Source organism: Pleurodeles waltl, chromosome 4_1, assembly GCF_031143425.1.
Source record: "Pleurodeles waltl isolate 20211129_DDA chromosome 4_1, aPleWal1.hap1.20221129, whole genome shotgun sequence".
Taxonomy (NCBI): Eukaryota; Metazoa; Chordata; class Amphibia; order Caudata; family Salamandridae; genus Pleurodeles; species Pleurodeles waltl.
This window is the reverse complement of record NC_090442.1, coordinates 636,160,534-637,214,610: the sequence shown is the minus strand read 5'-3', so window position 1 is coordinate 637,214,610 and position 1,054,077 is coordinate 636,160,534. Positions and strand designations below refer to the sequence as shown.

Below are 1,054,077 nucleotides of genomic sequence, written 5' to 3'. Positions count from 1 at the left end.
GATACTGATGCTGACTTGACTGAGAAGTGTGCTGGGACCCTGCTAACCAGGCCCGAGCACCAGTGTAATTTCACTTAAAATGTACCATTGTCTCCACAATTGCCACAACCCTGGCACCCAGGTAAGACCCTTGTAACTGGTACCCCTGGTACCAAGGGCCCTGATGCCAGGGAAGGTCTCTAAGGGCTGCAGCATATCTTGTGCCACCCTAGGGACCCTTCACTCAGCACAGACACACTGCTTGCCAGCTTGTGTGTGCTGGTGGGGAGAAAATGACTAAGTCAACATGGCACTCCCCTCAGGGTGCCATGCCAACCTCACACTGCCTATGGCATAGGTAAGTCACCCCTCTAACAGGCCTTACAGCCCTAAGGCAGGGTGCACTATACCACAGGTGAGGGCATAGGTGCATGAGCACTATGCCCCTACAGTGTCTAAGCAAAACCTTAGACATTGTAAGTGCAGGGTAGCCATAAGAGTATATGGTCTGGGAGTTTGTCAAAAAACGAACTCCACAGCTCCATAATGGCTACACTGAATACTGGGAAGTTTGGTATCAAACTTCTCAGAATACTAAACCCACACTGATGCCAGTGTTGGATTTATTAAAAAATGCACACAGAGGGCATCTGAGATGCCCCCTGTATTTTACCCAATCCTTCAGTGCAGGACTGACTGGTCTGTGCCAGCCTGCTGCTGAGAGATGAGTTTCTGACCCCATGTGGTGAGGGCCTTTGTGCTCTCTGAGGACAGAAACAAAAGCCTGCTCTGGGTGGAGGTGCTTCACACCTCCCCACTGCAGGAACTGTAACACCTAGCAGTGAGCCTCAAAGGCTCAGGCTTCGTGTTACAATGCTCAAGGGCACTCCAGCTAGTGGAGATGCCCGCCTCCTGGACAGAGCCCCCACTTTTGGTGGCAAGTCCAGGGGAGATAATGAGAAAAACAAGGAGGAGTCACCCACCAGTCAGGACAGCCCCTAAGTTGTCCTGAGCTGAGGTGACCCCTGCCTTTAGAAATCCTCCATCTTGATTTTGGAGGATTCCCCCAATAGGAATAGGGATGTGCCCCCCTCCCCTCAGGGAGGAGGCACAAAGAGGGTGTAGCCACCCTCAAGGACAGTAGCCATTGGCTACTGCCCTCCCAGACCTAAACACACCCCTAAATTCACTATTTAGGGGCTCCCAAGAACCTAGGAAATTAGATTCCTGCAACCTGAAGACGAAGAAGGACTGCTGACCTGAAAGCCCTGCAGAGAAGACGGAGACTCCAATTGCTTTGGCCCCAGCCCTACCGGCCTGTCTCCCCACTTCAAGAAAAACTGCAACAGCGACGCGTTCCCCAGGGTCCAGCGACCTCTGACGCCTCAGAGGACTACCCTGCATCTAAAAGGACCAAGAACTCCAGAGGACAGCGGCTCTGCTCCAAAGAAGAAACAACTTTGCAACAAAGAAACAAACTTTAAAGGACTGCACATTTTCCGCCGGAAGCGTGAGACTTTCCACTCTGCATCCGACGCCCCCGGCTCGACCTGCGGAGAACCAACACTACAGGGAGGACTCCCTGGTGACTGCAACCCTGTGAGTAGCCAGAGTTGACCCCCCTGAACTCCCCCCAGCGATGCCTGCAGAGGGAATCCAGAGGCTCCCTCTGACCGCGACTGCCTGCTTCTAAGAACCCGACGCCTGGTAAAGACACTGCACCCGCAGCCCCCAGGACCTAAATGATCCGACCTCCAGTGCAGGAGCGACCCCCAGGTGGCCCTCTCCCTTGCCCAGGTGGTGGCTACCCCGAGGAGCCCCCCCCCTTGCCTGCCTGCTTCGATGAAGAGACCCCTGGGTCTCCCATTGAACTCCATTGCAAACCAGACGCCTGTTTGCACTCTGCACCCGGCCGCCCCGTGCCGCTGAGGGTGTATTTTTTGTGCTGACTTGTGTGTCCCCCGGTGCCCTACAAAACCCCCCTGGTTTGCCCTCCGAAGACGCGGGTACTTACCTGCTGTCAGACTGGAACCGGGGCACCCCCTTCTCCATTGAAGCCTATGTGTTTTGGGCACCACTTTGACCTCTGCACCTGACTGGCCCTGAGCTGCTGGTGTGGTAAATTTGGGGTTGCTCTGAACCCCCAACGGTGGGCTACCTTGGACCCAACTTTGAACCCTGTAGGTGGTTTACTTACCTGCAAAACTAACAAACACTTACCTCCCCCAGAAACTATTGAAAATTGCACTGTGTCCAGTTTTAAAATAGCTTATTGCCATTTGTGTGAAAACTGTATGTGCTATTTTGCCAATTCAAAGTTCCTAAAGTTCCTAAGTGAAATACCTTTCATTTAAAGTATTGTTTGTAAATCTTGAACATGTGGTTCTTAAAATAAACTAAGAAAAGATATTTTTATATATAAAAACCTATTGGCCTGGAATTGTCTTTGAGTGTGTGTTCCCCATTTATTGCCTGTGTGTGTACAACAAATGCTTAACACTACCCTCTGATAAGCCTACTGCTCGACCACACTACCACAAAATAGAGCATTAGAATTATCTCTTTTTGCCACTATCTAACCTCTAAGGGGAACCCTTGGACTCTGTGCATGCTATTTCTTACTTTGAAATAGTACATACAGAGCCAATTTCCTACAACGCCACAGACGTGTTGTATTAACAATACAAGGTACGATGGCGCAAGAACCCAAGGATAAGTGGGAACCCTGCTGCAAACATCAGCCTCAAACATGGTGCACTGCTGAAGCTAGCCTCACAAATGACGCAACTTCAGCAATGCGTCAAAAATGAGAGGTGAGGCATCAGTTCAGACTGACCCAAGCAGCTGAATGTGCTGGGACCAATGTGAAATACTGTAAAATGGTGGAATAGCACCCAGTACAATCTCACATTGGTCCTGGAAGTAATGTAAGCAGTATGGCTATGTGTCACATTACATTGGACATAGTCCATTTATGTTTATGTGGAGACCCGAGTATGTGTGACATAGTGACAGTGTTATGCGAGTGAATACAAGTATATGGTGTAATGTAAAGGAGCAATACATGTATTACGTACCTTATGTGTACTTCTTACCTGTTGACCTCGGGAGTACACTGGCCAGGATTTGGGGACCCATATATCATTAAATACGTTGCCATGAGAAGGTGGCTGCTCACACGCGCATGAAAAGAGAGCGATCAGCGCGTGTTATCTGTTGAAGGTAGTGTGTGTCATTGAGGGCGTATGCTCAGCTAGTGAGATTTACCTCATGCTGTCAAAGTGGAGGCGAAAGCACTTGCATAATAACTCTAATCCTCCCATCATCCGTGGGATTCCTAGCACACAAGCTCCTAGGTGCAAGTGAACATAATTCTGAGCATGCCCAATTTGTGCTAAGTGTTGCCTGGGAACACTTTAGTGCGACGCTGCAGATAAAGGCTACATCACATTTCAACTGCAAGTCAATGAGATGCGGGAATCACTGGCATCGGCATTAAAGGTTTTGGAAACAAATCAAAACCACATGTAGCGTCCTTATGTGAAACCAAACTGCATTGCAAGATCAATATAAGAGACTTGCAGTTTTACGAGGACCAACAACATTCAACTATCATTCAACTGAGCACCTAGGGAACTGTTATGTATCTTTAGTATTGGATCTATGCCAAGGGTATTTTATTGTATTGTAATTGCATTTATATTGCACTTACTACCCCTGATGAGGCGTCAAAGCACTTTTTGGCGAGTAGCATGCTACTCCGTAACCCAAAAGGATTTGTGGTGAATTAGTATAGGGATATATGAGTACAGTATTAGTATGTGTTAATTTGAGTGGAGGATATGTGAGTTTGTTAGTTGGATTGAACAGAGTAATGGAGGAAGGAAGGAAACATTTTAAAGTGTTAATTGGGAGTTTATAGTAATAAGCGGAGGCTTGTGATGAGTAGCGGAGAGATGGATGATGGAAGAGTCTGTACAAAGGGGTTAGGGAGATCATAGTAGTAAAAGGTGTTTTGGATGAGTCAAAGGTGAGGTAAATGAGGAAGAATTTAGTAGGGTTGTTTGGGAGATCGTAGTAGTAAACTGAGGTTTTGGGTGAGCCAGTAGAGGAGGGAAGAGCTTAGGTAGGCTATTTTGGAGATTATAGTAGTAGAATGGGTTTGGGATGAGTCAGAGAGTGGGAATGATGGATAGAGGTATAGGGTGAGAGGGAGACAGTGTAAATATTAAGAGAGATTTTTTTTTTCTCTTGTACACTAGGACTAAGGTAATAAATAAATAGATACTTAAATACATAGTAAGGGAATATATGATTAAGGAATATAATAATGAATATCATATTTTGAGATTTAAAGTTGTATTGTATAAATACAGACTTTCATGGTTTGCAATATTTGAAGTTAATTTAATTGTGTACTTTCCTACCAGTTGTTTATCTTTCCCGCAATATTTCAATAGCGGAATGCTTGCAGATAAATAATTAAGATCAAATTTGCTCATTGTGATAGATAAAATGAAAATAGAGATTCATAAGTATCTAATCTAATGATTTATCTAGGAATAATGCAATGACTTATGAGCATGTTAAGCATAGAATAATATACACATATGTGTGTGTGTATATATATATATATATATATATATATATATATATATATATATATATATATACACACATACATTATACACATACATGCACACACATATATACATATGCACACATACATTTAACTGAGTAAAATATACATTTGTTAAACAGGCTTAGAAAGTATATATATATTTTGTTATAAAATGGTAAGTATACATATTTCTTAAAGAATACACATTGAGATATATACACATAATCAGATTATAAATGTTTATCAACACAGGCATATGCAGTCCATTGTTGTTTGGATATGGTGGTTATGAAGGAAAGAGCCGACTCTTGAGTAGTCATCTGAAGATAAGATAGTTATCCATGGATCTTATATTTGGGGGTAATGAATTCCAGTTTGGCTGCTTGAACAGAGAAGGATTTACCCCCATTGTGCTTTTTCTTTTTATGGTGGTATTTTAAGGCAGGGTGCCAATCTTGAGCGGAGGTTTCTTTTTTTAATGTATTTGGTGATTTTTTCCTGACGAAAAGCGGTCCTGTTAACATGTATTGCTTTGTGGGTGATGTAAAGCAGCTTGAAGGTGGATTTTCTGGCAACTGATTACCAATGTAGTGCCCTCAAGGCAGAGGAGATGTGACCTTATTGCTTTACATGTGGTAGTAGTCTAGTAGCGGAGTTCTGAATGCGCTGTAGTTTTTTTCATAGTAGGTAGTGATGGTCCATGGTAGAGGTCATTGGCGTAATCAAGTTTACATAGTACAGGAGATAGTTGCCTGGACCTTGTGTGGAAATCTGAGGTGGGGGAAGATGTGCCTCAGAGTTTTCAAGGTGATGAAGCTTGATCTCGCTTATTTGTCTGCTTGTGCATTCATTAGTACTTGGAGTCCATGGTAATTCTAAGGTTTTTTTAACTTACTCAGATATTTGAGGATGTGAACCCAAATCATAGGGCCAGTTGCAGAGTGGGTCATAATTTTTCCAGTCGCCATATGAAAGTACTTTCCGCTTTGGAAGCATTCAGTTTAGATGGCTCCAGGTCACCCACTGACCAACTGCTCTGAGGCAACTGAAGATTTGTGAGTGTCCAAAGTCTTTGGGGCATTCCAAATTAAGGAGCATTTGTATGTCATCTGTATAGTTGCAGCATGTGGGTTAAATATCATTAATCAATTCCGGTAATGACATCATGTAGGTATTGAAAAACACAGGTGAGATGCCTGAGCCTTGAGGGACGTCTGCTTTTGGGAAGTAGGGTTTGGATGAGAAAGGGGAAGAATAGATGACATTAGTTCTGTTTTGAAGGTAGGATGCAATCCAGTCGCGAGCAGTCCTTTCTATGCCGGATTCGTGAAGTCTTTGAATTAGGGTGCCATGGTCAACAGTGTCAAAGGCAGATGAGAGGTCCAAGAGAAGTAGAGCAGCAACTCCATTGTGGTTGACTGTGTTTTTAAGATCATACCAGATTAAAATGAGTGCAGATTCAATGCCTCTTCCTGGGCGGAATCCAGTTTGTTAGTATAAAAGTATGGAGTCATCTTCAGTGAACTGTGAGATCTGAGCAAATGGTACTCTTTCCTTCACTTTGCACAGGAAAGGTCCATTTGTAATTGGTCTGTAGGTGTTGGGGTCGATGTGGGTCCAGGTTTGTTTCTTTAATAATGGGCATATGTATACGTTTTTAATGTCTTCAGGAAAGGTTCCTATACCTAAAGAAATACTGATGATTCTTCTTACTGGTGTGGCAGCAGCAGTAGATAAAAGAATGTTCTTGAAGAGGTGGGCCAGACAAAGGTCAGAAGGAAGGCCTTCATGCTTTGACTAAATCCATAAATTCACTTTGTGATATTTGTATGATGGAGTGCAGCCGAGGGGTTGGCTTACTCTTTGAGGAGATTTTAGAAAACAGGTTGGTGCTGGTGGTTTGCCTTTGTTTTAAATATGAGTCCAACGTGTCTGCCTTGGTTGACCCTGGGTAGGTCGCTCCCCCCGCCACTGCAGCTCCACCTGCCCAGGCTCCTGACACCTCCCAGCAAGACCTGCTAAACCGTAAGTACTCCCCCCGCCCAGCCCCTCGCCTAGCCCCGCGCCACTCACCTCTCTTTCCCCGAACTTCTGTCTTCTGCCTTCCGCTCTCTCCTCCAACCTCTCTCCGCACCTCTGCTGTCCATCTCCCTTCACTTCCTGCGCCTCCTTCCTGCTTCTGGTAGCCATCTTTCTCTGCTCCTCTTCTGCAGCCCACTTGTTGCGTGTTTCTGCTCTTACTCTGTGCCCCGCTCCTCTTCCTCACCGCGTTTTCTTCATGCTTTGCTCTTCCTCTCTGTTCTTCTTTTCTGCTCTGCACCCTGTCCTGTGTGTTCTTTCTTCTTTTTCTTCATCTGTGTTCTTCTGTGCTCTTCTCCTCCTCTGCACCCCGTCCTGCGTGTTCTTTCTTCTTTTTCTTCATTTGTGTTCTTCTGTGCTCTTCTCCTCCTCTGCACCCCGTCCTGCGTGTTCTTTCTTCTTTTTGCTTCATCTGTGTTCTTCTGTGCTCTTCTCCTCCTCTGCACCCCGTCCTGCGTGTTCTTTCTTCTTTTTCTTCATCTGTGTTCTTCTGTGCTCTTCTCCTCCTCTGCACCCCGTCCTGCGTGTTCTTTCTTCTTTTTCTTCATCTGTGTTCTTCTGTGCTCTTCTCCTCCTCTGCACCGCGTCCTGCGTGTTCTTTCTTCTTTTTCTTCATCTGTGGCCTTCTCCTCATCTTCTGGACGCTTCCCTCCTCTGCTTCTCTGGTCTCTCCTCTTCTTCTTGACTCCTCTCTCCTCTTCTTCTTGACTCTTCTCTCTCCTCTTCTTCTTGACTCTTCTTCTTGACTCTTCTCTCTCTTCTTCTTGACTCTTCTCTCCCCTACCCCTCTTGACTCTTCTCCCCTGACTCTTCTACCCCTCTCTTCTGTTCTTCCTGACTCCTCTCCTCCTCTGTAATCCCCCTTCCCTATCTTTCCCCCCCCTCCCTGACCCCTCCACCCTCCGCTTTCCCGCCGCCACCTCCCGCTCGGCCCCCCCTCCTACCTCGCTCCCTCCTCCCTCTTATGGCGCCCGCTGCGCGTCCGTGCCTGGACCGCACCCAGCGCCATAACCCCTGGCCCCCAGCACTCCCAAAGCCCGCAGCACCGCTACGACCCCACCTCCCTCCACGCTCTCAACCTGCTTCCAAGCCAACCATAAAAGCACCCATGGACCCTTCGCATGCCGCACCTGCAAACTCGCCTTCCACCGCAACTGCACCCAGCCCACGCGCCAATAACCACCTCAAATGCATCCTGATCAACGCACGCTCCGTCCACAAACACACCATTGAACTATGGGACCTCCTGGACTCCACCGCACCGGACGTCGCCTTCATCACTGAGACCTGGATGAACGCCTCCTCGGCCCCCGACATCGCCATAGCCATCCCCGACGGCTACAAGATCACCAGGAGAGACCGCACCAACCAAGTCGGTGGAGGAATCGCCATCGTTTTCAAGGACTCCATCAACATCACCTCCTCCACCGAAGACACCCCCCTCGCCACCGAACACATGCACTTCCAGATCCACACCGACCCCAGGACCACCCTCAGAGGAACTCTCATCTACAGACCCCCTGGTCCACGCGCCCTCTTCAGCGAATCCATCGCAGACTTCATCTCCCCGCACGCCCTTGCCTCGCCGGACTACTTCCTCCTCGGTGACCTCAACTTCCACCTGGAGCAGAACAACGACCCCAACACCACCACCCTGCTCGACAACCTTGCCAACCTTGGTCTCAAGAAACTGGTGAACACCCCCACCCACATCGCCGGACACACACTCGACCCCATCTTCTCCGCCAGCAACCACGTATCCTTCAGCCACTCCTCCGTAATACACTGGACTGACCACAGATGTGTCCACTTCACCTTCAGACGCAAGACTCTCCACCTCCGCACAAAACCCATCCCACGCAGACATTGGAACAAAATCCCCACAGAACAGATTCGCTCCACTCTCAGCAACAACCAACCCACCTTCTCCAACGACGCAGCCCTCAGCCTCACTCATTGGATCACCAACTGCGCGGACAACCTCGCACCTCTCAGACGCCTCCCAAGACAGCCCAGCACCAGGAAACCTCAATGGTTCACAGACACCCTCAAGGAATCAAAAAAAACTGCCGTACCCTCGAGAAAGCCTGGCGTAAAGACCACACCGCAGAAAACATGTCTGCCCTCAAAAACGCCACCCGCGAACACCATCAGCTGATCCGCGCCACCAAAAGAACTTCCTTCACAGACAGACTGGACAAGAACACTCACAACAGCAAAGAACTCTTCAACATCGTCAAAGAGCTCTCCAATCCTAACGCCAACTCCAACACGCCCTCACAAGACCTCTGCAACTCCCTCGCTACCTTCTTCCATCGGAAGATCACCGACCTACACGACAGCTTCGGATACCAGACCCAGCCAACCACCACAGAACCTACTACCCCCGCCATCACCCTCAACGCCTGGACTCACATAAGCACGGAGGAGACCAAAGCTACCATGAACTCCATCCACTCCGGTGCCCCCTCGGACCCCTGCCCACACTTCATCTTCAACACAGCCGACGACATCATCGCCCCGCATCTCCAGACCATCATCAACAGCTTGTTTGCCTCTGTCGCCTTCCCCGAAAGCTGGAAACACGCGGAAGTCAGCGCCCTCCTGATGAAACCTACGGCGGACCCCAGCGACCTGAAGAACTTCCGCCCCATCTGGCTCCTCCCCTTCCCAAGTCATAGAGAAGACCGTCAACAAGCAACTGACCAATTTCCTTGAAGATAACAACCTACTCGACCCCTCGCAGTCCGGATTACGAGCCAATCACAGCACAGAAACCGCCCTCATCTGAGTCACAGACGACATCAGAACTCTGATGGACAACGGAGAAACAGTCACCCTCATCCTCCTCGACCTCTCGGCTGCCTTCGACACCGTCTGCCACCGAACCCTAACATCCCGCCTGCACTCCACCGGCATCCACGGACTGGCCCTGGACTGGATCACCTCTTTCCTCTCTAACCGCTCCCAAAGAGTCTACCACCCTCCGTTCCGCTCAGACCCCACCGAGATCATCTGCGGCGTCCCACAAGGCTCCTCGCTCAGCCCGACTCTCTTCAATGTCTACATGAGCCCCCTCGCCGACATCGTACGCAAACACAACATCAACATCACCTCTTACGCCGACGACACTCAGCTGATACTTTCCCTCACCAAGGACCCCACTGGCGCCAAGACCAACCTGCAAGATGTAATGAAAGACGTCGCAGAATGGATGAAACTCAGCCGTCTGAAACTGAATTCAGAAAAAACTGAGGTCCTCATCCTCGGAAACACCCCGACCGCCTGGGACGACTTTTGGTGGTCCACGGCCCTAGGCACCGCCCCAACCCCCTCAGACCACGCATGCAACCTCGGATTCATCCTGGACCCGCTTCTCACCATGACCAAACAAGTCAACGCCATATCATCCTCCTACTTCCTCACTCTCCGCATGCTCTGAAAGATCTTCCGCTGGATCCCCGCCGTCACCAGAAAACCTGTGACCCACTCCCTCGTCACAAGCCGCCTGGACCACGGAAAACCCTATACGCAGGAACCACCGCTAAACTCCAGAAACGTCTGCAGCGAATACAAAACGCCTCGCCCGCCTTGTCCTCGACATACCCCGCAACAGCCACATCTCCGCCCACCTGAGACACCTGCACTGGCTTCCCGTCAGCAAAAGAATCACCTTACGGCTCCTCACCCACGCACACAAAGCCCTCCACAACAAGGGACCCGAGTACCTCAACCGTCGCCTCAGTTTCTACACACCCACCCGTCAACTTCGCTCCGCCAACCTCGCACTCGCCGCCGTCCCTCGCATCCGCTGCACCACGGCAGGTGGGAAATCCTTCTCCTACCTGGCGGCCAAGACATGGAACTCCCTCCCCGCCAACCTCAGGACCACCCAGGACCACCCTGCATTCCGGAGGCAGCTCAAAACCTGGCTCTTCGAGCAGCAGTAACCCCCTTCCCCATGCGCCTTGAGACCCTCACGGTTGAGTAGCGCGCTTTATAAATGTTTTTGATTTGATTATAATGATTTGCCAGTTTGACTGTGAATTCTTGAGTAATGGGAAGAGTTCATTCCATACATTTGGGTATTAGAAATGTGTTGAGAATTTTATAAAATTATTTATTCGCTGATTTAGTATTGTCAAGTAGTAGCTTTTTTTTTAGCTTTTTTGATTAATAATTTGTATACTCTGTTAAGTTTGCATAGGTGATTTAATTAATCGGCCCTTGGTACAAGGTATACTATTTACTAGGGAGTTATAAGTAAATTAAATATGGCAGTTAGGTGTAAGCCAATCTTACCATGTTTTGTGGAGTGAGCAGAAGCACTCTAGCACTGGCCAGTAGTAAGTGTACAGAGTCCTAAGGCCAACAAAACAAATGCAGCCAAATGAGAGGATAAGGCAAAAGTTTGGGGGAGGACCACCCTAAAACTGACAGGTCCAACGGTCTACATGTGGAAAATGCTGATTGTAGTACCTGGGGACCATAGAAGCACTCCAATCAAGGGTCAAACTTGTAGCTGTGTTTAAGTATGAGATATCGCAGATAACCGAATACAGAGATTGCCAGATATGCAAGTACCTACTATTATATGTAGAAATGGTGCAGCTGTGCCCAGGAGCGGTTTCTCCATTAGAACTCAGTGGCTGCACCCCACTGAAATTCCTACACTATCCTGAACAAATATTAATTAGATCGATTTATTTAGAAATACGATTGTATCTCTAAATAAATTTACTTAAGTCTGGGCTGTCTGTCACAGGCTGCCTGCCCCACCTCGCTCTGAAACAGGAGGCAGAAGCCAGGCAGTAAAATCAACTTTCCGCAATGTGATGCACGACGCAGGGCTTACCGTTCTAAAGCCCTTCATTGCCATTGTAGACTATGGTGGTATTCGCTATAGGCAAGTGACGCTTTCAGCATCATGGTTTGGGCACCGGAGCCTCCATCCCTGCATGAGGGCAGCCCTCAATCATTCATAGGTATAGACCCCACCCTTTTCCATTTGTTACCTGTAGGAGTGGATGCAAGCATGTGTAACTTGGTGCCTTGTCCTCTGTAATGGTGTTTTAATGTTAATCTTGTATTATGTATATTGGGCTGAGACCCCCAAGTCGCGCTCACCTCGCCCACTGTGACACCCCAAGCCCTGGCTGCATGTTGCTGGCCCCATTAGAAGTAGAACTGCTGTATTTGTTCCCCATGAAATTGATCTAAAAAAATAACAGCGTTTTGTTCCCTTGCGAAGTTGATCCAATATTGGAGGAAAGCGTAAGGGGAAAATATGTGCTTATAGTAAAGACAGTTATCTGCTGTATGGAGGTAAAACTGGCCTTTTACCTTCATGTCATTAACATTAATGCCAAAAACATGGATGATTTTACAAACAATTAATGTTTAAAACGTTAAGGCAATGTATCTCCGCTATTTAGTTTCTCTCTTATTTCACGTTTTACTTAATCTTGCATTCCCCAGAAGTGTTAGCTATTTTGTCATGTTGTGTTACAGTATTCTTTTCTGCGCATCTCATATGTCTTGCATAGTGCATACTTTGAGCACTGCCTGGTGTTCATTAGGGGCTTTGATCAAGAGCACTGAGGCTGAAGTCAAAGCAAAGTGCCTGTCAGTGGATTGCCTCTCTGCAGAGCACACAGAACTGTCATGTATTCCAGTTGCAAATGAGTACACAGAACTATTGTCATGTATTCTAGTTGTTATTGCAAGTCTGTGGAAATGTGTGTGAAGGGGTTCTGCATGTCAAAATATTTACAAGGCAAAAGGAAATAAATTGCTTAAATGTGAGTGAGTGGAGTATGTTTGTAAGTGAAGAAGTGAGGGGATGCGAGGAAGTGCATTTGGGGTAGAGTGAAAAGAGGGTGCCGAGGAGGAATAAGCAGCAGTTGAAGATGTGCAGATGGACGAGATATGCAGAGAAAAAAGGCATACATTTCTAACATAAAGCAAACATAGCTAAAGCCAAAACACATTCCACAGGTGGCAATACTATTTGGTTCACAGACTAACAATTTTAAAATTGAAACATTTCCAATGGTATTTTAACAAATCATTGTTGTTACTCATTTATCTTAAACAACTAGCAACCACTGAAAAAGCCAATCATACTGACAGGTTTTAGGTGTATGTCAGTTGCTGTGATGTATATTTGAATGCAATTACATCTCAGTGAAAAACCAAAATAAATCGGTCAGGTGGGACACAATGGAAATCAGAGAAATTTATTTTACCTATTCCCTTTTAGCAAGCCCCCACTTTTTTCATCCTACTTAACCAGTATGGTGCCTGGGGCGAGCTGGTCTATCCCTCGGCCACGGTTCCCGTGTGCTGGGGACGAGACGAGACCAGCTCATCCTACACCAGGCCCACGGCGGGAGTCACTAGACACCAGGGAATTTTTTTTAATTGTTTACATTGATAAGGAGAGCAACCCCCTCAGGCAAGGGTCTCTCCCCTTTGAGGGGGGGTGGGGGGTGTCAGCAAATTGTTTTTAGGCCATTTCTAGCCTATTTTTATTAGGCCAATCTGCCCCCAAGAGGGGCAGAAACCACTAGACACCAGGGATTTTTTTTGTGCCAATTTCATGCAAGGAGAGTGACCCCTTAGGCAAGGATTGCTCCGTGGGGGGCAAATTTATTTTAGGCCATTTCTACTCGCCTTGGGGGCACATCAGCCTATTTTTGTAAGGCTCATCTGCCCCCCATGGGGGCATAAACACCACCAGACACCAGGAAAGTTTTTTTTCCAAAAAAAAGAGGGTGGGGATATGGCCATACCCCCACACCAAATAAACGGGGACAAAGTTGTTCTGCCCACCGGTGGGTAGATGGGGCAATTACTCCCGATCCACTCCCCAGGGGGGCAGAAAGCCTACTAGATGCCAGGAAATAAAAACATTAAAAAAAATAGTGGGCTGGTAGATACCAACGAGTATGGGCATGGTTATGCCCTCACCCCAACTGATGGAGGTAACAGACTTTCAGCTTTCCCCTGCACACTAAAACTCTTAATCCACGGCAAGCAAGAGGACATTTGATTATTCTGGGTTTTGGTTTTACATTTGGGCCATGAGAGCTTGGCTAACTCTCAAAATCGTCCCACTTGGAATGGTGAAGGCTGCACTTTTTGGACTTAGGGACGCTGTCATGTAGAAAAATCCACAAGACCTAGACACATCTGAAAACCAGGTGAGTCCAGGATGGTGTGATTCACATGCACCCTGCACCATTTTCTTACCCACAATGCCCTGCTGGAAATCACACATTTTCCCTACATTTTTGTGATGGAAACTTCCGGAACCTGCAGGAATCCACAAAATTCCTACCACCCATCATTGCCGCATCTATACCGATAATAATTCTGCCCCACTTGTCAGCCTAAAAATATTTGTTTTTCAAACTGACCTTTTAGATCCGCTTTGGTTCCCCTTCAATTTCCAAAGGTTTTTGGCTCTTCCCTGTCACAGGCATTTGGCCCACCTACACAAGTGAGGTATAATTTTTTATCTGGAGACAGAGTGTAACATTGGGTGGTAGGAAATGTGTCCTTGTGCGGTGATCCCACACAGAAATGAGCGGAAAATGTGGGTTTTTTTGCTAAATTTGAGCTTTGCGGAGGATTCTGGGTAGGAAAACACTGGAGAATCCACACGTCACACCTCCCTGGACTCCCTCAGGTGTCTAGTTTTCAGAAATGTTTGGGTTTGGAAGGTTTCCCTATATGGCTACTGTGCTCAGGACCAAAACATAGGTGCCGACCCGCAAAAACAGGTAGTTTTGAATGTGATAATTCTGATGTGTCCAGATAGTGTTTTGGGGCTTTTCCTTTCACGGGCACTAGGCCTACCCATACAAGCGAGGTACCATGTTTATCAGGAGACTTGGGGAAATGCTGGGTGGAAGGAAATTAGTGGCTCCTCTCAGATTCCAGAACTTTCTGTCACCGAAATGTGAGGAAAAAGCATTTTTGGCCAAATTTTGAGGTTTGTAAAGGATTCTGTGTAACAGAACCTTGTGAGAGCCTCACAGGTCACCCCATCTTGGATTCCCCTATGTGTATCTAGTTCTCAAAAATGTATATGTTTGGTAGGTTTCCCTAGGTGCCGGTTGAGCTAGAGGCCAAAATCCGCAGCTAGGCACTTAAAAGAAAATAGCTCTGTTTTCTTGGGAGAACGTGATGTGTCCATGTTGTGTTTTGGGGCACTTCCTGTCACGGGCAAAAGGCCTACCCACACAAGTGAGGTAACATTTTTATCGTGAGACTTGGGGGAACGCTGGATACCCGGTATACAATAAAAACCAATTGCAAGGTGCAGCTCATTTATTGGCTCTGGGTATCTAGGGTTCTTGATGAATCTACAAGCACCCCCATCTATCCCCTGCAACCAAAAGCGTCCAGCAGACATAACAGTATATTGCTTTCAAAAATCTGACATCGCAGAAACAAGTTACGGAGTAAAATGTGGGGAAAAATTGCTGCTTTTTTTCCAGCTCAATTTCAATTTTTTTTTTTTTTCAGCAGTTATTTTCTGCAGAAAAACCTTGCAGGATCTACAAAAAATGACCCCTTCCTGAATTCAGAAATGTTGTCTACTTTTCAGAAATGTTTTGCTTTCCGGGATCCAGCATTGGTTTCACACCCATTTCTGTCACTAACAGGAAGGAGGTCAAAAGCACAAAATATAGTAAAAAATGGGGTATGTCCCAGTAAAATGCCAAAATTGTGCTTAAAAATTTGGTTTTCTGATTCAAGTCTGCCTGTTTCTGAAAGCTGGGAAGATGGCGATTTTAGCACCACAAATGCTTTGTTGATGCCATTTTCAGGGAAAACCACAATCCTTCTTCTGTAGCCCTTTTCCCCACCCAAAAAAAACAACATTTTCGCTGTATTTTGGCTAATTTCTTGGTCTCCTTCAGGGGAACCCACGAACTCTGGGTACCTCTAGAATCCCTTGGATGTTGGGAAAAAAGGATGAAAATGTGGCATGGGTAGCATCTGTGGACAAAACGTTATGAGGGCCTAAGTGAGAACTGCCCCAAATAGCCCAAAAAAGGCCTGGTACCCGAGGGGGGGAAAAGGCCTGGCAGCAAATTTTTCCATATCACTGATTGTAGCTAGCAGCTGTGGGTGCTTCCCAACGCCTGGTTAGAGCATTTTCTTCCAAATTTGATGCAGCATGCAGTGTAAGACACTGGGCAAGCACACACTTTAAAGGACTTAAGTTGTCGCACAGTACAATTTGCACATTACAGTAACTGTTGAACATATTAATGCAGCAAGATACGTGGCAATTTTTTATGTTTTTAATATTTCAAGACTATCTATTCCCGCTGCTTTATAAGCCTTGCTTTATCACTAAATTCCTTTGCTTTAAAATGCACCATTTGCCAATCATTTTTCTATTTTTTCTCTGGAAGAGGACCAACCCTAGACCCCACGTTTGTCAAATAAGCTTACTCGGGTCACTCACATTAAAGTTATACCCAACTTTTAAACCCAATTACTTTCAAATGTCACCAGCCACCAATGGCTAAACCAAAGTATTAAGTGACAAGAAACAGTCAGACCTATAAGGGTCTTTGAAAATTGAGATGGTTGAAGATGTTTTCTTATTCTTCCACAAATCAAGTTTCTGTGCCTTGCTGTGTTCATTTCATCTCCAATTGTAACCTCAGATGCATTTTCTAAGTATGTTTATATGTGGTAGGGAACGCTGGGTGGATATGAACTGCATGGGTGGGGGCATTTTTTCTCTCTCTCGCACACGCGCACACACACACACACACATACACACTTAAATTGACAAGTATTGTCATGTCCTGAGTACCTGCACTTCTTTAATTTTAGAAGGAAAGTACCTCCTTTGAAAAGGAAACTACCAGCTTTTCTTAGCACTGGTGCACTGCCTTTAATAGCAGAGCACCGGCACTCCTCAACAGCAAACAGCTACCTTTAAATTATTGTATAACTGCACTTTTATATTTCCATTTCAAACACTTGTCCAAAAGAAAACTTTTTAAAATGTCTGTGTCACTTCCTTGACTTGTATTAGACACTGGTTTCCAAAAAGTGGGTCTTAAGTACCATCCCACGAGAATTTTTATGAACAAGCTGTGGGTTGAGGGATAAATGAAATAATAAAACATGAAAAAACGATTGGAGGGAGGGACGGTGCCAGCGCTGGAATGAAGGATGGAGAAAGATGGGTGGATGAAGAAAGGGGTGTTTGGATGATGGACGGACAGATCGATCAGTGAGCGGGTAAGCTTTGACAGATTACTATCTGGATGAAGTGATGAATGGGTGGAGGTAAGGCTGGGGGAATGATGGATGCCGCATGGCAGGATGGGTGGATAGAAAGAGAGAATGGTGAATAGTTGGAGAGAGGGGTGGAGTAATGGATGGATAGATGGATGGTCAAAATTGTTGAGATTTAACCTGATGAAGGCACCATTTGAACACATTGTTGTCAGAATTCCCTGAGGGAAGCAATCAAACAAGTGCACGACACGCTCACTTCATTCGATGCCATGCATGACAGTTCAAAGGGAGGGGTCATTTCATTTCTCTTGCCACTCCTTTGAGCGTAGGTCTGCAGCACTTCCCTCTCTCATTCTGCATGTCTTTAAGTAGTAAGAGATCCCTACATCACTAAGTGTAGAACTGCCATGGTTATTCTGTTTTTTCAATGTCATGCTGATTTTGCTGCCAAATACAGTGTCATGCGGTCTGTGTGGCATATTCAGGTGAGATATCGCTCACCATAGTAGAGGACTTAGGGTCTGCAATTTTTTTGTCATGCCGATTTGGATGCCAGTTTGGTTTTCTTTTGCTTCAGTCTGAGAGAAGTAGTCGGCAGAATGTTTTATATAGGGGTTGCATGAAATGTAATGCTGAATGGTTTTATATGTATATATACACACACCTAGTCGTAATGTGATCATTTTGTGCAGTTATGCTCACATTTTCTGATAATCTCAACTGCCAAAAGTATTTTGATACTTTTGCATTTGTGCTCCTGTATAAGAGTGTGCAGGAGTTTTGGTGAGTGGAAGTGGCTATGGTCGAGTCCATGTTTAGTGTCATGGGTTCGGTGGATAGTCAATAATGGAGGAGTATGTAGGGCTAGTCCAGTTGCTAATTTCACAAGATGCCCTGCTGTTTTGGGCTTATTGTAGGTTGAAAGAGACCCATTTGCTCAAATCATGAGGTTCTCCCTTGCCAAAGATGGGTTGAGGGATGAACAATGCAAATTTCTAGAATGAGTGTTGAAAGACACCTTTGCCTACTGCTATAGTGAGGGCTGAAAGACACCCATTGTGTTACGCACAAGATACCCATTTTTCTGTGTTGAGTGAGGGTTTAAGGATACACATTTTGTGGTTCATTTGATTGTTTCTGCCAGGTTGAGTAATAGGTGATGGGTTCAGTGGGACCAGTATATGGGTGCGCTTTTATGAATGGGATCAGATGCGACCAATGTGCAAATCAATCAATCAGGGATTTGTAAAGTGCACTACTCATCCGTGAGGGTCTCAAAGCACTGAGAAGGAGAGGGGGAGAAGGTGAGGGGGGAGATGCTGCTACTGCTCAAACAGCCAGGTCTTGAGAAGTTAATCAATCAATTAATTAATCAAATAATTTATAGGACATTTCAAAGCTAGACTCTTACATTTGTTTATATTTCATTGTTTTCTATCTTACATTTCCTGTTGTATTTTTTTTTTTTTTCAAGGGAAAATGATGTGCTATAACCTGTTAGCTGTAATCCCAGTCTCCACAGATTCTCTGTTCACTGCTTCTCAGCCAGTGTGTGATGACAGAATATTGATGAGTGCCTGTAAGAGTGTCAGTTAGAGAAAGTGGGCTGAGCAGTAAGAATGCTACTCCTGCTGGGGTATTTTACCATGTAACTTGTAACTTCTTGGGGGGGGTGGGAGGAGGTGCCTTGCAGTCCATGCAATGGCACCTGTCTCTACCGGTTCCCGCCCAGCGAGCCTCCAAACCTGGCCATCCTGACACCTCCATAGCCCAACAAGTCCTCTGAAATGCCACTCACACCCGCCATCAGAACGCAGTGAAGCCGATTCATGATGGTGGTATCAAGGTTGCTGGTCCGCAGGTGGAGAGGTGAGCCCAGCCCCACACACTTTCAGAACTGTTGACCCCAGTTCAACAGGTAAATTCATCTTTTGATCCCCTGAGGCATCGGGGAAGTCAGAGCAATCAACTGGGGTGGAGTTGAGGCACCAATGAAGCCCAGCAACAGGACACTACCACACCAATCGTGGAGCCTGGGTCAGGCGAGCAAAGACACAGAGGTCCAGGACATCTTCACAGGCACTGAGAGCCGCGGAACAGCCCTACGCAATGACATCCTGTGCACTACGGCGCTAATATGGGAAAATCAAAGCAGATTTAATAAAAACGATTACCTTGGCTGCCCACTGGGGAGGAACAGAGCTGATCTAAGATGGCAGCACTCGGGCAGCCCAACCGCATGGCATAAGCTGAGCGGGCGACGGGAGGTACAACCGGAGCAATGTCCTGACTACACAAGCTCTCAGAGTAGCTGACCTCGGACTTCTGCTGAGAGTCCTGGAACTTGACTCCTGGGAGCTGTGGAGGGCACCAGCTGAGTTTCTGGGACGGCCCTGCGTAGCCTCTAGGCCCTTTTGTCATGGATTTGCCTTATCGACGTGAGGGGCAGAGGCAACATACAGATGATCATAGAGACCCAGCATTTTGAATACCACAGACACAGTGAGCACTGGCACGCCTTGGGGGACAGAGCAGAGATGTCATGGGCGCACTAGCAAGAGGGATGGGTGCCTGGGAGCCTATAGCGCGCCACACAGAGCAACAGACGGCTAAAGTGGGGAGCCGCCGCTGACCCTGGGATTTACAATTCACACAGTGGAGCAGATTTGGATTACCGCATCAGGCGCACACTGTAGCGGACACTGGGGAGTCGCTTTTTGTGGACACTGCTGTTGGAGCAGAGACGGGGGGAATGCAGGTTTCTCTTACTGCATACATGCTGATAGCTTTCAAGACTGTGTGGCTAGCCCAAGCTCCCCTGAGGGATCACTGTACTTAAGGGCAGATCGCCTAATGTACTGACGGTGACCAGAACTGGACAACAGAAGTTACCACTATGGGACACTGCTCATGATGCATTGACAATTACTGCTGCAGTTTGGAGGAAAAAGAGGATGCGGAGAAACAATTGCTTGCCAAAAGACACCTTCAGTGAGCCCTCCATTGTCCTGCACAAAGGCGCTCAGAGAAGATCCACCCCGACTTTACCAAATCCATACAGAAGCAGAGAGCGACGTTTGCCAAAGCAAAAAGATTACAGCAGTTCAACTTGAAATAGGACAGGATGTTCCCCATCCGTCTCCAGATATCGACCTCCGAAGGAACGCACTTTTTTCTAAACTCCCCCTGAGGTATGGGACTGGCTAGATCTGCAGGAACAAGCTAGGCCCAGCCGAAAGCCTCCTGAGGAAGTGAGACCGCAGAAGAGGAAGAAAAAGCGAAGGGAACAAGGCCCCAGGGGAGTCCGCCATCTGAGGTGGAAGCTCAGCGAGACAACAGAGAGCAGTGGAGACAGTGGCGGTGATAAGACTGTAGGAGAGGTGCCTGCTAAGACGACGGTGGATGGCACTAGCAATTCCGCCCTCTCCAGCAATGACAGTTCCTTTGTCCATTCAGATGAAGATTTGCCCAAGGTTACCACAGGAACAGCAGACGAGTTGTTTTAAAATGGTCAAACATGTAATGTGGATCTTAAGTGACCAAAGTAAATGGTGAAGGAGGCTTCCATTACCTGGCGTGTCGTTTCTTTTTTTTGGGGGGGGGTTTTACAATGTAGCCTTTACAATTCGGAATTCCCAAGTTCTAATTGACTGGATTGCGACAAACAGAGATAATGTGACTATTTGGCTTGGAAACCACACAGCATTGATGCCAGCAGGTGGGGTTGAGCCATGTGGGTGTGACCAGCATCACTCTTAGGGGCATATTTATACTTGTTTCGTGCCAAATTAGCATCACTTTTCCCCCCCCGCAAATTCGGTGCAAAACTAACCATTTTTTGGAGGTGGAAACCTACTTTGCGTTAATGAGATGCAGAGTAGGCGTTCCTGTGCAAGAAATGACTATGGCCGTAGCGCCATATTTATCCAAGTGCTGAAATCATGCACGGGGGGGTCCAAATAACGGAGCAAAGCTTGCTTCGCACCATTATTTAATGCCTGGGGCAGGCGTTAGGGGACCTGTGGGCCTATTTTCATAGTGGAACACATGGAATAAACCCACAGGTGTCCTTTCCCAGGGACACCCCCACCAGACAGACACCGTAGGATATGGTACCCCACCCTAGGTGGTTTCCCCCCCCCCACACCCCCTATATGGCACTGGGTGCAATGGCTATGCCCAGGGGACTCTGATCCCCTGTGCTGGCCATTGGGGTGGTGGGCATGACTCCTGTCTTTTTGTAAGACAGGAGTCATGTGATATGGATGGTTTTGCGCCAGAAAACGACGCTAGGCTGGTTTGTCTTTTTTTTTTTTTACTCTAACCTGCCCAACGTCATTTTTTGATGCAAAACCCCCTTCTTCCATACCAGCAGCACCACCCAGCTAACATCATTTTTTTTTTTTACGCTAGCCTACCCTTTGCACAAGCTTGCACCACTCCATAAATATGGTGCCTGGCCGGTGCTAAACTTTTTGGTGCAAAACTGCGTTGGTGCAGTTTTGCACCAAAAAGTATTTCAGGGCCTTAGTTTGTTAGTGGGCACACCCACTAATATTTCATTAAATATCTGGATTGGGGGGGGGGTTATTGTCTTTTTTGGGGAAGTTGTGTGTCCTAGATGACTGCTCTACAACCATACAAACCATGGCCTTGCTTGCTCTGTACCTCTTAGGAAACAACTACTTTTTGCAGGGTTGACCCATGGCAACCCCTATAGTGTATAAAAATAATCACCTGGAATAATCGGGGGATGCATAACATGGCCAAACAATATATAAAGTCCACTCCTACCTGCAACGACATGGGGCGCAGATTGCCGTCCTGCAAGAAACGCACTTAACAGATAAAGAAGGGCTAGCACTGCTGGGCAGATGGTGAGGTAAAGTCTACTATACTACGTACTCCACCTACACTCATGATTTGGGCTGATTTGGATCCGCCAGGAGTCCCTTTTCAGCATACAGGCCATGTGATTGACTCGGCTGGCGGGTATGTGGTCATGATGGGTCATCTTGATGGCAGAGACATAGCTTTAGGTAGTATCTATGGTCCAAATGTGGACCAAACATTTCTTATCAGACCTATCCCAAGTACTGGCACCCGATCTAATGGGTTCTATCATTTTGTGGGGGAGATTATAATTGCATAGCAGAAATGACATTGGACTGATCACACCCACCCTTCAAAAGGAGTGCTGATCGAGCGAGTAGCCTGCACCTTTTCAAGCTGGCAGACTAAATGGGGGTTGGTTGACTGCTGGCAGCTCCACCATCCCCAGGATCACGATTATTCCTTTTACACCACCATGTGTGATCTTCATGCAAGACCGGCCACTAGGAATGCTAGACTTAACCTAATTACTATGGGTTACACAGGGTACATCTTACGCCGGGAAAGGTGAATAAGGTATCGGACGGCAAATGCTCAATGCCCTAGGCGCAGAGAATTAAATGCTGAATTTTTCCATATGTTTTGGGAATGCTCAGAAATAGCTGGTTTCTGGGGCACGATCACTGAAACACAATCTACCATCAGAGCGGGAGGTCCCATGCACGGCAGGACATGGTTCCTGAGCTGGGACCCTCGCACCAGTAACAATAAGGTCACTAGTCACTTCCAGGATTAATTCTTTATCCTTGGTAAGAGGGAGATAGCCCATAACTGGAAGTGCCAGGGGGTGCCCGCATAACTACATGGCAGAAAGAATTCAGAAAATGAGCTATGAAACAGAGGTTCAACTCCAGGATGCGAAGCTCGATTGAGGTGGCGAGGGCATGGCAGTCTCTGACGGATGCATTGAAGGACCCAGAAGACTGAACTTTGGGGATTAATAAAGGGCCCCTCCCTGAATAGGCCAACCCTTACGGTCACTAGATGTCCTCCCACCGACCGTCTCAAGCAACAAAACAGGACAAGCTGAGATCTGGAAAATAGGTGAGAAATACTGTGATCAAAACAGAAGTAGGAAGAGAAGAAACATGTGAAAAGATCGACAAACAGGAACAGTTAGGAGCATTCTTGAAATGCTCAATGATGTAAGAATCTACCAGACTTGACAGAGCACATAAGGTCAACTTGCAGTACGTCAAGGAAGTTTTCACAAGACATAATCAACTGGCTTCATTGCTATGACGATAGAAAAGATATAATGGGCAATGTGGATTTGAGGGTGACCTATTTTTAAAAAGAGTGCAAGTTCTAATATTCAAGAAGCTGTTATTTTCTTTGCTGCTAGCACAGAAAAGATATTATGGATAATGTGAAGTTGTGGGTGATCCGTCTTTCAGTAGAAAATGTCAGAATCCAAAGGGGACAGTTAACACTAATGTATGAAATTACATAAGATTGCATGCACTGAACTACAACCGTTAATCATAGTTTGGGAAAACTTTGTTAATGTTGTTGTTACTGTGTTCGATGTGTCGGAAACATTTATCTTAAAACGGTATGAAAAGTTTAAACTGGTGAAAAAAATGTCAATATGCTAAACAAAAAATAAGACTTTCTGTATAAGACAAATGTAACAGAGAAAGGGTGTTTGCCATTTTATATTCAAAAGTCAATAAATGTTTTGTACCCTCTCTTTGACAGAAGCAGATAACATTTGGGGAGTAGAAAAATGAGGAATAGAATTGCAGTGGAGGTGATGCTGAGTCCTTGCCAAGCAATGTCTTGTGTGGCAGCAGGTGGTCAGATAATAGAGCATAGCAAGCATCTCACTGGGGATGCAAACTCAGAAGACCAGAAAACTGACCGAGTGCTGTTGCTTGATCCGGAGATCAATGGCAAAGTCTTGCAGAGGTGGGAGGGGAAGGTTGGGCAACATCAAGCCTAATCCCCCGATGTACAGTGATAACAGATTCTGTCAGAGCCAACCACTTCTTAGAAAGCTAAATGTTGTACGAGAGTGTAAGCATGGCCGAGATGCTTTTTGCAATAAGGTGACAGCAAGGCAGGCACATTGTTTTGACGGTAAAGACAGCTGTCCGTTGGCAGTGCGAGACCACTGAGATCATAAACCCCACTTTTTCGATACCTGCATGTTTAACATTAGTTCTCACCAACAGTAAAATGATGATGGCAGTTGAGAAACTGATTCACAATGTGTAACATAAGAACCATTTTATAGATTATAAAATCCATCATACCACTCAGAAAAGGTCCACGCGCCTCCCAACTCCAGTGAGGAAAAGTCTGAATACAGTTAGACTAGACTCGGTGTTCAGGGATAAATTTGTTTATTTAAAATTCAATATAGGTGACATTACCTACCAAAATGACAAAACAAGCTCAATGAAACAGAATGGACATGCCTCCTCTGCCCTCGCACCCCCTCCAAGCATTATACAGTAGTAATACCTGCTTATATAGCTCTTTTATATCATATATTAATGTATTAAAATAATGACAACTATGCTTGCAAGGCTGTTCCTCATTTGTAAGTTTCAAGACAGGTACTCTGGCCGGTATATGTAGTATCCGTCCATAAACAATATTGAAGCTCTTCCCAAGCAAGCACTTTATATTGCTGGGAAAATATTGAATTTCCGAACGTTTCAAGAAGGGTTTCCCCTTCAGCAATGAAAGGGCACTGAGGAACTGAAGTCAGCAGGGGATATCCACATAAAATCTGTGCCGAATATTAAGTTGTAGAAAGACTTGAATGAGTGGTAAACAATGCTAACCAAGTTGATTGCCGATGAAAGGTCCCAACAAGCTGCCTCCAGGAAAAAAAAAGACTCCTAATATCATCTCCTAAGCTAAATTGTTATGGCATTTAGGAAACCCCTCGAGAGATTTATACTATACACTACATTTTATCTGTACTGTAAAAGAGATCTGCACAAAGTAGAAAATGCATGGTAGGGTTGTACTTAAGTCACCAAAGTAATGATAGTTCCCTATATTTTCAAGAATGCAAGATTGTGTTAACTTCTTCGGTCAGAATGCCAATTAAAAATGGATTTAAAAAATACTGACTTTTTTCCCATCTCTCTGAAATGGTTGCTCAGCAGGTTCAGTCCTATGGCCAACAAATATCCAAACAATACACCATGTAAAGAAAGCAAACAGTGTACAGCCCAAAACAAAAATCACACCGAGGTTTACACATTTTTACCTGTATATTTTCACATATTTTCTTTTCGGTGCCAAGAGCTGCAAACAGACACGTTTCAAATCAGCACTTACATTGTAAACACCTAACCTGATGCAAATGAATATTGATTCGGAAAAACAAACAAACAAAAAAAAAAAAAAATAATAATCACAGATCACTGCTCTAACACTATTAATATGAACTTGATATGGTCTTCATATAAAATAGTTACAATTTTAATGGGAATCTAGGCGACGCGGCCTCAAATTATGGTAATGGTAACTGGTTTAATATTCACAGTGCTGTCTACTTGTCATAAAAATGCACAATATTTTCATCAAACAGATCTGATATACTATTCTTAGTGTAGGATTGCACAGTCCTTTGAAAGGACCTATAAAGCAACTTTTTTTATTTAAATAAACTGATTGGAGACAAACTCTTGCTATGTTTTAAAGTGGTAGTTCGGGGTGGGGAAATCACTCTTGTTCAATGGTTGTGGCAAAAACACGTTTTTAAACTTAGTCACTGGTGGAATCCACAGTAGATCTTCTCCTGATCCTCCTACTCGAGCCACTCTCCTGCATACATGCAAATGATTGGTCATGTCCCACCCCCTGCTGAGCTGTACTTCGCAAAGATGTCAGTTAATTGTGGCATTGTTGTTTTCTCCCCCTGGGTATACTTAAAAAGTACCAAGCACCAGAGTGTTTTCTCCTGCATCACACATACACAGCATCTTCATCCTCCACCTTCTATGCAGCTGCTGTTACAGGCAGGTCCTCCTCTCTTGACTGCTCCATGAGTGCAGCTCTCTTGCCGAACACACCCACTGGTCTCCAGCGTCTGAGCAACTGTGCGTCTGCTACTGGAGCAAGCTTACCCAAGCTGGCAACCAATAGTCAGCTAAAAAAACTTTTATTTAAAAAGTAATTTAGCACACAGACATCACACTACAGCCCTCATCACTATTGATATCAGGATCATGGATGTGCAAGAAAAAAAAAAAAAAAAATTAAAAGCCACGCTTGCAATGAATCCATAACAGAGAAGCACAGGTGTGTGGTCCATGCAGAACATCTGCACTACCTGGAGAGGCGCTTCAGACACATGGAGAACACACAACGCTGCTGCTATGGCATGCTCCGACATGGTTCCTATGCTCACCGTGCCATTCAACTCGAGCTTGCACCTAACTGATGAGCTTCAAATAATACAAGTTTGGGTCTCCCCTCTGTATGGCACCTGACATAGCAGCTCTACCTTGAGCACGGACTACCGCGATTTACTTGTGGATGGGCCTTGTTCAGAGCAGCATATTGAGGAAAACTAAGATGGGGGTCCAAGCAATTATGAATGATTGGGATTAATTCAAGCATCCCGCACATCCTTTTCTAGGCTGTATCTTTTGATCCATGACAAAGTGTGATAACTACACACAAATGCTGGCTAAAGGAATATTGAAGAATAGACATCAGTGAAACAGTATATATAGTTCCATACTTTAGCATACACAGCCACAATCTTGATACAAACATTCGTACATGGCTATCTATGAAGGGTAACAAGTCACAGAAACAATGTTCAGAAATGTAGAACTAGGCAATAAGAGACTGGAAAAGGAAGACCCATACTGGGTCTCCAACAAACAGTGAAAAACCCAACACAACTGATCCAAATTATATATTGTGCCTACAAGGATCTTTATGCAGACATGCCCACCACCCAAGATTCAAAACGACATTGCTCAAACCAGTTCTGCAGTGCACCTATACAAACTACATGTCCTTAGCACACAGCTGTCTTACCCATACAAGATTAGCCCCCACCCCCCACACAAAAATGGTTTCCCAAACAAAACGTTGCGTTTCTCAGACAAATTAAAGCATCAACGAGGGATCTGGTATACATCTCCTGATTTGATGAATATCAAAAATCATCACTGATACTTAAACTCTGCATGAGTTCAGAGTGCAGGTCTTTAGATGTTATTCATCTGGAATTTTCACTAAAAGCACAGTACCCAAATTATATATAAATAAATTAAAAACAGCCTGATTTGGCGCACTTCTAATTTGAAAAACTACAAAAAGGAGATCCAGATTCTACACACCATAGATGGCTTTACTGGCCTATAGCACACCTTTCTACTGCAAAACAAAGTGGCTAGGACGTCACATTGAAATAAAAAAAGGTAAACTTTGCAAAAATTGACTCTTATGTAGTTTGCACATAGCAACTGGTTAGTGGGAAGGTGGGCCAAGATATGTATTCCACACCACCACCTTCCAAGTTCCCCTAGAGTAGAGAGGTCAAAGTTTTGAAACCGCAATAGAACTGAAACAGATTAATATTTTTATTAATAAAATACAAAAATAGTACACCTTGCTTCACAGAAACAATATATATATAAATAATGCAATTATGCACTAGAAAGAGGTAAAAATGAAGCAAAATAATATTTCTCCTCATTACACCTGACCTGGGGTGGAGTAAGATTTTGACACATTCCCAGCCCTTATACGCCTGGGATGCTTCAAGACCCATGGGAGTTGCAAAGGAACAACACACACTGCAACAGCCATGGAGCACCTCCCTTGCACAGAGTAAGGCAATACAGTGATTTGAGCCGTTACCGTACTCAAGATTTAAGAGGCCACTCAAAGCAATGTGGCTTTGCGTGGCTTCATAAATATGACTCCGAGCCTTGTGTCACTCATGTACCACTTTGCATGGTGCAAACATGGCACAAGGTTCTCAAATATGTCCTAGTGTCTTTTTTTTTTTTTTTAAACACACCATGGTAATTTACAAGCATTCCCACACAAAGCATTAGCAGTCCATTAAATGTTCAGAAAGCATACAAAAAAAAACAACTGGGAACGTTAGTTAAAATGTGTACATGAAATGTTAAATCAAGTACAACCAAAAATGTTAAGTAAAATGTAACAGCCAACTGTTCAAGTAGCTTCGCAATAGTACCGAATATGCACAGTAGATTTATGATGTGTTAGATTGGAGGATGTTTACAGATTAACATGAACTTTTACACTCATCCTGGAAATTGGGCGACCCAAAGTGTTAACAACATCGCAACACTTATACAAATTAGATCAAGTCTTTACTGATTATCTTTGAGTTCTGCAAAACGAAAGCTATTATCACTGCAACATAAAAATGGGTGGAGCGATCCAGAGTAGTCTTCACCAGTTGCAGATCACCAGCACTAGCAAGGCAGTAGTTTGCGCAGTTATCTCCTCAGCGGGCAATATCACAACCCGACCAACAGCACAAACTACTACCTCAGCCAGGACCACGACACTCATGCAGGAAGAACACATCCTTTGAAATCGGTACCAAGGCATCAAGGAGGTAAAGTAGATCACACTGAGATCAATATTGTGAAACTGCCTCCACATGGATCAGGAGTGGGGAACAACGCATACCGAGGTACTTTAAATGCTTAATAATAAAAAAATAATTAAAAAAAAGGTCAAACTTCAGACACAGCCCCTTCTTCACCCTCTCAAAAAGGGAGGTTTTTGTAACCATTGCCCATTAGCTGTCAGTGACCACAGTCCTCTAAACCTCTACATCACACCTTAAATGTATTGATTGTACCCAGAGTTTTCATTCCAAGTGTTTGTGCGTTGAAGGACCAAGACGGGGAGATATTACATACTACCTCTTTTGTATTTAAGGCACTCTTTTCGCTGCAACTTCTGTGATTTTCAGATTGATTTGTTTTCTACACATGCCCAGCTAATAGACGAAATGTTACGTCTTACTCCTTAATAAAAGCAATATGTTGTGCGTGGGCTCACTAGAATTTCACTGCACGGCTGATTCAACAACAAAACTTAACCTTCTTAAGATGTAATGAAAATATTTAATGCAGGACCCTTTCCACCAAGCGTTTGAATAGATAAGCATAACTGATCTGTGCATATACATTATGGCTCGTTACACAATTAACTTTTGTGTTTTACATTTGCTCTTAACGAAAATACAAGAAGTTGCCTTTTCGCTACATCCAAAAGAAGCCGCAAGCCTTACCAAGAGAAAATGGGTATTCACGAACGAATTCAGCCTCCTCCTTCGAATGACTGCCTGCGGAACAGAATGCATACATATTAAAGAAATAATTCCAGACACATTTTGGAAGGCCTTCACATATTCACAAACTACATCGAAGACCAAAATGTCCGCACCACTTTTGTACAAGATCAACGCGTGGAGACAAATGTCTGGAAATAGTCCAAGCGGACCATGTGACTTTGAAAGTCATAAATTTAAGGTAAAGGAAGATGACACCATACATTAAATATATTTCACTGAAAATTTGGAGAATCATGCGATAAAACAAGCAGTTTCTTTAAATGTGAGCTTTAACCATAAAGCTTCCGCGGGTGGTGGAAGGCTAAACATGCAAAACAAATACAAATGAAACAGACAATGGAAGTGCACCAAACTCACGACATAGCAACATGTGATACTGGAAGGAATATCTGCTCCTGCAAACACCAGTAGGACGCCTGGCCCCGGAGTATGATGTTAGTGCAGGTCAACCTCTCCATAGTCGGTAATTCCTGGCACCAACAGAAAAACTTAAATATTCAGTCATTATCACACTATTGCCGTTTCGAAGTGCAAATTCGGGTTTCTAAGACAAATATCCATGTTTAGACTGCATAGTTGTACTAACATCCATATGCGACTGGTATAAAGGTTGAACATTTCTCTTCATGACACCACACACCCAATTCTTGCAACAAAATTCAATGACAAAACATTAAGTGACAGCAAATACAATGACACAAAATCTGCTATAGTCACCACCCTAAGCGCTTTCTGCATTCTTCAATTAATTTTTATATAGCAGAACTGGAATTCTGTGAACTGAATAGCAACATAGTGACCATCTCCATCCCATTTAGATGAGCAAATACAATATAAATGTTTGCTCTATTTTGACTAATAATAAAACAAGCTTATGTTTCCACGGTTTTCTACCTATACATGCACATCTCTCAGTTGCCAGAGGCTAAAACAAAATGTGTGCCCCATCCCATATATTTCACGGCTTCGAAAACTGCACTGATTCGTTAGAGAAAGCGATCGGAGCTGATTGTACATCTCCGCAAGCACGTGCTTTTCCTCCATTGGGGCATCCTTATAGAAATATCCCGTCATCGAGAAAAATGGGGAGCGGCTCCTATAAACAAGGAACTAAAGATGGACCACCCACGGCGCCAGGAGTTTACGCCCCGAATTCCCACGACCAGAGGGCGCCAGGATTAAGTTCAATTTGTTCCCACGCAGTAGGGGGTTTGCTTGTATCAGGGGGCGGCGTCCGGAACGAGATCGGGGCGCACGTCCCGACCCAAGTGGTGGCTATAATGTAGGCCAGGCAGACTAACAGCAAGTCTCACATCTTTAGCCAACTAGAAGCGAGTGCGGTTGAAGGCGATCCGCGTCGAAAAGACCGGAGGGCGAGGGAGGGAATATATCGAGGACTGAATATGCAGGAAGGAGGGAAAATCACCGCAGGTCAAACGTCACCAATACCACAGGCATATACGGTAACAGCAGGAGAGAGCCAATCTATGCACATAGCGCCTCCCGCCACCAAAAGTGATGAAGACTGGGGCATCTCCAGGTCACCACGATAAATTTGCGCCTGACTGGTACATCATGTGGTAAGGCTGCCACCGCAAGAGTCTACTTCGTTGCAGCAAATAAGCACTTCGCCCCAAGAGAGAAGGAGGCGGAAGGAGATTGGGGTCTCCAGAAAAAAAAAAAAAAAAGCAGCGCGTCAGTTTCAAGGAAACATATTAAGAGGAGTAAGAACTAGGCAATGTGTTTGCACACAGATGCGCCTTCGTAGGTGACTATACACAATTAACCAAGCAAATCCAGCCTTTGTCTCAAACACACGCACAACAGCAACCGAAGAAGTAAGCCCCGCACAACCCGCCTAACCCCAATTAAATCTACGTTACCCGGAACAGTTATGTAAAAGTGAGACCGTTTAACTATTTCCTACTGTGTACCGATCACTTCAGCCTGACTCCCTAGATTAGCAGGAACGGCCATTACTTTTCTTACCGACCGGTAAGCACTCCATAGATCAAAGAACGACCAACACCCGCCGATCGCCTTCATTTCCCACCCACCCCATTCCGGTCCTTCTCTGCTCTCCTCTGTCAATCTCATTCCCGGACCCCAGTTTCCTGAGCTGATCCTTGCCCCCCCTGCAAGCATCACTTCTCCGGCATCCTCCTTCCAAGGAGCCAATCCACGGCAAGGGTGAGGCTATCGCGCCTGACATCCGTCTTACTTCCTCCTCTCCTCGCTTCTGGTCTGCCCAGAAATTCGCGGGAAGCGTAATAGCGCAGGGCGTGGTTACGAAGACTGTTTCTGTGCAGGAAATCCGGTGTTCTGTCTTTAGCCGCTCGCGCCAACCGGCTGACTGTGCAGCGCTCGTCACATACTTAAAATAGGGAACTAGAGCGCTAACTTACCAACTGCTAGACTGTGCACGGCTACGCGCCATGTTTCTAGACAAAACAGCGATTTAAGCAAGAAATTAATAGACGTGTAAATAGTATTTTGACAACGGAGCCCATGAATCACAATTGATGCGGCGGAGCTCGATGTTGTCTGACGACTGGAGCTGCTGACTTTTGAACTAGGGAAGCCGTCCCAGCGGCAGCTCAACATCTTGTGGTTTGAGGGCAAATCGCTCTCCACGTGCCGAAAGAAATAACAATTTTATAGCTTTTGTGAAGGAAACTTTCAATTCTAGTAAGGACACGGAGGCGAGGATTATGGAGTCCTTTCTTCACTTTATTACAAACAGCAAGTTTAAAGTTCAAACATGATCAAGAACAAAATAAAACTTAAAACCCCATGATGCCCATAAGTAACCATGGCAACCCATAACCAATCCCCTGTCTATAATGAGGAGTATATAAGTAGCTGATGGGCTTTTTCTTCACTGAAGGAAGTTAAGGAACTTGCAATCTCATTCACCTTTGGAATCACCTCCTACAAAATAAAGAACTGATCAGACAACAGTAAGCAGAGTCACATGAGAAGCAACAATCCCACAAGAATACAATATCATGTTGATAAGTGGAAAGACAAAATCAGTGAGACAACATAATGCATATCAAGGTCATCACCAAGTGAGTCACCAATAACACTACATATAATCAACAAGCCTCAAGCAGAGAGGAAAAATACCACTGACCTGTAAAAGAGGACTCCACCCAGAAACAAAAGGAAAGATAAATCAACCTCGGGTGGGTAATACTGTCGCAGTATGAGGGAGGGATAATCCTTGCCTCCGTGTCCTTGATAGAATTGGAAGTTTCCTTCACAAAAGCTAGGACATTTTTCATTCCATATCAGGACCGGAGGCGAGGATTATGCAAGTTCAAAGCTTACTTACCACCAAAGATGCTGCTTCATGAATCGTTTTGAAATAAAATCTCTTGAAACTGATTCTGAGGACCAATCCGCTGCATACATATTGTCCTCCAACCTACCACCTACTTGAATAGCTTTGGAAGCCATCGCCCCTCTAGTGGAATGAGCCCCGAAGCGCCTAAAGTCAATCACAGCTTCAGACATGAGCCAGTGAACCCACCTGGCTATAGTAGGGGAATCAACTGCCTTAAACGGTTTCTTGATAGTAGTTAAGAGTTGTCTCTCTCCTGGAGGTCTATCTTCCTCCGTGACAGCCTCATAGGTCTTTAGACATCTGACCACACATAGCTTAGGTTGAGATGCAAAACTGGGATAAGAAAACAACCTGTTACTCGTTTTAGTCCTTCTCAATATGGTAAAAGTAACCCCTTCGGGGGTGAAAACCCAGACTGAAACATCCAAAGCGCACATCTGAAACTCGTTTACAAGAAATGAGACACAAGAGCATCGCCAACTTAGCGGAAATCTGTTTCCTGGACAAAAACTGATTCTCCGGCCAGGAAGAAATAAAGTTAAGAACTTTATTGACATCCCATAAACCAGAATATCTAGGTTCAGGAAGAGAGACAAACGTACTCCTTTTAACAGTTTACTTACCCAGGGGTGTTCCCCGACCGGTAGGTTATTGATCGTATTGTGTCCTGTTGAAATAGCAGAACAAAAGAAATTGATGGTACAATGCGCCAGGCCCAAGGTAAAAAGCTCAGCCAGAAAATTGACTCCAAACTCAACTGGGGCCCCCACGGGATCCACTTCCCTCTCCAGACACCAATAAGCCCATTTGTTCCAGGCCGATCTATATCGTTTGATGGTTTCTGGAGCCCACAACTGTCTAATAAGGGCCGTAGCATCCAGTGAAAGGCAGACGTTCTCCCAACGTCCCCTGAAATCCTCCAAGCCATGAGTTTGAGGTGTCCCTGGACCACCAATGGATGAGGGCGACCCAACGGATTCCGAAGCATTCCCAAGGAACACGGAAGTCTGAGAGGAGCCATCCACGACAACTCCAGAAGAGTGGGGAACCACGCTTGTGCCCTCCATATCGGAGGTATCAGAATCAAGGACACCCGTTGATGCAGGACCTGCACAACCCCTCTGGGAATCAGTAGAAATGGAGGGAAAGCATAACTTTGGTTCTTCGACCAATCCTGCAAGAAAGCATCCACTGCGGCTGCTCCCGGATCGGGCCTCCAACTGAAGAAAGTTGGGAGTTGAGCATTTTATCTGGAGGCAAATAGGTCCACAGAACATGGGCCCCAACAATCCATCAGAGACCGAAAGATCACCGGATCCAGTCGCCAGTCGCTGGTATCCCTGAGATGGCAGGAATTCCAGTCTGCCACCTTGTTCTGAATTCCCAGAAGATATTCAGCTGTTACAGAAATCTGTCTCTGGAGGCAATAATACCCCAAATCCTTCGCCAGGTCCGACAGGACTCTGGATCGAGTGCCCCCAGTCTGTTAATGTACTGGACGGCTGAAATGTTGTCCATACGAAGAAGGACACAACAGGATACTTTGTCGTGAGTCAGGGACCGAATTGCGAATGAACCCGCTAAGAGCTCGAGGCAATTGATATGAAGGGTAAACTCCTCCGAAGTCCACTGACCCCCCCCCATAGAAATCTGACCACACCTGACTCCCCAACCCAGTCTGCTGGCACCCAACTCTATCACTAGGTCAGGGAGAGAGCCAAAGATGGCCTTCCCGTTCCATGCGTCCATATGGCTTAACTACCACTGCATCTCCGAACGAGCTTCCGAAGAAAGCTCCACCAGTGCTGAATACATATGTCCCTTCCAGAGATGTGATGCCTTCAAACGCTGCAGGGCCCTGTAATGCAAGGGACCCGGAAAGATCGCCTGGATAGAGGACGACAGAAGACCCACAATCCTGGCAATCTGCTGGAGGCAGTTCCTGTCCCTGCGGAGCACCTTGGAAATCTCCTTCTTGATCTTGGAGACCTTGTGCTCTGGGAGCTTGAGAGTCACCGACGTAGTGTCCACTACGAAACCCACAAAAGTCGTGGACTGTGACGAGCAAAGAGAGGACTTCTCCGCGTTGATCACAAAACCCAGATCCTGCAACAGAGCAATAATCATGTTTGCGTAACACAACAGTTGCAACCGGGACTGATCCATCAAAAGGATGTCGTCTAGATAAATAATCAGTCTGACACCCTGAGTCCTCAGAAACTCGACCACCGGTTTCAGCAACTCCGTGAAGCGCGAAGGTGCTGAAGAAAGGTGGAAGGGAAGACACCTGAATTCGTAAATCTGGTTCCGCCACTGAAACTGCAGAAAACGCTGGTGAGGAGAGTAAATCGGGACCGTAAGTTAAGCGTCCTTGAGGTCCAAGCGGACCATCCAGTCCCCTTGGCACACAAGATCCCTGAGGAGATGGATACCCTCCATCTTGAAATGGCGATAAACCACCCATTTGGTGAATGCCTTGAGGTTTATCACCGGACGGAAACCCTTGTCCTTTTCAACCAAGAAAATGTTGCTTAAGAACCCCCTTGGATGAAGAGGTGCTGGAACAATGGCCTGTTTGCAAAGAAGAAGCTGAACCTCTGCATCTATTAGTTGAGAATCTTGAACATTGAACCGAATGGGAGGAGGCCGAACCGGCTGAACTGGGGTCCCATAGAACTCTATGTGGAAACCCGACACTGTCTCCAAGATGCAAGGGTCAGAAGTGAGCTGGGCCCAATTCTCTAAGAAGGGAGCAATTCTGTCTCATAGCTCTTGAGGGGAAAAAAGGGGAATGCTCACCACTGCTTCCTCTCGGAGTATTGGAACCTCCTCTTTTGAAACGTGAGGAACGTCCTCTACCGGAAACTCTGTTGGGGAAGAAGGCCCCCTGTCGACCGTCACTCCAGCCGTTGTTGCGGCGTCCTTGAGCTCTGGAGGGGCCTGCCTGCAGGGAGCAGCCGGAGGAGCGACCCCCCTTCCTCGTTCGGCCCCAGAGAAAACCTTCCTGGAAAAATCTTGCGCATCGAGGACTGTGCCTTGTCCAAAGCAGAGAAGGTGGAAACAAATCTCCCTAACTCCTTCACGAAGGGGTCCCCAAAGAGATTGCCCTGGGCTACCACACCTGCCTCAGACATCGGCAATTCCCCTAATTTGGGGTCAATCTTGATCAGGAAGAGCGACGCCTCTCTGTAGATATGGCACAATTGGCGTTGCCCAACAGACAAACCGCCCTTTGTGCCCATCCAGCGACCAGATCTGTCTGCAACGGTTCCCCTGTGACATTGGCCGAAACAGCCAACTCAATAATCTTGGTCAAGGGCCCTAGGGCATCCAAGAGTTTATCAAAAAACAACAACGAGGAAGAGCATGTGTGGGAGATTCGGAGGAAAGACTCCTGGTCCCGTGTGTGAAGCTCCCGATAATCAATAAATCAAATAATGCACACACGGTTCCAAAATACAAAAGAGGGTTTCTTTCAAACTTAGAGGTTCTGCATACAATGGAAAACAAAAGTGTTCGAAGCAAGAGCCCTCACTCACCCTCTGGTGACATGCTTCATCATAGGGCTATGCTCCTCGTCAGGCCGGCGCTGCAATGCCTGATGGGCCCCACACAGGGGCTCTTCGCCGGAGATCTTTTGAGGATAATGCACAACCAGTCAAAAGAAGGGGTTGAGGATTGGTATAAGAATAGTTAAAAATGACTAGGGGTAAAAAATAGTTCATATATTTAATCTGATGCTGATACCTCTGACATGATTACAAACAATAAATAGGGATATAGTAAAATAATGTCTACACTCCCCATATGAAAGAAATTTTTAAATACAGCTACTAAATCTTGCAATGGAGAGTAGTAAAGAGAAAAGTAAACACAGGATCCCCTGTGTTACTTTATATCATAGGTCAACACGTTTCTCGCTTATTTTTAGTCAATAAATGATCTTATGCGATTCGTCAGGCCTTAGCACATACCTAATCCTTTAAACAATTAGGAATCCCATAATAGGGAGATCAGAACCCTCCAAATATTAAAGGTAGGGCCTCATCGGGGAAAACATCAGGCTTGAAAAATCCACTGTGGTTTCCTTGTGGATCTGACGGCTCCGGACCACCTATGCCCGCCGTTGGTCCCCGGGGTGTGGACTGTGAATCCTCCTTCTCAGAGTCCTCACTATTCTCATGGGTCTCTTCAGGTTCTCCCTCAGAACCATCCCACCCTCGGGCCTCTTCTTCTGTTGCTTTCTCCCATGCCTGCTCAAAATAATATAGGGCTCTCTTGAGGACCATCATAACGGTTTCTCCACATATAACTGGTATACCTCTCTCCCTGCAGAATCCCTTTAACTCTTCTAGAGTGTAATACCACAACTCCTCCATGTCAAAGGTAGATTCCATTTTGTTAAGAGCACAACACTGGCGTAAAACAACAAGAGTCCAAAGTGCAAGTACACAACACAAGAGTGAAAATAAAAATGATTAGTTTGAGAGAACAGGAGAATAATTTAAAAGAGAATTAAAACATGTAATGGTCTAAGTGCAATTTGCCGTGCAAAAATGAGTCACAAAGGTACTGTGCAAGCGCAAGTCCTATCCTCACTGCTGACAACCAATGTTAGAAATGGGGTTTCTGGTTGGCTAGGGTATGCACCTAAGCCAGGCACAACCCACCCAGTCTAGTCAGGGCAAGGGAGTTACACGTCCAAGATAACCCCTTGATAGCTTGGCGCGAACAGTCAGGCCTAACCCGAAGGCAATGTGTAAAGCGTTTGCACAACACACATGAAGCAATATGTACACCACAAAGTAAACACAACACTGAGCTGTGTAAAAATAAACTGTATTGCACAAAACATAATTTGACCAAACATTACACCTCAGTAATACCCTGCTACCTTAGCAGTTGTTAGAATGTTACACAAGTTACTAATACCCTGCAAGAATAAACATTAGAAAACGTAAGTACTCAGGATTCTGCATCCTCTCTGATGTGCATAATGGGCCACCGGGCCTCCATTGGCCCTACCACCAAGAGAGGGTGCAGGCAACCCAACAAAGTAATGGGGGGCTGAAGGAAGGGGCTTCCGGTGAGGCCTCCCTTTTTTATTTTACCAAGCCCAGGTCAGGCAAACAAGGAGTGAGGCTCGGCAGCTTCCTGCCAGGACCAGGCCTCACCCCTTTTTGAAAAGGAGAAGACCTCCTGTGGCCAGACCTCCGAAGGTTCGAAGGGAAAGAGGCGCGCCGCAAGCTCACCTGAGCCCGGCGCCTCCTTCTCTCAGCCCAGTCGCACCTGATCCCGGGTGCACGAGTTCCCTGGCTGTGGTGGAGAAAGCAGTACTACAGTTAGTGCCGGATTGTCCCCAGTGGGTGCCTCCTTCAGTGCGCTTCACCCCGGGGGGACATTGGAAGTCCCATCAGCTGCGGTTAACACCTTGCCGTGCACCAGGGGCACCCACTGTAGCGCGTCGCTGACGCGCTCAGATGATTAGCAGGAAGGGAGCCCGGGTTTGCAGCGGTGAGAGCGGGCGCCAAATCAGGAAGCGCTTACGAGCGCTATAGGCCATAAAGCGCTCATGAGGCGCTAGAAGGGGGAAATGCACTCAGCATATGGCCCCAACAAAAGAAGAGGGGGTACTCCTTGGGCTCTGATTGGAATGATAGGGGTCAAGGGCCAAAACACCCTGCCCCTGGAGACAGGAGAAGAAGAAGACAGGAGAAGAAGAGGGAGCACAGGGCTGGCGAACCCAGCTACATGCCTGCACAAAAGTGGATGCAAGTAGTGGCAGTTCCTCCTAGTGACCAGGCAGGTCACAGGTCAGCACAACAGCAGCAGTCCAAGGTGGGTCGTGGTGAGTCCTCTCAGAAGCGTCCAGTGTCCAGTTTTAGGTAAGCTTCTTCAAGGTTCAAGAATGTCTAAATTTGGGGGAAAATTCCCCTGTACTTATACTAAGTTTGCAGTGTCTCTTACAATGAGGAGGAGAGGGGGTTCCAACCAATTACAATTGGTTCTGGGAATGCCCCTTCTCTCCTCCAGTACAGGCTCCAAACATCAGTGGGGGGTAAACAACCCTATTGTGCGAGGCCATGGCACAGCCTTTATAAATGCAGGTGTGCCCCGCCTCCCCCTTCTCTCAGCCCAGGAAGGCTATACAATATGTAGATGCACCTCTGTGACACCTCCACCCTCCCTGTGTACAGGCTGTCTGAAAAATATGTACAAAGCCGCAACTGTCAGTCTGCCCAGACGTGGATTAGAGTCAAGCTGCAAAAACATCAGAGTCATAAGCACAAATAAATGCGCACTTTCTAGAAGTGGTATTTCTGTAATAGTAATAAAAAATACACTTACACCAGTAAGCAGCATTTCTTATCACTATCACAACCATACCAAACAAACAAGTTACTGACCTTCGGTAACAAATTAACTGGTAGAGACTCTATCTAGCTGCAGATTCCTTACCTTAGAATTCCCTGGCGTCAGCTTCGAATCCAGAATTTTTCTGCTGAGCAGTATCCTGCACGGGCTGTCGGGTGGCATCGTTCGGATCCGCGTGTGTCATCAGCGTCGTTGGAGCCGTCTATAACATCATGGTTGTCTATATAGATGCCGCCTCGGCGCGCGTACGTCAGTTCTTTTCCCACAACTTTCCACACCAAAAGCGCAGAGTCATGGAAGAATTAACAGTTATGGATTTTATCTTTTTCACTTGACTGTTTGAAGTAAAAATTCTTACATGCCTTTAAGAAAGGCAAAAATGCCCCAAAAAATATATACATAATCATATATATGTATAAAAATATCTGCAGAGCGGGGAGGCTTGGGAGGGTGTAAGGAATCGGCAGCTAGATAAAGTCTCTACCAGATAATTCATTACCGAAGATAAGTAACTTGTTCATCTTATAGAGACTTTTAGTTGCAGATTCCTTACCTTAGAATAGATACCCAAGATATAACCCGTGGTGGTGGGTCTGAAGGATATATTTTCATACTAGAAAGTCCTGCAGGACTGAGCGGGCAAAATGCCCCTCTCTTCTCACCTGGTTATCCAGGCAGTAGTGTCTTGCAAACGTGTGCAAGGAAGCCCGCGTTGCCGCCTGACAGATGTCCAACACGGGTACGCCATGAGCTAACGCAGTGGTAGCAGATTTCCCTCTGGTAGAGTGAGCTCTCAAACCCTCTGGAGGCTGCTTCTTGGCCAAAGCGTAGCAGATCTTGATACAGAGAACGACCCAGCGCAAAGTGGACTGTTTCTGTACTGCCTCACCCTTCTTTGCACCAACGTAGCCCACAAAGAGTTGGTTGTCCCCCGGAACTCTTTTTTGTGGTCAGGGTAGAACGATAACGCTCTTTTTGGGTCCAGCCGATGGAGATGCTCCTCTTCCTTAGAGGGATTAGGTGGTGCAAAGAATGTGGGCAGGGTGATATTTTGACCAAGATGGAAAGGGGTCACCACCTTGGGGAGGAAAGAGGAACGAGTTCTTAACACTACCTTGTCAGGATATACCGTGAGATACAGCGGTTTTGAAGATAAAGCCTGCAGCTCACTCACTCTCCTTGAAGATGTAATTGCCACTTAAAAGGCTGCTTTAATAGTGAGCAGCCGGAGAGGACAGTTATGCAAGGGCTCGAAAGGAGCACACATTAGAAAGGTAAGAACAAGATTAAGATCCCACTAGGGCATGACGAAAGGCACAGGTAGAAACAAATGCACAAGCCCTTTCAAAAATGTTTGTACTATAGGAGACTTAAACAAAGATGGTTGGTCGGGCAAGCGTAAGAAAGCCGATAAGGCAGAAAGATAGCCCTTAAGGGTCCCTTAGGAGGAACCCTGTTGGACGAGAGATAGAATAAACAAAAGGATATTAGAAAGAGAAGAAGAAAGAGGATCAACAGACCTCTCTGTACAATATGAAACAAAACGTTTCCATCAGCAGGCGTAAATCGACTTAGTAGAGGCATGCCTGGCCGCCAGAATGACATCACAGACTTCGGAAGGGAGGTCATAAACCATCAACTGTCGCTGCTCAACCTCCACGCATGAAGCCGCAAAGTTGACAGGTTCGGGTGGAGAACCTTCCCCTGCTGCTGCGACAGAAGATCCTCCGAAGAGGCAGCTTGATTGGAGGACTGAAGCTCATTTTGAGAAGCTCTGGATACTAGACTCTCCGTGCATAATCCAAAACCACTATGATTTCTTGGGCCCGGTCGTTCTTGATTTTCTTGAGAACTGTGGGCAGAAGTGGTATGGGTGGAAAGACGTACAGGAGGCCTGAACTCCACTCACGCCGAAAAGCGTTGCCTAGCGATAGCCCCCTTGGAAAGTCCAACGTGCAAAACTGCTGACATTGCGCGTTCTCTACGGAGGCGAACAGATCTAACCAAGGCTTTCCCCACTGCTGAAAGAGTCCTTGCGCCACCTCCGGATGGAGATACCATTTGTGATCCGCTAAGCATTTTGGATTGAGCTCGTCCACCCTGGCGTTCAGAGAACCCGCTAGGTGTTGAACCACCAGGGTTATGCCCTGGTGTTCCAGCCATGTCCAGAGATGCAGAGCCTCTTGACAAAGGGTCTTCAGTCCCACACCGCCCTGCTTGTTGCAGTACCACATCGCAGTAGTGTTGTCCATGAACACCTGCACTACCTTCCCTTTTACAATAGGAAGAAATGCTTTTAATGCTAGTCGGATCGCCCAAAGCTCCAGTAAGTTGATATGGAGCCCAGATTCCGCCGTAGACCAGTGAACTCTGATCTCCACCTCTCCCAGATGGCCGCCCCATCCCAGAAATGACGCATCTGTCACTACTGTGAGATCTGGTTGGGGAAGGGAGAGGAGTCTGCCTTTGACCCAATCGCAGTTCACTAACAACCACTGCAGATCCTTTGCAGTCCCCTCCGAGATCTGAACCACTTCAGTAAGATTTCCCTGATGTTGTGCCCATTGGAACTTCAGGCCCCACTGCAGAGCCCTCATATGCCAACTGGCATGCTTGACCAACAGGATGCAGGAAGCCATGAGTTCCAGCAGCCTCAGAGTCTGTCTCACCGAAATCCAGGATAGAGGCCGAAACACAGGTATCATAACCTGAATATCCTGAACTCGCTGCTCGGGAGGATAGGCCCAATACTGCACTGTGTCCATAACAGCTCCGATAAAAGTGAGCTTCTGAGAGGGAGTCAGGTGTGATTTTGGCACATTAATAGTGAACCCTGGCGAGTGCAGGAGGTCCGCCGTCGTCTGTAGATGGGTGACGAGAGCCTGGGGCGTGGAAACCTTCAACAGCCAATCGTCGAGGTAGGGGAAGACTGAAATCCCTGACCTGCGCAGATGAGCTGCTACCAACGCCATCACCTTTGTGAACAGCCGAGGGGCACTAGTGAGAGCAAAAGGGAGCATGGTAAACTGAAAGTACTCGTGGCCCACTTTGAACCGCAGGTAACGCCTGTGGGCTGGCAGGATGGGGATATGAAAATACGCGTCCTGCAAGTCCAACGGTACCATCCAGTCTCATTGATCTAGGGCAGACAAGACCTGAGCAAGAGTGAGCATCTTGAATTTCTCCTTCTTGAGGAAGAGATTGACGTTCCTTAAATCCAGGATAGGGCGAAGGCCCTTGTTCTTTTTGGGAATCAGAAAGTAGCGGGAATAACAACCACTGCTTACTTCTGACATCAGGAGTGCTTCTATGGCTCCCTTGGCCAAGAGAGCCATAACTTCTTTGCAGAGCAAAAACAGATGGTCCTCCATCAGCCGTTCCTTTGTCGGAGGGACAAAGGGAGGGAAAGACTGGAAGGGGAGGGAGTAGCCCTACCGTATGATCTGCATAGCCCATTTCTCCGTTGTGATGGAAAGCCAGTGAGGGAGATGAAGTTGAATCCTCCCTCCAACTGGATGGACGTGGTCCTGCAGAACCATACTAGGAGAGCTTGGGCGCAGTGGAGGGGGGCTGTGTGGTGGCCGACCTCTGGCCAGACCCTCTGGATACCATGATCACGTCCTCTTCCGGGATGTTGTGAAGCGATGAAAGGCCCAAGGATCTGGCCTAGCTAGAGAATCCTTGAACCTCTCAAGCTCAGAGTCTGCCTTCTCACCAAAAAGGCAAGAACCAGCAAAAGGCATGTCCATCAAACTTTACCTGACATCCCCCGAAAAGCCAGTTGAACGTAGCCAGGCATGGTGACGTTGGGCCACTGATGATGAAATCGCTCTGCCCAGCGGGTCGGTCGTGTCCAATCCACACCTGATCGTAAACTTGGCTGCATCTCTCCCATCCTTGACAGCCTGTGTGAGAGTGTCCCGAACGTTCTCCGAGACCTGGGGCAGCACTTGTGCCACCGTATCCCATCAAGTATGGGAAAAATGGCCCAAAAGGCAAGAGGTGTTTACGGACCTCAATGCCAGGCTGGTGGAAGAAAATATTATCTTTCCAAGCCGGTCCAGCCTCTTGGATTCTCTATCTGGGGGAGCGGAAGAGAAGGCACCACGGGAGGTAGAGGCTTGGACTACCAAGCTCTCAGGGGTGGGGTGTTGTGTCAGGAAACTAGGGTCGCTCGGAGTGGGTCTATGGCGGCGACCGACTGTCCTATTCACAGGAGCCTCTGAAACCAAAAGGACATCTGTTAGGGCCTCATTGAAGGGCAACATCGGCTCTGATGTTGTCACCCCCAGTTGAAGTACCTCTGTCAGGAGATTCGTCCTGACTGGCACCGTAGGCAAGTCTAGGTCCAAGACCTCAGCTGCCCTATGCACCACCATAGCATAAGAAGCTCCCTCTTCCGTAGCCACATTAGGAGGAGAGAGCATGCCAGTATCTAGAGATGTGTCCAGTCCACTGGCCTCCCCTAGATCCTCATAGCAGGCCTGTCCCAGGTCCTATTCCAAAGCATTCCTCTCCTGTGCCTGGCTGTTCTAAATAATGCTCAAACAATGATCTGGGCCGAATCGGTGCCGTCGAAGTCGGCGTCGTACAACGTCGCTCCGGATCATCCAGAATGAGGATGGGGCTACCACCGGTGGGCGCCGGTGGAAGAAGCGTTGACGTCAGACCTGGCGCCGGAGGAGGTCGACTGTGAGGGACCGGCGCTGGTCTGGATCCGGTATCGGATCCTTGGGTCCCTAACGGCGCCGAGGTCGAAGGCACTGATGTCGAACCCGTAGGGGCCCCTTCTGACCCCGCATGGCCCGAAGACCCACCCGAAGGTGCAGCCCGCTCAAAAACGAGACACGTGGCCTCGTAAACTTCCTTTATTTGAGAGAGGGTCGCTCCGGTCCCTGGAAAAGGGGGAAGACGTGGAGTCGGCCCTAGCGACGGCTCTGCGGAACCGCGCTCGGAACATCGACGATCCCTAGACGCCTCGTCGGCAGACGGGCGTGGCAAAGTCGAAGTCTGCTTGGACTTCTTCTTCTTGTGCCTCTTACCTGAATGATCAGATGAACTCGAATGCGAGGAAGAGGACTTGGGGCTCCAGGAGCGGAGCTGCGACCTCCTCCTACTGCGGAACCTGACCTCCTCGGAGTCGCGCCGACCAAAGACAGCTGTTGGGCCACCAGAGGCTTAAGGGATCTCTCCCTCAAGGCCTTCGGAGCCATGGGTCGACAGTCAGAGCACAAGGTGGAATCGTGATCCTTCTCAAGGCACCAAAGGCAAACACGATGCGGGTCCATCACCGACATGGTACGATGAGACGCACCACACGGCTTGAACCCAGTCTTTCTTGAAAACATGACTTCAAACAGTCAAAAAGACCTCGACGAACATCGAAGAAAGGGTAGCTCTAGTCTGGATCTGCGCTTAACCGGCGCGGAAGGAAAAGAACTGACATACCCACGCTGACGCAGCATCTATATAGACAACCGTGACATCATAGACGGCTCCAACGGTGCTGACAACGAATGCGGAGCCGGACAACGCACGCGGATCCGAATGACGCTACCCAACAGCGCGCACAGGGTACTGCACAGCAGAAAAATTCGGGATTTGAAGCTGATGCCAGGGAATTCTATGGTAAGGAATCTGCAGCTAGAAGTCTCTATCAGATATGCCTACGCTACCCCTCATAAATCAGACAATACCGCTTACACATAAGGCAGGGCATTTCTAATGTAATCCTAGGAGAAGGCAGAACTCACAGCAGTGAGACACCAAGTTAGGCTGTTTGTCACTACCAGGACAGGCCACGCACCCTGCCACATGTCCTGCCTTCCACATACATGGCACCCTGCCCATAGGGCTAGCTAGGGCGTATCTTAGGGGTGACTTAAATGTAGTGAAAGGGGAGTTCTGGGCATGGCAAGTAAATTTAGATGCCAGGTTCCTGTGGCAGAAAACTGCACACACAGGCCCTGCGCTAGCAGGCCTGAGATAGGTTTGAAAGGCTACTTTAGTGGGTGGCGCCAGCAGCCCACTAGTAGCTTTTAATTTACAGGCCCTGGGTATAGGGATACCATTTTACAAGGGACTTATAGGTAAATTAAATAAGCCAATTAGGTATAAGCCAATCATACCAATTTTACAATGAAGAGCACATGCACTTTAGCACTGGTTAGCTGTGAGAAAGTGCTCAGAGTCATAACGTCAGCCAACAAAGTTCATAAAAATAAGGAGGCAAAAGGCAAAAAAGTCTGCAGAAGGACCCTGTAAAAGGGCCAGGTCTAACACAGCCCATATATACAAAGCGTCCCTACATGTAGCCAATCTAAAGCTAATCGTCTTTGTGTATCGGATGTGTTGTGAACTGTTTTTTTCTTGGAAGCTATTCCCTTATCTATCTTTTCTTTCATTGCTTTTCTTATGTCATCAACTTGATTAATGAACTTCTTTTTTTTACCTGTGTAAGAAGACATGTTAAATTATTCTGATGTGCGTATGCTGTGCCAAAGGTTAGTGTAATTTCCGTAGGTTCAAATAACCCACCTACTATTTCTATGTTCTTAACCTTTGCAATACTGCTCAAATGCTGAATAATGGGAACAAAAGAGAAAACAAAATCAAAGATAGAATAGAAATACTGAATGTATTCTTGATTGTACAAACGTGTTAATAAAACTGCAACTTATGCCATATGTCAATGGTAAGCTGTGATAGGTGATTCTCTGTTGTACTGAAAAAGGAATTTGTGTACACACATAACAGTCAGACACATTCATTGTATCCACGTATTCATACAGCAAGCTATAATAAACATTGGAAGACAAAATTCCCTTTGTGTAATCTAAATGAAGCAATCCCTCTTCCTTATAAAACTTATCCTGCTTAGATGTTGTCATTCTCTTCACTGGAGTTGCTGTGCTTTGCGTCTCTCCTTTCATTGAAACACCCATTCCCGTAATCAATAAAATGCACACAATCATACATACTATAACTAAACCAATGTACACATATTTACATTCAAGGTATCTACCCTGTTTAGGGTTCATGGCTTCTCTCAAATCAGAGAAGAAAGGAAAAAGAAAAATTCAAAAGCAAAGCGAGCAAATATTAAATTCAAAGTCCTTTTACACTGTTTACAACAATTCTTGATTTTCAAGAAAGTTCAAGTTTCAACTAAAAGTTCTAAAAAATAGTTCAAAATTTTTGTTTTCAATAAAACACAGCCTGGTGATCACTTATGGTCACTTCCAGAGTGTAATGTCTTTGTTGATCAAATGGTAAGGTTATTTCAAAATTCAGTTCAAATGAGATTTCAAGTTTCAGAATGTTTAATTGAATTCTCATGGTCAAAACAAAAGGCCAAAAAATAATTCTCTCATTCACTTGTGACAAGATATATCCATTCAGGTGAAGAGTATCTGCAGCTTGGCACTCTTTTCCTTTTCATTCTCCCTACAGCACCATATTCGTCTTCACTTTGATTTGACTCTTCAACTGCTCCTGTTACAGCTGGGAGTTTATCAGCAGCCAATTCATGTGTGGCTGTAGGCCATTTGTCTCCCTTTACAGTTCTCTTTTCAGGCTCAACTGGGTTCACAACATTTGCTGTGTTAGAAGGAGTCAGTTGACTTTGACGTTGCATTCAGATTACTTGCACCTTCACCATTTTGCACAATTTCTGTTTCAGCCTCTTGTTCAGTCCTCAAAGCTTGTTCAATCTGAACCCTTTTTCTTCTGCATCCACTCTTAGAGGATCAGACTCTGTGTTTTCAAAAGGACACAGAACATTGTGCGTGTGGCTTGCATGAATCTAGTTCGTAAGATCAGCACACTTCACAGCTGTTGCCGTCACCAAGATGAATTGATACAGACCTTTCGATCTTGGCTCTAGGCAAGTCTTCCTTATGTGTTTCTTTATAAGAATTCAATCTCCAGCTTTCAAGCTGTGACACTGTTTTTGAGCCATTTTAACTGTTGCTGCTTCAACCTGATGAGACAAAGGGGGTTATTACACCTTTGGAGGAGGTGGTAATCCATCCCAAAAGTGACGGTAAAGTGACGGATATACCACCAGCCGTATTACGAGTCCATTATATCCTATGGAACTCGTAATACAGCTGGTGGTATATCTGTCACATTTGGGACGGATTAACACCTCCTCCAAAGTTGTAATAACCCCCAAAGTGTGAACCACATCAGCCAGACCTTTGCAATAATCCAGCACTAAGTAATTTGTTATGTTCGCATTTGCAGGTACTGCTAGTAACCTCATTGCAACCCCCATAAGAATCTCAAGGGGAGACAGTCCTGTCTGCCAATCAGGGGTGCTACACATGCTCATCAGGACAAGTGATAATGCATCAGGCCATTTAAACGCTGTAGAGGCACAAAACTTTGCCAATCGAGCTTTCAGTGTTACATTCATTTGTTCCACCAATCCAGATGCTTCTGGTCTGTAACTGTAGCACAATTTTTGCTAAATGTTCAGTGCTGCACTCAACAATTTTATGATCTCATTATTAAAATGAGTTCCTTGATCTGATTCCAAAGAAGTCGGGAACCCAAATCTCGGTATTAGTTCCCTGAGCAGCAGCGTAGCTAAGTAAGACTGTTATTCCTACATGTAGATAGGCCTCTATCCAGTAGGAAAACACACACATACACCTAGTACGAACTTCAATCCATTGCAAGAAGGCATCTCAATGAAATCAAGTTGCATTCTGTTCAATGGACCTCCCGATCTGCCTATGTAGCTCAAATTAACTACTGTGCCTTTACCTACATTCATCTGTTTACAGGTAGGACAGCTGTGACAAACAGCTTCTGCGATCAACCTAAATCTGGGGTTGTACCATATCTGTTTGAATGTATGAATTATTGCATCTCTACCAAGATGAACTTGACCATGGTAATATTTAGCCATCAAGCTCAACAATCAGGCAACACAACGTTCCCTTCATTTGAAATCCAGACATCATCTTCCTCTCTTTGAACACAACTTTCTCTATTCCAACCTCTTTTCCTCTGTTGCCTCTTCCTGCAACCTCTTGATTTCATCCAGGTATCAACAGCTGACATCAAGAAACTTTGATTTGTCTCACCGGTGTCACTTCCATTATCCCACTCTTCATTGAAGTTGACGCAATGCAGTGCACAATAACTGGCAATTTGGTCAGTAAAAGCATTGCCGAACGATGCATAATCATTTGATTTCTGATGGGCTGTGCACTTCACATCTTCAATCTTCTCAGGTAACTGCAAAGCATTTAACAAACTATGAATTGTTTCATCATTTTGAATGGGTGATCCTGATAAGGTCATAAAACATCTCTGGTTCCATAACTGCCCGGAGTCATGCACAACAACAAATTTGTATTGACAATCTGAGAATATTTTCACTTTGAGCTGCTCAGGTATGCAGCATGCTCTTATAAGAGCAACCAGTTCAGCTACATGGACAGAAACAACTCCTTGAAGCCAGGAAGCTTCCACTTCTCCTAAGAGGGTGCAAACTGCATAACCAGCTCTCAGAGTACCTTCATGGTCTCTTAAACAGGAGCCATCACAAAACATAATTTGATCATTCTCCTCTAAAGGAGTGTCCTGAATATCAGATCTGGTTTTGGTGCACAGTTCAGTGACATTGAGGCAGTCCTGTTCCATTTCATTAACATAATTCAAATAATTAATGTTAACAGTTAACAATGGAGCTGGGTTTAGCACAGCACATCTCTTGATAATCACATTAGCAGAATCAAGGATCAATAACACCTAATGGGTAAGACAGGCACTGGTCAGATACTTGGTCTTGTTAAAATAACCTCATATGAGTGTGGGACATAAACAGTTAAAGGGTGTCCCATCAAAATGCCTTCGCATTGACCTATGCTTACAGTAGCAGCTGCCACTGCTTTTAAACAGCCGGGCAAAGCAGCAGCAACAGGATCCAATGTGGCAGAAGAATATGGAACAGGTCTGTTTGTTCCTCCATGCAACTGTGTCAAAACAGAAAGAGCACCGCTGTCACGTTCATGACAAAACAGTGAAAAACATTTTGTGCAATCAGGCATTCTCAGGGCTGAAGCTCTGCACAAACTCTCCCTCAACTCAGTGAAACTTTTCATGCATTCTTCATTGAAGGTGACTGGGTCTGTAACTTCTTTGTGCGTCAACTTCTGCAGTGGTTTAGAAATTACTGAAAAATTTGGGATCCATTGGCGACAATAACTCACCATGCCGAAAAACACTCTGACATCTCTCTGTGTAACTAGAAGATTCATTTGCATAATAGTTGCAACTCTCTCTCAGGACACTTTCCTTGCACATTTCTCAATTTGGTGACCCAAATACTTTACTTCCTTCTGGTAATACAGTAGTTTGGTAGGGAAACCTTATGTCCACTTTTTGCACAAATGAGTCAACAACCCTAGGGTATCATGTCTGCATCTGGTTAAAAATGGAAAGAGATTCCAAAAACCCCTGTGGAGTACAGCACCATGAATACACATGGTTGCTGAATCTGAATGAGAAAAGGAATTGACTATCCTTGCGTTAAGGTACCAAAAAGAATGCTTGAGACAAGTCAATAACTGAAAACCATTCTGCCTTACATGGAATCTGGAATAAAATGACTGCTGGGTTTGACACTAAGGGACAATAGGATACTACAATTTCGTTCACCTTTCTCAAATCCTGTACTATATGGTATTTCACACTTTCACAATCCCATAATTGGAGAATTACTTGGGCTACCCATTACTTCTTTTAGAACTCACTGCTCAACAAAGTCTGCAATTACCGGAGTAATACCCTCAATCACTTCGGAAGACATGTTATACTGTGGCGTTCTGGGGGAAACTGCATTTGGCTTTACCTTCACTTTGACTGGTTCAACACCTCGTATGAGTCCAATATCCTTTCCAGAGAGATCCCAAACTCTCAGCGTTACTGTGTATTGTAATTAATCAGACAAGTCTTTAACTTTTATAACAGGAAACAATTAAATGAGAGTATACACCTCTTCAATCTGACTGGAAGTTTCATCATCACTATTTGTTTGTATTGTTATCCCTATCTTGAGTACAAGTGATGGAACATTTTAATTTGCATAGCAAGTCTCTTTCTAGCAGACTCACAGGACTTGAATTGAGGACTACAAATTAGTACAAATCCTTAAATGTTCCTATTTTGATTGTAATGGGGTTCATCAAATGCTGATTTGCTACTCCTACCTTCTGAACTATCCTTCTAAAAAGGGGCACATTAGGGACTTCTGCAGATATGTCAGTGGAACGAGTTGCCCCAGTGTCATCACTGAAATCTATCAATGGGTATTGTGTGATTAACTGATTTTATTTTGCATTTGATCTTTGGATTGCATTCTACCGGGGAATCATTACCTGTTGCTGAGCCATCGGAGCTTGAGGAATCTGCATTTGCTGTGGGGCTTGAATTTGCTTTTGGGGAAATTGTACTTGTTGCTGGGGAACTTGCATTTGGGCTGATCCAGTAGGAACATTCATGTTTTGATTTCTGGGCCTTTGGACTCTTTGGTTTTGAAATTGACTGTTGTCAACCATCTGGCAACACCACCACCTTGCACCAAATTATTTACATTATTATAAGGACACTCCCATTTCCAATGTCGGACGTTACCACACGATTGACAAGGAAGAGTTTTTTTCTTCATATTTTGAACATCAGTCACATTAACATTCGGGTCTACTCGAATTCCACGACCTTTACCTCTGAAATGAGGGATCATATTGCCTTGCTGCTGTGTTCCCTGCATTCCTTCTAAGTTCATCATTCCTTGTGATCCCTGCATACCTGCTGCTTGGGCAGATTTGATTTGCATCATCATGGCCTTTTCCTTAGTCTTTTCTGCTTCAACTCAGCTTCATCACTGCAGTATTTGCAGTACTTCATCAATTGGCTTTTCCTGCCAGCAAATCAAATGATTCTGAATCATATTGCTAATTTGACGGTTCAATTCTTGACCGAACTTGAACACAAAATGAATCATATCTCTCAGTTCAGTAATCTCTGTGCCACTGTATTTTTTGAATACTTGCAACTGTCGCATAGGCTCTCATTATCCTAATGAGACTACTGGATTTTGAGTGGGAGAATCACCAGCGGTGTGGGAGACTAAGTCTAACCCACTGCGGGTGACACCTGTAGCTCCAATCTGGGTTTTGCTCCGGCTAACCAACAGTGCCTCATCTCTACCCAAGGATAGGGATGACTGGGCAGCCGAGCGCATGACATACTTGGTTTCTCAGGGAAGCCGTGGTCACTCAGGTCTCATCCGTTTCTCTCAGTTACCTTAGTCTCATATATAAATGACAAAGAGAGGCAGTATATGTTTCAATAATTACTTTAATAAAACAACTGCATTTTAGATAGCAAAGCGTGAGCTATAATAACCAGGACGACACAGCATAACAATATTAAAATTGTGACTAGGAGAGTGAGGCATAGAAATAACGCTATCATATTGTTACTATGGTCAATAGACTAACTCCTACCTAGGCTATAATAGAGCACAGCATGTTAAGCTCTAATTCATCCCTTCAGGCTCCCCTTGGAAGGCATCATCCCCCATACCTGAGCAAAGGCCTGCAGTCTGCGTTAGCATCTGTAGCGAAGCATTCGGCAATCAGCATACAGTTGTGGTTCTCTGGCTGGAATCTCCCTCTAACATGTAAGGGTCAAGGAAGTGTTTTTATAACAACACAGCTGATGTTCTGAGAAAACGTCCCTACATAAGGATGTGTGTTTTCTACGAATGTTGGAGACTAAACTTCTACCACGTTCACTGGCAATGTACTGTGCTGTAGCCTTGGAAGAAGCACAGAGTGAGCAAGAATGTCTTGTTTGAGAACAGAGTGCTGGTCTAGGCAAAAACAGTTAGACAAACAGAAAATAAAACAAGACCGTAAAAGTGGCTATTGTAACAATAATAAAATAAAGCCGAATAAAATATATCTAGGTTAAGGTGCACAGAGGCTTGGCCTATTGTGTTAAAATAATGTGCATGGAGCTATAGCTAAAATGGCTACACAACATCCTCCCCTTGTCGGTTGAAGGTGGTTCAAAGCCTAAGGACATAAAATTGCTACTAAAAGCTCAACCTAAGATATATATGTAAAAGCAATGTCAATTATGACAAGTTGAAGGGACACGTGAGCATGTAGAAAGACAATTTAAAACAGGAACATGTGGCATGAAACCGAATTTCAAAAGGCAAAGTTATTGTTTAAAAGTTCCAATTGATTCCGGGACCATAGAGGACAGAAAATCTTCCACTTCGGCTGGTGTTAAAGTTGTAAAGTCATCGCCAAGAAGGCTCAAGGAGCAGTCGTGTTCCATAGCCTCAGCTAAGCCAGCATTCCGTAGTGTGCCCAATGATGACTCACGAGCCACATCCTCCAGGAAGGGCAACTCATAAGTAGATTCCCGTAGCAAACGCAATCTCAACGCGCATGTCTGGTAATGAACCCTCAACGAGAACATCAACAGATCAGCGTCCAATGAAAGCAAGCGCTGCATAGAAAGACAGACTTCCAGTGCGTGTTCGAAAGAGCATAATTACTTAATCTTTGCTAAGCCTAGACAACTTGTTTGTTGTACAGTTTCATTTAAGAATATCATTTGTACAGGTATCAGGCATGCTCTGAATAATGCGTCCTTCCCCCTTATTTGCCAATGTCTAGGTCCCCATACACTTTTTAAGTCATTCGACTTCAGCCAATATTCATAGCCTTCTATAGACAACCAGGAAACAAAGGATTCCGAATATATGAATTTCATATTCATCAATAATATATGTAATTCTTTAGTAGGTGGCAATTTAAAATAATACGACTCAGCATTTTTTACATCGTGCCCAGAAAATATGTTAACTTTTCAGAATATGTTTTAGAACTCCCTTGTGGTGGAGTCGGACAATGTTCCTATTGAGTATAATTAAAAACAGTTTCAGGGCTGCTAGCTCTATGTATGAAATGGTGAACATAATATTGATAGCAAAACATATCACCATAATTTTCTTTAGATTGATAAACATCTTCGTTTTCAAATACAGTATAATACTGCAATTCAGTCATCACAGAATCAACTGTTTTCACATCCCAATCATCAGAAACAATGACTGGTATTATTATATCATTCATTGATAGTTTGAACACATATGGTATTTGAATAACTTTTGTGGACCGTATATGTCAAATATTACTTTATCCCAAACAATCCCATCAGGAATTGGTACTGCGGAAATGTTCACAAAAGATAAGTCTCTTCGGACCTTGTGTGATCAAAAACGTTGTTTTAGGACCTCATCCACCAATTCAACTGTCGATTTTTCAGAAAGAAAATGAGCATGTATTAACAAAAAGAAAGTGATAACAAAACCGATCCAAAATAGGAAAGCTAGTACAGTCAAGGAAAGCCATAGCTAGTTCCATGGAAAAATAAAGTATGTTATTTTAAGCCAGTTCATTAGCTTACCTGTGCTTGACAGTTCAGGTGTTGAAGAGGCGAATGAGTCTGAGACATCATCATTGATGTTGGTAAAATATCCAGAAGCAGTTCGTGCAAAAGCTGGAGCTGTGTTCATTGGTGGAGTTGGTGTTTCTAGCGGTGGCACAGAATAAATAGCACCATCCATTTGTGTTGAAACTGTATCGAATCGATCAATTATTTCTGTATTTGATGTTAGTGGAACCAATGCAAGATCATTTTCCACCCTCCCCCAGGTAGGAGAGGTGTCAGAGTTGCTGCTTACAAATTGTAGAGGAACTTCTTGACCAGTAGTGAGAGGGATCCGGGAACTACCGGGTGTTCCTCTTGGTCTGCTGCGCAGGATCGGCCACATGGTGCAGTTTGACATTGTCGATGGAGACAAAATGATTTTCTTTGGCACCTGCCAACGGCGGTAAAATTACAGTTCTGATACTGTGTATCCCCAAGACTGGGACTGGTGCTCGTTAGGAAGGACACAATTCCTTTTTTACAGCAACCTTTTCACGTACTAGATAGCTGATTCTAAGAATCCAGCCGGTAGGCGTTACAGGTACATCCTTGATTCCTGTGGAGGCAGCACTGATAGAAGAATTGTCATCACGGAACTGTTGCAATTCCTGTAAAACAGTGACACGTTCATTTATGTCTAAGGGTGTTTCTGCTGCCTCCATGCCAGAACCATCAAGATCAGGAACAGGCACTCATATGAAGTACGACCCCCCCAGGGACCGTCTAGGCAGATTGTTAAGTGCTCTCTGAACTCCAATCAGGTGATTAAGCCAACTACGACCAGTACCTAAGACTCTGGCTGTTAAGGATTGCTTTAAATCACGGTTTAATCGCTCCACAACACTATTTCCCTCGGGATGAAATGGAGACGAATACTGGAGTTGGACACCCAATGAAGCCATGAAGTCAATCAATCAAAAAATTTGTAGAGCGCGCTACTCAGCCATGAGGGTCTCAAGGCGCTGGTGGGGGGTCATGGGAGGAAATCAAAAAGGGGGGGGGCAGGGAGGGTCACTGATCGAACAACCATGTCTTGAGGTTCTTTCTGAAGAGCAGGAGGTCTTTGGTTTTGCGAAGGTTGGTGGGGAGGGAGTTCCAGGTTTTGGGGGCGAGGAAGGAGAAGGACCAGCCTCCTGTGGTGGTGCGTTGGATGCGGCAAGGGTGAGGTCGGCTGATAGGAGGTTGCGTGTGGAAGTTCACTCTTTCGTTGAGGTAGGTTGGGCCGGTGTTGTGGAGGGATTTGTGTGCGTGGATGAGGATCTTGAATGTGATTCTCTTGTCTATGGGGAGCCAGTGAAGGGATTTGAGGTGCAGTGAGATTCGTTTGTGGCGGGGGAGGCCAAGGACGAGGCGTGCGGCTGTGTTCTGAATTCTCTGGAGTTTGCATTTGAGTTGGAGTGTGGTGCCGGTGTAGAGGGCGTTCCCGTAGTCCAGTCTGCTGCTGATGACTGCGTTGGTGACGGTCTTCCTGGTCTCTGGGGGAATCCATTTGAAGGATTATTTTTAGAGTGCGGAGTGTGTGGAAGCAGGAAGAGGTTAGAGCATTGATTTGCTGTGTCATGGAGAGGGAGGGGTCCAGGATGATGCTGAGGTTGCGTGTGTGGTTTGCAGGGGTGGGTGCGGGACCTAGGGCGGTGGGCCACCAGGAGTCGTCCCATGTGGTTTTGTTGGGGCCGAAGATGATCTTGGTTTTGTTGGAGTTGAGCTTGAGGTGGTTAGTGGTCATCTATTTGGCGGTGTCGAGGAGAGCAGCGTGTAGGTTGGTTTTGGCAGTGGTGGGATTGTGGGTGAGGGAGAGGATGAGTTGGGTGTCATCTGCATGGGACAGGATAGTGATTCCGTGTGTTGAATGCCCTCGAGGCGAAAGCAGGGCCCTGGTCCGAATGGAAAGCCGCAACCGCATATGTACAGATAAAGACTTGCAAATCTTTAATAACAGTCCGAGCATCAGCCGAGCGTTGTGGCCACACCCATGAAAATCTGGAGCAAGAATCAACAGCCACCAATATATACTTGTATGCACTATGCGGTGTTAGGGGACTGCAATGGTCCAAGTACACACATTGTAAGGGTTTATTTAAAATCAAGAGTGGTGTCTGCGGAGGGCGTTTGGCAGTGTAAACTTTGATTTGTTGGCAGATGTCACAACAAAGAACATACTGCTTGGTCTCTTTGTAGAGGCCTGGCCACCAATAACAGGCTTGTAAGATTGAGATTGTAGCCGCCACACCAGCATGGGCAGATACCACCCCTTCATGCGCTGCTTTAATCAATTGTGATCTTATATCTCGGTTGGGAATATCTCGTACCTCTAAACCTGGTATCTTAACCTCAGCATTCAGCATACCTTACATTCGGTAGGAATATTTGTCAGGAAATCCTTTTGGATAGGGGGTACCATCCAGCATAGCGGTCACGGCAGCCCATATGTCTGTGTCCGGTTTTGAACTCAAATGAGTTACTGCAGCAAAAGCAGCCACAGCCACTGCTGACTTTGCAGCTTCATCAGCCAATGTATTCCCAGCAACGTGTATTCCAACGGGCTGGTGTCCAAGTGTGTGTACAACATGGACATTTGGTAGTGTTTCTTTTAGATCTGCTACGTTCCCCCACAGAACTCTGTTTAATGGTGTTGCCTTTAGAATCTCTGAACCCATTCTGGCGCCAGTAATGCAGGTATTAATTGAAGGACTGGACACAATAGTACGAATCACAAACAATCAGCGTTGGCTGTGCAAGATCCGTATGTTCCAGTGCCATCAACAGAGCTTTTAGCTCTGCCACTTTTGCTGTGCAATCCCCTAGGGTTTGCATAAATGTATGTAGAGGACAACATTTATTGTCTTCAATATACCTGCTTACACCTGCGCAAACAGCAGAATATTGATGCTTTGTGCCAATTGCAGGTTAGGCAGAGCCATCGGTATACATGACTATGATATTGTTCGATAGGCAGTGTGTTTGCTGGAACTGGGTATTCTAGTTCATACTGCAAAAATTCTTGAGTTTGTAATTTTGGGTCAACAATGTAGTCTACATCAGTGGCTGTCAAAGACGTGGCCCATTGTATCCAGCGTGGATGTAATGCTTTTGCATTTAGAACGCTGGCTTTTGTAACAGCCTCTAGGGCTGGGATTGGAGAAACGACAATAATGCGTTTGCCCTGGGCTAGAGGTCTTTCTTTAATGACAGCCATCTTTACAGCAGTGAGGATTTTCTCAGTGGGAGCAAAGCGTTGTTCTGCTGCTGAGAACAAGTGTGATTTGTATGCAATCGGGACTGTCTCACCTTCATTAAATGTCAAATAAGTGAAACCGATGGCACCAGCACTTACTCTGATGAACAAATGTGTTTTGTTGTCCCTTGTGTGTAAATGTTGTGCTGCAAGCATGTCTGTCTGCAGTTCTCTGAGAATGCGTGCATGTTCAATTGTCCAAAACTTACTTGAAAAATCAGGACGCATCAAATCATATAAAGGTTTTATGCGTGAAGCATAATCTGGAATATAAATTCTGCCAAAATTCAGGAAACCCAATAGAGATTGGAGTTTTTTTATTGTGTTTGGAGGTTGTAGTTGTGTGCATTTTTCTAAGAATTGTGGCGCTAGGCTCTTTCTTTCACTTGATAGCTCATATCCAGAAACAGGACACTAAGGAAGGCAATTTTTTTTCTTTTTAAGTTGAACTTATAGCCAAATTCAGCAAATCCTACGACAATGCGGGCTACCCGTCTTAAATGTTGTAGTAATTCACCATCCATAAAATAAATATAATCTATATATGACAATGCTTCAGGGTCAATCTCGTGCAGAATTGCAGTAACACGAGCTGCGAACAGTGCTGGGCTGTTCTTATACCCCTGGGGTAAACAACAGAATTTTAGCTGTGAGCCTAGTGCACTGAAACCTGTTACGTCTCTACTCTCAGGCGCTATATTCTGGCAGAAGAAACCATTGGAAATATCCAGTGTTATTTTGTATTTTTTACGCACTATATTGTTCATTAGTGCTGTGCTATGTGAGTTTTGTATAGCATATGTGCGTGTATGACTGAAGTGTCTGTACTCTAAGACTATGCTGTATGAATTGTCCAGTTTAGCTACTGGGAATAATAGATTATTCATTGGGGAGACACAGGGTTCAATTACGCCCTGGTACTCTAGTTGTGTGAGTATTTCCCTCACAGGTGCTTTAGAATCATGTTTTATTGGATAGTGAGGTTGTGGCTGGGGTTGATTTTTAATAGGAATTACATGGTAGGGGGATTCTTTATCCCACCCTACGTGATTACGATATAACGCAGGTGCCTGTGCCAAAGCCCAATCAAAGGCATAGGATTCAACGAGTTCCTCTGGAACAAGGGGTGAGAAGGAAGGTTTAATAACATCTTCTCGATATGGGCAGGTGCAGACAAATTCAGGTGGCCAATCTTGTTCGGCCAACAAGACATCATATATGTTTACTACGCGATCCCAAAAGATCGCGTCAATTATGAGTTCAATGTCTCCTTCTAACTGTAGCGTTACTTTATACACCCTATCAGGCGTGGAAACACGCATGTCCGCAGTTTCTTCTTGTATAAAGTCATCAGTTGCTTTCACCTCCAGTTGCTCTAGAAGACTCTGGCGAACTATTGTGACCTCTGCCGTGCTGTCTAGCAGTGCTAGTGCCCACTTCCTGTTCTTCAAGAGGACCCTCCTCCTGAGTGGCATGTCGAACTGCGACCGCTGCCACTTTTTTCTTTTTGAATTGGGGTTTTTGTTGGGCAGGTTTCTCTTCCTTTTTAACAGAAACCTCCGAAGAGCGTAGTGAATCCTGTCTCGGTTTCACGTACTCTGATCTCCGCTCTGATCGCCCACCTCTCTCATTTTGTTTTCCGATGAGTCCTGAAAGGAACGAGATTGGCGTGTATCAGTATATTGATATCTATCAGACATTTTTATATTTTCTCTATTTCTGAGATTATATCTATTCTGTGGGGTCTCTATACGTGGAGATTCTCCCCTCTCTTTTTTAGGAGTTTGTTGTTTTTTATCCCAGCGTTCATTACCCTCAGGAGCTTGCTTGGAAAAATACTTGTTAGATTTGCCCTGAAATTGTGTTTTAGTTGGTCTGGCCCCTAAACTATCTCGACCAATGCTAGAATAGATCTCTGCGATAATCTTAAACCAGCTCGTGTTCCTGATCCTGTTGAAGAATGTCACAGAGCTGCATGCGCATTGCTAGTGGGACCGCTTCCCCTTTAAGATTACTTAAAATAATTGAGGATACTGTGGCAAAAATGCCCATTAGTTGCATCCCCAAGTCCAGGGAAGCCCGGTATTCATCTGAATTTGTTTCAACACTTTCGGTAAATTGGCAAGTGTCGGTGTACCGTGTGCGGTTGTATAGAGCGCGGCAAATACTGTGCCCCAAGTATTACAGTTATCTACTGTAGGGACCATCCCAAATGGCAAGCACATTGTTAGAATTCTATGTTTATCCTGAGGTCCTGTATAGGGAAATACTGCTTCCAGCGCATTTATTTTTTGTGCTAACCAAAACGGAGTTTCCTCTCGTTTGGTGGGTACTCTACCCATGATCGAATGTACAGTCGCAGGGTTTATGCCTGGCGTAACTGCATGTGGTTGTGCTGGGTTTGTATTTAATGTCTGCATCACAAACTGTACTAATCAACAATGAACCTCAGCTACTGCTAAATTAGCTACTGCAGGATGTCGTGTATAGGTGGCCAATAAAGGCCAGGTAGGACCATCGTTACCTAGAGGACCTAACCTTACTGGTAATATTGTGTGGGGTAGGGTGCCATCAAGCCAATTATTATGTTCTTGATAAGATAATGATATTTCTAAATATGTATTGTCCAGGTACGTTTGCAAGTGTATAATGATGAAATGTGTTTGTGTTCCCATCAACTGCTGGAAATGTGACACAAGAATAGAAAAGTTCTGTTCTATAAGCTGGATGGGCGTCCACCACAAATGTGACTGGACCCCCCTGGACCGTTAAGCCATTTGCTTGTAAGTGTGCAGTCAGAGGTTGTCTCATATTGACTGCTATTGCTACCTGCTGCGGAGTCGCCATGTTAGATAGAAGATATGTTCAGAGAAGGCACACAAAATAGGGTTTTTCCCATTTAAAGTTCAACCTTGAACAACCTCCAGCCTCAAATAGGATAGCCTACGTAGCTGGAGTGGAAATCCTCAGTACCACAGACGTCTCTGTATGCAGTAATGAGGTATCATTGTATATAATGAAACAGAGATACTCTGGAGGACCCGAAAAAGTAGAGCCTGACCAACCGTTGGCGGCGCCATGTCACGTAGGCTCTCATTATTCTAATGAGACTACTGGATTTTGAGTGGCAGAATCGCCAGCGGTGTGGGAGACTAAGTCTAACCCACTACGGGTGACACCTGCTGCTCCAAGCCGGGTTTTGCTCCGGCTAACCAACAGTGCCTCATCTCTACCCAAGGATAGGGATGACTGGGCAGCTGAGCGTATGACATACTTGGTTTCTCAGGGAAGCCGTGGTCACTCAGGTCTCATCCGTTTCTCTCAGCTATCTTAGTCTCATATATAAATGCAAACAGAGGCAGTATATGTTTCAATAATGACTTTAATAAAACAACTGCATCTTAGATAGCAAAGCTTGAGCTGCAATAACAAGGACGACACAGCATAACAATATTAAAATTGTGACTTGGAGAGTGAAGCATAGAAATAACGCTATCATATTGTCACTATGGTCAATAGACTAACTCCTACCTAGGCTATAACAGAGCACAGCATGTTAAGCTCCTATTCTGCCCTTCAGGTTCCCCTGGGAAGACATCATCCCCCATACCTGAGCAAAGGCCTGCAGTCTGCGTTAGCATCTGTAACGAAGCATTCAGCAATCAGCATACAGTTGTGGTTCTCTGGCTGGAATCGCCGTCTAACGTGTAAGGGACAAGGAGGTGTTTTTATAACAACACAGCTGATGTTCTGAGAAAATGTCCCTATGTACGGATGTGTGTTTTCTACGAATGTTGGAGACTAAACTTCTACCACGTTCACCGGCAATGTACTGTGCTGTGCTGTAGCCTTGGAAGAAGCACAGAGTGAGCAAGAATGTCTTGTTTGAGAACAGAGTGCTCGCCGAGGCAAAAATAGTTAGATAAACAGAAAATAAAACAAGACAATAAAAGTGGCTATTGTAACAATAATAAAATAAAGCTGAATAAAATATATCTAGGTTAAGGTGTACAGCGGCTTGGCCTAGTGTATTAAAATAACGTTCATGGAGCTATAGCTAAAATGGCTACACAACACAACAATCTCTCATAATAAGCATGAACAGACTACTTTGTCTCCTGAGCTGTCCTGTCAATCCTTTGCCAATCAACATCTTTGGGGGAAACTCTAGTTTTCAAAAACTCAATCACCTTATAATAGCTTTTCATCACCTCTTCAGATGGTGCACCTGTCACTGCATCCCTTGGCGGCTCACCCCTTGGCCAATCAATACTTCACTTACACTCAACCCATAAATCTGCTGGAACCACAATCTCAAATAAAGTGTTCAAAACTTCTCTCAGGAACTTTAGAAGCTTAAAAACCTTTCTGTTTGCTGGTACTTTTCCACAGGGTTTTCCCTCAATTTTGGGTAATCATTTGTAAATGACAGTATGTCACTTCTGCTCTATGGTACATGAACAAAATTCCCTTTTGGCATTTCTCTCATTGGCATAATTGATACAGCTCCCTCAGCTGCTTTACATCATTTGAAGATGCAGTCGGCTTTTTCTTCTGATCTCTTTTCTTTGCCCAGCTGCCTTTACATTTATCTAATGCTCCCCAAGTTTGAATGCTCTGAATCAATTCCTTAAAATGAATGTGTATTCATGGTGATCTCATGTTTTCAATGTCTCTCTTTTCTTCAATTGTTTAGATTTATTCATTTTGATTTCATATTTCTTAGCTAAATTGGATAAAATACTCATAATCCTGTCCTGCTCGAGGTGTAACATCTTTGTATACAAAGCGCAATTTTTTTCCATTGGAAGAATCTAATCTGTCCAATTTAAGTGTTCCCTCAATCATTTTATTTAGTTCCAATTTTAATCTAGCCATGTTCAGTGTCTTTTCTCTCTCACGTGTGTTTACTCCAACTGATACTCCACTCAAATTATCTAGCCATTCAGTCAGTTGTTGTGCTGATAACCCTTGTAAACTAGTATTGTTACCTCGAGATAGGAGCTGTGGATGAATACAGGATGCACTCATAGCCTCCCTGAGCTAATACAGATGAGCCTGTAGAGCATGGGGGAAATTTCAATGAATAAGAGGACCTACTCTATCATATGTCTGGTTCGAACCAAAGGAATTCATAGGGTTCATGGCTGGTACCATAGTGCCCAGTCTCTCCATTTCTGCATTGGTGCCAAAAAAAGAGTTAATTGCTGATACCGGATTTGAAATCTGTGGACCACTCATTATTACCCTGGGAATACAACAGGACAACTGGACCTATCATCACAGAAACTGTCAATACATCTGGCCCCAACAAATTCGTTTGACTTGGTGGGAACATTAATACTTTACCTTGACCAGTTAATACTGTACCAAAAGCCGGATTTGACTGATTCAGGACAACATTCTGTGGCGTTGTTACTGGGGAATACATAGGCCTTTTCTGTGTCTGGTTTATAAATTGTGCAGATGCCTGTACATTAGGTGTAGACTCCAACTGAGTATTTCCTGCATTCTGAATTGGGTGTGGTGACTCTTGAACTGTGAGTTCTGGCCTGTGTTAACAATTGGAACTGTCGGATAAACCACTGACACCTGAGCAACATTAGCAGTAGGTACATTTGGAGTCATCTGAACCTGGCTGTGTGCAACTGGAGCGGAGGCAATATTTGGGACTACAGTCTGATTTACTAATTCGATTGCATCATACTGTGGGGACGACTCTGCAACAACTGAAATATAAATTCATTCTCTGACTCACTTTCAGTGTCTGCTCCCTTTTTGTTTTCACCTAACTTTTGTTCTGAATTTCCTTTTGGCTTTAGGTTTAACATCTCCATTGCCTTCCTGTGTAATTGCTGGGAATAACTTAATTGCATGTAATGAATCTGCTCTCCACATTCTCTGATCCTCATCCCATCTAGCTTCTGCCAATGTCTTTTCTGCTTTCCTCATTCTCCTTTCAAATTTCGGAGCTTCTTTCTGCCTCGCAACTAATTCCCAAATGGCAAGTGCTTTCAAATTGTGCAGGCCTCGGAAGGGGTTTTGACTCATATAACACCCTCCTCAGATTCTCCAATACTCTTAAAAGATCCATAACAGGTAAAAGCTAAAGTTCTCAGTTATTTTGTACCATTGATTTACCCAAAGACATGCTGAAACTCCTCTTTCCTCCATTACTTCAAATGCTGGAGTACCCTCAGGTGGCGTATGCACACCCTTTCTAACTGAAATAAAAACATCTCTTAACACACTCCTTAAAGCTTTGAAAAACGTCATATTTGCACAAATTTAGTAAACAAACACAAATTCTATGAAATCAGGAGGTAGTTTTCGATCCCACAATCTTCTTCACGAGCTGCTCTCAACCTATAGCAGCGCAGTCTTGACCACCAATCTGTGCGCTTTTCTTACCAACCAACCTATCCCAGTGGGGACATGACGTCACACTCACTTCACTCGGCAGCTGCGACTCACTTCAGAGCCGCCTTCAGAGACACCTCTCACGCAAACACCTGAATGTGAATATTGGGAGCACAAAAACCAAACCTGTCGGCTCACTAGGGGTACGATTCAAATACTTTAAAAGCGGTACAGAACTTTCAACTGTGGCCTTTCACACAAACAGGCACTCTTTTTGACTATGGCTTTCTCACAAATTCAAGTAAGATTTGACCCGCAAACCTCACTCCGATTGATAGGGATTCTCCATGTGAACTCAGCATTCACCTAATATCAACCAACAACTCAATCACTCAAAGAATCTGCTGGTATTGTCGACAGCGCTCAATCAACCAACACCTCACTTCAGACAATAAATTAGCCAAGTGTTTCACTACTCGTGTATGGTACTCCAGGGTCTAGGACTCGCAGGACCCGTAAACAACAACAACCAAGTGGGCAATTTTTGGCACAAAATGCAACATTCACTTGGAGTACACCAGCTCCTCACTCTCTTTCTTGAAGTACGCAAACTCCCTACTCACTTCCTACATCACACTTCAGCACAGTTTAGTCAAAAGCATTGCAAGCACAAACCCTGCTCAAAACATACACAGTACACCTGTGACACAATGGTGGAATTTCATTAACCCCTACACTACACCAAGAAAAACAACTCACAATGTGGGCAAATTCTGACTCTCCTCCTCATAAGACAAAACCATAACTCTGCTACCAAAAACTGCTGGTGTGCTTACAGAGGTTTACTCCCCCCCTCACGGGTTTAGAAACCACAAGCACACTGGTGAAACACCTTACCTTGTACCACCGCTAGAAGTAGACTGCTTCTTTGGACTAAGTGAAAAGTGAAGTAGTCAGATTAATTTAATCACAAATCAATCCCATGAACCATAAACAATTCTAGACATCATTAACAATTTAAACACCAAATCAAACTCCAGTCTGAATAAAGTTTCAAAGATTTATTACAATCCTAAAATCAATGTGACATATATGGTGCGCAAAACATAGTTATAAACGTACATGAAAACCATAGGTTGACCAGAACATCTAAAGAGATTTAGGCCCTCTTATGACAATGGCGGTAAATCCCGTTTACCACGGCAGTGACGGCCGCCAACATACCGCCACGAAGGCGAAAATCAGTTTGCCATATTATAACAAACACACACCAAACCGACAGAATACTGCCACAATCACAAATCCACCAGACCAAAGGTCAGTGTTAAAGTGTTGGTACCCATACCGTTACACCAACAAAACAATGCCCACCACATTTTGACCCACGAATCACCACAGCGGACATTCAACGGTGCTAAACCAATTGCGGTACACACCGGCGCGGTCTCAATGGCCACCCAAATACAAAACTACACAACATTGGCCAATACCAAACATACACACCTGACACTGATACACACACCACACCCACCCACCCACAGCACTATAAAACACCCCCCCACATTACCCACAACCCTTTACGAACACCACAAATTGCCACAAGACAGACACGAATACCACAGAGACAACTATACACTCACACCACAAACACCCATTCATCCGTCACGCACCCCACATTCCACAACCCACCATATAACTCAACACCCTCTGCACAACACACACAACACACAACACCCATGTCACCACTAATGCACCTGTTACACTGATGAGCAGTTGCTGGTCATGGGGCAGGAAATAGTCAGGGAAGAGCCACAGCTCTTTGGAGCACAAGTACAGCAGATATCCATTGCCAGGAAGATGGAGCTATGGCAGAGGATCGTGGACAGGATGCACGCCGTGGACAACATCCAAGAATAAGGGACGACATTAGGAAGAGGTGGAATGACCTACGGGGGAAGGTACGTTCTGTGGCAGCAAGGCACCAGCTCGCCATCCAGAGGACTGGCGGTGGACCACCACCTCCTCCCCCACAGCATGGGAGGAGCAAGTCTTGGCAATCGTGCATCCTGAAGGACTCACTGGAGTAGCCGGAGGACTGGACACTGGTGAGTCAATACTTACTACTTATCACCCCCATGCCTGCATGCCATCTCACCCCCTCACCCTCATGCCCATTACTCCACCCCATCCCACACAGTGCACCTACACATGACCAATCCCAATGCCAAGCCCTGCATGCCATACCAATGCATTGACAGCCCTCCCAGCCCTGCATGTACACCCATCACCAAAGCATGCACAGCATGGAGTACCAACAATCACACATTACATCACTATACACAAACAAAGGTGGCAGGGCAACAGCTGCGATAGAGGGTAAGCTAGAGATGTACAATATGTCACATACATGAAGCATAATACATCACTTACATCCCCACAGGTGTCCCAGCCAATACCAGCGGTGAGGAGGTGCCACGACTATCCAGTCCCCCAACAGAAGATGCCCCCAGTGATGACAGTAACTTTGGATCTGGATGAACTACCTGGCATCATAGACCACTGGTCAGTCGGCAACCCCAGCCCACACCTACTCCAACACAGAGCCTCCCCACATCAGTATCCAACACCACAGCACCCACCCAATGTCCCCACATCTCTTTCCCCAGGACACGTCAATCAGGGTCCTGGGGTCAGTGGCAGCAGGCACACCATTCAGAGGACACAGGCACAAGGGGGGCAGGGACACTCTGAGGTCAGCTGTGCGCCAGGGGAAGGACAGGCCCAGGGAACCGACTCTTCAGGAGGCACGCACTAATGTCCTGGGTGCCTACCTACAATCCCAGGACAAGATGGGCCATATCCTTACCAACAGGCAGGAGAACAAGCGGCTGAAGAAGGAACACAATCAGGAGATTAGCGAAGATTTGCAGGCCCTCAACACCACAATGGTCTCCATAGCAGGGGTGCTGGCTGATACGGCCACCATCATGAGGGAATGGACAGCACACCAGCGGGTCCCTACCACTAGCCAGTCTACTCACCAGCCCTCCACATCTGCTGCAGCTAGTGGTCAGGAGGCACTGCCACAGGACCCAGAGGCCACCAGCACCCCTCCCCAGCAGAAGGTGAACCACCACACAAGCATTCCCTGCGACCCGACAGATGCCAGAGACACTTGCCAAGACCAAGACCACCAGGAAATGAGACCCTCCTGAATGTCCCCCTTGTGTCCCACCCTGTTCCCTTGTCCACTCTGAACTGCTTTGCTCCCCTGCCTATGGCCCCTTGGACACTGGACCTGTGCTACAAACAAACTGGACCAATACCCTGGACTTAAATCTACCATCACCCCATTCCATTGCACTATTCCATCTCTACTTTGCACTAAAATAAGCAACCTTGACCACAACTTGAGTGATCGTGTTTTATGTGATGAAAATATGCAATAATGGAAACAGTCACATCTTATGCAAATGATCTGAACACTGTGATAGCATACAAATAATGACCTGTAGCTGTCTGTAGTCATCACATCAGTACACAATTGTTATAACACCAACATCTCCAAAATGAGAAGGCATAGGTTACATTAAGTTGAGATGCAAAGGAAGTGAACGCCATCCTGCTACAGCCACACTGAAAACACCAATAGTCAGAAGAACGGTCAGATCCAGTGTCTCACTTGTGTGTCATTGGAAGTATTGACGTATAACTGAGGTTCTGTTGTCCACATCCTCATCCTCACTGTCCTCAGGGTCCACTGCTGCCACAGGGGCATTTCCAATCTCCTCCTCCTGCAGATAAGGCATATGTCGTCTGATGGCCAGGTTGTGCAACATGCAGCATGCTACTACTATCTGCAGACCTTCTCGGGTGAGTAGCACAGGGACCCACCTGTCAGATGGAGGCATCTGAACCTGGCCTTCAGGAGGCCAAAGGTACGTTTGATGATATGCCTGGTTCGCCCACATGCATCATTATACCGATTCTCTGCCCCTGTAATGGCATTCCTCACAGGCATCAGGAGCCACAATAGGTTTGGGTAGCCAGAGTCACCTGCAAGTATTGAGGGACAAACTTTAGCGTGACACAATGGTATTGGGACATCTCCTGAAGGCATACACTGACATACATTGCGTGGGGATTCAGGCTCACATATTAGCCACACACTGTGCCTCTGTAGTTGTGCCATCACATTTGGAATGCTGGTATTCCTCAGGACGAAGGCGTCATGCACCAACCCAGGATATTTGGCAGTGACGTGGGAGATGTACTTGTCGGCCAGGCACACCATTTGGACATTGAGTGAGTGGAAACTCTTCCGATTCCTGAAGACCTGTTCATTGTGGCAGGGTGGGACAAATGCAATATATTTTCTGTCAATCACCCCAATAATGTTGGGTATATGTCCCATTGCATAGAATCCAGCCTTCACAGTTTCCAAATCGTCCACCTGGGGGAAAGCAATGTAGCTGCACATGTGTTTGACCAAGGCAGACAAAACCCTTGCCACCACGTTTGAGAACATTGGCTGTGACATTCCTGCTGCCAAGCCCACTGTCACTTGGAAAGAACCAGTTGCCAGGAAATGGAGCACTGATAGAACTTGCACAAGAGGGGGGATCCCAGTGGGATGACAGATAGCTGATATTAGATCAGGCTCCAATTGAGCACACAGCTCTGTGATTGTGGCCCTGTCCAGTCTATAGGTGAGTATGAGTGTCCTTCAATTGAGCCAAGTCCACAAGGGGTCTGTACACAGGGTCTTGTCTCCCCCTCCAATTCTTCTGCAGTGGTAGGTATCCGAAGGACACGAGAGTGAGTAGGGTGTCACAATTTGAACAATGGAACCACCACTTCAGTGTACATAGAGCATTAATGTGATGGGACAATGGGAATGGCAATGTATGTGCAAATTATAGCAATGATGCAGTTCTCGATTATCTGAATATTGTCCACCACCATTAAATGGTGACCGCCTGTCCTGTATGTAGGGACAGGTGGAAGTGAGGTAACTCCGCCGGAGTTGGGTGTCATGGCGGAAGGCGGTCTTGCACAGCCGTGCTTTTCCTCATTGGCTAATATGGGGCTCTATGGAGTGCAGTGGCCAATGGGGATCAGCGGCAGCGGTGACGGTGTACACCGCCGCGGAAGTGACTGCCATTTCGGTCCATAACCTCATTTGATTCCTGACTTTCCACAGGACAACACCTACACTGTGTGTGCTGCTGTGACGTGTCTGGATCCTGCCATGGCCCGTCTGACCGGGGAAAGGGCCCCTGCCTTCACTTCGGAGGAGTTGGAGCACTTGATGGATGGGGTCCTACTCCAGTATGGTCAGCTGCATTGGCCTCCAGACCAGCAGGTGAGTAAACCTTGGGCACGATGCATGTGAGAAGATGGCATGGAGATGTGTGTGCAAACATCGTGTCATGTGTGGGGTGGTATGTCTGGTGGTAGTGAACATCGTGTGCGCTGAGTGATGTGTGTGGCAATGGAGACGATAATGGGATTTATGGGCCATGTGTGTGACAGGCTGGATTGTATGTGTAATTGTGTCCACCTGTCTGTATTACTTCTGCAGGTCAGCACCCATCAGAAGAAGGGATTGTGGCGTGCCATTGCCATAGACATGCGTTCCTCAGGGTCTACAGCAGGCAGAGCATCCATTGTCTGAAAAGGTGGGAGGACCTGAGACGTTGGACCCGGAAGACCACAGAAGTCCACCTGGGGATAGCCTCCCAATGAGGGTGGGGTGCCCGTTGGAACCTGACCCCCCCTGATGGCCCTCATACTGGCGGTGGCCTACCCAGAGCTGGATGGGCACTTGAGGGCATCACAGCAGTCACAAGGGGGTGAGTACAGTGAGCGTAACAACAATTATTGGTAGGTGGCATGGGATCCTGGTGGTGGGTTTCAGTTAGTGGGTGCCCCTTAATGCCAGGTCAGACATTGCAGCGTGATCCAGCTCAAGGGAAATGGGTGTATTTCAAAATCTGGTAACCTAGCTAGGTTGCATTCCATGTCAGACAGGGCTTAGTGGATCCCAGGAGGGGCGCAGTTGGCAGTGGTTGGCTCTTATCTTGCTGTGGCACCTAGCCATTTGAATGCTAGTGTGGTGCATAGTGCACAATCCTGATCCCTTTGTGTGATGGTAATGTGTATGCCAACTGTGGTGTTGGTGCTGTAATTGACCCAGTGCTCCCTTTCTCTCACCCCCCATATTTTCTTCTGTCATCCAGTCCATGTGTGCATTAGCATCATCTGGTTGAGGAGCAGGGGCACCAGCGACAGAGGGAGCTGCATCCCTCAGGACCCAGGAGGCACTGACGCTGAGGGAACGAGTGGGACAGAGGGCGAGGGCAGCACCACGGCAGAGACAGTAGGTGACAACACGGACCCTGATTCCTCCTCCGATGGAAGCTCCCTCGTGGTGGCAGACACCTCTGGGACCACCTCAGCTACAGGTACCCTGCCCCAGTCAGCCTTGCTGTCCTCAGTGAGGAGGCTATTGACCTCCATCTCTGTAGGGCAGTCAACCATTATGAATGACATCCAGAACTGGCATCCAAGATGCAGCAATGTAATGCATACCTGGAGGGCATCCACGGTGGTTTGGCGGCCCAACAGAGATAGTTTCAGGTTCTGGCCTCCTCCCTGATGGCCGCCAGTGTCCCTGTTCCGTCCCTACTCCAACTACCACTTCCCAGTCACCTTAACCTCAACCCATCCCATGCACACATACAGACAAGCATGCACACAAACATCACACAAGAGTGGCACAGACAAACACCGGCAGCACACTTCAGGCCACAAGCACTCACATAAATAACAGACAGTTGCACACACAACCACATCCACTGCCTCCACTGTCTCCCCCTCCTGCTCCTCCTCCTCCCTCACACCTGCATGCATTGCATCAACAGCCACCACCACCATCACCACACCAAGCAGCACACACACCTCACTTGCAGACACCTCCACAACATTTATCCATGCGTCCCCTGTGTTCTCTCCCACCCTGTCTGCCCCCCTCCTAAGACGCACAAACGCACACTTGGACTCCCAACAGCCATCCACCTCACATCAGCACACTGCCCATGCACCTGCACCCAAGTCGAGCAGACGTACACCTCCAACAACCACTCCCTCAACCTCCACTCCCATCCCTCCTCCCTCATCCTGCCCCACCATCTCTAAGAATCTTTCCTTGCCCAACTTGACCTCTTCCTTCCCCCTCCACTCCCCCGTCCTGCTCGTAAGAGCAGGGTCCCAACGACCCAGCCCAGCACCCCAGCCAAACAGTCTGCCACTGCTCCCATCAAGTCAACAGCTGCTGGCATGAAGGGGCCCCAGAGTGTGATGGCTGCCAATCCTACTGTGAGCACACTGCCACCTCAGAAAAGGAGGACTAGGGTGGTGGGACATGAGACAGGGACAGTGGAGGCACCTCCTAGTTGTGGAGGCAAGAAAGGGAAGGTTCCCACTCCACCACCCAAAAAAGGGAAGGTTCCCACTGCACTAACAAAGAGAGTCAAAAGGCCCCCTCCACCAGCAGCGGGCAAGGAGCCCTCACCTCCAGCAGAGGCAGGCAGGGTAACACCTCCACCAGCAGTGGGCAAGGAGCCCTCACCTCCAGCCGAGGCAGGCAGAGTAACAACTCCACCAGCAGTGGGCAAGGAGCCCTCACCTCTAGCAGAGGCAGGCAAGGTAACACCTCCACCAGCAGTGGTCAAGGAGCCCTCACCTCTAGCAGAGGGCATGCAGGCCACCCTCCAGGGACTGTTGTACAAGGTGACCCCTCCAGAACAAGTGGGCACATTCCCCACCTCAGAGGCTGTGACCTTGCACTCCTTAGCAAAGAGAAATGGGCATGGAGCCCCCTCCAGAACCAGTGGGCACATTCCCCACCTCAGAGACTGTGACCTTGCACTCCCCAACAAAGAGATATGGGCATGGAGCCCCCTCCAGAACCAGTGGGCAAGTTCCCCACTTCAGCTGAGGTCCCCCATGCCCCTCTTCCCCCTGAGGTGCCTGCCCTTTTCCAACATGATGCCTCTGCACAGTGTAGTGCGGATATTGTCAGGAAACAAGTTGGGGCTTGGACTGTGGTCATGTGGGCCTTTTGTACTTCGGACTGGCCATTGGCCCTTTCTGGACATTTACTCAAATTTTATGTTTTCACATAGACAATATGGTGGCTGTTGGCACCAAACTACAATAACAGTTGCACCGTAATGTAGCCCTTGCATTATTATGACTTGGGTCAGGTGACATTTGTTTTCCTATGCAGCTGGTTGTGTGTATGGTGTGTGTGTGTGTGAATGATATGTGTTGTGCGTGTGTGTCACTCTCCTTTTCCTCCCCCTCTCCCTGTAGGGCTGTACTCACCATCGTTGTCTTCGTCGGCGTTGGTATTCCAGGTGGAGCATGGCATATAAGAGCATCGGGAAGACTTTTAGTTCCGGTTCCATGGCGGCGGTGGTCTCCTCCGTGTACTTGTTGGTGAGCCTTTCGTTTTCTGTGTTATGTTTCCACTAGGCTTTTGATGGCGGTGGTACCGCCCCGGAAATCGTGGCCGTTTGCTATGTCATAATATGGTGGGCGGTACCTTGTCTTCCGCCTGGCTGTTGATGGCTCCCGCCGTGGTCAGTGGTGTTAACACCCTGGCGGTTGGTGTGGTACATTGGCTGTCTATGGGAGTTATCACCGCCATGGTCATAATTTTGCAGTAATTACTGCCAGCCCGTTGACAGTATTACCGCCACTTTAACAGTCACCGCCAATGTCATATTGATTACCTTGGTCTATTAAACATCAATACTGTTAAACACTCCAAAAGAATACCACAAATTAGTAAAACTACAATATGCACATTAATTTCAGATTTTGAAGCAGATGGTGGTAACATCAGTAAGTCATCCAAATTCAGTTAATAACATTCAGATTTCAAGGCTGGGCTGCTCCTATCACTAACACAAATTTGGACTTGCATGTGTGGGAACGGGCTAACAAATGCGGGCAAAGGCAAAAGAAAGGACAAAAATAATTTGGAAATATCTAACTGGGGTTACTCTCTATAAAAAATGTGCTGGTGTAATTATTAAAACTGGAAAGGAAATAAGAAACCTAATTTAGTTAAACCTCTTCTTATAGGACAGCAGATAGGGAAGTTTCATCAACAGAGTGTTCACCTTCACCCAACATCAGTAGACAGCAGCATCAGGATAGTGCAAAACACGGGCTGCACATAGGACATGTTAGCAGTCTGGAATTAGTTGGGCATATTAGTACTAAACAGCATAAGCAAGTAGGGTAATTAGAAAGTATGACTTTTTTCTTCAGAAGATAGCTAATGGGTAGATGGGTCCAGAAAAAGCACAGAGCAGCACCACATCTGGGATCATCAGCGCGTCAAGACTGGCTCTAGCCAGTGACCTAAAGTTTCAAAGTTCCTCACTAATTAGAAATATCCATGGGCCGTTCGATTGGTCCTTCCGATAAGCTCATTTTACGTACAAGATTCAGCATTCAATGTTTGCCGTTGACACCATCAAGTTTGCAAATATTCACGATTTTCTCATCAAAAGCGCAATGTAATTTCAATGATTTCATACAGTTCCGACAAAATATTACATTATCTAGTTGATTTGTAATATCAGGATTCTTTCTCACGATACACAGGATGGACTCAACGTTCTGAAACATGTTCCTCGTCTTCAATATATTAGGACATTCAACATCATATCAGTAACCTAGAGAAAAATTAATGTCAGAGGGAAGAGAATAAGCAAGTAATGTTCCTCTTCTGCTGAAAAATGATTTTTTTCAGACCTAGTCAAGCTAAGAAAGCCTTACTACACATTAATACATTTATAAAACCTATTACACACCTTACAATTTTAATCACATGTGTAAAGCAAATCATTTTACTCCAAGGCGTATTTATGACATTTTATAGACAGTTTAACCGTGCATTTATTTTTCTGCACACATGTAACTCACGTTAATAAAATCTATTTATATCAATATAAGTCCGATTAGTTCATGTTTATTTAATACTTCAAATTCTAATATTCATTTAATAAAATACAGTTAGCGTTAATTCATATTTCTAGCTTACTCAAATATAAATGCACAATACCTTCATGCTAAAACATGATGTCAAAATACAAATGTAGGTCACACTGTTCACCCTGATTCAAACGTGCACATTTTCATTCTAAGTTAATTTCTCTGTTAGACGTTTTAACAAAGTTTTGTAAGTCACCATATGCTAACTTTTATGCCACTAATATATTAATAAAATTTGATTTCTTTCATGTCTATAAACTCCTTTTCTACTGGGGTGAGAATAGAGGCCAGATTATTTCTATACACATAGTCTGTACCAAATGTCAATGTAGGTTCAAAGAAACCTCCCACTGTGTCAATATTTTGAGCCTTGGGAATGCTGCTTACATGTTTCGTGATGGGGAAAATTGAGAAAAACAAGGTCATAATTAGAATACTAATACTGAAAATACTCTTTGTGATACAAAAGAGTCAGCAACAAACTACAGGAAATTCCATAAGTCAAGTGCATACCATGATAAGTAATTCCCTCACTAACTGATGCATGCAATTGGGTGCAAACGTAACAATCTTTAGCTTCCATAGTATTCAAATATTAATACAACTTATAATATACATTTGCAGACAGATCACCTCTGGAACCATCTACATGCAAATCTTTCTCATTGATCAATGACGTTCTGTTTGCTACGGGGCCTTTGGAACTCGTGGCTCTTGTGGATTTAACTTTCTCTGAACTAATAGGTATTGGTAAACTCAATCCAATGAGGAACAAAATAATCATTATAACTGTCACAACTAATACTCCTACACATAAATACTTAGGTTTACTATTCTTGCTTCTGCTTGACACCATGAGTTTGCTAATTTCAGACCAAAAATTCAAAAATCAAAAATGCTAAATTAAAAAATGCAAATAGCTGCAGCAAAAATGTCAACTGTGTCTTTCATTCCTTTTTATTTGTGAGCAAAACAAAGATAAAGAAAAATAAAAAAACTCTTTTTTTCTCTTTCCTTAAAGTTCAGGCATTAGGTATCACAAAAGTGTTCTTCAAATAGCTACAAGGTCCATTAAACGCCTCTAAAAAAGTTCAAATGTCTCTAATAAATGTGCAGTTCAAAATATCACTAATAATCACATCCAGGGTATAATGTCTCAGTTCATCAAGTGGCAACAACATTTCAAAGTTAAGTTCTGCCACAAGAACAAATTCAAAAATGTTCAGCTGGATATGTATTGTTAAAATAAAGGTTGTAAATTCCTTCTCCCAGTCATTTGCTGCAAAATGTCTATTCAGGTGCTGGGTACTTTTGACTAGGAACTCTTTCTCTTTGATGTACGATCTACTGGTTTATCAGTATCACTGTTGCTTTGACCAGATTCCTCAGTTTCTTCTGGAATCATTGGGGGTACTTACAGTACTGGCATAGCTTTCTCATTTGGTCATTTGTCTCCAGGTACAACTTGTTTTGCTACAGCACGAGATTCTTCATCAGCATCTGAGTTTTGCTGAGCCAACTGTTTCTGTCGCAATCCTTCTGTACCAACCATTGTTGTTGACTCACTCCGACCCCCACTCAGATCGCAATTGTGCTATATCATCCACCTGCACATCCCCAGCAATTTGACTAACCTGATCACTCTGACTCATGCAAGTTTGCAATTGTCATCCAATTGTACCAGATCAAACACATCCTTGTTTTTCAGCCTCTGTAAAGGCTTGGTCAAAAGGGGAAAACGTTGGGATCCACTGCCGACAGTAGCCAACCATTCCCAGAAACATACTGACTTCTTTCTGCATCTTTGAGGGATTTATTTTCAGAATTGCTGAGATTCTTTCTTGCAACACTTTCCTTTCACCTTTTTTAATGTGGTGACCTAAGTACAAGACTTACAGTACTCCAGTTTAGTCTGAGAACTTTGGTGGTCATTTGGACATTGGCAGTGACTGTTAAAGTGGTGGTAATACCACCAACAGCCTGGCGGTAATTACCGCCAAATTATGACCATGATAACTCCCATAGACAGCCAATGTACCACACCAACCGCCAGGGTGCAAACACCACACACCAAGCGGTAGGCATCAACAGGTAGGCGGAAGACAAGGTACTGCCCACCATATCATGACACATCAAACCGCCATGAATTCCGGGGCGGCATTAATGCCATCAAAAGCCTGGCGGAAACAGAACACAGAAGACGAAAGACTCACCATCAACGCCACCATGGAACCAGAAATGTAAGTCTTCCTGATACTCTTCTACGCCATGCTCCACCTGGAACACCAAAGCCAACAAAGACGACGACAGTGAGTACAGCGGCCTAGCACACAAGGGAGGGAGGGAGGAAAAGGAGTGTGACACACACATGCACAACACACACCATTCACACACACCATACACACAACCAGCTGCAGAGGAAAAACAATGTCACAGGACACACGTCATAATAATGTAAGGACAACAGTTAGGCAGTACTGATATTGTAATTGTATGCCAACAGCCACCATATGTTACAATGTGATAAAAAATATTTCTGAACAAATGTCCAGAAAGGGCCAATGGCCAGTCCAAAGTATGAAAGGCCCACGTGGCCACAGGGCACAGTCCAAGCCCCAACATGTGCCTTACAATGTCAGCACTAAACTGTGCAGCGGCATCATTTTGGAAGTGGGGAGGCACCTCAGGGGGAAGGTGGGGTGGGGGATACCTTGCCCACTGGTTCTGGAGGGGGCTCCCTGCCCATTTCCCAATGTTGGGGAGTGCAAGGTCACAGTCTCTGAGGTGGGGAACTTGCCCACTGGTTCTGGAGGGGGCTCCTTGTACAACAGTCCCTGGAGGGTGGCCTACATGCCACCTGCTGGAGGTAAGGGCTGCTTTGTCTCAGCTGGAGGTAAGGGCTGCTTTGTCTCAGCTGGAGGTAAGGGCTGCTGTGTCTCAGCTGGAGGTAAGGGCTGCTGTGTCTCAGCTGGAGGTAAGGGCTGCTGTGTCTCAGCTGGAGGTGAGTGCTGCTTTGCCTCTGCTGGTAGAGGTGTCTCCTTGGCAGCCTCTGCTGGAGGTGAGGGCTGCTTTGTCCCAGAAGGAGGTGAGGGGTACTCTGCCTCTGCTGGTGGAGAAGCAGCCTCTGCTGGAGGTGTCTCCTTGGCAGCCTCTGCTCGAGGTGAGGGCTGCTTTGTCTCTGCTGGTGGTGAGGGTTGCTGTGTCTCAGCTGGAGGTGAAGGCTTCTTGCCTTTCATTGGTGGTTGAGTTGGAACCTTGCCTTTCATTGGTGGTTGAGTGGGAACCTTTCCTTTCATTGGTGGTTGAGTGGGAACCTTTCCTTTCCTGGCTGGTGGAGTGGGATCCTTCCCCTTCTCGGCTGGTGGAATGGGATCCTTCACTTTCTTGCCTCCACGACTAGGAGGTGCCTCCCCTGTCCCCGTGGACTGTTTGGCTGAGGTGCTGGGCTGGGTCGTTGTGACCCTGCTCTTACGGGCAGGATGGAGGGTGGAAAGAGGTCAAGTTTGGCAGGTAAAAGCTTCTTAGAGATGGTGGGGGGGATGAGGGAGAGGGGTGGGAGTGGAGGTTGAGGGAGTGATTGTTGGAGGAGTACGTCTGCTGGACTTGGGTGCTGGTGCATGGGCAGTGTGCTGATGTGAGGTGGATGGCTGTTGAGTGTCTGAGTGCGTGCGTTTGTGTCCCTTAGGAGGGGGGACAGACAGGGTGGGAGAGGACACAGGGGACGCCTGGATGGATGTTGTGGAGGTGTCTGCTAGTTAGGTGTGTGTGTGCTGCTTGGTATGGTGATGGTGGTGGCGGCTGTTGAAGCAGGTCATGCAGGTGTGAGTGCGGATGTGACTGTGAGGGGGAGGAGGAAGAGGGAGAGACAGTGGAGGCAGTGGATGTTGTTGTGTGTGCAACTGTCTGTTGTTTGTGTGAGTGCTTGTGGCTTGAAGTGTGCTGCCTGTGTTTATCTGCGCCACTCTTGTGTGATGTTTTGTGTGCATGCTTGTCTGTATGTGTTCATGGGATGGGTTGGGGTTGAGGAGACTGGGACTGAAAAGTGGTAGTTGGAGGGGGGATGGTAGGAACAGGGACAATGGTTGCCATCAGAGAGGAGGCCAGAGCCTGAAACGATCTCTGTTGGGCCGCCAATGCACCGTGGATGCCCTCCAGGAATGCAATGCATTGCTACATCTGGGATGCCAGCCCCTGGATGGCATTCACAATGGCTGACTGCCCTACAGAGATAGATCTCAGGAGGTCAATAGCCTCCTCACTCAGGGCAGCAGGTCTCATTGGAGCAGGGCCTGAAGTGCCTGGGGCGAAGGGGATGCCCACCCTTCTGGGTGAGCGGGCACGGGCAATTCGGTGAGGGGCTACTGGGAGGGCGGTGCTGGTAAAGGGAGTGGCGACTATACCTGTAGCTGGGGTGGTCCCAGAGGTGTCCACCACCACCAGGGAGCTTCCATCAGAGGAGAAATAAGAGTCAGGGTTGTCACCTCCTGTTTCTGCCGTGGTGCTACCCTCGCCCTCCTTCCCACTCGTTCCCTCAATGTCAGTGGACTCTGCCTCCTGGGTCCTGTGGGATGCAGCTCCCTCTGTCGCCAGTGCCCCTGCTCCTCCGCCAGATGATGCTAATGCACACATGGACACGATGAAAGAAGAAAAAAGGTGGGGGAGAGAGAGAGGGAAAGGGAGCACTGGGTCAATTATAGCACCAACCCCACAGTTGGCATACACATTACCATCACACACAGTGATCAGGATTGAGCACTATGCACCATACTGGCATTCAATTGGCTAGGTGCCACAGCTAGATGAAGGCCAACCACCGCCATTTGAAACCCTCCTGGGACCCACTAAGCCCTGTCTGACATGGAATGCAACCTAGCTAGGTTACCTGATTTTGCTATACACCCATTACCCTTGAGCTGGAGCTCCCCAATTTAGTTCAGCCCCGAATTCCACCGCCCAAATCGTGTTGTGGACACATCAAAATTATCTATTTCAAAACAACTTGGTTTTGTAAGGCACGAACATGCGTTTTTGGTCCTGGGCTCGGTGGCCATATTGGGCAGCCTACCAAACCCAGACATTTCTGGAAACTAGACACCTGGGGGAGTCCACGGAGGCGTGGCTTGTGTAGATTTCCCAAAGTTTTCTTACCAAGAATACTCGCAAAGGTGAAATGTTGAATAAAAACTATTTTTTCTTGCATTTCTGTCACACAAACTACAGGAATATGCTGGGATCCACAAACTTCCCACCACCCAGTGTTTCCTCACCTGTCCTGATAAAAACACTACCCCACTTAAGTGCCTGTACCTAGTGCCTTCATCAGGAATGGATCACCCCACTTTCAACAGTTGTCCTCATGTAAGGACTAAGATTGAACGTTGTGTGTACCATTTTTATTGGGAGACTTGGGGTAATGCTGGGTGGAAGGAAGTTTGTGTCTCCTCTCAGATTCCAGAACTTTGCAGCACCGAAATCTGAGGAAAAAGTGTTTTTTTGCTGACAAATTGTGAGGTTTTCAAGGGATTCTGGGTAACAGAACCTGGTGAGAGTCCCACAAGTCATCTCATCCTGGATTCCCCTAGGTGTCTACGATTTAAAAATACACAGGTTTAGTAGCTTTCCCTAGGTTCTGGCTGAGCTAGAGGCCAAAATCCAAAGCTAGGCACTTTCCAAAAAACACTTCAGATTACAATATAAAAATGTGATGTTTCCATGTTGTGTTTTAGGGTGTTTCCTATCGCGGGCAGTAGGCCTACCCACACACGTGAGGTACCATTTTTATTGGGAGACTTGGGGGAATGCAGAATAGAGGAACAAGTGTTATTGCGCATTGTCTTTCTTTACATTTTTTCCTTACAAATGTAAGACAGTTTGTAAAAAAGAAATCTATTTGAGTATTGCCCTGTAATCACATGCTAATATGGGGACCCCAGAATTCAAATAACCACTGCTTCTTAACATCTTATCTCATTTTGGAAATACAAAGGTTTCCTTGATACCTATTTTTCACTCTTTAATAACACCAAATGAGTTGCTGTATACCTGGTATACAATGAAAACCCATTGCAAGGTGTAGCCCATTTACTGGCTCTGGGTACCTAGGGTTCTTGATGAACCTACAATTTCATTTCATTGTTGATATCCTCACAACCAGAAGAGTCCAGCAGAAGTAACAGTATATTTTGTTAAAAAATCTGCCATAGCTGGCTAAAGTTATAGAAGACATGGACATAAAGGGCTCTTTTTTCACCTCAATTTCAATATTTGTTTTATTTCAGCTGTTACTTTCTGAGGAAAACCTTGAAGGATCTACACAAATGACCCCATGCTAAATTCTGAATTTTGTCTACTTTTCAGAAATGTTTAGCTGTCTGGGATCCAGGATTGGTTTCACACCCAGTTCTGCCACTAAATGGAAGGAGGCTGAAAGCACAAAAAAAAGTAAAAATGGGGTATGTACCAGTAAAATGCCACATTGTGTTGAAAAATATGTTTTTCTGATTCAAGTCTGCCTGTTCCAGAAAGCTGGGATGGGATTTTAGCACTGTGAACTCTTTGTTGATGCCGTTTTCAGGGGAAAAAAAAGCTTTCTTCTGCAGCCTTTTTTTCTCATTTTTCTGAAAAGGTTTAGCTGTATTTTGGCTAACTACTTGGTCTCCTTCAGGGGAACCCACAATCTCTGGGTACCTTTAGAATCCCTAGGATGCTGGAAAAGAAGGACGCAAATTTGGCATGGATAGCTTATGTGGACAAAAACTTACGAACGCCTAAGTGTGAACTATCCCAAATAGCCCAAAAAGGGCTTTGCATGGGGTGGGGGGGTGACGAAAGGCCCAGCAGCTGAGGGTATAAGGACACAGAGGCAAGGAGTATGCATCTCCAACACAGCAGCCAATAAAAGACGTTACAATCAAAGAACTACATTACCCATAAACACATCATCATTCTCCTAGGTCACTGGATTGGTTTGATGTGGACAAAAAAGATAGGTGGAAGAGTAGTAGCCTGTGCCATATGGAATGCAGAAAACACCAAGGATAATAATGAGGGCAGGTGCGAAGAACCAACTCTTTTGGGTAGAAAACTCGAAAGATGGACAAACTAATAGAGCTGAGTTTCTCTGATGCTTTGAGCACAAATAATCTCCAACAACAAAAACGTTTTTAGAACAAGCAGTCAAATTAGGCAACTGTTCAAATGAAGATGCCATCAAGAAAGCCAGAACAAGGTTCAAAGTCCAGTCGATAAAAATTAAGAGTGGGAATAAACAAATAGAGCAAACCTTTCAGAAAAAAGCACTACTAATGGTAAACAGGGAAGGTTGGTCATGCAGACACATAAGAGCAGACAGAGGCACCAAATCTCCAGCCACTGCCAGGCCCTGCTGAGGGAGGAACAACACTAATCATAAGACATCATTAAAGTGGTATTTAAAGTGGTGAAGCCTTCCGACTTCCACAAACTCAGTTAAGCGCCTGTGTAGATGGATTTACTAGCTGACTTCCTGGCAGCCAGGATGGCATCTGCAACCTCATCAAGAAGGCAAAATGACTTTATCTGACGCTTTTCAAGCTCCACACATGCCGCCGCACCATCTGGGAAATTAGGAAGGAGGACATAACCTTCCCACAGTGAGAGCAGGTCTGCTCAGAGTGGGAGAGGATAGTATGGCCACATTCTGAATGCCAACAGATATGTACCACATCCTCCTCCTCCTGTCTGAAGCAGCAGTACTAATCCTTCTACAGGATCTCCTACAGAAGTGTATTGATGGAAATATGTACAGCGCGCCCAGAGAGCACCCCAACCTGAAGCTTTGCCCACGGACAGTAGTCCAATCTGATATCTGTAGCTGTGAAAGAGAGGAGTTAATCATGTTACAGTAAAGTGGTTGGGCTGCTGAGGAGCCTGGCCATAACGGAGGATGGTCCGAGTTTCCAGGCATCATGGGCTAGAGGAGTAAAGATATGCATCTTTACCTGTTGAATCGATGTAGCAGAAACCTTAGTGCTGTCCCTCATGTCACAGAGATCATCTATAATTGACAATCCATGCATTATGTTGATCAGATTATTAATAAATTGACTGTAGAGTGATGCACTGAGAAGCCATTTTAATGAGCATTTGTTTAGACTAATGACTTCATCATAGGTGGTATTGAAGTTTAATTAAACGTTTGCAGGATTAAACTGATATTATGGTATAATTTAGACTCTAAACTAAATTTCTAATAATTTGTGTTTTAAATACATGTGCAAAAAGTGTTAACAGAGTTATATCATTTAAAGTTGCTATAAGATGAATGTTAATGAAGATTTATTAATATTAATGCAGAATTTATATTTTGCATATTAATATGTGTTTTATTTGAATGTATTAATGTGCTGCATTAACTCTCTTGCATTAGCTTAAGTGAGGCCTGAGAGGCCCTGTATTTTGTGACTTTGTAGAAAATGTCAAGTCATCTTCCTAACATGTACCTTTCTTTCAGACTTCATTCCTATGAGAAGACTAGTTTGGTAATAGATGCCTATTGTTTTATACAGAGTGTGAGAGAATCTGACCTTGGATGTAGAACATCCTGGACTGTGGACTATCAATTTAAACATTTGTTTCAACCTTGTGTGGAGCTACACAGACACTGTTCTCATGGCAGACCTGGGAAAATATGGAGTTGTTTCAAGTTGGAGTTGTATTACCAATTTCTATTGGATATTGCTCCTTTGACATCAAATGAACTGTTGCATTAACTAATCAGATTGCCATATGAAATTTAATATGCCAATACCCAGTTGGACTTTATTCAGACCCCAGCAACATCCGAGAAGAACCCCTTGCAAAATCCCTGGAGCTCCAAGGAACCGAGAACTGTGACCAAGTGAGAAACATCAGAATCATTTCCTGAATATCTGTGATCTTTTTATGAAGGTTAGCCTCATGTCAGAGTGAGTTTAGATTTCTGTGTGTTGATAGTAAATCCCAAGTTGTGAGGGAGAGTCCTTAGTTGTGTAATATGTTCTTTGGCCAATATAGGGAACTCTCCTTTCACTAGTCAGTCGTGCAAGTAAGGAAATACAGCAGCCCGTTAAAGTAAAGCCACATTTGCAAGCACTTGGAGACAGAGTGGACATCAGTCCAACCATTAGATCTGTGAACTGATGCTTCACAGTGAATCTCAGGTAACACCTCTGGGAGTTCATGCATGGCAGATGGATGTAAGTATTCTCGAGGTCCAGAGACACTAGCCAATCCCCTGCATGGAGGGCCAGCACAAACAGCATCTTTAACTTCTTCTGCCAAATGAACAGATTCATGAGATGAAGGTCAAGGATTAGGCTGATGTATGTCCCTTTCTTCAAGAGGCACTACCTCTCTGGTCCCTTTGTTCAGGAAGGTGACAACCTCTACCTCTAAAATAGAAGCAACTGTCAGAGACCACATCTTGGTGGAGGGAGGACAGCCCAAACTGAAGGACAGAAAGAGTAGGTGTAGCCCTTACATATTATTTGGAAGCCACAATAATCTCTTGTGACTGTATCTCCACTATCCCCTATCAGAAAAATGGTACAGTGGAAGAAAAGGGTGATGAGAGAAGTTTTGAGGCAGAAGAGCCAGCAGAGACCTGATCTGCTAGTGCTTCTGAAGATGGTGTTCCTTAGAACCGCCCCGTTCCCAGAAGCAGTGTTTGGAGTGGCAGTGCTGGTTTAGGCTTTCTGGAGCAGCCTTATCTCTAGTGCAGCTGCCTCACTGAATGAGCCATAGCTTTGCTGTTTTAGAAGCTTTCCAGGGAGGAGTAGATCTTCTCTCCAAATAGCCACTTACCATCCAATGGCATGGTCATGAAGCTTGTCTGGGTATCTCATGAGAAGCCAGTGGAACACATCCAAGTGGGGTGTGCCCACGCACTGAGCTGTGGACTACTGGGCCCAAAAAAATATTTCTTCATGCAGCCCAGTGGGATTCCAGAAAAGCTTCTTTAAATAAGAACAAGGATTATGATGGAAGAAGGAAGTTCCATGATTGAGGAGTTCATCCTTCCCTCTGAAAGGGCAAATGCTTCATTTTGCCCTTTCCGAGGGAAGGATGAACTCCAAAGCTTCAACTGCTTTTTGTATCACCGAGTGAACCATGAGGGCCAGAGGGGTAAGAGATGTTCCCTTCTCGCCAAGTATTTAAACCAATTGGCATTTTGTAACTCAAGATATAAGCCAGCATCAGTATTATGTGGGGGGGGGGGGGAAGGTTATATGCCTCTGAATCACTGTCTTCTATAATGTCGTAATACTTATCAGGTATGGAAAGGGCCTTTGAGTCACACCCAAATCGTTCTTTCTTCTGGACAAATATTTGGGTCCCAGAACGTGATCTACCAAGAGCAAGTCATCAAACATTTTTCTGACCTTTTCTTTCACTAAATTTATGATTTAAACTGACTTAAAAAGTGGTGCCAGGGTCGGCTTTGAGGACAACATTGAAGGTGGTACTGATTGCATGGGTGACCTTGGCTGGCATCAACTTCCTTTTAAGCTCACATCTGGGAGGAACTGAGGTTAAAGCCGCCAGAGTTTGCAGGACCACAACATTGTGGTAGCCCTTTGATAGGAGTCCAGAGGTTACAGGAAACATCCTGAATCAATCAACTATCACTAGCTGGATGTCCTTAACCTGTATAGGGTTGGTTGATAAACCAGGCTGCATCTTTTTCAACATCAGGATTTTCTCTATCAGCAAGGGAGAGGTCGGGTAAAGACACTGAGACAGCAAGCAGTCTCACAAAGAAGACAAGTTCCTTAATGAAGAAGAGGATTCCTCCTTCCAAAGGAGCTTTTTGTGGCCATTTTTGGGCAATTGTTCCCAATAAGAAAACCTGACGGCGAAGCGAAGGCATCCTTGAAGGCCTTGGGCAAAAATGTTCCTCCTGTTCCCCGATGGCTTTCAGGTACATCGTTGAACACCATTCACAGGCAACAGAATTGTGCTTTTAGTGCTAAAACCATATGCATATGTCAAGAGAGTCCAATGAAGAAATGCTGTTTCAGCACATGTGACAGGGTTTAAACCCTGAAATCTTAGAAGGAACAATCTGATCTAGCTGATGTCAAAACGCTGAGGAATTTTGTCAGTAAAGCACAGACAACATTCGACCTGCATCAATAAGCCATTGAAAAAAGGGACAGATGCAAGTGCCCTGGCTGGCTTGTAATAAACTGAATTTGTCACACCCAGTGGGCAGAGTTGTGGTTGAAGCCACCTTGCTGAGTTGGAGAGCTACTGTTAGCAAAACGTTTGTGGACCAGTCTGACACTTGGAGGGATATTAATAAAGTGAGAAATTTGCGGGATGGAATATCCTTCAGAAAAGAAGGTCTCAGTGCAAAACGAATGACTGCTTGTGGGACTGCCTTTTCAGTGAGACAAAACCCACACTGTAAGATGGCTCCATCCAGGGTGCCTTCGTAAAGAAAGGTCGTGGCCATGTGTAAGGAGAGTTCCTGCTGTTAGATCGGCTGTAAATGGTACTTGTAAGCATGGAAGAAGAGAAGTTTATAATGTGTCTAATGGCTCTGTTTTCAACTGGTAGCATCAGACCAAGCCTCAAACTGTAAGGTAACCTTTCTAGGTACAATTCTGCTTCTTCTTTCCTGGCATCACTACCAACCACTGAGGCAGATTCACTGAAAGCTTGCATCTATCCGCCTGGCAGACAGCTCCCTCAGCCTCAGCTGAACTCACTCCTGCCACAGTGATATAATAAATAAATGTGTTCACGAAAAAGGAGCCTCACTTGCTCACTTGGTGTCTTGTCAGGCATTGAATGGGGGGGGGGGGCAGCTCCCCTGAGGAACCTCGGAAAGCTACTGATGGGCCAGGGGTCTGGCAGACAACCACATTCCAGCAGCTTTTGCTGTCCTGGTTTCAAACTGCTTTTATACTCTATTCTTCACAAAATTCCAATGTATGTAATATGAACTTTTCTATGCTGGTTACGTTATATATACAAAGGATGATGACTATTATTCAATTCAACCACAATTTCTATAGGATGCTAAGATTGCAAATGAGAAGTGGACATGATGTTTGGCTGACTAATAATGTATAAATAAAGCAAATAAGAAAAGCTAAAGACTAAAGGAAAACGTGCATCCTTTGGCATTTTCATTTATCATTTAGTGTTTTTTCCCCGAACATCCTTTCACGTCTTTACATAAATAATCATGGAAAGAAACACCAGTAAAATAATAGTCTAATATCAGAATAAACCTTTTAACCAAGGAGTATAACACCAAGTCCACAGTTCATTAAAAACAGATCATGTGAAACTTAATCATTGTATTCACATTTTAAAACTCAAGTCCCATTTGTAATGTAGTGTATGAAAAGCGAAACAAAATTATCACATATAAAAGGTCAGTATTTTGATGCATCATGGTCTTCAAAAATAATATTCTCGAATTTTCCCATTAAACTATTGTTGCCTTCACATACATCAAGACTACACCTGAAAGCCTATGCATGAGATTTATCTGTTTGTTCGAAATACAGCATCACATACTATAGAAACAAACAAAACATGTGGTCATTTTGCCCTTTGATGTTGCAACTCCGTTCGGCATCTTAGGGATGGGTGTCACAGCCGTAACTGTGATTATAGAAGCAAGTAGAGATTAATGACATGCATAGAACAATTCTAAAAAAAAAAAAAAGACTTGTGTGGACAGCAGGTTAAAAAAAAGAAAATATCTTGACAGAAACGAAAAACAACCCACAAACGAAGAACATACTATCCTAATTGAAACTTGTTATAGTATAGTATATGATATTTATGCATGAATGAATACATCGAAATCATCTTTTCCATATGGTCATGTCAAACAATGGTTTGTGCTGCAGTAAAGATTTGTGTAGCTGAGGTTAAGTTACATTCAAATGCATTTATGCAAGGAGATATCGACATGATCCGATATGGATAAGCATACCTGCCATCATAATTAGAAGGCAAATTTGTAAATTGCTGGTGTACGGCTGATTTGTGAATACATTATATGTAAGCAGTTAACATGATCAATACAAAAATGTTACACAATAAATTCAGCGTGTTTATACACAACTGTACCATTTATTATACACATCAGCACTTTCGGATTCCTTTGTTTATAAAGGCTGGTAACAGGTTAAGTGTGGAATGTTACAGTACCTTCTTGCATAAAAAAAATTTCTAGTACAATGAGACCTGGACAATGGTTCCAAAACAGCAGCCCAGCAGATGGGACTGATGGAAATACTCAATTTTATTTAATGACATTATTAACAGACACACACGCACACCCACCCCACAAGCTTTACCGAGGCCAACATTCATTCAACCACTTCAAGATGCTGAACTGCATGAAGTACCCTAGATTGCGTTTTACATTTTCTTTCTAGCGATTCTGTTCAATTAATGAAAAGCTCACACTGCTACTCCTTAGGCCTTGCTGGAAGTACGGTAAGTTCGTGTTCATGGCTTATTGAGCTCTTGTTAGCAATGTAAATTTAACAGTGCCGGAACTGACTCTCCAGAGTTGTCGCAAAGGCCCTTTTGCTTTAGACTTGCTTCCGGAACAGTCATTCCTTTTATGGGACGCTCTCTGTGATTTCGTCATCTCTGGAGCCTCGTCAAGACTCTCCATTTTGTACCTTGGATGCCGGTGGGTGCATGAAGTCCCTAAATGGAACTAAGGCTTCTTTAAGAGCAGAACATACTTCGGAGGATGAACAAGTGATACATTCCACAAGTGTGGGATATAAGGCAATGACATGGGTCCAGGTGTTACTATCAACTGTGAAAAGAAGAAAGAAAACAATTAAACATAAACGGCTTTTATAATACTAAAAATGATTTCATCTACCTAACCCTGGACCTAGTACTGTTGCAAGTATCATTGCCAATACTTGACTGGAGGAAAGAATTTGTTACTTACTTATGATAATGTCTTTCTGATAGATGTTATTTACCACCGATTCGTCAAATTAATCATATTTGAAAAGTTTGGTAACACTGCCAATTCACTCTCAATAGAACCATGGAATGTCCACAGAAAAACACTAATCTCATATAGGCAACTAAGTTTGGATTGTGAGGTCGGACCTGTGAAGAATCCAAAGATTTTGAAGTAGACACCTCATCCACTATGTATCGTGGAATGCTCTATCATCAGCACCTATCCACACTATTGTAGGTTAGTGCCATCATGGTGGACTCAACCAAGATTGGGAGTTCTTAGCTAAATTGCTACTGGATTTGAAGCAGGGATCCAGGGAAGTAAAAATGCATAAGGTATGAGAAATTTCTTTTGGTTTTTGATTACCACAGACATGATTAAAAACAGTTTTGGGTGTATGTGAACAACCATGACTCAATCACCCTCATAAAAGGAATTATCTTTCAGCCTACATCTGAAGCCCATTTGGGTCTGAAGCCTTCGTCAGGACTGTTAGCATCCCTGCCCATCTACTCACCTAATATAAATCTCTTCTTGGAGACAAACTTGATTTTGGGTGGTTTGTGATTCATGTAAGTCAAGAGGGAGGCACACCCTGTAGTCACGCATTCATCAAGGTGGCAGTGCCGGTGGCGGTCAGGCGGGAAGAAGCTAGTCTGAGATGCAGGCACTGCCACCTACGTCTGCATCTCCTCCACAATCTTTGGATTCTTCACAGGTGAACCTCACAATCACCGACAACACCACCGCCATGTGGTACTCCAACAAGCAGGGCGGAGCGGGGTCATGGATCCTCAGTTAAGAGGTTCTTCACCTCTGGACATGGCTGGAATGCCAGGGCATTTCACTGGTAGTTTAGCATCTGGTGGGCTCTCTGAACGCCAAAGCAGATGCACTCAGCCGTTGATGCGTAGTCGAGCACGAATGGTGTCTCCATCCAGAGGTGGTGCAAGTTCTCTTTCAGCAGTGGGGACAGCCTTGGTTAGATCTGTTCACCTCCCCAGAGAACGCGCAATATCAGCTGTTTTGTGTGTTGCAGTTTCCAAGGCGGCACCCGCTCAGCAACGCTTTTCATCATGAGTGGAGCTCAGGCCTCCTTTATGCCTTCCCGCCAATACCACTTATGCCCAGAATTCCGAAGAAGATCAGGGACGACCGTGTCCAAGTACTCCTGGTGGCTCCGGACTGGGCATAAAGAGTCAGGTATCCTGAGCTATTGAGGTTAGCCATCGATCCTCTGATCAGACTGCCCCTTCGGGAACATCTTGTGTTGCAGCAGCAGGGGTCGGTCCTTCACCCGAACCTTTCCAGTCTTCTCATCCGTGCGTGGAGATTGAGCGGCAGAAGTTGACAGCTTTCAACCTTCCGCCCAAAGTCTGTGATGTTATCTTGGCAGCCAGGCCTCCTCCCACCAAAACGGTATACAGATGTCATTAGAAAAAAATGTGTGGCATGGTATATCACCAAGTCTGCTGATCCCCTTTTATGCACCTCTCTTGGAGGTTCTATTCTTCATTCTCTCTCTTGCCCAGCAGGGCTCTGCTCTGGGAATCCTCAAGGATTATTTGTCTGCCATCTCTACCTTTTTAAGGCTCCCAGACCAACCTTCTCTGTTCAAATCTCCCACTGTTGGGAGGTTTCTTAAAGGACTCACTCACATGTTCCTTCCTATCCAGTTTATAATGCCCCAGTGCGATTTCAACTTGGTCCTCACATAGCTCATATGTGCTCCTTTTGAGCTGCTCCACAACTGTCCAATGCGGCTCCTGACTCTTGATTGTCATCACCTTTGCTCACAGAGTGGGAGAACACTAGGCTCTCTCTTCGAAGCCACCATTTCTAGCTGTCCATCCTGACAAAGTGGTGCTTCATACCAGGGCTTCCTTCCTTCCCAAAGTGGTGACACCTTTTCATGCAGGCCAATCAATCACCTAGCTTACTTTTTACGCATCCCCACATCCCTCTCATGAGGATGAGAGACTCCGCCGCCGTGATCCAAAAAGAGCGTTGGCGTTCTACCTCAATCATACCAAAGATTTCCGGGTGGACGATCAACTCTTTGTGGGTTATGTCGGTGAGAAGGAACAAAGGGTGGTGCAGAAGAGGACCATCTCGCAATGGGTAGTCCTCTGCATCAAGATGTGCTACGCTTTGCTGAAAAAGCAACCCCTGAGGGTTTGCGTGCTTATTCCGCCAGAGAAACTGCTGCTACCACAACGTTAGCATGAGGAGTTCCAGTCCTAGATATCTACCAGGCAGCGACATGGGCATCCCTGCACACGTTCACTAAACATTACTGCCTGGATAGTCAGGTCCGCAGAGACGGCAACTTTGGCCGTTCGGTCCTGCAGGACTTTTTGATGTGATTGTAGTTCGCAGCCCACCACCGGGGATGGTATTGCTCGGGTATCTATTCTAAGGTAAGGAATCTGCAACTAGAAGTTGCTATCAGATGAACAAGTTACTTACCTTTGGTAACAAAATATCTGGTAGAGACATATTCTAGTTGCAGATTCCCTACCGACCCGCCCATACTCCCTGCTCTGCAAAATGATTTCTAGGGACAGAAACTTCTCTTTAAGGGCCCTAATATTGGCGCACCATTCTCAGTGTTCTTCATGGCTCCGTGCTTCTGGTGCGGAAAGTCATGAAAAGAAACTGACTGGGTCAAACGACGCCACGACATCACACAGGGGTACTGCTCGAAGAAAAATCTCCAGATCCAGCCTGACGCCTGGGGGAAATTCTAAGGTATGGAATCTGCAACTAGAATATGTCTCTACCAGATATATTGTTACCAAATGTAAGTAACTTGTTCATCAGATGGACAAGTTACTTACCTTCGTTAATGCCTTACCTGGTAGAGACTTAGGGCCTGATTTAGAACTCTGTGGTCAAGTTACTCTGTCACAGCGGTGACGGATATCCCATCTGCCGAAATCTAAATCCCATTATAACCTATGGTATTTAGATTTCGGTAGACAGGATAGTCATCACCGTTTTGACAGAGTAATCCGTCTGCTGAGTTCTAAATCAGACCGTTTATCTATCTGCAGATTCCTAATACACCCACCCATTATCCCTGCTCTGCGAATGGATTTCTAGGGGGCAGGGACTTTCCTTTCAGGGCCCTAGTTTTAACACACCAGTGGTCAGAGTTCTTCATGGTTCTACGCATCTGGTGGGGAAATTCGTGAAAAGTAACTGATGGCACACCTGGGTGGTGCCTGTTTGGATCTGCCACATTATTTTTGGCGCATGTGACGCCGATGACACATACAGAGCTGATCGGCATCACCTACCAGCACGCATGGGTACTGCTTACAAAAAATCTTCTGGATCCAGTCTGATGCCTGGGGAGAATTCACAGGTAAAGAATCTGCGGCTAGATATAGGGCCTCATTTGGACCTCGGCAGTCTCTTTTCAATACCGCTGAGGTACCGCCGTGCTGAAGACCGCCAGTGCAGGCAGTTTTCCGCATAGCGTATTATGACTGCTGGCAGCCCTCTGCCCTTTTCCGGACGGAGAGCCGCCAGCAGCCGTACTGGCGGTCGGCAGTGAAATGAAGGCTGCTCCACCTCCACCGCCACATCATCAGAACAACGCCCACCGCATCACGTCCCAGGATTCGGTGTGGCTGTGTTCTGGTGAAGGGGTGCTGGCGGCGGAGCAGCCCCCATGGATCACCGGACCATTTAAGGTGATCGTCTGTTAGGGGAGGGGGGTGTTGTATTGTGTGCGTGTACGGGGGTGTGCATGTGTGTGTGTAGAGGGTGTGTGTGAGTGCATGTATGCATGCAGGGGTGTGGTGTGTGTATGGGAAATGTGTGTGTTTATGTCTGTGTGTATGTGCGTGTATGTGTAGTAGTTGTGTGAGTGTGCGTGTAAGGGGATGTGTGTGTCAATGTTTGGGAGGGGGGTGTGGGGAGGGGAGTCCTACTACCTTTGGGAGGTGGTAGGGGGGTTGTGGGTTTGGGGGGAGGAATTCCCTGGCACTGATATTGCCTACCGCCATGGATTTCGTGGCGTTACAGACCCCCCCGAAATCCATGGCAGTATGCGGGGTCGTGATACCGCCGGCGGTGTAGTGACGGACTCCTTGCTGGAGACCGAAGTCTCGAGCCCAGCGGTCGTTACCACCCTGGCGGTCAGAGTGGAGAAGTGGCAGTTTGACATGGCGGTCACTGCCATGCTTGTAATTTCATTTTTTTTACCGCCAGCCTGTTGGCGGTATTACCGCCACTTCTCCACTGACTGTCAGGGTTGTAATGAGGGCCCTAGTCTCTACCAGATAAGGCATTACTGAAGGCAAGTAACTTGTCCAATACTGTTATCAAGCATACTGTAGGAACCTTCTGAATTGGTGTATTTCTAGAGGTGTTTTACAACTCTAAACAAAAATGCCCTCTATTTTACCAATGCAAACCCTGGGCTTGAACTTGAAAGAGAGGACATTTTATTAGGCATCCTTCTATGAAAAGCGTTTACTCTAGCAGGTGGGTTAATCCTTGCCCAATAAGTTTAAAAATACCTGTAGATTCATTAAGGTGAACATGTCTGTAATGATCCTGCTGGCTATCGCCCTAGCCCGCAAGAGTTAGAATATAGAAACACTTACACACTTCTTAGCCCATATCCTTTTTCTCTCCGCGGAGCAGAGATCCCGGTTTAAATTTTCCATCAAATTGATGGCGTGCCTGGAAGGCCACATATGAATTTCTGTATGACGTGTGTCCTCCAAGTCTTTATAGGGTTTATTCATGCTCTCAGTAGTGCCTGACTTTTTCTCAAATGCCTCAGAATCCAAACTTAGGTGCCTATATGTGATTAGTGTATGACTTAGGGCGGACACAATTAGGTTTTCCCTATCCTCTCGCTCTCTCGTTGTGTGTTATGTGACACAAGCATTTGAGAAATAATAATGCACCCTGTCTTTAGGGCTGGGGGGCCTGCTAGAGGGGTGACTTGCATATATTGCTTGAAGTGCAAAGGGGACAGGGCACACATGGTGTTTGCCATGTCAGGTTTTTATTTTCGGTCTGCACCAAGACATGCAGCCTGCAAAGGCACTTAGTGAGTGGGTCCCTCAGGGTGGCATAATCTGTGCAGCAGCCCTCAGGGTCCTTCTTTAATACCATATGCCCTAGTTACCAGGGGTACCATTTACTAGGGACTTACAGTGACAACTAAAGGCTTGCCAATTGGGAAAAACTGTGCAGTTTTAGGGAAAGAGATCTGGCACTGGGGACCAGTTTAGCAGGTACCCAGTGCACTTTCAGTCGAAATTGCATCAGAAGCCAGGCAAAAAGTGGGAGGGGGTAGGGGGCAGAGGGTGATCTTGTCAAAAGCACCATGTGTAGAACAGCTCTGATGAAAGGGAGCATCTGAGAGAGAGGCAGGTGTGACTTTGGTACGTTTATAGTGAGCCCCAGCGAATGCAGGAGGTACGCCGTAGCCTGAGGTGAGCTCGCCTTCAACAGTCAAGATATGGGATGACTGACACCCTTGAACTCTGCAGATTTGCTGAAACCACCACCATCACCTTGGTGAACACCCAAGGGGTGCTGGTAAGGCGAAAGGGAAGTACGGTGCACTGAAAGTGCTTGTGGTCTACCGTGAACCGCAGGTTACGTCTGTGGGCCAGCAGCAGGATGAGGATATGGAAATAAGCATCATGCACGTCCATCACTACCATCCAGTCTCCTGGTTTCAGGGCAGATAGGACCTGAGCCAATGTAAGCATTGTTAACTTCTCCTTTGTCAGGAACAGAAGGAGGGCTCATAGGTCTAAAATAGGGTGAAGAAGCTTGTCCTTTATGGGAACTAGAAAGTAGCAGGAATAACAACCACAGCCTACTTTTGGCACTGGAACCTTTTCTATGGCTCCCTTGGGCAAGAGAGCCACCACCTCCATGCAGAAAAGGGACAGATAATCCTCCGTCATCTGGTCGTTTGATAGTGGCATGGAGGGAAAGGCAGTCTTGAAGGGGAGGGAGTAACCCCTTCGGACGATCTGCAAAACCCACCTGTCTGAAGTTATGGACTGCCAATGGAAGAGGTAATGGGCGCCAACTAGGTGTTCATGGAGGTAGAGAGGTAGACTAGAAGGGCTTAGAAACTGCTCTGGGGGAGGGAGAGGATTGAGAAGACCGCTGACCACCCGATACATGAGGTCGGTGGATACTGCGTCCATGTAGAGGCTGGGTGGCATGCGTTGCATGGTGGCTGGGCTGGAGTTGGCACGGGTGGAGGCCCCGTTCGCAGCCACAAAAGGAGTGACAGACAAATTGGTGGGACAGAGGGGCACTGTGAGGCAGGTGCCATAGAAGGGCATATCCATAAGGGCAGCTTGGATATACCCCGAGAAGCTAGACGTTCTCAGCCAGGTGTGGCTCCTGAAGGAAATGGCCATGGAAACTGCTCTGCTTAGGGAGTCAGTTGTGTGACGTCTGCAACGAATTGTAAACTTTGCTGCATCCCTCCCATCGGCAACAGCCTGAGAGAGTATAGCCGTGGACTCCTCCGTGGCCTGTGGCAGAACTTGCGCAAGCGTGTCCCACAAAGTGTGGGAATAAAGGCTCAAAAGGAAGGCAGTGTTCACGGACCGCAATGTCAGGCTAGCGGAAGAAAACATCTTCTTTCCAAATGAATCCAGCCTCTTGGATTCCCTATCCAGGGGAGGGGTAAGGAAAGCACCTTGGGAAGTTAAGGCTTGGACCACCAAGCTCTCAAGAGTAGGGTGTTATGTATGGAAACTTGTGACCCCAGGAATGGGGTAATGGCAGCAGGCAATCATCCTATTCACAGTATCCCTGGTGCTGGGTTTTGACCAGGTACCCAAAAGGACATACATAAGTGCATCATTAACTGGTGTAAGGTTCGGATGTGGAGACTCCAGGCTGTAGCACTTCTGTCATGACTGCCACGGAAGGTAGTTGAAAGCCTAGGAATTCAGCTGCCCTCCACACCACCATAGCATAGGAAGCTCCCTCCGCCACATCATGGTAGGGGGGGAAAGCATACCAATCTGTGGAGAAGTATCCAGTCAACTGGCTTCACCCAGATACTCATGCCAGTCCATTTCATCCTCATAAGACTGGTATTCAAAAGGGTCCAGTGACCCCTCCCAGTGCTCTCTGAGGCCTAGCCGAAGGTAATAGGGATCAAGATCCGATCTCAGAGACAAAGCTCCTGCCGGAACTGGCGTCGTATGACGCCTATCCGGCTCCATGCTGGAGTCGGAGATAACAATGGGGATGGCACTGCAGGTGGGCGCAAGCGGCGCCGGGGATGTCAACATTAGGACCGGCATTGAGGAAGGTCGAGGTGGTATGACCCGTGCCGGTATGGATTTAGAACTGGATCCCTGGGGGCCCACTGGCATTGAGGCTGCCGGCATGGAATCTGATGGGACCCCCTCTGACCCCGTACGGAAAAAGGCATGCCGACAGGGTAAAAAATGAGGCGCATGGCCTCATAAAATTCTTTTAATTGAGCAGGGGTCGCTATGGCTCCAGGAAAGTCCAAGAGGTGTGTAGGGACCTCAGCGCAAGGCCTTTGGATGCATGGCCCGGCACTCGGAGCACGACTACGGGTCATGGTCGCGCTGCAAACTCCACAAACAAGGTGCGAATCTGTCACTGACATCGGCCGATAACAGGCTTTGCACGGATTAAAACCCATCTTACGTAACAACATCCTTAACACACCAGGAGGTAAACCTACAAAAAAGTGAAATTTCAACTGTTGAAAAAGGCCAGTCCAAAAATTACTGATGAGTAGCTCTTTTCCAGATTAGCATTAATTCTAGCAGGGAAATGAAAGAATTGACGTTGGCGTGCCTGGGTGACGACTACAGAGGAACCGCAATGTAATTTCTGGCATGCACGATGCTGACGACAGATGAGGATCCGATCAACACCACCTACTGGCGCACATGGATAGTGCTAACGAAAAATGTTCTGGATCCTGTCTCAAGTCTGGGAAGCAATAAAAGGTAAGGAATCTGCTTTTATAAACCTCGATCAGATTCTCATTTATGGCTTGTTATAACTTACCTGCAGAGGGAGTCTGATCTCAAATTTGGTTCCTCTCAAGGTGAACTGCTGAAACTCAAATTTTGTTATCTATTGATACAGATCACGATGGTGAAAATGTTCCTGAGGGTCTGGATTAACCCACTACCCTGTACTCCGGCTGCTAGTCAAAATGCCCTCAGTTCTGTTCAGTCTATATGTACTTTCATATCCAGAGAGTTCAATGGCTATTGGGTTTCAATGGAGTTGTTGCACAGATGCACTACCCCACCATTCTGTTGATGGAGCTGTCACTCAAATGCATTCCCACTGGATGCACCTGTGACTATCCTTAGCTTGGCCACAGTGGGCTGAATGCTTCTCCTTTCAGGACACTGGCCAGATGATCACACAAGTGCAATTCTTAATCCAGGTACAGCCAAGCCCGGAGCAATTCTCACCTTGTTGGTCAGGCTGCCAAAAGCGAATTTTATTGCTTTTAAAGACACTACTGCACAGCCGAATTTACATTTGGTCAGGGGCATCAGAAAAATAAAGGCGTTTATGAGAATTAGAAATCTCAGTTTTGATTTGGCAGAACTTTAACAGGTGTATTGAAACGTCTGTGATCATTTGGTAAATATTTTGTCTCAGTGTTGAAAAACACAATTACTGCACTTTATAAAATCCCACAAAAGTGCACTGTTCGTAAACTAGTGCAAGTCACCATGTATTGGACCATCAGGTTATCAGTGCCTAGTTTTATACTTAAGGCCTGCTATGATGCATCTTTTCCTTCTAATAGATAGTTTGAGGAAAAATCTCTTTAACATGCAGTGGGAGGATAACAATTATAAAGCGAGCCATAATCAATGAAGCATGGAATATTGTGGTATGAGGCACATGGCACTGAAAGCCCTCAGGGCCAACCAGTCTTCCTCCCTGTGACATTTAGACACTTAAGATTCTGTGTGAGTCAGTGCATGAAGAACAGCCTTGGACTTGCAAGTCCAAGGCTGCTGTTACATACATACAAGGAGCCTGACCTGATGCTCATTAAGCAGAGGCAGAAAAATAACGCGCTGCTCTGTCTGTCACAGCATGAGGTGTGCCCCCCCCCAGGTCCTTCAAGTTGTGACAGAGACCTCAAGGAGCTGCTGATGGGAAGCCATTAGCACTTTCTTTGTAGGGGACTGAGGCAGGGGAGAGGACTGGAGTGGGTAGTGGGGGGGTTGGTCAGGGCCAGCTAGGGGACTTTTCAGTTACTGTTATCTCCCTGCCCTGCATGGAACAGGCAGAAACAACTTCTGTTAATGTGGGGCACATTTAAGGGCTGCCCGGGCCTAATTGTGGCCCTAATCCAACTCTGAGGAGGATGGGCAGCTGTACCCGCTAAAGAGCGGTTCCTCTTCCGGCCCTTAACCCCCACTTGAGTTGAAGATACAATTGAGGATAAGGGGGGATACATTAATTTTTTCAGTGTAATGCAGTAATTTATGCTTTATTAGTGTGTGCAATATGTAATAGTCCTTTCTTGCTAGTAAGCAGCATTTTGTTGGCAATGAGGGGATGTTTTATATTCTATTTCTACTGATCTCTATTCTATTTCTAACTCTCATCTCCTTGTTGGGTTGGAAAAGAGATAATTTCCATTTTATTACTGCCTTAAAGGCATCAAATACAGTATCATAAGGGATCTTGTCCAATTCATTAGTGAGGAAATACTCCTCAATGCTTTGTGTGAGTTTGTCTCAGAAACGTCTAACTCAGAGCAGAGATTGATGTAATCTCCAGTTGGGCAGTGGGTCTCTTTATAGATGTGTAAATTTATATAGACGGATATATGATCAAAGACTGAGATGGAGCCTATCTCTGCTACAATAATTTCAGAGGTGCGGGCATTACTGACCAAGACATAGTCAATATGTGACTATAATTGATGTATGCGTGAATGAAATATGTATGTGCTATCTGTCATCTCCACACATCGCACAGTCCAATTGCTGGCAATTTATTTCCTATAATGTGAAGATTTCACCAGCCTGTTGTCCTTCATGCGTTCTCTCCATAAGTGGATTCCTTGCAGTGTTTAAGTCACCCATGAGAATAATTTCTCCTCTTGCAAAGGCTGCTGATGTCTCATGGAAATTCCATAAGAAGGTGCATTGTGCCACACTAGGAGCACAGATGCTGGCAACTGTTATTATTAATAATATTTAGATGGCCTCTAAGCAATACATATGTAACCTTCTTATCCATTTTCCTATCACATATAAATGAGAGAGATTTTTTTTATGAATATTGCCAAGCTATTGTGTTTAGTATGAGCCGAAGTAAAGACCGCAATGGGGTATAGCCAAGGCCACTGGAATTATGCAGCAGGGTTGACTAAATTATGCAGCAGGAAAAGGCAAATTATGCAACAAAATGTGGCACATTTTTTGGGAAGTATTACTTCATTTTTTGTATTTTTTACACATGGTGATACTATTTGGGCAAAGATTTTACCTCAATAGTACCATTTAACAATCAAATAGAGAAATAAGCAAATAAAAGATGATCAGTTAACCTTTGCAATGGGCCTTCCAGTTTCAGCGGACATATATTGCCAAGCTTTTAGAAATGTTTGACCTGTTTGAACAAGCAACAATTTCTTTTTGTTAAAACCTGCAGATTATGCAGCAGACAATGGATTACGTGGCAAATGCCGAAAATCTGTAAGTATGACAAAAATATGAAGCAGTCACAGAATCGCATACTTCCATTGACAATATAGCCTATTTCTCATTCTGCCCTGGTCGGCATTTAGTGCGTTTCCTGCATACATACTGAAAGAAAGTGCTCCTTTTGGCATGGTTACCTCCCCCACCCACACACACACTTTTTGCCTGATATTGATACTGACTTGATTGAGAGCTGGGATCCTGCTAACAAGGCCCCAGCACCGTTGTTCTTCCCCAAAATCTGTACCATTGCTTCTACAATTGGCACACCCCTGGTACACAGTTAAGTCCCTTGTAAAAGGTACCCATGATACCAAGGGCCCTGTGGCGACAGAAGGTCCCTAAGGGCTGCAGCATGTATTATGCCAAACTGGGGGACCCCTCACCAAGCATCTGCACACTGCCTTTGCAGCTTTTGTGTGCTGGTGGGGAGAAAAAGGAAATGTCATCATGGCCCCCCCTTCCAGGGTGCCATGCCCACAGCCCATGAGCTGCCTGTTGCATAGGTAAGTCACCCCTCTAGCCGGCCTTACAGCATTAAGGCAGGGTGCACTATACCACAGATGGGGGCACAGCTGTATGAGCAGTATGCCCCTACAGTGTCTAAGTCCATTCTTAAACATTGTAAGTGCAGTGTGGCCATATTAAGTACATGGGCTGGGAGTTTGTGATTTCGAACTCCAGAGCTCCATGATGGCTTCACCGAAGGCTAGGAAGTTTGGTTTCAAACTTCTCAGCACAAAAATCCCACACTGATGCCAGTGTTGGATTTATTGTACAATGCACGCAGAAGGCATCTTAGAGCTGCTCCCTGTATTTTACCCAACCCTTTAATATAAGGCTGCCCAGTCTGTCTCAGTCTGCCACTAACAGACATGTTTCTGACCCCATGGGGTGAGAGCCTCTGTGCTCTTTGGGGGTCAGGAACAAAGCCTGCTCTGGGTGGAGGTGCTTTACACCTACCCCCTGCAGGAACTGTAATGCTTGGCCTCCTGCTACAGTGCCCCCGAGCACTCCAGCTAGTGATAATGCCCGCCCCCCAGACCAAGCCCCACTTGTGGTGGCAAATCTGGCAGGAAAATTAGGAAAAACAAGGAGGAGTGACCACTTAAGCTGAGACCACCCCCTCCTTGCAGAATCTTCCATCTTGTTTTGGAGGATAGGGACCAATGGGGTTAGGAATGTGCTCCTCTCCCCAAAGGGAGTGGACACAAGAAGGGTGTGGCCACCCTCAGGGACAGTAGCCTTTGGCTATTGCCCTCTTACCCCTGTAACACTCCTAAATTTTGTATTTAGGGGTACCCCTGAACTTTGCTCACCAGATTCCTGGCGACCCCAGAAGAAAGAAGAAGGGCTGCTAAGCCGACCCCAGCAGTGAAGACTCCAGATGACAAATTACTTAGCCCCAGCCTTACTGGCCTGTCTGCAGATTCAAAGACCCCTGCTCCAAGAAGGCGACGCATCCTGCAGGGCCAGCAACCTCTACAAATCCAAGAGGACTGCCTGCCCAGCAGAGGACCAAGAACTCCTGGACTCCAGAACCTCTCCGGATCCGCAAGGCCTGTCCACTCTGCAACGCCCATGGCCCGAGTCCAGGTGGCCCACCAGTCCAGAGAAGATCCCCAGATGATTCCAACCTTGAGTCCACCCTGGGTTGACTCCTCCTGGCCAATACAACAATGTCTGCAGCCTGAATCCAAAGGCTCTCCCTGACCTAGACCGAATTCGCTGAACATACTCAATGCCCAAGGAAACCCTGCATGCAGCCCCCAGCCTTGAGGAATTCGACTGACGGTCCAGCAACATCCAGCGGGTGCCTCTCCAGCCTGTGGTTTCCCAGAACCCACCCCCTGGACATAGCATAAAGCATCTTTTGTGACCCCCTCGGGTCCCCCATTGAAAAGCATTGGGCAACCAGCTCTGTGTTCGCACCCGGCAGCCCCTGTGTTGCTGAGAGTGTGTGTTTGATGTGATGCTGTTGCCCCCCCCCTCCTCGGTGCTGACCTAAAGCCCACAGGCCCATGTCCTGGAAACCGCAGGTACTTACCTGCGATCTGCTTTCTACCGAGCACCTCCAGTCCTCATAGGATTCCATTAAAAACCCGCCGCCAACTTGGACCTCTGCACCCAGCTGGCCCAGTGTTGCTGGTGGTTCACTTGTAGGGTCAGCCTAAACTTTGACATGTGGACATCCTAATTCCTGAAGACTGGAATCTTAAGTCGTGTACTTACCTGTTTTCTGTGCTAACACTCCCCTCCGTCCCCCAAGACTATGGACTCCTATGGGAAATTGCACTGTTTCAATTTTTGAAACAGAAAATTGCTACTTACTTGTAAACTTCTTTATTTACAAAAACAAAGACAAAGTACATTTGATACATATGCTTGATACCTATTGGCTATTGACAACTGTACTTACCTGCAACAACGTTTTTTTGGTTCTAATAATAAAGTAACAAAATATATTTTTGCTATATAAAAACCATTGGCCTGGAGTTAGTCATTGAGTATGTGCCTCATTTCTTGACTGTGTGTGTACAACAAATGCTTAGCACTCCCTTCTCATAAGCCTAACTGCTGGATCACACAACCACAGAAGAGAGCATTAGTATTATCTACTTAAGTTTCTGTTAAGCCTCTGGGGAACCCCTGGACTCTGTGCACACTATACCTCACTTTGGTATAGTATATACAGACTCACTTTGGCATAGTATATACAGAGCCAGCTTCCTACAACTGGTTGTTACTCATCTTCTTCAGAGCGTGGGGCAGGAGAGGTAAAGGAAGGAAGGCACACAGGAGTCCTGCACTCCATTCATATGCAAAGCTCACACGTGCTTCTGGCATGGTCAGTGGGAAAGATGCAGGAGTTTACTAGGTCAAGAAGCATCAGAGCCATTCTGATCAGGACAGAGATTAAGACATTGGTAGCATAGCTCGAATGCCCTGGACTTATTGGTCCAAAAGAAAGCTAAAAAATGAACTGTATCCAGGAAGACTAAGATGAAGGGAAGCCTCTGTGAAGGAATCAGGTGTGACTTTGTTAGACTGAGAACTACAATGAAGTAAAGCGTTTCGCCATCGCCTGAGGATGTGCCACAACTGACTGACAAGAGTGCCTTAAATAGCCAGTCATCAAGGTAAGAGAATATCAAATTTGCAGATAGGCAGCTACTATTGCAATTACCTTTATGAATACCAGAGGGAGACTGGTGAGGCTGAAAGGAAGCACAGCAAACTGAAAGTGCTTGTGCCCCACCTTAAACAGCCGGTAGCACCTGTGGCCCTGCAGGACAGAGATGTGAAAAAAACACATCCAGCAGGTCCAAAACCACCAGTTGAGCCAGTGGAGGATGAAAAACTTGAATTTTCCTTTGTGCAGAAAGACTTTGATGGGGTGATGATCTATGACAGAGGCCTCGGTCCTTTTAAAGCACAAGGATGTAGCAGGAACAACAACACCACCTAGTCCCAATTTCCAAAACTGGTATCCTCTCTATGGCACCTTTGGCCAAAAGAGTCTGCACTTCCTGACATGAGACAAACAGGTGGTCCTCCAACTGATTTTCCACTGTAGGTGTCAGTTGTGGTGGGTCGAAAAGAAATGTCAGGGTGTAACCCAGTTAGACGATTGGCAGGACCCTTTTGTTGGAAGTGCTATTTTACCACCCCTGCATGAAGTCGCTAATCCTGTCTCTCACCAGATGGTGGTATGCCACTAATGATGCGCTAAAGAGGTTTTGCAGTTGCCGTCGTGGTAGAACATTGGGAGGAACATTGGGCCAGATGTATCAAAGCTTTTTGCATTTGCAAACGGTGCGAATGCCCGTTTGCGAATGCAAAAAGCTATTTCAGAATGTATCAAAGGCATTCTGAATGCAATTTTAAGAAATCGCTAAAATAGCAACTCCTTAAAATTGCGACCCTGTTTAGAGAGTCGCAAATTGCTACTCTCTAAATTAGAAATCGCAAATAAGGAATCCTTATTTGCGATTTCTAAAGCACATGTATGAAGCAATTCCTTAATGCAAATTGGGCATTAAGGAATCGGTATTACCATGTGCAAATTTTAAAAATGCATTTAAAATGCATTTTTTAAAATTACATGTAAAGCACACATGCCCTTTTGGCATGTGAGCACCTTATATGTTTGTAAAAAATGTTTTGGATGCAGCAGAGGGGGCCTTAGGCCTCCAGCACCCTGTACGTTGCATTTCCCAAAATTGCGAATTCCAGTTAGGAATTTGCAATTTGGGACATGCAAAATATTCGCAAATATGGGCAGACAGGCCCATAGATGCGAATGGGGGCTGTATCGCAATGTGCGATTCGGTAATACCATTTGCGATTTTTAAGAAATTGCTATTACCGAATCGCAAATATGAGACATTGGATTATGCCAATCAGAAATAGCGATTTTTTAAAAATCACTATTTCCGATTTGCAAAGGGCCTTCTTCATACATCTGGCCCATTATCTCTAATGACCAGGCCGTTGTCTGCCAGCCCTTGAAAGTGCTGAGAAGCCTGCTGTGCAGACTGTGCATGGCTGGCGGTGGTGATACACCAGGACCCTGGCATAGATCCTGAAAGGACAGAATTGTTGTGGGGATTGCCGGACTGGAGCTGAGAGGCTCAGAGAATGTGCTGTGTTTCGGTTCTCTTTAAAATGTTCCAGAACCAAGTCTGCCTTTTTTGCCAAACAAGTCGGGCCGGAGAAAGGCATGCCCATTAAAGACACCTGGGCGTCCCCGGAGAAGCTGGTGGAGCTCATACATGCATGGCACGGAGGCACCAAGCTAGTTGCTATAGCCCTGTCTAGACAGTATGTGGTGTCTAGGCATGAGCAGATAACACATTTGGCTGCATCACAACCATCTTGAATGTGTGTGCTAGTGAGAGTCGTAGGTCTTCTAAGACCGGAGGCATGATCTCACCGGATCCCAAAGTGCATGGGCGTGACAGCTCAGTAGGCGCATTACCTGACCCTAGGGCAAAACTAGCCAAGGAGCACATTTGCTTGCTAAAAGTATACACACATTTCGACTCACTGTCAAGTGTGTGGATGGCAAAACTTTAGGATTTACTTTCCTGTAGACATCTGTAACAACAAGCTCTTCGATGTTCGATGCTTAGGTCAAAAAATTTGAGTCATACGGAGCAGGACAATTGACAAAGGAGATTTATTGGTTGATCAGTTAAGATCTCACCCACCAAGGACATCTGTGGCCCTTCTAAATATGTGAAGTAGGAAGTACTCTCCTTCGTTGCTGAGCCAGGTGGAACCAATCCAGTGTCGGTGAGGTGTCTAATCCACTGCCTTCCTGAAATTTCATGTACCTGCCATTTGCATCATAAGGACGAGCACGTTCTTCCCTCGCCCCTGAATTGTCACCTACTTATGGCTGGCTCTCATCAGAATCCAACCAAAAAAGGTGGGACAATGTACGTGTGCCCCCAAACTGTAGTGAGACTATATTTGAGTCTGATGGGTTCAAAATAGGCTGTGGCTTGCCAAGATCTTGATCTGGCCGCAGTGTAGATGGAGCCAAAGCCAGCTCAGAGTAAGATAGAACAAATGGAGTGGAGGTTCTCCTCCAGTGCTGGTGGTGTCGCTGCCAGTGCTGATTAATGAGGTGATGAAGCATATTTCAATGCGAAGCCCAGCGTCAGTTCAGATCCCAAGGTGAGTTCAACGAATCCAGTCAGCACCGAGGGTGAACTCATTGGTGGTAATACAACTGGAGGGCCCTACAGATCTTTGGGGCCTGTAGGCATGGCAGAGGGAACTGGAAGCATGAAAATGAACCACAGTATAGCCTCAAGAAAGGCTTCACCTTGCTGCAAGGTCTCCAATGGGCTATGAAATCCAAGGTGCATCAGAATAAGAAATGGGATTGGCTCATTAGGGGGGAATGGGAGCGCGACAGGGAGGCACAGTAATGTTCTCCCACCTTCTCTAAAGAGTGGTGGGAAAAGGCCCAAGTGCTGCTTGGCCTTGCTTGGTTTTCTCTTTGTCCGCGTGACAGATCAGCCTCAGGAATGGGTCTGTGCTCTTGAGTTCGGCTTGGAGCTGAACTTGCTCGGAAACATCCAGTGCTTCACCACATTCTGCTTCACCTCGTAATCGCAGAGGGTGTTCGGGTTCTTCTGGGACAGATAACACAAGCCTTAAAGTCATGCGACAAACTGAAGTACCAAAGACACACATAGTGGGCATCTGTCACAGACATCCGTTTGCATCACTTTGTACATGGATTAAACCCTGTTATTTTAGGGGGTGACATCCCTTGCACACTGGAAAATTTGAAAGTAAAAAAACTCTTCACAAGTGAACAAAAAAGATAGCGCAGAATGAAAGGAACTGACATCAGTGGGCATGGGTAACACTAATACGCAGCTCCGATCATCACTTCTGGAATGGCATGGACACAGTTACCTGCCAGAGCACTGCTTTGCATTTTCCAGATACAGTCTGGCACCTTTGGGACATTTAAAACTTGTGAAATATGTGGTTAGAATTCTCCACAACAAATAATTGGCACCTTGGAGATCCAAAGGCTGCAGCTGTGAACTTCTATAAGTTTGACAGCCTATATGTGTGGCTGTGTATAGGAGAAGAGAAAACATTGTGAAGAACCCACTGGATCTATGCTACAGCCAGAGATTGGTCACTAAGGCCCTCATTATGACACTGGTGGTAAATGCCGCTTACTGCCACGTTGACGGCCACCAACATACCGCCGCGGTGCCAAAGATTCGTTTGCCATATTATGATACACACACACACCAAACTGACAGAATACTGCCACATACGCAAATACGTCAGCCCAAAGGCCAGTGGTAAAGTGTTGGTATGAACACCCATACCGTTACGCCTAAAAAACAACGCCCACCACATTATGACCCATGAATCACCACGGTGGACATTCAATGGCAGTAAACCATTGGCAGTACACACCGGCGCGCTCAGAATAGCCACCCAAATACAAAATAACACAACACTGGCCTAAACGAAAATCACAAAACTGACACTGATAAACACACCACACCCACCCACATTACACACAACCCTTTATGAACACCAAAAATGGCCACAAGACTAACACGAAGACCACTGAGACAACTACACACACACACACACCACAAACACCCATTCATCCGTCATGCACCCCACATCCCACACCCCACCACATCACTCAACACCCTCTGCACAACACACACAACACACCCATGTCCCCACTAAAGCACCCCCATTTCAATGATGAGGAGTTGCGGGTCATGTTAGAGGAAATAGTCAGGGTAGAGCCATAGCTATTTGGAGCACAGGTACAGCAAATATCCATTGCCAGTAAGATGGAGCTATGGGGGATAATCGTGGACAGGGTGAACGCTGTGGGACAGCATCCAAGAACAAGGGACAACATAAGGAAGAGGTGGAACGACCTATGGGGAAGGTATGTTCCATAGCAGCAAAGCACCAGCTCGCCATCCAGAGGACTGGCGGTGGACCGCCACCTCCTCCCCCACTGCTCACAGCATGGGAGGAGCAAATCTTGGCAATCCTGCACCCTGAGGGACTCACTGGAGTTGTCGGAGGACTGGACACTGGTGAGTCAATATTTACTACTCATCACCCCCGTCCTGCATGCCATCACACCCGCACTACCATCACTCTACTCCATACCACACATTGGACCTACAAATCTGACTAACCCCAATGTCAAGCCCTGCATGCAATACCAATAAATGGACAGCCCTCCCGGCCCTCCATGTACACCCATCACTAAAGAATGCACGGCATGGAGAACTAACAATCCCACAATACATCACCATACACAAAGGTGGCAGGGCAACAGCAACAATAGAGGGTAAGCTGGGGATGTACAATATGTCACAGACATGAAGCATAATACATCACTTACATCCCCACAGGTGCCCCAGCCAATCTCAGTGGCGAGAAGGTGCCATGACTATCCAGTCCCCCAACAGAAGATGCCCCCAGTGATGACAGTAACTCTGGACATCAGGATCTGGATGAACTACCCGGCCCATCAGGGACCACTGGTCAGTCGGCCACCCCCGCCCACTCACAGTCCACCACAGAGCCTCCCTATCAGTATCCAACACAGCACCCACCCAACGTCCCCAAACCTCTGTCCCCAGGACACGTCAATCATCAGTGTGCCCACCTGTACATGGACCCCCAGATCACACCTCACCCCCAAGACAATCAGGGACCTGGGTTCAGTGGCAGAGGGCACACCGTTCAGGAGACACAGGCACAGGGGAACAGAGACCCTGGGAGGACCACTGTGCGCCAGGGGGAGGACAGGCCCGGGGAACCAACTCTCCAGGAGGCACTCACTAATGTCCTGGGGTCTTACCAACAATCCCAGGACAAGATAGGCCACATCCTTACCAACATGCAGGAGTACAAGCGGTGCAGGAGGAACACCATCAGGAGATAAGGGAGGATTTGCAGGCCCTCAACACCACCTTGGTCTCCATAGTAGGGGTGCTGGCAGATATGGCCAACATCATGAGGGAATGGACAGCACACCAGCGGGCCCGTATCACTAGCCAGTCTACTGACCAGCTCACCACTTCCGCTGCAGCTAGTGGGCAGGAGGCCCTGCCACAGGACCCACAGGCCACCAGCCCCCCTCCCCTGCAGAAGGTGAACAACCCCGCAAACATTCCCTGAAACCCAGACAGAAGCCAGAGACACTTGCCAAGACCAAGAACACTGCCAAGAAATGAGACCCTCCTGAATGTCCCCCTTGTGTCCCACCCTGTCACCTTGTCCACTTTGAACTGCCTTTGCACCCCTTCCTATGGCCCCTTGGACACTGGACCTGTGCTACAAACAGACTGGAACAATACCCTGGACTTTCTTCTACCATCACCCTATTCCATTGCACTTTTCTGTCAATTATTTGCACTACAATAAACACCCTGGTACACAACTTGAATAACAGTGTTTTATGTGATAAAAATGTGCTTATATAGAAAGAGTCACATCTTGGGCAAATGATCTGAACACTGTGACAGCATATAATTAATGAGTTGTAGCTGTCTGTAGTCATCAACATCAGTACACAGTTGTTATATCACCAACATCTGCAAAATGGGAAGCCATAGGTGACCGTAAGTTGAGATGCAAAGGAAGTGAATGCCATCCTGCTACAGCCACACAGAAAACATCAATATTCAGAGGAATGATCAGTTCCACTGTCTCATCTGTGTGTCATTGGAAGTATTGACGTATAACTGATGTTCTGTTCTCCACATCCTCATCCTCTGCCTCCTCATCCTCACTGTCCTCAGGGTCCACTGCTGCCACAGGGGCATTTCCAGTCTCCTCCTCCTGCAGATAAGGCACATGTCGTCTGAGGGCCAGGTTGACTAAGATGCAGCATGCCAATAATATTTGGCAGACCTTCTCGGGTGAGTAGCACAGGGATCCACCTGTTAGATGGAGGCATCTGACTTGCCCTTCAGGAGGCCGAAGAACCTTTAAAAAATTCAACTGGGTCAGCCATATGCATCATTATAACGATTCTCAGCCCATTTCCTGGCATTCCTCACAGGGGTCAGGAGCCTCGATAGGTTTAGGTAGCCAGAGTCACCTGCATGTATTGAGGGACAAACATAAGCCTTACACAATGGTATGGAGTTAACACCAGAAGGCATACACTGACATACATTGGGTGGGGAGTGAGGCCCACCAATAAGCCACACCCTGTGCCTCTGTAGTTGTGCCATCACAATTGGGATGCTGCTATTCCTCTGGACAAAGGCATCATGTACCGACCCAGGACACTTGGCAGTGACGTGGGAGATGTACTTTTCCACCAGGCACACCATTTGCACATTGAGTGAGTGGAAAATCTTCTGATTCCTGAACACCTGTTCATTCTGTCCGGGGAGGACAAACGCAATATGTGTACCGTCAATCGCTCCAATAATATTGGGTATATGTCCCATTGCATAGAATCCTGCCTTCACAGTGGCCAAATCTTCCACCTGAAGGAACGCAGTGTAGCTGCACATGTGTTTGACCAAGGCAGACAAAACCCTTCCCAGCACGATTGAGAACATTGGTTGTGACATTCCTGCTGCCAAGCCCACTGTCACTTGGAAAGAACCAGTTGCCAGGAAATGGAGCACTGATAGAACCTGCACAAGAGGGGGGATCCCAGTGGGATGAAGGATAGTTGATATCGCTCAGGCTCCAATTGGGCACACAGCTCTGTGATTGTGGCCCTGTCCAGTCTACAGGTCAGTATTATATGCCTCTCCTCCAGTGTAGCCAAGTCCACAAGGGGTCTGTACACAGGGGCTTGTCTCCTCCTCCAATTCATACAAAGTGGTAGGTATCTAAGGGACGCAAGAGTGAGTAGGCGGTCACAATTTGAACAATGGAACCACTTCCTCAGTGTATCAATCAATCAATCAATCAATCAATCAATCAATCATTAAATTTATAGAGCGCGCTATGTACCCGTTAGGGTTTCGAGGCGCTTGGGGGGGGGGGTAGCTGCTATCGTTCGAAGAGCCATGTCTTGAGGAGTCTCCTGAAGGTGAGGAGGTCCTGGGTCTGGGGTAGTGAGGTCGGGAGTGAGTTCCAGGTCTTGGCGGCGAGGTAGGAGAAGGATCTGCCGCCAGAGGTCTTGCGCTGGATTCGGGGGACGATGGCGAGGGCAAGGTTGGCACAGCATAGTTGGCGTGAGGGAACGTAGAAGTTGAGTCTGGTGTTCAGGTAGGTGGGTCCGGTGTCGTGTAGTGCCTTGTGTGCGTGGGTGAGGAGTTTAAAGGTGATCCTCTTGTCCACGGGGAGCCAGTGGAGGTCCTTCAGGTGGTGGGATATGTGACATCGGCGGGGTATGTCGAGGATCAGGCGGGCGGATGCGTTCTGGATGCGTTGAAGTCGTTTGATGTCTTTTGTTGGGATGCCTGTGTAGAGTGCATTGCCGTAGTCGAGTCTGCTACTGACGAGGGCTTGGGTCACCATCTTTCTGGTTCCTGTTGGAATCCACTTGAAGATCCTGCGGAGCATGCGGAGGGTGTTAAAACAGGAAGAGGAGACAGCGTTGACCTGTTTGGACATGGTGAGAGCAGAGTCGAGGATGAAGCCGAGGTTTCGTGCGTGGCTGGCTGGGGTAGGTGGGGGGCCGAGGGCGGTGGGCCACCAAGAGTCGTTCCAGGCCGAGGGGGTGCGACCGAGGATGAGGACTTCCGTCTTGTCGGAGTTGAGTTTCAGGCGGCTGTTGCTCATCCATTCGGCGATGGATTTCAGTCCCTCGTGGAGGTTGGCTTTGGCGGTGAGAGGATCTTTGGTCAGGGAGAGGACGAGCTGGGTGTCGTCGGCGTAGGAGAGGATGCTGAGGTTGTGCTGGTGGGCCTGTTGTGCGAGGGGGGCCATGTAGATGTTGAACAGCGTTGGGCTTAGTGAGGAGCCTTGGGGGACGCCGCAGATGAGGTTGGTGGCTTCGGAGTGGAAGGGTGAGAGTCGGACTCTCTGGGTTCTGTCGGAGAGAAAAGAGGAGATCCAGTTGAGGGCTTTGTCTTGGATACCGGCTTCGTGGAGGCGATTTAGTAGGGTGCGGTGGCAGACCGTGTCGAAGGCAGCACAGAGGTCTAGGAGGATAAGGGCTGAGGTTTCGCCGTTGTCCATTTGTTGTCTGATGTCATCTGTGGCGGCGAGGAGTGCAGTACACTGAGCATTGATGTGATGGGGCAATGGGAATGTCAATGTATGTGCAAATTGTAGCAATGACGCAGTTATGGATTATCTGAATGTAGTCCACCACCATGAAATGGCGACAGCCTGTCCTGTACCTAGGGACAGGTGGAAGTGAAGTAACTCTGCCGGCGTTGTGCATCATGGCGGAAGGCGGTCTTGCACCACCGTGCAATTCCTCATTGGCTAATATGGGGCTCTATGGAGTACAGTGGCTAAAAGGGATCAGTGGTGGCAGAGACGGTGTACACCGCCGCAGAAGTGACCGCCATTTTCTATCTAAATCCTCACTGGACTCCTGACTTTCCAAAGGGCAACACCTATGCTGCTTGTGCTGCTGTGACCTGTGTCTGGATCCTGCCTTGGCCCGTGTGACCGGGGAAAGGGCCCCTGTCTTCACTTCGGAGGAGTTGGAGAGACTGGTGGATGGGGTCCTACCCCAGTATGGGCCTCCAGACCAACAGGTGAGTACACTGTGGGCACGATGCATGTGGCAGGAATGCATGGAGTGGTGTGTGTGAAGGCCTTGTGTAAGGGGGGTGGGTGGATGTCCTCTGGGCAGTGTATAGGTTGTGTACTGGGCCATGTGTGTGCCAATGGTGATGGAAACGGGTTTGGTGGGCCATATGTGTAACAGGCAGGACTGTTTGTGTAATTCAATTTTCCTGTGTGTACTGCCTCTGCAGGTCAGCACCCATCTAAAGAAGGGTATATGGCATGCAATCGCCAAGGAGGTGCGAACCCTGGGGGTCTATGGCAGGCAGAGCACCCACTGTCGCAAACAGTGGGAGGACATGACACGCTGGGCACGGAAGAAGGCGGAGGTCCAGCTGGGGATGGCCTCCCAACGAGGGCGTGGTGCCCGTCGGAACCTGACCCTGCTGATGGCCCGCATACTGGCGGTGGTCTACCCAGAGCTGGATGGGCGCTTGAGGGCATCACAGCAGCCACAAGGGGGTGAGTACAGTGGGCGTTACAACTATAATTGGTAGGTGGCATGGGATCCTTGTGGTGGGTGTCAGTTAGTGGGTGCCTCCTTAATGCCAGCTCAGACAATGCAGCGTGATCCAGCTCAAAGGTAATGGGTGTATTGCAAAATCTGATAACCTAGCTAGGTTGCACTCCATGTCAGACAGGGCTTAGTGACTCCCAGGAGGGGTGCAGTTGGCAGTGGTTGGCTCACATCTTGCTGTGGTACCTAGCCAATGGAATGCCAGTGCGATGCATGGTGCTCAATCCTGATCCCTGTACGTGACGGTAATGTGTATGCCATCTGTGGTGTTAGTGCTGTAATTGACCCACTGCTCCCTTTCTCACTCCCCCTCCCCCATTTTTCTTCTGTCATCCTGTACATGTATGCATTAGCATCATCTTGCCGAGGAGCAGGGGCAATGGCCACAGAGGGAGCTGCATCCCACAAGACCACCGACACAGAGGGAACCAGTGAGACGGAGGGGAAGGGAGCACCACGGCAGAGAAAGGAGGTGACAACACTGACTCTGATTCCTCCTCCAATGGAAGCTCCCTGTTGGTGGGGGACACCTCTGAGACCACCCCAGCTACAGGTACAGACGCCAACCCCCGTACCAGCACCGTCCTCCCAGTAGTCCCTCACAGAGTTGCCCGTGCCTGCTCACCCAGGAGGGTGGGCATCTCCTTCGGCCCAGGCACATCTGGCCCTGCCCTAGTGAGCCCTGCTGCTCTCAGTGAGAAGGCTACTGACCTCCTGAGATCCATCTCTGTAGGGCAGTCAACCATTGTGAATGCCATCCAAGGGCCGGCATCCCAGATGCAGTAATGCAATGCATTCCTGCAGGGTATTCATGGTGGATTGGTGGCCCAACAGAGATCGATCCAGGGTATGGCCTCTCTAATGGCATCCACTGTCCCTGTTCCTACCGTCCCCCCTCCAACTACCTCTTTCCAGTCCCAGTCTCCTCAACCCCAACCCATCGCATGCACACATACAGAGAAGCATGCACACAAAACATCACACAAAAGTGTCACAGACAAATACAGGCAGCACACTTCAGGCCACAAGCACTCACACAAACAACAAACAGTTGCACACACAACAACATCCACTGCCTCCACTGTCTCCCCTCCTCCTCCCTCACAGTCACATACGCACTCACACCTGCATGCACTGCATCAACAGCCACCACCACCATCACAACACCAAGCAGCACACACACCTCGCTAGCGGACACCTCCACAACATCCATCCACGCGTCCCATGTGTCCTCTCCCACCCTGTCTGCCCCACCTCCTAAGAGACACAAATGCACGCACTCAGACTACGAACAACCATCCACCTCACATCAGCACACTGCCCATGCACCTGCACCCAAGTCGAGGAGACGTACACCTCCAACAACCACTCCCTCACCCTCCACTCCCATCCCTCCTTCTCCCTCATCCCGCCCCACCGCCCCTAAGAAGCTTTAACTTGCCCAACTTGGCCTCTTCCCTCCCCCTCACCCTCCTGTCCTGTCCATAAGAGCAGGGTCACAACGACCCAGCCCAACACCTCAGCCAAACAGTCCACGGGGACAGTGCAGGCACCGCCTAGCCGTGGAGGCAAGAAAGGGGAGGATCCCACTCCACCACCGAAGAGAGGGAAGGTTCCCAGTCCACCACCCAGGAGAGGGAAGGATCCCACTCCACCACTCAAGAGAGGGAAGGATCCCACTCCACCAACTAAGACAGGCAAGGGGCCCCCTCCAACAGCAGTGGGCAAGGAGCCCTCACCTCCAGTAGAAGCTGGCAGGGTTTCCCCTCCAACAACAGTGGGCAACAAGCCCTCACCTCCAGCAGAGGCTGGCAGGGTTTCCCCTTCGACAGCAGTGGGTAAGGAGCCATCACCTCCAGCTGGGACACAGCAGCCCTCACCTCCAGCTGGGACACAGCAACCCTCACCTCCAGCAGAGGACATGTAGGTCACCCTCCAGCGACTGTTGTACAAGGAGCCCCTCCAAAACCAGTGGGCAAGTTCCCTACCTCAGGGACTATGACCTTGCACTCCCCAGCAAAGGGAAATGGGCATGGAGCCCCCTCCAGAACCAGTGGGCAAGTTCCCCACTTTAGCCAAGGTGCCCCCAACCCCCTTCCCACTGAGGTGCTGGCCATTTCCAACATGATGCCCCTGCACAGTGTAGTGCGGATTTCGTCAGGGAACAAGTTGGGGCTTGGACTGTGCCCTGTGGCCATGTGGGCCTTTTGTATTTTGGACTGGCCATTGGCCCTTTCTGAACATTTACTCAAATTTCTTTTATCACATGGACAATATGGTGGCTGCTGGCATCAAATTACACAATCAGTTTTGGCTAAATGTTGTCCTTGCATTATTATGACGTGTGTCCTGTGAGATTGGTTTTCCTCTGCAGCTGGTTGTGTGTATGGTGTGTGTGTGTATGTTGGGTGTTGTGTGTGTGTGTGTCACTCTCCTTTTCCTCATCCCTCCCTCCCTTGTGTGCTAGGCGGCTGTACTCACCGTTGTTGTCTTCGTCGGCGTTCCAGGTGGAGCATGGCGTAGAGAAGCATCAGGAAGACTTGACGTTCCGGTTCCATGGCGGCGCGGTGATCGTCTCAGTGTCTCTGATGGTGAGTCTTTCTTCTTCTGTATTCTGTTTCCGCCAGGCTTTTGATGGCGCTTTGACCCGCGGAAATCGTGGTGGTTTGGTATGTCATAATACGGTAGGCGGTACCTTGCACTCCACCTGGCTGTTGATGGCTGCCGCCGTAGTCAGTGGTGTTATCACCCTGGCGGTTGGTGTGGTACATTGGCTGTCCATGGGAGTTATCACCGCCATGGTCATAATTTGGCAGTAATTACCGCCAGGCTGATGGCGGTGTTACCGCCACTTTAACAGTCGCCGCCATTGTCAGAATGACCACCTACATAACTGACACACTGTACAGGCTTCATACATCAAGCCAGTAAACACCTGAGTACAGACAAATCACAAACCTAAGAAGCAAGATATGTTTTGAAAGCTTTGGAGTTTTCCATCCCTAGGAGAAAATCTCAACATAAACAATTGCAAGCCCCCAAAGTATGGATGTATGACGGAACAAAGAATTCAATTTCCACACATGCCTTTACAACACGGTAAGTACAACGCATGATAATTACCACACATACACTTACAAGAAAATGCTTTTACCTAGCATATGCTTTTACCATGCATGCCTTTAACACAAATATTTTGTAGTAAAGGCATATGCGTGGTAAAAAGTAGAGGCAAGTATAACATACAATATATATATAATATATACCCACCCAAAAACCAATGCCCAACCTAAAATCTAAAAATGCGCTTACTACCCCAAAACTCATACTCACTCTAAAACCTAAAAATGCCCTACCCACCCTAAAACCTAAAAATGCCCTACCCACCCTAAAACCTAAAAATGCCCTTACCACCTCAAAGTTCATACCCACCATAAAACATAAAAATGCCCTTACAAGCCAAAACCCCACACCCACCCTAAAACCTAAAAAAATGCCCATGCCACCCCAAAACCCATACCCACCCTAAAACCTAAAAATACCCTTACCACCAAAAACTTCATACCCACCCTAAAATATAAAAATGCCCCTACCACCCAAAAACCCATACGCACCGTTAAACCTAAAAATGTAATTACCTCCTCCAAAACCCATACCCACCCTAAAACGTAACAATGCCCTTACTAAACAAAAACCTATAACCATCCTGAAACCTAAAAATGCCCTTACCACCCAAAAACCCATACCCACCCTAAAACCAAAAAATGCTCTTTCCAACCCAAAACCAATACACACCCTAAAACCTAGAAATGCCCTTACCACCCAAATACCCATACCCACCCTCAAACCTAAAAATGTCCTTACCACCCCAAAACCCATACCCATACCCATCCTAAAACGTAAAAAAATCCTTACCACTGCAAAACCCATACCCACCATAAAACCTAAACATGCCCTTGCCACCAAAAAAAACCACACCAACCCTAAAATCTAAAAATTCCCTTAAAACTCAAAAACCCATACCCACTCTAAAAGCTAAAAATTCCCTTACCACTCCAAAACTCATACCCAGTCCAAAACCCCAAAATGCCCTTAGCAGCCAAAAACCTATACCCACCCTAAAACCTAAAAATGCCCTTATAACCCGAAAACTCATACTCACCCTAAAACTTAAAAATAGCCCTTACCACCCAAAAAGCCATACCTACTTCTAAAACCTAAAAATGCCCTTACCACCCCAAAACCCACACCTAACTAAAACTTAAAAATGCCCATAGAACCAAAAACCTATACCCACCCTAAAACCTACCTGCCCTGAAATCTAAAAATGCCCCATACCTACCCCAAATTCTAAAAATGCCCTTACCACCCAAAACCCATACCCACCCTAAACCCTTAAAATGCCCTTACACTCCAAAACCCATACCCACCCTAAAATCAAAAATGCTCTTACCACCCCAAAACCCATACCCACCCTAAAACCTAACAATGTCCTTACCATTCAAAAACCCATACCCACCCTTAAACCTAAAAATGACCTTACTACCCACAAAACCATACCCATCTTAGAACCTAAAAATACCCTTACCACCCAAAAGCCATACCTATTCAAAAACCTAAAAATGCCCTTACCACCCCAAAACCCATCCCCACCTTAAAACCTAAAAATGCCCTTACCACCCCAAAACCTAGAAATGCCCTTACCACCGAAAAACCCTACCTACCCTAAAACTTAAAAAATGCCCTTACGACCCCAAAACCCATACCCACACTAAAACCTAACAATGCCCTTACCATACCAAAACCCATACCCACCATAAAACCTAAAAATGCCCTTACCACTAAAAATTGCATACCCACCCTAAAACCTAAAAATGCCCTTACACCCCAAAAACCCATACCCACCCTAAAACCAAAAATGCTCTTACCACCCCAAAACCCATACCCACCCTAAAACCAAAAATGCTCTTACCACCCCAAAGCCCATACCCACCCTACGACTTAATGTCCTTACCATTCAAAAACCCATACCCACCCATAAACGTACAAATGACCTTACTACCCCAAAATCATACCCATCCTAAAACCTAAAAATACCCTTACCACCCAAAAGCCCTACCTACTCTAAAACCTAAAAATGCCCTTACCACCTATCAAGCCATACCAACCCTAAAACCTAAAAATGCCCTTACCACCCCAAAACCCATACCCACCCTAAAACCTAAAAATGCCCATACCACCCCAAAATCCATACCCACGCTAAAACCTAGAAATGCCCTTACCACCTAAAAACACTACCTACCCTAAAACGTAAAAAATGCCCTTACCACCCCAAAACTCATACCCACACTAAAACCTAAAAATGCCCTTACCACCCAAAAACCTAAACAGGCCCTTACAAACCAAAAACCCATACCCACCCTAAAACCTAAAAATGCTCTTACCACTCCAAAGCCCTTACTCACCCTAAAACCAAAAAATGCCCTTACCATGCAAATACCCATACCCACCCTAAAACCTAATAATGCTCTTACCACCCCAAAACCATACCCACGCTAAAACCTCAAAATGCTCTTACCACCCCAAAACCCATACCCACCCTAAAACCTAACAATGCCCTTACCACCCAAGAAACCATACCCACCCTTAAACCTAAAAATGTCCTTACCACCCCAAACCAATACCCATCCTAAAACCCAAAAATACCCTTACCAACCAAAAGCCATACCTACCATGAAACCTAAAAATGCCCTTACCACCTAAAAAGCCATCCCTAAAACCTAAAATTGCCCTTACCACCTAAAAAGCCATACCCACCCTAAAACCTAAAGATGCCCCTACCACACCAAAACCCATACCCAACCTAAAACCTAAAAATGCCCTTACCACCCGAAAACCCATACCCACCCTAAAACCTAAAAATGCCCTTCCTAACCACAACCCATAGCCACCCTAATACCTAAAAATGCCCTTCCCAACCAAAAACCTCATACGCACCCTAAAACCTAACAATGCCCTTTCCACCCAAATACCCTTATACCTAAAATGCCCTTACCAACTAAAAGCCCATATCCACCCTAAAACCTAAAAATGCCCTTACCACTCCAAAACCCATACCCACCCTAAAACCTAAAAATGCCCTTACCACCCGAAAACCCATACCCACCCTAAAACCTAAAAATGCCCTTCCTAACCACAACCCATAGCCACCCTAATACCTACAAATGCCCTTCCCAACCAAAAACCTCATACGCACCCTAAAACCTAACAATGCCCTTTCCACCCAAATACCCATACCCATCCCTTAAACCTAAAAATGTCCTTACCACCCCAAAACCCATACCCATCATAAAACCTAAAAATACCCTTACCACCTAAAAAACCATACCTACCCTAACACCTAAAAATGCCCTTACCACCCGAAAACGAATACCTACCCTAAACCTAAAAATGCCCTTACCACCCCAAAACCCATACCCACCCCAAACCCTGAAAATGTCCTTACCACTCAAAATCCATACCCACCCTAAAACCTAAAAATGCTATTACCAACCAAAAACCCATACCCACCCTAAAACCTAACAATGCCCTTGACACCCAAATACCCATACCCACCCTTAAACCTAAGTGTCCTTAGCACCCCAAATACCCATACCCACCCTAAAATCTAAAAATGCCCTTACCAACCCAAACCCACCCTAAAACCTAAAATGCCCTTACCACCCAAAAACCTAAAAATGCCCTTATCACCCCAAACCCCATACCCACCCTAAAACCTAAAAATGCCCTTACCACTCCAAAACCCATACCCAACCTAAAACCTAAAAATGCCCTTACCACCCCAAACCCCATACCCACCCTAAAACCTAAAAATGCCCTTACCACTCCAAAACCCATACCCACCCTTAAAACTAGAAATGTCCTTACCAGCAAAAACCCTACCTACCCTAAAACCTAAAAAATGCTCTTACCACCCTAAAACCTATACCCACCCTAAAACCTAAATATGCCCTTACCAACCAAAACCCATACCTACCCTAAAACCTAAAAATGCCCTTACCACTGCAAAACCCATACCCACCCTAAAACCAAAAAATGCTCTTACACCCCAAAACCCATACACACCCTAAAAGCTAAAAATACCCTTACCACTCGAACCCCATACCCACCCTGAAATCTAAAAATATCCTTACCACCGAAAACCCACACCCACCCTAATACCTAAAAATGTCCTTACCAACTAAAAGCCCATACCCACCCTAAAACCTAAAAATGCCCTTACCATCCCAAATCCCATACCCAACCTAAAACCTAAAAATGCTCTTACCACCCCAAAACCCATACACACACTAATACAAAATAATGCCCTTACCACCCCAAAACCCATACCCACCCTATAACCTAAAAATGCCCTTACCACCCAAAACCCCATACCCACCCTATAATCTAAAGAAACCCTTTCCATCCAAAACCCATAGCCACCCTAAAACCTAAAAATGCCCTTACACCCCAAAAACCCATACCCACCCTAATACCTAAAAATGCCCTTACCAACTAAAAGCCCATACCCACCCTGAAACCTAAAAATGCCCTTACCACCCCAAAACACATACCCACCCCAAAACCTAAAAATGCCCTTACCACCCAAAACACCATACCCAGCCTAAAATCTAAAAATGCCCATACCACACTAAAACCCATACCCACCCTAAAACCTAGAATTCCCCGTACCACCCTAAAACCCATACCCAAGCTAAAACCTAACAATGCCCTTTCCACCCAAAAACCCATACACACCCTAAAACCTAAAAATACCCTTACCACCCAAAACCCCATACCCACCCTAAAGTCTAAAAATAGCCTTACCACCCAAAACCCATACCCACCCCTAAAACCTAAAAATGCCCTTACCACCCAAAACCCCATACTCATCCTAAAATCTAAAAATAGCCTTACCACCCAAAAGCGATGCCTACCCTAAAACCTAAAAATGCCCTTACTACGCAAAAAAGCGATACCTATCCTAAAATCTAAAAATGCCCTTACCACCCCAAAACCCATACACAGTCTAAAACCTAAAAATGCCCTTACCACCCCAAAACCCATACCCACCCTAAAATCTAGAAATGCCCTTACCACCCAAAAACTCTACCTACCCGAAAACCTAAAAATGCCCTTACCACCAAAAACTCATACCCACCCTAATACCTAAAAAAGTTCTTACAAACTAAAAGCCCATAACCATTCTAAAATCTAAAAAAGCTCTTACCACCCCAAAACCCATACCCACCCTAAAACCTAAAAATGCTCTTACCACCCCAAACCCCGTACCCACCTTAAACCTAAAAAAGGCCTTACCAACCAAAAACCCATACCCACCCTAAAACCTAAAAATGATCTTATCACCCAAAAACCCATAACCACCCTAAAACCTAAAAATGGCCTTACCTCCCCAAAACACATAACCACCCTAAAACATAAAAGTAGCCTTACCACCCCAAAACCCATACCCACCCGAAAACCTAAAAATGCCCTTAACACCCAATAACCCATACCTACCCTAAAACCTAAAAATGCCCTTACCATCCCAAAACCTGTATCCACCCTAATGCCTAGGTATATTCGTGGTAAAGCCATGTGTGGTAAATCCATGCGTGGTAAATGTAAGCAAAATGTACACTTAATAGGAAATTGATTACAATATGCACTAAGTCAATAACAATGAAAATAGTAAATGAAAACATCAAAAACAAATTATAAAGACTACAAGTTGTTAGTTATTGACAATAGCATTCAACAAGATAGGAGAGTTCTAAATATGTGAGCATCATTATGCAGCATGAGATTCAGAAAGGCTTGGCAGTGGGAATCCAGCAAAAACGTTTAATGAAGAAGATTTTGTGGAAGGTCAGGATGATTGTAGCTGTGTGAGGAAGAGGCCTTGGAGTCAGCAGAGGGAGTATAAGACAAAAGCATGGAAGAGGGAAGAATCTGAGAAATGGATTTATGGAAAACTTTCTTGGAGGTGTCTTTGAAAGAAAAAAACTTTTGAACTAAATGTCCCCTTATACCTAGTCAAGTAAATCTGTGATTGAAAGTTGGGGTGACCATTAAAAGATAACAGGAAACATTAGAGGGGTACGTTTGGTCTGTTTTATGAACTTTACATGAAAGTCCTCAAGACATGAGCGGTGGGACAGGTATACCATGATAAAATGTTTAAGACTATGTATTGTTACTCCTCTAAAAAATGAATTTCGTTGGATGATGGCCCACAATTTTACACTCACATTTCAAACGCTATTATATACCATAAAATTCAACAGCTTTTAAGTTGCCTTATCCACTCTTTCTCTCTCAGTTACAAATTCTGGTATTTTAAACATACTTTCATCATTGCTATCTACAATTTTTGAATTCAAATCGTACACCAATATATTTAAATCATACTACTCTCTCATGATGCTCATCTCTTGCCCATAGATATTAGGGTCGCCCCTATACATTGGTGGTATGTATACTCCGTTGCAATGGCGACAGATTATACATGCCACCAACACAATGGTCCGCCCCCCAAAGTTATATGCTTGCAGACCTTAGATGTGGCTATGTGGGTGACTGCTCCGTCACTTCCATAGCCAAACCTCTCTGACGGCCTGATGGAGTATGGACCATCAGAGAAATGGCTGTATGTGCACCCACTCAATCAGGATGGGCGAACACATACACATTTTTTTTTTTTACTGTCTATGATCACCAGGCAGATCCTGGTGGTAAGGGACAGTAAAATGCAAATAATGCAATCCCTCCACCCCACCCTACCCCTGCCCACAATGTCAAATGACTCATATATCCTGTATCAGGATTTCCTTTTTCAAAATAAAACAACTGTTTGGTGCAGGGCTGAGTCATCTGACGCAGCCTTGCACCAAATGCATTGACAGGAACTGCCGTGAAAGGGGTTCCTGCTAATGAACTAAAAGTGACCGTCTGCTTGGGGATATATATATATATATATATATATATATATATATATATATATATATATATATATATATATATATATATATATATATTAATCCCTTTCATTTCTTTTCCAGATTGGAAATCTAGTTCAACCACCAGTAATTCGAGTGAGCTTACTGAAATGTTGCTGGAAGTGAAAGTGAAAGCTTGGCTCACTCCTCCCTATAAGGCAAGTCCTCCCTTTTTTTTTAACTATGAATTGACCATTGTGCCTTAATGTGGAATCCACAAAGGTCTTCCTTAAGTGAAGTAACTGGTAAACAAGATTCCTGCATGATCACAACATCATACTTTTATATAAAATTGGTTGAATCTTTATTTCTCAATCTGGGAGCCAAACAGGCAAACTAAAATCCATATTTGGGCCTTGCACCCTTTGGAAAAATCGATTTCCCTCATCAAGTGGTTCATCTATGTGGGGAAGACTACAGGGTTCCCTATTATTGAGCATGCAACCATCTGGGATCTCACCAGCCAGTCTGCCCTCCTAGCAGCCACACCTCCCTTCAAAGTAATTATTTTTTAATCACGCCACTTCCATTAGTTGGCAACAGAAAAAAAGCAGGAAGAAAGAGTAATTTACATAAAGTTGGTCTTGTTTAGCTAACATTTTATTTACGTTTCGGTGTTTCAAACAGCATGATGTATCACTTACCATTTTCAGGATGCGTCTTCTTGAGGGAATCGATTAGGGTACTGACAGCTTTCAGCACAAATATAATTTCTGTTACTCGCTGTCTGCAAAGCCAAATAAAATATTCCTTTATATCAACTTTATTGTAGCTCGCCACTCAATTCTGAAGGTGCTATATATAAATTGTACAAATATGTACCATTCAAAAAGCTCAATCCTGTAGGATTGTGAACAAACTTCACAACATTTTGTTGCATCCGGCATACCTTAGACTAGGAAAAAAAATACTTACCTACTGTAAAGCTCTTACTGGTGGATAATCATTCTAGCCACAGATTCCTTACATTATGAATTCCAGTAGGCATCAGAATGGTTCCAGAGAATCTTCTCAGTGACTCCCTCGAGCATCGGTATATGCCGTTGTTTGGCTCTACATTATTTCCGCCCTGTCCCACCTGGCCCTGGATGTGATGCCAGGGTCCCTACATAACCACCACCTGCACACATTGATGTCAGTTTCTTTCTGATCTCAGTCATCACACGTGGAGCCATTAGAAATTAAACAGTAATAATGTGCCGATCTTTAGATTGAAATGTTATTAACATGGACTAGATTAATCCATTTCACATAATGGGAAGGAGAGTGTGTCGGTGATGAATGTGCAGTGTGAGTTTCCACCAAAAAGAGCGCTACTAGACGTTAAGTAACTTTTTCTTTTGATGGACACTTATATCTGCATATTCCACAACTTGTGAACAGATACCCAAGCAGACTAAGAACTCCTGCAGGACAGAATGGATAAAATGCCCCTCCTGCCAGCTCAGGCTATCCAAGCACTAATATTTCGTGAACATGTGAACGGATACCCATGTAGCTGCCTGCCAGATGTCTAAGACAGGCACACTCGCAGGACAGAACAGTGGTAGCAGCCTTTGCTCTGGTGGAATGAGTGTGAAGACCTTCTGGAGACTGTTTCTTGGCCATAGAAGATCTTAATATATAAGACAATACATATGGAGATGGTTCTGTTCTGCACAGCTTTACCCTTTTTATTCCCAGAGAAATCCCAAAAGAACTGATTGTCCACCTAAAGTTCCTTGGTGCAATTGATGTAGAAGCTCAGGACTGTCCTAGGATCAAGGCAATAAAGTCTTTCTTCCTGTCTAGTTGGGCGGGATGGGGTGAAGAAAGCTAGCCCAGTGATGAACTGCCCTACAAGATCTTTGTTAGGAATGTTGCTTTTGTCCTGAGGAACAAGTTACTTACCTTCAGTAATACCTTAACTGTTACTGACTTGATCTAGCCATAGACTTCTGACCTTAGAATTATCCCCAGGTGTCAGAGTGGATCCTGAAGTCTTGTTGTGAGCAGCACCCCCGCGCGCCAGAAGTTGGCATTGTCCAGCTCTGCATGCCATTGTTCATGTTGGAAGTGATGTGGAAGGTACCTAGAAAGGCACCACCCCCCAGCCTGACGTCAGTTTCTTTTCAAAACTTTCATCGCCAGGAACGTGGAGCCACGCAGAATACTGACCACTGTTGGGGAAAACTAGGTCACTGAAAGGGAACAGCCCTGTTCCCAGAAATCCGCTTGCACAGCAGGGAGGATGGTTAGTTCATGTAACAGGTACTTCATAAGGCATTACCGAAGGTAAGTTACTTGTTCATCTAAGAGACTTCTAGTTGCAGATTCCTTATCTTAGAATAGATACCTAAGCAATACTTCCCTGGAGGTGGGTCTGTGGATCAATTTCATACAAGGGAGTGCTGCAAGACCGAACTGACCTGACTGTCCAGCCAGTAGTGCATTGTGAATGAGTGCAAAGAAGCCCACGTTCCGGCCTGGCAGATGCCCAGGACCGGAACTCCACATGTTAACAGTGGTTGCAGCTTCAGCTCTAGTGGAGTAGGAATGCAAACCCTCAGGGAGTTGCTTAATGGCCAATGCACAGCAGATCTTAATACAAAGCACAATCAATCTAAGCATGGCCTGCTTCTGCACAGCCGTCCTTTCTTTGCTCTGGCATACCCCACGGAGAGTTGTCCACTTGGAATTCTTGTGTGCGGTCAAGGCAGAACAACAACGCTCTTTTTGGGTCTAGACGGTGAAGTGCTCCTTCTTCTTAGAGGGATGTGGTGAAGTGTAAAAAGCAAAGTGATGGACTATCCTTCATGAAAGGGAGTGGCCACTTTTATGTTCAATTAGGGAGGCTTCAATGATAACGCCTGAACTTCACTGACCCTCCAGGCAGATATTATAGCCAGGAGGAAAGCCATCTTGATGGTAAGGAACCTGGACGGACATTTGTGCAAAGGCTCAAATGGAGCACACATAAGGAAAATTAGTACATAATGAAAGGGGAATCAAATGTTGCAAACCTTTCAGAAATCTATGTACAATTGAGGATTTGAAGAGGGATGGCTGGTCAGGTAATGGCAGAAAAGCTGAATTGGTACAAAGATAGCCCTTTAGAGCACTTAGAGCAGAGTTCCACTGGGCAAGAGAAATAATGAAGAGAAGAACCTGAGAAAAGGGGGCAGAAAGGGGATCGATCTATCTTTCTGTAACAAGGCCACACATTTTCACCAATGGCAAGCGTATACCATCTTTGTGGAGGGAGCCTGGCTGCCAAGATAACGTTACAGACTTTGGGAGGAAGGTCGAAAGCTGTCAATTGCCGCCGCTCAAACTCCACACAAGAAAGCGAAGAGTTGACAGGTTTGGGTTGAGGACGATCCTCTGCTGCTGTGACAGAAATCCCTCCTGAAGGGGCAGCTTGATCAAAGGACCGATGGCCATGCTCAACAGCTTAGGATACCAGACTCTCCATGTCCAGTCTGGAGCCACAAGAATGACTGGGGCCCAGTCATTCCTGATCTTTTTGAGAACTCTGGGCAGGAGTGGTATGGGCGGAAAGGCATACAAGAGTCCAGAGCTCCACTTGAGGTGAAACGAGTCTCCGAGCAAGAGCCGCCTTGGAAATTCCCATGCCCAGAAGTGCTGACACCGCGTGTTCTCGTCCGTGGTGAACGGATCGAACTAAGGCTCTCCCCCCCTGCCGAAAGAGACCTTGCACCATTCTCTGGATGGAGAAGCCATCAGTGAACCACAGGCATCATCAACTGAGTTCATCTGCCCTGGTGTTTAGACAGCCATCTAGGTGTTGAACCACCAGCCATGTCCAGAGATGCAGGGCCTCCTGAAAAAGGGGCCCAGCACCACACCCACCCCTGTTTGTTGCAGTAACACAATGCAGTGGTGTTGTCTGTGAACACCTGTTTTAGCCTTTTCTTGATGAGGTGAGAAATGCTTTCAATGCTAGCCAGATCGCAGAGACCTCGAACTGGTTGAAGTGTGGTCCAGATTCCTCCGGAGACCACAGTCCTCTGATATCCACCTCTCCTAGATGTCTGCCTAATCCCAGGAGTGACGCATCTGTCACCACTGTCAATTCTGGTTGGGGAAGGGAGAGGGATCTGCTGCTGGCCCAATCATGGACCGTTAGCCACCACTGGAGGCACTTCACAGTTCTCTCCAAGATATGGGACATGTTGGAGAAATTCCCCTGATGATGTGCCCACTGCAACTTTAGGTCACACTGCAGAGTCAACATATGCTAGCAGCAGGATGCATGAGGCCATGACACCCACCAGCCTCAGAATCATTCTCAACAAAATCCAGGTTAGAGGCTGAAACTTCAGTATCATAGCCTGAATATCCTGGACTCACCGTTCGGGAGGATAAGCCCGAAACTGCAGTGTGTCCAGAAGAGCTCAGATGAAAGGGAATGTCTGAGAGACAGTCAGGTGTGACTTCGGCACGTTAATAGTGAACCAAAGCAAGTGCAGGAGGTCCGCCATATTATGGAGGTGGGAGACAACAGCCTTGGGCAAACCCCCTTCAACAGCCAGTTGTCAAGATAATGGAAGACTGGCACCCCTTATCTCTCTGCAGATGAGCTGCTACCACCACTATATCACCTTGGTGAATACCAAAAGGGTGCTGGTGAGGCCAAGGGGGAGCACAGTGACTTGAGAGTTTTTGTGACCTATTATGAACCGCAGGTAACACCTATGGGGCAAGGCAGGACGTGAATGTGAAAGTACGCATCCTGCAAGCCCAACACTACCATCCAGTCTCCTAGGTCCAGAGCAGACAGGAGCTGAGCGAGCGTGAACATTGTGAACTTCTTCTTGAGGAGGAAATTGAAAGGGTGCAGGTCTAGAATAGGATAAAGGCCTCTGTCCTTTTTGGGCACCAAGAAGTAGCGGGATGAATAATCACAACCCACTTCTGGTGTCGGCACCCTCGCTAAGGCTCCCTTGGCCAAAACAGCTGTCACTCCCTGGTGAAGAAGGGATAGGTGATCAAAGTCATCCTGTCATAAGTAGATGGCATGGAGAAGAGGTAGGTAAGAAGGGGAGGGAGTAGCCCCTTCAGAGGATCTGCAAAACCCACTGGTCCAATATTATAGATCACCAGTTGGGCCGGTGATGGCAGATCCTGCCACCCACTGGGTGCCCATGATGGTAATAGGGCAGACTATAAGGGTTTTCAGGCTGTGGCTGCCTGGGGAGTAGTGGACTGGCCCAACCTTTGGCTGCCTGATGTACGAGTCTGTGGGTATCACGTCCTCGATGCGATCGGGCAGCAGAAATGCCCACTAGACACCAGAGAATTATATTTTGTATATATGCATAAGGGGAGTGGCTCCTTGGGCAAGGGCCGCTCCCCAGGGGGGCAAATTATTTGAAGGCCTTCTCTGCTCCCTTGGGGGCAGATCGGCCTGAAACCGCTAGACACCAGGGATTGTTTTTTGTTTGTTTTTGTTGTATTTTTTTTTATATGTGGGCAGTGACCCCTTAGGCAAGGGTCGCTCCCCTGGGGGCAAAATTCTCCTTACGCCATTTCTGCCAGATTGGCCTATTTTTATTAGGCCAATCTGCCCCCAAGGGGGGCAGAAACTACTAGGCACCAGGATTTTTTTTAGCCAATTTCACGCAAGGGGAGCGACCCCTTAGGCAAGGGTCGTTCCCCTGGGGGACAAATTTATTTTAGGCTATCTGTCTCCAGGGGAGGCAGAAACCACTTAGGCACCAGGGATTGGTGTGTGTGTTTTGTTTTGGGGGGGGGGGGGGGCAGCCCCATGGGCAAGGGTCGCTCCCCATGGGTGCACGTTACTGTTGGCCAGTTCTACCCCCCTTTGGGACAGATCAGCCTATTTTTTGGAAGGCACATCTGCCCCCAAGGGGGGCAGAAAGCCCACCAGAGACCAGGGAAGATTTTGTTTAAAAAATAAATAAAAATAAAATAAGAGGGTGGGGGTACGGCCATACCTCCACCCCAAATAAATGGGGTAAAAGTTGTTCTGCCCACCAGTGGGCATATGGGGCAATTACCCCCGATCCACTCCCCGGGAGGGCAGAAAGCCTACTAGATGCCAGGAAATTGAAAAAATAAAGAATAGTGGGGTGATGGCTACCAACCAGTATGGCCATGCACCCACCCAAACTGAAGGGGCTAGCAGTCTTTCAGCTCTCCCCGCACTCTAAAACATCTTATCCCACAGCAAGCAAGAGGAAATTTGATTATTTGGGGTTTTGGTTTTACATTTGGGCCATGAGAGCTTGTCTAACTCTCAAAATTGTCCCACTTGGAATGGTGAGGACTGCACTTTTTGGACTTTGGGACGCTGCCATGTAGAAAAATACACAAGACCTAGACACATCTGAAAACTAAACATATGGGTGAGTCCAGGGTGGTGTGCGTCACATTCACCCTGCACCATTTTCTTACCCACAATGCCCTGCAAATCTCCAACTTTGCTGGAAATCACACTTTCCCCCCCACATTTTTGTGAAAGAACCTTCTGGAATCTGCAGGAATTCACAACATTCCTACCACCTAGCATTGTCTCATCTATACATACAAATTCTGCCCCACTTGTCAAACTAAAAGTTTTTTTTTTTCAAAACTGCCCTTTTGGACCCGCTTTGGTTCCCCCTCAATTTCAACATGTTTTTGGCTCTTCCCCATCACAGGCACTTGGCCCACCTATACAGGGAGTGCAGAATTATTAGGCAAGTTGTATTTTTGAGGATTAATTTTATTATTGAACAACAACCATGTTCTCAATGAACCCAAAAAACTCATTAATATCAAAGCTGAATATTTTTGGAAGTAGTTTTTAGTTTGTTTTTAGTTTTAGCTATGTTAGGGGGATATCTGTGTGTGCAGGTGACTATTATTGTGCATAATTATTAGGCAACTTAACAAAAAAAAATATATACCCATTTCAATTATTTATTATTACCAGTGAAACCAATATAACATCTCAACATTCACAAATATACATTTCTGACATTCAAAAACAAAACAAAAACAAATCAGTGACCAATATAGCCACCTTTCTTTGCAAGGACACTCAAAAGCCTGCCATCCATGGATTCTGTCAGTGTTTTGATCTGTTCACCATCAACATTGCGTGCAGCAGCAACCACAGCCTCCCAGACACTGTTCAGAGAGGTGTACTGTTTTCCCTCCTTGTAAATCTCACATTTGATGATGGACCACAGGTTCTCAATGGGGTTCAGATCAGGTGAACAAGGAGGCCATGTCATTAGATTTCCTTCTTTTATACCCTTTCTTGCCAGCCACGCTGTGGAGTACTTGGACGCGTGTCATGGAGCATTGTCCTGCATGAGAATCATGTTTTTCTTGAAGGATGCAGACTTCTTCCTTTACCACTGCTTGAAGAAGGTGTCTTCCAGGAACTGGCAGTAGGACTGGGAGTTGAGCTTGACTCCATCCTCAACCCGAAAAGGCCCCACAAGCTCATCTTTGATGATACCAGCCCAAACCAGTACTCCACCTCCACCTTGCTGGCGTCTGAGTCGGACTGGAGCTCTCTGCCCTTTACCAATCCAGCCACGGGCCCATCCATCTGGCCCATCAAGACTCACTCTCATTTCATCAGTCCATAAAACCTTAGAAAAATCAGTCTTGAGATATTTCTTGGCCCAGTCTTGACGTTTCAGCTTGTGTGTCTTGTTCAGTGGTGGTCGTCTTTCAGCCTTTCTTACCTTGGCCATGTCTCTGAGTATTGCACACCTTGTGCTTTTGGGCACTCCAGTGATGTTGCAGCTCTGAAATATGGCCAAACTGGTGGCAAGTGGCATCGCGGCAGCTGCACGCTTGACTTTTCTCAGTTCATGGGCAGTTATTTTGCGCCTTGGTTTTTCCACACGCTTCTTGCGACCCTGTTGACTATTTTGAATGAAACGCTTGATTGTTCGATGATCACGCTTCAGAAGCTTTGCAATTTTAAGAGTGCTGCATCCCTCTGCAAGATATCTCACTATTTTTGACTTTTCTGAGCCTGTCAAGTCCTTCTTTTGACCCATTTTGCCAAAGGAAAGGAAGTTGCCTAATAATTATGCACACCTGATATAGGGTGTTGATGTCATTAGACCACACCCCTTCTCATTACAGAGATGCACATCACCTAATATGCTTAATTGGTAGTAGGCTTTCGAGCCTATACAGCTTGGAGTAAGACAACATGCATAAAGAGGATGATGTGGTCAAAATACTCATTTGCCTAATAATTCTGCACTCCCTGTACAAGTGAGGAATCATTTTTACCGGGAGACAGAGGTAAACGTTGGAGTAATCCCACAAAGAAATGTGGGAAAAATGTGATTTTGTAACTAATTTTTTTTGGTATGCTGAGGATTCTGGTTAATAAAACACTGGGGGACCCATTCAAATCACACCTCCCTGGACTCCCTCAGGTGTCTAGTGTTCAGAAATGTTTGGGTTTGGTAGGTTACCCTATATGGCTGCTGAGCCCAGGACCAAAAACGCAGGTGCCCCCCTCCCCGAAAAACAGGAAGTTTTGTACTTGATAATTTTGATGTGTCCACATAGTGTTTTGGGGCATTTCCTGTCGCGGGCACTAGGCCTACCCACACAAGTGAGGTACCATTTTTATCGGGAGACTTGGGGGAACATTGAATGGAAGGAAATTTGTGGCTCCTCTCAGATTCCAGAACTTTCTGTCACCGAAATGTGAGGAAGATGTGATTTTTGGGCCACATTTTGAGGTTTGTAAGGGATTCTGGGTAACAGAACCTGGTGAGAGCCCCACGAGTCACTCCATCTTGGATTCCCCTAGGTGTCTAGTTTTAAAAAATGCACAAGTTTGGTAGGTTTCCCTAGGTGTCGACTGAAATAGATTCTAAAATCCACAGCTAGGCACTTAGCAAAAAACAGCTCTGTTTTCTTTGGGAAAATGTGATGTGTCCACATTATGTTTTGGGGCATATCCTGTCACGGGCACTAGGTCTACCCACACAAGTGAGGTACCATTTTTATCAGGAGACTTGGGGGAACGCTGGGTGGAAGGACATTTGTGGCTCCTCTCAGATTCCAGGACTTTCTGTCACCGAAATGTGAGGGAAAAGTATTCTTTTGCCATATTTTGAGGATTGGAAAGGATTCTAGGCAACAGAACATGGTGAGAGCCCCACATGGCACCCCATCCTGGTTTCCCCTAGGTATATAGTTTTAAAAAATGCATCAGGTTTGGTAGGTTTCCCTAGGTGCCGGCTGAGCTAGAGGCCAAAATCCACAGTTAGGCACTTTCCAAAAAACATGTCAGATTTCAATGTAAAAATGTGATGTGTCCATATTGTTTTCCTGTCGCGGGCATTAGGCCCACCCACTCAAGTGAGGTACCATTTTTATCAGGAGACTTGGGGGAACACAGAAAAGAAGAACAAGTGTTATTGCCCCTTGTCTTTCTCTACATTTTTTTGTTCCAAATGTAAGACAGTGTGTAAAAAATAAGTCTATTTGAGAAATGCCCTGTAATTCACATGCTAGTATGGGGACCCTGGAATTCAGAGATGTGCAAATAAAAACTGCTTCTCAACATCTTATCTTGTGCCCATTTTGGAAATACAAAGGTTTTTTTTTTTTTTTTTTTTTTTTAAAACAACATTTTCGCTGTGTTTTGGCTAATTCCTTGGTCTCCTCCAGGGGACCCACAAACTCTGGGTACCTCTAGAATCCCAAGGATGTTGGGAAAAAAGGATGCAAAGTTGGTAGCTTATGTGGACAAAATGTTATGAGGGTCTAAGCGCAAACTGCCCCAAATAGCCCAAAAAAGTCCTGGTACCTGAGGGGGGAAAAGGCCTGGCAGTGAAGATGTAAAAAAACTCCAGCGTTAAGTCTGTCTTTTCTCTGAAGAGATGGGTGCCATCAAACGGCATATCCATAAGCAATGCTTGGACATCCCCAGTAAAGCCAGTCATCCTCAAACAGCTGTGGTGTTGTAAGGCTACTGCTGGCAAAACCGCTCTGCCCGCTGAGTTGGTGGTGTCCAGTCCACATTTTAATATGAACTTAGCTGCATCTCTCGCGTTGGCAACAGCCAACGGAAGCAGAGACCGGGCCTCCTCTACAACCGTTGGCAGCACTCGTGCAACCATATTCCACAGAGCATGGGAATAGCAACCCAAAAGGCACACAGTGTTCAAGTACCACAGTGCCAAGCTGGTGGAAGAAAGCATCTTCTTTCCTAAGTTGCCCAGCCTCTTGGATTTCGATCCAGAGATGCAGTTGGGAATGCGCCAGGAGTTACATCGGAAGTGGAGGCTTGTACCACCAAGCTCTCCAGTGTCGGGTGATGTGTGAGGATGCTTGGGTCCCCTGGGTCAGGGCGATGGCGGGGGGAAATTGTTTTGTTCACAGGAGCTCCTGTGTTGTGCTTGGACCAGTACCCACGCTGGGCATCAGTAAGAGCCTTGTTAAATGGGAGAAGGGGTTCTGAGGGAGGGCACTCCTGGCTGAAGCACTTCCATCAAGACATTCATCTTGACTGCCAGAGAGAGCACGTGAAGGGCCTGGACCTCAGCTGCCCGCCTAGTAACCATTGCAAATGACACCCCCTCCTCCACAGCCGCAGTAGGGGGGAGAAAACATGCCAGTATCTGGAGAGGTGTCTAGTCCACTGGCATCCGCCAAATCCTCACACCAGTCTATGTTGGTATCCTAAGGCTAGTATTCTTTAGGGTCCAGTGACCCCTCCCAATCATCCCCGAGTCCCAGCCCCTAAGAATACGGCTCAGGCTTCGGCTTAGAAGGCATGGCTCTGGTCAGAGCTGGAGTGGGCATTGGACAGTGTCAGAGTCGGGATCAGAATGGGAAGGAGCCGCCAGTGGGCGCTGGAAGCATCGGCATTGGGATCTGCGCTGGGGATGGTTGCGGTAGTACGACTGGTGCTGATCCAAACCCATCTGTGGACCAAAGAGGCCCGACTGGTGCCTTGGCCGGTGCTGTCAGTGTGGATCCAGTAGGGGGCCCTCCAGAACCACGGCGCCCGAAATTACGAAAGAGGGAACAGGCTGCCCAAATATGAGGTGCATGGCTTCATAAAATTGTTTTGATTGGATGCAGGTTGCTTCAGCTCCTGGAAACTCAGGGAGGTGCAATGACGCCCCGAGCACTAGCTCAACAGTTTAATCAGGCCTTGAATGCCCATGCTCCCTCATCTTGCCGGCCAACGGATGAGGTGAAGTCGAAGATCTCTTCAAAGACTTCTTATGGTGGGTCTTACTGAGTGGTCGGACGACTTAAAGCATGACGAGGATCTCAGACTCCACAACTGCTCCTGGGACCTTCCTCTCATCCGGTATTTTGATCATTGTGGCGCTGTACGTTGAGCCGCCAGGAGCTTGTGGGATAACTCATTCAAGGCCTTCAGGCTCTTGGCGTGGCAATTGGAGCATGCCTTAGCATCATGGTCACGCTTGAGGCACCGAAGGCATACAAGATGTGGGTCCGTCACCAACACTCAGCGGTGTTAGGAACTGCAGGACTTTAAGACGAGCTTCCTAGATGACATCACTGCCACACCAGGAGGTGAAAACCTCAAACAGTCCTTGCCAAAACATACCAAAAATGTGTCCAAAAAACAACTAAGAGGTAGCTGTTCTCTGATCTGCAATGACTTGTGCAGATAGAAAAGAACTGATGTCAGTGCACTGGGGTGGCACCTACATAGGCACTGCGCACATCACTTCTGATGCTGACAATGAGACGTGGAGTCAAACAGTGCCACCTACCGGCATGCAGGAGTACCGCTCACAAAAATATTTCCAGATCCAATCTGACGCCTGGGGATAATTCTAAGGTATGGAATCTAGCAGCTAGAAGTTCTATAATATTACAAGCTTATCTGGGTAAAAGGTGGTACACAGCATCTGGAGAGAGAGGACTTGTAGCTCACTTATGCAACAAGCTGGTACGACTGCAATAAGGATGATGGTCTTCAATGTGGGGAGGTGGAGAGAACAGCAGTGCATTGATTCAAATGGGGCACACATGAGGTAAGTGAGAACCAAATTAAGGTCCTATTCAGGTATCACAAAACGTATTGGTGGAAACATGATTTGAACAATGATGGTTAACCAGGTGAGTGTAAAGAAGCCAGAAGAGCTGATAAGTAAAATAATACTGTTTCAAAAGCAAGGACTTGCTAGGCCAACAAAATAACAGCCTACTGTGCCTTTAAAGAAAGGATGTTGCAGGAGGAATACGAGGCAACTCCCAGTGTCCAGCATAAACAATTTTGCTCACCCAATCTACTTTCAAAAGGATATTAAAGATGATCAGAGGAGATGGACTTACTCAGGCAAAGGCATTTCCACCCAGGACAGGGCCTTACAACATATAATTCAGACAATATACAAATGATCAGGTTATTCTAGACCGCACAAAAAGGGCAGCAGTACAAGTTAGAGGAATTAAATAAATATAATCTAAGAAATAAATTAGTGGCAAATGTTAATAAAACTAAAGTTCTGTTTTTTGGTAATATAAGAACAAATCAAAGCAATCCTGCACTTGGGCGCAGTTCAGATAGTTTATACATCGCTATATAATTACTTGGGAATTTTAGTATTGGATACTGGTAAGTCAACCATGCACCTATTTGCCATCGAGAAAAAAGCGAATAAACTAACCGCTGCAACTTAAGTACAAACTTATCCAGCCCCTCTGCAGTAGCTATTATTAAGGTCATAAAGGCAAAGCTGATTCGAAGGACCTCATATGGTCACCAAGCTTACCCCGCAAAACATTCATGAGTTTCAGGTAAGCTACAGTGCACTGCCTACAAAAGGATTTGTCAGTACCAGAGTACACTTGATGCTCTCACATACGGTTAGAGTTTGGTCTGTTTAGATGGGACTTAGAGTGCAAATCCTCTTTTATTAAATACTATCAGGTCATGCATGCCGAAGTCGGCTTGCTAAAGATGGCTTACAAATATTCTTAAGGAACATAACAATTTGTGGTGTAAATACTTAGTAATGTAGAGCTGGACATGAATATACTCTCAAGTAGGGTACTCTCTTATTTAGTTTTAAACTTACTTTTTGTTTAAAAAAGCACGTATTGGAGATATCTAGGACAGACTTCAGAAGTGTAGAATCCATTGAGTTCTTCCAACTAATCCCCCCTCAAATGTGAAACAAATCCAGTGCAGTACTACTTAAGAACCACTAAGCAGGTCCTGCAGAAGTCACATTCCGCTGCAAGATTTATGACTCTGCAAATAAATGATTATGGATCAAAGTGGAGAGATAAAGAAACTGCTATCTCGCAATGCAGGTTTTGTGAATTTAAAAGTGAAAAAAATCACACAGCTAATTTGTTGCTGTCGTATTTCTAGTTAGGACCATGTTTTCCATAGGAAAAGCGTTTTTGGACTTGACTAGATCTTTGGCATAATTTGACGAATCGTCCCGAAATTTTCCCCAAAAAAGTGTTGTGGTGGTTCTTATAGCGCATGGAAAGTTTCGGGGTGAACTGTCAAGTGGGGGCGAGAGAAAGGGGGCTCAAAAAACGTTTTTTTCCCATGTTAATTTCCATAGGATTCTTTAGACAGGACTACAAGCCGAATCATTTTACGGAATTACACCACATTTGGCAGAAAGCTAGCTACCGGTATGCAGATTTCACTTTTGTTTGCTTGGAGTAAATCTATTCAGTAGTTTTTGAGAATTTTAGGGAAATGCTAATTTGTATATCTGTGGCCGTGAAGTATCCGCTAACAAAAACGAGCTTGTGCAGGGAAATGCACAGCTCTGATTGGCTGCCAACACTTCAAACTAGGAAGTGTTGGCAGCCATCTTGGGACTCAGCTTGAGCAGAGTCACAGAAAAAAAGTAAATATAAAATAAAAGGGGCCAGGTTAGGGACACCCTGTCTCTTTAGACCCTAAGAGCAAAATACATTTTTTCAAATTATTTTTTTGCCGCAAGATTCGCAAATTTGCAGCAAAAAAAGAAAGAAAAACAAGCGTGGGCACCCGCGCTTGTTTTTTTTAATATGCCCCCATGTGGACCATGTCCCGCGGGCATAAATTATTTAGTGTGCTGGGGCCTCCTCGACCACCCACAGCTTATATTTTTTAATATGCATGGGGGTCCGCTGCCCCCCAACTGCCCTAGGGACCGCCACTTCCCCAGGGGTTTTATCTTTGTATATACGCTGGGAGCCCAGGGACCCCCTGCTGCCCTGAAGACTGCCACCTCCCCAGGGCTTTCTTTTATTTAAAAATAAATAAATAAAAAAAAAAAAAAAAAAACAGGTCCCGCTGTGAAAACCCCAAGTTTCATCTCTCTTGCTTGCATGTATGCAGGGGACAGAGAAGAAATGCTTCAGCAAGCACGGAGCTGCTGCTTAAAGCAGCTCCGTGCTTGCTGAAGCAATGGCTTCCCCTGCAGTGCCAGGTAGCCCGTATGGCCATTTTCTTATAATTAAAAAACATTTTTTTAAATAAATCAATAAATAAAAAAATATGTAGGGACCGCGGGGGAGCCCTTGCGTCTCAGAAAGCCCATAAAGGGCTTTAATTTTTTATTTAAAAAAAAACCCAATCCCCATAGCTCAATATTAAGGTCACAGACCTTCACACTGAGCTTTGAGGGTATGAGTCCAGCTGGACTCATTTCCTCTTTTTTTTTTTTATAAATTAAAAAATTATTTAATTTAAAATAATAAATAATTTTTTTTTAATTTTAAATTGATCACAAATATCTCATTCTAACTATAAGAGATATTAAAGCCTAAAAAACGATCTCTTTCCCTCTCACTTTCTTTCCGTCAATAAATTTCTCCAACTCAGACACTTATGCATCACACTCTCACTCACAGACCCACACACACACCCTCATGCACCCACTCACAGACTGGCGCACACACTGACATACCCACTAAAACACTAATCTATGCACTCTCACACCCAGACAGACAATCTGACAGCTACTCTCACCCCCAGATACACTCTCTCACATCTATTCTCACACACAAAGAGGCCGTGGCCAACTCCCGCCGAGTACGGCCAAAGACCCGTTTGCAGCATGGGGTTGAGTGGTTAGGAGTGTCTGGCTGCAGCCCAGGTCTTGTGGGCAACTGCCCCTGCTCACGGGTGAAGGCTGTGCACGGTCCACGTTTGGGTGCTTATAGGGGGTTGGACTCGGGCCTGGCCAAAGGTAGTGGTGGTTGGATTAACGTACCAAAGGTTACATGGATGTTATAGTTAGAAAATAGATTTATAAAAAAAATATAGAAATTCACTGAATAACCAAAGGTTAGAAGGACATTATAGTTAGGCTCACATTTCAAACGTACACAACCATAGAAACTCAGCAGTTATAGTCAGAGATACCTAAAGTAACTATACCTTGTGCCCTAAGGTAACTATCCCTAGCGCCCTTGCCATGCACTGCTAATTACCCGACAAATTACGGCACCCACAAAATCTTTAATAACATCCTTGATCAATGTAATTTCTGCAGTAAACATTTTTAGGAAAAAACTTACTTAGGTAACTAACTATAACTGCTGAATTTCTATGGTTTAGTACGCTTGAAATGTGAGCCTAACTATAAAGTCCCTCTCACCTTTGTTTTTTTCAGTGAATATATATATATATATGGAAAATGTCACTTACCCAGTGTACATCTGTTCGTGGCATGAGACCCTGAAGATTCACATGCTGTGCATTATCCTGCCATCTAGTGTTGGGCTCGGTGTTACAAGTTGTTTTTCTTCGAAGAAGTCTTTTCGAGTCACGAGACCGAGGGACTCCTCCCTTTCAGCTCCATTGGCATTGGGCGTCGACTCCATCTTAGATTGTTTTCCCCTCAGAGGGTGAGGTAGGAGTTGTGAGTATACTAGATGTGCCCATGCAATGGAGTAGGTATGTATGTACATAGTGTGTATCAAAAGAATATTTATTTACAAATTTCATTCAACTAATAACGGCTACAGGCTCCCGGGGAGGTGGGAGGGCGCATGTGAATCTGCAGCATCTCATGCCACGAATAGATGTACACTGGGTAAGTGACATTTTCCGTTCAATGGCATGTGTAGCTGCAGATACACATGCTGTGCATAGACTAATAAGCAGTAATCTCCCCCCAAAAAGCGGTGGTTTAGCCTGTAGGAGTTGAAGTTGTTTGAAATAATGTTCTTAATACAGCCTGTCCTACTGTGGCTTGTTGTGTTACACATCTACACAGTAATGCTTAGTAAATGTATGAGGCGTAGACCAGGTGGCTGCCTTACAAATTTCTGTCATAGGTATATTCCCAAGAAAAGCCATTGTGGCGCCTTTCTTCCTAGTGGAATGTGCTCTTGGTGCAATAGGTAAATCTTTTTGCTTTAATATAGCAAGTTTGAATACATTTAACTATCCATCTGGCGATGCCTTGTATGGATATAGGATTACCTGCATGAGGTTTTTGGAAGGCTACAAACAATTGTTTTGTTTTACGAAAATGTTTTGTTCTGTCAATGTAATACATTAGTGCTCTTTTTATGTCTAATGTATGCAAGGCTCTTTTGGCTACGGAGTCTGGTTGCGGAAAGAAGACTGGGAGTTCCACCGTTTGGTTTAGGTGGAATGGTGATATGACTTTTGGTAAGAAATTGGGATTTGTACGGAGAACCACTTTATCTTTATGTATTTGTATAAAGGGCGTAGTGTGGTCAGTTTTACGTATCCTTTGCGCATTAGCTTCAGGCTTTAGGCCTTTGTGCATTTTGCCCTGGATGTATTTTATTCCTTTGCTCGCTGCTTAGAGCCTTTGTGCACTTTGCTCTAGATGCTTTTATTCAGCTTCGTACTGTTATTTTTCAAATAGCCAGTTCTATGGTCTTGTTTTATTTTTTATATGACACTGTTTAGCCTACTTCAGCACTGGAGTTCTCCATAACACATTCCTCTTCACTCTGTGCTTCAGTCAAGGATACAGTCTGGTACATTGCCGATAGACGTGGTAGGAGTTTAGTCTTTGGCATTCCTGCGTAGGAACATTTTGTGATCACGCTGACATGTTAGTTATAAAAACACTTCCTTGTCCCAATACACGTGAGAGGGAGATTCTGACCAGGGAACCACAACTAGACGCTGACTGCCTCGTTGCAGATGCTGAACCAGATCACAGGCCTTTGCTCAGGTATGAGGGCTGATGTCTCCCCAGGGATTCAGAAAGGCAAGTTGGAAGCTTAACATGCTGTGCTCGAAATAGAACTAGCTTAGAGAGAGTAGAAATTGTTAAACACCATGATAGCGTTGTTCTTATGTTTCACTATCCTCGTGACTATTTCAATCCTACTGTGTTGTATGGTTCTGGTTATTGCGGCTCACGCCTTAATATCTAAAATGCAGTCTTTTTATTAAAACAATATATATAAAACTTATACTGCCTTTGTCATTTGTATATGGGATCATACTGTAAATGAGAGAGTTGGTTTGGATCTGAGTGACCACGACTTCCCTGAGAAGTTCCAAAGATGTCATGCGCTCGGCTGCCCAATCATCTCTTCCCTTTTGGAGAAATGAGGCACTGCTAGTTAGCCGGAGCAAAACCGGGTTTAGGGTGACAGAGGTCCTTCCAAGTGGGTCCGACTCAGTCCCCCACACCGTGAACGACCCTGCTGCCTAGAAATCCAGTAGTCTCATTTAGGATAATGAGAGCCCACGCGACATGGCGCCGCCAACGATTGGTCTGGCTCTAATTTTCGGGTCCGCCTGACTCTCTCGGTCTCATATATATATTGACTCCTCGGTTCCGTAAGCGGAGACGTCCGTGGGGCTGAGTATTTCCGCCGCCACGGGATAGGAGCATCCTGTTTCTTAGTGGTTGGTTGTTCAAGCTTGAACTTTGAAAGGAAACCCCCGTTATTGGTGTGCCTTCTCTGCCCTATGATATTTTTGTAATGGCGAATCCCCAGGTAGTGAATATAGTGCTTAATATGCGCCAACCGCTCACGGGACATCTGATAGCACATGGTCTGACGATCCAGGGGGTCCAGTCACTTTTGTGGTGGACGCCCATGCAGCCTATAGAACAGAACTTTTTTATTCTTGGGTCGTATTTCCAGCAGCTGATGGGGGCACAAATCCGTTTCACGATTACACTGTTGCGAATGTCCCTGGACAATACAGGGCTTATGCATACTTAGAGATACCTTTATCTTATCAAGAACACCATAATTGGCTTGATGGCGCCCTCCCACACACAGTAGCACAGGTTAGGTTAGGTCCACTGAGTAATGATGGTCCGACCTGGCCTTTATTGGCTACATACACACCATATCCTGCGGTTGCTAATTTGGCAGTGGCTGATGTTCGTCGTTTATATGTTGACCTAGCTACCACATACAGAAGACTGGTTCAGTTTGTGATGCAGACTTTAAATACTAATGCAGCGCGTGCTGCTCCGGCACACCCACAGGCAGTGGTTCCAGGTCTCAATCCGGCCACTGTACACTCAGTTATGGGTAGGGCTCCGGCTAAACGTGAGGAGACTCCATTTTGGCTGGCACAAAAAATTAATACGCTGGAAGCAGTGTTTCCCCATACGGGACCTCAGGATAAACATAGAATATTGACAATGTGTTTGCCGTATGGCATGGTTCCCACAGTGGACCATTGTAATACCTGGGGCACGGTGTTTGCTGCGCTCTACACAACAGCACACAGTACTCCGACATTGGCTAATCTACCGGAAGTGCTTAAACAGATTCAAGATGAATATGGGGCTGCCCCGGCCTTAGATTTGGGGATGCAGCTCATGGGCAATTTTGCCACAGTTTCATCTATTATTTTGAGTAATCTCAAAGGAGAGGCAGTGGCGCTGGCAGTGCATATGCGTCTTCGAGACGTTCCGCAACCTAATCAGGAGCGGGAACCGCCGAGAATAATAGCAGAAACATATTCAAGTATCGGTCGTGACAGCCTGGGGGCTAGACCGCAAAAACCCCAATTACAGGGTAAAAATAATAAAGATACTGCTAAACAACAGCAGCCTGAGGGTACTAAGAAGCGCTGGGAGAAGAAACAACAGACACCTAAAAAAGATGAGGGGCAGTCTCCGCAACCGGAGACCCCGCAGAATAGGTATAATCTCAGGAATAGGGATAATTTGAAAACGCCTGATCGCTATCAATATACTGATAGACGCCAATCTCGTTCCTTTCAGGACTCCTCGGACAAGAGAAGTGAGAGAGGTGGGCGGTCAGAGCGGAGAACTGAGTACGTGAAACCAAGACAGGAATCACAACGCTCAAAAGAGGTTTCTATTAAACAGGAAGAGAAACCGCTCCAACAAAAGCAACAATTTAAAAAGAAGAAAGTGGCAGCAGTCTCAATTAGACATGCCGCTCAAGAAGAGACTTCTCTTGAAGAACAAGACATGGGCGTTAGCACTGTTAGACAGCGCGGCAGAGGTCACAATAGTTCGCCAGAGTCTTCTAGAGCATCTGGAGGTGAAAGCAACTGATGACTTCATACAAGTGGAAACAGCAGATATGCGTGTCTCTGATCCCGATAAGAGTATATAAAGTAACTTTGCAATTAGAAGGGGACATTGACCGCATTGTACAAGCCGTCTTTTGGGACCATATGGTGAAACTGTATGACATTTTGCTGGCCGAACAAGATTGGCCGCCTGACTTTGTTCGCGACTGTCCAGTTGGGGAGGAGGTTATTACACCTTCATTCTCACCACTTGTTCCGGGAGAATTAGCAGAGTCCTATAGTAAATCATGGGCTCTAGCACAGGCCCCCGCCCTATATAGAAATCATTTGGGGTGGGATAGACAATCACCTTATCATGTAATTCCGATAAAAGGCGACCCTCAGCCGCAGCCGCAATATCCTATAAAATATGAAGCAAGGGCATCGGTAAGGAAAATTCTTACACAGTTGGAGTACCAGGGAGTAATTGAACCTTGTGTCTCGCTGATGAATAATCCCTTATTTCCAGTTTCTAAACCGGTTCATTCATATAGGATAGGGATGGATTACAGACATTTAAATGGACATACACGCACATATGCAATACAGAATTCACACAGCGCAGCGCTCATGAATAATATAGTGCGTAAGAAATACAAAACAACATTAGATATCTCAAATGGATTCTTCTGCCAAAATATTGCGCCCGAAAGTCGGGACTATACCGGTTTCAGTGCGTTTGGCTCACAAAAAAAGTTTTGTCGTCTGCCTCAGCGGTATAAGAACAGCCCAGGATTATTTTCGGCTCGTGTAACTGAAATTCTGCACGAGTTGGACCCTGAAGCTTTATCATATGTAGATGATATATATCTGACGGATGATGAATTACTGCAACATCTAAGACGAATAGCACGCATTGTTGTGGGGTTAGCTGAAATTGGCTACAAGTTTAATTTTAAGAAATCGAAGATTGCCTTCCTCAGCGTCATTTTCCTGGGATATGAGTTGTCGAATGAGGGCAAGAGCCTAGCGCCACACTTTTTGGAGAAATGTGCTCAGTTGCAACCTCCTAATACGGTTCGGAAGCTCCAGTCATTGTTGGGGTTTCTGAATTTTGGCAGAACTTACATTCCTGATTATGCTACACGTATCAAACCCTTATATGAGTTGATTCGCCCACATTTTTCGGGTAGATTTTGGACGATTGCGCATACATATATTCTTCGAGATTTGCAAACTGATCTCTTAGCAGTAAAGCATTTACACACACGGGATAATAAAATGCATCTGGTCATCAGGGTTATACCTGGTGCCGTTGGATTTACGTATGTCACCTTTAATGAGGGTGAGACAGTCCCGATAGCATACAAATCTCACTTGTATTCAGCTGCAGAACAACGTTTTGCACAAACAGAGAAAATTCTCACTGCTGTACAGATGGCTGTTATTAAAGAACGACCTCTTGCCCAGGGCCAACGCATCATTGTCGTTTCCCCAATTCCAGCCTTAGAGGCTGTTACAAAAGCGAGTGTTCCTAATTCGAAAGCTTTACACCCGCGATGGATACAATGGGCTACGTCTTTGACAGCCACTGATGTAGATTACATATTTGACCCTAAGCTGCAGACTCAAGAATTTCTTCAATATGAAATGGAGTACCCAGTTCCTGCTGGCACATTGCCTATTGACCAATATCAGGTGGTCATGTATACCGATGGCTCTGCGCAACCAGCGGTTGGGACTAAACAACAGTATTCTGCTGCATGTGCGGTGGTGAGCGGCACTATGGAGGGGGATGTGTTCTGCCCCCAACATACTTATACACAGACCTTGGGAGACTGTACAGCACAGTTGGCTGAGCTGAAAGCTCTATTGTTAGCATTGGAGCACGCGGATCCGGCGATACTTACCTTGCTGGTCTGTGACTCCTACTACTGTGTTCAGTCTTTCAATGAATATTACACTACTGGAGGTTGAATGGGTTCAGAGATTCCAAAGGCAACACCATTAAACACAAATTGCTGTGGGGGAAGGTTGCGAATCTGAAAGAAACGCTTCCTAAAGTCCATGTTGTACATACACTTGGGCACCAGCGCGTTGGAATACACGTTGCTGGGAATACTTTGGCTGATGAAGTCGCAAAATCGGCAGTGGCAGTTGCCACTGTGGCCGCAGTAACTCGTTCGAGTTCCAAACCAGACACAGAGATTTCGGCTGCCATAAAAGCTACAGCTGATGGCACGCCATTTCCTAAACGATTCCCTTCTAAATATAGTTACTGCAAGGGTAGTATGCTAAACGCTGTAGTTAAAATCCCAGGCGTTGGTGTACGTGAAATACCCAATAAAGTCGAAAGACCTCGATTAATATCGGCAGCGCATGAAGGGGCGGCATCTGCACATGCTGGTGTGGCTGCCATGATTTCACTCTTACAGGCTCGTTACTGGTGGCCTGGTCTCTATAAAGAGACGAAGCAGTATGTCCTTTGTTCTGACATCTGTCAACAAATAAAGTTTCCACGGCTACACGCCCGCAGCAGACGCCCCTTCTCATATCAAATAAGCCTTTACAGTGTGTGTACTTGGATCATTGTGGTCTGCTGTCACCAGATAGTGCATACAAATATATATTGGTTGCTGTAGATTCGTGCTCCAGATTTGTGTGGGTCTGGCCACAGCGCTCGGCTGACGCTCGGACTGTTATTAAAGATTTGCGCATCTTTGTCGATACATTTGCAGTTGCGGCTTTTCATTCGGACCAGGGCCCTGCCTTTGCCTCTAAGGCATTCGGGGACAGCATGGCTTCGTTGGGGGTCCAACTCTAATTCTCGTCTCCATTTCATCCCGAGGGAAATTCTGTCGTGGAGCGTTTAAATCGTGATTTAAAGCAATCCTTAACAGCCAGAGTTATAGGTACGGGTCGTAGTTGGCTAGCCGACCTGTATGGAGTACAGAGAGCACTTAATAACTTGCCTAGAAGGTCCCTAGGGGGTCGTACTTCGTATGAGTGCCTGTTTGGAACACAAATGTATGTTCCTGATCTAGATGGTCCTGGTGTGGAGATGGCAGAGACGCCCTTTGACATAAATGATCGTGTCACTGTTTTGCAGGATTTACAACAATTCCGTGAAGATAACTCTTCTGTAAGTGCTACCTCCACAGGAATTAAGGATGAGCCAGTAACGCCTACTGGTTGGATTCCCAGGATTGGGGATCTTGTGCGTGAAAAGGTCGCAGTAAATAAAGAATTTGGTCCTTCTTACCTGGTGCCTGTCCCTGTGTTGGGGATTAGCGGCACGAGAACTGTAATTTTACCGCCGCTGCACGGGGCCAAGGGAAATCGCTTTGTTTCGATTGATAATGTCAAGTTACAACATGTGGCCGATTCTGCACAGCAGACCAAGAGGGACACCCAGTAGTTCCGGAATCCCTCTCACTACTGGGGAAGAGGTCCCGCTGCAGGTGATTTGCACCGATGCTATTTCCTCTCCGAGCTTGGGGAGGGTGGAAGCTGATCTTGCGATTGTTCCACAGACAGCGATTAATTTGAATCTTTTGATCAAGTTGCTGTACGTTCTAATTATATTACTGAACATGTGGTTTATAGCGTGCCGAGGCGAGAGCCACCATCTGCTTCTTTGTTTACGGTTGCACCTTTTGCAAGAACTGCCTCTGGCTGCTTCAACGACACTGATGATACGGTGTCAGACTCCACGTCCTCTCCATCTTCAGCCCGGGGTCCACGTAAGCTGCTGTGTTGGCTTAAACAAACATATTTTGTTTTTCCTTGGAACTATGTGTGGCTTTTTATGACTGTACTGACTCTTTTCTTGTGGTTGGGATTTGTGGTTACTTTTTTTTGGGTAATACATGGTCATTTGCTTCCTGAACGCTCTGACATTGAGCACGTGGAGACAGTGTTGAAACCACATTTTTCATCTCATATGGTTCGAAGAGACTTGTCCTATGTGAACATTTCTGCAGTACCGATTCCGGATGGGATTGTGTGGGATAAAGTGATGTTTGATATATATGGTCCCACTGAATTGATTCAAATACCGTATGTTCTCAAGTTATCAATGAATGATATTGTTATACCAGGCATTGTTTCTGATGATTGGGATGTGAAGACAGTAGATTCTATGCTGACTGAATTGCAATATTATACTGTCTATGACGGTGAAGATGCTTACCTATTTAGAGATAATCATGGTGACATGTTTTGCTACAATTATTATGGACACCACTTTATTCATAAAGCTAGTAGCCGTAAGTCGATATTTGAGTATATGCAATGGGAACATTGCCCGACTCCTCCACAGGGGAGTTCTAAAACGTATTATGATAAATTTGCATATTTTTCTGGGCATAGTCAACAGAATGCTAAGTCTTACTATTTTAAAGTTACTCTGTCTACTAATAAGCAAATGTTATTGACCAATACTAAATTACTGTATTCAAATTTGTTTGTATCTAAACTTTCGGTTGAGGGGTATGAATATTGGTCCAAGACTGTTGACTTGAAAAGTGTCTGCGGGAACGAAAAATTGGCAAATGCGAGGCAGGGACACTTTATTTAGGGCATGTATTATTCCTGTCCAAATGATTTTCCTCAATGACACTGTGCAACAGACTAGCTGTTTGGGCTTAGCAACGATTGGGAATTTGAATTTGCCTGGTATACCTGTCCCTTCCAAATTGGACGATTGGCAGCGATATGTAAATACTACGTTTAGTGAGTTTACACACTGGGTCCAGAATGGTACGCTTAACACTTCATTGATACATCCGGGCGGGCGGTTATTATGGCCCGTAGACACTAATGGGTGTCATCAGCGTTTTGTCACCTCTTCGGGGGGGGTTCAGGACTAGTAGGCAGACCCTCGCTACATATCACCAGAACATGCTGATATCATTACTACATACAGCGTGGGGAAGCTTTGTCAGCAATGGTTGAAGTCATCCATGCTGGATGCAGTTAAGTCACATCTCACGTTACTGTCTAATGATACTGACTTACAAGATTTTTTGTCCGGACCATGAATGCCGCGGAAGAAGCGTTTTCTATATGAAGTATATAATGAGATTTGGAAGCTTTCACAACAAGAGGCAGCGGCCTGGTTGAGACAAATTGATCAGGGAAATTTGATACAGGCTTTGTCTGTTGTGGATAATGGGATACATACCCTTTCGGACCGTGTTTATACAATTGACAACATCGTTTCCTCTGCTATAGACATTATTAAATCGGATATGTCTTCTTTATATCATGGGCAGAGTCAGACAAGGTCCATCATGCAGCTGGGTTGGACTCTACAGACTTTGAAGGCAGGTCGCGTTCCATGGCAGCACATTCGTGCCAGGGAGATATTTATTTCCTTTAATTTGACTCGTCAACAACAGCTGATGGCTAAAAAGGATGCGACAAATGTTATGTTAAACATTGAAAGATTGGAAAAACTGCCTTTTACGGTTGCAGAGATTCCGTCAGCTGAGTGGTTGATTCATGGGGTGATTAATCTGCCTATCTCCACTCTGCAATTTACTTCTTGTTTAAAGCACATTCCGGTGGGTAGATATGAAGGGTTGGGAGACAGTTACATACACGAGGTGTGGGAGCTTCCCTTTCTGTACAGATGTATTAATGGTTTGAGGGAGGTTTTTCTTAGCGGTAGCGAATGCGAAACTTCTGTCAGCCATTCCATGGTTTGTAAACAGCTGTCCTTGCACGGGGCATGTAATGCCTCGATTGCTAACTTAGCTTGTTATCTGAAGGGAGTTCCAGTCCCAGTAATTAAAAACACTTTCCAGGTGCTTTCTAACGGCAGTTATGTTATTCTTAACAGTGAGCACTGTTGTGGCATGCGTGCCGGAATAGTTTACGTATTCGTTGTCACCAAGGCCGTTACGTGCTGGGGGAATGTGTTGTTTACCCCCACTCAAATTAGGGAGGTAGCGGACATCTGGCCTCATATTGCTACTTCCAAGGTAAATTTCGACAAGTTGAGTCGACTAAAGGTTTTATTGTTTCAAAAGCATGTGGCCCTTACATCTGCTAGCGAGACCTATGCACTTCAAGTGGCAAGGTCATCGGCGGAAATACAGTCCCTTTTGAATACTAACTTTCCGAGTCACTTTGGTGAACTCGTGGGACGTATATTTAATGCATCCAGCACTGCTGGAATTGCACATTTTTTCAAAGCCGTTGGTGTTGGTTTTGCTCACACCTTCTCTTCAATATTCGGTTTAATACCTTCGGCTATTCACTCTATTTTCGGAAGCATTTTTGGGGGTTTCCCGATTACTTTGGCTTTATTGGCTGGGGTTTTGTTGTTGCTGCTGTTCTTCCGTAATGGCTGTCCCGCTGCGACGAGATCCCATATTGGCGCTCCCATCAGCGCAGCTGTGTCGTGAACGCATGATGCAGCATTTTGGAGTGACACTCCTGGGACAATTGGAGTGTGACTGGTCTCTGACATTCCGGCCAGTTTTGGATTGTGTGCAACCAATGTTTCGGTGCCTTTGGTGCTCGTTTGAACATGCACTGGCTCTCTGTCTCTCACTGCAGCGCCCCTCAGTGGTCGATACTGATCTGTTGATGTTCCCGATTAGGGCTCATTCCCAGACTTGTGCACTAAGGTTGCGTTTGCTTCGTGAGGCAGTTTATGAGATTCCCTTCCTGGAGGAGGATGGTGTTGTCTCATTCATAGGCCCTGCACGGGGTGCTGCCCTGGATGGTTTTGGGGCTTTGGAACACACCTGCTCCATGATACTTTTTGGCGTGGATCTTCCGATATTGACATATATCGAGGTGGAGGAACTGCTGCTTTCTATTGCTTCTGTCTGACAATTGGATTATTTTGATGACATACAAATTGGCATTATGTTGGATTTGGTTTTATCGGCACATGCTTCCCAAATTTATGACTTTGTTGTCCTCTGATCTTGTCGAAATATCTGTATTATTTTAATCTGGGGCATACTTTTATGTTATTGGAACCACTTGCTACTGACAAGGGGAGGGTGTAGTGTGGTCAGTTTCACGTATCCTTTGCGCATTAGCTTCAGGCTTTAGGCCTTTGTGCATTTTGCCCTGGATGTATTTTATTCCTTTGCTCGCAGCTTAGAGCCTTTGTGCACTTTGCTCTAGATGCTTTTATTCGGCTTCGTACTGTTAATTTTCAAATAGCCAGTTCTACGGTCTTGCTTTATTTTTTATATGACACTGTTTAGCCTACTTCAGCACTGGAGTTCTCCATAACACATTCCTGTTCACTCTGTGCTTCAGTCAAGGATACAGTCTGGTACATTGCCGATAGACATGGTAGGAGTTTAGTCTTTGGCATTCCTGCGTAGGGACATTTTGTGATCACGCTGACATGTTAGTTATAAAAACACTTCCTTGTCCCAATACACGTGAGAGGGCGATTCCGACCAGGGAACCACAACTAGACGCTGACTGCCTCGTTGCAGATGCTGAACCAGATCACAGGCCTTTGCTCAGGTATGAGGGCTGATGTCTCCCCAGGGATTCAGAAAGGCAAGTTGGAAGCTTAACATGCTGTGCTCGAAATAGAACTAGCTGAGAGAGAGTAGAAATTGTTAAACACCATGATAGCGTTGTTCTTATGTTTCACTCTCCTCGTGACTATTTCAATCCTACTGTGTTGTATGGTTCTGGTTATTGCGGCTCACGCCTTAATATCTAAAATGCAGTCGTTTTATTAAAACAATATATATAAAACTTATACTGCCTTTGTCATTTGTATATGGGATCATACTGTAAATGAGAGAGTTGGTTTGGATCTGAGTGACCACGACTTCCCTGAGAAGTTCCAAAGATGTCATGCGCTCGGCTGCCCAATCATCTCTTCCCTTTTGGGGAAATGAGGCACTGCTAGTTAGCCGGAGCAAAACCGGGTTTAGGGTGACAGAGGTCCTTCCAAGTGGGTCCGACTCAGTCACCCACACCGTGAACGACCCTGCTGCCTAGAAATCCAGTAGTCTCATTTAGGATAATGAGAGCCTACGCAACAAGGGTTCTTGAATAGTAAATGCTTGTATCTCACTTACTCTTCTAAGTGATGTTATGGCTATTAGAACGGCTACTTTCCAAGTTAAGTATTGTATTTCACAAGAGTGCATGGGTTCGAATGGTGGTCCCATGAGTCGTGTTAATACAATGTTAAGGTTCCACGAAGGTACTGGTGGTGTCCTTGGGGGTATGATTCTTTTTAGTCCCTCCATAAAAGCTTTAATGACTGGGATTCTAAAAAGCGATGTTGTATGTGTAATCTGCAGATAGGCAGATATTGCGGTGAGATGTATTTTAATGGAAGAGAATGCTAGATTAGACTTTTGTAAGTGTAGTAAGTAGCTTACAATGTCCTTTGTGGAGGCAGGTAGTGGTTGAATGTGATTAGTGTGGCAGTAGCAAACAAATCTTTTCCATTTGTTTGCGTAACAATGTCTTGTTGTAAGTTTTCTAGCTTGTTTAATGACCTCCATACATTCTTGTGTAAGGTTTAAATGTCCGAATTCTAAGACTTCAGGAGCCAGATTGTTAGATTGAGCGATGCTGGATTGGGGTGTCTGATCTGTTGTTTGTGTTGGGTTAACAGATCTGGTATGTTTGGTAATTTGATGTGAGGTACTACTGATAAGTCCAACAGTGTTGTGTACCACGGTTGGCGAGCCCAGGTTGGTGCTATGAGTATTAGTTTGAGGTTGTTTTGACTTAGTTTGTTGACCAGATAAGGAATGAGTGGGAGCGGGGGAAAAGCGTAAGCAAATATCCCATAGTGCATTGCCCTTGGATTGAGGGTGTGGGTACCTGGACACGAAGTTTTGGCATTTTGCGTTTTCTTTTGTTGTGAATAGGTCTATGTTTGGTGTTCCCCAGCGGAGGAAGTGATCCTGTAGGATCTGGGGATGAATTTCCCATTTGTGAGTTTGCTGGTGACCTCGACTGAGATTGTCGGCTAACTGGTTCTGAATGCCTGGTATGTATTGTGCTATCAGGCGAATGTGATTGTGAATTGCCCAATGTCAAATCTTTTGTGCTAAGAGACACAGTTGTGACGAGTGTGTTCCCCCTTGTTTGTTGAGATAATACATTGTGGTCATGTTGTCTGTTTTGAATTTTTTTTATTTGCGGGCTATCAGTGGTTAAAATGCTTTTAGTGCTAGAAACACTGCTAGCAGTTCCAAATGATTTATGTGAAGTTGTTTTTGTTGATTGTCCCATTGACCCTGTATGCTGTGGTTGTTGAGGTGTGCTCCCCACCGTATCATGGAAGCATCTGTTGTGATAACAGCTTGAGGCACTGGGTCTTGGAATGGTCGCCCTTTGTTTAAATTTATAGGGTTCCACCATTGAAGCGAGAAGTGTGTTTGGCGGTCAATCAACACTAGATCTTGAAGTTGACCCTGTGCTTGTGTTCATTGTTTTGCTAGGCACTGTTGTAAGGGCCGCATGTGTAATCTTGCATTTGGGACAATGGCTATGCATGAAGACATCATGCCTAGAAGTTTAATTACAAACCTTACTGGGTAGTGTTGGTCTGACTGTATGCTTGATGTTATATTTTGGAACGCTCGGACCCTTTGTGGGCTTGGAGTGGCAATTGCCCTTTGTGGGTTGAGTGTTGCTCCCAAGTATTGTTGTATTTGGAATGGTTGCAGATGTGATTTCTGGTAATTTATAGAGAACCCTAGTTTGTGTAGAGTTTCTATGACATATTGCATGTGAAGAAGACACTGTTGTTGAGTGTTGTTTTTTATTAGCCAGTCGTCTAAATATGGGAATACGTGCATGTGCTGTCTCCTTATGTGAGCAGCTACTACTGCTAGGCATTTTGTGAATACCCTTGGGGCTGTTGTTATCCCGAACAGTAACACTTTGAATTGATAGTGTACGCCGTGTATTACAAACCTTAAGTATTTTCTGTAAGAAGGATGGATGGGTATGTGAAAGTACGCATCCTTGAGATCCAATGTTGACATGTAGTCCTCTTTTTTCAGTAAGGGAACCACGTCTTGAAGTGTTACTATGTGGAAGTGGTCTGATTTGATGAAGCGATTCAGTGTTCTGAGATCTAAGATAGGTGTTAACGTTTTGTCCTTTTTTGGAATTAGGAAATATAGTGAGTAGACGCCTGTTCCTTTCTGATGGTTGGGCACTAGCTCTATTGCTTGTTTTTGTAATAGTGCTTGTACTTCTATTTGTAATAGGTCTAAGTGTTGTTTGGACAGATTGTGTGCTCTTGGTGGCACATCTGGCGGGAAATTTGTGAATTCTATGGAATAACCATGTTGGATAATGGCTAGGACCCATGCGTCTGTGGTAGTGGGTGTCCAGTTTTGATAGTATGCGGTCAGTCTCCCCCCCCACTGGTGATAAGTGCTGGGGTTTTGTGACACTGAAGTCACTGTTTGGTCTGGCTTGTTTTGGGTGTCTGGAACTTTCCCCTTCCTCTTGGGAATTGTCCTCCTCTATAGGAGCCACGAAACCCTCCCCTTTGGTATTGTGCCTGATAGGTGGGTCTGGTTTGAGAGGTGGAAGGCTCTTGTGTTTGCATTCGAAAACCTCCTCTGAATTGTGGCTTCCTAAATGCGCCTCTGACTTGTGGGGAGTAGAGCGCGCCCATGGATTTGGCTGTGTCCGTATCTTTTTTCAACTTTTCAATTGCTGTGTCCACTTCCGGCCCAAACAATTGTTCTTGGTTAAATGGCATGTTCAACACCGCTTGTTGGATTTCTGGCTTGAATCCAGAGCTTCTTAACCATGCATGCCTGCGAATGGTTACTGCAGTGTTGACTGTTCGTGCTGCTGTGTCTGCCGAGTCTAGTGCGGACCTTATTTGGTTGTTGGATATTGCCTGTCCTTCTTCCACAAGCTGCTGGGCACGTTTCTGGTATTCTTTGGGCAAGTGTTGTATAATGTGTTGCATCTCGTCCCAGTGTGCCCTGTAGTAGCAAGCAAGTAGGGCTTGCGAATTAGCGATCCTCCATTGATTGGCTGCCTGTGCTGCCACTTGTTTACCCGCTGCGTCAAACTTTCTACTCTTTGTCAGGCGGTGGTGCGTCTCCTGACGATTGAGAGTTTGCTCTCTTTCTTGCTGCTCCTACAACCACTGTGTCTGGTGTAAGTTGTTGTGTTATGAACACAGGATCCGTTGGGGGAGGCTTGTACTTCTTCTCCACCCTAGGCGTGATAGCCCTTCCTTTAGCTGGCTCCTGGAATACTTGTTTTGCATGTTTAAGCATACCCAGGAGCACTGGCAGACTCTGGTAGGAAGCGTGGGTGGATGCCAAGGTGTTGAACAGGAAATCATCCTCTATTGGCTCAGAATGCATTGCTACGTTGTGGAACGTAGCTGCCCTGGATAGTACCTGTGTACAGGCAGTACTGTCCTCTTGAGGTGACGGTTTTGTTGGGTAACAATCCGGACTGTTATCTGATACTGGTGCGTCATATACGTCCCATGCATCAGGATCATCTTGTGTCATCCCTGTATGTGTGGGTGACTGCATTGGAGGTGTTCCCACTAGAGACAGTTGTGGTGAGTGTGGTGGTGAAGGTTGTGGTGAAAACCTTGGTGGGGATTTTTCTCTAGCCACCTTCGCCTTCGGCTGCATTTCTGTCTCCTGAAATACCAGTTTTCTTTTGGTCTTAATTGGAGGGAGAGTTCGTATTTTTCCAGTCTCTTTCTGGATATGCAACCTCCTCTGTGTATGGTCCGGTTCGTCCATACTTATTTCCTGCTCAAACCTATGTCTTTCCTTCATTTGGCTGGAAAGTCCTTGCTCTTCTGTGTAAGAGCTTCTTTTCGGCTCCGAAGCCTCTTTTTTCAGTACCGATGATTCCGAAAATATCTTTTTCGGTTCCAATGCTGTTTTTCTCACTTTTTGTGAGTTGAACTCTCGGTGTCGAGATCGTTCGGTGCCGGAATCTCGACCGGAGTCGGAAGTCTTCGGCAAATTGGCCTTTTTCAGTGCCGATGTTTGGTCACCTTCTTTTTGATGGGTTAAGCCATGGCCTGCTGGCGGTGGCGTCCCCTTGGCCTTGAAAAAATTTGTGTGAGTTTTGGACGGGGCAGGTTTACTCACTGTTCCCTGCCCCGTCGAGGTTAGGTCACTTTCAGATTTGTCCGAGTCCGATCCCTGGATGGAAATTCTTTTCTCCTCTCCGACGTCGAGTTGCTCTCTCGGTGTCGACACCATTTGTAGTCTTCTCGCTCGTCGATCACGTAGGGTCTTTTTAGATCAAAACGCTTGACAAGCCACGCCAGTATCCTCCCTGTGTTCTTGTGATAAACACAGATCACAGACCAGGTGCTGGTCTGTATAGGGATACTTGGAATGGCACTTCGGACAGAAGGGGAAGGGGGTCCGGTCCATTAGTCTTTGACGATGGATGTGGTCGGGCCGACCAGGCCCCGCTGAAGAACGGAAGCCCCGGAGGGCCGCCGGAGCGCTCTTGCTGTCGGTGCCGATAGAATAACACTAACCAGGTACTGAACGAGAACAATACCGTAGAATTTTCGATATTTAGCTAACTTTCCCGATTCGAAATACAGAGCGAAGAGGAACACGTCTGAACCGGATGGCGGAAAGAAAACAATCTAAGATGGAGTCGACGCCCATGCACAATGGAGCCGAAAGGGAGGAGTCCCCCGGTCTCGTGACTCGAAAGGACTTTGTCGAAGAAAAACAACTTGTAACACTCCGAGCCCAACACTAGATGGCAGGATAACGCACAGCATGTGTATCTGCAGCTACACATGCCATCGAACATATATATATATATATAGCTCACCCTGGTTAGGTTAAACCGTTGTTTCTAAACAACGGGACATACAACTGTAAGGACGCATTAAAACTTTGCTCTAACACTTCAAATATGTGGAAGCTAGTCTGATTCAGCAAATATATATAAGAATAATTTCAAACAGATTAAAAGTCTTGAACAATTTCAAATAATTCATGTAATTATTAAGACAGTGATTAATTAAGCAGCCTTTTTAGGGGGCTACAAAAGGAAATAGAGGTTTAACAGGCCTTTAAGAGGGAGATGATATTATACAATTGTGAAAAATATGAGAATCATGTCATGTGTCAACCTGGTCGAAATCGCCTTTGACCAGAAAGTGGAAGACATCCTAGAGCGCAAGTCCACCAGTGGAAAAAAATAATAAAAACTGCAATACGCTCAACAACACTTCTTCACAGAGAAAAGGAACTCTATATAAAGGGGACAACAGAGCTACAAGGAGGGCCACTAATACCTTCCACCCCCCATGTGATTGTGTACAGGGAAACAACACAGGAGGGCTTATCCTAACACCAAAATGCAGATTATCAACAAAGGAACATAGTCTTGCATCTTCAGGCACAGGTTTGAAGATGTTGAGATTAGAGTCGGAAAAAAGACCCACTGAGCAGAAGACCTGTGCACCTACCTGGAGTGACAGCAAGAAGAAGTGATCTTTGTCCAATACGTCCTAATACTGAGTGAGGAATACCTCCTCAAGTCGCCCTCCCAGACATGTCCAAAGAACCAAATGTGATGAGACACAGACTTTTTTGCTTGCTGCGGCCTCCAGAGAGAAAAAAAAGACCCTCCCAGTAGACAATACCTGTTAAAGTCACAACCGGAAGCAGGTCTGGAGGTGTGCACAGGTTCAAACGGTAAGGACGGATGTTGGGGTAATTGAATCCCAAAGAGTGACAGGAGCGACATATATGAGATCATAACCTCTTCATTCAAGACACTGCAACTAAACCGCTGAGAAAAATATTTTTCAAAAAATTTGTAGTGGAGAGCAACTCTGGATCCAGACTGTGCGGTGGGGAAAACAACAGAGTGCTGGCATGGCTCCATTTATGGCTCTGCGACATTACATCATGGGAGATCAAGTTTGAGCTGTGGTGCCACCTGATGCAGCAGGAGGGCTTTGTCAACTTTTCTGGATCCAGTCTGGCATCTGAATAAGATTAAAGAGGTGAGGAATCTGCAGGCATAAGTATCCATCAGCATAGGAGCTTTTCTTAAACTTGACTCGATCGTAAGAATTCAGAAAACAGAGTGGCCAGAAAATATGAGGTAAAGAAAATAATACAAAGAATGAGCCTTGCTTGTTCTTTGCTAACTAAACCACTAATACTGGGACTCAAGAGAAAAGGTAGAAAGCCCTGATTCAAAAGGCTTCAATAGTTGGATAATACAAGACATATTTTCATTATTAATGGCATCAAAGGAAAACCACTTGATGGGGCTGATTACATCTGTGCAAAATGTATAGCATTCCAGATGTCTGACATAAGGACCTGATGTACCTACATGAAGGTCAGAAACAATGGATGCAAATTGTGCACCTACTTTTTAGGCTAAGACTCCTAGGCCACTCTGCAAAATTCCCATTTGCAGAGTTGCAAAACAACCTGATTAATAAGTATGAATTAATCAGGGGGATATCTGCAAATACAGGAATGGTGGCATGTAAAAACTAGCAGACCTCGTCCTTACATTTGCATTCACATACGGAAACATTTTGTTCTAAGCAGCCCACATCACTAAAAAGACAGATACTGCTTAAAGGTAAATGATTCCTCTATGCAAAGACATTGTGGGGAGCACGGAGTGGCACACCTGGACCACAGTCTGCTACTCCTGAGGCCACCCAATATGATTCACAAAGGGGAAGACGTCATACTGGGACAGTTACCCCCTTTGGGGCTTGGATACCAATCGTGTCAGTACCTGATCAATTGTTTGAGAGTGTAACTGCAGGTCACAAACCAATAATACATGACACATCACATCGTAAATAGGAGGTGGATGTCTCTTTGATCCCCTCTATTAATTGTGATTTGAATGGAGTCATCAAATCCTTTTTGTGAGTCTTTTCTGCTCACAAAGGGGGTTTAGTGCTTGGAAACATTATTCTGTAGTCAGAAACCCTGTCATTTTTCCGATGTCATGATTTGCAATCGCAAAACAGTGTAGTTGGCCATATTATAGGGATGCTAGGTGATGACTGTATTAGTGAAATTTACTCAGAGATTTTAAATATTTTATTACCTACATAAAAGCTGTTGTTAAACGATTTTAGGATTGGAACTGTACCATTTCCAGGTCTAGGAATGTTTAAAAAATTCCAGTCACCCAACAATGAAACGACAGGACAAATATTTTTCTTTATTAACTTGTAGAGATGTCTGACATATAGAAAAGTATGTATTCCTGACCCCTCCTTTTCACCAAAAGATTAAAAACTTAATTCAAAAGAAAACTATTTCAGGAACTGTATTCCTGTTCCATTATCAGTGCTCAGAGGATCCATTTGTTAAAAGGACAGTGGGTGCTTCACAAGCGTAGCACTCTAATGCTAAAAACTGAGTTCAAATGAAATATCTGTCGAAAAAGCTTTTCCGGCATTCCTTATGGTTTGCAGGTAAGTGTTCCTACAGCATAAAAATAAGGGAAAAATGCAATTCTAGTGATAAACATTCAGGCCCTTATTACAACTTCGGTGGATGGAAAAGCACGTCCACCGAAGCTGTGCGGTCAGAAAACCGCCAGTGCAGTGACCTGGCCATGAGGGCTATTACAAGTTTCCCGCAGGGTCAGCGGGCGGAAACTGGGTTTCTGCCCACCAGCCCAGCTGGAAACAGCCTACAACATTGACGCCAGCGGCAATGTTGCAGTGCATCGTGCTTTTCACTGTCTGCTAAGCCCACAGTGAAAAGCGCAACAAGGCTGTCCATGGGATCCCCTGCACTGCCCATGCCAGTGGCATGGGCAGTGAAGCCCCCATGGGGCCCCCGGCACCCTGTCTCTGTCAGCTTTTACATGGAAGAGCCTCAGGGCAGCGCTGCTTGCAGTGCTGCTTGCAGTGCTGCCCTGGCGGATTAAGACTGCCAGCACCGCCAGGCCCTCAGCCGGTGAAAAAGTGCCAGTGCCGGCGGTCCGGCCTCCACATTCCCACCGTGGCGAATGCGCCACAGTCGGACTGCCGGCACTGCCACTTTTTCACCAGCTGATGGCCTGGCGGTGCTGCCAGTCTTAATCTGCGAGTCTGGTGGTCATAGAACTGCCACATTCGTAATGAGGGCTTCAGTCTTAAAAGGAAACTTAAGCCAAGTAATTTTTTCTTGTCTGTAGGGGGGGGCTCTGAATACAGTTTTAAGGATATACCAATTCAGACAGTAGAAATCTAGTTTCAAGAGAAGGAACTGCCAAGTCTGTCCAAGCAATGGCGACCAGTCAAGGGGTTCACAGAAAGAGACAAATCCCTGTATTACAGCTGTTCATAAATGTATTTATTAGATTTGTAATATAACATGTTACCTTGAGAAAACTCTGCAAAGCTAATGTAAGTGAAGAGAAGTAGAGATCCCTGTTATACTACAGATAGCCCACATAAGACCTTTGATGTTCAGGGGTGGACGAAGACACCCGCAGTGGTGCTTACTATCCCCGTTTATTTAGTGGTGAGAGAAAGACAAGCCTTTTACCAAGGGATGGCAGAATGTACCATCAGGTTCCTGTGAAGACTCAAAAACGTGCCATCTGTTTATACTGCGTAACTTTAGGCCAGCTTTTCTGTTAAGACTGTTCCAATATACTTCATAATTTTTCATGAGTGCTGGTTATAAACCTTGCGTGTGGCAAAAATATAGTGCATCTATGCACTTACGCAGGCCAGTGACTTAGTGAAGCACATATATGTGACTTAAATGAGACTTTAGCCTTTTATCACCCGTAGGTGTTTTGACCCGAAGGCTTTCCTGCACAGCTTTTCGGAATCACACCATGCAAATCGTCCACTCCCATGCAGGCCAACAACACATACCATACTGTACTAAAACATGTTTATGTGCATAAAATTAGTTCCTACCGGGGAAGTGGGCATTTTCCACTCAGCCTTTCATCTTCTAGATATCGCTGCAATACATCTTGTGATCTTTTCAGAAGCACAGACAGAGCCATTCTTGAGATGAATCCTTCCTGAGGGGTTGTAACCTTATTACTGAAGGAAAACTGAAGCAAAGTTTCAAAACACATTTTTGAAAATTCTTCTCGCATTCGAATATCTATTTCTGCTTCTGTGAAAACAAAATAAAAACAGAAGAAAAAACACTTTAGTTAATCATGGCACTAGGTATAGGCAATACTAATCAAGGTTTAAAAAGTACACTGGTTTGTCTCTGTATCACATAAAGACTCTGATATCTTTTTTCAGAAAGACAGCAAAGTCATGAATGGGGCAGCATGAAAGGCCTATTCTCCTTCATGATCAAACAATTGTGTTGCACCACAAACCAATGCTACTTCTTCAACGACAAATGGGAAAAATAGTTCTCACTGGGCCCGTGACGCAGATTCTCTGCCTCTTCAGGCTCCATTATCATCACAAATGTGCCACAGCAATCCCACAGAACAGTGCCCACGTGGTGTATTGTATAAGAGTCACCCTACAACCCTTTGGAAGCGTCCCATACTAACCCAAGCCGAGACCCATGCCTGGCGCAAATGGGGCCAAATGGCCACTTCCACAAAGCATAACCCAAACTAGGGTGTTTATGCTACTATAATAATCACAATTTAGGGTAATCAAATGTGTGTACTCACTAGAGACAAAAACAAACGGAATTAACAAACATCCTAGGTAGATTGTTAAGAAATCTAAAAACTATGTTTAGTCAAATGAGCATCAGGCAACAATTAATGTTCTGTTTATGAGTATGCAGAACTGAATAATACAGCCAAACTGATAACAGGCTGAAAGAGGTGGGGGATAAGCTAAAACTACATCTGGGACAAGGGGAACATTACAACTTGAAGGTACTGACAGACCCCTGCTTTATGGTTAGAAGATACAGCCATGCTGTTGAAAGCTTTAAAACAGGTGCACACTGCAATTCAAATGGAACATAATGAAAAATCATGTGATTCGATGCTCAGGTGGTACAAATATTCACAACACGGATAACCAGAAATAGCAGAAGAGGGTGGAGGCTGACTTACAGCGAGCGGACTTCAGTATAAGTCTCATGAGAAAGTCTGTAAGTTTATAATGTAATTAGCTACATTTTGATGTGTAAGAACGGTCCTGAATGTTAACAGTGCTTTTGCCCCTTTAACAGTCTTAATTTGCATTTTTCCTCCAAGAATTGACCCCAGTAATGGTACCTTATACCTTCACTCTTTGTCCAGTACCTTCTCCATGGCTCCTTTTGCAATTTTAGTGTGTGTAGTATTATCATCCAGTGGCAAATCTCTGGAGTAAATCAAATCTGGAGAAGCTACCCAGCTTCCAGTACAAGGGTGTGGGATTTTATTAAATATCAGCTTGTCCATGGGACAGGTGCTTCATAAATCTACATGCTCTGTAAAAAAATCACTAGTCTCTTTGTTACCATGCAGTGAGGTGACAATTTAGAGCAGAGAACTCATTGAATCAGAGCTCTGAAAACAGCCTGACTATGCCAGGACTCGTACCATAGCAGGGTTTGTATTCTAGAAATGCCCTGATTTTTCCACCTTTCCACAAACTGACATACTGGAGCTGGAAGCAGCAATAATGAATAGGTGCAGTTTTAGAATATTCTTACACGCTGAATGGATTTTACAAATTCTTCTCTGATTTCTTCCCAAATTTGGAAACAGTGGAAATGTATTCCTGACAAGGGAAGAAGTAAAACATTTTCCGGGTTGGGGAAAAATAGAGTTGAAGGAAACTTTAACTTGCAAAACCTTAGCAGATTCTCACGTAAGTAAAAATACACATGCATATCTGATCATGCAAAAACGCAGCACACAAAAGAGTATGGTTCCCAGCTCTACTTCTGTAAACAGTTATAATTCATAAAAGTCATACAGCTGCCCTAACGCCCACGAGGACAAAAACCATGGGAACTTTTGTGACTTTCGTTAATAATTGGGCCTCTAATTAAGTCTAACATTAGGCAAGGCGCTATGTTTTTATTAAAATCTAAAAACTTTACTGTGAGTATGGCATTCTGCTCTTTCACAAGGACTGCATCGGCAAACAAAGTAATTTTCGACAATTTTTTTTTGTTGCTTTTAGCCAATGTTTTAGTGAAGGCCTGGCAGCTCCCACAATAAATCACGTTTTGCACAAACTATGTCAAAACGAAACACACATAGAGAAAACAAAAAGGCTGGCAACCACCATCAGTTCGATTGTCTTTGTCAATGCTTGTTTATTTTTATGTTTCCCATAATTTTGCCAAAGCTGCTTTGACACTAATTTTTCCATTATAAGTACTTTTTGGAAATACTAGCATGTTCACAACACATTTTTCTAAAGGATGCCTCAAAAAATGATGCCTAAAATTTCACAGTTAAGCACAACGTGTTTCTTCTAGTTGCTATTTTTTGTGTATATTTTATTTTGACAGCAAACAATCATCAGTCTTTTGTGATTATTTGCATTCAGAAATCATTTTGAGAGTATTACAGGTAAGCCTCAACTTGTTAAACTTTGTAAATGTGTGTAGATCCACATTTTCATACCAGAACCACTACCAGTAGTGCAAGAGAAACACACAGCATTTCCATAGAGCACAACACCTAGTAATAAAGATTTAGCATTAAGGATCCATAAATACAAGTTCTAAACAGCAGAAGCATATGGATGCAAATCTTACCTCAACTGCTGATTCACAGATTCATGTGTATTGTGAATTGGCAGCTGGTGGGTTTATGCTGCATGGGGTTGGCCCTACTTGTCCAAAGGACAAAATAAACATGGAAAGTAGGTGCCCTTGACTCGAAATAATATGTTCTGGGTGTCAGGCAATATGAATCCTACATCCCTGATAATACATTCCCAGTGCAATAATGGACTGTTTGTTGGGCCCGTCAAGGTGTCATGTTTCTACTAACAGAAGAATAGTGCTTGTAATATCTTTTGAATGTTGTGGAGTGGGACCTTTACTTGGTGTTCTGCATCTCACTTGGAGAAGTCGTAACTCGGGTGATGAACCTCCATCATCAGGTAGAAGCTAGATGAGAAGCTGCAGGGTGGCTCTTGACTTTGAGGGGAAGCTGGAACAAAGGCTGAAGCATGTGCCTGAGCTTTCTGAGCCGCGTCCTGCTCTGTCACATAATATGAAGCCTTGTCCTTGATTATAAGGGATGGATGCACAGTCAAAGTTTGAGTGTTGCCTTGACAATGGAACATCTATGGCACAGGATACCTTGATTTTAAAGAGAAATGTGTGGCACAGCTCTCAACGTTGAAGCACTGACTCTGAAAGCTGCCAGACGGCACCAGATGTGGTCCTAATAACGTCAATGGTCAAGGCACAACCTTGAGGGCCAGCTTGCTGGGATGAGGCTCTGAGACAGAAGGATCAGCACTTCACCATGCTTACCTACCTGAGCCTCAATGTGGACAAACTCCAAGTTTTCAGTTTCCTAACCCATATTTCCAGGCAACAGTTACATTCCTGGTACTATAAGTTTATTCTCAAATTTCCAGGACTTGTTCCCACCAAACAGGGGATGGGTGGGGATCAGTTAGCAATGACACAGTGACTGTATGCACAGCATATAAAAAATATAACGGTGAAAATTGTAGTTTTTTCACAATGACTTAACTACACTGGCTTAGAACCATTGAAGATACTTATAGACACTGAATGAAGTCAAACTGATTTTTTAAGTTATCATCGGCAATAAAATAAAACCAAAAGGCACAGCTAGCTATGTCTTCAGAGATCCTAGCTTAAGAAAGCCGAAATATTAACTTCCTCTAGCTGACACCACCTGCAACTAGTATTACTTGAGCAGACAGGTGCCTTTAAGTGACAATAAAAAATACTGTAATAAGTGTGCTGCCTATCTGGAGCTCTATGAAAAAAATATCCACTCTGGTGAGTGTGCTGATCGTCCCGATTTCTTTACTGCTTGCATTTTCAAGACTAAGGCAGAATACAACTTAAGAAGTGCTTATGGTGAGCTCTCATTTCTGTCTCAGGTCAATGCAGTAGAAGGGACCTGTTTTGGTCTGTTACGTGTGCTTAGGAAGTTGTTGCGTTTTCTTACTTTTTCTGCTCAGAAACTGGTAGTACAGGTCTTAATAACATCTAGGCTTGACTACGTCAATGCACTGTATTTGGACCTGTCAGATTCCTTGATTAGTAAGTTGCAGTTGGTCCAGAATGCAGCTGCCTGTACTCTTCCAGGTCTGCCCTTGAGAACTCATGTATCCCCTTACCTTAGCTTAGCTTTCTGAACTGGCTTCTTATTAGGAAGAGGATTCTTTTCAAGACCTTGCTCCTGGTACATAAGGCACTTCATCAGTCTGGCCCTGGTTACCTCAGAGCAAGGATCTGCTTTTATGCTCCATCCAGGCATCTGCGTTCAGCCAACCTCTTCCTGGCCAAAATCCCAAGGATTCGGCAGTCCAGAACAGGGGCAGGTCCTTTTCGTTCTTAGGACCTTCATTATGTAAAAAAACTTTGTCTGGAGCTACGGAGCATTTCAGCTACATCCCAGTTTCAGAAGAAACTGGAAACATGGCTTTTAAAGCAGGATTAGTGATTTGTCTCTCAGTCAAAATATCAAGGGAGGTGCAGAGCGCCAGGACACTCCTTGGAGTAACAGAGCCCTTTAGAAAAGCCCTTTACATAACATTATTAGCAGTGGTGTCAATTAGTATGATAAATTAGCATTATAGTAACTTGTTGTACGGTGTGGCATACCACACTTATAGCACTTCCAAGTAGCAATAAATATGTATTACTATTCACTTTTAATTGTAAATAAATGCCTTTCTAAAACAATGGAAATGCCGCTGTAAAACAGGTATAAGTTTTAAAAATATTTAATAAAATAGGTGTTTTGATATCTTGCTCAGAAGCAGAAATAGTCTACATTTATGGATACAATAAATAACACACGATGAAGAAATATACGTACTGTGTCCCTACTGAGCTCCTGCAGACTGAAGACTTCTACCCAATGGAGTGCTGACATTCATTTTTAAGGTAATTGTCTTTCAGTGTGCCTGTGCTTAAGCAACTTCAGTCAGAGACCCTTTATTTTTCACCTGCCCTTACGGGTGATTAGTACACTTTACAAATCCTGATTGATTGAATGATTAACCTGTCTAGATTTTTGTTAATGAGCAATGATGAGGTGAACTTCTGATTAGTGCCTTCAATACATCAATATGAATATTTCCCTATAGGATATTTCAGAACACAAGTTTGAGACCTCCTTTGTCTGGTGGAACTAAACAAGAGCTGAACACCAATTTCTCACAACCCCCTGAAGTCTTTACAGCTCCTACACTCATGTTTTACAGTGTGCTGACTGGCTTCTTTGGAAAGAACCCGAAGGGCCACCTGAAGTCATCCTCTAGATGCTCCACATCCAACGATTTAGCCGCCTGCCTTCGGAAATGCCCATTTGAGAGAGCTGTGTGGCATCTTTCTGGGGTGAATTCCATGGCTGAAATTATGCTGATTACTGAAGCATGATTAGAGGACTGCTTTAACTTGTAATTGATAATGAAGACAGTTCAGTAGCTCTTCAGAAAGGTACCACAGGGCTGAACAAAGTAGAGACAAATGTTTCGCTCATGAGCTTGGTTAGATATTTATTTAATAATTTGCATACAGCAGCTGGATCATAAAAACATTCTCTCTTTAACATAACTGCAAATTAATCAGAAAACAAAAAGTGGTCCATACTCTCAGCACTGCTTATATATCTACTAACTTTGAGCCACTAGCTGAGTTCCGGTCTATTTCTTTAGCATAGCCTTACCTTGTTAGAAGAAAACATTTTATAATGTGCAGATCTCCAAACAGGACCTTTATAAAATGTAAAAATAAATTTAAAAAAGAGTCTATCCACAGAATGGGAAGCTGCAAGGGTAGGTGAAGAATCTGCAATTAAACAGACTATACACCAGAAACAGCGTTACTAAAAGAAAGTAACTATTTTTTCTGATGGATACTTCTAACTGCAGATTCCTCACCTTGTGAATAGATACCTTATGTAGTACCTCCCCTAGTGATGGGTTTGTGAAATGGCCCAAAGTAAAAATCCTGCAGGATCGAATGGGCAAAGAGCCCATTCTGTCGGACCTGGCTAGATAGACAGTAGTGTTTCATGAACGTGTGAAGTGACACCCAATGACCAACACTAAGCATGCCAACATGGTGGTAGCAGCCTTGAGTCTGGTGGAATGAGCCTGAAGACCCTCAAAGGGCTGTTTCCTGGCCAATCAGTATCAGATCTTTATACAGAGGGCAATCAATCTGGAGACGGTCCGGTGCTACAGTGCCTTAGCATTCTTTGTGACAGGTATGCCAACAAATAGCCGATTATCCACCCAATGGTCCCTGCTGTGATCTGTGTAGAAGCTAGGAGCTCCCTTTGGATCTAAGTGAAAGTATTTTTTTGTCCTTGAATGGATGAGCAAAAAGCCCCAACAGGGTGATTGACTACCCAATGTGGAAAGGTGTGCGAACTTTTGGGAGTAACACTGCCTTAATACTTAGGATTAGCTTGTCAGGGAAGAAAGTGGAATATAGCTGTTTGACAGAGAGTGCTTGTAGTGTTCTCACACGAGAAGCTGACATGACTTTTATGAGGAGCATTGTTTTTAAGGTTAGCAAACCTACTGTGTAATATCTCGTGTAGAGTGCACATCCGAATTGTGTCAACCAAATTCAGAACCCGTTTGGGCATCTTAAAAAGTTTTGGTGGAAGCATATGGGTCAGTCCTTTTAGAAAGTGCCTCACACAAGGTGATTTAAACATAGATGGTTGATCAAGTAATAGTAAAAAAAAAAAAAAAAAAAAAACATAAGGTCGTCAAGTAACCTTTAACCATGCCCAAATAAAGGCCCTGCTGGGATAAAATTAGGGACAAAAATAATTAAGGCTTGCAGTGGCTAGATTTGTTTAGAAGAACAACATACAACAAACTTTTCCCAGTGTCCTGCATGAGTGGTTTTGGTGGAGGGACACCTAGTTGCCAGAATGATGTTTACTACCTCTGGAAGGAGACAAAAAGCAATCAACTGTTGCTGCTCAATATCCAAGCTTGTGGGTTTAAGTTACATAGGGTCGGGTGCAGGACCCTGCTGCTGCGAAAGAAGGTCCTCCTGATAAGGCAGCCAAATCAGAAGAAAGATGCTTATGGCCAGAAGTATGGGTAACACATTCTCCAAGTCCAATGAGGAGCCACTAGGGCCCAGCTGCTGCTGTTTGGACAGGAGAGGTGTAGTCAGGAAGGAGTACAGGAGTCCTTAGTTCCAGTCCACTGGGAAAGGCATGTCAGAGGGCAAGAGAGAGTTGCCTTAGGAACTCCAACACACTAAAGTTTGGGCAATGCACAGCCATGGTGAAGGCATAAAAAATGTGAGCCAGGGAGCTCCCTATTGCTGGGAGATGCCAGCACCTCTTCAGAGTGCAGCTACCTTTCCTAATCTGTTCATCAGGTGTTATGTTTAAATATCCTGTCAGGTGTTGTATTACTAGGGAGATGCCCTGGCTACTCAGCCAGATGTAGAGCTTCCTGGCACAATACTCAAGAAGGCTTGTAGCATACCACATAGTAGTGGATTTGCCCCTGAGAACCTGCTCAACCAGGAAGACATAGGAGGTAAGCTTTTAGTGCCAAGCAAATCACCAGCAACTGCAACAGATTTAAGTGGCGGTGGGGCTCTTTGGAAGATCAGAGTCTTCTTACCTCCATCTCCCCCAGAGGGTCTCTCCAAAAGAGCAATGATGCATTTGTAATGTCCGTTACGTTCTGGAGCATGGAAGACTGACACCAGCTCAAATGAAGTCCAGTAGCCACCAGTACACCTGCATGGAATCTGAAAGGTTCCCTTGATGTTGAGCTCATTTCACAATTCAGATCTCAGGGGTGAATAGGAAGGTGGTTAGGAAGGATAATGGACAATTTGAAGCACCCATCAGTCTAATATGATGTATCACCATCACAGTGGCACACATATCTCAGTGAGAAGTCACTGTGCCACTGCCCCTCTGCTGGCATTTTAGGCTTTGCTGTTAGCAAACAGCAATATCACAGAAAGCTAGATCAGTTCCATAATCTCTGTGCCCATCTTCTCTGCATCATTCCTCCCAGTAGCCTTTCCTCAAATCCTGTTAGATTGGTGGCTTGCGGTTCCAAAACAAACACTGCACCCCACTGGGTAAAAGTTAGCTTCCATTTTGTTCTCCTCGCAGTGTGCCATTTTGCTCCTCTTTTATATTCCAATCAGCGATTGGCCCAGCTATTCAATGTTAATTCAGCTTGGTCACTTGCATTCCTACACAGAAAACTGCCTTCAGTCTAGAATCAAACACCTGAATTGCACTGCTAAATATCCAATTGAAAAATATAATCTTGTGTACGTCAGAGATTTTAACAAAGAAACCCTAGCCCTTGTCCAGTTCCAGACAGCTGAGTCTTTCCTATTCTTTAGAAGGATGTGGGTGGTGTAAAAAGTAAGTAGGGTTACTGACTGGCCTACATGAAATGGTGGCCCTTGTGCGAAGCACCAGTTTGTTAGGTTACATAGAGAGGTAAGACAGCTTAGATGACAAGGCCTGCAGCTCATTCACTCAATGTGCAAATGTAACTGCCACAAGGAAGGCTGTTTTCATTGTGAGAAGCCTGAGGGACAATTGTGGAAAGGCTCAAAAGGAGCACACATCAAAAAAGTTAGAACCAAATTAAGGTCCCACTGAGGCATAGTGAATGGGGAAGGAGGGAGGAGATGAGTAAGACTTTTGAGGAACCTATGTACAATAGGGGACTTAAAGAGGGTTGATCAGGCAACCGCAAGAAGGCAGAAATGGCAGATAAATAGCCCTTAAGAGTGCCCAAAGCAGAGCCTTGCTGGGAAAGGGAAAAAATTAAGAAGTAAAATCTCAGAAAGAGGGACAGCAATAGGATCAACAGACTTTTCTGTGCACCATGCCACAAATTTCTTCCAAAGGCAGGAGTATACTGATTTGGTGGAGGGACACCTGGCTGCCAAGATGATGTTACAGACTTTGGGAGGAACGTCAAAGCCTGTCAAATGCTGTCGCTCAATCTCCACGCAAGAAGGGGGAAAGTGGACAGGTTCGGGTGAAGAACCCTCCTTTGCTGCTGCGGCAGAAGATCCTCCCTAAGGGGTAGTCTGATCGGAGGATCTATGTCCATGCTCAGTAGCTCAGGATACTAGACTTTTTATGCTCAGTCTGAAGCCACAAAGATAACATGGCTGGGTCGTTTCTGATCTTCTTGAGATCTCTGGGCAGGAGTGTTATATGCAAAAAGGCATACAGGAGGCTTGAGCTCCACTCAAGACGAAAAGAATCTCCGAGCGTGAGTCGCCTTGGAAACTCAAGGGTATAAAACTGATGATATTGTGAATTCTCAGCAGAGGCAAACAAATCTAACCAAGGCTCCCCCACTGCTGAAAGGGACCTTGCGTCACCTCAAGGTGGGGACGCCATTCATGATCCACCAGGCACCTTCGTCTGAGTTCATCTGTTCTGGCTTTCAGAGAACCGCCAGTTGTTGAACCACCAGGGATATGCCCTGCTGTTCCAACCATGTTCAAAGGTGCAGAGCCTCTTGACAAAGGATCTACGATGCCATCCTGCCCTGTTTGATGCAATACCACATGGCAGTGGTGTTGTCCGTGAACACTGTGCACTAGCTTTCCTTTGGTGGAGGGAAGAAAGGATGTCAATGCCAATAGGATCTCTCCGAGCTCCAGCAGGCTGATGAAGAGACCAGATTCTGCCGGAGACCAGAGTCCTCTGATCACCTCTCCAGATGGCTGCCTCATCCCAGGAGTGATGCATCTGTCACTAATGTCAGATCTGGTTAGGGAAGGGAGAGGGATCTGCCTCTGACCCAATCTTGGTTCCATAACCACCACTTCAGATCTTTTGCAGCTCCCGCCGAGATCTGGACCATGTTGAAGAGATTCCCCTGATGCTGCGACCACTGAAACTTCAGGTACCACTGCAAAGCCCACATACGCCATCTGGCATGCATTACTAGCAGGATGCAGGAGGCCCTGAGTTCAAACAGCCTCAGAGTCAGTCTCACCGAAATCCAGTGTAGAGGCTGAAACATCAGTATCATAGACAGACTATCCTGGACTCGCTGTTCGGGAGTATATGCCCGAAACTGCACACTGTCCAGAACAGCCCTGATGAAAGGGAGCATCTGAGAGGGAGTCAGGTGTGACTTCGGCACATTGATAGTGAACCCCAGCGAATGCAGAAGATCTGCCGTAGTCTGGAGGTGGGAGATGATAGCCTGGGGCGAACTCGCCTTTAACAGCTAGTCATTGAGATACGTGAGGACTGGCACCCCTCATCTCCGCAGATGAGATGTGACCACCGCCATCACCTTGGTGAACACCCGAGGGATGCTGGTAAGGCCAAAGGAAAGTACAGTGAAGTAAAAGTACTTGTGGCCTACTGCTTGTGGCCTACGGTAAACCACAGGTAAATCCTGTGGGCAGGCAGAATGGGGATGTGGAAATAAGCATCCTGAAAGTCTAACTCTACCATCCAGTATCCTGGGTCCAGGGCAAATGAAATCTGAGCCAATGTGAGCATTCTGAGTTTCTCCTTTTTGAGTAAGAGATGGAGGGCTCGTCAATCTAAAATAGGGCCAAGACCTTTGTCCTTTCTGAGAATTAGAAAATAGCAGGAATAACAACCATAGCCAACTTCTGGCACTGGGTGGAATAACAATCACAGCCTACTTCTGGCACGAGAACCCTTTCTATGGCTCTCTTGGCCAAGAGAGCCACAACTTCCGCGCGAAGAAGGGACAGATGATCCTCTGCTATTCGTTCATGATACAGTGGCATGGGGGGGGGGGTAGCCTTGAAGGGGAGAGAGTAGCCCTTTTGTTCAATCTACAAAACCCACCTATCTAATGTTATGGACTGCCAGTGGGGCAAGTGATGGCGAATTCTGATGCCAACTGGATGCCCATGGTGGTAAAGGGGCGGGCTAGAAGGGTTTAGAGGATGCTGCGGTTGAGGAGGCGGGGAAACATGTACGGCATGGTGGCTGGGCAGAAACTGCCACAGCTGGAAGCCCCTCCCGTAGCAAGACAGGAGCAAAAGGCAGATTGAGGAGGGCCGCCACGAGGCTCAAGGACCTGGCCGTAGCCAAATCCTTGAAGCGCTTGAGCGCCAAATCTGCACTGTATCCGAAAACCGCGTACCATCCAAGGACAAGTCCATAACGGAAACTTGGACATCCCCTGAAAAGCCAGCCGTCCTCAGCCAGGCATGGTGCCTCAGGGCCACTATCATGGAAACCACTCAACCTAGCAAACCAGTTGTGTCAAGATTGCAATGAATTGGGAGCCTTGCTGAGTCTCTCCCATCAGCAACAGAGAGGATGTCCCGGGTCTCCTCCGGAACCTGTGGCAGAACTTGCACAACCGTGTCCCACAGTGTGTGAAAATAACCCAAAAGGCATGCGGTGTTCACAGACCACAATGTCAGGCTGGCAGAAGAAAACATCTTCTTCCTAAATAAGTCAAGCCTCTTGGATTCCCAATCTGGGGTTGTGGTTGGGAAAGTGCCATGGGAAGTTGAGGCTTGGACTACAAAGCTCTCAGGAGTAAGGTGTTGTGTGAGGAAGGTTGGATCCCCAGGTGCAAGCTGATGGCAGCAGGCAATCATCCTATTCACAGGAGCCCCTGTGATAGGTTTGCACCAAGTAACCAAAAGAACATCGGTAAGGGCATCATTGAACACGAGTAGGTGTTCGGATGTGGAAGATTACGGTTGCAACACCTCTGTCAAGAGATTAGTCTTGACTGCCACTGAGGGTAGCTGAAGGTCTAGGACCTCAGCTACCCTCCTCACCAGCACTGCGTAGGACGCTCCTTCCTCTGTAGCTATGGTGGGGGAGAAAGCATACCAGGTGTGGCTTCACTCAAATCCTCACACCAGTTCCTCTCTTCCTTATAGGGATGGTATTCTGAAGGGTCCAGCGACCCCTCCCAGTCTTCTTCAAAGCCTAGCTCAAGGGAATAGGGCTCAGGCTCTGATCTAGGAGGAAAAGGCTCCTGCCAGAGTCAGGATTCGGAGTCGGGATGACAATGGGGATGGCGGCGCCGCTGGGTGCCGGAAATGGTGGCATTGGGACGGTCAAAATGGTTCGACCGCCGTCAGTCCGGATCCAGGACTTGACCCTCAGGGGCCCATCGGAGCTGAGGCTGATGCCACTGGTGCAAAACCATATGGGGCCCCCCCGGCCCTGTGGGGCCTGAAGGTGCACTGACAGAGTTGGACTGCCCAAAAATGAGGTGCATGGCCTCATAGAACAACTTAAGTTGGGCAGGGGTTGCTCTGGCTCCTGGGAAGCTGGGGAGGTGCTGCGCCGGCCAAGGCTCCAAGGTGTGAAGTCTAGAATGCTGTTGCTCCCTTGTGTCTGCTGACGTATGAGGAGAAGTTGAAGACCGCTTTGACTTCCTGCTTTTCTAAGGACTTGGAGTGGGATGACAATGACTTTGGGCCCTGCAATTGGTCCCGGGACTTTCCCCCTTGACCGGGACCTCAACTTGCATGGAGTCGCATGCCGGGCTGCCATCACTATTGGGGACCACACCCTGGATGCTTGAGCTGGCAATCGGAACACGACTTCGGGTTGTGGTCACACTACAAACACCACAGACAGGTGAGGTGCTGATCAGTCACCAACATCAACAGGTGACAGGCTCTGCAGGGCTTAACACTCATCTTATGTGATGACATCCTTGACACACCAGGTGGTAACACCTCAAAAACCGTTGACGAAAAAAATAAAAACAAAGTTCAGTAAGAAATTGACTGAGGGTTACCTCTTCTTTCAGTGCTGACTGGCGTGGAAAGAAAATAACTGATATCAGCGCCCCTGGGTAGCACCTATATAGGAACCACAGCATCTTTTCCAGCGCAGATGATGCCGATGATGGATGTGGAGTCAATCAATGCCACCTACCAGCACACAGGGGTACTGCTCATGAAAAACCTTTGAGATCCAGTCTGGAGCCCGAGGAGCGTTCAAGGGTAAGGAATCTGCAGCTTTAAGTCCCAATCAGATCATAATGACAAAGGCAGTTGGTCTAGCTTATTAATTGTGAAAAGCATATGTTAAATCGTGAAAGCTTAAAACAGTTGGTTGTTATCACATTGTGTTAGAGGCCAATGACAGCTATTTTCGTACATGTAAACTCACAGATTACTGTAGTAGGCAAGGGTTTTGGCACTGGCAACCCACTCTGACAAACCCTGCGGGGATTTTCACTATGATGATTCTTCTTAGGCCCTGTTGAGACAGGGTGTGTATTGTTTTGAAAGGAGTATTTTTCTACAAATTTGTAATTGTATAACTGTATGCATGATTGGTGCTAGTTTATGTACACTTCAACGGGTCAGTGTTGGGTAAAGTGTAAAACCAACATTAGAGGTTGAAGGCTTCATCAGTTTATAAAGAAAAGTCATGCCAGATTTTATGGGTTTGATCTGTTAATTATTATGAAAAGCAATGACAAAGCCAGTAGCCTGACCTACTTATTGTGAAAAACATGCATTAAAGACAATAGGCTTTGAAGGATGGAGTATTATTAAACTGTGCTAAGGCCTGTAGACAGGTGTTTTGTTACATGGAATTTAACAGCTTTTCAAAGTAAGCAGCTATTCTGGTGCTGGTGATCCACTCAAACAAACTGAGGATATGCACTACAATAATCCTCGTTAGGCTCTACTAGGAGAGATAGTATCTAGTGTTGCAATTGCAATTGTATACACATTTGTACTTTTATGACTGTATGCCGGATGGCTGCTTTGTGGAAAGCTTAAATCAATACATTGGGCTTTAGCTGGTTATGGTGACAAGCCAATGATGAGGGCTATATAATGGATTGTCTAAACTGAAAAGTTATGAAAAAGTCAATAGGTCTGACATATGGACTGTGAAAAACATATGTTAAACTCAATAGGCATTTAAGGGTGGATTGTTTTTACTCTGAATTAAAACCTACAGATTTGTTTGTTAAATGGAATTTCATAGATTACCTTAGAGTTTTGGTATTGGCGCCCCCTCAGAAAAAACATGAATATAGATTTTGACTGTGAGAATCATTTTTAGGCCCTGTTAGGCTAGATAGTAATTTACTCTGCAATCTGTAATTTTGTATACATTTGCAGTTTTATCACTTGTGGGACAGCTTACACTCAGTACAGTATGCCTGAGTTGGTTACGGTAAAAAAAACAATGATAAAATCTACAGGCTTAATAGATGTGTTTATTATGAAAAGTTAAAACAAAGGGAGCAGGTCTGGCCTGTTTATTCTGAAAAGCATATGGTAAGGTCAATAAGACTAACAGTGTATTGGTATCACATTATGTTACAAGCCCTGGGAAGGTATTTGGTTACATGTAATTTCATAGATTACTATCTTATGCAAGAGTTTTGAGGCTGGGCACCCTCTCTGACAAACCCTGGGAGAAGAATTTCACTGTGATCATTCTTGTTGAGGCTCTTTTGAGTGAGGTAGTATATTGTGTTGACAACTGTAATTTTTTACAGGTTTGTAATTTTAGAAATTCATGCCCGATACTTGCCAGATCATGTGCACTTCAGAAGGCCTACGTTGTATATGATGTCAAACCACTGGTAAAGGACAGAGACAGGATAAACATTACGTCAGATTCATTAGGTGTGATCTGTTTATGATGAAAAGTTATGCAAGTAGGTTTTTACTTATTGTGAAAAGCAAGCGTTAACAAAACAGGCTTTCAAAGGTGGGTTGGTATTAGACTGTGCAAAAGAATGTAGGCAGCTGTTTTATTACATGGAATCCCGCAGATTACTGCAGTATACAAGGGTTTTGATGTTGGTACCTTCCTGAATGAACCATGGGGTCCACTATGGTAATCTTTATTAGGCTGTAAGAGTAGGAATGTTATATTCTTTTGACAACTGTATTTTGTACATATTTGCAATTTTTTATGGTATGCCTTATGGTTATCATGTGAGAAGGCTTATGAACCAACACAGTACGACTGAGTTGGTTATGATGATTGTTTATAATGAAATGTCATGATAAAGGCAGTAGGCCTGACATAATGATTGTGAAAAGCATATTCTAAACACAATAGGCATTTAAGAGTAGAAGTATTATTCTGTATTAAAGTCTACAGTATTTCATTAATTGGAATCTCACTGATCACCACTCTAGGCAAGGGTTTCGGTCCTGGCTACCCATCTTACAAACCGTGGGTATATAACTGTCAGAATCCTTGTTAGCCCCTCTTAGGTGAGATTGTATTTTGCTTTGCCCACTGCAGTTTTGTATACTATGAAATTTTATGATTGCGTGCCTGATAGGTGACTTGTGGGAAAGTTTATGGTCAGTACAGGAGTTTTTCAGTTAGTTATGGTGATAATCCAATAATAACGGCTAAAGGCCTGATTGAATCACTATAAAACAATATTTCTGCTGCTGTAGGTCTCATCTGTTTATTATGAAAAATTATGATAAATAGATTAGACCCGACATATTGACTGTGAGAAGCATATATTAAAATGAATAAGCATTTATGGGCGGGTTGCTATTTCTTTGTATTAAAGTCTACAGATAAGTATTTTGTTATATCAACTGTCACAGATTACCTTTGCATGAAATTATTTTGATGTTAGTTACTCCCTCCCACAAACCATAGTAGGAGAAAAATTATTTGTAATAATTCTTGAGAGAATCTCTTCTTAGCTGTCTGCCAGGATCTTGTAATAAAACATCATTAAATAATACATACATCCATATAAGTATATATCTATATAGATACATACAGGGCCTCTGGGGCAGACTTCTCCTACCATACTCATACTCCGCTTCTATCCATCACAGTGAACTGCATGGGGTAATTGTTCAGTCTGTATCAGTAAGTGGCTCTCTTGTGTCCTGCTTTGTAAATTACGTCATTTTCTGATCACGTGTACACCCACCTGTAAATAAGAGTACTTCACTGTCCAGGCTGGTTGGCCAGTCCTTTAGTTTTGATTTTCTCCTTGTAGAGCTCCCCTTTTCCTTTCTTTGCTTCTACTCTTTATTTTAATGTTTATCAGGAGGATATTAAAGCTCTCCAGGCAGTGCTAGCAGGTCACCTGTTTGCTGCTCATTTCATATGCAGTACACTGCATACCACATGGCCAGTTTCTTTAAGCCAGAAGACCATTATGGAATGCTGTTTTCCACAGTGTATAATTGTTTTACTATTCCACGATGGTGAGCATGTTGGTTTTAAATATGGTGGCCATTCATGAACTTTAAAATGACACACTATAGGCAGCAGAATACTTACAATGTAGGATGGACACTATTTTTTTTTGCTTTATTACAAGTATATGTTTGACGTCTTTAAACGGCAGCATGTTTTCTGTTTTGTACGTCTGTTCTTTTAATTTATCTTGCATATGTTGCTGAAATTGTGTTTTTTATTGTGGTTGTGTGAGAGGGTGAATTCAAGAATGAGTCAACTGATGAATGGATGAGGAGACAAAGTGTACGTATGATGGATGACTTATTGAGAACCAAAACCCATCAATGCCACAAAAGGCACTTTCAATCATAAGCTAAACCTATTGCCATTGCCAATGCTTGTTCTGGAACACAACTTACTTTTCCTCATAAGACTTTGACCAAGAGCATGAGAGAAAAACACAAACAAGAGGGAAAGAAGGAAGAGAAAGATGGAAAACCGTGACAAACTGAGAAAGCATAAACCTACAAGAGAGAGATAGAGGCCAGAGAGTGTCTGGCAGAGGATTAAAGGGGCGTGAGGTGGAAACATGGGTACTCAGCTTTGGTATTCGGCATTCCGACATTTCCAAAGACAGAGACATCTTGTTCCAAATCCAATTACCAAAGCAGTGAAAATCATGCAAATGTGCGTGCCTTTTTTTTGTTTTTGCACAAGTGGAAAGGGACTGTAATAAGCCCCCAGGACATCATATTTAGCACTAAGAACAGATACAGTGAACAGAATGAAAAGTGGCTACCAGTATTATGCTTAGCTGCTTCTTGGGGAATAGCTGAAACGTAGATATACTCAGAGAGCAACCTTTTCCAACGCGTGTCCCTGTTGTACAATACAAGTGGCACTATACAAGTGAAAATTAGACAGCTTATTCTTCGACTTTCCTGTGAGATGGAGTCTGAACATATATCTTGCCATCTTCGCACTATACAAGTGAAAACCAGACAGCTTCTTCCTCGACTTTCCTGTGAGATGGAGTCTAAACGTATAACTAGCCATCTTCAGAGTAAAAGCTCCACAGTGTGAGAAGCTCTAACATACTGCGAGAGCGATTATCCGAATACGAGAAAGTTAGGTTCTTCTTCATTAAATTAGTCCAGACACAGCTGAGAGTCAAGTGAAAACTCCCTTATAACTATAAAGATACTTTTTGTGCCAAGCTGAACCCAGTTTATTGTCGGTGGAATGATTTTACAATTTTGAAAAGTGATATCCAACCACTTAGATTAGTTTACAAAACGTTCTCACCCATTCCTGCATGACACTCAGGTTAATAACCATCATTTATCTTGGTTCTATTATTTTAATGCCAAATCCTGAAATTTGACTTATTTTGAGGTTTTGATATTTTAGCTTCAAGGCTTATTCTATTCGTACAATTTCGTATTGTTGCACTAGTGTTTTGATTTTTTTTCTTTAAAAAACATAATTGGCATCTGAGGTCAATACATGACTTTCATCAAGTACATGAAATGGATAGATACACATGCATTACAACCACTGCGTGGGTGTTCCCCCAGTTTAATCCCTCACCCTCTAGAGTCTGGTAGCCAGACAGAAAGCACTTGAGCAACATGAAATAATTGTGTAATAGCAAATATCATTTAGGTAGCAACAACAGTAACCCAATAGATTTTAAAGAAGGTGGTGCAGACCACTTACACCAAAGATGTTTAGTTTATACCACCAAGGTTTTGCTTGGCATCTAAAATCATCCTATGGGCTTAGCTGAACAGCATAAACAAACCAAGAGTTCCTCAACACTACCTCTATTTGTGAGTAAACCCTCCTTTACCTGGCTTTGTTAAATTCTTCCCTGAGATCCTACATGATAGGTTTCAAAATCCAAAATTATCTTTTAGAACAGTATGGGTGTCTAGTACCCAATAATGCATTCAATCTGTCCCAGACAATGTGCAATCTATGTCCAAGAGGAAAATTCTTGCCTGCTCTTCCTGTATGCAGACAGTAGTTCAGCCATAGACACAGGCCTAACTGCATTGAACAACAAATCTTTCTTGGGGTGTGCTCTTGACTCCTCCTCATTGCGGGGCATGCTGCAGTACCTCAAAGTACAGCTGCACATCTGGTAAGGCCAGCCCGAAATTCCTTGTGTGTTAACTTGAAAACTAACAGCAAGACTCTGGCATGGGCTCCATCTTACACTAGCCTTTTGACCACTTAATCAAAGTCCTCAAAGTAAGCAGCTTTCTGTAGGGAGAAACTTGAATTCTATCCTTGGAATAAGGACTGTCTGGCTTAATGTGCATAAAAATACCCTCATAGAACAAACTAACCTTGATAGTTAGGTCTGTTCTTGACAGAAGTACGATGTCAGGTTATCACAAAAAGTTTGGGAGGGTGTGGTATCTTTAATGAGCAAGAGTCAAGAGACCACAGAGAAAAATTTGTTGATGCCAAGTCTGAGGAATAAACAACTGCAGCTTGGCATCCTTTATATTGTCTATTGTGAAATCTGAAAGGAACTCCGAGCCTCCTACAAGTACCCTTTCCTTCAATGGCATTATAATTGTTACATTCTGAAAGCCATAAGCTTGGGGTGTACTAACGGTCAGAATATATCCTAGTCATTGACAGAGTGAGGCAGATAAAAGGTAGGGACTTTATTGTCAATTTGGGATCTTAGTTTGTGTTCATTAAGTAATTTGCTGACGTGGATTAGCTGCATTATCCACACCACTAGTGCTCTAAGAGATCCATTCGTACCAAGCAGGATTCATTAGCAGAAGGCATGTTGGAGATGATACCAAAAAGTGCTACACATAACTAGTGCAGCTAGGATAGGCAGAGGGAAGAGAAGGATCCTATCCTAAGATGTGGAAAAAGCCTTCAACATGGTGAACTGAATTTTCCTGATGGAGGCCTTCATAGTGAGGGGTTTTATTTCAAGGCTCTTGAATATGGTATTAACAAGCTACGTTAAGCCTTCAGTGATGATACGGGTATATGGAAGAGTACCTTATAAATATGGAAGCACAAAGCAGAGTTGGCCCTTATTGATAATCCTTGTTTTCATGAACCAGGAGTTCTAGGACAGTGCATCAGGGATAAGCAGCAGATTCAATGGGACAAAATAGGAAATTATGTCTTCAAACTGCTGATGTTTACAGAGTACATACTGATCTCCTTCACCAACCGTGTCTCCTCGATCCCTGCACTTCAGCATGAGCTGCGGCTTTTCCAAGATGCTTCATGGCAAGATTAATAACAGCCATGTCAAAAGAATTAAACCTCATAGCAGCTAAACGAAGGGAGGGAACGTCAGGGGCAACTTGAGTCTCAATAGAGTGACAGCTCCATAAAGGGGGAGGAAGCAAGAGAGAGAACATAGGCAAAAGAGAGCAACGTGTGCCACAAGGGTAGAAGCACATGGGCAGTAGAAAGCAATTAATGTGGGTAGGGGAGAAAAGCACATGGACAGAAATAGCGAGGGGGGAAAAACACACACGGGAGACAGCTGGAAAACATACTGTCATGGGGAGCCTGGCGGGCTCCACTTAAAAATAGAACTGGTCGTTCCCAGCTTCATTCCAATCTTTTGAACCGATTTTGCACTTTTCGTGTCTTACCTGTCCAGTTACACTAAGAGTAATAAACAGATCCGATTTGGCTTTTAAAGCAATGAAACTAGTTAGCTATTTTTCTTTATACTTACTATTATAAAGGAAACTTTATATTATGTTTGTCATTATTCAACTGTCTTCTTACTGTGGTATAACCGAGTAATTAAATACGAATAATTGTCATTGTTTTTTTTTTTTTTTAAATGTAACAATTATTAATTTGACATTGACTTAAGGTTTAGATGCTTACTAAAAGCTACCGGTAAAGTGACAGTTAGGAATATGCTATAAAAGTATTCATTACTGAATTGTTTCATGGATTTACTCTGAGTACTCAACTAATAAACCATTAAATTTACACTTTTCGTAACAGTCAATCACTGTCATGGGTGAGACTTTACATAAATAGAGGCAGAAGTTAACCAACACACCAATATCAGTTAGTTGAGGGTACTCAAATAAAAGCTACATTACAAAAATGAAATCAGCTTAGAAGTGTTACTGATGATGAGCCAAATAAATATTTATTTAATTAGCTCTCTCTGATTAATGGGGGCATGATCATCTTATCTTTGAGCCAAGGAGAAGGCTGTACCCTGGCTTAGATACCAATTAGCTGGGTTTAAAAGCCAAATATCTTTTTTGTGACTATTTAGAACAACCAATTCATTAAATTAGGTTGTAGAAGAAATTGTCAGGTGACTATCAGGCACAAGAGGGGGTCCAGAGTAAATCGTCTAGGTCAGTGGTTCCCAACCTTTTGATTTCTGTGGACCCCTACTTTAACATTAATGTAACCCAGGGACCCCAACTGAATCATCATTGGAATCTGGGGACCCCCGCCTGAGTCATTACTGGAAGCTGGGGACCTAATTGGTCAATATTTGTTAATATTATTTTATTTTCTAGGCTCTCGCGGACCCCCTGAGAAGGCTTTGCGGACCCCCATGGGGTCCCCGGACCACAGGTTGGGAACCAGTGATCTAGGTGATATAAAATCTGCTAATCTTTCTTATTGAACAGACACTTGCTTGACAAGAAGAACTTTAATTCATTTTTCCAGTTCTTTAGTATACTTTTCCAACTGAAACAGTATCAGTCGGGCCTCTAAATAGTGACTAAAAAGGTTTCCAATGCTAAACAGTATAAGCTGAACTCAACTGAGAGACATTCACCCTAGAGGATTGCAATGGGCCTTAATGAGTGATAAATTGTTTTTTAGATATTTTCTATGGGAACACTTTCCCAGGTGCCAGACTGGATCCAAAATATCCTTCTGCAATAACATGTCAGAGGCACTAGGTCACACTGAATGACAGCAGGAAAAGGAGTTGCAAGCTACTGGAAAAGATGACAGACTGGATATATGTGTCAAGGCACAAATAAAGTCAGCTCCATCTATATATATATTCTAAAGCCCGATCTATGCTGGGGAATTGCATAAAACAAACAGAAGGAAACAATGAGATGGGAGCACAGTGAGGAATCTGGAAAAGCAGAATCATCTATCATAAAGATCGATTATGAGGAATAGCTCATTTGAAACAGGGTATTGACTTAAGATCGGATTTCACAATAAACGTTTACAATAAACTATACTGGAAATGAAATTGTCAGGTGGCTATAAGGTATGAGAGTGTGGTTGAGAAAGGGCGTACAGGACCTAGGTCATAGATAAGCTGCAAATTCTGTTAAGTGAACAGATACATTTCTGACCCCCCAAAACTTGAATGCAAATCTTTCAATAGTTTAGTATACTGTTCCTCCTCAGAAGGTGCCAGTCCAGCCTCTAAATATGAATGAAGAGGATTCCTCCACTATGTAATATGAGCAATATTCATCTGAGAGAACTTCACCCAAAGGTTTTGTATTTGTTTTGACTGATGATTCAGCTGCAGGAGATCCTTTGTGGGAACACTTTCCCACGTGCCAGATTGGATCCAGAATAGTTTTCTGCAGCAGCAAGTCACAGGCACTGAACAACAGAGTGATATGGAGCTGCAAGATACAAGAACTGAACCACACTGGATATCTAAATAGTAATGGCACCAGTGACGTCAGTTCCATCCATTTATTCCACAACCCGATCAAGGTTGAGACTGGAAGATGTTATAAAATAAGTTAAGAGGACAATAACAGAGATGAAAGGGCAGAAGGAATCTGCAGGAGTAGAAATATCTATCAAAAAGACCATAATTGAAGGTAACTGATTCTCCAATGGATGTCGGCTTGTGCAAATTTCCTTACATCAACAACTTTCAAAGCATCCTTCCGGGGAAAGGGCTGAAAGGATTCATACAGCAATTATAAAGGATTGAAGCACTGCTCTACCAAATTGAACATACTCTCTTGTCGAACAGTACTGCTCAGCGAAGGAGCGCAAAGAGTTCGAGGTAGCTGCTTCCCAGACATCCTGGGTTGGTATACTTCTCTCAAGAAAGATATTGCCATCCTGCCTCTTATGGAGTGTGCAGTAACCTTTCAGGAGAACATCATTTGTCATTTCATAACAATGTTTTACTAGAATAATACATTTTGAGATTTCCTCTTCCTTAGAGTTCTCCTACCTTGGGGGCTTCTTTTATAGCCTATAAATCTATCATCAATCCAAACAGCCTTGTGTATGTAATGGTTTAGGGCCCTTCAAGGAGTCCAGCTTGACGATGTTTTTTCATCTTAGGGCCGTTGAAGTACTGGAAATAAGAGAGATACCACTAGCTGTTGTTTTACATGATATTCTGAAGTCATCTTAGAAAAAACAAGGTTTTGACACTATGGGTGATTTTATTCAGTAAAAACAAAGTAAGAGGTGAGGAGACCTAAATAGCACGGATCTTGCTGAATCCCACCTTCCCCAGCTTAAGTTAGAGCTAATAAACAATTAGGTCCCGGTGAGTAATTTTAAATTGCAGAAGTGCATAGGCAAAAGGATGTCCCTTTAAGAATGTGAGAAATAGAATCAGAATTCGAAAGGGACATTGATAAACAGTAGGAGGACATCTCTTTTTTGGAAATCTTTGAGAAAACTGATGAAAACAGAGAGCTCAAAAACTGAGGGTTGGTCAGATATAAATATGCAATTAGAAATAGTTGCTAAACAACTGCTCACTGGAGAGGGCAAACAGGAAGATCTGAAATCTAGGTGCTTGTGGCTGATCTACAGAGGTCTCATAACATCAAGCCACAAACATTCCTGTTTTCCTGAATGAACTGCTCTTCTGGGCTGTCTCATGTGGCTAAGTATGCAGAACGCATACCTGTGAGAGAGCCGCTTTGGAAACTCCAACATGCAGAAGCGCTGACATTGAACTTTCTCAGCAGCTGTGAACAGATTGAGCCAAGGTTCTCCCCATTTGTGGAAGAGATCTTGCAACACCTCTGGATGCAACCATCGTTCGTAATCTGGTAGGCAACGACGAATGACTTTGTCCGCTCTGGCATGCAAAGATCCTGCCAAGAAAATCCCATGATGCTCCACTCACATCCAGAGGCTCAGGGTCTCTTGGCACAGGGTCCACCCTACCCTACCCTGCCCGGCTGTTGCAGTACCATAAGATGATGGTGTTGTCTGTGAATACCTGAACCAGCCTTCCCCAAATGCAGGGCTGGAGGGCAGGAAGGCTTTCAAAGCCAAGTGGATGGCTCATAACTTCAACTAGTATGCGTGGAGCTGAGTCACCTCTCTCAGATGGCCGTCCCAGCCCAGAAACTAAGCATCGGTCAACACTGTCAACTCTGGGTGGTATAGGGAGAAAGGTCTGCCACTGACCAAATGGAGGTGCTGGAGCCACCATTGCAAGTCCTGTGCAGTCTCCTCCAAAATATGGAAACATGCAGAGAGGACCCCCCTCTATGATGCTGTCACTGGGGCTTCAGATGCTACTGCAAATCCTACACATGCCATTGTACAAGCTTGACCAGAAGGATGCAGCAGGCCAGCAGCCTCAGAGTCAATCTTACTGAAATCCAGAACTGAGGCTGGAATATCAGGATCACAGCCCAAATGTCCTGGAGTCTCTGTTCCAGGGAATAGACACAAAACTGCATTGTGTTAATAATGGCTCCAATATAAATTAGCATCTGTGAAAGAGTGAGGCGGGACTTGAACATGTTTATAATGATCCCCAATGATGTGAGAAGGTTTGCTGTAATCTAGACGTGGACAAAGACTGCCTGGGGGGAGCCCGCCTCCAGGAGTCAGTTGTTGACATAGGGGAATTCTGGGATCCCGAGTGATGAGCTGGGACCACCGACATCATTTTTGTGAATATCGGAGAGGTGCTGGTAAGGCCAAACTGGAGCAAAGCAAACTGGAAATGTTCCTGGCCCACTCTGAACCGCAGGTAATGCTTGTGGGCCTTCAGGGAGGGAATTAGAAAATAAGTATCTGTAGGTCCAACGCTAACATCCAGTCTTCAGACCTGGGCCACGGAAAGCCTCTTGAATTCATCCTTCCTCAGGAAGGTGTTGGGATGGCAAAGATCTACAATAAGAAGGACCCCTCTGTATTTTTTCAGCACCATGAAGCAGCAGGAATAACAACCACGATCTACTTCTGGCACCTGCCCTCTCCATGGCTCCTTTGGCCAAGATCCTGTACTTCCTGTTGTAAAAGGGACAGGTGGTCTTCCATCCACCACACCAGGGATGGTGGCAAGGGTGACAATGTTTCCAGGAATGAGAGGGCATAATCCCAGTGAACGGATCTGCATTACCCACAGACAGCTTGGCAAGAGGTGGTGGATGCTTCCTCCAAAGAGTGGCTGTGTGTCAGGAAGAACAGATCAAAGAGGCTTCGAGGGTGCAAGAGCAGGTGGAGCAGTGGACTGGGTTGCACGCTGCCCCTGCGGTCAGTATGACTTGTAGAGCCCCAGTTCCTGTTGAGTCCTCGGTCGCCACCTCAAAAGGAGTGGACAAAGAGCAGTAGACAATAAGAGGGAGTGTAGCTCTTGAGTCCTAGAAGCACTCCGGAGCCGAATCCGCCTTATCTCCTAAGACATAGGACCCATCTGTTAGTGCAGATTGGACATCCCCCGAACAGCCAGTTAAGAGCCTCCAAGCATTTCGTCAGATTGGAACACTGCCTGCAGTAGCTCAGCCCAAGAGTACGTAGTATCAAGGCCACAGTGGATAGAAATCTGTGCTTTATCGTTGCCGTCTTGCATTGCTTGGGAAAAGATAGCATGGGCTTCCTCAGATACCATAGGAAGGACTTGGGCCACCGAGACCCACAATGCAGAGAGGCAGTATTCACACAATGCAGGGCAAGACTAGTTGATGCAAAAATCCTGCACCAAAAAAGTGTCAAGATGTTTGAATTCCCTATCCGGCAGGACGGAAGGGAATGCACTGGGATTAACTTTGTTTATTGATGTCTGCACCACCATACTCTCCGGGTAAAGATGATGGGAAAGAAAGTCTGGATCCCCGTGGAGCAGGACAACGGTGATGGGCAATGTGGTGGTTGCCTGGGGTACTGTGCAAGGTTTAGCTCCGGTACCCAGAAAAATATCAGCCAAAGCCTCATTAACAGGCAGACGGACTCTGCCCTAGTTGCAAGACCTCATTCAACAAATTTCTTCTGACATCCTGTGTAGGAAGGTGGGGGTCAAGAATGTCAGTGGCCCTACAACCACCATTGCAGTATATGTGGTGGCTGGGACCAGGGAAGAAAACAAACGAGTCAGGGGAAGTGTAGAAAAAGTTTGCCTTTTTGTGATATGCCAGAGCAGTGTCATCTCCGGCATAAAGAGCCATTATCTAAACCAGTACCAAAAGTGCCATGGATAAACTGTTCCCAGCTCTGAGGAATGGGAACAGTGTCAGTATCAGAAGGATTAGTGAGAGGAACAAGCTGCATTGAGCTTGCATGAAGCCAACGTGGTGCCGCCTCAGTGTCATACAGAACTACAGCTGGGCCATCCTGTGCTGGTAAAGTCGACATTGGTGGATCATCCCCCGTTGTAGTGTAGGTGCAGTTGGAAGACTTATCCATCCCAAGGAACCCAAAGGCACTCAAGATGGGAGTCAGTTACACAAACAGGTGCATCACAGCCTCTTGGAACTCTTGAATCTGGGCAGGAGTATTCCTGTTCCTGGCAAATGCAGATTGGTGTGGGGGCAGAACTAGGACCAGCCCTGCCAAACAACTTTGAAAGTGGGTCCTCAGTCTGGCCTGTTGGAGGATGTGGAGTGGCGCAATGGGGAAGAACATAATTTGGACTTATTATTGTTCTTCTTGTTAGATTTACCTGAAGAACGGGGCCTAAATGACGGGTCTGCCTGGGATCGAGATCAAGAATGGCCCCTATCCCACGACTTCCATCAACAATGGGACTTGCAGTGTCAGGCAACGTAAAGCTTAATCTTCTGCTCCCGGATGTCTTTCAGATGCACTTGGGTGTACGCACCACAAGTCGCAGAGGTGTGAGACGGCTAAAGAACCACAGTCAGACCAAGAGGAGAGCAGGGACAGACATTAGTCTGTGACATTCCACACAAGGCTTACATCCTTGTCCACTGGTTGGGAGATTTGTGTTATGCACATTGCAGTAGAATTTGTATAATGAAAACCTCATAACTTTGAAGAGAAAAACAGTCCTATAGACTCCAGGGAGTGCTAGATCGGTGTCTGTAGGCACAGAAAGAAAGGAACTAATGTCAATGCACAATGATGGCGACTTTATAGCTGCCACTTCCTGGAGCACAGGAGTACTGTTTTTCTGGATCCAGTCTATGCCTGGAGAATATTCTAAGGTGCACTAGTCTCTATCAGAAAGAATCACCAAGGTTTTTGAGTTTTTTTTTAATGCCTTCTATAAAATTCATCTTCTCGGCCCTAGAAAGGCCTTCTCGCAATTGAAAATTCCCATCTGAGAGGTACCAACCAAAAAGCTGTTAGTAAGCTGGAAGATGTGTTCTCATGAATCAGTAGTGCACCTCCTTCACTGTGGGCATCGTCTTTAGGCTGATGAATCATTGGGAAATGTAAAGCTTCTGGGTCATGCTTGTAGGAAGCTGGCCTGGTCAGTGGTGTCACCTAATACCAGGTCCAGGTATCCTCTATTAGCGAAGTGTAGGCAGTGTCTAGGAAGCCAGGGCTCTCTAGAGGCAGCTGTGGATGAGCAGCAAAAGACTTATCTAGGAGACATGCAAAGCTTATACAATATCACTATAGTCACAGCAACTTATCACACATGAAAGAACCACACAGTGTTACAAAAATACAGGTACATTATTATAGTAACACAACACTAGAAAACTTATAGGCAGTTCTCCACAACTGGAGGTAAGTACACACTAATTATATACACAACAGCAATTAGCATAGAAACAACAAGTATTGGCAATACTTAGTGAGAATAGTTAGGGCCACATGGGCGGGCCAAACCATATACTAAGAAAATGGAATGCGAGATACAGCCCCCCACCCAAGGGTGTGGAGTTCTTAGAGGGGAGCTGGAAGAACTTGGAACCTCCAGAGGTGAGTACCTGAGTGGCCATCAGCAACCAGGAGAGCAGAGGTAACTACTTTGTCTCCCCAAAGACTAACAGGAGGATTTGGCAAAAGGATTGTGCAAGAACAGGACCAGTCTAGAAGAAACCAACAGTGGATTCTGAAAGAAGAGGACCTGTAAAAGAAGGGGACAGAGTCCAGTCCACGATGGACTGTCCATTGGGGGCAGGAGCTACTATCAGCCCTTCTGCGGATGAAGAACCAGGTAGACTGGAAGAGAAGATGACTAGCTGTGGAGTCAAGGAGCTGAAGATGAGTCCGTGGAGCAGTGCTGATGGTGTCCCACATCAGTTGTTGGGTTGCAGATGGTCAGTGGTGTTGGAGAACCACCAACAAGCGTTGGCAAATGCAATAGGAGTAAAAGAAGAGTTTCAAGGCTGAAGAGGACCAGCAAGGCCCAAGAGACTCGACCCTTGGAGGGGAGTCTGGGGTGACTCTTAGCAGTTGAGAGAGTCAACAGAAGCAGTCACAGCCCCCACAGGCAACCCAGTAGCAGCAGGGACAGTTAGTCGCAGTGAGGCCTTGTCAGCACCCCTGAAGAGGAGCCTCACGTCACTGAAGCAGCAGAGAGGAGACTGTGCTGTGCAGGAAGAAGAGCTGGGGACTGGGGCTACTCGGAGCCTGAAGATCCCTTGGAGCAGGAGGCAACAAGCCTTGGTAGCTGCCAGAGTCACGCTACACAGGGGTACTGTCCTGCAAGGAGAGGCAAGGACTCTCCATCTCCCAAGTTGGACAGCTGTCAGAGAGGACCAAGGGGATCACTCCAGACCACAACTTGTGATGCAGGATCCAGGCAGTTCCAGCGCAAGCAGATCCACACAGCCGGACATCACTGTAGTTGATGCCTGCCGATGCAGGGGAGTGACTCCTTGACTCCAAGGGAGATTCCGTCCTAATTCTTGGTGTAGGCTGAAGTCTCGCCGACCTCAGATGATGCACAGCGTGGAAATGTTGCAGTTGCTGGAAGGAGCTGGAGAAACAATGTTGCAAAGCAAAGTCTTCGCTGGGATTGCAGCTTGTTGATTCCTGAAGAGTCCAGTTGGGGTTCCAGTGGCCAGAAGATGAAGTAAATGATGCAGAGGAGGCCTGGTGAAATGTTGCTCATCGAATCTGGGGACCCACTCTCAAGGGAGTCCCTGAATAGCCCTAAAAGGGGGGTTTGGTCACCTAATAAGGAGACCACATATCAGGAAGGGGCTGTGATGTCAGCTGCCTGACCTGGCCTCTCAGATGCTCCCAGGAGCCTCTGCACATCTTGGTTTCAAGATGGCAGAATCCAGTGGCCACCTGGAGGAGCTCTGGGCACCCCCCCTAGGGTGGTGATGAACAGGGCAGTGGTCACTCCCCTCTCCTTTGTCCAGGTTCGCACCAGAGCAGGGCCTGGGGGTCCCTGGATTGGTGCAAACCAGTTTATGCAAGGAGGGCACCAAATGTGCCCTTCAACGCAAACAAGTGGTTTGGGGAGGCTATCCCTTCCAAGCCTTGTAACACCTATTTCCAAGCGAGAGGGTGTTACCTCCCTCTCCCACAGGAAATCCTTTGTTCTGCCTTCCCCTGCCTGTGCTGGTCAAGCAGCAGGAGGGCAGAAATCTGTTAGAGGGATGGCAGCAGCGCGGGCTGCCTGGAAAACCCCAGAAGACTGGTAGGAACAATACTGGGGGTCCTCTAAGGTGCCCCCAGAGTGCATGGAATCATACAACGAATACTGGTAACAGTATTGGGGTATGATTCTGACATGTTTGATATCAAACATGCCCAGGTTCCGAGTTACCATTGTGTTATCTGTGTCCAGTACACGGGTAAAATGGCTTCCCCCCACTTACAAAGTCCAGTGTTATGCAGCTGGAGTGTGTAGGGGCACCTCTGCTCGTGCAGAGGTGCCCACACACACAAGGACCTGCACCCTAGGAGGGCCTACCATACGGGTGACTGTGACCTGATGCATGCACCTTTTCATGCAGGCTGCAATGGCAGGCCTCTAGTCACATTCTGCATGGGCTCCCATGGGTGGCATAATACATGCTGCAGCCCACAGGTAACCCCTGGTGCCCCAATGTCCTGGGTACCTAAGTACCATATACTAGGGACTTAGAAGGGGGCACCAGGATGCCAACTGTGGAGTGTACAAAGTCCTAGGCAACAGAATTTAGAGGGAGAGAGCACAATCACTGGGGTCCTCGTTAGCAGAAACCCAATAAAAACAGTTTAATCATATTGATAGCAGGCAAAAAGTGGGGGTAACCATGCCAAAAAGAGGGTACTTTCTTACAATGCACACTTTAAAACTTGTCTGACCTAGACCTCTGCAAGTAAGTAAATCAAAATAAAGTAGGAAATGGTTGAGGTAGTGATGTTTACAGCTTCACCTAAAGCACCTTGGTTGGTGTTCATAATAGAAGTTAGATAGCAAAGATATCTGTTGACTTCAGATGTGGCATCATAGCTACTTCAAAGGAGCAATGTAAGAGGACATTTCCCAGACAGAAATTCTTCCCAACATCTTTTGTGTCTTTGATGTAGTGTCCTTAAAGGCCAAGGGCATGTCCAGATGAGGGTTCCTTGCTCATTGTGCCAGTGGAACCAAGCTACACCTGTGATGAGCACCAATCAGGGCAAAACCAGTTTTAGTTTGCTTGTGCTCTGGTTCAGAGGGGACCTGGATTAGCAATCCAAGAATGACTGCTCCTATTGCAGCAAACCTAAACATATTTGCACATGGCTAGGTCTAATCTGAGGTAGCATTGTGGGCAAAAGAATGATTGGTTTGAATGCTACCCCCAGCAATTACCAGTGTTAGACAAATTACAAGCCTTTCTTTAACGACCTTTTGAATGTTTGACCCGGATTGAAATCCCCAGCACTGACTTGGAACTAGCCAAAGGAGATAGAGCCATATTGGCAGCTCTCAAGGGTACAATACAGGGTGATTTCTCAAAGACAGAAACACAAAAGGATGATGGACGGAGTGAAGAAACTTTTCAAACACTCACCCCCAGTCACAGATCTCTTTTAAATCCATTGTTCTTATGCTCAACTATGCTACCACAGTTTTGACCCAGCCATACTGAAATGAGTCTTGGCACTGCTTCTCATGGGAACAGTCCAGCCCGAACTGCCAAGCCAGGCATTGGGCTATAATTAATGGGGAAGGAGGAAACATGAGTAAAGCCTTTAATGATCCTAATAACAATATTAGATTTAAATCAATACGGCTGATCAGGCAGTCGTAAGTAAGCAGAGATTGCAGACAAATAAGCTTTTAAAGTGCCCAAAGCAGAGCCCTGTCAGGTAAAAAAAAAAAGTATAAACAATACAACCTCAGAGAGACGGGGTCAAACAGGCTTGCCTGTGCACCATGCCACAAATTTCTTTCAACGACAGGCATATACCGTTTTGGTGGAGGGACGACTGGCTGCCAAGTTAACATTACAGAATTCGGGAGGAAGGTGTCAACTGCCGCCACTCAGTGTCCACACAAGAAGGTGGAGAATGGACATGTTCGGGTGAAGAACCCTCCCTTGCTGCTGCGACAGAAGATTATCCCAAAGGGGCAGTCTGATCAGAGGATCGATGGCCATGCCTAATAACTTGGGATACCAGACATGCCGAGTCTAGAGCCACAAGGATTACTTGGGCCGGGTCATTCTTGATCTTCTTGAGAACTCTGGGCAGAAGTGGTATGGGTGGAAAGATGTACAGAAGGCCTGAGCTCCACTCGAGACGAAAAACGTCACCGAGTGACTGCAGCCTTGGAAACTTCAACGCGTAATACTGCTGACCTTGCACATTCTCTGCAGAGGCAAACAGATCTAACCAAGGCTCTCCCCGTTGCTGAACGAGACAATGCGCCACCTCCAGATGGAGATGCCATTCGTGATCGACTAAGCATTGTCGGCTGAATTTGTGTTCTCTGACGTTTAGAAAGCACAACAGATGTTGCACCACCAGGGATATGCCCTGCTGTTTCAGCCATGTCCAGAGGCGCAGAGCCTCTTGGCAAAGAGTCCAAAACCCCACTCCACCATGCTTGTGGGAGGTACCACATGGCAGTGGTGTTGCCCGTGAACACCTGTACTATCTTCCCTTTGAAAGAGGGAAGAAATGCTTTCAATGCTAGTTTGATTGCCCAGAGCTCCAACAGGTAGATGTGGAGTCAGGACACTGCTGGAGACCAGATGCCTCTGATCTCCGCCTCTCCCAGGTGTGATGCATCTGTTACTACTGTCCGATCTGGTGGGGAAGGGGGAGGGATCTTACTCTGACCCAACAGCAGTTCATTAGCCACCACTGCAGATCTCTCGCAGTTCCCTCCGAGATCTGGTCCATGTCGAAGAAAATCCCTGTGATGCTGAGCCCACTGGAAATTCAAGTCCCACTGCGGAGCCCGTATATGCCATCTGGCATGTGTCACCAGCAGGATGCAGAAGGCCATGAAGCCCTGCAGCCTCAAAGTCATTCTCACCGAAATCTAGGATAGAGGATGAAACTTTGGTATCATAACCTCTATATCCTGGACTTGCTGCTCAGGATGATAAGCCTGAAACTGCACGGTGTCCAGAACAAGTCCAAAGAAACAAAGCGTCTGAGAGGGAGTCTGGTGTGAATTCATTAAGTTTATAGTGAACCCCAGCAAATGCAGAAGGTCCACCGCAATCTAGAGGCGGGAAACAACAGCCTGGGACGAGCCTGCTGTCAACAGCCAGTCGTCGAGGTAGGGTAAGACTGAGACCCCCTGATCTGTGCAGATGAGCTTGGACTATCGCCATCACCTCAGTGAACACCTGGGAGGCGCTTGTAAAGTCATAGGAAACCACAGTGAACTGAAAGTGCTTGTGGCCTACCATTAGTACAAGTTCCTTACCTTCAGTAATGATATATCTGGTAGAGACATATTCTAGTTGCAGATTCCTTACCTTTGAATTTCCCCAGGCGTCAGACTGGATCCAGAGATTGTTTTCTTCGAGTAGTACCCCTGCGCGCCGTTGTGGACGTCGTAGTCATATATAGGCACCACCCCGGCACGCTGACGTCAGTTTCTTTTCATGACTTTCCACACCAGTAGCGCAGAGCCATGAAGAACACTGAGAATGGTGCGCCAGAACTAGGGCCCTTAGAGGGAGTTACCTGTCCCTAGAAATCAGTTCGCAGAGCAGGGAGGATGGGTGGGTCGGAAAGGAATCTGCAACTAGAATATGTCTCTACCAGATATATTGTTACAGAAGGTAAGTAACTTGAACATCTGATAGAGACTTCTAGTTGCAGATTCCTTACCTCTGAATAGCTACCCGAGCAATACCATCCCTGGTGGAGGGCTGCGAACTAAGATCACATCAAAAAGTCCTGGAGGACCAAACGGCCAAAATAGCCATCCTTACGGATCTCACTGTCCAGGCAGTAGTGCTTGGTGAACGTGTGTAAGGATGCCCACGTTGCAGCCTGGCAGATATCCAGGACTGGAACTCCACGTGGTAACGCTGTGGTATTAGCAGTTGCTCTGGTCGAATGAGCTCGCAAACCTTCAGGAGGTTGCTTTTTCACCAAAACATAGCACATCTTGATGCAGAGGACTATCCATCGTGAGGTGGGCCTCATTTGCACCGTCTTCTCTTTCTTTGCCCCCATATATCCCACAAAGAGTAGATTGTCCATCCGGAAATCTTTGGTACAATCTAGATAGAATGCCAACGCTTTTTTGGATCCAGATGGTGGAGTCTCTCCTCCTCATGTGAGGGATGTGGTGGTGTCTAAGAAGTAGGCAAGGTGATAGACTGGCCTACGTGAAAAGGCGTAACCAGGGAAGAAAGGAAGCCCTGGTACGAAGCACCACTGTCAGGAAGCACTGCTAGGAATGGTGGCTTTGAATAAACAGCCTAAAGCTCACTTACTCTACAAGTGGTGATGGCGACCAAGAAGGCTGTTTTACGTGTTAAGAGCCATAAAGGACAGTTGTGGAGTGGCTCAAAAGGGGCGCACATGAGGTATGTGCGGACCAAGTTTAAATCCCACTGAGACATGATGAATGGAACAGGAGGGAACATATTAGTGAGGCCTTTAAGAAACGTCCCAACAATGGGAGATTTGAAAAGAGAAGGTTGGTCTGGTAGCCTTAAGAAGGCAGAGATGGCAGACAAATATCCCTTGAGGGAGCCCAGGACACAGTCCTGCTGAGCAAGAGAGAGAATAAGGGAAGAACCTCTGAGAGAGGTGAAGAGAGGGTCTCAACAGATTTGTTGATACACCATGCCACAAATTATTTCCGACGACAGGTGTATACCGTCTTGGTGGAGGGACGCCTGACTGCCAAGATAACATTACAGACTTCGGATGGAAGGTCAAAAGCTGTCATCTGTCGCCCATCAATCTCCAGGAAAGGAGGCGGAGACTGGACAGGTTTGGGTAGATAACCGTCCCCTGCTGCTGCGATAGAAGATTCTCCTGAAGGGGCAGTCTGATTGGAGGATCAATGGCCATGCTCAAGAGCTGGGGATAAAAGACTCTTTGTGCCCAGTCCGGAGCTACCAAGATTACTTGGGCCCGGTCTTGCCTATCTTCTTCAGAACTCTGGGTAGAAGTAGTATTGGAGGGAACGCGTACATGAGGCCTGAGTTCCACTTGTGACGAAAAGCGTCGCCAAGCGAGTGCCGCCTTGGAAACTCCAACGCATGAAACAGCTGACATTGAGTGTTCTCTGTGCAGGCGAACAGATCTAACCAAGGCTCTCCCCACTGCTGCAAGAGACTTTGCGACACCTCCGGATGGAGATGCCATTCATGATCGACTACGCATCGACTGCCCGTCTAATGTTGAACCACCAGGGAAATGCCCTGGCGTTCCAGCCATGTCCAGAAGCAAAGAGCCTCTTGACAAAGAGTCCACGACCCCACTCCGCCTTGTTTGTTCCAATACCACATGGCGGTGGTGTTGTCGGTGAACACCTGCACTTTCCCTTTGAAAGAGGGAAGGAATGCTTTCAATGCAAGTTGGATCGCCCGCAGCTCCAAAAGCTTGATATGAAGCCTGGACTCCGATGGAGACAAGAGGCCCCTGATCTCCACCTCATGTGGCCGCCCCATCCCAGGAGTGATGCATCTGTCACTAATGTGAGATCTGGTTGGGGAAGGGAGAGGGATCTGCTGTTGACCAAATATGGATTCAACAACCACCACTGCAGGACTTTCGCAGTTCCCTCCGAGATCTGAACCATGTCTGAGAGATTCCACTGATGCTGCGCCCACTGGAACTTCAGGTCCCACTGCAGAGCCCGCATATGCCATCTGGCATGTTGGACCAGCAGGATGCAGGAGGCCATGAGTCCCAGCAGCCTCAGAGTCATTCTCACCGAAATCCAGGATAAAGGGTGAAACATCGGTATCGTAGCCCGAAAATCCTGGACTCGCTCTTCAGGAGGATAAGCCCTAAACTGCACTGTGTCCAGAACAGATCAGATGAAAGGGAGTATCTGAGAGGGAGTCAGGTGTGACTTTGGCACGTTGACAGGGAACCCCGGCGAATGCAGGAGGTTTGCCGTAATCTGGAGGTGAGAGAGAACTTTCTGGGGCGTGTTTGCCTTCAGCAGCCAGTTGTCGATGTAGGGGAAGACTGGAACCCCTAACCTGCGCAGATGAGCTGCAACCACTACCATCACTTTTGTGAACACCCGAGAGGCACTGGTAATGCCAAAGGGGAGCACGGTGAACTGAAAGTGATGGTGACCTACCACGAATCGTAGTTAACGTCTGTGGGCCAGCAGGACGGGAAGAAGGCGTCCTGCAAGTCCAACGCAACCACCCAGTCTCCAGGGTCCAGGGCAGAAAGGACCTGAGCCTGGGTTAACATCTTGAACTTCTCCTTCTTGAGGAAGAGATTGAGGGACAGGAGGTCTAGGATAGGGTGAATACCCTTGTCCTTTTTGGGCACCAGAAAGTAGATCGGAATAGTAACCACAACATACTTCTGGCACAGGGACCCTCTCTATGTCTCCTTTGGCCAAGAGAACTTTGACTTCCTCACGGAGAAGTGCCAAATGATCCTCCGACAGGTGAGTGAATGATGATGGCATGGCTGGAGAAGTCTTGAAGGGGAGGGAATAACCCCTTCCCACGATCTGTAGAACCCGTCTGTCCGTGGTAAGGGATTCCCAGTGGGGCAGGTGATGGCAAATTGTGCCGCCAACTGGTCCTGGATGTTCCAACGGACTAGGAAAGTTTTGAGGCAGAAGAAGGGGCGGGGTGGACGGGGTGACCCGCTGACTCCCTGATCCACGTCCACATCCACGAAGGGGCTGTGCAGCATGCACAGGTTGGTGGCTCAGTGGAAATGGACCCGGTTGGGTGCTCCTTCCATAGCCACAAAAGGAGCGAAGCCAACGGACCGAGCTGTAGCCCGGGAATCCTTAAAGCACTCGACTGCTGAGTCCGCCTTGACTCCCAAGAGACAAGTGCCATCAAAGGGCATGTCCATAAAGGATTGCTGGACATCCCCCGAAAAGTCAGACGTCCTCAACCAGGCGTGGCATCTCAGTGCCACCGTCGATGCAACCGATCGCAACAGTGAGTCGGTCGTATCCAGTCCACAACGGATCATCAACTTGGCTGCGTCTCTCCTATCTGTCATGGCTTAGGAGAGAACGTTCCAGGCCTCTTCCGGAACTTGGGGCAGCACTTGCACAACCGTATCCTAAAGAGTATGGGAATAGCAGCCTAAAAGGCATGCGGTGTTCACAGACCGCAGTGCTAGACTAGCAGAGGAAAACATCTGTCCAGACTTTTTGATTCTCTGTCCAAGTGAGCGGTAGGCAATGCGCCAGAGGATGAATAAGCCTGGATGCCAAGGCTTTCAGGCGTAGCGTGTTGGGTGAGGAAATGTGGGTCATTCGGCACAGGCAATCGTCCTATTCATATGAGCCCCTGTGCTGGGTTTGGACCAGGTCCCCAGAAGGACGTTTGTAAGTGCTTTGTTGAAGGGAAGAAGGGGTTCAGAATTGGAGGCCCAAGGCTGAAGCCCTTCAGTCAGAAGGTTAGGCCTGACCTCCACAGAAACCTCAGCCGCCGTTCTCACCACCACTGAGTATGACACGCCCTCCTCTATAGCCACGGTATGAGGAGAAAACATGCCAGTGTTAGGGGAGGTGTCCAACCCACTCATATCACCCAAATTCTACACCCAGTCCAGTTCGGGTTCAAGCTGGTCTTCTTAAGGATTCAGCGACCCCTCTACACTATCCCCATATCCATACCCATAGTAATAGGGTTCAGGATCAACCCTGGGCACAGCAGAGCCCATGGAAAATAGTATCAGCGTGAACCGACGTCATTCCGGCTCCAAGTCGTCGGGGATGAGTATAGGATCGACGTTGATTGTGGGCCCAATTGGTGCCGGGAGTGTCGACATCTGACCAGACATCGGGGAAGGTCACGTTGGCACGACCGGCGTCGGGACGGATCCGGAAGCGGATCCTGAGGTGCCCTGCGGAGTCAGGACCAAAGTCACTGACTTTGAACCCGAGGGGGCCCTCACTGACTCTCCTGGGCCCGAAGGCGAGGATGGGTTGGACTGCCCAAATATGAAGCACATGGCCTCATAGAACTCCTTTAGTTGGGCAGGGGTAGCCCTGGCTTCTGTAAATTTGGGGAGGCAAGGAGTGGACCCAGAAAGAGGCTCTGAGGACGGAGGTCTAGAGCGTCAACGCTCTTCCCGCGTCGTGCCGTGCGAGCGACGGGGCGAAGTCGAAGAACATTTTGCCTTCTTCGACTTCTTCTTCTTACCCAAATGTCCAGATCACTTGGACGAAGAAGAATAGTGGTGACTCCGTGATCGGTCTTGTGACTTTCCTCTTGAATGGGACCGGGAACGACAGAGTTGAGTGTCGGGCCGCCATGAGCTTTAGAGACCACACCCTCAAAGCTTTCGGGTTCATGGCCCGACACTCGGAGCATGACTTCAGGTCGCGGTCGCGCTCCAAACACCAGAGGCACACGAGGTGTGGATCCGTCACTGACATCATGCGGTGACAGGAGTTGCAGGGCTTGAATTCAGTCTTAAGGGACATCCCTCAATGCAGCAAAACTCATCAAAAAATGAATTACACAAACTGTCGAAGTTTAGTAAAAAAAAATTACTGGGGTAGCTCTTCTCCGGATCTGAGCGTAGGCCGGTATGGAAAGAAAAGAACTGATGTCAGCGCGCTGGGGTGGCGCCTATATACGACCGCAGCATCATCACGGCAACCACGACGCCAACGACGCCCGCGGAGTCAACCGACACCACCTAACGGCACGCAGGGGTACGTCTCAAAGCAAAAATCTCTGGATCCAGTCTGACGCCTGGGGAAATTCAAAGGTAAGGAATCTGCAACTAGAAGTCTTTATCAGATACTGCAAGTAACGTCGGTGGGCAGGCAGGATGAGAATGTGGATATAAGTGTCCTGCAAATCCAAGGCTACCATTAAGTCTCCTGGGTGAAGGACAGACAAAACCTGAGCCAAAGTGAGCATTTTGAAATTCTCCTTTGTGAGGAAGAGGTTGAGGGACCGATGGTCTAGGATAGGGCAGAGGCCTTTGTCCTTTTTGGGTACCAGAAAGTAGTGGGAATAGCAACCACGACCTACTTCTGGTACGGGGACTCTTTATGGCTCCCTTGGCCAAGAGAGCCGTAACCTTCTTGCGGAGAAGTGGCAAGTGATTCTCCATCATTCGATTGTAGGATGGTGGCATAGATGGAGTAGTCTCGAAGGGGCGGGAGTAGCCCCTTTGGACCATCTGAAAAACCCACCTGTCTGACAGAATGTACCTCCAGCGGAGCAGGTGACAGTGAATCCTGCCTCCGACCGTTCACTGGTGGGGAATCGTCAGACTAGGCTTGAACATCCCCTGAAAAGCCAGGATGGAGTAGGAAAACATCTTCTTCTCAAGCTGGTCCAGTCTTTTGGATTCCCTAACTGGGGGAGCGGAAGGGAACGTGCCCTGGGACGTAGAGGCTTGGACAACCAAGCTCTCAGAGGAGGGATGTTGTGGCAGGAATGCTGGGTCAGTTGGAGCAGGTCGATGGCAGCGGGCAAAGTCCAGTTCACAGGAGCTCCTGTGCTGGGTTTGGACCAGGTACCCAGCAGGAAATCAGTAAGGGCTTCATTTAAATGCAACAGGGGTTCAGAGGAGGAAGCCCCAGGCTGAAGCACCTCTGTCAGAAGGTTAGTCCTTACTGCCACCAAACACAGCTTGAGGCCCGGGACCTCAGCTGCTCTTCACACCACCATGGAATAAAAAGCTCCCTCCTCTGTAGCCACAGTAGGGAGAGAAGGAATACCAGTGTCCGGAGATGTATCCAGACCACTGGCTTCACCCAGGTCCGTACGCCGGTCCAACCGGTCTTGTAGCTGGTATTCTAAATGGGCCAGATACCCCTCCCATTCCTCACCGTACCCCACCCCATAGGAATAAGGGTCTGGATCCGAAATAGGGGGCAAGACCTCAGTCAAAGTCAGCATAGCTCAATGCCAGACCAGCTCCGTGTCGGAGTCGGCAATGAGGATGGGGTTGAGGTCAGCCGGGGGCATGGGTGGCCTCAGGAGCGCGGACGTAGGAACCGGTGTTGGGGAAGGTCGAGCTGGTACGGCCGACACTAGTTTGGATCTAGGAACGGATCTATGGGTACCAAAGATACCGGCGCTGAACCTGAGGGAAACCCCTTCTGACCCGGAACCAGAGCCAGACTGCTCAAAGATGATGCGCGAGGCCTCATAAAACTCTTTGCATTGAGAAGGGGGCCACTCCGGATCCCGAAAACTCTGGAAGGTGCGGAGCCGGACCAGATGCAGGGTCTGAGGATGGAGGCCTAAAACGACAATGCTCCTTGTCCCGTGTCTCATCATCCGAGGGATGGGGTGAAGTTGATGAATGCTTGTTCTTCTTTAACTTCTTCTTGTGCCTTGACTTACCCTATTGTGCTGAGAACTTGAAGAGGGGCTCTGCAACCGTTCTCTGGACCTTCCTCTCGACAGAGATCGGAAGCGAGGCGGAGCCAAGCACCGGGCCACAAGGAGCTTTAGAGATCACTCCCTCAAAGCTTTTGGATTCACGGCCTGGCACTCGGAGCACAACTGCAGGTCATTTTTGCGCTCCAGACACTAAAAGCACACGAGGTGCAAATCCGATACGAACATCGCCCAATGGCAAGATCGCAGGGCTTGAACTGAGTCTTACACAAAGACATCCTTGATGCACCAGGAATGTCAACACTCAAAAATCAACAAAAATTAAAAAAAGATCAGCCAAAAAGCGTCTGAGGGGTACCTCTTCTTAGGATCAGCGTTAGGCTGGTGCTGAAAGAAAATAACTGACATAAGCATACCGGGGTGGTGCCTATATAAGAACCGCAACATCATATCCGGCGCAGAAGACAGACAAAGAACTGATTAACGTCATATAACACCGCACAGGGGTACTGCTTGGGAAAAATCTCTGCATCCAGACTGACACCTAGGAGAAATTCTAAGGTAAGGAATCTGCAACTAGATGTCTCTATCAGAATAATAAATATTCCTAAATGCAAGTATTCCCTAATAGATCTGTAACAAAGAAAAATACACAGGAAATGGTAACAGGACAGAATAAGAGATATAGAGTATTCGAATTATCAATGCAGATAGGGAAAGCAACACTTGAGTAGTGTTTGTGAACCTTACTGTCAAAGCTGACATTTGTTGGGAACATGCAATATGGATGTACCCGTAAAAATGATGTGAAATCAGAAATAAAATAAAGCAAACTGCATGAGTCTTAACATATGTTATATTATGTTAGCTGGCTCTTCCAGAGCATGCAACTGCCACTAGTGGAGTATTTGCCAGTCTAAATGTATGGGATGAATGGAGGCAGACCTGCGTGATTGACAGCTGAAACGTGTGGCTATGGTAAGACCTATGTGGGTAGAGTTATGTGCAGGAGGTCCTGACGTGGTCTGGTCGGGTCCCAGCAAATGTGATGGGTATGTGAGAGCTAGGTCATAGTTCATACAGCTTGCGGTACTGTGACGCTCTTTCAGAAGAGATTGCGCCTGACCTGCATGTTTGGTTGACTAAGGAGAAGGTTGGATCTATGTGACTATGTGAGAAAAATTAGATAAGCGCATGGGTCTCAGAGAGAAACTAATATGCCGATGAACAAGTCAAAACATACAAAAACATTATTTCCATAAAATATATTGCCTGTTATTTAAAAATACAGTATTGATTGCACATTTGAGTTAGCGTACCTGTAAAAGAAGTGGACTGAGAATGTATGGATCCTTTGTTAAGCATGGCCATTATTTGACCCACAAACTCCTTTGGAATAAATGTGGCATAAGGCAGTATCTCTGTGCTTATCAGCTGTACCACCTATGAGATATAAAAGCATTTTGTGTAAATCAGACATCAGTGCAGCCTGCTTAACATGAGGTTCCTTTTCAAGTGCATGATATGCTTTTAATTAATTCACAGTAATCGTAGACAAAATGTGAAGGAAAATTAGAATTTACGAAATAGAAATGGTTAGCTTGCTGTTTCATCCTTCAGCAGAACCTCATTTATTCAAACACCTTGTGATTTGGAGGACATCAAAACTTTAGACTATAACTTCAAATTATTTTTCAAAGACCCATTTTTCACAGTCATGCATGACCCTAGAACATCGCTGCGACTATAGAAAAGAAATTATCAGTCAGTCATTGACACATATGCAAGTCTATATCCTCATGAACCATCAAACATATCCTAAAGGTAGAGAAAAGATTAAAGAGAAGGTGTTGGACAGTGCTAACTGCCCAGCAGACAAGCGTAATACCATTAGGAGTATGATAAATTAATAACCTGCAAATCTGCATCTTTACTTTTATAATTTTTATGTTTATTTTTGAAACAGTGAGTACTGCTTTGTGAATCTGCCCATAAAAATAAGCCCCCAACTAATCAAGGAGCTTAACGGAATTCTTAGTTCTTAGATTTAGAATAACAATAGATGCAGGGTTGCCCTACAAACAGTGAAACTTCCATCAACGGAGAGAGGTCTGGGTGTACCAGATTTCAACCTTTATCCCTGGGCTGCACAATTACAGTGGATGGCCAGGTGGTGTGTCCTTTTAAAAGACTGTAGACTTGACCCTGAATGATGATTTTTCAAGGTTCCTAACCTATTCCTTTAGGAAACACTCAAACTCAAAACAGCCTTGAAGACATTTTTGCAGTTAGATTAAACACTGGCTGTTAGAAATGGCATCTCTAGTTGGCAGAGGTATTTTGAACAAATAGGGACCACTAACCTAGTCAGGATAAGATACAACACAATCCAAATTATTCTGTGCCCACCCTCCGGTAGCCTGGCACTGAGCAGTCAGGCTTAACTTAGAAGGCAATGTGTAAAGTATTTGTGTGGAACTTTCTACAATAACATAGTGAAAACACCACAAAAATAGAAAAATAGAGAATATTTATCTGAAAAAAATACTGTTGAAACGATGAAAATCCAATCTACACAAGCATTGCAGGCCACAGTTGTTGCATGCAGTGAGGTACACTGAGCGGGAGCATGCTGCGGCATCGCTGAAGTCGTTCTGGAGTCGCAGGAGTCGGGAACTAGCAAAAAGCTAGTAGTTGAAGTGTTTGCTGTCCCTGAGACTTCAAAACAGGAGGCAAGCTCAATCCAAGCCCTTGGAGGGCACTTTGGGGGAAGGCAGAGTCCTTCCAGCACAGTCAGAGGCCAGCAAGGCAGTAGTTCTTTGCTGCAAAGCAGTCCAGAGAGTCCTCTGCGCAGCCAGGTAGGTCTTCTGACAGAGTTCAGGTGCAGGTCCAGAAGTGTCTGAGTTGGTGGGGTTAAAAACTCAGGTAATATTCCCACAAATGTCTTTGAAGTGGGGGAGACTTCGAAGAGTGGTTTTGAAGTGCACAAGTTTGCTTTTCAGCCCAGTCCTGTCTGCCAGGGTCCCAGTGGGAGGCTATCAGTCCACTGTGTGAGGTCAGGCCACTGGCCTTTGAACTGTGAGTGTCAGGCCCTCCACCCTTCCAGCCCAGGAAGACCCATTCAGTATGCGGATTAATACAGATGTGACTGAGTGAACAGCTACTTTCAGAGTACCAGGGCCCCACCCTCCCTCCCCTCCACCACCACTCAAAGGGAACCAGAACTACCGGTAGGTGGCTCTCACGATTGTCAGAGACTATGGCATTGTGGAATGTGTTCAGTAGGACCTACTCTGCTGACACCAGCTGACCCTTGACAGAAGTCATGCTGGCTCCTGTGTCATGCAGAGTCTCCACCCGTTGCCCATTAATGAGACCCACTGCTTATACTTGGAAGTATTGGCAGGCATGTGGGCTTTTGGCATCATTTCTCCATCCCCCAGAGACACAAGGGTTACCTCTATCTGTTCCCCAAAACTAACTGAGACTACCTCCTCCATGAGTGCTACACTAGCCAACCCAGGTGTCTGCCCTTCAGTGGGGGGCTTTGCCCTCTTTGAACATCTGGAGTCGCCCTTAGAGTGACCATACCTATAGCACTCTATGCATTGGGGTACAAACCTCCCTCTCTTATGGTCAAAGAACCCTTTCTTTTTTAGAATCAGACTGGGACTGATTACCACTATTCCCTTGAGAATTATTTTGGGGGCCTTTTGAGAAATCCTTATTTTTAAGGTTTTCTCCTCTCTCTTTCTTCTGTTGAGGACCCTGACCACCTTTGTGGGCGTCTCCCTCAAATATCTTTTTGGACACTATGGTGCTAGCCCAGAGGTCCGTCTCCTCAGCAAGCTTCCTGGGATCAGTCAGCTTACTGTCAACTAGGTGCTAGTACAACTCTGTAAAGCAAATACTAAGCAAATGCTCTCTCAGGATCAAATTGTACAAACCCATGTAATCATTTAATTTACTGCCCCGCACCCAGCCATTCAGTGCCTTACTGGAATAATCGATAAAGATAAAGTCTACCCAGATTTGGTTAGGGAGCTTGTTACTGTCCCTGAATCTCTGGCGATACTTCTCAGGGGTCAGTCCAAATTTGGCAATTAAAATGGCCTTCATAGGGGTATACTTGGTTTGGTCCCCAACCTCTAATGTGAGAAGTGTGTCCCTTCCAAGTATTGGCTTGTGTATCCACAAGCCAGCACCCCATTGCTTTTCAGGAACCCCATAAGCCCTTAGTGCAACTTCATAAGCAAAAAAACACTTGTCAATGTCATCTCCTACCACACAACTTGGCACCACATCCTTGGGTATACGAACCTTCTTGTCTCCAGCAGGTCCTGTATGTATGCTGCCACTATCACTGCTGGACTCAAGACTGCCTAGACTTGAGCTCCAGCTCTTTCTGACTCTGTGAGCGAAGATCAGTTTCTTTCCTGCTAGGGCTCTCTCAGGTCTCCTCTGCTTCTATTTTTAATCTTTCCAACTTTAGTTGAAATTCTTTTTCCTCCCTTCTTTCCTCTAAGATTGGGCCATGATGGGAGACACTGCTTCCAGGTCTCGCAGGAGAAACAAAATCAAGGGTGTCACACTCCACTACTGCTGGTAAATCCTCTGGAGAGCCATCCACTTTCTCTCCAAACTCAATATGCTCTTGTGAAAGGGCTTCTACCCAGGCCCTCAGCACCTTTTGATACTCCTTCTTCTTGCAGGCTCCACAGGTAGGTACCCCCTTTCCTTTGCAGAAACTGTTCAGCTGGTTGACGGTATATGTCTCCAGCTTGGCTAGGTCAAAGTCTCCAGCTCCACTTGTGGACTTAGCCAGAGACATGTTGTATAGGATTAGATTAGAAAATGTCAAGCAGGGAAATTTGTAGCAAAAAAGAAACAAATCAAAAAGTGATTGTTGACAGTGGGTGGGTAGTTTACACGTGCTATTGTATGGCACTGCACAAACACAAGTCCTATCCTCACCGCTGACACCAATGTTAGAAATGGGGTCTCTAGTTGGCAGAGGTATACACCTTTGTCCAAGTAGGGACCACAATCCTAAACAGGGTAAGTCACAACACAATTCAAATTATCCTTTGCCCACCTTCCGTTAGCTTGGCACTGAGCAGTCAGGCTTAACTTAGAAGGCAATGTGTAAAGTATTTGTGTGGAACTTTCTACAATAACACAGTGAAAACACCACAAAAAGACACCACCCAGGTTTAGGAAAATAGGGAATATGTACCTGAATAAAATACTGTTGAAATTATTAAGATCTGATGTACACAACCAAAGTTATGAATTTTTAAAGAATAAATCTAACTAAAACACCTAGAAAACACAATGGCTCTAACTGGGGCTATCATGGCATCGCTGACTGAGTCGTTCCCAACAATCCGACACCACCGGTGCCAGTCACGGAGTCACACGGACCCCCAGGTACCGTACCTTATGAAAACAAAGAACAAGGATGTTGCACGGAGTCGAAAAGAGTTTTTTTTGGAGTTGGTGCGGCCTCAGTCCCTTATGGCTTCCGAGGAAAGAGGTGTCGGTTCCGTGCTGTGTAGCAAGTTGAGGTGAGTCGTCGGTTCCGTCCAGTTGCAGGGGGAAATGATGCATCGTCATCCACGATGCGTCAATTCCTTGCGACCTGGCAGGGTCGCTGGTTCCGGTCCGTCAGGACGTGATGTGTCGACTTCAAAGTATCGCGATGACCCTGAGTGACATTAGCGGAGATGCAGCAACATCAGACTTGTGTTGCCGGCCGCAGTCGTTGCATGCAGCGAGGTCCATGGAGCAGGAGTAGGCTGTGGCGTGGCTGAAGTCGTTCTGGAGTGGCTGGAGTCGGGTACTAGCAAAAAGCTAGTAGTTGAAGTCTTTGCTGTCCCTCAGACTTCAGAACAGGAGGCAAGCTCAATCCAAGCCCTTGGAGAGCACTTTGAGGGAAGGCAGAGTCCTTCCAGCATAGTCAGAGGCCAGCAGGACGGCCGTCCTTTGTGGCAAAGCAGTCCAGAGTCCTTTGGACAGCCAGGCAGGTTGTCTGACAGAGTTCAGGTGCAGGTCCAAAAGTATCTGAGTTGGTGGGGTCAGAGATGCAGTTTACATACTCAAAAATGCCTTTGAGGTAGGGGGGTCTTCAAAGAGTGGTTTTGAAGTGCACAAGTTCCCCTTTCAGCCCAGTCCTGTCTGCCAGGGTCCCAGTGGGGGGTTATCAGTCCACTGTGTGAGGGCAGGGCACTGGCCTTTGAAATGTAAGTGTCTAGCCCTCCACCCTTCCAGCCCAGGAAGACCCATTCAGTACGCAGATGAATGCAGATGTGACTGAGTGTCCTGTGTTTATGGTTGTTTGGGTGAAATGCACAAGGGAGCTGTCAACCACCACAAACTAGACGTTGACCACCACAGACTAGACGTTGACTGGATACAGGCTGCAAGGCACATACGGTTTTAAGTGAAAAGAAATGCTCACTTTCTAAAAGTAGAATTTCTAAAATAGTAATATTAAATCCAACCTCACAAATAAGCAGCATTTTCTATTACCATTCTGGCCATACTAAATATGGTTACCACTTTTAGATCAGAATCTACCACTCAAAAAAGTATATGAGGGCAGTACTAATGCTAGTCAATGAAAGAAGCAGACCTCACAGTAGTGGAAAACAAATGTAGGAGTTTTTTTACTACCAGGACATATAAAACACATATGTACATGTCCAGCCTTTTACCTACATAGCACCATGCCCCGTGGGTTATCTAGGGCCTACCTTAGGGGTGACTTATATGTAGAAAAAGGGGAGTTTAAAGCAGAGAATACTGTTGTCCCTGTTTGGTTGGTTGTTTCATGCAAGATGTACATCATCCCATAGAAAGCAAGTCATTTCAAGTCTCAGATTAAAAGATTTCAGTTTCAGTCTGCTAAGTTTCCTCATCTAGTAGGCTCCCCCATCTAGTAGTACTCGTCTAATATCTCTTTCCGGACGACAGTCTACTATTTACAATGCCTGGAATTTAACATGGCTAATTTATAACACACCTTTTATACTTTCATTGATATATTGCTCTTATGCTCTTTCACATAGATGTTTAGTTCATTGTTTCCTATACATGTCAGACCACAGGGACATTGTAATACATAAATATCGGTCCTGGAGTTACAGATGGCATAACCCTTCTTTTTGCCACTATAAGGATGGGTAGCATCTTATTATAAACTTCAGTTACTGCAAAGTAAGCAGGGAAGGTAGTTTTTTTGTTTTCTGACTATGATGCTTTGCACATTTCTCAGATTTGATGGAGACTTGGCTACTTTGTCTTCGAATTTTGGGAGTAAGCTGGTAAGTAAACAATGCAAAGATTTCTCTTTGAAATGCCTCAAAAGCCAGATTACACGTGAAGCATGGGCCAGTGCCTGAGTATAACTTTCTGTATGTTGAGTGTGAATGGGTGGGTGATTTGGGTGTGTGTGCTGTTATAACATTTTCGTGAGCAATTATTAGGCTTCTTTGGAAAGAAAAGCATCAATGATTCTCACTGAGTATTTTACGTTTGGTTTTAAGTGAAGCTTTTTTGCAATTATTTAAAAAAAGTAATTAACATTGCACAGCCTCAGGCACGCAGTGCACTGAATATCACGCATGGAAACTTGCTACATTCAGGAGCAAGTGAAAAGTCAAAAAATGCTTCAAACAGCAATGAATAAGATAGGACAGACACGTTACCAATTGACATGTTCCTTGATTTGGATTTTCGTGAAATTATCTCTTTGGTTGCATCAAAAATAACTTATTAGGTTCAAGTCAAGAAACTACTTTTCATGTTCAGTTTGTGCAAGAAGAGTTTTTTTCTACACTGTAAACCATACACTAATACAAGAAAATGCAAAAGAAATTGTATAAACTCTCACCTCAACATCAATACTTTCATTACTTTGAAACTCTTGTATTGAGAGATTATCCGGTGGTGAGCTGAGGAAAAAAACAAAATACAAGGTCATATTCAAAGCACGCAGGTCCTACTTCTGAGGAAAGGGGACCTTCAAAGACAGTGTGCATGATGCTTCAGTGGTATAATACTAATATTAATGACTACAGCAACTGAAGTGTGCACTGAAAGATGTTTGTATAAATTTAAAGTGTTATACATCAACATGCGTACAAAAAGTAAAATTGCACCCTTTGGGCCATCTATAATTGAAAAAGACCCATTTCCGGAATGACTTGCTTACAGCGAACAGACAGAAAATGAAGCATCATCAGTGACGGCGCCTGGAAGGAAGCGTGGGGTGGGTGGTGGGCTTCGGGGAGTTGCTGTGTGAGTTCAGTTTGTGGGTGTCCCACGATTGAGAGCTGTTGAGATCGGGCCGAGCACTGTGCAAATTTCTTAGAGTGACAGCGGGTCATCTTACATGCTCATCCTCTCGCTCGTCCTTGTTCTTTCTGCAGAGCAGCCAGCAATGATCAGGTGTGCTAAAATTAGTTGTGATTATCTGTAAAAGTTTTTGAAGGAGGGATACATCAAAATATTGAAAGTTAAAGAAAATGAAGTGCATAGTGTTGTGGAAATTGGTGAAGTGAAGGAGATACAAGGAATTGCGTGCAAGAGAAAGTGAATAGAGAGTGCTGAAGAGGAAAGGGATGAGGAGTGAGCTATGCATACTGAGTGTTTTAGAAAGATAAGAAAAAAAAGTCTAATGTGTAACTAGGAGACTGCAGAAGACATTGGTGTGAAGAGAACAGGAGTGAGAGAGACACTTCGAACATCTCTCCCCTTCCAGAGAGCATAGTAATCTTTAATCCACGTTATGGTGAGGGAGTGAGTGAGTGAGTGAGTGAGTGAGTGAGTGAGTGAGTGAGTGTGTGTGTAAAATTACTGGGACGTTATACTTAGGAAACAGAATTTAAAAAAAACAGAGAAATTCACTTAAAAATACAAAGGTTAGAGGGATATTATAGTTAGGTTTTGAATTTACTTGTACAAAACCATAGAAATTCAGCAGTTATAGTTAGAGTTATTTCAAGTAACTATAACTTGTGCCCCCAGGTAACTATAACTCACGCCCTCGCCACGCACAGTTTTCTTATCAATAATTTTACTGCAAATTCTACAGTGATATTATCAATGATGTCACAGAAGATGTCATGAGTGATGTAATATCTGGGGTAATTAGCGGTGCATGGCAAGGGTACGAGTTATAGTTATCTTAGGGCATGAGTTATAGTGACTTGAAATAACTAACTATAACAGCTGAATAGCTATGGGTTTGTAATCAGTAAAATCTGAACCTAACTATAACGTCCCTGGACCTTTGGTTTTTTAGTGAATTAGTGACAATCTGATCGAAACTTTAACCTTCCTGTAACCTTTGTTTTGTTTTTAGTGAATTTCTATATATTTTTTTTAACATTAAGATGCCCATTGCAACACGTGGTGGTGGTGGTGGCGGGTGGGGGGGGGGGGCAACGGGGGTTTGGACTGCCCCCACCCAAGCATGCTGCCCCTACCTCCTCCTCCTGACCATCGTTTGTGGAAGTCCATGCCCCTGCTCCCTCATTACAGTCCTGTGTGGCCGTTGTTCTTTGGCATGGTTACCCTCTAACATTTTTGCCTTTTCTTGATGCTAGTTATGATTGAAAGTGTGCTGGGATCCTGCTAACCAGGCCCAAGCACCAGTGTTCTTTCCCCAAACTGTACCTTTGTCTCCACAATTGGCACAGCCCTGGCACACAGATAAGTCCGTTGCAACTGGTACCCCTGGTACCAAGGGCCCTGTGGTCAGGGAAGGTTTCTAGGAGCTGCAGCATGTATTATGCCACCCTGGGGACCACTCACTCAGCACATGCACACTGCCTCCCAGCTTGTGTGTGCTGGTAGGGAGAAAATGACTAAGTCGACATGGGACTCCCCTCAGAGTGCCGTGCCCACATCCCACTGCCTGTGGCGTAGGTAAGTCACCCCTCTAGCAGGCCCATACAGCCCTAACACAGGGTGCACTATACCACAGGTGAGAGCATAGTTGCATGAGCACTATGCCCCTACAGTGTCTAAGCCACATCTTAGACATTGTAAGTGCAGTGTAGCCACAAAGAGTATATGGTCTGGGAGTTTGTCAAACAAGAACTGCACAGTTCCATAATGGCTACACTGAAATCTGGGAATTTGGTATCAAAATTCTCAGCACAATAAATCCACACTGATGCCAGTGTGGATTTATTGAAACATGCACACAGAGGGCATCTTAGAGATGCCCTCTGTATACCAGTCCAAACACTAGTGTTAAGCTGACCAGTTCCTGACAGCCTGCCACAACCAGACGGGTTTCTGGTCACATGAGGTGAGTGTATTTGTCACTCTGTGGCCAGGAACAAATACTGCACTGGGTGGAGGTGCTTCTCACCTTCCCCTGCAGGAACCGTAACACCTGGCGGTGAGCCTCAAAGGCTCATGCATGTTGTTACAGCGCCCCTGGGCATCCCAGCTAGTTGAGATGCCCGCCCCTCCGGACACAGCCCCCAATTTTGACGGCAATTCCGGAGGAGATAATGAGAAAAACAAGGAGGAGTCACCCACCAGTCAGGACAGCCCCTAAGGTGTCCTGAGCTGAGGTGACCCCTGCCTTAAGAAATCCTCCATCTTGGTTTTGGAGGATTCTCCCAATAGGAATAGTGATGTGCTCCCATTCCCCAGGGAGGAGGCACAAAGACGATGTAGCCACCCTCCAAAGGCTACTGCCCCCCAGACCTAAACACACCCCTAAATTGAGGATTTAGGGGCGACCCTGAACACAGGAAATCAGATTCCTACAACCTGAAGAAAGGAATGCTGACCTGAAAGCCCCGCAGAGACGACAACTGTCTTGGCCCAACCCTACCGGCCTGTCTCCAGACTCAAAGGACCTGCACAGCGACGCATCCAGCGGGGACCAGCGACCTCTGAGGACTCAGAGGACTGACCTGCACCTAAAGGACCAAGAACCTCCTGAGGACAGCGGCTCTCTCCAGAAGCAACAACAAAGAAAGCAACTTAAAAGAGACTCTCTCGTCAGAAGCGCAAGTCTTCACACTCTGCATTCGACGCCCTGGCTCGAGTTCAGGACAACCAAAACTGCAGAGAGGACTCCCAGGCAACACCAACGACGTGGACACCCCCAGTCGACCTCACTGCACCCCCACAGCGACACCTGCAGAGAGGATCCAGAGGCTCCCCCTGACCGCGACTGTCTGGTAACCAAGGAACCCGGCGCCTGGACCAAGCACTGCACCCGCAGCCCCCAGGACTGAGAGGAACCAACTACAAGTGCAGGATTGACCAGAAGGCGGCCCTCATCCTAGCCCAGTCGCTGGCTGGCCCGAGAAGCCCCCCTGTGCCCTGCCTGCATCGCTACAGTGACCCCCAGGTCCCTCAATTGTTTTCTACGGCAAACCCGACACCTACTTTGCACACTGCACCCGGCCGCCCTGTGCCATTGAGGGTGTGTTTTGTGTGCCTGTGTCTCCCCCCCATCACCCCTCTGCCACCAGTGCTCTTCAAAAACCCTCTGGTCTGCTCACCGAGGACACAGGTACTTACCTGCTAGAAGACTGGAACCAGGGCAACCCTGTTCTCCATAGGCGCCTATTTTATTTGGGCCCTCTTTTGACCTCTGCACCTGACCGGCCTTGTGTTGCTGGTGCGGTGGCTTTGGAGTTGCCTTGAACCCCCAACGGTGGGCTGCCTATGCAGATGAGACTAAACTTGTAAGTGCTTTACTTACCTGAGAAACTAACCAATACTTACCTTCCCCAGGAGCTGTTGATTTTTGCACTGTGTCCACCTTTAAAATAGCTTGTTGCCATTTTTTCCAAAACTGTGTGCACTACTGTTTTAAATCAAAGTTCTATACTTACCTGTGTGAAGTACTTTACAATTTATGTACTTTCCTAAAATTTGAATTTTGTGGTTCTAAAAATAAATTAAGAAAATATATTTTTCTATATAAAAACCTATTGGCCTGGAGTTAAGTCTTTTAGTGTGTGTTCTCATTTATTGCTTGTGTGTGTACAACAAATGCTTAACACTACCCTCTGATAAGCCTACTGCTCGACCACACTACCACAAAACAAAGCATTGGTATTATCTAATTTTGCCACTATCAACCTCTAAGGGGAAACCTTGGATTCTGTGCACGCTATCTCTCACTTTGAGATAGTGTATATAGAGCCAACTTCATACACCCTTACCCTCCTTCCCTCTGCCCTACAAAGTCTGTCTGCATGCCCCTGCTCCCTCCTTTTTCCCACCATGTTCCTTAGACCTGCCACTACCCCTCCTATCAACTCTAGCTGTCACCCCCCACCCACCTGTCTAGCATGGTCAGATAGCTGCCACATGTTCCTGCCACCTCCACCATGCCAGCCCTAGTTCCATACCCTTATCCCCTCCCTCCTGCCCTCACTGGTCCATTTTGCTGCCACTTCCTTCTGTCTTCCATGCTATGTTGTCCTGCAACTGCTGCTCCTGTCTGCCCTGCGTGATCTGTTGTGAAGTCACATCCCCTGCCCTCTCTTGTCTGTGTTCAGCCCCTCTCTTCTGTTCTCCATGGTTCTTTGTGCAAGCCCCTGCCCCCTCCTTCTTACTGACCATGGCAGTTGTGCTGCCACTAACCCTCTTGCTTGCCATACATGGTCTTCTGTGCTGCCAGAACCCCTCCCACCTGCCCTGTGAGGTCAGCCTTCTGCCCCTGAACCCTTACCCCTTCCCTCAGTTGTCTGTGTGTATGCATTATAGTGTCAATGTTGCCCTCCATTGTGTGTTGTGCTTCCAGTGCCCATTCCACGTGTCCTCCACGGTCAGCTTGCTGCTCCTGCCCCCATGCCTTCCCGACTGCCCTCAATGGTCTCTTGCCTGTCCTGCATGGTTGGTTTGTTGTCCCTGCCCTCAATCTTCTGAGTCCATGCCCGTGACATCTGTCTCCCCACAGTATTCTAAAGAACAACTAGACTGCTAACATTCCATATTTATTACAAATGTGTGGCATGTCTGATACCATCTTGATGTAATCAAAACTATAATACCCAAATCATTTCCTTTAAAAATTATTTAAGAAATGAGAGGGTTTTATTCCCATAGAAGTTATGGTTAGTGCTCTAAAACACTAAAATTAGGATATATTTTCTGAGTCCTCTAATAGCAACAAAGCACTTTTAAACTATAAACTATTTTTATGCATTTTTTAATCCAGTTAATTTCTTGGTTACATGTTACACTTAGAAGTGTGGATGTGGCGTTATGGCCAGAGCTGCAGACTTTGCAACTGAAGAATGAGGTTTGAAGGGACAATGAAAAGCTGCCCAGAGTGTATCATACTGTTTAATAATTGAAATAGGAATTTTAATGAGACCCATCGCATATATATGTCTATAAATATATATATATATATATATATATATATATATATATATATGTGTACACAACCACACTAAGAGTCTGATTACAGAATATATATATATATATATATATATATATATATATATATATATATATATATATACACACACATACACACCCTTAGTCATATGTGTGTGTGTGTTTTTCATTTTGCCTATAACTTCTGGGCCGTTTGACAAATTTTTTACTAACTTTTCAAAACTAGTTTCCCACCAAATTCAAGTACTGTCTAGAAAGATGTAGAGTGATCCATCAAGCGGGGGCTGAGAAGAAGTGGGTCCCAAAGCGCTTTAGCCCCATGCAGTTTCTGTAGGGATTTTTAGACATGGCTTCATCCCAAACCGCTGGACAGAATTACACCAAATTTTGCAGAAAGGTAGCCATTGGTCCAGAAATCATGCATTTTATCATTTGGTGGAAATCCGTTGAGTAGTTTTTGAAATATTAAAGGAAAAATAACTTTGTCTGACCGGAGCCTAAGCACAGATGTCATGATGGGATCTGACTGGCTGTTAGCTCTTCAACCAGGAAGTGTTGGCAGCCCTCTTTGGATCAATATATATGATAGCATCACATTGAAAGCACTGTAGTTAATGGCAGGTTTTGAGGGTCACTAAAAGTAGAATGTATAAAGTGATAATAGATTTTAGTTACACTATAAGTCATTTGTTGATGGTACCATACTAATTTAGGAATTGTGGTGTGTTTAAACCCATATCCTGTCCAGTTATGGCACATGATAACATTGATACGTTTCATGACATTGTTATAAAAGACTTGAAATCATTGAAATACAAGAAATTGAGTAATAGAAGATACAATATGAGTAAGGAGCAACAAAAGAGGATTGAATCTTTGCCACAATATGATGAGATAGTTATCAGACCCACTGATAAAGGGGGCAATATTGTAATTTTATCACGAGAGCAATATATTGGTGAAACTATGCGTCAATTGAATGATAAGAATGTTTATGAGATTATTACTAGAGAGACATACATGCAGAGTGCAATTCAAATTTGGGATAAACTAACAGAGTGGAAAGATAGGGGCATACTGGTATGGGAAGAATTTTCTTTTCTCAAAAAAGAATATCCGTAGTGTTGTTTGAGTGTTGACCACTGATGTCATGTCGCACCACTTTGCACCTAGCTTAGTTGCCTATTGTGACTCTAGTGGTCACTGGTTATAGACTCCATTTTGTATTCAGTATAGACTCCATTTTGTGTTCAGCTTAGCTTCACCGTCATGTTAAAGTATTTTTCCGTACAAACATGTTATGCAACGTGTTTTCCATTTCTGCATGTTTTCCTTCTCACAGAAGAGCTAGGACATATTATCACCTAGGACTGGTACATAATATGTAGGAGGTAAGCAGTCCGTACGATAAGAATGTACCAGGCTGATGTTTATTACAAGCAGGGAACGGTTTGACTTAGGCAGAAGTGCCTTGGGATGGTGGCCAACTCTCAACGAATTCCTTTCAAAGTTTACCTAAACTAGCCAGAATTTTTTTATATTTTCCTTCTGAGAGGAGGGTTTTTTCCAGAAAGCCCTTTCCATGGTTCTTTAAGATATAAAAAGATGGCCCTGCTCAGTAGCGGTGAATTCTGAGACCTCGGTCAGGATTGGATGTCAAATGCCTGACATTTGTCCTGTGAGGGTGGGGATCTCTTTCTTGCAGTTGAACGGGGTCATCTTCTTGCTGGCATGAGAACGATGAAGCATCTGACAGGCCCTACAGTGATAAATTTGTATTAATTCTTTGCTTTGCACTCCGTATGAATATATATCTATATATCAATTTAAGTGGTTGTATCCTTGCATGTATATATAGTTGCTGTTTATAGATTGAAGATTCTTTATATATGGTCTTACATTGTTGTTGCACATTTTGAAAGTACACTTTTTACTATACATACCTTCCTTCCCGAACCTTGCAAAAAGCTATAATAAATGTCTTCTTCAGATTAAGAAGTGCATTCCAGAGGATCTTTTCAATTCTTTTCAGTGTGTATATCTTGGCTCAGTCGAAAGTAAAGCAAAACACTTTGGTGTAGATCAGCAAGGAAAGGGTTTGTAGGTCAAAAGTGTACATTTAAAAGTGAAAATGTGTTTGGCAGGAAGAAAGCATCTGCTTCTAAAAACATGTGTGAAAAGAGTGTTTTTCAAATTCCTGGATGGTGCCGTGCACCTTATGATGAGTTAGTTAGTGAATTTTCACATTCAGCTGGTTTATCAGAAAGCTAGGACGAATGTTTGAATGAAGCGGAACCAGTTGATGTTCTGTCCTGTTTAAGAAAAGTACAGTTTGAAGGGAACGATCTTTCCGTTCTTGGCAGACGAGGGTGGATACTTTTGTCTGCCTACAGAAAAATGCATGACAAATATAAACAGTTAGAAAAGGTAAATGAGCAACTGGAAAAGCAGCTTGTGGATTCAAAAAATAGTGTTACTATGTTGTCTTGCCAAAATAAATTATTACAAGATAAGGTGGATACATATCAAAACATTGCAGAACGAGCTGCGATCAAAATAGCTCAAAACAGATATCGTAAACGTAGACGAAGGATGAATCAGAAAAAGGTTCACTTAGTCTTTGCTAATGCTGGTTTTGATTGGTGCCCAGATTCGTCTTAGACAGATAGTGTTTGGACAGGCAGTGCACAGTCAAACTCTAGTGAAGAGGAGAGTGAAAAAGGTGGGGAACAGGGGGTCAAACATGAGCACAATGTGGTGCGTGCGCAACCTATTTTTAGACGAAAACTCCAGCACTCACCACAAGATCCAGCAGGAGTTTCATTATATGCTATAGAAGATTATACTCAGCAAGAAGGAAATTACATGATCGTTTTAAACAGAGAACAGAGGAATCCCTACATGCTTGGGTTGTAAGGTTGTTTGAAACTGGTGCTTCCTGTGTTATGTTAGATATTGGGGACTCTCGCAAGTTCTGTACTCTAAGTTCTGATCCAGTAATACAGGAACAGTTCAAGGGTTTTCAAGGAAACCACCAGACTACTTTGTTACAACTGGTTGTTGAGAGATGTAATTTGAAGTACTCCACCGATGCAGAGTGGCCTCCCAATGAGAAACCCTGGTATACATTACGTGATGCAACACACAGAATTAAGGAAGAGGCAATTAAATCTGCTATTTTCTTGGGCGCTGCACACCAACTGTTAGGTGGACAGCTTACTTTGCTAATAAGAAACAAAATAATTTGCCTTGCTCCACCTTCCTATAAGCAAGTAATTATGACTTTGTTAATCAATCAGACAGGGCAGGCTTTGAAAGATGTACTAGAAGCAGTCAAAGAGTTAGGTGAATTAGGAATTTGGGATAAACCTGAGAGATCTTCAAGGTCTGAGGTTCACACAGATAACAACCGAGTATCTAGAAAAGACATGTTTACGGCGCTACTAAAAGATGGTGTAAAAAAAAGAACAGATTGATGGGATAGATACCAAAAGCTTGTGGGAAATGTACAGCAAAAGGGGCTTAAATTGAAAGGAAAGCAGCAAAAAAGATAAGCAAGCAAGATAACAAGCGTGAAATGCAGAGTCAGTAACAGTTATCAAGGGAAGGAAAGGAAAGGAAAGGGAGAGAAATATTTCCTCACGAGAGAGTGAGTAAAACCTGGACAGTGACTGGTTAACTCTTGAGAACAGAGACGGGGACGAGCCTGCTAGCAAATATGAAGGCATATATCCAGATCTCACTTGGGCAAAAGTTGACAGGTTTAAATAGGACTAGGAAACTGGCCAACCTCCGGTACAACGTTGGGCTCGTCGAGATAACAGACCACATGTTGATTTAGAAATACATTGGAAACACAAAAATGCGCAAAAAGTTAGAGCCTTAGTTGACACCAGAGCGGAGGCCTCTTTGATTTATGGGAACCCTAAGAAGTTTAACAGACTGCATTACACCATCACAGGCCTGGGGGAAAGGCAGACCCCGCTGTACAAACCACAGTACAAATTAAAATAGGGAGAACAGCAAAAAGAGAATATACTGTGCTGATTGTGCCTCCTTTAGAATACATACTTACTTGGAATTTACATTTTGAAAGGAATGACTTTGTATTTGGATGATGGTTGCTATCGGTTTGGAATAAAAAGATACATTTCAGTGGCTGCCATGAAAGTGGGTCATTTAAAAATTCCCCCAGTGAAGGTGCCCTTGGAGACTAAGGTAATTCATGTGAAACAGTACTGCATTCCTGGAGGGCAGGATGAAATAAGTGAAACCATAAAAGACATGCTTGAGGTTGGTGTAATAGCTTCAACTACTACTGAATGGAACAATCCTCGGTGGCCTGTGCGCAAATCTGACGGGCGGTACAGAATGAAGGCTGATTACCGCAAGCTGAATAAATATACATCTCCTTTGACAGCCGCGGTCCCAGACACCATCACTTTGATTGAACAGATACAGAAACATGTAGGGACATGATATCTCCAATGCGTTCTTTATACCATTGGCGACAGAATGCCAAGAGCAATTTTCGTTCTCCCATGGTGGCAGACAATTTAAGATGTTATCTTTACCCAGGGGGTACTTACATAGTCCCACTATCTGTCACCGGGTGGTGGCAGAGCACCTGGATTAAGTGTCTGTCATTTCGGGTGTGCAACTGACCCATTACATTGATGATGTGATGATTCAGGATGAGACAGAAGAACAAGTGCAGATTCAGTTGGAGAGAATAGTGGAACTCTTGCATAGTAAGGGGTGGATGATCAACACACATAAGACACAAGGACCATCTCAAAATGTGAAGTTTCTAGGCATTCAGTGGAATCAGGGACACAGAGATGTGTTGCCACAAGCAAAGCAAAAGATTCTTGAGTTTGTCACACCCCGCACTAAGCAGGAAACACAGAAATTCATTGGATTGTTTGCTTTTTGGGGACAGCACATTCCTCATTTGAGTCAGATTTTGTCCCCTTTGTACAAAGTGACAAAGAAGAAACACAAGTTTGAATTGGTTGAAATACAGCAGGGTGCTTTTGATTTAGCAAAGGAAGCAATTCAACAGGCCATAGACTTGTGGCCAGTGCAGGATGGAGACATTGGGTTACATGTAACTGTTCAGGGACAATGTGCAATTTGGAGCATGTGGCAAAAACAGGGAAGGACAAGGGTGCCCCTGGGGTTTTGGACCAGAAATCTACCTGACTCTGGGGAGCACTATACTCCTTTTGAAAAACAGCTTTTGGTCTGCTATTGGGCTCTAGTGGATACTGAGTAAATAACACTAGGGGGGTGAAGCGGGAACCGCCAGAAGACCGTACCGCGGTCAAAAGACCGCGGCGGTCATTCTGGGTTTCGCACTGGGCTGGCGGGCGACCGCCGAAAGTCCGCCCGCCAGCCCAGCGGGAAACACCTTTCCCACGAGGACGCTGGCTCAGAATGGAGCCGGCGGAGTGGGAAGGTGCGACGGGTGCAGTTGCACCCGTCGCGAATTTCAGTGTCTGCAAAGCAGACACTGAAATACTTAGTGGGGCCCCCAGGGGCCCCGCGGCACCCCCTACCGCCATCCTGTTCCTGGCGGGAGACCCGCGCTCCGCCGCCATGGAGGATTCTCAAGGGTTTCCGTTTCTGGCCGCGGCTGAACCGCCGCGGTCAGAATGCCCAGCGGTGCACCGCCAGCCTGTTGGCGGTGCTACCGCCGACCTCCGCCATGGCGGTAATTACCGCCAGGGTCAGAATGACCCCCTAGGTCATAATTTAATTCTGAGACATGAAATACCAATTATGCAGTAGGTGATGAGTTCCCCTAAATCTCACCGTAGAGGACATGCACAAGAGGCTAGCATCATATGCTGAAAATGGTACATACAAGACAGGGCTCGAGTAGGACCGGCAGGCACTGCAGCCCTACATGAACAGGTGTCACAAGCCCCTATACAGGATGAGGAAAGGGTGCAGGAAGTACCACAGGTAAGAGAGTCACCAGTAAAATGAGGTGCGCCATTGGAATCCTTATCCCCTGAGTATAAGAAACATGTGTGGTTCACAGATGGTTCATCCACATATGTGGGTACCAAAAGGCATTGGAAAGCAGTGTCATACAATCCAGTTACCAAAAAGTTACTGACCACCACAGGAGAAGGAAAAAGTAGCCAATATGCAGAACTGTATGCTGTGTATCAGGCTCTACTCCCAATGGGTTAGCCACCTGGCTTCCCACATGGCATGCATATAACTGGTTTATCCACTCAAAGGAGGTGTGGGGCAAAGAGTTGTGGCAGGAAATTTGGGAAATGTTAGAACAAAGTGAAGTCACAGTTTATCATGTTGATGCTCACTGTCCCATTGACTCATTAGAACGATGGTTCAATTCCCTTGCAGACGATTAAGCCAAAATTTCAGAGACAGAAGTGGCAATACCTGATTCTGACTTGGTGGGGATGGCTAAATGGGCGCACCAAAAATGTGGACACCTGGGAGAAAAAGCCTCTTACAGGTGGGCAGAGGTCAGAGGGATGCACATTCCCCTAGACTTGATAAAAATAGTAATTTTGCAATGTCCTACTTGTCAGCACACACAACAGAGATTTGTCCCGCAAACAGTTAAAGGTCAGTTGGGGAGAGGAAAGTTACCAGGACAGATATGGCAAATTGATTACATTGGACCACTACCGATTAGTGGCGGGTGTCAATATGCCTAAACCGTAGGCGACACTTATTCTGGATATCTGATTGCTGTCCTTTGCAAACGTGCTACTCAGCACAATACTATCAGAACTTTGGACTTGTTAATGTTATACTATGGAGTACCACTCCAGATCCAGAGTGGCAATGGGTCACACTTCAAAGGCAAATTGGTTCAGGACTACTGTTCTCAGCACAATATTGAGTGGATATATCATAATCCTTATTATTCACAGACCGCAGGACTGATTGAGAGAATTAATGGTTTACTGAAAGCTCAATTGCGAAAATTATCTGATAGAACTTTGAAAAACTGGAAAGAGCATTTAAATGAAGCCCTCCAGATTCTGAACAATAGACCATTAAGAAATTAACACCTTTGATGCGAATGTTAATTCCAGCTTTGCAAATACAACTACATGTGGCCACCAATACCATCACATACTGGGAAATAAAACCTGGAGTCTTAGCTCCTTACAGAGCCACACCCGAATCTGCAGGTCTTGACTTACATGCTTTACAAGCTTACAGACTGAAACCCCGATACATAGTTGTGTGAGACAGGTGTTAGAGTACAGATACCCCCAAAGCATTTTGGATTGATTGCTCCAAGATCTGGGTTGGCCCTTAAAGGTATTCAGGTTTTAGGGGGAGTGACTGATGCAGATTACCAAGGAGAAATCAAAGTTATTCTGTTAAATAGTGGAGAAGTCAACTTATTCATACAAATTGGAGACAGAATTGCCCAACTTGTCATAATTCCAGTGTATGGAGGACTGGTGAGGAAAGGGACTACCCCAGCCTTTCTTACTGTACGTGGTGAGGGAGGCTTCTGTTCCAATGAAAAAAACCCTGGTGCTAAAGTGTGGGTTGAATCCCCAAATGGCCTCCAGAACCTACAGAAATAATAGCAAAGGGCCCCAATAATGTTCTGTTGATTATGAAACCAGGAAAGGAAAAATGGGAACATATTCCAGCTGATAAATGTAATTTGCGAGAATGATCATACTTGTTTCTTCTTACAGATCATACTGCAGCTTGTTTTTGCAGCGAGTGTTCCGTGTGGTCTCCTTTTGGGCGTGTGTGTGTGTGGAGATGGGAGGGACCCAACACCCCCAATCTCGACTTGATTGATCGACCACGTCGTGTAACACCTTTACTGCATCTGAATGACAACATTTGGATTCATCTGGCGCAAACCGTGCTCAACAGATCTGATTTCTGCATGGGCGTGATGCGAAGCATTGTGGATGTTTTTTCAACATGTTTAATCGCCATACCAACACCAACAAGCATCTTGTTAGAAATTTTCAGTACTACTAACCGTGATAAAGACGAGCAAGAACATGATGTTGAAACCCACTTCAGTCCCTATGAGTATTGCAGGGACTGTCAGGAACCAATGAAAAGTGGGCCAATCTCACTCATATAATCACCTACAAATATTACTACCAGTGACGTGTGTTACTACATGTCCTGTAATTCTCGTCACATTGGAAAATGCATTCAAGTCCGCTTAGAAAAGAAAACATCAACCTCTCAAAACTTACCGTGGGAACACAGAGTTTTGTACTTTTACCGGACGGACAGACATTGCAAAAATATGTTGAATCATATGGTTTGTCGTTATCTAGTGACTGCTGCCAGTCATATTAAACATGTCAAGTTGCCAATTGGCTGACTGTTTTTGTGTGGAAAACTGACTTTCACTTACATTACAGCTAACATAACGGGCGGGCCTTGTACTTTTAAATGCCTAGGACTCATGATGTTTCCATCAAACTCTATACATACTCGCTATCCCAGAGATACTATGCAACTAGATGAAAACTGTGATTCAGATATTCAACTATTATCCCAATCAGAGTATCTAAGCTTAAGTCTTTCCATTGTAGGTGTGCCTGGTTTAACTGTATACAACACTAGGCTAATATAGGAGGTTGGCTCTGTATATACTATTTCAAAGTAAGAAATAGTGTGCACAGAGTCCAAGGGTTCCCCTTAGAGGTAAGATAGTGGCAAAAAGAGATAATTCCAATGCTCTATTTTGTGGTAGTGTGGTCGAGCAGTAGGCTTATCAGAGGGTAGTGTTAAGCATTTGTTGTACACACACAGGCAATACATGAGGAACACACACTCAAAGACTTACTCCAGGCCAATAGGTTTTTATATAGAAAAATGTATTTTCTTAGTTTATTTTAAGAACCACAGGTTCAAGATTTACAAGTAATATTTCAAATGAAAGGTATTTCACTTAAGTACTATAGGAACAATGAATAATCACAATAGCATGTACAAAAATGGCAATAAGCTATTTTAAAAGTGGACACAGTGCAAAAATCAACAGTTCCTGGGGGAGGTAAGTAATTGTTAAGTTCACAGGTAAGTAAAACACTTACAGGGTTCAAAGTTGGGTCCAAGGTAGCCCACCGTTGGGGGTTCAAGGCAACCATAAAGTTACCACACCAGCAGCTCAGGACCGGTCAGGTGCAGAGGTCAAAGTGGTGCCCAAAACACATAGGCTTCAATGGAAACAGCGGTGCCCCGGTTCCAGTCTGCCAGCAGGTAAGTACCCGCGTCCTCGGAGGGCAGACCAGGGGGGTTTTGTAGGGCACTGGGGGGGGGGGACACACAAGCAGGCACAGAAAGTACACCCTCAGCGGCACAGGGGCAGCCGGGTGCAGAGTGCAAACAGGTGTCGGGTTTCAGATAGGAATCAATGGGGAGACCCAGGGGTCTCTTCAACGATGCAGGCAGGCACGGGGGGGCTCCTCGGGGTAGCCACCAGCTGGGCTAGGTAGAGGGTCGCCTGGGGGTCGCTCCTGCACTGGAGTTCGGTTCCTTCAGGTCCTGGGGGCTGCAGGTGCAGTGTTGGTTCCAGGCGTCGGGTCCCTTGTTACAGGCAATCGCGGTCAGTGGGTGCCTCTGGATTTCTTCTGCAGGTGTTGCTGTTGGGGTTCAGGGGGGTCCACTCTGGCTACTCACAGGCTCGCAGTCGCCGGGGAGTCCTCTGTGTAGTGTTAGTTTTCCGAAGGTCGAGCCGGGGGCGTCGGGTGCAGAGTGGAAAGTCTCACGCTTCCGGCGGGAAACGTGGGGTCTTTAAAGTTGCTTCTTTGTTGCAGATAGTTTCACAGGGTCGCGTTCTCAGGAGCTTCTTGGTCCTTTAGATGCAGGGAAGTCCTCTGAGGCTTCAGAGGTCGCTGGTCCCTGTTGGATGCGTCGCTGTTGCAGTTTTCGTTGAAGTAGGGAGACAGGCCGGTGGGGCTGGGCCCAAATCAGTTGTCGCCTCCGTCTTCACTGCAGGGCTTCAGGTCAGCAGTCCTTCTTCTTTAGGTTGCAGGAATCTGTCTTCTTTGGTTCTGGGAGCCTCTAAATACTGAATTTAGGGGTGTGTTTTGGTCTGGGAGGGCACTAGCCAATTTCTAAAAGTAAGAGTCACCTCAGCTCAGGACACCTTTGGGGCTGTCCTGACTCGGGAGTGACTGCTCCTTGTTTTCATCATTATCTCCTCCAGCCTTGCCGCCAAAAGTGGGGGCAGTGGCCGGAGGGGCGGGCATCTCCACTAGCTGTGATGCACTGTGGCGCTGTAACACAGGGGGTGAGCCTTTGAGGCGTTACAGTTCCTGCAGGGGGAGGTGAGAAGCACCTCCACCCAGTACAGGCTTTGTTCCTGGCCACAGAGTGCCAAAGGCACTCTCCCCATGTGGCCAGCAACATCTCTGGTGTGTGGGAGGCTGGCAAAAACTAGTCAGCCCACACTGGAAGTCGGGTACATCACATATGCCCTCACCTGTAGTATAGTGGACCCTGCCTTAGGGCTGTAAGGCCTGCTAGAGGGGTGACTTACCTATGCCACAGGCAGTGTGAAGTAGGCATGGCACTCTGAGGGGAGTGCCATGTCGACTTAGTCTTTTTCTCCCCACCAGCACACACAAGCTGTGACGAAGTGTGTCTGTGCTGAGTGAGGGGTCCCTAGGGTGGCATAAGACATGCAGCAGCCCTTACAGACCTTCCCTGGCATCAGGGCCCTTGGTACCAGGGGTACCAGTTACAAGGTACTTACCTGGGTGCCAGGGTTGTGCCAATTGTGGAGACAAAGGTACAGTTTAGGGAAAGAACACTGGTGCTGGGGCCTGGTTAGCAGGGTCCCAGCACACTTTCAAATCGTAACTTAGCATCAGCAAAGGCAAAAAGTCAGGGGGTAACCATGCCAAGGAGGCATTTCCTTACACAACCCCCTCCCCCCCAAACGAAAGAGGATGAGACTAACCTTTCCCAAGAGAGTCTTCATTTTCTAAGTGGAAGAACCTGGAAAGGCCATCTGCATTGGCTTGGGTGTTCCAGGTCTGTGTTCCACTATAAAGTCCATTCCCTGTAGGGATATGGACCACCTCAACAGTTTAGGATTTTCACCTTTAATTTGTATTAGCCATCTGAGACGTCTGTGGTCAGTCTGAACTACAAAGTTAGTACCAAAGAGGTATGGTCTCAGCTTCTTCAGGGACCAGACCACAGCAAAGGCCTCCCTCTCAATGGCACTCCAACGCTGCTCCATGGGGAGTAACCTCCTGCTAATGAAAGCAACAGACTGGTCAAGGCCACCATCATTTGTTTGGGACAGAACTGCCCCATCCCATGTTCAGAGGCATCAGTCTGCACAATGAATTGCTTGGATTAATCTGGGGCTTTGAGAACTGGTGCTGTACACATAGCTTGCTTCAGGGTGTCAAAGGCCTGTTGGCATTCTACAGTCCAGTTTACCTTCTTGGGCATTTTCTTAGAGGTAAGTTCTGTGAGGGGTGTCACTATGGATCCATATCCCTTCACAAACCTCCTATAGTAACCTGTCAAGCCAAGGAATGCCCTGACTTGAGTCTGGATTTTTGGAGCTACCCAGTCCAGAATAGTCTGGATCTCGGGTTGGAGTGGCTGAACTTGGCCTCCACCTACAAAGTGTCCAGAGTAAACCACAGTACCCTGCTCTATCTGACATTTAGATGCCTTGATAGAGAGGCCTGCTGCTTGCAGGGCCTGCAAAACATTCTTCAGGTGGACCAGGTGATCCTGCCAGCTGAAACTAAAGACAGCAATATCATCAAGATAAGCTGCACTAAAGGACTCCAAGCCAGCAAGGTCTTGATTCACCAACATTTGGAAGGTGGCAGGGGCATTTTTTAAGCCAAAGGTCATCACAGTAAACTGATAGTGCCCATCAGGTGTAGAGAATGCTGTTTTCTCTTTTGCTCCTGGTGCCATTTTAATTTGTCAGTACCCTGCTGTCAAGTCAAAGGTACTCAAGTATTTGGCAGCACCCAATTTGTCAATTAACTCATCTGCCCTTGGAATGGGATGGGCATCTGTCTTGGTGACAGAATTAAGTCCTCTGTAGTCCACACAAAACCTCATCTCTCTCTTGCCATCCTTAGTGTGAGGTTTGGGGACTAAGACCACTGGGCTAGCCCAGGGGCTATCAGAGTGCTCAATGGCTCCGAATTCCAGCATCTTGTGGACTTCCACTTTGATGCTTTCCTTAATTTGGTCAGACTGTCTAAAAATTGTGTTTTTGACAGGCATGCTGTCTCCTGTGTCCACACCATGGGCACACAGGTGTGTCTGACCAGGGGTTAGGGAAAAGAGCTCAGCAAACTGTTGTAGGACTTCCCTGCAGTGAGCTTGCTGTTGGCCAGAGAAGGTGTCTGAGTAGACCACTCCATCTACTGAGCCATCTTTAGGGTCAGTTGAGAGGCGATCAGGGAGAGGTTCACTCTCAGCTTCCTGGTCCTCCATCTGTAACCATTAACATGTTTACATCTGCCCTGTCATGAAAGAGTTTGAGGCGGTTCATATGGATCACCCTTTTGGGGGTCCTACTAGTGCCTAAGTCTACCAGGTAGGTGACCTGACTCTTTCTCTCTAGCACTGGGTAAGGGCCACTCCATCTGTCCTGAAGTGCTCTGGGAGCCACAGGCTCCAGTACCCAGACTTTCTGCCCTGGCTGAAACTCAACCATAGCAGCTTTTTGGTCATACCACATCTTCTGGAGTTGTTAGCTGGCCTCAAGGTTTTTACTTGCCTTTTCCATGTACTCTGCCATCCTGGAACGTAGGCCTAGTACATAGTCCACTATATCTTGCTTAGGCTCATGAAGAGGTCTCTCCCAGCCTTCTTTCACAAGAGCTAGTGGTCCGCTTACAGGATGGCCAAACAGAAGTTCAAAGGGGGAAAACCCTACTTTCTTCTGAGGCACCTCTCTGTAGGCGAAAAGCAGACATGGCAAGAGGACATCCCATCTCCTTTTGAGCTTTTCAGGGAGCCCAATGATCATGCCTTTCAATGTCTTGTTAAACCTTTCAACAAGACCATTGGTTTGTGGATGGTAGGGTGTGGGGAACTTGTAAGTCACCCCACACTCATTCCACATGTGTTTAAGGTATGCTGACATGAAGTTGGTACCTCTGTCAGAAACCACCTCCTTAGGAAATCCCACTCTGGTAAAGCAAAGATACCAATGTGTGCTTTGGCTACTGCAGGGGCAGTAGTGGGCCTAAGGTGAATTGCTTCAGGGTACCTAGTAACATGATCCACTACTACTAGGATATACTGATTCCCTGAGGCTGTGGGAGGTCCAAGTGGACCCACTATGTCCACTCCCACTCTTTCAAAGGGGACCTCCACCACTGGAAGTGGAATGAGGGGGGCCTTTGGATGGCCACCTGTCTTACCACTAGCTTGACAGGTGGCACAGGAGGCACAAACCTCCTTGACTTTCTGGGACATGTTGGGCCAATAGAAATGGTTGACTAACCTCTCCCATGTCTTGGTTTGTCCCAAATGCCTAGCAAGTCGAATGTCATTGGCTAAGGTCAGAATGAACTCCCTAAACTCCTGAGGCACTACCACTCTCCTAGTGGCACCAGGTTTGGGATCTCTTGCCTCAGTGTGAAGGAGTCCATCTTCCCAATAGACCCTGTGTGTTCCACTGACTCTTCCTTTTGTTTCCTCAGCAGCTTGCTGCCTAAGGCCTTCAAGAGAGGGACATGTTTCTTGCCCCTTACACAGCTGTTCCCTTGTGGGACCCCCTGGGCCTAAGAGTTCAACATAATAAGGTTCCAACTCCATAGGCTCAGTTCCCTCAGAGAGTAGAACTTCTTCCTGGGAAGAGAGGTTCTTTTTCTTTTTCTTTTGCTGTGTTGAAGCTGGTGCCCCAGTCTTCTTACCTTTTCTCTTGGAGGGTTGGGCCATTCTTCCAGGTTCCAACACCTCTTTTTCACCCTGAGCCTTGCACTGTGCCCTTGTCTTGACACATACCAGTTCAGGGATACCCAGCATGGCTGCATGGGTTTTGAGTTCTACCTCAGCCCATGCTGAGGACTCCAGGTAATTTCCAAGCTAACAGTCTACTGGGATAGCAGAGGAGACTACCACCTGTTTCAGGCCAGTGACCCCTCCTCATTCTAAAGTTACCATAGCCATGGGATGTACTTTAGTCTGATTGTCAGCGTTGGTGACTGGATAAGATTGTCCAGTCAGGTATTGTCCTGGGGAAACCAGTTTGTCTGTCACCATTGTGACACTGGCACCTGTACCCCTCAGGGCTTCTACACTAGTCCCATTAATAAAGAGTTGCTGCCTGTATTTTTGCATATTAGGGGGCCAGGCAGCTAGTGTGGCTAAGTCCACCCCACCCTCAGAGACTAATGTAGCTTCAGTGTGGACCCTGATTTGCTCTGGGCACACTGTTGATCCCACCTGGAGACTGGCTATTCCAGTGCTAACTGGAGTAGTAGTAGAACTGGAAGCTTTCTTGGGACAGGCCTTGTCTCAGGTTTGGTGTACCTGCTGATTACAGCTACGACATCAGGCCTTTTTGGGATCAAAGTTTTTAGCCTTGTACCCAAATGAGGATTGTGAAGAGGCTTTGGACTCTCCCTCCTGAGCAGGTTTTTGGGGCCCTGTAGAAGACTCTTTACTTTTTCCCTTGGATGTCTCAACACTCTTCCCCTGGGGAGTCTTTGTGACCCCTTTCTTTTGGTCACCCCCTGTGGAAGTCTTGGCCACCCTAGTCAAGACCCAATGGTCTGCCTTCCTTCCCGATTCTTGGGGAGACATTGGAACTAGGTCTACCAGATGCTGATGCAGTTTATCATTGAAACAATTACTTAAAAGGTATTCTTTCATAAACAGATTGTACAGCCCATCATAATCATTTACACCACTGCCATTAATCCAACCATCCAGTGTTTTGACTGAGAAGTCAACAAAATCAACCCAGGTCTGGCTCGAGGATTTTTGAGCCCCCCTGAACCTAATCCTGTACTCCTCAGTTGAGAATCCAAAGCCCTCAATCAGGGTAGGCTTCATGAGGTCATAGGATTCTGCATCTTTTCCAGAGAGTGTGAGGAGTCTATCCCTACACTTTCCAGTGAACATTTCCCAAAGGAGAGCTCCCCAGGGAGATCTGTTTACTTTTCTGGTTGCACAAGCCCTCTCAAAAGCTGTGTACCATTTGGTGATGTCATCACCATCTTCATATTGTGTTACAATCCCTTTGGGGATTTTTAGCATGTCAGTAGTATCTCTGACCCTATTTAAGTTGCTGCCACCATTGATGGGAGCTAAGCCCATCTCTTGTCTTTCCCTTTCTATGGCTAGGAGCTGTTTCTCCAAAGCCAATCTTTTGGCCATCCTGGCTAACAGGAGGTCATCTTCATTGAGGCTGCCCTCAATGCTTCCAGAGCTGTTGGATTCCCCTGTGGGAGACGCAGCACCTCTGACTATCACTTGTGGAGTCAGGGTTGGAGGAACCCTGGTCTCCCTAACTAGGAGTGGAGGGGGGAAATTGTCCTCCACTTCACTAGCTTCCTCCTCTGTAAGGTTATCTTCAGAGGGGTTGTCTCTAGCAAACTCTGCCAAGAGCTCCTGGAGCTGTACTTTGGTAGGGTTTGATCCAGTTTTTATCTATTTGATTTTGCAGAGAGTCCTTAACTCTGACATCCTAAGATGCAGATAAGGGGTGAGGTTGAGCTCCACCACCATCTCTTCTGCAGTAGACATTATTTCTCTAAAAGTTGGGATACTTTTTAAGAATCAAAAACTATCTCTAGAACTTAATCCAAACTTTTACAAAACCTTTAAACTCTAAAAGAAATGCTAACAGGGACTAACACAATGCCCTAGCAGGACTTCTAAAAATTAAAAACAAATAGCTCAAATTTCAAAAATCAGTTTCTAATGACAATTTTTGGAATTTTGTTGTGTGATCAGGTATTGGCTGAGCAGTCCAGCAAATGCAAAGTCTTGTACCCCACCGCTAATCCACCAATGTAGGAAGTTGGCTCTGGATATACTATTTCAAAGTAAGAAATAGTGTGAACAGAGTCCAAGGGTTCCCCTTAGAGGTAAGATAGTGGCAAAAAGAGATAATTCCAATGCTCTATTTTGTGGTAGTGTGGTCGAGCAGTAGGCTTATCAGAGGGTAGTGTTAAGTATTGTATTTGTTGTAAACACACAGGCAATAAATGAGGAACACACACTCAAAGACTTACTCCAGGCCAATAGGTTTTTATATAGAAAAATATATTTTCTTAGTTTAGGCAGGCACAGAAAGTTCACCCTCAGCGGCACAGGGGCGGCCGGGTGCAGAGTGCAAACAGGTGTCAGGTTTCAGTTAAGAATCAATGGGGAGACCCGGGGTCTCTTCAACGATGCAGACAGGCACGGGGGCTCCTCGGGGTAGCCACCACCTGGGCTAGGCAGAGGGTCGCCTGTAGGTCGCTCCTGCACTGGCGTTCGATTCCTTCAGGTCCTGGGGGCTGCGGATGCAGTGTTGGTTTCAGGAGTCGGGTCCCTTGTTACAGGCAGTCCCGGTCTGGGGGAGCTTCTGGATTTCCTCTTCAGGCGTCGCTGTGGGGGCACAGGGGGGTCAACTCTGACTACTCACGGGCTCGCAGTCGCCGGGGAGTCCTCCCTGTAGTGTTAGTTTTCCGCGGGTCGAACCGGGGGCGTCGGGTGCAGAGTGGAAAGTCTCACGCTTCCGGCGGGAAACGTGGGGTCTTTAAAGTTGCTTCTTTGTTGCAGAAAGTAGCAGTTTGTTGAACAGGGACGCTGTTCTCGGGAGTTCTTCTTGGTCCTTTGGATGCAGGGCAGTCCTCTGAGGCTTCAGAGGTCACTGGTCCCTGTTGGATGCGTTGCTGTTGCAGTTTTTGTTGAAGTAGGGAGACAGGCCGGTGGGGCTGGGGCCAAATCAGTTGTCGTCTCAGTCTTCACTGCAGGGCTTCAGGTCAGAAGCCCTTCTTCTTCTTTAGGTTGCAGGAATCTGTCTTCTTTGGTTCTGGGAGCCCCTAAATACTGAATTTAGGGGTGTGTTTAGGTCGGGGAGGGCAGTAGCCAATGGCTACTGGCCCTGAGGGTGGCTACGCCCTCTTTGTGCCTCCTCCCTATTGGGGGAATTCTCCTTCTACAAGATGGAGGATTTCTAAAAAAAAAGAGTCACCTTAGCTCAGGACACCTTAGGGGCTGTCCTGACTGGGGAGTGACTCCTTCTTGTTTTACTCATTATCTCCTCCAGCCTTGCCGCCAAAAGTGGGGGCAGTGGCCGGAGGGGAAGGCATCTCCACTAGCTGGGATGCCCTGTGGCGCTGTAACAAAGGGGGTGAGCCTTTGAGGCTCACCGCCAGATGTCACAGTTCCTGCAGGGGGAGGTGAGAAGCATCTCCACCCAGTACAGGCTTTGTTCTTGGCCACAGAGTGACAAAGGCACTCTCCCCATGTGGCCAGCAACATGTCTGGTGTGTGGCAGGCTGGCAAAAACTAGTCAGCCCACACTGGAAGTCAGGTAGGTTTTCAGAGGGCATCTCTAAGATGCCCTCTGGGTGTATTATACAATAAAGTGCACACTGGCATCAGTGTGCATTTATTGTGCTGAGAAGTTTGATACCAAACTACCCAGTTTTCATTGTAGCCATTATGGTGCTGTGGAGTTCGTGTTTGACAGACTCCCAGACCATATACTGTTATGACTACCCTGCACTTACAATGCCTAAGGTTTTGCTTAGACACTGTAGGGGCATAGTGCTCATGCACCTATGCGCTCACCTATGGTATAGTGCACCCTGTCTTAGGGCTGTAAGGCCTGCTAGAGGGGTGACTTATCTATGGCATAGGCAGTGTGAGGTTGGCATGGCACCCTGAAGGGAGTGCCATGTCGACTTAGTCATTTTCTTCCCACCAGCACACACAAGCTGTGAAGCAGTGTGTATGTGCTGAGTGAGGGGTCCCTTGGGTGGCATAAGACATGCTGCAGCCCTTAGAGACCTTTCCTGGCACCAGGGCCCTTGGTACCAGGGGTACCAGTTACAAGGGGCTTACCTGGGTGCCAGGGTTGTGCCAATTGTGGAGACGAATGTACAGTTTAGGGAAAGAACACTGGTGCTGGGGCCTGGTTAGCAGGGTCCCAGTACACTTTCAAATCATAACTTAGCATCAGCAAAGGCAAAAAGTCAGGGGGTAACCATGCCAAGGAGGCATTTCCTTACACTAGGGTTTTCTATAAACTACCAAAGATCACACTTGCAACCATCCCAAATTCAACAATACTTGGGAGCAACACTCAACACTCAAAAAGCGATTGCAAGTCCAAGCCCACAAAGGGTACAATCATTCCACACCATGGTACCAAAAATACAACCAAATCAGCACTACACAGTCAGATTTGTGATGAAACTTCTAGGCATGATGGCATCATGCATCGCAATTGTCCCAAACGCACGGTTACACATGCGGCCCTTACAACAGTGCCTTGCAAAACAATGGACGCAGGCACAGGGTCAACTCCTAGATCTTGTGTTGATAGACCACAAACACACTATTCGCTTCAGTGGTGGAACCCCGTAAATTTAAACAAAGGGCGGCCTTTTCAAGACCCTGTGCCTCACGCCATTCTCACAACAGATGCATCAATGATTGGGTGGGGAGCACACCACAACAATCACAATATACAAGGACAGTGGGACAACCAGCAGAAACAACTACACATAAATCAATTAGAGCTGCGAGCAGTCTTTCTAGCACTAAAAGCTTTTCAACTGGTTCTAGCTCACAAACACATTCTTGTCAAAACAGACAATATGAAAACAATGTACTCCTTAAACAAACAAGGGGGAACACACTCATCACAACTATGCCTCCTAGCACAAAAAATTTGGAATTGGGCAATTCACAACAATATTCGCCTAATAGCGCAATATATATATATATATATATATATATATATATATATATATATATATATATATATATATATATATATATATATATATATATATATATATATGGAACTGTAACACCTGGCAGTGAGCCTCAAATGCTCACCCCCTTTGTTACAGCGCCCCAGGGCACTCCAGCTAGTGGAGATGCCCGCCCCCTCCGGCCACGGCCCCACTTTTGGCGGCAAGGCCGGAGGAGATAATGAGAAAAACAAGGAGGAGTCACTGGCCACTGGCCAGTCAGGACAGCCCCAAAGGTGTCCTGAGCTGAGTTGACTCTGACTTTTAGAAATCCTTCATCTTGCAGATGGAGGATTCCCCCAATAGGATTAGGGATGTGCCCCCCTCCCCTCAGGGAGGAGGCACAAAGAGGGTGTAGCCACCCTCGGGGCTAGTAGCCATTGGCTACTAACCCCCCCCAGACCTAAACACCCCCCTAAATTGACTATTTAGGGGCCCCCAGAACCTAGCAAGAGAGATTCCTGCAACCTGAAGACGAAGAAGGACTGCTGACCTGAAAGCCCTGCAGAGAAGACGGAGATACCAACTGCTTTGGCCCCAGCCCTACCGGAATGTCTCCCCAGGCACCAGCGACGCGTCCCCCAGGGTCCAGCGACCTCTGAAGCCTCAGAGGACTACCCTGCATCTAAAAGGACCAAGAACTCCTGAGGACAGCGGCTCTGCTCCAAAGAAGAAACAACTTTGCAACAAAGAAACAACTTTAAAAGGACTCCACGTTTCCCGCCGGAAGCGTGAGACTTTGCACTCTGCACCCGACGCCCCCGGCTCGACCTGCGGAGAAACAACACTACAGGGAGGACTCCCCAGCGACTGCAACCCTGTGAGTAGCCAGAGTAGACCCCCCCGGACCCCCCCAGCGACGCCTGCAGAGGGAATCCAGAGGCTCCCCCTGACTGCGACTGCCTGCTTCTAAGAACCCAACGCCTGGTAAAGACACTGCACCCGCAGCCCCCAGGACCTGAAGGATACGACCTCCAGTGCAGAAGCGACCCCCAGGTGGCCCTCTCCCTTGCCTAGGTGGTGGCTACCCCGAGGAGCCCCCCCCGCCCTCCCCCCCCTTTGCCTGCCTGCTTCGCTGAAGAGACCCCTGGGTCTCCCATTGAAACCTAATGCAAACCCGACGCCTGTTTGCACTCTGCACCCGGCTGCCCCCGTGCCGCTGAGGGTGTACTTTTTGTGCTGACTTGTGCCCCCCCCTCCCCTACAAAACCCCCCTGGTCTGCCCTCCGAAGACGTGGGTACCTACCTGCTGGCAGACTGGAACCGGGCACCCCCTTCTCCATTGAAGCCTATGCGTTTTGGGCACCACTTTGACCTCTGCACCTGACCGGCCCTGAGCTGCAGGTGTGGTAACTTTGGGGTTGCCCTGAACCCCCAACGGTGGGCTACCTTGGACCCAACTTTGAACCCTGTAGGTGGTTTACTTACCTGCAAAACTAACAAACACTTAACTCCCCCAGGAACTGTTGAAAATTGCACTGTCTAGTTTTAAAATAGCTTATTGCCATTTTTGTGAAAACTGTACATGCTATTTTGCTGATTCAAAGTTCCTAAGTTACCTAAGTGAAATACCTTTCATTTGAAGTATTACTTGTAAATCTTGAACCTGTGGTTCTTAAAATAAACTAAGAAAATATATTTTTCTATACAAAAACCTATTGGCCTGGAATTGTCTGAGTGTGTGTTCCTCATTTATTGCCTGTGTGTGTACAACAAATGCTTAACACTACCCTCTGATAAGCCTACTGCTGGACCACACTACCACAAAATAGAGCATTAGAATTATCTCTTTTTGCCACCATCTTACCTCTAAGGGGAACCCTTGGACTCTGTGCATGCTATTTCTTACTTTGAAATAGTACATACAGAGCCAACTTCCTACACCTAGTGTGTGTAGGGTATCTATTACGTAACATGTGTGATTTTGGCACTGCTGTTGAGTGTTGGCCTTTATTACCCAATCGTCGAGATATGGGAATACATGCATATGTTGTCTCCTTATGTATGCTGCTACTACTGCAAGGCATTTTGTAAATACTCTGGGGGCTGTTGTTATCCTGAAGGGTAATACCTTGAATTGGTAATGTTTTCCTTGTATAACAAACCTTTTCGAGGCCATTTGCAGTCGCCTCGCCCTCCGATCCCTCAAGGTCTTCTTCGATCGAAAGGACCTGCAGGCCTCGCAACTATCTTCTTGGTGGTCCGGTGACAAACACAGATTACAGACCCGGTGTTGGTCTCTGTAGGGATCCTTGGCGTGGTACTGTGGGCAGAAATGGAACGGGGTCCAGTCCATTAGGCTTCGACCTTTTCTGCGGTCGGGCCGACCAGGCCCTGGCTGGGTGCAGAAACCCCATAGGGCAACCGAAGCTGTGTTTGCCGGTGTCGAGGTGTCGATGCAAGATGTTTCGCAATCGAAAACAATACCAATGATTTTCAGTGAATTTAGTCTTTTCACGTCCGAACCCGATGGCGGAAAGAAAACAATCTAAGATGGAGTTGATGACCATGCGCAATGGAGCCGAAAGGGAGGAGTTACTCGGTCCCGTGACTCGAAAAGACTTCTTCGAAGAAAAACAACTTGTAACACTCCGAGCCCAACACTAGATGGCAGGAACAGTGCACAGCATGTGTATCTGCAGCTACACATGCCATCGAACATATATATATATCTATATCTAGCGAAGGAGATCTACAGTGACAGATTCACACACCAACAGCAATATCGTGATTGGGTGGCCGCAACCTGAGCAAAAGTTGCGACTGCCATTTTTTGCATCGCGACTCAGTCCCCAGTGAGGAAATTAAGTGTTGGAAGGGGTCAGGGTAGGGGTACTCTGAACCCATAGGAATATTTAAAAGGTCTATCAAGGACCCCTCATGGGCAAGAAATTATCCACAAATGTATTTTTTGAGCATGTGAGGATCCGTGGATCCACCGCAACACTGAGTGTGAACCCCCCACCCCAATGTGTTATGTGGCAGATCCACAGCTCCCACTTACACACCAGCACAACCACTCATGCACCCACTCACATACCCATACAGCCACTAGCACACCCGCACACAGCCCCACACACCTACTCACAGACCCACAAGCCCATTAACACACCCACTCACAGACCAATAAGCTCACTCACACACCCATACAGCTGCTCACACACCCACTTACACACCCACAAAACCATTCACACACTCATACAGCCACCCACTTACACAACCACTCACACACACTCAGTCACCCACATACCACTTACAGGCCCACAAAACCACTCACACACCCACACACTCAGACACCCACAAAACCACTTACAAACCAATAGAGCCATTCACACCCCGACTCACAGACCTACAAAACCACTAACACACCCACTTGCAGACCCACACAGCCATTCACACATGCACTCACACACCCACTCACCTCTCACACACCCCACCACACACCCATAATGCCACTTGCACACCCACCTGCAGATCCACAAACCCACTCACACACCCATTCACAGATCCACAATGCCACTCATACATGCACTCACACACCCACTCACACACCCACACAACCACTCACACACCCATACAGCCATTCACACACCCACTTGGATCCACACAGCCACTCACACATCTGCTGACACCCACTTACACAACCACACAACCACTCACACCAGTGCAGGCACAGCGACTCAGACCCACAAAACCACTCACACACCCATACAGCCACTCACACACCCACTCAGAGACCTGCAAAACCACTTCCACATCCACTCACACACACACATACACCCAGACACTCACGCAGCCACTCGCACACAGGCAGTGATACATATTTATAAACTTGTGAAAATGTATATTAGTAAACTGAACTTATGGATCAAATTGTAGTACAATTTATATTAAAAACAAAACGGTGAAATTAACTAAAAAAACAAAGGTTACAGGGGACGTTATAGTTAGGAAACAGCATTAAAAGCATATAAATTTACTGAAAAAACAAAGGTTACAGGGACATAGTTAGGAAATGTAGTAAAAAAAAACTTTAGAAATTCACTTAAAAAAAACATTGGTTGCAGGGATGTTACAGTTTGGTTCAGATTTTACACACACAAAACTATAGAAATTCAGCAGTTATAGATACCTGAGCTAACTATAACGTATGGCACGCAATGCACTGCTTGTGACCTCACATATTAGATCACTCACTCATGAGATGGTCGGTGACATCACTAATGACATCTCAAATTACATTGCTGATGACATCATCCTGCAAAGTAAAATTCAACATACTTCATAAAATACCATATATATATATTTTTTTTTTTTAAATAAGAAAAGGAGACAGGAGATGTACAACCTCAACTACTACACTCACTTATCACCCAGAAGAGAGTTCTCAGCGGATAGTCCTGTTTCGTCTAAACCACTACTCTGAACACTAATAACCAAAATAAGAATCTAACTGTACAGGCTAGTCTATGGCAAACCACAACACCACTATTCGTCAACCTGGAAGGAGGTTTTAGTGCAGACATCAGTTTTACACAAACCACTACAACACACACACAGTAGTGAGGTCTTAGCTGAAAGGACACTGTGTCATAACCCATTGGTAAAATTCTTCTTCATCCTAGAGAAAGATGTCAGTAGAGGGGTCAGTCTCTTGCAAACTACAACTCTACCGAGCCATCACCGTACAGAAAGAGGTCTTAGGAAACAAATGAATTCATTGCAAACTACTACTACACTCATTCATCACAAAGGGGAGCGGTATAAGCAAAGTGGTCAATGTCGCAAAACACAATTTCCATCACTGTGGAGTGATGTCTCAATGAACAGATAAGACTGCTGCAAAGCAATACCATACACAAACATCAACAAGGGACATGTGTCAGCGTAGAGGCCATTTTACTCATAAATAGTACCCGCTTTAAAAGCGGGATTCTAATTCAAATTATATATGTTAGTACTACTAACACTAATTAGTAGCACAGAAAGACTAGTAATTTAACTTATGCAGTGGCTTAGTATATATCTTTCAGTGTTAGAAACTTTTATGAAACAATCACTGGATGATGTCATCAGTGATGTTATAAGTAATTCCACTCACCATGTCATGTGATAATAAGCAGTGCATTGTGGAGGGCATATATAGTTGGCTCAGGTAACTATAACTGTTGAATTTCTATGGCTTTGTGAGTGAAAAATCTGAACCTAACTGTAATGTCCCTGTAACCTTTGTTTTTTTCAGTGAATGTCTAAGGTTTTAAAAATAAATCTATTTCCCAACTATAATGTCCCTGTAACCTTTTGTTTTTTTCAGGGAATGAATATATACACATACACTACATATATATACTATATATACACATTTTTGCATAAACATGTATATATCTCCATATAAATATGAACAAACAGGTAGATAAAGAATTGTGCTCTAGTTTTGTCTAAATATACTGTTCAATGTTTTCTATGCATACCTTTTTGTAAACAGAAAGTCTTCAAATGTGTTGGCTAGCTCTGGCCACATGCTGTCGAACTTTCCAGAAGATGCATGCTGCCTGGCAACTGGGAGTCCAATCGATAAAACTTTGAGAAGTGATGATACTGCTAACTTCCATGTGCTTTCTGAAGGGCAGGCATACTTTAAACTCAGTGGTATCCTTAATGTCTATAAAAAGACAAATGATAAAACAGTAGTTCCTCATATGCTTTGAATTTTAGACCGCAGCAGAGTATAGAGTCATATTCACAAAGGTGTTTCGGCAGTAAACGTATGTTTAGGGCCAAAAATACCTAATTTACAATTGATAGGAGTTCAGGAAATTCAGGAGTGGGAAAAACAATCTCCAGTAGTAGCTCACACACAATAGGTGGAAAGTGGGAGCCACATGGCGAGGTTTGTCTTGTAAGAATGGCCAGAAAGATGCATGTTTTTTCGGCATCTACAAACTCCAATCAAACCCCTTTCCATCTTGGAAATGAAAGTTAATCCTTTTCCAAGATGATGAGTGGAACGGAACACTCCCAGATCCACCTGTACGTCTGCATTTTTTTTCTTGAATGTGTTCCACACATTCAACATGATGTTGGGATTTTGAAAAACAATAAACACACACATCTTTACTTCTCCTGCAAAAATAATGCACTTTTTAGTTCTCCATGGGGATTGATGAAATAGAAACACGTTTTATTTTTTTTCTGAAAGGAATACTCAAGGATGAAAAATTATCTGGCTCTTCGTTTTATTCTGAAAATCTTCAGTGTGCTAGTCTGCATCTTGATATCATCAATGCGGAATTAAAGGTTCTCTCCCCCTTTAAGATATCCACCATGACAGCAACTCTCATGAATTATTTCCAACACCAACACTCATCTTCTTAACATTAACAATTCCTGCTTGGAGTAATCTGTTGGCTATTCCCCATAGCAATGGATTACATTTCATAAGAAAAGCCAGCGTAATATGCCAGTTCATGTTTAGGGAACAGTAATGAAAATCTCACACTTATAGATACAAGGCTTAAGTCTACTCATTTGTTTTCGCCATTGTGACTCAAGAAAATGCATATTTGTGCATGAAACAGCACAGAGAACAGGTAACTGTACTAGTCAAAATATATCAACTCAAGCCACAAGCTCATATATCAAGGCAATAAACTAATATGCATCCTAAATGGACAACTAAGGAATTCATAAAGCGATACTTATATAGAGACAAAACAAATCCAGAAGTCAAACAAGAAAACAAAACCAGATCAACATCCATTCTTTAGTGAGAAAGGGCATGTATATATGAGGATGGATACATTGGCTAGTGCTCTCATTCAGCTGTTCAGGAATCAACAAAACTCTCTCCCTTACTATTAAATAATAATCAACTGTCACTACTCAGTCTTCAAGTATAAAGGCACAGCGTTGACAGGTTCAGGTGGAGAAGACTCCCCTGCTGCTGCGACAGAAGATACTCCTGAAGAAGCAGCATGATTGGAAGACCGAGGGCCATACTCAACAGTGTGGGATACTCAACTTTCCATTCCCAGTCTGGAGCCACAAGGTTGACTTAGCCTAGTTTTTCATGATCTTCTTCAGAACTCTGGGCAAGAGTAGTATGGGCGGAAAGATGTACAGGAGGCCTGAGCTCCAGACGAAAAACGTTTCCGAACAACAGCCGCCTTGGAAACTCCAGAGCGCAGAACTGCTGACTGCGCATTCTCAGCAGTGACGAACAGATCAAACCAAGGCTCTCCCCACTGCTGAAAGAGGCCCTGCAGCACCTTCAGATTGGTTTGCCATTCGTGATCCCCTAGGCATCATAGGCTCAGTTCATCTGCCATGGCATTCAGAGAGCCTGTCAGGTGTTGAACCACCAGGGATATGCCCTGACGTTCCAGCCATTTCCAGAGAGGCAGAGCCTCTTGACAGAGGGTCCAGGAGCCCACCTGGCCCTATTTGTTGCAGTACTATATGGTGAGGGTATTGTCAATGACACCTACACTAGCCTTACCTTAATGGAGGGTGGAAAGGCTTTCAATGCCAGCCAGATAGCACAGAGCTCCAGTAGGGAAGGGAGGGGATCTGCCGCTGACCCAATCGGGGTTTGTTAACCACCAATGCAAAACTTGCGCAGTTCCCTCTGAGATCTGGACCATGTCCGAGAGATTCCCCTGATGCTGCGCCTACTGAAACTTCAGGTCCTACTGCAGAGCCTGCATATGCCACCTGGCATGTGTTACCAGCAAGATGCAGAAAGATATGAGGCCCAGCAGCTTCAGAGTCATTCTCATCGAAATCCACAACAGAGGCTGAAACATCAGTATCACAGCTTGAATATCCTGGACTCGCCACTACGAAGGATAAACCCCAAACTGCAATGTGTCTGGAAAAGCTCAGATGAAAGGGAGTGTTTGAGAGGGACTCAGGTGTGACTTCAGCACGCTTACAGTGAACCCCAGCGAATGTAGGAGGTCCGACGTAGTCTAGAGGTGTGAGACGACAACCTGGGGTGAGTCCGCATTCAACAGTCAGTCATCAAGATAGGGCAAGACTGAAACTCCTGAATTCCTTATCTGCGCAGATGAGCTGCCACCACCCCCATCACCTTGGGGAACACCTGAGGGGCGCTGGTAAGGCCAAAGGGGAGAATGGTTAACTTAAAGTGCTTGTGGCCTACCGTGAACTGCACGTAACGTTTGTGGGCAGGCAGGATGTTCCCTCAAAGCCTCTGGATGCATGGCCCAACACTCGGAAGACGACTTCAGGCCGTGGTTGTGCTTCTCGCACCAAAGGCACACGAGGTGCAGATCTGTCAACATCGCAGGGCTTAAACCCAGCCTTCCTTGATGTCATCTTCACGCACCAGGAGTAGAAAACCCCAAATAATCTTTGACAAAAGTCGAAAAAAGGCCAGTCAAAAAGTGACTGAGGGGCAGCTACCTTTAGATCAGTGCTAGCCAGCATGGAAAGAAAAGTAGTGACGTCAGCAGTTTGGGGTGGCACCTATATAACACCCGCAATGTTATAGTGGGTACTTCTCAGAGAATTCTCCAAATCAAGCGGATGCCTGGGGGAAATTCAAAGGTGAGGAATCTGCAACTAGAAGTCTCTATCAGATATACCTGGCTGATGAGCCTTAACTAAAAAGAAACCAGTCCTGGGTTGCTTGTGTTCTAGTTCAGGGAATTACCTTTCCTAGCAGCTGGGCTGGACTGTTCACACCGGAGCAGGGTCAAAGCTGATTTGCAATTGGGTGGGTCCAAACTGAGGTGGCATGGTGTGCAGAATAACTATGGTCTGGGATGAATGCAGCTGGAGTGATTACCAGTGGCTGAGATGAATCCAGGCATTCCATCCATCACTTTTTCGCATACTAGAGGGTAATCTCTGCTATTGTTTTGAGTTCTTTTCAAAATATATCTTTCTATATGAAGAGCAGGGAAAATCGGAAGTCTGGAAAATTCTTTGGGTTGCACAATTCTTCACGCTGTCAACCCAGTGGATAGCAGACACCACTCTGTCAAGGTAATGTCTTTCAGTAACAATGTAGGGTTTTCAATCTTTGTTCTCTACTCTGAAGAACCATGTGATAATCCTTCCATCCAATTTATTGCAAATTCCTACACACAACATATTGAACATTCATTCATTATTTTCCATATCTATTTTGGCTTCTTCATTCAAGTAACTTGAATACTTTCTTAACCAAGTTGATAAAACCATCTATTTGATCCCAATGCTTCTTCTCAAATGAGGTTACTTGCAAAGTTTTCCCAAGTTACGGGACTGTGCTGTGTAGCTACACAATTGTAATTTCATATATTTTGTGTCGACAATATAAAAATTATTGTATTTCTAACCTCAGGCTGTTACTTTCACCAAGAGACAATGTAAGAAAACTAGGGCTAGATCGAGTAAATTACTCATTGCAAGAGAAAGCACATTTTAATACCCAGTGGCCGAGGAATCACCCTGAGCCAGTATTCTGCACTTTATTCTGTACTTTTCTTTATGTATCAAATAACAGACCATTTCACAGAGGCCAGAGTATTTTCTGTCCAGCCTCCAGTCACAAGTAGAACTACTGGGAGAGACCATTCTACACACACCTCTTACTCGTGCAGGGAATGGGAACACACAGGATACCCCGCATGTGCTAACTTGATTAACCCGAAAACAGCCAAACAAGTGGTAATCTTTACATTCTGGACACTGTTTTTGTACCCAAGAGTTATATGAAATCACAAATCTCTCCTGGGCACCCAAATTTTATACTCTAATTTTAAGTAATCTTCTGAATGCATCCGTTAAACACAGACTGAAAGTGTGTGAGGAAAGTATGCTTAAGTGTATGTACAATTGTCGTCTAATCTCTGTTAGAACTGGGATTTCTGGTTGTTAGGGTGTGCACCCTGTACAAAAAGGAACCACCACTTCTAGTCAGGGTAAACTAGAATCACACTTAAAGATAACCTGTGCTCATCCTCTGGTAGCTTGGCAAAGAGCAGGTAGGCTTATCCCAGGAGACAATGCGTAAAGCCTCCACATAGGTTTAGAAAAATAGACAATATTTGAGTAAAATAAGAACAAAACAACAAAAATCCAATCAGTAAAAGTCAAGATATAATTTTTTTAAGACTAAACCAAAAATAGTGCTTAGAAGTCAATAGCGCTAAAAGGTTACTTGAGGTTGTGCTAGACTAGGGTACGTTCAAAGTTCAGAGAGAGCCCGCTAAGAAAGTAACTTGGATGGAGCAAGTGTCAATATTGAAGAGTGATGCAAAAGTGATGCGTTGATTCCAATCCACGCAGTCATACAGATGCTTCGGTGCTGAGCCTCGCATTCAGGTCCTGTGCTGGTGTCAAACTCTAGTGAGGTGTATGCAATGCATCGTCGTCGAGTCACACAGCAATGTCCAAAAATCAGCTCTGTGTCGTTGTTGAACCTCGCAGTTGGGTCCTGCGTCATAGTGTAATCGCAATGAGTCGGCAGGCACTGCTGCGGTTTCGAGCAGTACAACTATTCGGATATCTCAATTCTTGCAGAAAAACAGCTGCAAAACCCACTTTGAAGGCCCAAGACTAGATTGGCACCTCAGGCAAGTGTAGGACTCTCAGAGGGCAAAGTCCAGCAGCAAGAGCAGAGTTGCAGGCAGTCTTTGATGTCCCCGAGACTGCAGGAGAACAAGGGGCAAGCCAGCAATCCCTTGAAGCCACTCTGAGTCAGATGAGTGTGTCCAGTCCTTCCTCAGCAGGGCAAAGATTAGCAGTCAAGAGGGTGGCTCAATATGGCAGACTGCAGTCCTTGTTGGAAAGCAGTCCAGCAGCGTAGCACTCCTTTTACCACAGCAGTCTTTATTCCTGGCAGAATCCATCACATTTCCACTAGTGTACTGATTTGGTAGGGTCAGAGACCTAGGCCTTAATTACGAGTGTGGTGGTCTTAAGACTGCCACACTCGCGGTGGCGGTCTTACAACTGCGGTCCTGGTGGTAAAGAACGACGCATTATGAGTTTTCCAGTTTGGCCGAAGCCAAACCGTCACAACGCTGCCAGTGCCGACGGTGCTGCCAGACTGCCGCGGCCGGTGGTGAGCACCTCTGGGCCGGCAGCATTCCGATGACCGCAGGCCGTATTGCAAGGCAGCAAACCGCCAGGCTTTTCGCAGCGGTTACTCCACCACGAAAACCCTGTCGGTAATGCAGCTGGTGACAGGAATCCCCATTCCTGTTGCCAGCACATGCACCCCCACATGTCCACACACTTGCAGACACCCGCCCCCAACAGGCCGCATGCATACTTGCAAACACCCCCACTCGCTCGCACACAGACATGCACCCCCACCTCCGCATTCATACACACCCTCCACATACATGAACTCCCCCACCCTCAGGATTCATGCACTCACACCTCCCCTCCACACATGCATACATGCACTCACACCCCTCCATGTATGCATACAGTCCCACACACACATGCATGCACACCTATTCAGACACACACACACAAGCTCGCACACATACACGGACTCACCACACACATGCACCTATCACACCCCTCCCGCCCCCTCTTAGGTCGGTCCACCTACCTGCCTGGGCCACTCAGCAGCCCACGTCGAGGTTGTCATTCGGGAGGGGGTGGATGTTGGCAGTTCCCCCGCCAATGCTGCACTGCCGTGCAAGGACCACGGCGCCATATTACTGCTCGTAATATGGAGGGTGGAGTCCTTGCAGAGTAGCGTGCTGGCGGTGGAACCGCCTCTCACCCGCCGTCTGTCAGGCTGACGATGTCAGATTTCTGCCTGTTTATGGGCATAAATCCATAGGTGACTCGTAAGACCGCCAACACTGGGGGTCATTTGGCACCCGATTCGACGGCGGTCTTCGCAAAAGACGTCTTCGCAAAAGACCGCCGAAGTCAAAATGATCACCCTAGTGCTTACACCCATATGTGCCTTTGAAGTTGGGGGTGACTTCAAAGAAGGGTCTTTGAAGTGTACAGACGTCTTTCTTCCTACCTCTGGCTCCAGACTATCAGTAGGGGGTAATCAGCCTTTTGTGTGGGGACAGGCACTTCCCTACTCAAGTATGTGTCAGTTCCCCTCCACCCTTCCTGCCCAGGAAGAGCCATCAGAATGCAGATGAGTGCTCAGACACACCTAACCGTCCAGTGTTTGTGGCTTTCTAGAAGAAATAGTGTGGCTGTCATTCATCCCAGCCGAGACAGGATGCAGGGCACACAAAGCAGTAAGGGCATAGCAGAGAAATGCCCACTTTCTAAAATAGTAATGTTAAAACCGACTTTATAAGTGAAGAGGATTTATCATCACCATTCCAATAATATGAAACATGATGTAGCTACTCCTTTCTGATCAGGGATCATAGCTTAAAAGTATATAGAGGAATTCTCAATGCTGGCCTATGAGAAGAGTAGGCCTCTCAGTAGTGAAAAACGACTTTGAGACTTTTTCACTACCAGGACATGTAAAATTTAAAAGTACATGTCCTGCCTTTTACTTACATGCATCCTGCCCTATGGGATACTAGGGTCTAACTTAGGGGTGACATATATGTAGTAAAATGGGAGTTTGAGGCTTGCCAAGGGGTATTAAAGGCCAGGTCGAAGTGGCAGTGAAATTACAAACGCAGGCTCTGCAGTCAGTGGCAGGCCTGAGACATGTTTAAAGGGCTACTTAAGTGGGTGACACATTCAGTGCTGCAAGTCCACTAGTAGCATTTAATTTACAGGTGCTGGGTATTTTGTATATCACTTTTCAAGGGACTTAAAAGTAAATTAAATATGCCAATTGTGGATACACCACTGATATGTTTAGGGAAGAAGCACATGCACTTTAGCACTAGTCAGCAGTGATAAAGTGCTCAGAGTCCTAAGGCCAACAAAACGATACAGCAAAAATGTAAGGTAAACAGGCAAAAAGCCTGGGGAAGACCAATCTAAGGCTGACAGGACTAACAATATCATAAGAATGAACAAAATGTGTTTCCTTACCTTAATGATGTTTTGAAGTACTTTTTCGCTAACAACAGCCTTGTGACAAGCAGTCTTTTGATACAAATCCACCACAACCTCCAGTGATCGTTCTGCAAAAGGTACGTAATTTAAGGCAACCCACTCTGCCTAAGAAAAGGAAAGGATGTTTGCAATACCATTAGACAGCATGTCTGAAGGAGCTAGGGATCATTAGTTGCAATTTTATTTACAGTTATCACTGTGCTACATGCATGATCCTCCACAAAGGGATGAGGTGAATGGGTATACAGTTAAGCAAGGTGGACACAAGCATGTTTCCAAGTAAAGTAGGAAATACATATAATCAAGCTGGATGTGGATTTAGAAAATATTAAACTATTTGCAGATCTATAAGGGAAGGGCAAACGTCAATGAAATACAACTCACCGGTGCAAACAGTTGAATCTATTGTGATCCCATGTGTTGCAGGGCACATAAAATGAGAAAAATTGAGGTATACAAACATTACCTTTTAGGAAATTGTTATGCATCTTTCTAAGTAAAAACTGGCAAACATACAAATGTTAGCATGCCTAAGATTACCTAAATTACTGAGGTATTTACACAAAGGAAGCATTTGGTTCTTTCAATTTCCTCCTCTGGTTTTCATTGAAGAGAATACAATATTGTTTACATATATTTATATAAATGTATAAATATAAAAACACTTTTTTCAGACAAAGCAGTTTTAACAAGTATGTCACTAACGCTCTCTCTAATGTATACTACCAGCTAAATACATTACCGACTTACTTGTTTGTCATTACAACATCCTGTGTCACCATTGTTTCTTATGGATACCTTTTTGACCATCTTGAAATAAATCCCAGGAGCACACTGTAAGCATCACAACATTTTTCCGCAGGTGGGTGCTACACATACAGATCCCTCCTTAAGTGCCTCCTTAACAAGAAGTGCACATAATGCCTTGGTTATGACCGGTGAGGTTAATTTCCAGACATATTTTAGCAAACGATGTGTCAAGGAACACTGAGACTGAGATCACTGTCAGAACAGGAATGTCCCCTCCATGGTGTATAGTCATGTTCCATGACCGAAATTCCCATCATCGAGTTTCTGGTATCCTGATTTTTTGGCCCCAACCTCATGCTAATACTGCATGTGTGCGAAGGCCTGTCCCAAGACATGAGTGCAGTCCTGAACCTGTACTGGGCATGATGGAGCACACAAAGCACGTAAGCATGCTCTTTTTAATAACAGCAAGTTACTGCCCTTGTCATAAATATTGGCCTGTAGAGAGGAGTTGCCAGAATAAAGTGTTTCTGTGATCATATACTTCCCAACTCATATATGTCTGTATGAATGTGTGTGTAGTTCAAGTGATACATATACCACAAGTGTCTGAATGAGCCTGAGAAAAGTAGGCCTGTGAGTTCCATTTTGGAAAACCCTGGCCTGTTCATGTGCACAAAAAGAGGTTACTTTCTCAGGCCGTAGAAGTGTTTTATTGAAATTCCTGAGACTAGAAGGAGGAGAACTAGACAAGAAAGTAGGGAAAAAGGAGACCAGCTTTACTTAGTAATTCAATTAGGTCATTTTTCTTCAAAGAGCTGCTGGATAGTCTTCTTCTGAACAACCATCTGGTATAGGGTGACATTGCAGTCTCTATTCTTCAGAATGTGAAGAGTCCTTTAGAAGAAGCTAGCCTCTTGTCTCTCTTCTTGATAACTCTCAACGTGGCTGTTGATAATCAGGTGCAGAATGCTTGCACCTCTTTGTGATTCTGTTGTGAGTGGTCCAACCTGGAAACGGCTCTGCAATGAGGAGCATCACTGTAGAAAAAAGCGGAGTCTGGAAGTCAGCCTGAGGAGGACACGTGAAAGGAGAACCAACTCCAACTGGTTCTAAAAATGCAGATCAAGAACACACATCTCTGGTCTGCTGAACTTGTATAAAAGAGGGACCTGGTGATCTGCTTGTTTCAGAATACTACCGGGCATCTGGAGACGGTGTCTGCATGACAACCTACTTCCCACAGGTGAGGCAACACCACCTGGAGTCTAATCTGAAGGAACAAATGTCTCACTGTCTTGATGCCTAGAAATGAGCTGCCCAAAAGAAGAGGGAAGGAGTGCACCAAAATTACAGGAGAAATTGACTTTCAGTGTGGACAAGAGAGGCTGACCCTGGAGATGACGATCCATCCAGCAGAAACTCACAAGAGCATGATTAGTGTGCTCCCAGTTCGCAGCCTGTCATCCAATCTGAAATGAGGATCTGTGGCACTAACAAAGGGTGACTGTGGGGCATCATCCTGATGAAAGGTGCCTGCTACTGGTCTGTGGCAATGCCTGAACAGACCCCTGCCAATACAGCATGTGCCCAAGTCAACTGTGTCTCCAAAGAACTGACTGTTACCAAGCCTGTGGCTCTGCCAAGTCTGCCTGATCGAACCTCAAGTGGTTAACCCATAGAATGTGCTCACAGTGCTGCTGAACTGTGAACCACCCAGAAGCAGCCCAGCTGTTGCCATGGTGTTGGTGGAGTTTGTAACTGGGAGGACCCCTGCAACTAGATACTTTGTGAGAATTGCTGTACAGGATTGACTACAATAACCCATCTGGCCACAAATTTGATCGGGGTATAATGTGACAAAATAAAAGGAGGTACCTGTTATCAAGATGGGTGGGCAAAGTAGAAGGAGCCCGGAAGTGGAGCATCTGCTGACTAAAGACGACAGCAGCATTGAAAGCTATAAGCACAAGGGAGGGTCTGTCTACAGGTTATTTTACTGCACTGTTAGGGAAGGACTGAACATCACAAGATCACAAGCTCACTGATGGTTAAGAACAGTATTTAAGAGGAAAGAGTATTGGACAAAGTGCACATACATAATATACAGAGAGGTGCTGCAGCAAGGTGTGGGGAAGCAAGTTGGGAGGTCTTTAATCTTTATAATCCCTAATGGCTCCTACTGAGGACACAACAAAAAAGAGGTTCTCCCACAAAGAGAAAGATGGCAAAAGCACTAACGTGAGACTATACTGTCAGCCGTCGCTTCAGATGGAAAAATCATATATGTACTTTCCCCTTTGAGGAATTATGTAGCCCATCATGAGCAGATAGTGATGTATTGAATAATTTTAGATTTGACCGAAGACTAATAAGTGGAAATGTTGAATGCCCACCTCCCACCGGACTATAACACAATCCCATGTTCTTTATGTCACCTTCAACAATGGGTACTTGGTCCACTGGTTCTTTCCCACTTTCTTCAAACCCTGACCCTTTTTTTAAATCTTATCTTATTTCCTTGCTCTTCCTTTTTAGATCTGGCAATAGCCAAGATCTTTTGATTTTATAAAAATTATATTATACATACAAAAAGGGCCTTTTGTTCACCTCTCTTCATCCATTGATCTGCTATTGTGTCATTCACATTTTGCTTCCTCCCAATATATCATAACGCATTGGTCAATTTTTCAGCCTACTCAAGCTTTTGGTTAACTTCATTTTTAGAGACTGAATTTTGTTCTTTCACAAGGAGCACATCTACACACAAGATAGTGTCTTTCAGTGCCAATGGTTTTGTTTGTACTTTATAACAACTTTAGTGTTGTCTTTGCATTTAGATGCGGTCAGAGTGGTAATTCCAGCTTTATCAGATCCCATCTCCTGTTAATGCTGTTTTAAATTCATTTTGGAGTGGCCTGCTGCTATTTCACACAAGCTCACATGAACTCTGAATATACCCTGATGAATGTTTTCTATCAATCTTAACAACTCCGTTTTTCTATCTCTTTTGCCTTCTTTCGTTCCATCTTTCCAACTTTTTTCTTTATTTTTCTCTCCTTCCTGCCTTCTTTCCTTCCTTCATTCTTGATCCTTCCTTCTCGCTTTGTTTCTTGCAATCTTTCTGCCTTGCCTCCCTCCTTTCCTTCCATCCCTCTTTATCTTCTTATTTGCTTGGCTTCTTTCCTGGTTTCTTTCTTTCGTTCCCTATTTCTTCCTTTCTTGCCTTCTTACCTTCCTTTATTTGTTGCTGTCATTCTTTCCTTGCTTCCTTCCGCCACCCTTCCTTCTTTCGTCTCTCTCTATCCTTTCACTTCTTTCTCCCCTTCCTACCTTTCCTTCTTTCTTGCTTCGTTTCTGTCTCGATTTCTTTCTTTCTTGCCTTATTTCTCAAAGGCTGACATCCAATCCCAGGCCAACTGGCATTTTTAGGTCCTTGTTAGCCGTGACCTTTCAGTTTTACTAAATTATGTGTGCAGCACACATACTCATATGGGTTTTCAGCCACATTTTATCCATTAACCTGTGGTTATGTCATTTCAGCCACATTTTATCCATTAACCTGTGGTTATGTCATTCACATTTTTCTTCCATCCACTCTAGCATGCGTCGAAGGGCAATGTGCTAGCCCACTTCAACCACTGGGTGACTTCACTGTGACTTAGGGCATGCTGCCCTTTTACAAGGACCACATATACACAGAAAGTAGAACCCTTCAAGGCAAGGGAGTTCTGTGGTAATATCTGCTTTTTTGAGACCAAAATATGTTTTTGTCTTTAGCCAATGTTTTTTATTTCTATTTTTTATGTTGAGGGCCCGTCAGCTTCTTAAAAGAAGTTTAAGGAAACCATGACAAAACAAAACAAGAATTGCAAAAAGGCTGGTGGTCAACGTCAGACCTATTGGCTTTGCCAATGTTTGTTAATAAGTGCATGTATGTTGAATCTTGGGGGCTTATGGCTTATTTGGAGCCAAAGAATGATGCATTTGTACACCCTCCCCCTAAATGAAGGTTGAAGGGCCTGGAATTTTGAGGCACCAACAGTTTACAACCTGTGCTGGGAACTTGAACTAAATAAAGGAGGGCTACATACAGAGTGCAGTTTGTAATTATTTCCGTTCCTAGTTCAATATACCACTGGAATTTTAGGGCACTGAATTGACAGATTGTTCCATATAATTGTAATATTGCTGAGCTTTTTGAAAATGTCCTATAAAGATGTTATTTTTATTTTGTTTAAAGATGTCCATGTCAAGAAAGGCAGTCAGTTTGAGTATTCATAGACCTGAAAACAGTTGAAATGGGATAAAAAGAAACAAATCATGGCATAACCTAGTTGAAATATATTTCTCGGAGTTCCTCCGCGTGGGAACTATGACCATGTATTAATATAATTACACTAAAGTATGATGAATCAGCTATTATATCCAATTCGTGACCTAACACAATGAGAGAACACATAGGTGGTTGACCAGCTGCTTGTTTCATATTCCCTAATGATCAGGATCATGCTATATAAGAGTTACGATTATGGTCATTCAACTGTTCAGCATCGGAGCTGGAGTTATCAGATATTTGTGCCACTCTGTCGTTGAGTGCATTTTCTATCTTTACAAGCACTGCCAAAATACCTGTGAGACCACAAATAGTGCACACCTTTCCTAAGGCTGAACAGTTTTCGAAGATGCAAGAAAGGAAGTGGTACTGCATCAAAAATATGCATGCTTTGCTTCACTTCTTTTTATTTTGGTAGGCTCTTGTTCATTCAGTTTGTTAGTAATGCTGCACACTTCACTTAACCTACAATCAGAACAGTTCTCATTAACTTCACAGATCAGTTAGGCAGAGTTCAATTGCTTTGGGAGAATGTATAACTTGCGCCAGAGTTGGAACACCTATGACCCACAACTTTTACATGAAAGCACTTACTACTGGTGTTGATCATCAACTACTCTCATCAGTTCATCTGTTTTCTCCCCAACATTAATGGTACTAGAAAAGCCTATTAATGCAGTGATAAATCGAACAAAATATTCTCCTTCTTTTTGACTCCTAGTATAAAAATTGTAGCTTTTAAGCATGAGAATTATGGAAGATTTAAATATGACTAAACTGCACATGCTGTTCTCAAATTTATGATATTCATTTTCTTCATCTGGCCCCTCTACTTTGACAAGGTGCGAAAAATGTCCCTAGGACCCTAGAGAATATAGAAGAACGCCCTTTGTGCATTCTACTGGCATTTGGCTAGCAGCAATTGCCACCATGTAAGTTTGGAATTCGTATTTCCGATGTTTTCAGGGGATAGGAAGTTCTCCTATGTTCTGTAGGGGATCTAGCTGTATGATGCCAAAATAAAGAGAATGCAAGGAAAGAAACATGGAATGAAATGGAATAGTCTAGTAGTATGGCAACTATATATAGTTAAACAGTTCGATGGCTACTTCTGAAGATGAAGCTTATAACAAAGAGAGGAAATTGCAAAGAGGATATTAAACATAGTCAACAAACTAGTAGGACAAAGGTGAGTGTTTAATAAACAAGATAATTCACAATGTAATGTTTTTCTTCAAATGCCTCTATTTGTCAGTGGAATGTGTACATGTGTAAATATGATGCCCCCCTACAGGCCCATGTGGCTCAGGAGGCCCTCCTACGTAGGTGTGGATGAGGAGGTGGGAATAAGCAGTGTCCGTCGCCTGGGATGATCTATTCGCCAATGCAGAAGAGCATCATGCATCAGTCTGCTGGGAGATGCATATGGGCAAGAGAGTGCTGTAGAAGGCAGCGTGGGAATCATGTGTAACAGTAACAGACACTCACTAGCGGCTTTTGTATGCCACTGACACTAAAGACCACTCTGGAACACTCTTTGTTGTGGGGCCAGGCACAGGGCTCAATCTACAGATTCGATCAAGGTATGACTGGGTTTGTGCACCACTGTTCACTCTTTTTTCTTAGGATGGCTGCACACTGTGAACATGGCAACTGGCAAAAACACAAAGGAATTCCGGTAGACAGGGACACTTGCAACCCACCCTCATTAATTTAGGCTTGTAACAATGCCAAATCAGGAAGGTAACTGAAGTCTAAAATCGTGATCAGTACACCAAGGCGAGCAAAGCACCACAGATCACATAATAGTCAACCACCAACAATGGAACAGAAGCTTTCCCTACATTTCAAGAAACAAAAAAATAGATGAAAAAGAGGGATAACATGAAATAAAAGGAAAACATACAATGAGCATATCACAACTTTTTGTACCCGTTCTGTCATTCACACAAATCCCATACTGAATTTTCTCCCTTTCCTTTTTTGGAGCTTTGCATAAAAAATCAATAGAAATCATGGCTGGAACAATGAGTACCACCACACATTAAAGAGGACAGGTAACTATGTTTAGAGTTGCAGTATTGCTATGGTGGCTTTTCTCATGCTTAGTAATGCTACCCCGAGCATTTGCCGGTGATTAGACTATTTGCCAACCTTCTTTCAGTCATGTTTTATGTGACTGATGCAGCGCCCCAAGTGGACAAGGGAGTGCCTGGACGTGGGTGCCTTGCTTTACTGTGCCATAGGATCCAAGTATACTTCACTGAATAGGCCTAATAAATCCAAAATCACTCTGGAGTTGCTTTTTTTCCCCTCTGGAGAATGCCTTACCTGGCAGTTCAGGTTTGACGGTTTCCTCGCAGATCAGGGTCAATACTAAATTGTATAAGGTGGGCCTTTGTCTAAAGTGGCACACTAGGCGAAAAACTGAAGATTGGAATGCTACCCCGAGTGACATTCAGAGGTTAGACTATTTGCAAGTATTTCTCCTATCCCCTTTTATGTGATTGACACTAGTTCTGGGCAGCCGTCTGGTGGTGAAAAAGGACATACAGGCATAAGACTCCTCAAGTGATTGAACGTGATGTTGGATGCGTTGGAGCAGCACACCATTTCTACAGCCCTACTTTCACTGGGCAAAGAGTTACAGAAATTGGCTTTCACATCCATTATTTTCTATTCCTCTCTCAGGGGAAATGAACTGAGGACTCCTGAGGACTCCTGAGGGCCCTGAGGGGCAGAGGGCAGTTTCGGTGCACGTTGAGGACAAGTGTAAGATGCATCTCCCCAGCAAAGTATTTGAGCGCTTCACAGGAATCTTTTGGTCCAATCAGCTGCCCCTGTGCACACCACCTTTACACTGAGAGGGTGACGGCATCCGGGCATAAGCTGCCCCTGTTGACTGCCTTCTTATGGAGAAGAAATACAGCTAAATTGAGGAGAGTTCTGAGAAGATGCAGTCCAATGAGAAGCTGGACAATAAGAGGAAATTTAGCTCTTAGAGATGGATAGTAGGGCTAAAAGACACCCTCAACACAGAAGCTCCAAAGAGCAGCACCAGAGAGAGAGAATGGGGGAGAACAAATATTCAATCCTGATCTCATATATATATATATATATATATATATATATATATATATATATATATATATATATATGGATACAGATATATTTATAATAATGCCATTTCGCACAACAGGATTGCACAATATGAGCAAGCACACATACATAAGAAGTTCGATAGAAAGATCAAAGATAAACTGGAGATCGAGTGTTTTAGACCCTTGGTAGCGGGTAAGGTAGCCAAAAATCCTGATAAAATTTTTAAAATTTCCACTTTTATGAGTGATAAGTTGCAGGGTTCTCTCAGCACAGTGTTCAGGCCCCACAAGACGTTTGTAGAGGCTGGTGTCTTTGGAATTGTAACGAACAATCCTATCTTATGGTGAAGTCGGATTTTGAATAGCAATTTTGAAAATGACACATTTCGAAAGTTGGCATTTTCCTGCCTTTAGCCAATTAGTGCTTGCAGCCTTTCTCTGGGTCACATGACTGGGTGGAGTTGACAGTTGGGCTTTGTGTATTCCTCCAAACAGTCACACACAATAGGGAGCTTAGGTGTGCCTCGATGGGCCATCACTGGCAGGAGGGGAGGGAGGAGCTGGAAACAGCACAATTTGCACTTGAATAACCTGTGTCCTGCCTCCACACAAAGTGCTGCCTAACCCCTGGAGCACGAGCAAGGAAGGTAGGGCACCTGTGCACGTCAAAGGCATGCCTTCTTCCCCCTTCAAAGGTGGAAAGTGGTTATAAATACAGGACCTCAGACACCAACTCTTCAGTACTCTTCTGGACCTGTGGATATTCTTCCAGGAAGGACTACCGTGCAGCTGAAAGGACTGTCATTCTGCTGGACTGCTGTTCTGAAGGAACTGCTGTGCTGACCTGCTGCCTGCAGTCCTCTTGCTGGGGGGGAGGGGTGTAAGCAATGAGCTTGCATTTATTGAAGCAAAGACCCCAGAATAGCTTAAGGGTTAGTTGGCTGGCTTACTTGACCTCAGGGACAGAAGGCTCCAACAACCTAAACCCCAGCACCTGGACTCTGCCATTTGTGAATCTATCCTTCCAACTGGTGCCACCCCAGTCATGGACACTTATAAGTTCGCTTAAGGTGCTTTACCAGCCTCTGTGGATCCAGTGGAGACTACACATCTCATCTGCTGCGCGGCACAACCCCGAGTAGAACCAACGCACACTGGTGCAGCTTGGATCTCCACCATCACAAAAATCCACATAACATCACTGCCCACCAATGCATGATGCATCCTCGGTGCCGGACCCCACATCCCTCGCTGACAACAGCTTGACAACAACACTGGACTGGAATTAGCTGAGGCTATTTGGCATTCTTGCTTAGACATAGAGACATCAGTCAGAGATGGATAAATAGGACCCGGTTGCTGACTGAAATGCCAAAACTCTACAGGATTACCAAGGAGCAATTGGAAAGAATGCATTTGATGGATAATTAATCAGGCACATGGTGGGCAGCTTCAAAAGACTGATATAATGGTGCTCTCAAAAGGGCTCTCAGTTGACCATCTCAAACCAGTCTGGAGGTATCGGTGTCACCACTGATACCTCCGGAGGTGGAGGGGACAAATGCATGCGGTAGGTCATGGTGGCATTTAACATCCACCACTGAAGGTCCCAGGCTACCACACCAGTGATATGAATCCCATCTGCATGTGCCAGTATATGTGCGGCACCAGGAAGATCAAGACACTAAATAAACAGTCTCACAACTGACAAGGACGGGGCAGTAGCTCTCGCATGAAACATTAGGATCATAGCCCAAATATCCTGGGATCTTTGTAGTGGTGGAATGCTATCACGACAACTGTTTACAGAAAGACCACGATAAAGAGAAGATGGGTGAAAGATGGGACTTGTTCTTGTTAATGGAAAAGTACAGACTGCAAAGCAACAACACCGTTGTCTGAAGATGATCAGAGTCTAGTGACGGGACCCCGGCCTATTCAACAGCCAGTCATTGAGGTACAGGAATATGTGGCTACTCGACCTGTGAAGATGGGTCACTATTACTGACATAACCTACGTAAAAACCTGGAGTGCTTATGTCAGGCCAAAGTGTAACACAGTGAACCAGAAGTTGTCTGACCCTACAACACAGCAGAGATACTTCCTGTGGGCCTGAAGGATCACCAAGTAAACTTACATATCCTGCAGTTCCAGGCACACCATGCAATCCTGAGGGATTCAAGGCCAACAGAACATGAGCGAGTGTCATCATTCTGAACTTCTCCTTCTTGAACACATTCAAGACTGAGGTTCAAAATCAGTCCCTGGTCCAGTCCTTGCTGGGAACCAAGAAGTACCTAGAATAAAAACCCGAACCCTCTCTACTTTGGGTGTGATTCTGATCACTTCCTTGGTACCAAATATCATCACCTCTTAGGACAAAATCGTGGCATGAATCAGTAAGTCTGAGCAAAAACTGGAGGAAAGTGAAGTGGGTGCACAAGAATGGACCTATTAGCCCTCAATCATAGAGGAAATGCTACAATACTACTTACCCCTTCATATATCGTAAGACTGGATGCCAGATAGCCAAGAGGTCATCTCTTGTCTTTGTTAGCACATATAGTAAGACTCTCCATAGCCACTGATACTCATGCTCAAACATCACCAATAGTCAAAATTGGGCTAGAGATTTCTTTCAAATACTTTCAACTGACTAGCCTGCCTACCAGTAACAACTGAAAGATCAATTTCCATTTCTGAGGGATATTTATTCCTCTCTGTGGAGAAGTGTGGCAGTGTGGAGAAGTGTGGCACAATGGTTAGAACGGCAGACCCTGAAGCTGAGATCTGGCTCAAGACCAGGGTTCAAGTCCCGCTTCGGCAGGTCTTGGGCTCAATTCCCTTGGACCAGATAATTCTCGCCTCGGTGCCTAATCTAATTAATGGGTCCCACTCTGCAACTCTGGGCAATAGCTTGCTTAATCTCCACAACGGCCCCAACAGCGCTTGGATGACTGGCTTCACCCTGGGGGTGCCCAGCAGTAGGCACCTCACAGGGAAAAGCCAGGAGGGGTTCCATAGCGGTATGAGTACAGCGCCTTGAGACCCTAACGGGTGAGTAGTGCGCTATACAAGTGCAAATTTACATTTACTGTATGGCATTGGGGTCAGACAGAAGTCAAAGTCATATCTTTAATTTATTTCATTCTTCAAATATACTTTTTGCACCAAACAAGATGAGAGAGAATATGAGAATATACACACACACACATTTCCCAAGCAACCTCTTTTATGTCCCTCCCAAGAACTCTTTCCCATTATGGCACAGAGGTTCATTTGACCTTTCTTACTGGAATACTGACTAGTTTATATAAATTTGAAACCAATAACTTAGCACCAGAATATATTGTGAACATTTTCTCAAAAGGCATAAGGTGTCTTGTGGGCGCTTTCCTGACATCATGTTGCAAAATGGTGAATCTGTTGATACCTAACACTTTCTTTTTACGTGACAAACAAGTTACTTACCCTCGGTAAAAAATTATCTGGTGGAGACTATCTAGCTGCAGATCCCTTACCTTAGAATTCCCTGGCGCCAGCTTTGAATCCGGAATTTTTCTGCTGAGCAATACCCTGCGCACACCGTCACGTGGCGTTGTTCAGATCCACGTGCGTCGTCCAGTTCCGCATGGCGTCATCAGCATCATTGGAGCCATCTGTGACGTCACCACCACGGCGCGAGTACGTCAGTTCTTTTCCACAACTTCCCACGCCAGAAGCACAGAGTCATGGAAGAACCAACTTTCTCTGTTTGTCTGTGTGAAATGACATGCCCTGAAAAAGGGTTAAAATCTGAAAATACATATTATATCTGCAGAGCAGGGAGGCATGGGTGGGTGTAAGGAATCTGCAGCTAGACAGATAATTTGTTACCGAAGGTAAGTAACTAGTAACTTTTTCATCTGATAGAGACTTCTAGCTGCAGATGCCTTACCTTAGAATAGATACCCAAGCCATAACCTCCTGGCGTGGGCTGCGCATATACACTTTATACAAGAAAGTCCTGTAGGACCGAGCGAGCAAAATGCCCATCTCTCCTCACCTATCCAGGCTATCGTGTCTTGCGAACGTGTGCAAGGAAGCCCACGTTGCCGCCTGACAGATGTCTCAGACCGGTACGCCTCGAGCAGCTTTTCCCCTTGTAGAGTGAGCTCTCAAGCCCTCAGGAGGCTGCTTCTTAACCAATGCGTAGCAGATTGTGATACAGAGAACAACCTGGTGTGAAATAGCTAGTTTCTGAACTGCCTGACCCTTCTTTGAACCAACGTACACCACAAAGAGTTGGTCCTCCACCCAGAACTCTTTTGTGCAGTCATGGTAGAACAACAACGCTCTTTTTGGATCCAGATGGTGGAGACGCTCCTCTTCCTTAGAGGGATGCGGTGGAGCAAATAAGGTGGGAAGGATGAGGTTCTGACCCAGATGGAAAGGGGTCACCACCTTGAGGAGGAAAGAGGCATGAGTTCTGATAACTACTTTATCAGGATATACCGTGAGATATGGCGTTTTTGATGATAAAGCCTGCATCTCACTTACCCTCCTGGCAGATGTGATCACCACTAAGAAGGCTGTTTTGATGGTGAGCAGCCCATTACATAAAGGCTCAAAAGGAGCACACATAAGAAAAGTGAGCACCAGATTAAGGTCTCACTGGGGCATAACATATAGGTGGAAACATATGTAAAAGCCCTTTTAAGAATCTCTGTACAATAGGAGACTTAAACAAAGACTGTTGATTAGGCAGTCAAAGAAAAGCCTAGAAGGCAGAAAGATAGCCCTTAAGAGTCGCTAAGGTAGAACCCTGTTGGGCGAGTGTCAGAATGAAAAGAAGGATATTAGAAAGAGAAGAAGAGGATCAATAGACCTCTCTGTGCAATATAATACAAAACGCTTCCAATGACAGGCGTAAACCGTCTTAGGAGAGGGACGCCTGGATGCCAGAATTACATTACAGACTTCGGGAGGGAGGTCATAAACCATCAACTGCCGCCGCTCGATCTCCACGCATGAAGCCGCAGAGTTGACAGGTTCAGGTGGAGAACCTTCCCCTGCTGCTGCAACAGAAGATCCTCCGAAGAGGCAACCTGATTGGAGGATTGATGCTCTTTCTGAGAAGCTCTGTAAACCAGACTCTTTGTGCCCAATCTGGAGCCACTAGGATTACTTGGGCCCAGTCGTTTTTGATTTTCTTGAGAACTCTGGGCAGAAGTGGTATAACCAGAAAGGCATACAGGAGGCCTGAACTCCACGCAACGAAAAGCATTGCCTAGCGACAGCCGCCTCGGAAACTCCAGCGCGCAATACTGCTGACATTGCGCCTTCTCTTCTGAGGCGAACAGATCTAACCAAGGCTCTCCCCCCCTGCTGAAAAAGTCCTTGCGCCACCTCCGAATGGAGATACCATTCGTGATCCGCTAAGCTTCGCCGGCTGAGTTTGTCTGATCTGGCATTCAGAGAATCTGCCAGGTGTTGAACCACCAGGGTTATGCACTGGTGTTCCAGTCATGTCCAGAGACGTAGAGCCTCTTGACAAAGGGTCCACGACCCCACACCACCCTGCTTGTTGCAGTACCACATTGCAGTAGTGTTGTCCGTGAACACCTGCACTAGATTCCCTTTCACAACCGGAAGAAATGCTTTCAATGCTAGCCAGATCACCCAAAGCTCCAATTAGTTGATGTGGAGCCCAGATTCTGCCGGAGACCATAGACCTCTGTCCTTCGCCTCTCCCAGATGGCCGCCCCATCCCAAGAGTGAAGCATCTGTCAGTACTGTAAGATCTGGTTGGGGAAGAGAGAGGAGTCTGCCTTTGATCCAATCGCAGTTCATCAACCACCACTGCAGATCCTTTGGAATTCCCTCTGGGTTCTGAACCATGTCGGTAAGATTTCCCGGATGCTGTGTCCATTGGAACTTCAGGTCCCACTGCAGAGCCACAATGGGGTTTCGGCTCCTGGTTGGATCACCTGTCTTAAGGCGACAAGGGTGGCTTAAAGCCACACATTTTCAACCGGATGAACAAACCAAAATTCTTTACCTCCCTTATGATGGACAAGACCTTTTTGGCAAGCATGTGGATGACAGTCTCCAAATAATCAAAATAGACACTGATACTGCCAGGTCTTTAGGATCGCTGCAGTATAAGCACACACCCTTTCAAGGGGCCAGGGGTAGAGGGCACTCTTCCTTTTGAGGTGGTTACCAATCATTCAGGTACCCAGCTTATTCCTCACAATTCCAATCTTTAAGACCCCAATATCATCAGAGACAGCCTCCAGTGTCGGCGTACAGCAGACCTCCTCCCAGAGGAAAGTCAGGGAGACAATCTAAAGACACCTCCTGCAGACAATGACAACCTCCAAGGGCCGGCTACCTCTCCTTCTTTGAACATCACTCCAACATTGGCATCAGATCACAAACGACAAGTGGGTTCTGGACATAATAACTTATGGTCATCTGCTAGAGTTCACTTGCATGCCCCCCGAGACTCCGCCTTCCCGGGTACGTTAACAGCATTTACATCTTCTCCTTCTGGAAACAGATGTCATGTTGCCCAAAGGAGAGATAGACGCTGTACCTTATTCTCTATTGTACTTCTATTCTCGCTTCTTCCTAATCAGAAAGAAATCTCGTATGTAGAGACCCATCCTGGATCTGAGGGAGCTCAACAAATATCTAAAGAAGCAGTCCTTCCACATGGTAATATTGAAGGATGTTTTACAACTTCTAAACTGAGGAGATTTTATAGCTTCCCTAGACCTGCAGGTTGCCTACTTCCACATACCCATTCACCCGAAGCACAGGAAATTCTTAAGATTTATGGTAGCCGGGCGGCACTTTCAATTCAAAGTGCTACCTTTTGGACTCAAATCCGCTCCCTGGATTTTTACAAAGTGCCTAGCCCCTGATGCAGCATATCTGAGGTGCTACAGACACCAAATATTCTCATATCTGGACGACTGTTTACTGAAGGCTTCCGATATCCAGACTCTATGTTACTCTCTCAAGACCACTTTACGCCTGTTCAAACAATTAGGTCTCACTCTCAATCTAAAGAAGTCCCATCTTCAGCCTACCAGAAGAATAGTGTTCCTGGGTGCTATATTGGACATGACTCAAACAAAGGCTTTCCCGGCGGAGGAAAGACAACTCAAACTCATCACCCCAGCAGGCGCAGTAAAGAAGAGAAAGTCTCTTTCAGTTCCAAAGTTCAAATCATTATTGGGGATGATGTCCTCCTGTATCAATCTAATTCCCCACTGTCACCTTCAGATGCGCCCACTACAAGAAGAGCTCGACAAACAATGGAAACAAAGGCAAGGTTCCTTCGGGGACATCATACAGATAACAGCAAGGATCGTAGATTCCCTCGATTGGTGGACAACACTGGCAAACATCTCTAAAGGCTTAGGATTCTTAGCTCAGGTCCCTCCATTTACGATAACAACGGACACTTCGATGGATGGTTGGGGTGCATGTCTTCAAAACCTTCAAGTGAGTGGCAGGTGGCCCCCTCCTCATGCTACTCTTCACATCAACCTACTCGAGCTCACAGCTGTGTATCTGGCACTGCAGGCTTTCCTGCCAAGAATCAGAGGCTCATCGGTGCTGGTCCGAACGGACAATACGACCACCATGCACTACATCAACAAACAAGGAGGGACTCAATCTCATCTGCTGTCCAAGGAAGCTTAGAGCATTTGGACCTGGTGCATTCAACATTCAGTGCACATAAGAGCAGAACACCTTCCAGGAGTGAGCAACACCACAGCAGACTCGCTAAGCAGGCTCAGCACATCTTCCCACAAGTGGGAGTTGAATGAGGGGACGCTGGATGCAATATTCCTAAGTTGGGGAAAACCAAATCTGGACCTGTTTGCGACGTGCCAGAATGCGAAATGCCCGTTTTATGCAAGCTGGCATCACCAACCAGGGTCTTTGGGAAATGCCCTTTCGATAGCATGGTCAGGGATTTATGCTTATGCTTTTCCTCCGATACCTCTACTTCTGTGGGTCATCAGCAAGGTCAAATCGGAGCCATGTCAGATACTCCTAATTGCTCCAGCCTGGCCACGTCAGCCTTGGTACACAGAGCTTCTGTTGTTGTCCTCGTGTCCTCCCATCAGGTTAACACCGATTCTGGAGCTATTAACCATTAACCAGGGCCAAGTGAGGCATCCGGCTCCCAAGTCTCTCAGATTATGTGCATGGCTCCTGAGTTCAATGAATTTGGCCATTTGAATATTCCTAGTGACTCTAGTGTTCTAGCTAAAGCGCGTGCTGCTAGCATTAGTAAAACATACAAATAAAATAGAAACGATTTTGCTGATGGTGTGTTTCTAATGGCATTCACCCGCTTACATCCGCTCCAGAGCAGGTTTTACCTTATCGTCTTCATCTGGCATGCTCTGGTCTCGTCCATGCATCTGTTAAAGTTCACTTGGCTGCTATCTCCAGATATAAACGGCCTTCTAAGGGGCCATCCTTCTGGTCTAATAAGCTCATCAAGCAATTCATGAAAGGTCTGTTCTAGGCTTTTCCTCTAATCAGAGCCCCGCCTCCAGCTTGGCAGCTAAATACAGTCCTGGGTCAGCTAATGAAGGAGCCATTTGAGCCCATTCATAAATCAGACATCAAATACCTAACCTGGAAGGTAGCGCTTCTCTTGGCCTTAACATGTGCTCGTTGAGTCAGCGAGATTCAAGCATTTACCATCCAGGAACCCTTTCTGAAATTTGCTGGCAATAAAGTCATCCTGCGAACAAATCCTAAGTTTATCTCCAAGGTTCAATCAGACTTCAATATTAATGAGCCAGTGGTGCTGAAGGCTTTCTTTCCACAGCCTCAGACTGGAGCAGAAAGATTGCTTCATTCTCTTGATGTCAAAAGATGCCTTAAGTTTTATTTGCAGCAAACGTCTTCGATCCGGAAATCAAATCAACTCTTTGTTGCTTTTAGTGCGCCCAGAAGAGACCATCCTGTCACTAAACAAACAATTTCTAGATGGATCTCAAGTGCAGTAGACTTTTGCCATCAAAGGGCTGATCAACCCCTGGACTCCAGAGTACGTGCGCATTCCACCAGGGCGGTCTCTACATCCTGTGCTTTCTTCTCTGCGGTGTCCCTGCCGGACATCTGTCGAGCAGCGATGTGGAGAATGGCACACGCCTTCACGAAGCATTACTGTCTGGATGCTGAGACGCTCCGAAATGCAGTGGTGGTCAAGCAGTTCTTAGGCATTTGCTCCGATAAGGTGAGCTATTTGTTTTCCCGCCATCCGCTTCTGCTATAATATCACATTTTCTGTTCAGTATTAAGGTACATCTTATGCATATAGATTTATGTATGAGTGGGTTAGCTCTTTTTGCTTTGCACTTACCTGTTCTAATGCAGATGATATCTTATTATATGATAAACAGTGTTTTTATGAATACAGAAAATGTGCTGATTACTGCTTGCTAGTCTTATTCAAGCATGTGAATCTATGAAAGTTCCAATACTGGAGTAAGAAATAAGTTACTTACCTGTAACTGTATTGGAAGCTTTCATAGATTAACATGCGCCCCCCCCACCCGCCTCCCGGGGGGAGCCCACCTTCTCTCTTTTCTCAGTGTTCTTCATCAATACAGCACTTATGATTGGAAAATCTGAGGGAAGGCAGCTCCACACAGGGAGTTCTAAGGGGTGAGGCAACCTGATTGGTTCAAATTTGAGTTTGGGTGTATTTGACAAAATTACTATGATAGGTTATCCTGTTGAGGCCTAGGCCATGTATTGCATATGTACATTTTCAGGCCTAGGTTGTATATTCCACCGGAGACTCCCATCTCGACAACGGGGAAGTATTCAAGCATGTGAATCTATCAAAGTTCTAATACTGGAGTAAGCCTTTGGTTTTAAGGACATCAAGCGAAAGGTATGCTTTATGAATGGGCCCAGTCCCTGTGGGTTGGGACATTTTTGATGATTCATGAAATGCAAATAATCTTTGTATCACTAACAAGGACAATGTGCCCACACCACTGTAGCACCCTAGATCTATTCTCAGCCCTAGAATAGTGTGGATGTATCTATCCTATATTAACAAGAGCCCACCTATTTTAAATAAAATTGTTTGTGTAGGAAAATGCTTCCACAAGATCAGAAACTAGCAATGAGGGTCATCTTCAATACCCTCTCCTGTCAGGAATCGTCGACATGTTACAGGTTGGTGTATCTGACCTAGCTATGTAGGAGTGACTGCCCTCTTTGGGTCACGTTTATTAATTTCTGTGTTGCTATAGCATGTGCGGTACATACAACAAGTTAAAGTCAACATACTTCAAAAAATAACACAAGCTATAATAAATACACTGTGGGAGATGTTGACATACTTTAAAATAAGAAAGTGTGAGGATAGGAATATGAATAAATATAGAAGAGCAAGACAAGGGATCCATAGGCAATGGGTGGAATGGAATAGGTGTGAAGTAGTCATGAGAGTTAATAAAAATACAGGATGTAGAAGGGGACATAATAAGTCCAATGGGGTCGAGACGACAGAGGAAGATGGGGAGGAGAGTGGAAGTGGTAAGATAATGTCACATGTTTTATTTTCCTCTGTTATGTTATTCCTATTGTTCTATGAAAAGTGTTATTTTAGGTGCTAATTATTTTGCATGTCGTATAAATAAAGTGAAGGAAGAAATGCATTATCCTCACCTAAATGTCTTAAATATAACTTTAACTTTCCTTTATAACTAGGAAATTTGCCATGCAAAACCTCCACAGTAATAGTAATACAATAACAATTTTATATTTAAGTATTAATTATAGGCAATGCATTAAAAAAAAGTAAAATACCTGATTATATTTAGCATTTGCTATGTGCTTTGTTTCCAGTTTCCCATACTGAGGAGGTTTGCAGGAGAACTCCACAAATGCCAGGAGTTGCCCAAAGATTGCGGGGTACATGGCCTGCATGTTTTCAGGCCCTATACAGATGGCCTAAAAAGAAAATGATGAATTCTGAATTCAGTACTCATGTCAGGAAATTTTACATACACACAGTCCAGATGGCCCAAATCATTATTCATGTTACACAAGGTACAGGCAATCATCAATAAGCACTGGCAAAGTCAACAAGTCTGGCGTATTGCTAGACAAAGTGTTTGAGGATAGTTAGGTGTCTGAGTGTGTAAGAGAGAAAATCCTATAAAGAAGAAAGAGGTTGGCTATAACAATATAGGAGCAGGATCTAGGGTCCCTTTTCAGAACAAACTACATTGGTAGAGTTAAACTGTAGTCTCAATGGAGAGTGTTATGAAATGGATTCAGAGGGTTGCACTTGAAGTAGTGAACTTAAAAGACATAGATAGCAAAATGTTGGTTTGTAGATAATTTAAACAACAGTTCAGAATTTTCTTTGTATGTTCTAGGCAGCCTACATGCAAGCACGTCTTTACTTGAACAAAAACATGTAATTCCAACATGTTATCATTACAGTAAAGTACAACAAATAAATGCACAAGGGCAATTAGTGAATAACACTATGGGGGTCATTCCGACCCTGGCGGTCATAGACCGCCAGGGCCGGGGACCGCGGATGCACCGCCAACAGGCTGGCGGTGCATCCAGGCCAATTCTGACCGCGGCGGTAAAGCCGCGGTCAGAAAAGGGAAACCGGCGGGGATTCCGACCCCCTTCCCGCCAGCCTGGTTCTGGCGGTTTTGACCGCCAGAACCTGGCTGGCGGGAACGGGTGTCGTGGGGCCCCTGGGGGCCCCTGCAGTGCCCATGCCAATGGCATGGGCACTGCAGGGGCCCCCTAACAGGGCCCCACAAAGATTTTCAGTGTCTGCATAGCAGACACTGAAAATCGCGACGGGTGCAACTGCACCCGTCGCACCCTTTCCACTCCGCCGGCTCCATTCGGAGCCGGCATCCTCGTGGAAGGGGGTTTCCCGCTGGGCGGGCGGTCGCCCGCCAGCCCAGCGGGAAACTCAGAATGACCGCTGCGGTCTTTTGACCGCGGTACGGTCTTCTGATGACCCCCTATGTCTTTATAACAAGTATAATAATCCAAACCACAATCACTTACAAAAAAAGCCATAAACAAGCTATTAAAGTGTTTTTTTGTTTTAGTAAAGTAAATGCATCAAAGAGCATAAACTAGCTCTTGTAACAAAATGACTACTGAACACCTGCCATAAAAGTGGGAACACAAACAGGGCAATGTAAACACCAATGGAAATGCCATGGTCTTTTTGGACAGCCAGTCCAAGCGATGACAAACCATAACAAACACATAAAAACAATGGCTGAAGAGGGATGACCAAATGCACACACTCCCTCTCTCTTTACTTCTTATTTTACTTTTAGTTGGTAAATTAGTGACACAGAGGGTGGAAAAAAATATCACAATGTTACTGATATCAAATCTGGGGCTGAATATATTATCATGTTCTATTTGGAACGCACAAACAACAGAGGGGGTGTTAAATCCAATTACTATTAGCAAACTAGATACTTAACTTATCCGTCTCAACTAAAAAAACATACACTATCTGATATCATGTTGATGAGTTAGCAAGAGAGCAATACCAGTCAATCTCTCCCGATACTTGTATGCACAGGAGGCAGTAATATTTTAATAATTGTAAAGTGTAATTCTGTTCATACTAGGGATCAGTCAGATTTCTCTGAAATCTCTAAAACTCAATTTTCCAGATACACAGGGTTGGGTGAAAAACAGCAGTAAAGGCTGGATGCTATGTATCTCAAAACCTCATCCTACATCATTTCCTCTGCAGGTATCCGCCAAGAGCAATACCATTTTCCACTTAACAGTGGTAAGGTGCTAAGGTTTGGGATATAATAGGGATTCTTATCCACGCCTCAGGCACACTAAACATGCTATTTAAAAACTCACAAATTTAATATTTGGGAACAAGCACTGCATTGCAGCCTAATAGAACTGCACTATATAAAAGGTTAGAGACAATGACAAATCACGAAATCCTTGACTAAATAACTGTAATCTCTTCCAATTAAAGGCACTGATCTCCACAGCGTTCTTCTCTCCAGAACTTTGATACATATAAAAGACATTCTACAATTTGAACAAATTACTTTGGTAACGCCTTATCAGGTAGAGACTTCTTTTAGCTGCAGATTACTTACCTTAGAAATATTCCCAGGCGTCAGACTGGATACGGATTTTTTTGTGAGCAGTACCACCTGCGCGCTTGTGAGTGGCGTCAATCGGTTCCACGTGAAGTCTTCAGTGTTGAAAGTGACGTGCATGGTGCCTCTATAAACGTTAACCCAGTGCACTGCTGACAGTTTCTTTTTGTGACACTTCATGTCAGGAGCACAGACCCACAAAGAACAGTGACCACGGTTGTGGAAAACTAGGGCCCTGAAAGGGTAACAGCCCTATCCTTAGAAATCAATTTGCAGAGAGGAGAGGATGGGTGGGTCAGTAAGGAGCCTGCACTAGACAGAGGGCCAGATATATCAAAGCTTTCAGCGTTCACAAACGGTGTAAATCACAATATTCCACTGTTCGCAAATGCAAAAATGGCTTTCAGAAAGTATGAAAGGCATACGCAGGCCAATTTCAAGGGATCTCTAAAATAGTGATTCCCTGAAATTGCGACTCAATTTAGGGATATTTAGAAATATTTTTGGGGGGAACATCAAAGGGGTGCCCTAGGCCTCCAGCACCCTGGGATTTGCATTACCTAATTTGCGAATTACTAACAGGAATTAGCAAATTCGAAAATGCAAAACCATTCACACCTATGGGCCCACAGGCCCATAGGGATGAATGGAGTTCCATTCCCTAATTGCGATTCGGATTTTTAAGAAATCGCTATTATTGAATCGGAATTTTCATACATCCCATTTTGCATTTCTCAAATAACAATTTCTTAAAATTCACTATTTAAGAAATGGAAACCGGTAGCTTGATACATCTAGCCCAGACTCTCTACCAGATAAGGCATTACCAAAGACTTGTCCATCTGATAGAGACTTCTAGCCACAGATTCCCTACCTTAGATGAGATACCCAAGCTATACCGCCCCAGTGGTGGGTCTACGGACCAATTACATATGAGGAAGACCGGTAGGATCGACAAGCGTCCATCCTGACTGACCTGAATGCCGAGGCAGCAGTGGTATGGGAACGTATGCAAAGAAGCCCACGTTACTGCCTGGAAGATATCCAGGACTGAAACTTCACATGCTAACACAGTGGCCGCAGTTTTAGCTGTGGTGGAATTAGCATGTAAACCCTGACAGGGCTATTTCTTGGCCAATGCATAGCAGATTTTGATACAGAGTACAACCCACTGGGAGATTATCTGGTTCTGCAGGGCCTGACCTTGCTTCACTGCGACATACCCCATGAAGAGTTGGTCGTTCACCCCAGACTCTTGTGTGCGGTCAGGGTAAAACGTCAATGTTCTTTTTGGGCCCAGACAGTGATGTCTCTCCTCGTCTTTAGAGGGATGTGGGGGAGCATAACAAGTAGGCAGAATGATGTACTGGCCTACATAAAAGGGAGTAACCACTTTTAGTAAGAAGGAAGCTCTTGTACGAAGTATCAGTTTGCCTGGGTGAATATTAAAATAAAGAGGTTTGGATGACAAGGCCTGAAGTTCACTGACCCTCCAGGAAGATGTTATAGCCATGAGAAAGGTCCTAGATGGTAGGAGCCTGAGAGGACAACTTTGCAAAGGCTCAAAAAGAGCACACATAAGGAAACTGAGGACAAGACTGAGGTCCACTGAGGCATACATAATGAAAAGAGAAGGTGGGAACAAATGTTGTAAATCTTACAAAAATCTATTTACAAAGGAGTATTTGAAGAAGGATGGCTGGCAAGGCAACCGTAGAAATGCTGAAAAGACAGAAAGATAGCCCTTGAGAGTGTCTAGAGCACAGCCCTGTTGAGCAAAAGAAAGGATGAATAGAAGCACCTGCGAAAGAGGATGTTGGAAAATGGCCCTCTCTGAAGGGCCATCCCGAACTTTTTGCCTTCCTCCTTTGTTTCTGACCTCGGTTTTGTTGGCTTTAGGACTCTGGGCACTTTACCACTGCTGACCAGTGCATATGCTCTTGCCCTAAAACATGGTAACATTGGCTTCTACCCAAGTAGCATTTTCAATGTACTTGTAAGTACCTAGCAAAGTGTGCTACATGTGCTTAGGACCTGTAAATTAAATGCTACTAGTAAATTTGCAACACTGATTGTGCCACCTAAGTAAGTAGCCCCTTAATCATGTCTCATGTCTGCTATTGCAGGGCCTGTGTGTGCAGTTTACTGCCACTTCGACTTGGCATGCAAAACTGCTTGCCAAGCCTTCAACTCCCCGTTTATTACACAAAAGGCACCCCCTACGTTAGGCCCCTAGGTAGCCTACAAGGCACGGTGCTATGTAGGTAAAAGGCAGGAGATGTACTTGTAAGTTTTAGAAGTCCTGGTAGTGAAAAACTCCCAACGTCGTTTTTCACTATTGTGAAGCCTGTTCCTCTCATAGGCTAGAATTGGAAATTCGATTCTATACTTTTTAGTGGTAATTTCTGATCTGAAGAGAGTGCCATTGTCATGTTTGGTGTGGTTGGAATGGCAGTGAGAACTCCTGCTCAGTGGTGAAGTTGGATTTAACATTACTATTTTAGAAACAGCATTTTTAGAAAGGAGGCATTCATCTGTACTTACTGCTCACTGTGCCTTACAGCCTGTCTCCAATTCACATCTGGTCTGTGTTGCTTGACAGCTCCCTTGTGCATACCATGCAGACAGCCATAAACACAGGACACTCAGCTGCTTCTGCCTACTGATGGGTTCTACTGGGCAGGAAGAGTGGAGGACCTCTCACTTACATTTCAAAGGCTAGAGGCCTGACCACACACAAAGGACTGATAACCCCCCTCAGATCTCCTGGCTGACAGGGCTATGTTGAAAGGGGAACTGGTGCACTTCAAAACCACTCTTTGAAGTCTCACCCACTTCCAAAGAACATTTGGGTATATATGTTGGGTCTGTGACCCCCTAAAAATCAGACACTTCTGGACCTACAACTGGGCTCTGTCAGACGGACTGCAGTGCTGCCCAAAGGACTCACCTGGACTGCTTTTCTGCAAGGGCTACTTTTGGTTGTTGCCCTGCTGCTCCCTGACTCTGCTGGAAGGACCTTCCCTTCCCACCACAAGTGATCTTCAAGGGCTTTTCAGCTCCTATTAAGAAGTCTCAGGGCCATCAAAGACTTCACCTAAAAGAGAAAATCCATGCCTCAATGTGCTGTGTCATAAAAATTGACGCAACTGAAAATATTGACACAAAGCCTGCAGCATTGATGCACTGCCTGTCTTGCGGCTGAGATAAATCGACACAGTGCCTGCAGAATTGACGCAGCAACTGTTTCAATGTGATTTCATCATCCCAGCGCATCTGGATTTTCCACGCATCATTCTTGGGTGTCAATTTTTCCATCAACCCTACACCGAAGTAAGGAACTGCGGCTGCGTATTCGGAAACCGATGCATCGCCTTTCCTGCGAGGAAAGAATCAACTCATCACCTCCCTTGCCACTAATGAACCGACACATCCTCTCACCTGTGAGGAAAGAATTGACACATCACCCCCGCGCACTGAGGAACCAATGCAACACTTTGCTTTTCCAGCAGCTCACCTTCCTTGTGGCCCGCATAGTCTTTGTTTTTGACACATCCCAGGTACTGTGTCCTAAAGAGATACCTGCACTGATTCCTATAAATTAAGACTTACTTAAACCTCTAAAAAGCAATACCTTGACTTGTGTATATTGGACCTTTGTCGTTTTGGTCTTGTTTATTCTGATAAATATTATCTATTTTTCTAAACTGGTGTGGAGTACTTTTTGTGGTGTTTTCACTGTGTTACTCTATAAGCCATTTCACAAATACTTTACACATTGCCTTCTAAATTAAGCCTGCCTGCTCTGTGTCAATTTACCAGAGGGTGAGTACAGGATAATTTAGGTTGTGTTGGGAATTACCATGACAGGATTGTGGTACCTACTTGGGGAGGGCGCATATCTCTGCTAGCAGAAGACCCAATTTATAACAGAGAAGCAGGAAGGGGATCAATCTATCTCTCTGTACATCCTGCCACAAATTTTTTCCAAAGGCAGGCGTATACCGTCTTGGTGGAGGGACACCTGACTGCTACAAAAATGTTTCAGTCTTCCGGAGGAAGGTCCAAAGCTTTCAACTGCTGCCGCTCAATCACCGTGCAAGAAGGAAACAGTTGACAGGTTTGAGGACTCGGACTCTGATGCTGTGACAGAAGATCCTCTGAAAGGGGCAGCCTGATCAGACGACCGATGGCCATGCTCAAAAGTTCAGGATACCAGACTCTCTGTGCCCTGTCCAGAGCCACAAGAATGACTTGGGTCCAGTCGTTTCTCATCTTCTTGTGAACTCTGGGCAGCAATGGTATGGGCTGAAGGCGTACAGGAGGTCTGAGCTCCACTCGAGACGAAAAGCATCGCCAAACAAGAGCAACCTTGGAAACGTCAGTGCACAGAAGTGTTGACATTGCACGTTCTCACTGGTGGCGAACAGATCTAACCAGGTTCTCCCCACTGATGGAAGAGGCCTTGTGCCACCTCTGGATGGAGACACCATTCGTGATCCGAATCTTCATGAGAGTTTGTCTGCTTTGGCGATCAGAGAGCCCGCCAGGTGTTGAACCACCAGGGATATGTCCTGATATTCCAGCTAGGTCCAGAGACGCAGGGCTCCATGACAGAGGGTCTACGAACCCACCCTGCCCAGGCTGTTGCAGTACCAAATGGCACTGGTATTGTTGGTGAATAAATGTACTGGCATCCCCTTGATGGAGGGTAAAAAGGCTTTTAATGCAAGTGGGATCGCACAGAGCTCCAATAGGGTGATGTGGAGTACACATTCTGCGGGAGACCGGGGTCCCCTGATCTCCACCTGTCCCAAATGGCCGTCCCATCCCAGGAGTGAAGCATTTGCTACCTCTGTCAGAACTGGTTGGGGACGGGAGAGGGGGTGTGCTGCTGACACGGTTAGTTGGCCACCACTGCAGGTCCTTTGCAGTTCTCTCAGAGATATGGAGCATGTCAGGGAGATTTTCCGATTCTGCACCCAATGGAACTTTAAGTCCCACTGCAGAGCCCGCATATGCCAGAGGGCATGTGTTACCAACAGGATGCAAGAGGCCATGAGTATTAGCAGCCTCAGAGTCTGTCTCACCAGAGGTTCATGTGGAGTCCAGATTCTGTCGGAGACCAAGTCCCTTGATCCACCTGTGCCAGATGGCCGTCCCATCCCAGGAGTGAAGCATTTGTCACCACTGTCAGAACTGGTCGGGGAAAGGTGAGGGGTGTGTTGCTGACCTGACTGTGGTTCGTTGGCCACCACTGCAGGTCCTTTGCAGTTCTCTCAGAGATCTGGATCACGTTAGGGAGATTTCCCTGATTCTTCACCCACTGGAACTTTAAGTCCCTCTGCAGAGCCCGCATAATCCAGCGGCCATGTGTTACCAACAGGATGCAAGAGGCCATGAGTACTACCCGGCTTAAGAGTCTGTCTCACCAAAATCAGGGGTAGAGGCATCATAGCCTGAATATCCTGGACTTGCCGTGAGGGAGAATAAGCCCAAAACTGCAGCGTGTACAAAACACCTCCAATAAAAGGAAGAGTCTAAGAGGGAGCCAGTCAACAAGTGCAGGAGGTTCTCCATAATCTAGAGATGGGAGACAACAGGCTGAGGCAAGCCCGTCTTCAATAGCCAGTCGTCGAGAAAGGGGAACACTAACAGCCCTGATCCCCGCAGATGAGCTGAAATCACTGCCATCACCTTGGTGAACCCAGAAGGGGCACTGGTAAAGCCAAAGTGGAGCATTGTGTAGTGAAAGTGCCTGTGACCTACTGTGAACCGCAGGTAACGCTTGTGGGCAGGCACGATGGGGATGTGAAAGTAAGCATCCTGCAAGTCTAACACTACCATCCAGTCTCCCAGGTCCAGAGCTAACTTCAGTAATTTGAGTTTCTCCTTCTTAAGGAAAAGATTGAGAAGGTGCAGGTCTAGGATAGCACAAAGCAGCTGTACTTTATGAGTACCAGGGAGTAGCTGGAATAACAACCACAACCACAACCTACTTCTGGCATCGGCACCCTCTCTAGTGCTCCCTTGGCCAAGAGAGCGTAATTTCCTGGCGGAGAAGGGAAAGGTAGTCCTCCGTCATCCTGTGTAAGTAGGTGGCATTCATGGAGGGGTAGCCACGAAGGGGAGGGAGTAGCCCCTTTGAATGATCTGCAAAACCAACATGTCGGATGTTATAGACCACCAGTGGGGCAGGTGATGGCAGATTGAGCCCCTCCACTGGGTTCCCATGATGGTAAGAGGGCAGACTATAATTGTTTGGAGGCCGCTGCTGCAGGAGGGGTGGTGAACTGGCCTGACCAATTAGATGCCCGACCTACGGGGTCTGTGGGCACTGTGTTCTCAGTCAACAGAGGCTGGGAAGCTTGCGCACCACAGTGGCTTGGAGGGTAGAGATGTGGCTGGAAGCCCCTTCCAGGGCCACAAAAGGAGTGAAAGGTGGATTGTGGAGTGACAACAGGTGATGGAAAGGTTCAAAAACCTGCCTGTGGCCCTGTTGTCCTTAAAGCGCTCCAGCTCTGAATCCACCTTGTCTCTGAAGAGAAGGGAGCCATCAAGTCTTGTTCGTAAGCGATGCTTTGACATTCCTAGAAAAGTAAGTTGTCCTCAACCATTGCGTGGTGCCATAAGGCCACTGTCAACGAAACTCCGCTGCTCAGTAAGTCAGTGGTGTCCAGACCACATCTTATCGTGAATTTAGCTATGTCTCTTCCATTGGTAACAGCCTGGCAGATCATGGCCCGGGCCTCTTCCGGAACCTAGTACCTGTGCAACCATATCCCACAGAGCATGGGAATAGTGGCCCAAAACGCATGTGGTGTTCACAAACTGCAGTGCCAGGCTGGTGGAAAAAAATACATCTTCTCTCCTAAGTTGTCCAACCTCTTGGATTCCCGATATGGTAGTGTTGTAGGGAATGCACCAGGATATATATGGCAAGTGAAGGCTTGGACCACCAAGCTCTCTGGGGTAGCGTGCTATGTGAGGAAGTTGGGGTCCACTGGGGCAAGGCGGTGGTGGCAGGCAATCGTCCTATTCCCAGGAGTCCATGTGTAATGCTTGGACCAGGTCCCAAGCAGGACATCAGTAAGAGCAGCATTAAACGGGAGAAGCGGTTCTGAGCAGGACACTCCCGGTGAAAGCACTTCAGTCAAGATGTTCGTCTTGACTGCCATCAAGGGTAAGCTAAGATCCAGGACCTTGGCCTCCTGCTCACAACCACTGCAAATTACACTCCCTCCTCTGTTTCCATTGTAGGAGGAGAAAGCATGCCAGTATCTGAAGAGGTGTGCAGTCCACTGGCATCCACCAAATCCTCACACCAGTCCATGTTAGTCTCAGAGGGCTGGTATTCGTCAGAGTCCAGCGATCCCTCCCAATCCTCCCTGAGTTCCATCCCATAAGAATAGGTCCAGGCTCAGGCCTGGAAGGCATGGCTCCAGCTGACACCAGAGTCAGTGTCAGACAACGTCCCTCTGACTCCGTGTCACAGTTGGAGATCAGAATGGGGAAGGTGCAGTTGGTGGGTTGCAGGGAGAGTCGACATTGGGATCGAAGACGGGGAAGGTCAAGGTGGCATGACCGGCACCGATCCGGATCCAACTGTGAATCTAAGGAGTCCGACTGGTGCCAGAGCCACTGGCATGGATCAGGTAGGGTCCCATCCACAAACCCACAGGGCCCAAAGGTGCATCAGTGGGAACGGGCCATCCAAATATAAGGTCCATGGCCTCATGATATTCTTTTAATTGGATGTGGATTGCTCCGGCTCCTGGAAAATCTGGGAGGTGTGGAAAGGACCCAGGCACTGGCTTTACCGCAGAACGAGGTAATCAATGTCGACGTTCCCTTGTCTTGTCAGCCGAGTTCTTCTTCTTGTGGTGGAACTTAGCCAAATGACCCAATGACTTTGAAGGAGATGAAAATCTGAGACTCTGAGACCTCTCCAGGGACCTTCGCTTGACCAGGAGCTTGATCGTCGTGATTTTACACATCGAGCTGTTAGGAGCATGAGTGCTCCCTCAAAGCCTTCGGGTTCATGGTGGGGCAATCGGAGCAGGCCTTAAGATCGTGGTGGTGCTCAAGGCATCAAAGGCATACAAGATGCAGGTCTGTTGTCGACATTGAATGTTGACAGGTGATGCAGGGCTTGAAGCTGGCCTTCTGAGTTTACATCCCTGCAGCACCAGGAAGAAAAACCTAAAAAAAAAAACAGGAAGCAGAAGAAAGTTAGTCAAAAAGTGACTAAGGAGTAGTTTGTCACTGGATCAGCTCTGACTGGTGCAAAAAGAAAATAACTGATGTCAGTGCGGTGCAGTGACACCTTTATAGGCACCACGCATGTCACGTTTGGTGCAAAGCCACCTACCAGCGTGCAGGAGTAGTGGTAACAAAAATGTCTGGTTCTAGTTTGATGTCTGGGAATAATTGTAATGTAAGGGATCTGCGGCTAAAAGTCTCTATCAGAGTTACATTTTACTCTCCTGCGCACAACATTGCTGATAATGACTGAAAGATTGGATGGGTTTACGGCGGAAAAAGGAAATTTAAGGAAGATAGCATTCAAAGTCACCCTTTGCCTGCCAATTTCTTAGTACCTACTGTCAAAGTCCAGATTTTGATGGTAGTTTCCATTCAGAGAATGAGAACGATTGTGCAAAATTCTCCATTTAAAAACAAACTACATCAAGAGGTTCAACTTGCATAATGTCATTACATACACATATTGAGAACAAAAGACACCATCTGAGACCACAGCACATAAGGAAGTGCAAATATAAATACATATTAAATGAATGACACTTGCTTAGCGAAGTTCAATGGAGTGAACTATAGGTAAGAGCAAATTCACGCAGGCAAGGGCTTTTTCAAACACTTTGCACCTGCTTCCATTTTTGGTATATTTCTGTAGTGGATTATCATTGTTTGGGTTCATTCACGATACTAGGATCTGTTGAATTTAAGCGTTAGAGAGACAGTAACGTTTTTCTGACAAATGAACGAGAATGGCAATTAAATGTCAGATCCAATCATTTTTAACATATAATAAATAAAAGAATACCTTTTGCAAGACATCCAATGCTGTGAGCACTGCCTCCTGCAAACTGGTCAACACTGCTTCAGTAAAAGATGGAAGGATGAAAGGAGAGGCATCTGAACTAATGGGAACAGATACAGCACCATGTAAAATTCCTCCCAGCTTTTGTAAGTCTTCCATGCTAAAACCAGTTTTGATGTGTTGATACAATGCTGGGAAAATCTATATTAAAGCTGTGAGAAATGGCTGGCTAGGTATGAAAGCAAGTTTGTCACAACTGGCTGGCGGTTTTGTGCTTTCAGAACCAATCCTATACCATGCATTCCAGGCCGCCCACCAAAGGGCTGAATCTTCAATCTCATCCATGGCGATTGGAAGCTCGGGAGCACTGAATCTGCTGAGTTTTTCTCCAATTGAGTCCATCCTAGTTAATGGCCTTCCAGGACCAGCAGCCATCACTGGTCCCAGAAGGACTGGTATGGGCACACTCATCACAGGCAGAGATTCCGGTTTATCTGAGTCTCTTATTGGACTAACTATCTGTAGGATTTCCTGGAAACTTTTCAAAGCAGCCAGAGACACCTCATTGTTTTTGCTTAGTGAAGCCGACTCAATGTGATCCAACAGAACATCCCAAGCTTTGGTGAAATCACCTATACAGAAGACAAAAAACATTATCTTTGTATTCTTGTCTATACTTTGTTAACTCTCTTATGTACTACTGATGTTTGTGAGGTTGAAAAAAACAATACACGTAATAACTGTAGTCCCTGCAATAAATTATCATACTTAAAAATGGCAACCTGGCGTAAACATATTTGAGATGTTTGTGGTGCTCTAGTAACTACCTTTTACTCAATACTTTCCTTCTTTAAATTCATATCCTCTTGATAAGTCCTTTCACCCCTCTAGGACTATTTACAGGAGAGGAAATAGATAAAAGAGGAAACACAAGTCTGTAATACCTACCTGAAATAGTTTCCATGTGAGGAAAAAGTGAGAAATAGGTTACTGAGCACAACTGTTAGTGGTATCTACATTAAATCCTTTGGTGAGAACCGAAATAAAGCACTTTTGCTCCAGGTGGAGACCCACATGCTCACGACATAGGTGTGTCTCTGTCAACTCTGTCAACGTCTGATAGAATCTGTTCATGTATTTATTCAGGACAAGCAAAACCTCATATGCTTTCGTATTACGTCATCCACTCTTTTGAAATTATTATTGAGGACAACCACTGAATGTTATTTAGACACACCTCTATTCATATATGCATAGTGGGAAAAAATATATCATTATCATTACTTTTCATACACCTGTTGACCTATGGAAAAATGCATATCCTGGTTGAAAAGCTTCAGAATCAGATTGTGCACCCATATTTAGCTTTGCGACTATGGCATTTCTATACACTGTTGTTAGTCAGTACTTTAGAAATATACTCATTTTCTAAATAACTGATGTGTATATTATTTAATATGAAGCACCCTGCTCACATACACATTATAGCTCATCTGCCATTGCTAAAATAGTGTTCCGATCCTTTTTATGTTGTACTGTGTTCTTCCTTGTATTTGTTCTCCATTAAATCATCATTAAAAAGGAACATCACACCATATATCCTTTATAAATACATTAAAAATACTGATCACACTTTGGAGCACCGCACAATGACACTGCAAGTCTCACACTTCTCAGATGTGCCATTAATATCTCCTCTCTGCACATTCTACGTGGATCTATTGCAAACCCAATTGTAAAATGATCAGCAATTTCCATTTCATGTAAGTTAAAAAGTAGCCTTCTGTATGACACAGACTCCATCCCTTTGGAAGTCTATCTACCTTATTTCTGAGAGCTATATTTTTGTTTATAGTATTACATCATGCAGCTGTTTAATTTGAGAAGAACTATTATATTTATATAAATGTGCCTACAACCCAATTCTACTTCCACCATTCTTGGTAAAATAATACTCTAGATTCTGCCATACTCCTTGCCAGTTTTGCATAAAGGTCTTCCTAGAAACCTTTGCCAAGGCCTGGGACTGTTACTCAGGTAGGTGAGAATCACAGGAGTTAGCTAAAGTCATACTGTCACTTTTTACCTTACCCTCGCCCAGCATGGGTGGCTCACCTTCTTTTATTAAATACCTTAGGAAAAATATAACTACTAAATGTAGAAGGCAGGCTCAGTATATGGTTTACCTCTATAGGTGAGGCACCCTGAACTGAGTACAGGCAACCCTTATTGATAGTGTAGATGGCTCAAGATAACCAGGGCTCTCATAGGGTAGCTGTGAGGAGCAGCTAAGGCTTATCCAGGAGGGTGTAAAGCTGTTGGAATTGCCACACAGGTCAGTCAGTGATGTGCACATAGGAAAGAACCATACTAGTGAAAGATAAATGTTATATTTATGGTAACACACACTCTAGAACTAACTTTGGTATATCTCCTAAGATATCAACATACAAAAATATACTTACCAACATGCTGTTCCCTGTATGCCTTTACTAAGCATGCTTTTACAACAACATTTGTAGTAAAGGCATGCGTGGTAAAGGCATGTGTGGAAAAGACGCAGTCATGATTCTGACTGTGTTGTTAAGGCATGCGTTGTTCCGGCATGCATGGTTCTGTCATACATACCACAATAAGTCATTCAGCTCTGCTGAACCACGTAGAGTCAGCAATGGGGATTTAGGACATTGCCAAGAAAGTGTTCCACTCATTGGTGTCTGCAGTTCAGCTCAGCCCCCATTTCTTCACCCCACTGGATATCACACCTGAGGTACCTGAGGACCCTGTCCAGTCTCTTTCACTGTCAATATCTTTATGCAGTCTCTCTCTGGATGAATGAGGAAACGGAAAATTTACTTTTGGGTTTACGCTGACAATACTATACAAAATGGTAACCTGCATCATAGTCATTATTGAAATCTGTTTCGAGCCGGGAGTGGAGTGTGTGGGTCCTTCCCTGTGGAGGGGGGAACACTAAGCGGTACAATTGGCAGAAACCAAACGTAGCCCCAGTTGAGGTTGTAGTGGCGCTGACTTGAAGTAATAGAGCACAATGGAAATCTACTTCTCTGGCATCACAATGGAGTCAGCATCGGTGTAGATGTTACAGGTACCAGCGTGGGTTGTGGAGCTGGAGGTGGAGTCGATACAGGCGCCAAAAGAAGCCGGTGAGGGCTCAGAGGATCCAAAAGGCACAGAGCAATCATGCAGTCAGTATCCCAGGTGGAGGGCCTCTCAGCTCCATGGGCCGGTAGGAGTGCCAGAGGGAGTTGGAAGGGATCCCAAGAGTTGGGCCATAGTGTCATGGAACTCTTGTATCTGCCTCAGTGTTGCATACGGCCCTGGAACTCAGGTTGCGTCAGGACAAGTTGAGGGATGGCATGGGTCCGTCGGCGCACCTTCTCAGGTGTTCGAGAGAGGCAGAAAGTGGCTGAGTCCCATTGGACTTTGTGTTTATTTATTTTTTATTCGACCTACCCGAAGATTAGACCTCAGGACTGACTCCTGCTGATCCTAGACAGGAATAGGACAGAGACCAAACTTTGGATTTGGACCAGTCAGGACGTAGAGTGTTCCGATGCCTGGCCGTGTACAGCTTCGCCTTGTGGTCTCATATAGCCTTCAGGTTCATTGATGCTCACTCACTGTAGGCCATAGAGTCGTGGCTCAACCCCAGGAACCACAGGCAATCTGCCACAGACATTTGCTTGTGACCGTCCCAACAGGGTTTGAATTCCGTAGACAGTGTGGAGGCACAAATCGTCACCTACTGGTGCACAGAACTGCTGCTCAAAAGTTTCTGGATCCAGTCTGATGCCTGGTGAATATTCAAAAGGTGAGGAATCTGCAGTTAAAAATCTCTGTCGGAGTTTCCTCTTGTGTGGTGGCAATTCTAGAACAGCAGTGATTTAAGGATGGCAGGACTTGCCCTCTCCACGTTTAACTACAAACTAAATGTGCTTTTTTGTTTAGCCAATGTAGAGTAATTTTTGCTATCTTTAATATTAGCAGCAATAACTTTACAAATGCAGTTTAGCTGTATTTCTCAACCACCATATCTACTAAATGCAGTCAGATTTCAAGTTTTACTAAGCAACAAGTGCCAGCCAGAAGGGGGTTCCTAATATTACGATGAACAAAATACAATTTCAAATGTTTGCCAACATTTAAACTCCCTTCCCAGCCCTTTTCAATGTGATTTGAAAATAACAAGATTACCTAAAGGCTGTAGTAAGTATCGCCTGGTGTTGAATATTCTTGCTACACCAGCCAGTGTCAGTACCCATGTTTCTGCCCACTGTTTCTCTGCGGTGTCCCTTGAATGATGTATTAGGATATTGCCTCCACCTGATTCGATCTTCTCTTTGTCTGCAGTTGTAGATGAATCTCGTACCCGATCCAGCAGATGAAACAGCACCTTCATGAGAGAAGAAGAATATTGTTATTACTACAACCTACAGTGATCACATAAGAGACAATTTCACTCCACTTAACAGCATTAGGTTAGGCTGACTTGGATTATAATGTACAATAGCAAATAATAAGCACATAACATATACGCGGACAAGATGAGGTCCAGTTAGTTGTGAGTGGTGTAGGAGAACCTTGAAGAAAAGCAAAAGGGATAGGTGGAACGTTTGAATTGATCTCAGTTGTTGACAATTACTTGGGAGACTCATTCCAGTCCTTTGATTTTTGCACACACTGCCACTATTGGCAGAGACCAGTCATATTCACATGAAACTTGGTCTTGCTTCACGGACTAGCCTGAACAGCCATGCCAGGTCCACTACAGACAGAAACAAAAGTCAGAACAGACTTGTGATCCACTTGGAACTCATTAGTGAAGTGCAGCTAGAGTCCAAAAGCACAGCAAACACTAGACTCACATGTTAGCATACTCATCACATGTATAGTGTTTTGCCTAAAAAACAAAATAAGCAATGGGTGGAACACTTGAGTTACTCTTGGCCACTGGTAATCAAGCGGGCAGCATGCCAGTCCACCGCTTTTTTCCTCGTTATGTTACTATAGACAAAGACTATCCTAACACAAATCATTCCTGGCCCTTATTCAATAGAAACAGTTAAGCCCAAATCACGAGACCAGATCCCCTCCTGACAAGAACAGAGCCACCCTCAAACTATTGGGGCCTGATCAATAAGGTCTAGCTTTAGTCAAATGGTACAGTGAGCATGAGTCCCACGTTTGGAATGCTGTTCATCTGTAGAGTGCTGATATCACTCAGGTTGGGATCCTAGCACCTACTGAAGGGCGATGGGGTCTTGGCTGGGTTACCCAGTCACTCACAAGAGTGAATGACTGATGATACTTCTATAAAGCAAGTTCAAGGAAAGAGTTGAATCTGTACATGCCTATTGTCTTCCACGTTCTACTCTCCAGCATTATGAGGGCCTAAAGAAACAAACAGAAAGATAGCAGAATTGGAGTATGTGTGGTTTGGAGGAATGTCCAAGAGGCACTTCTACTAGTAACTTCTACTTATTCATACATCCAAGTCTCACTTCATCCATAGGCTTGGGACTGAGTACTAAAAATTCGAAACTGTTGTGTGGAGGCATTCTATAAAATAGAATGGCCTATGCAGACCGGTTCGTAATAACAGCTTGGCCAAATTTAACATCTAATTAAGAGCTGGCATCCAAAGTATGATGCTTGAAAAGGCATGCGGGTGGCTTACACAGCAGCTCTAAAAAGAACATTGAGAGGGATTCATTGGAGGATTATCTCGGAGATTATGATGGTTCTGAGAGAATGTTCAGGACAGAAAGAAGTGGACTTACTTAAACCTGAGACAGCATGGCAGGCTACGAAGACCTTCTATGCTTGCATCCCATGTGAAGCACTAACAAAGTCTTCTAGTGACTCAAAGTACACCTTGACTGAGAAAGGCTCTGCCAAATTACCTTCACCTGCCTGCCACGTGTCTGATAAGTGAATGGTGGTAAAAGACCCAGGGAGTGCACCAATCATAGGGTGATATACATGTTTCAGTCACCAACCTGCGAAACCACTGCTATGAAAGGATTGAGTACAGATATTCACCATCCAATTTTTACACTGCCTTGGCGAAGAAGGACGATGGTAGTAAGTGACAATGTTAGGTATAGTCTGCATGCATGCTACCACTAAGGGAATCCCAGGATTCCAATTCTGCCAACAAAAAGGCATGAAAAAATATGAATCATCAGGGTGCTTTGGAACCCCAAGAACTGTGTCAGGTGTGGATTGTGTGAAGGAGCCCTACAGAAACACGTGGCTGAAAAGGGGCATCAGCATTACAGTGCTTGCACTGGTATTGTGCCACAAAGACCCGGCTAACCTTGTAATTCAGGGAAATCATTGCAGATCAATGTGGCTGAGGGAATGGTGGGAGGCTGTAGGATTGGGACGTGGGCAGAGAGGGGCACCTGTGCCCGTGTCTAAATGAGGGACAAGAGTGTGTCCACGGAGAAAATGTGTTTTGCATACTTTATTTGAAGGAAAAGGACCCCCAGATGTTCAGATTTTGGAAGGTTCATTCAGGCTCCGATGACTCAAAGAGAAATATCTTCCGGTTGAAAACAGCAGTAGGAAGAAAGAATACAACAGTTTGCATAATTGTCATTTAAGTCAAAAGCCTTAGGTTAACTTATGCGGTCGGTGGCAGTGACTGCCACCAAAAAAGGTGGTTTTCTAAGTCAGTTTGAGTATGCTGGACACAATTAAGTCAAAAGGTTCATCGAGCAGCATAGCAAGCAGTTAGATTTTCAAACAGATGGGACTTGTGAAGAGAAATATTCACCTTGGGTAACTCTTGATTGCTTTGGCAAAGCATCCCTTACCCACGTATATATACTCGTTACCAATGGTTTAAAGAAGCTGGTTATGCTTAGGCTTGCTCTTTTTTCTTTTGAAGTTATTCTTCAGCTGATGAGCAACACTATGCTTATAACAACAAAATCAATACCTTTAGGATTAGCCCACACGGATCACTAGTCTGGTGACTGTTAGATATTAGCAGCAGTGTGCATCACCCTTGACCGCCTCCGTGCTTATTTGCTAACAGACCAAGAGTAGCACAGCTGCAGCATTCTAAGGAGGAATTCCCTCCTGGTAGCTAAATATTGGGTCCTCCTTCATCCTGCTCAAAACCTCTGATCTTTAAAGTGCTACTGAAACCATTTTGAAGAGAAGTGTGCAGAAAAATGCCATTATGCTGCAGTCTGTGGGTGAACTGACACTTCACCTTGCACAAGGTTGACTCCTTGGCTTTTCTCAGGAACCTACACCACCAGTACAGATGAAGCAATTTAGCTCCATATCTCTAGGGCTGTCAACACCTTTTGTTAAGTGGCACAAAGAATCAAATCCACGCAAAACAAGATGCCATTGCACTGTCTAGCTTCACTCCTAACTGTCATTATTTTACCTGTCTGAGTTCCTGGGATGTCATTTCGGGACTACCAGATCTAGCAACTGCTACTGCCAGCCATTTTCTTGCTACTCAGGCACAACTCCTTTCTACTCAGGCAGTGGTCTCTGTTTTTTGAGAACACATACCCAAACTCACAGAACCTCTATATGCTCAGCGGCACAGGAAGAAGAGCACCACAGGCAAATAAAAAAAGAAATTGAGACCAGCTAAAGAACCTGATGGTCTCACTTTACTCAAAATCGGTTTTGTACATAGGATCCTTATTGTCAGAGCAACCTTATAAAAGATCACCTATACAAGGAAAGCACTCTTCAAGGCAATCAACCACTGCATCTGCCACTGACTCCAATCAAACATTTTATGAACAAGTGCAAGGCAAAAGAACAAAACAAGTGCAGGACCTACATTAATAGCATCAAAAAGACCTCCATACTGCCCTCAATCATCATCACCATGAATCATCCTCAAATTAAATGCATTTAAAACTCTTCTACACCAACCTCATCAACACCCTTAACTCTTACAATGTCACCACTTGCGTAGACAACATCTACCCTCCTCCATCATTAAAAACTATAGATGGAGGTTCCCTCTTACCTCTGCTGAAAATTGTCAGCTGCTCTCACCGTCAAGGGACTACCCCAGAAAAGCTCAAGACAGAACAGATCCATGCAATGCCAAAGAGAACATCCTGAACCAAGACAGTTTTGTCAACTACCATCCCAATACCCATCTTTCATCCACTGGATAAATCAGTGAGAAAGCAGACTTGCTGCAATTCCAAAACCACTTCAGCAAATATAACCTCCTTCAAGACTTCCAATTCAGCCTCAAACCACATATCAGACAACAGCATTTCAGACATTTAACATTGTCCCCCTGATGACCGACAAGAATGAACTCTGCCTCCTGATTCTTCACAATCTCTCTACAGTCTTTGACAAGGACGATCCTCAAGAACTTTTCCGCAGACTGGAAACATGCACGGACTTTTCAAACAAAGTTTGAAAAGGAATGCCTCTTACCTCATCCACTACCATCCCATCAATCTATACAAATGGGCATGCCAGAAATGACCTAACGCCTACGGAGCAGCTCAAGGCACCATCCTCTCTCCCATCATCTTCAACATTCACATGGAAACCCTTCAATAAGAATATTGTTACCAATGAGATATACCTTAACATCTCAATACCTTTAACTTATGACTTACCTATCATGCCTTTACTGAAATCCCAAATATGAGAGTTTGAGACTTCTGATGTGTTTCAAACACCAATTATATTCAGAATCTTCAACAAGGTTATTTGAAAGGACATTCACATGGACTGAATGCATAAGCAATGTGTATCATGTGTATTGCATCACATTGCTACATTCTCAGACAGTTTAGCAAAGAGAAAGGAAGACACAATACAGGATCAATGCTCCTATTGTACTCGCTGGGCTGTGTTTTTTCTCCCAGTTAGGGTCTAAATAACCTACTGCTTACATATGCAAGGCCAAATAAGGCAAGGTTCAATATAGGGATGAGCTACGTAGTAATGTGGATACATTCAACTGAGGGTGAGCTATATTATGCAGGTCTTTTGAGTGTATATTCCATTACTGTTGATCTGGTCACTGAACAAATGCTGTGAGCAGTCTCCGGTGGCAACTAACTGAATAACGATGAATTAGGACCTTATGCTACTATCCTTAATAATATCCCTAATTTCCTCTGTATCAGTAAAGTAAGGCATATACGGTTTCATTTTTTGGAACTGCAAATCCAAGTTAAGCAATATAGGCATTGCCTGTGGCACATCCTGCTGGGGTTCTTTGTTCATGCTGTATGCCTGCTAGAAAGAGTCCATGCTGTATGCCTGCCAGAAAGAGTGTTCGAGTGAGTGATACTATAATACATTCATGAAGCACAGGACTGCACCAAAGAAAGCAAAAAACTACCCAGTAAAGAGTCTCAGGGGCTACACTGTGCAAGTAAAAAAAAAAAAGCAAAGCCCACATATTCAAAGCTGCTTTGCTAAGAAAAAAAAATCCCTGCCATTTAGTCTGACCGTTTTCCAGTTTCATCCTCTGTGAGCCCTTGATATTGCCCAAGAAGACAACTCACAAATCCATCATCCTTAAACATTCTTAATCTAAGGTAAAAGAAGAACAGATTAAATCCTCATTAGTAATGGTGATAGACAAACAAATTTCTAACCTTCAGTGACGCTCTTTGTGATGGATTCTGTATATAACTGCAGATTTCTCACTTGTATAAAGGCACCACCCCAGTTCGCTGACCACAGTTTCATGACTGTTTTTCCACACCAGAAGCAGAGAGCCATGCTGAGGTACAGAACCAGAGTAAAGTCCTCAAGGACCTCTTCAAATGAATTTGGCAGACCGCAGACCAGGGAGGTTAGTAAGGAATCTGCATCTAGACAGAGTATCTACCAGATAAAGTGTTAACAAAAGTAAGTAACATGTACATCTGACAGACACTTCTAGCTGCAGATTCCTTACCTTAGAATACCAGATAGGGTCCCCAGCCTCAATAAATATCAGTAGAAGTGCAACTGGTGTTCTCTGCAGCTTCTTGAGGCTCGCATTTTCTCTAGATGGAGCAGGTAGTGTCTGGAAAATCTGCAACATGGCCTCCATGAAGGCTTCTATCAGTTGCAGTGTTGACAAGGGCCTGTGAAATTTGTGGCATGCCCGGACGAGCCTTGGAACAGGCTCAGAGGCTGGAGGAAAAGGGTACTCAAAGTGCCAACTGCACGGTGACAGAGGGCTGAAACCCGATTGGCATTTTTGCACTTGTATGTCACCTTAGACTTCAACGTGTCAGATGATTTTGAGGGATTTGGTGCAAGAACAGACCTGAGATCTAGAGTAGGAGTGACCCCACAACTTGGAGTAGGACCCGTGCTATGCTACATACAACTTTACTACCTGCTCAGATCAGCTTTCAATGTACGAGGGCTCACTTCCGACATGACCGAGTCGTGGCCAGAGCCCACGCACCAGAGTCATATGTGGTGGGGGTCCATCTGCTTCCTGCAGCCACACCACAGCTTTAATCATGTCATTATGAACAGGAACATTTTAATTACCTGACAGCATTGTTTGGTTTTGGAATCTCCAGGAGAACATCAATGAACACAACTTTGAGGCTATCTGCACTCCCACTGAATACTAGCACATGTACAATCTGGTTTCAGGCCTAGATAATGTTTTAGGGACTGCTCTCTTTGACTTCAAGGAAGATGCCTTCAATATTACTGAGTAGGTAATTGTCACTTTGCTTGATCTATTAAGATCTCTCTGCAGCATTTGTACAATGGGGCCTACTCGTACATCTGCCAAAATCTATTCTTAATCATCCTCCCAGTCATAGATATCCTAAGAAGCAAAGCCATCTGTTACCACTTAGGACACCCTTTCAAACACTTTTTTTCTTTCCTGGCTCTCACAAAAGAGGGGAAATCCATTAAAAATGGTCTCTGATCTGGCAACAATACTGAGCGGCAACCTCAGCGGCAGAAGGTAGGCCCACAAAGCAAAAGCAATGGCTCCACACAGAGGGAGCAGTGTGCAGAGCACAAAGACCAAGATAACTCAGGCAGTGAATATGAAAATACTCAATGTGATAAACTTAGTAGCTACGTATGTCTACAAAGAAGCAGAGGCTACAACTGATTCCACACATCTTTTCTATGTTGGTACATGGCGTGGCCAGGGCAGACTTATGTATGGACTAGCAAGTGGAACTTATATATTGCAACAATCATGAGGTTTCTTGGTGGTAAAGCCAAGGACAACACACAAACTTGCCCACTATTTATTAAGTGAAGTTATATATGCTCTCAACTCTTTGGTGATCAAATGTGATAGTTGTTGTTGATCAATAAAGTAGGCTGGCGAGGTGAGATACATGGCATTACCATAGTTGAGCTTCAACTGAACAAATGCATTTATTACTGCCATGTGATGATTATGCTTCAAGAAGTTAACAATTTCCATTAAAAGGTTTTGGTGATATGGTTTGCACCTGATCTTAGCATGAGTCAACAATAATGGCTAAATGTCACATTACATTTGAAGGACTTGGGAACAATTCCATCTCTTGTGGACAGTCAAGCAAGCTAATACATTGAAAACATAACCATTTAGCAGATTCTTGGTTTTAGATGGGTTCAATTTCAGAAAATGTTTTGACACCCAACATTGAGTGTAGCTGAGACATTTCTATAGATCAGTAACTGGTGAACATTTTATAACACAAGCTTACTCCAGGCTGAACAGAAACTGTGTATCAATGGTATACATCTAAAAGGTCACACCCATGCTCGGGAGGGCAGCTGCCAAAAGACGCAAATACATTTTTTAAAAAGAGGCAATAAAATTGACCCAGCACACCAGGCATAATTATTTTGAAGTTGACCAAAATGGTTAAAGTTCTAACACCTGGCTGCTTTTTTCTAAGAAGGATTTAAACCAGGCCCCACAGCACAATATCTCAAAGTCTTGAAATCAAAAGAGAGTGCTACATGGTTTCAAAACCTAAAGAGAGTTTGAGACTGGACAAGAGCTCCAAACTCTTCGATACTGATCTCTTAAGATCCTCCAGAATGGAGGCAACCATCAGCTTAGTACCCTGTCCAGGTCAGAAGCCAGGTTCATGATGATCTAGAAGCTTTTTTCCCCTCAGTATACTCATGTTTCTGAAAACGAAGAAAAGAAGAAAAAGAAAATAGGCCTATAATTACTTCTAACATTTGCATCAAGATTAGATTTTTTGAGGATGTGTTTAACTGACACATATTTCCAGATGGCAGGGACTATGCCATAACTTAGGCTACTGTTAAAATGAATAGTAAATTGTTCAGGTAATAAAAACATGAAGGCCTTAAGCCAACATACTGACAAGCATGATGGGCAAGTGGTAGATAATGCATTGTTAAGAAAGGCTCTAATGACTGGAGTAAAATACTAAATTCCAATGTAGATTGCTAATTCAACAGTTTTGTCTTCACTGGATCTTTCTTCCCAATATTACTCTGCTGCTCAGCTACAGTGTCAGACATTATCTCATTATCGACTTTTTTAAATTTTCTCCTTTAAGAAGACTTCAAGATCTTTACGTAAGTCAAATGTCGCAGGTGGAGCTGTGAATAACGACTGAGGAAGTTGGATTTTATCAACAATTTAAATGATTCTTTGGCAAGATTTGTAGAGTTTGCCACTGTATTCGAGAAATATACATTTTTAGTGTAGTAGTAGCTTTATTTTGGTAAGAACAAAATACCATAAAAGCACATAAACAATTACATAAATCATCCAGCAATATAGTAAAAGAAAAAAATTATAAATGATAAAATCCTTATCTAATAGTAACAAGCAATAAGTATGTCAATTCTTACCAAATAAAAGGCTAGTTTAAAACAACATACAATATAATAAAAACATATAAAACAAAACAGAATTTGTTACATATTCTCGGTTAATAACTGTTTCTCATGTGTTCTCACTGGGATATTAATTTCCAGTTTACAATCACTAGTTCCTAACAGGGATAATACTGAGTGTCAAAATTGGCATTTCAAAACTCTACTTCTAATGGGCCAAATTGCCTCTAAATATTTTGCCACTGCACATACCACATTGCCATAGGTATTAGATTTAAGGATCCTGAGGGCTAATATCCCACTTCTAAATCCCATGGATCTACACAGTGGTATGAGCCAGCGTGTTCTCTGCCTCGAATAAGCAGGGCAACGGAATAAGACATAAGCCATGTGTTCAACAACTTCACATCCCATTGGACATAGAGCATTTTTAGTAACAGAATTTGTCCCTTTACAAGTAAAAGGGAAAAGTGGTAAGATGCCCAACCTAAATCTAATATAAAGTGCACGTGCTGAAGGAGAAACAATCAAATCCATAAAATGTTAAAATTCATAATGACATTTTAAAGATAAAAAAACATCGGTTTAACTAGACGAAGGAACCTCTGATAGTTTTTTCACTTGGACACTCAGCCAGTATGCATCCTTCGGAATCTGTGCTGCATTCTTTGGGAGGTGACAGTGATCTGACCAGAAGTTCCCCAATCCAAGATTAAAAAAGGTTTCTCTAACATAACTACACCACCAAACTTTCTTGACAGCTTGCGTACTCATCAGGGCACTAAGCACAGCTCTGTATGGCCCAAAAATATCCAAGGACCATATCCTGATCCAGTGCATCAATGGCCTTAAGGCGGCAATATGCGAAATAGGGTGAAGATTAAAATCCAACCTAATAGGCAGAGTAGGGAAGCTTGCCGGAATTGTTAGGCTTTCAAAAATAAGTTTTCTGCTTTCTCCAAATCATTCAAATTACAGTAACCCCATAGCTCTGCACCGTATAATACTCCACCTCTTGCCTGGGCTTTGTATATTTCTATCGCAGGTGTAATTGCGAAGCTGGGGGATTTAGCAGCATGTCTTAAGATACACCAAGCTCTTTGTTTTAAACTCATAAGAGACTTCAATAAATGTGCCTGCCATTTATGGGAGTCCTCCAGTCTTAGTCCCAGATAATCAAAGTCAGTTACTCTCTCCAGGACCTCTCCTTCAAGACATAACTTCCTCCTTATTTTCAGCTTGGGGTCACCAAACACCATGTATTTGGTTTTGAAAGTATTAATTTCCAGGTCGTGATTTTTGCAAAAGCCCGTAAACTTCTCGAGCAGATTAATAAGGCCTGAGGCAGTTAGGAATAAAAGCAGAGTATTGTCTGCGAACTGCAGGCAAGGAACCCTTGCCCCCTCTATTTTAGGTGCATCACTGGCACAATCCAGTAGGTGAGGGATGCAGGCATTGATAAATAATAAAGAGAGGGTAGGAGCCAACACACATCCCTGCCTCACTCCTCTACATATTGCAATCTCATCTGTCAGTTCCCCTTTTGTCCTCCATCTAAGTCTGGCGTAACTCCCAGAATACAACTCTGATAAGATTTAGCAAGGGGCCTGGTACGCCAATCTTATTCATTACTTCCCAGAGTTTTCCACGTGGAACTAGGTCAAGGTCAGACCTAAGGTCAACAAATGCAACAGAAAGATTCCTAGCCTCCAGATCCACCAATTTCCATTTAATCGTAAGGAAACGAAAGGCCTGGTCAACCGTACTAATCTTCTGCCTAAAGCCTGCCTGTAGATGGCTCAGTACTTGGTTATCTTCCATCCATTACTTAAGCCTGCTCAATACTTGATAGCAAAATATTTTGTGTAAATTATCAAGGAGGCTAATTGGTCTATAATTTCCCAGTATGCCTCTTTCACCTTTTTTATAGAGGGGTACAATAATAGCTCCCTTCCAGGTTTTGGGATGGATGCTGCTTGCCAAAATGGCATTGGACACCCTATTGATATAGGGACCCCAATGGGCAAGATCAGATTTGTACATGTCTACTGGTATGCCATCCAACCGAGGGGCTTTATTAGATTTATGGGCCTTAACAGCATTCATGGTTTCCTTCAGAGAAAACGGAGTAAGACTAGACATGGGTGGCAGCTCTTCAATGGGTTCATTATCCAGGATAAGAGAGGATGGCGCCTCACAGCTATAAAGCTCAGAGAAATGGATTATCCACTGTTCAGGAGAAATATGGCAGTCAGGTCTAGAGTTTTCACTACATCCCTTTCTGGAAACAAGGGTCCAAAAATAGTGAAAATCCTTGTCCCTTGCCGCCAGCAATAACTCCTGCCAAGATGTTTCTTCCCATTGTTGTTTACTAATCTTGATTGCTGATGCATATGCACACCTAGCTTGGAATATCTCATTTCTATCTCTTAATTTTATTGCTCTTAAAAGATTACTCTTAGCATCTTTACACAACTTACCAAACCACCTGTGGTGCAAACTTGCTCCCACAGATTTGTTCGCACCCCAGGATCTTATAAATAGCTCTATCATCGCAAGAAAGAGGCCCTCATGTGACTTCATTACCTCATTCGGGGAGCATGGGGAAAGACTAGTGGCTAGTCGATGGGAAGAAATTAAATTACAGAATTTTTCCCATAATTTATTAGAATTCCTGAATGAAACCCATTTCAAAGTGTTCTTATTAGAAGATACCTCTAAAGAAGGAGGAACCTCATGATGAAATTGCAAATTTTTTTGTGAGGAGCTGCCTATCGTATGTTAACCAGAGGGGGGCATGGTCACTATTATATTGGTCCCCCAACTTGAAATCTTTAATAAAATGCCATAATCTTACATCAATGAGTACCAGATCAAGGGTGCTACTGTATGGCCTTCTAAAATACATGGGTTTGGCAGGGACATCAGATGGAAATCGACCATTCCCTGGACGAAGACCGTGGGTTAATATGAGATCTATGACATGCAGGGACCTGACATTAGATTTTAACTGCCTTCGCTGAGATGTGTACAGAGGAATATTCCATATCACATCCTCTACCTGTGTAATTTCTGCAAATGCAGAACTTGGTTCCAAGGACACATTAAAATCACCTGCAATTATAATATAATGAGTCAAACGATAATCCATCACGAGAGCATTCAGGATCTGAATGGTTTGAGACATTTTATTTGACTGGTCAGGCCTATTATACACATTCACACAAAGTAGTGATAAACCTTGCTTTGTCTGTATAGCCAAGGGCAATATATCAGGCAAATCAACATTCAGTTCTTTGACTTTCCCCACCTCTGATATTTTTATCCAAGTAATGAGCCCTCCACAAGCAGCGGACCGCCTTGCTGCCTTACAAAAGGAACAAAACCCCTGTCTATATATGTTTGATGTGGCCCATGTTTCCTGGAACAGACATATACTAAATTTGTCTATATACGTCCCCCAGTCACCATCGTCTATTTTATTTCTACTTCCCGCCACATTCCATGTTAGAAAATTTGATGTTAACATCTCATGGGCCCACGAGTTCTTTTGGGAGTGCCCAGAGAAACCCTCTCCAACATAACTCAGTAAAAGTTGTGAATTGGGTATGATGTCTTTTGGTAGCAAAAGCAAGCTCTTCTGAAGAGGAGGGTTTAAATTCTCATCACTGGCTACCTTTATGCTAGTTTTAGAAATGAGATGGTCGTTATCTTCATTAGATAACAGTCAATCTGTATCTAAAGCAGCACCTGCTGAGCCTGGGACACATGAACTAATCCTCCCTTCCACACGGACAGATTTTGTCATTTGTGACTCATCTGTACGGCACTCTCCCATAACTTTGCGACTCTGATTTTGGGACTTTGCTAGTAAGCCACCTCCCACCACATCAGGACTGATATTGGTACATAAGAGTACAGGGTTCCGCAAGACATTGTTCTCAGGACAAGTGCTACAAAGACAAATACTTGACCCATTCGGCGTAGGGCGGCGGGCTTCAGTTTTAGTGTGTTTTATAATTTCCTTGTAGGTTTTATAGAAAGCGAGAAAGGGAGATGTGGGGCAAAGTTAACAACTGTTGTTCTTCGCCTCCAATATCTCACCTCATAGGGAGTGGAGTGGGAGGACAGAACCACTATTTGGGAGGCAGGGGGCAATGTACAAGGGTGAATCATGTTAAAGTTTGTTGTCTAAACTGGGTGACAGGAAAGGGGGCTGTTGGTTTAGGAAAGTTACAGGGAGGATAGAGAGTGTGGGGTGTGGTCAGGGGGAATCAATCACTCTCCATAAACCGTAAAGAAGGAAAACAGATGAACCACAGAAAGGGGCAAGCAAGACAGGACAGATCGTAAGAGGGGGGTAGCACTACTGTAGAAAGAACAAATGACCACCTTAAAATTTGAAACCTGTAACATCAAATGGCTAAACAACCCTGTCAAAAGGCTTGCAATTTTGCAGGACATGCTACAGGGTTTCTACAACAGACCCACCTGCTAGCAAAAGAGCAGGGGAAGCTTTGCCATGACAGGTACACACACAAGATTTAGCTTCCGGATAAGTGAAGACAGAGAGTGAGTACACTGACAGCCAAACGATTTGTAAATCTGGTATAGGATTTTCATAAAGAACCCACAGGATGATGTGTTCTACTAATTGGCCTGTTAGGTGGGGAACATCTGTCTCTAGCCTCAACTCACTACCAACACAGTCCCGAAGGAGTTCATAGGGAAAGCAATACAGAACACAGTTGAAATGGCTATAGGCCCACTCATGATTCAAGGTATCCCTAATACAGCCAAGGACGCGGTCAGAGGGTGAGGCGGAAATTTGGTGGGACGTGTTATAGCAGCTTAAGATCAAAGAATGTTAGAAATCTGGGGTTGGTGGACATATGAAAACACAGACACCCGCTCAAAATTATATACACATTGCCTACATCGTAATAGATAACCCTTTGAGAATATGGCCCACTATAGGGCACTTTCCATGGAACTGGACAAGAACCAAAAGGGAGATCTGCGGGATGGAAGCTTAACAAACATTTCATAAAGGATCCAACTATGATGACTAAAATCAAGAAAAGAATAAATAACTATATGCGTCACAAATGGAAAGGAGAGTAAGTGATAGTAATGCAATAGGATGTGGCAAAACCTTTTAGTAGAAGGAGCTTCTTGGCAGAAACGTCAAGTTGGGAAACAGACAGAAAAGCACAGTTAGTCACAATGAGAAATGATTTAGCAGCCTGGAGGGATAATGCAAAGCTACCCCATCCCAGCTAATGCATACATCAGAAGATTATCCATGAAAGTGGTCTGTTTTGAAGAATGGCAATGAATAACAAGGATTATGTGCTAAACCACATAAACTTAAATATTACAAGGGAGAGAACAAAGTGAGGGACTTCTTGGCCAACAAGCTTAGAGCTGCATGAGTTTGTAACTATAATTCAGAAATCTGGGGACCGGAGAGGACTCATACCACCACAGAAGAGGGTAAGGGAAGGTGTTTTGGGACTTCTAGAAGGGTCTTTCCCAGAGTTATTACCACAGCAGAGATGAAAAATGTGCCCATCTAGAGACAATCGCTGTTGAGATCTCAGCAACAGAGTGAGAGGCTAGCCTGCCCAATAGTGAAAGAAAGGGTGCTAGAAGGGTGTACAAGTTTTACAACATGGGTGTTACCATGCATTACATGTGCAATGCAGCAGTCATCATGCAGGAAAGTACCACACATGCCATTTTCTGGTACTTTTAAAACACTGGACTTTGGTAATGTGTTTTAAGGGAATTAAGGGAAAGTAAGGGATGCACGAGGTTTGAATAGTTTAGAGATGGGTAAGAGTATGGGGTTGTGAGGGTTTTTAGGGCTGAGGGATGGGTAAGGGTAAAGGGTAGTAAGGGTAAAGGGTAGTAAGGGTTTTTTGTGTGTTTTTTTGTAGGGTTCAGGGATGAGAGTGTGCAGGGGATTTAAGGAGTTTTTAGGATCAGGAATGGGAAAGGGGTAGTAAGAGGTTATTAGGAATGAGTAAGAGTATGGAGTTGTAAAGGGAATTTAAGGAGATTGGGGATGGGATTGGGACAGGGGTTTAGACAATGGGTACACACCTGTTTTTTGGTAAAGGTTTTGCAGCTGTCTTATTAGAACCACTGGTGCTGTAATTCAGCTCCTTTAGAGATAACTATCAAATCGCTTCAAGCATGATTAATCCATAGGTGCCCTACGATTGCAAGATTCAAGAAGTTGTCTACATTAGCGGGCACGTTCCCTCTTGAATTCAGAATATAAATTATTGATAGGGATATTCACAACCCAGTTGGAGGTGGATCATCTGACCCAGGCCACCCAGACAAAGCAGACTTCATTAAATTGAGATAATTAAGTGAAATATTAAAAAAGTATTACACGGTGGACATCGCAGAGAAGTAATACAAACATCTGGTGCTGTTGTCAGGGAGGACCTTGCCAAGATGGACTGGGCATTCATGAGGGCAGTGCTAATGAAAATGGGCTTCAGCGAAGGAGTAACTGCACACTAGCAGATTATGCATCCCCAAGAGTGATCATAAAAGTAAATGGACCAAACCAATACAAATCCACAGAGGAACTAGGCAGGAATGCCACTTATCCTGCATTAACTGGGTTGTAAAACGATCACGGATAACACTGTCATAAAGGGCAATAAGCTGGAGATTGAAGCCTTGAAGATAACACTATGTGGACGAAATACTCTTGATGCGCTCCAACACTGTCTTCTACCGAGGGCCGACATAGGGAAGTAGATCTCTGGCAGGTTTTTATTACCTGGAAATCGGAGGGGCTCTTGGTCTTACTAGATAAACAGATGCCAGAACACCTACAATGTAACATAACATTTAGACAGTTCACATCAAATATTTAATATCTGAGCACAGACATTGCAACCAGCATATGAGGGACTAGCAGAGAATGTAAACATCATTTCATAGATCGAATAAAGCTTAATTTCAGAGCTGGCCTTCACATGTGGTGTCATCGGTAGGCTGAATAGTGGGGATTAACATGATGGTGTTTATGAGCATGTATCATGTGTTCCAGGCCCTCCCACCATGGTCAGGGAAGGCGCAGCTTACTCAACTGCATAAAGTGTGGGATGTGTATATATGGAAGGGATGTTAGCTGGGAATTAACGGGGGAGGGTGCTCAATGCTGCCTTGAGGGGATATAATTACATGCTATTACCAGGAGGTGCAGCTCAGGATCCTGATGTAGTGGATGAGGGAGGAAACTGAGAAAGGACAGCATATGATAACATCATGTGTTAGGAGTAAACTTATTCAGAAAAATATTAATTATATCTAAGAGCCAGCAAAATGTGAAACTCTGTAGGTCTCCAGTCCTTGGTCTTGAAGATGTGGGACATGCTGGAGAAAAGCACTGGGGTATCACCGTACTGATTGCTTTTCCTGCCACTGTGAAGAAACTCATGAATGAACAAGGAGATTTTTTGGTCTTGGAGAGAAGGAAGCTGCTTTAGGCTATGAGATATGTTTGACAAAGGGGAATTGAAAGGGTTCCAATAAATCAAATGTAAATATAAATGATCAGAAAAATCAGCCATTCAAAAACACTCATGTCTGACACTGAGTGCTTCAACCTGGAGTGGTGAGGTTGGGGAAACAGTACTCTAAAAGCAATGTAAAAGTGTACCTAAAACTTTGGTAAATCTGCCTATATACTTACCAAATTCTATAAAGGGTTGCAGGCAGTGAAGGACATACGACCTGGCTTAAAGAACTAAATAGGCATTTAGACATTGTTCAATGGCAGAGGTTTTAAGCCAAACCTTAACTTGGTCAGTCACTCACGATGTAGAGAAATGCTCTGTAAAACAGTGTAAAGGTGGCATCTGATGCCAGCAAGATAATATAAATCAACTAAAAAAAAAAGCAAAGCACTTGCTTGAGTGACTCCGGAAGCAGGGCACATATAATGCATACAGTATGGTCCTACACTATGGTAAGACTGACCAACCACGGTTTAAAAATTGTTGCAGAGGCTAAAGGGACAAGTAAGATTTTTGTGGACCACCTCATAAGAATTCTATTGCTGTACACAAAAAAAGGCAAGCTTATAACATGTATGCTCTTAGGAGCAAAACAATAAATATTGTCAGGATGAGATAAAGCAGATGCCTATTCAAATCACAAAAAAGCGAGTGAGGATACAATATCAGGTGGGATAGCTCAAATCCTCATGGACAAACCAATCATAACAAAAAGGAGAGGAGGCTTCCTAGGTTATTCTACTTTCCCAGCGATACAAGAGGAACACTCCTAATTTTAGTGGACTCTCACCATCTTATTACTATGCGGCATGCCTCATCATCGAACCCTAACCCTGAATACTGAAAAATCATACTGAACAGGTTCAACCCCACTTTTGGGAGGATCACTTTGATATTGTGAAGGAGCACACAATTGGGACCAAGAACAAAACAGTTTAAAATGCCTCTGGATGTCCCCTTTATAAGGCAGTTTATTCAATGGGCACACTGGGGCAGGTTAAAACAGAAAGGGCGGGATGTATCAGGAGAATCAATGCTTCCTACGTCCATGGGTCAACAGGTTTCAGCTGGCTGTTATTGCCTAAAAAGGTCATCCACGTTTCGCCATGACCTTCGGATCCCCAGTAGTTTTCTTGGGTCCATAATGAACAAGTTTCTTACCTTCGGTAACACATTATCTGCTCTATCTAGCTGCAGATTATTTACCTTAGAATTTCCTGGCATCAGCTTGGAATCTGGAACTTTTGCTGAGCAATACCCTTGCGCACGCCATCAGGTGGCATCGTACGGATCTGCGTGGCGTCATAGTTGGAGCCGTCTGTGACGTCATGATCACCTATAAAGGCACCACCCAGGCGCACGTACATCAGTTCCTTTTCCACTAACTTCCATGCCAGAAGTGCAGAGCCATGGAAATAACTAAAAGCTTCTCTGCGCAAAAAACTAGGGCCCTGAAAGGGACAATCCCTGACCGTATAAGACGTGCCCGCAGAGCAGGGAGGCATGGGTGAGTTTAAGGAATCTGCAGCTAGACAGAGTCTCTACCATATAATGCGTTAACTAAAGTAACTTGTTCATCTGATAGAGACCTCTAGCTGCAGATTCCTTTCCTTAGAATAGATACCCAAGCCAGAAACTCCTGGGTTTGGGCTGCAGACCGCTCTTCTTCACACTAAAAACCCTGCAGGACCAAACGAGCAAAAAGGTCCATCTCTGTGATTGTCCAGGCAGTAATGTCTTGTGAATGTGTGCAAGGATGCCCACGTTGCTGCCTGACAGATATCCAGGACTGGAACACCTTGTGCTAGTGCAGTGGTAGCAGTCTTTCCCATGGTGGAATAAGCTCTCAAGCCCTCTTGAGGCTGCTTCTTGGCCAGTGCATAGCAGATATTAATGCAGTGAACAACCCAGCGCAAAATGGTTTATTTCTGCACTTCCCGACCTTTCTTTACTCCCACATACCCCACAAAGAGTTGGTGATCCACCCGGAACTCTTTTGCGTGGTCGAGGTAGAACAACAATGCTCTTTTTGGGTTCAGCCCGTGGAGTCTCTCCTCTTCTTTAGAGGGATGCGGCGGAGCAAAGGAAGCGGGCAGGGTTGTCGCGTAGGCTCTCATTATTCTAATGAGACTACAGGATTTGGGTGGCAGAATCGCCTGCGGTTTGGTGGACTGAGTCTAACCCACTACCGGTGACACCTGTCTGCCTAATCCGATTTTTGCTCCAGCTAACTAGCAGTGCCTCATCTCCAACCTAAGGCAGGGATGATTGGGCAGCCGAGCGCATGACACAATTGACTCCTCAGGGAAATCGTGGTCACTCAGATCGCATACGTTTCTCTCAGTTACATTAGTCTCACATATACAAGGACATGCAGAGGCAGTATATGTTTCAGTAAGGTTTAAATGAAGCAACTGCATCTTAGATAATAAAGCATGTACTGCAATAACAAGGACGATAAAGCATGACAGGATTAAAATTGTGACAAGGAGAGTGAAGCATAAGAATAACGCTACCATATTGTCACTAGAGTCAATAGTCTAATTCCTACCTAGGCCATATTAGAGCACATCATGTTAAGCTCTATTTCTGCCCTTCAAGTTCCCCTGTGAAGTCATCATCCCTCACACCTGAGCAAGAGGCCTGAAGTCTGCATAAGCAGCTGTAGTGAAGCGTTCAGCAATCAGCACATAGTCATGGTCATCTGGCTGGAATCTCCCTCTAACGTGTATGGGACAGGAAAGTGTTTTTATAATAAAACAGCTGATGTTCTGGGAAAATGTCCCTACATAAGGATGTGTATATTTCTATGAATACCAGAGACAAAGCGCTACCACGTTTACCAGCAACTTATCTTACTGCAGCCTTGAGAGAAGCACAGAGTGAACAAAATTTCTTGTTTAAGAACGCAGTGCTGGTCTAGGCAAAGAACAGCTAGATAAAGAAAAAATAAAACAAAACCGCGAATGCGGCTATTGTTAAAATAATAAACAATGCTGAATAAAATATATCTGGTTTAAAGTGCACAGCGGCAGGCCTAGTGTGCTAAAATAACATGCATGGAGCTATAACTAAAATGGCCACACAACAGGGTGATCTTCTGACCCAGGTGAAATGGGGTCACTACCTTGGGGAGGCAAGAGGCACAGGTTCGAAGTACCACCTTGTCTGGGAACATGGTGAGATACGGTGGCTTAAATGAGAGAGCCTGCATCTCACTCACCCTCCTGGCAGAGGTTATTGTCACTAAGAAGTCTGTCTTGGTGGTGAGCAGCCGAAGGGGACAGTTGTGTAAGGGCTCAAATGGAGCACACATGAGAGCAGCCGGAAAGGACAGTTGTGTAAGGGCTCAAAGGGAGCACACAAGAGAAATGTGAGAACTAGATATTAAGTCCCACTGAGGCATAACAATGGGCATAAGGGGAAACATATGTACAAGCCCTTTGAGAAATCTATGTACAATAGGTGATTTGGACAATGAAAGCTGATCAGGCAGCCTAAGGAACGTCGATAAGGGTGGAAAGATAGCCTTTGAGAATGCCTAAGGCAGAATCCTGCTGGGCAAGGTATAAGATAAAGATAAGAATGCCAGACACAGAAGCAGAAAGAGGATCAATAGATCTTTCTTTACAAAAATTTACAAAACAATTCCAATTGCATGCGTATTCTGTCTTAGTGGAGGGGCGCCTGGTTGCAAGATTAACTTTACAAACTTCGGGAAGACGGTCGAAGGCTGTCAACTGTTGCTGCTTAACCTCCACACATGAAGAAGCAGAGTTGACAGGTTAGGGTGGAGAACCTTCCACTGCGACAGAAGATCTTCCCGAAGGGGCAGCCAGATCGGAAGATCAATGCTCAATTTCAGAAGGTCAGGGTACCAGACTCTTCATGCCCAAACCAGAGCCACCAGGATTACTTGGGCCCAGACGTTCTTGATCTTCTTGAGAACTCTGGGCAGAAGTGGTATGAGCGGAAAGGCAGACATGAGGCCTGAACTTCACTCACAACAAAATGCGTCGTAGAGTGAGTGCCGCCTGCACTACTGCTGACATTGCGCATTCCCTGCGGAGGCGAACAAATCTAACCAAGACTCTCCCCACTGTTGAAAGAGTCTTTGTGCCGCCACCAGATGGAGACACCACTCCTGATCCGCTAGGAATTGACAGCTGAGTTTGTCTGCCATGGCGTTCAGAGGACCTGCCAGGTGTTGAACACCAGGGTTATGTTCTGCTGTTCCAGCCATGTCCAGAGATGCAGGGCCTCTTGACAAAGGGTCCAGGACCCCTTCACCACCCTGCTTGTTGCAGTACCACATTTCAGTGGTGTTGTCCTTGAACACCTGCACCATCTTTCCTTTTACAACAGGAAGAAATGATTTCAAAGCCAGTCAGATTGCCTATAGCTCCAGTTAGTTGATATGGAGTCAGGCTACCGCCAGAGACCAGAGGCCTCTGTTCTTCACCTCTCCCAGATGGCCTCCCCATCCCAGAACTGACGCATCTGTCACTACTGTAAATTTTGGTTGAGGAAGGAGAGGAGTCTGCCTCTGACCCAATCACAATTCATTAACCACAACTGCAGATCTTTTAAAGTTCCCTCAGAGATCTGACTTGTCTCTGTGGGATTCCCCTGATCCTGTGCCCACTGGAACTTCAGGCCCCACTGTTGAGCCCTCATAAGCCATCTGGCATATTTGACTAATAGGATGCAGAAGGCCAGGAGGCCCAAAAGCCTCAGAGTCTGTCTCAGTGAAATCCAGGATAGAGGCCAAAATATCAGAATCATAATCTGAATATCCTGGACTCGCTGTTTGGGAGGATAGGCTCGAAACTGCACTGTGTGTGTGTGTGTGTGTGTGTGTGTGTGGGGAGGGTGGGAGGCTGAGGAGGAGGGAGGCTGGAAGGCTGGAAGGGGCCTGTATGACCTGCAAGACTCATTTGTCCGATGTTGTGGACTGCCAATGAGGGAGATGAAATTGAATCCTCCCTCCAACTGGACATGTATAGTCTTGCAGAATAACACTAGGAGGACTTGGGCGCTGCGGAGGAGGGGGAGGGGGGTTGAGTGGTGGACAACTTCTGGCCAGACCATCTGGAACTGAAGGCACCACAACCTCGTCCCCACACAGGATGCTGACCTGGCCGAGGACGGTGGCTGGTCTGTGGATGGTGTGGTACCCCACACCTTCTGAAGGCTCCAAAGGGGAGAAAGACAGACTGTTGGTGAGGGGTCAGTGAGAGGCCCAAAGACTTGGCCATAACCCAGGAGTCCTTGAAGTGTTTGAGCGCTGAATCTGCCTTTTCACCAAATAGGGCGGGACCCACAGAAGGGCATGTCCTTAAGGTTTGTCTGGACATCCCTAGAAAAGCCAGATGTTCAAAGCCAGGCATGGTGACGAAGGGCCACTGTCAACGTAATCGCTCTACCCAGTGAGTCAGTCATGTCCAAGCCACACCTGACAGTAAACCTGGCTGCATCTCTCCCATCTTTGACTGCTTATGAGTGTCCATATGAACCTGAGGCAACACCTGCGACAGTATATCCCATAAAGCATGGGAAAAACAGGCCAATAGACATGAGGTGTTAACTGACCTCAATGCCAGGCTGGAGGAAGAAAACATCTTCTTCCCAAGCTGGTCCAGCCTCTTGGATTCCGTATCCGGGGGAGCAGAAGGAAAGGTGCCATGGGAAGATGAGGCTTGGACCACCAAGCTCTCCGGGGTGGAGTGTTGGGTGAGGAACCTAGGATCACTCAGAGGTGGGCAATGGCGGCGGCCAACAGTCCTATTTACAGGAGCCCGTGTGCTGGGTTTGGACCACCATCCCAGCAGGACATCTGTGAGGGCTTCATTAAAGGGTAACATTGGTTCCGATGTGGAAACTCCCAGCTGAAGCACCTCAGTCAGGAGGTTAGTCCTGATCGGCACCGTAGGCAGATCTAGGTCCAGGACCTTAGCTGCTCTACGCACCATCATAGCATACGATCCGCCACTGAAGGAGGTGAGAGCATACCAGTAACTGGAGAGGTGTCCATCCACTGTCCTCTCCTAACTGCACATACCACTCCATTTGTTCCAACTGAGACTCCGGGGGTCCTGAGACCCCTCCAATTCCTCACCAATGCATGGCGGATCATCGAAAGACTCAGGCAATGGTCTGGAACCTGTTGGTCCCGGAATCGGCATTGTGCGATGCTGTTCCAGATCATCGGATATAAGAATGGGGCTTGCGCCACTGGTGGTGGCGGGGGCGTCAATGTTGGGCGCAACACTGGAGGAGGCTGACTGAGTGGTCTTGGCATCGTTCTGGATCCAAAATCAGATCCAAGAGACACTGCTGGCGTTGAAGCTGCCGGTGTAGAACCTGATGGGGCCTCTGCGACCCCCCCAGAGACGAAGTAGCACCGGCAGGGGCAGTCTGCTCAAATACGAGACGCATGGCCTTGTAAAACTCTTTGGGCTGAGCAGGGGTCGCTCTGGCTCCTGGAAAGGGTGGGAGACCCAAAGTCGGCCCTGGCAATGGCTCTGCAGAACCATGCATAAAACGTTGACATTCCTGACTCGCCTCGTCAGCCGATGGGCAAGGTAAAGTCGAAGTCCACCTGGACTACTTCTTGTATCTCTTCCCCGAGTGCCTGGAGGCCCTTGAGTGGGACGAAGAAGACTTGGGACTCCTGGAGTAGTCCCGCAACCTCCTCCTCAACCGGGACCATGATCTCTGAGGAGTCGCACCTACCAACATCGACTGCCGGGCCACCATGCGCTTCAGGGACTGCTCCCTCAAAGGTTTCAGAGCCATGGCCTGGAAGTCGGAACACGACTTCGAGTCTTGGTCTAAACACCAGAGACGTACCTTATGGGGGCCTATCACCTACATGGCGCAGTGGCAGGTGCTGCACGGTTTGAACCCTATCTTCCTAGATGGCATCCTTCGCACAGACAACTAAAATTTTCTACAAAAGGTCAAACAAAGGCTTGTCAAAAAAGACAGAGGGTAGCTCAATACTGAATCTGCACCGTAACTGGAAAGGAAGAAAAAAAACTGACGTACGTGAGCCTGGGTAGTGCCTTTGTAGACGATTGTGACAGCACAGATGGTTCCACTGACACCACGCGGACTCGAACAACGCCACCCGACAGCGCATGCAAGTCCTGGATTCCAAGCTGACGCCAGGAAATTCTTAGGTAAGGAATCTGCAGCTAAAAGTCTATATCAGCTATAAATTTCACTATATTTCATGCACATACAAACTTCTAAAATAATGGACTTTTGGTTGTTCGGTAGGTGCCGCAAAACTCAAGTGCCCTACTCACGTCATCACGGATCAGACCTTCATAGGTATTTTGATCCCGTAACTCCCAAGTGTTGGACTGTTCGGGTCAGGTCACCATTTTTAATCAGTGTTGTTAACCTCAGGGTGTGATGGACGCAATGATGACCAAGCGCTGCACTGGCCAGTCAGGACACCTTGGCAGCTGCACATTACGTGGACCGATCAGATCATAGAAGTGCTGTTTAGTAGCTGGTACCCATTATTTTTCAGGTCAATCATAATGCACAGTGACAGCCTCGTAGTATGCCGGTCAATCAAAGAGTAATAGTGTTATTTAGTAGTCGGTCCATATCATTTCATTCAGTATAATCAGTTACAGTCTACAATACTATATTTGTGTTGTCAGCGCATAAAGCATGCTGTATTCAGTTTTCCTGGTCATGTATGTTATCAGTGCTATAGTCTCCTCTCATAACTAAATAAGAATAATTTATTAGGACTATGGCATCAATAATCTCTCTAAAAAAAGCTGGCCCCTGACGTTCCTCGTAAAGTACAACATGATAATAATATCAGTGGAGGTGACGACTTAGGTGTTTATTCTTGTGGAAATATCTATAAACGTGTATGGTAACAACTGCTCATAAAATTATTATTAGGGGCATTGTTTAACACAAAGCACACAAGTTACTTCTGCAGGTTACCCCAGGCTATCCCAAGGAAACTCATAATTGATACAGTTGATATTGGTGGCCAACATATAAATCTATCTTAGATCCTTTTCCAAAAAAAAAAAAACCCTGGGCCCTAATGTTACTGCGTCTGTAATCTTCAAGTGCACAACTACTGTCCATTCGAAGTTATTAGCTGTGTGTCCACTGTTGATGAAATGGCTAACCAATTTGGTCATCGCCTTCTTGCACCCAACATTGCTCCTATGTTCTCCAATCCTTAACTTCATTTTTCTAAGTCATCCCCTACATGGCATTATCCAAAAGGGAAGGTAATCATATAGATGATATGGGTGGATTGACAATTATTATGTTAAAAATGTACCAATTCTTTTGCCAACCCCAGGTATAGTGTCTTTGAAGTCTTTGTAAGGTGGAGGACATAGCAGTTACCACATAGATGATGTCTGGTAACTGCTGGTAAACTCCACAAGGTAGTGGTGCTGTGTAGGAAGTTGGCTCTGTATATACTATTTCAAAGTAAGAAATAGTATGCACAGAGTCCAAGGGTTCCCCTTAGAGGTAAGATAGTGGCAAAATTAGATAATTCTAATGCTCTATTTTGTGGTAGAGTGGTCGTGCAGTAGGCTTATCAGAGGGTAGTGTTAAATATTTGTTGTACATACACAGGCAATAAATGAGGAACACAAACTCATGACTTACTACAGGCCAATAGGCTTTTATATAGAAACATATATTTTCTTAGTTTATTTTAAGAACCACAGGTTCAAGATTTGAAGTAAACACATAAAATGCAAAGTACTTCACTTAGGCAACTTAGGAACTTTGAATAAAAGCAATATCATAAACAGTCTTTGTAAAAATGGCAATAAGCTATTTTCAAAGTGGACACTGTAAAAATCAACAGTTACTGGGGGAGGTAAGTAAAACACTTACAAGTCTCACTTCTGGGGCATAGACAGCCCACCGTTGGGGGTTCAAGTCAACCCCAAAGTTACCACACCAGCAGCTCAGGGTCGGTCAGGTGCAGATGTCACAGAGGTGCCCAAAACACATAGGCGCCTATGGAGAACAGGGGTGCTCCGGTTCCAGTCTCCCAGCAGGTAAAGTACCTGCGTCCTCGGGTGGCAGACCAGGGGCGTTTTGTAGAGCACTGGGGGGGACACAAGTAGGCACACCAAACACACCCTCAGCGGCACAGGGGTGGCAGGGTTCAGTGTGCAAAGCAGGTGTCGGGTTTCAGATAGGAATCAATGGAGGGGCCCGGGGGTCACTCTAGCGGTGCAGGCAGGTACAGGGGGGGGGGGGGCTTCTCGGCACAGCCACCACCTGGGCTAGGCAGGGTCACTCCTACGCTGAGGTTTGGTTCCTTCAGGTCCTGGGGGCTGCGGGTGCAGTGCTGGTTCCAGGCGTCAGGTCCCTTGTTACAGGCAGTTGCGGTCAGGGGGAGCCTCTGGATTCTCTCTGCAGGCGTCGCGGTGAAGGTTCAGCGGGGGTCGTCTCTGGCTACTCACAGGCTCGCAGTCACCGGGGAGTCCTCCCTGTGGTGTTTGTTCTCTGGATCTCGAGCCGGGGGCGTCGGGTGGAGAGTGTGAAGTCTCACGCTTCCGGCGGGAAATGTGCAGTCTTTGAAAGTTGCTTCTTTGTTGCAAAGAAGTTGCTGGTTCTGAGCAGGACCGCTGCTCATAGGAGTTTCTTGGTCCTTAAGTCCAGGGCAGTCGTCTGAGGCTTCAAAGGTCGCTGGTCCCTGTCGGATGCGTCGCTGGTTGCAGGTTTTCGAAGTTGGAGAGAGGCCGGTAGGGCTGGGGCCAAAGCAGTTGTCGTCGTCTGTTTTCTCTGCAGGCTTGTAGGTCAGCAGTCCTTGTTTCTTCAGGTTGCAGGAATCGGATTTCCTGGGATCTGGGGTGCCCCTAAATACTAGATTTAGGGGTGTGTTTAGGTCTGGGAGGGAAGTAGCCAATGGCTACTGTTCTTGAGGGTGGCTACACCCTCTTTGTGCCTCCTCCCTGTGGGGAGGGGGGCACATCCCTAATCCTATTGGGGGACTCCTCCAAAACTAAGATGTAGGATTTCTAAAGGCAGGGGTCACCTCAGGACACCTTAGGGGCTCCTGGTTTTTCTCATTATCTCTTCCAGCCTTGCCGCCAAAAGTGGGGGCAGTGGACAGAGGGGCGGGCATCTCCACTAGCTGTGATGCCCTGGGGCGCTGTAACAAAAGGGGTGAGCCTTTGAGGCTCACTGCCAGGGGTTACAGTTCCTGCAGGGGGAGGTGAGAAGCACCTCCACCCAGTACAGGCATGGTTCCTGGCCACAGAGTGACAAAGGCACTCTCCGCATGTGGCCAGCAACATGTCTGGTGTGTGGCAGGCTGGCAGAAACTGGTCAGCCTACACTAGAAGTCAGACTGGTATTCAGGGGGCATCTCTAAGATGCCCTCTGGGTGTATGTTACAATAAATTGCACAATGGCATCAGTGTGCATTTATTGTGCTGAGAAGTTTGATACCAAACGTCCGAGATTTCAGTGTAGCCATTATGGAACTGTGGAGTTTGTGTTTGACAAACTCCCAGACCATATACTCTTATGGCTACCCTGCACTTACAATGTCTAAGGTTTTGCTTAGACACTGCAGGGGCATAGTGCTCATGCACATATGCCATCACCTGTGGTATAGTGCACCCTGCCTTAGGGCTGTAAGGCCTGCTAGAGGGGTGACAAACCTATGCCACAGGCAGTGTGAGGTTGGCATGGCACTCTGAGGGGAGTGCCATGTCGACTTAGTCACTTTCTCCCCAGCACACACAAGCTGTGAGGCAGTGTGCATGTGCTGAGTGAGGGGTCCCCAGGGTGGCTGCAGCCCTTAGAGACATTCCCTGGCATCAGGGCCCTTGGTACCAGGGGTACCAGTTACAAGGGACTTACCTGACTGCCAGGGCTGTGCCAATTGTGGAAGCAAAGGTACAGTTTAGGGAAAGAACACTGGTGCTGGGGCCTTGTTGGCAGGGTCCCAGCATACTTTCAATCAAAACTTAGCATCAGCAAAGGCAAAACGTTAGGGGGTAACCATGCCAAGGAGGGTTTTCCTTATATGCTGTCTCTCTTTAATCAGTGTTGGTCCTTTGTAAGGATTAAAGCTTATTTGATGATTTTTGCACACTTGTGCGAAAACAGGCTTTCTTCAAAGTTAAAATTACCAGTGCCCAAAGGCTGCCAAAATGTAGAAGCCACCTACCTTGCTGAGACCAATTGCATGTTCCCTATCCAAGATGGAAAAGCAAGTGCATCGTCCAAAGGGTAAAAATAGGAAATTGATGAAACTTTGAGGCCCACTGGTGAAATATCCAGCCAAAGACTACCAAGACATACATTGCCTCAGAAGACTTCAGGCTCTGCATATTAAAGGGGTTCTAGAAAACAGGATGGATGGTATCAAAACTGGAGCAGTACATATATCAAGATAGATGGTCTACTTCTTGACAGAGTTTAAATGTCAAAGAGATAGAGCAGTGGGAAATGCAAGAAAAATGCACAGACAGAGCAAGGAAAGGATACAGAAATGAAACCATGACGAGCAAACAATGTCATAAACATAGGAAAAGGGTGGGTGAAGGAACACACACGAAACGAAAAGACTTGAAACAGGCAGATAGAATGCATGAGAAAGGGAAAACAGTGCAATGAGAAAAAGCGTTGAAAAGCTCACAAAGGTTAAGAGATAAAGAATGTAGAACAAATACAATGCATTATAGGTTTGAATCTTAGAGAGGTAGCTAGGCCCACACAGTGTACTTACAGACTGACCTCAATTGAACTCACTTTAAGTGGCACATTTTCAACCAAACTAACAACTCTGGGGTGGAATTATGTCATTGCAAAACAAGTGTTGTGAAGCCCAGAATTATCAGGCTAGTAATCATCAGCCCCAATAATTCTGGACCAAGAAACATTGGACTTTTTTCACTGCTGAAAGCAGGAGCATAGCCAGGTCCCCATTTGACCCCTGCGCCAGCACAGGGGGAGCATACAATGTGTTTACAGGACAAACAGAAGCCCGAAGTAACTCAAAATGTACCCACCCTGCCGAGTCGCCCAAAACTGCCATCTCGCTGAAACTTTTCCCATGCTCAGAGCAGGTGGGAAATGTTAGAACTGTTCACCCCGGAATGGGAGAAAAATGCTAAGGTAAAGGAACTGGTATTTCCAAGATTGTGCAGTTATTACCTATTATGAAGAAAAAAACTAAAAACATCCAGAAATTGTTGTAGAAACCTGAGATTCCAACCCATTGTATCCCTAAATTCCAGCCAAACAGTAATAAGGTCTATACGTTTAAAAAGAGGAAACTTAAATCAGGCAAAGTGAAATATGTCCAACTAAAATAACTAATGCTGCATCTAGACCACTCAAACACAATCACTGTGCGGTCAGGCCTTACACCATTGCTCATGGCCAGCTGCAGCCCTACCCTTTATCTTTATATCTCGCCACTGTACCGAGGTCACCATAAAGTGTATTCCAAGGAGGGTGCTTACAAACCCATTCACCCCCACAGTTCTCAAGTCAAGCCTAAAATCGGTTTACCATAGAAAGTTAATTAAAACCACAACAATTTTAAGACCCATAAAATACACTCTGATAGCAAATAGAAATGAAAAACAATGTCACTTATAGAAACTTGTTTCTCATAAATTAATTTGCACCATTTCAAAATATGTTATCAAGTGGAAAATCAATTGCAAGAATACCCCAAGAAAACAACAACGCAGTGCCCATATCAGCCAACTCTACTACAGCGGTAATGAAACTGTTTCAGGGAGTGGACACAGATCTACATCAGGATAGGTGACGAGGCAGGCCTTCCTGTTTCTACTTCATGAATGGCTTGAATAAAATGTAATTTTGAAACATACTGCCTCAGATTACAAGACTCTCCATCATGTCATCATGATGTTCATTTCCGTTTTCCAATCTTACAAAATCCAACCTCTTTTTGGTCTTGATGCCAACTGTGATGGCCTCCTTCATGGACTGATCTTTCTAAAACCTACATGAAGTCACTATTTTTTGGTTGAAAGTAGAGCTCCAAAGCAGCCTCCACCATGGAGATCATGCTGATAAGAGTGAGCACAACACTGAAACTCTACAAACCAGAAATACAATTGTTATGTTATGTAATGTTATGCTAATTTCTATCACAGGTCTTCAGCTTCTTGAGGAATTCAAGAATTAAGGGGAGGATACTCTTATATGTAGCAGCAGGTAGTTACATGCTTTAGGAGCGATACAGGAGAAGGCTCCACTGCCAGATCTGGTTTTCTGCATGCATGAGATTTGTACAAGTAAAAGTGGAGGTGTCTGGAACGTTTCTGAAAGAAGATGCCATTCTTGAGGTACGCTAGGCCTGTATTATATAGTGCCTTGAAAGTGTGGGTGAAGAGTGAATTGTGCTCGTTTGTGAATGGGGAGCCAGTGGAGCTCTTTCAGGTGTGGTGTGATGTGAGTGCAGCATGGGATGTTAAGAGTGATTCTGGCCCCCGAGGTCTAAATGGTCTGGAGACTTCTGGTGAGTTTTTTTTTTTTAAATTTATTTTGGCATATAGGGATTTTCCATAGTCCAGCCTGCTTGTGACCAGGGAGTGCGTGATGGTTTCCTGGGTGCTGATTACAAGCCATATTAAAAATTTTCCTCAGCATCTTCAGGGTATATAAGCATGAGGCAGTAGCAGCACTGACTTAGAAGAAAGCACTTCTAATTTAACAAATGCATATGCTGATGACGTTGTGGCATTTTAATGTGACAACCACAATGAAGTACTTACTAAGAAGAAGGAGGTCCAAACAGTGTGATTGTCTGGAAAAGAACATATCACCTTGACTCACCCCTTACAAAATGTTTCCTTTTTGTTGCTGGGATTAAAATGCAGTATACTGTTGCTTTCATTTATTTACACATGCTAACCTCAAACCTTCAAAATAAAAAAATCCTTAAATTTATACTAAACTACCCTAGACTCAACAGAGAAACCTGTGCGAAGATGCTGGGAGGCAGATATATATATATATCTGATTCAACTGTACAATGTAGCATTAGACCTTCACTTTGGCCCAGTGTCTCATCCTCATGGGCTTTAAAGTAAACCTGTGGTGGGCAGCTCTGTCTTGGCGTAAAAGAAGGTCTGTTGTGGCGGATCAGGGTACCAGTATTACTCTGAGGACTTAAACTCATCAACACCAAGTCAAACAATTTTGGCACTGTCAAGATTAGTTTTTCACAGACGATCTTTAGGGTGGCCCTGTTCTGGATAGATAGGGCAATGCTATGACAGAGGTTCAACACAACTGAATGAGTGTTGAGAGACAGCTCTATGTAGTGGGGTGTACTGCTGGGAAAGAGTAACTTAACTGATCAAGCCAGAATCAGGGGAGGAGGCACAACTTTGCCTTCATGTACTCATATTCTTTGTATTGGATGGTGTATGCCTTATTTACTTCCACAACTAGCTAATTCATCAAACTGGATATAATAGGGAGGCTGGACAAGCTGCAGTGCAGGCTCTCCTTTCATAATCCTATTTTTTTATTGTATTTTTTGGGGTATTTATAAAAAGTGTCCCACAGGGCAGCAAAGTGATGCACATTGCGATATGTACATAGTAGGCATATGAGAACAAGGTCCTTCATGTACATTTACCTTAAATACATACTGTAGGAAGCTGGCCTGGTGTGTGGTGTGTACCCTAGGTACTTACACCTTATACCAGGTCCAGGTATCCCCTATTAGTATAGTTCAGGCAGCGTGTAGAAGCCAGGCTCTCTAGAGGTAGCTGTGGATGAGCAGCCAAGGCTCATCTAGAAGACATGCAAAGCTAATGCAATACCATATCAGCCTGGGAGAGAGGCCACTTCAACAGCCTCCTCTTTACTTAAAGGAGTGGCTCTGAGAGATTCAACAAGTCTTGGGGGTGGGAGGGGTAGAGCACACAGCTCCCCTCCCCTTTAATAAAAAACAACAGCCCTAGAGGATAGGGCTCCCAGGGCCGAATGAGGCTCAGGGGCTATGCAAATCCCCCTACCCTAAAAAAAAAAAATAGTAAAAAGTTGTGGCCAACTCCCCGCTGTGCATGGCCAAAAGCCATGCGTAGCGCAGGGTTGGCTGCATGCGGCAGTTGGCAGCAGGCAAGAGATCATTTACGTATCACAATTAAATATTACTTTATGTTTAAAAAAATCATAGAAATGCACTGAAAAGAAACAAAGGTTAAAAGTAAGGTCACGGTTAGGTGTGATAAAAAGATGTGTGTGTTTGGAGTGTGGATGGTGTTGGAGGGTGCTCTATAAAGGAGCTGCTCTCCACCTAAACTCGGAAACTACCCAGAGTTCTCTGCTTCTTTTCTGCATAATTTATGCATCACTCTAAGCCAGCACGGAGATATATATATATATATATATATATATATATATATATATATATATATATATACCAGTCGCCACTGGGTAGTTATAGTTAAGTCTGAGTCTATATAGGAAGAGTGGATTTTTGGTTTCCTTACAATGCCGTTTGATGAATCTTCATGAAACTTTCTCATTCCTGGAAAGTTTTGGGTTGTTTTATGTCATGAGGGGACAGAGAAAAAAGGGGTGTATTAAGACTAAATTTCAATGTTCAATTTTCACAGATTTTTGTAATAAGCTAACTAATGCCAAAACTGCTGACCGGAATTACACCAAATTTAGCAGGAAGCTACATCTTAGTTTAGAAAGCGTGCTTTTTGTGATTTGGTGTAATACGTTCAGTTGTTTTTAAGATATGAAGGAACAAAAAATGTTGATATTTGTAGGTTTTGGTTTGAGGGACTCTCATAAGAGCCCCTTGAATCCGATTTTACAAAATAGAGAGTTCTTATTGGGCCAGGATTTTTTTTCTCCATTGGCCCAATTCGCTCCCATGAGAGACATGCTCCTGAGCGAGTGAGCATGCTGATTGGCTGACTGCAACATGGAGAAAAATGTTGAGGACAGTCATTACAGACATCGGGAACTAGTCCCCTGCCCTGTGTTTAAAAAATAAAAAATATTTAAGGGGCACAGTAAGCATACCAATCCCAATAGCCTTTGTGCAAGGGACCGTTTAAGGGGCCAAAATACAAAAAAGTATTTTTTAAATTTTTGATCCCACAGCATAATGATGTAAAAAAAAAAAAAAAAACACCTGCATGCGTTTTAAAATAAATATAATTCGATTAATGGAGAGAGGGCCCTAGTATCTATACCTCATTCCCTAAGGTAACTATAATTAATGACCTCGCTTTGCAGCTAATTACTTCACATATAACACCCCTCATGACATGTTCTATAATGTCACCGATAACATCACTGCAACATTTCAAATAACATCATTAAGAAGAAGACTGTGCATGGTAGGGGCACATAATATAGTTACCTTAGGGCATGAGTTATAGTTACTAGGGATAACTGTAACTAGTGAATTCCAGTGGTTGTGTTAGCTTAAATGTTGGTCCCTGAATTTTCACCGAACTATAACGCTATTTTAACTTTTTCTTATTTTAGTGATATATATAGGAAGAGAGAATTTTTTTTAAGCGGGGTGCACGCTCGGGTAGGATAAGTTAAGCAAATCCATGCATTGTGGAGTTTCACAAATTTGCATAAAGTCAGAAATGTTGTGAATTTAGATGCCGTCATTAAAATTGCAATAAGAAGGACCGCCCTCTAAAAGGCTCTACTGGCACTGCTGTGATCAGAGAGGGGGGCATAGTATTTGGTTATTTGTTTATTTTATTAATAAACTATTTCATTGGCATTTCTTGGTAAAGGAAGCAACAGATGTGGAACAGTAAATGAGATGCAAGATCAACTGAAGAGGAAAGGAGTAATGCTGAAAGGCGAAGGAGATGGGGATATTAACTCAAGGTATGCTTCGTATTACAAATTATTGTATTACGTGGATGCCTTGGTCGGAGTGAAACAGATTTATGAGTCTGAGAAGAACTGCCATTCATTAAAGGGGTGTGAAGGGAGCTTCTAAAGATCCCCTTGTCCATAGAGGAGGTTGAAAAGGTCATCATGGACTGCACAGATGCTAACATGTTTGGTTCGGGTGGGAAGCCAGGTACAATATAAAATGGGTTCAAGGTGCTACTAGCCATACAGGTGCAGGTTACGGAGGAAGAGGCCGCGAAGGAGGGAAAGATGTCCCAATGAATCAGGTAAGTTCTTGTTAATTCTGTTCCTCAAAGCTCGAAAAGCAGTGGAACAATGCAGATGGATTAATAAAGCTGAAACAGAGCCCTACCCCTCATGAACTTCAGGTTAAAGTTCTGGACAAAATACTCGCTGACAGGCTGTTCACTGGATGCCCCTCCTGGTGCTGAAAGATCTACCTCATTTAACAATACCATTTCAAATTTGAGATACAGAGAAGCAGTAGTGGCTACAAAAGAATTAGAAAATGCTTTTAAAATAGTCAAATGGTAGTTGCTCATGGAAGTGTTAAAATTAACTTGGGTATGGGAGGACCCTCATTTGCAAATAAAATAAAAGTGTACTTTGATCCACCAACAAGGGTGCTGATGAGTGGGTGAACATCACACACTTATACAATATCTAGGACTGCAAACCAGGAATTACCATTTTGCTCCTGGCTCTGTCATAGTAATACATTCACTGGCTTATATGCTGCAGAAGGCGCATGGGGCTGGGGGATACGACTACAGGGGCACACTGCCTTACAGGGAAAGCATGAATATCCATGGATTTGGGAAGAATACTGCAGTGAAACTTTGGCCTCCGGTAGAGACATTCACGAATTTAGTAGATACATCGATTTACTAGGAAGCTGGAGCAACCCTACTGAAAGTACTAAACTAACAGGAACTGCACTGGACTCTAATGAAAAAGAAATGTCATAAGATACTTAAGGATTAAGGGTAGTAGAAACATGGAGACAATTATGAGTTAGCCATGGATGGATTTGAATCCTGTGCTCAAAAATGGATCAGGAGAATTCTTCCCCAGGCGCCAGACTGGATCCAGAATTTTTTTCCAGCAGTACCACTGCGTGTTGGTAGAGGGTGTTGATCCACTCCTTAGTGACATACTCCACCAAATGTGACGTTGACAGAGACCATATAAGACCCTCCCCGACGCACTGTCAGTTTCTTCCATGACTGTTTTGAGTGTTGGAACACAGAGCCGCATATAGAAACTGCCCATGGAAACAGTGTGCCAAAAAAAAGATATCTCGGTGTTAATCTATTATGAGCTAGCAAAGAAGGCATCTTAACGTCAAGAAGGGATCTCTGTGATAAAAAGAAAAATCAGCTTGTAGAGACTTGGGAGGATGGGTGGGTCTGTAAGGAATCTGCGCCTATATCCTGTCTCTTACAGATAAGTTGTTATTAACAGTAAGTAACTTATTCATCTGATAGAGAGATCTAGCTGCAGATTCCTTATTATAAAATTAGATAACAAAACAATACCGTCCCCGGAGGAGGGTCTGCGGACTGATTTCAGACAAGGAAGTCCTGCAGGTCTGAAAGGTCAAATGCCCATCAAAACAGACCTGACTGTGCATAAAGTAATGTAGGCAAACTTGTGCAGGGAAACCCATGTTGCTGCCAGGTATGTAATCAGGACCGGTACACCGCATTCTAAGGCAGTGGTTCCGGATCTAACTCTGGTACAATGAGCATGCAAGTCCTCAGGGAGTTGCTTCTTGGGGAGTGCATGGCCGATTTTAACGTAAGCCACAATCCTGCGGAAAGTCATTGACTAGAACAAGCCGGTTTAGAAAGAGAATGGATACCTTTGGAAGTTGAGGTGTGTAAGAACATACTTCACCATAAGAACTGTGGAGGGACCACAGACAGTTAAAGTCATAAAGGCACTGAAAAAACATAGCGATACCATAACAGAGAGACAAAATGTGTAGGAAGACAACAGACTATATAAACACAAAAACTATCTGCCCCAAAGCTGGGATTGAACTTATGTTCTGCCAGAACATGGAGGCCCAGAAGCAACAGGCAATGCACTGAGCTATAGTGGTTTGTCAAAAAAAAAAAAACGTGATTTTAGTCAAAGCAGCCCTGTTAAAGCATAAAGGGGAAAAACAAGAGTCCATTTATGAAGAAGAGGACTGAACAATACTTTAATAGGATATGGCGTAGAACACAAAAGCAACGATTGGCATAAGCAACAACTGCCCCAATAAAAACTGCCAGAGATACATGATCTCCTCTGGGACATCTAGAAATTAGAATGCACATAGGAGGAAAGAAAAATAATTGTCAGTGTAAAGACAAAGAAAAATGGATATAATTACATATCGCGCAAGACCGAAGCTGACACTACAATGATGTCATAAAAATGCATAAGGACCACGCTGAGCAATCAGCAAAACAGAACTAATATAACAGAAAGGAACGTGTGGAGTGGAGGAAAGTACCCTCTTTTTGGCACAGTTGCCCCCACTTTTTGCCTAGTGTCAGTGTGTTTTGACTGTGTTCATTGGGATCCTGTTAACCAGGACCCCAGTTACTGTGCTCTCTCTCTCTAAATTTAGTTGCTTAGGACTTAGCACACCCCACAACTGGAATAGTGGTGTCCCCATATAAGTCCCTAGTATATGGTACTTAGGTACCCAGGGCATTGGGGAACCAGGGGTTCCCCGTGGGCTGCAGCATGCATTATGCCACCCATGGGAGTCCATGCAAAATGTGTCTGCAGGCCAGCCTTGCTGCCTGCATGAAAAGATGCATGCACCATTTCACTACAGGTCACTGCACCAGGTCACTGTAAGTCACTCCTGTGGTAGGCCCTCCTAGCTCAGAGGGCAGGGTGCAGGTACCTGTGAGTGAAGGCACACTTGCATGAGCAGAGGTGCCCCTATGAACTCCAGCTTCATAGCCCTGGACTTCGTAAGTATGGAGAAGCCATTTTACCTGTGTACAGGACACCTGTGTCCAGCAACATAATGGTAACTCCAAACCTGGGCATGTTTGGTATCAAACATGTCAGCACTGTTGCCAGTATTGGTTGTATGATTCCATGCACTCGGGACTCCATAGAGTACCCCCAGCAATGCTCCTACCAGCCTTCTGGGGTTTTACTGGTAGCCCGTGCTGCTGCCACCCCTCAGACAGGTTTCTGCCCTTCTGCTGCTTGACCAGTCCAGGCAGAGGAAGGCCGAAAAAAGGATTTCCTGAAGGAGAGGGAGGTAACACCTTTTTCTTTGGAAATAGGTGTTACATGGCTTTGAAGGGGTAACCTCCCCAAGCCACGGGTATGCTTTGAAGAGCACATTTGGTGCCCTCCCTGCATAAACCGGTTTGCACCAGTCCAGGGACCCTCGGCCCCTGCTCTGTCGCGAAACTGGACAATGGAAAGGGGACTGACCACTCCCCTGTCCATCAACACCCCAGGGGTGGTGCCCAGAGCTCCTCCAGGTGGACACTTGATTCTTCCATCTTGAGTGGCCAGGTTAGGCAGGTGACGTCACAGCTCCCTCTTGGTAGGTGGTCACCCTGTTTGGTGACCAATGCCCTTTCCTGTGCTATTTAGGATCTTCCTCTTGGGTGTGCCCTCAGATTCAACATCCAAGATTTCAGCAGGACTCCTCTGCATCATTTACTTTATCTTCTGGCCACTGGGACTGCAACTGAACCCTCCAGGAACCGACAATCTGCAATTACAGCGACAACTCCGCTCTGCACCATTGTTTCTCCGGCTCCTTTCAGCAACTGCAACAGTTCCCCGGCTGTGCATCCTCTAAGGGCAGCGAGTCTTCAGCCTGTACAAGAAGTAAGAAGGAATCTCTCTTGGAGTGAAGGATTCACTACCCTGCATCCGCCGGCACCAACTGTCTGACTGTGTGGATCTTCTCTCCTCCAGAGCAGCGTGGGTCCTGCATCACAGGGGGTGGTCTGGAATGGTTCCTTTGGTCCTCTCTACCACCCAACTTGGGAGATGGTAAGCCCTTGCCTCTCCTTGTAGGAGAGTACCACTGTGCACCCAAACTCTTGCAGCTACCAAAGCTTGTTTGTTCCTCCTCCAAGGGATCTTCAGGCTCCATGTACCCCCGGCCTCAGCACTCCTTCCTGCAAAGCACAGTCTCCTGCCTACTGCTCCAGCGGCGTGGGACACCTCTTCAGGTGTGCTGACTGGACCTCACTGCAACTCCTGTGCCTGCTGCCCTGGGGTTGCCTTTTGGGGCTGCCTCCTCTTCTTGTGACTCTCTCAACTGCTGAGCGTCACCCTAGACTCCTCTCCTTGGGTAGAGTCCCCTGGACCTTGTTGGTCTTCTTCAGCCTAGCAAAACCTTCTTCTACGACTCTTGCATTTGCCAAGGAGTGTTGGTGGTTTTCCAGCACCACTGACCAACTGCATCACGACTGCCAACATGAAACATCACTTGCATCACTTCTGGAACTCCTCTTCTGCTCCTGTCCTGCACTGCTGACCTTCTTCGCCCAGCATCGACCTGGCCAGGCATCCACAGAAGGGTGGGTAGTGGCTCCTGGAACAACCGGAAACTCAAACTCAAACTGGACTTGGTCCTGTTTCTTTGCAGGTCCTCTTCTGTCAGGATCCTCCTTTGGTTTCTTCCTGTTCTGTCTGGGTCTTGTGCAATCTTCTTCCAAAGTCCTCTTGTTGGTTTTTCGAGGAAAACCAGGTACTTACCTCTGCTCGGCGGGTTGCTGGGGTCACTCTGGTACTCACCTCTTGGGGATCCTAGTTCCTCCAACTCTCTTCTACTGATTCAACTTCCTTGAGTGCGGGACTGCCTTTCACATTCCACTTTTTTAGTATATAGTTTGGCCCTCGTCTAGGGCTCTCACTGTTTACTATTGCTTTTGCCATGTGCAATATGTATATAATAGTGTGTTTACTTACCTTCAGTTGGGGTATTGTCTATAAGTATTTTAGTATTTGTTTTATTATAATAAAGTACCTTTATTTTTGTAAGACTGTGCAGTTCTTTCATGTGTGTAAGTGCTGTGTGACTGTGGTGGTATTGCATAAGCTCTACATGCCTCCTCAAAAAGTCTTGGCTGCTCATCCACAGCTACCTCTAGAGAGCCCTGGCTTCCTAGACATTGCCTGCACTTCACTAATAGGGGATACCTGGTATAAGGTGATAACACAACAGGTGCTCACCACACACCAGGCCATCTTCCTAAATGGAGGACATCATACAGAACCCCAGAAAAAGAAAGGCTATGAAAGCATGTAAACCAATACCAAATGACTGATTAGTCTTCATCAGGTCGCTGAAATCAAAAGCATAAAGATAGCAGGTAAGAGACCTGGCTGAAGTATGGAACGACAGGAGTTGAAACCTATGAAAGAGCAACAGCTGCTCACTACAGGAAATAACGTCCTCACAAGAAATAGCAGACATTAAACCACCAGAAGTAAAAGCACGTCTACCGCTTTCAGTATACCAAATTATATAGGCATCTTCCCAAGGGAGTGAGGAACAGGGCAAAAGGGAATATACTCCCATGATTTAAGGAATCTTAATAATAACGCAGAAGCATTATAACTACCCCAGCGGTATAAATATTATGACACCCTAAGAATGGAGTGAAGGTAACCGACCGAGGAGACTGTGTCCGAAGGGAGAAACAATCCAGTACAAGATGGAACCATAATGTTCAAGGAACATGCACAAACAACCAGTTATCCCCCATAAATGGAAGATAGCCATCAACACATAAGACGACCACATGGTGGTGTCGTAAGAATAAATATGTAGAAATCTGGAGGCCCTGGATGAGTGTGGCCTCTTGCTTATAGGACCCTGTAGAAGCCTAAGTGCAGGACCTTACCTCTAAGAGATAAGAAAGTATTAAACATCTCCTTGTAAAGAAGAAGCAGTGTAAGGACAGCAAGACTGGCGGCACAGGAGAACATTGCTGCGAGCAAGTAAGTCTCTCATGAGAAGAACAACACTAGAGAGAGAAGCATAAATAATGCTCCAATATTAATAGCAAAGAGAAACAATACAATTAGAAGGTTAGCTATCTTGCCATCATAGGTGAATTTATCAGCCTAGGCAAGATTCGAACCCTTGATCTGGAGAGCCTGAACCACCAGAGGCACAAGTCCTTGCAACTGCTAAAAAAAGACAATTGTGCAAGCGAAAAGACAAGTTCCCTATAAGGGATACGAAGATAAGATATTTTGTAGCGCCTATAAGGCATACAGAAATGCAGTACCAAGAGCAGGGCACATACTATACTGGTACCATGAGCATGAAGCCCTTTTATAGAGAAAAAGGAAAAACCCTGTGGCAACAGGTGCTGAATCCACTTAGGGTCACAAGGAATATACATCTCCCAAACTACGTACAACAAAAAGCTGTCAGTAACAGCCATAAGAAAAAATAGGAATACCTGCAGATAGGAACACCGTACCAACAGGTGGAATGGCTCAGACTGAGTAAAAAAAAGGGGGTACTGAAACTTGGCACAACAGGAAGTACACTGGAATGGGTGCATCTGCAAGTCATCAGAATAGACATATTTACAAATCTTTTCTACCCCAGCTGCCCCTATGGTGATGTAACAACTGAGCAGGTGGGCGCCATCGAAGGGCATGTTTTCCAGGGTGGAGCAGAGAGCCTCCGAAAAGCCAGAGTGGCCTAGCCAGGCATGACAATGCAGCACTATAAAGTGAGCTATGGCTCGGCCGACTGACTGTGATATCCATACCACATCTTATGACAAATCTAGCCGCTTCTCACCCATCTTGGTGTGTCTGGGGAAGTTCGCTCCAGGTCCGCGCTGGAAGCAAGTGTAGCAGGTGCAACACTGAATTCCACTATGCAGGGGAAAGATGGCCCAGAATACAAGAGGTGTTTTTCTTCCAAAGGGCCGAGCTGGTTGGGGAGAAAATATTTTGTCCACAAGTCTCCAGCCATCTTTAGGAGGGCACTGAGGTCTGAACCTGCACCACAAAACTTATCAGAGTCAGGTGCTCGAAAAGGCAAGCAGGGTCCCAAGGGGCAGGTCGGTGTCTATGGATCAGTTCACAGGGGCCTCCCTAGCGGGCTTAGCCCAGACCCTAAAAAAGATATATGGAAGCACCCGTTCTATTCCTGTTTGGCCCTGGTGAAGCACTGTTACCAAAAGATCAGTGGTCACCTCTCGAGAGAGAAGTTGCAAATCTAGGACTGCAGATCTCCTCTTCAACACCTCGGCGAAGGAAAAGCAAACCTGCAACGCAAGACTAGGAGTGGTAGGAAGGTCCAAACCCGCCAAGGACTCAAGGGCACTAGCCTCACCCAATTCCATCAGAAAACTACCCTCCAAACGAGGCTGGACAGTTTTGTCCACAGGGGGGCTAAATCCCAGCTCCTCTCTTTCACCTTCAAAATCCCGTTCCCACAAAGGAAAAATGGCAGGGGAGTGATGAGAAGGAGGAAGGTTCACATCCGAGCTGGGCAGCATCACTGGCACACACCAGACCCCATACGCCATCTGGCATCAACTCGGTGTGGATTGGGTAATCAATTTGGCGTTGACCGGCGCTGTCGTCATCAACTGATCGAATTCTGGCATCGCAAGTGGGAACTCCGAAGGGCTCTGCACCGGGCTGGTATGGATCCAGAAAGCCTATCCGAGGCCGAGGGTAAACTTGCTGGCATGGAGCCAGGTAGGATACCTGTCACCTCCCTGAGGCTAGAAAGCACGCCAGAGGGAGGCTGGGACAGAAGATGGCATGAACTGAATTGTAATAATCCCGCATCTGGGCCAGAGTTGCCCCGGCCCCAGGGAAAGCAGGGAGGCACGGGTTGGACTCATGTGCCAAATCCTCAACCGGAGATCAAGAGATGGTGTTGGAGAGGCCAGACTTACCTGAAGAAGGCAGATGCCTTGAATTAGAGCTCTTGCGTTTCGCAGTCTGCTCCTTCGACGTCAAGGGTGTTGTATGATCCCAAGGACAGCTTCCTGGACCGAGACAGACAACAGCACAGAGCTTTCTCCAGATGTGCCACCAAATATTCATACGCCGTTCCTGCATCGCCTTTGGAAGAAGGTGAGGACAGGAGCTGCAATCTTCAGAGTCACTGTGTTCCCCGAGGGTCCACATACAAATAGTATGAGAGACTATGGCTGACATCTGCCTGCCAAAGGACCCACTAGGTTTAAACCCCAAGGACATGTAGAAAGGGGGCACCCTGTTCCCTCGACAAGAGAATGTTTTGTAGAGATAGGCCAACTTGGCCTGGGGAACTCTGTATCAGGGTTGTAGAGCGGAAAAGAAGGAACTGACGTCATGGAGGGGATTATATTGACCCCGTTGACGTCACATATGGTGGACGATGTCTCTACGGAGTCACACAATGCCCTCTACCGATGTACAGAGATACTGCTGGAAAGAAATTCCAGATCCAGTCTGGAGCGCACTGAGGAATTCTAAGAGGAATCTGCGGCTAGATGTCTATATCAGATTATGTTGACAAAAAAAGTTCACATCCTTCAATCACAGAGTTTAAATTCTTGCTATAGAAATTTCACTCTAATGAGTGAATGTGATCAATATTTCCAGACACTTCAGGATGTGGTACAGGATGCAGGGAGACAGATGCAGGCTTTTTCCATTTGGCACAGCAGTGTATAAGTAACTTGAATTTTGGCAGATGTCACTGTATGTACTGCCATGCAAACGTGTGTGCCTGGAAGCTGTTGGTGATGGTGCACACTGAGACAAGTAAGCTTTCTAAGGCAGACAGATATCTAGTAGCAATGGTGTAATTGATGGCTAAGTGTAGAATTGCTACATAGTGCACACCAACAAAAAAAGCAATGCTTATTTGCTTTAGCTAAATACAAGTGGTAGGAGAACTACCTACCAGAGATGAAGATGAAACTGGGAGACAGAGACAGGAGACACAATTAATATGAAAAGAGAGAACAACTCAGCATGTGGGGAGTGTATGTGACCTTACATAAATTATATTAATAACGGGGGCTGATCAGAAGCTAGATGAGATGCATTAGAGGTGGATGGGAGTGAATAAGTAGGAAGGTAGATTAGTGACAGGTTCTCAATCAAATGTAACTGAGCCAATGGTAATGATCCAGACTACAGATTAATTTAATAAAGAAAAATTCCATGCACACCAGGGAGCTTTCAAACATACTAAGCGATAAATGTAGGGAAAGCCACAGAACCTGGGATGGATTAAAAAAATGGATGGCCCTAAATATCCTTCAAGGCACAGTGAATATCACTATTATGAAGAGCAAGGCACATGGCAGCCCCAGACCCCTCCCTAAATTGGGCTATCTCTCCAAGCTGATGGCAACCGAGGGTCTAATGACATCTTTAAGTGAGTTTCAGGCTTTTACATCAGAGTCTGGTCAGATCATGCAGTTAACAAGAGACAACACAAATCCGGCCTTGATGGTGCCCTGGCAAGAAGGAAGCCATTCCTCCTACAAATGGACTCTTATTGTTTCAAAAATCAACAGACAAGTTAATTGGACTGACAAAACTAACAATGCTTAAATGCAAAGAGTTATAAATGACACAAATTCAACAATGCACATCACCCTAAGAAAAACACCCTAATAAGAAGCATGATTGTGTCAGCATGCTGTTAGGTGACAGACAGGTCAAGGATTAGAGTGGCTGATCTGTGGACCAAATGCATTTTAGGATGGCCTAGAACTGATATAACGGCTGACCCCATTCCATGAATGGAACAGAATCTGGCCTATTGACCTACTGACAATAGCATTATTTTTAAGTTAAGTCATCAGTTAGATGTCCTCTTTTGATAATGTTAGATATTACGTTGGTGGTTGCCTGGGATATGAGCCCTGGTCAAGCAGCAGCCACAATCGCGTCCTCGCCATCATCAATAATGTTACAGCGATATTATCAATGATGTCATGAATGAAGTAATATCTGGGTAATTGGCAGTGCATGGCGAGGGCGTTATAGATACCATAGGGCACAAGTTATAGTTACTTGAAATAACTAACTATACAAGGTGAATTTCTATGGTTTCGCGCATGTAATATCTGAACCTAAACACAAAGGCTCCGGTAACCCTTGGTTTTTTTTCAGTGAATGTCTAGGTTTTTTTTAACGTTAAGTGTGATGCCCATCACATTGCATAGCGTGAGTGGTTAGACACAGGGCCTGGCATTGTGCTGCCCTCACTCAAGCTTGCTGCTCCTGCCCCCCCCCCCTATTGTCTATATTCATACCCCTACTTCCTCATTATAGCCCTGTGTGGCTGTTTTTGTGCCATTGCCTTTCCCGCCTGCCCCGAGTAGCTTGCTGCCCCAACCACCTCCTCCCTACCCTCTGTTGCACAAGTCCATGCGCCAGCCCCCTCCATCCTGCCTTGCACAGCCCGATGTGCTACTACTGCCCTTCATTTAGCTTGATGACCTTACCCACTCCTCCTACCCTCCGATGGCTAATTCTATACCCAATCACTGCCATCCTGCTTAGCTTTTGTGCTTAGCTTGCTGCCCCTATCCTCCTTACCCCTGCCTTCCGGTGTCTGTGTGCATGCCTCTGCTCCTTTTTGCCCACAATGTTTCATTGACCTGCCACTGCCCGTCCTATCTTCTCTGAGTGTTCTGTCAAGCTGCCACTACCCCTTCCACCTGCCCAGCATGGTCAGATGGCTGCCGCCTGTCCCTGAAACCTCTATTGTGCCATTTCCCTATCCCCTCCCTCCTGTCCTCCATGGTCTCTCTTCTACCCTCCATGCTCTTTTGTGCAGCAACTGCTGCTCCTGCCTGCCCTGAGTGGTCTGTTGTGAAGCCTCTTCCCCTGCCATCTCTTGTCTGTGTCCATCCCCTACTTCTCCCTTCTGTCCTCCATGGTCCTTTGTGCATGCCCCTGCCCCCTCCTTCTTGCCCACCATGGCCATTGTGTTCCCACCAACCCTCCCGCTTGCCATGCATGGTCTTTTATGCTACCACAGCCCCTCCCACCTGACCTGTGTGGTCAGCTTACTGCCCTTGACCCCCCTCCCGCCGTTCCTCTGTTGTCTGTGTAGGCCATTATAGACTCAATGTTGCCCTTGAAGGTGTGTTGTGCTTCCAGGGACCATTTCACCTGCACTCCATGGTCAGCTTGCTGCTCTTGCTCTGTGCTCTTGCCCCTTGCCCTCCGTTTTCCATATGTAGGCCCCTAACCCCTCCCTACTGCCTTGTCTAGTCAGTTGTCGTGGCCCTGTCCCCTCCCTCCTGCCTGTCATGGTCCGTTATGCTGCAACTGCCCCTCCTGTCAGTCCAGTATGAGCAGCTTGCTGCCTTTGCCTTTTTTCCCTCTGCACTCTGCTGTCCATGTGCATGGCCCTTTCCCCTCTCTATTGCTTTCCATGGTCTGTTGTGCTACACTGCCCTGTATGGTCAGTTTGGTGCCCCTGACAATCTCAATCCAGCCCTCTGTTATCCAAGTTCATGTCCCTAACCCATTTCTCCTGTCCTCTGTGGTTTAATGTATCATACTGCCCAACATTTTGGACTAGGTAAGCGAGAGACTTTGAAAAGAAAACCTGAGAAATAGATTTTTCCTATTGACTTACATACAAAGAAGAGATTTTAGGCGGGAGAGAGATTAAATAAAGCCGATTTGGACTTAAAAACATTGGGTGTCTCATGCCTGAATTGTGACTGTTGCATGTATGACTACTGCCACTGCCTCTTCCTTCTGCTCTCAGTGGTCTGTTATATTGAGACAGCCTCTCTTGCCTGACCTCCATGACTGGTTTGTTGCCCCTGCTCCCCTTTCCCCTGCCCTCCATGGACCGTTGTGCTGACACTCCCCTCCTGCCTGCTCTGGGTGGTCAACTTGTTGCCTCTGCACCCTCTTCCGTGCCCTCAACTATCCAAGTCGGTGCCCCTGACCACTACCTTCTTGCAGTATTCTAATGAACAACTAGATTGCTAACATTCTATATTTATTACAAAAATGTGACAAGCCTGACCTCATCTTGATGTAATCAAAACTATTACCTTATTCGCACAGACATTATGGTTAGAGCTCTAAAAAACTAAAGTGAGGACATATTTTCTGAGCTCTCAAATAGCAACAAAGCACTTTCAAATTATTTGCTAACTTTATGTTTTTTTATTCAGTTGATCACTTGATTATTTGTTATAATTAGGGGAGTGGATCTGTTGTTATGGCCAGGGCTGCAGACTTTGCAACTCGGGAACTAGGTTTGAGTTTCAGCGTCAGCTCAACATCCTGTGATTCTTGGCAAATAACTTAAACTCCCCATGCCTAAAACCAAAATAAATGTGTTCTTGTGTAACGTAACTGATGCTCATGTAAAGCACTACAATACCCTCGGGACATGTCTGCGCTATCAAAAACTGCAAAAAAGTGTTTTTCTCATTTCTCCCATTAGACAACACCTGTACAACATTTGGGTAATAGTTGTGCTACATTTGGGCTCTTTCGTCCCTGGTGGGCATCATGGGAGACTTAATTTCCTTATTTACTTCCTCAGTAGAAAATGCTTTCAGTTTTCCACTTTGATTCTACCAAGATGGCGATCAGACGTGCCACTTTTGGCAGAAATTTGGAATGTTAACTCTCTAGTTGCTCATCAAAACACTGCTTTAAAACGGCTGATCACCAGGAAGTCAACTGGCAGCTTGCTGCTGGTGTCGAAAAAGCATGTTTCAGTCTGCCTGTCAATTTGTTTTCATGAAATAGAAGAAGAAGATATTTGAGCACTCACTCAAAACGTGTCTGTAAGAAGCTGGCCTGTTGTATGGTGGGTACCTAAGGTTCTTACACCTTATACCAGGTCCAGGTATCCCCTCTTAGTGAAGTGTAGGCAGTGTGTAAAAGCCAGGCTCTCTAGAGGTAGCTGTGGATGAGCAGTCAAGGCTTATCTAGGAGACATGCAAAGCTCATGCAATGCCACTGCAGTCACACAGCATTTACACACACATGTAAGAAAACATTGAGTTGTACAAACATAAAGGTACTTTGCTTTTGGAACACAATACCACAAAATACTAGATGGGCAACCCTCCAATAGGAGGTAAGTAAAACCCTAAATATATACGCTAGCAATTAGAAATAGGCACAGAAAAGGTGAGAAAACAGTGCAATAGCAATAACCAACAGTGACCATAAGGGGAGCCCAAACCATATAAAAAATAAAAAAAATGGAATGTGAACACAGAACCCCCACCTAGGTAAGTCGAATGAGTAGAGGGGAGCTGGGAGTACTAGAAAACCACGGAGGTAAGTAACACAGTATCCCCAAGTGACCAGGAAAGCAGCAGTAAATCCCAGAAAAGTCAACACTGCAAGAAACCAGTGGTGGATTCCATAAGAAGGAAGACCTGTGGAGAGAGGGGACCAAGTCCAAGAGTCACAGTGGAGCCCAGGAGGAGTAGGAGCTACTACCCACCCAGCTGTACTTGCAGGAGTTGGTCGACAGTGAGGAATAACAGGTCAGCACTGCAGCCCTGGAGCCGGAGAAGAGTTCCTGATTGATGCAGAAGATGTCCCACGCTGGATTAACAATGGCAGATGGGTGTTGGTGCAGGAATTCCACCAACAAGCCTTGGCAAAGTGGTGCTTCCAGGGACCAGCAGGACCCAGGAGGACTCAACCCAGGAGGGGGAGTCACAGGGGACCCTCAGCGTCGCAGAGAGTCCACAGGGGCAGAGGCAGCACCCACAGGAGTCCTACAGGATGGGGACACACAAGTTGCAGAAGGAGCCCATGCAGCCCTACAGAAAGGGATCCCACACTGCAGGAGAACCAGGCAGAGGGCTGAGAGTCACAGGAAGGAGTGCTGAGGACTGGAGCTGCTTGTCACCTGAAGATCCCTTGGAGGAGATGCAAGCAGGCCTTGGCAGCTGCAAGAGACGCACTGCAAGGGGGTACTGTCCTGTGTGGGAAGGCAAAGGCTTAACTCCACCAAATCACAAAGAAGACCAACAGGACTAGTCCAGACCACCACCCGTAATGCAGGATCCATGCAGCTCTAGATGAGGGGAGAGTCAGTCGTTGTTGAAGCAGGTGCTTGCGGATGCAGGGGAGTGACTCCTTCACTTCTAAGGAGATTCCTTCTTCTTCTTGTGCAGGCTGAAGAGTGTTGTCTTCTGAGGATGCACGACCGGGGACATGTTGCAACATTGGCAGGAGACGTGGAAACAAGGTTGCAGAAGAGTCTTCTTCGTTGATTGCAGCATTGTCAGTCCTGGAGGGTCCAGTCACGGTTCCAATGGCCAGAAGTCGAAGTCGAGGTTGCAGAGGAATCCTGCTGGATACTTGCAAGCCGAACATGAGGACCCACCCAAGAGAGAGACCCTAAATAGCCCTGAAAGGGGGATTGGTCACCTAGCCAGGTAAGCACCTATCAGAAAGGGGCTCTGACGTTACCTGCCTGGACTGGCCACTCAGATGCTCCCAGAGTTCACTGACAACCTTAGAAACAAGATGGCAGACCCATGGCCCTCTCGAGGAGGTCTGAGCACTGCCCCTTGGGTGGTGATAGACAAGGGCGCGGTCACTCCCGTTCCATTGTCCAGTTTCGCGCCAGAGCAGGGACTGGGGGTCCCGGAACTGGAGTGGACTGGTTTATGAACGGAGGGCACCAAATGTGCCCTTCAAAGCATACCAGTGGCTTGGGAAGGCTACCCCTCCCAAGCCAATCATACCTATTTTCAAAGGCAGAAGGTGTTACCTCCCTCTCCCACATGAAATACTTTGTTCTGCCTTTCTGGACTTGATCAGATCAAGCAGCAGGAGGGTAGAAACCTGTCTGAGGGGTGGCAGCAGCTTGGGCTGCCCGGAAAACCCTTTAAGGCTGGTGGTAGCAATGCTGGGGTCCTGTAAGGAGTCCCCCAGGTGCATGGAATCATACTTCCAAAATTTGCAACAGTATTGGGGTATGATTCCGACATATTTAATACCAAACATGCCCAGGTTCAGAGTTACCTTTATGTAGCTGGACATAGTTAGTGACCTATGTCCAGTACATGCGTAAAATGGCCTCCCCGCACTCACAAAGTCCAGGAAAATTGATCTGGAGTTTGTAGGGGCACCTCTGCTAGTGTGGGGGTGTCCTCACACACAGGTACCAGCATCCTGCCCTCTGGGCTAAGAGGGCCTACCATAGTGACCTGGTGCAGTGACCTGTAGTGAAAACGGGTGCAAGCACCCATTTCACACAGACTGCAATGGCAGACTTGCAGAACCCTTTGCATGGGCTCCCTATCAGTGGCAGAATAACTGCTGCAGCCCATAGGGATCCCCTGGAACACCAATGCCCTGGGTACCTAGGTACCATATACTAGGGACGTACATGTGGGGACCAGTATGCCAATTGTGGGAAGAAAAGGGTACCAGCAACCAAGTTTAAAGGAGAGAGTATAATCACTGGGGTCTTGGTTAGCAGTATCCCAGTGAACACAGTCAAAGACACTGACAAACAAGCTAAAAAGTGGGGGTAACCATGCTAGACAGAAGTTACTTTTCTACAGTGACCTAATATTTCTTTATACAGCATTAACTATAATTTCTATGACAAAATGAACCCCCTTTATTTTGTTCCTTTCTGAATTAAATGTATGAAGTTTTACCAGTTTGATTCAATTGAGATAGTTTCAGGTGTGCCACACTTTTGTCACATGTGAGACTTAGTGCTCTAGTTGTTCTTGAACATTCTGGCAGCCTGCAGTAGAACTCAAGGGAATCAACTGAAGTACATGTTTGATTGTGAATGTAAGACTTCATTCTCATATGGCTGAGATAGTATGGTAACTTACAGACAATATGCTGTCATTGTAGCTTCTGGAGCACCTTGCTTAATCTCTATGGGAAAAACATGAGGAAAACAGTTTTCTCTCAAACATGCTTTATGAAATCACTCAACAGGTTATCTTGGAAAGCAGCAAAGCCAGTAACATTCAAAGAATTCTTTGTACATTTTCCAGGCCTTACACGTTTCAGACATCTCGTTCTTGGTCACAGGCCAAATGCTTGGGTTGAGCAAATGATTGCTGACACCTGATTACTTGATTAAATGCACTGGATGGGAGACATAGAGTGGGTCCCTGAGGGGGCTGAATAGTGGTTTCACGGATCCCCCGCGGCACTCAGCACGGCCCCTGTGTAAACTCTCAAAGGATCCGTGGATCCGCCGTGCACAGTGCGGATTGTATTAACGTGTGGTAATTACATGTTACTTTACGTTAAAAAAACAGAAATTTACTGAAAAAAATAAAGGTTACTGGGATATTATAATTAGGTTAACGTTTTACCTATGCAAAATCATATAATTTAGCAGTTATAGTTATACTTATAGTGATACTTATCTGAAGAAACTAGAACTCGTGCCGTTAAGTAACCGAAGTTTCTTGCCATAAGTATAACTATAAGTAAAACTATAACTCCTGAATTTGTATTGTTTTGTGTGCGTAAATCGTCAACCCTGTAACCTTTGTGTTTTTTAAGAGAATTTCTATGTTTTTTTAAATTTGTTTCCTAACTATAACATTCCTGTAACCATTGGATTTTTTTCAGTGAATATATATATATATAAATATATATATATATATATTTGGTTTATTTCAGTGGGAAAAAACAAAGGTTACAGAGATGTTATAGTTAGGAAGAAGAATAAAAAAAAAACATAGAAATTCACTTAAAAAACAAAGGTTAGAGGGACGTTATATTTAGGTTTGTAATTTACTCGCACAAAGAAATAAAAATTCAGCAGTTACAGTTGTGGGTAGCTAAAGTACCTATAGCTTGTGCTCTACGGTAACTTTGACTCAATCACTCGCCATGCACAGATGTTTCTTCAATAATTTTACTACAAATGTTACATTGATATTATCATTATTAAAGATGTCATGAGAGCTGTATATGTGGGGTAATTAGCAGTGCAATGTAAAGCCGCAAGGTATACTTACCTTAGGGGGGGCTGCGCAGAGCACCACCTCCCCGGGGCTACATTTAATAAATATACGGGGGTGAGGACACCACCTCCCCCATCCAATTGTGGTCCCAGGGACCCCATCCCCCTGCCATGTACTTCTGGTGCACTAGCCCAGCCCAGTATAGTGTGATGGGGGCCGCATGGGGGCCTCAAGGCCCCTGCATTCCCAGCCTGCTCCCTGCGGAAACCAGCATTGCTCCCCCACTGCTGGAAGTATATATATCTATAAATAATGTCACTTACCCAGTGTACATCTGTTCGTGGCATGATACGCTGCAGATTCACATGCTGTGCACTGTTCCTGCCATCTAGTGTTGGGCTCGGAGTGTTAAAAGTTGTTTTTCGAGTCACGGGACCGAGTGACTCCTCCCTTCCGGATCCATTGTGCATGGGCGTCGACTCCATCTTAGATTGTTTTCTCCACAAAGGGTGAGGTAGGATGTGGTAAAGTAAGGATACTAGAGGTGCCCATGCAATGGAGTAGAAATGTATGTACATAGTGTGTAGTAAAATAATATTTATTTACATATTTACAATTTACATGCAGCTAAAACGTCTACAGGCTCCCGGGGAGGTGGGAGGGCGCATGTGAATCTGCAGCGTATCATGCTACGAACAGATGTACACTGGGTAATTGACATTTTCCGTTCGATGGCATGTGTAGCTGCAGATACACATGCTGTGCATAGACTACAAAGCAGTAATCTCCCCAAAAGCGGTGGTCAGCCTGTAGGAGTTGAAGTTGTTTGAAATAATGTTCTTAATACAGCCTGTCCTACTGTGGCTTGTTGTGTTGCTAACACATCTACACAGTAATGTTTAGTAAATGTATGGGGCGTAGACCAGGTGGCTGCTTTACAAATTTCTGTAATTGGTATATTACCAAGAAAAGCCATTGTGGCGCCTTTCTTTCTAGTGGAGTGTGCCCTTGGTGTAATGGTAATTCTCTTAGCTTTAAGGTAACAGGTTTGAATGCATTTAACTATCCATCTGGCAATGCCCTGTTTGGATATAGGGTTACCTGCATGGGGTTTTTGGAAAGCTACGAACAATTGTTTTGTTTTACAAAATTGTTTTGTTCTGTCAATGTAATACATTAGCGCTCTTTTTATGTCTAATGTATGCAATGCCCGTTCAGCTACTGAGTCTGGATGTGGAAAGAATACTGGGAGTTCTACGGTTTGGTTTAGATGGAACGGTGATATGACTTTTGGTAAAATTTGTGCATTTGTACGGAGAACCACTTTATGTTTATGTATTTGTTTAAAGGGTTCTTGAATAGTAAACGCCTGTATTTCACTAACTCTTCTAAGTGAAGTGATGGCTATTAGAAAAGCTACTTTCCAAGTCAAAAATTGGATTTGACAAGAATGCATGGGTTCAAATGGTGGGCATATGAGTCGTGTTAATACAATATTAAGATTCCACGAAGGTACTGGTGGTGTCCTTGGGGGTATGATTATTTTTAGAGCTATCATGAAGGCTTTAATAACTGGGATTCTAAAAAGCGATTTTGTATGTTTAATCTGCAGATAAGCAGATAATGCAGTGAGATGTATTTTAATGGAAGAGAAGGCTAGATTGGACTTTTGTAAGTGCAGTAAATAACTTACAATGTTTTGTGTGGAGGCATCTAATGGCATAATTTGATTAGCCTGGCAGTAGCAAACAAACCTTTTCCATTTGTTAGCGTAACAATGTCTTGTTGTGGGTTTTCTTGCTTGTTTAATGACCTCCATACACTCTTTGGAAAGGTCTAGATATCCAAATTCTACGACTTCAGGAGACAGATTGCTCAGTTGAGCGATGCTGGATTCGGGTGTCTGATCTGTTGGTTGTGTTGTGTTAACAGATCTGGTCTGTTTGGTAGTTTGATGTGGGGTACCACAGATAGGTCCAACAGTGTGGTGTACCAGGGTTGGCGAGCCCACGTTGGTGCGATAAGTATTAGTTTGAGTTTATTTTGACTCAGTTTGTTGACCAGATAAGGAATGAGCGGGAGAGGGGGAAAAGTGTAAGCAAATATCCCTGACCAGCTGATCCATAGAGCATTGCCCTTGGACTGAGGGTGTGGGTATCTGGACGGGAAGTTTTGGCATTTTGCATTTTCTTTTGTTGCAAACAGATCTATGCTTGGTGTCCCCCAGTGGTGGAAGTGATCTTGTAGAATCTGGGGATGTATTTCCCACTCGTGAGTTTGCTGGTGATCTTGACTGAGATCGTCGGCTAACTGATTTTGAATGCCTGGTATATATTATGCTATGAGGCGAATGTTGTTGTGAATTGCCCAATGCCAATTTTTTGGTGCTAAGAGACACAGCTGTGACGAGTGTGTGCCCCCCTGTTTGTTTAGATAATACATTGTTGTCATATCGTCTGTTTTGACAAGAATGTGTTAGTGGGCTAGAAGGAGTTGCTAACAGTTCTAAGTGATTTATGCGAAGTAGTTTTTGCTGACCGTCCCATTGACCTTGTATGCTGTGATTGTTGAGGTGTGCTCCCCACCCAATCATGGAAGCGTCTGTTGTGATAATGGCGTGAGGCACTGGGTCTCGAAAAGGCCGCCCTTTGTTTTAATTTACAGGGTTCCACCATTGAAGCGAGGAGTGTGTTTGGCGGTCTATCAACACTAGATCTTGGAGTTGACCCTGTGCCTGCATCCATTGCTTTGCTAGGCACTGTTGTAAGGGCCGCATGTGTAGCCTTGCGTTTGGGACAATAGCTATGCATGAGGACATCATGCCTAGTAGTTTCATCACAAACCTGATCATGTAGTGTTGGTTTGGTTGCATGCTTGATGTTGTATTTTGAAACGACTGAACTCTTTGTGGACTTGGAGTGGCAATTGCTTTTTGTGTGTTGAGTGTTGCTCCCAAGTATTGTTGTATTTGGGATGGTTGTAGATGTGATTTTTGGTAATTTATAGAAAACCCTAGTTTGTGGAGAGTATCTATTACGTATTGCGTGTGAACGTGACATTGTCATGAGTGTTGGCTTTTATTAGCCAATCGTCCAGATATGGGAATACGTGCATGTGATGTCTCCTTATATGAGCTGCTACTACAGCTAGACATTTTGTAAATACCCTGGGGGCTGTTGTTATTCCGAACGGCAACACCTTGAATTGGTAATGTTTGCCTTGTATTACAAACCTGAGGTAGTTCCTGTGAGATGGATGGATGGGTATGTGAAAATACGCATCCTTGAGATCCAGTGTTGCCATGTATTCCCCTTGTTTTAGTAAGGGAACTACGTCCTGAAGTGTTACCATGTGGAAATGATCTGATTTGATGAAGAGATTCAGTGTTCTGAGATCTAATATAGGCCTTAACGTTTTGTCTTTTTTTGGGATAAGGAAATACAGGGAGTAAACGCCTGTTCCTTTTTGGTGATAGGGTACTAGCTCTATTGCTTCTTTTGCTAGCAGTGCTTGGACCTCTATTTGTAATAGGTCTAAGTGTTGTAGAGACATTTTGTGCGGTCTTGGGGGAACATCTGGAGGGAATGTTGTAAACTCTATGCAGTAACCATGTAGGATAATTGATAGGACCCACGTGTCTGTGGTAATGTGTGCCCAACTGTGGTAGTATTTGGGTAATCTCACCCCCACCGGTGATATGTGTTGGGGAAGTGTGACATTGAAGTCACTGCTTGCTAGGGCTTGGCTTGGTAGGCTGGAATTTCCCTCTTCCTCTTGGGAACTGTCCTCTGTAGGAACCACAAAACCTCCCTCTCTCTGGTACTGAGACTGGTAAGTGGATTTTGTTTGGGAGGTGGATGGTTCTGATGGTTGTTGTCTAAACCCTCCCATAAATTGTGGTTTCCTAAATGTCCCTTTGTATTGTGAGGAGTAGAGCGCGCCCATGGCTTTGGCCGTGTCCGTGTCTTTTTTCATTTTCTCTATTGCGGTATCCACTTCCGGCCCGAATAGCTGATGCTGATTAAACGGCATATTCAATACCGCCTGTTGTATCTCTGCTTTAAACCCGGAACTTCGCAGCCATGCATGCCTTCTAATTGTTACTGCTGTATTGACAGTCTGTGCTGCTGTATCAGCAGAGTCCAGGGCAGACCGGATTTGATTGTTTGATATGGCCTGTCCTTCTTCAACCACTTGTTGGGCACGTTTTTGGTGTTCTTTAGGCAAGTACTAGATGATGTCTTGCATCTCGTCCCAATGCGCCCTGTCGTAGCGGGCAAGTAGGGCTTGTGAGTTGGCAATTCACCACTGATTGGCTGCTTGCGATGCCACTCTTTTCCCTGCTGCGTCGAATTTTCGACTTTCCTCATCAGGGGGTGGCGCATCCCCTGATGATTGTGAATTTGCCCTTTTCATTGCAGCCCCCACAACCACTGCGTTCGGAGGGAGCTGCTGAGTAATAAACACTGGGTCCGACGGGGCGGATTATATTTCTTTTCGACCCTTGGCGTGACGGCTCTCCCTTTTACAGGTTCCTGGAAGACCTGTTGTGCGTGTTTAAGCATGCCCGGTAACATAGGTAAACTTTGGTACGATGCAAGCGTGGATGCCTGAGTGTTAAACAGGTTCAGAGTGCATAGTTAAGTTGTGGAATGTTGCTGCTCTGGCAGTACCTGTGTTTAGGACGTACTGTCCTCTGGTGGTGAAGGTTTTGTTGGATAACACTCTGGGCTGTTGTCTGACATAGGTGGGTCGTATAGATCCCAGGGGTCCGCATCTTCTTGAGTCATCCCAGTATGTGTGGGTGACTGTGCCATTGGTGTACCCACTGGTGACAAGTGTGGTGATTGGAGTGGGGATGTTTGTGGTGAGAAATGTGGGGGTGGGGACCTTTCTCTAACCACTTTGGCTTTTGATTGTTCAGTCTCATGAAAAGCCAGTTTTCTTTTTGATTTGAGCGGAGGGGTGGTTTGTATCTCCCCTGTGTCTTTCTGGATTTCTAACCTTTGCTGTGTTTGGTCATGCTCTTCTAAATCCAGTTCTTGCTCAAATCTGTGCTTTTCTTTGAGCTGCAGAGAGAGCCCTTGCTCTTCAGTGTAGGAAGAACGTTTCGGCTCCGAAGCTGTTTTTTTCGGTACTGAAGTGCCCATAGAAATTGTCTTTTTTGGTTCCGATAAGCTCTTTCGAGGCTTACTCGACTCGATTACTTGATGCCGACTTTTTGCGGTGCCGGTTTCTCAATCGGAGTTGGAAGTCTTCGGAAAAATGTTGGCCGTTTTGGTGCCGATGTTACTTGGTCACCCCTTCTTTTCTGTGGGTGGAGCCGTGGCCTTTAGTTTTTTGGATTGACCTTGGGTGTGGGACGGGGCAGGTGTACTCACTTTTTGCGCCGCCGTCGAAGGTCGATCACCATCGGATTCATCGGATCCGATCCTTGGATGGATATCCACACCTCTTCTTCTTCGACGTCGAAATGTTGTTTTGGTTTCGATGCCATCTGTAGTCGTCTTGTGCGTCGATCCCTTAAAGTCTTCTTGGATCGAAACGCTCGGCAGGCCTCACAAGTATCCTCTCTGTGTTCGGGCGATAAACACAGGTTACAGACCCGATGCTGGTCTGTATAAGGATACTTGGCGTGACACTTGGGACAGAAGCGGAAGGGGGTCCGGTCCATCAGTCTTCGACGACGGGTGTGGTCGGGCCAACCAGGCCTCGGTGAAGTGCGGAAGCCCTGAAGGGCCGCCGAAGCGGTCTTGTTGTCCGTGCCGATGTGATGAAACTAAACCGGTCCCAAACTTAAACAATACCGACGATTTTCGATGATTTTCTAAGTTTCCCGATTCGAACTATGGAGCGAAGAGGAACACATCCGAACCCGATGGCGGAAAGAAAACAATCTAAAATGGAGTCGACGCCCATGCGCAATGGAGCCGAAAGGGAGGAGTCACTCGGTCCCGTGACTCGAAAAGACTTCTTCGAAGAAAAACAACTTGTAACACTCCGAGCCCAACACTAGATGGCAGGAACAGTGCACAGGATGTGTATCTGCAGCTACACATGCCATCGAACATATATATATATATATATATATATATATATATGTCACCAGTTCTCTTGCAGTTGCAGCTTTCGTCTTGAAAGCAATGCACATACTTCAACTGATGCGTTTCACCTGTAGCTTTTTGGCAGTAATAAAAAAGTCAAGTAACTCTTGTGATTATGTTTCTGTTAGAAAAGGATATCTGACTGGAGAGATGAAATGCACTTTTGCTGGGTGGTAGTGAGGGAATCGGAGGAGGAGGGAGTGGGAGAACCAATAATGATTGTTGCACTGGGCGCTAGTGGCACTAAAGACTGTGACGATTGGTATGTGACAAGGTGATGTAATTTTTGTGTCTTATTTGACTGTCTTGAGAGAACATGCTGATTGAGGGAAGAAGCAAAGGTAAGGTGACCCCTACTGTTGCAGGTACCACACATGCATACACCCACCAGCAATGTTTTGACTGTCGACATAGGCTAGAGTTTTAGAGCGACAGTTTAGCCAGTAGCAGAGATGGCCTCTCGTTGGATGACTGCTGCTCAAACCCTAATTTGGGTTATAGAGGACAGCTCTGATGTAGGATTAGAGACAGAGACAGCAGATACTGAGAAAGAATCTGAAGGATAGGGCAATGGCGAAGACTCTGGGAGTGATGTTTCTGTCAGAGGTGTCCCATTCGATATCTCCTTTTCCAGTGATTATGAGGGAGGTGACGAGAACAGTCACGCTGTCCCTTCTCAAGCACAGTCTGTGTAGCGGGACAATAGCGGGTTAGCCCAACCCAGAGAGCAGGTGCATGCAGCGGCAAGCACAGAGAGAGTGCTCTCTTGGGAGCTCCCCTATTTAGTTCAGCCCCAAATTCCACCCCCGAAATCGTATTGTGGAGACATCAAAATTATCTATCACAAAACAAACTGGTTTTGTAAGGCAGGCACCTGGGTTTTTGGTCCTGGGCTCGGCGGCCATATAGGGAAAAATACCAAACCCATACATTTCTGGAAACTAGACATCCGGGGGAGTCCACAGAGGTGTGACGTGTGTGGATTCCCCAAAGTTTTCTTACCCAGAATACCCTGCAAATCTTAAATGTTGAATAAAAACTCTTTTTTCTTGCATTTCTGTCACAAAAACTACAGGAATATGCTGGGATCCACAAAATTCCTACCACCCAGTGTTTCCCCACCTGTCCTGATAAAAACGCTACCCCACTTGAGTGCCTGTACCTAGTGCCTGCGTCAGGAACGGATCACACCAGGGTCAACAGTTGCCCTCATGTAAGGACCAACATTGACCGTTGTGTAATCTATTCCTGTTGCGGGCACTAGGCCTACCCACACAAGTAAGGTACCAATTTTATTGGGAGACTTGGGGTTACACTGGGTGGAAGGACATTTGTGGCTCCTCTCAGGTTCCAGAACTTTCTGTCGCCGAAATGTGAGGAAAAGGTGTATTTTTGCCAAATTGGGAGGTTTGCAAAGGATTCTGAGTAACAGAACCTGGTGAGAGCCCCACAAGTCACTCCATCTTGGATTCCCCTAGGTGTTTAGTTTTCAAAAATGCACAGGTTTGGTAGGTTTCCTTAGGTGCCGGCTGAGCTAGAGGCCAAAATCCACAGCTAGGCACTTTGCAAAAAACAGCTCTGTTTACTTTGGGAAAATGTGATGTGTCCATGTTGTGTTTTGGGGCATTTCCTGTCGTGGGCACTAGGCCTACCCACAAAGGTGAGGTACCATTTTTATCGGGAGACTTGGAGGAACGCTGGGCAGAGGGAAATTTGTGGCTTCTCTCAGATTCCAGAACTTTCTGTCACCGAAATGTGAGGAAAAGGTGTTTTTTTGCCAAATATTGAGGTTTACAAAGGATTCCGGGTAACAGAACCTGGTGAGAGCCCTACAAGTCACCACATCTTTGATTCCCCTAGGTGTTTAGTTTTAAAAAATGCACAGGTTTGGTAGGTTTCCTTAGGTGCCGGCTGAGCTAGAGGCCAAAATCCACAGCTAGGCACTTTCCAAAAAACACGTCTGTTTTCAATGTAAAAATGTGATGTTTTCAAGTTGCGTTTCCTTCCTCGGGCATTAGGCCTACCCACGCACGTGAGGTACCATTTTTTATCAGGAGACTTGGGGAACACAGAATAGCAGAACAAGTGTTATTGCCCCTTGTCTTTCTCTACATTTTTTCCTTCCAAATGTAAGCTAGTGTGTAAAAAAGACATCTATTTGAGAAATGCCCTGTAATTCACATGCTACTATGGCCACCCCCGAATTCAGAGATGTGGAAATAACCACTGCTTCTCAACACCTTATCTTGCGCCCATTTTGGAAATACAAAGGTTTCCTTGATACTTATTTTTCACTCTTTATATTTCAACACATGAATTGCTGTATACCGGGTATAGAATGAAAACCTATTGCAAGGTGCAGCTCATTTATTGGCTCTGGGTACCTAGGAATCTTGATGAACCTACAAGCCCTATTAATCCTCACAACCAGAAGAGTCCAGCAGACGTAACGGTATATTGCTTTAAAAAAATCTGACATCGCAGGAAAAAGTTACAGATTAAAACATGGAGAAAAATGGCTGTTTTGTTACCTCAATTTCAATATTATTTTAGCTGTTATTTTCTGTAGGAATACCTTGTAGGATCTACACAAATGACCCCTTGATGAATTCAGAATTCTGTCTACTTTTCAGAAATGTCTAGCTGTCCGGGATCCAACATTGATTTCACACCCATTCCTGTCACTAACTGGAAGGAGGCTGAAAGCACAAAAAAAATAGTAAAAATGGGGTATGTCCCAGTAAAATGCCAAAATTGTGTTGAAAAATGTGTTTTTCTGATTCAAGTCTGCCTGTTCCTGAAAGCTGGGAAGATGATGATTTTAGCACCGCAAACCCTTTGTTGATGCCCTTTTCAGGGAAAAAAACACAAGCCTTCTTCTGCAGCCCTCTTTCCCCCATTTGTTAAAAAAACGAATTTTTCGCTCTATTTTGGCTCATTTCTTTGTTTCTTCCAGGGGAACCCACAAACTTTGGGTACCTTTAGAATCCCTCGGATGTTGGAAAAAAGGACTCAAATTCGACGTGGATAGCTTATGTGGACAAGAAGTTAAGAAGGCCTAAGTGCGAACTACCCCAAATAGCCAAAAAAGGGCTCAGCACGGGGGTGGGAGGGAATTGAAGAAGGCCCAGCAGCTAAGGGGTTAAGGCATCACTGAGAAGTGAGAATAAGTGACATATCAGGATCAAAAGCAGAATCAATTTCAAATGGGGGAATGACCCCATGGCCTGAGGGTGCCCAGAACACTGCCCATATCCCAACAGTGGGAGTGATGGTCCAAAGAAGGCTTGTGCTTCTGTTTCTTATGTTTTTTTTTATTTCCTGGACTTCGAAGATGAGCAGTGGCAAGATCAGCCCCAGGAATGAGAGAAGCTTTGCGCCTTCTACCATTCCTTCGTAGTTTGGCAACAGCAAATTTGGCTTTGTAGTTGCAGGTGGCCTTTTTATTTATTTTCGAACAGCATTTGCAATACCACGAGTTATGCCTGTAGTCAAGGCACCAGAGACAGGCAATGTGGGTGCCTGTTGTCCTTCTAGCAAAGCTTAACCCCTGTGGTCTTTGGAGGCAACATGACCTTTGCACGCTGAAAGACAAATATGAGGGAAAGAAAAAAACTGTCAATCTGACAGGTTTCGATGCACTGCAGTTCCATATCAGAACATGCAAAAATGAATGAACTGACATTAGTGCACAGAGCTGGTAAAGTTCTAGTTGCTCCAACGTCATAAATGAGGCTGGACAGATCTGGTGCTGAGCCGCAATATGCTACCTCCCGCCACACGAGGGAACTCCTATAAAAACTTTCCTGATCCAGTTTGGCACATGGGGAAATTCACAAGCGAGGATTCTGCAGTTCTAAGTGTCTATAAGAAATATATTTGTTACCATTGACCAATACTGGTTCACCACGGGCATTTCAGATATCTGCAGATGTTTTTGGGATGCAAACATCTTCAAAATACCAATCTTCTTGAAGGCATACATTCTTAATCAAGATTTGTAAAGAGTCACTCACCAAGTGTCTTAATAATCAGGCAGTACAATTTAGTGCAGAAGCATCAAGGAAAAGGTATTGCAAAGTGCAACAGGTATCTTTCTGCACAGAGCTGAAACTAGATGCGAAAACTTTAGCTCAATAATTACTGGCCTTAAACCAAGGCTGAGGACCACCTGGTAAAAGCTTGACTATGAGTATTGGGAATGGAATAAGATAATGATCTGTTCAAAATACAACTATTCAATCCTCCACACTGATTTCAGAGAAGAAGGGCGTAATGAGATTCAGTGTGTGGCACGCCCTGTTAGCAGACAGCATGAATGATAATTAACCCATGTTTCTTACCGGTTAATAATAGCCAGAATGTCTGTTTTAAAAGACTGAGATTTTAGTTTTGTGGCAACATTAGATCTGCATTATGATGACATGTAAATGAAGTGAGAAGGCTTTTAAGTTGGAAAAATATACATCAAGAACATTATTTGATTGGTTTCATCAGACGATAACCAAGTACCTTCCAGATCACTGTGTGCCACGTTGCATGCTGCAACAATGTTCCATGAGCTCCAACAGTGGAAAATAATGTCTGCCCTGCACTTTTTCTCACTGCTGGTCGCGGATCCACACAGAGTTCCCCAAGTTTGGCATAGAGACACAGCCAAAGGCAGTCAAATGGCGGTGCTGGGTGGAACGGCCGATTTAGAGTCACTCCTTTTTCTTCAGCTTGCTTCTGTTGTAACTCCTCGTCCCAGTTCAACTCTTTTTCGATAGTTTCACCTCTTTGGAAGAAGTAATCAGAAATATTCCACTGTAAAAGAAAAAGTAATGTAGATCGTTATTGTCGGCATTAGTGTTCCTTGAATAAAAAAACAGAGTTAGGATATGTTTTCAGTTTATGGGACGAAAATTATGTTAGAAAGCATTTAAAAAACTTTTATGAATGGGGCTGCTCTGCTGAAGCTTTCATTACCATATTTACCTCAGCCATAGAGTACAATGTCTTAGCGAATGAGCCAGAATATCTCCACGGAAGGGATCTCCTCTCATAACCATTTGAGAAAAATGGGTGAAAAAGCATTATATATATATATATATATATATATATATATACACATATATATTTTTATTTATTTTACCTAGGACCATGTTTCCATAGGAAAAGCATTTTTTTGGCTTGCCTATATCTTTGGCACTGTTTGATGAATCTTCATGAAATGTTCCCAAAAAAGTGTTGCAGGATTCTTATTGCGCATGGAAAGTTTTGGGGCGATTCATCAAGCGGAGGCCAAGAAAAATGGGGTTCGATACAGAATGCATTTCCCATGTAAATTTCTATAGGATTCTTCAGGCATGACTACAGGCCGAACCACTGGACAGAATTACAACAAATTTGGCAGAAAGCTATCTGTCGGTATGCAGATTATGCTTTCATTTATTTGGTATGAATTTGTTCAGTAGTTTTTGAGATATTGAAGGGAAGATACATTTGTATATCTCTGGCCATGAATAATTCTCGATTGTTTAGGGAATATGTGTGCGAAAAGAAGCGTTGCAATCAGCTGCCGCCATTTTATTTCATGGGACACGGACCCTGTGGCTCAAAATCGAAATTGAAAGTGGCATAAGGGGTCCGGGTGAGGGTACCCTGACCACAGGGGTGTGATATAGCTGTGTTTTAGGTGCATATTATGGGTTTAGAATAATTTTGCGTCACCATGCGCGATATTAGTGAAAATGTGCAATTGTTTTTACAAATATGGAAAAATTTCAAGGAAAAACTTTCGTAGTTTGGACTCTTGCTCTGGGCAAGACTGCTGGTTTAAGGATGACAGTACTTTTGTTTGTAGGTGACTGCGTCTGTAGGAAGTTGGCTCTGTATGTACTATTTCCAAGTAAGAAATAGCATGCACAGAGTCCAAGGGTTCCCCTTAGAGGTAAGATGGTGGCAAAAAGATAATTCTAATGCTCTATTTTGTGGTACTGTGGTCGAGCAGTAGGCTTATCAGAGGGTAGTGTTAAGCATTTGTTGTACACACACAGGCAATAAATGGGGAACACACACTCAAAGACAATTCCAGGCCAATAGGTTTTTATATAGAAAAATATATTTTCTTAGTTTATTTTAAGAACCACAGGTTCAAGATTTACAAACAATACTTTAAATGAAAGGTATTTCACTTAGGAACTTTGAATTAGCAAAATAGCATATACAGTTTTCACACAAATGGCAAATAGCTATTTTAAAACTGGACACAGTGCAATTTTCAACAGTTCCTGGGGGAGGTAAGTGTTTGTTAGTTTTGCAGGTAAGTAAACCACCTACAGGGTTCAAAGTTGGGTCCAAGGTAGCCCACTGTTGGGGGTTCAGGGCAACCCAAAAGTTACCACACCAACAGCTCAGGGCCGGTCAGGTGCAGAGGTCAAAGTGGTGCCCAAAATGCATAGGCTTCAATGGAGAAGGGGGTGCCCCGGTTCCAGTCTGCCAGCAGGTAAGTACCCGCGTCTTCAGAGGGCAGACCAGGGGGGTTTTGTAGGGCACTGGGGGGACACAAGTCAGCACAAAAAGTACACCCTCAACAGCACGGGGGCGGCTGGGTGCAGTGTGCAAACAGGCGTCGGGTTTGCAATGTAGTTCAATTGGAGACCTAGGGGTCTCTTCAGTGATGCAGGCAGGCAAAGGAGGGGCTCCTCGGGGTAGCCACCACCTGGGCAAGGGAGAGGGCCACCTGGGGGCCCCTCCTGCACTGGAGGTCGGATCCTTCAGGTCCTGGGGGCTGCGGTGCAGTGTCCTTACCAGGCGTCGGGTTCTTAGAAGCAGGCAGTCGCAGTCAGGGGGGAGCCTCCGGATTCCCTCTGCAGGCGTCGCTCTGGGGGATCAGAGGGGTCAACTCTGGCTACTCACGGGCTCGCAGTCGCCGGGGGGGGGTCCTCCCTGTAGCGTTGGTTCTCCACAAGTCGAGCCGGGGGCGTCGGGTGCAGAGTGCAAAGTCTCACGCTTCCGGCGGGAAACGTGTGTTCTTTAAAAGTTGCTTCCTTGTTGCAAAGATGCTTCTTCCTTGGAGCAGAGCCGATGTCCTCTGGAGTTCTTGGTCCTTCTAGATGCAGGGTAGTCCTCTGAGGCTTCAGAGGTCGCTGGACCCTGGGGAACGCATCGCTGGAGCAGTTCTTTTGAAGTGGGGAGACAGGCCGGTAGAGCTGGGGCCAAAGCAGTTGGTGTCTCCGTCTTCTCTGCAGTTTTTTCAGCTCAGCAGTCCTTTTTCGTCTTAGGTTGCAGGAATCTAGTTACCTAGGTTCTGGGAGCCCCTAAATGCTCGATTTAGGGGTGTGTTTAGGTCTGGGGGGTTAGTAGCCAATGGCTACTAGCCCTGAGGGTGGCTACACCCTCTTTGTGCCTCCTCCCTGAGGGGAGGGGGGCACATCCCTAATCCTATTGGGGGAATCCTCCATCTGCAAGATGAAGGATTTCTAAAATTCAGAGTCACCTCAGCTCAGGACACCTTAGGGGCTGTCCTGACTGGCCAGTGACTCCTCCTTGTTTTTCTCATATTCTCCTCCGGCCTTGCGCCATAAGTGGGGCCGTGGCCGGAAGGGGCGGGCAACTCCACTAGCTGGAGTGCCCTGGGGTGCTGTAACAAAGGGGGTGAGCCTTTGAGGCTCACCGCCAGGTGTTACAGTTCCTGCAGGGGGAAGTGAGATGCACCTCCACCCAGTACAGGCTTTGTTACTAGCCACAGAGTGACAAAGGCACTCTCCCCATGTGGCCAGCAACATGTCTGGTGTGTGGCAGGCTGCTAAAACTAGTCAGCCCACACTGGTAGTCGGGTATGGTTTCAGGGGGCATCTCTAAGATGCCCTCTGGGGTGTATTTCACAATAAAATGTACACTGGCATCAGTGTGCATTTATTGTGCTGAGAAGTTTGATACCAAACTTCCCAGTTTTCAGTGTAGCCATTATGGTGCTGTGGAGTTCGTGCATGACAGACTCCCAGACAATATACTCTTATGGCTACCTGCACTTACAATGTATAAGGTTTTGCTTAGACACTGTAGGGGCATAGTGCTCATGCACTTATGCCCTCACCTATGGTATAGTGCACCCTGCCTTAGAGCTGTAAGGCCTGCTAGAGGGGTGACTTATCTATACCTATAGGCAGTGTGAGGTTGGCATGGCACCCTGAGGGGAGTGCCATGTCGACTTAGTCATTTTATCCCCACCAGCACACACAAGCTGGCAAGCAGTGTGTCTGTGCTCAGTGAGGGGTCTCCAGGGTGGCATAAGACATGCTGCAGCCCTTAGAGACCTTCCCTGGCTTCAGGGCCCTTGGTACCAGGGGTACCAGTTACAAGGGACTTACCTGGATGCCAGGGTGTGCCAATTGTGGAAACAAAGGTACAGGTTAGAGAAAGAACACTGGTGCTGGGGCCTGGTTAGCAGGCCTCAGCACACTTTCAAATCATAACTTGCCATCAGCAAAGGCAAAAAGTCAGGGGGTAACCATGCCAAGGAGGCATTTCCTTACAGCGTCTTTCCTACAACAAGTCGCAACTGTTATCCCAACCTTACCGGCTCACTAGCAGCACCTCACCCGAAACGCAATAGTTAAAGGTGATTTATGGCAGCCGTTTACGCATGGACTCGAAAATAAGACATCTCAGGGATTGTCGTGATTACCCTTTTCTCACAGATATATTATGTCTCATACAAACACAGGCAATGACACAGATGCAGTAAAGTTATAATAGCTTTTTATTCAACATAACTGCAATTTGCGATAAGTTGCATGGACTGCAATGATTAGAATAATGAATATAGCAAGTAACAGTATTGTGAAGACAAGAGTCTTTGTTACGAAGACCCCCACCATTTTGCAATACATAGAAAAGATATACGAGATGTAAGATACCCTACTATCCTAAAAAAAAAAAAGGCCTAACCTCCTACCTAAAGGAGAGCTGGGTTCGTTAAACCTAATCTGCCAATGCCATGTCCATGAGAGGAGCCCCCAACCTTCGTTACCTTGGAATGAGGTCTCTATCTCAGACTCCGCAGGGACACGAAGACTGGGTCAGCATCAAGATGACTGCAGCATCGGTATCAGCGATGGTGGCGATGCCCTCTGGTCGGAATCCCTCTGATTATCTGTCTAAAGTGTGATGTATTTATACAGATCTACAAGGTCCCCTGACGTAGGTGTATTCCTAAACAATAGATAACAGGCATCCTTGGGACGGCAATTAATATCAACAATCCCTCGAAAGTATAGAGAGTGGAAATCCCTAAGTGTGAACACCTACTGTTTGTTTGTCTTTGGTGCTTGATCTTGACGCCTTGGCACGGTGACACTGATAATGTAACTCATAACAAGTGGCCTAACTATAAAAAAAGGCATCCATCTTAGAAGAAATAAATAATTAAATGGGCTAAGGCAGAGCAAGCTAAGTAGGTTAAAAGTCACTAGGTGACGGGGGCACGAGTCTACAAGCCAGAGGCTAAGCTAACTCCTGCTATCCCATTAAAACGAACTAGGATTCACGGCACCCTCCCCATTGCAGTAACAGGTATGATGAAGGTACAGGAACCCAAAAGCTAAAATATTGCTCCTGAACTAAAAGCTAAATGCTAAAAGAAGCCAAAAATGCATTTGCATGTGTTAAAAATATGTTAAAACAAATCTGTTAAAAAATACATACAGAGATGTTAACGTCAACTATGACAAGTACAGCGTGCAACAGCAAATGTCTATGTAATTGCATAATTTGGAATAGGGAATGGCAAGTCAATTCATCAAATTATGTGTTATACGCATGATCTTGAAGAATGTCATTGAAGTCACCAGTCAAGGATCTAAAAAATGAGTCAACATCGTCCGAAGTTAAGTCTAGTGCTGGGCGGACAAACGGATCTACAGAGCAGAAGTGAGCCGTATTTCCTGGTGCATCGATACTTGTTGCAGTGTACTCATCCATGGTATATCTCACAATGGAAGGCTCATAGGTGGCTTGGCGGAGCAACCTTAGTCTCAAGGGGCATGACCGTGTATGAACCCTCATCGGGGACATCAGCAGTTCGTGGTCCACAGGATATGTCGGTGCAACAGCAAGACAGACCGTAGGCAGATGTTCAAAGAGACACCATATGCAGCGGAAGACTGGTTGTACACACCAGAGAAGTGGCCGAAATGACAACGACCAGTCAAGCTCCAGTTCCACCAGCAAAGGTGCACCGAAGACCCGAACCATGCGCTCACGGCACAGTGGAGTTGGCGGGAGCGGCTCCATTGCTCTGTGTTGCTGGAAAGAAACAACCACTGCGAATCAGAAGAAATAGCAGTAGTAGTCCGCCAATTAAAGCCAAAATAATTGGAAAGCCACCAAACACACTTGAAAAGAGAGAATGGATGGCTGACAAGATGACTCCGAAGACAGTCTGGAAGATGGACACGAAACCAGACCCGACAGCCTTAAAGAAATGAACAATCCCAGTGGTGCTTGAAGCATTGAATATTCTGGATACCAGCTCTCCAAAGTGTTTGGGGAAATTGTTATTTAAAAGGGATTGTATCTCGGCTGATGATCTCGAAATCTGGAGAGAATACGTCTCTTTTGCGGATGTCAAGGCAACCTGTTTCTGAAACAACAGTGCCTTTAGCCTACTCAGCTTGTCATAGTTCACACTGATAGTATCTATGTGGGGCCAAATGTCAGATACTTTTATCTCTCGTGTGGGGGGAAACAAAACATGTCCACAACACGTAACGACCTTCGTCACCGAGATTGCATAGGCAATTCCAGGTCGCATGCCGCAACAGCTTTGATCATTCAGTACCACTTAACTTCCATTGGAAAGTACATGAAACACTGGACGAATCAAGGGGACGGGAGTACCCTTCAGAAAACAGGCCAAATTCGCGACCCCCACATTGCAAAGACTGTGAAGGGACACCTGTTTGCATATCAAAGAACAACGAACAGCAGTCTCACATTCACTTCCGCTAAGAAAGACCTCCCTTTCACCGTTCAGACATCTATAATCAAAGGGCAACTCCCACTCTTCCTTAATAAAGCTATCTCCTAGCTGCTCATATCGTCCCACTGCAAGGTGTTTCAGGCAGCTCGAGAAAGGAAAGGTAAGAATCAGTAAATTAATAATGCCGTGTAGGAGCCAGATAGTTGAAGGACTCTCTGCTACCGTGAAGGGCAACTTATCTAATTTCTCTACTTGAAGCAGGGTGAAGGTAGCCTCCCTTTTAGCCATTGTCTCTTGTTCCCTGGAAAAATTAAAAGCAGTGAAGAATTCACTCCCATTAATGTACCTCCAAGGAATGTAGCCACTTTTCAGTATCTGTAATGTCCAACCCAGCTGCATGATGGAACGTAGCTGTGTTTGCCCATGATATAACCGGGACAAGTCAGTCTGAGTGATATCAATAGCAGACAACACTATATTCGATAGGGAATAAATCCTGTTGGACAGCGTGTTCATGCCATTGTCGACCACAGCTAATGTTTTTTCCAAATTTTCCTTATCTAGTTGCCTTAAACGCGCAGCAGCCTCAATCTGGGAAAGTTTCCAAATTTCATTGTACATAGCATATAAAAACCGTTTCGAACGCTGTTTTCTAGGACCTAGCAGAAAATCCTGTAAGTCTATATTGTCAGAAAGAGTGTTCAGGTGTTTCTTAACCGCTGTTAATGTGTTTGTTTTCACCCATTGCTGGCACAGCTTACCCACACTGTATGCTGTAACTATACCTGTAAGTTTACCTGATATAAAGCGAGGGTCAGGCCTGTTTATTGAAAAACCCCCTGAAGAGTTCAAGAAACGCCTTTGACACTCATTAGTGTCGGTGGGCCATACCAACCACCCGCCGGGACTGGAAAGTGAAGAATTATAGGTACCAGCCTTAACCATTGCATCTAGCCTGTACTCTGTGATATTAAGGAAGTGTTGCCAATTTTTAAATTTTTCTGGAGTAGGGATACTGGGCTTATTTAGATCTTTAATTTTTGCTAACCCCAGACAGGATGTCTGCTCAATAGTGTCATTTAAGAAAATCATTTGCACAGGAATCAGGCATGCTCGAAACAAAGCCTCCCTACCCTGTATCTGCCAATCTTGTGTTCCCCAAACACTTTTCAAGTCAATAGTGCTCTTCCAATGTTCGTAACCCTCAATCGAGAGCCGGGAAATAAAGGGATCTGAATAAATCAGTTTTGGATCCGTTAGCAAAATTTTCCTAATTTGTGCCAGAGGTATTTTAAAATAATACAACTCTGCTTTTTTTGTATCATGCCCAGAAAAGTATGTAAATTTATCGCTATAATACTTTGGACTCCCCACCTGTGGTGTCGAACAGCGTTTCCACTGTGTGTAGTTCAAGAGAGGCCTATATCTAGTGGCACGGTGTAGGTAGTGATGTCCCCAATTGTTATAGCAGAACATTTCCCCATAATTCATTGTATAATCATATACATCATCACTTTCTAAAGCGGAATAGTCCTTCATTTCAGTTAGCATGTAATCAACTGTTTGGACATCCCAATCATCAGAGACAACATTAGGTGTAATAACATCAGACATTGACATTTTGAACACGTATGGTATTTTAATAATCTCTGTAGGCCGGTATATATCGACTGGAACTTTGTCCAACACAATCCCATCAGTAATTGGTATTGCTGTAATATTTACAGGGGACAAATCTCTTCGGACCTTATGTGAAGAATGATGTGGTGTTAAAATTTTATCAACAGGCTCCACTGAGGAGCGATCAGGAATATAGTGACCATTTATAAGCAAAAAGAAAACAGTCACAAAACAAATCCATAAAAATAATGCAATAAATGTCAAACAGAACCATAGATAGTTCCATGGGTAGATCAAATAGTTCTTTTTAAGCCATCGATACAGCTTACTACTTTTTGAAATGTTGTCAATCACTGTAGAGGATGAATCCGAAGAAAAATCATCAATGTCAACGAAATAGCCAGAGGTAGTCTCTGCAAACACAGGAGCCGGTATATTCTGATCCACCGCACGTGGAGGCTCTTGATAGACAACGTCATTAGTCGTGGAAGTGTTCGCGTAAAATACAGCCAAATCTTGAAGCGGGTGGTCACTGAAGATGTGACTGGAACCAACAAAAGTTCATTTTCCGCCCTCCCCATGGTCGAGGAAGTGTCTGGAACAGCAGTCAACATAGTTGCATAGTCAGTAGTAATGATGTTTATCCTACTATGTAGATGGATGTCCTGTTGGGTAGTGAGAGGGGATCGGGAACCACCCAAGGGACCTCCTGGTCTACTGTGAAGGATCGGCCACATGATGTAGTTTGATGTCATCAATGGAGATGAATCTGTTCGATTTAGAACCAGACAGTGGTGGTAAGATGACAGTCCTGGTGCCTTTTATTCCTAAGACTGGTACAGGTGCTCTGTATGATGGACCGAACTCCTTTTTCACAGCGATCTTCTCACGAACCAGATTCCCAACGTTAGGAATCCAGCCAGTCGAAGTTTTCGCCAATTCCCTTATTCCTAAGGTGGCAGCATTTGCAGATGATTTATCATCACAAAATTGTTGAAGCTCCTGTAAAACAGTGGGACGTTCTTTTATGTCAAATGGTGTTTCTGCTGCCACCATACCAGGGGCGTCAAGATCTGGGACATACATAGGTATCCCAAAGAGAACCTCATATGGAGAGCGTCCCCCCAAGGACCGTCTTGGCAGATTATTCAGTGCTCTCTGGACCCCATATAGGTGGTGTAACCAACTGTGGCCTGAACCTAATACTCAAGCTGTTAAGGACTGCTTTAGATCACGATTCCGCCTCTCCACGACCGAATTTCCCTCTGGATGGTATGGTGAGGAGTAATGGAGTTCAACACCCATCGTCCCCATGGTGTCCCTGAATGCCTTAGAGGCAAATGCAGGGCCCTGGTCCTAATGGAATGCTGCAACCGCACATCTACAGATAAAGATCACCAAATCTTTTATAACAGTCCGGGCGTCAGCCGACCGCTGTGGCCATACCCACAGGAATCTAAAACAGGAATCCACAGCCACTAAAATGTATTTGTATGCACCATCAGGCTGTAAGGGACCACAATGGTCTAGGTACACACACTGAAGTGGCTTGTCTGACACTAAGAGGGATGTCTGCGGAGGGCGTTTGATATTAGAGCCCTTAATCTGCTGGCAAATGTCACAGCAAAGGACATACTGCTTAGTTTGTCTGCATAGAGCAGGCCACCAGTATCGTTGCTGTAGAATTGTTATTGTGGCCTGTAAACCAGCATGTGCAGAAGCGACACCATCATGTGCGGCTGTAATCAGCTCTAATCTCTGGTCTTCATTGGGGATCACTCGATCTCCAACCCCAGGAATTGTTGTATAAGCAACATTCTGTGCACTGATATGGTAAGTATAGTTTGTAGGGTATCCTTTTGGAAGGGTCTTGCCTGCAGCCGAAGCTTTAACGGCAATCAGTATTTCATTATCCAATCTCGTCCGGGAACGAGTCACTGCAGCCACAGAAGCTGTAGCTACTGATGCTTTGGCCGCTTCATCAGCCAATGTATTACCGGCAACGTGTATTCCTACATGTTGGTGTCCTAATGTATGAACTACATGGACACATGGTAGCTTATCCTTTAGATCAGCCACCCTTCCCCACAATATTTTGTGTTTAATGGTGTTCCCTTTAGAATCCCTAAACCCGTTCAGCTTCCAATGATTGAGATATTCATTGTATGACTGGACGCAGTAATATGAATCACAGACTATCAAAGTCTGGCTTCCTGTCTCAGTATGTTCGAGCGCTAGAATAAGAGCTTTAAGCTCAGCCAACTGGGCTATGCAGGCCCCTAAGGTCTGCGTGTAGGTATTGTGAGGGTGGAAAACTCCATCTTCCATCACTCTGCACACGGCTGCGCAAGCTGCCGAGTATTGATGTTTAGTACCTACAGCCGGTTGTGCTGATCCGTCAGTATAAATGATAGTATTATAACTTTCTAGTGGCAAGATATTTAGAGGAGAAGGGTACTCCTGTTCATTCTGGAGAAATTCTTGTTTTTGAAGTCTTGGATCGAATACATAATCGACATCAGTGGCGGTCAGAGACGTTGCCCATTGAATCCAGCGTGGATGTAATGCCTTAGCGTTCGGAACGCTCGCTTTAGTGACAGCCTCTAAGGCCGGCACTGGGGAGACAACAATAATGCGTTTCCCCTGGGCAAGTGGTCTCTCTTTTATGACGCCCATCTGAACTGCTGTCAGAATCTTTTCTGTAGGTGCAAAACGTTGTTCAGCATTTGAATATAAATGTGATTTATATGCTATCGGCACTGTGTCATCCTCATTAAAGGTGACATAAGTAAATCCAAGGGCACCAGCAATTATTCTGATGACCAAATTTGTTTTATTGTCACGTGTGTGTAAGTGTTTAGCTTCTAGCATGTCCCGTTGCATGTCCTTAAGGATGTGCGTGTGTTCAATCGTCCATCGTCTGCTAGAAAAATTGGGCTGAACTAAGTCATAAAGGGCCTCCGCCGCCCGCCAGGATCCCGCCCTCCAAATTACCGCGCCGCGGTCAAAAGACCGCGGCGGGTATTACGAGTTTTCCCCTGGGCTGGCGGGCGGTTCCAGTAAAACCGCCCGCCAGCCCAGGGGAAAACGACCTTCCCACGAGGATGCCGGCTCGTAATCGAGCCGGCGGAGTGGGAAGGTGCGACGGGTGCAGTGGCACCCGTCGCGTATTTCAGTGTCTGCAAGGCAGACACTGAAATACTTTTCGGGGCCCTCTTACGGGGGCCCCTGCCGTGCCCATGCCATTGGCATGGGCACGGCACGGGCCCCCAGGGGCCCCGCGACCCCCCCTACCGCCATCCTGTTCATGGCGGCTTTCCCGCCATGAACTGGATGGCGGTAGGGGGGGTCAGAATCCTCATGGCTGCGGAGCGCGCTCCGCAGCCATGGAGGATTCCAAAGAGCAGCGGAAAGTCAGCGGGAGACCGCTGACTTTCCGCTTCTGACCGCGGCTGAACCGCCGCGGTCAGAATGCTCATTGGAGCACCGCCAGCCTGTTGGCGGTGCTCCCGTGGTCGGTGGCCCTGGCGGCCACCGGCCGCCAGGGTCAGAATGACCCTCAAAGTGTCTTGATGCGTTCTGCATAATCTGTAATGACTGTAATTTCTTAAGTGTATTTGGAGGCTGTAGTTGAGCACACTTTTCTAGGAAGTGCGGGGCCAGGCTCTTCCCTTCGTACTTAGGTCCCTACTTTAATGTGCTAAATTCTGGCAGAAAAATCCATTAGATATATCCAATGTAGTTTTATATTTTTTACGCACTATACTGTATTGTTTATTAGTGCCGTGCTGTGTGAGTTTTGTATAGCATACGTACGTGTATGACTATTTAAGTGTCTGTAATCAACTACTATTCTATATGAATTATCTGGCTTTGCAACAGGGAATAATGGATTATTCATCGCGGACGTACAGGGCTCAATTACTCCCTGGTACTCAAGTTATGATAGTATCTCCTTCACCAGAGCTTTTGCTTCATGTTTAACAGGGTATTGTGGCTGCGGTGTAGACCTAACGGGAATAATATGACAAGGAGACTCCTTGTCCCAACCTACATGATTACGGTATAGTGCAGGTGCCTGCGCTAAAGCCCATTCAGCAGCATAGACTTCTTTTGCTGCTTCTGGAACAAGATCAGAGAAAGAAGGCAAAATGACATCTTTCCCATGCGGGAGCTTGCGGACGTGTTCAGGTGGCCAGTCTCTCTCGGCCAATAGGATATCACTAGTAAGTTCATCCCAAAATATTACACTAATAGTGCGTTTCACGTCTCCCTCTATCTGAATGGTTAATTCATAAACCCTATCGGGGGAAGAACGCAGCCATCCGCTATGTAATCGCTAGTTGCTGTCGCATCCAGATGATCTTTCAGACTCTGGCGACATATCGTGACCTCTGCTGCGCTGTCCAACAGAGTCACCGCCCACCTCTTGTTCCTCAACAGTGTTCTCAATACTACTGGCATTTTTAGCTGTCAGTGCTGCCACCTTCTTCTTTTTAAACTGTGGCTTTTGCTGAGGAGTCTTTCCTTCTTTTTTTAATGGTAGACTGTGGTGAGTCTTTCTTTTCTTTCACGTATTCCGGACGTCGATCTTGACGGCCCACTTTCTCGCTACGTCTATCCGGTGTGTCCTGAAAGGAACGAGAGGGACGTGAATCGGTATATCTGTCTGGAGTTCTAATGTGCTCCCTATTTCTGAGATTATACCTCCTTTTGGAGTTTTCCGGGTGTGGAGAATCAGCTCTCTTATTTCTTCTTTCTTTTAAATCTTTTTGTTTGTCCCAGCGCTTCTTAGAGCCCTCTTGTGCCTGCTTCGTACCCTCCTTATGGGCGGTACTTTGTAACTCCAATTTTTTAGGTTTGGCTCCCAAACTATCCCGTCCTATACTAGTATAGTTATCGGAAATTATTTTCGGTAGCTGTCTCTCCTGTTCCTGGTTTGGAGTTTCCCGGAGACGCTTGCGAATTGCCAGTGCTACCGCTTCCCCTTTAATATTACTCAGTATGATTGAGGATACGGCGTCAAAGTTACGCATTAACTTCATCCCCAGATCCAGGGCTGGTGCAGTCCCATGCTCATTCTGTATTTGTTTTAACACTTCCGGTAAATTGACAAGTGTCAGGGTACCATGTGTGGTAGTATAAACGGCAGCCGAGGGAACCATCCCAAAAGGCAAGCACATAGTGAGCAATCTATGTTTTTCCTGTGGTCCCGTATGGGGAAACACAGCTTCCAGCGGATTCGTTTTCTGGGCTATCCAGAACGGTATTTTTTTCCCGTTCCGTGGGCACTTTACCCATAATAGTATGCACCGTTTGTGGATTAATCCCAGTAGCCAATTGATAACCACCAGCTACTGGCGGTGCTGGACGCGCTGGTGTTGTGTTCAATGTTCGCATTACGAACTGAACCAATCGTCTGTATAATGCCACTAATTCATTATATAAAACTCGTAAATCTGCTATCGGCATATTCTGTATGCCTGGGTGAGGTGTATATGTGGCGAACATAGGCCAGGTAGGTCCCTCATTACTTAAGGGACCTAACCTCACTCTTCGTAGTACATGTGGTAGGGCGCCTTCAAACCAGTTCTGCTGCTCTTGATATGTGAGCAATATTTCATGATAATGGTATGCTTCGTACCGTACAGGTACATTCGAAACTTCATATGTGTGAAATGTGTGCGTTCTTTGGTCAACCTCAGGAAAGGTGACCCAACAGTAAAACGTTTCTGTTTGGTATGCTTCAGTTGCTTCTATTATCAGAGTAACATCCCCGGCCCTCGTCTGTAAGGCCATGCGCTAATAAATGTTGTGTGAGTGCATGTGTAGCATTTGCAGGAATGTCTATGTATTAGCCATAGTTGTTTAGAGAAAACGGAACACCAGATAGGGGAAGTCTTTTCCTTTTTATGAGTTCGAGCTGGAACAACCTACAGCTTAATTAGGTGTTACCTGTTCAGCTGAGGAGGAATCTCCCAAAGACCACGGACGTCTCCGTATAACGGTACTTAGGGTACCTGTTGTCTGTGAGACAGTGATAGTCAGGGTATCCGTAAATTAGTGCCTAAACACCATCGTTGGTGGCGCCATGTCGTAGTTTGGACTCTTGCTCTGGGCAAGACTGCTGGTTTAAGGATGACAGTACTTTTGTTTGTAGGTGACTGCGTCTTTCCTACAACAAGTCGCAACTGTTATCCCAACCTTACCGCCCCACTAGCAGCACCTCACCAGAAACGCAAAAGTAAAAGGTGATTTATGGCAGCCATTTACGCATGGACTCGAAAATAAGAAATCTCAGGGATTGTCGTGGTTAAACGGAGATTACCCTTTTCTCACAGATATATTATGTCTCATACAAACACAGGCAATGACACAGATGCAGTAAAGTTATATTAGCTTTTTATTCAACATAACAGCAATTTGCGATAAGTTGCATGGACTGCAATGATTAGGATTTTTTTTGTAAACAAAGTTTATTGCAATTTCGATCAACCAGTGAGCAGGTAAACATAGTATAAGAGAACATACAGTGATCTACATAGACTCTGAGGGCAAGAGCTTTTTCAATCTACACATCTCTGCACTAACAGCAATCTAATGTTGCAACATCTACCCTACCCCCCCCATCCCTCAACCTCCCCAACAGTGCCCCACACCCCAGTGATGATACTGGTAGTATATCTGGACAGTTGTATTGTATGTAGGTGTGCTATGAAAGAGTCGACCCTCCACTCACAATGTGAGAGTGTTTCCCCCGTCTAGTCCAACCGTAGGATCCTGCCCCAGGGTCATCCGTAATGGCACCAATGGATTGGGACTATTGGCAACTTCACAAAGCATCCAATCATCATTCAATCAGGGGACTGGACCCAATCGACATTCCTCCTTAAAGGAGTCTAATATCGCATCCCAACCTTGCGCCGCCTCCAGGGGCCGCCAACCCCTTCAGGCCTCACCATGTAGAATAGCGCTTTCGCACCCAGCCCACCTAGTTAGTTCTCTAGTCCATTGGGACAGTCTCGGCTCAACTGGATTCTTCCAGGTCATCGCTATTTCCCTCTTGGCCAGTACGTAGGCCAAGTCCCGGAACCTGTTGGTTATTTTGTACTTAGCCGTGCGTGGAAACCAGCCAAGCAGACAATGAACTATTGTGCAGGGGACTTCCCTTCCTATCGCTCCAGCCACCAGCCGGCTCACCTCTGCCCAATACACCTCCGCCGAAGGGCAGCTCCAGAACATATGTCTAAATTCCGCCTTCTCTAGCCCGCACATCGGGCAATGTACTCCCTCCACTCCAAAGTACCTGCTGATCCGCTCAGGGGTGAGATATGCCCTATGTAGTACATAAAAGTTAATCAGCGTAAATCTGGCATTGCGAGTCATTTTGGGGAAGCCCCCCAGAATACGCTCCCAGTCCACATCGGATATAGTTGTGCCCAGGTCTACTTCCCAGGACGATTTGAGCTGAGTCAAAGGTATGGTCTTATCCGCCTGAACCCTGCTGTAGAGATTAAAAACTGCCTTAAAGGTGCCAGAAGAAGTTGCCAAATATGTACAGGTTGTTTGTGCAGTGAGCTCTCCTGTCCGTCTCAGCCAATGTTTCCTGATACTAGCCACTACTGAGCCATATAATAAGAAGTGCCCTCCTTGTAGACCGAATTGTGTCTGAAGGACTTCAAACGGCACCAGCGTCCCCTCCTTAAATAGTGCTCCTACCGTCTGTATCCCGGCCTCCACCCAGGACTGGAGTCCACCCCAGTCACCCCAATGGGGCAAAGCTCTTAGGGACAAGAGGGGTAGGTCAGGGGAGTAAGGGGCCTTTACTTTAAGTTTACATAAGAAGCTCCTCCAACAGCGCGCAAGGACTTTAAATTCAAGGGACTCATGCGTCCCAGTACCCGGACACCCCAACAACAGTTCGTATAATCTAGTCTCTGGGGGAGTAAATGCCTTTACCCCCAACCCTGTCGCTGCTCTGTTGGCTATCCATTGCGCCAACCACTGGAGCTGCGCTGCCAAGTAGTAAGCCTCAAAGTCCGGGACTGCCAGGCCTCCGTCTGGGGACCGCCTCTGAAATTTGGCCAGAGCCACTCGCTTCCGTCCACCCCCCCAGAGAAAGGCGATGACCATGGACTCCAGTTCTGCAAACATGGCCTTAGGAATCCATACTGGCAGGACCGTGAAGTGATACAGGAGGCGAGGCAACACCTCCATTTTAAGGATGGCTACCCTCCCCGCTACGGATAGAGGTAAGGTTTGCCAGAAAGCCATGTTGGAACGGAGGGACCGCAATGAGCCTCCGATATTGCTGTCTATTATATCCTGTGGGTCATGGAAAATCCTGACCCCCAAGTATGAGAGGCATCTTGGAACCCACTGGACATTTCCCAACTCCAATGGTGGGGCTACAGTAGTGGTCAAAGAAAACAGGCCGGTCTTGCCCCAATTCACCCGAAGTCCAGAAAGCTCACCAAACTGCAAAAGCATCGGTTGGGTTCGGGGAAGGTCTCTGTGTACATCGTCTAAGAAGATCAACAGGTCATCCGCATACAACGCTATCTGATGTCTCTTGCCCTCCGCCACTATGCCGGGACCCCCACCACCACCGCGCGCTGCGGCAGCCAATGGCTCCATAGCCAGTGCAAACAGCAGCAGTGATAGGGGACACCCCTGTCTGGTACCCCGCTCAACCACATAAGGTCTGGATATAGCCCGTCCTGTCCGTACCCTAGCAGTGGGCTCAGTATACAACAATCTGACCCAGGCAATGTATTCAGGTCCGAAACGAAGGCGGGACATCACTGTATAAAGGAAAGCCCACTCCAAGCTATCAAAGGCCTTTTCTATATCGACTGCGAGCACTCCAGGGGCTGGGCTAGTCGAATTCCGATCGTTCATGACCGCTATAAATCTGCGTATGTTATCCGCTGTGTTGCGCCCCGGGATGAACCCTGCCTGGTCAGTATGTATTAGCGTTGCCATGTGGGGGAGCAGCCTAGAGGCCAGTACCTTACTGAGGATCTTGTAATCCAGGTTCAGCATGGATAAAGGTCTGTATGCCTCGGCTTCCGCAGGATTTTTCCCAGGTTTAAGCAAGGGCACTATTACCGCCTCCCTCGTTGTTGCCGACAAAATTCCTCGGTCTCTGGCGGACTGATATAGAATCTCGAGCCTAGGAGCTAACAAATCTATATACATGGCATAGAATTCGATAGGGAGACCATCTGTCCCCGGAGTCTTTCCCCTCGATAGTTCACTAATGGCCCTCCGAATCTCTGGTTGTGTAATGGCGCCCTCAAGTTGTGTCGCAGCGTCCAGTGGTAGTGTCTGCAACTGCAGTCTAGATACATAACTATCGGTGGAGTTACCGTCAGGACGAATAGTGCTTTTATATAATCGTTCGTAAAAGGTCATGAGGTGAGAGTTAATTTGCTACTGCCCGTGAAGGGGATTCCCCCACTCCGATATCATTTCCAGGATAGGTGATGTCTTATGCGTTTGCGATACTACCCATGCTAACATCCGACCCGCTTTGTCTCTCTCCCCGTGTGCTCGTGTGATATAGTTTTGGTAGTCTAAGCATCGAAGACGCTCCACACAGACAGCGACCGTTGCTCTAAGCTCTAAGATAGTAGGTTGAAGGAGCGGATTTTCAGACCTTTTTTTCTCCGCCTCTCGCAGCTCACTCTCCGCTTGTTCAGTGTCCCTAAGTAGAGTCCTTCGGACCCCCCACCGCTCCCGCAATACAGTGCCCCCGTACCACCACTTTAAAAGCGTCCCATTCAATCAAGGGGTTATTGGTCGAAGCCTCATTATCTACAAAGTAGTGGGTAATATGTTGTCTCAGCTCCTCCCGAAAGGGTGCGTCTTCTAGGGACTCAGTCTTCAGCCGCCAGGCGGGGAGGGGGTGAACACCAGCGTAACTCAAGTAACAGAGGATTATGATCAGAGATTGTGCGGGTCAGGTATTCAACATTATGCACCTGAGGGAAAATGTCTGGGGAGCAGAAAAACACATCTAAGCGGACATGGAGCTCGTGCCAGGGAGAGAAGTAGGAATAGTCTCTGGTCTCAGGGTGTAGCCGTCTCCAGACATCCACCAGCCCCCAACTCGCCTGCTACTCTCAACAGAGGGGAATCATGTAACGGAGGGTGGGAGCGATCCCTGGAGGGATCGGCCACACAATTAAAGTCGCCCCCCCATCACTAGGGGGAACTGCAAATAGGTGGCTAGGAGGCCCGATAAGCGTGCAAAGAACTCACCCTGGTCCCAGTTCGGGGCATAGACATTGATCAACGCTAGATCTCTTCCCTCCAGTCGACCCCGGATTGCTACAAAACGTCCTTCAGGGTCTATGAGCGTGTCCAATATCTGGAATGAAACCCCGGCTCTGATCCATATCAAGGCACCCCTGGCGAATGCGGAATAAGAGGTATAGTATGCCTGGCCCCTCCACCGTTTCTGCAGTGCTAGCCCTTCAGCCTGGGTTAAATGTGTTTCTTGGAGCAACGCAATCTGAATCCCCCTCCGCTGTAAATGTGAGAATACCTTATATCTCTTAGACATTGTGTGCATGCCCCGTACATTCCATGAGAGAAATTTGTAAGTGCCTAACGTCGCCATAACCGTGTTTCAATCCCCATCTGTGACATGCCCCATGCAGGGCTAGCAGATACCACGAAGATCCCTACTCTCACATTATACAACACCAGCAGACCAATGTTAAACATCCACCACTCATCACTCCCCCTAAACAAGCCCCAACAATTAACATCCCAACTCCCCTTCCCCAGGACAAAAGTTTGAACGGCTCTCATCCAAACTTCGTGAAACGTCAACTAGTTTATCGAAAGTGGGGGAACTCCTAGCTCACAAAAGGAGTGGGCCATCGCTCCAATCCCCACTACCGGATTGCAAGATATAGTAGTACTTGTGGACCCAGATCTCATCCATCTGGCGGGTACGACCACCAGAGTGACAGCCAGTGCGCCCACCTCACCGGCCACTACGGTGCCTGCCAGAGGAGGCCCTCATGACCAGGGCAACTGGTGCAAGTGTAGTTCGATGGGAGGACTCTCATATGATACAGTCAGAAGTGCCCGGTGTTATGGCCGGGGCCGATCTGTCAGATACATGGGAAGTCTCGGATTCATGGTCCGAATCAGATAGTTCACAGTCCGCAGCGGTCTGTACTTGGGATCCGCGATCAGAGCCGCTCAATGAAGCTGCTGCCTCCATGGCTTTTCGTCTCTCAGTTTGCATCTCCACGGGGGAAGGACTATTTACTATACGGGCCGTGTTGCGTTTAGTCCCTCTCCTCTGTCAATGCTCAGGGCCCTGTGTCGGAGGACCATTCCCCTCATGAGGAAGCAGATCAAGCCATTGCCATACCTCCTGCGCCGTAGTGAAAGACTGTGTACTGTCTTTGGTCACTACCCTAAGCTTCGCCGGGAACAGCATGCCATATTGTAGACCCAATTGGCACAGTTTCTGTTTTGCATCCCTGAAGGTGGCCCGTTGTTTCTGTACTTCCTGGGAGAAATCTGGGAAGATACGTACCGTGTGATTGTCCATTGTGCGATCCCCTTTGGTCCTGCTTTGATGCAACAGGTAATCCCTATCTCGGTAATGAAGAAGCCTGGCTATTATAGGTCGCGGGGGGCTCCCGGAGGGGGAGGACGCGTCGGAACTCTATGTGCCCTCTCAATCGCAAAAAAAGGAGAAAGTCCATCGTCCGCTAAGTCCTCTCGGAGCCACCGCTCGAGGAACTCCGCCAGACCAGTTTGTGGAACACTTTCAGGCATACCAATCACCCGTATGTTATTGCGTCACGATCTATTTTCCGCATCTTCGGCCCTTAATTCCAGGGCCCTGATCCGGGTCTCCAACTGCTGTTTAGACTTAGTGGCATCATTGACCTCCGGAAGAAGCTCTTTAAGTTGTCTGTCGGTGGTGGACACCTTTTCGGCCAGGCGACGGTGATCATCTCGCAGTACTGTGAGATCCGTGGCCAAAGCGTCGCTTTTCCCCTCCAGTGCTACACGGGAAGCCGTTATAGCTTGTAGGACATCTTGAAGTGTGGGGTCGTCGCGTCCCTCTCCTGAAGCGCCATTCCTGGGGTCAGGCGGGTCTGCCTGTGCCTCAGCCGAGGACCCACCTTTTTGTTCCATGTCCCTCCGGCGACCGACTTTACCCATTTTCAGGGGTATGGCTCCAACTCCGTCTGGTCGGTGGGCTCTGGACATCGACTCTACCACCTCAGCGCTGTATACTGCACTGCCAGAGGGATCGCCGAACTGTTATTAGAGAATTGCTATTTCCGGTGCTCGGTACTCGTGTAAGAGGTTTATCGCCTTCCAGTGCCAGCCGCACTCCGTACTCTAGGCCGCCAAGAACCCCTGGGGACACCACACGCCAGGTAGTCAGGACTCTCTCTCTCTTCCCAGTCAGGGTGTGGACCTGTCGAGCCAAGCAGCCTCGCCGTTCGTGGAGGGCGCCTTCAAGCATGCATGTCTCCCACCCAGTGTCTGGGGGCCCCTTGCACTCTCCTGTAGGTAGCACTGCACAACTAGGCGGACCCCTGTAGAGGAGGGCCATATGCACCGTGCCTCAGTGCAGGCCAGGTTCGCCCTATCAAGCCGCCGACTTTGTCCCCTTCGTTCCAGCTCACCTCAGGAGGTCCATGGAGTCAAGCCTCCCCAGAAGTACCCCCCGGCCTTGCCGTGCAGACTGCGATCAGTCGGCCTCAGAGGGGAGCTGCCAAAGGAGCTCCGGGGGAACCTCAGAATTATCGCCTCCAACCGTGATCCGCTGGATCCTTCCCTCAGGTGCCGGCCGCCATGTTGTGTGTGTTCCGCAGTCCTCAGCCGAGCACAGTCGCAGTGCTGGGCCCCACTGTTCGTCGGCTCCGGGTCCCCAGAGGGAACCGCCAGGTCCCCTTGTAATTCTTGTCTCACAGAGGGGAGAGCTGGATAGGATCCGGGAGTTGCTGTAGTGGATCGTGGGCCGCCGGGAACGCCGGTCAGATCGCGGCCGCCATCTTGTTTTTTTGTTGTTGTTTTTTCGCGGCACTCTGTCGGCCGCAAATTCGGCCCCAAAACTCTCTTCCCTTCGGGATCGGGCCCCTCAAAATGAACCTCGGGACCCCCTCGCACTTTCAGCCAGGCAATGAGGCGGGTTGGGGGTCCACTGCATTTCAGGCTGGACCGGAGTGGGGATTGCTAGCAGGAGCCTCACGGAGAGGCTTCCTCTGCCATCAGCATCAGGCCACGCCCCGACTGCAATGATTAGGATAATGAATATAGCAAGTAACAGTATTGTGAAGACAAGAGTCATTGTTACGAAGACCCCCACCATTTTGCAATACATAGAAAAGATATATGAGATGTAAGATACTCTACTATCCTAAGAAAAAGGCCTAACCTCCTACCTAAAGAAGAGCTAGGTTCGTTAAACCTAATCTGCCAATGCCGTGTCCATGAGAGGAGCCCCCAACCCTCATTACCTTGGAATGAGGTCTCTATCTCAGACTCCGCAGGGACACGAAGACTGGGTCAGCGTCAAGATGACTGCAGCATCGGTATCAGCGATGTTGGCGATGCCCTCTGGTCGGAATCCCTCTGATTATCTGTCTAAAGTGTGATGTATTTATACAGATCTACAAGGTCCCCTGACGTAGGTGTATTCCTAAACAATAGATAACAGGCATGCTTGGGACGGCAATTAATATCAACAATACCTCGAAAGTATAGAGAGGGAAAATCCCTAAGTGTGAACACCTACTGTTTGTTTGTCTTTGGTGCTTGATCTTGACGCCTTGGCACAGTGACACTGATAATGTAACTCATAACAAGTGGCCTAACTATAAACAAAGCAGCCATCTTAGAAGAAATAAATAATTAAATGGGCTAAGACAGAGCAAGCTAAGTAGGTTAAAAGTCACCAGGTGACGGGGCACGAGTTTACAAGCCAGAGGATAAGCTAACTCCTGCTAGCCCATTAAAACGAACTAGGATTCACTACAAAACCACAGACTCATTCATACAATAATTCTTTCACTCATATATGCACTCAGAGACTCATGCGTCCACTCACCTACTCAGACACTCATGCACCCCCTCACGCTCACTCAGACACAAACTTTCAGACCCACTCAAACACTCACGCACCAAATCACAGATTCACTGAGAGAGACAGGCCATGTGGCCAACCGGCGCTGCCCACAGCCAAAGGACGTGCGTGGCATGGGGTTGGATGGGTATAAGGGCTTTGCTGCAAGGCCTGGCTGCAGGCCAGGCTTTCGCGGCGGGGTTGCATTAATGTATAGTAATTAAAACTAGTTTACATTAAAAAAACATAGAAATTCAATGAGAAAACCAAAAGTTACAGGGACGTTATAGTTAGGTTCTGAATTTACTCGCACAAAAACACAGAAATTCAGCAGTTATAGTTCGAGTTTTTTTAAGTAATTATAACTTGTGCCCTAAGGTAACTAGAACTCGTGCCTTTGCCATACACAGCTAATTACTTAACATATTATATCACTGATTAGATGTTGTATGGCATCTTTAATATTATCACTGCAACATTTGCAAGAAAAATGTGCAAGGCAAAGGCGCAAGTTATAGTTACCTTAGGGTGTTAGTTATAATTACTTAAAGAACATTTTACCGCTGGTAACGATTTATCTGGTAGAAACATATTCTAGTTGCACATTCCTTACCTTAGAATTTCCCCCAGCCGTCAGACTGGATCCGGAGATTTTTCTTCACCGTTTGGTGGTGTCAGTCGACTCTGTGGGCGTCGTTTGCATTGTGGTCGCCGTGATGATGTCGGGAGTCATATATAGATGCCGCCTCTGCGTGGTGACGTCAGCTTCTTTTCACGCCAAAGCACAGTGACATGAAGAACACTGAAAATGGTGCACCAGAGCTAAGAATGGAGGAATCCCTGTCACTAGAGATCAGTTTGCAAGTGGGGAGGATGGGTGGGTCGGTAAGCAATCTGCAACTAGAACATTTCTTTACCTGATAAATCATCACAGAAGGTAAGTAACTTGTTCATCTGATAGAGACTTCTAGTTGGAGATTCTTTACCTTGGAATACATACCCAAGCAATGCCATCCTCAGTGGTGGGCTGCGAACTAAGATCCTACTAGAAACTCCTGCAGGATCGAATGACCAACGCAGCCATCTCTGCGCACCTCGCTGTCCAGGAAGTAATGCTTTGTAAGCGTGTGCAGGCATGTCCACGTTGCTGCCTGGCTGATTTCCAAGACAGGAACTCTGCGTGCTAACGCTGTGGTAGCAGCAGTTGCTCTGGTTGCTCTGGAATGAGCGCTCGAGCCTTCCGGTGGTTGCTTATTTGCCAAAGCGTAGCACATTTTGAAGCACAATGGTAGCCATCGTGAAATTGTACGTTTTTGCACCGCCTTCCCTTTCTTCGCACCTATATTTCCAACAAACATTTGATCGTCCAACTGGAAATCTTTAGTACGATTGAGGTAGAACGCCAAAGCTCTTTTTGGATCCTGGCGGTGGAGTCTCTCCTCTTCAAGAGAAGGATGTGGAGGTGAGTAAAAAGTAGGCAAAGGGATGGACTGGCCGACATGAAAGGGTGTAACTACTTTGGGAAGGAATGAGGCCCTCATGCGTAACACCACTTTGTCAGGGTGCACAGAAAAAATGGGGGCTTTGAAGAAACAGCCGGAAGCTCGCCTACTCACTCTGGGGGCAGAGGTGACGGCAACAACAAAAACAGTTTTGAAAGTAAGGAGCCATAAGGGACAATTGTGTAATGGCTCAAAAGGAGCACATATCAAGTAAGTAAGGACAAGATTGAGGTCCCACTGAGGCATGATAAACAGAGGAGGAGGAAACAAATGGGTGAGTCCCTCATGGAATCTACCAACAATAGGAGACTAAAAAAGGGAAGGTTGATCAGGCAATCTAAGAAAAGCTGAGATAGCCGATAAGTAACCTTTAAGGGTGACCAAAGCAGAGCCCTGCTGGACTAAAGAAAGGATGAACAAGAGAACCTCAGAGAGAGGTGCAGAGGGGCAGGGTCAACAGACTTGTTGGTACACCATGCCACAAATTTATGCCAATGACAGGCGTATATCGTTTTGGCGGATAAATGCCTGGCTGCCAAGATAACATCACAGACTTTGGGTGGAAGTTCAAAAGCTGTTAACTGTCGCCGCTCAATCTCCACGCATGAAGGCGAAGACTGGACAGGTTTAGGTGGAGAACCGTCCCCTGTTGCTGTGACAGAAGATCCTCCCGAAGGGGCAGTCTGACTGGAGGATCTGTGGTCATGCTCAGTAGCTCTGGATACCATACGCTCTGTGCCCAGTCCGGAGCCACCAGGAATTACTTGGGCCCAGTCGTTCATGATCTTCTTCAGAACTCTGGACAGAAGTGGTATAGGCGTAAAGGAGGCCGGAGTTCCACTCGAGACAAAAAAGCATCGCCAAGCGAGTGCCACCTTGAAAACTACAACGTGCAAAACAGCTGACATTGTGTGTTCTCTGCGGAGGTGAACAGATCTAACGAAGGCTCTCTCCACTGCTGAAAGAGATCTTGTGCCACCTCCGGATGGAGGCACCATTCGTGATCGGCTATACATAGATGGCTGAGTTTGTCTGCCCCGACATTCAGAGACCCCGCCAGATGTTAAACCACCAGAGTAATGCCCTGATGTGCCAGCCATGTCCAGAGGTGCAGAGCCTCCTGACAAAGGGTCCAGGACCCTACTCCGCCCTGTTTGTTGCAGTACCACATGGCGGTAGTGTTGCTGACAATCTGTTGAGATCACCAGTAAACTCACGAGTGGGAAATACATCCCCAGATTCTACAAGAATACTTTTACCTCTGGGGAACACCAGACAGATCTGTTCGCAACAAAACAAAACGCAAAATGCCAAAACTTCACATCCAGGTACCCACACCCTCAGTCCAAGGGCAGTGCTCTATGGAACAATTGGTCAGGGATATTTGCTTACGCTTTTCCCCCCTCTCTCACTCATTCCTTTCCTAGTCAACAAACTGAGTCAAAACAAACTCAAACTAATACTCATAGCACCAACGTGGGCTCGCCAACCGTGGTACACCACACTGTTGGACTTCTCAGAAGTACCTCACATCAAACTCCCAAACAGACCAGATCTGTTAACACAACACAAACATCAGATCAGACCCCCTAATCCAGCATCGCTCAACCTAGCAATCTGGCTCCTGAAGTCTTAGAATTTGGCTGTCTAAACCTTTCAAATGAGTGTATGGAAGTCATTATACAGGCAAGAAAACCGACAACAAGGCATTGTTATGCTAATAAATGGAAAAGGTTTGTTTTCTACTGCCAAGCAAACCAAATCACACCATTAAATGCCTCCATACAAAACATTGTGAGTTATTTACTACACCTACAAAAAGCAAATCTCGCTTTTTCATCCATCAAAATTCATCTCAATGCATAGACATAAAAAGAGCACTAATGTATTACATGGACAGACCAAAACCATTTCGTAAAACTAAGCAATTGTTTGTTGCTTTCCTAAAACCTCATGCTGGTAACCCTATATCCAAACAGGGCATAGCCAGATGGATAGTCAAATGCATACAAACCTGTTTCCTCAAAGCTAAAAGAGAGTTACCCATTACACCAAAGGCACACTCCACTAGAAAGAAAGGAGCAACAATGGCCTTTTTAGGTAACATACCAATGACAGAGATTTGTAAGGCAGCCACTTGGTCTACACCTCATACGTTTACCAAACACTACTGTGTAGATGTGTTAGCAGCACAACAAGCCACAGTAGGACAGGCTGTACTAAGAACATTATTTCAAACAACTTCAACTCCTACAGGCTGACCACTGCTTTGGGGAGGATTACTGCTTTGTAGTCTATGCACAGCATGTGTAACTGCAGCTACACATGCCATCGAATGGAAAATGTCACTTACCCAGTGTACATCTGTTCATGGCATGTTCCGCTGCAGATTCACATGCGCCCTCCCACCTCCCTGGGAACCTGTAGCAGTTTAAGTTGCAATTAAAAATTGTATATATGTAAATAAACATTCCTTTAGCACAAACTGTGTACATACATATCTATTCTATTGAATGGACATCTTTAGTATTCTCATTCTACCACTCCTGCCTCACCCTATGCGGGAAAACAATCTAAGATGGAGTTAATGCCCATGCGCAATGGAGCCGAAAGGGAGGAGTCACTCGTTCCGTGACTCGAAAAGACTTCTTCGAAGAAAAACAACTTGTAACACTCCAAGCCCAACACTAGATGGCAGGAACAGTGCACAGCATGTGTATCTGCAGCTACACATGCCATCGAACATATATATATATATATATATATATACATACATATATATATATATACATACATATATATATATATATGTATATATATATATATATATATATATATATATGCATGAGTCTGAGTGTGTATATGTGTATCTATATATATATATATATATATATATATATATATATATATATATATATATTCACTGAAATAAAAAGTTGGAATAACGTATAGTAATTAAAATTGCTTTACATTACAAAAACATAGAAATTCACTGAAAAAAATAAAGATTACAGGTACATTATAGTTAGGTTCTGAACTTACTCCTACAAAACCACAGAAACTCAGCAGTTAAAGTTAGAGTTCTATCTGATTGAAGATAGTTTACCTTAGAATTTCCCCCAGGCATCAGACTAGATCCGGAGATTTTTCTTCAAGCAGTAACCTTGTGTGTCGACCGTGTGTCGGTCGACTCCATGGTTGTCTCTGGACCCGTGGTCGCCGTGATGACGTCAGGAGTCGTATATAGACACCGCCTCTGCGCGATGACATCAGTTCTTGCTCAGGATGTTGTTGCTTTCCAGGAAGGCGGTGAGTTGTTTGTTGACTGCCTTCTCAATGACTTTGGCGGGAAAGGGGAGCAGGGTAATGGGCCGGTAGTTCTTGAAGTCTGTCGGGTCGGCGGTGGGTTTCTTCAGTAGAAGTTTGATCTCACACGGATGAAGCTTTGCTTCAGCAAACAGGAAGCTGCTGTTAAAAGCAGATCCTTGCTTGCTGAAACAATGGAACTGCGGGAGAGGCCTTGAGGCTTTCCCCCGGGGCCCAGATAGCCCGTAAAGGGCAGATTATAAAATACATTTTTAAAACCTGTATGGACCTCGGGAAGCCCTTGAGAGCTCCCCTGCAGTCCCAGATAGTTCAAAAGAGGGCTAAAAAAAAATAGAAACAAACAAAAATGTGAATAGCTTTGTGTGAAGATCACAGATCTTCACACTGAGTATTCAGGGTTTGAGTCAAGCCAGACTTGTTTCCATTATTTATTTATTTGTTTAAAGTAAAAATATTAATGGCTCATATGAAAGGTAATCTTACTCTTATTCAATGAAAAGTATTTTTTTTTTATTTTTTTTGTAGAAATCTCATTCTAAATTTATCATATATCAGAGCCTAAAAACGTCTCTCTCTCTCTCTCTCTCTCTCTCTCCCTCTCATTTTCCCTCTTTCAATCTCGTTCTCCCACTCACACACCCTCTCAGACACTCATGCACCCACTCACAGACCCACTCAGACTCTTGTGCACCCACTCGAAGCCCCACTCAGAATCTCACGCACCCACTCACAGAACCACTGACACCCTCATGCACCAACTCATAGACCTGCGTGCGCACTGACGCATCCAGTAAAACACTGATGTATGCACTCTCAAACCCAGACAGACACTCTCACAGTCACTCTCAACCTCAGATACACTCCCTCACGCGTATTCTCACACCCAATAGGGCTGCTGCCAACACCCACCATTCACGGCCACCGTGCACGGCCAAAGGGCTGTGCACAGCATGGGGGTTGGGTGGTTAGGGGTGTTGGCCACAGGGTCTGGCTGCAGGCCAGGCTAACGGGCAACCTCCAATCTGCACGGGTGAAGGCCGTGCAAGGTTGGGTACTTATATGGGGTAGGCCCTGTGGCCAACAGCCGTTGCAAACTGTCTTCGGCCGTGCACAGCAGTGGATGGTTTAACATTTAGCAATTAAAATTATTATACGTTAAAAAAAAAACCATAGAAATTCACGGAAAAAAAAAGATTACAGGGATGTTATAGTTACAAAACAGAATTAAAACAGCACAGAAATTCACTTGTGCCCTAAGGTAACTATAACTTGTACCCTCACCATGCACTGCTAATTGCCCCACAAGTTGCAGTACTCAAGACATCTTTGATAACATCACTGATAATATCAAAGTAATATGAATTAAAAGTTATGGCGAAAAAACTGTGCATATATAGAAATTAGCTCTTATATGTAAAACATTATTACCATTCTTAAACACCACCACATTTCATAGTATTTAGTGTAGAAAACACCATAGCTACGTCTGTTTCCATAAAGCTCCATTACACAACTGACCTGACATTCCCAACTACATGCAAGAGTCTACCCACAGTAAATCACCAAAGGCTTAGTTGTTTTCAGATTTTCCACATTGTCTAAATCAGTCTTGCCCAACATTGCACATACATTCCAAACAAGCAAAGCATCACTGCCTTACCTGTTTTTACATTACTTCCCTACTTAAAACACATATGTCATGGACAAGAACCCCAAATAGCCTGCCAAAATCTAAAGTGTCATTACTATTCCTGCTTGCTCTCATAAGCACAGCCACACTCTCAAGCACAAGAGCCCCACATCTCTGTCGTCCCAATAGCCAAATCCCCATTGCTACAGCAGCATTCTACAATGCTGCCATGTTTAAAACATAAATGTAATGACCAGAAATGCCCTCATTCTCAAATGGCCAGTACACAAATCAACATTTCTATGATTGTTTTCAGTGTGCTGGTGGCCAGTTGTAAGGAAATGCCTCCTTGGCATGGTTACCCCCTGACTTTTTGCCTTTGCTGATGCCAAGTTATGATTTGAAAGTGTGCTGGGACCTGCTAACCAGGCCCCCAGCACCAGTGTTCTTTCCCTAAACTGTACCTTTGTCTCCACAATTGGCACAACCCTGGCACTCAGGTGAGTCCCTTGTAACTGGTACCCCTGGTACCAAGGGCCCTGATGCCAGGGAAGGTCTCTAAGGGCTGCAGCATGTCTTATGCCACCCTGGGGACCCCTCACTCAGCACATACACACTGCTTGCCAGCTTGTGTGTGCTGGTGGGGAGAAAATGACTAAGTCGACATGGCACTCCCCTCAGAGTGCCATGCCAACCTCACACTGCCTATGGCATACATAAATCACCCCTATAGCAGGCCTTACAGCCCTAAGGCAGTGTGCACTATACCACAGGTGAGGGCATAGGTGCATGAGCACTATGCCCCTACAGTGTCTAAGCAAAACCTTAGACATTGTAAGTGCAGGGTAGCCATAAGAGTATATGGTCTGGGAGTCTGTCAAACACGAACTTCACAGCACCATAATGGCTACACTGAAAACTGTGAAGTTTGGTATCAAATTTCTCAGGACAATAAATGCACACTGATGCCAGTGTACATTTTGTTGTGAAATACACCCAGAGGGCATCTTAGAGATGCCCCCTGAAAACATACCCGACTTCCAGTGTGGCTGACTAGTTTTTGCCAGCCTGCCACACACCAGACATGTTGCTGGCCACATGGGGAGAGTGCCTTTGTCACTCTGTGGCCAGGAACAAAGCCTGTACTGGGTGGAGGTGTTTCTCACCTCCCAAGGTAGGAACTGTAACACCTGGCGGTGAGCCTCAAAGGCTCACCCACTTTGTTACAGCGCCACAGGGCATCCCAGCTACTGGAGATGCCCGCCCCTCCGGCCACTGCCCCCACTTTTGGCGGCAAGGCTAGAGGAGATAATGAGAAAAACAAGGAGGAGTAACTCCCCAGTCAGGACATCCCCTAAGGTGTCCTGAACTGAGGTGACTCTTACTTTTAGAAATCCTCCATCTTGCAGATTGAGGATTCCCCCAATAGGATAAGGGATGTGCCCCCTCCAAACAGGGAGGAGGCACAAAGAGGGTGTAGCCACCCTCAGGGTGAGTAGCCATTGGCTACTGCCCTCCCAGACAGAAACACCCCCCTAAATTGAGTATTTATGGGCAACCAGAACAGAGGAAGATAGATTCCTGCAACCTAAAGAAGAAGGACTGCTGACCTGAAGCCCTGCAGTGAAGACGGAGACGACAACTGAGATGGCCACAGCGCCACCGGCCTGTCTCCGTACTTCGAAGAAAACTGCAACAACGACGCATCCCACAGGGTCCAGCGACCTCTGAAGCCTCAGAGGACTACCCTGCATCTAAAGGACCAAGAAGCTCCCGAGAACAGCGGCCCTGTTCAAGAAACTGCAACTTTTTGAAACAAAGAAGCAACTTTTAAAGACCACACGTTTCCCGCCGGAAGCGTGAGACTTTCCACTCTGCACCCGATGCCCCCGTCTCGACATGCGGAAAACTAACACTACAGGGAGGACTCCCCGGCGACTGCGAGCCCATAAGTAGCCAGAGTTGACCCCCCTGAGCCCCCACAGCGACGCCTGCGGAGGAAATCCAGAGGCTCCCCCTGACCGCGACTGCCTGGATCAAGGAACCCGACGCCTGGAAACCACACTGCACCCGCAGCCCCCAGGACCTGAAGGAACCGAACTCCAGTGCAGGAGCGACCCCCAGGCGACTCTCTGCCTAGCCCAGGTGGTGGCTACCCAGAGGAGCCCCCCGTGCCTGCCTGCATCGTTGAAGAGACCCCCGGGTCTCACCATTGATTCCTATTGAAAACCAGACGCCTGTTTGCACTCTGCACCCGGCCGCCCTTGGGCCGCTGCGGGTGTACTTTCTGTGCCTGCTTGTGTCCCCCCCGGTGCCCTACAAAACTCCCCTGGTCTGCCCTCCGAAGTCACGGGTACTTACCTGCTGGCAGACTGGAACCAGGGCACCCCTATTTCTATTGAAGCCTATGTGTTTTGGGCACCACTTTGACCTCTGCACCTGACCGGCCCTGAGCTGCTGGTGTGGTAACTTTGGTGTTGCCTTGAACCCCTAACGGTAGACTTACTTGGACCCAACTTTGAACCCTGTAAGTGTTTTACTTACCTGTGAACTTAACAATTACTTACCTCCCCCAGGAACTGTTGATTTTTGCACTGTGTCCACTTTTAAAATAGCTTATTGCCATTTTTGTCAAAACTGTACATGCTATTGTGATAATTCAAAGTTCCTAGAATACCTGAGTGAAATACCTTTCATTTAAAGTATTGTTTGTAAATCTTGAACCTGTGGTTCTTAAAATAAACTAAGAAAATATATTTTTCTATACAAAAACCTATTGGCCTGGAATTTGTCTTTGAGTGTGTGTTCCGCATTTATTGCCTGTGTGTGTACAACAAATGCTTAACACTGCCCTCTGATAAGCCTACTGCACGACCACACTACCACAAAATAGAGCATTAGAATTATCTCATTTTGCCACTATCTTACCTCTAAGGGGAACCCTTGGACTCTGTGCACACTATTTCTTACTTTGAAATACTATATACAGAGCCAACTTCCTACACCAGTCTAATATGAAAAGCAACTCAGTCATACCCAAGAACCTAGTCCAGTCCCCCAATCATCTGCAACAGTGCAGCAGACCGTGGCATTCCGATGCTTCTAGTGGGACATCAGTAATGGCCGTAAAGAATTAATGCCTTAGAACAGAATTCTAGGCTCTTTTTGTTGCTGCAAGTGGTGGCATATTGCTATGGGAACAAGCACAGCCCATTACAGACCCAATATGGTTAGGAGTATAGTATCCAGACCAGGTGGACTTCCATCCTGCTTACACAGCATATGTGCAGCACACTGGCACAAGCACTGGCAAAGACAATATGCTTCACAATTACTAAGTGCTAACCTACTGACTTTGCCAATGCATGACTGTAAATCATTCTTTAAAAATGTAAAAAAAAAAAAACACACCTCCAAATACAGGTGGAAAAGCAAACACATATCTTAAGATATCTCAAAACTATAATTTTTTTAAAACAATGAATTAAATGTTCAAACAGCATAGTTTATTTTTCACATTTCAAGCAGAATTTCATGCTGAATAAGAATTGCAAACTATTGAGTGTGGTTGAAAAATAAGGCAGACACTTAAAACAGCATAACAAATATCTGGGGAAGTGTAAGATTTTAAATGAAAATGCTTACCATTGACTTTCCACAAGGCTTGGAACTGGGACCTCCAGAAGAAAATACACCTCTTTTCAGTCATGCTAAGTATTCCTTATGCCTCAAATGTAGGCTAAGTGGATGCTGTAGCCAAGGCTTGAGCTATTAAATTACATGGGGAAGGCAACTTAGCAAAAACTATACCTGTTGCTATGACTTTGTGGATGAGCTTGGATGGACAGGGAGTAACTAGTGTTGGTGGTGGAGGGGGGCATAGGGTTGTCAGAAATGGGAGAACAGCACATTGGGCAGATAGCAAGAAAACACACACTCCAATGAAGTTATAAAAAAAAAAAAAAAAAATAGTTCACTGATGTGAGCCATCTCCAGTCAAAAGGATGGTAATGGAGATATGCTCCAGGGGAGAGCAAAAACAAGTATAAGTATAAGTATAAGAAAATACACTAAATAATGTGCAAGCATATCAGACTGACAGGAAAGTCACAAACGATAAGCACTGGATTAATCCAAAATCCACTCTAAGAATTAGTATTGTACAAAACAGGCCTTACACAACAGACAGCAAAAGGGAGCCTTTAGAAGATTTCTAAAAAAGGAGCAGTGGTACCAGCACATTGAGTAGACAAAGCAGGAGGTGAAGCAAAGTTAACAGGAAGATTGGCACGTCTCATTCAGGCTTCTTTCAGGAATAAAATAGTCTGCCACATCACTCTCTCACAAGTGTCCTGGCTGGTGAGTCCAATGTGCATTTGCCAAAATTAATCTTTGACTTTTCAAAGAATACTACTCCTCGTTCCTGATCTTCTTGAGAACTCTGGGCAGAAGTGGTTTAGGTGGAAATGCGTAAAGGAGGCCGGAGTTCCACTCGAGCTGAAAAGCGTCTCTGAGCGAGTACCACCTTGGAAACTCCAACACGCAAAACAGCTGACATTGCGCGTTCTATGCGGAGGCGAACAGATCTAACCAAGGCTCTCCCCACTGCTGAAAGAGACCTTGTCCCACCTCCAGATGGAGATGCCATTCGTGATTGCTGTGCATCGATGGCTGAGTTCGGCCGCTTTGGCGTTGAGAGAACCCGCCAGATGTTGAACCACCAGGGTAATGCCCTTATGTTCCAGCCATGCTCAGAGGCATAGTGGCTCCTGACAAAGGGTCCAGGACCCTACCCCGCCCTGTTTGTTGCAGTACCACATGGCAGTAGTGCTGTCCGTGAACACTTGCACTACTTTCCTTTTGAGAGAGGGAAGAAATGCTTTCAACGCAAGCCTGACCACCCGGAGATCTAGAAGATTGATATGGAGCCCAGACTCCGCCGGAGACCAGAGGGCTCTGATTTCCACCTCTCCCATGTGGCCGCCCCAACCCAGAAGTGACGCATCTATCACTATGGATATATATGGTTGGGGAAGGGAGAGGGCTCTGCTGTGGAACCAATGCGGATTCGAAAGCCACCACTGCAGGTCTTTTGCAGTCCCCTCCGAGATCTGGACCATGTCCGAGAGATTTCCCTGATGCTGCGCCCACTGGAACTTCAAGTCCCACTGCAGAGCCAGCATATGTCATCTGGCATGTGTTACTAGCAGGGTGAAGGACGCCATGAGGCCCAGCAGCCTCAGAGTCAGTCTCACCGAAAACCAGAATAGAGGCTGAAATATCGGAATCATAGCCTGAATATCTTGGACTCGCTTTTCGGGAGGATAAGCCTGAAACTGCACTGTGTCCAGAACAGCTCCGATGAAAGGGAGCGTCTGAGAGGGAGTAAGGTGTGACTTTGGCATGTTGATTGTGAACCCCAGCGTGTGCAGGAGGCTCGCCTAAGTCTTGAGGTGGGAGGCAACTTTCTGGGGGCGAGTCCGCTTTTAACAGCCAGTTGTCGAGGTAGGGGAAGACTGAGACCCCTAACCTGCGCAGATGAGCTGCAACCACCGCCATCACTTTTGTGAGCACCCGAGGGGTGCTGGTAAGGCCAAAGGGGAGCACGGTAAACTGATAGTGCTCGTGACCTACCACAAATCGCAGGTAACGTCTGTGGGCAGGCAGGATGGGAATGTGGAAATAAGCGTCCTGCAAGTCCAATCCAGTCTCCTGGGTCTAAGGCAGACAGGACCTGAGCCAAGGTGAGCATTCTGAATTTCTCCATCTTGAGGTGATTAAGGTCCCAAAGGTCTAGGGTAGGATGTAAGCCCTTGCCCTTTTTCGGCACCAGAAATTAGCAAGAAGAACAACCACGATCTACCCCTGGCACAGGGACTTTCTCTATGGCTCCCTTGGCCAAGAGAGCAGCGACTTCCTGGCGGAGAAGTGCCAAATGATCATCCGGAAGATGTTGGACTGATGGAGGCATGGCTGGAGGGGCAGATTCAAAGGGGAGGGAATAGCCCTATCGAACTATCTGCAAAACCTACCTGTCCGTAGTGATGGATTCCCAGTGGGGCAGGTGATGGCGAATCCTGCCGCAACTAGATCGGAGTGTGGGGACAGACGAGGAGGGTCTGGAGGCTGCAGCGGGAGCAGGGGTGGACTGGGCAAACCTCTGGTTTCCTGTCCCATGCTCACGTGGGATTCCACGTCCCCAGCCACACAGCAGCTGAACAGCATGGGTGGAACGGTGGCTCGGATGGGGAGTGGGTATAGCGGCCCACAAGGCATACAGTGTTCACGGACCGCAGCATGAGACTGGAGGAAGAAAACATCTTCTGCCCAAATTGTTCCAGCCTTTTTGATTACCTACCCAGGGGTACAGAAGGGATATCCGGGGGTGCGGAAGGGAATGCGCCTGGATGACAAGACTCTCAGGTGTGGGGTGTTGGGACAGGAGTTTAGGGTCGTTCGGGGCGGGCCGATGGCAGCGTGTGATAGTAATTTTCACAGGAACCCCTGTGTTGAGTTTGGACAAAGTACCCAAGAGGACATCAGTGAGGGCTTCATTGAATGGCAGAAGGATGTGGAAGTCCCTGGCTGAAGAACCTCCATCAGGAGATTTGACCTGACCTGTACAGTAGGCAGCTCAAGGCCAAGGACCTCAGCTGCCCTACTGACCACCATAGCATAAGTCGCTCCCTCCGCCATAGTCGCGGCAGGAGGAGACAGTGTGGAGAAGTGTCCAGGCCAATGGCCTTGCCCAATTCCTGTGCCCAGTCCAAGGTAGGGTCATCCTGGTATTCATAAGGGTCCAGGGACCCCTCCAATCCTTCCCCGAATTCGTACCCATAAGGAAAAGGGTCCAAATCTAACCTCGGGTGAGTAGGCCCCATTGAAGACAGAGGCGGAGTCCGCCGACGCCGTTCTGACTCCAAGTCTTCGGGGATGAGGATCGGGTAGATGGTGGGCACCACCGACGTTGGGAGTGTTGACAATCGAACCAGAGCCGGGGAAGATCTTAGTGGTACAACCAGCGTCGGTGCAGATCCGCGAACGGATCCGGAGGGGACTTCAGTGGCTGGAACCGAAGCTACCGATGCGGAACCCGAATGCCCCCGCGACTGAACCCCTTGGGCCCGAAGGCGCCGAATCGAGGTCGGCCTGCCCAAAAATGAGGCGCATGGCCTCATAAAACTCCTTTAATTGGGCAGGGGTCGCTCCGGCTCCTGGAAATTGGGGGAAGCAGGCTCCGAAGACGGAGGCCTCAAGTGTCGACACTCCTCCCGATTCACATCAGCCGAGAGACACGGTGAAGTCAAAGAGTAGAGGGACTGTGTTGACTTCTTCTTACCTGTGCCCGAAGACTTGGAGGAAGAAGGATGGTGGTGGCTCTGCGAATGGTCTCGAGTGAGATCGGGACCTACGTAGAGTCAAGCACCAGGCCACCATGAGCTTGAGAACCCGCTCCCTCAAGGCCTTCGGGCGCATGGCCTGGCACTCGAAACACAACTTCAGGTCGCGCTCCAAGCACCAAAAACATACCCGATGCGGATCAGTCACCGATATCATGCTGTGACAGTTCTCGCACGGCTTGAAACTGGTCTTGGGGAACATCTTGACGCCCCAAAAACGCACCAAAAAAACTGACATAACGGTCAAACTCAGTCAAAAAGAGACCAGGGTAGCTGCGGATCAGCGCGTGGACTGCACTGAGACTGTGTCTATGTACTACTCTCGACGTCATCTCTCTAACTACGACGCCCGCAGAGTCGACCAACGCCACTTACCGACACGCAAGGGTATTGGTCGAAGAAAAAATCTCCGGATCCAGTCTGACACCTGGGGGAAAATTGTAAGGTAAGGAATATGAAACTAGAAGTCTCTATCAGATTTTTACATTCAAGTATATTTGTTGGTTTTATTTGATCTGCACATAGATTACCATCAGAAATTATGATTATCAATACAAATAGCCATCATTTAAAATTCAGAAAGTGCCAATTTGTAAGACTCACCAGCAAACCTATTGATGTCAAGCTAATGTTCAGCTCTTGATTTTGAAGTCCAAAGCTTCCAGCAACTTCAACAACTATCTGCAGACATGTGCAAGGCATTGTTGGTAAAAAATCGGTCACAACTAATTGAAGACACTGGAATGCAGTTCGTATCAAAGATTCTCTGGAAAAAAGATAAGAATAAATTAGTGTGCAGCAATTTCATATATTTGTTTCATACTTGTAATTACTGGTGAGTTGACCAGATTGACTATTATTTTTTGGAATAGGGAACAAAATATATGAATGGCATTGTTTAGGGCACATCTGTATATCCGTTCTTTTTGTAGAAGAAATAAAAGTAACAGGCTCAAGACACTGACTTCAGTACATAGAATTTTAAATGGCACAAGCTCAATTTAGCAAAGGAAACATAGCAATGTGAGAACTGGCACCTATAATAGAGAACAGCATGTGGAAAGATGTTTTACTGGTGGAGGAATTTAAAAAGGTGCTAAGCTACAGCTCAAGATAAGTTGAAGGCATTAGTTAGAGGCACATTTTGTGTGTAGCTTTTCCATCAAGTAGTGATTGTGAGTCCTTCTTTATGACTAGCTTATTGATGAGACCCTGCTTAACACCAGCCTTGCCACTGGACATTCTAGACTACACATGCACTTGGAATGATGGAATAAGGGATCAGGCCTGCGACTGTTGCATGCTAATGACCATGCATGCTATTGACTAGTTTAGTTTAATAGATTTCTAAAGCATGGCTACCCGAAGGCCTCCCAGTGCTGAAAGAGGACAAAGGAATCACAGTGAGAAATTATGCTGGGAAGAGCAGAGTCTTCAATTTACCTCGAAAAGAGAGTTCGGAATTGTCCATTCGAAGTGACAGGGGGAGGAAATTCCATAGATTTGCTGCTTTGAATGTGAAGAACCTACCTCCCCATCTTGTTTTTTAACATGGCAGGTGTTAATTAGAGCAGCAGATGAGGATCTAAGGGATCTCTGGGGGGTGTAGGGTGTGATCATGCGCTTGATAAAAGAAGGTCCCCTATCATGAAGATCTCGATGTACCATACACAAAGCTTTAAAATTGATCCTTTGCTGGATATGAAGCCAATGGAGGGAGGATAAGGTTGGTTTGGCCAATGCAGTTCTGGGGATGGCCATGAGTAGCCGGGCTGCCGCACTATAATGTATTTCTGGTCACAATGACTTTAGTGCCACAATATTTATGATACCTTTATTTAACAACGAGCTATTAAGGTTATATAATGTAAAGTGTATGTTTAACGTCCTAATGTTGGCAATACTGTACACTTTGTGCTTTGACTGAAATATCCTGAAACATGTAAAAATGATGGTTGACTTTTCTATTTTGTAATTATGTTGAAACATAGAATTAGGATTACTAGCCCAAGGAACAAACAATAATGTAATTTAGTATATGAAAAATTAAGAGAAAAGCCCTGAAGAAGGTGTGGCTGATTCCAGTATTGGGTTAATCCTAAATAACAGTGCATGCTATGATATGAATTACTAATGTTTCATGACAAGCTATCTATCTATCTATCAGCGATGAATACTAAAAGAAATACATCTGACATGATTTAGGTATTTCAACCAAGATAAAAAAAACGTGGTTTTCCTGATTAGTTATGCTTTCTCTGGGCACCAAGGTCAACCCCAGACGTTGGGTCCAAATGCACCACTAAACTACATTCAATTATTTTCTATGATCAATATTCACCCCTGTGTTGAGTCCACTGAAGGCCCTGCATGGCCATCTTGATCGATGCAAAAGGCTAACTGTCCTAAACATCAGGATCATAACTGCATGTCCTGGACTCACTGCAGTGGTAGAAAGACCTCGAGGCAAATATGTCTAAAATCACCCCTGATGACGGGTGGTCTCTGCATTGGTTGGAAGTATGACTTGGAAGTAGTGATAGAGACCCCCAGGCCAAACAAAAGTGACACCATGGTCTGCAGAGGGTCTGAAAACAGCAGAGAAAAACCCACCTTCTAGATGCAGATGAGGAATGGAAACAAGTCTAACTCCATCTTGTGAAGAGGGGCCAAAACCATTGACATGATCTACCCTAAGAATCAATATAAGGCTAAGGTTTAGGGCAGTAAACTTGTAGCGGGATATCACCATAAACAATGGGTATTTCCTGGAGGCCAGTCGACTGGTACATGAAAGTACAATCATGCAAGTCTAATGAGGTCATGCAGTCCTCCAGGTCCGAGGCCAGCAAATTCATTTTTTCAAACATTCAAAGTCGAACAGAATATTGGTGATACAAAGGAACAGAGCTCCACATCTGCATCAAAGGGCATACAAAAAAGGAGCTATAGTCAGCATGCGGGGGGGGCACCTATATACAATTCTGTGCCATTATCTTTAGTGACAGGACAGTCCCACAGCTGACACCAACAGTGTCTCCAACTGGCGTGCAGCAGCTCTGGAAGCATTTCAGGACTTTGTCTGGCACCTGGGAGGATTCTAAAGTTGAGGAATCTACAATTAAAAGTATATATTTAAAAAACATGATTTATTGTATCAAATGAAGATATTAAGAAACTCCACATCCACAAATTCTTGCAGCCTCATTTAGTTATACACATTAGTTTGGTTCCTTTCAATAAAGAGGTGGGGTCTAATTCCTGATTGCTATTCCCCAGGATTTCATTATCCTTGAAATGTTACATGATTTAAACTGTGACCACATTTTTAACACCTTGAGGCGCTAAAATGATTATGGAACAAAACTCTTAAGCTTTATATTAATTTTGTATTTATGTGACAGGAAGTGTTTTGGAGTCATATGTGATGAATAGTGACCGCCACTTCTTGTGTTGCTGGGACGGTATATCTGTGCTCATACCTGTGAAAAAGAATATTACAGTAGCAGTTTTGCAAATGTGATTTTGCCTACCAATCTCATGGCGAAGATTTGCTTTTATACCCAGGGTGGGTATGGTACTTAGACATTTAGGGATGTACTATGGAATGTGCTCTGTGGGCACAATTGGCATTTACATCAATTTGTGTACCCCCAGAACACTTTCGCATTGCAGCCGAGGCAGCAGATTAATGCTCAGCCTCTTCTATAATAAGAATCGCACCAGTGCTAGATTTGGCCTAGTGTAATTGCAATGGGTGGTTTCCTCATTTGCAGGGGTTGGGGTGTTGGCCCCTTGAAAACAAGAGAATCCTATGTCACAAAACCGAGGAACAATATTTCTCATTAGTATCAAAGCATGCGCATGCTTACATTTTTTTTTGTCACAGATGCAGAACACTGGATAAACAGCAGAAATATTTTTCATCCACTAGTGAGCTAACACCGACAACTAACTACGAAAGTTTGTGCTCAGAACTACTGATATACAGGTGCTGACACTAAATTGATTTTTGGTTTGTGTTTTATTGATGTTTTGTTAATGGCAGGATCCTTTTATATAGCTGTATAAATTACATTGCACATTGCACTTAGTTGGTAGGAGTAAGAAGCAGGGTTTTCCTTCACACCACTCTCCACCTTGGAAGCTGACAGCCATTTAGTTTTTTCAGCAGTCAGAAGTCTAGTCTTTATGGTGTGCCGCCCTCTACATTAATACTTAATGAGAGCAGATGCCTGCTGTAATCCCAGAAAACTGCCAGATTAGATTGAGGTACAGAACTACTGACAAAGGTGGTGACACATCTTTGTTTTTGTTTTACTGATGTTATGTTTTAAATGGAGGCAAACTTTATTTATACTCTTGTTTACTGTACTGCATGTTGCACTTTGTTGGTAGGATTAAGAAGCAGGCTTTTCCATTTGTGCAACTCTCCACCTCTGGAAGCAGACAGCCATTTTATTTTATTTTTTTCCCCGACAGTCAGCTGTCTAATCTCAATCAATTACTGCCCTCCCCATTACTACTTAAGGAGAGCAGAGGCACTTATGCTCCGAAAGCAATCCCCCTTATGCCTGTCAGCATCCCAAAAGCGGAGGACTGGGGACCTGCTGACTGTGACAAGATCAACCTTTTTTATGCAGGTAAAGAACTGCTGGACTTCCATGCTTGCCCCGATCTGAGAGAGTCAGTTTCAGCGAATATCCCAGATTAAATCAGGGTTGATTCGCTTGAGAGTATATCTTGTAACCCATTAAAACAAATAAATGCTTAGTAATCATATTACAGAATCTAGGCTTTCTAATAAATCACTGATCCAACTTAACTGTATGTCTTTGAATACGCACTCACTGCCAGCTAATAAACATGAGGTTGCCTTTCTCATAGAATCAGACTGTAAATATTTTATTTCTGACAGAGACCTGGTTGAGAGATTCCTCAGGCCCCGCTAGCCTCATCGCAGTTATTGACTACCTATTCTTAATAGACTGGACAGATCTGAATAAAGTAGGGGGTGGATTGACTGCTATTCTTCACTCTCCTATTCAAATTAAACCAGTTACTTGCCCTCGCTTTACTAGGGCGGAGTTGATTCTCTTTACCCTTTCTCTACTTCTGAATAGTCAAATCAGCGTTATTTGATCTATTGTGTCCAGGGGAAGTGTTCTGAGATTAGCAGCCAGTTTAATGATTTAATTGCCCCTCTTTTAATTAAAACCTAAAGCTTTAGGCTGCCAGGAGACTTCATTATTTGTTTTGAAGCCACAGACAATTCCACTACTATTGATCTAAACAATTCAATTGCAGCCTTAAGTTTACGGCAGCTGGTGGCATCTCACACTAACGAGAAAGGACAATTGGTTGACCTCATTTTTATTACCTTGAACGTTATCACATGTAAAGCCCCAGTCATCTACACTTTGATTGATCACTTTTGGGTTCTATTTTGGATGGCTTTCAAACTCCGTGTAAAGCCCTCCAGTAGGAGTTTGACTAAATCTGGTTGTGTCTGTCCCAAAGCAACTATGGAGTCCACTGAACAGGTTTTAAACAGGTTCCCTCAGGCACAAGTTAATGGCCCAGCACCATCTCAAAATGCGTTGCATTTTAATCTTTGGATGAGCAAAGTGCTGGATGTCATAGCACCCCCCCTCTTTCAGAAAAACTAAAATTACAAGTAATTCCCAAGCCGCCTCTGATTTAATTAGTGCTAAAAGGTGGTTCAAAGCCAACAACCGGACAAAGAGATCAGATTACAACCCCAACATTACGAAAACTTTGCAGGAATGCAAAGAAAGGATATTTTCCAGACAAAATGTTGCCAGCGAGTAATTTTCCTAAAGAATTTGTTTTAATAATTAATGATTGCTTTCAGCCCAGACTAAAAAATAAAAATCAGCCCTGGGTTCATGAGATTTATATACCTCAATTTCAAATTATTTTTGTGAAAAAATAAGATTTCCAAGAAATTTGCTTTGAATGAATTGACGATAAAGGTGGGTCTTAGTTTACCTGTCTCTACTAATGCAGCAGAGGGTATACTAACCAATTTTAAACTTCTTGTAATTAATGATACCTACAATTTTATCCTCTGGACCAAGTCGGGCTCTCCATTGGACCCTGCCCTGACTTATGTATCCACATGGCTGTATGCTAGCTTGCACTAGTTGTTGGCAGACTCTGCAATGCCTCTGTGAAACTTTCCACTGTTCTGCTGAGCTGGAAGGAAGCACGTGTCATCCCACTGTCAAAAAAGCCTCCCCTCAGATGGATGCTCTGGAAGAGTGTGGACGCCAAAGCGGCAGTGATGTGGCACAGCATCAGCTGCATATAATCCAGCAGCAGTACCAGCAAAACTGCTTCTCGATAATGCCACACAAGCGAAGCAGGCCACACAGAGTCAATGGGGTGACAAGTCAAGCAGAAAGCTATACAAGGCTCTGCCAGGCCACTCTTGTAGTTTACCCCTTGCCATGGTGCAGAATACCAGGGGTGAGCTTTTGTCCAGTCCAAGAGAAGTAGCCCAAAGCTTTGCTGCGTTTTATAGTGAATTATATGCTCAAAGGGACACAGTTGATATAGACTAGATAACAGTTTATTCAGGCCCTGCCCTTACAAACCTTATCTGACACTGCCCACGCTGTATTAGATGAGAGGATTACTGAGGGGGAGTTAGCTGTGGCGATGCAAACCGGGAAAGCCCCAGGGCCTAATGGGCTCCCTTTGCAAATTTGCTGCAACTCGGGAGACACTTGCTGGGGGAATCCACTTGGCAGTTGAGGAACCAGCGCTCCCCCCGGATTGGAGACATGCCGAAATCGTGCTGTTCCTTAAACCGGGCAGCCCACTCGAAGATCACTCATTGTACCGCCACATCTCTCTCCTCAATATAGAGGTTAAACTCCTGGCTAAAACATTGGCCAATAGATTAATGTGATATATGTCACATTGGTCAGACTTGGTATCCACTGAATCAGGCTGGTTTTAAGCCACACAGGGCTACAAGCCAGAACATAAGATGTGTTTATAATGCCTTAATCATGGCGGACCGCCTGGAGAGGCCAGCAGCAGTGCTGCTGGCTAACATGGATAAGGCTTATTACTCAGTCAGTTGGGAATATCTATTTGCTCTTCTTCGGAGCATAAATCTATGCCTGTCATTTCTATCCTATGTTTCCTTTTATATACTGGCCTGACTGCTTTGGCTCGTGTAGCTGGTGCAGTCTTGGCTCCTTTTCAGATCCACATGGGTACGCAACAGGGCTGCCCCTTATCCCCCTTGTTGTTTGCCTTGGCCATAGAACCCTTGGTAGCGTGGGTAAGGGTAGATGCCCAGGTGAAGGAATTTGAGTGGTCGCTTGACTTTTCCAACAGGATAGCATTGTACGCCAATAACGTATTATTCTTCCTTACAAACGTGAGACTTCTGGTCCCCGTATTCTGTAGATCATGCAGGTCTTCGGCGAGACCTCTTGGCTATGTATGAACATCGGGAAATCAGTGGTGTTCCCTGTGGGTGGTTCCGCTAACAACATGGAGTGGGCGGTTGGATTAACACTGGCTGCTAGCGGGTTTAAATATTTAGGAGTGTTTGTCTCCCCTGATGCCTCTGTATCATTGACCTGCAACATAGGTCTACTGCTATCGCTTGTTAAAGAGGAAGTGAGGTACTGTCCCCCTTGTCAGTATCTTTACTGGACCAATTGGCAAATCCTCAATATGGTCTCACTTCCTTGTATGCTATATCAACTCCAGAATTTTCCTCACATTATTTCCACTTCTTGGTTCCGACAGGTCAATACTGTTTTTTAGTGGGGTGGAGGTGCAATACGCGCCACTCGAACCGGTTTTCAGTCCACATATTGCTGGGGTGTCACTGGAGGTGATACACACACCTACTACTCTGTGTCCCACTTGCTGGTCATTAATGACTGGTGGTATAACACTCAAGACGACCCAGAGTATGTGACAGAGAGCTAGGGCAATGGGTGACATGTCATTTCTGGACTTCCTCAATAGCGGGAGAGGGTTGAACTTCCTTCCCTCAGTGACAAAGATAGTAATATCTTTATGAAGATGCTCCCTCCGGCAGATGGGGTGGTGGGGAAGATTGGCGCAGGAGGCTCCCTTGTCGCAGGGCATCCTTCTCCGACAGGTAGCTTTATTGGGTGGGTTCCAACAATGGGATGAAACAGGGATATCCACACTGGGCAATGTCAAGTGGGACACTGTTCTTAAATCGTTTCAGGAAATACAATCTGATTTTCAACTCCACTGTAGCCAGTTTTACAAGGACTTACAATTCGGTCATGCCATATCCCCCTATCTACGCGGCCTTTGGGAACTTCCAGATTTCAGCCCATTGGAGGGCAAACTATTAATGGGCCATTTAGGCACTCAAAAGATTACACAAATCTACCAGTCATTAATCATGAATAGTTCCACTATGTGACCCACTCTCCAGGGGGCATGGATGAGGAACATCGAGCGTGTCAACATAGAAGACTGGACAGAGGCCCTTGGGGCCCCACACGCGAGACAGCTATATCCTCTTGCCTACACCTGACTCAATTCAAATACTTGCATACAGCTTATTATACCAGGAACCAGCTGTGGAGTATGGGAGTTGTGAATCTCCCCTCCATCTTCAATGTGGGATAGAGGAGAGCACCTGCATACATACAGCATGGGGTTGATTAACATTGAAACGTCGTGTCTTGCAGAGGTGCTTTCCGTGGAGATCCCCCTATATCCAAAATTGATACTCCTTCATAGTACAGAAGGACTAAGGGGGAATCGCTATAAAAGACATCTGTTATTTCTGGGGCTCACATTGGCAAAACTGGATATCGCCAGAATGTGGAAAGCGGGCTCTCCACCAACAGTAGGGGCATGGAAGAGAGGGATCGATCATTACATGTGTCTTGAGATTGCAGTGTTGCAGACCAGGGGCTGCCCACAGAAACACCTAATGATATAGCAGCGTTGGGTTGACTATAGAGGTTTGGTTCTGGTCCAGGTACGCACTGCTTAGGCCCAACTAGATTTCGAAATACAAATGTATGGTACTACAACATGAGACCTAGCGAAGACCTCAAATGTATGTGTATGGGGACTTTACAGAGAGCAGGGTGGGCTTTTGGGGTGGTTAGGGAACGACTGTGCAATTTCTTTTTTGTATGTATCACTGTTGTTTATTGGCACGCACCCTGTATTTCTTGTTTCTATGTATTTGCAGACCGTTCTGGTCCTGCTATTTTGCCAAAACCTAATAAAATTTGTTAATTTAAAAAAGAGCCTTCCGCTGACTAGCAACGGTGGAGCAATTCCAGTTCAATCTTGTTGGTCCCGTTTCCAGACAAGTGCTCAAAATAGAGGTGAAAAGACAGCTCACTACCTTTTTCAAGTTTAATAAGATCTCAGATCCTACCCAGTTGGGTGTTCGGATCAATGACATCGTGGAGCAAGCACTGGTACTGGCTTTGGATGAAACTCACTTGTTAATAGACAGTGGATATAGTGCAGTGCTGATACTATTTGATCTCAGCATAGCCTTCAACACCATCTCTTACCCCCTCTGATCATTTGTTTCTCCCTCCCTTGAGGTTCAACGCCATATTTCACAGGGCCCTATTCTATTTAATGTACATGTTGCACTGCCTGCTAACCTTATTCATCATCTTGGTCTGTTCTTTGTATCTTATGCTGACAACACCCAGTTTGTGGCATCCATGACTGATAAATCTGCAGTTGCAGAGAATCTACATGCTAGTCTAATTCTCTTAAATTAAAAGGGGATAAAACGGGAATCCTTATGTTTGCCCCATTTCCACTGTTCGAGCCCACAGTGAGGGCCTTCTGAAGTGTGCTCTCCCACTAATTCAGCACCTTTTTCAAAGAGTCGTGGTTTCCTGAGACAGTAAGCTGACTCTGGATAAACAAATTAAAGGAGTTTTTTCATCCCGCTTATAATACACGGGGATATGCATTATGGTGCTTCTACTGCTGCCCCAGTTAATTTGCTAATGTGTTTGGTCTCACCTGGATAACTCCAACTTCAGGCCTTCCTGTTCAATGCCTGTACTGTCTTCAAGTGTGGCTCAGTCGCTTCTCTTTTCTCTCCCACTTCCGCTAATACAAGAGCTCTTCTTTGGCTTCCCATTGAAGCCCGCAATCAAATTCAAGGCATTTTGGATTGCACATAAAGTATTTTAGAAGCAAGGGCCTCCCTTGCTTGAAGCATAATCGGAGCTATATATTCTTAGCAGAGTTCTCAGATCATCGTAGTCTCCAATAAAAGTTCAGCGAATTAAACACAGTTGGATGAGAGGAAGGTCTTTCTCGTAACTGGGCTCCAAATTAAGGAGCTCTCTGTGTCTTCCTCTGTGCCTAGACTAAAATCATTTGACTTCTAGGAAAAAAAACTAGCTATTTGTTTAGTGCTGTCACCTGGTTCTTATTTGACTATTGCTTGTTAGCACATGGACATCTGAAAGGGTAAATGTTCTGAGATTTTTTTATTTAATGACAAAATCAAATAAATCAAAGACATTGCTAAAAGCATGCTGCCTGTATGTGAAAGCAGAACTGCAATGCCTATTTAGGCATAGCTTTCATGTGAAAAGGACCACTGCTATACCTAAGCAATTCTCAGCCTTGTGGCTCTCATTATGTAACACATTACTACTAAGTCTGTTTCTCAATTTACCCCCTCCCTTCAGGAGAGTGTCACTGTAATGCATGTACTTGGATTGCTGGGGTTCTATCCAGTCTGGCAGATAAATGTGTTCGATTCTCCCCTATCTCCACCCAAACTCTCACTTCAGGGGACGAGTAGCACCTATTACAAAAGCGCTACAGTTGACTCAGAAAGCAAGCGTTCTGTCTCAAATGAAACACTCCTGAGCTCCCACTCTTCTTTGCCACATGGTGAAAGCAGCGTCTCCTATACATTTTCTCCCTTCTCTAACAACTGTGTTCCCCTCTTATACAATACCAATTTCCTCTTACTTCTTCCCAATTAGTTTCCTCATAACCTTCAACTTCCCTCTAACCCTTCTGTACCCACTTGCCCTCATCTACTTCTACCTTGCATCCTCCATACTTTACTGACTCCTGTAACCTTCTTCAGTGCTCCTTTAACAGTACTATCCCACTCCTAACCTTCCTACCTCAACTGATTAAAAAGCAACTTTCAGTTGGAACATGGTTGCAAACAAACTACTTGCTCACTATCAGACCATAAAATATGTTTTCATCCTGGTAGAGGTAGGTAGCATACAGCAATGTCTCAACAGGTATCAATATCACAATTTAACAAAAAATCAATTCAAGAGAAGCACACAAAAGCTTTGTTCTAATTACTAAGATTTCATAGACAAGCAAAAAGCAGCATCTATATCGCCTGCTTGCTTGTTTTCAACTTTATGTGCTTCACATGCGCCGTTCACAGGTTTTCTTCACAAGCAAAGTGTTCACATTTCATTTAATGCACATGATGAAAATGATATAAATGCTGTTTTTTGCTTTTTTCTATAAAACCACAGTAATGACACTAGTGTTGTGTGCTTCTCCTTGATTGATTTATTTTCTTAAATTGTGACACGGATACCTATTGAGACATGGTAGTATGCTACCAGTATCTAACCAGGTCTTAACTGGGTTTACGGGTTCTCCTGTGGTGTTCTAGCACCCCAGCCTGGTAGAGGCATCAAATCCACCCTGACCTCAACTTAGGAGGACATAAAGGCAACTGGGAACAGTACTACTTTTCGACCTGTACCAACCTTTGACACAGTCCACCAACACATTCTACGATTGAGGATAGAGGCGCATTGAATCCTAGCAACTATTCTACACTGGACCTTCCCAGTTGCTGACACATCAAATATCAGCTCACTTACCCCGTTCAACATTAGCACCAGTCAGCATCAACTTTGGCGTTACTCAAAGCTTATTCGTTCCCCTCTCCTATTCAACACCTACTCAGCCTGCCACCACTAGAATTCATCACATCCATTTACCTACCCTGCCACAGCTATGCTGACAACCCATAGGTCAGCTTCAGAATATATGAGAAGAAGAGACCTCAGGACATGGCCACTCCCTTCGAGTTATTGACCAATTGATGCTGAGGAACAACCTGAAACTGAAACTGAATATATGAGAAACAGAGATCCTCACCTGCTGTGAGTAGGCAGGGGCTAAAATGGACGCAATCCGTGAGAGCTCCTGATCAAGTCCCCATTTATGAGCTGGGTTGCTTACGCCAAGACGGACATGATGCTGCTGCATCTCCAAGAGAGTGAAGAAACACTGGAGAACTCCTTGAGGCACCAAAGCTCTGTTAATTGTGTGGTGGCTGTCTGCTTTGAGGTCCTGTCACCTTCCCAAAATAACTGCAGAGTTCTGCCACACAGTAGCTTTCTGAGTCAACTGTAGTGCTTTTGTAATAGGTGCTCCTCATCCCGTGAAGTGAGAGTTGGGGCACAGCTTGGGGGAGAATCTAACAAATTCATCTGCCAAAGAGGAGAACATCCCAGCAATCCAAGAACACCAGTGTACCGGGGCAAGGGCAGTGGCTTAGGTAATCTGGGAGGAGACTGAGAAGCACACTATTTCCACCCCCCATGGACTCTTTCCTGCTATCCCTGCTCCAAACAGGAGGCATCTGTTCAAAGCAGAGCCTGCCATTTGCCAGCTTTGTCACAGGCAACTCATCACATCCAGAAGAAAAAGGAAAAAAGAGGAATTCTTCATGTCATACACGGCTACATCAGGAAAAGAACATAAGAGATTCATCTGATTACAAACTGTAGAGGACTAGGCAGGGACAAAAAGCAAGAGTATCCTTCTTCAGTCTATTAATACCCTGCATGCTGACCTGCATGAGCAGGCAGGCATCAGTGAATAACTGTGAAGGTTATACAGGAAAAACTGGAGCGCCTATCGGGCACATTTTTGGATGCCCAACCATCTTCAGTAGTAGGAAATTTGGAGTGATCATGGGCTCCACCAAGTGTCACAAGTGTTTTCCACACTATTTGAACTGTGCAGCACATCTTTCCACATAAAGGTATCACATAGAAGCTAAAGGCTACCATTACCTGTGTGCTGTTTTGCTTTAACAAATGGTTCCTCTCTTCCTACTGCAAAATATGCAAGAAGCCCAGGCTCTTCCTCAACATATGTTTGATATGCACATGCTGAGAACCAAGGAAGAATGGATAAACAGGGCCACATTATGGTTAGGCCAACCTGCCCAACTCTGTGCTGAGGCTCACACAGGGAGTCAGCAGCAGACTGAGACAGCACTATGTATCACCAAAAATGTGCTGTTTCCCGGCACACAGGGGAATATTCGTTGTTTGAAACTGACAGTCCATCTTTCACTGCACAGGTGGCAACCGGCCTGTCTTTCAAAGGGGGCAGTCATCCCACTGTAGGCAGGTGCAATGAGTGACTGCACCAGCCTGCAAGGGGATGCCTGGAGGGCTCCCTTGACCCTCCTTTACCCCTCTCCTGCCCCTAAGAGGTGTGAATAGGGGGCACAGTGTCTGTGAGCCACCTCTATGTGGTGCAACGTTGAACTCTCATTCTAAAGTTCTTGACGGGTATAAGCACAGAAACATCATCACAGCAACACAATAAGTGAAAGTCGCTACCCGTCCCGTACAACACCAAAATACTCGTAGGCACACTCACAAGCCAAACCACATAACCAGTTTCAAAAATATTATAAAACTTGTAGGAAGTTGGCTCTGTATATACTATCTCAAAGTGAGAGATAGTGTGCACAGAGTCCAAGGGTTCCCCTTAGAGGTTGATAGTGGCAAAGTAAGATCATTCTAATGCTCTATTTTGTGGTAGTGTGGTCGAGCAGTAGGCTTATCAGAGAGAAGTGTTAAGCATTTGTTGTACACAAGCAATAAATGAGGAACACACACTCAAAGACGTAACTCCAGGCCAATAGTTCTTATATAGAAAATATATTTTCTTAATTTATTTTAGAACCACAAGATTTTAAGTAAATACATAAAATGCAAGGTACTCCACACAGGTAAGTAAGGAACTTTGAATTAGAGCAGTAGAACACACATTATAGGATAAAATGGCAATAAGCTATTTTAAAAGTGGACACTGCAAAAATCAACAGTTCCTGGGGGAGTTAAGTATTGTTAAGTTTCTCACGTAAGTAAAGCACTTACACAGTCAGTCTCCTTGGCATAGGCAGCCCACCGTTGGGCTTTCAAGGCAACCCCAAAGTCACCGCACAAGCAGCACGGGCCGGTCAGGTGCAGTGGTCAAAGGAAGGCCCAAAACACATAGCCGCCTATGGAGAACAGGGGTGCTCCGGTTCCGGTCTGCTGGTAGATAAGTACCTGCGTCCTCAGGGAACAGACCAGGGGGGTTTTGTAGAGTACTGGGGGGGACACAAACAGGCACACAAAACACACCCTCAGCGGCACAGGGGCAGCCAGGTGCAGTGTGCAAAATTGGCGTCGGGTTTGATATAGGAAGCAATGGAGGCACCCGGGGGTCACTTAGGCGATGCAGGCAGGGAACAGGGGGGCTTCTCGGGCCAGCCACCGACTGGGCTAGGCAGAGGGGCGCCTGATGGTCACTCCTGCACTGGAGTTTGGTTCCTCTCAGTCCTGGGGGCTGCAGGTGCAGTGCTGGGTCCAGGCGCCGAGTTCCTTGTTACCAGGCAGTCGCGGTCAGGGGAGCCTCTGGATCCTCTCTGCAGGCGTTGCTGTGGTGGTGCAGGGGGGTCGTCTCAGGTTACTCACGAGGTTGCAGTCGCCTGGGAGTCCTCTCTGCAGTATCGGTTCTCTGGAGCTTGAGCCGGGGGCGTAGGGTGCGGAGTGTGAAGTCGCACACTTCGGCAGGAAGAGTGAGTTCTTTAAAAGTTGCTTCTTTGTTGTAAAGATGTTGCTGTTGGTGGACAGTGCCGCTGTTCTCAGGAGTTTCTTGGTCCTTTGGTTTTAGGGCATTCCTCTGAGTCTTCAGAGGTCACTGGTCGCTGTCGGTTGCGTCCCTGTGCAGGTTCTCTGAGTCTGGAGACAGGCCGGTAGCACCTCCACCCAGTACAGGCTTTGTTCCTGGCCACAGAGTGACAAAGGCACTCTCCCCATGTGGCCAGAAACTCGTCTGGTTGTGGCAGGCTGGCAGAAACTGGTCAGCCTAGCACTAGGAGTCGGACTGGTATTCAGGGGGCATCTCTAAGATGCCCTCTGGGTGCATTTTACAATAAATCCCACACTAGCATCAGTGTGCATTAATTGTGCTGAGAAGTACATATCAAACTTCCCAGATTTAAGTGTATGACAAACTCCCAGACCACATTCTCTTTATGGCTACCCTGCACTTACAATGTCTAAGGTTTTGCTTAGAGGCTGTAGGGACATAGTGCTCATGCACATATGCCCTCACCTGTGGTATAGTGCACCCTGCCTTAGGGCTGTAAGGCCTGCTAGAGGGGTGACTTACCTATGACACAGGCAGTGTGAGGTGGGCATGGCACTCTGAGGGGAGTGCCATGTCGACTTAGTAATTTTCGCCCCACCAGCACACACAAGCTGTGAGGCAGTGTGCATGTGCTGAGTGCAGAGATGGGTCCAATAATGATTAAGTGGGATCTCACAGAAGTCAAAGGGTTAAGAACCACTGTTATAGAGGATGTGTGTAATATGTCCTCTAGTTTCAATTAAAACACATATTTCAGTTGTTTATTCTGCCATTCAAGACTTGTATCTGAAATCACTGTTGGGTGACAAAGACTGTTAAGAGGAAATATTCCCATTTTATTTTGATTGAGAGAGAGGCCGAGAGTAGCCCGAGACAATTGCATAGTTTTTGAGGACATAAGAATTTCAGGGATGGCTAGTTCTGCCTCTTCAGAGAAGAGCAACAGCATATGCTGCAACGTTACATGAGAACGATGAAAGAGGGATCCCTTTCATATCTGAACTTGTTTGAATGCCCACTTGTAAGAATTCAATAGCTAATAAGAAGAGCAGGAGTGAAAAAGGACAACCTTGTCTGGTACCTTAAGTGAGGCAAAAGTTGCCTCATCTAATGTCATTAATGAAAAAGTTACTTACCTTTGGTAATGATTTTTCTGGTAGAAAATATACCTAGCCTTAGATTCCTCACCTTAGCTTATTTCCCAGGTGCCAGACTGGATCCTCAAATCTTGACCTCTACCTCAAATCTTGACCTCTACATCTGTGCGTCAGTTCGTTGTGTTAAATGGCTTTCTGTGTCGGAAGTGACATGCACAGTGCCCATATAAGCACCACCCCAGATCGCTAACATCAGTTTCGTTTGGGATTATTTCTGCACCAAAATCGCAGAGCCCCTACTGAGTGATGTGTGACCAGTGTGCAGAAACTAACTAGATCTTTAACATTACAGCCCAAGTGTCTCACGCTCTCTGTCCCTGAGGGTAAGTGAAGAACTGCACTATATCCAGAATGGCTCCCATGAAAAAGAGCATCTGAGGAGGAGTCAGGTGTTACTTTTGCATTTTGACAGTTAACCCCATCGAATGCAGAAAGTTTGCTGCAGTCTGGAGGTGGGCGGCGACTGCCTGGGGTGAGCCCACCTTCGGTAGCCAATTATTGAGGTAGGTGAAGCAAATACTGAAGCATTCACCCAGTCTTGCTTGGAATTACTTGCTTAGGTTTGCTTTAAAATTGGACTTATGGTCATTGTTCAGCACCTTTGCACTGGTGCACAAACAGGATTAATCATTTTAAACATTACTTACATAATGCCAAGGTCATTAACAACCCACCAGAAATTTGCTCCTAACCCACCAGTGGGTCCCAACCCACAGTTTAGGAAACATGTATTATTCAAGAGTTAGAAAAGCCCCAGTTAAATGGCAAAGTCATTTGGCATGCTACTGCAAACAATAGCCTGTAATATTTAGGATTCACAGTGAGGTGTAAGCAGAGCTTAATATGTATAAGAATAAGCACTAGGGTCTTCATCAGGAGGCCACTGCTACTTGCAACACCCAGTTCCCCAGCCAGCTCCGATAATGACAGTACCAACACAACTACCAGAAGACCTAACCCTCACACTTCTATAAGTGTAACAAATCTGACTATTCCATCCCCCCCCAAACCTACAAGAATGATTTGAGAAGCAGTATTAGTCATTTTTAATGTATACAGAATCAATAAACAGCGGTTTCTTGTGCTCATCTCTAAATTAGACATGTGTGGCAGACTGTTATAAGTGCCGGTTTTGACAAATAAGTGCAAGTGCCACGCACTGGAAACCACTGGTTCAAATTAAAGTCTCCGCAGGGGTGCTTGTAATTTGGGTAAGGAAAAATAGCTGATTAGCCTGCTAAGGATTGTTTAAGCTAAAAATCCTCTTGGCAGAGGCTGTAGCTCAAACTGTGGAACCTCAGGTCATACACTGGAAGCAGGGTGATCCTGCACACTCTCTAAAGCTTTTCAGTTTTTGGTCAAAAAATCTTTTATATCACAACGCAGAAATGGAATTTGTAATTTTATGTGTGGGAGAGGGAATCTAGGCGAGGGGCAAAGCTGGAAATGAATCTGATGACTTGGAACTCCTGGAGGAATACTTTTTTACAGCAGGTACCTCTGAGGCCCTGGAGCAAACGTTTGTTCAACTTTCTTCTGGTGCCCGTTGTAAACTGCCCCTTTTTTTGTATGGTCACGCCCCACTTTTTGCTGTCAGATGCTGTTGTTTTTGACCTGTCAGTGTACTGAGGCCTGCTAACCAGTACCCAGTACCAATGCTTTTCCCCTTAAATTGTATGCCGAATTGCACAGGCCTATCAGCAAGGATCTTACCACACTTGTAAGTCCCTAATAAATTGTGGCAAGGATGGTAAAGGGGGTCACCAGGGCTGCAGCACTGATTGTGCCAGAGTAGCCCAAGTAAAAGAGAAACTGCAGAGCTGCCATTGCAGCCTGCACAAGCAGCCTGCTGCTCAAGTGAGACTCTGCCCACACCAGGTGCAGACAAGAGTCCCTGATGCTGCCCATGGCCCTAAGGCAGGCTCCCTCTAGCCCAGGAGGCAGGGTACACTGTCCCATGAGTGAGGACATATGTGTAGGAGCACATATGCTCCCGTGCTGGCATTTGAAACGCAATGCTGGCCCGAGTAACTGGCAGCCCATTGAATAACATGGGTTGGCATCTAACCAGTGCTCAGATGTCCAGCTCTGCAATGGCCCAGCCTAATTCCATTGTGTTTGGTATCAAATGATGTGACTTTTTAACTCTGATCATGATGCCCATGTTTATGATTAAAAAGCAGATGCCCAGGTGGTAATCTTAGAGAATGCTCACCAAGTTATCGAGTCCTGTACTATTTTGGTGGGCTCTCCCAAGCCTCTGCCACCACAGACAAGAGTGACCTGCCGCGGGTGGTGCTAGGACCTTGGCAGGACGAAAGACAAAAGGCCTAAGCAGGAAGGAGGTCACACCTCCTCCCTGCCAGGCTGGGTGGTGAGAAAAGCATCAGGGCAATGATACTCAAAGGCTTCCCCGCCTTTGATGTATAAGTAGCTGTCCCCCCAGCGGAGGACAAATCCCTCCCCCCCCGCCCAGCTTGGCAGGTGGGAAATTAGCTATGTAGGAGGTGTGCACACCCAAAAGTCTAGCCACACCTCAGAGGTGGGCGAGGAGGTCTGCACAACATCTTGGCAGACCCTAAGAACAGTGAGGTGTGGGTGGAAAAGTGACGTACTCCCACAGGAAGGTGTCACTTAAGGGGAGGATTAGTTGCAGGGCCTAGCAGCCCAGTGGCCACTGTCCCTCACACCGTAAATGTCCACTGTAAACCAGGATTTAAGGGGCTCCCCTGGCACCAGAACTCAGATCTTACCTGGAAAAGAAGAAAGAAGCACAAAGAAACGTCTGCACTGACAAAAGGACCTGGACTCCAGACAGAGTACTAAAAGGGGACACACAGTGACCTAAGGATACCAGTACTGAAAACAAGTGCCCAACGTGTGCCTGAGGTGAAGACTTGTGGGTCCCAGTGGGAACCCAGTGGACACAGAGATCCAAGGAAGACTCCTCTGACTAATGATACCAGTTCCATGCAACTTGCAGGAGTAGAGGTGGGCAGAGATTTAAGAACTGCGACCCGACAGGCTCTGTGTGTCTGAGCCTAAAGAAACTCGGTGCCCAGCATCTAAAGAGTGGGAGCAAGGCCCGCGCCACGTTTCAAGCCTCTACTCCCCGCCAAAGGACCTCCCGCTGCAAGAAAGCCTGTGGACCACCCTTGCAGCTCCCAAAGCTTGTCTGTCAGTAGCCCTGAAACAGACAGCCACATGCCGTTCACCGACTCCAGAGCACCCCCCTCAGCACAAAGGCCGATGTCGCCAGCGACCCCACTATTGTGGGTTTGCAGCCTGAAGGAAGTGACTTCCACTGGAGCAGCAAAACATCTTTGGCACGACCAGCCAGTGATTGACATCTAAAAGCTACCTCTACACCCACAGCCGACGGACGAGGTGAGGCAAAAGGGTAGAGTCTCTGGATAGAATGGAGAGCAATGCCAGAAGAAGCAATATGTGCTCCTTTAATTTACCAGAGGGGGAGGAGGGTGAAAACCTTAAACTCTTTGTGATGAATCTGACGAAGAAGGGGGTATTACCAACTGACTCCCAGGTAAATCTGGCAGAGAAAATCCAGAGGGTGCACCGGGTCCCTTTCACACTAGTAACTGGTTGTGATAAACCCAGAAATATCCTTGTGAACTTCACTGTAAAAGAGATGATTGATAGTTTGCCCTTAAAGCAGGGTCTCTCCAAGTCAAGGGACTTGCCTTCTAGATACACTCAGACATTGCTAGAGTAACAGCATATAGACAGTGTGAAGCTGGGGAAGTGCATAGGTGAACTCAAGGAATCTTGGGTCTAAAGCTCAGATTAGATTTCCTACACAGCTTAAATTTATGTATGACAATCAAATGCCCACCTTTAGGGAACCTGGGTAAGTGGACCAATTTATTCCGCAAATTAAGATAAAAAAGTTCAAGTGAATTTGGTCTTTGTGGAGTAAGGAAGTCCAGTTTAAAAAAAAAAAAATAGGTTAAAAGGCTTAGCAGTCTGTGCATGCCAGCCCAAACGACGACATGAGAATAATGTATAAGAAAAAAGGGAGGGTTCCCTGCAGGGGGAGGCACAGGGTGGGGAGTATATGGGAAAAAATGAAAAAAATAGGTCCTCAATTAAATACAAAACATTGGGTGGCAAAAGGGAATATTGTTTTTGGGCGGTGCTCGGGTTTAGGTCTGAGTGTTTTGGATGAGTACACTAAATAAGAAGGGGAAATCAGCCATTGTCGTTCTTAACTTGGAATGTGAATGGTTTGAAGATAAAAAGAAAGTAAATCTTAGTGATCCAGGATTTAGGGGATTAGAATAGAAGATTATGATATTACAGGAAATTCATTTTCAAAGATCGGAATGACTGGCCCTCTTTAATAAACATAAATGGCTGGATCAAACTAAATGCACTACACAGAAGGCATGTACAAGGGGAGTTGCAATATTAGTTATGAAAAAGTTGGGTGTAAGTATTGGAATCAGGGGCAGATGTATGGGGGTAATAGTGAAGTTAAGAGTAGGACTCAAAGACATGCTTTGTGTTGGTTTTGAGGGTCCTAATATTGACTATCCTGGCCCCTTGAGGGAGGTTTTCTCTTACCTCTTGGATTTTAAAGGACCGTTCATCATAATGGGTGGGGACTTTAACATCTTATTAGATAACGCTCTTGATAAATCGACAACGCATTATTGGGTGTGTTAATCCAAATCTATCTCATACTTATCCTCCTGAGAGAAGAATTTGGGTTTAGTGGCATCTGAAGATTAAGGGCTGGAAAGAGGAGAGGCTATACCCACCTCTGTAAAAACTATGGACATTACTCACATATAGATTATTTTCTTGTAGTTGAGAGAGAAGTTCAAAATGTGACTTGCGTAGAGCATCTTTCTATAAATATTTCGGATCATGCAGTAGTCTATCTGGAGTTAGACATCAACTTCTTGAGTGGGGAGCAGAGATGGATCTTAGATAGGAGAGTGCTAAATGAAGAGGAGTCGCTCTTAAAATTAAGGAATAGATCTGTCACTTTTTGTATTTGAATCTAGGTTCAAATGAATTACATATAATGTGGCATACCTTTAAAGTCTTCCTCAGAGGGAAAATGGTAGATATAGCTTCTCATCTTAATAAAAGGAGGAGGGTGGAAAAGATTATTATGGACATCCAACAGGAATCAGCCAATGAAACTCTGGATGAAGCCACAAGGATGCTGTTGTCACAGGATCTTCAGGGTGCCCAATTCAGGCTAAATGGACACCTAGGTCAAGGTCCGATACGAGATAGGAAAGTTTTTTTTTTAAACTTTTTTTTTTTAGTAAATTGTACAGTGAACACAGTGAGTCGAATATCCCAGAGTTGAGATTATGGCTAAATGGGAAACATCTGTCAAAGCTGAGCCAAGAACAACAAGAGGAATTGAGTGGGAAAATGACTGAATCTGAGATATACCATTTATTAAAGAAGTGTAAGAGCGGGAAACCCCCTGGCCCAAATGGTATCCCTATAGAAGAGTATGTGAAGTTAACTGGCAGTTTGGTAGTAGTGCTGAAAATGTTGCTTAATAGGATTATGGAAGGCAGTTTACAGCTGCCGGCCTCCTGGCAGGAGGCATCTATTTTGTTGATTTTGAAACCAAATATTATTTTTTTCAGGTGGGACTCTTATTGATTAATATCATTGTTGAATTCTGATTACAAGATATTTACTGCTTTCTTGGTAAAGAGGTTAGCTCAGCATGTAAAATCAATTTTTCACGAAGATCGCAAAGGCTTTAATCCCAGGTAGGAGCTTATATATGACTTGACACATACTGTAGTAGGCTCTATTGACCTAGCCACTACTCTTCTGTTCCTTTAGCATTGGTACTAATAGATGCAGCAAAGGCATTTGACCAGGGTAACCGGGCCTATTTGAGAGAATTACTAAGTCACTTGGGGCTAGGGGAAACCTTTTGCAATGTTATCCAGCTAATTTATATTGTCCCTATGGCTAAGATACTGGTAAATGGCATTTTAATGGATCAAGGGAGTATAATGAGAGGTCTCATACCTCCCTGTTTCTTTTGAACCTCTATATTGAGCCCCTTGCTTAGAGCCTTAGGTTAAGTTAGGGGATAGTTTCTTGCCATTGTAAGAGTTTTGAGAAAAAGTTGTCGCTATATGCGGACGATTTAGGTATTTACACTGCCAATTTTGGAGATTGAAATAAAAACCTTTGGCCAGTTTTGAGGGTCCCAAGATAACTCAGATAGATTGAAATAATGCCTTGAAATTGCAGCTAGAAAGGGGAGGGGGGAAAAGAGGTTATTAGGTACCTAGGAATATCGGTGGTCAAGGACTTATATCTGGATAGGGTCACAAGAGACATTAAGTGGAATTTCAACAAATTGAAGAATCTGCCACTAATGATATATGGTTGTGTTAATCTGGTCAAGATGACGATACTACCAAAGTTGACCTTTCTATTTGGCACCATTTCCATTTCCCTGTCCTTTGATAAAATGGTGATTAAGAAAATTCAGGATGAAATAAGTGGTTTCATCTGGGTGCCCAGGGAGGTAAGAGTAACCTGGAAAAAGCAGAGGAGAAAACTAACTAAGGGGGGTCATGGCCTGCAGAATATTCAACTTTATTGTTGGGCCTTCCAACTGAAGAACTGTAGAGGGCTAGTTGGGGCAGTAGACCCTTGTGGGACTGGTGGGATAATGCAATGCACGACAGAGGACATCTCAGAGTTTGGGTTTATGTAAAGTATGGGGCGCTACATTTTTTTTTTTTTTAAAGTGGGGCTGAAGGTTTTACAGACTGCCGCAAGACTGTGGTTTGAAGTCAAACATTCTCGGCATTCCATATTTCAGAGCGCTATCACCAATATGGGTCTACCCGGGAGCCCCAGAGTGCTTTAGTGATAGATTGTATTATTATGGGATAAAGAAGGACAGGTTTGCAAGTTGGGGTGGTCTTCTGCAATGAAGATAAACCGCTGTTGTAGGAACAGTGGACAGACAGAAATAACAGGGGGTTCAATCTCAATGTTAAAATACTTGCAAATAACTTTCTGCTTAAATACTAATGAGGCTCACCCGCCCGGGATATGTCTGATGGAAAGAGACTTGCAAAGATATTGCCCCCAAGAAGAGAAAAGTTTCGACCTAGTACTGGTATCTAGTCTTAACTGTGACGAGAAGTTTAAGTCTCCATACGCACCTGGGGAAGGGATATGTTGCATGCAGACTACGGAGCTGTGGCAAGTATCATTACAATTGTTATATAGCACAGTGAAATCGCTGCACTTAAGAGGAACCATATTTTTCACTATTGACAGGTGCGATTGGGCCCCTATGAAAATGGCTAAGGTTGTGAGGAATGATGTGTGTACCTGTAAGAGGACTGGTCAGCAGGAAGCCAGATATGTATACATATTCTTGGGAAGTCCAACTCTGAGTCCTTCCTGGCAAGGTGTGGGTAAGGTTTTGACATCTGTTTTTAATACCTGTATCAAGGTAAGTCCCATTTTGTTGTTTTATGGCATCATTGAGACAGGGGGCACTGAGGCCATTGGGAACTGAAGCAATTTACTTTTATGTTTCTGTTAGCGAGGAGGGAGATCTGCAAGTGGCTGCAAGTGTACCCCCCGCCCCCAACAATGGCAGAGTGGCTAGGAGCTGTAAACGAGCTGTATGGGTTAGAAAGAACAGGTGATTTAGAGATTCGGACAGGTTGCTGGCTCCTTTAGACACTTGGCTTTCAGCACAGACAATGGATACTGCAGTCATAGATTACATTTGACCCCTCCAGAAATGAATGTTGTGGAACCACAACATCCATGTCGATACTGGAGCAGGAGATAAAGCTCCCAGGCAAGGAAATTTGATATTTCCTGACCTCTCGAAGTTGGTTAAACTTTTCTGGGGAGGTATGAGGACCCCACCTTCCCAAAAAAAGGCTAAGCCAGACTTTCTTTGGTCCACATTTGCAGCTTGTACTGGTCCACAGACAAGTCAGCCTTTATTGGTCCAAAGTTGCCCTGTGAAAAACAAACTAAGAATAGAAGGGGGACTGGCAGTAGAGTGGAATCCTTTCCACTTGCCATTTTTGTAACTAAATCACTGGGTCACAGGTTTTATAGGTCCATGGAATAAACTGAAATTGCAGAATGTATCAGTTGTTTACTTTGTCTTGTATTACAGAAATATTGAGTAGCATACGTCTGAGATTGCACATATTTCAACAGATACATTTGCCACTTACCCTTGATCGTTTCTAATAGCCCCCATTACCCCAAGGACTAGAGGCCAGCCAGGCCCGAGACTGTCTCCCTGGTTTTGAAGAATCTGCAGCACACACTCCAGCTGTTTCAGCCTTATGTCATGATGGACTATGTTGGACAGCTCCTTCAAGGGGTGTAGCAAAAGAAGTTGCAGCCTCTGAAAGACAAGATAGCAAAAATAATGCCACAGCATACTACAATCTGTCTTTGTGAATTGCAACATCACATTTATGTGTTATTAAAAGCTGGAAATTAATAGGATCTGGAAAACAGTGCAGTAGATGTGGGCATACATGTTTCAGTTAGTAAATTTAGCTAACATTTCTGCAGATAAATTGCTTTAGAAGTGATCTCTACAACTAGCTGCAAACAGACACAAAATGTTTACAAAATTAATTAAATTCCTACTTTATAATACATATTTAGCTGTGCGGACTCCAATCATGCGAGGGACCAAACAGGTAATTATGCTGGCAAATTCGAGTATTTTTGGAAGAGCACTTGAGTGGCACAGTTTCATTCCTGTGCATATGGAAGCTCATCAGCTATAATATTTTTTTCTAAGGGTGTCTTGAAACCAGATACCCTGATGCTCAATAAATTCCAACAGCAAAGTCTTACCAAGATACTCTTTAGTATTTTTATCCTTTTCCTGCTTTTTGCTTCCAACCTCTCCTTCTTTCAGTTCCAGGAGCTTACGCAACAGTGCTCCAACTTTAAGATATGTGCATTGTGCAACTGCAGTTTTCAGCTGCAGGACTACATTATCTTTGTGTGTTTTAAATGGTGACCAACAATCTGGTGCATTCAAGAGCTTTGAGTGCCATTATTGCTATTACACCCCTCAGGAACAAGGATTGCATTAGGAGCAGGGGTACAACAATCTCTAAAGAGACACTGTATTTCATCACTATGGAGAAGAATCAGGTGGTAATTACAAGGTATCGCTAACCTGGTGAAATATCAAGTTTCTTTTATGGCAGTGAAATAGGGAGGCTTCCCCCTCAATGCTGAAACTCCTGCATGTGGAGGCCCACCTTCACTAGTTCTATACAAGTGGTGGGGTAAGCCGAGGTAAGGTCAAAGTGCATGGTTACAAGATTATTTTTCCCTGCTACAAAGGAAGAGTGTCCGGGAGCTAAACTGTACGCACACATACTTCTGCACTGGCATACAGAGCTCTGCATTAACAGCTATAGAAGCCATTTTCAGCCCTCTTACTAAGTATACACCACATTGTGAATGGTCAAGAGCTAGAATATAAGATTATATACTTTACCAAGATAATAAGTAATAAGTTATCATTAGGTATCCAACATATGAGTGCCATTTTTGGTATAAAGTGAGGGATTTCCAACATCAGAACTAGAGCCACACTCTGGCACTAAGAAGCCACATTTGACACAGGGTGTGTTATATTTTATGAGATGTGAGACCCATAATATCTGGTAGCCATGGCTAGTGCAAAGTGGTGGTCATGCCATCCAAATAAGGCTGGAAGGGAAGGTGACCCTGTTATCAAGTGCCTCTCTCTTGAAATACGGTGCACCCCAATATAGGGTGGGAATTTCTGGGATGAGGTAAGACATCTATAAAGGCCATCAGTGGCATGGAGTAGGTATGAGGTGATTCAATGGAACCACTTATGAACTATTTGAAATCCAGGCATAACATAAGGATTCTTGATATAAGATGACTCATTTAAAAGTTGTAGTTGCGGCCAACGGCAGCTGGTAGTCACTACAGGAAATAGTGGTATCCCAGACTTCTGTTGTCCACCACAAGCATGTTGTGCATTCCTGGCAAAGTATTTGCACTGCTGACATCTGATGGGCTCTTTGGCAAAAGGTGGGGAGTCCTGGCATCTGATGAAATTCCCTGGCACCTTGTGGTATGCCATCGTGAACAATTAACATGTGAGGCAGAATCAGTCCATATGGAGGAGTTGTAAATGTGAAGACCTGATGTTATTGATAACTCATATTTGAAGAGAAAGTTATTTTACTAAAAATGAAAGCAAGAAATTTAATGGCCAAATATTTGTAGTTTCAGAAAATTGGCTGATGTCTGGTGGAAATTATGGCATGTAAAACAGTCTGAGTGGGTGGTATTATATAGCTGATTATGCATCCATGATGTTTGAGCATACTTGGCAATATAGCTGTTGATCTACGACAACTAAGGATGCTGGTCATAATCTACAATGATTGTTTTTATGGAATAGTCATCACCATGGCTAAGGAGGCAAAAGCAAGAGAGACTTCTGTCATGAATAATGCAATGTATAAAGCAGGCCTGCTGCATGCACCGGTATGTTCTCTGCCTGATTAACCAGATGATTAAATCTGCTACCTACGGCGTGAGATCGTGAGATTTGTGTAATCTTTTATTTTTCCAACTTGCATCATCAAAAAGATACTCATAATCAGTATGACTGCAGGACTAAAAGTGACTGTTGCTCAAACTATATGGGAATCTATTTTGGCTATGCATGATGGAAAAATAAAAGAAAGTGAGAGGTACAACTCATGGTATGCGTTATGCAGACCTCAAAACCAATAGGGGGCTGTGCTAAATGGCATACTTAAATTTTTTAAATGCTTGGAAAACCTCATGTTTTAGCAAACCTTTAAAAAGTAAACTTAACCTAAAAAAGTACATCCAGACAACATTTCTTCAAAACTTTGCTTTCTGGCACCCCCCACCCACAAATAAACACATGCTAGAGGGTCAGGCTTGCTTGGAAAACCATGAAACTATTGTAATATTTCAGGAATGCCCAATCAGATCTGCCCGTAAAACATATTCACTTTCAGTATACTTTAGAATGAAGTTGTAAAATACACAATTTGGCTCCATTATTTCGGAATTTTGGGTGGGGGTAATGATCAGGGATCCAGCTCTTGAAGGCACCTGGGTTGAGATCCTTGTATTGTACTAACTTCAAAGAAACCCAGTGAAAGGCATACAGTAAAGTAGTTACTAGCCTGAAAAAATACTTGGAAGGAAAATGTGGTGCGCAACTCCAAATAAAACTACAGTCAATATATTTAAACAGTTGTGTGTATACTGCTTAGGACATAACTCCAGTTAATTTGCAGTCAGCTGCGCTGCACCTAACCAAAAGGTGTTGCGGGCTAAGTGCTCCCCATAACAATCTTCAATTTCCAATCACACCATATGAAAACCCAGATGTCTCCACATTGAGGTCTCTTGCCAAATCAAAGTTTAATGGAATGCTGCAATAATGCATTCCAGCTGAACTTCTGTCTTGTTCACCTTGTTCAGCTCGGCCAAAACGCGTTATTACAGCATTCAATTAAACTTTGCTCTGGCAAGAGACCTCGGTGTGCAGATTTCTGTTTTTTACTTTGTGTGTCCAGAAACTGAAGTCCACTGTGGATATATTTCCTCTTCCCATCACCCTTTCGACTGACTGTACTGAACTGAACTGTGCAGCAACTGCCCTACTAGTGAAGACCTGGCTTGTATTTAAATCACTCCCACGACCCCAACTCCCTCATCAGTACATGGGTTCAAAGACATTATTAAATACTTTACTTTTGAAAACATAAAAGTGGTAAATCAGCTTTTTTGGGTGCCTAGTCACAAACTTCACTTCACAAACTGAAGTGACTCTGAGTTGCCCGCTGCCACCGGTGAAAAAACAATTCTCCTGGGCCATAGCCAGAGGTGAGAGTGCTAGCCGGTGATCCTGGAACCCATGGACTGGACTGGGAGAAGTGGGGTCCCTGCCTTACCAAGGCATTCTGAAGCAGAGACGCTGCACCGCGGACATAGTAGACACCAAGTGGTTGCTGGAGGGTAAGATCAATGCAGTGGCCATGGACCACGGTCTTCTGAGGGTGGACCGCCGCAGTTTGACAGACAGGGTGGGTGACACCAAGAAAAAGGTACAGCAGTTGCAGCCCCTGATCAAGGAACATAATAAACAACTATTGCTTCTGAGACAAGAAGTGGGGCTGCTCAGAGACCGAGTAGAGGATGCGGAAGGCCCCTCCTGCTGCAACAACGTAAGAGTAGTATGCCTCCCTGAACATTGCGAAGGGCCAAGTATTGAACTCTACATTGAAAATTGGCTCCTGAAGGAGGTCATGGAAGCAAGACCTCTACATTTTTCACTGTTGAAAGGACCCATAGGGTACCAGGAGGGCAACAGAGACCAGGGACACCTCACCAGATCTGTGGTGGTCGGTCTCCTCATCTATTGCAAAAAAGATGATATCCTCCAGCGCGCCCGGGTGCACGGATCCTGGTTGGTGGACGGGGATCGGTAAACATTTCCCATTACTGCACCCAGTCAGTTCACTGCCAGCAAGAAACTTTTGTAGCAGTGAAACAATAGCTGCGGGCTCTTGACTTTAAATATGCGCTCCTTTTTCTCTGCTAAACTTCGAGTGGTAGATCAGGACTGCACCCTCTTCTTTGTACCTGCTACAGAGGCTTGGAAATGGCTGGAGGCCAAAAGCTGTGCTCCCACGGCTGAGTGGGACACCCTCACTAGGGAAGACTGGATTGTCTTGAGTCTCAAACGGAAAGCCCATTCCAGGTCAAGGGTAGCCGATGGAGCAGGCGAAAGTAGAGACAGAGCTACAACATGTGCACTATACTCACAAGCACTAGGTGGGCTGAGCTGGTGCATACTTCTGAGGAACAGGACTCATCAAGTGACTCCCTGCCTGGTGAGGAACACACAAATGGGTCGGTGGTTACCCCAGTGACTGCTGACATTATCGGATGATGGTGTGAATCTATGGAGATATTGGATAATGCTTAAGCTGCCTGATAGAGGTGGACAGCCTGAATCCTCTTGGCCCCATGCGGTCACTGAGGAGTACACCAGGGAGGCCATGCTTCCACATGCTACTTGACATTTGCATACTTGGTCTATAAGTATTGTGTTACGCATGCTTTACATTATGATTTTCATGAAGAGGCGACAAGCATCTCATGCTTTGGGGTGGTGGGTAGTTTTGAACCCACAGCGCAAGGTGATTGGGAGGGGGCATTAGGGGTGAGGGGCTTTGTTTATTGAGGGCATAGATGGGACCACGAAGGTCTGGAAGGGCTGTGATGGAGTGATGTGGCGGGGATTCTACGGGCTAATGGGGGGTGAAGAGCATAATGCCTGGGACTGAGTTTTGACCCTGAAGATTCTTTCCTGGAAAGTCAATGGCTTGGGGGGCAAGCTTAAACACAGTGTGATGCGAAAATAGCTGCTTAAACACAACACGGAAATAGTCCTGTTGCACGATCCCATCTGCTAGGTAACAACTGTGGGTTTTTGGGTAGAGCCAGGTACAGACCACTGGCACATGCAAGATTCATAAAAGGATCCAGGGGGGTGGGAATCCTGATTTGTTGTTCCTTGTCACTAGAGGTACTCTGCCCCTGGACAGATTACAATGGATGTCAGGCAGTGATTCACAGCCGATGTTATGGGGAAGGCTTGCCCTCTGGTCTACAGTCCATTGGTCTGGAAGGTATGGTAGGCCTGGCTGACTAGTTCGCCAGATGCACTGACGATTGTAGATGGGGACCTCAATTTGATGCTCCATAGGAACATGGACAGAGTGTCAGGATCAGAGAACTGAGTACGACCTGTCAGAAGACTGGCCCTTTGTAGACGCCATGGGCAATACTGACCTACGGAGGGCACCAGACCCTGCTATACGTCAATACTCATACACTGCCATGTTGTAAAGGGCCATGTACCGAGTGGACTATTTCCTTGTAGCCACACATCAGCTGGGCAGGTTCTCTGACACCTTCTTCCTTTCCCAGGGGTATTTCAAACCACTCATAGCTGCTCACTGTACTTCATATGGGCATACCACGTCGGGCAGTACTATGGAGACTAGACGCATGGGAACTGAAAGATAGAGACAATAAGATGAGCAAGATCTTCCTCTGCAAGTAGGAAAATACCTATTTGCTCACCATCTGCGTTGGCATAAGCGGTAACAGTTCCGTTGTCGACGTCGAGAAACACACCTCCATCAATGGCGACATGACATCGAGGGGCATAACGTCAAAAGATAGTGACCATCGCTGTTCATCAACCCGAAGAAAAGAAAAGTCTCAGTCGGAGGTCACTCACTGCTAGACATCGAGTCAGCACCTTCGTGCTGAGACTCCGTTGAGGGTGCATCACGGTCCATTGACATCGAGGCAACACTCAACGACGAAGACCATGTCGTCAACCATGGTTCAACAATCATCACCATCAAGGCAAAAATCTATTTCTCCATTGACTGCAAACCAGGCGCCGTTCAACGTCAAGACACACTTCACCTGTGCCATCACACTCAATGTAAAGGCATCACTCGACATCGAGACACTGACGTTCACGTGCTCCATGACGACAATACAACGCTGTTTGATGTTGAGTCACCGATCACCGGCGAGGACTTCTTCACCTACTAGACGTCTATTGACGTCAGTAACCCAAACTCCGACCAAGCATGATTCACCTACAGCCAAAACTTTAGGAAGTAAATCTTCTCTGGCATCCTCAAGAGCTTCCTCCCACTCAGCCACAGGACAGTTATCTCCTATTAATCTGTCACCAAGATGGCTAGAAAGCCTTCGTAAGGGCCCTGACACATGCAGTCTGGACTCACAATATTCACAAATGTATTCACCAACACGGTCTCCCTCAAGGACTTCGTCACCAACGCCTCAGACATAAAAGACTGGTCGTAGAATAACACCTGGTTCTACAGTTCATTCCGGACTAAAAAGAACAGACGGGACTCATCAGTCACAGACAAGGGGCAGAGCACAAGATCTAGAGCAAGATCACCCTTGCCTACCATGAGATCTCAGAGCTCTTGATCACGTCATCGAAGACGCAGATCACCTTCCTGGTCTTCCACTACTACGTCATCAATACAAAACCATTTGCCTACTCTGATAGACACTCCCCCAGCAAGAGTGTCCCCGGTGGATGACATGGAGATCTTTAATGAGGCGTTGATCAGAGGAGCTCATAAATTAAATACTGACACCCCCAAACCCACAGCATAGTCGTCTGGAATTTTTGAAATGCTGCACCATCTGGCCTCTTCAAGACAACTCCTCCCTCTGGTTCAAGGACTCTTACAACCAGTAATGGACACTTTCCGGACGCCAGCATCTTTATGTGCAGCACTGATAAGAATCCTGAAGAAATATAAGGCCCCAGATCAAGACCCATTATTTCTCAGAACTGATCCTCCACTGGACTCAGTCATCCTAGCTGCTGCCAGGAGGATTCATTCAGTTGCTTCCTCATCGATGGTACCGCCAGATAAAGAAAGCAAACACCTGGACATGTTGGGGAGGAAACTGTGCTGCACTTCAGCTTACTTTTTGAAGGTATCATGTGCATCTGCACTTTTAGGGGGATATGATAGATCACTCTAAGATTCTCTATCCAGATTTGTTGAAAAACTACCAAGGGAGGATAGGCAGGATTTTCAAGAAATCCTACAGGAAGGTGGCCTAGTAGCCAATCAAATAATTAGTGCTGCTGCGGATGGCTAAGATCTAGCCGCACATGGATGAGTGATATCATCCAGTGTCCTGCAACAAGGTCGTGGAAGGTGTCAACATTGCAGCTATTACTGACAAGAAGTCGGACTCAACATGTTCTTCATGGCTTAACAAGAAGTAACGTAAAGCACTTACAATACCACAGTAGTTGGTCAGTAACTGTTACACAAGAAAGGACCACACCAAGTGTTCCAAAAATAAAGTATTCTTTATTATAACACTAAAGACTATACTAACATTGGTATATCTCCCTTTGGATACATCTACACAGAAAATATATACTCAGAAACAAACAGGAATTGCACAAGAATGGCAGTGCCCAACCTAGGTATATGTGTTAGAATCCCAGGGGTTGGGGGTAGTAAGAAATTACCAGACGTAAGTAGCAGAAATCCAGCAGACGCCCGGGTGCAGACTTGTTATCGACCTGGGTGTCCCACAAGCTAACACACGACAGTCACGGTTAGATTTTTATGGATTTAGGCACCCTTCCCAGTGGACTTACACCAGGGAGCCCAGGTGCATAGGGATGATGTGACGTTGCAAAACTTAGTTGGAGTCAATGGGAGCCTTGACTGTCCAGCTGCTGTCGCAACCCGTGGACCAGGGCAGCAGAGCTTAAGGGTGGATTCTGGACGTGATGAGCCTGAAAAAGAAGGGGACAGTGTGCAGACCACTCAGAGATGTCCAGACAGTGCAGTTAGGCAATGCCCACCCTCTTGGAGGTGACGTTCCTGCAGGATGGTGGATGAAGAAGTCCAGCTGCGGAGTCGAAGGGATGCAGGAGATCCTTGGAGTCGCCCACTAGCTATCCCACATCAGTCGCCAGATTGCAAGAGGGTCGGTGGCCCGCAGAACCCCCAACAAGCCATGGCAAATGCAAATAGCTGTTGCAAGGAAAATAGCAGGTTTTTGAGGACCAGCAAGGTCCTAGTGTCTTGACCCTTGGAGGGGAGTCAGGGCAGGCCTTCAGCAGAAACAAAAGCCAGTCGGAGGAGCCCCTACAAGTTACCCACTGGCAGCAGGCACAGGGAGTCGCATGGAGGCCTTAGCAGCACAACAAAACAGAAGTCCAATGTCGCAGGAGCTGCAGAGTGTTGGAGGCTAGGGCTTCTTGGAACCTGAAGATCTCCTGGAGGAAGAGTCAAAAAGCCTTGACAGGAGCAAAAGTTGTTGTGCACTGGGGTTCCGTTACAGTGGCTGCAGCAAAGGCCCACCGTCTCTCAAGTTGGTCAGAAGACAAGGACCAAAAACCACCACTTGTGTTGCACAGCCTTTTGATGTCGGTGGGAGGATCCACCAGCCAGTCGTTGTCATCTTGAGGTGCCTGTGGATGCAGGGAAGTGACTCCTGGGAGATTCCTTCTTGGAAACAAACAGAGTGCTTGTGACCGAGGAGAATGCACAACCACAAACACTGAAGACATTCTGCAGGAGCTAGAGAAACAATGTTGTAGTGGAAATCTTTCCAACTGGATACAGTCTTGTTTCAGTTCCAAAAGCAGACCAGCAGTGCTTCCGAAGGCCAGGAGCAGAAGATGTCTTGAAGAGAGTTCCTTGTAAAGTCTGCTTGACGAACATGAGGACCACCCTTGGGGGAGACCTTAAGCAACCCAAAAAGGGTGTTAATCACCATCTGCAGTGACCCACCTTTCAGAGAGGGTCAGGGAAATCTACCTGGCATAACCAGTCAGATGCTCCCACAGGGCTCTGCCTACCTTGTTTCCAAGATGGCAGAATCAACTGGCCACCTAGCAGTGCTCTCTGCACCTCCCTAGGGGAGGAGCTGGACAGGGGGATGGTCACTCCCTCGTCCTTTGTGTGGTTTTGCACCAGAGCGAGAATCGGGGGTTCCTGCACTGGTACAAACTGGTTTATGCAAAGAGGGCACCAAATGTGCCCTTCAAAGCATTCTGATGGCACTCAGAGGCTAGCCCATGCAAGCCCAGAGACACCCATTTCAAAGGAAGAGGTGGTCATGAGCAATATTCCCCTACAGTGTTGAAGAACATTCTTAGACACTGTAAGTGCAGTGTGGCCATATTGAGTATATGATCTGGGTGTTTGGTATCAAACTTCCCAGCACAATAAACCCACACTGATGCCATTGTTGGATTTATTTAACAATGCACCCAGAGGGCATCTTAGAGATGCCCCCTGTATTTTACCCAATCCTTTAGTGCAGGACTGACTGGTCTGTGCCAGCCTGTCACTAAAAGACGAGTTTCAGACCACATGGGGTGAGCGCCTTTGTGCTCTTGGTGGCCAGAAATAAAGCCTGCACTGGGTGGAGGTGCTTCACACCTCCCTCCTGCAGGAACTGTAACACATGGTGGTAAGCCTCAGAGGCTGGGCCTCTTGTAACAGTGCCCCAGGGCACTCCAGCCAGTGGCGATGCCCGCCCGCCCAGACAAAGCCCCACCTTTGGCGGCAAGTTCAGCAGGAAACTTAGGAAAAATAAGGAGGAGTTACCACCTTAGCTGGGACCACCTCTAAGGTGACCAGAGCTGAGGTGACCCCCTCCTTGCAAAATCCTCCATCTTAGTTTGAAGGACAGGGACCAGTAGGGTTAGGTCTGTGTCCCCCTCCCCAATGGGAGTGGACACCAGAAGGGTGTAGCCACCCTCAAGGACCGTAACCATTGGCTACTGCCCTCTGACCCCTGTAACACCCCTAAATCCTGGATTTAAGGGATCCCGGAACCTAGCTCATCAGATTCCTGACGACCTCCCAAGAAGAAAGCAGGACTTCTAAGCTGAAATCCCAGCAGAGAAGACGAAAACTGACTTGACCCCAACCCTACGGGCCGGTCTCCAGCTTCAAAAGCCCTGCAAAAGAAAGCGACACATGCTGCCGGTCCAGCGACCTCTGAGAAGCCTTCATAGGACTGCCTGCATCACAGAGGACCAAGAACTTGTGTGGACAACAGCCCTGTCTAAGAAGAAACTCCATCTAGGGACTCCAGAACCGCTCCAGATCTGTGAGATACAAGGCCAGCTTCCTTTCTTTGCCCTTGATGGTCTTTTTGGCTAAGTTCTTCCAAATGTCACAGCAAGAGGCTTACAGCTTGAAATGTAAGCAATATAGACACATGATGTGAGGTTCATCGGTGCAGATCATTCACTGTCTACAAGTGGAATATATCTTGAAAATATATCTCTTCTCCTTGTCGGTGCTGATGATAAACTGAACTTCTCCCCTGGGCCAGAAAACATTGCATAGCCTTAGAGATATCTCACAATTAAAAGTATTTGAACCCAGGTTGTATTTACAGGAAGTCAAGAAAAGGTCAAAATGTAGTAATTATGCCACAACAGAACATATAAAATACCTCATGCACGATGTGCAGCAGGAATTTGCTAGGGGTCCATTTATGTGTGGTAAAGGCCCATTTGTAGTATTGTGGAGAGAGTTGCTAGGAAAAGTAAAAACAGCACAGGGCCCTGGTCACAATGACACACCCTGGTATTAGCACACCTGGGATGCTGAGTCATCAACCTAAAGCAAAAACCAGAGATTCCCTTGTCTGGTACTGCATGATTCCTTCGAGGGAATTCCTGGGACTCCCTTTATCTGAGAGGAAGTGGTGCTGGAACAATTTTTAGAGTGGGGGTTCTGCCCATCAAATGACCGTATTTACTTGATTGTACTTTCCAGTTCATTTACATTTTAAAATATTTGTATGCACTTTATTTTGTAAAGCAGGCACCTCTTTGTGTGTGAGAAAACCTCTGGATCACTGTTGCCTTCTCCTTTTTCTTGGTCCCAGTAAAAGAGGAGGGGGGCGCTAGTTAAAATGACAAAGTATCCTAAACCGGCAGTCAGGGAAACGAATGACAAAATATCTCTCCATATTCAAAGACTTAGCAGTACAAACAAAGCCGCCTGTCGTGAGACAGTTTGTAATTGAATATACAGTAATTATTTCAGTATCAATAAAAAAAGGGTCCTTCATTGGTAATTTTCCACCTAAACTCCAAGGATTTATAGGGTACTGCAACACCTCCCATATGCTTACTAATAGTGCCATTTTTGGGATGCTTCCTCACTCCAGGTACTTTCGGGTGACTTGGTCTAAAAAGTGCCACAGCTTGCCAACCTCACCTAAAGATAAATTCACAAAAAGGTGGCAAACACAGGCCCAGGTACAGGGCTTGCCGCGACAGTGAGAACACTGGTGGTGGTTGGGGGGGATGGGGGGGTGGGGTGAGCAACTGGGGAGGTAGAAGCAAGGTCCAACATCCCAAGTCATGTCTGCACCGTCTCCAATCTTGCCTCAAAACTGCTTCAGGATCTTTCTTTTCTATTTTTTTTAAAAACTTGATAATGTTCCCTCACTAACTAATAAATGGAGAGGTCACCTTCACTGGCCTATTGCCATAGTTTAATTCCATTCCTGCTGTGGCAAAGACACCTGCATGGTAAAATGCAGCTTCATACCCCAACTGACCTCCATGGCCGTGGACCACTGCTGTGCAGTGCAGGCGTGTGCAAGGAGCTGCAGGAGGCAGGTATGGCTTCTTTAGGTTCTCAGCTATAATGACAATTCCAATGAGAACTGTGTCTAGTGCTGTAGCACCCCAGTATGAATGGAACCCCAGGGACTCGCTCAACAGCACCACGTGGTACTGTAAAAAAACAAAAAAAAACTGGGATTTCTTTTATGGAAGAAATGCTTCCACACTCTAAGGATGTTATATAATCCTGCCAATTACTTTGTATATGTGCAAAGTAGTGTCACAGACCTGAAGGAGAAATGCCTCCTGTCCACAACTGGGTCGTACAAACCACTATTGAGGTGAAATGGGACCCTAAAACCTCTGGGCCTGGTGCCAATGCACCTGCAAGAATATGAATAGGTTGGTCCCCTAAAGGAATATAGAACTCATAAGCAAGCAAGGTTGAAACATATCTCTTCTTGCCCCCCATCATTCTCACTGTCAAGTTACAGCTTCATGGAAATCACTAAGATTACCTTACCTGGAGTGTGGGATTGAGGTAATTATTTGTTCTAACTGCTAATCATTACTAAAAATGCCTAAATATCTGAGGGGGGGGGGGGGGGGGGGTGGCTAGCCGGTTAAAGATGGTGGACTCGTATTTAGCATTGCTCCAGTGTATGCTAATTATCCTGATTAATCAGTGCACCCGGTGCTCATCTTCCGGCCTCCAAAAATATCCTGTGGGTGGCCGTGCTGAGCCAGACTGCCCGGCGAGTGTTTGTGGACAGCGAAGGAGGAAGGGGACAAGAACTGAAGGAGTAGCGGTGATTGGGCCTAGACAGTGGCTGTATGGGTCTGCCACGCAGGGGCGAGCGGATACCCATGTGAACGGTGGTAATGCTGGCCGCGAGGTATACTGTCGCCCAGGGGGAGCTGCTACAGTCCTTGCACCCGACCACGCAACTAAGCCTAAGGAGCAAATTGGTGAGCCCCAGAAGGCTTCGTTAACCTGAGCCCATAGCGACCAGGGCAGAGGGGATAAGAAGCGCAGAGTCACTGGTACACCCACAGTCCTCCGCATGAGCCTTGGCCTGTGCTGGCCTACCTCTTGGCTGCAACTGCCAGGTATCTCTTGTACCGATGCGGCATATGGAGGACATGGACTGCGCCCCAGATGATTCCCTGGACGCAGTTGATCGTCGCCCCCACCCAACTCAACCGCTGAATGCGGGAGGTGGGGCTGCATTGCCGAGGCAGCAGCGCATTGACTTGGTGGCCGCTGGTGTGCCATGCCGCCCTGCCCTAGGGACCTACGCAGTCCACCAGAATGCCGCAAATGAGGACTGAGGAGCATAGACATGGTGGGGCACCGTGCAAAACGCCTACAACCTGCAAGAATCCACGGCCTGCAACTGATTAGCAATCCCACTTCTACACATCAGACTACCCCGTCAACCATGGAGCACCTGGAGACACCTCCAAAACAACACCTGGTGTAACTCCAGTCATTGCCACCACCCTAGTCCCAAGTACATAGAGATCCAAGAAGGGGTGGCAGAAATTTTTTCCCAGGGGGAATATTAGCTGCTATTGCTGACACGAAGTCTGCACTCCAACAAGTCATCAGTGCAGTCTAAGTAAGACTGGGCCTGCTGAAAGCAGAACATCAGAAACTTGCAGACAGGGTGAAGTAAGTTGAGCTAGGGATTGAGGATATGCGCCTGGACCTGGCATGTCAAGCTGCAGTACTGTCCGGCAAAGTGCACATGTAGGAAAACAGGGAAGAGGGAGAGGAGGGCCGCAATTTGTGAAATAATATCTATATAGTGGGCCTCTCAGAGGGCACTGAAGGAAGTGATATTGTGTCCTTTCTTGAACACTGGATGAGAACAGAGGTTGCTGCAAATCACTTGATGCCCTTCGTCTCCCTCACAAATGCGCATAGATTGCCTGCCAGGCAACCAGCACCTGGCTGGCCAACTGCCTGGTGGTAACTAGGCTTTTTCACTTGAGAGACACCCTGCTGCAGAAAGCATGAGCAGACAGCACATATACTAATGACAACAGGAAAGTGCTGCTGTTTTCAGATTACACAGCAGCTGTACAAACTAAGAGAGCCTCCCTATGATGAAGTGAAAAAACCCTAAGAGAGGATGGCCTCCAATACGCACTGATGTTCCGACCAAACTAAAGATACTAGTGGACAGCGAAACCCACTTCTATGAGGATCCCCAAGTGGCGTGGGATTGGCTTAACAGCTACAGAACTGGGTCAATCCCAGTGGGCCCTTGGCAGGAGGCAAAAGAGGACTAATGTAGACCCAGGAAAAGACGTTGAAGTGCTAGGAGCAGGAGCGTCCTGCAGGAACCAACTAGGACGTAAGAGGAAAGAAAAGGAAAAGGAAAGGGCAGCAGCCATGCAGGCAGCTGCTGAGATCACAGCTCAAACTGGTTCTGAGCCAGAGATAGATGTTCCATCAGAAAAACAGTCAGTAGACTAAAAATCAGAAGGATCAGTCTTGGCCAGAGGAGATCTACCTATGGTGACCCTACAACCAGTTGATGACCTGGTATCACTCTATGGCATACTAGACAATTGACTATGCTGCTACTGCCTGGCCGTCGGTCCAATCACCAGCAGTTGGCTGGGGGACCACAGAGACTCAATTGCAGGCAATGTTTATTCTCTCAGGAAAAGTCACCATTACTCCAAGAGATTTTGTAGAAAAGACAAAGCACCTGCCACAACCCAGATCTGCTGAACAACTACGCCAAAACCTCACTGCCTCCTGTGACCATGGCCTAGGCTTTCCCCTCAGGAAGCCCACTACAACTAGGCCGGAGGAGAACCACGAACCTTGATCCACCTTTGCCAGAACCCTACCACTTGACCCCCTTTTGGAAATCTCGTGGGACCTAGCCTATGACTCTGTTTACTGGTTATCACAAGTATGGGCGAACAGCCGTTGCAGTGCTGTCCTGGGAATGGGAAGCTTACTTCTGCAACATTTGTTGCTGTTTGTCTTGGGGAGGCCAATACCAGGTTGGCTGGAGGGAAAGGATGTGGAGCGGGCTGTGAGGTGAATGGGTGATGTACATGACAAACATAACCACATGGCTAATAGGAACACAGGACTTATATGTATGACCTGGAATGCTCGGGGAATGGGATCTGGAGCCAAGCAACACAAGATCCATAGATACATGAGGCACAGGTGGGTAAATATTTCTATGGTTCAGGGGACCCATGTTACAGGGGTTGAGCTGGGGTGACTATGCCGTAGATGGTGTGGCCACTTCTTTTTCTGCCTACGCACTGGGTGCACTGATATGGATCAGAGCTGGGACCTCTTTTGAACTCCTACAATCAATGGTTGATGTGGAGGGGCGATATGTACTGGTGAAGGGCAGGAAAGAAGTGACATTGAGGAGTATATATGCATCTAACCAAGATCAGCTGACATACCTCCATTCACTGTTGGCACCCCTGGGACAGTTAATGGAAGGTGACCTGCTTGCAGGTGGTGACTTCAACTCTGTCACAGATGTGCTTCTAGATCATTCTATGCCCTCACTAATTTGGGCACCTGCCCACAGGAGAGCAACAGACCTCAGGGAGTGGCTACAAAACTGGGAGGTGATGCTGTTGCGCCCACACAACATGGAGTAGAACAAGACTACTCTTTCTATTCCCACATAACCTCCGTCCACACTAGACTGGTCAGATTCCTATGCTCAAAGAGATTGAGTCAATATACAACCTTCACAGACTACTTAGGGCGAACCCTCTCTGATCGCAGCCATTTGATCCTGGGGCTCTGACCTGAAGATGATAGGCCAGTGATCCCCACATGGCACCTCCAACCAGCGGCACTCAAAGACACATGTTATAGGGAAACACTACAAACAGCCATCAGAGATTACTTTAACAACAACCCAGGGCATGACACTGTCTACCCTTATAGAATGGGAAGCCTTCAGGGCCACTGCATGGGGCAATTTGTGGGTATCAGTAAAGAACTTAATCAAGAACTAAAAAAACTAGATGCTACTCGACAAGCAAAAGACAATAACTTAGGACCTGACCCAGTTGATCACCGGCTCCTGCTTGACACAAAAGAACGCAATAACACCATATTCAATCAATCAAAAAAATTTGTAGATCGCGCTACTCACCCGTGAGGGTCTCAAGGCGCTGGGGGGGTGAGGGGGAGAATCAGGGGGGGGCATGGAGTGTCACTGATCGAACAACCATGTCTTGAGGTTCTTTCTGAAGAGCAGGAGGTCTTTGATTCTGCGAAGGTTGGTGGGGAGGGAGTTCCAGGTTTTGGGGGCGAGGTAGGAGAAGGACCTGCCTCCTGTGGTGGTGCATTGGATGCAGGGGACTGTGGCTAGGGCAAGGTCGTCTGATCGGAGGTTGCGTGTAGGAGTGTGGAAGTTCACTCTTTCGTCGAGGAAGGTTGGGCCGGTGTTGTGAAGGGATTTGTGTGCATTGATCAGGATCTTGAATGTGATTCTCTTGTCTATGGGGAGCCAGTAAAGGGATTTGAGGTGTGGTGAGATTCGTTCGTGGCGGGGGAGGCCAAGGACGAGGCGTGCGGCTGTGTTCTAGATTCTCTGGAGTTTGCGTTTGAGTTTGAGTGTGGTGCCGGCGTAGAGGGCGTTACCGTAGTCCAGTCGGCTGCTGATGAGTGCGTGGGTGACCGTCTTCCTGGTTTCTGGGGGAATCTATTTGAAGGATTTTTTTTTTAGAGTGCGGAGTGTGTGGAAGCAGGAGGAGGTTAGAGCATTGATTTGCTGTGTCATGGAGAGGAAGGGGTCCAGGATGATGCCGAGGTTGCATGCGTGGTTTGCGGGGGTGGGTGTGGGCCCAGGGCGGTGGGCCACCAGGAGTCGTCCCATGTGGTTTGGTTGGGGCCGAAGATGATGATGATCTCAGTTTTGTTAGAGTTGAGCTTGAGGTGGTTAGTGGTCATCCAGTTGGCGGTGTCGAGGAGAGCAGCGTGTAGGTTTGTTTTGGCGGTGGTGGGGTTGTGGGTGAGGGAGAGGATGAGTTGGGTGTCATCTGCATAGGAGAGGATGGTGATTCTGTGTGCTCGGAGGATGTCGGCTAGGGGGATCATGTAGATGTTGAAGAGTGTGGGGCTGAGGGAGGACCCTTGGGGGACTCCACAGGTGATCTTGGTAGTGTTGGAGTGGAAGGGTGGAAGGCGGACTCTCTGGGTCCGGTCGGTGAGGAAGGAGGTGAGCCAGTCTAAGGCTTTGTGGCGAATTCCTATGTTGTGGAGGCGTGTGATGAGTGTGTGGTGGCAGACGGTGTCAAAGGCTGCGGAGAGGTCTAGGAGGATGAGTGCGACGGTCTCGCCTTTGTCGACTTTGTCCTGATGTCGTCAGTGCATGCGATGAGGGCAGTTTCCGTGCTGTGGTTCTTGCGGAACCCGAATTGTGAGGGGTCAAGCGTGTTGTTTGCTTCAAGGAAGTGGGATAGGCGGGCGTTGACTAATTTCTCTGCAATATTAGAAAGACTAAGATGCCATGATTATAAAACCTATATAGCGAAAGCTCACTATGAAGAAGGTAAATCGGGGAGGCCGCTGGCATGGCTTATCTGCTCCAAACTGAGTGCACATCTGACATCCGTTACAGGGACACACATGTATTCTCAGGGGGCCATAAATGAAGAGTTCTGAAAATATTATGAGTCCCTATAAAACAGCCCAGAAACTCTGCTAGATAACTTACAAGATGGATTCTAGATCGACTTCCTCTTCCAACACTGATGCCAGGGGCACAAGAGAGCATACGAGCCCCAGTGACAGCCAAAGAGATAAGACAGGCCATTAAGGAAATGGCCATGGGCAAAACCCCAGGTTCAGACGGATTCCAAGCAGAGTTTTACATGGCCTTTACAGGCCTAATGGTCTCAAGATTGGAGGCACTCTATGCTGAGCCCTTAATGCGGGTTGCCTACCAGACCCACCACAATGTGAGACTGTCACCCCCAAAACCAAAACCTCCTGCGCGGTCTATGCTTCGACTTGGTGGAGTGGGATTTCCTGACAAAGGTCATGTGTAAGATGGGAATGGGGGAAGACTGGATTAAATGGGTTACCAAGCTCTACATGGAACCAACCACGCAGGTTAAGACTGGCACGATCATTTCCACCGTCTATGATATCTCTGAGGTACAGGATAGGGCTGCTCATTGTCTCCTCTGTTATTCGCCCTGGACACTGAACCACTTGCAGAATTAATTCAGAGAGGGAGGAGAGACAGTGGTATAATGGTGGATGGCCATGACCACGTTATCTCTCTTTATGCAATGACCTCATTTTATACTTGACTAACGGCTATACAGGGGCCTAGGAGATGAAATGATACTCTGACGAATTTAGGACCCTATGAGGCCAAAAAGTCAACTGGACCAAAACATGCCTGTTCCCCTGGAACAAGGAAACACCCCAACTACCAGACCTACCTGTGGTACTTACATGGTCACCTGTGTCCTTCAAATATCTGAGTATTCAAATATACCACCACCTAGACCTGCACAAGGGAAACCTGGAAGAGCACTGCGCTCCCTTCGAACCTGTACTACCTTTTAGAGATCATTGCGATTATCACTTATGGCTCACATATTAATCTCCAAAATGGTGGTGCTCCTGCGGTTATTATACTTTTTCACAAATCTTCTGGTTTAGGTCTCTGTGGCATGGTACCAACAACTAAATGTCTGGCTCCGAGAACTAATATGGGACGGGCTGTCACAGGTTGTCACAGGTTGTCGCTCGAAGTGCTGTAATGCCCACTTGAAAACGGCGGGCTTGGAGTGCCAGGCCTCGAGCTGTACTATCTAGCAGCACAATTACAATGGGAGGCCAAATGGCTAGATGGAACCCACAGGAGCGCTTTAGACTTTCTCTGGTTGGCGCCCCACCAAAGACTCTTATTAGCCAAGCTTATTAGCCAAGCTACTAGGCCCTGATGTGACAATCCCGCAGTCGAGCACCTTATTGCAGATAGCGCTATATAGCTGGCGCCGCTGCATTGTGAAGACAGAGCGAGCCCCACTTTATGCTCCGGCTCTACCGCTAGTGAACCTAACCCACAGGACCCAGGACAGCTGCTTCACTGCGGCTCAGCTCCTTGACTGGTCTGAGGCTGGACTGATGACAGTGAGAAACTGCTTCACGATGGGCGTCTTCATACCACTAAAAGAGCTATCAGAACAATGTGCACTCTCCCAACGGCAGTTCTTGAACTATGAGGCATTAGTGCAATCATTTGCAGATCTATAGGACAGAGAGGAGCCTCCACAGCACACTGTGCTCCAGCTCCTACTCTTTATGGGTTCATAATGGCCTCTGGAGACGTGGTTCTACTGGTCGCTGACTAATATAGGACAAAGGCCACTGTTGGCCTTAGGTATAGATGGGAACGGATTTTGGGCCCTGTGGTCACAGACAAGGAATGGGACAACAGGGTAGCCTACCCCAAGAAAATCTACCGCAACACGAGATGGAAATATATACAATTTAATTTTCTCCACATAACTTACTTCACCCCGTACACAGGTTAGGTTACGTATGGTAGAGAACTTCGGGAGAGCCCCAGATGCTGCTTATCTGATGTAGATTTTTGTCACAAGACATGGGAGTGCCTAATGTTCCAGGTATACTGGACCGCAGTACTTCTTCGCATCCATGCGTCACTGGGATGCTCCCTTCCCTGCACAGCTGAAACCGGCCTTTTGGGGGAGATTTCTTAGACCCAAAGCCACAAAGCACACAGAGTTGCTTCTAGATTTTTAGATCTGGCTCTTGCATTAGCCAGGCGCAGGATAGCACTGGTGTGGAAGTCAAAGACAGGGCCAGTAGGGGAAACATGGGCGAGAGAGCTACTACATGGGCTAAAGCCAAGGAAAGTCCACTTCGCCAGGAGTATGACTGAGGAGTTGGGTGATGTCATATTGCAGGACTGTGGGCGGAGGTCTTGGAGAACTGGGAACACCCAGAGGGGGGACACAGAATCCAAGGAGAGTGAACTAGATGACAGAGAAGAGGACGAAGGGCAAGACGATGTACCAGGTGAAGACAGTGGTGAGACACCACATGACCGAGACTAAATATCTGAGGAGCTAAGCTCCCCACTATGCGCCACGTACCATACATTGTAAATATGTCACCAAGATGACACAGACTACCTTATTAGCTGTACCATCCTTCCATGATACAGGCTTGAACCACTTATATTCCCCACACCAACCATGCACACCGCCCATTGCTAGCACCCGCAAGCCACTCCCCCAGCACTACACACCATGATACCCAAGAGCCAACCTCCAGAGACTCTCTAGTTAGTCTTGTTATTAATGTTAGGTAACATTTCAGATTATCAGTTGTTGGGATTTTTCTGTCTAATTTTGCTATGTAGCTCCCACATATATCAATACAAGCTCCTGGTATGACGTGTAACCATCTGAGAAGTCTCAATGCCCTAAACTAAGTCTAAACCAAACTGGAATGAGGACCCTGCACCTGGTCAGAAGAACCGGAATACACCCAGCAACACAGCTCTTTGAAGATTAGATATATACACTGAATGAGAACCAGGTGGTTATTGAGGTAACGGTTCAAGAGTTGTCCCCAAAATGCTAATGCCTCCTAACCTGATCTCTGTCATGTGAACTTGAGATGGTCGATGATGTATGTTAATGCTGCAATGCTTTAAATGCCTATAAAGATATTTTATAAAAATAAAAAAAGACAAAATATGAAAATGTCACTTACCCAGTGTACATCTGTTCGTGGCATCAGTCGCAGTAGATTCGCATGTTCTGCAATAGCTCGCCATCTGGTGTTGGGCCGGAGTGTTACAAGTTGTTTTTCTTCGAAGAAGTCTTTCGAGTCACGGGACCGAGTGACTCCTCCTTTTGTCTCCATTGCGCATGGGCGTCGACTCCATCTTCGATTGTTTTTCCCCGCAGAGGGTGAGGTAGGAGTTGAATTGTAGTAATAGTGCCCATGCAATGGAGTGACTAAGTATGCACCTATTTAAGGTTGAGATGATACATATATAAATAATTGAAGGTAACTTCCAAACTGCTACAGGCTCCCGGGGAGGCGGGTGGGCACATGCGAATCTACTGCGACTGATGCCACGAACAGATGTACACTGGGTAAGTGACATTTTCAGTTCGATGGCATCTGTCGCTGTAGATACGCATGTTCTGCAATAGACTAGTAAGCAGTTATTTCCCCAAAAGCGGTGGATCAGCCTGTAGGAGTGGAAGTAGTCTGAAATAATGTCCTTAATACAGCTTGACCTACTGTGGCTTGTTGTGCGGATAACACGTCTACACAGTAGTGCTTGGTGAATGTGTGAGGCGTAGACCATGTGGCTGCCTTACATATTTCTTGCATTGGGATGTTTCCTAGAAAGGCCATGGTAGCACCTTTCTTTCTGGTTGAGTGTGCCCTTGGTGTAATGGGCATCTGTCGTTTAGCTTTAAGGTAGCAGATTTGGATGCATTTAACTATCCATCTGGCTATACCTTGTTTTGAAATTGGGTTTCCTGCATGAGGTTTTTGAAATGCAATAAAGAGTTGTTTAGTCTTTCTGATGTTCTTTGTTCTGTCAATGTAATACATTAATGCTCTTTTGACATCTAATGTATGTAGTGCCCTTTCAGCTACGGTATCTGGCTGTGGAAAGAACACTGGAAGTTCCACTGTTTGATTTAGATGGAACGGTGAAATAACCTTTGGCAAAAATTTAGGATTGGTCCTTAGGACGACTTTATTTTTGTGTAGTTGTATAAAAGGTTCCTGTATAGTAAACGCCTGAATCTCGCTTACTCTTCTCAGGGAAGTAATGGCGATGAGAAATGCCACCTTCCAGGTTAGGAACTGTATGTCGCAGGAGTGCATGGGTTCAAAAGGTGGACCCATAAGTCTAGTTAGGACAACATTTAGGTTCCATGAAGGAACAGGTAGTGTTCTTGGTGGTATAATTCTCCTAAGGCCCTCCATGAATGCTTTAATGACTGGTATTTTATATAGGGAAGTTGAATAGGTAGTCTGCAGGTATGCAGATATTGCTGCAAGGTGAATCTTAATGGAAGAGAAAGCTAGGTTAGATTTTTGTAAGTGAAGCAAGTAACCCACTACATGTTCTGGAGTTGTGTGTAATGGTTGTATTTGATTAATATGGCAGTAGCAAACAAACCTCTTCCATTTACTTGCATAGCAGTGCCTGGTGGATGGCCTTCTTGCTTGTTTTATGACTTCCATACATTCTTGGGTAAGTTGTAAGTGCCCGAATTCTAGGATTTCAGGAGCCAGATTGCTAGATTCAGCGATGCTGGATCTGGGTGTCTGATCTTTTGGTTGTGCTGTGTCAACAGATCTGGCCTGTTGGGCAATTTGATGCAGGGTACCACTGATAGGTCTAGCAGCGTTGTGTACCAGGGTTGCCTTGCCCAAGTTGGTGCTATCAATATGAGTTTGAGTTTGCTTTGACTGAGTTTGTTTACCAGGTAAGGAAGGAGAGGGAGAGGAGGAAAAGCGTAAGCAAATATCCCTGACCAGTTCATCCATAGGGCATTGCCTTGGGATTGTTTGTGTGGGTATCTGGATGCGAAGTTTTGGCATTTTGCGTTCTCCCTTGTCGCAAACAAGTCTATCTGAGGTGTTCCCCAGAGTTTGAAATAAGTGTTCAGTATTTGGGGGTGAATTTCCCATTCGTGGACCTGTTGGTGATCTCGAGAGAGATTGTCTGCGAGTTGATTTTGTATCCCTGGTATAAACTGTGCAATTAGGCGAATTTGGTTGTGAATTGCCCAATGCCAAATTTTTTGTGCTAGCAGGCTTAACTGCGTGGAGTGCGTCCCTCCCTGCTTGTTTAGATAATACATTGTTGTCATGTTGTCTGTTTTGACGAGAATGTATTTGTGAACTATTATTGGTTGGAAAGCTTTTAGTGCTTGAAAAACTGCTAGAAGTTCTAGGTGATTGATATGCAGTTTTATTTGATGTACGTTCCATTGTCCTTGTATGCTGTGTTGATTGAGGTGTGCTCCCCACCCTGTCATGGAAGCATCTGTTGTTATTACGTATTGTGGCACTGGGTCTTGGAAAGGCCGCCCCTTGTTTAAATTTATGTTGTTCCACCACAGAAGCGAGAGGTAAGTTTGGCGGTCTATTAACACCAGATCTAGAAGGTGACCCTGTGCTTGAGACCACTGTGATGCTAGGCATTGTTGTAAGGGCCTCATGTGCAGTCTTGCGTTTGGGACAATGGCTATGCATGATGACATCATGCCTAGGAGTTGTAATACCATCTTTGCCTGTATCTTTTGTGTTGGATACATGCGTTGTATGATGGTGTTGAAATTTTGAATTCTTTGTGGACTTGGAGTGGCTACTCCTTTTGATGTGTCTATTATGGCTCCCAGGTATTGTTGTACCTTGCGTGGCAGAATTTTGGATTTTGTGAAATTGACGGTGAACCCTAGTTTGAAGAGGGTTTGTATGATATGATTTGTGTGATTTGAGCACTCTATTAACGAATGGGCTTTGATTAGCCAGTCGTCTAGATATGGGAACACATGTATTTGCTGCCTTCTTATGTGTGCTGCGACCACTGCTAGACATTTGGTAAAGACTCTTGGTGCGGTTGTTAATCCGAAAGGCAGTACCTTGAATTGGTAATGTATTCCTTTGAATACAAACCTTAGGTATTTCCTGTGCGATGGGTGTATTGGTATATGGAAATAAGCATCCTTGAGGTCTAAAGTTGCCATGTAGTCGTGCAGTTTTAGCAATGGCAATACTTCTTGTAGTGTGACCATGTGGAAGTGGTCTGATTTGATGAAAGTGTTCACTACTCTGAGGTCTAGGATTGGTCTCAGCGTTTTGTCCTTCTTTGGTATCAGAAAGTACAGTGAGTAAACTCCTGTGTTTATTTGTGTGTTTGGCACTAATTCGATTGCATTCTTTTGCAATAGTGCCTGCACTTCTATCTCCAGGAGATTGGAATGGTGTGTTGTTAAATTTTGTGCTTTTGGTGGTATGTTTGGAGGGAATTGTAGAAATTCTATGCAATAACCATGTTGGATAATTGCTAGAACCCAAGTGTCTGTAGTGATTTCCTCCCATGCTTTGTAATGATGACCTATTCTTCCCCCCACTGGTGTTGTGTGGAGGGGGTGAGTGACATGTGAGTCATTGTTTAGTAGTAGGGGTTTTGGGGCTTTGAAATCTCCCTCTATTTCTAGGGAATTGCCCTCCTCTATATTGTCCCCGAAAACCTCCTCTATACTGTCCCTGGTAAGTGGACGGTGTTGCTTGTGAGGTGCTGGCTTGTGTGCTTTGACCCCGAAACCCCCCTCGAAAGGGCGTTTTACGGAATGTGCTGTAATTCCCTCTGCTCTGCGGGGAGTAGAGTGCGCCCATGGCTTTGGCAGTGTCTGTATCTTTTTTGAGTTTCTCAATCGCTGTGTCCACTTCTGGACCGAACAGTTCTTTTTCATTAAAAGGCATATTGAGAACTGCTTGTTGAATCTCTGGTTTAAATCCAGACGTTCGGAGCCATGCATGCCTTCTGATAGTTACAGATGTATTAATTGTCCGTGCAGCTGTATCTGCAGCGTCCATGGAGGAACGTATCTGGTTGTTGGAGATGGTCTGTCCCTCCTCAACCACTTGTTTTGCCCTATTTTGGAAGTCTTTGGGCAGATGTTCAATGAGATGTTGCATCTCGTCTCAGTGGGCTCTGTCATAGCGCGCAAGTAGTGCCTGGGAGTTCGCGATGCGCCACTGGTTTGCAGCTTGTGCTGCGACTCTCTTACCAGCTGCATCGAACTTGCGGCTTTCTTTATCTGGGGGTGGTGCATCTCCAGATGTGTGAGAGTTGGCCCTTTTCCTAGCTGCTCCTACAACAACAGAGTCTGGTGGCAGCTGTGTTGTGATGAAAACCGGGTCCGTAGGAGGCGGCTTATACTTTTTTTCCACCCTTGGTGTGATTGCCCTACTTTTGACCGGGTCCTTAAATATGTCTTTTGCGTGCCGGAGCATACCAGGGAGCATAGGCAGGCTTTGGTAGGAGCTGTGGGTGGAGGAGAGTGTGTTGAACAAGAAATCATCCTCGACCTGTTCTGAGTGGAGGCTTACGTTGTGAAATTGTGCTGCTCTAGCCACCACCTGAGAGTACGCGGTGCTGTCTTCTGGTGGAGATGGTTTTGTAGGGTATGCCTCTGGGCTGTTATCTGACACTGGGGCGTCGTATAGGTCCCATGCGTCCTGGTCTTGGTCACCCTGGCTCATGGTGGTGTGAGCTGGGGAGTGTGATGGCGTTTGTGCTGGTGAAACGTTAATCACGGGCGGAGGAGAGGGTGGTGGTGTAACTCTTTTCACCACTTTTGGTTGTGGTGCTTGTTCCGTCTGGAACTCCAACCTTCTCTTTCTCCTAATGGGGGGAAGGGTGCTTATTTTTCCTGTCCCCTGCTGAATGAAGATACGCTTTTGCGTATGGTCCACATCAGTTGCTTGTAGCTCTTCCTCAAACCTATGCTTTTGCATTTGGGAGGTTAGCGAGTGCTCTTCTGTATAAGAGCCCGAAGCTGGGTCGCTTGCAGTTTGTTTCGGCATCAAAACTTTGTCTGCGTGTTTTTTCGGCTCCGAGGTGACTTTTTTCCTTTTCGGGGCCGAAACCTCTCGGCGTCGATCTGTTTCGGTGCCGCTGTCTCGGCGTCGAGCCGTGTCCACACCGGCATCTCGGTGTCGAGGCTTGTCTCCAGCACTTTCTCGGTCCCGAGAAGGCTGCGTGCCGGTGTCTCGACCGGAGTCGGACGATCTCGGCACTGTTTGGGCCTTTTTCGGTGCCGACGGTCGGTCACCGAATTTATGGGTCGAGCCATGGCCTGGTGGCAGTGGCGTCCCCTGGGCCTTGTAAATGTTTCTTTGTGTGGTTTTCGACGTCTTACTCACGGTTTGTGTATCGTCGAATCCTTCGGAGTCTGAGTCTTGGATCGAGAAGGTACCTTCCTCTTCCTGTTCCTCGAACTCCCGTTGGGCTGTCGGTGCGGACGCCATTTGAAGTCTTCTGGCTCGACGGTCTCGGAGTGTTTTTCGGGACCGGAACGCACGACAGGCCTCGCAGGTGTCTTCGCTGTGCTCAGGTGACAGGCACAGGTTGCAGACCAAGTGTTGGTCTGTGTAGGGGTATTTATTGTGGCATTTGGGGCAGAAACGGAACGGGGTCCGTTCCATCGGCGTTCCTCAGCACACGGTCGGGCCGACCAGGCCCCGACGGAGGATCGAAAAACTACCCCGAAGGGCACCGGAGCTCTTCGATCTTCGATGCGGTGTTGAATCTAAGTACGCCGATCCCGAACGCAACAATACCGACGAAAATCTTCCGAAATTAACTATTTTTTCCGTTCCGAAACTCGGAGCGACAGGAACACGTCCGAACCCGATGGCGGAAAAAAAACAATCGAAGATGGAGTCGACGCCCATGCGCAATGGAGACAAAAGGAGGAGTCACTCGGTCCCGTGACTCGAAAGACTTCTTCGAAGAAAAACAACTTGTAACACTCCGGCCCAACACCAGATGGCGAGCTATTGCAGAACATGCGTATCTACAGCGACAGATGCCATCGAACTAAATGTTTCAGAATTGAGTGTGTATCGAAATCTGGATTTATTCGATTCAATTTCATTATTATATTGCTGTTTTGAATAAGGACATAACAGTTCAAGTGTTAATTAAGGTGTCATGCTTTGCAGTAAGGTAGTGTAATTTAGGCCTTGCATTTAATAGTATTTTATAATTATTTAATTTGTTATACTTTTGCATTGCCTTTTCAACCTCTATATCATGGATACTGCATCTCTTAAAAAAGACAATATTCATGGGAGATCAGAGGTGTCTGATTCCTCAATTTTTTTTGAGTCAAGAACTGAAAAGAAGGCTGTAGTTAAGATCAATTGCTGATATAGGTGACAATCAAGCAGTGAAGAATCAATCAAAGGGGTGAGTCTACATCAGTGGACAGTGCCTTGTCAGACATGATTACTTCCTGACAGTCGTCATTTCTCCATAATCAAGTCTACTTCAGTCCTTACTTAAAAAGGGTAAATCCCAGGCAACATTTTTCATCCAATTTTCTTTAGGGATCAGAAGTCACTTCTGGAGGTGGGGGCGGGTGGCATTAATGTTAGAGGAAGTCCATTTTGCCATTGTGCATTAAGAAAATGACAGGTACTCAAGAAAAAGAATGTTGAAGGGCACTGTAATACACTGAAAATTCCCCACTCCAAGGAATGTTATATAATCCTGCCAATTACTTTGTATAGGTGCAAAGTATTGTCCACCATCTATGAACAACCATGCTCTCTCTCTTGAAAGACACTCACTCATGAAGCAATTCATGTAGAGCATGAACTGTTTTGCTGCAGAGCAAGGCTCACAGAGTGAGAGCATTATGAGCTCTAGAAGCATCTGTGTGAAAGAAAAGAACAGGTTACTTACCTTCGGTAATGCCTTATCTGGTAGAGACTATGTCTAGCTGCAGGTTCCTTACCTTTCAATTTCCTATGCGTCAGTCTGGATCCAGAAGATTTTTATGAGCAGTACCCATGCTCACAGTCAAGTGGCGTTGATCGGCTCCATGTGTGTCGTTGGCCTTGTACGCTCCTGAATGCCTTCACAGTGACTATATAGGCACTACCCAGGTGCACTGACATCAGTTACATTTCATGACTTTCCACACCAGAAGCGCAGGGCCATGAAGTGCACCGACCACTAGTGTGAACAACTAGGACCCTGAAAGGGGTCAGCCGTCTGCCGAGTTCTAAATCAGGACCTCTGTCTTTACCAGGTAAGACATTCCCAAAGGTAAGTAACTTATTCATCTGACTGAGGTTTCTAGCTGCAGATTCCTTACCTTTGAATAGATACCCAAGAAATACCTTCCCGGAGGTGGGCCTGTGAACCTATTTCGAACAAGGAAGTCGGGCAGGAACAAACAGGCAAAAAGTGCACATCCCTATGGACCTGACTGTCAGGCAGTAGGGATTGGTAAACATTATCAGAGAAGCCCACGTTGCTGCCTGGTAGATGTCCAGGACCAGAACTCTGTGTGCTAAGGGAGTGGTCACAGCTTTAGCTTTGATGGAGTGAGTTTTGCAAACCTTCAGGAGGTTACTTCTTGGCCAGTGCTTAGCAGATGTTGATGCAGAGCATGACCCACCAAGAGGTGGTCTGCTAATGCACTGCTAGATCTTTCTTTGCACCAACATATCACAAGAAGTGTTGGTTGCCCACCTGGATTTCTTCTGTGCGATCAGGGTCGTACGACATCGCTCTTTTTGGGTCCAGACAGTGGAGTTGCTCCTCTTCTTTAGAGGGATTTGGAGGAGCATAAAAAGTAGGCAGCATGATTGAATGGCCTACATGAAATTGGGTGACAACTTCCAGTAGAAAAGACACCCTTGTGTGAAGCACCAATTTATCAGGGTAGACAGAGAGGTAAGGTCTGCAGCTTACTTAGTCTGCGAGCAGATGTAATTGCCACAGGAGACAATTGCAGAGAGGTTCAAAAGGAGCACACATTAAGAATGTTAGGACCAGACTGAGATATCATGGAGGCATTATAAATGGCGACGGAGGGAAAAGATTAACAAGACCCTTTAAAAAACTATGTACAACAGGGATCTTGAACACATATGGTTGGCCAGGCAGCCGCAGGAAGGCAAACAGAGGCGATAGATAGCCCTTAAAAGTGGCCAGAGTGGAGCCCTGCTGGGAATTTGAAAGAATAAAGAGTAGGACTTCATTAGAGGGGCAGAAAGAGGATAAACATGTTTCTCTGTATACATTGCCACAAATTTCTTCCAGCGCCAGGCGTACACTGTTATGGCAGAGGGATGCCTGGCTGCTAGAATAACATGACAGACTTCTGAAGGAAGGTCGAAAGCTGTCAACTGCCACCACCCAATCTCCACATAAGAAGGCAGAGAGTGGACAGGTTAGGGTAAAGAACCCTCTCCTGTTGCTCAGACAAAAGATCCTCCCGAAGGGGTAGCCTAATCAGAGGATCGATGGGCATGCTCAGTAGCTCGGGGTTACTAGATTCTCTGTGCCCAGTATGGAGCCACAGGAATAACTTGTGCCCAGTCACTCCTGACCTTCTTGAGCACTCTGGGCATGAGTGGGTTGGGTGGAAGGAGTACAGGAGGCCTAAGTTCCACTCTAGACGAAAGGCATCTCCGAGAGGGAGGCACCTTGGAAACTCCATTGTGATATTGCGTGTTCTCAGCAGTGTCAAACAGATCTAACCAAGGCTCTTGGCACTGTTGAAAGAGACCTTGTACCATCTCCAAGTGGAGATGACAATCGTGATATGCTAGGCATGGATGACAGAGAGCAGCCAGGTGTTGAACTACCAAGGAAATGTCCTGTTGTTTCAGCCAAGCTTAGAGACACATGGCCTCTCGACAAAGGGTCTACAAATCCACCAGGTTCTGTTTGCTGCAGTACTACTTTGGGGTGGTGTTGTCCATGAACATCTGCACTAGACTTCCCTTGATGATTGGTAGAAAGGCTTTCAATTCCAATCGGATCGCTCAGAGCTCCAACATTTTGATGCTGAGTCCTGCTTCTGTCGGAAACCAGAGTCCGCTGATCTTCATCTCTCCCAAATGGTCGTCCTATCCCAGGAGTGACTCATCTGTCACTACTGTGAGATCTGGCCATTCGTTACAAGCACTGCAGGTCTTTTGCAGTTCTGCAAGTCAAACATTACCATCCAGTGTCCTGGGCCCAGGGCAGACAACACCTGAACCAACATGAGCATTCTGAATTTCTCCCTTTCGAGGAAGAAGTTGAGGGTTCAGAAATCTAAAATATGACAAATACACTTGGCCTTTTTGGGAACCAGAAAGTAGCGGGAATAGCAAGCACAGCCTTCTTCTTGCACCAGAACCCTCTCTAAGCTCCCTTGGCCAAGAGAGATGTAATGTCCTTGTGGAGAAGGGACAGATGATTGTCCATCAGCTAGTTGTGAGCATGGGCCATGAAGGAAGGGGTCATTTTAAAGGGGAGGGAGTATCCCCTTTGGACAATATGCAATACCCATCTGTATGATATTACAGACTTCCCATGGGGCAGTTAAGTGGCAGATTAGGAAGGCTTGGAGGCTGCAGCTGGTGGGGGAGTGGTGGTGGGGGGTGGAGGTGATCAACTGACCAAACGGCTGGCTACCTGACCCTTGAAGCCTGAGGGTACTGCTCCCTCGGCCACACAGAGGCTGGGAAGCATGAATGGCTTGGTGGCTGAGAGGGAACTGGTGTGGCAGGAAGCCCCTTCCGTAGCTATGAAAGCAGCAGAAGACAGATTGGGGATGACATGGCACCGGGACCGCCGACATCAGGGCTGCCGAGAGGCCTAAGGACTTGGCCATGGCCCGAGAGTCCTTATAGTGCTCCGGCGCTGAATCTGCCTCGTCTCCGAAGATGGTGCCATCGAAGGGTATGTCCATAAGGAAAGCTTGAAGGTCCCCCGAAAAGTGAGACGTCCTCAACCAGACGTGGCACCTCAGGGTCACTGTCAACGAAACTGCTCTGCCCAGTGAGCCTGCTGTGGTGCGTCCGCATCGTATTGTGAAGTTTGCTGCATCTCTGCCATCGGCAACCACCTGAGAGAGTATGGCCCAGGCATCTTCCAGGACATGTGGCAGCACTTGCGCAACCGTGTCCCACAGAGTGTGGGAGTAACAGCCCAAAAGGAATGTGGTGTTCAAGGACTGCAATCCAAGGCTGGCAGAACAAAATAACATCTTCCTCAAAGGGTATGGGGGAGGAGGGGAACTAAGGGAATGCACCTTGGAATGTTGAGGCTTGGACCACCAAGCTTTCCGGGTGCTGGGTGAGGAACTTTAGGTCTCCTGGGGTGGGGCTGTGGTGGCTGGTGATCCTCCTAATCATAGGAGCCACTGTGTTGGGATCGGACAAGTCGCCACCAGGATGTCATTAAGGGCATCCCAGAGTAGGGGTTCTGACGAGGAAACTCCTGATTGTAACACCTCTGTTAAGATGTTAGTCTTGACTGCTACCGAGGCAACTAAAGGTCAAGGACCTCAGCCACCCTTCACACTACCATTGCATATTAAGCTCCCTCTTCCATAGTCACGGTAGGGGGAGAAAGCAGACCAGTATCTGGAGAAGTATCCATCCACTGGCTTCACCCAAGTTCTCACAACAGTCCACTGCAGGGTCTCCTCTGTAGGGCTGGTACTCTGCAGGGTCCACTGACACCTCTCATTCCTCCCCGAGGTGTAGCCCAAGAGAATACTGCTCAGGCTCTGAACTAGGAAGCACGATTCCTGCCAGTGCAGGATGCGGTGCCCCTTCAGCTCCACGCTGGAGCCACGGATCACAATGTTGCAGGGACCGTCGACATCAACATCGCCGTCGGGGAAGGTCGAGTTGGTACGACTGACACCAGTCTGGATCCAAGAATGGATCCCTGTGGGCATAATGGAGCAGAGGTCTAAGCCGCGGGCGCAGAACCAGATGGGGCCCCCTTCAACCCTGTGGGGCCTGAAGGAGTATCAGAGGGGTTGGGCAGCACAAAAATGAATTGCAAGGCTTCATAAAACTCCTTAAGTTGGGTGGGGATCACTCCCACTTTCACATACAGTCAGGGAGCTGCAGAGTCGGCCCTGGTTCTGAAGAACCAGGTTTTGAATGTCAACGCTTCTTTAGAGAGACTTCGAGGAGCATAAACGAATGGAGATCAGCGTGCTTAGGAGGCGCTTATATAGGTACAGCTACTTCATTCTGATGCGTACGATTTCGAACGCAGAGCCTATTGATACTGCCCAAGGATGCGCAGGGGTACTGCTCATGAAATCTTCCGGATCCAGACTGTCACCTGAGAAATTCAAAGTAAGAATTCCTCAGCTAGAAGTCTCTATCAGATACACTACACAAGACACACAATACTGAAGAAGGACCAATGCAGTGCAAATGCAGAACGGACAGGTCAAATTAAGAGAAGAGTGAAATTTTCTGGAGCATCACATGGAGCGCAGCTCATTCTATTGCAGCACAGATAAAAGAGCAAATATGTAACAAAAACATCTTTTCATAAAATGAATTAGTCCTTCAAGCTTGGGTTACCTTTACATTTCTATATCACCATCTGTTATGCTGTTTTTGATTAACAGCATTATTTTGGTGTTCAGTGAAAAGTTTTCTGCATATGGAGAAGCAAAATCTTTTTCTCCTTGACTTAATCAAACAGATAGAACTTAGTGATACGATAATTATGATTTGCTTACAATAGAGCCATTTAGAGAATATTTTTTACGTAAACGTTTTACCTGATTTTCTGGAAATGGAGGCTCATGTTTGAAAGTTAATCCAGCTTTTATCAGAGACGTCACAGCTTCAGCTCCCCACTCCCTCATTCTAGAGTTCGGATGCTGACAGACCTAGTTATTTACAACATTTAAAGTTAAATTAACCAACATTCCGATAAATAGTTAAACTGTACATTTAGACAACATACACACATTTTATATAACTACCGTAGACATGGAATATTTGTCTACACATAAAAATGGTCTGGAAACAACTTTAGGAAAACAAATCTCAAAAAAGGTGACTTCGGTCTCTTTATTTTCCCTGACCCATCAGCTGCCTATGACTCGGTGAACCACACCACGCTCCTGAAAATTCTTAGAGAGATGAGTGGTTCAGTCCTTGGTTGGTTTTTATCATACTTGGTAAACTGGGGTTAATACATAAATAAATAAATATAACCAACATCTTCTCTAACGCCTCAATGATCCTTAATGTTTCTCCAAAGGTTCTATTCTTTCTCTTTACTCTTCATTCTTTACATGGAGCCTCCACTCTCAGTCACTCAAACATTCCGTATGATTTTTCACACCGAAGATACCCAAGTCTTTCTGGGAATTTCCTCCCTAACAGATGGTGAATTCATGGACAATGTTCATGGAGGAATTCAAGTCGGGATTGCACACTACCATCTAACAATTAAACTGCTTAAAATGTAGTCCCACATTTAACGGCCCTTTCCGACTCAAACTTGGCTTAACTCATACAATTTTAAATCATCATGCCTAAATCATGAAGTCCTCCAAATGTCTTGGCTTTCACTTGAATAATAACCTTAACCATCACCTACACACCAATGTAACGGTAAAAAGGCTGCAATTCCATCTCAGACAGTTATGTAGAATTAAACGTTTTATCCCACATCCAAGTTAGGCTAGCATCTAATCTCTCACACTGCTCACTATGGAGTATACCATACTCCTCAGACATCAGGCTGGATCCAGAAACGTTTCTACAGCAATGTTCCTTCGTTCTGTTAGGTGGCACAGTGTGGTGTAGTGTTGGCTTTGTACCACATCAGAAGTGTCAGAGCAGAGCCGCATGTAAGTGCCATCTCTGCGTTCTTTTCTTATTTTTCCCTTTTCACACCCTCTGAACCACAGCATGAACAGTTGTTGGTACCAGTCTGCTGATTTCTAATATAGAACATTTTTAGATGTTAGAAAGAGGCCACTCCACAGGACAGGTTGGTGGGAGGGCAGTGAGAAATCTGCAGATTCCTTACCTTAGAATAAACACCAAAGAAGTACCTTTCCAGGTGGAGCGCATCTAGAGTGGGCTCTGGCAAATAAATCTTGCAGTATAGAGTGGGTGAAATGCCCGTCCCACCAAACCTGGTTTCAACGCCAATTTCGAGCTTTGCAGATAACAGGAACAGACACTCCACCTGCTAACACAGTAGTAGTAGCCTTACCCTCGTGGAGAGGAGTCTCAAAACGTCTGGGGGCTGCTTCCTGGCTAGAGCATAGCAAATATTAATATAAAGGCCTATCCACCTCAACAGGGTCCTCTTCTGCACAGCCTTCCCTTTTTTCGCATTGGAGAATCACATAACTACCTACTCTTCTATGGTAGATCAATGTAAAAGCTTAAAGCCTTTTCTGAAGTGTAGTCGATGAAACCTCTCCTCCTCCTTCAAGGAGTGGCAGTGGGCATAAAACACTTCCCATTGCAGAAGAAGTCACGACTTTAGGCAAGACAGTCGCCGAGTTCCTCTGGGCTAGCTTGTCCAGGAAAAACAGAAGTGGTGGGTGGTTGCACTGGCGGTGCCTGAAGTTCACTCACACAAGGAGTTCAAATAATCACAATGAGGAATGCAGTCTTTGAAGTCAGGAGATGCAGCGAAAAGGGGGCATACAGACAAGAAACATTAAGACCATTTTAAGGTCCCACTGTGGCATCACAAATGGTCTGGGTGGAAATGTGTGCCAAACCTTTTATAGACCTCTACAGGTGATTTAAACAAGGATGATTGGTATGACAAAAGGGCAGACCAATAGCCTTTCATAGCGGCTTCTGCAAGCCCTTGCTTGGTCAAAGACAAACTGAACAAAACTACATCAAGTAGCTTAGCTTTTAAAGGGTCATGTGAATACCACACCAGGCCACAAATTTGTCCCGAAGCCTGACATAAATGTTGGAAGGTGCCTGGCGACGAGGAACATACTTCAGGTGGCAGATCAAACTCAGTCAACTGCTGCTGCTCAATCTCCATACATTGAGATGCAGTTTTCCGTGGAGGACCCTGTCCCGCTACTGCAACACACAATCCTCTTGAGGCTGTAGCCTGACAGGAGGGCAAAAACTGATGGCCCAAAAGTTACAGGTACCATACCCTCCTGGCCAATCTGGACCCATCTGGGCCAGTTGTTCCTGATCAGTTTCATAACACAAAGAAAGAGGGGCAGAGGCAGGAAGGCTTACAGAAGCTCTGTGTTCCACTCCAGCCGTAATGCACCTTCTAGTGTGTGTTCTCGCAGGAGTTTGAATGCACAGAACATTTGACAGTGCACATTCTTGACAATGGCAAAAGGATCTAGCCAAGGTTCTCCCTATTCCCAGAAGATGTACTATGCCATCTTGGTGTGTAGACGTCATTAATGAGCTGCCAGATACTGGCTACTTAGGTCATTCACTCGGGCACTGAAGGGTCCCATTGCATGCTTTACGATCAGGAAAATGTCCTGAAACTCCAACGAACTCCAGAGCTTCCTAGCACAGGAGTAAAGAGCCCACTAAGCCTTTTTTATTGCAATACCACATGGCGGTGGTGTTATCTATGTAAACCTGCACTAGCCTCCCCCTCATGGACTAAATAAAGACCTTCAGAGCTAAACTAATGGCCTGCAACTCCAACAGAGTGTTAGAGCTGGGCTTCTGTTGGAGACCAGATTCCTTAAATTTCCATTTCCCTCAAATGACCTACCCAACCCAGCAGTGATGCATCTGTCACCACTATCAGCTCTGGGTAAGGAATGGAAGGGGGCGTGCCACTGGACCAACTGAACATTGTGAACAATCTTATTTTAAATCCAGATGGCATTCAATAGACTTCCATGATGCTGGGCCCAATGGAATTTAAGATTTCATTGTAGTCGTTGCATGTGCCACCTAGTGTAATGGACATGGATGATGCAGGAGGCTAACAGGCCAAGAAGCCTCAGAGCTGCTAGCACCAAGATCCAAGTCCTTAGCTAAAGTTATTGGATCATAACCTGAATATTGTAAACTTGTTGCCCTAAACTGCAAAGTGCCTAGAATAGCTCCAATGAATGAAATCCTCTAAGAAGGAGTCAAGTGCGACCTTGGCTCATTGATCATGAATCCCTATTATATCAGGAAGTTAAATTATCTTTAAGTGGTTTATGGCTAACTGTGCCAAATCCTCTTTCAAAGTCAAGGTAGGGAAAAACTGATATTCCGGACCTCTGAAGTTGAGCAGCGACCACCATCATCACTTTCATGAACAACCAAGGGGCGAGGGTGAGGTCAAAGGGATGCACTGCAAACTGAAAATGCTAATGGTGTATCTTGAACCACAGGCAATGTCTGTGGGACTGCACAACTGGTCAATGGAAATAAACGCTGCGGATGTGTAAGGCCACCATCCTGCCACCTGAATCCAGAGCAGACAGGATCTGGGCAGCATTTTGAATTTGTACTTTTGGAGGAAGGCATTCATAGGTCAAGGGTTCAAAATAGGTCTGAGACCCCGTCCTTCTTCGGCACAGGAAGCAACAAGAGTAACAACCTTCTCCTCTGAGTCAAAAACCCTCTTGATAGCACCTTTAAACAGTAACACTTGCACCTCTTGTTAAAGAATAAACAGGTGCCCCACTGAAAGGCTCTTATATGTGTGGTGGGGGACTGGACTGGGGAACAAGAAGGGGTAGAGCATAGCCCTGCTGAATGAGTTGTAGGGCCTATCTGTCACCCATAATGGATCGCCACCCTGAGAGGAAATGCTCACAGTAAAGATGTGTCCCGATAAGAACAAACTAAAGAGGCTTATTGGTTGCTGCCGCAGGGGGGTCCTACTGGAGCCCCTGGATGTTGCCTCTCAAACACAAATCATCAGCTTTTTAAGGACTGGGGTGATTGCTGCAATAGCTGGGAAGACTGCTTTTTCCTATATGCCAGCCCATGGAGTAGCCTCAGAATCTTCTGAAATGATGCATTGGTGAAAGGATCTAGCAAGGGTTCTCCCCACTGTTGTAAGACATCGTTTGTCACCTGTGGATGTAGACATCATTCGAGATCTGCCAGTTGCCGCCATGTTGGCTAGTCTGCTATGACATTCAAGGGCATTCAAGGATCCCGTCAGGTTACTTCGATAAAATGATTGCTTGTCAGGTGTCAAAAGGCCCGCGAAGTGCACCATGGCTTTCCCATCTTTAAAGCATTCCAAAGCAGAATCAGCTTTTTCACCAGCTGACATATCCATTAGAGATGCTTGCAAATCCCCAGAAAATCCAGTGGAACCACGCATGTACGCAGAGCACAGAACTGCTGCCAACCACCCTTTCCAGGCAATCAGTAGCACCTAGGCTACAAACATCACATATTTAGTCACGTCTTGTCCATCATGCATTGCCAGAGAGAGAGGCCATAAGGTCTTTGGGACTGCTGGCAAGATTTCCCTAACCATGTGCCAGAGAATATATATGTAGAGACCTAATAAACACCATTGACTAATCTCAATGCCAGGATAACAGACATACGCTTTACAAACACTTCCATCCCATTAGACTCCCTGTCTAGGGGTCCTGGGGGAATGAAATGGGGTTCACCATGTTAAGAGAATCCTAAATTTCGTGGCTCCCTGGTCTGAGTTAGGATGTTTAGTGAGAAAACCAGGATCTCCAGGAGCAGGTCTGTGACTTTTGGATACCTGCCCATTAATGAGTGAGCAGGAACGGGGCTTTAACCAAGAGCCTATCAAGGTATCGGCGAGGGCCTCCTTAAACAGGAGCAGGGTTTTAGACATGGATGGCTCAGGCTGTAAAATTTCTTTAAGGATGTTCATTGTGGTCTTGACTGAGGACAGATGAAAATCTATGACCTTAGCTACTCATTATAACACTACTGCAAATTATGCAATTTTTTCCATTATTGACTGAAGGGGAGAGTCAAACCCTGTTTCAGGGGACGTATCAAGTCTAATGGATTCTTTTGAGTCCATGTAAAAGCTGCCACCTGTAAAGTGAGGAGGGAGAAAACCATTCTCTTCCTAACCATCATCATCTTCCTCTTGGAGTGTACTTTTTTAGAGTCCAAGACAAAAAAAATAATGGAGTCTGCTACTGTGGGTGGTCAGGCTGTAGGACCACTGGCTGATCTTTTGTAATCTCATAGTGCAACACTGGTGGAGATTGGGCAAAAGTCGGTTCAGTGTCGGACATGAGAATCAGCTCTAAATCCTCTTCTGATGTAGGTGGCGTTGGGACCAGAGCTAGCGAAGAAGGATCCAGTGCAGGTCTTGGAGCATTCGTGGATCTCTGTACCTGAGTTAGTGCAGGGAAAAGAGCTGGCGCCAAGAAGGCAGATGGCAATGATGATGGAACTGCTGGCAGCAGAAAAACTGACAGCCTTTACGTTTCCTTTGTGCCCAAAGTTGCCCATAAGGGAGCCAGAAGTGCATAAAAGAAATATGCAGTGTGGCCTCCATGAAGCCGCTAATCTGCTGTGGACTGAAAAACGAGAATCAGTTGGGGAATCACTCCAAAAAGAGGGACCTTAGGGAGACAGACTGATATTGTGATGCCCTTGTGCCATCTCTGGTTTCAAAGAGGTGAGATGAAGTTTCTGCTATACTTTATTGTGCTTGCATTTGTACTTTGATTTGAAAGTAGAATTCTCGTAAGAACAGCTCAGGGAGTGAGACTGAGTCAACATCTGTGATTTGTAGAAGGACTTAGGGGGAGGGCACAAACTTGTTATATTCAAGGCCATATAACTTTGCTTCTCAGTCTCAAATCGCCTTCTGATGCACATTTGTTGCCCAACTTCAAGCCGTGTCCAGAGCCCCACATCATGCAGATCCATGGGAGAAATCTGTTTCCTACTTTCACAGCATGGTTTGGAGCCCATAGTTTCAGGAGGGGACATCATTCCCCAGCAAACTTAGTGATTAGAAGTCGTCAGAAGGGGAACAAAATTTAGAATGGAGTTCTGTATCGGTGTGGAAAGAAAGGTACTGATGTCAGCACAGGGGTGTCGTTTATATGCAGCTTCACTCCTTCACTCCCAAGGCAGTACAGGACCAAAAGAGTGCACATGGTGCCTTCGAACAGCATGCAGGAGCAGTGCTGGAGAAAAGTTTACTTATCCACTTTGGAGCCTGGGGAGTAGTCTAAGGGGAGGAATCTGCAGTTAGATAGATCAATTAGAAGCCATTTTGGGAACCCCCAAACACCTTGCCCAAAAACTGACCACTCAGACAGATAACACATATACAGAAGCAGGACAACATCTTGAAACACCCACATTTAAGAAGACAAACAATCTAAAACTCTCCTTCTTGGAGAACTTCATCTAGATTTTGAAATCTATGTCCCAAGAAAGAAGGGCAATTGTATTAAAAAAAAGACCTGAAAAGCTTGTCTTTTCAGCACAACTTGCAACTGTCAAAGAAAATAGGTCTGTTGTAATTCTAGAGCGTGTTGATATATGCTCATCACCCTCTATATTTAAATCATCTATAAATATTTTAGAGCAAAATAATATTTATTATATACAGAAAATACATTTTACTGTATTTGTTTTATATATTACATAAGATATTGGTACTATAATTTCTACTGTTTGCATGAAACTGTAAATAAACCAATAATAACCGTATGACAGTGTGCTTCTCTGCATGAATACACCCTAGTCTAAAAAACAGACAGAGCTGCAAAAAAATCCCAAGATCTATATCACACTGTTTAGATGCTTTTTTCGAATGTAATCGGCAACTGTTTTGTGCTTTTCACTTCCAGAATACAAGCAACAGTAAAAAATGTGTTTAGATTGACAAATTATGTCACAGTCTTAAATTAGAACATTAATAAATCAAATTATAGACGTTTGAATAGTTTTTGCACATTTTGGAAACAAGTTTAAAAGGGTATATTCTACTAAAAGTTGGAAAGAAATACCCTTAATGAGATTATCAAAATATTCCTCCCCAAGCAGGTGGCTGCTCAGAATGAAATAAAAAGTAATGCAAACCAAAATATGCATATTCTAATTTTGAAGATTACACATTACATGACTTTAACACATTTAAGGTTAATTTATGGGGTGTTTCTGCACCTAATGAGGCTGCCATCAGACAAATAATTATGAGTACATTAAGTTAAATTTTTATTAGAAATGATACACATCCATCTAGCGTGTACATACAGAGATAATTAATATTAATCTAAAGGACTAAAATGTAAAAACAACCTGCAGTTTATATGATTCCTATCCTCTATCATTAGAATAATACTGATGCTTCCATAACGGTTTCTCATTTTAGGTAGAAAAATTATTCTCTTTTTAAAAACATGCATTTATTCTTCACACATTAACACAAATACCAGCTTTAGAGCACCGCCAAAACTGTAAATAGAAAACTTTATTAAATGTGAACGCTTAGTAATCTCACTAGTGGGCTGGACATATTACACTTGTAGAAGTTCGTTAGCTGCAAGAAAGCAGCAAGTATTGGAAAGACAAACAATCATGTACATGCAATTTAAAAATGAACCATTTTTTAAACTCTTACAAGGCAAGAATTTCATTTAATGTCACTTGAACACATCAGTTCATTCAGTAGCGTATGCCGTAAGGACACACACACAAACTAAGCACACATGTCATGCTTTCTCTAATATAGAAATGTCATGTTGCGCTTTGCTGCACTTTGTTGTACTATGCATTCAACAAAAAATCAAAACATTTTAAGACATAAATACAAACTTACCTTCTGAACAACGAAACGAAAGGAAGCAGTATAAAAAACAGAATATAACATGAAAAACGGTGACGGTTTATAATACATATTTATACAGAGTGAGCAAAAGTATATAATGATGACATTCTGATTAAAATTGGCTGATTTCAAAGGAGGAAATTATATCCAGAGGATGTTTTAACAAGGAATGAAATTCTCACATGAACATAACACAAATCGTAGTTTTCTCGAAGATATTTATTCAAAACGCCCCACACAGCATTTGGGACCATATGTATCAAGCCATTTTGCATTCGCAAATGGTGCGAATCACTAAATTCAATCAACTGTGAATGCAAAATTGCCTTTCCAAATGTATGAAAGGCATGGCAGTCCGACTTTAGGGAGTAAAATGCTTTTTGCAATTTCCTAAAATTGCGACTCCAAATAGGGAATAGCAATTTGCGATTTTTTAAAAAGAAAATCGCAAATAGGGATTTCCTATTTGCGATTCTCTAAGCACATGTACCAAGCATTTCCAAAAGGCGAAATGGGCATTTAGGAAATGCTCTTACCAACGACCCCAAGTTGATGGTAACCACGTGCAATTTTAAAAAAATGCATCAAAAATGCATTTTTTAAAGTGTCATGTAGCACATACATGCTATTAGGTGCTTCACATGTCCACCATTTATTTTAGAGGTGCATCAAAGACTTAGACCCATAGGCACTGTTGGTTCTGCATTTCCTAATTTGCAATTTCCTAAAAGGAAACCGCAAGTTAGGAAATGTAAAACCATTTGCACCTACAGGCGTTTAGGCTCAGAGGAATAAATGGAATCACATTTCCTAATCGCGATTCCCTAATAGCAATTGCAACTCTGTAGGAATCGCTGTTAGGGAATCGCTATTTCATTACATACCATTTTGTATTTCTTAAATAGCGATTACCTAAAATTCGCTATTTAGGAAATGCTAAATTTTACTTTTATAAATATGGCCCTAAATTCTTTATTTCAGATTCTATATTCCACAAATATATGCTGTAATTATCACATGCCACTATCCACATGCTATAAAACATCTCCTTAAATGTCTCCCACTACAAAAATTGCACCACGCCTCCTTTCCTAAATACCATACAAGGCAAACCATGTACAAAAACACCACACAAACACCCTATAAACATGCAATACATCCTACATACTCACATAACAGATGCAACAAGCACTTCACAAACATAATACAGAAGAACTAAACCCAAACCATAACCAAACAGCCCTTACTCCGTTCTCCTCCACTATAAGCCTCCACATGACATTTTGCTACCTTCACAACTTTGTAAGCCTCTAATCACTTTGACTAACTATATAATCATGTAGGCCTCCTTTTAAATAATTTCCAAGGTTAGAGATATAAAATGAGCAATTTTCTCACTGTCTTCCTTTGATACTATTGTTTTTATTTCTTTTGGTAGCCGGCACATTTTCAGGTTTCACCTGCACAGCGCTAGAGGTCAGCTTGCAAAGCCTTTTGTATTTAAGAAAAAAAATCTCTTAAAAAGGCTTACAGCCCCCACTTTACTTTCCACTTGTTCATATGCAAGTCACTCTGTTTTTCCTTTTTTTCTGTTGGTTGCAGATGGCTATTTCCTGTTGTGTTCATCTTCCTCTCTGTGTGCTTTCCGATCAGTGGAGCTTGGACTATGTACTCCATCCTGTGAACTCTTTCTCCTCCTTTTATGGCACTACCTTTTCCTTTGTATTCAAGCGTGTTTGGCGACTACATGTTATTTGTGTAGCTCTGCTTTTTGCCATATATATTCATTCTTTTAGAAAACTTTTTACATTTTTTAAATTTCATCCCACCACGCCATACAGTGCATGTGTTCCGTCTTTCCACTGCCCACTGTTTGTGCTCCCTGTCGCCTCACCCCTCCTGCTGTTGTTCAATTTTACATAGGGCGATCCAAAGCAGGGCTGGTCACCTTGTTTTGGTATCACGCTTGTTTTTTTCAGATAGCACGACTGATCTCAAGGTATTTGAGCACTTTATATGAGCACCAGTTACATTACACAGCAACACATTCATTTTTTTGTAGGCACTGGGAGATTAAGTGATTTGCCCAGAATCACAAGATGGCAAACAAACACTGAGGCTTGAACCTTATTCCCCAGGACCAAAGCGTGCAGCTCTGGCCATAACGTCACGTTCTCCCCTCTCTCTCTCTCCTAATCCTGCCTTCTTCACTGTTTGAATGGAGGGCACTTTAAGCACATCATGCAGAAGACAGAGGCGTGTGCCTTTTGGGGAGGTGTCCATCATTCATCTTGCGCTGACCTCCAGCCCTTGAAATTACAGGGGAATGCTGCTGTGGTGTGAAGGAATACATTTTTTAAAGGGTTCTTGGTATATGTCTGCAAAGCGTATAATGAGTGGGTGGACTGTGAAATACATCATCTTGTAATTGCTATACGTCTGAGTGCAAAGGTACTGCATAAACTATAGAATAACTGCATAAAAACCAAGGGGTACTATATTGTGCCTTCAAACCCTTTTTTGTGTTTTATTTTTTACAGCGTATAGTGCTGAAATTATTGGTAACATTGCATCCAGTGTATGCCCGGTACTCACAGTCAAATAAAATAGGGTGCTAGTCTAAAGAGCTTTCCTTAAGGTTTGTCAGCAAGTCTGTTTCGGAGAGTTGGTATTACCGTTTCGAAGGAAAGCAAAATCAACATTGTATATGTTTCCTTTTTTTTTTTACTTTCTAAGATGCATGTGAATTCGAATTCAGATTGCTTTAGATTAGAGTGGTGAATTGAAGCAACCAATTGCTAGAACATGCATACATGAACACAACATCGGTTGTTAAAGTTTAGAAACCTGTTAGTTTCCAGGTCTGCCTTTACTCCTGAATGTATTTGTTCTGTACTATTTCTGAACATTTAAAATTCGCCATCTTCGTTTTGAGGGAAAACTCTACTGCATCCACCTTAGTGGACCTTCTCACCTGTGCCTCGCCATGCAATGCTCTGGTCCTTTTGTTTTTAATTTTACATATTCTTTTTTTCCGATGTTGGTTAAATTGCATCAATCTCAATCCCTCAAGAACTCTCAGAATGCATTACCGTGCTGCACTAAAGCCACAAGTGTGGCACTGCATCTTTGTGGCTCAACGGCTGAGGTCATGCGTGGATATCGTTTCCGGATGACTCAATTTCACGAACGATGAAGTTTCCTGGGCCTTTTGTTTTTAATTTACATATCCTTGTTTTCCATTGTCAGTTAAATTGCATCAAGCTCGATCTGGCAAGACTACAACTCCTAGAGTACATTAGCATGTTGCACTAAATCCGCAAGTGTAGCACTATATCCTTGATTTCATGGAATCTTCTGGTAACCTTACATGCGGAGGGCAGGCATTAGGAATTCAAAGGCCAATTGTTGCTTTTGAAACAGTTCATCTCACATCTACTCAAAGGGTTGCCCAGGCCATGCCTCTTCCCTCCAGACCTCACTGTGTAAGCTTCTATAGGAGCACGCTTCCTTCAATTAAATGGGAAATGCACCTTGAGCAGTATTGAGGTGGGTTCTTGGCTGCAGCTCTGTGCATCTGCTCTCAGACTTGCCCTTCTGCAAAATGTCTGACAGCGCTGGTTATGAAATCCAGCCGCTGCCTGTTCCAGAAGGCCCCCTGCAATCCCACCCCACTGTTGTTCCACGGAGATGGGAAACATGCACCTCCTCCACACAAGTGCTTTCGATCTTTAAAGCCCCAGGAAGTGAACTTGTGTTTGCCTAATGCTTATGCTCTTCTTGTTTGTATCTTTGGTCCTCCTTTTTGCCTAATACTTGTCCCTGAAAGGTAGTCTGAGGGAGAGACTTAGGAAACCACAGCATAACACCATGCTTAAAACAATGCAGAATTCAGAAATGTTCTCCAGAGCACACATGAAGAAGAGAGAACAAAGGTCCTGCCCTTCAGCAGAGGTCTTACCATTTTGAGGGACATGAATGGTTAGCTCATCAGTGTTTTTAAATTCTGAGAATTTCTGTCCTGATTTTAGAATGCAACTAACTGGTCTGCAGGTCCCAGAATGCAAAACAAAACTCTTGCCTGGGAAAGCTATTACCTCACACTGGCAAAGCCAACATGTTTGGCATATGCAAGATCTACTGGCTTTGTCATTTTGTTTTATGTATTGCACAGCAACACGAACTGCTGTAAACATGCCTTAAAGTAATTTAAAAAAAACGCTGCATCATGGTTAACGTTGGAAGCATCACAGTGCGATTTCTTAAGTTTAAGCCACGTTGCACAACAGCCCGTGCTGCTGTGCAAAATGTAAAAAAACAAAACAAAAAACTGACAACGCCAGTAGATCTCACATCGGCAAAACCTATTGGCTTTGCCAATGCTTGCTCACATATACAACCCACACCACTAATTTTATCTTCCTTTTATCCCAACTATACTGGACAAAAAGTAGTGCCTGATTCCTTTCTTAGTGAAAAAGGTGAAATTCTCGTTAGCCTTTGAGGTGTGGTCATGTACCCTCACTCCAACCTCTCAAAATCTGTCTTTCAAGACAAAAGATTCTTCTTTGCCCACTTAAATTTTCTATCACCGTCCCAGTGACTCTCTTCACCAATTCATTGGCTTTTAGGTTGTACAATGCCACACATCTGTTTTCTACATCTTATCCTTCCAAAAACGAACCTATCTTTGCATGACAATTGTAACCATTTGTCAGTATTAAGGATTCTTGGAACATATTCTCACAAAATCACTTTCTCTAGGACACATGACACAAACTCACCCTCAACCAATTTAGATAGGTAATCTACTATAACCTATCACTGCCCCTAAACATTCCACTGCTCCAATGATGCTAAAAGCAAACTGTTCCCAAACTTTGGCAAAACCTGCTCTAGGTTCCAATGGTTCAGTCATGAACCTGAAACATGTATTGTTATAGGCACACTCCACACGTTTACCTCAATTCGCAGCCACCAAAGTATTACCCTCATTCTCTGCATCTTCAAGCGCTTTTGAATATGAATCTAAACAGCCATGTCAATTATGCTACTTCTGAGGCCGGCTACAGGTATTATCCTTCCACGTCTCCACAATTACACAATACTTAAACAAACTCTGTTTCACAAAGTCCCATTTTTTCCTACAAGTACAGGCTCAGGCCACTGATTCACAACATGACTTGACAGCCAACAAGTTTTTATCTTCACTTTCTGCACACTTCCAATCATCTTTCGATAATACTAGAACAAAAAAGTAGTGCTGCTGTTTCTCTGAAGTATCAACTTTCCACAGATATTCATCGTTTGCCAGGGCTCCACTCCTTCCAAAATAATCAGCTACTACTTTTTTACATCCAGTCACAGTTCCACATAGAAATTATTTTCCGGCAATTACTTATTCATTTGGGAATTCATGATCTTGCATTCACTGACCATCTTGTGGATCATAACCGCATCAATTGTTTATAATTTGTATGAATCATTTAAGAAATTCCCCACATAAAAGATTTAAAGTAATTGGAAACCTACAAACACGATAATGCCTCACTTTTGACTACTGATTAATTTTGTTTCACCTTAAATAGGGCCTTCAGATCTCTTTTGCCATCTGGTACTCCCGACACTATTCTGCTTCTTTTTTGAGAAGTATCAACATCTCACTATTTTTTTCTGAAACAAAATGGTATACATTTTCCACAGTATCCTAAGAGTCCTGATTACGATATTAACTCTACCTTATTTACTGGAGCAGGGGATGTTATGATAGCAAACAGAATTTTGTCTTATAGATGTGTTCCATCCTTAGACACTGTGGGCCTCATGATGAGGTTGGCGAGTGGCAGAGACCGCCTGTCAAACTCTTTGGGTCATAAGACCACCACTCTGGTCTCCTGCCCATTGGCCCTACTATGCCGGCCCAGCGGGAAACTCACCCCAACACTGACGCTGGCTCGTAACTGAGTCAGCAGCAATGCTGCGGTGCATCGGGTGCGACAGCTCCCATTGCGCTTTTCACTGCCTGTAATTCAGACAGTGAAAAGCGCATCTGGTCCCTGGAGACCCCGGCACTGCCCATGCCAAGGGCCAAGGGCATGGACAGTGCAGGGGCTCCTCCGGGGCCCCCAGCACCCTGTTTCCGCCAGCCAGTGGAAAGGCAAAAGCTGGTGGACACTGGACTCGCAATGCCCAGGGCAACACTGCTTGCAGTGCTGCCCTGGCGGATTAAGACCGTCGGCACCGCCAGGCCGTCGGCTGGCCTAAAAGTGGCAGTACCGGCAGTTCGACGGTGGTGCTTTTGCCATGGTCGTAATGTGGAGGTAAGACTACCATTTTGGTGCGAGTGTGGCAGTGATACCCGTAATGAGGGCCTGTTTGCCCTAACAACATAGGAGAGTTCACTTTTAGTTTGCATTTAACTTTCTGACTGTCAACAATTTCTTCTTAAGTGCAGCTAAAATGTGGTGCAAAAACTCATTGTGCTCAGACTCATTGTTCGCACTCATCATAATGTCATCCTGGGAGGATTCAATTTCCTTGACTTCCTGGAAGAAAGCATCCGTCACTGGCTGAAAATTACACAATATACATTCATCTAAATCAGTATGCTCCTTACGATATTATGAATAAGATGAGGTAGTATGCTGATGATAGGTTAATTGTCCTGAACCACTGAATTTTCTCTAACTTTATATATCTTTGAAGTTGGGAAAAGAATGCCTGTCCACCAAAATTGACGAGTTAACATTAATCCGCACTTTACACATCCTCACAGAGTTGATGTTTCTCATTGGCATACACAACCATTCTGATGATTAAAAAGATTCTAACGTTCCACTCTCAAGCAATTTCTTTCTAGTTTTTTTTACCTAATTTCTTTGCCACATAAACCTTTGTAATTTCGAATTGTTTGTGTACACATCAGAACAGGTACAGAACCATAGCCATCAGATTTATTTCTTTAAACCTTCCTCTTATGACACCAGTAAACACTTTCTCAGCTGCCCAACATGACTACAATAATTTAAACATAAGGACTACATATTCCATGAGTCATATTCCTTCACGTCCTTCAAGACAGTCCACAGAGGAAAATCACTTCTTTTTATTTCGCTGCTCAGCAGCCAGATATATGCTCTTCCTTTATGCGTTGTTCAGACTTAAATGCAATGAAATGTTGAAACATATGATAAGACTGTTTGCAAAGTTTATTTATGTCCATCTTTTGCTTGAAGTAGGCTATGTGAGTCCTGCTAATTAAACATTAAACAAGATTCCCTAATGTTTGTGGACCGGCTTACCTCCTCACTTAATCTCACATTCGCACCTGCAGCTCTTTTTCTGCCTCTTGGTGCACTACATTTACACTTTCCACAGACGCATCGATAGTGTCTTTGTAATTTCAAAAAACGTCCCTACGGGCAGATGTAAATAAGTGCTGCGTGTCCAGCTCTGACGTTGTGACAGTGTGGAGCGTGGTGATGGGTCGGTGCCTGTAGCAAGTGCACAGCACCAACTGTTATAACTTGTATGTGACTCACTTACGTGTAAGGGAAGAAAAATCATTTAATGAGCATGCACCACAAATAGTAGGATATTGTTAAGCTACAGTAAAACAGGATCTTAGTAACTACATGGGTATTCCTCTTGGGAGTTCAAAGCTGACCATCAAACTATTTAAGGGTGCACATGTTAGGACAATATATCTTGGTCCTTGCAATTCACTTTTAAAACAGCAAAGAGAAGTTTCTCGGTGCCCCACCACTTTTTGCTTACCAGTGTAAATAACCTTATTGACACCTAATCCACCACAGCTGGGATGCGGTACAGGAAATGGAAGAATAATTTTAAATCCTCACTGATCATTATTGGTGGAAGCCATAGATGCATCACTCCACAAGGGGACATTATCTTACTTGGGACCCCTGAATAAGCAGATAGTTTTTTTGATGGTGAAACACAGCGTACAACACCATATGGGAAGAATGAGGTCCTTATCAGCCCGAGGACACTCAAGGGGACCAAAAGGGCAAAGGTAAAGACAAAATCAGTGTGCCAATAGATCCCGCCCCCAAGATGCGTATGAAAGCCTCTGGCAAGCGTTTCCAAAGAGGTGTGCAGAAAGTTCTTAGGACGACAGTCACCCTGGGGATACCCCAGAGGAAGAGGTGTATTTCTTGCAAGAGGGTGACCTTAATGCCGGGGAAGATTCCAAAAACCAAAACAAGAACTCTGGGGAAGGACAAGGCCCAAGCGGATATTGGTGAATGGATGGCAGTCCGAAATGTTACAGGGTGGAAGATGCAAAAGCAGATTTCCCAAAAGGGGCTAAAGAACCTGTGAACATGCTAGATCAGGACAAGATATATCATATGCACTCCGGGGATTAGGTTCAACATCAAAGGTAGCCCAGTATGTGAGCAGACAAAGTAGGAATCCAATGGATAAAGTAGTTTTGGAAAGACTAAAGTTGAAATGCCTTGGACCATCCGTAGTGGGGAAGCGGCCTCTGCCCCAAAATAAATGGCAAAATGACCACATTCATCACAAAATTATTAAGGGTCTCCAGAAAGTGAACAGATCACTCATAGAAGTCCTTCCAGGACAAACTCCTTGATGTACTGGGGCCACTTACAAAAATACTGGATATGGCCAGGAAGGCCACAGAATCTGGCAATCCTATTTCGCCAGATATTCAATAGGGATGGGCGCTGACAGCAGTCTGCTTCTTGTGAATTGAGCATTGTTATCCAGTGCAGAAGATCTTTACTGATCAAGATCGACTATAAGTTAGGCACACTGGCTACCAAGAAAGCAAGGAGATGTAGCAGAAGGCAGTCTGTTCTGGGACCCCTTCATGAAAGAATTGAGCAAATTCATTACAACTTACTCCTCATTAGATAAGGTGCAACAGTCCATGTGCAAGGTCTTCAGTTTGAAGATTTTTGGGGAGCTGCTAGAAGCTAGAAGCAGGGTGTACTCGACTAGTCATCCCTATAATGCAGCCTCCCATAAGTTCCAAACATGGAGAGCTTTGCAGTGAAAGATCATTGGATATCTGTGGGCTTCTTCCTGTCCTGAGGCAATGGGAGAGACGAGGATCACACCAGCTTCACTGTACTCTCAGTTTTCAGAGTAACCTCTTCCAAGCCAAGGAGGTGGTCAAGGGACACCAACCGCTGATCAATCTGAAAGAATTCAACAAATGGCTGGTATACTGCATTTCAAAGTGGAGGGCATGCATCTTCTAAAAGATATAATTTTACTAAAAGATTGGTTGCTGAGGCTGGACCTAAGGGATGCAAAATTCACTATCCAATTTCCGAACTGCACAGAAGATTACTCCAGTTCAGGTGGAAACAAGAGGTCTACGAGTCTGTTTTCCTCCAGTTTGGTCTTTCATCTGTACCACAGTGGTTCACCAAGGTGCTGAACCCAGCCACAGAATGCTCAAGGGATATCAGCCTAGTAGTGTACCTAAACAATATATTAATGACGCATCAAGATACCTTGCTTCTGAAGGAACATATGAATATGTCAGTGTCCCTGCTCCAGGATCTGGGATTCCAAATAAACAAGCAGAAATCAGAATTTGATAACTCCATGAGGATCATCTTCTTGGGTTTCATGATAGATGCTGTCCAGAAAATGCTGAGGCTTCCTCGAAAAAAATTTACTCTAACAAGAATGGAACTGAAAAGAATCCTGGCGAAGGACAGAGTCTCCCTCAGACAATAAACCAGGATAGTGGAATACTCAGAGAGCCAATACAGGTGATATACCCAGGACCCTCCATTACAGGTCATTTTAAAGACTCCAAGGCAATGCACCTTGGGAGTGGCCTGACATACGACAGGATTCTCGGGCAAAAACAGAGATAAAATGGTGGTCAGACCGTACTGAGACCTGGATGGCAGGGCCATCTTGGGTTCGGCACCAGATCTTGTTATGGAGTCATATGGGGAACAAGGATTCCTGCTGCATCCTTCTGAAGAACTACAACTTACCAGCTGTCATATACATACACCAGACCAGGGGGGCAAGGTCGAAGGCTCTAGCAGAGCTAACCAAATACTTCTGACACCACTGTCTGCAGAAGAACTCTGTGAAGGCAAGAGGTCTGCTGAACTTTACATGCTGCCCCCTGGTGAACAGTAGCACTGGGCTGCTGTTCACTAGAGACATCACTAACATTCAGAAAGATGTTAAATGAAGGGGCACGTATTTATTGACATTTCAAGTAAAAGAAGAGAAGCACGTGTTATTGTTTGTGCAGACATCCTGACGTGGATATGTACCTAAATGTTAGATTGTGTGCACAAACTTATATCTGCAATTTCATAACAGATGCCTGACATGTTCACATTCTGTTCTTATCCAACGTAAAGCAAAGAACATGATGACAATCCATACGTACATTACTGATAATGACACTTTAACTGAATAGCAACTGATTACAAAATAAAAACATTTCTTCTAAAATGCAAGCAATTCTAAAATTAATAAAAATGAAGAATAAAACAGAGAATGTTATCTAGGTAAAAGGGCACATGTCTGCAAGCCAAAGCGAAGACAAACTCCTATACCCAAACAAACTAATATGGGCCCACAACACTCTCCCCTAAAACAAGGGTGCTAAGTCCAAAGTCTAAACATGCTCTAAATTAAAAACCTAAAAGCAATTTAAAATCAAACATAAGAGACATAATGTCAAAGTGACAAGCAAAACAGGCCAGCAGACAGGCCAAATTGAAAGGCAATTTGGTGTCAGAGCCTACATTTCGAAAAAAAAGCCAATGGTCGAATCAACAATAATCATAGTCGTGCAAAAGGTCTCCAATGTCATTAATGGAGATTGAGACCAGAAAGGACTCTACTTTGGTAGGCAGTAGATGGATCAAAGTATTAGCAGAGAGATCGACAGAGCAGAAGTGTGCAGGAACCTCAAACGCAGAATGACCTGTGGAGGCGGCACCGTCCATTGTGCCAGATGTCGTTGGAGCCAGGAAATCCACAAGTGGTGGCTCATAAGATGCCTCCCAAATCAACCTCAATCTCAAGGGGCATGACCATGAATGAACCCTCACTGAGAACATCAACAGATCCTTGTCCACAGGAGGCACAGGCTGCACATAAAGACACACTATTGGTATGCATTCGAAGGTGCACCAAATGCAGAGGAAAAACGGTTGCACACATCAGGACTGGTTGGACTGTTAATGACCAATCATGCTCCAGCTCTTCCAGCAAGAATGCTCCGAAGTACTGAATCATGTGATCACAACATAGCCGGGATGGTGGTAGCTCCATCACTCTGCTTGGCTAGGGTAGGACAGCCACTGATTGGCAAAAATAGCAGCAGCAGTATTTTGCCAAATAATGCCAAAGTGACTGGAAATCTCCCAAAGACACTTGAAAAAAGCGAATGTATGGCTGAAGGTTTGACTCCAAACATGGTCTGGAAGGTGCTGACAAACCCAGAACTGACAGCATTAAATAAAAGTGCACAATCCCTTCAGTACTAGAAGCATTGAAAATTCTGCTCACCAATTCTCCAAAGTGTCTGGGGAAATTGGTATTTAATAGGGACTATATCTCAGCTGATGATCTTGCTATCTGGATACCGCACACCTCTCTGGCTGGTGTCAGGCTCATTTTTAAACAATAGCTCAGTTTGTCAAAATTTACATTGGCAGTAGCAATGTGGGGCCACAAGTCTGCTACTCTTATCTCTTGTGTAGGGCGAATAAAACATGCCTGCAACAAATTATCATTTGAGAAACTGAAATGACAAAAGAAATTCCAGGCTTCAGCAGCTTTCATTGTTCAGAACCACAAAACGTCCATTTAAAAGTATCCGATTTACTGGACGAATTAAAGGGCGGGAGTACCCTTTAGACAGCATGCCAAGTTTGCAACCTCAGCATTGCAAAGGCCATGCCAGGACACTTGCCTACAAATCATAGAATGACTAACAGTAGTGTAAAATCCACATCCGCTAAGAAGGACCTCTGTTTCGTCGTTCAGACATTTGAAATCATAAGGCAACTCCCATACTTTGTGTATTTAAGTGTCTCCTAGCCACTCCTATCTGCCTACAGCAAACCATTTCAAACAGTTTGTGAAACAAAAGGTGGAAATGGGCATATTTATGACTCCATGTATTAGCCATACTGCTGTAGGAATTTCTGCCACAGTAAAAGAGAATTTTTCTAACTTTTCAATGCTGCGCATGATGCAACTAGCTTTTTTTAGCCATTGTCTGTTGTTGCCTGGACAAATTAAAAGTATCAGATAATTTGCTACTATTTATGTGTTTCCAAGGCACACGACCATTTTTCAGAACCTGCAATGTCCAACCTAACTGCATGATGGAACGCTGCTGACTTTGCCCATTTTGTAAAAAGGACATGTCATTTTGAATGATGTCAATTGCAGAAGACACTGTATTATTTAAGGTGTAAATTCTGTTGGACTAAGTGTTCATTCCATTATCTACAACAGCTAAAGTCTTTTCAATATTCTCTTATCAATCTGCCTTAAACGTGCAGCAGCTTCCATTTGAGAAAGCTTCCAGATCTCTTTATGTATGGCATAGAGGGAACGTTTTGAGCGTGGCTTCCTAGGTCCTAACAAGAAATCTTGTATGTCCATTTCCTCAGAAAGGAGACTAAAATGTTGTTTTACAGCTGGTAAGATGGAAGAACGTAACCATTGTTTGCACAGTTTACCCACACTGTATGTAATGACAGTACCCGAGTGCTCGCCTGAGACATAGCGAGGGTTGGGCCAGCTTGCTCTGAAACCCCTAAGCAATTAACAAAACGTGCCTGGCAACCATTTGTCTCTTTTGGCCACAATATCCACCCACTGGGACTTGAAAGTGAAAAATGAAAGGTACCATTCTGAAGCCAGGCCGCAAGTTGAACTTCAGTGACATCTGAAATGTTTACCAATTGTGAAATGGCAACTCTTGCACGGCAATATTCAAGAGGTGAGGAATCTGTGGTTAGAAGTCTCTATCAGACTTTCTGTTACATAAACTATGAAAATGAATTCTACTACTTCTAATTCTGCAAAGAACTCTGAAATAGGTGCAAAGCAGTAGCACTACTTTGCAAATTAGCGAAATGCATGATGAATGATTTTGTGCTATTTTAAGAAGTTGAGATTAAAAGAAGGCAACAACTACAGACCTTGCCTTAAAATAAGCTGTTATGTTTTCCATGTGTAGAAAGATTTAAATCAGTGCTTAAATTGTAAAAGAAAGAGTACCAGTGCCCAAATCTCTGCTCTGGTGATGCTATGAAAAATGGACTTGCTGATACCAAGACTGGGTAGTGTTGAATTTACCTTAGGCCTGCTTAATCCACTACGAGGCACTACTGCCCCTTTACCTCACTCTAGCCAGTGCCTGCTTTCTCCATCTTTCTCTTCCTCCATCTTTCCCATTTTTATCTCTCTCTCTCTCTCTCTCTCTCTCTCTCTCTCTCTCTCTCTATCTCTCTCTCTCTCTCTCTCTCTCTCCCTCCCTCCCCCTGGGTTGCAGTCAACATCTGTTGAGAAAAAACTAAGTGCTAGTCCTCATAAATGAGTTCAGCAATAACCTGCACTCAATGAAATAAGCTTTAAAACACTATTTAACAAGATTTTTTTTTAATGTCTGTGGTTCAAGCTTTCTGACAGTGCACCTATGAATTACGATACTGGGCACATGAGGAAGCGACCAATCAGTGGCTCAAGGGCTTAATCTGTGGCTCACATGAGACACACATCTCTTATGCCGAATGGAATACATGATCCTGTAGAGACCTCAAAGCAGGTGAGTGGAGAGCTGCACAACAAAATGAAGTAACAGGCATTTTATTGCTGTAATTGTATGAGCAAACGGTTTCACAAGACAGATGGAAAAGTTCATTACCTCATACACCAGTTTCAAGATCAAGGATATTTTCATTATATTTCTAAACACTGAATAGTTTCACTAAAGAGAAGATCCAGGGACACTCTTTAAATTAAGAGAAAAATTCTCTAAGGAAAGCAAAATAAAACATACCCTAAAGGCCACAATTGCTTTCCATTTCTATCTTTCAAAACAAATGAACAAAAAATAACATTCTTCGGTATGGCAAAACTACTTTGCATTTCAGAAATGCTGAAAGTTGAGAAATGTTCTTGAGAAAGCTTCTTCCTTTTCTGAAAAGAAGGAAAAGAATGAATATATTTGCCGTTTTACGAGGATTTCTTCTTTCTTTGCAACAGGGCTGTTCTTGGTTGCCTTCTTTGTGGCTCTCCCACTCAGGTTTATTTTTCCACGCAAAGCTCCATGCATACAGAAATGTTTTGCTTTCATTTTATGTCTCTTTGAAAAAGAATAAAATGAATATGTGCTGCCAGCAATGCTGCTTACTAGTTTAGACCCACTTATAATAAATGGTGTGATTTACTTTTATACTTTTAAAGATACAAAATGGAAAACACATGCCTTTATTTAGCCATTCCTTTTGCTATATTTGAAGAGTTTTTCTCTCTCGTTTTCAAAAAAGTTCTGGGATTATGTCCATGGGAGTGGCTATGCAGTGTTGCATTGTGATTCTTCTTTGTGATCTTATTTCCTCCGCAGCTGTACATCACATGCAAAGCACTGAAGGACAATAACCAAATTAGGTAAGAGAGTCCTTCGCTCTGTTTCTCCTCACTGCTGAATGATGCCAGGCACGCTCCCGTTGCAGAGAACCATGAGTAGCCCCAACAAAGAAAAAAAAAAAACTGAAACAAGAATGGTTGAGTCCAGAAGATACATACATAAAAGAAGAAGGGCAAATTGTCAATTTACCAGTCAGTTCTTAATTTGACTTGATCAGCACAAACTAGTTGTTTAATCTGATTTCACACTTTCCATAAAGTACCCCTGAAGGCCACGCAAGATCTAGTGCCAAAACAGGTGTCCATATAGTCATGAAGTGGCGAGATTCCTTCACTGGTCTGCCCATTAGATTATCAAAATGTAATTTTGGTGGTGCACCCAAATGATGACTTTTATAAATCAGTTTAACAGTGAAAAGTGTAGAAATGCTCATTGCCCTGATAAAAGCCTTCTGTTGATCGAACATAAGAAAACAACAGTATTCAGAGAGAAATAGTGTGCTGCGTTTTTATTTTATGATTCATCCACCCAACAAATAATGAAAAGGGGAAGCAGCACCTACTTTTTGTAACTGAGAGTAAAAATATAATTAACTCTACGTTTATGACATTATGCACTCACTTCAAGAAGGTGTCCTGTAAGAGGTCGCCACAGTATCTCAATCCGATGCATGTTGACTAATCCCGTTTCAAGCAGTTTAGCAACTGCAAAAAGTGATGGTTCCTAAATAAATGTGACAATAAAATTAAAATATTTTCATGAGAGATCTCAGGCAAAGTTTACCTTAGCTAATTCAGAATTTTCTGTGCCACAACTTTACCTTTTCAATTTTAAAAACAGTAGAAGTTTAAAATATGTGCCCAGCAAACACCAGAAACACCAGTAAAGAACATGTGCAATCATACCCAATGCGATCTAAACATACTGTGGATAATCTATACCTTATTGTTGCTATATGCCATATCCATAGCTTCAAGAGATAGTGAGCACAGGGCATTTATTAAATGGTGCAGGGAGACATCATCCAGGAACCTGAAAAGATATTAGATGTAGAATAAAACCCTACTTTCTGTATAACAGAGATATGAGGTCACAGATGTAGGTTGGAGATGTATGACTTACTGTGAACTTTCAAAAAGTCTTGAAAGAATATTGGCAATTACGGGCAAATCAGTCATGACTGCTGTCGTTAAAACCTCGGAAAGAAAGAAAACAATGTGTGGTGCATAAGTGTACAACAGGAACTACATCGCAGCATGTAAAATACATAAATGATGCTTACTGTGCTTGGTCCTTCCACTGCCCTCCCAGGCTTCAGGGCGCCCCCAGGGCAAGGCTTTAGTCCTAGTATCCAAACCAGATGCTGAAATATATAAGACACTTTTAGAAATAACGAGGGAGTGGGGACGACGTTCAACAAGAATTCTATGAAACTGTTCATATACCAAAGAGCAGTGTCTCTACCTGTAAGGTAGCAAGAACAAGTTGCCATGAGGTCCCGAGAAAAGCACCATGACAGTGAGCCAAGTTCAGCAAAGTCCTCATACACTGGATGTTCTTGGACGTCAACTGCACACAAAAAAAGGTCTAGGTCACATTTATGTTTGGAATTCTACTTTTTACAGATCGTAAAATAGAGAACACATTTAACATATTGAAAATTATGAATTGTTAATATTGGACGTGAGAGGTAACAGAAGTGAGCATGGCAACATAATTCCACGAGGAAAAACACTGACAGCCACGCAACTGACTCAAGCTGTGAGCACCACAGACAGAAACATAATAGTTGTCAGAAGAAAACAGTGTTTAACTTTGGTAACAGTTTTTCAGATAGACACTCTATTTGCCAGCAGAAACAGTATCACACAGCAACTCTAGCCTCCAAGTCCGAAATACATGCCTCACAAATGTGGCCACTCATACAAGAATGGGCGTATAGTAAAGGAGGCTCCCAATCAGTTGAACAGATTTGCGGCAAACTACACACAGGATGCCCGAGGAATGTGTGGTCACCATGGAGAAGCTATTTGAGGTCTTAAATAAGGTAGCTGACTTGTCGCAGTCCTCTGCGAAAGAGAGGGGTGCCTACTGGAACCTGAATTACACTGCTGCAACCTGCAGGCGGCTTCGGTGACACTTCCCACATATGTGACAGGGAAAATGGTACATGTGGGTGCAAGAAGGGAGATCTTTTGGCAGTGATCTTGTGCTGCGCAGAAGGTAACATGAATGAGTTTTAGAGACACAAATGACCGGTATATCCCATTAGCAGGGTGTTGTCATTGCTTTGAGTGGAGGAAGCTGTTGCTGCTATTTGAGTTTGGCACCAATCCTGGTACACTGGGCAACGGTGGACCTATTATCTAGCAAGCATTAGGTGATATAAGTAAAGAGGCTGAGGGAAAGCGCAGATCATGCGTAAAACAGCCAGTCAGACACCAGCACTAGGTCCTTTTATTACAAAATGACAACGTCGCCGTGATGCCTGGATGCTCTATGGCAGAACACAGAAAGTGATTATCCATCTGAAGGGATAATTCCCTGCTGGGACTCTTGGCAATAAGCAGGATGAAATGGCTTACTCTGTCTGTTAAATAAAAGCTGCTCGAACTGTTCAAGCCTGCTGAAATTAACCCCCATTAGATTTACCCTCACGTGACAATGTCAAGAGAGAATTATTCATGCCCTAACAGGCCAAAGCTCACAAAGGAGCGGACATTTCGAAATTCCTAATACTGAAAGAACAAGTTCAAACATGGCATCACAGAAATCTGTGCCCCTAACTAAGGAGGCTATAAAAAAAACTTTCTGGAGGATCTAACAAGAGTGATCCTACACAAAGGGGATGGAAGACCTGAAGGTCAACCTGGGAATGCACATGCAGGCCAGAAATCAGAGGCCAGAAGCAACAACGTCTCTGCTGCTATAACAAAATCTGTACACACAGCTAGTGCACTTGGAATTGCAAATTACACATCAAAAAGACAAATGTTAGCGCTTGAAAAAATGTTGCACACAGATGAAAGTGTGATGGTCTAAAAAAGGGAACAGAATGTGATGACATCAACCTTTAACTACAAACCATCTTCAAATCTAATTTGAAAGACAATGACCATGAAGAAACAGGCTTTGACCATGAAGAAACAGGCTTTGACCATGAAGAAACAGGCTTTGACCATGAAGAAACAGGCTTTGTCTGTGTGCACAAAGTGGGGAGAAACCTTGAATGAGCTGCTTCAAGAACGAAAGATGAAGTGATGAAGCTGGCGAATTCTAATGTGAAGGAAGCCTTCATGAGAGAAGCCAGAAGCAATGGCAAGATCCAATGAGAGGTACTGAGGATTTTCTTGTACCAAGACCAGGCAGTTACTCCTCATCAGAAAAGACGAGAAATTAAACTATTTACCCAGATCCTAAATAAAAAGAACATTACGTATTGTGGCTATATCCCACCGCTCTGCAATTTGTTTGAAGAGGGTGGACTGATTGATAAGTGAATGTAAGGAGTAGTTGGAACTAATAAGAATGAATACACACATGCCAGCCGAAAACAGTCAAAAAGATCCAAAAAACAGGCCCCAACAAAAGCATCTAGGCCAATCGTCATCAAGTTCTCCCATCATATAAAGGCACAGATCAGAAAGTGTGAAGAGAGAAAGGTAAGCAGCACATGCCAAGATCTAAGTTATGTTTGAGTGAGTGTGAGTAGGGGGCCACAGGGCTCTATGAGGTGAATTAAATATGCTGGCCTGAATTAATGGGGTAAAAGAAAACTTTTGCAGGTTTAGAAAACCTACCTTTGCTGTTGTGACTCATAATTCAGAGTGTTTAGGGGATATCTTTCTGTGTAAATGAGTTATCTGGTTCTGGAAAATGTCAGCACGAGGTCCAACAGCGACAGAGACATAAGGTAGTGTGTTTTATGTTAGTCATTATGCTGACCACTGTCCAGAATAGAAGGAATTGCTGCTGGATTTTCAAAAGTGTTAATGCATGCCTTTTTTTATTTACCATGTTGGTTTCAAGGGAACCCTGAGTCAGACAGATAGTCAATAATGCTAAGACTAATCAAAGCACATGGACTGTTGTATAAAGTAATAACCATGCCCACCAAGCTGTTATGTTAGGGTTTGAATTCTCCCCAAGTAACAGCCATAGAATCTGGGCTTTTATATGCTGACACAATCAGAATATTGTCCTTCTGCAGAGACTTACCTACGTGGACGAGATCAATTTAGAATGAAGCACAAAACTTATCCAACATGAATCTGCGCCTCAGGCCCCTAAACCTGCAGGAGCAGTTACATTATGCAAGCAGGGGCTGGAAGTAGAAAAAGGTCGATAGTGGGAGATCCTGATTGTGAGTTTCGTACCTCTTCACGTGGACATATTTAAAAGCAGCCCTAAATAAAATTGTCATAGGTCCAAAGAGGACGGGATGGATGTTGGATAGTTACATGGAGCAAGAGGCGATAATAAGAGTAAATGGTCTTCCTTCAAACCCATTAACACTGCAGAGGGGAACAAGGCATGGCTGCCTCTTATCAATAATACTCTTCTACTTAGCTGTTGAACCCCTAGCAATGTGACTAAAAGAACATGAAGGGATCAGAGGCATAACGTTTCGGAGAGAACAATACAAGATATGCTTCTTTGCTGAGGACATCCTATTAACATTAACCAATCTGGACAAATCCCTGCCACAAATGGTGGCAGTATTGAAAGACTGTGAAAAAGGATCTGGTTTCAAAGGAAATGTTCGAAACTGTGACACCTTAAACTTGACACTTATGGATGCACAAACTGAACAACCTAAAACCAACTACCAATGTAGATGGGCCTCAAAGTCAATCAGGTACCTATGTCTTTATATAACCAATAAACTAGACAAATGGGTCTGTGCTAAAAGGCCTGACTTTGAGAGACTGATCCAGGGAGTTTCAGATATATGGAAACCCGTTTAGCTCCTGGTTGGACAGACTTCACTCCATTATGATAAACATTTTACCATGCCTACAATACTTGCTTCAGACGTTACTGGTGGCCAATGCAGAGAAAGATGTTAAAGCCCCAGAAAGAGACAGTGATTTATACGGGCAGGGAAAACACAGCATGTTATCGCTAAAATTTTGAGGGCTTAAAAAGTAAATGGGGGATTGGAATGTCCAGACATACTGCTTACTACAGGGCAACCCACATTAGAACATAGGTAGGGTGGATGGCCTGGGACATGTAAAAAGTGGTTGTCCATGGAAAGAGTTTTGTTTGGGAGATCAGTAAGGGACCTACCATGGTTGCATAAATCCCCAGAGACCTTGGAATACTTATTTAGATGTATTGTGAAACAGGCCTTACAAATATGTGACAGAGCAACAAGAAGGGGCAGTATAACATCAATTCACTGATACATGGGAACCTATCATTTAGACCGGTGAAAGGATCAGATACATTTAAGTGATTGAAGGAGGGAGAATGCAGGGTGATCTTGGATTTCTTCTGTGGGGTTTCAACAGAATCCTTTAAATAGTGTACAAGTGAATTCAGCATTACTGAGGCAGCAGACTCAATGTCTTACATTCAAAAAATATTATTGAGACAAGTGAAGAAATTACTCCCATGGAAAAAATCACTAGAATCCACCTAGATGGTTAAGAGCGGATATCAGCCATTTATAAAATATTAATCAGTGGAGACGGAAACACTAAGTGGAGTCATCAAGTGTCTTGGGCTCAAATATTTAGCAGAGACATAGCAAATAAAAACTGGGAAATGCTCTAGAGAGATACCCCAAATATTTTGTTTAACGATTGTCTCATTCAGAGAGTCCGCATATAAGCTCCAATATTTGTGGTACAGAACACCAGAAAAATTAAGTCATATTAGGGTGTGCTGCAGTATGAAATAACGAGGAACCCAGGAGTTTTATCGTTGGGGCTGTCCCACATGGAAACTGATTAGTTAAGCTTTAGAGGTAAAGCATTACTGGGCCAGCTCCTGAAACCCTAGCAATGCAACGAAGAGAACATGTAGGGATCAGAGGCACACATGCTTATAATGCTTTTGTAGATAAAGAAAGAGGCACTGACTGTGGCACAGTGGTTTTGGATATTATGGCAAACACTTGCATATGAAATAACATAGCCTGTACACAGGGTAAAATCACTAAGATTTTGTTACCATAGATAAGGTATACTATTAATGTTGAACATAGAAACATTTCCCCAAGTACACTGCAAGCTCTATAATTGTATGACCGACTAGTAGGCCGGGTCAAACTTTTAATTGTGTTGGAGTAATTGGAGTAGCTTTGGTAATTCTGCATAATCTAATTTAAAGTTCAGGTAATGTGACGCAAAAAGTATTTCAGGTAGATTTCTTTTACTGGAGCAGACCAATGGGATAATTGTTTTAACACAAATCTACAAATCCAAACATGAACGGCATTCAACAAACATAACAGGTAGTTTTTTTTCTCAAAATGACAGTTTTGGTAATCTTAGATCACAAAAGTACAAATATGAACGCGAGCAACAGTGTTTTCAACATGGGTCATCACCAAACAGTGTTTTGAACGTGGGCGATCAACAAACATTTCAGGTACATTTTTGACTCAAGCAAACCGTTTGGGTAATTTTAGATCGCACAACCACAAATCTTAATACAATAAGCAATGTTCTGAACACAAGCAACTGGAAATAAACTCAAAACTACATTTTTGAGTTGAATTTCTTCCCAAACAGACCATTACGGTAATTTATTTCAATGTGAGATGCAGTTTGCCTAAATATCTGTAGGTTTGGGTAATTTGGTGGTCATTTTGTGAGTTAACCCACCCCTACTGAATACCCTGCATTGAATACCCTGCATTAGGGTGAAAACAGCAAGAGGCAGAGTGGAGTTCCTTGGGGGGGGATCCTGAAGCTGCAACAAATGTATATTTTCTTACAGCAGAAGGAAATTTGAGTGTGAATACAATGTGTACGGGATGAATGTAGTCGGGGTGAAGGTGGTAGTCGAGATGTTAATCAAGTTTGTCGAAGTTCTTTTTAGTGACCATCTTAATGCTTTTGCAAACTAGCTGATGATGCATATTTCAACTTGATGATGTTTAATGTATAAAATATGAAAAAAATATATATATATATTTATGAATTAAAAACAAAATGGGTCAAGTTACCACCCTTCCCAGAAAACCTGATGTAGACTCAGAAGACCTTAACAACTTCCACTTCATCTCAAGCCTCTTTATGGATAAAGTCCGAGAGCGCTGTGTCTGAAAACAGCTGAAAGACTACATAGAAGAAAGCAACCTACTAAACGAACATTAGTCAGGTTTTAGAAACAGATGTAATAAAGAAATGGTCATATTTCAAACAATAGATGATAAAGGTGAATCTTGTCTTCTTGTACTAATTGACCTGTTTGCGGCACTCAGCATTGTCAAACATGCAGCCCTACTTGAAATCCTATAAGAAAGGATGCAAATAGGTAGCACAATTCTAAAATTATTTGAATTAGAAATAGAAAATGCATGCAGCAAATAAAACTGGTTGACACACTTTCAGATCACGGTTTCTGAAGGAGTACCTTGAGGCATTATTCTTTCTAGGGAGCTATTTAACCTTTTGTGGACACGTGTCATGCCGCGGGCTCCAGCGGCTTCACCTGGTTGGGCCGCGGTGGTGGCCACGGGCCGTTTTTCGGATCGTGGGGCCCACTGTGGCCCTTTTTTCCGACTGCAGCCTGTTTTCTAGCACACGGCGAGGCCAGAGACCCAGGGTTGGGCATCGTGCCTCCCAGTGCTCAATGCGTGGCATGGATGTTCGCACGGCGTGGATGTTCGCCCGGGGTGCCTGCGCCCCCCCAGCCCTTTCACTTACCTGGTGCCCTGATTCAGGGTTATCTCCTCTTCTTTCTTTTTCCTGGTGGGGCCATGTGTTCTCCTTCCCAACATACCATTCTTGTTCTTCCCCTTCCCTGCATGCATCTGTTCCCCTTACTAAAATGGTGCTTTTCCTGCCTTGTTCTATAGCACCTTTCCCCATCCAAGATGGCGTTCCTACTTCTTCCTGCATGTCACTTCCTGCTAAGGGGTATACAAGGTGTCAGATTCTTGTTCTCTTTGCGTTGCAACACTTCCTCCCGTGGTGGGCACGCTCAGGCTGGTTTTCTCTCCGATTCCAGTTTTTGCTCCTGTTTTTTCCCCAGCTTTTCCAGTTAAATTCTTCCTGGTGTTGGAGTTCTGATTTTCACGTGTCCTTTTTTCCTGTTCCAGGGGGTTCCTGTCTAAAGGTTTTTTCCCTTTGGGGTTTTTCCTCTGGGACTCCTTTTGGAGGGCAGGGACTGTGGTGGCGTACTATTCTCAGCAGCACCGTGGCTACTGGAAAAGGTCTCCCATAGCTCGGCCAGAGCAGGACATACGTCATCTCCATCGGATCAGGGCAGTAAGCGAAAGGTAAATCGTGACAACCCGTCGCAGCTCTCCTAAATTAAATAAATTATCTTTTTTCAACTTTATGATGATTATACACAACTGTACATGAAAATGTAATTCCAGGAAAACATTAAAACTCTTGCTCTTACTTTTAGAAAGCTTCAGACATAGATGACTCTGGGCCATCTCATGCTGAATTCCCCAAACCAGGAATTGCTACTAATATTCCTGCAACAATGGAAAACACCTGAACAAACCAGATGAGCTGCTGCAAACCTACTTGAATACAAACCAACCATCGCCAAAACTTCAAGATCACTCGGCTTCATCCTGGATAAGGACCCAAACCTGAATGTGCACATCAATGCAAATAGCAAAGAGGGCCAAACAACAACTCCACATTTTCTGGAATATCAAGAGTTCAAAGTAACAGTGCATTCACTGTTCCTCTAAAAATGAATATGTGTTCCAAAAAGTGCTATGGGCGCTCTAAGGGCTAATTTCAATGCTGCAGTGTGGCTGGTATCAGGGGCAAGAAGATAACTTCACTTCACTCCTACAGCAATCAACATAACATGGCTTCCAATTGAGGCCAAGTGTTTATTAAAGTTGCATTGTTCACAAGACCTTACACAGCAACCCAGAAAACTACTGTCTCAAACACTTGTCATCTTTGTCAGGCTCATGTTAGTCTGCAGTGGATTATCTTCACCCTGAAACTTTAGCTTTCAAAACATTTAGCACCCTGACTCAGTCCTTCTCTGAAAGCACCCCCAAAGTTTGGAACTCCATTGCCCATTCCTTATCAAATAGCCCTTCAAATGTCACTTTCAAGAAAGATCTCAAAGCTTCTCCTTTTCCAAAGATCTCAACAGAAATTATCGCCCAGATTGAAAAGGATAACATATGTCACCTCACACCTGGGCATACATCACAAATAGTACGCACTATCACATGAACAGGTGAGGGTAGCGATAACTTGCAAGTATTTCTATCCAACCACCACTCTAAATCTTCCAAGGTACTATATATATACTTTCTCTTTTTGAGAACATACCTATCCCCAAGGACAGTACATATTACATCGTACACCTCACTGACAAAGTTTGTATCCTGTTTCTCTCTAGCCTCATATGTTACATCAACCTGCTCAATGAAGCACTCTGCTACCCGCTATCTGAAACTGCTAACTAATAAATAAAGAGTAGAATGGTCGAAGAAAGAGAATGAAGTACACTCAAGACTAAGCAGCCACGCTATTCAGCAACCTCCGCACATTACAGTGATGGCGATGGGGTGCTAAGAAACACTTGGAGTCCCATTACTATTTTTGGGGCACAAAAACACACTGCTTAGAGGGGTGAGGTAGACGGAATTAGGAAGGAAACAAAACCTTGCTCAAAAATGAATTCAGACTGCGTGCAACCAGAAGGAACATTTAGCAATTAAATTCACACTTTCAAACACGAAGGACGTTATATGTTCCCACACTTAGTGGTATGAAGTCAGCTGAACTTTTGTGATAAAAACACCACTTACATTGTCTGGCACATGGTCCCTCACTGAAGAGAACTGGATTATAACCAAATATTAACATCACATTTTTACTGCAAATGATCAGGTAGCACACAGGGAAGATGTGAGCTTCAGCAGCTCTCACCTGAAATCCTCCAAAATTCTGAATTATTTGTAATCTGGTTGCAGATCAAAACATAGCACTGAAGCAGTGTCCCTCAAGATCTGACCTATGGACAAAGCTGATGCATGCCTTTTAGTTTTGATTGACTTACTATTGACCATCAAGCAGTTCTCATAATCCTACCCACCAGAGTGGCTATAGAGAGGTGCTGAAGTACTTTTCGTTATTCTAATCAAAACAATTCGAAAAAATTGACTCTTTCAGAAAATATACAATACTGTTGAAATGTGTTCAAGCTCTCCATGGAGCCAATGAGTAAAGTATTTAAAATCACCTTCTTCCAAATGAGGAAACTCAAATATTCTAGCACACTCTCTACCTTCATAACTTTGGTACAAATCCTAGTTTATTGCACCTCCACGAAAGCAAACCTCTGCTAGCCAGAATCGCCAGACCCACCCGAGCACCTCTTTAGGCCACTCTCCATGCTGCAGCACCAAATGTTTGACTACAGCACTACTATTTTAATAGCCTCTTATTAGTTTTTATTGAAATTAGAATAAATAAGAAATTGGCGTGTAAAGCATACAAGGCTCTTCAGTCTAACCAGAAACCAGAATAATAAACACCACATCACAGGAGGAGCAAGTGACACAAGAGGTAAATCTAAACTTCTACAGTGCAAAGAAAATCTAAACTTAATCGGGCCTTTACTGCCAAACTCCCAGCATACAGAGGGGCTTTAGATTCAATTCAAACTTGCAAACTTCCCAGAAGATTGATATCAACATTCTAATCTACTGTTACACTGCTATCTTTTTTGCTATATTCTATTGCGCCTGAATTTCACAGAATGATGTCCCACTTTCACTTCCTAGGTACAATTAATTTATTTTGCTGTATACTGTTGTTTTATGTGAAGTGCTCTACACAATATAAATAATGATAATAAATTAATAAAATCTTACAAAAACACGTATAGGACCCACGGCCATGGGAGAGTCAGTGCATCCATGAGGAGAAAAGAGTGTGGGTCTTCCAGCCAGGAGAAAGATAATAGGCTCTTCGTGAAGATGAGAAGATGGAAAGCATTTTCCAAGAGGGAGTGGTGGTTGTTAACCACTGAGGCTGAATTTCCAGACTGGCAGCACAACTTTGGAGAACAACTTTCAGCCAACTAGTGGTGATCACAGACCCACTGGGAGCAAGCCCTCTTCATGTGAAACACTGATATAGGTCTCACATTCTAAGGAAAATGGGGTCTGCTGAGAATCAGTTTGGCTCTAAAGGTGAGAAGGCAGGAGTGAAAAAGTGAAGCAAGGCAAGAGTTGGTGGGAAAAGACAACAGGTTCCTCAGAAGACTAAGTGGAGAGGCATCACCCTGGTTCCACGACAGAGAGATTCCAGGGCATTTCTGGGTACATTTATTTGGGGTAGAGAGGATTAAAACCCTGGAAAGGAGAGAAACGTTTTCTCTGATAATCATAAATGCCTTCAGTGTACAGTGTTACCAAGACAACATTTACTGGCCAGATCTACCATCTATATTGGGCTTGTCCAGCATAAGGCCCGAAGGATAACATGAGCAAGACCACCCCTCCCCTTGAGGCATTTCATGTGACCCATAGGGATTTTGCAGTGTAGAAGGCAGAGGGACACGTGCATGAAGATACACTTGCTTCTGAAGATTCTTTGAAAGCATTGAAAACCTGACTCCTATGATGTGAAGTCAAAAGTCATCAATGAATGGTGCCCTCGGAATACAGGCCCGCTTGCAGCACCCTCAGGGTGTTTCCAAAAGCTTAATTAAGTTAGTAAGTGTTCCACGCTGACAGAGGTTATCAGGCTGACTGTAGTGCAGCAGTCAAGGAGCGCACTGTTTGTATTCTGCCTTCACATCTTGTAGGCCTACATGAGAAAACACATGCAAACCAGACAGCTGCATGCAGCACCATAGTGGACTGTATGACGAAACTACCTTCTGAGCTGTTACCCCAACTGACAAGCAAAACCTGCTGCGACATATGGTCAGCGTCCAATCCAATATGGAGTATGACTGCTTCCATGTCAAAGGAACAGGAACTACTGCTTAAATCCTGTGTCTCAGGGATACTACATCATTGTCATACTCATCACAGTAGTGCAACAAAACCTAAAGTGGCTCCCCTGCAAAGAGTATGGCACTCCCCCTCAGGCCAGGGGCTGTTGCTGAAGGTGGCCCCTGGAGGGTGGGGCGCCTAAGCACTGCAGGAGCTGTGGGGTGCCTTTGTTACGAAACTTGTTTATCCCCCACTTTATTGCATTCACTTGTGTGTTCCCTCATGTTACTGTCTAGGGTATTAATTTATTTTTATGTGGGGTTTCTATGCCATTATGTTATTGTTGTAGCTGCTAGCAGCTGTTGTCTTTAACATGTCTTTTTTTTGTACTCACCTGTACTTTATGCCCTCTTAATCAGGTGTCTGGCGCTTGGTTAGAGTACTTGGATCACTAGTGGCCCTCTCAGCTTGGAACCTTAACCTGCCTCTTCTTTGGTCTTCCTATTTTTGTTTAGTAAGGGCAGGGTAGTTTCAGAGAAGAATCACCATTCTTATCAAGCAACAGGAAGAAAGATAGAAAGGAAAGAGGTAAGGCTAATGTTATTGAGATTTTGAGTCAGGCTCTAATGTAACCACCACAAGCAGCGAGATCTTGTTTGCATGTGTTGTTGTCCATCTCTATCAGTAAGTCTACTGGGCCCTCTCCCCTTCTGGGTACCAAAGTCAAGAGGTCAGAGATACAGAGAGCTCTTTGGTATTGAAACTTTCTTTGCCTGGTGGGCGTAGGCAATGCCAAGATCATATTAGGAAGTCCTGTGGACCTGACTCTCCAGGCAGTAGTGTTTAGTGAACGTGGGCAAGGAAGCCCACATTTCTGCCTGGAAATTATCCAGTACTGGAACTCTGCATGCTAATGTAGTGGTGGCAGCTGTTGAACTGGTAGAGTGAGCATGCAAACCCTCAGGGGGTGGCTTCTTAGCCAAAGAGTAGCACATTTAATGCAGAGAAAAACCCATCTCACAAACATTGTTTGGTGCACCGCCTGACCTTTCTTTGGCATCACATGGTCCACAAAGAGTTGATCATCCACCTGGAACTCATGAGCACAATTGAGAAATAACACCAACACTCTTTTTGGGTCCAGACGGTGGAGTCTCTCCTCTTCCTTAAAGGTATGTTGGGAGGGGGGGCACACAAAAAGTAGGCAAGGTGTAGGTTAGGCCTACATGAAAGGGTGTGACAACTTTAGGAAGAAAAGAAGCTCTGGTACAAAGCACCACCTTGTCAGGGTGAACGGAGATGAAAGGTGGCTCCGAAGGAAGAATCTGCAACTCACTCACTCTGCAAGCAGAGGTGATAGCCAGACTTGTGGCTGAACCATGCCTTAAACCTGTTCCATCAACAGGCAAGGTGGGTGGAGAACTGTCCCCTGTTGCTTCAACAGAAGATCCGCCCGAAGGGGCAGTCTGATCAGAGGATCGATGGGCATGATCAAGATCAAGAGCTTGGGACACCATACTCTTCGTGCCCAGTCGGGAGCCACAAGAATGACTTGAGTCCTGACGTTTTTGTTCCTATTGAGAACTCTGAGCAGAAGTGGTATTGGCGGAAAGAAGGCCTGAGTTCCTATTGAGAAGAAAGGCGTCGCCGAGCGAGTCCACCTTGGAAAGTCCAACGTGCAAAACAGCTGACATTGTGGGTTCTTTGCGGAGGCAAACAGATCTAACCAAGGCTCTCGCCACTGATGTAAGGTCACCTCCGGATAGAGATTCCATTTGTGATCCAACAGGCACAGATGTTGAACCACCAAGGATATGCCCTGATGTTCCAGCCACGTCCAGAGGTGCAGAGCCTCCTGACAAAGGGTCCACGAACCCACCCCACCCTGTTTGTTGCAGTACCACATGGCGGTGGTGTTGTCCCTGAACACCTGCACCACTTTCCCTTTGAGAGAGGGAAGCAATTAATTCAAAGCTCGTTTGATCACCCTGAGCTCCAAAAGGCTGAGATGGAGCTCACACACTGATGGACAAAATATGCAGGTGATCTCCACCTCTCCCATGTGGTCGCCCCATCCTAGGAGTGACGCATCTCTCACTACTGTTGCACCTTGTTGGGGACGGGTGAGGGATCTGCCTCGACCCAATCACGGTTTAAAAGCCACCACTGCAATCTTGCGCAGTTTCCTTCCGAGATCTGGACCATGTCGGAGAGATTCTCCTGATGCTGCATCCTCTGGACCTTAAGGTCCCTCTGCAAAGCTCGCACATGCCATCTGGCATGAGTCATTAGCAGGATGCAGGAGGCTATGAGGCCTAGCGGCCTCTGAGTCATTCTCCCCGAAATCCAAGACAGAGGCAGAAACATTGGTATCATGGCCTGAATATCCTGACTCGCCGCTCAGGAGGATAGGCCCAAAACTACACTGTGTCCAGAAAAGCTCATATTAAAGGGAGCGTCTGAGAGGGAGTCAGGTGTGACTTTGGCATGTTTACAGTGAACCCCAGCGAATGCACGAGGCCCTCCGTAGTCTGGAGGTGGGAGACAAAAGCCTGGGTGAGCTCACCTTCAACAGCCAATCGTCGAGGTAGGGGGAAGACTGAAACCCCTAGCCTGCACAGGTCAGCAGCGACCACCACAATCACTTTGGTGAACACCAGAGGGTTGACGGTAAAGACAAAGGGGAGCACAGTGAATTGAAAATGCTCATGACCTACCACGAATCGTGTAGGAGAGTGTCTCTTTTGACTTGGTCCCCCCCCCACTTTTAGCCTGGTTTCTGGTGTAATTTCAACTCAAAGTGCACTGGGTACCTGCTAAACAGGTCCCCAGAGCCAGATCTCTTTGCCCAAAACTGTACAGTTGTTTTTCCCAATGGCCAATGGGCAATCTTTAGTTGCCACTGTAAGTCCCTAGTAAATGGTACCTCTGGTACCTAGGGCATGGGGTGCTAAAAGAAGCCCCCTGATGGCTGCAGGCCAGATTGTGCCACCCTCAGGGACCCTCTCACCTACATGCACCCAGTGCTGCCTTTGCAGACTGCATGTCTTGGTGCAGACCCAAAATGAAAACTCAACATGGCACACAGTCTGTGTGCCCTGTCCAGCTACACTGCATGCAACATATGTAAGTTCCCCCCCGGCAGCCCTTCCAGCCTTAAAGGCAGGGTGCATTACATTACATGTAAGGACATATCTGTATGAGCAGATGTGCCCCTGCTATGTCCCTGTCGAGTCTCAGACATAGCCAGTGAACAGTGAAGGCATTTTAAATACATGTGCTGGACACTTGTCTTTAGGAATTCCCCAGCTGCATGATGGCTTTACTGAAGATAGGGATGTTCGGTATCAAACATCTCATATTAATAAACCCTCACTGAATCCAGTGATGGATTTATTAATACGTACACTCAGGGGGCGCTTTAGAGGTGCCCCCGGCAAAACTCCTAACGTGGGCACTGAATGATCATAATCAGTAGAGCCATCTTAGACAAAGTTCTGCCCCCATGAGGTGGTAGGCAGTGCTCTTGATGGCTCAAAACAAAAGCCTGCTCTGAGCAGAGGTGTGACCTCCTCTCCCAGGCAAGATGGAAATTCCAGGGCTGGGAGCTTCAAAGGCCTTGTCACCTTTGAAATGAGACCCAGGCCTCTGCAAGTGGTGGAGGAGGCCAACCCCCGTTCCTAACCCCATTTTTGGCGGCAGGTCTGGCATGAAAATTAGGAGGAGTGCCCACTCCAAGCCAGTCCCATCCCTAGGGTGGATGAGCTGAAGTGGACACTACTTTTAAAATTACTCCATCTTGTGTGGAAGGAACTAGGCCAATAGGGTTAGGGCTATGCCACTTCCAGAAGGAAGTGATCATAGAAAGGGTGTAGTCCCCTAAACGTGAGTAGCCCATTGGTTACCACCTGGCACTCCCAATGAGGTCCCTAAATTCAGTATTTAGGGTGCTCAGCTAAACCCTAGAGTCATAGATTCCTGCAACCTAAGAAAAATTAGACCTGTCGCCAGCAGAGAAGACTGAAGACACCAACTGACATGGCCCCAGCCCTCCTGGCCTATCTGCAACCTTCAAAGAAATCTGTACCCACACGACCGTCCTGCAGCCCAGCGACCTCCAAAGCCTTGAAAGGACTGCCTGCCTTTGAGAGAGACCAAGAACTCCTGTGGACAGTGGGCCTGTCCAAACGAAACCATCTTTAAAGAAGAGGAAATCTGTCTGAGGAACCGTCAAATCTGACACCAGCAGTAACCACTTCACCAACACCCCTGGCCCGAGTCCAAGTGACCGACCTGTCCTGCGAAGGTCCCCTGGCGCTTCTGACCAAGAGTCCACCATGGGTTGGCCCCTGCCAGACTCCCCAGCAACACCTGCAGCCTAAATCTGAAGAATTCCCCTGACCACGACCTGATGGGTGAGCTAAATCTGACGGCTAAAGACACCCCTGCACCTGGAGCCCCTGGGCCTTTAGAAGCTGAACCGACGGTGTCCCTACGACCCCTGGCATCTCAGCTTACCCAGGCAGCTATGGGTTGACCCCTCCAAGCCTCCTGGCCAGAGCCTGCAGCCTGTTTCTGGAAGCACTCTCCACCATAGCGTTACATGGGGCGCCCCAGGATGTCTTGGCACTCTGTACCCAGCCGCCTCTGAGCTGCTGATGGTGTAAGTTTGGTGCTACCCTGTGCCTCCCCCCGTACTTCGCTCAAAACCAGGAGATCAACCTCTGACCGTGCTATGAGCAGCGCTGCAGTGGATACCTCCCTGTCTCCATTGGAAGGCATTGGCCTACCGACACTGTGGCACCCTGCACCTGGATGCCCCTGTGCCTCCTGTGCCCCTGAGAGTGTAAGTTTAGTGCTGGCTTGTGGCCCCACCGCTGCTAGCCTCATCTCCCGGAGACACTTATTTTTCTAAATTGGTCTCAGATTTATTCTTTGTGTGTGTCTCCTTTATTGCCACTGTGAATACAACAAATGCTTAACACAACTCCCTGATAAGCCAAGTTGCTCGACCACACTACCACAAATAGAGCTCTAGACCTACCTATTTCTGCCTCTGCCTCTGCCCATCCTTGGGGACCGCCTAGACTCCCTGAGCAATGTACTTCATTTTAGTACACTATATAGAGAGTCAGTGTCCTACAAACTGCAAGTAACGTCTGTGGGCAGGCAGGGCAGGAAGTAAGTGTCCTTCAAGTTCATCCAGTCAGGGGGGGTCCATGGAAGATAGGACTTGAGCCAGAATGAGCATTTTGAACTTCTCTTTCCTGAGGAAGAGATTGAGGGACCGGAGGTTGAGGATAGGGTGGAGGCTCTTGTCCTTTTTAGGCACTATAAAGTAGCGGGAATGACAACCACAGCCTACTTCTGGCACAGGGACCATCTCTATGGCTCCCATTGCCAAGAGAGCTGTAACCTCCTCTTGGAGATGTACCAGGTGACCCTCCGTCATGCGATTGCAGGATGATGGTATGGAGGGAGGGGTAGTCTCGAAAGGGAGGCATTAGCTCCTTCGGACTATTTGAAAACCCACCTGTCTGATGTGATGGTGGTCCAATGGGGCAGGTGATGGTGAATCCTGGTGCCAACTGGACCCTGATGGGGAAGTGCCAGATCAGGAAGGCTTGGAGGATGAAGCAGAGGGGGGGTGGTTGACTTGCTAGACCGCTGGCTCCGAGATCCACATGAACACTGGATTCCACGTCTTTGGCCACGCAGAGGCTGTGTAGCACAGTGGCTGGCAGGGAACGGCCATGGCTAGGCGCCCCTTCCATAGCCACGAAAGGGGCGAGCAGACTCACGGGGGCTAGGGGCAGCCGCAAGGCCAAAGGATCGAGCCGTAGCCCGAGACTCCTTAAAGCACTTAAACATAGAGTCTGCTTTATCCCCGAAGAGACATGTGCCATCAACGGGCATGTCTATCAGAGTAGATTGGACATCCCCTGAAAAGCCAGATGTATGTAACCAGGTGTGGTGTCTCAAAGCCACTGTTGACGCCACCGATCTGCCTACAGAGTCGGTCGTAACCAGCCAACATCTGATAGTGAACTTCGCTGCATCCCTTCCATCAGCGCCAGCTTGGGAAATAATTGTCTGGGCCTCCTCCAGGACCTGTGGCAGCATCTGCGCAACCGTCGCCCATAAAGTATGGGTGTAATGGCCAAAAAGGCATCCAGTGTTCACCGACAGCAAAGCCGGTCTGGAGGAAAAAAACAACTTCTTCCCAATATTGTTCAGTCTCTTTGATTCCCTATCCAGGGGAGCGGAAGGGAACTCGCCATGGGAGGGTAAGGCTTGGATGGCCAAGTTCTCAGGGTTGGGAGTTGAGGCAGGAAAGCCGGGTCATTAGGCACAGGCCTATGGTGGCAGGCATTTGTCCTGTTAACAGGGGCCCCTGTGCTGGGCTTGGACCATGTTCCCAGCAGGACATCAGTGAGGGCTTCAATAAAGGGCAAAAGCCCCAGGTTGAAGCACCTTAGTCCGAAAGTTAGTCCTAACAGCCACCAAAAGTAGCTCAAGGCCCAAGAACTCGGCTGCTCTTCTCACCACCATGGGGTAAGAAGCTCCCCCCTCCATAGCCACAATAGGGGGAGAAAGCATACCACCGTCAAGTGAGGTATCTAAACGGCTTGCTTCACCCAGTTCCTGAGACTAGTCCACAGGATCTTCCACCTGGTATTCTAAAGGGTCCAGTGACCCCTTCCATGCCCTCGCCGAATTCAGACCCATAAGAAAGAGTCTAAATCCAATGTAGGGATCAAAAGCCCTGCTGCAGACAAAATCGGCGTCAAGCGACATCGTTCCGGCTGCATGTCTGAGTCGGCGATGAGTATAGGGTCGACACCACCCGCAGGCCCAGGCAGGGTCGGGAGCGTTGATGCCTGAACCGACATCGGGGAAGGTATGACTGACTCCAGTTCAGATCCATAAGTGGATCCTCGGGTGCCCATCGGAGCCGAGGCCAAAGCTGCCGGCACAGAACGCGAAGGAGCCTCTGCCAACCCCACTGGGCCAGAGGGCTCCTCAACAGGACTTGCCTGCACAAAAATGAGGCACATGGCCTCATAAAACTCCTTGAGATGGGCAGGGGTGGCTCCAGCTCCCGGCAAGTAGGGGAGGCACGGAGCCCACTCAGAGGTAAGCTTTGAAGATGGAGGCCTAGAGGGAGGACGCTCCTTGTCCTGTGTCGCATCGTCTGACCGAAGGGGTGAAGTCAAAAAACGCCTGTGCTTCTTCGACTTCTTCTTCTTATCTGAGTGTCCCCAAAATTTAGAATGGGACGAAGAGGAATGGTGAGGTCTTGGGACCTTCTTCTTGACTGAAACTGGGAGCGCGGCGGAGTCGGACGCAGTCAGCAAACAGCTTCAGGGACTGCTATCTATCAATCAATCAAAACATTTATAAAGCGCTCTATGTACCCGATAGGGTTTCAAGGCGCTGGGGGGGGGCAGCTGCTATTGGTCGAAGAGCCAGGTCTTGAGGAGTCTCCTGAAGGTGAGGAGGTCCTGGGCCTGGCGCAGGGGGGTCGGGAGGGAGTTCCAGGTCTTGGCGGCGAGGTAGGAGAAGGATCTGCTGCCGGAGGTCTTGCGTTGGAATCGGGGAACGATGGCGAGGGAGAGGTTGGCAGAGCGGAGTTGGCGGGAGGGGACGTAGAAGTTGAGTCTGTTGTTCAGGTAGGCGGGTCCGGCATTGTGTAGTGCTTTGTGTGCATGGGTGAGCAGTTTAAAGGTGATCCTCTTGTCCACGGGGAGCCAGGAGAGGTCCCTCCGGTGGTGGGAGATGTGGCAACGGCGGGGTATGTCGAGGATCAGGCGGGCGGATGCGTTCTGGACGCGTTGGAGTAATTGGATGTCTTTTGCTGGGATGCCTGTGTAGAGTGCGTTGCCGTAGTCAAGTCTGCTACTGACGAGGGCCTGGGTCACCGTTTTTCTGGTTTCCGTCGGGATCCACTTGTAGATTCTACGGAGCATGCAAAGGGTGTTAAAGCAGGAGGAGGAGACTGCGTTGACCTGTTTGGACATGGTGAGGGCGGAGTCGGGGATGAAGCCGAGGTTGCGTGCGTGGTTGGCTGGAGTAGGGGGGGGGTCCCAGCGCGGTGGGCCACCAGGAGTCGTCCCAGGCCGAGGGGGTGCGTCCGAGGATGAGGACTTCCGTCTTGTCGGAGTTTAATTTTAGGCGGCTGTTTCTCATCCATTCGGCGATAGATTTCAATCCCTCATGGAGGTTGGCTTTGGCGGTGTGTGGGTCATTGGTGAGGGAGAGGATGAGCTGGGTGTCGTCGGCGTAGGAGAGGATGTTGAGGTTGTGCTGACGGGCCAGTTGTGCGAGGGGTGCCATGTAGACGTTGAACAGCGTCGGGTTTAGCAAGGAGCCTTGGGGGACGCCGCAGAGGAGGTTGGTGGCTTCGGAGTGGAAGGGTGCGAGTCGGACTCTCTGGGTTCTGCCGGAGAGGAATGAGGAGATCCAGTTGAGGGCTTTGTCTTGTATTCTGGCTTCGTGGAGGCGAGTTAGTAGGGTGCGGTGGCAGAACGTATCGAAGGCAGCAGAGAGGTCTAGAAGGATGAGGGCTGAAGTCTCGCCGTTGTCCATTTGCTGTCTGATGTCATCTGTTGCGGCGAGGAGCGCAGTCTCGGTGCTGTGATTACGTCTGAATCCAGATTGGGAGGGGTCTAGGATGGAGTTGTCTTCGAGGTAGTGGGTGAGTTGGGCGTTGACAATCTTCTCGATGACCTTCGCTGGGAAGGGGAGGAGGGAGATCGGGCGGATGTTTTTGAGGTCGTTGAGGTCAGCCTTGGGTTTCTTGAGGAGGGCTTGGATGTCGGCGTGCTTCCAGCTGTCCGGGAAGGTCGCAGTATCGAAGGATAAGTTGATGATCTTGCGAAGATGGGGGCGATGGTGGAGTCGGCTTAGTTGTAGACGTGGTGTGGGCAGGGGTCTGAGGGGGATCCTGAATGGATGGAATTCATGGTCTTTCGGGTTTCGGCGTCATCTACGTGGGTCCAGGTGGTGAGGCAGTCGGCGTCGGAGGAGTTGTCGGGGTGGGGTCTGGCGGAGGTGTGGTGTTGAGGCTGTCGTGGATGGTGGCGATTTTCTGGTACAAGAAGGTCGAGAGTGCGTCGCAGAGTTTCTGGGATGGTGGGACGTCGTTGACGTTGGCGCTGGGGTTGGAGAGCTCCTTAACGATACAGAAGAGCTCCTTGCTGTCGTTTGCGTTGTTGTTTAGGCGTGCTGTGAAGTGGGAGCGTTTGGCGAGTCGGATCAGTTGGTGGTGCTTGTGGGTGGCTTCCTTGTGGGATGCCAGGCTGTCGGTGTGCACTCGAGAAGCCATTTTTTCTTAAGTTTCTGGCAGGTGCGTTTGGAGGTGATCAGTTCGTCTGTGAACCAGGCTGCTTTTTCTTTTCTTGGTTGACGGTGGGCCTCTTGAGAGGTGAAAGGGTGTTGGCGCAGTTGAGGATCCATTGTTGGAGGTTGATGGCGGCGGAGTCCGGGTCGGTGGGGTCGGTCGGCGGGTTCTTGGCAAAGGTGCTGGTTAGTTGGTCCTTTGCCCCATCGGGGGTGCGGTGGTAGTGGGGTGCGGTGGTGCTCGGTGTGTTTCTTGAATGTGAAGTGGACGCAGTGGTGGTCGGTCCAGTGGAGTTCGGAGGTGTGGCTGAAGGAGATGTGGTTGCTTGCAGTGAAGAGTGGGTCTAGAGTGTGACCGGTGATGTGGGTGGGTGTGTTAACCAGTTGTCTGAGTCCGAGGTTGGAGAGGTTGGTGGTCAGTGATGCGGTGTTGGCGTCGTTGTTGTTCTCCAGGTGGAAGTTGAGGTCTCCAACGAGGATGTCGTCCGTAGAGGTGAGGGCGTGGGTGCTTGCGAGGTCGGAAATGGTGTCACTGAAGGGGGCTCTTGGTCCTGGAGGTCGGTATCTCAAAGCCTTTGGGTTTATGGCCCGGCAGTCTGAGCACCACTTCAGGTCGTGGTCATGCTCCAAGCACCAGAAACAAACAAGGTGAGGATCTGTCACCAACATCATGCATTGGCAGGAGTCCAGGGGCTTGAAGCTGGTCTTCTTGGACATCTTCAACGCACCAGAAAAGTCCAAAAAACATCAATAAAAAGTCAAAAATCCAGTCAAAAAGCGACTGAGGGTAGCTCTCCCCAGGTCTGCGTGTAGGCTGGAGCGGAATTAAAAGAAATGAGACCAGCATGCCGGGTGGATCTTATGTATGACCCATGACATCATATCTGGCGATCGCAACGCCAACGACTGACGCGCAGTCGACCAACACCACCTGATGGCGTGCATGGGTACTGCTCAAAGATAAATCTCCAGATCCAGATGAACGCCTGGGTAAAATATAAAGTTAGGAATCTGCAACTAGAAGTCTCTATCAAAGACACACTAACAGAGTGGGTCTTGCCAAATAGCTGCCTTGGAAGAAGAGTGTGTTCAACTACACACAGTCTACCCAGTCACAAATATGAGAAGGAAATAAAAATGTTTTAGTAAAGCTTGAAAAAAAAGATGAATATTCTAAATTTAACAGGGGACACACATACTGACGGAGACTTCTTAATGCTTGGTCATTACTGATTTTGACCCCCAGTTATTTTTTTGCATGATACAGTAAATAAGGGCGACAGAAGTGTACTAAAACACTGTTTAGTTTTATATACCTTCCTATAGGCCAGATATTTGTCCATTGCTCTTGAATTCATGCTGCCATAAAAGCTACCAGTGTGGACAGTTTCTATTATTAAATGAAGGAAGGCCAAATGTTGGAATACACAGGGTATATATAGAGAAGGCAGTCACTTGTCTCTACCCCTTTGAATATTGTGTGTGCATCTAGCTCGGGGTATCTGATGCTGTAGAAATGGGTATGTTGTCGTATTTGTGGCTTTTAATATCCCTCGCTGCTGCTGATAAAAAAAAGTGTTGCCAAAACTTTCCGACCAACACAATATTTCAATAATTGTAAGGAAATAAGGTTCATGTTTTCTTTTTCAATCCTTTTCGAGTTGGGGTACAGTTATGTCTAGGTGACTTTTTTTTCTGATTTATATAAAAAATTACTTTAATGTCACCTCTGCTATTGTCCTTCGTGCCAAATAGTGGCATTACTTCCTAATGTACCATCCACCATTTCTGTGATGTAATGCAAAATGGCTCGCCGACCTGGTGGCTGGCATGAAAATTGCAACCTGGCTCTCTACTTAACAAGCCTTGGCAAAGCTTTGCTAACGTTTTATTTTTGTCCAGGATGGGCGCTCGGAGTAAAGAGCAATCATGGAACATCTCTTCTTAAAGCTTAAAAAATACATTTCACTGTGATTGTAGCGCATACACAAATGGGTGGTCCCACTTTGGAATAATTTTGAATACAAAAATAAATCCAATATGACAGCCACGTGCGCACAAGCATTGTGGTTATCTTGGTATGCTTTTTCTTTTAATAAGCGTAGCAAGATGGTCATCGTGTGTGTGCTCAATGGATGCACACACGGGGCAGTCGTCTTAGCAGGTATTTTTATTTTTTATTTTTTTTAAACCATTCAAGGTGACCACCAATTCTTGTGTATGCACAGTGGCCATCTTTTTTTTTTTAATAAACAAAAGTAAAACTTTCTAAGATGGGTGCTTGGTGGGCGTACGTATGGGTGGCTGCCTTGAAAATGACTGCACCCCATTCAAAGACAGCCACTCACTGATACAACATAGCCTAATGACGCAACAAGAGATGAGAAATGCACAGGAGAGGTCTAGTTTATAGCTGAATAGGCGAGATGTACGGAAGGATGAGTAAACAGTGACAATAAGGAACGGCGGCTAAAGTGGGAGAAAAAGTCTCTTGTGTAATGGAATGTATAATGTCTCTCCATGGTAGGATGCAAATCACCCAATCAAAACACGCTGAGAGAAAAATGCTCCTTGGCTCAAGAGAAAGTAACTGACATACACAAAAAATGCATACTATTCATGATCAAAGGCCTGATCCAAAGCCCACTATAAGTCTATTTTGTATACAAAAGGTCTGTTAGGTGGGACCTAAAAAGGTTGGATGCCCCTCATCTGTATCTTTGCATCAGCACCGAATCACAGTGACTTCCAGAACTGTCGGCCTAAGTAATATTCACTATCAAAGTTTTTATCAAACATCATTACTTCCTAACAGTGGAAACTGCCACCACGCAGGCTTTTCAGGCTAGGGACTTTATCTTACCCTAATGCATAGACTTGACACATGGTTTCATGAATTGCATTGTATAATATGGTATCCACATTTATATAGCATTTTCTATCCCTAATGAAGTGCCCCAGTGCTTTGCGGACAGGCAGCAGGCTACTCCGTTGGATAAATGCAAAAACAACAGATGATGGATGGAATGCAGAACAAATCAAACATTCACCCCCAGTCACAGATCTGGGCTTAATCCATCAGTTTCTTTTGCTTGCCATGCCATTCCAGTTTGGACCCAGCCATATGCAAATCAGTCTTGACCCTGTTCCCCATGGGAACAGTCCAGCCCGAACTGCCAGGCCAGGTCCTCCCTGGACCAGAAACAAGCATCCTGGGACCAGTTTCAGAGTATCAGCCTTCATCATCCAGGCTAGCTTGAATCTGGTGGCCTAGCAAGCATGGGACCCACGTCTGGGCGTACCCTTCCCACTTGGGGCGACAAATGCTAACTGGGGTAGCATGGTGAGCAAAAGACTTGATTGATTAAACCCAGATCAGTGACTGGGGTGAATGTTTGATTGGTTCCGCATTACGTCCATAATTTGTGTTTGTTTACTTCGTTGGATAGTCACAAAATTATAGACTTACAGAGTTGTGATAAGACTGAGTTCAGTTATTTGGCTGGAGTAGGTTTCGCTACAGGTGTAAAAGTGTGAGCTTATTCTTACAAAAACTGCTTAGTAATTATATTGGAAAACAATATGATTTACTCACACTGTCTTCTGAATCTCAAAATGACAATTAATTAAACTGCCGTTGACTACACTGAACTGGTAATACGGCGGCAGGTCCTCCTTCACGGTTTCAGTGGAGTACCTACCCTGTCAAAATCTAACTAAATAAGGCAATAGGGCCCTGTGCCTTTATACTTGATAGAGCTACGACTGCTGATAATATTTGACTGAATTGTTCTTGAGTTTACTCTGAGTCACATTCGAGCTCGTCAACAGCCTGATATGTAGAACTTTGATTCCAACTCTGCACTGGTTCCTAGTGGATAAATTGGTAGGCGTCCCACATTTCTACAGACTGGCCTTCAACAAAGTATTTACTCTTTTTTTATTGAGAATATACACGTTCTATCACCTACAACTGGCAGCCCAGCAATAATAAAGATATAACGTAAGAAACAAAACTCCCCTCGGCCTTCTATCCGTCCACCTTCCCATCTAACTCAGCGAACGTTTGTCACAGTCTGGGCGGGTGGTTAATCTTTATTGTCAGGGAGGGCCCAGCCACCAGGTTTGTGTGTAATCAAGGCTGCTCCACTCCCAATGTCTCTTCCTCCTCTGTCTCTGAGGAGTAGATCAGTAGGAGTCTCAGGACTCGCAAGAACGTGGGGCACGTGAGCTCTCTAATTCAATGCTGAATATCTGTTTCACTGGGCCCCAGTCAGTTTCAATATCCGTGTGCGTGTGTCTATGGAGACCGCTCTCTTTTTAACCGACAGGATTTCCCAAAGCATGTGAAGGCAGTCTACCAGGTCAGGCGTTTTCAGTTTTCCCCACAGCATGTAACCGGTCCATTTAGCTGAGATAAACGCCAGTGAAATTTGTTTACCTGATCTATGGGATTTTTCACTTTCCTCTCCCCCACAAGTGCCATTATCTACCCAAAACACTCAACCCCTCCTACTCCCGGGAACTGTAGACTCAAAAAGATCACCCTAGGGTCCCTAAGAATGTGGATCTCGAAGGCGGCATCTATCTCTGCCAGATGTGTAACTTGGGACATGATTACCAATCCACAACCCCTCCAGCAGTGATCTGATTTCAATTTGTTCCATTTTGCTATGTTATTTGGGTCTGGTACCACCATGTAAGAACTTCATATTATGTTTCCCTGATAGCTGCATTGTGTGCTGTAATTCGTGCCCTGTTGTATAAGCACACTCAGGGTTTACGGGGCAAAGGCACTCCCAGCCCTTACTCTCATCGACCCTGTCCTGGTGTTTCCCATTTGTGCTGGGCTGAGTGTTTCCATATTTGAGATATTTTGGGTTTAGGATGACAATTATACTTAAGCCAATGCTGGAATGGAGTGAAATGTCTCGTTCAGAGACGGCCCTTAACATAAGCAAATCCGTCCAGTTCTGACAGGGATTGCATTGGCGCTTAAGGTCTCATATGGTTTAGTATGTCGAGTTTGGACAATCAAGCCTATTCTGACACCTGTGCCATCAACAATTTAAACAGGTTGACAAACAATAACTGCCTCACCGAGGTAGGGACTATTTATTAGGCGTAGTGTGCATGGTTCTAACTTCATCATGGCTTTTACTCTACATTTAAGTGGGCTCATGGAAAAAAGAATATGCAAATATATTGAACCAAGAAATAATAAATACTTCACCTTAACTGTCTTGGTGCCACATTCTGCTTGCAAATTATTGGAATTTTGGGTTCTAACAAGTTGCCAACAGGTGTGCTACTTGGTGTCTCATTTGTGAAACAGTGGCTATAACTGACAGTCATCTTGGTCCCATTCACAAGCCACATGTTTTGCCCAGCTTAGAAGGCCCACCAAAGAATTTATCTAACGTGGGTAGTTGTTGGATTCTAACGAGATACAACTTCTTACAGTCAATGGGACCTTGTAGCTCTCAGTCTGGTAATGTAAAGGTTCCATGCCATGTTGTTGGTTCTGATGTTGATTGTAGATTATTTCTCAATGAGATGAACGGCTTTGAGGGACAAGCAAATCTCTCTTAGTTTCAGAATGCTGCAGTGAAAACTTTTTTCATAAACTGATCAGACATGCCTTATCAAAAGATGCTCAGATGAACCCCTAAACCTTGTAGAGCGATGCTTCTATGGTGAATATGTAGCATAGTCCTAGTTTTTTTTAAATCTGAAGCAATCAAGCACATTTTGTTAAAAAGTGTCAAACAAAACAGAGCTGTTGTGATGTCTGCAATGATTTCTACTCCAGCATTTCAGATATCCTCTATTTGCCTCCACTGCAGATACAGTCCTTTTTGTTCTGTTCTCAATTTCAGGCAGCAAAAGCATATGAAGCTACTCCATTATGTCTAGGTACACAAATAGTTTGCAAAGTAGGACAGAACAAACGTCCTGCATAAGACATTTGAAACCCTGGTCATTAGTTAAGATTTCTATTGACGGTTATACAGTTTCTCTGCAGTTGGCAAACTCACTCCTTGGAAAATGGTATTTTATGGTGGTTTCAGAAGAAAATTACTTACCCTGTAACTGTTAGCAGCGTGTGATGCTATAAATTCACATGCAATGCATACTTCTGTATTCACAGGAGTTTGCAAGCTATTTTTGTTTGAAGTTGTTTTCAATTCACCAGGCCTGATGTGACTCCACCCTTCGGCCGCAATGCACCCAGATAAAGACCCCAGCTCAGATCGTTTTCCTCATGCCAGGTGAGTAATGTAAGTGAAGTGTAGTGTCAAAGACAGAGTAGTAAACATTGTGCACTGTAAAAAGAGAAAGGTCGAGAGCGTCTGTAGTCACTGCTTGTTTCCAGTGAGGAGGCTGGGTGCATGTCAAACTATAATACTTCTCACTACGAACAGACGGTTGCAGGGTAACATTTTCCCTTCATAGCATGTGTGGCTGTAGGCACTCCAAACAACCACAGACTGTAAAGCACCTCCTCCCCTAAGAATGCCTGGCGAGCAGATGATGTAGATGTTTGAAATAAAGTTCTTAACACCGTCTGGTCACCTAAAGCCTGCTAGCTGGCTAGGATGTTCACAAAGTAGTGTTTGGTGAACATATGTGGATTTGACTATGTAGCAGCTTAAAAGATGCCTCCTAAAGGACTATTTCCAAGAAAGCCATTGTGGCTCCTTTATTACATGTGGAATGAGTTTTAGGTGTTAAAAGCAGTATATGTGTAGCCTTTATATAACAAACTATGACTTGGATAGATCACTTCCTTATTCGTTTTTTGCTTGATAATGAGGCTTTCAGAGCTGGGTCCAAACCCACTTCAAGAATAGACCGCAGATGGAACGAACTCCATACCGGGGAATGGAGAGCGTCCCTTGCCTCGACCATACCAACTATAGGTAACAATCCGGATTCTGCAAACACTCAACTGGAAGAATGGATTATACAGGTTCTTGGTAAAAGCATCCCAATCACTAAGATAAAAAATGGATCAAAAGGAAAATCAATACCTTGGTTAACTGTTTACCTCGTCTCTTTGAAAAAAAAAGTAAAAAAATTAGAAAGGAAATGGAGGAAAACTTATAAGAATCGGTTTAAAATAGCCTACCAGACTACTATCAGGCACTACAATGTAGAAGCTGAAAAGTCTCAGGTGACTAATTATGAAAACAATATCAGCCAGGCCTCTAATGCCCCAAGGGAACTTTTCAAAGTGGTTAAATCCCTTATTATTCCAAAAACTGGAAGCACCACCTCCCAATCCGTACTGCAGCTCGCTGCATTGAGCTGGCTGCTTTTTTTCAGAACAAAACAACTGATATCTATGTGTTGCTACAAAAATTACTTTAAAAACTATCCTTTTAGAGCTGGATATGCCCAATATTTCCCCCATCTTCTAAGCATCCTTCCCCTCCCTTACCAAGCGTGGCTTACCTGTATTATTCAGCAAGGTTAAATCAGTCCATCCTGCTGGACACCGCAGTCATACTTCTTACTTTACTGGAACTTCTCAATCTTTCTCTATCTACTGAAATGGTGCTTTTGAAGTGAAAACATGCAGTAGTCAAGCCCTTGCTAAACAAAAGAAAAAAAACTTCACCTAGAACCTACCTGTCCAGGGAGTTATAGACTGTTATCCCTGCTCCTTGCCATTGGGAAGATAATGGAAAACCACGTTAACCAAATTCGTTTGGCATATCTTGAAGAATATCCTTGCCTGCACATTTCTCAGTTGGGATTCTGCACCCAACACAGCACAGAAACTGCCCTCCTAGCATTATCGGAGGAGCTAAAAACGATGTTAGACCAGGGAGGAACCACTGCTATCATCCTACTGGATTTAAGGGCAGCATTCAATAGAGTTGGCCATGTGATACTTACAGACTGAGAGAAGCAGGAATTAAGAACCTCGTACTTATGTTGCTTACTTCATTCTTGAAGGATAGATCCTTTCAAATCTGTGAAAATTCTTGCTTTTCTGATATCCTGCCATTGAATTGCGGGGTTCCGCAGGGCTCTGCCCTCAGTCCCACATTTTTTAACCTGCACATGCACCCTTTGCGGACATTGTGCAGGAAACCGGACTATCAATAGTTTCATACGCTGATGACCCACAACTGGTTGTATCCCTCACATTTGGAAAGAGGCAACTGCCCCACCAGTTGTCCCCGTGCCAGGAGAAAAGTGTCCAAATGGATGGCAAACCGTTGCCTAAAACTGAATTGGGAAAGAACAAAGCAAAAGATTCTAGGGAACAGATTGGCTCCCCTTAACCTGCGACTGACTGGTCGGAGTGTTTGAGCAATCCTGTCACCCCATCCTGCCCCATAAAAAGAATCGGAATGTGGTTAGATAAAGCCCTCTTCATGGATGAACAGGCAAAAAAAACTTGCAGCTACCTCCTTGGGTATTCCCAGAAGGCTATGTAAAATCTTAGTTCTCATCCCAAGTGTAGCTAGAAGAATTGTGCTTCAATCCCTGGTTTTGTCCCGGTTGGACTATGGGAACTCACTTTATATAGGTTCCCCAAAAAATGTCACAAAAAAGTTACAGGTTGACTAAAATGCCACTGAAAGGACCCTATACAAAGTCCTAAAATTTGCTTCAGTAAAGAAGGCCATGGCCTCACTACGATGGCTTCCCACTAAGGAGAGCATAACATTCAAAACACTCTGCATGGCACACATAGGGCTTAACTTCAATACCTGCTTTATAAAAACAGTTTCCCGTTTATGGTTTAGCAAAAGCTACAAACATTTGCTTTGTCCTGTGGATGTGATTACTTTTAACAATGCAAACCAAGAGTATCTCTCTTATATTATATCTAATCTACGTAAATGCCCTCTCGGCTACAGAGACTGGATGTAGAAATAAGCTGGGCATCTCAACAGCACGTCTGACATGCAATAGGGAAACCATTTTTGGAAGAAATTGGGTGGTAGTAGGACTACCCTGTTCCTATGCACCGGGATGAAAGGTTTTTCTATAGTTAAGGCCTGCAACTCAGTGATGCGCCTCAGAGAAGTAACGGTCACCAAAAAGGCTTCCAGCCATAACAGGAACTGCAAGTCCAGTAGTGCAATGGTTCAATAGTTGGGCTCACAAGTCTTGAGAACTACATTAAGGTTCTAAATAGGCAAGGGCATCTTTGGTGGGATAACTCTTTTGAGGCCTTCCAGGAAGATTTTAACATCAGGGATGATAAAGAGTGATACATGTTCCTATTTTGCAGATTAACTGCAACTGTCACCAACTGATGGATATATCCTAATTAATTCTGCTATTTGCAAATATAATAAGCAGCACAGCACAGAAACATTAAGGGGGGTCTTTATGTTTGCTGAAGCAATAGTAGACAAACCTTTTCCACCTGTCAGCATAGCAGGCATGCTCAGTGGGTTTATCAACTCATGCAGGAACTTCATAAACTCTTCTGTGTGTGGGAGGTAACCGAACTATGAGACCTCAGTGGCCAGATCGCAAGATTAACTTGTTGTTGGTGTGGATGCCTGAGCTGACCTGATGCAGAGATAAATGATCTGGCCTTAGCGGAAACTTCTTGGGTGGATGCACTGGCATCTCTAGAAGCCTGTAGAACCATGGTCTTCTCACTCAGATTGGTGCCACCAGAATGAGGGCCACTGATACTCATTTTACATATGGGATCAGGGGTAGTGAAGGTAAAGTGTAAGCAAATATCCTTGACCAGTTCACTCAAGTTGCATTGCTCATGACTGAGTGAAGCTTTGGCTTTTTGTGTTTTTTTTTTGCAGACAAACAGATCTATAGTGGAGTTTTCTACTTCTGGAAGTACTGTTGGACCTCTTGGCAAATAATTTGCCACTCATGGACTTGTTGATGTGTCTGCTTAGCAAGGTCCGCAAAGTCATTGCCCTTGATCAGGAGATGTTCTGCAAGAAGCAGAATCTGGCTCTGAAAGGCACAATGACAAGTCTACTGAGCAAATGAAAACAGAGGGGAGAGTGTGTACCCATCTTGTTGCTGGATGTAGTACATGGCTGTCATTTTGTCTATCTTTACAAAGACTGTTTTGCCTTGGATGAAGGTTTATAAAATTCCACGCGCCAAACGGATTTTCATAAATTCTAGGTATATAAACTGGCAAGCTTGCTGTTGTGGCATCCAGGTACAGTTATGTGGTTTCAGATGTGCTCCTAAAGCTATGAGTGATGCATCTGTGGTAATAGTCACTTACGGAACAGGGTAGAGGAAAAGCAGACATAGCAACAAGTTGCTGCTGCTATCAGAGGAGATCGTATTGCGTCTCGTCCTTTACTAACATTACATTTTCTCAATGCCCTCCTCCTGTGACCACTGCCTCATTAAATACTCTTGCAAAGGGCACATGTGCAGTGTGGCATGCAGTACTGTTAAGAAACAAGGATCCATCATCCCCAACAAACAAGTTACTTACCACCAGTATCGCCTTCTCTGGTCGAACTGCAGATTTCTTGACTTTGAATTTTCCCCAGGCATCAGATGGATCAAGATTTTTTTTGTGAACAACCCCTACGCACTAGTTGGTGGTATTAATCAGTTCCACATGGCGTTCTCTGCACAGGAAGTTACATGCATGGTGTCTATATAGGTACCAGCCCAGCACGCTAACATCAGTTTCTTTTTGCAACTTTCCATGCCAGAGGTGCTGAGCCATGAAGAACACTGACCACTGGCGTAGAAAACTAGGGCCCTAAAAAGGGAACAGCCCTGACCCTAGAATCTGCATGCACAGTGGAGAGAATGGGTGGGTCAGTAAGGAATCTGCAGCTAGAAAGAGTCACTACCAGATAAGGCGTTACCGAAATTAAGTAATGTCTTCATCTGATAGAGACTTCTAGCCACGGATTCCTTACCATTGAATAGATACCCAACCAATACCTCCCTGGAGGTGGGTCTGCGAGACAGATTATAAACCAAAAAGTCCTGCAGGACCAAAAGAGCAAAGAGCCCATCCTGACAGACCTGATTGTCCAAGCAGTAGTGCTTGGTGAATGTATGCAATGAGGCCCACGTTGCTGTCGGACAGATCTCCAGGACTGGAACTCGGCCTGCTAATGCAGTGGTTTCAGCTTTTGCTCTGGTGGAATGAGCAAGCAAACCTCAGGGGTTGCTTTATGGCCAAAGAGTAGCAGATCTTGATGCAGAGCACGATTCAATGGGAGATAATCCGTTTCTGCACTGCCTGTCCTTTCTTTGTTCCAATATATTCCACGAAGAGTTGGTCGTCCATTCGGAATCCTTAAGTGTGGTCAAGGTAGAACAACAATTCTCTTTTTGGGTCCAGATGGTGAAGTCCCTCCTTCTCCTGGAGGGAAGTGGTGGAGCATAAAAAGTAGGCAAGGTGATGGATTGGCCTAAATGAAATGGGGTGATGACTTTTGGCAGAGAAGAGGCCCTAGTTTGCAGAACCAGCATGTCTGGATAAAAGCTCAGATATGGAGGCTTAATGATAACGCCTGACGCTCAGTGACCCTCTGGGCAGATGGTATGGTCATGAGGAAGGCGGTTTTGATAGTAAGAAGCCTGAGGGGACAGTTATGTAGAGGTGGAAAGGGAGCGCATATGGGGAAAGTGAGTAGAAGACTAAGATCCCAGTGAGGCATGTTCAAGGGTGAAGGTAGAAACATGTGTTGTAGCCCTTTCAAATATCTGATAACAACAGGAGATTTGAAGAGGAAAGGTTGATCAGGCAGCTGCAAGAATCCAATAGGCCATAGAGGCAGAAAGATAGCCCTTGAGAGATTCCCCGAGAAGAGCTATGCTGGGTGAGAGAAAGAATAAGAGAAGAACCTGAGAAAAGGGAGCAGAGGAGCAAGTCTGTTTCACTGCACACCATGCCACAAACTTGTTCCAATGGCAGGCTTATAAGGTTTTGGTGGAGGAGTGTCTGGCTGCCAAGGTAACATTGCAGACTTTGGGCAGAAGGTCAAAAGGTGTCAACTGCCATTGCTCCATCTCAGTCTCCATGTATAAAGGAGGAGCGTTGACAGGTTCAGGTGGAAAACCCTCCCCTACGACACATGATCTGCCCAAAGGGACAGCCTTCCCAGAGGACCGATGGCCATGCTGAACTACTCAGGATACCAAACTCTCCGAACCCTGGCCTAAGCCACAAGGACGGGCCTAATTGTTACTGATCTTCTTGAGAACTCTTGGCAGGAGTGGTATGGGCAGAAAGGCCTGAACTCTACTCAAGACGAAAATCGTCTCTAAGTGAGAGCCACCTTGGAAACTCCAGCACATAGAACTGCTGACATTGTGCGTTCAACATTTGCCACTGAGCCCCACACTTTTTAATATCTACATGTCTCCTCCTGGCAGCCACAGTTAGATCTTTTTGTTCTCAAGTTGATATCCTATGTGGATGAAACCCAAATTGTACTTACTATTGCAATTCTTCAAAGGGGAAAATTAACTTTCAAAAATTGATGATGGTGGTTGCAGTCTGGAAGCATAAAAGTTGGCTTAATGCTGACAGAGATTTTAATCTTCAATAAACAAAGTGAAATTTTGACAAATGACTAGTGACCAAGCCTGTTGGGCAACAGCACCCCACCTGTCAAATGAGCCAGAAATCGTGACATCTTGTTTGACACCTCACTGATATTTTTGTTCTATATATTCACAGTGGTTTTCCTATTATACAGACCCTGCACCAATTCTTCCATCTACATCCACATGACTCTAGAAAACTACTGTTCACGCCTTTATTTCCTCAAGAATCGACTACTGTAACTCCATATTTCCATGTACTCCCATTACAATCTTCAAGAGCCTATAAATGATCGATATGCTGCTGCCAGGCTATTCCTTTACCTAACCTAAACGCACACCTGTGGAATATTGTCTCTCTTCTCTACACTGGCTTCCAATCTATAAAATAATCTCCTTCAAAGTACTTTGTTTTACACACAAAGCTCTATCAGACTTGCATATTTTAGGATCAATTCTCTTTATACAAACATCCCACCCCCAGTCTCAGATCAGAGTCCAAAAATCTGGTTACCATTCCTACCATTAAGTTTTGCCAGATGGGAGACAGCTATTTCTCCTAACTCACAGTCAAATTATGGAACTCCCTCCACCCCAAAATGATTACACCCCTTTTTGGAAAAACCTTAAAATTTGGCTTTATACTCATCAATACCAGATACACACCTTCTCCCCAGTAGCATTTATCGTAGCATCGGGATGCCTTTAGGGATATGGATACTTCACAAGCTATATTGATTGATTCATGCATTCGTTCACTGTGGTAGGGTTTTTCTTTCACAACGTTTAAGAAGGGCCCCAATAAGGGCTGGCTTTGCTGTAGCTGAAGGTGCGACTTTCTGGCATAGACGCTGAACCCTAGCTGTGGAGCAAAGACAACAGCTGTCTGAGTGTGCGTTAGGCCTTGAAGTATGCTATTGTTTTTGATTAGCCAGATATGGAAACACATGAATAGTGTTTCTGCACAGATGCGCCAGCAACTCTGCCAGATACTCTAAAATCACCCAATCAGCTGTACTGACACTGAAAGGCAGACGTTGGAATTGGTCGTGTCCACTTACTACAAAGTGAAAATACCACTGGTGGACTAGCAGTATGGGGATGTGGAAATAGGTTTCCTGGAGGTCAAGAGCCGCCATGAAGTCCCCTTTTTGGTGTAACTGGATGCCTTCTGGCAGGGTGCTCATGTAGAAGTGCTCTAGCAGGATGAAGTGGTTAGGGGCCTGAGGCCCAGAACTGGCCACAGGGTGCTGTGCTTTTTTGGGACTAAAAAGGACAACTAGTAAACTCCGCCATGCTGGCATGGGGCCTCCAGTTCGAAGGCTCCTTTGGCGAGGAGCACCTGCAATTCCTCCTTTAGTAGACACAGATTGTCGCAGCTGAGGACATGGCATCAAAGCGGAATGTTTGGTGGTAAGGTGTGGTCTGATGTACTGCCAAGAGAACCAAATTATCGGAGGTAAACTCCTCCCGCTGGGGAACAAAAAAACCTCAGTTTTCACGAACAGGGGTTGGGGGGAATTACACAGGAGTCACAGTTTTGAGGAAGAGGTGACCCTTTTGTAGCAACCTCAATCCCTACCTCTTCCTTTGCCCTTGCATTCACCCCGGCAAAGGATCAAATGATTTGCTGGCTAGGTGTCCTGGTAGTGTTGCTGCTGCTGGTAGCCTTGCCTCTGGAAAAGAGTGGGGGTTCTGGGCTGTTTGCTCTTCCTCTTGTTTGGAATGTACTATTGACAGACCAAGGAGCAGAGGTTTACACCCATCTCATTGGCTTTTTCTGTTTCTTTCTTAAGACCTGCAGGCCAAAAAGATACTCACATTCGAATGGGAACATTTAGTAGAAGCTGCTGAATTTCTGGCCAGAAGCCAGAATTTACAGTATAGCGTTGTGCCGTAAGAGGATACTGGTGTTAACCTTTTTGAAGCAGTGTCTGCAGCATCTAATTTTCACATTGGAAATCAGCTTTCCTTCTGGTACCAGCTATTGGCACCTTTTCTGGTGGGCGTCCGGGAAGTGTTTGTTCAGCTCGTGCATTTCCCTTCAATGGTATCGATTGTGGTGTCTGTCATATCAGGACAGCAAGTCAACATATTAGGCAGTTTGCTTCCTTTGTGTAGAAGAGAAATATCCCCATTTGCCTGTACTGAGACATATTTTCTCACTGTGTGGACAACTAGCAAATCAGGCAGGATATGGTCCCTAATGTATGCTGGGTCATCAGCGAATATCAAACATCTTTTCGACCCTGAGGGTGACAACCCTGGCCTTCTCCAGGTCCTTTAGATCTTTGGTGTAGTTTAAGGATTCCCTGTAGTGGGGGCAGGTACTTCACAGATCTCTGGGTCTTGAACAGACTTTCTTTGAAGAAGTCATCCTTAGCTTGCATGCGCATTTTAATATAGAGATTATGTTCAACTTTCTGCATCATTACCCGGTAGGCAGTAGTACAGCTAGGTAGGGGAGCCTCAACGGGTTATGGGTCCATGTCTGAATCATTTGTGAAGTCTATGTTTTTTGCTCTCCCAGGGATAGTCTCCCTCCCCAAGGGCTAAAGGCTCATAGTAAGGGTTCCTGGAGTGTTATGAGCCTTTCTGGTTGGAATCAGTGTGGACTGAATGAGGCAGAAATTGTGAAGACTGTAGCTGTGGCAGTGTGCAACTACATTGTGATGTACAAGGGGGTGTAGCAAACCTGTGGTGCATGGTTGCTGATAGTAGTGGTGGACTTGTGGCTCTGACGCTAGCTTTCTTTGGTGAGGGAGGAGGGGGGAACTTAAAGGAGAGTTCTTCTTCAAAAGTTAGCCTCCTAATTTGGGGGATTTCAAACAATATATGCAGGTGCCCTTGTGAGAGCTGCCCAATGAGAATCTCCCTTGTGGAAGGGTGAATAAAAACCTTTTTTTTCCCTGGACCTCCAGGAGTTGGAGCAAGATAAGGCCCTAACTCATGTCAGAGCTTGGGACTGAGGGTTTTTTCTGACGTGAACCTCAGTACACATCTGGTGAGCGTTCTCAGGATCAAATTCAACTCTGATAGTGGTCTCTCTGTGCACTGGTGTTGAGGCTGTGGTGACAGCTGGCATGACATTGTGAACTTCGCCAATGGCTTTCTGGAAGTGAAGGATGGCTCTCCAGAACAAGTGGTTTCTGGTGCCGTCCCTGAAGTTTGGTGCCTCTTGAGGCCATGATCGGGGCACAGTGCCAGACTCCCTCAGGAGCCTCAGATTGCATATGCTTTCAAGGTTGAAATGTTGGGAATTGACTATTGTGAGCTTGAGGAAAGGCAGGGGTCCTTGGGATGATTTTTCTCTTTAGGTCCGAGGGCCTTGGGGAATGGTACTCTTCCTCCTCGTCTTCCAGCTCTGAAGTTTCAGAGGATAATATTTCTGGGCTCTGCTGCACCCTGTTTGTCCTGATTTGTTTCCCCTCCCAGCAGCCTCTCCCCCCACTTTCCTGCCTTTCTACCAGGCCCCTCACTGCTACTTCTGGCCTCCTGATCCTATACCCTTCTGTAGGACCATTTGGAGGGGCAGCCCCTCATGAGATGATGGCATGTACATACCCTCTAAATGATATAAAACATATACATACCTTAGGCATAACCGAACCCAAATGTTCCTCCTCTAGGAGGCTCATATTACTAAGTATTAAGTGAACTGAGGGGCTCTGGCTCCAGAGGCACTGGCTGAGGCAGGTTTTTACCGCAGACATCTTCAATTACACCTGGGGCACAAAGATTTGGGTGAGAGTGGGGGTTCCCTTATGAGTGCTGTTTCACAAGCTAGACCCTGAGGGCCGTTTTGTATTGCTGGAGGTGGCTCTGAATGGCTCCCCATTATTGATAGGCAGCATCTACGTCCCCAGTTCAGACTAGGCACAATTCCTGCACTGTCTTTCAACACATTTAGCTTCCAGGACCCTCTTGCCCTGGCTGACAGGAGGGGATTTTAATTGTGTCTTGGACCCGACCCTGGACCGTTCACACCCATCGTTCCCCAATTCCTGAACTATTACCAACGCCCTGAGCTTGGCAGCCTGGCTCTACCAATGGTCACTAGATTTGGCAGCACCACCACTCATATTCACCTTTATACCTCCTACTCCCCAGTGCACAATATTTATGTCCGTTTGGATTCGTTGGTCGGCTCCCAGATTATCTGTCCTTCTGTTTCTTCCCTCGACTATCTGGGCCGAGAATTTTCTGATCATAGTACCCTGATAGCAGAGGCACATTGGTAAAGGTTACCGTCCCCATCCCTAGCCCTATGTGGCGCTTGCAGCTCTCCGCTCTTAAAGACTCTGTCATCGCAAACATGCTCTTAAACAGTATAATCTAGTACTTTGACCATACTGAGCGTACAGCCTCTTCACCTTCTGTTGAATGGGAAGCTATCAAGGCGGTGGTGAAGGACATTTGCACTAGGGCGGTTTTGGGGGTGCAAAAGAAGTTGCTCCGAGATCGGGACACTGCAGAAAAGGATTATATAACTAGTGAACAAAATGCACAACGGACATGGTGGGCAAGAGCATGCACAAATGACCATGGAGGACAGAAGGGAGAGGTAGGGGCTTGGCACAGATAACAGAGGGCAGGTGAAGGGGCTTCACAACAGACCATGAAGGGCAGGCAGGAGGAGCAGTTGCAGCACAACAGAGCATGGAGGGCCAGAAGGGAGTGGCAGCAAAATGGAGCATGAAGGACAGGAGGAGGGGATCAGGGCATGGAAATCGGAAGGCATGGTGGAGGTGGAGGTGGAGGTGGCAGGGACAGGTGGCAGCCATCTGACCATGCTGAGCAGGATGGCGGGGCAGTGGCAGCTCAACAGAATACTCAGAGTAGATAGAAGGGGCAGTGGCAGGTCCATGGAACATGATGGGCAGAAAGGAGGTAGCCAGGGCATGCACACAGATATCTGAGGTCAGGGGAAAGGAGGGTAGGGGCAGCAAGCCAAGCACAGAAGCTAAGAAGGATGGGAATGATGGGGCACAGAATTGGCTAACGGAGGGCAGAAGGAGTGGGAAAGTACATCAAGCTAAATATAGGACAGTGGTAGCACATTGAACCATGCATGGCAGGACGGAGGGGGCTGGCACATGGACTCGGACAACAGTGTGTAGGGAGGAGGTGGATGGGGCAAGCAAGCTAACTGTCCAGGACAGGTGGGAAGGCCAGTGGCATGGACTTGGACAATGGGTAGCAAGGAGTAGGGGGGGCAGGAGCAGCAGGCTTGAGTGTCAGCAGCATAATTCCAAGCCAGGCCCTGCGTCCAACCTCCCACCCCCACGGTGCACTGTGATGGGCATCTTAACGAAACCCTAGAAATTCACTGAAAAAAACAAAGGTTACAGGGACATTTTAGTTAGGAAATAGAATTTGAAAAAACCTTAGAAATTCACTACAAAAAACAAAGGTGACAAGGATGTTACAGTTAGGTTCAGATTTTACACACAGAAAACCATAGAAATTCAGGCGTTATAGTTAGCGTTATTTCAAGTAACTATAACTGTGCCCTAAGGTAATTATACCTCGTGCCCTTGCCATGTACTACTGATTAACCCAGATATTACATCACTCATTACATCTTCTATGACATCATTGATAATACCAGTGTATCATCTGCAGTAAAATTATTGATGAGAAGACTGTGTGTCTGCCATCTATAACTCACGCTCTCACCATGCACTACTAATGACCCCGCATATTACACCACTCCTGACATCTTTGATAGCATCATTGATAATATCAATGTACTATTTGCAGTACAATTATTGAGGAAAAAACTGTGCATGGCGGGGGTGCGAGTTATAGTTACCTTAGGGTATGAGTTATAGTTACTTGGGATAACTCTAATTGCTGAATTTCTATGGTTTTGTGTGTGTAAATTCAGAACCTAACTATAACGTCCCTGTAACCTTTACTTTTTTAATATTCTATTTCCTAACTATAATATCCCTGTAACCTTTGGTTTCCTCTGCCCTGAGTGCTCAATTGGACTGCTGTCTGGATCCCTAATGCTGATTTATTTTGTCATAGGCGAAGAGGGATCCTGTGTGTGCACCATGACATAGGCTTGTCTCACAGGCGTCGGCCTTGTTAGACCTGGAGGGGTGCCCAAAGCACTGCCCTTAAATGTTGGAAGGCTACCGCCTTCACCAGGAGTTAAGCAGCACAAGTGAGATGGTGTCAGCATACCATGTAGTGATGAGTAGTAGTGAACAGGACCTTTTTACCCTGTCACTGGAGTGCCACCTGTAGGCTCACTCACCTTTTTAAAAGTTCCACTGCTGTGTGCTTAACTCATCCCTGGTCTACAGCTGGAAGATGTGGAAGGGCGTGGGTAATGGAAGCATATGCTGTGTGCATGCAAGATGTACACTACACAAGGGGTGAACTGTGGTACAGTGTGAGCATGGTAAATGTGTGTATGCTGGCAGTGTGTTTTTTTTTATTACAATACACTCTGGTACAGTACAGAAAGGCTGCAGTACTGAACAGTATGTACAGACTATATGCATTTGCTGCAAGCAGTTATGCTTGTGGTGACATAAGGTATGAGGATTATAGTGCTCTGCACTAAGTGTGCTGTGGATGTACACTGAGTGCAAGTGTGCCTGCACTGGTAACATTAAATGGAGGACCTTGGGTTCCATTTGAGAAAGTCCAGGCCTGCCTGGTGGAAATCATGAGGACTAGAGGACCCTTCCCCTGCCCACGACTGATTTGTGTATTGCTACATTACTGTAAGCTGGCAATGACATGCACTGGCAGATGGGAGAGGCAAACTTTCTCTGTGCATTTCAAAGGACTCTTTGATTCAATGATAGATCACAAGGAAGGTGTTTGGACACATCTCAGGAGAGAGATGAGGCTGATAAGGGAATCATAAAGAGTAGGGCTGGGAGCCTAGGATTTAATCATTTGATGCACATATCACTGTGACTGACATCCAGGTGTAAACTCCGGTCGCTCCCATGAATCTTGTTGTGGGTTAATCAGCTTCAAAGTCCTTCCTGCGGTAACAGACCTCATTCAGGAGGTAAACGAAAGTGAGAATAAGCCCATTTCAAAGAAGAAGAATCCAAACAGAAAACTGAGACCCCAAACCATATCAGAGCAACTAGATGGTCTGCGTGAGGACGGTCCACCTGGCCCTAGCCTGGGAGGCACAGTTAGGGTAGCCATGCACTATAGAAATCCTGTTTTAATTGAATGGAAGGAGGGGAAGCTCTGAAAGACTTTTGCCTGTGACAAGGGCTTGGGGGCCTAGGCCTGCTAGCTTCCCTCCTGGGTGAGGGGAACATCACCCAGGGAAACTAAGACCACCTGCCCTGGAGCTTGGTGAATCAGCACCTGACTGCTCCCCAAGACAAGTGTGCCCTGTGAGAAAGAGGAGAGCACTTGAAGGAGCAAGGTCCAGAGTGGAGCACTATCATGAGGACTCCCTGTGCGAGGTAACAGGAATCTGCTCTTGCACAGATCGGGCTTTGGCCCATGAGATGAATTGATGTGGCAAACTCCATGTGTCAAGAGGGGCCGCTACAGAGTGAGTTGAGGACCGAGGGTCGTGAGGAAGGAGCCAGGCCTGCACAACCTCGTGGTGGGTGGGTCCGTGTGCCAGAGAAGGGGCCACCATGAACATCAATGACAGATCAGCATGACCAGATTTGTGAGTGCTGTGGTGCAACCCCATATGCCAAGAAAAGCCGCCGGGCATGCTGCCTTGGACCGAGAAACTGCTGCTGTGACCAAGATAGGTTGTGTTCCGAGCCCAGAGACAGAGTGTGCGGGTCTGTGACTGCCACCTGCTTTCTACAATGATGGCATGGATTTAAACCTTTAGTTCAATGTCCATAGGTTATCTATGAGACAAATAGACAAGATTCTTAAGTCCTTTTCTTCCCCTCAGCTTATTTACTCAGCAGAGTATGTCCCAAAGCACAGTTCATGCATCCTCATTTCCAATTTCCTCCTTGGTAACATTCCATTACAGCTAAAGAGCCAAATGACCAACACATGTTTAACAACCAAGTGGCTTCTTCCGGGCCAATTTATTGAATGAGTACTTAATGAAATGATCTGTTGCAAAGCAGAGTGTCCTATCCTCAAATCAGAAATGTTCAAAATAGTAATCCACTGACTGGTACAGTACTGAAGTACAACCGTTTTAATAGTCACCACCAATAATAATTGCTACACATCCCTCAATAAATGAATCTTGTTTGTGGTTCAACATAAGTTAAAGGGCAACTAAATTGAATTTCAGAAGCCCCAAGATAAGGGTACCTGAATCTGTGGATAACACGGAATGCGTCTGTTGAAATACAGAGCTCTACCAAACTCTCTGAACTAACCATTACCAAATACCTTGGAGTCTAACCACTGACCCTTGGAGGAGTGGCACAGGGCGTCAATCCTGTTTACAAGTGATTATACTTGGTATTATGGATTGAAACCTGTAGTTTTAGGAGGAGACATTGTTCCCCAGCACACAAGATTTTGTTTGGATGCTGTTGGAACACCAACTAAATTGGGAGCTGAGCTTCAGATCTGTGTTACAATGCATGGGGGGGGGGGACTGACATCAGCATGTAGGAGTGACGCTTGTGTGCGACTCTGCTCCATCACTTCTGGGGTGGTGCAAAGCTGTGCAACATGCAATTGTTTTGATGGAGAAAGGTTTCCAGATAACATCTAGTGCCTGCAGAGCATTCTAGGATGAGAATCTGAAGTCAGAAGTATCCATCAGAAATTGCTGCACAACAAGGTTGCACTCTTACACCTTTAGTTTATAGCCTGAATTTCAATGCAGCCACCATGTGAATGAGGCTGGCTAACTGAGATCCCCCCCGAAGGTTCAAAGTCAGCTACTGACACTTCAAATTTAAATCAATAATTTGGTTCTGTTGGCCACATCTGCCATAGGGCTCCATCTGGTCTTCAATTATTTCATGGAGAGCCGTTACACAGCTGATAAACTAAATGTTTATACATCTAGGAACCTGGTTATGGGGCATATACACAAACTAAAGAGTTATATCAGAGTACAATAATAAAACCCGAAAGTTGTTGATTTCTATCAGCATTCTGGATTAACTCTTTATAGGATACTGACTTGGTCCAAGCAGTTCTCTAAGGTAGCAATAGTTCTGTCCCAGAAGTGCAGATTCCTTACCTTAGAATTTTACCCAGGCGTCAGACTGGATTCAGTAACAAAATATCTGGTAGAGACATTCTAGTTGCAGATTCCTTAACTTAGAATTGTCCCAAGGCGTCAGACTGGATCCGGATATTTTTTCTTCGAGCAATACCCTTGCGTGTCAGTAGGTGGTGTTGGTCGACTCCGCGGGAATCGTTGGCGTCGTAGTCACCGTGATGAAGTCGGGAGTACTAGATAGACACCGCCTCAACACAGAGATGTCAGTTTCTTTTAACGACTTTCCATGCCAAAGCGCAGAGGCGCTACGAACACTGAGATTGGTGCGCCAGAGCTAAGGACCTGAAGGGGGAGTCCCTGTCCATAGAAATCAGTTCGCAAGCAGGGAGGTTGGGTGGGTCGATAAGGAATCTGCAACTAGAATATGTCTCTACCAGATATTTTGTTACCGAAGGTAAGTAACTTGTACATCTGATAGAGACTTCTAGTTGAGGATTCCTTACCTCAGAATAGATACCCAAGCAATGCCATCCTCGGAGGTGGGCTGTGAACCAAGATCATACTAGAAAGTCCTGAAGGACCGAACAACCAAAGTAGCCGTCCCGAAGGACCTGACTGTCCAGGCAGCAATGTTTAGCAAACGTGTGCAGGGATGCCCACGTAGCTGCCCGGCTGCCGGCAGATATCCAGGACAGAAACTCTGCATGCTAACCAGTGAAACCCGCAGTTGCTCTGGTGGAATGAGCGGGCAAGCCCTCAGGGGATTGCTTGCTGGCCAAAGCGTATCACATCTTGATGCAAAGAAGTACTCATCAAGAGATGGTACGTTTTTGCACCGCCTTACCTTTCTTCACACCCACATACCCGACAAAGAGTTGATTGTCCACACAGAAATCTTTAGTACAATTTAGGAAGAACGCCAACACTCTTTTTGGGTCCAGACAGTGAAGTCTCTCCTCCTCATGAGAAGGATGTGGGGGTGTGTAAAAAGTAAGGAAGGTGATGGACTGGCCTACATGAAAAGGCGTAACAAGCCTTAGTGCGCAACACCACTTTGTCAGGATGCACAGACAAGAATGGAGGCTTGGAAGAAAGCGCTTGAAGCTCACTCACTCTGCAAGCAGAAGTGATGGCAACAAGAAATACAGTCTTGAAAGTGAGGAGCCGTAAAGGTCAATTGTGCATCGGCTCAAAGGGAGTACACATTAAGTAAGTAAGGACAAGATTGAGGTCCCACTGAGGCATGATAAATGGAGTGGGAGGAAATAGATGGGTGAGACCTTTAAGGAATCTATTCACAACAGGAGAGAGAAGGCTGATCAGGTAGCCTAAGAATGGCCGAAATGGCCGATAAATACCCTTTAAGCAGAGTCCTGCTGGGCCAAAGAAAGAATTAACAAAAGAACCTCAGATAGCGGAGCAGAGAGGGGATCAACAGATTTGTTGGTACCCCATGCCACAAATTTATGTCACTGACAGACATATACCGTTTCGCTGGAGGGACGCCTGGCTGCCAAGATAACATCACAGACTTCGGGTGGAAGATCAAAAGTCATCAACTGCGGCCCGTCAATCTCCACGCATGAAGGGGGAGATTGGACAGGTTTGGGTGGAGAACCGTCCGCTGTTGCTGTGACACAAGATACACCCGAAGAGGCGGTCTGAGTGGAGGATTGGTGGCCATGCTCAATAGCTCTGGATACCATACTCTCCGTGCCCAGTAAGGAGCCACCAAGATAACTTTGGCACGGGTGTTCCTGATTTTCTTGAGAACTCTGGGCAGAACTGGTATAGGTGTAAAGGAGGCCGGAGTTCCACTCGAGACAAAAAGCGTCTCCGGGTGAGTGCCGCCTTGGAAACTCCAACGCACAAAACAGCTGAAATTGCATGTTCTCTGCAGAGGCGAACAGACCTAACCATGGCTGTCCCCACTGCTGAAAGAGAACTTGCGCCACCTCCAGATAGAGACGCCATTCGTGATCGGCTGTGCATCGACGGCTGAGTTGGTCCACTCTGGCAAACAGAGAAACCGCCAGATGTTTAACCACCAGGGTAATGCCCTGATGTTCGAGCCATGTTCAGAGCCATGTTCAGAGGCGACCTGTACTGATTCACTCTAAGACTCATTAGTAGCATCATGGACTGATTATCGTAATAACATGTGATTTCTTCATATTATTTTGTTGTTTACTGTATATGTTAGGGGCACCTCGTTGTGTATTGTCAGAGGCGTAGTGCCTCCTGACAAAAGGTCCAGGACCCTACCCCGCCCTTTTTGTTGAAGTACCACATGGCAATTGTATTGTCCGTGAACACTTGCACTACTTTCTCTTTGAGGGAAGAAATGCTTTCAATGCAAGCCTGATCGCCCGGAGCTCCAGAAGATTGATATGGAGCCCAGACTCCGCCGGAGACCAGAGGTCTCTGATCTCCGCCTCTCCCATGTGGCCGACCCAACCCAGAAGCGATGCATCTGTCACTATGGATAGATCTGGATGGGGAAGGGAGAGGGACCTGCTGTGGACCCAGTGCGGATTCGAAAGCCACCACTGCAGGTCTTTCTCAGTCCCCTCTGAGATCTGGACCATGTCAGAGAGATTCCCCTGATGCTGCGCCCACTGGAACTTCAAGTCCCACTGCGGAGCCTGCATATGCTATCTGGCATGTCTCACTAGCAGGATGCAGGAGGCCATGAGACCCATTGTCTCACCGAAACCCAAGACAGAGGCTGAAGGGTCGGAATCATAGCCTGAATATCTTGGACTCGCTTTTCGGGAGGATAAGCCCGAAACTGCACTGTGTCCAGAACAGCTTGGATGAAAGGGAGCGTCAGAGAGGGAGTCAGGTGTGACTTCGGCACATTGACAGTGAACCCCAGTGTGTGCAGGAGGCTCGCCGTAGTCTGAAGGTGGGAGACGACTTTCTGGGGCGAGTCTGCTTTCAACAGCCAGTCATCGAGGTAGGGGAAGACTGAGACCCCTAACCTGCGCAGATGAGCTGCAATCACTACCATCACTTTTGTGAACACCCGAGGGGCGCTTTTAAGGCTGAAGGGGAGCACGGTAAACTGATAGTGCTCGTGACCAACCACGAATTGCAGGTAACATCTGTGGTAAGGCAGGATGGGAATGTGGAAATGAGTGTCCTGCAAGCTTAACACTATCCAGTCTCCTGGGTCTAAGGCAGACAGGACATGAGCCAGGGTGAGCATTTTAAATTCCTCCTTTTTGAGCAAGTAGGTGAGGTCCTGAAGGTCTACGATAGGACGTAAGCCCTTTTCCTTTTCCGGCACCAGAAAGTAGCAGGAATAACAACCACAACCTACTTCTGGCACAGGGACCTTCTCTATGGCTCCCTTGGCCAAGAAGGCCGTGACTTCCTGGCGGAGAAGTGCCAAATGATCCTCCAGAAGTTGGCTGATTGATGGAGGCCTGGCTGCTGGGGCAGACTCGAAGGGGAGGAAATAACCCTTTTGAACTATCTGCAAAATCCACCTGTCCATAGTGATGGATTCCCAGTGGGGCAGGTGATGCCGAATCCTGACGCCAACAGAATTGGAGTGATGGGAAGGACTAGGAGGATTTGGAGGCTACACAGGGGTAGGGGTGGGCTGGGCAGACCTTTGGTTCCCTGTCCCACACCCACGTGGGATTCAGCGTCCCTGGCCATGCAGCAGCTGAACAGCATGGGTGGTACGGTGGCTGGGTGGGGGCGAGGGGTGGCAGAAAGGCTAAGGGACTGAGCCATAGCCCAGGAGCCCTTGAATCTCTCCAAGCTCAAGTCCGCCATGTCTCCAAAGAGATGGGAACCATCAAAGGGCATGTCCATAAGAGACTGTTGTACATCCCCTGAAAAAGCAGAAGTACGCAACCAGGCATGGCGTCTCAAGGCCACAGTCGTAGCAACCAATCTGCCCAGAGTCGGTCGTGTCCAGCCCACATCGGATTGTGAACTTCACTGCATCTCTCCCATCGTTGACAGATTGGGAGACGATAGCACAGGCCTCCTCCTGTATCTGCGGCAGAACTTGCACGACCGTATCCCACAGAGAGTGGGTATAGTAGCCCAAAAGGCATGCAGTGTTCACGGACCGCAGAGCAAGACTGGAGGATGAAAACATCTTCTTCCCAAATTGTTCCAGCCTTTTTGATTCCCTATCCGTGGGTGCGGAAGGAAATGTGCCAGAGGAAGCCTGGATGACAAGACTTTCAGGCGTGGGGTGTTGAGACAGGAATTTAGGGTCGTTCGGGGCAGGCCGATGGCGGCGTGCAACAGTCCTGTTCACAGGAGCCCCTGTGTTGGGGTTGGACCAAGTACCCAAAAGGACATCGGTGAGGGCTTCATTGAATGGTAAAAGGTGCTTAGATGTGGAAGCCCCTGGCTGAAGCACCTCTGTCAGGAGATTGGACCTGGCTTGTCCAGTAGGTAGCTCAAGGCCAAGGACCTCAGCCGCCATACTGACCACCATAGCACAAGTCGCTCCCTCCTCCTCCTACCCACAGTAGGAGAAGACAGCTTGCCAGGGTCTGGAGAAGTGTCCAGTCCACAGGCCTCCCCCAGTTCCTGTGCCCAGTCCAAAGATGGGTCATCCTGGTATTCATAAGGGTCCAAGGACCCCTCCAATCCTTTCCCAAATTCGTACCCTTAAGGATAAGGATCCAAATCCGAACTGGGTTGAGTAGGCCCCATCGAAGACAGAGGTGGCGTCGAGCGACGCTGTTCAGACTCCGAGTCATTGGGGATAAGGATCGGTTCGACGTCGATGGTGGGCACCACCGATGTTGGGAGCATCGACAATCGAACCGGCCCCGGGGAAGGTCTTAGTGGTACGACCGACGTCGGTGCGGATCCATGAGTGGATCTAGAGTGGACCTCGGTGGCCGGAGCCAAAGCGGCAGGCACAGGACCAAAACGCCCCTTGACTGAACGCCTTGGGCCCGAAAGTGGCGGATCGGTCCACTCAAAATGACGCGCATGGCCTTATAAAACTCCCTAAATTGGGCAGAGGTCCCTCTGGCTCCTAGAAATTTGGAGAACTGCAGAGTTGACCCAGAAGCAGGCTTTGAACCGAAGACGGAGGCCTCTAGCGTGGACGCTCCTCCCGCGTCGCATTAGCTGAGCAACAGAGTTAAGTCAAAGGGCGACAGGACCGCTTTGACTTTTTCTTAAATGTGCACGAAGACTTGGAGGAAGAAGAATGGTGGTGGCTCTGCGAACAGTCTCGAGACCTTCCCCTCAAGCGAGACCGGGACCTACGCAGAGTCGAGCGCCGGTCTGCCATGAGCTTGAGGGACCGCTCCCTCAAGGCCTTCGGGTGCATGGCCCGACACTTGGAGCACAACTTCGGGTCGTGTTCACGCTCCAAGCACCACAAACAGACCCAATACGGATCCATCACCGAAATCATGCGGTGACAGTTCTCGCAAGGATTGAAACCTGTCTTCGGGACATCTTGACTCACCAAAAACTTACCCAAAAAACTCAACAAAAAGGTCAAACTCGGTCAAAAAGAGACCAGGGTAGTTCTCTCCGGATCAGCGCACGGCTCGGTAAGAAAAGAACTGACGTCACTGCGTTGAGGCGGCGTCTATGTACTACCCCTGAAGTCATCACGGTGACTATGATGCCAACTTTGCCCACGGAGTCGACCAACGCCTCCTACTGACATGCAAGGTTACTGCTCGAAGAAAACATCTCTGGATCCAGTCTGATGCCTAGGGGAAAATTCTAAGGTAAGGAATCTGCAACTAGAAGTCTCTATCAGATTGGCCAGGCACTGCAGTATTTTAATTGGAAATATGGAAGGAGAACTGTAGGTCATCACATTGAAAGAAAAAGAGCATAGATTATGGGATCTGGAATATATAGGGCAGAGCTTTGGTGTTCCAACATTTGAATAGATGCTTAAGATTGAGAATGTTTTTCACACAATTAAAAAATGTTTCATTATCAAAATGCAATGAAGTTGATAATGTGGAAGTACGGGGCACTATGTATGCTGAGTATCAGTTTCAATAGGAAGGATATGTCTTTTAATCATGGACATTCTGAGTGAATTTAAACACCCACTTGGATTTTCTTTGTGTATAATACAGTTTGAGACATGAAAACAGTGTTGTAATAGGATTCTACAGAAATATCGACTAAGCCATCAACTACAGTGTAAATAAAGAGTTTTACCGGTCAGAATTAATGTTAAAAAGGTTAAATAGCAACCTCAAGTATTCTTTGAACAAATTTATCTTGTAACAAAATAGTCATTACCAACTAAACTGCATTTTAAATCTAGGAATTAATATACTATCCCCAAACGATTTGAAGGGCTGATGAAATCTGGATTCTCATCCTTAGAATTCAAACCTTGAAGATGTGAGCAAGTTTATTTGCATCAATGACATATTCAGGCTAAACAGAAATGGGTTGTTCCCCTGTTGGCAAAGCAGGCATTGTTAAATAGGCAGGTGTCCCTTAGAAATATTTTGATGTTAGATAATTATGATTTTATTACAGTAAATACAGAATATTTGATTTGTTTGCTCAGGACTATGATAGTTTGTTGCATGACAAAAAAAACAATAGTAATAAAAGTCAAGAAATACCAGGGCTAAGTTTACGGCTTTGGCATACTTCTCATAAATGTCTTCAATCTATTGTACTAAAACTCTTTAAGACAGAGGGGTGCTAGAGAATCAGCAGTAAGATGGCCACACTGTAGTGCAGCTCTGCTGGCCACAGCCCAATATCCGTACAATATCCGCACTCAAGGTTGTCATCACTAGTCTAAACGATAAGAAAAGGGCACACCAGCCTGCGGAGCTCCAGCTTATGCCACCGGTGTGTGTGGCAGGGACGAGATAAGTGTTAAACTTGCAGCCAGCGAACCGGTGGGTCATGGAGCCAGGACGTTAAAATGGCTCTCAAGCGAATGTGGAGACACACATACGTTTCTGGGTGCGTGCCTGCCCAGACTCAGAGCCTATGGAGGCTCCCCTCACTGACCGGACCAGGAGAGGAAGCCCTGTGTCGGAACCAAGTGGGCTGCATCTCATGAACTGCCGCGTCAGGTGAACGCTGTAAAGACACATGCTGGGCGGCGCCCGACTTTGTCCCGTGCGGAATGGGCGCTCCCGGGACGACTCACCTTCCACCGGAGCAACAGCGGACCGCAGCTCACCAAAAATGAGGTGGACACGAAGGTGGGTGCTGGGGGTGGCCGAGCACAGGCTAGGGGGTGGGGGAGATGGCAGCTGATGAACCACAGAGGCCTTGTATGTGCCTTGAGCAGCGATCTGCCCCTGGGGAATGCAATAAGGAAATAATGGGTCTGCGATAGAATCGGACACTACCACCACCCCCACCCCCTGAAAAACCACACACATAATTAGCAGCAGAAAGCCTCCCTTTCAAGACCTTCACATAGTCAGATACGCAATCAAGGCTGAGGGGGGGGGGATTGTGGAAGAGAGGACGTGGAGACCTCCCATCTGCCAGCGACAATATCCATCAAAACAAACAAAACACAAATGCAATAAAAACACAAGGAGAAAAAAAACAAGGACAAAACAGAAGAGAGGCTAAGATAGAACTACCGGCTACTGGATAGCACTACCGGCATAAAGGACTATGGGGGTCTCACAATAGAGTGACTTTCCTGTATCTGTCCATAGGGCGGCCTCATCCCTACTTCACTATATTTGAGTGACCGGTTATGGTCACAATTCTACCTAGAGAGCTGACAAGCATAACAGGCAATCCTTGGTATCCTCACTATACAGCCATACCCTCATACCGTACCTAGATTTCATCCGTTCGTAGCATGAGACGCTGCAGATTCACACGCTGTGCACTGTTCCTGCCATCTAGTGTTGGGCTCGGAAAGTTACAAGTTGTTTTTCTTCGAAGAAGTCTTTTGAGTCACGGGACCCAGTGACTCCTCCCTTTCGGCTCCATTGCGCATGGGTGTCGACTCCATCTTAGATTGTTTTCCCCGCAAAGAGTGAGATAGGAGTTGTGAGTATACTAGAGGTGCCCATGCAATGGAGTAGTAGTGTATGTACATAGTGTGTATTTATTTACATATTTACAATTTTCATACAACTAAAAACGGCTACAGGCTCCCGGGGAGATGGGAGGGCACATGTAAATCTGCAGCGTCTCATGCCACGAACAGATGTGCACTGGGTAAGTGACATTTTCCATTCAATGGCATGTGTAGCTGCAGATATACATGCTGTGCATAGACTACAAAGCAGTAGTCTCCACAAAAGCGGTGGTTAGCCTGTAGGAGTTGAAGTTGTCTGAAATAATGTTCTTAATACAGCCTGTCCTACTGTGGCTTGTTGTGCTGCTAACATGTCTACACAGTAACGCTTAGTAAATGTATGAGGCGTAGACCAGGTGGCTGCCTTGCAAATTTCGGTCATTGGTATATTTCCAAGAAAAGCCATTGTGGCGCCTTTCTTTCTAGTGGAATGTGCCCTTGGTGTAATGGGTAATTCTCTTTTAGCTTTAAGGTAACAGGTCGGAATGCATTTAACTATCCATCTGGCAATGCCTTGTTTGGAGATAGGGTTACCTGCATGAGGTTTTTGGAAAGCTACGAACAAATGTTTTGTTTTACGAAATTGTTTCATACTGTCAATGTAATACATTAGTGCTCTTTTTATGTCTAATGTATGCAAGGCCCATTCAGCTACTGAGTCTGGTTGTGGAAAGAAGACTGGGAGTTCCACAGTTTGGTTTAGATGGAATGGTGATATGACATTAGTTAAGAATTTTGGATTTGTACGGAGAACCACTTTATGTTTGTGTATTTGTATAAAGGGTTCTTGAATAGTAAATGCTTTTATTTCACTCACTCTTCTAAGTGATGTGATGGCTAATAGAAAGGCTACTTTCCAAGTCAGAAATTGGATTTGACAAGAATGCATGGGTTCAAATGGTGGTCCCATGAGTCGTGTTAATACAATATTAAGGTTCCACGAAGGTACTGGTGGTGTCCTTAGGGGTATGATTCTTCTTAGTCCTTCCATAAATGCTTTAATAACTGGGTGTAAGGAAATGCCTCCTTGGTATGGTTACCCCCTGACTTTTTGCCTTTGCTGATGCCAAGTTATGATTTGAAAGTGTGCTGAGGCCTGCTAACCAGGCCCCAGCACCAGTGTTCTTTCACTAACCTGTACCTTTGTCTCCACAATTGGCACAACCCTGGCACCCAGATAAGTCCCTTGTAACTGGTACCCCTGGTACCAAGGGCCCTGATGCCAGGGAAGGTCTCTAAGGGCTGCAGCATGTCTTATGCCACCCTGGGGACCCCTGACTCAGCACAGACACACTACATGCCAGCTTTTGTGTGCTGGTGGGGAGAAAATGACTAAGTCGACATGGCACTCCCCTCAGAGTGCCATGCCAACCTCACCCTGCCTTTGGCATAGATAAGTCACCCCTCTAGCAGGCCTTACAGCCCTAAGGCAGGGTGCACTATACCACAGGTGAGGGCATAGGTGCATGTGCACTATGCCCCTACAGTGTCTAAGCAAAACCTTGCAGGGTAGCCATGAGAGTATATGGTCTGGGAGTCTGTCATACACGAACTCCACAGCACCATAATGGCTACACTGAAAACTGGGAAGTTTGGTATCAAACTTCTCAGCACAATAAATGCACACTGATGCCAGTGTACATTTTATTGTGAAATACACCCAGAGGGCATCTTAGAGATGCCCCCTGAAAACATACCCGACTTCCAGTGTGGGCTGACTAGTTTTACCAGCCTGCCACACACCAGATATGTTGCTGGCCACATGGGGAGAGTGCCTTTGTCACTCTGTGGCCAGGAACAAAACCTGTACTGGGTGGAGGTGCTTCTCACCTTCCCCTGCAGGAACTGTAACACCTGGCGGTGAGCCTCAAAGGCTCACCCCCTTTGTTACAGCACCACAGGGCATCCCAGCTAGTGGAGATGTCCGCCCCTCCGGCCACAGCCCCCACTTTTGGCAGCAAGGCCGGAGGAGATAATGAGAAAAACAAGGAGGAGTCACTGGGCAGTCAGGACAACCCCTAAGGTACCCTGAGCTGAGGTGACTCTGACTTTTAGAAATCCTCCATCTTGCAGATGGAGGATTCTCCCAATAGGATTAGGGATCTGACCCCCTCCCCACCCGGAGGAGGCACAAACAGGGTGTAGCCACCCTCAGGGCTAGTAGCCATTGGCTACTATCCTTCCAGACCTAAACACACCCCTAAACTGAGTATTTAGGGGCTACCAGAACCGAGGAAGTTAGATTCCTGCAACTTGAAGACGAAGAAGGACTGCTGACCTGAAGCCCTGCAGAGAAGACAGAGACACCAACTGCTCTGGCCTCAGCCCCACCGGCCTGTCTCCCAACTTCAAGAAAATCTGCAACAGCGACGCGTCCCCCAGGGTCCAGCGACCTCTGAAGCCTCAGAGGACTACCCTGCATCTAAAAGGACCAAGAAACTCGAGAGGACAGCGGCCCTGTTCCACAAAGACTGCAACTTTGCAACAAAGAAGCAACTTTTCAAGACCACACGTTTCCCGCAGGAAGCGTGAGACTTTCCACTCTGCACCCGACGCCCCCCTGCTCGACCTGCATAAAACTAACTCTACAGGGAGGACTCCCCGGCGTCTGCGAGCCCGTGAGTAGCCAGAGTTGACCCCCCTGAGCCCCCACAGCGACGCCTGCAGAGGGAATCCAGAGGCTCCCCCTGACCGCGACTGCCTGCTTCAAAGAACCCGATGCCTGGGAAACACACTGCACCCGCAGCACCCAGGACCTGAAGGATCCGAACTCCAGTGCAGGAGCGACCCCCAAGCGGCCCTCTTCCTAGCCCAGGTGGTGGCTACCCCGAGGAGCCCCCCCCCCCTTGCCTGCATCGCTGAAGAGACCCCTGGGCCTCCCATTGAATCCTATTGCAAACCTGATGCCTGTTTGCACTCTGCACCCGGCCGCCCCTGTGCTGCTGAGGGTGCTTTCGGTGCCTACAAAACCCCCCTGGTCTGCCCTCCGAAGTCGCGGGTACTTACCTGCTGGCAGACTGGAACCGGGGCACACCTGTTTCCATTGAAGCCTATGTGTTTTGGGCATCTGACCGGCCCTGAGCTGCTGGTGTGGTAACTTTGGGGTTGCCTTGAACCCCCAACGGTGGGCTACCTTGGACCCAACGTTGAACCTTGTAAGTGCTTTACTTACCTGTGAACCTGACAAATACTTACCTCCCCCAGGAACTGTTGATTTTTGCACGGAGTCCAATTTTAAAATAGCTTATTGCCATTTTTGCCAAAAATGTACATGTTATTGTGATGATTCAAAGATCCTAAGATACCTGAGTGAAATACCTTTCATTTAAAGTATTGTTTGTAAATCTTGAACCTGTGGTTCATAAAATAAACTAAGAAAATATATTTTTCTATATAAAAACCTATTGGCCTGGAATTGTCTTTGAGTGTGTGTTCCTCATTTATTGCCTGTGTGTGTGTACAACAAATGCTTAACATTACCCTCTGATAACCCTACTGCTCAACCACACTACCACAAAATAGAGCATTAGAATTATCTCTTTTTGCCACTATCTTACCTCTAAGGGGAACCCTTGGACTCTGTGCATGCTATTTCTTACTTTGAAATAGTACATACAGAGCCAACTTCCTACACTGGGATTCTAAAAAGCGATTTTGTATGTTTAATCTGCAGATAGGCGGATATTGCAGTGCGATGGATTTTAATGGAAGAGAAAGCTAGATTAGACTTTTGTAAGTGTAATAAATAACTTACAATGTCTTGTGTGGAGGCATCTAGTGGCTTAATTTGATTAGCCTGACAGTAGCAAACAAATATTTTTCATTTGTTTTCATAACAATGTCTTGTTGTAGGTTTTCTCACTTGTTTAATGACCTCCATACACTCGTGAAAAGTTTAAACATCCGAATTCTAAGACTTCAGGAGCCAGATTGCTAGATTGAGCGATGCTGGATTTGGGTGTCTAATCTGTTGTTTGTGTTGTGTCAACAGATCTGGTTTGTTTGGTAGTTTAATGTGGGGTACTACTGATAAGTCCAACAGTGTTGTGTACCACGGTTGTCAAGCCCAGGTTGGAGCTATGAGTATTAGTTTGAGTTTGTTTTGACTCAGTTTGTTGACCAGATAAGGAATGAGCGGGAGAGGGGGAAAAGCGTAAGAAAATATCCCTGACCAGCTGATCCATAGAGCATTGAGGTTGGACTGAGGGTGTGGGTACCTGGACCCAAAGTTTTGGCATTTTGCGTTTTCTTTTGTTGCAAATAGATCTATGTTTGGTGTCCCCCAGAGGTGGAAGTGATCCTGTAGGATCTGGGGATGTATTTCCCATTCGTGAGTTTGCTGTTGATCTCGACTGAGATTGTCAGCTAACTGATTTTGAATGCCTGGTATGTATTGTGCTATTAGGCGAATGTTGTTGTGAATTGCCCAATGCCAAATTCTTTGTGCTAAGAGACACAGTTGTGACAAGTGTCCCCCCGTCTGTTGAGATAGTACATTGTTGTCATATTGTCTGTCTTGACAAGAATGTGTTTGTGGGCTATTAGTGGTTGAAACGCTTTTAATGCTAGAAATACTGCTAGCAGTTCCAAGTGATTTATGTGAAGTAGTTTTTCTTGCTTGTACCACTGACCTTGTATGCTGTGATTGTTGAGGTGTGCTCCCCACCCAACCATGGAAGCATCTGTTGTGATAATGGCGTGTGGCACTGGGTCTTGAAATGGCCGCCCTTTGTTTAAATTTATAGGGTTCCACCGTTGAAACGAAGAGTGTGTTTGGCGGTCTATCAACACTAGATCTTGTAGTTGGCCCTGTGCTTGCGTCCATTGTTTTGCTAGGCACTGTTGTAAGGGCCGCATGTGTAGTCTTGCGTTTGGGACAATGGCTATGCATGAGGACATCATGCCTAGTAGTTTCATTACGAACCTTACCGTGTAGTGTTGGTTTGGATGCATGCTTGATCTTACATTTTGGAACGATTGGACTCTTTGTGGACTTGGAGTGGCAATTGCTCTTTGTGTTGCTCCCAAATATTGTTCTATTTGGGATGGTTGCAGATGTGATTTTTGGTAATTTATAGAAATCTAGTTTGTGTAGAGTTTCTATGACGTATTGCGTGTGAAATTGACATTGTTGTTGGCTTTTATTAGCCAATCGTCCAAATATGGGAATACATGCATGTGCTGTCTCCTTATGTGAGCTACTACTACGGCTAAGCATTTTGTAAATACTCTGGGGGCTGTTGTTATCCCGAACGGCAGCACTTTGAATTGATAATGTTTGCCTTGAATTACAAACCTTAGGTATTTCCTGTGAGAAGGATGGATGGGTATGTGGAAATACGCATCCTTGAGATCCAGTGTTGTCATGTATTCCCCGTTTTTTAGCAAGGGAACTACGTCTTGAAGTGTTACCATGTGGAAATGATCTTATTTGATGAAGAGATTTAGTGTTCTGAGATCTAAGATAGGCCTTAATGTTTTGTCCTTTTTTGGAATGAGGAAATATAGTGAGTAAACACCTGTTCCTTTTTGGTGAGTGGGTACTAGCTCTATTGCTTGTTTTTGTAACAGTGCTTGGACCTCTATATGTAATAATAGGTCTAAGTGTTGTGGAGACAGTCTGTGCGGTTTTGGTGGCACATCTGGAGGGAATGTTGTGAATTCTATGCAGTAACCATGTTGGATAACTGATAGGACCCATGTGTCTGTGGTAATATGTGTCCAATTGTGGTAGTATTTGGTTAGCCTCCCTCCACTGGTGACACGTGTTGGGGTGTTGTCACTGCTTGCTAGGGCTTGGTTTTGCGGGCTGGAATTTCCCTCTTCCTCTTGGGAATTGTCCTCTATAGGAACCATGAAACCCTCCTCTTTGGTATTGTGATTGATAGATGGGTTTTGTTTGGGAGGTGGAAGGTTCAGATATTTGTTGCCGAAACCCCCCTCTAATTTGTGGTTTCCTAAAAGTGCCTCTGAATTGTGGGGAGTAGAGCGCGCCCATGGCTTTGGCCGTGTCCGTTTCTTTTTTCAATGGCAGGATCGACTTCCAGCCCAAACAACTGATGTTGGTTAAACGGCATATTTATTACCGCTTGTAGAATTTCTGGTTTGAATCCAGAACTCCGCAGCCATGCATGCCTGTGAATAGTTACAGCCGTGTTGACAGTCCGTGCTGCTGTATCTGCAGAGTCTAATGCGGACCTTATCTGATTGTTCGATATGGCCTGTCCCTCTTCAACTACTTGCTGGGGATGTTTTTGATGTTCCTTGGGCAAGTGCTGTATAATGTCTTGCATCTCATCCCAGTGCGCTCTGTCGTAGCGTGCAAGTAGGGCTTGCGAATTCGCAATTCGCCATTGATTGGCTGCTTGTGATGCCACTCGCTTGTCTGCTGCGTCGAATTTTCGACTTTCTTTGTCAGGTGGTTGAGCATCCCCTGACGATTGAGAGTTCGCTCTTTTCCTTGCTGCTCCTACAACCACTGAGTCCTGTGTGAGCTGTTGCGTTATAAACACTGGGTCTGTTGGAGGTGGATGGTATTTCTTTTCGACCCTAGGCGTGATAGCTCTTCCCTTTACAGGCTTAAGGAAGACCTGTTGTGCGTGCTTGAGCATGCCCGGTAGCATTGGCAGGCTTTGATAGGATGCGTGGGTGGATGCCAGAGTGTTGAAAAGGAAGTCATCCTCCACTGGTTCAGAGTGCATAGCTACGTTGTGGAACGTAGCTGCCCTGGCTGGTACTTGCGTATATGCTGTACTGTCTTCTGGTGGGGACGGCTTGGCTGGATAACACTCTGGGCTGTTATCCGATATTGGTGGATCATATAAATTCCATGCATCAGCATCATCTTGGGTCATCCCAGTATGTGTGGGTGACTGCATTATTGGTGTTCCCACTGGTGATAATTGTGGTGAGTGCAGTGGGGATGGTTGTGGTGAGACCTGTGGTGTTGGTGACTTGTCTCTAACCACTTTTTTCTGTTTCTTGAAATGCCAGTTTTCTTTTAGATTTGAGTGGAGGTAAAGTTTGAATCTTGCCAGTATCCTTTTGGATATGTAACCTCTGTTGTCTTTGGTCAGGTTAATCTATATCCAACTCTTGCTCAAATCTATGTCTTTCCTTGAGTTGCATGGAAAGCCCTTGCTCCTCAGTGTATGAGTTTCGTTTCGGCTCTGAGGCCGCTTTTTTCGGTACTGAAGATTCTAATGTAATAGTCTTTTTCGGTTCCGAGGAGCTTTTACGGGGGTTGCTCGATTCGATCACTCGGTGTCTAAATTTTTCGGTGCTGGCATCTCGACCGGAGTCGGAAGTCTTCGGCAACTTTTTGGCCTTTTTCGGTGCTGATGTCTGGTCACCTTCCTTTCGGTGGGTTGAGCCATGGCCTGCTGGCGGTGGCGTCCCCATGGCCTTAAGTTTCTTGGTGTGACCCTGAGTTTGGGACGGGGCAGGTTTACTCACGGTTTATTGCACCGTCGAGGGTCGTTTACTGTCGGATTCATCCGAGTCCGTTTCTTGGATGGAGATTCTTTCTTCCTCCTCGACGTCAAGCTGTTCTTTCGGTTTCAACGCCATTTGCAGTCTTCTTGCGCGTCGATCTCTCAAGGTTTTCTTCGATCGAAACGCTCAGCAAGCCTCACAAGTATCCTCTCTGTGTTCGGGTGACAAACAGGTTACAGACCCGGTGCTGGTCTGTATAAGGATACTTTGCGTGACACTTAGGACAGAAACGGAAGGGGGTCCGGTCCATTAGTCTGGAACGATGGGTGATGAAGAGTGGAAGCCCCAAAGGCCCGCCAAAGTGGTCTTGATGTTGGTGCCGATACACTAACATTAAACCGGTACCGAACGAGAACAATACAGTCGAATTTTCTATACTTTAGCTAACTTTCCCGATTCGAAATACGGAGCGAAGAGGAACACGTCCAAACCCGATGGCGGAAAGAAAACAATCTAAGATGGAGTCGACGCCCATGCACAATGGAGCCGAAAGGGAGGTGTCACTCGGTCCCGTGACTCGAAAAGACTTCTTCGAAGAAAAACAACTTGTAACACTCCGAGCCCAACACTAGATGGCAGGAACAGTGCACAGCATGTGTATCTGCAGCTACACATGCCATCGAACATATTTATATATATATGTACAAATGAGTACTACAACTACTACAGGCTCCCGGGAAGGGCGCATGTGAATCTGCAGCACCGCATGCCATGAACAGATGTACATTGGGTAAGTGACATTTTCCGTTCAATAGCATGTGTAGCTGCAGATACACATGCAGTGCATAGACTAAAAAGCAGTCCTCCTCCCTCATAAGCAGTGGTTATCCTGTAGGAGTTGAAGTGGTTTGAAATTGTGTTTTTAACAGTGTTTGTCCAACATTAGCTTGTTTTCTAGATAACACATCTGTACAGTAATGTTTTGAGAATGTACGTGGTGTGGACCATGTGGCAGCTTTACATATATCTGCCCGTGGCATATTTCCCAAGAATGCCATGGAGGCACCCTTTTTTTCTTGTAGAATGTGCTTTTGGAGTTATTAAAAGCTGCCTTTTTGCTTTAAGGTAGCATCTTTGAATACATTTTACGATCCATCTAGCCAATCCTTGTTTTGAAATGGGATTAACTTGATGATGTTGTTGGAAAACAACAAAAAGCTGTTTCGTTTTTTTAAAGTCCTTTGTTCTGTCTACATAATACATTAGAGCTATTTTACGATCAAGAGTGTGTAGAGCTTTTTCAGTAGTAGAGTCTGGCTGTGGAAAGAAGACTGGCAATTCCACTGACTGATTAATGTGAAAAGGTGAAACCACTTTAGGCAAAGATTTTGGGTTTGTCCTAAGTACTACTTTGTGTTTGTGTACTTGGAAGAAGGGTTCTTCTAGAGTAAATGCCTGAATTTCACTTACTCTTCTCAATGAAGTAATTGCTACTAAAAAAGCAACCATCCATGTGAGAAATTGAATAGCACAAGAGTGCATCATGGGTTCGAATGGGGGACCCATAAGTCTTGTGAGAAAATTATTAAGATTCCATGCAGGAACTGGTGGCGTTCCGGGTGGAATAATGAGTTTAAGTCCTTCCATAACTGCTTTTATGACAGGAACTCTAAAGAGAGAGGTACGTTGTATGTTTTGTAGGTAGGCTGAAATGGCTGTTAGATGAATCTTAATAGAGGAAAAAGCAAGATTTGCTTTTTGTAAATAAGGCAAACAGCAAACAGTATCTTGTACTGATACTTTAAGTGGATCAATATTTTTAGGTTGACAGTAGTATACAAACGATTTCCATTTATTTGCAGAGCATTGTCTGGTTGTTGGTTTACGTGCTTATTTTAGAACGTTCATACATTCTAATGGAAGCTGTAAACATCCAAACTCTATGACTTTAGGAGCCAAATTGCTAAGTTGAGCACAATGGGACTGGGGTACTTGATTTGACCTCTGTTCTGAATTAACAGGTCTGGTCTGTTTGGAAGCTTGTAATGGGGCACTAATGACAGATCTAGGAGGGTTCTGTACCAGTAATGGCATGCACATGTGGGAGCTAGGAGTATCATGGTGAGAGACGTGTGACACATTTTGCTGACCAGAAACGGAATTAACGAGAGAGGGGAAAAAGCGTAAGCAAATATCCTTGGCCAGTTGATCCATAGAGCAATGCCCTTAGACTGAGGGTGTGGGTTTCTGGATGCAAAAGTTTTGCATTTTGAGTTTTCGCTTGTTGTGAAAAGGTCTATGTTTGGTGTTCCCCAAATTTGAAAGTAATATTGAAGTACCTGTGGGTGAATCTCCCATTCGTGTATTGGTTGCTGCGTCCTGCTTAGTAGGTCTGCTAGCTGGTTGTATATCCCTGGGATATATTCCGCTAGTAGGTGAATGTGATTATGAATTGCACATTTCCATAGTTTGAGCTAGAAGGGACAATTGGGATGAGTGTGTCCTCCCTTGTTTTTTCAGATAATACATTGTTGTCATGTTGTCTCTTCTTATTAAGACTGTTTTATGCATGATCAGAGGTTGAAATGCTTTGATGGCTAAGAACACAGCTAAGAGGAGAACACTGGCATTCTATCCAGACTTTAGAATTACAGTGCAAACCGCAACACAAAAATTCACCTCAGTGAAAAAGAAATTAAACAAAATGGGAATCAAGTATGTCATACTACATCCAGCCAGGCTCAGAATTGAACATCCAGGTTCATACAAAATAGTAACAACTCTTAAAGCAGCCTGGGACTACATAAAGATCATTACTGACCGTTGAGGAGATAAGGCAGTAGACGACCTGGATGATCCAGAGGACTAGCATATTGAAAGGAGGACTGCTGAGATCCTATTCAATATGAGAGGGGAAGCAATCAACTTGGATCAAACTCAAGGATGAACATGGTTCATAAGAATTAGCTTAAACTTAGAAAACAGACTTCCTAACCCTGCTGTGTCAGTTGTTTGAATAAGTCTAACTACACTGCTACTAGCCACCTCTGTCTATATTGTGGGGAATTGGAGCCTGTAGCAGCCCCTAGACAGGGATGCCCCAAACACTTGTGATCACGCCTGAGATATAGTCTGAAATGCCTCTCTTTGTTCTATCTGTGATAAGTTGCTGTCTGAAGACGTTATGTAAAATTGGGTTGCTAAAGTGGGTGGGGGGGAGGGAAGCTGATTCAGATTTTTGTTCATACACCACTTAACTGTCATTCACTGTCACCAGATGTATCACCATGCAGGTGCACACAAAATGAAACGCCCAGATATACCCTCTCACCCCAAAAATTAGTAACAATAAGGGACAACTGGTCCCACTGATCTGGAACCCTAGAAAGGTCCAGCAAGTACTTGCATATCTGGACAGGCACAACGTGCATTTTACTGTTTTGCTAGAGACCCATCTTGCCAAGAACACAGTTGCCAATATCAGATCCAGACGGGCATGCACAAGAAAGCCTCCGCATATATCTCATATTTGAGGGGAGTGATGATCCTTGTAAAAAAAAGGGGTCCCGCTCGCGCTTACTCATTCGGAAATAAAGCAGGAAGACTGATAAAAGCGCAAGGATGGATTTTCAACACACCTTTCACAATACAGACAACGGATGGATTTTCCTTTCACCATACAGACAACATATGGCCTGAATTCAGACAACCTCGACTTCTACACTGAGGTCTGGAATAGGCTATACAAATTGCAACCGGCGCCTGTACAATGGGGGGTGATTTAAACACCTATCTGAATCCTAGGTTGGACAGGTCAGGCAACAGTGAGTGGCAAGATAAATACTCTGCCCACACCCTGGACGGGACAGGATGGAAGATGGTGGCCTGGTGGATCTATGGCGTTTGCGAAACCCATCAGGAAGGGAGAAGATGTATGTTTCATCAGTACATGGCACATGGTCCTGGCTTGACTATTGGTTAGCAACCAAAGCAATTAGTGTGTGGTCTTCGGAGATACACCATTTGTCCAGAATAGTGTTGGATCACTCCCCAATAGGGTTAGTGCTTCAGTTGCCAGCATACACCCCAACCCCCTTTATATGGAGGTTTCAGCCTGCTGCTTTGAAGGACTCAGTGTTTAAAGAAGAGTTACGTTAGGCCAAACTAGAATATTTTAAACACAACACTGACTCTGAACAGCGTGGCTACCCTTTGGGAAGTATTACAGATCCACATCAGGGGCATCTGTATTAGCTTAAAGGCCGGAGTATTGCGAGATATACGCACTCAGCTTAAAAAAACTGAGCATAATATAAAAGAACTTGAGACCCAAAATGAAAACTCCTCATATATAAGCAAAAATATGAGACCATGTCACAACAAACCATAAAACAGTGGAGCAGGAACTCCACTACCTTTCGAAGAGTCATGTGGCTCAGAGGTACGGTGAGGGTTGGAGACCTGGCAAACATTTGGCAACCAAAATCAGAGAACCTTGGGTGAACACTTACATAACCCATATGCAAGGGGAAGAATTTAGGCATCACTATACCAAGCCGGCCATACTCTCTACCTTTACACACTACTACAAGGGGCCTGTACGATAGGCGCAGCACAGCCTCAGCAGCGGAAATAGATGAATATCTCGAAGATATAGCTATTGCCTGGCTACCAGGGGGACAGAGAGAATATCTGAACCAGCCTCTCAGAAAAGGAGATCAAAGAGGCAGTGAGCTAGCTCCCAAATGGTAAAGCCCCACGGGCAGACGGGATCACAAGTGAATTCTACAATTAATTAACTGATATTCTGGCTGTTCACTTAGCTAATGTAAATAAGGAGGCCTATATCCAGAAACAGCTACCCCCTCTATGAGAGAGGCACTAATTATTACATTGCTCATGCTGGACAAGCCAGCAGAACGCTGTGAGTCATACATGCCGCTATCCATAATTAACTTGGACACTAAAATATTAGCCAAAATAATAGCCATGCACCTTCAGGCATTTCTCACAAATATGATACTGCCAAATCAAGCTGGCTTCATCCCACATCGCTCCACCTCACATACTTAACACACCATATTTGCTCTGTTACATCAGCTGAACCACAACATGCACTCCGAAATAGTCCTATTTGACGCCACTAAGGCATTTGATTCCATAGAGTGGGTATATCTGTTTACAATACTAAGGTATATGGTGATCCCTCAGACATTTTTACAATGGATTAACCTTCTTTACACTGACCCAGTAGTGACGATACTTGTAAATGGACACACCTCTGAACCATTGCAGATCTCTAGGGCAACTAGGGAGCGGTGCCCGCTCTTGCCAATCCTATCTGCCGTGGCGCTGGAGCCCCTGGCGTGTATTATACAACAACGCTATGGTTCGGCAGGCCTATGCCTCACCCAGCGGCCCCTGGGCATATTACTATACACGGACGACATGGTCCTATATGTGAGGGAACTGCAGACCCACTTGGCAAACATCATACGCGAATACATAAGATATGAAAGATGCTGTGGGCTGGGAAAAAATTGGTCCAAATCAACGATCCTTCCCCTTACTCCTGCCACACACAACCCTATCAACTAGATTTCCCATTACAATGGAGTGACGACCCGGTGAAATACTTAGGGGTATGGGTGCATAGAGATGCAGATTGGATAATCTGGTTCAATTATGGTACAGAAATTTCGAAGCTTGAGGAGCAGACAGCAAGATGGGCACATCTTCCACTATCACTAGCGGATAGAATGGCCATTATCAAAATTATCATCCTCCCCAGATTCTTATACATGTTTGTTAACATACCCATTACACCACTGAAGCACTTCTTTAGAACACTCCACACAGATCTCATAACATTCACATGGGCAGGGAAACAGCCCCGAATAAAGTGGGAAACACTCACATTGCTCTATGACCAGGGTGGCTTCAACGCTCCCGACTTTTACTTATATTATTTGTGTGCTCAAGTGCATTCTGCCCTTTATTGGCTACGGCAAGCATGATATATGGCGCACCTAGACAATGAAGCAGATGAAGCTCACCCATTACGCTATCTGCAATATGCCACTGAAGACTCCTGATGAAATAAAAACAGTAGACTGTACAGTAATGGCCTGGAAGCACCTGAGAACTCCTGCAGACTAATTGCCACTCTATGCCCCAACCCTGCCAATGCAATTTCATCCTGACCTTTTGGTCACACAGAAAAAAGGCGCAATAGTGCTTCTAAAAGATCAAGGACTAATGAAATAGGAGATTTATATATAAAAGGGAAATTCATAAAGCTGACACGCCATGAATGCAGAAACAAACTGCGTTATGGTCCTTTACATATCTCCGACTGAGAACCGCCATGAAAGCTCTGTACCCAATGTTCCCAATAGAACCTCCCACGCTATGTGCATTGCAGACACTGCTCACTGGTCCCTCCCCAAACAAACTTGTAACCCAGTTATATGCAGAATCTCAAAAAAGATACGAAGCTAGAGAAACAGCTGGCTCACGAGAAATGGAATGAATTGTTAGAAACGTCCCTGGGCCCTGAAGAGTGGCGATCCTGTTGTGCATTAACTGGGATGCTGACACCCAATTGAAACTTAAGAATTATTCGTTTTAAATACCTGCAGCAAATGTATTACGCCCCATTGCGATCATTCAGATATGGACTCGGCAATTTGTAGAATAGGAGATGCAGGGTTTATGCCCATGGGGTAGAGCAACATTAAGGTGTTTGAATTTTGGGAACGTGTGACCGAGATCCTTACAGAAACAATCTCTGTAAAAGTAGAATGTACACACAGAATGTGTCTACTTAGCCTGGTCAAACCCTTACACCTGTCTAATTGAAAATTGAGGACGATAACCCTCTTGCTGGCAATGAGAAGAGTAGCAATACATTGGAACAGTCGCATGGCCCCCAAGGTGCCTCAGTGGCTGAAAGACTTGACATATTACCGGGATCAACTAGATTTATGAGCACATGAACTACTGCAAAGCTCCAGGCCAAAAGACTTCTGGGGTCCATTGACTGTGCATCTATTGGTTAGACCTACAGCAGAACAGAGTTATGCCAAAGCAGTAATGTGTAATGAACTCTGTCCGCAATAACAAAATTATACCTGTCTGACGTGAGTGGACCTGTGACGTAAATACATGATGATTTTATTCAAAATGTGAAGTGATAATGATTTAAAACATGGTGGTAATTGTTGTATGAATTTGCTCCTATGGAAACAATAAGCAAATGTAATAATAATAATAAAAACAATCTTGAAGGCATAGTATAGTTAGAATGTGAGGGACAAACTTTGGTATGATGAAAAAGCATCTTATGGTCCAACGGAAAGGTAAGTACAATGAGAAAGTTTTAATGTGTAATAGTTACATTATTTTGTCATATGAAGCTGTATATCTATAAAGCTGTGTATCCTTTTCATTTACTTTTGAGTTTATGAAATTTGTCTAGATTTGCTAAAGCACTGTCTAGGCTTGATGCATGAGGATAAAAAGACAGATATATCCTTACTCAAGTGTATATTCACTACTAGACTGAGGTGGAACGCTCCACTTTTTTGTTTTTAATCATTTCTGAGTGGAGATTTATACCTCAGTGCAAATTTGCAATCACTCACTTAAAACAAGTAAATCTAGTCCACACCCTAGACTGTGCTTTTCTCTTTGGACTATGTGAAGCCTGCAGCCACCCAGGAACCAGATTCAGCTTTCAAACTGCACACAACACTGAAGAGGAATTTTAGTGAGAAGGAGACATTTGATGAAGTTAATTTGGTAGTCCAACACTACAGACAACTACACGGTCTGCCTCCACTCTCAGTGGAGTACAGAAAGCAGCATGGAGCAGGAGGTAACGGACTGTGCTCATGCATGGGGGATAAATGGTACAGGGAGTGAATTGTGACGTGATGTTCATATAATTTAAGGTTATAAATTGTATATATGCATACTTGTGCATCCCATGTGAATGCGTTTACTTCAGTGGTCAAAGACAATTCTAGCCCAAGTTTGATGTTTGTAGGACATTCTGATTTCAGCATAGTAAATAAGATCCATGTACGTCACATCACCCTGGACTCCCCTGTGTGTTTATGTTTCAGAAATGTCCAGGTTTGGTAAGCTTCCCATGGTGGCAGCTAAGCCCAGGCTTAAACATTGCAGCTATTTGCCACCAAAGTGGGTACATTTTCAAGGTGCAATTCTGATGTCTCCACAATGTGTTTTGGAACTTTTCTTCTCGTTAGCAAATGGGTCGAATCACACAAGTGGAGTATTGTTTTTATCAGAAGAATTGTGGGAACACAGAACAGTAAAACATTTGTTATTATCAATTAAAGTGCTCCCCATTTTTGGAACCCAAACGTAAGCCAGTGTGCAAGAAAACAGGGTTTTTTTTAACAATGCCCTCTGAATTTCATGATAGTATGGGTAATCTCAACTTCATAGTTGTATAATTAACCACTATTCTTAAACTCAGTACCATGGGCACATTTAAAAAAGGTATAGGTCTCCTACATACCCATTCTTCATTCATTAGATTTTACCATATGAACTGCTGCATGGTAGGTACACCTACAACTGCAGCTCAGTTGTTGGCTCTGGTATTTACCTGTTTTTGGAAACTCAAAAACACTATGGGGGTCATTCTAACCTCGGCGGTAAAAGACGCTTACTGCCGTGCAGAAGACCGCCATAACACCGCGGCGGCCGCAGTAAACCGCCACGGTCATTCTGACCCACAACAGGCAAACCGCCAAAATACAGACATCCACAAAAGTCCGCCACACCAAAGGCCAGCGAGAAACTGGCGATGACCAAACCTCCACCGTCACGGCAACAGAAATACGCCCATGCCATTACGACCCACGAATCCACGCGGCGGTCTTTCAACCGCGGTATTCCATTGGCGGTACACACCGCCGCGCTCAAAATACACACACACTTACAAAACACAGCCACATTGGACAATTACAAATACACACACCTGATACACATACAAACAACACTCCCACACACCCGACAATATAAAACACACACCTACATCACCCACAAACCCCCACTCCTAGAGATTCGTGAACACGCACAGAGAAAAGAGATCCGAGCACCCAGACGCGCAATTCACTGTCACCCAGCAATATTACCACGCACTTCAAACAACACACCAATACACATCACCACACTTAGCACCACACAAACCACCCCACACATCACCCACACCACCCCATGGCACCGCAAAGACACCCCAGGTTTTCTGAAGCTGAACTCAGGGTCATGGTGGAGGAAATTGTACGGGTAGAGCCACAGCTCTTCGGGACACAGGTGCAGCACACCACCATTGCCAGGAAGATGGAGCTATGGAGCAGAATAGTCAACAGGGTCAACGCTGTGGGACAGCACCCAAGAAATAGGGACGACATCAGGAAGCGGTGGAACGACCTACGGGAGAAGGTGCGTTCCATGGTATCCAGGCACAACATCGCGGTGCAGCGGACTGGCGGCGGAGCCCCACCTACTCCCCCAGAATTTACAACATGGGAGGAGCAGGTCTTGGCGATCCTGCATCCTGAGGGCCTCGCAGGAGTAGGTGGAGGAATGGACTCTGGTAAGTCAAATTTTAACTACTTCATCCCCCCCACCCCACCAGCATGCCAACTCATACCCCCACCCTCACCCCCACCCCCATCACACCTACTCCTTGCAAATGTCTCACCATCACAACCCACCCATCCCAACACCAAGCCCTGCATGCGACCACAAAGCATGGACACCCATCACCTAAGCATGCCCACTGCACATACCCATCCCCCCCCCAAACCACTGTCACAACAGCCCCCACAAGGGAATGCCAGCACTGGGGTACACGGGCACCCACCCATTGCACGCTATGGCACACACAGAAGCAATAACCATACTTTTATACCCCTGCAGGACCCGAACGCCATGTCACCGCGCAGGAGGGTCCACAAATGTCTACTCCACCCCCAGAAGAGGCCCACAGTGATGACAGCAGCTCTGTCTCCCTGGATCTAGATGACCAGCCCGGCCCATCGGGGACCTCGGGACAGTCGGTTCCCCTCAGACAGCCACAGGCCACAGCAGACCTTCCCCCCTCTGGGAACACCAGCACAGCACCCACCCACCCAGCGGGCCCATACCTCTGTTCCCAGGACACGTCAATCAGCGGTGTGTCCACCACTACAGGGCACCCAGGTTAACCCACCACCCCAACAACAACAAGGACCTGGGGGCAGTGGTAGTGGGCACACGGTCCAGGGGACAGAGGCCCAGGGAAACAGGGGAACTGGGAGGGCTGCGGTGCGACAGGGGGGGGGGGGGGGGGGACAGGCCCAGGGAACCCACTCTCCACGAGGCCCTCTCCTCCATCATGGGAGCCTACCACCACTCCCAGGAGACGATGGCGACGGTCCTGGCCAGGTTTCAGGAGATCCAGCTTCTGCAGGAGGAACAGTATATGGGGTTCAGGGAGGAACTAAGAAACATCAGTTCCGCCATGGGCACCATCGTAGTGGCTCTGAATCAGGTAGTCACCACATTGCGGGACACTGTGGCACCACAAAGGGCCCCTGTCACTAGCATGGACCAAGAACTGCCTACCACCTCCGCCGGCGCTAGTGGACAGGAGGCCCCGACACAAGACCAACAGGCCACCAGAACCCCACCCCCTGCAGAAGGAGAACCACCCCGCAAGCGGGTCCTGAGATCCAGGAAGAAGACAGAGTAAGATGCCAAGAGCCCCGCCAGGAAAGGATAACTCCCTGATTGTCATCCCACTGTCCCACAATGACACCCTGTCCAACCTTAAACTGCCCCTGCTCCACTTTCCACAGGCATTTGGACAATGCACCTGTGATACTGATAGTCTGGACTCTGCCATGGACAATCCTCCACCATCACCCCTCACCGATTTGCAACCACCCACCAATTTAGAGCACTGTAATAAACACACTTATTGCACAAAACAATCAGGAGTCTGGCTGTGATTTTGAACAAATGTATTAGACATGACCGTGCCAAAATATTTATTTACATTGTGATGCCAACATACCACTGTCACACAGCTGTAGTCCATGGGGAAACAAAGCAGATGTCAGGCAGTGGGGCCCACATCTCTGAAATCGGAAGGGAAAGTCACAACTCAGTTACCATACACTGGGGGAAAAGGTCAGACAGTGGAGAGGTAGGAGTCTTTAAGTAAATGTAATATGCCGGTGTGGATTCTTACCTGTGTGTCATTGGAAATAGTGCTGTATTACTGTGTTCCTGTTCTCTATGTCGTCCTCTTCGCCTTCCTCCTCTTCACTCTCCACAGGCTCCACAGCTGCTACAACACCACCATCTGGACCATCCTCCTGCAGAAAAGGCACCTGGCGTCGCAAAGGCATGATCTGGCACACCTTCTTTGGTGAGTACATTAGGGATCCACCTGTCATATGGAGGCACCTAAACCTGGCCTTCAGGAGGCCGAAGGTCCGCTCGATCACCCTCCTAGTACGCCCATGGGCCTCATTGTACCGTTCCTCTGCCCTTGTCCTGGGATTCCTCACTGGAGTCAGTAGCCATGACAGGTTGGGGTAACCAGAGTCACCAATTAGCCACACACGTTGCCTCTGGAGTTGACCCATCACGTAAGGGATGCTGCTATTCCGCATGATGTACGCGTCATGCACTGAGCCAGGGAACTTGGCATTAACATGGGAGATGTACTGGTCAGCCAAACAGACCATCTGGACATTCATGGAATGATAACTCTTCCTGTTCCTGTACACCTGTTCACTCCTGCTGGGGGGGACCAAAGCAACATGTGTCCCATCAATGGCACCAATGATGTTGGGAATATGTCCCAGGGCATAGAAATCACCCTTCACTGTAGCCAAATCCCCCACCTCAGGAAAGACGATGTAGCTTCGCATGTGTTTGAGCAGGGCAGACAACACTCTGGACAACACCTTGGAAAACATGGGCTGGGACATCCCAGATGATATGGCCACTGTTGTTTGAAATTACCCACTTGCTAAGAAATGGAGTACTGACAGAACCTGCACTAGAGGGGGGATCCCTGTGGGTTGGCGGATTGGTGACATCAGGTCTGGCTCCAGCTGGGCACACAGTTCCTGTATAGTGGCTCGGTCAAGCCTGTATGTCAGTATGACATGTCTTTCCTCCATTGTCGACAGGTCCACCAGCGGTCTGTACACGGGAAGATTCCTCCATCTCCTCGCATGTCCCAGCGGACGGTGCCTATGAAGGACAACAGCGAGCACAGAGTAAATCAACCCACAGGTACGTTCCCACAGCTTGCACATAACACGATTCACAATGCATTGTATGGCTTGTATGAGTGTCGAAGCAAGGCCTAGGTATGTGTGACGCAGTAGAAATTAAGCCATGTGGGCCCTTGAAATGGCGGCTGCCTGACCTATGAAGTGCGACAATGGGATGTGAGGTCAATGCGCTGGCGTGGCACACCGTGGCGGTAGGCGGTCGAAGACCGCGGCGCAAAGCAGCATTGGTTAACATAGAACCCTATGGGTCTCAGGAGCAAATGACGATGTGCGCCGGTGGTATGCACCGCCGCGGTACGCACCGCCGCGGGCGTGACCACCATTTTCTATCTGCTTAATCACTCGATACCTGATCTTCCACAGGAGAGTACCTACACTGCAAGTGCTGCTGTGACCTCGGTCTGGAAGAGACAATGGCTCATGCGACTGGGGAAAGGGCCCCTGCCTTCACTGCCCAGGAATTGGAGAAACTTGTGGATGGGGTCCTCCCCCAGTATGCGCTACTCTACGGTCCTCCAGACCAACAGGTAAGTACACTGGGACCATGCTTTGTGGGCAATGCCTGTGTTGAGTGTGGTGGATGAAAGATGGTGGGGAGGGGAGCGATTGAGGCATGCATCAAACGACAGCTGAGAGCATGTGCCACATGGCAAGGGTGGGGGTGGGGGCCACTCACATCAAGCATGCAGAAGGTGATGATTATTCTTCTCTCCCTGTACATGTCACATAGGTCAGCGCCCACCAGAAAATCGATATTTGGCGTGCCATCGTCAAGGACGTCCGGACCCTGGGGGTCCACCACAGACGGGGCACCCACTGCCGGAAGAGATGGGAGGACATCCGCCGCTGGAGCAGGAAGACGGCGGAGGCTCAGCTGGGGATGGCCTCCCAACGTGGGAGGGGTGTAAGTCGGACTTTGACCCCCCTGATGTCCCGGATCCTGGCGGTGGCCTACCCCGATTTGGATGGGCGCGTGAGGACATCACAGCAGACACAAGGGGGTGAGTACACTCAAATCCTGGTGACTTTGCGCGCAGTGGAGGTGTCTGGGTGGGGGAGAAGGCTGTGGGTATCCCTAGGCCAGGGCGTTATCTGTAGGCTAGGCCCCTTCGTAAGGCATTGCCCTGTGCCCCCGCCCCCCACCTCTGTAGGGTGCCAAGTACAGCTATTCATTGCCCTGTGTCATCTATGTGTGCAGATGTCGCCCATAGGCTTGTAGGCCATGTCCCACGGATTGCGTAGTCGACCCCAAGTGCGCGGCGTAGTGCAGGGGGCTTCTGTGTCTGTCCTGTCCGCCAACGGTGTCGCCAATGCATGCACTCAACATTTCTTTATTTTTCCCCCCACCCTTTTTTGTTGTCTTCCTGTTCATGTGTGCATTAGCATCATCAGGCGGAGGAGAAGTGGCATCGGAGCACGAGGGAGCTGCATCTCACATGGCCATGGCGGGCCATGCAACGGAATCGGAATTCACCAGTGAGACGGAGGGCGAGGGGAGCTCCACAGCAGGGACTCGTGCGGATGTCAGTGACAGCGACTCTTCCTCTGAAGGGAGCTCCCTTGCGGTGGCGGCAATATCTGTGCCCCCCGCAACAACAGGTACAGCCGCCACCCAGCGCACCAGCACCGCCCTCCCAGCAGCCCCTCAGCGTCTGCCCCGTGCCGGCTCACCCAGGAAGGTGGGCATCTCCTTCGCCCCAGGCTCCTCAGGCCCTGCCCCTGTCACCCCTGCTACCCTCAGTGAGGAGGTCATTGACCTCCTGAGGAAGCTCAGTGTTGGGCAGTCTACCATTTTGAATGCCATCCAGGGTGTAGAAAGGGAGGTGCACCAGAGTAATGCATACCTGGAGGGCATTCATTCTGGTCAGGCTGCCCTTCAGCGATCATTCAACACTCTGGCCTCAGCACTGACGGCAGCCATTGTCCCTGTCTCTATCTTCCCCCCTCCAGCTTCCTCCATCCATACCCAATCCCCTGTACCTCTGCCTATCCCAGACACACCATCAGACCAGCCTGCACACACCTCAACACCCAAGGGAAGCTCAGCCAGACATAAGCACCACACATCACACAGGCATTCACACAAGCAACATCCACATGCAGATATACCAACACCCACTGCCTCCACTGTGTCCCCCTCCTCCTCGTCTCCCTTCTCCCTCACTGTGACGTCTCCACTCACACCTGCATGCACAACATCTTCAGCCACTACGTCCATCACCAGCACACCCACTAGAACCCCCGCACACGTGCAGTCACCACCCCCACTACCATTCACACGTCCCCTGTGTCCTCTCCCAGTGTGTCTGTCACCCCCTCTTCCAAGCTACACAAACGCAGGCAGCCACCCACCCAACAGCCATCCACCTCACAACAGCCTCCAGCCCAAGCACATGCACCCAAAGACACCAGACTTCAAACTCCTACAACCACAACCTCTTCCTCCACTCCCATACCTACTACACCTACCCGTCCCTCTCTTCCTAAAATTCTTTTCCTATCAAAACTTGACCTCTTTCCAACAACTCCCCCACCCCGTCCATCTCATAGGACTCCAGTCAGCACCTCAGCCACCACAAAAGCGGGCCCTGTGAAGACAGTCTGCCATGGACTGTGGAGTCCCCCACCCTCAAGGGCAGCCAGTTCAGTAGGGAGCCAAGGCACGGCCAGCCCACCCCCACAAAAACATGCGAAGATTGTCAGTGGCCGGCACGAGAGGCCTAAAACACCAGGGACCAAAATCTCTACCATGGCTCCGGCAGGAAGTGTGGTGCCAGCTGGCACACCGCCAAAGGTGGGGAAGGGCCACAGGCGAACAGGGAAGGCTGGGAAGGGCAGCACGCCCGACAAGACCGCCAGCAGCCCACCTGTGCAGGCGTGCCCGCAAGCCCCATCCCAGGTGGGCAGGAGGACACCAACAGGCCCGGTACTGCAGCCCAGGAGGGCCCACCAGCCCCATCCCAGGTGGGCAGGAGGACACCAACAGGCCCGGTACTGCAGCCCAGGAGGGCCCCGCCAGCCCCATCCCAGGTGGGCAGGAGGACACCAACAGGCCCGGTACTGCAGCCCAGGAGGGCCCCACCAGCCCCATCCCAGGTGGGCAGGAAGGCGCAGCCAGCCACAGGTCAGGTGGCGAATGACCTCCACGCCATGGGCGGATCCACTGAACTGGGCACTCAGCCGAAGCACCGCTGAACAGGGCACCGCCGTCTCAAGCACCGCTGACCTGGGCACCGCCGTCTCAAGCACCGCTGAACTGGGCACCGCCGTCTCAAGCACTGCTGAACAGGGCACCGCCGTCTCAAGCACCGCTGAACTGGGCCCTTCATCTCAAGCACCGCTGAACTGGGCCCTTCATCTGAAGCACCGCTGAACTGGGCACCGCCGTCTCAAGCACCGCTGAACTGGGCACCGCCGTCTCAAGCACCGCTGAACTGGGAACCGCCGTCTCAAGCAACGATGATCTGGGCCCTTCATCTCAAGCACCGCTTAACCGGGCACCGCCGTCTCAAACACCGCTAAACAGGGCACCGCCGTCTCAAGCACCGCTGAACTGGGCACTGCCGTCTCAAGCACCGCTGAACAGGGCACTGCCGGATCAAGCACCGCTGGCCCATTGGCGGAAGGGGCAGGCCCGCATCTGTGTCGGGCAGGGCTGCACGAAGCACTCTGGGCACCAGTCCCCCTCCAATACCAATGGAGACTGTTATCCACTTGTGAGACTGTGGCTTTGCATTCCCCAGGATGGAACAGTGGGCAAGCCACCCACTGTATAGACTTGAGAGACTGTGGCTTTGCACTCCCCAGGATGGAACAGTGGGCAAGCCACCTACTGTAGAGACTTGAGAGACTGTGGCTTTGCACTCACCAGGATGGAACAGTGGTCAAGCCACCCACTGTATAGATTTGAGAGACTGTGGCTTTGCACTCCCCAGGATGGAACAGTGGGCAAGCCACCCACTGTAGAGACTTGAGAGACTGTGGCTTTGCACTCCCCAGGATGGAACAGTGGTCAAGCCACCCACTGTATAGACTTGAGAGACTGTGGCTTTGCACTCCCCAGGATGGAACAGTGGGCAAGCCACCCACTGTATAGACTTGAGAGACTGTGGCTTTGCACTCCCCAGGATGGAACAGTGGCCATGGAGGCCCCTCGTGGATCTGGCGTCGTGGACTCATCTGGCTGAGGTGCCCCCCCCTTCCCTTCCCCCTGAGGTGCCTGTAGTTTTCCTATCTGATGCTCCTGCAGTGTTCTCTCCGTTGGTGTCAGGTATCCTGTGTGGGCTATGCCCATGTGATTTGGGCCCAGTGGTCCACGAACAATGCCTGCTACAAATATCGGACTTGACATTTTATGTATATAAAAGTTTTAGATGTGTGATATATTTTTAAGCCAGTAATACAATATATTCCAATGTTTATAATCATTTCCTTTTGTCTTTGCATTCCTTTAGGGGGGTTGGGGGGGGTGGTAACTGTGATGTATTACTATGCATTGATGTGTGTGTTGTAGTGGGTGAGGGTGGGGGTGGGTGTGTCGCGTATGTGTGTCCCCGTAATTTTTTGCCTCCCCCCTCCCCTGTGTCGTAGGTGCAGTACTAACCGTGGTCTTCTGCGCCGGCGTTCGTGCTCCTGGTAGAGGAGCAGGAAGACAATCGCTGGGAGGATGTGTAGTTCGGGTTCCATGCTGTCCAGATTCCTCGTGGGGAGTATGGAGGTGAGCGTTTTCCGTTCGATATGGCTGATCCGCCGTGTTGTTATCGGCGGGGCTACCGCCCCGGAAAAGGTGGCGGATTGGTGGGTTGTGATAGGGTGGGCGGTACATTGACTCCCGCCTGTCTGTTGGCGGTGACCGCAGCGCTGTTTGTTTGTCCCGCCGTGGCGGGCGGTGTGTTGAAGTGGCGGTCTCTGTTGGCGGTTTCCGCCAGGGTCGGAATTCAATTTTTTTTACCGCCAGCCTGTTGGTGGTTTTGCCGCCGCTTTAACACCGACCGCCAGGGTTGGAATGACCCCCTATATACCCTTACGATCATAAGGGTCTGATAAATGTAACCACAGGTCAAAACAACTACAGAAGTAAACATTCAACACTTCTTTTGGAGAACCATGAACGATCTACACAAACGCCACAGCCAGAATTCCAACTTTTGTCTACTTTTCAGGAATGAATAGTTTTCTGTGTTAACCAATGGGTTTTACACCTGTTTCCACTACAACTGCAAGTAGATGGAGATCAAAACAATGGGAAAGATGGATTACCACTTAGAAAAACGCACACATTGTGCTTAGAAAATGATCTTTTTTACAACTGACCCCCCTCAAAAAATAAAAATAATTTAATGTGCATCTATTGTGCTGTATTGAGTCATAAGCATGTTTGAGAGCCCATGTCACAGACCTTACTTACAAGCCATAAGTCACCAAATACCACAACAAACAACTAATATGCAAGAGGTGACTGTCAGAAGATGCAGCTACCACGTACCAACAAGGTAAGGCTATGTATACATCAGTGAAGCATACCTCTGGTATTCCAGACAGCTGACACATTGATGGAGCGCCACAGGCGTCTATTGTGGAAAGATGTTCCTGTGGTGAGGTGGCTGATGTTCCATATGGGTGCAATAAGGGACACCTACAGCACAGAGAGGTGGAAAAAGGCACAAAATATTCCCTTGCCTTTACTCCAGTGACTGCAGCATTGCAATATATAGGTGTACTCTTTTGCTGATGCATCAAGTACCTGGTGAAAGCATCAGAAACTGGCTTGCCCGTGAGATGCCTACACTGAGTCACTCTGGAAAGATCAAGGGGCTAGGAAATGGAGTGCAGCCAGTATCTGGACCTGGGCAAGGATAACCTGGGAGAGGGCTGTAGCTTAGCCAAGATCCTGCTCCCATTATGCAACGTCAATGATTGCATCAGGTGAGAGTCAGTGTCTATCAAATGACTACTTTTCTGGACATGTTACAGAGGCTGAACCTTTGCCTTTAAACTCTTTTCTCCTCAAATAAATGAAGGGCAAATCTAGTAAGATCTTCAACAAATGGAGGGTAAAAAGGTGTTGTGTGGTCCGCCTGCATGTAACTAGATGGTGTAATGAGTATCGCCTGTAGATGGGTGGTGGAGTCCTTTCTCGACACTACCTCACTTTACATTAGCAGGGGTGTTTCATGTGGTGTCAGCCTTGTACTTTCTTGTTTAGAGTAAACAATTTTAAGAAAGAGAAAAAGAAAAGAACAATACAATTTTTTTAATTGATAACGTCATAAAAAATTGTTTTTGAGATTTATCTATTGTTCCCTGTTGTTATGTGGTGCCACCATTGACTTTTATGGAAGTGTGCAGCAAGAACTATTTTTGTAATGACGGTTTTGCAGTTTTACACAGCAACTTGACCCAAAGGCATTAGAGAGCTTCACAGGAGAATTAGATTACATTAAAGAAGGTCACATTATTTTCTTTTTTTATGCACAGGGACATTAAGGGCCTCATTACGAGGCTGGCGATCCAAGACCGCCAGCCTTGGGGTGATGGACTGACTGCCGCAACTTAGGCGATCTGACCGCCACATTACAACACTGGTGGGCAGACCTGCCAGGGGATCGCCATCCCTGTCAGGAACATGGATCCCAACGGGCTGCCAGCAGTTGGAGATGTACTTAGCCAGGGCAGAATTGAGCGCCATCAGGCTGATTACAACTCAGCTTTCCGCCAGCATTTCCATGATGGGGATCCTGCCATGAAAAGGCTGGTGGAATGCCAGTCTGTTTTGCAGACAGTGTGCATTCCGATGGTGCCGGGGGGACCCCCTGTGCGACGGTACTGGCCTTGCAATGCTGATGCATAGTCTCCAAGGTTTCCAAGGGGGTCTGCTTGTCAGACCATCAGGCTCGTAATGAGGTCCTAAGTGATTTTTCCACAATCACAGGACTCTAATCTGGTTCTTCAGTTCTCAAGTAGGCAGCTCTGACAGGCCACATCTTCTCTCACAAGTGGCCATGTGTGGTCCTTGACCTACACTACAGCTTCAATGGAGTACATTTGAAATTGTTTGTGCCTATTACAGCTGTTGTAAACTTAGAATTGTATTTTGTGAAAAACATTGCTTAATCCTTTAGGGGTGTTTTTTTATTAGCATGTGCTTTCCTAAAACCTGCTTGTATTTCCGGAACCTGCTACCATTTAGTGATAAGTATTTTTCATTTTGAAGCCACTACCCCTCGTCTCTCGCACTAAAAAATAGGAGAGGCATTTTATCCATCCATATGTTTGTGAATAGCATTTTGTAGTACTGAAGTACTTTTGTAACATTACTTTAAGTACTACAAAGGGCAATTTGTAAATCAGCTCCTGTAGGTGTAAGTACAACAAAGAGTACTGAAGTGAACATAAGACAACATGTTCGGCACTGAACTAAACAAATGAAATAAACAATAAATACAGGTTGTAATTGTGACACTTTTCTATAGAAATGCTTTGGCAAGTTCCATATCTAAGCGGTAGATATCCTCTTCCCACAAATACACTAGTACTAGTGTCATGAAGCACATATCATGTCAGTGTTCATTCAACAAATTAAGCTGTAGATATATAATTCCTACTGTTATGCTATTCACAATGATGTTATACTGCTCTGAATATTTTACAAAGCTATTGTAACTGTCAATTCTTTTAACAGTGCATACTCACCATGACAGTCCCCTGGGGTTGAACTGCCAACGGCTGCCCCACTGCCACCACTTGCTGATGGGACTCACTGGACGGACTGATCATCTGTACATTCTGTCCTTGAATCGAATATGCTAAAACAAACACCAACATCTTTCATTACACAGATGTATTAATGAATTGTGAGTAAGACACAAAACACATTCACAACATTCCAACAATTCTGAGCAAACTGAAAATTACACCATAAATCGAGTTGCTATGTTGCAGTTATTATCTTTCGATTGCTATTAGACAAAATACTAAAGCTAGAAATGATGAATTCTAGATGAATTATGGAGGTATCTGATTTTAAAATGAAATCCGTTGTTTTGGACCTAAAATCTTTTATAATGCACCCTTTCTAAATACTGCGATTGGAATTTCTAGTCCTCCCATGTGTCTGGATCGCCAGCAACAATCTGAATGGGCAGCAGGAAGGCAGTAGCCTAGCTTGGAGGAGGAGATTGTGTCTCCACAGTGGCTTCGCTCATGTATTGTGATGTCACTGAAAGGAAAAAGAAGTGTTCTTCAGGTCAAAGGATGTCAGATGACTACCGCATTGCATCAGGGAAGTGTATAAATGATTAGCCAATTTTCAAATTCTCAACAATACATTTAGTAGGTATGTTCCGACTAGGCTTCACACATTACCAGCAATACATCTCAAACCCCTAGATGACATCATCATTCAAAATAACTTTATAAAATACTAACTAGGCAGTACTGGGCAAAGAAAACTGTTTTTCTTACACTGGATGCCCCATTTACGTTTTCAGGAGCAAAGAATAATACTGTATTGGTTTCTCTGATGTTAGCATCCTTTACTGGTTGTGCCAGAGCCAAATCTTATTCCCAAACAAAAATGTTTTTATTATTAATATGCATAGCCTACGTTTGAATGGCACATATACTAAAAACATTTTATTTGTAGTAGGCAATCATACTTAATGATATAAGCCTACAAGTGAAGTAAATAAATGCTGCCTGTCGATGCCATGTTAAATGAAAAAACACATTAACATTCAAAGGCCTGTTTTAATGTTGAATCGCTGTTTGCACAACATGTTTTACCTTTTTTCTGCAGATGTAATTTTACAGAAGCCCTCTTTTAGCTAGCCAATAGACACTTGTTTTGTATTAGATAACTGATGGTTACGTTCTCACCAGGAGGAGAGAAGGCAACAAGAAGAATGAGTCATGAGAAAAACAGTCTAGACTACAGAATGCAAACTATAACTTTTCAAGGTCTAATGTCTAAAGTCTATTGCACCAGTCTGAAATAATGGGGAGTTTCACTATTCCCAGGAGTTTGCTGACATCCTATTGGAGGACATAGAAGAAAAAGTAAAATAATGTTGCAACATAGAATATTGTGTGTTTATGTTAGTATGTGTTCCTAGAGTAGCAGCCGGATTCCTTCCCCGACTCTCTGACAGGACGTACCTTTGAGTTTTTGATTCTTCTCTACATGAGAGGTTGCTTAGCTTATTTGTATTGATTGCTGATTTAAGAGCTGAGAATAATTTCCAGCTTAACATGAAGAGGCTTTATGCTTATGCACAGATTTCTCTCATCAGAACTCTTTACTGAGTATCTGAACTGACAGCTTATTTGATCTCATTCTAAATATTTAGATTAGGAAACTTCCTTCATGGAATAAGCTTGTTGCATTATAAAGTTAATCACTGTGATATTGACTAATCTATTTTTGTTTTAGTTAGAAATATCAAATATTGGGCTATGTGTATTTCTAATGCTGATGCTTAAGAGACTAATTCTTATTGAACACAATGATGACAAACTAAAAGAACTTAAAAATAAAAACCCTTTAACTCACACAAGACTCTCTTTATTGACTGTACTAAAAGCCATAAATGATTTATCATGTTATTGGGCTGATATAGATGATTGTTCCTTAATTCTTCTTGTCAACTAACAAAGGTCAATATGTCCAGTGGTGGGGGTTATTTAATGATTAAATCCAAAGACTCAGATCTAGAAAACTCTGTTCCCTCAGCTGAAACTTCATATCCCACATGTCTGTAATAAATGATTCATTAACCATTATTTCCGCTTTAATACTGTTTTTATTTTGCAAATTAATTTACAATTCTGCACACTGACATGTAAACCGATTGCATTGACTGGAAAGATCCATTACTTAAGGGTTGTATATTAGGTTCAGCTGGACTGAATTTGAATGGGCCCAAGCAAAGTCTTTATCCTCATTTTGATAGTCTAGTATTAGAGAATTCATGACTGAAAAGATCCCAACCATGATTCCAAGCATTTGTCTTTAATCATTGGCAGTACATTTTAATAATTGTATAGTCAAGGCATAGCAACAAGTTGCTGATGCTCCAACACATATAACATTAAGAAGGGTTAATATGCGGGAAGGGGAGAAAGAATCCTTGGCTCAAAAAATCAGCCAAGACCACTACTAAAAAAATAAACCCAATTAGGCCACAGTTTACCCTTGTGCTGAATATAATTAGAAGATCAGTTACAATATACAGAATGATAGAAATTGTTTCCTAGAACCAATGTCAGGTGAGAAGGATACTAAAAGCGTTAGAGGAAGTTAAAAGGAAACAAAGTCTATTCCTATCTGGAGGATTTTGAAGAGCAAGGGCCAGGTCTGATTAGGTTCTGTGAGATGGCAAGTACATAGTTGGTTTAAACCTGTTTGTGCGGAGGGTAAGAAAGGTCCAAAAAGGGGATTGGGTATTGTCTTGCAGAGGTTGCTGCACTTTGTCTGGGGGGTGAGGGGTGGGATGGGGAGCACTAGGCAGAGTTCATGGCTGACAGCGCTGCAGAGGAGAAGGCAGATTGCTGGGATGAATCTAATCGCAACAGTGGGGTCTTAAGGGTCTGTAAGAGCAAGTCCCAGGTGTCAGCAATGTGACGTCTATTAATGCTTCAAGCAGACAGCACATGTCAGCCCACATGAGGAGAAGAGGGATAAAAATATCCTTTCCCCAAATCCCTAGGGCAGAGGCTCAGCAGATGATGAACTGTCCCTCTTTATCACAAATGAACGGTGATATCTCTGGTTTCTGAAGATACTTTTGCAAGATTCATTTTGGGCACGAAGAATGGGCCCGTGAAAGTGGTGATCAAATCATTCACTGTAAAATCATCGGTCATGGAGAAGCTAACAGTGATTTTTTGGTTAAGCAGAATTTCAACAATTATATTCGGAAGAGTGATATATAGATAGATAGATAGATAGATAGATAGATAGATAGATAGATAGATAGATAGATAGATAGATAGATAGATAGATAGATAGTTTTTAAATATAAATGTTTGACTGGTAGTTTCTAATGCACACAATCATCTGTAGAAGCACAGAAAAACAGAGTGTATTTATTTCGGATTGTATGCTATTTTATGAACTACTGTTCTCTTAATATTTCAATATAAATATTATGTTGTTATGGTGGAAGGCTGCATGTTCCTAGGAAAGAAGGGCAGTGATTTTGCTTACCATTCTGAAAGGTCTAACAGAGACGAATCTAAAGGATAGCTGCAACTGATTCTAAGGAGTGTTTCTGCTGCTAAGCATTTCTTCCCTCTCAACTTTCATTATGGTTTACTGAGTGAGTGAATTGCTGGAGGCCATCTTCAGTGGTAGTGATGAATTCACACAGCATTTAGGAAACTATTGTGTGAAAAAAGAACCAGGTGGGGCTCAAAACTGATTGGCAGAAGGAAGGCAAGTAAGTGTGGTGGGCCCCTGGGTGAAAGTGACTACCATCCAGATGAGTAAGGTTTATCCAATACAAGTCCAGCTACATCTTTTGCCCAGATAGACAAACCTTTCATGCATGATGATGGTAAATTGCTCACAAACAGTTGTTTTTGCAGTCAGAAAGACAGCCCAGGCTACCATAGAACTATTCAAACCAGCTTTGGAACAAATGGAAACAACCATGACAACACCAGTAGACAAGTTTTTTATGGCTGTCAACCACAATTACAACAGTCCTCTGGTTCTGATAAACCTATTGGCAGCATTCAACAGAGGTGACCACAACTTCTATTGACATTGTCTTTCTTCTTGCGGTCTGGTTGGCAAGGTATGCTTCATTCGCAAACGATCCCTCTCAAAGAATCTCTCTAGGCTCACACACATCTCCTTTGCAAGCAATTAAAATTGGAGTCCATCAAGGCACGGTTCTTTCCCTGCACTTCTTAAATCATTTATGTACAACAATTAGCTACTTTAATCAAGTTCTTTGGAATTAGTTGCGTTATGTACACAGATTATGTACATGATTTTTAGACTAACAGACACCCAGTCACACTCTATCATGTTTAAAGAATGCCTTTACAAAGTTAAGTATTGGCTCAAAATAAAAATTAAAAATAGGTTTTAATAGTAGGACAAACCCCTTCTGCATTGTCCTCTCAAATGGGGGATGCTTAATGTGGACTTTTCCCAAATCCTAGCAGCTGTATGAAAAGCCTATAACTAAAAACAGACTTGTCTGAAAATGAATTCCCATGTTTCTTCTGCAATTTCATCTTGCACCTTCCAGGAACATAAACTTTAACCTAGCTTCCTTTATTTAACTGAAGAATAAACACAATTTCAGACTGGATCGGATCCAGACTTGGTCAAGCAATGTACAACTGCCAAAGCTGAATAAAACACAATTAAAACGCCTTCAACGAGGCATGGCCTGGACAGCCAACATGGTGACCGCTTGAGGAAACAGCTCCTGGCTTCTTCATCCACTTCCTGCATTGTCACTGGCGGACCATCGCCACAGCATTTAGTGTGGAACTCTCCCCCTGACCTGAGGTGAGTCTGTGTTGTTCTCTTCGGTGAGGGGCTGCATCACTGACTCCTAAGTTCCCAGTCGGCGCGCCACAAGACCTTCAGAGAGTGGCCACCTGAGAAGCGGCCCCACAGGCCCACCTCGCCATCCATGGTGCCTGGCGGAGCCATAGTAAACCCCCACTTGGTGCAGCAGAGAGGGTCGCGGGCCCCGGGATGACACAGTGGCTCTTCTCCATCCAGGGCAGCTGGGCCAGTTCGAAGGCACTGAGACCTCTGCCTCCCTATGAGCCGGGAGAAGACCGGCTCCCCCCTGCTCACCACTGGTCCCAGCTTTGCCGTCCTTGCTCCCTGCAAAAGGAGGTGGGAGGCTGGGACGTGCCTATCTTTACAGTCCTGATGCACCCTACCACACGCCCTTCAGAGACTGTGGGAGATGGCGGTAGCCTGTTGAGTATACCTTTCTGTTGGCAGCCCTGAAGAAACAATGGTAGCTGCTGGCCCCCATTGCACTGCTGGAGTTTTCTTTGTTGGACTTAGGCTCATGCTCATAGGGCTCAGGTAGCTTCTTCCTTGTGAGGGGGGGATGGGTCTGAGCTGCTCTGCCCCCTCTCCCTTCCTCCCTCCAGGCCTAGCTGCAGGACTGGCGGAGGCAGGACACCTGGTCCACTGGGAGACATCATACATTCATTTATCCCTCTCCCACCCATGCACCACAAACATGGGGCCCATAAAACAATAACAAGCTGGGACCATGCCACCCCTGCAGGAGATGTGAGTCCCCTCAACTCCCTACCCCCCTCATCCCATCTCACTCTCTCCCAGGGACTACCCTGACAAAGTGGATGCTATTTTACAAGCAATCGAGGCTTCTAGGGTCCACCTGAAGGCGAAGGTTGATGCCTTCTCGGAGAGTATCAATCTGCTATGGGATAACCAATGCAAACTTTGGAGAGAGTCAAGCACTTGGAGTGGGCAAGCTTGGAGTTGCAGCCCCATACCGTGGACCACCAAAACCAACTGAAGAACATCAAGGAGCGGATCAACTTTCTTGAGAACTGTGTGGAGGATGCTGAGGGCCGAGCTAGAAGCAGCAATATCAGAGTGGTTGGGCTGCTGGGCAGTGAGGAGGGTACATACATGGTTGACTACCTGGAGACTTGGTGCCCACTGGTGCTCTCACCGTATTCTTCTTCATTGAGTGGGCTCACAGGGTGAAGGCCCGGCAACCCCCAGTGAGAGGACCCCTTCACCCCATAGTAGTGCTATTCCTTCATTTTAATGACCGTGATGCCATTCTTAAACATGCACAGCTAACTGGTCCCCTCTCCTCAAAGACGACTAAAGAATCTACATTTTCCCGGAATACACCTTAGCGTCCAAAAAACAGCAATACTCCTTCCTTGGAGTCAAACACTGCCTACGTGAGATAGGAGTCAAGTAGGCAATCCTATACCCAGCCAAGTTAAAGGTCATCCTGGACAAGACAATCAATTTTTCACCAACCCATCTGACTCCCAGGACTGGGCAGAGGCCAGGTCACCTTTTACACAATGACCTGGATCTGATGAAGGCCGATTATTGGTGTCACCCAGGCACCACAGCCATCGCTCTCACTACACCTCAGACAGATCCCCCCCGCTAGTACAAGCAACCCATTCTCCAGACTTGGTCCTGAGAGGTGAATGCTTGGACTTGGATGCGGCGGCCTTCTGAGATCCCCCTGGGGACTCCAACGCTGAAGATTCTGCATCCTCTTCTCTGCGGACCAGGACTCCTCTCCCATGGTAACCGCACATAAACTGATGTGACTCTTGTAAACTAAGAAGACCCTTGAGAACTTGTATGTTAACATTTGTCATTAACGTTCTTAGGGACCCCCTGCTATCTGGCAACATGGAGCCTTGCTTGCCCCTGACTGAGCAGTCGGCCTTGTGCCTTCTGCCCAAGGTATTCTAATGGTTGTTACTGTTTTTACTGATTGTCCTGATTTGTTTCACATCCCAAGCGTCCTCCACCCCCATTGCTCTGCCTTTCTACCAGGCCCCTTACTGCTCCATCTGGCCTCCTGACCCTATACCCTCCTGTGGGACCATTTGGAGAGGCAGCCCCTCATGGGATGACGGATGGCACACCCCTTCACATTATATCCTAGAACATACGAGGTATGTACACACCATCTAAATGATATACAACACATACATACCTTAGCCGTAACAGAAACCAGATTGTCCTCCTCCAGAAGGCCCATATTACTAGAACTGGGGGGCTCCAGCTCCAGAGGCACTGGCGGGAGGGTTCTTACTACAGACTTCTCTAAATACACCTGGGGCTTTTAGATTTGGGTGAGAATGGGAGTTCCCTTATAAGTGTTCTTTCACACGATAGACCATGAGGGCCGTTTCGTATTGCTGGAGGTGGCTCTGAATGGCTCCCCATTATTGATAGGCAGCGTCTATGCCCTCAGTTCAGATTAAGCCTATTCCTGCACCGTATTTCAGCACTTTCAACTTCCTGGACCCATTTGCTCTTGCTGTTAGGGAGGATTTTAACTGCGTCTTGGGCCCGACCCTGGACCGTTCACACCCATCGTTCCCCAATTCCTCAACTATTACCAATGCCCTGAGCATGGCAGCCTGACTCCTCCAATGGTCACTAGATCTGGTGGCACCACCACCCATATATCCACCTTTATACCTGCTACTCCCCAGTGCATAATTTTTATGCCCGTTTGGATTGGTTGGTCAGCTCCCAGATTCTCTACCCTTCTGCTTCTTCCCTCAACTATCTGGGATGAGAACTTTCTGACCAAAGTCCCCTGATAGCAGAGGTACACTGGTGAAGGTTACCGTCCCCTATCTCTATGTTGCGCTTGCAGCCATCAGCTCTTGAAGACTCTGTCATCCAAAACATGGTCTTAAACAGTATAGTCTAGTAGAATGAGTGTACAGCCTCTTCACTTTCTGTTGAGTGGGAAGCTTTCAAGTTGGTGGTCAGGGATTTTTGCAGAAGGGTGGTTTTGGGGGTGCGAAAGACGTGGCTCTGAGATATGACACCCCTCCCGCACACTGCTTTGGTCCGTGGCCCTTCACGTGCCCTCCTACATACCAAAACCGAAATCCATAATGCCTTTACAACCCAATATTCTGCCTTCAACGCTTTCCCTGAAGAGCTCCCAGAGACTACCATACAAGCTTACCAGACAGCGAGTCCCCTCCCTCATGTCAGGAATCCCCAAGGTGCCTCCTGCGTTATCTGTCAGCATCCCCAGGGATTAGGGTTAAATCGTATCTCTGTTCTTGGTTAAACCTTCTTGTTTCTAAGTAAACATAACGTGCTGTGTTACACAATTGGTTTTATCAAATCTAGTTTTACCAATGCTTGTTTGCTAATGTGAGCAGGTGTAGTAGACATGTGCTTCTAATTGGGTGTGGTGACTCATCCACATGTGGAAACTCAACTGCCTTCCTGATTGGCTATAAAGAGCAGAGTGAAGCATGCCTCCCTGCTTGGCTTTGTTTTGTTTCCTGATCTCAGCATCTGATTTGGCGGTCCAGCCCCTGCTGTCATCCTTGTAATTCAGGACTTTTGAGGCAATTATTTTCTTTGTTCCTGTACTAGCTGACACTAGGTATTGCTCCAGCACTCCGGAAAAGACTGCAGCTAAGTGACTAGTATTCTCCAGGGAGTTTGTTCTTTGAGCACAGCGCCTTTCCTAGAACAGCTGGTGTATTTCAGACCTCGTATTTTGTCAGAGTGCTTATCTTGAAGAGACAAATGCATTTCGGAACATTCTATATTTTTATTGTAGTTACTTGTCTAAATGTGCTTCAGGAAATCTGCTTGAGCTCAAGTACTACACAAAGTGACAGTGTAATTTTAAAGGGGCATTTACATGACTTTTCTTTCTCTAATAGCATAACTCTTGGATTTAAATTGTGTCATTCGTGCCTGTGTTTCAGTTTTGAGGAATTTGCTTTTGAAGGGTTTTCCACACACACAGTGAAACCAAACCAAACTGTGCCACCCTAACTGTTTAAACCCAGAGAGGACATTTGTATTTGTTGGATTGTTTTTTGTTCCTTTTAGTTTAACCCTATGCATGCAGGAAAGTTATACGTGATATAATTAATTCCCGTTCTTGTGCATGATACGTGCAACAACAGTTCTAATTGTAGTGTGCAACAGTGAATCTCAGTGAAGCCAGCCCTAGTGTCACAGTACTTATTGTTACGGTACTCAATGTAGTGTTAGTAATTGTGCCAACAATTATTTTTATCGAAGAATAGTGCTGGAGCACCCCGGTGTTCTTCTACCGCTCCCTTGCCCATATAAGAAAGAGAGGTTCAGTTTCAAGGAAGTTGAGTGAACTAACTCTACTATACCTCTGTCAACAACGACCTGCCCCTGAAGATATAGGGTACCTGGATGGACCAGCGTTTTGCCTCTTTCTCTTCCACTCCCCCTTTCCTTTTGGGACACCTGCCAGGGTTTCTTTGTCCACCAGAAAGTGCTGAGGGGTGTTCCAGGAGGTCGGGGCATACCATCGCCCCTGCAGACATCCTGCTTTTAAGGTGAGTGGCTCTGTCTCAACACCTCGCCTCACTTTAGAGGAGCGGGATGATCTGGATGGCCTCATAACAGAACAAGAATTTAACAAAGTGTTAGAAGGCTTAGGGAGAGGGAGGCCTTCCTATAGAGCTTTAGGAAATATCCACTGACATCCTAACCCCTAAACTGTCAAAAATATTCAACATGGTTTCAGGGAGGGCTCGAGGCACTTCTGGGGTCCCTGACAAAACCTGGGAGAGAACCTGTAGACCTGGCCTTGTACTGCTCAATAGCTATCCTAAATATGGACTATAAGATCTTTGGTATGGTATAGCTTACCACCTTCACCAAATTCTTCCCCATCCCATCCACAGAGATCAGAAGGGGTTTGTCACTGGCAGGAATACTTCTCTTAATCTCTGTGGTCAGAGGAATAAGGTAGGGCTGCCCTCTTCTCTTCGCCTTAGCAATGGAGCTCGACAACAGGGTGGGGGCTGGGGCATACCTGTCACAGACGCTACCCACACCATTTTACTATATGTTGACAATGTCCTCTTTTATCTCAGGGCCGTCGCTGCAGATTGCGCCCTGACTGTCAGACTCCTGGTTGAGTTTGGAGATCTTTCATGCCTCCATGTCAAATGGCACAAACTCTGCGAGATTCTCCTGTCTCCAGGACTACCCCTAGTGCACCTTGACTGTGGTGGGCCCTGATCCGTTGGGAGCCTGTCTCCTTCCGCTACTTGGGTATCCATGTCTGTCACGAAACTGCTACCTTAACAGCAGCAGTGACACCCCTCTGCTCCCAGGTGACGTTTTGGCAATCTCTTCCGCTGTCCGTAGTAGATAGGGTCACAGTCTACAAGAAGGTGATGCTTCCCTGTCTACTTTATTTTGCAAACCTCCAGATCTCTCTCTCTCTAGTGTGTTTTCTCGGGCACTGCACGCCCACTTGGGGGACCTTATTTGGCACTGGTGCATGGCACTGTTGAGTCTCTAACTTCCCCCAGACCAGGGTGGCTTTGGTGCCCCCAATTTTGAATATTACTTCCTAGCAGCACAACTTCAGTGGTCCACGTACTAGATCGTGGGCAGATATCTAGAAAACACAAGCCCCTCTGATTCCCCTGTTTTCCACAATATCCTTACTCCAGTGCTTGCTCCCCGGATTCCGGAGCTCTCCAGGTTCTTCCCAGCTGCTACAAGTGACCCTAGACTGCTTCCATAGGGCTTTGCACCTCACCGGCTGAGTGGCTCAACAAGCACCCATTGTTTCCCATCCGGGCTTGCAGGTTTGCGGTAGGCATATCACTGATAGACAGCTGCAACTTTGGACCCTAGCCGGACTGTACTCCCTGGGAGGCCTTTTCCAGGGTGACCAGCTTCCACCCCTTGTAGGCTTAGGGGAGCAATTCGACCTCCACAAAAGCTAGTTTCTAGTTTATGTCACAATAGCTGGCGCCCTCTGGGATTCTTTGGTTGGTCCTGGTCTAAGAGCCCCCCACTCTCTCCTTCACAGCATACACATCATGGGTGGTGGTCGCCAGGTGATCAACTCGTTGGCCGGCTCCTTCATGGAGTTGTGACAAGTCACCATCCAAGCACTTAGGGAACAATGGAAGGAAGAATTTGCCAGAGCTCTCCCTGAGAAGGATTGGGAACCAGCTTTGGCTTACCCGAAAAAGATCTCTAGAAATGCCTGTCAACAACTGATTCAACTGTATGTGCTCCACGGTTCCTAACTCTCCCCCAGCACATGTCTAGGGTTTCCCAGGGGACCTCTGACAGATGCACTAGATTGCTCTGCTGCAGACCTGAAGCACATCCTTTGGGATTGCCTCAAAATCCGGCCCTTCTGCGAAGAGCTCCTTGGCTGCCTCAAGGGTGTCACAAAAATAAGGGTGATCAACTCTTGGGAGGTTTGTGCACTAGGCACTGTTCCACACCCTAAGGCGCTCAACACGTCAATGTATTTTCTAGACATGGCACTCATTCTGGCTAAGCGTTCTACCAGAATGAAATGTAGGCACCCACAGCCCTCCAATGCTATGGCTTGGAAACATGCCCTCATCCACTGGGCAGGGGCCGAGAACACAGCACTGTACCGGGAGGGGGCAAGAGGCCTGTGCTGCCGACCGGTTGCCCATGTTTGGGAACATCTGCTGTCCAGATTTAGTGCCACTCTTCCCCAGCTTCCTCGGCAGACCCACAATCAGCGAGTAGCCCTGACCAACACCGGCCTCTTGATCCCTAGACTACCCTTCCTGATTTATTACCCACTAACCTTTAAACATGAGATGTTTTGGTACATGTGCATTCAAGAATTGTCCATTTGTGGTAGGTGGAGGACATAGTAAGCACATCTGGCTTATTACCGATCTCTTACACTATAGAGTCAGCCAGTAAAAGTGACTAGTATGGTTGTTGCACACTGAAGTTGCTGTAACATGGTCTTACATAATCCTAGTAGACACCCTTCTAACAATCCAACCTTGGGAAGGTACTGGGTCCAGTTTGAGGCAAACAAGACATACAATAGCACAGGCACCTTACCACTGGTTAGCAGGAGTAATGTGTGCAGGGTCCTATGGCCAACAAAAAAGGGTTCAGCATAAGACAGCCAAAATCTTGGAGTCACCCGGCTGAGAGTGCAAATTTGCAACAAAGGGTTTAAACCCAAGCAGTAATTTAGCACCTCACACATCAACTGTCTTATCACATACTCTTAGTAAACACAAAATGCCCTAGAGAGTTTAGCATTAGAGCTACTGAATGTTTATTTGACAGGTAGGTCATATCATTTTTAATTGATATCTCACTATAATCCCATTCAAAATGGTTTTCAAATGAAAGGTGGTCCATGTTTTAGTTTCTCCCTTTGATGGTATCTCTGGTCATTTTCAAATGCTTTAATAAATCATTAGTCAAAGGTCCTTCAATAACGCAGCATCTTTCCAGCTGCAGCAAGAGAGTTTGTTCATATGCTCATATTCTGCTAGTTTATTTAAAAACCTTAACACTCAAACCCCTGTCATTTCTGTCAAAGAAGTAACTTGAATTTCACAGATGAGGGAAGATAAAAATTTTTTTTTCAAACAATATTTTTCTACAGAAACTAGGAAAATCCGGGATCAACATACAACAATTCAGAAGCACACAGTGGATAGGTGGGATCTTGCCCTCACAGGCTGTGATTAATGCACCGCACTGAAGAACAGTCACTAATTTTGTTAATTAATTTAATTAAGGCTCCAGTACCTACACTGTATTTAGTCTTAAATGAGTCAAATTATTCAACACAAATTAAATTACTTGTAAGTCCCTGAAATACTTGCAACATCTAACTTCTTAAATATTTTCATTTCCCAAGAACCTCTCTGATTTTTTAATGCCTTTCCACCCAAAATCATAGTTTTTATTTTTTTTCTACATTAATGGTGAATTAATCCAGTTTACTGATTCTGAAAAAGGTTGCAGTTTTCTTTTGAAGGTCTTTTGCTTTCTAAATAATGACATAACCATCAGCATAAAGCAGACATAGCATGAGGATTCCACCCATCTTCGGCAAGAATGAATTAGTATGCTCAAAGTGTTGGGATATGCTAAATGTAATTCAAAGAAGGTTGGAGCCAAAACACATTCTTGTACGAGGCCACTTGTTACATCACTTTGTGTGGATAATCGAGCTGTGTAGCCAATCTAAACTTTATCCAAATTCGAAGCATGGTGCATCAATAATATAGTAAGAATGCCTGGCAATATTTTCCATTTTTTAAGTTTCAGCCAGAGAATCTGCAATCCACAGTGTTGAAGGCCATGTGAAAGTTGACAAAGCAGCAACATAATCTTCCATTTTGTCCTATCCAAAACCACAATATAGCACACAATGTACAGTAGTGAGCCACTGCTGACTGTCCCTCTCTGAGTTCGCCTTCCCCACCAATTAATATTAATATTTATTGTGACTGCAGGTAGGTTATCATGGCCAGCCGCACAACATTTAATTTCATTGACTGAACTGTCTTCTCGATAGGGAAAGAAAAAAATTAAAAGTGAAGACCTTAAGATAAGATATCTGGGGAGACCAAAAATTCAGTAACCCATAAAGCTTATTCAGAGGGACATGCATTCTTCTTCAGGTATCATACAAGTGAGGTAGGGTTTCTCAATACAGAATCATCTACAATACACCAACATTTCCCCAAATCTCTCTTAATAATGACCTCATTCTTTATTATTTCTGTCCAGATTTCTTCTATTTTAAAAGAACTGAAGTTTTACATGAATGCTTGTCATCACCTATGTTGTTACGCGTACAGCATGCTGATATCGTTGGGTTGTGAACACACTACAGGAATGCAAAAATAATAAATGGTTACCAGAAAAACATCTCACATTTAAAGTTTTGTGTTTGATCTTAAAAGGTCTCCCTGGCAGAAGACCTAGCTATTTGGAAAATAAAGGGAAGAAACACAGACCTACCGGCAACATATGGCCAGCTTATAAACATAGAGCTGCAATTATGTGCATAAGTGACAAATGTCATTTGGTTTTAGTATTTTTCCTCGTTTCTGCATTGCAGAATTCATTGCCACTGAAAATATCTCAATCTCTCTTGGGAGATTTGTAGGAACGTTTTAAAAACTTAACTTTATGGCTCATAGCACATAGAGTATTACTCTTTTAATTAATGATCCCTTTTGTATGCTGTTAGCCATATTAATGCTCTTAATTTGTTAATGGATGCACAATACATATTTTCATTTGCACCTATGACTGTTTCCGTTTTGTGTAACCTCTCCTGGTTAGCAGTTCTACATTGCACGTCTGTCTTACATTTGCATTTTATGGTTCATGCGCTCTGAAACTTTTATGTATAAGATGCTTCCTGCACAGGATGACTAGTGTTTTTACATTCTTCTATTAATGTGTAATGTCCATAATCAATCAATCAAAAAAATGTATAAAGCGCGCTACTCACCCGTGAGGGTCTCAAGACGCTTGGGGGGGAGGTCAAGTGGGGGCAGGGAGGGTCACTGTTCGAACAACCATATCTTGAGGTTCTCAGCAGGAGGTCTTTGGTCCTGCAGAGGTTGGTGGGGAGGGAGTTCCAGGTTTTGGGGGCGAGGTAGGAGAAGGACCTGCCTCCTGTGGTGGTGCGTTGGATGCGGGGGACTGTGGCTAGGGTGAGGTCGGCTGATCGGAGGTTGCCGGTGGGAGTGTGGAAGTTCACTCTGTCGTTGAGGTAGGTTGGGCCGGTGTTGTGGAGGGATTTGTGTGCGTGGATGAGGATCCTGAATGTGATTCTCTTGTCTATGGGGAGCCAGTGAAGGGGTTTGAGGTGTGGTGAGATTCGTTCGTGGCGGGGGAGGCAAAGGACGAGGTGTGCAGCTGTGTTCTGGATTCTCTGGAGTTTGCATTTGAGTTTGAGTGTGGTGCCGGCGTAGAGGGCATTACCATAGTCTAGTCTGCTGCTGATGAGTGCATGGGTGACTGTCTTCCTGGTCTCTGGGGGAATCCATTTGAAGGATTTTTTTTTGTGTGGAGTTTGTGGAAGCAGGAAGAGGTTAGAGCATTGATTTGCTGAGTCATGGATAGGGAGGGGTCCAGGATGATGCCGAGGTTCCGTGCGTGGGTGCGCGGCCTAGGCGGTGGGCCACCAGGAGTCGTCCCATATAGTTTTGTTGGGGCCGAAGATGATGATCTCGGTTTTGTTGGAGTTATGCTTGAGGTGGTCAGTTGTCATCCAGTTGGCGGTGTCGAGGAGAGCAGCGTGTAGGTTGGTTTTGGCGGTGGTGGGGTTGCGGGTCAGGGCGAGGATGAGTTGGGTGTCATCTACGTAGGTGAGGATAGTGATACCGTGTGATCGGAGGATGTTGGCTAGGGGGATCATGTAAATGTTGAAGAGTGTTGGGCTGAGGAAGGACCCTAGGGGGACTCCGCAGATGATCTTGGTAGCGGTGGAGTGGAAAGGTGGAAGGCGGACTCTCTGGGTCCGGTTGGTGAGGAAGGAGGTGAGCCAGTCTAAGGCTTTGTGGTGAATTCCTATGTTGTGGAGGCGTGTGCGGAGTGTGTGGTGGCAGACAGTGTCAAAGGCTGCAGAGAGGTCTAGGAGGATGAGTGCGATGGTCTCGCCTTTGTCGACTTTGGTCCTGATGTCGTCAGTGCATGCGATGAGGGCGGTTTCCGTGCTGTGGTTCTTGCGGAACCCGGATTGTGAGGGGTCAAGAGTGTTGTTTTCTTTGAGGAAGTGGGATAGGCGGGCGTTGACTAGTTTCTCAGCAACCTTGGCGGGGAAAGGGAGGAGGGAGATGGGGCGATAGCTGGAGAGGGTCTCCAGGTCAGCTTTGTTTTTTTTTTTGGGAGAGCGGTGATTTACGCGTGCTTCCAGGGGTCTGGATAGGTGGCGGAGTCGAAAGAAGAGTTGATTATGTCATGGAGTATGGGGGTGATGGTTGGGCTGGCTTTGATGTAGATGCGATGTGGACAGGGGTCGGAGGGGGATCCCGAGTGGATGGAGTTCATGGTTTTTTCGGTTTCTTTGCTTGTGGTGGGGCCATGAGTGGGGGTTGAGTTGGGTGAGTGAGGGCTGTGTGTGGTATGAAGCTGTTGTGGATGTCCAGGATTTTGTGGTGGAAGTGGTTGGAGGGGGCTTCACATAGGGGCTTTGTGTGTGAGGGGTCTATGCTGCTGGCTTCGGGTTTGGCTAGTTCATTAATGATGGTGAAGAGTTCTTTGCTGTTTCGAGAGTTGTTGTCAAGGCGTGTCTTGTAGTGATCTCTTTTGGCCGTGCGTATGAGTTGGTGATGGGTGCGAATGGTGGCTTTGAGGGTGGAGAAGTTGGTTGTGGAGGGTTCTTGTCGCCATATTTTCTCTGCTTGGCGGCATTTGCGCTTGGAGTCTTGGAGTTCGGGGGTGAACCATGGGGCATTCTTGATGTTGCGGGTGGTGATATGTTTTCTGAGGGGGGCTAGTGTGTCTGCGCAGGTAGTGATAAACTATTATTGTTAATATGAGACTGAAGGTATCGACGTGTTATTTTTTTTTATTCCATTCTGTGTTGAAGATTTTTTTTCCATTCTGAAATTTTAACAGCTTTTACCTAGTAAGATGAATTGAAAGAGAGGTGTACGAACTGTATGCACAAACAAATCTTTTTGTCTAACTCAGAACATGGTTTAGTAGCTTATTAGCTCTGCATCATGAGTCAGTTAAAATGATTGTTACAATAGAAATGATTTACAGTGGGATCCGGAGTAGGGAGTACGGTCACCTGTCCTGAGGCACCTGAGGACATATTGCCTTAATATCGCTAGGAATCCCTTGAGCTGTGAATACTGAGGGCTTTCTTTTTACTTTTCGCTCCAGTTAATTTTTTTATTGATTACGTATGCTGGAAGGGGTTATTCTTTGATATTGCAGAGTTTACCTTACCTAACTTACCCCTTCATATCCTTGTCATTTGCTTCAGTGATTGGACCCTATCAAGGAGATTCTTCTGTTATATTCGTGCGACATTCTTGAGCAGTGAGATTCTAGGATGAAGCATTTTACTCAATATGCCCGCATATTCACTACAGTGGGGGCACTTCCCCAGTTTCATTCTTCCTCGAGTGTGAAATTGTGGAAGATAGCTGTTTTCTCACTATCCTTGAGATTCCATTGAGTAATAACAATACAGGACAGTAAGTTCTTTTGGTAAAATATAGAATCACATCTTGGGTGCTGTGACCGTATGATGGATAAGAAACCCATTGTTTCTTTATTCATAAATAAAACACTGACTATCTCTTTCATCACACCTCCAATCGGTCCCACCATGGAGAGATCGTGTTACTGCTGCTCAAACCAATAGGAACATCTTATTTGGAATATGACGTTTAATTATGAAAACCACATAACCCGAAAGCTAAAGTCAGATTGAAAACAGTTCAGAAAGGAGTAACCAAGGATGGTGCCTGTTTTACACCACAAGAACAAGAAGAAGATCAAGAATCTGATCATATAAGGGTAGGAAAAGTAGAGTATATATGAGAGAACAATGCAAATTAAAGAGAAACAACACTGATTGCAATTTTCTGTAGCAAGGTATTGTTAGGGAAAAAGACAAAAGCATAAAATGAAAGAGGCAAAGACTTAAGTGAAGTATTTGATTATTGTTACTCACATAAGAGTTCACACATTTAGGAATCATGGTCGCCCTGTCAGAGAGCAAATTGCTAATCATTCATTTGAACTGTTCGGCATTGAATAAACAGATGGGGAAATGTGGCACACCAGAGTGATCAACCTGTGGCTATACTTTATGAGGCTTGTTTCGCGAACGCAAGAGCTTTACCATTCTGAGTTGCATATCAATTAACTTCAATATGAGGAGTCAAACATTCCACAGCTGTGCAAAGCCAGAATTCAGGTACTGACCAACCAAGTATGCAGTTTAAAGTCCACTGTGAATACCATGAATAACTCTACCTTGATCTTGGACTAGCTTAGAAAACGTTGCACATTTAAGTCCGATAATAAACTGCATACTGGTTACCAGACGGCAAAAGGTATGCAAGTAACTGACAGAATTTTAGAAGGTGCTGGTGGATCAGAAAGTTAGAGAACACAAGAAAAATAATGTTTATATCACCCATTCATTAATGTTAACTCTTTGCTTGAAACATCAAGAATCGGTGCACTTTTGGGAAATAAAATAGCTGTCCTCGAAAAATATATTCCACCCACAGTCTCTACACAGAGCATAAAGAGGATAGTCAGGACAGTACAATGGGATCCTTCATCACATTCAGAACAGCACGATGATCTATGAATGCAACTATGCCGGTATGAAACATGTTGCCAAAGGGATGAAACTTAGAAAAACATTAATGGGCCCAGTCCACATACATGTGGACAATCTAAAACAAAAAGGGAAGCTGTCATGTGTAAACTAGAAACAAACATTAGAGATGTCCGGCATGGTGACCCAATGAAATAATGTGAATATAAAAACAGTTATAGATTTTAATGCCGTTGACAACTGAGAATTTCTCAATGCGTGCTGTAAACACTGAAAACAAGTTAAGCAAATAAGTATTTAAAATACCATGGCAAGAGAATCCGGTCAAAGGTACCCAACGAACAAAAGATGAATCGTTGCATGAGCCCACTGAATCGCACTGGTAGAAACCATTCACATAAGAAGTGTCCCCAAATTATTCTACTATTTTAGAGCACAATGGTGATATCTTCAGTGACCTCCAACAATTCTAAAAACGTCAGGAATATGGAAAGAGGCTCTGAAAGTGCTGCATCTTTTTATTTCACCTGATCAGATCACCAGACCCCGAACTGCAGATACTGCTCAAGGAAAAATCCCCATATAGGTCTAGTACTGTTGCAGTACTAGAACATTTTCTACTCTTCTGAAGGGTAGCAATGGCCATTGAAAGGGACTGTTACTTCTAATCTTTGTTCTGCATTATAAGAATCTTCAATGAATTCGTAAACACAACTGTCCCATTCGGGAGCAGAATCGCCTTTTAACACCTTTTAATATGTAAACCTTAAACACAATAAACATAATAAACACTAATGAATGCATGCATTCGAATTACGAGAAACACACTGCTGCTTAGATTTGTCAAATTAATGTAATGCTCATATGAGAAAACGATATGTAACTTTGCAGCATTATCCTAACTTTGCTGCTCTCAAGATCTAGAAAGCTGTGTAAGAAATAAAGTGAAATTGAGCCAGATAAACAATTTCTGAAAAGCTGAAAGTAGGACATCACTTCTTTATGAAGTCAGCTACTACCTTATCCCACCATGCTTTTACAGACAGTTTGTGGTGAAGTCGGTAGTAAAGTATGTCAATAGGTCATAGATTGATGTCACTGTGGAATGTGGGTAAAAAGTCTGGAACACAGAATGTGAGGATAGAGGAGCAGGGGATGTGTTAGCAGCTGGACTTGTTGACTTTCTCTGACTCGCCTAGGTAGTTTTCTGCAAAAAAGCTTTATTCAACACATCAAACGTGCAGATCATCTTTACGTAGTTATTTTGTTTTATGAAGCACACTTTGACAGTTTAACCTTGAATGCATCTGTAAAAGAAAACACAGCAATTAAAGTGCAACTTAGAAGGCATTAAAATATGTACAGTGTGTTATGACAGGACAGATGAATGGGATTAAAAGGATAGGTGCTCCAGCATAAAGTCCAACTTGATAGCTGGAAATAAACTTAAATGGTCACCGGTGAGTCATCAAATTCTAACATTCTGGAAAAGTTACTTGTTCCACTTACAATAATGATGAAGTTGTGCGGTGGTTTGGATTCAGGAAAAGAAATCTTTTCAAGACCTTTTTTTTTAGATCACTCCTCTAGAATAAAGCTGGACCTGCTTTCTCTCTTAACCAGCTCCACGTTTTTTTCCGTAAGGCTTCCGCTTTATTTTTCTCAGGGACACTATTCAGTATTACATTGTATAGCCCTTAATTAGATCTGCTGTCTTTTTGTCCGTCACCGGAAATAGGTTTTTAAAGTTTCATAATTACATCAGAAAGGAAGGGTAGATGATTAACATTTAATGAGCTACTATCAACTATTAACTGCTAAACAATAAGTCTTAACGGCCCTGGGACGATGATACTTGACAGCAAGGTAGATTTATTTGTCCCGTTTTAAGAATTTTCGTATGAATTTCTGTCTTTGCTTCAAATGCAACAGTGCTAGATGTTATCGGTGGAATCTCGGGTTGTTTCTTTATATTTAGGGAGCATGACCGTGTCAACACTTTGTACTGGGTCGAATTAAGCTGGAGGTCACTTGACCCTCTGTAACCGGTCAGCAGCAACCCAGTGACCTGCATCTGGCTAGCATCCACACTCCACTTACTGGTAGCTGAAATGCTGCAGCTTGGCTAAGGGGTGATCAGTGGTTCCATGCGGTAGAGGCTAAAAGCTGAAAAGGCTCTGATGTTAGGAGAAAACTCTGATAAAAAAAGGCACAGAGTTGGCAAAGACATGCAGCAGAACTGAAGGGTTGGCAGGAGCCTGTGCAGCAGGACTTCAGAATAAGCAACAGCTTTTCCACGCCAACGGGTGGCGCCAGAGATCCAACTCACCTCTGACACCTCCCTCGGTGTGTCATCAAGCCACATATAGTGCCATTTGTACCCTGATGTAAATTCTTGTCCTTACCAATTCCCCCATCCAACGCCCCTCTTTAATGGTGGAGATGAGCCCAATGGTATAAAGGAATGAATGGCATACAACTAATTTGGTGCCTTATTATCAGCAAAGCAGCCACTCCTCAGAGTGGGGAGGTGCGTGAGTTGGGTAGAGTATCGACCAGAAAGATAGCCACAGAGGAAAGGATATTTTTCTTCTGATAGCTATTTCTACCTGCAGATTCCCCACCTTCTGAATCGACACCTGAGCAGTAATGCATGTAGGTTGGATTGAGGAAAGAAACGGCCAAAGGGTCTGCCACCAAAGTAACTTGGCTACACCATCCACCCCTAGACACTGGCAGATAGGAAGTGCTCCTGAAAGATACAAAGATATGAGATACAAGGTATATTCATAGCATCACAAAAGGTTCAAAGAAAAAATATTTTTGCAGTTAATATTATGGCTAATAAAACCAGAAAGTGTTCAAGGATGTTTCTTCTCAGGAGGTGGAAAAAGAAAGGGACCTCTGAGGCAAGTGCCTTTATAAGGCTTTATGGGAAAGGGAAGCTTTTGGCTCAGATTTACAAGACTGCAACGAATCTGAGTCAAATTTTCTTCATTTCTTAAATGTTATTAGTTTAGGACAGCCACGTTAAGATAATCCTGCAAGGTTCATTTACGCATATTTTTTTCTCACTTCTGCATTGTTGCTAACAAGAAAAGCATCAAAAGTTTGCTAAATCTAGCATAAGTAAGACTGCAATGTATTTGCCGGCATTTAAAAAAATATGTCTATACCATTTATTGGAATTATGGTAATATATGGTAAAAGGTGTTCTGAGAGCCTAGAATCTCTGTGACTTTTAATAAAGATCCTGCGGAAAGAAAAACTCTTTTTTAGGGTGGGGGGCAGGGAAGGAGAGGTTAATATTAACAATAATAATAAACTCCTTTATTAAGCACATGGCTACTTCACACGAAATGTCCCAGCACTAGGTAAAAATTACCCATAAACCTGACTCAGAAATCTTAAGGAGGAAAAAATAGAACAGGCCCCTATTAGGCTGACCTAAACAGCAAAGCTTATAGCTTTTTTGGGGGGACAATGGTTCTGAAGGTTCTTGTCTGATTGAGAGAGGCAGGGAGTTTCATTGTTTGGATCCTAGAAAGCTGAAGGAACATCCTCCAATCTGCACCGATTTAACAGTGGGAACCAATGATAGTAAAGACCCAACTGATCTTAGATTCCTGGCCGGAACATAGGGCTTAAAGGAATGGTACAAGTAGCAGGGGCCCTTATTTCTAATGATCCTATGAGATAATTCATTTTTATGAAGCAGAGCAGATCCAAGAGACGACCGCCTAGGGATGTTCAATAGCAAATGAGCTGCTGCGTTTTGCACACGCTGGAGTCTCCTCAACCGGGTCTGCGTACCTTACCAAATAGAGAACATTACAATAGTCCAGCCTTGAAATAATCAAGGCCTGGACGACTGTCTTTCTGGCATCTTCAGGAAGAAATCCAAGAATCTTGCTGAGTTCTTTGTAAAATCGCGGGGGGACTTGCATGCTAGGGCTGCGACCTGATTATCCAAAGACAGCTTGGCATTAAACAAGATAACAAGGTTTTTAACTTTCGGTTTCAGGGGAGGCAGCGGGCCAAGCAATTCTGGCCACCAAGCAAACGGCCAGATGAATGGCTGGTTCCCAATAATAAGGACCTCAGTTTTTCCAGCAGGAAATTCAGGTCCATCCACTGGGCCATCTCCGTCAAGCAAGCCCTTAACAGTGCAGCTCCTTCTGAGACAGGGTAATGACCAGTTGCATATCACTGGTGTACAAAATTATGCTAAATCCGTACCACTCCATGTCAGCCGGGAACGCTTATATAGACTGAATAGAAAGGGGCTCAGAGAGGATCCCCGAAGCACCCCCTGCTGCAGTGGGAGAATCTGGGATTGAAAAGGCTTTAACACCTGAAGGGATCGATCCTGCAGAAAGAAAGCTAACCACGGCAAAGCATTCTTCCCAACACAGCACTTCCTCAGCTGTTCAAGCAGAAGGTTGTGTGACACAGTGTCGAAGGCTGCACTGAGGTCTAACATTAGCAATGCTACTGTATCGACCCAATCTGCGATTTAACAAATGGACTCCAACGCTAAAAGCAGCGCCGACTTTGTGCTCTAGAAGGGGCGAAAACCTGACTAAGTCCTATGGAGAAACTCTTTTGTCTCAATAAAACCGGTCAGTTGCTGATTTACCCATTTTTAAGTCACTTTAGAGGCAAACGGGAGCAGCGAGATTGGACTGAATTTTTAAGGTCTAGTTGGATTCTAGTCCAAAAACTCGGAGAATGATCAGAAGGAATGAGCAAAGGGTACATAGGTATCCAAGGAATAGATTTAAGCTAATCTCATTTTTTGTGCTAGCACTCAAACTGATCCTCATTCCTGGTTCTTGTTAGCCTTTGGAGTGAAGGCACCACCAAGCTATGGCCTCAATCCTAAAACGCAGTAGGCACACAAATCAGTAAAATGCTATTCCAACGTGTTGTTTCTGAAATACTAAAGACCTGAGAGAAGATGACCAGGACTGAAAAGAAAGAATGACACATTTTTGTTAAAAATATAAAATAGGAACAAATGTTACCTTTCTGCATTCAATGGGGAAGAAATGAGGAACTAAAGGCCAAACGTACCACAGTTTGAGTTACATACAAGAGGAACACGTACTTCTGACACCGTCTGCGACTCGAGCAGCAGAGCATTACAAGTGAACAGCCTTCAAGCTGCCATTATGTTTCGAATATTGCATTATGCTACAAAATCACATTTGAAATTAACACATGAGTTTTACAACACAAACGCTTAATAAACATGCAAGACATAGCAAGCATACAAATATGTCAGATCGTCTCTTGTTTCCAAATTCTTACATTTATTGCTGAGAGTGACTGATGAGCTGTTCAGGACCGTCAACGTGTAGTGTGGCGGCAAAGATCCTTTGCAAATGGCAGTTATAAAGGCATCTCTTGGGGTCACAAGTCCAAGTCTTCCACAAAGAGACGCCATTGTCATTTCCGATTTCAGAATATTTTCTGTGGCCGTTTCATCTGTGCTGTAATGGTAATTGTTCAAATAGTTTAAATTGCTGGCACGTTTTACATGGCAAACAGAAACTCAGCTTCTTAAAAACATTTGTCACCGCTTGACTGTGCGTAGAATAGGGCCTACGAACAGGGCTTCATTATTTTAGGTAAATATATATTCCAAGAATCATTCCACAAATACCAAAAAAAGTAAAAGGAAGAGCAAGGGTGTCACAGATGGGGGAAACTGGTGGAGGCGGGAAAGATTATAGTCTATTAATCATTCTGCATTTCTGGCAACACCGCGTGCAACCAGATGGAAATCAAAAAAATTGCCTGGATATCAATGAAATTGTAAACCTTCGTTCACAACAGAACTGGCCCTGTAGTCTGTGGTCGCTTCCATAAACGAATCCAGTGCCCTTTATTCACAAGAATATTTTTCAAGCTAGAAGAATATATGCCTGTACTGGTGTAACTTAAAATGCAGTTAGTATTTTAAATTTCTAATTCAGGATCACAGTGGTTCCAAGAGATTCAATAAGGTGCCTTAAAAAGATGAAAGAACTTAGTACAACTCATACCTTGCCAAAGTCTTCTCCTAATCTTCGCTTCATCAGAAAAAATATTTTTCCTAAAGAGTGGGCAATAAATAGTCTTGGATTTTCCTAGGTGAATCTTTTTATTTTATGGTCACTCCTTTTTTGACGTTATTATATTCTTACTTTCTGCACTTTCTCCTCACAACTCTTATTTTAGTTCTACCCATCTGCAGACCCTTAGTACGTTTGTGTCCGGCTACCCAATAGTACGTATTACCTCTCTACTACATAAATATGATAACTTGATCAATAGCGGTACACTATTGTCCCAAAGTACAGAGGAATTTCATTACAGGACCGGAGGCTACCATTATGCATAAAGCATTTGGATCCCACTCCTTTGCAGCACTTGAAAGTACATTACATCACAAAACCTAAACAATTCAGAATGACACCATAGAAACGAATAAAAGGTCCATGCTTGGAACAAACATCCTCTTTTGAATGCTGCCCCTCAACCAGATAAGCAGCACTTTATATTACTCTGCATTATTATAACTTGAGTCTTCTTCTTATTTTCTTTATATGCTAGCTCCATCTCCACTCTACGGAGATGTATACAGCAAACCGTGCACACTTCCTGCGCTTTTACTTATTCCTAAAATAAGTCTGGAACCCACCTTCGACCTCCCGTCGGAGATTCAGGGAATTATTTCACCGCGTATCGGTAAGGGTTCTGCCTTCGGGACGCCTGAGGCCTTTGTCGAACCTACTGGCTTCCACAGGATCGCAATGCAGGAGTCCTGAAAAAAGCATTTTTCAAGGACATCCTGCAAGTCACGATCTGTAGCCTCGTCCAACACCCTCTTTACATGGGCAGTCCCCCTGCCCAAACACTTCCTTCTCAATGGGTGGTTTCCTCTGTGGCCCTGCTCTCACTTCTTTTAGCGAGAACAGCTGTCATCTTGGATTGAGCTTCAAGTCTATTTTATTCCATACAATTAGGCTAGCGCGGACTGACTCCGTCACAGCGGACAGTTGCAATTCCCATCGTATCAGCTGACCCGAGAGCATAGAACATTAAGGCTTTGAAAGCCTGCATTTGTGGGCATTAGTGCTCTATATTAAATCTCTGATATTTTGTCCCTACATATTTGAGCTCTGTTCTCTTCTGCCTCTGAAATATCTTAACAAAGAAGCTCCAAACTACAATTTAAGTATTAAATATTTCCCATATATATATTGCTATTATTATTTCATCATCCTTATTTAATACTAAAAAGAATAATAATAATATACAAAATATGTCCGATTGTGAGGATCATCAACCCACTATCCCGGAGGGTAAAATGAATGAGGAGCTAATTAGAAAGCTCATACAGCACGAATTGCATTTCTGTGTTTGTGAGACAGTACGTCATGTTATGAGCAGAAAGAGGCAGTCTAAGAGCTCCAATTATGAGTCATGCTCTGTGTCTGATGGTGAGTGTTAATCTACCATAAAAAAAGGAAAAAAGAAGAGGAAAACTAAACACTTAAACAAAGAGCTTGTACCCTCTGTTGTGATGGAAGGTCTAAGCACCCTCAGCAAGATTGGAGGTCCAAGCACCTCAGAAGTGAGTGGTGACCCTCATGACACAAAAAGATTGAGTGACCCTTGCGGCACAGAACAGATTGGGACCCTAGACCTAGAATTTGGGGATCAGGACCTTGATGAGAACAAGTTTCATGAATATGTTTTTGATATGTACCATTGAGACTCTTGAGGAGATATTTTTGACAACCCATAATCCCTGTCTAGCTTAAAAATTATAATTAAAAACACACTGGGAGAGATATTTCTACATAAGACACCCGAGGAGCTGAGTGGTGGCCTATGGAACACATGGGCAAATTTATAATAAAGTGGATTAGAAACCCACTAGAAAAAGAGGCACGCAATCTGCTCAAAACCGAATGCCCATGTCTGGTGATTGACAAAAAAAGTTTGCCTTACACAAAAACCTTGATCCTGAGCTGATCACTTTTCTCTTCAAGATGGGACGAGACCCGAGCAAAGGCCTTGAGAGGTCCCTTAAACTCTGCCAGGATCGTCTGCTGGATGTTGTAGGTCTGTTGGCAACGGTAATCAACATGTCAGAAGAAGCCTACCTTTAAGGACTTCTGGTAGACCCGGATCTCCTGTGAGGCTGGAGTCAACGAGCCATGGTGCTATTGGGAAATGCCAACGCTAGCCTTAACGCAGAAAGGCTCAAGGCAGTGCTTCTCAAGATTAATCCGAAACTCGGAGACATGGAAGAGAAGGAAAGCCCAGAAAATCCTAAGGGTTTACTCTTCATCGAGAACATGGTCAAGAGCCTAGGAAAGTATGTTGCCACGTTCACAGCGCTGGATAAAACCCAGTCTAACATGTGCAAGGTATTTAACTCAACTTTAGGCAGGGCCGGCAGAAAGGGACTTTCTGTCGGCCGATACCCTCAAAGGACCCATTTCAATTCTTCCAGAACAAGAGGAGGATATGGCTGGGGATACCAAACCAGTATCCAGCCCAATTTCTACTCACAGAAAGGACGATTCCAGAGAGGTAGAGGAGGCAGAGGTCGTGGACAAACGCCCACTCTCCAAGGTGAGTGTCATCAAGCCTCTTCCTTTCTCTTCCCAAGAAAGAGTAGGGGGACGCCTCAATTTAAAAAAAGAAAAAAACTGGGAATCAGTTACTCAGGATCCCTGGATGTTACAAACTATCCAAGGTTTCAAAATAGAATTTTGGGAGACTCTCTCTCTCAACCATTCAGTGTGAGGGAGCTGGTATTCAAGAAAGATCAACAGGTTATTGTAGACAAGGACATGGAGTTCATGCTTTTAAAAAGGTGTCATTCAAGAGGTCAGCCTAGAAAACGAGTTTTTCACAAGTTCCCTGTTTTTTGATAGAAAAGGAAGACAAGGGATGGAGACCTGTGAAAAACCTAAGGGAACTGAACAGGTTCGAAGTCTACAGGCACTTCAAAATAGAGGGTGTCCTTCTCCTAAGGGATTTCTTACTGAAAGACAAATGGCAGGTGAAGTTAGACCTGAAGGAAGCATACTTCACAATACCCACGGCATTGGAATCCCAGCCCTACCTTCAGTTCATTTGGCGCAACCGCTTTTATCAGTTTTGTGCTCTGCCATTCAGACTGTCTTCAGCTCCTTGGTGCTTTATCATCAAGGTGACCTCCTATCTAAGGCGTCTGAACGATCATCTACCTAGACAACATTTTTATATTATTCCAAAGATGTGTACAGATATTAAAAGACTTGAACTATGTCATATCCCTATTTGGGATTTATAGTAAACAAGGAGACATCTGTCCTTACCCCTTCTCATGATCTAGAGCTCCTAGGTTTTACTATAGACAATTTGAAAGTCATTCTTCTCCATCCTCAAAAAAAAGTCAGGAAGATCAGGAAAGAAATAAGATATGTCCTCAATCGGGACTCCTTAGCCCTGAGAGAATTGTCAAGGCTTTTGAGGTTATCGTCTTCCTCTATCCAATCTATCTTTCCAGGTCTGTTGCACTACTGTGCATTACAGCAGATAAAAGGGAACACCCTCCATTCAGGCCTTTGGTATGGGGATCAGGTTTCTCTAGATCAGGCAGTGAGAGAGGAGTTCAACTGGTGGCTCAGGAATTTGGATGCTTGAAATGGCCTGGCAATTTTTGGTTGTTCACAAGACTTTGTGCTGGAATCAGATGCAAGTATGACTGGCTGTGGTGCATGCCTGGGTGCTCATGAGACTGGTGGATTAATGTCAAACTTAGAGAGGCTAAATCATATAAAATATTTAGAATTGACTGCAGGATTTTATGTTCTGAGTTTCAAAAATTATTTACAAGGCAGAGCAGTTCTTTTGAAAATGGACAATGTATTTGCAGTAGCTTGTATAAATCGATTAGGAGGTACCAGATCCATGGATCTAGCTATCCTAGCAAAGAAGCTTTGGGTATTATGTCTAGCACACAAGATCAGTCTACAAGCAGAATATTTGCCTGGGAAGGAGAATGTTTCTGAGGATTGGAATTCAAGGTTCTTAAAAGACTAAAGCGATTGGAAACTGAACAAAGCATGCTTTGAGGAAATACTGGGCATTTGGGGCCTGCTAGAGATAGATCTCTTTGCAAGCAGACTAACATTTCAGCTGGACAGGTATTACAGTTGGATGACAGACCCAGGTGCGCTGACAGAGAATGCATTCCTTCAGACTTGGAAAGGGATGAAAGCTTATGCTTTCCCTTCTTTCGCAATGATTCAGAGGGTCCTTCAGAAGGTGAGGTTAAAGAGCTGCTCCCTTATTCTTATAACTTCGTTCTGGAGCTCACAAGCGTCATTCTCAATGACTTTGGAACTCGCTTGCGACATTCCATTTCTTCTCCCTGCCACGGAAGGTCTACTAACAGATATAGATGGAAGGTAACATCCTTTAGTTCATGCTTTGAACCTTCTTGCCTGGAAAGTGTCAGGCGACCTGGGGAGGCGTCAGGCCTTTCGGAAGGAGCTGCAGAGCTCCTCGAAGAGTCTTGCTCCCGGGCACTCAGTACAGATATAAGGAATATGGGAAATCTGGGTTCGTTGGTGCCTGGAAAGGGACTTGGATCCCACGGAGGCTCCTATAACCAAGGTGGGTAATTTTACAGTAATTCAGTTCAATAAGGGACTAGGTTACAGGATGAATAACTGTTACAGATTCACTTCACCATTTCTGCTGGTCACAGCTTGGTTAATGGTAAGAGCGTGGAGAAAATGTTTTGGTTTGCAGTGTACTCAAGAGCATTAGATTAAGAAGACCTCCCAGACCAAGTATCAGATTCTTGGGGATGTAAACTTAGTACTCTTGTTGTTTTCAAGTTGGCGAGTTAACAGGTATACAGGGAGTGCAGAATTATTAGGCAAGTTGTATTTTTGAGGATTAATTTTATTATTGAACAACAACCATGTTCTCAATGAACCCAAAAAACTCATTAATATCAAAGCTGAAATTTTTGGAAGTAGTTTTTAGTTTGTTTTTAGTTTTAGCTATGTTAGGGGGATATCTGTGTGTGCAGGTGACTATTACTGTGCATAATTATTAGGCAACGTAACAAAAAAAATATATACCCATTTCAATTATTTATTATTACCAGTGAAACCAATATAACATCTCAACATTCACAAATATACATTTCTGACATTCAAAAACAAAACAAAAACAAATCAGTGACCAATATAGCCACCTTTCTTTGCAAGGACACTCAAAAGCCTGCCATCCATGGATTCTGTCAGTGTTTTGATCTGTTCACCATCAACATTGCGTGCAGCAGCAACCACAGCCTCCCAGACACTGTTCAGAGAGGTGTACTGTTTTCCCTCCTTGTAAATCTCACATTTGATGATGGACCACAGGTTCTCAATGGGGTTCAGATCAGGTGAACAAGGAGGCCATGTCATTAGATTTCCTTCTTTTATACCCTTTCTTGCCAGCCACGCTGTGGAGTACTTGGACGCGTGTGATGGAGCATTGTCCTGCATGAAAATCATGTTTTTCTTGAAGGATGCAGACTTCTTCCTGTACCACTGCTTGAAGAAGGTGTCTTCCAGGAACTGGCAGTAGGACTGGGAGTTGAGCTTGACTCCATCCTCAACCCGAAAAGGCCCCACAAGCTCATCTTTGATGATACCAGCCCAAACCAGTACTCCACCTCCACCTTGCTGGCGTCTGAGTCGGACTGGAGCTCTCTGCCCTTTACCAATCCAGCCACGGGCCCATCCATCTGGCCCATCAAGACTCACTCTCATTTCATCAGTCCATAAAACCTTAGGAAAATCAGTCTTGAGATATTTCTTGGCCCAGTCTTGACGTTTCAGCTTGTGTGTCTTGTTCAGTGGTGGTCGTCTTTCAGCCTTTCTTACCTTGGCCATGTCTCTGAGTATTGCACACCTTGTGCTTTTGGGCACTCCAGTGATGTTGCAGCTCTGAAATATGGCCAAACTGGTGGCAAGTGGCATCGTGGCAGCTGCACGCTTGACTTTTCTCAGTTCATGGGCAGTTAATTTGCGCCTTGGTTTTTCCACACGCTTCTTGCGACCCTGTTGACTATTTTGAATGAAACGCTTGATTGTTCGATGATCACACTTCAGAAGCTTTGCAATTTTAAGAGTGCTGCATCCCTCTGCAAGATATCTCACAATTTTTGACTTTTCTGAGCCTGTCAAGTCCTTCTTTTGACCCATTTTGCCAAAGGAAAGGAAGTTGCCTAATAATTATGCACACCTGATATAGGGTGTTGATGTCATTAGACCACACCCCTTCTCATTACAGAGATGCACATCACCTAATATGCTTAATTGGTAGTAGGCTTTCGAGCCTATACAGCTTGGAGTAAGACAACATGCATAAAGAGGATGATGTGGTCAAAATACTAATTTGCCTAATAATTCTGCACTCCCTGTATAGAAACTAAAAAAAACTTTCTTTGAAAGTGGCTTGTTTATTATGTTTAATTTCTTGTTGCAGGATCTCCGATATCAAGGCTTCAGAGGTAACAGAATTCACAACCCTTTCGGGTCATCTTTGACCGAATGAACAAAGACATTGTCCGACACAATCTTCTACACAAGGTTTGCTGCTTGCAAAAAGGTGTGTGTTGTTGGGTGTCTGAGGGAATATGACGCTCGTAAGCTGGAGTTCAGACCTGATGGTGTCAATCAGTTGATAATTTCATTTGTTAAAGATTTACAAAAATGTCAACCACATTTCTTCAGTTGTTGCTATATCCTGTCAAGCTTTATACAAAGGTGCAAAAGTAGAGGCTATTATAAAAACGGCTGATTGGGGTAACACTGCTAGTTTCGAAAAGCATTACTTTAAACCTATTGAGCACATGCCTAATGTTGTGTTAGAGCACTAATGCATAATGGTAGCCTCCGGTCCTGTTATGAAATAGCGATTCTCAAAGTTTCAATGTCAAGAGAATCTGAATTTCATTAAGGAAACGGAGGTTAACATTATCCCTCCCCTCCCTTCAATTATCTTGATCACTAAAGTGTACTAAAAAGAAAAAAAACAGAAATGAGACAGAGGAGGTGAGCAAAATTATTATTCAAGATGAATTAAAAAATGACAGAGATTTGATATTTATTCATTTGGTGTTTTTATAAGCTACATTAAGGCTGACAAAGTTTATTCTGTGTAGGAAAGTGCCCTTGTTGGCATGGTTACCCTCCACTTTTTGCTTGATACTGATACCAACTTTTTTATATGTTTGTTTATGTGGGGGGCATTGAACTGTTGGCCATTTCTGCCTCCAGGGGGGGGCAGATGGGCCTATTTATTTTAGGCATGTCTGCCCCCAAGGGGGGCAGAAGCCACTTAGACACCAGGGATAGTGTGTGTTGGTGGATGGGGGGGTGGCCCCTTGGGCAAGGGTCGTGTACCAAGGCCATTTTTGCCCCCTTTGGGGTCAGATGGGCCTATTTGTTTTTTAGGCCCATTGTCCCCAAGGGGGCAGAAGCCACTTAGGCACTAGGGATAGTGTGTGTGTGTGTTTTTTGTTTTTTTTGTTTGGTGGGTGGCCCCTTGGGCAAGGGTCGCTCCCCGTGGGGACACACTACTAAAGGTATTTTCTGCCCTCCTTGGGGCAGATAGGCCTATTTTTTAGTAGGCCCATCTGCCCCTATGGCAGAATCCACTTAGGCACCAATTTCTAAATGCTTGATGGTGGGATGTTTGTCAACTGACGAAGTATTTGCATTTGTGATAATTTTTTAACCATGAGTCGTAATCGGTATTTGCTTCTTCTTAGGATGCTGCTGCATTTTATTGACAATGCATTAGCCTTCCCACGAGATCACCCTGATTCTGACCGTCTTTCTAAGATTAGGACTGTCCTTGATCATTTTGTAGATCGGTTTTCAGAGATCTATGTTCCAGGCAAAGAAATAGCTGTGGACGAGTCTTTGGTCCTCTTCAAGGGTCGTTTGGTTTTTAGGCAGTACATTCCTAGCAAGAAGGCACAATACGGAATTAAATTGTATATGCTGTCTGAAAGTAGTACAGGATATGTGTATAATTTCCGTGTCTACACTGGTACGGATTCCAGTACTGACCCCCCTGGTTGTCCTCCCACTTTTGGAGTTGCTGAGAAAATTGTGTGGGAACTTGGTAGACAACTGTTCAACAAAGGTCACCACTGTATGTAGATAACTTCTACACTGGAGTGCAGTTGTTCAAGGAATTGTTTGGAGTGGACACTGTTGCTTGTGGCACAATTTGTTGTAACCGGAAAGGCTATCCAAGTGAGCTTGTCTGTAAAAAAACTTGAGAGGGGACAGTGCAGTGCCTTGCGGAATGATGAGCTGCTAACTTTGACATTTTCAGACAGGAGGGATGTCTACATGCTAAATACCATCCATGATGAGAGTACTTCCCCTGTGACTGTTTGGGGCCAGGTTGCTGAAGTGCGCAAACCTGTGTGCATTTTAGATTATAATAAGCACATGGGAGGTGTAGATAAAGTTGTTCCACGGTTGGAACCTTATACTGCTATTCGTAAGTCTTACGTTTGGTATAAAAAGTTAGCAATTCACCTCTTCCACTTAGCAACTTTTAATGCTTTTATTGTGTTTAAGGATAGGTCTCCAGAGTCAAAGATGACATTTGTGAAATTTCAGGAGTCAGTGATAGAGAGCCTTATTGTGGTGGAACAGGCCAGAGTTCCTAGAGAAGCAGTGGTGGAGGATGTGGCTAGATTGAAAGATCGACACTTTGCTGAGCACATTCCTCCCACACCCAAAAAAGACTTTCCAGCTAAGAAATGTAGAGTGTGTTTTCAAAGAGGTATCCAGAGGGAGACTCGAATGTACTGCCCAGATTGTCCTTCAAAGCCTGGGCTGTGTGTGGGTGGTTGTTTTAAGAATTACCACACCCAGAAGAATTACTGGGAACAACCATGAGTGTAAACTGCCTGTTTTGTATTTTCAGGTGTTCAGTTTCATGGTTGGCATTTCTGTCATGTACTTAGTTAGAGCTTTTGTGTTTGTAGTTTTGTAATTATTTCTAATTAGTTAGTGGTTTCTTTGTTTAAAAAATAAAATAAAAAGGTGATGCCATTGTGTGTGGAGTGGCGCTTGGCTGAGGGTGTACATAGTGTACATATTGACTTGCTGTTTGCTACTGCAAAACACTGCCAGCCAAACACCAGTCCACACACTCCCATCAGCTGGTGTGATTGCTGTATAAGGCATGTGGGTGTATGTAAGTGATGGGCACTTGAGTGGCGCTGTCTGTCGAGGCGAGTGTTGTAATGTGCTGGGCCCGTGGCTGGCGGCGTGAATGGTCTTGTGCATGTCATGTATGAAAGGTGTATGAATGGACTGTAAAGCGGTTGGTGCCTTGCCATGGCTGTACAGCTCACGAGCTGTGAGTCATTGGTTCAGTTTTTTGGCCTTTCAGTTATTAACAGTGCATTTCATTTTGGTGAAATCTCTTGTTAATAATCCACTGAACCATCACGCACCCTTGTGCCAAATCCACCCAGTATGTGTGGTAAAAATGTCAAAACCTGCTCCGCTGTAATCAGGCGTCGCAGCACACTTGTGACACGCTAGGCGCCTCGGGTGGGACCCTGATGACGAAGCATGCCACCAACTTAGTTGGTGGGTGAGGGGTCTTTTTAACATAACCTAAGTGCATTTCTTTTCACAATTTTAGTGTTTGGAACATCACATAAGTATGTGGACACACCAAAATGATCTATTGCAAAACTACCTGTGTTTGGCACCTATTGTTTTGGTCCCGGGTGCGGCCTTCATCTAGGGAAACCTACCAAAACCAGACGCGTTTTAAAAATAGACACCCCAAGGAGTCCAAGGAGGTGTGGCTTGCCTAGATCCCCCAACATTTTCTTACCCAGACTCCTCGGCAAACCTCAAAATTTGCATAAATAAATCATAGTTTCATCACTTTTCTTTGTAGGATCACCGCTGCAGCACAAATTTCCTACTACCCAGCATTCCCCTCAGTCCCCGAAATAAAAAGATACCTCACTTGCATGGGACCCCAAAGCAGAGTCAGCCTAAAAGATGTATAAAAGAAAAATATGTGCTTATCAACTCGCTGTGCTATCCCCTCAATCTCTACAAGTTTTTAGCCTTTTTCTGTTGCAGGCACCTGGCCCACCCCCACAAGTGAGGTACCATTTTTAAGAGAGGAAAAAGTATTTTTTTGGGCCAAATTGTGAGGTTTGCAAAGGATTCTGGGTAACAGAACCTGGTAAGAGCCCCACAAGTCACCCCATCTTGGATTCCACTAGGTGTCTAGTTTTCAAAACTGCGCAGGTTTGCTAGGTTTCCCCAGTTGCCAGCTGAGCTAGAGGCCAAAATCCACAGGTAGGTAGTTTGTAAAACACACTTCTGTTTTCTGTGGAAAAATTTGATGTGTCCACGTTGTGTTTTGGGGCATTTCCTTTAGCAGGCGCTAGGCCTACCCCCACAAGTGAGGTACCATTTCTATCAGGAGACTTGGGGGAATGCTGGGTGGAAGGAAATTTGTGGCTCCTCTCAGATTCCAGAACATTCTGTCACCGGAATGAGAGGAAAAAGTGTTTTTTGGGCCAAATTTTTAGGTTTGCAAAGGATTCTGGGTAACAGAACCTGGTCAGAGCCCCACAAGTCACCCCATCTTGGATTCCCCTAGGTGTCTAGTTTTCAAAACTGCGCAGGTTTGCTAGGTTTCCCTAGGTGCCGGCTGAGCTAGAGGCCAAAATCCACAGCTAGGCACTTTGCAAAAAACTGCTCTGCTTTCTTTGTGAAAATGTGATGTGTCCACGTTGTGTTTTGGGGCATTTCCTGTTGCGGGTGCTAGGCCTATCCACGCAAGGTACCATTTTTATCGGAAGACTTGGGGGAACGTTGGGTGGAAGGAAATTTGTGGCTCCTCTCAGATTCCAGAACTTTCTGTCACCGAAATGAGAGGTAAAAGTGTTTTTTGGTCAAATTTTGAGGTTTGCAAAGGATTCTGGGTAACAGAACCTGGTCAGAGCCCCACAAGTCACCCCTTCTTGGATTCCCCTAGGCGTCTAGTTTTAAAAAATGCACTGGTTTGCTAGGTTTCCCCAGATGTCGGCTGAGCTAGAGGCCAAAATCCACAGGTAGGCAGTTTGTAAAAAACACCTCTGTTTTCTGTGGAAAAACTTGATGTGTCCACGTTGTGTTTTGGGGCATTTCCTTTCGCGGGCGCTAGACCTACCCCCACAAGTGAGGTACCATTTTTATTGGGAGACTATGGGAACGCTGGGTGGAAGGAAATGTGTGGCTCCTCTCAGATTCCAGAACTTTCTGTCACCGGAATGAGAGGAAAAAGTGTTTTTTGGCCAAATTTTGAGGTTTGCAAAGGATTCTGGGTAACAGAACCTGGTCAGAGCACCACAAGTCACCCCATCTCGGATTCCCCTAGGTGTCTAGTTTTCAAAACTGTGCAGGTTTGCTAGGTTTCCCTAGGTGCCGGCTGAGCTAGAGGCCAAAATCCACAGCTGGGTACTTTGCAAAAAACAGCTCTGTTTTCTTTGTGAAAATGTGATGTGTCCACGTTGTGTTTTGGGGCACTTCCTGTCGCGGGTGCTAGGCCTATCCACGCAAGTGAGGTACCATTTTTATCAGGAGACGTCGGGGAACACAGAATAGCAAAACAAGTGTTATTGCCCCTTGTCTTTCTCTACATTCTTTCCTTCCAAATGTAAGACAGTGTGTAAAAAAGACATCTATTTGAGAAATGCCCTGTAATTCACATGCTAGTATGGGCACCCCGGAATTCAGAGATGTGCAAATAACCACTGCTTCTCAACACCTTATCTTTTGGCCATTTTGGAAATACAAAGGTTTTCTTGATACCTATTTTTCACTTTTTATATTTCAGCAAATGAATTGCTGTATACCCGGTATAGAATAAAAACCCATTGCAAAGTGCAGCTCATTTATTGGCTCTGGGCACCTAGGGTGCTTGATGAACCTACAAGCCCTATATATCCCCGCTACAAGAAGAGTCCAGCTGACGTAACAGTATATTGCTTTCAAAAATCTGACATCGCAGGAAAAAGTTACCGAGTAAAACGTGGAGAAAAATTGCTGTTTTTTTCACCTCAATATGTTTTTTTTTCAGCTGTTATTTTCTGAAGGAAACACTTGTAGGATCTACACACATGACCCCTTGCTAAATTCAGAATTGTGTCTACTTTTCAGAAATGTTTAGCTTTCTGGGATCCAGCATTGGTTTCTCACCCATTTTGGTCACTAACTGGAAGGAGGCTGAAAGCACAAAAAAATTGTAAAAATGGGGTATGTCCCAGTAAAATGTCAAAATTGTATTGAAAAATTGGGTTTTCTAATTCAAGTCTGCCTGTTCCTGAAAGCTGGGAAGATGGTGATTTTGCCTCCGCAAACCCTTAGTTGGTGCCATTTTCAGGGAAAAAACCATGAGCCGCCTTCTGCAGCCCTTTTTTCCCATTTTTGTTGAAAAAAACAAACTTTTCACTGTATTTTGGCTAATTTCTTGGTCTCCTTCAGGGGAACCCACAAAGTCTGGGTACCTCTAGAATCCCTAGGATGTTTGAAAAAAAGGACACAAATGTGGCGTGGGTAGCTTATGTGAACAAAAAGTTATGAGGGTCTTAGCACGAACTGCCCCAAATAGCCAAAAAAAGGCTCGGCACAGAAGGGGAAAAGGCCTGGCAGCGAAGGGGTTAATAATCTTTGTCTTGTTTGAGGCTGTTTACCTCTTGAGGATAACACTGCACCAGATCCTGGGAAGGAGTCTTTATCTTAGATAATTTAAAAAAAAAAATAGCATCATCACATTCAAGGGCCACAAATAATTAGCAGTCTCAAGAATAAAACTCTGTAAAGAACTGATTGAATACCTTGCATCAAGGAGCAATGAAAGAGCAGCAAGTAGGCCGCACCAGCAGGCATTCACCATCTCCTCCCAGACGGCTCTATTTGCTACAAAAAACACAAAAATGGAATATTAGTCTCACTGCAGTTACATCTTAACATCAGCAAGCACACACAAGTTCTAAACCCATACAAGATCTTTGTTTTCGTTCTGTGTACTCTCAAAGTTACTCACAGGAGACCATATAATAATGCCAGGAATACAAGCTATACACGTATGCACGACGATAACGACTAGTGGCAATGAGTCACAATTTTCCCTTCACTTTTCAAATAACATTGCATTACCTACATCTATCCATTACCCTAGTCCAGTTTCACCATATGTAGCCATAACCTTATTGCTAACCCTAATGTGAAACATTACCTTCAGCTTTATTCTAACCTTAACCGTTACTCTAACCCTACTGTCCACTCTGACTCTAATCCTAACCCCTACCCTGTCCCAATTTTCATCTTAACACCTGTCATGATGGCATGAACCTTGACTGCTTCGAAGCCTAACTTTTACCCAATGCTGAGTCTCTTGGATTCACCCTGCACACAAACCACACCTTCAGAACACATTTCCTAGGAAACTCTGGCTCATGCAACTGGATGGTGGCTCCATGGCCTCTTAGGCACAACACTGACCCCTCCCACTTAGGGACATCTTACGCAACGCAGAATATTTAATCCATGACCTGAACAAACATGACTCCCCCTTCCTGATGAATTTCAATTGACTGCCTCTAGTGGCCTCTGCTACTTTCAAAGCCAGCTGTATCATTTGCAAAGCCTACATGACCAGCACCACCCCCAGGCTCACCCCCTCTGGTGACTCTCAACATACCCTCAGCCACACACCACCAGACAACAGGCAAAAATGCATTAAAAAGACACAAAAAAAGGCAATAGTCCTTATCTATCTATGCATCAAGGATCTGGAACATCATCTTTGGATTTCTCAGGACCACCACAAACCAATTAATATTTAGGAAGTAATGCAGATTTTTAAAGAACACTAAATCATGATGCAGTTTGATAGTACTTCCCCGGCTGCTATATTACTTTGCTAACATACCAGTTTTCACACCTGCTGGCGTTTCTTCCGGGGCTTGCATGGGTTGTTCGTGAATCTGCTATGGGACGGAGGAAGATGAGGCATAGCTCACAAGAAACTTGAGCTACCGGTGGGAAAGGGAGGTCTGGATGTGCCATCCTTTGAATCCTACTATTTCGCGGTGCAGCTCCAGTGGGTTTTACCGATGGCTAGTAGGGACAAACCTATATGAGAATAGCACAGGAAAGGGCCCCCTCCCTCCACACATATTATATCAACTTCTATATCCTATCATCAAAATGCATCAATCTTGGTCACTTCACGCGTGGGTCGCTAGGAAATGCCTAATCAGGATCTCCCAGCTGACAAAACACATGCTTCCTTACTCCCCTGTAACTCCCCTCCAAGGCCTTCCTGGACCCCTGGGGCCCTTCACAATAGACCAACTGATACAGTGGCATGCCTGTTCTCTAGACACAGTGGGACATCTCTTCAACAATGCCCAATGAATCTCCTTTGATCAATTGCATCAAGACTGACATTCCTTCAGCCCAACTCCTCCTACATGGGCAAATACTAGCGACATTATGATCACTTTAGGGCGTGATAGATAATGAACTACCTACCCATTTAGTGATAGACACTGTATACATAATGGGGAGTGGCCGAAATATAATGGCTGTTTAAAGCCATCAGGGAACATACTGGGACCACATTGACACAACTGCAAAACCTTTGTAAGGAAGACTTGGCGAGGATCCTTCATGACACCGAATGGTCCAGAGCCTTAGAAACTCTCCAATCCGTGTCTAGAAACGTGATTTAAAAATATACAATTGATGATCCTACACAGGGCATACCTTACACCCTTCCAACTGAATCGGATTTTCCCAGTGGCCACGCTCACCTGTCCCAGAAGCTGCACCCGGAGGCCCACCTCTAACACATGCTTTAGTCATGCCCTAGTATCACAAACTACTGGCAGGCAGTGCATACTACACTAGCCACGATAACCAAATTAACAACAGGGAGGCTTTGGCTGTGAGCATCTTTTGAAGGGTGGGACAAACCACAAGGTACTGGCATGCTTCTCAAACCTTGGCCTCTTGTTGGCCAAAAGTCTTCTGACCATCCAGTGGCGAGCCTAGTACCCCATTAACCTATCCCCAGTGTCACAGGGCTTTGTTTCAGTGGAGGAAAGTGGAACGCTCTGCAGTGAACTGGGAAGAGGCCAGACGAATTCACAGACACCCCATGGCCGCTGCCTGGAACACCGTGATCTCACAGTTTAAGGTATTAATAGACACAGACTACCCCCCTTCACTGTATGCCTAGCCCTCTCATTCCTAACATTCGGAGCCACAGTAATCGCCAGGAAATCCACACCACCCTTTGTCCTGCTTTGCTTCTCTCTTTCACCATCGTAGGGCCCTCACACGAACCAAACTTGGCTTTAGCGTCTAACAAACACACACACAAAGCCACACTCAATGATGCATAGCTCATACTGAGCCACTACGACTGCATTTGGTACAAGAATATTGTCTTCTCGCCTTCATTTGTTTATTGGAAATACAACCCTTAGGGAACTGACTGATTCTAAATACTCACTGTATTTTGTAACCTGTTTGAAACAGAACAATTGGTCAATGTTTGCTTTTCTTTTTGCTGTAATGTTCCGCAAGGGTTGTAAATGAAAGAAAACCTCAATAAAAATAATTAAAAAAAAAAAAAACATGATGCAGTAACAGTCAACTTCTACTTCCATAACCCAGCCTTCTCTTCAACCTCTTTGATCCTGTACAGAGCTTTTGTGCCTTTTGGCTAGGTTCACATTATACAAATGACACATGCATAAATTCAATATTACATTGTTTTGTTTCCATTTTGAAATTTTTAACTGTCAATGTTCTTTAGATTTTTCTTCATTTTAGCGTTACTTTTTAAATTACACGTTAAACAATGTCAGAAAAGATGTAGATTATAACACTGCATAATATAATCTAGCAGGCAATGCAGCCCTTATACTAAAGAAAGAAATAAGATATGGCTTGTCACTAAATAGATTAGATTTGCAATTTATACAACCATTGCCTCATATGGAGCAAATATCTGTATTGTGGTGTGAGACTGTTATGTCATACCCAGATGGGTGGTACGTTATAACAATCTATTGAACATACAACTAGAACAAAACCCCAAAAGCAAAACTGAGTTTGGTGATGGATAATATATGAAATGTGATTTAACCCTGCAATAGCAGGACAAGATTCCTTGATATGACTGGCATGCAGAGCTGAGTCAGGAATGAATGGGGGAATGCAAGATGTAAACAAATAATGTGAAAGAGCTTTTAGACAATGAGTGCTGAAAATTGGATGGTATGTATTTGTTCCAATGCCAAGGCAGACACATGCAAGCATATTGTCACAAAAAGAAGATTTAATTTAATATAACATTTAAAGCTAAGAAACTATTTGAGATTGAAAAGGAAATGACAAACATACTGTTTACCAAATACAAGGCAGTACTGCATTATAAAGTTGTTAATTTAGCCAAAAGGCTTTCTGGAACAGCATTATCAACAAAGCAGGTAAATACACTCCTATCTCTCTTCAATCGGGGGTGGCCATCTACAGCCTGTCTTTAGGATCTCTGGTGAATGCTCTGAATTGGGCACCTAAATCTACCACCACCTCTATTGTTTCTTTTAAATACCCCCCCCCCCTCCTTTTGCGTAGGTAAGCTTTTGCAATCTTGCTCTATTATCCGCTTCACATTTTACTGACTGTGGTACTCGAGGACATCATAATAGTTCCCTTCCTTAAAAAACATAATATGGCTCCTAATATTCCGAAAGCTTACAGAGCAATCCCAGCTAGAGAAGAAAAAAGGACACAGTCTCAATCAGAATAAGCCTCATTAGGGAGATCCTAGAATGGAAGTGGTCAGAACACAGACGAATGAGAAAGCTGTAGAAACCATCACAAACAATGTATCTGAAATGCAAACTTCCATTTTTGAACTACCCAGAAACAAAAGTGGAAGGTGCAGATAGGAGTTCTTCCTGTTTTTGGAAGTCCATGAAAAATCTGGCGGCCAGTCTGTGGACTGGTTTATGGAAAAGCACATCCTAGACAGTCTGAAGCCTAGGGGACTTTCAAACCTGTTCTGACCAGAAACCAGGTGCATCCCCAGGGCAATCATATCCTATATACTGAACTTTATAGACATGGATGCTATCCTTCAGAGGGCTACATTTGCCACATCAAAAAAATATGCCTGATTGTCATTTCAAATATACCTGGATTGCACACAACAAGCCTAACACCAAAAGAAGTCCAAAGAGGCTGCAAAAAGACAGCTTGAGAATATAAACTGATATACATGCTGCTTCTCTCACTGATATTGAAGGTAAGAAAGAAGGCAATTCACATTTTTTGCAACTCACCTAAGACTGTTTGTGACTGGCCTGAAGGATGGCAAAAAGAAAAGGCATTCAAAGAGGCATATGTCCTCAGGCTCCAATGTATGAACAACATGTCTCTGAATTAAATCCTGATCAGAATGAACAGCCTGCACCACAGGGAGACATTGCTCCGAGTTTGCTGTATAGAATACTAATGAACCCTGATGGAACACTGAGAGCAGTAATTTAACCTCAACTTTTAGTATTCATATGCTATGGTACCCATTTCACATAAACAAAGATCTTGACACCTGCAGACACAATGTGGAAGCTGTGAAACTGGACAGCTGGTGGTTCAGAGGTTGTCACAGTGCCGTCATCAGGTCCTTCTTCATGGGGCCCTGTCAGACACTTTGCTGACCCTTCGGATAGCCACATAGGTAGGAATAGGAAGTCAGGGATGTAAAATGTTAGTGCCATGCAAATGTTATATATATTTTTTTTATTCTTTGATGAATGTTGGTATTTGGGGTTGTGCTATGGGTAGGAAGCGAGATGAAGTGAGCTAGTAATGACTGTGTAAATGTCCATCTGTGTATTTGTTATTGTTCACGTATTAAGTGAGAATGGTGCTCTACAGTCAGGTACTAGGATGAGTTGTAGTCTATATCAAACAGAAGCAGTACTTTGTTGGGTTGTATCGTTTTTGTTATTGTCAGTTGAAAAAAGGAAAGCACGAACCGACCAGACTAACATAATACTGACATATCATATTCAACAATCTAGTCAAGATCTGCTAAATATCTAACTGTTTGAATCAGCTTTGCACAGCTATTTTAAAAACAACAAATGGCTATCCCCTCAGAGATGTTCTTTTGGATTTTTAAAGTCTGCATTACTATACTCAATGTCACAGAACATTATCATTTCTTAGGCAACAAAACATAACACTTGCCAGCTTTTCTACACTGGGACTGACGCAAATATTTTACTTTACAGTCGCCTTTTTCTTCATTCTCACATATAAATACTCCTTCAAATATGTGAGTTCAGCATTTCTGCTGTACAGAAAACCCTCTTTTGTTTGATTAAAGAGACTAAGGCCCTCATTACGACTTCGGCGGTGAAACCGCGGGCGCCACTATACCACCAGTGCTGGCAGTATTGGTGGCTCACCTATTATGATATTTTCGCTGGGTCAACGGACGGAAACACTGTTTCCGTCCGCTGGCCTAGCAGAAAAATCACATCAACATCGCAGCCGGCTCATAATAGAGCCGGCGGCAATGATGATGTGCAGAGGTTGCAGCAGCACCTGTCGCGCATTTCACTGCCCGAAATTCAGGCAGTGAAATGCGCGATGGGGCTGTGCCTGGGGGCCTCTGCACTGCCCATGCAAAGTGCAGGGGCACCGAGGGGCACCCGAGTCCCCCCTTACCGCCAGCCTTTCCATGGCAGTGTTTACCACCATGGACAGGCTGGAGGTTGGGGATTATGACCACCTGGCAGAAGCCTGGCAGTCAAGTGGAGAGGCCGGCGGTATGGCCCTGGCTAATACGCCACAGTCATAATACATTGGCGGAACACCGTCAGTGTCATAATGAGGCCCTAAATGTCTGTAAGAATCTAGCCCACATATAGCGTACACATGATCCATAGCTTTTCTCTTAGTTTAATAAAAGCATTAATAAATATAAGCATGTTGTGGTAGCGTGCCGTCATTTACAGACAGCAGGTTCCGGGAACTGTCCAAAACCTTTCCCACTAAATTGCAGTTTTATTGATAAAACTATATAGTGATTTAACAATAATCTTTGAAAATTGGCTTTAGCACATAACCAAATAAAGTGTGGAAATATTTGTTTTCATCACACAGAAGTACAAAAATAGGGCTTACACAGCTACTGAAATATATTTTGAAATGTCTGTACAGTTGACTTAAATGTTGTGTGTTGGGTAAAACCTGCCACCCTACAGCCTTTCATTTCACACTCTTTGTACAACAGATCAGAGAGTTCACCTTTCAAAATTCTGGAACTCTGAAGTCAGAAGGAAAAGTAATTGTAAGAAGACAAACTGACGTCTGACCTCTATCTCTGAATGCAGAGCAAATGTGACAAGATAACAAGATTTAAAGGCGTCTTTATTGCTCCTATACTTTCTGACTGAACCCAACACCTGTTCTTTGTCAACTTGCCAAAAGTGGCGAGTAGGCCCAAAAAATTGCACAACCGGATTAAATATGACTCGCCACAGCGAGTGGGTGAGTAGATTTTTTTGAGGCCTGAAGAGAAAATTGCTACTTTGGAGAGGGGGTGCCCCCTGGGTGCCAGATGACATCAAGAAAATAACAGAATAAAAACACACTGGGGAAGGGATCTATATTTTCTGGTAGATAAATACATATCTTATTGACAGAGGCTCCAGAGGAAAGGAATAAATTAGGGAAACTGTTTGCTTGGTAACTGGGCAGGAAAGCTCCTAAAAAAATGATATTACAGTTATTAGATGCAAAAAGGATGATCCAAAAATACTCAGGGTGCTACTGATAGTGAGTTTCAAAAATATTTCTGAAAACATTACAGACAACTGATGATCCTTGAGCCAGAACAAGAGAAATGCTGATCTGACAAAAGTCCCCAAGTAGAGACACCACTTTTCAAAAAGGAACTAGAGGCACCTCATGCCGATACACAAGTTGGAAATATCCTGGGTTCAATATGGGCTCCCAACTGAATTCTATCAGATAGGGACCTCTCTAACTATGGAAAAATTACCAGAAATTGCTAATGAGGTTCTGCAGATTGGTCAATTACCCCATTCATTGTGGGAAGAAATGATAGTGGTAGTACCCAAGACAGATGATCATCCCAAGGATTTTAAATCATACAGACCCTTGTCTCTGATAAACAGAGCTATAAATCCTTTGCAAGCCCACAGTGTTATGAACGGCAAAAGTGATCCTACCGTACGTTATGATTATGTTATGAATATGCTACCCAAGGTAAGTTTTCGAAAATTAGACAACATGATGACTGATTTTGTTATGGGCAGGCCCCAACACAGAATCAAATTATCTACCATTAAGCTTACTTATCAAATAAATAGGTCTAACTATTTAACCCTACGAGGCTATTTCAAATCCCTAACTGTAAACAGCTATTATTGATGGGGTGCCACACTAACAAGCCACCAAGATAGCCAAACTTGAGACTCCCCTATTTGGTCTCAAATAGGTACAAGATCTGGACAGGTAGTAAAGCATGCGCCTTTTCTGGCAGAAACTAACATCTTTGGCCTTGTGATTTTTTCTAATCTACGTCAGGAGCCTGATTTGATGGGCTGGATTGAGGGAGGTTACTAAACCATGCAAGAACTACATATGACTGACAATATCTTGACCTTCAACGAGGCTAGAACCCGATTAAGGTGGACCAATTTCTACCAAACCTACCAAAAGAGACAAGGGTTGTATATACTACAAGTGAGACCTTGCGTAACAAGTGAATGTGCTGTATTAACTACACCAAAACAAGGAAGTTCACTGATTTTAGCCTTATATAGAGACCTAGTTACTGAAAAACTAAGAAAGCCCTTACAAGATAGTGAGAAAAAGATACTGAAACACAACTTAACATATAATAATTGGACTAAAATACTGGCATAAAAAAAGAAACATGAGTAATACTAGATTTGACAATATAAATTACTACTTAGGGCATATCTCACTTCAGTATTGCTAGGTAACATTTACAGTACCAAATCAAAAGATAGTCCAAGATGTTGCCACAACGATTCTGATCCCCTATTCATGAGATGGACAGGTCCTGCTGTAAAATATATTATTAACTTTGCTGTTCAACAAAAATGTGAAGTATGCAGAAACAGAAACTGCCTGTCAAAGGACGGGGGGCTATAGTGATTTGCAGGACTAATGTGAAAAGTATTATTTATGTAAAGTTTGTGTAGAGCACTGACTCAAACCACTGTTTGCCATCTAAAAGCACTGGAGAAGCTGTAGACATCACATACTCGCGACCATGGATATGCCAATAAGGCTCAAGCGTAACTTCAAACTAACAAAAGATAAATCAGTAAGACAAGGGCAATAGTCCATCAATCAATCAGAAGGGATTTATAGAACACAACAGCTATTCAGTGAGTTTCCACAAGTGCTGGATAGAAGCATGATTCACCTATTGACCTTGTTATTGGAAAGTAAGCTCGAAGAGCCAGTTCTTAAGAAGTTGCTTGAAAACCAGCATATACTTTGCTGAGGGAGTGCATTCCAGTCCCTAGCAGCCAGCCGGGAGTAGAAGCTGCCACTCCACATCTTCCTTCTGAACTGTGGGATCACCACCATCAAGTGGATGAATGGAGTGTTCTTGAGGGTTTGTACGAGGTGAATCTGTCAGATAGGTATAGAAGGCCCGAATGATAGACAGCTGTGTGTGTGTCAGTTCTAGTCCTTTAAACTTAACTCATTCCCTAATAGGTAGCCAGTGCAGTTCTTTCAAGTACAATTGAATATGGACTCTCCTTGATAGTTTCAGCAGGAGCTGTGCTGCAACAAAGCAAACTAACTGGAGTCTCATGAGGAGCTATGCCGGAAGAACCCAATATTTGGTTTAGTCCAGATATGAGATGATCAGGGCCTATTATCACTGTTTTCTGCTGAGGCTGAGGGAGAAAGTAAAAGACCTTCTTTAGAACCTTTAGGAGCCCAAAGCACGACCCTACTACGCCGGCCACCTGGGGGACAAATGTGTCAGAGTTATCAAATTTTACCCCCAGATGTCAACTCGGCCAGCAGTTGTTATCGTAGTTGGGAGGTGATAGATCGAAGAGCAGAATTTCAGTATTACTGGCATTATATTGAGGTTGCTGGAGGGCATCCACTAAAACACTGCTGTGATGCAGCCCTTAAACGTACTCATGGTGGTGGGGGAGTTTTTGTCTAGAGTGTGGAGAATTTGCGTGTCAACAGCTTAAGATACTATTTGTATGCTGTACTATTCTACAAGGGTCGCCAGTGGGGCCGTATAAGCATTCAATAGAGTAGGACTCAATACTCACCATGGAGGTACAGAGAAGTCTAATGGCTTGGGTTCCAAAGTATATGGAGCCATCCATACTGATTGACTTCTACGTGACAGAAAGGAGCGGAACCAGGCCATGCAGGGCCACAAACTCCAATGTCACTGAGACACTGTAGAAGTATAGTGTATGAGATGGTGTCAAAAGCCGCAAGTAGATCACGAAGAATCAAGGCCCTTTACTTCCCCTAAAGCACCGCAAGCCTAATGGTGTCTTAGACTACAAACAGAGTAGTTTCAGTATTAAAACTGGGGCGAAATCCAAATTGAGAAGGATGAAGAAGCTTGTTCTGCTCTAAAAAGCCAGTAAGTTGTTAGTCAATAAGCTTTTCTAAGATCTTACCAAAAGCCAACAGCAAGGAGATCGGTCTAAAATTTGTCAGCAGAAGGCTTTTTTAAAAGAGGAACTAATTTGGCCTTGTTTCCAGCAGCTGCAAACTGCTGTCGTCTGAATGGACATGTTTAGGAGCTGATTTAAGGAGGGGTTCATTGCTGCGCAGGTAGGAACAAGGATATGGGGACGGCACAGATAATCAGGGGAACCTGATCTGGAAGCTCTTGGGGCGTGAACAGACTCCTCCAGATAGATGGATGCAAACTCATGCATGGAGTAAGACAGGGTTGTAAAGAGTAATCTCCTGCAGAACATTAGGTACACTACTAACCGGGGGTTCAGAGTTGCCAGATCACAACAAGTCTATTATAGTTTATATTTTGGCGGGAAAAAATGATAGTTGTACACACAACCACTTTTTTTTACAATTATAAATACTTCACTAGGTTTATTGTGGGAGTCAGCAATCTGGGCTGTAAAGAAGTCTGCTTGGCCTTTCTTGATTGTGCAAAGATAGTTTTTTAGAACACTCTTATAGATTATTTGGTTGCGAGGGAGATAGAATCTCCTCCACTTTCTTTCTAGTTTTTTCCATTGTTTGTATAGCTCTTTAAGTTCATCAATAAATCAAGGGGCAGACTGCAGTCTGTCCCTGGCGGGAGCCTCTCTGGGTTTAATGGGTGAAATGATGTTGACCGACAGAGGATCAGCATCAATATCTCTGCTCATGTGCCGAGCATGCTTGCTCAGAGAAAGAAGAAACTTTGAGAGACAAGCTGTGGCCCAGTTTCTTCGAGATAGAGGGAGACAATTCCTACATCCAAGAGGACCATGTTCCACCCTCCATTTACAGCGTATAAAGTTATGGTCGGACCATTCCTTTTGTTTGATGTCTAGAACCACAACTTGGCTATTAGAGAAAATGAGGTCCAGGATATGGCTGGCTACACGGGTGGGCTGGGCCACGAATTGTTGCATATTCCAGGAAGACATGTCTTTCAATACAAGACGACCATGCGGGTCTGAAGCTAAATCCACATGTATATTGAGGTTCCCTTAAAACTGTGAAATTGGGGTATTTTAGCAAGCAATTGGACATTAACTCATCAAGGGAGGAAATGAATTCACCAGCATGACCGGAACACCAGCCAGGGATTTGTTTGCAGAGAGTGTAAGGCAAAAACCCATGGATTCCACCCCCTGAAGCTCATTAGTGTCAAAAGTAACACATCTAAGAGAGTATTTGTAGACGACTGCACTACTGCCACCTCTTTTGCCTACTCTGTCATGGTGCAATATAGAATTGCCTGCTAGAATACCTAATGCTATGTCCGGGGCTGAGCTATCGGACATCCATGTTTCAATAGTGTCTCCAAGAGGGTGAAAAATCCTGAAGCTGAAGTTTTAGAAATAATAACCAGTCTTTGGCATCTAATTGGCAAGTTAATGTAGAACATACATGAGAAAATCCAACAAAAAGCTGCCTGTAATCTGGAGGATCCAGTCCCTGTTGAATGGAACACAAGCGTCTTTAGGACTCATAGGATGTTATGCTTGAGCATTCAAAATCTAGTAGGGTTAAAACCTCCAATTTGATAACGAAACTTAAGGGTAGATAAATTGATTCTGGAATGGGTGACCGCCCATAACAAAATCAATCAACATGCTAATTTTTCCATTTTCAGCAGGCCAGACAGGGATATCCAAAGGGATGTGCCATGAACACAGATATAGCTACCTTCAATTCCTTTAAACATAAGTAGTTGAATAACAAGGAGGATTGTGGAGGATATATGAAGCCCTGGGATGGATGGTAGGACTGAAAGAATACAGGCAGATTACCTAGTGTACAATCAAGACTCCGACACAATGCAACTCCAAAACCTGCTCAGATGTGATATTAAGCAGTCATATAAGATGTAATTTGTCAATTACCATCCTATTTACTCCTCCTGTCCCAACCTTAGAGGCACAGACAAGCAGTAGCAAATAAAAGGCATGTCATGCACTAAACCAATCTGGCGCCCTACAGTCATTACAGTAATTACTCCTCAGAGTGGGAGGAAATTGTTGCAGAATACGCAGATAAAATATACACCAGAAATACTGTTACTGAAAATAACATTTTCATCTGATGGATACTTCTGCCTGCAGATTTCTTGTCACATGAATCGATAAGGCATTATCTAACAGAAGAGGCTCGGAGAAGAAAGCAGCTAAAGGGATTGCCACCACAACAGTAGGCTAGGCATTCATTCCTAGGCACTGGCAATGATGAGGTAATCCTGAAGACACCGCTGTAGTCGATACTAATTGGTAACATCCCAAACAGCAACATCACTAAAGCACAGCAGAAGCATAACCTAATAGACATAACCCCCTCCCCCTCCCCACATGTCTAGGCACTTCTGCAGAGCAGAAGACAATAAAATATCTCAACAATATACAAGAACCAACCAGTCCAGTAGAGAAAAAATGGGCGACTCAAACAAACTGGTGATAAAAAACACTTACGGAGAAGTTAATCAGTCATGATCAAACCACAGCCACCTGAACTAGAAGACCTAAAGACAAAAATAAAAGACGGAAGCATAATCAACACCTCAAGAAAAGAGAGAACACCAAAAGGGAAAGTACTAATAGAAGGTAACAGCTACTCATCCTAACCGGGCTCAAGCCACCTAAGAACAAGCAGAAGTAAAAGTAGTGCCAAAAGAGAATAAAGGCTAACATATACCAGTAAAAGGAGAAAATAAAGGACCACCAAGGAAAACTCTGCAGCAATGAGGAAATAATGGTTAAGTGCTGAAAAGTAAACCATTCAGCAGAGGCTTGGGGTGCAACCGTTTCACTAAGTGTAGGAGAGTCTTTAAAGCCTGTGCTACCCAATAAGGTGCGGGGAGCAGAACCAAGATAAGCACGCCTTCACAGCACACCCAAAAGTGCATCCAGCCAAAGAAATAGCAAAAGGCAAAGAGAGAGAGGAAACAACCAAGTGTAGAGAAAACATCAACAGACCACAAGCTAACACAAAGTGATAGGGCTTGGAGAAAGTTAAACCACCAATGACAGTGAAGGACAGCTACTTAAAATAGAGAAAACTGGACAAGTGCTTCCAACGTAAAACCATCCATTTCCACATATAATAGCCCAAGCTAGGAAAAACAGCCTGAAGGCAGCACTCATCCTGGAGTGAAGGGCAACCGCATACAGAAAAGGAATACCAGCCAACATGAGCACCTCATCAGGGACTAGCAAGAACATCCCTCTCACTCAGAACAAAAACAGATAGCGTTATAAAGGCCTAAAAACATCATACCTCGACACAGTGAGGCAGATATCACACAGGTGAGTGAAACCATTTGGTAACACCTGCCCCCAAGTCAGAAGGCATCAATCAAGAACGAGGGCAACAAACGCAAATTGTGACTTCATCAGCAATACATACTGGTCTGAGACCAAGACGTCACATCGCCCTATCTACTTCCACTGCAATTGACTGCAGCAGCCTTCAACTAAGCTGCCCAGACTCCCTGCAGAGCAAAATCTAGAAGGTCTCAGAACATCAGCATATATCAGACCCAGCAAGACCTAGGATGTGAGGAGAGGATGGAGAATAGGCAAACAGTATGCCAAAGCAGTACACAAGATGCAGTATAAGCAAACAAACAAAAGTCATAACAGAAACTAATGAATGGGTTGCAGGCCTCAACAACAAATTACAAGCCAGGGCAGAAGACAAGTCCCAAGCCCGTAAACAGAACCTCAAAGAGTTCATCTCTTACGGACATCTAGACTTCCAATACAAGATTATTTTCAAGAAGGCCGTGTCCTGAAAGAGGAATCAGCATAAAGAAAGTAGACAAACCATATACCATTCCAAGCAGGCGTGACCCATGACAGGAACTCCCACAGGAACTAAGGCACAATCCCCAGAGCAAAAGAGCAAAGTCAGCGACAACACTGCCATGAACAACAGAAGACAAGCTACCCTTCTGATTTGCAACTCTCAATGGCAGGTGCACTAGACCGGTGCACAGGAGGGTGCAAAGCCCAGAGAAGGGCCTTTGAAGCTGCCTCAAGGCCTCCCTTAAGTAGGACATGCATACAACAGACACTCCTCTTAAATACTCGGAAAAGTATGAAGGCTTCCTACAAGCTCAAGAGAAGTGTGTCTCATATATGGTTTAGCTGTAAAACAATCATAAGCCAGACAACGGCACTCAATAAATTCCTAAGAGGAGAGCCATCAAACTACACAAGGAAAAAAAAGTGCCCTCTGTGTGTACCCTCCCATTCTGAAAAGACATAAGGGACCTAACCGAAAACAACAGCGTAGAAACATGAAGGATCCCCACTGATTTGGCTACCGAATTCACTGTGTCTAGGCCAGACCAAAGGAGTTGATTAACTGCAGCAAATTCATCACCAACTGCACGCATGACCAATAAGCAGTAGACTGTCATATCATAAAAATCATAGGAGTTGTTTATAGTATTACATATCACATAAAAAGAAGAAGTCCTTCCTTATGGCATCAATAGACTTCCAATTCACATCCAGTGGAACAGACTGAGATGGAGGAGAGTGTAGATAATTCTGAGATCTAAGGAGGTTCACCACACAACAGGGTCAGGAAGAACCAAACGAAAACATTGCATGACTCAAATGCTCACAGCTTAATCAGAGGTTAGTCTATTCCCAATATACACTGAGGGTTCATTAAAGTCTCAGCATTAATTAAAAGGCAGCAAGGGCTCAGGTGAGGAAAGGCCAGCAAGATTTCTGTCAACAAATTAGGTTTCACCTCTGTTAAGTATCGTGGAAAATCCTTCACAGCTGTGCAGTTTCATTAGGAGGACATGGAGCACATTCAAGATCAATCTCAGACTCTGACTCCTATCCATTGTTGGTATTAAAGGCACAACAGGAACTGTCCTCACATTCCAAAGAAAGGGCGGCACAAAATGCTTCCCTGATGCCAACTATATCAAGTCAATGATGTAGTTCCTTCCTCAATGCCATAAATGAATTTAAAAAAAGGACCTAGAAGAACAAGCAGAGTCCCTGGCACTCTGGTGAGGCTTGAGGAAACCGCTGCAAGACCAGATGGATGTGCCCAGTCTACTTCAGCCCCAAAAATATCCAGAACCTTGAAAATCCACTGAGGGTCCTGCAATGGCACCTGTTTCAGTACCATCATCGACACCAAATGAAAAAAACTGACAAGCCGGCAGAGTGAAACACATCAAGGTCAAGATGGAGCTGACCAGCAGCCCAGCAGGGCATACGATGGAACTAGAAAAGCCTTAGATTCCAAAGCCAACCGGGGGAGTGAGTGTGGCCTAGAGCCTCATCATTATTGCCTGATTAAACATGCCAGTTGCCTGAACAGACACACCAAACCAGGCGGGATCAGAGTCTGAAGATGATGTCAAGGAGAGAGCCTAAAAGACTAGCTGCCCCACAGACGAAAGCAGATAGTGGGAACGCCTTTCAACTGAATAGGTGAAAAGGGGTTAGGGGACGATACCTTAACCAACAAGATGATTCCTCGAATTACCTCCGGGATGCAGAATGAGATCTAGATTGATGTTGACTCTCTGTCTCACCCAGTGCATCACAAAGCACAATATTCATCCACCAAGAACATGGAGATGATGGTCCAAAGTACAATGCGACAACAATGGCTCAGATCTGGAGTCCACAGGTTGAAGACACCAGAATGGTGACAGACTGAAAGGGAGCTTGGGCAGCCAGAAAAAGAAGCACAGCACAGCACAGGAAAGTTTTCAGAAAGAAAACCACTTTAGAGTACAGCGCATCAGACCTATGTCGAAAGACGCAAGAAAACTGATGTCAGAGCACAGGCTAGTGCCATATGGTGCTCCAAGTTGACAAATCCAGGGAAGTGTAAGAGCCATGGTGCCACCTGAGGGAGCAGAAACATTCTGTATCTTTCAGGTGCATGACAAGATTAATGAGGAGAGGAATCCAGTTGGTCTACCATATTCTTAGGAAAACAAGTAAGAGTGCAGTTATATTGATTCATGCTAGATAACAACATGCCAAAAATCGGAGGAATCTTTTGAAGGGAAATGGACAAAAGGGAAAATGGCCTGAAGCAAGCATGTATTATAAAATGTACAACTGGTGAATGAGTTCACATGAGGTGTAAAGATAGGATTACTACTGAGGATAACACCAAGGCAGCAAACTTTCTGCCCTGGTGAAGTCAGCGGGTCTGGCTAGAGAAGGAGAGAGGCAAGGGACCAACAGGGCTTCCAAGCAAGATTTCTGAATTCTGACTAATTAATCCAACTGGTGCATCCAATTCTAGACTTGCTTCAAGTAGTTTGCAACCTGATGCTGAACCCCCGTTTTGTCTTCCATTTTGAGAAAGCTTTGTACAGCCAGTGTTGTAGGTGGGTCAGTGTTGTGAATGGCTCTTCTGTTGGGGTTTGTGTACTGCTTCCATACAGTAACACAAAGGGCGCTAATGTGTGGACAGGTTAGGCCATCATGGCAGGATGACAAAGGAACTGTACCCAGCCGTACAAAGGGCTTTGCCTCCTGCACATATCAAGGAACCAGACACCAAGCCTTTTGTCAACCCTACACAGTTGGGAGTCTTGACAGGGGAAGGAGAAGAACTTTCCCAAACCAGATGTGGGTGTAGGACCACATAAAGGCTGACATCAAGTAAAATATTGGACCAACAAAGCCATTCTTCAGAACACTCCTGGACCTGTGGAAGTTAGAGGACTGCCTAGCTACTGAGGACCGCCTTGCTCTCTGAAAAGAAAGACTGGACCTGTTTACCTTCATCCCAGGCTTACTTCCTGTGTGAGCTTTAGGGACACAACAAGCTTCATTGGCCTCCCCGCAACTGCCCAGCTGACCTGTTGCAGCTGCAACTGCACCTGCAAGAGCTCTATTTGCCTCTGCTGGAGTGAGTCCCTGATCAACAAGAGCTGACTCCCCAGATCCTGGACCCTTGGCTGACATCAAAGTATACCGCTCCTCGAGAAAAGGTGAAAACCCTGAGGTCTGGGCTTCTCTCTACCACATAAGGGCCCAATCTTGGCAAGTCTCGGCCACCTGTGACCACCCTGAACTCAAAGCTGCGGTGAGACTTACTCTTCATGCTACAGCAACCATCAGCACCTACCAGCAATGCGAGAGGCACACTTTGCACTACAGCAATGACAGGCTCATGCTGTCCTCCAAAGCGTAGCTACAGTAACGACTGTCTGCGACGTCTGACAGGTTCTTTGTGCTACAGTGACTGAAGCTTGTGATGCCTGACCAGCTCTTCACACTACAGCAACAACTATCCGCAACGCTCCACCTGCTCCTCACAGCATCCTCCAACGCAAACTGAACTCTTTGCACTGGACTTAGAAGATAACTCTCCAGCAGGACTAATCTGGTCCCTGTACCTGACCCATGCTCCACTGAGGTCGGCCTGAACTTGTAACTTTCTTTCAGCCCAATGTGACTTGATGATCGCACAAGTCTCTCAGTGCTTTTAAGTGCTATTTTCTCTGCAAACTTTAAAATTGAATAACTCTGGCTCTACTGACTGGATTTTTTGTTGTTCTGTTATTTTTTTATTACAAAATACTATATTTTTCAAAATTGGTTTGAGGATTTTTATTGTTTTGTATTTTTACTTTATTACTCTGTGTGTTGTATAAATAATTTACACGTGGTCCCTAAGTGGAGCCTGACTGCTTTGTGACAAGCTAACAAATGGTTAAACTCAGGTTAGTTAATCCTAATAATGATTGTGGTTTTTATCTGAGTGGGTCTTCCACCCCTCTCAACTAATAAAACCAATTTCTTACAAGCAGAAAGGTATGGATATATGACATTATACACTTCACCATTGTCACCTGCTGTTAGGATCTAGCCTCTAATGCTTGGGATGGTGGTACTTGTGCCATGCTAGTAGAGACAATCTAACTGGAAGTTACCCAGAAAGCAAGTGGTTTGAAGATGGATTGGGGCCCAGGAAGGTGTCTTTAGCTGGAAAAGAGTGATATAGGCATGTTTTAATTTTTTGAGGAATATCATCAGGGAAAATTAAGACAGTGCAGATGACTGTGGATGGAGCAAATACTTTTGTTTGAAGGAGGACAAGATCTTAGTAGTGTCTGACTCTACTACAGGGGTAAAGTTGTTAAATGATGGTGAAGGTCTGCAGATGGGAGGAATGAAAGACATAGTGGAGGTAGATTTACTATGTGTTTCCGAGTGTGGTAATTTTATTTGCGAAGAAGGACATTCATGGTGTTACCACAAAGATTTTTGGTGGAAGAGATTAGGAAGGGGTGCAGCCAGTTTTATATGCATTCTCAAATCAATTCTCTGCTTCTTTGAAAAATAAGCTTGAACATGAGCTTTTCTGGTCATTATGCAGGCAGTTTTGATACTGCATGCAAGAGGCCTACAAGGTCAGTCATTTTCTCTCAAGGGCCCTTGTCCTGCATTTTGAAGAGAGAGAGTTTTCATTAACAAGTTGCTGTTTTTTGCTACTATGTTTAAAGTTTTCCATGTAGAGAGCTGGTTAGGCACAGGTGGTCTAGAACAATCAACTTTAAGCATGACAAGGACAGAGGTGCTTGACTGTATTCTGGTGTTCTTGGTTGCTCTGCATCATTAATATGTAGATGCTGCGCTAATGACCAATTTACTTACCTTCGGTAACAAATTATCTGGTAAAGACATATTCTAGTTACAGATTCCACACATTAGAATTTTCCCCAGGAGTGAGATGGGATCTGGGGATTTTTCTGCAAGCAGTAGCCTTGTGCACTGTCAAGTGGTGTTGGTCGACTCCACATGCATTGTTGGCATCGTGTTCGCTCTGATGACATCGCAGGGCCAGCATGCTGATGTCAGGTTTTTTTTCACAACTTTCTATGCCAGTATTGTGGAGCCATGAAGAACACTGATATTGGAGCACCAGAACTAGGGCCCTGAAAAGGGAGTCTCTGTCCCTAGAAATCAGTTCTTAAGAGAGGAGGATGGGTGGGTCAGTAAGTAATCTGCAACTAGATTATGTCTCTACCAGAAAATTTGTTACCAAAGGTAAGTAACTTGTTCATCTGATAGAGATTTCTAGTTACAGATTCCTTACCTCAAAACAGATTCCCAGCAATACCATCCTCTGCGGTGGGCTGCGAACCAAGATCAGACTTAAAAGTCCTGCAGGAACGAACTCCCAAAGTAGCCGTCTCTGCTGACCTGACTGTCCAGGCAGTACGCTTTGTGTGCCTGTGCAGAGAACCCGACTTTGCTTCCTGGCAGATGTCCAGAACGGAACTCAACATGCCAAAGCTGTGGTTGCAGCAGTTGCTTTGGTGGTTGCTTCTTTGCCAAAGTGTTGCACACCATGATGCAGATGATAACCCATCGAGAGATGGCCCGCTTCTGCACCACCCGTTCTTTCATCGCACCCACATAACCTTCAAAGAGTTGATCATCCACCCGGAAAACTTTTGTATGATTGGGATAGAACGTCTACCCTCTTCATGAGCAGAACGTGGGAGTGCATAAAAAGTAGACAAAGTGATGGATTGGCCTACATGAAAGGGCATGACCACTTTAAGGAGGAAAGAGGCCCTGGTACGAAGCACCACATTGTCAGGATGGACAGATAGAGAAGGTGGCTTCAAAGAAAGAGCTTGGAGCTCATTTACTCTGCGTGCGGAGGTGATAGCAATAAGGAAAGCGTTTTTCAGTGTAAGGAGCCACAAGGGACAATTATGTAGTGGCTCAAAAGGAACACACATACGGTGTGAAAGTACCAAGTTCAAATCCCACCACGCCATTATGAACGGAGTAGGTGGGAACATGTAAGTGAGTCCCTTAATAAACCTCCCAACACTGGGAGATCTGAACAAGAATGGTTGATCTGGCAGTCTCGGGATGGCAGACAGGTAGTCTTTAAGGGTGCCCTAAGCGAGCCCTGCTGGGCAACAGAGAGGATAAACCGCAGAACCTCAGACAGAGGTGCAAAAACGGAATCAACAGATATGTTGGTACGGCATGCCCCAAATTAGCTCCAACGACAAGTGTATACTGTTTTGGTGAAGGGATGCCTGGCTGACAAGATAACATTGAGACTTCAGGCTGAAGGCTGAAAGCTGTCAACTGCTGCTGCTTAATATCCACGCAAGTGGGCGAAGAAAGGACAGGTTCAGGTGGAGAAACGTCCCCTGCTGCTGCGACAGAAGATACTCCCGAAGGGGCAGTCTGATGAGAGGATCAATGGCCATGCTTACTCCAGAGCCATAAGAATGACTAGGGCCTAGCCGTTCTTGATCTTCACAACTCTGGGCAGAAGTGGTATTGGCTGTAAGGTGTAAAGGAGGCTTGATTTCCACTCAAGATGAAAAGCGTCGCCCAAACAAACAGCTGATATTGCGTATTCTCTGCGAAGGTGAACAGATCTAACCAAGGCTCTCCCCACTGCTGAAAGAGACCTTGTGCAACGTCCAGATAGAGACGCCATTTGTGATCAAGCATGCCTCGACGGCTGAGTTCTGCTGCTCTGGAATTGAGAGCCCTCCAGATGTTGAACCACAAGAGATATGCCCTGACAATCCAGCAATGTCTGAGGTCCAGAGCCTTTTGACAAAGGTTCCACGACCCCACTCCGCCCTGCTTGTTGCAGTACAGCATGAAGGTGATGTTGCCTGTGAACACCTGCACTACTTTCCCTTGGAGAGAGGGAAGGAATGCGTTCAATGCAATCGCCCTGAGCTCCAGAAGATTGACGTGGAGCCTGGACTCTGCTGGAGACCAGATGCCTCTGATCTCCGCCTCCCCTGGGTGGCCGCCCCATCCTAGTAGGGACGCATTTGTCACTACTGTGAGATTTGGCTAGGGATGGGAGAGTGATCTGCCTTTGACCCAATCGCGATTCGAAAGCCACCACTGCAGGTCTTGCGCAGGTCTTGCCAAGATCTGGACCACGTCAGAGAGGGTCCCCTGTTGAAGCGCCCACTGGAACTTCAGGTCCCACTGCAGACCCCACATATGCCATCTTGCATGTGTCACTAGCAGGATGCAGGAAGCCATGACACCCAGCAGCCACAGAGTCATTCTCACTGAAACCCATAATAGAGGCCGAAACATCAGTATCATAGCCTGAATATCCTAGACTCGCTTTTCGGCAGGAGAAGCCTGAAACTGCTCTGTGTCCAGAACAGCCTTGATAAAAAGGGAGCGTCTGAAAGGGAGTCAGATGTGACTTCTGTATGTTTATAGTAAACCACAGCGTAGGCGAGGTTCGCCGTAGTCTGGAGTGGGGGACGACAACCTGGGGCGAGCCCCCCTTCAACAGCCAGTCGTCGAGGTAGGGGAAGACTGAAACCCCTAGCCGGCGCAGATGAGCTGCAACCAGCGCCATCACTTTTGTGAACATCCGAGGGGAGCTGGTAAGGCCAAAGGGAGCACGGTAAACTGAAAGTGCTTGTGACCTACCATGAATTGCAAGTAACATCTGTGAGCCGGCAGGACAGGAATGTGAAAGTAGGAGTCCTGCAAGTCCAACGCTACCATCCAGTCTCCAAGGTCCAGGGCAGATAGGACCTGAGCCAGAGTGAGCATTTTGAACTTCTCCTTTCTGAGGAAGAGATTGAGGGACCGGAGGTCTCGAGGATAGGGCGGAGGCCCTTGACCTATTTGGTCACCAGAAAGTAGCAAGAATAAAAACCACAACCTACTTCTGGCACAGGGACCCTCTCTATGGCTCCCTTGGTCAACAGAGCCATAACTTCCTCGCGGAGAAGTGACAGGTGATCCTCCATCATCCTATTGGAGGAAGTTGGCATGGCTGTAGGGAGTAGCCCCTTGGGACTATTTGAAAAACCCACCTGTCTGTCGTGATGGATTCCCAGTGGGGCAGGTGATGGCAGATCGTCCACCCAACTGGTCCAGGATGCAGCAACGGACTAGGAAGGTTTGGAGGCTGCAGCAGAGGCGGTGGTGGACTGGGCAGACCGCTGGCTCCCTGATCCACAAGCACATGGAGCCCACATCAGCGGGCATGCAGAGGCCGTGCAGCATGCATGTCACTGTGGGTGGAGGGGAACAGACGCAGTTGGGTGCCCCTTCAGTAACCACGATAGTGGTGAAAAGTGGACTGTCGGGGGGCGAGGAGCAGCAATGAGGCCAGGGGACAGAGCAGTAGCCCAGGATTCCTTAAAGTGCTTGAGCTCAGAGTCCGCTTTGTCTCCGAAGAGACGGGTGCCATTGAAGGACATGTCCATAAGTAACTGTTGGATATCCTCTGAAAAGCCAGATGTCCTCAACCAGGCGTAGCGCTGTACTGTTGACGCAACCGATCTGCCTAGTGAGTCAGTCATGTCCAGCCCACAACGTATAGTGAACTTGGCTGCATCCCTCCAGTCAGCAACAGCTTGGGAAAGAATGGCCCGGGCCTCCTCCGGGACCAGCGGCAGCACCTGTGTGACCATATCCAACAGGGTCTGGAAATAGCGACCCAAAAGGCATGTGGTGTTCACAGACCGCAATGCAACACTGGAGAAAGACAACATTTTCTTCCCAAGTTGATCCAGTCTCTTTCATTGCCTATTCAGGGGGGTGCGGATGGAAATGTGCCAGATGAAGAAGTAGCCTGGATGACAAGGCTCTCAGGGTGTTGGGTTAGGAATTTAGGGTCGTTCGGTGGAGGCCGATGGCGGTGGGCAATTGTCCTGCTAACAGGAGCCTCTTTGCTGGGTTTGGACCAGGTACCCAGAAGGACATCAGTGATGGCTTCATTAAAATGTTAGAGGGGTTATGAGGTGGAAGTCCCAGGATGAAGTACCTCAGTCAGGAGGTTAGTCCTGACTGCCACAGAGGCAGCTCAAGGCTGAGGACCTCTGTTGCCATTCTCACCACCATAGAATACGACGCTCCCTCCTCCGTAGTCACAGTAGGGGGAGAAAGCATGCCAGAGTCAGGAGAGGTATCCATTCTATTAGCTTCGCTCAATTTCTATGCCCAGTCCATTTAAGGGTCTTCCAGCTGGAATTCTAAAGGGTCCAGCGACCCCGCTGCACTTTCCCCATACCCATAAGAATAAGGCTCAGGATCCAACCTGGGGAATGTAGGCCCTGTATTAAATGGAACTGGCATCGAGCGATGTCGGTCCACCTCCGGGTCAGAGTCAGATATAAGTACAGGTTCAACTTTGATCGTGGACCCCACCGACATCGGAAGCGTTGATGTCTTTGCAGCACCTGGGGAGTTTGCATTGGCATGACTGGCGTCTGCACGGATCTGACAACAGATCCCAAGGGGCCCTCCAGTGCTGGGCTGAAGCCGCCAGCACAGACCCCAAAGGGGCCCCCTCTGACCTAACTGGGCCCAAGGCTTTGAGGGAGGTCAGTCTGCCCAAATATGAGGTGCATGGCCTAACAGAAATCTTTGTGTTGGGAAGGGGTGGCTCCATCTCCCGGAAACTCTGGGAGGCACAGAGTCGCCCAGAAAGAGACTCCGAAGACGGAGGCCTTAAGCGTCGACTCTCTTCCCGTGTCGCATCGTCCGAGCGACGGGCGAAGTCAAAGAATGTTTGTTCTTCTTCAACGACTTCTTCTTCTGACCCAAATGTCCTGAGGACTTCAAGTAGGATGAATAAGAGTGGTGATGGCCCCGATAGCAGTCTTGTGACTTTCCTCTCGATCGAGACCAAGAGCAACGTAGAGTCGAGCGCTGGGCCGCCATGAGCTTTAGGGACCGCTCCTTCAAGGCCTTGGGGTTCATGGCCATGTCGTGGTAGCGCTTCAGACACCACAAGCACATGAAGTGCGGGTCTATCACCGACATCATGCAGTGACAGGAGTCATATGGCTTGACACTGGTCTTACATGATATCCTCGACGCACCAAAAAAGTGTCCAAAAAAAAAAACCTCAACAAAACAGTCAAAGTCAGTCAAAAAACAGAGGATAGATCTCTCCAGATCTGTGCGCAGGCTGGAGTGGAAATAAAAGAACTGACTTCAGTGTGTCGGGTATCACTTATATAGGTCCCGCGTTGTCAACACAGCAAACACAATACCAACGAACGTGCATAGTCGACCACCACCACATGATGGCACACAAGGGTACTACTCAAAGAAATATCTCCAGATCTAGTGTGACGCCTGGTGGAAATTCTAAGGTAAAGAATCTGCCACTAGAAGTGTCTATCATATTCACAGTTATGTAGGTACATTTCGAGGTATCTGATGACACAGCATGTTTGAGGCCACACTTGATTGTGAAAGGTGGCGAAGTAGGGTAAGACCATGAGCATGTAGGCCAGTCATGAAACCAGATTGACTCCATCTTGCTTAGATCATGTAAAAACTATGCTACAGCACAGGCACAAGCTTTAAGGTTTAATAAACCATATGTACCACTCGTGTCGAAGAATACTTCTAATGTCACCCCTTAATCACGCACTTTTCCAGTTCCAAATCTCTTCCTGATCCCTTTGTGCACTGTAAACAGTTAGACCCCAGAAAGAGGCAAGATAGTTTATCAAAAGCTAAATTACATGTAGAAGCCCATCTGCTCCTCTTAATCGTCTTATAAATTTGCTGCCATGTATGTAACAATATGTCCATTTACCTGGATCCTTTTCAGTTTGGTCAGATCTTGACTGCAGGTCCTGTTGATCTGAAGACTGCGTTTGTGACTGGGTTTCATCTGAAGAGGTTTGGCTGTCAGTTTCACACTGCACAATCTCTTCTTCAATCATAGTAGTAATACCCCTTACAAGGTCCAGCAAACAATGGAATGCCACTGACATGGCATATCCTTCAGGAATTGTGGGTGGTTCAACCTTGTCCAGCATTTCAAGACTACAATATTACAATATTAAAGACAAAGGAAACTGTTACTATTCAAATATTCAATTTAAATGAAAACACAACAGACAGATGACATTTGGGTTTCAAAAGTGCACTTAACGAAAACAGCATTTTTTTATTTCACTTTATATGAACAGCTTCTTGAGGAACTCATGATTTAGGCACAAGGAAGCAAACACAGGTCACAGCAACAACTATCAAACAAAAACTGTAAACCAATCACCAAACTGAACTATCATAGACCCATGAGCACCATCTCACAACAGTTTATTTTCTGCATTTGACCTTAAAAAGAGACGTTCTCTGTGGGAAAACAGCATTTTGCCTAATACTTCATGCGACAACCAGGACAGTATGTACTTTTGCATTTTAACCATTAGCTCAGGTTTATATACTGAGGTCTTTAACACCGGGGATTTGGTCAAGTAGCTCGGACCATAGCCTCAATGGCACAGTAATTTGAAGTATAGTCAGTAAGGCAATGTTTTGCATTTGACTGTATTTTGTCACTTTATCTAGAAAAAGAACATGCATTTCTTTTTCAGGAAATAAATTATAATGTCATCCAGCTTATATAACACATACATCTTACTCTTTGCGGCTCTCTGCAAGGCATATATTTGTTAAGTATATTGTTTTAGTGGTAAGCCTGTATGTTACTGAATGTGCTCTGTAGAGAATATTAGTTCTAAGTTCTGATTGTGACAGCTTATTCAGTTTACTGAATGGTGCCTGCCTGGATGGTTGGGCTATGTGTGAGCAGTGATGAGTGAAGCATTCACTTTATCTAAAGTCTGCCTTTGTAAAGACAAAGTAAAGTGTGATGCATGTTCCCGTGTAGATTCCCGTCAGCTCCTCAAACTGACATAAGGACCAAAGAGTGGAAACTAGCAGGTAAACAGAGATTGCATTTGTAGCATAGAACTTCGGGTGGACCCAGAAATGGCTCCAGTATGAAAGATAAATGTATGAAAAATATACAGAGGAGTTTTGGCTGAGATAACAGCTTCAAGATATTTGTACATGAGGTGAAATGCCACGATCCAACTAGCTAAGTAAGGTACCATCCACTAGGTACTGTGCAATCTACCAGGTATGTACCATCTACAAGTTAAGTACCATCTACAAGGTACTGTAGCAAAAATTTATCCTGTTCCTGGAGAGCATCTCCTAGATACGTTTTGTATCCAATGTGGAGCTACAAGCCACAGCTGTGCATGAACCTTTAGCCATGCTCAATCTTAAAGTGAATCATGGATGAAGCATGTAATTTAAGCATGAGTTGAACAGACGGATGTTGGGACAACAGCATCTCAGGTCAAACAAAACAAGAAGTGCAAGGACGGCTGCAGACAAGTCAACATAGTAGCATGAAAACATAGGGAAGATATCAGTGATGCAACATTGTTGCAGAGTGTCCATTAGGCACCCATCCATTGTGGTCTGTACTTCTGCCTGATTAGTGAACATCACATGCAAAGTGTTGAGGGGATGGGCAGTTGTAGCACAGTGTATGTTATTGCCGTCATGGAGGCAAATAACTTGATACCTGCTTCTCCAGCACCTCCAGGCAAGCTGTGGAGGTGGAGCACAGGGACTCTAATCCCCACGGTTTCTCCATCTGAAAGTGAAACCTGAGAAGACAATAGGAGAAGTGTTCAGTGGATTAGAGGACCAGATCATAGTTGAAACAGAAGGTGTCTGTGGGCACGCAGATCCCTCTTTATTTCTAGAAAATCACGAGAGATGTTAAGAAAAATAAACACAAAGGTAAGATATGTTTTTCCATAGCCGGTGAGCTAGAAATTCAGACAGAGAAAGAACAGCCAGACTATATCCCCGCAGGTCCTATATGACGGGGCCTAACCAGATACTTGCGGCGTAACTTAGAATCAAGCATAAAGTGACAGATAATAGTCAATCAAAAGGCCAGACTACAAACTTGACAAGCTGACGAAATGGACATGGACAAATAAATTAAAGAATTGGAATTTTAGCAATAGAGGAACAGCAAGGAGATAATGCAGTGGCAGTCCCTACAGTAGAAAGCAGAATTACTAGGAAGATGACTGTACTCCTTTGTAGATCAAATGCAGTTTTAATTGTAATCATCAAATCAAAGTTATTTGGGTACACCAGGGTATCGCCCTCTGATCGTGGGCATGAATGAGAAATGATTTAGTTGCACTCCCCCCGGTCGCGAGTAACGTCCCCTGTATGCACGCCACCAGAAGGGTCAATCTTGGTCCAGAAGATTGCACCCAGTTCTTGTACAATTCCTCCAATGTATAATCAATGTTTCACATAAAAGTTCACAATAGGAGTTTTATTTGTTCTTTTGTCAGTGTATAACCATCCTCTTTCCTGGGTATATAGGGCCAGGTGTATCATTTATCTGGATAGCGATTACATAATTGCGATTTTCTACGAATCGCAATTAGGTAATCGCTAGTTGAATGTATGAAACTCCAGAAGTTTCATTTAGCGATTTCCAATGGCTCGCAAATCGACCTACCTCATTAATATTCATGAGGAAAGGTCGCAATTTGTGACCCACTGTTCACAGGGATGGTGAGCTGCTGGGCTTAGCAGACCACCATGTCTGTAATTGCATTTTAAATGCAGTCCGTTTTCCTTAAAAGGAAAACGAGATGCGGTTAATAAAGAAAAATGAAAAGTTTTCTTTTCGTTTTTTTTAAGAACAGGCAGTGGCGCTGTACATTTGTAGAGCCATACAAATTATGCAAATCACAAGCTAGGATCTCTGGGTAGTTTCAGGTTTAGTTAGAGAGCTGCCATATTCATGAAGAGCAAGTACAACACCAACAACTCTCTACATCTACTTACCACCAATGCCTATTTTTCTAGCAGAATGTGTAAGCACTGGATTAGCACAGTGCTGTCCACACTGAATTAAAAAAGTGACAACGCTTTTGCTTTTTTGCAGCAAAGTGTTTAAGCCCAGGATTATAAAATATCCCTGCAGACCTGAAAAATGGCAAAGGCCTGTCATCATTTCAGACACAATATTAAAGCTATGGACTGGTAAAATACCACCCAAGCCAACTTGGTATAAGTATTAGTAAAAGCAGCACCTGACATTTGTTTCACTCTTATTACAGCTTCTGAGAGAAGCAAACCATTTTGTCAAAATCTACTGTTGCAGAAGTCATTCCTTTTTTATATAGTTTTTTGTCAATGTTGATGAATGCCACATTTAAGCACTCTTCATTTATGTAGGATAACAACATGTAATAAATGAAGTGGTAATTGTGCGCTTCTTACATAACGTCTTCAAATAATAGAGCGCACAGTAAAAAAGAAGGCAATTTTTTTGTGTTTCATTAATGTCAAATTTTATTTAAATCAATTTGACATAATTTTTGTTGGGATACAATATACAACTGATAACATGCCCCATGACTCCATTAACAGTTCAGGAATATACAAACGCCTTAAAGTTATTTTCTAATACCACTGATTTTTAAATAGACTTGTAAAGTTCTTTAAGTGTATTGAGAAAATGGAGCTACCAATCCTTAGATGCCCAAGTCTTCTCATTTCTTCAATGAAATTGTTACAGTCCTCACTTGAACGCAATAAACAGACTACTGTTTCAGCAACTACATTTCTGGTAACATTTTGTCCAGAAGTGTGTGTTAGAAATAAATAAAATACAACTCATTTTGAACTCTCTATTCAGATTTTGATTGTTCCCATTTTATGGGATTAACTGATGGTAAAAGTAAATTCACAAACTGAAGTTGCCAATGGTTTCAAGGAAGTTTCAGACTTTTTGTTACTTAGCATTTTCAAGTCTGGGTGGCTTTGCTTTTGTGAAAGGATCCAATTGTAAAAGATCTCCTAGAACAATAACATGATTTCACATCAAATAATGTTATCATATTCTGCTTAACATTACTTATGGCATTCTTCAATGAACCATAGTTCATATTAAATTTGAACTCGGGTTTACCCTGCAATTAGTATTTTCATTTTACTGAGTTTCACATGTCAAATATGGTGTCATGGTCCACTGGTAACATAAGCAAGAAATGTAAAATCACATGTAAAATATTGCTACTCCAGTTGGCAGTGTTACAAAATAAGAGATTGCAGAGTAAGTAACGGTATGAATAAAAGCGGGTTATACTTTAGGAAGGAAAATTCTGCATGTGGCACCTTGGCCGCTAATGTACAATACTTGTTTTTTTTAACATGAACTTACTTTTTCATCATGTACTCCATGATACTTTGTCAGGAATTTCCTAAAATTGCCAATTTATGTGGAAGGAGGTTGAAGTTATGTAGTACTAAAACCTGCTTCTGCTGAAATTAACTCCACTGCATCTCCTTCCACTTTGCAACTTTTGTTTTATGTTGCATAATAAACATACCTAATCATATAAGATGCCCACTACCTTCAGGAATATTTTTTATTAACTCACCTACTAATAGTTCTTGCTGTATTTCAGCATTTAATATATTTTAATGTGTTAGCAAAATAAAGCAAGGTGACTTTTATTTTCACAGCTTCAAAGCTAACTGATGTTATTTTAAGTTGTCTGGCGATCTGTTTTCATCTCTCCTAGGTATAACAAGTTGGAATAAGGTGAAATAATAATTTATTGCTGCATCTGGACAGCTCAGGTTTTAATGACAGTTAAGAATTGGTTTACAAAGTGTACCAAGCTTCCATCATAACATTTTACACCATATTACTTATTGTTTTCATCCAATGCTACATTTAGTTGGTAAACTGTTAAATAATGGCTTTCAAGGTAGGTGAGCATTCGAGATAGTATGAGTCAATTAATTACTTTTCAAGATGTCGTAACACTTTGGGTTGAAACATGTTATGGTGAAATACCCTTTTATTTCTTGAAATTGGATCAAAACTTAACCAGAAAATATTTATCCTTTTTTTTTTTTTTTTTCAAATAATGGACTTTATGTAAGGTGATCTAGTGTTACACAGGCTCTGCACTCTTTATGGATAAGCATTATGAGACCTAAAATACAGGTTTTGACTTTGCCCTTCAGAAATATCCCATAAATCATGCTTTTAATTATTTTCTAACCGTAACAGAACTAGTTACTACAGTACAGTTTTCTGGCACAAACTGAACATCAGCAGTAGCATTTCATACATTGATAATAATGGCATCGTAATGACTGATTTATTTGGAGTCTTCTTCGTTCTCAAGGCAGTTATTTGTCCCTTTCTTGATTCTACTCCTGGAATAATAATATTATTTTTTCTTGAAAAACATTTGTCAGCAGTTTGTGGGGCACCCTTGCTGCTGAAACGGTGGTTGAAGTAAATATTTCTACCTTTCTTTGGGATGTCAAGTCACATACCTGTTGATAAATGCCAAAATTGAATAATTGTAATCTACTCCAAAATGAAGTTGGTTTTCAAATCATGCTCCTCAGGATCAATGTTCTTTCGAGGGCTGTCTCTTTCAAGTGGATCTTTGTTTGGGGATAGCACTGGGCACGATTCCAAAATACTCCACTAGACAACCATGGAAATGTAGTGGGAGCGGCCCCTGTGGGTATGGGCCTGAACTCTCCCTAACCCTTGAGCACAACAGTCTATTTGCTACCCTGGGCTGAAAGAAAAGAGGGTAGTTATCCCTAATCTGTCCCCTACACCGGGGATGGGAGGGAAGAAAGCCAAGTAGAGACCAGGGAAGTAGGTGAAAAACAGAAAAGCTGAGGAGAGACAGCTGTTGTCTCTCACCCCCAGGCACAACGGTCTTTCTGCCTCTCCCAGCAGCAGATAGGGATGTTTAACCCCAATCTGCCACACACTGGGGGGCAGAAAGCCTACTTGACACTAGGTGAGCAGGTAGGAAAAAAGTAGTGGGGGAGGCCCATGTGCTTCCCCTTGCCCCTGTGTGCAACAGCCTTTCTCACCCCGTTGCAGATTCAGGGAGTTTATCTCCAAAGCTGAATAGACACCGGAGATAAAGTAGGTTAAAAAGAGGAAGGTGGGGCGGCTTGGTCAGGCATCAGGCTGTGCCTTCACTGCAGAACAGAACCAATCATCTTTCTGGCAGGAACATGTCAAACTAGTTCCCTGGGTCCCCATTCCACAGAGATTCCTGAACTTCCTGAACTTCCCCTCACAGAATCATGAGAATCATGAGGAAAATGTGTAGGATCCACACTACTCTTGACTCCCCTGGCTAATTAGTTTTCAGTAATGTTTGGGTTTGGTACTTTTCCCTGAGATGCAGCTAAGCCTGTGCTCACATTCCAAAAGTACTCACGTCGCAAAAAGGGTAGTTTTTCAAATTTTATACCTTCACATTGCATTTTGCATTTTGAGGCCTTGCTTGGTGCTGGGCAATGGATCCATCTGCACAAACGCAGTATTGTTTTCACCAGAAGTGTGGGAACACGGAATATAAGAACATTTATTAATACCCATTGTAAATCAGTATGCAGGAAGAAACACATTTTGCAAAATGCCCTCTGAATCACATTATAGTATGGGCAACTCCAAATTCGAAGGTGCAGAAATGCCTACTATTCCTAAAATCAGTATCTTGCTCATATTAAAAAAATTCTTAGGTTTCTTCATACTTATTTTTCATTCATTTGAGTCTACCATTTGAATTGCTGCATGTTATTACCAGATGCACTCGCCAAAATTAAAGACCTTGAGAACTGCTCCCGTCAGGAAAACCTGAGAATATGAGGGCTCCAATCTAGAAGCCTTTGTGAGGGGAATGTTTTACCATTGCTAGGAGGATGACAACAAAAATTGCAGCTATACAGGTTCACTAGGTTGTCTCTAAAAGCCAATAAAAACAGAAGGATATCCTAGCCAAGCTCCATTACTACACATGGAGGCTGTACTAAAGATGCCATGCGATAACGGTGAAATCTAGTCCAAAGAATGCACATACACAATTTATCAGGATATCTCCCAAATTACTCTTCAGCGTCGATTGGACTTCAGGCCAATCACCAAATGCTTCAGGGTAGTTAACATTAGATGCAGACAGAATTATCATTTGGCTTGACCTTTGAAAGGGAGAGGAAGCAATTCCAAGATACATCCAAGTTACAAGCTGTCTGCCTCATGGCTGTCAACCTCCAAACCAGATCCCAAAGAAACAGCATGAAAGGGAGACTATCTAACCAGTCAGCCAGGTCGATGGCTATGAATGTGTGGAGCTGTGCCACCTTCCGGGGTAGCTTGGGGGGGGGTCACGAACAGGGCTGAATCATTAGACTTTACAAGGACATACTGTAAGACTGGAGGGAGACTCTTGCTTTCTGGTGCTTCACTCTCTCTCTCCCTTCCCCTGTTCCTTGACTCTTGGTTGAGGGTTGGGTCAGAGACAGGTCCGTGGTTGTGATATGAGAAGGGACAAAAGAATGCAGACGCTGTTGAAATGGGTATGCTGGTCTCGGTTGGTGCAGAGGAAGGGAGGGGTCAGATTTACTCTCCTAGGTTTAAATACTCAACCCAGTGCAATAGTCTTCTTGGCTGGGGACTGAATCGACTCTAGGAGAGGGGGCTTGTTGCCCTGGATTCTGGGTGGCTTGTAGAAATTATACTCTTCCTTGTTTTTTTTATGTGTTTAGTTTTGGAGTTTACAGTGGTAGTTGGGGGGGGGGGAGCCTTCCCACATGGCTTTAGGGGGGCACAAGAGAATTCATATTACCATTAGATACAATCATGGACAAGCACTTATTGCAAACATGCAAATCAATGATAACTATTGCTACTATGAAATTTAAAGTCCTGAACAACCCACTAAAAAGAGGGGTAATATGGAAAAGCCAGAAAAGCAGCCAGCCTAATGTTCTGTACTTGCAGCAGACTTACTTACAGAGGAAAGATCAGGGCAAGATGATGAACACACCATACCCAACTGCATATTCTTCCTCAGCTTCCACTAAACAATAGAAATCAGAACAAATAAAGCGGATCGCTACTTAATTCTGACACCTTGCACAGCCATCAGATTACCTTTGCTATGGTATATGCCCCAATCCAGTCCTAGATACTTTGTTGCAATTCCTGGATGTGCTGGCTGGGGTGGAGACAGGTAGCACTGTCCTTACAGGTGATGTTAAGGTCTGGGATTCGGTAAAAGACAGAGGATTTGGAAAGTTAGGTCATGCTGGAGCATTCTCAGCTTAGATACTTAACCCAGTGCAATATTATTCTTGCCGGGGACTGCATAAGCTCTAAGGGAGAGGGCTAGTTGCCCTGGATTCTGGGTGACTTGTAGTAATTATACTCTTCCTGATTTGTTTTATGTGTTTAGTTTTGGAGTTCACAGTGGTAGTTGGGGGAGGGGAGTCAGTCCACATGACTTCAGGGGAGCACAAGAGAATTCATGTTATCTTTAGATACAATCACGTACAAGCACTTATTCCAAACAACGCAAATTCATTGTAACTATTGCTAGTATAAACTTTAAAGTCCTAAACAACCCACTAAAGAGAGGGGCAATATGAAAAAGTCAGAAAAGCAGCCAGCCCGATGTTCTGTACTTGCAGCAGACTCACTTACAGAGGGAAGATCAGGGCAAGATGATGAACAGAGTGTACTCAACTTCATATTTGTCCTCAGTTTCCACTAAACAACAGAAATCAAAACAAACAAAGAGGGCCACTCCTTAATTCTAGTGGGCACCTTGCACAACCATCAGGTTACCTTTGCTACAGTATAAATCCCAAATACAGTCCTGGATACTTTGATGCAATTCCTGGATGTGCTCACTGGGGTGGAGACAGGTAGCTGTGTCCTTACAAGGGATGTTAAGGTCTTGGACCCGAAAAAAAGACAAAGAAATTGAGAAGTTGGGTCATGCTGGATCATTCTCCAAAAAACTGAAGAAAGCATTGAATGACTTAGGAATGAGGGATGTGTGGTGCGGACTACACAAAACAGACACAGAATACACCTCCTACTCACTTGTTCATCGCGCATACCCCTGCATAGACAATATTATGTTTAGCAGTTCCCTCTTAGCTAAAGGTACATCAGTGGACATTGCAATTGCTGTGTCAGACCACGCCCCGGTTACTGCACACTGGGATCTGGGTACCAGGGAGCAAGGTACAGGATGGAAGTTTCACCCCTCATTCTTGAGAGATCCAGGTAGATGATGATTTTAGCTGGAATGAGATGATTGAGATCCCATTGGGAAGTCTAGGAAGCCTTCAAAGCAGTGAGAAGTGGTATGTATAGCGCTCTACCAGCTAATTACCAAAACCTCCACAATTTGGAGGTACGACAACTGGAGGAGGAAGTACAGGATCTAGAATGTAGAAAGATCTTGCTGCCCCTCCTTACATACTACACACCAACCTGTTGCAGCCAGGGGTCAGCTTTGTATTCCCTACACAAATAAAGCTTCATCAGCCTTGCTCCATTTAAAGAAGAGGACTTACATCACTAGGGACAAGGTGGGACCACAACTGCCCAGAGTCTCGAGTGTAACCAGGAAAAAGAAAATGTAAAATAAATTCAACCCTAACGGTGGAAGTAACACTAGAGGACACTCAGAAGCTCAATGACTATGGGTAATCTTATTCTCAGTTGTACACAAGAGAAGCCAGTTACAAATCATAGCAGCTGGATTATCTAAAAAGTATTTGTCGCCCCCATGTGACCTATGACCACTGAGACTTTTTGGATCAATCCATACAAGTTGAGGTGGTTAAGGGTCTAATTAAAACTCTGAAACTTAAAAAGGCTTGAGGCCAGGATTTTTTCAAGGTCATGTTCTATGAAACTTTTGCATATAATTTAGCAGAACTTTTTAATTATTGGGCAAGTAAGGGGGCCATAGTGCCTATGATGGGTGAGGTCTCTATTCTGGTAATTTCTAAATCTGGTAAAGACACCAGAAAATGTGCCACCTATTGCACCATAGCGCTTCCTAATATAAACACCATGATTTATACTAAAATCTTGGCCTCCTGCATGAATAAAATATAGCCCTCTCTGACCTACCTGGATCAGAACGGATTTGTACAGGGACAACAAACCCATGACAAGATCAGTACAGCAGTCCACTTGGTTAAAAAAAGCCTCACTCGAATTGTTCTCTCTTTGGATGCGGAAAAGGGCTTCAACAAAGTGCAGTGGCCTTTTCTTCATCTGACTTTACAGCAAATGGAGTTTGGACTCCACTTTTGAATATGGCTTTGTCAATCTATTCTAGACCCACAGCGAGCGTTGCTCTTGATGGCCTCAAGTCGGACAGATTTGGGGTACAGACCAGACAACGGACGTCCCCTTTACTATTACTTGGCATTTTATGAACCCCTTTTCTGTCAAATCCGACAATCCAAGGCCGTCACAGGCATTAGATTTGTCCCTTGTGAATACAAAATCACCCTATATCAGGATCACATATTCTGTATATTGGGGTTCCCATGTGCATCCTTACCAGCAATTACTGATCAACATAAAGCTTCTGAATCAGTCTCAGGCTATAAAAGTAATTATGAGAGGTCATAGGCTCTGAAACGGACTGTCTTGGAAGCCGATGCTCAAGATCTGGAGCAGGTGTTTTCATTTTGATGAGCTGAGAAATGTATCAAGTATTTAGGAGTAAAGATGACTCGATAAAGAAATCCAATACTATCTTTGGTATGGGTGGTGTTACACCCCCCTCCATCTAGACTGGATTTTCTCTAATGAAAACCTAGATGTTGGAGGGGGTGTATTGTCATAGGTGATTCACTGTACATATGGTGGTGAGAACGCGTCCCTTTATAATTTATTATACATCAGGACTCGTTTTAGGCCAATGAATCTTTTGACCCAGTTGAGAGACACCTTAGGACGAGATAGCTAATCAATATATCAATCAATAGGTCAATAATGTAATCAATATTTATCACGACAATACACTTCACTTTAGTCAAAGTCATTAATCAATTCAAGATTCTACCATGAACTTGCAGCCATGAATAACCACACCAGTTTAGTAGAATTTTATAAGTTTTATTCCCTATTAATTACAATCTAAAAGCAGATGCGTTAATCTCAACACCAAGAAACATAATAGCATAGTCACGATATGGCAACTTTGGTAAGATTTCATTAAAGCGAGAATCACAAACAACAGAACATAACAAGGCGTGAACATAGATCAAATTTAGCAGAGTGTCAATAACGCGTCAGTTCAACAAAGCATAGTCTTGGTTGTTTGTCTATTTGCATCATTTTAGTGAACATCTGTCCTAATCACTGATTAGCATTAGCATGTTGGGCTTCATGCAAAACGATTTAGAACACCAATTTGGAAAACATCTAATTATGGTCTCTGTCAAAAATAAGCAGTTGGTACCTAGAAAGGAAAAGCAAACAGACAAATCACAATTGCATTGTCATAATTACCCTCCAAGGTTTAGGTCAGTACACAGGTTCAGTCTTCGTCTTCAGGGCATCAGTCAAATCGCCATCAGTCAGAACTCAGCTCTGGGACAAAAAGGGCACTTCCCTCACAAGGGGGTAAAGTGTAAATGGACAATCTAAGGGCGAGGATGGTTTTAAATAAACCAACAAGTCACCAAACAGAGTGACTAAGTTTCTGGATAAAATCAATAGCATTCCCTACCTAATTCCCAATGACTCCTTGTGACATGGGTTTTTATCCCTTTTCCATTGTACATTCCCCCAAAATTCTATTGGACAATTGTTATACCCCACTATCTTTAACCTATCAGAAAATACATTAGGTCACCTAACCCTTCATCCCATATTATTTTACAAGTCTTTGATTGGTCTCCATAATTGACGTCTTCAGAGGTGGCACGTCCGGTATGATTTCATCTTTCTGTAATTCTTTGCACATCTTTTGGTCAGTAGCTCCATTGTCTTCACCTGTTTGAATGACCTTGTACATTACATTAATCTACACTGTTTCATTTTGTTTTTAACATTTATTCTGTAAGCAAGAAAATGCTATGAGAACGGATCTAACATGGTTACATTCATCTTTTAGTTTGAAGGAAAAAAAAAATAAGGTTGTGTCCTTTTGTGAGTCTGCATACTGCAAGATAGAAAAATACATTTAATATGAGAGCCAAGCAGCTAAACTTCGGCTCATGCTAATTTAAGGCCTATGAAGATTTCAGCACAAATTCAATAACGCAATCACTGGTATAAACTTGTTTAAACAAAATATAAACATTGTAGTCCTCATTATTAGTCTACGTATACATTGGCGGCCACTCCCCCGTGGTCACATTTCAGGTATATGTTTAAGCAATTTACTAATACAGTTTCTATACGGCATTATCACACACTAATCCATAAACATTTTATGTTAATACAGATTATATAAGATACGCTCTCTCAGTGGTAATCCCCATGTCTCTTCTGGGAGGTGGTATCCACTATGCTCTGGCAGATTTTTAGGTATATGATCCCGATGTCTCTAGAGGTGATGCTCTTCGGCCTGTAACCAGACATGCTTAAGACAATGGCTAAGAGTAAGTGGCACATGGTTTTCCAATGGCTGAGAGCAGCAAAATTGACAATAGCGTTTAAATGGAAGAAAATGGACACACCTGCGCTCTCTCAGTGGTAACACAGAATATGGTTTATCACTAGTAAGTCTAATTAGCAACATGAATGGGACACATTAATAATTTGAGGCCAAATAAAAACTACTATATAAAGCAATGAGCAGAAGTCTAATAAATACACTGTTTCTACCACCTTGAAGAGCTGTGTGGCTTTTTGATTGAGCATGTTTGTACGATTGCTTTCTGTACTGACCTTGTCAAAGCGCTCATAAGAACCAAACAAAGTTGTGCCACTTCAGAAGATCTGCAACTCTTATAATAGTTTTTATGATCAGGGCAGTTCTGTTCGTTTAAGGGGAGGGGATGGGAGTAAGAATTGTTGTTGAGTTAAGTTAGTGCAGATTATGTGTTACTTTGCTTGTGAGTACTGTGGTTAATGTTTCTAATGTAAACTGCATGCTTATATGTTCCTTGAACCCGGACAGCGTGCTAGGAGTAAATTATCTGATTGTTCAAATACGTACGTGTGTGTGTGTGTGCGTGCGCACATCTAATTTTTACAGTGATACTAGTTGTGAGGTTATAAAGAGGTGGTATTTTATTGTTTTATAATGATGCACTGCACGCATTCTAATTCATATGCTAACACTAGAAGATAGGTCTGTATGCATTTATGTACGTATGCATACACTGGACTCAGTGCTGTGTGGTTATGTTGGTTAATGATGATACATTTCACTTATAACAATAGATCAGGCAGCCCTACTGTGATGGTACTTTTATATAAAAAATTAAAAAAACATACGTATTGAGATTTTCATTGAAATGCTTTGCTATTTCCGTTAACATATGTTAGAGTGTAATTTGTCTTTAAAGTTCTAAAAAAAGATATGGTGTTTGCTTTGTATACAGTATATGCATATTTAAAGAAAAGTGTAAAGCACTTCATTTATCGTCATTACATTTTGTAATATATTAATATTGATAAATAAGGCAGTTCTATCAATGGCTTTCACTCCTAGTTAAGTATATATTATATTTATTTGTACATGAAGAGTTACAGACTATGAAGCATAAATGCATTTTAATGTGAATGTGTTCAATAACATTATAACTTGGGGCATCTAAAGCATACATTAATTTGTATTCAGTCTATAAAAGTATAATTCCATGCGTGAGTACTTTATGAAGTGTATTTTGGTGGCATTCTGGTACTTTTTATGCCACAATACATTTACTATTTACACATAAAGTAATAAAAAATATACACCCGCTCTAGTTAAGATACTCCATGCATATGCTTGAGAAAACATGCCACAAATTACTCATTTACCTTGAAAAAGATGTAAATGTTATATTTTCACCTGTTAAATATACATAAACGTCTTTCACAATCATGTAATAATGCATTACATTAGCTTCATTTTTATTTTCATGAGTTCTTTGCTTTCTTTTTCAATGTTTACAAACATTACCTGAAATTACAATGGTTATTTCCATCAGTTTCAATAGTCATGGTAATATTCTTTATAATAATGTGCTTGTCAGTCCAACTTTGGAAAAAGGCATTTTTTTAAAATTTCTGTGCAGCCGTGTGTATTCTTTTGACTAATGATAAAGTACGTTTGAAGGCCTTTGTTAGTGTTTGGTTATGTCCTACACAGTGGAATCATTTCATTTAGTCAGTAACAGGAGTTATGTTGTAGACTGCTGAAACTTTACTTATGCACATGCTTAGTTAGGATGTTTTCTGTCATTTTATCTGGGGATGAATTTGTTCCTTGATCTTTTGGGCTCAGTAACATGATAAAAATCATTACAGTGCATTGAGGATGAATTATGGCTGCGCAGCTGGCCACAACTGGTGAATTGTGTGCTTTTTTCACTTAAACCCAGTGTGTGTGCAATGTGGTAGATTTTTAAAACCACTTTTTGGATGGTTTGCAAACTGTGGTCAAAGTCGCCGGAGCCCTGGGTGCACCAGCGGGCCACAGATCTCGTTAGTATTTTGGGGTTTTGTGGACCCAGAGGTAAAACCTGCTGTCGCAGAGACAAAACCTTCTTCAAAACATTTTTGGGACAGTTTAAGTAAATCTGGGCCCACGCTATGAGGTCAATTGGACCTACATGTCTCTTTGTAGACTCAGAGACTCACATCGAGTAATAAAAGCTACAAATGTTCTTGTTATAGGGAGTCCATTAGACTGTGGGGGTCCTCAGACCGTGTTAATTTAGAGGATGATGGGAGAAAATGCCCCTCATCCATTGGATTTGTTTAGTTTTCAATTTTGGGTCCACAGACACTATTCAAAGTACTAGATAGGCTATTTCAATATTTTAACTATTTGAATCCCAATATAGCGAAACATAGGCAGATTGACTAGTTTTATGCCACATTTCATGCAGATTTGTCAAATTGTCAAGGTATTAGCAAGCCAACACAGCTTTTCAATAGAATTCTAACCATGAAGTAGTGTCAAAAGGTCCACGCACAGTTAGAGATAGCAACTATTGTTGCTGAAACCACATATCCTTTGGAAAATAGCTACTTGCTTGCATATAACATTGGCACACCTTGATGTGTTTGCAAGAAACTTTAAAACAAAAAAACATATGTCCATGTGCGTTTAATTCTGTAAATGTTTGGGCAGATCGACAATTATAGTATACATGGAGTAAGAGAATTGTTTCCTGCTGAAACTCTGATATACTTACCCAAAATAACTGTAACAAGTGGAATAAAGCCAGAAAAGGAAAATGATTCATTGTCAATGATACTGCAGTCTTTCTTGTCAATAAGTTATGTTACAGAAATTTGTTAAGCGCATGGTGACCTGTAGGCATCCCAGCACTGCCTGAACAACACAGACTGTGAGCACAAGCTACATGGGGATTGATTCACTAACAGCCATGTTTTAAGCTGTTTTCTGAAAGACAATTCATTGCCAGTTGTCTGCAGGGTAAGGGGCAGACTATTCCAGAGTTCTGCCACATTGTACTTTAAGGATCTTCCTCCACTTCTAGCCCCTTTTCAGCCTGTAGAGTATTGGAGGATCTGAGAACTCTATCAGGATTGTAGGGAGCAATCAGCTGTCGAGAGATGGTGGGACCTTGATTTCGAAAGGCTCTATGTGAAATACACAGTGCTTTAAAGTTAATCCTCTGCGCATCCAGGAGCCAGTGAAGATCAGCTAGCACCTGGGGTGCTGAGAGATGTCTGGGGAGGTTTAGCAGAGTCCTTGCTGCCATATTCTGCACCACTTGAAGTTTGCCAATCACAGCTTTTGGTCCTCCCAGGTAAAGGGAATTTCCATAGTCCAGGTGGGATAGACACAAGTGAAGTATTTCTAGCAACATTTTGAGGATCCAGTAGCAGCAGGCCAAAGGTATGGTTGCCTGAGCCACCATGGAAAAGGTTGTGTCCAGCCAAACCCCCAACATTTTTATAGCCCTTTTGGAGCAGGGGGCAGACCTAGGCGGTCAGGCCAGCTAAGGGGCTTTTTCAGGGTATATGTTGTTCCCTAGTATCATCAGCTCGGTTTTGTTTCTATTGAGCTCGAGGCAAGACTTGTCCATTCAGCTAGCTACCTTCTCAAAGAATGGCCCAAGTGAGGGGGCAGCTCATTTGCAATCAGGGGTAAGGAAGAATACCAGCTAGGTGTCATCCACACAGAACACTAATGAGATCCCAAAGGAAAGTACAATGTTGGCCAAAGGCCGCATGTATAGGTTGAACAATATGGGCCTCAAGGATGATCCCAGTGGGACTCCACACTAAGGAGGAAATGTGTCTGTGGAGCATGATTTGTCAAAGACCTGAAAAGATTTGTCCCTCAGAAATGTGCTGACTCACTTGAGGGCTGAGCCCAACACTCCAACATTCTGAATCCTCTTAATGGAGATCCTATTGTCAACTGTGTTGAAGGTAGTGTTTAGATCCAGGAGAATGATAGGAACAATGCCTCCTAGATCTAGTTTCTTTTTTGCCTCCTCCATGACCACCAGGAGGGTGGTTTTGGTGCTATATTTGGGTCTGAACCCTGTCTGGGTAGGATGTTGTTGGCTTCTCTGAAGTCCGAGAGATGTAGGTTGATGTGTTTTTGCAGCACCATACTCAGTCCGGGGAGTAGGGTCAAATATTTTCTGGGCAGCCTGGATCGAGGTTAGATTTTCTTTTTGGTATAGCTTTCACCATAGCGTGTTTACATGCTACGGTTACTACTCCCTTCTCTAATTAAAGATTAACCATGTCTGCCATGACTGGGAAGAGAATATTGGCTGATTTTAGGAAGACGAAGGGGGGCAGGGTCCAGTAGGGAGCCCGATTTGACTTTCCTAAAGAGAAACAAACTTCTTGGGTGAGCTGCTTGGAAATTCAATAAAAATTTCTGTTCGCATTCTTTCTCCTTATCGGTGATGAGTTGCAAACCTAGATCTACTTAGGATGCTTGAAATGTCGGGTATATATCTGCTATTTTTTTTTTTTTTATATAGGGCCAGGTCATTACACCTCAATTTAGAGGGGTCGGGAGTGGGGCCGCTTGAGGAGGGCTTTAATAGTGACTTAGTGATTCTAAACATTTCCTGAGGGGAGTTTGCTGGCCCTGAAATTTTCGTAGTAGGAGGCCCAGGTTGATTTAATTTCAGAATGGTAATTCCTCATCATCTTGTGGTATTTTACTTTATGTTCCGCTGTATATTTTTTACTCCATTGTCTTTTTGCTATCTTAGATTGTTTCTTTAAGGTCAGCAGGTGAGGGGTATATAGGGAGCAGATTTATCTTTGGTTTTCCTGGTTTGGGTCGTTATGGGAATGATATGATCCAATGAGAGTTTGATCCATTGAGATATCTTAGCATTAGCTTCTTGAGGGTCGGTCTCCAGCTACGGTCTGGCTAAGCTGAGGGCATGTACCCAATCATCCTCAGTTAGCTTAGACCAGCTACAATATCTCCAGGTTAAATGGTTTGGGAGGAGAGGGTCAGCAAAGGGTTGTCAAAGTCAATGGGATCAAAAAGTAGTCCAACCAAATAACGGGTAGTGAATTCTATATTTTTGAGCAAGGGTGGTTCGTAACAATCGGGCCAAGTAAACAACCCTTTACATGGGTGCGGCAGTGTACAGTATGGATTAGCTGAATAGCTGCAAGATTATGTAAGAGCCCTGCAGCTTGGACCCCAGTGAATTCTTCCAGATGCATGTTAAGATCTCCTAGCACCGTAAGAAATAAGGTTTCTTTACCACCATGCCGGCGATAACGTCTAAGAAAGACTGGGTGAATCATCCAGTGGGGCCACGAGGCTGATAAATGAGTGGTCCGGAAAAGGTGAGTGTGAGGGTTAGAGAGAGCGTGAATGTAAGGCTTTTGCAATCAGACAGCTGTAGGGGTTCATCTAGGCACACCAATGATTCCTTAAGTCCCCCACCCTTCCTGTCCTCCCTATCTCTGCAGCAGACATAGTAGATGGAGGGCAGGGCCTGGATAATATCCGGCTGGATTCATTGTGGAGCCAGGTTTCTGTCAGTAAAATCACCTCCAGAAGTGTGAACACTTCCAGCTTATGACAGGTTAAGGATCTGCAGTTATTCAGGTACATTTCCCAACCAGGAATGTCCTTAATATGGTTACTAAGTATGGGGATACGAGGAGAGGTGTAAGAGCAAAAGTTACATATGAGGTCTTCCTTGGTAAGGTTTACTGAATGTAAGCAGTTGACTTGACTGCCCCCCTAAGGACAAGCACCTGAGAGTAGTGAGTTCAGCAGGAGCGGGGTACCTGGCCCCTGGTCCCACTCGGGCACAGATGGGTGCAGGTGGGCCTGCCTTTGGCGCACTAAAGGTGCGCCCATACATCATGTATGTAAATCATACATCAATATAATTGATGTATGGACAGCTATTAACAGGGAGTGTTCCTTCAGCCTATCATGTACATATATCTTTGAGAAAACACCCATTCTCTGACCCATGCAAGGTTTGTGGGGATATCCACTAACTGCAGCCTCTCACAACCACAACATAACATATGTCACATCACTGATGTCAAAGATGATGTCCAAAATGAAATCATATGTGATGTGTTCAGTGTTGTTACAGATAAGGTCATGTTTGATGGCATCATGAGCAGTACATTGTGTTTTAGTAGCTAGCCATAACAAACTTTTGTGAGGATTTTCGGTAGTAGATCGAACATCCCTTCTAATAAAAAATATTAAGGGAAATTTTTATCTTTTAAATTACTTACTTAGTGATCTGAGCAGCAAAGCTTGCTGTTACCCTAAACATTTTGGTAGACACAATTGTAACAAGCAAATGCATTACATACATAGGAATGCCTTGCAACTAATTTCACCATACATGTACATTTGCTGATGCCACTTACTATGTTGCTTTAGCACTGCCTTGAATTGTCACTGTCAGGATGGGTATCCATGTTCCCCGATATTCAAAAGCAGGCAGCACTGTCACACCCGCACTAACGGCCACTACTCCAGGATTTGCTTGCGTTGATGACGGCACATTTGTGCTATTTCCACCTAGATAATACAGAACCAAGATTACACTGAGATTCCATTGCTAGGATATCCAGGTTTGTAACCGTTTTATATATTAGAACTTACACAATTGTGTCTTTATTGTAGAAAAGAAACAGTGCTACCCTAATAATCTTTCTTTTAATAAAATCCCAAAGAAACTGAGCAGTGGGTCTAATGAACTGCACCTACACTCTGTCCCAATAGCTGCAAATACAAAAGGTGATGTGCATACACAATAAACACCAGCTGCTCCAAGGTGTGCTTTACAGCAAACATGAAATAGTGATGCACCATCAAACAGCAAGAAGTCTAATCAAAGTTTCCAATATTTCAAATATTCTTTTATTTTTTTTCAAAAACTTCATATGGTTGCAAATTTTTAAACGTTACAGCCAAAGACACAGCCAACGTGTTTCTTTTACCACTGTAAACTTCTTCAGGTCTGAGATTTAACAAGATATACACAAATAATGTGCACAGTATGTTTGGAAATTAGCTGTAAGAAACTTGAAGAAGCAGGCATAGTGATTTAAACAAAAACTCCTCGAACAAACAACACTTAAATGTGTTTGTGAGACAAAATTAATTTGTGTATAAAAATATTTTTTTAATGAACACAAATCTTTTAAGTAAGTCAAACTCCGCAACTATACAGCTTTATATTCAGTTATTACATTTATTTAATTCAGGAGTATTGAGAATGTGGGTTGAAGCATCAAAGAACCTCTTTTTCTTAAAAAACAAAACTACATATACAAGACACATAAATGCATCACTATTCAAAAACATATAATTACAACATAAACAAAACATTTGATGGCCTATCAAAACCATATTTTGGAACCACTGTATCCAGAGTGGTTATACATATGTCTACACAAATATAATCCACAAATCAGGTAGCCATAACGGGGACACAAATGGCTCTTTTTTGTGTCAAGTTGCTTAACGTATAGACCATCAGCTTTTGCAATTATTCATTTTGGATTGGCTCCTTGGAAACCGAAAGCAGTGTCAACACATTTCGGCCTGTATGTTTTGTAGGCCTCATCAGGACCTAAGGTTGGTAGGCGACTCTACAGCGAGGCTCGTTGCAGTTTTTTGGCCACATTATGTAAACTATGAACTTGGAAAAACCTCATGCTGACCCAAAGTTGCATCACCGGTGTTAAGGTATTAGAGAAACATCACAGCGGGGGCAGAAACAACCTAAGTTTGCAGAGGGAGAAAATACGGTGGGATCATCTACACTAAAGATTAGTCAGCCATCTCCTCGCCAGCAACTCGGCATGTAAAAAAGGTCTACTGCAGACCCTTGCCTCAGGCCATGCATGGCAGAGGGTTGGCTCTATGCATGGTAATAAAATATTACCTTTTGTTAAAACACACTAGAAATTAACTGAAAAAAACAAAGGTTAAAGTAACATTAGTTAGGTGAATATGTCAGTGACAACATTTTAAACGTTTTGAACAAAGAAAACAAACACCTAAATTCACCTGTTATGTTTAGCAGAGTTACTATAACTTGCTCCCCTGCCATGTGCCATAAGTGTGTACAAAAAAGCATGTGCTCCTAATTCGTATTCACCTAACTATAATGCTACTTTAACCTTTGTTTTCTGAAGTGAAATATATAAATAGTAATATGATTGTGTTTTAACATGAAATGCCCTTTTTCTGATGCTATTAATTTTAGTACTGTTTCACTATTCTCTGTCAGACATTTCAAAGAAGTGCTATTTTCTGATTAGTTTGCACATGGAAAGTTTTGGGGTGATCCATTAAGCGGGGACCAAGAAAAAGGGGGGGTCCAAAAACACATTTTATGCATTCATTTTTCCATAGGAAGTTCAGAACCAGATATAGCCCAAATCAATTAACAGAATTACACCAAATTTGGCAGAAAGCTAGATCTTGGTCCAGAAAGAGTGCTTTTTGTGATGGCATGTGTTGTAAATCTGTTCAGTAGTTTTTAAGCAATTAATGCTCGAAAACTTTGCTTATCTAGTGAAGCGGAGCCTCTGCGGTTTTGACAGATCTCAAGCTTAGGTCTAATTGGTTGCCTCCACATCAACCACGAAGTGGTGGCAACCATCCTAGGACTCAGGACTCCCCTAGACGTGTTGGTGGAAAGTGACAGAGGAACCCCGCCTTGGGCCCAAAATCTTTTTTTATTTTTTTTATTTTGTGGGGTGCTTCCTCACTGAGCCTTAGGATGTTCCAGGGACCCCATCCTCTAGGCTAAAAACAATTATTTTAGGTGAGTGTGGCACGTAACCCCCCCCCAGCACTCAAATGGGCCCCAGGGACTCCATCCTGCCACTCCTCTAGCCTTAAGAAACTGTTATTTTGAGGGGAAGGGGGCATATGGCATTGTTCTAAAAAGTTTGGGAGGCAGTGGGATATAAAAGTTAACTTCAAACTTTGGTGGTCCTGCTCTGGGCAGGAAGCTGTTACCTTACTTTCTGGAGGTAACAGCATTGGGGAATTTACATAAAAGTTATAGATAAGGTCTCCGACGAGTAGTTACAAAAGATAAAACAATGAAAAAGGGGATATATGGGGCATAAACATAACAACAAAATTACTTATCTTCAGTAAAGCCTTATGTGGTAGAAACTCTATCTATATGCTGAGTCCTCATCTTAGAATCTTCCCCAGGCGTCATACTGGATCCAGAAGGTTTCAGACAGTACCTCTGCTAATTGGTAGGTGACGTCGATCCATTCCACGTTGAGGTCATCCACGCCAAATGTGATGTGTGCATTGCATATATAGGCGCCACCCCAGGGCTATGACATCAGTTACTTTTAATGACATTTCTGCACCAGAAACACAGATCCATGACAGGATGCTGATAAACAAGTTACTTTCCTTCGGTAATACTCTAGTTGCAGATTCCTTACCCTAGAATTTCCTCCAGGGGTCAGACTGGATCCAGACATTTTTCCTTGAGCAGTACCCTTGCGCACTGTCAGGTTGCGTTGGTCGACTCCGTGTGTGTCCTTGGCGTTGTGGTCGCCGTGATGATGTTGCAGGTGCACTGACGTCAGTTTCTTTTCACGACTTTCCATGCCAGAAGCACGAAGCCATGAAGAACACTGATCCTGGTGCGCCAGAACTAGGGCCCTAAAAAGGGGAAGTTCCTGTCCCTAGAAATCAGTTCGCAGAGAGGATGGGTGGGTCAGTAAGGAATCTGCAACTAGAATATGTCTCTTCTAGATAATTTGTTACCAAAGGTAAGTAACTTGTTCATCTGATAGAGACTTCTAGTTGCAGATTCGTACCTTAGAATAGATACCCAAGCAATACCATCCCCAGAGAAGAGTCTGAGAACCAAGATCATACTAAGAAGTCCTGCAGTACCGAACTGCCAAAGTAGCCATCCCTGTGAACCTGACTGTCTAGGCAGTAGGGTTTATCGAACGTGTGCAGGGATGTCCATGTTGCTGCCTGGCAGATGTCTTGGACTGGAACTCCGTGTGCTAACACAGTGGTTGCAGCAGTTGCTCTGGTACAGTGAGCAAGCAAACCCTAAGGGGGTGGCCTCTTAGCTAAAGCAGAGCACATTTTGATGCAGAGAACAACCCATCTAGAGATGGTCCTTGTCTGCACCATCCGTCCTTTCTTCGCACGCACATAACTAACAAAGCATTGATCTTCTACCCAGAAGTCTTTGGTACGATTATGGTAAAATGCCAATGCTCTTTTTGGATCTAGACGGTGGAGTCTCTCTTCCTCATGAGAAGGATGTGGGGATGCGTAAAAAGTAGGCAAGGTGATGGATTGGCCTAAATGAAAGGGCGTGACCACTTTAGGGAGGAAAGAGGCCCTGGTACGAAGCACCACTTTGTCAGAATGGACAGAGATGAAGGGTGGCTTTGAAAAACCAGATTGCAGCTCACTCACTCTACATGCAGAAGTGATGGTTACAAGGAAGGCTGTTTTTAACATGAGAAGCCGAAGAGAACAATTATGAGGAGGCTCAAAAGGAGCACACATGAGGAAAGTTAGTACCAAGTTCAAATTCCACTGGGACATTATGAACAGTGTAGGCAGAAACATGTGGGTAAGACATTTAAGGAATCTCCCAACAGTGGGAGATTTAAACAAGGAGTGTTGATCAAGTAGTCTGAGGAAAGTAGAGATGGCAGACAGATAACCCTGCTGGGCAAGAGAGAGTATGAACAAAAGAACCTCAGACAGAGGTGAATAAAGGGGTTCAACAGACTTGATGATACACCATTGCACAAATCTATTCCAACAATAGGCATATACCATTTTGGGGGAGGGATGCCTGGCTGTCAAGATAACATTACAGACTTCTGGTGGAAGGTCAAAAGCAGTCAACTACCACCACTCAATCTCCATGCAATAAGGGGGATGGTGGACAGGTTCGGGTGGAGCACTGTCCCCCGCTGCTGCGAAAGAAGATCCTTCCTAAGAGGCAATTTCAGTGGAGGAGCGATGGACATGCTCAAAAGCTCGGGCACCATACTCTTCGTGCCCAGTCTAGAGCCACAAGAATTACTGGACCTGGTCTTTCTTGGTCTTCTTCAGAACTCTGGGCAGAAGTGATAGTGGCGAAGAGAGAGGCCCAAGTTCCAATCGAGAGAAAAGCTTTGCTGAGCAAGTGCCACCTTGGAAACTCCAGCACGCAGAACAGCTGACATTGCGTGTTCTCTGAGGAGGTAAACAGATCTAAAAAAGGTTTGCCTTACTGCTGAAAGAGAACTTTCGCCATCTGCGAGTGTAGACGCTATTTGTGATTGACGATGCATTGACGGCTGAGTTCGTCTGCTCTGGCATTCAGAGAGCCCGCCAGATGGTAAACCATCAGGGATATGCCCTGATGTTCCAGCCACGTCCAGAGTCACAATACCTCTTGACAAAGGGTCCACAACCCCACCCCGTCTTGCTTGTTGCAGTACCACATGGCGGTGGTGTTGTCCTTGACACCTGCACCACTTTCCCTTTGAGAGAGGGAAGGAATACTTTCAATGCATGCTTGATCACTCTGAGCTCCAGAAGATTTATTTGGAGTCCAGACTCCATCAGAGACCAGATGCCTCTGATATCCACCTCTCCCCATCTCAGGAGTGATGCATTTGTCACTACTGTTAGATCTGGTTGGGGAAGGGAGAGGGATCTGGCTTTGACCCAATTGTGGTTCGAAAGCCACCACTACAGATCTTGTGCAGTTCCCTCTGAGATCTGCACCATGTAGGAGAGATTTCCCTGATGCTGCATCCACTGGAACTTCTGGTCCCACTGCAGAGCCCACATATGCCATCTAGCATGAGACACTAGCAGGACGCAGGAGGCCATGAGGCTCGGCTGCATCAGAGTCTTTCTCACCAAAACCCAGGCCAGAGGCTGAAACATCGGTATTCTGCACTCGCCGTTCGGAAGGGTAGGCACAAAACTGTACTGTGTCCAGAAGAGCTCTGATGAAAGGAAGCGGAGACATATTTCTGCTGTCAGACAAGTTTCTGCCCCGACAGCAGACAGGTTTCTGTCCTCCTGTGCTTGACCAGCTCAAGCAGAGTAAGGCAGAACAAAGGATTTCCTGTGGGAGAGGGAGATAACACTCTTTACCCTTGGAAATATATGTTACATGGCTTGGGAGGCGTAGCCTCACCAAGTCACCGGTAAGGTTTGAACAGCACATTTGGTGGGCTCCTTGCATAAACCAGTTTGCACCAGCACAGGGACCCCCATTTCCTGCTCTGGCATGAAACTGGACAAAGGAAAAGGGAGTGACCAATCCCCCTTCCAGGTCCTCTACTGTCAGAATACACCTTTGGGTTCTTCCACTCTTGGTTGGGTCTTGCATAATCCTTTTCCAAAGTCCTCCTATTGGTTTTGGGGAAAACCACGTACTTACCTCTGCTCTCCTGGTCGCTGGGGGTCACTCTAGTATTCACCTCTTGGGGGTTCCTAGTTCCTCCAGCTCCCTTCTACTGATTCCACTGCCTTGGGTGGCGGACTGCCTTTCACATTCCACTTTTTTAGTATATGGTCTGGCCCTCCCCTAGGGCCCTCACTGTTTACCTATATTTTTGCCAGTGCTTATTGCTTTCTATGCTCTTTACTGATTGCTAATGTGTATATAATAGTGTGTTTACTTACCTCCAGTTGGGGGATTGTCTATTCAGTATTTTAGTATTTGTGTCACTATAATAAAATACTCTTATTTTTGTAATAGTGTGTAGTTCTTTCATGTGTAATAGTGTTGTGTGACTTTAGTGGTATTTCATAAGCTTTGCATGTCTCCTAAATAAGTCTTGGCCGCTCATCCACAGCTTTCTCTAGAGAGTCCTGACTTCCTAGACACTGTCAACACTTCACTAATAGGTGATACCTGGACTTGGTATACGGTGAAAACACCATAGGTGTCCACCACACACCAGGCCAGCTTCCTACACGGACCGCTTCCTCAAAGCATTCGGGTTCATGGCCCGGCACTTGGAGCACAACTTCAGGTCGTGGTCACGCTTCAGACACCACAAGCACACGAGGTGAGGATCAATCACTGACATCATGCAGTGACAGGAGTCACACGGCTTGAATCTGGTCTTCCGGGACAACATGCTGAAGCACCAGGTGGTCAAAAAACTTCGACAAAACGTCAAAAGGCCAGTCAAAATATGACTGAGAGTAGCTCTTCTCCGGATCTTGGCGTAGACTGGCGCGGAAAGAGAAAAACAGACGTCTGCAGGGCAGTGTGGTGCTTGTATACGACCGCAACAGCATCACGGTGACCACAATGCCAACCACAGATGTGGAGTCGGCCAACGCTACCTGATGGCACGCAAGGGTACTGCTCGAAAAAAAATCCCCAAATCCAGTCTGATGTCTGGGGGAAATTCTAAGGTAAGGAATGTGCAACTAGAAGTCTTTATCAGATGTACTAGAGTACAGACACTAAGGGCCTACTGGGGCCACAGAAGCAAGAAGAATGGGCGAATCAGTAAGGAATCTGCAGCAAGACTCTACCAGATAAGGCTTTACGGACGGTAAGTAAGCCAAGTGAAGAATTGATAGTCCACTGGGTGTTCCAATGTAGAAAGATAGCCCTCTTTTTTAATCCAGGCAATGGAGTCTCTCTTCTTTTCCAGAAGGTCGGCAATGAGATGGCCTGGCCAGTGTGGAAGGCTGTCACCACTTTTGTCAGGAACAAGGTATGCATTCTCAGAACCAGTCTGACTAGAAAAAAAAAGTTGGTGTAAGGAGAGTACTTGTAGCTCACTTACCCTCCTGGTTAATGTGGAGGGGTATTAGAAATGCTATTTTGATGGTCTAGAGAATCAGAAGGCAGCTGTGCATAGGCACAAAGGGTGATTGTAGGAGGCTGGCTCTGTATATACTATACCAAATTAAGATATAGTGTGCACAGAGTCCAGTGGATCCCACAAGGCTTCACAGAGGCTTAAGTAGATAATACTAATGCTTTGTTTTGTGGAAGTACGGTGGAGCAGTTAGGCTTACCAGAGGGTAGTGCTAAGCATTTGTTGTACACACAGTCTAGAAATGAGGCACACACTTAATGATTAACTCCAGGCCAATGTTTCATGCATCAAATATATACTTTGTTATTTTATTTCTAGAACCAAAAGGACCTTTGTTGCAGGTAAGTACAGTTTCAATATGTACCACTTTCAAGTATCAAATGCACTTTGCTTAGTATTCACAGATAAAACAGTTTACAGGTAAGTAATACTTAGGTGATCATTCCGACCCCGGCAGTCTTTTCAGTAGACCGCCGAGGGACCGCCGTACGGAAGACCGCCAGTGCTGGCGGTCTTCCGCACGGGCCATTATGACCTTTGGCAGCGCTCCGCCCGTTTCCAGACGAAGAGCCGCCAACAGCCATACTGGCGGCAGGCGGGGAAGTGGAGGTAGCTCCACCTCCATCGCCACGCCAACAGAACACCGCCCAGCGAATCACGAACTGTGATTCGCTGTGGCGGTGTTCTGTTGGCGTGGCGGTGTCGGCGGAGCTGCCCCCATGGGTCCCGTTCCCTCCCGGAGGATCACCGGAACAGGTAAGGTGATCGTCCGCTAGGGAAGGGGGGTGGGTGGTTGTTGTGAGTTGTGTGCGTGCATGGGGGTGTGCGTGTGTGTATGTAGAGGGGGCGTGTGAGTGCGTGCATGAATGCGGGGGGTGTGTGTATGTGCATGAGTGCGTGCATGAATGCCGGGGGTGTGTGTATGTGCATGAGTGCGCGCATGAATGTGGGGGGTGTGTGTATGTGCATGAGTGGTTGCATGAATGCGTGCGTGTATGTGTGTGTATATGTTAGGGATCGGGGTGGGGATGGGGGTCCTGCAACCTTTTGGGGGTGGCAGGGGTGGCTGGGGGGATGTAGGGGAGGGAGTCGGGTTGGGGGTGGGGGAGACCCCTATCAGTGCCAGGGAAAGGATTCCCTGGCACTGATAGTGCTTACCGCCATGGATTTCATGGCGGTCCCAAACCGCATGAAATCCATGGCGGTAAGCCAGGGTCAGGCGGGTTGGAATACCGCCGGCGGTCGTTACCGCCGTGGCGGTCAGAACGGTGAAGCGGCGGCTGGCCATGGCGGTAACCGCCATGGTCAGAATTCATGAAAAAAGACCGCCAGCCTGTTGGCGGTCTTACCGCCGCTTCACCGCCGACCGCCACGGTCGGAATGACCACCTTAATCTTCTTCTTGTAGCAGGATTCTTGAAGCTGCAGACAGGCCGGTAGGGCTAGAGGTAGAGTCAGTTGTCGTCTGGAGTCCTCTCTGCAGTTCTTCAGTCTTTCTTCTTGTTAGGTCCCCAGGAATCTGAAGAGCAAGTTTTAGGGGTGACCCTAAACACTAGATTTAGGGGTGTTACAGGGGTCAGAGAGCAGTAGCCAATGGCTACTGACCCTGAGGTTGGCTCCCCCCTTCCTGTGCCCCCTCCCTTTGGGGAAAGGGGCACATTCCTAACCCTACTGTCTAACACCTTCCAAAGCAAGATGGAGGATTCTGCCAGGAGGGGTTCACCTCAGCTCTGGGCACCCTACGGGTGGCCACAGCTGGTGTGGACACTCCTCCAGGTGTTTACTAGTTGTCCCACCGGACCTACCAACAAAAGTGGAGCCTGGTCTGGGGGCGGTAATCTCCAATAACTGGAGTGTCCTGGAGTAGTTCAACAAAAGGCAGGAGCCTCTGAGGCTCACCGCCAAGACTTGCATTTCCTGCAGGGGGGAGGTATAAAGCACCTTCACCCAGAGCAGGCTTTGTTCCTGACCCAAGAGAGCACAGAGGCTCTCACCCCATGCGTTCAGAAACAGGTCTGTTAGCGGCAGGTTGGCACAGACCGCTCAGCCTTACACTAGAGGATTGTGTGAAATACAGAGGGCATCTCTAAGATGCCCTCTGAGTGCATTTTTCAATAAATTCAGCACTGGGATCAGTGTGGGTTTAATGAGCTGAGAAGTTTGATACCAACATCCACAGTCTTCGATGAAACCATCATGGAGCTGTGGAGTTCATAATGTCGAACTCCCAGCCCATGTACTCAGTATGGCAATACTGCACTTACAATGTCCAAAAATGGACTTAGACACTGTAGGGGCATATTGCTCCTGCAACTATGCCATCACCTGTGGTATAGTGCACCATGCCATAGGGCTGTAAGGCCTGCTAGAGGAATGACTTACCTATGCCTCAGGCAGTGGTTTGTGGGCATGGCACCCAGGGAGGAATGCCAAGTGGACTTCACATTTTTCTCCCCACCAACTCACACAATCTGCAATGGCAGTATACTTGTGTTTAGTAAGGGGCCGCTTATGGTGGCATAGTATATGCTGCAGCGCCTAGGGACCCTCTCTGGCCACAGGCACCTTAGTACCATTGGTACCTTTTAGAAGGGACTTATCAGTGAGCCAGAGGTGTGCCAACTGTGGAAACAATGGTACAGTTTAGGGAAAGAGCACAGGTGCTGGGGCCTGGTTAGCAGGATCCCAGTAAACACTCACTCAAGTTAACATCAAATATCAGGCAGAAAAGTGTGGGGTTTTTTTGGGTGGGGGGGAGGGGGTGGGATACTGCAGCAAGGAGCCAGTTTCCTACAGTGATCACATCACACAAAAAAATGCCAAGGAGAGGGAAGCAACATCTTTGGTAGTATACCAAGCCACAAACTTGTCCCATGGGCAGGCGTACACTGTCTTGATTGAGGGACACCTGGCTGTCAGAATGACATCACAGACTTCTACTGGGAGATCAAAGCTTGTCAGTTGCAGCCACTCAATCTCCATCCATGAAGGCGGAGCAAGAGCAAGTTTGGGTACAGGAACCTGCCCTGTTGCTGTGACAGGAGATCCTACCAAAATGGCAGCCTGATCTGGGAACCACTGCTCAAGCTCAGGAGTTCAGGATACCATACTCTCCGTGCACAATCCAGAGCCACAAGAATAACTTGAGCTCGGTCATTCCTGATCTTCTTGAGAATTCTGGGCAGAAGTGGTAATGGCGGAAACCTGTACAGTAGGCCTAAAGACCACCCAAGACAAACTGCGTCTTAGAGTGAGAGTTGCCTTGGAAACTCTAATGAACTGCTGACATTGCGCGTTCTCAGTATTAGCAAATTGATCTGGCCAAGATTCTCCAGAGTTGTGGAAAAGTTCTTGTACCAATTCTGGGTGGGGACGCCATTTGTGATCCATGTGCCATTGATGGCTGAATTTCTCTACCCTGGTATTCAGAGATTTTGGCAGGTGTTGTACGAACAGGAAAATGTTCTGACATTCCAGCCATGTTCAGAGGCACAGAGCCTCTTGACACAGGGTCCACAACCCCACCCTGTACTGATCGTTGAAATATCACATGGTGGTGGTGTTGTCCGTGAACACCTGAGATAGCCTACCCTTGACTAAATGAAGAAAAGCTTTCAATGCAAGTGAATCACTCTTAACTTCAACAAGCTGATGAGGAGCTGAGACTCCGCTGGAGACTAGAGATCTCTTATCCCCATTTCTCGCAGGTGGCTGCTCCAACACAGTAGTGACACATCTGTCACCATGATCAGTTCAAGGTGGGGGAAGGGAGAAAGGCCAACCCCTGACGCAATCGCAGATCCTTTGCAGTTCCAGGTTGAAGAAATTCTCCTGATGCTGCATCTATTGAGACTACATGTTCCACTGAGGAGCTCACATCTTCCAGCTGGCATATATTACCATCAGGATCCCATGAGGCCCAGCAGCTCCCGAGTCAGTCTCACCGAAATCCAGGATAGAGGCCGAAACATCGTAATCATAGCCTGAATATCTTGGACTCCCCAGTCTAGAGGATAGAACCGAAAGGGCTCAGTGTCCAAAATAACTCACATGAAAGTGAACATCTGAGAGGGAGTCCGGGGTGAATTTGACATGCTGATAGTGAACCCCAGTGAATGCAGGAGGTCCACCGTAGTCTGGAGGTGGGAGATGTTTCTCCTTCTTCAGGAAGTAGATGAGAGGGCAAAGGTCTAATTTTGCTCTGAGGACTCCCTTTTTTTTGCGGTCACCAGAAAGTAGCAGGAATAGCAACAACAACCTACTTCTGATGCTGGCACCCTCTTGATGGCTCTTCCCGTTCAAAAGAGCCTGTAATTCCTGACTTAACAAGGAGAGAAGGTCCTCTCTGAGATGATCTGAGGATTGTGGCATGGACATTGGGGTGTCAGCGAATGGAAGGGTGTAAACAAGTTGAACAATATGAAAAACCCATTTGTCTGATGTTATGGACTAGCAACGAGGCAGGTGGTGCTGGATCCGGCCGCCAACTGGTTGGCTGTGATGGTGAGAGGCAAACTAAAGGGGTTTGGAGGCTGCAATTGCTGGGGGTGGCGGACTAGGCAGACCTCTAGCTTGGTTCCAATTGGGCTTGTGGGAACCACATCCGTTGCCACAAAAGGACTGGGAAGCCTGTTAAGCCTGATGGCTGGGCAGGAATGGACGCGGTTGGTAGCCAATACCGTAGCCACATAGAGAGCTGAGGCTGAGTGGGCTGGTGTGGGGCTGTGGAGACTTCTAACTACCGGGCAGTGGTCCTACTGTCCTTAAAGCATGCGAGGGCCAAACCTGCCTTGTCGACAAAAAAGGTTGGTGCCATCATTGAGTATGTACATAAGGGGTGCCTGGACATTCCCTGAAAAGCCAGCAGATCTCAGCCAGGCATGGCATTCAAGTGACACTAATGATGCAATTGCTCTGCCTAGCAAGTTGGTAATATCCAGTCCACAATTCATAGTGAATAGTGAACACTGCTGTGTCCCTGCCATCGGCAACAGCCTAGGTCAGGATGGCTCGGGCCTCCTCCAAGACCATGGGCAGTACTTGTGCAACTGAATCCTAAACTGTAAGGTAATATCGGCTTAAGAGGCACAAGGTGTTCACTGACCATAGCGCAAGGCTGGCGCAAGAGAACATCCTCTTATTGAAGGTGTCCAGCCTCCTGGATTACCTAGCCGTTGGTGTGGTAGGGCACACAACAGGGTTGACTCTGGATGTGAAGGGCTACACAACCAGGCTGCCCTGGGTGGGGTGCTGGGTGAGGAAAGCTGGGTCCCAGGAGCTGGGTTGTGGTGGTAGGCAATTGTCTTCCGCACAGGGGACACTGTTCAGGGCTTGGCCCATGCCCAAGCAGGACATCTGTGAGGGCGTCATTAAATGGGAGGGGAGGTTCTGTGGGTGTGGTTCCTGGCTAAAGCACCTCTGTCTAGATGTTATCTTGACTGCCATCAAAGGCAGCTTAAGTCAAAGGACCTCAGCCGCCCTAACCACCACCATGGCAAAGGAAGCCCCTTTCTCTGTAGCCCCATAAGTAGGAGAGACTAAGCCAGTGTCTGTGGAGGTGACCAGCCCACTGGCATCCACCAGTTCCTTGTACCAATTCTCTTCAGACTCTTCCAAGGAGTTGGGGTAGCCATAAGGACCCTCAGATCCCTCGCAATCATATTCCCTACAGGGCCAATCAAAATAATGATGCCCGGGCGCCAAGTCAGAAGGTTAAGTTCTGGCCCAAGTTGATGTTGGATGACGCCTGTCCAACTCCATATCTTAGTCAGACATGACGAGGGGGTTGGTGTTGTTGGCGCCAGAATGACATCACTGGAACAGGCTCTGGGGAAGATTGCAGTCTGGTAACCAATGCAGATCGCAATCCAGGAACTGATCCAAGGGGCCCAAATGGCAGAAGGGCAGACAAGCTGGCAGAAATCCAGTGGGAGTCAATGCTGAACCCATACGGCTTGAATGTGACCCCAAGGTTTCGGCCCACTCATATATGAGGTGCATGAGCTAATAAAATTATTTTAATTGGGTGAGGGGGGCTCGGGAAAATTCTGGGAGGTGCTAAGCAAACCTAAGCTCAGGCTCTGCGGCTGACACATGGCAGTGGAGCCTAGAACGGTTGAGGTGTTCTCGCACCTCATCCGAAGACTTGAATCAGCACAATGGAGTCAAAGAACCCTTCAACTTCTTATATTTTTATAGAGTTTATGTAAGACTTAACCAACAATTATTTCAAACATGATGACGAGCACCTGGACCGGCTCTGCAAGTACATTCCGCGCAACCGGGACCTGGAGTATCATAGAGTAGACTGGCACCAGGCAATTGGAGCTCCAGAGAATGCTCTCGAACTGCCTTTGGAATCATGGGGCAGACGTTGAGAGCTGTGTCTTGGGTCCAGGCACCAGAGGCAAACCAAGTAGGCATATGTCACAGACATCTGTCTTACAGGAATTAAAGGGTTTGAAATCCACAGGCTTTTTTAGGTGACATCCCTCCTCACACTGGGAGCAAAAACTTCAAAAAGGGTCAACAAAACATAAAAAAAAGTCCACAAAATGGACTGAGGCAGCTCTCTTCAAATCTGCAATGATGTGTGGAAAAGAAAGAACTGATGTCAGCATGCTGGGGTGGTGCCTATGTAGGTACTGCGCACCTCACATCCAGCGCCAATGATGCCGATGCAGAGCTGATCAACGCCACCTATCAGGGCACTGAGGTACTGCTTGACAATTTCCAGATCCAGGTTGATGCCTTGGGAATTTTCTATGGTATGGGATCTGCATCTAGAAGTCTCTATCAGATTGAAACAAGAATGCACCGACTCACTGAACTCAATAAATATAACATAAGACATACGCCACACACAAATAGAAGAATCTGCATTGCAAAAAAGTGGCTATGGTAGTTACATTACATTACACACAACTGAAACACAAAAGATGGCCAGAGGAGACTTAGGGACCAGCAGGAGTGAGTGCCCCAACAAAAACACTATATAACACAAAAGAACCCATGGGTCTATGAAAGTCAATAAAAAAGTGGGTAAAGTAGTGTAACCTATTCAAAGTGGAGTATTTCTAATAAAGGATGAATTCCATCACCCACCAAAGGATGGCATGATTCATCATAGGGAACCTCCTCACACTGTGACAGCTACACACGGTATGGGCTACAACCCCCTCGCTCCTTAGGGGGAGATTGACAGATGTTTTAAGAAGGATCCCTATAAAGAGCTAGGAGTGTTGAGATGAACAGAGCATGTATAAAATATGTGAGGTGAGTTAAAACTGGCTACATAGTATGCAGGTACTTTTATTAGTGTGTATCTGGGCCAGGATTAAAATGCAAAACACTGCAGAATTTTTTTGAATCTGCTAGGATCTGTAGGTCAACATGTTTCTGCCTGTAACCCTCGAAAGAGGTGTTGTGGCATTCTTCAGGACAATGAAACCAGTGCTTCTGCTCAAAACAAAAACAAAAAAATCAATAGAAAGTATAATATGTCAGGTGATACAAAACCATCCAGTGGTCCTTCAGAAATTCAGGGAGGGATCCACTGTCAGTTACCTGCAAATGATCGCATACACAAAAAAGACCAAAGAACTATTCACTAGCCTATTGCGATGAACCTAACCTTTTGCAATCAGAACTGGTTTAAAGGGGTATACAAATAGACACAAACGCATACCATATTTAATTATATGTGGACAATACGTTGCTATTCCTCTAATACTAATATATAGATCTAGAAAGAGTCATTAAGTAATTGGAAACTTTCAGAGCAATTCAGGGCCTTAGAGAAAAGTGGAGCAAATCTTGCATATTCATAGTATAGCAGAATGCAAATAGGGAAATTGTTATCTGAAAGAGGCCAGATTAAGATGGGAACCACATCCTATAAAATATACTATGCAAATATGCAGAAATGAACAAGACACGACAGACGAAAATATATGGAAAGCATTGGCACTACAAGGAGGGATTCACTCCTGGAAAAAAAATCCTACTGTCAATGATGGGAACGACAACGATTTCCCAGGAATTAAAGTTATCCGGATAACCTTACCAATAAGAATACTCAAATACATATTCAAAGACCTACATAGGTTGCTACTAGAGTTACTATGGGGACAGAAAGATGAAGAGTTGCATTAGCAAAACCCACACTCACAGTCAATAAAAGCTGAATTTATCCAAGTATACAAATTATAATATATTTCAGCATCTTAGTGGGTGGCAAGCTAGATGTATGACCTTAGAACGGGAGCAAGAGACTAAAATAACAACTCCACACTAAGAAAATTAACAGAACTACTAAGAGGAAATAGGAAAGCAGATTCGAGCATACTTAGATTACTAGAACGCCTTAAATTCTAATGGAATTGAGGATTACAAAGAACTTAAACCTCCAACAAAAAAGAGACTATAGAAGCTGATAACATAGGAAAATCAAGGGATAACAAAGCTAGGAGACTTACATGAGAGGAGCCCCTTCAGAGGGTTCCAGAAGTTGACAAACAAATACAACACACCAAATGGCATTTTCTTCAATATGAGGCAATAAAAATATCATGAACCAGGTATGGAAATTACAAAGTTCAGAATCACCTGTGCATAAAGGGCTCCAGCTCATAAGCACAAGAATTTGTACAAACAAAGCTGCAACACAATTACACAAAGCACAAAAAGAGCCAGCCAAAAGAAAGTAAGGCACACTCTGAGACAAACGGGTTGGTGATCTAGGTAAACCCATAGAAGACACAGATCGGGACCACATATTAAACAATGTACCACATGTCTCAAGAAATTCATGCCTCAAACTAATGCACTTCAACTACTCACATAGAATATACAACACCCCTAAAAGAATTAACACACCCTATCAAGGGACACAACCGCAGTGCTCTTGATGTGGAGATGAGGAAGTAGATTTATACCAAATTACGTATCGCCCGACGCCCGGGACATCTTGTTTGGGGTCAAGGGCAACAAGTTTTTATGTTTACTTTGTCCTTGGGACAAGTAGGCCCAACCCTCTGCAGTACAAACCCTTTGGCTGCCTGTTTATAGGGAGTGGAACTCTCTGCATTTGAGGTAATGTGTTTCTCAAAGATAATGCTGTTCGAACTTGTATTTATGGTTCATTATTTGAAAGTCTTCATTATTAGGGTGAGTGCTGTAAATAAATGTTTTAAGGCCACACTTCACTACTGACGTTGGTTCCAGTACAAAAAAAAATAATGTGTATAAACATGTTTGAAAAGTTTAGGCTATTAGGCTAAGTATAATGCTCCCAGAATGCTCTCTGATTAGATGCAAATGAAGTGTCATTTAGTAAAATGTGTTGACGCATGCTAGTATTTCCCAAAAATATTTCTAATGGAAAATCAGTGTAACCATTTTCAACACGATTATGGGAAGCATGAAAATAAACAAACACTGACAAAGCCAACTGATCTGACATATTTTTATAAGTCTTTTAGTTTAATCAATGCGTGTCTTGTTTTGACATGGTTTTTGTAACAATTTATTGTTGTGGGAGCTACCAGGCCCTCAACATTGTAACAAACACTGGCCAAAAAAAACCCAAAAAGTTTTTGAACTCTAAAAGCACACGTTGTCACCAGTGGCACAACAAAGGCCCCGCAGCTGCCCTCCAGGGGGCCCCTTCAGCACAGCACCTACCCTAAGTGAGTCTGGAGAGGGGGCTCCTCCATGTTCTTTGGAAAGGGTCACCCTCCAGTTTCGTTACGTCACTGATTGCCACTGTAGTTCCTGACACTGAACAAAACGACGTTGTGTGCCAATATGCTCCTTGTGGAAGAGCAGAATGCGATCACTCACAGTAAAGCCAGCCGAAAGAGAGAGAAATTGAAGTTTAATAAAAACAAAATGTCTTTGTTAACACCAGACCTAATTAGGGACCAAGACCCACATGTAGGTAGCTTTCTGCATGTCGCAAACAGAGACTTTTGCTGTTTGCGGCGTGCAAAAAGCACATTGCAATGCACAAACCCAGTTTTGTGATTCAGTAACCTGGTTACCGAATCGCAAAACAGGTTTGCGACTCGCAATTAGGAAGGGGTGTTCCCTTCCAAATTGCGATTCGCAGTGCAATGTAGGATTGTTTTGTGAACGCGGGCGCAAACCAATCGCAGTTTGCACCCATTTCAAATGGGTGCCAACACTTTCACAAAAGGGAAGGGGTCCCTATGGGACCCCTTCCCCATTGTTAATGTCACTGTGAACATTTTTTCAGAGCAAGCTGCGGACCACTGCCTGCTCGGAAAAAATTAAACGAAAACGTTTCATTTTTTGTGTTTGTAATGCATCTCGTTTTCCTTTAAGGAAAACGGGCTGCATTACAAAAAACAAAAAAAAACTGCTTTATTGATAAGCAGTCACAGACATGGTGGTCTGCTGTCTCCAGCAGGCCACCATCCCTGTGAGAGCCGCCATTCGCAAGGGGGTCGCAAATTGCGACCCACCTCATGATTATTCATGAGGTGGGCAATTGCGAAGCCCTTGCGAATCACAGATGGTGCCAGGGACACCATCCTACATTCGGATTTGCGACTCGCTCTGACTCGCAGTTTGCAGGTCGCAAATATGAACCTACCTACATGTGGCCCCAAATTCTTAAAGAAAGTCACAAAAGTGCACCCATGGTATATGTCGTACCCCTATAAAATATTTGTGAACTGTATTTTAGCATGGGTAAACACGATGTGTAGATTTGCTCATGTGAAAATCTATTGAGCATTTGCAAGTTCATTTTCCCTCCAGCCATTTTCTTCTCAACCCTGGAAGAAGTTCTAATTCTGCCATTGTCAGGAGTAAATGTCCAACCTTTCTTATTATGGGAAAATATTAGAGAGAAGCTGGTGAAAATCTTTAAAACATGCAGGTTAGTAGGTTTGCAGACTCAAAGGCATTCCAGCCCTGGAACTATTGCTTACTGCTTCCTACAGCCCCAGTATGCAGATCTGCAGAAAGGTGGCAAAATAAGGAAATTGCTACAGTAGGGATTGAAACTGCAAGTATTCAAGCCCTACTATGGTCGTAGCCCTGGCATAATCAGAGAGGCTATTATCAGAGCTCTTACATAATGAGGTTGCTGCCATAATTTGTCGCCACACTACATGGCACCAAAGGGACAAGTAGATCTTTTTACAGGACAAGTAGATTTGAGAAGCAACCTGTCCCCTGGACAAGTAGATATTTTAATAAATTCCACACCCCTGCCAAAGTGAGCAAAAACTGAAAAAATGTTATAAATCAAACTAAAGAAACAATAAACAGACAAATAAATAATACACCAGAGTTCCCTTTCTATGAGGGTACTTCACATTTTCCCAGTGGTACCCTCTTCCAGTAACAAATACATCCAGTTACTTTGAAGTGGAAAAACAGACAAATAGTTGGGTAATCCTGTCCTCATGAGCCACGTCCCCCCCAAGTGTGACCCAGTGCGTCCCACAACCCAAAAGCAATTTGAAGAGCAAATGTACTGCCATACCCAGAGGGTATAAAACCTAGTACAGTTAATACTAGCAGTTCAGTAAATCATTCCTATGGTTACTCTCGGTTTGAATTTATATTCTGTTGTGGTGTCAAGTACCACCAAGTTCTTTAAGAAAGCTGCAATTTTAAAGGGCTGAAGCAAGACACATCTGATGTCACCAGCACCTATGCACCAAACACATTTATCACAAAAAACACCTTATCTGAGCAAAATGTAATACTTCAAAATGCAGTTATTTGGTCCACCTATAATTATCAACTCTATCAAAAGGTGTATCCTATTGCACTCTGTGTGGCCGCTGCAGAATGAATACTACTATGTCCGTTTTAGTTTGACTTCTTTTGCCATCAAAAGGGCTTTAATGGAGGGACCCCAAACCTAGCACTGTGCATAATAAAATTAAAACTAATTTCTGGATGCTGGCTAAATGTAATAAAGTACAACAAACAAGAGTAAATCTTGAAAGCATGGAATGTGCAATGTAATTGCAAGCTAGAAAGAAAGTAAGGCCTTTGTTGTGAAAAAGACAGGTAATCATGGAAAAACAGTGTGCATGGAGGATCCTTGTTGTCCGCAAATGGTTTACTGTTGTTTATTGAGCACATTAATTTCCCACAGTGGTATTTCAATGTCAAATACAAAGTAGAAATTGATATGTATTTTACCAGTTTGGTTTGTTGTTGCCAAAGTACTCCCTGTGTTTGGTAAAAGGAATAATGATTGGATAAACGATCCCAGAGCATTCACAATGTCGCGGAAAACCTTGGTAGAATGTTGCTTCATGTCATAGGACTGGCAAAAAGACCTGAAAAACATTTAACGTGTTAACAAAATTAAGTTTGTGGATAAGTTTAAAATGTAAGCAAAAGATGAGGCAACTTCAAAAACATGGCTTCCCAGCTCTAAGGTAGACTGGAATATACCTACACAGTGTGACAACTTCAAGGGCAACTTAAGGTCAGTACATATTAAAAGAATACGTTACTTAGCTCTTTCTGGTCGAAACTCTAACAGATTCCTCAGTTTTGGAACCCTCACAGGTTCTAGAATGGATCTGAGAATTTTTTGCAATAACTACTGGGTGTCAGAAGGGTGTCTGACTACTTGGAGACCCTGTTCCCCCTCTGAAAGTGACAACACAGAGGCATGTATAGTCACCACCACCCTCACACTGATATCAATTTATTAATAATAATAATATTTGATTACCATGCCCTAGGGTAAGGAGCAACCTACAAATAAAGATGTGCTAGTGTGCAAAGTCTAGCTTGGAACTCTATAACCTACAAGAAGTCCACTTCACATCATATAGAGGTGAGCAGGCAGAGCAGAATATGGTAGAGTATTCATTCCTCAGAAGGAGTGTTACCAAAGGTAATTTTTGGGGGATGGGCTCTAAATGATACCTACTTCCTCTTTTTACAGCTGACCGTCAACGTCATGATTAGTTTAAGCCATGTTTTACTACAATGTCTCAACATTTCAAATAGTTTAAGCCATTCTTCCCCTTTTACAAGAATAAGGTTACTCATCACTTCTCAAATTGATATTCATGAGGCAAAAAAGCCTTTTACAGAAACACCTGAAACCGCTGTATAATAGGAATGTTGCGCTATGCATGAAACTTTGTGTTTGATAATGTCATGGTGCCATTATTAAAAGCTGGTACTACAGAATGGCCAGGCTACCTCTAGCTTTGAAAGTGTAGAAAGACCATGGTCAATGTGGGACCAGTGAGGTGAGTGGTGTGTTCTGGCCGGTAACAGAGATTGTTAAAAGAGGTTGCAGCCATTGTGTTTTTAATACCAAAGCAATACCCTCCCAAAGGTTTGGGGTCTGAGTAGAGAACGTTGTACAAGGAAGTCCAGTGAAAGCAAGCACTTGGTGAAGGTATGGACCGACTCCCATGTAGGAAATTGTCAGACATCAAACACCACATTGCATGCCTTTGTCCTGGTGGACTGAGCATGAAGAATCTCAAGAGGCTCCTTCTTCATCAGACCACAGTGCAGCTTCATGTAAACGTCCATCCACCTCAAAAAGTTCTATTTCTGGACAACTTTTTCATTATTTGCCTTGGCAAATCCAACACAGATTTGATCATCTGCATGGTGCTCCTTAGTCCCATCAACATAAAAACTAAAGGCTCACTTAGAATTCAATCAGTATAGTCTCTCCTCCTCCTTTGAGGGATACAGCTGAGTGAATAACATGGGGAATGTGATTGACTATCCACATGAAAAGATGACACTACTTTCCAAAAAACAATGCTCGAGTCCGAAGCACCAACTTATTGGAGAAAAGGGTGGTATATGGAGCTGCTCAGATAAAGACTATTTTTAGCAAATATAAAACTGCCTTGGGTGTAAAAAGTCTCAGGGTGCATCTGTAAATAAGCCCAAACTCTGCAAACACGTGAAGGTAAGGATCATTTAAGGTCCCACTGTGGCATAATGAAGGGAATAAGCAAAAACATAGATGAAAGCCCTTTCAAGAAGTGCATCACAATGGGTACCTTAAAATAAAGAGGACTAATCAGGCAAACAAAGAAAGGCCGCAAGGGCCAATAAGTAACCTTTACCTATACCCACTACAAAGCCATGGTTTGCAAAAGACACAACAAACAAAAGAACATCAGACACCTTGGCTTGAAGAGGACACATTTGTCTGTCCTCCCATAGGGGCCATAGCAGATAGACTTTGTGAATGGAATGCGAGCTGTGAAAATCACTTCCACCACTTCGGACAGTAGGAAAAAGCAACTCAGTTGATTCCACTCAAACTCCACATATGGAGGCGTAGACTGTGGAAGTTAAGATGCATAACTCTGCTCTCCAGCTCGGACAGGCCAAGCTTTCCACTGCAGAGCACAAGATATGGGGCTGGTCCAGTTCAAAGTCACAAGACTGTTCATGGTTGCCATCCTCATCTAAATCCAACACTAAGTCTGGGAAATTAACCAGAGGGAATGGGCCATTGTGTGGCTGTTGTTAAAGTGCTCCAGAGCCAAGTCCACCTCCGCTCCATCATGGGCCTGTCCATCATGTATGGCTGAATTTCTCTGGAGAACATGAAAGCCTGTATCAAAGTATGTCACCTGACAACAGAGTGGTGCCCATGGTGGGGACGACAGTCCAAAGACAGACAGGATCAAAGGATTCATTTGACCGCATCCAGGCTGTCATGCACAGTTTGAGCAAACGGAAACAGAATATCCTCAGGGAGAACAGGCAAGATCTCACTTGCCATGTCCCAGAGCGTGTTTGAGGCATAGCATGTTCATTGACTTCAGGGCCAAACTGGAAGAAGAAAAAAGCATAAGGATCCACATTATTTGCCAAAGCCTGAGCAACAAAACCTTTCAGAGTCAGAAGCTGTGTCTGGAATGGTGGGTCCCCAGGAGCAGCCGTATGATGCTGAGCAATTGGCTGGCTCACAGGTGGTACAGTGCAAGGTTTGTACCAGGATGCCATAACGGCCTTGATCAGAGCTTTGTTAAATGCAGTAGGGACGCTAGTGGACTTCATGAAGGCCTTTGATACGATTAACTGGTCCTACTTAGATGCGGTGCTGCAAAGTGCTAGACTTGGTCCCCATTTCCATGCACTTGTTGGCCTCCTCTACGCCAACCCTTCTGCCCAGGTTCAGTTGAACTGAACGCTGTCTGAGCCTTTTCCAATCCAATCCAACTCCTCAAAGTCGCCATTCTGTTCTTTCTGGCGCAAGAGACCTCAGCACCACTCATCTGTTGCGATGCTCGCATCCGGGGATGGTCATGGGACTGAGAGCAGGATGAGCACATCACACTCTACGACGATATTCTGTTGTTCATGGATGATCCACGGAATGCGGGCCCCCGCTGCATGGACATCTTATGACTGTACAGGGAAGCATCCGGTCTGTGAATGAATGAGTCTAAGTCACTAGTAGCGCCCATTTCTGGATATGCGGACTGTTGTTCCTGGTGCTCCAAGATACTGGTGTGGTACCGCTCCTTAAAATATTTAGGTGTTTACGGTGCCTCCCTACCGGATTAGGCCTGGAGCCTTAATATGACCCCATGGTCGATCGGATGAATGAGGACTTACAGAAATAGGGCTGCCTACCGCTTAACCCACTCGCAAGATATGCTCTATTCAAAATAATGGTCCGGCCCCGTTTTTAATACATCTTCTCAAATTTCCCTCACCCAATCCCCCGATGTCGGTTGCAGACCCTGACCTCAAAGGTTAATGCATTTATCTGGGAGGGGCTGCTCTCGCATGGCCCTTATTAATGGCCGCCAATCTCCCTACGATGGTGGGATAAGTATGGTGGACCTCTAAGGCTATAACTTAGCTGCACAGTCCATTGGCTCTTAATGATTAGTTTAATGGAGGGTGGAACAACGCTACCTACTGAGTAGAACTAACTGCTGGGCCTGCTTTACCGGAGCCCTATTCCACTGACCCTCCCTGACTGCACCCATGTGATGTTACTGTGTTGGAAGGCGGCACTACGCTATTTAGGCTGGGACCGCCGACTTACTGAGAACATGGTTGCACCACATATCCGATCTGGAGTGCTTCTCCCGCTGGGATAGAACAGGCTTTTCTCTTCTGGAGTATGTCTGGGGAGCAATGGTGTGCACACATTCCATGTGTTACAGGAGCACTATCATCTTTCTCGCACCAAAGTCTATCAATATCTGTAACTCCGCCTTTACCTATCTTCTAATATTCCCCTTGATACCTTGAGCCCAGAGTTTAGCCCTCTTGAGGTTGAGATACTGATGGGGAGGCTGTGCAGGGCCTCTTTCTGCCAGAACTACCACTACCTGGTCATCAATGCCCCAGACCACTTCCCTAGACTTCAGAGGTGTTTGACCTTGAGGATGAAGAATGACAGGAGGCCCATATGGCCCCCAGGGAACTGGTGATATTTCCATCTCTGTATGATCTAGCTCAGCTAACTTCACACTGCATACCTGATTCCCCAGCACCTTCGCCGGATGGTCGGGGCTTCCCAGGCCAACTGTGCCCGTGTTCTTTTGCAGCAGCAGATATCTTCCAAATGGTGTGGTCCTGGCCCTCGTCTGGTCCTCTTTTGGAGGAGGTGAGGTGGTAGCTTTCCACAATGGTGGGCCGGCAACTACACCTCACCCGCAGGATTCCAACGCCTGGCTTGTTGGAGGATGCTGGTGGGCAGAGGATGGAATGCATCTTTATCAGAGTGAGGACACTGGTGGCCAAAAGAGAGAGCTTGTCACTGGAAGTCTCAGCCTCCCCACCTCCTCACACCTGCCTCCCCCCTCCCCAAGTCTGTGGTTGGGTGGGGGGGGGGGGGGTGGTAGTTTGATGGGTGTGCCAACCTGGAAAGTCCCATTTATAAGGCCAGAGGATGGCCCCACAAATATGAGAAGATCTGGGGCACATGGAGGGCTTACTATGGATTGGACAAGGGAATCAAATGAATGCTGTAAAGTAATATTGCTAGTATGCACAGCTGGTGGAAGTTGGTTATGTCTGTATTATTGTAATTGTTATAAAAATGACAAAAGTTTGATTAACAAAAAATGCAATAAGGACACAGTACTCAATGGCACAGATTGGAAAATTCTCTTCTGTAAAGGGGCTGAAGACTGAACCCAATTCAGTTTCAGGGGAAGTGTCAGAACTACAGGCATTCTTAATGTTGCGGTAGGGATCAGCATCATGACAGGAGAGCAATTAGTTCACCCCTTTATCATCATCTTTGCTGTGAAAAAATTGTTCAAGCCCCTGGACTACATCAGAGTCAAAACCAAAAAACAGCTTACCACCTCTGGCATCCAGGCAAGGGAACAGTAGAGGAATTCTCCCAGGTCCTAGGCTGTGTTTTTGTTATTATAGTCCGAGATATAGCTGAATTTGTCTCTGCATCCAAAAACTGAATCAGTGTAGAGTCCAGAACCAGCACCTCTGAGCCAAAAGTAACACCAAGCTAGGCGCTACTGGTGGACCATACGCCAAAGGTGTTAAGGCGCAGCTGACAAGTTGAGGTTCAGGTTAACATGGAGGAGGCCTGCAGGTGGGAGTCCAACTGGATGCATCAACAGATCCATGGAGCCCGAAGGCTTGCCAGAGAGACCTAAAAACATCCCAAATAGCAGTGCCACCTTAAATGCCCCAATTTGTAGCAGATGTGGCAATGGCTCAGAACATTTTCTGCAAGAATGTCTCCAGTCTGCCAGATTCCAAGCTCTTGAGTGCAGACAAAATGATTTATCCCTGGAGCGGTAGTGCCTGGATGGGGCTGAACCCCATTGATCTTACATGCAGTGCATGCAGACGCATAGCTCCTGCTCAGTATAGGTTAGGAGCACTAGCGTGTTAGAAGTCCTAATGAAATCTGCGCAGCTAGCAAAGCAAATGGAACATGTTGACCTAGAATAAGCACACTGGCTTAGTAAATGCCTCTTTCAGTCATAGTATGTTTAAAAACCATATCAAAGGGCCCCTCTATTTAAAGAATTGGGTTGAGGTTCCCTTCAGATATTTTTAACCTTTTGTGCCTTAAGATCCCACTAACAACACAGAAAACATCAAAGTGCTCCCTCCAACTGGGAGATTGAGCCACCTGGTGGGGAATACCTCACCAGGCGAGGGCTCAATGGTGAAGCATGTGACCTGTATTTGCATGTAGGTGAGGGTTCTAGAAGAACACATGCTATGCGCCGGATGAGCACTGAGGAGCTTGGTACAGTCACTCCTTATGTTTGGGAGATACACTCTTCTTCTGGTTTATGCATGTCAGTTTGAGGAAACTGAGGGCTTTTCCCACATAATTATTCCTCCTCCCCTCTCATTAGTTGTGGTATTACAGCAGCAAACAGCTGCAAGGGAACAATACTGATAATATAGTGACAAATTCCATCATGTTAGTAACACATTTAATTTATACCTGCAACAGTATAAAAATCATTTTTTTTTTTTTAACATACCATAAAAGTACAATACAAGCATCATAAATTGTTAATTTTTGAAATTGGTAGAACACTAAAAAAATATAAGCACAGTAAAAATATAAAAGAGATAATAAGGAGTTAAAATTCGAACAGAATGATCACAATATATATCTCCTAAATTTAGAGTGTACCACACAACAAGGACCCTATTCCCTATGCCCATAGGTGTTCAATAATACAATAAAACAGTGTCTTAATATTAAAAGTTAAATACTAAAATCAGACATCAAGAAGTCAATTAAAATGCATATATAGATCTAAAAAATAGCTACCCAGCCTTAGGGGGTTATTACAACTTTAGAGGAGGTGTTAATCCGTCCCAAAAGTGACGGTAAAGTGATGGATATACCACCAGCCGCATTACGAGTTCCATAGGATATAATGGACTCGTAATACGGCTTGTGGTATATCCGTCACTTTACCGTCACTTTTGGGACGGATTAACACCTCCTCCAAAGTTGTAATAACCCCCTTAGTCTTTAAAATTGCTAGTCTGAGGCGCCAGATTGATTAGAGGAATTTTGCCACTGGTAAAACTACCTCGGCAGATGGATCAGATTTAAAAATTCTCTCAGCATACAAATGAGACCTGGCGCCTATAGATTTGCAAAGCGGGATAATCCAACAAACTCTTTGTTTGTGATATGCATGACAAAAAAAGAGAACATGTGAAATAGACTCTTCACGTTGGCAGCCCATCGGGCAGAGCTTGGAACTATTAGTAGAACAATGCCAATTGTACGTTAGGGAACACAGAGGGAGGGACCCTATTCTGAATCTAACAAAAAGAGCTTGCGCAAAAGGAGATAATGCTATATCCATATAAGGCTCAAATTCATAGTGGAGTTTGAGTAATAGATAATTATCAGACATTGACAGCGGGACAATCTTAGTAAATTGCACAATCTGAGCGTTGTGCCAAAAAGCGTCCTTCAGTAGCTGCACAGCATTTTTAGGAATGGAAGAAGGGTCCAACCAATAGGACCCAAAACCTAGATGGAATAAGTATTCTTTGACATAGGTACACCATTTCGTTTTACTGATAATGTTACTGCCCACCAATTTGAGAAACCCACAACGAAATGGAGAAAGGGCATCTGTTATCCAGAGCCGGATCCAATATAGCAAGGGCCTTAAAGTAGCAATCTGCGAAATAGAAAATAGATTGAAATCCATACGGATGGGCAGAGATGGAGTGCTAGAAGGAACTTTTAATAATGATTTCAAAAATTGATTTTCCGCCCTTTCCAAATCCGCCAGGTTACAATGGCCCCAAAGTTCAGCACCATATAAGGCCCCCCCCGGGCTTGGAATTTATATATTTCAAGGGCGGGAGACATTGCAAACTTGGGAGATCCAGAAGCAAATCTTACAATGCCACCCGCCCTTTGCTTCAGGCACAATAAGGATTTCTGGCGGTGTGCATGCCAAAGGTGTGAGTCTTCCAGTTTGATGCCTAAGTAGTCAAAAGTGCCCACTCTTTCCAAGGGAGCACCATCTAGGTATACTGGTCTCTTCATTTTGCACCTACTGTCCCCAAAGACCATATACTTTGTTTTTGCTGAGTTGATTTCCAATCCATGGTCTTTGCAAAACTCAAAAAATCGTGATAGCAATCTGGAAAGGCCCATGGCAGTTTGCGAGAGTAACAGGGTGTCGTCTGCGAACAGTAGACAGGGGAACTTCTGGCCACCCAAATTCGGGGCATCACCATAGCAATCTAAGAGGTATGGGATGCAAGCGTTAATAAACAATAGGAATAGGGTGGGCGCAAGGACGCACCCCTGCCTCACACCTATCGTTGTAGAAAAAGCTGGGGTCAAGTCGCCAGCCGAACCCCAGCGCACTCTGGCGTAACTGTCAGAGTAAAGATCTTGGATAACATTGATCAAAGAACCCGGAACTCCAATATTGCTCAAGACCTCCCAGAGCTTAGCACGTGGGACAAGGTCAAACGCAGATTTCAAATCGACAAAGGCCACAAATAAATGGCCTTTGTCTGAGTCTACGGTCTTCCACTTGATGGTAGTAAATCGGAAGACCTGATCAATGGTACTGACCTGGTCACGGAACCCAGCCTGGAGATGGCTTAAAACCTGATTTTTTGTTATCCAGTGTTTTAATCTGGATAGCAACTGGAAAGAGAATATTTTTTGCAGGTTATCTAATAGACTAATCGGTCTGTAGTTCCCAGGGGAGCTCTTATCTCCTTTTTTATGTATGGGGACGATAATAGCCACCTTCCACGTATCTGGGTAAGAACGAGTTATCAGAACAGTATTCGATAGCCTATTAATGTACCGGGTCCAAACAGATAAATCTGATTTATACAGGTCCGATGGGACACTGTCTATGCCAGGAGCCTTCCCTGTTCTTTGAGCACGGATTGCCAGCACAGTTTCTTTTAGGGTAAAGGGTGGCACAGGGGAAAAGCACAGTGAAGAATCAATAGGAGAGTTGTTCGGATTGGGGCAAGACCCATAAAGTTCCCGAAAATGAGAGAGCCAGGATTCTGCATCAATGTGACATTCAGGAGTAGATGAAAGGGCGGGGTTTCTGCGTGAGACCAGGGTCCAAAAAAGTTTAAGGTCACAGGCACTAGCTGCCTCCAGCAGACGCTCCCACAAGTTTTCTTCGTGTTTAAGTTTAGATGAGTTACAAGTAGAAGCATAGTTCCTTCTTGCATGTATGATAGCATCCCGGCTCTTTAGCTTTAGAGCTTTGGACAAAAGGCTCTTAGCCTCCCGACACTCCTCATCAAACCACTTACAATTGGACAAGGAGGAATTGTTTTGGGTTGAGGGGGGTTTAGTAAAAAGCTCCTTGAGATCCATAAAAAGGGTCGCATGAGAGGACATAACTTCTGAGGGAGATAAGACAATAGAGTCATCAAAAAGCTGGTGGCAAGAGACTAGGTCATGAAGCTTATCATTAAGCAGGTTAGATTTCAAAAACGAAGACCATCTCACCACACGCCTATTGCTGGATAATTCCAACCAATCATTGGGAGCATCCAGAACATAAGGTGGAGTGAGCCCTGAAAAAAGAGTTGCATTATATTCAATTTGTAAGGGGGCATGGTCGCTAGTGTACCGAGAACCAACCTCAACATTGATTATAAAATGCCAGACTCGCAGATCAAAAATAACGTAATCCAGGGTGCTGCTATAGTGGCCTCTGTAGAAGGTGGGTCTAGAGTTGTCATTTAAAAAACGGACATTTCCAAAATGCAGGCCATAAGTTACTACAAGGTCTATTATCTGCATGATCCTAAGGGGAGGAGTACATGGCACTGGTTGGATTGAAAGCGGGGGAAGATTCCATACTTCATCTTCAGCCTGGATAGACTCAACAAAAGCTGACTTGAATTCAATTTGGGCATTGAGGTCACCTGCAATAATAACACAATATTTAGAATAAAGATCGGATAAAAATTTGTGCAACAGACGAATAGTAGCAGACTGGCGGTTAGATGAACCTGGCCTATTATAAATATTAATACATAGCACCGGAGTGCCTGTGATAGGCCATATTGCTATTGCAAGGATATCACAAGAGTCAACAGTGATTTCCTTTACTCTGCCCACTTCAGTCAACTTAACCCAAGTGCATAGACCCCCAATCGCCCTTCCCCTGGTGGACGGAGTCGCCTTTTTAGTGAAACAACAATAGCCTTGCCTATACGCACAATCCGTAGCCCAAGTTTCCTGAAACATACATATGGAAAAAGATTCAACATAAGCCCCCCAGACCGGATCAGATAATTTGCTCTTGATGCCAGCCACATTCCAAGACAATATTTTCCTTTTTGTAATGCTACAAGCTGACATACAAGAGTCGGCATCGGGAGCAGAATTGGAAGTCCCATTAGTGGTGCAGGGTAAAGCCCTTATAGTATTGGCACCCGAACCGAGTGAGGATCTTGTAAGTGTCGTTGCCCAGACATGTGGAACATTATGTTTGCAAGAATTAGAATGAGATAGCCAATCCACATCAGATGTATCCCCTGAGGTGACGGGGTCTTGTATGAAGGTACCTTTGTTGTTGCAAACCAAAGCAGCCCTGTCGCCTGGACAAGGCAACAAGCCAGGGGGGACAGTTGAAACAGAGACATTTCGAGGAATTGGGTTGGCTCCGGGTGGACGCAAGGACGTGATCTTGTGACCCACAGCAGGCAAACTTTCTCTAAAAAAAAATGTCAGTCAGATCTTGATAAATTACGAGCTTCCATCTGCAAGATCCCTTTAACTAAAGCGGGGCTGACAAGATGAAGTTTGATAGTATCCCGCCCACCAGGGTCTCGAACACGAGAAGCAAAGGCAATATCCGCGTGGATGATAGAGCCACAACCCCTAGTGTGGTGAATCCAATACGACACCTTGTTAATAAGAGAGGAAGTGTCTTCCCTCGTGTGAGATGGAAGTCGAGGGACGTTACACATGTCGATGCAGTTTCGGTTGGGCACATGAGTAGAATGGGCCACAGATTGGCCTGGATTAAGAGGAAAGAGTGGCAAATTCGCTTGAGCAGAAGTCGAGTGATTTCCATGATGATGACTATAACTAGAACCCTTGACCGTTTCCCGTGGCAGTGGGGAATCTACTGGCAGGACAACAGGAGCCAATGGCCGAGAAGCTTGTGCAGTGGCTGAGTTCGGGATGAGCTGAGGAGTTAGGTCAGGTTTTTTGAGTAATTTAAGGACCTCAAATAAAAGACTCTTCAATTCCCCGACTTCACGCTTTAGACTAGATACCAGAGCTGAGACATCATCACTAGGAGGATCAAAAATGGGTTGAAAAGGCACAGGCACAGGGAGCGAAGGCTGTATGGCACTTGCTAATTCTGGTTGGTCCAAGACAGAAAACCGATTTGTACATGGAATCCCATTGACAATGGAAACAGAACGGATTACATCCAAATTAGAACTAGTGCCAGGCGAAAGCGCGGAATTAGCCAGACCAATCGAGCTGAGAGGGACAGCAACCTGGGCTAAAGTTTTCTGAGGCTGAATGTCAGTAGGTTTAGTGGAGCTAGTCGTTAGAAATGGAAGTAAAGATCGGGATTTCAGTTTCTTACAGGCATTGCCCTCTTTTTCCTTGAGGATGGATTCCACTTTCTCAATTAAGTTATCGATTTCTCTAGAAACGCAATTAGAGTGGAATTGCGTTGCTCTGTTGGATTTAGAGCTTTTGGATTTGGCTATAGCCAGGTCAGGACTAGAACAAACCTTGCGCTTTTCCATGCTGAATAGAGAATGGGGAAGAGAAAAAGGAAGGAAACTTACTCAGCACCACAGGTCACCGCTGGTCGACGCAGCACAAAAAATGAGAGATTAAAGGGTATGGCCCAGCCCAGCCTCTTCTGGGTGCTGACGGGCGAAAGACAGGCCCGCCCTTGGCCCGGGCTTTGCCCGCGCGTGTCCCGCGACGGCAGGAGCGCAACAAAGTTTTTAAAGGGCTCCTGCCCTGTAGGAAATGGCTCCGCCCCCGGCACCAGCAATGCGCGTCCGGCGACGGCGGGAGCGCAACGAAGGTTTTTAAAGGGCTCCTGCCCTGTGGCAAATGGCTCCGCCCCCGGTACCAGCAATGCGCGTCCCGCGACGGCGGGAGCACAACAAAGTTTTTAAAGGGCTCCTGCTCCCGGCACCAGCAATGCGCGTCCCTGCATGACAACAGCTTCATAATGGCTGAAAATTTGGGACTGACTTTCCCTTACTATTGGAGGGAGCAGGTAAAAAACGTATTTCTCAGAAGCAACCTCATTTATGTAAGAATGTGTCCCCTAGGGAGTTACTGGTCACAAATGCAACACGTATATTCTTGCCTGGAGATGTATGTGCGATTGTCTTGTGCTAATAATTAAAACAGTGAAACGTTTGTCTGATGCCTTACTCATGAAATACAGAAATGTAAGAACAAACTGAAAGTTACAGTTCTTAGTGGAACTTTCAAGAAGAAAGTGGATGATATCAACAAACTGTTGAATGACTTAGGGAGTCTTTGATCTAACAAAAAGCTGAAAAACTTAGGAAGGGTCTGAAAACATTTTCTTTTGTCAGGGTATATACCTACTCAGTTGAAAACTAAACACCTCTCACTACAATAAAATCAGTAAAGTGGTGATGAGGATGCATCCTTGGACAGATTTTCATCAGAATCTGACAGTTCAGACTACAAGTACAAATGGAGCCAGAAAATGAGGGGTAGAGGCTGGGTACAATGAGGATTCACCCCTTTTGTGGTATATCAGCCAATATCTCAGTTCCTGGACCACCAAACCTTGCATATGGTTGGCAGGGTGCACACCCCCAAACTTTGTACCAAACTTTAATGCAGCACCAAACAAGATGATACCAGGAATAACACATACAGTAGGAAGACTCCTCCACAAGGATGAACATCAGGAGCATAATGAGCAGGAATGCCCAGGATACGAGCCTAGAGATTTAATAATTTTTTGAAAAATGGTTTTATTGGGCTTTACAAGACATACAAGACTGACAACAGGGAAAATCACCCTAGGGTTTTGTAACAGAAAGTAAGTTATTTTAACAAGCATTAGATTGTTGATCAAGTACGATATCATTTGGAGTGTATTCAGATTATGAAAATGAGATGTGTGGTAGAGGACTCGCAAAAATGATGAGGATATATCTACGAACTGGCTCAGTAGTATTAACTTGAAGAGGTACATAAACTGGGAGGAGGGGGCAGAATACCGGCATGGCGGCGGCAGGTGGGAAAATCTGAGGGGCTCATGAGGACACGGACAGTGTAGGAAGTGAGGGTGATGCTGAGGTTGGTCAAGCAGTGTCAGCACTTAGTGGGTGGGTCAGCAGGACAGAGTCCAGAAGGTAGTGGGAGGGCCTTTGGTTATGCATGTATGACCCTCTAGGGGAGTAGTGGAGGTGCGTAAGTTGAGGATGGGGGTGGTGAGCCAAGGATGTCTGGTGTTGTGGTAAGGGTCGTTAGTGCAGTCGCAATCAGTGGCAGTGTTGGGGCAAGCAGCGCAATTTACGATGGGAGAGTATCCGTGCTTAGACCCTCCAGGAATTCCACTAGGAAGGTGACCCACTGAGGGGACATGGGGCGCTTATGTGAACGCCAAACCTCCTCGGATTGAAGGGCTTCCTCCTCCGCAGCTCCCCACTTGCGCATCGCTCCATGTCAGGCAGCTACCAGTGGAGCTGTCAAAGAATGCCACTGAAGTGCGATTGTGCATCTGGCAAGGAGGAACAGAAGGGCCGCGAAGCGAGTTGTTTCCTGCACCTGAAAATACTTACTGTGCATGCCTTCCATGTATTTAGGTCAGATAGCTCTGTGGCCTCCCACAGGATGTTGTGCACCGACTGCCAATGGCCCTGAAAAGCAAAGCAGGACAAAAGCAAATGTTTGAGATCTGTATCGGGGAGGAGACAGCGAGGGCAGGTAATGTGTGTGTCAGGGAAGTATCGGTTCAGTTGGATGAGGGTGAGGTACGCCCTGTGTAGAGTGATGAATTTTATGTTCAGGGGGAAACCAGTGCCTGCTCCCATTCCTCATCATGGAACACCCTCCCAAAGTCGTTCTCCCACCCATTTCTCAACGTTATGAGGGGGATATCCATGAGTTCTCGAATGGTCTTGAAGAGCCATGTGATGAGATGTCGCCCTAGACCCATCCTAAGTATGGTCTGAAGGACCAAGTGGGTAGCCAGTCCTGCCTCCTGGGCGTTCAATATAGTGTGTCAGATGTTACAGAATTGCTGGCCTGAAAAAACTGACCCAGTGGGATGGCATAATCCACGGTTAGCTGGTCGTATGAGAGAGGCTGGCCTTTGGATAGTAAGTCGCCCATAGTAAGCAGTGAGAGGGCTGTCCAGCCTCATGTCTCCAGGTTTAAAGAACCCAGGGAAGGGAGGGAGGTCGACCAGGGGAAAGGTAGGAGCTTAGGGTGGTGTCCCATGTGAGAGGTGATGAATACAAAGCACACAAGTGCAGGCAATCGGTACCTGCAGAGGCCAAGGGGATGGAGGCAGTATCCCAAGAAGGAGTAGGTTGCGCGCTATAGCTATAGGCATGATCCTGCTGTTGTCACTAATTTTGCCCATGTAACGCCCGGCTGTCTCACACCATAGCCAGTGCAGTTGTGCGGATAAGTAGTATGTCTCAAAGTAGTGCCCCCCACCCCCTGGCCCACAAGAAGTTGTCATTTCCTGAGGGCCATGCAATGTTGTTTATTCCCACAGATTAGTGTGGCCAGGAAAGAGTGCAGATCAGTGACAAACTATGAGGTTGGTAAAGTAATACAAGAGCTGAGGTAGTATAACCATCTTAGCCAATGCGATCTTGCCTACTGATGCTAGGGGTAGGCACTGCCAGAAGTGGATCTGGGACCAGATGCTTGCTAGGCCTTTACATAGGTTCCCATTGTGCAGATCAAGAGCAGCACAATATAAGCAAATCCAGAGGTAGCGAACAGCTTCACCACTCCAGCAGAGTTGGGCTTCGCCAAGGAATATTGAGCCAGGTGGCTAATTGGTGTTGAGGGGGTAAATCGCTGATTTGGTCCAATTAACTTGCAATGCTAAGGCTACTGTAAAGGCAGCTACGGAGGCACGGAGCGAAGAAAGCTCGGATGTTGTGTCCCAGAGGTACAGGAGCAAGCTGTCCGGGTACATTGGTACAGTGTGTTTTCTGTGCTCAATGTATATACCACATTCCTGACCCTCTCTTCGCAGCCTGATGGCTAAAGGTTCCATTGCCACTTCAAAGAGAAGGGGGAGAGTGGGTATCTTTGCCGAGTACCTCAGCCCACTGGAGAGGAGGGCAAGATGAGGCAGCCCAGGCAGAACCGGAAGGTCTGATACGCGTACAGTAACCAAGTATAGCTAGCAGCCGCTTTCGGATGCCATACAAGTGAGCACTCAAAAGAGATAGTCCCATTATAGTGTGTCAAACACTGTCTCCAGGTTCAGTATAAGATAGGTGACGTTTGGAAGTGGCCCTGGACTCAATTTTGGATGTGAAAGAGGCGTTGTATGTTCTAGGAAGTGCTCTGGCCTATGACAAAACTGTTCTGATCAATGTGTATCTTACCACGTATTTTCTAATCTGCCCCGAGAAAAGCAATGGGCTTGTAGGACCCCAAAAACGAGGAGACCCAGCCTGGTGTGGGAATGAAAACTAGGAGGGACTCTTGGAGAGACTGTGGGAGCTTGCCAATGGGGAAGGCTGCTTCGAACATCTCTGTGAGGTGGGGGGCCAGGAGCGCAGAAAAAGTGGAGTAGTATTAATAGCAGTCCGTCGAAGCTGGGATTTTTATTATGGGCAAGACCAGGGGTTGCCGATTTTACCTTGGGTATTGTAATAGGGCCATCTAGGGAGGTAATAGCAGAGCCAGGGATGCAGGGAAGGGTAACCTCCACGAGGAAAACATGCACTGCATGTGTAGTGTCTCCCACAGGGGGTTGGTAAAGGGAGGAGTAAAAGACATGGAATTCCCGTAGAATTTCACCTGGGAAGCACAGCAGGCCACCAGAACATAAGAAGATTTCAGTGATGGGGCTGGTAGTAGTTTCCTGCCTAATTAGGCTAGGAGGCAGCCTGATTTGTCTCCTTCCCTATGCTCTTTGGCTGCATGTACCGAAAAGGTAAACTGTGGCAAGCATTTGAGGAGGGTGGTATAATCAGACTTTGCGGTTGCATAGGTCTGGGCCACTGTATGGTCCATGCCCACTATCTTCACCAGTTGTGCAAGATGATGTTCTGATTCCTCTATTTCCCTGTCTAGTGTCCTTTGTACCCCCCACTATCTCCTGCATGCATGCCCCCTTGTTACGACTTTGAAAGCGTCCCATTCTAAAGCTTGAGTGGAGGCCATACCCTGGTTTTCAGCAAAATACTGCTGAATATGTGCATCTTGTGCTGCATGGAAGGCAGAATCCTCCAGGCAACCGCCATGTCGGTGTAGGTGATGCAGTCTTTGCCATCTCATGTCCACCACATGAGTGTTATTGTCCGAGAAGATGTGACCAAGATAATCTGAATAGCCGATAAGGGGTATGAGAGAGGTGGAACAGAGGAAGTGATCCGGGCGGACATAGAGATTGAGGGGATGAAATTAAAGGAATAGAGTATTGTCCTGTGATGCAGTGCTCTCCCAGCGTCTGCTAAGGGCCAAAACAGTGAGTAGCGCCGGAAGCGGTCAGCCTGCGTGTACTAGGGGGAGGGGGGATGTGCCAGTGGTGGGCGGCACCTGTGTAGGTCTTGGTCCAGCACACAAAAGTCGCCACCGAGAATCCAGAAGATCTGAGTGCTGTGCCTGCTCGGTCGCGTGAGCATCCGAGAGTGTGCCCTGATCTACCTACACTGGGGGGGGGGGGGGAATATATGCATCCTAAAAGTACAGTGCAGCCATCTAAGCAACCTTTTAAAAGGACATACCTGCACTACTTATCTACAGTTACTCCAGTTTCCTGAAAGGGCTCTCTGGCTCTAACCCATATCAGGGTACGCTGAGCAAATGCAGAGTAAGTGGTGAGGTGGAGGGTACCCTGCCAGCACTTGTGGAATCTCCCTAGCTCCCCGGCTGTCGTGTGCGACTCCTGAAGATGGACTATGTGGGCTTGTTGGCGTTTAGCGTAAGAGTGAACTGCGTAATGCTTCCGGACTGTATGCATCCTGTGCACATTCAGGGGAAGAATTCTAATGTCGGATTGGGGAGCCATAGAGAATGGGGTGCCCGAAGTGGGGAATCGAACTGGTCGAAGTTGGATATGGGCACATGGGAGAAATGCTCACAAATACCACCCCTGAAATGAATGTAGACCTAGACAGCTGATACAGCAGATTTCAAGCATGGATCCAGAGCACCTCAAATTATCTAGTTTCCCGGAAGCAACATAAAGGCTCTCGCACTGAAAGCGCCATGGTTCTCATCAACACTCTCAAAATTGAGAAAACAATATTAAAAACTAGAGAGAACATAAAGGAAAAACTATGATGCCATGGAGAAAGAAAACTACAAGAAGGCAATAAAAAGTATCGCTATGCCAGTAGGAGTGCCAAAGAGAACTTTTTTGCATCCAAGATTAACAATGCTGCTAATTCCTCTAAGGAATTATTCAATGTGTAAATAGTCTGGGGAAACTCACAAGTAAAAAAAAAAAAAAAAAAAGTGCCCCCCCCCTTCATCAGAATCACAATGCAATACGCTGGCCAACTTCTTTCTAGTGAACAATATCCTCTTCATGTTAGGAGAAGACACAAGTTCCCATAAGCCACTACCTACACAACTGGGAAAATTAAACTTGTTCCCAGGAATGACTGAGGAAGACAGCAAAAAGTTTCTGAAATCCCAAATATCGGGCTCCCCTCTGGACACTGCGTCGCCTGACACTATGGTAAAAGAAAGGAAAGCAGTAATTTCTGTACTGACAGACATATTTAACTGCTCACATAATTCAGGGACCATGTTAGGAATATGAAAACATGCCATTGTAAAGTCATTACTGGAAAAAGCCATCAGCTAACCCTGAAAAATGTGAAAAATATCGGCCAATCTTCCTTCTGCCAGGACCCAGCAAAGTCCTGGAGAAATCTATCAATAAGAATCTCTCACCATACTTGGAAACAAACAACATATTACACCCTTCACAGACCAGTTTTCGTCCAAGTACCAGCAAGGAAAAGGCTTTGCTTGCAGCCATAAAAGAGCTCAAAGCCATCTTAGATCAAGTTGGGACCACAGCAATGATCCTTCTAGATTTGAGGGAGGCATTTGATACCATCTCACATCAGGCTTGCGACAATAATTCCAGTTATCATACTGCATGTGTAGAAAAAAGCGAATGGAGCACACAGACGGTAAGTATAATCCCTCTATTCACAATATCCAAAAATTCTAAACATTTAATCTTATCAAAAAATCATATCATGAATTCCCACAATCGTGGTATCAGTAACAAATGTAACCATTACAAGATTTAGAAAAGCACAAGTGAATTTTAATAAATGAAACATAGAATGAATCTGATTCAAGAAAGAAAAGGGTTCATTCAATAGAAACCTGATGCAAAAAATAGACTAGAATTGATAACAAATAATCTATACAGTATATACAAAAATTAATCCGACATAAAAAACATTAGATGTTAAGTCAACGCGAGAGCGGTTGTCCCCTAAAATGGCCATTCAATGTCCAGAATGAAAAAGAGAAGAAATTAGGGGATAGAAATTCTCCACTCCAACGATTAGAAAGTAGAAAGATTATCTTCATCCAAATAGAATAAGAAAATGTCCAATTCTTCCAAATTCAGCCGACACGTGTTTCGTCCTTATACAGGACTTTATCAAGGCTTTCTTAATTTTATGATTGTTGATTGAAAACGAAAAGTTGAGCCAAAATATATTCCAAGTTTCAGAAAAGTCTGTATTTCATAAAATTCAAATTAAAATTCTAAAGAAAGCCGGTATCGGAGGACTGCCGTCAGGACAGCACACTTTTCACAGAGGCACCTTATAATTGGAATATCAGGCGAACTTAGGATCCACATCTACATCCTCGTGTATTAGAATTTTATGAAATACAGACTTTTCTGAAACTTGGAATATATTTTGGCTCAACTTTTCATTTTCAATCAACAATCATAAAATTAAGAAAGCCTTGATAAAGTCCTGTATAAGGACGAAACACGTGTCGGCTGAATTTGGAAGAATTGGACATTTTCTTATTCTATTTGGATGAAGATAATCTTTCTACTTTCTAATCGTTGGAGTGGAGAATTTCTATCCCCTAATTTCTTCTCTTTTTCATTCTGGACATTGAATGGCCATTTTAGGGGACAACCGCTCTCGCGTTGACTTAACATCTAATGCGTTTTATGTCGGATTAATTTTTGTATATACTGTATAGATTATTTGTTATCAATTCTAGTCTATTTTTTGCCTCAGGTTTCTATGGAATGAACCCTTTTCTTTCTTGAATCAGATTCATTCTATGTTTCATTTATTAAAATTCACTTGTGCTTTTCTAAATCTTGTAATGGTTACATTTGTTACTGATACCACGATTGTGGGAATTCATGATATGATTTTTTGATAAGATTAAATGTTTAGAATTTTTGGATATTGTGAATAGAGGGATTATACTTACCGTCTGTGTGTTCCATTTGCTTTTTTCTATAGATTCAATATGTTGGCACGGGTGTATCCTGTCCCGATACACATGCTGGACAACAGGCATGTTTTGAATGTATGAGCACCTTAACAATACTCGACACTGTAGGAATGTGCAGCAATTCTTAGGCTTTTTGTTGTTCAAATCCTCTAATAAAAAGAAATCATACTGCATGTGACTAGACTTAAACTGTTCAAGTGCTGAGTGAGCTTTTTATACAAAAAGTCTAGATCCATCAAAGGCATGCTTATGAGGGACGCTAGGGAATCAGAAAATCTAGTTACCCACATTCAATCATGTTGTTTGAGCGCTACCTGGTGCAGATAGCACAGACTTTGCAATCGGTGATGTCCAGGCCAGAACACAGTTCATATTTTGCTGCATCCTGTTCATCCTGAATTGTGTGGACAAGAGACGCCCTAAAGAATTCAGGGATGGATGGCAAAAACTTGCTGGCCATGTCCCACAAGGCACAGGTGTACCTGCCCAGAATGCACACCCCATTCAATAAGTGTAGGGGAAGGCTAGTTGATGAAAACAAAATTTAGCAAAAAACACTGATACACTTTGCTTCCCTGTCTGGGGGGTTCGAGGAGAAAAGTGTTTGGATTTCCTTAGTGGTTGATGTCTTGACTACAAGCATTTCAGGCACAAGGTACTTTGTCAGAAAATCAGGGTTGCCATGGTGCAGTCTATGTCACCTATGTGACCAGAGGAGGACCTGAGCATGGTTTTGATCAAGTAGTCATGACAGTGTTTGAGAGTGCCTCATTAAAATGCAACAGAGACTTTGGCGAAGACAGCCATGATTTAAGTATTTCAGTCAGCAAACTGACTTTGGTTCCAGTGGCAGGCAGTCATAAATGTAGTACCTCTGCTGCTCTGTGCACTGCTACTACAAAGACAGCCCTTTCTTCCAATGGTGAATCAGGTTGAGAGTCCATCTCATTATCACAAGAGGAGTTGTGTCCACTGGCCTTCAGCAGCTCTAAGTAAAGTCCTTCAAAAGTGTAATGAGAGGCAAGCAGATTGTCTGCCTCCTCCCCATCATCTTCATCATCGGCGTCATGGAGTTCTGCAGGGCCCTGAAACATGCAAGAATCTGAGCAAAACAGGGAGTACAGCCTTTAGTAATACTGGTGTTGTTGAGGAGGATAAGGATCTGGTTGAAAGACCACTGCTAAGCCTTGGAAATCTCATAGTGTGAAATAGGCATGGTGTAGGCTGACAGTTCTCTTAGGTTTGGGGTGCGAGATCAGTGCTGGTGCAGAAGAGACTTACATGGGGTGGTAAGTGGAAGTCTGGGCCAGGAAGGAGGTTCAGAGGTGAAGCTGGCACCAGGGGAGGGCCTACCAACGGAAGTATAACTGAAGACTATGTGGCTTTGGGAGGCCCAAAGGTGCACACGAGGGAGCTGGCAAATCTGAAAGATTTGCAGCATGGGCTCCTTGAAGGCAGCAATTTGGACAGGGTCAATAACTGTGCCAGGAAATTCGAGCTTCCCTCCTCACCAACTGTGGCAACAGATCTGATTCAGAAAACACTGAAGCACAGGAGCTCTTTAAGTGACACCCTCATGACTTCTCATCTGATTTCACACAGCTGCATGGGATTAAGTCCCACTTATCTTGGGGGGGGCGTGTCGAAGATGGCGACCGGGTCGGACGTATAACTCACAGCTCCGACCCGGCCTATAATCAAAATCCTGCAAAAAGATGATCTGATCTGCTGCGGAGGTAAAAAACATCCCCTCCTAGTTGCGGAGCCGGCGGAGCGGCGGCGATGTCGGGCACGGACCTGAGGAAGCTGCCCTAGACGAGTGACTCGCGCCGGGCCCGAGGGATGCTCGTGGCGCCCTGCCGCGTCGCGCTGTGAAGCACCGTGTGCTTCTGAATCGAAAAGCTGAGCCAGCCGGAATCGCGCTGACTGCACAACGCGGAGCTCCCGCGAAGCAGTAAGTACAGGATTTTGTAATCGGGGCACAAGTGGCAACACACACAGACCTGAGGAAGCGGCCCAGGACGCTCAACTCACACCAGATCCGAGGGACGCTCGCTCCGCCCTCCTTTGCCGCGCGATCGTGCTGCGAAGCCTCCGAACGCTTGTGGCCTGGAAAAATGTGGCGGTAGGAGCCGCGCTGGCTACAAGATTATAGAGCTCCCAAACAGAAGCAAAAGCGAGATGCTGCAAAAAAGTTGTCCAGACCCGCTATGGGGATGAAAACCATCTCTCCCCAGGCATGGAACCAATGATGCAGAGGTGGCAACGCGTATAGGCCCGAGGGAGCTGCTGTAGAAGCCTAACTCGTGCTAGACTCGAGGGACACACGCGGCGCCCCCCACTGCTACGAGATTGCGCTGAGAAGCACTTGAGTGCTCCTGATCTGAAAAACTAAGGCGACGGGAACCGTGCTGGCTTTGAATTACAGGGCTCCCAAGAGGCGGTAAGTGCGAAGCTCTAGGACTCCCGCCCCGGCGAACGCCCGACTGTGAGGGAAACTGAACGGAATGAGCAGCACACCCCATAGACATCTTGTATTCCTTCAGAGGACGGATGGGCCCTTGGCTGGTAGAATAAACGTCTGGAAAAACCGCTAGACACATAGTAATATTGCTGCTAAGGAGCCAAAAACAACGCGATTTAGCTATAGTAGGCAGTAGAAACTTGAGAGAGAGAGCGAGCCTGATCAACACAACAGGGGCAAACAAAGAAAAATAGTGGCTAGTAGATAGGCTGATAAAGTGCCGATACCACAACGGCACAGAAATTAGCGGAAACAGGAACAGTCCTCCGCAGTGCCAACCGGCGAGTGCGTAGTGTGGGGAAAGGTGGAGGCCGCCTGTCGTTCGCAGACACCGGGCCGTAGTTTAACTCCTATGCATCGCGAATGACGGGCCGCCTACGCTGCAGCACTTAGCCTCCGTGACAAAACTAAATAACACAACGCTGAATTCGGAGTTTGGCAATAACTTTAAACGTGAGCCATCTGATGGGAAAACCAAAGACCCCACGTGTACCCCCAGAAACCATGGGCCCAACTAACCCGCCTCTGGCATCCAGAGCCACAGACGCATACCAAACCCTTCAGAAAATGGAAGAGACATTGCAAACGCACTCAACACAATTCGAAAAAGTGCTGCAAGCCATACTGGAAACTAAAACAACTCTGGAAGCGAAAATTGGCTCAATCACAGAAGATGTTAACCTGCTACGTACGGATCAGCAGGCGCTAGCAGAAAAGGTCGCTGAACTTGAAAAAGATACGTCACACCTTACACCATCTATGTTAGAAGTTAAATCTCAATTAAGCGCCATAACAGCAGAAGTTGAGACACTTAAGCGACGAGCTGAAGAAGCCGAAGGCAGGTCGCGACGAAATAACATCCGGTTTGTGGGATTTCCAGAGCGCGTCGAAGGCCCAAATACAGAACTCTTTATCGAAAAATGGCTGGCCGAAACGGTGCTGAAAAATAACGTTCCAAAGTTCTTTTCTATAGAACGCGCCCACAGGATTCCGGGCAGACCCCCTCCACCGGGTGCCTATCCACGTCCCCTCATAGCAAAACTATTGAATTACCGAGACAGAGACCTTATACTACAATTATTCCGAAAATTAAACCCAATACACTTTGAGAACACGCAAATAACCGCCTACCCGGACTTCACAGTGGAAGTACAAAAAAAACTAAACTCATTTTACCGGGTCAAAGAGCGTCTCAGAGAACACAATATTAAATACTCCTTGCTGTTCCCCGCTAAACTCCGAGTACAAGACGTCACTCGTACCCTATTTTTCACTACTCCTGAGGATGCATGGACATGGCTTCACGCAAAAGGACTAGCTGATCCTCCACCCCCTAATGACAAAAGCCTACCCCCGAGAAATAAACGTAAACCTCGCAGTAAACAAGGCAACAAACCTTCCCCTGAACAATCCCGAGTAGAAAGATCGCTACTACTACAGTCTGCGCAGCGTTTTGCCAATGTATCACCGACATCTCTTTCTGAGCAATCAGAAGCTGAACCTGAACTAGAGCTACACTACGACTCAACGGAAGCTGAGCGGGGCCCAAACCTCACTCCAAGAACAGCAGACGACATCTGTTAAATACTTGTTCCCATATACAGGATATCATTTCTTTTGCTGTTACTATTTAGTCACTGTCGTTGTTTGCGATTGCATAAATACCTCCCCTGGCCTGTGTGCCCGGCCCGCCGCCGCCGCTCGGTCCTGGCAATGATACCAATATGCGCAAAATAGGCCGGTTCTAAAATCACTCCACCACCCGTAACCATGGAACTTCCTCCGCACTATATGGACTGTTATCCCAAGCAGACAAGTTTTATTATCCCCTTGTTTTTATCTCACCTGCTATTGTCGTTAAACATAGCGGATCTTGTAGCTGTAGTTGAATGGAAAGTTTTGTTATTATGTGTATTGACATGTACTAATTATAGAGCGTCACACCATAATGTAAGCCTTAAAAGCAGGGCACACACTTCAGTAGCTAGAAAGCCAGTTGTTGGGTATAGATACCAAATAACAAAGAAAATTTGGGCTTACATAACCCCGAGCGGTATCCCCTCAGAATATCTTACTCAAACCCTATGGCATCACAAAATAAACACTATACTACACAATATAAAACCTTAACATGGAATGTAAAGGGCATGGCTTCCGCAAGCAAAAGACAACGGATCTACACATATCTTAGGAGACACCAGATACACATAGCCATGCTACAAGAGACCCACTTAGATAAATCCCTGCTGGCATTAACTAAAACAAAGTGGAAAGGACAATTATATGGGACCACCTTTTCGTCATATGCCAGAGGAACTGTAATCTGGATAGCCCCCGGGATTCCATATACAGTGTCCCACAAACAATGCGACCCAAACGGGCGATATGTAGTTCTAGAAGGTACTTTAGATGGCGTCTCATTAGCCTTGATAACCTTATATGCTCCTAATACAAATCAACGCGATTTTCTAGGGACAATGGGCAGTAGCATGCTCAGCGACCCCGCAATGGATGCCATATACTAGACTAGACATGTTCTTCGCTACATCTAACATAATCCCAAAGGTAATTACATCTGGCTACCTAGCCCGCACCATATCAGACCATAACCCACACTACTCCATGTTGCTGTGGGGCTATATTCATGCCCGCATTCCAACATGGCGCCTACAGCCAGACGCCTTGACGGACCCCCCCTTTAACACAGAATTGACCACATGCCTATCAACCTATTTTTCTCTAAATAAAAATACAACATCAACCCGAGCTATTGAATGGGATGCCCATAAAGTAGTAGTTAGAGGGCACTGCCTGGCAGCATCGGTGGCCATTAAGAAAATGCGGTCCTCAAAATTATTAAAATTGGAAGCCAAAATACATAGAGCGGAGATTGAAGTCTCAACGAACAATACACCACCAGAAACACTTATATCACTGAAAGCAAAATATAGAGAAACAGACGACAGCCTTGGTAAACACAATTATAGACATTTTTAAATGAGACAACATGCTGAGGGGGACAGATCGGGCAAACTATTGGCGTGGCTGGTGCGCCAATCACCGCAATCATCACCGATAGGAGCTATCAAACTACAAACAGGAAGAGTGGTCAACACCCAAACTGACATCAACAAGGCCTTTTACACATATTATCACACGTTATACCAATCTTCTACACCTCCCACAGAACAGCAACTTGCCGAATTCCTAACTCAGATTCCCCAAAACTCGAGCATCGTCAACAACGCAGATATCCTAGACGGCCCCATTACTATTGAAGAGCTTCGCTTGGCCCTCTCTCAGATGGCGCGAGGCAAGACCCCTGGCACAGATGGTTTACCGCAAGAATATTATAACTCGCAAAGCACTCACCTGTTGCAACCTCTGTTAGAGGTGTTTAATGAAGCTCGCAACAGAAAACAATTACCAGACTCCATGAGGGAAGCACTAATAGTGGTACTACCAAAACCGGGGCGGGACCCTCTGGACGTCAGATCATACAGACCACTCTCTTTGTTGAACACCGATTGCAAACTTCTTGGAAAAATACTAGCAAATAGATTACTCCCCCCATCTACCTGACTTGATACACCCAGACCAGTCGGGATTTATCCCGGTTAGAAACACTTTTATTAATATAAGGCGCCTAATTCGTATCATGCACAACACCACTGACCCAGAAAGTGTGACTGTGTCACTAGACATCGAGAAGGCGTTTGATACGCTAGGCTGGGAATATCTATTTAACACCCTCAAGATGTTTGGATTCAGGAGCGGCTTCATTAATTGGATCACAACACTATACTCCAAACCAACAGCCCGAGTTAAAACCGGCCAGGTAGTGTCGGAAACCTTTCCTGTGAGCAGAGGAACCAGACAAGGCTGTCCACTATCACCATTGCTATTCGCAATAGCTATGGAGCCACTTGCAATTAAGATCAGGAGGTACGCACATAAATGGGGAATAAGGGAGTTCGAAGCATATCATATAATCTCTTTGTACGCAGATGATGCCCTGACATATTTACGCAACCACTCTGACTCCCTGCCCAAGATAATGCATATACTGGATAGCTTCGCTCTGGTGTCTGGCTTACATGTGAACTGGTCTAAATCCTGTATCTTTCCCCTCACTTGTTTGCCCCCTGAACAACAAACATCAACCCCCATACATCAATTACCATGGTCATACCAAACCTTCAAATACCTGGGTGTCCAAGTGTATCATTCTATGGCAGATCTAAGAGAAGGTAACCTAGATAGGCTTCTCCGCTCCACCCGAGGCTCCTTGACATTTTGGAGTTCCTTGCCCCTTTCGCCCATGGGCCGGATAGCAATAGTCAAGATGCTAATATTACCGAGATTCTTATATTATTTCTCGGCACTCCCGTTGGCCTTACCGCGCTCGTTTTTCCATAAAGCGCATTCACTACTAACTGACTTACTCTGGGGCAGAGACAGACGCTGAGTAGCTCTAAACACCACGCAATACCCACAAGAGGAAGGTGGCTTAGGTATGCCGAACCTTGAGCTATATTATGCAGCAGCCCAACTTCAATGGGTCACCAAATGGCTCAATGAGCCGTCCAACACAGAGGTTACAGCAATAATGGATTACATAACCCCTACACAGATATTGGCATGGTTATTAACAGGTCTTCCTCATTTACGACATAATACTCCCTTGCTTAGCTCGGCCAGGCATTGCTGGAAGAGATATGTACAAGGCAAAATGCCACCACTCCCCTATTCTCCCTTAATCCAGTACCACAGCTCCCGGGCTTCCACGCCTTATCCTCTCATCATGACTTACGAACAGTTAATACCCTCTGTACAGGAGACCTATATAATGAATCCAGAGCAATCACGTTCGCAGATCTGACGGCTGCGGGGGCAATACAGCCACGAGCCTTTCTGACATTCAATGCCATTAATAATCTCCTACGCAACATATGGGGCCGTGGTCAAAACGAACCAAACGAATCCCTCCTACTTTCTGCAATACTTTCTATGGGAGAGGCAAAACACACTGCTACTAAATTATACAAAATACTCCTATCAAGAAGTTGTAAAGCTCTAACCCAGGTCAAACTTCGCTGGGATTCCGCTCTTCCTACACCAATAGCACAAAAATCTTGGGACACAGCCCTCACTTCGATCAAGTCCGTATCACGCAACTTTAGACTAAGATACACGCAATTTAATTATTTGCATCAGGCTTATCTCTCCCCAGCTCGTATTCATAAAATATATCCAGGTGCTAACTCCATATGTCCAAGATGCGCTGCCCCCGCGGCGACCTTCTACCATATGGTCTGGGAATGTCGCACGATCAACACTGGCTGGAACCAAATCGTCAACACAACCATAGACCTATCAGGCCAACCGCTTACCCAGACTCCAGAATCCTGTTTACTTAATATACGATACCGAAAAAAAAAAGATAAGCATACCCACAAGTTTGTAGATTTAGCATTCGTGACATACAAACGCCTGATAGCCACACATTGGAAGGCCCCAAATGCCCCTCCCCATTCCATCTGGCTACGTGACCTGCACGATTACACATTGGCGGAAGCTCAAACTCTGAGGCAATCACAGCATAGAGGCCAGACACAAGGTGGGATTGAAAATTGGGATCTCTTTGTAGTTAGAATTGAATCTAGAGATGACAAATACCCCCCATGAACTATACCCTTTAGTAAACTTAAAATACGCTATCCCTAGACCTACACACAATAACTGAATCTGCCAAGAATAGATCCAAATTATTGCATCACTAGGTCTAGCCCGCACCACATTTACCCAACGACAGACCCAGAACACAACTATCCCCCTATACCAAAGAGCACACATAGAAAAGTAGCCCTCGGAACATGTACAACTTCACGCTCCCACTATCATAATGAACGCCAACAGACATACCTAAGAATATTATTTATCATGTCTAATGTTATTGGTTATAGAATGTTCATGGAAAGCCAGTACACTGAAATGTATCTATGCTGTGTAACGTACAAACGTTAGAAGATAGGTGATTTTTCACCTAAATATATGTAATGTACTGCTATGTCCAGACCTTGTTTGACTTTAAGTTTAATAAACAGATTTAAAAAAAAAAAAAAAAAAGTCCCACTTATCTTTCTTGCACTCTTGTATTTTCGACTTACCTGAAGGACAGGACTTTGGGCAGGAGTGTCCCTGCAACTTGAAGGGGAGACTGCTGTTCCCAACACAGCCTCTTGTTTTACTCGACAAAAATAAGTTTTGCTTCCCATTCTCTAACAGTCTTCAAGTGCATGAAGGAACATTTCTTGCCAATACACCAAAGGGAGAGGCACTGTAGGTACGTGACTAAACTACCTCCTGACATCACCACATAGCTTGAATCCTGTTGTCTTTGGAGTACACACTGTCTGAAAATATTTTGGAGTCTTCGGAGAACAGGCAAAGTTAAAAGCAGAGCTCCAGATCTGCTTCGAAGGCCATTAAAGGTATTTCTTTGGGGTTTACACAGAGGTAATTTTATTACAAGCATTTGCAATGCAATTGCTCTCGCATTTGAGAAAGTTGGAGCTCTTGGCGTTAAAAATTACATTCTATTTCTTTTTTTGCATGCAGTAGAGTGATGATATTTGCATACTGCTATTGCCATTCGTATGACCTTGCGGCGCTGGAGAACCAGGAAATGGGAACTAGGTTATGAGGGAGGGGAGACAAGAGTAATACGATGGCTGAAAAAAAATAAGTGACATCATCCTGGAAAAAGCAAACACTCATAGAGAATGGAAGATTAAGTAAAGCATGTGACATGTAAGCAGGAACAACATGCTTACCCTAGCATGTTTACTCCTATAATATGCTGGCTAAAAAACCCTGCAACATTTACTGTTGTAATGTGCACGAAGCAGGGAAAGGGTGCAGTAACACAGGATGTCACTAGGTGTTCCTTGGGACCTCTTTTGGCCACATAAGTTACTGCACACTGTAATCTTGAATTCAACACATTCCTAATGACTTTTGGGCGCTGTGCTGAAAAATGAAGCGCGGGCCCGTTTGAGAATAGTTTTACTTAGTGCACTGAGGTTATGAGGGAGGGGAGACAAGAGTAATATGCTGGCTGAAAAAAAATAAGTAACAACATCCTAGAAAAATCAACCACTCAGAGAATGCAAGATTAGGGAAAGCATCTGAAATTTAAGCAGGAACAACATGGTTACTTTAACGCTTTTACACTTATAATATGCTGGCTGAAAAAACACCTGTAATATTTACTGTTCTAATGTGCACAAAGCAGGGGAAGGTGCACTACCACAGGCTGTCACTAGGTGTCCCTTGGGACATCTTTTGGTCACATAAGGTACTGCACCCTGCCATCGTAAATTCAACACAACCCCAGTGGCCCCCCAACTTAGTCTGAGTACCCAGAATCTAGACAGGAAGAGTGTGTCGTGTTGAACCGTTAGGTGGTGGTCCCATTGTCGTAGGACCACCACAGGCTGAGTTATGGGCAAAACTGTTTTGAAAAAGAAATGCCCCATAAACCATTATGGGGTGAGTTTCCAGAGTGCAGTGAATATTGTAGTATCGGCTACCCTGCTGTGCAGGGAGAGGCAATTTGAGGACTTCTGTGTTTTTTTCAGTGTTAAATGCTCCAGTTTGTAAATTTTTTCAACTGCTAAACTTGCTAAGTGGTACTCATGTAAAGCACTCCTAAGATCGAGGTCGCCTTACATTAAACTTCACGTAGTCATGTAAAGTGCACCTCCGATTGAGTGTGCACTATTATGAAGCTGTTTAAAATAAATGAAAAAGAACCCCTCTCCAGCTTTCAGCCTTTGCACACAGACACAGCAAAGATCACATGCCCAAAACGAGGAAGAAACAACATACGGCCATGCAGAGTGAAGCTGTGAGGTACAAGAAAAAAGTAGTGCACCACACTAAGGTATATGGCCAATCGTGCAATAATTCACGTAAGAGGCTCAGTCTCCAAGGCGGTAACAAACCAGCCTCAAGGCGGGACAAACAAAACATTTACCTACAAAATCAAGGGAATTCTGTAAAGCAGGCCAAGGAACGAATGAAAAGTGTGGGGCGTAAGATGGGCATGGTTAAAGCCCACAGATTTAGATTACAACATGTTGAGAGACACGGCTTGCGCGCTGCCTAGGCTTGACCTAAAAAAGATCTGGATCCCTGACTATCCAGTCACCTTTATTAAATTAGGGCAAGGGTTAGTCCAGACTGGTAGTATCATCTTATCAGGATTGGATGAGGAAGCCTATGATGAAACATGCCACAAAATGTGGGTGAGGATTCCTCATCCAACATGCAGAGAAAATATTTTTTCATCACTTCTTCATACGTAAGCGTAGTATTATTAGTGTTATGTTTGCTTATCGCATATTCTGTGGTTTGAGAAAAGAAGACCGTCAGGGGAACAGTTATAAAAATTCTGGGAAAAATCACAAAGACAGAAGTTTGAGTCTTTTCACAAACCTCATGCCTGGGTAGAACGATCTGAAAACAATCTTCTAATCCTTGTAAGCCTAAGAGTTAACGCACTGATAGTTTTGTGCCCTCTAAATTAGGAGTCAGCTCTTCCCTCTGATTCTCTGTGCATAAAGGGATAAGCACTATGAGAAACTGGGTTACAGGTGAAGATGTAAAAGTTTGACTAGACAACTAGTGCACTCTCTTTATCCACTGTCCGCCTCGAGCATTCTTCACATGCCAGTGATAGAGGTTATGGAGAAAAATAGTAAGTGTAAAGATGGAAAGAGGGGACACGCCAAAGCATGGCTAGTTATGCTGTGGACCAGCTTTTCCATGTTGATCTGCAATGCGCAAATGTCCCACTTTCCAAAAGATTTTCTTTAAAACATTCGAAAACAATTAATTTGAAGATTTATTTTCACAATTTCCTGACCTGTCATAGTAGGAAAAAGGCTTCAACACAGAGGAGTACCTAGACAGGCTTTAGTTTGGCTCTCCAAGGCAGGTCTTTTCCCTTTCACTGTCAACTGCTAACCTTAAAACTCCATCCACAAACACATTCTAGCTGACAGAATAAAGAACAGCATCAAAAGTCAGCATTTTTGATTACTCAGACTGTTGCGACAACAATAATAACGTTGGTTGTCTGATTGTTTCCATAAGTGGAACTTATGGTAGGGATAATTTAACGTGGCTTTCAAGGAACAGTGAAATTGAATTTCTAGTTTTGTGTTTCGCATGTAGTCAGAAATTTTTTATTTTCTTTAAGAATTTCTATAAATCTTGCACTAAAATGTCTCTCACAAAAAATGGTTATGCAACTAGCTTGGTGACACCACAATGATTTAAATATGTTCTTGAGAATCCTTCTTTTTGCTAACTAGTGCAGAGTGAAATTTACGCTATTGTGATCCATGCCTGTATCTGCAGGTATTACAGGCCTCTGCCCTAGTAGGCCTGGAGCATGGTGCAGAGTACTTTAAATTTGATTCTCCAGTGGGAATGAATAGAGTGAACTTTTTCATATAGTTGTACTAATTCAATAATCCTTCGATCTTGTCAGTGAGTTGTTTTTGGGAGGACAGCATCAATTCTTATACTACTCAAATTCGGTCAGTCATGCAACTGATTCCTGCAGTCATTTCTCAGATGTGATAACATCTTATTTCCTTTTTGTGCTGCATACTAATCTGCTGCATAAGACACACAATTAGCTATGTCAAGACACTGTGTTCAACTGAGGGATATGGCAATAAAACCCCTTCAATTCAAAACACCTGCCTTTCCTGGATTCCAATGTGCCCCTGGATTCCAATGTGCTAGTCTAAATGTCAACTATGTAATATATGTACTGTAGTGCTCACTGGTTTCACACCTCATCCTCAATGCCATCAACCTCACAACCTTTTGAGCCCAAGTCTCTAATCATGTCCTTCTGTATCACTGATTACTATGTTTGTGTTTCTTGTAGAAAGGTACTGCTTTTAGAAAAGAAACTACAAGGATAGAGCCTCTGACAGCTCCTTATCCAATATCTGAAACACAAACCTGGGCTCCTACTATAGTGTCAGGTTCTTATGACTTACTTATTACTAAGACAATTAGGCTAGAACTGCAAGCTTGGTGGAAAACAGTGCCAGCTCTGATTTTAGAGGCTAGTTTAACATTCTTTCAGCTGCAAAAGTACATCAAAGTGGTCACAGTGGTGTCTATCTCTGAATGTGGTTCTCTTCAACCTGTCACTCTTGGTTTACTGAACAGTACTGAATTAGAAGGGAAGACAGATGCTGGAGTTCTGTTGACAAGTAACAGTCTAAAAGTGGTCTTTCGTTGGCTCCACCTTTGCAGTTAAGTGTTTTCTAAAGGATATGAGAGTACCCTTGTAAAATGTATACTTAAACTGCTAAGTCTTCTTTGAGATGATTCAACGGGGCTATGAGTTAGAGTCTAGAATGCTAACATTGGAACCCTCCGTTGACTATTCTGTTCACACTCCTCATTTCATTTAATAATGTGGCCTTAATTAGCTATACTATGGTGTGCTAAATGTGTATGTGACCCTATATTATACTCCAGATGTTTTTGTTTTGCTATGCCTTATTTTCTACATACCCAAATGCTTCTCCCGGTGGAGCACTTTTTAAGCCTCTACATACAGTGCAACCTATAGTAGTTAAAAAAAAAAAAAAAGAAGCTTTGAGTATACAAGAATGTCATGGGCTTGACTGCTCTTTCTGATATACACGAAAAGGTAAAACGAGTTTTACGTGCTATCATCTAGGCTTGCACATTAAATATAAAGTCAATAGTAGATTTTACTGTTAGTATCGCAGGCCTTCAGAATGTACATGGTCCTAATACACTAAAAGTTTTGCATTTGTAAGTATAACTTATGACCACAAAAGATGGAATGTGGCCAATTTGACGCCTCGTCAGGGGCAGTAAGCGCTATATAATCACAATTACAATTGTCTAGCTGCAAATTCAATGTAATATCGCTAAGCTGCTAGTATTACTCACAGTCACATTTTTGGAGTGCCTGGAGGAGTGGTCTTTGGGATTATGGGAAAACTCACAAAATCATCTTAGTTAAGGTTCACACACATTTCCAGTGCCTTTACCCACCCTATTTGCATTCATAATTTTACTTATAAAAAACAAAGTAAGTGCACAATGTGGAAGCACAGTTCCCCATATACCTCTGCAGTTTCAAGAAGCATCAATACTTTTCTTCATATAAAAAATGTTTTACATGTGGAGAAAAAAGAGAAAAATGTTAAATGCCTAAATTTGCATTTGCACAGTGCTCCTCTGGACTGTCTCCCTGGTATATGTCTAGAGGAAGTAAGCTTGAGGGAGTAGGCATATACTCGGATATAAATATCTACAACTTGTGGACCTCTATGCATATGAGATAAAGAAGCGCCCGATGCTCAGATTTATCCATCTCTGTCAAAAAGGGAAATAGTGCCGTCATAATCACTAAAATGTTATATGGGTGAATATAAAATGAAATATTAAAAAATCCTAAATGTTACCTATACCAATCAAATATGACAAAGGAATGAAATGCTGTGGGTCTAATTAATACTTATAAGGACCTATTCCATTATCAACTCTTAGAAAACCTAGGCACTAGGAGTAACAATGTTTACAAAAATGCATGTCAAGTAAAACATAATGGACACCTTTTACCAAACTGTAGCACCTGGAGCCAAATGCCTGTTACAAGAATTAGAGTCAGCTAAAGAACTTAAAATGGTTAACATTGAGTGAGCGATTAAAAGTGGAGCTGGTAAAGGAAAAGTGTGAATGGGTTATAAATGAGAGTTATTACATGTGACTGACACTGCTAAATTCTTACATTGGATTTGCTTCTAGCCTATATAAATATAATGCTAAGACAATGGTAGCTTACAGTACTAGATTATTAATTGCTGTCTTTTTAAAAGCAAATTACCAATAGTGATTTTGAAAAAGAACGGCCATATGAATTGTCAATCAACAAAGACAAAAATAAGCCCACTTTTTAGTACCAAATAGTTAAATATATTTGCTTCTTTGTTTATTTACTTTCTACTATTTAGCTCACAGCTATGTACCTCAAGGGGCCAAGCTTGAGAAACATGCTCTTATTGGGTGTTACCTGTAAATACTACCCTGATACTACAGGTTGGGGAGCACCACAGATAGGTTCTCAACTGTTACTGGTCTTAAGGTGAATTGAGAAAAAACTAGTAAAAGGCCCGTGATGAAAATGAGACAATGTTATGTGTTGTTAGACATGAAGATACTGGTCCAACATGCCCCGCCAACTGGAAATCATGATACCCAAGAGTGAACACTCTTGTATGAACAGACCTAATCTTACTAATAAGTGGAGGGACCACAGATGACTAAAGCAATGTATTGGTACCTTCTGCATGAAAGGTGGATTAACACTGAAAAGCATGGGACAAAACAAAAGCCTTGGCCTTGTTCCACCTTCTTCTGTCTCTTGGTTGTGTGACATGAAGGATATTAACAGTCCATGCAGGCAAGTGGAGGATCATAAAAAATCTGAACAGGATGTGACTGAAAAACTGACTGTGGGAGACAATAGTTTGCATGAAACTCACCCCCAAAATATTGAATGGTCTACCTGATTTAGAGAGACTTGCTCTGAGACAGAACTGCATTTTAATTCCTATTGCATAGCTGAAGGAGTGGATTGCTCAATGCTTGTTCTAACAATGCTCAGCGATGTAAGAAAGGATTAGAAGGTCTCAGAGGTAGCCTTTAGAGAATGGCATAAATTTTGATCTAAGCCATTATTACAGCAATCTGTTAGATACAACAGAGTTTCTGCTAAAGGAGACATACTGCACCATGTCCTTCATGAACCTACAGATGGCCTAGAGTGGTATGAGGGCACCCCATTGCTGAGAAGCAGCTGCCTTCCTGCCAAGCAGAGAGTTTAACCTCCCAGTGACTGAAAACAGGTTGCCTCTATAAAACATAGCGAGAGGAAGGCAGGCAAATGTCTTAGATCTGCAACAGCAGGGGCTTTGACGCTTGTCATCACGAAGCGGACAGTGGTGGCAAGGTTAGAATGTTTGGTGGGTGTGACTTTAGAGCCAGGCGGCCAGACAAGGGTAGTAGATGCAGCAGCTGTATTAGTGGCAGGTCACAATTAGAGTACTAGCCCCTAGGTAAAGCAGAAAGGGTTTGGCCTTCATGTAGTACTGGAACCCTAATAGGTTAAACGCCCATTGTGGATTAGAAGACCTACTGGTTTTCCTGCTACTTGCACAATGGCCACGTTTCGACTGTGAGAACATCACTAGGTTTGACAATGTTGCTAACTGTTGATCGTCACGGAGAGGAAGACGCAGAACAAACTCCCCAGAGAACAAACGTCCTAGGTCGTACTGCCTTCAAAGTGGCAAGCGGCAAGATTAGAATGTTTGGTGAGTGTCATTTTAGAGCCAGGCAGCTAGACTAAGGTAGGAGGTGCAGCAGCCATATTCGAGGCAGGTCACAAATACAGTACTAGCCCATGAGTAAAGCAGTAACGGTTTGGCCTTCATGTAGTACTGGAAGCCTAATAGTTATATTTGTATTAAACGCCCATTGTGGATTAGAAGAGCTAATGGTTTTCCTACTACTTGCACAATGGCCACCCTCTGACTGTGAGAACATCACCAGATTTGACAATGTTGCTAATTTTTGATCATCACAGAGCGGAAGACACAGAACAGATTCCCCAGAGTACAAATGTCCTAGGTCGTTGTTACCTTCAAAACTTCTTCTTATGGAATTGGAATAAAAATATGCTAATGCAGTGCTATTTTAATGTTACAGTCAAGGATGAACAAACTTCAGAGCAATGTACAGGACAAAAAATTTGATTCCTGGAGGTGTTGTCAGTTGCTGAGCATTTTGGGATGGTCATTGGCTGACTATCAGATGTGGAGTATGCAGTCATTAGAGGCTTTTTAGAGATCTGTTTGGAGTAACAGTATTATATGGCACAGCACCGTTCCTGCATAGAGATCATAGACTGCTAGTGCTTGAGATCAGACAGGGATTAATGCCAGGAGAGAGGTAAAGGCCCACAATTGTTCTGAACGTGAAAGATGAGTTGACCTGAGCAAGAGTTTCTTATAAACCCAATAGTGGTCCACAAACAACTACTTTTGCAGTCACTACCAAAATCAGCACACAGTGGGAGAGATGTCCCTGATGCTGTACCTACTGGGTCTGCTGGGCTGGCATCATTGAAAGCCCTACCCTAGCCCCGAAGGGGGTGAAACTGCTGGCAAAACTGATGCATTGGAGCAGACAGCCCCAGGGTTCTTGCTGTGGTCCTGCTGCCTTTAAAGCGCGAGGACTATAAAAGGGCATATTCATTAGGGATGGCTGGATATCCCTGGAGAAGCCTGTAGATCTCATCCAGGCATGTCTCATGAGAGTCACACTTGTGCCAACTGTCCGACCAAGATAATCTGTGGTATCTGACCCATAATCAATTGTGAATTTTACTGCCTTGCGGCCATCGTCAATGGCTAGTGTAGGAGTGGGGTGCAAGTACGCCAGGTAATAGGAAGTACCTGATCGACGGAGTCCCAAAGGGCGTGAGTGTACCGGACCAAGAGGCAGCTGCTGTAGATGGACTTTAATGCCAGATTGAGGGAGCAAAACATGAGTTTTCCAACCGTTTTGAGGCACTTTGAATCTCCCGTTGGGTAGTAAGGAAAGCATTTGGGTTGACATTGCTTTTCGATGCTTGTACTACTAAGCTTTCTGGGGTCGGGTCCTGTGTTTGGAAAGTCAGATCACCCGGGAGGTGGCACCTTAAAATTTGACTATTTACTGGTGGTCTGGAACATAGCTTTGCCGCCCCAAGAAGGCTGTCCATGATGGCCTCATTAATATATCATGGGGGCTCAGTAGTGGTCTGGCTGGGTCGGAAGCCTTTGGTAAGGACATTAGTTTTCACCTCCACAATAAGTAATCGGAGGTCAAAAAGCTCAGCCACCCTTCGCACCACTACTGCAAAGGAAGCACTTTCCTCAATAGGTGGCTCGGGCGAAAAGACTAGCCCAAAGTCTGAAGTATAGCGTCCACTGGTATCATGTAGCTCATCATACCAGTTACCTTTAGTGTATCACTGAGAAACCTCTCCTTCATCAGAGTGATCATTATAGGCGTCCATGAAGAAAAGACTGTAAATGATCTGGGCCCATCCTTGAGGTAAGGGCAAAATCCAAACAGTTGCAGTGGGTTCAGGGTGTGGCCTTGATCTAAGATGAGCCAGAGTCAGCTCATAGTCAGATAGCATTAAGGGATGTACTTCATCATCTGGCGTAGTCAATGCTCAGGGGTCTGGCATGGGTTGTGGCGCCATGACAGGTATCAGCACTGAATCTGACGTAGGGCCCAAAGAGAAAGCAGTTTATGACGAGGGCTGACCTGCTGGCAGAGTCCCAGTCAGAGGTCCTCACGGTTCCTTGGGGCATGAAGGATCACTAGAGGGATGCCAAAGAGACAGAGCATCGGAGTCTAAGAACAACCTGGAAACTCGGGTTGCCCGGGATGAGAATCGGAATCAGCTCCAGAGGAGACTGAGTTTGGAAGCAAGACGAAGAGGCAAATTTACATCCTGACACCTTCTCAGGAGTTCGAGAGTAGAAGAAAAGGGCTGAGTGGGGCTTGGACTTCTTGTGTTTCTTTTTTGATTTTCTAATTTACCCAGTGACTTTGACCATAAAAAAGATCTCTTGCGGGAATGACTTTGGGAGCGGAAGAGGGACCTTCCCTGTTGACTGGTCATTGAGTGGATTCTTCCAGTGTTTAGCGACATACAGTTTTGTCTCATGGTTCCGGATGGCCTTTGGATTCATCAAGGCATAGTCACTACAGGAATTGGAGCCCGACCCCCAAGCACCAAAGATAAGTCTGGTGGCAATCTGTCACATACATTTGCTTGCAACAGTCTCTACAAGGTTTGCAACCTGTGGTTTTAGGGAGAGACACTGTCCCTTGCACAAGGGTATGAAAAGCTAATTTTGAGGAATTAGTCTTGTGAACAGACGAGGGGTAGCTCTGGATCCGTGTGTGGTGGCACAGAAAAGGTACTGACATCAGTGCACTTGAGTGGTGCTTATATGCGTCTCTGCACATCACTTTCAGAGCATAACGATGTTGGCATGGAGACGCACAACACCACCTACCATCATGCAGGGATTTTCAGATCCAGTCTGACGTCTAAGGAATATTTGAAAGGTAAGGAATCTACAGTTAGAAGTACCCATCAGAAACAAGTTATCAGATGTATCACACCGTATATGTTTGTAAGACTAATAATGAATCTACCTGGACTGCCTAATAATGATGATAGAATTTGATGCTCCATTCCACACTGTTCACCTACCAATCACAGTAGATTGACACCATGGAAGACAGCACAGAGAGGTCTTCATGATAATAACTGTACACTGCATTTATGAAAGAGGGGGATGATGATGATGATACCCCCACCTCTTCGGCTTGAGCATCATCATGCCCACCAGGCTTGTGGACAGAGAATGTGGGACTCAAGATGTCAACTCCCCAAAACCAGGTTACCTGCCTGAAACTGGGGAGAGTTAACTGTGACCTAGGGCACCCAGAACAGAATAGTAACATGACAGCATAGATGTCACCCTACTGCATATTTTTGAGGTGTGAGGATAGGACATCACAGGGAAAGCAGCACAGAAGGCGGGGAGTAATAGGTGCTGTTACATTATCAGGGGATGGCTGTTATGAGTGTGATTACTGTATATGACTCGCAATTTATGCGCAGGCACTGCAGTACCCTTGGTTGATTGATTACAAGAGAGCCCCTTGCTCGCCTCTTGAACCCTACAAATAACTACATATGTGGACAGCAGGCGGAGTCTTCTGGGCATGTTTCATCCTGATTCTTTGTACTGGTTCATCCTGATTCTTTGTGCTTGCTTGGTGCTGATGTAAAAATCAATAAAATCTGTTTAAAAAAGAAAAGCTGTACACTGCACTTTTGATAAGCAATGTTGAATTATATACTTCCATCTGTAGCTATGTGACAGCACTGTACTCTTCGTTTAACTTTAAATAAAAGCTAACTAAAGTGGAATAAAAAAATAAAAAGATTGTCATGATCTCAGCGGTAAGACTAACCAAAACTGTACGTATGTTCCAATAAGAACCAACAGTAGATCAATAAAACACCAGAAATAAGAATATCTAATAACACAAAGATTCATGAAAGAGGGTAAAAGCAAGGTTGCACTGGAACGTCATGTATCTGCATTGAAAAGCTTAAGTTCTGACCTACACATCTAGCAATGCATATAATATTGTATGCAATATCCCTCTGCAGCACCAGGACCAACTCAACATAACCCCTCCCTCCCTACATGGATCAGTCGCTTACCTAAGCTCAGACTTAAAAGCCTACTGGTATTCAGAAAGAAACCGACTCTGTTCCCTCATCGGCAAAGAGGTCTCTAGTACTTCCACTCACATCTCACTTGGCCCATCTCACTTCACGAGGAGAGACCTTTGGAGATGCTGAACATTTCACAATGATGATCTTAGTCCCATTTTCTCGGCTTGCAGCACAGAGCTCCATATTCAGAAACAGTGACAATGGCAACACCACAAAGCCAGCCATGCAAACCACAGTCACATCAAGTGTTTAGCATTACACAGCCTTCAAGAAACCCACCTGCCAAAACCACAAAAGTAGGCAAGAAAATAAAAAAATCAAATGGGTGAACCTCAGATTTAAAGGTGAATGCCCAAGGCTAGGAAACCACCAACAAGCACATTGAAGGAAGTTGGGAGTTCCTACCAGCAGCCTCTGCCTCACACTGAGGCAGGCCGGTGCCTGGTACATGCCCTGTTGAAAAAAGATACAGCTGGGACAAAAAAAGATACCAAAGAAACTAGATCGAACATCCCTACCTACTACCTCCAAGAACTAATGGTTCAAAGAAATGTGTTATCACCACTTAGATACTCAAGATCTTCCTGCAAAACAAGAGAGGCAGCCAAAAACTCTGGTAAAACATCCTTTCTGATTGTTTTAGTTTTGAGAGAGGAAGGTGGTGGATGAGATAGGCTAAGTTCCTTAACCACTCCGAGCGAATGGAGGAAATGGGTCTGGTGGTGGACAGTGAGATGATTTATAGTCGTCCACGCAGTGGCTGGAGAAGCAGAGGATATAACATGCTGGTTGGCCTGGTTCCTCATCTATTCAGACAACTTGCTTTTCTTGTATTACCAATTGCTGCCATTATGAGAGATCGGGCTTCCTATGGACATGTGCCACTTTGGGGCTTCCCAAATACAGAAGGGCTGTACCAAGTGGGTTTAAAACAAAATAGCTGAAACCTCTCTTCACAATTGCAAGTAGCCAAATCACAACATTGCATACCTCACTAGTCCATTTAACAAATTGCTCTGCATAGCGGAGCCAAACTTGCCTGCTTCATATCATTTGCAGGTGTTGCTGTTTAAGTCTTTCTTGTTTCTTGAATATCATATTGAAAACAGTGATGATATGCTTATAAAATGGGAGGCATGGCTTAGGCGATGAAAAATGTTGAACACTGTCTTAAAACACAGTTGTAAGTCATCACAACGCTAGTTGTCAGTTGAAAAAGCGAAGGTAGGCGTGAAAGTCAATTAGAGCGCCCAAAAAGGAATAATTTACTTACCTTCGGTAATGCTTCTTCTGGTGGTTACTCTATCTAACCGTAGATCCTTACCTTGTAAATCTCACTCGCCAGTCTTCATTGGTCCTTTTTGTGCCCTTAGACATGGAGTGCAACTTACAAATTGAGGTACAGGACAGTGTGCAAAATGAATTTGGACACTTATTAACTCTCAAGGGTCCATGCATCGGAAAGGCAAGAAATGCAGATGGTGAGGAATCTGTAGTTAGAGCATCCAACATAGAGACCATTACCAAAGGTACGAAACCCATTTTTCTGATGAGTACGTCCTACTGCAGATTCCTCACCTTGTGAATCAAAACCAAATCAATACCTCACCAAGGAGGTGGATCAGAGGAGTGGAGTTACACCAGAAAATACTGCCGAACCGAGGGGGAAAATGACCCTTTCTGAAAAGAGGACAAGTGAAGCATTAAAGGCTGGTGAAAGTAGGGGCAGAGGTGCACATGACTGCTGGGAACATGAAAAAAAAAAAAAAACACTCCAAAATTAAACCAGTATCTTGCTCTGGCAGAAAGAGCTCTAATGTCTTTCAAAAGGTTCTTTTGGTCAATCATCCTTCTAGACCTTCTTTAGGAATCTTAGGAGCAGCAGCAAAGGCAAAAATGCATAGTGAGGAAGAAGTAAAGCTCCAAATGATCTTTATTACTATTTATGCAGCTGTTATTTCCAGGTAGAGGCCAAAAGCGCCAGGATACCATTCTGGGGATAGTATGCATTATAAATGTTTAAATAAATAAATAATAAATAAATGACTGATGTGATGGTGCTGCCTCCCTGGAGACCCCAGGCCTTTGATCTCCATGTTATCCAGGTGACCTCCCTAGCCGGGAGATGACACACCAGTCACCAATGCGACCTCGGGATGGGATAAGGCGATCATTCGGCCACATGACATTTTGGCATCTGCCATCCACCACTGAAAGTCAAGAGTCACTTTAGTTTGACATTCGGATGTTGTTTAGGCATGCTGAATGCAGAGATTCATTTCACTGAAGGGACTGCATATGCCAGTGGGAGAAAGGCACCAGCAGTGCACATGAAGCCAGGAGACTAAGAGTTCTCAGAACCTTTAAGGCCAGAACAAAGGCTCTCGTCTGAAATATCAGAATCATAGCCTGAATGTTCTGCCCCACTTTTGGGACAAAAAGGCCTTTAAAGACAGCGAATCTAAAAGAGAATTTTCTGCAGAAGTCGATGATGGGATTATGGGCTCGCTGACAGTGAACCCTATGGTGGGCAGCCACAACACATCACTTATAAATGTCCAGAGTCTAGATGAAGCAAGAACGACAAAGTTGGAAATCATGTATCCCCAACCAATGAAGATAGGGCACAACCACCAATATAATCTTTGTAAACACTCTAGGAGCCCAAGGAAATGTTCTGAACATACAGCAAAGCTGAGATACTTCCTGAGGAATTATAAGATCGGCACATGAAAGTATGCATCCTGAGAGTCCAAGGACACCACCCAGTCTGTAGTGTCCACTGCTAAATAGAGCTGGGCAAGTGGCATCACTTTGAACCTCTCAATGTTTAGGACACTACTCAAGAGCCTGTGGTCTAAAATCGGCCTTAACCCCCTAGGACCAAGAAGTATGGGAGTAGTGTCCCCAAGCCCTTTTTTCCTTTGGCACCAATTAGATTGCCTCCTTGACTAGCAACATCAGCACATCTTATGAGAGAATATTAACAAGATCTGCTGAAGTGCGGGTAAAAATCTGGAGGAACATGGGGAGTAATATCCAATAAATGGAGGATGTAACCAAACTGAATAATCTGAAGGACTCATTATTCTTAAATAATTTAATGCCTGCCAGGAATAGAATGAATTCTGACCCCTACTGGTCTCAAATTGCTGTTGGAGAGGAAACAAAAGAAACTTGGTGCCAGGAGAAGAGAAGACAGCAGCATCCGGTCGTGACTGCGTAGTCTGTCACCACCGCAGCCAAATAAACAGCTGGACTGGCTGCTGGACATTTTGTTAGGGCTGCCTCCTGAGACAGGAAAGGCCCCTTGAGAAATCTTGAAACTTACAATATACTTGGTGGAACTGGCAAGAGAGGGAAAACAGCCCCAAGAACGGGCTGCAGTCCTGCTATCCTTAAACCGCTCTAGCACAAAATCTTATTTCTTTCCAAACAGCTTGGCCCTATCAAAAGGCATGCCTATGATTGAAGTTTAAACATTATTAGAACATCAGTGGCAGGCAGTAAAGTGCGACGTTAAATAACAGCCTGGGTAACACAATCCATACACTACAGGTAGGATGCAAAATATACTTTGCCTAGTCTTGGCCATCCAAAGTGAGAAAGTTAAGAAAAACTTTGACAGTGAGGGCAAAATCTCACTCACCGGGTCCCAGAGGGTGTGCTTGTCGCAAACAAAGACTCATACAGTATTTAATTATCAGAGTGTAAGACCATTCTAAGTGAAGGCTCTGTTGCCCACAGTGCAAGACCATCTTAAGTGAAGGCTCTTTTGCCCACTGTGTCTCTTTTCTTTGACTCTCAGGTGATGCAGTGGGGAAAGAATTAAGATTGACTTTGCTTGTTACAGTCTGAATAATAAGGCTCTAGGGAGTGAAGTACTGCGAAAGGAAGGCTGCATCACCTGCGCCATCATGCAATGTGGCACTCACTAGCAGGATCGAGCTTTTCCTGAAATAGTCTGCCATAAGAGATTCAGTCGGAGCTTATCAGCAAGTATAAGCCTAACACACACGCAGCTCTGCATACTACTATTGGAAAGGAGGCATTTTCCTCCAATTGACCAAGCCACAGGTGTTTTGATGCCCAAGATACAAGCCAGTATCAATGTAATGAGGGGCTAGCAAGTGGCTCACCTCATTAGCATCATCTTCATTGTGGGGGCCATGTACAAAGCCTTAAAGACCATCAAACTCAGGGTTAAAGAGAGCTCCAAATCCTTCTGAAATACTATCCCTGAGGCAAGGGGAAAGAAGAGAGTAATCCTCAATCTGAGGAAGAGATTGTGCTTCATTGACTGAAGAGTGCGATTCGGGGCATGTCTGTGACAAAACCAGTTCCGCAATCTGAGTTGGAGAAAAATACAGTACTGGTGTCTCTGGAGCCAGAGGTGGCGCTGATGACAGAACTAGTGGAGCCTACAGCAAAGGCACCACGGCACAGCAAGGGCTGAGGTTTAACAACGTGTAAATAAGCGGCTCCTGAAGGAGTTATTTTCAATAAAAAGCCTTTCAAATTTAGAGATCGGTCACTTAGGATCCAATCAAAATGAAATTACTGATGAGTAAAGTTTACATAGATAATTAATTGAGGACATATATAGAAATAAAGTATTCTGTGGCTAGGTATAAAAATATGTTAATTTAATTATATAGAAACAAACACACATTTAGATTACATTGTAGTATTTACACAACAAAAGAATACAAATAGGCTCACATATATACAGTACACACCAATTAAGGCATACAAAACACTGGTCAAGCAACCTATGTAATCAATTTTACAAGAGGTCCTATGGGTGTACAATATCTCTCAGTCTTACAACATAATCTATGAGACAAGAGTATAAACAATTATAATACAAATAGTTTTGTTTTTATAGGCTGATGTGTTTAAGTTATTGTTTCACTCTCTATACGAGAAACATCCATGAGACCGTGGGCCCTTATTTGAAAACACTGATATTTTACAACACCTCTAAGATGCTGATAATGCACTTGCAAAAAGGTTGCCCTTATTTTGCAACCAGTAAATAGTACATCTGGACCCAAGTTCAATACCCTTTTAGTAAAAAAATGACTTTGCAACTCTAGTACTTTTTATCTCCTTTAAAGAAATATAATGGTCTTCCTACCGTAGTAGCTGTGGCTGTACACAAAGTCGGTGTATTGATTCAACTGCCACAGCTCTCAACCACTGGGGTTTATCTGCATCAAGAAATTTTACTAGCAGCGACAGAAAGATCTCACACTCTGTTACCTAAAAGTGAAGAAAAAAGATGTAAAAAACATTTAGCAGCCTTTAGCTTTGTCGCTATAAAACCACCACACTGAAAAGTTTTTTCTGACTGCAAGTCTTCATGACATTGAGGGGCATGTTACTAGGCCTCAGGTAAACGGTCTAAGTTAATCAAACATGGTGACCAAACGACTTGAACTGAATGTGACACCGTATTCGCAGTATGAGATTTTTACTAAAGACTGATTCACATTGGGAATTTCAGACTTAAAGTTCCAAGTTACAATGGTCTGAAAAAGAAAAAAGATCCATGACTGGGAAACTGGTGTTTTTAGTGGCAATGAGTTATTTGGCATATGTCTTGAACACTGCCCTCGGATTTTGTATCACTGGATTTTTTTTCAGTGGCACGTCGCCATTTGGCCAATAGTCACAATACTGCTCCCACATTTTGTATTGGAGAAAAACACTGGAAATATACAGCGGTTTGGGCACTAGGGATTTAAACTCTCTCAGTGCATACTGCACACATGTAGAAATCTTAATTTCAAGTAATTCACCTGTTTTCCAGTGCCCTTTAAGAAGAAATGGCGACTATTCCATCATCCAAAAAGAATACTGAGGAAAACGCAAAAACTCGATCCTCTGCTCATTTTACTCCAGTATTATTCACAGAGCTAGCAAGCAATATAATTTGCAGTGAGTAAGATATCACTTCTCGCAACAACTCACACACAATTTTGCAATCTGCAGCTTTATTACTCTCTATTTATACTTAGTGATAAATGATTTGTCAACAAAATTTACATTTAATAGTCCTCAGACTACTTTTTTTTACACTGATTCCTGAAATTATGTAAGTAAATGTTAAACAACGGCACATGACACCCCAAAACATCGATACCGAGTTGAAACTAGACAGATTTGAGGACAAAAGATTGCTACTATGACTAATAATTTTACATATATCACCACTCGATGTTTTTGTGCAAGCAAAAAAATAGGGAAACAAAAATGTAAACTGTAACGTTTGTGTTCCACTTTGCTGCATGACTCAGACACATGGTGAGGGAACCGGCTGTAATCCTGACACTGAACACCGAGAAAGCATTCAGCTCTCTGGAACAGCTCTACGCTATGACCCACCTGGAGAAGATGGGTTTTAGGCCCTCATACCTGGCGTGGGTTTGCCTACTCTACTCTAATCCAACGGCAAGAGTTAGAGTCAATGGGACTATCGCAAAGGAGTTTGATTTAGGAAGGGGTACCTGACAGAGCTGCCCTCTATTGGCCCTGCTATTTCAATTGGTTATGGAGCTATTGGCAAACTGGATCGGGGATGCACTGCTGAGGAGACTCTGATGGGACAAGACTCTGATGGGACGACGACTGGGAAATCATTTTTTGTCTCTATCCTGATGACATTCTGCCTTATCTGGCAGACCCAGGAGATCTCCCCTTCCACATGTCCAGGAGTTTCTTCAGGTCTTTATGTCCTTTCCAGGCAATAGGATCAACCAGAGGAAATCTATAATATACCTCACCAAGTCCTGGCGGCCATGGGCCGGGTGGCCTTGTCAACTGATGTGGGAGGAGGTGGGGTTCACCGAAATGCGTATCTATGTGACCACCGACCGTAATGTATTTCATGAGAGAAATCTAAGCCGGATTCTGGCAAACTTTTGTGAGGTGCGTCAAACACTGGTGCTTCATACCCCTCTCACTTCTTGGCAGAGCTGCTCTATTTAAAATGATCTACATCCCCAAGTTCTTCTGCGTCTTGCCAAACACACCATTTGACATCCAGACCACTTCTTTCAGTTGGTGGAAGCTGAACTGAGACCCTTGCTATGGAACGGGGGTAACCTTTGTATAGAAATCTTCACTCTGACTAGGCAACCAATGGACGGCGAAATTGCACTTCCTGACCTCCCTCTTTACTACTGGGAGACCCAACTACCAGTTATAAATGACTGGGCCTAGGAAGACCAAATGGAACCATCTCTTTTGGCAGACAGACGGGCAATGGGCCGAAGGTACTAAGTGTGGTTGTTGTACGAGCCAAATAGGGTCAGTCACCTTCCAAAGCCCACTGTACTGGTAGTCCAGATATGAAAGTGGGTGCTGCGTGAGATGGGCTGGGCAAACAAGCTGACTCTTGGGAAGCTACTGTGGGAGTTTGCTGTTCTAACGGGACTGTACAGGGTGGAAGGACATCAGCAGTGGGACTTACTTGGTACCTCAAAACTCAGAGACATACAAGAAGAATGGGGATGGCTGACCGTTGAGGAAGTACAAGGGAAGTATGATCTATCCAGGGGCCAGTTGGTGTGGTATACAATGATAAGGGCAATCCTATATTGTCTGATCAGTAACGCTGCAAGTCTAGAAGAGGAGGAGGAGGAACACAAAATAATGTATTTTTACAAATGTGACAGAGCAAAAGAGCAAACAAGGTTGTTACACTAATTCAATTTCATATATTTAATACATTAGTGAGGATCGTGACTGAGGTTCTCGGGGGTACAGGCAGGGAAAGAGAACAACAAAGCACTTTTAAAATTTGTGCAGCGGTGCTCCACAATGAGAAAAGAAAACATAACCAGGCCCACTCAGGCAAAACTAGGCCTTCCACCATGTTAAAACACAATGCAAACACTTAAATGGCATCTCATTAATCCCAAATTAAAGCACAGAAATGTTACTTATGGAATTCTCGCCCACACAGAAGAGACCACAGGAGACATTTCCAGACTACCTCACTGCAGTGTTTATATTCAGGACTGTAGAGTTTTATGTTTTGGGGGCTGCCTCTTGCCAGAGGGCGGGGAGCTACTTGTATAATACACAGGAAGCTTGCTTACCTATTTACACACCGTAGCCAGGCATAAAAACTATCACTGCCATGCTGGGACTCTTGTATATGCTCTCCTTGGTCTTTACCCTAGTTTGTAATTTTATGCCCAGATAACCATTGGGGAATGGGTAACATAAATTGAGCTTAGACTGTAAATTTGCAATGTTCTTGCTTCAAAGATACTTCCTTAGCTGCAAGAAGCAAAGTTCCTGAAGTCAAAAAAGGAGCCAGTTGTCAGACTGTGCCTCAATCATAACTAACAGTGGTGTATTTCAAAAAGATCTAGTTTTTCGGTTTATTGCTACTACCAATCTGTAGGAAAATGCCACTATTGTCATGGTCACCCCCCAATTTTTGCCCCTAGTGTTGATGCCAGCTTTGATTGGAAGTGTGCTGGGACCCTGCTAACCAGGCCACAGCACCCATGTTCTTTGCCTAAAACTGGACCCTTGTTTCCACAATTGGCACAGCCCTGGCACACAGTTAAGTCCCTTGTATAGGGTACTCCTGTAACCAAGGGCCCAGTGGCCAGGGAAGGTCCCTAAGGGCTGCAGCATGTATTTTATCCCCCTCAGGGACCCCTCCCTCAGTACATACACACTGCTTTCCAGCTTGTGCGTGCTAGTGGGGAGAAAAGACAAAGTCGACATGGCACTCCCCTCAGAGTGCCATGCCCACAAACCACTGCCGGTAGCATAGCTAAGTCACTCCTCTGGCAGGCCCTACAGCCCTAAGGCAGGGTGCACTATACCACAGATGAGGGCATAGTTGCATGAGCGCTATGCCCCTACAGTGTCTAAGTCAATTCTTAGACATTGTAAGTGCAGGGTAGCCATATTTACGAACTCCACAGCACCGTAATGACTACACTGAATACTGGAAAGTTTGGTATCAAACTTCTCAGCACAATAAACTCTCACTGATGTCAGTGTGGGATTTATTGAAAACTGCACAAAGAGGGCATCTTAGAGATGCCCCCTATATGTTAGCCAAAATGCTAGAGCAAGGCTGACCAGTCTGTGCAATCCTGCCACTTCCAGACGAGTTTCTGACCACATGGTGTGAGTGCCTTTGTGCACTCTGTGGTCAGAAACGAAGCCTGTCCTGGGTGGAGGTGCTTCACACCTCTCCCTGCAGGAATTGTAACGCCTGGCAGTGGGCCTCAAAGGCTCAAGCCTGGTGTTACAATGCCCCAGGGCACTCCACCTAGTGGGGATGCCTGCCCCCCCCCCCACCTCCCCCTGGACGAGCCCCCACTTTTGGCAGGAAGTCCAGAAGGATAATGAAAAAAAACAAGGAGTCACCCCCTCAGCCAGGTCCATCCCTAAGGTGACCAGAGCTAAAGAGACCTCCCCCTTGAGAAATCCTTCACCTTGCTTTGGAGGATTAGGGCCAATAGGGATAGAGATGTGCCCCCCTCCCCAGAGGGAGTAAGCACAAGGAGGGTGTAGCCACCCTCAGGGACAGTAGCCATTGGCTACTGCCCTCTGACCCAAAAACACCCCTAAATTTAGTATTTAGGGGCAACCCGGAACCCAGCTCTTCAGATTCCTGACGACCTCAAGAAAGAAGAAGGACTGCTGAGCTGAAACCCCCACAGAGAAGAGAAGGAGACACCATCTGACTCAGCCCCAGCCCTACCAGCCCGTCTCCTGCTTCAAAAAGCTGCAAGAAAAGAAGTAACGCATCCTGCAGGACCAGCAACCCCTGAACAGCCCCCAGGGGATTGCCTGCATCACAGAGGACCAACAAACTTCGGTGGACAGCAGACCTGCCCAAAAAGAAGATCAAGAAACCAACTTTAGAGGGACTCTCACCACACTCCAGAAGCGCGAGTCCAACTACTCTGCACCCGACGCCCCCGGCCCGTGCCCAGAGAAACCAACTATCCAGAGAGGACCCCCCAGACGACTCCGACGACGTGTCCACCCTGGGCAGACATCTCTGCACACCCACAATGACATCTGCGGAGGGAATCCCGAGGAGCCCCCTGAGCGTGACTGCCCAGGACGAAGATATCCGACACCTGGAGAAGCACTGCACCCCAGCCCCCAGGCCCGTGAGAAACCATCCACCGGTGCAGGAACGACTAGCAGGTGGCCTCCACCATTGCCCTGTTGGTGGCTTGCCCAAGAGGCCCCCCCTGTACCCTGCCTGCTGTGTCTAAGTGACCCCTGGGTCCCTCCATAAAGTTCTACTGAGAAGCCGACGCCCTGTTGGCACACTGCACCCGGCCACCCCCGTGCCACTGAGGGTGGGATTTTTGTGCCTACTTGGGGCCCCTCCAGTACTCCTACAAACCCACCTAGTCTGCCCTCTGACAACGCAGGTACTCACCTGCAAGCAGACTGGAACCAGAGTACCCCGTCTCAATAGGCGCCCACGTTATTTTGGTTCCTGTTTGACCTCTTCACTTGACCGGCCCTGTGTTGCTGGTGCTGGCTGTTTGGGGTTGCCTTGAACCCCCAACGGTGGGCTACCTATGCCCCAGAGACTGAACCCGTAAGTGTGGTACTTACCTCAGAAACTGTACTGTGCTTACCTCCCCCAAGAACTGTTGAAAATTGCACTGTCCACTTTTAAAATAGCTTTTTGCCATTTTAATGAAAACTGTGAACAATATTGATTTGATTCAAAGTCCTAACTATTACTATGCAAAGTACCTTTCATTTAATGTACTTACCTGCTAAATGAATCCTGTGGTTCTAAAAATAAATCAACAAAAGAATATTTTTCTATATAAAAACCTATGGGTCTGGAATTAGGTCATTGAGTGTGTGTTTTCACTTATTGCTTGTGTGTGTACAACAAATGCTTAACACTACCCTCTGATAAGCCTAACTGCTCGACCACACTACCACAAATGGAGCATTAGTATTATCTATTATTGCCTCTGTCAAGCCTCTTGGGGAACCCCTGGACTCTGTGCACACTATATCTCATTTTGATATAGTATATACAGAGCCAGCTTCCTACATTGGTGGATCAGCGGTGGGATCTAATACTTTGCATTTAATGGACTACTCAGCCAATAACTGACCAAACAATTAAATTCCAAAATTGTCATTAGAAAATAGTTTTTAGAATTTTGCCTATTTTTCAAAAAAATTTAAAGTCCTGCTAGAGCCTTGTGTAAGCCCCTGTTAGCATCTCTTTTGTAAGTTTAAAAGTTTTGTAAAAGTTATGATTTAAGTACTAGAAGTAGTTTTTTATTTCTTAAAAAGTAATCCCACCTTTTAGAGACATAATGAGTAACTCATAGTGATGGAACTCAACCTCACCCCTTACCTGAATCTAGGGATGACAGAGCTAAGGTCCCTCTGTAAGTTACGAAAAATGTAAACTGGGTCCAACCCTACCAAAGTCAAGCTCCAGGAGCTCTTGGCAGAGTACACCAGGGGCCAACCTAGTGAAGGGGAAAACCTCCCCTCAGATGGGGAAGAAGTTGGGGATCAGGAGGTAGAACTCCCTCTTCCTACCTTAACTAGGGAGACCAGGGTTCCAAGACCCCTGTCTCCACAAATCAGACTCAGAGATTCTGGTACTTCCACAGGGGAGTCCAGTCCCTCTGGGAACATTGAGGACAGCCTCAATGAGGAGGAAATCCTTTTAGCAAGTATGGCCAAAAGGTTAGCTTTGGAGAAACAGCTCCTAGCTATAGAAAGGGAGAGAGCAGAAATGGATTTAGCACCCATAAATGGTGGCAGCAATATAAATGGGGTCAGAGAGAATACTGACATCATAAAAGTCTCCAAAGAGGTTGTTTCAAAATATGAAAAAGGTGATGATATCACCAAATGGTTCAGAGTTTTTGAGAGTGCTTGTACAACCAGAAAACTAAACAGATCTCACTGGGGAGCTCTCCTTTGGAAACTGTTTATTGGTAAGTGTAGGGATAGACTCCTCACACTCTCTGATAAGCATGCAGAATCCTATGACCTCATGAACGCTACCCTGATTGAGGGCTTTGGATTCTCAACTGAGGAGTACAGAATTAGGATCGGGGGCTCACAAAACCTCGATCCAATCCTGGGTTGATTTTGTTGACTACTCAGTCAAAACACTAGAAAGTTGGATAACTAGCAGTGGAGTGCATGACTCTGATGGGCTGTATAATATATTTATGAAAGAACATCTGTTAAGTACCTGCTTCAATGACAAGTTGCATCAGCATCTGGTAGACCTAGGTCCAATTTCTCCCCAAGAATTGGGACGGAAGGAAGACCAATGGGTCAAGACAAGGGTGACCAAGACTTCCACAGGGGGTGACCAAAGAAAGGGGTCACAAAGCCTCCCCAGGGGAAGGGTGGTGAGACATCCAAGGACAAAACTTATGAGTCTTCTCAAAGGCACCAGCAACCTGATAAGGAGGGTGGCCTGAGCCTCTTCACAGACCACAAATGTGTATAAGGGTAAAAACCTTGATCCCAAGAAGGCCTGGTGTCACACCAGTAGACAGCATGGACACCAAATTGGAGACAAGGCCTGTCCCAAGAAAAGTCCCACAACTTCTACTCCAGTTAGCACTGGAATAGCCAGTCTTCAAGTGGGATCAACAGTGTGCCCAGAGCAAATCAGGGTTCACACTCAGGCTACTTTAGTCTATGAGGGTGGGGTGGAAATAGCCACACTAGCTGCCTGGCCGCCTAACATGAAAAAATACAGGCATCAACTCTTGATGGCTACAGGTGCCAGTGTCACCATGGTGACAAACAAACTGGTTTCCCCAGGACAGTATTTGGCTGGACAAACATATCAAGTCACCAATGCTGAAAATGAAACTAAGATCCATCCCATGGCAATGGTGACTTTAGAATGGGGAGGGGTTAAAGGCCTTAAACAGGTAGTGGTCTCTTCTGCATTCCCAGTAGAATGTTTGCTAGGGAATGTTTTGGAGTCCTCAGCATGGGCTGAGGTGGAACTCAAAACCCATGCAGCCATGCTGGGTATCCCTGAACTGGTGTGTGTAAAAACAAGAGCACAGAGCAGAGCACAGGGTGAAAAAGAAGTGTTGGAGCCTGGAACGATGGCCCAACCTTCCAAGAGAAAAGGTAAGAGGACTGGGGGACCAGCCTCTGTACAGCAAAAGAAACAGGACCTCTCTTCCCAGGAAGATGTCCTATCCCCTGACAGAACTGAGGCCATGGAGCTGGAGCCTTATCAGGTAGAGCTCTTGGGCCCAAGGTGACCCTCAAGGGAACGGTTGTGCCAGGGACAAAAGACTTGTCCCACTCTTGAAGGCCTGAGACAGCAAGCAGCTGAGCAGGAGAAGGGAGATGTCAGTGGCTCTCACAGGGTCTATTGGGAGGATGGACTCCTTTACACTGCGGCAAGAAATACCAAACATGGTGCCACTAGGAGAGTGGCAGTGCCTCAGGAGTTTAGACAGTTTATCTTCAATTTGGCCCATGACATCCCCCTAGCAGGGCATTTGGGACAAACCAGGACATGGGACAGATTAGTGAACCATTTCTATTGGCCCAATATGTCCCAGAAAGCAAAGGGATTTTGTAGCTCCTGTGTCACCTGTCAAGCAAGTGGCAAGACAGGTGGCCATCCAAAGGCCCCCCTCATTCCACTTCCAGTGGAGGGGATACCCTTTGAAAGGGTTGGTGTGGACATTGTGGGTCCACTTGAACCTCCGACAGCCTCAGGGAACCAATACCTACTGGTAGTAGTGGATCATGCTACCAGATACCCTGAAGCAATTCCTCTTAGGTCAACTACTGCCCAGCAGTAGCCAAGGCCCTAATTGGTATCTTTACCAGAGTGGGTTTCCCTAAGGAGGTGGTTTCTGACAGAGGTGCCAACTTCATGTCAGCATACCGCAAACATATGTGGAATGAGTGTGGGGTGACCTATAAGTTCACCAGTCCTTATCATCCACAGACCAACGGCCTTTTGAAAAGGTTTAACAAGACATTGAAGGGCATGATCATGGGGCTCCCTGAAAATCTCAAAAGAAGATGGGGTGTCCTCTGCCATGTCTGCTTTTCACCTACAGAGAGGTGCCACAGAAGAGAGTAGGGTTTTCCCCCTTTGAGCTTCTGTTTGGCCACCCTGTAAGCGGACCACTAGCACTTGTAAATGAAGGTTGGGAGAGACCTAAACAAGATGTGGTTGGCTATGTGCTTGGCCTCCACTCAAGGATGGCTGAGTACATGGAAAAGGCATCCAAAAATCATGAGGCCAGCCAACAACTCCAGAAGTTGTGGTATGACCAACCGGGGCAGAAACTCTTGGTTCTGGAACCTGTGGCTCCCAGGGCACTTCAGGACAGATGGAGTGGCCCTTACCAGTGCTCGGGAAAAAGAGTCAGGTCACTTACTTGGTGGACCTGGGCACTAGCAGGACACCCAAGAGGGTGATCCATTTTAACCGCCTTAAGCTCTACCACCATAGGGCAGATATAACCATGTTGATGGTTACTGATGAGGTTCAGGAAGCAGAGGGTAAACCTCTCCCTGACCTCCTCTCAACTGACCCTAAGGATGAGACAATAGACTGTGTGATCTATTCAGACACCATCTCTGCCCAACAGTAAGCTGGCAGTAGGAACGTCCTACAACAGTATGCGGAGCTCTTTTCTTTGACCCCTGGTCAGGCACATCTGTGTACCCATGATGTGGACACAGGAGACAGTTTACCTGAAAAAAACCAAAATGTTCAGACAGTCTGACCATGTCAATGAAAGTATTAAAGTGGAAGTCCACAAGATTCTGGAGCTAGGGGTAATAGAGCACTCCGACAATCCCTGGGCTAGCCCAGTGGTCTTGGTCCCCAAACCTCATACCAAAGATGGAAAGAGAGAAATTAGGTTTTGGGTGGACTACAGAGGACTCAATTATGTCACCAAGACAGATGCTCACCCATACCCAGAGCAGATGAACTGATTGACAAGTTAGGTGCAGCCACATTTCTGAGTACCTTTGACTTAACTGCAGGGTACTGCCAAATTAGGATGGTACCTGGAGCAAAAGAGAAAACAGCATTCTCAACACTTGGTGGGCAATATCAGTTTACTGTTATGCCCTTTGGCTTGAAGAATGCTCCTGCCACCTTCCAAAGGTTGGTGAATCAAGTACCTGCTGACTTGGAGTCCTTTAGTGCAGCATACCTAGATGATATAGCTGTCTTTAGTCTCAACTGGCAGGATCACTTGTTCCACCTGGAGAAGGTTTTGCAGGCCCTGCAAGCAACAGGCCTCTCTATCAAAGCATCAAAATGCCAGGCAGGGCAGGGAAATTTTGTAAACTTGGGCCACCTTGTAGGTGGAGGCCAAGTGCAACCTTTACAACCCAAGATCCAGACAATTCTGGACTGAGAAGCTCCAAAAACCCAGACTCAAGTCAGGGCGTTCCTTGGCTTGACTGGATACTACAGGAGGTTTGTGAAGGGATATGGATCCACAGTGACTCCCCTCACAGAACTTACTTCCAAGAAAAAGCCCAAGAAGGTCAACTGGACCATAGACTGTCAAAAGGTCTTTGATTTGACAACCTAAAAGAAGCTATGTGCTCAGCACCAGTCCTAAAAGCTCCAGATGATTCTAAACAATTCATTGTGCAGACAGATACCTCTGAACATGGGATAGGAGCAGTCCTATCCCAAACCAATGATAATGGCCTTGAGCAGCCTGTTGCTTCCATTAGCAGGAGGTTACTCCCTAGAGAGCAGCGTTGGAGTGCCAGTGAGAGGGAGGCCTTTGCTGTGGTTTGGTCACTGCAAAAGCTGAGACCATACTTGCTTGGTACTCACTTCATAGTTCAAACTGACCACAGACCTCTCAGATGGCTCATGCAAATGAAAGGAGAGAACGCTAAACATTTGAGGTGGTCCATATCCCTACAGGGAATGGACTTTATAGTGGAACACAGACCTGGGACTGCCCATGCCAAAGCAGATGACCTTTCCAGGTTCTTCCACTTGGAAAATGAAGACTCTTAGGAAAGGTTAGTCTCATCCTCTTTCGTTTGGGAATGGGCGGGGTGTGTAGGAAAATGCTACTGTTGGCATGGTCACCCCCCCACTTTTTGCCTAGTGGTGATGCCAGCTTTGATTGGAAGTGTGCTGGGACCCTGCTAACCAGGCCCCAGCACCAGTGTTCTTTCCCTAAAACTGGACCCTTGTTTCCACAATTGGCAAAGCCCTGGCACACAGTTAAGTCCCTTGTAAAAGGTACCCCTGGTACCAAGGGCCCTGTGGCCAGGGAAGGTCCCTAAGGGGAGCAGCATGTAATATGCCACCCTCAGGGACCCCTCACTCAGTACATGCACACTGCTTTGCAGCTTGTGAGTGCTAGTGGGGAGAAAAAACAAAGTCGACATGGCACTCCCCTCAGAGTGCCATGACCACAAACCACTGCTTGTGGCATAGGTAAGTCACCCCTCTAGCATGCCTTACAGCTCTAAGGCAGGGTGCACTATTTTACAGGTGAGGGCATAGCTGAATGAGCACTATGCACCTACAGTGTATAATTCAATGATATGACATTATAAGGGAAGGGTAGCCATACTGAGTATATGGTCTGGGAGTTTGTCATTACGAACTTCATAGCACCATAATGGCTACACTGAACACTGGGAAGTTTGGTATCAAACTTTTCAGCACAATAAACCTACACTGATGCCAGTGTGGAATTTATTGAAAAATGCACACAGAGGGCATCTCAGAGATGCCCCCTGTATGTTAGCCTAACTGCTTGTGCAAGGCTGACCGGTCTGTGCCAGTCTGCCACTTCCAGGCAAGTTTTTGACCACATGGGGTGACTGCCTTTGTGCACTCCTTGGTCAGACACAAAGCCTGTCCGGGTTGGATGTGCTTCACACCTCCCCCTGCAGAAACTGTAACACCTGGCGGTGAGCCTCAAAGGCTCAAGCCTGGTGTTACAATGCCCCAGGGCGCTCCATCTAGTGGAGATGCATGCCCCCCGGACGAGCCCCCACTTTTGGCGACAAGTCTGGAGGGATAATTAGAAAAACAAGGAGGAGTCACCCCCTCAGCCAGGTCACCTCCTAAGGTGACCAGAGCTGAAGTGACCCCCTCCTTGAGAAATCCTCCATCTTACTTTGGAGGATTTGGAGATATGCCCCCCCCCTTCCCAGAGGGAGCGGGCACAAGGAGGGTGTAGCCACCCTCAGGGACAGTAGCCATTGGCTACTGCCCTCTGACTCGAACACACCCCTAAATTTAGTATTTAGGGGTAACCCGGAACCCAGCTCTTCAGATTCCTGACCACCTCAAGAAAGAAGAAGGACTGCTGAGCTGCAAACCCCTCAGAGAAGAGAAGAAAACCACCAACTGACTCGGCCCCAGCCCTATCGGCCCATTTTCTACTTCGAAAAGCTGCAAGAAAAGAAGCAATGCGTCCTGAAGGACCAGCGACCCCTGAACAGCCTCCAGGGGATTGCCTGCAACACCAAGGACCAAGAAACTCCAGTGGACAGTGGACCTGCCCAAAAAGAAGATCAAGAAACCAACTTTAAAGGGACTCTCACCTCAATCCAGAAGCGTGAGTCCAACTACGCTGTACTCGACGCCCCCGGTCCGTGTCCAGAGAAACTAACTATCCAGAGAGGACCCCCAGGTGACTCCGACGACGTGTCCACCCAGGGCTGGCCTCTCTGCACCCCGACGACGACGCCTGCAGAGGGAATCCCAAGGATCCCCCTGACCGCGACTGCCCGGGACGAAGATATCCGACGCCTGGAGAAACACTGCACCCACAGCCCCCAGGCCTGTAAGAAACCGACCACTAGTGCAGCAACGACCAGCAGGCGGCCCCCACCCTTGCCCAGTCGGTGGCTTGCCTGAGAGGCCCCCTGTGCCCAGCCTGCAGCACCTAAGTGACCCCTGGGTCCCTCCATAGAGTTCTATTGAGAACCCAACACCCTTTTGGCACACTGCACCCGGCCTCCACCGTGCTGCTGAGGGTGTGGTTTTTGTGCCTATGTGGCTCTGCCCTCTGACAACGCGGGTACTTACCTGAAAGAGACTGGAACCGGAGTACCCCCTGTCTCAATAGGTGCCTACGTTATTTTGACTCTTGTTTGACCTCTGCACCTGACTGGCCCTCTGTTGCTGGTGCTGGCTGTTTGGTGTTGCCTTGAACCCCCAACGGTGAGCTATCTATGCCCCAGAAACTGAACCCATAAGTGTGGTACTTACCTCCGAAACTGTTCTGTGCTTCCCCCCCACCCCCCGGAACTTTTGAAAATGGCACTGTCCACTTTCAAAATAGCTTTTTGCCATTTTTAATGAAAACTGTGTACAATATTGATTTGATTCAAAGTCCTAACTATTACTATGCAAAGTACCTTTCATTTAATGTACTTACCTGCTAAATGATTCCTATGGTTCTAAAAATAAATTAACAAAATATTTTTCTATATAAAAATATATTTGCCTGGAATTAAGTAAATGAGAGTGTGTTTTCACTTATTTCCTGTGTGTGTAAAACAATTGCTTAACACTACCCTCTGATAAGCCTAACTGCTCGACCACACTACAACAAATAGAGCATTAGTATTATCTATTATTGACTCTGTCAAGCCTCTTGGGGAACCCCTGGACTCTGTGCACACTATATATCATTTTAATATAGTATATACAGAGCCAGCTTCATACACAATCATTTTACCATGCAGCCTGCCCTGGGCTCAAAAATTCAATTTAAACATCCTCTTGAAAGTGCTACTTCTAAAGTACAGGATTCTGCTTTACTTTTATATACCTTTATGCTTAGTTTGATATTTTAACAATTTACTCACAATAAGATTGAAGTTCATGCAAAGTGGTTAATTTTCTTTTCCTGACACTCATTCAGGTTTATCTGAAGTGAATCCTGGAGGTCCATAATACTTAAGACAACTGCCTCTTGCATGTCAAATGCATTATGGTGGCAGAATCTGGTGGTGGCAAAAGACTTGGTTCTGCAATGTGGGCACCTCTTAGAAGTGGCTACAAAAATGTTTTGGGATGGTATTGTTTCCAATATCTATCTCTTACTGAGGTAGGCACGCCTTAAAAAGGTAATGGTCCGATTGAATAATTATTGTGCTTGCTTTGGATTCATACCTTGCTGGTAAGTACATTCCAGCAATAAGATCCAAAGTGTATTGCATCATGGGTTTCTTCCTATTAAGCAGCAAAGTTTCCTTGAAGTGTTGTTCAGGTGGCAATACGAGGCACATATCATGGTATTATCATCTGTGCAGTACTCATTTATGAGGTAAACCCAGTACTGCCAAACTGCACCACATTCAAATAATGTGATTGGAAATCTGTGAAGACCTACAATGTCACATGGTTTGAGAAACTGAATTTCCTTTGTAAAATCACCAGTGCTTACTGTTTCCTAAAATATTATTCTTATTGGCATAATTAAGGAAGGTGCTATAAGCTGAAAATTACAGAACCTGAAGACAGTTTGAACATGGAAGGAACACTACAAAGAAAATAAAAAATAAAAATGTACTGTTAATTCAGTAATGTCTGCATGCTGACATGATAACTCACTTATACCTCATTACTTAACATAGATGAGTTTAAATGTTCACTGTACACTATGATGCAGGTTATATATTTATTTAATAAATCATTGGATTCACAAGATGCATAAATGTGTATTTACATAAAGTTCCTAAATCACAATGCATACATTGTAAGAATTTTAACATTTCAATCTTTAGCTTCACAAAAAATAATAATCTTACCAAAAGACCATAAAATTGTTTGATCAGAACAGAGACCACTCTCAGCAGACGCATGCAAATCGGGAAATAGGGTTTTTCGACTGGTGCTGGTGAGGAAGTGGAGGTGGATCCCTGTCTGAATTTTATGTTTGGCGAGAACAGTTTGATCACCAAAGGACACACTCTTTCTTTAAGGAGGAAACTAAATTCTTGATGCTAGAACAACAGAAAAAGGAAACAAATTGTTAGATAACAGTCATAATTAAAAGAATAAACAAGACAGTAAACACACTTAATAAACCACAAAAATGCTCCACCTCGTTCTAGAAATCAAAATTGAGATGATGTACATATTTGGCCTTACCGCTAACAACAAATGAAGTAAAGGAAAGCAGAAGACGGAGAACTTCTCCTGTCCTGTCCTTCAAGCTCCTTTGACCAATCACCTCACTGCCCCCATTAGCAAGGGACATCCTACCTCACATACTCCAGGCAGTCCTACAGGAGGGCTCCTGGAATGGCTAACATGGCTGCAGGAAAGAAGTTCCTTGAAAAGCTATGAGGTTCACTCTCCCCAGGGTGACAGAAATAAAAACATGTTTAGAAGCTCATGCAGGCAAGGTGTTTTTTCCCTACAAACCAATTGTGTTTGCTAGTGATCCCTAGCCTTCTGCAACTTCCCTGAATAGTGTTTCTGTTTCCGGAAAGAGCATGCTGAAGGGCGGTGAACTGAGGAGCTATTACTCTTTCGGAATGCAGTCAATATTTCTTTGTCACTTCAACCTATGCCACCCACATTTGTCTAATTCCTTGTTTGAGCATGGTTATTTTGTGCTGTCGTAGCCCTATGTATTGGCTGTTAGCCCTATATTTTCTAGAGAAGTTTGTTACATTCAAGTCCCTGCCATGCCCCCTTAGGTTTTATGTGGTGCAGAATTCCTATTTTCTAAAATTATTAGTATTTGAAGTCACTGTACTCCATTCTAATGTGGAGTTTGCTTGTTTGACTGTCTTTAAGTACCTCTGCGTATTAACACTTAGGGGGTCATTATGACCCAGGCGGTAAAAAACGCCTACTGCTGCGGTTTCCTCCATGTCATAATATGGAGAAAAGTACCGCCAGCCTGTTGGCAGTACTTTCAGTCATATTTCCGCCGACCGCTGGGGTCATAATGACTCCCTTAGTTTCATGTTGTATACCCTAACAAGAATATTTTATAACAACAGTGTTTTGTGCTTTAATAAATTAATGACTACCTTACGGAATCTTTATATACACATGAAAAACTGGCCAAATCACTTTTATTTATTTTTGTAAAAAAACTATTTAGATCCAGATTTAATATCCAAGTATCGACCAGTATCAAATCTTCCCAGACTATGAAAAGTAATGAGATGGGTTTCAAAACCTTTGAACCTCATAGCTGACATGTAGCAGCTGCTTGCATACTATTAATTCAGATTTCGCTCAGAATTCGGCATAGAACCAGCCACAGTAAAGACCCAGGGTATCACATCACTGTAAAGCTGTTCACAGTTTCTGTTTAATGTCACAGGGCTTGAGTATAGACATTGGCCAATCAAGCTGTATGATTTAAGAGTGGAATCCTACAAACGCCATAGAGCAAAACCTACAAGTAAACCTGCCTAAAAGATACATACACACTTCTTTATGATTTCACACAATTTCAAAAGATGGCGTTGGGGGACGGGGGGCTTGGGGTTGTGAATATAATGATATATAATATAGATGGAAAATGTCATTTACCCAGTGTACATCTGTTCGTGGCATGTAGTGCTGCAGATTCACATGCTGTGCATAGTTCACCATCTAGTGTTGGGCTCGGAGTGGTACAAGTTGTTTTTCTTCGAAGTCGTCTTTTTTCGAGTCACGGGATCGAGTGACTCCTCCTCTCGGTGATAGTGCGCATGGGCATCGACTCCTTTGTTAGATTGTTGAAGGGTATAGGAAGGAGTGATAGAGTGAAAGAATGTAAATGTACAAATAAATATAATAAGTAAGTAAGATGTCCATGCAAATGTAAATATATATACATATGTACAAATAACTACTGCAACAACTACAGGCTTCCGGCGAGGAGGGAGGGTGTATGTGAATCTGCAGCACTACATGCCCAGAACAGATGTACACTGGGTAGGTGACATTTCCGTTCGGTGGCATGTGTAGCTGCGGATACACATGCTGTGCATAGACTAAAAAGCAGTCCTTCTCCCAGTGAAGTGGTGGTTAGCCTGTAGGGGTTGAAGTGGTTTGAAATAGTGTTTTTAGTACTGCTTGACCAACATTGGCCTGTTGCTTTGATAATACATCCACACAGTAATGTTTTGTGAATGTATGGGGTGTGGACGATGTGGCAGCTTTGCATATGTCTACCACTGGTATGTTTCCTAAAAATGCCATAGAACAACTTTTTTTCCTAGTGGAATGTGCTTTAGGAATTATCAAAAGTTTTATTTTTGCTTTAATGTAACATGTTTGAATACATCTCACAATCCATCTAGCTAACCCTTGTTTTGAGATAGGATTACCCTTATGTGGTTTTTGGAAAGAAACAAAAAGCTGTTTAGTTTTCCTAAACTCTTTTGTTCTGTCAACATAGTACATTAGAGCTCTTTTAAGGTCAGGAGTGTAACAAGCTCTTTCAGCAGTTGAGTCTGGCTGTGGAACGAAGACTGGCAATACCACTGTTAGGTTAATGTGAAAAGGTGAGAATACTTTTGGCAATAATTTTGAATTTGTCCTAAGTACAACTTTATGTTCCTCTAGAGTAAATGCTTGTATTTCACTCACTCTTCTTAATGAAGTAATTGCTACTAAGAAAGCAACTTTCCATGTGGGAAATTGACTATCAGATGAATGCATGGTCTCGAATGGTGGTCCCATTAATCTTGTGAGTACAATATTGAGATTCCATGCAGGAACTGGCGGAGTTCTTGGTGGAGTAATGCATTTAAGTTCTTCTATAAAGGCTTTTATGACAGGGAGTCTGAAGAGAGAAGTATGTTGTATGGTTTGTAAGTATGCTGATATAGCCGTGAGATGAATCTTAATAGAGGGAAAAGCTAAATTTGTGTTTTTTTTCAAAAAAAGCAGGTAACATACAATATCTTGTATTGATGCTTCAAGTGGAGCCATATTTTTAGGTTGACAGTAGTACACAAACCCTTTCTTCTTGTTTGCATAGCATTGTCTAGTTGTTGGTTTGCGTGCTTGTTTTAGAACTTCCATACATTCTAATGGAAGGTGTACCAAACTCTATGACCTCAGGAGCCAAATCGCTAAGTTGAGTACACTGGGATTGGGATGCCTGATTTGACCCTTGTTCTGTGCTAACAGATCTGGTCTGTTTAGAAGTTTGTGATGGGGTACTACTGAGAGATCCAGAAGTGTTGTGTACCAGTGTTGGGGTGCCCACGTGGGATCTATGAGCATCTTGGTGAGAGAAGTGTGATGCAGTTTGTTGACGAAAAATGGAATTAATGGGAGAGGGGGAAAAGCGTGAGCAAATATCCCTGACCAGTTGATCCACAGAGCATTGCCCTTGGACAGAGGGTGTGGGTGTCTGGATGCAAAGTTTTGGCATTTTGCGTTTTCGCTTGTTGCGAAAAGGACTATGTCTGGTGTTCCCCACATTTGAAAGTACTGTTGAAGTACCTGTGAGTGAATTTCCCATTTGTGTATCTGTTGCCGAGTCCTGCTTAGTAGGTCTGCTAACTGGTTGTGTATCCCTGGGATATATTCCCCTAGCAAGTAAATCTGATTGTGAATTGCCCATTTCCATATTGTTTGGGCTAGAAGGGACAATTGGGATGAATGTGTTCCTCCCCGTTTCTTCAGATAATACATTGTTGTCATATTGTCTGTTTTTATTAAGACTGTTTTGTGCCTGATCTGAGGTTGAAAAGCTTTTAGGGTCTGGAACACAATAAACAATTCTAAATAGGTTATGTGATAAGTTAATTGCGTTGAGTTCCATTCCCCTTGTATGGTTAGGTTGTTGAGATGAGCTCCCCAACCTGTCATTGATGCATCTGTTGGTATTATGGTCTGAGGCAATGGGTCCTGAAATGTCCGCCGTTTTATTAAGTTGTTGTGATTCCACCATTGCAGAGATTTGTATGTTTGGCGGTCTAACAACACTAGATCCTGTAATTGACCCTGCCCTGAGACCATTGTTGTGAGAGACACTGTTGCAGTGGTCTCATGTTTAGTATTGCATGCAGTACTATTGCTATGCATGATGCCATAATTCCAATAGTTTCATGATAAATCTTACTCTGGAATTCTGATTGGGCTGTATTTGTGATATGAGGAATTGAAAAGCCTGTATCCTTTGTGGATTTGGGTAGGCTAAAGCTTTTTGAATATTGAGAATTGCACCTAGGTAAGGTTGAACCTGTGCTGGTTGAAGATAAGATTTCCGATAATTGATTGTGAACCCTAATGTGTGTAGAGTATATATTGTGCATTGAGTGTGTTGTTGGCACTGTAGAATATTGTTTGATTTTATTAGCCAATCATCTAGATAAGGGAAGACATGTATGTGTTGTCTTCTGGGGTGAGCTGCTTCTACAGCTAGTCATTTTGTGAAATCCCTTGAAGCTGTTGTTATGCCGAAGGGAAGTACATTGAATATGTAATGTTTGCCCACTATTACAAATCGTAGGTATTTGCAGTGAGATGGATGTATAGGAATATGGAAGTAAGCCTCATTGAGATCTAAAGCAGTCATGTAATTGTGTTTTTGTAGTAGGGTAATTATATCCTGTAAAGTGACCATGTGAAAATGTTCTTACAGGATGTATAGATTTAGAGGTCTGAGAGTACCATCCTTTTTTGGGATAAGGAAATATAGTGAATATACTCCTGTTCCTTGTTGTGATACTGGAACCCTTTCTATTGCTCCTTTTAGTAATAGAAATTGTACCTCTTGTTTTAGCAGAACATTGCGTTCTGGAGAGAGTCTGTGAGAATGAGGGGGAAATGGTTGGTGGAGTAGAAATGAGTTCTAGGCAGTAACCATTGCGGATAATTGAAAGTACCCACTGATCTGTGGTGTTGTTTTGCCAGTGAGAGTGGAATTGTTGCAGTCTTCCTCCCACAAGAGACGTGTAGGATAATGGGATGTTGAGGAAGTCATTGTTTTGGGGGAGTGGTGACACTCTTTGAGGTATTAAACTTTCCTCTGGCTCCAAAGTGTTGGCCTCTGTAAGAGCCTCTAAAGGCCCCTCTTGGATAATATTGCTGTGTTTGTTTAGGATGAGAGGTTGAAGCCTCTGTAGTTTGGGTTTTGAAGCCTCCCCTAAACTGTTGTTTGCGAAAGGAACCCCGAAAAGATGTGGTATATAGGGCTTCCATGCCTTTTGCAGTGTCAGAATCCTTTCTGAGTTTTTCGATAGTTGTATCCACTTCAGGTCTGTTGGCGCAGGCTTATATTTTTGATCTATTCTAAAACCCTAGCCTTGACTGGTTCCTTAAATATACCATCAGCATGTCTAAGCATACAAGGCAGCATTGGTAAACACTGGTAGCAAGAGTGGGCGGAGGGAAATGTATTAAAAAGAAAATCCTCCTCCAATGGTTCTGCATGCATCTGAACCCCATGGTATGCAGCTGCCCTAGATATGACCTGAGTGTAAACTGTACTATCCTCTGGTGGTAAAGGTTTGGTAGGCTAGAGATCTGGGTCATTTGACGGTATAGGATCTGAGTCATACAAGTCCCAAGGGTCCACTGTATCTCCCTGTGAGTAGGTGTGGGAGTGTGATGGTGAGGGTAGTGGTGGTGGGGTAGTAGGTGGTGGAGAAAAAGAAAGCTGTGGCGAATGTGGTGGAGAGAGCTGTAGAGGTGATGGCTTCTCCTTTCTTTTAAATATTTTTGCTGGTGGTGGAGCAGCGTCAAGAGTTTCTTGAAACACCAGCTTCCTTTTCGTCTGTGGAGGAGGTGAAGGATAATTTTTCCTGTCTCCTTATGGATACGTATCCTTCTCTGTCTACTGTCCATAACCTCCAAGATTGGTTGGATATCAGAGTCCTCAGATTGATATTCAGATGGTTTTATGCCTTTAGAGGATTGTTCTGTAGTCGTCTTTGATATGTGCTTTAGATGGCTCAAAAGTCCTGTCTCTTCTGTGTAGAAGGATTTTTTCGGCTCCAAAATGGTACCTAATTTTTTAGGTCCCGAAGGTACAAGCTGAGATTTCGGCTCCAAAGCCAGACGTTGTATTTTGGTCTCCGAAGAGTGTGGATGTCGGCTTGGCTTGGAGGTGGAGCTTTTTATTTGTTTGCTCAATTCTAGCACTGAAACAAGCATGGCCTGTTGATGGGGTGATTTGACCTTTTTCGGCGTCGAACCTGCCGGTCGGTCGCCGACAAATCTCTTTCAGGTGGAACCATGGCTTTCTGACAGTGGTGCACCAAAGGCCCTAATAGATTTCTTGGTAGTGGGCGTAGGGACAGGTGTTCTCACATGCTGAGCCGCTGTGATAGGTTGGCTGTCTTCATCTGAATCTGCTTCAGATTCGGTGTCCTGAATCAAAACAGCAGTCTGTGCCTGCTCCTCCTCTAAGGTGTCAGTATATTTCTACATCATTTCGAGTCTTCCTGCTTCCCGGTCATGCAATGTCTTTTTCGACCGAAACGACCGACTGGCATCACAATCTTCCTCTCGATGTTCTGGAGAAAGGCAAAGATTACATACCATGTGTTGATCAGTGTAAGGGAGGAAAAAGTCGGAATGGAGTCCGCTCCATCAAGCTCTGGCGTGGTAGGCCTGAACAGGCCTAAGTAGGGAGCAAGCACCCAAACAGGCATTTTCTTGATCCCAACGGTACTATCGGATCGATGGCAGATGTAAACGCGGTCGAAACAACACAGATGGTAGAATAAAGTTAATATAAAATTCCAAAATAGAAATACTCGGAGTGAGAGGAAATACGTCCGAACCCGACGGCGGAAAGAAAACAGTCTAACAAAGGAGTCAATGCCCATGCACACTATCACTGAGAGGAGGAGTCACTCGATCCCGTGACTCGAAAAAAGACTTCTTCGAAGAAAAACAACTTGTAACACTCCGAGCCCAACACTAGATGGCGAACTATGCACAGCATGTGTATCTGCAGCTACACATGTAACCGAATATATATATCTTAAAACAAAGCCCTTTCAGTGTTAGAGTGATGCAGAAATTAAGAAAGAGTGAATTCTGGGTAGTTCCCATGTTTGGGTGGAGAGCAGCTCCAATAAGGAGCACCCTGCAACACTAGCAACACTCTAGATTTGCTCACCTCAAATGTATGTTTATGAGTGTTTAGAGTGTCACTGGAGTTGCATGGTGCTCCTTACTGGAGCTACTCTCCACCTAAGCTTGTGAATTATATATATCAACCCAGAGGGAGCGATGGACCCTGTAAATTTTACCTTAACCCACTATTGACAAAGACAGAGAGCCAATCCTGAAGCAATGGGTCCAGCAATGGCTACACTGACCATTTTCAACCGGCAACCGCTTTATGGCTTTCTAAATATTACACTAAAATTAAATAAAGGAAAAGGCTACATTACTCAAGCACCACTATTTCATGTGGCAAGCAGAAAAGCAGAAATACAGAGCACAACCTCAACATCACAAAACAAAGGAATTTTACCTTAATCTCAAAATCTTCTTAAGATCTATTTGTCCTATTTAAAGAAACTTAAACCACATGGCTGCCACTGTGAACCTAATTATACCAAGCCATAACATTATGCAGAGAGGTAGGAGAGTTCCTGACCTGTAAAATCATAAAACTATGCCAAATTAGCTTGTCTGCTTATCACATTTTAAACTCTAGCAGATGTTAGTGCAAAAAAAAAAAAAAAAACAGTTTACCAAAGAGGAACTTGTGCAGCCAGAATACTTTTGGTTTCATATCAACCATAAATAACATCATACTAGACAGAAACATAAACCTAAAGAAAAGCACCTTGCATGCCAAATTCCAAAACAACTATATAGTTTTAGGTAGTCTTCATAGATTTCAATGAAGAATGTCCACTCATCCATAGGCTGGCAAGTGACTAAGGGCCAGATGTAGGTAGGTATAAAATTGCGACTTGCAATTTGCGAGTCATAGCGACTCGCAAATTGCAACTTGCAATACGAAATGCAGAAAGGTGTCTCAGACACCTTCTGCGACTCGCTATGGGGTCGCAAAGACCCACCTCATGAATATTTATGAGGTGGGTCGCAGTTTGCGACCCCATAGCGAGTCCATGCACTCACAGGGAAGGTGGCCTGCTGGAGACAGCAGACCACCATGTGTCTGTGACTGCTTTTTTAATAAAGCAGTTTTTTTTTTCTTTTTGCAGCCCGTTTTCCTTAAAGGAAAATGAGTTGCAAAAAGAAAAACATTCAAAACCATTTGGTTTCGTTTTTTTCAGAGCAGGCAGTGGTCCATAGGACCACTGCCTGCTCTGAAAAAATATTTTTTTGGGCATTCACAAAGGGGAAGGGGTTCCATGGGGACCCCTTCCCTTTTGCAAATGTGTTACCATCCATTTCAAGTGGATGGTAACTGCGAGTTGGTTTGCGACCGCATTCGCGGTCACAAACCAACTCAGCATGGCGATGAGGTCGCAAATAGGAAGGGAACACCCCTTCCTATTTGCGAGTCGCAGCCTCAAATTGCGAGTCGGTACCGACTCCCAATTTAAGGTTGTGCATCACGTTAGGCCTTTTGCGTGTCGCAAACTGCGTTTTTCGCAGTTTGCGACGCGCAAAAGGCTACCTACATCTGGCCCTAAGTCCAGTAAAACAAACTTGTATCTAGTCACCCCCAAGACAGACCTTTATCAGGGATTTTCAGTTAAACTGGATATTTCTTTTAGACACAAGAGCCTTTTAACCGATAGTTGTATGGGAATAGAGATATTTGCCATGAGAAGGTTTTAGGAACTGATCACTGCAACATTGCATCAACACCTCCACTACTGACCACCTTTATGGGGATGTCAAGACTTTTCTGCAATTATGAAATCTGACTCACCATGCAATTCATTTCCAACTGGAATCTTAAAATCAATTAATTTGGTAGCAATAGCACCTACTTGTAGTATTATCAGCACCTTATTTGAAATTATGTAGTCCAGATCACCTTGAAGAATGACGTCTGTAAAATACTTTTTTCTAAAAGTCTAACATGGATACGTCCATTACTGGCAATTTCAGAGCAAAGCTGATTGAAAAAAAACTGACAAAATCTCTTAGAGACTTCATTGAAGCTACATACTTTTTACATCTGCTGATACCTTTTGAAGAGTCAGCAAATGGCATTGAACACATTTTAACAGCAGTCATGATCACCAAATTTTATTATACCTCTTGCTCGCATTGAATACAGTGAATTTTAATAAGCTCTTAAACCAATTAACATGGGCAGGTACAATGGAGTCTGTGTTGGTCCAACACCAAATATTTCTTTCAGGGGGCAGTTCGACATTCGCCCTGGCCCTTCATTCTTCAAGGTACTACTCCACTGATGGGAATTATTAAGGCTTATCACTCTCCTGAAAGGAAAACAATGTCTGACACTACTTTGAAGCAAAAGGATTGTTAGATCCACTGCAGGTTAATTTCAGGCAAACAAGATGCACAGAGTTATTTTAACATAATCTTGTGATGAACTCACTATATCAGGAACGGAAGCATAATTGCCCTAGTTTACTGTTATCTCTCATGGTGGCTTTTGGTACTATAGCACACAAGATTTAGTATTGAGGGGTATAATGGGCATGACTTTTCCTACTATAAATCATTTCCAACAGGACGCAGTCAAATATTTTCCCGACACACTATTTATTCTTCAAGGGACTATTCCTCTAATTGTGTAGTTTCCAGGGATCATCGGTCTCATTGATGTATTTTAACGTAAACCTTTAACCTCAACTTCAAACCTTTAGCCATCTTCATGCCAGACCATGCAATGGCTGGTCCTAAAGTTGTCAACCTCACACTCCTCTTTCAGAGACTGATTAGTTTACATTTAGGAGTGTGTTCGGGTGAGGGGTTGTTTGAAATTGAATGGTTACAAAATGAAGACAGAAGTGCCAGCTTTCAATCAATCAATCATAGCATTTCTAAAGCGCAGCACTATCACCCCTAAGGGTATCTGGACGCTGAGAGTGCTGTGTCTCCATCAAAAAGCCACATCTTGAGTCTCTTTCTGAGGGCCACTAGGGAGGGAGCTGTTCCAGGATGTGGCTGCTGTGTAAGGAGAAGGAGCTACCTCCGCTGCAGCTGCGATGAATGCAGGGTGTGTGTGTGAGGTTTAGTGAGGTGGAGTGAAGTTGTCTTGCTGAAACGTAGAATCTCAGTCGATGGTTGATGTAGGACGGCCCTAGGTTGTGGAGAGCCCTCTATGCGAGTGTGAGGATTTTGAATTGGCCTCACTTCTGGACGGGGAGCCAGTGGAGGTTTCTGAGGTGTGGGGTGATGCTTGAGTGCTCGGGGAGGTTGAGGGTGAGTCTGGCTACGGTGTTCCTATAGAGTCTGGAGTCTTTTAAGTAGCTTGATGTTCTTGGGTGTAGACGTGAAGGGAGGAAGGCAGATGTTTTGCATGTGGCCTGAGAGGATAGAGGCGACCCACTTAAGGGTGTTTTGTTTTGTTGAGTGCCTATGTTGTGGAGTCTATTGAGGAGAGTGTGGTGGGAAACTGTATCGAATGCTGCAAGGAGGAGAGTTCCAGAAGTATCAGAGCCGCCGACTCTTCTCGGGTCGAGGAGGTCCTGATGTTATCCGTGGCAGCGATCAGTGCAGTCTCTGTGCTGTGATTGGCCCAGAATCCTGATTATGAGGTGTCGAGAAGGTGCGTTAGTTCGAGGTAGTCGGTGAGCTTTCTAGCTGAACATTACAAACCAGTTCCTTGCCTACACATCCAGGGATGCAAAACAGATAAGGAACCACCTTTAGTAGCTCAAGTGAACTCTGTTGCCATTTCTTGTTTTCTTCAACTGAAAATATTGCAAAAGATGTTGTCATTTTTGCATGACATAGTGAATGCATCGCAAAAAATTCCTGGCATGTGAACTAAAGCAAAGTTAGCAATCTAAAGTGCAGCACCCTATCTCATTATAAGACTGAAAAATTATGGTAATAAATTCTGGTCTGTCACAGTGACACCTTGCATAGGCTCAAGCAACATATTTACGTTGGAGAATTATGCACGGCAAAAAGAGTCCACTCAGGTCACCCTTTTTTTCCCAGAAGGTGAAATCTTATGCCACATGAATGGACCTCATATTCAATAACAACGTCCTTTTAGAACCATCTGAAGCCCTACTGAATAAATGCATTTTTAGGCTACTGACTAGATCTTTCTGGTCATTCCTTCTCACAGAAACTCTGTCATGGTAACAATCAATGCCAGCTCTCCACATCTGGCCACATTAGGAAATAAATGTTTTATCTTTTCAGATTAGCTTTCTCCCTTACTTGCTGCACTAAGGCCTAGGTGCCCTAGAGTAAATTAGGTCTACGGAGACAAAAATGGGATTTGTATATGATTACTAGAAACATACCTGCAGAAAAACTTGTGGAAAGTCATTTAGGACAGATTCAAGCAATTCAAGTCCAAAAGTACGGGTCATTTCAGTCATCCCAACAAGCCAATATGGAGCATCAGCATTAACCAACTGACATAGGTCCTAAAATTTAAAAAACACATTCAATGTTATTCTTAAACCTTCTTTTACATTTTCAAAATATAGCTAAACGTATAACCACACAATAAAAAAATGTTTTAAAAAATGTTTATGAAATGAAAACCAAGCAACAGAAAAAAAACAATGACATGTAAAAGAGAATTATATATCTGAAAAAATGGCAATCACTATTTTGTCAGTTGGTAGATTTTTTTAGAAAACATTTTATTAAGTTTTACTTCATAGTCAAAGTCACAAACATATAGCATTCTCAGATACAGTAATCCACTGTACAGGATCCGTGCAATAACAGCCCCCCCCCATTTTTCCCCCCTCTTTCCCCCTTAAACTACTAAGCCTGTTTCCTGTGCTTAGATCAAACTAAGCCATGATCTAGTCATACACATACTCCAGTTGAGTCCTGTCGGGTTCCAGAAGGATTCCCCTATATTGGGCCCAGTCTCCCAAAATCTTCAGACGTTTGTGGGGGCAGTCTCTACCCGTATATGTCGGGCCCTCTAAAGTCATGCTGGTGTGTAGTTCTTTTTTCCAGAGAGTGAGAAAGTGAGTGAGTGAGTGAGTGTTTGTTTCATTTTTCCAGTGTTCATAATGTCTCTTTTGGCAACTATTAGAGCAAACCTAAGCAGGGTAATCTTGTAGCTGTTACTATCTAGGTCTTGTTATACATGAGGTTAACACTAACTTTGGGTTTCTCGGTATACGCCAGCCCATCACATTCCCAATAGTAGAAAGCACCCTCCTCCCAAACGGAGGTTGACAACCCAACAAGACCACACTGCATATAGCAAGTCTCCTCCCTCCTCCACAGACATTTTGGGGAAGAAATGGGGACCGATTTCAGTCTCCACAATCAGTATCCCATCCAGTATTTGCAAACGAGATAATGCACATCAACAAGTATACACCGTGTTGCAATTGCCACCTCTCGCGGTGAAGCGATGGCTTTTGTCCAGTCCTCCCTCTTTGAGTGGGCCTAGATCTGGCATCCTGCAGTTTTGTGGATGTGTCTGGTTTACAAGTAAAACGGTTCAGTAAAACCATGAAATCTTATTCGAACCGAAGTCTTCCCCCAGCAATTTATTCACTAGGGGGTTGTTTGTCAATGGTTCAATCCAGGTCTCCCATGTAAGGTTTTAGTGCGAGACGTAACTAGAGGTATCGGAAGAATTGACTGTAGTCAAGTTCAAATTCCACTTCCAATGTTGCAAATGAGTTCATAGTGCATCACATCTCCCAACTTGGAGATTCCAATGTTGTCCCATGAGTGAAAACTCTTCAGGCAGGTCACCTGGGGGAGGTGGTCCCCTTCCCATAAAGGAGTCCCCTTTGAGAGTCTGCCCTTCCAGCTCAGTGATTTTTTTTCTTGTCCTGCCAGGTGTCCAGGACTACCCTTGTGGTCGGGGACAGACTTTGTGTATGTGTGCCTCCAAAGAGGAGGTGTAGTAGTAATACACCCGGCATCACCCATTGATCGATGGCAAAGGCCAGGTCCTTCTCAGTATCAAGCCACAGTTTGTGGAGAATTGTTAGCTGTGCAGCTCTATACTACGATGCCATGTTTGCTATTGCTATTCCCCTATTGTAGGAAAGTGACCTTTTGGCATGGTTATCCCAGCGCTTTTTGCCTGATATTGATGCGGACTTGACTGAGAGTGTGCTAGGATCCTGCTAACCAGGCTCTAACACCAGTGTTGTTTCCCTAAAATTGTACCTTTGTTCCAACAATTGGCAAACCACTGGCACACAGCTAAATCCCTTGTAAAAGGTACTAGTAGTACCAAGGGCTCTATGGCCAGGGAGGGTCCCTAAGGGCTGCAGCATGTATTATGCCACCCTAAGGGACCCTTCACCAAGCACATGCCCACTGCCATTGCAGCTTGTGTGGACTGGTGGGGATAAAAAGGTAGAGTCGACATGGCATCCCTCTCAGGATGTCATGACCACCAACCACTGCCTGTGGCATAGGTAAGTCACCCGTCTAGTAGGCCTTATTGCCCCAAGGCAGGGTGCACTATACTACAGATGAGGGCATAGCTGCATGAGCAATATGCCCCTACAGTGTCTAAGTCCATTCTTAGGACTGTAACGCCCCCTAATCCAGGATTTAAGGGCTCCCCTGAACACAGCTCATCAGATTCCTGGTGACCTCAAGAAGAAAATAAGACAAGAAGAAAGAAGAAGGACTGCTAAGCTAACCCCCCCCCCACCCCAACAGCAGAGAAGACTACAGACACCAACTGACTTGGCCCCAGCCCTACCGGTTTGTCTGCAGCTTCTGAAGCCCTGCTACAAAAATGCAACACATTCTGCAGGACCAGTGACCTCTCCAAACCCCCAGAGGACTGCCTGCCCACAAGAGGACATAGAACTCCAGAGGACCTGTCCACAAGAAACTCCAATAAGGACTCCAGAACTGCCCTGGTGACGCGAGTCCTGCCCACTATGCACCTGACACCCACAGCCTGTGTCCAGGTGGCCCATCAGTCCAGAGCAGGTCCCTAGATGATTCAGACCTAGTGTCCACCCTGGGTTGACCCCTCCTGGCCAGCACAACAACCCATGCAGCCTAAATCTAGAGGCCCCCCCCGACCACAAGAGAACCGGACGAAGATTCCCAACACCAAAACGTACCCCTGCACCCGCAGCACCCTGGGCTTGGGGAACCCAACTTCCGGTTCGGCAACGTTCGGCAATGTTGGCAGGTGGCACTCCTCCTTGTCCAGCCTGTGGTTTTCCGGACCAATCCCCTGGACCTAGTCTGCAGCCTAGTTGTGACCCCATTGTTCCCATATTGGAAGACATTGGGTGCCCAATGATGTATTTGCACCCTGCGCCCAGCCACCTCTGTGCCACTGAGGGTGTGTGTTGGGTGCCAACCTGAGACCCATAACCCTAGTGCTCACCTAAACCCTCCCCCAGGTCTGGAGTTTGAAGGTAATTCTCTTGTTGACTGTGAGCCAGTGCATGTTTCTCAGGTGGTCTGTGATGTGGCAGTGGCGGGGTATGTCCAGGATGAGGCGTGAGGAGACGTTCTGGATGCGTTGCAGCATCTTCTGGAGTTTGGCTGTGGTTCCTGCGTAGAGGGCATTGCTCTAATTCAGTTTGCTGCTTACGAGAGCTTGGGTGGCTGTTCTTCTGATTTCGGTGGGTATCCATCTGTATATCTTTCGGAGCATGCGGAGGGTGTTGAAGCAGGAGGAGTTGGCGTTGACTTGCTGGGTCATGGATAATGAGAAGTCCAAGATGAATCCTACGTTGCATGCGTGGTTGGTGGGAGTCGGAGTGGCTCCAAGAGTGGCAGGCCACCAGGAGTCAACCCATGCAGAGGGGGCGGAGCCGAAGATGAGGACTTCCGCCTTGTCGGAACGGAGTTTGAGGAAGCTGCTCTTCATACATTCGGCGATGGCCTTCATTCCTGAGTGAAAGTGAAAAGTGTTACCTGCCTGTAAACCACTTTCTTTGCCAAATTAAAACAAAGTATTGATACATATGTTCGATATTTACTTGCAAATGTACTTACCTGCAACCAGATCCTTTCGGTTCTAGAAATAAAATAACAAAATATTTTGTTTCCAATGCAAATACGTTGGCCTGGAGTTAGTCACTGAGTGTGTGCTTCATTTATTGACTGTGTGTGTACAACAAATGCTTTACACTACCCTCTGATAATCCAAACTGCTCAACCACACTACCACAAAAAAGAGCATTAGTATTATCTACTTTAGCCTCTGTTAAGCCTCAGAGGAACCCCTGGACTCTGTGCACACTATACCTCATTTTGATATAGTATATACAGAGCCAGCTTCCTACACCTATCGTACATGGATTTGTAATATTTAATCAATGCAACTCTGGCAGTGTCACCTTTCCATTACAATACATGCAGGGTCCCTCCCTGTTTAGTTGAAGAAAAAAAAAAAGTCTTGGGGATCGTATAGGGGTAATTCTGCTGCTGATGAAGAATTCGGGGAAGGAAGACCACCTTAAGGATAGCTGATTGGCCCAGGAGTGAAAGGGGTAGTTCTGACCAGAACAAGATGTCTGCCTCTAATCTATCTAATAGGGGTGTAATATTGCTATACCAAGCTCTCTGAGGGTCCAGGGTAACATAGACCCCCAGGTATCTGAACCCATCCATTGCGCATCTAAAATTTCCAGCCCAGCCAGGGCAATCAGTTGGTCCCCAACCACCTATGCGAAGGATCTGTAAGAGGTGGGTTTCGGACCACTGAAGGCCCACCAAGAAGAACAGCACGTTATCAGCATAAAGTGTTATTCTACCCTCTTCCGAGGGCTCACTCAAAACCCCGGATTTGCATGTCAACTCGAATCCATTGCACCAGCGGCTCTATCTTTAGAGCAAAACAGAGTAGTCCCCCCGACTAATCTGAAATAACTCTCCCCCCCCTGAGGTGGGTTTAAAGTCTGTGTATAGGAGTCTGATGTATCAGCAGAATCTAGGGCCCAGGTTGCATTTCCTTAGGAGGGAAAATAAATACTCCCAACTTACTGAATAAAAGCTTTTCTTGAAGTCCACTAGGAACTGTGCCACCGGGCTTTCAAAATGTCACTCATAGCTATAGCATTAAAAACTCTTCTGATATTTTTATGTGTCAAACATCCCAGAATAAAACCAGATTAGTCTTGTAACACAAGTGTGTTTATAACTAGCGAGAAGGTTATTTTGGTCTCTACATAGAGTAGGGGGAATCGGGCAGCATGACAAACACTGCTCAAATGGTTGCCTGTGCTTAGATCCACTTGTAGAGCCCTCTTAGAGACACATTTGTCAGCATGGCTGACAGGTTAGGGACTCTTGTGGTGGTATGTGTTTGAAAAGACTTCACAGAGAACCCATTGGGTCTAACTGTCCCAAGGGCTTGCGGATTTCGTCCTCTGTAAGAGGTTCCTCTAGAGAGGCCCTCTCAGTAGAGGTCAGACTCTTGGTGGGGAGGTCCCTAATAAGTCTATCCATGTCATTTCTCAACAGTCGTCTCTCCTCTGAGTATAGTTTGGCATAGAAGGAGGCAAACTTCCTGGCTCTGGCTTCATCTTGCCTGAGAGGGGATCTGTCCTACACTTCAACGATTGCTGTGAGTTTTCATTATGTCCTATTTGAGCATAGCCTGTGTAGGGTTCTGCTCGCTTTATAACCCCACTGGTAGATGTGGCTTTGTGTCACTCTCCATGCTTCTTTGCCTTTGTCTAGTTGTGTCTGCCGAAGTGTCTTTTGGGTATAGAGGAGGTTGCAGTGAGGTTGACGATGGCAAGAGCATCAAATGATGTTCAATTTCCATAATGCGAGATTCTAAGTCCCTGACTGTTTAGCTAATTGATAGCTAATTAGTTCACCTTGCGGGGTGGCCTTGAATGCTTCCCAAAGGATGAAAGGGAAGGTCATAAAGTTCTATAAAGACGATGAAATGGCATTTATTGTCTGGGTTTGCTAGCGTTCATAGATCCAAGCACCACCCTGCTAATTTTGTTGTGGGTCCCATTCTCAATTTAAGTTCTATGGGTGAGTGATCGGAGAGTCCACATGCTAGGATTTGAGCTTCCACCACCAGATAGATATCTGAGATCAACATGAGGAAATAATCAAATCAGTAAAAGGTTTTATAAGCTCCTGAATAAAAGGTGCATTGCCCTCTTGTGTGTGTGTAGGGCCCTCCAAGGGCCCATGTGTCCCAGGGTGCCCTTGAATTTTTTCAGGAGAGCCGCCCACACTGTGGGAGTTCCCCTTCTCCATGAACACTCCCAGTCCAAATCCACTACTCTGTTAAAATTACCACCAATCATTCTTTATCCTGATGAGAACTGAGCTTGCAAATACCCCACCATTTCCAGGAAGGTTCTCATCATGGGTGGAGGAGTGTATGTGCATAGTACCATAACGGGAGTCCTACGGTAACCCGGTCACCCCCCAATATCTGCCTTTTGGGTATTGCCAGGCTCTGTGCACCTCAAAAGGCAATCCACTTCTTACAGGGATAGCTACAAAACAAGAATGAAACACCCTTGAAAAAAATATCTGGGCTAGGAGGGGGCAGTGGCTGCTCATGAGGAGGGTTTCTTGGGAGAGGAGGATGTCCAGTTTGGGCTGTTTTGTGGCTCTCAGGTCTTCTCCACATTTAATCCAGTCCAGCAGCCCATTTCAGTTCCACAAAAGGGCTGTCACCAGGTCTACTTCAGCCCCAAGGGTCATGAGCATTGACATCTGGTCTGGGTGGGGGCCAGGGAGGAGAAAGGTCCTCTGGAAAGGTTCTCTGAGCAGGACTGTTGTGATTCCTTGACATTGGGAGGTGTGTGTGACAGAAGGTAGATTTTGGCCGGTATTGAATATCCAACTTGTCTAATACTGAATTGAAATTAAGATTCCCCCTCCCTCCCAAGCAGTCAAGCCACTGAAAAGTACTGCTGTCAATGAAAGCAAGCAGCATCAGTATGAGTATTTAGCTGGAGAATGGAAGGGAAAATGTGTTACTTGTAATCTCAGTCGTTGGTCACAGGTTTGCTCTCTAAATCCATAAATAGCAGACTATCCATGTTCAAATGCAGCATTCCTGGAGCACCATTTTTAACAAATATTTCTCCAAAGAAACATGCCTTTAAGGGGCAACATTTTCAATGTAGATTTGCTTTTAAAAAGGAAATCCAATTATCAAAATTTTCAAAGCGATCAAGCATCTGTATCAGACTTTTTTTAAACCAAAATATGGGAACTATAATCTCTAATAGGGTAGCCATACATTGTGCTAAATAGACATTACACTTTTAACGAACGCCTGAAGGTGCCAGACTTCCCATCATCTAGTGCAGGGACAACGAGACAGTTCATTTTGAAGGAATTACAGTGGAGGATTGATGCCTTCATCGCCTTTTCACCAAAATTCTTGTAAACGAGGAGGCGGAATGGTTGTTTATGGATTCAGAGAAATATCCTGGGCGGAGAACTAAAATTACAGGTAAGTTACTTTCCCTTCTCTGTCAAGGATTCTCTCTGATATCCATGAACAACAGAAAAAGATAGCAAACTAAATTACACGCAACCACATAGTAGAGTTCAAATGATGATGGTGAAAAGATACAAAGATTACTGAGGAAACATCTTGTGCAATGAAGACTGATCTACCGTAGTACATGTTCTGGAGTTAGAGTGCATACAGTAATGCTTGGCCAACGTATGTACTATTCAATAGGTTACCACTTTGCAAATATCTGGAATTGGCACATTCCATCAGAGCAACAAAAGCTGCTTTGCATTGTGTATAATAAACCTTAGGGTTACACAGAAAGGCTCTTTTAGCCTTCTAGTAGCAACTATTTATACAAGAAAAATCATCTAGCTATGGTTTGTTTTAAAGTAACTAATCTTGTGCATACTGCAGCACAATTTACAAACAGTAGTTTTGACTCTAACAATTTAAGTAATGTTTCCGAGCGTTTCTAACATTTAGGGTATCAAGCTATTGTTTTCAATGACTGATACCGAAGTTTTTTTATGAGTGACATTATTTGATTTATACGAAAATCTGAAATCACTTACAGCAGGATTGAAAGACCAGTTCTTAACGAACCCTTGTTAAGATAGAAAGCAGGATAAGCTCCTCCAAACATAAAGCTTGCTGCTCACTCACTCTTCATGTTGTAGGTACAAGAAGAACAATTTACAGTCTGGCGCCTTGGGTGGGGTGGGGGGGAGTGAGGGGCAATTTTAAGGTAAGGAATCTGCAACTAGAAGACTTTATCAATAAGCCACTTTCTAGGATATATACTGTGGGTCTGTCTTGTGTATGGGTTCAAAAGAGTGATCCATTGATCCATTAGCTTGTAAGTTCCTGAAGTGGAAGGCAGGAGAAAAGATGGAAATGGTGACAAAGAATGTCTAAGAGAGACATTATCTATAAACTGTGATGGCAGGCAGACACACCATAATAAATGAGAACCTTAGGTCAGATTTTGTTAACTAAAGAAGATAAGGGATAACTACACCTGCTTAAGAAGTTGTCATGCTCCCCCTTTTTTTGAATGTTCGCCGCATAGTACCTATACTGTTTAAAAGCATACAAACATAAATTTGATCCTTTTAACTTCCTTAAGCATTTGCATGCAGTGATATGGAAGATCCAAGTGTCTGTTTTGTACTTACTCAAGAGACAAGAAGTCAAGATCAGAAAGTGGAGGTTGGGGCACAAAATATTGGCAAAAAGTGGGTTCTATTAGTGAGGAAATGTCTTATGTGGCTGACACAGCAGTGATGCAGATCTAGATACCACCACTGTCCCAGCCAGTCTGGAGATATGAGGATCATTTTCCTCTTGCACTCCATCATTTATATAATCCTGGGTAGCAAAGGGATTCATAGGAAAAGCATAAGTGCAGGCCTTTGAAGAGTCTTTCAAAACAGCATTACCTTTGGATCTGGTTTCTGGGAACCTAAATGCAAAAATGTGGCATTTTGCATTTTCCCTTGAGTAAACAAGTTGATTTGTGGAGTGCTGCATTTTTTGCAGCACAAAGATGTCTAGCAGCCACTCATGTTGAATAAGACGATGCCACATGAGCCTGTTCGCTCTCCTGATCAGTAAGCCTGAAAAGTGTGCCTTAATGGCAGGGCACAATAGTGCATCCATTAAAAGTACTCTTGATCCTGTTTTCCCTTTTATTAATGATATAGTGCATAGTTGTTATATTGAGTCTTTGAATTAGTACTACTATTGCAGAAACAGAAGGAATAGCCCTCAACTAGACATGTTGATGTGGTACAACTGATCAGGTGAATGTATACGAGAAGTGAGAAAGAAGTGCAAGGTTTTGGGAAAATTACCCCTCACAGCATACTCACCACTATCCAAGAGATTGAGTGACTTTATTCAGTCTTGTTGTCTGTTCCCAGTCCCCTGTCTTCTGACACCACTATCTACCAGGAATTGTTATATTAATCACATATAGTTGGGCAATAAGAACTAGAAAAATGCATGAAGCTGTGCTGCCCAGAAGAGATGATCCTTGTCTGATTGATGGGGCTGTTGTCATTTTCAGAGAAACAATCTTCAAGTGTATTGATGTTAGTCTTTTAACCGAGTGTATTGATGATAGTCTTTCACAAATGGAAAGACTTTTGCTTGCAATGTGTTTATAGTGGACCCCAAGTACTATATTCTATACACTGTGGATAGATTCAATCATTAGGAGTGTATACCAGGCCTTAAGGCTGTAGTAAAACTTGCCCATCAACCAACAGCATCCATCGTCTCATTCTCTTTTTCAAAAGGTACTGGGAAAATAGATCATGAGCTGTTGTAAGGCGCCCTCACAGTGAACACAACCTAGGAATCAGGAGACAGTGCTTCTTCTAGGGAGAGATGATCCAGTTTTGGCAGTCTGGGCTTTTTTTTCTTGATGTCAGTCAGAACTTGGAGCATCTAGAGTGGTTGTTCTTCTTCCTTTTCCTTTTAGATGATTCATTGTTGATTGATGGTGAAAACTATGCCTCATTTTGTATGCTTTAGTGCATGGGTACTCGCAAACATTTTCCCAGGGGCCAAAAAGTTTGGTCTATGATGTGACCGAGGGCCGCAACAATGCCAGCGGAATGGCGGTCGGGCGAGGGGGTTGGGAGGACTGGCGGTTAAGTATTGGTAGGTGAAGCGAAGGGTATACATCTAGTGGCTGAATTGAGCAATATGAAACTAGAAAACCTGGGATTAATCTTAGCTTCCCCACTTTTCCAAATTGTGTGATCCTAGGCAATTGCTTAATTTTAGGTTCAGGGTCTGCATAGTACAAATCTGCTTCTGTGTTTGATTTAATAAACTATAATGTTGTTAATCTATAATATGAACCCAGGCCACTCAAAAAATGCCCATAACATCTGGCTTGCTTGTTTGATTTACTATTGACGTATTTGTCAGGGTAGAAGTGAAAATGAATGTTTCTAAATTCTTGTTTGAAAACTATCACATTTAAATTAATACTTTTCATTGCACTGATACAATAAATTATACTTAGGTGAAATGGACTGTGTGTCAACTTAATACACTTTTTTGAAGTGACTGTTATATTTGTACACTTTTGCTGCAAGATGGCTTTAAAAATGAAGGTCAGGACTCCCTGGTTACTTTCTTTCCTTAACACCAGTTAACCTTGAAATAAACAATTGCCTCTTTTCTTACGATCCACTGAAGAGCAACCCTTTACTTCTGCTGTCCAGGGGGCCGCCTGTAAAGGTCAACTCAGTATCCATGCTTTAGTGGAACTGGTGAATGTGGCATTGTAATGTTAGGATCCACATTTTTAAATATTGTTGGTACATAACGATAGCCTGGATCCGTAGGTAGCTGTGAATCATTTTTGATGATGGGACTCCCCAGTAGCTCTAGCAGCTCTAGAGAAGATGGAACATCGACTATGCACCTCTAGGTTCTAATCTTCTCACTGGCATTGGTGCCTAGCCTTACAGAGTTGTATGATGGACAGAAGGATCTCTCTTCGCACTCATGGCACCTGAAGCAGAAACTGACACCAATGATGAAGAATACCCAGATGCTGGTATGGAAGCTGAAATTCTTGGTTGTCTCAATGTTGAGATGGAGCACTTGTGACATAGGTTTGAGGGTCATGAAAGAGATACAGACCTGGTCATAACTGGAGCCAAATAATAAGCCAAAGAACACCTCCCTGCTTTGGCTGAGGCTACCCCCCCCCCTCCACCTGAGGTGCATGCATGGAAACTCCATTCAGATTTAGCATCTTGTGATGGAGTAAGAATTTGGGGACAAACAACACAAACATCATTTTTGTCCTTCCAGGACTTCTTTCCTCTGCACAAAGGGCAAGGGACAATAACAGCCAACATGGTGCTCAAAGGAAAAAAGAGGAGAACTAAAACTGAAACAATGAAGAAAAAAGGTACTGAGTGCAAAAAAACAAAGAAAATCACAAGATGTCAAATGAAGAGGCAAATGTCCACCCCAAAATACACAAGTTTTTAGCTAAAAAAAATACATCAATATGATGCAATGTTAAGGAATCCTTCTCTGATGACCCCTGGCTTCCTACCTCTTGAGTTCCTGAAATATGCAGTGTCTAACTATCAAGTGTATTCTGTTAAAGTCTACATTTTCACTTACTTTCGTTTTTTTTAAAGGTTGTGGCACAGTAGTATTTTCAGGTGAATATATTTGATTGCAAATTTACCAATTGGAATAATACCTTTAAAAAAAAAAGTGCTGTAAGGATCCCTCATATCAGTGGAGATATTCAACTGTTTATGGATATCCGAGAGAATACCAGGACAGAGAATAACAAGATACATTTAATTTCCTGACATTGAAATTTTGTTTGTAATGCCCAACTTTAGGATAAATCTGAACAGTAGTAGGGGATAGGAAGCAGAAAATGGAGAGAGTGAGAGCAGAAAGTAAAATCTTAATTTTGGATGAAAATATCTGAAGTGTTAACTAATACATATGTTCCCCCCACTGTCATTATTTAAATCTGCTATTTATCGTACTCTGAATGTTTTTATTTTAAAGCCCTATCTTGGGGCATTGTTCTCCTGGGATCCATGGATTCACTGGAAAAAAAAGAAAGGACCATAATAGGTTAGAAATGTGTAAATGTTAACGCTGCTTGAGCAAAGAAAACAGATGGGTATTGACAACACCTCTTTCTCACACCACCACCTGTAAGAGGTGACTTCGGTTAAAGATGAGGTGCACACAGCAGATGTAGGTAAAATGCATTTAATCCTTACAGTAGAGATCCCATCCATTCAGTTCAACTGCCTCCAGCCTTCGCCTCACTATTCCACCTGGTCATTCTAAGTAGACCATACTACATTTTATAATGACTTCACTACATTCAACACTATGACATATGAGCCTTGGCCTTCTCCATGAACTTTCCCCAAGATGTTTAATGCAACATCCTTGCAATGCATCAAGGGGCTATTTCTCAGCACCATGGGTTGCACCCTGGGCTTCAGAACCTTTTTGCTTATCGCTCACTGTATACACTTGCTTACTACTCTTTCTGCTTGGAGATCCATACATGGCCACCGATATGATGTACGTAATCTTTCTTTAGTCTTTGTAATCCCTTGATTACAGTTGTGTGCAGGCTTAACAACTCTGTCCAAAGCTTACTCAAAGGGACTAATCTGATACCTCTGAGCATCAGACCACTATTGGAGGCCAATTCAAGTTTCACCCACTGAAAATGAATGTACTCTGTATTGCCTCACATACAAACTCAGATTCATTATCAGTTGACACTTCCTCTCACTCATTGTACAGTGTAGGGACCAACCAAGATAAAGCATCTGCCAATGTGTGATCTGCTCCTGGAATGTACTTTACAACAAAATCATATTACTGAAACACTACTACCACTTTCCAATCCTGCCTAAAACCGAATCTATACCTTCAGTTCTGAAAATTTCACATAACGGCTTGTGATCAGTCCTTACCTAAAAAAAATACCTGCCCACAAAAACGTTTTACGTTTCTTGACTGCCCAGTGCACAGCTAGTGCCTCCCTTTCAATTTCAGAATACCTTGTTTAGGCACTTTTCAAAGTTCTGGAGATTCATTTAACTGTGTTAGTCGGACAAATACCAGCTCTTTCGAGCCCCCAACCCTTTAAAACTGGCATCTGTTGTAATAAAAGATTTTTGTTAGGGTCAAAAGTTTTCAATTCTGGTGCCTGGCTTAATTTCTTCTTCAGTTCCACAAACTGTTGTTCACACTGAACATTCTACACATATTCAACTCCTTTTCTCAACAGATTTCTCATATTTGCACTTGATTCAGCAAATATCTGCACAAACTTGTTATAGTACTCTGCCATGCTCAAAAACCACATCAAATCTTCCTTAGTGGGAGGAGAGGCCATGATCTGAATAGTGTTGATCAAATCTGCTTTAGGAACCACTCCTTCGTCAGAGACAGTGTGACCTAAATAATCAATTGTGTTAGTCCGAAACTTGCACTTTTCACCTTTAATGATAAGATTATGATCACTCAGCCTCCTCAAGACTTGTCTCACCCTGGCATCAAGTTTGGTGTAATTCACCCAAAAGTCATTGTGGTATACACATACCCCTTCCAACTCATGCAAATCTTTCAGCATGGCTCACCAAAAGTTAATCTGGTGTATCTAAAAATTCCAAAAGGTGTGATAAATGTTGTCAAATCTTTAGAAGACTCATCTAACTTGATCTGATGATAGGCAGAGGTAGGATCAATGGTTCTAAACACTCTTGCCCCACTCAACATCATTAACAGTTCTGATATATTCAGAAGGTTAACCTATCAATGATCACATTTTTATTTAGGTTTCTGAGGTCCACATATAATCTCAAATTTCTGTTGAATTTCCTGGCCGCAACCACCGTAGCCAGCCATTCAGTTCCTTCCACCTCCTCAATGACACCCTGAGCCTTTAATTTAATAAGTTCCGCTTGCGTATCTCCTCTAACAGCAGTAGGTATATCCTCACTTTAGTGCAAAAAGGCTGCACTCCTGGACTCAAACTTATTTTGTAACTATAGTCTTTCAAACAGCCAAGGGTATTACTAAATACCTGGGGAAATTATTTCCATAATTTGTCAAGGAGCATGCCTCTTGACTGTTCGTGACCACCTATTTGATTCACTCCATCATTTTCTTTCAAAATGATGGAAGGATTGCTATTGGGATCAAGCATCACACCCAAGTCCCTTTGTGAAACCAACTTACAATACTGTCACCTCTTTTTGAAAACCTTACCAGACGTATATTGCTGTTATATTCAACCAAACCGACAAAATATTCACACAACTTAATGGGTTCCCCACCATATGCAAAAGGTCTAATATCAGGTTTCAACAGTTTTACCTTTCCCTTGAGTCTTTCCTCATAAAATATGTTAGCGACCGTGTTAAGTTTTGCTCCTGCATCAAATAAAACCCTAGTCTCTTCTGCATAAATAAGAATAATGTCAACAGGATCAGACTTGCTCTCGTTATCCACTTGCAATATATTTTGACCACACAAAACATTATCATCCTTGTCATCCTCTTCACTGACACTCACTTCCTTGACTTTCTGGTTAAATTGCTTCATTTGTTACATCTTGCAAACAGATGCAAATTGTGCAGTGTTTCCCTGCTGTTGTTCAATTCTAAAACACAGCTCAGTAAAAAGTGGCTCAACAGTGAGAAAATTTAACTTGAAGTTTGTAGTTGAGATCTCTCCCTGTGTAGTTGAGATCTCTCCCTTGGTTTCATCCAATACTCCTTGTTGCCAGTGTAAGAGGTGACTTCACTCAAAGATGAGGCGCACACAGCAGATGTATTTAAGATGCATTTAAACCTTACAAGAGAAATCTCATCCATTCAGTTCAACCACCTCCAGGATTTGCCTCACTATTCTACCTGGTCATTCTAAGATGACCATATTACATTCCATAATTATTTCTCTACATTCTACATCAAGATATTCCACACAGCTTCAAGACACTCTACACAGCTTTTAAGTAGAATACACAAATGCCACAATGCCACACCACCCATCATGGAACAAAGAACTCCGGGGTGGGGAACTTTTAAGATCACTTGTGGTTAACAGTTAAAATTACTTGTGATCTAAACAGAAAAAAACTATATTAAATTCCCACATAAAGTGAACATTTCCAATAAAAGTAAAAAGGTTCAACAGCACCTGCAGCTCAAGCTTCATTATCCCATATTGCAGGGGGAAACATTCAGTTTAAGAACTGCTGCTGTTTTCTACTGATGCCAAACAGGACATGGGTGACTCATCCTGAATGCCTGACCTAGGATTGCATTATATTTATGCATTCAAACTAAGTCTTAGTCATATATGTATCTACCAATCTAATAGATTCTTTTATAGTAAGGTAATAAAAATATAGTTTAATACTTGTGCTTTAAATTTATGACTAACATTCAGGAAATTGCATTTGTGTCTAAACGTATTCTGTTACTGTACTAATTGGATAGGATGTGCTTTTGATTTTGCTTCTAAAATCAAAGACATTTTCTAACTTAAATATGTCACAAAAGAAAGGAACATCATGAATGATACAGAAGAGAGCGTTGATGCTCTTTGCAAGGGGCTAATAGGAAAAGGTAAGTGTAGTCTGGGCCTTGCGGTTACTACTCAGATGAAGCTAGTTAAGCAAGAAGGCCAGTCTTTTAGATAACTCTGCCCTAAGCTCTGGAAATCGCTCCCCTCCGGAGTTCGAGTTAACACTTCCCTTGATGTTTTTCATAAGAAAAGTTAAGACCTGGCTTTTTTAATCATCATGGGTGCTTCTATTCTCTCTGATCTAGCGTTGGAAAGCTCTTTGGACAGCCATGTGTGTTTCAAATGCATTAATAATAACAATAACAATAATAATACGTCACTTTTATTGAAAATGGTTCTAGTGGAGCCTGGACCAAATCCAATTATTGTTTGAATAATCACAGGTCAGGATCCCAAGTAGGTAACTAAGATGAGAGACTGAGGGAAGAAGAAAAGCTCATGCTCCATTTGCTGAGTCAGAATGTTCACCAAGGTCGAAAGGTGAAGGGGACATTGCACCAAAAGGTAGATCAGGACTTAGAACCAAAAAGATTAGATCAAAAAAAGACCAATAAGACTGCTGAGAGTTAGAGGACAAGATCACTTGGAGCAAGGCAAGAAATAATAGGTGGAAGTCTGATTTAGACTAGAAAGAACACAACATTCAACCAGAGGAGGCCAGTATGTAGAATATAAAGGTTCTGTTTGGTTGAAAACTGGTTGACTGTAGGAGTGCTCCAAAGAATGAAAAGAAAGAACAGAAGGAGACTGCTCAGTTCTTATATAAGGAACATTGGCCAGGCTACCTCAAGAGCCAAAGCACTGGACTATTCTGCTTGGTGACACAGCAGAGCCCTACAGCCTGAGTGGCAGGTGACAGAATTTTAACAATTTGTTCCTTCAGCTTTTCATATAAAACATCAACTTATTGTAATTTAGGAAGAGAAACATTTTTTGCAACGGAGTAAGAGAAGAAAAGCCTACAAGCCCAGAAAAGCTCTTGAACTCAGTTCTTCTGCTACAATCACGTTGAAAAATTCTCTGGTGTTATATGTTTGCACATCAGAAGGTAGAACTGAATTCCTGAATTACTGCGAATGAACAAGTGAAAAACGCAGCCTATCATTCTTCGAGTTGTTGGACTCCATAGACATTTAAGTTGTTAAGGCATCAAGACACTATGGGGGTCATTACAACATTGGCGGTATAAGGCGCTTACTGCCGTGCAGAAGACCGCCAACACACCGCCGCCGCGGTGGAATTCGGCCACAGCTATTATGACCCACATCACGGAACCCGCCGAAATTCAGACACCCACACAACTCCGCCACACCAAAGGTCAGCGATAAACATGCGGAAACAAATCCTCCACGCCAACAGAAACACGCCCATGCTATTATGACCCACGCAGCGGTCTTTCAAACGCGGTATTCCATTGGGGGTACACACCGCCGCGCTCAAAATACACACACATCTCCAAAACACCGCTACATTGGACAATTCCAAATACACACACCTGATACACATACAAACAACACTCCCACACACCCAACACAATATAAAACACACACCCACATCACCCACAAACCCCTACGACCAGAATTTCTGAGAGAAGGCCAGAGAGAGACAGCACAGAATAGAGAACCCCATCCCACAGAGGCACACTACACCATCACCCACACAACATCCACGCACAAAACACCACATACCACTACACTCACCACACTCATCAACACATACACCACCTCACACATCACACACACCACCCCATGGCACGCCAAAGACACCCCCGCTTCTCCGAGGAGGAGCTCAGGGTCATGGTGGAGGAAATCATCCGGGTAGAGCCACAGCTATTTGGCTCACAGGTACAGCACACATCCATAGCCAGGAAGATGGAGCTATGGCAAAGAATAGTCGACAGGGTCAACGCAGTGGGACAGCACCCAAGAAATAGGGAGGACATCAGGAAGAGGTGGAACAACCTACGGGGGAAGGTGTGTTCCACGGTATCCAGGCACCACATCGCGGTACAGCGGACTGGCGGCGGACCCCCACCTCCTCCCCCACAACTAACAACATGGGAGAAGCAAGTCTTGTCCATCCTGAGGGCCTCGCAGGAGTAGTTGGAGGAACGGACACTGGTAAGTCAAATCTTAACCATCATGTCCCCCACCTTACCTGCATGCTATCACACACTCCCACCCTCACCTATCACCCCAAATCCTCACTAATCTACCCATGACACCAAGCACCCATCCCAACCCCAAGACCTGCATGACATAACTAAGCATGGATACCCATCACTAAAGCATGCCCACTGCACAGACCCAGAACACCCCCCAACCATCAGCACACAAGCCCCCACACAGGAATGCCTGCACTGGAGTACACGCACACCCAACCACTGCACACCATGAAACACACACATGCAATAATCATGTACTCATACCCCCGCAGGAACCCGAAGGAACGTCACCACACCAGAGGGTCCAGACAACACCACTCCACCCCCAGAAGAGGCCCACAGTGACGACAGCAGCTCTGCCCCACTGGACCTTGATGACCAGCCCGGACCATCGTGGGCCTCAGGACAGTCGGTTCCCCTTGCCCAGCCACAGCCCAACACCGAACTTCCACCCTCTGGGAACACCAGCACAGCACCCACCCAGCGGGCCCATACCTCCCTACCCAGGACAGGTCAATCAGCGGTGTGTCCACCACTACAGGGCACCCAGGCTAACCCAACACCCCAACAACAACAGGGACCTGGGGGCAGTGGTAGTGGGCACACAGTCCAGGGGACGGAGGCACAGGAACACAGGGGAACTGGGAGGGCTGCTGTGCGACAGGGGGAGGACAGGCCAAGGGAACCTACTCTCCACGAGGCCCTCTCCTCCATCATGGGAGAATACCACCACTCCCAGGAGACGATGGCAACGGTACTGGGCAAGTTGCAGGAGACCCTGCGTCTGCAGGAGGAGCAGTATTTGGGGTTCAGGGAGAAGCTCAGGACCATCGGCTCCGCCTTGGGCACCATTGTAGGGGTGCTGACGGACATTCAAAAGACCTTGAGGGACACCGTGGCACTCCAAGGGGCCCCTGACACTAGCCAGGACGATGAAATGCCCACCACCTCCGCTGGCGCTAGTGGACAGGACTCCCCGCCACAGGACCAACACACCAGCACCCCACCCCCTGCAGACGGACAACCACCACGAAAGCGGTCCCGGAGATCCAGGAACAGGACAGAGCAAGATGGCAAGACCCCCGCCAGGAAATAAGACCACCCTCATTGTCCCCCCACCGTACCACTTTGTTACCCTGTCCAAATCGGAACTGCCCCAGCTCCACTTCCAATGGCCAGATGTGCAATGTACCTGTGAGACTAATAGACTGGACTCTGCCATGGACATTCTTCCACCATAACCCATCCCCATTTCACAACCCTCCTTCATTGTTATGCACTTAAATAAACACCCTTGAAACACTAATAAAACTTGAGTCAGTCAATGATTTTGAACTTTGTATTGTCAATTACAGTGTCAAAAAAGGTTACCCATTGGAAGGCCAACATACCAATGTCACACATCACAAGCCTTTCAAGGGTGCAAGCTGTTGACACGTAGGTTACCACATTAGTGAAACTGAAATGGAAGGGGACAACTCAGTTAACAAATAGTCAGTGAAATGTAGGTACAGGATAGAGGTAGACGTGTGAAAGTTAATATTATGTTCAACATGAAAATGTACTCACCTGTGTCTCACTGGAAACACTGCTGTATGACTGACTCCCTGTTGTCGTTTTCTTCTTCATCAGCTTCATCCTCATCACTGTCCACATCTCCACAGGCTCCACAGCTGCTACAACACCGTCATCTGGATCATCCTCCTGCAGAAAAGGCACCTTCCGTCGCAATGCCAAATTATGGAGCATGGAGCAGGCGATGATGATGTCGCACACCTTCTTCGGTGAGTAGAATAGGGACCCACCTCTCATATGGAGGCACCTGAACTTCGCCTTCAGGAGGCCAAAGGTGCGTTCGATCACCCTCCTAGTCCGCCCACGGGCCTCATTGTACCGTTCCTCTGCCCTGGTCCTGGGATTCCTCACTGGGGTCAATAGCCAGGACAGGTTGGGGTAACCAGAGTCCCCCAATAGCCATACACGGTGCCTCTGGAGTAGACCCATCATATCAGGGATGCTGCTATTCCGCAGGATGTAGGCGTCATGCACTGAGCCAGGGAACATAGCATTTACCTGCGAGATGTACTGGTCTGCCAAACAGACCATCTGGACATTCATGGAATGATAACTCTTCCTGTTCCTGTATACCTGTTCACTCCTGCGGGGGGGACCAGAGCTACATGGGTCCCATCAATGGCACCTATGACGTTGGGGATATGTCCAAGGGCATAGAAGTCACCTTTCACTGTAGGCAAATCCTCCACCTGAGGGAATATGATGTATCTCCTTACGTGTTTCAGCAGGGCAGACAACACTCTGGACAAGACGTTGGAAAACATAGGCTGGGACATCCCTGATGCCATGGCCACTGTTGTCTGAAAAGAGCCACTTGCAAGGAAATGCAGCACTGACAGCACTGCACGTCAGGGGGGATTCCAGTCGGATGGCGGATTGGTGACATCAGGTCTGGCTCCAACTGGGTACATAGTTCCTGGATTGTGGCACGGTCGAACCGGTAGGTCACGATCAAATGTCTCTCTTCCATTGTCAACAGGTCCACCAGCGGTCGGTACAACGGCGGAATCCGCCATCTTCCAATATGTCCCAACTGTCGGTGCCTAAGAAGGACAACAGCGAAGAAACTGTCAGCATTCCTCCAGGTATGTACCCACAGTCACACACAAGACTACAACAGACAATTAACCCATCCGGGAACTGTTTGGAGTGTAGGCCTCGGTATGTGTGATGCAGTAGTAAATGAAGCCATGTGGGCCCCTGAAATGGCGGCTGCCTGACCTCTAAACTGGGACAATGGAATTGTGGGGTAACTGCGCTGGTGTTGGACACCGTCACGGTAGGCGGTCGTAGTGCACGGCTCAATGCTGCATTGGTTAACATTGGACCCTATGGGTCCCAGGAGCCAATGAACAGGTGCGCTGGCGGTGATGATGCACCCCGCCGCAGACGTCACTGCCGCAGACATCACCACCATTTTCTATCTCTTCAATCACTAGATACCTGACCTTCGACAGGAGAGGACCTACACTGCTAGTGCTGCTGTGACCTCAGTCTGGAAGCGACGATGGCTGCTGCGTCTGGGGAAAGGGCCCCTGCCTTCACTGCACAGGAGTTGGAGAAACTTGTAAATGGGGTCCTCCCCCAGTACACGCTACTCTATGGTCCTCCAGACCAACAGGTTAGTACACAGGGAGCACGTTGTATGGGCTAGGCCTGGGTGGAGAGGGCTGGGTGGAAGAGGGAAGGGGGCAGAGTACATAGAACAGTTATGCATGGGGATGAATGGGCCACATGGACAGAGTTGGGAGGGGGCCACTCACATTGACGGTGCAGTAGGTAATGACTGTTCCTCTTTCCTTGTGCATGTCATGTAGGTCAGCGCCCACCAGAAGAGGGACATTTGGCGTTCCATCGCCAAGGAAGTCCGGACCCTGGGGGCCCACCAGAGACGGGGCACCCACTGCCGTAAGAGATGGGAGGACATTCGCCGCTGCAGCAAGAAGACGGCGGAGGCTCAGCTGGGGATGGCCTCCTAACGTGGGAGGGGTGCCCGTCGCACCATGACCCCCCTGATGTTCCGGATCCTGTCGGTGGCCTACCCGGAGTTGGATGGGCGCTTAAGGACATCACAGCAGACATAAGGGGGTGAGTATAACCTCATTCTGTGGACTTTGCGTGCAGTGGAGGTGTCTGGGTGGGGGAGGTGGGCTTTGGGTGTCCCTAGGCCAGGGCGAGTTAGGTAGGCAAGGCCCCTCTGTAATGTAGGCCATGTGGGACTCTACCCCAGATCAGAACAGAGGCAAGTTGATGTATAGTTGCCCCTTTGCCATCCATGTGCGCAGATTTCGACCATTGCCATGTAGGCCATATCCCAGAAATTGCATATGCAGAGGGCAGGAGCACGGCGTAATGCATGGGGCTGCTGCGTCTGTCTTGTCCGCCAACGGTAGCGGTATGCCATGCACTAAAACTCTCTTTCTTCTGTCTCTCCCCCTTTTCCTGCTCTCCCTGTCCTTTTGTACATCAGCATCATCAGGCGGAGGTACAGTGGCACCGGAGCACGAGGGAGCTGCATCCCACATGGCCATGGAGGGCCACACCACAGACTCTGAATGCACCAGTGGGACGGAGGGCGAGGGGAGCTTCACGTCGGCCACAGGATCACCAACCAGCGACACGGACTCGTCCGCCGATGGGAGCTCCCCTGTGGTGGCGGCACCATCTGTGCGCCCCACTTCTATAGGTACAGCCGCCGCCTCCCCTACCAGCACTGCCCTCCCAGCAGCCCCTCAGCGTTCGCCCCGTGCCCGCTCACCCAGGAGGGTGGGCATCAACTTTGCCCCAGGCACCTCAGGCCCTGCCCCAGTCACCCCTGCTGCCCTCAGTGAGGAGGCCATTGACCTCCTCAGGTCACTCACTGTTGGGCAGTCTACCTTTGTGAATGCCATCCAGGGTGTAGAAAGGGCGTTGCAACATGGTAATGCATTTCTGGAAGGCATTCATTCTGGTCAGGCTGTCCTTCAGCGAACCCTGCAATCTCTGGCCTCAGCACTGATGGCAGCCATTGTCCCTGTGTCCAGCCTCCCCCCACAAGTCAACACCCAAAAGTAGCTCAAGCAAACATAGGCACCACACACACACCACAGGCACTCACACAAGCATCACACCCATACAGACACAGCAACATCCACTGTCTCCACTGTGTCCCCCTCCTCCTCTTCTCCCTCCTCCCTCCCAATGTCGACTACACACACACCTGCATGCACCACATCTAATGGCACTAGGACTCTCACCAGGACACCCAGCACCACAAGCCGCTCACCTGCACTCACCACCTCCACTGCCATTTACACGTCCCCCGTGTCCTCTCCCAGTGTGTCTGTGACACCCCCTTCCAAAGTACCCAAACACCGGCAATCACTCACCCAACATCCATCCACCTCACAACAGCCTCCAGTACCTGCACCTGCACCCAAAACAGCTAAAGTGACACCTCCTACAACCACTTCCCCTACCTCCACTCTCAGACCCCCTCCAGCTACCCATCCCAGTGTCCGTCAGAAACTGTCCCTCTGTCAAATTGACCTGTTTGCCCCCACCCCTCCTCCAGTTCATCAGTCCCGTCGTAGCGCCTCAGCCAAAAAGCCTCCAGTGCCAGTGGTGCGTGTTCCAGGTTTTCGGAGTGCACCGTCCACCAGGGCAGGCAGTAGGACCCGGAGCCAAGGCACTGGCAGCCCACACCCTGTAAAGGCTCCGAAATTGGAGAGTGGACGACGGGACTGTGTCAAGACTCCTGGTGGTACAACAACTGAAATGGGATCGAAGGCGATTGGTGAGTCAGCTGTAACTCCAAAGAAGGTGGGGAAGGTCCAGAGGAAGTCTGCCCAGCCTGTTGTGAGTGTCACAGCGGAGAAGTGCGCCATCATTTCCGGCGGTCCTGACACAACCGCCAGCACCGTCGTTACTGGTCCGGAGACTACAGCAGGAGTCATTGCCCAGGAGGGCCCAAGTATCGTTACTGGTCAGGAGACCACCGCCAGAGTCAGTGCCCAGGAGGGCCCAAGTATCGTTACTGGTCAGGAGACCACCGCCAGAGTCAGTGCCCAGGAGGGCCCAAGTATTGTCACTGGTCAGGAGACCACCGCCAAAGTCAGTGCCCAGGAGGGCCCAAGTATCGTCACTGGTCAGGAGACCACCGCCAAAGTCAGTGCCCAGGAGGGCCCAAGTATCGTTACTGGGCCCAAGTATCGTTACTGGTCAGGAGACCACCGCCGGAGTCAGTGCCCAGGAGGGACCAGGATCCCACAGCCCCGCTGGGCAATGATGGAACGTCATGTCACACACCAATGTCCAGTGTGGAGTTCGTCATGCCACACACCAATGTCCAGTGTGGAGTTCGTCATGCCACACACCAATGTCCAGTGTGGAGTTCGTCATGCCACACACCAATGTCAGAATCCGAACTGCCATGTCAGAGCACTGCTGAACAAGGCCAAGACCGCCATGGTGAAGACCGCTGAACAGGGCAAAAACTGCCACGGTGAAGACCGCTGAACAGGGCAAAGACTGCCATGGCGAAGCACGGCTGAACAAGGCCAAGACCGCCATGGTCAAGACCGCTGAACAGGGCAAAGACTGCCATGGCTAAGCACCGCTGAACAAGGCCAAGACCGCCATGGTCAAGACCGCTGAACAGGGCAAAGACTGCCATGGTGAAGACCGCTGAACAGGGCAAAGACTGCCATGGTGAAGACCGCTGAACAGGGCAAAGACTGCCATGGCTAAGCACCGCTGAACAGGGCAAAGACCGCCATGGTGAAGACCGCTGAACAGGGCAAAGACTGCCATGGCTAAGCACCGCTGAACAGGGCAAAGACCGCCATGGTCAAGACCGCTGAACAGGGCAAAGACCGCCATGGTGAAGACCGCTGAACAGGGCAAAGACCGCCATGGTGAAGACCGCTGAACAGGGCAAACACTGTGTGGGTATGAATAGGCCGCTACATCAGGCATCCTTATCCCATGTGCAGCTGGGACAGTGACAGGACAGGAACTTTCACGGGGAGACTCATCCAGTCTGGGCACCAGTACCAGTTGAGAACTGCATTTACTTGCGATAATGTGGCTTTGCACTCCCCAGGATGGTACAGTGGGCAAACCACCCACTGTAAAGACTTTTGAGACTGTGGCTTTGCACTCCCCAGGATGGTACAGTGGGCAAACCACCCACTGTAAAGACTTTTGAGACTTTGGCTTTGCACTCCCCAGGATGATACAGTGGGCAACCCACCCACTGTAAAGACTTTTGAGACTGTGGCTTTGTACTCCCCAGGATGGTACAGTGGGCAACCCACCCACTGTAAAGACTTGTGAGACTGTGGCTTTGCACTCCCAGGATACATCAATGGGCATGGAGCCCCGTCGTGGATCTGGCTTTGCATTCATCCGGCTGAGGTGACCCCCCCTTCCCTTCCCCCTGAGGTGCCGGTAGTGTTTCTATCTGATGCCCCGGCAGTGTTCTCTCGGATTTTGGTCAGGTATCTATTGTGGGCCTCGCCCATGCATTTTTGGACTGTTGGTGCACGGACATTGTTGTGTACATATCTGCACTACTTCTTGTATTGTATTTATAATTATGACAGATTTCGAGATATGATTCAGTATATTTTTATATGACATGTATATTGGCACATTACAATGTTTGACCGCAATTCGCTTTGTCTTTGCATTCTTCCGGGGGAATTGTGGGTTGTTCATGTGATATTTTTGACTGCATTGGTGTGTATGTTGTGATATGCGAGGGTGGGGTGGGGGTGTTTAGTGGGTGTCCCCCTAACTTTTGCCTGCCCCCTCCCCCGTGTTGTAGATGCAGTACTCACTGGTATGTTCTGCGCCTATGTCGCTGTTGGTCGTAGAGGAGCAGAAAGACAAGGGCAGGTAGGATTTGGAGTTTCGGCTCCATGGAGTCGTCGTTCCTCGTGGAGTGTGTTGAGGTGAGCGTTTTCCCATAGCAAAAGCTGTTTCCGCCGTGTTTTTATCCACGGAGAATCCGTCCCGGAAAAGGTGGCGGATTGGTAGGTTGTGATACTGTGGGCGGTACATTGTCTTGCGCCTGTCTGTTGGCGGTGACCGCCAGGCTGTTTGTCTGTACCGCCGTGGCGGGCGGTGTGTTAAAGTGGCTGTCTTTGTTGGCGGTTACCGCCAGGGTCGTAATTCCATTTTTTTTTTCGCCGGCCTGTTTGCGGTATTTCCACAGCTTTAACACCGTCCGCCAGGGTTGTAATGACCACCTAAATTATTAACCAGTGAAAGTACCCTATTGATATTAGACACTGGCTTTTGCACCCACAACTGTATCACATTTATATCAATTCTGAATTTTCACACCTTTGCCTCCTGTTTAGTCCTCTCACATGGAGCTTTCAAAAAGGGACTATTGAAGAACTCCAACTTGACAGCTCAAAGTCCGCAAAGTGTTTGAGACCCACGGTGTCAGAATCTTTAAGAGTGTTTCCATATTTTTACTGGCAATAATTAAGCACAAGGGGGTTTACATCCAGTTGATATTGGTAGATATCGAGTGGTGTGGTCCATCTGTAGTACACAGAGAGATTGTGGCATTGGAGAGCTATTCCACTTTGATCAAATATTTAGGGTATAACTTCTAAGATACTGAAGATATTAGTGTCTGTCACAGCACTTCAGCTGGGCATAACAGTACTATACTGCGTCTTAATTAGGCTACAGCTGGAGCTACTAATTCATTTTACTGTGACAAAGCGCTTGCGGTATTTAACTACATCTGTTACTTACCAGTTGTCTTATACTCAGTATTGTTTAACCTATATGCACAATGAGAGTGAGAGGATCAAAGGTAAAAGCTCGAACATAGCTCAAGAAAGACCCCTTGACAAGGGAAAGATAGCCTAGTTAATGCCACCTCTCTCCCAGATATGACTTTCAAATATTCTAAAGAAAGCTCCAATTGCTCATCAACATCACAAAGCAAATTGACAGAGCTGGGGGAGAACTCTAAACCCTACAGCATGTGTGAGGGTTTTAAGACATATTAACACAAATGCACTAATACATGCTGAAGATAATGCAAGCATGCAAAAAGTAGCTTGATTTGTTCCCATTTGACCCCTGGCATTTGGATATCTCCTAACTTAAAAGGAGTTAACAGATCTTATAACATTCTCTGTATTAGTGACCTGTCAGTGAGTTGCTCGTGTCTATCGTGTCTGTATTGAAGATACATACGTGCTTACTTAGTTATGTCTATATGTGGAGGGGTTGCTACTTCATGGCTTTGCACTTGGCAAAGGACATTGTTCAAGCTGTGCTATTAGTACCTCAGTAGTAGTAGTACAAAGACTTTATTCGACTTTCAACAAGTCATAAAAGTAACGATATTTTACATTTTAATATACAATATACAATAAATAAATACAATAAACAGGCTAAAATCTTAATGATTTACAATAATAAAAGGTCTAAAATAGTTCAAGTTATGTTGCTACCCCCATGCACTTTCTTGTGCTTAGTACAAAGCATAAAAAATTGGCCAAGGTTCCACACATCTCTATGGATGATAGAACCTGGAGGCTAGCGTACACAGTACGACACTGAGGGAGGTTGATTAGCCTTAAGAGAGGGGCTACTAGGCGCTTTCTTTGCTTGGCGTACAATTTGCAAAATAAAACCACGTGGATTGTGGTTTGTAGTGCCTTTGCGTCACAGGGGCAGGCCTTCAAGGTGGTGCTCCAATCATTCATGGTTGGGAAGGTTACTAGTCGATGGAATGTATCCAGCCTCAGTCTGGTGAGCACAAAACGGTGGCAGGGGTTTGTCACGTTCATCAGGTAAGGCTGGATAGCCTCCATTGACAAGATTATTTGATTATGAATGACTGGGCTTTTTTGATTCAGCCTCCCATCGTAAATCTTCTAAATATTTTAATGCCAAAGCGCTCAGGTCTTTCCTAGAGATTGTTTCCAGGAGAGCTGGATTTGTGTAATAAGCTTTATTGCCCATGTTTAAAAAAAAAGTCATAATGTATTTTAGCCAAGGCACCCTTGTTGCGTATATAGATTCCATACAGTCGGTCAAAATGGCCTTATTTAGTTCAGTATGTTCCGAGGTCCAAATTTTGTGCCATAACAGTAAGGGTTGAATCTTTATCAAATCAATAATGAAAGGGGATCCCAGTTCTGAATGAATTATGTATGATGATGTACCTTTTGGAACCATCAATAAATATTTTAAAAAGTCGTTTTCAACCGTCTGTACCAGGTTACAATCGGTATGTCCCCAGATACCGGACCCGTACATGGCTGCTGGGATGCACTTTGCTTTGTAAATTTTTATCATGTTTGGCGGGGTAATCCCCCCTATTCTTTTAGAAAAAAACCTTAAGGCCATCGTTGTTTTTATAAGCTGGGCTTTTTTTTGTCTTCCTACAATTGGCCCAAGAGCCCTGATTGTCAAACATTAAGCCCAGATAGGAAAAGGAACGCGCAGTTTCTACTCTCCCCTCCGCGGTTGTAATGTTATAGGATTTGCCGCGTTTCCCACCACAGTTCATAATGAATGTTTTTGAGTGATTGACAGTAAGACCCAGTTGTGACATAAATGTGATACAAGTAGTTAATAATTTTTGTAAGGCTAACGGGGTCCTGGAAATTAAAACTGCATCATCTGCGTAAAGTAGGACCGGGACAGCGCGCTTGCCTATTTGGGGTAGATCGTTGCAGTTAGTAGCCAACACATTTTCTAGGTTGTTTATATACATCGAGAATAGGAATGGGGCGAGAACGCAGCCCTGGCGCACACCTCTAAATATGCCAAAAGGGCGAGTACTCTCCCCCTTTAGGCCGTACCTCACTCTTGCTCTGCACCCTGAATACATATCTCGTATAAACTGGATTATAGCTGGTTCTACCCCCAAGCTGGTTAAAATGTCCCATAACTTGTCGTGTAGTACACAGTCAAATGCTGATGATAGGTCTATAAAAGCCAGGTGCAAATTGCCTTCTTTGATCCTTGTATATTTTCCTATAATAATACTTAAATTCAGGCTTTGTTCCACTGTCCCAATGCCTTTCCGAAATCCATATTGGACAGGGGATAAAACTCTATTTTCTTCTGCCCATGTTTGCAATCTATTCAAGATAATTCTCCCTGCTAGTTTAGCTGTTGAGTCCAGCAGAGAGATGGGTCTATAACAGGCTGGGTTAAGACGGTCACCTTTTTTATATATAGGAATTATATTAGAATCTCGCCAAGATGGTAGGGGACCTTGTATGCAAATGGCCCTTAGTGACTGCGTTAGTACAGGGCCCCATAGATGGATGTTGGCCTTGTATATATCTATCGGAACGCCATCGGGGCCCGGAGCTTTTCCTGATTTGCTTAGAGATATGGCTTCCTCTACCTCCTCAAGGCTAAATTGTGGGGTTAACAACGGGCGTGTGCCTTCCTGTAGGGCTTGATCATATACGGATAGTGTAGGGTTCTCTACGCTGACTCGCGCATATGTTTTGGAAAAGTGTGCGATCCAGTCTTCTTCGGAGATCGCTATTTCCATTCTGGGGGGGTTCTCTATCCCCAAGCATAGGTGAGTTAATTGTTTTCCAAAAAAGAATATTATCTTTTGTGCGGCTAGCTGTATGAAGAGTTTCCCACAAGGTTCTTTTTAGGGACAATTTCCTTCCCTTCATTGCTGCTTTATATTCTTGTCTACACTTTCGTATCTCGGTTAAAGATCTTTTTGGGGCTTTTAAAGCTTTTTTCAGTTTCCTATGTGCTTGTGAGCAATTATGATCAGTACCTCAGGAAACATTATTATTTTACAGGGTTCAACAATCTGTGCATCATAGGGGACACTTGGGCACTGTTAATTACTGTAATGGAACAAGATGAAACACGTATTGGCAAAGCCAATAGGTCTCACCTATGCAAGAGCTATTGGCTTTACCAATTTGTTTTAGTCATGCTGTACAACAGTCTGGCTGCTGTTAACAGTATAGCTAAAAGTTAGTGGTGTAGCGGAAAAAGGTGTGGTGCAAAGTGGAGTAGAGGAAGCTGAAGAAGTACAGTGGCATACAGTAGAGTGGAATAGAGTAGTGTGGAGTGAAGTGTCAGAGTGGAGTGGCAGAGTGTTGTGGAAAAGAGTGGAGTTGCGTAACACAGACTGGAGTAAAGTGTTAGAGTGGAGTAGAGTGGTGTGGAGTCTCGTAGAGTGGAGTAGCTCAGTGTGGCATAGAGTGTTGTGGAGTGGCAGAGTAAAGCGGCATAGAGTGGAGCGGAGTTGAGTGGTGCAAAATGGAGTAGAACGGCCTAGTGTGAAGTTGCGTAGAGTGGAATGGCATAGAGGGGTATAAAGCATAGTGGTATAGAGTTGAGTGGCATAGTCAGAGTGGAGCCAGTGGAGTAGATTGGGGTAGAATGTTGTAGGGTGGAGTGTCTTAAAGATTTGTAGAGGGCGCAGAGTGGAGTGTACATGGTGTGGTTGCACACTGCCATTCCAGACAACACATTTTCAATTGAAATTATCACTACATTTGCAAAGACATACAGTTTTACTGATAAAACTACACAGCGCACCAATGGTAACGTTGTAAATGCCATCACCCAGTGATTTGATTTGTATTGATCATATAAAAATATTCATAATTGCAAATAATGTGCTTCATTTGTGCTTTACTAATTCTGATATTTTCTGGAATAGCTGCTTAGTTCATTTACAGACATCTAAATATAGTTGTGCGCTAGAAAAAATACTTTACTTTCTCACCCCCAGTAACCAACAAGACTGTCACATAAATCCTCTTACTTTGAAGTCAGAGAAAGGAAAGTAAACACCAAGCTCCCTGTGAAGACAGAGCCTGACATTTGATCTCTGCCTTTAAATGCCCAGCAAATGTGACAAAATGTAAAGGCCTGTTAAATCACATGTGCAAGAATACAATGAGCCAGGTTAACAGGCTACAGTCTACTAGAGGAACAAAGACATATTGGACAGCTGAAAACAAAGCCAGCAAATAGAAAGCAGGCAACTGAGTTACAAAGCCAATGGTAAGAGATGGGTAGAACGCAGTCCCAGCTTTCAGAATGTTCACAAGTAGTCCTTGGCAGACAATGGACTGTCTGGTAGATTGTGACATAAAACACAAAACCACAAGATCTGCCGTAGAGGCACACTTAAATAAGCACATATGCACCTACAAGTACACACTCAGTACAACCCACAGTCAGGTCACTCCCAAAGAGGCATACCACAGATAATCCTATATGAAAAGCTCTGCTGTCTTAGGCCTTTGAGAGAAAAATGTATTGTTCAAGTTTTCAATGAAACTATACATGCAATGCAAATGTCAAAAACATGCAGTAAAAAAAGATACAATTGAGTATGTTTAAACAGGAATAAACATTTGTATTCATTTTTGGCTTAGAAAACGTGAAGGTCATTAAAAAAAATGTTGCAATGCGTCCTACATTTTTAGGTGAATTGCCCTTAATAAAGCAAAAAGAAATAGCTTCAGAGATTGTTCTGATTCCTTCCCCACAGAAGACTGGCCTAATGTATTTCCAACGTATGTCAAAGAGTGCTGAACATAAGCAAAATACATGTTCCAGTAAATTCTTGATCCAGATGACACAACCAACAAATGTTGATGTTTACCTATTGGTTCTAGGATGCATCATATTGATTAAAGGGCAGACACAAGCAGCTTTAATCAATGTGCTTTAATGGCAATATTAGATCCCAAATACAGTTGATGCTGCAAGGTTTAAGTTTCCATGATATAGGTACTATTTTTGTATGTTTTAGATTACTCAAATTCCATTCTAAAACATTTTTAATCTCTCATTTTAAAAATAATTTGTGAGCTGATCATGACATCTTTATTAACTCCTTCAAATCAGTCATGTTGGTGGTTAACAATCCTTTGCTTAAGCCCCACTTCCGAATTTTCTCTGATGAGCATATTATTAATAATAGCCTTTAGAAAGAATGTTGTTGCCAGCTGAAAGAAAATCCAGATAGTAATTTAACTGATTATTTGTTATGGCAGCCATCAGAGGAGTCAACCCAAGTTCCAGGCTTCGAAGGCTTTGAGGAGTGGATTTTCTTAAGTTGGATAGTTTTCAAATCAAGTTCAGACAGAGACAATTGATGTTCTTAATATTGTTAGGTTTCCAAAGTAGGCAACCTTAGGTAAGGATTGGAGTAGTTTGGTTCTTACTGTCACTAAGGTTGGATCAACTGCCCCAAATCTGTATTTTTGAGAGAATTGTTTTATTGTGCTTTTTACAAGAGAGGTTTTATTTCATAGATGTTCTATGTATGTAATACTGTTAAGGTTTCTGTCTACAATAATTTCAAGATAATTATATTGATATGTGTGGTCAATTTTAGTTTTATTACCTATGGTCAATTGAATTTTGGCTTTCTATAGCCTAACAACATAACCTTTGTCTTCCTGATAATTATCTGGAGATTTTTATTGATGTAATAAGCATCAAGTCAAGACAGCTGTCACTGTAGGCCCACCGGAGTAGTCGTAGAAAAGACAAGATCATCAGCACATGTTAGAAATGGTATTAATATATTGTCTAATTTAGAGACATCTCCATTATTGTGGTTGAGTATTGCTGCTAGATCAGCTGTATAAATAGTAAAAAACAATGCCAACAGGGGGGAGGGAGTGGCTTCCGGCGTCAACATGGCGGTCGCACTCTAAGAGTGCTCTGGACCCCTATGTCATCCCCTGCCATCCACGCTGCACAGCGCCCCCGCAGGACTGGAATGGGCGGCTCTGGCATGGTGCAGGGGGTGCCGTGAGCCGAACAGAGGTTGTCCTCGGCTTCTCTACGGGCCGGGGGTCCGAGCGCCGGTCGAGCGGCGGATATATACAAAATGGTGGTCAACCGCTGGATCTAGGTGGCGTCTGGTGGGACGGAATGAGACCTGGTGTGCCGGCGAGACGCTGGAGCCTGGGGGTACTGGGCCTGGGTGCCCCCGGTGGCTCGGCCTGTGCAGCAGAGAGAGCTGAACTGGCGTCAGGGCCGAGGCACCACCCCCTGGCCTCGCCTGGGCCTGCCGGTGCGGCCCGAGACGCCGGAAGTGAGGCGCCTCTTCCTTCTGGGAGCCTGGTGAACGGTGCTGGAGCCTGAGACTGAGCCGATGCCATCCAGGCCCACCTGGAGGGGGCTGGACCCTGGCCACTGCGGGGGACCTTGCCCCACCCCCAGAGAGATTATTACGTGAAATACTAAACTGGCATGTGTTGCTGTATTTTAGATGCATTTTGCACTAAAAAAAAAGTAAAGAAATAAAAGCATAGCCAAGAGCAGCTGTGTTCATTATACAAAAGTGCCAGAGACTGGGACCAGTAGACAGACTTCAACAATTCCATGGAGCTATGACTGGGGCCTGGCACCCCCTTCCACATGCACCTTTGCACAGTCCACTACTGATAGTTCTCTCATAAAAAGACCATGAAGGGATCGTGTTAGCACCATATCAAATTGTGATTGTCTGTTAACATACCACTTGAACTATATGTAAAAAACAATCCTCAAAAAAATAGAATTCTACAACATTTACTCATTTTCACCTTCGTCGTTTTTAAAGCCTGAAAGCACCTAGAGCCACGACTTTAGCAATTTCATACACTGATTGGTTCATTACAAATTGCTGCTTACTTCACCCTATTGTCTTTTTGTATTCTTTGTAAAGTCTGTGTTTATCCATTAAGCATGGGTGCCTTTTAAAGTTTTTCTAACTACTATTGAGTTGTTTTTTTAAACGATGTACGTGTTGCTGCAAACCAGGAGTTGTATTTATTTCCCGATTGGAATCTTTTTATTGCTGGTCCTTCACTCATGAAAAAAATGGGCATGCACATTGTTTACCACTAGAATTTACCACTGTAGTCTACGTATGTGCTAGACAGCCACTGCATGCTCTTTGCTTTATGTTCAAAATCTCTTATTTTACTGTTCACATGCTATACATTTACACATTTTCTTTAAACAACAAAGAGACCATTGTATTCTTGACCACCTTGCGATTTCTTCTGAGACGCCCACTCGTAAAATGGGCTTTACTCAATAAATAACGTCATAATCAGATTTTTTTGGATGGCATGGTCACTCTCAATCCTGGTTTGCATTTCAAAGAAATCAATTTTTTGAAACATACTAAGGGAGAGGAACATGTAATAGCAAATGAACTGCTCATTGTTGAGAAATGTGAGTAGCTTAACAGTAAATCAGACAATATCCTGCAATTTCTTGCCCTCAGCTATAGTTTGCGTAAGTACCCCTTTCAGCACGCTCTGCCCTTGACTATCCTCCTACTACTACATTACAGATGCAAAGGGATACCCCAGGGACCACCCATCCATTCCACCTTATCAACACGAGCTAAAAAAATAAAAAATCACATTTAAATCACGTTACTAAAAAAATGTAATAAGCAAGCCTGAAATCTTACTGTAGTCAGGATTTTTCTAATCTGTTATAACCCCAGATTTCTTGTTAAGGATATGGTACATTAGCTATTAAAAAGGGCCTGATTCCAGGGGCATCTTTGATATCAGTGAAACTGCAGGTTATCATCTCGATATTACCATTGGCATGATGTGAGCAATAAACAATGCAGTTTGAATTGTTGATGAGACGCTGCTAGGCCGCTGTGGTATTGTACTCTTATTGTTGTACCAAGTTACTTGTTGATAAGCACTGTACATATACTTGTTTGTATTGGAAACTCTAATTGCTGTGAACAAGACCGTTCTAAGAATGTGGAACATAGAATGTGAAGTACCTAACAAGGTTCCTAACTTGGGCAGTTGGAGTGGAAGGTCTTACTGACAGGATGAGACTTCTATATACAGGACTTATGCTTAATAAAATAGATTAAACATTCAAGAAACGGAAATCTTGATTACTTCAGCCGCCTCTGGCTCTAGCCTTCTTGTGTTGTTTTGTAATAGGCACGGAAAAGGTTCCAGAGCCCGCTTTTAGTTATGGGTTTTCAGCTGATGTTTCCTGCAGGCAGATAATATTTCCTCCTTAGCTCCATAACTGTGACACCATGCTACCTGCAGTGCCAGCTACCTCGCACTCCCTTTGTCTCCCGAGTCCCCTCCACTGCGTCTCATATGTTCCTACTTGCATTCCCTTACCTAGCATTGTTACTGCTCCTATGCCCCCTCACACACTGCCACTAATTGAGCCTGTGTTTTTATGCTGCTGCAGGTGGTGTCACATAAGATGCCATGCCCATTTTCACGAGCGGCCCTCAGCATGTCCCTTAACTTGGCTACAGTCGGGTGCCTCAAAATGCGTGACGCATGCTCGGTGCCAATTCAGAGGTGACTTAACTTCCAACAGTCAAGAATAGACTCGCATTCATGTTACTGATCTACACGTATGAACATTCTACTCACTTTTTCATCTGGATAGAAACAGGACTCCGCTCGAACACATGGAAAATAATTGCACTAGGCCATACCTTTAGCTCTATTTACAAATCATGAAAAATCGTACCCACTTTGAGCTTGCGAGCGCTGATACAGAATCCTTCATGAATGATAGTGAAATTCGAGCTCAGTTATTGTGATAAACTGAGTAGTAGTAGTAAAAGCAGCAATAAAATATCTAAAATGTGATTAGAACGATACCACGCAAGTAATATTAGATCAAGACACGTTTTGCACAGAAACTCACTCATACCTGGAAGAGCATGTATGCATCTTTTGCACAAGGCTTCAAGCTGCTAACAGATCTTCTGTTGCTATTTCCAAGCACAGGAACCGGTGTATCTACAACATCTGTATGTAAAATTGATGAGGTATGGTTAGTGGCTATCAGGGCATCATATTATTATAATATAGTGTACTACAAATACATTTTAAAAGGGATACATTCCCTAATGCAACTAATAACGGGTTGTTAAACCTCTAGCATGAACTGAAATCGACGCTGTAATTACAGGCAGGTAATGCAGATTCGTGCATGTTGACTCATGACCTCCTCTCTAGCGCAGAGCAGAGCCTGGATTTAAAGATCCCTTCCATCGTGTTCTGAAGTAGACACCTTGCTTATTACACCGGATTCAGGCAGGAGGCAAACTTGTAGCTGACGCAAAGAGCTGGACCAGAACCACCCTTAGAGGCCGGGGGCTGACTTGCAAAGTTTAACCAGCCTTCCACTCTCCTCGGCGGCATGAGTCAATATTTTGATGAAGGTAGAAAGCGCACCAGTAATTAAAACACGTTCCAACACGAGGGTAAACTGTACCTTTGTGACGCTCGTCTTCGGCAACCATCCGCTCAAAAACAACAGTGACAACCTGTCGCACAGTGGCTGCTGCGGTATTGTTGGTTATGTTATCTTTCGTAAAGTGAAGTCGAAAGCAAAGAACAACAGCCTGCAGGGTAAAGAGCTCTTGGTTAATTCAACAAGCATTTATGTAATCCCTTCTTCAACAGTTTTATATCTTAGTCAATGAATATGGCTCCTTGTAAGAGGTAGTAAATGATACTCCCAGATATGATGCCCTTGATAATAATGCACATTTATGTAAATATACGTTTCACAACTGATCAGCGTCAGATACGTGGGACGATGTCAAAGTTTTCTAAACCCACGATGAGAAAGAATACGAGACCAGCTGTTCCTCTGGACCCCCAAGCTTCACCTAACCTAAAGCGCTCTGAAGCTTAATTAAGACTAAGGCATTGCAAAACTACTACAATCCTAATTAGGCCCGTTGTTTACTTATCAGGCAATCACGATGCTTTGTAGTTTATTTAAAAGCATGAATAGCTAGTATACTTCGGGAACAACGTATATTTTTTTGTATCGAGAAACACGCTCTCCCATTTCACCATATAAAAAATGAACCGACTAACAGAATTCCAAATTCGTCAAAAAAAGGCAGGAGCAGTGGGTAGTATGAACACATGAGAAATAATTATTTGAAGTAAGAGTTGTTAAAAACAGCCATGAATGTCAGACACAGTAACCACCACACCTGAACGTGCTGTAAAGCAGTTTACTCCACAGTAAAATGCCCCACAGGCTCCAAAAAACGTTTTTGGAGTCCACTCCAAAGCAAAGAAAAGGAAACACAGGAGATAAGGTAAGAAAATGCTTGGAAGAAACTTTGCTTACAGCGTTTAAAGATAAACCTTTTACCCTGAACCCAAACACCATCTTGTGACATCAACTGAAAGAACTGGAGTGTGTCAGTTCTTGCCTTAGTGCTCTAAAAGAGTTGGGTAAGTAGATAGGGCAGGACGAGGATGGGATGCAAGTTATGTTTTCTACAAGAAGTGTATTGTAAATGTATAGATAAGACATGCTGGCCGCTAAAGAAGTTTACTCTTCCGAGTAGATCGCAGAAACATGTCAAAGTAGCAAAGAGATCTTTCACACTAGTATAGAATTGCCTATCAAAATAGCATACCCCATTTTTTTGTTTTCATTTAAGCTCCCTGTATTGGATCACTGTAAACAAAAACATTGAGGATATTGAACGGGAAGTTTAAGAAAAAACGTTCGGTGCCAGCACGCAGCTAAAGGCCCATCAAAGGAGTTCCGCAATTTTTAGATGCTCTACAGTCATAATATTGTTACCCGAGTACCCAAAATGAGAGCTTCAGGATACACTCAGTCATAGCCATTGTATTCTGAGTAAAGAGCTGTAATAACATTTTTGCTGAGAATCTGGCATCCATCATTAATGCCCTGGTTCAAAGGGCCGTAGAAGGCCACTGGTCTCCCCTAATTTAAACAAGCACTGGCAAAGTCAATGTGTCTCACTTTTGAGCTCTACTGGCATTACCAATGGTTTAACCTTTGCCGTACGGCAACCCCGATCCCCAAGCATGAGACAACCACTAAAATATACGCAAGTGCTTTTTTAAATTTTGCTTCCCGATTAGGTCGAGATCAGTAAACAAAAAGAAACAAGCATTGGCAAAGCAAGTAGGTCTGGCATCTGCTGCCAGCCTTCTGACAATTCTTGTTTTTTCATGTTTTTGCTTAACTTTATTGTTTTGGAGTACGCAGGACCCTCATCAAGCTAAAAGAAGCGAAAAAAGGTGTTTGGCCTAAAAAGCATACATTTCCATTGTACCCCTGGCATTGAAGGGAAGTACTTTTTGTGTGGATGTTTCTCTTGTGAAAGGGAAGCATGCCATAGCTTGTAGTATAGTCAGCCAATGGATGATGTGGGGTGATACAGTTCCCCTTAATGCATGCTGGAGTGACTGGAAGACAAATATGAATGGCACCAAACAAAAACTAATGGATGACGTCTGGCTGAAACCCCTATAAGTCACTATGGTATACTCATAACTTTAGTAGAATCAAAACGTCTGGCTAACAGAGACCTAAAAAAGTCAATCAATCTGGCAGGGGCTGTGAGCTTTTGAGAAAGAAAACAAGTAACAAGCAAACAAAAAACAGGGAAGGAAATAAACAAAGAAGGAAACGAGGCAAGACAAAAAAGCACGAAAGAAAAGAAAAAACAAGAAAGAAGGCATGACAGAAAGAAAAAAGGCCAGGAAGAAGGCATGGAAGAAAGAAAGAAAAGCAAGAAAGAAAGAACAAAAGAAAAAAGCAAGAAAGAAAGGAGGCAAGCAAAAAAGTAAAGAAGGAAAGAAGACAAGAAAAAGGCAAGAAGGTAAGAAAAAATACAAGAAGGAAAGAAGGGTAGTGTTACACATGGCATTCTTAGTGTGGTTTTCCCCTAACTTACTGCCTTCAGACCTCCTGTTTTGCTGACCTCGTTTTTGCCGGCCTTAGGACTCTGTACATTTTACAATGCCTAACCAATGCTGAAGTGCTTCTGTTCTCTCCTCGAAACATGGTAACACTGGCTTATACCTAACTGGCACATTTAATCTACCTGTAAGTTTCTAGTAAGGCGGCACTATCTGTGCCCAGGGCCTGTAAATTAAATGCTATTAGTGGGCCTGCAGCACTGATTGTCCCACCCGCTTAAACAGCACTTAAAACACGTCTCAGGCCTGCTATTGCAGCACGTGACGTGTGTGCAGTTTTATATTGTTATTTCGACCTGGCAAAATAAACGTTTTGCCAGGCTAAACCTTCCTTATTAATTGTAACTCTAAGTGTATTTAAATACTGCTGACTGACAAGGTGGGCCGAAGCACTTTTCGGCGAGCAGCACACTGCTCTGATTAATATGTAAAGATCACCCTAGGGTAGGCCATGGATAGCCCAGAGGGTAGGGTGCTATGTATGTAAAATAAGTTGGGCATGTACTTTTAGATTTTGCATGTCCTGGTAGTGAAAAACTCTGAAATTAGCTTTTCACTATTGCAAGGCTTACCACTCCCATAGGATAGCGTTACTTAATTATCAGTCATTTCCAAAGGGGAATAGGTATTCAGTTCATGTTTGGTGTCTTTTAACTTATAATGAAAAATCCTAACTCATGGTGAAGTTGAATTACAATTTTGAAAATGCCACTTTTATAAAGTTGCCATTTTTCTGCCTTAGCCATTAAGCACCTGCAACCAGTCTCTGGGTGACATGAGTGGCAGTAGTTGACAGTTGGGCGTTGTGTATTCCTCCTAGACAGCCACACACAATGGGGAGCTTATGTGTGCCTGGATGGGCCAACACTAGCAGGACGGGTAAGAGGAGTTGGTCCCAGACCCACTTATACTTGAATAGGCTGTGTCATACCTCCACACAAAGGGCTGAGTACCTCTTCGGTCAGTCTGGAGCCAGGACCAGGAGGACAGAGTACCTGCACACTTCAAAGGCCTGCCTCTAGAAGCTTTTCCCCACTTCAAACGCATAACTGGGTATAAATACAGGACCTCGGACACCAGATCTTCAGTACACTTCAGGACTTGTGGCTACTCTACCAGGAAGCATACTTGCTATGCTGCTCAAATTACTTCCACTCTCCTGAAATGTTGCTCTGAAGGACTGCTGCTCCTCTCCCTTCTTGCCTGGGTGAGAAGGATTGAACCTGCAGCTCTTCAACCCAGAAGCCAGAAAGACAAAAGTAAGAAGGAAAGAAGAAAAGAGAAGGAAAAAGAAGGAATGAAAGAAGGAAAGGAAAAAGAAAGAAGAAAAAGAAAGAAAATAACAAAAGGAAAGAACAAAGGAGAGAAAGAGAAGGAAGGAAAAAGAAAGGAAGATAAAAGGAATGAAAGAAGGGAAGAGAAGAAAAGAAAGAAGATAAGGAAAGAAAGGAGGATGGAGTGAAGGAAAGAAGGAATGGCACGGCAAGAAAAAGACAAGGGAAAGAACAAAAGAAAGAAAAAATGACTAAAGAAAGAGAGAAAGAAAGTAAAGAAAGGAAGAAAGAAAATGAGAAGGCAAGAAAAGAAAAAAGACGAGGAAAGAGAAGGAAAGGAAAGAAGGAAAGAAAGAATGGAAAGAGAAGGAAAGAAGAAAATGAGAGAGTGAAAGGAAGGAAGAAAGAGGAGAACAGAAGAAAACTGAAATAAAGAAGGAAAGAAGGACGGATGTGCGGAAGGAATGAGAATGAAAGGAATGAAAAGGTAAGAAAAAAGAAAGAGAAGGAAAGCCAAGAAAAGGAAAGACAAAAGGAAGGAAGAAAAGGGAAGAACAAAGGGAAGAAAGAGAAGGAAGGCAAGAGAAGTTAAGAGAACAGAAGGAAACAGAAGGAAAGAGAAAGAAAGAGAGAAGGAAAGGAAGAGGATGGAGTGAAGGAAAGCGAAGGAAATAAGGAATGAAAAGGCAAGTAAAAAGAAGACAAGGGGCGTGGCCTGACTCAGGATGGTGTAGGACGTGTTCTCGCCTCTCCGATCCCCCCCACACTAAATCAATGACCATCCACAGCACGGGACCGGCCCTGGGAGGTGTAAACGCCGAGGGAGGCTTGTTGGTCCTCTCATCCACTCATCTAAAGACGATCTGTCTGCTGCTTTTCCACCAGACCTGGCAAACACCAGCGGCCCCCGGCAGGGAATTGGGCATGCACAGCCGCCATCTTGACTCCCCGTACCTAACACAGTGAGGCTGTGGGGGCTGCTTGGGTGATTAGGGACCTGACGGAGGGTTGCATGCTGCAAGACCATTTCCATTCCTGCCTGGATCATCATCGAATTGGGGCCCCGATCACGGCTTGTCGGCCTGCAGCGAAACACTGCGAACACCCTTTGCACTGCTTTGGTTCTCAGCGGTGTGCCATGGAGGCCTCAGCTGCGATGAACCAGCCTGGGACTGCGTTGCTTCCTGTGGAGGCGCGGCAGCAGCTGCAGGACATCACAAATGGCTGGGCTAGAGTCTACCAGCTCTGCGCATCGGGAACTGGCAGCATCAGAAGCCCCGTGACCGGAGCAGCCTAGGCCCTGAGGTGAGCTGCCTGCTCCCAGCCATTGCGTCCACATCTGTCCTTGGTCATGCCTGCCACTCCCCCAGTCCCCCCTAAGGTTTTGGGACCCTGGGGAGGGCACAAACTGAGGTAAGAGGGCATGCGAGAGTGGTGGTCCTCGTTGGGCCCCCATCAGGAGTGAGTCAGCACAAGTACTGTCCCCCAAAGTATATGGACCACTGCATCGCAGGGAAGGCCTGGGTGACCCACTTGGCATCTGGCACATCTTGTGGCTGCTGACAATGGGCTCCTGAAGGACATCTGATGCCTGAACACGATTTGCTGCCCCCAAGGCCTTGTTTGTTTGAAAACCCCACCTTCTTCCTCCATTTCTCTGATTGGCTCCACCATCTGTGTGAGGCCTTGCACCTCTCCCTCTTGAACAAGTCTGCTTGGTGGAAGGTCTGACCAGAAACAATGATTCAGCACGGTTTTTACATGCCAGAGGCTTCTGAGGAGTGTGACCCTCCAGGCATGCTCATTGTTACAGCGGAGGGGACACCTAGGACCCTGCCACAAGTCCTCATAGGGTTTGGAACTGCTCCTGAGCCACCCCTGTTGTCTGGGCTATCAACCTGCTTCAATGACCAATGACTACAACCTCTTTGTAAACATTGGTCTATCTGCGAAAAGGAAGGATGTGTCTCATCCTCCCCGACGCAGCTTGACTCCTCTTGCCTTTAACCAACTGGTCACAGATTTTCTGCCCTCGTGCTGCCCTGGAGCTGTTGTCTCCCTTGAACTATGCCTTGCAACAAACCCACCAAAGAGGTACCTATAACTTCACTTTGGGGCAAGTCTATTGAGATGGAACAGGACAGATGCGCTCAAACCCATGACAAGCCTATATTTTCCAATTTCTCCACGAAATCCACTCAGAAATTGGTTCCTTGAAATCGGATCTCAAGAGCTCTATCAAGGACATCAAGGGGGATGTCACTGAGTTAGGTGAGAGAGTGGATGATTTGCAGCACACAGTTGATGCCAGATCAGAAGACCAGGGGATCCTGTGGTGGCGATTAATAACTCTGTAGAAGCAGCACATCGAACTTCAGGCTAAACAGGAAGACTTTGAGAATCGTAGCCGCCTCAATAATATTCGTATCTGAGGGGTACAAAGCGAGCCGAAGGATATGACATCATGGCATTCAGGACAGCTCTCCTCCAGTCTATCCGGGGCAATGAAGATGCTTCTCCACAGGTCTTGGACAGGGCACACTGGGTGGCCTCCGCCCCGGGTCACCCTATCAGAGCCCCTGGCATCCTGTCCCCAGTTCACTTCTTCACCGAAAAGGAAGCGATCCCCGTAAGAATGCTGATCTGGTCTACCAGGGTTGCATGACACAGCTCTACCAGGAACTTTCTTCCAGTATGCTATGGCGCAGGAGAGAGTTGAAACCGATCACAGATAAACTACGGGGCATGGACATTAAATATCAGTGGGGCCATCCACTTGCATTGATTTTTTGAATGGGAATGGATACGTGACACGTTGAGTTCCCTTACAGAGATGAGAAAAAATATTGGACATAGCTCCAGGAGACAGGGTGGAATTCTCCTCCTTGACTGATACCTCTCCAGACCTCACTTGAAACCTACAAGGACTACAGTTAAACATCAGCGTCTGGACAAACGGGCAGATGTATTGACAACCCAGGAAACAAAACAAGGCATTATCCAATGTCTACGAAGACTGGATGTGGCGGTGACTCTGACACGTTCCCTCGTTGGCTCCATCTGAGAGAGGCGGTGCCGGCCCGATGGGACACTCACGCCTCATGACTCATCACAGTTGATATGGCCATTCTTTTCTGCTTCCACTGGCAAATATGGGGGGATCTGGGGAGGGCCCCTCGTGACTGTTCTGCTCCACCTTCCTCCTTACCCAGAGGTCACCCTCCAGCGACTCGGTACCCAAGAGGATGACTCCTTCAACGAGACACAAACACTGACCAAGAACTCCCATGGACAGCGGACCTGTCCAGAAGAAACCATCTTTAAAGAATAAGAAGCTTGCCTGCGGAACCGCAAAACCAGACACCAGAAGTTTCCACTGCACCCGACACCCCTGGCCTGAGGCCAAGTGGTCAACCTGTCCAGTGAAGGTTCCCCGGTGCTTCTGACCAAGAGTCCACCATGGGCTGACCTCTGTTGGACTCCCCAGCAACGCCTGCAGTCTAAATCTGAGGGCTTCCCCCGACCTGCCTGGTGAGCTGATTCTGACATCTAAAGATACCCCTGCACCCGTAGCCCCTGGTCTTTGGAAAGCTGAACCAACCGTGTCCCTACGACCTCTGGCATCTCAACTAACCTGGCTGGGAAGCTGTGGGTTGACCTCTCCCAGCCTCCTGGCCAGAACCTGCAGCCCATTTCTGGAAGTCATTTCCTCCACTGAAATACGTTGTGCGCCCGAAGCTGTGTTGGCACTCTGCACCCGGCCACCCCTGAGCTCCTTAGGGTGTTTGTTTGGTGCTGCCTTGTGGCCCCCCTTGTACTTACCTAAACTCCAGGAGATTGGCCCCTAACCCTGCTTTACTCACCTGCGAGCAGCGTTGCACCGGATAACCCCGGTCTCCATTGGATAGCATTGGATGGACGATGCCATGTTGACACTCTGCACCCGGCCACCCATGGCCGTTAAGAGAGTAAGTTTGGTGTTGACTTGTGGTGCTGCAGTGCTCGCCTCAACCCCAGAGACCAACCTATGTCACCACTGGTACTTACCTGTGAGCAGCCCATCAACTTCCCCCTGTGCTGCGGTGGGTGCACCTTGGGTACCAACTTTTGAAACAGCAAAGTATTGTTTAATTTATAAACTGCTTATCTTATAACGAAGTTCTTTGGTTCAAAGCATATATAAAAGCAACAGGTTTTTTTCCTAAATTGGTCTCGGATGTATTCTTTGTGTCTGCGTCTCATTTATTGCCTCTGTGAGTACAACAAATGCTCAACATGACTCCTTGATAAGTCTAGCTGCTCGCCCACACTACCACAAATAGAGCTCTAGACCCATCTAATTCTGCCTCTGCACATTTTTTGGGATCCACTGGACTCCCTGCACTGGGTACTTCATTTTAGTACAATATATAGGGAGTTATCTTCCTACACCTTGGTTATAAAAGCTCTAGAACAAAAGGACAAGGGAAACTTCACTCACTGCAACAAAAGACAGCTAGCAATACTCAGGGGCCAGTTGCGATCACACAGGATGAATAGCGCAGAGCGTTCTCTCCTGGTGCTCAAGCAATGGTATTATGAGGGAGGCAATCAGGTCGGTGCACTCCTGCTCAACTGTTGCGACTGGCTCAGGCCACAGCTCATATGGCTAAGCGGATGTCCTCGGACGGGGTATGGGCCATCTTGGAACACGACAAACAACAAGAATTCCGCTCATGCTCTCCACAACCAGGAAGATGTTCCCCAAACGCTAATTGATTCCTATCTTGTAGCATGTAATTGGACTCTGCTCCTCTAGGCTCATGCAAAAGAACTCAGATCAAATTGGAGGAGCTCCATCTTGCACTCCTGGCTCCCCCGCTGGGTAAAACCCCAGGATCAGATGGTATCCCGGTCAGTTTCAATAGGCTCTTCCTCACTAATCTGGGTGAACATCTGATATGGCTCTAACTCCTTTGCACATACTACAGGCTTTACCCCCTCTATGGCAGCAGAAGAAATCTCTCTAATCTTTAAGCCGGATAAAGACCCTACACTCTATTCTTCCTATTGCTCTCTTAAATACAGATGCCAAACTCCATACTAAAATCTTTTCCGCTGGGCTTGACCGATACCTCACAAGAATCACTGATACGGAGCACGTGGGTTTTATCTGTAAATGTCAGGGCGCAGATAATGTACGCAGGGTGGCACATATGGTAGAAAAGGTCGACCGCCACCAGATTCCATACTGCCTTCTTGCACTGGATGCGGAAAAGGCATTTGACTGAGTGAATTTGGCTTTTTTACGTTCCAGTCAAAATCGGGTAGGGACCAAATATGATTTCTAGGACCATGGCCTATTACATGGCTCCCAGTGACCAGTGTCTGCATTAACGATCGCGCTATGGACCCTATCCTCCTCAGTGGAGGTACTAGACAGGGCTGGCCCCTGTCACTGCTCTTCTTTGCCCTTGCAGTTGACCTGCTGGCCATCACTATTCATGGCGATAGAGTGTATCCCTTTTGGAGGGCCGACACGTAAGGTTAATTTGCAGGCAGCCTGCTCCTTACTCTGACGCACCCAGCCACTTCCCTCTCAGTAGTAGTGTCTTGCCTTAATGCCTTTGGTGCAATATCAGGCTTTAAGGTTAATATGGCTAAATCGAGCATCCTTAAACTGATGATCCCAAAGTCTGAAACATCCCTATTGTAGGGATTGGCCCCTTTTTTCTGGTAGCCTACAGCGATAAGATATCTGAGCCTTATCTTGACTCCCACACTCTCCTCTTAGACAGCAGCCAACTGGCTGCTGTTGCAACACGCAACATTGGAAGATCTTCAATGGTAGAAACCTCTCTATATATCATGGTTGGGGAAGATTAACGTGATTAAGATGAACATTCCACCTCATGCTCTGTACCCCTTCTAAGCTCTCCCCACCCCAATCCCACAGGATGAAATTGCATGACTACAGCACAACTTCTGTACATTTATATGGAATGGGAAGGGCCCCGAATTTCCTTGACCCTTTTGGTGCAGACATGCAATAGAGGGGGTATGGCTTGTCCTTATCAGCTAGAATATAATTGGGCAGCACACCTGCGATTTCTTTTCTCCTGGGTTGCACATGAGAGTGAGTGCCACTGGTTCCACATGGACAGGGCAGTGGCATGTAGACCCCTTTGGGACCTGGCCTGGCTAATCAAACATGTGCTCCCTGGCAGCGCCTATGCTGCCAAACCAACTAAGACAGTTTTAGATATCTGGGACTAACTGGCCTTAACAAAGGGACTGATGACTTTCCCCTCACCCAACACACTGATTGCCGCAACCCAGAATTCACCCCTGCTCTGGCTCCGAGCATTTTTAGCGCTTGGACGGACAAGGACTGCAGGATCTATGGGACCTTCATATGTCTTCTTGTAAAATCCTTTGACCAATGCAAAGCTGAATTCCATCTCCTTGATTCTGCTAAGCTGCAGTACCTACAGCTGCGGCATTGGGCACTCCATTCCTAAGTCTACCTGGCCTTTCAAGAGCCTGGTTAGAGATTACGACAGATCAAAGGGCCTAACATCCAGCATATATTGTACGCCTCAACACTATGCCTCTCAACAAACACCCCTCTCAGCTACTCTAGGACAAAGAATTCCCAAAGGAGATGGCGTCCAAGCAATGGGATACTTTATGGCGCAAAATCCCTAAGATGTACTGTGGCCTCTCTTTACGGGAAACAGCCTTAAAGCTCATATTCCAGTAGTATCATACACCTACCCGATATCCGAAATCTTCCTCTGCTCTTTTGTTGGCGATGCAGCCTGGAAAGTGGTGACTTTACACGCATATGGTGGTCCTGCTCCATCATCAACAACTTTTTCCCCATCCCTGCCAACTGTCATTAGGTAATCCTGGGACTACACTCCCTCAGTCTTGCAGCCATGATTCATGTTGATTCAGCGCTCATCTCCTTCATGTTGCAGACAGTCAGGCAATTGATGACTGGAAACAAATATCACCGCCTTCTGTAGCGCAGTGGTTCCCACACCTGTGGCATGTTCTGGCAATGGAATAATTGTCTCTCAAGCTGGCAGGTACAGACATTAAATTACAAAAGATATGGCAACACCACATTAGATACCTCTTGCGCTTAGAGTTCACTTGCTTCAACCCACCAAAACTCAAAGCATTAGATCTCTTTATCTGACTCCAGCAGAACTGACTTTCCTAATCCCACAAAAGCACCCAGAGGAATAGTCCTGTCCAAACTGCCAAGCCAGGTCCTCCCAGGACCAGAAACAAGCATCTTGGGACCGGTTTCAGGGTATCACCCCTCATCAGCCAGGTTGGATCCAGTGGTGCAGCGAGCAAAGGAAGGCTATGTCCACAGCGCAATCGATAATTTTTTAAGCCTACGTCTCTCCCTCTATTATGAAAATGTCACTTACCCAGTGTACATCTGTTCGTGGCATCAGTCGCAGTAGATTCGCATGTTCTGCAATAGCTCACCATCTGGTGTTGGGCCGGAGTGTTACAAGTTGTTTTTCTTCGAAGAAGTCTTTCGAGTCACGGGACCGAGTGACTCCTCCTTTTGTCTCCATTGCGCATGGGCGTCGACTCCATCTTCGATTGTTTTTCCCCGCAGAGGGTGAGGTAGGAGTTGAATTGCAGTAATAGTGCCCATGCAATGGAGTGACTAAGTATGCACCTATTTAAGGTTGAGATGATACATATATAAATAATTGAAGGTAACTTCCAAACTGCTACAGGCTTCCGGGGAGGCGGGTGGGCACATGCGAATCTACTGCGACTGATGCCACGAACAGATGTACACTGGGTAAGTGACATTTTCAGTTCGATGGCATCTGTCGCTGTAGATACGCATGTTCTGCATAGACTAGTAAGCAGTTATTTCCCCAAAAGCGGTGGATCAGCCTGTAGGAGTGGAAGTAGTGTGAAATAATGTCCTTAATACGGCTTGACCTACTGTGGCTTGTTGTGCGGATAACACGTCTACACAGTAGTGCTTGGTGAATGTGTGAGGCGTAGACCATGTGGCTGCCTTACATATTTCTTGCATTGGGATGTTTCCTAGAAAGGCCATGGTAGCACCTTTCTTTCTGGTTGAGTGTGCCCTTGGTGTAATGGGCAGCTGTCGTTTAGCTTTAAGGTAGCAGATTTGGATGCATTTAACTATCCATCTGGCTATACCTTGTTTTGAAATTGGGTTTCCTGCATGAGGTTTTTGAAATGCAATAAAGAGTTGTTTAGTCTTTCTGATGTTTTTTGTTCTGTCAATGTAATACATCAATGCTCTTTTGACATCTAATGTATGTAGTGCCCTTTCAGCTACGGTATCTGGCTGTGGAAAGAACACTGGAAGTTCCACTGTTTGATTTAGATGGAACGGTGAAATAACCTTTGGCAAAAATTTAGGATTGGTCCTTAGGACGACTTTATTTTTGTGTAGTTGTATAAAAGGTTCCTGTATAGTAAACGCCTGAATCTCGCTTACTCTTCTCAGGGAAGTAATGGCGATGAGAAATGCCACCTTCCAGGTTAGGAACTGTATGTCGCAGGAGTGCATGGGTTCAAAAGGTGGACCCATAAGTCTAGTTAGGACAACATTTAGGTTCCATGAAGGAACAGGTAGTGTTCTTGGTGGTATAATTCTCCTAAGGCCCTCCATGAATGCTTTAATGACTGGTATTTTATATAGGGAAGTTGAATAGGTAGTCTGCAGGTATGCAGATATTGCTGCAAGGTGAATCTTAATGGAAGAGAAAGCTAGGTTAGATTTTTGTAAGTGAAGCAAGTAACCCACTACATGTTCTGGAGTTGTGTGTAATGGTTGTATTTGATTAATATGGCAGTAGCAAACAAACCTCTTCCATTTACTTGCATAGCAGTGCCTGGTGGATGGCCTTCTTGCTTGTTTTATGACTTCCATACATTCTTGGGTAAGTTGTAAGTGCCCAAATTCTAGGATTTCAGGAGCCAGATTGCTAGATTCAGCGATGCTGGATCTGGGTGTCTGAACTTTTGGTTGTGCTGTGTCAACAGATCTGGCCTGTTGGGCAATTTGATGCAGGGTACCACTGATAGGTCTAGTAGCGTTGTGTACCAGGGTTGCCTTGCCCAAGTTGGTGCTATCAATATGAGTTTGAGTTTGCTTTGACTGAGTTTGTTTACCAGGTAAGGAAGGAGAGGGAGAGGAGGAAAAGCGTAAGCAAATATCCCTGACCAGTTCATCCATAGGGCATTGCCTTGGGATTGTTTGTGTGGGTATCTGGATGCGAAGTTTTGGCATTTTGCGTTCTCCCTTGTCGCAAACAAGTCTATCTGAGGTGTTCCCCAGAGTTTGAAATAAGTGTTCAGAATTTGGGGGTGAATTTCCCATTCGTGGACCTGTTGGTGATCTCGAGAGAGATTGTCTGCGAGTTGATTTTGTATCCCTGGTATAAACTGTGCAATTAGGCGAATTTGGTTGTGAATTGCCCAATGCCAAATTTTTTGTGCTAGCAGGCTTAACTGCGTGGAGTGCGTCCCCCCCTGCTTGTTTAGATAATACATTGTTGTCATGTTGTCTGTTTTGACGAGAATGTATTTGTGAACTATTATTGGTTGGAAAGCCTTTAGTGCTTGAAAAACTGCTAGAAGTTCTAGGTGATTGATATGCAGTTGTGTTTGATGTACGTTCCATTGTCCTTGTATGCTGTGTTGATCGAGGTGTGCTCCCCACCCTGTCATGGAAGCATCTGTTGTTATTACGTATTGTGGCACTGGGTCTTGGAAAGGCCGCCCCTTGTTTAAATTTATGTTGTTCCACCACAGAAGCGAGAGGTAAGTTTGGCGGTCTATTAACACCAGATCTAAAAGGTGACCCTGTGCTTGAGACCACTGTGATGCTAGGCATTGTTGTAAGGGCCTCATGTGCAGTCTTGCGTTTGGGACAATGGCTATGCATGATGACATCATGCCTAGGAGTTGTAATACCATCTTTGCCTGTATCTTTTGTGTTGGATACATGCGTTGTATGATGGTGTTGAAATTTTGAATTCTTTGTGGACTTGGAGTGGCTACTCCTTTTGATGTGTCTATTATGGCTCCCAGGTATTGTTGTACCTTGCGTGGCAGAATTTTGGATTTTGTGAAATTGACGGTGAACCCTAGTTTGAAGAGGGTTTGTATGATCTGATTTGTGTGATTTGAGCACTGTTTGAACGAATGGGCCTTGATTAGCCAGTCGTCCAAATATGGGAACACATGTATTTGCTGCCTTCTTATGTGTGCAGCGACTACCGCTAGACATTTGGTAAAGACTCTTGGTGCGGTTGTTAATCCGAAAGGCAGTACCTTGAATTGGTAATGTATTCCTTTGAATACAAACCTTAGGTATTTCCTGTGCGATGGGTGTATTGGTATATGGAAATAAGCATCCTTGAGGTCTAAAGTTGCCATGTAGTCGTGTAGTTTTAGCAATGGCAATACTTCTTGTAGTGTGACCATGTGGAAGTGGTCTGATTTGATGAAAGTGTTCACTACTCTGAGGTCTAGGATTGGTCTCAGTGTTTTGTCCTTCTTTGGTATCAGAAAGTACAGTGAGTAAACTCCTGTGTTTATTTGTGTGTTTGGCACTAATTCGATTGCATTCTTTTGCAATAGTGCCTGCACTTCTATCTCCAGGAGATTGGAATGGTGTGTTGTTAAATTTTGTGCTTTTGGTGGTATGTTTGGAGGGAATTGTAGAAATTCTATGCAATAACCATGTTGGATAATTGCTAGAACCCAAGTGTCTGTAGTGATTTCCTCCCATGCTTTGTAATAATGGCCTATTCTTCCCCCCACTGGTGTTGTGTGGAGGGGGTGAGTGACCTGTGAGTCACTGTTTAGTAGTAGGGGCTTTGGGGCTTTGAAATCTTCCTCTATTTCTAGGGAATTGCCCTCCTCTATATTGTCCCCGAAAACCTCCTCTATACTGTCCCTGGTAACTGGACGGTGTGGCTTGTGAGGTGCTGGCTTGTGTGCTTTGACCTCGAAACCCCCCTCGAAAGGGCGTTTTACGGAATGTGCTGTAATTCCCTCTGCTCTGCGGGGAGTAGAGTGCGCCCATGGCTTTGGCAGTGTCCGTATCTTTTTTGAGTTTCTCAATCGCTGTGTCCACTTCTGGACCGAACAGTTCTTTTTCATTAAAAGGCATATTGAGAACTGCTTGTTGAATCTCTGGTTTAAATCCAGACGTTCGGAGCCATGCATGCCTTCTGATAGTTACAGATGTATTAATTGTCCGTGCAGCTGTATCTGCAGCGTCCATGGAGGAGCGGATCTGGTTGTTGGAAATGGTCTGTCCCTCCTCAACCACTTGTTTTGCCCTATTTTGTAAGTCCTTGGGCAGATGTTCAATGAGATGTTGCATCTCGTCCCAGTGGGCTCTGTCATAGCGCGCAAGTAGTGCCTGGGAGTTCGCGATGCGCCACTGGTTTGCAGCTTGTGCTGCGACTCTTTTACCAGCTGCATCGAACTTGCGGCTTTCTTTATCTGGGGGTGGTGCATCTCCAGATGTGTGAGAGTTGGCCCTTTTCCTAGCTGCTCCTACAACGACAGAGTCTGGTGGCAGCTGTGTAGTGATGAAAGCCGGGTCTGTAGGAGGCGCCTTATACTTTTTTTCCACCCTTGGTGTGATTGCCCTACTTTTGACCGGCTCCTTAAAGATGTCTTTTGCGTGCCGGAGCATACCAGGGAGCATAGGCAGGCTTTGGTAGGAGCTGTGGGTGGAGGAGAGGGTGTTGAATAAGAAATCATCCTCGACCTGTTCTGAGTGGAGGCTTACGTTGTGAAATTGTGCTGCTCTAGCCACCACTTGAGAATACGCGGTGCTGTCTTCTGGTGGAGATGGCTTTGTAGGGTATGCCTCCGGACTGTTATCTGACACTGGGGCGTCGTATAGGTCCCATGCGTCCTGATCTTGGTCACCCTGGCTCATGGTGGTGTGAGCTGGGGAGTGTGATGGAGTTTGTGCTGGTGAGACGTTAATCACAGGCGGAGGAGAGGGTGGTGGGGTAACTCTTTTCACCACTTTTGGTTGTGGTGTCTGTTCCGTCTGGAACTCCAACCTTCTCTTTCTCCTAATGGGGGGGAAGGGTGCTTATTTTTCCTGTCCCCTGCTGTATGAAGATACGCTTTTGCGTATGGTCCACATCAGTTGCTTGCAGCTCTTCCTCAAACCTATGCTTCTGCATTTGGGAGGTTAGCGAGTGCTCTTCTGTATAAGAGCCTGAAGCTGGGTCGCTTGCAGTTTGTTTCGGCATCGAAACCCTGTCTGCGTGTTTTTTTCGGCTCCGAGGTGACTCTTTTCTTTTTCGGGGCCGAAACCTCTCGGCGTCGATCTGTTTCGGTGCCGCTGTCTCGGCGTCGAGCCGTGTCGGCACCGGCATCTCGGTGTCGAGGCTTGTCTCCAGCACTTTCTCGGTCCCGAGAAGGCTGCGTGCCGGTGTCTCGACCGGAGTCGGACGATCTCGGCACTGTTTGGGCCTTTTTCGGTGCCGACGGGCGGTCACCGAATTTATGGGTGGAGCCAATGGCCTGGTGGCAGTGGCGTCCCCTGGGCCTTGTAAATGTTCTTCTGAGTGGATTTCGACGTCTTACTCACGGTTTGTGTATCGTCGAATCCTTCGGAGTCTGAGTCTTGGATCGAGAAGGTACCTTCTTCTTCCTGTTCCTCGAACTCCCGTTGGGCTGTCGGTGCGGACGCCATCTTAAGTCTTCTGGCTCGACGGTCTCGGAGTGTTTTTCGGGACCAGAACGCACAACAGGCCTCGCAGGTGTCTTCGCTGTGCTCAGGTGACAGGCACAGGTTGCAGACCAAGTGTTGGTCTGTGTAAGGGTACTTATTGTGGCATTTGGGGCAGAAACGGAACGGGGTCCGTTCCATCGGCGTTCTTCAGCACGCGGTCGGGCCGACCAGGCCCCGACGGAGGATCGAAAAACTACCCCGAAGGGCACCGGAGCTCTTCGATCTTCGATGCGGTGTGGAATCAAAGTACGCCGATCCCGAACGCAACAATACCAACGAAAATCTTCCGAAATTAGCTAATTTTTCGTTCCGAAACTCGGAGCGACAGGAACACGTCCGAACCCGATGGCGGAAAAAAAACAATCGAAGATGGAGTCGACGCCCATGCGCAATGGAGACAAAAGGAGGAGTCACTCGGTCCCGTGACTCGAAAGACTTCTTCGAAGAAAAACAACTTGTAACACTCCGGCCCAACACCAGATGGCGAGCTATTGCAGAACATGCGTATCTACAGCGACAGATGCCATCGAACATATGCTTCTAGCTTCCATTTTCTTGTCATCTGGTAGAAGATCCATATATGGGGTGATGTCTGACCACATCTGGCGGTCATATCTGTCCAGGATTGCTAAAGAGTCCACAGTATGCACAGTAGTGCCTGAGATGGTGGAAAATCTTTCGCCCATATTATCAAGGCACCTGGCCTCTCTGTCAGGTGGTGTTGAGATGGGTGCTAAAAGGTTCCTTGACCAGCGCTGAGCAGCTCATGTTATCACTGAGTCTGGCTTTGGGTATTTCTTGTCAATTCTAGGAAGAACTGCAGTCCCTGTAGCTGGTGTTTTCATTATCTCTATACCTTCCTCCCATATATAATCAATCATAGGGATTGCCCTCACTGTCTTTTTTGTATGCTCCTTGAAATCATAGAGAAAGCAGTCCGACTGCTTGATTGTGGTTGAACGCTGAAACCTCGTAGCTTTCCATCAACGTGTGAAAATCACCAATATCCTCTGGTGGAAAATCTATTGGTAAAGGTGCTGGAGGAGATGGTTCAGAAATAATGTACTCGTCCCACTAATTGTCAGCTGACTGGGTGTCCTGAAGTTCTGCCTCTTCTCTGTTGTCGCCTGATGAAAATGGCTCATCACTTGAAGGCATGGCAATGCTTGAAACTGGCGCTATCCTAGGCGTAGGAGGTGGAGATGCAAAAGGTGGTAGATGTGCAAGTGCGGGTGTTGCCCCCTGCGGGTGAAGAAAAAGGTTTATGATAGTCCTCTAACATTGCTTGCAAGTCCTGTGCTAAAGCAACTAGAAGTTGGAGCATGGGTTGATGTGTAGGCTCGATATATTGTCTGGACTTGTGCCAGTGCTGTTAGTGGCGATATACCTGTTCATATTAGGTGGCCTCCTCCTCCTCCTCATCATCATCATCATCATCATGATATTTTGTGATGGGCTATGAGCTGGTCCAAAGGGCCCATCATCAGCAGATTCTTCCAATTCTAACAACTGACTAGTTGGTAAAGGAGAGATTTGTGTAGGATCTTGCAGAAAATGTCTCGTCGACTGTGTCGTCGATGAGAGCGCCAACGGTGGCAAATCTGGCATGAGGAGTAGCACTGATGATTTATTTGATTTTGTCAATGGTGTCATTAATGAACCTTTGTCGACTGCGCCGTCATTGGTGGTGTTGCTGTTGACAGTTTTGTGATGGTCATCAATGACAAGGTCGCTGTCATCAACAGGCTTGTTGTCGTCTACGAGATGGTCGTTGTACACGATGTGGTCCTCGCTAACGGTGTGGTCTGACGGAGCAGTCGTCATTGACGGTGCAGCTCTCATCGATGAGATGGTCATCTTCGATGGAGTAAAAGTATTAGTTGCCAGTGATTGTATTTTTGTAGCAGTCGACGACTGTGGTGTTGCCGTCGTCGACAAGGGCTTCATGGCTAGTTTTATTTTTACCACTGCAGTTTCTGAGAAGAATTTCATAGACTTTAACGTCAAGGAAGAAGCAACAGTATTTTGTTTTCCTTTCTGTGAGGCACTTTTGGAAGACTCACGGTGTGTCTTTTTTAATGCTTTTTCATGTCCGGCTGGAGACCTCTGCAACCTTTCTCTTTTCTTAGATTTTTCCTGTGAGGAGGTGAAACTTTCACAGTATTCCTCCTCAGAGACAACAATAGTCTTAGTTTTAAGTTTTTGTAGCCACAATAACAACCTCTCCTCTCTATCCTTGAAGGCTTTAGGTTAAAAACGTTCTGCAACTTTTGCAGTCCTTTACCTCGTGGTGTGGATGCAGGCAATAAATGCAGTCTTTATGAGGATCTTTTAAATGCAGCCTTAATTTAGTAACTTTTTGTGGTTCACCCTGCAAGGCATTATGGCTGTTGCTTGACTAGGGTTCACACCCCAGTCAACCAAGAACTCAGTTTCTCACACCTTTCTCAGAAGGTTCTGACATGGTGATACAGCAAAGAAGTTTGGATATACCAAAATTGAGAAAAAAACAGAAGAAAACTGACCGGAGCTCAGGGAGACTCCCTCTCACAGGACGTGCAGTAGAAATCTGATGGACTCATCCTCTCCTGAGAGTATTCTACAGGGTGCTGTTGCCTGATTGGGTATAGTTCAAGTTTGGTCCTTTTTTAATTAGGACATAGATAGGCTATTGCAGTGACTATTAATTGCATTATAACCTATGGTAATGTCACTTACTGCTTTATTAAGATACAGTGGGGCTCCCTCTACAACGACGGGGAATGATTCAAGCATGTAAATCTAAGAAAGATCCAATACTGGAGAATCAATTATATCATGCTGTTTTGCACTGGTATGTGTACACGCCCTGAAGTTGTACTGTGGTACTGCATTGTATGCGATTTGTGAATCGTGCAGACTAAAAATGTTAATGCAGGGAGAAGACCTTTAGTAATCAGCAGTTTTGAGTGACAAACAACAATGTATTAGTGTATGTTTGACCAATGTTTTCAAAGAAGACTCTGAGAAAACTGCAACTGGGTTTCTGGAAAAACTGATGATCAAATCACATTAATGAGATAGTTGTATAGGAGTATCATGATTATTCCACCTCTTCGCAGATTTCACCTCTCTTTTTAACAATTCTTTCTATGGTGTTTTTAACTACAACAAAGGCAACAAAACACCAACTGGCAGAATATTATTGAGAAGAATCCCATACTATATACCACAAACAATGTTCTCTTCAAAGCACTTTGCAATTAAAAAGTGAATGGACAGCCTCATTTAAAACCTAACGTACAATACCTTGGAGAGTGCTTCATCGTGAACAACAGTGTTGGTCGTCAAAAGTACAAGGACTGTCTGAAGTAACTTTAATTCTTCAAGGCCATTCTCCATTAGTTGCCATAACATATTAATAATATTTCCGGCAGCAATCTGCATTAAGAAAATAAAAGAGATAATCATTAGTTTCTTGTATTTGACAGTTCAGTGCTGGAGTTTTCCATACAACTGTGAGTGTTGCGGCTAGGCTGCAAGCTCAGTAGATAGCTTAACACAAATCTTAAATGGGTTGATTTAGCAGAAAATCGTGTATAGGCAAAATGGTGCTTATGTATGTAAATACAGTGCAATGCATACCAATTATCATGCATGAGTGTACAGCTGTTTTAGGACAGTAATGTGTGTGCAGATGGATAAGTCAGAAAGCAATACTCTATTTACCAACAAAAGAGTATCAAACCAAACCATCAAAGGGAAAGTTTGTATGCAGCGAACTTCAACACAGAATGTTTTTGGGTACATCCCAACGTATTGTTACAGCAGATCAATTTATCAAGCACTACCAAATTTAACAGGTCAGACTTCGGCTATTGCTTGCCAATGCTTCTTTCCTTTTAATGATTTCTTCTTAGGTAAAATAGAAACCATTGAAAGATTCATGTGTGAAGGCTCTCTTTGAATGTTTATTGTTATACTTGACTAAATCTTTGCTAAAAATGATACGAATAAGGCTACCTGTGCAAATTTTCATATGCCGTATAAAAACGGGAAGCTCTACAGGAGCCTGTGCGGGATGCAGGCAGACAAACAAGTGGTTGTGAGAGCCTGGGGCACTCTAAGAAGCTGCTGGGCCCTCACCCAAAAAAGAAAAAAGTAAACGTTTGTTAAAGGGAATAATAATGTTTTATTTATTTATTTTGTACAAAAAGGAACACATTGGCACCTGACACTTAAGGGGAACACTTGTTTGTCACATGTGTACAGTTAAATTGCTGTTGCTCATAGTGAGGGGATACAGTGAGTGAAGTAGCCTGACAGTGCTCTGTGCTCTACGAAGTGGTGGGCATAAGCAAAATGAGAATGACACTACAAGAAACTAACGGATAAAAAAGGCTGACTGAAAGCCACACTACGTTTGTGTGCATTTGTAAATGTTTTTTTGGCAATGCGGAGAGAACCAAGGGAAGTGATTATAAATAAACATAGGAATAAACAAAGGTTCCCTATACCATATCAAAGGGATAGTGGAGCAAGACCCTGCAGTATATCTAGAAGGTGGCCCTCCAATACACATTGTCCAAAAGCCTTTTGAATAAGCAACATTCAATCAGCTAAACCAAACATCAAACAAAGCAAGAGGACTGGTCTCTCACTGTACCACGTGCTATGCTCGGGAACATTTTGAATAGAGTCTTGAAAACACAGCCAAACTCAGTGTTTTTTTCTTAATTCCAAAATGGCTGCAATCCGTTTTCAATACCTGTGGTACAAGGAGCAGCTACGACACACACTGGATGAGAACCCATGGCCCTATGGACCAGTTTAGTATCTTGGGCAGACTCTTACTGGCCCAGTTATTGGCATAACAGTAACTAGACTCTTGCTTCCCAACTATTTTTCATTGTTTTACCAAATCACAACTTGGATCCACTGTACTCCAGCTAACATAAGCAGCTGTGACCGCTTCCTCATTCCTAAACAACAACTTATCAATGTGATCATTAATTAATTCCTGATGTGAAGTGAACATAAAGAACAAATTATCTTCCGTTAGGCTCTTTATGGTGGATACTCTTGTGAACCACAGATTAGTCACCTTTGGGATATTTAGAAGAGCTAGACTGGATCTAGATATTTTCAAACACTTGCTCCCATGCACTGATAGGAGGCACCAGTGGACCCTGATGGCCTCGCACTGTCTCTGGAAGTGACAGGGCATAGTTGCATAAAAGTGGCAACCTTGAGCGCTGACATGAAAGATTAGAGATGGCAGTGTGCTGAATCCAACTTGGGCCTTTTTATACTCACCGTAGACCATTACACAGAATTGGGAGGGTAATGAGAAATATCTAGTGAGACAAAGTATCCACGAGAAAGGGCTTTATATAAAGTAAGTAACTTGTTTTTTGATGGCTATTCTAACCACAGTTAAGTCACCTTTTGAACAGATACCCAAGCAGCCCCTCCTATACGTTGGAGGGTCGGAGGAGTGGACTCAAACCAAAAGACTTGCAGGATCAAGGGGACAAAACGGCCTTCCCAGTGGACTTGACTACCAAGCAGTAGTGCTTGGTGAGTGTATACATGAAAAGCCATGCAGCAGACAGCAAAATGTTCAGTACTGGAACGCAACTGGCTAAAGCAGCTGTAGCAGCCTTGGCTTTAGTGGAATACACTAGTATGCCCTTTGTTGACATGTCTTGGCCAGAGTATAATGTGTTTTAAGCACAGAATGGTCCACATGGGAAAGGTATGTTTCTGCACTTCTTAGCACCGGCAAAACCCATGTAAAGCAGGTCATCAACCCTGTTCCCTTGGGATGCTTGGTCTAGAAAATGAGAGCTCTTCCTAAGAGATGTGATAAGGAGAAAAAGGGGTACATTAACGGATTGGCCCACGCTGAAAGGCAATACAACTTTACAACAAATTAAGCAGAAGCCCTTATCACAAATTTGTCAGGGATGAAGGTCTGGTACGGGGATGCACTAAGAGTGCCTGCAGTTCCTTGACTTGGTACACAGAAGTAAGTACGATAAGTCGCACTGTTTTGATGGTAAGCAAACGCATGGGTCAGCTGTGTAGGGGGGATTAAAGAAGAGCAAGTCAAAAACATTAGGGCCAAGAAAAGGTGCCATTGGGGTATGATGAAAAAGGTCAATGGGAACATTTACATCAGTCCTTTGACGGATGTCATCATAACTGTTGAATAACAAAGGCTTGTCGCGCAAATGCAAAAAGGCCAAAAGGGTCAACACATAACCGTTATCTGTTCTCACTGCAAAGCCTTGTGAATGAAAGGTAGGCCAAACAACAAAACACCGGATAACTTGGTACTCACATCATGTACACATTTCTATTGCATCTACTACTTCAGCAGTAAATCAAAATCGGGCAGTTGCTGACACACAATCTCCATGCCTGAACGTGTATGTTGTGGAAATTCAAGTGTAATACCTTGCCCTGCTTCTGGACAGTGAGTCCTTCTGAAGAGGGAGATGGATTGAAAGGCAAATGCTTAGTCTCAGTAGATTGGTGTATCACACTTTCCAGGCTCAATTCACAGATATCAAGATAACTTGAGCCCAGTTCATCCTGATTTTCTGCACTTACAGCAGAAGACGTAGGGATGGGATGGCACACAGGAGACTGGTGCACAATTGCAGAACACGTCCACTAGGGATCCTCTTGGAGGAAATGCTGATATACAGTAATTCTGACACTGCAAGTTCTCAGCTATAAAGAAAAAGATACAGGGAAGTCATGTCCCACTGGGCGAAGAAGCCACGTTTCATCTCCGGATGATTCTGCCATTGGTGGTCGCCAGCAGACATCTGCTATGATTGTCCACCCTGGTACAGAGTGATCCTGCCATATGACTGCAAACTAGGAAGACATCTCCAAACTTTCCAACCATGGCCAAAGGAGTAGTTCTTCTTGGAATAAAGATCATAACACCATGTTGCCCTGTTTGGTGCAGTGCCATATTGTATGGTGAAAAGGCCTCCCCATGATGGAAGGGAGGAAGGTCTTCAGAGCCGACTGGATGACACACAGCCCCAGAAAATTGATATGGATTTTGTTCCACTACGAACTGGAGACCCCCAATTTCCACTTCTCCAAGATGACTGCCCCAACCCAGAGAAGATGTGTTTGGCACTACTGTGAAGTATGGTTGGGGTAGGAAGAATGGCCTGCTGGACAACAGGTTAGTGCCCACCAGGTACCAGGGAAGATCTGTGGCTAGCCCTTCTGAAATACGGATGTTGTCCATCAGACAACCTCAATGCTGTGCCCAGTGGAAGGTCCACTGCAAGGTCTGCATGTGCAAGCAGGCACACTAGATCAAGAAGATGCATGAGGCCATGAGTTGAAAAATACATCAGAACTATCCCAGCATGGACCCAAGATTGAGTCCAAAACAACAGATTCATAGCCTGAATACCCTGGACTCGCTGCTGGGGAGAAAAAGTCTAAATAGTACTGTGTCCAGGGTGGTCTCTATGAATGGAATCCTCTGTGCAAGCCTCTGATGAGACTTCAGCTCATGAAGCAATAACTGAAGGATGGAAGGAAGGCGACTGTGGCCTGCGACTAACACTGGCGGCTGAAGGCCAGCGTGCCAGTTGTCCCTTTGGCCACAGAGAAGTATGAATTTCATACAGAAGAATGGCAGCATGAGCCGCTGAGGAGGGAGTAAAAACAGATGGTATGTGCGATGTGAGGAGGGGGAGATGTGAAGGGCAGGGTGTAATCCCTCTGAAGAATGTGTAGAACCCACTAATCTGAGGGAATAGCTCTCCACCCACATAGGAAAAAATAAATCCTTCTCCCGACAGGACGAACATATCTCTCAGAGAGTCAATCTAAGTGGTTTGGTAGCCACTGTAGAGGGTGAAAAGGAAGAAGAAGATTGTTCACCTTAGCAGTTTCCATGACCCCTGATACCACCACACATCAAGGGCTCTGAAAAGATTCGGTAGGCTGATGTACTGGCTGCAAACTGCCACTGAGGATAATCCTTGCCTCACAAGTATCCTCTGAATTTACTGTACCATTGGTGGAACTGACGGGCTGATGAAAATAAGCCTAAGGGTGGACTGTATGATGGCTGTTTTTAAAACGCTCTACAGCTGAATCAGCCTTCTGTCCATACAGTCTGAAATCATCAAAAGGCCTGTACGTCACCAGACAAACCTATGGCATGCATCCAGACAGGATGCCTGGTCAAAAAACAGGTGACCGTTGGAACAGCCCAAACAATCCGTGCTTTCAAGGCTACAGCTTCTTGTCCATCCTGAACTGTTTGGTCAAGGGTGTTCCTGAATTTGTCAAGGACAGTCTGCAAGATTTTCCTGGCCACATCCTACGTGGTGTGAGTGTACCCGCGAAGAACGCAGACAGCAATCAAGGAGCTGAAAGACCAGCTGGCTGAAGAAACACTCCTATGCCAAAGGTGTCAATACTCTGACTCCCTATCTGGTGATGCAGAAGGTAACACATTAGGGTTGGGCCACCAAGCTCTCATGGGTTGGGTGCCGAGTCAGAAAGTTCAGGTGTCCAGGGGCTAACCTATGCCACCTAGCCACCAGGTGACTAACTGGGGGAGTTAAACATGGCTTCATCCCTGATGCCATCTGTCACAGCCTCCTTAAATGGTAACAAGGATTCTCACAAAGCAGAGTAGGGCTATAACATCTTCTTCAACAGGTTGGCTTTTGTCTCAATAAAGGAAAGCTGTAGGTTTATTACTTGTGCAGCTATACGAACAACAACCGCGAAAGAGGAACTTTCCTCAGTGGGCGGTCCTGTTGAAGAATCTAATTCCATTCCAGGAGAAGCACCCAGGTCACTAGCATTTTGTAAACATAGGTAAAGTCTAACATTATTATAATGAAGGGGGAGCAAGTTGTCTACCTCATTGTCGTCATCACAGTCACAATCATCAAGCAGAACATTTTTAGATCCTTGAACTGCATCTGAATCCAAGCTGAACAAGGCCACCAGCTGGCACTGAGGAAGAGGAGATCATCCAAAGTTGGAGGTTGTGCTTTTCTTTTCTCATAGTAAGACATAGGCCAGAGCTGGCTGATGTCGGCTCCATATCAGAAATGAATCCAGAGAGGGTGCATTTGGAGTCTGGTTTGGCAACGGAGAGGTGGGGTCTAGCATGTCGCTCGGGACCAGAATAGAAGCATGGGCTTAAGCTTGCAGGGAGCCGAGAAGAGACCCAACAGGTCAGCCAGCCTGTGGGAATGGCCATTATCAGAAGTGAGACTGGGGACTCATGTGGTTACAGGCGGCCTGAAGGCGCCATGGAGGAGACTGCCATTACCTTAAAAATCTACAACATGGCCTCTCTATCGGCAAGGAGAAGGAGGGGAAGGGGGTATATGATGACTTGGGAAACTCAGGATGCATGAGGATCAGCCTGAGGATGAGCAGTTCGATCTTTGGAATGTCGACTGCACAGACCCTCTCCTGAATGAGAACAGTGAGACAGAGACAAGTCCTACTTGACCTTCTTGAGGTTACTGTGTGTCTTGGACTTTGACTTGTAGACAAACTGTGGGAACAGGACTTAGCTTGGGAACAGCCTCCTGAGTGAGTGGGTCAATCATTTCACAAATGACCTGCCCCACTTTTTATGTTCTGCAACAGTGATTTGTTTCCAGCTCTCTTATTGGCTTTGGTGCATTGGTGCAGTTTAAAGCCTGTGGTCTTGGAGGAATACATTTCCAGGGCACACTGTTTAGTTCTGATGAATTTTGAGGGTTGGCAATACCAACAAATTTGGTAGAGGTGTTCAGATACTGTGTCAAAAGGAGCAGAAATAAAGGAGCGGATGTCAGAGTTGGCAACTATATGTGAATCAGTGCTGCCATTTATGGAGACCATGTGATTCTGTCACGACCTAACAGCAGAGGGGAACAAGTGCTTAAAAAAAAAAAAATCCATATCCATTATGGTACCTGGGAATGTTCAAAAGGTGAGGAATCTGTGATTAGAACTATCCTCCAGAAATAAATGTCTGGTGATAGCAATCCAAATACCTAGAGAAGGATAAACAACATGCCACACTGGGACATTAGTACTCTATCATGGTATATAAAATTCAACAAATAATTAAAACCAGAGGCCTTGTGTAAGATTTGAAAGTTCTTTTATTTCACAGAAGCTGTCATCTGGCTGAGTACCAGAACAAAAAGTAACAAAACAAATCTAAAGTGAAGATGATTGAATTGTAAAATCTCTTACTCTTATGCTTTTTACTGTAGTGCTCTAAAACGTTAGTGCAAAACATCCATCATTCATCTGCTCCTGTTGTCCAACAGTGTCTCTTACCTCTGAAACAACTTCATGTGACATCAGCCTTTGTATGGCAGCAAGACAAAGCTGTGTAATTTTAGGCTCCTTCGTTCCACATCCCATTAGAAAAGGCTGAACTACTTCAGAGCTGTTCTCTTTCAGGGCTTTTAATGAGAAATAAAATTAAGTTAGTGATTTAAAAAACAAACACTATCGTTTAATATTAACCTGCTTCTAATTCTAGCGCATACATTATTAAAAAAAATTAAGTAGTGGTCAAGACTGAAGTTGTTGCCATCATATCATTACATGTTCCTATATTATGCCCACATACATACAGGTGATCAATCAGGACCCTACAGAAGGTGAAGGAATACCGAGTTAGCTGCATCTTCAAAATGAGTTATCAACAAGGTTGAAACATCACCTACTCGTAAATAACGTAATACACAGGACCTACCAGATCCTTACTTTCAAAACCCTATCATTTTCACGCTTCTTCTCACACTCTTTGAAAATTGAAAAATAGTAATTTTTTTAAATTACAGGCTGGCAATAAGGATCCTCTATTAAATGTTCATGAAACATCCCCACGCCCCGCTTGTCATATGCAATTACGGTTATTAGATTATGACAATCACTACAGCACAATGTTTACTGAGGCTAGACAAGATATTGCTCTCGCTTTAAAAGATTGTAAAAACATACCCCAGGACACATGATTGGCACACCTTAAACATCGACCCTAAAACATCTAACACTTTTGCATAAGTAAAATGGAAAAGCAAAGTGTAAAGCACCCCACTGATCAATTTCTAGCAAATATCAAAAAACTTATTTTTTGCAAGTTTCTCTTAAACAAGTTTCTTGTAAATATAACATTCTGAAAGCAATAAAACTTGATAAACCAGACAGAGGAGGAAACAATGTCCGATGTGTGCTCATGAATGAATGATCTAGAAGCAGAGAATGCAGCATAAATCTGCTCCTAGGGCTGGAGCGAGGATTATTTGCACCAGAAGCTAAAATTTATTTTTGATTAGGCGCTTCCCAAGCAAAGAGTCTAATCTGCAGCTCCACATTGCAATAAGGAAGTTCATTGCTGCCCATAAGATGGTAGTGCCTTAACTGGCCTTGTGATTGTGTCAGCTCGTCCCCTTCCTCCTCTAGAATCACAAAAATCAGCTAAACAAGTGGTTCCATGCAGTCTAATATCGAAACTCTCACAATCACCTATATTGTTTGGCATTTAGATAGACCGGGTTTCAAGCTGACAACACTTTAAATTTAGTTCCCATTGATCTAATAACCTGGGAACCAGACAAATCTCACAAAATACACTGACCACACATTTCACTGGAGGAAACAAAGAAATCTTCCTGTCTGAAAGATGCGAAAACAGATACTAATGCGGGAGCTGTTGAAAATGGCATGGTTCCTATCTCATGGCCCCAAGTCTCAGAACATCTTGCCTCCATGTCATTTGATTCAGCAATGGACTTGATGTGGAGACAGTAGGAGTCGCAGAGGTTTAGGCAGAGGGAGCCTGAAATATGAGAAGGGACAAGTGATGTGTCTAATCTTTCTGCTTCAGGTTTTCAGTCTGGTTTCAGGGTGGGAGGCGAGAAGGAGAGTTCAAGTGAGAGGGAGTACATTTCTAAATTTAGACGTGAGGCACATGAGGGAGCCATGCACAACAGAGGGAACAGGGGTTTCATTCAATTCGGAGCACAAAAGAGTTAGACTTCCTGAGGAGACACAAGAAGGCAGTTTCCCTGAGGACATATACATCACTTGAGAGTCAGCAATGTTCTAAGTTATAAACTGAATACTAAGCGGCTGAATGCACTGGAGAAAGGTGGAAATGCTAAGGTCACCGAAGCATAGTGGGACAGGAATAGGTCTGTCACTGGAAACTCATTTACTTCAATAAGACTGGGGAAAATTATTTCATGACCACAGGCTCGGATTATGCTTTTGTTTCTCTATTTATATAGCTCAGTAGCCCAACTAACAAGTAATACAAATGCAAAAGACTACAACTCTCTTGAGTCCAAGCTGAAAGTTAGAGTCCACCAATTGGATACAATGGTCATACCATAAGAACATCTTCAAGCAACAGCACTTCCTTTCTTCGCTGCTCAGCAGCAAGATAAGAGCTCTTCCTTGAGAATGTTCTTACTGTGATTGACCTTAGAGTATTGGTGTATTGTAATGAGTCTATTGGCATTTCTGTACTGCTATTTTCTGGTAGTTATTGTACGCATTTTATTTGTTGCATAATACTGTCCCTTCAATGTGGAGTCATTCTGTCAGTGTAAACTCTAATCATAAAGGACACCCGTGTGCGGGCTCTATTCTCCCTCAAGTATGGGATAACCTTTCCCGGGTATGTGCGAAGGGGATAACCTTCCATGGGCATGTGCAAAGGGAGGCAGCGGAGTGCCACCCTTGGTCCGCCACAGAGAGTAACAACCGCAGAAGCAGGCTACTTAGCTGGCTTCAGACCAGTGGTGGTGTGTCAGCACCACAAGGAGCGTTCTAGTTGCGGCCTCAACTGTGCGTCTCGCTCATGCCTTCTCTGATTCCGGAAGGACTGGAGCGGCGCACAAGTTTCAGTGCATCAGCAAGTTCTGAGTTATACTCAAGTTAAACTCTTACAAAACAAATTTCTTGTACATCCCTGCAGACCTTCTGAATATGCTCCAAGGTACTGGGTCCTTGTAAATACCTCTAAGTTGTGCAGGCCTACTGATTGACCAGCTACTCCAAGACCGGGTTGAAACAAGCACTATTTGTATAGCCCACAGCCTGTGGTATTTAATCCAGCAATCTCTCATATTTTTCTATAGTTGCTAGTGTCTAGGCAATTATCGGTTCTGATCACTATGGCAGCTACCAGGAGGGAATAGTGCATTAATGAATGTGGAAAGGAGCCTCTCCCTTTTCCCTTTAATGAGGAATCTGGGGATGCGGTTGACATGTCCCTTCAGCAGGCTGTGTTGGCAGCCTTAGAACCCCTGAGCATGTTGATACTTATTTACACTGCACAGCACAGCTTCATCCCTCAAGGGGGAAACCTGTACCCAAGAGGCCATTCAAAGGTCCCACCGGCTCCTGCACAGGCTAAATCTTAAAAAGTGCAAACACATTAGAGTGGCACCCTTCACACCCCCAAAAGGACAGGGTTAAAGTACATACAGAAACAAAAAATTCTCCTTGGGAATATGCTCAAAGGGAAATTTTTGTTTTGTGTAAATCTTAAAAAGTGACATCCCCTCCTTCAGACACCTTTGACAGACATTCATAGAGCACTGGACCAATCATTAACCCCTTTTCACAAGACCTGACCCCCATCAGAGAGGCAAGTTTCCCTGTAATGTAGAATATGGACAATGGGGAAGATATGGATGCATCTGACCACAATTTCGATGAACCAGGGCCCAGCAGACTGTGGAGGCCAGAAGGCAGCTCCAAACACCCTAAGGTGGATATTTCTACTAATGCAGGAACTGCAAGGTCTGTAGATCAGAAGGCATGATTGACCAAAAGATATTTACCAGCCTTGATCAGAGGAGTGGGTTCTGGCAGTAAAAGTGGCCAAGTATGTGGGTGACAGGATCCGTAAACGCATGGACAAAGCAGTCAGTGTCTTTGTACAGGTGGAGTGCCCAAGACAGTCTTTGGATGCAAAGGTCGCCTTGACACTGCAGACTGACTGCAAGATGGCTATTTCCATAGCAATGTTTACAAAAGATCTCAAAAAAGGGATTGATTGCTCTTGAAAGGCTTGCCAAGGCAAGCTACTGGATATCTTGGGGATCTCTAATAAAGATCCTAAATATGTCAGAGAAGGTCAAAGACACTGGCATACTTATTTCACCTGAAATTCTGACATATGGGCCCAGAGGGCCATCTGTTCAATAGGGAATGCTAACTACACCCTATCAACTGAGAGACAAAGCTCTCTGTTGATCAAAATTGATCTAAAGTTAGGGGAACTAGCCACCTCAGAAGCAGATGCCGAGGTGGATGGAGGTAACTTTGGAGATAAAAGAATTTGGCAAGTTCGTCAAAACCTTTTCCTGGCTGGATAAAACCCAGCAATCTAAGAAGAGGGTATTTGGCAAGCAGGTTTTTGGAGGGGCCAGTAGAGGCAGATAGCATTCTTTCAGCTGTGCCTATTCCCCGGCCTCCAAAAGTACCAAGAAAATCCCCACAACCAATGTCAAGACCAGAGGAAATGTGGAGGGTTTTTCCCAACCAGGGATGGAGGTAGTGGCCGAGGTAGAGGAGAAACCTTATGTAGTACTGTTAATGTCCCTGGTGGAACTTCAGTTAATGAATAGCCATTATTCCCAACCAAGAGTGGGGGCATTTCAAATACAGTTTTATGGAACTCCAATACAGAGAACAAGGCCGAGACCTATCTCCTTCTCAGAGGCAGACGGCCTTTTGATCACTCAGGAGGTTCATTCTTTACTATACAAAGGAGCAATAGTCCCTTCAACATGTCATCCTTGTCAATTCTTCAGTAATTCTTTCTTTTTAGGAAAGAATATAAAGGCATACATCTGGCAATAAATGTGAAGGACTTCAACGAATGGCTGGTCTACAACCACTACAAAATAGTGGGTCTTCATCTGCTATGAGACATCCTTCTTCCGGGAGAATCAATGGAGAGTATAGACCTCAAGGACACCTATTTCAACAACCCAATTTTCCAACCACACTGAAGATTCCTACAATTTCGTTGGACGGGACAGACGTATGAGTTTCCAGCACTCCTGTTTGGACTCTCTTCCACTCCTTGTTGTTTCACCAAGGTCTGGAAGCTGACACTGGAGTTATTATGACCCATTGGGGGATTACGTTAACAATCTACCTCACGATACACTCTTCTTTACACCAAGATGTGATACATCTCCCAGAGTACCTGGAGACGGCACGCTCCCTTCTGCAGGGCCTTGAATTTATTATCAACAAGTAGAAATATCAGAGTTCACTCCATCGCAATTGATATGTTTCTTGAGTTTTCTCATCAACTTGGTACAGCAAATGCTGAAACTCCCCACAGGAAGATGACGCGGATCATGAGGAAATTGAGATGCACCCCATCAAAAGAGTATGTACCTCTCAGATCAACTGGTCAGCATATTAGATCTTCTAGCTTCCACTATCCAGGCTATTGTTCCAGGTCCCATGCATAATCAAGCTCTTCAGCAATTAAAAGCACCTCATCTGCAAAAGGATCTGCCCTACTGGGTGAATGTCAGTTTTTCAGCAGAAGTCAAAATCGAACTCCAGCGGTGGATGGACCACATAGTAGCACGGAACAGCAAAGCCAATTTCGGCTCAGCTCTGGATGTGGTTATCGAATCCAATACGAATCTCTCAAGTGTGGGAGCCCATTATGAAAAGACCACCAGGGCCCCATGGTCAGAGTAGGGAACAGGATTGCACATCAACTGCTAAGAACTGCTAGCAGGATCCATTGCAATAGACAGAGCTGCATGTTCCATTTTTTTGAAGATGGACACCAAGTTCCCAATCTCATATATAAACAGACTTGGCAGTATAAGGTCAAATGTTGTGGCCTTTATCACAAGGGATTTTTGGCACTTTTGCCTTGACAAATGAATCTCGGTCACAGTGGAGTACTTGCTGAAGAAATACAATCACAAATGGGACTGGAATCACAGGCACCTGAAGGATATCAATTCATGGAAGATACAGCTGGTTATTCTTCAGATGATTGTGACTAAGTGGGGCCCCTCTGAAGTGGATCAGTTTGCATCTCGGCCAGGCACCAAGTGCTCCAGTATTTCAGCTGGAGACAAGATCCTCTGGTGCTGCTGGGGACAGATGCCTTCATGCAGAATTGGAGCCTGCTTAGAGGATATGCCTTTCTCCCATTCTCTATGAAAGAGAGGCTGAGAGTACAGGTCAGACAAAAGAAGGCATCCCTGGCTCTTGAGGCCCCGGTTTGGAAATCTCAAGCATGTCTTTCAGTCAATCTGGAACTTTCTATAAATTTTTAAATTGTTCTTCCCCAGAGGTCAAATGTGGTAACGGATGTGAGGGGCAACTTGCAACTGTTTAGATTGCATGGAACATTGAAGCTGAGGGCCTGGATGATTAAAGGCCTGGTGGGGCATCCCAAGCCTTTCGAAGCAGACTTCAGAGGGGTGAGGATGGACTCCACTAACAAACAGTATGGCTCCGCTTGAGGCAGATGTTCTGTTGTTGCCAGGGATGGAATTTGGATGTTGTAGAGGCAGACACAGTACATAGATTAAACTTCTTATCCAAATTGTCTTACAGTGTGTTGTACAATCAATACAGTTAGGTAAGAGATTTCAGTAGGTCAGGATCCATTGAAGAGCATTCTAGTGGGGGGGGGGACATCTACTGGTCTGTCTTCTTCTTAGGGGCATTAAGTTGTTTAGGCACCCCAAGGGTAAGTATTCACAAGTTTAGGATGGGAGTGTGGTCTGACGGCTGGCCTATTTAATTTACTTCTAAGTCCCTAGTAAAGTGGCACTACCTATGCCCAAGGCCTGCAAATTAAATGCTACTAGTGGGCTCACAGCACTGATTAGGTCACCTACTTAAGTAGCCCTTGAAACACGTCTCATACCTGCTATTGCAACCTGCATGTGCAGTTTTAAAACTGCCATTTCGAACTGCAAAATAAACCTTTTCCAGGCCCAAAATATCCTTTTTAATACATATAAAGTCATTTCCAAAAGGCCGGGTGCAGTGCATCTAGTAGGGCATGTACGTTTAAGTTTTGCATGTCCTGGCAGTAAAAAAATCTCTTAAATGTGCCCCTCACTCCTACAAGGCCTGCCTCTCCGATAGGATAACACTGGAGTTACATTATCACATTGAATAAGCTCTAACATCCAAACAGAAGCAGTACCTAGTTCATGTTTGGTGTCTTTGGAATTGTAATGTAAAATCCTATCTTATGGCAAAGTTGGATTTTAAATTACAAATGTGAAATTGTCATTTGTTTTTAAAGTGGCATTTTCCTCCCATAGTCATTTATTGCCTACAGCCTGTCTCTAGGTCACATGGCCGGGTGTAGTTCGCAGTTGAGCTTTGTGTATTCCTCTTAGATAGTCACACACAAAAGAGAGCTTAGGTGTGCCTCGGTGGGCCATCCCTGGCAGGATTGGAGGGTGGAGCTGGGAACAGCACTACTTACACTTGAATAGGCTGTGTCCAGCACCCAACTCCAGCTGAAGTAAGTCCCTGACCACCAAGTGTTGCCTCTCAGGACCTGGATCCTTGGTGTGGCCTCAGTGGTACTGAATTGGAGTTAATGGGCTCTTAGCAACCGTAAAGAGGTCCGTTGGCACCGAAACATTGTCACTCGCACCACCCATAAATACTGAGCTCCGTCATCCTGACTTTATGCGCTATAGCATTGACTGCTTGCAGGGAGCACCCCCTTAAAGCTCCGACTTACCATTCTGCAACAATAGGAGGATCTCTGTGTTACACTGATGACCATCCGTGATGTTCCCTGCTCCTCGCGATCCCTCCACAGCGAATGAGACTCTTTGCGCTGGACTGAGAAGGTAACTTTCCAGCAGGACTATGTATCTGACCCGTGCTCCACCGATGCCGGCCTGAACTTGTGACCTTCTCCTGGCCTTGCATGACCAGACAGCCTTGAGTAGCATTTTGAGCTTCTTGGCACTATTTCACTTAAATCTTTAAAGCTGCATACCTCTGGTTTTACTGATTACATGTTTGTTGTTCAGGTCTTGGCTTATTTATTAAATTTCTCTCCATTGTTCTAAATTGGTGTGGGATTTTTCTTGTGTTGTGTTCTGACTTTATTACTGTTTGAAGTGAAACATAAATCATTTTCTACATTGCCTCTAAGATAAACCTGACTGCTCTGTGCCAAGATACCAGAGGATTGAGCACAGGATAATTTGTGCCTCACCCTCACAAGGATTGTGGCTGCAGCTTAAGTAGGGTTTCAACCCCTCAACCAGAAACCTAATTTCTTACAATCAGCTTTTCTGCAGCATCTAAAACTATGCTTAGTTCAATGTGTCAAGGCATATGAGAAATCGAAAGAACAACTTAGACTAGCAGATACTTCACAGCTGCTCATCTCATAAAAAAATCTGTATAAGGCTGCCTCGTCCTCCACAATTGCCAGGTGGGTTTGTTGAGCAATGACAAAAGCAGGCATTGATACTCTATAATGCTTTTGGCGGTTACTCTGCAAGGGAAGCCATGGCCACCAAAGCCTTCTCTTTTGTGGGACCCCTGGAGGATATTGTAAAGGTAACAGACAGGTTATCAAGTTCCACTTTTAAGTTTTATTGTAAGACAGTGCTTACTGACATTGATAGTCAGTAAGCATTGACCAAGCACGATCCGAGCCTCCGGTCCTAACGTAGACTGTAAACTTTTCTACTTATCATCAAAGAAAATTTTAAATCTACTAAGGGCACAGAGGCAAAGATTATCCCACCTATGAAGGAATTATGTTTACCTTCCCCACCCTAGATAAGTGATGGAAACAACTATTTCCATTGGGATGATTAGTGAAACTCAATCGTAGTGTGTTTTATGAAAATTTGTCTGTGTATTTCTATTTGATATTGTACATGGTTGTGTTGCTGAATAGGTCTCTCGTACATATGATACATATAGCCTATTGTTGTATGGTGATTAGTTTTTAAGTAGTGATTACATCCTTTATTTTGTGGGCCTTGTATATAAATAAGACTTCCAGTGATGTGATGATTATAACTGGGCCTTTTGCATGAAGAAAGAGGGAGTGCTGTTTTTGGGGATGTTCATATGGGACCACTGTCATATCTGGCTGATGGACTCTACTTTTAAGCTTGGACTAAAGGGAGTTGTAGTCTTTCTCAGTTATATCACCTGTTAGTTGAGCTGCTGAGCTAAATAAATGGAGAAAGAAAAAACATAATCCTCGCCCCTGTGTCCTTAATAGAACTGAAACATTCCTTCTCAATAGCTAGGAAATTGTACATGATAGTCAAAGTAGTTGTGCAGAAATAACTAGCCACAGGCACCACCAAGAATAGTGTAATTATTAACCTATTTAAAAGCACATTTTCAAGCTTTGTAGAAAAGGAGTCAGCCCCTGGGGACAGCATGTCTCCCACATAAAACAATTGCAGACTTGTATGATTGCATATGTGTACAACACTTTTTCTTTTTTCCTTTTTGAATAAACCACCAAGGAACTCACAAGCTGAGCAGGGGGTGATAATAGGAGTGCCCCAATATAGTGTTGTACAGGGATACAGACAAACACAATCCAGAAGAAGAGACTGGTTGCCATCTATAGATCTTTTGGGTATTTGAAGGAAACCAACATGTCTACGAGAAAGGCTGCCCTTTACTCTGAGACTCAAAAGTTGTATGCACCCTTGCACCATGTTATGGACAAGAAGAGGCAGTAATCAAGACTTTACTGATAGAAAACAAGCCAATAGAGGAAAACAAGGGTGTTTTGTGGAACTATTTGAAAGCTTTAACTAGGTGGAAATTCATAGAAGCTTAAGAAAATGCGAACTGTAGGGGTGTATGCTCTAAATATGAAACAGAAGAAACAAGGTAGTTACCTGTAAGTACAGTTATCCAGCATTAGTATCTTTCATACAGTCACCTGTCTGAATAAATTCCCTTCATCAGGCTGGAAACCGCTAGTAGTTTAGAATAGCAACTTACATTGTTGAATGGACAAAGGCCCAAGATAAGGTTTTTTTTTGTAGCACACTCACCACATTTAAAAGACCCTTAACTTTAACCAAGTAGAAAGCAATGAGCACTCTCATTCCTCAAAGAGCCCACCTTAACTCAAATATTCAAATTCTATCAGTGAAAAGGATCAACTGGTGAGTTTCCACCGGAAAGGAAGGGTGAGTCACATGTCAGTCTAAGAGAGATACCAATACTGGATATATTTAGTTACACATTGGTAACTTGTTTGTTCTCCAGCAAAGGGCTCTTTCATAGATTCACATTCTTGAATTAGAATAGTCAGCGGTCCACAACACATTAAGAAGTGGCAAGTAGCCTCACTTTATAGAAAGACATCTGTGCAGCCTTGCAAAACATTTAGATAACCAAATTGTAGATAATCAGGAGCCAGGTCCGGAATTTCAGAAGAAGAATTTGTCCTCCTTGCCTGATAGAAGCACTGAATGGATTTTGAAGTTAAATGGGCAGCACCTAACAATTGGCTAGGTTTGACAAACATAGTCTGCCTTCCCCATACAGGAGTGAGTACTTGCAAAAACTCTTTCTTTGAATGTTGAAAACCCTCTGGACCAGTGGAAATAGCAAAAGAGTATGGAAAGTTGTTGGACAAGTTAATCGAAAATGCTTCTCCACAAGTCATCTGTAGGTAATGCCTGCTAGCGAAGAGATGGTATTTCTTGTTCTCTGAGTCAAAAAACTCTGTGGGGGAGTCCCGGTGGTGGAACAGCAGTTGTAGTTCATCCTGATGCAGCTTCCATGCACAAAGCTCTCCATGAGCCTGGCTGAGGAAATCTGCTAGGTAATTGCACAGTCCGGTTAAGAGTTCCACACCTTCAAGAAGATGCCTTGGTTACCACTCAGTCTCACAATTGTTTTACCTCCTAGATACGGATCCAAGCTCTCATTCCCCCTTGCTTTACAATTTAATGCATCAGCATCATGCTGCCTGTGCAAATCAGAACTGAAGTGTTTTTGATGTGGGAGTAAGGCTTGCAGGCCTAAATGAATGGCTCTGAGTTGCAGGATATTTATAATTAGACTATTTTTAACATTCGGCTATTTGTCTTTTGTTTTCAAGACCTGCATATGTGCTTGCTATCCTTCCATAGACACCTCATCTGAAACTAAGAGCACTGAAATAGGATGCCTTTTGAAAGGTTCTGTGCCTTTTTCCACCACCACAGAAATGTCAGTTTCAGATGGTGGAAAAGAGTACCTTCATCTTTCAGTGGACCCTCAGTCGGTCTCCAAGGGAAGTCTAACTCTTGTGTGATGGGTTATAGTCTAATTCTGCATTGCAGGATTAGACAAATGCAGGAGTACACGAGTTCCAAAAGGGACTGGCTCAACGGAGAGGGCAGATTGGAATATGGCTCAATCTGGTAATGTGAACATATTTATTGAGAGGTGTTGACTCATGGTCCAAGGAAGGTTAGGGTAGTTGCCAGTGATAGAAAGGATGTGATCTGATTCAGAGTGAGCATGTAACGATGGAAATGTGTCAGGTAGGCATTTGCTGACTCTTCTGCCACCCTTGCTGTTGACCTTTTTATAAGCCAGTCATAGCCTTTTTCCTAAGACAAGCCACCCCTAACACCCAATAAACAACTGTTGAAGATGCTTGGGGCTGAGCCGAGGCCCAAATGGGAGAGCTTTGAACTGGTAACACTGCCCAACCACATAAAATCTCAAATACTGTCTGTGGTTCTGATGGTCAGGGTTGTGAAAGTAAGCGCTCTGAAGGTTTGAGGATATCAGGAATTTGCCCTCTTCGAATAGAGAAAGGACCTCATGCATCAGGACCATTCTAAAGGACTGCATCCCTAGGAAATCGTTCAGAGCCTAAAAATCTAAGTTGAGTCTCCAGTCATTTTGATGACCAGGAAGAATCAGGAGTAGATTAGCCTGATATCACTTTTTTGGGACATTCTGAAGTGTGTCCTTCAGAAGGAGGCTGTAAATTTCCTGTAGCAGGCGGGCATGATGCTCTCTGGCTGGCAGGCATCAGGGTGGATACTTTAATAACTTTAGGGTATGCCTACAATGTACAAACTGGAGTTCCCAACGGTCTGCAGCTATGTTCTCCCATTCCAACACAAATTCTGAAATCATCCCACTGACTAGCTGAAAAGTACAGGGGAATCAGTTCCATCTGTGCTTATCCAGAGGGTATACATGTTTTATTCCTTTAAGCTTTTGGGGAGCTCTACTGTAGCTTTGCCTCTGTGCCTTTGAATGTCCTTACTGACAGCACAGGCAATATTGTCTGTGATGGGATGCATATTGTGAGGAGCCTCTTGTGTAGCTTCCTCCAATATTTGTCTGAATGCTCACAATTCTTGTTAACACTTTCCTATGAGGCAACTTGGCCTGGGGCCATGCGCAAAGCTTCAAACTCAGCCATTCCCAAGACAAGAAAAACTTCTTAGGTTCAAGGCTCTTAATGCTGATTATCCTCTTCAATCTAGATTCAAACTTGTTTCAACTAAAGAGCAATAACCCTAACAAAATCCTCATTTTGTAGATAAAGTCAAGCAATCACGCATCAAACTGGTCTCATCATGTTAGACACTGAAAAGCGTTTGATCACACTGACTGGTATTCCCAGATCAGATGCTACCTGCAATAATCTAGTTGCTTATCTAGACCATGGCTGGCTTTCAGGCTTGGACTGCAAGGGTTCAAGTAAACAGAACATGCTCAGAACCTATCAAGCTTATTAGGGGTATGAGAAATGCCTGTTCCTGCACCTTGTTGTCATTCCCCATCACCAAGAAACTGCTTGCAATGCACATTCGACAAGACATGGGGGTTATAGAGTCACTTTTGGTAATGATGAGTTCATACCTGTAGTGTACATAGATAAATACTTTGCTATCTATTTTGCATCATCTTAGAATGCTCTCGCCTCTTACTGCAGAGTTAAAATTGGGAAGTGTTGCACTTTAAAATAAACCACAAAAAATCTGAAGATCATATAACCTCTTTACCCTCACATAAATGAAACTGGAACCTGCTTGGATATTTCCCTTAAATGGAATTTGCATTCTATCTTGTATTTAGCATTTGGTTGGTCCCTACCGTCAACAACATCGGACATTTCTATCTACTCCTAACTTGTAAGGAAAATGAAAGCTTCAGAAATTACACCCAAAAGCGGGTTTGTGACTGGAAGGTGCTGCACTAATTAAAATTACTTTGCTCCATGAACTACTCAATATATTCTGCATTTTGCCTCCAACAATCTGCCCCTAAATACTATGATGTCTAAAATCTAAAATACATTTGTTTTATATGTGCAGGGAAAAACTGGAGAATTGATAATCAACACTTATTGATACATTCCAGTCCATGCAACACAACTTTAAGTTAGAATGGTGTAAGGGAAAAACCGAAAAATAGTAGGGAATGATAAATCGCTACACAGCAGGAGGCCAGTTAATAATGACATTGTGGTTTCAGAAAGTGCACTCAGAGAAGTACAACTCCCTGGAGACAACTGCTCTGATGGCTTAGGATTAGTGCATTGAAAGGCCTTGTCAATTGTCCATAGTCTTTGACGCAACTCAATAGTAACTCTGAATTTACCCCAGTGTTACTGGACTGAGGTTTTGACAAATGGAGGGTTGCAAGATGCTTAAAGGTAGGGGGTGTATTTAAAGATGGGACAATAAAATTGCTTTAGCATTTGAAAACCTACTACAGATTACCCAAGACTGAAAAAAATAGATACAGCCAGCATTAATAGTGCATTCTGCATCCACCTGTCAAGAAGATGGAAACAACTTTCCTTTATAAACGTCAAGCAGTGGTTGCAGATAAAAGAGGGTGAAAAGAGGGTGAGAAGAGGACGATCTCAGACATTTGTCAATGGCTAGGTGCCACTACAGGCGCCCAAAAAAAACCATCAACAAAACAGCCTGGAAAAGGGAACTTATATAAATAAAAGTATATAAATACTTGGAAAAAGCTTGTAAAAATGTTTTATTTTAAATATAATTATGAAATAATGTTATATATTTAATTTAAATGTCAGACTAAAGAAGAAAACGCTACAGCCCTATTGTCTTCATTTTTAATTAACTATTTTATTAACATAAATATCTCCAATTAGTATTATTTTTCTGGAGCACAAACTAAAAAATTCAAAAATTCCTCCTTAAGCAAATAATACATTATGCGTTAATTATTAAAAGTGATGTACATAATTAACGGTTATTTAAATATATTTGAATAGTATTTATTGTTACATTCACATTTAAATAAAAAAGGTTATTCAAATATAATGAAATAATAAATATGTACTATTTTCATATACTTTTTACATTATTCATTTATATTTTTAACTATTATATTAAATAATTTAAGTTCACATTATTATCTATGGTGTTTTCTTTGCACTATCAGTGGTAGGCCATGTGTGGTGCTGAACGTATTACTGTTGTTTTCAGTAGAAACCTACACTTGTAAATGTGGCTCCACCTTGCAATACGTAAGTCTACATTTTTGAGTAACTTTAAACTCAGATTTCGTGAATAGCCTAAAGTAGAAAAGTTACTCAAAAATGTAAGAGTAATTTACATGTGGAATTTACTCACACATGTTCTTTAGCCTAGTGAATAGCCCGGTTTGTGTGCAGTCTTGTTGTCTGAACTGAATTGTGAATGATACTGCAATACAGCAAAGGCTGACTCAATTACTCTTTGTGTATGTATTACTGCTAATAATTGTATTTATTAATTCTACTAATATGCTGTCATGAAAACTCTGGCTAGCACAAATTGGGCTTGTGAGTCTGTTGAGTTCAACACTGCAAAGCAATATGAACTTTAGAAACAATGGAAGCAAGTTAGACGGCAAATATTTACTATGTGCCAAGAAAGATTTCAAAAAGCCAGTCTTGCCACTGTTTGATGAGTACTCAGTTGAAATCACCATTGTGTTGCAAATCAGTCAGAAACTGTAATCCAGACTTCTCATAGCATTTATGAAGAATTGTCTAGAGCAATCTCATACTGTCCTTCCCCATGTCCCTATTTACTTCAGCCTTCAGCCCACAATACCTCGCAGACATAAGAAGGGGATTTGGCTGCAGAAAGCTCTGCTCCTCATATCTTCCTCGGATTGCAGGTTCTTATTTTAACTGCTCCCTGGCTCTTCACTTAGGCAGAGCTTCTGGGCAGTAAAAAGCACTAGCGAGCCAGTACTGAACATCTTCAGCTTTTTTTCAGCCCTTGTTAAATCAAGTCTTTTTACACTGTTACTCGTACTCGACAAAACTCAAGCAGAACACAATGGATTTGATAGAGTGGCTTGATACCGAAGTAGTGTATGAAAGGAGGCCGGTGAAATATATGAAGTCCACATGTGCAGTTAAAAAAAACTACTTTAAATTCTAAGATTATACAGGTTACAGGTAGCATCTAAGTAAATGCTGTATACCTACCCCACCAGGAACAGTGATACCCCTCTGCTTCGACCACCTCATCATCGGTTTCCACGGTCCTAACTAGAAGCATCTTATCACAAAATGTGCTTTCCTCATAAATTCCATCCCAGAGCTGAGAACAACAGTAAAGCCCATAATAGCCATCCCCCACTTACAATGCCACGATTAGCTAAGAGTCTATAACTAGGGGAAAGGACGTGAAATGTTTCAGTGTACACCCACAATGTTGTGCTGTTTTAAAAATAGAATGTGAGGGGTAAGCATGGGATTTTCTTAAAGATGGGATTTGGGTGTGGATGGCATTGCCTGCAAGGCTACAGAGTGGACATCCTCCCTCAGAGATCAGGCACAGTTTCTTTTACCTGTGTCCTGAGCAGTGAGTGCATATCTCTGACAGCAGGTAACCTCTAGAAATCCCAAAAGCACTTGAAGACTGCTGGGCTACCAGTGAGCTTCTGCAATAGCTCTGCTGACAGTTGAGAACTGGAGGAACACAACCCCCTGATGCCCAGGGGAATAAAGACGGTGCCCGTTATTGCTCAGGCAACTGTGTTGTGAACTCGAGGTGGTGGGCAGTATAGAATTAGGCCACTGGACAATCCTAATGGTGCGACTTTATATACATGTTAGAGTGTAAGCAAAGGACCACATCTACCCAGTCAATGTTGGGAATGCCAACTGGGAGCCACGGCACAGAAAAACAGAGAGGAGATGGTGAAACTGGAATTGCAGCCTGTGCAGGTATTGTGGTACAACTACTGTGGGTGGGTCTGCTTGACGGTGTGCACCAGGAAAGAACGAACCCAACTTCCCTGATAGCACTGTTGTATAAAACTAGTCTCCTTCCCCAGTCACTGAAAAGACGCTGGTGGCTGCGGTAAACAACGGAAACCTGATTTCTTCACACTGAGACACACTGTCTAGAATTGAAGTCAAAGAAGCAGAGTAAAGCAAGGCGCTATATGGCTTTGAAGGTAGCTGTAGAGTGGTGTTGCATAGAACAACTAAAAAGAACGCAGAGAAGGTTACTTCTATACATATGTAAAAGTTATTTTAAATGTAAATTGTGGATGATAAATTATTTGTGAAAATTAGTAAATTTAATGATGGATATGGTTGTAACTAATGATATGCACTTAAAACAATCAGATTATTTTGTGCACAAATGTGATTAATAACAAAGAATAGTTATGCCACATTTTCGTGCAAGACATCATTTATTTAAAATGGATTTAATTTCTGGGGATCTGCTCATCTTGATCCTGCTCATTTCCATCCCAGTCAGAGACTAGCTGCGCATCTCCTCTCCCCAAAATTTCTGCAGAACATAGAACACTGTGGCATAAATAAGCCACTGTATTAGAATGTGTGCATTGTGAATTCAAGTTTCCATCGGTGTACCGGAGGTATCATTATGAAGGATTTCGGTGAAAGTTCTAATGTAGGCGTGCAGAAGAACATGATTATATGAGCTATTGTTTAAGAAATGTTTCATATTATGTTGTACATCTCCGGAGTGCAGTTGGTGAGGAAGAAAGCAGAAGATTTCTTTAACTTTAAGGAATGGGTTAGTGTTAAGGAATTACAAAGTTTTCTTTGACTTGCCAATGTGACCTAACTAGGATCACACCATGCTGAACTTATAGTTTTCTTAACTTATATGCATAAATTGTGCACAAAAACCCTGGTGTCGGGGCAGCTTCTTATTTCTCTACCGAGTCTGTCCAATTAATTTGAGACTTTGTTTTCCCCCTCAGGATGCTGTCAGCATCCTTCATGAGTTTGACACTTAGAATCTAGAGAGATTTAATTGCCTGTATAGGGATGTTGTTATGATTTATGACTCTATATTCTGCATCCATGCCTTCATGGCAAACTATGCATTTCTCTGTAACGCATTATTAACAATTGTGCAATAAATCTTTTACATTTTATTTGGCATCTAGAACTCAGTTATGGAAAAGTCTCAGTTCTTAATCTGACTTTACTCTGCCAAATTTGTGTCACTGATAGGGAGGGTAGTCGCTTACCGCTATAACAATTAGAAGATTCACGGAGACGAACTGCCAAAGGTAGAATTTGGAGTTCATACGAATTAGGGGTTCAGAAGACTATTGGGGTTCAGCTTCCACACATCACACACACGGATCCACTGACAAATTCCCGACAAAAGCAGAGGAAGGCATACCTCATGAAGAGGGTTTTCCAGTGTGACTCTTCTGTAAATGTGCTGCAGACTTTGTAGAGAACAACTGAAAAGACTGCAGAGAAGGTTACCTCAATAGATATAACTCTGGTGTCCACTGATAACTACACGATAGAAACAGTGGAAGGCATAACTCATGAAGAGGATCTTTCAGTGTCTCTTCTGAGACTATACAGTTAAAACTAGCAGTGACTTTCGTAACTGCACAGTGCCTGCACTGTTAAACTCAGAATCAGAACTGAATATTTGGAAGACAATGTGATGCCGATAATGAAGTCTGGGGAGTGCCAAAAAAGCATAAGGATTTCAAGATTCTTACAACAACTATACATAGTTTCTTAGAGAGAAAGATTCACCCAGCAGATTACAGTCCACAAATCCTAGAGGCTAAAGACCAAGAGTGTGTAGAGGGCACAGAACATAAAGGTACAGCCAGAGCAGTGTTTAGCAGTGGGTGGAAGAGGAGGTTGTTCCCTATTTGAGAGGCTCAGAACTTCAGCACCCCACGGAAAAGTTTTAGATGGTAGAGGCTCCCTTAAGAGTGGAAGAGGACATATAAAGTATTGAAAGCCGGGGAAAACCTGCAGGCCAGAAGAGTACTTGTCCAGTTTTGATAGTCTGCTGGTCCAGATACTGTGTCCCTTTCACATTCCCTCCTACTAGCAGTACGGAAGTCTCGATCTTGGTAATTTCAAAACATGGCACAGACCAAGTGACATATGTACAGAACCTTCCTGAATCTAGATGCTAAGATCATGAAAGCATCCTGGTTTTCATATGGAACAGCTAATGCCTTCTCAATTTTCACTAGTATTGGGCACAAACCAGTACTGTATATATCAGTACATGTGCAGTGTGTACATAATAAATAGATGAAGCTATATAACTTTTTGGTGATACACAAATAATTTTGTTAACGTCAGCTATGAAGGTTTCCTAGTAAGTTTAGGGTAGATTTACAAAATACAGATGAGCGAATCTTTAAATCTATGCAGACAATGCTTCTAGGCACATCCCTTCTGACCTATACAAAACAATGGAGTAGTGTTTCAAACATGTGCATTAACAAAAGCAAATGTTGCACTTCTTTATACCTTCTTGGAACATTTCTTTTCCAGTTTTAGAAATCACTTTGCCCATAAATCCCTAAAATATGGAGGTGTTCTGTGTACAATTATCTACCCTTGAAATAACACCTACTTCTGCTTTTGCAGAAGTAGATGGGTGCATTTCCAGGTTGGGATGGCTATGCAAAATGTGGGTTACACAAAATGTTTGTTAAGTTCTGACTGTGTTAATATTTAAACGTGGCTATAACTCACTTTCACGTTCACTCCTTCCCTAATGTCTGTTTTCCAGCTCCTGAACATAACTTAAAACTCTGGAAAATTTTCCATACTTGTGTATTTTCCTCTGTTATGTTATGTGTATTTGTAGAGCACACTATCACCCACAAGGATATCCTGGCATTGAGCAGTTGTGTGCGTATAGATGTTATTTGGGCAGGGTGGTCAATCAAAAAGCCAGGTCTTCAGCTTCTTGTGGAATTTATGAAGAGAGGAGGAGACTCTAATGTGTACTGGGAGGTTGTTGCAAACTTTTGGAGCGATGTATGAGAAGGCCCATTATTCAAATCTGTTTCTGCCTATATGTGGGATATCTGGTTAAGTGAAAGTACATGAAGAAAAGATTACTGACTGCAGTAATGTTTAAGAAGCAATAAAAACCAGATCACCTGTGCACACTCTTAGGTGACCTATGGGACCAGGAAAACAGTAAATAAATCTCATAGATATAGGATCAAGACCAGTGGCGGCCGGCAGCTTTGGGAGGGAGGTGGGAGGGGGGCGGGGCACGCACGCGCACACACACACACACACACACACACACACACACACGCTCATCCACTAACAAGACTCATTCCATTCAAACATGCACACACGCACCAAACATTCATTTTACAAGATCACACACATTCATTCTTTCACACACACATGCACGCATGCACATCCATTAACACTCATAACACTCAAACATGCACTCGCGCACCAAACGTTCAATGTAAAACATAACACACACACACACACCTTTAGCCTCCAGGTCCCAGGAGGGTTGGGACTGCTGTCTTCCCTCATTGGCTGACCTCAGGGAAGGCAGCAGTCCCAGCCTCGTCACAGAGTGGGATGGGGTCAGTGAGACTGCTGATCCCACCCCACTCTGTGACGAAGTGTCACTGATGGATACTCGCCCTGGGCACTTCAGGGCTTAAACTGAAATGCCCAGGGAGAGTGTCAATTGGTGACGCTTTCCTCGTCACCCAGGGGAGGGCCTCGAGGCACCTTTGCTGGGCCGAGGAGGTCACACCCATAGGAGCTGTGATCTCCTCAGCCCAGCAAAGTTCAGCTCAGGCAGCCAGGAGCCTGCGCAAATCGCGCATGTATGCTCCTGGCTGCCTGACCTGAGCATGAAGAGTGTCTGTCAGGCTGACCTTTGTTCAGCCTGACAGACACTCTTCATGGGGTGGGGGGGGCGTGGCCCCTCCGCCCTAAAGGACGGGCTGCCACTGATCAAAACTAATTCATTACTTTTACGGGTCAGAAGCATTTTTCTTTTCCTTCACTGAATGACTTTTAGAATTGTGTGTGGTTCTAGAAGGAAAGAACAATGACAGTTCAACAGATGATCCACATCAAGATTACATGAGAATTAGCAATAAAGTCTTCACACAGGAGCCAACCGCGAAAAAATCCTTCTTCGCTCCACAGATCACCATATATGAAAAAGATATAAAAGACACCAGTAATTGTGGTGAAGCAAGCCAGATGGACCGTTGCTACAGGGATACTGAAAGAAAGGTCTGATTTGAGACTTATTTCATAACGGTATGAAAGGGACTTTACATGATGCAGCATGAAATATTCTAACATAATTAATTCTGATGTTTCAAGGGCATACTGGGTCAGTAAATGTGCTGCGATACATGCAAGCCAACCCATAATAGAATTCTATGAGACTAGTTTTCTGAAATGGTACGGCCTGTAGGATTCAACGTATCAACCAACCACCGGCCCAAGTACTAAAGCCATTGCCCATGGAAACAGAGAAGAAATTGTTTTGCTTTAGGCATAGTTTTGTCATCACAACGTGTGCCTACTACTGTGCACTCCCAAGGGGACATAAATGCTGACTGTGTCATGGGGCAGAGTATACGGTGCTAAGAAGAGCCGATTCACTACCCCATTCTTTACATATCTTTATGGCTAAAGTCTAGGGGACTTTCTGTTCCTCCCTTGATAATACAACCACAACATCAACCTCCCATTACATCCCTTCCGTACAGCACCCACAACATTACATTCCCTGATGATCTGAATGACTACAGGTTGGTACTAGGTAAACATAAGGGCTAGGGATAGAGTAAGGAGAGTGCAGAGGGAAGGATTTAAGAGGTAAAGAAGGAATAAAGGGAAGACAGAGTTAAGTGGGAGGGTTTGAGAATGGTTTCATGAGGGAAAAGGACATCAAAATGGGCTGGAAGGGGGTACACACGGCTAAAGGGAAAACTAAGCCGGGTAAAAGGTGATTTGAAGGGAGCAAATAGGGATTTGAGCAATTAAAAGTGCAATGGGCGGGTTAGAGAGGGTGGGGGTAAATTGGTATAAAGGTGGTTTGATGGGGTAAAGAGGGATAAAAGGAGATCTTAAAGGGGACATGTGGAGCTAAAGTTGGCTTTGAAGGAGGAAACAAGTCTTAAAGGGGCTGAAGGTTATCAATTGTAGGATGCAACTTTCAAACCTTCTGTATTGATTAATATTACTATTCATCAGGTGGAAACAAGTGTCTCCTTGAAAGTCCGCAAAATGGAGAAAAGGGTTGTTAGGCATAAAAATCTCCAGAGAGGATGATATCTGAACAAGAAAATAAGAGTAGTATTGGAGGAACCGAGGACTCTCAAACCCTGAATCAGATTAAAAAATATGGGTCCAGCATGAGTAAGGAGATTTGTGAAGAAGAATTTCTGTAAACCCCTCTGCCCCCTCATCCTCCACCCAACAAAAACTTAATAGAGCGTTAGTGACACATGGTACAGAAGGATCCAGCTTCTTTCACAAGGGAAAATAGGAAGTGACATACAGAAAGTAATTCTACCATGATAAATTAAAAAGTAACATGACCTTAAATTTGTACTGCCAGCAGGGAGGGTTCAGGAGAACAAAACCTGTAATTTCTTGTTTTCGTTTCACAGGGATTTTGCATACATGGCATAATGAAAACAGAATTTCCAGATATGGTGCCAAAAAATAAATTGGTGAAAGAACCACAGGAATGGTTACCAGAGTCCTTAGATGTGGGAAAAAGCACTGTGGCTGTCTAAATCGATTTGCCTAAGAAGAGTACTACACAAAAGGATTTTGAAGCACTCATAACTTTGTTTCGCAAAAGACTGTACTGCTCTGGGAATTTATCCTGCAACTAACATAGGAGTTGCTACCTTGACAGTCCACAACCCACATACAAGTTGCATATCTTCAGGGAAACGCACAGCATCAGCCAACGGTTTTCCAGAAAACGCATATTCTGATCCAGACTGCTCAGCATTACACCAGGTGAGGGGGAGTTTTTAAGGGATAAAGAAGGTGTTCCAGGAGGTTAAATCAGTGAGGGGGAGTTTTTAAGGGATAAAGAAGGTGTTCCAGGAGGTTAAATCAGTGATTGGCGGCGGACAGGGAAATGGCATGGTAAGGCTGATGGTGGTGTTGGCAAAAAAAACACTAAGTAGTGTGAGGAAATGTAGTTGTATGGTGATGTACTGGTGGGTGATAATAGTAACATATAATCTTGTGGACCCCCCTCACCTCAGCTGCCCCACTCCCTCCCCCCAGGGAGATGGAGTGGTGCCAGAAAGACTGAGCTTTGGGGATCAACTGTGAGGCTTGATTCCAAACTGAGTCAGCTTCTCCCCCAACAATCGTTTTCTTTGGGTTTTCTTTTTTTTTTTTTTTTTTTTGCAACTAACCCTTGTGTCTAGTGGGTTTTCTGCCACACCTTCCTCCCCACAAGAATGTAGAGAAATGCCTCCAATTTGGCCTGCCCAAGTAGGCAGAACGTCTGTATTGGACCCAAGAGTTTACTTTGTCTGAATCCCAGAATTGGTCAACCTCCGACACCACTTATTCCTTTTTTTTTATTTTTTACAAATACCCTTCGCGTGGAGTGGTCTTTCAGGCCCACTGAGGTTGGCTTATTGGGGGTAAGTTTGGTAGTCTGCCTCAATGGGGGATATAAAGAGAGTGGGGGTCATGGGTGTACTATGCCTGAAAGGCTACTTCCCCTACAAAAAGATCCTCGGTGGTCTAGTAGGTCTGGTTTCTACAGCCTCCCTCACCAATCTCCAGTGAGGGATCAACTAGAAAGAGGTTTTGATGGAAAGGAAAGAGTCTTCATTTTCAAACTGTAATACACCCATCCAATCACATACTCAAAGGTCAAGCTAAGCCTCTGAGTACTACTACTACTACACACACACACACACCAGCTGGAGCCATAATGCTCAAGTTCCTATGAATGTCTGTCCTGATGACATCAGCACACTCGATCTTCATTCATAATAAGAAAATAAAACATTGCCTCCAGCTGCAGAGGAAGCTCCATTCCACAGTCTAAGATGGGAACCTGATGAGGGAAGCACTCTGGTGCAAGCAGATTTACCCATCCTGTGTGTATGTGCCCTCAATGTCCCCTGTATGCAGGTGCAGGGCACAGGATGCAGACATCCCTTCTTATGCACTAGAGGGGTTAACATGAAGGAAAATGGCTTAATTTTCCATCTTTTTATTCAGTGAAAGCACAAAACCACAGATTCCACTTCTGATAGACTACCATGGCAGGTACAGCTATACACATCAAGTGGTGAATGCAAGTGTTACTAATAACATCTTTTAATTTAATTAATAATCATTTACTACTATATTTAACGTCTCTGAAAGCTTTTAGGGACAGCAATTATGTTGCTTATGACAAATTCATCAGCATTGTGAATGGGTAGGGAAAAGAGATGGGAAACCTCGAGATCCAGCTTTCATATGTTCAACAATGCCAAAAAAGTATCCAACAACAATCTCATGAGAACAGTCCCAGTCTAAAAAGGAGCAGCACACACTGTGTCCAAGAAACCTGATTGTTACATTTTACCTCCTTCTTCTGCAACACACCCTGTTCCATTGTACATCTTGGGATGTAATGTTGTGAGAAATGACTCAGCTGCCTCAGTCTGGGAAGAAATTTGGGTTCTTGCTTCACAGATGTCTGAGTTGTATTAGACGACATAGACATCCTTCCATCTTAAAATGCCAGCAGGTCCTACTTGATCTTCTGCAGTTGCTAACTTATCACAGTTAAATGGCTTTAGGTCATAAAAATCAAAATGTGTTCACCCTCTTTTTAAGTCTTCCCCTGGTTCACTATTATCCACCATGTATCAATCAGCTGCTGTATCATTACTGCAGATACTTTTGAGTGGCTAGAGTACATTATCTTTAAGATAACATTTGAGAGTGACTGTGAGTAATGATTAACTCAATGGGGGAATGGGACAACCTGGCCGATCGAGCGGAGGTGACCCTTCTGGGACTCGATCAAATAACGGCAATCCTAAATGGTGTCCCAGTTCCTCAATTCTGGAGGTCACCAGAGCAGTCTTTCTGAATTGAAGGGTGGCACTCCAATTCACTGGATGGGACTGCAGATTAACATGCATGACTCCCCTTCTGCAGAGGACATGGTTGCACCACTCAGCAGGGATGGTTGAGCTCACATTCGGACAGCATAGGAATTACTCTACTTTGGGGTGTTTGGTCGGAGAGCATAGGAATTACCCTACTTTGGGCATTTGGTCGGGGAGCCACATTCAATAATTTTAAGAGATACAGGAACAGGACCATTTTTATTTCACCAAATTCCGCAAGTACCTACAACTACGACACACGGTCACAAGCAGCGTTCCCCCAGGGATTACCATTTCTGAATTCAGCTCCCTCAAGGCTAAGATGTTGACCAGGAAGCTCACCAGAGTCACAATTTCACAAATACACCGCTCACTGGTCACTAACACCCCACACCAGTTCCAGAGTGAGGTGGAATTTGGAGGCCTATTTGAGACTACTTGACAATGCAGAATGGAGGAAGGCTATGATGGCCTCTAGAGAACTGGCTATCTCCATGTGCCTCAGACTGTTCCAGCTTAATTATCTCCACACCTACATGACCCCACTGCGGCTTAAATATGTAGGCAGAATCTCACAGGCCAACTGCTTCAGGTGTTTCTCACCCCACATAGACATCTTCCACGCGGTTTGGTCCTGTCCTGGGATGGCCCAGTACTGGCAACAGATAGGGTGTGAACCCAAGTTAGTCCTGGACAGTCTCCCCCAGTCCTCCATGAGGTCTGGAAGAGCAACTCTGGGCAAGAGTTTTAGGGGTCTGAGTCTGGAGTGTAGGTTCATTGGGGGTCTCTACACTAATTGCCAAATGGGATATTGCCCAGAACTCGAACTCCAAGAACTCTCCTTCGTTGGCTGTATGGCCGACGGAGGTAGACTGGTGTGCTCAATAAGAACAAGCCATCTATGTTGCCAGGGGGTACCCGCAGAAACACAGGAGGATCTGTGGCAAATGGTGGGAGTATCATGGGCTGGGCTCTGATGACTGACTAAGTTGTACAAGGGAAAAAATAGTGTCTGTGACACAAACATTTTGACTGTACCATCTTTTTGTTCTACAACTAAATCAATAAATCTTGGCTATAAAAAAAAGATGACATTTGAGAGTTACTTCACTCTCAGTGGAGCGCCTGTATATCGGCTTCTCTGCTTCAAAAAAGACTTCAGATTTGACCTCTTGGGTTTGACTGCCCCCTACCTATGTTTTTAAATTTAAACATCTTGTGACTTATGGGGATTTGTTGATGATTCAAAACCTCGGCACAGCAATTCATTTTGGGGTCACACACTCAATCCTATCATCTCCAACCTTGACAATATTAAATTGCTCTCTCCCGGTCTGTGAAAAGGACTGACCATAATCTTATTGGCTTTCATGGCCCCTACACCTGACCTTAAAAGCAATGTACTAACGCAACCCAAGTCATTCAGGGCCTGACAATAAGTTTTACGAATAATGTGAGAGGTGCTTTACTGCTCCCTCTTGCTACAACCTCCTATGGCCTATGAAATCAATATCTCTTCAGAAGTTGACAGTTTCCACTCATGGCTCATGGAATAACTCAATATCATTGCCCCTCTTAAGCTTCACCACATTGCCCATAAGCTTCCATTTGCCAAAAACTATAAGGACAACCTAAGAGAACTAAAACATCACTCCAAATGCCTGGAGCTGCTCCCATTTTGATGCTGCCATGGGCACTCTCAAAACTGTCTATAAAAAAACTATTGTAGACAGATATACTGCATTCAACAATGCTCCCCTAAATCGCATACGTAAGAGTTTGAATTCTTCACAGGAACTCTTCTCCATAATCAAAGGTTGCTCTGATCGATCTTAATCTTTCAATGGACCTTCAATACCAGTCCTCATTCTACTGAAACATCTGCATGTGTATGTACTCTCCTTAGACAGGACATCTGTTTAAAAATGGCATATGCTTAAATGCCCTTAAATGGCTGAGATTCTTTTCTCTTGGAGAAATCTCAAACCGTCTTATCCCCTTGTGCCATTCAAATTATACTTTGATACTTTGTAGGGTTCCTCAGAGCTCATCCCTGAGCTCTTTCTTGTTCAACATTTATATGACCCCCTCTTGCTAACATCCAGAGATCCTACAGATTCAAAATCATCTCCTATACTGACAATACTCAGCTGATCATTTCTATTTTGGATAACATCTCAGCCTTCTTAACTAAATTCATCACTTGTGTGCTTCAAGTTTCAGACTGGATGCATACTAACTTTCGTAAGCTGAACAGTGATAAAACTGAAGTTATACTGCTTGCAAAACGACACATTTTTGAAGAACTAGCAGGTGACCCCCTGAACTGGGGAGTAGTGCACAGCCTACTGTGCTAGAAACCTAGATGCAGTCCTTGGTAACAATTTGACAATGTCTGACCAAATGTCTCAGCTTTCTGTTCGGGCATCACGAAAATACTACATAAGATATACTTTTTTTTTACTCACCCAAAACAGTTATTCAAGCGCTTGTCACTAGCAGTTTAGCCTACAGTAATGCCATTTACATAACTATCCAGGATTGTCTCATGCAAAGACTGCTCAGCTGGTCTTGAACCTTCCAGCCCACTCCTCTGTGTCTTCTCATCTCAAACCTCTCCTCTTTCGGATATGCATGTAGAAAAGGGCGTTATTGAAACTCCTTTGCCAGTGGCATATTATGGCATTTACAGCACTGGTGAATGGTACTTAACAAGTAGGATTTCTTTCCTACAGTCCTTTCAACTGCTACACTCATGTCACCAACGCTTGGCATGAATTACAATTTGCTCTGAGCCTGATCTGCTCCTTCACCATCTTTGTAAAGAAGATCAAAACCTAGGCTGCTCCAATCCCTTCCATTTTCCTTTTCTCCCTCTCTTTTCCAGTTGTAGCTGTAACATCCCTCAGTGCTAGGACCCCTAGTGCACCCCTTTTTTGGGCAAAGGAGCCCTATACAAATCCACCTAACGTAACATAACATGGAGTCTTTGGGACAGAGGGTCACTTGGCACACCCTGGAGGGAGATAGGATATACTTATTACTTATTACCACAAGGCCAATGTTCTGGTATTGATGTGATTGTATGTAACCTTAATTTATTAAATCAAGTATGAATGTGGGTTCACCCAACAATTCTGCATGATCACAATCCAGTTTTATTTAGGAAATTCAGATAACAGAACTAAAATAAAGTACTGAAAAGGTAGCAAGAGGTAAAAGAATAAGTTGATATAAGTTTTCCAGTATTCTACTCAAAATTAAACACTAATGTATGAAATGCCATCCTGACTCTCCTCAGGACTACTGGGCGCAGAGTGAAATAATAATAATATTAATCACTTATAACGTGCATGGCTACTCCAACCAGAGTGTCTCCGTGCTGGATAAAAGTGAGTCAAGCGACTGAAGCAAAGAAAAGTCTAATACAGAAAACTGCCAGCCTATTGAACTGGCCTGAACAGCCAGGTTTTTAGCTTTTTCCAGAACAATAGTTCTGAAGGTTCCTGTTTGATTGAAAGGGACAGGGAGTTCTATTGTTTGCCCACTAGCAAGCTGAAAGAACAGCCACCAATCCATGCCTTTTTGACCAGGGGCACCACTGCTAGAACAGATCCTGCAGATCTTAAGTTCCTCACAAGTATCGAGGACCCTTATTTTTCAGGATCCTGCGCAAAAAGCACATATCTCTAAAAGTAAGACTTTTTCAAGTGGCAGACAGTGCAATTTTGACAAAGCAGATGCCAGAGGCGACCACCTAGGAATATTCAAGAGCAGGCGAGCTGACGCATTTTGTACCAGCTGGAGTTTAATCAGCAGGGTCTGTGCCACTCCAAAATAAAGAATATTACATTAGTCAAGCTTTGAAATGACCAAAGCCTGGGCTACTGTCTTTCTGGAAGCCTCAGGAAAAAACCAGAGAATTTTGCTTAGAACTTTCAGAATCCTGAAGCACTTGCCAGTTAGGGCTGTGATCTGATGATCGAAGGACAGCTTGGTGCCGAACCAGACACCAAGTATCTTGACTTTTGGTTTCGGGCAAGGTTAGGGGCCAAGTACTTCTGGCTACCTAGCAGAGGACCAGATAGATAGCAGGTTTCCACCAATAAGCAACTTCATTTTCCAGGTGTTTAATCTAAGACAGTTAATGTCCATCCACTGGACTACCTCCGCTAGAAAAGCCCATAACAGGTGGACAGTGTCAGTATCCTCCTGAGAGAGAGTAATAACCAATTGAGTATCATCGGCGTATGAAATAATATTGAAAAATGTAACTCGATGATATCAACCAAGGGGCGCTTATAAAGATTAAATAATGTAGGGCTCAAGGGGGAAGCCCCAAGGCACCCCCGCTGTAATGCAAAGATGTGGGATTGAAAAGATTGTCAACACCTGAAAAGATCGATCATGCAAGAAGGAGGCTAACCACTGCAAAGCCTTGTTTCCAGACATCGCACTCCTAAAGCTGTTCAAGCAGAAGGCTGTGTGACACGGGGTCGAAGGCAGCACTGAGATCTAACATCAGCACCACTACTGTGGTGCCCCTGTCTGTTATTTGACAAATGGACTCTGATGTAACCAGCAATGCTGACTCTATACTGCAGGAGGGGTGAGAAACACACTACATTCTATGGAGAAGCTCATTCCTCTCAATAAAACCAGCCAGTAGCTGATTCACCCATTTTTCAGCCACCTTAGAGGCGAACGGAAGTAGCGAGATTGGCCTGAAGTTTTCCATTTTAGTTGGATCCAAACCAGGTTTCTTCAAGATGGGCATGAAATGGTGAGCGTTTAAGGTCAGGGGACCTTACCAGCCTCAAAAGAGCTATTCAGGAGGTCACATAACAGAAGTGCAATAGCAGGAATACCCCGCTTAAGAATGTCTGGTGCTGCCAGATCGGCAGGGGGAGCCAGACTTCACTGCTGCCACCAAGGAAAGCATCTTCTTTGGTTCAATTGCTTTGAAAGAGCCTAGCCCTGCATCGACCAATAGGGTTTCAAACCAGAGCTACAGCATAAAGCAGCCCTAGCTGCCTCAGGGAAAGTGGAGTAAATGGATGCAACCTTATCAGCAAAAAATCAAGCTATTGTATTACAGTGTTCCTCTGAAGTTGGCGAGGTTGCTGATACACCATTTAAAATGGACAGATTTAACAATTAAAAACATTTCACGTGAGGAATTTTGTCCACTCCAATTTTAACAGCATAAAAGACCCGACGAGCTGCCTTAATACATCTTCGATATCGCTTCAGGACTAGCTGATAATTGGTCTTATCAGTGGGGTTAAAGTTCCTGTGTCAAATGCGCTCTAGGCACTTGCAATTCTTCTTTAGGGCAAGTAGTTCACCATTGAATCATTCAGCCAAAGGTTTAGATTGGTTAACAGTATGATCACTCACGGGTGCAATTTCATCAAGATCATCCAATCTACTAATAGAGCATTATCTGTGTCAACACATTTATCAAACCTTGGGTGTTTCCGGGCCAAAGCCTGTCACCCTTGCCCATTTCCTAGTCCTTGTCACTTGACTAAAAGCAAGTGTGCGTATAGAGTTACCAACAGAGACCTGAAAAGGGATAGCAAATGGTCAGACCAAATCAGGGGCAGGGGACAATATACTGAAAGACTTGTTGAGTTTGAGAAAACCGGTACCAAGATATGACTTAGTAGATGCATAGGGAGTATTACCAGTTGGGTAATTTGAAGTGCATCTAAATCTGCATTTAGTGAAGCCACCGCAACACTTGCGGTGTCAAAGTGGAGATTAAGAGCTCCCACCACTATAAAGTTGGAATAGCGCATAACAAAAGAAGGCAGTAACTCAGAAAGCTAAACACCTCTAGTTTATGTTTCACAAATGAGCAGCAGTTCAGAGAATACAAATAAGCCAAATAAACCATGTGGGGGGGTGCCTCATGCCCTTTAACAACCGGAGCAAGCAGAGCCCCTGGGGAGCAACCACATTGGCAGCAATGGGGACTCGCCACCAGAGGATGCTTGCTTATTGTCCCATCTAAAACTATTAATTTGTTGACAAAACAATAGGTCCAAAAGAGGCAAAGCTCAAAACAAAAAGTATAGTAATTCACTCAGCTGATCCCCATCACCAATACTTCCCAGTTCTTTTTCGAGCATGCTGATTCTGAACTACATTTTGGCACACCTTAAAATTATGAAACATTTTATGCTTTCTACAGAGGCGTGTCTTGGGTTAGCACAAAGGGTTGTAAGTTGGCTTGAGTAGGTGTGATAAGGAACTTGTGCTCTGTATAATGCTATCCACTGTGATCTACATGAACGTAAATGTTTGAGATGCTGTAGTATTAAATTGAGAACATAATTGTGATATGTAGCTTTAAAAAGCACAGGGTCCAGAAAACACTAGTACTCCCATTCACACTGTATATGAAATTGTTACAGATCATAAATTATAATCAAATTTACAAACAATGACGTTGAAACTTCAGTAAATTAACCATGCATCAAACTTAAATACCATTACCTGCTAGGATCTCAGGGGTCCGTGCAGCTATTGTCTTTATCTTTATTATTCCAGATTCTGCAGCCTATAAAAAGATCAATACATTGAACTGAAAGAGTGTGTATACATAAGCACATAAGCTCACACAGACACTGCAGTGGCAAAATACTGTACTATCGATTTTAATGTATGGCATACTTCTACCAGCATGTTTTCTATTCATCTAACTAAGGCAGTTTTTGCAAATATCATAAAAGCGAATGAAACATTCTTCAAAATAAAAGGTACCTTAAAACATAATATACCTCACGGGGAAGCACACTTATTGTAACATAACAGAGGTTTACATACAGAATTATTTATTACTCAATTATTACTCAATCACAAAAACAATGTACACATGTTAAAATCTTATCATAAAATATATATCCATTCCCCTGTTGGGTAATTTGTCCCCAGCACATTCTATGTTCAACCTCTGGTTGTTACAATCCATTTGTTGTTCTTATGTCTGAACCATTTTCAATTAAATATATTAATTTGTGCTGGGATATGGAGGATACTCAAAGAACTGATTGAAGAAAAGGAGTCCCCACGTCTTGTGGCCTTCTGCCATTTCCACAGGCCTCTGAATTATCAAATAAACATATTAGAAAACAAAAAAGGTAAAATTAAAAATACATTCCTGATATTACTAAGTGTGACCTTCAATGACATTATGCATTATTTGGTCATTGTTGTCTACCTACTTCACTAAGACTTGATGTAATTTATTACACTTAAGAATATTAATGATAGGAAATTCATTTTAGACTGAACATATCAAAGGGAACCGAACAAGACGGACTGTCTTTCCTAAGTAACCCCACATTACACCTCAAAATCGCACAAAGTTCACTCATTCTTAAGACATTACTTTTAGTATCAAATGTATTTATATAATAAATCAAAACAACCAATGTTTCCAATTATGTCAAAGTTAAATCACTATGGGGGTTATTCTAACTTTGGAGGAGGTGTTAATCCGTCCCAAAAGTGACGGAAAAGTGACGGATTTACCACCAGCCGTATTACGAGTCCATTATATCCTATGGAACTCGTAATACGGCTGGTGGTATATCCGTCACTTTACCGTCACTTTTGGGACGGATTAACACTCCTCCAAAGTTAGAATAACCCCCTATATTCTCAAAAAACCCTAATATCTAGCATATGAGACACACCTGCTGTAGGTTATCCAAAGTTACCAGATGGCATTGTAAGGTTGGAGTTTTTTCACAATTTCACGTTAATCCCTTGCACTACAAACTTTCTCTCCATTTACAAATTAAAAAAACCTGACATTACCACATACTTATTCTAACACCAATAAACACCGATAAGCACTCATTTTCACTCAGATTGTACAAAACCCCCAGTTGTCACCATACCTCTATCATTAAGACTGATATATCTGAACAGCTTTCACGTGCATATAAGGAGAGTGTTGAAAAATTGCATGGCTGACCTCTCTAATAAGAAATCTGAGAGACATATTCAATAGGAAGCTTGCATTGAAATATTCACTACTACTCCGATCCCATTTGCCATTGTTCATACATCAAATGTAATCATAATATGTTGGAAAACACCACACCTTCGCATCTCCAAAATGTATCCTCTGTTATTTGTTCATTCCATCCAACAGAAAACATTCAGATTGTAACATATAATTAGCAGACATACATTACGGTCAGCATTCCACAACCTTCTCAGATAACATGCCTCTAACTATAGTGTGAAATAATACCCTAAACAAGATGGCAAGAAAATGAATACCATATGCCACTTAAGAACTTGCCTTGAGGCACTCAAACATCCAATGCCTTCTACATATCTTACCTCCACTGGCAGCAGACTTGCACCTAATGAATTGTAAACCCAACCTACTCAAACATGCATATTAAATATTACTTCCCATTTAAAAAGGTAACTGATATCCTATCCAGCTTGTCTGCCTGCCATGATATGGAAAAATAGTTTTCCCAATTAGCCAATGATATTCAACCTATAATAAACACTTCTTTTATTGCCAAGATATTAATGAAGCCCCTCACTCATAATAATCAATAATTAACAGAATTCAATCACTTTTTGCACACCTCAAGGGAAAAACATATTTTGTTACATGGAATCAAAAAAGTAAACCCCTATCAATGAAAACAAAAAATACATATTCTCTCCTATGGATTCAAATCCCAAGCATTATCATTTGAAAATACCACAACACTACTAAATCTTTCCTCAGCATTTTCCGTCACGCCACCCGATAAAGATAAGGTAGAAAAGAACCAATGTAATAACTATTAACTAAATGAAAGTCACCCCAGTGAACTTGAGATACCCATAGGCAGCATCCAAAACCAAATCCCTCACTGCAAACATGAAAAGACAAAATCACCTCCATCATGCAAGCCTGATGTATTCAACAAAGTATAGTGTGATAACCTGGCAAAGATTAATATTGAAAATGGTTTGACTATAAGAACAATAAACAGACTATATATATATATATAGAGAGAGAGAGAGAACATGATAAGAGTTTAATATGTGTACAATGTTTTTTGAGGTGGAGTAACAAACAATTTTGTAAGTAAACCTATATTATGTTGCAATAATCAAACTGAAGTATGCTCTCAATTATAGTATATTATGTTCTGTAAGCCAGTTGGATTACTGGCTCAGACGGTTTGAGTGTCAATGCAGGGCCAGAACACTGGTATATTTGACTTTATTTAGGGTATATTAAAACATATTCAATACTTTTATCATTAAGTGGGTGTAAGGTTAACTTGGGAGTTTAACAGTTTACGTTTCACATGTAATAGGAGCAAATGAAATGATATAATTAGCCATATTCAATAAATTCAGAGCTGGCCCCCAAGTTGCACCTAATAGGACCTTGGTAGGAGAAACACACTGCTGGAAAATAGCACTCTTGATGGAGTCACTACCAAGCAGTAGTATTTGCAAAAAAAATATACAGAGCAAAATCCAGATGGTGACTCTGCGGCGCTTAAAGATAAATGGCTGACAAATGCCAACTTGATAGACTACCCCATAAATATGAAATATGATAATTACAGAGCGTGGTTACACTGGTGAAGGCCTCTTGGAGCTATTAAAGAGTCGTACAATTCAGGAATTGGGGATTAAAAATGTGGAAAGGTACATTTTTAGAGATCTGAAACACAAAGTGAGCTTGTTTTTCAGTCAAAGATGGGTGCACGTAGTCATCAGATATTAACTACACTATCACAACTGTGCCTGCTCCTAGATCACCTATACTTTTGGACTTCTTACATTAGGAGTTCCCCAAGCAGCAAGTGGCAGAGCCAACTCGCAATGAGGCAAAACCTGTTCAGGAGCCACTAGAACATCTAATTAAATAAAAGCAACAATCTGTTGGTTAGCCCCTTTAGGTATGTGAATAAAAGCAGGAAATGCAAGAGTGCAATTGTGATGTTGAAAGGAGAAAGAAAATATGCGCAGGTCCAAGATACACTGGGATCATACTCTATTCAATTTTCACAACAAATACCAATAATGGCATTTTATGGAAGAGTTTGAGAAGGACCAATATTATAAAATAAAATAAAGAGTACTGATGGTGCTCCTACACTGTACAATTGAATAAAATAACAGAATGAAAAGGCATGCATTCTAATAAGAGACGTTATGGTAGCATCCTGGAGAACCTTTTGATGACTTATTGTTGACTAGTGATAGACAAATGTACTCCCACATTCCAAAATTAGGAGCAAGATGTAAACGCATGCCAGTCAGATCCACATTATTGAGGAAATTAACAGAATTTCTCACAACTGGTAATAAAATATTGTGAAAACAGTGGGTTAAAGGACTCACTGCAAAATGGATTAAGCAAAGAGAAATGCATGCCATACTGATCTAACAGAATCTAATAGACTCCTTTAACTAAGGGACTCGGGTGAGCAAAAGGTCCCTGTATGAGACAGTTGTTATTTACAATGATTAGTGGTAACAAAATTACACGCTAATTAATATACCACATTTTAATTATTATTACCTAATCAGAATTCAGCAATGTTTTCCATTGCACAGCACAGAATTCTAAGAAAACCAATGTCATTACAATAGGAGCCAGAAGTAAACATTTAGTTAGAAATTGGCTGTGAGATAGCCAACCGCTGGTAAATAAGCTCCACTACCATGGAAAATGGGTGTCACACAGATCAGTTCATAACTGGATGATCCTAAGCGCTTTCATAATCAACAATGCAGAGCAGCTGGTAGTCAAACATAAGCTACAGGGTTAACAGCCCTGGTGAAAAGCGCATCCTGAGGTTTAGATAACCTTAACAGTAGACTATGCAATTGAAAATTAATTTCATTCCATTAAAATTAAATGTTTGCACTTAAATCAAAGTAATTTAAAATGACCACTCCATTTATAAGGGCCCTTTCATGCACACAATTTCAATGAAAGTGAATGAAGCATCATTACAGAAGCTACTGTTCAAGGCTACCGCAGAAGATGCAAACGTTTAAACGATCCGGGCCTGCCAGCCACACATTATCAGTGCATCGAGCGGCCATCCATACACTGGAGGGGCACCGCACGTGTGCTACCGGGGTTGCTACCGGAGATAAGGACTGGAGCTGGATGGGTCCCACTGAGGGAGACAAACGGAGAGCGTCAGGCCACACCTAGTGACGGGCTGGGCCTACTCGACTGCATGGTTCCCTGCCAGCTGCCTGCGCAGCAAGGGTGAGGCAACATGAGGCGGTACCACAAAATAACAGAGTCAGTGAGAATGAGAGACTAGGGGCCACATAACAACTTGTCCTGGTCACGTGGTTGGACCGGACGGTGGGCGAAAAGATGCTGCATTGCGACTCGCTCGATTGGGGAGAGGTGAGAGCAGCAGGGAGGCCCCAGAGGTCCTGAGAGGACTGGCAGTACAACCTGCAACGGGGCTCCCTGTCTGGGGGCCTGGAGTTTGCTGAGGCGGGGGAATCAGAATTAAAGGATCCATGTGGTGCAGAATTGGGTGAACCTGGCAGTGCACTGCTAGCAGGGGGACCGAGTTGGTGCAAGAACCTATGCTGCGGGCTCCGACTGGGGCCCGCCCCTCGATTGTTGTGTGCCTGTGGGCTTGTGGGCGTGGCACTGGTGGTCTGGCTCTTTCACCCCCAAGCTGGATTTCGAAGGCCTGCAACACTGGCTTAATGACTGGTGACACCATTGGTGGTCTGTGGCAATAAATAGCTCTCCCTCATTAGGCATACATACACTGTATCGAAACCGAATGCCGATCACATATTCAGCTACGGGCCACATGAAAGGGAAGCACATGAACCCTAAAGAGCATGCAGGGCTTCAGGGGGTCCATGTCCAAAGACTATATACCACCTTTGCTCGCTAGCCCCCCTCCCCTATGGATAAGATGGATGTCATCTTGAAAGAAATCCGAGAGCTGCATATGGGAATAGAGCAAAGATTGGGGTCCATCACTACTGAACTTGGCCTCCTTACGGATGAACATGGAAAATTGGTGGACAGGGTGAAGACTGCAGAGACGGATATCGCTATCCTCCTACCCGGACAGAAAGATAGTGAGGGCGCGATAAATCAGCTGCACAGACAGGTGGAGACACTACAGGGGAGGGTGGAAGATGTGGAGGGGAGGTCACGCCGCAACAATATCCGTGTAATTGGCTTATCGGAGGGCACGGAGGGGCGAGATGCCACACAATATATGGAGACATGGCTGTGGAGCCTGGCGACGTCTGGACTGTCTGCCTTCTCCAAAGTGGAAAATGCACACTGAGTACCAGCAAAGAAGCCTCTGCCGGGGGCACCACTAATGGTAGCTCGTATACTAAACTACAGAGACCGTGACGCTCTCCTATGTTAAGGCGCAAGAGGCAGACACTCTTATCATTGACAATGCTCAAATGTGTCTGTATCCAGATTAAATGCTTGCTGTACAGAGGCGGAGAGCCTTCTTTCAGATTATAAAGTAGAGAATCCGAACGGTGGGGGGGGGCTCCCCTACACGCTGCTGTTTCTGGCCCGGTTGAGGATCACATATAACCAAAAAACCCTCTTCTTTGACACACCTGAGACAGCGCAAGGCTGGCTAGACCAGACCTTCCCTCACTCGAGTCCTCAGGAATCCTCCAGTTCTTTGCAACACAAGGGACGCCAGCTGCAGCATAAAGAACGTCGGGTTCTTACATCGCCCATCCCAGAGAAAGTACCGGGCCCAAACTTATGCAGGATCTGGAGAGTCAGAAAGCTCCAATACAACCGGCATACTCAATACAGAGAGCTCGTTCTCCCCCAGCTAGCATTGCTTCCTCTGCAGACAGTACTGTGGTATAAGACTCAGAGGGGAGTGTCACCTTGTTCCCATCTATTACACCCCACACAGCCCATGATTTATGACCCTGAAGGAGCTACGACATGGAAGTCACTGTACGATGCTGGAGGGGGCAGAAGGGGTATGGCACCGACTGCAGGTGCCTGCCTGCTTGCACCGGCTCCTGTGGTAGAGGGTACGTGTCGGTATGCGGGGCCTCGACCTACGGTATGTACTATGTGATGTACTGGCATAGCAAGGGACTGTTTTGATCATGAAACACTGCTACTAACTATGAGCCGATGGCCCCGCCAATGGTCACACTGGTCATACCCTCCATGGAGTGCACATTCTCACAACTGACTGTCAGACCTGGATGGGCCTCATGTTCGGAAGATAACGCTGAACTAATTGTTTATTATTACTGTGGAGCTTTACGCTTCCAAGCCTACTACCCCACTAGCAATTGCTTGCTTTACCTTGTAATTTAAGGGTTTCCTGTTTATTACTGGTTTGGCTTAGTGAGTTTTATGCTTAGCCTAGAACTAAAATTAGTTGGGGGAAATGTTCACTATGTTATTCACTGGACATATACACATTCATCACATGCTTTAAAAACCACACACGGCTGGGACATATATGTCACCGCCAGTACTTGCACATTAGGGACCTATGATGATGTCCACACGTAACTATAATAATATTATCACCTGGAATGTGAGTGGAATGGGCTCTATTCATAAGCAACACAGAATACTGGCTCAATTAAACCACTGCAAAGAACAGAAGGTGTACCTACAAGAAACGCATCTAACTACACGAGGTGGTTAAATTATGTAGACGGAGAGGCCAGTTGTTCCACACTTCTTATTCTGAATTTGCTTGCAGATCGGCCATGTGGCTACGCTCTGGAATCCCATTCGAAGTGACAGAAACTGAAATAGATTATAATGGCAGATACGTGCTGTTCAGGGGAAACTTGGATGGTGAGCCTGTAATGCCTGAAGTGTCAATGCCCCCAAAACTGAACAGGATACGTTTCTAGCACACCTTTCTACTGCCCTGGCACACTGGACACATCTGCCCTGGTTGCTGGGGGGGGGGGGGGGGCGATTATAACACAGTATTGGACACACCCCTTGACTGATCCACCCCTACATTGCCGACACCAATGCCCATAGGCAGGCAGAGTCACTACGGGGTTGGATACAGGGATGGACACTAACTGATATATGGCAAGCTAGGAATGAAGAGATGCGAGAATATTAATTTTACTCCTTTCCACATGGCTTGCTTGTCAGACTGGATCATGTATTATGCACTACTACACTACAGACTCACATAACGCACGCCACATACTTGGAAAAAAAACTGTCTGATCATTATCTATCAGAATTGATGCTGTCCTGGGGAAGGGGTACACTTCTATCCCCATGTGGCAGTTACAACCACAATTCTTGGCAGATGCGGTGCTTAAAGATAACAGCGACAGTAATAGCCAACTAGTTTACAGAAAATGCTAATACAGCTTCTTCCTCATTAGTGGAGTGGGAGGCATTTAAAATAGATTAAACGGCAGGGCAACAATGGGAGCTACTGTGGGTGCTCGAGCAACAATTGCAAAGGACTTAGCCAGTGCAGAAGGGCAGCTAAAAACAGATGCTGTGCTCAATGCCTCACAGGCTCGGACGCTGCAGGCGGTGTTGGCCGAATATGCGGGACTCCTAGAGAGACTGTGCATCATGGATTACAGATCATACAGGCAACGAACACACAGTGAAGGAGAGGAAGCAGGCACATTATTGGCACGAATGATAAAAGACAGGCCCACTCCCACCCCCGTTCTACACATGCTTACATCCCTCAACTGACCAATGCGGATACTCAAATGGATATTAACACAGAATTCTGTGATTTTTACATCGCCTTGTACTCTACTCCCCCACCACTGAGTAAAACAGGAATTCGGTTATTCTTCCACAATCTCACCCTGCCAGTGATTGACGAGAGTGAGGGACAGGCCTTGGCAGCACAGAATACAGAGGCCATAACAAATCTAGCTCAGAATAAATCATCGTGGACTGATAGTCTTCCAGTGGAGTTTTACACAAGGTGTACTACAAAACTAGTCTACCAAATGGAAAAGCTATATAAAGCCTTGCTAGTCGCCAGTCACCTTCCCTGTACTACAAAGCAGGCATTAGTGACCTCGATATTAAAACCTGGAAAGCCCGAAACGGACATGTCCTCATACAGGCCATTGTCATTATTAAATACTGAATACAAAATACTGGCCAAAGTTTGGCACAAAGACTCCTCCTGTTACTACACAAACTGATACACACAGATCAGTGTGCATTTGTGCCAAATCGAAACACATCTCTTAATATTCGGTGCTTGTACCACATTATGGATCATATGGGTGACAGGTACCCCAAGCCGGTTGTCTTTCCCTAGGCCTCCGTCAGGCATTCGATACACTGAACTGGGACTACATGTTTGCGGTTCTTGAACGTTTTGGGCTTCCCCGGGCCTACACAGATTGGGTGCAGTTGCTTTATGCCTTCCCAGTGGCAAGGGCACGCACCGGACGGTGCATATTGGATTCCTAGCCCACAGCACTCGGCAGGGATGCTCACTTTCATCCCTACTGTTTGTCCTAGCACTGGAACCAATGGCACAATGGCTTCGGCAGTGTACTATGCGATAGGTTATTGTGGTCGGAACTACGACCCATTCGGTATCCTTATACACTGACAACATCGTATTATATACACATGACCTGGGGTGTAACTTTACGGTAGCAGCGCAGATATTTTCGGATTTTGCACCCTTATCTGGACATGAAATAAAATATAGTAAGTCAATCACATAAACACACACAGTCACGATTTGATGATTTAGCCTTAATACTGGCGAAATGCTTACTTGCCAGGTGCTGGAAAGCAGCCACGGCATCTTCAGTGACACAATGGATGGCAGAGGTGTGTGAATGGGGTCTGGCTGAAAGCACAGACCTTTGTAGGGAGGAATACAGAGGGCTGCTGCGCCGCCCGATAGCGCTAGAATGGGACATTCTATTGGAATCTTTTAAAGCGGTTAATGACAAAGAGACGGAGAGAGGGTGAGGCGGCTTACACTGACTGCCTCACGAATCTGGGCTTGTTAGCTACATCCCGAAGTGATGGATGCTGAAGTTGGGGGGGGAGAGAGGTAGGGAACATATCATAGGGGAGAGAGGTAGGGAACATATCATAAAACATGTCTACTACTATCAGGGGTGGACCCAGGAGGTATCATTGTGTGAAATTATTTATTGTGACTACTTGTTACATCAGAAAAATACGGAGAGCAGAGAATATAACCCCTGTGGCCTTAATATAGATAGTGGATGTCATGTTGTGGGGGAGAGAAGAGGAAAATGCTACGAGGCAGTTTTAGGGTTAAATATGGGCAGTTTTAGGATATTAAAGTTAAGCTGGACTTAACAGATCGAAGTGTACTTCACCCTTGACCATACTAGGTCCATTAGCCCTTATAGGTGTATGAGAGGGGTTGAAGATAACCAAGATGTAAAATGAAATCAATCAATAAATTGTAATATTCTTCACCAATGCAAGAGTCAATTTTGTCTTAACAGAAAGCAATAACATTTGTTCAAAAAAATAAAAAAATATTGTCTAAGATGTAGTGGAGATGTGGAAATGAGACAATACATTTTTGAGAAACAAGAATATGCATCAAAAACATTAAGAAAGGGTGGTAACTTGTCTCATCTAGAAGGGGCTCAGAGAACCTAATAACAAGCTATGACCAAGGCTTGGCTCCTCCTCGAAATTAGAGTGAATGAAGAAGTGGTTTGCGAATATTTAACGAAGTACAGATTTGGTAGGTGTCTAGCTTAAACATCTCTGTCAACAATGCTGAGGTGCTGAAGTGACCACTCAGCCTGGATCAGTAGACATGTGGATCGATCAACAATGATTCACTTACAATGGCTTTAGAAAAACAGCAGGAGGAACATGTTTGTATTAATTCAAACTAAACTATGAGCCATCGAAAGGAAGTCCCTTAAAGCGGTTGCAGAAAAATGCTAATATAGCTGTTTGCCTATACAAAAACTCATAAAATCTCAAATAAAGGCAGAAGACACTCACTTTTTAAATTTAAATGGCCTATGTACATTCAAGCTAAAAGTGATCAACTTTTGAGAGTTCTTGAAAATATCAAAATCAAATGAAGGGCTCATTAGGTTGCTAAGGGCCATAACACAGCCTTTGCCCAGGCACTCAATTTTTCAAATTGGGTGAAAAAAGCTGCCATCAGTCCATTAAATCAAGCAAAGCAAAAAGTAAAAGAGCTTGAAAATGTATGATCGTGTTACTGCCAAGTTGCATGGTCATCCTGAATGATGCAAGATATTCCTTAGTTTACAATCCCAATGTTAACTGATGGATCAAACATAGGTGCACTAAAGCACTTTCTGGTATAATTTGTAAGTATAACCCTTCTCCTTGAGGCAAATATGCAACAGATGATAAACAAACTGTTCAAATGATTAAAATTCTGGTTCTGAATGAGCTACCTTCTTAGTGCGGCCAATCCAAAAATCTATATAAAAACAAATGATCTACTTTGTTTCAGTCATACACACATAAGTAAAAAACAAGCTCTGCATGGGTGAAATCAAAGATCACCTTTTTTGGTAACAGCAGATAAAGACAGATCCCACTTTATACTCCTTGTTTTTCACGTTAGATCCTAGCACTCCACTGGAATATGCCTAGAGACAGGGGCATTGAGTTGAACAATGGGTGAAAGAGCAGCCATTTTCTAGCCACCTCTCCCCCTTAATCAGAAAGTGTTTCTTAATCTTGTGTTTTTATTTTTGAAAAAAAAAAAACCCTTTATGCAAATCCTTTAGAAATAACATTAAGCAGCCTTATTCAAATTAATGCAGCCAATCGTATTACCGAAAACAAATTCTACCAATAGAAGGTACAATTAATGGGAGAATGTGCACAATTAAACCTATTAATGTTAATTGTAGCTCAAATGTCAGATCTTTGAACATCCCAATGTAGCACTATGGCTGCTTTATTTTCCATGAATGTACTGTATTGTGACTTAGTTTTTCTTATGGCTTAACAGGCATTTTCATATAGTGTTCTTTTCGGACTACCCGCAGCTCCGGAGAGGGCATTTTAGATTTGGCTCTTCACTTTGAAATGTTTATTACACATTACATTTAAATCGTCAAATAATCACTACCTACAAAGAACTGATAGTTGTCATATTGTGAGAGAATTATATGAGCTAAATCTAGATAGTAAGCATGAGCTGTTTGGGTCTTTGTGTCATGGGTGTGGAATTTAATAAAATATCTACTTGTCCATGGGACAAGTTGCTTCATAAATATACCTGTCCTATAAGAAAAATCTACTTGTCCCTTTGGTGCCGTGTGGTGCAGCAGCAAATTATGGAAGCAATCTCATTATATAAGAGCTCTAATAATAGCCTCTCTGATTATACCAGGGCTAATACTATTTTAGGGCTTGAATACTAGCACTTTCCTCATTTATCTATCTTTCTGCAGATCTACATACTGGGGCTGGAGGAAGCAGTAAGCAATAGTTCCTCTGTACAAACCTACCACAGTGCATGTTCTTTAGGATTTTCCCCAGCTCTTCTCTAATCTTTTCTCATACTGAGAAAAGTTGCAAATTTACTCCTGACAAGGGCAGAAGTAGAAGTTCTTTCAGGGATGGAAAAAAAGTGGTTGGAAGGAAAGTGAACTTGTAAACGCTCAAGAGATTTTCATTTGAGCAAACCTACACATGCATATTTGCTAGTGCTAAAATACAGTTCAAGAATATTTTCCAGGAGTACGAATTCCTGGTCTACTTCTGTAAATTCTTGTGAATTCATAAAAGCCATAGTCCTGCACTAATGCAAAGACATATACCACGGGTGCACCTTTGTGAATTTGGCCCCTAATTAGGTCTGGCATTAACCAAGACCTTTTGTTTTTATTAAACTTATGTTTGTCTCTCTCTATGCATCTTTCAGCTGGCTTTATTGTAAGTTACAGCTTTCTGCTCTTTCATGAGAAGCATACTGGCATGCAAAAAAGTTTTGTTCAGTGCCAGGAACTACTGTGGTAATGTGTGCTTTTTGAGACCAAACAATATTTTATTTTTTTGCCAATGCTTGTTACAATGGTGAGAGCCTGGCAGCTCCCACAACAATAATGTTTTACAAAAGCTGTGTCAAAACAAAACACGCATTGACAAAATCAAAAGACTGACCACCCATTTTGGATCAGCTGGCTTTGCCAATGCTTGTCTATTTTCCTGTTTCCCATAATGTTATTGAAACTGGTTTCACTGATTGTTTTAGAAATACTATCATGTATCAACACATTTTACTAAATGATGCTTCAAAGGAATGCTACCTAAAATTTCACAGTAATGTAGCAAACGTTTGTTCCCTAGTTGCATTGTTTTTGGGAACATTTTATTTAGAAAGCAAAGAATCAGTCCTGCTTATAAGCATCTGCAAACATTTGCATCTAATCAGAAAGCATTTTGGAAACATATGAAGCCTCATATTGTTAAACTTTTCAAATGTGTGTGTACACATTTCTTTTTACTTGAACCACTGTGAGGTGTACAGTCCGAGCTTACAACATTTATTTAGAGTGCTCACCCAATAAAGGCTTTGCATTAATGGACCATAAATACAAGTTCAAACTGCATTAACATAGAAACACAAATATTGAGTCAACTGCAGACTGTTCCCCTTCCCTGTAAACTGGCAGCCAAAGTGTTTGTGCTGCAGGGGGTTGGGCCTACTTGTCCCAGGGACAAAATAATTATGAAAACTTGTTGTCCTTGATCCCAAACAATATGTCCTGGGCGTTGGGATATGGGAATTCTACATCCTTGTTTGGGTTATTCAAGAACTACAGTCAATATTAAACATATATGGGAAAAAGTCTTTGGTTGCATTTGGCCTATAAATATTTGGGGCAAAGGGCCTCATTACGACTTTGGCAGTCTAAAAGAGGACCACCAAAGCCGTGGGGAGGACACCGCAGTCATACATGTGGCATCCCTCCCCCCCAAGTGTTTTACAATGTTCCTGTCGGGTGTCCGGCGGGAACATTGTATTACGTGTTCCTGCCGGGCTGACCGGCGGGAACAGCGCTATGATATTGGCCTCGGCTACCTAACTCCAGCACCCTCAGATTGAGCACTGCCTACACATTCAGACAGTACGCATTCCAATGGTGCTGGGCAGGGGGGCCCCTGCATTGCCACTGCCATGGGCAGTGCAGGGGCCCCCATGTTCCCCCCCCCTGGGGTGACCAGCACTGGCTTTCCGCCACCCTTTCCATGGCAGGATTCCCACCACGGAAAGGCTGGCGAAAAGCTGAGTTGTGAACAGCCAGGGAGGGCCAAGTTCAGGACCACCCTGGCGGAGTACAACTCAGGCTGCTATCAGCCCGTTGGGAATGATGTTTATGGCAGGGACAGCGGTCTCCTGGCGGGTCCACCCACCAGGGTTGTAATGTGGCAGTTGGACCACCACAGTTGTGGCGGCCAAACCATCACTGTGAGGCTGGCGGTACTCTTAATCAGACCCAAAATTTGGTAAAAATCAGTTTCTGCTGCTCGTTCTGCCAGTCTAGTATATAGTCTTGTTTTCTTTTATAACAGGATGTATTTTACCCCAGACAAATTGTCCAGGTTTGTCTTAGTTAAACTGCAGACTTGCAGGAGATGTGTCAGTATTTATGGTTCATACATGCATGTGTTTTTCCACTGTCCTAAAGTTGAAGATTTTTGGAAACCAGTATGGTTCAAAATAAGTATTACTGGGGCTTTCCCACCCTATTCCTTGCACAAGATATTCGTAGGTGGTGTACCTGTTATTTGGCCTCATAATGCACTGCTTGCAAAATTGGTTGATCTATTGATAGCTACTGTGTTACATTCTAAATTCAAAACAAAGGAATATATTTCAGTTCAACTTTGGTGAATTTAAAGTATCAAAATCATAGATTAGATATATTTAATTTGAAGTCATTGTCATTAACTAATAAATGTGATCAATTATGGTCACCAGTTACTATTTGTCCAAAAATAACATATAACTTAAATAGTTTATAAATATTATTTGCAATGTTTGCTTAAGTTCTCAATTATTTTCTAGGTATATCATCTTGAATGTATTACTTACTATGAATTGTATGCACTAACCTGGATACATTTTTTCACTACCCTTATTATTTCTTTCTTTTTTCTTTCTCTCTCCCTCATCCCTTTTCTTTCCTCACTAGTAAACAAAAAATCCAACACATTTCGCTTTGTTCTTTTTCGATTTAAGAATAGACCTTTTGTATCAATACTTGTAATTCGATTTGCATAATTTCTGCACATGACACTTTTCTGTAATGTGTTTTAATAAAGCTCCTAGACTTAAACCTAGATATTTGGCTGAGGTGAGGGAAGGCAACAATAAGCAATGGAACTACATCTCTGGCAAGGCAATATACAGTACAGAGAGACCCAGAAGCTTTTTGGAGTCCTATGGCTATGCAGTCTATATATTTTTAAGGTGCCACCCTAACTGTTCAAGCTATTCATGACAGGTTAGATAAAATAAACAAGGAGGGTAAAAAACAATTACTTGAAAATAAATGTTGCCACTGCCTTTGAATTGTACAAGTGTGAGTAGGAATGTGGGGTTAATGAACATTTACACTGTATTGACCTAAAACTACAAAATGCTTCAGAAAGTGCCACTTACTCTTTTAGCAATAGGAATGGAGTTTTTGATGTAATCTAGGAAAAATCTAGATTTCTATGGCTCACTGTACTTATTAATATGTAGGTTAAATGTGCATGTTTTTATTACCTTCTACAGCACGCTAAGATAGAGAATTTGAGACAATTATAATCCGCATTTTCAAAACTACATATTTCATTTTTTTTATGATCTCAAAATTTATTGTATGCACTTCTGGGAAAACTACAGTAGAAAAAAAATAGTAATTACAAAAATCAGAGTGAACTTCCAGACAAGCAAATGGACACTGCATTGCAATTAACCTCTATAAACAATGACATTTCCACTTCTTCCCCAACTATGGCAACATATCTGAAGAACACACACATCCTGTCATGAAAGAAAATGAGACCAAACGGAATGGCTATACAATACCAAATAAGTACAAGTTGTCTTAGACATGACAATTCAAGTACATTATTGAAGATTTCAAACCAAAAAAAAAAAACACATGTTCACTTGCACAACGTTTCCAATCCGGATTGTGCGTTCATGTCACTATGGTAAACAGTGCCATCACAAATTTTGTGAATGACAACTTGTGCTAAGATTGTGGGAATCTCGGCTGCATCTGATGTAATTATAATTATGTCTCCCGGTTTTAAGGTGCTTATGTTTTTTAACATTTCTTGCTGTGTTTATTCGTATTCATTTTTTGCCATCTTATTGGTATTTTTCCTTATTTGTGTTCGGTTTCGTGAATCAAGTCATAAACTGGACAGTTGCACATTTATTTATCCAATTAATACGTGCTTATACTTTAAGGTCTGTCAGGTTTCAACACACTAAATAGACAAAATCTTATAAAACAATAGACCTACATGAATATTTTGGTATTATACTACAAATACATTTTCAGATATGCATTGGTTTAACGAGATCACAACCAGTTTTTAACTCCACGCGCTGTCAATTTGTTCAGTTGTTGGCCTGGAATTCATGAATTACAACACTGAAAGATACCCCATTTTCAGTAATTTTCATTTTAAAAATAAAAAGAAAAAGGAAGCACATTGTTTTCTGTCTGTATTTATTTGAGAAAATCAGTAAAAACTGAAAATTAGGAGCCTAAATTATAAGGGGTTAGGATATGGCATTTACAACACCTTTGCTTTTGGCCTGACCTATGTCCCGAGCTGGGAATGGGCAGATTGATCTGAAGATACAGACTCCCAGTGAATTGGGATGGCAAGTAGTTTTATTGCTGCAGGGAGGAAGAGTGGGGTATTGGGTGAGGTGCGGGGGCAGATTAGGGACTTGTTGATGTTGAAAATGTTTATTATCTTGATTGGCAGTGTGTAGATGGACTTACTGACCTATATAGACTACAACCATGTCACCATTTGTGACTATGAGTTGGAACAATTATCTAGAATGTTAATGGGCTATGCAACAAGATAAAAAGGGGAATTGTATATTGATATGTTAAGTGCCACTCACCTGACTTAGTCCTTTTCCAAGAAACTCACCTGATAGGGAACAAAATGACAAATGCTATCCAGGGAGGGAATGCCACCTTTTGAAACACGCAGGCTACACCTCAGTATCTAGAGGAGTGACCATCCTGTTAAAAAAGGCTCTCCCTTTGGTTGCTACGCAGATGAGGGGTGATACCTTGGGCCGGTATGCGGTTCTGGTTTGGACTGGAATGGTATTACAGTTTGGCTAAGATCAGTCTATTTATCACGGAGGTTACAGGTCTCTGGGTTGAAAGAGCTAGGTATGATAACCATGTAGTTCCCAGATTTGTTGTTGTTTTTCGGGGATAATTATAACCTCACTATGGATGACACTATTGACAGATTCAGCCTGGGCACAAGTACTATGAATTTATACCTGAAGGGATTCACAGAAAAATATGGTCTACTGGATGTGTGTCAGTGCTAAAATTACAGCCGTGTCCCAGTTTTTGGTCTACTAAGGTCCCAAAGACTCCTATTATGTTTTTCACCCTGAGCTCATGTATTCATCACTTTAGGAGCGCTGAGCTCTTATCTCCGGGAGATATCAGCTCATTCACCCCTCCTGGTAGAAATGGGTATGCAACAGAGGGTAGATTTCTGGGGATGGAAATTTGATACATGACTATTAAAGTATACAAAAAGTGATGGATGGAATGCTTGAATTATTCTCAGCCACTGGTAATTACTCACGCCACATCCCAATTCATAATTTTTTTTAGACACCATGCCACCTCAGTTTGGACCCAGCTATATGCAAATCAGTATTGACGCTGCTCCAAAGGAAACAATCCAGTCTGAACTGTAAGGCCTGGTCCTCCCTGAACTGACCCACACCTGTTATAGGCTCATCAGCAAGGTATAGCTTGGTTCCAGCGACATATTGTGCACAAGACCCACTACTGGGCATACCTATCCCACTCAGGGTGACACACTAAAGCATACAAAAAGTGATGGATTAAATGCTTGAATTCATCTCAGCCACTGGTAATTACTTAGGCCACTTTCCAATCCATTGTTATTTTGAACACAATGCCACCTCAGTTTGGCCATGCAATAACAATGGACTGGGATGCTGCCCATAGGAGTTACCAGTGGCTGCAATTAATTCAAGCATTCCATTCATCACTTTTTGTATACTTTTCATGGCTGTTAAAACATAGGGAGTTGGTTGAGGAGCTGCATCAACTCACAGGTTACTATTTTTATTGAAAATGAGCACTCGGTGGACTCACCTGCCACCCTGTGAAAGGCTTATAAAACTGTACTGCATGGACAGGCAATTTCCATAATCTAGGCTAGACGTAACCAACAATATGAAGAATTATGCAAATCAGAAAACCATGTAATTAAATTAGAACCATAACACCACCACAATTCTCAGGCAAATACATGTCTAGACTGGCCCTCAAATGCATGAAATACAAAGAGCTAATCTCCAACTTCACCCGTAACTATTATTTTGTAACCCCAAAAAAGCTTTATGAGGTAGGCAATAAATCTGGGAAATTATTAGCATGGTTGAGTAAGAAATAAGAAGCGGCAAAGCAGGTAGACATTATTCTGATGTGCATAGGTACAAGAATTACTGGGAACCTTTATATCACTGAGGTATCTGGTGACCACTATCAGGAACTATATATTTCAGCCTCTGAATTTTCAGGCGATGAAGTATAGGACTTTTTAACAAACAAAAAGCTGCTACACATTACTCAAACAGACAGGGTGGCCCTACATTCATAGATAACAACTGCAGAAATTGAGCAAGCAACTGCCACATTGGAAGCCAGGAAGGACTCCAAGCCTAAAAGCCTAGCAATTTAAATTCATAAATGTTTGCCTAGTAAGCTCTCAGCCCATCTTCTACCCTGTATAAAACAAAAAGGAAAGAGGGCTCTGTGATGCTCAGCAGAACTGAGCTCAACACTAATTACAGTAATTCATAAACCAGGTAAGCTCTCCAACTCATGTGCTTCCTCTTGACCAATGTCTCTTCTGAAGGCTGACATCAAAATAGAGGCCAAGGCCCTCGCAACTTAACTAATGTTTGATATCCAGTCTAGTGCACCCAGACCAGTCTGGATTTTTTCCAGAACAAAGCACCTGATTGAATCTCAGGCAGCCGTGGCTACATGGCCCTAGCGGTAAAAATGTTCATAGACGCATCCACTGCCACTGAGTTTGTGTTCAGGGTGGGGTTTAGGTTAATACAACACAACGTACTTCATAGGGTCTACTATACAAGGGATTCACGGATTAAATGAGGTGAATCAATAGTCATGATTGTCTCTCGAGGCTACAGCTTTGTGGGAACATCTATGCACACGATTTGGGACTGCCAGGAAGTTCAATACTATTGTGCTGCAGTGGCGGAGTGTCTAATCAATGTCACAAAAGTAACACTGGCTCTGGACCAAAAAATGTGCATTCTTGGAGTATGGGGAGAACAGGACAGTAACAGGTATCAAAACAATATTATACAATATGGGCATGATGGTGGCCCGTGCAATATAGTACAACTTGCAGATCACCTATGCATCCCTTGCTTGCCCAATGGCATAAGGAGGTGGACTGGTGCATGAGCGCTGAAACGTTTGTCTCCCAGGTACATTGCTGCCCCTAAAAAGTTTAAGATAATAGGCCCCTCAGGGAGCTTCCGGGTCTAGATGTTTGGCTTCACATCTTGCCAGGACATTCAAACACCAGGGTGACAACACATGTAACACCACTAAAAGAGGTTGTCTCCCTTATATGAATGTATTATTATGCACATGTTCAAAGTGCATGTGAATTGCTAACTGCCTGAACTTTTCCCGCACAAATTTCACAAAATGTCTAATTGTACTGGTGCATTTTAAACTGCCAATAAACAGAGTATAAAAATATAATCTGGTAATGTCACTTTCCTGCCAGTGCAAGAACATCCTTTCAAATTCTGTGGGGCTCATTTCAATTTTATAGGAGTCTGAAGGAAACTTTAATAAGAATTACAAACTAATAGTTCAATCAACTACAACAGACTTCTTTTCAACAAATAGATTTATACCACATCTGGTTAACTAAGAGCCCTGTGCTTTAACATTTGATCAATGGAAGAGCAGAGATGGCCTATTTCACCTAAATGTGTGTCGTCTGTGTCGTTTCCTAAATGTTTAACAAATAACCTCTCATGAATTTAGAATGTATTGGTTCAGTATACGATTAGTCACACATATTTACAAAGGAACCTTGTAACCTCTATAATTTCAGATGGTTCTAGCAAATGCAGTGTTTTATAAAGTACACAGTAATGAACAAAACATGCCACTACATATATGTTGGGAAGTTGACCACTACTATTTAAAACAACTAGAATCATCATCTGTTCCTCTAATCTCAAATGATCTTCCTAGTAGCCATTAGGAATATGGAGAGAAAACAAAACTCTGACACACACACACACAAACACAACCTGCATGCACTTGATCCCTACTTCAGTAAAGTCTTTCCAATATCAGCTGCTCTTTTCACTTCCACTTAGTGCTAACATTGCTCTGTATTACCTCTATAAGTTGGCTACATCTTCATCATCTTTAAATGTAGTTAATTTACGCTTCACTTGTGAAGAGTTCACTGGCTGATCCGACCTACTTATCCCTTCACATGTCTCTCATCAATACGACTCAAACGCTGGTCAGGCAGCTGGACTCCTCATTCTTCAAGCCCACTTTTGTTATTTCTCTCAATGCCCACAGTTTAGAATGTGCTTTCCCAAGTCAACTTGATCAGCTTCTACAATCAATATTTAGCTTTATGCTGAAACATAGTTTCATTTGAATTGCTTCCACCCCACCATTATAGTTATATTGATAATACTTAGTCTCATTTGTAATTGATACAAGCGGCTGGGAGCTGGATGGGGTAGGTGCTCAGACATGATGCACCCTTTGATGAATGTGTGACTACAAGGGCCATTGTCCCTGCCCCACACCAGAGGCCCGAATCCCTATAATTTAGGGTATCCATAAGCCTCTCTTGCCTATCAGGTATGCCTTGAGTGTCTGACTATAAAATATTCCTTTTCACTTGTGAGGTAGAACAGTAGTCAGCTCACATATGCATGATTAGGGATCCTTAACCCTGAAGAATGCTCCACACCAGGCTAGGCTGTTTGTGAGGGCAGAAACATGTTGGCTTTTTTTTGTAAGACGGCGTGAGTCATTGAACTCATAAGTACCGTTGGCATATGTTTTTAACCTAACCAGTGGGCACCACTATTAAAAGTGTACTACACTGGTAGTCCACTAGGTGTTTTTAAACTCAACTGGATCCCATTACTATCCAGAACAACTTTATCTAAGAACTCCCTCTTGGTGTAGTCCGCCGTAAGGTTCAGTCTGCCCTGGTGGCACTGTCAGACCAGGGTGGGGATAGATGGTCTATGACGAAGCATGACACTATTATGTCATGACACTTTTAAGGGTGTGAGACCACCTAGTCCAAAAGGAAGAATCCCCTGCATAGATATCAACACAACAGTCTTAAAAAGAGATCAAAAGCAGTGATAGGAATAAGCCTAAGTGGTTGTGGCCACATCGAGTGACCTCATTTCCTCCACACCTTTTGTGTATATTGTTTTGACATTGGCCACAGTGCCACATAACTAACAAACAAAACTAAAAAAAAAATAGTCCACACTCAAGACAAATGTAATCAATAACCAGATCCCAATGAAGTAAAAGTGGGCAGAGAGAGAACCTAGCGCCCTAATTGGTGGCACAGCTGTAGCAAACTAAACATCAGGCCCCTTATCCACCTGTCCACAACCTTGCCAAATTAAAGCATTTACAAATTAAACTAGGGGAAACAAAAGAACCAATTCACCAATGGCTTAACACCATGAGGAGGTCTGAATGAAGGTTCTGCAGCCTGCTTGTTTTCTACATCATCATCTGGATAATCACGCCCATTCCCAAAAGTAAGCCCTTTCCATTAATCAATAACAAAAGTCAGAGGTTCAAAGACAATTAAATAATGTTGCAGTTCTGACCATAAACAATGCAGACAAGTGATCTAGCAGCGCTATTCCTATGACTCGCGGAGCAGCTTCCAAGAAACGAAAGTTCTGGAGGTTCTGACAGGGGGGATATAGTTGCAAAGATAAACTTAAAGAAACTGACAGAAGGATACCATCAAGAGTGGAGCCTGCAGCTTAATTTGACTGAACACTGAAAACCTCACCGGGCACGGAAAGGATTGACAGGTTGATGGCTCTTTCTCAAGTCTGTAGGTAATGGTGCACAGCTGTTCTTAGTAAGTGGAGTGAGTTGTCTGATTCATTCCTATAATGAACGAGACACCTCCATGCTGCACTGAGCAGTCGACTGTGTGTCTACGCTTCGTAGACAGGTGCAGATAACTGCTCAACCCTGTTTGTAATAGGTATTGCAATTATTTCTCAAGATCAAGGAAGTCCCAGTAAGTGTGGGTCACAAGCTTGAATTGACTAAGTCCCTGACCTTCATACACCGACCCGTCGCTATTACCAATTGGATGATTTAGTGAGCTTCTTAGATTAGTCCCACTGGGGTCTGCAAAGGCCCTAGTGAAGCGCTGAAAATACAAATAAAACTTGACTATCTAGAGGAAGTAAAAGTCCCAACAAGGTTTCCATAGGTGAACCTATGTATATCTCATAAACCGTGCAGGGCCCGAGTGACTGATGGTGACAACCCGAACCCTCAGCCACCCGCCAGAAGGAACCAAAGGCACAGGGCAGGCCCTTCCCTTGCTCACCCTGGCTGTGATTCACAGCTGCAGGGTGCTTGGACAAGGATCGGGCACAGGGCAGGCACCTTTATCTGTGAGAACCTCACTTATGCATGAGGGAGTCGGGCAGGCCAGGCCTTGGAAAATCACAAAATTTTTACTAGACCTGCAGGTCGAGTAGCTTCAATAATCTACTCGACCTAACTGTAACGTACTTGACGCATTTCCAGGTCTCAAATTGTGTGATCCTAGGCAAATACTGGATTTTACAGTCGCCTTTTTCTTCAGTCTCACATAGGAGTGCACCTTCAAATATGGAAGTTCAGCATTTCTGCTGTAAAACATATCCTCTTTTGTTTGATTAAATACACTAAACGTTTGCTCCATGTATAATAAATCTAGCCCACATATAGGGAAAACCCGAGGTGACGCCCATCTTGAGGGGTTGGAGTTATTTCAGGGGGGTGGAGCTAGCCACCATGACATGAGGATGCAGCTGGCGTAAGCTCCTCGCCAACCGCAAACCTCCAACCACTAGTGGCTGCCACATGCATCCCGCTTCTTTTAGGAAACCAAGTCGGTCCTGGAGTTGCTTTTGGGGGCCCTCCAGACATCCTGGTGCAGCCAGAGATTGCCAGTGGAAGACTGTGGGTGCATTTCACTGCGGCTCAAGATGGAATCCCCATATCTCTAACAGAGACCGGGCTGCATCTGACACGGTCTGGCTGCAACTGCACCGCGTCTTCAAGGGCCCTGAGGAGTGTTGCTTGTCCCTGGGTCCCTGCTGGGACTCTGGATTTCCTGGTGGGGTGGGGGGGGGGGGGCGAAACCCCGGGTTGGAAGATGCCATGGCTCCAACACCTGTGTTAATATTGAAAAAGTTGATGTTGATGTGCACAGTGATACATTTGTATATAAAAACAAAATCTCATCACTATTATCAAATTCAACCATCATCAAATACGTGATCAGACATAGGCCTGAGAGCACTGATTGACTGGTCACAGATGGGGTGGCATGTAGCCAGCAGACAAACATGTGAACAGGAAACTCAGATCAATCCCACAGATAGGCACTGCGACACCACAATGGACCAAGGAGATTGAACCTAAGAAAGGCACACATGGATGGAGGGGGGCACGTGTTCCCAAAACGCCATAAAGCCAGACGCTACATGAAGTTAGGAACACTCAGCCAACCAGAACATGACACACACAGTAACATGCATTGATCATGTGCCCGTCATCTGGACATGTTACCCACTGGACCCTCGTGTCCACGCAAGGTCGAGGCCCACCTGCATTTGATCAGGGACCTTTTTTACGACTCCAAGACAACTGCCTGCATTCTTTACCTAAAAACGAATGCTGAAATATTTTTTTTATGCTCAGAGAAATGCATAAAACATCGCTCAGATCGATTGTACTTGGGGTCTGAGGAATGTCTCAGTTTTTGTAACTGTTCTCCAGGCCGGAGTGTTTAATTAAACCAATTGTTCCTGTTTTGCCAAACCCCTCTAGTCTTTTGTTTTTTTCAAGGTAAATTTACATTTAAGCAACAGCTGCGTTCAACAAGATGGCGGCCAGAGGTCAAGAGTACCCCTGTGAGAAGGGACACCCCTTACATTGTGGGTCTAATGCGTGGAGCTCCTGGTGACCATCTTGCTGCCACATTTATTCCCACATGCCAGGCAAGGATTTTCTTGCAGCCCCAGAGCCCCTCACTTGCAACTGGGGACGCTATGGGGCACCGACCCGATATTTGGTTTTGGCTGCTAAAGGGAGAGGGGGATGCCAGAGTGGCCCCCAGGAGGGTGGGGCTGCTGCAGCCCCCCCCAACCGGAGAGCGGACCAGTGATCACAGGTGATGCTGCTTGCAGATATGGTCTCAACTCTGACTATACAGGGCCGGCCTCTCTTCTACATGCTGCTGGAGACCCAGGTGAATGTTGGCTTGGCTCTCCTACACGTCTCCTCTTCTCTCCATGGTGTGGGCTTGATTGTGATACTGCAGGGACTGTTCTGGTCCCTTGGAGCCTTGGGGGTTCTGGCAGGCAGACAGTCCTGCAGCTGCCTGTGGGTTCTGGCTGCTACTGGGAAGCCACATGTGGCTTACGCTGCAATAGGACCACAACTGGGAGGTGGTGCTTCCTGGACTTTCTCCCTGTGCCCTGCGATGGCGCTACCTCCTCACCTATTTGAGTTGCATTGGGGCGCACACCGAACCAAGGCGGCGCATCCACAAGCGCCTCCCAGGAGATCAAGCAGGGTGCCAGTGGGGGTGACATGGCATATATGGATAGTAAATAAGATAAACTCCTGGTCGTGATCAATGCTTCTGGGGAGAGACTAGAGGGTAGGATAGACACCATTCCAATCGAGCTTAGCCTTCCCGGAAAATGTCTGAGATGGTCAATTCTCTGAAGGGCACTGTGCAGTCCTTGGCACAGTTGTTCAGTCCAACGAGCACAGTCTCACAGCATTGGAAGCCCAAACGCACCACTTGGCTGCTCAGCTTGATGATTAGGAAGTGTGGGGGAGGTGGGGAGGGGGGAGGCAGCTGGAACAACAGCTGAACTGTGGGACTCCCAGAACGAGTTGAAGGTGACTCCCTGCTAGCTTACTTCAAAGATGGGCTACAGGAGGCGGTTGCCCCAGAGGACTTATTCAAATTCTATGCTCTGAAGTGGGCTTATAGAGTGCTGACGCAGCCATCTCACTCTGGGGCCCCACCTAGGCCATCGGTGGCCCATCTCCTGCACTTTCGTGACAGGGATCATTTGTTACAGCAGGCCTGTGCTCATGGCCCCTTTGCGGTGGGCAATGCCAATGTGTCTCTATATCCTGATTTCACGTTCCAGGTACAGACCCAGAGGCCGTTCTTCTTTGCATTTAAGAGAAAGCTGCACACCCTGGGCTTGCTTTACTCCCTACTGTTCATAGGATGGTTGAGAGTCCAAATGGAGGATCAAGTGCATGTCTTCACAGACCCTCCTGCAGAATGGGATTGGCTTGAGTTATAGAACAAGAGCACTGTACCAACAGAGCCGGGAGAGCAGCGGAGACCACATGCCCACAGTGGTGAAGATCTCTGAGTGCGGGGCATATTGGCGCACTACGTTTCAGGTGGCACTGGAACAGGCGAGCGCAGTGGAGGCCACTCCCTCTCTCGGAGCTGGAAATGGCTTCCTGCAATGACCATCCACGGATCCTCACAGCTCTACTTCTGACTCGGAGGACTCAATTGTGCCTGGTCTGAAGAACACACTTCCGGGGGTTACCCGGGGCACAGCTGATGAACTTGTTTGATGATAGACTGGCTAGTGCTGGAAATGGATATTACTGTAATCCTGGTGGTGCAGCGGTGGCTGCTTTTCTTGTAATAGTGTTGATTTCTCCTGTTTTCCTCTATTTATTTTAAAATTTCTTCCTACTAGTTGATAGAGCAACATATACACTCCAGGCAAGTATTTGCAATCAGTATTTCCAACATGAACAACTGAAGTAAATAGGCCGACAGGTGCCCCAATCAATCTCCCAACTACTTTTCGAGGTAAACTAATATTCACCACTAACCCCACCTCCTTCCGAAGCTTCCATGGTAGGTACATTGTATCTCATTCACCACTGTCAATAATAATTGACTCTTCCAGGTCACAGTAGTCCATAATATCTAAGAACCAGATAATAAAGAAAAAACACTTTTTCCACCATTGGGTTTCACTATCTCTTCCCCTGCTGTAATGGTGTACCTTCCCATTGTGTGTGTATATTCAAGCAGCACCAGAGTGATTTCTGCCCAGGCTCTCAGAACATCCTGTGTTTTTTCATCTTTTCTTGTCCTCCTCATATGAACTTCTTCTGCCATACCCCACTCCACCATGTCTGCCTCCGAAACTTCTCTTGTTGGGGCACGGGGACTCAACCAGTGGACTGCGATGCGTCTTTTTGCTACAGTCAGACCTAAACAGGAGAAAAGTCCTTTTAGCTTCTTTTTAGAGTTCTCCGGAAGGAGCCCTAACAGGCATTTTTCGATCGTTTGCAAGACCTCCGAACTTGTGGCCCCCCCTTAGTTGAACCAAGACCTCTGCCCAATATTCATCAATGAACAGTGCCAGAAGATGTGAATAAAAACAGCCACCTCCGCATGGCACCTCAAGCATCCCTAGTCCTTAGAGGGGTACATGGTGTGTAGGCATTTGGGGGAGAGGTAAGTCATATGTATGAAACTACACAGTATCTGTTTGAACTGGGCACACACCGCCACACCCTCACGCCTACATGTATCTTGAGCCAATCCCATTGAGAAAGTGGAATCGCGTTGTGGCACTGCCATGTGCTCTCTATGCATACAGAGTTGCCTGCCGGAGTGCAACGCTTGGTATAAATTTGTTATAAGTCTGCATCCTCCTGTCATTGCCAGCATCGTGACAAGTGTAGGAGTAGATTTCGAAGCCTCCGGAAACCTGGCCATAATGGTTTAGTTGTTGCTGCCACCTTTGCATATTGTAGAAATGGATCGGTGCCCAGGTTAAACAACTCTTGGGCCTCTTGCAGTGTAATGAAACTACTCCCCGGGTAAAGGTCGGACATCATTATGAAGCCCACTTCCTGCCACCTATTTACCGACATAGTGTGGGCAATTTGTGTGAAAGGTGACAGTAGCCAAATATCTACGTCTGGGGCATAGAGTGCCCTCTAAAGCACCTGCCTGGCAGCTTTCTCCCATATTCTGCGGCGAAGTCGGATTAAATGTGGGAAAGTGTGAGGTATTGCAGCGCGTCCCATCAGCAGTTTCCTCAGATGGTGTCTCTCATGGAATCCCACCAACAATGTCCTTTCCCAATTTAGCTCACCATCCATGCTGCAGCTGTGCAGCCATACAGTACAATTCTAAGTCAGGGACCTCTAAGCCTCCCTTTACCCATTCACATCTGAGGGTGGAAAGGCCTACTCTACACCTCTTGCCCTGCCAAAGGAGGTCCACTATAAGTTTATCTAGCTCCCTGAAGATTTCCCTGGGGATCTCATAGAAGGCTCCCTGCATAATATATAAACAGTGTGGCAGCATCACCCTTTTGAGAAGCACTATCTTTCCCATTAGTGATAAATGTAGGGTATTCCAGAACCGGATAGAGGGTTTGAGTCCTGCTATTACTCAGAGTCCTAAGAACTCTCTGTATTCCTGCATTACATTCAAAAGGATGGGGCTGATATATTAAGTTGTCGTAGGTATACTATAGCATCATCCACATATAATGAAACTATATGCTCTATAGCACCTACTGGCATTCCCCAACCCCTGAGGATCTGTCGGAGTCTACATGACAGCGGCTCCATGCATGTCTGGTGCTGAGTTGTAAAACAATCTCCTCCAAGATGTAGCGCCCCGTGCAGACTCTCGCCCGTGGGTTTGTATAAAGCAGCTTGACCCAGTTTATGTAGGAGGAGCCAAGTCCCGTCCTCTCAAGTACCCTCCACAGGTACTCCCAACTATGGGAGTCAAAAGCCTTTTCAATATCTCAATAGCTAAGAAGGCTAGGATATAACATCCCTCCTGCACATTTAGTGCATGCATCACATGAGTCAGATTCCGCAGATTACGCAGGGTGTTCCTAAGTGGAATAAACCCTGACTGATCCTCATGAATCAGACGCGGGAGATACAGAAGAAGTCTGTTCGCCAATACATGACGAAGGAGCTTAAGATCCATGTTCAGCATTCATTTGGGGCAGTAGGACCTTGTCTCCAGATGGTTCTTAACTGGATTCAGTATTAGTGAAACTAAGGCTTCACTCATCGACAGAGGGAGTTCCCGCTGATCGCAGGCCTCAGCATATACCTTAACCAGTTTATCTAACAAGATAGCTGGAAAATTTGTAAACAAAATTCTGATGGCAGGCTATCCCCTCGCACCACCTTTGCCGTATTTAGGGCCTTCAACGCCTTCATGAGTTCCTGATTACTAAGCTGGGCTCCCAATATCTTCTGATCTCCCTGGGACAGGGACGGCAACAGGAGCTGGTTAGGATAATCTGACAACTCCCCCACTCCCTTTCAGCAAATGTGACCTCACACAGAGGGTCAGCAAAAACCCTGTTAATGGCTTGTTGTGTATGCACCTTGCGGGCTCTTCAATCCCTTATAGACAGGGAGCCGACACCGATCTAATCAGCCCTGCCAACACTCTGCACGCCTTGTCTCCTATGTACCAGCATTGTCTAGAGCTTTCCCTATTATATTTTTCTAATTGGTTCCACAATTGGCATAGTTTATGTTTTTGTCTATCCATACCGTTTTAACTGATGCACCTGTGGACAGCTTCTTTTCTAGTCTCTCCAGCTCCATTTTCTGTTTAGAAAGATCTTGTTGTAGTGTACGTCTCACACCGACTGAGGTCGCCATGCATATTCCTGAATGAACACTTTCATAGTAGCCCATTCTATGGCTCTATTCCCTGGGGTTTCCCAGTTGTCATCAAAATACTGAATTAATGTTGTTGCTATTGTTTCTCTAAATACTGTATCGGTCAAGGTTTCAACATTTAACCACCACAATGGCACTGTGGCCAGCTGCCTAAGGAGGGAGTATGTTAGTAAAAGTGGTGAGTGGTCAGAGATATGGTGACCAGAGATTGTATACAATGGGCTCGGGGAGCTGCCTTCGTCTGTATGAAAAAATAATCTAGGCAACTGTTAGTGGCTGTGGCCGGAGTGTAGCAGGAATATGCGTGTTAGAGGGTGGTGCTGGTGCCATATGTCGATCAACACAAGGCTGTGCTGCGCCTGTTGTAATGCTGCTTCTGCACTGGTTTAATTCCCAACAGAGGGGGTGGGAGGTTCTATCCTTATCCCCATTTAATGCACAGGTAAAGTCGCTTGCCAGGGCAGGATGATCTCAGTGGTTGGTGAAATCCGTGTGGCCTTGAGTAATGATCCCAGAAAGTCCCCATCATCTGTGTTGGATGCGTAAACATTGATGAGGCAGAGAATGTGAAAATCTAATGTCCCTTCCAGGATAATGTATCACCCCTCTGCATCTTTAATGACCCTAGTGGATTGTAAGAAGATCTTTGGGGCTATCCAGATTAAGGTAGCCTTTGCACACCTGGAGTATGACGTGGCAATTACCTAGACATGCCACCTCTTCTGTAAGGATTTAAGACAGCCTCCCCACGATTGACTCTCCTAAAGGAATGGTATTGCTACTCCATAGCGTCGAAGGTAGGCAATGACCCTGTTGCATTTCAGTGGGTTATTTAGGCCTCACACATTCCACATTATGATCTTTTAATTTGTTCCGCAGCTCATCTTTGACGTACGGTGCATTTATGTCTCCCTCCCCGTGACCTGTGGCACCAGTACGTCCCACCTATTACTGTGTCCCTCAACATGGAAGCTCCTTCCCTAAACATATAGGCCCTCATTATGACTATGGCGGTCTTCTGTGAAGACCGCCAAAGCCACGGGCGCCAGGAGACTGCTGTTGAAGTGAGTGCATTTCTGCATGTCAGTGTATATGTGTTAGTATGCATGTCTGCGTGTCAGTGTGTATGTGTGAGTATGCATGTTTGGCTGGGTGTGAGTATGTGTGCATGAATGGAGTTGTGAATGCATGTATGAATGGAGTTGTGAATGCGTGCATGGATGTGTGTGAGTGCGTGCATGTAAGTGTAGGTGTGAATGGATGTATGTGTGGTGCGTGTGGGGGAGCAGTCTACTGATGACAGAGAAGGAATTCCCTGTCACTGGTAGCCCTTCTGTCATGGTTTTCGTGGCAGTGCTACTGCAGCGGAAACCATGTCGGAAGGGCGGCTCCTAATACCGCCGGCCGTCTTCTGTGGACCGGCGGGTTGGAGATGATCACCTCCAGCCCGGCGGTTCGGACAGCCATGGCGGTATGAGTGGAGATGTGGCAGGTTGGCAGAGGCCAACCCGCCACACTTATGATGTGGCAGTCTGCACCGCCAGCCTGTTGGTGGTGGGACTGCCACATATACCATGGTGGTCAGAAGACCGTCAGGGTCAAAATGACCCCCACAGAATGTAAACAACTGCAGATTTGCATATTCATAAAATAGAAAAGCAATCATAATATCTACTAATAATGAAACCAGAAACACCAAACAATGAATAATAATCACCGATCTTCCCCCTCCCACGGGAAGTAGCCACTAAACCCCTCCTGCTCAACCATCGGTCAAGAGGGTCATAAGCCCTGCCCCAACTGCCACTCCTATAATCTAGTCTTGGCTCAGAATAATACTGTTAGCTTGGTGAAAAAAACTGACTGAGACCCCCGGCCTCTGCTCATCGCGAGCCCCCAACAAAAGTTCGGCAATTTACGCCAGCCTGGGCCCGGCCTCTTCTGACCCAAACTATATTCATCTCCCCAGCATTTTTCTCTTTCATCCTAAGAAGTCTTAACTTGCAGTGTGTTCTATGCTCTATAATATTTATTTTGCTGTAAACCCACTGTATCCCCTAGTGTTACCTGGGCCTGGACCCTCCCTTTCCAGTCAGATGGCCCATATGGACCCTCAGCCCATCGATGCCTCTTGTTCCGAGGTTTCTGGCAGCTGGCTTGGTGGCGTAAAAGGGTTCTGTGTTTCTATCGGAACCTTTTGTGTCTACAGTGTTCCATCTTCTGAGACAAGAATGCTTTCCACACTGCATTTCTGGGGTTTATCTTGTTGTGAGGACGCCTTCTATTAGCGGTTAGTGTGCTGAGTGCCTCTACACTTGAAATTGCTCCCCCCTACCCAGTACCAGGGAGTCCAACCAGTTAGCTCCCTCAAGTGGGATCTCAAAGAAGTGAACCTTGCCTTCATAATGGATGCGCAATCACGCTGGGCAAAATAAAAGAAAACAAGTTACTTACCTGTAACTACAGTTATCCAGTATTGGTATCTTTCATAAATTCACATGCTTGAATCATCCCCGTCGAAGTGGGAGTCCCACGGTACATAAAATAGCAATAAATAATAAATAAATAAAATTTGCCATAGGCTATAATAGAGCCAGCACTTGCTCACATAGCCTATCCATGTCCTTTTGTGAAAGGACCCAAACCTGCCTGCTGTCCAATCAGGCACCAGCACCCTCTAGAACCTTCTCCAGAGAAGCTCCCTTCCTCAGATTTTCCAGCACGAGAGTGAAAAATTAGAACCTGAGGGGAAATGCGAGCATCAAAGGGGAGGAGGGTGGGTCGCATGTGAATTTATGAAAGATACCAATACTGGATAACTGTAGTTACAGGTAAGTAACTTGTTTTCTTATCCAGTATTGGATCTTTCATAAATTCACATGCTTGAATCTGAATAGACAGCAGTATGGTTGATAAACATTGTATCCAGCGTGGGGGGAGGGTGCGAGCATGAAGACCCTCTATCTCAAATATAAATAATAATAATAATAATCATAGTAAACTCATACATTTCTGACCGTGAGTTACGAAGGAATACAGATACTTTAAGTACGTGTATATAAATACTAAAATTCATGCTGTAAATACCGATATAAATATATATGTATATGTATGCACATCGATAAATACATACATACACCTTACATATTCACATGGAAGCATAATAGAACATTGGTTATTTGCATTTCAAACCATATGACTATAACTAAGGAAAGGTCTCACCTTAATGAAAAAGATGGCGTAGCATAGCTTGTCCTACTAGAGAGTCTGTTCTTTGTGATGACTCCAAACAATAGTGCTGCGTAAAGGAGTGCGTAGTTTTCCATGTCGCAGCCTGGCAAATTTTATCAAGGGCAATACCTTGAAACAAAGCAGCCAATGTGGAGACTGCTCTTGTGGTGTGGGCTCTCGGGCGCCTAGTCAAGGGTTTTCCTGCCTTGGTGTGACAAAATTGGATTGTTGAAGAAATCCATCGGGCTATAGTGGCCTTGGTTACTCCTGTTCCCTGACGTCCCAGAGAATAAGATACTAGGAGTTGGTCTGATTTTCTGATGTGTTTGGTACTTTGCAGATAAAATTTTAGGCATCGTTTGATGTCCAAAGAGTGGAGAGTTCTCTCTGCTATCGTAGTAGGGTTTGGAAAAAAGGTTCGTAGAATAATGGGTTCATTGAGGTGGAACGAAGATGGAACCTCGGGTATATATATTTGGGATTGGTTCGGAGCATAACGAAGTCTTCAGAGAAAACTAAAAAGGGTTCTTTAGTAGTGAACGCCTATATATCACTGACTCTCCTGGTAGAGGTGAGAGCGAGCAAGGTTGACACTTTCCAGGTGATGTACTTGAGCTCCGCCCTACGAATGGGCTCAAAAGGAGCTTTCATGAGTTGGGAGAGAACAATATTAAGATGCCACTCTGGCGGAGGTAAGCGTACCGGAGGAAAGGTGCGGAACAGCCCTTTCATAAACTGTTTGATGACTCTGGATGAGCCAATACACGGCATGTCAGCCGATCGTCTGTAAGAGGCTATAGCTGCTAGGTGAATCTTGACTGATGCATGGGAAAGACCAGCTTTGGAGAGGGAGAGCAGGTAAGAAAGAATTTGCTCAGGATTAATCTGAAATGGGTGAAAATTGTTCTGAGAGCACCAAACACAGAATCTCTTCCATTTGAGTTTGTATGTCTTGTTCGTGCTCTACCCCCGGGTAGGTCGCTCCCCGCGCCGCGACAGCGAGCGCCACCTCTGCCCCCTGCCCCCCTGGTTACTGCTGCCCATGAGCGTGAGTGTGCCCTTGTTGTCTGAGCGAGTGTTTTTCCTTTTTGCCTTCTGTACCCCTGGTTGTTTGAGCGAGTGTTCTCCTTTTTTGCCTTTTGTACCCCTGTTTGCCTGTGTGTGCCCCCCTCACCGTGCCCGTCGCCTTTTTTCTGCCTCGTTTTCTCGATCGCTTTCTTCCTCGTTTTTTTCCCGCCGTTTTTTGCCCGCATCCCATTGGCCCCTACCCTCCCGCCACCCGCCTCCCAGCTGACCCCTCCTCCCAGCTAGCCTTAAATGACGGCCGCTGCGCGACTGCGCAGCGGACGCGCCGCTGGCGGGCCGAAGGCACGCCTAAGGCAAGCCCGTCTGCACCCGTCCGCGCCTGGACCGCGCCCAGCACCCGAACCCCTAGCCCCCCCGACCCCCGCCTGACCTACGACTCCACCACCCTCACCACCCTCAACCCCGGCCGCACGCCGGGCTGCTACCGCGCCACCCCGAAACGAACCCACGGACCCTTCACCTGCAGCAGCTGCCGCTTCACCTGCCTATGGACTCACACCGCTCCCGTCAAGAACGACTCCCCCGGAAGCAATCTCCACTGCATCCTGGTCAACACCCGTTCCGTCCACAGACACACCATCGAACTGTGGAACCTCATCAACTCAACGAACCCGGACATCGCCTTCCTCACCGAGACCTGGATGAACCCCTCCTCGGCACCCGACATCGCCATAGCCATCCCTGACGGCTACAAAATCATCCGGAAAGACCGCACCAACCGCATCGGAGGAGGCGTCGCCATCGCACACAAAAGCTCCATCCGTATCTCGACCCACATCGACAACTCACTCCCCAACGCCGAACACCTCCACTTCGCGATCCACAGAGACCCCAAGACCACCCTCAGAGGCACCCTCATGTACAGACCACCAGGACCACCCACCAAGTTCAGCGAAGACATCGCAGACTTCATCCACCCTCACGCACTCTTGTCCACCGACTACATCCTCCTAGGGGACCTCAACTTTCACCTGGAGAACCACACCGACAACAAAACCACAGCCTTACTGGACAACCTCGCCAACCTAGGACTGAAACAGCTAGTCAACACCCCCACCCACTACGCCGGACACACGCTCGACACCATCTTCTCCTCCAGCAAACACATCTCCTTCAGCCACACCACCGAACTCACCTGGTCGGACCACAGCTGTGTCCACTTCAGTTTCAAGAAGACCACCATGCACCACCACACCCAGCAACCACCAAGAAGACACTGGAATCGAATCACCACAGAACAGCTCGCATCGACCCTCTCCCAGAACCAACCCACCAGCACCACTAACCCCAACGAAGCCGCCAACAACCTCACGAGCTGGATCTCAGACTGCACCAACCTCCTGGCCCCCCTGAAGACCCAAGCTAACACCAACAACCACAAGAAAAACTTCTGGTTCACCCCCGACCTCAAGGACTCCAAAAAAGAATGCTGCACCCTCTAGAAGTCTTGGCGCCTCAACCAGACCGAGGAGAACATGTCAGCCCTCAAGAACGCCGCCCGCCAACACCACCAACGCCTCCGCGCCGCACGAAAATCAGCCTACCAGAACAGACTAGACAACAACGCCCACAACAGCAAGGAACTTTTTGACATCGTCAAAGAGCTCCCCAACCCCGACACAGAAAACAACTCCATCCCTCCCTCACAGGACCTCTGCGACTCCCTCGCAGCCTTCTTCCACCACAAAATCGCCGACATATACAACAGCTTCACCACTACCAACAGGAACCCACCCCCAGAACCCGCCACCGACATCACCACCATCCTCACCTGGAACCCAACCACCACCGAGGAAACCACCCGCGTCATGAACTCGATCCACTCTGGATCTCCATCCGACCCCTGCCCGCACCACATCTACAACAAAGCCGACAACATCATCGCACCCCACCTCCGAGACGTCATCAACGCATCTCTCACCTCCGCCACCTTCCCAGAGAGCTGGAAACACGCAGAGCTCAACGCCCTCTTAAAGAAACCAACAGCAGACCCCACCGAACTCAAAAACTTCCGGCCCATCTCTCTCCTACCGTTCCCCGCCAAAGTGATTGAGAAAATCATCAACGCTCAACTCACCACCGCCTTGGAAACCAACGACTCACTCAACCCCACACAGTTCGGCTTCAGAGCTAACCACAGCACCGAAACCGCCCTCATTGCAGCCATGGACGACATCAGATCCCTGACCGACAAGGGAGAAACCGTGGCCCTCATACTCCTGGACCTCTCTGCAGCCTTCGACACGGTCTGCCACCGTACCCTGATACACCGCCTCAGCAACGCCGGCATCAGAGGCAAGGCCCTGGAATGGATCATCTCCTTCCTCTCCGGAAGAACTCAGAGAGTCCGCCTCCCCCCCTTCAGATCTACAGCCACGGAGATCATCTGCGGCGTCCCCCAAGGATCCTCCCTCAGCCCCACCCTCTTCAACATTTACATGACCCCCCTGGCGAACATCGCACGAAAACACGGACTCAACCTCATATCCTACGCCGACGACACCCAGCTCATCTTATCCCTCACCAACAACCCCACCTCAGCAAGGACCAGGCTACACGAAGGCATGAAGGAAGTAGCAAACTGGATGACAGACAGCAGGCTGAAACTGAACACAGAGAAGACGGAGGTTCTCATCCTCGGCCCTACACCCACCGCCTGGGACGACTCCTGGTGGCCTCCCGCCCTAGGCAGCACTCCCCAACCCACCGACCACGCATGCAACCTCGGCTTCATCCTGGACTCATCCCTCTCCATGTCCAGACAGGTCAACTCGGTGACCTCGGCATGCTTCAACACCCTCCGCATGCTCCGCAAGATCTTCCGCTGGATCCCCACTGATACCAGAAAGACCGTCACCCACGCCCTCGTCACCAGTCGCTTGGACTATGGGAACACTCTGTACGCCGGCATCACCATCAAGCTGCAGAGGAAACTTCAACGGATCCAGAACGCTGCTGCACGACTCATCCTGAACATACCCCGCCACCACCACATCTCCGGACACTTGAAGAAACTTCACTGGCTCCCAGTCAACAAGAGGATTACTTTCAGACTCCTCACCCACGCACACAAAGCCCTTCACAACCTCGGACCAAAACTCATCAACCACCGCATCTCCTTCTACACTCCTCCGCGCACCCTACGCTCGACCGGACAAGCCCTGGCAGCCGTACCCCACATCCGCAAAGCCACCGCCGGAGGAAGATCCTTCTCTTTCCTGGCAGCGAAGACCTGGAACTCTATGCCCAGCCACCTTCGCACCATACCTGACCACCTCTCCTTCAGGAGGCAGCTCAAGACCTGGCTCTTTGAGCACTGACCTTCCCCCCCACCCCCCCAGCGCCTTGAGACCCTTACGGGTGAGTAGCGCGCTTTATAAATGCGAATGAATGAATGCTTGTGCCTTAGATAATATGAGCCTGCTTTCTTGATCAATGTTCATATCTTGGAACTCTCTGTACCTAGGAGCCAAGCATGCAAGTGTAGTGAAGGTGGGTCGGGATGTAAGATGAGACCCCGATTCTTCGTTAGAAGATTGTGGTTGCAAGGGAGGCGGACTGGATTGGCTACTGACCGGAGTAGGAGCTCCGTGTACCAGTACTGCCTCGGCCACTTGGGGGCTATGAGAATGATCCTGCAGCATTCGGTCTTCATTTTCCTGAGGAGCCTGGGAATCAGTGGAATGGGGGGGGAAGCATATACAAAGATCCCGGACCATCTTATCAAAAGAGCATTTCCCCACGACCCCGGGAGTGGGTATCGACTGGCGTAAAACTGGCATTTGGCGTTCAGATTGGTGGCGAACAAGTCTAGGATCGGCCGACCCCATCGTTGGAAGATGTCCTAGAGTATGGTCTGGTTGAGTTCCCACTCGTGACAGTTGTCGTCTGTCCTGCTGAGAGAGTCCGCTAGAGCATTGTTGACCCCAGCCAGGTGCTCTGCCCTGAGGCGGACGTTGTTCAGTGTGAGCCAGTTCCAGAGAGACTGAGCTTCTCTTGAGAGGGAGAGGGATCTTGTTCCTCCCTGCTTGTTGATATAGAACATGCTTGTTGTGTTGTCTGCTCTAACACGGATGAACCTGCGATGCGTGGCAGAAAAGCTTTGAGCGGGAGATGAATCGCCTTCAGCTCCAACAGGTTTATATGCATCTCTTTTTGGAGCTTGGACCATCTGCCTTGGATGCGCATGTCCTGTAAGTGGCCTCCCCATCCTTCCAAGGAGGCGTCCGTGGTGATGACGAAATCTGTTATTGGTGCCAGAAAAGTTAGACCGTGGGAGAGGTGGTTGATGTGAGACCACCATTCTAACGGCTGCCGAATCTTTGGTGTGATAGTTATTAAGTCGTCGAAGGATCCTTGCGACTGGGTCCATTGAAGTTGTAGTTCTTCTTGCAGCCGCCTCATTTTGAGTCTTGCAAACGAACTTTCTTGCGGAGATTGTGACAGCCAATTGGGTCAGCTTCTGCTGCCTTGCTAGGGTAAGATATGCCTTGTTTTGGCTAGTGTCTAATTCTGCTCCCAGGAAAACTCTCCTGCATGCGGGAAGCACGACTGACTTCTGTAGGTTCACTGTTAGACCCAACCGTTGAATAGTTTTAGGCAGGCGTTTGTGGCTTTGGAAGCTAGTAGAGATGACAGAGCTTTTATGAGCCAGTCATCCAGGTATGGGAACACCTGGAAACCCTTGCTTCTGAGGGAGGCTGCGACTGGGGCAAGGCATTTCGTGAAGATTCTCGGAGCTGATCTGAGGCCAAAGGGTAGGACTCTGAACTGATAATGGGCACCGGCTACTGTAAAACTGAGATATTTGCGATGCTTTTGGTGTATTGGAATGTGGAAGTAGGCGTCCTGGAGATCTAGAGTTGTCATAAAATCTCCAGGATTCAAGAGGTGCAAGATATCTGACAGTGTGATCATTCGTAAGGATTGTTTCCGAAGGAACTTGTTGAGTTTCCTGAGATCTAGTATAGGACGCCACTCTCCTGACTTCTTCCTTATGAGGAAAAACCGGGAGTAGAATCCGAGACCCAGTTGTTGCAGAGGAACTGCCTCTATAGCCCCTTTGGCCAGCAGGCTGAATACTTCCGCTTCAAGCAGACGAAGATGGAGAGACCTGCCTGATGTTGGTGGGTGAAGTGGTGGCTTTTGTGTGAATTCCAGGGTATGACCTCTTGTCACTATATCCAGCACCCATCTGTCTGATGTTATTTTCTTCCACTCTTGGATGAAGTTGGAAATGTTTGCTCCTATTTGCTGATGTTGTGGGCATTGGGGGAGCATAGCCGGTGCCTGTAGAAGATCATTGTTTTCTGGGTTGATCTCTGGAATGCGAACCCTGCCTTCGTTTACCTCCTTGTCTGGTATAGGAGGCAGTCGATGATTGCCTGTACTGCTGGTGGTATGAAGGCCTGTACTGGGATTGCTGGTATTGTCTATGGAAGGAACCTCGAAATGAGGTGAAACCTCTTCCTCTAGCCCCTCGAAAGGGCTGATTCCGGTACCGCAGGGTACCCAGGGACTTGGCGGTGTCCGTGTCCGTCTTGATGGCTTGAAGTGCGTCATCCACATGTTTGCCAAATAGAGATTCGCCATCGTAAGGCCTGTCTAGGATTCGGGACTGCACTTCTGGTCTAAAAGATGTGGCCTTGAGCCAACCTTGCTGTCGTAAGACCGCGGCACCCGCTAGTTGGCGGAAACCAGTAGAGGCTATGTCAAGAGCGCAGTCGATAATTTCTTCCGACGTACGCTCAACTTCCTGTAGGATCTTTCGTGCCTCTGCTTGTTTATTTTCAGGGATGAGGTCCAGGAAAGGTTGCATGTCGGACCACATTTGGCGGTCATATCGGCCTAGAATCGCTAAAGAATTTGCTGCCCTGACAGTGATTGCAGACATGAAGGAGAATCTCTTGCCTATATTGTCCAGTCTGCGACCTTCCTTGTCTGGAGGAGTAGAGATAGGCGTCAATGGATTTTTGGAGCGTCTTTGAGCAGCCTGTGAGATGACGGAGTCAGGCTTTGGATGGCCAGTAAGGCATGCCGGAGAATCTTGGGTTGCCTTCTATTTCTTATCCAGTTTTTGTGGAACTGGAGGAACCGTTGCCGGGTTTCGCATAATCTTTGTGCCCTCGCTCCATATGAAATCAATAATCGGAATGGAGCGTACCGACTTCCGTGATTGCTCCTTGAAATCATGTAGGAAACATTCCGACTGGGAGACATTTGTTGGAAGGTGAAAACGTACCGCGGCTCTGTCCACAAGATTATGGAAACCACCTATGTCCTCGGGCAGAGAATCAGAGGGGCGAGGAGGTGGTGGAGAAGGAGTGGGGGCCAAGTAATCATCCCATTCCTCGGTAGGATGTTGTGGAGTGGAAATTTCTCCTTCTTCCTCTTCCCCTGAAGTGGAACCTTCAACTCTGGGGGGTGCAGCTAACACCGAGTGGGATGTCAATCTTGGAGTAGCTGGAGGAGGAGGAGCATTAACTGGTGGCACCGGAGAATCTGGCGCTGGTGGTTGATCTTCCGCTGGGAACCTTCTCCTATAATCCTGAAGCATGGATTGTAAATCCTGTATTAAGGAGGAAGGCATTTGTACAGTATCTCTGTGTTGAGGCTCTCGTGTTTCGTAATATTGTTCCTGATGAGAGTAGTATGGTTGATATTGTTCATACTCATCCTCTTCATCCTCATCTTGGTACTTGACATGGAGTTGCGAGGGGCTATGTGCATCTCCGAAAGGACCTTCGTCAGATTCCTCCCAGTCAAGAAGATGACTGGGTACTAAAGTCGACACCTTGTTTGGAGATGTGTCAGTTGGATAAATGTCCGGTGCAGGTAGAGATCTGATCCTGACCATGGCTCGGAGATCTGGAGACCTGGAAGAGGTAGGAGTGGCCTCAATCTGTCTACTAGGCACCACTACTGTCGATGTTGTGAAAGTTGATGCAGCCGTGGATGGTACAGATTTTTCCGTTGACGGTGGTCTCGTCGACGATAGTGTCGCCGACGATGGTTTTGCCAACGGTAGTGTCGTCGACGGTAGCTTCTTTGACGGTGTCCCCGTCGATGGCGAAAGCGCCGATGACAATGGCGTGCTGACATTATAGTCGACGGGGCAGTCGTCGACGGTGTTGCAACCGACAATGTTTTTACTATACTCGTCGACGGAGACTTGAGAGAGGGGATCGGATCCCTTACCGTTGATGTTAAGGTCGTCGACGCTGACGACGGTCTCGTCGACGATGTAGTGGAGACGGTAGTTGTTGGTACCGTCGTCGTCGTCACGGTCGTCGACGGTGTTGTCGATGTAATTTTTAGAGTCATTTTTCCAGAAGTAGAAGGCTCTGAGGATGGAGATAGACGGTAGGACTCCTTCTTTTGAAGAGGAGAGGAAGGCTCAGAGGAAACTGAAGTCTGTAAGCCCTTCCCATGATGTGATTTTTGCCTCTTCCTGGATTTTTCTGTGTGGCCTAGGTCCTCAGATCTGGACCTTTTGTGTGGCCCACTCTCCTCACCTGAAGTACAGGTTTTGGCCTGTAACCATGTCAGGACCCTGCCCTCACGGTCTCGGAGGGTCTTTGTGGAGAAGGTGCGACATATTTAGCAGTCCTTAACCTGGTGTTGTGGGTAGAGACAATACAAACAGTCTTTATGTGGGTCATCCACATGGAGCCTTTTCTTTCCACAAGTCTTGCAAGGGCGGAAAAGGCCTTTCCTAGAAGAATCCGACATATTTTCAACTCTTTTGAGAGAAAAAGTTCTGAAGTAGAAGAAAAACTGAGCAGAGCTCAGGGAGACTCCCTTCACACGACGTGCGGTAGAAAATCTGAGGAAGGGAGCTTCTCTGCAGAAGGTTCTAGAGGGTGCTGGTGCCTGATTGGACAGCAGGCAGGTTTGGGTCCTTTCACAAAAGGACATGGATAGGCTATGTGAGCAAGTGCTGGCTCCATTACAGCCTATGGCAAAACATTTTTTTTATTATTTATTGCTATTTTATGTACCGTGGGACTCCCACTTCGATGACGGGGATGATTCAAGCATGTGAATTTATGAAAGATCCAATACTGGATAACAGACAATACTTGATATTCTGTTCCTGAATCCTCCTTTTGACCGAGAGAAAACTCTTGCAGAGGTTCTGCACCCTCTTGGTGTAGTCTGGAAATATCTGTAGTGTGGTTACCTCATATTGTGGGGGGGGGGCTATGTGCCTGAACATACTGAAGGACCGTGCTATAAGTGCTCTTGGTGGGGCCCTAGGCAGCGGCTCCAGACCCAGGGTTCTATGTGCGCTTTCTATTGTGAAAAACTTGGAAAGGCGTACTGCGTGCATCGTGGACAGTATCCAATCTTCTAGGAATAGTTCTGCTGAGGGGCCCACCACTCGTTCTGGGAATCCTAGGAATCATAGATTGTTCCGTCTAAATGACCTTCTGCATCTTCCAGGCGTTCATCCATTTGGATTGCATTTAAGGCCAGCCACAGTCACCTGTAGTTCCTGTATCGTGGTCCAGAGAGTGGACACCTCTACCTCTGTAGTCATGACTCTTTCTACCACTTTTCAAAGATGCAGTCACACATAGTTAATATCCATGGTCATCGTGCCCATTTTCGATACGAGTGCCTCTCGGGACTTTATGGCTTCCAGCATTTCAGCTGTGCCTCGCACTGGTTCCCTCTGCCAAGAGGTGGAGGAGCTTCTTGGCTTGTGGCATGCAGTTTATGACCTAGCACTGTGTATTGCACAATTTTGTTTGCCTGGGCACCTCCTAGCAGGTTTATCCTTTTCCATAGTGACTTTTTGTAGAAGACTGGCCCAGTGTGTGCTGGAAATCTTTGGCATTACAACGTATATTCGGTGCAGGCAACCGTTATTAGATAGTGTGACAACGTCTAGGTAGCCAGGGCTCTCTAGTGCTAGCTGTGGGGAGCATGCAAAGACTTATCTAGGAGGAGTGTGAAGCACTTGCAATACCACAGTAGCCACATAGTAACTTATCACACATGAAAGGAACCACACAGTGTTGCAAAAAAAATACAAAAAAAAGGTATTTTATTACTGGAACAAAAAATTAGATCACTAGAGGCAAATCCCCTTCTGGAGGTAAATACACACAAAATATACATGTGTGAGTATTAGGAAATAGCATAAAATAACAAGGGCCCTCCCTATGTTGGGGGACAAACCATATACTAATGGAATGCGAGAGTGGGTCTCCCACCAGAGGATATGGTGTAGTTAGCCACAGGCTGGGGGAGAGTGGAACCTCAAGAGGTAAGTATCTAGAAGACCACCAGTGACCAGGAGAGCAGAGGGAAGTTACTTGATCGTCCCATAGGCTAACATGGGAACTCGTAAATGGAATATTGTAAGAACAAGGCCAGGCCGGTGGAACCCAACGGTGGATTGTGGATGAAGAGGACCTGCAAAAAAAAGGGAAAGAGTCCAGTCCACCCTAGAGTGTCCAGGTGGGGCAGGATGCAATGCCCACCCTTCTGTGGGTGAAGATCTGGGTCGACAGTGATGAATGAAGTCCAGCTGCGGAGTCCAGAAGCTACAGGGGAGTCCCTGAAGTCACCTTGGAGCTGTCCCTCGATGGTCGCCAGATTGTAGACAGGTCAGTGGTCGGCAGGACCACCAACAAGCAAATGCAACTGGAGCTGTTGGAGATTTGCGGAGCTGAAGATGACCAGCCAGGTCCTGGGGACTCAACCCTTGAAGGGGAGTCCGGGTTGACCCTCAGAAGACAGGAGAGTCAGCAGAAGCAGTCGGAGCCTGAACAAGCAACCCACTGGCAGCAAGCACAGTAAGTCGCAGTGAGGCCCAGGCAGCACACCTGAAAGGAGTCCCATGTCGCTGAAGCAGTAGAGAGGAAACTGTCCATGCAGAGGTACAGTGCTGGGGGTCAGGGCTACCTGAGCACCCTCGGATCAGGAGTCAACAAGTCTTGGCTGCTGCAACAGTCGCGGTGCACAGGGATTCTGTCTTGGAGGAAGAAGCAAGAACTTACCGTCCCCCAAGTTGGACAGGAGGCAGAGAGGACCAAGAGGACCCCTTAGAACCACCAACTGTGTTGGAGAATCTTCGAAGGTCCAGAGGACAGCAGATTTCAGCAGCTGGACATTATTGTCTTAGGTGCCTGCAGATGCAGGGGAGTGACTCCTTCACTCCAAGGGAGATTCCTTCTTGCTTCTTTGGTGCAGTTTAAGTCTTGCCGACCCCAGAGGATGCACAGCTGTGGAAGTGTTACAAGTTGCTGACCAGAGTGGTGGAAACAATGTTGCAAGGAGAGGTGTTGCAGTCTTGTTAAGTTCCTGTTAAGTCCAGCAGCAGTTCCGGTGGCTAGGAGCAGAAGAGGTCGTTGCAGAGGAGCCTAGGTGGAGTCTTGCACACCAAATCTGGGGACCCACCTGCAAGGGAGTCCCTAAATAGCCCAAAAAGGGGCTGCACCTATCTGACATCATCTGCCTAACCTGACCAGTCAGAAGCTCCCAGGGCCTCTGCCCATCTTGTTTTCAAGATGGCAGAATCAAGTGGCCACTTGGAGGAGCTCTGGGCACCACCCCCTGGGGTGGTGCTGGACAGGTGAGTGGCTACTCCCCCTTCTTTTTGGCACTTTTGTGCCAGAGCAGGAACCACGGGTGCAACCCAGATTATGCAAGGAAGGCACCAAATGTGCCCTTCAAAGCAAACCAATGGCGTGGGAAGGCTACCCCTCTCCAGGCTTGTAACACCTATTTTCAAGGGAGAGGAAGTTGCACCCCTCAACATACATAAATGGCTTCCCCGCACTTACGAAGTCCAGGGAATTGGAACTGAAGTTCATAGGGGCACCTCTGCTCCTGCAGTGGTACCCACACACACAGGGACCTGCACCCTGCCCTTAGGGTTGGAAATGCCTACCATAGGGGTGACTTACTGTGACCTGGTGTAGTGACCAGCAGTGAAAGGGTGCATGCACCTTATCACACAGGCAGGCAGCAGAGACAGTTTGCATGGGCTCCCATGGGTGGCATAATACATGCTGCAGCCCATGGGGGACCCCTGGCGTACCAATGCCCTGGGTACCTAAGTACCAAATACTAGGGACTTACAGGGGTACACCAGTATTCCAATTGAGGGTTGTAAAGAGTACCAAGGCACCAAATTTAAAGGAGGGAGCACAATCACTGGGGTCCGTGTTAGCAGGATCCCAGTGAAAACAGTCTAAACACACTGACAACAGGCAAAAAGCGGTGATAACCATGCCAGAAAGAGGAACTTTCCTACACTTATGATCTCTGATACAGTCCCTGGCAATGAAACTATTCCTGAGCTAGGAAAGTATTATAAGGTGTCGATTGCTCTGGCCTAGTCTGTCTGTGTGCTCTCTGGGCAATGCGATTCTGCCCAGGTGTGCTTCTCCCTGTGAGGCCTCTCAGTGTCCTGCGAGGCATTGTAAGTGCTCAATTCTGGAACAGGGCCGCCAACTCATTGAGCTTGAGCTTATGGTCCCACTACACCACTGAGCACACAGCCAGAAGTCAGGGTGTACCACTAGTTCTGGTTTCCCACAGCGATGCAGGTACAATCATCACTGGCCCGAGTCTCCACACTATTCCCTAGCAGAGTCAATGTGCCGCCTTGGGGCCCTCTGCTCTAGTTTGGGGGTACAGCTTTGTTCATTATGTGCACTGCAAGCGCTCTTCGTAGCATACTATACTATACTATGACCCGAGGCACGTATTCTCATCAAGAACCCCAGGGTAAGCGTCTTGCAGCCACTCACCGGCTCTGCATGCTGGCCCTTACACTTCGTCTGGCTCATCAGACAACCTGCAGGCTGCCTGCACACGCTTGTACTTGTTTATTCCCACCCCTCTCCACCCCCTGGGGCCTATGCATGAAGCGTATCTTCTTCCTGCTGCTTCCCCTATGTGGGCCACAGACTTATGCTGCTCCTGTAGGCCCGCCTCGCCTACGCTCCAATGTGTTTACTGCTGGCCGTTTAGAACACCAGCCAGGAGTGCTCACGTTGGGCAGGATGCCTCGCGGGGCATTGACACCGTCCACAGATGGGGTCCTCGATCCAGATCTCTGCCACCTCCAGCTCCTACCGTCACCGCCATTCTGGCTGTGGGTGGTTTCGATGTGGGATCACCAGCAGCACTCAGGCAGTGTTCTTGTGCCATATCCCCTGGGGCTCAAGTCGGCATTACTATCACCACCACGAGAGCCAGGCCGCGATCCTCCTCCTTTTTCGGCTGTACCTCTTGCATCCAAGCCCTCCTTACCGCCACAGGCATAGGAGATTGCTCGCTGTGTTGTTGCTGCTTAATTGGCCAAATCTGCCTCGTTGTTGAGAGGATTTTTTAGGATTGTGCCACCTGGGTCTGGATCTCTGGCAAGGCATGTCTATGGAGCCATCTTGCTTGGCCACACCCTCTGCACAGTGGGATCTTGTTGATTGCTGGAGGATGAGGAACCCAGAGGCCTGTGTGTATTTCTATGGCTCTGGGTTGCATGACTTAGCGGTCCGGCTCAATAGAATTTACAGCTGCAAGAAGGCATATAATAAGGTGCTTGGTGCAGAATACTTGCCAAATACATACTCCAATCACTCTCCTATGTTGTGTTCTTTCCAGTGGTCCGCACAAAGGCCAAGCATTCCTACTTGGCACTTGGACCCCATGCTACTCAATGACCAGATTTTTCGGGTTTGATTGGGTGAACATATTGCACAATATTGGCTTGATAACACAGACTCAGTCTATTCTTTGTGGGGGGGGGGGGGGAGAGGAATGGGAGGCCATGAAAATGGTAATTCGAGGATACTGCATAGCCAGTAAAGTAGGAGTGCACGCCCAGTTGCATTCTGATACTGCGCATCAGGAAGCGCTGGATGGCCTTCCCAGCAATATTGAGAGCTCTCCGTATTGTAGGGAACCACACGCTGGCCAAGAAGGAGACCTGGTGGAACAATTGCAGGAAGGAGCAGTGTTGTGGGACGCATCAGGGCAGGATGTCTTCACTCAGGAGGGGATTAATGCAGCGTCCCTCCATCCTTATCATGATATGTATTCTGCGAGGAATGGGGGTATGTTGAAAAACACTGCAGATTCCTCCCAGGTATCCCAGGTAACCCACAACAATGCAGAAGCTAATCAACTGAGCGCGGATATTACTGAACAGGAAGTGCAGGTGCGATTAAGGAGACGGCGAGGGTAAAGGTTTCTCGGTTAGATGGTTTTCCCATAGAATTCTATGCTATGTATGTCACAGACCTTGTCCCTAGGCTTCTGGCCCTCTTTAATTATTCCCGGAAGCGGTGAGTGCTTCCTCCTTCTGTGGGCTGGCTACTATTATGTCCCTATTCAAGAAGGATAAGAACCTATTTCTCCTCAATTCGTATGCCCTTTCTGAATGCTCAACACGGACTATAAGAATCTGAGAGAAGTTCTGGCAACCAGACTAATCCCCTATATGTGTTCCTTGGTCCACCCTGACCAAACTGCTTTTATTCCCACATGAAGCACTATGCTCAATAGTCGTCAGTTACTTTGGACCAGCGGGAGTGGCTACTGTTGACTGCCTTAGTCATATCTGTGGACATACGTGAGGCTTTTGACCCGCTACACTGGGAGTTTTTATATGCCACTTTGTTTGGTATGGTCATTGGGGTACCCTTTGTCAAATAGAAGCTTTTATACACTAGCCCACTGGATAGGGTTCCCACAGGCTCAGCGATATCAGAGGCATGGGTCGTGGAGCGGGGCATTTGTCAGGGGTGCCCTCTGTCTCTACTGTTATTTGCCCTAGCCGTGGAGCCATTTGCCCAGAAGGTCCCGTGGGGATAGACTACCAGAGGTTTCAGCTTTATTCAGATTGTCTCCATCGTTCCTTATATGCGGATGACATGCTCCTGTACATGAGTGGGGAGGGCTCCAATCTTGGGGGAGCTGTGGCTCCTTTGAAGGATTAAATTAGGACAATTCCTGTGTCTTTCGCCACCCAGGTGGCAATGAGGGATGCAGATCTATCCAGTCTGCCCTGACGCTGCAATGGGAGGAGAGCCCTATTCGGTACTTTGGGGTGGCCAATTAATACACAGCAGATCTGCTGTACGAGGGTCATTTTGGGTGCATGATTGTAGCCCTAAGACTTTTGGTGCCCTTCTGGACCACATTACCAATATCAGCGGGTGGCCAGGAGGATGTTTCTAAAATGGTAATGTTGCTTCAACTCCTCTATGTTTGTGGCTCTCCCGGTGGAACTACAGCTGAAGTTCTTTTGGTAACTGTAGAAAAGTTACCCTTTTTTACATGGTCACCCCCCACTTTTTGTCACTTGAACTAAGGTTTTTCAACTGAGATGTACTGGGTTCCTGCTAAACAGACCCCCTTGCCAGTGCTCTTTTCCCAAGAACAGGTAACATGGTGTACAACTGGTACACTCCTCCACCAGTGTAAGTCCCTAGTAAGAGACACCCCTGGTACCTAGGGCCTGGGTAGCGGAGAGGGTCCCTAAGGGCTGCAGCACAGATTGTGCCACCCTTATGGGGTCCCTTAAAAATGAGGGAGTGCCATGCATCATCACTGCAGCTAAGGCTGGCCTAAGAGCCCTAAGGCATGGTGCAGTACACTCACTGCGGCCATATATGCACGAGTGGGTATGGCCCTGTGATGCTCAGCCCCATTGCAAGCATTGCAAATGAATCGGGAAGCCATTTTAATGTATGTGCTGGGCACTCATCCACAAGAGTGACCCAGTCACATAATGGCTTCACCGACCCCTATGGTGTTTGGTATCAAACACCTCGTCTTGATAAATTTATGGCTGATGCCAGCCTCAGATGTACTCAGACACGAACCCAGTGGGAACCTTAGAGGAGCCCCATGAACCCCACTAGTCTCTTGGTGTGCGTACTGACCAATTTAGTCCAGTCTGCCATCACCAGACATGTTTCTGACCACCTGGAGGTGAGAGTCCGCTCTCTCAGAGGTCAAAAACAAGGCCTGCTCTGGGGAGGGGTGTTACCACCCACTCCAGCAGGATGGCCAGCAGATCCGCATAACAAGGCCAGGGTCTTCAAAGACCCTGCCGCCTTCGGCATGCACCCCCCTTCTTCCCTTACCCCACCCCAGCTTCTAGGGGCCTGCTTCAAGTGAAGTTAGAGGACAGGAGGGAGGAGTGGAAATACAAGCTGGGGCTTGAACTGGCCAGACTAAGGGTGGAGGAGAAAAAGATCATGCTGGCTCATGAAATGTGTCTGAAGGAGCTGGACATTGAAGCCAGGCAAGCAGAGTCCAGCAGTAAAGGTGGCAGCAAATCAGCATTGTCTACTGGTGATGTGAGAGTCCACATTCGCAAAGACCTGGTGCCCTGGTCCAGCTGCAGTGGGTGGATCGCTGGAGGTCTGTGCTGAGGGGCAGAGTTGGCCCTCGTGAGCGTGACTCGTCCTCCAAAATCTTGCTGACTGGTGTGTTGGTGAAACCTGGGCCTACTTCCATGGTTCAAAATCTGAATGTGTTGATTAGAACTGCACGCTTTGTCTGGGCTAGAACACTGCAAAGGACGCACAATAAATTACCCTGTAAGTGCAAGCTCCCGCTGTTGGCTGCCGAGGGGTGAGTTCAATCATGGGGATGATCGGGGCTCCACAGGTGGTTGGCTGTGGGGGTTACTACACTGGGTGATTTATTTGTGGGGGGTGAAGTTTCCTTCATCCCCCTACGGTCAGATCTCCCTCTCTACCATCGCCCATCACAGGATTTCCCCAGTCCTAACACAGAGGTACACAGCCAGCACGCCTGGCCTTTCTCCACCTCAGTGGAGCAGATGGGTGACAAGCTGGGGTGACTGCGGTCTCCAATCCGAGAAAGAATACACTGCCATGACCTCCGCCTCCTACAGCTCAGGGATCAGTTCATGATTCCCCCATGCTTCAGTATCTGACTATGAACCCAGATCAGAAATGGTGACCTGCCAAATGTAAGCATATTACTTAGCGGAGGAAAATTAACTATACAGGATTCCCTTAGGAACAGTGAGGGAAGAGGGAAGAGCCCAGCCTCAAATCCCCACCCAGTGGTGGGTGTGGAAAATATGATACACTTCTAATCGAGGCTCACCTAACGGACAGTGTTAGGTCAGAGTAGGGTAGGGTTGCCCAAAGCAGGTAGTAAACTCCATTTAATGCTAAATACGGGCACAAGACATCCAGCCAACATATACCCTAAGGGAAAGTTGCAAAAAGAAGGAAGAGAGAGTTCAAGTAGGCATGAAACTGTCGAGAGGTAAAGAGTGGGGTCCGTGCAATACGCTCTGAAGATTCAATATGGTGGGAAGGTCATTTGCCCGACTGTGCGAATCCCCTCTGTGAGACCGCCGCCTGGGCGCACACAGCCTGCACAGTGTGTATTTTCTCTGCCGCGGAGGCTCTCTACTCCGGCATAGAGTGTTACAGTGCCCCTCGCAGTATTTACTTCATGTCCACAGAGCTGAAGAAGATTGACTTTCTCTGTTCACTCCCCAGGCAAACGCCCGACCACTCTCAGAGTGCACCAGGGCTGGCTGGGAAGGAAGACAGGGCCCCCTGCTCCAGGCCGGACTGTCGACTGGAGCGCACTGTGCTCAGACTACATCATGCCACTGGGCATGGAGGTCCATGCTGGACACCAGGGGTCCGTGACAATGTTGGTTACCGGCCTTACCGGTCATGAAACATGGATGAAGGAGTCTAACATATGCGTGCATCGGAGGGACGATTGAAATCCTGTGGCGTGCACCGGATGGGGTGGAGTTCCATTGCAGCCTCAGTACCTGCTCATCTTGCCCACTCCGTCAGGGAGGTGGAACATGAGCTTGCTTGATAGAACACGAAAGATGGTAAGCTATGCATGGACAGGGGGATGCCAGAGGAAACTCTGCTGGAGGTCCGTAGCAGTCCTGATGTGCAAATAAGTCCTCTGACTTGGGTTTAGGGGCAACAGACTGATCAATACATCTAACAGCTGTCTCTCTCAAAAGTTTCCCTCAGGATAGTTGATGCTAGGAAACTCCAGTTTCATGATTAGAGGTCTTGGGGGCCGAAAAAATCTTGACCTATTCTCAAACGCTTGCTGGCATGAAGCCAAGTATCGAATAAGAGTCCCTAGTGGGCCACTTTTGGCAAGCAGAACTAGCACTGTGGGATGAGCCTGGTTAAAGTGCCAGAAACTGACGCTCATCAGACCCCTGAAAAGGTGTTGGTTGATACAAACAGAAGGACGGTGGCATGGAAGTTGGAATCTACTAAGATGTGTATGATAAATCACCTGCTGAATAACTTAGGTCAAAAAATGGATAACCCTTGAGCCCCAAGCCCATATCCATCCGTTGCCGGTTCTAAGAGCAACAAGGGCTAAACAGCAATGAGAAGACAGGCCTCTGCAGTGCACACAGAAGCCTGAGGCCTGGAGCCACTGCAGGTAAAGATCTTGGTGGTAGTACCAAATAATCAAAAAGAACTCTGAAGGACAATGGTAGGAGGGGAATTTGGCTGGGGCGGTACACCTGTCAAACAAACACACAGGACAGAAACCTCCCTGGAGCAGAAGGGCAAAAGCTTGCTTGAGCTTGATTTTCAGTATGAATCTAGACTATGAAACGGGAGCCTCATGATCTTTCTGATTTTTGGGGGTTTCAAGCAGAAGGTGTCAGAAACGTTACTACAAGGATAACTGGGCTGATAGCAGCCAAGCATTATTGCAACATGCTTCTTGGTCTTACAATGTCAGTTCTTCCTATCATTGTGAAGCAGAATTCATCATTAATTGGATTGTTAAATCACTAATACGGAAAGTGAGCTGAGTTTAGTGAGCTGTGAGACAGGTTAGTTTTACTCTACTGTTGAAGTGTTGTTGCAATAGTAATCCTGCTCAGTACAAGAGAAGCCGCCAGTTCATACATTTGGTCTATGTGATTAGCTGAGGAGCCCATGTGGTGAAGCTACCATCTGTGGAATTGAGTGAATGCTTCTAAGTCAGAATCCTCACTAAACAATAATGATACTGCAAAGTCATCGACCGTTTGTTGTCCTGGGATAGCTGACCTGTGGGTCGTTGCATAGAGGCACTCGCTTGGGGACCGGAGCACGGACAGAAGAGTCTAAATAATTTTGAGACAACCTGATTCCGAGTCAGGGTTTTGTAAGTAGCAGAGCAATTACTTCCCTGCAATCTACTGGAAGTCATCTTCTGAGCCAAGCTTTTGTCTCTGTATGAAGGCACCTGTGCCTCATCTGGGTGGTTCCTCTGCCTGCAGGCTGGCGGAAGGGATGGGGAGCCAGAAAGTGTACTGTTGTCTCCACCACATGCCCCACGGCATGGGGTCTCTCACTCCCGCCCTGCGCAGCTGGGTGCAGGGATAGGGGCACGGTCAGCTGGCCACAGCAGCCTCTAGGAAAAAGACTTCTGAGTGCTGGCCTCCGCATGCACGGCCACTCTATCAGTCATCATCTGTCATGTGCCTAGGTCTGGGTGCTTTGGTTGCCAGGGTATCCCAGGCCATCTGGTTGCTTGCTGGCTGACCAGATGATTAGTGGACCGGCCAGCATGGCTAAATCGAACTAGTGACTCCTCCCGGGTTCTAAAAGCCTCCACTTTGCGAGGGGCTTACTAGTCAAGACAAAGCAGCTTTCTGGGCAGGCCTAAGGGGAGAGCGTGTTGGGTTGGGTTGGCTGGTGGGTTAATCCTCCTTGGCTCTCCAGGCCCAGGCTCCAGAGGATGGATAAAACTGATCAAAGGCAGCACCGTAAGCCCATGGACTGGGGGCTCGGAAGGGCGGTGTTACAACAGTGCTCCTCCAGGGGCGCCCCACGTGAAGGCCCAGCTCTCAAGCACTAAGCTGGAACACGATCTCAGGAGAGCTCCGAGAAGGCTTCTGCAAATGCCAGTCTTGAAGGCACTTAGTGTTGGTGACCCGTGCCATCTAGGAGTTGCCTTCTGCAGGCCAGCGTTAGCAGTCTGTGGTGTGCAGCATAGGGCTCGGGATGGGGTTTGGCAGACCCAGGGAGCCTTCCCCTCCTCTGGCGGGGTGGGAAGCCATTTCCGTGTCTTAGGTCACACTCTAGTGTGGCTCAGGCTCCATGGTCCGGCCCTTCACACTGTAAAGTGTATAACATAAGCCTCTGTATCTGGAGCAGGGTGGCCTGCTCAGGGACAGTCTCGTCAGCACCATATTCTGGTTGATTCAGGGATATTGGGCCTATGTGACGAAGGACTGCTTGGAAATCACTGACTAAGCATCCAGCCAGAGCTTCCAAGTCACAAGGCGTATAAGATGGGGCTCCGTGCGGTCAGTTGTCAAGCAGGGCTGGATCTTCAAGCCCTCCATGGCCCTGAGCTCTTTGTGTCACTTCAAGCCATTTGGAGGTCCCGCAGGCACTGGAAGACCTACCCTGCTTTGCCTTGTTCAGAAGTTCTAACTGGGCCCCAGAACAGAGTTCCTGCTGGCTCTGGGGTGGGTGCCCCCAGCCATGGGCTCCCACCTTAATGTTGCAAAGTGCCCTATATGGGGTGTCTCTCACACACACACACACACCACCCCCCCACCCCAAAAGTCCTGATGAGGTCTCATTTGCCTCTTCAAGCTGAGCCAAGGCTCCAGGAAGTCGGATGCATTCACTCTGACACTCAGTGTGCACAGATTACAAGAAAGGGGGTTAGGCCTCCTTAGTATTAGTAGAGACAGGGTATTCAGGACCCCCTTGTGGTCTGGTTGTTTAAGGGAGGACTGTTTGGCCAATCTTGGCGGTTGTTTCACGCAAACAGGTCCCACGCCACCAACGTTAGTTCGACTCAAGGGCCTGCGTTTCGTGTAGGCCCTCCCCAACCAGCTGAGTGAAGGCTCAGCTTCCAAGCAGCCTGTGGCCCCCAGTGGAAGGGGTCGGGTGGAGCTAGTTGCATATGGCACCATGGCAGTCTGGGCCACATGTGTCACGTCATGGCCATCCACCACCCAGCACCATTCCGCAGCAGCTCAGAACAACCATTCTGTGGGATGTCCCTGCCACCTAGGCCAGCACCCCTGCATCTCGGTCAGGCTGTGCCTCATCCCGCCTTTTCATTCCATCGTTCCGGAGCGTGCTGGTGCCCTGTTCTGCCACATGCCCCAGTGAGGGGCTTCCCATAGAAGACTCCTGCGTGTGCGAAGGTCAGTCTGAGACGGGTACGTGGCTCCCCCTTCCATTCAGCAGGTGCAGCTACCTGGTTGATCCTGCCAGTAGTATATGCTTTGCTTATCTCAAAGATGAAGCCATGCATGTTTAAGTACACATAGCCAGTACAGAGAAACTGCAAATGGTCACTGAATCAGTCATGGTTCCTTTGATTGCTCCATCTGTTATTTGGAAAACCGAGGTAATTCTAGAGTGAATACATGTCAATGAGTGCTGATCTCCTGGAATGTATGAGTTTATTAGACCAAGACCACTTCGGTCAGTGGCTTTGGTGACTCTAGATAATATCTGGCCAATCAGCTGTCCTAGTGAAGGCGACGACACATCTGGATGTCTGCTCTATTAACTTTTAATAGTACTTTCTATGCCTACCATGGTAACCATGGGTAATGGAGAACCAGGGTTTGATTCTGAAGAGGGAGCCTGAGAAACGGCTACCACTTAAAGGAAGGCGGCAGGTGCGCAAATTACCTACCCAAGTTTAGTGCGGCTTAAGACTTTCGCCATCGTGAAAATGCCCCGACACTGTCACAACTCAATTTTGAGCCGAATGCACAGTGGGTATTATTCACTGGCCTCATGTCATTCCTTCTACAGTGGTGCCTTCCCGTCTTGAATGCTCCATTACACCCCTTTTAGGCCTGAACCATTGGCCCTCCTGTATGTGTTGTTATGCAAGTCTCATCTAGTTTGCACCTGCAGATTTCACGTTCCCAGTTAGAATAACCATGTTTCCATTGTGCACCATTAGGTTATACCATCACGCACCTGGGTTCCATTCTACCTATTGTTGTCAATTACCGTTTGCACCTGCTGCCTGTTAAGCCATGCCCATTTGTATGTAACACATGATTTTTCTCAGGGTCCTTTGGAAGTCCTTCACGGGAGGCATGTGTTCTTCTGAAACACTCTTGACTTTCTGCATAAAAAAAACCTCTGAGCTTGCATTGGGGCTTGGCCTCGTATCTGTATCCAGACCCACATGAGTTTCTGTCAAGTCCTGCACAAGCATCTTTCCTGCACTCACCTCCTCAGTCGTCTGAATCTCTCATGCTCCTGTTCAGAAAAAAAAAAACTTGATCCCTGCACTCATCTCCTGAGTCACCTGAAACTTCCTTGCTTGTTCCTTGGCAACCTTGTATCTGCACAATCTGCAAAGTCTTCCGGAAACCACCCGATGTTCTAGTCTTCCAGGTCCTTTCCAGTGACTCGGAGATCCTAACTCCTATCCACCAGTGTCTCCTTCCATGAGTTACAATTCTGCCTCTTCTCTAACGTCTTGCAACGACCTGCCGGCTGCCTCCGAACTCTTGTAAAGTACTGTTCAGATTAAATGTTTGTTCTCAGGTTTAGTGTGCACTAATCTTTAGTAGTCATTGCAGGCATGTCTCCTTGCTTCTGCCTCTGGACTTTTCCTCCAAGTCTTGGTTTCTGAACTGTGTTGCTCCTGGACTAGAGACTGTCTCCTGAACCAACCTATACCTTCAAATCTTGAACTGAGGGTTACCATATTTTCTAGTATCCTTGGGAGCGTTTACAAATCCAGACTTGGACCAAGTGCTGTTACATCGGAAAGCATACCTTAGGGAGTGCTGGTGACTCCAACCTGTGTACCAAAAAGTAATCTTGTTCCTGGATTGCCTTGGAAGTGTCTCTTAAATCCAATCCATGTTCCTAACACAACCTTGGAAGTATTAATAGTTCTGATCTTGTGACATGAAGTAATCTTGTTTCATGTACTGTTGTATTTTCAAGTGTAAGTCAACGTACAGAGTTTGATCCTGGGTGTGTTGATAACTCCAACCTTGTATCAAGAACAATTTTGCTTCATACAAATTTCCATAATCGAGTTCTATGTATACAGGGAGTGCAGAATTATTAGGCAAATTAGTATTTTGACCACATCATCCTCTTTATGCATGTTGTCTTACTCCAAGCTGTATAGGCTCGAAAGCCTACTACCAATTAAGCATATTAGGTGATGTGCATCTCTGTAATGAGAAGGGGTGTGGTCTAATGACATCAACACCCTATATCAGGTGTGCATAATTATTAGGCAACTTCCTTTCCTTTGGCAAAATGGGTCAAAAGAAGGACTTGACAGGCTCAGAAAAGTCAAAAATAGTGAGATATCTTGCAGAGGGATGCAGCACTCTTAAAATTGCAAAGCTTCTGAAGCGTGATCATCGAACAATCAAGCGTTTCATTCAAAATAGTCAACAGGGTCGCAAGAAGCGTGTGGAAAAACCAAGGCGCAAAATAACTGCCCATGAACTGAGAAAAGTCAAGCGTGCAGCTGCCACGATGCCACTTGCCACCAGTTTGGCCATATTTCAGAGCTGCAACATCACTGGAGTGCCCAAAAGCACAAGGTGTGCAATACTCAGAGACATGGCCAAGGTAAGAAAGGCTGAAAGACGACCACCACTGAACAAGACACACAAGCTGAAACATCAAGACTGGGCCAAGAAATATCTCAAGACTGATTTTTCTAAGGTTTTATGGACTAATGAAATGAGAGTGAGTCTTGATGGGCCAGATGGATGGGCCCGTGGCTGGATTGGTAAAGGGCAGAGAGCTCCAGTCTGACTCAGACGCCAGCAAGGTGGAGGTGGAGTACTGGTTTGGGCTGGTATCATCAAAGATGAGCTTGTGGGGCCTTTTCGGGTTGAGGATGGAGTCAAGCTCAACTCCCAGTCGTACTGCCAGTTCCTGGAAGACACCTTCTTCAAGCAGTGGTACAGGAAGAAGTCTGCATCCTTCAAGAAAAACATGATTTTCATGCAGGACAATGCTCCATCACACGCGTCCAAGTACTCCACAGCGTGGCTGGCAAGAAAGGGTATAAAAGAAGGAAATCTAATGACATGGCCTCCTTGTTCACCTGATCTGAACCCCATTGAGAACCTGTGGTCCATCATCAAATGTGAGATTTACAAGGAGGGAAAACAGTACACCTCTCTGAACAGTGTCTGGGAGGCTGTGGTTGCTGCTGCACGCAATGTTGATGGTGAACAGATCAAAACACTGACAGAATCCATGGATGGCAGGCTTTTGAGTGTCCTTGCAAAGAAAGGTGGCTATATTGGTCACTGATTTGTTTTTGTTTTGTTTTTGAATGTCAGAAATGTATATTTGTGAATGTTGAGATGTTATATTGGTTTCACTGGTAATAATAAATAATTGAAATGGGTATATATTTGTTTTTTGTTAAGTTGCCTAATAATTATGCACAGTAATAGTCACCTGCACACACAGATATCCCCCTAACATAGCTAAAACTAAAAACAAACTGAAAACTACTTCCAAAAATATTCAGCTTTGATATTAATGAGTTTTTTGGGTTCATTGAGAACATGGTTGTTGTTCAATAATAAAATTAATCCTCAAAAATACAACTTGCCTAATAATTCTGCACTCCCTGTAGAGTACAACTATGGGAGAGTCAGTATCCCAACCTTGTGTCCCATCTAGCCTTGTTTCTAGTTCATGTAATTCTGAATGTAAGTCATTTTCAAAGGTAACCTGGTCTTAAAATACCTTAAGAGTACTTAACTTCCAGCAGTGGTAATTCCAGCTCCAATAACGTATATTAGAGTTGCTGCAGTTAAAAAGCTTTTAATTGGATCTTGGGCTCAAGCCGGCAGTCTGCTACAAGCCCCTACCTCTCAGTGCCCCCTTGATGTTTTACCAGAGCGTCTTGGGGGCCGGAAGCACTAACTTAAAACTAGAGTGTTCAAAGCAGGTAAGTCACCTTAATATTTCAGACCGGAATATAGGAATCAGATTCTAGTTGATTGGTTTTCTTAACTGGGGCCATGATAAAGATGGATGGCCAGGAGAATTAGTATTGTGCCGCTGGAGGTGAAATTCTTGGACCAGCACAATACCAACCAACGAGAAAGCATTTGCCAAGAATATTTTCATTAAAACAAGCAATCAACTGCCAATCAACCAACAAGCACAATCATATAATGGTCAGTTCAGTTATTTTTTTAATAGAAAAAGAAAGCACTTTAATCTCCCTTCAAAACTGAATACTATGAAATCCAATAGGCATGTTAAACAGGGTTATCCAAGTAGCATCATAAGTCAGGTGCTACATCCTCCTCGTTCCTGGTAATCTCTCCTGCTAGGGTTAGATTTTCCACTACACCGGTCACCTGTTTTTAAACCTCTGTGGGTTTAGGTGAGATTATGCTCAAAACCAGATTGCTCAAACTTTTTCGCTGTATCGAGGAGCAACTCAGTTCTATATCCCTTGTTGTTTCCTTACACAATAGTCTGAGGTTGGCAAGTCAGAATGCTCATATCCCTCTGTTTCTTGTCTCTCTGTGCAGGTTAATAAACATGATTTATCTGTGTTTGTTCCTGGTGATCCATGAGGTGGGCATGAGCTACACATCAGCTCTCAAAGTTGGCTCTTCTTCTGCAGCAGAAGCCACAGTGACAGCCTAACTTCCTGAAAAGGTTCAAAGGTCGGCCAGGACAAAGTGGTGTGCACTGCAGCCCTCGACTTTGGCAGCATAGCCCTTTGAGGCAGATGTGGTGGGGTGCTCAACAATGCAATTGTGGCCTCCCAGCCGAGTTTCTTGTAGCAATGACTGGGGCAGTTGTGGACTCTATACCGATCAGGATTCTCTGCTGCTGAAGTGGCTCAGTGTACTTCTACTTGTCTGCAATGGCAATATTTATCTCTCAAGCTTGCGGCAGACTACCCAGTAATATGCTCTTGTATAGGCTTGGTACAGCTCACTCCTCAAATGTGCAGAAAGACTATAGGACCTTTACACAGCAGGGGTGACTCGTGGATCACTCCCTTAGGTCATCAGCTTCATCTGGGATTCATCATGCCAGGAGTACAGTGGACTTCTACTCATGAACTGTTTCACCTCCTGCAGGGTAAGCAACACACCATTCACCTTACAGAAAAATGGCAGACTTCTGAGCTTTTTCAGGCAGACAATCAGCTCCTCTAGCAGAAGGTGCTGATTTCAGGTGATGTCCTCTCAACTCTGGGAGAAAAGCTGTCAGGCATGCACAATAGCCCTGGCTGCACAACAGCTTATCTAATGCCCTAGAGAGCACTCCCTTCCTTGGACAAGAGAAACCTGGAACTGGAACAAAGTAGGCTGGTTTGGATCCCACTTTTATACACATTTCCTGAAAAGGAATGTTGACTCACAATCTCATGATTCATTTGATCCTCTTTCAATTGTAATTTCCAGGCTACTCTCCAAATACAGTAAAGTGGTGCTTTTCAAAGCAGGTAGCACTGGGACTGGCTCCAAGCAGTAGCACCCAAAATATGGGCACAATGTACCTGCTGCCATTAGTGAAGTTTTGATCAGAAACAAATAAAAGAGCAGGCCTGGCCTAGATACAGATTCATGTTGAGCAATAGAAACTAGAGTTACACTACTCACTCATACCATCCCATCCCAACCCATCCACCAAATGGCAGTGTACAGGAAGAACTGTACTTAATAATGTCTTAATGAAATTTCTGAAGGTAGCCTCACTTCAGTGTATGAGTCTGTACCCTGCAGGTTGTAAACTTTTAATGCCTAGGGAAGCTACATCACCCTCCATCTTGTGCCATGCTAGACCACGATTTGTTATTGATTACACAAACAACCCAGACAGACAACCCACTAGGCCCACGGGACCTGGGTAAGAATATATTAAATAATACACAACATCAGGTGGGACTCATTTAAATGGAGATCCCTCATATGATAATTAGAGAACAGCAAAACATAAAAGAGTTACAACTATATTTGTTCATTAACAATGCTGCATCTGCTCCATATCCACTGTTAAACAAACATAATATCTACAATTAATATACAGCTTGAAGCAAATTGCAACCAAAAACACACAAATGAAAAGGCCGGACCCGACAGGTTTCAATGATACATGTGTTACATTCATACATATATATATAGTGCACGCGACACAGTGTACATAGAGTGATTCAAAAGACATTATAAAATACAGACACTGTAGGTTACGAATGGTTGTGTGAATCTCAAATTTCAAACAAAAGATAAGGAAGCTCAAACAGCCTAGCCACCCTTGTATGTCCAAAACAAGCGGCAACCAATTGGGAACACTGCCGACATTTCAACCTCAACTTATTACAGGGATCTTCTCAGGACGTTGTCATCTAACTACCACATCAAAGATGGTATGTTATCTGAATTCAGTACATAAGTCATAGTAACTCTGCACACCATGTGCAAAAACCACAGGTTGAGTCTAACACAGCAAAACCAGGAATGGTAATGCCAGGCAGGCACTGTAAAGATGCATAATGGAGAAGAACCTCAATTGACCCATCAGAGACTACACGTACAAGTTATTGAGAGGTTAGGAGTCTAACCTAGTTAACTGTACCATTTTATTACATATCTTCTACGCATCTAACATACATCAAGGAGAGGATGGTGCCACTGTGAAGCAGCATGCTTTCTTATTGCAATCTTATTCCACTTTTCCTTGTGATTTGCCTTTCATTTGTGCAAAAGTCAATCACAGCTGGAGCTAAGAGGCAGGGATATCGAATTAGCATCAGTGAACCCAGAGAAGCTAAGAAAAGCCAGGTTTATGGGAGAGTATACTACTGGGCAATAAATGTACAAACATTAACAAGACACCTAGTTAAACAAGCAAATGTTCCAAGCTATAATGTGCAAGGTCTAACACAGAACACATGCTCAAAGAAATGCCCCATCTACACTGTACGGAGCACCCTTTTTTGAGAAACATACGAACAGGATCTGGGAACTGCATTATTTCCAGCTCTGTAAGCTTGAGGCAATAGGTGCTCTTTAACAACTCCCACTATTTTGACAAAAAGTAGCCCTTAATTTCCATGCAAATAAGCCTGCTGTCCCATCTGCTTCTTGTTCTGGTTGATCCCTTGTAATAAATCTAGGCAATCTTAGGATGAAGTAGAACAGCTGTAAGTAAACCCATCTGATTATCTACCTAATCTGCATCCTGGCACTCAAAGATATTCTTTGGAATTATGTGATTCCCATAACAGAAGAGTAAGATCCGCATCACAGTCATAGATATTCTTAAAACACTTTATGGTATTTCCCAGTGATACTGCCCTCAATTCAAAGTTTTTGTAAATGAGCAGGATGGCTTTCAACATCACATTATGCTGATCAAAGCAAAATTGTATTCACTTTAAAAGGAGGCTGCATTCCAGTTTGAAATCAATACAGAATTACAACAATGTAATAGAGCTAATTTTCATGTTCATTTTGTAACCTCCAGAAGACCACAAGATAATTACCCAGAGAGGCTAGGTATGAATAAAGTACCTACAAATATTTGTTTTAATTATCTCCAGTGCTCCCCTTAGATTCAGGTACACTTTATAGCCTGCTGGAGAGGGCTATACCGATTGTTACGGCCCTGAAGCAGGTATAAACCTGAGCCACAGGTGAAGGCCTACAACAAGGAAGAGTGCCTTTAACAACTGGTATATCCTGAGGCAGAAGAGCTTTCAGGCTATTAGGACATTCCACCCAATGCGGGTAGTATGTAATAAATTAAAAAGGGAGAAACAGAAAGACAAACATTGGAATGTTGGAGCAGAAGGATTATACCAGCCATTTATGAGCCCTGAGCCACTTCAGTGTCTTCAATGGAGCTCCCAACATTCCAATTTTCTAACTGAAGGTACGCGTCCAGATATTCAGTGTCAATTTAGTTTCTTATTATATTAATTAACCTTAGCATTACTTCAGAGCTCTGGAAGTGCAAAAACCGTGGAGTATTATTTGTTTATTTGAAGCGAGTACAAACCGTGCAAAGCATCAGAGTGCTTAATGAATAGCAATCAAGAAAACATTTCAGTATGGCATGAAAACAACTTTTAATACTAAAAGAAAAGCTATTAAAGAGAAACGTAAAGGTAGCTAAAATAAGTATACAGCTCAAGAGGCCTGAATTGAACAAATACACTGAAAACGGTATTAAAGCAGCAAATATACAATTTAAAACAGCAAAGGTACGAAATTCTGTGAAATACTACTGGGGTGAAAAATTAATGGACAGTTATACCACTTCAAAGAGGGAAAAGAGTTGGGATGTGATAGTTTAAGAAAGCTGTAAGCAGGCCGTCAACTATCGAGAGAGAGGTTGGAACAGAAGATTTTGCAGATCTTAACTGAAGGCGGGAAAGGATGGATTGGTATAGAGATATAGTGGATGGAAATTCCAGATATTGGGCCCACTACCGAAGGACTGCTAGAGAGTGTACTGTTTCTTGAGGGATAGTATCACCAGAAGTAGGATCTCTACAAACAGAGCAAGTTTATCAAGACCAAACAATTCCTGCAACCGATATTTGGAAACACCTAATTCTATTATGTGCCACAAAGGCCAGTTAGAAAATACTAAAAAATACTGCTTGCTTCAAATGGAAAACACTGGAGACTAATGAGGATAGGAGGAACATGGTCAAACTTTTTAGTCCCAATAACTACCTTTCCTGCTATACGTAGGGCCATGGGAGCTTTAAATATGTCTATCAGCAGTTATGTGCTGTAGTCTAGTCAGGATAGGACACAGCTTTGAAGGTTGATACAGGGGTGGAATATTTAATCCCTCACAGTCAATCCCAGTTGATGCTAAGCATTTTAGCATTTAATTAATTGATGAGGAGCTGCTGATCTATTAGGAAGGTGTCAGTTAGAAATCGAAAACTAACAGTTTTACCAAGAATAATGCTACCTACAATGATGCAGAAACATTTAAATGTTTTTTGCCTATTCCTACTTATCAGCTAATATTGAACTGGTTGATAATTTTTTAGAGAAAAAAGCAGATACTGAGGCAGTCAGATTAATTACATGATCTGCCAATATTGAGAAACAGCTACTTTATGAGCATTTAAACAGCACAATCTGTGGCAGCATTATTTTAACCGTTTTACATACATATTAATACTGCATGGGCAAACCCTTCACCTCCTAAGTACCAGTTTAACACTTGAATACAGCAGTGTCAACTGAAAGGGGATCAGTCAACATCTGCAGAGCCTGCCACTATGAAGTGTCATGTGAAGGACTTTTGTTTAATAATGTGTGAACTTGAAACAATCTTGTTGAAAATCTACAAATTATGGAGCACATTGTGTATTATGACAAAGGTGCAGTAAATGCATAGTAACGTCTTGAGCGAAGGTTAGGCCCCAAATACTGTGCATCTGAGGTTTACTTAATGGCATTTGACACATTATAGAGATATCGGATTTCTTCTGTGGAAGAAAGCTATTTCTGGTGGATATTTTAACATATTTAGTTACTGCCATCCTTGAGTTATACTATGAAAGCGAGGTATAATCACACTTGGAGGTAACAAGCTGGTGCAATCTTGTAAAAGTATGAGATAACTGTAGCCCTGCGCCCTTAATTAAATCTTTAGCTAGATGAGTTCAACAAAGAACTAGCTGTGGGCTGTCTTGTTTCTGCACAAAATAGGTGGAGTACCAATCAGCAGTATATCCTATGCATGTGAAATTATCATTTTAGACACAACAACCAGTAGGCTTCAACAAGCATCAAGCATTACCACTGAATCTGCAGAATGCAATATGACGATAGTATATTTAAATAAGACACAAATAATAGTGTTTAACGGAACTTTCAGAAAGTTTTTCTGGCATTGATGTGAAGGTGTTCTTGAGTAGGTGAGGTGTTATGAATATTTAGGAACCTAGGATGATGGAAAACTAAATTGGTGATTCTAGAATCATATCAAGAGGGGAACAACAGTACTGCTGCAGCAAGAACCCTGGATAGTTCAAGCTGCAGTATGGTGGTTATGCTGCAATATTTAAATTAAAGCTCATAAAATAAAGAGTGCCACTTTGTAGTTTAAGGAGTAAACAATTTGGCCCCCATAAGCCAAAAGGTCTGGCCTTGGCAAGTTGGTACAACCTGCAAGCAGGTACCATGAAATAAAACGGAAAAAAGAAGGCACCAACTGTGGCTTACATGTGCTTGCAATAAAAATGGTAGATGAAAGGAAATAAAAAAATAAAAATAAAAATAAAAATCACTGTTGCACCTGTTTTACTAGGCATGCTTTTAAATGCTAAGCATTTCAATTATGCCATGAATTGTATTATTATTTGTAAAAAAAAAAAAAAAAACACAAGAATGTAGCACAACACAGCCAAGGATTCAACTCCCAGAAAGCTTCAATATTGCTTTGTGACTTAAAAACTTTAGAAAAAAAAAAGGAAAATTAGATGGTCAGCTAACTGGGCGCCTGAAATCCAGGCAACATAAATAGCTGGTATTTAAGGTTAATACAAAAAATAAAATAAAAGCACACTTTAAACCACCTTTGTCACTGGTGAGGAAAGAACTAATTTTAAGGGGATGTGAACAATGTGCATAGTCCTTGTGCAGTCCTCACAGTGACAAATCAATGGGATTGCCCCATAATGTATGTTGCCGTTGGAACAAAATGTGAATGACGATCTAACAGATCAATCAGCCAGTCAGCAATTTGTAGAGCGCTGCTTATCACCTATGGGGTCTCAAGGCGCTGTCGTGGGGATGCCGATCAGTCAAAGAGCCAGGTCTTGAGGTATTTCTTTAACTGATCAAGCGAGGTGGTCCGCTACAGGTGCAGTGTTAGCGTGCTCCAGGTCTACGTGGCGAGGTAGGAGAAGGATCTACCTCCAACTGTGCTCTTCCTGATTCCACGGGTGGTAGCAAGGGCAAGTTGAGCAGATCGGAGTTGTCTGGTGGGGGTGTGGAAAGATAGGTGGTTGTTGAGATAGACCAGTCCGATGATGTGCAGGGCCCTGTATGCGTGTGTCAGGAGTTTGATGGGGATGCGTTTGTTGATGGGGAGCCAGTGCAAGTTTCTCAGGGGGGTGGAGATGTTGCAGTGGCGGGGGATGTCAAGGACGAGTCTGGCCACTGCATTCTGAATTCTCTGGAGTCTTGATTGGCATTTCTTTGTTATGCCAGCATAGAGACCATTGCTGTAGCCGAGTCTGCTGCTGACCAGTGTGTGGGTGACCGTCCTTCTTGCCTCAAAGAGGACCCACTTGAAGATCTTCCAGAAGAGGTGGAGAGTGTGGAAGCATCACGATGAGACAGCGTTGACTTGGTGGGTCATGGACAGAAAGGAGTCAAGGATGATGCCCAGGTTGTGTGCGTGATCAGTGGGTAGGGAGGGCGCTTCCACCTACCCACCGAGCTGGCCACCAGGAGTGGTCCCAGGCGGAGGAAGAACAGATCAAGAGATAAAGCCAACTGATAAAAGGTCCTCCATTTATTTATATTATATACGAATATTTCAGAAAAACAAAAGTAGAGCTAAAATGGTCTCAAAGGTCAAGACCAAAAATTGCCAATAGATTCAGTGGAGGCAACTATGTTACAAACTTATCTTCAAGTGCATAAATCTACTCCAGCTAAGGATTTGAGATCCAAGATAAAACTACTCACAGCTTAGTGTATTTCCTTACCAATTGTGCTGTACTTTATTTTATTTTTTACAAAGCTTCAAACATGCTGGTTGCTAGGTTGCTGGGCTTGACATATGCTGAACTATGTAAAGATACCAAACGGAGAGCTATTGCCTATGTATAGTAATGATTCATTGTGCCGATCTATTTAGTAATTTTAATGCAAAAGTGAAGTAATTTAAAACTGATATTAAACACTAATCGATTACGTTTGCACATGCAGCTGGGAGGTAAGGATTGTGTTTCTTCTGGACGATCCGGATGTGTAAGTTTTGAACAGAAAGATATACAAGTTCCGCTTCCTACTGCTTGGGGTCGAGCAATCAAATAACTATTTAAACACAGGTGAAGCAATTGAAAAATGTTCCCACATCATTATTTATTTAATTTTTTTACTAAATTGTGGAAAGTGGATCTAAGACAAAACATATGCTGTTTGAGGAATCACTTCAAGTAGGCTGCCCACGCTTAAACTTGCCTAGATGTTCTATCTAGAAACAGCACACAAGCAAAAATAAAAGTAAATAGGGAGCTCCTTTGAATTATGACCATTTCCTGGCTTACAGGACAGTGGCGTAACGAAACTGGAGGAGGTCCCCCTGCAAAATACATGGAGGGGTCCCCCTACGCTCCAGACCCGGTCAGGAGCTCTCAGGCCAAGGGCCTGCAGCTTGTGCACAGTGCCGGAAGGGCCCCCAGCTGTAACTCCGCCCACCACCACCACCACCGGGCCCGCAGGGGCTACAGTTACGCCACTGTCTCAGGATACCTCAAGTATCCAAAAACATGTTAGCAGACTGTCCTCGCTGAGAAAGTTCATACACTTTAACCCGGGTCATATTTGTCAAGTTATGAATAACTCATGTTACCTTAACTGGCAGACTACGGTAACAAATCTGTATATCAAAAAGGGATTTCAAAGGCTTGTGTCAAGCAGATGCCAACAGTTTCTATGTCACGAGGCTGATCTTCAGAATTCCCTGATTTTTTAGCTTGCAGCAATATCACGAAGGGACAGGTGGGTCCAGCATGGTACAATATTTGTATATTGCTGCGAGTAATCTTAGTTCGTATCAACCCAAACCTATCTTGACTGGGTGCTGCGACTACTACAATTATGTACATCATTTATTGCCGTAATGTTCCGGTTTCTGAACACAGACAGATACAAGTAACTATAAATGCAATAAGAAAAAAGCATAACTGACAGAAAGCCAGTTTCATGGTGTGTTTACCAGTCAGTATGGCGATTGCTACTGGCGGTGACGTGTTGTGACAGTATACGTCACATACATGTGTCAGCGTATGCCTAGGTGTCAGAGAGTATTTATATGGGGTGCCATCAGGGGGCTGACAGGGCACTGTGAATTAGGTTACAAGCTGACATGCTTGAACAGACATGAAGCTGTCACTGTGGAAGGAACACTATGTGCCTTAGTAGGGGAGTGCCCCAAGTGTTGTACCTTCCGGCCGCCTTACCTCCTTAACAGGGGGGAACTTCTTCCTGCATTCCAGTGACAGGCTCCGCAGGTCACTCTGTGTGTTCTCCAGCAGCTTCTTGATAGCCTCGGGACTGCTGGTGCTGCTTGACATCTTGTCGCTGCCCCGGGCTTGCACTCTCCGGTGTTGCCCCCACGCCAAGCCTTCTAGGCTCAGTACGGCACGGTTCTATCCTTCTAAATACTTGCAGCGAAGGCAAGATTTATATTCTGCTCCCAAGTACTGTACCCGAGGGCTAGCTGTCAGTGCTCTCCAGGGTTGACACGGGGCACCAGCAGCGTAGCTCCTCCCACTCCGTCCGCTCTCAGCCCCGCCTCACCGCCCGCTCCCACAATCCCGAGCTCCTTGAACACGTCACGGGCACTTCCGTAAACACACAGACATAGGACCAAATATCCACCAAGGGCAGTGAAGAGGGACTTCGCGTTCGATGGAAATAGGAGATGGGTACGACTGACTGAGAAAGAGAACCAATCAACGAGAGCTGGCCTACAATGAAAAGGGAAAGAGGACAAACCTAGTCAGAAACCAGATAAGGGTCCTAAGAATTGAAACAACTAGAGTGCTAACTTGATATTCAATTTCATACTGTACCGCTCATGGGAACCGTACTTTCAGAATCTACCATCCACCACGTCCACTCTTCTTCACCCAAATAATTATAAATGAGGAAGTAGAAAAGCTGTTTATAAAATATTTTTCTCCGTCTCTTTCTCCTCCTTCTTCACCCCAAAATGAAGTGGAAGGACACACATCCAAAACGAATCTGCCAAGTTTTTAGATGTTAAGTGTGACATTTAATTAAGTTCAAAGGCAGTTTGTGTGGCATTATGCCGCCAAAGGTATGACATTTCGAGTGACACTTTCTCAGGCGCAAAGCCAATCTCTGAAGTCTACGGAAAAACATATTATCGGAAATTACCCACTATTTGAACAACAGATAGGTCTAAAAAGCCTTGAAGCTGCTGCAATACCCGTAAAAGTAAAAGTAAATAGCTCATTGTAGACTGTTGAATCAAACACAAGAAAGGATTTTGTACAGTACAAATCCTGAACTCACCAGATATTTGAAGTTGTTCTCAGACATACCAATGAACAACAAGCATTTGCAATGTAATGGGTCTCGCGTTTACTTGGGTTAAAGCTATTAGCTTTGTAAACTCTTAACCAGACTTTTCTTGCCACATAAACTGAAAAGTAAAACAGTTTCACATAAGCGAGCCGCCGCTATGAGTGCAAAGCAAACACATAAAAGGAAACAAGTTACCTCGCATGTATTGCATGTATTGTATTACATGTATTGTATGTAAATGTATTGGCAAAAGTGTAATTATCCATTTAACCTGCAAAAGTGCAATTAGCCATATAACTGGCAAAAGTGCAAATATCCATGTAACAGGGTCGGTGTCATGCAAAGTGCTCTACTACTACTGCCCAGAGAGATCGCACTGCCTACGAAATAAAGGGAAAAAGTAGTGCAGAAAGCATACGGAAAACATGAAGCCTCGTATGTTTTCAGTAGTTGGCTGGAGCGCTCGAGGCGGGCTAAACATGGGAAAAGGCATGATGTATGCATGCCTTTTACTAATTAAATCAAGCTAATTTAAAAAAAGACAAGCCCACAAACCAACCAAACTGTTGGGCGTGACATGGTGTGGGTAAAAGCCCACAGAGAGATTACACCAGGGAAAGAGCGCTTTGTGCTCGACCCTAAAAAGGAGTCTCAGTTAAATATTCGTAGTTGCCAAGTTTTCAGTGCACTTGGGTGTAACATTTATAGAGTGCTGGAATGCTTCTGCTGCAGTGATCACAAGAGGCAATCAAGCTCTGGAAACCCTCCCACCCCCAAACCTCCCAAGTACCACACATCAAAGGTTAGAGTAACACATTTAATGCTGATATCCGCATCTCTTCATTAAAATGCATTAGTCACAGATACGCTCCCAGACACGCTCTCGGGCTCATGCAGGGCTCCGAAAAACAGCCTCATGCAGAGCACTTAATCTGTGGACTGCTGCTTTGCCTGAGAAGGAATTTATCCTGCTGGCACGGGCCTGATGACACGTTGTTTTGGTTACCAGGCAATGAGATACATTGTTTCTTTCTCGTGCTGCAAACATAGATTGTGCTTCCTCTGTTAAGTCCTGCCTCTGAGACACATGTGTAGTTAGTTGCTGTATCTTCGGCGGGGACCGGGCTGCTAAAATAAGAGTCATTGACTGGTGCTGTATTTCCTCTGGACTCTGGCGAGCAGGTGGTCGCCGAGTGCGAAAAAAGTAATGTGCCATGTGTGCTGTTCAAATATTTACAATACTGACTCCTGCTAGCCCGAGTAAGACACTCCCAAGCAAGGAGAAGGGACCCTACCGTGACTCTGCCCACTCGAAAGAAAGCTTAGTACTGTTGCCCTCCTGCCCAGTTCAGTCAAAGCGAAAGGAGCAAGGTGAAGCATATGCAACATCACATCTTGGTGAGTCAAAGTGAAGCACTCGGGTTACTCTTGCCTCCACCAATCTCCAGGCTTAAGTGCTGTGGTCCAGTACTATCCTGCTGACTGATGTATATGTTCACTGTATGAGCATGAACCAGAGAGCACTCTTCTATCACTTTTGTGTCACTTCTCAATGAGAGAATAATCTGTGTGACAACCCTTAGCTGCACTGTGGGCCACAGCCACTGCCAGGAATGTAATGTAAGCGTGTGCACCAGCAGGCCTACAGTACTCATGCAGTGCTTCTCTGATACTGCACACAGTTGCTGACGCAGGATTTAAAAAACGTTTTAACTGTGTATCATTCAATTAGCCTGATTTACAAACATTTCAGGACATGCTTTTCACCATGTATTTTTATTCCTACCCGCTGGCGCCTGTCTTTTCTCTAAATAAGTTATCTTTTTTCCACCAGCACTTACACTTTCTCTGTTTTCCTACACCCCGATTCCTTCTCCCTCTCAATCGCCTCTCACCTCCAATTTAGCACCTAAATAGGTGATTTAGGTAAGAGGATATAGGGAACATTATGTGTGAACTCAAATGCCCCTCCCCACACCCCTACAATTAATACCCCAGCAGCAGAAAGAAAGAAGAAGCGGGTACGGTCTGTCTCAGACTTTCCATAACTATTTCACCAACAAAAAAAACTGTTACACTGCCCTGTAAAATAACCCTGACATACACTGTTCACAAGATAAATAAATGGTGCATCTTCCTCGTGTGATTAGTTTCCTCATGCTGGCATAATAGGCAACACGTCAAGCAGATCACCGACCAGGGCCGGCTTTTGGGTGGTGCGAGCGCACCAGGCGCTGACCTCTGGGGGGCGCTGTGTTTAGCAATAACATCCGAAACGTGCGATTTAAAAGCACCTGCTGAAAAGTTCCTCATGCGTTTAGCCTTCAAGAAACAATTAAAATGTCAAGATACCTCTTGTGATTAATGTTCCTGCTAGAGAGAGAGATGCGAGTTTTGCCTAGTGGCAGCTTTGACTCAACATAAAGTAGCATAGAGGGTTAATATGCCTGCTGAAAAAAACAGAACTATGGGGCATGTTTAAGAAAAGTGGCGCTGACACTTTTCTTGCACCCCTTAGTGCCCCCCTAATTCCACCATGTGTGCATCATATTTAAAATACACCATGGTGGTAGTTAGGGGACTAGCGTCAGGATTATTTACGCTAGTCCAGCTCTTTGCAGGATTAGAGTAAAAAACGATACCTCCTTTTAATGCCTGCTCTGAGCAGGTGTTAAAAGTGCTAAAAAAAATGCCGCAAAGAAATCTGACAGATTTCTTTGCGTAATTTTTTTGGCCCCCTTTGCATACATTATGCCTGGCGCTGGCATGATGTAGTGCAAAGAGTTACATGCATTGTGCCTCTTTGTAAAAATGGCACAGCGTTTTTGGCCTTCTAACGCCACATTAGTGTAAAAAAATGACACTAATCTGGTGTTCGAATGGCACTAGTGGCTCTTAAATATGCCCATATGGCAGTGCTTAATTTGTGCTTGATGTTCCTGGTGCAGAGCACTGGCATTTATTTTTGAGGGCCTGCCCGTTTTTTTCTGCTTCAAGCATTTACTGCGAGAAAAAGACACATATGGGAAATACGGAGGAAGAGAAAAAAGAAAAAGCTTCACAATCGGAAAAAGCAGAAATCTGCAAGAGTGAGCTGAAGAGGCAGGGAGCGCCTGTAAATGGATTCAAGAGGCGCGAGATGGCTTCAGGATTACGCTGCCTTTGTATTCCGTTTTCACACATTTAATTGCATCACCCGCATGTTTAAAAGGAGGGCTGTGGGCACCGGCAACCTTTTATTTACAAATTAAGCACTGCCCTATGGGGAATATTCGAAAAAAAGTGGCGCTGCACAAGGTGCTGTGCCATTTTTTTTGTGCTCCTTAGCACCTCCCCAACACCACCATGTGTGCGTCATATTTAAATATGGCTCGCCATGGCAGTACTTAGGGGACTAGCATCAGAATTTTTTATGCTAGTTCGACACTTTGCAGGATTAGCATAAAAAATGTTGACGCTAATCCTGAAAAGCACCCATAAGCCCATTGTAACCAATGGAAGCCTCCTTTTAATGCCTGCTCTGAGTAGGTGTTAAAAGTGCCAGAAAAAAATGACACAAAGAAATCCATCAGAATTCTTTGCGCCATTTTTTTGCCCCCCCCTAACGCAGGCATGATGTAGCACAAAGGGTTACAAAGTGGCGCAATGCCTGCATTGCGCCACTTTGTAAATATGGCGCAGCGCTTTTGGACTTCTAACGCCACATTAGCTTAAAAATAATTACACTAATGTGGCGTTAGAATGGCACTAGGGGCTCTTAAATATGCCCCTATGGGGCATATTTGAAAAAAGTGGTGCTGCACACAGTGTTGCACCACTTTTCTTGCGCCCCTTAGCACTCCCCTACACCACCATGTGTGCGATGTATTTAAAATACGGTGCAACATGGCGGTAGTTAGAGGACTAGTGTCAATATTTTTGGCACTAGTCCAGCGCTTTGCAGGATTAGTGTAAACAATGTTGATGCTAATCCTGCAAAGCACGCAGAGGCCCATTGTAACCAACAGAAGTCTCCTTTTAACGCCTGATCTGAGCAGGCGTTAAAAGTGATGGAAAAAAATGACCCAAAGAAATCTGTCTGATTTCTTTGCTCCATTTTTTGGCCTCCAAAATGGGGGAATGCCACCTTTGCATACGTTATGCCTGGCGCAGGCATAATGTAGCGTAAAGGGATACAAAGTGGCGCAATGCATACATTGCTCCACTTTGTAAATATGGCACAGCGTTTTTGGCCTTCTAACACCACATTAGCTTGAAAAAAATGACGCTAATGTAGAGTTAGAATAGTGCTAGGGGCTCTTGAATATGCCCCTATATTTTAAGTGGCTGAGTGGATTAGTCAAGCCAGCCTTTACAAGTGCTTTAAAACACATGAATGTATGTGAAACGGGAGCAATGGAGAGATGAGGGGCACACTTGCCGGGTGGTAGTGAGTGAAACTGAGGAGGAGGTCATGGGATGGCGGGGCACCACAATAAACTGTTTTTGTTATTCACACAGAAATAACATACCGCTGCAGCAGTACTGTTATATAAAGCATTTAGAAAATGTTAATGGAAGTGTAAAGAACTTGAAGATGAAGTAGCACAGAGAGGAAAAGGAGCAGGAAGGACACCATAGTTGGCTTCACCTGGGGCGCTATCATAGCAAAGGTCGGCTCAGTGAACATGGTGTGCTGCACCCTCTCACAGTCTTCAAAGTCACAATTAGCCTTTAGATCCCCACCCACCTCATCATCACACAAGATCTAAGTGTTTTTTGACAGGGATCCCTAAGTGTCAGGTAGAGGCCCCTTCCCTCTGCCCCACCCAAACCAACTGACTATTTTACTTTTTGTACCTTGCCAGCTAGTAAGGAATGGGTTCAAACCTGTCACCGCTATCAGTTACAACCAATATGCCCTGCTCTTCATATTTAATCACATTTCCCTCAGCACACACAGGGTTGGCTATTTTAGAGAAGTGCATGTGTGCTGGATGGAGGGTGCCCAGGATGGAAATAACTTATGCTGTGTAGCAAGAATATACAATCTGTTCTAGCTCTGGAGCAACAGGGGCACTGGTGGTCATGGTTTGGAGGGGACACACTTTGGATTTCATTAGGGGTACTGAAAAGTAGATGATGTATAAAGCATGGTGTGCAGCAGTCTCTGCAGACTAGCTGAAGATTACACGTGGGCAAAATGTCAAAAGGAGTCCATCTTTCCCAGCTATAGAATAAAATAGGGGTAGTGGGACCATACCAGTATATAAGGAAGCGGTGTATGAATACTTTATGGAGCGCATCAATGAAAAACGGCTGCTAAGGATCACACTTGCTGTTCAGCCCAAAGGCAGGAATCTTCTTTGTTTCCTCGATTGGTTAATACAATCACTGCAGAGATTTTGTGTACTCCTGCTTCCCACACTGGGAAATACTGATTTCTGTATTATAGTATTGCGAGGTCGCAGTCACTGACTAAAAGCACCGAATATGTACATTGTTTTAAAATAGTATTACGTACAATATGTCAGGATGCCACAAACTGTGCATACATTTAGTATTCAGTAAAAAGCAAGTGGTAACCTTCTTTTCAGGGTTTTGCAACAATTTGAAGATATTTTTACAACTTCTTTGTTCAAAAGATTGCTATTTCTGATATTTATTGCTTTCTATGCACTTCATTGCTTGGTTTTGCTGGCAAGAAAGTGTCGCTGTAAGTGTCACACATTTGCAGTGGAATGTCACTCATAAGCCCACTGAAAGCGTGGAAAAGTCACAGATGCATAATTCAGAAACTTGCCAGCTATACCTATGTCTCCCATTGGGAGCAGAATTCATGCTTCAGAAGAGTAAAATATATGCATCAGTTAACATGTAAAAAGGAGCATTCTCTGCAGGGTAGCTCTGCACCATAGCGGTTTCTCGTGCGTTTATCTCTCCTATACTAATGTGTTCCAGAGAGGTCTATCTGATGTCTGTCTCTGCTATATTTCTATGAGTCAGACCGATAAATGTAGAGTCTGTCTCTATAACACTGTGACCCAGAGTTTTTGTTATTTGATCTGTCTGTTGTCTGATACTGTTGTCTATCATAGGCTTTGTATGGCCTGTCACCACTACAGTACTCTGTCAGAATTGTCTCTAGTATGTGTATGAGTTATGATACTGTGTTCCAGAGCTGCATCTGCATCAGTGTAGGAAAGTACCCTCTTTCTAGCTTGGTTACCCCCACTTTTGGACTGTTTGTAGTGTGTTTGACTGTGTTCACTGTGATCCTGCTAACCAGTATCCCAGTGATAATGCTCTCTCCTCTAAATTTGGTTGCTGATAACCTTTTCTTCACACAATTGGCATACTGGTCCCTCCATGTAAGTTCCTAGTATATGGTACCTAGGTACCCAAAGCATTGGGGTTCCAGGGGATCCCAATGAGCTGCAGCAGTTATTCTGCCACCCATAGGGAGCCGATGCAGAGGGTTCTGCAGACCTGCCATTGCAGTCTGCATGAACTGGGAGCACACACCCATTTTCACAACAGGGCACTGCACCAGGTCACTGTAAGTCACCTCTATAGTAGGCCCTCTCAGCCCAGAAGGCAGGGTGCAGGTACCTGTGTGTGAAGGCACCAATGTACTAGCAGAGGTGTCCCCACTTTGGGAGTGGGGGGATGCCATTTTACATGTTACTAGACATAAACCAGTCCACACCACTTCAGGGACCCCCCAGTCCCTGCTCTGGCATGAAACTGGAGAATGGAAAGGGGAGTGACCACTCCCCTGTCCATCACCACCCCAGGGGTGGTGCTCCGAGTTCCTCCAGAGGGTCCCTAGGTTCTGCCATCTTGTTTCCAAGGTGGCAGGGAAGTCTGGGAGCATCTGAGTGGCCATGCCAGACAGGTGACGTCAGAGGCACCTTCTCATAGGGGGTCACCTGGCTAGGTGACCAAGTCCACTCTCAGGGCTATTTAGGGTCTTCCTCTGGGGTGAGTCCTCAGATTCACCTCTGAAACCTCCACTTCGACTTCTAGCCACTGGAACCATGACTGAACCCTCCAGGATCCGACAATCTGCATCCACGAAAAAGATTCTTCTTGCAACATTGTTTCCACAGCTCATTCCAGCTTCTGTAACATTTCCCTGACTGTGCATCCTCTGAGGGTGGCAAGTCTTCAGTCTGCATGAGAAGGAAGAAGGAATCTCCCTTGTAGTGAAGGAGTCACTCCCCTGCATCCGTAAGAACCTACTGCAAAGATGACCAGCTGCATGGATCTTCTCTCATCTTGAGCTGCGTGGATCCTGCATCACGGGTGGTGGTTTGAAGTAGTCCTTTTGGTCCTCACTGTCCAACTTTGGTGGAGGTAAGCCCTTGCCTTCCCACAAAGGACAGTACCTCCGTGCACCATGTCTCTTGCAGCTGCCAAGCCCCCAGCACTCCTTCCTGTGACGCACAGCCCTCTACGTAGTTCTTCTGCGGCATGGGATCCCTTTTGGGCTCCTTCTGCAACTTCTGTGTCCTCATCCTGTGGGACTCCTGTGGGTGCTCCCTCTGCTCCTGTGGATCCAATGTGTTGCTGAGGGTCCCCTGTAACTCCTCCTCCTGGGTTGAATCCTTCTGGGCCTTGCTGGTCCCCCGCAGCACCACTTTTCGACTAACCGCAAATTTGCATTTGCCAAGGCTTGTTGGTGGAATTCCTGCACCGACACCCGTCTGCAATCTTCACTCCAGCGTGGGACATCTCCTGCATTCCTCAGGAACTCTTCTCTGGCTCCAGGGCTGCAGTCCTGAACCGTTCTTCATCACCATTGGCCAACTCCTGCAAGTACAGGTGGGTGGGTAGTAGCTCCTACTCCTCCTAGACTACACTGACACCTTTAGACTTGGTCCACTCTCTCCACAGGTCTTCCTCTCCTGGAGCCCACTGCTGGTTTCTTGCAGTCTTGTCTGGGTGTCTTTTTTTCTTCTTTTCCTTCCTTTTGGTTGGTTTGGGGAAAATCCAGTGATTTACTCCTGCTTTCCTGGTCGCGGGGAGGTACTGTTACTTACCTCTGTGGTTTTCTGGTACTCCCAGCTCCCCTCTACACATTCCACTTACCTAGGTGGGGGTCCTGTGTTCACATTCCATTTTTTAAATATATGGTTTGGGCTCCCCCTAGGGTCACTATTGGGTATTGTTATTTGCAGTTTTCTAACCTTTTCTATGCCTATTACTGTTTACTGTTGTATATAATTAGTGTATTACTTACCTCCTATTGAAAGGTTGCCTCTCTAGTACTTTGTGGAATTGTGTTCCAAAAATAAAGTACCTTTATTTTTGTACAACTGACTGTTTTATTTTATGTGTGTAAGTGCTGTGTAACTACAGTGTTTTTGCATGAGCTTTGCATGTCCTCCTAGATAAGCCTTGGCTGCTCATCCACAGCTACCTCTAAAGAGCCTGGCCTCTAGGCACTGCCAACACTTCACTAAGAGGGGATACCTGGACCTGGTATAGGGTGTAAGTACCATAGGTACCTACCACACACCAGGCCAGCTTCCTACACTCAGGATGTAAGAGCACAGGTCACCTATTAATTAGAGGACATTCACCCAAAATCATTGCATCCTGCAGGGAGTAGTATATAACCAGGCTGCCCAGGGCTGGGGTGAGCAGAGAGTTAGCCAGCAGAGCTCGAGACACATCAGGCTACCAGGAAAACATTCCTGCTGACATGACGACCCTCCAGTACAGAAAGTGTGCGAGGAGTCGCAGGATGGAGCAGCCACTCTTGGCACGGCAATGAAAAAACAAAGCTGTTGCTCGCCATCTCTGTATCTGCATGGGCTGATCTGCTACATACAGTGCAATGCATTGGCAGTAGGGTGGCACCTTTGCCACAGAATTAGAACAAGTAAGACGTCACCCAGGATGCACATTCTGTACAGAGAGATCCGGCTGTGTTTTTTGTGTGCCCGAAGGTGTTGCTGAGACCTCATGTGGACAGTGGCCAGAGAGTCTTCTCCTAGGTAGGCCGGACTGGGCTTAATTGTTCTAAATCCATGGCCCACCTTTACTTGTGAGAACTAAAAACAACACAGGCTGTCAGCATGGCTCTGTGTGACTAGTGAATGATTATGTGACACAGAAATGAAACAATTAATTTTGTCAAGCAGCAGGCTCTGAGTAGCAGCAACAACACAGTGGCAGGCACAGCCAGCTGTCAGTTTTAGCACCGATGCTGGTTAATAATGCAGCTCCATCATGGAGTGTGCACCTCATCAAGGGGAGTTTCCAAGAGGCTATAATGCGTGACTAAAGCACTTTAGTGCAGTAATGCGGCCACCAGCACTAAAATGGATTAGTCTAACCCCCGATGTATGGTACCTGGCAGGGCTGAATAATTTGCCTGGGATTTCACAATTTTGACAAGCTGGATCACCTTTTTTCTAGTTTTGCACTGTGCAAATAAACAACAAGATGTAGGTCACTTTCTCACACCAAAGCTTAATAAGTTGTCTTTCATTGTATTGGCATTTGAAATCAGCGCGTGGGTGACAGGCAGAATTCACATTTATTGGCAGTTTTATATAGTGCTAAACATGCCAGGGTCAAAAGACCGCTTCATAAAACAGAATACGTTACACATTTATTTTTTAGCAGTTTAAATAGTAGGAAATAAACATTACACATTTATTTTTCAGCAGTTTAAATACTATAAACTTTGCATAGGGAAAAAAAAAGCTCGGAGAAGAGTAACAATACACTTGTGTTACAGCCTGTTTAGACAGGACAAGTGGCTACTGTCCTTCGTGTACACTTTGGGACCCTTGTGAAGTGATGCACTTGTTGCAGCTTTCTCTACTTTTATTTCTTCAACTGCTTACGTTTGGGAAGATAAGGCAGTTTTATCCATGCCTTTCTTGCCCCAAACCGGATGAGAGGGGCTTGATTATACAACTAATCACATTTACTGTGCCCTTCCAACCAGAATTTGGACTTCGTTCTCAAGGTGTGCCAAGGTTCGTGCGACCCCAGTCTGCTTATAGTTTTAGTTCTGATGAAGACTTTTTTGATGCTGTAGAAAAAGACAACAATAAAGGGTTGAAACATCAATGATACATATATGTTTCCCCCCGCATTTACTCTGAATACGGTAAAAAATAGGCATGATTGATGACTGATATAACGACATGTGTTAAACAGAAGATCAAGAAGTAGAAGAGCATCATATCAATTCAATTGTTTTATGGTTTGTCTGTTGTATTATTTAAAGTCACTTGATCATTTTGCATGGTGACTTCATTTTTTTGACACTCTTAAAACAATCTTGCTGAAATATTTTTCTGTAACCCTCGCTATATGAATGATAATATACAAAGGTAAGCAGTGTCACAACTCCGTTTTGTGCCCTTTGTGCTGTGGGTTTTACTCTAAAGGCTCATGGCATCCTTCCATTGTGGCACCTTTCTGTCTTGAGGTCTCCACAGCCCCCTCCCAGAAAAATTGAACCATTGAACCTCTTGTACTTTCCCCAGGTTCATTGAAATATTCCATTCTTCCACGTGGGACACATGCCTTCTGGAATAGCCTCTCCTTCAAGCATAAATACCCCATATAAACATGCATTGTGCTTGGCCTTGTTCGAGTTCTGCGCAAGCATCATCCCTGGACTCACCTCCTGAGTCTCCCGGAACTTCAAGCGCTCTAGTCTTCCAAGCCTCCCTAATGATTCAGTGATCCTGGCTTCTGTGATGGGTCAATTGTCTTCCTTCACGATCTACAATTCTGCCTCCTCTTGGGTTTCTTGCACCACACCCTCCTTTCATCTTCGGATTCTAGTTAAAATGCTAGACAAGACTATGGCCCTCATTACAACCCTGTCGGTTGGTGTTAAAGCAGCGATAATACCGCCAACAGGCCGGCAGAAAAAAAATGGAATCACGACCATGGCAGAAATCGCCAACATAGACAGCCACTTTAACAGTCCGACCACCATGGCGGTAGAAACAAACACCGCGGCGGTAACCGCCAACAGACAGGCGGAAGACAAGGTTCTGCCCACTGTATTACAACACACCTATCTACCACCTTTTCCGGGGCGGTACAAACGCCATCAAAAGCACGGCGGAAACAGGACTTGGAACAGAAACAGCTCACCTCTCGACACCCAACGAGAAACCAGGATGCCATGGAGCCCGAACTACAGGTCCTGCCCATGCTGGTCTACCTCCTCTTGTATCAGGAGCAGCAAAGACGTCGGCGACGACCACTGTGAGTACTGCACCTAGCACACAGGGGAGGATGGAGGGAAAAGAGAGTGACACACACACGCAACACGCAACAACGCCACTCCCCACCCTCACCCACAACACCATACACACAAATACATGCAGCAACATTACATAAACACCCCATCACCCCCTGGAAGAATGCAAGGACAAAAGGAAATGTTTGTAACAAGTGTAATCAATTCAATATCAGATAGGCCAAATTCAAATATCAGTATATACAAATATGTACACCAACTACACAAGTCCGGATATTACTGAAATCATTGTCCGTGGATCAGTGTCCTAAAATGCATGGGCGAAGCCCACACAAGATACCTGACTCGAAACGGAGAGAACACTGCAGGGGCATCAGATGGAAAATAAACAGGCACCTCAGGGAGAGGGGGAGGAGGGGCAGCTCAGCCGGTTGAACGGACAACGCCACTGCTCCACGAGGGGGCTCCATGCCCACTGATTGGTCCTGGGGAGTGCAAAGCCACAGTCTCTCAAGTCTCTCCAGTGGGTGGTTTGCCCACTGCTTTATCCTGGGGAGTGCAACGCCACAGTCTCACAAGTCTTTCCAGTGGGTGGTTTGCCCACTGCTTTATCCTGGGGAGTGCAAAACCACAGTCTCTCAAGTCTCTCCAGTGGGTAGTTTGCCCACTGCTTTATCCTGGGGAGTGCATAGCCACAGTCTCTCAAGTCTCACAAGTGGGTGTTTTGCCCACAGCTTTTTCCTGGGGAGTGCAAAGCCACAGTCTCTCAAGTCTCTCCAGTAGGTGGTTTGCCCACTGCTTTATCCTGGGGAGTACAAAGCCACAGTCTCTCAAGTGGATAACAGTCTCCACTGGTTCTGAAGGGGGCAGTGTGCCCAGAGTGCTTCAACCTGCCAAGGACTGAGGTAGTGGATGTGAATCTCCACTGGTTCTGGAGGGGGCATTGTGCCCAGAGTGCTTCATCCTGCCAAGGACTGAGGTAGTGGATGTGAATCTCCACTGGTTCTGGAGGGGGCTTTGTGCCCAGAGTGCTTCATACTGCCAAGGACAGAGGTAGTGGATGTGAATCTCCACTGGTTCTGGAGGGGGCTTGGTGCCCAGAGTGCTTCATCCTGCCAAGGACTGAGGTAGTGGATGTGAATCCACACTGGTTCTGGAGGGGGCTTTGTGCCCAGAGTGCTTCATCCTGCCAAGGACTGAGGTAGTGGATGTGAATCTCCACTGGTTCTGGAGAGGGCTTGGTGCCCAGAGTGCATCACATGCAGTGTGACAGGTCCCATTCCCTCACCTGGGTGTGTGTGCCACGAGATTGCCTGGGAACAGGTAGCATGATACTCCATGGAGGCAGAGACACACTCCACCCTGCAGCGACGTTGCCTGCCACCTGCCACCTGCTGGTACAAACAGTGCTGGGAGTCATGCCTCATGTATGCTGGCCAGGGTCCAGGACGTCTCCTGCAGCCTCTGACGGCTGGCCACTGGGGATGATTGCCATGTCAGCTGTGGTGGCACTGTCTGAGCACGTCGCGGGGCTGGTGGCGGTGGTTGCTGCGGTGTCTGTGGCGGAGGTGCTGGCGGTGGTGCATGTGTCTGCACCTGTTGAGGGACACACCAGGACGTCTTCTGCAGCCTCGGACGGCTGCCCACTGGGAATGATGCTGGGGACTGTTGCTGAGGCAGCAGACGTGCAGGTGGCGGTGTCCACCGCCTTACAGGTTGGTGTTGTGGTTGACAGAAGGGGTGACTCTGGTCCCTCAGCCAGAGCCACCGTGCCCTGTCCTGACCTGCTCTTCGGCTTGTGTCCCTTCCCCACGTTTGATGTCGCTGCTGGTGCCTTGCCACTGTCCCCTTTTGGCTTGGAGGAGCCCTTGCTTGCTGGTAGGTGCGGCTTCTCCCTCCGGCATGTGGGCACCTTCTTCACCTTGACAGGTGGTGGAATGGCCTGCTCCTTGGACTTGCTAGGTGGCACACTGGCAGCCCTGATGGGTGCTGCCCGCAATGTGACCAGACTTAGTGAGACCACTGTGCTCGAGGATTTGGTGGCTGAGGTGCTGGGACCTGGCCAGCCTGGCCCTAGCGGAAGGACGGGGGGTGTGTGTAGGGAAGAGGTCAATGTTAGCCATGAAAAGTTTCTTGGACACACTGGGACGGGAAGATGGAGGGGGTTTGGGAGTGGAGGAAGATGTTGTGGTTGTAGGAGGTGTACGTTTGCTGAATTTGGGTGAAGGTGTGTGGGCCGGAGGCTGTTGTGAGGTGGATGGCTGTTGGGTGGGTGTGTGCCTGCGTTTGTGTAGTTTGGGAGGAGGGCTCACAGACACACTCTGAGAGGACACAGGGGATATGTGAATGGTAGTGGGGGTGTTGAGTGCACGTGAACGGTGTGTGGTGATGGGCGTGCTGGTGATGGAGGTAGTGGCTGAGGATGTAGTGCATGCAGGTGTGAGTGGAGACGAGACAGGGAGGGAGGAGGAGGACGTGGAGGAGGGGGACACAGTGGAGGCAGTGGATGTTGGTGGGTCTGCATGGGGATGGTGCTTGTGTGAGTGCCGGTGGGATGTGTGGTGCTTCTGTTTGCCATGTCCACTCTTGTGTGTTGATGAGTGTGCATGCTGGTCAGATGTTGTGCTTGGGATAGGCTGAGGTACAGGGGATTGGGTCTGGGTGGAGGAAGTTGGAGGGGGGAGGCTGGACACAGGGACAATGGCTGCCACCAGTGCTGAGGCCAGAGCCTGAAATGCTCTCTGTTAGGCCGCCTGGCCAGAATGAATGCCCTCCAGGTATGCATTTGTTTGCTGCAAATGCCTCTCAACACCCTGGATGGCATTCAACATGGTAGACTGCCCAACAGTGAGGGATCTCAGGAGGTCAATAGCCTCCTCTCTGAGGGCAGCAGGGCTGACTGGGGCAGGGGCTGAGGTGCCTGGGACGAAGGAGATGCCCACCCTCCTGGGTGAGCGGGCACAGGAAACTCGATGAGGGGCTGCTGGGAGGGCGGTGCTGGTAGGGGAGGTGGCGGCTGTACCTGTTGATGCGGTGGGCACAGAGGTGCCTGCCACTGCAAGGGAGCTCCCATCAGAGGAGGAGTCGCTGTCGCTGGTGTCTGCTCCTGTCTCCGTCGTGGAGTTCCCCTCGCCCTCTGTCCCACTGGTGCCTTCTGACTCCGTTACTGCACCCTCCAAGGCCATGTGGGATGCAGCTCCCTCCTGCTCCGGTGCCACTGCTCCTCCGCCAGATGATGCTAATGCATGCAAGGACAGGGTGACAAAACAAAAGGGGGGGGAGATAGAGGAGACACATGGTCAATGCCTGCAACACCACTACCGTTGGCAGACACAACACACAGGGAGCAGCCCTATGCACTAAGCCATGCACTAACAGTGCAGGGGAAAAGCACATGCCCAAGGGGGACTCTGTCTAGACCCATTTCATGCACAGCTGGAACCCATGGGAGCCTGACTACATGTAGAGGGCAAATACCACCTTTGGGGTTCGAGTGGAAATGAGCCTGCAAATCAATGGATCTACCTTTGCGCTTCTGCCCTGGCCTAGGGGAACCCACAGCCCACGTCCCCCACCCAGACACCTCGTCTAGCATGCAGAGTCAGCTGAATGAGAGTGTACTCACCCCCTTGTGGCTGCTGTGATGCCCTCAAGCGCCCATCCAACTCAGGATATGCCACTGCCAGGATCCGGTACATAAGGGGGGTCATGGTGCGACGGGCACCCCTTCCACATTGGGAGGCCATCCCCAGCTGGGCCTCCGCCGTCTTCTTGCTCCAGCGGTGCAGGTCCTCCCATCTTTTCAGGCAGTGGGTGCTCCATCTATGATAGACCCCCAGGGTCCGCACTCCCTTGGTGATGGCATGCCAAATACCCTTCTTCTGGTGGGCGCTGACCTAGAGGAAAAGTGAAGTTAGAATGGATGTTACTCTCCCGTACAGTTATTCTCCCACATTGCCCACAAACCTCCCACCCTGGCCCAGACATACATACACACACTATCCTCACATGCTGGCCTGTCCCCCTCCTTACATCCACGACACTCCATACAATCATGTGCCATCCACCATGCACACAAATGACTCACCTGTTTGTCTGGAGGACCGTACAGTTGCTTGTAGTGGGGGAGGACCCCATCCACCAGTTTCTCCAACTCCTCCGCAATGAAGGCAGAAGCCCTTTCCCCAGACACTGTAGCCATTGTACCTTCCAGACACAGGTCACAGCAGCACTTGAGTGTAGGTCCTCTCCTGTAGAAGGTCAGGTATCAAGTGAGGGAACTGATAGAAAATGGCGGTCACGTCCGCCGCGGTGCGTACCGTCACCACCTGCGTACATCGTCATTGGCTCCTGGAACCCATAGGGCCCAATGATAACCAATGCTGAATTGCGCCGCGGTCTTCGACTGCCTACCGCAACGGTGTACAACGCCAGCGCAGTCACCTCATTTCCCCTTGTCCCACCTTACAGGTCAGGCAGCCGCCACTTCAGGGGGCCACATGGCAGGCCAAATAACTGCGTCACACCTATTTAGGCCAGGAATACAGACAGAAAAAGGCACATAGAGAAAATTTAACGTTTGTGCTAAACAGCCTTGTGATACCTAAGTGTTGTATGACCCTCTGCTCACCGTTCCCCTCCATAGGGCACGTCCGCTGGGGCAGGTGATGAGATGGCTGCATCCTCCGGTGTACAGACCCCTGGTGGACCTGTCGACAATGGAAGACAGACACATAATTATCACTTACAGAAGTGATCGTGCAACAATCCAGGAACTGTGTGCCCAGTTGGAGCCTGACCTGATGTCAGCTATCCGCCATCCCACAGGAAACCCCCCCTGTAGTGCAGGTCCTGTGTGTACTCCATTTCCTGGCCAGTTTGTCTTTTCAAACAACAGTAGCCATGGCATCAGGGATGTCACAGACAATGTTCTCTAACGTGTTGTCCAGAGTGTTATCTGCCCTGCTGAAACACATGCGCAGCTACATCGTCTTCCCTCAGGTGGAGGATTTGCCCACAGTGAAAGGTACCTTAAATGCCCTGGGACATTTCCCCAACATCATTGGTGCCATTGATGGTACACATGTGGCATTTGTCCCCCTCCCCCGCAGGAATGAACAGGTGTACAGAAACCGGAAAAGCTACCATTCGATGAATGTGCAGATGGTGCGTTTGGCAGACCAGTACATCTCCCATGTGAATGCCAAGTATCCTGGCTCAGTGCATGACGCTTACATTTTGAGGAATAGCAGCATCCCTTATCTGATGGGGCAACTCCAGAGGCACCGTGTGTGGCTAATAGGTAAGCCTAAAGTCCCCACACAGTTTCATTTGCTGTCTGGGTATGGGAGATTCCCTAATGTTTGGAGGATGTCTAACAGTTGTCCCTCGATATTTGCAGGTGACTCTGGCTACCCCAACCTGTCATGGCTACTGACCCCAGTGAGGAATCCCAGGACAAGAGCAGGGGAAAGCTACAATGAGGGACATGGGTGAACTAGGAGGATAATAGAGCGCACCTTCGGCCTCCTGAAGGCCAGATTCCGGTGCCTCCATTTCACAGGTGGATCCCTATACTACTTACCGAAGAAGGTGTGCCAGATCATCGTGGCCTGCCGTATGTTGCACAACCTGGTTTTGTGACACCAGGTGCCTTTTCTGCAGGAGGATGGGCCTGATGCTGGTCTTGTGGCAGCTGTGGAGCCTCTGGACAGTGAAGAAGAGGAGGCAGAAGAAGAAGATGTAGACAACCGAAACAACATCATCATGCAATACTTCCAGTGAGACACAGGTAAGAGGATGGAACTGCTTCCCACATTTCATGCTATTGTAGGACCTAGCATAAGTCTGCCTTTTTAACTCTGTGTATGGACCCTGAGTTGTCACTTTAGCTTTCCATTTCACAGATCTGGGTCCCAATTTGTGCCCTCTGCTATGTTTACTCCTGGCCTACAGCTGTGTAACATTGGTATGTGAACAAGTACATTGACTTTGCTATATTTCAGAGATTTTGCAATTTTACATTTGTGAAAGCACAGACTGACTCCAGATTGTTTTGTGATTCAAGGGCATTTATTTCTGTGCTAATAAGTGGAGGGGGGTGTGTAATGGGCTGGGGCGATGGTGGAGGAATGTCCATGGCAGAGTCCAGTCTCTTGGTCTCACAGGTGCATTGTCCAATGGGGCATAGGAAGGGGAGCAATGGCAGTTTAAGGTGGACAGGGTAACAAAGGGGGACAGAAGGGTGACATTCAGGAGGGTCTTATTTTCTGGCAGGGGTCTTGGCAATGTTCTCTGTCTTGTTCCTGGATCTCAGGGACAGTTTGCAGGGTGGTTCTCCTTCTACAAGTGGTGGGGTGCTGGTGGCCTGTTGGTCCTGTGGCGGTGCCTCCTGTCCACTAGCGCCGGCGGAGGTGCTGGGCTGTCCATCGTCTAGGTTAGTGTCAGGGGCCCGTTTGTGTCCCACTGTGTCCCTCATGGTGTTGAAAAGGTCTGCCAGCACCCCTGCAATGGTGATCAGGACTTCAAGTCCTCCCTGATCCCCAGGTAGTGTTCCTCCTGCAGCCACTGGGTCTCCTGAAACTTGGCCAGTACCGTGCCCATGGTCTCCTGGGAATGGTGGTAAGCTCCCATGATGTTGGAGAGTGCCTCGTGGAGTGTCGGTTCACTAGGCCTGTCCTCCCCCTGTCGCACAGCAGTCCTCCCAGCTTCCCTGTTATCATGTGCCTCTGTCCCCTGAACCGTGTGCCTACTGCCACTGACCCCAGGTCCCTGATTTTCTTGGGTTGGTGGGTTTGCCTAGGTTCCCTGTAGTGGTGGACACACTGCTGATTGACGTGTCCTGGGGACAGAGGGATTGGCCCACTGGGTGGGTGCTGTGCTGGTGTTTCCTGAGGGGGGAGGGTCTGTGGTGGCTAGTGACAGTGGCAGGGGAACCGACTGTCCAGAGGTCCCTGATGGGCCAGGCTGGTCATCTTGATCCAGGCATGCAGAGCTGCTGTCATCACTGTGGGCCTCTTCTATGGGGGGACTGGATATGTCTGGCACCTCCTGTCTGGTGACGTTGGGTATGGGTCCTGTTGGGGTGTAAATGCATAGTTTTAGTATCTATGTGTGCCATCTTGTGCTTTGGGTGAGGTACCCTCTACTCCTGTGCTTGCATCATTGTGTTTGCCCTTTTGTGGTAGTTGGTTTGGGGTCTGTGCGGTTATCTGTACTGGACATGCTTTGGTGACGGTGGTCCATGCATAGGTTTAACATGCACGGCCTTGGAATTGAGATGTGTGGGTTGTGATAGTGGGACATATGTAAGATGATGGAGTGATGGGAGTGAGGGTAAGGGTGGGGATATGGGATGGCATGCAGGTGGGGTGTGGGGGATATGGTAGTAAAGATATGACTTACCAGAGTCAAGTCCTCCTGCTACTCCTGCGAGGCCCTCAGGATGCAGTATTGCCAAGACTTGCTCCTCCCATGTTGTTGTGGGGGAGGAGGTGGGGGTCCACCGCCAGTCCTCTGTAGAGCAATCTGGTGTCTTGAAACCACGGAACGCACCTTCCCCTGTAGGTCGTTCCACCTCTTCCTGATGTCATCCCGTGTTCTTGGATGCTGTCCCACTGCGTTGACACTGTCGACGATTCTCCGCCATAGCTCCATCTTCCTCGCAATGGAGGTGTGCTGCATCTGTGATCCGAAAAGCTGTGGCTCTACCCGGACGATTTCCTCCACCATGACCCTGACCGCCTCCTCAGAAAACCTGGGGTGTCTTTGAGGTGCCATGATGTGGTGTGGGTGATGTGTGAGGTGCTGTCTGTTGTGATGTGTTGGGGGATGTGTTGGTGTGTGTTGTTTGAAGTGCATGGATGTTGTATGGGTGATGGTGTTGTGTGCCTGTGGATGCTGGTGTTGTGTTTGCTAATCTCTCTCTCTGGGCTTCTTCCAAAATCTTTGTTGTAAGGATTTGTGGGTAATGTGGGTGTGTGTTTTATAGTGTTGAGGGTGTGTGGGTGTGGTGTGTGTATGTGTATCAGGTGTGTGTATTTTGAATTGTCCAATGTAGTTGTATTTTGTGAGTGTGTGTGTATTTTGAGAGTGGCGGTGTGTACCGCCAATGGATTACTGCTGTTGAAAGACTGCCGCGTTGATTCGTGGGTCGTGATAGTGTGGGCATGTTCTTGTTGACGTGGCGGTGAAGGTTTTGGTATCGCCAATTTATCACTGACCTTTGGTGTGGCGGATTTGTGTGGGTGTCTGTATTGTGGCGGATTCCAAGATGTGGGTCGTAATACCTGTAGCGGAATTCCGCCGCCACAATGGTATGTTGGCGGTCTTCAGCACGGCGGAAAGCAGGATTTACCGCCAGGGTTGTAATGAGGGCCTATGTACTTTACCCTCAAGTGAGTGTGCACTAATCCATATCTTAGTAGAAAATTCCAAGATTGATTCTCATGAAGACGTGAGCTCGTCTTTGGACATTGGAGATTGTCGGAGTAGGAGCCCCCATAAGGCCCAGCACTCTGGACTCTTCTCGTTGCAGTGCTCCAAAATTGATTGTACCCAAAATGAAAGTTATGCTATTGATTTTCTTGACAAGTTGTACCTGGTATCTTTGGAGAGACTTCTGGAGCTCAAAGTTATATCTGATTTTTGATCTGAACATTGGGTGTTACAGACTGCCAGAAAACTCCAGTTTATTCTTGAAATGTATCCTGCTCTCTCTCATGAAATATTTATGATGAAGCAAGTGTTCATTATTGTGTAAATAATTGCTAAAACATTCTGGGTTGAGAACTAGTGGGTAACGTTGCTTCTTGTTGTTTCTAGTGCTCCGCACCTGCATCAATGATAATGAGGTCCAGGGAATTCTGACCCTACTATGCAGTGGCACAAGACAGGAGAGCAGCCCCCCCCCTCAGTGAAGCAAGATCATCTTTTCTTGTTTTATCCCATCTGAGCTTCACCCTGGAGTCAGGGGTCATGCGGGGGTGGATGTTACCTCTGTTCGTTCCCTGGCCCGAGAGGGATAAGAGGTCCAGCATTGTCTATGTGGTTGGCACCAGGTGGGTGCGTAACAGAAGGCCAAGCCTCACACTTTCCACTGCTCAGAAGAAATGGACCACCAATTACATATTAACAATTTAGCCCAGACTCTCTCTGATGTACAAGGTGAAGTTCAATCCTTCTGATAGGAAAATATGTCGCTTAAGGAAGAGTTAGTCTGGTATTGTTCCCACTAGTCACCCTGGTTAGCTGATGTAGGGACCAGGGCTACTCCTAAAGACACATAGCCTGTTCTACAACCCACACACTTTGGCTAACTGAAAAATTCCATCAGTACGCCCTCCATTGGAAATGTTAATCCTGCAGATCACTGTAACAACTCTAACCCTCGTGCCTCTGGCACCGCCCGAAAGGTTATTTGGGGATAGTAATAAATTTGATGAGTTCTGGAGTCAATGCCAGATGCAATTTCTGGTAAAGCCCTGAGCCTTTCCTTTTCACACAGCTAAGCTAGCATTTATTATATCTTATCTCAGGGGCACAGCTGCTAACTGGGTTATTCCACCTATTGAAAATAATTACCTGGTGCTCTATGATTTTGGAACGTTTAAAAGTTGATGCGTTGTCTCTTTGCTAAACACACTTTTGTTCAGGCTAGTGATAATGAGTTATTGCACTTACGCGAGGGTAATAAGGATCTTCTGACTTACAGTACAACCTTTTGTAGATTGGGTACATAAACCCAATGGCCAGAAGAAAAGAGAACCTCTCTCTTTTGTAGAGGACTGAGAGATGACTTGAAAAATTCTTTAGCACACATTGTGTATCTCCCATTGAAATGTTCTGAGTTGATTGATTTAGTTGTCCGGTTAGACTATAGGTTAATTGAACGTAAGGGAGACCGCTCTCGAAGGTAACCTAAGCTATTAGTGGTACATCCAGAGCGTAAAGATATTGAGCCCAAGAATCAGGATAATGCAGAACCTATACAGATAGGAGGCTTATGTGGTCCTTTTATTGCAGAGGAAAAAGATTGAAGAAGATTAAATGTATGTGTGTATTGTGGTAAGGCAGGGAACTTCGCTCGTGAGTGTACTGTCAAACCAAAAGGGATTCGAAAGAGCATTGCTGTAATGTCCGGTTTGATGCAGGATAAAAAGAGAGCCAAGCTGATGCAGGGGTCAACTGGTCGTATAAGGTCCTAGCTCACCCTCCCCATCTTTTGGCAAAAGCTTCACATAAAGTCTCACAATATTTTACAATATTAGTCACTTTAATACTTCCACCTCAACAGCGGAAGGTATTAGATTCTGGGGCTACTTGAAACTATTTAGAACTACCTTTGGCCAGTTCCTTGCATATACCACATGTTGAGAAAAGAGAACCAGAACCAGTTAGAGCTATGGACGGCTCTGAGCTCTCTTCTGGGATGATTACATATGAAACTGTTTCTGTTACTCTAGTATGAGAGAATGAGCATACAGAGACCTTGACCTTTGATCTCATTGACACACCCACCTTTAGCACCAAATTAGGAGTTCCCTGGCTTCAGTTTCACAATCCCCTCATTGATTGGTCTCTTCACCTTGTCACTGTGGGTTCCCACTATTATCGTAACCATTTTTATAAAGAGCCACAGGAAGTTTTATCTCCTTTGATATGCACAGCACTAAAACAAGAATGCATAACACAAGTTCCTATAGAATATCAAGATTTTTTAGATGTTTTTGACGAACAAAACGCTACACAATTAACTCTCCATAGGGATTACGATTGCCGCATAGATCTAATTCTGGGCGCAGCACTTCCTTGCAAACGCGCCTAAGCTCTCTCTGAACCTGAGATAAAACACCTGAAAAAATACCTGGATGAGCTATTAGCCCTGGGATTCATCCATCATTCTACCTCCCCCCGCATCTTTGTCACTCTTTTTCATACTGATGAAGAATGGCGAGTTAAGGGCGTGCATAGTCTTTAGGGCCTTGAGTAAAGTTACTGTTAAAAACAGATACCCATTTCCCCTGATTCCAGTACGGCTCGATCAGGTTCGGTAGTTCACTGTGTACACTAAACTAGATCTGCAAGGCGCATACCCCCTCATTCATATAAAGGAAGATGATGAGTGGAAAACTGCTTTCTGAATCAAATTTGGGGTATTTGAGTATACAGTCATGCCATTTGGGTGATGTAATGCCCCTGCAGCACTGCAGTATTTTTAGACAAGGTCTTGCAAAATCTACTGGACGTTTGCGTAGTAATATACATCAATTACATCCCTATTTATTCCCAAAACATGACAGAACACATAACGTATGTCAGGAAGTTGCTGCAAAGACTCAGAGAACATTATATTTTTGTTAAACTGAAAAATGTACATTTCACGTTGAATCTGTTGAATTCCTGGGATATGTCATATCTCCGGAAGATGTTACAGTGGATCAGAAAAAAGATTTAGGTGATACTGGATAGGCCAACACCAACCACAGTCAAAGAGGTACAAAGTTTCATGGGGTTTTCACACTAGTATAGATGCTTTATCACCCATTTCTCTGACATAAGCCCAGTTATCAGACTTTACAAAAAAAATGTGCCTTTTTTTCTGGTCCCTGGAGGCTGATGATGCACTCAAGTTACTCAAGGAGAAATTCACCATGGCTCTGGTACTCGGACATCCGAACCTCATTTTACTGTGTTTTATAGAGGCAGCCGTCTCTAGGATTGCAGTAGGTGGTATTCTGTTGCAACACAACAGTACAACAGGACACGTGCATCAAGTAGTATTCTTCTCCAAAAAGTTTTTGCCAGCTGAACAGAAATATACAGTTGCTGACCGAGAACTGTTGGTAAATAAGTTATGTTTCCAAGAGTGGGGGAAATATATGTTAGGGGTTCAACATGCCATATTATATACACCAATCATACGAATCTCCAGTTCTTGCAATCATTAAAGGCATTGACCTCTTGACAAGTAAGGTGGTTGTTGTTCTTCAGTGAATACAATTTCATCATTACTTATTATCCAGACACACAACAGTCTAAGGCAGACCTGCTATCCAGGTGGGGTTACTCTAGTAGATTTTACAGGAACACATACCACAGAATCTCATAGCGCCTGAACACATGCCAGGTCTTTGCAAACAAGAGTCATTCTTGAACAGGATTAGACAAAACATCAGCCAGGAAGACTCAGCCTATTGGGTAAAAGATAAAGATAATCATGTCCATTAATAATCTTCTGCACCATGGAACCACTTTATTTATTCCCACTAAGGAATTAAGACAGGAAGTATTGACTTGGTGGCATGACACTCTTCTAGCTGGTCACCCTGAAACTCACAAGACTCTAGCTAATTGTCAGTGATGGTTTTGGTAGCCAACACTGTCCAAGGATGTCCATGGTTATGTCCAGACCTGCCCCATTTCGCCTCGGAACAAGGCTTCTCACACAGCCCTTGTGGGTTTGTTATAAACCTTGCCTGTACCAACACACCCTGGCACATTACTAGTATGGATTTTATCACAGAATTGCCCAACTCCAATGGTTACAAAACTATTTTGGTAGTTGCTGATCTGTTTTCTAAGATGGCGCACTTTGTTGCTTTAAAACAGATAGCCAATGCCAAGACTCTTTCCACCTTGTTTGTGCAGCATATCCTGTGGTTACATGGTCTGCCCTCAGTCACTATTTCTGACAGAGGCCCGCAGTTCATTTCCTGGTTTTGGGGCAATCTTTGCACATCATTGGACATCAACACTCGACTATTGTCTGCTTATCACCTGCAAACTGATGGGCAGACAGAAAGACTAAGGCCCTCGTTATGACATTGATGGTAAATCCCACTTACCGTCATGCTGACTGCCGTCAACATACCGCCGCCGCTGCGGACATCCGTTCACCATATTATGACACACACACACCAATCCGTCACTATTCAGCCACATACACAATTCCGCCACACCAAAGGTCAGTGATAAACTGGCGGTATCAAAACTCACACCGTTACGCCAACAGAACAACGCCCATCACATTATGACCCACGAATCACCACACCAGACATTCAATGGCGGTAAACCATTGGCGGTACATACCCCAGCGCTCAAAATACACACACACATACAAAAAACCACCACATTGTACAGTTCAAACTACACACACCTGACACCCATACACACACACCACACCCACACCACTATAAAACACACACCCACATTATCCACAACCCTTTACGAATACAAACCATTGGCACGAGACAGACACCACGACCACAGACAAGACCAGAGCCACAGACCACCATCACCTATACACCACCCACACACCCCACATCACACACCCCAACACATCACCCAACACACCCTCCCCCACACAACTCACACAACACCCATGGCACCACAAAGACACCCCTGATTCTCAGAGGAGGAGCTAAGGGTCGTGGTAGAGGAGATCATGAGGGTAGAGCCAAAGCTATTTGGAGCATAGGTGCAGCAGATATCCATTGCTAGGAAGATGGAGCTAAAGCGGAGGATCGTGGACAGGGTCAACGCTGTGGGACAGCACCCAAGAACCAGGGATGACATCAGGAAGAGGTGGAATGACCTACAGGGGAAGGTACGTTCCATTGCAGCAAGACACCAACTCTCTGTATAGAGGACTGGCGGTGGGCCCCAACTTCCTCCCCCACAACTAACAACATGGGAGGAGCAAGTTTTGGTAATCATGCATCCTGAGGGTCTGGCCGGAGTAGCAGGAGGACTGGACTCTGGTAAGTCAACTCTCTATTACTATCACCCTCCTACCTGCATTCCATCACATCCCCCCACCCTCACTCCCATCACTCCACCACCTCCCACACACCCCACCATCACATCTCCCACATCTCAATGCCAAGCCCTGCATGCCATACCAATGCATGGACACCACTCACAGCCATGCATGGACACATATCACCAAAGCATGCACACTAGAGACAATCAGCTAGCCCACCACATACCAATTTACATAAGTGAAAGCTGCCAGGGCAAATACAACCAAAGAGGGCAACCCACTGATGCACAATATGTCACACACATAAACAATAACACTGCATTTACATCCCCACAGGTACCCCAGCCAATTTCAGCGGTGAAGAGGTGCCAGCACTATCCAGACCCCTAACAGAAGAGGCCCACAGTGATGACAGCAACTCTGGTTGCCTGGATCTGGATGACCAACCTGGCCCATCAGAACCTCTGGACAGTTGGTTACCCAGGCACAGTCACACACCACCACAGAGCCTACCTCTTCAGGAAACACCACCACAGCACCCACCGAGCATACCCAAACCTCTGTCCCCAGGACACGTCAATCAGCAGTGTTTCCACCACTACAGGGACCCCAGGGCACACCTCGCCCCTAAGACAATCAGGGACCTGGGGTCAGGGGCAGTGGGCACCCGGTTCACGGGACAGAGGCACAGGACAACAGGGACACTGGAAGGACTGCTGTGTACCAGGGGGAGGACCGACTCTCCAGGAGGCACCCACCGAGATCCTGGGATCATACCAACATTCCCAGGATATGCTGGGCCAGATCCTGGCCAACGTGCAGGAGAACAGGCAGCTGACACTACCAGGGGATCAGGGAGGACTTGCATGCCATGAACACCACCCTGGTCTCCATACATGGCCAACGTTATGAGGGAGGCAGTCTTACAACAGCAGGCCCCTGAACTGCCTTCTAACTCCGCTGCCGCTAGTGGACAGGAGGCCCCGGCACAGGCCCAACAGGCCACCAGCACCCCCTACCCTGCAGAAGGAGAACCACCCTGCCAACATTCCCTGTGATCCAGGCAGAAGCCAGAGACTATTGCCAAGACCCCCTCCAGGAAATGAGACTCTCCTGATTGTCACCCTTGTGTCCCTCTCTGTCACCCTGTCCACCTTGAACTGCCATTGCTCCCCTTCCTATGTCCCCATGGACAATGCACTTGTGGTACAAATAGAGTGAAATAATATCCTGGACATTCCTCCATCATCACCCCATCCCAATGCACTTGCCCCTCTCCTTCTTAGCACTTCAATAAATACCCTTTGAATAAATACAAGTATGGATATGTCAAATGATTAAGCATGTAATAGTTTAACCAGGTTCAAACATTGCAATTCAACTGTACAGTAATGTTCACATACGAAAGACCAGTAGTTGGCTGCAGTGATCACAACAGGAGCGATAGTGGGGCGCCAACATCTGCAAAATGAGTTGCCAAAGGGTACAGTGAGTGGGCATAGACTTGGGAAATAACAGCATGCCAGTGACAAAGATAAACCATAAAATGACCATGAAATATGAAGTAACACTGTCTTACCTGTGTGTCATTGGAAGTATTGTTGAATCACTGCAGTTCTGTTGTCCTCATCCTCACCCTCTGCCTCCTCAGCCTCACTGTCCACAGGGTCCACTGCTGCCACACGGCCATCTCTAGCCTCCTCCTCCTGCAGAAAAGGCACATGGCGTCTGAGGGCCAGGTTGTGCAACATGCAGCATTCCACGATTATCTGGCAGACCTTCTTGGCTGAGTAGCACAGGGATTCACCTGTTAGATGGAGGCACCAAAACCTGGCCTTCAGGAGGCCAAAGGTACGTTTGATAATCCTTCTTGTTCGCCAATGTGCCTCATTGTAATGTTCTTCTGCCCTTGTCCTGGGATTCCTCACAGGGGTCAGTAGCCATGATAGGTTTGGGTAACCAGAGTCACTTGCAAATATCAAGGGACAACATTTAGCCACACACTATCCCATATGGCCCACACCATACCCATATGGTTATATGTCAGAACCATGGGTGCGTCAAGCACCCGTGGCTCAACAACGAGGTCGGAACAACGACCTCGTTCTAACCACTAATGCCTTTACCACAAATGTGTTTACAACGATTTTACCGTTGTAAACGCATTCCTGGTAAAGGCATTAGCCATCAGCATGCACGGTTCCAGCATGCTCCCCCAACCCCCACCCCCAAAAATTACCGTGACCCCCCCATCCCCAAAACTACCCCAACCCCCACCCCCAAAATTACCAGAACCCCAACCCCCCTCCCCTAAAACCTAAACCACCTCAACCCCCAACCCACCCCTGAAAACTAAACCCTGACCCCCCTAAACCCTAATCACCCCCAGCCCCCCACCCCACCCCAAAAACTAAAAATACCCTGAGTCCCCACCCCTGCCCCTAAAACCTAAACACCCCAACCCCCCAACCCACCCTTTAAACCTAAACCTGCCCCTCTCCCCCTAAACCCTAATCACCCCGACACCCCCAAAAAACAGCCCCAGTCCCACCCCAACTTACCTCCTCCTTCACCGCGTCGACTCCGACTCCCTTCTTCTGTACCTTAACCACGCATGTACGTTGTTCAGACATGCGTGGTTAAGGTACCAAGACCAGGAAGTTGTGGAAAACGAAAGCGTTGTTTCGCTTTCGTTTTTCACGACTTCGTGGTTTCGGAGTCGTTGTTCCAGGTGTTTCCCTACCCATAGACCAACATCTACTGGGTGGGAACCAGGGCTCACCTATTAGGCACACCCTATGCCTCTGTAGTTGGCCCATCAGATTTGGGATGCTATTATTCCTCAGGATAAAGGCATCATGCACCGACCCAGGATACTTCTCATTGACATGGGAGACGTACTGGTCCGCCAAACACACCATCTGGACATTCATTGAGTGAAAACTCTTTTGATTTCTGAACACCTGTTCATTTTGCCGGGGGGGGGAAACAAATGCAATATGTGTACCATCAATTGCCCTAATGATGTTGGGGATATGTCCCATTGCATAGAAGTCAACTTCCACTATGGCCAAATCCTCCACCTGGGGGAAAACAATGTAGTTGCACATGTGTTTAATCAGGGCAGACAACACTCTGGTCAGCACTACTGAGAACATTGGCTACTGACACTTGGAAAGAACCAGTGGGCAAGAAATGTAGCACAGATAGGACTTGCACAAGAGGGGGGATCCCAGTGGGGTGACGGATTGCAGATATTAGGTCAGGATCCAATACGGCACACAGCTCCGTGATTGTGGCCCTGTCAAGTCTATAGATGAGGATAATGTGCCTGTTCTCCATTGTTGCCAAGTCCAACAGGGGTCTGTACATAGGGGTATGTCTCCGTCTCCTATTCATCCACAGCGGTAGCAATCTATAGGGCAAAAGAGTGAGGACCCGGTCACAAACTGTACATCGTAGCCACAACAGTACAATGCATGATGTTAATTTTTAATGTATAAGTGGCATTTGTCCTGTATGTCCAATTTTGAACTGTGGCGCAGTTATTAACCAGGGCCTGAGCCCCTCCTCCCCCGAAATGCCGTCTGCCTGTCCTGTGTGGAGGGACAGGTGGAAGTGAGGTAATTCCGCTAACGTTGTGCGCCATTGCAGAAAGCGGTCGGGAACTGCCGTGCAACTCCTCATTTGTTATTATTGGGCCCTATGGGGTACAGTGGCCAATGGTGATGTACGCTGGCGGTGACCGTATGCACCGCCGTGGACATGACCAACATTTTCTATGGGATCACTCGCTTGCTACCTGACCTTCAACAGGAGAGGACCTACACTGCCTGTGCTGCTGTGACCTGTGTCTGGAACCTACCATGGCTCGTGTGACTGGGGAAAGGGCCCCTGCCTTCACCTCAGTGGAGTTGGAGCGACTGGTGAATGGGGTCCTACCCCAGTACGGACTGCTGTTTGGGCCTTCAGACCAACAGGTGAGTAGACTGTGAGCACGATGCATGGGGCATGAATGCATGGAGTTGTGTGTGAAGGCCTCGTGTAGGAGGGGTTGGATGTCCCCTGGGCAGCATGCAGCTTGTGTGCTAGGCCCTGTGTGTGCAAATGGCAATGTGAAGGGGTATGGTAGGCCATGAGTGTAACAGACAGGACGGTCTGACTGATACCCTTTCCTATGTGCATTTCTCTACAGGACCGTGCCCATCAAAAGATATGTTGTGTCATCGCCAAGGACGTGTGGACCCTGGGGGTCTACGGCAGGCGGAGCACCCACTATCGGAAACGGTGGGAGGCCCTGAGACGCTGGGCACAGAAGACGGCGAAGGCCAAGCTGGGGATGGCCTCCCAAAGAGGAAGGGATGCCCGTCGAACCCTGACCCCCCTGATGGCCTGCATACTGGCGGTGGCCTATCTGAAGCTGGATGAGCACTTGAGGGCATCACAGCAGCCACAAGGGGGTGAGCACAGTTCCCATCATTACAACTTACGCCTGGTAGTGGGGTACCCGGGTGAGGGATGTGTGTCAGTGAGTGCCCCTAGGTCAGGCCTGACATTGCAGAGTAGGTCCCATGTTGAGCAGAGTTCTGAAGTGATAATCCTGCTACCAAGCTTGTAGGCATCCACTACTGGTCAGTGCTGTGTGGGTCCCAGGTGTGCTGCAGTTGGCGGTATGTGCCCGTCCCCATGTCCTGGTGGATAGCATTATTACTGGTAGTGCATTGCATAGTGAGGAGGGCTGTTCCCTGTGTGTAACGGTGATGTGTATGCCAACGGTGGTGTTGGCGCAGCCATTGACCCAGGGTATCCTTTGTCTCTTCCCTCCCTTTTTGTTTTGTCATCCTGTCCTTATGTGCATTAGCATCATCTGGTGGAGGAGCAGAGGCACCGGCGACGGAGGGAGCTGCATCCCACATGACCCAGGAGGCAGAGTCCACCGACGGTGAGGGCACCAGTGGGACGGAGGGTGAGGGGAGCACCACGGCGGAGACTGGAGGGGACAGATCGCACACAGATACCTCCTCCGATGGAAGCTCCCTGGTGGTGGCGGACACTTCTGTGACCACCCCAGCTACAGGTAGAGCCGCCACCCCCGTACCAGGACTGCCCTCCCAGCAGCCCCTCAGTGAGTTGCCTGTGCCCGCTCACACAGGAGGAGCAACCTTTGACCCTGCTTGCAGGCAGGTCGCTCCCCGCTCTGCCTTCCGCGCCACCTCCTTTTTCCCGTCCTCACTTTGCTTCTTTCCCCGCCACTGCCTCCCCTGCGGCCCCTCCCACCTCCCCCCTCCTTTTCTCACCGTTTTCCTCTTTGCTTCTTTCCCCGCCGCTGCGTCCCCTGCGGCCCCTCCTGCCTCCCCCCCTGCTTTTCTCAGCGTTTTCCTCTTTGCTTCTTTCCCCGCCGCTGCGTCCCCTGCGGCCTCTCCCGCCTCCCCCCTCCTTTTCTCACCGTTTTCCTCTTTGCTTCTTCCCCGCCGCTGCGTCCCCTGCATCCCCTCCCGCCTCCCCCCTCCTTTTCTCACCGTTTTCCTCTTTGCTTCTTTCCTCGCCGCTGCGTCCCTTGCGGCCCCTCCCGCCTCCCCCCTCCTTTTCTCACCATTTTCCTCTTTGCTCTTTCCCGCCGCTGAGTCCCCTGCGGCCCCACCCCCCCAGCCCTCTCATTGGACAGGCCCTCCCGCCTCCCAGCTGCCACTCCCACCCTCCCCTACTCTTATGGCAGCCGCGGCACGCTAGCAGGGAGAAACCTTTGACCCTGCTTGCAGGTAGGTCGCTCACCGCTCCTCCTGCCGCGCCACCTCCTTTTTCCCGTCCTCACTTTGCTTCTTTCCCCGCCGCTGCGTCCTCTGCGGCCCCTCCGGCCTCCCCCCTCCTTTTCTCACCGTTTTCCTCTTTGCTTCTTTCCCCGCCGCTGTGTCCCCTGCGTCCCCTCCCGCCTCCCCCCTCCTTTTCCCACCGTTTTCCTCTTTGCTTCTTTCCCTGCCGCTGCTTCCCCTGCGGCCCCACCCCTCAGCCCTCTCATTGGACAGGCCCTCCTGCCTCCCAGCTGCCACTCCCACCCTCCCCTCCTCTTATGGCAGCCGCTCAGAGGCGCCGCTGGCGCGCCTTCGGCAAGCCCGTCTGCACCCGTCCGTGCCTGGCCCTCCCAGACACACCTACTCCCCCCTCACCCTCCACTCTCTCAACCCAGGCCCCCGCCCCACATGCACCACATCTAGCCCTACACACACTCATGGCCCCTTCACCTGCTACACCTGCCACTTCTCCTGCTCATCGTCCCTCACACCACACACCAACCATAGTGACCCCACCTTCAACAACACCCCCAACACAAAACTCACCCACCCTGCCCCCACCAACCAACCCCGCAGCACACCAGTCCACAACCAGAACACACCCTGCAACAACACCCTCACGCACCACACCAACGCCACCCACCACAACCACCTGAACTGCCTGCTACTCAACATCCACTCCCTTCACAAACATGCCATAGAACTCTGGGACCTCATCACTTCACACTCACCTGACATCGCCTACCTCACGGAAACCTGGACCAACCTCTCCTCAGAACCCGACATAGCCATAGCCACCCCCAAGGGATACAAACTCCAACGCAAAGACCGCCTCAACAAGCCAGGCGGGGGCATCGCCATCCTACACAGAGACACCGTCAAAGTCACCACCAGCTCCCAAGACACTATCGGCAACACTGAACACATGCACTTCCTCATCCACATCAACAACAACTCCACCCTCAGAGGTACACTAATCTACAGACCACCCGGACCACGCCCCGCCTTCCGCGACACCATCGCCGACAGCATCAGCCCGTACGCCCTCACCTCCACAGATTACATCATCCTCGGTGATTTCAACTTTCACTTAGAAAACCCACAAGACCACAACACTACCTCCCTCATAGACAACCTCAACAACCTCAGACTCAAACAACTGGTCACCGCACCTACCCACTCAGCAGGACACACGCTGGACGCAATCTTCACCTCAAGCCAACACATAGCCTACACCCACACCACCGAACTCCTCTGGACAGACCACCGCTGCGTCCACTTCTCCTTCACCAAACCCCCCACACACTACCATCAACACACCACACCCTACCCCATGTGGGGCAAGATCCCCACAGAACGCTAAACTCCCAACTGGCCCATACCCACCCCACCACACCAACGACCCTAACGCAGGAGCACCCAATCTCTCCAAATGGATCACTACCTGCGCAGACACACTAGCACCCCTCACAAAACACATCACCACCCGCAACATCAAGAACGCCCCATGGTTCACCCCTGAACTCCACGACTCCAAGCGCAAATGCCGCCAGGCTGAGAAAATATGGAGACTAGAACCCTCCTCAACCAACTTCTCCACCCTCAAAACCAACATTCGCACCCATCACCAACTCATACGCACCGCCAAAAGAGATCACTACAAGACACGCCTTGACAACAACTCCCAAAACAGCAAAGAACAGCAGCCCCTATGTGACGCCCTTTCCAACCACTTCCTCCACAAAATCCAGGACATCCACAACAGCTTCATATCACACACACCCACCACACATACCCCTCTCTCACCCAACTCAACTCCCACTCAAGACCCCCCCACCACACTATCCACATGGACCCCTACTACACACGAAGAAACCGGAAAAACCATGAACTCCGTCCACTCCGGTTCCCCCTCCGACCTCTGTCCACACCGCATCTACAACAAAGCTAGCCCTACCATCGCCCCCATACTCTACAACATAATCAACTCCTCTTTCGACTCCGCCACCTACCCAGACCCCTGGAAGCACGTGGAAATTACCGCTTTCCTAAAAAAAAAAAAAGCCGACCCGGAGATCCTCTACAACTACCGCCCCATCTCCCTCCTCCTGTTCCCCGCCAAGGTTGCAGAGAAATTAGTCAACACTCGCCTATCCCACTTGCTCGAAGCAACCAACACCCTTGACCCCTCACAATCTGGGTTCCGCAAGAACCACAGCACAGAAACCGCCCTCATTGCATGCACTGACGACATCAGGACCAAAGTCGACAAAGGCAAGACCGTCGCACTCATCTTCCTAGACCTCTCCGCAGCTTTTGACACTGTCTGCCACCACACACTCCGCACACACGCCTCCACAACATAGGAATCCGCCACAAAGCCTTAGACTGGCTCTCCTCCTTCCTCACCGACCGAACCCAGAGAGTCCGCCTCCCGCCCTTCCACTCCAACACTACCAAGATCACCTGCGGAGTCCCCCAAGTGTCCTCCAACAGCCCCACACTCTTCAACATCTACATGATCCCCCTAGCCGACATCCTCCGAGCACACAGAATCACCATCCTCTCCTATGCAGATGACACCCAACTCATCCTCTCCCTCACCCACAACCCCACCACCGCCAAAACAAATCTACATCTACATGATCCCCCTAGCCCCCCGAGCCGGCTTCATCGTGGAAGCCTCTTTCCCGCTGAATTTTCTTGATGCACATGCTATGTGATGCCATTCTACTAACTCCAAGACAACTAAGATGGATGCTTGCACTGGCATTGCAGGGGCCCCGTAAGAGTTTCTCGATGACGTTGAGACAGGATGCATCAGCTTCCACTATGAATGGTTCTTCCACATTAGGGTGAGCTAGAATGGGAGCGGTGGTAAAAGCCTCTTTTAAATCTTGAAATGCTTTTTCTGTCTCTTGGGACCAGTTGAAAACTGCCTTTTTTCTTGACAACTTGGTGATTGGGCCACCTTTTGAGAGAAGTGATGGATGAAACGTAGATAAAAATTTGTAAAACCCAAAAAACATTGAATATCACACACTGATTTTGGTGTGGGCCATTCGAATACAGCTTGAATTTTTCTTTCAGTCATTTGCATGCCGTCAGGTGTTAGAATGACTCCTAGAAATTCATCTTCTTTGGTATGGAATTCACATTTACTTAGTTTACAAAACAAATTATGTTTTTGCAGAGTTTTAAATACTTTTTTAACATGTTCTTCATGTATATCTTCAGAGTTTGAATAAATAAAAATATCATCAATGTAAATGATGACAAAGATGTCTAGATATTCTCTCAGAACATCGTTTAAGAAATATTGACAGGCTGCTAGGGCATTACACAGACCAAACGGCATCACTAAATACTCAAAAAGGCCATATTGAGTCTTAAAAGCCGTTTTCCACTCATCTCCCTCTCAAATTCGAACTAGGTGATACGCACCTCGTAAGTCAAGTTTAGTATAGATGATGGCGGATTTTATCTGGTCTAACAAGACTGGTATGAGAGATAGTGGGTATTTATTCTTAACTGTGATCTTATTAATTGCTCTAAAGTCAATACAAGGTCTCAAATCGCTGTAGGAAGTTGGCTCTGTATATACTATTTCAAAGTAAGAAATAATATGCACAGAGTCCAAGGGTTCCCCTTAGAGGTATGATAGTGGCAAAAGTAGATAATTCTAATGCTCTATTTTGTGGTAGTGTGGTTGAGCAGTAGGCTTATCAGAGGATAGTGTTAAGCATTTGTTGTACACACACAAGCAATAAATGAGGAACACACACTCAAAGACTTACTCGAGGCCAATAGGTTTTTATATTGAAAAACATCTTTTCTTAGTTTATTTTAAGAACCACAGGTTCAAGATTTACAATTAATACTTTAAATGTAAGGTACTTCACTTAGATACTTTAGGAACTGTGAATGAAAACAATATCATGCACAGTCTTTGTAAAAATGCCAATAAGCTATTTTTAAAGTGTACACAGAGCAAAAATCAACAGTTCCTGGGGGAGGTAAGTAAAGGTTAGTTTTGAAGGTAAGTAAAACACTTACAAGTCTCAAGTTTGGGGCATAGGCAGCCCACTGTTGGAGGTTCAAGGCAACCCCAAAGTTACCACACCAGCAGCTCAGGGCCAGTCAGGTGCAGAGGTCAAAGAGGTGCCCAAAACACATAGGCGCCTATGGGGAACAGGGGTGCTCCGGTTCCAGTCTGCCAACAGGTAAGAACTTGCGTCCTCAGGGGGCAGAGCAGGGGGGTTTTGTAGAGCACTGGGGGGACATGAGAAGGCACACAAGGTACACCCTCAGCGGCACAGGGGTGGCCGGGTGCAGTGAGCAAAGCAGACGTCGGGTTTTAGGTTGAAAACAATGGAAAAACCCGGGGGTCACTCTAGCGTTGCAGGCAGGCACAGGGGGGGCTTCTCAGGACAGCCACCACCTGGGCTAGGCAGAGGGTTGCCTGGGGGTCACTCTTGCACTGAGGTTCGGTTCCTTCAGGTCCTGGGGGCTGCGGGTGCAGTGTTGGTTCCAGGCATCGGGTCCCTTGTTACAGGCAGTCGCGGTTGGCGGGGGCCTATAGATTCTCTCTGCAAGCGTCGCTGTGGGGGCCAGGGGGGTCATCTCTGGTTACTCACGGGCTCGCAGTCGCCAGGGAGTCCTCCCTGAGGTGTTGGTTTTCTGCAGGTCGAGCCGGGGGCGTCGGGTGCAGAGTGTGAAGTCTCACGCTTCTGGCGGGAGACATGAAGTCTTTGGAAGTTGCTTCTTTGTTGCAAAGAAGTTGCAGGTTTTGAACAGGGCCGTTCATGGGAGTTTCTTGGTCCTGTAGTCCAGGGCAGTCCTCAGAGGCTTCAGAGGTCGCTGGTCCCTGTCGGATGTGTCGCTGGAGCAGGTTTTCGAAGTCGGAGACAGGCCGGTAGGGCTGGGGCCAAATCAGTTGTCCTCTTCCTCCTTCTCTGCAGGCTTGTAGGTCAGCAGTCCTTCTTCTTTCTTCAGGTTGCAGGAATCTAGGGGTGTGTTTAGGTCTGGGAGGGCAGTAGCCAATGGGTACTGTCCTTGAGGGTGGCCACACCCTCCTTGTGCCTCCTCCCTGAGGGGAGGGGGGCACATCCCTATTCCTATTGGGGGAATCCTCCAAAATCAAGATGGAGGATTTCTAAAGGTAGGGGTCACCTCAGCTCAGGACACCTTAGGGGCTGTCCTGACTGGTGGGTGACTCCTTGTTTTTCTCAGTATCTCCCCTGGACTTGCCGCCAAAAGTGGGGGCTGTGTCCAGGGGGCGGGCATCTCCACTAGCTGGAGTGCCCTGGGGCATTGTAACACGAAGCCTGAGTCTTTGAGGCTCACTGCTAGGTGTTACAGTTCTTGCAGGGGGGAAGTGTGAAGCACCTCTACCCAGAGCATGCTTTGTTTCTGGCCTCAGGGAGCACAAAGACTCTCACCCCAGGGAAGGTCAGAAACTTGTCTCTCAGCAGCAGGCTGGCACAGACCAGTCAGTCCTGCACTGAAAGACTGTGTAAAATGTAAAATGTAAAATGTAAAATGTAAAAATGTAAAATGCAGGGGGCATCTCTAAGATGCCCTCTGTGTGCATTTTTTAATAAATCCAACACTGGCATCAGTGTGGGTTTATTATTCTGAGAAGTTTGATACCAAACTTCCCAGTATTCAGTGTAGCCATTATGGAGCTGTGGAGTTCGTTTTTGACAAACTCCCAGACTATGGCCCTCATTACAACATTGGCGGTAAAAGCCGCTTACCGCCGTGCAGAAGACTGCCAACACACCACCGCGGAAATCCACCACAGCTATTGTGACCCACAGCACGGAATCCACCAAAATTCAGACACCCACACAAGTCCGCCACACCAAAGGTCAGTGATAAACTGGCGATAACAAAACCTCCACCGTCACGTCAACAGAAATACGCCCACACTATCATGACACACGAATCCACGGTATTCCATTGGCGGAACACACCGCTGCGCTCAAAATACACACACATTTACAAAACACAGCCATATTGGACAATTCCAAATACACACCTGATACACATACACACACCACTCCCACACATCCAATACAATATAAAACACACACCCACATCACCCACAAACCCTTATGACCACAAATCACAAAAGCCAGAGAGAGACACCACCAGCAACAACACTAGCATCCACAGGCACACAACACCATCACCCACATAACTTCCACGCACCTCACACAACACCCCACTACATATCAGCACTTATCACCACACACACCACCCCACACATCACCTACACCACCCCATGGCACGGCAAAGACACCCCAGGTTCTCGGAGGAGGAGCTCAGGGTCATGGTGGAGGAAATCGTCCGGGTAGAGCCACAGCTATTCGGATCACAGGTGCAGCACACCTCCATTGCAAGGAAGATGGAGCTATGGTGAAGAATAGTGGACAGGGTCAACGCAGTGGGACAACACCCAAGAAATCGGGAGGACATCAGGAAGAAGTGGAACGACCTACGGGGGAAGGTGCGTTCTGTGGTCTCCAGACACCACATGGCGGTTCAGCGGACTGGCGCCGGACCCCCACCTCCTCCCCCACAACTAACAACATGGGAGGAGCAGGTCTTGGCGATTCTGCATCCTGAGGGCCTCGCAGGAGTAGCTGGAGGAATGGACTCTGGTAAGTCAAAGCTTTACTATTACATCCCCCACCCTACCTGCATGCTATCACATACCCCCACCCTCCCCATCACTCCTACTCCTCACAAATGTCCCAACATCACAAACCACACATCCCAACACCAAGCCCTGCATGCAACAACAAAGCATGGACACCCATCACTAAAGCATGCCCACTGCACATACCCATACACCCCCCTAAACCATAATCACACAAGGTCCCACACAGGAATGCAAGCACTGGGGTACACGGTCACCCACCTATTGCACACCTTTACACACACAGATGCAATAATCATGCCTTTATACCCCTGCAGGACCCCTACCCAACGTCACCGGACAGGAGGATCCACACATGTCCACACCACCAACAGAAGAGGCCCACAGTGATGACAGCACCTCTGTCCAACTGGATCTAGATGACCAGCCTGGCCCATCGGGGACATCAGGACAGTCGATTCCCCACACCCAGTCACAGGCCACTACAGAGCTTCCTCCCTCTGGAAACACCAGAACAGCACCCACCCAGCGGGCCCATACCTCCGTCCCCAGGACACGTCAATCAGCAGTGTGTCCACCACTACAGGGAACCCAGGCTAACCCACCACCCCAACAAGAACAGGGACCTGGGGGCAGTGGTAGTGGGCACACGGTCCAGGGGATGGAGGCCCGGGAACACAGGGGAACTGGGAGGGCTGCTGTGCGACAGGGGGCAGACAGGCCGAGGGAACCCACTCTCCACGAGGCCCTCTCCAACATCATGGGAGCCTACCACCACTCCCAGGAGACGATGGCAACGGTACTGGCCAAGTTTCAGGAGACCCAGCGCCTGCAGGAGGAACAGTATATGGGCTTCAGGGAGGAACTCAGAACCATCAATTTCACCCTGGGCACCATTGTAGGGGTGCTGAAGGAAGTACTCAACACCAGATGGGACACTGTGGCACAACAAGGGGCCCCTGACACTAGCCTGGACGATGAACTGCCCACCACCTCCGCCGGCGATAGTGGACAGGACGCCCCGCCACAGGACCACCACACCAGCACCCCACCCCCTGCAGAGGGAGAACCACCTCGCAAACGGTCCCTGAGATCCAGGAACAAGACATAGAACAATGCCAAGACCCCCGCCAAGAAATGAGACCACCCTGATTGTCATCCTACTGTCCCACTTTGTCACCCTGTCCATACTTAAACTGCCCCAGCTCCACTTCCTATGCCCATATGGGCAATGCACCTGTGAGACTAATAGACTGGACTCTGCCATGGACATTCCTCCACCATCACCCCTCAACATTTTGCTACCCCCTCCAATTTTGAGCACTAAAATAAACACCCTTAAAGTCTGTCTGTGATTTCGAAATACTGTATTAGCAATAACTGTGGCAAAAAGCTCTTTCATTTGTAATGTCAACATACCTATTTCACGCAGCTCTAGTCCATGAGGAATCAAAGCAGATGTCACACTGTGGGACCCAGATCTGTGAAATCGTAAGGGAAAGTGACAACTCAGTGACCATACACTGAGTGAAAAAGACAGACAGTAGAGAGGCAGTAGTGTTTAAGTACATGTAGTAGGCAGGTTTGTATCCTTACCTGTGTTTCACTGGAAATATTGCTGGATCACTGAGTCCCTGTTGTCCATGTCTTCTTCCTCTGCTTCCTCGTCTTCATTGTCCACAGGCTCCACAGCTGCAACAACACCGCCATCTGGACCATCCTCCTGCAGAAAGGGCACCTGTCGTCGCAAAGCCAAGCTGTGAAGCATACAGCAGGCCACGATGATCTGGCACACCTTCTTTGGTGAGTAGAATAGGGATCCACCTGTCATATGGAGGCACCTGAACCTGGCCTTCAGGAGGCCGAAGTTCCGCTCAATCACCCTCCCAGTTCGCCCCTGGAGCTCATTGTAGTGTTCCTCTGCCCTTGTCCTGGGATTCCTCACTGGGGTCAGTAGCCATGACAGGTTGGGGTAACCAGAGTCACCTGCAAATGGCGAGGGACAACTGTTAGACACACACTAACCTGGAGGGATATCCACAGACCCAGACAACCATTCCCACTGTCTTCCTTCCAGGTGCTCACCTAATAGCCACACACGGTGCCTCTGGAGTTGCCCCATCACATAAGGGATGCTGCTATTCCGCAGGATGTAAGCGTCATGCACTGAGCCAGGATACTTGGCATTGACATGGGAGATGTACTGGTCTGCCAAACACACAGGTGGTCATTCTGACCCTGGCGGTCTTTGACCGCCAGGGCGGAGGACCGCGGGAGCACCGCCGACAGGCCGGCGGTGCTCCAATGGGGATTGCGACCGCGGCGGTAAAGCCGCGGTCGGACCGGCACCACTGGCGGGCTCCCGCCAGTGTACCGCCGCCCCATTGAATCCTCCACGGCGGCGCAGCTTGCTGCACCGCCGCGGGGATTCCGACCCCCCCTACCGCCATCCAGATCCCGGCGGTCGGACCGCCGGGATCCGGATGGCGGTAGGGGGGGTCGCGGGCCCCTGGGGGCCCCTGCAGTGCCCATGCCACTGGCATGGGCATTGCAGGGGCCCCCGTAAGAGGGCCCCTACATGTATTTCACTGTCTGCTGCGCAGACAGTGAAATACGCGACGGGTGCAACTGCACCCGTCGCACAGCTTCCACTCCGCCGGCTCGATTCCGAGCCGGCTTCATCGTGGAAGCCTCTTTCCCGCTGGGCTGGCGGGCGGTCTGAAGGCGACCGCCCGCCAGCCCAGCGGGAAAGTCAGAATTACCGCTGCGGTCTTTCGACCGCGGAACGGTAATCTGACGGCGGGACTTTGGATGGGGAGTGTATGTGCGTCAGGTCAAGGGTGGGAACTTAGGGGCAATGAGTATGACGGTCCGGACGGGTAAGTAATTTCCTTTTCCCCATGTATCATTCCTCTAGGTCAGCACCCACCAGAAGAAGGGTATTTGGCATGCCATCGCCAAGGACGTCTGGACCCTGGGGGTCTACCACAGACGGAGCACCCACTGCCGTAAAAGATGGGAGGACCTGCGCCGCTGGAGCAAGAAGATGGCGGAGGCCCAGCTGGGGATGGCCTCCCAATGTGGGAGGGGTGCCCGTCGCACCATGATCCCCCTGATGTTCCGGATACTGGTGGTGGAGTATCCGGAGTTGGATGGGCGCTTGAGGGCATCACAGCAGCCACAAGGGGGTGAGTACACTCTCATTCAGCTGACTCTGCGTGCATTACGAGGTGTCTGGGTGGGGGAGGTGGGCAGTGGGTTTCCCTAGGCCAGGGCGAACTTGGTAGGCAAGGTCCCTTGTGAGGCAGGCTATGTGGCACCCCAACCCCACCAGTGGTAAGAGCCATCTACATCTAGTCATCCAGTGACTTCCAGGTGTGCAGCAATTGGTCTTAGGCCTCGTACCCCATGGTCAGCTGAAATGTCTAGGAACTGTTAATGCGTGGCGTAGTGCAGAGGGCTGCTCCATGTGTGTTGTGTCCGCCAACGGTAGTGGTGTTGCATGCACTGAACATGTCTTTCTTCTGTCTTTTCCCCCGCTTTTTGTGGTCTCCCTGTTCTTGTGTGCAATAGCATCATCAGGCAGAGGAGCATTGGCACCGGAGCAGGAGGGAGCTGCAACCCACTTGGCCCTGGAGGGCGAAACAACGGAGTCTGAAGCCACCAGTGGGACGAAGGGTGAGGGGAGCTTCACGGCCGGGACAGGAGCAGACAACAGTGACAGTGACTCCTCCTCTGATGGGAGCTCCTTTGTGGAGGCGGGCACCTCTGTGCCCACCGCATCAACAGGTACAGCCGCCACCCCCCCACCAGCACCACCCTCCCAGCAGCCCCTCAGCGTGTGTCACGTGCCCGCTCACCCAGAAGGGTGGGCATCTCCTTCTCCCAAGGCACCTCAGGCCCTGCCCCAGTCAGCCCTGCTGCCCTCAGTGAGGAGGCTATTGACCTCCTGAGATCCCTCACTGTTGGGCAATCTACCATTGTGAATGCCATCCAGTGTGTCGAGAGGCATTTGCAACAAACAAATGCATACCTGGAGGGCATTCATTCTGGGCAGGCAGCCCAACAGAGAGCATTTCAGGCTCTGGCCTCAGCACTGATGGCAGCCATTGTCCCTGTGTCCAGCCTCCCCCCTCCAACTTCCTCCACCCAGACCCAATCCCATGTACCTCAGCCTATCCCAAGCACACCATTAGACCAGCATGCACACTCATCAACACACAAGAGTGGACATGGCAAACATAAGCACCACACATCCCACAGGCACTCACACAAGCACCATCCCCATGGAGACACAGCAACAACCACAGCCTCCACTGTGTCCCCCTCCTCCACGTCCTCCTCCTCCTCCCTCCCAGTCTCGTCTCCACTCACACCTGCATGCACTACATTCTCAGCCACTGCCTCCATCACCAGCACGCCCATCACCACACACCACTCACGAGCAATCACCACCCCCACAACCATGCACATGTCCCCAGTGTCCTCTCCCAGTGTGTCAGTGAGCCCTCCTCCCAAAGTACACAAATGCAGGCACACACCCACCCAACAGCCATCCACCTCACAACAGCCTCCGGCCCATGCACCTTCACCCAAATTCAGCAGATGTACACCTCCTATAACCACTACCTCTACTTCCACTCCCAAACCCCCTCCATCTTCCCGTCCCAGTGTGTCTAAGAAACTCTTCCTGGCTAACATTGACCTGTTCCCTACACCTCCCCCCCATCCTTCCCCTAGGGCCAGGCTTTCCAGGTCCCAGCCCAGCACCTCAGCCACCGAATCCCTAGGCACAGTGGTGCCAGCAACTGCGGGGGTCATGGAGTGCGCCACCCATCAGGGCTGCCAGTGTGCCACGTAGCGAGGGCAAGGACATTCCGCCACCTGCCAAGGTGAAAAAGGTGCCCACATCCCAGAGGGAGATGCCGAAAGTTCCAGCCACCAAGGGCTCAGCAAAAACCAAAGGGGATAGTGGCAAGACAACTGCGGCACCATCAAAGCTGGGGAAGGGCCAAAAGCTGAAGAGCAGGTCAGGAGAGGGCATGGTGGCACCGACTGAGGGACCAGTGTCACACTTTCTGTCCACCACCACGCCAAACTGTATGGCGGCGAACACTGCTAGCTGTCCCGCCACCATAACCGCCACCACAACCGCCACCTGCACCGTCACCTGCACCGCCCCCGGCACGTGTACAGCCTCAGCGACAGTCCCCAGCATCTTCCCCAGTGGGCAGCCATCCAAGGCTGCAGGAAACGCCCTGCTGTGTCCCTCTGCAGGTGCTGACCCATGCACCTCAGCCAGCACCACTGCCAGCACCGCCGCAAGCACCGCCGCAACAGACACCGCAGCAACAGACACCGCCACAAGCACCGCTACTGGCCCTGTGGCGTCCTCGGACACAGGCACCACCGCTGACATGGCTACCATCCCCAGTGGTCAGTCGTTTGAGCCTGGAGGAGAGTTCCTGGACCCTGGGCATCTTCCATGAGGCATGAAATCCATCACTGTTTGCACCTGCAGGTGGAAGGCGCAGCCGCAGCAGTGTGGGGTATGTTGCTGCCTCCATGGCGGATCATGCTACCTGAACCTCGCCAATCTCGTGGCACGCACACCCAGGTGAGGGAATTGTACCGGCTACACTGCACGTGGAGCACTCTGGGCACCAGGTCCCCTCCAGAACCAGTGGAGAGATACATCCACTACCTCAGTCCTTGGCAGGATGAAGCACTTTGGGCACCAGGCCCCCTCCAGAACCAGTGGAGAGATACATCCACTACCTCAGTCCTTGGCAGGATGAAGCACTCTGGACACCAGGCTCCCTCCAGAACCAGTGGAGAATGACATCCACTACCTCAGTCCTTGGCAGGATGAAGCACTCTGGGCACCATGCCCCCTCCAGAACCAGTGGACAGATACATCCACTGCCTCTGTCCTTGGCAGGATGAAGCACTCTGGGCACCAGGCGCCCTCCAGAACCAGTGGAGAATGACATCCACTGCCTCAGTCTTTGGCAGGATGAAGCACTCTGGGCACCAGGCCCCCCTCCAGAACCAGTGGAGAATGACATCCACTTGAGAGACTGTGGCTTTGCACTCCCCAGGATAAAGCAGTGGGCAACCCACTCACTGGAAAGATTTGTGAGACTGTGGCTTTGCACTCCCCAGGATAAAGCAGTGGGCAAACCACCCACTGGATAGACTTGTGAGACTGTGGCTTTGCACTCCCTGGGATAAAGCAGTAGGCAACCCACCCACTGAAAAGACTTCTGAGAATGTGGCTTTGCACACCCCAGGATAAAGCAGTGGGCAAACCACCCACTGGAAAGACTTGTGAGACTGTGGCTTTGCACTCCACAGGATACATCAATGGGCATGGAGCCCCCTCGTGCAGCAGTGGCGTCGTGCATTCATCAGACTGAGGTGCCCCCCTTCTACCTCCCCCTGAGGTGCCTGTATATTTTCGATCTGATGCCCCACCGGTGTTCTCTCCTATTCGAGTCAGGTATCATGTGTGGGCCTCGCCCATGCATTTTGGGCCCAATGGTCCACAAACAATGATTCGTACACTATCCGGACTTGTGTAGTTGGTGTACATATTTGTATATACTGAATTTTGACTTTTGAATACTGGATTTTTCTTGATTACAATGGTTACAATCATTTCCTTTTGTCCTTGCGCTCTTCCAGGAGTTCGGGGGTTTATATGTAATGTTGCTGCATGTATTTGTGTGTCTGTTGTGTGTGGTGGTGAGAGTGGGGGTGTTGCGTGTTGCGTGTATGTGTGTCACTCTGTTTCCACCCTCCCTTCCCTGCGTTGTAGGCGCAGTCGCCGCCGCCGTTCGTACTCCTCATAGAAGAGGAGGTAAACCAACATGGGCAGGACGTGTAGTTCGGGCTCCATGGCGTCCTGGTTCCTCTTTGGGTGTCGTGAGGTGAGTGTTTTCCCTTCTGTGTACTGTTTCTGCCGTGCTTTTGATCGCGTTGGTTCTGCCCCGGAAAAGGTGGCGGATAGGCCTTTTCTAATAGGGTGGGCGTTACTTTGTCTTCCGCCTGTCTGTTGGCGGTGACCGCTGCACTGTTTGTTTCTACCGCTATGGCGGTCGGAGTGTTAAAGTGGCTGTCTATGTTGCCGGTTTCCACCACAGTTGTAATCCCATTTTTTTCCCGCCAGCCTGTTTGTGGTATTACCGCCGCTTTAACACCGACCGCCAGGGTTGTAATGAGGGCCTATCTCTTTTTCCCCGCACAGTCATTTGTGCTAAGATTCGGAAATGTTTGACATAATGATTTGTGCAAGAGCACACTGAAGGGATTGTCAATTTGCCCAAGAGGTCCCCTTCATTTTTACTTGGGCACTTTAGGTTTCCTGTGAATTTTCCAAAGCAACCGCTATCTTTTTCTTTGTCACACCTGTTGGATCAATCTTGCCTTTGGGTTTCTTTTGGCACTCTCTTATAAAATGACCCTTTTTTCCACAATATAAAACACTGACCATTTTTTCGTCGCATGTCTTTCTCCTCTTTGGTCAGTGGTGGGCAAACAGTTCCGATATCCATCTGTTCTGTCATAGAATCTGAAGACAATTGAAAGTGTCTGGATCTTTCCATTCAGCAATTTGGTTTTTCCCATTTTTCCTTGCTCCTTTTCTTTCAGAAAGTCTATGATCTATCGGTAGGGTTAGATTAATTAAATCAGTACAAGTTTCTGGTTGTGGTTCAACTTGGGCCAATACATCTTTTAGTTAATCTTTTAGCCCTTGATAAAACGCTACTGACCTTTTTTTCTCAGGCCAAGCAGTTTCCACCACTAACCGGTTGAAGTGGGACAAATACGTTATCAGGTCTTTATTTACTTGACGTAATTTTAGTAACTCTTTGTCTGCAGTCATAGTGATTGTGTCAAAAACCTTTACGAATTCTTCTACAAAGTAACGCCAGTTGGATAAAATAGGACTGTCTAATCGGACTAATGGCACTGCCAAAGTAACTGCATCACCATTCAGGTATGATATAAGGAATGCAATTCTAGATTGTGCGTCCGGAAAAGCAGTAGGCCGACATGTAAAATGTAATCCCACCTGTGTCAGAATTTTTTTAACCTTATTGGGGTCCCCAGAAAACCTTTCTGGTGCAGCTAAAGGAATCTGTGTCGGCACATTCACAGCCATGTTAGTGTGGTAGCCATAGGATAAGACTCAGAACCATCTACTTTACACTGTAACTGAATTACTTTATTCACTAAATCAGCTGTAACATTTTTAGAGTCTGTCAAATCCCTTTGCATCTGAGTTACTACTTGCAAAAGGGTATCTAGGGTGGCCATTTTGCACAGCTACCGTACAGACCAAGAGGAAAGTATAAAACTCGTGGGCTCACTATTCTGTCACAGGGTGTCAGGGAGACCAGATCCTCAGGGCCTGCGCACTTTCCCAACATGTCCACCACTAGACAGCTCCAAAGCTCCCATAGATATACCACAGAGCCTGAGAGAGTCCAAGTGGGGAAAAGGGGATTAGGTAGGGAACAGCTGGGAAGGAGACCTGTAGGAAGCAAGAGGTTAAAACAACACAATGTCAAGATATAATCGCATTGACGTATGGTTCTAAGAGTTCTTATACTGTAATCATGGATAACCTAAGAAATGACTATAACTAGACCTCAAGAAATCTAGGTACCTGGAAAAATCAAGAATAGGTTAATACAATGTTTCATATGAGCTTTTCATGCAATACCACCTACTGTCTAGAATACAAGAACCTTCTTGAATAATGTTTCAGAATAAACATTGCATTTTTACATGAGGACAAAGGCTATCTGAACATTCCATGGAAACAACAGGAACTGTACTAGGAACTTAATATGCACAAAGAATGTAGCACTTTGAATTAAGCGTTTTCAAAGAAATCCAAAAGCTCAGGATAAATGTGTGCACCTCAATAAACACGGCACACCAAAGTTTTCAATGTCGTGAAATGAATTGCGCACTCTGCCGATTCGAGCAAGAATATGGGACAGGAGCTCAGGAAGTTGCTGCTGCTCTGCCCCGGGACCTCTGAATAGTGAGAATGTGGAGCTCGGCTGGCTCCCTTATATAGAGTCAAGCCCAGCCCACAAACCACACCCAGTCATGCTGCAGGGAAAGCTTCTAGAAGGTCCTAGAAAGGGACCACACCCTAACACACTCGTAAGCCTGTAGCAATACCTTGCAAATGAACAGTTATTGCAAACATCATTAATAGTGTTTTTCAAGGTTAAATTCTGCAATGCAAAAGGTTAACATACTGCATATAAACACAATGCATGCTCTTGCATAAAGACTGTGTTTTTGCATTTTTGTCACCCGTAGAGCACGCACTGTCCTGATGTTGACACAGGGTCCTTTCCTCGGGATCTGCACGTCGCTGGACAAAAGGCCCAACTCCCGGCGTCACCAACTCAGAAAGCTATTATAGCACAAAGTTTTGATGAAGCCAGTCGGGGGGAAGGGAATTAGGAAAGGGAACAGCAGGGAGAGAGATCTGAAAAGTAAAGGTTAGAACAATATGCATTTACTCATTCAAAGAAACGTAACTCATTTATGGGCTCCTGACTAAATGCGTCTCCGAGATATCAGGTGGAGACCTCTTCTGAAATGAGGGCAAAGCCCCTTCTTTGAAACATGGAATGTAGGAAGTTGGCTCTGTATGTACTATTTCAAAGTAAGAAATAGCATGCATATAGTCCAAGGGTTCCCCTTAGAGGTAAGATAGTGGCAAAAAGAGATAATTCTAATGCTCTATTTTGTGGTAGTGTGGTCGAGCAGTAGGCTTATCAGGCTTATCAGAGGGTAGTGTTAAGCATTTGTTGTACACACATAGGCAATAAATGAGGAACACACACTCAAAGACAATTCCAGGTCAATAGGTTTTTATATAGAAAAATATGTTTCTTAGTTTATTTTAAGAACCACAGGTTCGAGATTTACAAACAATACTTTAAATGAAAGGTATTTCACTTAGGAACCTTAGGAACTTTGAATTAGCAAAATAGCATATACAGTTTTCACACAAATGGCAATAAGCTATTTTAAAACTGGACACTGCAATTTTCAACAGTTCCTGGGGGAGGTAAGTGTTTGTTAGTTTTTCAGGTAAGTAAACCACCTACAGGGTTCAAAGTTGGGTCCAAGGTAGCCCACTGTTGGGGGTTCAGAGCAACCCCAAAGTTACCACACCAACAGCTCAGGGCCGGCCAGGTGCAGAGGTCAAAGAGGTGCCCAAAACACATAGGCTTCAATGGAGAAGGGGGTGCCCCGGTTCCAGTCTGCCAGCAGGTAAGTACCCGTGTCTTCGGAGGGCAGACCAGGGGGGTTTTGTAGGGCACCGGGGGGTACACAAGTCAGCACAAAAAGTACACCCTCAGTGGCACGGGGGCAGCCGGGTGCAGTGTGCAAACAGGCGCTGGGTTTGAAATGTAGTTCAATGGGAGACCTAGGGCTCTCTTCAGCGATGCAGGCAGGCAAGGGGGGGGCTCCTCGGGGTAGCCACCACCTGGGCAAGGGAGAGGGCCACCTGGGGGTCGCTCCTGCACTGGAGGTCGGATCCGTCTGGTCCTGGGGGCTGCGGGTGCAGTGTCCTTACCAGGCGTCGGGTTCTTAGGAGCAGGCAGTCGCTGTCAGGGGGAGCCTCTGGATTCCCTCTGCAGGCGTCGCTGTGGGGGCTCAGGGGGGTCAACTGTGGCTACTCACGGGCTCGCAGTTGCCTGGGAGTCCTCCCTGTAGCGTTGGTTCTCCACAAGTCGAGCCGGGGGCGTCGGGTGCAGAGTGCAAAGTCTCACACTTCCGGCGGGAAACGTGTGTTCTTTCAAAGTTGCTTCTTTGTTGCAAAGATGCTTCTTCCTTGGAGCAGAGCCACTGTCCTCAGGAGTTCTTGGTCCTTTTAGATGCAGGGTAGTCCTCTGAGGCTTCAGAGGTCGCTAGACCCTGTGGAACGCGTCGCTGGAGCAGTTCTTTTGAAGTGGGGAGACAGGCCGGTAGAGCTGGGGCCAAAGCAGTTGGTGTCTCCGTCTTCTCTGCAGGTTTTCAGCTCAGCAGTCCTTCTTCGTCTTAGGTTGCAGGAATCTAGTTACCTAGGTTCTGGGAGCCCCTAAATACTCGATTTAGGGGTGTGTTTAGGTCTGGGAGTTAGTAGCCAATGGCTACTAGCCCTGAGGGTTGCTACACCCTCTTTGTGCCTCCTCCCTGAGGGGAGGGGGGAACATCCCTAATCCTATTGGGGGGATCCTCCATCTGCAAGATGGAGGATTTCTAAAAGTCAGAGTCACCTCAGCTCAGGACACCTTAGGGGCTGTCCTGACTGGCCAGTGACTCCTCCTTGTTTTTCTCATTATCTCCTCCGTCCTTGCCGCCAAAAGTGGGGCCGTGGCCGGAGGGGGCGGGCAACTCCACTAGCTGGAGTGCCCTGGGGTGCTGTAACAAAGGGGGTGAGCCTTTGAGGCTCACTGCCAGGTGTTACAGTTCCTGCAGGGGGAGGTGAGAAGCACCTCCACCCAGTACAGGTTTTGTTACTAGCCACAGACTGACAAAGGCACTCTCCCCATGTGGCCAGCAACATGTCTGGTGTGTGGCAGGCTGCTAAAGCTAGTCAGCCCATACTGGTAGTCGGGTATGGTTTTAGGGGGCATCTCTAAGATGCCCTCTGAGGTGTATTTCACAATAAAATGTACACTGGCATCAGTGTGCATTTATTGTGCTGAGAAGTTTGATACCAAACTTCCCAGTTTTCAGTGCAGCCATTATGGTGCTGTGGAGTTCGTGTATGACAGACTCCCAGACCATATACTGTTATGGCTACCCTGCACTTACAATGTCTAAGGTTTTGCTTAGACACTGTAGGGGCATAGTGCTCATGCACCTATGCCCTCACCTATGGTATAGTGCACCCTGCCTTAGGGCTGTAAGGCCTGCTAGAGGGGTGACTTATCTATACCTATAGGCAGTGTGAGGTTGGCATGGCACCCTGAGGGGAGTGCCATGTCGACTTAGTCATTTTCTCCCCACCAGCACACACAAGCTGGCAAGCAGTGTGTCTGTGCTGAGTGAGGGGTCTCCAGGGTGGAATAAGACATGCTGCAGCCCTTAGAGACCTTCCCTGGCATCAGGGCCCTTGGTACCAGGGGTACCAGTTACAAGGGACTTACCTAGATGCCAGGGTGTGCCAATTGTGGAAACAAAGGTACAGGTTAGGGAAAGAACACTGGTGCTGGGGCCTGGTTAGCAGGCCTCAGCACACTTTCAAATCATAACTTGGCATCAGCAAAGGCAAAATGTCAGGGGGTAACCATGCCAAGGAGGCATTTCCTTACATGGAAGAAAAGTAAAACACAACCTCAGAATCAAGAGATGGCAAGAACTTTGAACTATGATTATACACAGAATATCAATCCTATAACATTTATGTATTCACAACATAAACCTTTGATCATGACTTAGAAAATCTCAAAGAATTAAATATGCTTTTCACATGTTAAGCTATTTAAAGGACAATGAAAACTTTGATTTGTTTATCTCCAGAAATACTTTCACATTCATAACAATAAATACCAAAAGGTTTTACTCATTGAACCTAAAGCGCATTACTTAATAACACCAAGAAACACTTTCACTCAAGTAGTCTGAATCACTTAGATTTTCATGCCAAGAACCTTTTCCTCCTGTGAATTGAAGTGCTTTACATCTGTGAACTGAAGCGCCTGAATTGTCGTGCCAAGAGCGCTTTACATCTGTGAACTGAAGCGCCTGAATTATAATGCCAAGAGCGCTATACTTCTGTGAACTGAAGCACCTGTATTACTGAGCCAAAAGAGCGCTTTACATCTGTGAACGGAAACACCTTGAATTACTTGCGCACAAAGCACGTTACCTCTGTGAACTGAAACGCTTTGAATTACTGAGCCAAAAGAGCGCTTTACATCTGTGAACGAAAACACCTTGAATTACTTGTACACAAAGCGCGTTACCTCTGTGAACTGAAACGCTTTGAATTACTGAGCCAAAAGAGCGCTTTACATCTATGAACGGAAACACCTTGAATTACTTGTGCACAAAGCGCGTTACCTCTGTGAACTAAAACGCTTTGAATTACTGTGCCAAAAGAGCGCTTTACATCTATGAACGGAAACACCTTGAATTACTGTACATAAAAGTGTGTTACCTTTTGGAAGTAATAACTTCCTCCAAAACTTGGATTCAGCAAGGCCTTACCACTACGAGTACGACCTACACGTTTTTGAATGCACCATGAACTTTGGTTAGACGATACTCTGCCATTCAGAAACTCTAGACTTCTCCAGTGAAACCTCCACGAGGTCTGGCTGCATCCAAGTCTTCAAAATAGTGAGCAACGTGCGAGGGTGTGGCTGGGCTTTATAGGCCTGCCACAACCCAAGATGGCTGTTGCCTCTAAAAACATGGGAATTGTAGTCTCTTCATAGAATAGCACTGATAAGTGCATCTTGTCCACCAATGCCCTGAACCTGCAGCTCTATGAGCTTTGCCACAGGGCAGACAACGCTGGTGGATCTTTGGAACAAGTGGTGCACATAAAGCGCCGCAGAACTGCGCAGCCGAATTTCGGGCGAGACCTGGACCGCGTCTGGCCTTCTTCCTGACATGCCTAAATTAAACAAATCAAAAGGCTTAAATCAACCTTTTTCCGTCCTTAGATCTGCAATTGGGAATCAATGAACTGATGATCACTATACAGGGCACAAAGCATTTTATATTCACCCTTTACAGGGACTAGATCTAGGATGGCTGTCGGCAGCACTCCACAAAGATAATCGTCCAAATAGCCCGGCACTCTCTGGGTTGGTAACTCCCTATGACAAACCTCTCCAAGTCTGCTCCTGGAATATAAATGGGATTAGATCAAACATCCAACAAAAAGATTTTACTAGTCTATTAAATACATTTCTAATTATTTTCTTACAGGAGACTTGGGCCACCAACCAATTTCCAATTGACGGATTTATGGGCTTTTTTTTCCCCAGCAATTAGGGAGAAAAGATTTGGCCACCCGAGGGGGGGTGCTTAGCAATCTTTATTTCAGATGGATTAAATGTAGCTTGCACACAGGCATATGAGGAAAACAAAGAGTTTTTGATAGTCAAATTAGATGGATCCATCCAGATGCACGCTTCAGAAAACACATACCCTCTAAATTTATAGACATAATATTAACCAGCTATCAGGATCTAGGATCACCTGAGTTTTTAGCAGCTCCATAATATGAAATTATTAAATCCCTTTGAAAGGGATGCCCACCCTATCTTGCAAGATCAGCAGCGGGCAGTGCCACTGCAGTCCCTGGGGGCTTCAGAGCTAGGTAATCCTGACACAAAGGCACTCTGCTTAGTAAAAGATCTTGAGGGCCTTGGACTCAGACTCCTAAATAGGAGGTTTCCACAAGATACTCTGCTGACAGCCACCTGTTATGTCACTGGAACCCAAGCAATAATTGACTACACTGCGGCCTTCTTGTCCCTATTTTCTTTGATCACTAAGTATCACATAATAAAGACAGATAAGAGTGACCATGGTCAACAATGTCTCGAGATTGGCTGTGGCTTTCCTATATTTAATCATGCTCCTGCTGCACCAAGGGATGTTACTACCACGAATTATAAGAAACTTCGATAGAATGAAAAATCAATGGAGTCCATTGATAATCTTTCAACTGCGATATTTGAACAATGCCAAAATGTTATATCTTTTGACCCAATAACCATTTGGTCAACGTTTCTGGACAGATTTGCAGTTGGTCTCCTTACAGACAGACCACAAAAAAAACACCAAAACTAGGGGCGAGTAAAAATAAAAAAGAATATAAACATTTCCGCTCATATGACCAAATTAAGAAGGCAACAGAACGGACTCTTAAAGCTATATAAGAAAAACCCAACGGTCTGTCTGTCATATTAACGCTGATCTAAAAAACATAACAATTCCCATCGGAAACAAATATGGAACCATAAAATACAGAATATTCACAACTTTTGGGGTGAGGCACTATTCCTGAGTAAAATATCAAATGCACAGGGTTTCTGGAAATGGGTCAATGAATTGAATAAAGCCCCAGTGACGTTGACTAGTTCAAATATTTTGGAATCCTCATGTTCTGACTACTTAGCTCATCACTTTGGCAGATATGGTGAAAATAATGAAGACGTGATAACAAATGAACAATGCCCAGAAGGAGCAAAACCTAATCCCCCAACTGCCCAAAAGGAATCTGCATATTCAGCGTTCTCGACGTCAGAGGTTGTTAACTCAATAAAGAGCAGTAGAAGTGCAGGGACCCCGGGTCCAAATGGGATTCCAAATGCACTATTTAAAATGAACCTGTCCTTTTGGGGAGAAAAATTGGTTTCGTTTTATAACCATTGTATAGAACTAGGAAGTATTCCAAACTCTTGGAGGGGCGCTATAATCCATCCAATATTTAAAGGAGGCAGCAAATTTCATCCTGAAAATTACGGACTGATTACCCTGGTGGACGTAGAGGCTAAATACTATGCTGGTCTATTACTGGAGCATCTTCACACTTGGGCAACTGAGAACAATATTATTCCCCCTAATCAGACTGGTTTTGAAAATGGCCCTGGAACGGCTACAAACATTTGAACTCATTTCATTTTCATTGACAAATGCAAACAGAAAAATCAACCTTTGTATCTGTGTTTTGTAGACTTCAAATAAGCTTTTGATTTGGTACAGTGAAGGCTTCTGTGGGAAAAGCTAGCCGCCTGGGGTATACCACAGAAATTTTTAAAGGCTATTCAGCAGTTATATACAGATACATGAATTAGAGTAAAGATATGGGACGAAGGAAAATTGAGACAAAACAAGGACTGAAACAGGGGTGCGTACTGGCTCCATATCTTTTCTATCTCTTTTTATCAGATTTGACTCAAGCTCAATAAGGTCAACGTGCATTCCCCTAAGGTTGGGGACATGTCCATTAGCAATCTGTTACACACTGATGATGTAGTACTTTTAAGCCAAACTAAAGTAGGTTTACGCCAGCTTATCGTAAATGTCATTGAATATGCTGAGCAGAACGAAATGAAAATCAATCAGAAAAAAAACAAAGTTATGGCAGTCAGTAAAAAAAACCTTTAGAGTTGATAAATGGTACACACAAGGGGGAATATTAGAACAAGTCAACCAATATAGATACCTGGGTGTACTATTTGATAAACGGTTCCTTTCTCCTTCAGAAGCAGGATTTACGTAGGAAAGGAAATGTTCTACTGCTTGGTTTTGGCACTCTGAAAAAGTTGCTAAATGGCCCCAGCTACCGTCCCCTCCTTCAAGTTATTGCAGCAAAACTAAACCTGACTATAGGGTACGGTAATAAAGCCCTGCGGGGACAAGGCGCTGCCATTCTAAATGGAATAGTTGGAAAAGTATTTAGGTCACTATTCCAACTACTGAGGCACACTTCACAAGGTCAAATTAGGCTGGAGTTTGGGTACTTAAACCAAAATATAGCTAGGAAATTCAGCTACATTAAAAAATAGAAATACCTACAGTTCACAAAGGAAAATCATCTCTGCCAGGCACTGTGGAAGGAGATCAGTTTGAATCCTACAACCAAATCCAGACAGTATTTAGATCAGGCCCTAGAAGATTTGGAGGTACAGGAACTATGGGATTCCAACCTATCTTATTGCACCTGTGAAAAAAATCTTAAACCGAATAGCGAAGAAGAGATCAGTACTTATGGATAAGAGCCTGTTAGCAATCAGGTCGCACTCATGGATTGTAACTATTGGGTACAAAATGTTGAAATGCCAGCCATATCTGGAGGCCAGGTGGTAAGGATCTTTTTATCAAACACCGATTTGGCCTTATTCCTGGAGGCGCCCACCTAGCCCCATGGAAATGTACTGCAACAATTTCCCAGTGTAGGCTCTGTGGGTGTGGAGTGGAAGGTATTACGTATCTGATCTGTCACTGTAATGGTCTGCTGAATGAGCATAAGACTACTAAAAACAGCCTTCAATCAGAGGGGAATACAGTCCTCTAGAGAAGCGGTGATAGCTTGCTTTAGACCTTCTGACTATACTTTGAATGCCAGATTTATAAAGTTTATGCGTTTTACAGTTAAAAAATTATCACATATTCATCAATTATTATAAAAATAATACCTGCTTGCTGGCCTATAAGTCATGAAATTATGAGGATCATTGCCGTTTTTAAGTTTCCACTGTGCAGAATCCATGGAAGTATTTTTGCTTTCTTGAGTATTAATTTAACTGTAAATAATTTTATCATTTTATATTTAAAAATGGAAGATAGAATGATGCTAAAAACTTTTAGTATTTTTTAAGATACCTTATAACACACGTAGAGTTGCACTTACAAGATGAGGGGAGTGGGAAATTGATGCACTCTATTGAAATACTTATGTGGGTATGATTATAACATATTCACTCATATCTAAGAGGTTTTTGTTAGTAATGACAATTAATAACAATATATATTATATATATTATATATATATTATAATGAAATGCAAATTGTAGAAATCTCGGCTAGTTATATTGAATCTATCTGTTATAGTTTAATCAGTGAAGGATTCTTAAACAAAAATTGATGGTTTTTGTACTGTATGGAGTGAGTAGTTTTAAAAAACAAATGTATGATGTATTGGATTTAATTAACTATGCATTTAAATAAACTTAACTTGACTGACTTGACTTGCTAGTTTCCGCTTCTTCCCCCTATTATTGACACTTTTGTTCATTTTTGTCTTTTTCCTCTACACTCCTGCTCGTTTCAGCCTTTTTGGTCTTTTCTCTCCACCTTCAGCCTCTCCTGACCATTTCAGCCTTTACTTTACTTCTTACGTCTGCTTATTTACTGCCTTCTTTTCTGCCTTCCTGCCCGTTTTGCCTGCTACTCCCTTCCCACCTGCTTCTTGCTGTTTCTCACCTCCCGGGACCCAGCACCCCTCCCTCCCAACCAGGACCTACTTAATGAAGGCTGCAGCGTGACCCCACTGGGCAGGTCGTTGTGCAAGCTCCCCTGTGACATGTCTCCTCACCAGTGCCACAGTCCACTCACCCACACATCGTGCTTAAAGCCCTTTGCTACCTGGTCCTGCTTGTTCCACTGCTTCTGTACTCCTGCTCCTTTTGCCTCTTCCCTGTATCTCTGACACCTTTGCTTGTTTCAGCCTCTTCCCCCTATTTTTGCCACTTCTCTTCATTTCTGTCTTTTTTGTCTTTTCCCTCTAAACTTCTGTTCATTTCAGCCTTTTTGGCATTTTCTCTCCACGTTCAGCCTCTCATGCCCATTTCTGCCTTTTTCTTTACTTCTGCTTCTTTTTGGCCTTCTTTTCTTCTTGTATTTGGACTTTTCCTGCCCGTTAGCTAGCTGCTCTGTTCCTGGCCACTTCCTGCCCTCTTCCTTCTGTTTCCCTCCTTTCCGCCACCCAGTGCCTTCCCACCCACCAGGACCTAGTTAATGGAGACTGCAGCAAGGCAAGCCCATCTGCATCCACCCTTGCATGGACTTCACCCATCACCAAGCACCCTACCCCCACCCACCGGTACACCACAGAGGTGCCCCTGGATCCCAGACAATACACCAACTGCTACAGCTCCTGCCCTCGAGCAACCAAAGGACCCTCAATCTACTGTCTCTGCTGCTTCTCCTGCAATGCAAAACCGCCAGTCCACACAGGACCCTACACCACATCTGCCCAGAAGACCACTAAGAACTGGAACCATTCCAGTGCATCCTGCTCAACGCCTGATCCCTCTGCAAGCACGCCACAGAAATCATGGCTACCATCACCACCCTCTCCCCCGACATAGCCTTCATCACTGAAACTTGGATGTGCTCCTCCTCAAACCCCAACGCAGCCACAGCAACACCTGACGGCTACAAGCTGTTACACAGAGACCGCACCAACAAATACGGTGGAGGGATCGCCATCATTTTCAAAGAAACCATCCAAATGCATCACCACAGGCAATGACCCCACTACTCTCATGGAACACCTCAACTTCCAAATATGGACCGATGCCAAGTCAACAGGAAGAGGCACCCTTGTATACAGACCCCCAGGACCTAGACTGCCCTTCTGTGACACCATCCTCAGCCTTATCGCCCCGCTCGCCATTGACTCTGAGCACTACATCATACTCAGCAACCTCAATTTCCACACTGACAACCCCAACAACCCCAACTCTACCACTGCCTTGGAGGACATGAACAACATTGGCTCTGCCCAACTGGTCACCAAGCCCACGCACAAAGCTGAGCACACACTCGATCCACTCTTCATCTCCAGTGACAGAGTCAAATTCAGCCATGTTACAGAACTCACGTGGTCCGACCACTCCATTGTTCACTTTACCATCTCTGGCACACAGTATGCCCTCACCAGGCACCACAGCACCTCCAACCACAGCTGGGGCAAGGTAACAGAAACACAGTGGACTCAAGCCCTCAGCACCTCCCAAGCCAAAGCCTCATCAGACCTAGAATAGGCTGTTCAGGACTTCTCCACATGGGTCACCAAATGCGCCAACAGAGTTGCCCAGATAAAATCAGCGAGAACTAACAAACCTCAAGACAAGCTAGCTGGTATACCCCAAAGCTCAAAACCTCCAAAGGCAGCTGCTAGCGACTCAAGAAACTATGGCGATCCAGCAGGATCCCCTCCAACAGAGCTTCCCACAAAGCAGCCCTCAGCAGCTATCACTGCAACTCAAGGAAGCCAAGAGAGTAGCCATCACAGCCTGCATTGACATAGCAGCCAGCCACATGAAAGAGCTATTCAGAATAGTTAAGGAATACTCCAACCTGACAGCCAAAGAGAACACAGTCCACCCTCCGCAAGGAGAGAGGATGTGACATAATGGCCTGAGCTGCGGACTTTGGAACTGGGGAACCAGGTCTGCGTCAGCTCAACATCCTGTGATTCTGGGCAAATCACTTTTTTTATTATTCTTTTCATCGGTATTTATCATTTAACATCAACAGACAACATCAAACAAACTCTTGCCCATATTGCAATCATTGGTACAGAAATGTATTAGTAGATTACATAATAGTAACATGCATGGAAGGTGCCAGAATTGCAACATCGGATTTGCATGCTGACCCAGGTAATGATACACCTCCACTACTCCTCTTCAGGGATCGACATCAAGGATGCTGTCATAGATGCCCAGTAGTCTTTTGGGCGATATGCCTGAGGTAGCTCCTCTGAATATACCTCTAATTGGTCTTTACAGTATGCAATGTCTTGATACCATTGTGACACTGTTTACTTTACGGGATTAGTGCACCACTGCAACGGGAATTCTGTATGAAAGACTGGAGTGCGTAAGAGGAAGCATGTAGGACTTCTCCCAGTTGATAGACAGGCCAGAGAGCCATTCAAATTTCATGTATTCCCTGATGAGAGTGTCCAGATGAGTCTCTTGCTCTTGCACATAAAGCACCATATCATCGGCATATAGGGATATTGCCAGTGGGCACAAGCAAAATCAAATGGATGTCTCTGAGTGGCGCTGCCGAACGAAGCATGCCAAAGGATCCAGTGTCAGAGCAAACAACAGCGACGCCAGGGGACACCCTTGTCGGTGTCCCTCCTCACCGGAAAAGGGTCTGAGGCCACACCATTTATCCGCATCCTGGCAACCGGTTCCCTGTACAGCAGTCGGATCCGGTTCACAAACTCAGAGGTGACGCCCATCCTTTACAGAATGGTAAACATGTACGTCCAGGCGATAGAATCAAATGCCTTAGCGGCATCTAAGAGACCCACCACAGCTTTCAAGGAGGCATCTAGGTGGTGAAGCAGCACAAATAGTGTCCTGAGATTATGTGGCATGCAGTGGGAGGGGATAAACCCCGACTGATCTGGAAAGACAAGGTTAGGCATCAGCGTCAACAGACGTGCGGCTGTTAGCATGGCCAAAGTTTTAGTATCCGTGTTAATAAGAGACAATGGGCAATATGAGTCAGAACGCTCAGGTGGCTTATTGGGCTTCAGCAGCTTATTAATCAGCACTCCTCAAAGGGAGGGCTGAACCTGCTTTTCCGCAAATGCCTCCTCAAACATAACAAGGAGGTGGAGAGCAAAGATATCTGCAAATTCTCTATAGAATTCACCTGGAATACCGTCCATGCCTGGAGCCTCACGATTCGGGAGGCCCCATATCATGTCCTTAATTTTGTCTATGGTGAATGGCTGACTAAGATACCCCCTTTGACCAGGCGACAACTATGCTAATGCTATATCTTCTAAATACATAGCTATATATGGAGCTGTTGCCGACTCCTTGTGCCCATATAGGTTGGTCTAGAAGGAAGCAAACTGTTGAAGGATGGAACTAGTGTCACAGTTAAGCCCGCCCTCCAGGCTATCTATATGCACTATATGTGTTGAAGCCCCAGAAATTCTGAGCCTATCGGCCAGGGCCCATCCAGGCCTACCCTTCTCTGCATATGCTCATGCCACATGTCGCCGGGCCAGATGCTGCACCTCATGTTCCACGGTCTCATTGTATTCAGCCACCTGCTCTCTTATTTTTGCAAGTGTAGTAGGCGATGGATCATCAGCATATTCCTGCTCTAGACCCCGTATATAGTCTTCGAATGTTGGCAGGCGGGACCTAGTAGCCTTCAGTATGCCCGCCTGTGCCCCAATGCATACCCCTCAAATAGTAGCCTTGAAGGCTTCCCAGAGTACACTGGCGCTCCTGACAGTTTCCTTGTTTAAAAGAAAGAATTCCCCAATGGCCTCCCTAAGTGTCTCCCTAAAGACCTGATCAAGCAAGGCCCTAAGGGGTAGCCGTCAGCTAAATGGCAGGGGGACGTGTGGGAACATGGACTGTCTTGTATGCCAGTGCGTGATCTGAGAGATTGTGCAGGAGGTGACATATCTTCCCCACCCACCCCTGTACTTCACCCGTGGACAGCCAAAAGTCAAGATGTGACATGATGAAAAATATGTACCTTCTCGAAGCTCAGGGTGCCGTGTCCACCACACATCAATTTCCTCAGTTTCCATCATGGATTCACACATCACCTTAGCAGCACATTTCTCTTGCCCACCTGAAGAAACAGACCTATCCAGCCCAGGATCCTAGCATATGTTAAGATCCCCACCCCAGGCCAAAGGTGTGTGTGGCAGGGCATGTAGACGACTCCATATATGTAGAAAGTATTCCAGGTCGTCCACATTGGGGCCATAGGAATTAACCAGAGTTACCAAGGCACCACACAATTTACCCTCTGCTATAGCACAGGGACCCTCGTCTTCTGTCTCTGAATGCATCAGCTCAAATTGAACTCCTTTCTTAATCAGAATGGTAACCCCTCTGGCATAATTAGAATATAATGAAGCCAGGCAAAAGCTTGCCCATTTTGCACCCAGCACTTCAGCAGCATGCCTAAACAGATGTTTCTTATAAGAATGCAACATTCACCTGGGGCTGATCTAAGTATGCAAATACCTGCCTTTTTTCTGGATTATTCAGCCCCCTGACCTTCCAAGACAGGAAACCAAGAGGGGTCCCATTTCGACAGCAATCTGAGCTCATACCTGTCAGTCAGAAGTAATCCATGACAGCCAGCAACAATGGCCCTACCAGGTGAGGCCTTTCTAATAGAGCATATATGAGCATAGTAACTTCGCTGAAACTTCCCTCTCACCTTCGACTTCAGTACCCCCAACCTGCTAAAGACACAGTCCCTCCCCACCAAGCACAACATTAACAGTAACAATCACATACACCACTGACATGCACTACACTCACACACTACAAGTGCCATTGAAGGCACATGGGGAACTCCCTCTAGGGGGCAAAAAGAGAGTTGGTACTCCTGGTGTATGGGGGTGACAAAGTCAACATGGCAACCATTGCACCCAGAGAACATAGGAGAAATTTCAACAGACAGTATCGGTCCTAAAATAGCAAGCTGTTCAAAGGTCCTTTATGTACAGCTAGTTTCCCACGCCCCCAGTGCTTATGGCAACATAAATTTCATTCACAACTAGTTGACTTTATTGGAGTAGGATTTGCGACCCAGTCCTGTGTTCTTGATGTAGTCCATTGCAGCCTGTGGAGTGATGAATATTTTCAGACCATCAGGCAAGTACATTTGTAATCTAGCCGGGCATAGCATGGCGTATGACAGCCCAGCTTGTTGCAGTTTCTTATTCACTGCTGGGAACTCGCGTTGCGCTATCTGAACTGCCACTGTGAAGTCTAGAAAGAAGGCGATCTTAGTACACTGATGCTGGATTGTCTTTTTCTCCTGGGAGAGCCGGAGCACCACATCCTGGTCACAATAGTTGACCAACCATGCAATTATAGGCCACGGCAGTGCTGCAGGAGGGGGCCTCATTCCCAGTGATCGGTGGGTGCACTCCATGAGCAGCACATCGGAAAAATGTTCAGCCCTGAAATCGTCGCGAAGCAGTTGTTCAACATACAGCTCCATTTTACCAGTATTGGAGGTCTCAGGGATCCCCAGGATGTGAATGTTGTTTCTGCGGGACCTCACCTCAAGGTCCTTGTTCTTAGCTTGTATCAGGGCGATCACTTTTTCCATGTTAAGGTAGGTCTCCCACGTGTTCTGGAGCCTGTCCTCAGTCTAGGATATGCATTGTTCAGCTTCTGATATGCGAGTGCCATGCCGGTCAAGCTTGGACGCCATATGGTCCATACGCAAATTTAGTGAGTAAATTTTGCTAGCGATGGACAGAAGGCTTTGCTACATAGCAAGCAATGTACTTTCCAGCGTAGTACCCTTATAGGAGGCTGGCCCTCTATAAAAACGTTGTACACTGTGCAGACAGTCAGGGATTACAGAGGTTGAAACTAGACCACCTTATGCTCTAGTTTTTATGGTAGCTTGGTCGAGCAGTTAGGCTAATCTTGGAAAAGTGCAAAGCATTTGTTGTACTCACAGTATCAATAAATGAGGACACGCACTCAAAAGAATAACTCGAGACCAATTTACAAAAATACTTCAGATTTTTATAAAAATGTTTAAGATCAAGATCAACAAAATCGGGTAAGTATTTTTTTAATTATGAATTTTCAAAGTTTAGAAAAATGTCTTAGTTCTGTGCTTAATTACGCACCATAGAAATCAATGGAGAAAGACTTTAAAAATGCATATAAATCAAGTAATGCGTTTACCAATGTTTCCACTCAGTTATAGGTTGAGGTCATCGTGGGCTCTGTGGACCAGCTGAAGAAGTTCAGGTGGCTCCCGGTTTCGGCAGGAGCCGCTGCAGAATAGTCTTTGGAGCTGGTACAAGGCCACAGCGGGGGACCACTTGGAAGAGCACTACACAGGTGGACTTCAAGGTGAGTCCGGTGGGTCCCCTTGGAGAGTTGAGGTCGCAAATGGTGGGGGACCCTTAGAACAAAGCTGGATCTTCAGAGCAGAGCACAGGACGGCCGGGTGCAGAGCGAATCGGTGAGCCAGGAGCTGTGCACAAAGGTGCCATTTGTAGCACGAGGTAGGTCACTTTGAGGGTCACTTGCAGGTCAGCAGGGGCACTCTGGTGAGAGTTCCTGGTGTTTACTGAAGTCCCTCGACTGGGGCTTCCCCCTGGTCCTTTTTCAGTGAAGAGTGGACTGTCCTTCTTGGTGTCTGATGTTGAGTGACTAGTACCTGGGGCTATTGCACGGTCCGGGCACTGGAGGTCACAGTGCTACCAAGCTTAGCACATTGGCAGGTATTGTCCACAAGGTCTGTTGGGTGAAACTTCGTCCAGCTGCAACATCCAGTTCCTTGGTCAGCAGCCGGTCAGTGAATTGGACTTCACTGGTCTTTTGGTCTTTGTTGCAGGAGAGTGATGCCGTCACTCTGAAGGGAGATCTTTGGTGATTTTTAGAAGAGTGGAGGTCCTCTGGGAGTGTGTAGGGTCAGTCTGATGTTCGAGCAACCCCTCAGCGGCGGTTGTCGAGTCCTGGTTGCAGCAGACAGCGTTTGGCTCCTTCTTCTTGGTGCAGCAGGATTGCAGTTCTCGAGCCTTGGGCCTTCTTAGTTGCTGGCCTTTTTTTGTCCTTGGAATCTGAGTCTCTGGTCTAGGGGTGCCCACTAAATACTGTACTTAGTGGGTGTTTAGGGGAGTACCTGGTAGTGACCAGTGGGTCATCTACCTTAGGGTGGCTACACCCACTAAGTGACCACTTTTCTGTCGGCAGAGTTCAGTTCCATATACCTGCTTGGTAGGGGTCACCTCTCATGCAACACCTTAGGGGCGGTGCAAGCGGGGGCTGACCACTCCGTCTGTCCTTTGTGTGCTTTCCCACTGTTGCTCCAGACAAAGTGAGGATTTGCAATGGGGGGGCTATCTGCTGCTAGCACCAGGCCTGACAGTTGAGTTTCAAAGATGGTAAGCCCCTTGAAGCTTGCTAGCAGGGCAGTGAACATTCCTGAGGAGGGAGGTGTGACACCTCCACCCAGGAAGGGCTTTGTTCTGGGACCCAGACAGCTGGTGTTCTCACCTCAGGGTTCCAGAATCGTGTCTGGTGGCGGCAAGCTGTTTGTGACCGGCCAGCAACTGTGACTACCCTTAGTACCCCATGCCATGTGTACCAAAGTACCATTTACTAAGGACTTATAGTGGCCGCTAAAGTTGTGGCTAACTGTGCCAATGCATCACAACAGTTTTGGGAAATAGATCTGGCCCAGGAAACCTGGTTAGCAGGGGCCGTGGGCACTAACAACTTTAAGATCATATAAAAAAACAGGCAAAAAGTGGGGGCTAACAATGACAAAAGAGGCCATTTCTCAAAACCCGCTCCAACCAGTTCCTCATGTTCAGTACCAGGGGAATACTCACGTTGGGGCCTCCCATCACATTTAGTTTCAAATGTGAGTCTTGGCTGGAGCCCATCTGTATTTCCCATGAAATTACAATTAGAGGGCAGATGGTGCTACTATGCAGCAGGCTCAGTTCGTAATTGGGTCCGATAACCAGTCCCCGTGTACTACTATGCAGATGTGGCCAAGCACCAAGCATAACCAACCAATTGCACAACAGGTGTTTTTCCTCATCCCCCTCTTCTGTCCCCACCTGTGGGTGTGTATCTTTGGCAGCAAATCGCTCCTGGAGACCCCCCACAACAGCTAGAGACATCCTGGTACCCGACCTCTCGGCTAATAGCCTCATCTGCCCATCAATTCGCCAAGGATCAAGCAGGTGAGTCACAGGCAATTGGGGATCCCCGTGGCCCTCCATGCGAAAGTCTAATGCAGCTCACCCCCATCTGTGGAAGGGAACGTGCAGGGCTGACGACCACAGCAACTGTAGGCCCACACCACTCTGTGGATCCAAGCGCTATTGTAGAAAGGCGGATGAGAACCTGCAGGATTGTCATTCTCCTTGCCTTGGCACCACACCAGACGTTCTATTCCAACCAGGCCGCGGCCCTCCCCATACAACTTTACTGCTACTGACAGCAGGTCGATTTCAGGCTCTGCCACACCTCAGCTGCCTCCACTTGCTGGCTGCTTCATCACCAGCCGGCCCTCCTCAAACACTGGGCCTACTTCTGACTCCTAGCGAGAGCGCTGAGCCCCAGGCAGCTCTCCGAGTACGGCGCCGATGGGCCTACTGCCACACCGGTGTAGGAAACTGACCTGGTGTGTGGTGAGCACATATGGTGTTATGACCTTATACCAGGTCCAGGTATACCCTATTAGTGAGTTTTAGACAGCCTCTAGGAAGCCAGGGCTCTCTATAGGTAGCTGTGGATGAGCAGCCAAGACTTATCTAGGAGACTTGCAAAGCTTATGCAATACCACTACAGTTATATAGCACTTACACACACAAAAGAACCACAAAGTGTTACAAAAATAAAGGTACTTTATTATGGTAACACAAATACTAAAATGCTGCATAGGCAATACTGCACTAGGATGTGAGTAAACACACTATTATATAGAAGTCAGTGATTAGCATTGAAAGCAATAGCAAGCAGTAAAACAATAGAAAATTGTGATGGGCCTAGGGGAAGATCAAACCACATACTAAATAAGTGGTATGCGAAAGGAAGTCCCCCACCCAAGGAAGTGGAATCTGTGGTGGGTAGCTGGAGGAACTAGGAACCCCAAAAGGTAAGTACCAGAGTGGCCTCTATCGACCAGGAGAGAAGAGGTAAGTATGTGTTTTTTCTCCAAACCCACAGGTAAAGTTTGGAAAAGGACTATGCAAGACCCAAGCAAGACTGGAAGAAACCAAAGGTGGATCCTGACAGAAGAGGACCTCCAAAGAAGGGGACCAAGTCCAGTTCAAGTTGGAGTGTCCGGTTGGGACAGGAGCCACTACCCTCCCTTCTGGAGATGGAGGACCAGGTCGGCTGTGGAGACAAGGAGTAAGCTGTGCAACACTGGAGCAGAGGAGGAGTTCCAGAAGTAATGCAGACAATGCCCCACGACGGCAGAAGAGTTGTAGTCAGTCAGTGGAGTTGGAAAATCAGCAACAAGCCTTGGCAAAGGGAAAAGTCGCAGATGAGTAGTTGCAGAGCTGCCGGGGACCAGCAAGGTTCAGGGAAACTCAACCCAAGGAGGGGAGTCCCAGGTGACCCTCAGCAGTGAGGAGAGTTGGAAGATGAGGAGGTAGCCCCCACAGGCAACTCACAGGCAGGAGGCACAGGAGTCGCAGTGAGGCCCACTGAGCACACCTAAAGAGGAGTCCCACATCGCCGGAACAGCAGACAGGAGACTATGCTTTGCAGGGAAGAGTGCTGGAGGCCGGGGCTAAATGGAGCCTGAAGATCCCTCAAAGGAGGAACAAACAAGCCTTGGTAGCTGCATGTCAACACCAGAGCAGTGCGCGCTCTATTGGTGACAAAAATGCAAAAACCCAGCACTCTCAGAACAAAGTAATTTATGCATTGTGCTGATATGTTGTGGTTTAACCTTTTGCATTGCAGAGTTCAATCCTGAAAACGTACTTTTAATATGCTTACAAATACTGTCCCTTTGCAATGTGTTGCTACAGGTTTTCAGAGTGTGTTAGGGTGTGGCCCCTTTCCAGGGCCTTCCAGAGACTTTCCCTGCAACATGCCTGGCTGTGGTTCTGGGCTGGGCCAAGACTCTATAAAAGAGAGCCAGCCCAACTCCCAGTGCTCACTATTCAGAGGTCCTGGTGCATAACAGCAGCTTCTTCCTGAGCTCCTGTCCCGGCGGCCTATTTGGATCTTCCAGTCTTCTGCCCTTCATCCTTCATTGGTGATCATTGTTCCAGGCGGTAAGACGGTGGTTGGACTGTCCTGACACCGTTATTGAGAATTTTCATATTCTTGATTTAATTCTTAAATGAGTAACAGATTACATGCGCGCTACCATTTCTTGACATTTATATGGTAGTTTACAAATAGGCAAGACGCGTGATTTGTTTCATAAATGTTTGACTTTGTTATTCATTGCGTGCTACCATTTCTTGACATTGGCATGGTGGCTTAAGAATCGGCAAGACGCGTGATTCGTTTTCTGGTGTTTAAACATTGTTGTCGATGGCGCGCTACTATTTCTTGACATTTACATAATGTTTTACGAATTGGTAAGACGCGCAACTCGTTTCATGAGGATTTGACTTTGTTGTTCATTGCGCGCTACCATTTCTTGACATTTACATGGTGGCTTAAGAATCGGCAAAAGAAGCGCGATTCGTTTCATTGTACTTTGATCTTGTTATTTATTGTGAGCTGTTATTTCTTGACATTTACATTGTGTTTTACGAATCGGCAAGACGCGCAATTCGATTAATGATGATTTGACTTTGATATTCATTGCGTGCTACAATTTCTTGGTATTTTACATGGTAACACTTGAATCGGCAAGACGCACGATTCTCTCCTCGAGTTTATTTCATGTTGTTTATTGTATGCCACTATTCACACTAGATATTTATTATGTAATATTCGAATTGACAAGTTATGTGATTTGTTTCCTGAATCCATATTGTGTTATTCATGGTGCACAATCCTTTTATGGTGTTTAATATATATATATATATATATATATATATATATATATATATATATATATATATATATATATCTGCAATATGCGCAATTTGTGTTGAAACATTTTAACAGTACACAGAAGGCCAGAGTTTCTAGATGCAATATTGTATGGTCCTAGTATACATTCTCAAAACAGGATTTATATGACTGGTTTAAAATTTTGTCAGAATGTTTTTCTGATTCTCATGTAAAGGAAAGTACTTGAATAAGAAAGTTTTCATTTAATTCATCTTGATTCCCCTACAGGTATCAGGCTATCTTAAAACTTAGTAATTTTAAACTTAACTCTTAGATTTTTCATGTTTTCAGAGTGACTAGGCTTAGAATCATAGTCTAGTATTGATTTCAGGAGATATAATTTTCATATTGTGTGTTCTAACCTTTTTCTTACTACAGGTCTCCTTCCCAGCTGTTCCCTTCCTAATCCCCTCTTCCCCTCTTGAACTCTCTCAGTCTCTGTGATTTATCTATCAGAGTCTTGGAGCTGTTCAGTGGTGGACGTGTTGGGAACGTGCACAGACCACGAGCATCTGGGGACTCTGACACTGCAAGAGTTGTGGTGCATAGGAGTACTGTCCTACAAGAAGAGGCAAGGGCTTACCAAGTTAGACAGCTGGTAGAGAGGACCGAGGGGACCACTCCAGACCACCACCTGTGTTGCAGGATCCACACAGTTTTGCAGGGGAGAAGATCCATGCATCTGGACATTGTTGTAGTTGGTGCCTGCGGATGCAAGGGAGTCACTCTTGCTTGCTTCTTGTGCAGGCTGAAGACTTATCACCCTCAGAGGATGCACAGCCAAGGAAATGTTGCAGTTGCTGGAAGGAGCTGGAGAAACAATGTTGCAAAGCGGAGTTGTCACTGAGTTGCAGATTGTCAGTTCCTGGAGGGTCCAGTTGCATTCCTGATGGCCAGAAGATGAAGTAAACAATGCAGAAGAGTCCTGCGGGTGGTGATGGACAGCGGAGTGGTAACCCCCTTTTCCATTGTCCATTTTCCTGCCAGGGCAGGAACCGGGGGACCTGGACTGGTGCAAAATGGTTTGAGCAAGGAGGGCACCAGATGTGCCCTTCAAAGCATTCTGGTGGCTTGGGGAGGCTACCCCTCCCAAGCCATGTAACACCTATTTCCTTTGGGAGAGGATGCTGCCTCCCTCTCCCAAAGGAAATCCTTTGTTCTACCTTCCTCTCCTTGAGCAGGCTAAGTAGCAGGAGGACAGAAACCGGTCTGTGGGGTGGCATCAGCGCAGGCTGCCCAGAAAACCCCAGAAGAGCAGTACCCCACAGTAACCCCAGTACCCCAGCAGTAACCCCAGTAGGAGCAATGCTGGGGGTCCTCTAAGAAGCCCCCAGAGTGCATGGCATCAAAATGATTCTGACATGTTTGATACCCAACATGCCCAGCTTCAGAGTTACCATTATGGAGCTGGACACAGGTTTTGACCTGTGTCCAGTACACAGGTAAAATGGCTTCACAGCACTTATTAAGTCCAGGAGAATGGAGCTGCAGTTCATTGGGGCACCTCTGCTTATGCAGGGGTGCCCTCACACACAGGCATTTACTCCCTACCCTCTGGGCCAGGAGGGCCTGTCATAGGGGTGACTTACAGTGACCTGGTGCAGTGACCTGTGGTGAAAGGGTGCATGCACCTTTTCACGCAGGCTGCAATGGAAGGCATGCACACACATTTTGCATGGGTGGCATAATACATGCTGCACCCCATGTGGAACCCCTAGTGCCCCAATGCCCTCAGTACCTAAGTACCATACATTAAGGACTTAAATGGGGACACCAGTATACCAATTGTGGGGTATACAAAGCCTAAGCAACCAAATTTAGGGGAGAGAGCACAGCCACTGGGGTCCTGGTTAGCAGGATCCCAGTGAACATACTGACAGGAGGCAAAAAGTGGGGGTAGCCATGCCAAAAAAGGGTACTTTCCTACAACCGATGTTCCACCTCCTCTGGTGCAGTGTCTACAGCTCCGGCAGCAGCGCTTCGCACAACCTGGCAGAACCTCAGGAATCCTCTGCCTCCAGTCAATGTCTCAGGTACTCTGAAGCCTTATTGATCTCCTCACCAGCCCCTGGGTAGGCTCAAGGCCAGGCCAGCATCGCCACCATTTTCATAAGGTGGGAAGATCACCACGCTGCTTCGATCGTTGCAAGGGTTCGTTTGCTCTCTCAGTCATGTAGCTGGTCTCACACTGCCATCCGCACCACCCAACAGTGCGAATTCGGAGCAGGTGGGTTATCAAGGCTAGGATAAATGAAGGATGGCTGGCTGTGGGTGCAGCCATTTTGCTTCGGGCTCACTAGCTTCCCCCCGGGCAAATTACTTAGGCCCTCATTATGAACATAGCAGCAATCACCACCGACCGCCGTGGTGATGGTGAACAGAAGACCGCCTGTAGCGGAAGACTGGACACCACCGAATTATGATGCTAAAAAAGTCAAACCTCCAAAAATCCTACAACCTCCACGAGGCCAGGGCATACAACAGTGGAAAGGCAGTACACCCCAGCATGCCACCGTCATGCAGACAAATCCTCCACCCACCAAATAATGATGCACAAATCAGCGTGGTGGATAGTGGATGCCAAGCGACCATTGGCGGTACGGACCGCCATGGCCAGCAATGGTACCCAACAACAACAAATACACACATTGGCAACTTGGAAACCCACACACCTGACAAACATCCACAACACTATACAACTCTCACATACACACCCCACACAATCCTTGGCATCGCCAATAGCACAACAGATATTGACAACACAACACGCATACATAGAACACAACATAACAAAAGTCATACACACAAATACACCACCAAAACACACACAAATCCCAAACACCCATTTAAGCCACACACATAACCACACAACAGCACCCTCACCAATACACCCACAACACACACCATGGCACCCCCTAAGCACCTCCACTTCACAGAGAGGGAGCTAAGGACCATAGTGAAATAGATGAAATACTCAGGGTCGAGCCACAACTATTCAGGGCACAGGTGCAGCAGACACCGTCGCCAGGAAGGTGGAGCTATGGCAGACGATTGTCAACAAGGTTAACACAGTGAGAAACCATCAATGCACAAGTGAGGACATCCGGAAGAGATGGAACGACCTGCGTGGGAAGGTGAGGTCTATGGCATCCAGCCACAACATCGCCGTTCAAAAGACTGGTGGAGGACCCCCACCTACACCCCCTAGTACACTGTCTGGGAGGAGAAGGTACTGGCTATTCTGCACCCAGAGGGCCTCACTGGACTCACTGGAGGACTGGACTCGGGGTAAGTCAACTACAATACCTTAACAGTCACCACATCTATAATGCATGCAGCACCCCACCCCTCTCACTACCACCTGGACCCCATCCCCACCCAGTCCACAACACCAACATCCAATTACCCTGCATTCTCACAATCCAACAAACAGGCCCCCATCCTGCCCCCTGTGCCCAGTCACCTACCCCCACATTGTGTTCCCAGTGGCACTACAGTACCCACAATGCACCTCCACCCCCCAGAAAAAATGCAAAGATAAGTACACGAAACGAGCCTGCATGCTACGACAGGGGAATAAAAGCACAAAATAGGGCAGCGCTGTGCATCAATTTCTGAAATAGTACATGACACATACATGTCCATTCCCCCCACAGGCACCACCACCCATGCCACCCAGATGGAAAGGCCAAGGACTGCCAGCGCTGCACACGGAGAGAGAGGCCCCACTCAGGAGACTGTCAAGGGGTGTATGGAAAGTGAGGAATACCCTGGCCCGTCACACAGTCCTGGAGTGTCACCCTCCAGCAGCCCCACCCAGGATACCACTGACAGCCCTACAATCCAGCCACCAACATCAGCTCTGGCCAAACGACCCCACACCAGTGTCTCCCGGTCACAGACTGGCGGACCACATGTACAGAGGCCAGAGTTTCCACCCACCAACAGGCAGGATGATGAAGGCCCCAGTGCAAGTGGGATTGCCAGACGTCTGCAGGGGACACAGGCACAGAGGGCAAGGGCCAGTGGGAGAGCATCAGTGGCCCAGGGGGGAAGCCAAAGGATGGATGCTGCAGCCCAGGAGGTGAATTCTGAGGTCCTAGGAGCATACCACCATTCCCAGGAACGGATGGCCCAGATCTTGGAACCTTGGAGCACAATCAGAGGCTGCAGATAGCACACCGTCAAGAGGCCATGGAGCAATGGAAACAGCTCAATACCACTATGGCCCCCATTGCAGGGGTGCTGTAGCACCACTACTCTACCCAGCCTGAGACCTCCATCCACCTGCAAGCCCCTATCACTAGCCAGGACACTGCCCTGCCATCTACATCTGCAGCAGCTACTGGACTGGTGGCACTGCCAGAGGACACACAGGAGACCAGCACCCCTAGCCCAGCAGCCCAGCTCTGTGACTCAAATGTGCCCTCAGACCCGGACATGCCACTGGAACACCAGCCAAGACCAAGGCTACTGCTAAGAGTGACTCTGCCCTGAACTGTCTCCCTTGTGTGCCACTGTGCTCCTTTGTTGTCTTGCCACTACCAACACTCCATCTACCAATGAACACATGGAACAAAACCCAGTGCCACCAACAGCTGAGCATATGCACCTGAGTATGGCTATACACCATGAGCCCACTCCCTATCACTGTCCAACGAAATAGGTAATTTGTGTCACTAAAGAAAAAGACCTATGGACTCAAATTGTATGTCCCTCGTCATAATGAGATATCAATTGTGCGTGTGTATGCATTAGGCAGTCAATCTCATATTCATACCTTTATTGCAGGAGGGGATCCCACGCACTGTACTGTCTGAAGTAAGTCACACTGTACACAATATTGCATTCCCTGGCACATGCCACTTCAGTCTCCAGTTAACAGTGTCAATGACTATAGACACCACATTTCCAATTACATGAGTCAGACTGAAACTATGCAGTGAAGACAACAGCATCATTGAACAGTACCTTAGGGTCACTGGCTGTCACCTATGTAGAGAACCATTGTCATACACACTCACCTATGAGCCATCCTCTGTCCCCTTGTAGTTGTCCCATCAAGTGTGGTACACTGCTAAGGGGCGTGGCTTGGCCTCCGAGCAAGATGGCCATCACAGCGTGAGGCTCTGCTCGGCATCGGGCCTTTTTTTATTGATTTATCCTGCTGGGGCGACGTGGATGAGTCGAATTCAAGACCTGGGGCCCCTTGCGGACCAGTGAGCTGCTGGAGGACGTCCGCGGCTGGCGGTATGCTGTGGAGGCTGCGGCTGGCTTGGCCTCTGTTTGGGCGCGGCCTGCGGCGCCTGGGCGCATAGGCGGGGGACCGCTCGGCATTGTTGGCAGGCCTTCGGGGGCACGGTTCGTTTGGAGCTGTGGCACCTGAAGATTGGGGAAGAGCGTGGTGCTTTCCCCTCTCGGGACCAGATCGGCGGCTGATTTGCGCTGCGGTCCCTTTGGGGGCCGGCGTGCCGGGGGGCCCCACGGCCTGGACCTGCCGGATTGTCTGGGCTACCGGGGCCTGGTCCACCCTGGCCTTTGGTGGGCCTGTTGGTGTTCCTGGCTTGGCGTGGCTGGCTCTTTCGGAGGCGGGGGCCGGTCTGGCCACCATGGACTGAGTGCCGGTTGGGCGCTCTCCTGTGAGGCAGGCGGAGAAGGTACACGGCGGGGGCCACCTTGCGGATCCAGAGTCTGGCGGGCCTGGGGCCTCGGGGGGGTTCCCCCTTGGGCCAGACTGTAGAGTGTGCCTTTCGCCAGCTGGGTCGGGCCGGGGGGACGGACGGAGGATGCGGAAAACAGGGCACACCTTAGACACTACTTACACCTGGCTGCTGATATTCTGCAGGAGACTGTGCGGTCTTATTGAGTGCGGTGCCTGGGCAAGAGCCCACCTGGCTTGCGGAGCTGGGTGGCGCTGAGGAGCTCCCCACAAGTCGCTGCGGTGGTGAGTCGCTTGGGAGGACACAGCGCTGATCAGGGGAGATATGTGGAGTGTCTGGGATGGACCTGGTGACCTAGACAGGTGACTTAAGTTGCTTCTGGGTACCTGGAGCTGCTTTGCATGTGACTTTCTCCTGACCTGATGTCTTTTGCATGGTGAAACGGAGCTTGTGTTTAATCTGTGCTCTGCTGGCAGTCTGATCATAGGCAAGTCAGAGCAGAGGCAAGCCAAGCTCACCTTTGACCGAGGGAAGAAGATGGGTGGTACCTCTGCTCCTTCACTTGGCAAAGTGCCTGCTGAAGAAGGTGCCTCGGAGACCTCGATTAAGGCTATGTTACTTGACCTTAAAAGCAGCCTTGCAGGCATTGATATTAAGCTGGACCATCTGACGGCACAGCTCGATAGAATTAAAGCCCGGGTGGACGATCACGATACTCGGCTTGACCATTTGGAAGCGTGCACCTCGGACCTGGGGGATCAATGCACTGGTGATCGGGAGCAAATGCTCCAAATGGAGCGGGTGCTTGAAGTTCTACGAAATAAAAATGAAGACTTGGAGGCTTGATCGTGCCGCAACAACAATCGGATAGTGGGTCTTCCGGGAATCTACAGCTATGGGCAGAATGGAAGAGTTTGTGGAGGCTATGCTGACGGAGCTCTTTCCCGGATGCTGGTGGTGGAGCTGGCGCATAGGTCCTTGGGCCCTCGGCCCCCGCCTGACACTCCGCCACGTCCAATCATCGCCCGTCTACTAAACTACCAGGATAGAGACACTGTCCTTAGACTGTCCAGGGAGCGGAGACCAGTGGTCTACAAGAACACTGAGCTGAATATTTTTCCGGATTATACCCCCACTGTGCAGGCTGCGTGCCAAGCGTTTCTATCAGTTAAACGCACCCTGAGCCAAACTGACGCAAAATTCTCCCTCATCTACCTGGCAAAATTGAAGGTGCAATATGGTGGTAAATTCTTCTTTTTCACATACTCCAAGCTTGTGGCTAAATTTGCCAGAACGGTGCCTAGGAAGTCGGCGCTGACGCTCCCGGGTACCTCTGGGCATGAACATGCAGACTTAAGTGACACTGACTAGAATGGGAAGGGGTGTAGCCTCCTGGGGCTGCTCATTTTTCTTGATAATGGCTGGGCGTCACTGCGCTGTGGTTCTGCCCTATTGATCGCCCCATTGTTTTGCTTTTGGATGGCCCTGTGCCCTCCTACCCCTGTCTCGTTTGGAGTGGCGGGAGGAATGGCTCAGCCGTCGCCCCTTGGATGAGTCCTGTTTATCTGATGTATTTTGGAAAAGGGAGTTCTGATGTTCTGGGAGGGTTATCTGCTTTGACCTGGTTGGGGGGTCTGCGTGGGGGGGGGTGCATGTTTTTGCTCTGGATTTCTATTTGTGACCTGTTCTCTCTCCTTTCCCTTCTTTTCCTCTGTGGGGCTGTCTGGCAGGGTGGCGCGCTGTGGCTGTGTTATGTTTGTGCTCGACTGAGATATGGTGCTGGGGAGTGAGACCTTTTTTAGATGTCTCACTTGAATGATGACCGCAAGGTGTGCCTTATGTCAGCTTACACTAAGCGCCAGGCAAGAGATATATGTATGTTGCAGGAGACTCATTTAGTGGCCGATACGCAGCGCCGACTAAAGTCTGACTGGATTGGGGAATGCTACAGTGCGGTATTCTCGAATTACGAACTACGAATTACGCTTGTGGAGTGGCGATTCTGATCCGTAAAGGTCTGCAGTGGCAATGGTTATTACAGATCCAAACAGGCTTTTTGTTTTGGTACGTGGCATGCTGCTGGATAGAGTTTGTAGGCTTGTCTCTGTATATCGCAGCGGCACAGTGATCTGGGGTGGCGACTTCAATGTTGTTCTGGATCCTGCGATGGACCGTGAAAGCCAGGCCAGGGTGCAGCATGTGTCTGCTGCTAGGGCTCTGTCGTCCGTTATGATGGAGGGAGCCCTGGTGGACATTTGGGGGGCTAAGCATGCGACAGTTCGGGAGGGCATCAATCACGCTCATAATAGTTGGTCCCGCATTGACCGCTGGCTTGGCTCCAGGGATGTGGAGCTATGGGCGTAGTCGGTGGAGCGTATGCGGAGAACCTTGTCAGATAATTTGCCGGTTAAGTTGGTGCTGGCGTTGCCTGGTGGGCCTGGGCGTGCGGGTCTGTGGCGCCTCCCCCATGGGGTGCTGAGAGATGATGTATTCCGTGCGGAGGTCCCTGAGGACATTATCCATTATTTCACGGAAAATCGCTGTTCCGTGAGTTCGGCGGGCACCTTGTGGGAGGCCTTTAAGGTGGTGATCCGGGGTGTCTGCCTTGCGAAGCAGCACGGTGTAATAAAGTCGTTGCAAAGGGAACTGGCTGACTTGGAGGACCGGATTGCGGCTCTTGAGCGTAGTCTGGTGACGGACTGGTCAGGGACCACTCTGGCTGCTTTGCGGGATGCCGTGTCGCGGTACGAGGAGGCCTCACTTCGGGAAATCTGCTTCCTGTGGAAATACACCAGGGCACGCCGGTATGGTGAAGGCGAGAGATCAGGGCATACATTGGCGCATATGTTGCATAGACCCTGGGCCAGCAATTACATTACTGAGATTGATAGTGCGGAGGGTGTGCGGGTAGTGGGCACAGAGGGTGTGGTGCGGGTGTTTACTGAATTTTTTGTGAATCTATATGCTGAGCCTTCCGGGCTGGTTATTAAAGCGGCTCAGGATTACTTCTCTGAGATCGCCTTACTCTGGTTTGATGATGTGCATAGGGCTTATTTTGATGCCCCCTTCTCTGTCGAGGAGGTTCTGGCAGCGATCCGCAGTCTGCCTGGAGATAAGACCCCTGGCTCAGATGGTCTGACCCCTGCGTTTTATAAGGAGTATGCTGATCTTTTGGCTCCTCATCTTCTGGAGGTTTATGCGGAGTCTATGGAGACTGGGGTTCTCCCTGCCACTCTGCACGAGGCTCTGATGGTAACGATTCTAAATCCGGGTAAAGATCCACACTGCGGTGACTCCTATTGCCCGCTCTCCATGATTAATATTGATAAAAAAATCCTGGCTAAGATGATTGCGGCACGGTTGCAGCCGTTGCTTCCGAAGTTGGTACAGCCGGACCAGTCTGGGTTTGTGCCAGGTAGATCCACGTCTCACAATTTGTGCACGTATTTTGCGATTGCGAGTACGATTGATGCTGAGGATGATGCTGTGGCAGTGTTTTTGGATGCTACTAAGGCCTTCGACTCGCAAGCATGGGAGTATATGTTTGCGCTGCTTGCAATAGTGGGCATGAGTGTGCGTTTTGTACAACTGATCCGGCTGCTGTATTCAGAACCCACTGCTAGATTGCGGCTCAATGGAACTGTCTCAGACCTCTTCAGGATTGCTCGGGGGACCACCAGGTGTGCCCTCTTTCCCCGCTGCTCTTTGCAGTAGCGATGGAGCCACTCACAGTGTATCTGCAGCAACATCACAATCAGAGGGGAGGGGGCTGCCGTTTCGACAGCGGCCCATTTTACTGTCCTTGTATGCTGATGATGTTGCGCTGTACATGCGCGAGCCGCAGAGAAATCTGGATGTGCTCTTTGATGAGATTGTATGATTTGGTACTTTCTTGGTAATCATTTGGTCTAAGTCGGTGGTGCTGCCCCTCTCGGGGGGGAAGCGGAATTTGTCTCCCGGTATCCGATCGGATGGGCAGATGGCCCGGTGCGTTACTTGGGAGTCTGGCTCAGCCGGGACGTTGAGACACTCTGGATGGCTAACTACGGCAAGGAGATAGCATGGTTGGAGGACAGGGCAGAGGCGTGGCGCTCGTTGCCGCTTTCACTTATAGGGCGCATTGCGATTTTGAAAATGGTGGTGCTGCCTAAATTTCTATACCTGTTCGTGAATCTGCCTCTAATTCTTACTGTGAGTTTTTGTGGCGCCTTCGGTCTGCTCTGATACGACTGGTTTGGGCAGGCAGCCCAGGATTTCCTGGGAGAAACTGACGCTACCCTTTGAGCTGGGTGGACTTGCCGCCCCTGACTTGGAGCTTTATTATTACTGCGCTCAGGCCCATTTTGCATAATACTGGTTGCATCCTGTGCAGTATTTACCACAACTGGCGCCTGAAAGCAATGTGGTGTGGCCTCATTGCCTGTCCAGAGTGTTTGGGGCCCTTCCTCGTCGCAGGGTGTGCGGCGTGAGCACGGTGCAGTGCACTATCAGGACGTGGATTGCGGAACTGCGACGGTCTGGTGTGGGTGCACTGTTTGCTCCCTCGATGTCGCTACTGGTTGTTGTGGATGAAAGGATGTTCAGAGATGCGGGAATACGCAACTTCCTCCGAGAGTCGGAGCTTTTGGAGCTGGGGAATTGGTTTGCCGATGGGTGCTTGGTCTCTTCGGAGACTGAGCTGAGGGAGGGTCGCAACACTGCATTGCATGGGCTGTATGTGCTGCGTGTTTGCGCAATGCTTCGCTGGTCTTCCTGAGACTCCGCCGGTTTGTCCGGCTTTGGAGGTGCTGTGCCGGGCACAGTCGCCAGATAAGCTCATTACTAATTAATACAATTGTATACAGGATCAGAAGGGCGGCGCTGGTTTGGCTGCTAAGGCCCGCTGGGAGGCGGATGTGTGGGAGACTATTACATAGGAAATGTGGCGGAAATGCTGTGCGCATATGAGGACCTTGTCTCCTAATTACAGACTACGGCTTATACATTTCAAATTTCTTCATTGCATATACTATACTCCAAAGGGCCTTTATGCCATGGGCTTGCGCGCGGAAGCGAGCTGTGAGTGGTGCCGCGCTCTGAGTGCTGATTTTATACACCTTATGTGGTCCTGTGGGGAGGTACGCAATTACTGGATGGAGGTAATGACTATGGTTGAGGAGATAACCGGGTTACGGATGCCCTTCTCCCCTAAACTTGCTTTGCTAGGATATGTCGAAGAGGTGCCGTCGGCTCACAGGCGATTGGTGGGCCTATTGCTGTTGCTTGCACATCGTTCCTTGCGCTTCACAAGCAACAGCAATGGGCCCACCAATCGCATGGGGCGCGGTTTGGACCTTTCACCCGTTGATGTGGGACTTTATACTGTTTTCAAGTCTGTATGCAACGTCCTAATGGTTTTTTGTTGTTGTTTGTTCTGTTTTCTGAAAATTACAAATAAATATAATTTTTTTTAAAGTGTGGTACACTGCTGTTTCTCAGGACAAGGTAATCATGGACTGAGCCTGGGAACCTGGCATTTACATGTGATATGTACTGGTCAGCAGTACACAGTAATTGTATATTCATGGAGTGGAAGTTCTTCCGATTCCTGTACACCTTTTCATTCAGTCTTGGGGGTATGAGAGCTATGTGGGTTCCATCAATAGCACCTATCACATGTGGGATGTTGGCAAAGGCATAAAATCCAGATTTGATGGCAGGAAGTTCAGTCCTTGGGGGGAACTGGACATATGTCTGCAGGTGTAGGATGAATTCCTCCAGGAATTTTGACAAGATGAGGCTAAACATTGGCTGTGAGACCCTTGCACCCATGCCCACTGTCACCTGAAATGAACCCGTAGCCAAAAAATGGAGTACAAATAGCACTTGTAATTCAGTAGGGATGGCATGCTGATTCTGATTAGCCAGCTTCAGTACAGGATCCAGTAAAGCACAGAGGTCATTGATTGTAGCACGATTGAGTCTGTAGGTGACAATGATGTGACGTTCCTCCATTCCTCCAAATCAACCAGAAGTCTGTACAGAGACGGGGCCCTCCCTCGCCACATGGGTCTGTACCTATGTGGGAGGAAAGCACACATACTAAGGGCACACATACACCTGCAACCCTTGATGTTACTGTATCAATTAATGTGAGACACATAGGTTACACACACAGCCGCTAGGTATGAAGTACATCATCAGGCATATGTGTGTAGAGTCAATTCTGTTGTAATGGCAACCCAGTGTGGACATATTTCCAAAGACGGGTGCATGTGAGGATCAGAAACTCATGGCAGCAAGTGACTAAGGTCGGAGATTAGGAGGCCCGGGATGAGGACTGTGGCCAGGCCATGGTAACGTGGTGGTAGCAAGATGGCAGCCTCCTGCCATCCAGGTATGAGGAAGTGGAAGTGACATCATTCCGCTGGCGGCAGTCATCATGGCAGAAGGCGGTGTTCACCACCGTGCACCCAATCATTGGATTACATGGTTGTCAATGGGTAACCTGGGCCTACTGTATTATGATTGCCGCCGGTGGTGACGGAACACACCGCCGCGGAACGTACGCCATGTCGTCAGACCCTTGACTCCTGATTCCTGTGCAGGGCAGTACTCCACTCCGTGTGTTGCTGTGTCCTGACTCTGGTCCCTGAGATCACACGGGTCACAGGGAAATGGGCCCCGGCCTTCACCACAGAGGAGCTGGAGAAGCTGGTCCTACCCCTGTATGCCAAGTTGTATGGGTGATCCAAGGGGCAGGTGAGTTGGCGTCTCTCATCCTTGGATGTGTGCGATTGTGGCGGATGCCTGTATGCATATGGGTTCAATTTGTGACAGCCCAGCCGTAGACTGTCTGGCATGTATTGTATGTGAGTTGATAACATGGCTTTCAACAATGGCCGTTCCATAGGGAACAGCATGTCATCTGTATTCGAAGCACACATACTAACGTCTGTTTCTTTGCTCTGTGTGTCTTATGCAGGTCAGCGCCCATCAAAAGAGGGGACTATGTCAAGCCATCGCCAAGGAAGAGCGGACCCTGGGGGTCTAAAACTAGCAGAGCACCCACTGCAGGAAGCGGTGGGAGGACCTGAAGCACTGGGCCAGGAAGACTGGAGAGGCCCAGATGGGGAAGGCCTCCCAACAAGAAAGGGGTGCCCATCGGACCCTGACCCCCCCAATGGCCCGCATTCTGGCAGTGACCTATCTGGATTTGGATGGGCGCTTGAAGGCAGCACAGCAGCCACAAGGGGGTGAGTAGCAACACTGTTGTGATATCGCTTTGATGGATGTGTTTGGGTGCTGTGGTATGTATGCTGTCTAGTGCCAGGCACTTGGACAGGTGTGTCCCTGCAGTCCTGCCCCCTCAAAGACCCGGGGATCATGTGAGGGCATGTTTGGACGGTCCCAATAGGCCCATGGGAGGTTCCCTTATGTATTCTGGGATGCTTTTTGGGCTCATTGACTAGTAAGTGCATTGGCTGGGCATGGTTCCCATGGGTGTACTCCACACAGTTTATCAGGTCCGTGTTTCCTGTATGTGATGTTGTGTATTCTAGGGTAATGCCCACTGTTCAGGGGCACAGTCATGACTAATGTTTAGGTGCTGCGTGTAGGTGTGTGACCTTGAGGGGAGTGTGTGTGAGCCAGGGATGTCCATATATTCAGGTATTTACAAAGTTCTCCCATGTTTTGTCTCTCCACCTTTGTGCTCTTGTGTCCTTGGTGTTCATCAGCATCATCTGGCGAGGGAGCAGTGGCACCTGCGAGTGGGGATGCAGCAGCCCACGGTTCCAAGGAGGCAGAGTCGGCAGACGTCAAGGGGACCAGTTAGTTGGGGGGCGAGGGGAGTACCACGGGGGAGGCAACTACCACTGGCGGTAGCTCCCTGGTGGTGGCGGACCCTACTTGGCACACCCATTCTATGTTATCTTCCGGCACCCCCATGCCATCTCCGCCCTCCCATTTGCTCCCCACCCAGTTGCCTGTGCCTGCTCACCCAGAAAGGGTGGGCGTCTCCTTTGCCCCTGGCTCCTCATCCCCTGCCCCAGTCAGCTGTGCTGCCCTCACGGAGGAGGCTATTGACCTCCTGAGAACCATCTCTGTGTGGCAGACAACCATCGTGGAAGCCATCCAGGGGTTAGGATCCCAGATGCAGCAATGCAATGCATACCTGGAAGGCATTCACAGTGCCATGTCTGGCCTACAGAGATCTTTTCAGGCTCTGGCCTCATCTTTGACGGTAGCCAGTGTCCCTGGACCCATCCCAAGCACACATACAGACAGCCATGCACACAGATCAACACACAAGAAGCACACAGACAAACACAAACACCACACTTCCCACAACAGGCAGGCACACACTCAACATACAAAAGCACACACAACAACATCCACCTCCATTACTGTGTCAACCTCCCCCACCTCCCTGTCTGTCACCTCACCATGCACACCACAAATACTGCACCCTGTCACTGCTGCTGCCCCCATTCCTGCAGTCAACACAACGTCTGACATCCAGACATGCACCCCAGATACCACACCTGCACTCACCACAACTACATTGACAGAAACTTGCAGCACACTCACCAGACCTGCAAACACCCAGACAACATCCATGTACACCGGCAGCCTGTCTTGTCCCACTGTGTCCATCTCTCTCCTCCCAAGACACTCAAAATTTTTCAGACATCCACATCACACACATCCACCACACATCAGCATACTTTACAGTACCTGCATCCACATCAGGCACACCTACACTTGGTACAAGCACTCCCTCAACCTCCACTCCCAGACCTAACTCCAAATCTCCCCCAACTGCCCCTAAGAAGCTTTTTCTCTCCCGTATTGACCTGTTCGAACCCACTGGCCCACCCCGTTTCGTCCCTAAACGTGCCCATCTCTTTGCCCAGTCCACTCCTTCCACGTCCAAGTCCACCCCAGTCTGCCCTTCCCATTCCCGTGCCCCTTCCCCAGGGAGGAAGAAACCCCATGTTGCCCCAGGTCCATCTGCCACCCTTGTCCAAGCCCACTCCCCCACCTTCCAAAGGCAAGCCCAAACCCCTTCCACCTCACAAACCTAAGCCCAAGCCCCCCCTTCAAGATATAAGACCCCACCCCCCTGCCCCTCTTCCCCGAGGTGCCTGGCTGCCACACTGCTGCCCCTTTACAGTGGAGTGCCCTGTGCACATGTGGGAGTCAAGTTCAGGCCTATATTGGGACTTCAGTATTTCCACATGGACTGGCTAATGGCCTTATTCGGGCAGTATTGTTCTTTGTTGCTAATAAACTTTGAGTGCCCAGTAGCGCTGTTGGCACAATATAGTGACGTTGTTAATTGTTTCATTGTGGGGGTGTGGTGTGCACATGTGTGTACTTTGGTGCAGGCCTTTGTTGCCTTGTGTCGAATAAGTACATCTTGTTCTGGTGTATATGATGTGGGATGGTGGGAGAGGTTGGGAGTGCGTTGCAGGGTGGGTGGGGTGGATGTGTAAATGTGCCCTTTCTTCCCATGTGTACTAGGTTGTGGGACTTACCGTCGTCGTCTTCGTTGGCGGTCATGGTTGTGGAGGTATATGGCAAGGAGCAGCACTGGCATAATTTCCAACTCTCTCTCCATGTCTGCGTCGGCGTGTTGTGTGCCTCCGGTATTTCCTTTTAATTTGTTCATTTCCGCCACATGTGGTTCCCGCCCCGGAACTGCCGGCGGTCTTGTGCTTCATTATTTGGTGGGCGGGTAGGTCCTTTCCGCCGGCCTGTGGGCGGCCTCCCCCCTCCTCGTCGGGACTACAAAGATGGCGGTGTGTGGATGGACCGCTACTTGTTTCTCATGTGCTTCATTATTTGGCAGTCCAGACCACCAGCATGTTGGCGGTAGTTACCGCCATCGCCGGCGGGGCAGCGTTTACCACCATGTTCATAATGACCACCTTAGGCTCTCTGTGCCTACCAAAAATCAATGTGTCCTTCTTTAATGTAACTGGTGCTTATGTAAAGCACTCAAATACCTTTGGGTGGAGTTTGCGCTATATAAAACTGTAAAAACTTTTGTGACTCCCTCTCAGACTACTTCCACAGCAAGATTGCCACCATATACAACAACTTTGAACCTTACCCCCACAGTCCTCAACCTCAACAGCCTCGATCAACCAGCACACACCAGCCAAACGGTCACTGCATGGGCACCGCTCACAGCACAAACCACCATGGCAATCGTGTCATCTACCCACTCTGGAGCACCCACCAACCCATGCCCCACCACTTTTTCAACCTTGGAACCAGTCACATCAGCACGGAACTCACCAGCATCCACAACACCTCCATCGCTATGGCTGTCTTCCGCGCCTGATAGAAACACACAGAAATCAGACCCATTATAAAGAAACTATCCACCGACCCCAAGAAACTCTGAAATTATTGACTAATCTCCCTGCTTCCATACCCGTCTAAAGTACTCAAGAAGGTCATCAACCAACAGCTCACCAAATTTCTGGATCAAAACAACCTGCTCGACATCTCCCAATCAGGCCTCCAGGCCAACCACAGCACAGAGACTGCACTGATCGCAGCCACAGTTGATGTCAGAATATTCCTCGCCTGCAAGGAGACTGCCTTGATCCTCCTCGACCTCTACGCAGCATTTGCCACCATCTCCAACCACACCCTCATCAACAGACTCTACAACATCGGCATACAAGACAACACCTTCAAATAGATTGCCTCCTTCCTTACAGGGTGCACCCAGAGCATCCGGCTGCTTCCCTTCACCTCCGAATCCTAGAACATCATATGCGGCATACCCCAAGGATCATCCCTCAGTCGCATACTGTTCAAATCCTACATGACACCCCTCACGGACATCATCATTTCTGACGGCTTCAACATCATATCCTACACAGATGACACACAGCTCATCCTCTCACTCACTGAAACCCCCCACTCACCACCAGAACAAACTTATGCAACATCATGACCCACATAGCCAATTGGATGAGACCCAACTGTCACAAACTCAAGTCAGCAAAACTGAGGTACTGATCTTCGAGAGAAACACATTTATTTAGGACCACAGCAGGTGGCAAGTTGAACTCAGATCCACCCAATGGCAACAGACCACGCATGCAACCTCAGCATCATCCTCGACAGTGAACTGATCATGAAGCGACAAATCAGTGGTGTCACCTGCTCCTGCTTCCACATTCTCTTCATGTTCTGCAGAATCTTCAGATGGATCCCTGTCGACAATGGAAAAACCGTCACCCAGGCCTCCTCGATTATGGCAATGCAGTCTACTTCGGTATCTCCAACCAACTCCTCAAAAGACTTCAGGCCATATGGAATGCGGCAGCTAGACTCATCCTGGACCTCCCAGATGAGTCCACATCACCCCCACCTCAGAAACCTACACTGGTTCCCCATCCTGAGGAGATGCCAGTTCATGATCCTCAAACACACCTACAGAGCTTTACACGATCAAGGACCAGTCTACATCAACCGCTGACTGAACTTCCACCCACCAACCAGACACCTGCGCTCCTCCTCAGTAGCTCTCACACCCACACCCAAATCCGTTGCAGCCGCAGCAGTGGCTGCTCCTTCTCCCATGTAGCCGCCAAGACCTGGAACGACCTGCCTCTCCACCTGCCATTGTCCCCTCCCTTGCGGACTTCAAAGGAAGCTCAAGACCTGGCTCTTTGACAGAGACCTCACACCCCAGCATCCTGTTGCCCCCAGGGTTGACAGTGCTGCACTCTACAAATACTGATTGATTGATTACTAACCTAATAGTGCCAATAAACATTTGGCTTCTTCCAGAATGTTCTGGCTTTTCCAGAATTTTTTGAGTCTTCCGGAATGTTCTGGCTCTTTCCACCTTTCCCCAGAAGTGCTGATCTGTGTTACCCTGTGACTTCACCCCCGTCGCCTCCACACCCACCACTGGGCAATCTGCCACAATTTTCCAAGGCCAGTCCATACAAAGCTTGTATTGTTGAGTCTAAGAATTGTGACTATGTACCTTCAGCACTGGACACAATCCCCGGACAGCACAAACTCCAGGATTCCTGACACCATACTAAGAAAGAGTGTAGTACAATTTCCTACTTCCTGCGCAAATCTTGAAATATAACCTGGTCCATTTTAGACCTTCGATCCCACCATTCCCCTTCCAAGCGTCCTACCAAAATATTGGTAGCCAGGGACATTATCTTAAAGGGCAGAGGTTTCAATCAGGCTTCTGCTAAAGGCTCAGATGGTTCAGACTGAAGGCCAGTTAACACTATGTGCAGGTCAAAAGAATAGACGTTGCAAAAGCACCATGAGTGAACCCAGACATTGCAAGCTTTCAACTAAAGACTGGATCAGCAACCACTGTACCAGCAATGAGTAAACTGCTAGCCACAAAGAAACGCTCACATGCAGGAATTTCAGGAATAACAGAGAATGACAGAGGACCACAATTACCTGAGTGGTAATCCACTTATTCACACCAAACTTTTAAGGATGCCTAGTGATGGCCGTAGGCCTTCACTGTGGATACCTCACTGAGACCCGAACATCACCATCGGTGAACAGGAAAACGAAAAGGTGTAAAACAAATTTGGGGGCATACATACAATTCATCTCCATGCTCCCTAGCCTAGGAATTGGGAGCAGAATAGAGGGCATTCTCTCAGGTGGCATGCAGATATATTAAGGGAGGCTAAGTAGCACTCAGGGAGTAAAGAAAACATCCCTTGAAATGCTACAGCACAAGGATATGAGTTCTGACTTGGTTGATCGGTTGCAACTTTGATTATGCTCTGTGTATTGCTTAAAAAGGAAAAAGGATATGCGTCTGGCCACAACCCTATCTTTGTCATATCTGTTAGATGAATGGACTGAGTCCCCTCATCTGTTACAGTAAGCCTTTGTGACTGTGTTGCCAGTTCTCAACACCCCACCCTGGCCTTGTAGGAAACAAAAGCACCATGGCATGGCCCACACCCACACAGGCTGATTCCCATATCAATGGTTACCTTACATTTCTCCAGGCCTAGAGACTGAAAAAGGCCTATTTTATCCGAGTGACCCCAGCATACGTTGATGCATTGGTTGTTGGGAAGAGAGAATGGGGATGGCACAACTACACCTGTCTGTCATTACTGTCATTATAGCCACCATTACAGTATTATGTAGCTCCCTTATATGGCAGGAGTCAGTCAGAGATTAACCATTACTGAATAGGTTCTCCACCATCTGCGAATGTGAATGGTCCATATCGCCAGAAGTCGTCTGACTCAGTGCACAACAAAAAGTGTTGCTATCTAGATGAACAAAACATAATAGGAAAACATAGAGCTCCCCGGTGGGCTGGCAGTAGAGTGGGGTGCAAAGGGACCTATCATTTCAACTGGACTGTCAGGCACAGCAATGGTGAGGCTAACTGGTATAAGGTCCATACATTCAACATTATCTCTTCTCCAGTTTCATGTAAAGAGAACCAGTGATTGGAGATACTGGCTGGGTGCCACACAAACTTAATACAATCAAGCAACCACTTTCAGAAGAGTAATTGTAATCATTTTAATTGTTTACACAATTCTGGTAATGTAATTCAGTCAGTCACTTACAAAACTTTTCAATACATTATCAAATATTTTCACACTGAATAAGAAAACGAAAACTGATAGGCTTCGATTTAATTGCGAAACGCACATATTTTCGAAAAGGCAACAACTCTTCTATATACAGTTGAGGACATGGTGAGTGATCGGAGGAGAGGGAATTGTGCCGTATATTGTCTGAGCTAACACCCATTGAACTCAAACATCCCCCACCCTATTTAGGAGTGAGGGACCAACCCGTTTTCTGACAGTAGAGCTTCCATTCTCTCTGCTCTCAACAAACCTTGACGCAGTGACCCATCAGCCACTGCATTCCTGTAGTTGTGGCCCCACACTGTTTACAGTGGAACCACCACTACTGATTTCCTTATTCAGATCTGCCATGCAAGACGTGGAGGACCCAGAGACAGAAAACAAACAATGGCCAGACATGCAGGAAGACGCTTTGGGGGTTTTCTTTGAGAAAAACAGAAAAAATGGTGAGCTGGATTATTTATTTATAGGTCACGTGTAATTTGCAAACTGTTCACTATAAGGTATCATGGAGCTGAAACGCCAACTGAGGGCCTGATTTAGAGTTTGGCAGATGGGTTACTCCATCACAAACGTGATGGATATCTCGCCCACCATATTACGATGTCCATAGGATATACTGGCTTCATAATACAACGGACGGGATATCTATCATGTTTATGATGGAGTAACCCCATCCGGCAAATTCTAAATCAGGCCATGTATCAAGAATAAAACAAGCATTTGCAATGCAGCGGCTCTCGTATTTCTCCGAGTTAGAGCTATTAGCAGTTGTAAACTCCCAAGCGGACTTTTCTTGCCACATTACATGGAAAAAAAGAGCGTGATCGCGCTGCTACAGTTCACTCGTAGTGAAACCTATTGGAAAAAGTGCAATTATCTATGTAACCGGCAAAAGTGCAATTAACTATGTAACAGGGTGGATGTCATGCAAAGCGCTCGACTTCTGCCAAGCGGGATTGCACTGCGAAAAAAGATAAAAAGTAGTCCACAAGCCAGATGGAAAACAGTGAGCCTCGCATGTTTTCAGTACTTGGTCGCTGCGCTCAAGGAGGGCTAACCACTGGAAAAGGCATGACGTATGCATGCCTTCCACTAATGAAAGCAAGCAGATTTTAAGAGGCAAGCCCCTGAACCAATGAAAGACACTGACGTGACATGGACGGGGCTCTGAGCCCTTTTTTAACTACTAAAGCGTCTTGCAAGCAATACACATGCGCAAGCGCATGCGACGCAGGCTCGATCCTAAAAAGGAAACATCCCGGTCTTCATGGTCTTCCAGAACTTAAATTGAGATCTTAATGCTAGTGGGATTGCATAACAATCCATTGTTGCTGCTACTTAAAATGCTCTTTTACCAAGGGAGAGCAGTCAAAAATTGGGTATTGGCACCAAAAAATAATTCTCAGACAAATAACAAGGTTTTTGGTCAATAGAACATAAACAGTTGAGATATAGAGGTTGGCCAAGTATCAAAGAGAGCTTTATGAACCAGCAGAGAGATCTGAAAAGAACTCTGTATCACGGAAGCCGATGCAAAGAGGCCAAAGCAGGTGATCAGAATTAGACCTTTTAAGATTAAGCACCGATCTGGCCACAACATTCTGCCCTAACTGTATCTTGTGTAGCACCTTCGTGGTAATCCAAACTGAATACCATTACAGAAATCTAAATGTGGTGCGATGAACATGTTTAGAACCTGAACCTTGAGGGAGAACAAGAATAAGTAGATCATCCACTTAAACATGCGAAGTTCAAACAAACAGGAACTCACATCAAAGTTAACCGTCATCACGACAAACAATTTACTCAGACTTGTCCCCAGTTCTAGGCAGTAATGGACAAAATCAAAACAATGTTAATTTAATATAGAACTGATCTGAAAAAGTGTCAGGGCATCTGAAAAATTCTCATCAACTATCAGAGTAGTAGAGAAAGATCCATACCGTGGGTAAACAGCACTGCTAATTTTTCAGTACATTATTTTCATGAAGAGTAAACAATCACAACCTCATACAGAATAGTCATTATAACATACATACATCAAACACAGCTTTAAGATATCATAAAATTGGACCTCACAGCGTGCTCAACAGCATTTCACTCTGCATAACACAATTTACCTTTCCAAAGATAACACAGTACATTATTGCCACCCCAACAACCTAAAGGAAAAATGATTTAAAGGGATATAGTGGACCCTAGCAAGGCACAATAATTTCAGTTATCTCCTACGCATACTTCAAGTTAGGCAAACCACATACCATTCCTCAGAAGGCTTGTACCCAAAATTGGTAAATGTCTCCGGCTACATGCAAAAGAAGCCCACTAAAGCCAGACACACACACAAAATATTAACTACACCTAAACTATTGATGATCCTACAGACAAAGAAAACAGACCTGACTGTACTGCAGTGCTGTTCTAATAGCAATAGAGTGCTGTATAAATATCAGGTAATATAAAATAACATGGGGATGCGATGTCTCAAGTGGTATGAAACTGAAGTCTCCTATGGATCAAAAAAGGAACTAGTCTAACAGCTACAAAAAGGTCTGCAGGGGTCTGGTGGAGCGGGCAGGGCATGCCTTTCTAAACTTCTTGTCCCAATAGCAACCTTTCTGTCCCCTGTTTAGCTGTGATTTAAGCACCTATAGATGGTGCTTTGTAATGTAGAAACCTGAGGACTTGGGGTGGACGCATGTTTGCTCTTCTCTTGAAATGGTCTAGTGTGCTTGTCCTTTCCCCATCTTGTCTAGATCTATGAACTGAATAACATCTGCTGCCAGATTCGGTTTTTTTTGTCCTTTGCAGGCCTATTTTGTCTTTATTTTGGGGAATCTACTGATTGAAGAGAGTTTGGGCATCTCAAGAAACCAATCAAAATAAGGCAAAACCAATAGGCTTTGATTAGAGGTGGCTACATTAACACCTTTTCATTGACACGCTACGTTATGCAGATTTATAGAGCGCGCTGTCACCCCAGAGGGTATCCTGGCCTTGGCCCGTGTATAAGACTGAACTGATACTTTGTTGGCAACGCCACAGTGGTTGTTGGTCTGATTCATCTTGCATTTTACTCTTAGGAAGTGATTCTATAGTCTTAGCATTTTAACCTGAACAAGAAGTGTAACAGAACTTTTAGCACACTATGAATTATGAATCAAATTTTGAATACATTTTCTACGAACTAATATAGCGAACAATCTGGTTTAAATGCTTCTCAGCCTTTGATAACCTAATTTTGTTTCATGTTTAGAGAAACCTGCTAATTAAAGAGAGTTTTGGGCTACCCCGGGAGGATATTTATAATAAGCATATCTGAGATGCCTATTTTACCTCTAAGGCAAAGAGGACCCCACTGGAGAGAAGTGCATTGCAGAACTATCTAGAGATCTAACATCTGAAACTCTTCTAAATGATACAAAATATAGTATCATAACCAACTTGCACAGATAATTACTTCAGAGAAAGGTTGTTATTGTCTTTCCATGATTTAAACATTTGCCCAAGCAAATTCACACCTGAAAACACCAAATATTCAGGATTTAGGATCAGTTGCGTACCTAATGCCCTTTATCATCCTGCAAACCAAAGAATGTTCCTCAACTGTCTTACTATCAACTTTCTGATGCCCTGTTGATGTTGCTGATCTGTACCCATTAATGCTCCTATAATATTTCTGACCAGCCACCAGAGAGGTCAAGAAATTTAAAATTCCTGCAACATTATATGAAAAGAAGTCCAAACCACATTTCAAACATCAGTGAGTCCACACCTCCCATGCTGAATTATATATGCTTTAAGTGTGCCTTGTGATTAGGGGGACTTGAACCACGAAGCCTGTGAGCAATCTGAGGGGTTGCCTGCTACCAATGTCAGTTCAGGTGCCACCAATGTCAGGTTGCCACCCCAGGATAAGTTTGTGGTACTGTCTCTGAGGACTCCTCAACAACTGAGGAAATACCAGCAGGTGATAGCATGGTTACACTGTCCAGCGTGGGGTTACCAACACCACCCTCGGGGATTACAGGCAAACCTGTGCCACACACTTGGGTATTATAAAGAAGGGTGGAATAGTGATTTCGATTGGACCAATCCTGAAGAGCGTTTAGTCTGGAGGTCTATGTCAAATGGACCCTAGATCATGCATAGAGCTTTAGAAAGCTGACAATTAACACAGCATTCACTGGCATCGTAAAGTTTCTTAAAGTACCAATCTGCTACCCAATTGTGTGTCTCTGAAATACATTCTGATTTTAGAGGTATCACTATGCAGAGAAAAGCTCCCAATTCTGCTGGGGGTTTGGATCTTGTGCCCCCAACCTGTTTATGTATCTTATTGCTGTTAGATCATCCACGCTCAGGAGGACAGAACACTTTAACTTGCCTTTTATCAGACTCTGATCTGCCAAGTAGCCAGCAAGAAGCTCTATAGAACTTATATGCATTTATAAGTCCCTCCTAGACCTTCATTCCACAGTTGAGAAGGTGCCACACTTGTCGCTCCAACCCCAGAGACTTGCATATGATTCTGAAAGTAGATCTGGAGAAATTGCAAGATGGTTTTCCATTCCATGCATCTATATGACCAGTTTATATAATGTTTGGCCTCCATGTTAAATGGTACTATCTCTGAAGACCCTAAGCCTTTCTGCAAATGTCAAATGTCACTGGAGTGTGCTGCTTTAAAGGGGTTCCAGAAAAACTGCCTGAATTGAAGATTAAAGAAGGCCCACCAACCTCTTCAACTGGCAGAGGGACACCTGCTGTTGAGTTAACACCAGCCTCAACTTTTTTCCTATTAGCTTTAACTTTGTTTTGGGGAGCAAAATGACATCCCTGTCAGAATCTACTAAGAATTCCAAAAACTCCAACATTTTGAGAGCTCCAGATGTGCCTTTTCCACATTTACAATGGCCCACAGAGTGAATCAATTCTAGGGCCAGCTGAACTTGCTTTAGTAAGAGATTCCTTTTCTTGCTTAGAAATGTATACCACCATCCTCAGCTCCTGGGATATGCAAGCTTTATCAGCTTGTTAAAGCACTATGAAACGGAGGACAGATTGAATGTAAGGGGCATTAATCTGTATGTCTGCCTCAGCCAAAGGAATTGTGAATACTTCATGTGACTGTGACAAATTGGTACTGTCAAATAAGCATCCTCCAAATCTAGATGCATCACCCTATCTCCTGGAAGAAGGATATCTCTGAGACTAACCCCAGTCTTTATTTTGAAATGCTAGTAAAGGTGAAACTTCATGAGGCCTCCCAGTGTATCACAGGTTGGAACTTTTTGCTTTTGTGTCACCTGATGATTTTGGAATGAATGGAGCGCATCTCATGCAAGGTGTGAGAATGGAAAATGAGATGGTGCAGACACAAGATTGTGGTAGGGGAGCTATGAATAAGTTAAAGAGAACTTTTAGCACACTGTAAGTTTTAAATTATGAATCAAATTCTGAACTATTTTTCTACAAACTATTGCAGTGAACTATCTGGTTTATATTCTTCTCAGCCTTTGATAACCTAGTTTTGTTTCATTTTTAGTTAAACCTGCTAATAAAAGAGAGCTTGGACTACTCTGGATAAATCTTTATAATAGGCATATCACAGTTAGTAGAAAGTCAATGTCACCTCTGCAGCCCAGTGATTGGGTTGTTCTGAAGAAGCATGTCTGCAAGACCTACCATGAAGAATGGTGGAAGGTTCCATACTGGTCGTAATTGTGACTGACTTCGCTGTGAAGTGTCCAGGAGCCCACAATAGATCAATTTTCACACAAGAAGAGTGAAGGCTGCAGATGAAGAGATGGTGACAATAATCTTTGATTCACAGAGTGAAACCCAAGCTCACAACATGGATCCAGAGGGGGTGAAGAAAAATTTGAAAATGGTGATGTTGATGAAAGTGAAGATCATGGTGAAGATACCAGTGGCCAGCCTCAATTTGAGGGTCAAAGTGAAGGGCTGGTGCAAATTCATGAGGGGTTTGCGTGGAAGAGAAGCGGACTTCGGTATCGGTACCTGGAAATTACAGGTGGCTGCAGCTTTAGGAGCCGGGTTCCCGGGAGACGGGTGAGGTGTCTAGGGAGCCTCCCCTGATAATGTAGAATGAGACGCTAAATGCTTGGGTGCAGGGAGGTGATCCGACACGCAGTGACAGTTGGTTTGATGTATGTCTGATAGTACAGATTGAATGGTTTATTCCTTGAGAATATATTTCTGGGTTCCCGGGAGACAGATGAGGCATCGAGGGAGCCTCCCCTGATAATGTAGAATGAGATGCTAAATGCTTGGGTACAGGGAGGTAATCCGACATGCAGTGACAGTTGGTTTGATGTACGTCTGATAGTACAGATTGAATGGTTTATTCCTTGAGAATATATTTTCCAGGAGTTCTTTTCCAGGAGAATCTAACAGTGCATATTGTCTTCCTGTTCGTCCTGAGGAGGCCTGAAGTTAAAAGGCGATACGCGTCGACATAACATCTTGGAGGAGTCCGTTAATAAGTTGAAATAAAGAGATGTATTCGCTGCATAAATGCCAATGGGACATTGAATCCCTTTATCGTGTTTCTGTCCCTAGGTCATGTCTCTAACAAGGACTGCAAGCATATGATATAGAGGCCTTCCTTAATTTATTCAGAAGACTTAACAAAAAATATTTTTTGTAATTTTGGTTGTGTCTAATTTTTGATATGTGTAATGATGTGTTATGTTTCCACAACCATATGTTTCTTTACATGTTTATACAATAAATTAACTGAGAAATGTGGATTATATGCCTCTTTTCTAAGCAAGTAAAAGTGACTGCTGGACAAAGCTCTTGAGTTGAGGCAGTTGCAAATAATAGGCTCTTTCCTGCTATATTTTTGTACATACCTTTTCCTACTGTGTACCATATAAATATATATATATATATATATATATATATATATATATATATATATATATATATATATAGTGTTTATGACCCAGGTACAGTGGGAGGGATGGGCATACCCCTATTAAATGCAGAGTCATGAGTGGCAACAAGAAAAAGTAGTCTCTCATCCAGCTGAACATTTTAGTTATGAGAACCTCCAGAGGGGGAAAGTGGTACATAGTGAGTCAAGCAGCTGATGCAGTTTGAAGAACAAGTTCATCAGTGAATGGAGAAGCCTCAGCAGTAGTCACAAGTGAAGAATCAAGAACTGCAACACTGAAGGCAATGCAAATAACCTTTAAAAGAAAGTACTGAGAGAATCAAGAGCTAGCATTGACCCAAGGAGAGTCGCAAGTAGTTGAAATAGATTCAGAGAACAGTGTGAGTAAATCACCTGTTGCTAGAGGACCAGCAAGAAAGAGAATTCGAACAGAAAGTATGCTTTACCTGAATAGGCTTATCTGGTGCCTGTGTCTAAAGAAGAAGAGCCAGATACAGAGATCTACAGTCAAATAAACTGTTGCCAATTCATCTTCAAAAATGGGTTAGAGGAAGAAGAACCATGAAATGAACCATGTGAAATGATGATAGTGGTGAATAAGTTTGAACTATGCAAAATAATCCAGATGAAGAAATAACACTTTAAGATTGAGATTATGAACTGAAAAAAAAGACTCTGGAGCTGAATTTCGATTTTGATTACTGTTAAAAAACAAAGAAGAAAAAAGAGGAAAAGAATATATATTATTGTTTTGAAAAATAGAGAGCATCCAAAATTGGCTTTTTGGAGCTCCATGTTTCTTTTTTGTTTTGATCTCAATAGAACTGTCCTGCAGCAAATGCTGTAGAATTGTTAGTTTTGTCTTTATTATACTAATACTTCTCCAGTATAGGTTCACATGCTTGAATGTTCCCCGTCATCACTGTGGGAGTCCCACAATAACAGGTATAAAGCGCTGCTAAAGCATTAGCATTAAACTCCTTTGAAAATAGCAGTAAGGAGCCCATTCACGTTGTTTTAATACACCCAAACTTTAGCCAATTAGAGCAGAGACCCTGAAGCACTCATACCCTGCAGAGCCACTATACCTCAGCATGTCATGTGTGACGGAGTGTCCATGAGCTCTGCTCAGACACAGTATGTCACTGTTAACCTTCATCTGAGGTACAGTTTGGAAGGGTGTTTGGCTATGATTTTTACACAGACTATCTGAGTCTAGAAAAGGGCTGTTTAGGCCCTGCAAGACTAGTGGAAAATCCAGGCTGTATTCTGAGGATCCACACAAAGAATGCCTGTACTGTCTTTATTCTAAACATCAGCCCAAAGAATGCAAGTACTGTCGTACTTTTTCTGTGAAAACTCTCAAAGACCATGAGAGAAGATTACTTCTGTGGCTACAGAAGAAGAAGGCTGTCTCTGACTCAGGCTCAGAGTGTGGGGAAAATACTCATACCACTTCCAGAAAGAGAAATAAGGGAGAATCATCATCATCATCTCACAGAGACTCTAAAAAAATATAATTCTCACAGCAGAGAGACTAGTGAGGAAAAAAAAGACCAAAGGAGGAGCCAGTGGCTCTTCCTCTTCACATCAGAGGCCAGATTAAGCACCTCCATCTGCTCCTCATATTCTTTTCAAGGAGCCATCTTTAGGAAAAAATTGGCTGTCGACAGCACCGCCAATGAAGAACTTACCGTCGATGTCTTCCATGTCAACAGCAGCCGTTGCGTCATCGGTGACTTCCACTACATTGACGATCAAAATGACTGTGGCCGCATTGTCGACAAAATCTGTGATGATGACATCATTGTCAACATCGTCAAGTCCTCCAACAACGAAGCTGCTGCACCATCGATGAAGTTTCCTCTCAGTGCCCTGTCATCGGTGCCACCATCACCAGCCCTGTTGACGACCCTGTCGTTGGCCCTGTCAACAACACTGTCGACAGCCTCGTCCACAGGAAGAAAAGAGACAATGCATGTTCCTAGTAAAGAGTCAACTTAATCCATGCCTCAAGACTTTTCCAAAACTTCCCCACTGCTTCCAGCACGTCTTCTTGAGTATCAGGAGTCTGAGGATGAGGGTATGTTTAGCCCTGCATACAGCCCTTCATTGTTAGGATGAAATGTCATGAATTAGAGCACGAAGAAGCGGAAGGTGATCAGTGAGCCTACATAGAAGGCAACTATTCTTCCTCTGATAGGGGCATCCCTCTCTGCAATTTGATAGGTTAAAGGAACATTACCTCTATGAGCAGAAAGAAGATAAGCAGCATCATACTCAGGAGCCTTCTGTCAATCTTCCTATCACGCTGGTCACAGTCTTACGCATGATGTTAAATGATTATTATAGAAGATTCCTGGATGCCGACCCATCTAAGCAGCCTCCACTGAGACAGGAAGCCCCTGATGCAATTCCTGCTCCACAAAGTTTGCTTAGGGCCTCAGAAAGACAGACCTAGCCCACCACCAATATCAATTCCAGATATTGTCCAGTACTGCGATGATCAGCAATTGAAAGACAGAAAGATTTAAATGCATCCCATTGACCATGACGAGTAGGATCATATCACCAACGCCAGCATCTCCTCCACCACCAGTGGCCAATTCGCAGCCTGCAGATATTGGCAGTTTCACTGGTGTGCTTGACAGAGCGTCAAAGCGTTTCTACCTTCCTATGCCAGCTAAGCAAACAGTGTTTCCTCTATGATTTTAAGACAGGAACACAACGTACTACTCGGGCCATACCTTTCATAGATTTTATTTGTCAGAAAGGCCTAAAGTTGATGAAGACACCAGCACCTGTGGTTGCCATCATTTTAAAACTCAACAAACAGTACAAGGCTCTTGAGAGTTCCCCTAAATGTCGTGTTACCCCTCCTGACCAGATTTGGTTATCATGCAAGCTGCCCCGAGGAGACCAAAAAATCCTACGTCACAATGAACAGCCCCTCCGGATAAGGAAGGCCGTCTGATTGACAATATAGGCATGAAGTTTGGTGTGATGGCAGCTACTTCGATCAGAGCTTTCAATGGCATGTCTATCCTGGGGAGATACAACAGTGAGGTGTGATCTGACATCTCATCGCTGCTGGAATATCTCCCAGAGGACAAGAAAAAAGAGGCGAGAGAGAGAGACCCTGGCGGAAGATGAAAAGGCCTCTTATGAGTTCATAGATATGGCCACAGACATTTCTTCCACAGCCTTCAGGCAAATGGCTGGAGCGTGGTATTTCTGCGCCAAGGTTGGCTTAAAGCCACTACTTTTAGTCCAGAGGTGCAGCTCAAAATACTGGACATGCTGTTCAGCGTAGAGCCCTATTTGGGAAACACGCTGATGCTTTGCAATCGAACAAGTCTGACACAGACAAGGCTAAGTCAGTGGGAAAACTTACAGCAGAGGAAATTCCAGCCTTTTCAAGGCAGAGGTAGAGGCAAGTATATCTTTCAATAGTGGTTTCAGCCCTACTCTCAACAGGGTTTTCATTCACAGTATTCGGATCAGTCCTATAGGCCAACCACATCCTCTGCATACTATAGGCAGCCATGGTGTCGACACCCTTCAGCAGGAGGAATATCTCAAGAGAGCCACAAGAGACAATGAAGTACCTTAGGCCCCTGTCACCACAGGTCAATGTCAATTCGGCCAAAAATTATACAACTTTGTCAATCAATGGAAGCTCATATCTTCTGACAAATGGGTGTTAGACGAATTCCAGCATGGTCACACCCTGGAATTTGTTCACAAACCTCCAAAGATTCCTCCTTGAAAGACAACACATCATCATCTTACAGTTCTCAAAAAATAAATCTGATTACGTCTCTCAAAACAGGCACTAGAGAAGGTGCTGCACAATCAGCACAATCTAGCTTTTTCATTCTCACTTCTTTCGGATCAAAAATAAGTCAGGAAAGTGGTGGCGGGTAACGGATCTCAGGTTCTTGAACAAGTTCATCAAAAAGCAGCCTTTCAGAATGCTATCTCTTCAAGACATTTTGCAACGGATGGATACAGGGGACTATTTATTTTCCCTGAATCTAATGGACAATACATCCAAAGCACTGAAGGTTTTTCAGGTTTGAGGTGGAAAGGTGCCCTAATCAGTTCAAGGTGCTCCCCTTCAGGTTAAAATCAGCCCCTAGAGTATTCACCAAGTGCATGGCATAAGTGGAGGCTTTCCTCCGACGGACCGGTCACTAGGTATTCCCCTACTTGGAAGATTGGTTAATCAAGGGTCTCTTTTTTCAGTTGGCAAAGAACTCCATGAGGCCTGCCTACATCTATTCCAATGCTTAGGTCTCAAGCTCAAAAGCAAAAAACCATCCCTCATCCCCTCCAGATTGCTGATGTTTCTAAGAACAGTCCTGGTTACTAAACTTTTAAAGGCCTTTCTCACAGACGAAAGAGTTAACCCGATTGCAGACACTAACAAGATCACTCTCCTCAAAAAAGTGCTTTTCTGTAAGAACATGCAAATCCATGCTGGGGATGATATCATCCTGCATCCCGTTAATACCCAATTGCCACCTGCTCATGAGACCTCTTCAATAACAGCTCGATGTGCAGTGGACACAATCTTGTTTTTTTTTAGAGGACATAATTTTGATAATCCCGGAGATGAGATCAGCGATCTCCAGGTGGATGGTAAAAGAGAACATCTAGAAGGGTCTCTCCTTCCTGCCTGTGCTGCCCCAAGTAGTGATGACAACGGATGCATCCATGGAGGGACAGGGCGTACACCTACAGGATCTGAAGGTCCAAAGAAAGTGATCCAGTCAGGAACAATTATGTCACATAAATGTACTAGAATTGAAGGCGGTCTTTTAGGGTCTTCAGGCCTTTCTTTGAGGTTAGGAGATTTGTCAGTTCTGGTCAAAACAAACAACACTACCACCATGTTTTGTCTGCAAAAACAGGTGGTAAGAGAGCTCAAGGTCTGTCACCCCAAGCATAGCAAATATGGGAGTGGCTGATAACCAACAACATTTCATTGAAAGTGGAACATCTCCCAGGAGTGCAAAACAAGTGGGCTGATTCCCTCAACAGAGAAAAGAAGCAATGTCACAAGTGGGAAATCAGCTAGAGGCAATTAGAAAATGTTTTTCAGTCTTAGGGGTGTCCTACCTTAGATCTATTAGCTACATACCTCAACAAAAAATAAAAGTTCTTCGCCAGGAGATTTCCTCAGTCAGGTTCTTGGGGGAACACCTTCCACTTCGCATGAGCAGGGACGTTCGCTTATGCGTTTTCCCCATTTCCTCTCATTCCAAAGGCCCTAAAGGAAATGAAAAGGTATCAGTGTTGGATAATCCTAATATCTCCGGCGTGGGCGAGACATTTCTGGTACATCAAGCTTCATCGCCTCTTAGAGTGGTCAGACATACAGTTCAAGCCGATGGAGGATCTCAAATTCACACTCTCAGTTTGTCGGCTTGGCTCCTCACCTTACTGAATTTGGAGCTCTAACAATTTCTTACCAATGCAAATTGATTCTTCAACAGACTCGACTCAAGCACCTTTTACACTCAAATGTTACTCAGCACAATGGAAACGATTCTGCTGATAGTGTGCTTCCCAGTGTTATCATCCTTTCTCGTCGACACATGAACAGATTCTGCCTTATCTATTACATCTCGCCACATCAGGACTTACACATTCCTCAATTAAGGTACACCTAGCATCAATTTCCAGATACAGACGACAATCTCAGCGATTGTCATTGTGGTCCAACAGGCTGGTGAAGGAGTTTATGAAGGGTCTATTCAGAGCTTATTCCCCTATCAAACCTCCTTCAGTGCTCTGGCAGTTAAACACTCTCTTGTCACAACTCATGAGATCTTCATTTGAGCCTCTTCATAACTGCAAACTGAAATTTCTGTGATGGAAATTGGCATCCCAGTTGGCTAGTGCATCTGCCAGACATATTATTAAGATTCAGGCTTTCACCATAAAAGACCATACCTACTGTTTTTGGAAGACAGAGTAATTTTGTGTACTCATCCTTCATTTATCCCTAAAGTGCCTACATCATTTCATCTCAATGAACCAGTCATTTTGCCTTCTTTGTCTAATCCATCTTTGCCTGCAGAGAGAACCTTGCATTTGCTAGACATTAAGCATTGTTTGAAGTTCTACTTGCAAAGGACAAGAACTTTCAGAAAGTCAAATGAATTGCTCATTTCTTTCTCTGCTCCAAGAAAGGGTCAAGCCATGATGTGGGCTAGTATTGCTCAGTGGGTTTAATCATCTATAGTCTTCTGTCATGAGAAGGCTGGATGTCTGCTGGTTACAAAAGTGAAAGATCACTCAACTCGGAAGTTTACAAAGTCATCGGCCCTGTTACAGGAGAGTCTTTACCTGACATTTGTAGGGCCACACCATGGGTGAACGCCCATACTTACACAAAGCATTACTACCTGAATGCCTTGAATAAGGCAGCTGTAGTGGTTGGACAGACTATTCTCCAAAGACTGCTCTCATAAGGTATGCAGCTATTAAACTCAAATCGTCTGTATTTTTCGGTTTGTTTTTCAGTTTTAAGAGTATTAATATTATGGTTCCTTTATGCTATACTGTATTTTTCTTCATTTTCTACAATTGTACTGTCTTAGTTTGTCTTTAAGTTTATGTCTCATGGTGGGATGATTTGCCTAGCCCACCAACATTATTCATGGGATACTGTTGACTAGTCGGATTCAAGCATGTAAATCTATAAAAGATACAATATTGGAGAAGAAACAAGTTACTTACCTGTACAATGTGGTTCTCCAGTATTGATATATTTTATAGATTCACATGCCACCCTCCCTCCTTCCTGATCAGGCTCACCTATTACCTTAGTTACACTTGTGTTCAAAATCTGAGGTATGGTGGCTCTGCAGGGGATGAGTGAATGGGATACTAACTGCTATTGTTTTTTCAATGGAGTTTACTGCTAATGCTTTAGCACTGCTTTTACTACTGTTAGAGTGGGACTCCCACCATATCAATTGGGAAGATTCTAGCAGGTGAATTTATAAAAAATATCAATACCCGAGAACCACAACGTACAGGTGAGTAAATTGTTTCTTAATGTCTTATTTGTTCTACTGTTATGTCTCATTTCTCTGGTGGGATGTGTCCTCACAGAATTAAGTACAATAAATAATAGGATTGAACCTAATACACTGACTCATAGGGAAAAAAGCTTAGTTAGTTGATTTAGTGATAACACATATCAAAATGTTGTTGAATATATTGACATTATGGGTGTTAAGAACTACATGGTGTTTACTTTTCTTCCTTCTTCTGCAGGTAAATGCACTTGATACTTACAGCTATAGCTGTCTTATTGTCTTTCTGGTAATATATTTGTCAGTATCTTTTTTAATAAGACGGAGTTTCTATTGCCATTCGTGCCAGATTTCTTTCTGTTTCAAATTCTTTGAAATGATGTTCGTAATTTGTGGGTTTAAGAAGAGGAGGTTTGTCAAAGAGGAAGCAAAAAGATATGGAGATAGGGGATGCCAGAGATCAAGCTTATAACCAGCTGAAACTGACGGAAGAATTGAGTCACAAACAAGCAGAAAGTGATGCAGACTGTAATATAACCATTCAATTAAGTGTGGGCTCTACTGATTACAGAATAATCAGAGAGGGGAGGTTGTTAGAGATTTGTGCCTTTCATGAATTTGTGCATTATTATCAACGTGCAGAATGTGAGTCTACTCTTGATTTTATAAGAGCCCATTGTTAAAATGCTAATGCCTTTGAAAAAGTGTTTTTTTTCTGGCTTATATTAACAAGCTCTCAATGTGGGCTCAAACGCCATTTCGTTCAAAAAGGATGTCTCCCCTGTGCATTTCACTGTTTATTTTCTCTGCAGCACATTCCTGCTTGTTTATTTACAGTGATGTTTTTGCTGTTCTCAATGAAGTCTTTCCAACATGGTTACAATAATGTAACGTTTTAAGGAAAATCCACTAGCTCACTTTACCTTATTCTTTCATAATTATTTGTTGTTGTTTATGTAACTACTTTGTCTTGCCATCCCCTAATGACATTAGCATAGACTGGGCAGAATCAGTTTTCATGTAGCGGGATAGTGTTTAGGTGCTAAGGTAACAACACGTTTCAAAAAGCTGCGCTCTGATTTGCTGAGCATGTAACACTTTTGCTCACACCAATATGATTTTACAGTTTTAATTATTTGATATGTGAGAATAGAGTGTATAAACCATTGATCTGGGCGGTAAGCTAGAATTTTCCTGTTGGAAAGTGGATTATTAGTAAGGGCAGGTAGGTATCTACACCTAGTAAAAGGCCACAATTTCACACTAGGTCCAGTCAAGGCCTCACTGAATTAATTCTTGCTCAACCCTTGGTAGCTTGGCCCACGAGCAATTAGCTTGACGTAGGAGACAGGTGTGTAAGGCATTTAATAACAACAAAATAGTAAATAAGTGAAACACAACACACAATAAAAATCCAACACCAATTCAAAAAATAGGAAGTATTTTTATCTTTGAAATGACACCAAAAAAACAATGTAGGGAACAAAAGATATTAGTCCCCTAGACCTACGCAGGAAATCCATGCCCTCAGGTGAACTGTCTGGACCTGGAACAGATTGTACTCATTAAGATACTTACTGCAAATTTCCCTTAAAGATTACCACCTACTGCGGCCCAACCGTGCCCCACAGCTACTGGTGGCTCTTGGAAAAAAAGCCATAAAAACATTTAGGTGATTAATTCAGAGCGCATAAGTTTAAAACGTACCAGGACTACCTAGACTACTCCCCAGGAACTTTGCTTAATGTTCTTACCTAAGGAAAACGTTCTCACAAAGTTCGCCATCTTTTTTGCAATGTTTCCTGAGGAACCCCTAACCCCTGGTGTGGCTGGTTCTGGAGATCTTACTCTCTAACCTGCAACTGTATAAACTTATCACATGGATGTTTGTTGTGGTGATAGATGGTGTGCTTGTAGGGGTCCCCAGGGCTCGCATGGCATGGGAGGGCAATTTGGGTCATAGTATTTCGGATGCACAATGGCAATTTTGTTGTCAGCAAACTAAGCAGGTCTCCCCTAATGGTATATATCGGCTAATTCAATACAAATTCCTGTTACAGGCATAACTTTCACATGTAGATCTAGCAGGCTACTACCATTATGATGATACCAAATCCAGGAGATGTGGTGCGGAAGGGGAGGGGGCGGACTTCCTTCATCTGGCATTGGCCTGTCTGGCTGTGGCAAAGTTTTGGTCTCAGCTACTTGCAGCTACTTGCAGTGTTACTTGACATGACAGACAATGATTTTCAATCTTATCCTATGTTGGTTCTGCTGTGTTATGTCAAGGAGGTGCCCAAACAGTTCCGGAAAGTCACTGCCACATGTCTGCTTCTAGGCAATAATGTGGGGTAGCAAGCATGCTCCGAAATTTCAGGACTGGCTCAAAGATATGTTGTTATGTGAAGATTGGTCGGGGACATATGCCACAAACTTACTGCCGGCTGCTCGCCCCTGTGATTTCTGGGACCTGCTATGTTCCTATTTATCAAAGACCAATTTTGATTGATAGCTATGTTGTCTCTGTACTGTTAATATATTCATGGGTATGACATGATGTATTGAACTGTTTACTTTGGCTGCATATATTTGATTGAAACCTAGTTCCCACATGATGTGTTGCAATACTGTGCATTATCATGTCCTGTGCTGAACCTGTATTTTCCCCCTTTAACTTTCCTGAGATCTCTGTGTACCGTATGACTAATCCTGCTTTTTCACCATTCTCAATTGTCATGCCAAATGCTGCACTGTTGAATTGTTGACTCTATCAACAATGTTTCTGTAACTTTTGAATTAATAAAGCATTGAAAAAAAGAAAGCAGCATTCTTTAAAACTCCAAGATGGAGAATATTTCTCCTTGGAGGTTACATTACATCTTGCTGAGCTCACCCACTGGTGTGGCTATGTTTCCCTAACATACCCCTTCCAGCTCCTCTCCTAATCTAACTACTGGGGCTACCATTTGGCTGGGGGAGCAGGAACTGGGGGAGGTCTGGTTTCTGTCCCATATCGGATTCCCTCCTTTGAAAACCAGTTTGGCCACTCTACCCTCCATACTGCCCTGCCATCTGCTGCTGCAGTCCTCCTCACACCAGATGCTTCCTTTGTTTGAGCCCAGGCTGCTTCCCACCTCATTTGAGTAGCTTGGCTCAGGCTGCCAGAGACTGACCAGTCAGGAAAGGGCACTACAGGGACGAGTTTAGTAACTTTCAGAAAGAGTTGTAAATTTCATTCTCTGTACTAGTTATAATAAATCCAATATTGGCAAGTTGTTGGATTTATTCAAACTTTTAATTTTATATTAACATGACATATTTAGCTCTATTTTAGTGGAGAGGAGACTTTATTATTTTGTAAATAAAGCCTTCCAATGTGAGCTTATGGAGCTTATGTACTACAAGGGGAAAACTAATTTGGCTATTTTTCCATCACCAGGGCTTATAAAACATATTTTATTAAGTCTCTGCTCGTATTTACACTGCACCGAACCCTTGGGGCACCTAGGGCAGACCTTAGGGGTGACATATGTGAAAATAAGGTTGTTTGACCCTTTGGAAGTGCTTTTAATTTCAATGTCGAATTTGGGGTTAATTCTATTTTAAAGCAGCCAGCAAGGCAGGCCTGCCTTCACAATGACACCAGGCACCACAGCAGTGCACCCATGGGTGCCCTGACTACACTGGGGTCCCTAAACCTACATGCCCTACCATATACTAGGGATGTATAGGTATGTTGTCAGAGCCAATTATAATTAGCCCTAATTTGCAAATACCATTTTATACCGATCACTGGCCCTTTGACTGGTTAGCAGTGCCCAGGGCACAGTAAGAGTCAGTATCAGGCAAAAAGTTTTGGGGTGATCAGTGCCAAAAGGATGACTTTGCGCATATTTTCTAAGTGCTTTCTTGAATGCTGCAGAGATGTATAGTATCTGCCACTGGAGTGATCCACCTAGTCATAAGTAGAAAAGGGACAACAGAGGGGGCAGGGTGCGGTAATGGGAGTTTATTGCATGGCTTGATTTTCTCTCACAATACTATGTATTCAGTCAGTACAGTGTCCATCCGACGCCATCATTCAAGGGAAAGTGCCCATCACCAAGTGTATTGATAGTTCGTGCTTGAGTGTTCCCTGCCATGGCGTCTCCTTGTACTCTCTGGTGCACCCTAGTCAACCATTTCCTCCAGAATCTACCCTCGCCCGTTTGCACTTGCCTGAGACCACGCTGCTCCAGAACTGTGGTAGGGGTAGCCTCCATGTCTCCCTGCCCTCGGGGCTTGCTGTTCTCCCAGGTTCTCTCCATGTCGAATCGCTCATTCCCCTCAGGCCAGTCCTCTGTTCCTTCCGTCGGGCTGCTGCTTTGTTCCTCAGCTGGTCTGTCAGTGCTGCGCTGTTCCTTCTCCTTGATTCGGCCCTTTGTTCTTCTGAAATCCCTGTTTCTCCGATGTCCGAGTGGCTCCTCCTCCAATGTTTTCCTCGATCTCCCCTGTTCTTGGCGATGTCCTTCTTTTATCTTACCCATGACTCCCAGGTTGTTTGGTAATAATGCTAGTCTATAGTTGTTTAGAGGCGTAGCGTTAGGGATGGTGATCATGTTAGAGGTATCATGAACACCCAACTCCGTACTACACTGCTCCTCCACTACGAATGGACATTTGAGCCATTCCAGAGTGAGATAACAAGATAAATAATCCACAGTGGTTTGAGAAGACCCCGGGACATGGAAAGCCTGAATCAAAAAAGGTTGTAAAGCAAGGAACCAATGAAGCACTTCTGGATTCCTGTGCTTGTGTATGGACAGCCACTGGAGGGGTGCATGATCATTAAGTAAGATAATTTGTTGTCCCAACAGATAATATTGCAAAGCTTCCAGGGACCATTTAATGGACAAGCATTCTTTTTCTATGTTGGCATAATATTCATTCCTGGGAAAAAGTTTACAACTGAGATACAGGATAGGTCTCCTGGTCTCCTTGGGATCCTGGTTGTGATAATACTGCTCTGAGACCACAGCCCTAGGTATCCGTTTGTAAGACAAAGGTCTTGGTAAAGCCAGGACAACAGAGAACAGGTGCCTGGCATAAATAGTCTTTCAATGCCACAAAACTGACTTCCTGTTCTATAGTCCAATGTTTAATGGTTTTGGGGTGTTTGTGGGACAACAGATCTGTCAAAGGGTTTGCTATCACCGAAATGGGGTATGAAACACCGATAATACCCCACCAGCCCTAGAAAGGACGTTGTATCCTTTTTAGTTGTTGGTCTGGGGATCTTCTGGGCGGCTTCCATCTTGGATACTTGGGGTTTAACCTTACCGGCTTGGTGACTCCAAAGTAGTTAGGGGCATATTTATACTCTGTTTGCACCGAACTAGTGTCATTTCTTTTTACTCTAATTCGGTGCAAAACTAACTCCATATTTATACTTTGGTGTTAGACCCTTCTAGCACCAAATTTATGGAGTTAAAGTCATTTTTTGAAAGTGGAGACCTACTTTGCCTTAATGAGATGCAAGGTAGGCGTTCCCGTGCAAAAAATGACTCTATGGCCTTAACGCCATATTTAGGGGCATATTTATACTCTGCGGCATATTTATACTCTGTTTGCACCGAATTAATGTCATTTTTTTTTACTCTAATTCGGTGCAAAACTAACTCCATATTTATACTTTGGTGCTAGACCCATCTAGCATCAATGCCCTGATTTAAACTTTTTTTGCACTGCATTAACGTCATTTTATGGCACAAAAGTGGCGCAAACGTACAAAATATTGACCCTTATTTATACCTTTTGCTGCAAAACTGTACTAACTCAGTTTTGCACCAAAAAGTTTAGCACCGGCTTGCACCATTTCTGTGCACCAGCCGGGCACCATATTTATTGAATGGTGCAAGCCGGTGCAAAGGGTAGGCTAGAGTTTAAAAAAATGACTTTAGTCGGGTGGGGCTGGCAGTATAGAAGAAGAGGGCTTAGCACCAAAAAATGGCTTTAGGCAGGTAAGAGTAAAAAAAATGACTCTAACCAGATTAGCGTCATTTTATGGTGCTAAACCTACCATGCCACAAGACTCCTGCCTTAGAAAAGGCAGATGTCATGCCCACCACCCCAGTGGCCAGCACAGAGGACAGGGGTCCCCTGGGCATGGCCATTGCACCCAGTGCCATGTATGGGGGCCCATTTCAGGGCCCCCTCTGGCACTTTCAAAAATAAAATGCACTTACCTGTACTTACCTGGGATGGGGTCCCCCATCCTCGCAGTCCCTCTAGTGTGGGTGGGGGTGCCCCATGGAAATAGGGCCACAGGTCCCCTAACACCTGCCCTGACCCAGGTCTTAAAAAAATGGGGCAAAGCAAGCTTTGCCCCATTTTTTGACCCCTCCTCCCTCCCTTGCACCATTTTTACATGGGAGTATAAATATGGTGTTAAGGCCATAGACTCATATTTTTGCACGGGAACGCCTACCTTGCATCTCATTAAGGCAAGGTAGGTTTCCACTTCCCAAAAATGACTTTAACTCCATAAATTTGGTGCTAGACGGGTCTAGCACCAAAGTATAAATATGAAGTTAGTCTTGCACTGAATTAGAGTTAAAAGAAAATAACATTAATTCAGTGCAAACAGAGTATAAATATGCCCCTTAGCGTCAAGAAATGATGCTAATCTGGTCAGAATCATTTATTTTGACTCAAAACTGCCTAACGTCATTTTTTTTTAAGCTAGCCTACCCTTTGCACCGGCTTGCACCATTCCATAAATATGGTGCCCAGCTAGTGCTAAAAAATGGTGCAAGCCGGTGCAAAACTTTTTGGGGCAAAACTGCCTTAGTGCAGTTTTGCACCAAAAAGTATAAATAAGGCCCTTAATTCTTTCATGGTGAATGTAGTTTTCTTTGTGTTTAGTATGAGTCCTGCTTGATGAAAAGACTGTAACACCTGGTTCGGGTGCAGGTGGTGGGTATCCCAGTCGGGACTATAAACAATTATGCCATCTAGGTATGCCAAAGCATAGTGGTGATGGGCTCACAACATAATGTCCATGAGTCTCTGAAACGTGGCCGGGGCACCATGTAAGCCAAAAGGCATGACTTTGAACTGATAAAGACCTGTGGGTGTCACAAAGGCTGTCTTTTCCCTGGACTCTCGGTTAAGAGGAAAATGCCAATACCCCTTAGTCATATCTAGAGTAGACATCACCCGGGCCCCATTGAGTCTTTCAACTAATTCATTGACCAGAGGCATCGGATAGGTATCGAACTTAGAGATAGCATTTAATTGTCGAAAGTCGATACAAAACTGAAGACTCCCATCCCCTTTTGGGACTAGGGCTACCGGAGAAGACCAAGCGCTCTCGGAGGGTTTGAAGATTTCACCTTTTAACATGACCTCGACTTCTGCCTCTGCCACGGGTATTCTGGCTGCTGGAATGTGATATGGTCTGATTTGAATTACCTGGTTGCCTTCAGTCCCAATCTTGTGCTGAAATAAAGTAGTCCTGACACTGTTCCTGATATTGCTGTAATAAAGTGATTAATTGGGCTTTGTGTTTCTCTGATGCTGTTTGTCCTATATTAATCATTCCTGGTGTTTCAACCTAAAAAGGCTGAATAGGGACATCCATGGACTTAGTGGTGTTTAGAAGATGTATTGTGGTAGAAGAGGACTGAATTATGGAAACAGGTTCTTCCCATTTCTTTAACAGATTCATATGATATATTTGGCCCTCTCTACCTTTGTGAGGCACAGCCACTTGGTAGGTAACAGGAGTTACCTTCTTGAGTACTTCATAGGGCCCCTGCTGTGTAGCTAACAATTTCTTGTCAGAGGACAGTAGCAAGATCAGTACTTTATCGCCATCTTCAAATGTTCTCAACATGGTACCTATGTCATATATTTGTTTTTGTCAGGTTTGGGCTTCTTCCAGATTGTGATATACTTCCTCCCATAAAGTGACTAAGGTGTATCCAGAGTAGCACTACATCCCAAGAGGGGTTGACCAGTCTCTTTTTTCTCAGTCCATTGTTCGGCCGACATATCTAACAAGTTACGGGCTTTCCTACCAAAAAGGAGTTCAAAAGGGGTAACCCCAGTGGACGTTTGCCCATGTGTTCTGATTGCAAAAATACTAGGGTGAGTTTACAATCCCAATCCTTTCCTGTTTCTTGAATGACCATTCACAACATGGTCTTGATGGTCCGATTGTATCTTTCTAACAAACTGTCTATTTGGGTATGACAGAAAGCAGTGCATATTTGAGTTATACCCAGCACATTACAGATCTGTTTCATTAAACGGAACTTGAAGGGAGTTCCCTGGTCTGTAAGGAGTTCTTGAGGAAGCCTTGCTCTCAAGAAAAAAGTGATCATGGCCTGTGCGATTGCTGTAGTTGACATACTTGGGAGGGGAATCACCTCAGGATATCAGGTGGCGTGATCTATGAGCACCATAATGCATTGATGTTCCCTGGCAGACGGAGGCAAGCGCCCAACCAGATCCATTCCCAAGCGCTTAATAGGGATATCTATGATAGGCAGGGGACAGAGAGGAGCTTTAGGTACGTCCCCAGAATTCACTAACTGACGCCTTGGGCAGGTGCTACAAAACCAGACCACCTCTTTGTATACCCCTGACCAGTAAAATGTATCCAGGATGTATTTAAGAGCATGGTCCTGGCCATTGTGCCCTCCCCCGCAGCAGCATGGGCAAGATGCAGTACTTGTTCACAATAGGCCACAGGCACTACCATCTGGGTAACACAGTGCTGTCTGTGTTTTTCTATGCAACTAGCCATTCTTTACACAAAAAAGGTCCTACCTTTTCTGGTTCATCTGCTGTGGCTTGTTCCCAGGCTCTTTGTAAAGAAGTATCCTCGCTTTGGGCTACATGAAAACTGTGGGGTGGTGTCTGGGTAGCTTCTGCAGGGGACAAAAGACAAGTATGTATAGGGGGATTGGTTTGACAATATTGTAGCCGCTCTATTCTTTTCTCCTTACGTTTCTTCACTTCTTTTAGCTTAGGGGCGCCTATCGCCATAGCATAACAAGTTGCATCCTGTAACCACTCCACTTCAGTGTCCGGGGATGCTATTTTGGTGAGGTGTTCATCATATCTATGGAGATCTCTTCCCAACAGTACAAGGTCAGGAAGTGACGGAATCACTCTCACTTTCCTGAACTGGAGTTTCCCGTCTATTTCCAACAGTACTTCCACCAAAGGGAATGCTTTCTTGTCCCCGTGTACACACATCACCTGTACATATCCCCCTTCAAAGGGTAGACTGCTGGACACTATTTAGTCACTGACCATAGTATGGTGGCACCCAGAATCTAAGAAGGCAAGTAGGAGATGTCCGCTTATACAATTTTATTTTTTATATATGTGTGGTGTATACCAAGTGGTGAATATTTTGCTGCGTGTGTATCCCATTTCCATAGGTTCTGCAGGTGGGGATCTCTGGGGGCAATTCCGAGCAATGTGTCCCCAATCTGCACAATGGAAACACTGATGCTCACTCGGTTCCCATCCACTACCACTTACAGGTTTGTTTAGGCTCTTTGTGGATGGGACCGGTTTGTGATCACATATGGTGCTCATTCCCTGAGTTGTCAGTTTCCCTGGTGCTATGGGTACCCTGATTTTATGAAGTTTGAAGTCAGGAGAGCAGTGATACGCATATGTGTGGTCTACTGCTACCTGTACAGTGAGATTAGGATGTTGCTTCACCCACGAGGAAGTTTTACTAGGGAGAGCTTCTAGCTATTGCTCAAGACATATTTTCTCAGTGACTTCTCCCATTATGGATGTGTTTGGTTGTAACAATCTGTTACCCACACCTGATCCTGTAGTATAGTGCCTAGGGATTATACCCCACAGTCCATTTTTCCTTTCTGAACCAGGCCCGGTAATATTCCTTATCACAACCTAATTGTTCTAATATAGCCTCTTTAATCTCGTCATAGGAGATATCCCCAGCAGGATTGGCAGCCTGGTACGCTGCTTGTAATTCCCGTGACAGCAGCAGTGCTATGTATTGTCCCCATCTCTCCCACGGCCAAGTGGCTGTGATCAATACTCTTTCAAAATTGACAAAGAAGTAGTCGGGATCCTCCCCTGCCTGATATTATTGTAGTACAGTCCCTGGGACATTAGGGTGAACCCTGGTACTGGATATTGTATCCGTTAACCATAGTATGGCTGCATCCTGCACCCTTTGTGTATCAGCCATATTTTCAGCCTGTTCCTTCAGGGCGGTTTGCAATGTTTCCCGTTCTTTTTTGTGCCGCATGGGTCTGTTGTTCCATCACTAGTTGCAAATGCTTCATCCTTCTGCCAGTTGTTTGACCACAGCCTCCATGGTAATGGGTTGGGTCATCATGGCTACCACCCAAAGGATCCCACTTCTGACACCACTGTAGTCTCTGCCTCTGGAGTGACCCACTTAGTCAGAAGTAGAAAAGGGACAACAGTGGGGGTATGGTAATGAGAGTTTATTGCATGGCTTTATTTTCTCTTACAATACTATATATTCAGTCCATACAGAGTCCATCCGACACCATCGTTTTCAGGGTGGTCTTGACTTAGACGATAATTTTGCTGTGCAGTCCTGAATCTCCCCTAAGGTCAGGTGATAATTGCAACCCTCAAAACATGAACGGAAAAAAAGCTCAGGGTTAGAAAAGGTATTATCATAGATTAACTGTGCAGGGAAGAGTGGGAGATGCACGTGTTCAAGGGAAAGTGCCCATCGCCAAGTGCATTGGTAGTTCATGCTTGAGTGCTCCCTGCTGTGGCATCTCCTTGTACTCTCTGGTGCACCCCAGTCTGCCATTTCCTTCAGAATCCATCCTCACCCGTTTTCAGTTGCCTCCTGGACTGTGGTAGGGTAAGCCTCTGGGTCTCCCTGCCCTCGGGGCTCAATGTTCTTCTGGGATCTCTCCACATCGGATCTCTTGTTCCCCCTCTGGCCTGTCCTCTGTTCCTTCCATTGGGCTGCTGCTCTGTTCCTCAGCTGGTCTCTCCATGCCGCCCTGCTCCTTCTCCTTGATTCAGCTCCTCAGTCCTCCAAAATCCCAGCGTCTCCGAATTCCAAATGGCTCCTCCTCCAATGTTTTCCTCGTTCTCCTCTGCTCTGGCGATGTCCTTCTTTCCTCTTTCCCATGGTTCCTAGGTCGTTTGGTAATACATCTAGTCTGTAATTGTTTGAAGACGTAGCATCCGGGATGACGGTCATGCTGGAGGTATCGTGCACACCCAACTCCATAGTACAAAATGCTTTTTATTTCTCTATTGATTTTGCTGCTAATTTGAGCCATATGCACAAAACCTTTGCGAATTGGTATGCAGTCACAAACTGAATACTGGTTGCAAAACTGTGAAATTGATATGTATGGCACGCTTTTGCAACACTAAATTTAGCATAGCAAATGTTTACCGATTAGGTAATTTACTGACTCCAAAGAGCGAATTACAAATAAGAAATCATTATTTGCGAATAGCTATTCATATTTTCATTCCAGTCACAAAAAGCAAACAGTTGCAAAAACAGCAATTTGCACATGCAATTTACCACCACCTTGACCAAGGTGGTAATCATATGGAAACTAAAGAAAGTTCTCCAAAATGCATCTGAATTTTTTTTAAATGGCTGCTCTGTGTGTCATGGCAAGAAGAATAAGGGTCTTGGCTCGTTTACAGAGAAGGTGAAGAAAACAGGAGAGGCTCTTTAGACTGAGGGTCTCACTTTTTCAACACATAGAGGAAGAGAAATACACCAAATATAGGCTAAGTAGTGCAGTAATCCTTGATCCATTTGCTGATTTAAAAGCCCCACTTAAGAGACACACCTTATGCTGTATGTTCATCCCCACCCATGTACAGGTGTTATGCAGTTTGCATTTATTAGCGTCTGGTAGGTATCAAGTGTGATTGCAGCAGCTGGTGGGGTGTCCCATAGTTCGCCGTCACAATTTTTCTGTGCATGTGTATATACCGTATGAACAAACAAGAACTGCGTACAACCAAACTCCAATTATATCGCATATTCAACTTTACCAATGTCATAAGATGTGTAGATGGTATACTGTGCCATTCTGCTCACCCTCAGCCATTGAGTTTCTACTCCACAGAAGGAAAAATACTCATTCAATGACTATACAAGTAGTGTGTGATGCATAACATGTGATTACTGACACAGAACCACGTTTTCCAGGGAGCGCCCATGATTCATTGATATTCAGACAGTGGCATTCATGCTAGGTTACAAAATGTAGAATTTGATGACGCATATATTTTGGGTAAGAAGTCTATGTTACGCTTGTATTGCACTATAAGAGCGCTAATATTATAACTATGATGTTTAAAACGATATATTAGTATTTTAGGTGGTAGTGCATATGCTGTAAACCCATGCATAATGACTCCATATAGGAATTCATCGGCACACAGTGAGCGTCAACAATGTTGCACATAGGAAAGCCAGAGGTGTAATGGAGTATACCTTTGGAATACTGCGAAGTAGATTCAGATGCCTGCACAAGGGTGGTGGTGGTGCCATACTCTACTCTCCAGAAATCTGTTGCAACATTGTAGACAAGTCCCATTCTCCACTATGTAGCAACTCATAGAGGCTTACCAAATACTGTATCTGATTCTAAAACTGATGATGAGGAATAACAGCTACTACCACATATTCAACATGATGCATTGGAAGCAGCAGTGGGTCGAAGACACTGTGCTATCACAACGGATAATTACTTTTCTGGGTAAGTGAACTATTGACAGGCTAGAATTGGATCAAACACAAAAGATTTTTTGTAGGTAAACATAAACCAACCTGCTTTTCTAATGTTTTTCTACGTATGTATTCGTAGTAAATGACAATACATCACGTCACAATTCATTTTGAAATATAGTTTGCCATATGTGAAAAGGCACACAGGAAATAAATAAACATGAGTATGTCAGGCTATGATTAGCGTTTGTCACAAACAGAAGTGCATGCACCCACATTGTCACCTCCAGCACTGCAACACCTGGTTTCACTCATTCTTATGCTGTCAATCACAGAAATTCTACTGACACTTTTTACTGACACTGCAGACCTCACTCTCAGGACGTACTACCTGACTGACACCTGTTATCTGAGTGGCTTGTAATGTCTCTAAAGCATTTCTTATCTGAATGTGTCCACAAGCCATATCACCGCTATAGCAGAGGCGCTTTAAGCAGCACAGTAACATTAAGCCCTCATACCCCGCGGTGCAGGGGCCCCTGAGCTCCAGGGGCATCCCTCAGCACAGTAGTCTGACTGCATCTGAGAGGTGTTAGGTGGTGGTCTGGAGGCTGGGGCCCCTCCATGTACTTTGCAAGTGGGCCCCCTCAAGTTCAGTTAAGCTACTGGTTTTAAGGCATGGGCCAAGTGGGCAATTGCCCACGGCCCCCACCTCCCAAGTGCCCCAAGGGGGAAGTGAACTTTCTTGTCGACCTCTGTCCACTATGTCTATTACTCTATCTAAACCAACCCCCTCCCCTTTCCGCCTGCGTGTACCTTTTACTCTGACCCTTTCTACCCACTATATATGGATGTTTGTGGTCCTGGGCAAGCCATATTTAAACTATTTTTGTGTGACCCAGTTTCTGAAAGTTGAACAAATTATTCAGTATCGTTTGGGATTAGGCAGATTTGAATTAGCATGAATGCATGATAAATGTCAATGTTGTTCTGAACAGGGTCTCTCAACACGTCTTGCCCAGGGCTCCCAAAATCCTTAAGATGACACTGCGTTGTAATGCCCCATTTCTACTTAGAGGCTGACAGTACGCCTCGACAACACAGATGTTACAATTGCAAGTCTGTTACTTGGGGCCACATGTATGAAGATCTGGTTTTGCGAGTCGCAAAACCGGATGTACAACAGTGTCAATGACACTGTCTGCGATTCGCAATGGGGTCGCAAATGACCTACCTCATGAATATTCATGAGGTAGGTCGCAATTTGTGACCCCACTGGGAATGGCAGCACTCATAGGGATGGTAGCCTGCTGGGGTCAGCAGACCACCATGTCTGTGACTGCTTTTAAATAAAGCAGTATTTTTTTTTCTGAAATACAGCCCGTTTTCCTTCGAGGAAAACGGAATGCATTTCGAAGAAAAAAAAAGAAAAGTTTTCTTTTCATTTTTTCAGAGCTCTGAAAAAAATGTTTTCGCAAGCATTCACAAAGGGGAAGGGGTCCCATGAGGACCCCCTTCCCTTTTGCGAATGGGTTAGCACCAGTTTGAAATTGGTGATAACTGCGATTGTTTTACAACCGCATTCGCAGTCATAAAACAATCATATATACCATTTAGATTTGGTATTATGAAGGGACGCCATTGACACGCCCCTTCCTAATACCGAATCGCAAAACCTAAACTGCGATTCGGTAACAAGTTACCGAATTGCAGTTTGGGCTTTGTACATCCCAAAAAGCATTTTTCTACTTGCAAACGGCCCAAATCTGTTAATCGGCCCCTTTGCGACTAGAAAAATGCTTTGTACATCTGGCCCTTGCTCTTGTCAATCTATCAATGCAGGCAGACTACTGAAGTTCAATACGTCTCTGTTGCACACGGTCGGTATTTATATCTATCCATAGGGTCTTCATGGTTACAATGAGATTGTCAATCTTTGCATGTAGATTACCAGATAGGGTTGTCTCCCTGTTTTCCAATCCTGTGGTAATACGTTTTTTCAATATTTTAAGTTTTATAATAGCATTTTTTATTTTAGCTGTGAAAATATAGAATACAACAAGTAAGTCCAATATGTGACCCACAGGAAAGATGCAATGGGATGCTCCAATAACTGAGACAGGGTGTGGTATACAACCCTCCAGTATCTGGAGATCACCAGACAGCCCCACACCACGTGGAAGTCCATTCCTTCGACCCGCATCGGGGGCAGTTAGGGGATGCACATAGGTGGGCCTTCCACAAACTGGTCAGTGTTAGATAGACATTTTGAAGGTACTTTAATTGAATCAGGCAGAAATCGCTAGCTCTGTCTGTGCTATGAGGGCCTTCCACCATTCCTATCCCTTCAGTGTGCCCACCCACCCTTCCCACCTGACCATTGATTTGTAAATGTAGGATATCTTCCCTTTTCCCAGGGGAACCATTTGTACCTCTAATGCAGAGAGTTCCTATAAGGTTCACATGGCAGAGATGAAGGAATCAGAAAAACTGTGATTGGTGGAGTCAAAAGTCAGTCTGTTTTTCTTGGAAGGATTTATTTTGGAATCTTCCCCATTTATCCCCTAGCTTTGAAATGCCATTCAGGTCCCACTAACTAATCCCCTGTAGAGAGGCCGCCTCAGGCAGCCAACTTCCCCTCCAGAATGGGATTTCCAAGGTGGGTTTACAGTCACATCCCGTCCAGCGTACTGCTGCTCTCCATACCAGTAGGACCACCTTTAACAGTTTGTGAAGAGACCGTGAACAGAGTCCCTGTATAGCATGTCCATGACAGCCTCCCACCCCATCTAACCAGCTTCCCTCCTGACTGCTGGGTCCATCCTACCTCCACACAGCCAGTCGTTAATGACTACCAGCTGTGATGCCCAGTAGTAGAGTCGAACATCAGCTGTGGCCATGATCCCATATTATGTTGATGCATGCACCTGCCAAAGGCTATGTGCGAAGGCTTACCCACCAGAGTGAGGACAGCATCACAGCTTGGATATCCGAGATGCATTCGCAGGGGATAGGTGTGGGAAATTTTGAAGGGTATACAAGAAACATCATCTTAAAGTGGGACAACCTGCCCAGGACACTCAGCAGCAACTGCTGCTCCATCTAGTCAGATCCCTCCTCATGTTGATCACCAGTGGCGTCAGGTTTAAAGACTAGATTAGGATTGGTAACAGCGAAATATGAACTCCCAGAAATTGGAAGTTGAGGTGTTGGATAGGCACTCTGTAGTGCCTGTAGTGCCAATTGTTCATCGCCACCGGGGCCACAAATCAACAGCAGCAGAGACTTGGACCAGTTAACCATAAGACCTGAAGCCTGCCCGTAAAGGTCGAACATGCTGAGGAGTTGAGGTCCTGTGGTCTTGGGCCAGGACAAGAAAAAAAAACGAACATTGTCAGTGTACCCTGGTATGTGGTCCTCAAACCCACCCCCTCCACCCAGGCCCCATACTTGGGCATCACATCTGACCCACCTTGCCAGAAGTCCTAATACAAGTGCAAAGAGCAGTGGCGATAAGGGGCACCATTGCCAAGTTCCACACTCTATCTGGAATTCTCAGAATAGGACCCCTTTCACCCAGATCTGAGCCATAGATGAGGCATAGAGGACCTTCACATAGGATACGAACCATGTACCTAGCACCAAGGGATAGAGCGCATCCCACAGGAACTCCCAGTCGAGAGAATCAAGGGACAGATGTACAAATCATTTTTCAAGTCGCAAACGGCGAATCGGGACCTTTGTGACTCGATAAATGCTATTTGCGATTTACAAAGCCCAAACTGTGATTCGGTAACTTGTTACCGAATCGCAGTTTGAGTTTTGCGATTCGGTATTAGGAAGGGGTGTGACAAGGGCATCCCTTCCTAATACCGAATCCAGATGGTATGTAGGATTGTTTTGTGATCGCGAATGCAGTCGCAAAACAATCGCAGTGAGCACCAGTTTCAAACTGGTGCTAACCCATTCACAAACAGGAAGGAGTCCCCAGGGGACCCCTTCTCCTTTGTGAATGGAGGCGGACCACTGCCTGCTCTGAAAAAATGAAAAAAAAACTTTTCATTTTTGGTTTTGAAATGCATCTTGTTTTCCTTTAAGGAAAATGGGCTGCATTTCAAAACCAAAAATGAAAAGTTTTCTTTTCATTTTTTCAGCGCAGGCAGTGGTCACACGGACCACTGCCTGCTCTGAAAAAATGAAATGAAAACTTTTCATTTTTGGTTTTGAAATGCATCTCGTTTTCCTTTAAGGAAAATGGGGTGCATTTCAAAAAATTAAAAACTGCTTTATTTAAAAGCAGTCACATACATGGTGGTCTGCTGTCTCCAGCAGGCCACCATCCCTGTGAGGGTGGCCATTCCCAATGGGGTCACAAATTGCGACCTACCCCATGAATATTCATGAGGTAGGTCATTTGCGACCCCATCGGGAATCGCTACCAGTGTCATTAACACTGTTGTACATCAGGTTTTGTGACTCACAAATTGCGAATCGCTCTGACTCACAATTTGCGAGTCGCAAAACCTGATTTTTGTACATGTAGCCCCAAATGCTTTCTTAAAAGAAGGATGCTGGGCCCCATCACATAGGAACAGTAAGCCAGCGCTGCATGCACTCATCAGATGCAGTGCCTGGTACTTCTCCCAGGGACAAAGCTGCATTGGTCTTGGTGGGCCCAGGTTGTCAGCACCTTGAGTTGACAACCCCAAATTGGAGGCCCAAGCCACCAACCTTGACTCAGACTGTCAGCTCCTTCCCACCCCACTTGAGTGGCCAGTCACTGCATTCATCATGGCATTGACATTTTTCTCAGAATGATGCAGTCACTGGGGAAGCCTAATACTTCCTCTCTTACCTTGTTGAGAATTGAGACTGTCAGATGCGGATGCACACAGACAATCAAAAGGTTACCATCTTGCCCTGTCATCATCCCCTCAATCATAAGGTACTCCCCCAGGTCATTTGAGATCACTTGGGACAACATCAAGGGCAAGTCTGAGTGCATGAGGACCGCTCCCCCCCCCGGGGTCCCGTGACATGCCCTGCATGGAACTCATGTTATATCTGTACAGAGCAAGGAAATTTCATTTAGCCACCAACAGGTGTTGCGAATGTTCTCATTATCATAATGAGACTACTGGATTCACGTGGCAGAATCACATGTACTGTGGAGGACTGAGTCCAATCCCGCACCATGTGACACCTGTCGGGCTAATCCGGGTTTGTTCCAGCTAACTAGCAGTGCCTCATCTTCACCCAAGTGCAGGGATGATTGGGACAACCGGGCGCATCACATACATGACTCCTCAGGGGAATCATGGTCACTCATATCTCATCCATTTCTCTCAGTTACATTAGTCTCACATATGCAAAGACAATCAGAGGCAGACTAAGGTTCAATAAGGTTTTATTGAAGTAACTGCATCTTAGATAATAAAGCATGTATTGCAATAACTAGGATGATGAAACACAAAAGGGTTAAGATTGTGACAAGGGGAGTAAAACACAAGAATAACGCTACCATATTGTCACTAGAGTTTGTGGATATAGTTCCTACCTAGGCTATGTTAGAGCACAGCATGTTCAGCTCTAATTCTGCCCTTCAGGTTCCCCCTGGGAAGACATCATCCCTCATGCTTGAGCAAGAGGCCTGTAGTCTACATGAGCAGCTGTAGCGAAGCAATTAGCATACAGTCGTGGTCATCTGGCTGGAATCTCCCTCTAACGTACATGGGTCAAAAGTAGTGTTTTTATAATAAAACAGTTGATGTTCCAAGAAAGGATCCCCACATAAGAGTGTGATGATTCTTTGAACATTGGAGACAAAGCGTACCACTTTTGACAGCAACATATTTTACTGCAGCCTTGAGAAAAGCACAGAGTGAAAGAAATGTCTTGTTTAAGAACTTAGTGCTGATCTAGGTGAAGAACAGCTAGACAGAGAAAATAAAATAAGACCGCAAATGTGGCTAATGTTAAATTAATATAATAAAGCTGAATAAAAACATATCTAGGATAAAGTGCACAGCCGCAGGCCTAGTTTGATAAAATAAAGTGTATAAAATTATAACTAAAATGGCTACACAACACTCTCCCTTTGCCAGTTCAAAGGTGGTTCAAAGCCTAATTATATATGTAAGAGCTACTAAAATTCATCTTAAGGTATAGATATGGGAGTTAAAAAGACACTTGAGCATGTATTAAAAGGACAATATAAAATGTTAATTGTGGCCTCAAGAAAAGATGAATTTCAAAAGTCAGAGTCATTTCTAAAATCGACAATTGAATCCGGGTTAATTGAAGACAGGAAATCTTCTACTTCGGCAGGTGGTAAAGTAGGAATTTCATTGCCACGAAAAACTAAGGAGCATTTGCGTTCCAAAGCCTGAGCTCCAGCTGAGGCAGCAGCATTCCATGGTGTGCCAAACAGTGAGTTTAGAGCCACATAATCCACAAAGGGCAACTCATAAACAGCTTCCCATAGCAAACACACCATCAATGCGCATGTCTGGTAATGAGCCCTCAGTGAGAACATCAACAGATCAGCGTGCAATGAAAGCAAGCACTGGGTAGAAAGACAAACTTTCACTACACATTCGAAAGGGCACCAGAGGCACCAAAACATGGGTTGCATACAATGCAAAACCTGTATGAATGACAGACAGCAGTCGCACTCCAATTGCTCCAGGGGTGGTGCTCCAAAGTACTGCATCATGCGTTCATGACACAGCTGCGCTGGTGGAAGAGCTTTCAGTCCTCATTGTTGTAACGGGACAGCCATTGGACATAAAAAGTAGCAATAGCAAGATACCACCTGTTATAGCCAAAGTTATCAGAAATCCCCTGAAAATACTGGAGAATATTGAGTAGATGGCTGAAGGTATTAAGCCAAATATAGAGGAGAAGGTGTGAATGAAACCAGAACCAGTAGCCTTAAAGAAATTTGCGATTCCAGTAGTACTGGATGCGTTAAATATCCGTCCCACGAGCTCACCATAGTGTCACGGAAAATTAGTACTTAACAGGGACTGTATCTCTGCTGATAACCTCACAACCTGAAGCGCATAGCTATTGTGTGCAGATGTAAGCGCCACATGTTTTTGAAACAATAAAGCCTTGAGTCTGCCCAACTTGTCAAAATTCACATTTGAAGTAGCGACATGGGGCCAAATGTAAGCTACCTCCCTCTGTTGTGTAGGAGGAAAAGTACATTCCTGCAGCATGTAACAATTTTGGAGACCGAAACGACAAACAATTCAGGCTCGCATCCCACAACAGCTCTCACTATTAGGAAGCACATAGCTGCCATTCGAGATCGCCTGGAACGCAGGTCTAATCAAGGGGACTGGGACTCCCTTCAGATAATAAGCCAAGTTTGCTGCTGAAGCGTTGCACACCCCGTGCAAGGACAGCTGTTTACAAAACATTGAATGGCTGACAGAAGTCTTGCATTCACTACCGCTAAGAAAGACCTCTTTCATGCCACTGAGCCATTTGCATGAGAAGGGCAGCTCCCACACCTCGTGCATGTAACTATCTCCTAGCTTCTCATATCTGCCCACTGAAATGGGTTTTAAGTAGGATGTGCATTGAAGTGTTAAAATAGGCAGATTGATGATCCCATGTATTAACCACTCAGCAGATGGTATTTCAGCCACAGTAAAAGGCAACTATTCTAATTTCTCAATATTTAACATGACATAGGTCGCTTCTTTTTTAGCCATTAGTTATTGTTGTCGCGTTAAATTAAACGTGACAAATATGTCTCTCGCACTAACGTGTTGCCAGGGAACGCGACCTGCCTTTAGTGTTTGTAGTGTCCAACATAACTGCATAATGGATCTTAGTTGACTCTGTCCATGGTGTAATGAAGGCAAGTCGCTCTGTACTATGTCTATTGCAGAGGAAACAATGTTGTTTAAGGTGTATCTCTGGTCGGACAGGGTAATAATCCCATTATCTACAACAGCTAATGTCTTCTGTAAATATTCCTGTTCTATTTGCCTTAACTGGGCAGCAGCTTCTTGTTGAGAAAGCTTCCAAATTTCATTATAAACTGCACATAAGAAGCGCTTTCCACGTTGTTTTCTGGGGCCTAACAGGAAATCCTGCAAGTCAGTATTTTTAGACAGGAGACTGAGGTGTTCTTTAACAGCATCTAGTGAGGAACTCTTCAATCATTGCTGGCATAGTTTCCCTACACTGTATGTCGTCACTATTCCCACGTGTTCAGATGACACATAGGAAGGGCCAGGCCTACTTGTTCTAAAACCCCCGTGGAGTTCACAAAACATTTATGACACCCATTGGTAGCCACTGGCCACAATAACACCAGGACGTGAAAGTGTAGCATTAAATGTGGCATTTTGGACCCATTCATCAAGCTGATCTTCTGTTGCATTGATAAACTTCTGCCATTTGTAACATTTTGCAGGGGCAGGAATACTGGGCGCATTTAAATCCTTAATTTTTACTAAGCCTAAACAACTTGTCTGCTGTACAGTTTTATTAACAAATATCATTGAACAGGTATTAGGCATGTTCTAAACAAAGCTTCCTTTCCCCTTATTTGCCAATTTTTTGTTCCCCACACACTTTTTAAGTCAATCGACTTCAACCAAAATTCATAGCCTTCTATAGCCAACCGGGAAACAAAGGAATCCTAATAAATGAATTTTGTATCTGTCAATAATATATGTACCTTTTCCATAATATATGTTAGAACTTCATTGTGGAGGAGTTGGACAGTGTTCCAATTGTGTGTAATTAAAGATAGTTTTCGGGGTACGTGCCCTGTGAATGAAATGGTGTCCATAATAATTATAGCAGAATATGTCACCATAATTCTCTTTGGATTGATAAACATCCTCACTTTCAAATACAGTGAAATACTGTAACTCAGCCATCATAGAATCAACTGTTTTCACATCCCAGTCATCAGAAACAACTCTGGGTATTATTATATAATTCATAGAAAGTTTAAACAAATATGGTATTTGAATAACCTCCGCCTGCCGTGAATATCAAATGTGACTTTATCCCAAACAATCCCATCAGAAATTGGTATAGCGGAAATATTCACGAAAGACAAGTCTCTGTGGACCTTGTGAGAAGAAAAATGGGGTTTTAGGACCCCCATCCACCAGCTCAACTGTTGATTATTCAGGACGGTAATGACCATGTATTAGTAGAAAGAAAGTAATAACAAAGCCAATCCAATGGAAGAAAGCTAATATAGTCAAGAAAAGCTACAGATAGTTCCATGGGAGAACAAAGTAATTTTTTTAGCCAAATTATCAGCTTAAATTTTTTTGACAGTTCAGATGCAGAAGAGGCAGATGAGTCAGAGAAAGTATCAGTGATGCCGGCAAAGTATCTAGAAGCAGTTTGTGCAAAAACTGGTGCTGCATTTTCCAGAGGAGTACCATCAGTGGTCTCCCGCGGTGGTTCGTAATAGACAATGCCATCCGTCTGTGTAGAATTTGAGAGTGATCAATCAACATTTTCTGTGTTGATTATTGTAAGCGATGCTAGTGGAGCTAATGAAAGATCATTTTCCACCCTCCCCAGGCTCGGAGAGGTGTCAGCGTTTCTGCTCAAAACTTGTAGAGGGACATCTTGACCAGTAGTGAGAGGGATTCGGGTACTACTGGTTGTTCCTCTTGGTCTGCTGTGCAGGATCTGCCACATGGTGTAACTTAACATTGTCGATGGAGACAAAGCGGTGTTCTTTAAAACCAGGCAGCTGTGGTAGTATAACAGTTCTGGTACGTACTGTGTGTTCCCAGGACTGGACCCGGTGCATGATAGGAAGGACAAAACTCCTTTTTCACAGCAACATTTTCACGTACTAGATCCCCAACCTTTGGAATCCAGTCGGTATATATTAATGGTACATCCTTAATTCCTAAGGAGGCAGCACTGGCAGAAGCGGTGTCATCACAGAACTGTTGTTATTCCTGCAAGACAGTGACACGTCCATTTATGTCAAAGGGTGTTTCTGCAGTCTCCACACCAGGACTATCAAGATCTGGAACATACATTTGAGTTCCAAACAGGCCTTCGTATGAAGTACAGCCCCCCAGGAACCATCTAAGCAGAATATTAAGTGCTCTCTGTACTCCATACAGGTGATTAAGCCAACTACGACCCATACCTAATACTCTAGCTGTTAAGGATTGCTCTAAACCTCTGTTTTGTCGCTTCACAACACTTTTTCCATTGGAATGAAATGGAGACGAGTAATGGCTATGGCCCCATAATGAAGCCATGGCATCCCTGAATGCCCTTGAGGTGAAAGCAGGGCCCTGGTCCGAATGGAAAGCCGCAACTGCATATGTGCCGATAAAGACTTGCAAATCATTATTAACAGTCCAAGCGTCAGTCGAGCGTTGTGGCCACACCCATAGAAATCTGGAGCAGGAGTCAACAGCGGGAAAGACGTATTTATATGCACTGTTAGGTGTCAAAGTACCGCAATGGTCCAGGGACAACCATTGTAATGGTTTGTTAGAAATTACGAGGGGTGTCTGCGGTGGGCATTTGATAGTGGACCCCTTAATGTGTTGGCAGATATCACAACAAATGACATACTGCTTGGTCTGTTTGTACAGAGCTGGCCACCAATAACGAGCCTACAATAATAATATTGATATTGTAGCCACCACCCCAGAATGCGCTGCTTTGATCAACTCTGGTCTTTATTGGGAATTACTCAAACTCCCATGCCTGGTATTTTTACTCCTGAGTCAAGGAAGCCTCCCATCCGGTACGAATACTTAATGGGATATCCTTTAGGTGAAGGTGTGGCGTCAGACGAGGCTTTCACGGCAGCCAGTATTTCATCGGCCGGTTTTGTTCTAGAACACGTTACTGCAGCCACAGAAGCCGTAGCTACTGCTGTTTTGGCTGCTTCATCAACCAGTGTATTTCCAGCAACGTCTATTCCAGCGTGCTGGTGTCCAAGTGTATGTAGATCATGGACATTTGGTAGCGTTTCCTTTAAACCTGCTACTTTCCCTCACAGAAGTCTGTGTTTGATGGTTTTATCTTTGGAATCTCTGAACTCATTCTGGTGCCAACAATGCAGATATTCATTGAAGGACTGGACACAATAGTACAATCACAGACAGCGTTAGCTGGTCAGGATCTGTATGTTCCAGTGCCATCACCAGAGCCTTTAGCTCTGTAGTTGTGCAGTGCAATCCCCTAGGGTTTGCGTAAAGGTTTGTTGTGGATAGAATTTACTACCTTCCATTTAGCCGCTTACGACTGTGCAAGCAGCGGAGTATTGATGCTTTGTGCCTATTGCAGGTTGTGCTGAGCTATCAGTATGCATGACTCTGATATTGATCAAAAGGCAATGTATGTGCCAGAATTGGGTATTCTAGTTCATATTGCAAAAATTATTTGAATTTGTAACTCTAGGTCAAAAATATAGTCGACATCAGTGGCTGTCAGAGACGTTGCCCATTAGATTCAATGTGGATGTAATGCTTTAGCGTTTGGAATGCCGGCTTTGGTAACAGCCTCGAGGGCTGGGATTGGAGATATGACAACAATGCGTTTCACATGGGCTAGTGATCTTCCTTTAATGACAGCCATCTGAACAGAGGTGAGAATTTTCTCAGTGGGAGCAAATCGTTGTTCTGCTGTTGAATACAAATGTGATTTGTATGCAATCGGGACTGGTTCTCGCTCAATGAATGTTAGATATGTGAAACCAATGGCACCAGCAGTTACTCTGATGACCAGATGTTTTTTATTGTCCCTTGTGTGTAGGTGTTGTGCTGCAAGCATGTCTTGTTGCACTGCTGTGAGGATGCATGTGTGTTCGACTGTCAAGATTTTACTGGAAAAGTGAGGAAGTATCACGTCATATAAGGGTTTAATGTGTGATGCGTAATCTGGAATGTATGTTCTGCCAAAATTTAGAAAAGCCAATAATTATTGGAGTTTTTTAATGGTGTTTGGACGTTGTGCCTGTGTGCATTTTTCTAAGGATTGGTGGGTAAGGCTCTTCCCTTCATTTGATAATTCGTATCCCAAAAACAGGACACTAAGGAAGGCTATTTTTTCTTTTTTGAAGTTAAAATTTATAGCCAAATTTGCCAAATGCGGGCTACCCATCTTAGATGTTGCAGTAATTAATCGTCTGTAAGGTAGATATCATCTACATGGGACAATGCATCAGGGTCAATGTTGTGCAATGTTGAAGTTACATGAGCCCCCGAACAGTCCTGGACTGTTCTTGTACCCCTGTGGTAAACTACAGATATTTTTTCTGGGAGCCTAGTGCCCTGAAACTTGTTATGTCTCTACTCTCAGTTGCTATATTGTGGCAGAAAAAGCCAATGGAAATATCCAATGTTGTTTTGATTTTTTGCGCACTATGTTATTCATAAGTGCCGTGCTATGTGAGTTTTGTATAGCATATGAGCTTGTGTGACTATTTAAGTGTCAGGGTTTGATTACGCCCTCGTACACCAGTTGTTCGAGGATTTCCCTTACAGGTGCTTTAGCATCATGTTTTATTGGGTATTGGGATTGAGGTTGGGGTTGATTTTTAATTGGAATTACATGATAGGGGGAATCTTTATCCCAACCTGCGTGGTTGCGATATAACACGGGTGCCTATGACAATGCCCAAACAATGGCAAAGGATTCTGCAAGCCCATGGGGAGCAAGGGTCGAGAAAGAAGGTTTGATAACCTCTTACTTATATGGGCAAGTACGGACAAATTCAGGTGGCCAATCCTTTTCAGCCAGTAAAATATCATAAATGTTAACGGCGCAGTCCCAAAAGATTGTGTCAATTATGCGTTCAATGTCTCCTTCTAACTGTATTGTTACATTGTACACTCTGTGAGGCGTGGAGACACGCATGTCCGCAGTTTCAGCTTGTAAAAACTGATCAGTTGCTTTCACCTCCAGATGCTCTTGAAGATTCCGCTGAACTATTGTGAGCTCTGCTGCGCTGTCTAGCAGAGCTAGCGCCCACGTCTTGTTCTCTAAATGTCCTCTTCTTGAGTGGCATGACAAATTGCAACTGCTGCCTCTTTTTTCTTTTTAAATTGGGGTTTGTGTTGGGGAAGTGTGTCTGCTTTTTTAACAAAAACCTCTGTAGAGCATTGTGACTCCTGTCTCGGTTTCACGTACTCAGTTCTTCGCTCTGACTGCCCACTTCTCTCACTGCGTTTTTCCAGTGAGTCCCGAAAGGAACGAGAATGGCGTGTATCAGTATATTGATATCTGTCAGGCGTTTTTATATTATCTCTATTTCTGGGACTATACCTATTCTGAGGGGTCTCCGAGTGCTGAGTCTCCCCTTTCATTTTTAGGTGTTTGTTGTTTTTTATCCCAGCATTTTTTAGAACCCTCAGGTGCTTACTTGGTAGAATCTTTATTAGATGTACCCTGAATCTGTGGTTTCATGGGTCTGGCACCCAGACTATCTCGACCAATACTAGAGTAGGTTTTCCCGATAATCTTTGGCAGCTCGTGTTCTTGATCCTGCTAGTGCAACTGCCTCCCCTGTAAGGTTACTTAATATAATTGAAGATACAGTGGCAAAATTGTCCATGAGTTGCATCCCCAAGTCTAGGGCCGGGGCAGCCCTGTATTCATCTTGAATTTGTTTTAACACTTCCGGAAGACTGGCGAGTTTTGGTGTACTGTGTGCAGTAGTATAGAGCATGGCAAATACTGTGCCCCAAGTATTGCAGTTATCTACTGTGGGAACCATCCCAAATGGCAAGCATATAGTTAATATTCTATGCTTATCCTGAGGCCCCGTATTGGGAAATACTGCTTCTAGGGCATTTATTTTTTGAGCTAACCGAAACAGAATCTCTTCCCGTTTGGCAGGTACCTTACCCATAATCAAATGTACAGTTGCAGGATTAATATCTGACGTTGCTGCATGTGGTTGTGCCGGGGCAGCACATGCTGGGTTTGTATTTAATTTTTGCAATACAAACAGTACTAATAGTCCATATATTGCCGTAAGTTCAGCATATAAGCGGCGAACCTCAGCTACCGTCAAGATTGCTGCATCAGTGTGCGGTGTATAGGTGGCCAATAAAGGCCAGGTAGGACCATCATTACTTGGAGAACTTAACTTAATGTGTAGGACTATATGTGGTAGGGCGCCATCAAGCCAATTAATATGGTCTTGATAAGATAGAGGTATTTCCAAATATGCATATGCTCTATATTGTGCTTGCATGTTTGCAGGTGTATAGTGGTGAAATGTGTTCCCATCAACTGCCGGAATTGTTACCCAAGAATAGAAAATTTCTGTATGCTGCAAGAGCTTCAACGACAAATGTAACTGGACCTCCCTGGGCCGTTAGACCATATGCCAATAAATGTGCAGTAAGGGGTGGTCGCATATTGACTGCAATTGCTACCCGTTGCAGGTTTGCCATGGTGAATGGTAAATTTAGTTCAGAGATAAGCGCATCAAATGGGGGTTATTCCTTTAGAGTTCAAGCTTGAACAACCTACAGCATTAGTTAGGTACTTCCTGCCTAGCTGAGGAGGAAAAATCCTCCATACCACAGACGTCTCCGTAACAGTACTGAGGTGTCTTTGCATGTAGTGAGACAGAGATACTCAGGAGGACCCGAAAAATTAGTTCCAGACCAAACGTTGGCGGCGCCATGGCACATAGGTTTTCATTATCTTAATGAGACTATTGAATTTGGGCAGCAGAATCACCTGCACTGTGGGGGACTAAGTCTTATCCCGCACCATGTGACACCTGTCGGCCAATCCAGGTTTGTTCTGGCTAACTAGCAGTGCCTCATCTCCACCCAAGAGCAGGGATGATTGAGGCAACTGGCGCATGACATACATGACTCCTCAGGGAAATCGTGGTCACTCAGATCTCATCCGTTTCTCTAAGTTACATTAGTCTCACATATGCAAGGACAATCAGAGGCAGAGTAAGGTTCAATAAGGTTTTATTGAAGTAACTGCATCTTAGATAATAAAGCAGGTATAGCAATAACTAGGGTGATGAAACACATTAGGATTAAGATTGTGACAAGAAAAGTAAAACACAAGAATAACACTACAATATTGTCACTAGAGTTTGTAGAGATAGTTCCGACCTAGGCTATGCTAGAGAACAGCATGTTAAGCTCTAATTCTGCCCTTCAGATTCCCCTTGGGTAAAGTGCACAGGGGCAGGCCTAGTTTGCTAAAATAATGTGTGTAAAATTATAGCTAAAATGTCTACAAAACACAGGTGAGTGCCCTTAAGCGTTAATATCTCTGGCGTATGTCACCATGCGAAGCTCAGGACCGATCTCCTCTTTATCTTATCAACAAATCCATTGATATTCCATGTCATGACCATGAATCTCGTCATGTTGGGTTATGGACATTGGGGTGAAGGGAGTATACCTTTGTGGCACATCAGGTACCCCATCCAGACTTACAACCAGATTGGCTTGCACACCATGAAGTGATGGGTGACTCCTGACCTGCAGTCTGACCTGTGTCCCAAATGAAACATAAACTGAGGCCAGCATGCCCCTCTCATCCCTAGACATTACCCACAATCCTCTCCTACTACCTCATTCAACTTAAACCCACAACAGGGAAAACCTACACTATGTGGACATATCGGCTTTGGATCACCCAGGACCCAGGAACAATAATAAGGATAAGTAATTGTTGGCCAGTATAATAATGCTAAGAGTTACGAAGTACAGTCGGGGACTCATCCAGATTCTGGTCCAGGCTAGACCCCTCCACCTTGGAGGCCTTCAATCAAGGTGATCCAGCCTCCCGCCGCTGCTCAGGTTCAGTCCCCTTCACGCCCTCGGGAAAACCAGTGAAGTGCAAGTTACTCCATCGCACCAAGTATTAGGTGTCCTCCACCTAATGCTCCAGTATCCAAGATGCCACCTCGACCTTCCGTGTGGCCATGGAGTCATCCAACTCAGAGATGTGGTCATCAATGCCTGTCACTCTACCTGTCACATTGCAGAAGTCCTGGAGCAGGAGGGCCACATCCACACTGACCTTGCCAATCCTGCTCTCCAGTGCTAAGCATGATGATTGTATGCCCTCTAGCAGCGTGAGGTTATCCGGGGGATCCGGCATCATATGGGGCCAGTTCTCCATCGGCAAGGGCAACTGGGGCATAGTATATCTATCTATGGTCACCAGAGAATGTCTGGTCTGCCTTATCGTCTGTATCCTAGTCCCAGGGGACCTCCCTGGCTTGGCAGCAGTTGTGAACCCCAGGGTGAAAACCAGTGCAGTCCTAGACTCTAGGTAAGGTTCAATGTTTCCAGTACCGCTACCACTTCCGAGCCCTCATGGTCCTTCAGCGGAGGACCCAGTGCCATCCACCCCGTTTGCCCATGGAAGGAGTCAGCAGACAGCACGAGCAGTCAGGATAAGACCTCTATTGTACAATGTTGTACATATTATTCAGTTAAGTTGTTGTCATAATTTAGAATGTAGAATGTTGGGGTAGGATAGATGATGACGAACTAGAACGCACGGGCGGTTAGCTCAAGAAGAGGAGAGAGCGAGGAGTCGTGTTGATGAGCCTTGTTATCTTTTAACTTACAATAAATACGTTTAATTATAATGATGATTATCTCGGTGTGCTTAGTATCTTCACAACAACCTCCCACCTTACCAGTGAGTCACCCCCTTCAGGTCCCTCCCAGGCCCACATAAAGTGCGCAGAAAAATGAGGCCCCCTCCCAGGCATGAACGTTCTCTGCCAATCAGCAGAAGTCTCCAGCATCCTGTGGTGCACCAACCCACTTACCCGAATGGACGCCCACTCCAAGCAAGGGGCAGTCGGATTCCTCTTGCCCATCCAATGGCAAATCCACTCAGGAGTACCCCAGCAGGTATTTGTTACAGCCCCACAGACCATCTGTCTCTGCCTCATTCGTCCTCTCATCTGGCCGATGGCAGATCCACTTACGCATGCCCAAGCCGTTATTCGGTGCGGCCCATATGCTGTCTCGGTCCACCTCCCGCCTCCTCTTGTCCGACAGGGGCATCTCCACCAGGCTTGTGCCAGCCTATCTCTCACAGCAGTGGCCATTGTCACCAAGGCCGTATTGCTCTGTGGCCTACCGCTGGTACCCCACCAAATGCCTCAGCCTTCTCAGTAGGCTCCTCACCTCCTGTTGCTGCTGCTAACTTGTCCGCAGCTCCATAGCTCCTCCCACCTTCTCTTCAGAGCTGCTCCACAAAGCAGCGGCATGGAACACCCTGTCCCAGGTCCCCAGAGTCTCAAAGTGGGCCTGGAGGATCCCCTGATGTTCCAGACCACGGCAGCACTTCCCCCACGCCAGTGACGCCGGCCAGCAACAAGACACACCTTTTTCTGGCTTTGGTGCTGGGAGTTTGAGGAGATCATTCAACTACACCCCCTCCCACATTTGTACATTTTATATTACCCACCTTTTCATGGCTCTAATTGTCCAGTGTCTCATCAAGATGCACTTGAGAATCCTCAATTCCTTCTTCTTCAGAAACATCACTCCCATGGGCATTGATATATGTTTGAAAATTGAATCTTTATTATTCTCTGTATGATGGCTAAGTAATGTGCTTTTAGTTTTGTTGTGTTGAAAAAATAAACTTTGGAAAAATCACATCAGCCTATATTGAATGTACTACATCTACCATGATGCACTGTGATTGTGCAAGGGTTATTTAATTTTACTGCAATTTGTGTATGGGCCATATTTCATACATAATTGTTGTTTGATATACACACATTTATATAACCTATGTTATATTTCATGTTTTTATGCTAAGCCTAATAAGTATTTGGTTTAGTTATTAGAGGCTTGTAGTAAACTTACCTTGAGAGGTGCCCGGAATCTCTGATGTGTCAATTGTGCCAAAGAATTCCACCGACTGATTGCAAAGTTGCCTCCACAAGTTCCTCAAGTGCAGTGGCAGGTGGGACAGTGTGTGTACCTCCTGCAGTTCTCTGACCTCAGTAAGATGGTTTGCTACCTTCTCCTTTGTCCTGGATCTGAGGTCATACCATTTTTTTACAGATTTCATCAATGGATAACTGTGTGATTCTCACTGCATTCATTTTCTGCTGCAGTGCCTTCCATATTTTTTGTAGACTCAGCAAGGGATGCTTTTAATCACAACGAGAGGCACATTCCTCTGGAAGTATCTACAGTTCTTTTTCAGAAATTTTCATTTTTATTTTCTGGCCCAAGCCTTCTTGTCTGTATCCTTTTTGATATTTTCAATAACTTTATGGGGTTGATGGAAAACCCTCAGTGAGATTGCGAATATATTCTCATGCACACTTGCAGCAGCAATCCTCTCCACTGTTCACTAGTGAACTACTTCCTGGATGTGATGTCATCAGGCAGGAGCAGAGGTATCATTCTCTATTTGAGAGGTAAATCGCTATTTAGGTAATCACTATTTGCGACTACCCAAGTAGCAAACCCAAATGAATACGGTTCTCCAATTCAACCTTGAATTATTTCATCCATTCCAAATTGTGATTTCCAATTTGCGATTCGCAAAAATGAGCAAATAGGTAACGACTATATGGAAAATTAAAACATAGGCCCCTTAGATTTTTTTTCTGACTATGCACTTTATTTTGTATGCCTTATTTACTGACAGCCTTCATGACAGTGACTTTTGCAATTTTAATTTTTTATCTCTGTATCATACTATTTGAATTTTTTTAATCAATCTCCAAAATGTATTCCAATTATCTAAAACTCAATGAGTAGGCCCTTTCTTAGTTGATTGTATTTTTGTGTGTGCTGGCAGGTGTCTTAACTCAGGGACACAATGCTTCAAGAAATTGAAGTTTAACACCGTCTCTCATCCATCAACATCTGGGTGTGCAGTTGAGGTAATCTATTTGGGGTGTAGAATTTGCAGGGACACCGTACTCACACTAGTCAACATATTAAAGGGGGAGCCCATAGCTGAAGATCTTTTTCCCTGGCACTCCTTTGGTCTCATACATGTTCCGAATCTATACTGCTCTCTTCAACTTCTATTCCCATCTTCTCACCCATCAAGAAATCTCCCCAGAGCACAGGGATTTTTTTCGTATGCGGATCTCTCTTCTACCTGTCTTGTGATTAAGCAGCCTAGGGATCTCAAGTCGTTCAGCCTATTGGATTGTTACTTCATGGCCTTTTCAGGTCTTTACATCTGCCACTAAGTTCCATAACGATTCTGCTGATGAAGAAGGAAGGCTTGGGGTTGTGCATGACTTTCAATTGTTCCGTAAAAAGAATGATATATCACTGTTGCATCATCCTCAATTATTTCTTTATTTCTTTAAATACTTTTCTTTGCTTCTGAATTAGCCTAGTGTATTCTAGAAAGAACTTGACAGGAAATGTCCTATAAGGTCCAGTTTGTTTCACTCATTATTTTCAAAACAGTGACTCAGTACCTGGAGCTGAAGAAACCAGTAGTGAATGATCACCGAAGGACCACTGGAGGAGGTTGCTCACTTTATCAGCGATCTATGCACCTTTTCAATGACAAAGCAGGATGAGAGTTCTTTGGCATAGTTGTAATGGCCTCTAGGAACTGTTCAGTGCATCTGCCCTTTCTGGTATGCCTATTATACATATGTTGGTGAGGCAGGTGTGCCCCTCTATCCTCCAAGGAACGGTAGGGTGAAGCACCTCCTGACCACTATTATGTAGCACCTTCATGCCGGCTTACATTTCTGAAATATGGCTCTCTTCTATAGTATGAAAGGAGGATCAATACTTTGGATTACATCATCAGTCATCCTACCATGATCAACCACAATGCTGAGTGCAAATGGAGGCCTCCACACTGTCAGCTATGGGGGGAAGATAAGTGAAAGAGCTACCAAAAGTAACACACTCCAGCTTGGTAGCCCCTTTCCCATCCTTAGGCAAATAGATTTCTCTAGATTCCACCTTTCTAAGAATTACAGTTCTCTAAAGCAGCAGAGGGTCGTATGCACAGGCAGAGCCCCCAGTAGAAAAGAGGCCCACCACATGCTAAAGTCAGACTTGGACTAACCTCTTTAATTATTTTGAATTGTTGCTGCCAGTGTTAAATATATGCCTTGGAGGCCCACAGGTGGGAAAGAACTTTGAGTGGGCCTCACAAAATGCTACTCCTCAATACCAGACAAACCGACCACGCAGATCTTCCATATATGAGCCCACTCACTATCTCCTCTGCACTGGGGCCTATGTTGTGGGTGGGGCAATCCATCTCATGCTGTTGACTCAGGGGCGTTCTTAAAGCAGACTCCCTGACAATGGGTCCGAATGCTTACCATGGTGACGTCAGGGGCAAAAGAAATAAAGCCGCCCAGCGCATATGCCTCAAGGTCACTGTTACACCACATACCCTGGTTTGTGTGTCATTTATGCTGCTGCCTCGCAGTGGGTTCCTGGCCCACTTTGCAGGCTCCAACTACTAGCAGCGAGGAGGCCTGTGACCCGATGCCTAGTGTTCTGCCTCTTTTTCCGGCAGCCTCATGCACTCCTGCTGGTCAGCTGGGGAGCGTCTCCCACTTCTCCACTGCCTTGGTGTGCAAACCATCTGTGCGCACTGTTCTCTGTGGTGTCCTGCTCTGCTGCTCCTGACCGCATCTGTGTGGCAGGTCACACGCACGTATCCTGCCCTTCCCAGCCTGCATTAACAGGTCCTGCTGTCCACGGCGGTGCACCTGTGGTGGTGCTTACACATTCCTTTTTGCTCCTCTGTACGCATGGACATTCTTGGTCATGTCGCCCTGCCTGCTGTTTTCACACTTTTGACTGCCCAGGGAGTGTCTCATACTGCGGAAAAGGGGCCATCAATTTAGCATCAAGAGTTTTCCCCAGTGGAGGACTCATCTGCTCTGCTTCCTATCAGCCATACCTCAGCCTGGTGTGGTGCCATGCGTTTCTGCTCACATCTGCTTGCGCTTTTGGAACTACAGTTGATGGGGGAGGGGTGCATGTGCTACATCCTTAACAAACACACTGCATTTGCACAGACTCAAAGGCCCTGACACTTGTCACTCAACAGTGACAGAACGTCGGAACCAGGCCTGCTATATATTCTACCATGGCATCAATACCTCCCCTAGAGCCTGTCGTGGTGGATTGTCCCCCGTCTGCTCAAGCAGTGATATGGAAAGACTGCATTAAGCACCTGGAGACATACTTTGTGGCGGTGGATCTGATCCATGATAGATTGTTTCCCATGCTTCTGCACTTGGGAGGGGCGGCCATTCACAAGCTATGAAAATCTGTCACAGAAGCTGGACTGCCTTTCACATATGGCATGCTGAAACAGGCCTTAACTGAGCACTTGGAACCACTTGCAAACCCAGATTAAGAGTGATTTTTGCTGCGCCAAGCTCGACAACTATCCGAGAAATCAGTAGACACCTTCTATGCTCACCTGAATGATTTATTCTGCACCTTCACATTGCTGGATGTGAATGATGAGATTTGAGTTCAATTCATTGTCTTTTGGTCAAATTAAGAGAAAACATTCTCCAGGTCCCAGGGATGTCCATGGCAAACATGCTGACATTGGGCCGGACCTCAGAACTATCCAAAGTGCAAGTAGCACACCAGGAACGGCATTGCAATGCCAGGTGAAGACAGAGCCCATTAATGCGGTAACTGAGGAACTACAGATAAGAAGAAACCACGCCCCAGGTCTGACTCAGCTCCCAAGACATGTTACAGATGTGGAGGACCTTACCCACACCAGAGGCCCTGTCCTGCACAAGGAAAAAGGTGTTTAGCATGCAACAAACCGAATCATTTTGCAAAAGTGTGCTGATCTTCAACACCTCAAAAGGGAGAAAGACCAAAGCCAATTAACGCTATGCACATACCGAGCATTCCGGAAGATGAGGAAGACCTGCACCATGATGATATAGAAGGAGCTGTTCATGTCATACATGCTAGGCGACTTGGTGGGCATCCTAGAAAACACATTCCAAAATGCAACATCCTCCTCGCAGGCCATCAAGGAATTGATCGACACCGGAGCCTCAATTAACATTTTGGTGCAGCCAGTGTTGAAGACACTCCCAATACGACCAGCCCTGCATCCCACCTCCACCCAGGTATTCACATATGGATCAACAACCCTGCTCCCATTGGCCGGGGTGTTCCCATGGAGATTAAGCATGAATCTCACTCGACTCATGCCAAAGTGTACGTCATCAAAGATGGTTTGGTGATGCTGTAACGCTGCCGGATGGCAGAATGCCTCCAACTAGTCTCTTTAACTTTCAGCGTACACCAAGAAAGTGCAGATGATCTGTTGGCTCAGTTGTCACCCTTGTTTGAAGGTATAGGGTGCCTCAAAGACCGTCTCATGCACCTACACATCAACAACTCGATTTAGCCTATTGCACTGAAACATCATAGGGTGGCCTGCAACCTGCAGCGAAAGGTAAAGGATAAATTAAAAAAATTGGAGCAGGGCGACATCATCGAGAAAGTTGAGAGTCCAACCCCATGGGTATCCTTGATCGTGGTGGTGTGAAAACCGAAACAGCCAGGCAAAGTCAGAATATGCATCGACATACACCTACCTAATCTGTCCAGCCAGCGCCAATGTCACCTGACTCCCACTGTTGACAACATCACGGGAAAAGTGAGTGGCTCGAGGGGGTTTTCGAAGATGGATCTACCAGCTAATGCTAACCCCAGAATGTCGAGCAATCACCACTTTCTCCACCCATGTGGGCCTGCTGAGGTATAAGCTCCTCAGTTTTGGAGTGTCAAGTGCGGCAGAAGTATTTCAAGACATGAACAGAGGAGTTTAGGCTGGCTTTAAAGGGGTCTTCAATATCAGTAATGACATTCTGGTGCATGCCCCTATGCTGGAAGAACACCTTGACCGCCTGAGAGCTACGTTCCAATGGTTGAGAGAAAATGGTCTCACATTTCACTGAGAAAAAGGTGCCTTGCTCCAGAGAGAAATAGCACTCTTTGGGTACCGATTCTCAGAAGATGGGGTGATGCCAGACCCCACGAAAGTCCATGACATTCAGTCAGCACCGGCGCCCACAACGGTCACTGGGATACAAAGTTTTTGAGGTATGGTCACATACTGTGAACGTTTCATCAGCTATTCGACCAATCTCACCCCCTCTCTGAGAGAACTGACAAAAGCCAATGCAACGTGGTGTTGGGGGCCTGACCAAGAAGAGGCTTTTCAGGCAACAAAACAAGCTTTGTCGGCAGATACCACCCTGGTTTACTTTGATCACAGCTGTGAGTTGGAACTGTCTGTAGATTTGAGCGCTACTGATTTAGGGGCTGTACTCTCATAAAAAGAAAGCAATGGTGACTGGGCTCCAGTGGTCTATGCCAGCTGTGTCTTAGCAGACTGAACAGTATTACTCCCACATTGGAAAGGAAACCATCGTACTGCACTGGGGTTGCCGTCATTTCCACATCTATCTTCACGGCCAACCATTCATAGCTCACACGGACCAAACCCTAAACCGGACAGTGGGTGACAACATTCCTCAGGTGGAAGAACCATCAACACTCCGAAACCAAGGGGCTGAAGCTCTCCATCAATGCCAGAAGCAAAATGATTGAATGTCCCAGGCCAGATGCACCAAATAGAACCCTATCAAAATTGGTGATCTGGTGCTGGTCAAGAACACTACAAAAGAATAGACATCCATGGAGTAAGTTCTTGTTGCCATTTGGGATTGATCCTTGGAGAGTGTGATCTGCAAAAGGGACCATGGTAACAGCCCAGAAGTCCAGAGAAACCATCACGAGGAACATATCCTTTTTCAAGCTCTACAAGCCAACTGTAAACAGGCCAGTAAGGAGTCTCAACATGCCCCCAGTGGAGTATGTGGGTAATGACAATGAGTACCTGTTGCCCAGGCATCCAAGATGACTGGTGTTTAGTCCAGCCATGACACACTCTTAGGTGGCGGATGGATGCCAATCCCTGGCAAGTGCTTTAGATGCCGACAAAGGTGTCAGAAAAGACAGTACAAACCTGCCATCAGTTCCTGATGCTGGCCTGCAGCGGGCAGGACCAGAAAATGCATGTGAAAACCATAGGCGACTAGGGACAAAGAAATACCATCTTCGACTTGTATCTTGTGAGGTCTTCTTGATTGAAGGATTTTGTACTGAACTGAACTATGGCTGAAGATGATGGCCAGCTGTATTGGCTAGAAGCATTGTTTTCTGTAGACATGTGCTTAGACTTTTCTCTTTCTCTTTCTCTCTCTCTCTCTCTCTCTCTCTCTCTCTCTCTCTCTCTCTGTCTATTTCTATCTCTCTTTTCACTGTCTTTATTTGAAAGTACATCATATTTTTCCTTTTCAGTGTTATATTCAATTGTGTTTGATATTTTCGGTGGAGGAGGAGGAATGTTATGTTGTGGGTAGGAAAACTCATCCCACGCAGTTGACCCAGGGGTGTTCTTAAAGCAGACCCCCTAACAATGGGTCCAAATGTTTACTGCAGTGACGTTAGGGATGCTCCAGCACAGGGCCCTAACTTTTTATCTGGGGTCCGATTAATCTTTTCTTCTCTGTTGCGAGGGGTGAAGAAATAATTTTGCACAATCATTAAAATCAATTACAGTGCAACTGAATAGTCACACATTAAACCTCAGTCCAAATGAAAGTTTCAAAGGGCTTTATTACAGACTAGAAGCCAAAGTTATATAGGTGAGTCTCAAAACCATAGTACAGATATACAAAATCACCAATGGAGAATTAAGACGTTACACAATATTAAATCAAAGCAACAAATAAAAGACCAAGACTTTAATAGGAACAATGCAGAAAATAAGGAGACGTATGTGATGTCTAGATTCTAAAATTAAGTTCTCTTGCCTCACAATTGAATTTAGCTCCTAAACTATTCTAATACTAAAGGAATATTCTGAGAAAGATTAGCAAACGAAGCTTCAGTAGAATATCTGTTCAAGAGAGGTGCAGTAGCATAAAGCCATATAGAAGGTATGAAGCCTGTACCCCCGAAAATGGTTCACTCTGAACAAGGGGCAAAGAGAGTCTGAATCTCTCACTTACTAAACCACGCTTAAATATTAGAGCCTGATTATGAGTTTGGCGGTCAGACTGGTAGACTGCCAAGGCGGGGTTCCAAATAGACTGCTGCGGCGGTAGTCCCCAGACCACCATAATACGATGTATACAGGCATAACCGCCGCCCGCTAAGCCAAAGTGCTGACCGCCAGCGGTACGGCGGTCTGCTATCTTGGCGGTCTGCACTTCGGCACCATTAGTGCCACTGCCAACCGTCAAGCCGATTACAAACACACAGCCCACATAGTAGTCCCCTTGCAGCAGTTAGCCAATGGTGGTCAACCACTGCGGTAAGACTTCAGCGAAGCAACAGTCCCAAGTGCATCCAACAGTGCCAAGTGCATCCAAGTGCCCATTGGATGATTTCAAAAACAACACAGCTGACAATTATGGGCCCAGTGGACACTCCTGCAAATCACATTATAAAACGCACCTCTTCACAGACCATGATCCTTGGCATCTCCACTGCAACTAAGATTTGGTTTTGTTCAGAGATAAGGCACCCCCCCTTTTTTTTTTTTACAATTCCTTAAACCCCTTTCAAACACTTTTCTCTATTTACTCCCTACATCACTTTTCTTTTATAAGTAACTCCCTGTCACCCACTTTAATTTTCTAACATGTCATGTCCCAAAAGTCCCCATTTCTCAGAGGATGAATGGAGAGTCATAAAATCATAAGTGTAGGGCCACAACTGTTTGGAGCCCAATTCCAGTACACTCCTCTCAGTAGGAAAATGGAACTGTGGCAAACGATCGTCGACAGAGTGAACGCTGTAGGCACCACCCTGTGCACAAAGGAGGACATGAGGAAGAGGTGTAATGACCGGAGGGGCAAGGTGCATTCCCTGGCTTCCAGGCAAAAGATGGAAGTCAACAAGACTGGTGGTGGCCCTAACAGTGCCCCATTCCAACTCTTTCTCTGGGAGGAGAGGATCTTGGACATCCTGCATCCTTAGGGCTTGTCAGGAATTCCTGGGGAGTGGAGTCTGGTAAGTTAACACACAAAAACTGTCGCAAAACTGCAATGTCCTGCATGCTCACAGCTCAGCATTTGCCACTGTCATTCATTGACATTACTAACATTAAGTACCCAGAGTATCTGAGATGTAAAACGGTCAATGTGTATTGTTGGACCTAACATCACAGCTATCAGGGCCCATCACGTGCCATAAGTTGGAATGGTACCTGGAAGTGTTTCAATATCAAAAAATCATCCCAGTACTCATAGTATATCTCAGCATATAAATGTATACTCCAACCTAAATGTAGTCTGGCAACACATATGTAATACCCAACATTTGTCTAGTGTGTATCTGTAACTCCAAACTACAAGCTCAGTGTTCACTTGCCCAAATACACCTGTTTGGTAACTCTCAAATGAAGTTTACTCACTTGGGAGTATACCATTTATCTAGTGTGTGAAGTAGAGGGATTGGCCTGACTGCAACTCCCAGGCGGGCCTGTTTCTTTAACTCCAACCACCAGCCCAGTGTTCACTTGTCCAAATACACCTGTTTGTAATCGCTCAGATGCTGTTTACTCACCTGGGAGTATACCATTTGTCTAGTGTTGGGAAGTAGAGGGAGTGGCCTGACTGTAACTCCCAGGAGGCACTGTTTCTATAACCTCAACCACCATCCCAGTGTTCACTTGCCCAAATATACCTGTCTGTAATCTCTCAGACGCTGTTTACTCACCTGGGAGTATACCATTTGTCTAGTGTTGGGAAGTAGAGGGAGTGACTAGACTGCAAAGCCCAATAGGCCCTGTTTCTGTAACCCCAGCCACCAGCCCAGTTCCACTTGCCCAAATACACCTGTCTGTTGACTCTCAAATTAAGTTTACTCACATGGGAGTATACCATTTGTCTAGTGTGTGAAGTAGAGGGAGTGGCCTAACTGTAAACCCCAAAATGCCATGTTTCTGTAACTCCAACCGCCAGCCCACTGTTCACTTGCCCATTTACACCTGTTTGGTAACTCTAAAATGAAGTTGACTCACCTGGTAGTATACCATTTGTCTATTGTGTGAAGTAGAGGGAGTGACCTGACTGCAATTCTCATGAAGTCCTGTTTCTATGACTCCAACCACCAGCCCGGTGTTTACTTGCCCAAATACATCTGTTTGTTATCTCTCAAATGAGGTTTACTCAACTCGGAGTGAGCAATATATAGATCATTCTCAACTCAGAGATGTGCCTGCCTACCTAGCTCCATCTTGACCTGGTATCCCAAGATTAAACTATTGAGGACAGGAATGACACCTTATCAAATATGTACACCAAGTATTCCTGAAGCCTTAAGCTGCATCAGAAAATGGTATTGGCAGCAAACACATTGACAGCACTGCACAGATGATGACTGCTGATACCGATACAACAAAGTTGTGTGTTTGCTTGTATTACACTCAAAGAGTCCTTCGACTGGTCCAATGCACCCATTACCTATCCACTGTTTTGGCTTCACTGTTGGCAAGATGTCACTATCATTCTCTCATCCAAAGTGCAACTGATCAGCACTTCTGATGAGCTTCTTGAGTCTAATAGTTTAGGCAAGCTTCACACATCATGTCAAATACTCCAATACCATGGTAACATGGCACAATAGGCTAACATACCACTTAAAAATGTCCAATGTCTCTATTTACTGTAACACAAAACCTTTGGAGGTAGATGTCACACTTCCCTCAATAACAATGTATTCTCTTTCTCAACAGGTCGATCTGGCACAGCCCCTGGGCAGACTTCGTCCACTGATCAGACTCACACTTCAGTCCCGGATGAAGCCCTTAGTGATGGTGATACTCCTGGACCTGTGGACATGGAGGACTATCCTGGCACATCTGGGCAACCTGGTCAGATGACAACAGTGAGTCTGATTGTCCCCACAATGACACCTCCCACCCCTGTTGCGTCAACCTCACAGACAACGCGCCCCCCCCCAACCTGTGTACCTGTGTACCTTCAGTGTCAATAATCTTGTACCCCCAGCCCTCGATCCTGATATGTAACTCAACACTCCTGAATCTGAGGGTCCAGAACCCAGTTGAATAGGGCACCCCGTGCCAAGGGCACAGGCTCGTGGGGGTAGGGTGCATGGGAGAGAAGCTGTGGGCCAGCAGAATGAGGCCACTGGGATGCTGTTGACTAGAATACCATCAGCCACGACTTGGGGGTCTATTAGGAGTCCCAAGACGAGATGGGCCTGGTGTTAACTGAACTACAGAAAATTAAACAGCTGCAGGGAGACATGATCCAAACATTGGTTGACCACAATTCCAACATGGGCACCTTAACAGGGGTGCTGAGGGACATCCACACAACCCTGAGCAGGGCTTTATCACCGCCATCCACCCCTTCCTGTGGGCCAACTACCTCAAGCCCAAATACATCTGTAGCAGCCACAGGAAGGGAGGCCCTGCCAGAGGCACAACCACCCTCAGAAACCCCTGCCTCTGCAGCAGCTGATCCCCCTGTCACAAGCAGGGATGTCCATGCAAGAATCCAGGAGGTGCGGATGGCAAGACACCCACCACTGCCAGCAAGAAACCTCTTTCTTACTGTCCTCCTTTGTGTGTCAAACATACACTCAGTGGACTGATCCTGAACCACATTCCAATGGGAGGAATACTCTGGACTTTGGACTTCCAGTGGTGTGGCATTTTCTCCAATGATTTCATTCACTATGACTGACCCCTTCACTTTACATTTTTGTTTCTTTCTTTATGTCCCAAATTTATTTTCTGTATTAGCATTGTAATAAATTCACCGTCATAACCTCATTGTCTACTGTCTTAAAATTCACATTTAGCTTTGTAGATATGTAAGACCATGTGAACCATACAATGAAGATACAAGATATTTGTACAAGCAGGGATATGTTGCATGTACACAGTATCCAGCTCAGGATTACAACCATTACACACCAACACATACATACAAGTGTCTTGTGTCAGAATAGATTTTATTACATTGTTAAGCACATAGGCTGTCAAGAAATGTAGAAATTCAGACATTACCATATCAGACTGTGTAGGCCACCAAATGTACTGGTACAGACCCCTAGAACATGGGATGGACATATCAGACATTGAAATAATAATAAACAGAGGGATAGGGAGGGATAATGGTCCAGTGTACAGCCTCCCTAAAGATATGCAAATAAAGAAAAGTACACTGTTCCAGATAGAGAGAAAAACAGTAGCGAAAGGAGGGTCCTATTTTCAGGAGCACAAACCTCACACACCCAAATGGGTGTCATGCTTCATCATTGGAATTGCTCCTCGTCAGACTGGCGCTGCAATGTCTGACGGGAACCACCCCGAATGGGGGGGCTCTTTGCCGGAGTTCTTATCTGGGATGATGCCAAGATCCTAAGTGTGTGTGTAAAGTTAGGAGATCAGAAGAAAGAAATATAAAATTGACTCACTGAACCTAGAGAAGACGCCTATTTAATAGTCAAAATATAGGACAGAGGCCAAGGTTAAAAACCATGAGAGTGAAATAGAGTTAATGATCAATCACTCTAGGACAAAGGGGTGGGGAATTTCCACGTCATCCCTTGTGAAGGTCAACATGTTTCGCGTCTCCCAGAGGCACAAACGGGTCCAGTGACGCTTCTTCAGGACCAAAAATAGACTAGATGTATCTCCTATTAATGAAAAATATGAAAAAACTAATACCTGAAATTGTCAGGGCAATATTTCTGAGTTTCGGGAGATGCGGACCCGGGTAGGTCACCCGCCGGCAGGAGGAACCCTTAACAAGGAGGTATACACCTGACCATTGGTCCGTCTCAGTCCCATGTAGCACGATCCCTAATGGGGACGGGCGACAGTTAGGATTAGCATTCCCATACTAGTGTGAGTGACTGAAATATTGCCCTTCTCTAGGTTCAGTGAGTCAATTTTATATTTCTTTCTTCTGATCTCCTAACTTTACACACACACTTAGGATCTTGGCATCATCCCAGATAAGAACTCCGGCAAAGAGCCCCCCCATTCGGGGTGGTGCCCGTCAGACATTGCAGCGCCAGTCTGACGAGGAGCAATTCCAATGATGAAGCATGACACCCATTTGGGTGTGTGAGGTTTGTGCTCCTGAAAATAGGACCCTCCTTTCGCTACTGTTTTTCTCTCTATCTGGAACAGTGTACTTTTCTTTATTTGCATATCAGACATTGCCCTATTTATTACCCAAACATGGATATGGTTGATGTCATCAGCTCTCCCCTAGCTCTCAAAAGGAAGCCCACCTTATGGAATGCAACTGCCAGACAGATGGCAGAGCAAAAGTCCTTGATCACAGGGTCAATACAATCCAGTGCTACTGTATCTTGTGGTATGACACAAAATAATGTCCGTGACGTGCCACAAGCACTTTGGTCTACAATTATGAAACACATTAACAGCTACAAACATTTCAGACAAAAATAATGTTTATTATTATTTTTTTTCTCCTCATAAGTTTCCACTCAAGCTAAGGGGGCCGTGGGCTAGTGCCTAGTGGAGGAGACACCCTTGCACTCTTTTGGTCTCCCCCTCCCAGCACGCCCCCCAACCTCTTGCCATATTCAGCCAAAATGATGTTAAATATAATTGCGGGTCCTCTCAAAACATCACCAGTCTAAGGACCGTACCACACAGTCCGAAGACCGGTGGCATCTTTTGTGGGACTACATAATCATAGGACTTCATTCTACCAATACTCCTAAAAACCTATCTCTTGACAACTGTTCTCCCAAAGGAGACAAAACTCATCTCTTTTGTTTAATGAACCACTACGTTCTAAACAGCTCATTTTATTGATTGACCTCCCCCATTCCTGTACAGTAGGGGCAGATGAAGATACCCATTTAAGACAGATTTCTCGTCTGGCTAATAATATTAAGACAAAAAGCAAGTGGGTTTGTTGCCTAGTTAGCAACTTGTTTAGGCTTTCCTTGTCCTGCCCCCCAAAGATTATCACTGGTAGGCTCAACTCCAGCTCCGAACAAACTATCTTCTTTAACACCCTTTCTACGGGGTTCCAGAAGGAGCCCAATTTCTGGCACAACAAGAACATGTGGATATCATTTGCCTTCTCCTCAGCACATCGAGGGCAGTTCTTCTTAACCTTTCCCATAGCTGTTATCCTTTCCGGCGACCAATATACCCAGTGTAGGGTAAACAAATGATTCTTCTTTAAAGAAGCTGATTTGACTATACCCCAAAGAAAGTAATTGAATCTTGCCAGAGATGAAAACCATCCAAGGTAGGCAGATCCTTCCCCCACCTCCTCACGGGAAGGGAAGGAGACTTTTCCCTTGCCTCGATTACAATCCAGTACCACAGGGCCACCTCCTTCTGAAAAATCGACCTCTGCAGCAATCTTCCCTCCCAGATATTTCTCCTTGTCTCTACTTTCTTCACAGCTTGCCAGTTGGTAGTACTTAAATTTAGAAATCGTATTACCTGCTAACTCCATACACCTAGGCCAAGAGACCAGTGACCCATCTTCTATAATTTGACTCCATATTACCAAGAATGTTTAGCCTATATGAAAAGGAACTGACATGAATTTGGCCTACAACAACATTTTTACTGTCCACATGATAACACACATGATGCATCACGGCCACCACACAACAACGAACATGTCCAACAGAGTCTTCTGCACTTCCATCCTATCACTGTGCAAGCTGTCTCCACACAGGTCTTCTACACCCAAAGTCTGTGAAATACATTCCCAGGAACAATCCATGTCCACTTTGTATGTCCCAACATCCCAATATACCTGTCAATGTCACAACTCTGAAATGCCCAAATGAAGATCTCATGGTGAAGGTACATGAACAAAGAACAAAATAAGGCGTATAGTTATGAAACAATACGTAGGACACAAGTCAAATGGCAAAGGTCCACAGAACAAAGTCCATTAGAAAAATCTGACACAAGCAAAGCAAAACCGTTTGGCAGATTTTGTCTGATCCCTAGCTATTTTCTAAATATACCTCACACAATATCACAAATACAGTTTACTGTAAAGTCAAAGTCATGACATACTTACACTCATGAGAAGAAGCTGCTGATGAGATCTTGTCGCAAGTCAGCTCCTTCCTCTTCACCACTTTAATTTTCATTTGGCATTTCAGGATTCCCACCCAGTGGCACTACATGCTCCCCTTCCTCTGAGATGTAAGGGATATTCCTCTGCAGGGCGATGTTATGGAGCATGCAGCATGTCACGGTGATCTGACACATCTTCTCAAGTGAGTGGAGCAGGGCTCCCCTAGTCTTGCGCAGACAGCAAAATCTGGCCTTCAGGAGGCCAAAAGCCTGCTCCACTGCCTGCCGGGTTCTTTCATGGGCCTCACTGAAGTGGACTTCACCTGGCATAGTTGGATTCTCCAGCGCTGTCAACAACCAAGGATGGTTTGAATATGCTGAGTCTCCTGTTTTGGAATGAGACTTAAGTGCCACAATGAGTAGCTCACTTCATGATTGTAGTACCTGACATTGCACAAACAAAATTAGGACAGATGCGATCTACCAACCAGCCAGGTCCTCTCTGGTTGTAGTTGTGGGGTATGGTGCTGTTCTGCATTACAAAGGAATCCTGGGCTGAACCTGGAAACCGGGCACAGACGTTTGAGATGTAGAGATCTGACAAGCAGACAACTTGTACATTGATAGAATGGAAGTGCTTCTTGTTGCAATAGACTTGTTCAATGGCCTGCCGTGGTACCAAAAGCAACATGAGTGGCATCAATGGTTCCCACCACAAATGGGAGGCAACCAAAACCATAGAAGTCAGCCTTCACATTGGCTAAATCCCCACATCTCGGAAACGTGATATAGCTGTCAATGTGTTTCATAATTGCTGACAGCACGTCTCTTAACACGTCACTGAACCTAGGTTGGGACATACCATCAGACATGGCCACTGTATATTGGAAGAACCCTGTGGCCAGGAAGTGTAATAATGCCATGAGTATCACAATGAGTGCTTGGATTTGTGTTTTCAGGAATTAAATCATGCTCCAACTGATGACACAGTTCAGCAATAGTTGGCCTTTTCAAACAGAACTGTTTGATGATGTAACATTCTTCCATGGTTTGAAGGTCTGGCAATGGGCGGTACACTGGAGCTTTACTCCTCTGTCTCCCAGGGTACTTATTTGTGAAATTAAATAAGTTGGAGCATTAGTCACTGTGTCCACACCAACATACATGATGAATAGGACCAAAATCATGTGACAAAGCATTACTGTGTGGAAAAACATTACACATCAAAGCTGTCTACTACTGAAGGGCCAAATGTGACTCCCATGGTTGTCTACATGTGTCTACAACATGGATTTGGGCATTACCCAACTAGCTGCTCTTCATTTGCCCCTTGAAATTTACAGTCTATCATGACTGCCAAAGTTCCAGTCACCGGTGGTGGACAGTGCACCACCATAATATGCCATGAGTGACCAGTAACACACTACACTGGTGATCGTGTAGGAGAACCTACACAACAACGCTGCTTTACATTGTTTGAGATGATCAGACACATATATTGATGTTGTGATGCATTTAACGGGGGCCTAATACTGTAGTTACAACTGCCAAAATGGTAGATGCCTGACCTAGGTCACTAGACATTAGGAAGCGCCCGCGACCACCCGTGAAAGTTGTCCAGACGGTGAGCGGTTTCAACCGCAGCGGACACAACCATAGGCTAAATTTGGTGAATGTGATGGTCACGGCTTAATGGCTGCGGCCATCGGCGGCTATGACCGCGTACATGGCGTACATGTACGCTGTGTTTTGCTAAATCATTCACTTGACTCCTGGCACTGCTGCCAACACCTCCACCACTTCAGCTGCTGTGTGCTGCCTCTGAAAGCAATCATGCCATGCCAAGCAGGTGAAAGAGCCCCTTTCTTCTCTCCTGAGGCACAGCAGAGGCTTGTTGAGGAGGTCCTTCCTCTGTATGGACAGATATATGGCACACCAGAGGAGCAGGAAGAACCTCATAGAAATATTTGACTCTGTTCGACACCATCCTTTCCTTCCTCATATGATACAATGTGTCTCTGAGTGCCAGTGTGACTTTTTTGGGAGCCTGTTGTCACATTTTGTTTTCCATACATAAGATGTATGTGGTGCTGATACTGGAGACAAGTAGTCTATGTATTTCACATTATCATTGTGTTGAATGTTATGTGATGAGCCCTAGGTCCTCCTTCTCTTGCATTCATATATATATTTAAGGAGACTTTACAGCCATAGAATGACATATCTTTGGAAATGATGTCTGTAAATGTAAAACAGCATGCAGCATGAGCTGTGTATGTATACTGTTTGAGTCATGTTAGCAATGTGTATAGTCTCACAGATCATTCAGCCCATATCTGGCCTTGCCAAACTGTTGTACGAGAACCATGTAATTAGGAATGGATACTGAGGTCACCCCCTGACCTAGGACATATTTCCGTTGACCCTCATTGTCAGTGTGTGTCATTGACTTATGATAGGTCTCCTATTCCCACAGCTCTGTTGTCACCTTTACATAAGTCATATTTGAACAGTACAGGTGTATTGCACAAGTTGTCGCACCACGTTCGGCTCGGGCGTGGCCACGGTTCCTGGCGGCCAGGCGTGCTGCACCCCTTCTGTTCTTTATTTCCTCGCACGAGGCCGGGGGTGGCGCGCCCTCGACATTAGACATGGGCACCTTCCCCCCAACCCCTCACTTACCTGGTGCTGCCTGTTTCTTTCTTCTTTTTTCTCTTCTTTCTCCTTTTTCTCTTGTTCTTATTTTCACACTTAGCAGCCATGTTCTTCTTTCTCCCAGCATGCCTTTCTTTTTCCCTGCATGCCTTAGGACCCTTTTTCAAAATGGCGCCTTCTCTTTATATTCTCCCATGATTCTTTCCCAATCCAATATGGTGTCTTTCTTCTTCCTGTTGGTCATTTCCTGTTTTAGGTTATATACGGTGTGTGATTCTTGTTCTCCTTGCACTGCAACCCTTCCTTTGGTGGTGATCTTCGCTCCTGTTTTTTTTTCTCCAGTTTTTTCCCTCGCTTGTTCCAGCTTCTTCCAGTATTGTTTTTCTTGTTGGAAGACTTATCTTTTTGCTTCTTTTTCTTCCAATGAATTCCAGCTTTAGAGGTTGTTCCCTTGGTTTTTGTTTCCTCTGGGACTCCTTCCGGAGGGCACAGACAGCCTTTTGGCGTTCCTTCGTCAGCACCACCCCAACACCCACAGATACAGACACCACTTACACCTTAGCTATCACCTCCACCTCACAGCCCCCCAAGAGACACCCACATTCACACACACAACAGACACCGCCCAAACGCGAGCATACCTCAGACACACAGGCACTAGCACCAACAACACCCACAGCAGACATCAGCACGTCCTCAACCTCCCAACCCATAATCCCTTCTTCAGACCCTACCTGTTTCCCAAAGAAACCCTGTGAACCGTCGCTCCCAAAAACCAAAAGGACCCGCCACATCCCAACCCATCCCTTCCACATCCAAGTCCTTCCTTGCCACATCTCCCAATGCTCCTCAAACCAGCCATACCCCTCCCATACCGAAGAAGAAGCCCACCCCTCCCAATGTTGACCCCACCCATCCAAAATCAAATCCAACCATCCTAAATCTGACCCCACTCCACTCAAGGGTGATCATTGAGGTGACTGCCATGCCCACTTGATGCGATAAACACTGCACCGCCGGCAGCGGCGGTAAAAACCGCCAACAGAGGAGCGGTCCAGACCGCCAAATAATGAACTAACTGAAACACATGCATTCTGAAAAACACCCACCGCCAGTAGATGAGAGCCGACAATAACGGCAGAGACCGCCCACAGGCCGACGGAAAGCCCTAACCCGCCCATCAAACAATGAACCACTAGACCGCTGTCAGTTCCGGGGCGGAAACCAACGCCACGCAAAGCCAGACGGAAACAAACCAAATATAAGAAAACACTCACCGGAGGCTCACACAATACGCCAAAGCAGACATGGATAGAGAGCTGCAGATCATGCCAGCCTTTCTCCTTGCCATATACCTCCACAACCGAGACCGCTGACAAAGGCGACGACGGTAAGTACCGCAACCTACGAAACAAGGCAAGAAAAGGAACAGTTACACACTCACCCACTCCACCCACCCTGCAACACTCCCACAACCCTTCACAATAGCACAACCCATAAACCCCACAGTTAGAGGTACTTACCCCACACAAGGCAAATCCAACCTGACCATAGTACATACAAATACCCTACACCCACAAACAATGAAACGAGTGACCAGGGATCAAGAGTGTGCTGCTCTTTGAGCAAACGATTGTCAATTAAGGCCAATGGCCAGTCTATAGTGCTAGAGTTCAATGGTCTACAATAGCCCCAACCTGACTCCCAAAAGTGCAACGGTACTCCACCTTATAGGGACAACAATGGGGCATCCAAGCACATCAGGGAGCAAGGGCAGAGGGTGGTGGGGTGGGGATTTGCGATGGGAGTGGGCCTTGGATTTGCACTCGGAAGGTGGAGGGGGTTTGGGTTTGCCCTTGGAAGGTGGGGGAGTGGGCTTGGACCTGGTGGAGCCAGATGGAATTGTCTCTGCATGGGTCTACTTCCTCTCTGGGGAAGGGGCACGAGAATGTGAAGGGCAGACAGGGGCAGGCTGTGAAGTGGAAGGTGTGGAAAGGGCAAGGAGGCGTGCACGTTTAGGGACAAGACGGGGTGGGCCAGTGGGTTGGAAGAGGTCGGCACGGGAGAGGAAACGTTTTTTGGGAGCAATTGGGTTGGACCTGGAGGAGGGCGTGGGAGTGGAGGCAGAGGGTGTGGACGTAAGTGGTGTAGGGGTGCGTGTTGTGGGTGCAGGTGACTGGACAGTATGCTGAGGTGTGGTGGATATGTGATGGGTGGGTGTTTTGGTGCGTTTGTGTGTTTTTGGAGGAGGGGGGTGGACACAGTGGGAGAAGACAGGCTGCCAGTGTGAATGTATGTTGTGTGGGTGTCTGCAAGTCTGGTGAGTGTGCTATTGTGGTGAGTGCAGGAATAGGCTCAGCAACAGTGAATGAATGTGCAGTGCCTAGGGGTGTGCATGTAGAGGGGACAGACAGGGATGCGGGAGAGGTGGGCTCACTGGGGGAAGTGGATGTTGCTGTGTGTGCATGTGTATGTTGGCTGTGTGAATGCTTGTGGTGGGAGGTGTGGTGCTTGTGTTTAGAAGTGTGCTTCCTGTGTGTTGAGGTGTGTGACTGCGTGCCAGATTGTGTGCTTTGGATGGGTGAAGGGAGTGGGGTGCTGGAAGGGGTCGAGGAGGTTGGAGGGGGGACAGAATGACCAGGGAAACTGGCTGCTGTCAAAGAGAAGACCAGAGCCTGAAAAGATCTCTGTAGGCCAGACACGGCACCGTGAATGCCATCCAGATAGGCATTGGTCCCCTTGGCGTCGGATGACTCTGCCTCCGAGGATCCGTGGGCTGTTGCATCCCCACTCGCTGGTGCCTCAGCTCCCTCGTCAGATGATGCTGACGTACACAAACAACACAAGAGAACAAGGATAAAAAACAGGAGAGACACTTGTAAATAGCTGAAAGGAGTGAACATAGTGGTAAGACATACGCCCACCCAGAAGACCCTCAAACAGGCAGCACCTTCCACTATACCCATGCCCTTGACTAGTGACCAGAACCCTGCTCTACATCCATTCCCTAAACAACCTAAGGACCCGACGTGTAGGTGACCTGACCCAAACACCCCTACTCCCTACAGGGGCCATCATGTAGATGGACAGCAGTCAGAGTCCCTGCAACTAAGCAGCATAAACCCGAATGCACACACAGACATACTTCAAGGGTCAAAAATGTGGTATGTGTACTCACCCCCTTGTGACTGCTGTGCAGCCTTCACGCGCCCATCCAGGTCTGGGTACGCCACCGCCAGGATGCTAGCATGAGGTGGGGTCAGTGCCCAACGGGCAGCCCTTCCCCGTTGGGAGGACTTCCCCAGCTGGGCTTCACAGATTTTTCACGCCCAGCACCGCAGATCCTCTCACCTCTTCCTGCAGTGGGTGCTCTGCCGATTGTAGACCCACAGGGTCCGCACATCCTTGGCAATGGCATGCCAAAGTGCCATCTTCTGGTGGGCGCTGACCTAAAAGGGACACACAGAAATGTAATACAGAGGTCAGGCACTGGCCAAACATATACAGCTGGCTATACGTCCACTATGGGATGGACTGTACAAACAGGCTAACAGCACATACGCACGCAGCATGTCATGAACCATGGCCCATCCAGGGTCAGAGATGCACACGTATGTACTGCCAACACCATTCATTACACACAACCATTGCCCACAATCCCCCAACTCACCTGTACCTCTGGCCATCCATAGAGCTTGGTGTACAGGGGCAGGACCCCGTCCACTAGCCTCTCCAATTCCTCCTGGGTGAAGGCCGGGGCCCATTCCCATTCAACACTAGCCACTTCCATGACCAGAGGCAGGATACAGCAGTACACTCAGTGGACTACCTGCTTGCACAAGATCAGGGAGTCAAGTGAAGTTGGGGTAACAACTTTGCATACGTACCGCAGCGGTGTGCACCGTCACCACCGGCTGCGATCATGATACGCTAGGATTCCCCATTGACATCCATGTTAACCAATGACTGTGCGCACGGCGGTAAACATCGCCTTATGCTGTTACATCAACTGCTAGTGGTATGAGGTCACTTCCACCACAACAGTTCTGGATTACAGGGGGCAGACATTTTGACAAAAACTACACATTTATAATACTGCTTTCTGCACAATACAGGCCCTTATGTTTACCTAACACACCTATGCATGTGACCATTAACAATACCACACCTGACAAACCCTAATCAATAATTATGGTCTAGTTGATGTTAGGTCAAAAACATTTAGCATTTGAGTCCCTACAATCAAGCCAGCAGTGCTCAATGACTGACTATGTGTGCCCATGTATGTGTCTCCCTCACACGCATTTCAAATTCCTCCTAGGTACAGGCCCTTGTGGCGAGGAAGGGCCCCTTCGGTGTACAGACCACTTGTGGATATGCGGACTATGGTGGAGCGTCACATCATAATCAATTACAGACTCACCTGTGCAACTATTCTCGAACTTGGTGCATTACTGGATCCTGCACTGACTCTGGCAAATCGTAATCAGCATGCCATCCCTCCTGAAGTGCAGGTGCTCTCTGCACCCCATTTCCTGGCCACGGGCTCTTTTCAAGTGACAGTGGGCATGGGTGCTGGATTTTCACAGCCAATGTTCAGCTTGATACTGACAAGATTTCTGAATGCATTTGTACGACACCTGCACTCCTATGTGAGGTTTCTCCTAAGTACTGACCTCCCTGCCATCAAGTCTGACTTCTATGCCTTTGCCAACATACCCCATGTGATAGGTGCCATCGATGGCACCCACATACCTATAATCCCTCCAAGAGTCAGTGAACAGGTGTACAGAAACAGGAAGAACTTTCACTTCATGAACATTTAATTGGTGTGTTCTGCAGACCAGTACATCTCACATGTGAATGCCATGCTCCCCGGTCCAGTCCATGATTTCTTTGTGCTGAGGAAAAGTAGTGTGCCACACAAGATGGAACAACTACAAGAGGACAGAGGGTGGATCATAGGTAGGTGTTTCTGTCACTAACTGCCACCTAGCAGACAGCAAGGCTTTCTGACTCTAAGGCTTGTCAATGACAGTTCTGTTTTGCACTTTTTTCTAGGTGATTCTGGCTATCCCTACTTGTGTTGGCTCCTGACACCAGTGAGGAATCCTGGGACAGAGGCAGAGAGGAATTATAATGAGGCCCATGTACTAGGAGGGCGATTGAGTGCATAATAGGTCTCCTGAAGGCTAGATTTCATTGTGTACAGATCTCTGGGGGTTCCCTGGCCTATGAACCTGAAAAGGTGTATAGAATAGTGGTGGCCTGCTGCATGCTGCACAATGTGGCAGTGAGGAATTCTATCCCCCTCTTGGAGGTGGAGGGTGCTGTATATCCAGACCGGTTTCCTCGGAGAGGGGACGAGAGTGATGGTGATGATGAGAAAGGGGAAGATGTGAATTCCAGGACCCAACTTATACAACTGTACTTCCAGTAACCATGTGGAACTAAGGGCTGAGATTGGTGTTTGTAAAACATACTGTCAGTGTGCCTTGTCATCTAGGGGGGGTTTGAATGTACTAATTGTAACTGTGTCCAGCTCTGCATAGGGCAGAATACAATTTAGTGGTTCTATTTCTCAGCATATTTAGGCAGAACAACATGTAAGGCGAGTGTGTACTTTCATGCTACACAGGTACACATAAAGTAGTTGCATCCATACTTCACTTTGTTCACACATTATGACAGGGGACAGTGTTACAGGTGTGATATGTGTTTTATTTGGTGCAGGGAAAGAATTGTGCTAATTACAGTGATGGCAGTTGGTCATGGTTGGTTATCCTAAATGCCAACATGGTGGCAGCCTTGTTGTAAGTATTGGTAGGTCCATCATTGCTTACATGAGTTCTTATTTATTGTTAGCACTGTTTGGTGGTTAATTGTGTGGGATAGTTGGTGAACAGATTGTTGCAGAGTCACTTCTTTGAGGGGGCCTTGGTTTTGTCAGTTGTTCCAGTCCCATATCTTGGCCTGAGTGTCCATTTGGGCGCCTGTTGTTGACCTATAAGGGATGAGATGGTTGTTCCTTGTGTTTCCTCTGAGGGTAGTTCATTGGAAGTTGCTGCTGATGCAGTCATTGTGCGGTCTATCTCCTGTGCTGTAGTGGGGGATTCCTGTACTGTGTGGGTCCCAGACTGGGTTTGTACAAGCTGCAGCAGTGCACCTGCTATGCTGGCCATTGTGTCTTTGTGCATTTTCCACTGCTCCATGGCCTCTTGGTGGTGTTCCTGCTGCATCATCTGACTCTGCTCCAGGGTGGATACTATCTAGGACAATCTGTCATGGGTATACTGGTAGGCCCCCAGGACCTCAGATATCACGTCCTGGGCTGCAGCATCCATCTTGTGGCATCCCCCCTGGGCCAGTGATGCCCTCCCACTGGGCCTAGCCCCCTGTGCCCGTGTCCCCTGCACAGGTCTGGCCGTGCCACTTGTACTGGGGCCATCGTCTTCCTGCCTGTTGGTAGGGGGTGACTGTGGCCTCTGTACTTGTGTTCCACCAGTCTGTGGCCTGGATACACAGGTGTGTGGACGGTTGCCCTGGGCTGCTGTTCTTGCCTGGGTGGTAGGGGTGTCAGTGGTATCCTGGGTGGGGCTGTTGGATGGTGACAGTCCAGGACTGTGTGAGGGGCCGGCCTGCTCATCAGTGTCCAGGGTTCCATCCCCAGTGTCCTGTGAGGTGCCTCTGTCTCCCTGGGGGGCACTGGCACTCCTTGTCCTGTCCGTCAGGGTGGCATGGGTGGTGGTTCCTTTTGGGGGAAATGAACATGTCTGTTACGTTCGCATAGTCGGATGGGGTGCAGAGGCCTGGGAGGCTTTCTGCAGCTTACATACTTTGGGAACATGCAGGATGCTTTAGTGGGGTTAACATTGCTTTCAACTTAGGCTGTGGAGGTGCACTGTGGATGTTCTAGCCCTCTGTGTTTCATTGCAGGGGTGGGTAGCTGTGCACAGGGGGAGGGATGTGGGCCTGTTAGTGGGTTTATGAGCATGCATGGGTGGTGGATTCAGTGCCTGCGGGCTGGGTGGGGTGTTGGTCCTGGTGTGTGTTGGAGGGGTGGGGTGGTGCATGCATTCCAGGTGTGATGGATATGGGGTAAATGTAGACGACTTACCCGAGTCCTTTCCTCCAGTGAGTCCAGTGAGTCCCTCAGGGTGCATGATGGCCAATATCTTTTCATCCCAGTCAGTGTAATCGGGTGGTGTTGGTGGAGGTCCTCTCCTAGTCTTCTGGACTGCAATGTGGTGCCTGGATGCCATGGCCCTGACCTTCCCCTGCAGGTCGTTCCATCTCTTGCGGATGTGGATGGTGTCCCACTGCATTGACCCTGTTGACAATGGTCTGCCATAGATCCATCTTCTTGGCGATGGGCGTGTGCTGTACCTGAGCCCCGAATATTTGTGGCTCCACCTTCAGGATCTCGTCCACCATGGTCCTTAGCTCCCTTTCTGTGAAGCTTTTATGTTTCGGGGTGACATGGTGAGTGTGGTGAATAGTGTCGGGGTGGAATCGCGGTGATGGTGCTCTTCTGCGGTTCGGTGTGAGTCTTATGTTTTGTGGCATTCGTGTCTGCTTCTGATGTTCTCTGTCTTCGTTGGCCTACTTTTGTTGTAAAGGATTGTGGGGTGTGTCTGTGAGTGTTGTTATGGTGTTGTGGATGTGTGTCAGGTGTGTGGGTTTCTAACTTATCCAATGTGTGCACTTCTTACTGTTGGGTGCACTTGCCGCCTGTGGCGTTCTGCACCGCCAATGGTCATTCGTCTTCCACTGACCACCAAGGTGATTTGGTCATCATTATTTGGAAGGCGGGATGTGGGTGTGGTCGGCGGTGGTGGGGTGGGAGGTCCATCATTTCCGCCGACAGGGTCCTGGCGGAGACTGGTGGACTGGTGATTTTTGCCAGAATCTGGTTTTTGGTTCATTATATGGCAGGTTTCTATTCACCACCAATGGCGGTCTTCTGTTCACTGTTACCACGGCGGTCAGCGGTGTTTACTGTCGTGTTCATAATGACCGCCTTAGTGTCCATTTTCATGTCTGTTCCTTCCAGCTACTTCAACTACATGTGTGACCCATGCTGTTGCATTTGCTTTATTGACTTGCACTTACATATTGGGCACATAGGCATTGCACTTGGTTATACTATTGGTTGTCCCTAAGATACATGAAGGCCCAGTTCCTGTGCAGGTAGTGTTTTAGGGACATGTGCAAACTGAAATGTGCCCCAGGAAAGCATCCTTCCTGGTGCCCGCCTGATACCGCCATCTCTATTCTGCAGGTATTGTTTACATTGTGAGCTTTAGATATTTTTCTCACAAATTATTGTGCATCTCATTTACCTTACATTTTCTTGCAATGTTGGTGATACGTGGGGGTCCATTACAGGGATGTTGCATGGAAGGGAGGTTTAGGTTAAATGACACATCCATACATGTGTGTCTACAAAATCAAGACAGGCCATGGCAAGTGAGCAATGTGAGGGTATCAGTTCAATTAATAGTACAATATTGATTTGGTGTTGCTGTTGTGCGACACAATGTTATGTACACTTCACTGTCCCTGAAACTGAGATATGCAGGCATGTCCGGTTTTGAGTAGTGTGGAAGTGCATTATCAGTTACCTGCCCAAAGGGGGCATCATGGGGCTGTGATTGGGTCATATGTTGTGTACAACTCCAATACAGGCCACACAAAATGATACTTGGTCCATGAAGCACAGCTCCCATACCAGGTCGATGATGGCACGCCGATTGGCTGTTGAGTTTAGAGAAATGGGTAGGTGCATGGTCTTACCGTTGGTTGCATCCATGGCAGCATTGATTTTGGGCTACTTCTATCAGCAGCAGCAGGACATGTAGGATTGGCTCCATGGCAGCACAGAATGTGTGAAGCTGCCTAGAGGTGAGTTCCTGCCCTATATGCCTCTATTTTCGCCAGCTGAGACGTGGTGGTTGGACCGCCACAGTTACGTTGGTGGAAACACTAGCAGTCCATCCTCTAACAGCCTCAGTGACCTAAATCTCCACAGCAGTGGTCTGTGCTGCCTGGCAGTGCCTGCGGGACTACGGTGGTATTTTGTCTATGGAACTGCATGCATTGTAATACGGTGGTCCATGGACCACCAAAGTCGTAGTCAGGCCCTTAGTTTTTCCAGGTGTGATGACATCATGACCAAAACTCTCATTTGAAAAACAAAACTGCAAATCAATTATAATTACACTTCAGTCTTCCGAAGCCTTCAACGCTCGACATTGATAGATCCTCGCACTCAGGAATCACAAAAGCTACTGCCAATCCCAGGATATTCCTTTCATCCGGTAGCGCTTTTTTCAGACTCTCTTATCTCTTGTGCACAAACAAGCTCCTTGTTAATTTCAGAAGCTGCAGATTTAGAAAAAGAAGCTTGTACATTGAAGATCAGAACATGCAAAAAGAATTTGACCTTCACTCTGACCAAACTAAAATGAACACAATTATACCAACTTGTTGAATATAAAATGATTATAAAGAATATAACATTTCTAAAATACTATAACATTGACATTCTTGCAAACAAATATTAAGGCCCGTATTTATACTTTTTTTAGCGCCGCATTTGCGCCGCTTTTTGACGCAAAACGGCGCAAACCTACAAAATACAATGGTATTTTGCAAGTTTGCGCCGTTTTTGCGTCAAAAAACGACGCAAATGCGGCGCAAAAAAAGTATAAATACGGGCCTAAATGTGGCTTACATGAATCATTAACTTTCATTGTGCCCAGATGAGGCTGGGCTGGGCCAAACCTCTGATGGCGAGTCTTTCTTGGTGAGCCTTTTTTGTATAGCACCATAGTAGATACATTGTGCAGGAAATGGGGAAGAGGAAATCCCCAGGTGGCCCTTCCAAAGCCTTGCCCTCTCCCAAAGCAACTAGTATTGATAAGATGTTGCAGAGGGCCATGGAGATTACATCCACTGATATAGAGCTTACTGAGAGGAGGCTGTCACTGGGTGGCTGTAGCAACCATGCCATGGGAGGATCTCCTTTATTAAATGCGACCCAGTCTGTCTCTAGCTTAGTGTCTGACTGTTCTGCGGTATGTCCTGAGTTATTGCGGAATGTGGATAAGGTTTTAGGCCCTGGAACAACAGGGGCACGCCCTAAGACAGCCCCAGGGGCCCTGTATGCCACAAGAGCTGCTAATGCCTCAAAATCTCAACATTCTAAGAAAGCTGCTTATATGGCAGATGAACAAAGTCATGACATAGATATGGGTAGAGAAGTCTCAAGTGCCTAGTGTCCTGATGGCAATGGCAGGAACCAGACAGTACACCATCCTCTTGGGGGCAATTATGCAACTGAAACTCTGCTACAGGAATTTAAAGAGATTGTATCCCTGGTACTTCGCCCCACATACAGATGGTTAGAGGCCATTGAAAAAAGTCTAGGCTCTGTTTTATTATGCCAAAAGAAGATACTCACGTCCCCAAATAATGCAGCATGTACAAGGAGGGTCAGGGGGTGCCAGGAATTTGTAATTGACTTGCCTTGCATGGATAATATAGATGTTCCCCTACGGAATATAATGCAGGAGACTGTACCTATTATAACAAAGAAAAGTCGTTCACTGTGTCTTGCACATGGTGGCCAGGTCTTACATCCTATGGGTCAGATTGTGATGTGGTACTAGTACCAGCTAAGACTGTGGGGGCTGAGAGGAAGTTAGAGTGTGATAATCGCTAGGAAGAGGCATCCTGTGATTGACTTATCGCCAGCCTCATGCCAATATGTAACAATCTTAGCAGGGGTCTTGCAATTACTAGATGTCCAGGAGGAGGGCCAAAGTGAATTGCGTAATAAGTGTATCAACTGGTTAGCTACCCACAGGGATTTTTCACCTTGTATGGCTAATGAAATTCTCCTCACACGCCAGGTGAGCTGGGTGGGTTCCGGCTGTAGGGATATAACTGGTGTGGTGACTGCATTATTATAAATTTTCGATCCCCTCAGATTGTACAAAGGATGCTCTTTTTCTCCGTAGGATGTTGTATAAAGAATTCTACTATGGTTTTATTGTCGTTGGGGTACTTTTATAATACTAGAAGGAGAGTGAGCAAAGTGCCACCATTATTGAAGTTATCTAAAAGGACTAATTGTAGTCAGGATACAAGGTTAGGGCACATTGTTAACCAGGCCCTTGAAAGGAATGAATCTGTTCTTCCACTCACCAATCGCGGACGGGGTGGGTGTGGGAGAGCCCACTGCAGAGGTTGGAGGGGTGGATTAGAAATGCTGAAAGGACTGCTAATTCTTGTGGGGTATCTAATTTAACCTCGACTAAAAAGAGGGTGTATTGGTGTGGTCAATCTGCGGGATGGGACGCAGGTTGCGAAGGTAGATAATGGGATTTTAATTATAGCTAGATATATACACACTTATCTACTCTGGCTACAGCCCCCATTACTAACCAAGTAACCATGGTGATCACATAGTTGGTACTGAGGTTTCTCTCTTATATGGTGCTAGGCCTAGGCCGAGGCCTTTGGACATAGATCCCCAAATTGCCCTTTACGTGGTCGAAATTTAGGGGCATCAGGAAGCAGGCAAACTTGTTGTTGCTGATAACTGTATCTTGCGCCAGTTAGTGGGTCTTCCTGGTAGTACCCCCTTATTACCATTAAGGCTTGATCTGGGAGTTTTGCCCATCAAAGAGGGAATGGGGGTCAGGCCTTTGCTATTTTGGTAAAGACTCTAGGCTACTCTTGAACTAATCTCTTCAAGGGAAGCCCTAAGGGATGTATTAAATCTTCCAGGTTCTAAATCACTTCCCTGGTTTTGGTATGTTAGAGATTCTCTTTATAAAATACGTTGTAGTGACTTATGTTTGAATTCAGAGTCTTTCCCACGTATAGAAAGGCACTGCTAAAAAAAAGATGTATTGGGGATTTAAAAAGGGCCAAATAATATCATGCTCCCTGAGTGATGTTCTGTCATTGTCATTCCTTCAGATTAAGGATGTATTTTGTCAGGAAGAATTTATTTTTGGATCAAATAGAACCTCCCCTGGCAAGGAAACTATACGTGCAATTCAGGTATAGTAGGCTACTAGTTGCTGTTTTTGCAGGCAGATGGACGCATAAGAAGGCTCCTATTTCACTCTCCTGGTCCCGGGGTGGAGCTGCTAAGGAGACAGAGGAACATACCCTTATTTTGCCTGGCTTATGTAAAGTGTAGAAAGATCTGGATTCTCCCTGTGTGTCGTTCACTGGGGGTAAGAGAATGCCAAACCGCTCTTCGAATATTGAATCTGACGCTAGACGCCATCTAGTTTTTGCAGCATTCCGGTTTTTACTAGCAATGTGGAGAATTAGGCAACATGTACATTTGCAGTAATTGGGATCAAAACAATGATATAGATATTTTAACTGTGAAATTTCTTTGGGTATTGATTTATTTTTTGATTAATGCATTTTAATTGACCAATATTGATTTGTCTTTTTATACCATGGATCTAGTTTATAGTTCTGAAGTTTAAGGTTTAAAAATAAATAAATTGTATTAAATTCATTCTGTTCTTATGGATTATGTACTTCTTCAATATATCCACACTAGAGCCTCGCTCTTTTAACTGCACGTATTTATTTATGATGTTTTATGTATATTGTCCTTTTATGATCAGAATGATTGAAATAAAGTGATACTGAACTGAACTAATATATTTCAGTGCACTGCTTTAACAATGAGTTTTCCTTTATTGTAGGAGGCTGGCCTGGCTTGTAGTGGGTACCAGAGGTACTTACACCTTGTGCCAGGCCCAGTTATCCCTTATTAGTGTAGAAGAGGTGTTTCTAGCAGCTTAGGCTGATAGAAGGTAGCTATGGCAAAGCAGCTTAGGCTGAACTAGGAGACATGTAAAGCTCCTACTATACCACTGGTGTCATATGCACAATATCATTAGAAAACAGAATACACAGATATACTAAAAATAAAGGTACTTTATTTTTATGACAATATGCCAAAAGTATCTCAGTGAGTACCCTCAGTATGAGGATAAGTTATATACACAAGATATATGTACACAGACCAAAATTATGCAGATAATAGCAAAAGGAAGTAATGCAAGCAATGTAAAATTACAGTAGATTGCAATAGGAGCACATAGGTATAGGGGCAACACAAACCATATACTCCAAAGGTGGAATGCGAACCACGTATGGACCCCAAACCTATGTGAGCTTGTAGAGGGTCGCTGGGGCTGAAAGAAAACAGTGAGGGTTAGAAAAATAGCCCACCCCAAGACCCTTAAAGGTAGGTCTAAAGTGCACCTACTATCCCCAGAGAGCGCAGAAGTCGTGATAGGGGGATTCTGCAGTGTCAAGAGTGGGCAGGAGCCCAGGAAATGCCAGCTAAGGGTGCAAGGAAGCTGACACCTGTTGGAAGAAGCTTGGTGTTCTGCAAGAACGAAGAGGACTAGGAACTTCCCCTTTGGAGAATGGATGTCCCACGTCGTGAAGAAGCTTGCAGAGGTATTCCCACGCAGAAAGACCGCAAACAAGCCTTGCTAGCTGCAAGGGTCACGGTTAGGATTTTTGGATGCTGCTGTGGCCCAGGAGGGACCAGGATGTCGCCACTTGGATGAGGAGACAGAGGGGGTGCCCAGCAACGTAGGGAGCCCTCTCAGAAGCAGGCAACACCCGCAGAAGTACCTGAACAGGCACTTAGGAGAAAAGTGAACTGGAGTCCACCCGAAGTCACAAAAGGGAGTCCCACGACGCCAGAGGACAACTCAGAAGGTTGTGCACTGCAGGTTAGAGTGTCAGGGACCCAGGCTTGGCTGTGCACAAAGGAAATCCTGGAAGAGTGCACAGGAGCCGGAGTAGCTGCAAATCACGTGGTACCCAGCAATGCAGTCTAGCGTGGGGAGGCAAGGACTTACCTCCACCAAACTTGGACTGAAGAGTCACTGGACTGTGGGAGTCACTTGGACAGAGTTGCTGAGTTCCAGGGACCACGCTCGTCATGTTGAGAGGGGACCCAGAGGGCCAGTGATGCAGTCTTTTGTTGCCTGCGGTTGCAGGGGGAAGATTCCGTTGACCCACGGGAGATTTCTTCAGAGCTCCTGGTGCAGAGAGGAGGCAGGCTACCCCCAGAGCATGCACCACCTGGAAACAGTCGATAAAGCCGGCAGGATAAAGCGATACAAGGTTGCTAGTTGTCGTCTTGCTACTTTGTTGCGGTTTTGCAGGCGTCCTGAGCAGTCAGCGGTCGATCCTTTGGCAGAAGGTGAAGAGGGAGATGCAGAGGAACTCTGGTGAGCTCTTGCATTCGTTATCTGGTGAGATCTCCAAAGCAGAGACCCTAAATAGCCAGAAAAGGAGGTTTGGCTACCTAGGAAGGAGGATTGGCTACCAAGAGAGGTAAGAGACTATCAGAAGGAGCCTCTGACGTCACCTGCTGGCACTGGCCAGTCAGAGCAGTCCAGTGTGCCACAAACACCTCTGTTTCCAAGATGGCAGAGGTCTGGGACACACTGGAGGAGCTCTGGGCACCTCCCCTGGGAGGTGCAGGTCAGGGGAGTGGTCACTCCCCTTTCCTTTGTCCAGTTTCGCACCAGAGCAGGGCTGGCGGATCCCTAAACCGGTGTAGACTGGCTTATGCAGAGATGGGCACCATCTGTGCCCATCAAAGTATTTCCAGAGGCTGGGGGAGGCTACTCCTTCCCAGCCTTCACACCTATTTCCAAAGGGAGAGGGTGTTACACCCTCTCTCAGAGGAAATCCTTTATTCTGCCTTCCTGGGCCAGGGCTGCCTGGACCCCAGGAGGGCAGAAACCTGTCTGAAGGGTTGGCAGCAGCAGCAGCTGCAGTGGAGACCCTGGAAAGGCAGTTTGGCAGTACCCGGGTTCTGTGCTAGAGACCCGGAGGATCATGGAATTGTCCCCCCAATGCCAGAATGGCATTGGGGGGACAATTCCATGATCTTAGACATGTTACATGGCCATTTTCGGAGTTACCATTGTGACGCTGTACATAGGTAGTGACCTATGTACAGTGCACGCGTGTAATGGTGTCCCCGCACTCACAAAGTCCGGGGAATTTGCCCTGAACGATGTGGGGGCACCTTGGCTAGTGCCAGGGTGCCCACACACTAAGTAACTTTTCACCCAACCTTCACCAGTTGAAGGTTAGACATATAGGTGACTTATAAGTTACTTATGTGCAGTGGTAAATGGCTGTGAAATAACGTGGACATTATTTCACTCAGGCTGCACTGGCAGGCCTGTGTAAGAATTGTCAGAGCTCCCTATGGGTGGCAAAAGAAATGCTGCAGCCCATAGGGATCTCCTGGAACCCCAATACCCTGGGTTCCTCAGTACCATATACAAGGGAATTATTTGGGTGTACCAGTATGCCAATGTGAATTGGTAAATTTAGTCACTAGCCTGTTAGTGACAAATTTGGAAAGCAGAGAGAGCATAACCACTGAGGATCTGGTTAGCAGAGCCTCAGTGAGACAGTTAGGCATCACACAGGGAACACATACAGGGCACATACTTTTGAGCACTGGGGCCCTGCCTGGCAGGGTCCCAGTGACACATAGACTAAAACAACATATATACAGTGAAATATGGGGGTAACATGCCAGGCAAGATGGTACTTTCCTACAATTACACAAAAAGAAAAAATACCCATCCTGTAACGGGGTTGCAAAACCCCTTGAAGCTCCCACACGAGCAGAGCCGATGGAGAGGTGCCGCGGCGGCACTTCTCAAAGCGTCAGCTTTTGCTATGCCATGAAAAGAAACCAGAAGACGGTGCAAGTCACGTCATAGAGGAATGCGTCGTGAAAGAGGATGCGAACCGGGAGAAGGAAGACGGCAGCTACACGGAGGCAACCGAGGGAAAAGGAACGGCAAGCAAGGACAGGGAGGAGACTGCGAGGGCTGCGCACGAACAGAATCACAGGAGGAAGGCAGTGACCAAGTTCTCCGTTGGAACCCAACAACCTGCCACGTCCTGGAGGGATGTGGTTGGAGCAGGTACGTTCCCGTATACGGGCCTGGAGCACTTATTGGGCACAAATAGGAGATTCAGCTGGGATAATAGAAGAGGACAAGAGAAAGGCGGAAAAGGGGATTAAATATAACATTAATTTTAGTGAAAGGCAAGGCAAATCCTTGCCTTGCCTAGGAATTCAAAATTGCATGTTAAAAGACTATTTTGCTGAACTAGACATTTCACTTATTTCCTCACACCCCGTAAACCCTACTATAGAGAAAAAAAAACAGACATACCTCCTCTTTATATATCTTGTGTTTCCTCCTTGCTCACCGGAAAGACAGCCAAGAGACCCCGAGGAGTGCCTGAAAGAGAACACAATCAGAGACCATTAAAAAGGAAACAAGAAAAGAAAAAGAGACAGTATCTTACAGAAGAAGGAACAGGAAAACCAAGAAAGAAAAAAATAACGGGGAAAAACAGAAGAGAGATTAGAGAATCAGAGATACAAAGAGGACTTCTAAGATTTTTCTCTTGAGTATTGGAAGGAGGGTAATGTAATAACAAGTGTAATAAAGGAAAGTGCCATAATATATATTGCATCCAATTATTTATCGTGTGAGACCTGATGAACGGTTTGTAACAGAGAAGGGGAAGGTTCTTAGTGGACTAGCCCACTACACACCTCTTCTTCTTCATGTTTTAGGAAGCATATTGGCGCAGCCAAGTTATGCTCCTTCAGGAGCAAATGTAATATGGTTGTACGTCTTGCGGTCAATGTTAAATCACATACCCTGGTATGTCTGACATTCATGCTGCTGTCTTGTGTCGCATGCCAAGCCCCCTTTGCAGGCTCCAGCTGGGGCATTGCTTCCATAGCAAGAAATGTAGAAGGACTGAGGGGCTGCCAGGCCTCCAGCTATGAAAAAGCCTTCACCCACCTGTCTACAGAAAGCAGTGGCTCTTACCCTTCAGGTGGACAAAAACGGAGCAAGAGAAAAAGAAAGGATGGGACCGAAACAAGAGTCACCTTCAGGTAGCTCTCTACCACCCGCGCCCTTCCTCACTCAGAGTCTGCAGTCATAATCAGTGTTCCCAAGTGGCACGTCATCAGCTGCCAAGGGTGGTTTCTCATTTAGGGCTAGGGGCTGCGTCCCTCTGAAATTCCCACACATTCATATAATAAATATTGAATAGATCGATTTGTTTAGAGATACGTTTGTATCTCTAAACAAATAGATGCATTTAAGTCTGGGCTGTCTGTCCCAAGCTGCCTGCCGTTCCTCGATTTGCAGTACAAGCCGGAAGCCGGGCAGTAAGCCAACTTTCTAAACTGCGATGCACGACACTGGGCTGACTGCTGTAAAGCCCTTCATCTACATTTTGGTCTATGGCAGTGACCACTACAGGCCAGTGACATTTTATCATCATGATTTCGGGCATCGGTGTCTTCATCCCTGCATGAGGGCAGCACTGTCATTAACAGGCATAGATCCCACCCTTTCCCCACTCGTCACGCAGTAGGAGTAGATACAAGCACATGTGATTTGGGCCCACATTTATACTCTGTTTGTGCACAGTTAGCATAATTTTTTCCCGCTAATTCAGCGCAAACTTAAACTCCATATTTATATTTTGTCACTACACTAGTCTAACCCCAAAATATTGGAGTTAAAGTCATTTTTGGGATGCGTGAACCCACCTTGCGCCAATGAGATGCAAGGTAAGCGTTCCCATTAAAAAAATTACTCTAAGGCCCTAGCGCCTTATTTATCCTCCTGTGCAAAAAAAGGTGCACAGGAGGGAGGCGAGCCTAAGTAATGGCGCTAGGCTTGCTTAGCGCCATTATTTAACGCCTGGGTCTGGGCAGGCGTTAGGGGAACTGTGGACCCATTTCCATGGTCAAACACCATGGAAAGAGCCCACAGGTGCCCTCCCCAAGCACCAGGCACACCCCCACCCACAACAGAGGGACACCACAGGATGAGGGACCCCATCCCAGGTAAGTAGAGGTAAGTATTTAGATTTTTTTTTTAAGTGCTATTGGGGGCCCTGAAATGGGTCCCCCTACATGGCACTGGGTGCAATGGCATGCCCAGGGGACTGTCCCCTGTGCTGGCCATTGAGTTGGTGGGCATGACTCCTGTTTTTATAGGACCGGAGTCATGTGGTATGGGTGGCTGTGCGTGAAAAAATGATGCCAGGCTGATTAGAGTAATCTTTTTTTAACTCTAACCAGCCTAACGTCATTTTATGGTGCAAAACACCCTTCTCCCATACCGCCATCCCCACCCGGCTAACATCATTTTTCATTACGTTAGCCTACCCTTTGCGCCGGAGTGCACCATTCCATAAATTTGGTGCCCGGCTGGCATCCTGGAATGGTGTTTGACACAGTTTTGTGTCAAAAAGTATGAATGTGGGCTTTAGTGGCTTGTCTTCGGTAACGATGAGTGTTATAATGATAATCTTGTATTTTTTTTTTTTTGCACTGTAACCCCTTATCACGCGAACCTCCCTCATGTGACATCCCAGGCCCTGGCTGCAGATCGCTGGCTCCCTTAGTAGTGGAGGTTCTGTATTTGTTCCTTGTGAAACTGTTCCAAATAACGAGCAGGGTTCTTGCTCCCTTGCAAAATGGATCAAAATAACCAAGTCAAGTGCAAGGGGAGAAATAAGTCAATCAATCAATCTATCAATCAAGGATTTATAGATGCACTAATCACCCGTTAGGGTCTTAAGGCGCTGGGGGGGGGGGGAACTACTGGTCATAAAGCCATGTCTTGAGGCGTTTCCTGAATGTCAAGAGGTCTTGGGTCTGGCGAAGGTGGAGCGGTAGGGAGTTCCAGGTCTTGGCGGCTAGGTGAGAGAAGGATCTTCCTCTGGCGGTGGTGCAGCGGATGCGGGGGATGGAGGCGAGGGCGAGGCTGGCGGAGCGAAGATTGCGGGTGGGGGTGTGGAAGGTGAGTCTGTCGTTGAGGTAGGCAGGACCTGTGTCGTGGAGGGCCTTATGTGTGTGGATGAGGAGTTTGAAGGTGATCCTCTTTGATACTGGTAGCCAGTGAAGGTCTCTGAGGTGGGGGGGAAATGTGGTTGTGTCGTGGGATGTCCAGAATGAGGCGGGCGGATGCATTCTGTATTCTTTGCTGCTTTGTTAGGAGTTTGGTTGTTATTCCTGCATATAGGGCATTTCTGTAGTCCAATCGGCTGCTGACCAGGGCTTGGGTGACAGTTTTCCTAGTTTCGACCGGAATCCACTTGAAGATTTTGCGGAGCATGCGGAAAGTGTTGTAGCAGGAAGAGGAGATGGCATTGACCTGCTGAGTGTGGAGTCCAAGATGAAGCCTAGGTTGCGTGCGTGGGTGGTGAGTGAGGGCGCGGTTCCTAGGGAGGTGGGCCACCAGGAGTCATTCCAAGTTGAGGGGTTGGTGCCAAAGATGAGGATTTCTGTCTTGTCTGTGTTTAACTTGAGGTGGCTTGATTCCATCCAGCTGGCGATGGCGTGAAGTCCGTTGTGGAGGTTGCTCTTTGCAGTTGTAGGGTCTTTCGTGAGGGAGAGGATGAGCTGAGTGTCGTCTGCGTAGGAAACCATGTTGATGGGGTGGGTTCGTGCGATGTTGGCGAGGGGGCCATGTAAACGTTGAAGAGCGCGGGACTCTCTGGGTTCTGCCTGAGAGAAATGATGAGATCCAGTTGAGTGCCTTGTTGCGGATTCCAGCATTGTGGAGGCGCGTGCGGAGAGTGTGATGACATACCGTGTCGAAGGCTGCGGAGTGGTCAAGGAGGATGAGTGCTGCTGTTTCTCCTTCATCGAGCATGGTCCTAATGTCGTCTGTGGCAGCAATGAGTGCAGTCTCAGTGCTGTGGTTTCTGTGGAATCCAGATTGGGAGATGTTGAGTACCTTGCTGTCTTCTAGGAACCGGGATAGTTGGCTGTTTACGATTTTTTCTATGACCTTGGCTGGGAAGGGGAGGAGGGAGATCGGCCGGTAGTTCTTGGGGTCGTCTGGGTCTGCCTTTGGTTTCTTCAGCAGGGCGTTGATTTCTGCGTGCTTTCATTTTTCTGGGAAGGTGGCTGACTCGAAGGAGCTGTTGATGGTTTTGCAGAGGTGGGGGCGATGATGATGTTTGCCTTATTGAAGATATGGTGTGGGCAGGGGTCCGATGGTGATCTGGAGTGGATGGAGGCCATGGTGGTGGTGGTGTCCTCTATGTTGATGGGGGTCCAGGTGTGGAGGAGGTGGGTGTTGCTTGGAGCGTTGTGGTCTTGGGTGTTTAGTCAGCTGGTGGGTCTGGGGTTTGAAGCTATTGTGGATTTCTTCTATCTTTCGATGGAAGTGGGTTGCCAGTGAGTTGCAGAACTCCTGTGATGGCGGGGGTTCGTTGGAGCAGGTCGTGGGGGTGGAGAGCTCATTGACAATGCCGAAGAGCTCTTTACTGTTGTGAGCGTTGGCGTCAATGCGGTTTTGAAGTGGGTCCTTTTGGTGGTGAGGATCAGTTGGTGATGTTTGCGTAGGGCATCCTTGAAAGCGATGTGGTTGGAGTTGGTAGGGTCAAGGTGCCTGTTTTTTTTCCATTCTGCGACATAGCCGTTTGGATTCCGGTAGTTCTGGGGTGAAACAGCTGGCCTTGATTCTGTGGGAGGTGTTTTTTTTTTGAGCGGTGCAAGGGAGTTGGCGCAATCTTCTATCCAGCGATGCAGGTTGGTGGTGGCTGTGTTGGGGTCTGGGGTTCCAGGGGGTGGGGCCCGGGCGAGAGTGGAGATCGGTTGATCCGTTGATATTTTGCTCCAGTTTCGTCAGGGGGGTAGTGTGCGGTGGTGGTGAGTGACTGGTTTCTGGTAGGAGAAGTTGATGCAGCGGTGGTCTGTCCAGCTGAGTTCAGTGGTGTGGCTGAAAGAGACGTGGTTGCTGGCTGAGAAGATGGGGTCGAGTGTGTGGCCTGCGGAGTGTGTGGGTATAGTGACGAGTTGCTTGAGGCCTAAGTTGGCGAGGTTGTCGATTAGGTTGGTGGTGTTGATATTGTTGTTATTTTCTAGGTGGAAGTTTAGGTCACCGAGGAGGATGTAGTCTGTTGAGGCGAGGGCTTGGGAGCTGATGGCGTTGGCGATGTCGTCGCAGAACTGCTGTCTGGGTCCAGGGGGTCTGTAGACCAGTGTTCCTCTGAGTGTATTGTTGGCGTTGATGTGGATTTTGAAGTGGAGGTGCTCGGCGGAGTTGATGGTGTCGTGAGAGTTGGTGGAGACTCTTATGGTGTTTTTGTGGACTACGGCGATTTCTCCTCCTGGTCTGTTGATTCGGTCTCTTCTGTTGATCTTGTAGTTTTCTGGTATGGCTATGGCTACATCTGGTTCCGAGGCCGAATTCACCTAGGTTTCAGTAAGGAATGCGACGTCGGGCGAGTATGTGGTCAGGAGGTCCCAGAGTTCAATTGCATGTTTGTGGACGGAACGGGTGTTAAGTAGAATGCATCTTAGGCGGTTGTCTGTTTTGATTTGGAGTTTGGAGGTTAGTTTGCAGGTGAAATTGCAGGCTTTGCAGGAGAAGGGTCCTTTGGTGCGCGTTGGTGTGGACTGTAAGCAGATGGAGGAACGTCCTGGATTAAGGGCGAGGAGTTCGTATGCAGTGTAAAGGTGTTCGTGGCGTGGGAGGCGTGTTGGCCAGGGGGTCTGGCACTGGGTGCGGTCTTGGCGCGTTCGGGCACAGACGGGCTTGCCTTTGGCGCAGCTTTTGCCCGCCAGCAGCGCGCCCACTGCGCATGTCCGCTGCGCGTCCGTGCTGCGGCCGGCATAAGAGGGGAGGTGGGAGGGAGTGGCAGCTGGGAGGAGGGAGGGAAACCTCCAATGGGAGTGCGGGGGTCGGGGCAGCAGGAGTCAGGAGCTGGAAGAGCTCAGAGGAGGAGGGAGGGGGGCGGGGCCTTCCGGGAGAGGAGAAGCCAAGAAGCCCAAACAAGCCCAGACAAGCCCAAAACAAGGGTGGTAAACCATTGGCGGTACATACCTCTGTGCTCAGAATGGATGCCCAACCACAAAACAACACCACATTGGCCAATAAAAAACACACACCTGACATCCATACACACAACACACCACTATAAAACACACACCCACAGTACCCACAACCCTTTGCCAACACCAAAAGACTGCAAGAGTAAGCCACCGACATCACAGAGACAACTGCAAACACATCACTGACACCCATACATCCCTCACACGCCCCACCACATCACCCATCCACTCTCACGAACACACAACATACAACACCCATGGCACCACAAAGGTACCCCTGTTTCACTGAGGAGGAGTTAAGGGTTATGGTGAAGAAAATTGTTAGGTAGAGCTACAGCTGTTTGGAGCACAGGTACAGCAGATTTCCATTGCCCGGAAGATCGAGCTATGGCAGAGAATCGTAGACAGGGTAAACGCCATGGGACAGCACCCAGGAACTAGGGACAACATCAGAAAGAGGTGGAACGACCTACGGGGGAAGGTACGTTCCATAGCAGCAAGGCACAAGCTCGCCATATAGAGGACTGGCGGTGAACCCCCACCTCCTCCCCCACAGCTCACAACATGGGAGGAACAAGTACTGGCATCACTGCATCCTGTGGGACTCGCTTTAGTAGCCGGAGGACTGGACACTGGTAAGTCAACATTTACCACTTATTACCCCCATACCTCCATGCCATCTCAAACCCTCACTCCCATCACTCCACCACAACCTACGCACTGCACCTACACATATGACTAACCCCAATGCCAAATCCTGCATGCTATACCAACGCATGGACACCCCTCCTAGCCCTGCATGGACACCCATCACCAAAGCATGCACAGCATAGGGAAACTAACAATCCCACAATACATCACCATACACAAACAAAAGGTGGCAGGGCAACAGCAACCATAGAGGGGAGGATAGGGATGTACAATATGTCATACACATGAAGCATAATACATCACTTACATCCCCACAGGCACCCCAGCCAATGTCAGCGTAAAGGAGGTGCCACGACTATCCAGTCCCCCAACAGAAGATGCCTCCAGGGATGACAGTAACTTTGGACTTCTGGATCTGAAGGATCTACTTGGCCCATCAGGGACCACTGGACAGCCGGTCACCCAAGCCCACTCACAGACCACCACAGAGCCTCCCCCATCAGGATCCAACACCACAGCACCCACCCAGCGTACCCACACCTCTGTCCCCAGGACATGTCAATCAGCAGTGTGCCCACCTGAACAGGGACCCCGGGACACATCTCGCCCCCAAGACAATCAGGGACCTGGGGTCAGTGGCAGTGGGCACACCATTCAGGGGACAGAGGCACAGGCCAACAGGGACACTGGGTGGACTGCTGTGCGCCAGGGGGAGGACAGGAGCAGGGAACCGTCTCTCCAGGAGGCACTCACTGAGATCCTGGGAGCCTACCAACATTCCCAGGACATAAGGGCCAGATTCTAGACAACATGCAGGAGAACAGGTGGCTGCAGGAGAGACAGTATCAAGGGATCTGGGAGGACTTGCAGGCCATCAACACCACTCTGATCTCCATAGCAGGGGTGCTGGCAGACATGGCCAACAAAATGAGGGCGGCAACAGCACACCAGCAGGCCCCTACCACTAACCAGTCCATTGACCAGCCCTCCACTTCCGCTGCCGCTAGTGGGCAGGAGGCCCCGCCACAGGATCCACAGGCCACCAGCATCCCTCCCCCTGTAGAAGTTGAAACACCCCGCAAATGTTCCCTGCGACCCAGACAGAAGCCAGAGACACTTGCCAAGACCACCACAAGGAAATGAGACTCTCCTGATTGTCCCCCTTGTGTCCCACACTGTCACCTTGTCCACTTTGAACTACTGCCTTTGCTCCCCTTCCTAAGCCACATGGACAATGCACCTGTGCTAAAAACAGGCTGGAATAATTCCCTGGGCTTTCCTCCATCATCACCCCATTCCATTGCACTTTTCCCTCAATTTGTAGCACTACAATAAACACCCTTGGACACAACTCGACCTCTTGTATGCCATGTGTTGAAAATGTGCATTCATGGAAACAACTACATCCATTGCAAATGTACTGTATATTGTGAGAGCTTAGAAATAATGACCTGTAGCTGGCTGTAGTCAGCACATCAGTACACAGTTGTTATATCACCAATACCTGCAATATGACAAACCATAGGTGACAGTAAGTAGAGGTAAAAGGAAGTGAATGCCATCTTGTCACAGCCACACAGAATACACCAATAGTCATAGAAATGTTAATCTACACTGTCTCACCTGTGTGTCATTGGAAGTACTGACAGATTACTGATGTTCTAATGTCCTCATCTTCATCCTCAGCATCTTCATCCTCACTATCCTCAGGGTCCACTGCTGCCACAGGGGCATCTCCAGTCTCTTCCTCCTGCAGAAAAGGTACATGGCGTCTGAGGGCCAGGTAGTGCGACATGCAGCATGCCATTACTATCTGGCAGACCTTCTCAGGTGAGTAGCACAAGGATCCACCTGTCAGATGGAGGCACCTGAACCTGGCCTTCAGGAGGCCGAAGGTTCTCTCGATGATCTGTCTGGTTCGCCTATGTGCTTCATTATAACGTTCTTCAGCCCTTGTCCTGGCATTCCTCACAGGGGTCAGCAGCCACGATAGGTTTGGCTAGCCAGAGTCACCTGCAAGTTTTGAGGGACAACATTTATCCACACACAATCCTATGGGGTTGACACCAGAGGCATACACTAATATACATTGGGTGGGGACCAAGGCTGACCTATTAGCCATACCCTGTGCCTCTGTAGTTGGGCCATCACATTAGGGATGCTGCTATTCCTCAGGACAAAGGTGTCATGGACCGACCCAGGATACTTAGCATTGACGTGGGAGATGTATTGGTCCGCTGGGCACACCATTTGCACATTCATTGAGTGGAAACTCTTAAGATTCCTTAACACCTGTTCATTCTGGAGGGGGGGACAAACACAATATGTGCCCAGTCAATCACACCAATAATATTGGGGTTATGTCCCATTGCATTGAATCCTGCCTTCACAGTGGCCAAATCTTCCACCTGGGGGAAAGCAATGTAGCTGCACATGTGTTTTACTGGGGCAGACAAGACTCTTGCCAGCACGATTGAGAACATTGGCTGTGACATGCCTGCTGTCAAGCCCACTGTTACTTGGAAAGACCCAGTTGCCAGGAAGTTGAGCACTGGTAGCACTTGCATAAGAGGGGGGATCCCATTCGGATGACGGATAGATGAGATCAGGTCAGGCTCCAGCTGGGCACACAGCTCTGTGATTGTGGCCCTGTCCAGTCTATAGGTCAGTAGTTTGTGCCTGTCCTCCAGTGTAGCCAAGTCCACCAGAAGTCAGTACACGGGGTTATGTCTCCACCTCCTATTCATGAACAGCAGTAGGTATCTAAGGGGCACAAGAGTGAGTAGGCTGTCACAATTGGAACAACAAAACCACAACTGCAGTCCACATGGTGCACTTGTGTATTGGGACAGTGTAAATGGTGAAGTATGTGCCAATCTAATCTGTGACGCAGTAATTGTCAATAGGCCTGTCCCCCCGCCACCCCAGAAATGGCAACTGCCTGTCCTGGATGGAGGGACAGGTGGAAGTGAGGTAATTCCCCCGACGTTAGACATTGTGGCAGACGGCGGTCTTGCACCGTCCTGCAATTCCCCATTGGATAATATGGGATCTATGGAGTACAGTGGCCAATGGAGATCTACGCCAGCGGTGACGGTGTACAAAGCCACGGAAGTGAGTGCCATTTTGTATCTGATTCCTCACTTGTTTCCTGACCTTCAACAGGAGAACACCTACACTGCGTGTGCTGCTGTGACCTGTGTCTGGAACCTACCATGGCCAGGGTGACTGGGGAAAGCGCCCCAGCCTTCACTTCGGAGGAGTTGGAGCGACTGGTGGATGGGGTCCTACCCCAGTACGGACAGCTGTATGGCCTTCAGACCAACAGGTGAGTACACTTTGGCCACAATGCATGTGGCAAGGGTGCATGGAGATGTGTGTGAAAGCATTGTGTAAGGGTGGTTAGGGGATGGGGGATTGTCTGTTGGCGGTGTACTTGTTGTGCGCTGGCCTATGTGTGTGCCAATGGTGATGGAATTGGGTATGGTGGGCCATTTGTGTGACAGGCTGGATTGTTTGTTTAAAGGTGTTCTCCTGTCTGTCTTGCCCCTGCAGGTCAGCTCCCATCAAAAGAAGGGATTATGGTGTGCCATCGCCAAGTACGTGCGGACCCTGGGGGTCTATGGCAGGGGGAGCACCCACTGTCGGAAACGGTGGGAGGACCTGAGACGCTGGTCACGGAAGACCATGGAGGCCCAGCTGAGGATGGCCTCCCGACGAGAAAGGAGTGCCCGTCGGACCCTGAACCCCCTGTTGGCCTGCATACTGGCAGTGGCCTACCCTGAGCTGGATGGGCGCTTGAGGGAATCACAGCAGTCACAAGGGGGTGAGTACAGTGGGTATCATTACATATTTTAGCTGGTGGGGTGGTATCCATGTGGTGGATGTGTGTTAGTAGGTGCCCCCAAGGCTGGGCCAGACATTGCAGCGTGGATCAACTGAAGGGTAATGGTTGCATGGTAAATACAGGTAACCTAGCTTGTTAGCAGTCCATTTCAGGCAGGGCATTGTGGATCCCAGGTGTGCTGCGGTCTGTGGTCCTCATCTTGCCTTAGTGACTAGCCATATCACGGGTAGTGCAATGCATAGTGCTTAAGCCTGTTCCCTGTGTGTGACGGTGATGTGCATGCCAATAGTGGTGTTGATGCAGTCTTTGACCAAGTATATCCTTTGTCTCCTCCCCCCTTTCTTGTTTTGTCATCCTGTCCTTGTGTGCATTAGCATCATCTGGGGGAGGAGCGGGGGCACCAGCGACAGAGGGAGCTGCATCTCACAGGACCCTGGAGGCAGAGTCCACCGATGTTGTGGGAACCAGTGGGATGGAGGGCAAGGGGAGCACCAAGGCAGAGACTTGAGGAGACAACACAGACTCAGATACCTCCTCCGATGGGAGCTCCCTGATGGCGACGGACACCTCTGTGACCACCCCAGCTACAGGTACAGCCGCCACCCCGTAGCAGCACCGCCCTCCCAGTAGCCCCTCAGCGAGTTGCCCGTGCCCGCTCACCCAGGAGGGTGGGCATCTCCTTTGCCCCAGGCACCTCAGGCCCTGCCCCAGTTAGCCCTGCTGCCCTGAGTGAGGAGGCTATTGACCTCTTGAGATCTATCTCTGTTGGGCAATCAACCATTGTGAATGCCATCCAGGGGCTGGCCTCCCAGATGCAGCAATGCAATGCATTCCTGGAGGGCATTCACAGTGGATTGGCGGCCCAACACAGATCTATTCAGGCTCTGGCCTCTTCTCTGATGGCAGCCATTGTCCATGTTTCTACCACTCCCCCTCCAACTACCATTTCCCAGACCTATTCTCCTCAACCCCAACCCATCCCAGGCACACATACAGATGAGCATGCACACAAGACAACACCCAAGAGTGTCACAGGCAGACACAAGCACCACACTTCATCCCACAAGCACTCACTGAAACACCATACAGTTGCAGATATAACCACATCCACTACCACCACTGTCTCCCCTCCTCCTCCACATCCCTCCCAGTCACGTCTACACTCACACCTGCATGCACTGCCTCAACATCCACCACCAGCATCACCGCACCAAGCAGCACACAAACCTCACTAGCAGACACCTCCACAACATCCATCCACTTGTCCCCAGTGTCCTCTCCCACCATGTCTGTCCCCCCTCCTAAAGGACACAAACGCAAGCATTCAGACACCCAACACCCATCCACCTCATGCACGCATACTGCCCATGCACCTGCACCCAAGTCCAGCAGACATACACCTCCATCTACTCCCTCAACCTCCACTCCCATCCCTCCTCGCTCCTCCCACCCTACCATCCATAAAAAGCTTTTTCTTGCCCAACTTGACCTCCCCCTGTCCTGCCCATAGAACCAGGGTGCCAACCAGCCAGCCCAGCACCTCAGCCACACAGTGCATGGGGACAGTGGAGGCACCTCCTATTTGTGGAGGCAGGACTGTAAGGGATTCCACTCCAACAGCCAGAAAGGGAAAGGAGCCCACAACACCTACATCCATGAAGAGAAAGGAGCCCACAACACCCAGAGCCAGGAAGGGGAAGGAGCCCACAACAACTACAGTCAGGAAGGGGAAGTAGTCTACAACAACTACAGTCAGGAAGGGGAAGGAGTCCACAACAACTACTGCCAGGAAGGGGAAGGAGTCAACACCTCCTGTCATGTAGGGAATAAAGCTCTCAACTCCATCAGAGGCTGGGAGGGTGAAACCACCAACAGTGGTCACAGAGCCCTCACCACCAGCAGAGGCAGCCCAGGAAGCACCATCACCTGTTGCCACAGAGCAGCACTCCACACCAGCTGAGGCAGTGCAGCTATCACGGCCAGCAGAGGCAGGCCAGGAGGCACCGTCACCTGTTGCCACGGAGCAGCACTCCACACCAGCTAGGCAGTGCAACTATCACCACCAGCAGAGGCAGCCCAGGAGGCACCGTCATCTGTTTCCACAGAGCAGCACTCCACATCACCTGAGGCTATCACTGCCAGCAGAGGACATGTAGGCCACCTGCCAGGGACTGCTGCACAAGGGGCCCCCTCCAGAACCAGTAGGCATGTACCCCAGTTCAGAGACTCTGATCTTGCACTCCCCAGGACAGAGAAATGGGCATGGAGCCCCCTCCAGAACCAGTGGGCATGTTCCCCAGCTCACAGACTGTAACCTTTCACCCCCAGCAATGAGAAATGGGCACGGAGCCCCATCCAGAACCAGTGGGCATGTTTCCCAGCTCATAGACTGTAACCTTGCACCCCCAACAGTGAGAAATGGGCATGGAGCCCCATCCAGAACCAGTGGGCATGTTCCCCAGCTCAGAGACTGTAACATTGCACTCCCCGGCAAAGAGGAACGGGCATGGAGCCCCCTCCAGAACCAGTGGGGAAGTTCCTCTATTCGGCTGAGGGCCCCCCCTCCATCTCTCTGAGGTGCTTGGCCACTTGCAAAATGATGCCCCTGCAGTGTTCTCTCCAGATGTGTCAGGACTGTGCCCTGTGGCCTTGTGTGCCCTTATGACTTTGGACTGGGCATTGGCCCTTTATGAACATTTGTATATATATTTGGTCCGTGTGGTGGGTTTTGCTATGCTAATACATTGTCAGTACTTCAGAAATCTGGTCCTTGTTATTATGCCGTGTGTTGTGTGCCATTGGTTTACGTGTGTAGCTGGTGGTGTGTATGGAGTGTGTGTGTCTGGTGTGTGTCGTGCTTGTGTGTGTCACTCTTGTTTTCCTCCCTCCCTCCATTGTGTGCTAGACGGCTGTACTCACCGTCGTCGTCTTCGTCGGTGTTGGTGTTCCAGGTGGAGCATAACATAGAAAATCAACAGGAACAATTGCAGTTCGGGTTCCATGGTGGCATGGTTCTTCCCTGTGCCTCCAATGGTGAGTCCTTTCTCTTCTGAACTATGTTTCCGCCAGGCTTTTGTTGGCATTGGTACCGCTCTGGAAAAGATGGCTGTTTGCAGTGTCTTAATATGGTGGGCGGTACTTTGTCTTCTGCCTGGCTATTGGCGGCTACCACCGTGGTGAGTGTTGTTTCCACCCTGGCGGTTGGTGTGGTACATTGGCTGTCTATGGGAGTTATCACCGCCATGGTCATAAGTTGGTGGAACTTACTGCCAGCCTGTTGGTGGTATTACTGCCACTTTATCACTCACCGCCAGGGTCGTAATGAGGGCCTATATCTTCTTAGCCCATCATAAAAACTACAAAATAGGATAAAGTGCTGGGTGCTCTGCTTTGAGATACCATCACATGAGCACACACCATAATACTGGGGCCTTGCTTCATAAAATGAAAATCAACAAGAAATGTATAATACCCAGCAATAACCCAGTTAAAACAAATCGATGTTGGGGGATTGAAACCATAGTTAGACTCTGTTAGAAGCCATCCTAAGAATTAATCAATATATCAGGTGCGGCTCCTCCGTTAGGGCAGAGAGCGTCACACCCCGCCAGCAGCAGCTACCGCAAATCACCTTTACCTTTTTGTTTGTTAAAGGGGCACGGCATTGGGGTTGACAAGATAAAGGGAGTGCACTGTACACTCCCCTCACTGTGCATGTATGTTTGGCCTGGAGAGGAGTGGCGTGGGAGCGGAGCGGGTAAGTGATTTTAAATTTTTTTTAAATTAATTTGCTCCCGCACCCCCCTGCACCTCCCCCATACCACCCCAGCAAAGCCCTGCGACTGCTCCTGCAATATATATGAGGCCACCATGGGTTTCCTGGACTCTATGAGGCTTCTATTTCAGGACCTAAATAAAGGGCGTTGATCTTGTTCGTTTTCAAGGTCACCACACTGTGTGATTTACAAATCACAGGGAGACCATCCAACGATTTAAGGGTTTCATTAATGTGGGAAAGTCAAAGAATGAAGAAAACATGATCAAGTGCTAGATGATCCATAGTGATAGATTTTATAAAGGCCGTTACAGGCTTAGCCCAGATTGAGCGCCAGAGGAAGATCGACTTCAGAGAAAGTAAATCCTTCAAATAGGTTAGTCCAATCTCTTTGTGAGTAATTTAAGTTAAAACAGAGGTAGGAATAAAAAGCAGATGCCTAAGAAAGGCATTCTCCTCAACCTGAAGAGGACAGCAAGGCTCATAGCCCCATATGCCCCCTATATACATAGCAGCTGGCAATATAGATGTTAACCATTTGTTTAATAGGATGACAGCCTAGTTTGCTGGAACACCTAAAAAACACCCTCGGAGACTGCTCATTTTCAACCTTGCGTTTTGTGCATGATTAACCCATGAACCATTACTGGAAAATAAAGGGCCAAAACATACATTGACAGACAGGCTCTCATTCAGTTTGGATAGAAAAATAACAATGTTCTCATGTGCCCCAGGCGAAAGTAGAGTATGCCACAGAATCGAGTGATACACCAAATCAAAAGTAGTGCCAAAGTTGACAAAACACAAATATAGGGAACCCGGAGTAGCCTTTGTGTTTTACCCAATAAGCAAGTCAAGGTTTACACTCTGTTCCACTGTTCCCAATCACCTCCTAAAACCATATTGGGCTTCGGAAAGGATAGAATTATCATCAGCCCACTGTTACAATCTTTGTAGAAGGACCCTACCCAACAATTTTGCAGAAGAATCCAGGAGGCAAATGGGGCGATAACACTTCAGATCGGTTCTATCACCCTTCTTGAAAATAGGCATTATGATAGAATCCACCCAACTAAGGGGAGTCATGGCCTCAGAAGCCCCATTAAGCACACAAGTCAGGATGGGGCCTCACACTTCATTTGTTGCCCTAAAGGGATCAATCCTACACCATCAGGATCATGCACTTCAACCTCTGCACTGAGGTGTTTGGCAATAAGGACCTCCTCCAAAGTCACATCCAAGGACCTACTACAAGTTACCTATATCCCCAACAAGGGAGCCAAGAGTGCCGGAAAAATGAGGAGCATGCGCATGGAGGGGCACGTGTGAGATAAATTCTGGAGCAGTATCATCTTTTAGAAAAGGGACATTGACCGAGTTCCAGAACAGAGTGGTATCACTGGTCTCAGCTGCCTGGGACCAATTAGGACATGCCTTTTCCCTGAGCACCTTTTTGCTAACGGCTAGCACCAAGGTATAACTCTTCCTCAGTCCCTTAACCCCTTGGGTGCCCAGGAAGTAATGGTTACGTCCTTGGCTACAACGCTGCTGTGCTGAGGGTGTAACCATTACATCCTGAGACTGATCCATGGGGGAAGCGTCAGTATTCCCCCTGCGGGCCCCCCCACCCGCCAGAGATGGCAGCAAAAATGCTTTTACTGCCTCCCCCGATCTCCTGGCATCATCCAATGACATCATTAGAACTCACGCCCACCACGATGGAAGCCATTTGCTTCTAGTGCGGCAGAGACGAAGGAGTGGGTTCTTCAAAAAGAGTCATTGGAGGAAAGGAAAGGGTTATCTTTTCCTCCAATGACTCTTTAAGGATTTCTCCTGCATGCTTGCACTGCGATCGTGCAGCAGGAATGTCCACTAGACACCAGGGATTTTTTTAAATTTTTATTTGGGCCATAATCTGGAGAGCATTATGTTGGTCGTTTCTGCCCTCATTGGGGGCAGATAGGCCATTTTATTACAGCAGTCTGACCCCAGGGGGGGCAGAAACCACTAGACACCAGGGATTTTTATAAGGCTGATTTGTGTTTGGGGAGCACCCCTTGGGCAAGGGATGCTCCCCTTTGGGGGTAAATTTATTAGGCTATTTCTGCCCTGCTTGGGGGAAGATCGGCCTTTTTTTATGCCCATCTGCCCCCAAGAAGGGGGCAGAGACCAGTAAGCCACCAGGGATTTATTTTTTGGCCATGGTATTTTTGTTTGTTTAGGAGGCGGCCCCTTGGGAAAGAGTTGCTCCCCTTTGGGGGAAATCTGTTGTCTGGCGAAGTATTTGCATTTGTGATTATAACATTTTATATCTCCTTTTTATTCTAGTTCAAAGCTTTTGATTCCTTTGCTTTGACTTCTTGTGGTTTTGGCAGGGGTAGACCCACCTGCAGTTTGTGTAGTTGCATGTGTTTGGTAAGAAAAACTTTCTTGTACTGTTTTCTCCACATGGGTATCGTTGCCACGTATGAAGGACTTTTTTTGTAAATGGTGTAATCATAGAAGTATATTTAGTTTATGTTTATTGTGTGTGAAATTCTCCTTCGATTTGTGCACAATGAGAATTGTGTTGTCTTATGTGTCATTTTATTTTGTTTTTCCCTGTTAGTAGGATATCAATGGTTCTTGCTATGTCTGTGCAGAGTAGGTACTGGTGAGTCTAGCCATCTCAGGCAAGTGAGTGGTATCGTTTTTTAATATATAGGTCTGTGTGATAAAGCCACACTTTGTTTATTACTTATTTTACACAGTGTTGGTTGTTGTTGATGTATTTGTCAAGTTACTTTTATTAGGTAGGACCATGGCTAGACGCAGGATGACTGCTCAGCAGGTTGTTTTTTGAGTCTTCTTCTGACCATGATTATGAGACTGGCTCTGCATCTGAGCCAGAGGAGGAAGGGTAAGATTCTGGCAGAGAATTTTCTGTCTGAGAGAATCATCTGATGATGAAGCCACTCTCAGTGGGGAGGAAGTGCCTGTTTTAGAGGAGGACACTTATGTAACATTAGTGCAGCATCCTGCGGCTAAAAGTCTTCTCATTGTAAGACCTGAACTCTGGGTTGCCCCAAACATGGTACAGCTGGCGTTGCATGCCTTTACTACTCTCCCAGGGTGTAGAGTGAATACAGAAAACTTTTTGCCTATACATTTCTTTGACCTGTTTATGGCTGATATTTTTTGGGGTGAGATTGTTGAGCAGACTAAGTTGTATGCTGAACAGTATTTGAGGGACAACAGTGCCAGGCTTGCCCCCACTCTAGAGCTACCCGGAAGACTCCCACAAATCTGGAAGAGTTAAAGAAGTTCTTGGGTTTAACTTTTTTGATGGGGCTGATAAGGAAGCTGTCCCTGTCTTTACATTGGTGTACTAGTCCCTTGATGGCAACAGCTATATTTCCTGCAATCGTGAGTCGTAAACTGTATTTGTTTCTTCTTCGGATGCTGCATTTTGTTGACAATGCTTTACCGTTGCCACAAGATCACCCTGATTGTTACTGTCTTTTTAAGATTCGATCTGCCCTCAATCACTTTGTAGATCAGTTTTAAGAGCTCTATATTCAAGGGAAAGATCAGTTTTAAGAGCTCTATATTCGAGGGAAAGAAATAGCTGTGGACGAGTCTTTGGTCCTGTTCAAGGTAGTACATTCCTAGCAAGAGAGCACATTATGGAATTAAGATGTATATGCTGTCTGAGAGTAGTACAGAATTTGTCTATAATTTCCAGGTCTACACTGGTAGGGATTCCTATATTGAACGCTCTAGTTGTCCGTCTACTTTTGAAGTTAGTGAGAAGATTTTTTGGGAACTTGATAGATTACTATTTAACAAAGGTCACCATTTGTAGCTAGATAACTTACACACTGGTGTGCAATTGTTCAGGGAATTGTTCAAAGTGGAAACTGTTGCTTGCGGCACAGTCCGCTCTAACCATAAAGGTATCTAAGGGAGCTTGTGTGTAAACATACTTGAGAGGGGACAGTTCAGTGCCTTGTGTAATGATGAGCTGCTAGCTGTGAAATTTGGAGACAGGAGGGATGTCTACATGCTGAATACCATCCATGATGGAAGTATTTAATCTGTGACTGTTTGAAGTCAGGTTGCTGAAGTGTGCAATCCTGTGTGCATTTTAGACTACGATGAGCACATGGGTGGTATAGATTGAGTAGATCAGAGGTTGGAACCTTACACTGCTGTTTGTAAGGCTTACATTTGGTATAAGACAGTGGCTACACATCTCTTACATTTAGCAACCTGTAATGCTGTTGTTGTGTTCAAGGATTGTTCTCCTGTAGTAAACCTGATGGAACTATGTTGCACGGAGTGTTACTACCTTTAGAAGCTGGCTGGTCAATTAAGGAAATCGGGGATGATTAGGAGGCACGAGCAAGAGGGGTAGGGAGAGGGGTGGGAAGGGATGTGGTTGGGGATTTCATGTTGTAAGCGAAGGTGATGTTGGCTTGACTGGATGGTGCCTTGCCTGAATGTCGGTTAACTCTACAAATGGTACTTGTTCTGTTTTACTACAGATGTATCAATGCAATAAAAATTCTGTTAAAAAAAAGGATTGTTCTCCTGAGCCAAAGATGACATTTGTTAAGTTTCAGGAGCCTTTGATAGACAGCCTTGTTTTAGTGGAATAGGCAAGAGTTCCTAGAGAAGCAGTGGTTGAGGATGTGGCTAGATTAAAGGATCGCCACTTTCCTGATCATATTCCTCCCACGCCGCAAAAATACTTTCTTGCTAAGAAATGTAGAGTCTGTGCCCGATGAGGTATCCGGAAGGAGAGTCATATTTACTACCCTGATTCTCGTTCTATGCCTAGGCTGTGTGTGCCCACATGTTTTAAATTGTACCACACACAATGGAGTTTTTGGATGCAACCGTGAGCGTAAAAGTAAACTGACCGGTCTGTATAGTTTTACATTTTTACTTCAGATTTTACGGTTGCCATTAGTGTGATGTATTTAGTTAGAGCTGTTGTGTTTGTAGTTATAGTTTTGTATCTACTTCCAATTGGTTTGTGTTTTCTTTTTTGTATATAAAAATGTGATGGCAGTGTGAGTTGAGTGGCGCTTGGCTGGCGGTGTGCATGGAGTGGCACTTGGCTGGTGGTGTGAGTAGAATAGCGCTTAGCTGGGGGGGTGTGTGGAGTGGCTCTTGGCTGGTGGTGTGTGTGGATTAGTGCTTGGCTGGCGGTGTGTGTAAGCTGGCAGTTGGCTGGCAGTGTAAATAGTGACTTGCTGCTGGTCACTGCAACACACTGCTAACCAAACGTCAGTCCACAGATTCCGTCATCTGGTGTGATTGCTGTGTCAGGCATGTGGGCATATGAAAGTGATGGGCCCTTGAATGGCGCTGTCTGTTGACGTGAGTGTTGTAATATGCTGGGCCTGAGGCGTGAATAATCTTGTGCGTGACATTTATGAAAGGTATATGAAAGGACTGTAAAGCGGCTGGTGCCTTGACGTGGATTTACAGCTCACAAGCTGTGAGTCATTGGTTCAGTTTTTTGGTCTTTCAGTTATTAACAGTGCATTTCATTATTGTGAAATCTCTTGACAATAAAATTATCTTTTCTGTTTTTCTTTGCCAGGGTGTACATTTTCTCTACATTGTCTCTTTTTGTGAATGTTGTAATGTGCTGGGCCCTCAGCTAGCGGTGTGAATTAACTTGTGTGTGTGTGTAAAAAAGGAGTATGAATGGCCTGAGTCATCGGTTCAGTTTTTTGGCCTTTCAGTTATTAACAGTGCATTTAATTTTTGTGAAATCTCTTGTTAATAAAATGTTATCTATTGAACCATCACTCACCCTTTTGCCAATTCCAAACAGTATGTTTTGTTATGAAAGAAACCTGCTCCGCTGTAATCAGAGGTTGAAGCACATCCCTGACACACTAGGTGTCTCGGGTGGGACCACAATGATGGAGCATGCCACCAACTCGGTTGGTTGGTGAGGGATCATTTCAACAAAACCTAAGGGCATTTTATTTTCACAATTTGAGTGTTTGGGACATCACAGAAGTAAGAAACTTGGTAGCGTGCTCGCTTCTTGTCTAGGGAAAATCTACCAACTCTAGATATGGTTGAAAACTAGGTACTCAGTGGAGTATAGAGTGGTGTTCCTTTTATAGATCCCAACAAGTTTCCTACCCATAATGCCCTGTAAACTTCAAAATGTGACTAAAAGCACACTGCATTTCTGTGCCATATTCTCACAGAAACAGAAATAAACCAGAAACTTCTTACTGCCCAGTGCCACGTTTTGAGGTTTGCTGTGTGACAGAACCTGGTAAGAGCGCCACAAGTCATCCCATTCTGGATTCCCTTAGGTGTCTAATTTAAAAAATGTATAGGCTTGCTAGGTTTCCCTAAGTGGCGGCTAAGCTAGAGGCCAAAATCCACAGCTAGGCACTTAGCAAAAAACGTGTGAGTTTTCGGTGTAAAAATGTGGTGTGTCCACGTTGTGTTTTGGAGGTGTTTCCTGTTGCGGGCACTAGGCCTTCCCACACAAGTAAGGTACCATTTTTATCGGGAGACTTGGGTGAACGCAGAATAGAGCAAGTGTTATTGCCAATTGTCTTTCTCTACATTTGTGCCTTCTAAATGTAAGACAGATTGTAAGAAAGAAGTCATTTTGAGAAATTCCCTGTAATTCACATGCTACCATGGGATTCCCCTGAATTCAAAGATGAGCAAATAACCACTGCTTCTAAACTCCATATCTTGAGCCCATTTTGGAAACAGACAGGTTTCCTTGATACCTATTTTGTACCCTTTATATTTTACCAAATGAATTGCTGTATACCTTTTACACAATGAAAACCCATTACAAGGTGCAGCTCATTTATTGGCTCTGGGTACCTCTGGTTCTTGATGAACCTACAAGCCCTACGTATCCCCGCAACCAGAAAGGTTCAGCATATGTGACGGTATATTGCTCTAAAAAATCTGCCACAACTGGAAAAAATTACAGAAGAAAAAGTAGACAGAAATGGCTGTTTTTTTATTAAACTCAATTTCAATATTTTATTATTCCAACTGTTACTTTCTAGAGGAAAACCTTGAAGGATCTACACAATGACCCCTTGCAGAATACAGAATTCTGTTTACTTTTTAGAAATGTTTAGCTGTACGGGATCCACCATTGGTTTCAAGCCCATTTCTGTCACTAATTGGAAGGAGGCTGACAGCACAAACAATAGTAGAAATGGGGTATGTCCCAGTAAAATACCAAAACTGTGTTGAAAAATTTCTGCCATTTGCAGGGGAAAAACTGATGTTTTCTTCTACAGCACTTTTTTCCTATAAAACCCAAATGGTAACTGTTTTTTGCCTAATTTCTCGGTCTCCTCCAGGGGAACTCTGGGTACCTTTAGAATCCCCAGGATGCTGCAAAAAAGGACGCAAAATTGGCGAGGATGGCTTATATTGAGAAAAAGCTATGGGGTCCTAAGTGCAAACTACCCCAAATAGCCACAAAAAAAGGCTTGGCACAGGAGGGGGCAAAGGCCTGGCAGCAAAGGGGTTAATGGTGATGTGATCCCTGGGTGAGCTATGCAAAGCAATTTGCAGCAACTTGGCTGCCTGAGTGCATGAGTAGTCAAACCACCCATGCTTCTTAGAGGACTTGGGTCTAGGGCAATTGGTCAATAAAGTTGAGTGACACATGGATTGTTTCAAAAGTATAAACCACCCCTGCTTTGACCACCGTATCACTCAGACAATATTTAAACTCTTCTGCATTTTTGGTTAGCAGCTTATGCAACACACTTAAGGGATCAACCCCGACCATTTGATTAGAACACCATTGGGTTTAACAGGGCCCAGGTTGGCAACAAGGGGACTTAGCCCCAAACTTTCAGCATGTAATAGCATGGGCACAACTAAAGAGTTTTGGTCGCTCACTGCAGTTGGTATTATCCTACAATAAAGAACATGATTTCTAGCTGGTAGAGAGACCAAAATATGATCAATGGCCATACTGGTGTCTCTACCAATGAAAGAGGGGGCCTGAACATTTCTCACTTAAGTTACAGGTCTCCCAAAGTGAAAGGTCATATTTAGAAACTAAAGAAATAGGAGACTGCTCATAGGTGTAATGTAAAAAAGTTTAGGACTCTCCTCTCCTGTTAGATCAGTAATGCCATATGCATACTGTGCGGAAGAAGGACATTTCGGTATATTAAGGACACCAGCTGATAAAGTAGAGCAACTTGGGTGGGTGCCATGCAGAAACATACTTAAGTCTGCATCTAAGGCAAGTATAACCACTGCAAGAAGAGTCATAAACATTATTATAAAACTTTATTACAACCAAAGCAGACCCACCCATAAAGGACAACATCACAAACTGATAATAAGGGGAGACAGTAAAAGACCTCCTAATGACTGCTGGCAGCAAGTTGGAATTTAAAATTTGAAGACCACCCATAGGGTGACCTGATAATAATGGGGTGGCAGGAGTAGAAGTAGAGGAAAACCCCTCCACATGAGAAGGTTCCACATTTCAGATTTCCTGAAAGCAGATCATGTGGAGTTGGAGGCAATATAGACCCAAGCTGGGGCATTTTATTTGCTTTTAATTCCAAACTTATTCTATGAGATAAACAAACAGGCTGCTTTGTATCCCAGTGACGTTGAGGAAGGGAGTGAAACAGTTGGGCTAGGGCTTCTTAGTTGGGCCATCCCAGCTAACAGGGAAGAATAGTTGAAAACAGGGGTGATAGACCCAATGATGGCTCAAAATTAGGACATGAAAGGTAAGTGATCCAGTCACTAGTACCGTCAGGGCAGAAAAGTTGGATAACCTCCTTGCACATGTTACGTCAATTTATCGCCTGCAAGTCACTTAATTCCTTAAACCTATTCAATGGAGGGAAAGAGAATAGACAGTCAGCAAAAGAGGGCTGATTGTGGGGGTGGAGCACCCTGTGAGATGGACACAGATGGCGATAGAAGTAGCCATGGGAGAAGACGTGATAGTACCTGGGTTTATGCTGAAAGCTGGAGACCTGGACAAGACTTCTCCTGGAGACCTAGGGTGTTTAGAATTAAAAATGACAGCGGCCCTGTTAAAGGTTTTTTTGGTTGAACCAATCCACCTGACCCTTCTTGCCATAATAATGTGGTCAGCTCTAGCAATAGGAAAGACAAATTTAGACTGTAGCCATTGGAGGACCTTATTTCTCAACTGGGCATGTGAATCGATTGTGTCTGGGAAAAAGGGAGGGACATTGGTCATAATTGCCACATATGGGCAGGAAGCGGGAGATAAATTGAGTGGGAGGCCCCCTGTGTGGAAGGTCTGGGCTGGTGGATCAGCAAATGCACTGTGCATAGTCTTAATATAACACAGAAATTCTTCAATCACCCATATCTGTGCATTAATGAGAGCAAGCAAATATTCCACAACCCTTTCACATGGGACAACAGTTTTTCTGATACAACTTCATCTTCACAGTTGAAAGTACAATAGGGCACTCTGCGTCGGGGGCCATTGCATGGGTTTACGGGGCAAAGAAAAAGTGTAGATTTCTTGCCCTCTGTCATCTGTTATGCTTGGCCAGAGGGACACTGCTAGTTGGGGAAGTTAAAATGGTACTGGTGTCCCATACTATTTCAACAAGAGGAGCCAAAGTTAATTACAATGTCTCTAGTACTGCCAGGTGGCCGTGGACAGACACTGAAGTAGTGCCAGTTTTTAGTAGTGCAGATAACTCTGGAGGTGAGGGTATCTCAGGAGTTGCAGCCATGGCCACAGATAGCCAATGCTGCCCCTGTTCAGTCTCTTTATTTAAGCCACCCCTGACCTGTTTAATATATACACCCAAAGATGACGAGTTTGAGATTAACTTGGCTGGGATGGAGGCTTTTCACTTCGCCATCGCGGTGGAAAAGAGGCATTAGTATGATTGTAAAAAGAAACAAGCATCAAGAACAGTTCAATACTTGTCCCTGCAACCTGTGGGTTTGAATACATACGCTGAAAAAAGACCAAAAATCTGCCCACACAGAGATCTATCACCAGGAGCATGAACCAGGAACTAACGGGGTGTGTGGGAGGGGGCGGGGCAGTCCAGCCTCTTCCGGGTGATGACTGGATGTGTCCTGTGTGCAACCTGTGCCTGCAGGAAGTCTGATGCACTTTATAGTGCTCTCAGTTTTGAAGAGGCCCTTCTCCCGGGCTTGCACGCCACTCTGGGAGTTGTTGTCCCCACATGGGCCACTCCGGCATCAGGAATACAACAACAAGCATTTGAAATTAAATAGGTCTTGCATTTTCTTGAGGTAGAGCTATTGGCATTGTAAATTCATAACTGGACTTTTCTTGCCACATAAAGTGGTCAATCCTGTCTCATAATTTCATCTTATTCTGCCATGTTTTGATGGTCACTGGCAGCTACTGACATCAGAAATCACAAGCCCTTGAGGATAGACAATGGAAAATAAGGCTGGTAAAGTATATATATATTTTTTTAAAGAATGAAGTCTTACAAGTGTTCTTGCCTTGCATTTCAACAAAGCTTTAGTGAAGTTAACAATAGCAGAGCAGACTGAAAAGATTTATGGCCCTAATAAAGGAGATAAGCAATGCCCTGTGTGCGATGTTCTGAGTGCTGGCAGGGAGGGGCTCTGGAGGAGCCAGATTTGTGGTTAAGCAAGTTTCACATCATTGTTTCTAAGTTTAGCTACATTATACCAGAAAGGTCATATGGCCAGGTGTTTCTTTTTTTAAATAAGCTTATTTTAGGAGCCAGAGGTGAGGACAGCAGTGGAATAAAGCCAAAACAAATGTCAGCGACATGGGAGGAACAGAATGCTGCAATAAAATTCAGGCTGCTACCAGCCTAAAACACCCACAGTGAAAAGGGAGCACCCAAGAAATGGCAAAGTAGTCTGTCACAGCAACAGATAAAGAAACCAAAGTGGAATAATACAGTAGTTGGTCACTGCTCTGAAACAGAAAAAGGAGGGCAAAAAAGGCAGAACTGACCACTAGCGAGCAAAACATTTTAAAGGACACTGCAACCAACAAATTAAATAGTTTTAAGTCATAAGAAGTAAACTAAAAGTTACATGAGGTCGAACGCTTACACTCAACCTAAAACAGCAGGTCCCGCGCCCGCTGGAAGTTCGATGCGCTTTATTGCTGTGCTCTCAGTTTTGAAGAAGCCCTCCTCCTGGGCTTGCACGTTACTCTGGGAGTTGCAGCTTCCCCTTGGGGCCGCTCCAGCGACAGGAAAACAGTAAAGCAGCAGGTCCTCTTTAAAAACTCACCATTTGGGGAACTAGCATGGAATTTCACTGACCCACTTAGAGCGCAGACTCCATGTTAGCCAATTTACTATTCTTAACTTAAAATATTTTCAAATTTCTCATTCTAGTCTTTACTAAGCAGTCCTGATGACAAATGCTCCTTAATTCTCATTTGCCTTATGCTAGACTGTACACAGTGCTGGCTATTAAGTAGCTGAGGGGTCTGTTTCCTCTGCCAATTATATTTTACAATTGTATGTTAAGTGTTGTGAATTGATTGACTAACCATTGCAGTTTTGCCTTCACTGTTTGTATTTTGAACTTTGTCACATTTGGATGTTCCTGTGTATTTTATCCCATGTGATTTCTCTGGGTTTAAATCAATGTATGTATAGGGACACTCACATATAACCCCTATCCATCAGTGAGCCCTTTTTAATAAAGAACAATGCTGACATCTATTAGTGAGCTTTTTTACTGTCAACTGCCTATATCAGAGTTGCTGTGTAGATTCTGGTGTTTTAGATAGTCAGCTATAACTTCCAGACCTTTGATGAATGTTCTTAACTCAGGTTTTAATCTTGGATGAAGTATTTTGAGCATTTGGTATGACCCAGTATAAACCAAGGAAAATGACTGTTTTACTGATGCGCTAATAACTGGAAATAAGCAACTTGAAGGTCTAACTTGGGTATGAAGTCCCCTTGATTGATAGAAGAGGGTAACACACGTCAGAATCGAAGTTAAGGATTCTGCGTCAATCCCTTTGTCTTATTTCAAATACACCATGAACCTCTCCTATTTTGTCCAACGGGCTGTGGACCAGTTTGTACAAAATGAATTACTAGCATTAGCCATCCTCAGCAAAACTAATGGCTACCTTTCCCCCTATTTTATACAGTCTTTGGCTTTTTCTATCTGAGATATGGGTGGTGCCTTGACAGCCAAGATACTTATTGGCCATAACAAAGGTATAGTGACTCAGCCAGAGGACAACTTTTTAAGGAATAGATTGTATGACATTGGTCCACTGTTTGGTAGAGTCTGGCATGTCAAAAATAGTATGCCTTCAGGCACCTCACAACAGCAAAGAAGGCCAGGACCACATGGCACAGCGGCTACTGGCATCAGAAATAAGAGGGTCACCTGATCTAATACGTCTTAAATGTTGACACAATACCTAAAATGTTTGTATCACCACTGTCTCAAATAGGGCACATTATTGTGTCTGTTTTCCTGAATGGGAATTTTAAACTCACTGGCAGCTGTTTAACCAGTCTGAAAATGTATTGTGTTTTTCTCTCCTGCATGGAAATATTAAAAGAGGCTACACCGAAAGTGTGTTGGAGAAGGTAAGTACCTTGTTCTTCTACTATTTCTACCTGAAGATGCCTCATCTTAGAATAGATACCAAAGCAGTACCTCCCAAGGTGGAGGGTCTGTGGAGTGAGCTTAAACCAAAAGGTCTTGCATAACAGAGCGGGCAAAGTGTCCTTTGCCCAGTAGTGTTTTTTGAATGTATGCACCAATGGCACATCACAGCTTAGCACATATCAAGGACAGACACTCCTCACACCAAAGCAGTGGCAGTGGCCTTAAGCCTGTTAGAGTAGGCTCTCAGACTTTTTGTGGGCTGCCTCTTGGTAAGTGAGTGGCAATTCTTACAGCAAAATACTATCTACGTCAACTGGATCCTGTCCTGCAGAGCCCTCCCTTTCTTCTCCCCATAGAACCCCATAAACATCTGATTGTCCATACGATGATCTGTGGTCCGATCTATGTGAAAGCTTTGATCACTTGAGATTCAACTGTTGGAGCCCCTCCTACTTTTTCAAGGGTGCGAAGTGGAGCAAAGTGATGGGTGTCTCAATGTAGAAGGGAGTCACATCTTTTGATAGAAAGGCTGCCTGAGTCCTCGGACAAAACAAAATAAACAAGGACATCTGAGAACTTTGTAAGGGTCTTAGGACAAATGTGGATGCGGTGGAGTGGTGTGTGGCAGCGAGGATGACAATGACCACTTCATGCTGCAAATCAACCCCGATCAAGTGCCAGCACTCAATCTCCATCACTTAAGATGTAGAACATGTAAATTTGGGTGGAGGACACTGCTGAGACAGAAGGTCCTCGCAGAGTGGTAGCCTGATTGGATAATGGATGCTGATGCCCAGGAGCTTTGCGTACCAAACTTTCCTGGCCCATTTCGGGTTCATTAGGATGACTTTGGACCAGTCATTCCTGATCTTCTTCAAACCACAGGGCTGGAGAGGCAGTGGCAGGAAGCTGTACAGGAGTTCTTTGTTCCATTCCAGCCAGAATGCGTTCACTAACAAGTGCTCTTCGGGAAACTCCAATGTGTAGAGCTGCTGACATGGTGCGTTCTTGACTGCAGCAAAACTATCTATTCAGGGCTCTACCATTGATAGAAGATGCATTGTGCCAATAGGGATGCAGATACCTCTCATGATCTGCCTCTCATTATCTGCTCAGATCATCAGCTCTGGCATTCAGAGACTCCTCCACGTCATTGGTGACCAGCAATATGCCCTGATGCTCCAACCACCACCAGAGGCACAAAGCCCCTGGCACAGGTCCAAGGACCACACTCTGTCCTGCTTAAGGCAGTATGATATGTCAGAGGTGTTGTCTGCAAGAACCTGTACCTGTCTCCT

General features: G+C 45.5%; 1 protein-coding gene and 1 long non-coding RNA gene across 2 annotated transcripts; both read right to left on the bottom strand.

The window, feature by feature from the left end:
- Window positions 1-24,181: 24,181 nt before the first annotated feature.
- LOC138287991 (uncharacterized) lies at window positions 24,182-31,488 on the bottom strand. The gene is made up of 2 exons (XR_011202308.1): window positions 29,115-31,488; window positions 24,182-26,026 (listed from the first exon to the last, which is right to left on the bottom strand). It is a non-coding gene; the product is annotated as an uncharacterized lncRNA (long non-coding RNA).
- A 54,705-nt stretch (window positions 31,489-86,193) lies between these two features.
- Window positions 86,194-861,914, bottom strand: MON2 (MON2 homolog, regulator of endosome-to-Golgi trafficking). Its single transcript, XM_069229077.1, is given in 35 exon segments — window positions 86,194-86,918; window positions 121,258-121,340; window positions 156,961-157,168; window positions 197,749-197,872; window positions 204,324-204,384; window positions 234,261-234,451; window positions 241,786-241,914; window positions 242,194-242,211; window positions 260,843-260,986; window positions 272,228-272,856; window positions 276,443-276,641; window positions 337,082-337,375; window positions 373,731-373,893; window positions 397,486-397,661; window positions 429,891-430,001; window positions 453,159-453,260; window positions 453,479-453,569; window positions 453,660-453,733; window positions 453,820-453,900; window positions 454,002-454,106; window positions 531,188-531,300; window positions 554,647-554,828; window positions 568,271-568,352; window positions 592,818-593,050; window positions 611,961-612,114; window positions 631,595-631,734; window positions 676,191-676,315; window positions 690,866-691,060; window positions 702,422-702,547; window positions 737,093-737,190; window positions 737,660-737,789; window positions 757,486-757,617; window positions 764,527-764,654; window positions 795,142-795,205; window positions 861,499-861,914. Coding segments are annotated over 35 exon segments (5,163 nt in total). The 5' UTR covers window positions 861,613-861,914; the 3' UTR covers window positions 86,194-86,754.
- Between the last annotated feature and the right edge of the window lie 192,163 nt (window positions 861,915-1,054,077).